Genomic DNA, 1153433 nt, shown 5'->3' with positions numbered 1-1153433 from the left:
GATAGTTGTCCTTTATTACTCTGCCAGTTTTTGAATTGCTGTGCCCCTGAGCTCCATTTTTCAATTCGCGTTTTTGTGAGCCGACCACAAATCCACAATTTTGCTTCAGGACCTATACTTGTTGTGGGGGGGGGCAGGATGAGACTTTGGTTTATTCCTCTTCGTGACGGGAAATTAGTGTGACATGTGGCTGTCCAAATGCCTATAGCTACTCTCTCATTGCTTCTCTCTCTTCCCTTATATCTTCTGCACAATTTGCCGACTGTGTGAATCATGAGGTTTTAGGGGCTGACTCTCCAAGTTGGGAGATTGATAGTAAAGCAGTTGGAATGTCAGACTGGAGCACAAGGAGAGAAAAAAGTAGTAGAGCTTTAGAAACCTTTCACCATCAGAGTGTTTCCATTCTCTACGTTCCCATACATGTTATAACTGTAGTGATATTCCTTTCTACCTGGAGAGTTGGGAACCTTGGAATGGGTGACAGGCATTATTTCTTTAAAGGGTCTGCATTTTTTCACCCAATCTCACCAGTCCTCTCAGCCCCAAGTGACCAGCCTTATGCCACATCCAGCTGTCATTGTAGATAGTGTCATTCCAGGTTTCATCAGAAACCCTGAAGGAATTGTGTGAGAATTTTACTGTTTTTATGTTTTGTTTTAAAATTCATTTTTATAGTGGCTTTGAGCTGATTCTCACTGCCATGATTATGTCGTTCTAGACACACTTGGTTCCCTTATGGAGACATATCAATACATAGGTTTTAAAATTCTTACTAGTCAGATATATTTCTCTGTGGGGAATAGGGATGTTGAGTTCCATTCACTGAGGAAGGAGTAGGGCTTGTCTCTTCTCTTTTTGGATTATGGAACGGTTTCTGTGCTAATATCAAACTTTTGTTTTGTGCCTCTCCCCACCTCTCTTTCCCCTTAAGTAAGCATAAGAGTGTTTTCTAAATCTGAGAATCTGTTCTCTTCCCTAATTCAGTTCATATGTAGCCATGTTTACATTCCCTTCATAAGTGATATCTTTTGTCAGAATGCACCATGGCCCTTGTCATAATCATGCTCCATGACCCCTGTCATCACAATGCTCCATGCCCTGGTTATCACAATGCTCTATGTCCCTTGTCATCACAATTCTCCACGTCCTTGTCATCACAATGCTACATGACACTTCTCATCAAAATGTTACATACTCTTGTCATCACAATTCTCCATGCACTTCTCATTGCAATGCTCCATGCACTTGTCATCACAATGCTCCATGCACTTGTCATAACAATGCTTCATGCTCTTATCATCACAATGCTCCATGACCCCTCTCATCACAATGCTCCCTGACACCTGTCATCACAATGCTTCATGCCACTTGTCTTTACAGTGATCCATGATGCTCGACATCACAATTACCCGAGGTCTTCTCATCACAGTGCTCCACGTTTTGCCATCACCATGCTCCATGCCTTGTCATCTCAAAGCTCAATGTCCCTTGTCCTCACAATTGTCCACGTCCTTGTCATTACAATGCTCCATGGCACTTCACATCACAATGTCATATGCTCTTGTCATCACAATACTCCATGCACTTGTCATCGCGATCCTCCATGACCCCTGTCATAGGAAGCTCCATGTGCTTGTCATCACAATGTTTCACGACCTGGACATTGAAATTATCAATGGCCCTTGATATCACAATTCTCCATGCCCTTGTCATCACAATGCTCCTTTACTTTGTCACAACAATCCTCCATGACACTTGGCATCACAATGCTCAATGATATTGTCATCAAACTGGAACATGACATATTTCATCACAATGCTCCCTGACAACTTTCTTCACAATAATCTATGACCTTGTCATCACAGAACCCCATGCCCTTGTCGTCACAATGTGCCATGCCCACTCTTATCACAATAATCCATGAAACTTGTCAGAACAATGCTCCATGCCAATTTTCATCACAATGCCCAATGAACGCTGTCATCACAATGCACCATGCCCATCATCATAATGCTTCATGCTATTGTCATCACAATGAAAGCAAAATGCTCCATGACCTCTGTCATCACAATCCTCCACACCCTTGTGATCACAATGTTCAATAACACTTGTCATCACAATGCCCCATGACGCTGGTCATCACTATTACCACGTTCTTCTCATCACAATGCACCATGATTTTTGTCATCACAATGCTCATTACACTTGTCGGCACAATGCTCCCTGACTATTGCCATCAGTATGCACCTTGAACTCTTTCATGACAAAGCTCCATGCCTTTTTCATCACAATGATCCATGCCCTTTTCATCACAATGCTCCAAGTACCCTGTGATCACAGTGCTCCTTGCACTTGTCATCACAAATCTCCATGGCGCATGTCATCAGAATGCTCCATGGCCTTCTCATCATAATGCTCCATGCCCTTGTCATCACAAAGCTCCAAGACACCTGTAATCACAATGTTCCCTGCTCCTTTTCATCCGAATGCTCCATGAGACTAGTCATCACAAGGTTCCATGGTCTTCACATCACAGTGCTCCAGGACGTTGTCATCACAGTGCTCCATTCCCTTGTCATCACAATACTCCATGACCCCTGTCATCAAAATACTCCATGAACATTTTCACCCCAGTGGTCCATGACCCTTCTCATCACAATGATGCATGCCCATGTCATCCCAATGCTCCATGACACCTGTATTCACAATGCTCCATGACGCTTGTCATCACATTGCTCCATGATACTTGTCATCAAAATACTCCATGCGTTTGTCAGCAAAATGCTACATGACCTTATCATTACAATGCTCTATGCGCTTGTCATCACCTTACTCCATTACCATTGCCATCACAATCCTCCATGAAACTTGGGATCACATTGCTTCGTGCCCTTGTCATTAAAATGTTCCATGCTCCTTGAAATCAAAATGAGCCAAGACCTCTGTCATCACAATGCTCCAATCCCTTGTGATCACAATGTTCCATAACACTTGTCATCACAACGCTCCATGATGTGTGTCATCACAATACTCCATGCCCTTTTCATCACTATGCTCCATGACATTTGTCATCACAATACTCCATTAAATTTGGCATCACAATACTACCTAGCATTGTCATCGCAATGGACCATGACATATGTCATCACAATGCTCCCTGACACCTGTCTTCACAATACTCCATGACCTTCTCTTCACAATGATCCATGGCCTTGTCATCACAATGCACCATGTCCACTGGCATCACAATAATCTATGAAAGTTGTCAGACCAATGCTGAAAGCCCCTGTCATCACAATACTCCATGCCCTTTTCATCAAAATTCTCCATGACTTGTCATCACAAAGCTCCATGACCCATGACCCATGTATCACAGTGTTCCGTGCCCTCGTCATCGCAATGCTCCATGCCCATACTCATCACAATAATCCATGAAATATTTCAGACAAATGCTCCATGCCCTTCTCATCAAAATGCTCCATTACCACTGTCATAACAATGCTCCATGACCCCTTCCATTACAGTGTTCCACGGCCTTGTCATCACAAGGCTCCATGACACTTGTCATCACAATGCTCAAGAACCCTGTATTCACAATGCTCCATGCCCTCGTCATCACAAAGCTGCATGACACATGTCATCAGAATGCTCCATGGCCTTCTCATGACCATGATCCATGCCCTTGTCATCACAATGCTCCAAGACCGCTGTAATCACAATGCCCCATGCCCATATTCAACAGAATGCCCCAAGAAATTTCTCATCAAAAGTCTCCATGGTCTTCTCATCACAATGCTCCAGGAACTTGTCATCCCCATGTTCCATTCCCTTGTCATCACAATGCTCCATGACCACTGTCATCACAATACTCAATGAATATATTCAGCCAAATGCTTAATGACATAATCATCACAATGCTCCATGACCAATATCATCCCTATTCTCCATGACCACTGTCATCACAACACTCCATGACACCTGAAAACACAATGATCCGGGACCCGTGTAATCACAGTGCTCCATTCCCTAGTCATCACAATGCTCCCTGACCACTGTCATCACAATACTCCATGAATATTTTCAGCCCAATGCCTCATGACCCCGGCCATCAAAATGTTCAACGGCCTTGTCATCACAAAGCTCCATGACACTGGTCATCACAATGCTCAAGACACCTGTAATCACAATGCTCCATGCCCTTGTCATCCCATTGCTCCATGACACCTATATTCACAATGATCCATGACACTTGTCATCACAGTGCTCCATGACACCTGTCATCACAATGCTCCCGGCCCTTCTCATCAAAATGCACCACACCCTTCTCATCAAAATGCTCCATGACCATTGTCATCACAAAGATACATGACCCTTGTCATCACGATGCTCCATGTCATTGTCATCAAAATGCTCCATGAAGGCTCTCATCACATTGCTCCATGTTCTTGTCATCACAAAGCTCCATGACACATGTCATCAGAATGCTCCATGGCCTTCTCATCACAATGCTCCAAAGCTTTGCCATGAAAATGCTCCATTACTCCTGTCATAACAATGCTCCATACCTCTGACATCACGATGTTCCATGGCCTTGTCATCACAAGGCTCCATGACCCTTCTCATCACAATGATCCAAGACCCCGGTAATCACAATGCTCCATTCCACTTTTGATCTCAATGATCCATGAAACCTGTCATCACAATGCACCATGCCCATCATCATAATGCTTCATGCTATTGTCATCACAATGAAATCAATATGCTCCGTGACCTCTGTCATAATAATGCTCCAAACCCTTGTGATCACAGTATTCCATAACACTTGTCATCACAATCCCCATTGTGCTCGTCATCACAGTTATCCATGGTCTTCTCATCACAATGCTCCATGACCTTTGTAATCCCAATGCTCAATAAACTTTCATGAAAATGCTCCCTGACACTTGTTGTCTGTATGCTCATTCAAAACTGTCATGACAAGGCTCCATGCCTTTTTCATCACAATGATCCATGCTCTTTTCATCACAATGCTCCAAGTCCCCTGTAATCACAATGCTCCATGCCCTTGTCATCACAAAGCTCAAAGACACATGTCATTACAATGCTCCTTGGCCTTCTCCTCACAATGCTCCATGCCCATGTCATCACAATGTTCCAAGAACCCTGTAATCACAATCGTCCATGTCCCTTTTCATCAGTATGCTCCTTGAGATTTGTCATCACAAGGATCCATGGTTTTCTCATCACAATGCTACAGGACATTGTCATCACAATGCTTCATGACATTGTCATGAAAATTCTCAATGGCCCTTGTCATCATAATGCTCCAAGCCCTAGTCATCACAATGGTCCATTATATTTGTCATCACAATCCTCCATTATATTTGGCATCACAATGCTCCCTGCCATTGTCATCGCATTGGACCATGACATATGTCATCACAATGCTCCCTGACAACTTTCTTCAAAATACTCCATGAAATTCTCATCACAATGCTCCATGCCCCTGTCATCACAATGCTCCATGCCCTTGTCATCACAAAGCACCATGTCCACTGTCATCACAATAATCTATGAAACTCGTAGACCAATGCTCCATGACCCTGACCTCACAATGCTCCATGTCCTTGTCATCACAATGCTCCATGACCCCTGTCATCACGATGCTCCGTGACTCCAGGCATCACAATGCTTCATAACATTTGTCATCACAGTGATCCATGCCCGCGTTATCACAAGGCTATGTGACCTTTGTAAGAACAATGCTCCATGAACGTTTCATCAAAATGCTCCGTGACCATTGTCATCACAGTGCTCCAAGCCTTTGTCAGAAAAATGCTCCATGACCCTTGTCATTACAATGTGTCAAGCGCTTTTCATCACAACGGTCCAGAAATTTTTCATCACAATGCTCCATATACCTTGTAATCACAATGCTCCATGCCCTTCTCATACAATGGTCCATTACCCCTGTGATAACAATGCTCCATGAACCCTGCCATCACAATGTTCCACGGCCTTGTCATCACAAGGCTCCATGACACTTGTCATCACAATGCTCCAAGACCCCTGTTATCACAATGCTCCATGCCCTTGTCATCACAAAGCTCCATGACACATGTCATCAGAATGTTCCATGACATTCTCATAAAAATCCTCCATGCCCTTGTCATCACAATGCTCCAAGACCCCAGTAATCACAATGTTCCCTGCCCCTTTTCATCTCAATGCTCCATGATACCTGTCATCACAATGAATCGTGCCCATAATCCTAATGCTTCAGGCTATTGTCAGCACAATGAAATAAAAATACTCCATGAACTGTGCCATCACAGTGCTCCATGACCCCTGTCATCACAATACTCCATGAACATTTTCAGCCCAATGCTCCATGGCCCTTGTCATCACAATGATCCATGCCTTTGTCATCCCAATGCTCCATGACCCCTGTATACACAATGCTCCGTGACGCTTGTCAGCACAGTGCCCCATGCACCTGTCTTCACAATTCTCCATGCCTTTGACAGCAAAATGCAACATGACCTTGTCATGACAATGCTCTATGTGCTTGTCATCACAATACTCCATTACCATTCTCATCACAATCCTCCATGAACCTTCGGTTCACATTGCTTCATGCTCTTGTCATCACAAAGCTCCATGCTCCTTAAAAACAAAATGATCCATGACCTCTGTTATCACAATGCTCCAAACACTTGTGATCACAAAGTTCCATAACACTTGGCGTCACAATGCTCCATGATGCCTGTCATCACAATACTCCATTCCCTTTTCATCACAATGCTCCATGATCGTTGTCATCACAATTCTAAATACACTTGTCATCACAATGCTCCCTGACACTTGTCTTCAGAATGCCCCTTGAACCCTGTCACGAAAAGGCTCCATGCCTTTTTCATCACAATGCACGATGCCATTTTCATCACAATGCTCCATGCCATTGTCATCAAAATACTCCATAAGCTTGTCATCAGAATGCTCCATGACCCTTGTCATCAAAATTCTCCATGCACTTGTCAGCACAATGCTCCCTGACCCTTGTCATCACAATGCTCCAAGCCATTGTCATCACAATGCTCCATTACCTTTGTCATCAGAATCCTCCATGACATTTGGCATCACAATGCTCCATGCCTTTGTCATCACAATGGGCCATTACATATGTCACCACAATGCTCCCTGACACCTGTCTTCAAAATACTGCATGACCTGGTCATCACAATGCTCCATGCCCTTGCCATCACAGTGCGCCCTTCCAAATGTCATCGCAATAATCCATGAAACTTATTAGACCAATGCTCCATGCCCTTGTCATCACAATGCTACATGCACTTGTTACCACAGTGCTCCATGACCCCTGTCATCACAGTGCTCCGTGAATCCAGTCATCAAAATGCTTCATGAACTTTGTCATCACAATGGTCCATACCCTCGTCATCAACAGTCTCTGTGACCATTTTAATCACAATGCTCCATGAACTTTTCATCACAATGCTCTTTGACCCTTGTCATCACAATGCTCTAAGCCTTTCTCAGCACAATTCTCCATGACACTTGTCATCACAGTGCTCCATGTGCTTGTCAGCACAATGCTCCATGACACATGTCATCACAATGCACCATTCGCTTGTCATCAAAGTGCTCCACAATCTTATCATCACAATGCTCCATAAACCTTGTCATCACAATGCTCAATGCACTTCTCATCAAAATGCTCTCTCACCACTGATATCACAATATTACATCACTATTCGTCACAATACTCCCTCATCCCTGTCATCACAATGTTCCATGACTCCTGTCATCACAATGCTATATGCATTATCATCACAATGTTTGATGACTCCTGACATCACAATGTTTCATAACCCCTGTCATCAAAATGCTCCATGACCCGTTTCATCAAAATGCTCCATGACCCCTGACAACACAATGTTCCATAACACCTGCCATCAAAATGTTCCATGACACTTTACAACAAATTGCTCCATGACCCTGTCATCACAATGGTCCCTGCCCTTCTCATCAGAATGCACAACACCCTTGACATCAAAATGCTCCATGACCTTTGTCATCACAAAGATCCATGACACTTGTCATCACAATGCTCCAAGACCCATGTAATCACAATGCTCCATTCCCTTGTCATCACAAAGCTCCATGACACATGTCATCAGAATGTTCCATGACATTCTCATAAAAATGCTCCATGCCCTTGTCATCACAATGCTCCAAGACCCCAGTAATCACAATGTTCCCTGCCTCTTTTCATCTCAATGCTCCATGATACCTGTCATCACAATGAATCGTGCCCATAATCCTAATGCTTCAGGCTATTGTCAGCACAATGAAATAAAAATTCTCCATGAACTCTGCCATCACAGTGCTCCATGACCCCTGTCATCACAATACTCCATGAACATTTTCAGCCCAATGCTCCATGGCCCTTGTCATCACAATGATCCATGCCTTTGTCATCCCAATGCTCCATGACCCCTGTATACACAATGCTCCGTGACGCTTGTCAGCACAGTGCTCCATGCACCTGTCTTCACAATTCTCCATGCCTTTGACAGCAAAATGCAACATGACCTTGTCATGACAATGCTTTATGTGCTTGTCATCACAATACTCCATTACCATTCTCATCACAATCCTCCATGAACCTTCGGTTCACATTGCTTCATGCTCTTGTCATCACAAAGCTCCATGCTCCTTAAAAACAAAATGATCCATGACCTCTGTTATCACAATGCTCCAAACACTTGTGATCACAAAGTTCCATAACACTTGGCGTCACAACGCTCCATGATGCCTGTCATCACAATACTCCATTCCCTTTTCATCACAATGCTCCATGATCTTTGTCATCACAATTCTAAATACACTTGTCATCACAATGCTCCCTGACACTTGTCTTCAGAATGCCCCTTGAACCCTGTCACGAAAAGGCTCCATGCCTTTTTCATCACAATGCACGATGCCATTTTCATCACAATGCTCCATGCCATTGTCATCAAAATACTCCATAAGCTTGTCATCAGAATGCTCCATGACCCTTGTCATCAAAATTCTCCATGCACTTGTCAGCACAATGCTCCCTGACCCTTGTCATCACAATGCTCCAAGCCATTGTCATCACAATGCTCCATTACCTTTGTCATCAGAATCCTCCATGACATTTGGCATCACAATGCTCCATGCCTTTGTCATCACAATGGGCCATTACATATGTCACCACAATGCTCCCTGACACCTGTCTTCACAATAATGCATGACCTGGTCATCACAATGCTCCATGCCCTTGCCATCACAGTGCGCCCTTCCAACTGTCATCGCAATAATCCATGAAACTTATTAGACCAATGCTCCATGCCCTTGTCATCACAATGCTACATGCACTTGTTACCACAGTGCTCCATGACCCCTGTCATCACAGTGCTCCGTGAATCCAGTCATCAAAATGCTTCATGAACTTTGTCATCACAATGGTCCATACCCTCGTCATCAACAGTCTCTGTGACCATTTTAATCACAATGCTCCATGAACTTTTCATCACAATGCTCTTTGACCCTTGTCATCACAATGCTCTATGCCTTTCTCAGCACAATTCTCCATGACACTTGTCATCACTGTGCTCCATGTGCTTGTCAGCACAATGCTCCATGACACATGTCATCACAATGCACCATTCGCTTGTCATTAAAGTGCTCCACAATCTTATCATCACAATGCTCCATAAACCTTGTCATCACAATGCTCAATGCACTTCTCATCAAAATGCTCTCTCACCACTGATATCACAATATTACATCACTATTCGACACAATACTCCCTCATTCCTGTCATCACAATGTTCCATGACTCCTGTCATCACAATGCTACATGCATTATCATCACAATGTTCGATGACTCCTGACGTCACAATGTTTCATAACCCCTGTCATCAAAATGCTCCATGACCCGTTTCATCAAAATGCTCCATGACCCCTGACAACACAATGTTCCATAACACCTGCCATCAAAATGTTCCATGACACTTTACAACAAATTGCTCCATGACCCTGTCATCACAATGCTCCCTGCCCTTCTCATCAGAATGCACAACACCCTTGACATCAAAATGCTCCATGACCTTTGTCATCACAAAGATCCATGACACTTGGCATCACAATGCTCCATGTCATTGTCATCACGATGCTCCATGAACGCTCTCAGTACATTGGTCCATGCCCTTGTCATCACAAAGCTCCATGACACATGTCATCAGAATGCTCCTTGGCCTTCTCATCACAATGATCCACGCCCTTGCCGTCAAAATGCTCCATTACCCCTCTCATAAAAATGCTCCTTGACCTCTGCCATCACGATGGTCCATGGCCTTGTCATCACAAGGCTCCATGACCCTTCTCATCACAATGCTCCAAGATCCCGGTAATCACAATGCTCCATGCTCCTTTTCATCTCAGTGATCCATGAACCCTATCATCACAATGCAGCATGTCCATCATCATAATGCTTCATGCTATTGTCATCACAATGAAATCAAAATGCTCCATGACCTCTGTCAAAAAAATGCTCAAAACCCTTGTGATCACAATATTCCATAACACTTTTCATCACAATGCCCCATGACCCTCTTCATCACAATTATCCATTGTCTTCTCATCACAGTGTTCCATGACTTTTGTCATCACAATGCTCAATACACTTGTCATCAAAATGCTCCTTGACACTTGTTGTCTGTATGCTCCTTGAAACCTGTCATGACAATGCTCCATGCCATTTTCATCACAATGATCCATGCCCTTTTCATCATAATGCTCCAAGACCCCTGTAATCACAATGCTCCATGCCCTTGTCATCACACAGCTCAGTGACGCATGTCATTAGAATGCTCCTTGGCCTTCTCCTCACAATGCTCCATGCCCATGTCATCACAATATTCCAAGACCCCTGTAATCACAATGGTCCATGTTCCTTTTCATCAGTATGATCCATGAGATTTGTCATCACAAGGCTCCATGGTTTTCTCATCACAATGCTCCATGAGCTTGTCATCACAATGCTTCATGACCTGTCATAAAAATTCTCAATGGCCCTTTTCATCATAATGTTCCAAACCCTAGTCATCACAATGCTTCATTATATTTGTCATCACAATCCTACATTACATTTGGCATCACAATTCTCCCTGCCATTGTCATCGCAATGGACCATGACATATGTCATCACAATGCTCCCTGACACCTTTCTTCAAAATACTCCATGAACTTTTCATCACAGTGCTCCATGCCCTTGTCATCAAAATGCTCCATGACCCGTGTCATCACATTGCTCCATGACTCCAGTCATCCCAATGCTTCATAACATTTGTCATCACAATGGTCCATGCCCACATCATCACAAGGATCTGTGACCGTTGTAACCACAATTCTCCATGAACTTTTCATCACAATGCTCCGTGACACTTGTCATCACAATGCTCCATGCCTTTGTCAGAAAAATGCTCTATGACCCTTGTCATCACAATGTGCCACGCGCTTTTAATAACAACTTTGCACAAATTTGTCATCACAATGCTCCATAATCATTGAAATCACAATGCTCCTTTCCCTTCTCATCACAATGCTCCATTACACCATCATAACAATTATCCATGACTCCTGCCATCACAATGTTCCATGCCCTTGTCATCACAATGCTCCATGACACCTGTCATCCCAATTTTCCGTGACTCCAGGCATCACAAAGCGTCATAACATTTGTCATCACAGTGGTTGATGCCCGCGTCATCACAAGGCTCTATGACCTTTGTAACGACAATGCTCCATGATCTTCTCATCACAATGCTCCATGACCCTTGTCATCACAGTGCTACATGCCTTTGTAAGAAAAATGCTCCAAGACCCCTGTCATGACCCTTGTCATCATAATTCTTCATGCACTGTCAGCACCATGCTCCCTGACCCTTTTCATCACAGTGCTCCAAGCCATTGTCATCACAATGCTCCATTACCTTTGTCATCAGAATCCTCCATGACACCTGTCTTCAAAATACTGCATGACCTGGTCATCACAATGCTCCTTCCCCTGTCATCAAAATGCGCCATTCCAACTGTCATCTTAATAATCCATGAAACTTATTTGACCAATGTTCCATGACCTTGTCATCACAATGCTCCTTGCCCTTGTTATCACAATGATCCATGAGCACTGTCATCACAATGTTCCCTGACACCAGTCATCACAATGCTTCATGACCTTTCTCATCACAATGGTCCATGCCCTCATCATCAACAGTCTCTGTGACCATTTTAACCACAATGCTCCATGAACTTTTCATCACAATGCTCTTGCACACTTTTCATCACAATGCTCTATGCCTTTCTCAGCACAATGCTCCATGACACTAGTCATCACAATGCACCATTCGCTTGTCATCACTGTGCTCCACAAACTTTTTTTTTTTTTCATTTTTTTTAAGTTTATTTATTTATTTTTTTAATTAGTTTCTGCTTTATAACAAAGTGAATCAGTCATACATATACATCTGTTCCCACATCCCTTCCCTCATGCATCTCCCTCCCTCCCACCCTCCCCATCCCACCGCTCCAGGCGGTCACAAAGCACCGAGCTGATCTCCCTGTGCTCTGGGGCTGCTTCCCACTATCTATCTACCTTACGTTTGGTAGTGTATACACGTCCATGCCTCTCTTTCGCCTTGTCACAGCCCACCCTTCCCCCTCCCCATATCCTCAAGTCCATTCTCAAGTAGGTCTGCGTCTTCATTCCCGTTTTGCCCCTAGGTTCTTCATGACATTTTTTTTTTTTAAATTCCGTATATATGTGTTAGCATACGGTATTTGTCTTTCTCTTTCTGACTAACTTCACTCTGTATGACAGACTCTAGGTCTATCCACCTCATTACAAATAGCTCAGTTTCGTTTCTTTTTATGGCTGAGTAATATTCCATTGTATATATGTGCCACATCTTCTTTATCCATTCATCCGATGATGGACACTTAGGTTGTTTCCAGCTCCGGGCTATTGTGAATAGAGCTGCAATGAACATTTTGGTACATGTCTCTTTTTGAATTATGGTTTTCTCAGGGTATATGCCCAGTAGTGGGATTGCTGGGTCATATGGTAGTTCTATTTGTAGTTTTTTAAGGAACCTGCATACCGTTCTCCATAGTGGCTGTACCAATTCACATTCCCACCAGCAGTGCAAGAGTGTTCCCTTTTCTCCACACCCTCTCCAGCATTTATTGTTTCTAGATTTCTTGATGATGGCCATTCTGACTGGTGTGAGATGATATCTCATTGTAGTTTTGATTTGCATTTCTCCAATGATTAATGATGTTGAGCATTCTTTCATGTGTTTGTTGGCAGTCTGTATATCTTCTTTGGAGAAATGCTTATTTAAGTCTTCTGCACATTTTTGGATAGGGTTGTCTGTTTTTTTGCTATTGAGCTGCATGAGCTGTTTATAAATTTTGGAGATTAATCCTTTGTCAGTTGCTTCATTTGCAAATATTTTCTCCCATTCTGAGGGTTGTCTTTTGGTCTTCTTTATGGTTTCCTTTGCTGTGCAAAAGCTTTGAAGTTTCATTAGGTCCCATTTGTTTATCTTTGTTTTTATTTCCATTTCTCTAGGAGGTGGGTCCAAAAGGATCTTGCTGTGATTTATGTCATAGAGTGTTCTACCTATGTTTTCCTCTAAGAGTTTGATAGTTTCTGGCCTTACATTTAAGTCTTTAATCCATTTTGAGCTTATTTTTGTGTATGGTGCTAGGGAATGATCTAATCTCAAACTTTTACATGTCCCTGTCCAGTTTTCCCAGCACCACTTATTGAAGAGGCTGTCCTTTCTCCACTGTACATTCCTGCCTCCTTTATCAAAGATAAGTTGGCCATATGTGCGTGGGTTTATCTCTGGGCTTTCTATCCTGATCCACTGATCTATCTTTCTGTTTTTATGCCAGTACCAGACTGTCTTAATTACTGTAGTTTTGTAGTATAGTCTGAAGTCAGGGAGCCTGATTCCTCCAGCTCCGTATTTCGTTCTCAAGATTGCTTTAGCTATTCGGGGCCTTTTGTTTTTCCAAACAAATTTTGAAATTTTTTGTTCTAGTTCTGTGAAAAATGCCATTGGTAGTTTGATAGGGATTGCATTGAATCTGTAGATTGCTTTCGGTAGTAGAGTCATTTTCACAATATTGATTCTTCCAATCCAGGAGCATGGTATATCTCTCCATCTATTTGTATCATCTTTAATTTCTTTCATCAGTGTCTTATAGTTTTCTGCATACAGGTCTTTTGTCTCCTTAGGTAGGTTTATTACTAGATATTTTATTCTTTTTGTTGCGATGGTAAATGGGAGTGTTTTCCTGATTTCATTTTCAGATTTTTCATCATTAGTGTACAGGAATGCCAGAGATTTCTGTACATTAATTTTATATCCTGCTACTTTACCAAATTCATTGATTAGCTCTAGTAGTTTTTCGGTAGCATCTTTAGGATTCTCTATGTATAGTATCATGTCATCTGCAAACAGTGACAGCTTTACTTCTTCTTTTCCAATTTGGATTCCTTTTATTTCCTTTTCTTCTCTGATTGCTGTGGCTAAAACTTCCAAAACTATGTTGAATAAGAGTGGTGAGAGTGGGCAGCCTTGTCTTGTTCCTGATCTTAGTGGAAATGGTTTCAGTTTTTCACCATTGAGGACAATGTTGGCTGTGGGTTTGTCATATATGGCCTTTATTATGTTGAGGAAAGATCCCTCTATACCTACTTTCTGCAGGGTTTTTATCATAAATGGGTGTTGAATTTTGTCGAAAGCTTTCTCTGCATCTATTGAGATGATCATATGGTTTTTCTCCTTCAATTTGTTAATATGGTGTATCGCGTTGATTGATTTGCGTATATTGAAGAATCCTTGCATTCCTGGGATAAACCCCACTTGATCATGGTGTATGATCCTTTTAATGTGCTCTTGGATTCTGTTTGCTAGTATTTTGTTGAGGATTTTTGCATCTATGTTCATCAGTGATATTGGCCTGTAGTTTTCTTTCTTTGTGACATCCTTGCCTGGTTTTGGTATCAAGGTGATGTCGGCCTCGTAGAATGAGTTTGGGAGTGTTCCTCCCTCTGCTATATTTTGGAAGAGTTTGAGAAGGATAGGTGTTAGCTCTTCTCTAAATGTTTGATAGAATTCACCTGTGAAGCCATCTGGTCCTGGGCTTTTGTTTGATGGAAGATTTTTAATCACAGTTTCAATTTCAGTGCTTGTGATTGGTCTATTCATATTTTCTATTTCTTCCTGAGTCAGTCTTGGCAGGTTGTGCATTTCTAAGAATGTGTCCATTTCTTCCAGGTTGTCCATTTTATTGGAATAGAGTTGCTTATAGTAATCTCTCATAATCTTTTGTATTTCTGCAGTGTCCGTTGTTACTTCTCCTTTTTCATTTCTAATTCTATTGATTTGAGTCTTCTCCCTTTTTTTCTTGATGAGTCTGGCTAATGGTTTGTCAATTTTGTTTATCTTCTCAAAGAACCAGCTTTTAGTTTGGTTGATCTTTGCTATCGTTTCCTTCATTTCTTTTTCATTTATTTCTGATCTGATCTTTATGATTTATTTCCTTCTGCTAGCTTTGGGGTATTTTTGTTCTTCTTTCTCTAATTGCTTTAGGTGCAGGGTCAGGTTGTTTACTCGAAATGCTTCCTGTTTCTTAAGGTGGGATTGTATTGCTATAAACTTCCCCCTTAGAACTGCTTTTGCTGCGTCCCATAGGTTTTGGGTCGTCGTGTCTCCATTGTCATTTGTTTCTAGGTATTTTTTAATTTCCTCTTTGATTTCTTCAGTGATCACTTCGTTATTGAGTAGTGTATTGTTTAGCCTCCATGTGTTTGTATTTTTTACACATCTTTTCCTGTAATTGATGTCTAGTCTCATAGCATTGTGGTCGGAGAAGATACTTGATACAATTTCAATTTTCTTAAAATTACCGAGGCTTGATTTGTGACCCAAGATATGATCTATCCTGGAGAGTGTTCCATGAGCACTTGAGAAAAATCTGTATTCTGTTGTTTTTGGATGGAATGTCCTATAAATATCAACTAAGTCCATCTCGTTTAATGTATCATTTAAAGCTTGTGTTTCCTTATTTATTTTCATTTTGGATGATCTGTCCATTGGTGAAAGTGGGGTGTTAAAGTCCCCTACTATGATTGTGTTACTGTCGATTTCCCCTTTTATGGCTGTTAGTATTTGCCTTATGTATTGAGGTGCTCCTATGTTGGGTGCATAAATATTTACAATTGTTATATCTTCTTCTTGGATCGATCCCTTTATCGTTATGTAGTGTCCTTCCTTGTCTCTTCTAATAGTCTTTATTTTAAAGTCTATTTTGTCTGATATAAGAATTGCTACTCCAGCTTTCTTTTGATTTCCATTTGCATGGAATATCTTTTTCCATCCCTTTACTTTCAATCTGTATGTGTCTCTAGGTCTGAAGTGGGTCTCTTGTAGACAGCATATATATGGGTCTTGTTTTTGTATCCATTCAGCCACTCTGTGTCTTTTGGTGGGAGCATTTAGTCCATTTACATTTAAGGTAATTATTGATATGTATGTTCCTATTCCCATTTCCTTAATTGCTTTGGGTTCGTTATTGTAGGTATATTCCTTCTGTTGTGTTTCTTGCCTAGAGAAGTTCCTTTAGCATTTGTTGTAAAGCTGGTTTGGTGGTGCTGAACTCTCTCAGCTTTTGCTTGTCTGTAAAGGTTTTAATTTCTCCATCAAATCTGAATGAGATCCTTGCTGGGTAGAGTAATCTAGGTTGCAGGTTTCTCTCCTTCATCACTTTAATTATGTCCTGCCTCTCCCTTCTGGCTTGTAGGGTTTCTGCTGAGAGATCAGCTGTTAACCTTATGGGGATTCCCTTGTGTGTTATTTGTTGTTTTTGCCTTGCTGCTTTTAATATGATTTCTTTGTGTTTAATTTTTGACAGTTTGATTAATATGTGTCTTGGTGTATTTCTCCTTGGATTTATTCTGTATGGGACTCTCTGTGCCTCCTGGACTTGATTAACTATTTCCTTTCCCATATTGGGGAAATTTTCAACTATAATCTCTTCAAATATTTTCTCAGTCCCTTTCTTTTTCTCTTCTTCTTCTGGAACCCCTATAATTCGAATGTTGGTGCGTTTAATGTTGTCCCAGAGATCTCTGAGACTCTCCTCTGTTCTTTTCTTTCTTTTTTCTTTATTTTGCTCTGCATCAGTTATTTCCACTATTTTATCTTCCACCTCACTTATCCGTTCTTCTGCCTCAGTTATTCTGCTATTGATCCCATCTAGAGTATTTTTCATTTCATTTATTGTGTTTTTAATCGATGCTTGATTCATCTTTAGTTCTTCTATGTCCTTGTTAACTGTTTCTTGCATTTTGTCTATTCTATTTCCAAGATTTTGGATCTGGGAAATAGAATCTTGGATCATCTTTACCATCATTATTCTGAATTCTTTTTCAGGTAGACTGCCTATTACGTCTTCATTTGTTAGGTCTGGTAGGTGTTTATCTTGCTCCTTCACCTGCTGTGTGTTTTTCTGCCTTCTCATTTTGCTTATGTTACTGTGTTTGGGGTCTCCTTTTTGCCGGCTGCAGATTCGTAGTTCCCGTTGTTTTTGGTGTCTGACCCCAGTGGCTAAGGTTGTTTCAGTAGGTTGTGTAGGCTTCCTGGTGGGGGGGACTAATTCCTGTGCTCTGGTGGTTGAGGCTCGATCTTGTCTTTCTGGTGGACAGGTCCACGTCTGGTGGTGTGTTTTGGGGTGCCTATGGCCTTATTATGTTTTTAGGTAGCCTCTCTGCTAATGGGTGGGGTTGTTTTCCTGCCTTGCTAGTTGCTTGGCATAGGGTGACCTGCACTGTAGCTTGCTGGTCGTTGACTGAAGCTGGGTGCTGGTGTTGGGATGGAGATCTCTGGGAGATTTTCGCTGCTTGATATTATGTGGAGCTGGGAGGTCTCTTGTGGACCCGTGTCCTGAAGTTGGCTCTCCCACTTCAGAGGCACAGCACTGGCTCCTGGCTGCAGCACCAAGAGCCTTTCATCCACCCGGCTCAGAGTAACAGGGAGAAAAAGTAGAAAGAAAGAATTAGTAGAAGAAAGAAAGAGAGAGGGAAAGAAAGGAAGAAGGGAAGAAAAGAAGGAAGGAAGGAAGGAAGAAAGAAAGGAGGGAGGGAGGGAGGAAGGATGGAAAGAAAGAAGGAAAGAAAGGAGGGAGGGAGGGAGGAAGGAAAGGAAGAAAGACAGGAGGGAGGGAGGAAGGAAAGAAAAAGAAAGTGGAAAGAAGAAGGGTGGGAGGGAGGAAAGAAAAAGAAAGAAGGAAAGGAGGAGCGGAGGGAGGGAGGGAGGAAGGGAGAGTAGGAAAAAAAGAAAGAGCAGGCAAAGTAAAATAGAATAAAGTATGAAATATAGTAGCGTTATTAAAATTAGAAAGTAATTATTGAAAAAAAAAAAAAAAAACGGACCGATAGAACCCTGAGACATATGGTGGAAGCAAAGCTATACAGAGAGAATCTTACACAGAAGATTACACATACACATTCACAAAAAGAGAGCAGGGGGAAAAATCAAAAATCTTGCTCTCCAAGTCCACCTCCTCAATTTGGGATAATTCGTTGTAAAAAGAGGAAAAGGGCGAGAAGTCTGAAATCTTGCTCTCTAAGTCCACCTCCTTAATTTGGAATAATTCGTTGTAAAAAGAGGAAAAGGGGGGAAAGTCTTAAATCTTGTCCTCAAAGTCCACTTCCTCAATTTGGGATGATTCGCTGTCCATTCATGCACTCCACAGACGCAGGGCACATCAAATGGACCGTGGAGCTTTAATCCGCTGCCTCCGAGGCTGCACAGAGAGATTTCCCTGCCTCTGCTCTCACAGCTCCCGGGTCTCAGCCTTGGACCTGGCCCCGCCTCTGCACGTAGGTCGCCGGAGGGCGTCCGTTCTTCGCTCAGACAGGACGGGTTTAAAGGAGCCGCTGATTCGGGGGCTCTGGCTCACTCAGGCAGAGGGGAGGGAGGGGCGCGCAGTGTGGGGCGGGCCTGCGGCGGCAGAGGCCGGCGTGACGTTGCAGCAGCCCGTGGCGCTCCGTGCGCTTTCCCGGGAAAGCCGTCCCCGGGTCTCGGGGACCCCGGCAGTGGCGGGGTGCACAGGCCCCCCGGAAGGCGGGGCGGACAGTGACCCGCGCTCGCACACAGGCCCTGCGGCGGCGGCGGCAGCGGCGGCGGCGGGCCGCGGCGGCGGCGGCGTGCCGCGGCGGGCGGCAGTGGCGGCGGCGGCGGGCGGCGGCGGCGACGGCGGCGGCCCACGCCCGTGTCCGAGGTCCGTGCCTTACCTGCGGCTCGTGCCTGTCTCCGGCGCTTCCCCAAGCAGCCCTCTTAATGCCCTCTCCTCGCGCACCAGGAAACAAAAGGGAAAAAAGTCTCTTGCCTCTTCAGCAGCTCCAGACCCTTTCCCCGGACTCCCTCCGGGCTAGCCGTGGTGCACTAACCCCTTCAGGCTCTCTTCCTGCCGCCAGCCCCAGTCCTCTCCCTGTGCTCCGACTGAAAGCCGATACCCGAGCCTCAGCTCCCAGCCCCGCCCGCCACGGCGGCCGAGCAGACAAGCCTCTCGGGGTCACAAACTTTTAATCACAATGCTCCATCAACTTTGTCATCACAATGCTCCATGCACTTCTCATCAAAATACTCTCTCAATACTAATATCACAATGTCACATCACTATTCGTCACAATACTCCCTCACCCCTGGCATCACAATGTTCCATGACTCCTGTCATCACCATGCTACACGCATTCTCATCACAATGTTCGATGACCCCTGACATCACAATGTTCCATAACCCCTGTCATCAAAATGCTCCATGACCCTTTTCATCAAATTGCTCCATGACCCTGTCATCAAAATGCTACCAAACCTTCTCATCACAATGCTCTATGAAATTTCCATCACAATGCTCCATGACCCTTGTCATCAAAATGCTCCACGCCTTTGTCTGAAAAATCCTCCATGACCCTTGTCATCACAATGTGTCATGCACTTTTCATCACAACAGTCCACAAATTTGTCATGGCAATGCTCCATAAAAATTGTAATCACAATGCTCCATGCCCTTCTCATAACAATGCTCAATTACCCCTGTCATAAAAATGCTCCATGACCCCTGACATCACATTGTTCCATGGCCTTGTCATCACAAGGCTCCATGACACATGTCATCACAATGCTCCAAGGACCCTGTAATCACAATGCTCCATGCCCTTGTCATCACAAAGCTCCATGACACATGTCATCATAAAGTTCCTTGGACTTCTCATCAAAATGCTACATGCCCTTGTCATCACAATGCTCCCAGACCACTATAATCACAATGCTCCATGCCCCTTTCCATCTCAATGCTCCATAAACCCTGTCATCACAATGCATCATGTCCATCATCATAATGCTTCCGGCTACTGTCACCACAATGAAATCAAAATTCTCCATGACCTCTGTCACCACAATGCTCCATGACCCCTGTCATCACAATACTCCATGAACATTTTCAGCCCAATGCTCCATGACCCTTGTCATCACAATGATCCATGCCCTTGACATCCCAGAGCTCCATGACCCTTGTACTCACAATGCTCTGTGACGCTTTTCATCACAGTGCTCCATGACACCTGTCATCACAATGCTCCATTCCTTTGTCAGCAAAATGCTACATGACCTTGTCTTTACAATGCTCTATGCGCTTGTCATCACAATACTCCATTTCCATTGTCATCACAATCCTCCATGAACCTTGGGATCACATTGTTCCATGCCCTTGTCATCACAGTGCTCCATGCTCCTTGAAATCAAAATGATCCATGACCTCTGTCATCACAATGCTCCAAACCCTTGTAATCACAAAGTTACATAACACTTGTCATCACAGTGCTCCATGATGCCTGTCATCACAGTACTCCATGCCCTTTTCATCAAAATGCTCCATGACTTTGTCATCACAATTCTCAATACACTTGTCATCACAATGCTCCCTGACACTTGTCGTCAGAATGCTCCTTGAAACCTGTCACGAAAAGGCTCCATGCCTTTTTCATCACAATGCCCCATGCCGTTTGCATAACAATGCTCTATGCCATTGTCATCAACATACACCACAAGCTTGTCATCAGCATGCTCCATGAGCCTTATCATCACAATTCTCCATGCACTTGTCAGCACAATGCTCCCTGACCCTTGTCATCACATGGGTCCAAGCCATTGTCATCACAATGATCCATTACCTTTGTCATCAGAATCCTCCATGACACTTGGCATCACAATGCTCCATGCCCTTGTCATCAAAATGGGCCATTCCAACTTTCATCGCAATAATCCATGAAACTAATTAGACCAATGCTCCTTGCCCTTATCATCACAATGTGCCATTCCAACTGTCATCACAATAATCCATGAAACTTATTAGACCAATGCTGCATGCCCTTGTCTTAACAATACTCCATGCCCTTGTTATCACAATGCTCCATGAACCCTGTCATCACAATGCTCCGTGACTCCAGTCATCACAATGTTTCATGACCTTTGTCATCACAATGGTCCATATCCTCGTCATCAACATTCTATGTGACCTTTTTATCCACAGTGCTCCATGAACTTTTCATCACAATTCTCTTTGATCCTTTTCATCACAATGCTCTATGCCTTTCTCAGCACAATGCTCCATGACCATTGTCATCACAATGCTCCATGCGCTTCTCAGCACAATGCTCCATGACACATGTTATCACAATGCATCATGAGCTTGTCATCACACTGCTCCACAATCTTGTCATCACAATGCTCCATAAACCTTGTCATCACAATGCTCCATGCACTTCTCATCAAAATGCTTTCTCACCACTGATATCACAATGTTACATCACTGTTCGGCAAAATACTCCCTCTCCCCTCTCATCATAATATTCCATGACTCCTGTCATCACAGTGGTACATGCACTTATCATCACAATGTTTGATGACCCCTGACATCACAATGTTCCATAACCCCTGTTATCAAAATGCTCCATGACCCGTTTCATCAAAATGCTCCATGACCCCTGACATCACAATGTTGCATAATCCATGTCATCAAAATGTTCCATGACACTTTTCATCAAATTGCTCCATGACCCTGTCATCACAGTGCTCTCTGCCCTTCTCATCACAATGCACAACCCCCTTGTCATCAAAATGCTCCATGATCTTTGTCATCACAAAGATTCATTACACTTGGCATCACAATGCTCCATGTCATTGTCATCACAATGCTCCATGAACGCTCTAATCACCTTGCTCCATGCCCTTGTTATCACAAATCTCCATGACACATGTCATCAGAATACTCCATGGCCTTCTCATCACAATGCTCCATGCCCTTGCCATCACAATGCTCCATTACCCCTGTCATAACAATTCTCCATGACCCCTGCCATCAGGATGTTCCTTGACCTTGTCATCACAAGGCCCCATGACTCTTCTCATCACAATGCTCCAAAACCCCTGTAATCACTATGCTCCATGCCCTTTTTCATCTCAATGATCCATGAACACTGTCATCACAATGCACCATGCCCATCATCATAATGCTTCATGCTATTGTCATCACAAAGAAATCAAAATGCTACATGAATTCTGTCATAACACTGTTGCAAACCCTTGTTATCACAATATTCCATAACACTTGTCATCACAATGCCCCATGACATTCGTCATCACAATTATCCATGTTCTTCTCATCACAATGCTCCATGACCTTTGTCATCACAATGCTCAATACACTTGTCATCAAAATGCTCCCCGACACTTGTTATCTGTATGCTACTTGAACCCTGTCATGACAAGGCTCCATGCCTTTTTCATCAAAATGTTCCATGCCCTTTTCATCACAATGCTCCAAGACCCCTCTAATCCCAATGCTCCATGCCCTAGTCATCACAAAGCTCTGTGATGCATATCATTAGAGTGCTCCTTGGACTTCTCCTCACAATGCTCCATGCCCTTGTTATCACAATGTTCCAAGACCTGTGTAATCACAGTGGTCCATGCCCCTTTTCATCAGTATGGACCATAAGATTTTTCATCACAAGCCTCCATGGTTTTCTTATCACAATACTCCAGGACCTTGTCATCACAATGCTTCATGACCTTGTCATGAAATTTCTCAATGGCCATTCTCATCATAATGCTCCAAGCCCTAGTCATCACAATGCTCCATTATATTTGTCATCCCGATCTTCCATTACATTTGGCATCACAATGCTCCCTGCCATTGTCATCGCAATGGACCACGACATATGTCATCACAATGCGACATGACACCTTTCTTCAAAATACTCCATGAACTTCTCATCACAATGCTCCATGCCCCTGTCATCACAATGCTCCATGACCCCTGTCATCACAATGCTCCGTGACTCCAGTCATCACAATGCTTCATAACATTTGTCATCACAATTGTCCATGCTCACGTCATCACAAGGCTCTGTGACCTTTGTAACCACAATGCTCCATGAACATTTCATCACAATGCTCCGTGACCCTTGTCATCACAATGCTCCATGCCTTTGTCACAAATATGCTCCATGACCCTTTTCATCACAATGTGCCACGCGCTTTTCATCAAAACGGTCCTCAAATTTGTCATCGCAATGCTCCGTAAACCTTGTAATCACAATGCTCCTTGCCCTTCGCATCACAAAGCTCCATTACCCTTCTCATAACAATGCTCCATGAGCGCTGCCATCACAATATTCCACGGCCTTGTCATCACAGGACTCCATGACACTTGTCATCACAATGCTCCAAGACCCCTCTAATAACAATGCTCCATGCCGTTGTCATCACAAAGCTCCATGACACATGTCATCAGAATCTTCCATGGCCTTCTCATCAAAATGCCCCATGCCCATGTCATCACAGTGCTCCAAGACCCCTGTAATCACAATGCTCCATGCCCCTTTTCACCAGTATGCTCCATGAGATTTGTCATCACAATGCTCCATGGTTTTCTCATCAGAATTCTCCAGGACCTTGTCATCACAATGCATCACGACCTTGTCATGATATTTCTCAATGGCCCATGTCATCATAATGCTCCAAGCGCTAGTCATCACAATGCTGCATTATATTTGTCCTCACAATCCTCCATTTCATTTGTCATTACAATGCTCCCTGACATTGTCATCGCAATTCACCATGACATATGTCATCACAATGCTCCCTGACACCTGTCTTCACAATACTCCATGACCTTCTCATCACAATGATTCATGCGCTTGTCAGCACAATTCATCATGTCCACTGTCATCACAATAATATATGAAACTTCTCAGACCAATGCTCCATGCCCCTGACATCACAATGCTCCATGCACTTGTCATCAAAAGGTTCCATGACCCCTGTCATCACAATGCTCCGTGACTCCAGGCATCACAATGCTTCATAACATTTGTCATCACAATGGTCCATGCCCGTGTCATCAAAAGCCTCTGTGACCTTTGGAACCACAATTATCCATGAAATTTCCATCACAATGCACCGTGACCCTTGTCATCACAATGCTCCATGCCTTTGTCAGAAAAATGCTCCATGACCCTTGTCATCACAATATGCCACTCTCTTTTCATCACAACGGTCCACAATTTTTCATGGCAATGCTCCATAAATCTTGTAATGTAAATGCTCCATGCCCTTCTCATCACAATGTTCCATTACCGCTGTGATAACAATGCTCCATGATGCTTGCCATCACAATGTTCCACGGCCTTGTCATCACAATGTTCCAAAACCCCTGTAATCACAATGGTCAATGTCCCTTTTCATCAGTATGCTCCATGAGAATTTTTCATCACAAGGCTCCTTGGGTTTCTCATCACAATGCTCCAGGAACTTGTCATCACAATGCTTCATGACCTTGTCATGAAAATTCTCAATGGCCCTTCTCATCATAATGCTCCAAGCCCTAGTCATCACAATGCTCCATTATATTTGTCATCACAATCCTCCATTACATTTGGCATCACAATGCTCCCTGCCATTGTCATTGCAATGGACCATGACATATGTCATCACAATGCTCCCTGACACCATTCTTCAAAATACACCATGAACTTCTAATCACAATGCTACATGCCCCTGTCATCACAATGCTACATGACCCATGTCATCGCAATGCTCCGTGACTCCTGTCATCACAATGCTTCATAACATTTTCATCACAATGTTCCATGCCCGCGTCATCACAAGGCTCTGTGACATTTGTAACCACAATGCTCCATGAACTTTTCATCACAATGCTCCGTGACCCTTGTCATCACAATGCTCCATTCCTTTGTCAGAAAAATGCTCCATGACACTTGTCATCACAGTGTGCCATGCACATCTCATCACAACGGTCCACAAATTTGTCATCGCAATGTTCCATAAAATTTATAATCACAATGCTCCTTGCCCTTCTCATCACAATGCTTCATTACCCCTCTCATAACAATGATCCATGACACCTGCCATCAGAATGCTCCACGGCCTTATCATCACAAGGCTCCATGACACTTGTCATCAAAATGCTCCAAGACCCCTGTAATCAAAATGCTCCATGTCCTTGTCATCACAAACCTCCATGACACATGTCATCAGAATGTTCCATGGACTTCTCATCAAAATGCTCCATGCCCTTGTCATCACAGTGCTCCAAGACCCCTGTAATCACAATACTCCATGCCCCTTTTCATCAGTATGCTCCATGAGATTTGTCATCACAAGGCTCCATGGTTTTCTCATCACAATGCTCCAGGAATTTGTCATCACAATGCTTCACGACCTTGTCATGAAAATACTCAATGGCCATAGTCATCATAATGCTCCAAGCCCTAGTCATCACAATGCTCCATTATATTTGTCATCACAACCCTCCATTACGTTTAGCATCACAATGCTCCCTGCCATTGTCATCGCAATGGACCATGACATATGTCATCACAATGCTCCCTGACACCTGTCTTCACAATACTCCATGACCTTCTCATCACAATGATCCATGCCCTTGTCATCACAATGCACCATGTCCACGGTCATCACAATAATCTTTGAAACTTGTCAGACCAATGCTCGATGCCCCTGACATCACAATGTTCCATGCCCTTGTCATCACAATGCTCCATGACCCATTTCATCACAGTGCTCCGTGACTCCAGGCATCACAATGATTCATAACATTTGTCATCACAGTGGTCCATGCCCGCATCATCACAAGGCTCTGTTGACCTTTGTAACCACAATGCTCCATGAACTTTTCATCACAATGCTCCGTTAAACTTGTCATCACAATGCTCCATGCCTTTTTCGAAAAATGCTCCATGACCCTTGTCTTTAAAATGTGCCACGCGCTTTTCATCACAACGGTCCACAAATTTGTCATGGCAATGCTCCATAAATCTTGTAATCACAATGCTACTTGCCCTTCTCATCTCAGTGCTCCATTACACCTGTCATAAGAATGCTCCATGACCCTTGCCATCACAATGTTCCACGACCTTGTCATCACAAGGCTCCATGACACTTGACATCACAATGTTCCAAGAACCCTGTAATCACAATGCTCAATGCCCTTGTCATCACAAAGCTCCATGACACATGTCATCAGAATGTTCCATGGCCATCTCATCAAAATGCTCCATTCTCTTGTCATCAAAATGCTCCAAGACCCCTGTCATCAAATTGCTCCATGCCCCTGTTCATCTCAATGCACCATGAACCCTGTCATCACAATGTATCATGCACATCATCATAATGCTTCAGGCTATTGTCATCACAAAGAAATCAAAATGCTCCATGGCCTCTGTCATCACAATGCTCCATGACCCCTGTCATCACAATACTCCATGAATATTATCAGAACAATGCTCCATGACATTCTCTTCGCAATGCTCCATGACCACTATCATCACAATGCACCATGATAACTGGGATCACAACACTCCATGACACGTGACAACACAAAGATCCGGGACTCTAGTCATCACATTGATCCATTCCCTAGTCATTACAATGCTCCGTGACACCATTCATCACAATGCTTCATAACGTTAGTCATCACAGTGGTCCAAGCCCGCATCATCACAAGGCTCTGTGACATTTGTGACCACAATGCTCCATGAAATTTTCATCACAATGCACCATGACCCTTGTCATCACAATGCTCCATGCCTTTGTCAGAACAATGCTCCATTACCCATGTCATCACAATGTGCCATGCGCTTGTCATCATAATGCTCGTTGCCTTTGTCAGAAAAATGCTCCATTACCCATGTCATTACAATGTGCCATGCGCTTGTCATCACAGTGCTCCACAATCTTGTCATCACAATGCTCCATAAACTTTGTCTTCACAATGTTACATGTACTTCTCATCAAAATGCTCTCTCACCACTGATATCACAATGTTACATCACTATTCGTCACAATACTCCCTCACCCCAGTCATCACAATTTTCCATGACTCCTGTCTTCACAATTCTACATGCACTTTTCATCACAATGTTCGATTACCCCTGACATTGCAATGTTCCATAACCCCTGTCATCAAAATGTTCCATGACCCTTTTCATCAAATTGCTCCATGAACCTGTCATCACAATACTCCATGCCGTTTTCATCACAATGCTCCATGACCTTTGTCATCACAACTCACAATACACATGGCATCACAATGCTCCCTGACACTTGTCGTCAGAATGCTCCTTGAACCCTGTCATGACAAGGCTCCATGCCTTTCTCATCACAATGATCCATGCCGTTTTCATTACAATGCTCCAAGACCCCTGTAATCACAGTGCTCCATGCCCTTGTCATCACAAAGCTCAATGACGCAAGTCATTAGAATGCTCCTTGGCCTTCTCCTCACAATGCTCCATGCCCTTGTCATCACAATGATCCAAGACCCCTGTAATCACAGCGGCCGATGCCACTTTTCATCAGTATGCTCCATGAGGTTTGTCATCACAAGGCTCCATGGTTTTCTCATCACAATGCTACAGGGCCTTGTCATCACAATGCTTCACCACATTGTCATGAAAATTCTCAATGGCCCTTGTCATCATAATGCTCCAAGCCCTAGTCATCAAAATGCTGCATTATATTTGTCATTACAATCCTCCATTACATTTGGCATCACAGTGCTCCCTGCCATTGTCAGCACAATGGACCATGAGATATGACATCACAATGCTCCCTGACACCTGTCTTTACAATACTCCATGACCTTCATCACAATGCCCCATGCCCTTGCCATCACAATGCAGTATGTCCACTGTCATCAAAATAATCTATGAAAGTTCTCAGACCAATGCTCCATGCCCCTGTCATCGCAATGCTCCATGCCCTTGTCATCACAATGCTCCAGGACCCTTGTCATCACAATGCTCCGTGACTCCAGTCGTCACAATAATTCATAACGTTTGTCATCACAATGGTCCATGCCCGCATCATCACAAGGCTCTGTGACCATTGTAACCACAATGATCCATGAACTTTTCATCACAATGCTCCGTAACCCTTGTCATCACAATGCTCCATGCCTTTGTCAAAACAATGCTACATGACCCTTGTCATCACAATGTGCCACGCACTTTTCATCACAACGGTCCACAATATTGTCATCGCTAAGCTCCATAAACCTTGTAATCACAATGCTCCATGCACTTCTTATCCAAATGTTCTCTCACCTGAGATATCACAATGTTCCATCACTAGTAATCACATTACACCCTCACACCTCTAATCACAATGTTCCATGATCCCTGTCATCACAATGCTGCATGCCCTTATCATCACAATGTTCCATAACCCCTGTCATCCAAATGCTCCATGACCCTTTTCATCCCAAAGCTCCATGACCCCTGCCATCACAATGTTCTATAACCCCTGTAATCAAAATGTTCCATTACACTTTTCATCAAATTGTTGCATGACCCTGTCATCAAAATGCTCCCTGCCTTTCTCATCACAATGCACCACGTCCTTGTCATCAAAATGGTCCATGACCTTTGTCATCACAAAGCTCCATGACACTTGGCATCACAATGCTCCCTGCCATTGTCATCGCAAAGGACCATGACTTATGGCATCACAATGCTCCCTGACAACTGTCTTCTCAATATTCCATGACCTTCTCATCACAATCCTCCATGCCCTTGTCATCACAATGCAGCATGTCCACTGTCATCACAATAATCTATGAAACTTGTCAGAACAATGATCCGTGCCCCTGTCATCACAATGCTGCATGCACTTGTCATCACAATGCTCCATGACCCCTCTATTCACAATGCTCCCTGACGATTGTCCTCACAGTGCTCCATGACACCTGTCATCACAATGATCCATGCCTTTGTCAGCAAAATGCTACATGACCTTGTCATTACAATGCTCTATGCGCTTGTCATCACAATACTCCATTACCATTGTCATCACAATCCTCCATGAAAGTTGTGATCACATTGCTTCATCCTCTTGTCATCAAAATGCTCCATGCTCCTTGAAATCAAAATGATCCATGACCTCTGTCATCAAAATGCTCCAAACGCTTGTGATCACAAAGTTCCATAACACTTGTCATAACAACGTTCCATGATGCCTGTCATCCCAATACTCCATGCCCTTTTCATCACAATGCTCCATGATCTTTGTCATCACAATTCTCAATACACTTGTCATCACAATGCTCCCTGACACTTGTCGTCAGAATGCTCCTTGAACCTGTCACAAAAAGGCTCCATGCCTTTTTCATCACAATGCCCCATGCCATTTTCATCACAATGCTCCATGCCATTTTCATCAAAATACTCCACAAGCTTGTCATCAGAATGCTCCATGACCCTTGTCATCACAATTCTCCATGCACTGGTCAGCACAATGCTCCCTGACCCTTGTCATCACAATGTTCCAAGCCATTGCCATCACAATGCTCCATTACCTTTGTCATCAGAATCCTCCATGACACATGGCATCACAATGCTCAATGCCATTGTCATCAAAATGGGCCATTACATATGTCATCACAATGCTCCCTGACAGCTGTCTTCACAATACTGCATGACCTGGTCATCACCATGCTCTATGCACTTGTCGTCACAATGCTCCATGACCCCTGTCATCACAATGCTCCATGACTCCAGTCATCACAATGCTTCATAACCTTTGTCATTACAATGGTCCATGCCCTCGTCATCAACAGTCTCTGTGTCCTTTGTAACCACAATGCTCCATGAACTTTTCATCACAATGCTCCTTGATTCTTGTCATCACTATGCTCCATGCCTTTGTCAGAAAAATGCTCCATGACCCTTGTCATCACATTGTGCCACGCGCTTTTCATCACAATGGTCCACAAATTTGTCAGGGCAATGCTCCATAAACCTTTTAATCACAATGCCCCATGCCCGTCTCATCACATTGCTCCATTACACCTGTCATAACATTGCTCCATGACCCTTGCCATCACAATGTTCCACGGCCTTGTCATCACAAGGCTCCATGACGCTTGTCTTCACAATGTTCCAAGACCCCTGTAATCACAATGCTCCATACCCTTGTCATCACAAAGCTCCATGACACATGTCATCAGAATGTTCCATGGCCTTCTCATCAAAATGCTCCATGCCCTTGTCATCACAATGTTCCATTACCCCTGTCATAACAATGCTCCCTGACCCCTACCTTCACAATGGTCCCTGCCTTTCTCATCACAATGCACAATGCACTTGTCATCAAAATGCTCCTTGACATTTGTCAGCACAAAGATCCATGACCCTTGACATCACAATGCTCCATGTCATTGTCATCACAATGCTCCATGAACGATCTCATCACATTGCTCCAAGCCCTTGTCATCACAAAGCTCCATGACACATGTCATCAGAATGCTCCATGACCCCTGTAATCACAATGCTCCATGCCCCTTTTCATCTCACTGATCCATGAAGCCTGTCATCACAATGCACCATGCCCATCATCATAATGCTTCATGCTATTGTCATCACAATGAAATCAAAATGCTCCATGACCTCTGTCATCACAATTCTCCATGACCCCTGTTATCACAATAATCCATGAACATTTTCAGCCCAATGTTCCATGACACTTGTCATCACAATCATCCATGCCCTTGTCATACCAATGCTACATGACCCCTGTATTCACAATGCTCCGTGACGCTTGTACTCACAGTGCTCCTTGACACCTGTCATCACAATGCTCCATGCCTTTGTCAGCAAAATGCTACATGACCTTGTCATTACAATTCTCTATGTGCTTGTCATCACAGTACTCCATTACCATTGTCATCACAATCCTCCATGAACCTTGGGATCACATTGCTTCATGCCCTAGTCATCACAATGCTCCATGCTCCTTGAAATCAAAATGATCCATGACCTCTCTTATCACAATGCTCCAAACTCTTGTGATCACAGTGTTCAATAAAACTTGTCATCACAACGCTCCATGATGCCTGTTATCACAATACTCCAAGCCCTTTTCATCACAATGCTCCATGACTTTTGTCATCACAATTCTCAATACACTTGTCATCACAATGCTCCCTGACACTTGTCGTCAGAATGCTCCTTGAAACCTGTCAAGAAAAGGCTCCATGCCTTTTTCATCACAATGCCCCATGCCGTTTTCATCACAATGCTCTATGCCATTGTCATCAAAATACTCCACAAGCTTGTCGTCAGAATCCTCCATGACGTTTGTCATCACATTTCTCCATGCACTTCTCAGGAAAATGCTCCCTGACCCTTGTCATCACAATGCCCCAAGCCATTGTCATCACAATGCTCCATTACCTTTGTCATCAGAATCCTCCATGACACTTGGCATCACAATGCTCCATGCCATTGTCATCACAATGGGCCATTACATATGCCATCACAATGCTCCCTGACACCTGTCTTCACAATACTGCATAACCTGGACTTCACAGTGCTGTATGCACTTGTCATCACAATGATCCATGACCCCTGTCATCACAATGCTCCGTGACTCCAGTCATCACAATGCTTCATAACCTTTGTCATCACAATGGTCCATGCCCTCGTCATCAACAGTCTCTGTGACCTTTTTAACCACAATGCTCCATGAACTTTTCATCACAATGCTCTTTGACACTTGTCATCACAATACTCGATGCCCTTTTCACCACAATGCTCCATGACCTTTGTCATCACAATTCTCAATACACTTGTCATCACAATGCTCCCTGACACTTGTCACAATGCTCCTTGAACCCTTTCAGGAAAAGGCTCCATGCATTTTTCATCACAATGCCCCATGCCATTTTCTTCACAATGCTCCATGCCATTGTCATCAAAATACTCCACAAGCTTGTCATCAGAATGCTCCATAACCCTTGTCATCACAGTTCTCCATGCACTTGTCACCACAATGCTCCCTGACCCTTGTCATCCCAATGCTCCAAGCCATTGTCATCACAATGCTCCATTACATTTGTCATCAGAATCCTCCATGACACTTGTCATCACAATGCTCCATGCCATTGTCATCACAATGGGCCATTACATATGTCATTACAATACTCCCTGACACCTGACTTCACAGTACTGCATGACCTAGTCATCACAATGCTCTATGCCCTTGTCATCACAATGTGCCATTCCAACTGTCATCGCAATAATCCATGAAACTTATTAGACCAATGCTCCATGCCCTTGTCATCACAATGCTCCATGACCTTGTTATCACGATGCACCATGACCCGTGTTATCACAATGCTTCGTGACTCCAGTCATCACAATGGTTCAGGACCTTTGTCATCACAATGGTCCATGCACTCATCATCAACAGTCTCTGTGACCTTTGTAACCACAATGCTGCATGAACTTTTCATCACAATGCTCTTTGACCCTTGTCATCACAATGCTCTATGCCTTTCTCAGCACAATGCTCCATGACCGTTGTCATCACAATGCTCCATGCGCTTGTCATCACAAAGCTCCATGACACATGTCATCAGAATGTTCCATGGCCTTCTCATCAAAATGCTCCATGCCCTTGTCATCACAATGTTCCATTACCCCTGTCATAACAATGCTCCCTGACCCCTACCTTCACAATGGTCCCTGCCTTTCTCATCACAATGCACAATGCACTTGTCATCAAAATGCTCCTTGACATTTGTCAGCACAAAGATCCATGACCCTTGACATCACAATGCTCCATGTCATTGTCATCACAATGCTCCATGAACGATCTCATCACATTGCTCCAAGCCCTTGTCATCACAAAGCTCCATGACACATGTCATCAGAATGCTCCATGACCCCTGTAATCACAATGCTCCATGCCCCTTTTCATCTCACTGATCCATGAAGCCTGTCATCACAATGCACCATGCCCATCATCATAATGCTTCATGCTATTGTCATCACAATGAAATCAAAATGCTCCATGACCTCTGTCATCACAATTCTCCATGACCCCTGTTATCACAATAATCCATGAACATTTTCAGCCCAATGTTCCATGACACTTGTCATCACAATCATCCATGCCCTTGTCATACCAATGCTACATGACCCCTGTATTCACAATGCTCCGTGACGCTTGTACTCACAGTGCTCCTTGACACCTGTCATCACAATGCTCCATGCCTTTGTCAGCAAAATGCTACATGACCTTGTCATTACAATTCTCTATGTGCTTGTCATCACAGTACTCTATTACCATTGTCATCACAATCCTCCATGAACCTTGGGATCACATTGCTTCATGCCCTAGTCATCACAATGCTCCATGCTCCTTGAAATCAAAATGATCCATGACCTCTGTTATCACAATGCTCCAAACTCTTGTGATCACAATGTTCAATAAAACTTGTCATCACAACGTTCCATGATGCCTGTTATCACAATACTCCAAGCCCTTTTCATCACAATGCTCCATGACTTTTGTCATCACAATTCTCAATACACTTGTCATCACAATGCTCCCTGACACTTGTCGTCAGAATGCTCCTTGAAACCTGTCAAGAAAAGGCTCCATGCCTTTTTCATCACAATGCCCCATGCCGTTTTCATCACAATGCTCTATGCCATTGTCATCAAAATACTCCACAAGCTTGTCATCAGAATCCTCCATGACGTTTGTCATCACATTTCTCCATGCACTTCTCAGGAAAATGCTCCCTGACCCTTGTCATCACAATTCCCCAAGCCATTGTCATCACAATGCTCCATTACCTTTGTCATCAGAATCCTCCATGACACTTGGCATCACAATGCTCCATGCCACTGTCATCACAATGGGCCATTACATATGCCATCACAATGCTCCCTGACACCTGTCTTCACAATACTGCATGACCTGGACATCACATTGCTGTATGCACTTGTCATCACAATGATCTATGACCCCTGTCATCACAATGCTCCGTGACTCCAGTCATCACAATGCTTCATAACCTTTGTCATCACAATGGTCCATGCCCTCGTCATCAACAGTCTCTGTGACCTTTTTAACCACAATGCTCCATGAAATTTTCATCACAATGCTCTTTGACACTTGTCATCACAATACTCGATGCCCTTTTCATCACAATGCTCCATGACCTTTGTCATCACAATTCTCAATACACTTGTCATCACAATGCTCCCTGACACTTGTCACAATGCTCCTTGAACCCTTTCAGGAAATGGCTCCATGCATTTTTCATCACAATGCCCCATGCCATTTTCTTCACAATGCTCCATGCCATTGTCATCAAAATACTCCACAAGCTTGTCATCAGAATGCTCCATAACCCTTGTCATCACAGTTCTCCATGCACTTGTCACCACAATGCTCCCTGACCCTTGTCATCCCAATGCTCCAAGCCATTGTCATCACAATGCTCCATTACATTTGTCATCAGAATCCTCCATGACACTTGTCATCACAATGCTCCATGCCATTGTCATCACAATGGGCCATTACATATGTCATTACAATACTCCCTGACACCTGACTTCACAGTACTGCATGACCTAGTCATCACAATGCTCCATGCCCTTGTCATCACAATGTGCCATTCCAAATGTCATCGCAATAATCCATGAAATTTATTAGACCAATGCTCCATGCCCTTGTCATCACAATGCTCCATGACCTTGTTATCACAATGCACCGTGACCCGTGTTATCACAATGCTTCGTGACTCCAGTCATCACAATGGTTCAGGACCTTTGTCATCACAATGGTCCATGCACTCATCATCAACAGTCTCTGTGACCTTTGTAACCACAATGCTGCATTAACTTTTCATCACAATGCTCTTTAACCCTTGTCATCACAATGCTCTATGCCTTTCTAAGCACAATGCTTCATTACGCTTGTCATCACAAGGCTCCATGTGCTGGTCAAGGCAATGCTCCAAGACACATGTCATCACAATGCACCATGGGCTTGTCATCACAGTGCTCCACAATCTTGTCATCACATTGCTCCATAAAACTTGTCATCAAAATGCTCCATGCACTTCTCGACAAAATGCTGTCTCACCAATGATATACAATGTTCCATCACTATTCGTCACAATGCTCCCTCACCCGTCATCACAATGTTCCATGACTCCTGTCTTCACAATGCTACATGCACTTATCATCACAATGTTTGATGACCCCTTACATCACAATGTTCCATAACCCCTGTCATCAAAATACTTCATAACCCTTTTCATCAAATTGCTCCATGAACCTGTAATCACAATGCTCCCAGCCCTTCTCATCACAATGCACAACGCCCTTGTAATCAAAATGCTCCATGACCTTTGTCATCACAAAGATCCATGACCCTTGGCATCACAATGCTCCATGTCATAGTCATCACAATGTTCCATGAACGCTCTCATCACATTGCTCCATGCCCTTATCATCACCAAGCTCCATGACACATGTCATCAGAATGCTCCATGGACTTCTCATCACAATGCTCCATGCCCTTGCCTTCACAATGCTCCATTACCGCTGTCATAACAATGATCCATGACCCCTGCCATCACGATGTTCCACGGACTTTTCATAACAAGCCTCCATGACCCTTCTCATCACAATGCTCCAAGACCCCTGTAATCACAATGCTCCATGCCCAATTTCATCTCAATGATCCATGAACCCTGTCATCACAGTGCACCATGCCCATCATCATAATGCTTCATGCTATTGGCATCACAATGAAATGAAAATGCTCCATGACATCTGTCATAACAATGCTCCAAACCCTTGTGATCACAATATTCCATAACACTTTTCATCACAATGCCCCATAATGCTCGTCATCACAATTATCCATGGTCTTCTCATCACAATGCTCCATGACTTTTTTCATCACAATGCTCAATATCTTTGTCATCAAAATGCTCCCTGACACTTGTTGTCTGTATGCTTCTTGGACCCTGTCATGAGAAGGCTCCATGCCTTTTTCATCACAATGATCCATGCCCTTTTCATCAAAATGCTCCAAGACCCCTGTAATCACAATGCTCCATGCCCTTGTCATCACAAAGCTCAATGACGCATGTCACTAGAAGGCTCCTTGGCCTTCTCCTCACAATGCTCCATGCCCATGTCATCACAATGTTCTGAGACCCCTGTAATCACAATGGTCCATGTCTCTTTTCTTCAGTATGCTCCATGAGATTTGTCATCACAAGGCTCCATGGTTTTCTCATCACAATGCTCCAGGCCATTCTCCTCTCAATGCTTCATGACCTTGTCATGAAAATTCTCAATGGCCCTTGTCATCATAATGCTCCAAGCCCTAGTCATCATAATTCTCCATTAAATTTGTCATCACAATCCTCCATTACATTTGGCATCACAATGCTCCCTGCCATTGTCATCGCAATGGACCATGACATATGTCATCACAATGCTCCCTGACACCTTTCTTCAAAATACTCCTTGAACTTCTCATCACAATGCTCCATGCCCCTTTCATCACAATGCACCATGCCCTTGTCATCACAGTGCTCCATGATCCCTGTCATCACAATGCTCCGTGACTCCAGTCATCACAATGCTTCATAACATTTGTCATCACAATGGTCCATGCCCGCGTCATCACAAGGCTCTGGGACATTTGTAACCACAATGCTCCATGAACATTTCATCACAATGCTCCGTGACAGTTATCATCACAATGCTCCATGCCTTTGTCAAAAACATGCTCCATGACCCTTGTCATCACAATGTGCCACCCGCTATTCATCACAACGGTCCACAAATTTGTCATCGCAATGCTCCATAAACCTTGCAATCACAATGCTCCTTGCCCTTTTCATCACAAAGCTCCATTACCCCTCTCATAGCAATGCTCCATGAGCCCTGCCATCACAATATTCCACGGCCTTGTCATCACAAGACTCCATGACACATGTCATCACAATGCTCCAAGACCCCTGTAATCACAATGCTCCATGCCCTTGTCATCACAAAGCTCCAGGACACATGTCATCAGAATCTTCCATGGCCTTTTCATCAAAATGCCCCATGCCCTTGTCATCACAATGCTCCAAGACCACTGTAATCACAATGCTCCATACCCCTTTTCACCAGTATGTTCCATGAGATTTGTCATCACAATGCTCCATGGTTTTCTCATCAGAATGTTCCAGGACCTTGTCATCACAATGCTTCACGACCTTGTCATGAAATTCTCAATGGCCCGTGTCATCATAATGCTCCAAGCGCTAGTCATCACAATGCTCCATTATATTTGTCCTCACAATCCTCCATTTCATTTGGCATTACAATGTTCCCTACCATTGTCATTGCAATGCACCATGACATATGTCATCACAATGCTCCCTGACACCTGTCTTCACAATACTCCATGACCTTCTCATCACAATGATCCATGCGCTTGTCAGCACAATGCACCATGTCCACTGTCATCACAATAATCTATGAAACTTGTCAGACCAATGCTACATGCCCCTGACATCACAATACTCCATGCACTTGTCATCAAAATGTTCCATGAACCCTGTCATCACAATGCTCCGTGACTCCAGGCATCACAACACTTCATAACATTTGTCATCACAATGGTTCATGCCCGCGTCTTCAAAAGCCTCTGTGACCTTTGTAACCACAATGCTCCATGAATTTTCCATCACAATGCTCCGTGACCCTTGTCATCACAATGCTCCATGCATGTGTCAGAAAAATGCTCCATGACCCTTGTCATCACGATATGCCACGCTCTTTTCATCACAATGGTCCACAATTTTTCATGGCAATGCTCCATAAATCTTGTAATATAAATGCTCCATGCCCTTCTCATCACAGTGCTCCATTACCACTATCATAACAATGCTCCATGACCCTTGCCATCACAATGTTCCACGGCCTTGTCATCTCAATGCTCCATGACACTTGTCATCACAATGCTCCAAGACCCCTGTATTCACAATGCTCCATACCCTTGTCATCACAATGTCAATGACACATGTCATCAGAAAGTTCCATGGCCTTCTCATAAAAATGCTCCTTGCCATTGTCATCACAATGCTCCAAGACCCCTGTAATCACAATGTTCCATGCCCCTATTCATCTCAATGCTCTATGAACCCTGTCATCACAATACTCCATGAACATTTTCAGCCCAATGCTCCATGACCCTTGTCATCCCAATGATCCATGCCCTTGTCATCCCAATGCTCCATGACCCCTGTATTCACAATGCTCTGTGACGCTTGTCATCTCAGTGCTCCATGACACCTGTCATCACAATGCTCCATGCCTTTGTCAGCAAATTGCTACATGACCTTGTCATTACAATGCTCTATGCACTTGTCATCACAATACTCCATTACCATTGTCATCACAATCCTCCATGAACCTTGGGATCACATTGCTTCATGCCCTTGTCATCACAATGCTCCATGCTACTTGAAATCAAAATGATCCATGACCTCTGTCATCACAATGCTCCAAACACTTGTGATCACAAACTTCCATAACACTTGTGATCACATAGTTCCATAACACTTGTCATCACAATGCTCCGTGATGCCTGTCATCACAATACTCCATGCCCTTTTCATCACGATGTTCCATGACCTTTGTCATCACAATTCTCAATACACATGTCATCACAATGCTCCCTGACACTTGTCTTCAGAATGCTCCTTGAACCCTGTCACGAAAATGCTCCATGCCATTTTCATCACAATGCTCCATGCCATTGTCATCAGAATACTCCACAAGCTTGTCATCAGAATGCTCCATGACCCTTGTCATCACAATTCTCCATGCACTTGTCAGCACAATGCTCCCTGACCCTTGTCATCACAATGCACAAAGCCATTGTCATCACAGTGCTCCATTACATTTGTCATCAGAATCCTCCATGACAAATGGCATCACAATGCTCCAACCATTTCCATCACACAGGGCCATTATATATGTCATCACAATGCTCCCTGACACCTGTCTTCACAATAATGCATGACCTGGTCATCACAATGCTCCATGCCCTTGTCATCACAATGCGCCATTCCAACTATCATAACAATAATCCATGAAACTTATTAGGCCAATGCTTCATGCCCTTGTCATCACAATGCTCCATGCCCTTGTTATCACAATGCTCCATGAACCCTGTCATCACAATGCTCCGTGACTCCAGTAATCACAATGCTTCATGACTTTGGCATGACATTGGTCCATGCCCTCGTCATCAGCAGTCTCTGTGACATTTTTAACCACAGTGCTCCATGAAATTTTCATCAAAATGCTCTTTGATCATTGTCATCACAATGATCCATGACCCCTTTCATCACAGTGCTCCGTGACTCCAGGCATCAGAATACTTCATAACATTTGTCATCACAGTGGTCCATGCCCACGTCATCACAAGGCTCTGTGACCTTTGTAACCACCATGCTCCATGAACTTTTCATCACAATGCTCCGTGACACTTGTCATCACAATGCTCCATGCCTTTGTCAGAAATTGCTCCATGACCCTTGTCATTACAATGTGCCACGCGCTTTTCATCAAAACGGCCACAAATATGTCATGGAAATGGTCCATAAACATTGTAATCACTATTCTCCATGCCCTTCTCATCACAATGCTCCATTACACCTGTCATAACAATGCTCCATGACCTTTGTCATCACAATTTTCAATACAATTGTCATCAAAATGCTCCCTGATATTTGTTGTCTTTAGGCACCTTGAACCCTGTCATGATAATGTACCATGCCTTTTTCATCACAATAATTCATGCCCTTTTCATCACAATGTTGCAAGCCCACTGTTATCACAATGATCCATGCCCTTGTCATCACAAAACTCAATGTCGCATGTAATTAGAATGATCCTTATCCTTCTCCTCACAGTGCTCCTTGCCCTTGTCATCGCGATGCTCCATGACCCCTGTCATAGGAAGCTCGATGCGCTTGTCATCACAATGTTTCACAACCTGGACATTAAAATTATCAATGGCCCTTGATATCACAATGCACCATGCCCTTGTCATCACAATGCTCCTTTACTTTTTCACAACAATCCTCCAGGACACTTGGCATCATAATGCTCAATGATAATGTCATCAAACTGGAACATGACATATTTCATCACAATGCCCCATGAAAACTTTCTTCAAAATAATCCATGACCTTGACATCACAGTGCTCCATGCTCCTTGAAATCAAAATTCTCCATGACCTCTGTCATAAAAATGCTCCAAACCCTTGTGATCACAATATTCCTTAACACTTGTCATCACAATGCCCCATAACGCTCGTCATCACAATTATCCATGGTCTTCTCATCACAATGCTCCATGACTTTTGTGATCACAATGCACCGGGACTCCAGTAATCACAATGCTTCATGACCTTTGTCATCACAATGGTCCATGCCCTCGTCATAAACAGTCTCTGTGATATTTTTAACCACAATGCTCCATGAACTTTTCATCACAATTCTCTTTGACCCTTGTCATCACAATGCTCTATGCCTTTCTCAGCTCAATGCTCCATGACCCTTGTCATCACAATGCTCCATGCGCTTGTCAGCACAATGCTCCAAGACACATGTCATCACAATGCACCATGCGCTTTTCATCACAGTGCTCCAAAACCTTTTCATCACAATGCTCCATAAAACTTGTCATCACAATGCTCCCTGCACTTCTCATCAAAATGCTCTCTTACCACTGATATCACAATGTTACATCACTATTCGTCACAATACTCCCTCACCCCTGTCATCACAATGTTCCATGACTCCTGTCATCACAATGCTACATGCATTATCATCAAAATATTCGAAAACCACAGACATCACAATGTTCCCCAACCCCTGTCATCAAAATGTTCCATGACCGTTTTCATCAAATTGCTCCATGACACTGTCATCAAAATGCTTCCTTCCCTTCTCATCACAGTGCACAACGCCCTTGTCATCCAAACGCTCCATGACTTTGCCATCATAAAGATCAATGACGCTTGGCATCACAAAGCTCCATGCCGTTGTCATCACAAAGCTCCATGACACATGTCATCAGAATGCTCCATGGCCTTCTCATCACAATGCTCCATGCCACTGCCATCACAGTGCTCCATTACCGCTGTCATAACAATGCTCCAAGACCACAGCCACCACGATGTTCCATGGCCTTATCATCACCAGGCTCCATGACCCTTCTCATCACAATGCTCCAAGACCCCTGTACTCACAATGCTCCATGCCCCTTTTCATCTCAATGATCCATGAACCCTGTCATCACAATGCACCATGCCCATCATCATAATGCTTCATGCTATTGTCATCACACTGAATTCAAAATGCTCCATGACCTCTGTCATAACAATGCTCCAAACCCTTGAGATCACAATATTCCATAACACTTGTCATCACAATGCCCCGTGACACTCGTCATCACAATTATCCATGGCCTTCTCATCACAATGCTCCATGACCTTTGTCATCACAATGCTCAATACACTTGTCGTCAAAATGCTCCCTGACACTTGTTGTCTGTATGCTCCTTGAATCCTGTCATGACAAGGCTCCATGCCTTTTTCATCACAGTGATCCATGCCCTTTTCATCACAATGCTCCAAGACCTTTGTAATCACAATGCTCCATGCCCTTGTCATCACAAAGCTCAATGACACATGCCATTAGAAAGCTCCTTGGCCTTCTCCTCACAATGCTCAATCCCCTTGTCATCACAATGTTCCAAGAACCCTGTAATCACAAAGGTCCATGCCCCTTTTCATCAGTATGCTCCATGAGATTTGTCATCACAAGGCTCCATGGTTTTCTCATCACAGTGCTCCAGGACCATGTCAACACAAAGCTCCATGACCATGTCATGAAAATTCTCAATGGCACATATCATCATAATGCTCCAAGCCCTATTCATCACAATGCTCCATTACATTTGGCATCACAATGCTCCCTGCCATTGTCATCGCAATGGACCATGCCTAATGGCATCACAATGCTCCCTGACACCTGTCTTCCCAATACTTCATGACCTTCTCATCACAATGCTCCATGCCCTTGTCATCACAATGCAGCATGTCCACTGTCATCACAATAATCTATGAAACTTTTCAGTCCAATGCTCCGTGCCCCTGTCATCACAATGCTCCATGCACTTGTCATCACAATGCTCCATGTCCCCTCTATTCACAATGCTCGTGAAGCTTGTCATCACAGTGCTCCATGACACCTGTCATCACAATGCTCCATGCCTTTGTCAGCAAACTGCTACATGACCGTGTCATTACAATGCTCTATGCGCTTGTCATTACAATACTCCATTACCATTGTCATCACAATCCTCCATGAACCTTGGGATCACGTTGCTTCATGCCCTTGTCATCACAATGCTCCATGCTCCTTGAAATCAAAATGATCCATGACCTCTCTCATCACAATGCTCCAAACCCTTGTGATCACAAAGTTCCATAACACTTGTCATCACAACGTTCCATGATGCCTGTCATCACAATACTCCAGGCCCTTTTCATCACAATGCTCCATGATCTGTGTCATCACAATTCTCAATACACTTTTCATCACAATGCTCCCTGACACTTGTCGTAAGTATGCTCCTTGAGCCCTGTCATGTACAGGCTCCATGCATTTTTCATCACAATGCCCCATGCCATTTTCATCACAATGCTGCTCCATGATACTGTCATCAAAATACTCCATAAGCTTGTCATCAGAATGCTCCATGACTTGTCATCACAATTATCCATGCACTTGTTAGCACAATGTTCCCTGACCCTTGACATCACAATGCTCCAAGCCATTGTCATAACAATGCTCCTTTACCTTTGTCATCAGAATCCACCATGACACTTGGCATCACAATGCTCCATGCTATTATCATCACACTGGGCCATTACATATGTCATGGCAATGCTCCCTGACACCTGTCTTCACAATACTGCATGACCTGGTCATCACAATGCTCTATGCACTTGTCATCACAGTGCTCCATGACACCTGTCATCACAATGCTCCGTGACTCCAGTCATCACAATGCTTCATGATCTTTGTCATCACAATGGTCCATGCCCTCATCATCAACAGTCTCTGTGACATTTGTAACCACAATGCTCCATGAACATTTCATCACAATGCTGCTTGATTCTTGTCATCACAATGCTCCATACCTTTGTCAGAAAAATGCTTCATGACCCTTGTCATCACAATGTGCCATGCGCTTCTCATCACAACGGTCCACAAATTTGTCCTGCCAATGCTCCATAAACGTTGTAATCACAATGCTCCATGCCCTTGTCATCACAAAGCTCCATGACACATGTTATCAGTATGTTCCATGGCCTTCTCATCAAAGTGCTCCATGCCCTTGTCATCACAATGTTCCATTACCCTGTCATAACAATGCTCCGTGACCCCTGCCATCACAATGCTCCCTGCCCTTCTCATCACAATGCACAATGCCCTTGTCATCAAAATGCTCCTTGACCTTTGTCATCACAAAGATCCATGACCCTTGCCATCACAATGCTCCATTACCCCGTCATAACAGTGCTCCATGACCCCTGCCATAACGATGTTCCATGGCCTTGTCATCACAATGCTCCAAGACCCCTGTAATCACAATGCTCCATGCCCCTTTTCATCTCACTGAACCATGAACCCTGTCATCATAATGCACCATGCCCATCATCATAATGCTTCATGCTATTGTCATCACAATGAAATCAAAATGCTCTGTGACCTCTGTCATAACAATGCTCCAAACACCTGTGATCACAATATTCCATAACACTTTTCATCACAGTGCCCCATGACGCTCATCATCACAATAATCCTTATTCTTCTCATCACAATGCTCCATGACCTTTGTCATCACAATGCTCAATACACTTGTCATCAAAATGCTCCCTGATACTTGTTGTCTGTATGTTCCTTGTACCCTGTCATGAAAAGGGTCCATGCCATTTTCATCACAATGAACCATGCCCTTCTCCTCACAATGCTCCAAGACCACTGTTATCACAATGCTCCAAGCTCTTGTCATCACAAAGCTCCATGACACATGTCATCAGAATGTTCCATGGCCTTCTCATCAAAATGCTCCATGCCCTTGTCATCACAATGCCCCAAGACCCCTGTAATCACAATGCTGCATGCCCCTATTCATCCCAATGCTCCATGAACCCTGTCATCACAATGCATCATGCCCATCATCATAATGCTTCTGGCTATTGTCAGCACAATGAAATCAATATTCTCCATGACCTCTGTCATCACAATGCTCCATGCCCCCTGTTATCACAATACTCCATGAACTTTTTCAGCCCAATGCTCCATGTCCCTTGTCAACACAAACATCCATGCTCTTGTCATCCCAATGCTCCATGACCCCTGTACTCACAATGCTCCGGGACCCTTGTCAGCACAGTGCTCCATGACACCTATCATCACAATGCTCCATGCCTTTGTCAGCAAAATGCTACATGACCATTTCATTACAATGCTCTATGCGCTTATCATCACAATACTCCATTACCATTGTCATCACAATCCTCCATGAACCTTGGGATCACATTGCTTCATGTCCTTGTCATCACAATGCTCCATGCTCTTAGAAATAAAAATGATCCATGACCTCTGTCATCACAGTGCTCCAAACCCTTGAGATAACTATGTTCCATAAATCTTGTCATCACAACGCTCCATGATGCCTGTCATCACATTACTCCATGCCCTTTTCATCACAATGCTCCATGACCTTTGTCATCACAATTCTCAATACACTTGTCATCACAGTGCTCCCTGACACTTGTCGTCAGAATGCTCCTTGAAACCTGTCACGAAAAGGCTCCATGCCATTTTCATCACAATGCCCCATGCCGTTTGCATCACAATGCTCTATGCCATTGTCATTAAAATACTCCACAATCTTGTCATCAGAATCCTCCATGACCCTTGTCATCACAATTCCCCATGCACTTGTCAGCGCAATGCTCCCTGACCCTTGTCATCACAATGCTCCAAGCCATTGTCATCACAATGCTCCATTGCCTTTGTCATCAGAATCGTCCATGACCCTTGGCATCACATTTCTCCATGTGCTTGTCAGGACAATGCTCCATGACCTATGTCATCACAATGCACCATGAGCTTCCCATCACAGTTCTCCACAATCTTGTCATCACAATGCTCCATAAAATTTGTCATCACAATGCTCCATGCACTTCTCATCAAAATGCTCTCTCACCACTGATATCACAATGTTACATCACTATTCGTCACAATACTCCCTCACCCCTGTCATCATAATGTTCCATGACTCCTGTCATCACAATGCTACATTCACTTATCATCACAATGTTTGATGATCCCAGACATCAAAATGTTCCATAATCCCTGTCATCAAAATGCTCCATGACACTTTTCATCAATATGCTCCATGAGCCCTGACATCAAAATTTTCCATAACCCCTGTCATCAAAATGTTCCATGACCCTTTTCATCCAATTGCACCATGACCCTGTCATCACAATGCTCCCTGCCCTACTCATGACAATGCACAAGGCCTTTGTCATCAAATTGCTCCATGACCATTGTCATCACAATAATGCATGACACTTGGAATCACAGTGCTCCATGTCATTGTTATCACAGTGCTCCATGAATTCTCTCATCACATTGCTCCATGACGTTGTCATCACAAAGCTCCATGACACATGTCATCAGAATGTTACATGGCCTTCTCATCACAATACTCCATGACTTTGCCATCACAATGCTCCTTTACCCCTGTCATAACAATGCTCCATGACCACTGACATCACGATGTTCCACGACCTTGTCATCACAAGGCTCAATGACCCTTGTCAGCACAATGCTCCAAGACACCTGTCATCAAAATGCTCCATGCCCTTGTCATAACAGAGCTCCATGACGCATGTCATCAGAAGTTTCCATGGCCTTCTCATCACAATGCTCCATGCACTTGTCAGCACAATCTTCCCTGACCCTTGTCATCACAATGCTCCAAGCCATTGTCATCACAATGCTCTATTACATTTGTCATCAGAATCCTCCATGACACTTGGCATCACAATGCCCCATGCCATTGTCATCACAATGTGCCATTACATATGTCATCACAATGCTCCCTGACACATGTCTTCACATTACTGCATGACCTGGACATCAAAATGCTCCATGCCCTTGTCATTACAATGTGCCATTTCAACTGTCATTGCAATAATCCATTAAACTTATAAGAGCAATTCTCGATGCCCTTGTCATCACAATGCTCAATGCCCTTGTTATCACAGTGTTCCAAGACCCCTGTAATCAGAATGCTCCATGCCCCTTTTCATCAGTATGCTCCATGAGACTTGTCATCACAAGGCTCCATGGTTTCCTCATCACAATGATCCAGGACCTTGTCATCACAATGCTTCACGACCTTGTCATGAAAATTCTCAATTTCTCTTGTCATCATAATGCTCCAAGCCCTAGTCATCACAATCCTCCATTACATTTGGCATCACAATGCTCCCTCTCATTGTCATCGCAATGGACCATGACATATGTCATCACAATGCTCCCTGACACCTGTCTTCACAATACTCCGTGACCTTCTCATCACAATGCTCCTTGCCCTTGTCATCACAATGCACCATGTACACTGTCATCACAATAATCTATGAAAATTGTCAGACCAATGCTCCATGCCCCTGTCATCACAATGTTCCATGCCCTTGTCTTCACAATGCTCCATGACCCCTGTCATCACAATGCTCCGTGACTCCATTCATCACAATGCTTCATAACGTTTGTCATCACAACAGTCCGTGCCCTCGTCATCACAAGGCTCTGTGACCTTTGTAACCACAATGCTCCATGAACTTTTCATCACAGTGCTCCATGCCTTTGTCAGAACAATGCTCCATGACCCTTGTCATCACAGTGTGCCATGTGCTTTTCATCACAATGATCCACAACCTTGTCATCGCTATGCTCCATAAACATTTTAATCACAATGCTCCATGCACATCTCATCCAAATGTTCTCTCACCACTGATATCAACCTGTTCCCTCACTAGTCATCACAATACACCCACTCCCCTGTTCATCATAATGGTCCATAACCCCTGTCATGGCAATGTTCCATGACCCCTGACATCACAATATTCCATAACCACTGTCATCAAAATGTTCCATGACACTTTTCATCAAATTGCTCCATGACCCTGTCATCAAAATGCTCCCTGCACTTCTCATCACAATTCAAAATGCCCTTGTCCTAAAAATGCTCCATGACTTTGTCATTACAAAGATCCATGACCCTTGGCATCACAATGCTCCATGTCATTGTCATCACAATGCTCCCTGATCGGTCTCATCACATTGCTTCATGCTCTTGTCGTCACAAAGCTCCATGACGCATGTCATCAGAATGCTCCATGGCCTTCTCATCACACTGCTCCATGCCCTTGCCATCACAATGCTCCAAAACACCTGTCATCACAATGCTCCAAGACCCCTGTAATCACAATGTTCCATGCTCCTTTTCATCTCAATGCACCATGAGCCCTGTCATCAAAATGCACCATGCCCACCATCATAATGCTTCATACTATTGTCATCACAATGAAATCATAATGCTCCATGACCTCTCTCATCACAATGCTCCAAATCCTTGTGATCAAAATGTTCCATAACACTTATCATCACAACGCCCCATGACGCTCGTCATCACAATTATCCATGGTCTTCTCATCACAATGCTCCATGACATTTGTCACCAAAATGCTCAGTACCCTTGTCATCACAATGCTCCCTGACACTTGTCGTCAGTATGCTCCTTGAACCCTGTGATGACAAAGTTCCATGGCCTTCTCATCCCAATGCTCCATGCCCTTGTCATCACAGTGCTTCACGACTCCTGTAATCACAATGCTCCATGCCCCTTTTCATCAGAATGTTCCATGAGACATATCATCACAAGGATCCATGGTCTTCTCATCACAATGCTCCAGTACCTTGTCATCACAATGCTCCATGACAGCTGTCATCACAATATTCCATGAACATTTTCAGCCCAATGCTCCCTGACCTTCTCATCACAATGCTCCATGACGCCTGTCATTACAATGCTCCATGACCCCTGTCATCACAACGCTCCATGTCTCTGGTCATCACAATACTCCATGAACATTTTCATCCCAATGCTCCATGACACTTGTCATCACAATGATCCATGCCCTTGTCATCCCAATGCTCCATGAACCCTCTATTCACAATGCTCCGTGACGCTTGTCTTCACAGTGCTCCATGACACCTGTCATCACAATGCTCCATGCCTTTGTCAGCAAAATGCTACATGACATTGTCATTGCAATGCTCTATGCACTTGTCATCACAATACTCCATTACCATTGTCATCACAATCCTCCATGAACCTTGGAATCACATTGTTTCATGCCCTTGTCATCACAATGCTCCATGCTCCTTGAAATCAAAATGATCCATGACCTCTGTCATCACAATGCTCCATGCCCCTGTTTTCACAATGCTCCATGACCCATGTCATCACAAAGCTCCGTGAGTCCAGTCATCACAATGCATCATGACCTTCATCATCACAATGGTCCATGCCCTCATCATCAACATTCTCTGTGACCTTTTTAACCTCAGTGCTCCATGAAATTTTCATCACAATGCTCTTTAACCCTTGTCATCACAGTACTTTATGCCTTTATCAGCACAATGCTCCATGACCGTTGTCATCACAATGCTGCATGCGCTTGGCAGCACAATGCTCCATGACACTTCATCACAGCGCACCATGCGCTTGTCATCACAGTGTTCCACAATCTTGTCATCTCCATAGTCCATTAACCTTGTCATCACAATGCACCATGCACGTCTCATCAATATGCTCTCTCACCACTGATATCACAATGTTACAACACTATTCATCAAAATACTCCCCCACCACTGTCATCACAATATTCCATGACTCCTGTCTTCACAATGCAACATGCAATTATCATCACAATGTTCGATGACCTATGACATCACAATGTTCCATAAGCCCTGTCATCAAAATGCTCCATGACTCTTTTCATCAAAATGCTCCATGTCCCCTGACATCACAATGCTCCTTACCCCTTGTCATTACAGTGCTCCATGTAGCTCTTCATCACAAGTATCCATGGTCTTCTCATCACAATGCACCACGGTCTTGCCATCACAATGCTCCATGCCCTTGTCATCACAATTCTCCGAATTCTTGGCATCACTATGTTCCATGACACTTCTCATCACAGTTTTACATGCTTTGTCAGCATAATACTCAACAAACTTGTTATCAGAATGCTCCATGACCCTTGTCATCACAATTATCCATGCCCGTCATCTCAAAGCTCCATGCCTTTTTCATCACAATGCCCCATGCCGTTTTCATCACAATGTTCCATGCTGTTGTCATCAAAATACTCCACAACCTTGTCATCAGAATGCTCCATGACCTTTGTCATCACAATTCTCCATGCACTTTTCAGCACAATGATCGCTGACACTTGTCATCACAATGCTCTAAGCAATTTTCATCACAATGCTGCATTACCTTTGTCATCAGAATCCTCCATGACACTTGGCATCACAATGCTCCATGCCATTGTCATCACAATGGGCTATTACATAAGTCATCACAATGTTCCCTGACACCAGTCTTCACAATACTGCATGACCTGGTCTTCACAATGCTCCATGCCCTTGTCATCACAATGCGCCATTCCAACTGTCACTGCAATAATCCATGAAACTTATTAGACCAATGTTCCATGCCCTTTTCATCACAATGTTCCATGCCCTTGTTATCACAATGCTCCATAACCCATGTCATCACAATGCTCCGTGAGTCCAGTCATCACAATGCTCCATGACCTTTGTCATCACAGTGGTCCATGCCCTCATCATCAACAGTCTCTGTGACCTATTTAACCTCAAGGCTCCATGAAATTTTCATCATAATGCTCTTTGACCCTGGTCATCACAATACTCTCTGCCTTTCTCAGCACAATGCTCCATGAACGTTGTCATCACAATGCTCCATGTGCTTCTCAGCACAATGCTCCATGACACATGTCATCACAGTGCACCATGCGCTTGCCATCACAGTGCTCCACAATCTTGTCATCACAATGCTCCATTAACCTTTTCATCACAATGCTCCATGCTCCTTGAAATCAAAATGATCCATGACCTCTGTCAACGTAATGCTCCAAACCCTTGTGACCACAATGTTCCATAACACTTGTCATCACAATGCTCCATGATGCCTGTCATCACAATACTCCATGCCCCTTTCATCACAATGTTCCATGATCTTTGTCATCACAATTTTCAATACATTTGTCATCACAATGCTCCCTGACTCTTGTCGTCAGAATGCTCCTTAAACCCTGTCAACAAAAGCCTCCATTCTGTTTTCATCACTATGCCTAATGCCATTTTCATCACAATAATCCATGCCATTATCATCAAAATACTCCACAAGCTTGTCATGCAAAAGCTCCATGACCCATGTCATCACAATTCTCCATGCAATTGTGAGCACAATGCTCCCTGTCCCTTGTCATCACAATGCTCCAAGCCATTGTCATCACAATGCTCCATTACCTTTGTCATCAGAATCCTCCATGACACTTGGCATCAAAATGCTCCATGCCATTTTCATCACAATGGGCCATTACATATGTCATCAGAATCCTCCATGACCCTTTTCATCAAAATGCTCCATGTCCCCTGACATCACAATGCTCCTTACCCCTTGTCATTACAGTGCTCCATGGTGCTCTTCATCACAATTATCCATGGTATTCTCATCACAATGCTCCACGGTCTTGCCATCACAATGCTCCATGCCCTGGTCATCACAATGCTCCATGTCCCTTGTTATCACGATTCTCCACGTCCTTCTCATCACAGTGCTCCATGACAGTCCTCATCACAATGTTACATGCTTTTGTCATCACAATTCTCCATGCACAATTCATCGCAGTGCCACATGACCCCTGTCATAGCAAGCTCCATGCCTGTGTCATCACAGTGCTTCACGACCTTTTCATCAAAATTCTCAATGGCCGTTGTCATCACAATGCTCCATGACCCTTGTCATCACAATGCTCCAAGCCCTTGTCATCACAATGCTCCATTACCTTTGTCATCACAATCCTCCAAAACACTTGGCATCACAATGCTCCATGCCATTGTCATCACAATGAAACATGAAATATGTCATCACAATGCTCCCTGACACCTGTCTTCAAAATACTACATGCACCTGTCATTACAATGCTCCATGCCCTTGTCAACACAATGCTCCATGACACCAGTTCTCACCATGCTCCGTGACTCCAGTCATCACAAGGCTTCAAGACCTGTGTCATCACAATGATCCATGCCCTCAACATCACAAAGCTCTGTGAACTTTGTCACCACCATGCTCCATGGCCTTCTCATCACCATGCTCCATGCCCTTGTCATCACAATGCTCCACGACCCCTGTAATCACAAGGCTCCATGCCACTTTTCATCAGAATGTTCCATGAGACATATCATCACAAGGCTCCATGGTCTTCTCATCACAATGCTCCAGTACCTTGTCATCACAATGCTCCATGAACCCTGTCATTCCAGCACTCCATTTCCATTGTCATCACAATATTCCATGAACATTTTCTTTCCAATGCTCCATGACACTTGTCATCAAAATCATCCATGCACTTGTCATCCCAATGCTCCATGACTCCTGTATTCACAATGCTCCGTGACGATTGTCATCACAGTGCTCCATGACACCTGTCATCACAATGCTCCATGCCTTTGTCAGCAAAATGCTACATGACATTTTCATTACAATGTTCTATACGCTTGTCATCACAATACTCCATTACCATTGTCATCACAATCCTCCATGAAACTTGGGATCACATTGTTTCATGCCCTTGTCATCACAGTGCTCCATGCTCCTTGAAATCAAAATGATCCATGACCTCTGTCATCACAGTGCTCCAAACACTTGTGATCAGAATATTCCAAAACACTTGTCATCACAACACTCCATGATGCCTGTCATCACAATACCCCATGCCCTTTTCATCACAAGGCTCCATGACCTTTGTCATCTCAATTCTCAATACACTTCTCATCACAATGCTCCGTGACACTTGTCGTCAGAATGCTCCTTGAAACCTGTCACGAAAAGGCTCCATGCCTTTTTCATCACAATGCCCCATGCCGTTTTCATCACAATGTTCCATGCTGTTGTCATCAAAATACTCCACAACCTTGTCATCAGAATGCTCCATGACCTTTGTCATCACAATTCTCCATGCACTTTTCAGCACAATGATCGCTGACACTTGTCATCACAATGCTCTAAGCAATTTTCATCACAATGCTGCATTACCTTTGTCATCAGAATCCTCCATGACACTTGGCATCACAATGCTCCATGCCATTGTCATCACAATGGGCTATTACATAAGTCATCACAATGTTCCCTGACACCAGTCTTCACAATACTGCATGACCTGGTCTTCACAATGCTCCATGCCCTTGTCATCACAATGCGCCATTCCAACTGTCACTGCAATAATCCATGAAACTTATTAGACCAATGTTCCATGCCCTTTTCATCACAATGTTCCATGCACTTGTTATCACAATGCTCCATAACCCATGTCATCACAATGCTCCGTGAGTCCAGTCATCACAATGCTCCATGACCTTTGTCATCACAGTGGTCCATGCCCTCATCATCAACAGTCTCTGTGACCTATTTAACCTCAAGGCTCCATGAAATTTTCATCATAATGCTCTTTGACCCTGGTCATCACAATACTCTCTGCCTTTCTCAGCACAATGCTCCATGAACGTTGTCATCACAATGCTCCATGTGCTTCTCAGCACAATGCTCCATGACACATGTCATCACAGTGCACCATGCGCTTGCCATCACAGTGCTCCACAATCTTGTCATCACAATGCTCCATTAACCTTTTCATCACAATGCTCCATGCTCCTTGAAATCAAAATGATCCATGACCTCTGTCAACGTAATGCTCCAAACCCTTGTGACCACAATGTTCCATAACACTTGTCATCACAATGCTCCATGATGCCTGTCATCACAATACTCCATGCCCCTTTCATCACAATGTTCCATGATCTTTGTCATCACAATTTTCAATACATTTGTCATCACAATGCTCCCTGACTCTTGTCGTCAGAATGCTCCTTAAACCCTGTCAACAAAAGCCTCCATTCTGTTTTCATCACTATGCCTAATGCCATTTTCATCACAATAATCCATGCCATTATCATCAAAATACTCCACAAGCTTGTCATGCAAAAGCTCCATGACCCATGTCATCACAATTCTCCACGCAATTGTGAGCACAATGCTCCCTGTCCCTTGTCATCACAATGCTCCAAGCCATTGTCATCACAATGCTCCATTACCTTTGTCATCAGAATCCTCCATGACACTTGGCATCAAAATGCTCCATGCCATTTTCATCACAATGGGCCATTACATATGTCATCAGAATCCTCCATGACCCTTTTCATCAAAATGCTCCATGTCCCCTGACATCACAATGCTCCTTACCCCTTGTCATTACAGTGCTCCATGGTGCTCTTCATCACAATTATCCATGGTATTCTCATCACAATGCTCCACGGTCTTGCCATCACAATGCTCCATGCCCTGGTCATCACAATGCTCCATGTCCCTTGTTATCACGATTCTCCACGTCCTTCTCATCACAGTGCTCCATGACAGTCCTCATCACAATGTTACATGCTTTTGTCATCACAATTCTCCATGCACAATTCATCGCAGTGCCACATGACCCCTGTCATAGCAAGCTCCATGCCTGTGTCATCACAGTGCTTCACGACCTTTTCATCAAAATTCTCAATGGCCGTTGTCATCACAATGCTCCATGACCCTTGTCATCACAATGCTCCAAGCCCTTGTCATCACAATGCTCCATTACCTTTGTCATCACAATCCTCCAAAACACTTGGCATCACAATGCTCCATGCCATTGTCATCACAATGAAACATGAAATATGTCATCACAATGCTCCCTGACACCTGTCTTCAAAATACTACATGCACCTGTCATTACAATGCTCCATGCCCTTGTCAACACAATGCTCCATGACACCAGTTCTCACCATGCTCCGTGACTCCAGTCATCACAAGGCTTCAAGACCTGTGTCATCACAATGATCCATGCCCTCAACATCACAAAGCTCTGTGAACTTTGTCACCACCATGCTCCATGGCCTTCTCATCACCATGCTCCATGCCCTTGTCATCACAATGCTCCACGACCCCTGTAATCACAAGGCTCCATGCCACTTTTCATCAGAATGTTCCATGAGACATATCATCACAAGGCTCCATGGTCTTCTCATCACAATGCTCCAGTACCTTGTCATCACAATGCTCCATGAACCCTGTCATTCCAGCACTCCATTTCCCTTGTCATCACAATATTCCATGAACATTTTCTTTCCAATGCTCCATGACACTTGTCATCAAAATCATCCATGCACTTGTCATCCCAATGCTCCATGACTCCTGTATTCACAATGCTCCGTGACGATTGTCATCACAGTGCTCCATGACACCTGTCATCACAATGCTCCATGCCTTTGTCAGCAAAATGCTACATGACATTTTCATTACAATGTTCTATACGCTTGTCATCACAATACTCCATTACCATTGTCATCACAATCCTCCATGAAACTTGGGATCACATTGTTTCATGCCCTTGTCATCACAGTGCTCCATGCTCCTTGAAATCAAAATGATCCATGACCTCTGTCATCACAGTGCTCCAAACACTTGTGATCAGAATATTCCAAAACACTTGTCATCACAACACTCCATGATGCCTGTCATCACAATACCCCATGCCCTTTTCATCACAAGGCTCCATGACCTTTGTCATCTCAATTCTCAATACACTTCTCATCACAATGCTCCGTGACACTTGTCGTAAGAATGCTCCTTGAAACCTGTCACGAAAAGGCTCCATGCTTTTTTCATCACAATGCCCCATGCCGTTTTCATCACAATGTTCCATGCTGTTGTCATCAAAATACTCCACAACCTTGTCATCAGAATGCTCCATGACCTTTGTCATCACAATTCTCCATGCACTTTTCAGCACAATGATCGCTGACACTTGTCATCACAATGCTCTAAGCAATTTTCATCACAATGCTGCATTACCTTTGTCATCAGAATCCTCCATGACACTTGGCATCACAATGCTCCATGCCATTGTCATCACAATGGGCTATTACATAAGTCATCACAATGTTCCCTGACACCAGTCTTCACAATACTGCATGACCTGGTCTTCACAATGCTCCATGCCCTTGTCATCACAATGCGCCATTCCAACTGTCACTGCAATAATCCATGAAACTTATTAGACCAATGTTCCATGCCCTTTTCATCACAATGTTCCATGCCCTTGTTATCACAATGCTCCATAACCCATGTCATCACAATGCTCCGTGAGTCCAGTCATCACAATGCTCCATGACCTTTGTCATCACAGTGGTCCATGCCCTCATCATCAACAGTCTCTGTGACCTATTTAACCTCAAGGCTCCATGAAATTTTCATCATAATGCTCTTTGACCCTGGTCATCACAATACTCTCTGCCTTTCTCAGCACAATGCTCCATGAACGTTGTCATCACAATGCTCCATGTGCTTCTCAGCACAATGCTCCATGACACATGTCATCACAGTGCACCATGCGCTTGCCATCACAGTGCTCCACAATCTTGTCATCACAATGCTCCATTAACCTTTTCATCACAATGCTCCATGCTCCTTGAAATCAAAATGATCCATGACCTCTGTCAACGTAATGCTCCAAACCCTTGTGACCACAATGTTCCATAACACTTGTCATCACAATGCTCCATGATGCCTGTCATCACAATACTCCATGCCCCTTTCATCACAATGTTCCATGATCTTTGTCATCACAATTTTCAATACATTTGTCATCACAATGCTCCCTGACTCTTGTCGTCAGAATGCTCCTTAAACCCTGTCAACAAAAGCCTCCATTCTGTTTTCATCACTATGCCTAATGCCATTTTCATCACAATAATCCATGCCATTATCATCAAAATACTCCACAAGCTTGTCATGCAAAAGCTCCATGACCCATGTCATCACAATTCTCCATGCAATTGTGAGCACAATGCTCCCTGTCCCTTGTCATCACAATGCTCCAAGCCATTGTCATCACAATGCTCCATTACCTTTGTCATCAGAATCCTCCATGACACTTGGCATCAAAATGCTCCATGCCATTTTCATCACAATGGGCCATTACATATGTCATCAGAATCCTCCATGACCCTTTTCATCAAAATGCTCCATGTCCCCTGACATCACAATGCTCCTTACCCCTTGTCATTACAGTGCTCCATGGTGCTCTTCATCACAATTATCCATGGTATTCTCATCACAATGCTCCACGGTCTTGCCATCACAATGCTCCATGCCCTGGTCATCACAATGCTCCATGTCCCTTGTTATCACGATTCTCCACGTCCTTCTCATCACAGTGCTCCATGACAGTCCTCATCACAATGTTACATGCTTTTGTCATCACAATTCTCCATGCACAATTCATCGCAGTGCCACATGACCCCTGTCATAGCAAGCTCCATGCCTGTGTCATCACAGTGCTTCACGACCTTTTCATCAAAATTCTCAATGGCCGTTGTCATCACAATGCTCCATGACCCTTGTCATCACAATGCTCCAAGCCCTTGTCATCACAATGCTCCATTACCTTTGTCATCACAATCCTCCAAAACACTTGGCATCACAATGCTCCATGCCATTGTCATCACAATGAAACATGAAATATGTCATCACAATGCTCCCTGACACCTGTCTTCAAAATACTACATGCACCTGTCATTACAATGCTCCATGCCCTTGTCAACACAATGCTCCATGACACCAGTTCTCACCATGCTCCGTGACTCCAGTCATCACAAGGCTTCAAGACCTGTGTCATCACAATGATCCATGCCCTCAACATCACAAAGCTCTGTGAACTTTGTCACCACCATGCTCCATGGCCTTCTCATCACCATGCTCCATGCCCTTGTCATCACAATGCTCCACGACCCCTGTAATCACAAGGCTCCATGCCACTTTTCATCAGAATGTTCCATGAGACATATCATCACAAGGCTCCATGGTCTTCTCATCACAATGCTCCAGTACCTTGTCATCACAATGCTCCATGAACCCTGTCATTCCAGCACTCCATTTCCCTTGTCATCACAATATTCCATGAACATTTTCTTTCCAATGCTCCATGACACTTGTCATCAAAATCATCCATGCACTTGTCATCCCAATGCTCCATGACTCCTGTATTCACAATGCTCCGTGACGATTGTCATCACAGTGCTCCATGACACCTGTCATCACAATGCTCCATGCCTTTGTCAGCAAAATGCTACATGACATTTTCATTACAATGTTCTATACGCTTGTCATCACAATACTCCATTACCATTGTCATCACAATCCTCCATGAAACTTGGGATCACATTGTTTCATGCCCTTGTCATCACAGTGCTCCATGCTCCTTGAAATCAAAATGATCCATGACCTCTGTCATCACAGTGCTCCAAACACTTGTGATCAGAATATTCCAAAACACTTGTCATCACAACACTCCATGATGCCTGTCATCACAATACCCCATGCCCTTTTCATCACAAGGCTCCATGACCTTTGTCATCTCAATTCTCAATACACTTCTCATCACAATGCTCCGTGACACTTGTCGTCAGAATGCTCCTTGAAACCTGTCACGAAAAGGCTCCATGCCTTTTTCATCACAATGCCCCATGCCGTTTTCATCACAATGTTCCATGCTGTTGTCATCAAAATACTCCACAACCTTGTCATCAGAATGCTCCATGACCTTTGTCATCACAATTCTCCATGCACTTTTCAGCACAATGATCGCTGACACTTGTCATCACAATGGTCTAAGCAATTTTCATCACAATGCTGCATTACCTTTGTCATCAGAATCCTCCATGACACTTGGCATCACAATGCTCCATGCCATTGTCATCACAATGGGCTATTACATAAGTCATCACAATGTTCCCTGACACCAGTCTTCACAATACTGCATGACCTGGTCTTCACAATGCTCCATGCCCTTGTCATCACAATGCGCCATTCCAACTGTCACTGCAATAATCCATGAAACTTATTAGACCAATGTTCCATGCCCTTTTCATCACAATGTTCCATGCCCTTGTTATCACAATGCTCCATAACCCATGTCATCACAATGCTCCGTGAGTCCAGTCATCACAATGCTCCATGACCTTTGTCATCACAGTGGTCCATGCCCTCATCATCAACAGTCTCTGTGACCTATTTAACCTCAAGGCTCCATGAAATTTTCATCATAATGCTCTTTGACCCTGGTCATCACAATACTCTCTGCCTTTCTCAGCACAATGCTCCATGAACGTTGTCATCACAATGCTCCATGTGCTTCTCAGCACAATGCTCCATGACACATGTCATCACAGTGCACCATGCGCTTGCCATCACAGTGCTCCACAATCTTGTCATCACAATGCTCCATTAACCTTTTCATCACAATGCTCCATGCTCCTTGAAATCAAAATGATCCATGACCTCTGTCAACGTAATGCTCCAAACCCTTGTGACCACAATGTTCCATAACACTTGTCATCACAATGCTCCATGATGCCTGTCATCACAATACTCCATGCCCCTTTCATCACAATGTTCCATGATCTTTGTCATCACAATTTTCAATACATTTGTCATCACAATGCTCCCTGACTCTTGTCGTCAGAATGCTCCTTAAACCCTGTCAACAAAAGCCTCCATTCTGTTTTCATCACTATGCCTAATGCCATTTTCATCACAATAATCCATGCCATTATCATCAAAATACTCCACAAGCTTGTCATGCAAAAGCTCCATGACCCATGTCATCACAATTCTCCATGCAATTGTGAGCACAATGCTCCCTGTCCCTTGTCATCACAATGCTCCAAGCCATTGTCATCACAATGCTCCATTACCTTTGTCATCAGAATCCTCCATGACACTTGGCATCAAAATGCTCCATGCCATTTTCATCACAATGGGCCATTACATATGTCATCAGAATCCTCCATGACCCTTTTCATCAAAATGCTCCATGTCCCCTGACATCACAATGCTCCTTACCCCTTGTCATTACAGTGCTCCATGGTGCTCTTCATCACAATTATCCATGGTATTCTCATCACAATGCTCCACGGTCTTGCCATCACAATGCTCCATGCCCTGGTCATCACAATGTTCCATGTCCCTTGTTATCACGATTCTCCACGTCCTTCTCATCACAGTGCTCCATGACAGTCCTCATCACAATGTTACATGCTTTTGTCATCACAATTCTCCATGCACAATTCATCGCAGTGCCACATGACCCCTGTCATAGCAAGCTCCATGCCTGTGTCATCACAGTGCTTCACGAACTTTTCATCAAAATTCTCAATGGCCGTTGTCATCACAATGCTCCATGACCCTTGTCATCACAATGCTCCATTACCTTTGTCATCACAATCCTCCAAAACACTTGGCATCACAATGCTCCATGCCATTGTCATCACAATGAAACATGAAATATGTCATCACAATGCTCCCTGACACCTGTCTTCAAAATACTACATGCACCTGTCATTACAATGCTCCATGCCCTTGTCAACACAATGCTCCATGACACCAGTTCTCACCATGCTCCGTGACTCCAGTCATCACAAGGCTTCAAGACCTGTGTCATCACAATGATCCATGCCCTCAACATCACAAAGCTCTGTGAACTTTGTCACCACCATGCTCCATGGCCTTCTCATCACCATGCTCCATGCCCTTGTCATCACAATGCTCCACGACCCCTGTAATCACAAGGCTCCATGCCACTTTTCATCAGAATGTTCCATGAGACATATCATCACAAGGCTCCATGGTCTTCTCATCACAATGCTCCAGTACCTTGTCATCACAATGCTCCATGAACCCTGTCATTCCAGCACTCCATTTCCCTTGTCATCACAATATTCCATGAACATTTTCTTTCCAATGCTCCATGACACTTGTCATCAAAATCATCCATGCACTTGTCATCCCAATGCTCCATGACTCCTGTATTCACAATGCTCCGTGACGATTGTCATCACAGTGCTCCATGACACCTGTCATCACAATGCTCCATGCCTTTGTCAGCAAAATGCTACATGACATTTTCATTACAATGTTCTATACGCTTGTCATCACAATACTCCATTACCATTGTCATCACAATCCTCCATGAAACTTGGGATCACATTGTTTCATGCCCTTGTCATCACAGTGCTCCATGCTCCTTGAAATCAAAATGATCCATGACCTCTGTCATCACAGTGCTCCAAACACTTGTGATCAGAATATTCCAAAACACTTGTCATCACAACACTCCATGATGCCTGTCATCACAATACCCCATGCCCTTTTCATCACAAGGCTCCATGACCTTTGTCATCTCAATTCTCAATACACTTCTCATCACAATGCTCCGTGACACTTGTCGTCAGAATGCTCCTTGAAACCTGTCACGAAAAGGCTCCATGCCTTTTTCATCACAATGCCCCATGCCGTTTTCATCACAATGTTCCATGCTGTTGTCATCAAAATACTCCACAACCTTGTCATCAGAATGCTCCATGACCTTTGTCATCACAATTCTCCATGCACTTTTCAGCACAATGATCGCTGACACTTGTCATCACAATGCTCTAAGCAATTTTCATCACAATGCTGCATTACCTTTGTCATCAGAATCCTCCATGACACTTGGCATCACAATGCTCCATGCCATTGTCATCACAATGGGCTATTACATAAGTCATCACAATGTTCCCTGACACCAGTCTTCACAATACTGCATGACCTGGTCTTCACAATGCTCCATGCCCTTGTCATCACAATGCGCCATTCCAACTGTCACTGCAATAATCCATGAAACTTATTAGACCAATGTTCCATGCCCTTTTCATCACAATGTTCCATGCCCTTGTTATCACAATGCTCCATAACCCATGTCATCACAATGCTCCGTGAGTCCAGTCATCACAATGCTCCATGACCTTTGTCATCACAGTGGTCCATGCCCTCATCATCAACAGTCTCTGTGACCTATTTAACCTCAAGGCTCCATGAAATTTTCATCATAATGCTCTTTGACCCTGGTCATCACAATACTCTCTGCCTTTCTCAGCACAACGCTCCATGAACGTTGTCATCACAATGCTCCATGTGCTTCTCAGCACAATGCTCCATGACACATGTCATCACAGTGCACCATGCGCTTGCCATCACAGTGCTCCACAATCTTGTCATCACAATGCTCCATTAACCTTTTCATCACAATGCTCCATGCACTTCTCATCAAAATGCTCCCTCACCACTGATATCACAATGTTACATCTCTATTCATCGCAATACTCCCCCACCCCTGTCATCACAATGTTCCATGACTCCTGTCATCACAATCCTACATGCACTTATCATCACAATGTTCGATGACCTATGACATCACAATGTTCCATAGGCCCTGTCATCCAAATGCTCCATGCCACTTTTCATGAAAATGCTCCATGTTCCCTGACATCACAATGCTCCTTACCCCTTGTCATTACAGTGCTCCATGATGCTCGTCATCACAATTATCCATGGTCTTCTCATCACAATGCTTCACGGTCTTGCCATCACAATGCTCCATGCTTTGGTCATCACAGTGCTCCATGTCCGTTGTCATCACAATTCTCCACGTTCTTGTCATCACAATGCTCCATGACAGTTCTCATCACAGTGCTCCATGTCCCTTATCATCAAAATTCACCATGCACATGTCATCGCAATGCCCCATGACCCCTGTCATAGCAAGCTCCATTCCTGTGTCACCACATTGCTTCACGACCATTTCATCAAAATTCTCAATGGCCGTTGTCATCACAATGCTCCTTGACCCATGTCATCACAATGCTCCAAGCCCTTGTCATCACAATGCTCCATTACATTTGTCCTCACAATCCTCCAAATCACTTGATATCACAATGCTCCATACCATTTTCATCACAATGGAACATGAAATATGTCATCACAATGCTCCCTGACACCTGTCTTCACAATACTCCATGCCCTTCTCATCACAATGTGCCATGCCCACAATCAACACAATTATCCATGAAACTTGTCAGACCAATGCTCCATGCCCCTGTCATCACAATGCTGCATGCCCTTGTCATCACAATGCTCCATGACACCAGTTCTCACAATGCTCCGTGACTCCAGTCATCACAAGGCTTCATGACCTGTGTCATCACAATGATCCAAACCCTCATCATCACAAGGCTCTGTGAACTTTGTCACCACAATGCACCATGAACTTTTCATCACAATGCTCCGTGACACTTGTTATCACAATGCTCCGTCCCTTTGACAACTCAATGCTCCATAACCCTTGTCATCACAATGTTCCATGCGCTTGTCAGCGCAGTGCTCCATGACCCATGTCATCACAATGCTCCATAAAACTTGTCATCACAATGCTCCTTGCACGTCTTATCAAAATGCTCTCTCACCACTGATATCAAAATGTTCCCTAACTAGTCATCACAATACACCCACTCCCCTGTCATCACAATGGTCCATAACCCCTGTCATGAAAATGTTCCATGACCCCTGACATCAAAATGTTCCATAACACCTGTCATCGAAATGTTCCTTGACCATTTTCATCAAATTGCTCCATGACACTGTCATAACAATGCTCCCTGCCCTTCTCATCACAATGCACAATGACCTTGTCAACAAAATTCTCCATGACTTTGTCATCACAAAGAACCATGACCCTTGGCATCACAGTGCTCCATGTCATTGTCATCACAATGCTCCATGATCGCTCTCATCACATTGCTCCATGCCCTTTTCATCACAAAGCTCCATGATGCATGTCATCAGAATGCTCCATGGCCTTCTCATCACAGTGCTCCATGCCCTTGTCATCACAATGCTCCATGACCCTTGTCATCACAATGCTCCAAGCCCTTGTCATCAGAATGCTCCATTACTTTTGTCATCAAAATCCTCAATAACACTAGGCATCACAATGTTCCATACCATTGTCATCACAATGGAACATGAAATATGTCATCACAATGCTCCGTGACACCTGTATTCACAATACTCCATGACCTTGTCATCACAATGTGTCATGCCCACTGTCAACACAATTATCCATGAAACTTGTCAGACCAATGCTCCATGCCCCTGTCATCACAATGCTCCATGCCATTGTCATCACAATGCTCCATGACCCCAGTTCTCACAATGCTCCGTGACTCAAGTCATCACAAGGATTCATGACCTGTGTCATCACAATGACCCATGCCCTCATCATCACAAGGCTCTGTGAACATTTTCACCACAATGTTCCATGAATTTTTCATCACAATGCTCCGTGACACTTGTTATCACAATGCTCTGTCCCTTTGTCAACTCAATGCTCCATGACCCTTGACATCACAATGTTCCATGCGCTTGACAACACAGTGCTCCATGACACATGTTATCACAATGCTCCTTGCACGTCTTATCAAAATGCTCTTTCACCACTGATATCAAAATATTCCCTCACTAGTCATCACAATACACCCACTCCCCTGTCATCACAATGGTCCATAACCACTGTCATGAAAATGTTCCATAACCCCTGACATCACAGTGTTCCATAAGCCTGTCATCAAAATGTTCCATAACACTTTTCATCAAATTGCTCCATGAACCTGTCATCACAATGCTCCCTGCCCTTCTCATCACAAAGCACAACGCCCTTGTCATCAAAATGTGCCATGATTTGTCATCACAAAGATCCATGATCCTTCGCATCACAATGCTCCATGTCATTGTCATCACAACGCTCCATGATCGCTCTCATCACATTGCTTCATGCCCTTGTCATCACAAAGCTCCATGACCCATGTCATCAGAATGCTCCATGTCCTTCTCATCACAGTTCTCCATGCCCTTGCCATCACAATGCTCCATTACACCTGTCATCACAATGCTCCAAGATCCCTGTAATCACAATGCTCCATGTCCCTTTTCATCTCAATGCTCCATGAAACCTGTCATCACAATGAACCATGCCCACCATCATATTGCTTCATGCTATTTTCATCACAGTGAAATCATAATGCTCCATGACCTCTCTCATCACAATGCTCCAAATCCTTGTGATCAAAATGTTCCATAACACCTATCATCACAACACCCAATGACGCTCGTCATCACAATTATCCATGGTCTTCTCATCACAATGCTCCATGACTTTTGTCACCACAATGCTCAATACCGTTGTCATCACAATGCTCCCTGACACTTGTCGTCAGTATGCTCCTTGAATCCTGAGATGACAAGGCTCCATGGCCTTCTCATCCCAATGCTCCATGCCCTTGTCATCACAGTGCTCCACGACCCCTGTAATCACAAGGCTCCATGCCCCTTTTCATCAGAATGTTCCATGAGACATATCATCACAAGGCTCCATGGTCTTCTCATCACAATGCTCTATGCCTCTGTCAGCAAAATCCTACAGGACCTTGTCATTACAATGCTCTATGCACTTGTCATCACAATACTCCATTACCATTGTCATCACAATCCTCCATGAACCTTGGGATCACATTGTTTCATGCCCTTGTCATCACAATGCTCCATGCACCTTGAAATCAAAATGATCCATGACCTCTGTCATCATAATGCTTCAAACGCTTGTGATCACAATGTTCCATAACACTTGTCATCACAACGCTCCATGATGCCTGTCATCACAATACTCCATACCCTTTTCATCAGAATGCTCCATGACATTTGTCATCCCAATTCTCAATACACTTATCATCACAATGATTCCTGACACTTGTCGTCAGAATGCTCCTTGAACCCTGTCAAGAAATGGCTCCATGCCTATTTCATCACAATGCCCCATGCCATTTTGTTCAGAATGCTCCATGCCATTATCATCAAAATACTCCACAAGCTTGTCTTCAGAATGCTCCATGACCATTGTCATCACAATTCTCTATGCACTAGTCAGCACAATGCTCCATGCGTAGTCAGCACAATGCTCCATGACACATGTCATCACAATGCAGCATGTGCTTGTCATCACAGTGCTCCACAATGTTGTCATCACAATGCTCCATTTACCTTGTCATCACAATGCTCCATGCACTTCTCATCAATATGCTATCTCACAACTGATATCACAATGTTACATCACTATTCATTACAATAGTCCATCAACCCTGTCATCACAATGTTCAATGACTCCTTTCATTACAATGCTACATGCACTTATCATCACAATGTTCGATGACGTATGACATCACAATGTTCCATAAGCCATGTCATCAAAATGCTCCATTACACTTTTCATCAAAATGCTCCATGTCCGCTGACATCACAATGCTCCAGAGCCCATGTCATTACAGTGCTCCATGACGCTCGTCATCACAATTATCCATGGTCTTCTCATCACAATTCTCCATGGTCTTGCCATCAAAATGCTCCATGCTTTGGTCATCACAGTGCTCCATGTCCGTTGTCATCACAATTCTCCACGTCCTTGTCATCATAATGCTCCATGACAGTTCTCATCACAGTGCTCCATGTCCCTTTTCATCACAATTATCCATGCACATGTCATCGCAATGCCCCATGACCCCTGTCATAGCAAGCTCCATTCCTGTGTCACCACAATGCTTCACGAAATTTTCATCAAAATTCTCAATGGTCGTTGTCATCACAATGCTCCATGACCCTTGTCATCACAATGCTCCAAGACCTTGTCAACACAATGCTCCATTACCTTTGCCATCACAATCCTCCAAATCACTTGACATCACAATGCTCCATACCATTGTCATCACAATGGAACATGAAATATGTCATCACAATGCTCCCTGACACCTGTCTTCACAATATTCCATGCCCTTGTCATCACAATGTGCCATGCCCACTGTCAACACAATTATCCATGAAACATGTCAGACCAATGCTCCATGCCCCTGTCATCACAATGCTGCATGACCTTGTCATCACAAGGCTCTGTGAACTTTGTCACCACAATGCACCATGAACTTTTCAACACAATGCTCCGTGACACTTGTTATCACAATGCTCCGTCCCTTTGTCAACTCAATGCTCCATGAACCTTGTCATCACAAAGTTCCATGCGCTTGTCAGCACAGTGCTCCATGACCCATGTCATCACAATGATCCATAAAACTTGTCATCACAATGCTCCTTGCACGTCTTATCAAAATGCTCTCTCAGCAGTGATATCAAAATGTTCCCTCACTAGTCATCACAATACACCCACTCCCCTGTCATCACAATGTTCCATAACCCCTGTGATGAAAATGTTCCATGACCCCTGACATCAAAATGTTCCATAACCCCTGTCATCAAAATGTTCCTTGACCATTTTCATCAAATTGCTCCATGACCCTGTCATCACAATGCTCAATGTCCATCTCATCACAATGCACAACGCACTTGTCATCAAAATGCTCCATGACTTTGTCATCACAAAGAACCATGACCCTTGGCATCACAATGCTCCATGTCATTGTCATCACAATGCTCCATGATCGCTCTCATCACATTGCTCCATGCCCTTTTCATCACAAAGCTCCATGACCCATGTCATCAGAATGCTCCATGGCCTTCTCATCACAGTGCTCCATGCCCTTGCCATCACAATGCTCCATTACACCTGTCATCACAAAGCTCCATGGCCCCTGTAATCACAATGCTCCATGCCCCTTTTCATCTCAATGCTCCATGAGCCCGGTCATCAAAATGCACCATGCCCACCCTCATAATGCTTCATGCTATTGTCATCACAATGAAATCATAATGCTCCATGACCTCTCTCATCACAATGCTCCAAATCCTTGTGATCAAAATGTTCCATAACACTTATCATCACAACGCCCCATGACGCTCGTCATCACAATTATCCATGGTCTTCTCATCACAATGCTCCATGACTTTTGTCACCACAATGCTCAATACCCTTGTCATCACAATGCTCCCTGACACTTGTCGTCAGTATGCTCCTTGAACCCTCTGATGACAAGGCTCCATGGCCTTCTCATCGCAATGCTCCATGCCCTTGTCATCACAGTGCTCCACAACCCCTGTAATCACGATGCTCCATGCCCCTTTTCATTAGAATGTTCCATGAGACATATCATCACATGGCTCCATGGTCTTCTCATCACAATGCTCTAGAACCTTGTCATCTCAATACTCCATGACACCTGTGATCACAATACTCCATGAACATTTTCAGCCCAATGCTGCATGACCTCCTCATCACAATGCTCCATGACCCCTGTCATCACAACGCTCCATATCCCTTGTCATCACAATACTCCATGAATATTTCATCCCAATGCTCCATGACCCTTGTCATCGCAATTATCCATGCCCTTGTCAGCCCAATGCTCCATGACCCATGGATTCACAATGCTCCGTGACACTTGTCATCACAGCGTTCCATGACACCTGTCATCACAATGCTCCATGCCTTTGTCAGCAAAATGATACATGACCTTGTAATTACAATGTTCTATGCACTTGTCATCACAATACTCCATTACCATTGTCATCACAATCCTCCATGAAAACTGGTATCACATTGTTTCATGATCTTGTCATCACAGTGCTCCATGCTCCTTGAAATAAAAATGATCCATGACCTCTGTCATCACAAAGCTCCATGCCCTTGTCATCAAAATGCTCCATGACCCATGTCATCACAATATTCCATGAACATTTTCAGACCAATGCTCCATGACTTTCTCATCGCAATGCTCCATGACCAATATCATCACAATGCTCCATGAACACAGTCATCACAACATTCCATGACACCTGACAACACAATGATCCGGGACTATTGTCATCACAATGCCCCATTACCTAGTCATCAAAATGCTCCATGAAACCTGTCATCACAATACTCCATGAATATATTCAGCCCTAACTCCATGACCCTTGTCATCAAAATGATCCGTGCCCTAGTCATCCCAATGCTCCTTGACCTCTGTATTCACAATGCTCTGTGACACTTGTCATCACAGTGCGCCATGACACCTGTCACCACAATGCTCCATGCCTTTGTCAGCAAAATGCTACATGACCTTGTCATTACAAGGCTCAATGCGTTTGTCATCACAATACACCATTACCTATGTCATCACAATCCTCCATGAACCGTGGGATCACATTGCTTCATGCCCTTGTCACCACAATGCTCCATGCTCCTTGAAATCAAAATGATCCATGACCTCTGTCATCGCAATGCTCCAAACCCTTGTGATTACAATGTTCCATAACACTTGTCATAACAACGCTCCATGATGCCTGTCATCACAATACTCCATGCCCTTTTCATCACAATGCTCCATGACCATTGTCATCACAATTCTCAATACACTTGTCATCACAATGCTCCCTAACTCTTGTCGTCAGAATGATCCTTGAACCCTGTCAAGAAATGGCTCCATGCTGTATTCATCCCAGTGCCCCATGCCATTATCATCACAATAATCCATGCCATTGTCATCAAAATACTCCACAAGCTTGTCATCCAAATGCTCCATGACCCTTGTCATCACAATTCTCCATTCACTTGCCAGCACAATACTCCCAGACCCTTGCCATCACAATGCTCCAAGCCATTGTCATCACAATGCTACATTACCTTTGTCATCAGAATCCTCCATGACAATTGGCATGACAATGCTCCACGGCATTGTCATCGCAATGGGCCATTACATATGTCATTACAATGCTCCCTGACACCTGTCTTCACAGTACTGCATGACCTGGTCTTCTCAATGCTCCATGCCCTTGTCATCACAATGCGGCATTCCAACTGTCATTGCAATAATCCATGAAACTTATTAGACCAATGTTCCATGCCCCTGTCATCACAATGCTCCATGCCATTGTTATCACAATGCTCCGTGACTCCAGTCATCACAATGCTTCATGACCTTTGTCATCACAATGGTCCATGCCCTCATCATCAACAGTCTCTGTGAATTTTTAACCTCAATGCTCCATGAAATATTTATCACAATGCTCTTTCACTCTTGTCATCACAATATTCTATGCCTTTCTCAGCACAATGCTCCATGACCGTTGTCATCACAATGCTCCAGGCGCTTGTCAGCACAATGCTCCATGACACGTCATCACAGTGCACCATGCGCTTGTCATGACAGTGCTCCACAATCTTGTCATCACAATGCTCCATTAACATTGTCATCACAATGATCCATGCACATCTCAACAATATGCTCTCTCACCAATCATATCACAATGTTACATCACTATTCATTACAATACTCCCTCACCCCTGTCATCACAATGTTCCATGACTCCTGTCATCACCATGCTACATGCACTTATCATCAAAATGTTCGATGACCTATGACATCACAATGTTCCATAACCCCTGTCATCAAAATGCTCCGTGACTCTTTTCATCAAAATGCTCCATGTCCCCTGACATCACAATGCCCCAAAGCCCTTATCATTACAGTGCTACATGACGCTCGTCATCACAATGATCCATGGTTTTCTCATCACAATTCTCCACGTCCTTGTCATCACAATCCTCTATGACAGTTCTCATCAAAATGTTACATGCTTTTGTCATCACAATTCTACATGCACATGTCATCGCAATGCGCTATGACCCCTGTCATAGCAAGCTCCATGCCTTTGTCATCACAATGCTTCACGAAATTTTCATCAAAATTCTCAATGGCCGTTGTCATCAAAATGCTCCATGACCCTTGTCATCACAATGCTCCAAGCCCTTGTCATCAGAATGCTCCATTACCTTTGTCATCACAATCCTCCAAAACACTTGACATCACAATGCTCCATGCCATTGTCATCAAAATGGGCCATTACATATGTCATCACAATGCTCCCTGACACCTGTCTTCACAATTCTGCATGACCTTGTCATCTCAATGTTCCAAGCCCACTGTCAACACAATTATCCATGAAACTTGTCAGACCAATGCTCCATGCCCCTGTCATCACAATGCTCCATGCCCTTGTCATCACAATGCTCCATGACCACATTTCTCACAATGCACCGTGACTCCAGTCATCACAAGGCTTCATGACCAGTGTCATCACAATGATCCATGCCCTCATCATCACAAGGATCTGTGAAATTTGTCACCACAATGCTCCATGAACTTTTCATCACAATGCTCCGTGAAACTTGTTACCACAATTCTCCATCCCTTTATAAACTCAATGCTCCATGAACCTTGTCATCACAATGTTCCATGTGCTTGTCAGTGCAGTGCTCCATGACCCATGTCTTCACAATGCTCCATAAACCTTGTCATCACAATGCTCCTTGCACGTCTTATCAAAATGCTCTCTCACCACTGATATCAAAATGTTGCCTCAGTAGTCATCAAAATACACCCACTCCCCTGTCATCACAATGCTCCATAACCCCTGTCATGAAAATGTACCATGACCCCTGATATCACAATGTTCCATAACCTCTGTCATCAAAATGTTCCATCACAATTTTCATCAAATTGCTCCATGACCCTGTCATCACAATGCTCCCTGCCCTTCTCATCACAATGCACAACGCCCTTGTCATCAAAATGCTCCATGACTTTGTCATCACAAAGAAACATGACACTTGGCATCACAATGCTCCAGTACCTTGTCATCACAATGCTCCATGACACCGGTCATCACAATACTCCATGAATATTTTCAGCCCAGTGCTCCATGATCTTCTCATCACCATGCTCCATGACCCCTGTCATTACAATGCTCCATGACCCCTGTCATCACAACGCTCCATGTCCCTTGTCATCACAATACTCCATGAACATTTCCATCCCAATGCTAGATGACACTTGTCATCACAATGATCCATGCCCTACTCCTCCCAATGCTCCATGACCCCTTTATTCAAAATGCTCCGTGACACTTGTCATCACAGTGCTCCATGACACTTGTCATCACAATGCTCCATGCCTTTGTCTGCAAAATGCTACATGACGTTATCATTACAATGCTCTGTGCACTTGTCATCACAGTACTCCATTACCATTGTCATCACAATCCTCCATGAACCTTGGGATCACATTGATTCATGCCCTTGTCATCACAATGCTCCATGCTCCTTGTAATCAAAATGATCCATGTCCTCTGTCATTTCAATGCTCCAAACCCTTGTGATCACAATGTTCCATAACACTTGTCATCACAGCGCTCCATGATGCCTGTCATCACAATACTCCATGTCCTTTTCATCACAATGCTCCATGACCTTTGTCATCACAATTCTCAATACACTTGTCATCGCAATGCTCCCTGACACTTGTCGTCAGAATGCTACTTGAACCCTGTCATGAAAAGGCTCCATGCCTTTTTCATCACAATGTCCCATGCCGTTTAAATCACAATGCTCCATGCCATTGTCATCAAAATACTCCACAAGCTTGTCATCAGAATGCTCCATGACCTTTGTCATCACAATTCTCCATGCACTTGTCAGCACAATGCTCCCTGACCATTGTCATCACAATGCTCCAAGCCATTGTCATCACAATGCTCCATTACCTTTGTCATCAGAAACCTCCATGACACTTGGCATCACAATACTGAATGCCATTGTCATCACAATGGGCCATTACATATGTCATCACATTGCTCCCTCACACCTGTCTTCACAGTACTGCATGACCTGGTCTTGACAATGCTCCATGCCCTTGTCATCACAATGCACCATTCCAAGTGTCATTGCAATAATACATGAAACTTATTAGACCAATGCTCCATGACCCATGTCATCACAATGCTCCGTGATTACTGTCATCTCACTGATTCATGAGCTTTGTCATCACAGTGGTCCATGCCCTCGTCATCAACAGTCTCTGTGAAATTTTTAACCTCAATGCTCAATGAAATTTTCATCACAATGCTCTGTGACCCTTCTCATCACAATACTGTATGCCTTTCTGCGCACAGTGCTCCAAGACCGTTGTCATCAGAATGTTCCATGCGATTGTCAGCACAATGCTCCATGACACATGTCATCACAATGCACCATGCGCTTTTCATCACAGTGCTCCACAATCTTGTCATCACAATGCTCCATTAACCTTGTTATCACAATGCTCCACGCACTTCTCATCAATATGCTCTCTCACTAATGATATCACAATGTTACATCACTACTCATCACAATACTCCCTCACCCCTGTCATCACAATGTTCCATGACTCCTGTCATCATAATGCTACATGCACCTATCATCACAATGTTCGATGACCTATGACATCACAATATTCCATAAGCCCTGTCATCAAAATGCTCCATGATCCTTGTCATCACAATGCTCCATGACCCCTGTCATCACAATACTCCATGAACATTTTCAGCCTAATGCTCCCTGACTTTCTCATCGCAGTGCTACATGACCAATATCATCACAATGCTCCATGACCACTGTCATCTCAACACTCCATGACACCTGACAACACAATTATCCGGGACTCTTGTCATCACAGTGCCCCATTACCTTGTCATCACAATGCTCCATGAAACCTATCATCACAATACTCCATGAATATATTCAGCCCAACCTCCATGACCCTTGTCATCAAAATGATCCATGCCCTGGTCATCCCAATGCTCCATGACCACTGTATTCACAATACTCTGTGACGCTTTTCATCACTGTGCTCCATGACACCTGTCGTCACAATGCTCCATGCCTTTGTCAGCAAAATGCTACATGACCTTGTCATTACAATGCTCTATGCACTTGTCAACAGAATACTCCATTACCATTGTCATTACAGTCCTCCATGAACCTTGGGATCACATTGCTTCATGCACTTGTCATCACAATGCTCCATGCTCCTTGAAATCAGAATGATCCATGACCTCTGTCATCACAATGCTCCAAACCCTTGTGATCACCATGTTCCATAACACTTGTCATCACAACGCACCATGACGCTCATCATCACAATTATCCATGGTCTTCTCATCACAATGCTCCATGTACTTTGTCATTACAATGCTCAATACCCCTGTCATCACAATGCTCCCTGACACTTGTCATCAGTATCATCCATGAACCCTGTCATGACAAGGCTCCATGACATTTTCATCACAATGTTCCATGCCCTTTTCCTCACAGTGCTCCAAGCCCCCTGTAATCACTATGCTCCATGCACTTGTCATCACAGAACTCCGTGATGCATGTCATCAGAACTCTCCCTGGACTTCTCATCCCATGCTCCATGCCCTTGTAATCACAAAGCTCCACAACCCCTGTAATCACAATGCTCCTTGCCCCTTTTCATCAGAATGCTCCATGAGACTTGTCATCACAAGGCTCCATGGTCTTCTCATCACAATGCTCCAGTACCTTTTCATCACAATTGTAAATGACACCTTTCATCACAATACTCCATGAAAATTTTCAGCCCAATGCTCCATGACCTTCTCATCACAATGCTCCATGACCACTGTCATCACAACGCTCCATGAACCCTGACAACACAATGATCCGGGACTCTTGTCATCAAAATGCTCCATGCGCTTGTCATCCCACTGCTTCATGACAGCTTTAATCACAATGCTCCGTGACGCTTGTCATCACAGTGTTCCATGAGCATTGTCATCACGATGCTCCATGGCTTTGTCAGCAAAATGCTACATAATCTTGTCATCACAATGCTCCATGAGCTGGTCATCACAATCCTCCATGACCCTTGGGATCACATTGCTTCATGTCCTTGTCATATCTCTCTTGCCTTTCTGGTTTTTACAGATTTTCGGATGTCCCATTTGACCGCTGGGTAGTGTCAATACTTTATAGTGTGGATTTGCATTGCACGCTTGCTTGATTGGCCAAAAAGCGTGTATGCGTTTTCTCCTGAATATATTCTGGAAAAAAGCCATACGCCGTTTTTGGCCAAGTGCATCACTGTCGAAGTTGTGATGCTTTTCCTGTGCTTTAAAAGTGATTCCAATTTACCTCAAGAAATATGTTTTGTGCAATTCTGCCTCATTTTAAAGTCCGCTTCGTTCCCTTCTCCCAACAGATTTTTGGAAGAGAGTAGTCCTTTATAACTCTGCAGGTTTGTGAATTGCTGTGCCCCTGAGCTCCAATTTTCAAATCCCATTTTTGGGAGCTGACCGCAAATCCACAATTTTGCTTCAGGAACTATACTGGTTCCAGGTTTGGCCATACTGTTCCCTATGGGTGGCTGAGGCTTTGGTTAATTCTTCTTCCTGACTGGAATTTAGAGTGACATGTGCCCGTCCAAATGCCTACATCTACTCTCTGATTGGTTCTCCCTCTTCCCTTTCATCCTCTGCACAATTAGCAAACTGTGCGAACCAGGATGTTATAGGGGTTAACTCTCCTAAGTTGGGAGTTTGATAGTAAGGCAGTTGGAATGCCAACCTGGAGCACAAGGAGAGGAAAAATTAGGAGACTTATAGAAACCTTTCGCCATCACAGTGTGTCCATTCTCTAGGTTTCCCATACGTGTTATAACTGTATTGATATTCCCTTCTACCTGGAGATTTGGGACTCATGGAATGGTGTCATGCATTACTACTTTAAAGGATCTGCATTTTCTCTCCCAATCTCAACAGTCCTCTCAGTTCCAAGTTTCCAGCCTTATGTCTCATCCAGTTGTCTTTGCAGATAGGGTCATTCCAGGTTTCATCAGAACCCCTGAAGGAATTGTGTAAGAATTTCGCTGTTTTTTTGTTTGGTATTTGAAATTTATTTTTATAATGGGGTTGAGCTGATTTTCACTGACGTGTTTATGCCGGTCTAGACACACTTGATTCCCTTACAGAGACATATCAATACATAGGTTTTAAGATTCTTAATAGTCAGATATATTCCTCTGCGGGGAATAGGGGTTTTGAGTCCTGTTCACTGAGGAAGGTGTAGGTTTTGTCTCTTCTGTATTTGTTTTATATAATGGTACCTGTGCTAATATCAAACTCTGGGTTTATGCATCACCCCACATCTCCTTTCTCCTTAAGGAGGCATAAGAGTGTTTTCTAAATGTGAGACTCTGTTCTCTTTCTTAATTCAGTTCATGTGTTGTGATGTTGACATTCCCTCTCTAAGTGATATCTTATGATTAGATTCTTTTTTCTGTGTGACTAATTTCATTTAGAATCATCATACCCAAATCCACTCATTATGCTGCTCTTGGCCTTATGACATTGATTTCACGTTTGAGTGATATTCCGTTGTACAGAATTACCACAAGTTCTTTATGATTTTTCTCTTTTTATTGGGATAATTTAGGTGTACCGAAGTTGAGGTTCTTGTATGCAGAGCAGCCCTAAGCTTTGGGGTGCCTGTGCCTTGTCGATATTTAGTCTTCCCAAGTTATATGCCCATGAGTTGAAGTCCCCTTTGCTCGGGGGCTTTGTATTTTAGATGTTTTAGGAAACAGCATGCACTTCTTCAGAGTGGCTCTTGGATATTTATACCCCACCCATCCGCGTGACTAGGCTCCCTGTTCTCCATGGCCTCTCCTGCATTTCTGGTTTGTACACATTTTTTGGATGGCCTTTCTAAGCAGTGTATATTGAGACTTCTTTGTTGTGGGGATTTGCATTTCCCGCTTGCTTGGTTGGCCGAAAACTCTGTATGTGTTTTATTTTCCTGAAGATTTCACGAAAAAACCACACACACCCTTTTGCCCAACTGCATCATTTTAGAAATTCTGCTGCTTTTCATATGCTTTAAATGTGAGTACAATCTACCTTTTGAAATCTGTTTCCTGCAATTCTGCCTCTCATTCAGATCCTCTTCGTTGCCTTATCTGAATATATTTTTGGACGTTGGTTATCATTTATATCTTTGCAGGTCTTTGAATTGTCTTCTCCTGAGCTCCATTTTGCAACTCACTTTTTTTGTGAGCTGGCCGCCAAACCATTGGATTGCTTCAGGCCCTATTCTGGTTCTGAGGAGGCAGGCTGAGCCTTTGGTTAATTCTTGTTCCTAACGGGAAATTAGAGTGGCATGTTCCTGTCCGAACACCTAAGACTTGTCTCTAAATTTTTCTCATCCTTCCGCTTCTTCCTCTGGACAAATTCCAAACTGTGTGCAAGAGGATGTTGACGGTGCTGATATCCCCAATTGAGGAGATTGTTAGGAAAGATGCTGGAGGGTTGAACCCGAGCACCAGGCGATGAGGAAATGAGGTGCCTTTTCCAAACTCTTTCCGATCAAACGGTGTAATATCCTCTAGGTGTGGCAGGCATGTTTTAGATGTAGGAATGGTCCCGTGCATGTAAGGAGAACACCAGGGATTTTTCAAAATCAGTGCCTTCCTGAACCCCAAACTGGGGAATTTTTAAGCTACGGCTACACGTATGTCCATTAAGGGCCTTGGGAAATAGGCAGAGCCCAACTTTAGATGATTGAAATCTTCAGGGTCAGAAGCGCTCACCATCAGCCTTGCTTAGGTTGCATTTTATCTGTCATTGTTAGATGATGTCAATAAAAATATCGATTCTTTTCCAGATTATTTCCCCTTTTAGGTTATTGCAAAATATTCAGTGTAGTTCCCTGTGCTATACAGTAGTTCCTTGTTGATGATCTATTTTATACATAGCAGTGTGTAAGTGTTAATCCCAAACTGTTAATTTATCCCTTCTCCTACCTTTCCCCTTTGGTAATAATAAATTATAAGATTTATACTTCTCAGAAATGAGGGAACTGAAAGAGAGGTATCATTTTCAATGGAAAAGCATTCAAAACAAGATTGAAGCTTCAGCCAAGAGTATTCAATGTACATACATGGAAATAAATCACTTCATTTCTCTAATGTTGACCTGAAATATAAGACAGGCATCTTCACTGAACTTGCTTATAGTAAAGTGATGGAAATATCAAATGTAAGTCTTAGAAACATCTTATTTTACCCGAGCATTATACACTGCTCTATGTTAACTACAGTTTGGCTCACATCTGTTCATTGAAGTTACAATGTTCTTAATTTCTGTTACTGATCCTCCAGAGTGGCCCCCAACAGGAGTCCCCGTGCCCAGTGTCATTGGAGCCAACAGATCAAGACTGAGTTTGGTTCAGAAGCAAAGGAACATTATTCTGAAAACAGAATGGAGAGGTGAGAGCGTGCACTCCCCCATGGGCTGTGGGCTAGGCTGCTGTGTAGGGATCCCAGCAGCGTCAGTGGGAGGCAGGGGATGGAGCTCTCGAGGGCTGGGTTGGCTGCAGCTCAGGCTCTATGCCACGGAGTCTGCATGGGACCCCGCTAGCTCAGGTGTCAACCCAGCCATTCTGTTCTAGGAAATCGGGTCTGAAATGCCAGGTGTGGGACCTCTGCATGTGGAACCCTAGGAGCACGTGAAATTAGACAAAGCACAAAGGAAAAACAGGTTAGACTTTATTTTATTGCCCAGATTCTCTTTTTATCTCCCATGAATTTTTAATGAACATTGCCGGAGACAAACACCTCCTCTGCTTTTTGTTCTGTTCCACATTCTTGGGGTGTTGAGGGTGCAGACCCCTCTTTTGTAACTGCTTCATGCTATGGTGGGAGCCCTGATACCTAGGCGGAGGGGCAAAACGTCTCCCCACCAGCCTCCAGGTGAGGTTGATTGTCCCAAGGCCTCCTGCCTCACTTCTCGTCCGCCTGAGCGCCAGCATTGGAAGTGTTATAGATTCTAATGACCTTTAATGGTCCAGGAAAGGGATGTGCAGAGATGCTGAGGTGGCAGGTTTCACCCCACGCCACATTTGTTCGGCGACCGTAGGAAGATGGTTTTTGTCAGCCTAGATGCTCTGACCAGTAGTCTGTGCTTTCTTTAATTAGGTACCTGAATTAATGTACAAACAGCACCATGTGTCAGAGCCTTGCCCGCACAACTCCCAGACAGTCCAGAGTCAGTGGTGATCCAGGACCATGACGTCCACTGAGTCAACGGCCTTTAGAAGTAGCCAGCAGTCCAGCCGGTCATATTGGCCACCATCACCGTGTTGTCTGTAGGGTTTTCTATGGTGAAAGCGTGATATATATTTCCCCCTCCAAGCTTATTAGCTCCCCTGTGGGTGCAGTAAGTCCTGCAAGCAGTAGTCTGCTCTTTCGGGGCACAGTCTTGTTGTTTTCTGAGCGAAACTCCAGGTCAAGTGATGGTCACACAAGTCATCTTGGGGGCCCGTTGCCCCCATTTTTCTCTCTGGAGGTTGGAGTTGGAGCACCTCCTCACTCGAGTTGAGTGTGTCCACAGAGCGACCCCAGCAACTTCAGGGCATGATGGGTGGTTAGGATCACCACATGGGGTCCTTTTCCCTTAGGAGGGAGCTGGCCTTGTGGGCTGCTGATTTCCAGCTTTTTAGATACCCCAGTATCCTGGCCTGATGAGTCGGTGGCAAAGCCCTTGGTGACTATAGTTTATCATACCTGAAGGGCATTCTTGTGTTGCTCCATTTCAAGTGGTCCCAGTTTTTGCACTAAGGCTCCAAGGGCTATTAACCTTTGACCGGGTATGTAAAGGTCAAAGGTTTAGCTAAATTAGGGAGTTCCTGGGCAAGGGTCTGAATTGACTGCTCTTTCCATTCTTGAGAGGCTGCTTCTGGATTCTATTCAAAAGGATCATCATCTTTTCGTGTCACTCTTTCATATAGAGGCCCAGGTATTAGACTGTAGTTAGGGATCCAGATGCAGAAAACCTTGGCCTCCCCAGGAACCCCTAAGCTGTCTTCCAGTTTTAGAAGAGGTAAGGCTGCAAATGGCTTCTTCCCTATCCTGGGATGCGTTTCTCCGAATATCTGTGAGAATGAAGCCCAGGCATGTCACCTTAGCCTGGGATATTTGAGCCTTTTTCTTGGACACCTTCTATCCTTTATTGGCTAGGTAGTTCAGAGGCGTCTTTAGTAGGCCTGGCGATCAGAATGTCATCTTCATATTGAAGGAGGGTTCCCTTTTACAGAGGTAGAACTTTTAGGTCTTTAGAGGACATTTCCCCAATGATGGTGTGGGGATTTTTGAACCATTGGGGCAGGACGGCCCAGCATTATTGCTTTTGTTTCATGTTGTGTCCTGCCACTCACAAGCCAAAAATTCTTGTGACTCTGAGATGAATGGAATACAGAAGAAGGCATCATTGAAGTCTAATACAGAATGTCATGGCCTGGTGGATGGTAGAATGACCAGCAGGGTGTAGGAAATAGGAGCTACTGGATATATAACCTCGGTGGCTTCACTGAATGACCTGATATGCTTTACCAGGTCTCCAGCAACCCATGGGGCTCTCGTGGTCAGGCCAATCCCAGGATATAGAGCTCACCTGGGCTGCACCCTCCACCCCACAGCCCACGGGGCTCTTGTGGTTAAGTCCCTCCAAGGGTATGGATCTCACCTGTGCAGCTACCCAGCAGCCCATGGGGCTCTCATAGTCAGGCCCTTCCCAGGATACGGAACTCCCCTGGGCAGGTACCCCAGCAGGGCTGGACACACAGGAACTGTGCACATAGCGCACCTTGCAGAGAACCCCCAGCTCACCTGTCACTCACAGCTGACACAGAACACCTCAGAGCAGGACTTGAACTAACAAACAGCAGCTCTGACAGGTCTGTGACCCTGGCTATCACTCTGTGCAGCCTCTCTCTGCCTGGTCTTCCAGACATTTCCACTGCAGCCAGGGCACCAGGCCTCTGTCTCCACCCACCATCACTCCTCTGCCTGACTCCTGGGTTCTTCTCATTAGGATAGAATCTTCTTGAAGTTGTTTTCCACTCATGGAACAGATAAAATTGTAAGAAAACAAGCCGCAGCTGCAGCCCCTTGTCTATCTTAACTCTCAAGAGCCCACACCTGATCCTTAGGCATGGCCCGTTTAGCAAGGTTCATTTTCTGCAACTGTGAGGGCCTGAGGGATGAGGATTGGCTGATTTTGGCAGCCTGACACTGCCTGCCAGCCCTCCCCAGGTGTGCCTGTGTTGAGGTCATATAAACACCTCTCCAGTCTGCAAGAGGCCCTGTAGCTGTGTCTGACGCCATATTCTCTGCCCCGTCAGCAGTGTCGGGGCTGCGGTGGTGGGAGGGAGTGAGGGGCCGTGGCTTTCTGGGTGGCCCAGTGTGAGTGGGGATCTGCTGGACTTTCTGCAGGAGTTGCCAGGCTGCCACCTGCTAAAGAAGAGAATGGGTCACCCATACCTGCCGCTGGAATTTCTCCCCTGGCAGAGGTGAGGAATTAAAATTCAGTGGGGGCCGTGGCAGGAAGGGTATCTCAGGCAGGTAAATGGAAAGCTTCCAGAAGAGCATCTGGGGCCAGGACCATCCTGGCTGGCCTGCAGGCACCAAGTCAGCCGGCGTGCTGTCGCTGGTGTGGCTCCACAGCCCTTCTTCTAGGCTTGCAATTGCTTGTACATATTCAGGTGTTTTACCTGGAAAGGGTGGGAAGAGTTCAGCTGCAGCAGGACTGGGGCTCAGCTCACATTTACTCACAGACGCCTCGACACAGTCCCCCAGCTTTGCAATGAGGATGCTCCTTGTTGGGGGGAGTGCTGCTGACTGCATGGGAGACGATTTCCCACCTCTGACCAACTTAAGAATTTTTTACCACTGGATCAAGTGCCCTTATACGATTTTCCTCTGTATAAATGGTGGTTTCTGTTTTTTTTTTTTTTTTTCTTTTTGGTTCAAGGTAGATTTTATTTATTCCTATTTTGTTTTAATTTGGTGATATAAACATGGAAATAATGCATTAATATAAAGACGTCTATGTGAAGGGAAAAACTTTTTTTCTGTTTTATTTTATTAAATGTTATTTATTTATTTTTAATTTTTTCAAATTTATGTATTTCTTTTGTACAGCAGGTTCTTATTGGATATCTATTTTATACATATAAGTGTGCACATGTGAATCCCAGTCTCCCAATTCATCCCACCACCCCCCTCACATGGCGTTCCCCCCTTGGTGTCCATATGTTTGTTCTCTACATCTGTGTCTCTATCTCTGCCCTGCAAACTGGTTCATCTGTACCATTTTTCTAGGTTCCACATATATGCATTAATATACGATATTGGTTTTTCTCTTTCTGACTTACTTCACTCTGTATGACAGTCTCTCGATCTTTCAAGGTCTCTACAAATGACCCAATTTCATTCCTTTGTATGGCTGAGTAATATTCCATTGTATATATGTACCACATCTTTATCCATTCGTCTGTCTGTGGGCACTTAGGTTGCTTTCATTACCTGGCTATTGTAAATAGTGCTGCAATGAACATTGTGGTGAATGTGTCTTTTTGATTTATGGTTTTCTCTGGGTATATGCCCAGTATTGGGATTGCTGGATTATATGGTAATTCTCTTTTTAGTTTTTTAAGGAACCTCCATACTGTTCCCCATAGAGACTGTATCAATTTACATTCCCAACAATAGTGGAAGAATGTTCCTTTCCTGCACACCTGCTCCAGCATTTGTTGTTTGTAGATTTTCTGATGATGCCCATTCTAACAGGTGTGACGTGATACCTCATTGTAGTTTCCATTTCCATTTCTCTAATAATTAGAGATGTTGAGCAGATTTTCATGTGCATACTGGCCATCTCTATGTCTTCTTGGAAGAAATGTCTATTTAGATCTTCTTCCATTTTTGTATTGGGTTGTTTGTTTTATTAATATTGAGCTGCATGAGCTGTTTATATATATTGGAGATTAATCATTTGTCCATTGATTCATTTGCAAATATTTTCTGCCATTCTGAGGGTTGTCTTTTTATCTTGTTTGTAGTTTCCTTTGCTTTGCAAAAGCTTTTACGTTTCATTAGGTCCCATCTGTTTAGTTTTCTTTTTTATTTCATTACTATAGGAGGTGGATCAAAAAATATCTTGCTGTGATTTACGTCGGAGTATCCTTCGTAAGTTTTCCTCTCAGAATTTTATACTATCCGGTCTTACATTAAGGTCTCTAATCCATTTTGAATATATTTTTATGTATGGTGTTGGGGAGTGTTCTAATTTCATTCTTTTACATGTAGCCGTCCATATTTCCCAGCACCAATGATTGAAGAGACTGTCTTATCTCCATTGTATAGTCTTGCCTCCTTTGTCATAGATTAGTTGACCATAGGTGTGTAGGTTTATCCATGTGCTTTCTTTTTTTTCCTTTTACACGTTTATTGGAGTATAAATGCTTTACAATGGAGTGTTCGTTTCTGCTGTATAAAAAAGTGAATCAGCTATACATATACAAATATCACCAGATCCCCTCCCTCTTGCATCTCCCTCCCACACCCCATATCCCACCCCTTTATGTGGACACAAAGCACCGGGCTGATCTCCCTGTTCTATGTGGCTGCTTCCCAGTCGCTATTGGTGTTACATTTGGTAATGTATTTATGTCCATGCCACTCTCTCACTTCGTCCCAGCTTACCCATCCCCCTTCCGGTGTCCTCAAGTCCTTTCTCTATGTTTGTGTCCTTAATCTGGTCCTGCCACTAGGTTCTTCAAAATCTTTTTTCTTTCTGTATTAGGTTCCGTATATCTCTGTTAACATACAGTATTTGTTTTTTCCCTTTCTGACTTACTTCACTGTGTAGGACAGATTCTAAGTCCATCCACCTCAGTACAAATAACTCAGTTTTGCTTCTTTTTATGGCTGAGTAATATCCCATTGTATATATGTGCCAGATCTTCTTTATCCATTCATCTGTCGATGGACACTTAGGTTGCTTCCATATCCTGGCTATTGTAAATAGAGGTGCAATGAACATTTTTGTACATAACTCTTTTAGAATTATGGTTTTTGCAAGGCAATAGCCCAGTAGTTGGATTGTTGTGTCGTATGGTACTTCTATTGTTAGTTATTTAAAAGAACCTCTGTACTGTTCTCCCTAGTGCCCATATCAATTTACATTCCCACCCACTGTGCAAGTGTGTTCCCTTTTCTCCAATAAAGGCCTCTCAGCATTTATTGTTTTGTAGATTTTTTTGATGTTTGCCACTCTGCTGTGTGGTGATACCTCACGGTAGTTTTGATTTGCATTTCTCTAACGATTAGTGATGTTCAGCATCCTTTCATGTGTTTCTTGGTAATCTGTATATCTTCCTTGGAGAAATGTCTATATAGGTCTTCTGCCCGTTTTTGGATTGGGTTGTTTGTTTTTGTGATATTGAGCTACATGAGGTGCTTGTAAAGTTTGGAGATTAATCCTTTGTCAATTGCTTCATTTGAAAATATTTTCTCCCATTCTGAGGGTTGTTTTTGCATCTTGTTTATGTTTTCCTGTACTGTGTAAAAGCTTTTAAGTTTCATTAGGTCCCATTTGTTGATTTCTGTTTTTATTTCCATTTCTCTAGGAGGTGAGTCAAAAAGGATCTTGCTGTGATTTATGTCATAGAGTGTTCTGCCTATGGTTTCCTCTAAGTGTTTTATAGTGTCTGGTCTTATATTTAGATCTCTAATCCATTTAGAGTTTATTTTTGTGTATGGTGTATGGAGTGTTCTAATTTCATTCTTTTATGTGTATGGGTCCAGTTTTCCCAGCACCAATTACTGAAGAGACTGTCTTTTCTTCATTGTATATCCTTAGCTCCTTTGTCATAGATGAGATAGCCATAGGTATGTAGGTTTATCTCTGGGCTTTCTGTCCTGTTCCATTGATCTGTGTTTATGCCAATCTACATACACTTGATTCCATTATGGAGACATATAAATACATAGGTTTCAAGATTATTACCAGTCAGATATATTCCTCTTCAGCGAATAGGGTGTTTTGTGTCCAGTTCATTGAGAAAGGAGTAGGTCTTGTCTATTACATATTTTGTATATGGAATGGTATCTGTGCTAATTTCAAACTCTGCTTTTACACATCACCCCACGTCACCTTTCCCCTTAAGGAGGCATAAGTGTGTTTTCTGAACGTGTAACTCTGTTCTCTTTTGAAATTCAGTTCATGTGTAGCCATGTTTACATTCCCTCTATAAGTGATATATTACAATAAGTTTCTTTTTTCTTTGTGGCTCATTTCACTTAGCATCATCGTACCTAAAGCCACTCATTATGCTGCTATTGGCCTTATGACATTGATTTTATGTCTGAGTGACATTCCATTGTATATAAGTACCACAACATCTATATCCATTTTTTTGCTTTCCTGGGATATTTAAAGTCTACTGAAGTCGAGGTTGTTGTAAACAGAGCAGTCCTAAACTTTGGGCTGGCTGTGTGTTGTGGATTTTTAGTTTTCCCAAAATACACGCCCATGAGTGAAGTGTGCTATGCTCTGTAGCTGTTTTAGAAAACAGCATACAGTTCTCCAGAGAGGCTGTTTGCAATTTACATCCTGTCCATTGGTGTAACCAGGCTCCCTTTTCTCCATGGCCTGTCCTGCTTTTGTGGTTTTTACACTATTTGTGGATGGCCCTTTTGACTGGATGTAAGGGACACTTCTATTTAGTGTGGATTTTCAATGCCTGATGGCTTGCTTGGCCAAAAAGGGCGTATGCATTTTTTCCCGAATATAATCAAGAAAATACACATAGTCCCTTTTTAGCCAAGGGCAACATTGTTGAAGTTCTGTTTCTTTTCATGTGCTTTAAAGATGACTCCAATGTACCTCTTGAAATCTGTTTCCTTCAATTCTGCCTTGCATTCAAATCCTCTTCACTGCCTTACCTCAATATATTTCTGGATGATAGTTGTCCTTTATAACTCTGCAAGTTTGTGAATTGCGGTTCCCCTGATTTCCATTTTTCAAATCGCCTATTTGTGAGCTGGCTGCAACACCACAGGATGGCTTTAGGACTTAGTCTGGTTCCGGGGCTTCAGGCTGAGCCTTTGGCTAATTATTCTTCCTGATGGGAAACTAGAGTGATATGTGCCCATCCAAACACCTACAGCTAATCTCTCATTTGTTTCCCCTCTTCCTGTTCATCCTCTGCACAATTTGCAAACTGTGCATAACAGGAGGGTAAAGGCGCTGACACTCCAAGTGGGGAGATTTTTAGTAATGCTGATGGAATGGTGAAGCTGAGCACGATGAAAGGAAAAATGAGGTACCTTTTAGAAAACTTTCCCAATTACACAGTGTACCATCCACTGGGTTTTCCATGCATGTTTTAACTGTAGGAAGATTCCCTTAAACCTGGAGAGTTGGGACCACTAGAATGGGTAGCACACAGTATTGCTCTACGTGGTGTTCTTTTGCTCACAGTACCTCAGCAAACTTGTCAGCCCCAAGTGTCCAGTCTTATGTCTCATCCATCTGTGGGTGTAAAGGTGGTCAATCTAGGTTGCATCACAGGCCCTGAACGTAATTTTTAAGATTTCTCTCTGTTTCGCTGTTTTTGCATTTTGCTTTTGAAACTTATTTTTATAAGGTGGTTTAGCTGAATTTCAGTGCTGTGTTCATGCCATTATACACACATATGATTCCTTTATGGAGACATGAGAATACATATGATTTAAAATGATTAGAGTCAGATATATTCCTCTGCAATGAATAGGGGGTGTTGAGTCCAGTTGATTGTGCCGGGAGTACGTGTTGTCTATTACATACTTAGTTTATGTAACGGTATCTGTGCTAATTTATAACTGTGGTTTTATGCATCACCCCACCTCTCCTTTCCCTTTAAGCAGGCAGAAGATTTTTTTCTAAATGTGTGACTCTGTTGTGTTTGTAATTCAGTTCACGTTTTGCCATGTGTACATTCACCCTATAAGTGATATCTTATGATAAGATTCGTTACTCTGTTATCTTTCCTAACACAGTTCATGTGTAGCCATGGTTACAGGAACTTCAAAACTGATATCTTATGATAAATTTCTTTTTCTGTGTGACTTATTTCACTTAGAATCATCGTACCTGAATCCACTCATTTTGCTGCTACTGGCCTTATGACATTGATTTCATGGCTAAGGGATATTCCATCGTATGTAAGTACCACAATTTCTTGAACCATTTTTTTCTTGCCTGGGATATTTAAGGTGTACCCAAGTTGACGTTCTTGTAAGCAGTTCAGCCCTAAATATTGGTGTGGCTCTGTCTTACTGATTTTCAGTTTTCCCAATGTATATTCCATAGACTGGAAGTGCCCTTGGCTCTGTAGCTCAGTTGTTTACTTGTTTTAGGGAACACAAGGCACTCCTCCAGAGAGGCAGTTGGCAATTTACATCCTGCCCATCAGCATAACAAGGCTCCCTGTTCTCTAAGGCCTGTCGTGCCTTTCTGGTTTTTACACATTTTTCGGATGTCCCTTTTAACCAGTGGGAAGTGATCGTCCTTGTAGTGCAGATTTGCATTGCCTGCTTGCTTGCTTGGCCAAAAAGGGTGTATGAATTTTTTCTTGAATATATTCAGGAGAAAATGCATACGCCCTTTTGGCCAACTGCATCAATGTTGAAGTAGTGCCCCTCTTCCTGTGCTTTAAAGGCATATCCAATGTACCACTTGAAATCTGTTTCCTGCTATTCTGCCTGGCTTTCAAGTCCACTTCGTTGCCTTCCCTAAAAAGATTTTTGGACAATAGTAGTCCTTTATTACTCTGGCAATTTGGGAATTGCTGTGCCCCTGAACTCCATGTTTCAACTCGTTTTTTGTGAGCTGAACGAAGTCCAAAATTTTGGTTCAGGACCAATACTGGTTCCCTGTGGGTGCCTGAGACTTTGGTTAATTATTCTTCCTGCTCGGAAATTAGAGTGGCACTTGCCCATCCAGAAGCCTAACAACTACTCTCTCATTGGTTCTCCCTCTTCCCTACCATGCTCTGCCAAATTGGCAACCTGTGGGATTCAGAAGGTTAAAGGGGCTGTCTCTCCAAGTTGGGAGATTGATAGTAAAGCAGTTGGAAAGGCAAACTCGACCACCAGGAGAGGGACAACTCGTTGAGTTTTACAAACCTTTCATATTCACAGTGTGTCCATTCTCTACGTTTCCCGTACATGTTATAGCTGCAGTAATATTCTCTTCAACCTGGAGAGTTGGGACCGATGGAATGCGTGCCATGCATTATTCCTTTAAAGGGTCTGCATTTGCTCACCCAATGTCACCAATCCTCTCAGACCCAAGTTTCCAGCGTTATGCCACATCCAGCTGTCATTGTAGATAGGGTCATTCCAGGATACGTCAGAGACCCTCAAGTTATTGAAAAGGATTTCCCTGTTTTTTTGTTTTGTTTTTGTAATTCCTCTTTATAGTGAGTTTGAGCTGATTCTCGCTGCCATGTTTATGCCAGTCTAGACACACTTAATTCCCTTACCCAGACATATCAGTACATAGGTTTAAGACCCTTACTACTCACATATATTCCTCTGCGGGAAATATGGGGTATTGAGTCCCTTTCACTGAAAAAGGTGTAGGTCTTTTCTATTCCATAGCTGGTTGTTGGAACGGTACCTGTGCTTATATCAAAGTCTGTTTTTATGCATCCCCACACATCTACTTCCCCCTTAAGCAGGCATAAGGGTGTTTTCTAAATGTGAGTCTCTGTATTCCTTCCTAACACAGTTCATGTGAAGCTATGTTTACCGGATCTTCATAAGTGATACCCTATGATAAGTTTCTTTTTCTGTGTGACTTATTTCACTTAGAATCTTCGTACCTTAATCCACTCATTTTGCTGCTACATGTCTTATGACATTGATTTCATGGCTGAGGGATATTCCATCGTACTTAACTACCATATTTTTTGAACCATTTTTATATTTCCTGGGATATTTCAGGGGTACCCAGGTTGAGGTTATTTTAAGCAGTGCAGCCCTAAATTACGTGGTAGCTCTGTCTTATTGATTTTCAGTTTTCCCAAGATGTATTGCCTAGACTAGAAGTGCCCTTGCCTCTGTAGCTCTGTTGTTTATTGTTTTAGGGAATGCAATGCACTCCTCCAGTGAGGCAGGTGGCAACATACGTCCCGCCCATCAGCAAAACAAGGCTCCCTGTTCTGCAGGGCCTGTCTTGCCTTTCTGGTTTTTACACATTTTGCGGATGTCCCTTTTGAACAGTGGGAAGAGATACGTCTTTGTAGTGCAGATTTGAATTGCCCGCTTGCTTGCTTTGCCAAAAAGGGTGTATGCGTCTTCTCCTGAATACATTCAGGAGAAAATGCATACGCCCTTTATGGCCAAGTGCATCATTGTCGAAGTTGTACCCTCTTCCTGTGCTTTACAGGCGATTCCTACGTACCTCCTGAAATGTGTTTCCTGCTATTCTGCCTCGCTTTCAATTCCACCTCGATGCATTACCTGAACAGATTTTTGGACGATAGTTGTCCTTTATTACTCTGCCAGTTTCTTAATTGCTGTGCCCCTGAGCTCGATGTTTCAACTCTTTTTTTGTGAGCTGAACGCATGTCCAAAATTTTGGTTCAGGACCTATACTGGTTCCCGATTGGTGGCTGAGACTTTGGTTAATTCTTCTTCCTGCCGGGAAATTAGAGTGACATGTGCCCTTCCACATGCCTAACAGCTACTGTCTAATTGGTTCTCCCTCTTCCCTTCCATCCTCTGCCAAATTGGCAACCTGTGCGAACCAGGAGGATAAAGGGGCTGTCTCTCCAAGTTGGGAGATTGATAGGAAAGCTGTTGGGAAGTCAAACCGGAGCACCAGGAGAGGGAATATTCGTTGAGTTTTAGAAACCTTTCGTATTCACAGTGTGTCCATTCTCTAGGTTTCCCATACATGTTATAGCTGTAGTAATATTCCCTTCAACCTGGAGAGTTGGGACCCATGGAATGGGTGCCATGCATTATTGCTTTAAAGGGTCTGCATTTGCTCACCCAATCTCAGCAATCCTCTCAGTCCCAAGTGTCCAGCCTTATGCCACATCCAGCTGTCATTGTAGATAGGGTCATTCCAGGTTTAGTGAGAGACCCTGAACGAATTTTAAAGAATTTGCCTGTTTTTATGTTTTGTTTTTGAAATTCCTTTTTATAGGGTATTTGAGCTGATTCTTGCTGCCATATTTATGCCAGTCTAGACACACTTGATTCCCTTACGGAGACATATCAATACATATCTTTTAAGATTCTTACTAGTCAGATATATTCCTGTGCGGGAAATATCGGGTTTTGAGTCCCTTTCATTGAGGAAGGTTTAGGTCTTGTCTATTCCATAGTTGGTTTTTGGAACGGTACCTGTGCTTATATCAAACTCTGGTTTTATGCATCACTCCACCTCTCCTTCTGCTTTAAGCAGGCATAAGAGTGTTTTCTACATTTGAGACTCTGTTCTCTTTCCTAACTCAGTTCATGTGTTGCCATGTTTACAGGATCTTCATAAGTCATATCTTATGATAAGTTTCTTTTTCTGTGTGACTTATTTCACTTAGAATCATCGTACGTGAATCCACTCATTTTGCTGCTACTGGTCTTATGACATTGGTTTCATGGCTGAGGCATATTCCATCGTACGTAACTACCACAATTTTTTGAACCGTTTTTATATTTCCTGGGATATTTAAGCTGTACCCAAGTTGAGGTTCTTGTAAGCAGTGCAGCCCTAAATTTGGGGGTCACTCTGTGTTATTGATTTTCAGTTTTCCCAAGGTATATTCCCTAGACTAGTAGTGCCCTTGGCTCTGTAGCTCTGTTGTTTACGTGTTTTAGGGCACACAGTGCACTCCTCCATAGCGGCAGTTGGCAAATAACATCCCGACCATCAGCAAAACAAGGCTCGCTGTTCTCCAGGGCCTGTCTTGCCTTTCTGGTTTTTACACATTTTGTGGATGTCCCTTTGGACAGGTGGTAAGATATACTTCTTTGTAGTGCAGATTTGCATGGCCCGCTTGCTTGCTTGGCCAAAAAGGGCGTATGCGTGTTTTCCTGAATATATTCAGGAGAAAACACATACGCCCTTTTTGGCCAAGTGCTTCTTTGTGGAAGTTGTGCCCCTCTTCCTGTTATTTACAGGCGAATCCAACGCACCTCTTGAAATGTGTTTCCTGCTATTCTGCCTCTCTTTCAAGTCGGCCTCGTTGACTTCCCTCAACAGATTTTTGGATGATAGTTGTCCTTTATTACTCTGGCAGTTTGTGAATTGCTGTGCCCCTGAGCTCCATGTTTCAACTCGTTTTTTTGTGAGCTGAACGGAAGTCCAAAAATTTGGTTCAGGACCTATATTGTTTCCCGGTGGCTGGCTGAGACTTTGGTTAATTCTTCTTCCTGCCGGGAAATTAGAGAGACATGTGCCCGCCCAAATGCCTAACAGCTACTCTCTCATTGGTTCTCCCTCTTCCCTTCCATCCTCTGCCAAATTGGCAACCTGTGCGAACGAGGAGGTTAAAGTGGCTGTCTCTCCAAGTTGGGAGATTGATAGTAAAGAAGTTGGAATGTCAAACTGGAGCACCACAAGAGGGACTATTCGTTGAGTATTAGAAACCTTTCGTATGCACATTGTGTCCATTCTCTTGGTTTCCCATACATGTTATAGCTGTAGTAATATTCCCCTCAACGTGGAAAGTTGGGACTCATGGAATGGGGGCCATGCATTATTGCTTTAAAGCGACTGCATTTGCTCACCCAATCTCACCAATCCTCTCAGTCCCAAGTGTCCAGCCTTATGCCACAGCCAGCTGTCATTGTAGATAGGGTCATTCCAGGTTCCATCAGAGACCCTTAAGGAATTGTAAAGAATTTCCATGTTTTTTTGTTTTGTTTTTGAAATTCCTGTTTATAGTTGGTTTGAGCTGTTTCTCCCTGCCATGTTTATGCCAGTCTAGACACACTTGATTCCCTTATGGAAATATATCAATACATAGTTTTTAAGATTCTTACTTGTCAGATATATTCCTCTGTGGGAAATATGGGGTTTGAGTCCCTTTCACTGAGGAAGGTGTAGGTCTTGTCTATTCCATAGTTGGTTTTTAGAACGGTACCTGTGCTTATATCAAACTCTGGTTTTATTCATCACCCCACCTCTCCTTCCCCCTTAAGCAGGCATAAGAGTGTTTTCTAAATGTGCGACTCTGTTCTATTTCCTAACTCAGTTCATCTGTAGCCATGTTTACAGGATCTTCATAAGTGATATCTTATGATAAGTTTCTTTTTCTGTGTGATTTATTTCGCTTAGAATCATCAAACCTGAATCCACTCACTTTGCTGCTACTGGTCTTATGACATTGATTTCATGGCTGAGGGATAATCCATCATACGTAAGTACCACAATTTTTGAACCATTTTCATCATTCCTTGGATATTTAAGGTGTACCCAAGTTGAGGTTCTGGTAAGCAGTGCAGCCCTAAATTTGGGGGTGTCTCTGTCTTATTGATTTTCAGTTTTCCCAAGGTATATTCCCTAGACTGGAAGTGCCCTTGGCTCTGTAGCTCTGTTGTTTACCTTTTTTTAGGGAACGCAATGCACTCCTCTAGTGAGGCAGTTAGCAATTTACATCCCGCCCCTCAACATAACAAGGCTCCCTGTTCTCCAGGGCCTGTCTTGCCTTTCTGGTTTTTACACATTTTGTGGATGTCCCTTTGGACAGGTGGTAAGAGATACTTCTTTGTAGTGCAGATTTGCATTGCCCGCTTGCTTGCTTGGCCAAAAAGGGCGTATGCGTTTTTTCCTGAATATATTCAGGAGAAAACACATACGCCCTTTTTGGCCAAGTGCTTCTTTGTGGAAGTTGTGCCCCTCTTCCTGTGATTTACAGGCGAATCCAACGCACCTCTTGAAATGTGTTTCCTGCTATTCTGCCTCTCTTTCAAGTCGGCCTCGTTCCCTTCCCTCAACAGATTTTTGGACTATAGTTGTCCTGTATTACTTTGCCAGTTTGTGAATTGCTCTGCCCCTGAGCTCCATGTTTCAACTCGTTTTTTCTGAGCTGAACGCAAGTCCAAAAATTTGGTTCAGGACCTATACTGGTTCCCGGTGGGTGGCTGGGACTTTGTTTAATTCTTCTTCCTGCCAGGAAATTAGAGAGACACGTGCCCGTCCAAATGCCTAACAGCTACTCTCTCACTGGTTCTCCCTCTTCCCTTCCATCCTCTGCCAAGTTGGCAACCTGTGAGAACCAGGAGGTTAAAGAGGCTGTCTCTCCAAGTTGGGAGATTGATTGTAAAGCAGTTGGAATGTCTAAACTGGAGCACCACGAGAGGGACTATTCGTTGAGTTTTAGAAACCTTTCGTATTCACCATGTTTCCATTCTCTAGGTTTCCCGTACATGTTATAGGTGTAGTAATATTCCCTTCAACCTGGAGACTTGGGACCCATGGAATTGGGGTCAGGCATTATTGCTTTACAGCGACTGTATTTGCTCACCCTATCTCACCAATCCTCTAAGTCCCAAGTGTCCAGCCTTATGCCACATCCAGCTGTCATTGTAGATAGGGTCATTCCAGGTTCCATCAGAGACCCAGAAGGAATTGTAAAGAATTTCCCTGTTTTTTTGTTTTGTTTTTTAAATTCCTCTTTATAGTGGGTTTGAGCTGATTCTCGCTGCCATATTTATGCCAGTCTACACACACTTGATTCCCTTACGGAGATATATCATTACATAGGTTTTAAGATTCTTCCTAGTCAGATATATTCCTCTGCGGGAAATATGGGTTTTTGAGTCCCTTTCAGTGAGGAAGGTGAAGGTCTTGTCTATTCCATAGTTGGTTTTTGGAACGGTACCTGTGCTTATATCAAACTCTGGTTTTATGCATCACCCCACCTCTCCTTCCCCCTTAAGCAGTCATAAGAGTGTTTTCTAAATGTGAGACTCTGTTGTCTTTCCTAACTCAGTTCATGTGTAGCCATGTTTACAGGATCTTCTTAAGTGATATCTTATGATATGTTTCTTTTTCTGTGTGACTTATTTCACTTAGAATCATCGTACCTGAATGCACTCACTTTGCTTCTACTGGTCTTATGACATTGATTTCATGGCTGAGGGATATTCCATCGTACGTAAGTACCACATTTTTAACCATATTTATATTTCCTGGTATATTTAAGGTGTACCCAAGTTGAGGTTCTTTTAAGCAGTGCAGCCCTAAATTTGGGTGTGGCTCTGTCTTATTGATTTTCAGGTTCCCCAAGGTATATTCCCTAGACTGGAAGTTCCCTTGGCTCTGTAGTTCTCATGTTTACTTGTATTAGGGTACACAATGCACACCTCCAGTGAGGCAGTTGGCAATTTACATCCCACCCATCAGCATAACAAGGCTCCCTGTTCTCCAGGGCCTGTCTTGCCTTTCTGGTTTTTACACATTTTGTGGATGTCCCTTTTGACCGGTGGTAAGTGATACTTCTTTATAGTGCAGATTTGCATTGCCCGCTTGCTTGCTTGGATAAAAAGGGCGTATGCGTTTTTTCCTGAATATATTCAGGAGAAAAGGCATACGCCCTTTTTGGCCAAGTGCATCATTGTCGAAGTTGTGCCCCTCTTCCTGTGCTTTACAGGCGAATCCAACACACCTCTTGAAATGTGTTTCCTGCTATTCTGACTCTCTTTCATGTCGGCCTCACTGCCTTCCCTCAACAGATTTTTGGACGATAGTTGTCCTTTATTACTGTGCCAGTTTGTGAATTGCTGTGCCCCTGAGCTCCATTTTTCAACTCGTTCCTGTGAGCTGAACGCAAGTCTAAAAATTTGGTTCAGGATCTATACTGGTTCCCGGTGTGTGGCTGAGACTTTGGTTAATTCTTCTTCCTGCCGGGAAATTACAGAGACATGTGCCCGTCCAAATGCCTAACAGTGGCTGAGACTTTGGTTAATTCTTCTTCCTGCCGGGAAATTACAGAGACATGTGCCCGTCCAAATGCCTAAAAACTAATCTCTCACTGGTTCTCCTTCTTCATTTCAATCCTCTGCCAAATTGGCAACCTGTGCGAACCAGGAGGTTAAAGATACTGTCTCGCCAAGTTGGGAGATTGCTAGTAAAGCAGTTGGAATGTCAAACTGGAGCACCACGAGAGGGACTATTCGTTGAGTTTTAGAAATCTTTCGTATGCACAGTGTGTCCATTCTCTAGGTTTTCCATACATGTTATAGCTGTAGTAATATTCCCCTCAACCTGGAAAGTTGGGACCCATGGAATGGGGTCCATGCATTATTGCTTTAAAGCGACTGCATTTGCTGACCCAATCTCACCATTCCTCTCAGTCCCAAGTGTCCAGCCTTATGCCACATCCAGCTGTCATTGTAGATAGGGTCATTCCAGGTTCCATCAGAGAACCTGAAGGAATTATAAAGAATTTCAATGTTTTTTTGTTTTGTTTGTGAAATTCCTGTTTATAGTGGGTTTGAGCTGATTCTCGCTGCCATGTTTATGCCAGTCTAGACACACTTGATTCCCTTACGGAGATATATCAATACATAGGTTTCAAGATTCTTACTAGTCAGATACATTCCTCTGCGGTAAATATGGGGTTTTGAGTCCCTTTCAGTGAGAAAGGTGTAGGTCTTGTCTATTGCAAAGTTGGTTTTTGGAATGGTACCTGTTCTTATATCAAACTCTGGTTTTACGCATCACCCCACCTCTCCTTCCGCGTTAAGCAGGCATAAGAGAGTTTTGTAAATGTGAGACTCTTTTCTCTTTCCTAACTCAGTTCAGGTGTAGCCATGTTTACAGGATCTTCATAAGTGATATCTTATGATAAGTTTCTTTTTCTGTGTGACTTATTTCCCTTAGAATCATTGTACTTGAATCCACTCACTTTGCTGCTACTGGTCTTATGACATTGATTTCATGGCTGAGGGATATTCCATCGTACGTAAGTACCACAATATTTGAACCATTTTTATATTTCCTGGGATATTTAAGGTGTACACAAGTTGAGGTTCTGGTAAGCAGTGCAGCCCTAAATTTGGGGGTGGCTCTGTCTTATTGATTTTCAGTTTTCCCAAGGTATATTCCCTAAACTGGAATTGCCCTTGGCTCTGTAGCTCTGTTGTTTACTTGTTTTAGGGAACGCAATGCACTCCTCCAGTGAGGCAGTTGGCAATTTTCCTCCTGCCCCTCAGCATAACAAGGCTCCCTGTTCTCCAGGGCCTGTTTTGCCTTTCAGTTTTTTTCACATTTTGTGGATGTCCCTTTTGACCAGTGGGAAGTGATACTACTTTGTAGTGCAGATTTGCATTGCCCGCCTGCTTGCTGGGCCAAAAAGGGCGTATGCGTTTTCTCCTGAATATATTCAGGAGAAAACGCATACGCCCTTTTTAGCCACGTGCGTCATTGTCGAAGTTGAGCCCCTCTTCCTGTGCTTTAAAGGCGATTCCAACGTACCTCTTGAAATCTGTTTCCTGCTATTCTGCCTCACTTTCAAGTCCGCCTCGTTTCCTTCCCTCAGCAGATTTTTGGACGATAGTTGTCCTTTATTACTCTGCCAGTTGTGAATTGCTGTGCCCCTGAGCTCCATGATTCAACTCGTTTTTTGTGAGCTGAACGTAAGTCCAAAAATTTCGTTCAGGACGTATACTGGTTCCCGGTGGGTGGCTGAGACTTTGGTTAATTCTTCTTCCTCCCTGGAAATTAGAGAGACATGTGCCCTTCCAAATGCCTAACAGCTACTCTCTCACTGGTTCTCCCTCTTCCCTTCCATCCTCTGCCAAGTTGGCAACCTGTTCGAACCAGGAGGTTAAATGGGCTGTCTCTCCAAGTTGGGAGATTGATATTAAAGCAGTTGGAATGTCAAACTGGAGCCCCTCGAGAGGGACTATTCGTTGAGTTTTAGAAACCTTTCGTATTCACAGTGTGTCCATTCTCTAGGTTTCCCGTACATGTTATAGCTGTAGTACATTTCCCTTCAACCTGGAGACTTGGGACCCATGGAATGGCAGCCATGCATTATTGCTGTAAAGCGACTGTATTTGCTCCCCCTATCTCACCAATCCTCTGAGTCCCAAGTGTCCAGCCTTATGCCACATCCAGCTGTCATTGTAGATAGGGTCATTCCAGGTTCCATCAGAGACCCTGAAGGAATTGTAAAGAATTTCCCTGTTTTTTTGTTTTGTTTTTTTAAATTCCTGTTTATATTGGGTTTGAGCTGATTCTCGCTGCCATGTTTTTGCCAGTCTAGACACACTTGATTCCCTTACGGAGATATATCATTACATAGGTTTTAGATTGTTACTAGTCAGATATATTCCTCTGCGGGAAATATTGTGTTTTGAGTCCCTTTCACTGCGGAAGATGTTGGTCTTGTCTATCCCATAGTTGGTTTTTGGAACGGTACCTGTGCTTATATCAAACTCTGGTTTTATGCATCACCCCACCTCTCCTTCCCCCTTAAGCAGGCATAAGAGTGTTTTCTAAATGTGAGACTGTTCTCTTTCCTAACTCAGTTCATGTGTAGCCATGTTTACAGGATCTTCATAAGTGATATCTTATGATAAGTTTCTTTTTCTGTGTGACTTATTTCACTTAGAATCATCGTACTTGAATCCACTCACATTGCTGCTACTGGTCTTATGACATTGATTTCATGGCTGAGGGATATTCCATCATACGTAAGAGCCACAATTTTTTGAACCATTTTTATATTTCCTTGGATATTTAAGGTGTACCCAAGTTCAGGTTCTTGTAAGCAGTTCAACCGTAAATTTGGTGGTGGCTCTGTCTTACTGATTTTCAGTTTTCCCAAGGTATATTTTCTAGACTGGAAGTGCCCTTGGCTCTGTAGCTCTGTTGTTTACTTGTTTTAGGGAACGCAATGCACTACTCCAGTGAGGCAGTTGGCAATTTACATCCTGCCCATCAGCATAACAAGGCTCCCTGTTCTCCAGGGCCTATCTTGCCTTTCTGGTTTTTACACATTTTGTGGATGTCCCACTTGACCTGTGGAAAGAGATACTTCTTTGTAGTAGAGATTTACATTGCCCGCTTTCTTGCTTGGCCAAAAAGGGCGTATGCGTTTGCTCCTGAATATATTCAGGAGAAAATGCATACGCCCTTTTTGGCCAAGTGCATTGTTGTCGAAGTTGTGCCCCTCTTCCTGTGCTTTACAGGCAACTCCTGTGTACCTCCTGAAATCTGTTTCCTGCTATTCTGCCTCACTTTCAAATCTGCCTCGAAGCATTCCCTCAACAGATTTTGGGACAATAGTTGTCTTTATTACTCTGCCAGATTGTGAATTGCTGTGCCCCTGAGCTCCATTTTTCAACTCGTTTTTGTGAGCGGAACGCAAGTCCAAAATGTTGGTTCAGGACCTATACTGGTTCCCGGTGGGTGGCTGAGACTTTGGTTAATTCTTCTTCCTGCCGGTAAAATAGAGTCAGATGTGCCCGTCCAAATGCCTAACAACTACTCTCTCATTGGTTCTCCCTCTTCCCTTCCATCCTCTGCCAAATTGACAACCTGTGCGAACCAGGAGGTTAAAGGGGCTGTCTCTCCAAGTTGGGATATTGATAACAAAGCAGTTGGAAAGTCAAACCAGAGCACCAGGAGAGGGACTACTCGTTGAGATTTAGAAACCTTTCGTACTCACAGTGTGTCCATTCTCTAGGTTTCCCGTACATGATATAGCTCTAGTAATATTCCCTTCAACCTGAAGAGTTGGGACCCATGTAATGCGTGCCATGCATTATTGCTTTAAAGGGTCTGCATTTGCTCACCCAATCTCACCAATCCTCTCAGTCCCAGTTGTCCAGCCTTATGCCACATCCAGCTGTCATTGTAGTTAGGGTCATTCCAGGTTTCATCAGGGACCCTGAAGGAATTGTAAACAATTTCCATGTTTTTTTGGTTTGTTTTTGAAATTCCTTTTTATAGTGAGTTTAGGCTGATTCTCGCTGCCATGTTTATGCCAGTCTAGACACACTTGATTCCCTTATGGAGACATATCAATACATAGGTTTTAAGATTCTTACTTGTCGGATATATTCCTCTGCGGAATTATGGGGTTTTGCGTCCCTTTCACTGAGGAAGGTGTTGGTCTTGTCTATCCCATAGTTGGTTTTTGGAACAGTACCTGTGCTTATATCAAACTCTGGTTTTATGCATCACCCCACCTCTCCTTCCCCCATAAGCAGGCATAAGAGTGTTTTCTAAATGTGAGACTCTGTTGTCTTTCTAACTAAGTTCATATGTAGCCATGTTTACAGGATCTTCACAAGTGATATATTATGATAAGTTTCGTTTTCTGTGTGACTTATTTCACTTAGAATCATCGTACCTGAATCCACTCATTTTTCTGCTACTGGTCTTATGACATTGATTTCATGGCTGAGGGATATTCCATCGTACGTAAGTACCACAATTTTTTGAACCATTTTTATATTTCCAGGGATATTTAACGTGTACCCAAGTTGAGGTTCTTGTAAGCAGTGCAGCCCTGACTTTGGGGGTGTCTCTGTCTTATTGATTTTCAGTTTTCCCAAGATATATTCCCTAGACTGGAAATGCCTTTGACGCTGTAGCTCTGTTGTTTACTTGTTTTAGGGAACACAATGCAATCCTCCAGTGAGGCAGTTGGCTATTTACATCCCGCCCATCTGCATAAGAAGGCTCCCGGTTCTTCAGGGCCTTTCTTACCTTTCTCGATTTTACACATTTTGTGGATGTCCCTTTTGACCGGTGAGAAGTGATACTTCTTTGTAGTGAAGATTTCGTTGCGTGCTTGCTTGCTTGGCCAAAAAGGCGTATTCGTTTTCTCCTGAATATTTTAAGGAGAAAACACATACGTCCTTTCTGGCCAAGTGAATCATTGTCGTAATTCTGCCCTTCTTCCTGTGCTTTAAAGGCGATTCCAAAGTACCTCTTGAAATCTGTTTCCTGGTATTCAGCCTCGCTTTCAAATCTGCCTCGTTGCCTTCCCTCAACAGATTTTTGGACGATTGTTGTCCTTTTTTTACTCTGACAGTTTGTGAATTGCTGTGCCCCTGAGCTCCATTTTTCAACTCGTTATTTGTGAGCTGAAAGCAGGTCCAGAATTTTGTTTCAGGACCTATACTGGTTCCCTGTGGGTGCCTGAGACTTTGGTTAATTCTTCTTCTGGCTAGGAAAGTAGAGTGACATGTGCCCATCCAGAAGCCTAACAACTACTCTCTCATTGGTTCTCCCTCTTCCCTACCATCCTCTGCCAAACTGGCAAACTGTGCGAACCAGGAGATTAAAGGGGCTGTCTCTCCAAGTTGGGAGATTGATAGGAAAGCATTTGGAAAGTCAAACCGGAGCACAGGAGAGGGACTATTCGTTGAGTTTTAGAAACCTTTCGTATTCACAGTGTGCCATTCTCTAGATTTCCCGTACATGTTATAGCTGTAGTAATATTCCCTTCAACCTGGAGAGTTGGGACCCATGGAATGGGTGCCATGCGTTATTGCTTTAAAGGGTCTGCATTTGCTCACCCAATCTCAACAATCCTCTCAGTCCCAAGTGTCCAGCCTTATGCCACATCCAGCTGTCATTGTAGATAGGGTCATTCCTGGTTGCATCAGAGACCCTGAAGGAATTGTAAAGAATTTCCCTGTTTTTTTATTTTTTATTTTGTTTTTGAAATTCCTTTTTATAGTGGGTTTGATCTGATTCTCACTGCCGTGTTTATGTCAGTCTAGACACACTTGATTCCCTTATGGAGACCTATCAATACATAGGTTTTAAGATTCTTACTCTTCAGATATATTCCTCTGCGGGAAATATGGGGTTTTGAGTCCCTTTCACTGAGGAAGGTGTAGGTCTTGTCTATTCCATAGTTGGTTTTTGGAACGGTAGCTGTGCTTATATCAAACTCTGGTTTTATGCATCACCCCACCTCTCCTTCCCCCTTAAGCAGGCATAAGAGTTTTTTTCTAAATGTGCGACTCTGTTCTATTTCCTAACTCAGTTCATGTGTAGCCATGTTTACAGGATCTTCATATGTGACATCTTATGTTAAGTTTCTTTTTCTGTGTGACTTATTTCACTTATAATCATCATACCAGAATCTACTCATTTTGCTGCTACTGGTCTTATGACATTGATTTTATGGCTGAGGGATATTCCATCGTACGTTAGTACCACAATTTTTGAACCAGTTTTATATTTCCTGGGATATTTAAGGAGTACCCAAGTTGAGGTTCTTGTAAGCAGTGCAGCTCTGATTTTGGGGTTGGCTATGTCTTATTGATTATCAGTATTCCCAAGGTATATTCCCTAGACTGGAAGTGCCTTTGGCTCTGTAGCTGTTATTTAGTTGTTTTAGGGAACACAATGCACTCCTCCAGAGAGGCAGTTGGCAATTTACATCCCGCCCATCAGCATAACAAGGCTCCCTGTTCTCCAGGGCCTGTCTTGCCTTTCTGGTTTTTACACATTTTGTGGATGTCCGTTTTGAATGGTGGGAAGTGATACTTCTTTGTAGTGCAGTTTTGCATTACCCACTTGCTTGCTTGGCCAAAAAGGGCATATGCATCTTCTCCTGAATATATTCACGTGAAAACCCATACGCTCTTTATGTCCATTTCCATAATTCTCAAAGTTGCTGTGCTTTTCCTGTGTTTAAAGGTGATTCCAATGTACCTCTTGAAATCTGTTTCATGCCATTCTGCCTCATTTTCAATTCCTCCTCGTGGGTTTCCCTCAACAGATTTTTGGAAGAGAGTAGTCCTTTTTAACTCTGCAGGTTCGTGAATTGCTGTGGTCCTGAGCTCCATTTTTCAACTCGCGTTTTTGTGAGCTGACCGCAAGTCCACAATTTTGGTTCAGGACCTATACTTGTTCTGGGGGGGCAGGATGAGACTTTGGTTAATTCCTCTTCGTGACGGGAAATTAGAGTGGCATGTGGCTGTCCAAATGCCTACAGCTACTCTCTCATTGGTTCTCTCTCTTCCCTTATATCCTTTGCACAATTTGCCCACTGTGAGAATCAGGAGGTTATAGCGGCTGTCTCTCCAAGTTGGGAGATTGATAGTAAAGCAGTTGGAATGTCAAACTGGAGCACAAGGAGAGAAAAAAGTAGTAGAGTTTTAGAAACCTTTCACCATCAGAGTGTTTCCATTATCTAAGTTCCCATACATGTTATAACTGTAGTGATATTCCTTTGTATCTGGAGAGTTGGGAACCATGGAATGGGTGAGAGGCATTATTTCCTTAAAGGGTCTGCATTTTTTCACCCAATCTCACCAGTCCTCTCAGTCCCAAGTGACCAGCCTTATGCCACTTCCAGATGTCATTGTAGATAGGGTCATTCCAGGTTTCATCATTACCCCTAAAGGAATTGTGTAATAATTTTACTGTTTTTATGTTTTGTTTTGAAATTCATTTTTATAGTGGGTTTGAGCTGATTCTCACTGCCATGTTTATGTCGTTCTAGACACACTTGTTTCCCTTAAGGAGACATATCAAAACATAGGTTTTAAAATTCTTACTAGTCAGATATATTTCTCTCCGGGCAATAGGGATGTTGAGTTCCGTTCACTGAGGAAGGAGTAGGGCTTCTTTCTTCTGTTTTTGGATTATTGAACGGTACCTGGGCTAATATCAAGCTTTTGTTTTATGCATCTCCCCACCTCTCTTTCCCCTTAAGCAAGCATAAGTGTGTTTTCTAAATCTGAGAATCTGTTCTCTTCCCTAATTCAGTTCATATGTAGCCATGTTTACATTCCTTTCATAAGTGATATCTTTTGTCAGAATGCACCATGGCCCTTGTCATAATAATGCTCCATGACCCCTGTCATCACAATGCTCCATGCCCTGGTTATCACAATGCTCCATGTCCCTTGTCATCACAATTCTCCACATCCTTGTCATCCCAATGCTACATGACACTTCTCATCACAATGTTACATGTTCTTGTCATCACAGTTCTCCATGCACTTGTCATTGCAATGCTCCATGCATTTGTCATCACAATGCTCCATGCACTTGTCATCACAATGCTTCATGCTGTTGTCATCACAATGCTCTATGACCCCTCTCATCACAATGCTCCCTGACACCTGTCATCACAATGCTTCATGCAACTTGTCCTTACAATGCTCCATGATGCTCAACATCACAATTACCCAAGGTCTTCTCATCACAATGCTCCACGATATTGCCATCACCATGCTCCATGCCTTGTCATCTCAAAGCTCAATGTCCATTGTCCGCACAATTCTCCACGTCCTTGTCATTACAATGCTCCATGGCACTTCACATAACAATGTTATATGCTCTGCTCATCACAATACTCCTTGCACTTGTCATCGCGATGCTCCATTGCCCCTGTCATAGGAAGCTCCATGCGCTTGTCATCACAATGTTTCACGACATGGACATTAAAATTATCAATGGCCCTTGATATCACAATGCCCCGTGCCCTTGTCATCACAATGCTCTTTTCTTTGTCACAACAATCCTCCAGGACACTTTGCATCACAATGCTCAATGATATTGTCATCAAACTGGAACATGACATATTTCATCACAATGCTGCCTGACAACTTTCTTCACAATAATCCATGACCTTGTCATCACAGTGCTCCATACCCTTGTCGTCACAATGTGCCATGCCCACTCTTATCACAATAATCCATGAAACTTTTCAGAACAATGCTACATGCCACTTTTCATCACAATGCTCAATGAACGCTGTCATCACATTGCACCATGCCCAACATCATAATGCTTCATGCTATTGTCATCACAATGAAATCAAAATGCTCCATGACCTCTGTCATCACAATGCTCCAAACCCTTGTGATCACAATGTTCCATAACACTTATCATCACAATGCCCCATGACGCTGGTCATCACAATTATCCAGGGTCTTCTCATCACAATGCACCATGATTTTTGTCGTCACAATGCTCAATACACTTGTCGTCAAAATGCTCCCTGACTATTGCCATCAGTATGCACCTTCAACTCTTTCAAGACAAGGCTCTATGCCTTTTTCATCACAATGCTCCAAGACCCCTGTGATCACAATGCTCCTTGCACTTGTCATCAAAAAGCTCCATGACGCATGTCAACAGAATGCTACATGGCCTTCTCAAAATAATGTTCCATGCCCTTGACATCACAATGCTCCAAGAAACCTGTAATCACAATATTCCCTGCGCCTTTTCATCAGAATGTTCCATGAGTCTAGTCATTAAAAGGTTCCATGGACTTCACATCACAGTGCTCCAGGACGTTGTCATCACAGTGCTCCATTCCCTTGTCATCACAATGCTCTATGACCCCTGTCATCAAAATACTCCATGAACATTTTCAGCCAAATGCTCCATGACCCTTCTCATCACAATGATGCCTGCCCATGTCATCCCAATGCTACATGACACGTGTATTCACAATGCTCCGTGACACTTGTCAACACATTGCTCCAAGATACCTGTCATCAAAATACTCCATGCCTTTGTCAACAAAATGCTATATGACCTTATCATTACAATGCTCTTTGTGCTTGTCTTCACCATACTACATTACCATTGTCATCACAATCCTCCATGAAACTTGGGATCACATTGCTTCATGCCCCTGTCATCAAAATTCTCCATGCTCCTTGAAATCAAAATGAGCCAAGACCTCTGTCATCACAATGCTCCAATCACTTGTGATCACAATGTTCCATAACACTTGTCAACACCACGCTCCATGATGTGTGTCATCACAATACTCCATGCCCTTTTCATCACAGTGCTCCATGATCTTTGTCATCTCAAATCTCAATACACTTGTCATCACAATGCTCCCTGACACTTGTCGTCAGAATGCTCCTTGAACCCTGTAACGAAAAGGCTCCATGCCTATTTCATCACAATTCCCCATGACGTTTTCATCACAATGTTCCATGCCGTTGTCATCAACATACTCAATAAGCTTGTCATGAGAATTCTCCATGACCCTTGTCATCACCAGTCCCCATGCAATTGTCAGCACAATGCTCCTTGACCTTGTCATCACAATGCTTCAAGCCATTGTCATCACAATGCTCCATTCCCTTTGCCATCAGAATCATCCATGACACTTGGCATCACAATGCTCCATGCCATTGTCATCACAATGGGCCATTATATATGTCATCACAATGCTCCCTGACACCTGTGTTCACAATACTGCATGAACTGGTCATCACAATGTTCCATGCCCTAGTCATCACAATGTGCCATTCTAACTGTCATCGCAATAATCCATGAAACTTATTAGACTAATGTTCCATGCCCTTGTCATCACAATGCTCCATGCCCATGTTATCAAAATGCTCCATGACCCCTGCCATCACAATGATCCATGACTCCACTCATCACAGTGCTTCATGAACTTTGCCATCAAAATTGTCCAGGCCCTCATCATCAACAGTCTCTCTGACCTTTTTAACCACAATGCTCCATGAACTATTCATCACAATGCTCTTTGACCCTTGTCATCACAATGCTCTATGCCTTTCTCAGCACAATGCTCCATGACCCTTGTCATCACAATGCTCCATGCGCTTGTCAGCACAATGCTCCACGACCCATGTCATCACAGTGCTCTATGTGCTTGTCAGCACAGTGCTCCATGACACATGCCATTACAATGTGCCATGCACTTGTCATAACAGTGCTCCACAATCTTGTCATCACAATGCTCCATAAACATTGTCATCACAATGCTCCATGAACTTCTCATTAAAATGCTCTCTCGCCACTGATATCCCAATGTTACATCACTATTCGTAACAATACTCCCTCACCTCTGTCATCACAATGTTCTATGACACCTGTCATCACTGTGCTACATGCACTTATCATCACAATGTTCGATGACCCCAGACATCACAGTGTTCGATAACACCTGTCATCAAAATGCTCCATAACACTTTTCATCAAAATGCTCCATGACCCATGACATTACAATTTTCCATAACCACTGTAATCAAGATGTTCCATGACCCTTTTCATCCAATTGCTCCATGACCCTGTCATCACAATGCTCCCTGCCCTTCTCATCCCAGTGCACAATGCCCTTGCCATCAAAATGCTCCATGACCTTTGTCATCAAAAAGATCCATGACCCTTGGCATCACAGTGCTCCATGTCTTTGTCATCACAAGGCTCCATGAACGCTCTCATCACATTGCTCCATTATCTTGTCATCACAAAGCTCCATGACACATGTCATCAGAATGTTCCATGGCCTTCTCATCACAATGCTCCATGCCCTTGCCATCACAATGCTCCATTACTCCTGTCATAACAATGCTCCATGACCCCTGCCATCACGATGTTCCATGGACTTGTCAACACATGGCTCCATGACCCTTCTTATCACAATGCTCCAAGACCCCTGTAATCACAGTGTTCAATACACTTGTCATCAAAATGTTCCCTGACACTTGTTGTCTGTATGCTCCTTGAACCCTGTCATGACAAGGCTCCATGCCATTTTCATCACAATGATCCATGCTCATTTCATCACAATGCTCCAAGACCCCTGTACTCACAATGCTCCATGCCCTTGTCATCACAGAGCTCAATAACACATGTCATCAGAATGCTCCTTGGTCTTCTCCTCACAATGTTCCATGCCCTTGTCATCACAATGTTCCAAGACCCCTGTAATCACAATGATCCGTGCCCCTTTTCATCAGTATGCTCCATGAGACTTGTCATCACAAGGCTCCATGGTTTTCTCATCACAATGCTCCAGGAACTTGTAATCACAATGCTTCACGAACTTGTCATGAAAATTCTCAATGGCCCTTGTCATCATAAGGCTCCAAGCCCTAATCATCACAATGCTCCATTATATTTGTCATCACAATCCTCCATTATATTTGGCATCAAAATACTCCCTGCCATTGCCATCGCAATGGACCATGACATATGTCATCACAATGCTCCCTGACAACTGTCTTCACAATAGTCTATGACCTTCTCTTCACAATAATCCATGCCCTTGTCATCACAATGCACCATGTCCACTGTCATCACAATAATCTCTGAAACTTGTCAAACCAATGCTCCATGCCCCTGTTATCACAATGCTCCATGCCCTTGTCATCACAATGCTCCATGATTTGTCATCGCAAAGCTCCATGACCCATGACCCATGTATCACAGTGTGCCGTGCCCTTGTCATCACACTGCTCCATGCCCACTCTCATCACAATAATCCATGGAATATTTCAGACCAATGCTCCATGCCCTTCTGTTCAAAATGTTCCATTACCCCTTTCATAACAATGCTCCATGACCCCTGCCATCAAAATGTTCCACGGCCTTGTCATCACAAGGCTCCATGACACTTGTCATCACAGTGCTCAAGACTCCTGTAATCACAATGTTCCATGCCCTTGTCATCATAAAGCTCCATGACACATGTCATCAGAAAGTTCCATGGCCTTCACATTACAGTGCTCCATGCCCTTGTCATCACAATGCTCCAAGACCCCTGTAATCACAATACTCCATGCCCCATTTCATCTCAATGATCCATTAACCCTGTCATCACAATGCACCATGCCCATCAACATAATGCATCAGGCTATTGTCATCACAATGAAATCAAAATGTTCCATGACCTCTGTCATCATAATGCTCCGAACCCTTGTGATCTCAATGTTCCATAACACTTATCATCACAACACCACATGACGCTCATCATCACAATTATCCATGGTCTTCTCATCACAATGCTCCATGAACTTTGTCATCACAATGCTCAATACACTTGTCATCACAATGCTCCCTGACACTTGTCGTCAGTATGCTCCTTGAAGCCTGTCATGACAAGGCTCCATGCCTTTTTCATCACAATGATCCATGCCGTTTTCATCACAGTGATTCAAGACCGCTGTAATCACAATGCTCCATGCCCTTGTCATCACAAAGATCTATGACACATGTCATCAGAATGCTCCATGGCCTTCTCATCACCATAATCCATATCCTTGTCATCACAATGCTCCAAGAACCCTGTAATCACAATGCTCCATGCCCCTTTTCAACAGAATGCTCCATGAGACTTCTCATCAAAAGTCTCCATGGTCTTCTCATTACCATGCTCCATTCCCTGGTCATCACAATGCTTCATGACCACTGTCATCAAAATATTCCAGGAACATTTTCAGCCAAATGCTCCATGACCTTATCATCACAATGCTCCATGAACAATATCATCCCTATTCTCCATGACCACTGTCATCACAACACTCCATGACACCTGACAGCACAATGATCCGGGACTCTTGTCATCACAATGCTGCATTCCCTAGTCATCACAATGCTCCATGACCCCTGTCATCACAATACTCCATGAAAATTTTCAGCCCAATGCTCCATGACCCCTGTATTCACAATGCTCCTTGACGCTTGTCATCACAGTTCTCCATGACACCTGTCAACTCAATGCTCCATGCCTTTTCAACAAAATGCTACATGACCTTGTCATTAAAATGCTCTATGTGCTTGTCATCACAATACTCCATTACTATTTTCATCACAATCCTCCATGAACCTTGGGATCACATTGCTCCATGCCCTTGTCAACACAATGCTCCATGCTCCTTGAAATCAAAATGATCCATGACCTCTGTCATAACAATGCTCCAAACCCTTGTGATCACAATATTCCATAACACTTGTCATAACCGTGCCCCATGACGCTCGTCATCACAATTATCCATGGTCTTCTCATCACAATGCTCCATGACCTTTGTCATCACAATGCTCAATACACTTGTCATCAAAATGCTCCCTGACACTTGTTGTCTGTATGCTCCTTGAACCCTGTCATGACAAGGCTCCATGCCTTTTTCATCACAATGAAGCATGCCCTTTTCATCACAATGTTCCAAGACCCCTGTAATCACAATGCTCCTTGCCCCTTTTCATCAGTATGCTCCATGAGACTTGTCATCACAAGGCTCCATGGTTTCCTCATCACAATGCTCCAGGACCTTGCCATCACAATGTTTCACGACCATGTCATGAAAATTTTCAATGGCCCTTGTCATCATAATGCTCCAAGCCCCAGTCATCACAATGCTCCATTATATTTGTCATCACAATCCTCCATTACATTTGGCATCACAATTCTCCATGACATTGTTATCGCAATGGACCATGACATATGTCATCACAATGCTCCCTGACACCTGTCTTCACAATACTCCATGACCTTCTCATCACAATGCTCCATGCCCTTGTCATCACAATTCACCATGCCCACTGTCATCACAATAATCTATGAAACTTGTCAGAACAATGCTCCATTCGCCTGTCATCACAATGCTCCATGCCCCTGTCATCACAATGCTCCATGAACCCTGTCATCACAATGCTCCGTGACTCCAATCATCACAATGCTTCATAACGTTTATCATCACAATGGTCCATGCCCGCATCATCAAAAGGCTCTGTGACCTTTGTAACCACAATGCTCCTTGAACATTTCATCACAATTCTCTGTGATCCTTGTAATCAAAATGCTCCATGTCTTTGTCAGAACAATGCTCCATGACCATTGTCATCACAAAGTGCCACACGCATTTCATCACAACGGCCCACAAACTTGTCATTGCAATGCTCCATAAATCTTGTAATCACAATGCTCCATGCACTTCTCATCAAAATGTTCTCTCACCAGAGATATCACAGTGTTCCATCACTAGTCATCACAATACCCCATCACGCCTCTAATCACAATATTCCATGACACTTGTCATCACAATGCTCCATCCCCTTATCATCACAATGTTCCGTGACCCCTGACATCACAATGTTCCATAAACCCTGTCATCAAAAAGCTCCATGACCTTTTCATCCGAAAGCTCCATGACCCCTGACATCACAATGTTCTATAACCCCTGCCATCAAAATGTTCCATTACACTTTTTATCAAATTGCTGCATTACCCGGTCATCAAAATGTTCCCTGCCCTTCTCATCACAATGCAACATGCCCTTGTCAGCAAAATGCTCCAAGACTTGTCATCACAACCCTCCATGACCCTTGGCATCACAATGTTCCATGTCATTGTCATCAAAAAGCTCCATGAACCTTTTCATAACATTGCTCAATGCCATTATCTTCACAAAGCACCATGACACTTGTCATCACAAAGTTCGATGCCCTTCTCATCACAATAATCCATGAAACATTTCAGACCAATGTTCCATGCCCTTCTCATCACAATGCTCCTTTACCTCTGTCATAACAATGCACCATGACCCCTGCCATCACAATGCTCCATGGCCTAGTCATCACAAGGTTCCATGACACTAGTCATCACAGTGCTGAAGTCACCTGTAATCACAATGATCCATGCCCTTATCATCACAAAGCTCCATGACGCATGTCAACAGAATGTTCCATGGCTTTCTCATCACAATGCTCCATGTCATTGTCATCACAATGCTCCATGAACGCTCTCATCACAATGGTCCATGCCCTTGACATGACAATGCTCCATTACACCTGTCATAACAATGCTCCATGACCACTGCCATCACGATGGTCCTTGGACTTTTCATCACAAGGCTCCATGACCCTTCTCATCACATGCTCCAAGACCCCTGTAATCACAATGCTCCATGCCCCTTTTCATCTAAATGATCCATGAACCCTGTCATCACAATGCAACATGCCCATCCTCATAATGCTTCATGCTATTGTCATCACAAAGAAATCAAAATGTTCCATGAACTCTGTCATAACAATGCTCCAAACCCTTGTGATCACAATATTACATAACACTTGTCATCACAATGCCCCATGACACTCGTCATCACAATTATCCATGGTCTGCTCATCACAATATTACATGACCTTTGTCATCGCAATGCTCCATAAACCTTGTAATCACAATGCTCCTTTCCCTTCTGATCACAATGCTCCACTACTCCTCTCATAACAATGCTCGATGACCCATGCAATCACAATTTTCCACGGCCTTTTCATTACAAGTCTCCCTGACGCTTGTCATCACAGTGCTCCATGCGCTTGTCAGCACAGTACTCCATGGCACATGTCATCACAATGCACTATGCGCTTGTCATCAGAGTGCTACAATATTAGTCTTCACAATGCTCCATGACATTTGTCATCACAATACTCAATACACTTGTCATCACAATGCTCCCTGACACTTGTCATCAAAATGCTTCTAGAACCCTGTCAGAAAATGGCTCCATGCCTTTTTCATCACAATGCCCCATGCCATTTCCATCACAATGCGCCATGCCATTCTCATGAAAATACACCACAAGCTTGTCATCAGAAGGCTCCATGACCCTTGTCATCACAATTCTCCATGCATTTTCAGCACAATTCTCCCTGACCCTTGTCATCACAATGCACAAAGCCATTGTCATCAAAATGCTCCATTACCTTTGTCATCAGAATCCTCCATGACACTTGGCATCACAATGCTCCATTCCATTCTTATCACAATGGGCCATTACATATGTCAACACAATGCTCCCTGACACCTGTCTTCACAACACTGCATGACCTGGTCATCACAATGCTCCATGACCCCGGGCATCACAATGTCCACGGTGTTGTCATCACAAGTCTCCTTGACAACTGTCATCACAATGCTCCAAGAACCCTGTTATCACAAAGCTCCATGCTCTTGTCATCACGGAGCTCCATGACACATGTCATCAGAATGTTCCATGGACTTCTCATCAAAATGCTCCATGCCCTTGTCATCACCGTGCTCCAACACCCCTGTAATGACAATGCTCCATGCCCCTTTTCATCAGTATGCTCCATGAGATTTGTCATCACAAGGCTCCATGGTTTTCTCATCACAGTGCAACAGGATATCGTCAACACAATGCTTCATGAACTTGTCATGAAAATTCTCAATGGCCCTTGTCATCATAATGCTCCAAGCCCCTGTCACCACAATGCTCTATTATATTTGTCATCACAATCCTCCATTACATTTGGCATTACCCTGCTCCCTGCCATTGTCATCGCAATGGACCATGACATATGTCATGACAGTGCTCACTGACACCTGTCTTCACAATACTCCATGACCTTCTCATCACAATGATCCATGCCCTTGTCATCACAATGCACCATGTCCAGTGTCATCACAATAATCTATGAAAATTGTCAAACCAATGATCCATGCCCCTGACATCACAATGCTCCATACCCTTGTCATCACAATGCTCCATGACCGCTGTCATCACAATGCTCCGTGACTCCAGGCATCACAGTGCTTCATAACTTTTGTCATCACAATGGTGCATGCCCGCGTCATCACAAGGCTCTGTGACTTTTGTAACCACAATGCTCCATGAAATTCCCATCACAATGATCCGTGACCATTGTCATCACAATGCTCCATGCCTTTGTCAGAAGAATGCTCCATGACTTTTGTCATCACTATGTGCCACGCGTTTTCATCAAAACGGTCCACAAATTTGTCATGGCAATGCTCCATAAACCTTGTAATCACAATGCTCCATGCCCTTTTCATCACAAGGCTCCATTACATCTGTCATAACAATGCTCCGTGAACCCTGCCATCCCAATGTTACACTGTCTTGTCATCACAAGGCTCCATGACACTTGTCATCACTATGCTCCAAGACCACTATAATCACATTGCTCGCTGCCCTTGGCATCACATAGCTCCATGTCACATGTCATCAGAATGTTCCATGGCTTTCTCATGAAAATGTTCCATACAATTGTCCTCATAGTGCTCCAAGAACCCTGTATTCACAATGCTCCATGCCCCTTTTCATCTCAAGGATCCATGAACCCTGTCATCACAATGCATCATGCCCATCATCATAATGCTTCAGGCTATTGTGAGCAAAATGAAATCAAAATTCCCCATGACCTCTCTCATCACAATGCTCCATGACCCCTATCATCACAATATTCCATGAACAAGTTCAGCCTAATGCTCCATAACCCTTGTCATCACAATGATCCACGACCTTGTCATCCCAGTGCTCCATGACCCCTGTATTCACAATGCTCCGTGACGATTGTCATTACAGAGCTCCATGACACCTGTCATCACAATGCTCCATGGCTTTGTCAGCAAAATGCAACATGACCTTGTCATTACAATGCTCTATGCACTTGTCATCACAATACTCCATTACCATTGTCATCACAATATTCCATGAACCGTGGGATCACATTGCTTCATTGCCTTGTCATCACAATGCTCCATGCTCCTTGAAATCAAAATGATCCATGACCTCTGTCATCACAATGCTCCAAACCCTTGTGATCACAATGTTCCATAACACACGTCATCACAAAGCTCCATGCCCTTTACATCACAATTCTCCATGACCATTGTCATCACAATTCTCAATACACTTGTCATCACAATGTTCACTGACACTTGTTGTCAGAAGGCTCCTTGAACACTGTCACGAAAAGGCTCCATGCCTTTTTCATCACAATGCCCCATGCCGCTTTCATCAAAATGCTCCATGCCATTGTCATCAAAATACTCCACAAGCTTGTCATCAGAATGCTCCATGACCCTTGCCATCACAATTCTCCATGCACTTGTCAGCACAATGCTCCCTGACCCTTGTCATCACAATGCCCCAAGCCATAGTCATAACTATGCTCCATTACATTTGTCATCAGAATCCTCCATGAAACTTGGCATCACAATGCTCCATGCCATTGTCATCACAATGGGCCATTACATATGTCATCAGAGTGCTCCAGGACAGCTGTCTTCTCAATACTGCATGACTTGGTCATCACAATGCTCCATGCCCTTGTCATCACAATGCGCCATTCCAACTGTCATCACAATAATCCATGAAACTTATTAGACCAATGCTCCATGTCCTTGTCATCACAATGCTCCATGCCCTTGTTATCACAATGCTCCATGACCCCTGTCATCACAATGCTCCGTGACTCCAGTCATCACAATGCTTCATGAACTTTGTCATCACTGTGGTCCATGCCCTCTTCATCAACAGTATCTGTGAACTTTTTAACCACAATGATACATGAACTTTTCATCACAATGCTCTTTTACCCTTGTCATCACAATGCTCTATGCCTTACTCAGCACAATGCTCCATAACCCTTGTCATCACAATGCTCCATGTGCTTGTGAAAACAGTGCTCCATGACACATGTCATCAAAATGCATCATGCGCTTGTCATCACAGTGCTCCTCAATATTGTCAACACAATGCTCCATAAACGTTGTCATCACAATGCTCCATGCACTTCTCATCAAAATGCTCTCTCACCACTGATATCACAATGTTACATCTTTATTCATCACAATACGCCCTCACCCCTCTCATTGTAATGTTCCATGACTCCTCTCATCACAATGGTACATGCACATATCATCACAATGTTCGATGACCTCTGATATCACAATGTTCCATAACCCTTGGCATCAAAATGCTCCATGACCCTTTTCATCAAAATGATCCATGACGCCTGCCATCACAATGTTCCATGACATTATCATCACAAGACTCCATGACACATGTCATCACAATTCTCCAAGACCCCTGTAATCACAATGCTCCATGCCCTTGTCTTTACAAAGCTGCATGACACATGACATCAGAATGTTCCATGGCCTTCTCATCAAAATGCTCCATTCCCTTGTCATCACAATGCTCTCAGACGCCTGTAATCACAATGCTCCATGCCCGGTTTAATCTTAATGTTCCATGAACCCTGTCATCACAATGCATCATGCCCATCATCATAATGCTTCCGGCTATTGTCACCACAATGAAATCAAAATTCTCCATGACCTCTGTCATCACAATGCTCCATGACCCCTGTCATCAAAATACTCCATGAACATTTTCAGCCCAATGGTCCATGACCTTTGTCATCACAATGATCCATGCCCTTGTCATCCCAATGCTCCATGAGCCCTGTATTCACAATGCTCCGTGACGCTTGTCACCACAGTGCTCCATGACACCTGTCATCACAATTATCCATGCCCTTGTCATCCCAATGCTCCATGAGCCCTGTATTCACAATGCTCCGTGACGCTTGTCACCACAGTTCTCCATGACACCTGTCATCACAGTGCTCCATGCCTTTGTCAGCAAATTGCTACAGGACCCTGTCATTACAATGCTCTATGCGCTTGTCATCACAATACTCAATTACCATTGCATCACAATCCTCCATGAACCTTGGGATCACATTGCTTCATGCCCTTGTCATCACAATGCTCCATGCTCCTTGAAATCAAAATGATCCATGACCTCTCTCATCACAATGCTCCAAACACTTGTGATCACAAAGTTCCATAACACTTGTCATCACAACGCTCCATGATGCCTGTCATCACAATACTCCATGCGCTTTTCATCACAATGCTCCATGACCTTTGTCATCACAATTCTCAATACACTTGTCATCACAATGCTCCCTGACACTTGTCGTCAGAATGCTCCTTGAACCCTGTCACGAAAAGACTCCATGCCTTTTTCATCACAATGCCCCATGCCGTTTTCAACACAATGCTCCATGCCACTGTTATCAAAATACTCCACACGCTTGTCAACAGAATTCTCCATGACCCTTGTCATCACAATTCTCCATGCACTTGTCAGCACAATGCTCCCTGACCCTTGTCATCACAGTGCCCCAGGCCATTGTCATCACTATGCTCCATTACCTTTGTCATCAGAATCCTCCATGACACTTGGCATCACAATGCTCCATGCCATTGTCATCACAATGGGCCATTACATATGTCAACACAATGCTCCCTGACACCTGTCTTCACAATAGTGAATGACCTGGTTATCACAATGCTCCATGCCCATGTCATCACAATGTGACATTCCAACTGTCATCGCAATAATCCATGAAACTAATTAAACCAATGCTCCATGCCCTTGTCAACACAATGCTCCATGCCCTTGTTATCACAATGCTCCATGACCCCTGTCATCACAATGCTCTGTTACTCCAGTCATCAAAATGCTTCATGAACCTTGTCATCACAGTTGTCATGGCCATCGTCATCAACCGTCTCTGTAACATTTTGACCACAATGCTCCATGAACTTTTCATCACAATGCTCTTTTACCCTTGTCATCACAATGCTCTATGCCTTTCTCAGCACAGTGCTCCATGACGCTTGTCATCACAGTGCTCCATGCGCTTGTCAGCACAGTGCTCCATGGCACATGTCATCACAATGCACTATGCGCTTGTCATCAGAGTGCTCCACAATTTGTCTTCACAATGCTCCATCAACTTTATCATCACAATGCTCCATGCACTTCTCATCAAAATGCTCTCTCACTACTGATATCACAATGTTACATCACTATTCGTCACAATACTCCCTCACCACTGTCATCATGATTTTCCATGACTCCTATTATCACAATGGTCCATGAACTTATCATCAGAATGTTCGATGACCCCTGACATCACAATGTTCCATAACCGCGTCATCAAAATATTCCATGACCCTTTTTTTCAAATTGCTCCATGACTCTGTCATCACAATGCTCCCTGCCCTTCTCATCACAATGCACAACGCCCTTGTCATCAAAATTCTCCATGACATTTGTTATCCCAAAGACCCATGAACCTTGGCATCACAATGCTCCGTGTCATTGTCATCACAATGCTCCATGAATTCTCTGATCACATTGCTCCATGTCCTTGTCATCACAAAGCTCCATGACACATGTCATCAGAATGCTCCATGGCTTTCTCATCAAAATGCTCCATGCCCTTGCCATCACAAAGCTCCATTACACCTGTCATAACAATGCTCAATGACACCTGCCATCACGATGTCCCTTGGCCTTGTCATCACAAGGCTCCATGACACTTCCCATCACAATGTTCCAATACCCCTGTAATCACAATGCTCCATGCCCCCTTTCATCTCAATGATCCATGAACCCTGTCATCACAATGCACCATGCCCATCATCATAATACTTCATGCTATTGTCATCACAATGAAATCAAAATGCTCCATGAACTCTGTCATAAAAATGCTGAAAATCCTTGTGATCACAATATTCCATAACACTTGTCATCAAGATGCCCCTTGACACTCGTCATCACAATTATTCATGGTCTTCTCATCACAATGCTCCATGACCTTTGTCATCACTATCCTAAATACACTTGACATGAAAATGCTCCATCACAGTTGTTGGCTGTATGCTCCTTTAACCCTGTCATGACAAGGCTCTATGACTTTCTCATCACAATGATCCATGTCCTTTTCATCACAATGATCCAAGACCACTGTAATCACAATGCTCCATGCCCTTGTTATCACAAAGCTCAATGACGCATGTCATTAGAATGTTCCTTGGCCTTCTCCTCACATTGCTCCATACCCTTGTGGTCACAATGTTCCAAGAGCCCGGTAATCACAGTGGTCCATGCCCCTTTTCATCAGTATGCTCCATGAGATGTGCCATCACAAGGCTTCATGGTTTTCTTATCACAATGCTCCAGGAACTTGTCATCACAATGCTTCACGACATTGTCATGAAAATTCTCAATGGCCCTCGTCATTATAATGCTCCAAGTCCTAGTCATCACAATGCTCCATTATATTTGTCATCACAATCCTCCATTACATTTGACATCAAAATACTCCCTGCCATTGTCATTGCAATAGACCATGACATAAGCCATCACAATGCTCCTTGACACCTTTCTTGAAAACACTCCATGAATTTCTCATCACAATGTTCCATGCCCTTGTCATCCCAATGCTCCAGGCCCTTGTCATCACAATGCTCCATGACCCCTGTCATCACAATGCTCCGTGACTCCAGGCATCACAGTGATTCATAACATTTGTCATCACATTGAGCCATGCCCGCGTCATCACAATGCTCTGTGACCTTTTTAAACAGAATGCTCCATGAAATTTCCTTCACAATGCTCCGTGTCCCTTGTCATCACAATGCTCCATGACTTTGTCAGAAAAATGCTCCATGACCCTTGTTATCACAATGTGCCAAGCGCTTTTCATCACAGCATTCCACAAATTTGTCATGGCAATGCTCCATAAACTTGTCATCACAATTCTCCAAGACCCCTGTAATCACACTGCTCCGGGCCCATGTCATCACAAAGCTCCATGACACATGTCATCAGAATGTTCCATGTCCATCTCATCAAAATGCTCCATGCCCTTTTCATCACAATGCTCCAAGACCCCTGTAATCACAATGCTCCATGCCCCTTTTCTTCTCAATGTTCCATGAACCATGATATCACAGTGCATCATGCCCATTATCATAATGCTTCCGGCTCTTGTCAGCCCAATGAAATCAAAATTCTCCATGACCTCTCTCATCACAATGCTCCATGACCCCTGTCATCACAATACTCCATGAACATTTTCAGCCCAATGCTCCATGAACCTTGTCATCACAATGATCCATGCCCTTGTCATCCCAATGCTCCATGAACGCTGTAATCACAATGCTCTGTGACCATTGTCATCACAGTGCTCCATGACACCTGTCATCACAATACTCCATTACCAATGTCATCACAATCCTCCATGAACCTTGGGATCACATTGCTTCATGCCCTTGTCATCACAATGCTCCATGCTCATTGAAATAAAAATGATCAATGACCTCTGTCATCACAATGCTCCAAACACTTGTGATCACAAAGTTCCATAATCCTTGTCATCACAACGCTCAATGATGCCTGTCATCACAATACTCCATGCCCTTTTCATCACAATGCTCCATGACCTTTGTCATCACAATTCTCAATACACTTGTCATCTCAATGCTCCCTGACACTTGTCGTCAGAATGCTCCTTGAACCCTGTCACAAAAAGGCTCCATGCCTTTTTCATCACAATGTCCCATGCCGTTTTCATCACAATGTTCCATGCCATTGTCATCAAAATACTCCACAATCTTGTCATCAGAATGTTCCATGACTCTTGTCATCACAATTATCCATGCACATGTCAGCAAAATGCTCCCTGACCCTTGTAATCAGAGTGCCCCAAGCCACTGTCATCACTATGCTCCATTACCTTTGTCATCAGAATACTCCATGACACTTGGCATCACAATGCTCCATGCCATTGTCATCACAATGGGACATTACATATGTCAACACAATGCTCCCTGACACCTGTCTTCACAATACTGCATGACCTGGTCATCACAATGTTCCATGCCCTTGTCATCACAATGCGCCATTGCAACTGTCATCGCAATAATCCATGAAACTAATTAAACCAATGCTCCATGCCCTTGTCAACACAATGCTCCATGCCCTTGTTTTCACAATGCTCCATGACCCCTGTCATCACAATGTTCCGTGACTGCAGTCATCACAATGCTTCATGAACTTTGTCATCACAGTGGTCCATGCCCTCATCATCAACAGTCTCTGTGACCATTTTGACAACAATGCTCCATGAACTTTTCATCACAATGCTCTTTTACCCTTGTCATCACAATGCTCTATGCCTTTCTCAGCACAGTGCTCCATGACGCTTGTCATCACAGTGCTCCATGCGCTTGTCAGCACAGTGCTCCATGGCACATTACATCACAATGGGCTATGCGCTTGTCATCAGAGTGCTCCACAATTTGTCTTCACAATGCTCCATAAACTTTGTCATCACAATGCTCCATGCACTTCTCATCAAAATGCTCTCTCACTACTGATATCACAATGTTACATCACTATTCGTCACAATACACCCTCACCCCTGTCATCATAATGTTTCATGACTCCTATCATCACAATGGTCCATGAACTTATCATCACAATGTTCGATGACCCCTGACATCACAATGTTCCATAACCCCGTCATCAAAATATTCCATGACCCTGTTTTTCAAATTGCTCCATGACCCTGTCATCACAATGCTCCCTGCCCTTCTCATCACAATGCACAACGCCCTTGTCATCAAAATTCTCCATGACCTTTGTCATCACAAAGACCCATGAACCTTGGCATGACAATGCTCCGTGTCATTGTCAACACAATGCTCCATGAATTCTCTGATCACATTGCTCCATGTCCTTGTCAGCACAAAGCTCCATGACACATGTCATCAGAATGCTCCATGGCTTTGTCATCAAAATGCTCCATGCCCTTGCCATCACAAAGCTCCATTACACCTGTCATAACAATACTCCATGACTACTGCCATCACGATGGTCCTTGGACTTTTCATCACAAGGCTCCATGACCCTTCCCATCACATGCTCCAAGACCCCTGTAATCAAAATGCTCTATTCCCCTTTTCATCTCAATGATCCATGAACCCTGTCATCACAATGCAACATGCCCATCCTCATAATGCTTCATGCTATTGTCATCACAAAGAAATCAAAATGTTCCATGAACTCTGTCATAACAATGCTCCAAACCCTTGTGATCACAATATTACATAACACTTGTCATCACAATGCCCCATGACACTCGTCATCACAATTATCCATTGTCTGCTCATCACAATGTTCCATGACCTTTGTCATCGCAATGCTCCATAAACCTTGTAATCACAATGCTCCTTTCCCTACTCATCACAATGCTCCATTACCCCTCTCATAACAATGCTCGATTACCCATGCAATCACAATGTTCCACGGCCTTTTCATTACAAGTCTCCCTGAGCTTGTCATCACAGTGCTCCATGCGCTTGTCAGCACAGTGCTCCATGGCACATGTCATCACAATGCACTATGCGCTTGTCATCAGAGTGCTCCAAAATTTGTCTTCACAATGCTCCATGACATTTGTCATCACAATACTCAATACACTTGTCATCACAATGCTCCCTGACACTTGTCATCAAAATGCTTCTAGAACCCTGTCACGAAAAGGCTCCATGCCTTTTTCATCACAATGCCCCATGCCATTTCCATCACAAAGCGCCATGCCATTGTCATGAAAATACAACACAAGCTTGTCATCAGAATGCTCCATGACAATTGTCATCACAATTCTCCATGCATTTTCAGCACAATACTCCCTGACCCTTGTCATCACAATGCCCAAAGCCATTGTCATCAAAATGCTCCATTACCTTTGTCATCAGAATCCTCCATGACACTTGGCATTACAATGCTCCATGCCATTCTTATCACAATGGGCCACTACATATGTCATCACAATGCTCCCTGACACCTGTCTTCACAATACTACATGACCTGATCATCACAATGCTCCATGCCCTTGTCATCACAATGCACCGTTCCAACTGTCATCGCAATAATCCATGAAACTAATTAAACCAATGCTCCATGCCCTTGTCAACACAATGCTCCATGCCCTTGTTATCACAATGCTCCATGACCCCTGTCATCACAATGTTCCGTGACTGCAGTCATCACAATGCTTCATGAACTTTTTCATCACAGTGGTCCATGCCCTCGTCAGCAACAGTCTCTGTGACCATTTTGACAACAATGATCCATGAACTTTTCATCACAATGCTCTTTTACCCTTGTCATCACAATGCTCTATGCCTTTCTCAGCGCAGTGCTCCATGACGCTTGTCAGCACAGTGCTCCATGGCACATGTCATCACAATGCACTATGCGCTTGTCATCAGAGTGCTCCACAATTTGTCTTCACAATGCTCCATAAACATTGTCATCACAATGCTCCATGCACTTCTCATCAAAATGCTCTCTCACCACTGACATCACAATGTTACATCACTATTCGTCACAATACTCCCTCACCCCTGTCATCATAATATTCCATGACTCCTATCATCACAATGGTCCATGAACTTATCATCACAATGTTCGATGACCCCTGACATCACAATGTTCCATAACCCCGTCATCAAAATATTCCATGACCCTTTTTTTCAAATTGCTCCATGACCCTCTCATCACAATGCTCCCTGCCCTTCTCATCACAATGCACAACGCCCTTGTCATCAAAATTCTCCTTGACCTTTGTCATCACAAAGACCCATGAACCTTGGCATCACAATGCTCCGTGTCATTGTCATCACAATGCTCCATGAATTCTCTGATCACATTGCTCCATGTCCTTGTCAGCACAAAGCTCCATGACACATGTCATCAGAATGCTCCATGGCTTTGTCATCAAAATGCTCCATGCCCTTGCCATCACAAAGCTCCATTACACCTGTCATAACAATTCTCCATGACTACTGCCATCACAATGGTCCTTGGACTTTTCATCACAAGGCTCCATGACCCTTCTCATCACATGCTCCAAGACCCCTGTAATCACAATGCTCCATGCACCTTTTCATCTCAATGATCCATGAACACTGTCATTACAATGCAACATGCCCATCCTCATAATGCTTCATGCTATTGTCATCACAAAGAAATCAAAATGTTCCATGAACTCTGTCATAACAATGCTCCAAACCCTTGTGATCACAATATTACATAACACTTGTCATCACAATGCCCCATGACACTCGTCATCACAATTATCCATGGTCTGCTCATCACAATGCTCCATGACCTTTGTCATCGCAATGCTCCATAAACCTTGTAATCACAATGCTCCTTTCCCTTCTCAACACAATGCTCCTTTGCCCCTCTCATAACAATGTTCGATGACACATGCAATCACAATGTTCCACGGCCTTTTCATTACAAGTCTCCCTGACGCTTGTCATCACAGTGCTCCATGCGCTTGTCAGCACAGTGCTCCATGGCACATGTCATCACAATGCACGATGCGCTTCTCATCAGAGTGCTCCACAATTTGTCTTCACAATGCTCCATGACCTTGGCCATCACAATACTCAATACACTTGTCATCACAATGCTCCCTGACACTTGTCATCAAAATGCTTATAGAACCCTGTCACAAAAAGGCTACATGCCTTTTTCAGCAAATTGCTACATGACCTTGTCATTACAATGCTCTATGCGCTTGTCATCACAATACTCCATTACAAATGTCATCACAATCCTCCATGAACCTTGGGATCACATTGCTTCATGCCCTTGTCATCACAATGCTCCATGCTGTTTGAAATAAAAATGATCAATGACCTCTGTCATCACAATGCTCCAAACACTTGTGATCACAAAGTTCCATAACACATCTCATCACAACGCTCAATGATGCCTGTCATCACAATACTCCATGCCCTTTTCATTACAATGCTCCATGACCTTTGTCATCACAATTCTCAGTACACTTGTCATCACCATGCTCCCTGACACTTTTCGTCAGAATGCTCCTTGAACCCTGTCACAAAAAGGCCCCATGCCTTTTTCATCACAATGTCCCATGCCGTTTTCAACACAATGCTCCATAACATTGTCATCAAAATACTCCACAAACTTGTCATCAGAATGTTCCATGACCCTTGTCATCACAATTCTCCATGCACATGTCAGCACAATGCTCCCTGACCCTTGTTATCAGAGTGCCCCAAGCCAATGTCATCACTATGCTCCATTACCTTTGTCATCAGAACCCTCCATGACACTTGGCATCACAATGCTCCATGCCATTGTCATCACAATGGGCCATTACATATGTCATCACAATGCTCCCTGACACCTGTCTTCACAATACTGCATGACCTGGTCATCACAATGCTCCATGCCCTTGTCATCACAATGTGCCATTCCAACTGTCATCACAATAATCCATGAAACTAATTAAACCAATGGTCCATGCGCTTGTCAACACAATGCTCCATGCCCTTGTTATCACAATGCTCCATGACCCCTGTCATCACAATGTTAAGTGACTGCAGTCATCACAATGCCTCATGAACTTTGTCATCACAGTGGTCCATGCCCTCGTCATCAACAGTCTCTGTGACCATTTTGACAAGAATGCTCCATGAACTTTTCATCACAATGCTCTTTTACCCTTGACATCACAATGCTCTATTGCTTTCTCAGCACAGTGCTCCATGACGCTTGTCATCACAGTGCTCCATGCGCTTGTCAGCACAGTGTTCCATGGCACATGTCATCACAATGCACTATGCGCTTGTCATCAGAGTGCTCCACAAGTTGTCTTCACAATGCTTCATAAACTTTGTCATCACAATGCTCCATGCACTTCTCATCAAAATGCTCTCTCACCACTGATATCACAATGTTACATCACTATTCGTCACAATACTCCCTCAACCCTGTCATCATAATGTTACATGACTCCTGTCATCACAATGGTCCATGAACTTATCATCACAATGTTCGATGTCCCCTGACATCACAATGTTCCATAACCCAGTCATCAATATATTCCATGACCCTTTTTTTCAAATTGCTCCATGACCCTGTCATCACAATGCTCCCTGCCCTTCTCATCACAATGCACAACGCCCTTGTCATCAAAATTCTCCATGACCTTTGTCATCACAAAGACCCATGAACCTTGGCATCACAATGCTCCGTGTCATTGTCATCACAATGCTCCATGAATTGTCTGATCACATTGCTCCATGTCCTTGTCAGCACAAAGCTCCATGACACATGTCATCAAAATGCTCCATGGCTTGTCATCAAAATGCTCCATGCCCTTGCCATCACAAAGCTCCATTACACCTGTCATAACAATGCTCCATGACTACTGCCATCAGAATGGTCCTTGGACTTTTCATCACAAGGCTCCATGACCCTTCTCATCACATGGTCCAAGACCCCTGTAATCACAATGCTCCATGCCCCTTTTCATCTCAATGATCCATGAACCCTGTCATCACAATGCAACATGCCCATCCTCATAATGCTTCATGCTATTGTCATCACAAAGAAATCAAAATGTTCCATGAACTCTGTCATAACAATGCTCCAAACCCTTGTGATCACAATATTACATAACACTTGTCATCACAATGCCCCATGACACTCGTCATCACAATTATCCATGGTCTGCTCATCACAATGCTCCATGACTTTGGCATTGCAATGCTCCATAAACCTTGTAATCACAATGCTCCTTTCCCTTCTCATCACAATGCTCCATTACCCCTGTCATAACAATGCTCGATGACCCATGCAATCACAATGTTCCACGGCCTTTTCATTACAAGTCTCCCTGATGCTTGTCATCACAGTGCTCCATGCGCTTGTCAGCACAGTGCTCCATAGCACATGTCATCACAATGCACTATGCGCTTCTCATCAGAGTGCTCCAAAATTTGTCTTCACAATGCTCCATGACCTTTGTCATCACAATACTCAATACACTTGTCATCACAATGCTCCCTGACACTTGTCATCAAAATGCTTCTAGAACCCTGTCACAAAAAGGCTCCATGCCTTTTTCCTCACAATGCCCCATGCCATTTCCATCACAAAGCGCCATGCCATTGTCATGAAAATACACCACAAGCTTGTCATCAGAATGCTCCATGACAATTGTCATCACAATTCTCCATGCATTTTCAGCACAATACTCCCTGACCCTTGTCATCACAATGCCCAAAGACATTGTCATCAAAATGCTCCATTACCTTTGTCATCAGATTCCTCCATGACACTTGGCATCACAATGCTCCATGCCATTCTTATCACAATGGGCCACTACATATGCCATCACAATGCTCCCTGACACCTGTCTTCACAATACTGCATGACCTGGTCATCACAATGCTCCATGACCCCGGGCATCACAATGTCCACGGTGTTGTCATCACAACTCTCCTTGACAACTGTCATCACAATGCTCCAAGAACCCTGTTATCACAAAGCTCCATGCTCTTGTCATCACAGAGCTCCATGACACATGTCATCAGAATGTTCCATGGACTTCTCATCAAAATGCACCATGCCCTTGTCATCACCGTGCTCCAACACCCCTGTAATGACAATGCTCCATGCCCCTATTCATCAGTATGCTCCATGAGATTTGTCATCACAAGGCTCCATGGTTTTCTCATCACAGTGCTCCAGGATATTGTCATCACAGTGCTTCATAACCTTGTCATGAAAATTCTCAATGGCCCTTGTCATCATAATGCTCCAAGCCCTAGTCATCACAATGCTCCATTATATTTGTCATCACAATCCTCCATTACATTTGGCATTACCCTGCTCCCTGCCATTGTCATCGCAATGGAACATGACATATGTCATGACAATGCTCACTGACACCTGTCTTCACAATACTCCATGACCTTCTCATCACAATGATCCATGCCCTTGTCATCACAATGCACCACGTCCAATGTCATCACAATAATCTTTGAAAATTGTCAAACCAATGATCCATGCCCCTGACATCACAATGCTCCAAGCCATTGTCATCACAATGCTCCATGACCCCTGTCAGCACAATGCTCTGTGACTCCAGGCATCACAGTGCTTCATAACTTTTGTCATCACAATGGTCCATGCCCGCGTCATCACAAGGCTCTGTGACCTTTGTAACCACAATGCTCCATGAGATTTCCATCACAATGCTCCATGACCCTTGTCATCACAATGCTCCATGCCTTTGTCAGAAGAATGCTCCATGAGTCTTGTCTTCACTATGTGCCACGCATTTTCATCACAACGGCCCACATTTTTGTCATGGCAATACTCCATAAACCTTGTAATCACAATGCTCCATGCCCTTCTCATCACAAGGCTCCATTACATCTGTCATAACAATGCTCCGTGAACCCTGCCATCCCAATATTACACTGTCTTGTCATCACAAGGCTCCATGACACTTGTCATCACTATGCTCCAAGACCACTGTAATCACATTGCTCGCTGCCCTTGTCATCACAAGGCTCCATGACACATGTCATCAGAATGTTCCATGGCTTTCTCATGAAAATGTTCCATACCCTTGTCCTCATAGTGCTCCAAGACCCCTGTAATCACAATGCTCCATGCCCCTTTTCATTTTAATGTTCCATGAACCCTGTCATCACAATGCATCATGCCCATCATCATAATGCTTCCGGCTATTGTCACCACAATGAAATCAAAATTCTCCATGACCTCTGTCATCACAATGCTCCATGACCCCTGTCATCACAATACTCCATGAACCTTTTCAGCCCAATGCTCCATGACACTTGTCATCACAATGATCCATGCCCTTGTCATCCCAATGCTCCATGACCCCTGTATTCAAAATGCTCCGTGACACATGTCACCACAGTGCTCCATGACAACTGTCATCACAATGTTCCATGCCTTTGTCAGCAAATTGCTACATGACCTTGTCATTACAATGTTCTATGCGCTTGTCATCACAATACTCAATTACCATTGCCATCACAATCCTCCATGAACATTGGGATCACATTACTTCATGCCCTTGTCATCACAATGCTCCATGCTCCTTGAAATCAAAATGATCCATGACCTCTCTCATCACAATGCTCCAAACACTTGTGATCACAAAGTTCCATAACACTTGTCATCACAACGCTCCATGATGCCTGTCATCACAATACTCCATGCCCTTTTCATCACAATGCTCCATGACCATTGTCATCACAATTCTCAATACACTTGTCATCACAATGCTCCCTGACACATGTCGTCAGAATGCTCCCTGAACACTGTCACGAAAAGACTCCATGCCTTTTTCATCACAGTGCCCCATGCCGTTTTCAACACAATTCTCCATGCCACTGTCATCAAAATACTCCACACGCTTGTCAACAGAATTCTCCATGACCCTTGCCATCACAATTCTCCATGCACTTGTCAGCACAATGCTCCCTGACCCTTGTCATCACAGTGCCCCAAGCCATTGTCATCACTAAGCTCCATTACCTTTGTCATCAGAATCCTCCATGACACTTGGCATCACAATGCTCCATGCCATTGTCATCACAATGGGCCATTACATATGTCAACACAATGCTCCCTGACACCTGTCTTCACAATACTGAATGACCTGGTTAACACAATGCTCCATGCCCATGTCATCACAATGTGCCATTCCAACTGTCATCACAATAATCCATGAAACTTATTAGTCCAATGCTCCATGCCGTTGTCATCACAATGCTCCATGCCCTTGTTATCACAATGCTCCATGACCCCTGTCATCACAATGCTCCGTTACTCCAGTCATCAAAATGCTTCATGAACTTTGTCATCACAATTGTACATGCCCTCGTCATCAACAGTCTCTGTGACATTTTGACCACAACGCTCCATGCACTTCTCATCAAAATGCTCTCTCACCACTGACATCACAATGTTACATCACTATTCGTCACAATACTCCCTCACCCCTGTCATCATAATTTTCCATGACTCCTATCATCACAATGGTCCATGAATTTATCATCACAATGTTCGATGACCCCTGACATCACAATGTTCCTTAACCCCGTCATCAAAATATTCCATGACACTTTTTTTCAAATTGCTCCATGACCCTGTCATCACAATGCTCCCTGCCCTTCTCATCACAATGCACAACGCCCTTGTCATCAAAATTCTCCATTACCTTTGTTATCCCAAAGACCCATGAACCTTGGCATCACAATGCTCCGTGTCATTGTCATCACAATGCTCCATGAATTCTCTGATCACATTGCTCCATGTCCTTGTTATCACAAAGCTTCATGACACATGTCATCAGAATGCTCCATGGTTTTCTCATCAAAATGCTCCATGCCCTTGCCATCACAAAGCTCCATTACACCTGTCATAACAATGCTCCATAACAGCTGCGATCACGATGTCCCTTGGCCTTGTCATCACAAGGCTCCATGACACTTCCCATCACAATGATCCAAGACCCCTGTAATCACAATGCTACATGCCCCTTTTCATCTCAATGATCCATGAACCCTGTCATCACAATGCACCATGCCCATCATCATAATGCTTCATGCTATTGTCATCACAATGAAATCAAAATGTTCCATGAACTCTGTCATAAAAATGCTGAAACCCTTGTGATCACAATATTCCATAACACTTGTCATCACAATGCCCCTTGACACTCGTCATCACAACTATCCATGGTCTTCTCATCACAATGCTCCATGACCTTTGTCATCACAATGCTCAATACACTTGACATCAAAATGCTCCCTCACACTTGTTGGCTGTATGCTCCTTTAACCCTGTCATGACAAGGCTCTATGACTTTCTCATCACAATGATCCATGCCTTTTTCATCACAATGATCCAAGACCACTGTAATCACAATGCTCCATGCCCTTGTCATCACAAAGCTCAATGACGCATGTCATTAGAATGTTCCTTGGCCTTCTCCTCACATTGCTCCATGCCCTAGTCATCACAATGTTCCAAGAGCCCCGTAATCACAGTGGTTCATGCCCCTTTTCATCAGTATGCTCCATGAGATGTGTCATCACAAGGCTCCATGGTTTTCTTATCACAATGATCAAGGAACTTGTCATCACAATGCTTCACGACATTGTCATGAAAATTCTCAATGGCCCTTGTCATCATAATGCCCCAAACCCTAGTCATCACAATGCTCCATTATAATTGTCATCATAATCCTCCATTACATTTGGCATCACAACACTCCCTGCCATTGTCATCGCAATGGAACATGACATATGTCATTACAATGCTCCCTGACAACTTTCTTCAAAATACTCCCTGAACTTCTCATCACAATGTTCCATGCCCTTGTCATCACAATGCTCCATGACCCAAGTCATCACAATGCTCCGTGACTCCAGTCATCACAATGCTTCATAACATTTGTCATCACAATGGTCCATGCCCGCGTCATCACAAGGCTCTGTGACCATTGTAACCACAATAATCCATGAACTTTTCATCACAATGCTCCGTGACACTTGTCATCACAATGCTCCATGCCTTTGTCAGAAAAATGCTCCATGACCCTTTTCATCACAATGTGCCACGAGCTTTTCATCAAAACAGTCCACAAATTTGTCATGGCAATACTCCATAAACCTTGTAATCACAATGCTCCATGCCCTTCTCATCACAATGCTCCATTAACACTGTCATAAAAATGCTCCATGACACTTGCCATCACAATGTTCCACGGCCTTGTCATCACAAGGCTCCATGACACTTGTCATCACAATGCTCCAAGACCCCTGTAATCACACTGCTCCGTGCCCTTGCCATCACAAAGCTCCATGACACATGTCATCATAATGTTCCATGGCCTTCTCCTCAAAATGCTCCATGACCTTGTCATCACAATGCTCCAAGACCCCTGTTATCACAATACTCCATGCCCCTTTTCATCTCAATGCTCCATGAACCCTGTCATCACAATGCATCATGCACATCATCATAATGCTTCCGGCTATTGTCAGCGCAATGAAATCAAAATTCTCCATGACCTCTCTCATCACAATGTTCCATGACCCCAGTCATCAAAATACTCCATGAACATTTTCAGCCCAATGCTCCATGACACTTGTCATCACAATGATTCTTGCCCTTGTCATCCCAATGCTCCATGACCCATGTATTCACAATGATCCGTGACGCTTGGCATCACAGTGCCCCATGACACCTGTCATCACAACGCTCCATGCCTTTGTCAGCAAATTGCTACATGACCTTGTCATTACAATGCTCTATGCGCTTGTCTTCACAATACTCCATTACCATTGTCATCACAATCCTCCATGAACCTTGGGATCACATTGCTTCATGCCCTTGTCATCACAATGCTCCATGCTCCTTGAAATCAAAAGGATCCATGACCTCTGTCATCACAATGATCCAAAGCCTTGTGATCACAAAGTTCCATAACACTTGTCATCACAACGCTCCATGATGCCTGTCATCACAATACTCCATGCCTTTTCATCACAATGCTCCATGACCTTTGTCATCACAATTCTCAATACACTTGTCATCACAATGCTCCCTGACACTTGTCGTCAGAATGTTCCTTGAACCCTGTCACGAAAAGGCTCCATGCCTTTTTCTTCACAATGTCCCATGCCGTTTTCATCACAATGCTCCATGCTTTTGTCATCAAAATATTCCACAAGCTTGTCATCAGAGTGCTCCATGACCTTTGTCATCACAATTATCCATGCACTTGTCAGAACAATGCTCCCTGACCCTTGTCATCACAGTGTCCAAAGTCATTGTCATCACTATGCTCCATTACCTTTGTCATCAAAATCCTCCATGACACTTGGCATCACAATGCTCCATGCCATTGTCATCACAGTGGGCCATTACATATGTCATGACAATGCTCCCTGACACCTGTCTTCACAATACTGGATGACCTGGTTATCACAGTGCTCCATGTCCTTGTCATCACAATGCGCCATTCCAACTGTCATCGCAATAATCCATGAAACTTATTAGACCAGTGCTCCATGCCCTTTTCATCACAATGTGCCATTCCAACTGTCATCGCAATAATCCATGAAACTAATTAAAGCAATGCTCCATGCCCTTGTCAACACAATGCTCCATGACCTTGTTATCACAATGCTCCATGACCCCTGTCATCACAATGCTCCATGACTCCAATCATCACAATGCTTCATGAAATTTGTCATCACAATGGTCCATGACCTCGTCATCAACAGTCTCTGTGACCATTTTGACAACAATATTCCATGAACTTTTCATCACAATGCTCTTGACCATTGTCATCACAATGCTCTATGCCTTTCTCAGCAAAATGCTCCATTACCCTTGTCATCACAATGCTCCATGCGCTTGTCAACACAGTGCTCCATGACACATATCATCACAATGCACCATGTGCTTGTCATCACAGTGCTCCACAATCTTGTCTTCACAATGCTCCATAAATCTTGTTATCACAATGCTCCATGCAGTTCTCCTCAAAATGCTCTCTCACTACTGATATCACAAGGTTACATCACTATTCGTCACAATACTCCCTCACCCCTGTCATCAAAATGTTCCATGACTCCTGTCATCACAGTGGTACATGCACTTATCATCACAATGTTCGATGACCCCTGACATCAAAATGTTCCATAATCCCGTCATCAAAATGCTCCATGACCCTTTTCATCAAAATGCTCCATGACCCCTGACATCACAATGTTCCATAACCACTGTCATCAAAATATTCCATGACCCTTTTCTTCAAATTGCTCCATGACCCTCTCATCACAATGCTCCCTGCCCTTCTCATCACAATGCACAACGTCCTTGTCTTCAAAATGCTCCATGACCTTTTTCATCACAAAGATCCATGACACTTGTCATCACAAAGCTCCGTGTCCTTGTCATCACAGTGCTCAATGAACGCTCTCATCACATTGCTCCATGCCCTTGTCATCACAAAGCTCCATAACACATGTCATCAGAATGCTCAATGGGTTTCTCATCAAAATGATCCATGCCTTTGCCATCACAATGCTCCATTACACCTGTTATAACAATGCTCCATGACCCCTGCCATCAAGATGTTCCTTGGCGTTGTCATCACAAGGATCCATGACCCTTCTCATCACAATGCTCCAAGACCCCTGTAATCACAATGCTCCATGCCCATTTTCATCTCAATGATCCATGAACCCTGTCATCAAAATGCACCATGCCCATCATCATAAAGCTTCATGCTATTGTCATCACAATGATATCAAAATGCTCCATGAGCTCTGCCATAAAAATGCTGCATACCCTTGTGATCACAATATTCCATAACACTTGTCATCACAATGCCCCTTGAAACTCGTCATCACAATTATCCATTGTCTTCTCATCACAATGCTCCATGACATTTGTCATCACAATGCTCAATACCCTTGTCATCAAAATGCTCCCTCACACTTGTTGTCTGTATGCTCCTTGAACCCTGTCATGAGAAGGATCCATGCCTTTCTCATCACAGTGATCCATGCCCTTTTCATCACAATGCTCCAAGACCACTCTAATCACAATGCTCCATGCCCTTGTTATCACACAGCTCAATGATGCATGTCATTAGAATGTTCCTAGGATTTCTCCTCACATTGCTCCATGCCCTAGTCATCACAATGTTCCAAGACCCCGGTAATCACAGTGCTCCATGCCCCTTTTCATCAGTATGCTCCATGAGATGTGTCATCACAAGGCTCCATGGTTTTCTTATCACAATGATCCAGGAACTTGTCATCACAATGCTTCAAGACATTGTCATGAAAATTCTCAATGGCACTTGTCATCATAATGCCCCAAACCCTAGTCATCACAATGCTCCATTATAATTGTCATCACAATCCTCCATTACATTTGGCATCACAACACTCCCTGCCATTGTCATCGCAATGGAACATGACATATGTTATCAAAATGCTCCCTGACAACTTTCTTAAAAAGACTCCCTGAACTTCTCATCACAATGTTCCATGCCCTTGTCATCCCAATGCTCCATGCCCTTGTCATCACAATGCTCCAGGACCCAAGTCATCACAATGCTCTGTGACTCCATTCATCACAATGCTTCATAACATTTGTCATCACAATGGTCCATGCCCGCGTCATCACAAGGCTCTGTGACCATTGTAACCACAATAATCCATGAACTTTTCATCACAAGGCTCCGTGACACTTGTCATCACAATGCTCCATGCCTTTGTCAGAAAAATGCTCCATGACCCTTGTCATCACAATGTGCCACGCGCTTTTCATCAAAACAGTCCACAAATTTGTCATGGCAATACTCCATAAACCTTGTAATCACAATGCTCCATGCCCTTCTCATCACAATGCTCCATTAAACCTGTCATAACAATGCTCCATGACCCTTGCCATCACAATGTTCCACGGCCTTGTCATCACAAGGCTCCATGACACTTGTCATCACAATGCTCCAAGACCCCTGTAATCACACTGCTCCGTGCCCTTGCCATCACAAAGCTCCATGACACATGTCATCATAATGTTCCATGGCCTTCTCCTAAAAATGCTCCATGCCCTTGTCATCACAATGTTCCAAGACCCCTGTTATCACAATACTCCATGCCCCTTTTCATCTCAAGGCTCCATGAACCCTGTCATCACAATGCATCATGCACATCATCATAATGCTTCCGGCTATTGTCAGCGCAATGAAATCAAAATTCTCCATGACCTCTCTCATCACAATGCTCCATGACCCCTGTCATCAAAATACTCCATGAACATTTTCAGCCCAATGCTCCATGACACTTGTCATCACAATGATTCTTGCCCTTGTCATCCCAATGCTCCATGACACATATATTCACAATGATCTGTGACGCTTGTCATCACAGTGCCCCATGACACCTGTCATCACAACGCTCCATGCCTTTGTCTGCAAATTGCTACATGACCTTGTCATTACAATGCTCTATGCGCTTGTCTTCACAATACTCCATTACCATTGTCATCACAATCCTCCATGAACCTTGGGATCACACTGCTTCATGCCCTTGTCATCACAATGCTCCAAGCCATTGTCATCACAATGCTCCATTACATTTGTCATCAGAATCCTCCATGACACTTGGCATCACAATGCTCCATGCCATTGTCATCACATTGGGCCATTACATATGTCATCACAATGCTCCCTGACACCTGTCTTCACAATACTGCATGACCTGGTTATCACAATGCTCCATGTCCTTGTCATCACAATGCACCTTTCCAACTGTCATCGCAATAATCCATGAAACTTATTAGACCAATGCTCCATGCCCTTGTCAACACAATGCTCCATGACCTTGTTATCACAATGCTCCATGACCCCTGTCATCACAATGCTCCGTGACTCCAGTCATCACAATGCTTCAGGAACTTTATCATCACAATGGTCCATGCCCTCATCATCAACAGTCTCTGTGACCATTTTGACAACAATTCTCCATGAACTTTTCATCACAATGCTCTTGACCCTTGTCATCACAAAGTTCTATGCCTTTCTCAGCAAAATGCTCCATTACCCTTGTCATCACAATGCCCCATGCGCTAGTCAACACAGTGCTCCATGACACATGTCATCACAATGCACCATGCGCTTGTCGTCACAGTGCTCCACAATCTTGTCTTCACAATGCTCCATAAATCTTGTTATCACAATGCTCCATGCACTTCTCATCAAAATGCTCTCTCACTACTGATATCACAGTGTTACATCACTATTCGTCACAATACTCCCTCACCCCTGTCATCAAAATGTTCGATGACTCCTGTCATCACAGTGGTACATGCACTTATCATCACAATGTTCGATGACCCCTGACATCAAAATGTTCCATAATCCCGTCATCAAAATGCTCCATGACCCTTTTCATCAAAATGCTCCATGACCCCTGACATCACAGTGTTCCATAACCGCTGTCATCAAAATATTCCATGACCCTTTTCTTCAAATTGCTCCATGAACCTGTCATCACAATGCTCCCTGCCCTTCACATCACAATGCACAACGCCCTTGTCTTCAAAATGCTCCATGACCTTTTTCATCACAAAGATCCATGACACTTGTCTTCACAATGCTCCGTGTCCTTGTCATCACAGTGCTCAATGAACGCTCTCATCACATTGTTCCATGCCCTTGTCATCACAAAGCTCCATAACACATGTCATCAGAATGTTCCATGGGTTTCTCATCAAAATGATCCATGCCCTTGCCATCACAATGCTCCATTACACCTGTCATAACAATGCTCCATGACCCCTGCCATCAAGATGTTCCTTGGCCTTGTCATCACTAGGATCCATGACCCTTCTCATCACAATGCTCCAAGACCCCTGTAATCAAAATGCTCCATGCCCATTTTCATCTCAATGATCCATGAACCCTGTCATCACAATGCACCATGCCCATCATCATAAAGCTTCATGCTATTGTCATCATAATGATATCAAAATGCTCCATGAGCTCTGCCATAAAAATGCTGCATACCCTTGTGATCACAATATTCCATAACACTTGTCATCACAATGCCCCTTGAAACTCGTCATCTCAATTATCCATGGTCTTCTCATCACAATGCTCCATGACCTTTGTCATCACAATGCTCAATACCCTTGTCATCAAAATGCTCCCTCACACTTGTTGTCTGTATGCTCCTTGAACCCTGTCATGAGAAGGCGCCATGCCTTTCTCATCACAATGATCCATGCCCTTTTCATCACAATGCTCCAAGACCACTGTAATCAGAATGCTCCATGCCCTTGTTATCACACAGCTCAATGATGCATGTCATTAGAATGTTCCTTGGCCTTCTCCTCACATTGCTCCATGCCCTAGTCATCACAATGTTCCAAGACCCCGGTAATCACAGTGCTCCATGCCCCTTTTCATCAGTATGCTCCATGAGATGTGTCATCACAAGGCTCCATGGTTTTCTTATCACAATGATCCAGGAACTTGTCATCACAATGCTTCAAGACATTGTCATGAAAATTCTCAATGGCTCTTGTCATCATAATGCCCCAAACCCTAGTCATCTCAATGCTCCATTATAATTGTCATCACAATCCTCCATTACATTTGGCATCACAACACTCCCTGCCATTTTCATCGCAATGGAACATGACGTATGTCATCACAATGCTCGCTGACAACTTTCTTCAAAATACTCCCTGAACTTCTCATCACAATGTCCCATGCCCTTGTCATCCCAATGCTCCATGCCCTTGTCATCACAATGCTCCATGACCCAAGTCATCACAATGCTCCGTGACTCCAGTCATCACAATGCTTCATAACATTTGTCATCACAATGGTCCATGCCCGCTTCATCACAAGGCTCTGTGACCATTGTAACCACAATAATCCATGAACTTTTCATCACAATGCTCCGTGACACTTGTCATCACAATGCTCCATGCCTTTGTCAGAAAAATGCTTCATGACCCTTGTCATCACAATGTGCCACGCGCTTTTCATCAAAACAGTCCACAAATTAGTCATGGCAATACTCCATAAACCTTGTAATCACAATGCTCCATGCCCTTCTCATCACAATGCTCCATTAACCCTGTCATAAAAATGCTCCATGACCCTTGCCATCACAATGTTCCACGGCCTTGTCATCACAAGGCTCCATGACACTTGTCATCTCAATGCTCCAAGACCCCTGTAATCACACTGCTCCGTGCCCTTGCCATCACAAAGCTCCATGACACATGTCATCATAATGTTCCATGGCCTTCTCCTCAAAATGCTCCATGCCCTTGTCATCACAATGCTCCAAGACCCCTGTTATCACAATACTCCATGCCCCTTGTCATCTCAATGCTCCATGAACCCTGTCATCACAATGCATCATGCACATCATCATAATGCTTCCGGCTATTGTCAGCGCAATGAAATCAAAATTCTCCATGACATCTCTCATCACAATGCTCCATGACCCCAGTCATCAAAATACTCCATGAACATTTTCAGCCCAATGCTCCATGACACTTGTCATCACAATGATTCTTGCCCTTGTCATCCCAATGCTCCTTGACCCATGTATTCACAAAGATCCGTGACGCTTGTCATCACAGTGCCCCATGACACCTGTCATCACAACGCTCCATGCCTTTGTCAGCAAATTGCTACATGACCTTGTCATTACAATGCTCTATGCGCTTGTCTTCACAATACTCCATTACCATTGTTATCACAATCCTCCATGAACCTTGGGATCACATTGCTTCATGCCCTTGTCATCACAATGCTCCATGCTCCTTTAAATCAAAATGATCCATGACCTCTGTCATCACAATGCTCCAACGCCTTGTGATCACAAAGTTCCATAACACTTGTCATCACAACGCTCCATGATGCCTGTCATCACAATACTCCATGCCTTTTCATCACAATGCTCCATGACCTTTGTCATCACAATTCTCAATACACTTGTCATCACAATGCTCCCTGACACTTGTCGTCAGAATGTTCCTTGAACCCTGTCACGAAAAGGCTCCATGCCTTTTTCTTCACAATGTCCCATGCCGTTTTCATCACAATGCTCCATGCTTTTGTCATCAAAATATTCCACCAGCTTGTCATCAGAGTGCTCCATGACCCTTTTCATCACAATTCTCCATGCACTTGTCAGCACAATGCTCCCTGACCCTTGTCATCACAGTGTCCAAAGCCATTGTCATCACTATGCTCCATTACCTTTGTCATCAAAATCCTCCATGACACTTGGCATCACAGTGCTCCATGCCATTGTCATCACAGTGGGCCATTACATATGTCATGACAATGCTCCCTGACACCTGTCTTCACAATACTGCATGACCTGGTTATCACAGTGCTCCATGTCCTTGTCATCACAATGCTCCATTCCAACTGTCATCACAATAATCCATGAAACTTATTAGACCAGTGCTCCATGCCCTTTTCATCACAATGTGCCATTCAAACTGTCATCGCAATAATCCATGAAACTAATTAAACCAATGCTCCATGCCCTTGTCAACACAATGCTCCATGACCTTGTTATCACAATGCTCCATGACGCGTGTCATCACAATGCTCCATGACTCCAATCATCACAATGCTTCATGAAATTTGTCATCACAATGGTCCATGACCTCGTCATCAACAGTCTCTGTGACCATTTTGACAACAATGCTCCATGAACTTTTCATCACAATGCTCTTGACCATTGTCATCACAATGCTCTATGCCTTTCTCAGCAAAATGCTCCATTACCCTTGTCATCACAATGCTCCATGCGCTTGTCAACACAGTGCTCCATGACACATATCATCACAATGCACCATGTGCTTGTCATCACAGTGCTCCACAATCTTGTCTTCACAATGCTCCATAAATCTTGTTATCACAATGCTCCATGCACTTCTCATCAAAATGCTCTCTCACTACTGATATCACAATGTTACATCACTATTCGTCACAATACTCCCTCACCCCTGTCATCAAAATGTTCCATGACTCCTGTCATCACAGTGGTACATGCACTTATCATCACAATGTTCGATGACCCCTGACATCAAAATGTTCCATAATCCCGTCATCAAAATGCCCCATGACCCTTTTCATCAAAATGCTCCATGACCCCTGACATCACAATTTTCCATAACCACTGTCATCAAAATATTCCATGACCCTTTTCTTCAAATTGCTCCATGACCCTGTCATCACAATGCTCCCTGCCCTTCTCATCACAATGCACAACGCCCTTGTCTTCAAAATGCTCCATGACATTTTTCATCACAAAGATCCATGACCCTTGTCATCACAATGCTCCGTGTCCTTGTCATCACAGTGCTCAATGAACGCTCTCATCACATTGCTCCATGCCCTTGTCATCACAAAGCTCCATAACACATGTCATCAGAATGCTCAATGGGTTTCTCATCAAAATGATCCATGCCTTTGCCATCACAATGCTCCATTACAACTGTCATAACAATGCTCCATGACCCCTGCCATCAAGATGTTCCTTGGCCTTGTCATCACAAGGATCCATGACCCTTCTCATCACAATGCTCCAAGACCCCTGTAATCACAATGCTCCATGCCCATTTTCATCTCAATGATCCATGAACCCTGTCATCACAATGCACCATGCCCATCATCATAAAGCTTCATGCTATTGTCATCACAATGATATCAAAATGCTCCATGAGCTCTGCCATAAAAATGCTGCATACCCTTGTGATCACAATATTCCATAACACTTGTCATCACAATGCCCCTTGAAACTCGTCATCACAATTATCCATTGTCTTCTCATCACAATGCTCCATGACATTTGTCATCACAATGCTCAATACCCTTGTCATCAAAATGCTCCCTCACACTTGTTGTCTGTATGCTCCTTGAACCCTGTCATGAGAAGGCTCCATGCCTTTCTCATCGCAATGATCCATGCCCTTTTCATCACAATGCTCCAAGACCACTGTAATCACAATGCTCCATGCCCTTGTTATCACACAGCTCAATGACGCATGTCATTAGAATGTTCCTAGGATTTCTCCTCACATTGCTCCATGCCCTAGTCATCACAATGTTCCAAGACCCCGGTAATCACAGTGCTCCATGCCCCTTTCATCAGTATGCTCCATGAGATGTGTCATCACAAGGCTCCATGGTTTTCTTATCACAATGATCCAGGAACTTGTCATCACAATGCTTCAAGACATTGTCATGAAAATTCTCAATGGCACTTGTCATCATAATGCCCCAAACCCTAGTCATCACAATGCTCCATTATAATTGTCATCACAATCCTCCATTACATTTGGCATCACAACACTCCCTGCCATTGTCATCGCAATGGAACATGACATATGTTATCAAAATGCTCCCTGACAACTTTCTTCAAAAGACTCCCTGAACTTCTCATCACAATGTTCCATGCCCTTGTCATCCCAATGCTCCATGCCCTTGTCATCACAATGCTCCAGGACCCAAGTCATCACAATGCTCTGTGACTCCATTCATCACAATGCTTCATAACATTTGTCATCACAATGGTCCATGCCCGCGTCATCACAAGGCTCTGTGACCATTGTAACCACAATAATCCATGAACTTTTCATCACAAGGCTCCGTGACACTTGTCATCACAATGCTCCATGCCTTTGTCAGAAAAATGCTCCATGACCCTTGTCATCACAATGTGCCACGCGCTTTTCATCAAAACAGTCCACAAATTTGTCATGGCAATACTCCATAAACCTTGTAATCACAATGCTCCATGCCCTTCTCATCACAATGCTCCATTAAACCTGTCATAACAATGCTCCATGACCCTTGCCATCACAATGTTCCACGGCCTTGTCATCACAATGTTCCACGGCCTTGTCATCACAATGCTCCAAGACCCCTGTAATCACACTGCTCCGTTCCCTTGCCATCACCAAGCTCCATGACACATGTCATCATAATGTTCCATGGCCTTCTCCTCAAAATGCTCCATGCCCTTGTCATCACAATGTTCCAAGACCCCTGTTATCACAATACTCCATGCCCCTTTTCATCTCAAGGCTCCATGAACCCTGTCATCACAATGCATCATGCACATCATCATAATGCTTCCGGCTATTGTCAGCGCAATGAAATCAAAATTCTCCATGACCTCTCTCATCACAATGCTCCATGACCCCTGTCATCAAAATACTCCATGAACATTTTCAGCCCAATGCTCCATGACACTTGTCATCACAATGATTCTTGCCCTTGTCATCCCAATGCTCCATGACACATATATTCACAATGATCCGTGACGCTTGTCATCACAGAGCCCCATGACACCTGTCATCACAACGCTCCATGCCTTTGTCAGCAAATTGCTACATGACCTTGTCATTACAATGCTCTATGCGCTTGTCTTCACAATACTCCATTACCATTGTCATCACAATCCTCCATGAACCTTGGGATCACATTGCTTCATGCCCTTGTCATCACAATGCTCCAAGCCATTGTCATCACAATGCTCCATTACATTTGTCATCAGAATCCTCCATGACACTTGGCATCACAATGCTCCATGCCATTGTCATCACAGTGGGCCATTACATATGTCATCACAATGCTCCCTGACACCTGTCTTCACAATACTGCATGACCTGGTTATCACAATGCTCCATGTCCTTGTCATCACAATGCGCCATTCCAACTGTCATCGCAATAATCCATGAAACTTATTAGACCAATGCTCCATGCCCTTGTCAACACAATGCTCCATGACCTTGTTATCACAATGCTCCATGACCCCTGTCATCACAATGCTCTGTGACTCCAGTCATCACAATGCTTCATGAACTTTATCATCACAATGGTCCATGCCCTCATCATCAACAGTCTCTGTGACCATTTTGACAACAATGCTCCATGAACTTTTCATCACAATGCTCTTGACCCTTGTCATCACAAAGTTCTATGCCTTTCTCAGCAAAATGCTCCATTACCCTTGTCATCACAATGCCCCATGCGCTTGTCAATACAGTGCTCCATGACACATGTCATCATAATGCACCATGCGCTTGTCATCACAGTGCTCCACAATCTTGTCTTCACAATGCTCCATAAATCTTGTTATCACAATGCTCCATGCACTTCTCATCAAAATGCTCTCTCACTACTGATATCACAGTGTTACATCACTATTCGTCACAATACTCCCTCACCCCTGTCATCAAAATGTTCCATGACTCCTGTCATCACAGTGGTACATGCACTTATCATCACAATGTTCGATGACCCCTGACATCAAAATGTTCCATAATCCCGTCATCAAAATGCTCCATGACCCTTTTCATCAAAATGCTCCATGACCCCTGACATCACAGTGTTCCATAACCGCTGTCATCAAAATATTCCATGACCCTTTTCTTCAAATTGCTCCATGAACCTGTCATCACAATGCTCCCTGCCCTTCTCATCACAATGCACAACGCCCTTGTCTTCAAAATGCTCCATGACCTTTTTCATCACAAAGATCCATGACACTTGTCATCACAATGCTCCGTGTCCTTGTCATCACAGTGCTCAATGAACGCTCTCATCACATTGTTCCATGCCCTTGTCATCACAAAGCTCCATAACACATGTCATCAGAATGTTCCATGGGTTTCTCATCAAAATGATCCATGCCCTTGCCATCACAATGCTCCATTACACCTGTCATAACAATGCTCCATGACCCCTGCCATCAAGATGTTCCTTGGCCTTGTCATCACAAGGATCCATGACCCTTCTCATCACAATGCTCCAAGACCCCTGTAATCACAATGCTCCATGCCCATTTTCATCTCAATGATCCATGAACCCTGTCATCACAATGCACCATGCCCATCATCATAAAGCTTCATGCTATTGTCATCACAATGATATCAAAACGCTCCATGAGCTCTGCCATAAAAATGCTGCATACCCTTCTGATCACAATATTCCATAACACTTGTCATCACAATGCCCCTTGAAACTCGTCATCACAATTATCCATGGTCTTCTCATCACAATGCTCCATGACCTTTGTCATCACAATGCTCAATACCCTTGTCATCAAAATGTTCCCTCACACTTGTTGTCTGTATGCTCCTTGAACCCTGTCATGAGAAGGCTCCATGCCTTTCTCATCACAATGATCCATGCCCTTTTCATCACAATGCTCCAAGACCACTGTAATCAGAATGCTCCATGCCCTTGTTATCACACAGCTCAATGACGCATGTCATTAGAATGTTCCTTGGCCTTCTCCTCACATTGCTCCATGCCCTAGTCATCACAATGTTCCAAGACCCCGGTAATCACAGTGCTCCATGCCCCTTTTCATCAGTATGCTCCATGAGATGTGTCATCACAAGGCTCCATGGTTTTCTTATCACAATGATCCAGGAACTTGTCATCACAATGCTTCAAGACATTGTCATGAAAATTCTCAATGGCTCTTGTCATCATAATGCCCCAAACCCTAGTCATCTCAATGCTCCATTATAATTGTCATCACAATCCTCCATTACATTTGGCATCACAACACTCCCTGCCATTGTCATCGCAATGGAACATGACGTATGTCATCACAATGCTCGCTGACAACTTTCTTCAAAATACTCCCTGAACTTCTCATCACAATGTCCCATGCCCTTGTCATCCCAATGCTCCATGCCCTTGTCATCACAATGCTCCATGACCCAAGTCATCACAATGCTCCGTGACTCCAGTCATCACAATGCTTCATAACATTTGTCATCACAATGGTCCCTGCCCGCGTCATCACAAGGCTCTGTGACCATTGTAACCACAATAATCCATGAACTTTTCATCACAATGCTCCGTGACACTTGTCATCACAATGCTCCATGCCTTTGTCAGAAAAATGCTTCATGACCCTTGTCATCACAATGTGCCACGCGCTTTTCATCAAAACAGTCCACAAATTAGTCATGGCAAAACTCCATAAACCTTGTAATCACAATGCTCCATGCCCTTCTCATCACAATGCTCCATTAACCCTGTCATAACAATGCTCCATGACCCTTGCCATCACAATGTTCCACGGCCTTGTCATCACAAGGCTCCATGACCCTTGTCATCACAATGCTCCAAGACCCCTGTAATCACACTGCTCCGTGCCCTTGCCATCACAAAGCTCCATGACACATGTCATCATAATGTTCCATGGCCTTCTCCTCAAAATGCTCCATGCCCTTGTCATCACAATGCTCCAAGACCCCTGTTATCACAATACTCCATGCCCCTTGTCATCTCAATGCTCCATGAACCCTGTCATCACAATGCATCATGCACATCATCATAATGCTTCCGGCTATTGTCAGCGCAATGAAATCAAAATTCTCCATGACCTCTCTCATCACAATGCTCCATGACCCCTGTCATCAATATACTCCATGAACATTTTCAGCCCAATGCTCCATGACACTTGTCATCACAATGATTCTTGCCCTTGTCATCCCAATGCTCCATGACCCATGTATTCACAATGATCCGTGACGCTTGTCATCACAGTGCCCCATGACACCTGTCATCACAACGCTCCATGCCTTTGTCAGCAAATTGCTACATGACCTTGTCATTACAATGCTCTATGCGCTTGTCTTCACAATACTCCATTACCATTGTCATCACAATCCTCCATGAACCTTGGGATCACATTGCTTCATGCCCTTGTCATCACAATGCTCCATGCTCCTTGAAATCAAAATGATCCATGACCTCTGTCATCACAATGCTCCAAAGCCTTGTGATAACAAAGTTCCATAACCCTTGTCATCACAACGCTCCATGATGCCTCTCATCACAATACTCCATGCCCTTTTCATCACAATGCTCCATGACCTTTGTCATCACAATTCTCAATACACTTGTCATCACAATGCTCCCTGACACTTGTCATCAGAATGTTCCTTGAACCCTGTCACGAAAAGGCTCCATGCCGTTTTCTTCACCATGTCCCATGCCGTTTTCATCACAATGTTCCATGCTTTTGTCATCAAAATACTCCACAAGCTTGTCATCAGAGTGCTCCATGACCCTTCTCATCACATTTCTCCATGCACTTGTCAGCACAATGCTCCCTGACCCATGTCATCACAGTGTCCAAAGCCATTGTCATCACTATGCTCCATTACCTTTGTCATCAGAATCCTCCATGACACTTGGCATCACAATGCTCCATGCCATTGTCATCACAGTGGGCCATTACATATGTCATCACAATGCTCCCTGACACCTGTCTTCACAATACTGCATGACCTGGTTATCACAATGCTCCATGTCCTTGTCATCACAATGCGCCATTCCAACTGTCATCGCAATAATCCATGAAACTTATTAGACCAATGCTCCATGCCCTTTTCATCACAATGTGCCATTCCAACTGTCATCGCAATAATCCATGAAACTAATTAAACCAATGCTCCATGCCCTTGTCAACACAATGCTCCATGACCTTGTTATCACAATGCTCCATGACCCCTGTCATCACAATGCTCCGTGACTCCAATCATCACAATGCTTCATGAACTTTGTCATCTCAATGGTCCATGCCCTCGTCATCAACAGTCTCTGTGACCATTTTGACAACAATGCTCCATGAACTTTTCATCACAATGCCCTTGACCCTTGTCATCACAATGCTCTATGCCTTTCTCAGCAAAATGCTCCATTACCCTTGTCATCACAATGCTCCATGCGCTTGTCAATACAGTGCTCCATGACACATGTCATCACCATGCACCATGCGCTTGTCATCACAGTGCTCCACAATCTTGTCTTCACAATGCTCCATAAATCTTGTTATCACAACGCTCCATGCACTTCTCATCAAAATGCTCTTTCACTACTGATATCAGAATGTTACATCACTATTCGTCACAATACTCCCTCACCCCTGTTATCAAAATGTTCCATGACTCCTGTCATCACAATGGTACATGTACTTATCATCACAATGTTCGATGACCCCTGACATCAAAATGTTCCATAATCCCGTCATCAAAATGCTCCATGACCCTTTTCATCAAAATGCTCCATGACCCCTGACATCACAATGTTCCATAACCACTGTCATCAAAATATTCCATGACCCTTTTCTTCAAATTGCTCCATGACCCTGTCATCACAATGCTCCCTGCCCTTCTCATCACAATGCACAACGCCCTTGTCTTCAAAATGCTCCATGACCTTTTTCATCACAAAGATCCATGACACTTGTCATCACAAAGCTCCGTGTCCTTGTCATCACAGTGCTCAATGAACGCTCTCATCACATTGCTCCATGCCCTTGTCATCACAAAGCTCCATAACACATGTCATCAGAATGCTCCATGGGTTTCTCATCAAAATGATCCATGCCCTTGCCATCACAGTGCTCCATTACAACTCTCATAACAATGCTCCATGACCCCTGCCATCAAGATGTTCCTTGGCCTTGTCATCACAAGGATCCATGACCCTTCTCATCACAATGCTCCAAGACCCCTGTAATCACAATGCTCCATGCCCATTTTCATCTCAATGATCCATGAACCCTGTCATCACAATGCACCATGCCCATCATCATAAAGCTTCATGCTATTGTCATCACAATGATATCAAAATGCTCCATGAACTCTGCCATAAAAATGCTGCATACCCTTGTGATCACAATATTCCATAACACTTGTCATCACAATGCCCCTTGAAACTCGTCATCACAATTATCCATGGTCTTCTCATCACTATGCTCCATGACCTTTGTCATCACAATGCTCAATACCGTTGTCATCAAAATGCTCCCTCACACTTGTTGTCTGTATGCTCCTTGAACCCTGTCATGAGAAGGCTCCATGCCTTTCTCATCACAGTGATCCATGCCCTTTTCATCACAATGATCCAAGACCACTGTAATCACAGTGCTCCATGCCCTTGTTATCACACAGCTCAATGACGCATGTCATTAGAATGTTCCTTGGCCTTCTCCTCACATTGCTCCATGCCCTAGTCATCACAATGTTCCAAGACCCCGGTAATCACAGTGGTCCATGCCCCTTTTCATCAGTATGCTCCATGAGATGTGTCATCACAAGGCTCCATGGTTTTCTTATCACAATGATCCAGGAACTTGTCATCACAATGCTTCACGACATTGTCATGAAAATTCTCAATGGCCCTTGTCATCATAATGCCCCAAACCCTAGTCATCACAATGCTCCATTATAATTGTCATCACAATCCTCCATTACATTTTGCATCACAACACTCCCTGCCATTGTCATCGCAATGGAACATGACATATGTCATCACAATGCTCCCTGACAACTTTCTTCAAAATACTCCCTGAACTTCTCATACCAATGCTCCATGCCCTTGTCATCCCAATGCTCCATGCCCTTGTCATCACAATGCTCCATGACCCAAGTCATCACAATGCTCCGTGACTCCAGTCATCACAATGCTTCATAACATTTGTCATCACAATGGTCCATGCCCGCGTCATCACAAGGCTCTGTGACCATTGTAACCACAATAATCCATGAACTTTTCATCACAATGCTCCGTGACACTTGTCATCACAATGCTCCATGCCTTTGTCAGAAAAATGCTCCATGACTCTTCTTATCACAATGTGCCACGCGATTTTCATCAAAACAGTCCACAAATTTGTCATGGCAATACTCCATAAACTTTGTAATCACAATGCTCCATGCCCTTCTCATCACAATGCTCCATTAACCCTGTCATAACAATGCTCCATGACCCTTGCCATCACAATGTTCCACGGCCTTGTCATCACAAGGCTCCATGACACTTGTCATCACAATGCTCCAAGACCCCTGTAATCACACTGCTCCGTGCCCTTGCCATCACAAAGCTCCATGACACATGTCATCATAATGTTCCATGGCCTTCTCCTCAAAATGCTCCATGCCCTTGTCATCACAATGCTCCAAGACCCCTGTTATCACAATACTCCATGCCCCTTGTCATCTCAATGCTCCATGAACCCTGTCATCACAATGCATCATGCACATCATCATAATGCTTCCGGCTATTGTCAGCGCAATGAAATCAAAATTCTCCATGACCTCTCTCATCACAATGCTCCATGACCCCTGTCATCAAAATACTCCATGAACATTTTCAGCCCAATGCTCCATGACACTTGTCACCACAATGATTCTTGCCCTTGTCATCCCAATGCTCCATGACCCATGTATTCACAATGATCCGTGACGCTTGTCATCACAGTGCCCCATGACACCTGTCATCACAATGCTCCATGCCTTTGTCAGCAAATTGCTACATGACCTTGTCATTACAATGCTCTATGCGCTTGTCTTCACAATACTCCATTACCATTGTCATCACAATCCTCCATGAAACTTGGGATCACATTGCTTCATGCCCTTGTCATCACAATGCTCCATGCTCCTTGAAATCAAAATGATCCATGACCTCTGTCATCACAATGCTCCAAAGCCTTGTGATCACAAAGTTCCATAACACTTGTCATCACAACGCTCCATGATGCCTGTCATCACAATACTCCATGCCCTTTTCATCACAATGCTCCATGACCTTTGTCATCACAATTCTCAATACACTTGTCATCACAATGCTCCCTGACACTTGTAGTCAGAATGTTCCTTGAAACCTGTCACGAAAAGGCTCCATGCCTTTTTCTTCACAATGTCCCATGCCGTTTTCATCACAATGCTCCATGCTTTTGTCATCAAAATACTCCACAAGCTTGTCATCAGAGTGCTCCATGACCCTTGTCATCACAATGCTCCATGCACTTGTCAGCACAATGCTCCCTGACCCTTGTCATCACAATGCTCCAAGCCATTGTCATCACAATGCTCCATTACATTTGTCATCAGAATCCTCCATGACACTTGGCATCACAATGCTCCATGCCATTGTCATCACAGTGGGCCATTACATATGTCATCACAATGCTCCCTGACACCTGTCTTCACAATACTGCATGACCTGGTTATCACAATGCTCCATGTCCTTGTCATCACAATGCGCCATTCCAACTGTCATCGCAATAATCCATGAAACTTATTAGACCAATGCTCCATGCCCTTGTCAACACAATGCTCCATGACCTTGTTATCACAATGCTCCATGACCCCTGTCATCACAATGCTCTGTGACTCCAGTCATCACAATGCTTCATGAACTTTATCATCACAATGGTCCATGCCCTCATCATCAACAGTCTCTGTGACCATTTTGACAACAATGCTCCATGAACTTTTCATCACAATGCTCTTGACCCTTGTCATCACAAAGTTCTATGCCTTTCTCAGCAAAATGCTCCATTACCCTTGTCATCACAATGCCCCATGCGCTTGTCAATACAGTGCTCCATGACACATGTCATCATAATGCACCATGCGCTTGTCATCACAGTGCTCCACAATCTTGTCTTCACAATGCTCCATAAATCTTGTTATCACAATGCTCCATGCACTTCTCATCAAAATGCTCTCTCACTACTGATATCACAGTGTTACATCACTATTCGTCACAATACTCCCTCACCCCTGTCATCAAAATGTTCCATGACTCCTGTCATCACAGTGGTACATGCACTTATCATCACAATGTTCGATGACCCCTGACATCAAAATGTTCCATAATCCCGTCATCAAAATGCTCCATGACCCTTTTCATCAAAATGCTCCATGACCCCTGACATCACAGTGTTCCATAACCGCTGTCATCAAAATATTCCATGACCCTTTTCTTCAAATTGCTCCATGAACCTGTCATCACAATGCTCCCTGCCCTTCTCATCACAATGCACAACGCCCTTGTCTTCAAAATGCTCCATGACCTTTTTCATCACAAAGATCCATGACACTTGTCATCACAATGCTCCGTGTCCTTGTCATCACAGTGCTCAATGAACGCTCTCATCACATTGTTCCATGCCCTTGTCATCACAAAGCTCCATAACACATGTCATCAGAATGTTCCATGGGTTTCTCATCAAAATGATCCATGCCCTTGCCATCACAATGCTCCATTACACCTGTCATAACAATGCTCCATGACCCCTGCCATCAAGATGTTCCTTGGCCTTGTCATCACAAGGATCCATGACCCTTCTCATCACAATGCTCCAAGACCCCTGTAATCACAATGCTCCATGCCCATTTTCATCTCAATGATCCATGAACCCTGTCATCACAATGCACCATGCCCATCATCATAAAGCTTCATGCTATTGTCATCACAATGATATCAAAACGCTCCATGAGCTCTGCCATAAAAATGCTGCATACCCTTCTGATCACAATATTCCATAACACTTGTCATCACAATGCCCCTTGAAACTCGTCATCACAATTATCCATGGTCTTCTCATCACAATGCTCCATGACCTTTGTCATCACAATGCTCAATACCCTTGTCATCAAAATGTTCCCTCACACTTGTTGTCTGTATGCTCCTTGAACCCTGTCATGAGAAGGCTCCATGCCTTTCTCATCACAATGATCCATGCCCTTTTCATCACAATGCTCCAAGACCACTGTAATCAGAATGCTCCATGCCCTTGTTTTCACAAAGCTCAATGACGCATGTCATTAGAATGTTCCTTGGCCTTCTCCTCACATTGCTCCATGCCCTAGTCATCACAATGTTCCAAGACCCCGGTAATCACAGTGCTCCATGCCCCTTTTCATCAGTATGCTCCATGAGATGTGTCATCACAAGGCTCCATGGTTTTCTTATCACAATGATCCAGGAACTTGTCATCACAATGCTTCAAGACATTGTCATGAAAATTCTCAATGGCTCTTGTCATCATAATGCCCCAAACCCTAGTCATCTCAATGCTCCATTATAATTGTCATCACAATCCTCCATTACATTTGGCATCACAACACTCCCTGCCATTGTCATCGCAATGGAACATGACGTATGTCATCACAATGCTCGCTGACAACTTTCTTCAAAATACTCCCTGAACTTCTCATCACAATGTCCCATGCCCTTGTCATCCCAATGCTCCATGCCCTTGTCATCACAATGCTCCATGACCCAAGTCATCACAATGCTCCGTGACTCCAGTCATCACAATGCTTCATAACATTTGTCATCACAATGGTCCCTGCCCGCGTCATCACAAGGCTCTGTGACCATTGTAACCACAATAATCCATGAACTTTTCATCACAATGCTCCGTGACACTTGTCATCACAATGCTCCATGCCTTTGTCAGAAAAATGCTCCATGACCCTTGTCATCACAATGTGCCACGCGCTTTTCATCAAAACAGTCCACAAATTAGTCATGGCAAAACTCCATAAACCTTGTAATCACAATGCTCCATGCCCTTCTCATCACAATGCTCCATTAACCCTGTCATAACAATGCTCCATGACCCTTGCCATCACAATGTTCCACGGCCTTGTCATCACAAGGCTCCATGACCCTTGTCATCACAATGCTCCAAGACCCCTGTAATCACACTGCTCCGTGCCCTTGCCATCACAAAGCTCCATGACACATGTCATCATAATGTTCCATGGCCTTCTCCTCAAAATGCTCCATGCCCTTGTCATCACAATGCTCCAAGACCCCTGTTATCACAATACTCCATGCCCCTTGTCATCTCAATGCTCCATGAACCCTGTCATCACAATGCATCATGCACATCATCATAATGCTTCCGGCTATTGTCAGCGCAATGAAATCAAAATTCTCCATGACCTCTCTCATCACAATGCTCCATGACCCCTGTCATCAATATACTCCATGAACATTTTCAGCCCAATGCTCCATGACACTTGTCATCACAATGATTCTTGCCCTTGTCATCCCAATGCTCCATGACCCATGTATTCACAATGATCCGTGACGCTTGTCATCACAGTGCCCCATGACACCTGTCATCACAACGCTCCATGCCTTTGTCAGCAAATTGCTACATGACCTTGTCATTACAATGCTCTATGCGCTTGTCTTCACAATACTCCATTACCATTGTCATCACAATCCTCCATGAACCTTGGGATCACATTGCTTCATGCCCTTGTCATCACAATGCTCCATGCTCCTTGAAATCAAAATGATCCATGACCTCTGTCATCACAATGCTCCAAAGCCTTGTGATCACAAAGTTCCATAACCCTTGTCATCACAACGCTCCATGATGCCTCTCATCACAATACTCCATGCCCTTTTCATCACAATGCTCCATGACCTTTGTCATCACAATTCTCAATACACTTGTCATCACAATGCTCCCTGACACTTGTCATCAGAATGTTCCTTGAACCCTGTCACGAAAAGGCTCCATGCCGTTTTCTTCACCATGTCCCATGCCGTTTTCATCACAATGTTCCATGCTTTTGTCATCAAAATACTCCACAAGCTTGTCATCAGAGTGCTCCATGACCCTTCTCATCACATTTCTCCATGCACTTGTCAGCACAATGCTCCCTGACCCATGTCATCACAGTGTCCAAAGCCATTGTCATCACTATGCTCCATTACCTTTGTCATCAGAATCCTCCATGACACTTGGCATCACAATGCTCCATGCCATTGTCATCACAGTGGGCCATTACATATGTCATCACAATGCTCCCTGACACCTGTCTTCACAATACTGCATGACCTGGTTATCACAATGCTCCATGTCCTTGTCATCACAATGCGCCATTCCAACTGTCATCGCAATAATCCATGAAACTTATTAGACCAATGCTCCATGCCCTTTTCATCACAATGTGCCATTCCAACTGTCATCGCAATAATCCATGAAACTAATTAAACCAATGCTCCATGCCCTTGTCAACACAATGCTCCATGACCTTGTTATCACAATGCTCCATGACCCCTGTCATCACAATGCTCCGTGACTCCAATCATCACAATGCTTCATGAACTTTGTCATCTCAATGGTCCATGCCCTCGTCATCAACAGTCTCTGTGACCATTTTGACAACAATGCTCCATGAACTTTTCATCACAATGCCCTTGACCCTTGTCATCACAATGCTCTATGCCTTTCTCAGCAAAATGCTCCATTACCCTTGTCATCACAATGCTCCATGCGCTTGTCAATACAGTGCTCCATGACACATGTCATCACCATGCACCATGCGCTTGTCATCACAGTGCTCCACAATCTTGTCTTCACAATGCTCCATAAATCTTGTTATCACAACGCTCCATGCACTTCTCATCAAAATGCTCTTTCACTACTGATATCAGAATGTTACATCACTATTCGTCACAATACTCCCTCACCCCTGTTATCAAAATGTTCCATGACTCCTGTCATCACAATGGTACATGTACTTATCATCACAATGTTCGATGACCCCTGACATCAAAATGTTCCATAATCCCGTCATCAAAATGCTCCATGACCCTTTTCATCAAAATGCTCCATGACCCCTGACATCACAATGTTCCATAACCACTGTCATCAAAATATTCCATGACCCTTTTCTTCAAATTGCTCCATGACCCTGTCATCACAATGCTCCCTGCCCTTCTCATCACAATGCACAACGCCCTTGTCTTCAAAATGCTCCATGACCTTTTTCATCACAAAGATCCATGACACTTGTCATCACAAAGCTCCGTGTCCTTGTCATCACAGTGCTCAATGAACGCTCTCATCACATTGCTCCATGCCCTTGTCATCACAAAGCTCCATAACACATGTCATCAGAATGCTCCATGGGTTTCTCATCAAAATGATCCATGCCCTTGCCATCACAGTGCTCCATTACAACTCTCATAACAATGCTCCATGACCCCTGCCATCAAGATGTTCCTTGGCCTTGTCATCACAAGGATCCATGACCCTTCTCATCACAATGCTCCAAGACCCCTGTAATCACAATGCTCCATGCCCATTTTCATCTCAATGATCCATGAACCCTGTCATCACAATGCACCATGCCCATCATCATAAAGCTTCATGCTATTGTCATCACAATGATATCAAAATGCTCCATGAACTCTGCCATAAAAATGCTGCATACCCTTGTGATCACAATATTCCATAACACTTGTCATCACAATGCCCCTTGAAACTCGTCATCACAATTATCCATGGTCTTCTCATCACTATGCTCCATGACCTTTGTCATCACAATGCTCAATACCGTTGTCATCAAAATGCTCCCTCACACTTGTTGTCTGTATGCTCCTTGAACCCTGTCATGAGAAGGCTCCATGCCTTTCTCATCACAGTGATCCATGCCCTTTTCATCACAATGATCCAAGACCACTGTAATCACAGTGCTCCATGCCCTTGTTATCACACAGCTCAATGACGCATGTCATTAGAATGTTCCTTGGCCTTCTCCTCACATTGCTCCATGCCCTAGTCATCACAATGTTCCAAGACCCCGGTAATCACAGTGGTCCATGCCCCTTTTCATCAGTATGCTCCATGAGATGTGTCATCACAAGGCTCCATGGTTTTCTTATCACAATGATCCAGGAACTTGTCATCACAATGCTTCACGACATTGTCATGAAAATTCTCAATGGCCCTTGTCATCATAATGCCCCAAACCCTAGTCATCACAATGCTCCATTATAATTGTCATCACAATCCTCCATTACATTTTGCATCACAACACTCCCTGCCATTGTCATCGCAATGGAACATGACATATGTCATCACAATGCTCCCTGACAACTTTCTTCAAAATACTCCCTGAACTTCTCATACCAATGCTCCATGCCCTTGTCATCCCAATGCTCCATGCCCTTGTCATCACAATGCTCCATGACCCAAGTCATCACAATGCTCCGTGACTCCAGTCATCACAATGCTTCATAACATTTGTCATCACAATGGTCCATGCCCGCGTCATCACAAGGCTCTGTGACCATTGTAACCACAATAATCCATGAACTTTTCATCACAATGCTCCGTGACACTTGTCATCACAATGCTCCATGCCTTTGTCAGAAAAATGCTCCATGACTCTTCTTATCACAATGTGCCACGCGATTTTCATCAAAACAGTCCACAAATTTGTCATGGCAATACTCCATAAACTTTGTAATCACAATGCTCCATGCCCTTCTCATCACAATGCTCCATTAACCCTGTCATAACAATGCTCCATGACCCTTGCCATCACAATGTTCCACGGCCTTGTCATCACAAGGCTCCATGACACTTGTCATCACAATGCTCCAAGACCCCTGTAATCACACTGCTCCGTGCCCTTGCCATCACAAAGCTCCATGACACATGTCATCATAATGTTCCATGGCCTTCTCCTCAAAATGCTCCATGCCCTTGTCATCACAATGCTCCAAGACCCCTGTTATCACAATACTCCATGCCCCTTGTCATCTCAATGCTCCATGAACCCTGTCATCACAATGCATCATGCACATCATCATAATGCTTCCGGCTATTGTCAGCGCAATGAAATCAAAATTCTCCATGACCTCTCTCATCACAATGCTCCATGACCCCTGTCATCAAAATACTCCATGAACATTTTCAGCCCAATGCTCCATGACACTTGTCACCACAATGATTCTTGCCCTTGTCATCCCAATGCTCCATGACCCATGTATTCACAATGATCCGTGACGCTTGTCATCACAGTGCCCCATGACACCTGTCATCACAATGCTCCATGCCTTTGTCAGCAAATTGCTACATGACCTTGTCATTACAATGCTCTATGCGCTTGTCTTCACAATACTCCATTACCATTGTCATCACAATCCTCCATGAAACTTGGGATCACATTGCTTCATGCCCTTGTCATCACAATGCTCCATGCTCCTTGAAATCAAAATGATCCATGACCTCTGTCATCACAATGCTCCAAAGCCTTGTGATCACAAAGTTCCATAACACTTGTCATCACAACGCTCCATGATGCCTGTCATCACAATACTCCATGCCCTTTTCATCACAATGCTCCATGACCTTTGTCATCACAATTCTCAATACACTTGTCATCACAATGCTCCCTGACACTTGTAGTCAGAATGTTCCTTGAAACCTGTCACGAAAAGGCTCCATGCCTTTTTCTTCACAATGTCCCATGCCGTTTTCATCACAATGCTCCATGCTTTTGTCATCAAAATACTCCACAAGCTTGTCATCAGAGTGCTCCATGACCCTTGTCATCACAATGCTCCATGCACTTGTCAGCACAATGCTCCCTGACCCTTGTCATCACAGTGTCCAAAGCCATTGTCATCACTATGCTCCATTATCTTTGTCATCAGAATCCTCCATGACACTTGGCATCACAATGCTCCATGCCATTGTCATCACAGTAGGCCATTACATATGTCATCACAATGCTCCCTGACCCCTGTCTTCACAATACTGCATGACCTGGTTATCACAATGCTCCATGTCCTTGTCATCACAATGCGCCATTCCAACTGTCATCACAATAATCCATGAAACTTATTAGACCAATGCTCCATGCCCTTGTCATCACAATGCTCCATGACCTTGTTATCACAATGCTCAATGACTCCTGTCATCACAATGCTCCGTGACTCCAGTCATCACAATGCTTCATGAACTTTGTCATCACAATGGTCCATGCCCTCGTCATCAACAGTCTCTGTGACCATTTTGACAACAATGCTCCATGAACTTTTCATCACAATGCTCTTGACACTTGTCATCACAATGCTCTATGCCTTTCTCAGCAAAATGCTCCATGACCCTTGTCATCACAATGCTCCATGCGCTTGTCAACACAGTGCTCCATGACAGATGTCATCACAATGCACCATGCGCTTGTCATCACAGTGCTCCACAATCTTGTCTTCACAATGCTCCATAAATCTTGTTATCACAACGCTCCATGCACTTCTCATCAAAATGCTCTCTCACTACTGATATCACAATGTTACATCACTATTCGCCACAATACTCCCTCACCCCTGTCATCAAAATGTTCCATGACTCATGTCATCACAATGGTACATGCACTTATCATCACAATGTTCGATGGCCCCTGATATCAAAATGTTCCATAATCCCGTCATCAAAATGCTCCATGACCCTTTTAATCAAAATGCTCCATGACCCCTGACATCACAATGTTCCATAACCGCTGTCATCAAAATATTCCATGACCCTTTTCTTCAAATTGCTCCATGACCCTCTCATCACAATGCTCCCTGCCCTTCTCATCACAATGCACAACGCCCTTGTCTTCAAAATGCTCAATGACCTTTTTCATCACAAAGATCCATGACCCTTGTCATCACAATGCTCCGTGTCCTTGTCATCACAGTGCTCAATGAACGCTCTCATCACATTGCTCCATGCCCTTGTCATCACAAAGCTCCATAACACATGTCATCAGAATGCTCCATGGGTGTCTCATCAAAATGATCCAGGCCCTTGCCATCACAATGCTCCATTACACCTGTCATAACAATGCTCCATGACCACTGCCATAAACATGTTCCTTGTCCTTGTCATCACAAGGATCCATGACCCTTCTCATCACAATGCTCCAAGACCCCTGTAATCACAATGCTCCATGCCCATTTTCATCTCAATGATCCATGAACCCTGTCATCACAATGCACCATGCCCATCATAAAGCTTCATGCTATTGTCATCACAATGATATCAAAATGCTCCAGGAACTCTGCCATAAAAATGCTGCATACCCTTGTGATCACAATATTCCATAACACTTGTCATCACAATGCCCCTTGAAACTCGTCATCACAATTATCCATGGTCTTCTCATCACAAGTCTCCATGACCTTTGTCATCACAATGCTCAATACCCTTGTCATCAAAATGCTCCCTCACACTTGTTGTCTGTATGCTCCTTGAACCCTGTCATGAGAAGGCTCCATGCCTTTCTCATCACAGTGATCCATGCCCTTTTCATCACAGTGCCCCAAGACCACTGTATCACAATGCTCCATGCCCTTGTTTTCACAAAGCTCAATGACGCATGTCATTAGAATGTTCCTTGGCCTTCTCCTCACATTGCTCCATGCCCTAGTCATCACAATGTTCCAAGACCCCGGTAATCACAGTGGTCCATGCCCCTTTTCATCAGTATGCTCCATGAGATTTGTCATCACAAGGCTCCATGGTTTTCTTATCACAATGGTCCAGGAACTGTTCATCACAATGCTTCACGACATTGTCATGAAAATTCTCAATGGCCCTTGTCATGATAATGCCCCAAACCCTAGTCATCACAATGCTCCATTATAATTGTCATCACAATCCTCAATTACATTTGGCATCACAACACTCCCTGCCATTGTCATCGCAATGGAACATGACATATGTCATCACAATGCTCCCTGACAACTTTCTTCAAAATACTCCCTGAACTTCTCATCACAATGTTCCATGCCCTTGTCATCCCAATGCTCCATGCCCTTGTCATCACAATGCTCCATGACCCAAGTCATCACAATGCTCCGTGACTCCAGTCATCACAATGCTTCATAACATTTGTCATCACAATGGTCCATGCCCGCGTCATCACAAGGCTCTGTGACCATTGTAACCACAATAATCCATGAACTTTTCATCACAATGCTCCGTGACACTTGTCATCACAATGCTCCATGCCTTTGTCAGAAAAATGCTCCATGACCCTTGTCATCACAATGTGCCACGCGCTTTTCATCAAAACAGTCCACAAATTTGTCATGGCAATACTCCATAAACTTTGTAATCACAATGCTCCATGCCCTTCTCATCACAATGCTCCATTAACCCTGTCATAACAATGCTCCATGACCCTTGCCATCACAATGTTCCACGGCCTTGTCATCACAAGGCTCCATGACACTTGTCATCACAATGCTCCAAGACCCCTGTAATCACACTGCTCCGTGCCCTTGCCATCACAAAGCTCCATGACACATGTCATCATAATGTTCCATGGCCTTCTCCTCAAAATGCTCCATGCCCTTGTCATCACAATGCTCCAAGACCCCTGTTATCACAATACTCCATGCCCCTTGTCATCTCAATGCTCCATGAACCCTGTCATCACAATGCATCATGCACATCATCATAATGCTTCCGGCTATTGTCAGCGCAATGAAATCAAAATTCTCCATGACCTCTCTCATCACAATGCTCCATGACCCCTGTCATCAATATACTCCATGAACATTTTCAGCCCAATGCTCCATGACACTTGTCATCACAATGATTCTTGCCCTTGTCATCCCAATGCTCCATGACCCATGTATTCACAATGATCCGTGACGCTTGTCATCACAGTGCCCCATGACACCTGTCATCACAACGCTCCATGCCTTTGTCAGCAAATTGCTACATGACCTTGTCATTACAATGCTCTATGCGCTTGTCTTCACAATACTCCATTACCATTGTCATCACAATCCTCCATGAACCTTGGGATCACATTGCTTCATGCCCTTGTCATCACAATGCTCCATGCTCCTTGAAATCAAAATGATCCATGACCTCTGTCATCACAATGCTCCAAAGCCTTGTGATCACAAAGTTCCATAACCCTTGTCATCACAACGCTCCATGATGCCTCTCATCACAATACTCCATGCCCTTTTCATCACAATGCTCCATGACCTTTGTCATCACAATTCTCAATACACTTGTCATCACAATGCTCCCTGACACTTGTCATCAGAATGTTCCTTGAACCCTGTCACGAAAAGGCTCCATGCCGTTTTCTTCACCATGTCCCATGCCGTTTTCATCACAATGTTCCATGCTTTTGTCATCAAAATACTCCACAAGCTTGTCATCAGAGTGCTCCATGACCCTTCTCATCACATTTCTCCATGCACTTGTCAGCACAATGCTCCCTGACCCATGTCATCACAGTGTCCAAAGCCATTGTCATCACTATGCTCCATTACCTTTGTCATCAGAATCCTCCATGACACTTGGCATCACAATGCTCCATGCCATTGTCATCACAGTGGGCCATTACATATGTCATCACAATGCTCCCTGACACCTGTCTTCACAATACTGCATGACCTGGTTATCACAATGCTCCATGTCCTTGTCATCACAATGCGCCATTCCAACTGTCATCGCAATAATCCATGAAACTTATTAGACCAATGCTCCATGCCCTTTTCATCACAATGTGCCATTCCAACTGTCATCGCAATAATCCATGAAACTAATTAAACCAATGCTCCATGCCCTTGTCAACACAATGCTCCATGACCTTGTTATCACAATGCTCCATGACCCCTGTCATCACAATGCTCCGTGACTCCAATCATCACAATGCTTCATGAACTTTGTCATCTCAATGGTCCATGCCCTCGTCATCAACAGTCTCTGTGACCATTTTGACAACAATGCTCCATGAACTTTTCATCACAATGCCCTTGACCCTTGTCATCACAATGCTCTATGCCTTTCTCAGCAAAATGCTCCATTACCCTTGTCATCACAATGCTCCATGCGCTTGTCAATACAGTGCTCCATGACACATGTCATCACCATGCACCATGCGCTTGTCATCACAGTGCTCCACAATCTTGTCTTCACAATGCTCCATAAATCTTGTTATCACAACGCTCCATGCACTTCTCATCAAAATGCTCTTTCACTACTGATATCAGAATGTTACATCACTATTCGTCACAATACTCCCTCACCCCTGTTATCAAAATGTTCCATGACTCCTGTCATCACAATGGTACATGTACTTATCATCACAATGTTCGATGACCCCTGACATCAAAATGTTCCATAATCCCGTCATCAAAATGCTCCATGACCCTTTTCATCAAAATGCTCCATGACCCCTGACATCACAATGTTCCATAACCACTGTCATCAAAATATTCCATGACCCTTTTCTTCAAATTGCTCCATGACCCTGTCATCACAATGCTCCCTGCCCTTCTCATCACAATGCACAACGCCCTTGTCTTCAAAATGCTCCATGACCTTTTTCATCACAAAGATCCATGACACTTGTCATCACAAAGCTCCGTGTCCTTGTCATCACAGTGCTCAATGAACGCTCTCATCACATTGCTCCATGCCCTTGTCATCACAAAGCTCCATAACACATGTCATCAGAATGCTCCATGGGTTTCTCATCAAAATGATCCATGCCCTTGCCATCACAGTGCTCCATTACAACTCTCATAACAATGCTCCATGACCCCTGCCATCAAGATGTTCCTTGGCCTTGTCATCACAAGGATCCATGACCCTTCTCATCACAATGCTCCAAGACCCCTGTAATCACAATGCTCCATGCCCATTTTCATCTCAATGATCCATGAACCCTGTCATCACAATGCACCATGCCCATCATCATAAAGCTTCATGCTATTGTCATCACAATGATATCAAAATGCTCCATGAACTCTGCCATAAAAATGCTGCATACCCTTGTGATCACAATATTCCATAACACTTGTCATCACAATGCCCCTTGAAACTCGTCATCACAATTATCCATGGTCTTCTCATCACTATGCTCCATGACCTTTGTCATCACAATGCTCAATACCGTTGTCATCAAAATGCTCCCTCACACTTGTTGTCTGTATGCTCCTTGAACCCTGTCATGAGAAGGCTCCATGCCTTTCTCATCACAGTGATCCATGCCCTTTTCATCACAATGATCCAAGACCACTGTAATCACAGTGCTCCATGCCCTTGTTATCACACAGCTCAATGACGCATGTCATTAGAATGTTCCTTGGCCTTCTCCTCACATTGCTCCATGCCCTAGTCATCACAATGTTCCAAGACCCCGGTAATCACAGTGGTCCATGCCCCTTTTCATCAGTATGCTCCATGAGATGTGTCATCACAAGGCTCCATGGTTTTCTTATCACAATGATCCAGGAACTTGTCATCACAATGCTTCACGACATTGTCATGAAAATTCTCAATGGCCCTTGTCATCATAATGCCCCAAACCCTAGTCATCACAATGCTCCATTATAATTGTCATCACAATCCTCCATTACATTTTGCATCACAACACTCCCTGCCATTGTCATCGCAATGGAACATGACATATGTCATCACAATGCTCCCTGACAACTTTCTTCAAAATACTCCCTGAACTTCTCATACCAATGCTCCATGCCCTTGTCATCCCAATGCTCCATGCCCTTGTCATCACAATGCTCCATGACCCAAGTCATCACAATGCTCCGTGACTCCAGTCATCACAATGCTTCATAACATTTGTCATCACAATGGTCCATGCCCGCGTCATCACAAGGCTCTGTGACCATTGTAACCACAATAATCCATGAACTTTTCATCACAATGCTCCGTGACACTTGTCATCACAATGCTCCATGCCTTTGTCAGAAAAATGCTCCATGACTCTTCTTATCACAATGTGCCACGCGATTTTCATCAAAACAGTCCACAAATTTGTCATGGCAATACTCCATAAACTTTGTAATCACAATGCTCCATGCCCTTCTCATCACAATGCTCCATTAACCCTGTCATAACAATGCTCCATGACCCTTGCCATCACAATGTTCCACGGCCTTGTCATCACAAGGCTCCATGACACTTGTCATCACAATGCTCCAAGACCCCTGTAATCACACTGCTCCGTGCCCTTGCCATCACAAAGCTCCATGACACATGTCATCATAATGTTCCATGGCCTTCTCCTCAAAATGCTCCATGCCCTTGTCATCACAATGCTCCAAGACCCCTGTTATCACAATACTCCATGCCCCTTGTCATCTCAATGCTCCATGAACCCTGTCATCACAATGCATCATGCACATCATCATAATGCTTCCGGCTATTGTCAGCGCAATGAAATCAAAATTCTCCATGACCTCTCTCATCACAATGCTCCATGACCCCTGTCATCAAAATACTCCATGAACATTTTCAGCCCAATGCTCCATGACACTTGTCACCACAATGATTCTTGCCCTTGTCATCCCAATGCTCCATGACCCATGTATTCACAATGATCCGTGACGCTTGTCATCACAGTGCCCCATGACACCTGTCATCACAATGCTCCATGCCTTTGTCAGCAAATTGCTACATGACCTTGTCATTACAATGCTCTATGCGCTTGTCTTCACAATACTCCATTACCATTGTCATCACAATCCTCCATGAAACTTGGGATCACATTGCTTCATGCCCTTGTCATCACAATGCTCCATGCTCCTTGAAATCAAAATGATCCATGACCTCTGTCATCACAATGCTCCAAAGCCTTGTGATCACAAAGTTCCATAACACTTGTCATCACAACGCTCCATGATGCCTGTCATCACAATACTCCATGCCCTTTTCATCACAATGCTCCATGACCTTTGTCATCACAATTCTCAATACACTTGTCATCACAATGCTCCCTGACACTTGTAGTCAGAATGTTCCTTGAAACCTGTCACGAAAAGGCTCCATGCCTTTTTCTTCACAATGTCCCATGCCGTTTTCATCACAATGCTCCATGCTTTTGTCATCAAAATACTCCACAAGCTTGTCATCAGAGTGCTCCATGACCCTTGTCATCACAATGCTCCATGCACTTGTCAGCACAATGCTCCCTGACCCTTGTCATCACAGTGTCCAAAGCCATTGTCATCACTATGCTCCATTATCTTTGTCATCAGAATCCTCCATGACACTTGGCATCACAATGCTCCATGCCATTGTCATCACAGTAGGCCATTACATATGTCATCACAATGCTCCCTGACCCCTGTCTTCACAATACTGCATGACCTGGTTATCACAATGCTCCATGTCCTTGTCATCACAATGCGCCATTCCAACTGTCATCACAATAATCCATGAAACTTATTAGACCAATGCTCCATGCCCTTGTCATCACAATGCTCCATGACCTTGTTATCACAATGCTCAATGACTCCTGTCATCACAATGCTCCGTGACTCCAGTCATCACAATGCTTCATGAACTTTGTCATCACAATGGTCCATGCCCTCGTCATCAACAGTCTCTGTGACCATTTTGACAACAATGCTCCATGAACTTTTCATCACAATGCTCTTGACACTTGTCATCACAATGCTCTATGCCTTTCTCAGCAAAATGCTCCATGACCCTTGTCATCACAATGCTCCATGCGCTTGTCAACACAGTGCTCCATGACAGATGTCATCACAATGCACCATGCGCTTGTCATCACAGTGCTCCACAATCTTGTCTTCACAATGCTCCATAAATCTTGTTATCACAACGCTCCATGCACTTCTCATCAAAATGCTCTCTCACTACTGATATCACAATGTTACATCACTATTCGCCACAATACTCCCTCACCCCTGTCATCAAAATGTTCCATGACTCATGTCATCACAATGGTACATGCACTTATCATCACAATGTTCGATGGCCCCTGATATCAAAATGTTCCATAATCCCGTCATCAAAATGCTCCATGACCCTTTTAATCAAAATGCTCCATGACCCCTGACATCACAATGTTCCATAACCGCTGTCATCAAAATATTCCATGACCCTTTTCTTCAAATTGCTCCATGACCCTCTCATCACAATGCTCCCTGCCCTTCTCATCACAATGCACAACGCCCTTGTCTTCAAAATGCTCAATGACCTTTTTCATCACAAAGATCCATGACCCTTGTCATCACAATGCTCCGTGTCCTTGTCATCACAGTGCTCAATGAACGCTCTCATCACATTGCTCCATGCCCTTGTCATCACAAAGCTCCATAACACATGTCATCAGAATGCTCCATGGGTGTCTCATCAAAATGATCCAGGCCCTTGCCATCACAATGCTCCATTACACCTGTCATAACAATGCTCCATGACCACTGCCATAAACATGTTCCTTGTCCTTGTCATCACAAGGATCCATGACCCTTCTCATCACAATGCTCCAAGACCCCTGTAATCACAATGCTCCATGCCCATTTTCATCTCAATGATCCATGAACCCTGTCATCACAATGCACCATGCCCATCATAAAGCTTCATGCTATTGTCATCACAATGATATCAAAATGCTCCAGGAACTCTGCCATAAAAATGCTGCATACCCTTGTGATCACAATATTCCATAACACTTGTCATCACAATGCCCCTTGAAACTCGTCATCACAATTATCCATGGTCTTCTCATCACAAGTCTCCATGACCTTTGTCATCACAATGCTCAATACCCTTGTCATCAAAATGCTCCCTCACACTTGTTGTCTGTATGCTCCTTGAACCCTGTCATGAGAAGGCTCCATGCCTTTCTCATCACAGTGATCCATGCCCTTTTCATCACAGTGCCCCAAGACCACTGTATCACAATGCTCCATGCCCTTGTTTTCACAAAGCTCAATGACGCATGTCATTAGAATGTTCCTTGGCCTTCTCCTCACATTGCTCCATGCCCTAGTCATCACAATGTTCCAAGACCCCGGTAATCACAGTGGTCCATGCCCCTTTTCATCAGTATGCTCCATGAGATTTGTCATCACAAGGCTCCATGGTTTTCTTATCACAATGGTCCAGGAACTGTTCATCACAATGCTTCACGACATTGTCATGAAAATTCTCAATGGCCCTTGTCATGATAATGCCCCAAACCCTAGTCATCACAATGCTCCATTATAATTGTCATCACAATCCTCAATTACATTTGGCATCACAACACTCCCTGCCATTGTCATCGCAATGGAACATGACATATGTCATCACAATGCTCCCTGACAACTTTCTTCAAAATACTCCCTGAACTTCTCATCACAATGTTCCATGCCCTTGTCATCCCAATGCTCCATGCCCTTGTCATCACAATGCTCCATGACCCAAGTCATCACAATGCTCCGTGACTCCAGTCATCACAATGCTTCATAACATTTGTCATCACAATGGTCCATGCCCGCGTCATCACAAGGCTCTGTGACCATTGTAACCACAATAATCCATGAACTTTTCATCACAATGCTCCGTGACACTTGTCATCACAATGCTCCATGCCTTTGTCAGAAAAATGCTCCATGACCCTTGTCATCACAATGTGCCACGCGCTTTTCATCAAAACAGTCCACAAATTTGTCATGGCAATACTCCATAAACTTTGTAATCACAATGCTCCATGCCCTTCTCATCACAATGCTCCATTAACCCTGTCATAACAATGCTCCATGACCCTTGCCATCACAATGTTCCACGGCCTTGTCATCACAAGGCTCCATGACACTTGTCATCACAATGCTCCAAGACCCCTGTAATCACACTGCTCCGTGCCCTTGCCATCACAAAGCTCCATGACACATGTCATCATAATGTTCCATGGTCTTCTCCTCAAAATGCTCCATGCCCTTGTCATCACAATGCTCCAAGACCCCTGTTATCACAATACTCCATGCCCCTTGTCATCTCAATGCTCCATGAACCCTGTCATCACAATGCATCATGCACATCATCATAATGCTTCCGGCTATTGTCAGCGCAATGAAATCAAAATTCTCCATGACCTCTCTCATCACAATGCTCCATGACCCCTGTCATCAATATACTCCATGAACATTTTCAGCCCAATGCTCCATGACACTTGTCATCACAATGATTCTTGCCCTTGTCATCCCAATGCTCCATGACCCATGTATTCACAATGATCCGTGACGCTTGTCATCACAGTGCCCCATGACACGTGTCATCACAACGCTCCATGCCTTTGTCAGCAAATTGCTACATGACCTTGTCATTACAATGCTCTATGCGCTTGTCTTCACAATACTCCATTACCATTGTCATCACAATCCTCCATGAACCTTGGGATCACATTGCTTCATGCCCTTGTCATCACAATGCTCCAGGCTCCTTGAAATCAAAATGATCCATGACCTCTGTCATCACAATGCTCCAAAGCCTTGTGATCACAAAGTTCCATAACACTTGTCATCACAACGCTCCATGATGCCTGTCATCACAATACTCCATGCCCTTTTCATCACAATGCTCCATGACCTTTGTCATCACAATTCTCAATACACTTGTCATCACAATGCTCCCTGACACTTGTCGTCAGAATGTTCCTTGAACCCTGTCACAAAATGGCTCCATGCCTTTTTCTTCACAATGTCCCATGCCGTTTTCATCACAAGGCTCCATGCTTTTGTCATCAAAATACTCCACAAGCTTGTCATCAGAGTGCTCCATGACCCTTGTCATCACAATTCTCCATGCACTTGTCAGCACAATGCTCCCTGACCCTTGTCATCACAGTGTCCAAAGCCATTGTCATCACTATGCTCCATTACCTTTGTCATCAGAATCCTCCATGACACTTGGCATCACAATGCTCCATGCCATTGTCATCACAGTGGGCCATTACATATGTCATCACAATGCTCCTTGACCTCTGTCTTCACAATACTGCATGACCTAGTTATCACAATGCTCCATGTCCTTGTCATCACAATGCGCCATTCCAAATGTCATCGCAATAATCCATGAAACTAATTAAACCAATGCTCCATGCCCTTGTCAACACAATGCTCCATGACCTTGTTATCACAATGCTCCTTGACCCCTGTCATCACAATGCTCCGTGACTCCAGTCATCACAATGCTTCATGAACTTTGTCATCACAATGGTCCTTGCCCTCGTCATCAACAGTCTCTGTGACCATTTTGACAACAATGCTCCATGAACTTTTCATCACAGTGCTCTTGACCCTTGTCATCACAATGCTCTATGCCTTTCTCAGCAAAATGCTCCATTACCCTTGTCATCACAATGCTCCATGCGCTTGTCAACACAGTGCTCCATGACACATGTCATCACAATGCACCATGCGCTTGTCATCACAGTGCTCCACAATCTTGTCTTCACAATGCTCCATAAATCTTGTTATCACAACGCTCCATGCACTTCTCATCAAAATGCTCTCTCACTACTGATATCACAATGTTACATCACTATTCGCCACAATACTCCCTCACCCCTGTCATCAAAATGTTCCATGACTCCTCTCATCACAATGGTACATGCGATAATAATCACAATGTTCGATGACCCCTGACATCAAAATGTTCCATAATCCCGTCATCAAAATGCTCCATGACCCTTTTCATCAAAATGCTCCATGACCCCTGACATCACAATGTTCCATAACCGCTGTCATCAAAATATTCCATGACCCTTTTCTTCAAATTGCTCCATGACCCTGTCATCACAATGCTCCCTGCCCTTCTCATCACAATGCACAACGCCCTTGTCTTCAAAATGCTCCATGACCTTTTTCATCACAAAGATCCATGACACTTGTCATCACAATGCTCCGTGTCCTTGTCATCACAGTGCTCAATGAACGCTCTCATCACATTGCTCCATGCCCTTGTCATCACAAAGCTCCATAACACATGTCATCAGAATGCTCCATGGGTGTCTCATCAAAATGATCCATGCCCTTGCCATCACAATGCTCCATTACACCTGTCATAACAATGCTCCATGACCACTGCCATCAAGATGTTCCTTGGCCTTGTCATCACAAGGATCCATGACCCTTCTCATCACAATGCTCCAAGACCCCTGTAATCACAATGCTCCATGCCCATTTTCATCTCATTGATCCATGAACCCTGTCATCACAATGCACCATGCCCATCATCATAAAGCTTCATGCTATTGTCATCACAATGATATCAAAATGCTCCATGAACTCTGCCATAAAAATGCTGCATACCCTTGTGATCACAATATTCCATAACACTTGTCATCACAATGCCCCTTGAAACTCGTCATCACAATTATCCATGGTCTTCTCATCACAATGCTCCATGACCTTTGTCATCACAATGCTCAATACCCTTGTCATCAAAATGCTCCCTCACACTTGTTGTCTGTATGCTCCTTGAACCCTGTCATGAGAAGGCTCCATGCCGTTCTCATCACAGTGATCCATGCACTTTTCATCACAATGCTCCAAGACCACTGTAATCACAATGCTCCATGCCCTTGTTTTCACAAACCTCAATGACACATGTCCTTAGAATGTTCCTTGGCCTTCTCCTCACATTGCTCCATGCCCTAGTCATCACAATGTTCCAAGACCCTGTAATCACAGTGGTCCATGCCCCTTTTCATCAGTATGCTCCATGAGATGTGTCATCACAAGGCTCCATGGTTTTCTTATCACAATGATCCAGGAACTTGTCATCACAATGCTTCACGACATTGTCATGAAAATTCTCAATGGCCTTTGTCATCATAATGCCCCAAACCCTAGTCATCACAATGCTCCATTATAATTGTCATCACAGTCCTCCATTACATTTGGCATCACAACACTCCCTGCCATTGTCATCGCAATGGACATGACATATGTCATCACAATGCTCCTTGACAACTTTCTTCAAAATACTCCTGAACTTCTCATCACAATGTTCCACGCCCTTGTCATCCCAATGCTCCATGCCCTTGTCATCACAATGCTCCATGACCCATGTCATCACAATGCTCCGTGACTCCAGTCATCACAATGCTTCATAACATTTGTCATCACAATGGTCCATGCCCGCGTCATCACAAGGCTCTGTGACCATTGAAACCACAATAATCCATGAACTATTCATCACAATGCTCCGTGACACTTGTCATCACAATGCTCCATGCCTTTGTCAGAAAAATGCTCCATGACCCTTGTCATCACAATGTGCCACGCGCTTTTCATCAAAACAGTCCACAAATTTGTCATGGCAATACTCCATAAACCTTGTAATCACAATGCTCCATGCCCTTCTCATCACAATGCTCCATTAACCCTGTCATAACAATGCTCCATGACCCTTGCCATCACAATGTTCCACGGCCTTTTCATCACAAGGCTCCATGACACTTGTCATCACAATGCACCAAGACCCATGTAATCACACTGCTCCGTGCCCTTGCCATCACAAAGCTCCATGACACATGTCATCATAATGTTCCATGGCCTTCTCCTCAAAATGTTCCATGCCCTTGTCATCACAATGCTCCAAGACCCCTGATATCACAATACTCCATGCCCCTTGTCATCTCAATGCTCCATGAACCCTGTCATCACAATGCATCATGCCCATCATCATAATGCTTCCGGCTATTGTCAGCGCAATGAAATCAAAATTCTCCATGACCTCTCTCATCACAATGCTCCATGACCCCAGTCATCAAAATACTCTATGAAAATTTTCAGACCAATGCTCCATGACACTTGTCATCACAATGATTCTTGCCCTTGTCATCCCAATGCTCCATGACCCATGCATTCACAATGATCCGTGACGCTTGTCATCACAGTGCCCCATGACACCTGTCATCACAACGCTCCATGCCTTTGTCAGCAAATTGCTACATGACCTTGGCATTACAATGCTCTATGCGCTTGTCTTCACAATACTCCATTACCATTGTCATCACAATCCTCCATGAACCTTGGGATCACATTGCTTCATGCCCTTGTCATCACAATGTTCCATGCTCCTTGAAATCAAAATGATCCATGACCTCTGTCATCACAATGCTCCAAAGCGTTGTGATCACAAAGTTCCATAACACTTGTCATCACAACGCTCCATGATGCCTGTCATCACAATACTCCATGCCCTTTTCATCACAATGCTCCATGACCTTTGTCATCACAATTCTCATTACACTTGTCATCACAATGCTCCCTGACACTTGTCGTCAGAATGTTCCTTGAAACCTGTCACGAAAAGGCTCCATGCTTTTTCCTTCACAATGTCCCATGCCGTTTTCATCACAATGCTCCATGCTTTTGTCATCAAAATACTCCACAAGCTTGTCATCAGAGTGCTCCATGACCCTTGTCATCACAATTCTCCATGCACTTGTCAGCACAATGCTCCCTGACCCTTGTCATCATAGTGTCCAAAGCCATTGTCATCACTATGCTCCATTACCTTTGTCATCAGAATCCTCTATGACACTTGGCATCACAATGCTCCATGCCATTGTCATCACAGTGGGCCATTACATATGTCATCACAATGCTCCCTGACACCTGTCTTCACAATACTGCATGACCTGGTTATCACAATGCTCCATGTCCTTGTCATCACAATGCGCCATTCCAACTGTCATCGCAATAATCCATGAAACTTATTAGACCAATGCTCCATGCCCTTTTCATCACAATGTGCCATTCCAACTGTCATCACAATAATCCATGAAACTAATTAAACCAATGCTCCATGCCCTTGTCAACACAATGCTCCATGACCTTGTTATCACAATGCTCCATGACCCCTGTCATCACAATGCTCCGTGACTCCAGTCATCACAATGCTTCATGAACTTTGTCATCACAATGTTCCATGCCCTCGTCATCAACAGTCTCTGTGACCATTTTGACAACAATGCTCCATGAACTTTTCATCACAATGCTCTTGACCCTTGTCATCACAATGCTCTATGCCTTTCTCAGCAAAATGCTCCATTACCCTTGTCATCACAATGCTCCATGCGCTTGTCAACACAGTGCTCCATGACACATGTCATCACAATGCACCATGCGCTTGTCATCACAGTGTTCCACAATCTTGTCTTCACAATGCTCCATAAATCTTGTTATCAGAACGCTCCATGCACTTCTCATCAAAATGTTCTCTCACTACTGATATCACAATGTTACATCACTATTCGTCACAATACTCCCTCAACCCTGTCATCAAAATGTTCCATGACTCCTGTCATCACAATGGTACATGCACTTATCATCACAATGTTCGATGACCCCTGACATCAAAATGTTCCATAATCCCGTCATCAAAATGCTCCATGACCATTTTCATCAAAATGCTCCATGACCCCTGACATCACAGTGTTCCATAACCACTGTCAACAAAATATTCCATGACACTTTTCTTCAAATTGCTCCATGACCCTGTCATCACAATGCTCCCTGCCCTTCTCATCACAATGCACAACGCCCTTGTCTTCAAAATGCTCCATGACCTTTTTCATCACAAAGATCCATGACACTTGTCATCACAATGTTCCGTGTCCTTGTCATCACAGTGCTCAATGAACGCTCTCATCACATTGCTCCATGCCCTTGTCATCACAAAGCTCCATAACACATGTCATCAGAATGCTCCATGGGTTTCTCATCAAAATGATCCATGCCCTTGCCATCACAATGCTCCATTACACCTGTCATAACAATGCTCCATGACCCCTGCCATGAAGATGATCCTTGGCCTTGTCATCACAAGGATCCATGACCCTTCTCATCACAATGCTCCAAGACCCCTGTAATCACAATGCTCCATGCCCATTTTCATCTCAATGATCCATGAACCCTGTCATCACAATGCACCATGCCCATCATCATAAAGCTTCATGCTATTGTCATCACAATGATATCACAATGCTCCATGAACTTTGCCATAAAAATGCTGCATACACTTGTGATATCAATATTGCATAACACTTGTCATCACAATGCCCCTTGAAACTCGTCATCACAATTATCCATGGTCTTCTCATCACAGTGCTCCATGACCTTTGTCATCACAATGCTCAATACCCTCGTCCTCAAAATGCTCCCTCATACTTGTTGTCTGTATGCTCCTTGAACCCTGTCATGAGAAGGCTCCATGCCTTTCTCATCACAATGATCCTTGCCCTTTTCATCACAATGCTCCAAGACAACTGTAATCACAATGCTCCATGCCCTTGTTATCACAAAGCTCAATGACGCATGTCATTAGAATGTTCCTTGGCCTTCTCCTCACATTGCTCCATGCCCTAGTCATCACAATGTTCTAAGACCCCGGTAATCACAGTGGTCCATGCCCCTTTTCATCAGTATGCTCCATGAGATGTGTCATCACAAGGCTCCATGGTTTTCTTATCACAGTAATCCAGGAACATGTCATCACAATGCTTCACGACATTGTCATAAAAATTCTCAATGGCCCTTGTCATCATAATGCCCCAAACCCTAGTCATCACAATGCTCCATTATAATTGTCATCACAATCCTCCATTACATTTGGCATCACAACACTCCCTGCCATTGTCATCGCAATGGAACATGACATATGTCATCACAATGCTCCCTGACAACTTTCTTCAAAATACTCCCTGAACTTCTCATCACAATGTTCCATGCCCTTGTCATCCCAATGCTCCATGCCCTTGTCATCACAATGCTCCATGACCCAAGTCATCACAATGCTCCGTGACTCCAGTCATCACAATGCTTCATATCATTTGTCATCACAATGGTCCATGCCTGTGTCATCACAAGGCTCTGTGACCATTGTAACCACAATAATCCATGAACTTTTCATCACAATGCTCCGTGACACTTGTCATCACAATGTTCCACGCCTTTGTCAGAAAAATGCTCCATGACCCTTGCCATCACAATGTGCCACGCACTTTTCTTCACAACAGTCCACAAATTTGTCATGGCAATACTCCATAAACCTGGCAATCACAATGCTCCATGCCCTTTTCATCACAATGCTCCAGTAACCCTGTCATAACAATGCTCCATGACCCTTGCCATCACAATGTTCCACGGCCTTGTCATCACAAGGCTCCATGACACTTGTCATCACAATGCTCCAAGACCCCTGTAATCACACTGCTCCGTGCCCTTGCCATCACAAAGCTCCATGACACATGTCATCATAATGTTCCATGGCCTTCTCCTCAAAATGCTCCATGCCCTTGTCATCACAATGCTCCAAGACCCCTGTTATCACAATACTCCATGCCCCTTGTCATCTCAATGCTCCATGAACCCTGTCATCACAATGCATCATGCACATCATCATAATGCTTCCGGCTATTGTCAGCGCAATGAAATCAAAATTCTCCATGACCTCTCTCATCACAATGCTCCATGACCCCTGTCATCAAAATACTCCATGAACATTTTCAGCCCAATGCTCCATGACACTTGTCATCACAATGATTCTTGCCCTTGTCATCCCAATGCTCCATGACCCATGTATTCACAATGATCCGTGACGCTTGTCATCACAGTGCCCCATGACACCTGTCATCACAACGCTCCATGCCTTTGTCAGCAAATTGCTACATGACCTTGTCATTACAATGCTCTATGCGCTTGTCTTCACAATACTCCATTACCATTGTCATCACAATCCTCCATGAACCTTGGGATCACATTGCTTCATGCCCTTGTCATCACAATGCTCCATGCTCCTTGAAATCAAAATGATCCATGACCTCTGTCATCACAATGCTCCAAAGCCTTGTGATCACAAAGTTCCATAACCCTTGTCATCACAACGCTCCATGATGCCTGTCATCACAATACTCCATGCCCTTTTCATCACAATGCTCCATGACCTTTGTCATCACAATTCTCAATACACTTGTCATCACAATGCTCCCTGACACTTGTCGTCAGAATGTTCCTTGAACCCTGTCACGAAAAGGCTCCATGCCTTTTTCTTCACAATGTCCCATGCCGTTTTCATCACAATGTTCCATGCTTTTGTCATCAAAATACTCCACAAGCTTGTCATCAGTGTGCTCCATGACCCTTGTCATCACAATTCTCCATGCACTTGTCAGCACAATGCTCCCTGACCCTTGTCATCACAGTGTCCAAAGCCATTGTCATCACTATGCTCCATTACCTTTGTCATCAGAATCCTCCATGACACTTGGCATCACAATGCTCCATGCCATTGTCATCACAGTGGGCCATTACATATGTCATCACAATGCTCCATGACACCTGTCTTCACAATACTGCATGACCTGGTTATCACAATGCTCCATGTCCTTGTCATCACAATGCGCCATTCCAACTGTCATCGCAATAATCTATGAAACTTATTAGACCAATGCTCCATGCCCTTTTCATCACAATGTGCCATTCCAACTGTCATCGCAATAATCCATGAAACTAATTAAACCAATGCTCCATGCCCTTGTCAACACAATGCTCCATGACCTTGTTATCACAATGCTCCATGACCCCTGTCATCACAATGCTCCGTGACTCCAGTCATCACAATCCTTCATGAACATTGTCATCACAATGGTCCATGCCCTCGTCATCAACAGTCTCTGTGACCATTTTGACAACAATGCTCCATGAACTTTTCATCACAATGCTCTTGACCCTTTTCATCACAATGCTCTATGCCTTTCTCAGCAAAATGCTCCATTACCCTTGTCATCACAATGCTCCATGCGCTTGTCAACACAGTGCTCCATGACACTTGTCATCACAATGCACCATGCGCTTGTCATCACAGTGCTCCACAATCTTGTCTTCACAATGCTCCATAAATCTTGTTATCACAACGCTCCATGCACTTCTCATCAAAATGCTCTCTCACTACTGATATCAGAATGTTACATCACTATTAGTCACAATACTCCCTCACCCCTGTTATCAAAATGTTCCATGACTCCTGTCATCACAATGGTACATGTACTTATCATCACAATGTTCGATGACACCTGACATCAAAATGTTCCATAATCCCGTCATCAAAATGCTCCATGACCCTTTTCATCAAAATGCTCCATGACCCCTGACATCACAATGTTCCAAAACCACTGTCATCAAAATATTCCATGACCCTTTTCTTCAAATTGCTCCATGACCCTGTCATCACAATGCTCCCTGCCCTTCTCATCACAATGCACAACGACCTTGTCTTCAAAATGTTCCATGACCTTTTTCATCACAAAGATCCATGACACTTGTCATCACAATGCTCCGTGTCCTTGTCATCACAGTGCTCAATGAACGCTCTCATCACATTGTTCCATGCCCTTGTCATCACAAAGCTCCATAACACATGTCATCAGAATGCTCCATGGGTTTCTCATCAAAATGATCCATGCCCTTGCCATCACAATGCTCCATTACACCTGTCATAACAATGCTCCATGACCCCTGCAATCAAGATGTTCCTTGGCCTTGTCATCACAAGGATCCATGACCCTTCTCATCACAATGCTCCAAGACCCCTGTAATCACAATGCTCCATGCCCATTTTCATCTCAATGATCCATGAACCCTGTCTTCACAATGCACCATGCCCATCATCATAAAGCTTCATGCTATTGTCATCACAATGATATCAAAATGCTCCATGAACTCTGCCATAAAAATGCTGCATACCCTTGTGATCACAATATTCCATAACACTTGTCATCACAATGCCCCTTGAAACTCGTCATCACAATTATCCATGGTCTTCTCATCACTATGCTCCATGACCTTTGTCATCACAATGCTCAATACCCTTGTCATCAAAATGCTCCCTCACACTTGTTGTCTGTATGCTCCTTGAACCCTGTCATGAGAAGGCTCCATGCCTTTCTCATCACAGTGATCCATGCCCTTTTCATCACAATGATCCAAGACCACTGTAATCACAGTGCTCCATGCCCTTGTTATCACACAGCTCAATGACGCATGTCATTAGAATGTTCCTTGGCCTTCTCCTCACATTGCTCCATGCCCTAGTCATCACAATGTTCCAAGACCCCGGTAATCACAGTGGTCCATGCCCCTTTTCATCAGTATGCTCCATGAGATGTGTCATCACAAGGCTCCATGGTTTTCTTATCACAATGATCCAGGAACTTGTCATCACAATGCTTCACGACATTGTCATGAAAATTCTCAATGGCCCTTGTCATCATAATGCCCCAAACCCTAGTCATCACAATGCTCCATTATAATTGTCATCACAATCCTCCATTACATTTGGCATCACAACACTCCCTGCCATTGTCATCGCAATGGAACATGACATATGTCATCACAATGCTCCCTGACAACTTTCTTCAAAATACTCCCTGAACTTCTCATCCCAATGCTCCATGCCCTTGTCATCCCAATGCTCCATGCCCTTGTCATCACAATGCTCCATGACCCAAGTCATCACAATGCTCCGTGACTCCAGTCATCACAATGCTTCATAACATTTGTCATCACAATGGTCCATGCCCGCCTCATCACAAGGCTCTGTGACCATTGTAACCACAATAATCCATGAACTTTTCATCACAATGCTCCGTGACACTTGTCATGACAATGCTCCATGCCTTTGTCAGAAAAATGCTCCATGACTCTTCTCATCACAATGTGCCATGCGCTTTTCATCAAAACAGTCCACAAATTAGTCATGGCAACACTCCATAAACCTTGTAATCACAATGCTCCATGCCCTTCTCATCACAATGCTCCATTAACCCTGTCATAACAATGCTCCATGACCCTTGCCATCACAATGTTCCACGGCCTTGTCATCACAAGGCTCCATGACACTTGTCATCACAATGCTCCAAGACCCCTGTAATCACACTGCTCCATGCCCTTGCCAAAACAAAGCTCCATGACACATGTCATCATAATGTTCCATGGCCTTCTCCTCTAAATGCTCCATGCCCTTGTCATCACAATGCTCTAAGACCCCTGTTATCACAATACTCCATGCCCCTTTTCATCTCAATGCTCCATGAACCCTGTCATCACAATGCATCATGCACATCATCATAATGCTTCCGGCTATTGTCAGCGCAATGAAATCAAAATTCTCCATGACCTCTCTCATCACAATGCTCCATGACCCCTGTCATCAAAATACTCCATGAACATTTTCAGCCCAATGCTCCATGACACTTGTCATCACAATGATTCTTGCCCTTGTCATCCCAATGCTCCATGACCAATGTATTCACAATGATCCGTGACGCTTGTCATCACAGTGCCTCATGACATCTGTCATCACAACGCTCCATGCCTTTGTCAGCAAATTGCTACATGACCTTGTCATTACAATGATCTATGCGCTTGTCTTCACAATACTCCATTACCATTGTCATCACAATCCTCCATGAACCTTGGGATCACATTGCTTCATGCCCTTGTCATCACAATGCTCCAGGCTCCTTGAAATCAAAATGATCCATGACCTCTGTCATCACAATGCTCCAAAGCCTTGTGATCACAAAGTTCCATAACACTTGTCATCACAACGCTCCATGATGCCTGTCGTCACAATACTCCATGCCCTTTTCATCACAATGCTCCATGACCTTTGTCATCACAATGCTCAATACCCTTGTCATCAAAATGCTCCCTCACACTTGTTGTCTGTATGCTCCTTGAACCCTGTCATGAGAAGGCTCCATGCCTTTCTCATCACAGTGACCCATGCCCTTTTCATCACAATGCTCCAAGACCACTGTAATCACAATGCTCCATGCCCTTGTTATCACAAAGCTCAATGACGCATGTCATTAGAATGTTCCTTGGCCTTCTCCTCACATTGCTCCATGCCCTAGTCATCACAATGTTCCAAGACCCCGGTAATCATAGTGGTCCATGCCCCTTTTCATCAGTATGCTCCATGAGATGTGTCATCACAAGGCTCCATGGTTTTCTTATCACAGTGATCCAGGAACTTGTCATCACAATGCTTCACGACATTGTCATGAAAATTCTCAATGGCCCTTGTCATCATAATGCCCCAAACCCTAGTCATCACAATGCTCCATTATAATTGTCATCACAATCCTCCATTACATTTGGCATCAAAACACTCCCTGCCATTGTCATCGCAATGGAACATGACATATGTCATCACAATGCTCCCTGACAACTTTCTTCAAAATACTCCCTGAACTTCTCATCCCAATGCTCCATGCCCTTGTCATCCCAATGCTCCATGCCCTTGTCATCACAATGCTCCATGACCCAAGTCATCACAATTCTCCGTGACTCCAGTCATCACAATGCTTCATAACATTTGTCATCACAATGGTCCATGCCCGCGTCATCACAAGGCTCTGTGACCATTGTAACCACAGTAATCCATGAACTTTTCATCACAATGCTCCGTGACACTTGTCATCACAATGCTCCATGCCTTTGTCAGAAAAATGCTCCATGACCCTTGTCATCACAATGTGCCACGCACTTTTCATCAAATCAGTCCACAAATTTGTCATGGCAATACTCCATAAACCTTGTAATCACAATGCTCCATGCCCTTCTCATCACAATGCTCCATTAACCCTGTCATAACAATGCTCCATGACCCTTGCCATCGCAATGTTCCACGGCCTTGTCATCATAAGGCTCCATGACACTTGTCATCACAATGCTCCAAGACCCCTGTAATCACACTGCTCCGTGCCCTTGCCATCACAAAGCTCCATGACATATGTCATCATAATGTTCCATGGCCTTCTCCTCAAAATGCTCCATGCCCTTGTCATCACAATGCTCCAAGACCCCTGTTATCACAATACTCCATGTCCCTTTTCATCTCAATGCTCCATGAACCCTGTCATCACAATGCATCATGCACATCATCATAATGCTTCCGGCTATTGTCAGCGCAATGAAATCAAAATTCTCCATGACCTCTCTCATCACAATTCTCCATGACCCCTGTCATCAAAATACTCCATGAACATTTTCAGCCCAATGCTCCATGACACTTGTCATCACAATGATTCTTGCCCTTGTCATCCCAATGCTCCATGACCCATGTATTCACAATGATTTGTGACGCTTGTCATCACAGTGCCCCAAGACACCTGTCATCACAATGCTCCATGCCTTTGTCAGCAAATTGCTACATGACCTTGTCATTACAATGCTCTATGCGCTTGTCTTCACAATACTCCATTACCATTGTCATCACGATCCTCCATGAACCTTGGGATCACATTGCTTCATGCCCTTGTCATCACAATGCTCCATGCTCCTTGAAATCAAAATGATCCATGACCTCTGTCATCACAATGCTCCAAAGCCTTGTGATCACAAAGTTCCATAACACTTGTCATCACAACGCTCCATGATGCCTGTCATCACAATACTCCATGCCCTTTTCATCACAATGCTCCATGACCTTTGTCATCACAATTCTCAATACACTTGTCATCACAATGCTCCTTGATACTTGTCCTAAGAATGTTCCTTGAACCCTGTCACGAAAAGGCTCCATGCCTTTTTCTTCACAATGTCCCATGCCGTTTTCATCACAATGCTCCATGCTTTTGTCATCAAAATACTCCACAAGCTTGTCATCAGAGTGCTCCATGACCCTGTCATCACAATTCTCCATGCACTTGTCAGCACAATGCTCCCTGACCCTTGTCATCACAGTGTCCAAAGCCATTGTCATCACTATGCTCCATTATCTTTGTCATCAGAATCCTCCATGACACTTGGCATCACAATGCTCCATGCCATTGTCACCACAGTAGGCCATTACATATGTCATCACAATGCTCCCTGACCCCTGTCTTCACAATACTGCATGACCTGGTTATCACAATGCTCCATGTCCTTGTCATCACAATGCGCCATTCCAACTGTCATCGCAATAATCCATGAAACTTATTAGACCAATGCTCCATGCCCTTGTCATCACAATGCTCCATGACCTTGTTATCACAATGCTCAATGACTCCTGTCATCACAATGCTCCGTGACTCCAGTCATCACAATGCTTCATGAACTTTGTCATCACAATGGTCCATGCCCTCGTCATCAACAGTCTCTGTGACCATTTTGACAACAATGCTCCATGAACTTTTCATCACAATGCTCTTGACACTTGTCATCACAATGCTCTATGCCTTTCTCAGCAAAATGCTCCATGACCCTTGTCATCACAATGCTCCATGCGCTTGTCAACAGAGTGCTCCATGACACATGTCATCACAATGCACCATGCGCTTGTCATCACAGTGCTCCACAATCTTGTCTTCACAATGCTCCATAAATCTTGTTATCACAACGCTCCATGCACTTCTCATCAAAATGCTCTCTCACTACTGATATCACAATGTTACATCACTATTCGCCACAATACTCCCTCACCCCTGTCATCAAAATGTTCCATGACTCCTGTCATCACAATGGTACATGCAATTATAATCACAATGTTCGATGACCCCTGACATCAAAATGTTCCATAATCCCGTCATCAAAATGCTCCATGACCCTTTTCATCAAAATGCTCCATGACCCCTGACATCACAATGTTCCATAACCGCTGTCATCAAAATATTCCATGACCCTTTTCTTCAAATTGCTCCATGACCCTCTCATCACAATGCTCCCTGCACTTCTCATCACAATGCACAACGCCCTTGTCTTCAAAATGCTCAATGACCTTTTTCATCACAAAGATCCATGACACTTGTCATCACAATGCTCCGTGTCCTTGTCATCACAGTGCTCAATGAACGCTCTCATCACATTGCTCCATGCCCTTGTCATCACAATGCTCCATAACACATGTCATCAGAATGCTCCATGGGTGTCTCATCAAAATGATCCATGCCCTTGCCATCACAATGCTCCATTACACCTGTCATAACAATGCTCCATGACCACTGCCATCAATATGTTCCATGGCCTTGTCATCACAAGGATCCATGACCCTTCTCATCACAATGCTCCAAGACCCCTGTAATCACAATGCTCCATGCCCATTTTCATCTCAATGATCCATGAACCCTGTCATCACAATGCACCATGCCCATCATCATAAAGCTTCATGCTATTGTCATCACAATGATATCAAAATGCTCCAGGAACTCTGCCATAAAAATGCTGCATACCCTTGTGATCACAATATTCCATAACACTTGTCATCACAATGCCCCTTGAAACTCGTCATCACAATTATCCATGGTCTTGTCATCACAATGCTCCATGACCTTTGTCATCACAATGCTCAATACCCTTGTCATCAAAATGCTCCCTCACACTTGTTGTCTGTATGCTCCTTGAACCCTGTCATGAGAAGGCTCCATGCCGTTCTCATCACAGTGATCCATGCACTTTTCATCACAATGCTCCAAGACCACTGTAATCACAATGCTCCATGCCCTTGTTTTCACAAAGCTCAATGACACATGTCCTTAGAATGTTCCTTGGCCTTCTCCTCACATTGCTCCATGCCCTAGTCATCACAATGTTCCAAGACCCTGTAATCACAGTGGTCCATGCCCCTTTTCATAAGTATGCTCCATGAGATGTGTCATCACAAGGCTCCATGGTTTTCTTATCACAATGATCCAGGAACTTGTCATCACAATTCTTCACGACATTGTCATGAAAATTCTCAATGGCCTTTGTCATCATAATGCCCCAAACCCTAGTCATCACAATGCTCCATTATAATTGTCATCACAGTCCTCCATTACATTTGGCATCACAACACTCCCTGCCATTGTCATCGCAATGGACATGACATATGTCATCACAATGCTCCTTGACAACTTTCTTCAAAATACTCCTGAACTTCTCATCACAATGTTCCATGCCCTTGTCATCCCAATGCTCCATGCCCTTGTCATCACAATGCTCCATGACCCAAGTCATCACAATGCTCCGTGACTCCAGTCATCACAATGCTTCATAACATTTGTCATCACAATGGTCCATGCCCGCGTCATCACAAGGCTCTGTGACCATTGAAACCACAATAATCCATGAACTATTCATCACAATGCTCCGTGACACTTGTCATCACAATGCTCCATGCCTTTGTCAGAAAAATGCTCCATGACCCTTGTCATCACAATGTGCCACGCGCTTTTCATCAAAACAGTCCACAAATTTGTCATGGCAATACTCCATAAACCTTGTAATCACAATGCTCCATGCCCTTCTCATCACAATGCTCCATTAACCCTGTCATAACAATGCTCCATGACCCTTGCCATCACAATGTTCCACGGCCTTTTCATCACAAGGCTCCATGACACTTGTCATCACAATGCTCCAAGACCCCTGTAATCACACTGCTCCGTGCCCTTGCCATCACAAAGCTCCATGACACATGTCATCATAATGTTCCATGGCCTTCTCCTCAAAATGTTCCATGCCCTTGTCATCACAATGCTCCAAGACCCCTGATATCACAATACTCCATGCCCCTTGTCATCTCAATGCTCCATGAACCCTGTCATCACAATGCATCATGCCCATCATCATAATGCTTCCGGCTATTGTCAGCGCAATGAAATCAAAATTCTCCATGACCTCTCTCATCACAATGCTCCATGACCCCAGTCATCAAAATACTCTATGAAAATTTTCAGCCCAATGCTCCATGACACTTGTCATCACAATGATTCTTGCCCTTGTCATCCCAATGCTCCATGACCCATGCATTCACAATGATCCGTGACGCTTGTCATCACAGTGCCCCATGACACCTGTCATCACAACGCTCCATGCCTTTGTCAGCAAATTGCTACATGACCTTGTCATTACAATGCTCTATGCACTTGTCTTCACAATACTCCATTACCATTGTCATCACAATCTTCCATGAACCTTGGGATCACATTGCTTCATGCCCTTGTCATCACAATGCTCCATGCTCCTTGAAATCAAAATGATCCATGACCTCTGTCATCACAATGCTCCAAAGCCTTGTGATCACAAAGTTCCATAACACTTGTCATCACAACGCTCCATGATGCCTGTCATCACAGTACTCCATGCCCTTTTCATCACAATGCTCCATGACCTTTGTCATCACAATTCTCAATACACTTGTCATCACAATGCTCCCTGACACTTGTCGTCAGAATGTTCCTTGAACCCTGTCACAAAAAGGCTCCATGCCTTTTTCTTCACAATGTCCCATGCCGTTTTCATCACAATGCTCCATGCTTTTGTCGTCAAAATACTCCACAAGCTTGTCATCAGAGTGCTCCATGACCCTTGTCATCACAATTCTCCATGCACTTGTCAGCACAATGCTCCCTGACCCTTGTCATCACAGTGTCCAAAGCCATTGTCATCACTATGCTCCATTACTTTTGTCATTAGAATCCTCCATGACACTTGGCATCACAATGCTCCATGCCATTGTCATCACAGTGGGCCATTACATATGTCATCACAATGCTCCCTGACCCCTGTCTTCACAATACTGCATGACCTGGTTATCACAATGCTCCATGTCCTTGTCATCACAATGCGCCATTCCAACTGTCATCACAATAATCCATGAAACTTATTAGACCAATGATCCATGCCCTTTTCATCACAATGTGCCATTCCAACTGTCATCGCAATAATCCATGAAACTAATTAAACCAATGCTCCATGCCCTTGTCAACACAATGCTCCATGACCTTGTTATCACAATGCTCCATGACCCCTGTCATCACAATGCTCCGTGACTCCAGTCATCACAATGCTTCATGAAATTTGTCATAACAATGGTCCATGCCCTCGTCATCAACAGTCTCTGTGACCATTTTGACAACAATGCTCCATGAACTTTTCATCACAATGCTCTTGACCCTTGTCATCACAATGCTCTATGCCTTTCTCAGCAAAATGCTCCATTACCCTTGTCTTCACAATGCTCCATGCGCTTGTCAACACAGTGCTCCATGACACATGTCATCACAATGCACCATGCGCTTGTCATCACAGTGCTCCACAATCTTGTCTTCACAATGCTCCATAAATCTTGTTATCACAACGCTCCATGCACTTCTCATCAAAATTCTCTCTCACTACTGATATCACAATGTTACATCACTATTCGCCACAATACTCCCTCACCCCTGTCATCAAAATGTTCCATGACTCCTGTCATCACAATGGTACATGCACTTATCATCACAATGTTCGATGACCCCTGACATCAAAATGTTCCATAATCCCGTCATCAAAATGCTCCATGACCCTTTTCATCAAAATGCTCCATGACCCCTGACATCACAATGTTCCATAACCGCTGTCATCAAAATATTCCATGACCCTTTTCTTCAAATTGCTCCATGACCCTGTCATCACAATGCTCCCTGCCCTTCTCATCACAATGCACAACGCCCTTGTCTTCAAAATGCTCCATGACCTTTTTCATCACAAAGATCCATGACACTTGTCATCACAATTCTCCGTGTCCTTGTCATCACAGTGCTCAATGAACGCTCTCATCACATTGCTCCATGCTCTTGTCATCACAAAGCTCCATAACACATGTCATCAGAATGCTCCATGGGTGTCTCATCAAAATGATCCATGCCCTTGCCATCACAATGCTCCATTACACCTGTCATAACAATGCTACATGACCCCTGCCATCAAGATGTTCCTTGGACTTGTCATCACAAGGATCCATGACCCTTCACATCACAGTGCTCCAAGACCCCTGTAATCACAATGCTCCATGCCCATTTTCATCTCAATGATCCATGAACCCTGTCATCACAATGCACCATGCCCATCATCATAAAGCTTCATGCTATTGTCATCACAATGATATCAAAATGCTCCATGAACTCTGCCATAAAAATGCTGCATACCCTTGTGATCACAATATTCCATAACACTTGTCATCACAATGCCCCTTGAAACTCGTCATCACAATTATCCATGGTCTTCTCATCACAATGCTCCATGACCTTTGTCATCACAATGCTCAATGCCCTTGTCATCAAAATGCTCCCTCACACTTGTTGTCTGTATGCTCCTTGAACCCTGTCATGAGAAGGCTCCATGCCGTTCTCATCACAGTGATCCATGCCCTTTTCATCACAATGCTACAAGACCACTGTAATCACAATGCTCCATGCCCTTGTTTTCACAAAGCTCAATGACACATGTCCTTAGAATGTTCCTTGGCCTTCTCCTCACATTGCTCCATGCCCTAGTCATCACAATGTTCCAAGACCCCGGTAATCACAGTGGTCCATGCCCCTTTTCATCAGTATGCTCCATGAGATGTGTCATCACAAGGCTCCATGGTTTTCTTATCACAATGATCCAGGAACTTGTCATCACAATGCTTCACGACATTGTCATGAAAATTCTCAATGGCCCTTGTCATCATAATGCCCCAAACCCTAGTCATCACAATGCTCCATTATAATTGTCATCACAGTCCTCCATTACATTTGGCATCACAACACTCCCTGCCATTGTCATCGCAATGGAACATGACATATGTCATCACAATGCTCCTTGACCACTTTCTTCAAAATACTCCTGAACTTCTCATCACAATGTTCCATGCCCTTGTCATCCCAATGCTCCATGCCCTTGTCATCACAATGCTCCATGACCCAAGTCATCACAATGTTCCGTGACTCCAGTCATCACAATGCTTCATAACATTTGTCATCACAATGGTCCATGCCCGCGTCATCACAAGGCTCTGTGAACATTGTAACCACAATAATCCATGAACTTTTCTTCACAATCCTCCGTGACACTTGTCATCACAATGCTCCATGCCTTTGTCAGAAAAATGCTCCATGACCCTTGTCATCACAATGTGCCACGCGCTTTTCATCAAAACAGTCCACAAATTTGTCATGGCAATACTCCATAAACCTGGTAATCACAATGCTCCATGCCCTTCTCATCACAATGCTCCATTAACCCTGTCATAAAAATGCTCCATGACCCTTGCCATCACAATGTTCCACGGCCTTGTCATCACAAGGCTCCATGACACTTGTCATCACAATGCTCAATACCCTTGTCATCAAAATGCTCCCTCACACTTCTTGTTGTATGCTCCTTGAACCCTGTCATGAGAAGGCTCCATGCCGTTCTCATCACAGTGATCCATGCCCTTTTCATCACAATGCTACAAGACCACTGTAATCACAATGCTCCATGCCCTTGTTTTCACAAAGCTCCATGACACATGTCATCAGAATGTTCCATGGCCTTCTCATCAAAATGCTCCATGCCCTTGTCATCACCGTGCTCCAACACCCCTGTAATGAAAATGCTCCATGCACCTTTTCATCAGTATGCTCCATGAGATTGTTCATCACAAGGCTACATGGGTTTCTCATCACAATGCTCCAGGATTTTGTCATCACAATGCTTCACGACCTTGTCATGAAAATTCTCAATGGCCCTTGTCATCATAATGCTCCAAGCCCTAGTCATCACAATGCTCCATTATATTTATCATCACAATCCTCCATTACATTTGGCATCACAATGCTCCCTGCCATTGTCATCACAATGGACCATGACATATGTCATCACAATGCTCCCTGACACCTGTCTTTACAATAATCCATGACCTTCTCATCACAATGTTCCATGCCCTTGTCATCACAATGCTGCAGGACCAGTGTCATCACAATAATCTATGAAACTTGTCAGAGCAATGCTCCATGTCCTTGTCATCACAATGCTCCAGGAACCCTGTCATCACAATGCTCCGTGACTCCAGTCGTCACAATACTTCATAACTTTTGTCATCACAATGGTCCATGCCCGCGTCATCACAATGCTCTGTGACATTTGTAACCACAATGATCCATGAACTTTTCATCAAAATGCTCCGTGACCATTGTCATCACAATGCCCCATGCCGTTTTCATCACAGTGCTCCATGCCCCTTTTCATCAGTATGCTCTATGAGACTTGTCATCACAAGGCTCCATGGTTTTCTCATCACAGTGCTCCAGACCATTTTCATCACAATGCTTCACGACCTTGTCATGAAAATTCTCAATGGCCCTTGTCATCATAATGCTCCAAGCCCTAGTCATCACAATGCTCCATTATATTTGTCATCACAATCCTCCATTACATTTGGCATCACAATGCTCCCTGCCATTGTCATCGCAATGGTCCATGACATATATCATCACAATGCTCAGTGACACCTGTCTTCACAATACTCCATTACCTTCTCATCACAATGCTCCATGTGCTTGTCACCAAAATGCACCATGTCCACTCTCATCACAATAATCTATGAAACTTGTCAAACCAATGTTCCAAGCTCCTCTCTTCACAGTGATCCATGTCCTTGTCATCACAATGCTCCATGACCCCTGTCATCACAATGCTCCGTGACTCCAGTCATCACAATGATTCATAATGTTTGTCATCAAAATGGTCCATACCCGCATCATCGCAAGGCTCTGTGACCTTTGTAACCACAATGCTCCATGAACTTTTCATCACAATGCTCCGTGACCCTTGTCATCACAATGTGCCAAACGATTTTCATCACAACGTTCCACAACCTTGTCATTGCAATGCTCCATAAACCCTGTAATCACACTGCTCCATGCCCTTGTCATCACAAAGCTCCATGACGCATGTCATCAGAATGCTCCATGGCCTTCTCATCACAATGATCCGTTACCCATGTCATTACAATGCTACTTGAATCCTGCCATCACGATGTTCCATGGACTTGTCATAACAAGGCTCCATGACCCTTCTCATCACAGTGCTCCAAGACCCCTGTAATCAAAATGCTCCATGCCCCTTTTCTTCAGTATGCTCCATGAGACTTGTCATCACAAGGCTCCATTAATTTCTCATCACAATGCTCCAGGACATTGTCATCACAATGTTTCATGCCCTTGTCATGAAAATTCTCATTGGCCATTCGCATCATAATGCTGCAAGCCGTAGTCATCACAGTGCTCCATTATATTTGTAATCACAATCCTCTATTACATTTGGCATCACAATGCTCCCTGCCATTGTCATCGCAATAGACCATGACATATGTCATCACAGTGCTCCCTGACAGCTGTCTTCTCAATAATCCATGACCTTCTCATCACAATGCTCCATGCCCTTGTCATTACAATGCACCATGCCCACTGTCATCACAATAATCTATGAAACTTGTCAGACCAATGTTTCATGCCCCTGTCATCACAATGCTCCATGCCCTAGTCATCACAATGCTCCATGACTCCTGTCATCACAATGCTCCGTGACTCCAGTCATCATGATGCTACATAACGTTTGCCATCACAGTGGGCCATGCCCGCATCATCACAAGGCTCTGTGACATTTGTAAACACAATGCTCCATGAACTTCTCTTCACAATGCTCCATAACCACTGTTATCACTGTGCTCCATGCCTTTGGCAGAAAATTATTCCATGTCCGTTGTCATCACAATGTGCCACACGCTTTTCCTCACAACGGTCCACAAATTTTCATTGCAATGCTCCATAAACCTTGTAATCACAATGCTCCATGCATTTCTCATCAAAATGCTCTCTCACAAGAGATATCACAGTGTTACATCACTAGTCGTCACAATACTCCCTCACACCCGTAAGCAAAATATTCCATGACCCCTGTCATCAGAATGCTACATCCCCTTATAATCACAATGTTCCATGACCCCTGACATCACAATGTTCCATAACCCCTGTCATCAAAATGCTCCATGATCCTTTTCATCCCAAAGATCCATGACCCCAGACATCACAATGTTCTATAACCCCTGTCTTCAAAATATTCCATTACACTTTTCATCAAATTCCTGCATAACCTTGTCACCAAAATTCTCCCTGCCCTTCTCATCACAATGCATCACACCCTTGTCATCAAAATGCTCCATGACCTTTGTCATCACAAAGCTCCATGACACTTGTCATCACAATGCTCGATGCCCTTCTCATCACAATGTTCCATGTCCTTGTCATTACAAACCTCATTGACTCATGTATCACAGTGTTCCGTGCCCTTGTCATCACAATGTTCCATGCCCACTCTCATCACAATAATCCATGAAACATTTCAGAGCAATGCTCCATGTCCTTCTCATCACAATGCTCCATTACCCCTCTCATAACAATGCTCCATAACTCCTGCCATCACAATGTTCCACGGCCTTGTCATTCACAAATGTCCATGACACTTGTTATCTCAATGCTCCAAGACCCCTGAAATCAAAATTCTCCATGCCCTTGTCATCAGAAAAATCCATGACGCATGTCATCAGAATGTTCCATGCCCTTGTCATCACAACGCTCCTTGCCCTTCTCATCACAATGCTCCAAGACCCTTTTAATCACAATGTTCCATGCCCGTTTTCGTCTCAATGCTCCATGACACCTGTCAACACAATGCACCATGCCCATCATCATAATGCTTCAGGCTATTGTCATCACAATGGAATCAAAATGCTCGATGACCTCTGTCATCACAATGCTCCAAACTCTTTTGATCACAATGTTCCATAACACTTATCGTCACAACACCCCATGCCGCTCATCATCACAATTATCCATGGTCTTCTCATCACAATGCTCCATAACCCTTGTCATCACAATGCTCTATACACTTGTCATCACAATGCTCCCTGACACTTGTCGTCAGTATGCTCATTGAACCCTATCATGACAAGGCTCCATGCCCTTTTCATCACAATTCTCCAAGACCCCTGTAATCGCAGTGCTCCATGCACTTGTCATCACAAAGCTCCATGATGCATGCCATCAGAATACTCCATGGCCTCCTCACAATGCTCCATGCCCTTTTCATAACAATGTTCCAAGACTCCTGTAATCACTATGCCCCATGCCCCTTTTCATCAGAATGCTCCATGAGACTTGTCATCACAAGTCTCCTTGGTCTTCTATTCACAATGCTACATTTCCTTGTCATCACAATGTTCCATGACCCCAGTAATCACAATATTCCATGAACATTTTCAGCCCAATGCTCCATGACCTTCTCGTCACAATGCTCCATGACCAATATCATCACAATGCTCCATTACCACTGTCATCACAACACTCCATGACCGCTGACAACACAGTGATACGGGGCTCTTGTCATCACAATGCTCAATTCCCTACTCATCACAATGCTCCTTGATCCCTGTCATCACTATACTCCATGAACATTTTCAGACCAATGCTCCATGACGCTTGTCATCACAATGATCCATGCCCTTATCATCCCAATGCTCCATGACCCCTCTATTCACAATGCTCAGTGACGCATGTCACCAATGTGCTCCATGACATCTGTCATCACAATGCCCCATGCCATTGTCAGCAAATTGCTGCATGACTTTGTCATTAAAATGCGCTATGCGCTAGTCATCACAAAACTGCATTACCATTGTCATCACAATCCTCCATGAACCTTGGGATCACATTGCTTCATGCCCTTGTCATCAAAATGGTCTATGCTCCTTGAAATCAAAATGATCCATGACCTCTGTCATCACAATGCTCCAAACCCTTGTGATCACAATGTTCCACAACACTTGTCATCACAAAGTTCCATGATGCCAGTCATCACAATATTCCATGTCCTGTTCATCACAATGCTCCTTGATCTTTGTCATCACAATTCTCAATACACTTGTCATCACAATGCTCCCTGACTCTTGTCGTCAGAATGCTCCTTGAACCCTGTCACTAAAAGGCTCCATGCCTTTTTCATCACACTGTCCCATGCCATTTTCATCACAATGCTCCACGCCATTGTCATCAAAATACTCCACAATTTTGTCATCAAAATGCTCCATGACCCGTGTCATCACAATTCTCCTTGCACTTGCCAGCACAATGCTCCCTGACCCTTGTCATCACTAAGCTCCATGCCATTGTCATAAAAATACTCCACAATTTTGTCATCAAAATGCTCCATGACCCGTGTCATCACAATTCTCCATGCACTTGCCAGCACAATGCTCCCTGACACTTGACATCAGAAAGCTCCATGCCATTGTCATCAAAATGCGGCATTACATATGTCATCACAATGCTCCCTGACACCTGTCTTCGCAATACAGCATGACATGGTCTTAACAATGCTCCATGCCGTTGTCATCACAATGCGCCATTCCAACTCTCATTGCAATAATCCATGAAACTTATTAGACCAAGGTTCCATTCCCTTGTCATCACAGTGCTCCATGGCATTGTTATCAAAATGCTCCGTGACTCCAGTCATCACAATGCTTCATGACTTTTGTCATCAAAATGGTCCATGCCCTCGTCATCAACCGTCTCTGTGACCATTTTAACCTCAATGCTCCATGAAATTTTCATCACAATGCTCTTTAACCCTTGTCATTACAATACTCTATGCCTTTCTCAGCTCAATGCTCCATGACAGTTGTCATCACAATGCTCCATGCACTTGTCAGCACAATGCTTCATGACATGTCATCACAATGCACCATGCGCTTGTCATCACAGTGCTGCACAATCATGTCATCACAATGCTCCATGCACTTCTCATCAATATGCTCTCTCACCACAGATTTCACAATGTTACATCACTATTCATCACAATGCTCCCTCACCCCTGTCAGCACAATGTTCCATGACTCCTGTCATCACAGTGCTACATGCACTTATCATCACAATGTTCGATGACCTATGACATCACAATGTTCCATAACCCCTGTCATCAAAATGCTCCATGACCCTTTTCATCAAAATGCTCCATGTCCCCTGACATCACAACGCTCCATAGCCCATTTCATTAGAGTGCTTCATGACGCTCGTCATCTCAGTTATCCATGGTCTTCTTATCACAATGCTCCATGGTCTTGCCATCACAATGCTCCATGCCCTGGTCATCACAATGCTCCATGTCCGTTGTCATCAAAATTCTCCACGTCCTTGTCATCACAGTGCTCCATGGCACTTCTCATCACAATGTTACATGTTTTTGTCATCACAATTCTCCATGCACATGTCATCGCAATGCCCCATGACCCCTGACATAGCAAGCTCCATGCCTCCATCATCACAATGCTTCACGACATTTTCATCAAAATTCTCAATGGTCGTTGTCATCAAAATTCTCCATGTCCCTTGTCATCACAATTCTCCAAGCCCTTGTCATCACAATGTTCCATTACTTTGTCATCACAATCCTCCAAAACACTTGGCATCACAGTGCTCCATGCCATTGCCATCACAATGTGCCGTTACATATATCATCACAATGCTCCCTGACACCTATCTTCACAATACTGCATGACCTGGTCATCACAATGGTAAATGCCCTTGTCATCACAATGCGCCATTCCAAATGTCATCACAATAATCCATGAAACTTATTAGACCAATGCTCCATGAACTTGTCATCACAATGCTCCATGCCCTAGTTATCACAATGCTCCATGACCCCTGTCATCACAATGCTCCGTGATTCCAGTCATCACTATGCTTCATGACCTTTGTCATGACAATGGTATATGCCCTCATCATCAACAGTCTCAGTGACCGTTTAACCACAATGCTCCATGAACATTTCATCACAATGCTCTTTGACCCTTGTCATCACAATGCTCTATGCCTTTCTTAGCACAATGCTCCATGACTCTTTTCATCAAAATGCTCCATGTGCTTGTCAGGACAATGCTCCCTGCCATTGTCATCACAGTGGACCATGATATATGTCATCACAATGCTCCCTGACACCTTTCTTCTAAATACTCCATGAACTTCTCATCACAATGTTCCATGCCCCTGTCATCACAATGCTCCATGCCCTTGTCATCAAAATGCTCCATGACCCCTGTCATCACAATGCTCCGTGACTCCAGTCATCACCATGATTCATAACATTTGTCATAACAATGGTCAATGTCCTCGTCATCACAAGGCTCTGTGACATTTGTAACCACAATGCTCCATGAACTTTTCATCACAATGCTCCATGACCCTTGTCATCACAATGCTCCATGCCTTTTTCAGAAAAATGCTCCATGACACTTGTCATCGCAAAGTGCCACGCACTTTTCATCACAACGGTCCACAGATTTGTCATCGCAATGCTCCATAAACCTTGTAATCACAATGCTCCATTACCCTGTCATAACAATGCTCCATGACCCGTGCCATCACAATGTTCCACCGCCTTGTCATCACAAGGCTCCGTGACACTTGCCATCACAATGCTCCAAGACAACTTTAATCACAATGCTCTATGTCCTGGTCATCACAAATTTCCATGACACATATCATAATAATATTCCATGGTCTTCTCAACAAAATGCTCCATGCCCTTGTCATCACAGTGCTCCAATATCCCTGTAATCACAATGCTCCATGCCCCTTTTCATCAGTATGCTCTATGAGATTTATCATCTCAATGCTCAATGGTTTTCTCATCACAGTGCTCCAGGACATTGTCATCACAATGCTTCACGACATTTTCATGAAAATTCTCAATGGCCCTTGTCATCATAATGCTCCAAGCCCTAGTCATCACAATGCTCCATTATATTTGTCATCTCAATCCTCCATTACATTTGGCATCACAATGCTCCCTGCCATTGTCATCGCAATGAGCCATGACATATGTCATCACAATGCTCCCTGACACATGTTTTCTCAATACTCCATGACCTTCTCATCACAATGATCCATGCCCTTGTTATCACAATGCACCATGTCCACTGGCATCACAATAATCTTTGAAACTTGTCAGACAAATGCTCCATGCCCCTGACATCACAATGCTCCATGCCCTTGTCATCACAATGCTCCATGAACCCTGTCATCACAATGCATCATGCCCATCAGCATAATGCTTCAGGCTATTCTCAGCACAATGAAATCAAAATTCTACATGACCTCTTTCATCACAATGCTCCATGACCCCAGTCATCTCAATAATCCATGAACATTTTCAGCCCAATTCTCTATGACCCTTGTCATTACAATTATCCAAGCCTTCTCATCCCAGTTCTCCATGACCCGTGTATTCACAATGCTCCGTGACGCTTGTCATCACAGTGCTCCATGACACCTGTCATCACAAAGCTCCATTCCTTTGTCAGCAAAATGCTACATGACCTTGTCATTACAATGCTCTATGCACTTGTCATCACAATACTCCATTACCATTGTCATCACAATCCTCCATGAACCATGGGTTCACATTGCTTCATGCTCTTGTCATCACAATGCTCCATGCTCCTTGAAATTAAAATGATCCATGACCTCTGTCATCCCAATGCTCCAAACCCTTGGGATCACAAAGTTCCATAACACTTCTCATCACGCTCCATGATGCCTGTCATCACAATACTCCATGCCCTTTTCATCACAATTCTCTATGACCTTTGTCATCACAATTCTCAATACACTTGTCATCACAATGCTCCCTGACACTTGGCGTCAGAATGCTCCTTGAACCCTGTCACGAAAAGGCTACATGCCTTTTTCATCACAATGCCCCATGCCGCTTTCATCAAAATGTTCCATGCCATTGTCATCAAAATACTCCACAAGCTTGTCATCAGAATGTTCCATGACCCTTGTCATCAGATTTCTCCATGCACTTGTCAGCACAATGCTCCCTGACCCTTGTCATCACAATGCTCCAAGCCATTGTCATCACAAGGCTCCATTACCTTTGTCATCAGAATCCTCCATGACACTTGGCATCACAATGCTCCATGCCATTGTCATCACAATGGGCCATTACATATGTCATCACAATGCTCCCTGACAACTGTCTTCACAATAATGCATGAGCTGGTTATAAATATGCTCCATGCCCTTGTCATCACAATGCGCCATTCCAACAGCTATCACAATAATCCATGAAACTTATTAGACCAATGCTCCATGCCATTGTCATTACAATGCTCCATGCCCTTGTTATCACAATGCTCTACAACCTTGTCCTCACAATCCTCCATAAACCTTGTCATCATAATGCTCCATGCACTTCTTATCAAAATGCTCTCTCTCCACTGTTATCACAGTACACCCACTCCCATGACATCACAATGTTCCATAACACCTGTCATCAAAATGTTCCATGACACTTTTCATCAAATTGCTCCGTGAACCTTTCAGCACAATGTTCCCTGAACTTCACAGCAGAATGCACCACACACTTGTCATCAAAATTCTCCATAACCCCTGACATCACAGTGCTCCATGACCCCTGTCATAACAATGCTTCATGACCCCTGCCATCACAATGATCCACAGCCATGTCATCCCAAGGCTCCATGACCCTTGTCATCACAATGTTCCAATACCCCTGTAATCACAATGCTCCATGCCCTTGTCATCACAAAGCTCCATGACATATGTCATCAGAATGCTCCTTGGCCTTCTCATTCACGATGCTCCATGCCCTTCTCATCACAATGCTCGAAGACGCCTTTAATCACAATGCTCCATGCCCCTTTTCATCACAATGCTCCATGAACCCTGTCATCACAATGCACCATGCCCATCATCATAATGCTTCATGCTATTTTCATCACAGTGAAATCAAAATGCTCCATGACCTCTGTCATCACAATGCTCCAAATCCTTGTGATCAAAATGTTCCATAACACTTATCATCACAACGCCCCATGACACTCATCATCACAATTATCCATGGTCTTCTCATCACAATGTTCCATGACATTTTTCATCACAATGCTCAATACCCTTGTCATCACAATGCTCCCTGACACTTGTCATTTGTATGCTCCTTAAACCCTGTCATGAAAAGGCTCCATGCCTTTTTCATCACAATGTTCCATGCCCTTTTCATCACAATGCTGTAAGACCCCTGTAATCACAATGCTCCATGCCCCTTTTCATCAGAATGCTCCATGAGACTTGTCATCACAAGGCTCCATGGTCTTCTCATAACAATGTTCCAGTACCTTGTCATCACATTGTTCCATGACCCCTGTCATCACAATACTCCATGAACATTTTCACCCCAATGCTCCATGACATTCTCATCACAATGGTCCATGAACCCTGTCATCACAATATTCCATGACCACTGTCATCACAACGCTCCATGAACCCTGACAACACAATGATCCTGGAACTTTGTCATCAAAATGTTCCATGCCCTTGTCATCCCAATTCTCTAAGACCCCTGTAATCACAATGCTCCGTGACGCTTGTCATCACAGTGCTCCATGAAACTTGTCATCATAAATCTCCATGCCTTTGTCAGCAATATGCTACATAATCTTGTCATCACAATGCTCCATTTGCTTTTCATCACAATCCTCCATGACCCTTGGGATAACATTGCTTCATTCCCTTGTCATCTTTCTTCTCCCTTTTTGGTTTTTAGACATTTTCAGATGTCTCTTTTGACCGGTGGGAAGTGACAATTCTTTGTAGTGTGGATTTGCATTGTGCGCTTGCTTGATTGGCCAAAAAGGTCATATGTGTTTTCTCCTGAATACATTCAGGAGAAAAGTCATACGCCGTTTTTGGCCAAGTGCATCATTGTCGAAGTTGTGATACTTTTCCTGTGCTTTAAAGGCGATTCCAATTTACCTCTAGAAATATGTTTTGTGCAATTCTGCCTCATTTTCAAGTCCGCTTCGTTGCCTTCCCTCAACAGATTTTGGAAGAGAGTAGTCCTTTATAACTCTGCAGCTTTGTGAATTGCTGTGCCCCTGAGCTCCAATTTTCAAATCCCATTTTTGGGAGCTGACCGCAAATCCACAATTTTGCTTCAGGACCTATACTGGTTCCAGGGGTGGCTATACTGTTCCCTGCTGGTGGCTGAGGCTTTGGTTAATTCTTCTTCCTGACGGGAATTTAGAGTGACATGTGCCCGTCCAAATGCCTACATCTACTGTCTGATTGGTTCTCCCTCTTCCCTTTCATCCTCTGCACAATTAGCAAACTGTGCGAACCAGGAGGTTATAGGAGCTGACTCTGCTAAGTTGGGAGATTGATAGTAAGGCAGTTGGAATGTCAAACTGGAGCACAAAGAGAGGAAAAATTAGGAGACATTTAGAAACCTTTCGCCATCACAGGGTGACCATTCTGTAGGTTTCCCATACATGTTATAACTGTATTGATATTCCCTTCTACCTGGAGATTTGGGAGCCATGGAATGGTGGCATGCATTACTATTTAAAAGGGTCTGCATTTTTCTCCCAATCTCACCAGTCCTCTCAGTCCCAAGTGTCCAGCCTTATATCTCATCCAGCTGTCTTTGCAGATAGGGTCATTCCAGGTTTCATCAGAACCCCTGAAGGAATTGTGTAGGAATTTTGCTGTTTTTTTGTTTTGTTTTTGAAATTCATTTTTATAATGGGGTTCAGCTGATTTTCACTGACATGTTTATGCCGGTCTGGACACACTTGATTCCCTTACGGAGACATATCAATACATAGGTTTTAAGATTCTTACTAGTCAGATATATTCCTCTGCGGGGAATAGGCGTTTTGAGTCCCGTTCACTGAGGAAGGTGTAGGTCTTGTCTATTCAGTATTTGGTTTATAGAATGGTACCCGTGCTAATATCAAACTCGGGGTTTATGCATCACCCCACCTCTCCTTTCTCCTTAAGGAGGCATAAGAGTGTTTTCTAAATGTGAGACTCTGTTCTCTTTCTTAATTCAGTTAATGTGTTGTGATGTTGACATAAACTCTGTAAGTGATATCTTATGATAAGATTCTTTTTTCTGTGTGACTAATTTCACTTAGAATCATTATACATAAATCCACTCATTATGCTGCTACTGGCCTTATGACATTGATTTCACGTCTGAGTGATATTCTGTTGTATAAAATTACCACAATTTCTTTAGGCTTTTCTCTTTTTCCTGGGATATTTTAGGTGTTCCAAAGTTGAGGTTCTTGTATGCAGAGCTGCCCTAAACTTTGGGGTGCCTGTGTATTGTTGATATTTAGTCTTCCCAAGTTATATGCCCATGAGTTGAAATCCCCTTTGCTCGGGGGCTTTGTATTTTTGATGTTTTAGGAAACAGCATACACTTCTTCCGAGTGGCTCTTGGATATTTATACCCCACCTATCAGCGTGACTAGGCTCCCTGTTCTCCATGGCCTCTCCTGCATTTCTGGTTTGTATACATTTTTTGGATGGCCTTTCTGAGCAGTGGTAATTGAGACTTCTTTGTTGTGCGGATTTGCATTTCCCGCTTGCTTGGTTGGCCAAAAACTCTGTATGTGTTTTATTTTCCTGAAGATATTCACGAAAAAACACATACACCCTTTTTTGCCCAACTGCATCATTTTAGAAATTCTGCTGCTTTTCATATGCTTTAAATGTGAGTACAATCTACCTTTTGAAATCTGTTTCCTGCAATTCTGCCTCTCATTCAGATCCTCTTCGTTGCCTTACCTGAATATATTTTTGGACGTTGGTTATCATTTATATCTTTGCAGTTCTTTGAATTGTCTGCTCCTGAGCTCCATTTTGCAACTCGCTTTTTTTGTGAGCTGGCCGCCAAACCATTGGATTGCTTCAGGCCCTATTCTGGTTCTGAGGAGGCAGGCTGAGCCTTTGTTTAATTCTTATTCCTAATGGGAAATTAGAGTGACATGTGCCTTTGAAAACTCCTACAGCTAATCCCTCTTTGGTTCCCCCTCTTCCCATTTATCCTCTGCACAAATTGCAAGCTGTGTGACACAGGAGGTTAAAGGTGCTGATTCTCCAAGTGGGGAGATTGTTAGTAATGAGGCTGGAATGGCGAACCCCAGCACCAAGAGATCAAAAATGAGGTGCATTTTAGACACCTTTCCTGAGCACACAGTGTACATTCATCTCGGTTTCCAAGGCATGTTTTCACTGTCAGAAGATTTCCTTGAACCTGCAGATTTGGGACCCATGGAATGGGTACCAGGCAGTATTACTTTAAATTGTCTGCATTTCCTCACCCATCCTCTTTAACATCTCTTAGCATGCATAGCTTCCAGCCATATATATCATCCTGCCTTGGGTCTAAATGTGTTCAATCCATGTTACATCATAGCCGTTCAACAAAAGTTGTAAGAATTTTTGTCTGTCTCACTGTTTTTATAAATATTTTTAAATTTATTTTTATATTGGATATAGCTGATTTTCAAAGCTCTGTTTTTTGCTGCTGCACATCCACTTGATTCATGTACTGTGAGACAACAATAAATTATTTTTCAGATGCTTACCAGTCATATGTATTATTTTCCAGTTACTTGAGTGAGCTGAGTTCAGTTCTTTTAGGTACTGTGTAGGCCTTGTCAGTTATTCAATTTGATACTTGGAATGGTAACTTTGCTAGTTTCAACCTCCTGGAAAATACCTCACCATTCCCCAGCTTTCCAATTTAGCAGCCTTATGTGTATTTTCTACATATTTGACTATGTTTCTGTTTTGTAGTTTATTTCATGTGTAGCCATTTTTGATTCCACCTTTAAGTGACATCTTGTGATATGTGTCTTTTTCTTTCTGACATATGTCACTTAGAATGATCATATGTAACTCCTCCAGAGTTGTTCCAACTGGCCTTATTTCATTGATTTCTGGATGAGTAATATTCCACTCTACATAAGTAGCCCATCTCTTTTATCCATTTTATCCTTCCAGGGACATTTAGGTTATATCCAAGTGGAGGCCCTTTTTAACAGAGAGGTGGTAAACGTTGGTGTGCCTGTTTTCTGTCGATTTTTGTTTTTCCCAAGGTATACGCCCATGAGTGCAAGTGCCCTATGCTCTGTAGCTCATTTTTTAGATGTTTTAGCAAACACAATACACTTCTCCAGAGTGGCCGTTGGCAAATTACAATTCCACTATCAGCCTCACAGGGCTCCCATTTCTCCTCGCCCTGTCCTGCATTTCTGGTGTTTACGCTTTATGTGGATGGCCCTTCTGACTGATCTGAAGCGATACATTTTGTAGTATTGATTTTCAGTGCCCACCTGTTTGGTTGGATAAAAAGTGTGTATGGCCTTTACTTGAATATATTCAGAAAAAATGCATATGCCCTTTTGGGCCAACTGCATCATTGGCGATGTTCAGCCCGTTTTCTTGTACTTTAATGGGGAGTCCTTTCTACCTCTTCAAATCTGTTTCCTGCCACTCTCCCTTGCTTACAAATCCTTTTCTGTGACTTACCTCAAGACATTTTTCGACGATATTTTCAACTCTGCAGTTTCATGAATTTTAGTGTCCCTGAGTTCTATATTTCATCTTGTGTTTTAGGAAACTGGATACAAAACAGCGGTATTTCCTCTAGCCCTATTCTGTTTCCGTGGGCAATTCTACCCTTTGATGAATTTGTCTTCCGGATTGGAAATTAGAGTGGCATGTGCCTGTCTGAACACCTAAGACTGGTCTCTAAATTTTTCTCATCCTTCCGCTTCATCCTCTGGACAAATTCCAAACTGTGTGCAACAGGATGTTGACGGTGCTGATATCCCCAAGTGAGGAGATTGTTAGGAAAGATGCTGCAGTGGTGAACCCGAGCACCAGGCGATGAGGAGATGAGGTGCCTTTTCCAAACTCTTTCCGATCAAACGGTGTACCATCCTCTAGGTGTGACAGGCATGTTTTAGCTGTAGGAAGGGTCCCATGCATGTAAGGAGAACACCAGGGATTTTTCCAAATCAGTGCTTCCGCGTACCCCAAACTGGGGAATTTTTAAGCTACGGCTACACGTATGTCCATTAAGGGCCTTGGGAAATAGGCAGAGCCCAAACTTTAGATGATTGAAATCTTCAGGGTCAGAAGTGCTCACCATCGGCCTTGCTTAGGTTACATTTTATCTGTCATTGATAGATGATGTCAATAAAAATATCGATTCTTTTTCAGATTATTTCCCCTTATAGGTTATTGCAAAATATTCAGTGTAGTTCCCTGTGCTATACAGTAGTTCCTTGTTGATGATCTATTTTATACATAGCAGTGTGTATGTTTTAATCCCAAACTGTTAATTTATCCCTTCTCCTACCTTTCCCCTTTGGTAATAATAAATTATAAGATTTTATACTTCTCAGAAATGGGGGAACTGAAAGAGAGGTATCATTTTCAATGGAAAATCATTCAAAACAAGATTGAAGCTTCAGCCAAGAGTATTCGATGTACATCCATGGAAATAAATCACTTCATTTCTCTAATGTTGACCTGACAAGACAGACGTCTTCACTGAACTTGCTTATAGTAAAATGATGGAAATATCAAATGTAAGTCTTAGAAACATTTTATTTTACCCGAGCATTATACACTGCTCTATGTTAACTACAGTTTGGCTCACACATCTGTTCATTGAAATTACAATGTTCTCAATTTCTGTTACTGATCCTCCAGAGTGGACCCCAACAGGATTCCCCGTGCCCAGTGTCATTGGAGCCAGTAGATCAAGGCTGAGTTTGGTTCAGAAACAAAGGAAACATTATTTTGAAAACAGAATGGAGAGGTGAGAGTATGCACTCCCCCACGGGCTGTGGGCTGGGCTGCTGTGTAGGGATCCTGGCAGCGTCAGTGGGATGGAGGGGATGGAGCACTCGAGGGCTGGGTTGGCTGCAGCTCAGGCTCTATGCCACGGAGTCTGCATGGGACCCCGCTAGCTGAGTTGTCGACCCAGCCATTCTTCACTAGGATATTGGGTCTGAATTGCCGGGTGTGGGACCTCTGCATGCGGAACCCTAGGGGCACGTGAAATTATACAAAGCACAAAGGAAAAACAGGTTAGACTTTATTTTATTGCCCAGATTCTCATTTTATATCCCAGGAATTTTTATTGAACGTTGCCGGAGACGAACACCTCCTTTGCTTTTCGTTCCATTTCTCATTCTTGTGGTGTTGAGTGTGCAGACCCCTCTTTTGTAACAGCTTCATGCTGTGGTGGGAGCCCTGATACCTTGGGGGAGGCGCAAAACTTCTCTCCACCAGCCTCCAGGTGAGGTTGATTGTCCCAAGGCCTCCTGCCTTACTTCTCGTCCACCTGAGCACCAGCATTGGAAGTGTTATAGATTCTAATGACCTTTAAGGGTCCAGGAACGAGATGCGCAGAGATGCTGCGTTGGCAGTTTTGACCCCACCCCACATTTGTTCAGCGACCTTAGGCCGACGGTTTTTGCCAGCCTAGATGCTCTGACGAATAGTCTGTGCTTTCTTTAATTAGTTCCCTGTATTAATGTACAAACAGCACCATGTGTCAGAGTCCTGCCCGCGCATCTCCCAGACAGTCCAGTGTCAGTGGTGATCCAGGACCATGACGTCCACTGAGTCAAGGACCTTTAGAAGTAGCCAGCAGTCCAGCCGGTCATATTGGCTACCATCACCACGGTGTCTGTAGGGTTTTCTGTGGTGAAAGCGTGATATACGTTTCCCCCGCCAAGCTTATTAGCTCCCCTGTGGGTGCAGTAAGTCCTGCCAGCAGTAGTCTGCTCTTTCGGGGCACACTCTTCTTGTTTTCTGAGAGAAACTCCATGTCAAGTGATGGTCACACGAGTCATTTTGGGGCCCCTTGCTCCCGTTTGTCTCTCTGGAGCTTGGAGTTGGAGGGCCTCCTCACTTGAGGTCAGTGTGTCCACAGAGCGACCCCTGCAACTTCAGGGCATGATGGGTGGTTAGGATCACCACGTGGTGTCCTTTACCCTTAGGAGGGAGCTGGCCTTGCGGGCTGCTGATTTCCAGCTTTTTAGATACCCCAGTATCCTGGCCTGATGAGTCGTTGGGCAAAGCCCTTGGTCACCATAGTTTATCATACCTTAAGGGCATTCTTGTGTTGCTCCATTTCAAGTGGTCCCAGTTTTTGCACTAAGGCTCCAAGGGCTATTAATCTTTGACTGGGTATGTAAAGGTCAAAGGGTTTAGCTAAATTAAGGAGTTCCAGGGCAAGGGTCTGAAATGACTGCTCTTTCCATTCTTGTAAGGCTGCTTCTGGATTCTATTCAAAAGGATCATCATCTTTCCGTGTCAGTGTTTCATGTAGAGGCCCAGCTATTAGACTGTAGTTAGGGATCCAGATGCAGAAAATCTTGGCCTCCCCGTGAACCCCTAAGCTGTCTTTTAGTTTTAGAAGAGGTAAGGCTGCAAATGGCTTCTTCCCTATCCTGGGATGCGTTTCTCCGAATATCTGTGAGAATGAAGCCCAGGCATGTCACCTTAGCCTGGGATATTTGAGCCTTTTTCTTGGACACCTTCTATCCTTTATTGGCTAGGTAGTTCAGAGGCGTCTTTAGTAGGCCTGGCGATCAGAATGTCCTCTGCATATTGAAGGAGGGTTCCCTTTTACAGAGGTAGAACTTATAGGTCTTTAGAGGATATTTCCCCAATGATGGAGTGGGAATTTTTGAACCATTGGGGCAGGACGGCCCAGCATTATTGCTTTTGTTGCATGTTGTGTCCTGCCACTCACAAGCCAAAAATTCTTGTGACTCTGAGATGAATGCAATACAGAAGAAGGCATCATTGAAGTCTAATACAGAATGCCATGGCCTGGTGGATGGTAGAATGACCAGCAGGGTGTAGGAAATAGGAGCTACTTGATGTATATCCTCGGTGGCTTCACTGACTGTCCTGATATACTTTACCAGGTCTCCAGCAGCCCATGGGGCTCTCGTGGTCAGGCCAATCCCAGGATATGAAGCTCACCTGGGCTGCACTCCCCACCCCACAGCCCACGGTGCTCTCGTGGTCAAGTCCCTTCCAGGGTATGGAGCTCACCTGTGCAGCTACCTAGCAGCCCATGGGGCTCTCATAGTCAGGCCCTTCCCAGGATACAGAGCTCCCCTGGGCATGTACCCGAGCAGGGCTGGACACACAGGGACTGTGCACATAGCCCACCTTGCAGAGAACCCCCAGCTCACCTGACACTCACAGCTGACACAGAACACCTCACAGCAGGACTTGAACTAACAAACAGCAGCTCTGACAGTTTTGTGACCCTGGCTATCACTCTGTGCAGCCTCTCTCTGCCTGGTCTTCCAGACACTTCCACTGCAGCCAGGGCACCAGGCCTCTGTCTCCACCCACCATCACTCGTCTCCCTGACTCCTGGGTTCCTCTTATTAGGATAGGGTCTTCTTGAAGTTGTTTTTCACTCATGAACCAGATAAAATGATAAGAAAACAAGCCGCAGCTGCAGCCCCTTGTCTATCCTAAATCTCAAGAGCCCTCACCTGTTCCTTGGGACTGGCCCATTTAGCAAGTTTCATTTTCTGCAACTGTGAGCCCCTGAGGGGTGAGGATTGGCTGATTTGGGCAGCCTGACACTGCCTGCCAGCCCTCCCCAGGTGTGCCTGGGTTGAGGTCAATATAAACACCTCTCCAGTCAGCAAGAGCCCCTGTAGCTGTGCCTGACGCCATATTCTCTGCCCCGTCAGCAGTGTCGGGGCTGGGGTGGTGGGGGGAGTGAGGGGCCGTGGCTTTGTAGGTGGCCCATTGTGAGTGGGGCTCTGCTGGACTTTCTGCAGGAGTTGCCAGGCTGCCACCTGCTAAAGAAGAGGATGTGTCACCCATACCTGCCGCTGGAATTTCTCCCCAGGCAGAGGTGAGGAAGTAAAAAAGCAGTGGGGGCCGTGGCAGGAGGGGTATCTCAGGCAGGTAAATGGAAAGCTTCCAAAAGACCGTCTGGTGCCAGGATCATCCTGGCTGGCCTGCAGGCACCAAGTTGGCCTGCGTGCTGTCGCTGGTGTGGCTCCACAGCCCTTCCTCTAGGCTTGCAAGTGCTTGTACATATTCAGCTGTTTTACCTGGAAAGGGTGGGAAGAGTTCAGCTGCAGCAGGACTGGGGCTCAGCTCATATTTACTCACAAACCCCTCAACACAGTCCCCCAGCTTTGCAATGAGGAAGCTCCTTTTGGAGGGGGGGAGCGCTGCTGACTGCATGGGAGACGATTTCCCACCTCTGACGAACTTAAGATTTTTTTTACCACTGGAGCAAGTGCCCTGATACGATTTACCTCTGTATAAATGGTGGGTTCTGTTTTTTGTATTTTTTTTTTTGTTTTTTTTATTTCTTTTTGGTTCAAGGTAGATTTTATTTATTCCTCTTTTTCTTAATTTGGAGATATAAACATGGAAATAATGCATTAATATTAAGACGTCTATGTGAAGGGAAAAACTTTTTTCTGTTTTATTTTATTAAATTATTTATTTATTTGTTTATTTTTTAAATTTATTTCTTTTATACAGCAAGTTCTTATTGGATATCTATTTTATACATATAAGTGTGCAAATGTGAATCCCAGTCTCCCAATTCATCCCACCACTACCTTCACATGGCGTTCCCCCCTTGGTGTCCATATGTTTGTTCTCTACATCTGTGTCTCTATCTCTGCCCTGCAAACCGGATCATCTGTAGCATTTTTCTAGGTTCCATATATATGCATTAATATACAATATTTGTTTTTCTCTTTCTGACTTACTTCTCTCTGAATGACAGTCTCTAGATCCATCAAGGTCTCTACAAATGACCCAATTTCATTACTATGTATGGCTGAGTAATATTCCATTGTATATATGTACCACATCTTTATCCATTCGTCTGTCTGTGGGCACTTAGGTTGCTTTCATTACCTGGCTATTGTAAATAGTGCTGCAATGAACATTGTGGTGAACGTGTCTTTTTGATTTATGGTTTTCTCTGGGTATATGCCCAGTAGTGGGATTGCTGAATTATTTGTTAATTCTATTTTTAGGTTTTTAAGGAACCTCCATACTGTTCTCCATAGAGACTGTATCGATTTACATTCCCAACAATAGTGGAAGAAGGATCCTTTTCTCCACACCCGCTCCAGCATTTGTTGTTTGTAGATTTTCTGATGATGCCCATTTTAACAGGTGTGACGTGATACCTCATTGTAGTTTCGATTTCCATTTCTCTAATAATTAGTGATGTTGAGCAGATTTTCATGTGCGTACTGGCCATCTCTATGACTTCTTGGAAGAAATGACTATTTAGATCTTCTTCCATTTTTGTATTGGGTTGTTTGTTTTATTAATATTGAGCTTCATGAGCTGTTTATATATATTGGAGATTAATCATTTGTCCATTGATTCGTTTGCAAATATGTTCTGCCATTCTGAGGGTTGTCTTTTCGTCTTGTTTGTAGTTTCCTTTGTTTTGGAAAAGATTTTATGTTTCATTAGGTCCGATCTGTTTAGTTTTCTTTTTTATTTCATTACTATAGGAGGTGGATCAAAAATGATCTTGCTGTGATTTACGTCAGAGTATCCTTCGTAAGTTTTCCTCTCAGAGTTTCATACTGTCCAGTCTTGCATTAAGGTCTCTAATCCATTTTGAATATATTTTTTATGTATGGTGTTGGGGAGTGTTCTAATTTCATTGTTTTACATGTAGCTGTCCATATTTCCCAGCACCAATGATTGAAGAGATTGTCTTATCTCCATTGTATAGTGTTGCCTCCTTTGTCATAGATTAGTTGACCATAGGGGTATAGGTTTATCCCTGGGCTTTCTTTTTCTTTTTCCTTTTACACGTTTATTGGAGTATAATTGCTTTACAATGGAGTGTTCTTTTCTGCTGTATAAAAATGTGAATCAGCTATACATACACAAATATCACCAGATCCCCACCCTCTTGCATCTCCCTCCAACACTCCATATCCCACCCCTTTATGAGGTCACAAAGCACCGAGCTGATCTCCCTGTTCTATGTGGCTGCTTCCCAGTAGCTATCTGTGTTACATTTGGTAATGTATTTATGTCCATGCCACTCTCTCACTTCGTCCCACCTTACCCATCCCCCTTCCGGTGTCCTCAAGTCCTTTCTCTATGTCTGTGTCCTTAATCCTGTCCTGCCACTAGGTTCTTCAAAATCTTTTTTCTTTTCGTCATTAGATTCCATATATCTCTGTTAACATACAGTATTTGTTTTTCCCTTTCTGACTTACTTCACTGTGTAGGACAGATTCTAAGTCCATCCACCTCAGTACAAATAACTCAGTTTTGCTTCTTTTTATGGCTGAGTAATATTCCATTGTATATATGTGCCAGATCTTCTTTATCCATTCATCTGTCGATGGACACTTAGGTTGCCTCCATGTCCTGGCTATTGCAAATAGAGCTTCAATGAACATTTTTGTACATAACTCTTTTTGAATTATGGTTTTTGCAAGGCAAATGCCCAGTAGTTGGATTGTTGTGTCGTATGGTACTTCTATTGTTAGTTATTTAAAGGAACCTTCGTACTGTTATCCCTAGTGCCCATGTCAATTTACATTCCAACCCACAATTCAAATGTGTTCCCTTATCGCCAATAAAGGCCTCTCCAGCATTTATTGTTTTGTAGATTTTTTGATGATTGCCACTCTGACTGCTGTGAGGAGATACCTCACGGTAGTTTTGATGTGCATTTCTCTAATGATTAGTGATGTTCAGCATCCTTTCATGTGTTTCTTGGTAATCTGTATATCTTCTTTGGAGAAATGTCTATTTAGGTCTTCTGCCCGTTTTTGGATTGGGTTGTTTGTTTTTGTGATAGTGAGCTACATGAGGTGCTTGTAAAGTTTGGAGATTAATCCTATGTCAGTTGCTTCATTTGAAAATATTTTCTCCCATTTAGAGGGATGTTTTTGCATCTTGTTTATGTTTTCCTGTACTGTGTAAAAGCTTTTAAGTTTCATTAGGTCCCATTTGTTGAGTTCCGTTTTTATTTCCATTTCTCTAGGAGGTGGGTCAAAAAGGATCTTGCTGTGATTTATGTCATAGAGTGTTCTGCCTATGGTTTCCTCTAAGTGTTTTATAGTGTCTGGTCTTATATTTAGATCTCTAATCCATTTAGAGTTTATTTTTGTGTTTTGTGTTATGGAGTGTTCTAATTTCATTCTTTTATGTGTAGGGGTCCAGTTTACCCAGCACCAATTACTGAAGAGACTGTCTTTTCTCCATTTTATATCCTTAGCTCCTTTGTCATTGATGAGATAGCCATAGGCATGTAGGTTTATCTCTGGACTTTCTGTATGGTTCCATTGATCTGTGTTTATGCCAATCTACATACACTTGCTTCCATTATGGAGACATATAAATACATGGGTTTCAAAGTTATTACCAGGCAGATATATTAATCTTCAGTGAATAGGGTGTTTTGTGTCCAGTTCATTGAGAAATGAGTAGGTCTTGTCTATTACATTTTTGGTATATGGAATGGTATCTGTGCTAATTTCAAACTCTGCTTTTACACATCACCCCACGTCACCTTTCCTCTTAAGGAGGAATAAGTGTGTTTTCTAAATGTGTAACTCTGTTCTCTTTTGAAATTCAGTTCATGTGTAGCCATGTATACATTCCCTCTGTAAGTGATATATTACAATAAGTTTCTTTTTCTTTGTGGCTCATTTCACTTAGCATAATCGTACCTAAAGCCACTCATTATGCTGCTATTGGCCTTATGATATTGATTTTATGTCTGAGTGACATTCCATTGTATATAAGTACCACAACATCTATATCCATTTTTTTTTCCTTTCCTGGGATATTTAAAGTGTACCAAAGTCGAGGTTCTTGTAAACAGAGCAGCCCTAAAGTTTGGGCTGTCTGTGTGTTGTGGATTTTTAGTTTTCCCAAATACTCTCTCATGAGTGGAAATGTGCTATGCTCTGTAGCTCTGTTTTAGAAAACAACATACAGTTCTCCAGAGAGGCTGTTGGCAATTTACATCCTGTCCATCAGCATAACCAGGCTCCCTTTTCTCCATGGTCTCTCCTGCATTTGTGGTTTTTACACTATTTGTGGATGGCCCTTTTGACTGGATGTAAGGGACACTTCTATGTAGTGTGCATTTGCAATGCCTGATGGCTTGCTTGGCCAAAAAGGGCATATGCATTTTTTCCCGAATATATTCAAGAAAATACACATACTCCCTTTTCGGCAAAGGGCAACATTGTCGAAGTTCTGTCGCTTTTCATGTGCTTTAAAGATGACTCCAATCTACCTCTTGAAATCTGTTTCATTCAATTCTGCCTTGCATTCAAATCCTCTTCACTGCCTTACCTCAATATATTTCTGGATGATAGTTGTCCTTTATAACACTGCAAGTTTGTGAATTCCTGTGCCTCTGATTTCCATTTTTCAACTCGCCTGTTTGTGAGCTGTCTGCAATACCGCAGGATGGCTTTAGGCCCTAGTCTGGTTCCGTGACTTCAGGCTGATCCTTTCGTTAATTCTTCTTCCTAATGGGAAACTAGAGTGACATGTGCCCATCCAAACACCTACAGCTAATCTCTCATTTGTTTCCCCTCTTCCTGTTCATCCTCTGCACAAGTTGCAAACTGTGGATAACAGGAGGGTAAAGGCGCTGACTCTCCAAGTGGGGAGATTTTTAGTAATGCAGATGGAATGGTGAAGCCGAGCACGACGAAAGGAAAAATGAGGTACCTTTTAGAAAACTTTCCCAATTACACAGTGTACCATCCACTGGGTTTCCCATGCATGTTTTAACTGTAGGAAGATTCCCTTAAACCTGGAGAGTTGGGACCACTAGAATGGGTAGCACACAGTATTGCTCTAAGTGGTGTTCTTTTGCTCACACAACCTCAGCAATCTTGTCAGCCCCAAGTGTCCAGTCTTATGTCTCATCCAGCTGTGGGTGTAAAGGTGGTCAATCTAGGTGGCAACACAGGCACTGAAAGTAATTTTTAAGACTTTCTCTGTGTTTTTGCATTTTGCTTTTAAAATTTATTTTTATAAGGTCGTTTAGCTGAATTTCAGTGCTGTGTTCATGCCATTATACACACACATGATTCCTTTATGGAGACATGAGAATACACATGTTTTAAAATACTTAGAGTCAGACATATTCCACAGCAATGAATAGGGGATGTTGAGTCCAGTTCATTGTGCCGGGAGTAGGTGTTGTCTATTACATACTTGGTTTATGTAACGGTATCTGTGCTAATTTAAAACTGTGCATTTATGCATCACCCCACCTCGCCTTTCCCCTTAAGCAGTCAGAAGCTTGTTTTCTAAATGTGTGAAACTGTTGTGTTTGTAAATCAGTTCATGTGTAGCCATGTGTACATTCCCGATATGAGTGATATCTTATGATAAGATTTGTTACACTGTTATCTTTCCTAACTCAGTTCATGTGTAGCCATGTTTAGAGGAGCTTCACAAGTGATATCTTCTGATAAGTTTCTATTTCTGTGTGACTTATTTCACTTAGAATCATCGTATCTGAATCCACTCATTTTGCTGCTACTGGTCTTATGACATTGATTTCATGACTGAGGGATATTCCATCGTACGTAGGTACCACAATTTTTTGAACCATTTTTATCTTTCATGGGATATTTAAGGTGTACGCAAGTTGAGGTTCTTATAAGTAGTGCAGCCCTAAATTTTGGGGTGGCTCTGTCTTCTTGATTTTCAGTTTTCCCAAGGTATATTCCGTAGACTGGAAATGCCCTTGTCTCTGTAGCTCTGTTGTTTACTTGTTGTAGGGAACACAATGCACTCGTCCAGAGAGGCAGTTGGCAACTTACATCCCGCCCATCAGCATAACAAGGCTCCCTGTTCTCCAGGGCCAGCCTTCCCTTTCTGGTTTTTACACATTTTGCAGATGTCCCTTTTGACCGGTGGGAAGTGATATTTCTTTGTAGTGCCGATTTGCATTGCCCGCTTGCCTGCTTGGCCAAAAAGGGTGTTTGTGTTTTCACCTGAATATATTCAGGAGAAAATGCATACGCCCTTTTTGCCCAAGTGCAACATTGACGAAGTTATTTCCCTCTTCGTGTGCTTTAAAGGTGATTCCAGCGTAACTCTTAAAATGTGTTTTCTCCTATTCTGCCTCGCTTTCAAGTCCACCTCGTTGCCTTCCCTCAACAGATTTTTGAACGATAGTTGTCTTTACTTCTCTACCAATTGGTGAATTGCTGTGCCCCTGAGCTCCATTTTTCAACTCGTTTACTTGTGGGCTGAATGCAAGTCCAAATTTTAGTTCAGGACCTATACTGGTTCCCGGTGGGTGCCTGAGACTTTGGTTAATTCTTCTTCCTGCCGTGAAATTAGAGTGGCATGTACCCGTCGAAATGCCTAACAGCTACTTGCTCATTGGTTCTCCCTCTTCCCTTTCATCCTCCGCCAAACTGGCAACCCTTGCAAACTAGGAGCTTAAAGGGGCAGTCTCTCCAAGTTGGGAGATTGATAGTAAAGCAGTTGGAAATTCAAACCAGAGCACCACGAGCGGGACTCTCAGTTGAGTTTTGGAAACCGATAATATTCACAGTGTGTCCATTCTCTAGGTCTACCATACATGTTATAGCTGTATTAATATTCCTTTTAATCTGCAGAGCTGGGACCCATGGAATGGGGGCTATGCATTATTGCTTTAAAGGGTCTGCATTTGCTCACCCAATCTCACCAATCCTCTCATTCCCATGTATCCAGGCTTATGCCACATGCAGCTCTCATTGTAGATATGGTCATTCCAGGTTTCATCAGAGACCCTGAAGGAATTGTAAAGAATTTCCCTGTTTTTTTGTTTTGTTTTTGAAATTCCTTTTTATAGTGGGTTTGAGCTGATTCTAGATGCCATGTTTATGCCAGTCTAGACACACTTGATTCCCTTATGGAGACATATCAATACATAGGTTTTAAGATCCTTACTACTCAGATATATTCCTCTGTGGGAAATATGGAGTTTTGAGTCCCTTTCACTGAGGAAGGTGTAGGTGTTGTCTAATCCATAGTTGGTTTTTGGAACGGTACCTGTGCTTATATCAAACTGTGGTTTTATGCATCACCCCACCTCTCCTTCCCACTTAAGCAGGCATAAGAGTGTTTTCTAAATGTGAGACTCTGTTCTCTTTCCTAACTCAGTTCATGAGTAGCCATGTTTACAGGATCTTCATAAGTGATATCTTATGATAAGTTTCTTTTCCTGTGTGACTTATTTTACTTAGAATCATCGTACCTGAATCCACTCACTTTACTGCTACTGGTCGTATGACATTGATTTCATGGCTGAGGAATATTCCAGCGTACATAAGTACCACAATTTTTGAACCATTTATATATTTCCTGGGATATTTAAGGTGTACACAAGTTGAGGTTCTTGTAATCAGTGCAGCCCTAAATTTGGGGGTGGCTCTGTCTTCTTGATTTTCAGTTTTCCCATGGTATATTCCCTAGACTGGAAGTGTCCTTGGCTCTGTAGCTCTGTTGTTTTCTTGTTTTAGGGAACACAATGCACTCCTGCAGTGAGGCAGTTGGGAATTTACATGCCGCCCATCAGCATAAAAAGGCTCCCTGTTCTCCAGGGCATGTCTTGCCTTTCTGGTTTTTATACATTTTGTGGATGTCCCTTTTGACTTTTGGGAAGTGATACTTCTTAGTAATGCAGATTTGCATTGCCCGCTTGCTTGCTTTGGGAAAAAGGGCGTATGCGTTTTCTCCTGAATATATTCAGGAGAAAACGCATACGCCCTTTTTGGCCAAGTGCATCATTGTCGAAGTTGTGCCCCACTTCCTGTGCTTTACACGTGATTTCAACACACCTCTTGAAATCTGATTCCTGCTATTCTACCTCGCTTTCACGTCGGCCTCGTTGCCTTCCCTCAACAGATTTTTGGACGATAGTTGTCCTTTATTACTCGGCCAGTTTGAGAATTGCTGTGCCCCTGAGCTCCAATTTTCAACTCGTTTTTTGGGAGCTGAACGCAAGTCCAAAAATTTGGTTCAGGACCTATAGTGTATCCCGGTGAGTGGCTGAGACTTTGGTTAATCCTTCTTCCTGCCGGGAAATTAGAGTGATATGTGCCCGTCCAAAAATTTGGTTCAGGACCTCAACTGGTGCCCGGTTGGTGGCTAAGACTTTGGTTAATACTTCTTCCTGCCTGGAAATTAGACTGACATGTGCCCGTCCATATGACTAACAGCAACTCTCTCATTGGTTGTCCCTCTTCCCTTCCATCCTCTGCCAAACTGGCAACATGTGCGAACCAGGAGGTTAAAGGGGCTGTCTCTCCAAGTTGGGAGATTGATAGTAAAGCAGTTGGAATATCAAGCCTGAGCACCAGGAGAAGGACTATTCATTGAGTTTTAGAAACCTTTCGTATTCACAGTGTGTCCATTCTCTAGGTTTCCCGTACATGTTAAAACTGTAGTAATATTCCCTTGAAACTGGAGAGTTGGGACCCATGGAATGGGGGCCATGCATTATTGCTTTAAAGTGACTGCATTTGCTCACCCAATGTCACCAATCCTCTCTGTCCCAACTGTCCAGCCTTATGCCACATCAAGCTGTCATTGTAGATAGGGTCATTCCAGGTTTCTTCAGAGACACTGAAGGAATTGCAAAGGATTTTCCTGTTTTTTTGGTTTGTTTTTGTAATTCCTTTTTATAGAGGGTTTGAGTTGATTCTCGCTGCCAAATTTATGCCAGTCTAGACACACTTGACTCCATTACGGAGACATATCAATACATAGGTTTTAAGATTCTTACTAGTCAGATATATTCCTCTGTGTGAAATATGGGGTATTGAGTCCCTTTCACTGAGGAAGGTGTAGGTCTTGTCTATTCCATAGTTGGTTTTTGGAACGGTACCTGTGCTTATATCAAACTCTGGTTTTATGCATCACCCCACCTCTCCTTCCCCCTTAAGCAGGCATAAGAGTGTTTTCTAAATGTGAGACTCAATTCTCTTTCTTAACTCAGTTCATGTGGAGCCATGTTTACAGGATCTTCATAAGTGATATCTTATGATAAGGTTCATTTTCTGTGTGACTTATTTCACTTAGAATCATCGTACCTGAATCCGCTCACTTTGCTGCTACTGGTCTTATGACATTGATTTCATGGCTGAGGGATATTCCATCGTACGTACGTACCCCAATTTTTGAACCATATTTATATTTCCTGGGATATTTAAGGTGTACCCAAGTTGAAGTTCTTGTAATCAGTGCAGCCCTAAATTTGGGGGTGGCTCTGTCTTATTGATTTCCAGTTTTCCCAAGGTATATTCCCTAGACTGGAAGTGCCCTTGGCTCTATAGCTCTGTTGTTTACTTGGTTTAGGGAACACAATGCACTCCTCCAGTGAGGCAGCTGGCAACTTACATCCCGCCCTTCAGCATAACAAGGCTCCCTGTTCTCCAGGGCCAGCCTTCCCTTTCTTGTTTTTACCCATTTTGTGGATGTCCCTTTTGATTGGTGGGAAGTGGTACTTCTGTGTAGTGCAGATTTGCATTGCATGCTTGCTTGCTTGGCCAAAAAGGGTGTATGCGTTTTCTCCTGAATATATTTAGGAGAAAACGCATACGCCCTTTTTGGCCTAGTTCATCATTCTCGATGTTGTGCCTCTCTTCCTGTGCTTTACAGGTGATTCCAACGTACCCTTGAAATCTGTTTCCTTCTATTGTGCCTCGCTTTCAAATCCTCCTCATTGCCTTCCCTCAACAGATTTTTGGAAAATAGATGTCCTTTATTACTCTGCCAGTTTGTGAATTGCTGTGCCCCTGAGCTCCATTTTTCAACTCCTTTTTTGGGAGCTGAACACAAGTCCAAAATTTTGCTTCAGGACATATACTGGTTCCCGGTGGGTGGCTGAGACTTTGGTTAATTCTTCTTCCTCCCAGGAAATAAGAGTGACATGTGCCCACCCAAATGCCTAACAGCTACTCTCTCATTGGTTCTCCCTCTTCCCTTCCATCCGTTGCCAATTGGCAGCATGTGCGAACCAGGATGTTAAAGGGGCTGTCTCTCCAAGTAGGGAGATTGATAGTAAAGCCCTTGGAAAGTCAAAGCGGAGCACCAGGAGAGGGACTATTCGTAGAGTTTTACACACCTTTCGTATTCACAGTGTGTCCATTCTCTAGGTTTCCCGTACATGTTATATCTGTAGTAATATTCCCTTCTACCGGGAGAGTTGGGACCCAAGGAATGGGGGCCATGCATTATTGCTTTAAAGGGTCTGCATTTGCTCACACAATCTCACTAATCTCCTCAGTCCCAAGTGTCCAGCCTTATGCCACATCCAGCTGTCATTGTAGATAGGGTCATTCCAGGTTTCATCAGAGACCCTAAAGGAATTGTAAAGAATTTCCCTGTTTTTTTGTTTTGTTTTTGAAATTCCTTTTTATAATGGGTTTGTGCTGATTCTCTCTGCCACATTTATGCAAGTCTAGACACACTTGATTCCCTTACTGTGACATATCAATACATAGGTTTTAAAACTCTTACTAGTCTGATATATTCCTCGGCGGGAAATATGGGGTTTTGAGTCACTTTCACTGAGTTAGGTGTAGTTCTTGTCTATTCCATAGTTGCTTTTTGGAACGGTAGCTGTGCTTAAATCAAACTCTGGTTTTATGCATCACCCCACCTCTCCTTCCCCCTTAAGCAGGCATAAGAGTGTTTTCTAAATGTGAGACTCTGTTCTCTTTCCTAACTCAGTTCATGTGTAGCCATGTTTACAGGATCTTCATAAGTGATATTTTATGATAAGTTTCTTTTTCTGTGTGACTTATTTCACTTAGAATCACCATACATGAATCCACTCATTTTGCTGCTACTGATCTTATGACATTGATTTCATGGCTGAGGGATATTCCATCGTACATAAGTACCACAAATTTTTGAACCATTTTTATATTTCCTGGGATATTTAACCTGTACCCAAGTTGAGGTTCTTGTAAGCAGTGTAGCCCTGACTTTTGGGTGGCTTTGTCATATTGATTTCCAGTTTTCCTAAGGTATATTCCCTAGACTGGAAGTGTCCTTGGCTCTGTAGCTCTGTTGTTTACTTGTTTTAGGGAACACAATGCACTCCTCTAGTGAGGCAGTTGGCAATTTACATCCCGCCCATCAGCATAACAAGGCTCCCTGTTCTCCAGGTACTGTCTTGCTTTTCTGGTTTTTACCCATTTTGTGGATGTCCCTTTTGACTGGTGGGATGGGATACTTCATTGTAGTGCAGATTTGCATTGCCCGCTTGCTTCCTTGGCCAAAAAGGGCGTATGCGTTACCTCCTCAATATATTCAGGAGAAAATGCATACGCCCATTTTGGCCATGTGCATCATTGTCGAACTTGTGCCCCTCTTCCTGTGCTTTATAGGCAATTCCAACATACCTCATGAAATCTGTTTCCTGCTATTCTGCCTCTCTTTCAAGTCCACCTCGTTGCCTTCCCTCAACAGATTTTTGGAAGATAGTTTTCCTTTATTACTCTGACAGTTTGTGAATTGCTGTGCCCCTGAGCTCCATTTTTTAACTCGTTTTTTTTTTAGCTGAACGCAAGTCCAAAATTCTGGTTCAGGACCTATACTGTATCAAGGTGGTTGGCTGAGACTTTGGTTAACACTTCTTCCTGCTGGGAATTTAGAGTGACATGTGCCCTTATAAAAGCCTAACAGCTACTCTCTCAATGGCTCTCCCTTTTCCCTTTCATCCTTTTCCAAATTGGCTACCTGTGTGAACCAGGAGGTTAAAGTGGCTGTCTCTCCAAGTTGGGAGATTGGTTGTAAACCAGTTGGATAGTCAAACCGGAGCACCATGAAAGGCACGATTCGTTGATATTTAGAAACCTTTCCTATTCACATTGTGTCCATGCTCTAGGGTTCCCGTACATGTTATAGCTTTAGTAATTGTCCTTTCAACCTAGAAAGTTGGGACCCATGTAATGGGTGACATGCATTATTGCTTTAAAGAGTCTGCATTTGCTCATCCAATCTCACCAATCCTCTCAGTCCCAAGTGTCCAGCCTTATGCCACATCCAGCTGTCATTGTAGACAGGGTCATTCCAGGTATCATCATAGACCCTGAAGGAATTGTAAAGAATTTCCCTGTTTTTTTGTTTTGCTTTTGAAATTCCTTTTTATAGTGGGTTTGAGCTGATTCTCGCTGCCATGTTTTATGCCATTCTAGACACACTTGATTCTCTTATGGACATATATCAATACATAGCTTTTAAGATTCTTACTTGTCAGATATATTCCTCTGTGGGAAATATGGGGTTTTGAGTCCCTTTCACTGAGGGAGGTGTAGGTCTTGTCTATTCCATAGTTGGTTTTTGGAACGGCACCTGTGCTTATATCAAACTCTGGTTTTATGCATCACCCCACCTTTCCTTCCCCCTTAAGCAGGCATAAGAGTGTTTTCTAAATGTGAGACTCTGTTCTCTTTCCTATCTCAGTTCATGTGTAGCCATGTTTACAGGATCTTCATGAGTGATATCTTATGATAAGTTTCTTTTTCTGTGTGACTTATTTCACTTAGAATCATTGTACCTGAATCGACTCATTTTGCTACTAGTGGTCTTATGACACTGATTTCATGGCTGATGGATATTCCATCGTACAAAAGTACCACAGTATTTTGAACCATTTTTATATTTCCTGGGATATTTAAGTTGTAACCAAGTTGAGGTTCTTGTAAGCAGTGCAGCCCTGCCTTTGGGGGTGGCTCTGTGTTACTGATTTTCAGTTTTCCCAAGATATATTCCCTAGACTGGAAGTGCGTTTGGCTCTGTAGCTCTGCTGTTTACTTGATTTATGGAAAACGATGCACTCCTCCAGTGAGGCAGTTGGCAATTTACATCCCGACCATCAGCATAAAAAGGCTCCCTGTTCTCCAGGGCCTGTCTTGCCTTTCTGGTTTTTACACAATTTGTGGATGTCCCTTTTGACCGGTGGGAAGTGACACTTCTTTGTAGTGCAGATTTGCGTAGCCCACTTGCTTGCTTGGCCAAAAAGGGCGTATGCATTTTCTCCTGAATATATTCAGGAGAAAACTCATACGCCCTTTTTGGCCAAGTGCATCATTGTTGAAATTCTGCCTCTCTTCCTGTGCTTTAAAGGCGATTCGAACGTACATCATGAAATCTGCTTCCTGCTATTCTGCCTTGCATTCAACTCCGCCTCGTTGCATTCCCTCAACAGATTTTTGGACGATAGTTGTCCTTTATTATTCTGCCAGTTTGTGAATTGCTGTGCCCCTGAGCTCCATTTTTCAACTTGTTTTTTGTGTGCTGAACGCAAGTCCAACATTTTTGTTCAGCCCCTATACTGGTTCCTATTGGGTGGCTGAGTCTTTGGTTAATTCTTCTTCCTGCCAGGAAATTAGAGTGACGTGTGCCCTTACAAATGCCTAACAGCTACTCTCTCATTGGTTCCCCCTCTCCCCTTTCATCCTCTGCCAAATTGGCAACAGGTGCGAACCAGGAGGTTAAAGGGGCTGTCTCTCCAAGTTGGGAGATTGATAGTAAAGCAGTTGGAATGTCAAACTGGAGCACCACGAGAGGGAATATTCGTTGAGTTTTAGAAACCTTTCGTATTCACTTTGTGCCATTCTCTAGTTTTCCGGCACATGTTATAGCTGTAGTAATATTCCCTTCAAACTGTAGAGTTGGGCCCCATGGAATGGGTGACATGCCTTATTGGTTTAAATGGTCTCCATATGCTCACCCAAACTCACCAATCCTCTCAGTCCCAAGTGTCCAGCCTTATGTCACATCCTGCTGTCATTGTACGTAGGGTCATTCCAGGTTTCATCAGAGACCCTGAAGGAAATGTAAAGAATTTCCCTGTTTTTTTATTTTGTTTTTGAAATTCCTTTTTATAGTGGGTTTGACCTGATTCTCACTGCCATGTTTATGCCAGTCAAGACACACTTGATTCCCTTATGGAGACATATCAATGCATAGGTTTTAATATTCTTACTATTTAGATATAATCCTCTGCGCGGAATATGGGATTTTTGCATCCCTTTCACTGAGGAAGGTGTAGGTCTTGTGTATTCCGTAGTTGTTTTTTGGAACGTTACCTGTACTAATATCAAACTCTGGTTTTATGCATCACCCCACCTCTCCTTCCCCCTTAAGCAGGCATAAGAATGTTTTCTAAATATGAGACGCTGTTCTCTTTCCAACTCTGTTCATGTGTAGCCATGTTTACAGGATCTTCATAAGTGATATCTCATGATAAGGTTCATTTTCTGTGTGACTTATTTCACTTAGAATCATCGTAGCAGAATCCACTCATTTTGCTGCTACTGGTCTTATGACATTGATTTCATGGTTGAGGGATAATCCATCGGACATAAATACCACAATTTTTGAACAATTTTTATCTTTCCTGGGAAATTTAAGGTGTACACAAGTTGAGGTTCTTGTAAGCAGTGCAGCCCTAAATATTGGGGTGACACTGTCTTATTGATATTCTGTTTTCCCAAGATATATTCCCTAGACTTGAAGCGCCGTTGGCTCTGTAGCTCTGTTGTTTACTTGTTTTAGGGAACACAGTGCAGTCCTCCAGAGAGGCAGTTGGCAATTTACATCCCGCCCATCTGCATAACAAGGCTTCCTGTTATCCAGGGCCTGTCTTGCCTTTCTGGTTTTTACACATTTTGTGGATGTACCTTTTTAATGGTGGGAAGTGATACTTCTTTGTAGTGCAGATTTGCATTGCCCACTTGTTTGCTTGGCCAAAAAGGTCGTATGCATCTTCTCCTGAATATATTCACGTGAAAACCTATACGCTCTTTATGGCCGTTTTCATAATTTTCGAAGTTGTGATGCTTTTGCTGTGTTTAAAGGTGATTCCAGTGTACCTCTTGAAATCAGTTTCTTGCCATTCTGCCTCATTTTCATTTCCGCCTCGTGGCTTTCCCTCAACAGATTTTTGGAAGAGAGTAGTCCTTTTTAACTCTGCAGGTTAGTGAATTGCTGTGGCCCTGAGCTCCATTTTTCAACTCGCGTTTTTGTGAGCTGACCGCAAATCCACAATTTTGCTTCAGGACCTATACTTGTTCTGGGGGGGCAGGATGAGAGTTTGGTTAATTCCTCTTCATGACGGTAAATTAGAGTGACATGTGGCTGTCCAAATGCCTACAGCTACTCTCTCATTGGTTCTCTCTCTTCCCTTATATCCTCTGCACAATTTGCCCACTGTGCGAATCAGGAGGTTATAGGGGATGTCTCTCCAAGTTGGGAGATTGATAGTAAAGCAGTTGGAATGTCAAACTGGAGCACAAGGAGAGAAAAAATAGTAGAGTTTTAGAAAACTTTCACCATCAGAGTGTTTCCATTCTCTACGTTCCCATACATGTTATAACTGTAGTTATATTCCTTTCTACCTGGAGAGTTGGGAACCATGGAATGGGTGGCAGGCATTATTTCTTTAAAGGGTCTGCATTTTTTCACCCAATCTCACCAGTCCTCTCAGCCCCAAGTGACCAGCCTTATGCCACATCCAGCTGTCATTGTAGATAGGGTCATTCTAGGTTTCATCAGAACCCCTGAAGGAATTGTGTAAGAATTTTACTGTTTTTATGTTTTGTTTTGAAATTCATTTTTATAGTGGGTTTGAGCTGATTCTCAATGCCATGTTTATGTCGTTCTAGACACACTTGGTTCCCTTATGGAGACATATGAATACATAGGTTTTAAAATTCTTACTACTCAGATATATTTCTCTCCGGGAAATAGGGATGGTGAGTTCCGTTCACTGAGGAAGGAGTAGGGCTTGTCTCTTCTGTTTTTGGATTATGGAACGGTTCCTGTGCTAATATCAACCTTTTGTTTTGTGCATCTCCCCACCTCTCTTTCCCCTTAAGTAAGCATAAGAGTGTTTTCTAAATCTGAGAATCTGTTCTCTTCCCTAATTCAGTTCATATGTAGCCATGTTTACATTCCCTTCATAAGTGATATCTTTTGTCAGAATGCACCATGGCCCTTGTCATAATAATGCTCCATGACCCCTGTCATCACAATGCTCCATGCCCTGGTTATCACAATGCTCCATGTCCCTTGTCATCACAATTCTCCACGTCCTTGTCATCACAATGCTACATGACATTTATCATCAAAATGTTACATGCTCTTGTCATCACAATTCTCAATGCACTTGTCATTGTAATGCTCAATGCACTTGTCATCACAATGCTCCATGCACTTGTCATCACAGTGCTTCATGCCCTTGTCATCACAATGCTCCATGCTCATTGAAATCAAAATGTTCCATGACCTCTGTCATCATAATTCTCCAAACCCTTGTGATCACAATGTTCCATATCACTTGTCATCACAACGCTAGATGCTGCATGTGATCACAATATCCCATGCCATTTTCATCACAATGCTCCATGGACTTTGTCATCACAATTCTCAATACACTTGTCATCACAATGCTCCCTGACACTTGTCGTCAGAATGCTCCTTGAACCCTTTCACGGAAAGGCTCCATGCCTTTTTCATCACAGTGCCCCCTGTTTTTTTCATCACAATGACCCATGCCATTTTCATCACAATTCTCCATGCCCTTGTCATCACAATGCTCCATGACCCCTGTCATCACAATGCTCCATGACTCCAGTCATCACAATGCTTAATAACATTTGTCATCACAATGGTCCATGCCCGTGTCATCACAAGGCTCTGTGACCTTTGTAACCACAATGCTCCATGAACGTTTCATCACAATGCTTCGTGACACTTGTCATCAAAATGCTCCATGCCTTTGTCAGAAAAATGCTCCATGACCCTTGTCATCACAATGTGCCACACGCTTTTCATCACAACGGTGCACAAATTTGTCATTGCAATGCTCCATAAACCTTGAAATCCAAATGCTCCTTGCCCTTCTCATCACAATGCTCCATTATCCCTCTCATAACAATGCTCTATGACCACTGCCATCACAATGTTCCACGGACTTGTCTTCACAGGACTCCATGACACTTGTCATCACAATGATCCAAGACCCCTGTAATCACAATGCTCCATACAGTTGTCATCAGAAAGCTCCATGAGACATGTCATCACAATGCTCCATGGCTTTTTCATCAAAATATTCCATGCCCTTGTCATCACAGAGCTCCAAGACTCCTGTAATCACAATGCTCCATGCCCCTTTTCATCAGTATGCTCCATGAGATTTCTCATCACAAGGCTCCATGGTTTTGTCATCACAATGCTCCAGGACCTTGTCATCAAAATGCTTCACGAAATTGTCATGAAAATTCTCAATGGCCCTTGTCATCATAATGCTCGAAGCCCTATTCATCACAATGTTCCATGATATTTGTCATCACAATCCTCCATTACATTTGGCATCACAGTGCTCCCTGCCATTGTCATCGCAATGGACCATGACATATGTGATCACAATGCTCCCTGACACATGTCTTCACAATACTCCATGACTTTCATCACAATGATCCATGCCCTTGTCATCACAATGCACCATGTCCACTGTCATCACAATAATATATGAAACTTTCCAGACCAATGCTCCATGCCCCTGACATCACAATGCTCCATGCCCTTGTCATCACAATGCTCCATAACCCCTGTCATCACAATGCTCCGTGAATACAGTCATCACTATGCTTCATAACATTTGTCATCACAGTGGTCCATGCCCGGGTCATCACAGGGCTCTGTGACATTTGTAACCAAATTGCTCCATGAAATTTCCATCACAATGCTCCGTGACCCTTCTCATCACAATTCTCCATGCCTTTGTCAGAAAAATGCGCCGTGACCCTTGTCATCATTTTGTGCCACGCGGTTTTCATCACAACGGTCCACAAATTTGTCATGGCAATGCTCCATAAATCTTGTAATCACAATGGTCCATGCCCTGCTCATCACAATGATCCATTACCCCTGTCATAACAATGTTCCATGACCACTGCCATCACAATGTTCCACGGCCTTGTCATCATAAGGCTCCATGACACTTTTCATCAAATTGTTCCATGACCCTGTCATCACAATGCTCCCTGCCCTTATCATCACAATGCACAACGCCCTTGCCATCAAAATGCTACGAGTCCTTTTTCATCACAAATATTCATGACCCTTGGCATTACAATTCTCCATGTCATTGTCATTAAAATGGTCCATGAAAGCTCACATCACATTGCTCCATGCCCTTGTCTTCACAAAGCTCCATGACACATGTCATCAGAATGCTCCATGGCCTTCTCATCACAATGCTCCTTGCCCTTGCCATCACAATGCTCTATTACTCCTGTCATAACAGTGCTCCATGAGCCCTGCCATCACGATGTTCCATGGCCTTGTCATCACAAGGCTCCATGACCCTTCTCATCACAATGCTCCAAGAACCCTGTAATCACAAAGCTTCATGCCCCATTTCAACTCAATAATCCATGAACCCTGTCATCACAATGCACCATGCCCATCACCATAACGCTTCATGCTATTGTCATCACAGTGAAATCAAAATGCTCCATGACCTCTGTCTTAACAATGTTCCAAACCCTTGTGATCACAATATTCCATAACACTTGCCATCACAATGCCCCATGACGCTCGTCATCACAATTATCCATGGTCTTCCCATCACAATGCTCCATGACCTTTGATATCACAATGCTCAATACACTTGTCATCAAAATGCTACCTGACACTTGTTGTCTGTATGCTTCTTGAATCCTGTCATGACAAGGCTCCATGTATTTTTCATCACAATGATCCATGCCCTTTTCATCACAATGCTCCAAGACACTTGTAATCACAATGCTCCAAGCCCTTGTCATCACAAAACTCAATAACGCATGCCATTAAAATGCTCCTTGGTCTTCTCCTCACAATGATCCTTGCCCTTGTCATCACAATGTTCCAAGACCCCTGTAATCACAATGCTCCATGCCCCTTTTCATCAGTATGCTCCATGAGACTTGTTATCACAAGGCTCCATGGTTTTGTCATTACAGTCCTCCAGGACCTTGTCATCAAAATGCATCACGACATTGTCATGAAAATTTTCAATTGTCCTTGTCATCATAATGCTCCAAGCCCTAAACATCAAAATGTTCCATTATATTTGTCATTACAATCCTCCACTACATTTGGCATCACCATGCTCCCTGCAATTGTCATCGCAATGGACCTTGATATATGTCATCACAGTGCTGCCTGACACCTGTCTTCACAAAACTCCATGACCATCTCATCACAATGCTCCATGCCCTTGTCATCACAATGCACCATGGCCACTGTCATCACAATAATCTATGAAACTTGTCAGACCAATGTTCCATACCCCTTTCATCACAATGCTCCATGCCCTTGTCATTACAATCCTGCATGACCCATGTATCACAGTGTTACGTGCCCTTGTCATCACAATGTTCCATGCCCACTCTCATCACAATAATACATGAAACATTTCAGACCAATGTTCCATGTCCTTCTCATCATATTGCTCCATTATGCCTGTCATAACAATGCACCATGACCCCTGCCATCACAATGTTCCACGGCCCAGTCATTACAAGGTTCCATGACACTTGTCATCAGAATGTTCCATGGCCTTCTCATCACAATGCTCCATGCCCTTGTCATCACAATGCTCCAAGACCCATGTAATCACAATGCAACATGCCCCTTTTCATCAGAATGCTCCATGAGACTTGTCATCACAAGTCTCCATGGTCTTCACATCACAATGCTGCAGGACCTTGTCATCACCATGCTCCATTTCCTTGTCATCACAATGTTCCATGATCCCTTTCATCACAATAATCCATGAACATTTTCAGCCCATTGCTCCACGACCTACTCATCACAATGCTCCATGGCCAATATCATCACAAGGCTCCATGACCACTGTCATCACAACACTCCATGAACATATTCAGCCCATTGCTCCAGGAAACTTGTCATCACAATGATCCATGCCCTTGTCATCCCAATGCTCCATGACCCCTGTATTCACAATGCACCGTGACGCTTGTCATCACAGTGCTCCATCACATATGTCATCACAATGCTCCATGCCTTTGTCAGCAAAATTCTACATGACCTTTTCATTACAATGCTCTATGCGCTTTTCATCACCATACTCCATTTCCATTGTCATCACAATCCTCCGTGAGCCTTGGCATCACATTGCTTCATGCCCTTGTCATCACAATGCTCCATGCTCCTTGAAGTCAAAATGATCCATGACCTCTATCATCACAATGCTCCAAACCCTTGTAATCACAATGTTCCATAACACTTGTCATCACAACGCTCCATGACGCATGTCATCACAATACTCCATGACCTTTTCATCACAATGCTCCATGATGCTGTAATCACAATGTTCAAAACCCCTGTAATCCCAATGGTCCATGCCCCTTTTCATCAGTATGCTTCATGAGATTTGTCATCACAAGGCTCCATGGTTTTCTCATCACAATGCTCCAGGACCTTGTCATCACAATGCTCAATACACTTGTCATCAAAATGCTCCCTGACACTTGTTGTCTGTATGCTCCTTGAACCCTGTAATGAAAAGGCTCCATGCCCTTTTCATCAAGGTGATCCATGCCCTTTTCATCAAAATGCTCCAAGACCACTGTAATCACAATGTTGCATGCCCTTGTCATCACAAAGCTCAATGACACATGTCATTAGAATGCTCCTTGGCCTTCTCCTCAGAGTGCTCCATACCCTTCTCCTCACAATGTTCCACAACCCCTGTAATCACAATGCACCATGCCCCTTTTCATCAGTATGCTCCATGAGACTTGTCATCCCAAGGCTCCATGGTTTTCTCATCACAATGCTCCAGGACCTTGAAATCACAGTGCTTCATGACCTTGTCATGAAAATTATCAATGTCCCTTGTCATCATAATGCTCCAAGCCCTAGTCATCACAATGCTCCATTATATTTGTCATCACAATCCTCCATTACATTTGGCATCACAATGCTCCATGCCATTGTCATCGCAATGGACCATGACATATGTCATCACAGTGTTCCCTGACACCTGTCTTCACAATACTCCATGACCTTCTCATCACCATGCTCCGTGCCTTTGTCATCACAAAGCACCATGCCCACTCTCATCACAATAACCTATGAAACTTGTCAGACCAATGTTCCATGCCCCTGTCATCACAATGCTCCATGAACCCTGTCATCACAATGCTCCGTGACTCCAGTCATCACAATGCTTCATAACATTTGTCATCACAATGGTCCATGCCCGCGTCATCACAAGGCTCTGTGACCTTTTTAACCACAATGCCCCATGAACTTTTCATCACAATGCTCTGTGACCCTTGTCATCACAATGCTCCATGTCTTTGTCAGAACAATGCTCCATGACCATTGTCATCACAAAGTGCCACGCGCATTTCATCACAGCGGTCCACAACTTTGTCATTGATATGCCCCATAAGCCTTGTAATCACAATGGTCCTTGCACTTCTCATCAAAATGCTCTCTCACCAGAGATATCACAATGTTCCATCACTGGTCATCACAATACTCCCTCACCCCTGTAATCACAATGTTCCATGACCCTGTCATCACAATGCTGCATCCCCTTATCATCACAATATTCCATGACCCCTGACATCACAATGTTCCATAACACCTGTCATCAAAATGCTCCATGACCCTATTTATCCCAAAGCTCCAAGACTCCTGACATCACAATGTTCTATAACCCCTGCCATCAAAATGTTCCATTACACTTTTTATCAAATTGCTTCATGACCCGGTCATCAAAAGTCTCCCTGCCCTTCTCATCACAATGCACCATGCCCTTGTCATCAAAATGCTCCATGACTTGTCATCACAAAGCTCCATGACCCTTGGCATCACAATGCTCCAAGTCATTGTCATCACAATGCTGCATGAACCCTCTCATCACAATGCTCCATGAACTTTGTCATCACAATGCTCAATACACTTGTCATCAAAATGCTCCCTGACACTTGTTGTCTGTATGCTCCTTGAACCCTCTCAGGACAAGGCTCCATGCCTTTTTCATCACAATGATCCATGCCCTTTTCATCAAAATGCTCCAAGACCCCTGTCATCACAATGCTCCATGCCCTTGTCATCACAATGCTCCATGACCCCAGTCATCACAATGCTCCTTGACTGCAGTCGTCACAAGGCTTCATGACCTGTGTCATCACAATGGTCCATGCTCTCATCATTACAAGGCTCTGGGAACATTGTCACCACAATGCTTCATGAACTTTTCATCACAATGCTCCGTGACACTTGTCATCACAATGCTCCGTCCTTTGTCAATGTAATGCTCCTTGACTCTTGTCATCACAGTGCTCCACAACCTTGTCATCACAATGCTCCATAAACCTTGTCATCACAATGCTCCATGCACTTCTTATCAAAATGCTCTCTCAACACAGTTATCAAAATGTTCCCTCACTAGTCATCACAATACACCCACTCCCCTGTCATCACAATGGTCCATAAACCCTGTCATGAAAATGTTCCAGGACCCCTGACATCACAATGTTCCATAAACCCTGTCATCAAAATATTCCATGACAATTTTCATCAAATTGCTCCATGACCCTGTCATCACAGTGCTCCCTGCCCTTCACAGCAGAATGCACCACACACTTGTCATCAAAATTCTCCATGACCCTTGGCATCACTCTGCTGCATGCCATTGTCATCACAATGCTCCATGAAACCTCTCATCACATTGTTCCATGCCCTTGTCATCACAGGCTCCATGAAGCTTTTCATCGAAATGCTCGATGCCATTCTTCTCACAATGCTCCATGCGCTTGTCCTTACAATCCTCCATGACCCATGTATCACAGTGTTCCGTGACCTTGTCATCAAAATGGTCCTTGCCCCTTCTCATCACAATAATCCATGAAACATTTCAGACTAATGCTCCATGCCCTTGTCATCACAATGCTCCATTACCCCTGTCATAACAATGCTCTATGAACCCTGCCATCACAATGATCCACAGCCTTGTCATCACAAGGCTCCATGACCCTTGTCATCACAATGCCCCAAGACCCCTGTAATCACAATGCTCCATGCCCTTGTCATCACAAACCTCCATGAAATATGTCATCAGAATGCTCCTTGGCTTTCTCATTCACCATGCTCCATGCCCTTGTCATCACAAAGCTCCATGACTCATGTCATCTGAATGCTCCATGATCCTTTTCATCTCAATGCTCCATGAACCCTGTCATCACAATGCACCATGCCCATCATCATAATGCTTCATGCTATTGTCATCAGAGTGAAATCAAAATGCTCCAGGACCTCTGTCATCACCATGCTCCAAATCCTTGTGATCAAAATGTTCCATAACACTTAGCATCACAATGCCCCATGACGGTCATAATCACAATTATCCATGGTCTTCTCATCACAATCCTCCATGAACTTTTTCATCATAATGCTCAATACCCTTGTCATCACAATGCTCCCTGACACTTGTTGTCTGTATGCTTCTTGAACCCTGTCATTACAAGGCTCCATGCCTTTTTCATCACAATGTTCCATGCCCTTTTCCTCACAGTGCTCCAAGGCCACTGTAATTACAATGCTACATGCCCTTGTCATCACAAAGCTCCATGATGCATGTCATCAGAACGCTCGATGGTCTTCTCATCCCAATGCTCCTTGCCCTTTTCATCACAATGCTCCAAGTCCCCTGTAATCACAATGCTCCATGCCCCTTTTCATCAGAATGCTCCATGAGACTTGTCATCACAAGGCTCCATGGTCTTCTCATCACAATGCTCCAGTAGCTTGTCATCACAATGCTCCATGACCCCTGTCAACACAATACTCCATGAACATTTTCAACCCAATGTTCCATGACTTTCTCATCACAATGCTCCATGACCCCTGTCATCACAATGCTTCATGAGCACTGTCATCACAACGCTTCATGAACCCTGACAACACAATGATCCGGGACCTTTGTCATCAAAATGCTCCATGCCCTTGTCATCCCAACTCTCCATGACCCCTGTAATCACAATGCTCCGTGACGCTTGTCATCACAGTGCTCCATGAAACTTGTCATCACAATGCTCCATGCCTTTGTCAGCAATATGCTACATAATCTTGTCATCACAATGCTCCATTCGCTTGTCATCACAATCCTACATGACCCTTGTGATCCAATTTCTTCATGCCCTTCTCATCTCTCTCTTGACTTTCTGGATTTTACAGATTTTCGAATGTCCCTTTTGACCGGTGGGAAGTGACAATTCTTTGTAGTGTGGATTTGCATTGCAAGCTTGCTTGATTGGCCAAAATGGTCGTATGTGTTTTCTCCTGAATACATTCAGGAGAAAAGGCAAACGCCGTTTTTGGCCAAGTGCATCATTGTCGAAGTTGTGATGCTTTTCCTGTGCTTTAAAGGTGATTCCAATTTACCTCTTGAAATATGTTTTGTGCAATTCTGCCTCATTTTCAAGTCCACTTCGTTGCCTTCCCTCAACAGAGTTTTGTAAGAGAGTATTCCTTTAAAACTCTCAGGGTTGTGAATTGCTGTGCCCCTGAGCTCCAGTTTTCAAATCCCATTTTTGGGAGCTGACCTCAAATACACAATTTTGCTTCAGGACCTGTACTGCTTCCAGGGGTGGCTATACTGTTCCCTGCGGGTGGCTGAAGCTTTGGTTAATTCTTCCTGACGGGAATTTACAGTGGCATGTGTCCGTCCAAATGTCTACATCTACTCTCTGATTGGTTCTCCCTCTTCCCTTTCATCCTCTGCACAATTAGCAAACTGTGTGAACCAGGAGGTTATAGGAGCTGACACTCCTAAGTTGGGAGATTGATAGTAAGGCAGTTGGAATGCCAAACTGGAGCACAAGGAGAGGAAAAATTAGGAGACTTTTAGAAACCTTTCGTCATCACAGGGTGTCCATTCTCTAGGTTTCTCATACATGTTATAACTGTAGTGATATTCCCTCCTACTTGGAGATTTGGGACCCATGGTATGGTGGCATGCATTACTACTTTAAAGGGTCTGCATTTTCTCTCCCAATCTCACCAGTCCTCTCAGTCCCAAGTGTCCAGCCTTATGTCTCATCCAGCTGTCTTTGCAGATAGTGTCATTCCAGGTTTCATCAGAACACCTGAGGGAATTGTGTAAGAATTTCGCTGTTTTTTGGTTTTGTTTTTGAAATTCATTTTTATAATGGGTTTGAGCTGATTTTCACTGACGTGTTTATGCCGGTCTAGACACACTTGATTCCCTTACAGAGACATATCAATACATAGTTTTTTAAGATTCTTACTAGTCAGATATATTCCTCTGCGGGGAATAGGCGTTTTGAGTCCCGTTCACTGAGGTAGGTATAGGTCTTGTCTATTCTGTATTTGGTTTATGGAATGGTACCTGTGCTAATATCAAGCTCTGGTTTTATGCATCACCCCACCTCTCCTTTCCCCTTAAGGAGGCATAAGAGTGTTTTCTAAATGTGAGTCTCTGTTCTCTTTCTTAATTCATTTCATGTGTTGTGATGTTGACATTCCCTTTGTAAGTGATATCTTATGATAAGATTCTTTTATCTGTGTGACTAATTTCACTTAGAATCATCATACCTAAATCCACTCATTATGCTGCTACTGCCCGTATGACATTGATTTCACGTCTGAGTGATATTCTGTTGTACAAAATTACCACATGTTCTTTAGGCATTTCTCTTTTTCCTGGGATATTTTAGATGTACCGAAGTTGAGGTTCTTGTATGCAGAGCAGCCCTAAATTATGGGGTGCCTGTGTCTTGTTGATATTTAGTCTTCCCAAGTTATATGCCCATGAGTTGAAAACCCCTTTTTTCGAGGGATTTGTATTTTTGATGTTTTAGGAAACAGCATACACTTCTTCAGAGTGGCTCTTGGATATTTATATCCCACCCATCAGTGTGACTAGGCTCCCTGTTCTCCATGGCCTCTCCTGCATTTCTGGTTTGTACACATTTTTTGGGTGGCCTCTGTGAGCAATGGAAATTGAGACTTCTTTGTTGTGCAGATTTGCATTTCCCGCTTGCTTGGTTGGCCAAAAACTCTGTATGTGTTTTATTTTCCTGAAGATATTCACGAAAAAACACATACACCCTTTTGCCCAACTGCATCATTTTAGAAATTCTGCTGCTTTTCATATGCTTTAAATGTGAGTACAATCTACCTTTTGAAATCTGTTTCCTGCAATTCTGCCTCTCATTCAGATCCTCTTCGTTGCCTTACCTGAATATATTTTTGGACGTTGGTTATCAATTATATCTTTGCAGGTCTTTGAATTGTCTGCTCCTGAGCTCCATTTTGCAACTCGCTTTTTTTGTGAGCTGGCCGCCAAACCATTGGATTGCTTCCGGTCCTATTCTGGTTCTGAGGAGGCAGGCTGAGCCTTTGTTTAATTCTTCTTCCTAATGGGAAATTCGAGTGACATGTGCCTGTCAAAACTCCTACAGCTAATCTCTCATTGGTTCCCCATCTTCCCATTTATCCTCTGCACAAATTGCAAACTGTGTGACACAGGAGGTTAAAGGTGCTGATTCTCCAAGTGGGGAGATTGTTAGTAATGTGGCTGGAATGGCGAACCCCAGCACCAGATCAAAAATGAGGTGCATTTTAGACACCTTTCCTGAGCACACGGTGTACATTCATCTCGGTTTCCCAGGCATGTTTTCGCTGTCAGAATATTCCCTTGAACCTGCAGATTTGGGACCCATGGAATGGCTACCAGGCAGTATTTAAAAGGTCTGCATTTTCTCACCCAGCCTCTCTAAAATCTCTTAGCGTGCATAGCTTCCAGCCTTATATATCATCCTGCTGTGCGTCTACATGTGTTCAATCTATGTTACATCATAGCCCTTCAACAAAAGTTGTAAGAATTTTTGTCTGTCTCACTGTTTTTATAAATATTTTTTAAATTTATTTTTATATTGGTTACAGCTGGTTTTCAAAGCTCTGTTTTTTGCTGCTGCACATCCACTTGATTCATGTACTGTGAGACAACAATAAATTCTTTTTCAGATGCTTACCAGTCATATGTATTGTTTTCCAGTTACTTGAGTGAGCTGAGTTCAATTCTTTGAGGTACTGTGTAGGCCTTTTCAGTTATTCAATTTGATACTTGGAATGGTAACTTTGCTAATTTCAACCTCCTGGATAATACCTCACCATTCCCCACCTTTCCCATTTAGCAGCCTTATGACTATTTTCTACATATTTGACTATGTTTCTGTTTTGTAGTTTACTTCATGTGTAGCCATTTTTGATTCCACCTTTACGTGACATCTTATGATATGTGTCTTTTTCTTTCTGACATATGTCACTTGGAATGATCGTATGTAACTCCTCCAGAGTTGTTCCAACTGGCCTTATTTCATTGATTTCTGGATGAGTAATATTCCACTCTACATAAGTAGCCCATCTCTTTTATCCATTTTATCCTTCCAGGGACATTTAGGTTATATCCAAGTGGAGGCCCTTTTTAACAGAGCGGTGGTAAACGTTGGTGTGCCTGTTTTCTGTCGATTTTTGTTTTTCCCAAGGTATACGCCCATGAGTGCAAGTGCCCTATGCTCTGTAGCTCATTTTTTAGATGTTTTAGCAAACACAATACACTTCTCCAGAGTGGCCGTTGGCAAATTACATTTCCACTATCAGCCTCACAGGGTTCCCTTTTCTCCTCGCCCTGTCCTGCATTTCTGGTCTTTACACTTTATGTGGATGGCCCTTCTGACTGATGTGAAGTGATACATTTTGTAGTATTGATTTCCAGTGCCCACCTGTTTGGTTGGATCAAAAGTGTGTATGGCTTTACTTGAATATATTCAGAAAAAATGCATACACACTTTTGGGCCAACTGCATCATTGGCGATGTTCAGCCCCTTTTCTTGTGCTTTAATGGGGAGTCCTTTCTACCTCTTCAAATATGTTTCCTGCCACTCTCCCTTGCTTACAAGTCTTTTTCTGTGTCTTACCTCAAGACATTTTTCGACGATAGATAATTGCAACTCTGCAGTTTCATGAATTTTAGTGACCCTGAGTTCCATTTTTAACTTGTGTTTTTGGAAACTGGACACAAAACAGCGGGATTTCCTCTAGCCCTATTCTGTTTCCGTGGGCTATTCTAGCCTTTGATGAATTTGTCTTCCGGATTGGAAATTAGAGTGGCATGTGCCTGTCTGAACACCTAAGACTTGTCTCTAAATTTTTCTCATCCTTCCGCTTCTTCATCTGGCCAAATTCCAAGCTGTGTGCAAGAGGATGTTGACGGTGCTGATATCCCCAAGTGAGGAGATTGTTAGGAAAGATGCTGGAGGGGTGAACCAGAGCACCAGGCGATGAGGAGATGAGGTGCCTTTTCCAAACTCTTTCCGATCAAACGGTGTACCATCTTCTAGGTGTGGCAGGCATGTTTTAGCTGTAGGAAGGGTCACGTGCATGTAAGGAGAACACCAGGGATTTTTCCAAATCAGTGCCTCCCTGAACCCCAAACTGGGGAATTTTTAAGCTACGGCTACACATATGTCCATTAAGGACCTTGGGAAATAGGCAGAGCCCAAACTTTAGATGATTGAAATCTTCAGGGTCAGAAGTGCTCACCATCGGCCTTGCTTAGGTTACATTTTATCTCTCATTGATAGATGATGTCAATAAATATATTGATTCTTTTTCAGATTATTTCCCCTTATAGGTTATTGCAAAATATTTAGTGTAGTTCCCTTTGCTATACAGTAGTTCCTTGTTGATGATCTATTTTATACATAGCAGTGTGTATGTGTTAATCCCAAACTGTTAATTTATCCCTTCTCCTACCTTTTCCCTTTGGTAATAATAAATTATAAGATTTTATACTTCTCAGAAATGGGGGAGCTGAAAGAGAGGTATCATTTTCAATGGAAAAGCATTAAAAACACGATTGAAGCTTCAGCCAAGAGTATTCGATGTACATCCATGGAAATAAATCACTTCATTTCTCTAATGTTGACCTGACAAATAAGACAAACGTCTTCACTGAACTTGCTTACAGTAAAGTGATGGAAATATCAAATGTAAGTCTTAAAAACATCTTATTTTACGCGAGCATTATATACTGCTCTATGTTAACTATAGTTTGGCTCACACACATGTTCATTGAAGTTACAATGTTCTCAATTTCTGTTACTGATCCTCCAGAGTGGACCCCAACCGGAGTCCCCTTGCCCAGTGTCATTGGAGCCAACAGATCAAGACTGAGTTTGGTTCAGAAGCAAAGGAAACATTATTTTGAAAACAGAATGGAGAGGTGAGAGCGTGCACTCCCCCACGGGCTGTGGGCTGGGCTGCTCTGTAGGGATCACAGCAGCATCAGTGGGATGGAGGGGATGGAGCTCTCGAGGGCTGGGTTGGCTGCACCTCAGGCTCTATGTCCCGGAGTCTGCATGGGACCCCACTAGCTGAGGTGTCGACCCAGCCATTCTGCACTAGGAAATCGGATCTGAAATGCCGGGTGTGGGACCTCTGCATGCGGAGCCCTAGGAGCACGTGAAATTAGACAAAGCACAATGGAAAAACAGCTTAATCTTTATTTTATTGCCCAGATTCTCTTTTTATCTGCCAGGAATTTTTAATGAATGTTGCCGGAGATGAACACCTCTTCTGCTTTTTGTTCCGTTCCTCATTTTTGGGGTGTTGAGGGTGCAGATCCTTCTTTTGTAACTGCTTCATGCTGTGGTGTGAGCCCTGATACATTGGGGGAGGGTCAAAACGTCTCCCCACCAGCCTCCAGGTGAGGTTGATTGTCCCAAGGCCTCCTGCCTCACTTCTCGTCCGCTTGAGCACCAGCATTGGAAGTGTTATAGATTCTAATGAGCTTTAAGTTCCAGGAAGGAGATGCACAGTGATGCTGCAGTGGCAGGTTTCACCCCACCCCACATTTGTTCGGCGATCTTAGGCTGACGGTTTTTGCCAGCCTAGATGTTCTGACCAGTAATCTGTGCTTTCTTTAATTAGGTCCCTGAATTAATGTACAAACAGCACCATGTGTCAGAGACCTGCCCGCACAACTCCCAAACAGTCCAGGGTCAGTGGTGATCCAGGACCATGACGTCCACTGAGTTAACGGCCTTTAGAAGTAGCCAGCAGTCCAGCCGGTCATATTGGCTACAATCACCACGGTGTCTGTAGCGTTCTCTATGGTGAAAGCGTGATATACATTTCCCCCTCCAAGCTTATTAGCTCCCCTCTGGGTGCAGTAAGTCCTGCAAGCAGTAGTCTGCTCTTTCGGGGCAGAGTCTTGTTGTTTTCTGAGAGAAACTCCAGGTCAAGTGATGGTAACATGAGTCATCGTGGGGGCCCGTTGACCCCCTTTGTCTCTCTGGAGGTTTGAGTTGGAGGGCCTGCTCACTAGAGGTCACTGTGTCCACAGAGCGACCCCTTCAACATCAGGGCATGATGGGTGGTTAGGATCACCACGTGGGGTCCTTTTCCCTTAGGAGGGAGCTGGCCTTGCGGGCTGCTGATTTCCAGCTTTTTAGATACCCCAGTATCCTGGCCTGATGTGTCGGTGGGCAAAGCCGTTGGTGACCATAGTTTATCATACCTGAAGGGCATTATTGTGTTGCTCCAATTCAAGCGGTCCCAGTTTTTGCACTAAGGCTCCAAGGGCGATTAACCTTTGGCCGGGTATGTAAAGGTCAAAGGTTTAGCTAAATTAGGGAGTTCCTGGGCAAGGGTCTGAATTGACTGCTCTTTCCATTCTTGAGAGGCTGCTTCTGGATTCTATTCAAAAGGATCATCATCTTTTCGTGTCAGTGTTTCATGTAGAGGCCCAGCTATTAGACTGTAGTTAGGGATCCAGATACAGAAAACCTTGGCCTCCCCAGGAACCCCTAAGCTGTCTTCTAGTTTTAGAAGAGGTAAGGCTGCAAATGGCTTCTTCCCTATCCTGGGATGCATTTCTCCGAATATCTGTGAGAATGAAGCCCAGGCATGTCACCTTAGCCTGGGATATTTGAGCCTTTTTCTTGGACACCTTCTATCCTTTCTTGGCTAGGTAGTTCAGAGGCGACTTTAGTAGGCCTGGCGATCAGAATGTCCTCTGCATATTGAAGGAGGGTTCCGTTTTACAGAGGTAGAACTTTTAGGTCTTTAGAGGACATTTCCCCAATGATGGTGTGGGGATTTTTGAACCATTGGGGCAGGACGGCCCATCATTATTGCTTTTGTTGCATGTTGTGTCTTGCCTCTCACAAGCCAAAAATTCTTGTGACTCTGAGATGAATGGAATACAGAAGAAGGCATCATTGAAGTCTAATACAGAATGCCATGGCCTGGTGGATGGTAGAATGACAAGCAGGGTGTAGGAAATAGGAACTACTGGATGTATATCCTCGGTGGCTTCACTGACTGTCCTGATATCCTTTACCAGGTTTCCAGCAGCCCATGGGGCTCTCGTGGTCATGCCAATCCCAGGATATGGAGCTCACCTGGGCTGCACCCCCACCCCACAGCCCACGGGGCTCTCGTGGTCAAGTCCCTCCCAGGGTATGGAGCTCACCTGTGCAGCTACCCAGCAGCCCATGGGGCTCTCATAGTCAGGCCCTTCCCAGGATACAGAGCTCCCCTGGGCAGGTACCCGAGCAGGGCTGGACACACAGGAACTGTGCACATAGCCCACCTTGCAGAGAACCCCCAGCTCACCTGTCACTCACAGCTGACACAGAACACCTCAGAGCAGGACTTGAACTAACAAACAGCAGCTCTGACAGGTCTGTGACCCTGGCTATCACTCTGTGCAGCCTCTCTCTGCCTGGTCTTCCAGACACTTCCACTGCAGCCAGGGCACCAGGCCTCTGTCTCCACCCACCATCACTCCTCTCCCTGACTCCTGGGTTCTTCTCATTAGGATAGGGTCTTCTTGAAGTTGTTTTCCACTCATGGAACAGATAAAATGGTAAGAAAACCAGCCTCAGCTGCAGCCCCTTGTTGATCCTATCTCTCAAGAGCCCCCACCTGTTCCTTGGGCCTGGCCCGTTTAGCAAGGTTCATTTTCTGCAACTGTGAGCCCCTGAGGTGTGAGGATTGGCTGATTTGGGCAGCCTGACACTGCCTGCCAGCCCTCCCCATGTGTGCCTGGGTTGAGGTCAATATAAACACCTCTCCAGTCAGCAAGAGCCCCTGTAGCTGTGCCTGACGCCATATTATCTGCCCCGTCAGCAGTGTCGGGGCTCGGTTGGTGGGAGGGAGTGAGGGGCTGTGGCTTTGTGGGTGGCCCAGTGTGAGTGGGGCTCTGCTGGACTTTCTGCAGGAGTTGCCAGGCTGCCACCTGCTAAAGAAGAGGATGTGTCACCCATACCTGCCGCTGGAATTTCTCCCCAGGCAGAGGTGAGGAAGTAAAATGCAGTGTGGGCCGTGGCAGGAGGGGTTTCTCAGGCAGGGAAATGGAAAGCTTCCAGAAGAGCATCTGGGGCCAGGACCCTCCTGGCTGGCCTGCAGGCAACAAGTCACCCTGCGTGCTGTCGCTGGTGTGGCTCCACAGCCCTTCCTCTAGGCTTGCAAGTGCTTGTACATATTCAGGTGTTTTACCTGGAAAGGGTGGGAAGAGTTCAGCTGCAGCAGGACTGGGGCTCAGCTCACATTTACTCACAGACGCCTCGACAGAGTCCCCCAGCTTTGTATTGAGGATGCTCCTTGTTGGGGGGGAGTGCTGCTCACTGCATGGGAGATGATTTCCCACCTCTGACCAACTAAATAATTTTTTACACTGGAGCAAGTGCCCTGTTACAGTTTTCCTCTGTATAACTGGTGGGTTCTGTTTTCTTTTTTTTCTTTTTGGTTCAAGGTAGATTTTATTTATTCCTCTTTTTTTTTTTAATTTGGGGATATAAACATGGAAATAATGCATTAATATAAACACGTCTATGTGAAGGGAAAAACTTTTTTTGGTTTATTTTATTTATTTTTATTTTTTTTCAATTTATGTATTTATTTTATACAGTGGGTTCTTATTGGATATCTACTTTATACATATAAGTGTGCACATAATAATCCAGTCTCCCAATTCATCCCACCACGACCCTCACATGGCAGTACCCCTTTGGTGTCCATATGTTTGTTCTCTACATCTGTGTCTCTATCTCTGCCCTGCAAACTGGTTCATCTGTAACATTTTTCTAGGTTCCACATATATGCATTAACATAAAATATTGTTTTTTTCCTCTTTCTGACTTACTTCACTCTGTATGAGAGTCTCTAGATCCATCAAGGTCTCTACAGATGACCCAAATTCATTCCTATGTGTGGCTGAGTAATATTCCATTGTATATATGTACCACATCTTTATCCATTCATTTGTCTTTGGGCACTTAGGTTGATTTCATTACCTGGCTATTGTAAATAGTGCTGCAATGAACATTGTGGTGAATGTGTCTTTTTGATTTATGGTTTTCTCTGGGTATATGCCCAGTAGTGGGATTGCTGGATTATATGGTAATTCTATTTTTAGTTTTTTAAGGAACCTCCATACTGTTCTCCATAGAGACTATATCGATTTACATTCCCAACAATAGTGGAAGAAGTTTCCTTTTCTCCACACCCTCTCCAGCATTTGTTGTTTGTAGATTTTCTGATGATGCCCATTCTAACAGGTGTGACGTGATACCTCATTGTAGTTTCCATTTCCATTTCTCTAATAATTAGTGATGTTGAGCAGATTTTCATGTGCGTACTGGCCATCTGTATGTCTTCTTGGAAGAAATGTCTATTTAGATCTTCTTCCTTTTTTGTATTGGGTTGTTTGTTTCATTAATATTGAGCTGCATGAGCTGTTTATATATATATATTGGAGATTAATCATTTGTCCATTGATTCATTTGGAAATATTTTCTGCCATTCTGAGGGTTGTCTTTTTGTCTTGTTTGTAGTTTCCTTTGCTTTGAAAAAGCTTTTACATTCCATTAGGTCCCATCTGTTTAGTTTTCTTTTTTATTTCATTACTATAGGAGGTGGATCAAAAAAGATCTTGCTGTGATTTACGTCATAGTATCCTTCGTAAATTTTCCTCTCAGAGTTTTATACTGTCCCATCTTATATTAAGGTCTCTAATCCATTTTGAATATATTTTTATGTATGGTGTTGGGGAGTGTTCTAATTTCATTATTTTACACATAGCTCTCCATATTTCCCAGCACCAATGATTGAAGAGACTGTCTTATCTCCATTGTATAGTCTTGCCTCCATTGTCATAGATTAGTTGACCATAGGGGTATAGGTTTATCCCTGGGCTTTCTTTTTCTTTTTCCTTTTACACGTTTATTGGAGTATAATTGCTTTACAATGGAGTGTTAGTTTCTGCTGTATAAAAAAGTAAATCAGCTATACATATACAAATATCATCAGATCCCCTCCCTCTTGCATCTCCCTCCCACACTCCATATCCCACCCCTTTATGTGGTCACAAAGCACCGAGCTGATCTCCCTGTTCTATGTGGCTGCTTCCCAGTAGCTATCAGTGTTACATTTGGTAATGTATTTATGTCCGTGCCACTCTCACTTCGTCCCACCTTACCCATCCCGCTTCTGGTGTCCTCAAGTCCTTTCTCTATGTCTGTGTCCTTAATACTATCCTGCCACTAGGTTCTTCAGAATCTTTTTTTTTTCTTCTTTAGATTCCATATATCTCTGTTAACATACAGTATTTGTTTTTTCCCTTTCTGACTTACTTCATTGTGTAGGACAGATTCTAAGTCCATCCACCTCAGTACAAATAACTCAGTTTTGCTTCTTTTTATGGCTGAGTAATATCCCATTGTATATATGTGCCAGATCTTCTTTATCTATTCATCTGTCGATGGACACTTAGGTTGCTTCCATATCCTGGCTATTGTAAATAGAGGTGCAATGAACGTTTTTGTACATAACTCTTTTAGAATTATGGTTTTTGCAAGGCAAATGCCCAGTAGTTGGAGTGTTGTGTTGTATGGTACCTCTATTGTTAGTTATTTAGAGGAACCTCTGTACTGTTCTCCCTAGTGCCCATATCAATTTACATTCCCACCCACAGTGCAAGTGTGTTCCCTTTTCTCCAATAAAGGCCTCTCCAGCATTTATTGTTTTTTAGATTTTTTTGATGATTGCCACTCTGACTGCTGTGAGGTGATACCTCACGGTAGTTTTGATTTGCATTTCTCTAATGATTAGTGATGTTCAGCATCCTTTCATGTGTTTCTTGGTAATCTGTATATCTTCTTTGGAGAAATGTCTATTTAGGTCTTCTGCCCGTTTTTGGATTGGGTTCTTTGTTTTTGTGATATTGAGCTACATGAGGTGCTTGTAAAGTTTGGGGATTAATCCTTTGTCCATTGCTTCATTTGAAAATATTTTCTCCCATTCTGAGCATTGTTTTTGTATCTTGTTTATGTTTTCCTATACTGTGTAAAACTTTTAAGTTTCATTAGGTCCCATTTGTTGATTTCTGTTTTTATTTCCATTTCTCTAGGAGGTGAGTCAAAAAGGATCTTGCTGTGATTTCTGTCATAGTGTGTTCTGCCTATGGTTTCCTCTAACAATTTTATAGTGTCTGGTTTATATTTACATCTCTAAACCATTTAGAGTTTATTTTTGTGTATGGTGTTATGGAGTGTTCTAATTTCATTCTTTAATGTGTAGGGGTCCAGTTTTCCCAGCACCAATTACTGAAGAGACTGTCTTTTCTCCATTGTATACCCTTAGCTCCTTTGTCATAGATGAGATAGCCATAGGTATGTACGTTTATCTCTGGGCTTTCTGTCCTGTTCCATTGATCTGTGTTTATGCCAATCTACATACACTTGATTCCATTATGGATCCATATAAATACATAGGTTTCAAGATTATTACCAGTCAGATATATTCCTCTTCAGTGAATAGGGTGTTTGGTGTCCAGTTCATTGAGAAAGGAGTAGGTCTTGTCTATTACATATTTGGTATATGGAATGGGATCTGTGCTAATTTCAAACTCTGCTTTTACACATCACCCCACGTCACCTTTCCCCTTAAGGAGGCATAAGTGTGTTTTCTAAATGTGTAACTCTGTTCTCATTTGAAATTCAATTCATGTGTAGCCATGTTTACATTCCCTCTATAAGTGATATATTACAATAAGTTTGTTTTTCTTTGTGGCACATTTCACTTAGCATCATCATACCTAAAGCCACTCATTATGCTGCTATTGGCCTTATAACATTGATTTTATGTCTGAGTGACATTCCATTGTATATAAGTACCACAACATCTATATCCATTTTTTTTTTCTTTTCCTGGGATATTTAAAGTGTACCGAAGTCGAGGTTCTTATAAACAGAGAAGCCCGAAACTTTGGGCTGGCTGTTTGTTGTGGATTTTTAGTTTTCCCAAAATACACGCCCATGAGTGGAAGTGTGCTATGCTCTGTAGCTCTGCTTTAGAAAACAACATACAGTTCTCCAGAGAGGCTGTTGGCAATTTACATCCTGTCCATCGGTGTAACCAGGCTCCATTTTCTCCATCTCCTGTCCTGCATTTGTAGTTTTTACACTATTTGTGTATGGCCCTTTTGACTGGAGGTAAGGGACACTTCTATGTAGTGTGGATTTTGCAATACCTGATGGCTTGCTTGGCCAAAATGGGTTTATGCATTTTTTTCCGAATATATTCAAGAAAATACACATACTCCCTTTTCTGCCAAGGGCAACATTGTTGAAGTTCTGTCGCTTTTCATGTGCTTTAAAGATGACTCCAATCTACCTCTTGAAATCTGTTTCCTTCAATTCTACCTTGCATTCAAATCCTCTTCAAGGCCTTGCCTCAATATATTTCTGGATGATAGTTGTCCTCTATAACCCTGCAAGTTTGTGAATTGCTGTGCCCCTGATTTCCATTTTTCAACTCGCCTATTTGTGAGCTGGCTGCAATACCGCAGGATGGCTTTAGGCCCTAGTCTGGTTCCGGGGCTTCAGGCTGAGCCTTTGGTTAATTCTTCTTCCTGATGGGAAACTAGGGTGATATGTGTCCATCCAAACACCTACAGCTAATCTCTCATTTGTTTCCCCTCTTCCTGTTCATCCTCTGCACAATTTGCAAACTGTGCATAACAGGAGGGTAAAGGCGCTGACACTCCAAGTGGGGAGATTTTTAGTAATGCAGATGGAATGGTGAAGCTGAGCACGACGAAAGGAAAAATGAGGTACCTTTTAGAAAACTTTCCCAATTACACAGTGTACCATCCACTGGGTTTCCCATGCATGTTTTAACTGTAGGAAGATTCCCTTAAACCAGGAGAGTTGGGAGCACTAGAAAGGGTAGCAAACAGTATTGCTCTAAGTGGTGTTCTTTTGCTCACACAACCTCAGGATTCTTGTCAGCCCCAAGTGTCCAGTCTTATGTCTCATCCAGCTGTGGGTGAAAAGGTGATCAATCCAGGTGGGATCACAGGCCGTGAACGTAATTTTTAAGATTTCTCTCTGTTTTGCTGTTTTTGCATTTTGCTTTTGAAACTTATTTTTATAAGGGGGTTTAGCTGAATTTCAGTGCTGTGTTCATGCCACTATACACACATATGATTCCTTTATGGAGACATGAGAATACATGTGTTTTAAAATAATTAGAGTCAGATATCTTCCTCTGCAATGAATAGGGGGTGTTGAGTCCAGTTCATTGTGCCGGGAGTAGGTGTCTTCTATTGCATACTTCGTTTATGTAACGGTATCTGTGTTAATTTAAACTGTGGTTTTATGCATCACCCCACCTCGCCTTTCCCCTTAAGCAGGCAGTAGATTGTTTTCTAAATGTGTGACTCTGTTGTGTTTGTAATTCAGTTGATGTGTAGCGATGTGTACATTCACCATATGAGTGATATCTTATGATAATATTCGTTACTCTGTTATCATTCCTAACTCAGTTTCTGTGTAGCCATGGTTACAGGACCTTCATAAGTGATATCCTATGATAAGTTTCAGTTTCTGTGTGACTTATTTCACTTAGAATCATCATACCTGAATCCACTCATTTTTCTGTTACTGGCCTAATGACATTGATTTCATGGCTAAGGGATATTCAATCGTAAGTAAATACCACAATTTTTTGAACCATTTTTATATTTCCTGGGACATTTAAGGTGTACCCAAGTTGAGGTTCTTGTAAGCAGTGCAGCCCTAAATTTGGGGGTGGCTCTGTCTTACTGATTTTCAATTTTCCCAAGGTATATTCCCTAGACTGGAACTGCCCTTGGCTCTGTAGCTCTGTGGTTTAATATTTTACGGAACACAGTGCACTCCTCCAGAGAGGCAGTTGGCAATTTACATCTCGCCCATCAGCATAACAAGGCTCCCTGTTCTCCAGGGCCTGTCTTGCCTTTCTGGTTTTTACATATTTTTCGGATGTCCCTTTTGACAAGTGGGATGTGGTTGTTCTTGTAGTGCAGATTTGCTTTACCCACTTGCTTCCTTGACCAAAAAGGGCATATGCATTTTTTCTTGAATATATTCAGGAGAAAACGCATATGCCCTTTGGGCCAAGTGCATCATTGTTGAAGAAGTGCCCGTCTTCCTTTGCTTTAAAGGCGATTCCAATGTACCTCTTGGAATTTGTTTCCTGCTATTCTGCTTCCATTTCACGTCCGCATTATTGCCTTCCCTCAAAATATTTTTGGACGATAGTTGTCCTTTATTACTCTGGCAGTTTGGGAATTGCTGTGACCCTGAGCTCCGTTTTTCATCTCGCTTTTTTGTGAGCTGACCGCAAATCCACAATTTTGGTTCAGGACTTTGACTCGTTCCTGGCAGGAAGCTGAGACTTTGGTTAATTCTTCTTCATGCTGGGAAATTGGAGTGGCATGTGCCCGTCCAAATGCCTAACAGATACTCTCTAATTAGTTCTCCCTCTTCCCATCCATCCTCTGCCAAATTGGCAACCTGTGCGAACCAGGAGGTTAAAGGGGCTGTCTCTCCAAGTTGGGAGATTGATAGTAAAGCAGTTGGAATGTCAAACTGGAGCACAACGAGAGGGACTACTCATTGATTTTAGAAACCTTTCGTATTCACAGTGTGTCCATTCTCTAGGTTTCCCGTACATGTTATAGCTGTAGTAATATTCCCTTCAACCTGGAGTGTTTGGAACCAAGGAATGGGGGCCATGTACTATTGCTTTAAAGCCACTGCATTTGCTCACCCAATCTCACCAATTCTCTCAGTCCCAAGTGTCCAGCCTTATGCCACATCCAGTTGTCATTGTAGATAGGGTCAATCCAGGTTCCATCAGATACCCTGAAGGAACTGTAAAGAATTTCCCTGTTTTTTTGTTTTGTTTTTGAAATTCCTATTTATAGTGGGTTTGTGCTGATTCTCGCTGTCATGTTTATGCCAGTCTAGAAACACTTGATTCCCTTATGCAGATATATCATTGCATAGGTTTTATGATTCTTACTAGTCAGATATATTCCTCTGCGGGAAATATGGGGTTTTGAGTCCCTTTCACTGAGGAATGTGTAGGTCTTATCTATTCCATAGTTGGTTTTTGGAACGGTACCTGTGCTTATATCAAACTCTGGTTTTATGCATCTCCCCACCTCTCCTTCCCCCTTAAGCAGGCATAAGAGTGTTTTCTAAATGTGAGACTCTGTTCTCTTTCCTAACTCAGTTCATGTGTAGCCATGTTTACAGGATCTTCATATGTGATATCTTATGATAAGTTTCTTTTTCTGTGTGACATATTTCACTTAGAATCATCGTACCTGAATCCACTCACTTTGCTGCTACTGGTCTTATGACACTGATTTCATTGCTGAGGGATATTCCATCGTACGTAAGTACCACAATATTTGAACCATTTTTATATTTCCTGGGATGTTTAAGGTGTACCCAAGTTGAGGTTCTTGTAAGCAGTGCAGCCCTAAATATGGGGGTGGCTCTGTCTTATTGATTTTCAGTTTTCCCATGGTATATTCCCTAGACTGGTTGTGCGCAAGTCTCTGTATCTCTGTTGTTTACTTGTTTTAGGGAACACAGTGCACTCCTCCAGTGAGGCAGTTGCCAATTTACATCCCGCCGATCAGCATAAGAAGGCTCCCTCTTCTCCATGGCCTGTCTTGACTTTCTGGTTTTTACACATTTTGTGGATGTCCCTTTTGACCGGTGGGAAGTGATACTTCTTTGTAGTGCAGATTTGCATTGCCCGCTTGCTTGCTTGGCCAAAAAGTGCGTATGCGTTTTCTCCTGAATATATTCAGGAGAAAATGCATACGCACTTTTTGGCCAAGTGCATCATTGTCGAAGTTGTGCCCCTCTTCCTCTGCTTTACAGGCGATTCCAATGCACCTCTTGTAATCTGTTTCCTTCTATTCTGCCTCGCTTGCAAGTCCGCCTCTTTGCCTTCCCTCAATGGATATTTGGACAATAGTTGTCCTTTATTACTCTGCCAGTTTGTGAATTGCTGTGCCCCTGAGCTCCATGTTTCAACTTGTTTTATGTGAGCTGAACGCAAGTCCAAAATTTTGGTTCAGGACCTATACTGGTTCCTGGTGGGTGCCTGAGACTTTGGTTAATTCTTCTTCCTGCTGGGACATTAGAGTGACATGTGCCCGTCCAAATGCCTAACAACTACTCTCTCATTGGTTCTCCCTCTTCCCTAACATCCTCTGCCAAATTGGCAACCTGTGCGAACCAGGAGGTTATAGGGGCTGTCTCTGAAGTTGGGAGACTGATAGTAAAGCAGTTGGAAAGTCAAACCGGAGCACCAGGAGAGGGATTATTCGTTGAGTTTTAGATACCTTTCATATTCACAGTGTGTCCATTCTCTAGGTTTTCCGTACATGTTATAGCTGTAGTAATATTCCCTTCCACATGGAGAGTTGGGACCCATGGAATGGGTGTCATCCATTATTGCTTTAAAGGGTCTGCATTTGCTCACCCAATCTCACCAATCTTCTCAGTCCCAAGTGTTCTGCCTTATGCCACATCCAGCTGTCATTGTAGATAGGGTCATTCCAGGTTTCATCAGAGACCCTGAAGGAATTATAAAGAATTTCCCTGTTTTTTGTTTTGTTTTTGAAATTCCTTTTTATAGTGGCTTTGGGCTTATTCTTGCTGCCATGTTTATGCCAGTCTAGACACACTTGAATCCCTTACAGAGACATATCAATACATAGGTTTTAAAATTCTTACTAGTCTCATATATTCCTCTGCGGGAAATATGGGGATTTGAATCCCTTTCCCTGAGGAAGGTGTAGGTCTTGTCTTATCCATAGTTGGTTTTTGGAATGGTACCTGTGCTTATATCATACTTTGGTTTTATGCATCACCCCACCTATCCTTCCCCCTTAAGCAGGCATAAGTGTGCTTTCTGAATGTGAGACTCTGTTCTCTTTCCTAACTCAGTTCATGTGTAGCCATGTTTACAGGATCTTCATAAGTGATATCTTATGATAAGTTTCTTTTTCTGTGTGACTAATTTCACTTAGAATCATCGTACCTGAATCCACTCCTTTTGCTGCTACTGGTCTTATGACATTGATTTCATGGCTGAGGGATATTCCATCGTACGAAAGTACCACAATTTTTTAAACGACTTTTATATTTCCTGGGATATTTAAGGTGTACCCAAGTTGAGGTTCTTGTAAGCAGTGCAGCCCTAAATTTGAGGGTGGCTCTGTCTTATTCATTTTCAGTTTTCCAAAGGCATATTCCCTAGACTGGAAGTGCCCATGGCTCTGTAGCTCTGTTGTGTACTTGTTTTGGGCACACAATGCACCCCTCCAGTGAGGCACTGGGCAATTTACATCCCGCCCAACAGCATAACAAGGCTCCCTGTTCTCCAGACCCTGTCTTGCCTTTCTGGTTTTTACACATTTTGTGGATGTCCCTTTTGACTGGTGGAAAGAGGTACTTTTTTGTAGTCCAGATTAGCATTGCTCGCTTGCTTGCTTGGCCAAAAAGGGTGTATGCGTTTTCACCTGAATATAATCAGGAGAAAAGGCATACGCCCTTTTTGGCCAAGTGCTTCATTGTCGAAGTTGTGCCCCTCTTCCTGTGCTTTACAGGCGATTCCAACGTACCTCTTGAAATCTGTTTCCTGGTATTCAGCCTCACTTTCAAATACGCCTCGTTGCCTTCCCTCAACAAATTTTTGGACGATTGTTGTCCTTTATTACTCTGACAGTTTGTGAATTGCTCTGTCCCTGAGCTCCATTTTTCAACTCTTTTTTTGTGATCTGAACGCAAGTCCAAAATTTTTGTTCAGCACCTATACTGGTTCCCAGTGTGTGGTTGAGTCTTTGGTTAATTCTTCTTCCTTTCAGGAAATTAGAGTGACATGTTCCTGTCCAAATGCCTAACAGCTACTCTCTCATTGTTTCTCCCTCTTCCTTTTCATCCTCTGCCAATTTGGCAACCTGTGCGAATCAGGAGATTAAAGGGGCTTTCTCTCCAAGTTGGGAGATTGATAGTAAAGCAGTTGGAAAGTCAAACCGGAGCACCAGGAGACGGAATATTCGTTGAGTTTTAGAAACCTTTTGTATTCACAGTGTGCCATTCTCTAGTTTTCCCGTACATGTTATAGCTGCAGTAATATTCCCTTCAACCTGGAGAGTTGGGACCCATGGAATGGGTGCCATGCATTATTGCTTTAAAGGGTCTGCATTTGTTCACACAATCTCACCAATCCTCTCAGTCCCAAGTGTCCAGCCTTTGAAACATCCAGCTGTCATTGTAGATAGCGTCATTCCAGGTTGCATCAGATACCCTGAAGGAATTGTAAAGAATTTTCCTGTTTTTTTTTTTTTTTATTTTGTTTTTGAGATTCCTTTTTATAGTGGGTTTGAGCTGATTCTCGCTGCCATGTTTATGCCAGTCTAGACACACTTGATTCCCTTATAGAGACATATCAATACATAGGTTTTAAGTTTCTTACTAGTCAGATGTATTCCTCTGTGGGAAATATGGGGTTTTGAGTCCCTTTCACTGAGGAAGGTGTAGGTCTTGTCTATTCCATAGTTGGTTTTTGGAACGGTAGCTGTGCTTGTATCAAACTCTGGTTTTATGCATCTCCCCACCTCTCCATCCCCCTTAAGCAGGCATAAGAGTGTTTTCTAAATGTGAGACTCTGTTCTCTTTCCTAACTCAGTTCAAGTGTAGGCATGATTACAGGATCTTCATAAGTGATATCTTATGATAAGTTTCTTTTTCTGTGTGACTTATTTCACTTAGAATCATTGTGCCTGAATCCAGTCATTTTGCTGCTACTTGTCTTATGACATTGATTTCATGGCTTAGGGATATTCCATCGTACGTTAGTACCGCAATTTTTTGAACCATTTTTATATTTCCTGGGATATTTAACGTGTACCCAAGTTGAGATTCTTGTAAGCAGTGCAGCTCTGACTTTGAGGATGGCTGTGTCTTATTGATTATCAGTATTCCCAAGGTATATTCCCTAGACTGGAAGTGCTTTTGGCTCTGTAGCTGTGTTATTTACTTGTTTTAGGGAACACAATGCACTTCTCCAGAGAGGCAGTTGGCAATTTACATCCCGCCCATCAGCATAACAAAGCTCGCTGTTCTCCAGGGCCTGTCTTGCGTTTCTGGTTTTTACACATTTGTGGATATCCGTTTTGAATGGTGGGAAGTGATACTTCTTTGTAGTGAAGATTTACATTGCCCACTTGATTTCTTGGCCAAAAAGGGCATATGCATCTTCTCCTGAATATATTCACGTGAAAACCCATACACTCTTTATGGCCATTTCCATAATTTTCGAAGTTGGTGTCATTTTCCTGTGTATAAAGGTGATTCCAATGTACCTCTTGAAATGTGTTTCATGCCATTCAGCCTCATTTTCAATTCTGCCTCGTGGCTTTCCCTCAACAGATTTTTGGAAGAGAGTAGTCCTTTTTACCTCTGCAGGTTAGTTAATTGCTGTGGCCCTGCGCTCCATTTTTCAACTCGCGTGTTTGTGAGCCGACCGCAAATTCACAATTTTGCTTTTGGACCTATACTTGTTCTGGGGGGGCAGGATGAGACTTTTGTTAATTCCTCTTCATGTCGGGAAATTAGAGTGACATGTGGCTGTCCAAATGCCTACAGCTACTATCTCATTGGTTCTCTCTCTTCCCTTATATCCTTTGCACAATTTGCCCACTGTGCGAATCAGGAGGTTATAGGGGCTGTCTCTCCAAGTTGGGAGATTGATAGTAAAGCAGTTGGAATGTCAAACTGGGGCACAAGGAGAGAAAAAAGTAGTAGGGTTTTAGAAACCTTTCACCATCAGAGTGTTTCCATTCTCTACGTTCCCATACATGTTATAACTGTAGTGATATTCCTTTCTACCTGGAGAGTTGGGAACCATGGAATGGGTTGCAGGCATTATTTCTTTAAACGGTCTGCATTTTTTCACCCAATCTCACCAGTCCTCTCAGTCCCAAGTGACCAGCCTTATGCCACATCCAGCTGTCATTGTAGATAGGGTCATTCCAGGTTTCATCAGTACCCCTAAAGGAATTGTGTAATAATTTTATTGTTTTTATGTTTTGTTTTGAAATTCATTTTTATAGTGGGTTTGAGCTGATTCTCACTGCCATGTTTATGTCGTTCTAGACACTCTTGTTTCCCTTATGGAGACATATCAATACATAGGTTTTACGATTCTTACTAGTCAGATATATTTCTCTCCTGGCAATAGCGATGTTGAGTTCCGTTCACTGAGGAAGGAGTAGGGCTTTTCTCTTCTGTTTTAGGATTATTGAACGGTTCCTCTGCTAATATCAAACTTTTGTTTTGTGCATCTCCCCACCTCTCTTTCCCCTTAAGCAAGCATAAGTGAGTTTTCTAAATCTGAGAATCTGTTCTCTTCCCTAATTCAGTTCATATGTAGCCATGTTTACATTCCCTTCATAAGTGATATCTTTTGTCAGAATGCACCATGGCCCTTGTCATAATAATGCTCCATGACCCCTGTCATCACAATGCTCCATCCCCTGGTTATGACAATGCTCCATGTCCCTTGTCATCACAATTCTCCACGTCCTTGTCATCACAATGCTACATGACACTTCACATCACAATGTTACATGCTCTTGTCATCACAGTTCTCCATGCACTTGTCATTGCAATGTTCCATGCATTTGTCATCACAATGCTCCATGCACTTGTCATCACAATGCTTCATGCCCTTTTCATCACAATGCTCTATGACGCCTCTCATCACAATGCTCCCTGACACCTCTCATCACAATGCTTCATGCCACTTGTCCTTACAGTGCTCCATGATGCTCGACATCACAATTACCCAAGGTCTTCTCATCACAATGCTCCACGGTTTTGCCGTCACCATGCTCCATGCCTTGTCATCTCAAAGGTCAATGTCCCTTGTCCTCACAATTCTCCAAGTCCTTGTCATTACAATGCTCCATGGCACTTCACATCACAGTGTTATATGCTCTTGTCATCACAATACTCCTTGCCCTTGTCATCGCGATGCTCCATGACCCATGTCATAGGAAGCTCCATGCGCTTGTCATCACAATGTTACACAACCTGGACATTAAAATTATCATTGGCCCTTGATATCACAATGCACCATGCCCTTGTCATCACAATGCTCCTTTACTTTGTCACAACAATCCTCCAGGACACTTGGCATCACAATGATCAATGATATTGTCATCAAACTGGAACATGACATATTTCATCACAATGCTCCCTGACAATTTTCTTCACAATAATCCATGACATTGTCATCACAGTGCTCCATGCCCTTGTCATCACAATGTGCTATGCCCACTCTTATCACAATAAACCATGAAACTTCTCAGAACAATGCTCCATGCCACTTTTCATCACAATGCTCCATGAACGCTGTCATCACAATGCACCATGCCCATCATCATAATGCTTCATGCTATTGTCATCACAATGAAATCAAAATGCTCCATGACCTCTGTCATCACAATGCTCCAAACCCTTGTGATCACAATGTTCCATAACACTTGTCATCACAATGCCCCATGATGCTGCTCATCACAATTATCCATGGTCTTCTCATCACAATGCACGATGATTTTTGTCATCACAATGCTCAATATACTTGTCAGCACAATGCTCCCTGACTATTGCCATCAGTATGCACCTTGAACTCTTTCATGACAAGGCTCCATGCCTTTTTCATCACAATGATCCATGCCCGTTTCATCACAATGCTCCAAGACCCCTTTGATCACAATGCTCCTTGCACTTGTCATCACAAATCTCCATGACGCATGTCATCAGAATGCTCCATGGCCTTCTCATCATAATGTTCCATGCCCTTGTCAACACAATACTCCAAGACACATGTAATCACAATTTTCCCTGCGCCTTTTCATCAGAATGGTCCATGAGACTAGTCATTACAAGGTTCCATGGACTTCACATCACAGTGCTCCATGCCCTTGTCACCACAGTGCTCCATTCCCTTGTCATCACAATGCTCCATGACCCCTGTCATCAAAATACTCCATGAACATTTTCAGCCCAATGCTCCATGACCATTCTCATCACAATGATGCCTGCCCATGTCATCCCAGTGCTCCATGACACCTGTATTCACAATGCTCCGTGACGCTTGTCCTCACATTGCTCCATGATACCTGTCATCAAAGTACTCTATGCCTTTGTCAGCTAAATGCCACATGACCTTATCATTACAATGCTCTATGCGATTGTCATCACCATACTCCATTACCATTGCCACCACAATCCTCCATGAAACTTGGGATCACATTGCTTCATGCCCCTCTCATCAAAATGCTCCATGATCCTTGAAATCAAAATGAGCCAAGACCTATGTCATTACAATGCTTCAATCCCTTGTCATCACAATGTTCCGTAACACTTGTCATCACAACGCTCCATGATGCCTGTCATCACAATTCTCCATGAACTTTTCATCACAGTGCTCCATGACCTTTGTCATCACAATTCTCAATACACTTGTCATCACAGTGCTCCCTGACACTTGTCGTCAGAATGCTCCTTGAACCCTGTCACGAAAAGGCTCCATGCCTTTTTCATCACAATTCCCCATGCCGTTTTCATCACAATGCTCCATGCCATTGTCAACAACATACTCAATAAGCTTGTCATCAGAATGCTCTATGACCCTTGTCATCACCATTCCCCATGCACTTGTCAGCACAATGCTCCTTGACCCTTGTCATCACAATGCTCCAAGCCATTGTCATCACAATGCTCCATTCCCATTGTCATCAGAATCATCCATGACACTTGGCATCACAATGCTCCATGCCATTGTCATCACAATGGGCCATTACATATGTCATCACAATGCTCCCTGACACCTGTGTTCACAATAAAGCATGAACTGGTAATCACAATGCTCCATGCCCTAGTCATCACAATGCGCCATTCCAACTGTCATCGCAATAATCCATAAAACTTATTTGACTAATGTTCCATGCCCTTGTCATCACAATGATCCATGCCCTTTTCATCACAATGCACCAAGACCCCTGTAATCACAATGCTCCATGCCCTTGTCATCACAAAGCTCTATGACGCATATCATTAGAATGCTCCTTAAACTTCACCTTACAGTGCTCCATGCCCTTGTTATCACAATGTTCCAAGACCCCTGTAATCACAGTGGTCCATGCCCCTTTTCATCAGTATGCTCCAAGAGATTTGTCAACACAATTCTCCATGGTTTTTTTATCACAATGCTCCAGGACCTAGTCATCAGAATGTTTCATGACCTTGTCCTGAAAATTTCAGTGGCCCTTCTCATCATAATGCTCCAAGCCCTAGTCATCACAATGCTCCATTATATTTTTCATCACAATCCTCCATTACATTTGGCATCACAATTCTCCCTGCCATTGTCATCGCAATGGACCATGACATATGTCATCACAATGCTCCCTGACACCTGTCATCACAATACTCCATGACCTTCTCATCACTGTGATCCATGCCCTTGTCAGCACAATGCACCATGTCCAATGTCATCACAATAATCTATGAAACTGGTCAGACAAATGCTCCATGCCCTTGACATCACAATGCTCCATGCCGTTGTCATCAAAATGCTCCATGACCCCTGTCATCACAATGCTCAGTGACTCCAGGCATCACAATGCTTCATAACATTTGTCATCACAATGGTCCAAGCCCGCGTCATCACAAGGCTCTGTGACCTTTGAAACCACAATGCTCCATGAAATTTCCGTCATAAAGCTCCGTGACCATTGTCATCACAATGCCCCATGCCTTTGTCAGAAAAATGCTCCATGACTTTGTCATCAAAATATGCCACGCTCTTTTCATCACAACGGTCCACAATTTTGTCATAGGAATGCTCCATAAACCTAGTAATCAAAATGCTCCATGCCCTTCTCATCACAATGCTCCATTTCCCCTGTCATAACAATGATTCATGACCCTTGCAATCACAATGTTCCACGGACTTGTCATCACAAGGCTCCATGACACTTGTCATCACAATGCTCCAAGACCCCTGTAATCACTATGATCCATGCCCTTGTCATCACAATGTCCATGACACATGTCATCACAAAGTTCCATGGCCTTCTCATCAAAATGCTCCATGCCCTTGTCATCACAATGCTCCAAGACACCTGTAATCACAATGCTCCATGCCCCTTTTCATGTCAACGCTCCATGAAGCCTGCCATCACAATGCATCAAGCGTATCATCATAATGCTTCTGGCTATTGTCAACGCAATGAAATCAAAATTCTCCATGACCTCTGTCATCACAATGCTCCATGACCACTGTCATCAAAATACTCCATGAACATTTTCAGCCCAATAATCCATGACCCTTGTCATCACAATGATCCATGCCCTTGTCATCCCAATGCTCCATGACCCCTGTATTCACAGTGCTCCGTGAGGCTTGTCATCAAAGTGCTCCATGACACCTGTCATCACAATGCTCCATGCTTTGTCAGCAAATTGCTACATGAACTTTTCATTATAATGCTCTATGCGCTTGTCCTCACAATACTCCATTACCATTGCATCACAATCCTCCATGAACCTTGGGATCACATTGCTTCATGCCCTTGTCATCACAATGCTCCATGCTCCATGAAATCAAAATGATCCATGACCTCTGTCATCACAATGCTCCAAAACCTTGTGATCACAAAGTTCCATAACACTTGTCATCACAACGTTCCATGATGCCTGTCATCACAATACTCCATGCCCTTTTCATCTCAATGCTCCATGACCTTTGTCATCACAATTCTCAATACACTTGTCATCACAATGCTCCCTGACACTTGTCGTCAGAATGCTCCTTAAACTCTGTCAGGAAAAGGCTCCATGCCTTTTTCATCACAATGCACCATGCGGTTTTCATCACAATGCTCCTTGCCATTGTCATCAAAATACTCCACAAGCTTGTCATCAGAATGCTTCATGACCCTTGTCATCACAATTCTCCATGCACTTGTCAGCACAATGCTCCCTGACCCTTGTCATCTCAATGACCCAAGCCATTGTCATCACAATGCTCCATTACATTTGTCATCAGAATCCTCCATGACAATTGGCATCACCATGATCCATGCCATTGTCATCACAATGGACCATTACATATGTCATCACAATGCTCCCTGACACCTGTCTTCACAATACTGCCTGACCCGGTTATCACAATGCTCCATGCCCTTGTCATCACAATGCACCATTCCAACTGTCATCACAATAATCCATGAAACTTATTAGACCAATGCTCCATGCCCTTGTCATCACAATGCTCCATGCCCTTGTTATCACAATGCTCCATGACCCCGGTCATCACAATGCTCCGTGACTCAAGTCATCACAATGCTTCATGACCTTTGTTATCACAGTGGTCCATGCTCTCGTCAGCAACTGTGTCTGTGGCATTTTTAAACACAATGCTGCATGAAATTTTCATCACAATGCTCTTCGACCCTTGTCACCAAAATTCTCTATTCCTTTCTCAACACAATGCTCCATGACCCTTGTCATCACAATGATCCATGCGCTTGTCAGCACAATGCTCCATGACACATGTCATCACAATGCACGATGAGCTTGTCATCACAGTGCTCCACAATCTTGTCATTACAATGCTCCATAAACCTTTTCATCACAATGTTCCATGCACTTCTTTTCAAAATGCTCTCTCACCACTGATATCACAATGTTACATCTCTATTCATGGCAATACTCCCTCTCCCCTGTCATCATAATGTTCCATGACTCCTGTCATCACAATGGTACATGCAATTATCATCACAATGTTCGATGACTCCTGACATCACAATGTTCCATAACCCCTGTCATCAAAATGCTCCATTACCCTTTTCATCAAAATGCTCCATGACCAATGACATCACAATGTTCCATAACCCCTGTCATCAAAATATTACATGACCCTTTTCATCAAATTGCTCCATGACCCTGTCATCACAATGTTCCCTGCCCTTCTCATCACAATGCACAACGCCCTTGTCATCAAAATGCTCCATGGTCTTTGTCATCACAAAGATCCATGACCCTTGGCATCACAATGCTCCATGTCATTGTGATCACAATGCTCTATGTATGCTCTCATCACATTGCTCCATGGCCTTCTCATCACAATGCTCCATGCCCTTGCCATCACAATGCTCCATTACCCCTGTCATAACAATGTTCCATGACCCCTGCCATCACGATGATACTTGGCCTTGTCATCACAAGGCTCCATGATCCTTCTCATCACAATTCTCCAAGACCCCTCTAATCACAATGCTCCATGCTCCTTTTCATCTCAGTGATCCATGAACACTGTCATCACATTGCACCATGCAAATCATTATAAGGCTTCATGCTAGTGTCATCACAAAAAAACAACTTTGCTCCATGAACTCTGTCATTACAATATTCAAAACCCTAGTGATCACAATATTCCATAACACTTGTCAGCACAATGCGCATGACACACGTCATCACAATTATCCATGTTCCTCTCATCACAATGCTCCATGACCTTTGTCATCACAATGCACAATACACATGTCATCAAAATGCTCCCTGACACTTGTTGTCTGTATGCTCCTTGAACCCTGTAATGACAAGGCTCCATGCCTTTTTCATCACCATGATCCATGCCCTTTTCATCACAATGCTCCAAGACCCCTGTAATCAAAATGCTCCATGCCCTTGTCATCACAATGTTCTATGAAGCATATCATTAGAATGCTCCTTAAACTTCCCCTCACAGTGCTCCATGGCCTTGTTATCACAATGTTCCAAGACCCCTCTAATCACAGTGGTCCATGCCCCTTTTCATCAGTATGTTCCATGAGATTTGTCAACACAAGTCTCCATGGTTTTCTTATCACAATGCTCCAGGACCTATTCATCAGAATGTTTCATGACTTTGTCTTGAAAATTCTCAATGGCCCTTCTCATCATAATGCTCCAAGCCCAAGTCAACACAATGCTCCATTATATTTTCCATCACAATCCTCCATTACATTTGGCATCACAATGCTCCCTGCCATTGTCATCGCAATGGACAATGACATATGTTATCGCAATGCTCCCTGACATCTGTCTTCACAATACTCCATGACCTTCTCATCACTGTGATCCATGCCCTTGTCAGCACAATGCACAATGTCCACTGTCATCACAATAATCTATGAAACTGGTCAGACCAATGCTCAATGCCCCTGACATCACAATGCTCCAAACCCTTGTGATCACAAAGTTCCAGAACACTTGTCATCACAACGTTCCATGATGCCTGTCATCACAATACTCCATGCCCTTTTCATCACAATGCTCCATGACCTTTGTCATCACAATTCTCAATACACTTGTCATCACAATGCTCCCTGACACTTGTCGTCAGAATGTTCCTTGAACCCTGTCACGAAAAGTCTCCATGCCTTTTTCATCACAATGTCTCATGCCGTTTTCATCACAATGCTCCATGCCTTTGTTATCACAATACTCCACAAGCTTGTCATCAGAAAGCTCCATGACCCTTTTCATCACAATTCTCCATGCACTTGTCAGCACAATGCTCCCTGACCCTTGTCATCACAGTGCCCCAAGCCATTGTCATCACTATGCTCCATTACCTTTGTCATCAGAATCCTCCATGACACTTGGCATCACAATGTTCCATGCCATTGTCATCACAATGGGCCATTACATATGTCATCACAATGCTCCCTGACACCTGTCTTCACAATACTGCATGACCTGCTTTTCACAATGCTCCATGCCCTTGTCATCAAAATGCGCCATTCCAACTGTTATCGCAATAATCCATGAAACTTATTAGACCATTGCTCCATGCCCTTTTCATCACAATGTGCCATTCCAACTGTCATCGCAATAATCCATGAAACTAATTAAACCAATGCTCCATGCCCTTGTCAACACAATGCTCCATGACCTTGTTATCACAGTGCTCCATGACCCCTGTCATCACAATGCTCTGTGACTCCAGTCATCACAGTGCTTCATGAACTTTGTCATCACAATGGTCCATGCCCTCGTCATCAACAGTCTCTGTGACCATTTTGACAACAATGCTCCATGAACATTTCATCACAATGCTCTTGACCCTTGTCATCACAATGCTCTATGCCTTTCTCAGCAAAATGCTCCATTACCCTTGTCATCACAATGCTCCATGCGCTTGTCATCACAATGCTCCATGACCCCTGTCATCACATGCTCCGTGACTCCAGTCATCACAATGCTACATAATGTTTGCCATCACAATGGTCCATGCCCGCGTCATCACAAGGCTCTGTGACATTTGGAACCACAATGCTCCATGAATTTTCATCACAATGCTCCATGACCATTGTCATCACAATGCTCCATGCCTTTGGCAGAAAAATATTCAATGTCCCTTGTCATCACAAAGTGCCACGCGCTTTTCCTCACAACGGTCCACAAATATATCTTTGCAATGCTCCATAAACATTGTAATCACAATGCTCCATGCATTTCTCATCAAAATGCTCTCTCACAAGAGATATCACTGTGTTACATCACTAGTCGTCACAATACTCCCTCATCCCTGTAATCACAATATTCCATGACCCCTGTCATCACAATTCTACATCCACTTATAATCACAATGTTCCATGACCCCTGACATCACAATGTTCCATAACCCCTGTCATCAAAATGCTCCATGATCCTTTTCATCCCAAAGCTCCATGACCCATGACACCACAATGTTCTATAACCACTGTCTTCAAAATGTTCCATTACACTTTTCATCAAATTCCTGCATGACCTTATCACCAAAATACTCCCTGCCCTTCTCATCACAATGCACCACACCCTTGTCATCAAAATGCTCCATGACCTTTGTCATCACAAAGCGCGATCACCCTTGGCATCACAAAGCTCCATGTCATTGTCATCACAAAGCTCCATGTACTTGTCATTACAAACCTCATTGACTCATGTATCACAGTGTTCCATGCCCTTGTCATCACAATGCTCCATGCCCACTCTCATCAGAATAATCCATGAAACATTTCAGACCAATGCTCCATGTCCTTCTTATCACAATGCTCCATTACCCTTGTCATAATAGAGTGACATGTGCCCATCCAAACACCTACAGCTAATCTCTCATTTGTTTCCCCTCTTCCTGTTCATCCTCTGCACAATTTTCAAACTGTGCATAACAGGAGGGTAAAGGCGCTGATACTCCAAGTCGGGAGATTTTTAGTAATGCAGATGGAATGGCGAAGCTGAGAACGACGAAAGGAAAAATGAGGTACCTTTTAGAAAACTTTCCCAATTACACAGTGTACCATCCAATGGGTTTCCCATGCATGCTTTAACTGTAGGAAGATTCCCTTAAACCTGGAGAGTTGGGACCACTAGAGTGGGTAGCACACAGTATTGCTCTAAGTGGTGTTCTTTTGCTCACACAACCTCAGCAATATTGTCAGCCCCAAGTGTCCAGTCTTATATCTCATCAGGCTGTGGGTGTAAAGGTGGAAAATCCATGTTGCATCACAGGCCCTGAACGTAATTCTTAAGACTTTCTCTCTGTTTCGCTGTTTTTGCATTTTGCTTTTGAAATTTATTTTTATAAGGGGGTTAGGTGAATTTCAGTGCTGTGTTCATGCTGTTATACACACACATGATTCCTTTATGGAGACATGAGAATACATACCTTTTAAAATTCTTGGAGTCAGATATATTCCTCTGCAATGAATCGGGGGTGTTGAGTCCAGTTCATTGTGTCGGCAGTAGGTGATGTCTATTACATACTTGGTTTATGTAACGGTATCTGTGCTAATTTAAAACTGTGGTATGATGCATCACCCCACCTCACCTTTCCCCTTAAGAAGGCAGAATATTGTTTCCTAAATGAGTGACTCTGTTGTGTTTGTAATTCAGTTCATTCGTAGCCATGTGTACATTCCCACTATGAGTGATATCTTATGATAAGATTCGTTACTCTATTATCTTGCCTAACTCAGTTCATGTGTAGCCATCGTTACAGGAACTTCATAAGTGATATCTTATGATAAGTTTATTTTTCTGTGTAATTTATTTCACTTAGAATCATCGTACCTGAATCCACTCATTTCGCTGCTACTGGTCTTATGACATTGATTACCTGGCTGAGGGATATTCCATCATACTTAAGTACCACAATTTCTTGAACCATTTTTGTCTTTCCTGGGATATTTAAGGTGTACCCAAGTTGAGGTTCTTGTAAGGAGTGCAGCCCTAAATTTTGGGGTAGCACTATCTTATTGGTTTTCAGTTTTCCAAAGGTATATTCCCTAGATTGGAAGTGCCCTTGGCTCTGTAGCTCTGTAGTTTACTTGTTGTAGGGAACACAATGCACTCATCCCGAGAGGCAGTTGGCAATTTACATCCCGCCAATCAGCATAACAAGGCTCCCTGTTCTCCAGGGCCTGTCTTGCCTTTCTGGTTTTTACACATTTTGCGGATGTCCCTTTTGTTCGGTGGGAATTGATACTTCTGTGTAGTGCAGATTTGCATTGCCCGCTTGCTTGCTTGGCCAAAAAGGACGTATTCGTTTTCTCCTGAATATATTCAGGAGAAAGTGCATACACACTTTTTGGCCAAGTGCATCATTGTCGACGTTGTGCCGCTCTTCATGTGCTTTAAAGGTGATTCCAACGTACCTCTTGAAATCTGTTTCCTGCTATTCTGCCTCTCTTTCAAGTCAGCCTCGATGCCTTCCCTCAACAAATTTTTGGATGATAGTTGTCCTTTATTACTCTGCCAGTTTGTGAATTGCAGTGCCCCTGAGCTCCATTTTTCAACTCGTTTTTGTGAGCTGAACACAAGTCTAAAATTTTGGTTCGGGACCTATACTGGTTCCCGGCAGGTGGCTGAGACTTTGGTTAATTCTTCTTCCTGTCAGGCAATTAGAGTGTCATGTTCCCGTCCAAATGCCTAACAGCTACTATCTCATTGGTTCTCCCTCTTCCCTTTCATAGTCTGCCAAACTGGCAACCTGTGAGAACCATTAGTTTAAAGGGCCTGTCTCTCCAAGTTGGCAGAATAATAGTAAAGCAGTTGGTAAGTCAAAACGGAGCACCAGGAGAGGGACTGTTACTTGAGTTTTACAAACCATTCGTATTCACAGTGTGTCCGTGCTCTAGGTTTCCCATACATGTTATACCTGTAGTAATATTCCCTTCAACCTGGAGAGTTGGGACCCATGGAATGGGTGCCACGCATTATTGCTTTAAGGGTCTGCATTTGCCCACCCAATCTCACCAATCTTCTCAGTCCAAAGTGTACAGCCTTATGCCACATCCAGCTGTCGTTGTAGATAGGGTCATTCCAGGTTTCATCAGAAACCCTGAAGGAATTGTAAAGAATTTCCCGTTTTTTTTGTTTTCTTTTGAAATTCCTTTTTATAGTGGGTTTGAGCTGATTCTCACTTCCATGTTTATGCCAGTCTAGACACACATGATACCCTTACGGAGACATATCAAGACATAGGTTTTAAAATTCTTACTAGTCAGATACATTCCTCTGCGGGAAATAAGGTGTTTTGAGTCCCTTTCACTAAGGAAGGTGTAGGTCTTCTCTGCTCCATAGATGGTTTTCTGAACGGTACCTGTGCTTATATCAAACTGTGGTTTTATGCATCACCCTACCTCTCCTTCCCCCTTAAGCAGGCAAAAGAGTGTTTCCTAAATGTGCGACTCTGTTCTCTTTCCTAACTCAGTTCATGTGTAGCCATGTTTACAGGATCTTCATAAGTGATATCTTATGATAAGTTTCTTTTTCTGTTTGACATATTTCATTTAGAATCATCGTACCTGAATCCACTCATTTTGCTGCTACTGCCCTTATGACATTGATTTCATGGCTGAGGGATATTCCATCATACGTAAGTACCACAATTTCTTGAAGCATTTTTGTCTTTCCTGGGATATTTAAGGTGTACCCAAGTTGAGGTTCTTGTAAGCAGTGCAGCCCGAAATTTTGCGGTGGTTATGACTTATTGATTTTCAGTATTCCCATGGTATTTTCCCTAGACTGGAAGTGCCCTTGGCTCTGTAGCTCTGTTGTTTACTTGTTTTAGGGAACACAGTGCACTCCTCCAGAGAGGCAGTTGGCAATTTACATCCCGCCCATCAGCATAACAAAGCTCCCTGTTCTCCAGGGCCTGTCTTGCCATTCTGCTTTTTACAGATTTCCTGGATGTCCCTTTTGACCAGTGTGAAGTGATACTCCTTTGTAGTGCAGATTTCCATTTCCTGCTTGCTTGCTTGGCCAAAAAGTGCGTATTCGTTTTCTCCTGAATATATTCAGGAGAAAATGCATACGCCCTTTTTGGCCAAGTGCATCATTGTCGAAGTTGTGCCCCTCTTCCTGTGCTTTAAAGGTGATTCCAATGTACCTCTTGAAATATGTTTCCTGCTATTCTGCCTCGCTTTCAGGTCTGCATCGTTGCCTTCCCTCAATAGATTTTTGGACGATAGTTGTCCATTATTACTGTGACTGTGTATTGCTGTGCCCCTGAGCTCCATATTTCAACTCTTTTTTTGTGAGCTGGACGCAAGTCCAAAATTTTGGTTCAGAACCGATACTGGTTCTCAGAGGGTGGCTGAGACTTTGGTTAATTCTTCTTCCTGCCCGGAAATTACAGTGACATATTCCTGTCCAGATGCCTAACAGCTTCTCTCTCAATGCTTCTCCCTCTTCCCTTTCAACCTCTGCCAAATTTGCAACCTGTACGAACAGGAGGTTAAAGAGGCTGTCTCTCCAAGTTTGGTGATTGATAGTAAAGCAGTGGGAAAGTCAAACCAGAGCTCCAGGAGAGGAACTATTCATTGAGTTTTAGAAACCTTTCGTATTCACAGTGTGTCCTTTCTCTAGGTTTCCCGTACATGTTATAGCTGTAGTAATATTCCCTTAAAGCTGGAGAGTTGGGACCCATGGAATGGGTACCAGGAATTATTGCTTTAAAGGGTCTGCATTTGCTCACCCAATCTCAACAATCCTCTCAGTCCCAAGTGTCCAGTCTTATGCCACATCCAGCTGTCATTGTAGATAGGGTCATTCCAGGTTTCATCAGAGACCCTGAAGGAATTGTAAAGAATTACCCTGTTTTTTTCTTTTGTTTTTGAAATTCCTTTTTATAGTGGGTTTGAGCTGATTCTCGCTGCCAGGTTTATGCCACTCTAGACACACTTGATTCCCTTATGCAGACATATCAATACATAGCTTTTAAGATTCTTACTAGTCAGATATATTCCTCTGTAGGAAATATGGGGTTTTGAGTCCCTTTCACTGAGGAAGGTGTAGGTCTTCTCTATTCCATATTTGGTATTTGAAGCGGTACCTGTGTTTATATCAAACTCTGGTTGTATGCATCACCCCACCTCTCCATACCCCTTAAGCAGGCATTAGACTGTTTTCTAAATGTGAGACTCTGTTCTCTTTCCTAACTCAGTTCAAGTGTAGCCATGTTTACAGGATCTCCATAAGTGCTATCTTATGATAAGTTTCTTTTTCTGTGTGACTTATTTCACTTATAATCATTTTACCTGAATGCACCCATTTTGCTGCTACTTGTCTTATGACATTGAGTTCATGGCTGAGTGATATTCCATCGTACATAAGTAACAAAATTTTTTAAACCATTTTTATATTTCCTGGGATATTTAAGGTGTACCAAGTTGAGGTTCTTGCAAGCAGTGAACCCCTAAATTTTTGGGTGGCTCAGTCTTACTAATTTTCAGTTTTCCCAAGGTATATTCCCCAGACTGCAAGTGCCCTTGGCTCTGTAGCTCTGTTGTTTACTTCTTTAAGGGAACACAATGCACTCCTCCAGAGAGGAAGTGGGCAATATACATCCCGCCCATCAGAATAACAAGGCTCCCTGTTCTCCAGGGCCTGTCTTGCCATTCTGCTCTTTACACATATTTTGGATGTCCCTTTTGACCAGTGGGAAGTGATACATCTTTGTAGTGCAGATTTCCATTGCCTGCTTGCTTGCTTGGCCAAAAAGGGCGTATTTGTTTTCTCCTGAATATATTCAGGAGAAAACGCATACGCCCTTTTTGGCCAAGTGCATCATTGTCGAATTTGGGCCCCTCTTCCTGTGCTTTAAAGGTGATTCCAGCATACCTCTTGAAATCTGTTTCCTGCTATTCTGCCTCGCTTTCAAGTCCGCCTTGTTGCCTTCCCTCAACATATTTTTGGATGATAGTTGTCCTTTATTACTCTGCCAGTTTGTGAATTGCTGTGTCCCTGAGCTCCATGTTTCAACTCGTTTTTTTGTGAGCTGAACGCATGTCCAAAATTTTGGTTCAGCACCTATACTGGTTCCCGGTGGGTGCCTGAGATTTTGGTTAATTCTTCTTTCTGCCCGGAAATTAGTTTCATGTGCCCGTCCAAATGCCTAACAGCTACTGTCTCATAGGTTCTCCCTCTTCCCTTTCATCCTCTGCCAAATTGCCAACTTGTAGGAACCAGAAGTTTAAAGGGGCTGTCTCTCCAAGTTGGGAGATTGATAGTAAAGGAGTTGGAAAGTCAAACCGGAGCAACCAGGAGAGGGAGTATTCGTTGAGTTTTAGAAACCTTTCATACTCACAGTGTGTCCAATCTCTAGGTTTCCCGTATATGTTATAGCTGTAGTAATATTGCCTACAACCTAGAGAGTTGAGACCCATGGAATGGGTGTCATGCATTATTGCTTTAAAGGGTTTGCATTTGCTCAACCTATCTCACAAATCCTCTCAGTCCCAAGAGTGCAGCCTTATGCAACATCCAGAGGTCCTTGTAGATAGGGTCTTTCCAGGTTTCATCAGAGACCCTGAAGGAATTGTAAATAATTTCCCTTTTTTTTGTTTTGTTTTTGAAATTCCTTTTTATAGTGTGTTTTAGCTGATTCACAATGCCAAGTTATGCCAGTCTGGACACACTTTATTCCCTTAAGGAGACATATCAATACATAGGTTTTAAGATTCTTACTAGTCAGATATATTCCTCTGCGTGAAATAAGGGGTTTTGAGTCCCTTTCACAGAGGAAAGTGTAGGTCTTGTCTATTCCATAGTTGGTTTTCAGAATGGTTCCTGTGCTTATATCAAACTCTGGTATTATGCATCAACCCACCTCTCCTTCCCCCTTAAGCAGGCATAAGAGTGCTTTCTAAATGTGAGACTCTGTTCTCTTTCCTAACTCAGTTCAAGTGTAGCCATGTTTACAGGATCTCCAAAAATGCTATCTTATGATAAGTTTCTTTTTCTGTGTGACTTATTTCACTTGGAATCATCGTACCTGAATCCACTCATATTGTTGCTACTGGTCTTATGACATTGATTTCATGGCTGAGGGATATTCCATCGTACATAAATACCACAGTTTTTGGAACCATTTTTATATTTCCTGGGATATTTAAGGTGTACAAAAGTTGAGGTTCTTGTAAGCAGTGCAGCCCTAAATTTGGGGGTGGCTCTGTCTTATTGATTTTCAGTTTTCTCAAGGTATATTCCCTAGACTGGAAGCACCCTTGGCTCTGTACCTCTGTTGTTTACATGTTTTAGGGAACACAATGCACTCCTCCAGAGAGGCCGTTGGCAGTTTATATCCTGCCCATCACCATAACAACGCTCCCTGTTCTGCAGGGCCTGTCTTGCCTTTCTGGTTTTTACACATTTTGTGGAGGTCCGTTTTGACCGGTGGGAAGTGATACATCTTTGTAGTGCAGATTTGCATTGCCCGCTTGATTGCTTGGCCAAAAGGGCGTATGAGTTTTCTCCTGAATATATTCAGGAGAAAACACATAGGCCCTTCTTGGCCAAGTGCATCATTGTCGAAGTTGTGCCCCTCTTCCTGTGCTTTACAGGCGATTCCAACTTACGTCTTAAAATCTGTTTCCTGCTATTCTGCCTCTCTTTCAAGTCCGCCTCGTTGCCTTCCCTCAACAGAATTTTGGATGATAGTTGTCCTTTATTATTCTGCCAGTTTGTGAATTGCTGTGCCCCTGAGCTCCATTTTTCAACTCGTTTTTTTTGAGCTGAACGCAAGTCCAAAATTTTGGTTCAGAACCTATACTGGTTCCCAGTGAGTGGCTGAGACTTTGGTTAATTATTCTTCCTGCCGGGAAATTAGAGTGACATGTGCCCGTCCAAATGCCTAACAGCTACTCTCTCATTGGTTCTCCCTCTTCCGTTTCAACCTCTGCCAATTTGGCAACCTGTGCGAACAGGAGGTTAAAGGGGCTGTCTCTCCAAGTCGGGTGATTGATAGTAAAGCAGTAGGAAAGTCAAACAGGAGCTCCAGGAAAGGGACTATTCGTTGAGTTTTAGAAACCTTTCGTATTCACAGTGTGTCCTTTCTCTAGGTTTCCCGTACATGTTATAGCTGTAGTAATATTCCCTTCAAGCTGGAGAGTTGTGACCCATGGAATGGGTACCAAAATTATTGCTTTAAAGGGTCTGCATTTGCTCACCCAATCTCACCAATCCTCTCAGTCCCAAGTGTCCAGGCTTATGCCCCATCCAGCTGTCATTGTAGATAGGGTCATTCCAGGTTTCATCAGAGCCCCTGAAGGAATTGTAAAGAATTACCCTGTTTTTTTCTTTTGTTTTTGAAATTCCTTTTTATAGTGGGTTTGAGCTGATTCTCGCTGCCAAGTTTATGCCACTCTAGACACACTTGATTCCCTTATGCAGACATATCAATACATAGGATTTAAGATTCTTACTAGAGAGATATATTCCTCTGCGGGAAATATGGGGTTTTGAGTCACTTTCACTGAGGAAGGTGTAGGTCTTGTCTATTCCATAGTTGGTTTTTGAAGCGGTACCGGTGCTTATATCAAACTCTGGTTGTATGCATCACCCCACCTCTCCATCCCCCTTAAGCAGGCATAAGAGTGTTTTCTAAATGTGAGACTCTGTTCTCTTTCCTAACTCCGTTCAAGTTTAGCCATGTTTACAGGATCTTCATAAGTGATATCTTATGATAAGTTTCTTTTTCTGTGTGACTTATTTCACTTAGAATCATCGTACCTGAATCCACTCATTTTGCTGCTACTGGTCTTATGACATTGATTTCATGGCTGAGGGATATTCCATCATACTTAAGAACCACAATTTTTTGAACCATTTTTATATTTCCTGGGATATTTAAGGTGTACCCAAGTTGAGGTTCTTGTAAGCAGTGCAGCCCTAAATTTTGGGGTGGTTCTGTCTTATTGATTTTCAGTTTTCCCAAGGTACATTCCGTAGTCTGGAAGCGGCCTTGGCTCTGAAGCTCTGTTGTTTATTGTTTTACGGAACACAATGCACACCTCCAGTGAGGCAGTTGGCAATTTACATCCCGCCCATCAGCATAACAAGGCACCCTGTTCTCCAGGGCCTGTCTTGCCTTTCTGGTTTTTACACATTTTGTGGAGGTCCGTTTTGACCGGACGGAAGTGATACTTCTTTGCAGTGCAGACTTGCATTGCCCGCTTGCTTGCTTGGCCAAAAGGGGCGTATGCGTTTTCTCCTGAATATATTCAGGAGAGAACACATACGCCCTTTTTGGAAAAGTGCATCATTGTCGAAGTTGTGGCCCTCGTCCTGTGCTTTACAGGCGATTCCAAAGTACATCTTGAAATCTGTTTCCTGCTATTCTGCCTAGCTTCCAAGTCTGCCTCGTTGCCTTCCCTCAACAGATTTTGGACGATAGTTGTCCTTTATTACTCTGCCAGTTTGTGAATTGCTGTGCCCCTGAGCTCCATTTTTCAACTCGTTTTTTTTTTGAGCTGGACGCAAGTTCAAAATTTTGGTTCAGAACCTATACTGGTTCTCAGTAGGTGGCTGAGACTTTGGATAATTCTTCTTCCTGCCAGGAAATTAGAGTGACATGTGCCAGTCCAAATGCCTAACAGCTACTCACTCATTGGTTCTCCCTCTACCCTTTCAACCTCTGCCAAATTGGCAACCTGTGCGAACAGGAGGTTAAAGGGGCTGTCTCTCCATCTTGGGTGATTGATAGTAAGGCAGTTGGAAAGTCAAACCGGAGCTCCAGGAGAGGGACTATTCGTTGAGTTTTAGAAACCTTTCGTATTCACAGTGTGTCCTTTCTCTAGGTTTCCCATACATGTTATAGCTGTAGTAATATTCCCTTCAAGCTGGAGAGTTGTGACCCATGGAATGGGTACCATGAATTATTGCTTTAAAGGGTCTGCATTTGCTCACCCAATCTCACCAATCCCCTCAGTCCCAAGTGCCCAGCCTTATGACACATCCAGCTCTCATTGTACATAGGGTCATTCCAGGTTTCATCAGACACCCTGAAGGAATTGTAAAGAATTTTCCTGTTTTTTTCTTTTGTTTTTGAAATTCCTTTATATAGGGTGTTTGAGCTGATTCTCGCTGCCAGGTTTATGCCACTCTAGACACACTTGATTCACTTACGCAGACATATCAATACATAGGTTTTAAGATTCTTACTAGTCAGATATATTCCTGTGCGGGAAATATGGGATTTTGAGTCCCTTTCACTGAAGAATGTGTAGGTCTTGTCTATTCCATAGTTGGCTTTTGAAGCGGTACCTGTGCTTATATCAAACTCTGGTTTTATGCATCACCCCACCTCTCCATCCCCCTTAAGCAGGCATAAGAGTGTGTTCTGAATGTGAGAGTCTGTTCTCTTTCCTAATTCAGTTCAAGTGTATCCATGTATACAGGATCTCCCTAAGTGATATCTTATGATAAGTTTCTTTTTCTGTGTGAATTATTTCACTTAGAATCATTGTACCTGAATCCACTCATTTTGCTGCTACTGGTCTTATGACATTGATTTCATGGCTGAGTGATATTCCATCGTACTTATGTACCACAATTTATTGAACCATTTTTATATTTCCTCTGAAATTTAAGGTGTACCCAAGTTGAGGTTCTTGCAAGCAGTGCAGCCCTTTATTTTGGGGTGGTTGTGACTTATTGATTTTCAGTTTTTCCAAGGTACATTCCCTAGACTGGAATCGCCCTTGAATCTGTAGCTCTGTTGTTTACTTGTTTTAGGGAACACAAAGCACTCCTCCAGAGAGGCCATTCGCAATTTACATTCCAGCCATCAGCATAGCAAGGCTCCCTGTTCTCCAGGGCCTCTCTTGCCTTTCTGGTTTTTACACATTTTGTGGAGGTCCCTTTTGAACTGTGGGAAGTGATACTTCTTTGTAGTGCCGATTTGCATTGCCTGCTTGCTTGCTTGGCCAAAATCGGCGTATGCATTTTCTCCTGAATATATTCAGGAGAAAACGCATACGCCCTTTTTGGCCAAGTACATCATTGTCGAAGTTGTGCCCCTCGTCCTGTGCTTTAAAGGCAAATCCAACGTACCTCATGAAATCTGTTTACTGCTATTCTGCCTCTGTTTCAAGTACACCTCGTTGCCTTCACTGAACAGATTTTTGGATGATAGTTGTCCTTTATTACATTCACAGTTTTTGAACTGCTGTGCCCCTGAGCTCCATTGTTCAACTCGTTTTATGTGAGCTGAACGCAAGTCCAAAATTTTGGTTCAGGACCTATACTGGTTCCCGGTGGGTGGCTGAGACTTTGGTTAATTCTTCTTTCTGCCTGGAAATTAAAGTGACATATGCCTGTCCAAATTCCTAACAGCTACTCTCTCATTGGATCTCCCTCTTCCATACAATCCTCTGCCAAATTGGCGACCTTTGAGAACGAGGAGGTTAAAGGGGCTGTCTCTCCAAGTTGGGTGATTGATAGTAAAGCAGTTAGAAAGTCAAACGGGGGCACCACGTGAGGGACAATTCATTGAGTTTTAGAAACCTTTCGTATTCACAGTGTGACCATTCTCTAGGTTTCCCGTACATGTTATAGCTGTAGTAATATTCCCTTCAACCTGGAGAGTTGGGACCCATGGAATGGGTGCCATGCATTATTGCTTTAAAGGGTCTGCATTTGCTAGGGCAATGTCACCATTCCTCTCAGTCCCAAGTGTCCAGCCTTATGCCACATCCAGCTGTCATTGTAGATAGGGTCATTACAAGTATCATCAGAGACCCTGAAGGAATTGTAAAGAATTTCTCTGTTTTTTTGTTTTGTTTTTGAAATTCCTTTTTATAGTGGGTTTGAGCTGATTCTCGCTGCCATGTTTATGCCATTCTAGACACACTTAATTCGCATACCCAGACATATCAGTACATAGGTTTTAAGATCCTTACTAGTCAGATATATTCCTCTGCGGGAAATATTGATTTTGAGTCCCTTTCACTGAGGAAGGAGTAGGTGTTGTCTATTTCGTAGTTGGTTTTTGGAACAGTACCTGGGCTTATATCAAACTCTGGTATTATGCATCAACCCACCTCTCCTTCCCCCTTAAGCAGGCATAAGAGTGTTTTCTAAATGTGAGACTGTGTTCTCTTTCCTAACTCAGTTCATGTGTAGCCATTTTTACAGGAGCTTCATAAGTGATATCTTATGATAAGTTTCTTTTCTGTGTGACATATTTCACTATGAATCATCGTAGCTGAATCCACTCATTTTGCTGCTACTGATCTCATGACATTGATTTCAAGGCTGAGGGATATTCCATTGTATGTAAGTACCACAATTACTTGAACCATTTTTATATTTCCTCGGTATTTAAGGTTAAGCCAAGTTGAGGTTCTTGTAAGCAGTGCAGCCCTAAATTTGGGGGTGGCTCTGTCTTATTGATTTTCAGTTTTCCCAAGGTATATTCCCTAGACTGGAAGTGTCCTTGGCTCTGTAGCTCTGTTGATTACTGGTTTTGGGAACACAGTGAACTCCTCCAGTGAGACAGTTGGCAATTTACATCCCGCCCATCAGCATAACAAGGCTCCCTGTTCTCCAGGGCCTGTCTTGCTTTTCTGGTTTTTCCACATTTTGTGGATGTCCCTTTTGACCGGTGGGAAGAGATACTTCTTTGTAGTGCAGATTTGCATTGCCCTCTTGCTTGCTTGGCCAAAAAGCATGCTTGAATATATTCAGGAGAAAACGAATACGCCCTTTTTGGCCAAGTGCATCATTGTCGAAGTTGTGCCCCTCTTCCTGTGCTTTACAGGCGATTCCAACGTACCTCTTGAAATCTGTTTCCTGCTCTTCTGCCTCGCTTTCAAGTCCGCCTCGTTGCCTTCGCTCAACAGATTTTTGGACAGTACTTGTCCTTTATTACTCTGCCAGGTGTGAATTGCTGTGCTCCTGAGTTCCATGTTTCAAGTCGTTTTTCGTGAGCTGAACGCAAGTCCAAAATTTTGGTTCAGGACCTATACTGGTTCCCGGTGGGTGGCTGGGACTTTGGTTAATTCTTCTTGCTGCCGGGAAATTAGAGTGACATGTGCCATCAAAATGCGTAACAACAACTCTCTCATTGGTTCTCCCTCTTTCCTACCATCCTCTGCCAAATTGGCAACCTGTGGGAACCAGGAGGTTAAAGGGGCTGTCTCTCCAAGTTGGGACATTGATAGTTAAACAGTTGGTAAGTCAAAGCGGAGCACCCGGAGAGGGACTATTCCTTGAGTTTTAGAAACCTTTCGGATTCACAGTGTGTCCATTCTCTAGGTTTCCCGTACATGTTATAGCTGTAGTAATATTCCCTTCAACATGGAGAGTTGGGACCCATGGAATGGGTTCCATGCATTATTGCTTTAAAGGGTCTGCATTTGCTCACCCAATCTCATCAATCCTCTCAGTCCCAAGTGCCCTGACTTATGCCACATCCAGCTATCATTGTAGACAGCGTCATTCCAGCCTTTGTCAGAGACACTGAAGGAATTGTAAAGAATTTCCCTGTTTTTTGTATTGTTAAAGAAATTCCTTTTTACAGTGGGTTTGGGCTGATTCTCGCTGCCGTGTTTATGCCAGTCTAGACACACTTGATTCCCTTACAGAGACATATCAGTACATAGGTTTTAACATTATTACTAGTCAGATATATTCCTCTGTGGGAAATACGGGGTTTTGAGTCGCTTTCACTGAAGAAGGTGTAGGTCTTGTCTATTCCATAGTTGGTTTTTGGAACGGTACCTGTGCTTATATCAAACTCTGGTTTTATGCATCACCCCACCTCTCCTTCCCCCTTAAGCAGGCATAAGAGTGTTTTCTAAATGTGAGACTCTGTTCTCTTTCCTAACTCATTTCATGTGTAGCCATGTTTACAGGATCTTCATAAGTGATATCTTATGATAAGTTTCTTTTTCTGTGTGACTTATTTCACTTAGAATCATCGTACATGAATCCCCTCATTTTGCTGCTACTGGTCTTATGACATTGATTTCATGGCTGCCGGATATTCCATCATACGTAAATACCAGAATTTTTTAACCATTTTTATATTTACTGGGATATTTAAGGTGTACCCAAGTTGCGGTTTTTGTAAGCAGTGCAGCCCTAAATTTTTGTGTGGCTCTGTCTTATTGATTTTCACTTTTCCCATGGTATACTCCCTAGACTGGAAATGCCCTTGGCTTTGTAGCTCTGTTGTTTACTTGTTTTGGGAACACAATGCACTCATCCAGTGAGACAGTTGGCAATTTATATCCCACCCATCAGCCTAACAAGGCTCCCTGTTCTTCAGGACCGGTCTTGCCTTTCTGGTTTTTACACATTTTTTGTATGTCTGTTTTGACCGGTGGGAAGAGATACTTCTTTGTAGTGCAGATTTGCATTGCCCTCTTGCTTGCTTGGCCAAAAAGGCGTATGCATTTTCTCCTGAATATATTCAGGAGAAAAGGCATACGCCAATTTTGGCCAAGTGCATCATTGTTGATGTTGTTCCCCTCTTCCTGTGCTTTACTGGCGATTCCAACGTACCTCATGATATCTGTTTCCTGCTATTCTGCCTCTCTTTCCAATCTGCCTCGTTGCCTTCGCTCAACAGATTTTTGGACAGTAGTTGTCCTTTATTACTCTGCCAGTTTGTGAATTGCTGTGCCCCTGAGTTCCATGATTGAACTCGTTTTTTGTGAGCTGAACGCAAGTCCAAAATTTTGGTTCAGGACCTATACTGGTTCCCGGTGGGTGGCTGAGACTTTGGTTAATACTTCTTCCTGCCGGGAAATTAGAGTGACATGTGCCCGTCCAAATGCCTAACAGCTACTCTCTCATTGGTTCTCCCTCTTCCCTTCCATCCTCTGCCAAATTGGCAACCTGTGCGAACCAGGAGCTTAAAGGGGCTGTCTCTCCAAGTTGGGAGATTGATAGTAAAGCAGTTGGAAAGTCAAACCGGAGCACCAGGAGAGGGACTATTCGTTGAGTTTTAGAAACATTTCGTATTCACAGTGTGTCCATTCTCTCCGTTTCCCGTACATGATATAGCTGTAGTAATATTCCCTTCAACCTGGAGAGTTGGGACCCAAGGAATGGGTGCCATGCATTATTGCTTTCAAGGGTCTGCATTTGCTTACCCAATCTCACCAATCCTCTCACTCCCAAGTGTACCGCCTTATGCCATATCCAGCTGTCATTGTAGAGATGGTCATTCCAAGTTTCGTCAGAGACCCTGAAGGAATTGTAAAGAATTTCCCTGTTTTTTTTGTTTTGGTTTTGAAATTTCATTTATAGTGGGTTTGAGCTGATTCTCACTGCCATGTTTATGACAGACAAGACACACTTGATTCCCTTACCCAGACATATCAGTATATAGGTTTTAATATTCTTACTAGTCAAATATATTCCTCTGCGGGAAATATGGGGTTTTGGGTACCTTTCACTGAGTAAGGTGTAGGTCTTGTCTATTCCATAGTTGGTTTTTGGAACGGTACCTGTGCTTATATCAAACTCTGTTTTTATGCATCTCCCCACCTCTCCTTCCCCCTTAAGCAGGCATAACAGGGTTTTCTAAATGTGAGACTCTGTTCTCTTTCCTAATTCACTTCATGTGTAGCCATGTTTACAGGATCTTCATAAGTGATATCTTATGATAAGTTTCTTTTTCTGTGTGACTCATTTGACTTAGAATCATCATACCTGAATCCACTCATTTTGCTGCTACTGGTCTTATGATATTGATTTCATGGCTGAGGGATATTCCATCGTACGTAAGTACCACAATTTTTTGAAACATTTTTATGTTTCCTGGGATATTTAAGTTGGAACCAAGTTGATATTCTTGTGAGCAGTGCAGCTCTAAATTTGTGGGTGGCTCTATCTTATTGATTTACAGTTTTGCCAAGGTATATTCCCTAGACTGGAAGTGCCCTTGGCTCTGTAGCTCTATTTTTTACTTGTTTTAGGGAACACAATGCACTCTTCCAGTGAGGCAGTTGGCAATTTTTTTTTTATTTATTTATTTTTTTTTTTGCGGTACGCGGGCCTCTCAGTGTTGTGGCCTCTCCCGCTGCGGAGCACAGGCCCAGGACGCGCAGGCTCAGTGGCCATGGCCCACGGGCCCAGCCACTCCGCGGCATATGGGACGCTCCCATACCGGAGAAAGAACCCGTATCCCCTGCATCGGCAGGCGGACTCCCATCCACTGCACCACCATGGAGGCCACGGCAGTTGGCAATTTACATCCCGCCCATCAGCATAATATGCCTCCCAGTTCTCCAGGGCATGTCTTGCTTTTCTGGTTTTTATACATTTTGTGGGTGTCCCTTTTGACCAGTGGGAAGAGATACTTCTTTGTAGTGCAGATTTGCATTGCCTGCTTGCTTGCTTGGCCAAAAACGGCGTATGTGTTTTTTCCTGAATATATTCAGGAGAAAATGCATATGCCCTTTTGTCCAAGTGCATCATTGTCGAAGCTGTGCCCCTCTTCCAGTGCTTTACAGGGGATTCCTACGTAGCTCTTGAAATCTGTTTCCTGCTATTCTGCCTCGCTTTCAAGTCCGCCTCGTTGCCTTCCGTCAACAGATTTTTGGATGAGAGTTGTCCTTTATTACTCTGCTAGTTTGTGAATTGCTGTGGCCCTAAGCTCCACTTTTCAACTCGTTTTTTGTGAGCTGAACGCAAGTCCAAAATTTTGGTTCAGGACCTATACTGGTTCCCGGTGGGTGGCTGACACTTTGGTTAATTCTTCTTCCTGCCACGATATTAGAGTGCCATATGCCCGTCCAAATGCCAAACAAATACTCTCTCATTGGTTCTCCCTATTCCCTTCCATCCTCTGCCATATTGGCAACCTGTGGGAACCAGGAGGTAAAAGGGTCTGTCTCTCCAAGTTGGGAGATTGATAGTAAAGCAGTTGGAAAGTCAAAGCGGAGCACCAGCAGAGGGATTATTCGTTGAGTTTTAGAAACCTTTCGTATTCACTGTGTGTCCATTCTCTAGGTTTTCCGTACATGTTATAGCTGTAGTAATATTCCCTTCAACCTGGAGAGTTGGGACCCATGGAATGGGTGCCATGCATTATTGCTTTAAAGGGTCTGCATTTGCTCACCCTATCTCACCAATCCCCTCAGTCCCAAGAGTTAGCCTTATGCCACATCCGGCTGTCATTGTAGATAGGGTCATTCCAGCTTTCGTCAGAGACCCTGAAGAATTTGTAAAGAATTATGCTGTTTTTTGTTTTGTTTATGGAATTCCTTTTTATAGTGAGTTTTGGCTGATTCTCGCTGCCATGTTTATGCCAGTCTAGACACACTTGATTCCCTTACGTAGACATATCAATACATAGGTTTTAAGATTATTACTAGTCAGATATATTCCTCTGTGTGAAATATGGGGTTTTGAGTCACTTTCACTGAGGAAGGTGTAGGTCTTGTCTATTCCATAGTTGGTTTTTGGAACGGTACCTGTGCTTATATCAAACTCTGGTTTTTTGCATCACCCCACCTCTCCTTCCCCCTTAAGCAGGCATAAGGGTGTTTTCTAAATGTGAGACTCTGTTCTCTTTCCTAACTCCTTTCATGTGTAGCCATGTTTACAGGATCTTCATAAGTGATATCTTATGATAAGTTTCTTTTTCTGTGTTACTTATTTCACTTAGAAACATCGTACCTGAATCCACTCACTTTGCTGCTACTGGTCTTATGACATTGATTTCATGGCTGAGGGATATTCAATCGTACGTAAGTAGCACAATTTTTTGTTCCATTTTTATATTTCCTGGGATATTTAAGTTGTACCCAAGTTGAGGTTCTTGTAAGCAGTGCAGCCCTGAACTTGGGGGTGGCTCTGTCTTATTGATTTTCAATTTTTCCATGGTATATTCCATAGACTGGAAATGCCCTTTGCTCTGTAGCTACGTTGTTTACTTGTTTTAGGGAACACAGTGCACTACTCCAATGAGGCTGTTGGCAATTTACATCCCGCCCATCAGCATAACAAGGCTCCCTTTTCTCCAGGGCCTGTCTTGCCTTTCTGGTTTTTACACATTTTGTGGAAGTCCCTTTTTACCGTTGGGAAGTGATACTTCTTTATAGTGCAGATTTGCATTGCCCTCTTACTTGCTTGTCTAAAAAGGGCGTATGCGTTTTCTCCTGAATATATTCAGCAGAAAACGCATACGCCCTTTTTGGCCAAGTGCATCATTGTTGTAGCTGTGCCCCTCTTCCTGTGCTTTACATGGGATTCCAACGTACCTCTTGAAATCTGTTTCCTGCTATTCTGCCTCGCTTTCAAGTCTGCCTTGTTGCCTTCCCTCAACAGATTTTTGGATGATAGTTGTCCTTTATTACTCTGCCAGTTTGTGAATTGCTGTGCCACTGAGCTCCATTTTTCAACTCGTTTTTTGTGAGCTGACCTCAAGTCCAAAATTTTGGTTCAGGACCTATACTTGTTCCCGGTGGGTTGCTGAGACTTTGGTTAATTCTTTTTCCTGCCGGGAAATTAGAATGACATGTGCCCGTCCAAATGCCTAACAGCTACTCTCTCATTGGTTCTCCCTCTTCCCTTTCACCCTCTGCCAAACTGGCAACCTTTTCGAAACAGTAGGTTAATGGGGCTGTCTCTCCAAGTTGGGAGATTGATACTATAGCATTTGGAAAGTCAAACTTGAGCTCAAGGAGAGGGATTATTCGTTGAGGTTTAGAAACCTTTCGTATTCACAGTGTGTCCATTCTCTAGGTTTCCCTTACATGTTATAGCTGTAGTAATATTCCCTTCAATCTGGAGAGTTGGGACTCATTGAATGGGTGCCATGCATTATTGCTTTAAAGGGTCTGCATTTGCTCACCCAATCTCACCAATACTCTCAGTCCCAAGTGTCCAGCTTTATGCCACATCCAGCTGTCATTGTAGATAGGGTCATTCCAGGTTTCATCAGAGACACTGAAGGAATTGTAAAAAATTTCCGTTTTTTTGTTTTCTTTTTGAAATTCCTTTTTATAGTGGGTTTGAGCTGATTCTCGCTGCCATGTTTATGCCAGTCTAGACACACTTGATTCCCTTACATAGACATATCAATGCATAGGTTTTAAGATTCTTACTAGTCAGATATATTCCCTTGCGGGAAATATGGGATTTTGAGTCCCTTTCACTGAGGAAGGTCTAGGACTTGTCTATTCCAGAGTTGGTTTTTGGAATGGTACCTGTGCTTATATCAAACTCTGGTTTTATGCATCACCCCCCTCTCCTTCCCCCTTAAGCAGGCATAAGAGTTTTTTTCTAAATGTGAGACTCTGTTCTCTTCCCTAACTCAGTTCAAGTGTAGCCATATTTACAAGATCTTCCTAAATGATATCTTATGATAAGTTTCATTTTCTGTGTGACTTATTTCAGTTAGAATCTTCGTACATAAATCCAATCATTTTGCTGCTACTGGTCTTATGACATTGATTTCATAGTTGAGGGATAATCCATTGGACATAAGTACTACAAATTTTAGAAAGATTTTTATCTTTCCTGGGAAATTTAAGGTGGACACAAGTTGAGGTTCTTGTAAGCGGTGCAGCCGTAAATTTTGGGGTGCCTGTGTCTTATTGATTTTCAGTTTTCCCAAGGTATATTCCCTACACTGGAAGCTCTCTTGGCTCTGTAGCTCTGTTGTTTAATTGTTTTAGGGAACACAATGCACTCCTCCAGAGAGGCAGTTGGCAATTTACATCCAGCCCACCAGCATAACAAGGCTCCCTGTTCTCCAGGGCCTGTCTTGCCTTTCTGGTTTTTACATATTTTGTGGATATCCCTTTTGAATGGTGGGAAGTGATATTTCTGTGTAGTGCAGATTTGCATTGCCCGCTTGCTTGCTGGGCCAAAAAGGGCATATGCATCTTCTCCTGTATATATTCAGGAGAAAACACATAGGCAGTTTTTGGCCAGGTGCATCATTGTCAATGATGAGACCCTCTTCTTGTGCTTTCAAGGTGATTCCAACGTACCTCTTGAAATCTGTTTCCTGCTATTCTGCCTCGCTTTCAAGTCCACCTCGTAACCTTCCCTCAACAGATTTTTGGATGAGATATGTCCTTTACTATTCTGCCAGTTGGGGAATTGCTGTGCCCCTGAGCTCCATTTTTGAATATGTTATTTGTGACCAGAATATACGTCCAAATTTTGGTTCAGGACCTAACCTGGTGTCCGGTGGGTGGCTGAGACTTTGGTTAATTCTTCTTCCGCCCGGGAAATTAGAGTGACATGTGCCCGTCCAAATGCCTCATGGCTACTCTCTCATTGGTTCTCCCTCTTCCCTTTCATCCTCTGCCAATTTGGCAACCTGTTAGAACCAGGAGGTTAAAAGGTCTGTCTCTCCAAGTTGGGAGATTTATAGTAAAGCAGTTGGAAATTCAAACCAGAGCACCAGGATACGGACTATTTGTTGAGTTTTGGAAACCTTTCGTATTCACAGTGAGTCCATTCTCTAGGTTTCCCGTACATGTTATAGCTGTTGTAATATTCCCTTCAACCTGCAGAGTTGGGACCCATGGAATGGGTGCCATGCATTATTGCCTTAAAGGGTCTGCATTTTCCCACCAAATCTCACCAATCCTCTCAGTCCCAAGTGTCCAGCCTTATGCCATATCTAGCTGTCATTGTAGATAGGGTCATTCCAGGTTTCATCAGAGACCCTGAAGGATTTGTAAAGAATATCACTGTTTTTTTGTTTTGTTTTTGAAATTCCTTTTTATATTGGGTTTGAGCTGATTCTCACCTTCATGTTTATGCCTGTGTAGAAACACTTGATTCCCTTATGGAGACATATAAATACATAGGTTTTAAGATTCTTACTAGTAAGATATATTACTCTGCGCTGAATATGTGGTTTTGAGTCCCTTTCACTGAGGAAGCTGTAGGTCTTGTCTATTCCGTATTTGATTTTTGGAACGGTACCTGTACTAATATCAAACTCTGGTTTTATGCATCACCCCACCTCTCCTTCCCCCTTAAGCAGGCATAAGTGTTTTTTATAAATATGAGAGTCTCTTCTCTTTCCTAGCTCAGTTCATGTGTAGCCATGTTTACAGGATCTTCTTAAGTGATACCTTATGATAAGTTTATTTTTCTGTGTGACTTATTTCACTTAGAATTATCGTACCTGAATCCACTCCTTTTGCTGCCACTGGCCTTATGACATTGATTTCTTGGCTGAGGAATATTCCATCATACCTAAGTACCACAATTTCTTGAACCATTTTTTTTTCCTGGGATATTTAAAGTGTACCCAAGTTGAGGTTCTTGTAAGCAGTGCAGCCCTGAATTTTGGTGTGGATCTGTCTTATTGATTTTCAGTTTTCCCAAGGTATATTCCCTAGACTCGAAGTGCCCTTGGCTCTGTAGCTCTGTTGTTTACTTGTTTTAGGGAACAGAATGCATTCCTTGAGAGACGCAGTTGGCAATTTACATCCCGCCCATCAGCATAACAGTGTTCCCTGTTCTCCATGGCCTGTCTTGCCTTTCTGGTTTTTACACATTTTGCGGATGTCCCTTTTGACAGGTGGGAAGTGTTACTTCTTTGTAGTGCAGATTTGCATTGCCCGCTTTCTTGCTTGGCCGAAAAGGCTATATGCGTTTGCTCCTGAATATATTCACGTGAAAAGCCTTACACTCTTTATGGCTGTTTCCATAATTTCAAAGTTGTGATGCTTTTCCTGTGTTTAAAGGTGATTCCAATGTACCTCTTGAAATCTGTTTCATGCCATTCTGCCTCATTTTCACTTCCGCCTCGTGGCTTTCCCTCAACAGATTTTTGGAAGGGAGTAGTCCTTTGTAACTCTGCATGTTAGTGAATTGCTGTGGCCCTGAGCTCCATTTTTCAACTCGCGTTTTTGTGAGCTGACCGCAAATCCACAATTTTGCTTCAGGACCTATACTTGTTCTGGCGGGGCAGGCTGAGACTATGGTTAATTCCTCTTCGTGGCGTGAAATTAGAGTGACATGTTGCCGTCCAAATGCCTACAGCTACTCTCTCATTGGTTCTCCCTCTTCCCTTATATCCTCTGCACAATTTGTCCACTGTGCGAATTAGGAAGTTATAGGGGCTGACTCTCCAAGTTGGGAGATTGATAGTATACATTTGGAATGTCAAACTGGTGCACAAGGAGAGAAAAAAGTAGTAGAGTTTTAGAAACCTTTCACCATCAGAGTGTTTCCAGTCTCTACGTTCCCATACATGTTATAACTGTAGTGATATTTCTTTCTACCTGGAGAGTTGGGAACCATGGAATGGGTGGCAGGCATTATTGCTTTAAAGGGTCTGCATTTTTTCACCCAATCTCACCAATCCTCTCAGTCTCAAGTGACCAGCCTTATGCCACATCCTGCTGTCATTATAGATAGGGTCATTCCAGGTTTCATCAGAACCCCTGAAGGAATTGTGTAAGAATTTTACTGTTTTTATGTTTTGTTTTGAAATTCATTTTTATAGTGGGTTTCAACTGATTCTCACTGCCATGCTTATGTTGTTCTAGACACACATGGTTCCCTTACGGAGACATATCAATACATAGGTTTTAAAATTCTTACTAGTCAGATATATTTCTCTGTGGGGAATAGGGATGTTGAGTTCCGTTCACTGAGGAAGGAGTAGGGCTTGTCTCTTCTGTTTTTGGATTATGGAACGGTTCCTGTTCTAATATCAAACTTTTGTTTTCTTCATTTCCCCACCTCTCTTTCCCCTTAAGCAAGCATAAGAGTTTTTTTCTATATCTGAGAATCTGTTCTCTTCCCTATTTCAGTTCATATGTAGCCATGATTACATTCCCTTCATAAGTGATATCTTTTGTCAGAATGCCCCATGGCCCTTGTCATAATAATGCTCCATGACCCCTGTCATCACAATGCTCCATGCCCTGGTTATCACAATGCTCCATGTCCCTTGTCATCACAATTCTCCACGTCCTTGTCATCACAATGCTACATGACACTTCTCATCACAATGTTACATGCTCTTGTCATCACAATTATCCATGCACTTGTCATTGCAATGCTTCATGCACTTATCATCACAATGCTCCATGCACTTGTCATAACAATGCTTCATGCCCTTGTCATCAGAATGCTACATGACCCCTCTTATCACAATGCTCCCTGACACCTGTCATCACAATGCTTCATGTCCCTTGTGCTTACAGTGCTCCATGATCCTCGACATCACAATTACCCAAGGTCTTCTCATCACAATGCTCCACGGTTTTGCCATCACCATGCTCCATGCCTTGTCATCTCAAAGCTCAATGTCCCTTGTACTCTCAATTCTCCACGTCCATGTCATTACAATTCTCCATGGCACTTCACATCACAATGTTATATGCACTTGTCATCACAATACACCATGCACTTGTCATCGCGATGCTCCATGACGCCTGTCATAGGAAGCTCCATGTGTTTGTCATCAGAATGTTTCACGACCTGGACATTAAAATTATCAATGGCCCTTGATATCACAAGGCTCCATGCCCTTGTCATCACAGTGCTCCTTTATTTTGTCACAACAATCCTCCATGACACTTGGCATCACAGTGCTTCATGATATTGTCATCAAACTGGAACATGACATATTTCATCACAATGTTCCCTGACAACTTTCTTCACAATAATCAATGACCTTGTCATCACAGTGCTCCATGCCCTTGTTGTCACAATGTGCAGTTCCCACTCTTATCACAATAATCCATGAAAATTTTCAGAGCAATGCTCCATGCCACTTTTCATCACAATGCTCCATGAACGCTGTCATCACAATGCACCATGCCCATCATCATAATGCTTCATGCTATTGTCATCACAATGAAATCAAAATGCTCCATGACCTCTGTCATCACAATGCTCCAAACCCCTGTGATCACATTGTTCCATAACTCTTGTCATCACAATGCCCCATGACGCTGGTCATCACAATAATCCATGGTCTTCTCATCACAATGCACCATGAATTTGTCATCACAATGCTCAATACACTTGTCGTCACAATGCTCCCTGACTATTGCCATCACTATGCACCTTGAACACTTTCATGAAAAGGCTCCATGCCTTTTTCATCACAATGATCCATGCCCTTTTCAACGCAATGCTCCAAGACCCCTGTGTTCAAAATGGTCCTTGCACTTGTCATCACAAAGCTCCATGACACATGTCATCGGAATGCTACATGGCCTTCTCATCATAATGTTCCATGCCCTTGTCATCACAATGCTCCAAGACTACTGTGATCACAATGATCCCTGTTCCTTTTCATCAGAATGGTCCATGAGACTAGTCATTACAAGGTTCCATGGACTTCACATAACAGTGCTCCAGGACGTTGTCATCACAGTTCTCCATTCCCTTTTCATCACAATACTCCATGACCCCTGTCATCACAATACTCCATGAACGTTTTCAGCCCAATGTTCCATGAAACTTCTCATCACAATTATGCATGCCCTTGTCATCCCAATGCTCCATGACCCCTGTATTCAAAATGCTCCATGACGATTGTCATCACAGTGCTCCATGACACCTGTCATCACAATGCTCCATGCCTTTGTCAGCAAAACGCTACATGACATTATCATTACAATGGTCTATGTGCTTGTCATCACAATAGTCCATTACCATTGCCATCACAATCCTCCATGAACCTTGGCATCACATTGCTTCATGCCTTTGTCATCACAATGCTCCATGCTCCTTGAAATCGAAATGAGCTAAGACCTCTCTCATCACAATGCTCCAAACCCTTGTGATCACAATGTACCATAACTCTTGTCATCACAACGCTCCATGATGCGTGTCATCACAATACTCCATGCCCTTTTCATCACAGTGCTCCATGACCTTTGTCATCATAGTTCTCAATATACTTGTCATCAAAATGCTCCCTGAAACTATTCGTCAGAATGCTCCTTGAACCCTGTCACGAAAAGGCTCCATGCCTTTTTCATCAGAATGCCCCATGCCGTTTTCATCACAATGCTACATGCCATTGTCATCAAAATACTCCATAAGCTTGTCATCAGAATGCTCCATGACCTTTGTCATCACAATTCTCCATGAACTTGTCATCGCAATGCTCCATGACCCCTGGCATAGCAAGATCAATGTGCTTGTCATTAATATGCTTCATGAACTTGTCATCAAAATACTCAATGGCCCTTGTCATCACAATGTTCCATGACCCTTGTCATCACAATGCTTCTTGACACTTGGCATCACAATGCTCCATTCCATTGTCATCACAATGGACCATGACATATGTCATCACAATGCTTCCTGACAACTGTCTTCACAATACTCCATGACCTTCTCCTCACAATTCTCCATGACCTTTCATCACAATGCTCTATGACCCCTGTCATCACAATGATCCGTGACTCCAGTCATCACAATGCTTCATGACCATTGTCATCCCAATGGTCCATGCCCTCATCATGACAAGGCTCTGTGACCATTGTCACCACAATGCTCCATGAATATTTCATCACAATGCTCGGTGACACTTGTCATCACAATACTCCATGCCTTTGTAAGCACAATACTCCATGACCCATGGCATCACAATGTGCCATGCGCTTGTCATCACGATGCTCCACATCGTTGTCATCACAATGCTCCATAAACCTTGTCATCAGAATGCTCCATGCACTTCTCATCAAAATGCTCTCTCACCACTGATATCACAATGTTCCATCAATAATCATCACAATACTCCCTCACACCTGTCATCACAATGATCCATGACCCTATTCACAACAATTCTACATGCCCTTATAATCACAATGCTCCATACACATGACATCACAATGTTCCATAACCCCTTTCATCACAATGACCCATGACCCTTTTATCACAATGCTGCATGACCACTGATATCACAATGTTACATAAATACTGTCATCAAAATGTTCCATGACTCTTTTCATCCAATTGCTCCAAGACCCTGTCATCACAATGCTCCCTGCCCTTCTCATCACAATGCACCACACCCTTGTCATTAAAATGCTCCATGGCCTATGTCATCACAAAGCTCCATGACCCTTGGAATCACATTGCTCCATGCCATTGTCATCACAGAGTTCCATGACGCTTATCATCACGATGCTCGATGCCCTTCTAATCAGAATGCTCCATGCCCTTGTCATTGCAGTCCACCATGACACATGTATCACTGTGTTCCCTGCCCTAGTCATCACAATGTTCCATGCCCACTCTCGTCACAATAATCCATGAAACTTTTCAGACCAATTCTCCATGACCGTGTCATTTCATTCCTCCTTGACACATGTATCACTGTGTTCCGTGCCCTTGTCATCACAATGCTCCATTACCCCTGTCATAACAATGCTCCATGATCCCTGCCATCACAATGTTCCACGGCCTTGTCATCACAAGGCTCCACGACCCCTGTAATCAAATGCTCCATGCCCCTTTCCTTCTCAATGCTCCATGAACCCTGTCATCACAATGCACCATGCCCATCATCATAATGCTTCATGCTATTGTCATCACAATGAAATCAAAATTCTCCATGACCTCTATCATAAAAATGCTCCAAACCCTTGTGATCACAATGTTCCATAACACTTGTCAACACAACGCCCCATGACGCTGGTCATCACAATTATCCATGGACTTCTCATCACAATGCTCCATGACCATTGTCATCACAATGCTCAATACCCTTGTCATCACAATGCTCCCTGACACTTGTCATCAGTATGCTCCTTGAACTCTGTCATGACAAGGCTCCATGCCATTTTCATCAGAGTGATCCATGTGCTGTTCATCACAGTGCTCCAAGACTCCTGTTATCACAATGCTCCATGAACTTGTCATCACAATGCTCCAAGACCCCTGTAATCACAATGTTCCAAGCCCCTTTTCATAAGAATGCTCCATGAGACTTGTCATCAAAAGGCTCCATCATCTTCACATCACAATGCTCCAGTACCTTGTCATAACAATGCTCCATGACCCCTGACATCACAATACTTCATGAACGTTTTCAGCCCAATGCTCCATGACCTTCTCATCACAATGCTCCATGACCCCTGTCATCACTATGCTCCATGACCACTGTCATCACAACGCTCCATGAACCCTGACAACAAAATGATCCGGGACTCTTGTCATCAAAACGCTCCCTGACAACTGTCTTCACAATATTCCATGACTTTCTCGTCACAATGCTCCATGCCCTTGTCATCACAATGCTACATGTCCTTGTTATCACAATGCTCCATGAACCCTGTCATCACAGTGCTCCTTGACTCCAGTCATCACAATGCTTCTTGACCTTTGTCATCACAATGGTCCATGCCCTCCTCATTAACAGTCTCTGTGACATTTTTAACCACAATGCTCCATGAATGTTTCATCACAACGCTCCTTGACCCTTGTCATCACAATGCTCTATGCATTTCTCAGCAAAATGCTCCATGCCTTTGTCAGAAAAATGCTCCATGACCCTTGTAATCACAATGTGCCACACGCTTTTCATTACAATGGTCCACAAATTTGTAATCACATTGCTCCATAAACATTGTAATCACAATGATCCATGCCCTTTTCATCACAATTTTCCATTACACCTGTAATAACAATGCTCCATGACCCCTGCCATCAAAATGCTCCATGGCCTTGTCATCACAAGGCTCGATGACACTTCTCATCACAATGCTCCAAGACCCTTGTAATCACAATGCTCCATGACCTTGTCATCGCATATCTCCATGACACATGTCATCAGAATGTTCCATGGCCTTCTCATCAAAATGCACGATGCCCTTGTCATCACAATGCTCCAAGACCCCTGTAATCACAATTATCCATGCCCCTTTTCATCTCAATGCTCCATGAACCCTGTCATCACAATGCACCATGCCCGTCATCATAATCCTTCATGCTATTGTCATCACAGTGAAATCAAAATGCTCCATGACTTCAGTCATAACAGTGCTCCAAACCCTTGTGACCACAATATTCCATAACACTTGTCATCACAATGCCCATTGATGCTCGTCATTATAGTTATCCATGGTCTTCTCATCACAATGCTCCATGAACTTTGTCATCATAATGCTCAATACACTTGTCACCAAAATGTTCCCTGACACTTGTTGTCTGTATGCTCCTTGAACACTGTCATGACAAGGCTCCATGCCTTTTTCATCACAATGATCCATGTCTTTTTCATCACAATGTTCTAAGACCCCTGTAATCATAATTCTCCATGCCCTTGTCATCACAAAGCTCAATGACGCATATCATTAGAATGCTGCTTGGCCTTCTCCTCACAATGCTCCATGCCCTTGTCATCACAATGTTCCAAGACCCCTATAATCACAATGCTCCATGCCCCTTTTCATCAGTATGCTCCATGAGATTTGTCATCACAAGGCTCCATGGTTTTCTCATCACAATGCTCCAGGACCTTGTCATCACAATGCTTCACGAACTTGTCATGAACATTCTCAATGGCCTTTGTCATCATAATGCTTCAAGCGCTAGTCATCACAATGCTCCATTATATTTGTCATGACAATCCTCCATTACATTTGGCATCACAATGCTCCCTGCCATTGTCATCACAATGGACCATGACATATGTCATCACAATGCTCCCTTACACCTGTCTTCACAATACTCCATGACTTTCTCATCACAATGCTCCATGCCCTTGTCATCAAAATGCTCAATGACCTTGTCATCAGAATGCTCCATGCCCTTGTTATCACAATGCTCCATGACCCCTGTCACCACAATGCTCCGTGACACCTGTCATCACAATGCTTCATGACCTTTGTCATCACAGTGGTCCATGCACTCGTCATCAAGAGTCTCTGTGACGTGTTTAACCACAATGCTCCATGAAATTTTCATCACAATGCTCTTTGACCCTTGTCATCACAATGATCTATGCCTTTCTCAGGACAATGCTCCATGACCCTTGTCATCACAATGCTCCCTGCGCTTGTCAGCACAATACTCCATGACACATGTCATCACAATGCGCCATGTGCTTGTCATCACAGTGCTCCACAATCTTGTCATCACAATGCTCCATACACATTGTCATCACAATTCTCAACGCACTTCTCATCAAAATGCTCTCTCACCAAACATATCACAATGTTACATCACTATTCATCACAATACTCCCTCACCACTGTCGTCACAATGTTCCGTGACTCCTGTCATCATAATGGTACATGCACTTATCATCACAATGTTCGATGACCCCTGACATCACAGTGTTCCATAACCACTGTCATCAAAATGCTCCAAAACACTTTTCATCAAAATGCTCCATTACCCCTGACATCACAATGTTCCATAACCACTGTCATCAAAATGTTCCATGACACTTTTCAACAAATTGCTCCATGACCTTGTCATCACAGTGCTCCCTGCCCTTCTCATCACAGTGCACAACGCCTTTGTCATCAAAATGCTCCATGACATTTGTCATCACAAAGAACCATGACCCTTGGCATCACAAGGCTCCATGTCATTGTCATCACAGTGCTCCATGAATGCTCTCATCACATTACTCCATGCCCTTCTCATCACAAAGCTCCATGACACATGTCATCAGAATGCTCCATGGCCTTCTCAACACAGTGCTCCATTACACCTGTCATAAGAATGTTCCATGACCCATGCCATTACGATGTTCCATGGCCTTGTCATCACAAGGCCCCATGTCCCTTCTCCTCACAATGCTCCAAAACCCATGTTATCACAATGCTCCATGCCCCTTTTTATCTAAATGATCCATGAAACCTGTCATCACAATGTTCCAAGCCCTTGTGATCACAATATTCCATAACTCTTGTCATCACAATTCCCCATGACGCTCGTCATCACAATTATCCATGGTCTTCTCGTCACAATGCTCTATGACCTTTGTCATCACAATGCTCAATACACTTGTCATCAAAATGCTCCCTGACACTTGTTGTCTGTATGCTTCTTGAACCCTGTCATGACAAGGTTCCATGTCTTTTTAATTACAATGATCCATGCCTTTTTCATCACAATGCTCTAAGACACCTGTAATCATAATTCTCCATGCCATTGTCATCACAAAGCTCAATGATGCATATCATTAGAATGCTCCTTGGTCTTCTCCTCACAATGCTCCATGCCCTTGTCATCCCAATGCTCCATGACCCATGTATTCACAGTGCTCCGTGACGCTTGTCATCACAGTGCTCCATGACACCTGTCATCACAATGCTCCATACCTTTGTCAGCAAAATGCTACATGACCTTGACATTACAAAGCTCTATGCGCTTGTCATCAAAATACTCCAATACTATTTTCATCACAATCCTACATCAACCTTGGGATCACATAGCTTCATGCCCTTGTCATCACAATGTTCCATGCTCCTTGAAATCAAAATGATCCATGACCTCTCTCATCACTATTCTCCAAACTCTTGTAATCACAGTGTTCCATTACTCTTGTCATCACAACGCTCCATGCTGCCTGTCATCACAATACTCCATGCCATTGTCATCACAATGCTCCATGACCTTTGTCATCACAATTCACAATACACTTGTCATCAAAATGCTAACTGACAATTGTCGCCAAATGCTCCTTGAACCCTGTCACGAAAAGGCTCCATACATTTTTCAACACAATGCCCAATGCCTTTTTCATCACAATGCTCCATGCCGTTTTTATCACAATCCTCCATGCCATTGTCATCAAAATACTCCACAAGCTTTTCATCAGAATGTTCCATGACCCTTGTCATCACAAATCTCCATGACCCTTGTCATCACAATTCTCCATGCTCTTGTCAGCACAATCCTCCCTGACCCTTGTCATCACAATGCTCCAATCCATTGTCATCTCAATGCTCCATTACCTTTGTCATCAGAATCCTCCATGACACTTGGCATCACAATGCTCCATGCCCTTGTGATCACAATGCACCTTTCCAAATGTCATCGCTATTATCCATGAAACGTATTAGACCAATGCTCCATGCCCTTGTCCTCACAATGCGACATGCCCTTGTTATCACAATGCTCCATGACCCCTGTCATCACAATGCTCCATGCCTTTGTCAGAAAAATGCTCCATGACCCTTGACATCACAATGTGCCACATGCTTATCATTACAACGGTCCACAAATTTGTCATCACAGTGCTCCATAAACCTTGTAATCACAATGATCCATGCGCTTTTCATCACAGTTTTCCATTACACCTGTTATAACAATGCTCCATGACGCCTGCCATCAATATGCTCCATGGCCTTGTCATCACAAGGCTCGATGACACTTCTCATCACAAAGCTCCAAGACCCTTGTAATCACAATGCTCCATGAGCTTGTCATCACATATCTCCATGACACATGTCATCAGAATGTTCCATGGCCTTCTCATCAAAATGGCGATGCCCTTGTCATCACAATGCTCCAAGACCCCTGTAATCACAATGCTTCATGCCCCTTTTCAAATCGTTGTTCCATGATCCCTGTCATCACAATGCATCATGCCCATCATCATAATGCTTCAGGATATTGTCAGCACAATGAAATCAAAATTCTCCATGACCTCTGTCATCACAATGCTCCATGACCCCTGTCATAACAATACTCCATGAACATTTTCAGTCCAGAGCTCCATTACCCTTGTGAATACAATGATCCATGCCCTTGTCTTCCCTATGCTCCATGACCACTGTATTCACAAAGCTCCATGACACTTGTCATCACAGTGCTCCATGACAACTGCCATCACAATGCTCCTGGGCTTTGTCAGCAGAATTCTATATGACATTGTCATAACAATGCTCTATGAGCTTGTCATCACAATACTGCATTATCATTGTCATCACGATCCTCCATGAAACTTGGGATCACATTGCTTCATGCCCTTGTCATCACAATGCTCCATGCTCCTTGAAATCAAAATGATTCATGACCTCTCTCATCACAATTCTCCAAACCCTTGTGATTACAATGTTCCATCACACTTGTCATCACAACGCTCCATGCTGCCTGTCATCACAATATTCCATGCCCTTGTCATCACAATGCGCCATGAAATTTGTCATCACAATTCTCAATACACTTGTCATCTTAATGCTCCCTGACACTTGTCGTCACAGTGCTCCTTGAACCCTGTCACGAAAAGGCTCCATGCATTTTTCATCACAATGCCCCATGTCTTATTCATCACAATGCGCTATGTCATTTTCATCACAATGCTCCATGCTACTGTCATCAAAACACACCACAATCTTGTCATCAGAATGCTCCATTACCCTTGTCATCACAATTCTCCATGCGCTTGTCAGCACAATGCTCCCTTACCCTTGTCATCACAATGCTCAAATCCATTGTCATCACAAAGCTCCATTACCTTTGTCATCAGTATCCTCCATGACACTTGGCATCACAATGCTCCATGCCATTGTCATCACAATGGGCCATTACATATGTCATCACAATGCTCCCTGACAACTGCCTTCACAATAATGCATGACCTGGTCTTCACAATGCTCCATGTCCTTGTGATCACAATGCGCCTTTGCAAATGTCATCGCTATAATCCATGAAACTTAGTAGACCAATGTTCCATGCCCTTGACATCACAATGCTCCATGCCCTTGGTATCACAATGCTCCATGACCCCTGTCATCACAATGCTCCGTGACTCCAGTCATCACAATGCTTCATGACCTTTGTCATCACAATGGTCCATGCCCTCGTCATCAACAGACTCTGTGAACATTTTAGCCACAATGCTCCATGAACTTTTCATCACAATGCTTTTTGACCCTTGTCGTCACAATGCTCAATGCATTTCTAAGCACAATGCTCCATGTCCTTGTCACCACAATGCTCCATGACCCCTGTCACCACAATGCTCCATGACTCCAGTCATCACAGTGCTTCATAACATTTGTTACCACAATGGTCCATGCCCGCGTCATCACACGGCTCTGTGACCTTTGTAACCACAATAATCCATGAACTTTTCATCACAATGCTCCATGTCCTTGTTATCACAATGCTCCATGCCCTTTTCTTCACAATGATCCATGCCATTGTCATCACAATACTCCACAAGCTTGTCATCAGAAAGCTCCATTACCCTTGTCATCACAATGCTCCATAACCCCTCTCATCACAATGCTCCATACACCTTGTCATTACACTGCTCCATGACGCTTGTCATCACAATTATCTATGGTCTTCTCATCACAATGCTCCTCGCCCTTCTCATCAAAATGCTGCATGACCCTTGTCATCACAATAATCCATGACCCCTCTCATCACAGTGCTCCATGACACCTGTCATCACATTGCTCATTGTCCCTTGTCATTACAGTGCTCCATGATGCTCGTCACCACAAGTATCCATGGTCTTCTCATCACAGTGCTCCACGGTCTTGCCATCACAATGCTCCATGTCCTGGTAATGACAATGCTCATGTCCCTTGTCATCACAATTCTCCACGTCCTTGTCATCACAATGCTCCACGACAATTCTCATCAGAATGTTACATGCTCTTGTCATCACAATTCTCCACGCACTTGTCATTGCAATGCCCCCTTTACCCTGTCATAGCAAGCTCCATGCCTTTGTCATCACAATGCTTCACGAAATTTTCATCAAAATTCTCAATGGCCATTGTCATCAAAATGATCCATGCCCTTGTCATCACGATGCACCAAGCCCTTGTCATCACAAGGCTCCATTACCTTTGTCATCACAATCCTCCATAACACTTGGCATCACAATGCTCCATGCCATTGTCATCACAATGGACAATGAAATATGTCATCACTATGCTCCCTGACACATGTCTTCACAATAATCCATGACCTTGTAATCACAATGCTCCATGCCCTTGTTATCACAATATGCCATGCCCACTTTCAACACAATTATCCATGAAACTTGTCAGAGTAATGCTCCATGCCCCTGTCATCACAAAGCTCCCTGCCCTTGTCATCACAATGCTCCATGACACCAGTCATCACAATGCTCCGTGAATCCACTCATCACAAGGATTCATAACTGGTGTCATCACAGTGGTCCATGCCCTCATCATCACAAGGCTCTGTGAACTTTGTCACCACATTGCTCCATGAACTTTTCATCACAATGTTCCGTGACACTTCTCATCACAATCCTCCGTCCCTTTGTCAACTCAATGCTCCATGACCCATGTCATCACAATGTGACATGCGTCTGTCATCACAATGCTCCACAATCTTGTCATCACAATGCTCCATAAACCTTGTCATCACAATGCCCCATGCACTTCTTATCAAAATGCTCTCTCACAACTGGTATCAAAATGTTCCCTCACTAGTCAGCACAATACACCCACTACCCTGTCATCACTATGGTCCATAACCCATGTCATGAAAATGTTCGATGACCCCTGACATCACAATGTTCCATAACCCCTGTCATCAAAATGTTACATGACATTTTTCATCAAATTGCTCCATGACCTTGTCATCACAATGCTCCCTCTCTTTCAGAACAGAATGCACCACAGCCTTGTCAACAAAATTCTACCTGACCTTTGTCATCAGAAAGCTCTATGACCATAGGCATCACAATGCTGCATGACATTGTCATCACAATGCTCCATGAACCATCTCATCACATTGTTCCATGCCCTTGTCATCACAGGCTCCATGATAATTTTCATCACAATGCTCAATGCCATTCTTCTCACAATGCTCCATGCACTTGTCATTACAATCCTCCATGACCCATGTATCACAGTGTTCCGTGCCCTTGTCATATCAATGCTCGTTGCCCCCTCTAATCACAACAATCCATGAAACATTTCAGACCAATGCTCCATGCTCTTGTCATCACAATGCTCCATTACCCCTGTCATAACAATTCTCCATGACCCCCGCCATCACAATGATCCACAGCCTTGTCATCACAAGGCTCCATGACCCTTGTCATCACAATGCACCAAGACCCCTGTAATCACAATGCTCCATGCCCTTGTCATGACAAAGCATCATGACCCATGTCATCAGAATGCTCCATGGCCTTCTCATTCACGATGCTCCATGCCCTTGGCATCACAATGCTCCATGCCCCTTTTCATCTCAATGTGCCATGAACCCTGTCATCAAATTGCACCATGCCCATCATCAGAATGCTTCATTCTACTATCATCACAATGAAATTAAATGCTCCATGACCTCTGTCATCACAATGCTCCAAATCCTTGTGATCAAAATGTTCCATAACACTTTACATCACAACGCCCCATGACGCTTGTCATCACAATTATCCATGGCCTTCTCATCACAATGCTCCATGCCCTTGCCATCACAATGCTCCATTACCACTGTCATAAAAATGCTCCATGACCCCAGCCATCACGATGTTCCATGGCCTTTTCATCACAAGGCTCCAAGATCCCTGTAATCACAATGCTCCATGCCCCTTTTCATCTCAATGATCCATGAAACTGTCATCACAATTCACCATGCCCATCATCATAATGCTTCATGCTATTGTCATCACAATGAAATCAAATTTCTCCATGACGTCTGTCATAACAATGCTCCAAACCCTTGTGATCACAATATTCCATAACACTTGTCCTCACAAAGTCCCATGAGGCTCGTCATCACAATTATCCATGATCTTCTCATCACAATGCTCCATGACCATTTTCATCACAATGCTCAATACACTTGTCATCAAAATGCTCCCTGACACTTGTTGTCTGTATGCTCCTTGAACCCTGACATGACAAGGCTCCTTGCCATTTTCATCACAATGATCCATGCCCCTTTCTTCACAATGCTCCAAGACCCCTGTAATCACAATGCTCCATGCCTTTCTCATCACTAAGCTCAATGACTCATGTCATCAGAATGCTCCTTGGGCTTCTCCTCACAATGCTCCATGCCTTTGTCAATAGAATGTTCCAAGACCCCTGTAATCACAATGCACCATGCACCTTTTCATCAGAATTCTCCATGAGATTTGTCATCACAAGGCTCCATGGACTTCTCATCACAATGCTCCAGGATCTTGTCATCACAATCCTCCATTCCCTTGTAATCACAATGTTCCATGAACTCTGTCATCACAATATTCCATTAACATTTTCAGCCCAATGCTTCATACCCTTGTCATCACAATGCTCCATGCCCTTGTTATCACAGTGCTCCATGACCCCTGTCATCACAATGCACCGTGACTCCAATCACCACAATGTTTCATGACCTTTGTCATCACCATGGTCCATGCCGTCATCATCAACAGTCTCTGTTACGTTTTTAACCTCAATGCTCCATGAACTTTTCATCACAATGCTCTTTGACCCTTGTCATCACAATGCTCTATGCCTTTCTCAGCACAATGTTCCATGACCCTTGTCATCACAATGCTCCATGCGCTTGTCAGCACAATGCTCCATGACCTTGTCATCACAATGCTCCATGACCCTTGTCATCACAATGCTCCGTGATTCCAGTCATCAGAATGCTTCATAACATTTGTCATCACAATGGTCCATTCCAGTGTCATCACAAGGCTCTGTGACTTTGTAACCACAATGCTCCATGAACGTTTCATCACAATGCTCCATGACCCTTGTCAGCACAATGCTCCATGCCTTTGTCAAAACAATGCTCCATGACCCTTGTCATCACAATGTGCCACACGGTTTTCATCACAAAGGTCCACAACCTTGTCATTGCAATGCTCCATAAACCTTGTAATCACAATGCTCCATGCACATCTCATCAAAATGCTCTCTCACCACTGATATCACAATGTTCCATCACTAGTCATCACAATACTCCCTCACCCCTGTAATCACAATGTTCCATGACCGCTGTCTTCACAATGCTACATACCCTTATCATCACAAAGTTCCTTGACCCCTGTCATCAAAATGCTCCATGACCCTTTTCATCCCAAAGCTCCAGGACCCCTGACATCTCAATGATCTATAACACCTGTCAGCAAAATATTCCATTACACATTTCATCATATTGCTCCGTGACCCTGGCATCAAAATGCTCCCTGCCCTTATCATCACAAAGCACCACACACTTGTCTTCAAAATGCTCCTTGACCCTTGTCATTACATATCTCCATGACCCTTGGCATCACAGTGCTCCATGCCAGCACTCATCACAATAATCCATGAAATATTTCAGACCAATGCTACATGCCCTTCTCATCACAATACTCCATTACCCCTGTCTTAACAATGCTCCATTACCCCTGCCATCACAATGATCCACGGCCTTGTCTTCACAAGGCTCCATGACACTTGTCATCACAATGCTCAAGACCCCTGTAATCACAATGCTCCATGCCCGTTTTCCCCTAAATGTTCCATGAACCCTGCCATCACAATGCACCCTGCCCATCATCATAATGTTTCAGGCTATTGTCATCACAATGAAATCAAAATGCTCCATGAAACTCTGTCATTACAATGCTCCATGACCCCTGTAATCACAATACTCCATGAACATTTTCAGCCCAATGCTCCATGACACTTGTCATCACAATGAACCATGCCCTTGTCATCCCAATGCTCCATGACCCCTGTATTCACAATGCTCCGTGACGCTTGTCATCACAGTGCTCCATGACAACTGTCATCACAATGCTCCAAGCCATTGTCATCACAATGCTCCATGACGTTTGTCATCAGAATCCTCCATGACAATTGGCATCACAATGCTCCATGCCATTCTCATCACAATGGGCCATTACATATGTCATCACAATGCTCCCTGACACCTCTCTTCACAATACTGCAAGACCTGGTCATCACAATGTTCCATGCCCTTGTCATCAAAATGCGCCATTCCAACTGTCATCACAATAATCCATGAAACTTATTAGACCAATGCTCCATTCCCTTGTCATCACAATGCTCCATGCCCTTGTTATCACAATGCTCCATGACACCTGTCACCACAATGCTCCGTGACTACAGTTATCAAAATGCTTCATGGCCTTTGTCCTCACAATGGTCCATGCCCATGTCATCAACAGTCTCTGTGACCTTTTTAACCACAATACTCAATGAAATTTTCATCAAAATGCTCTTTGACCCTTTTCATCACAATACTCTATGCCTTTCTCAGCACAATGATCCATGACATTTTTCATCACAATGTTCCATGCGCTTGTCAGCACAATGTTCCATTACACATGTCATCAGAATGTTCCATGGCCTTCCCATCACAGTGCTCCATTACACCTGTCATAAGAATGCTCCATGACCCCTGCCATCACGAAGATCCATGGCCTTGTACTCACAAGGCTCCATGACCCTTCTCATTACAATGCTCCAAGACCCATGTTATCACAATGCTCCATGCCCCTTTTCATCTAAATGATCCATGAACCCTGTCCTCACAATGTCCCAAACCCTTGTGATCAAAATATACCGTAGCTCTTGTCATCACAATGCCCCATGACGATCGTCATCACAGTTATCCATAGTCTTCTCATCACAATGCTCCATGACCTTTGTCATCACAATGCTCAATACACTTGTCATCAAAATGTTCCCTGACACTTGTTGTCTGTATGTTCCTTGAACCCTGTCATGACAAGGCTCCATGCCTTTTTCATCACAGTGATCCATGCCTTTTTCATCACAATGCTCTAAGACCCCTGTAATCATAATTCCCCATGCCCTTGTCATCACAAAGCTCATGACACATATCATTAGAATGCTCCTTGTCCTTCTCCTCACAATGCTCCATGCCCTTGTCATCACAATGTTCCAAGACCCCTGTAATCACAGTGCTCCATGCCCCTTTTCATCAGTATGCTCCATGAGATTTGTCATCACAAGGCTCCATGGTTTTCTCATCACAGTGCTCCAGGACATTGTCATCACAATGCTTCACGACCTTGTCATGAAAATTCTCAATGGCCATTGTCATCATAAAGCTTCAAGCCCTAGTCATCACAATGCTACATTATATTTGTCATGACAATCCTCCATTTTATATGGCATCACAATGCTCCATGCTATTGTCATCGGAATGAACCATGACATATGTCATCACAATGCTCCCTGACACCTGTCTTCACAATACTCCATGCCCTTGTCATCACAATGCTCCATGCCCTTGTCATCACAATGCTCCATGTCCTTGTCATCACAATGCACCATGCCAACTGTCATCACAATAATCTATGAAACTTTTCAGACCAATGCTCCATGCCCCTGTCATCACAATGCTCCATGCCCTTCTCATCACAATGCTCCATGTCCCCTGTCATCACAATGCTCCATGACTCCATTCATCACAATGCTTCATAACGTTTTTCATCACAATGGTCCATGCCCACATCATCACAAATCTCTGAGACCTTTGTAACCACAATGCTCCATGAACTTTTCATCACAATGCTCCGTGATCCTTTTCATCACAATGCTCCATGCCTTTGTCAGAACAATGCTCCATGTCCCTTGTCATCACAATGTGCCATGCGCTTTTCATCACAACGGTCCCCAAATTTTTCATCGTTATGCTCCATAAACCTTTTAATCACAATGCTCCATGCACATCTCAATAAAATACTCTCTCACTAGAGATATCACAATGTTCCATCACTAGTCATCATAATACTCGCTGACCCCTGTAATCACAATGTTCCATGACCACTGTCATCACAATGCTACGTCCCCTTGTAATCACAATGTTCCAAAAACTCTGTAATCACAATTCTCCATGGCCCTTTTCATCAGAATGCTCCATGAGACTTGTCATCACAAGTGTTCATGGTCATCAACCACAATGGTCCAGGACCTTGTCATCAACATGCTCCATTCCCTTGACATCACAATGCTCCATGACCCCTGTCATCACAATACTTCATAAAAATTTTCAGCCCAGTGCTCCATGACCTTCTCATGACAATGCTCCAGGACCAATATCATCAAAATGCTCCATGACCACTGTCATCAAAACACTCCATGACACCTAACAACACAATGATCCGGAACTCTTGTCATCACAGTGCTCCATTTCCTAGTCATCACAATGCTCCATGACCCCTGTCATCACAGTACTCCATTAACATTTTCAGCCCAATGCTCCTTGACACTAGTCATCACAATGATCCATGCCCTTGTAATCCCAATGCTTCATGACACCTGTATTCACAATGCTCCATGCCTTTGTCAGCAAAATGCTACATGACCTTGTCATTACAATGCTCTATGCGCTTGTCATCACAATACTCCATTACCACTGTTATCACAATCCTCCATGAACCTTGGGATCACATTGCTTCATGACCTTGTCATCACAATGCTCTATGCTCCTTGAAATCAAAATGATCCATGACCTTTGTCTTCACAATGCTCCAAACCCTTGTGATCACAATGTTCCAGAACACTTTTCATCACAACGCTCCATGATGCCTGTCATCACAATACTCCATGCCCTTTTCATCACAATGTTCCAAGACATTTGTCATCACAATTCTCAATACACTTGTCATCACAATGCTCCCTGACACTTTTCGTCAGAATGCTCCTTGAACCCTGTCACGAAAAGGCTCCATGACTTATTCATCACAATGCCCCATGCCGTTTTCATCACAATGCTCCGTGCCATTGTCATCAAAATACTCCACAAGCTTGTCATCAGAATGCTCCATGACCCTTGTCATCACAATTCTCCATGCACTTGTCAGCACAATAGTCCCTGAACCTTGTCATCACAATGCTCCAAGCCATTGTCATCACAGTGCTGCATTCCCTTTTTATCATAAGGCTCCATGACCCCTGTCATCACAATGGTCCGTGAATCCAGTCATCACAATGCTTCATGACCTTTGCAATCACAATAGTCCATGCCCTCGTCATCAACAGTCTCTGTGACATTTTTAACCACAATTCTCCATGAACTTTTCATCACAATGCTCTTTGACCCTTGTCATCACAATGCTCTATGCATTTCTCAGCACAATTCTCCATGACCCTTGTCATCACAATGTTCCATGCCTTTCTCAGCACAATGCTCCATGACCCTTGTCATCACAATGCTCCATGTGCTTGTCAGGACAATGCTCCATGACACATGTCATCACAATGCACCATGAGCTTGCCATCACAGTGCTCCACAATCTTGTCATCACAATGCTCCATAAACCTTGTCATGACAATGCTCCAAAAACTTCTCATCAAAATGTTCTCTCACACTGATATCACAATGTTACATCACTATTCGTCACAATACTCCCTCACCCCTGTCATCATAATGATCCATGACTCCTGTCATAAGAATGCTACATGCACTTATCATCACAATGTTCGATAACCCCAGACATCACAATGCTCCATAAACACTGTCATCAAAATGTTCAATGACTCTTTTCATCAAATTGCTCCATGACCCTGTCCTCACAATGCTCCCTGCCCTACTCAACACAATGCACAACGCCTTTGTCATCCAAATGCTCCATGACCTTTGTCATCACAAAGATCCATGACCCTTGGCATCACAATGATCCATGTCATTGTCTTCACAATGCTCCATGTACTCTCAAATCACATTGCTCCTTGACATTGTCATCACAAAGCTCCAAGACACATGTCATCAGAATGTTCCATGGCCTTCTCATCACAATGCTCCATGCCCTTGCCATTCAAATGCTCCAATACCCACTCATAACAATGCTCCATGACCCCTAAAATCACGATGTTCCATGGCCTTGTCATAACAAGGCTCCATGACCCTTCTCATCACAATGCTCCAAGACCCATGTAATCACAATGCTCCATGCCCCTTTTCATCTCAATGTTCCATGAACCCTGTCATTACAGTTCACCATGCCCATCATCATAATGCTTCATGCTATTGTCATCACAGTGAAATCAAAATGCTCCATGACCTCTGTCATAACAATGCTCCAAACCCTTGTGATCACAATATTCCATAACACTTGTCATCCCAATGCCCCATGACACTCGTTATCACAATTATCCATTGACTTCTCATCACAAAGCTCCATGCCATTGTCATCACAATGCTCCATGACCCCTGTCATCACAATGCTCTGTGAATCCAGTCATCACAGTGTTTCATAACATTTGTCATCACAGTGGTCCATGCCCGCGTTATCACAAGGCTCTGTTACCTTTGTAACCACAATGCTCCATGAACTTTTCATCACAATGCTTCGTGACTCTTGTCATCACAATGCTCCATTCGTTTGTCAGAAAAATGCTCCGTGACCCTTGTCATCACAATGTGCCATGCGCTTTTCATCACAACGGTCCACATATTTGTCATCACAATGCCCCAGAAACCATATAATCACAATGCTCCATGACATTCTCATCACAATGCTCCATTACACCTGTCATAACAATGCTCCATGACACCTGCCATCACAATGTTCCACAGCCTTGTTATTAAAAGGCTCCCTGACATTTGTCATCACAATGCTCCAAGACCCCTGTAATCAGAATATTCCATGCCTTTGTCATCACAAAGCTCCATGACACATGTCATCAGCATGTTCCATGGCGTTCTCATCAAAATGCTCCATGCCCTTGTCATCACAGTGCTCCAAGACCCCTGTAATCACAATGCTGCATGCCCCTTTTCATCTCAATGCTCCATGAACCCTGTCATCACAATGCGTCATGCCCATCATCATAATGCTTCCGGCTATTGTCAGCACAATGAAATCAAAATTCTCTATGACCTCTGGCATCACAATGCTCCATTACCCCTGTCATCACAATACTCCATGAACATTTTCAGGCCAATACTCCATGACCCTTGTCATCACCATGAATCATGCCCTTGTCATCCCAATGCTCCATGACCCTGTATTCACAATGCTCCATGACACTTGTCATCACAGAGCTCAATGACACCTGTCTTCACAATGTTCCAGGCTTTGTCAGCAAAATTCTACATCAACTTCTCATTACAATGCTCTATGCGCTTGTCATCACAATGCTCCAAGACCCCTGTAATCACAATGCTCCATGCCCTTTTCCATCTCAATGTTCCATGAACCCAGTCATCTCAATGCACCATGCCCATCATCATAATGCTTTAGGCTATTGTCATTACAGTGAAATCAAAATTCTCCATGACCTCTGTCATCACAATCTCCAAACCCTTGTGATCACAATGTTCCATAACACTTATCATCACAAAACCCCATGACGATCATCATCACAATTATCCATGGTCTTCTCATCACCATGCTCCATGATCTTTGTCATCACAATGCTCAATACACTTGTCATCACAATGCTCCCTGACTCTTGTCATCAGTATGCTCCTTGAACACTGTCATGACAAGGCTCCATGCATTTTTCATCACAATGATCCATGCCCTTTTCATCACAATGCTCCAACACCCCTGTAACCACAATGCTCCATGCCTTTGTCATCACAAAGCTCCATGATGCATGTCATCAGAATGCTCCATGGCCTTCTCCTCACAATGCTCCATGTCCTTGTCATCACAGTGCTCAATGAAACCTCTCATCACATTGCTCCATGCCCTTGTCATTACAATCCTCCATTACGCATGTATCACAGTGTTCCGTGCCCTTGTTATCACAATGCTCCATGCCCACTCTCATCACAATAATCCATGAAATATTTCAGACCAATGCTCAATGACCTTCTCATCACAATGCTCCATTACCTCTGTCATAACAAAGCTCCATGACGCCTGCCATCACAATGTTCCACGGCCTTGTCAACACAATGCTCAGTGTCCCTTGTCAGCACAATGCTCCAAGACACCTGTCATCAAAATACTCATTGAATTTGTCAGAACAAAGCTCCATGACACATGCCATCAGAAGGTTCCATGGCCTTCTCATCACAATGCTCCATGCCCTTGTCATCACAATTCTCGAAGACCCTTGTAATCACAATAGTCCTTGCCCTTTATCATCTCAATGCTCCATGAACCCTGTCATCACAAAGCACCATGCACAACACCATAATTCTTCAGGCTATTGTCATTAAAATGAAATCAAAATTCTCCATGACCTCTGTCATCATAATGCTCCAAACCCTTGTGATCACAATGTTCCATAACACTTATCATCACAACACCCCATGACGCTCATCATCACAATTATCCATGGTCTTCTCATCACAATGCTCCATGATCTTTGTCATCACAATGCTCAATAAACTTGTCAACACAATGCTCGCTGACACTTGTCCTCAGAATGCTCCTTGAACCCTGCCATTACAAGGCTCCATACCTTTTTCATCACAATGATCCATGCCCTTTTCATCACAATGCTCCAAGACTCCTGTAATCACAATGCTTTATGCCCTTATCATCACAAAGCTCCATGACGCATGTCATCAGAATGCTCCATGGCCTTCTCCTCACAATGCTCCATGCCCTTGTCATCACAATGCTCCAAGACCCCTGTAATCACAATGCTCCATGCCCCTTTTCATCAGAATGCTCCATGAGACTTGTCATCACAATTCTCCATGGTCATCTCATCACAATGCTCCAGGACCTTTTCATCACCATGCTCCATTCCCTTGTCATCACAATGCTCCATGACACCTGTCATCACAATAATCCATGAACAGTTACAATAATCCATGAACAGTTTCAGCCGAATGCTCCATGACATTCTCATCACAATGATCCATGACCAATATCATCACAATGCTCCATGACCTCTGTCATCACAACATTCCATGACACCTGGCAACACAATGATCCAAGACTCTTGTCATCACAATGCTCCATTCCCTAGGCATCACAATGCTCCATGACCCCTGTCATCACAATATTCCATGAAAAATTTCAGCCCAATGATCCATGACCTACTCATCACAATTCTCCATGACCAATATCATCACAATGCTCCATGGCCACTGTCATCGCAACACTTCCTAACACCTGACAACACAATGATACGGGACTCTTGTCATTACAATGCTCCATTCCCTAGTCATCACAATACTCCATGACCCTGTCATCACAATACTCCATGAACATTTTCAGCCCAATGCTCCATGACCCTTGTCATCACAATGATCCATGCCCTTTTCATCCCAATGCTCCATGACCCCTGTATTCACAATGTTCCGTGACACTTGTCATCACAGTGCTCCATGACACCTCTCATCACAATGCTCCATGCCTTTGTAAGCAAAATGCTGCATGACCTTGTCATTACAATGCTCTATGTGCTTGTCATCACAATACTCCATTACCATTGTCATCACAATCCTCCATGAACCTTGGGATCACATTGCTTCATGCCCTTGTCATCACAATGCTCCATGCTCCTTGAAATCAAAATGATCCATGACCTCTGTCATCGCAGTGTTCCAACCCCTTGTGATCACAATATTCCATAATACTTGTCATCACAACTCACCCTGATGCCTGTCATCACAATACTCCATGCCGTTTTTAACACAATGCTCCATTACCTTTGTCATCACAATTCTCTATACACTTGTCATCACAATGCTCCCTGACACTTGTCGTCAGAATGCTCCTTGATACCTTTCACAAAAAGGTTCCATGCCGTTGTCATCACAATGCCCCATTCCATTTTCATCACAATGCTCCATGCCATTGTCATCAAAATACACCACAAGCTTGTCATCAGAATGCTCCATGACCCTTGTCATCACAATTCTCCATGCACTTGTCAGCACAATGCTCCCTGACCCTTGTCATCACAATGCTCCAAGCCATTGTCATCACAATGCTCCATTACCTTTGTCATCAGAATCCTCCATGACACTTGGCATCACAATGCTCCATGCCGTTGTCATCACAATGGGCCATTACATATGTCATCACAATGCTCCCTGACACCAGTTTTCACAATACTGAAGGACCTGTTCATCACAATGCTCCATGCCCTTGTCATCACAATGTGCCATTCCAACTGTCATCGCAATAAACCATGAAACTTATTAGACTAATGCTCCATGTCCTTGTCATCACAATGCTCCATGCCCTTGTTATCACAATGCTCCATGACCACTGTCATCACAATGCTCTGTGACTCCAGTCATCACAATGCTTCATGACCTTTGTCATCACAGTTCTCCATGCCCCGTCATCAACAGACAATGTGACCTTTTTAACCACAATGCTCCATGAACTTTTCATCACAATGCAAGTTGACCCTTGTCATCACAATGCTGTATGCCTTTCTCAGCACATTGCTGAATGGCCCTTGTCATCACAGTGCTCCACAATCTTGTCATCACAATGCTCAATGCATTTCTCATCAAAATGCTCTCTCACCACTGATATCACAATGTTACATCACTATTCATCACAATACTCCATCACCCCTGTCAAAACAATGTTCAATGACTCCTGTCATCACAATGCTACATGCATTTATCATCACAATGTTCGATGACCCCTGACATCACAATGTTCCTTAACCCCTGTCATCAAAATTCTCCATGACCCTTTTCATCAAAATGCTCCATGACCGCTGACTTCACAGTGTTCCATAAACCCTCTCATCAAAATATTCCATGACCGACTTCCGGGTAAGATGGTGGAAGAGTAAGACGCGGAGAACATCTTCCTCTCCACGGATACACCAGAAATACAGCTACACGTGGAACAACTCCTACAGAACACCTACTTAATGCTGGCAGAAGACCCCAGACCTCCCAAAAGGCAAGAAACTCCCGACATACCTGGGTAGGGCAAAGCGGAGACATTCCTGCACAGAGGATCGGTGCCGAGTGGCACTCACCAGACCAAGAGGTTTGTCTGCTCGCCCGCCAGGGCAGGCGGCGCTGGAAGCTGAGTCTCGGGCTTCGGTCAGATCTCAGGGAGAGGACTGGGGCTGGCGGCGAGAACTCAGCCTGAAGGGGGCTAATGTGCCACAGCTAGCCGGCAGGGAGTCCGGGAAAACTCTGGAGCTGCTGAAGAGGCAAGAGACTTTTTCTTCCCTCTTGGTTTCCTGGTGCATGGTGCGAGGGGATTAAGAGCGCTGTTTAAAGTGGTTCCTCAGACAGGCACGAGTCACGACGGAAATCGCGGAGCCCAGTGACCTGCGTGGGACACTGGGGCTGCTGCTGCCGCCGCCAAGAAGCCTGTGTGCGAGCGCAGGTCACTGTCCACACCGCCCTGCCAGGAGCCTGTGCAGCCCACCACTGCCGGTGTCCCGGGATCCAGGTGCGGCTTCCCTGGGAGAACGCACGGCGTGCCTCGGGCTGGTGCAACGTCACGCCGACCTCTGCCGCTGCAGGCTCGCCCTGCACTCCATGCCCCTCCTTCCCTCCTGGTCTGAGTGAGCCAGAGTCCCCGAAGAGGTTGCTCCTTTTACCCTGTCCTGTCTGAGCGAAGAACAGATGCCTTCCGGCGACCTACACGCAGAAGCGGGGCCAAATCCAAAGCTGAGACCCAGGAGCTGTGAGAACAAAGAAGAGAAAGGGAAACCTCTCCCAGCAGCCTCAGAAGCAGCGGATTAAAGCTCCACAATCAACTTGATGTACCCTGCATCTGTGGAATACATGAATAGACAACAAATCATCCCAAATTGAGGAGCCAGGAGTCAGTGCTGTGCCTCTGAGGTGGGAGAGCCAACTTCAGGACACTGGTCCACAAGAGACCTCCCATCTCCACATAATATCAAACGGCGAAAATCTTCCAGAGATCTCCATCTCAACACCAGCACCCAGCTTCACTCAACGACCAGGAAGCTAAAGTGCTGGACACCCTATGCCAAACAACTAGCAAGACAGGAATACAACACCACCCATTAGCAGAGAGGTGGCCTAAAATCATAAAAAAGTCCGCAGACACCCCAAAACACACCACCAGACGTGGACCTGCCCACCAGAAAGACAAGATCCAGCCTCATCCACCAGAACACAGGCACTAGTACCCTCCACCAGGAAGCCTACACCCACTAAACCAACCTTAGCCACTGGGGACAGACACCAAAAACAACGGGAACTAGGAACCTGCAGGCTGCAAAAAGGAGACCCCAAACACTGTAACATAAGCAAAATGAGAAGACAGAAAAACACACAGCAGGTGAAGGAGCAAGATAAAAAACCCACCAGACCTAACAAATGAAGAGGTAATAGGCAGTCTACCTGAAAAAGAATTCAGAATAATGATGGTAAAGATTATCCAAGATTCTATTTCCCAGATCCAAAATCTTGGAAATAGAATAGACAAAATGCAAGAAACAGTTAACAAGGACCTAGAAGAACTAAAGATGAATCAAGCATCAATTAAAAATAAAATAAATGAAATAAAAAAATACTCTAGATGGGATCAATAGCAGAATAACTGAGGCAGAAGAACGGATAAGTGAGGTGGAAGATAAAATAGTGGAAATAACTGCTGCAGAGAAAAATAAAGAAAAAAGAATGAAAAAAACAGAGGACAGTCTCAGAGACCTCTGGGACAACATTAAACGCACCAACATTTGAATTATAGGGGTTCCAGAAGAAGAAGAGAAAAAGAAAGGGACTGAGAAAATATTTGAAGAGATTATAGTTGAAAACTTCCCTAATATGGGAAAGGAAATAGTTAATCAAGTCCAGGAGGCACAGAGAGTCCCATATAGAATAAATCCAAGGAGAAATACGCCAAGACACATATTAATCAAACTGTCAAAAAGTAAACACAAAGAAATCATATGAAAAGCAGCAAGGCAAAAACAACAAATAACACACAAGGGAATCCCCATCAGGATAACAGCTGATCTCTCAGCAGAAACTCTACAAGCCAGAAGGGAGTGGCAGGACATAATTAAAGTGATGAAAGAGAAAAACCTGCAACCAAGATTACTCTACCCAGCAAGGATCTCATTCAGATTTGATGGAGAAATTAAAACATTTACAGACAAGCAAAAGCTGAGAGAGTTCAGCACCACCAAACCAGCTTTACAACAAATGCTAAAGGAACTTCTCTAGGCAAGAAACACAACAGAAGGAAAAGACCTACAATAACGAACCCAAAATAATTAAGAAAATGGGAATAGGAACAAACATATCGATAATTACCTTAAATGTAAATGGACTAAATGCTCCCACCAAAAGACACAGATTGGCTGAATGGATACAAAAACAAGACCCATATATATGCTGTCTACAAGAGACCCACTTCAGACCTAGAGACACATACAGACTGAAAGTAAAGGGATGGAAAAAGATATTCTATGCAAATGGAAACCAAAGGAAAGCTGGAGTAGCAATTCTCATATCAGACAAAATAGACTTTAAAATAAAGACTACTAGAAGAGACAAAGAAGGACACTACATAATGATCAAGGGATCGATCCAAGAAGAAGATATAACAACTCTAAATATTTATGCACCCAACATAGGAGCAGCTCAATACATAAGGCAAATACTAACAGCCATAAAAGGAGAAATCGACAGTAACACAATCATAGTAGGGGACTTTAACACCCCACTTTCACCAATGGACAGATCATCCAAAATGAAAATAAATAATGAAACACCAGCTTTAAATGACACATTAAACAAGATGGACTTAATTGATATTTATAGGATATTCTATCCAAAAACAACAGAATACACATTTTTCTCAAGTGCTCATGGAATATTCTCCAGGATAGATCATATCTTGTGTCACAAATCAAGCCTTGGTAAATTCAAGAAAATTGAAATTGTACCAAGTATCTTTTCCGACCACAATGCTATGAGACTTCATATCAATTACAGGAAAAGAGCTGTAAAAATACAAACACATGGAGGCTAAACAATACACTACTTAATAAGGAAGTGATTACTGAAGAAATCAAAGAGGAAATTAAAAAATACCTAGAAACAAATGACAATGGAGACACGACAACCCAAAACCTATGGGATGCAGCAAAAGCAGTTCTAAGAGGGAAGTTTATAGCAATACAATCCCACCTTAAGAAACAGGAAACATCTCGAATAAACAACCTAACCTTGCACCTAAAGCAATTAGAGAAAGAAGAACAAAAACATCCCAAAGTTAGCAGAAGGAAATAAATCATAAAAATCAGACCAGAAATAAATGAAAAAGAAATGAAGGAAACGATAGTAAAGATCAATAAAACTAAAAGCTGGTTCTTTGAGAAGATAAACAAAATTAATAAACCATTAGCCAGACTCATGAAGAAAAAAAGGGAGAAGACTCAAATCAATAGAATTAGAAATGAAAAAGGAGAAGTAACAACTGACACTGCAGAAATACAAAAGATCATGAGAGATTACTACAAGCAACTCTATGCCCATAAAATGGACAACCTGGAAGAAATGGAAAAAATCTTAGAAATGCACAACCTGCCAAGACTGAATCAGGAAGAAATAGAAAATATGAACAGACCAATCACAAGCACTGAAATTGAAACTGTGACAAAAAATCTTCCAACAAACAAAAGCCCAGGACCAGATGGCTTCTCAGGCGAATTCTATCAAGCATTTAGAGAAGAGCTAACACCTATCCTTCTCAAACTCTTCCAAAATATAGCAGAGGGAGGAACACTCCCAAACTCATTCTACGAGACAACCATCACCTTGATACCAAAACCAGGCAAGGATGTCACAAAGAAAGAAAACTACAGGCCAATATCACTGATGAACATAGATGCAAAAATCCTCAACAAAATCCTAGCAAACAGAATCCAACAGCACATTACAAGGATCATACACCATGATCAAGTGGGGTTTATTCCAGGAATGCAAGGATTCTTCAGTATACGCAAATCAATCGACGTGATACACCATATTAACAAATTGAAGCAGAAAAACCATATGATCATCTCAATAGATGCAGAGAAAGCTTTCGACAAAATTCAACACCCATTTATGATAAAAACCCTGCAGAAAGTAGGCATAGAGGGATCTTTCCTCAACATAATAAAGGCCATATATGACAAACCCACAGCCAGCATCGTCTTCAATGGTGAAAAAGTGAAACCATTTCCACTAAGATCAGGAACAAGACAAGGTTGCCCACTCTCACTACTCTTATTCAACATAGTTTTGGAAGCTTTAGCCTCAGCAATGAGAGAAGAAAAGGAAATAAAAGGAATCCAAATCGGAAAAGAAGAAGTAAAGCTGTCACTGTTTGAAGATGGCATGATACTATACAGAGAGAATCCTAAAGATGCTACCAGAAAATAACTAGAGCTAATCAATGAATTTGGTAAAGTTGCCGGATACGAAATTAATGCACAGAAATCTCTGGCATTCCTATATACTAATGATGAAAAATCTGAAAGTGAAATCAAGGAAACACTCCCATTTACCATTGCAACAAAAAGAATAAAATATCTAGGAATAAACCTACCTAAGGAGACAAAAGACCTATATGCAGAAAATTATAAGACACTGATGAAAGAAAATAAAGATGATACAAATAGATGGAGTGATGTACCATGCTCTTGGATTGGAAGAATCAACATTGTGAAAATGACTCTACTACCCAAAGCAATCGACAGATCCAGTGCAATCCCTATCAAACTACCACTGGCATTTTTCACAGAACTAGAGCAAAAAATTTCACAATTTGTATGGAAACACAAAAGACCCCGAATAGCCAAAGCAATCTTGAGAACGAAAAATGGAGCTGGAGGAATCAGGCTCCCTGGCTTCAGACTATACTACAAAGCTACAGTAATCAAGACAGTATGGTACTGGCACAAAACCAGAAAGATAGATCAATGGAACAGGATAGAAAGCCCAGAGATAAACCCGTGGACATATGTTCACCTTATCTTTGATAAAGGAGGCAGGAATGTACAGTGGAGAAAAGACAGTCTCTTCAATAAGTGGTGCTGGGAAAACTGTATAGGGACATGTAAAAATATGAGATTAGATCACTCCCTAACACCATACACAAAAATAAGCTCAAAATGGATTAAAGACCTAAGTGTAAGGACAGAAATTATCAAACTCTTAGAGGAAAACATAGGCAGAACACTCTATGACATAAATCACAGCAAGATCCTTTTTGACCCACCTCCTAGAGAAATGGAAATAAAGACAAACATAAACACATGGGACCTAATGAAACTTAAAAGCTTTTGCACAGCAAAGGAAAACATAATCAAGATGAAAAGACAACCCTCAGAATGGGAGAACATATTTGCAAATGAAGCAACTGACAAAGGATTAATCTCCAAAATTTATAAGCAGCTCAGGCAGCTCAATAACAAAAAAACAAACAACCCAATCCAAAAATGGGCAGAAGACCTAAATAGACATTTCTCCACAGAAGATATACAGACTGCCAACAAACACATGAAAGGATGCTCAACATCTTTACTCATCAGAGAAATGCAAATCAAAACTACAATGAGATATCATCTCACACCAGTCAGAATGGCCATCATCAAAAAATCTAGAAACAATAAATGCTGGAGAGGGTGTGGAAAAAAGGGAACACTGTTGCACTGCTGGTGGGAATGTGAATTGGTACAGCCACTATGGAGAACGGTATGGAGGTTCCTTAAAAAACTACAAATAGAACTACCATATGACCCAGCAATCCCACTACTGGGCATATACCCTGAGAAAACCATAATTCAAAAAGAGACATGTACCAAAATGTTCATAGCAGGCCTATTTACAATAGCCCGGAGATGGAAACAACCTAAGGGTCCATCATCGGATGAATGGGTAAAGAAGATGTGGCCCATATATACAATGGAATATTACTCAGCCATAAAAAGAAATGAAATTGACCTATTCGTAATGAGGTGGATGGACCTAGAGTGTGTCATACAGAGTGAAGTAAGTCAGAAAGAGAAAGACAAATACTGTATGCTGACACATATATATGGAATTTAAGAAAAAAAATGTCATGAAGAACATAGGGGTAAGACAGGAATAAAGACACAGACCTACTAGGGAATGGACTTGAGGATATGGGGAGGGGGAAGGGTAAGCTGTGACAAAGTGAAAGAGTGGCATGGACATATATACACTACCAAACGTAAGGTAGATAGCTAGTGGGAAGCAGCCGCATAGCACAGGGAGATGAGCTCGGTGCTTTGGGACCGCCTGGAGGGGTGGGATAGGGAGGGTGGGAGGGAGATGCAAAAGGGAGGGGATATGGGAACATATGTATATGTATAACTGACTTAAATTGTTATAAAGCAAAAAATTCAAAAAAAAGATGTTAAAAAATATTCCATGACACATTTCATCAAATTTCTCCATGACCCTGTCATTACAATGCTCCCTGCCCTTCTCATCACAATGCACAATGCCCTTGTTATCAAAATAGTCCATGAACATTGTCATCACAAAGATCCATGACCCTTGGCATCACAATGCTCCATATCATTGTTATCACAATGCACCATGAACGCTCTCATCATATTGCTCCATGCCCTTGTCATCACAAAGCTCCATGACTCATGTCATCAGAATACACCATGGACTTCTCATCACAGTGCTCCATGCAGTTGCCATTACAATGCTCCATTATCCCTGACATAAAAATGTTCCATGAACCCTGCCATCACGATGTTCCATGGTCTTCTCATCACAAGGCTCCATGACCGTTCTCATCACAATGCTCCAAGACCCCTGTAATCACAATGCTCCATGCCCCTTTTCATCTCACTGATCCATGAACCCTGTCATCATAATGCACCCTGTCCATCATCGTAATGATTCATGCTATTGTCATCACAATGAAATCAAAATGCTCCATGACCTCTGTCATAACAATGCTCCAAACCGTTGTGATCACAATATTCCATAACACTTGTCATCACAATGTCGCATGACGCTCGTCACCACAATTATCCGTGGTCTTCTCATCACAGTTCTCCATGACCTTTGTCATCACAATGCTCAATACACTTGTCATCAAAATGTTCCCTGAAACTTATTGTCTGTATGATCCTTGAACCCTATCATGACAAGGCTCCATGCCTTTTTCATCACAATGATCCATGCCCTTTTCATCACAATGCTCCAAGACCATTGTAATCACAATGCTCCATGCCCTTGTCGTCAGAAAGATCAATGACGCATGTCATCAGAATGCTCCTTGGCCTTCTCTTCACAATGCTCCATTCCCTTTTCATCACAAGGTTCCAAGACCCCTGTAATCACAATGTTCCAAGTCCCTTTTCATCAGTATGCTCCATGAGACTTGTCATCACAAGGCTCCATGGTTTTCTCATCACAATGCTCCAGGACATTGTCATCACAATGCTTTACGACCATGTCATCAAAATACTCAATGGCCCTTGTCATCATAATGCTCCAAGCCCTAGTCATCACAATGCTCCATTATATTTGTCATCACAATCCTCCATTACATTTTGCATCACAATGCTCCATGCCATTGTCATCGCAATGGACCATGACATATGTCATCACAATGCTCCATGTCTTTGTCAGAACAATGCTCCATGACCCTTGTCATCACAATATGTCACACGATTTTCATCAAAACTTTCCACAACCTTGTCATTGCAATGCTCCATAAACCTTGTAATCACAATGCTCCATGCACGTCTCATCAAAATGCTCTCTCACCAGAGATAACACAATGTTCCATCACTAGTCATCACAATATTCCCTCACCCCTGTAAACACAATGTGCCATGACTCCTGTCATCACATTGCTACATCCCTTTATCATCACAATGTTCCATGACCCTTGACATCACAATATTCCATAACCCCTGTCATCAAAATGCTCCATGACCATATTCATCCCAAAGCTCCATGACCCCTGACATCACAATGTTCTATAACCCCATTCATCAAAATATTCCATTACACTTTTCATCAAATTGCTGCATGACCCTGTCCTCTAAATTCTCCCTGCCCTACTCATCACAATGCACACACGCTTGTCATCAAAATGCTCCATAACCTTTGTCATCACAAAGCTCCATGACACTTTGCATCACAGTGCTCCATGTCATTGTCATCACAATGCTCCATGATCCCTCTCACCACATTGCTCCATGCCCTTGTCATCACAAAGCTCCATGACACTTGTCATCACAATGCTCGATGCCCTTCTAATCACAATGCTCCATGCCCTTGTCATTACAATCCTCCATGACCCATGTATCACAGTGTTCAGTGCCCATGTCATCACAATGCTCCATGCCCACTCTCATCACAATAATCCATGAAATATTTCAGACCAATGCTCCATGCACTTCTCATCACATTGCTCCAATAACCCTGTCGTAACAATGCTCAATGAACCCTGCCTTCACAATGTTCCATGGCCTTGTCATCACAAGGCTCCATGACACTTGTCATCACAATGCACCAAGACCCCTTTAATCACAATGCTCCATGAGTTTGTCATCACAAAACTCCATGACACATGTAATCAGAATGTTCCATGGCCTTCTCATCATAATGCTCCATGCCCTTGTCATCACGATGCTCCATGACACATGTAATCAGAATGCTCCATGCCTCTTTTCATCTCAATGCTCCATGAACCCTGTCATCACAATGCACCATGCCCATCATCATAATGCTTCAGGCTATTGTCATAACAATGACATCAAAATGCTCAAAGACCTCTGTCATCACAGTGCTCCAAAACCTTGTGATCACAATCTTCCATAAAACTTATCATCACAACACCACATGACGCTCATCATCACAATTATCCATGGTCTTCTCATCACAATGCTCCATGACTTTTGTCATCACAATGCTCAATACACCTGTCAACACAATGCTCCCTGACATTTGTCGTCAGTATGCTCCTTGAACCCTGTAATGACAATGCTCCATGCCTTTTTCATCACAATGATCCATGCAGTTTTGATGATAATGCTCCAAGATCCCTGTAATCAAAATGCTCCATGCCCTTGTCATCACAAAGCTCCATGACGCCTGTCATCAGAATGCTCCATGGCCTTCTAATCACAGTGCTCCATTCCCTTGTCATCACAATGCTCCAAGACCCCTGTAATCACAATGCTCCATGTACCTTTTCATCAGAATTCTCCATGAGACTGGTCATCACAAGTCTCCATGGTCTTCTCATCACAATGCTCCAGGACATTGTCATTAAAATGCTCCATTCCCTAGTCATCACAATGCCCCATGATACCTGTCATCACAATGATCCATGCCTTTGTCAGCAAAATGCTAAATGACATTGTCATTACAATGCTCTATGTGCTTGTCATCACAACACTGCATTTCCATTTTCATCACAATCCTCCATGAATCTTGGGATCACATTGCTTCATGCACTTGTCATCACAATGCTCCCTGCCCTTCTCATCACAATGCACAATGCCCTTGTCATCAAAATGCTCCATGTTGTTGTCATCACAAAGACCCATGACCCTTGACATCACAATGCTCCATGTCATTGTCATCACAATTCTCCATAAACGCTCTCATCACATTGCTCCATGCCCTTGTCATCACAAGGCTCCATGACGCATGTCATCAGAATGCTCCATGGCATTCTCATCACAATGTACCTTGCCCTTGCCATCACAATGCTCCATTATCCCTGTCATCACAATGCTTCATGACCCCTGACATCACGATGTTCCATGGTCTTGTCATCACAAGGCTCCATGACCCTTCTCATCACAGTGCTCCAAGACCTCTATAATCACAATACTCCATGCCCCTTTTCATCTCAATAATCCATGAACCCTATCATCACAATGCACCATGCCCATCATAATAATGCTTCATGCTATTGTCATCACAGTGAAATCAAAATTCTCCATGACCTCTGTCAAAACAATACTCCAAACCCTTGTGATCACAATATTCCATAACACTTGTCATCACAATGCCCATTGACGCTCACCATCACAATTTTCCATGGTCTTCTCATCACAATGCTCCATGACCTTTGTCATCACAATGCTCAATACACTTGCCATCAAAATGCTCCCTGACACTTGTTGTCTGTATGCTCCTTGAAACCAGTCATGACAAGGCTCCATGCCTTTACCCTCACAATGATCCATGCCCTTATCATCACAATGCTCCAAGAACACTGTAATCACATTGTTCCATGCCCTTGTCATCACAAAGCTCAATGACACATGTCATTAGAATGCTCCTTGGCCTTCTCCTCACAATGCTCCAGGCCCATGTCATCACAATGTTCCAGGACCCCTGTAATCACAATGGTTCATGTCCCTTTTCATCAGTATGCTCCATGAGATTTGTCATCACAGGCTCCATGGATTTCTCATCACAATGATCCAGGACCTTGTCATCACAATGCTTCATGACCTTGTCATGAAAATTCTCAATGGCCCTTGTCATCATAATGCGCCAAGCCCTAGTCATCACAATGCTCCATTATATTTGTCATCACAATACTCCATTACATTTGGCATCACAATGCTCCCTGCCATTCTCATCACAATGGACCATGACATATGTCATCACAATGCTCCCTGACACGTCTTCACAAAATTACATGACCTTCTCATCCCAATGCTCCATGCCCTTGTCCTCACAATGCTCCATGACCCCTGTCATCACAATGTACCGTGACTCCAGGCATCACAATGCTTCATAATATTTGTAATCACAGTGGTTGACGCCCTCGTCTTCATAAGGCTCTGTGACCTTTGTAACCACAATGCTCCATGAACATTTCATCACAGTGCTACGTGACACTTGTCATCACAAAGCTCCATGCCTTTGTAAGAAAAATTCTCTATGACCATTGCATGACATTTGTCATCCCAACGGTCCACAAATTATTCATCGCAATGCTCCATAAACCTTGTCATCACAATGTTCCATGCCCTTCTCATCACAATTTTCCATTACACCTCTCAAAACAATGCTCCATGACCCCCGCCATCACAAAGTTCCACGTCCTTATAATCACAAGTCTCCATGACACTTGTCATCACAATGCTCCAAGACCCCTGTAATCACAATGCTCCATGCCCCTTTACATCTCAATGCTCCATGAACACTGTCATCACAATGCATCCTGCACATCATCATAATGCTTCCGGCTATTGTCACCACAATGAAATCAAAATTCTCCATGAACTCTGTCATCACAATGCTCCACGACCCCTGTCATCACAATACTCCATGAACATTTTCAGCCCAATGCTCCATGACCCTTGTCATCACAATGATCCATGCCCTTGTCATCCCAATGCTCCATGACCCCTGTATTCACAATGCTCCATGATGCTTGTCATCACAGTGCTCCATGACACCTGTCATCACAATGCTCTATGCCTTTGTCAGCAAAATGCTACATGACATTGTCATTACAATTCTCTATGCGCTTTTCATCACAATACTCCATTACTATTGTCATCACAATCCTCCATGAACCTTGGGATCATATTGCTTCATGCTCTTGTCATCACAATGCTCCATGCTCCTTGAAATCAAAATGATCCATGACCTCTGTCTTCACAATGCTCCAAACCCTTGTGATCACAAAGTTCAATAACCTTTGTCATCACAACACTCCATGATGGCTGTCATCACAATACTCCATGCCCTTTTCATCAAAATGCTCCATGAACTTTGTCATCACAATTCTCAATACACTTGTCATTACAATGCTCCCTGACACTTGTCGTCAGAATGCTCCTTGAACACTGTTACGAAAAGGCTCCATGCCTTTTTCATCCCAATGTCCCATGCCATTTTCATCACAATGCTCCATGCCATTGTCATCAAAATACTCCACAAGCTTGTCATCAGAATGCTCCATGACCGTTGTCATCACAATTTTCCATGCACTTGTCAGCACAATGCTCCCTGACCCTTGTCATTACAATGCTCCTAGCCATTGTCATCACAATGCTCGAATACATTGGTCATCAGAATCCTCCATGACACTTGGCATCACAATGCTCCATGTCATTGTCATCAAAATGGGCCATTACATATGTCATCACAATGCTCCCTGACACCTGTCTTCACAATACTGCATGACCTGGTCATCACAATGCTCCATGCCATTGCCATCAAAATGCGCCATTCCAACTCTCATCGCAATAATCCATGAAACTTATTAGACCAATGCTTCATGCTCTTTAATCACAATGCTCTATGAACCCTCTCATCACAATGCTATGTGACTCCAGTCATCACAATTCTTCAGGACCTTTGTCATCACAATGGTCCATGTCCTCGTCATCAACAGTCTCTGTGAACTTTTTAACCACAATGCTCCATGAACTTTTCAGCACAATTCCCTTTGACCCTTGTCATCACAATGCTCTATGCCTTTCTCAGCACAATGCTCCATGACCCTTGTCATCACAATGCTCCATGTGCTTGTCAGCACAATGCTCCATGACACATGTCATCAAGATGCACCATGCGCTTGTCATAACAGTGCTCCACAATCTTGTCATCACAATGCTCCATAAACCTTGTCATCACAATGATCCACGCATTTCTCATCAAAATGCTCTCTCACCACTGATATCCCAATGTTACATCACTATTCGTCACAATACACCCTCACCCCTATCATCATAATGTTCCATGACTCCTGTCATCACAATGGTACATGCACTTATCATCACAATGTTCGATGACCCCTGACATCACAATGTTCCATAACCCCTGTCATCAAAATGCTCCATGACCCTTTCCATCAAAATGCTCCATGACCCCTTATCTCACAATGTTCCATAACACCTGTCATCAAAATGTTCCATGACACTTTTCATCAAATTGCTCCATGACCTCTCTCATCACAATGCTCCATGACCCCTATCATCACAATACTCTATGAACATTTTCAGCACAATGCTCCATGACCCTTGTCATCACAATGCTCCATTACTCATGTATTCACAATGCTCCGTTACGCTTGTCATCACAGTGCTCCATGACACCTCTCATCACAATGCCCCATGGCTTTGTCAGCAAAATGCTACATGACCTTGTCATTACAATGCTCTATGCCCTTGTCATCACAATACTCCATTACCATTGTCATCACAATCCTCCATGAACCATGGGTTCACATTGCTTCATGCCCTTGTCATCACAATGTTCCATGCTCCTTGAAATTAAAATGATCCATGACCTCTGTCATCACAATGCTCCAAAACCTTGTGATCACAACGTTCCATAACGCTTGTCATCAAATCGCTCCTTGATTCTTATCATCACAATACTCCATGCACTTTTCATCACAATGCGCCATGATCTTTGTCATCCCAATTCTCAATACACTTGTCATCACAATGCTCCCTGACACTTGTGGTCAGAATGCTCCTTGAACCCTGTCACGAAAAGCCTCCATGCCTTTTTCATCACAATGCCCCATGCCATTTTCATCACAATGCTCAATGCCAACGTCATCAAAGTACTCCACAAGCTTGTCATCAGAATGCTCCATGACCCTTGTCATCACAATTCACCATTCACTTGTCAGCACAATGTACCCTGACACTTGTCATCACAATGCTCCAAGCCATTGTCATCAAAATGCTCTATTACCTTTGTCATCAGAATCCTCCATGACACTTGATATCACAATGCTCCATGCCATTGTCATCACAATAAGCCATTACATATGTCATCACAATGCTCCCTGACAACTCTCTTCACAATACTGCATTACCTTGTCATCACAATGCCTCATGACCCCTGCCATCAAAATGTTCCACGGCCTTGTCATCACGAGACTCCATGACATTTGTAATCACAATGCTCCAAGACCCCAGTATTCACAATGCTCCATGCCCTTGTCATCACAAAGCTCCATGACACATGTCATCAGAATGTTCCATGGCCTTCTCATCAAAATGCTCCATGTCCTTGTCATCACCATGCTCCAACACACCTGTAATGACAATGCTCCATGCCCCTTTTCATCAGTATGCTCCATGAGATTTGTCATCACAAGGCTCCTTGGGTTTCTCATCACAGTGCTCCAGGATTTTGTCATCACAATGCTTCACGAACTTGTCATGAAAATTCTCAATGGCCCTTGTCATCATAATGCTACAAGCCCTAGTCATCACAATGCTCCATTATATTTGTCATCACAATCCTCCATTACATTTGGCATCACCGTGCTCCCTGACATTTTCATCGCAATGGACCAAGACATATGTCATCACAATGCTCCCTGACACCTGTCTTCACAATACTCCTTGACCTTATCATCACAATGATCCAGACCCTTGTCATCACAATGCACCATGCCAACTGTCATCACAATAATCTATGAAACTTGACATACCAATGTTCCATGCCCCTGACATCACAATGCTCCATGCCCTTTTCATCACAATGTTCCATGACCCCTGTCATCACAATGCTCCGTGACTCCAGGCATTACAATGGTTCATAACAGTTGTCATCACAGTGGTCCATGCCCACGTCATCACAAGGCTCTATGACCTTTGTAACCACAATACTCCATGAAATTTCCATCACAATGCTCCGTGACCCTTGTCATCACAATGCTCCATGCCTTTGTCAGAAAAATGCTCCATGACCCTTGTAATCAGAATGTGGCACGCGTTTTCATCACAACGGTCCATAAATTTATCATGGCAATGCTCCATAAACATTTTAATCACAATGTTCCATGCCCATCTCATCACAATGCTCCATTACCCCTGTCATAACAATGCTCCATGACCACTGCCATCACAATTTTCCACAGTCTTGTCATCACAAGGCTCCATGACACTTGTCATCACTCTGCTCCAAGACCACTGTAATCACAATGCACGCTGACAATGTCATCACAAGGCTCCATGACACATGTCATCAGAATGTTCCATGGCATTCTCATCAAAATGTTCCATGCCCTTGTCATCACAATGCTCCAAGACCCTTGTAATCACAATGCTCCATGCCCCTCTTCATCTCAATGCTCCATGAACCCTGTCATCAAAATGAATCATGCTCATGATCATAATGCTTCAGGCTATTGTCAGCACAATGAAATCAAAATTCTCCATGACCTCCATCATCACAATTCTCCATGACCCCTATCATCACAATACTCCATGAACATTTTCAGCCCAATGCTCCATGACGCTTGTCATCACAATGATCAATGACCTTGTCATCCCAATGCTCCATGACCCCTGTATTCACAATGCTCCGTGACGCTTGTCATCACAGTGCTCCATGACACCTGTCATCACAATGCTCCATGGCTTTGTCAGCAAAATGCTACATGAACTTGTCATTACAATGCTCTATGCTTCTGTCATCACAATACTCCATTACAATTGTCATCACAATCCTTCATGAACCGTGGGATCACATTGCTTCATGCCCTTGTCATCACAATGTTCCATGCTCCTTGAAATCAAAATGATCCATGACATCTTTCATCACAATGCTCCAAACCCTTGTGATCACAAAGTTCCATAACTCTTGTCATCAAATCGCTCCATGATGCCTATCATCACAATACTCCATGCCCTTTTCATCACAATGCTCCATGACCTTTGTCATCACAATTCTCAATACACTTGTTATCACAATGATCCCTGACACTTGTCGTCAGAATGCTCCTTGAAACCTGTCACGAAAACGCTCCATGCCTTATTCATCACAATGCCCCATGCGATTATCATCACAATGTTCCATGCCATTGTCATCAAAATACTCTAAAACCTTGTCATCAGAATGCTCCATGACCCTTGTCATCACAATTCTCCATGCATTTGTCAGCACAATGCTCCCTGACCCTTGTCATCACAATGCTCCAAGCCATTGTCATCACAATGCTCCATTACCTTTGTCATCAGAATCCTCCATGACACTTGCCATCACAATGCTCCATGCCATTGTCATCACAATGGGCCATTACATATGTCATGACAATGCTCCCTGAAAACTCTCTTCACAATACTGCATGACGTGGTCATCACAATGCTCGATGCCCTTGTCATAACAATGCGCCATTCCACCTGTCATCGCAATAATCCATGAAATTATTAGACCAATGCTCCATGCCCTTTTCATCACAATGCTCCATACCCTTGTTATCACAATGCTCCATGAACCCTGTCACCACAATGCTCCGTGACTCCAGTAATCACAATGCTTCATGACCTTTGTCATCACAATTGTCCATGCCCTCATCATCAACAGTCTCTGTGATATCTTTAACCACAATGCTCCATGAACTTTTCATCACAATTCTCTTTGACCCTTGTCATCACAATGCTCTATGCCTTTCTCAGCACAATGCTCCATGACACTTGTCATCACAAAGCTCCATGCACTTGTCAGCACAATGCTCCATGACACATGTCATCACAATGCACAATGCGCTTGTCATCACAGTGCTCCAATACATTTTCATCATAATGCTCCAAAAAACTTGTCATCACAATGCTCCCTGCACTTCTCATCAAAATGCTCTCTCACCACTGATATCCCAATGTTACATCACTATTCGTCACAATACTCCCTCACCCCTGTCATCACAATGTTCCATGACTCCTGTCATCACAATGATACATGCATTATCATCACAATATTCGATGACCACTTACATCACAATGTTCCCCAACCCCTGTCATCAAAATGTTCCATGACCCTTTTCATCAAATTGCTCCATGACCCTGTCATCAAAATGCTTCCTTCCATTCTCATCACAGTAAACAACGCCCTTGTCATCAAAATGCTCCATGAACTTTGCCATCACAAAGATCAATGACGCTTGGTATCACAAAGCTCCATGCCATTGTCATCACAAAGCTCCATGACACATGTCAGCAGAATGCTCCATGGCCTTCTCATCACAATGCTCCATGACCTTGCCATCACAATGCTCCATTACCCCTGTCATAACAATGCTCCATGACCACAGACATCACGATGTTCCATGGCCTTATCATCACAAGGCTCCATGACCCTTCTCATCACAATGCTCCAAGACCCCTGTACTCACAATGCTCCATGCCCATTTTCATCTCAATGATCCATGAAACCTGTCATCACAATGCACCATGCCCATCATCATAATGCTTCATGCTATTGTCATCACAATGAATTCAGAATGCTCCATGACCTCTGTCATAACAATGCTCCAAACCCTTGTGATCACAATATTCCATAACACTTGTCATCACAATGCACCGTGACACTCGTCATCACAATGATCCATGCCCTTTTCATCACAATGCTCCAAGACCCTTTTAATCACAATGCTCCATGCCCTTGTCATCACAAACCTCCATGACTCATGTCATTAGAATGCTCCTTGGCCTTCTCCTCACAATGCTCCATCCCCTTGTCATCACAATGTTCCAAGACCCCTGTAATCACAAAGGTGCATGCCCCTTTTCATCAGTATGCTCCATGAGATTTGTCATCACAAGGCTCCATGGTTTTCTCATCACAATGCTCCAGGACCTTGTCATCACAATGTTCCATGACCTTGTCATGAAAATTCTCAATGGCACTTGTCATCATAATGCTCCAAGCCCTATTCATCACAATGCTCCATTACATTTGGCATCACAATGTTCCCTGCCATTGTCATTGCAATGGACCATGACTTATGGCATCACAATGCTCCCTGACACGTGTCTTCACAATACTCCATGATCTTCTCATCACAATGCTCCATGCCCTTGTCATCACAATGCAGCATGTCCACTGTCATCACAGTAATCTATGAAACTCTTCAGTCCAATGCTCCGTGCCCCTGTCATCACAATGCTCCATGCACTTTTCATCACAATGCTCCATGACCCCTGTATTCAAAATGCTCCGTGAAGCTTGTCATCACAGTGGTCCATGACACCTCTCATCAAAATGCTCCATGCCTTTGTCAGCAAAATGCTACATGACCTTGTCCTTACAATGCTCTATGCGCTTGTCATTACAATACTCCATTACCATTGTCATCACAATCCTCCATGAATCTTGATATCATGTTGCTTCACGCCATTGTCATCACAATGCTCCATGCTCCTTGAAATCAAAATGATCCATGACCTCTGTCATCACAATGCTCCAAACCCTTGTGATCACAAAGTTCCAGAACACTTGTCATCACAACGTTCCATGATGCCTGTCATCACAATACTCCATGCCCTTTTCATCACAATGCTCCATGCTCTGTATCATCACAATTCTCAATAAACTTTTCATCACAATGCTCCCTGACACTTGTCGTCAGAATGTTCCTTGAACCCTGTCACGAACAGGCTCCATGCCTTTTTCATCACAATGCCCCATGCCATTTTCATCACAATCCTCCATGTCACTGTCATCAAAATACTCCACAAGCTTGTCATCAGAATGCTCCATGACCCATGTCATCACAATTATCCATGCCCTTGTTAGCACAATGCTCCCTGACCCTTGTCATCACAATGCTCCAAGCCATTGTCATCACAATGCTCCATTACCTTTGTCATAAGAATCCTCCATGATACTTGGCATCACAATGCTCCATGCCATTATCATCAGAATGGTCCATTACATATGTCGTGACAATGCTCCCTGACACCTGTCTTCACAATACTGCATGACCTGGTCATCACAATGCTCTATGCACTTGTCATCACAGAGCTCCATGACACCTGTCATCACAATGCTCCGTGACTCCAGTCATCACAATGCTTCATGACCTTTGTCATCACAATGGTCCATGCTCTCGTAATCAACAGTCTCTGTGACCTTTGTAACCACAATGCTCCATAAACATTACATCACAATGCTCCTTGATTCTTGTCATCACAATGCTCCATGCGTTTGTCAGAAAAATGCTCCATGACCCTTGTAATCACAGTGTGCCACGCGCTTTTCATCACAACGGTCCACAAATTTGTCCTGGCAATGCTCCATAATCCTTGTAATCACAATGCTCCATGGCCTTCTCATCACAGTGCTCCATTACACCTGTCATAACAATGCTCCATGACCCTTGGCATCACAAAGTTCCACGGCATTGTCATCACAAGGCTCCATGACGATTCTCATCACAATGTACCAAGACCCCTTTAATCACAATGCTCCATGCCCTTGTCATCACAAAGCTTCATGACACAGGTTATCAGTATGTTCCATGGCCTTCTCATCAAAATGCTCCATGCCCTTGTCATCACAATGTTCCATTACCCCTGTCATAACAATGCTCCCTGACCCCCGCCATCACAATGCTCCCTGCCCTTCTCATCACAATGCACAATGCCCTTGTCATCCAAATGCTCCTTGACCTTTGTCATCACAAAGATCCATGACAATTGGCATCACAGTGCTCCATGTCCTTGTCATCACAATGCTCCATGAACGCTCTCATCACATTGCTCCACGCCCTTGTCATCACAAAGCTGCATGACATATGTCATCAGAATGCTACATGGCCTTCTCATCACAATGCTCCATGCCCTTGTCATCACAATGCTCCATTACCCCGTCATAAAAATGGTCCATGACCCCGGCCATAACGATGTCCCATGGCCTTGTCATCACAAGGCTCCATGACCCATCTCATCACAATGGTCTAAGACCCCTGTAATCACAATGCTCCATGCCCCTTTTCATCTCACTGATCCATGAACCCTGTCATCATAATGCACCATGCCCATCATCTTAATGCTTCATGCTATTGTCATCACAATGAAATCAAAATGCTCCATGACCTCTGTCATAACAATGCTCCAAACCCTTGTGATCACAATATTCCATAACACTTTTCATCACAGTGCCCCATGACGCTCATCATCACAATAATCCTTGGACTTCTCATCACAATGCTCCATGACCTTTGTCATCACAATGCTCAATACACTTGTCATCAAAATGCTCCCTGACACATGTTGTCTGTATGCTCCTTGTACCCTGTCATGACAAGGCTCCATGCATATTTCATCGCAATGAACAATGCCCTTCTCCTCACAATGCTCCAAGACCACTGTTATCACAATGCTCCAAGCTCTTGTCATCACAAAGTTCCATGACACATGTCATCAGAAGGTTCCATGGCTTTCTCATCAAAATGCACCATGGCCTTGTCATCACAATGCCCCAAGACCCCTGTAATCACAATGCTCCATGCCCCTATTCATCTCAATGCTCCATGAAACCTGTCATCACAATGCATCATGCCCATCATCATAATGCTTCTGGCTATTGTCAGCACAATGAAATAAAAATTCTCCATGACCTCTGTCATCACAATGCTCCATGCCCCCTGTTATCACAATACTCCATGAACTTTTTCAGCCCAATGCTCCATGACCCCTGTATTCACAATGCTCCGGGACGCTTGTCAGAACAGTGCTCCATGACACCGGTCATCACAATGCTCCATGCCTTTGTCAGCAAAATGCTACATGACCTTTTCATTACAATGCTCTATGCGCTTGTCATCACAATACTCCATTACCATTGTCATCACAATCCTCGATGACCCTTGGGATCACATTGCTTCATGTCCTTGTCATCACAATGTTCCATGCTCTTAGAAATCAAAATGATCCATTACCTCTGTCATCACAGTGCTCCAAACCCTTGAGATAACAATGTCTCATAAATCTTGGTATCACAACACTCCATGATGCCTGTCAACACATTACTCCATGCCCTTTTCATCACAATGCTCCATGACCTTTGTCATCACAATTCTCAATACACTTGTCATCACAGTGCTCCCTGACACTTGTCGTCAGAATGCTCCTTGAAACCTGTCACGAAAAGTCTCCATGCCTTTTTCATCACAATGCCCCATGTCGTTTGCATCACAATGCTCTATTTCATTGTCATTAAAATACTCCACAATCTTGTCATCAGAATCCTCCATGACCCTTGTCATCACAATGCTCCATGCCCTTGTCATCACAATGTTCCATGACCCCTGTCATCACAATGTTCCGTGACTCCAGGCATCACAATGGTTCATAACTGTTGTCATCACAGTGGTCCATGCCCACGTCATCACAAGGCTCTATGACCTTTGTAACCACAATGCTCCATGAAATTTCCATCACAATGCTCCGTGACCCTTGTCATCACAATGCTCCATGCCTTTGTCAGAAAAATGCTCCATGACCATTGTAATCAGAATGTGGCACGCATTTTCATCACAACGGTCCATAAATTTATCATGGCAATGCTCCATAAACATTTTAATCACAATGTTCCATGCCCTTCTCATCACAATGCTCCATTACCCCTATCATAACAATGCTCCAAGACCCCTGCCATCACAATTTTCCACAGGCTTGTCATCACAAGGCTCCATGACACTTGTCATCTCTCTGCTCCAAGACCACTGTAATCACAATGCACGCTGACCATGTCATCACAAGGCTCCATGACATATGTCATCAGAATGTTCCATGGCTTTCTCATCAAAATGTTCCATGCCCTTGTCATCACAATGCTCCATGCCCCTCTTCATCTCAATGCTCCATGAACCCTGTCATCAAAATGTATCATGCTCATGATCATAATGCTTCAGGCTATTGTCAGCACAATGAAATCAAAATTCTCCATGACCTCCATCATCACAATGCTCCAAGACACCTATCATCACAATACTCCATGAACATTTTCAGCCCAATGCTCCATGACGCTTGTCATCACAATGATCAATGACCTTGTCATCCCAATGCTCCATGACACCTGTATTCACAATGCTCCGTGACGCTTGTCATCAAAGTGCTCCATGACACCTGTCATCACAATGATCCATGGCTTTGTCAGCAAAATGCTACATGAAATTGTCATTACAATTCTCTATGCCTTTGTCATCACAATACTCCATTACAATTGTCATCACAATCCTCCATGAACCGTGGGATCTCATTGCTTCATGCCCTTGTCATCACAATGTTCCATGCTCCTTGAAATCAAAATGATCCATGACATCTTTCATCACAATGCTCCAAACCCTTGTGATCACAAAGTTCCATAACTCTTGTCATCAAATCGCTCCATGATGCCTATCATCACAATAATCCATGCCCTTTTCATCACAATGCTCCATGACCTTTGTCATCACAATTCTCAATACATTTGTTATCACAATGATCCCTGACACTTGTCGTCAGAATGCTCCTTGAAACCTGTCACGAAAAGGCGCCATGCCTTTTTCATCACAAGGCCCCATGCGATTATCATCACAATGTTCCATGCCATTGTCATCAAAATACTCTAAAAGCTTGTCATCAGAATGCTCCATGACCCTTGTCATCACAATTCTCCATGCATTTGTCAGCACAATGCTCCCTGACACTTGTCATCACAATGCTCCAAGCCATTGTCATCACAATGGGCCATTACAAATGTCATGACAATGCTCCCTGAAAACTCTCTTCACAATACTGCATGACCTGGTCATCACAATGCTCGATGCCCTTGTCATCACAATGCGCCATTCCAACTGTCATCGCAATAATCCATGAAATTATTAGACCAATGCTCCATGCCCTTTTCATCACAATGATCCATGCCCTTGTTATCACAAGGCTCCATGACCCCTGTCATCACAATGCTCCGTGACTCCAGTCATCACAATGCTTCATAACATTTGTCATCAGAATGGTCCATGCCCGCATCATCACAAGGATCTGTGACCTTTGTAACCACAATGCTCCATGAACTTTTCATCACAATGCTCCGTGACCCTTGTCATCACAATGTTCCTTGCCTTTGTCAGAAAAATGCTCCATGACCCTTGTCATCACAATGTGCCACACGCTTTTCATCACAGCGGTCCACAAATTTGTCATCGCAATGCTCCATAAACCTTGTAATCACAATGCTCCTTGCCCTTCTCATCACAATGCTCCATTACCCCTATCATAACAATGAATCATGATCCCTGCCATCACAATGTTCCACGGCCTTGTCATCACAAGGCTCCATGACACTTGTCATCACAATTCTCAAGATCCCTGTAATCACAATGCTCCATTCACTTGTCACCACAAAGCTCCATGACACATGTCATCAGAAAGTTCCATGTCCTTCTCATCAAAATGATCCATGCCCTTGTCATCACAGTGCTCCAAGACCCCTGTAATCACAATGGTCCATGCCCCTTTTCATCAGAATGCTCCATGAGACTTGTCATCACAAGGCTCCATGGTTTTCTCAACAGAATGCTCCAGGACGTTGTCATCACAATGATTCACGACCTTGCCATGAAAATTCACATTTGCCCTTGTCATCATAATGCTCAAAGGCCTAGTCATCACAATGCTCCATTATATTTGGCATCACAATCCTCCATTACATTTGGCATCACAATGCTCTCTGCCATTGTCATCACAATGGACCATGATATATGTCCTCACAATGCTCCCAGACACCTGTCTTCACAGTACTCCATGACCTTCTCATCACAATGCTGCATGCCCTAGTCATTAAATTCAACATGTCCACTGTCATCACGATAATCTATGAAACTTGTCAGACCAATGCTCCATGCCACTGTCATCAGAATGCTCCATGCCCTTGTCATCACAATGCTCCATGACCCCTGTCATCACAATGCTCGGTGACTCCAGGCATCCCAATGCTTCATAACATTTGTCATCACAGTGATCCTTGCCCGCGTCATCACAAAGCTCCATTACACATGTCATCAGTATTCTCCATGGCATTCTCATCACAGTGCTCCACGCCCTTGCCATCACAATGCTCCAAGACACCGGTAATCACAATGCTCCATGCCCTTTTTCATCTCAATGATCCATGAACCCTGTCATCACAATTCACCATGCCCATCATCCTAATGCTTCATGCTATTGTTATCGCAATGAAATCAAAATGCTCCATGAACTCTGTCAAAACAATGCTCCATACACTTGTGATCACAATTTTCCATTTCACTTGTCATCACAATGCCCCTTGACGCTCGTCATCACAATTATCCATGGTCTTCTCATCACAATGCTCCATGATCTTTGTCATCACAATGCTCAATACACTTGTCATCAAAATGCTCCGTGACACCTTTTGTCTGTATGCTCCTTGAAATCTGTCATGACAAGGCTCCATGCCTTTTCCATCACAATGATCCATGCCCTTTTCATCACAATGCTACAAGACCCCTGTAATCACAATGCTCCTTGCCCTTGTTATCACAAAGCTCAATGACGCATGTCATTAGAATGCTCCTTGGCCTTCTCCTCACAATGCTCCATGCCCATGTCATCACAATGTTCCAAGACCCCTGTAATCACAATGGTCCATGTCCCTTTTCATCACTATGCTCCATGACATTTGTCATCACAAGGCTCCATGGTTTTCTCATCACAATGCTCCATGCCCTTGTCATCACAATGTTCCAAGACCCCTGTAATCACAATGGTCCATGAACGTTTCATCAGTATGCTCCATGAGAACTGTCATCACAAGGCTCCATGGATTTCTTATCACAATGCTCCAGGACCTTGTCATCACAATGCTTCATGACATTGTCATGAAAATTCTCAATGTCCCTTGTCATCATAATGTTCCAACCATAGTCATCACAATGGTCCATTATATTTCTCATCACAATCCTCCATTACATTTGGCATCACAATGCTCCCTGCCATTGTCATCGCCATGGACCATGACATATGTCATCACAATGCTTCCTGACACCCTTTTCAATATACTCCATGAAATTCTAATCACAATGCTCCATGCCCCTTTCATCACAATGCTCCTTGCCCTTGTCATCACAATGCTCCATGACGCATGTCATCAGAATGTTCCATGTCCTTCTCATCACAATGCTCCATGCCCTTGTCATCACAATGCTCCAAGACCACTGTTATCACAATTCTCCACGCCCCTTTTCATCTCAGTGTTCCATGAACCCTGTCATCAAAATGCACCATGCCCATCATCATAATGCTTCAGGCTTTTGTCATCACAATGAAATCAAAATTCTCCATGACCTCTGTCATCATAATGCCCCAAACCCTTGTGATCACAATGTTCCATAACACTTATCATCACAACACCCCTGATGCTCATCATCAAAATTATCGATGGTCTTCTCATCACAATGCTCCATGAAATTTGTCATCACAATGCTCAATACACATGTCATGAAAGTGCTCCCTGACACTTGTTGTCTGTATGCTCCTTGAACCCTGTCATGACAAGGTTCCATGCCTTTTTCATCACAATGATCCATGTCCTTTTCATCACAATGCTCCAAGACCCCTGTAATCACAATGCTCCATGCCCCTTTTCATCAGAATGCTCCATGAGACTTGTCAACATAAGTCTCCATTATCTTCTCCTCACAATGCTCTAGGACCTTGTCATCACTATGCTCCAATCCCTTGTAATCACAATGCTCCATGAACCCTGTCTTCACAATACTCCATGAGCAGTTTCAGTACAGTGCTCCATGACCTTCTCATCACAATGCTCCATGAACAATGTCATCACAATGCCCCATGACCACTGTCATCACAAAACTCCATGACACCTGACAACACAATGATCCGAGACTCTTGTCATCACAATGCTCCATGACCCCTCTCATCAAAATACTCCATGAACATTTTCAGCCCAATGCTCCATGACACTTCTCATTCCAATGATCCATGCCCTTGTCATCCCAATGATCCAAAACCCCTGTATTCACAATGCTCCATGACGCTTGTCTTCACAGTGCTCCATGGCACCTGTCATCACAATGCTCCAATACACTTTTAATCACAATTCTCCATGCCCTTCTCATCACAATGCACCATTACACCTGTCATAACAATGCTCCATGACCCCTGCCGTCACAATGTTCCACGGCCTTGTCATCACAATGCTCCATGACACTTGTCATCACAATGCTCCAAGACCCCTCTAATCACAATGCTCCATGCCCTTGTCATCAAAAAGCTCCATGACACATGTCACCAGAATGTTCCATGGCCTTCTAATCAAAAGGCTCCATGCCCTGTTCATCAAAATGCTCCAAGACCCCTGTAATCACAATGCTACCTGCCCCTTTTCATCTCAGTGCTCTATGAACCCTGTCATCATAATGCATCATGACCATCATCATCATGCTTCCGGTTATTGTCAGCACAATGAAATCAAAATTCTCCATGACCTCTGTCATCTCAGTGCTCCATGATCCCTGTCATCACAAAATTCCATGAACATTTTCAGCCCAATGCTCCATGACATTTGTCATTACAATGATCCATGCCCTTGTCATCCCAATGCTCCATGACCCCTGTATTCACAATGCTCCGTGACGCTTGTCATCACAGTGCTCCATGGCACCTGTCATCACAATGCTCCATGCCTTTGTCAGCAAAATGCTACATGACCTTGTCATTACAATGCTTTATGCGCTTGTCATCAGAATACTCCATTTCCATTGTCATCACAATCCTCCATGAAAGTTGGGATCGCATTGCTTCATGCCCTTGTCATCAAAATGCTCCATGCTCCTTGAAATCAAAATGATTCATGACCTCTGTCATCGCAATGCTCTAAACCCTTGTGATCACAATGTTCCATATCACTTGTCATCACAACGCGCCATGATGCCTGTCATCACAATACTCCATGCCCTTTTCATCACAATGCTCCATGACCTTTGTCATCACAATTCTCAATACACTTGTCATCACAATGCTCCCTGACAATTGTCATCAGTATGCTCCTTGAACCGTGTCACAAAAAGGCTCCATGGCTTTTTCATCACAATGCCCCATGCAGTTTTTATCACAATGCTCCATGCCATTGTCATCAAAATACTCCACAAGCTTGTCATCAGAATGCTCCATGACCCTTGTCATCACAATTCTCATTGCACTTGTCAGCACAATGCTCACTGACAATTGTCATCACAATGCTCCAAGCCATTGTTATCACAATGATCCATTACCTTTGTGATCAGAATCCTCCATGACACTTGGCCTCAAAATGCTCCATGGCATTGTCATCACAATGGGCCATTACATATGTCATCACAATGTTCCCTGACACTTGTCATCACAATACTGCATGACCTGGTCATCACAATGCTCCATGCCCTTGTCATCACAATGCGCCATTCCAACTGTCATCGCAATAATCCCTGAAACTTATTAGACCAGTGCTTCATGCCCTTGTCATCACAATGCTCCATGACCCCTGTCATCACAATGCTCCATGACCCCTGTCATCACAATGCTCCTTAACTCCAGTCATCACAATTGTTCATGACCTTTGTCATCACAATGGTCCAGGCCCTGGGCATCAACAGTCTCTGTAACCTTTTTAACCACAATGCTCCATGAACTTTTCATCATAATGCTCTTTGACCCATGTCATCACAATGCTCTATGCCTTTCACAGCACAATGCACCATGACCCTTGTCATCACAATTCTCCATGCGCTTGTCAGCACAATGCTCCATGACATATGTCATCACAATGAACCAAGTGCTTGTCATCACAGTGCTCCACAATCTTGTCATCACAATGCTCCATAAACCTTGTCATCACAATGATCCATGCCATTGTCATCACAGTGGGCCATTACATATGTCATCACAATGCTCCCTGACACATGTCTTCACAATATGGCATGACCTGGTCATCACAATGTTCCATGCCCTTGTCATCACAATGTGCCATTCCAACTGTCATCTCAATAATCCATGAAACATATTAGACCAATGCTCCATGCCCTTTTCATCACAATGTGCCATTCCAACTGTCATCGCAATAATCCGTGAAACTTATTAGACCAATGCTCCATGCCCTTGTCATCACAATGCTCCATGCCCTTGTTATCACAATGCTCCATGACCACTGTCATCACAATGCTCCGTGACTCCACTCATCACAATGCTTCATGAACTTTGTCATCACAATGGTCCATGCCCTCATCATCAACAGTTTCTGTGACCTTTTTAACCACAGTGCTCCATGAACTTTTCATCACAATGCTCTTTGACCATTGTCATCACAATGCTCTATGCATTTCTCAGCACAACGCTCCATGCCTTTGTCAGAAAAATTCTCCATGACCCTTGTCATCACAATGTGCAACACGCTTTTCATTACAACGGTCCACAAATTGGTCATCACAGTGCTCCATAAACCTTGTAATCACAATGATCCATGCCCTTTTCATCACAATGCTCCATTACACCTGTAATAACAATGCTCCATGATCCCTGCCATCAAAATGCTCCATGGACTTGTCAATAAAAGGCTCCATGACACTTCTCATCACAATGCTCCAAGACCCTTGTAATCACAATGCTCCATGCCCTTGTCATCACAAATCTCCAAGACCCCTGAAATCACAATGCTCCATGCCCCTTTTCATCAGAATTCTCCATGAGACATCTCATCACAAGACTTCATGGTATTCTCATCACAAGGCTCCAAGACCTTGTCATCAGCATGTGCCATTCCCTTGTCATCAGAGTGCTCCTTGACCCCTGTCATCACAATACTCCATGAATATTTTCAGCACAATGCTCCATGACCTTCTCATCACAATGCTCCATGACCAATAGCATCACAATGCTCCATGACCTCTGTCATCACAACACTCTATGACACCTGACAACACAATGATCCGGGACTCTTGTCACCACAGTGCTCAATTCCCTAGTCATCACAATGCTCCATGAACCCTGTCATCACAATACGCCATGAATATTTTTTTTTTTTTTCTTTTTGCGGTATGCGGGCCTCTCACTCTTGTGGCCTCTCCCGTTGCGGAGCACAGGCTCCGGATGTGCAGGCTCCGGATGCGCAGGCCCAGCGGCCATGGCTCACGGGCCCAGCCGCTCCGCGGCATATGGGATCCTCCCAGACCGGGGCACGAACCCGTATCCCCTGCATCGGCAGGCGGACTCTCAACCACTGCACCACCAGGGAGGCCCCGCCATGAATATTTTAAGCCCAATGATCCATGACCCTTGTCATCACAATGATCCATGCCTTTGTCATCCCAATGCTCCATGACCCCTGTATTCACAATGCACCTTGACGCTTGCCATCACAGTGCTCCATGACAACTGTCATCACAATGCTTCACGCATTTGTCAGCAAAATGCGACATGAGCTTTTAATTACAATGTTCTATGCACTTGTCATCACAATACACCATTACCATTTTCATCACAATCCTCCATGAACCTTGGGATCACATTGCTTCATGCCTTTGTTATCACAATGCTCCATGCTCCTTGAAATCAAAATGATCCATGACCACTGTCAACACAATGCTCCAAACCCTTGTGATCACAATGCTCCATAACACTTGTCATCACAACGCTCCATGATGCCTGTCATCACAATATTCCATGCCCATTTCATCACAATGCTCCATGACCTTTTTCATCACAATTATCAATACACCTGTCATAACAATGTTCCCTGACACTTGTCATCAGAATGCTCCTTGAAACCTGTCATGAAAAGGCTCCATGCCTTTTTCATCACAATGCCCCATGCCGTTTTCATCACAATGCTCCATGACCTCTTTCATCACAATACTCCATGACACCTGAAAACACAATGATCCGGGACTCTTCTCATCACAATGCTCCATTCCCTAGTCATCAAAATGCTCCATGAATGCTGTCATCACAACACTCCATGAATATTTTCAGCCCAGTGCTCCAGGATACTTGTCATCAAAATGATCCATGCCCTTGTCATCCCAATGCTCCATGACCCCTGTATTCACAATGCTCCGTGACGCTTGTCATCACCGTGCACCATGACACATGTCATCACAATGCTCCATGCCTTTGCCAACAAAATGCTACATTACCTTGTCATTACAATGCTCTATACGCTTGTTATCACCAAACTCCATTTCCATTGTCATCACAATCCTCCGTGAGCCCTGGGATCAGATTGCTTCATGCTTCTTGAAATCAAAATGATCCATGACCTGTATCAACACAATGCTCCAAACCCTTGTAATCACAATATTCCATAACAGTTGTCATCACAACGATGTATGACGCCTGCCATCACAATACTCTATGCCATTTTCATCACAATGCTCCGTGCCCTTGTCATCACAAAGCTCAAAGACACATGTAATTACAATGCTCCTTGGGCTACTCCTCACAATGCTCCATGCTCTTGTCATCACAATGCTCCAAGACCCATGTAATCACAATGCTCTATGACCCTTTTCATCTCAATGCTCCATGAACCCTGTCATCACAATGCACCATGCCCATCATCATAATGCTTCAAGCTATTATCATCACAATGAAATCAATATTCTCCATGACCTTTGTCATCATAATGCTCCAAACCCTTGTTATCACAGTGTTCCATAACACTTATCATCACAACACACCATGATCCACCTCATCACAATTATCCATGGTGTTCTCATCACAATGCTCTATGATCTTTATCATCACAATGCTCAATACACTTGTCATCACAATTCTCCCTGACACTTGTCATCAGTATGCTTCTTGAACCCTGTCATGACAAGGTTCCATGCCTTTTTCATCACAATGATCCGTGCCCTTTTCATCACAATGCTCCAAGATCCCTGTAATCACAATGCTCCATGCCCTTGTCATCACAAAGCTCCATGATGCATGTCATCAGAATGCTCCATGGCCTTCTCATCACAATGCTCCATGCTCTAGTCATCACAATGTTCCAAGACCCCTGTAATCACAATGCTCCATGCCCCTTTTCCTCAGAATGCTCCATGAGAATTATCATCACAAGTCTCCATGGTCTTCACATCACAATGCTCCAGGAACTTGTCATCACCATGCTCCATTCCCTTGTCATCACAATGCTCTATGATACCTGTCATTACAATAATCCATGAACATTTTCAGCCCAATGCTCCACGACCTACTCATCACAATGGTCCATGGCCAATATCATCACAATGCTCCATGACCACTGTCATCACAACACTCCATTACACCTGACAACACAATGATCTGGGACTCTTGTCATCACAATGCTCCATTTCCTACTCATCACAATGCTCCATAACCCCTGTCATCAAAACCCTCCAAAAACATTTTCAGCCCAGTGCTCCAGGAAACTTGTCATCACAATGATCCATGCCCTTGTCAACCCAATGGTCCATGACCCATGTATTCACAATGCTCCATGACGCTTGTCATCACAGTGCTCCATGACACATGTCATCACAATGCTCCATGCCTTTGTCAGCAAAATGCTACATTACCTTGTCATTACAATGCTCTATGCGCTTGTCATTACAATATTCCATTTCCATTGTCATCACAATCCTCCATGAACCTTGGGATCACATTGCTTCATGCCCTTGTCATCACAATGCTCCATGCTCCTTGAAATCAAAATGATCCAGGACCTCTGTCATCACAATGCTCCAAACACTTGTGATCACAGTGTTCCATAACACTTGTCATTACAACGCTCCATGATGCCTGTCATCAAAATATTCCATGCCCTTTTCATCACAATGCTCCATGACCTTTGTCATCACAATTCTCAATACACTTTTCATCACAATGCTCCCTTACACTTGTCATCAGAATGCTCATTGAAACCTGTCACGAAAAGGCTCCATGCCTTTTTCATCACAATGCCCCATGCCGTTTTCATCACAATGCTCCATGCCATTGTCATCAAAATACTCCACAAGCTTGTCATCAGAATGCTCCATGACCCTTGTCATCACAATTCTCCATGCACTTGCCAGCACAATGCTCCCTGACCCTTGTCATCATAATGCTCCAAGCCCTAGTCATCACAATGCTCCATTACATTTGTCATCAGAATCCTCCATGACACTTGGCATCACAATGCTCCATGCCATTGTCATCACAATGGGCCATGACATGTGTTATGACAATGCTCCCTGACACCTGTCTACACAATACTGCATGACCTGGTCATCACAATGCTCCATGCCCTTGTCATCACAATGCGCAATTCCAACTGTCATTGCAATGATCCAGAAACTTATTACACCAATGCTCCATGCCCTTGTCATCACAATGTTCCATGACCTTGTTATCACATTCTTCCATTGACCCTGTCATCACAATGCTCCGTGACTCCAGTCTTTACAATGCTTCATGACCTTTGACATCACAATAGTCCATTCCCTCGTCATCAACAGCCTCTGTGACCTTTTTAACCACAATGCTCCGTGAACTTTTCATCACAATGCTCTTTGACCCTAGTCATCACAGTGCTCTATGCTTTTCTCAGCACAATGTTCCATGACGCATGTCATCAGAATGCTCCATGGCCTTCTCATCAAAATGCTCCATGCCCTAGTCATCACAATGTTCCAAGATCCCTGTAATCACAATGCTCCATGCCCCTTTTCATCAGAATGCTCCATGAGACTTGTCATCACACGTCTCCATGGTCTTCACATCACAATGCTCCACGACCTTTTCATCACCATGCTCCATTCCCTTGTAATCACAATGCTCCATGATCCCTGTCATCACAATAATCCATGAATATTTTCAGCCCAATGCTCCACGACCTACTCATCACAACGCTCCATTGCCAATATCATCACAATGCTCCATGACCAGAGTCATCACAACACTCCATGACACCTGAAAACACAATGATCCGGGACTCTTGTCATCACAATGCTCCATTCTCTAGTCATCACAATGCTCCATGAACGCTGTCATCACAACACTCCATGAACATTTTCAACCCAGTGCTCCAGGAAACTTGTCATCACAATGATCCATGTCCTTGTCATCCCAATGCTCCATGACCCCTGTATTCACAATGCTCCATGACGCTTGTCATCACCGTACTCCATGACATATGTCATCACAATGCTCCATGCCTTTGTCAACAAAATGCTACATGACCTTGTCATTACAATGCTCTATACGCTTGTCATCACAATAATCCTTTTCCATTGTCATCACAATCCTCCGTGAGGCTTGGGATCACATTGCTTCATGCCCTTGTCATCACAATGCTCCATCCACCTTGAAATCAAAATGATCAATGACCTCTATCATCACAATGCTCCAAACCCTTGTAATCATAATATTCCATAACACTTGTCATCACAACGCTCTATGACGCCTGTAATCACAATACTCCATGCCCTTTTCATCACAATGCTCCATGCAATTGTCATCACAAAGCTCAATGACAAATGTAATTACAATGCTCCTTGGGCTACTCCTCACAATGCTCCATGCCCTTGTCATCAAAATGCTCCTAGACGCATGTAATCACAATGCTCTATGCCCCTTTTCATCTCAATGTTCCATGAACCCTGTAATCACAATGCACCAGGCCCATCATCATAATGCTTCAGGCTATTGTGATCACCATGAAATCAATATTCTCCATGACCTCTGTCATCATAATGCTCCAAACCCTTGTTATCACAGTGTTCCATAAGACTTACCATCACAACACCCCATGATGCTCCTCATCACAATTATCCATGGTCTTCTCATCACAATGCTCCATGATCATTGTCATCACAATGCTCAATACACTTGTCATCACAATGCCCCCTGACACTTGTCATCAGTATGCTCCTTGAACCCTGTCATGACAAGGCTCCATGCCTTTTTCATCACAATGATCCGTGACATTTTCATCACAATGTTCCAATATCCCTGTAATCACAATGCTCCATGTCGTTGTCATCACAAAGCTCCATGACACATGTCATCAGAATGCACCATGGCCTTCTCATCACAATGCTCCATGCCCTAGTCAACACAATGTTCCAAGACCCATGTAATCACAATGCTCCATACCCCTTTTCATGAGAATGCTCCATGAGAATTGTCATCCCAAGTCTCCATGGTCTTCACATCACAATGCTCCAGGACCTTGTCATCACCATGCTACCTTCCCTTGTCATCACAATGCTCCATGATACCTGTCATCACAATAATCCATGAACATTTTCAGCCCAATGCTCCACGACCTACTCATCACAATGCTCAATGACCAATATCATCACAATGCTCCATGATCACTGTCATCACAACACTCCATGACACCTGACAACACAATGATCCTGGGCTCTTGTCATCACAATGCTCCATTTCCTACTCATCACAATGCTCCATGACCCCTGTCATCAAAACCCTCCATGAACATTTTCAGCCCAGTGCTCCAGGAAACTTGTCATCACACTGATCCATGCCCTTGTTAACCCAATGGTCCATGACCCCTGTATTCACAATGCTCCGTGACGCTTGTCATCACAGTGCTCCATGACACATGCCATCACAATGCTCCATGCCTTTGTCAGCCAAATGCTACATGACTTTGTCATTACAGTGCTCTATGCGCTTGTTATTAGAATACTTCATTTCCATTGTCATCACAATGCTCCATGAATCTTGGGATCACATTGCTTCATGCCCTTGTCATCACAATGGTCCATGCTCCTTGAAATCAAAGTGATCCAAGACCTATGTCATCACAATGCTCCAAACCCTTGTGATCACATTGTTCCATAACACTTGTCATCACAACGCTCCATGATGCCTGTCATCAAAGTACTCCATGCACTTTTCATCACAATGCTCCATGACCATTGTCATCACAATTCTCAATACACTTGTCATCACAATGCTCCCTGACACTTGTCATCAGAATGCTCCTTGAACCCTGACACGAAAAGGCTATATGCTTATTTCATCACTGTGTCCCATGCCGTTTTCGTCAAAATGCTCCATGCCACTGTCATCAAAATACTCCACAAGCTTGTCATCAGAAGGCTCCATGACCCTTGTCATCACAATTCTCCATGCACTTGTCTGCACAATGCTCCCTGACCCTTGTCACCACAATGCTCCAAGCTATTGTCATCACAATGCTCCATTACATTTGTCATCAGAATCCTCCATGACACTTGGCATCACAACGCTCCATGCAATTGTCATCACAATGGGCCATTACATATGTCATCATAATACTCCCTCACACCTGTCTTCACAATACTGCATGACCTGGCCATTACAATGCTCCATGACCTTGTCATCACAATGCGCCATTCCAACTGTCATTGCAGTATTCCATGAAATGAATTAGACCAATATTCCATGCCCTTGTCATCACAATGCTCCATGCCCTTTTTATCACAATGCTCCATGACCCCTGTAATCACAATGCTCCGCGAATCCAGTCATCACAATGCTTCATGACGTTTGCATCACAATGGTCCATGCCCTCGTCATCAATAGTCTCTGTGACGTTTTTAACCACAATGCTCCATGAACATTTCATCACAATGCACTTTGACCCTTGTTGTCACAATGCACTATGCCTTTGTCAGCACAATGCTCCATAACCCTTGTCATCACAATGCTCCTTACGCTTCTCAGCACAATGCTCCATGACACATGTCATCACAATGCACCATGCGCTTGTCATCACAGTGCTCCACAATCTTGTCTTCACAATGCTCCATAAAATTTGACATCACAATGCTCCATGCAATTCTCATCAAAATGCTCTCTCACCACTGATATCACAATGCTACATGCATTTATCTTCACAATGTTCGATGACCCCTGACATCACAATGTTCCATAACAGCTGTCATCAAAATGTTCCATGACAATTTCATCAAATTGCTCCATGACCCTGTAATCACAATGCTCCCTGCCCTTCTCATCACAATGCATAACACGCTTGCCATCAGAATGCTCCATGACCTTTGTCATCAGAAAGTTCCATGACCCTGGCATCACAAAGATCCATGTCATTGTCATCACAATGCTCCATGAACACTCTCATCACATTGTTCCATGCCCTTGTCTTCACAAAGCTCCATGACACATGTCATCAGAATGCTCCATGGACTTCTCATCACAATGCTCCATGAACCTTCTCATCACAATGCTCCATGCCGATTTTAATCTCAATGATCCATGAACCGTGTCATCACAATGCACCATGCCCATCATCATAATGCTTCATGCTATTGTCATCACAATGAAATCAAAATGCTCCATGACCTCTGTCATAACAATGCTCCAAAACCTTGCGATCACAATATAGTATAACACTTGTCATCACAATGTCCCATGACGCTCTTCATCACAGTTATCCATGGTCTTCTCATGACAATGTTCCATGACCTTTGTCATCACAATGCTCAATACACTTGTCATCAAAAAGCTCCCTGACACTTTTTGTCTGTATGCTCCTTGAACCATGTCTTGACAAGGCTCCATGCCGTTTTCATCACAATGATCCATGCCCTTTTCATCACAATGCTCCAAGACACATGTAATCACAATGCTCCATGCCCTTGTCATCACAAAGCTCAATGACGCATGCCATTAGTATGCTCCTTGGTCTTCTCCTCACAATGCTCCATGCCCTTGTCATCACAATGTTGCAAGACCCCTGTAATCACAGTGCTCCATGCCTCTTTTCATCAGTATGCTCCATGAGACTTGTCATCACAAGGCTCCATGATTTTCTCATCACAGTGCTCCAGGACCTTGTCATCACAATGCTTCACGACCTTGTCATGAAAATTTTCAATGGCCCTTGTCATCATAATGCTCCAAGCCCTAGTTATCACAATGTTCCTTTATATTTGTCATCACAATCCTCCATTACATTTGGCATCACAATTCTCCATGCCATTGTTATCACAATGGACCATGACATGTGTCAACACAATGCTCCCTGACACCTGTCTTCACAGTATTCGATGACCTTCTCATCACAATGCTCCATGCCCTTGTCATCACAATGCACCATGCCCAAGGTCCTCACAATAATCTATGAAACTTCTCAGACCAATGCTCCATGACCCTGTCATCACAGTGCTCCATCCCCTTGTCTTCACAATGCTCCATGAACCCTGTCATCACAATGCTCCGTGACTCCAGTCATCCCAATGATTTATAACGTTTGTGATCACAATGGTCCATGCCCGCGTCATCACAAAGCTCTGTGACCTTTGTAACCACAATGCTCCATGAACTTTTCATCACAATGCTCTGTGACCCTTGTCATCACAATGCTCCATGTCTTTGTCAGAACAATGCTCCATGACCATTGTCATCACAATGTGTCACGCACATTTCATCACAACGGTCCACAACTTTGTCATTGCAATGCTCCATAAACTTTGTAATCACAATGCTCTATGCACTTCTCATCAAAATGCTCTCTCACGAGAGATATCACAGTGTCCATCACTAGTCATCACAATACTCCCTCACCCCTTTAATCACAATGTTCCATGACCGTGTCATCACACTGCTACATCCCCTTATCATCACAATGTTCCATGACCCCTGACATCACAATGTTCCATAACCCCGGTCATCAAAATGCTCCATGACACATTTCATCCCAAAGCTCCAAAACCACAGACATCACAATGTTCCAATACAATTTTCATCAAATTGCTGCATGACCCGGTCATCAAAATGCTCCCTCCCCTTCTCATCACAATGCACCATGCCCTTGTTATCAAAATGCTCCATGACTTTACATGACAAAGCTCCATGACACTTGACATCACAATGCTCCATGTCATTGTCATCAAAATGCTCCATGAACCCTCTCGTAATATTGCTCAATGCCCTTGTCATCAAAAAGCTCCATGACACTTGTCATCACAATGCTCGATGCCCTTTTCATTACAATCCTGCATGACCCATGTATCATAGTGTTCCGTACACTTTTCATCACAATGCTCCATGCCCACTCTCATTACAATAATCCATGAAACATTTCAGACCAATGTTCCATGCCCTTCTCATCACAATGCTCCATTACATCTGTCATAACAATGCACCATGTCCCCTGCCATCACAATGTTCCACGCCCTAGTCATCACAAAGTTCCATGACACATGTCATCAGAATACTCAATGGCTTTCTCATCACAATGATCCATGCACGTGTCACCACAATGCTCTAAGACCCTTGTAATCACAATGCTCCATAATCCTTTTCATCTCAGTGTTCCATGATCACTATCATCACAATGCACCATACCCATCATCATAATGCTTCCGGCTATTGTCATCACAGTGAAATCAAAATGCTCCATAAACACTGTCATCAAAATGCTCCAAACCCTTGTGATCACTCTGTTCTTTAACACTTATCATCACAACACCCCATGATGCGCATCATCACAATTATGCATGGATTTCTCATCTCAATGCTCCATAACCTTTGACATCGCAATGCTCAATACACTTGTCATCCCAATGCTCCCTGACACTTGTCGTCAGTATGCTCCTTGAACACTGTCATGACAAGTTTCCATGCCTTTTTCATCACAATGATCCATGCCCTTTTCATCACAATGCTCCAAGACCCCTGTAATCACAATGCTCCATGCCCGTGTCATCGCAAAGCTCCATAACGCATGTGATCAGAATGCTCCATGGCCTTCTCATCACAATGCTCCATGCCCTTGTCATCACAATGCTACAAGACCCTTGTAATCACAATGATCCATGCCCCTTTTCATCAGAATGTTCCATGAGACGTGCCATCACAAGTCTCCATGGTCTTCTCAACATAATGCTCCAGGAACTTGTCATCACCATGCTCCATTTCCTTGTCATCAAAGTGCTCCAGGACCCCTGTCATCACAATACTCCATGAACATTTTCAGCCCAATGCTCCATGAACATCTCATCACAATGCTCCATGACCAATATGATCACAATGCTCCATGACAACTGTCTTCACAGCACTCCATGACACCAGACAGTACAATAATCCAGGACTCTTGTCATCACAATGCCCGATTACCTAGTCATCACAATGCTCCATGACCCCTGTCATCACAATATTCCATGGACATTTTCAGCCCAAACCTCCATGACCCTTGTCATCATAATGATCCATGCCCTAGTCATCCCAATGCTCCAGGAACACAGTATTCACAATGCTCTGTGACGCTTGTCATCACAGTGCTCCATGACACCTGTCATCACAATGCTCCATGTCTTTGTCAGCAAAATGCTACATGACATTGTAATTACACTGCTCTATGTGCTTGTCATCACAATACTCCATTACCATTGTCATCACAATCCTCCATGAACCTTGGGATCACATTGCTTCATGCCCTTGTCATCACAATGCTCCATGCTCCTTGAAATCAAAATGATCCATGACCTCTGTCATCACAATGCTCCAAAACCTTGTGATCACAGTGTTCCATAACACTTGTCATCACAACGCTCCATGATGACTGTCATCACAATACTCCATGCCCTTTTCATCACAATTCTCCATGATCTTTGTCATCATCATTATAAATACACTTGACATCACAATGCACCCTGACACTTGTCGTCAGAATGCTCCTTGAACCCTGTCATGAAAAGGATCCATGCTTTTTTCATCACAATGCCCCATGCCATTTTCATCACAATGCTCCATGCCATTTTCATCAAAATACTCCACAAGCTTGTCATCAGAAGGCTCCATGACCCTTGTCATCACACTTCTCCATGCACTTGCCAGCACAATGCTCCCTGACCTTTGTCATTACAATGCTCCAAGCCATTGTCATCACAATGCTCCATTACCTTTGTCATCAGAATCTTCCATGACACTTCGCATCACAATGTTCCATGACATTGTCATCACAATGGGCTATTACAGATGTCATAAGAATACTCCCTGACACATGTCTTCACAATAATTCATGACCTGGTCATCACAATGCTCCATGCCCTTGTGATCACAATGCGCCATTCCAACTGTCATCGCAATAATCCATGGAACTTATTAGACCAATGCTCCATGCACTTGTCATCAAAATGCTCCCTGCCCTTGTTATCACAATGCTCCATGACCCCTGTCATCACAATGCTCCGTGGCTCCAGTCATCACAATGCTTCATAACCTTTGTCATAACAATGGTCCATGCCCTCGTCATCAACAGTCTCTGTGACCATTGTAACCACAATGCTCCATGAACTTTTCATCACAATGCTCTTTGACCCTTGTCATCACAAAGCTCTATGCCTTTCTCAGCACAGTGCTCCATGACCGTTGTCATCACAATGTGCCACGCACTTTTCATCACAACGGTCCACAAGTTTGTCATGGCAATGCTCCATAAACCTTTTAATCACAATGCTCCACGCCCTTCTCATCACAATGCTCCCTTACCCCTGTCATAACAATGCTCCATGACCCTTGCCATCACATTGTTCCATGGCCTTGTCATCACAAGGCTCCATGACACATGTCATCACAATGCTCCAAGACCCCTCTAATCACAATGCTCCATGCCCTTGTCGTCACAAAGCTCCATGACACATGTCATCATAAGGTTCCATGGCCTTCTCATCAAAATGCTCCATGCCCTTGTCATCACAATGCTCCCAGACCACTGTAATCACAATGCTCCATGCCCCGTTTCATCTCAATGCACCATGAAACCTGTCATCACAATGCATCATGCCCATCATCATAATGCTTCCGCCTACTGTCACCACAATGAAATCAAAATTCTCCATGACCTCTGTTATCACAGTGCTTCATGACCCCTGTCATCACAATACTCCATGAACATTTTCAGCCCAATGCTCCATGACCCTTGTCATCACAATGCTCCATGCGCTTGTCAGCACAATGCTCCATGACACATGTCATCACAATGCACCATGCGCTTGTCATCACACTGCTCCACAATCTTGCCATCACAATGCTCCATAAACCTTGTCATCACAATGCTCCATGCACTTCTCATCAAAATGCTGTCTCACCACTGATATCACAATGTTACATCACTATTCGGAACAATACTCCCTCTCCCATGTCATCATAATGTTCCATGACTCCTGTCATCACAATGGTACATGCACTTATCATCACAATGTTCGATGACCCCTGACATCACAATGTTCCATAACCACTGTTATCAAAATGCTCCATGACCCGTTTCATCAAAATGCTCCATGACCCATGACATCACAGTGTTGCATAACCCATGTCATCAAAATGTTCCATGAACCTTTTCATCAATTGCTCCATGACCCTGTCATCACAATGCTCTCTGCCCTTCTCATCACAATGCACAACCCCCTTGTCATCAAAATGCTTCATGACCTTTGTCATCACAAAGATCCATGATACTTGGCATCACAATGCTCCATGTCATTGTCATCACGATGCTCCATGAATGCTCTCATCACCTTGCTCCATGCCTTTTTATCACAAAGCTCCATGACACATGTCATCAGAATACTCCATGGCCTTCTCATCACAATGCTCCATGCCCTTGCCATCACAATGCTCCATTACCCCTGTCATAACAACTCTCCATGACCCCTGCCATCACGATGTTCCTTGGCCTTGTCATCACAAGGCTCCATGACCCTTCTCATCACAATGCTCCAAGACCCCTCTAATCAGTATGCTCCATGCCCCTTTTCATCTCAATGTTCCATGAACCCTGTCATCACAATGCACCATGGCCATCATCATAATGCTTCATGCTATTGTCATCACAAAGAAGTCAAAATGCTCCATGAATTCTGTCATAACAATGCTCCAAACCCTTGTGATCACAATATTCCATAACACTTGTCATCACAATGCCCCATGACACTCGTCATCACAATTATCCATGTTCTTCTCATCACAATGCTCCATGACCTTTGTCATCACAATGCTCAATACACTTGTCATCAAAATTCTCCCTGACACTTGTCGTCAGTATGCTCCTTGAACCCTGTCATGACAAGGCTCCATGCCTTGTTCATCAGAATGATCCATGCCCTTTTCATCACAATGCTCCAAGACCGCTGTAATCACAATGCTCCATGCCCTTGTCATCACAAAGCTCTATGATGCATATCATTAGAATGCTCCTTGGACTTCTCCTAACAATGCTCCATGTCTTTGTTATCACAATGTTCCAAGAACCATGTAATCACAGTGGTCCAGCCCCTTTTCTCAGTATGCTCCATGAGATTTGTCATCACAAGCCTCCATGGTTTTCTTATCACAATACTCCAGGACCTTGTCATCACAATGCTTCATGACCTTGTCATGAAAATTCTCAACGGACCTTATCATCATAATGCTCCAAGCCCTAGTCATCACAATGCTCCATTATATTTTGTTATCACAATACTCCGTTTCATTTGGCATTACAATGCTCCCTGCCATTGTCATCGCAATGGACCATGACATATGTCATCACAATGCTCCGTGACTCCAGGCATCACAGTGCTTCATAACATTTGTCATCACAGAGGTACATGCCCGCGTCATCACAAGGCTCTGTGACCTTTGCAACCACAATGCTCCACGAACATTTCATCACAATGCTCCGTGACCCTTGTCATCACAATACTCCTTGCCTCTGTCAGTAAAATGCTCCATGACTTTGTCATCACAATGTGCCACCCGTTTTCATCACAACGGTCCTCAAATTTGTCATGGCAATGCTCCATAAACCTTTTAATCACAATGCTCCATGCCCTTCTCATCACAATGCTCCATTACCCCTGTCATAACAATGCTCAATAAAACCTGCCATCACAATGTTACACGGTCTTGTCTTCACAAGGCTCCATGACACTTGTCATCACTAGGCTCCAAGACGCCTGTAATCACAATGCTCCATGCACTTGTCATCACAAAGCTCCATGACACATGTCAACAGAATGTTCCGTGGCCTTCTCATCAAAATGCTCCATGCCCTTGTCATCACAGAGCTCCAAGACCCCTGTAATCACAATGCTCCATGCCCCTTTTCATCAGTATGCTCCATGAGATTTGTCATCACAAGGCTCCATTGTTTTCTCATCACAGTGCTCCAGGACCTTATCATCACAATGCTTCATGACCTTGTCATGAAAATTCTCAATGGCCCTTGTCATCATAATGCTCCAAGCCCCAGTCATCACAATGCTCCATTATATTTGGCATCAGAATCCTCCATTACATTTGGCATCACAATGCTCCCTGCCATTGTCATCGCAATGGACCATGACTTATGGCATCACAATGCTCCCTGACACCTGTCTTCTCAATATTCCATGACCTTCTCATCACAATCCTCCATGCCCTTGTCATCACAATGCAGAATGTCCACTGTCATAACAATAATCCATGAAACTTGTCAGACCAGTGATCCGTTCCCCTGTCATCACAATGCTCCTTGCACTTGTCATCACAATGCTCCATGACCCCTCTATTCACAATGCTCCATGACGATTGTCATCTCAGTGCTACATGACATCTGTCATCACAATGCTCCATGCCTTTGTCAGCAAAATGCTACATGACTTAGTCATTACTATTCTCTTTGCGCTTGTCATCATAATACTCCATTACCATTGTCATCGCAATCCGCCATGAACGTTGTGACCACATCGCTTCATCCCCTTGTCATCAAAATGCTCCATGCTCCTTGAAATAAAAATGATCCATGACCTCTGTCATCACTGTGCTCCAAACGCTTGTGATCTCAAAGTTCCATAACACTTGTCATAACAACGTTCCATGATTCCTGTCATCACAGTACTCCATGCCCTTTTCATCACAATGCTCCATGATCTTTATCATCACAATTCTCAATACACTTGCCATCACAATGCTCCCTGGCACTTGTCGTCAGAATGCTCCTTGAAACCTGTCACAAAAAGGCTCCATACCATTTTCCTCACAATGCCCCATGCCATTTTCATCACAATGCTCCATGCCATTGTCATCAAAATATTCCACAAGCTTGTCATCAGAATGCTCCAAGACCCTTGTCATCACAATTCTCCATGCAGTGGTCAGCACAATGCTCCCTGACCCTTGTCATCACAAGGCTCCATGGTATTGTCATCACAATGCTCCCTGACACCTGTCTTCACAACACTCCATGAACATTTTCATCCCAGTGCTCCATGACCCTTCTCATCACAATGATCCATGCCCTTGTCATCCCAATGCTCCATGACCCCTGTATTCATAATGCTCCGTGACGCTTGTCATCACAGTGCTCCACAATTTTGTCATCACAATGCTCCATAAACCTTTTCATCGAAATGCTGCATGCACTTCTCATCAAAATGCTCTCTCACAACTGATATCACAATATTACATCACTATTCGTCACAATACTCCCTCACCCCTGTCATCAAAATGTTCCATGACTCCTGTCATCACAATGCTACATGCATTATCATCACAATGTTCGATGACCCCTGACATCACAATGTTCCATAACCCCTGTCATCAAAAGGCTCCATGACCTGTTTCATCAAAATGTTCCATGACCCCTGACATCACAATGTTCCATAACCCCTGCCATCAAAATGTTCCATGACATTTTTCATCAAATTGCTCCATGACCCTGTCATCACAATGCCCAAAGCCATTGTCATCACAATGCTCCATTACATTTGTCATCAGAATCCTCCATGACACTTGGCATCACAATGCTCCATGCCATTGTCATCACAGTGGGCCATTACATATGTCATCACAATGCTCCCTGACACTTGTCGTCAGAATGCTCCTTGAACCCTGTCACGAAAAGTCTCCATGCCTATTTCCTCACAATACCGCATGCCGTTTTCATCACAATGCTCCATGCCATTGTCATCAAAATACTCCACAAGCTTGTCCTCAGAATCCTCCATGACCTTTGTCATCACAATTCTCCATGCACTTGTCAGCAAAATGCTCCCTGACCCTTGTCATCACAATGCCCCAAGCCATTGTCATCACAATGCTCCATTACATTTGTCATCAGAATCCTCCATGACACTTGGCATCACAATGCTCCATGCCATTGTCATCACAGTGGGCCATTACATATGTCATCACAATGCTCCCTGACACCTGTCTTCACAATACTGCATGACCTGGACATCACAATGCTCTATGCACTTGTCGTCACAATGCTCGATGACCCCTGTCATCACAATGCTCCGTGACTCCAGTCATCACAATGCTTCATAACCTTTGTCATCACAATGGTCCATGCCCTCATCATCAACAGTCTCTGTGACCTTTTCAAACACAATGCTCCATGAAATTTTCATCACAATGCCCTTTGACCGTTGTCATCACAATACTCCATGCCCTTTTCATCACAATGCTCCATGACCTTTGTCATCACAATTCTCAATACACTTGTCATCACAATGCTCCCTGACACTTGTCACAATGCTCCTTGAACCCTGTCACGAAAAGGCTCCATGCCTTTTTCATCACAAAGCCCCATGCCGTTTTCATCACAATGCTCCATGCCATTGTCATCAAAATACTCCACAAGCTTGTCATCAGAATGCTCCATAACCCTTGTCATCACAGCTCTCCATGCACTTGTCACCACAATGCTCCCTGACCCTTGTCATCACAATGCTCCAAGCCATTGTCATCACAATGCTCCATTACATTTGTCATCAGAATCCTCCATGACACTTGGCATCACAATACTCCATGCCATTGTCATCACAATGGGCCATTACATATGTCATTACAATGCTCCCTGACACCTGTCTTCACAGTACTGCATTACATAGTCATCACAATGCTCCATGCCCTTGTCATCACAATGTGCCATTCTAACTGTCATCGCAGTAATCCATGAAACTTATTAGACCAATGCTCCTTGCCCTTGTCATCACAATGCTCCTTGCCCTTGTTATCACAGTGCTCCATGACCCCTGTCATCACAATGCTCCCTGACTGCAATCATCACAATGTTTAATGGCCTTGTCATCACAATCTTCCATGCCCTCGTCATCAACAGTCTCTGTGACATTTTAACCAAAATGCTCCATGAACTATTCATCACAATGCTCTTTGACCTTTGTCATCACAATGCTCCCAGACACTTGTCGTCAGAATGCTCCTTGAACCCTGTCACGAAAAGGCTCCATGCCTATTTCCTCACAGTACTGCATGCCGTTTTCATCACAATGCTCCATGCCATTGTCATCAAAATACTCCACAAGCTTGTCCTCAGAATCCTCCATGACCTTTGTCATCACAATTCTCCAGGCAATTGTCAGCAAAATGCTCCCTAACCCTTGTCATCACAATGCCCCAAGCCATTGTCATCACAATGCTCCATTACATTTGTCATCAGAATCCTCCATGACACTTGGCATCACAATGCTCCATGCCATTGTCATCACAGTGGGCCATTACATATGTCATCACAATGCTCCCTGACACCTGTCTTCACAATACTGCATGACCTGGACATCACAATGCTCTATGCACTTGTCGTCACAATGCTCGATGACCCCTGTCATCACAATGCTCCGTGACTCCAGTCATCACAATGCTTCATAACCTTTGTCATCACAATGGTCCATGCCCTCATCATCAACAGTCTCTGTGACCTTTTCAAACACAATGCTCCATGAAATTTTCATCACAATGCCCTTTGACCGTTGTCATCACAATACTCCATGCCCTTTTCATCACAATGCTCCATGACCTTTGTCATCACAATTCTCAATACACTTGTCATCACAATGCTCCCTGACACTTGTCACAATGCTCCTTGAACTCTGTCATGAAAAGGCTCCATGCCTTTTTCATCACAATGCCCCATGCCGTTTTCATCACAATGCTCCATGCCATCGTCATCAAAATACTCCACAAGCTTGTCATCAGAATGCTCCATAACCCTTGTCATCACAGCTTTCCATGCACTTGTCACCACAATGCTCCCTGACCCTTGTCATCACAATGCTCCAAGCCATTGTCATCACAATGCTCCATTACATTTGTCATCAGAATCCTCCATGACACTTGGCATCACAATACTCCATGCCATTGTCATCACAATGGGCCATTACATATGTCATTACAATGCTCCCTGACACCTGTCTTCACAGTACTGCATTACCTAGTCATCACAATGCTCCATGCCCTTGTCATCACAATGTGCCATTCTAACTGTCATCGCTGTAATCCATGAAACTTATTAGACCAATGCTCCATGCCCTTGTCATCACAATGCTCCTTGCCCTTGTTATCACAAGGCTCCATGACCCCTGTCATCACAATGCTCCCTGACTGCAATCATCACACTGTTTAATGACCTTGTCATCACAATCTTCCATGCCCTCGTTATCAACAGTCTCTGTGACATTTTAACCAAAATGCTCCATGAACTATTCATCACAATGCTCTTTGACCTTTGTCATCACAATGCTCTATGCCTTTCTCAGCACAATGCTCCATGACCCTTGTCATCACAATGCTCCATGTGCTTGTCAGGACATTGCTCCATGACACATGTCATCACAATGCACCGGGCGATTGTCATCACAGTGCTCCACAATCTTGTCATCACAATGCTCCATTAACCTTGTCTTCACAATGCTCCATGCACTTCTCATCAAAATGCTCTCTCACCACTGATATCACAATGTTACATCACTATTCGTCACAATACTCCCTCACCCGTCATCACAATTTTCCATGACTCCTGTCATCAAAATGCTACATGCACTTATCATCACAATGTTCGATGACCCCTGACATCACACTGTTCCATACCCCTGTCATCAAGTTGCTCCATGACCCTTTTCATCCAATTGCTCCATGACTCTGTCATCACAATGCTCCCTGCCCTTATCATCAAAATGCACAACACCCTTGTCATCAAAATGCTCCATGACCTTTGTCATCACAAAGACCCATGACACTTGGCATCACAGTGCTCCATGCCATTGTTATCACAATATTCCATGAACGCTCTCATCACATTACTCCTTGCCCTTGTCATCACAAAGCTCCATGACACATGTCATCAGAATGCTCCATGGCCTTCTCATCACAATGTTCCATGCCCTTGCCATCACAATGCTCCATTACACATGTAATAACAATGTTCCATGATCCCTGCCATCACGTTGTTCCATGGTCTTGTCATCACAAGGCTCCATGACCCTTCTCATTACAATGCTCCAAGAACCCTGTAATCACAATGCTCCATGCCCATTTCATCTCAATGACACATGAACCCTGTCATCACAATGCACCATGCACATCATCATAATGCTTCATGCTATTTTCATTACAATGAAATCAAAATGCTCCATGACCACTGTCATAACAATGCTCCAAATCGTTGTGATAACAATATTCCAAAACACTTGTCATCACAGTGCCCCATGACGCTCGTCATCACATTTATCCATGCCCTTCTGATCACAATGCTCAATTACCCCTGACATCACAATGTCCCACGGCCGTGTCATCACAAGGCTCCGTGACACTTGTCATCACAATGCTCCAAGACACCTGTCATCACAATGCTCCAAGACACCTGTCATCACAATGCTCCATGCCTTTGTCAGCAAAATGCTACATGACCATGTCATTACTATTCTCTTTGTGCTTGTCATCAAAATACTCCATTTCCATTGTCATCACAATCCTCCATGAACATTGGAATAACATTGCTTCATGCCCTTGTCATCACAATGCTCCATGCTCCTTGAAATCAAAATGATCCATGACCTCTGTCATCACAGTGCTCCACACCCTTGTGATTACAATGTTCCATAACACTTGTCATCACAACGCTCCATGATGTCTGTCATCACTATACTCCATGCCCTTTTCATCACAATGCTCCATGACCCTTGTCATCACAATTCTCAATACACTTGTCATCACAATGCTCCCTGACACTTGTCGTCAGAATGCTCCTTGAACCCTGTCACGAAAAGGCTCCATGCCTATTTCCTCACAATACCGCATGCCGTTTTCATCACAATGCTCCATGCCATTGTCATCAAAATACTCCACAAGCTTGTCCTCAGAATCCTCCATGACCTTTGTCATCACAATTCTCCATGCACTTGTCAGCAAAATGCTCCCTGACCCTTGTCATCACAATGCCCCAAGCCATTGTCATCACAATGCTCCATTACATTTGTCATCAGAATCCTCCATGACACTTGGCATCACAATGCTCCATGCCATTGTCATCACAGTGGGCCATTACATATGTCATCACAATGCTCCCTGACACCTGTCTTCACAATACTGCATGACCTGGACATCACAATGCTCTATGCACTTGTCGTCACAATGCTCGATGACCCCTGTCATCACAATGCTCCGTGACTCCAGTCATCACAATGCTTCATAACCTTTGTCATCACAATGGTCCATGCCCTCATCATCAACAGTCTCTGTGACCTTTTCAAACACAATGCTCCATGAAATTTTCATCACAATGCCCTTTGACCGTTGTCATCACAATACTCCATGCCCTTTTCATCACAATGCTCCATGACCTTTGTCATCACAATTCTCAATACACTTGTCATCACAATGCTCCCTGACACTTGTCACAATGCTCCTTGAACCCTGTCACGAAAAGGCTCCATGCCTTTTTCATCACAATGCCCCATGCCGTTTTCATCACAATGCTCCATGCCATTGTCATCAAAATACTCCACAAGCTTGTCATCAGAATGCTCCATAACCCTTGTCATCACAGCTCTCCATGCACTTGTCACCACAATGCTCCCTGACCCTTGTCATCACAATGCTCCAAGCCATTGTCATCACAATGCTCCATTACATTTGTCATCAGAATCCTCCATGACACTTGGCATCACAATACTCCATGCCATTGTCATCACAATGGGCCATTACATATGTCATTACAATGCTCCCTGACACCTGTCTTCACAGTACTGCATTACATAGTCATCACAATGCTCCATGCCCTTGTCATCACAATGTGCCATTCTAACTGTCATCGCAGTAATCCATGAAACTTATTAGACCAATGCTCCTTGCCCTTGTCATCACAATGCTCCTTGCCCTTGTTATCACAGTGCTCCATGACCCCTGTCATCACAATGCTCCCTGACTGCAATCATCACAATGTTTAATGGCCTTGTCATCACAATCTTCCATGCCCTCGTCATCAACAGTCTCTGTGACATTTTAACCAAAATGCTCCATGAACTATTCATCACAATGCTCTTTGACCTTTGTCATCACAATGCTCCCAGACACTTGTCGTCAGAATGCTCCTTGAACCCTGTCACGAAAAGGCTCCATGCCTATTTCCTCACAGTACTGCATGCCGTTTTCATCACAATGCTCCATGCCATTGTCATCAAAATACTCCACAAGCTTGTCCTCAGAATCCTCCATGACCTTTGTCATCACAATTCTCCAGGCAATTGTCAGCAAAATGCTCCCTAACCCTTGTCATCACAATGCCCCAAGCCATTGTCATCACAATGCTCCATTACATTTGTCATCAGAATCCTCCATGACACTTGGCATCACAATGCTCCATGCCATTGTCATCACAGTGGGCCATTACATATGTCATCACAATGCTCCCTGACACCTGTCTTCACAATACTGCATGACCTGGACATCACAATGCTCTATGCACTTGTCGTCACAATGCTCGATGACCCCTGTCATCACAATGCTCCGTGACTCCAGTCATCACAATGCTTCATAACCTTTGTCATCACAATGGTCCATGCCCTCATCATCAACAGTCTCTGTGACCTTTTCAAACACAATGCTCCATGAAATTTTCATCACAATGCCCTTTGACCGTTGTCATCACAATACTCCATGCCCTTTTCATCACAATGCTCCATGACCTTTGTCATCACAATTCTCAATACACTTGTCATCACAATGCTCCCTGACAATTGTCACAATGCTCCTTGAACTCTGTCATGAAAAGGCTCCATGCCTTTTTCATCACAATGCCCCATGCCGTTTTCATCACAATGCTCCATGCCATCGTCATCAAAATACTCCACAAGCTTGTCATCAGAATGCTCCATAACCCTTGTCATCACAGCTTTCCATGCACTTGTCACCACAATGCTCCCTGACCCTTGTCATCACAATGCTCCAAGCCATTGTCATCACAATGCTCCATTACATTTGTCATCAGAATCCTCCATGACACTTGGCATCACAATACTCCATGCCATTGTCATCACAATGGGCCATTACATATGTCATTACAATGCTCCCTGACACCTGTCTTCACAGTACTGCATTACCTAGTCATCACAATGCTCCATGCCCTTGTCATCACAATGTGCCATTCTAACTGTCATCGCTGTAATCCATGAAACTTATTAGACCAATGCTCCATGCCCTTGTCATCACAATGCTCCTTGCCCTTGTTATCACAAGGCTCCATGACCCCTGTCATCACAATGCTCCCTGACTGCAATCATCACACTGTTTAATGACCTTGTCATCACAATCTTCCATGCCCTCGTTATCAACAGTCTCTGTGACATTTTAACCAAAATGCTCCATGAACTATTCATCACAATGCTCTTTGACCTTTGTCATCACAATGCTCTATGCCTTTCTCAGCACAATGCTCCATGACCCTTGTCATCACAATGCTCCATGTGCTTGTCAGGACATTGCTCCATGACACATGTCATCACAATGCACCGGGCGATTGTCATCACAGTGCTCCACAATCTTGTCATCACAATGCTCCATTAACCTTGTCTTCACAATGCTCCATGCACTTCTCATCAAAATGCTCTCTCACCACTGATATCACAATGTTACATCACTATTCGTCACAATACTCCCTCACCCGTCATCACAATTTTCCATGACTCCTGTCATCAAAATGCTACATGCAATTATCATCACAATGTTCGATGACCCCTGACATCACACTGTTCCATACCCCTGTCATCAAGTTGCTCCATGACCCTTTTCATCCAATTGCTCCATGACTCTGTCATCACAATGCTCCCTGCCCTTATCATCAAAATGCACAACACCCTTGTCATCAAAATGCTCCATGACCTTTGTCATCACAAAGACCCATGACACTTGGCATCACAGTGCTCCATGCCATTGTTATCACAATATTCCATGAACGCTCTCATCACATTACTCCTTGCCCTTGTCATCACAAAGCTCCATGACACATGTCATCAGAATGCTCCATGGCCTTCTCATCACAATGTTCCATGCCCTTGCCATCACAATGCTCCATTACACATGTAATAACAATGTTCCATGATCCCTGCCATCACGTTGTTCCATGGTCTTGTCATCACAAGGCTCCATGACCCTTCTCATTACAATGCTCCAAGAACCCTGTAATCACAATGCTCCATGCCCATTTCATCTCAATGACACATGAACCCTGTCATCACAATGCACCATGCACATCATCATAATGCTTCATGCTATTTTCATTACAATGAAATCAAAATGCTCCATGACCACTGTCATAACAATGCTCCAAATCGTTGTGATAACAATATTCCAAAACACTTGTCATCACAGTGCCCCATGACGCTCGTCATCACATTTATCCATGCCCTTCTGATCACAATGCTCAATTACCCCTGACATCACAATGTCCCACGGCCGTGTCATCACAAGGCTCCGTGACACTTGTCATCACAATGCTCCAAGACACCTGTCATCACAATGCTCCAAGACACCTGTCATCACAATGCTCCATGCCTTTGTCAGCAAAATGCTACATGACCATGTCATTACTATTCTCTTTGTGCTTGTCATCAAAATACTCCATTTCCATTGTCATCACAATCCTCCATGAACATTGGAATAACATTGCTTCATGCCCTTGTCATCACAATGCTCCATGCTCCTTGAAATCAAAATGATCCATGACCTCTGTCATCACAGTGCTCCACACCCTTGTGATTACAATGTTCCATAACACTTGTCATCACAACGCTCCATGATGTCTGTCATCACTATACTCCATGCCCTTTTCATCACAATGCTCCATGACCCTTGTCATCACAATTCTCAATACACTTGTCATCACAATGCTCCCTGACACTTGTCGTCAGAATGCTCCTTGAACCCTGTCACGAAAAGGCTCCATGCCTATTTCCTCACAATACCGCATGCCGTTTTCATCACAATGCTCCATGCCATTGTCATCAAAATACTCCACAAGCTTGTCCTCAGAATCCTCCATGACCTTTGTCATCACAATTCTCCATGCACTTGTCAGCAAAATGCTCCCTGACCCTTGTCATCACAATGACCCAAGCCATTGTCATCACAATGCTCCATTACATTTGTCATCAGAATCCTCCATGACACTTGGCATCACAATGCTCCATGCCATTGTCATCACAGTGGGCCATTACATATGTCATCACAATGCTCCCTGACACCTGTCTTCACAATACTGCATGACCTGGACATCACAATGCTCTATGCACTTGTCGTCACAATGCTCGATGACCCCTGTCATCACAATGCTCCGTGACTCCAGTCATCACAATGCTTCATAACCTTTGTCATCACAATGGTCCATGCCCTCATCATCAACAGTCTCTGTGACCTTTTCAAACACAATGCTCCATGAAATTTTCATCACAATGCCCTTTGACCGTTGTCATCACAATACTCCATGCCCTTTTCATCACAATGCTCCATGACCTTTGTCATCACAATTCTCAATACACTTGTCATCACAATGCTCCCTGACACTTGTCACAATGCTCCTTGAACCCTGTCACGAAAAGGCTCCATGCCTTTTTCATCACAATGCCCCATGCCGTTTTCATCACAATGCTCCATGCCATTGTCATCAAAATACTCCACAAGCTTGTCATCAGAATGCTCCATAACCCTTGTCATCACAGCTCTCCATGCACTTGTCACCACAATGCTCCCTGACCCTTGTCATCACAATGCTCCAAGAAATTGTCATCACAATGCTCCATTACATTTGTCATCAGAATCCTCCATGACACTTGGCATCACAATACTCCATGCCATTGTCATCACAATGGGCCATTACATATGTCATTACAATGCTCCCTGACACCTGTCTTCACAGTACTGCATTAACTAGTCATCACAATGCTCCATGCCCTTGTCATCACAATGTGCCATTCTAACTGTCATCGCAGTAATCCATGAAACTTATTAGACCAATGCTCCATGCCCTTGTCATCACAATGCTCCTTGCCCTTGTTATCACAATGCTCCATGACCCCTGTCATCACAATGCTCCCTGACTGCAATCATCACAATGTTTAATGACCTTGTCATCACAATCTTCCATGCCCTCGTCATCAACAGTCTCTGTGACATTTTAACCAAAATGCTCCATGAACTATTCATCACAATGCTCTTTGACCTTTGTCATCACAATGCTCTATGCCTTTCTCAGCACAATGCTCCATGACCCTTGTCATCACAATGCTCCATGTGCTTGTCAGGACATTGCTCCATGACACATGTCATCACAATGCACCGGGCGCTTGTCATCACAGTGCTCCACAATCTTGTCATCACAATGCTCCATTAACCTTGTCTTCACAATGCTCCATGCACTTCTCATCAAAATGCTCTCTCACCACTGATATCACAATGTTACATCACTATTCGTCACAATACTCCCTCACCCGTCATCACAATTTTCCATGACTCCTGTCATCAAAATGCTACATGCACTTATCATCACAATGTTCGATGACCCCTGACATCACACTGTTCCATACCACTGTCATCAAGTTGCTCCATGACCCTTTTCATCCAATTGCTCCATGACTCTGTCATCACAATGCTCCCTGCCCTTATCATCAAAATGCACAACACCCTTGTCATCAAAATGCTCCATGACCTTTGTCATCACAAAGACCCATGACACTTGGCATCACAGTGCTCCATGCCATTGTCATCACAATACTCCATGAACGCTCTCATCACATTACTCCTTGCCCTTGTCATCACAAAGCTCCATGACACATGTCATCAGAATGTTCCATGGCCTTCTCATCACAATGTTCCATGCCCTTGCCATCACAATGCTCCATTACACATGTAATAACAATGTTCCATGATCCCTGCCATCACGTTGTTCCATGGTCTTGTCATCACAAGGCTCCATGACCCTTCTCATTACAATGCTCCAAGAACCCTGTAATCACAATGCTCCATGCCCATTTCATCTCAATGACACATGAACCCTGTCATCACAATGCACCATGCACATCATCATAATGCTTCATGCTATTGTCATCACAATGAAATCAAAATGCTCCATGACCACTGTCATAACAATGCTCCAAATCGTTGTGATAACAATATTCCATAACACTTGTCATCACAGTGCCCCATGACGCTCGTCATCACATTTATCCATGCCCTTCTGATCACAATGCTCAATTACCCCTGACATCACAATGTCCCACGGCCGTGTCATCACAAGGCTCCATGACACTTGTCATCACAATGCTCCAAGACACCTGTCATCACAATGCTCCATGCCTTTGTCAGCAAAATGCTACATGACCATGTCATTACTATTCTCTTTGTGCTTGTCATCAAAATACTCCATTACCATTGTCATCACAATCCTCCATGAACATTGGAATAACATTGCTTCATGCCCTTGTCATCACAATGCTCCATGCTCCTTGAAATCAAAATGATCCATGACCGCTGTCATCACAGTGCTCCACACCCTTGTGATTACAATGTTCCATAACACTTGTCATCACAACGCTCCATGATGTCTGTCATCACTATACTCCATGCCCTTTTCATCACAATGCTCCATGACCGTTGTCATCACAATTCTCAATACACTTGTCATCACAATGCTCCCTGACACTTGTCGTCAGTATGCTCCTTGAACCCTGTCACGAAAAGGCTCCATGCCTATTTCCTCACAATACCGCATGCCGTTTTCATCACAATGCTCCATGCCATTGTCATCAAAATACTCCACAAGCTTGTCCTCAGAATCCTCCATGACCTTTGTCATCACAATTCTCCATGCACTTGTCAGCAAAATGATCCCTGACCCTTGTCATCACAATGCCCCAAGCCATTGTCATCACAATGCTCCATTACATTTGTCATCAGAATCCTCCATAACACTTGGCATCACAATGCTCCATGCCATTGTCATCACAGTGGGCCATTACATATGTCATCACAATGCTCCCTGACACCAGTCTTCACAATACTGCATGACCTGGACATCACAATGCTCTATGCACTTGTCGTCACAATGCTCGATGACACCTGTCATCACAATGCTCCGTGACTCCAGTCATCACAATGCTTCATAACCTTTTTCATCACAATGGTCCATGCCCTCATCATCAACAGTCTCTGTGACCTTTTCAAACACAATGCTCCATGAAATTTTCATCACAATGCCCTTTGACCGTTGTCATCACAATACTCCATGCCCTTTTCATCACAATGCTCCATGACCTTTGTCATCACAATTCTCAATACACTTGTCATCACAATGCTCCCTGACACTTGTCACAATGCTCCTTGAACCCTGTCACGAAAAGGCTCCATGCCTTTTTCATCACAATGCCCCATGCCGTTTTCATCACAATGCTCCATGCCATTGTCATCAAAATACTCCACAAGCTTGTCATCAGAATGCTCCATAACCCTTGTCATCACAGCTCTCCATGCACTTGTCACCACAATGCTCCCTGACCCTTGTCATCACAATGCTCCAAGCCATTGTCATCACAATGCTCCATTACATTTGTCATCAGAATCCTCCATGACACTTGGCATCACAATACTCCATGCCATTGTCATCACAATGGGCCATTACATATGTCATTACAATGCTCCCTGACACCTGTCTTCACAGTACTGCATTACCTAGTCATCACAATGCTCCATGCCCTTGTCATCACAATGTGCCATTCTAACTGTCATCGCAATAATCCATGAAACTTATTAGACCAATGCTCCATGCCCTTGTCATCACAATGCTCCTTGCCCTTGTTATCACAATGCTCCATGACCCCTGTCATCACAATGCTCCCTGACTGCAATCATCACAATGTTTAATGACCTTGTCATCACAATCTTCCATGCCCTCGTCATCAACAGTCTCTGTGACATTTTAACCAAAATGCTTCATGAACTATTCATCACAATGCTCTTTGACCTTTGTCATCACAGTGCTCTATGCCTTTCTCAGCACAATGCTCCATGACCCTTGTCATCACAATGCTCCATGTGCTTGTCAGGACATTGCTCCATGACACATGTCATCACAATGCACCGGGCGCTTGTCATCACAGTGCTCCACAATCTTGTCATCACAATGCTCCATTAACCTTGTCTTCACAATGCTCCATGCACTTCTCATCAAAATGCTCTCTCACCACTGATATCACAATGTTACATCACTATTCGTCACAATACTCCCTCACCCGTCATCACAATTTTCCATGACTCCTGTCATCAAAATGCTACATGCACTTATCATCACAATGTTCGATGACCCCTGACATCACACTGTTCCATACCACTGTCATCAAGTTGCTCCATGACACTTTTCATCCAATTGCTCCATGACTCTGTCATCACAATGCTCCCTGCCCTTATCATCAAAATGCACAACACCCTTGTCATCAAAGTGCTCCATGACCTTTGTCATCACATAGACCCATGACACTTGGCATCACAGTGCTCCATGCCATTGTCATCACAATACTCCATGAACGCTCTCATCACATTACTCCTTGCCCTTGTCATCACAAGTTCCATGACACATGTCATCAGAATGTTCCATGGCCTTCTCATCACAATGTTCCATGCCCTTGCCATCACAATGCTCCATTACACATGTAATAACAATGTTCCATGATCCCTGCCATCACGTTGTTCCATGGTCTTGTCATCAAAAGGCTCCATGACCCTTCTCATTACAATGCTCCAAGAACCCTGTAATCACAATGCTCCATGCCCATTTCATCTCAATGACACATGAACCCTGTCATCACAATGCACCATGCACATCATCATAATGCTTCATGCTATTGTCATCACAATGAAATCAAAATGCTCCATGACCACTGTCATAACAATGCTCCAAATCGTTGTGATAACAATATTCCATAACACTTGTCATCACAGTGCCCCATGACGCTCGTCATCACATTTATCCATGCCCTTCTGATCACAATGCTCAATTACCCCTGACATCGCAATGTCCCACGGTCGTGTCATCAAAAGGCTCCATGACACTTGTCATCACAATGCTCCAAGACACCTGTCATCACAATGCTCCAAGACACCTGTCATCACAATGCTCCATGCCTTTGTCAGCAAAATGCTACATGACCATGTCATTACTATTCTCTTTGTGCTTGTCATCAAAATACTCCATTTCCATTGTCATCACAATCCTCCATGAACATTGGAATAACATTGCTTCATGCCCTTGTCATCACAATGCTCCATGCTCCTTGAAATCAAAATGATCCATGACCTCTGTCATCACAGTGCTCCACACACTTGTGATTACAATGTTCCATAACACTTGTCATCACAACACTCCATGATGTCTGTCATCACTATACTCCATGCCCTTTTCATCACAATGCTCCATGACCTTTGTCATCACAATTCTCAATACACTTGTCATCACAATGCTCCCTGACACTTGTCGTCAGAATGCTCCTTGAACCCTGTCACGAAAAGGCTCCATGCCTATTTCCTCACAATACCGCCTGCCGTTTTCATCACAATGCTCCATGCCATTGTCATCACAATGCTCCATTACATTTGTCATCAGAATCCTCCATGACACTTGGCATCACAATGCTCCATGCCATTGTCATCACAGTGGGCCATTACATATGTCATCACAATGCTCCCTGACACCTGTCTTCACTATACTGCATGACCTGGACATCACAAAGCTCTATGCACTTGTCGTCACAATGCTCGATGACACCTGTCATCACAATGCTCCGTGACTCCAGTCATCACAATGCTTCATAACCTTTGTCATCACAATGGTCCATGCCCTCATCATCAACAGTCTCTGTGACCTTTTCAAACACAATGCTCCATGAAATTTTCATCACAATGCCCTTTGACCATTGTCATCACAATACTCCATGCCCTTTTCATCACAATGCTCCATGACCTTTTTCATCACAATTCTCAATACACTTGTCATCACAATGCTCCCTGACACTTGTCACAATGCTCCTTGAACCCTGTCACGAAAAGGCTCCATGCCTTTTTCATCACAATGCCCCATGCCGTTTTCATCACAATGCTCCATGCCATTGTCATCAAAATACTCCACAAGCTTGTCATCAGAATGCTCCATAACCCTTGTCATCACAGCTCTCCATGCACTTGTCACCACAATGCTCCCTGACCCTTGTCATCACAATGCTCCAAGCCATTGTCATCACAATGCTCCATTACATTTGTCATCAGAATCCTCCATGACACTTGGCATCACAATACTCCATGCCATTGTCATCACAATGGGCCATTACATATGTCATTACAATGCTCCCTGACACCTGTCTTCACAGTACTGCATTACCTAGTCATCACAATGCTCCATGCCCTTGTCATCACAATGTGCCATTCTAACTGTCATCGCAATAATCCATGAAACTTATTAGACCAATGCTCCATGCCCTTGTCATCACAATGCTCCTTGCCCTTGTTATCACAATGCTCCATGACCCCTGTCATCACAATGCTCCCTGACTGCAATCATCACAATGTTTAATGACCTTGTCATCACAATCTTCCATGCCCTCGTCATCAACAGTCTCTGTGACATTTTAACCAAAATGCTTCATGAACTATTCATCACAATGCTCTTTGACCTTTGTCATCACAGTGCTCTATGCCTTTCTCAGCACAATGCTCCATGACCCTTGTCATCACAATGCTCCATGTGCTTGTCAGGACATTGCTCCATGACACATGTCATCACAATGCACCGGGCGCTTGTCATCACAGTGCTCCACAATCTTGTCATCACAATGCTCCATTAACCTTGTCTTCACAATGCTCCATGCACTTCTCATCAAAATGCTCTCTCACCACTGGTATCACAATGTTACATCACTATTTGTCACAATACTCCCTCACCCGTCATCACAATTTTCCATGACTCCTGTCATCAAAATGCTACATGCACTTATCATCACAATGTTCGATGACCCCTGACATCACACTGTTCCATACCCCTGTCATCAAGTTGCTCCATGACCCTTTTCATCCAATTGCTCCATGACTCTGTCATCACAATGCTCCCTGCCCTTATCATCAAAATGCACAACACCCTTGTCATCAAAATGCTCCATGACCTTTGTCATCACAAAGACCCATGACCCTTGGCATCACAGTGCTCCATGCCATTGTCATCACAATACTCCATGAACGCTCTCATCACATTACTCCTTGCCCTTGTCATCACAAAGCTCCATGACCCATGTCATCAGAATGCTCCATGGCCTTCTCATCACAATGTTCCATGCCCTTGCCATCACAATGCTCCATTACACATGTAATAACAATGTTCCATGATCCCTGCCATCATGTTGTTCCATGGTCTTGTCATCACAAGGCTCCATGACCCTTCTCATTACAATGCTCCAAGAACCCTGTAATCACAATGCTCCATGCCCATTTCATCTCAATGACACATGAACCCTGTCATCACAATGCACCATGCACATCATCATAATGCTTCATGCTATTGTCATCACAATGAAATCAAAATGCTCCATGACCACTGTCATAACAATGCTCCAAATCGTTGTGATAACAATATTCCATAACACTTGTCATCACAGTGCCCCATGACGCTCGTCATCACATTTATCCATGCCCTTCTGATCACAATGCTCAATTACCCCTGACATCGCAATGTCCCACGGTCGTGTCATCACAAGGCTCCATGACACTTGTCATCACAATGCTCCAAGACACCTGTCATCACAATGCTCCAAGACACCTGTCATCACAATGCTCCATGCCTTTGTCAGCAAAATGCTACATGACCATGTCATTACTATTCTCTTTGTGCTTGTCATCAAAATACTCCATTTCCATTGTCATCACAATCCTCCATGAACATTGGAATAACATTGCTTCATGCCCTTGTCATCACAATGCTCCATGCTCCTTGAAATCAAAATGATCCATGACCTCTGTCATCACAGTGCTCCACACCCTTGTGATTACAATGTTCCATAACACTTGTCATCACAACGCTCCATGATGTCTGTCATCACTATACTCCATGCCCTTTTCATCACAATGCTCCATGACCTTTGTCATCACAATTCTCAATACACTTGTCATCACAATGCTCCCTGACACTTGTCGTCAGAATGCTCCTTGAACCCTGTCACGAAAAGGCTCCATGCCTATTTCCTCACAATACCGCCTGCCGTTTTCATCACAATGCTCCATGCCATTGTCATCAAAATACTCCACAAGCTTGTCCTCAGAATCCTCCATGACCTTTGTCATCACAATTCTCCATGCACTTGTCAGCAAAATGCTCCCTGACCCTTGTCATCACAATGCCCCAAGCCATTGTCATCACAATGCTCCATTACATTTGTCATCAGAATCCTCCATGACACTTGGCATCACAATGCTCCATGCCATTGTCATCACAGTGGGCCATTACATATGTCATCACAATGCTCCCTGACACCTGTCTTCACAATACTGCATGACCTGGACATCACAAAGCTCTATGCACTTGTCGTCACAATGCTCGATGACACCTGTCATCACAATGCTCCGTGACTCCAGTCATCACAATGCTTCATAACCTTTGTCATCACAATGGTCCATGCCCTCATCATCAACAGTCTCTGTGACCTTTTCAAACACAATGCTCCATGAAATTTTCATCACAATGCCCTTTGACCATTGTCATCACAATACTCCATGCCCTTTTCATCACAATGCTCCATGACCTTTTTCATCACAATTCTCAATACACTTGTCATCACAATGCTCCCTGACACTTGTCACAATGCTCCTTGAACCCTGTCACGAAAAGGCTCCATGCCTTTTTCATCACAATGCCCCATGCCGTTTTCATCACAATGCTCCATGCCATTGTCATCAAAATACTCCACAAGCATGTCATCAGAATGCTCCATAACCCTTGTCATCACAGCTCTCCATGCACTTGTCACCACAATGCTCCCTGACACTTGTCATCACAATGCTCCAAGCCATTGTCATCACAATGCTCCATTACATTTGTCATCAGAATCCTCCATGACACTTGGCATCACAATACTCCATGCCATTGTCATCACAATGGGCCATTACATATGTCATTACAATGCTCCCTGACACCTGTCTTCACAGTACTGCATTACCTAGTCATCACAATGCTCCATGCCCTTGTCATCACAATGTGCCATTCTAACTGTCATCGCAATAATCCATGAAACTTATTAGACCAATGCTCCATGCCCTTGTCATCACAATGCTCCTTGCCCTTGTTATCACAATGCTCCATGACCCCTGTCATCACAATGCTCCCTGACTGCAATCATCACAATGTTTAATGACCTTGTCATCACAATCTTCCATGCCCTCGTCATCAACAGTCTCTGTGACATTTTAACCAAAATGCTTCATGAACTATTCATCACAATGCTCTTTGACCTTTGTCATCACAGTGCTCTATGCCTTTCTCAGCACAATGCTCCATGACCCTTGTCATCACAATGCTCCATGTGCTTGTCAGGACATTGCTCCATGACACATGTCATCACAATGCACCGGGCGCTTGTCATCACAGTGCTCCACAATCTTGTCATCACAATGCTCCATTAACCTTGTCTTCACAATGCTCCATGCACTTCTCATCAAAATGCTCTCTCACCACTGATATCACAATGTTACATCACTATTTGTCACAATACTCCCTCACCCGTCATCACAATTTTCCATGACTCCTGTCATCAAAATGCTACATGCACTTATCATCACAATGTTCGATGACCCCTGACATCACACTGTTCCATACCCCTGTCATCAAGTTGCTCCATGACCCTTTTCATCCAATTGCTCCATGACTCTGTCATCACAATGCTCCCTGCCCTTATCATCAAAATGCACAACACCCTTGTCATCAAAATGCTCCATGACCTTTGTCATCACAAAGACCCATGACCCTTGGCATCACAGTGCTCCATGCCATTGTCATCACAATACTCCATGAACGCTCTCATCACATTACTCCTTGCCCTTGTCATCACAAAGCTCCATGACCCATGTCATCAGAATGCTCCATGGCCTTCTCATCACAATGTTCCATGCCCTTGCCATCACAATGCTCCATTACACATGTAATAACAATGTTCCATGATCCCTGCCATCATGTTGTTCCATGGTCTTGTCATCACAAGGCTCCATGACCCTTCTCATTACAATGCTCCAAGAACCCTGTAATCACAATGCTCCATGCCCATTTCATCTCAATGACACATGAACCCTGTCATCACAATGCACCATGCACATCATCATAATGCTTCATGCTATTGTCATCACAATGAAATCAAAATGCTCCATGACCACTGTCATAACAATGCTCCAAATCGTTGTGATAACAATATTCCATAACACTTGTCATCACAGTGCCCCATGACGCTCGTCATCACATTTATCCATGCCCTTCTGATCACAATGCTCAATTACCCCTGACATCGCAATGTCCCACGGTCGTGTCATCACAAGGCTCCATGACACTTGTCATCACAATGCTCCAAGACACCTGTCATCACAATGCTCCAAGACACCTGTCATCACAATGCTCCATGCCTTTGTCAGCAAAATGCTACATGACCATGTCATTACTATTCTCTTTGTGCTTGTCATCAAAATACTCCATTTCCATTGTCATCACAATCCTCCATGAACATTGGAATAACATTGCTTCATGCCCTTGTCATCACAATGCTCCATGCTCCTTGAAATCAAAATGATCCATGACCTCTGTCATCACAGTGCTCCACACCCTTGTGATTACAATGTTCCATAACACTTGTCATCACAACGCTCCATGATGTCTGTCATCACTATACTCCATGCCCTTTTCATCACAATGCTCCATGACCTTTGTCATCACAATTCTCAATACACTTGTCATCACAATGCTCCCTGACACTTGTCGTCAGAATGCTCCTTGAACCCTGTCACGAAAAGGCTCCATGCCTATTTCCTCACAATACCGCCTGCCGTTTTCATCACAATGCTCCATGCCATTGTCATCAAAATACTCCACAAGCTTGTCCTCAGAATCCTCCATGACCTTTGTCATCACAATTCTCCATGCACTTGTCAGCAAAATGCTCCCTGACCCTTGTCATCACAATGCCCCAAGCCATTGTCATCACAATGCTCCATTACATTTGTCATCAGAATCCTCCATGACACTTGGCATCACAATGCTCCATGCCATTGTCATCACAGTGGGCCATTACATATGTCATCACAATGCTCCCTGACACCTGTCTTCACAATACTGCATGACCTGGACATCACAAAGCTCTATGCACTTGTCGTCACAATGCTCGATGACACCTGTCATCACAATGCTCCGTGACTCCAGTCATCACAATGCTTCATAACCTTTGTCATCACAATGGTCCATGCCCTCATCATCAACAGTCTCTGTGACCTTTTCAAACACAATGCTCCATGAAATTTTCATCACAATGCCCTTTGACCATTGTCATCACAATACTCCATGCCCTTTTCATCACAATGCTCCATGACCTTTTTCATCACAATTCTCAATACACTTGTCATCACAATGCTCCCTGACACTTGTCACAATGCTCCTTGAACCCTGTCACGAAAAGGCTCCATGCCTTTTTCATCACAATGCCCCATGCCGTTTTCATCACAATGCTCCATGCCATTGTCATCAAAATACTCCACAAGCATGTCATCAGAATGCTCCATAACCCTTGTCATCACAGCTCTCCATGCACTTGTCACCACAATGCTCCCTGACCCTTGTCATCACAATGCTCCAAGCCATTGTCATCACAATGCTCCATTACATTTGTCATCAGAATCCTCCATGACACTTGGCATCACAATACTCCATGCCATTGTCATCACAATGGGCCATTACATATGTCATTACAATGCTCCCTGACACCTGTCTTCACAGTACTGCATTACCTAGTCATCACAATGCTCCATGCCCTTGTCATCACAATGTGCCATTCTAACTGTCATCGCAATAATCCATGAAACTTATTAGACCAATGCTCCATGCCCTTGTCATCACAATGCTCCTTGCCCTTGTTATCACAATGCTCCATGACCCCTGTCATCACAATGCTCCCTGACTGCAATCATCACAATGTTTAATGACCTTGTCATCACAATCTTCCATGCCCTCGTCATCAACAGTCTCTGTGACATTTTAACCAAAATGCTTCATGAACTATTCATCACAATGCTCTTTGACCTTTGTCATCACAGTGCTCTATGCCTTTCTCAGCACAATGCTCCATGACCCTTGTCATCACAATGCTCCATGTGCTTGTCAGGACATTGCTCCATGACACATGTCATCACAATGCATCGGGCGCTTGTCATCACAGTGCTCCACAATCTTGTCATCACAATGCTCCATTAACCTTGTCTTCACAATGCTCCATGCACTTCTCATCAAAATGCTCTCTCACCACTGATATCACAATGTTACATCACTATTTGTCACAATACTCCCTCACCCGTCATCACAATTTTCCATGACTCCTGTCATCAAAATGCTACATGCACTTATCATCACAATGTTCGATGACCCCTGACATCACACTGTTCCATACCACTGTCATCAAGTTGCTCCATGACCCTTTTCATCCAATTGCTCCATGACTCTGTCATCACAATGCTCCCTGCCCTTATCATCAAAATGCACAACACCCTTGTCATCAAAATGCTCCATGACCTCTGTCATCACAAAGACCCATGACCCTTGGCATCACAGTGCTCCATGCCATTGTCATCACAATACTCCATGAACGCTCTCATCACATTACTCCTTGCCCTTGTCATCACAAAGCTCCATGACCCATGTCATCAGAATGCTCCATGGCCTTCTCATCACAATGTTCCATGCCCTTGCCATCACAATGCTCCATTACACATGTAATAACAATGTTCCATGATCCCTGCCATCATGTTGTTCCATGGTCTTGTCATCACAAGTCTCCATGACCCTTCTCATTACAATGCTCCAAGAACCCTGTAATCACAATGCTCCATGCCCATTTCATCTCAATGACACATGAACCCTGTCATCACAATGCACCATGCACATCATCATAATGTTTCATGCTATTGTCATCACAATGAAATCAAAATGCTCCATGACCACTGTCATAACAATGCTCCAAATCGTTGTGATAACAATATTCCATAACACTTGTCATCACAGTGCCCCATGACGCTCGTCGTCACATTTATCCATGCCCTTCTGATCACAATGCTCAATTACCCCTGACATCGCAATGTCCCACGGTCGTGTCATCACAAGGCTCCATGACACTTGTCATCACAATGCTCCAAGACACCTGTCATCACAATGCTCCAAGACACCTGTCATCACAATGCTCCATGCCTTTGTCAGCAAAATGCTACATGACCATGTCATTACTATTCTCTTTGTGCTTGTCATCAAAATACTCCATTTCCATTGTCATCACAATCCTCCATGAACATTGGAATAACATTGCTTCATGCCCTTGTCATCACAATGCTCCATGCTCCTTGAAATCAAAATGATCCATGACCTCTGTCATCACAGTGCTCCACACCCTTGTGATTACAATGTTCCATAACACTTGTCATCACAACGCTCCATGATGTCTGTCATCACTATACTCCATGCCCTTTTCATCACAATGCTCCATGACCTTTGTCATCACAATTCTCAATACACTTGTCATCACAATGCTCCCTGACACTTGTCGTCAGAATGCTCCTTGAACCCTGTCACGAAAAGGCTCCATGCCTATTTCCTCACAATACCGCATGCCGTTTTCATCACAATGCTCCATGCCATTGTCATCAAAATATTCCACAAGCTTGTCCTCAGAATCCTCCATGACCTTTGTCATCACAATTCTCCATGCACTTGTCAGCAAAATGCTCCCTGCCCCTTGTCATCACAATGCCCCAAGACATTGTCATCACAATGCTCCATTACATTTGTCATCAGAATCCTCCATGACACTTGGCATCACAATGCTCCATGGCATTGTCATCACAGTGGGCCATTACATATGTCATCACAATGCTCCCTGACACCTGTCTTCACAATACTGCATGACCTGGACATCACAATGCTCTATGCACTTGTCGTCACAATGCTCGATGACCCCTGTCATCACAATGCTCCGTGACTCCAGTCATCACAATGCTTCATAACCTTTGTCATCACAATGGTCCATGCCCTCATCATCAACAGTCTCTGTGACCTTTTCAAACACAATGCTCCATGAAATTTTCATCACAATGCCCTTTGACCATTGTCATCACCATACTCCATGCCCTTTTCATCACAATGCTCCATGACCTTTGTCATCACAATTCTCAATACACTTGTCATCACAATGCTCCCTGACACTTGTCACAATGCTCCTTGAACCCTGTCACGAAAAGGCTCCATGCCTTTTTCATCACAATGCCCCATGCCGTTTTCATCACAATGCTCCATGCCATTGTCATCAAAATACTCCACAAGCTTGTCATCAGAATGCTCCATAACCCTTGTCATCACAGCTCTCCTTGCACTTGTCACCACAATGCTCCCTGACCCTTGTCATCACAATGCTCCAAGCCATTGTCATCACAATGCTCCATTACATTTGTCATCAGAATCCTCCATGACACTTGGCATCACAATACTCCATGCCATTGTCATCACAATAGGCCATTACATATGTCATTACAATGCTCCCTGACACCTGTCTTCACAGTACTGCATTACCTAGTCATCACAATGCTCCATGCCCTTGTCATCACAATGTGCCATTCTAACTGTCATCGCAGTAATCCATGAAACTTATTAGACCAATGCTCCATGCCCTTGTCATCACAATGCTCCTTGCCCTTGTTATCACAATGCTCCATGACCCCTGTCATCACAATGCTCCCTGACTGCAATCATCACAATATTTAATGACCTTGTCATCACAATCTTCCATGCCCTCGTCATCAACAGTCTCTGTGACATTTTAACCAAAATGCTCCATGAACTATTCATCACAATGCTCTTTGACCTTTGTCATCACAATGCTCTATGCCTTTCTCAGCACAATGCTCCATGACCCTTGTCATCACAATGCTCCATGTGCTTGTCAGGACATTGCTCCATGACACATGTCATCACAATGCACCGGGCGCTTGTCATCACAGTGCTCCACAATCTTGTCATCACAATGCTCCATTAACCTTGTCTTCACAATGCTCCATGCACTTCTCATCAAAATGCTCTCTCACCACTGATATCACAATGTTACATCACTATTCGTCACAATACTCCCTCACCCGTCATCACAATTTTCCATGACTCCTGTCATCAAAATGCTACATGCACTTATCATCACAATATTCGATGACCCCTGACATCACACTGTTCCATACCACTGTCATCAAGTTTCTCCATGACCCTTTTCATCCAATTGCTCCATGACTCTGTCATCACAATGCTCCCTGCCCTTATCATCAAAATGCACAACACCCTTGTCATCAAAATGCTCCATGACCTTTGTCATCACAAAGACCCATGACACTTGGCATCACAGTGCTCCATGCCATTGTCATCACAATACTCCATGAACGCTCTCATCACATTACTCCTTGCCCTTGTCATCACAAAGCTCCATGACACATGTCATCAGAATGTTCCATGGCCTTCTCATCACAATGTTCCATGCCCTTGCCATCACAATGCTCCATTACACATGTAATAACAATGTTCCATGATCCCTGCCATCACGTTGTTCCATGGTCTTGTCATCACAAGGCTCCATGACCCTTCTCATTGCAATGCTCCAAGAACCCTGTAATCACAATGCTCCATGCCCATTTCATCTCAATGACACATGAACCCTGTCATCACAATGCACCATGCACATCATCATAATGCTTCATGCTATTGTCATCACAATGAAATCAAAATGCTCCATGACCACTGTCATAACAATGTTCCAAATCGTTGTGATAACAATATTCCATAACACTTGTCATCACAGTGCCCCATGACGCTCGTCATCACATTTATCCATGCCCTTCTGATCACAATGCTCAATTACACCTGACATCACAATGTCCCACGGCCGTGTCATCACAAGGCTCCATGACACTTGTCATCACAATGCTCCAAGACACCTGTCATCACAATGCTCCAAGACACCTGTCATCACAATGCTCCATGCCTTTGTCAGCAAAATGCTACATGACCATGTCATTACTATTCTCTTTGTGCTTGTCATCAAAATACTCCATTACCATTGTCATCACAATCCTCCATGAACATTGGAATAACATTGCTTCATGCCCTTGTCATCACAATGCTCCATGCTCCTTGAAATCAAAATGATCCATGATCGCTGTCATCGCAGTGCTCCACACCCTTTTGATTACAATGTTCCATAACACTTGTCATCACAACGCTCCATGATGTCTGTCATCACTATACTCCATGCCCTTTTCATCACAATGCTCCATGACCTTTGTCATCACAATTCTCAATACACTTGTCATCACAATGCTCCCTGACACTTGTCGTCAGAATGCTCCTTGAACCCTGTCACGAAAAGGCTCCATGCCTATTTCCTCACAATACCGCATGCCGTTTTCATCACAATGCTCCATGCCATTGTCATCAAAATACTCCACAAGCTTGTCCTCAGAATCCTCCATGACCTTTGTCATCACAATTCTCCATGCACTTGTCAGCAAAATGCTCCCTGACCCTTGTCATCACAATGCCCCAAGCCATTGTCATCACAATGCTCCATTACATTTGTCATCAGAATCCTCCATGACACTTGGCATCACAATGCTCCATGCCATTGTCATTACAGTGGGCCATTACATATGTCATCACAATGCTCCCTGACACCTGTCTTCACAATACTGCATGACCTGGACATCACAATGCTCTATGCACTTGTCGTCACAATGCTCGATGACCCCTGTCATCACAATGCTCCGTGACTCCAGTCATCACAATGCTTCATAACCTTTGTCATCACAATGGTCCATGCCCTCATCATCAACAGTCTCTGTGACCTTTTCAAACACAATGCTCCATGAAATTTTCATCACAATGCCCTTTGACCGTTGTCATCACAATACTCCATGCCCTTTTCATCACAATGCTCCATGACCTTTGTCATCACAATTCTCAATACACTTGTCATCACAATGCTCCCTGACACTTGTCACAATGCTCCTTGAACCCTGTCACGAAAAGGCTCCATGCCTTTTTCATCACAATGCCCCATGCCTTTTTCATCACAATGCTCCATGCCATTGTCATCAAAATACTCCACAAGCTTGTCATCAGAATGCTCCATAACCCTTGTCATCACAGCTCTCCATGCACTTGTCACCACAATGCTCCCTGACCCTTGTCATCACAATGCTCCAAGCCATTGTCATCACAATGCTCCATTACATTTGTCATCAGAATCCTCCATGACACTTGGCATCACAATACTCCATGCCATTGTCATCACAATGGGCCATTACATATGTCATTACAATGCTCCCTGACACCTGTCTTCACAGTACTGCATTACCTAGTCATCACAATGCTCCATGCACTTGTCATCACAATGTGCCATTCTAACTGTCATCGCAATAATCCATGAAACTTATTAGACCAATGCTCCATGCCCTTGTCATCACAATGCTCCTTGCCCTTGTTATCACAATGCTCCATGACCCCTGTCATCACAATGCTCCCTGACTGCAATCATCACAATGTTTAATGACCTTGTCATCACAATCTTCCATGCCCTCGTCATCAACAGTCTCTGTGACATTTTAACCAAAATGCTCCATGAACTATTCATCACAATGCTCTTTGACCTTTGTCATCACAGTGCTCTATGCCTTTCTCAGCACAATGCTCCATGACCCTTGTCATCACAATGCTCCATGTGCTTGTCAGGACATTGCTCCATGACACATGTCATCACAATGCACCGGGCGCTTGTCATCACAGTGCTCCACAGTCTTGTCATCACAAAGCTCCATTAACCTTGTCTTCACAATGCTCCATGCACTTCTCATCAAACTGCTCTCTCACCACTGATATCACAATGTTACATCACTATTCGTCACAATACTCCCTCACCCGTCATCACAATTTTCCATGACTCCTGTCATCAAAATGCTACATGCACTTATCATCACAATGTTCGATGACCCCTGACATCACACTGTTCCATACCCCTGTCATCAAGTTGCTCCATGACCCTTTTCATCCAATTGCTCCATGACTCTGTCATCACAATGCTCCCTGCCCTTATCATCAAAATGCACAACACCCTTGTCATCAAAATGCTCCATGACCTTTGTCATCACAAAGACCCATGACCCTTGGCATCACAGTGCTCCATGCCATTGTCATCACAATACTCCATGAACGCTCTCATCACATTACTCCTTGCCCTTGTCATCACAAAGCTCCATGACCCATGTCATCAGAATGCTCCATGGCCTTCTCATCACAATGTTCCATGCCCTTGCCATCACAATGCTCCATTACACATGTAATAACAATGTTCCATGATCCCTGCCATCACGTTGTTCCATGGTCTTGTCATCACAAGGCTCCATGACCCTTCTCATTACAATGCTCCAAGAACCCTGTAATCACAATGCTCCATGCCCATTTCATCTCAATGACACCTGAACCCTGTCATCACAATGCACCATGCACATCATCATAATGCTTCATGCTATTGTCATCACAATGAAATCAAAATGCTCCATGACCACTGTCATAACAATGCTCCAAATCGTTGTGATAACAATATTCCATAACACTTGTCATCACAGTGCCCCATGACGCTCGTCATCACATTTATCCATGCCCTTCTGATCACAATGCTCAATTACCCCTGACATCACAATGTCCCACGGTCGTGTCATCACAAGGCTCCATGACACTTGTCATCACAATGCTCCAAGACACCTGTCATCACAATGCTCCAAGACACCTGTCATCACAATGCTCCATGCCTTTGTCAGCAAAATGCTACATGACCATGTCATAACTATTCTCTTTGTGCTTGTCATCAAAATACTCCATTACCATTGTCATCACAATCCTCCATGAATATTGGAATAACATTGCTTCATGCCCTTGTCATCACAATGATCCATGCTCCTTGAAATCAAAATGATCCATGACCGCTGTCATCACAGTGCTCCACACCCTTGTGATTACAATGTTCCATAACACTTGTCAACACAACGCTCCATGATGTCTGTCATCACTATACTCCATGCCCTTTTCATCACAATGCTCCATGACCTTTGTCATCACAATTCTCAATACACTTGTCATCACAATGCTCCCTGACACTTGTCGTCAGAATGCTCCTTGAACCCTGTCACGAAAAGGCTCCATGCCTATTTCCTCACAATACCGCATGCCGTTTTCATCACAATGCTCCATGCCATTGTCATCAAAATACCCCACAAGCTTGTCCTTAGAATCCTCCATGACCTTTGTCATCACAATTCTCCATGTACTTGTCAGCAAAATGCTCCCTGACCCTTGTCATCACAATGCCCCAAGCCATTGTCATCACAATGCTCCATTACATTTGTCATCAGAATCCTCCATGACACTTGGCATCACAATGCTCCATGCCATTGTCATCACAGTGGGCCATTACATATGTCATCACAATGCTCCCTGACACCTGTCTTCACAATACTGCATGACCTGGACATCACAATGCTCTATGCACTTGTCGTCACAATGCTCGATGACCCCTGTCATCACAATGCTCCGTGACTCCAGTCATCACAATGCTTCATAACCTTTGTCATCACAATGGTCCATGCCCTCATCATCAACAGTCTCTGTGACCTTTTCAAACACAATGCTCCATGAAATTTTCATCACAATGCCCTTTGACCGTTGTCATCACAATACTCCATGCCCTTTTCATCACAATGCTCCATGACCTTTGTCATCACAATTCTCAATACACTTGTCATCACAATGCTCCCTGACACTTGTCACAATGCTCCTTGAACCCTGTCACGAAAAGGCTCCATGCCTTTTTCATCACAATGCCCCATGCCGTTTTCATCACAATGCTCCATGCCATTGTCATCAAAATACTCCACAAGCTTGTCATCAGAATGCTCCATAACCCTTGTCATCACAGCTCTCCATGCACTTGTCACCACAATGCTCCCTGACCCTTGTCATCACAATGCTCCAAGCCATTGTCATCACAATGCTCCATTACATTTGTCATCAGAATCCTCCATGACACTTGGCATCACAATACTCCATGCCATTGTCATCACAATGGGCCATTACATATGTCATTACAATGCTCCCTGACACCTGTCTTCACAGTACTGCATTACCTAGTCATCACAATGCTCCATGCCCTTGTCATCACAATGTGCCTTTCTAACTGTCATCGCAATAATCCATGAAACTTATTAGACCAATGCTCCATGCCCTTGTCATCACAATGCTCCTTGCCCTTGTTATCACAATGCTCCATGACCCCTGTCATCACAATGCTCCCTGACTGCAATCATCACAATGTTTAATGACCTTGTCATCACAATCTTCCATGCCCTCGTCATCAACAGTCTCTGTGACATTTTAACCAAAATGCTTCATGAACTATTCATCACAATGCTCTTTGACCTTTGTCATCACAGTGCTCTATGCCTTTCTCAGCACAATGCTCCATGACCCTTGTCATCACAATGCTCCATGTGCTTGTCAGGACATTGCTCCATGACACATGTCATCACAATGCACCGGGCGCTTGTCATCACAGTGCTCCACAATCTTGTCATCACAATGCTCCATTAACCTTGTCTTCACAATGCTCCATGCACTTCTCATCAAAATGCTCTCTCACCACTGATATCACAATGTTACATCACTATTTGTCACAATACTCCCTCACCCGTCATCACAATTTTCCATGACTCCTGTCATCAAAATTCTACATGCACTTATCATCACAATGTTCGATGACCCCTGACATCACACTGTTCCATACCCCTGTCATCAAGTTGCTCCATGACCCTTTTCATCCTATTGCTAAATGACTCTGTCATCACAATGCTCCCTGCCCTTATCATCAAAATGCAAAACACCCTTGTCATCAAAATGCTCCATGACCTTTGTCATCACAAAGACCCATGACCCTTGGCATCACAGTGCTCCATGCCATTGTCATCACAATACTCCATGAACGCTCTCATCACATTACTCCTTGCCCTTGTTATCACAAAGCTCCATGACACATGTCATCAGAATGTTCCATGGCCTTCTCACCACAATGTTCCATGCCCTTGCCATCACAATGCTCCATTACACATGTAATAACAATGTTCCATGATCCCTGCCATCACGTTGTTCCATGGTCTTGTCATCACAAGGCTCCATGACCCTTCTCATTACAATGCTCCAAGAACCCTGTAATCACAATGCTCCATGCCCATTTCATCTCAATGACACATGAACCCTGTCATCACAATACACCATGCACATCATCATAATGCTTCATGCTATTGTCATCACAATGAAATCAAAATGCTCCATGACCACTGTCATAACAATGTTCCAAATCGTTGTGATAACAAGATTCCATAACACTTGTCATCACAGTGCCCCATGACGCTCGTCATCACATTTATCCATGCCCTTCTGATCACAATGCTCAATTACCCCTGACATCACAATGTCCCACGGCCGTGTCATCACAAGGCTCCATGACACTTGTCATCACAATGCTCCAAGACACCTGTCATCACAATGCTCCAAGACACCTGTCATCACAATGCTCCATGCCTTTGTCAGCAAAATGCTACATGACCATGTCATTACTATTCTCTTTGTGCTTGTCATCAAAATACTCCATTTCCATTGTCATCACAATCCTCCATGAACATTGGAATAACATTGCTTCATGCCCTTGTCATCACAATGCTCCATGCTCCTTGAAATCAAAATGATCCATGACCTCTGTCATCACAGTGCTCCACACCCTTGTGATTACAATGTTCCATAACACTTGTCATCACAACGCTCCATGATGTCTGTCATCACTATACTCCATGCCCTTTTCATCACAATGCTCCATGACCTTTGTCATCACAATTCTCAATACACTTGTCATCACAATGCTCCCTGACACTTGTCGTCAGAATGCTCCTTGAACCCTGTCACGAAAAGGCTCCATGCCTATTTCCTCACAATACCGCATGCCGTTTTCATCACAATGCTCCATGCCATTGTCATCAAAATATTCCACAAGCTTGTCCTCAGAATCCTCCATGACCTTTGTCATCACAATTCTCCATGCACTTGTCAGCAAAATGCTCCCTGACCCTTGTCATCACAATGCCCCAAGACATTGTCATCACAATGCTCCATTACATTTGTCATCAGAATCCTCCATGACACTTGGCATCACAATGCTCCATGGCATTGTCATCACAGTGGGCCATTACATATGTCATCACAATGCTCCCTGACACCTGTCTTCACAATACTGCATGACCTGGACATCACAATGCTCTATGCACTTGTCGTCACAATGCTCGATGACCCCTGTCATCACAATGCTCCGTGACTCCAGTCATCACAATGCTTCATAACCTTTGTCATCACAATGGTCCATGCCCTCATCATCAACAGTCTCTGTGACCTTTTCAAACACAATGCTCCATGAAATTTTCATCACAATGCCCTTTGACCATTGTCATCACCATACTCCATGCCCTTTTCATCACAATGCTCCATGACCTTTGTCATCACAATTCTCAATACACTTGTCATCACAATGCTCCCTGACACTTGTCACAATGCTCCTTGAACCCTGTCACGAAAAGGCTCCATGCCTTTTTCATCACAATGCCCCATGCCGTTTTCATCACAATGCTCCATGCCATTGTCATCAAAATACTCCACAAGCTTGTCATCAGAATGCTCCATAACCCTTGTCATCACAGCTCTCCTTGCACTTGTCACCACAATGCTCCCTGACCCTTGTCATCACAATGCTCCAAGCCATTGTCATCACAATGCTCCATTACATTTGTCATCAGAATCCTCCATGACACTTGGCATCACAATACTCCATGCCATTGTCATCACAATAGGCCATTACATATGTCATTACAATGCTCCCTGACACCTGTCTTCACAGTACTGCATTACCTAGTCATCACAATGCTCCATGCCCTTGTCATCACAATGTGCCATTCTAACTGTCATCGCAGTAATCCATGAAACTTATTAGACCAATGCTCCATGCCCTTGTCATCACAATGCTCCTTGCCCTTGTTATCACAATGCTCCATGAACCCTGTCATCACAATGCTCCCTGACTGCAATCATCACAATATTTAATGACCTTGTCATCACAATCTTCCATGCCCTCGTCATCAACAGTCTCTGTGACATTTTAACCAAAATGCTCCATGAACTATTCATCACAATGCTCTTTGACCTTTGTCATCACAATGCTCTATGCCTTTCTCAGCACAATGCTCCATGACCCTTGTCATCACAATGCTCCATGTGCTTGTCAGGACATTGCTCCATGACACATGTCATCACAATGCACCGGGCGCTTGTCATCACAGTGCTCCACAATCTTGTCATCACAATGCTCCATTAACCTTGTCTTCACAATGCTCCATGCACTTCTCATCAAAATGCTCTCTCACCACTGATATCACAATGTTACATCACTATTCGTCACAATACTCCCTCACCCGTCATCACAATTTTCCATGACTCCTGTCATCAAAATGCTACATGCACTTATCATCACAATATTCGATGACCCCTGACATCACACTGTTCCATACCACTGTCATCAAGTTTCTCCATGACCCTTTTCATCCAATTGCTCCATGACTCTGTCATCACAATGCTCCCTGCCCTTATCATCAAAATGCACAACACCCTTGTCATCAAAATGCTCCATGACCTTTGTCATCACAAAGACCCATGACACTTGGCATCACAGTGCTCCATGCCATTGTCATCACAATACTCCATGAACGCTCTCATCACATTACTCCTTGCCCTTGTCATCACAAAGCTCCATGACACATGTCATCAGAATGTTCCATGGCCTTCTCATCACAATGTTCCATGCCCTTGCCATCACAATGCTCCATTACACATGTAATAACAATGTTCCATGATCCCTGCCATCACGTTGTTCCATGGTCTTGTCATCACAAGGCTCCATGACCCTTCTCATTACAATGCTCCAAGAACCCTGTAATCACAATGCTCCATGCCCATTTCATCTCAATGACACATGAACCCTGTCATCACAATGCACCATGCACATCATCATAATGCTTCATGCTATTGTCATCACAATGAAATCAAAATGCTCCATGACCACTGTCATAACAATGTTCCAAATCGTTGTGATAACAATATTCCATAACACTTGTCATCACAGTGCCCCATGACGCTCGTCATCACATTTATCCATGCCCTTCTGATCACAATGCTCAATTACACCTGACATCACAATGTCCCACGGCCGTGTCATCACAAGGCTCCATGACACTTGTCATCACAATGCTCCAAGACACCTGTCATCACAATGCTCCAAGACACCTGTCATCACAATGCTCCATGCCTTTGTCAGCAAAATGCTACATGACCATGTCATTACTATTCTCTTTGTGCTTGTCATCAAAATACTCCATTACCATTGTCATCACAATCCTCCATGAACATTGGAATAACATTGCTTCATGCCCTTGTCATCACAATGCTCCATGCTCCTTGAAATCAAAATGATCCATGATCGCTGTCATCGCAGTGCTCCACACCCTTTTGATTACAATGTTCCATAACACTTGTCATCACAACGCTCCATGATGTCTGTCATCACTATACTCCATGCCCTTTTCATCACAATGCTCCATGACCTTTGTCATCACAATTCTCAATACATTTGTCATCACAATGCTCCCTGACACTTGTCGTCAGAATGCTCCTTGAACCCTGTCACGAAAAGGCTCCATGCCTATTTCCTCACAATACCGCATGCCGTTTTCATCACAATGCTCCATGCCATTGTCATCAAAATACTCCACAAGCTTGTCCTCAGAATCCTCCATGACCTTTGTCATCACAATTCTCCATGCACTTGTCAGCAAAATGCTCCCTGACCCTTGTCATCACAATGCCCCAAGCCATTGTCATCACAATGCTCCATTACATTTGTCATCAGAATCCTCCATGACACTTGGCATCACAATGCTCCATGCCATTGTCATTACAGTGGGCCATTACATATGTCATCACAATGCTCCCTGACACCTGTCTTCACAATACTGCATGACCTGGACATCACAATGCTCTATGCACTTGTCGTCACAATGCTCGATGACCCCTGTCATCACAATGCTCCGTGACTCCAGTCATCACAATGCTTCATAACCTTTGTCATCACAATGGTCCATGCCCTCATCATCAACAGTCTCTGTGACCTTTTCAAACACAATGCTCCATGAAATTTTCATCACAATGCCCTTTGACCGTTGTCATTACAATACTCCATGCCCTTTTCATCACAATGCTCCATGACCTTTGTCATCACAATTCTCAATACACTTGTCATCACAATGCTCCCTGACACTTGTCACAATGCTCCTTGAACCCTGTCACGAAAAGGCTCCATGCCTTTTTCATCACAATGCCCCATGCCTTTTTCATCACAATGCTCCATGCCATTGTCATCAAAATACTCCACAAGCTTGTCATCAGAATGCTCCATAACCCTTGTCATCACAGCTCTCCATGCACTTGTCACCACAATGCTCCCTGACCCTTGTCATCACAATGCTCCAAGCCATTGTCATCACAATGCTCCATTACATTTGTCATCAGAATCCTCCATGACACTTGGCATCACAATACTCCATGCCATTGTCATCACAATGGGCCATTACATATGTCATTACAATGCTCCCTGACACCTGTCTTCACAGTACTGCATTACCTAGTCATCACAATGCTCCATGCACTTGTCATCACAATGTGCCATTCTAACTGTCATCGCAATAATCCATGAAACTTATTAGACCAATGCTCCATGCCCTTGTCATCACAATGCTCCTTGCCCTTGTTATCACAATGCTCCATGACCCCTGTCATCACAATGCTCCCTGACTGCAATCATCACAATGTTTAATGACCTTGTCATCACAATCTTCCATGCCCTCGTCATCAACAGTCTCTGTGACATTTTAACCAAAATGCTCCATGAACTATTCATCACAATGCTCTTTGACCTTTGTCATCACAGTGCTCTATGCCTTTCTCAGCACAATGCTCCATGACCCTTGTCATCACAATGCTCCATGTGCTTGTCAGGACATTGCTCCATGACACATGTCATCACAATGCACCGGGCGCTTGTCATCACAGTGCTCCACAGTCTTGTCATCACAAAGCTCCATTAACCTTGTCTTCACAATGCTCCATGCACTTCTCATCAAACTGCTCTCTCACCACTGATATCACAATGTTACATCACTATTCGTCACAATACTCCCTCACCCGTCATCACAATTTTCCATGACTCCTGTCATCAAAATGCTACATGCACTTATCATCACAATGTTCGATGACCCCTGACATCACACTGTTCCATACCCCTGTCATCAAGTTGCTCCATGACCCTTTTCATCCAATTGCTCCATGACTCTGTCATCACAATGCTCCCTGCCCTTATCATCAAAATGCACAACACCCTTGTCATCAAAATGCTCCATGACCTTTGTCATCACAAAGACCCATGACCCTTGGCATCACAGTGCTCCATGCCATTGTCATCACAATACTCCATGAACGCTCTCATCACATTACTCCTTGCCCTTGTCATCACAAAGCTCCATGACCCATGTCATCAGAATGCTCCATGGCCTTCTCATCACAATGTTCCATGCCCTTGCCATCACAATGCTCCATTACACATGTAATAACAATGTTCCATGATCCCTGCCATCACGTTGTTCCATGGTCTTGTCATCACAAGGCTCCATGACCCTTCTCATTACAATGCTCCAAGAACCCTGTAATCACAATGCTCCATGCACATTTCATCTCAATGACACCTGAACCCTGTCATCACAATGCACCATGCACATCATCATAATGCTTCATGCTATTGTCATCACAATGAAATCAAAATGCTCCATGACCACTGTCATAACAATGCTCCAAATCGTTGTGATAACAATATTCCATAACACTTGTCATCACAGTGCCCCATGACGCTCGTCATCACATTTATCCATGCCCTTCTGATCACAATGCTCAATTACCCCTGACATCACAATGTCCCACGGTCGTGTCATCACAAGGCTCCATGACACTTGTCATCACAATGCTCCAAGACACCTGTCATCACAATGCTCCAAGACACCTGTCATCACAATGCTCCATGCCTTTGTCAGCAAAATGCTACATGACCATGTCATAACTATTCTCTTTGTGCTTGTCATCAAAATACTCCATTACCATTGTCATCACAATCCTCCATGAATATTGGAATAACATTGCTTCATGCCCTTGTCATCACAATGATCCATGCTCCTTGAAATCAAAATGATCCATGACCGCTGTCATCACAGTGCTCCACACCCTTGTGATTACAATGTTCCATAACACTTGTCAACACAACGCTCCATGATGTCTGTCATCACTATACTCCATGCCCTTTTCATCACAATGCTCCATGACCTTTGTCATCACAATTCTCAATACACTTGTCATCACAATGCTCCCTGACACTTGTCGTCAGAATGCTCCTTGAACCCTGTCACGAAAAGGCTCCATGCCTATTTCCTCACAATACCGCATGCCGTTTTCATCACAATGCTCCATGCCATTGTCATCAAAATACCCCACAAGCTTGTCCTTAGAATCCTCCATGACCTTTGTCATCACAATTCTCCATGTACTTGTCAGCAAAATGCTCCCTGACCCTTGTCATCACAATGCCCCAAGCCATTGTCATCACAATGCTCCATTACATTTGTCATCAGAATCCTCCATGACACTTGGCATCACAATGCTCCATGCCATTGTCATCACAGTGGGCCATTACATATGTCATCACAATGCTCCCTGACACCTGTCTTCACAATACTGCATGACCTGGACATCACAATGCTCTATGCACTTGTCGTCACAATGCTCGATGACCCCTGTCATCACAATGCTCCGTGACTCCAGTCATCACAATGCTTCATAACCTTTGTCATCACAATGGTCCATGCCCTCATCATCAACAGTCTCTGTGACCTTTTCAAACACAATGCTCCATGAAATTTTCATCACAATGCCCTTTGACCGTTGTCATCACAATACTCCATGCCCTTTTCATCACAATGCTCCATGACCTTTGTCATCACAATTCTCAATACACTTGTCATCACAATGCTCCCTGACACTTGTCACAATGCTCCTTGAACCCTGTCACGAAAAGGCTCCATGCCTTTTTCATCACAATGCCCCATGCCGTTTTCATCACAATGCTCCATGCCATTGTCATCAAAATACTCCACAAGCTTGTCATCAGAATGCTCCATAACCCTTGTCATCACAGCTCTCCATGCACTTGTCACCACAATGCTCCCTGACCCTTGTCATCACAATGCTCCAAGCCATTGTCATCACAATGCTCCATTACATTTGTCATCAGAATCCTCCATGACACTTGGCATCACAATACTCCATGCCATTGTCATCACAATGGGCCATTACATATGTCATTACAATGCTCCCTGACACCTGTCTTCACAGTACTGCATTACCTAGTCATCACAATGCTCCATGCCCTTGTCATCACAATGTGCCTTTCTAACTGTCATCGCAATAATCCATGAAACTTATTAGACCAATGCTCCATGCCCTTGTCATCACAATGCTCCTTGCCCTTGTTATCACAATGCTCCATGACCCCTGTCATCACAATGCTCCCTGACTGCAATCATCACAATGTTTAATGACCTTGTCATCACAATCTTCCATGCCCTCGTCATCAACAGTCTCTGTGACATTTTAACCAAAATGCTTCATGAACTATTCATCACAATGCTCTTTGACCTTTGTCATCACAGTGCTCTATGCCTTTCTCAGCACAATGCTCCATGACCCTTGTCATCACAATGCTCCATGTGCTTGTCAGGACATTGCTCCATGACACATGTCATCACAATGCACCGGGCGCTTGTCATCACAGTGCTCCACAATCTTGTCATCACAATGCTCCATTAACCTTGTCTTCACAATGCTCCATGCACTTCTCATCAAAATGCTCTCTCACCACTGATATCACAATGTTACATCACTATTTGTCACAATACTCCCTCACCCGTCATCACAATTTTCCATGACTCCTGTCATCAAAATTCTACATGCACTTATCATCACAATGTTCGATGACCCCTGACATCACACTGTTCCATACCCCTGTCATCAAGTTGCTCCATGACCCTTTTCATCCTATTGCTAAATGACTCTGTCATCACAATGCTCCCTGCCCTTATCATCAAAATGCAAAACACCCTTGTCATCAAAATGCTCCATGACCTTTGTCATCACAAAGACCCATGACCCTTGGCATCACAGTGCTCCATGCCATTGTCATCACAATACTCCATGAACGCTCTCATCACATTACTCCTTGCCCTTGTTATCACAAAGCTCCATGACACATGTCATCAGAATGTTCCATGGCCTTCTCACCACAATGTTCCATGCCCTTGCCATCACAATGCTCCATTACACATGTAATAACAATGTTCCATGATCCCTGCCATCACGTTGTTCCATGGTCTTGTCATCACAAGGCTCCATGACCCTTCTCATTACAATGCTCCAAGAACCCTGTAATCACAATGCTCCATGCCCATTTCATCTCAATGACACATGAACCCTGTCATCACAATACACCATGCACATCATCATAATGCTTCATGCTATTGTCATCACAATGAAATCAAAATGCTCCATGACCACTGTCATAACAATGTTCCAAATCGTTGTGATAACAAGATTCCATAACACTTGTCATCACAGTGCCCCATGACGCTCGTCATCACATTTATCCATGCCCTTCTGATCACAATGCTCAATTACCCCTGACATCACAATGTCCCACGGCCGTGTCATCACAAGGCTCCATGACACTTGTCATCACAATGCTCCAAGACACCTGTCATCACAATGCTCCAAGACACCTGTCATCACAATGCTCCATGCCTTTGTCAGCAAAATGCTACATGACCATGTCATTACTATTCTCTTTGTGCTTGTCATCAAAATACTCCATTTCCATTGTCATCACAATCCTCCATGAACATTGGAATAACATTGCTTCATGCCCTTGTCATCACAATGCTCCATGCTCCTTGAAATCAAAATGATCCATGACCTCTGTCATCACAGTGCTCCACACCCTTGTGATTACAATGTTCCATAACACTTGTCATCACAACGCTCCATGATGTCTGTCATCACTATACTCCATGCCCTTTTCATCACAATGCTCCATGACCTTTGTCATCACAATTCTCAATACACTTGTCATCACAATGCTCCCTGACACTTGTCGTCAGAATGCTCCTTGAACCCTGTCACGAAAAGGCTCCATGCCTATTTCCTCACAATACCGCCTGCCGTTTTCATCACAATGCTCCATGCCATTGTCATCACAATGCTCCATTACATTTGTCATCAGAATCCTCCATGACACTTGGCATCACAATGCTCCATGCCATTGTCATCACAGTGGGCCATTACATATGTCATCACAATGCTCCCTGACACCTGTCTTCACTATACTGCATGACCTGGACATCACAAAGCTCTATGCACTTGTCGTCACAATGCTCGATGACACCTGTCATCACAGTGCTCCGTGACTCCAGTCATCACAATGCTTCATAACCTTTGTCATCACAATGGTCCATGCCCTCATCATCAACAGTCTCTGTGACCTTTTCAAACACAATGCTCCATGAAATTTTCATCACAATGCCCTTTGACCATTGTCATCACAATACTCCATGCCCTTTTCATCACAATGCTCCATGACCTTTTTCATCACAATTCTCAATACACTTGTCATCACAATGCTCCCTGACACTTGTCACAATGCTCCTTGAACCCTGTCACGAAAAGGCTCCATGCCTTTTTCATCACAATACCCCATGCCGTTTTCATCACAATGCTCCATGCCATTGTCATCAAAATACTCCACAAGCTTGTCATCAGAATGCTCCATAACCCTTGTCATCACAGCTCTCCATGCACTTGTCACCACAATGCTCCCTGACCCTTGTCATCACAATGCTCCAAGCCATTGTCATCACAATGCTCCATTACATTTGTCATCAGAATCCTCCATGACACTTGGCATCACAATACTCCATGCCATTGTCATCACAATGGGCCATTACATATGTCATTACAATGCTCCCTGACACCTGTCTTCACAGTACTGCATTACCTAGTCATCACAATGCTCCATGCCCTTGTCATCACAATGTGCCTTTCTAACTGTCATCGCAATAATCCATGAAACTTATTAGACCAATGCTCCATGCCCTTGTCATCACAATGCTCCTTGCCCTTGTTATCACAATGCTCCATGACCCCTGTCATCACAATGCTCCCTGACTGCAATCATCACAATGTTTAATGACCTTGTCATCACAATCTTCCATGCCCTCGTCATCAACAGTCTCTGTGACATTTTAACCAAAATGCTTCATGAACTATTCATCACAATGCTCTTTGACCTTTGTCATCACAGTGCTCTATGCCTTTCTCAGCACAATGCTCCATGACCCTTGTCATCACAATGCTCCATGTGCTTGTCAGGACATTGCTCCATGACACATGTCATCACAATGCACCGGGCGCTTGTCATCACAGTGCTCCACAATCTTGTCATCACAATGCTCCATTAACCTTGTCTTCACAATGCTCCTTGCACTTCTCATCAAAATGCTCTCTCACCACTGATATCACAATGTTACATCACTATTTGTCACAATACTCCCTCACCCGTCATCACAATTTTCCATGACTCCTGTCATCAAAATTCTACATGCACTTATCATCACAATGTTCGATGACCCCTGACATCACACTGTTCCATACCCCTGTCATCAAGTTGCTCCATGACCCTTTTCATCCTATTGCTAAATGACTCTGTCATCACAATGCTCCCTGCCCTTATCATCAAAATGCAAAACACCCTTGTCATCAAAATGCTCCATGACCTTTGTCATCACAAAGACCCATGACCCTTGGCATCACAGTGCTCCATGCCATTGTCATCACAATACTCCATGAACGCTCTCATCACATTACTCCTTGCCCTTGTTATCACAAAGCTCCATGACACATGTCATCAGAATGTTCCATGGCCTTCTCACCACAATGTTCCATGCCCTTGCCATCACAATGCTCCATTACACATGTAATAACAATGTTCCATGATCCCTGCCATCACGTTGTTCCATGGTCTTGTCATCACAAGGCTCCATGACCCTTCTCATTACAATGCTCCAAGAACCCTGTAATCACAATGCTCCATGCCCATTTCATCTCAATGACACATGAACCCTGTCATCACAATACACCATGCACATCATCATAATGCTTCATGCTATTGTCATCACAATGAAATCAAAATGCTCCATGACCACTGTCATAACAATGTTCCAAATCGTTGTGATAACAAGATTCCATAACACTTGTCATCACAGTGCCCCATGACGCTCGTCATCACATTTATCCATGCCCTTCTGATCACAATGCTCAATTACCCCTGACATCACAATGTCCCACGGTTGTGTCATCACAAGTCTCCATGACACTTGTCATCACAATGCTCCAAGACACCTGTCATCACAATGCTCCAAGACACCTGTCATCACAATGCTCCATGCCTTTGTCAGCAAAATGCTACATGACCATGTCATTACTATTCTCTTTGTGCTTGTCATCAAAATACTCCATTACCATTGTCATCACAATCCTCCATGAACATTGGAATAACATTGCTTCATGCCCTTGTCATCACAATGCTCCATGCTCCTTGAAATCAAAATGATCCATGACCTCTGTCATCACAGTGCTCCACACCCTTGTGATTACAATGTTCCATAACACTTGTCAACACAACGCTCCATGATGTCTGTCATCACTATACTCCATGCCCTTTTCATCACAATGCTCCATGACCTTTGTCATCACAATTCTCAATACACTTGTCATCACAATGCTCCCTGACACTTGTCGTCAGAATGCTCCTTGAACCCTGTCACGAAAAGGCTCCATGCCTATTTCCTCACAATACCGCATGCCGTTTTCATCACAATGCTCCATGCAATTGTCATCAAAATACCCCACAAGCTTGTCCTTAGAATCCTCCATGACCTTTGTCATCACAATTCTCCATGCACTTGTCAGCAAAATGCTCCCTGACCCTTGTCATCACAATGCCCCAAGCCATTGTCATCACAATGCTCCATTACATTTGTCATCAGAATCCTCCATGACACTTGGCATCACAATGCTCCATGGCATTGTCATCACAGTGGGCCATTACATATGTCATCACAATGCTCCCTGACACCTGTCTTCACAATACTGCATGACCTGGACATCACAATGCTCTATGCACTTGTCGTCACAATGCTCGATGACCCCTGTCATCACAATGCTCCGTGACTCCAGTCATCACAATGCTTCATAACCTTTGTCATCACAATGGTCCATGCCCTCATCATCAACAGTCTCTGTGACCTTTTCAAACACAATGCTCCATGAAATTTTCATCACAATGCCCTTTGACCGTTGTCATCACAATACTCCATGCCCTTTTCATCACAATGCTCCATGACCTTTGTCATCACAATTCTCAATACACTTGTCATCACAATGCTCCCTGACACTTGTCACAATGCTCCTTGAACCCTGTCACAAAAAGGCTCCATGCCTTTTTCATCACAATGCCCCATGCCGTTTTCATCACAATGCTCCATGCCATTGTCATCAAAATACTCCACAAGCTTGTCATCAGAATGCTCCATAACCCTTGTCATCACAGCTCTCCATGCACTTGTCACCACAATGCTCCCTGACCCTTGTCATCACAATGCTCCAAGCCATTGTCATCACAATGCTCCATTACATTTGTCATCAGAATCCTCCATGACACTTGGCATCACAATACTCCATGCCATTGTCATCACAATGGGCCATTACATATGTCATTACAATGCTCCCTGACACCTGTCTTCACAGTACTGCATTACCTAGTCATCACAATGCTCCATGCCCTTGTCATCACAATGTGCCATTCTAACTGTCATCGCAGTAATCCATGAAACTTATTAGACAAATGCTCCATGCCCTTGTCATCAAAATGCTCCTTGCCCTTGTTATCACAATGCTCCATGACCCCTGTCATCACAATGCTCCCTGACTGCAATCATCACAATGTTTAATGACCTTGTCATCACAATCTTCCATGCCCTCGTCATCAACAGTCTCTGTGACATTTTAACCAAAATGCTCCATGAACTTTTCATCACAATGCTCTTTGACCTTTGTCATCACAATGCTCTATGCCTTTCTCAGCACAATGCTCCATGACCCTTGTCATCACAATGCTCCATGTGCTTGTCAGGACATTGCTCCATGACACATGTCATCACAATGCACCGGGCGCTTGTCATCACAGTGCTCCACAATCTTGTCATCACAATGCTCGATGACCCTGTCATCACAATGCTCCGTGACTCCAGTCATCACAATGCTTCATAACCTTTGTCATCACAATGGTCCATGCCCTCATCATCTACAGTCTCTGTGACCTTTTCAAACACAATGCTCCATGAAATTTTCATCACAATGCCCTTTGACCGTTGTCATCACAATACTCCATGCCCTTTTCATCACAATGCTCCATGACCTTTGTCATCACAATTCTCAATACACTTGTCATCACAATGCTCCCTGACACTTGTCACAATGCTCCTTGAACCCTGTCACGAAAAGGCTCCATGCCTTTTTCATCACAATGCCCCATGCCGTTTTCATCACAATGCTCCATGCCATTGTCATCAAAATACTCCACAAGCTTGTCATCAGAATGCTCCATAACCCTTGTCATCACAGCTCTCCATGCACTTGTCACCACAATGCTCCCTGACCCTTGTCATCACAATGCTCCAAGCCATTGTCATCACAATGCTCCATTACATTTGTCATCAGAATCCTCCATGACACTTGGCATCACAATACTCCATGCCATTGTCATCACAATGGGCCATTACATATGTCATTACAATGCTCCCTGACACCTGTCTTCACAGTACTGCATTACCTAGTCATCACAATGCTCCATGCCCTTGTCATCACAATGTGCCATTCTAACTGTCATCGCAGTAATCCATGAAACTTATTAGACCAATGCTCCATGCCCTTGTCATCACAATGCTCCTTGCCCTTGTTATTACAATGCTCCATGACACCTGTCATCACAATGCTCCCTGACTGCAATCATCACAATGTTTAATGACCTTGTCATCACAATCTTCCATGCCCTCGTCATCAACAGTCTCTGTGACATTTTAACCAAAATGCTTCATGAACTATTCATCACAATGCTCTTTGACCTTTGTCATCACAGTGCTCTATGCCTTTCTCAGCACAATGCTCCATGACCCTTGTCATCACAATGCTCCATGTGCTTGTCAGGACATTGCTCCATGACACATGTCATCACAATGCACCGGGCGCTTGTCATCACAGTGCTCCACAATCTTGTCATCACAATGCTCCATTAACCTTGTCTTCACAATGCTCCATGCACTTCTCATCAAAATGCTCTCTCACCACTGATATCACAATGTTACATCACTATTTGTCACAATACTCCCTCACCCGTCATCACAATTTTCCATGACTCCTGTCATCAAAATTCTACATGCACTTATCATCACAATGTTCGATGACCCCTGACATCACACTGTTCCATACCCCTGTCATCAAGTTGCTCCATGACCCTTTTCATCCAATTGCTCCATGACTCTGTCATCACAATGCTCCCTGCCCTTATCATCAAAATGCACAACACCCTTGTCATCAAAATGCTCCATGACCTTTGTCATCACAAAGACCCATGACACTTGGCATCACAGTGCTCCATGCCATTGTCATCACAGTACTCCATGAACGCTCTCATCACATTACTCCTTGCCCTTGTCATCACAAAGCTCCATGACACATGTCATCAGAATGCTCCATGGCCTTCTCATCACAATGTTCCATGCCCTTGCCATCACAATGCTCCATTACACATGTAATAACAATGTTCCATGATCCCTGCCATCACGTTGTTCCATGGTCTTGTCATCACAAGGCTCCATGACCCTTCTCATTACAATGCTCCAAGAACCCTGTAATCACAATGCTCCATGCCCATTTCATCTCAATGACACATGAACCCTGTCATCACAATGCACCATGCACATCATCATAATGCTTCATGCTATTGTCATCACAATGAAATCAAAATGCTCCATGACCACTGTCATAACAATGCTCCAAATCGTTGTGATAACAATATTCCATATCACTTGTCATCACAGTGCCCCATGACGCTCGTCATCACATTTATCCATGCCCTTCTGATCACAATGCTCAGTTACCCCTGACATCACAATGTCCCACGGCCGTGTCATCACAAGGCTCCATGACACTTGTCATCACAATGCTCCAAGACACCTGTCATCACAATGCTCCAAGACACCTGTCATCACAATGCTCCATGCCTTTGTCAGCAAAATGCTACATGACCATGTCATTACTATTCTCTTTGTGCTTGTCATCAAAATACTCCATTACCATTGTCATCACAATCCTCCATGAACATTGGAATAACATTGCTTCATGCCCTTGTCATCACAATGCTCCATGCTCCTTGAAATCAAAATGATCCATGACCTCTGTCATCACAGTGCTCCACACCCTTGTGATTACAATGTTCCATAACACTTGTCATCACAACGCTCCATGATGTCTGTCATCACTATACTCCATGCCCTTTTCATCACAATGCTCCATGACCTTTGTCATCACAATTCTCAATACACTTGTCATCACAATGCTCCCGGACACTTGTCGTCAGAATGCTCCTTGAACCCTGTCACGAAAAGGCTCCATGCGTATTTCCTCACAATACCGCATGCCGTTTTCATCACAATGCTCCATGCCATTGTCATCAAAATACCCCACAAGCTTGTCCTCAGAATCCTCCATGACCTTTGTCATCACAATTCTCCATGCACTTGTCAGCAAAATGCTCCCTGACCCTTGTCATCACAATGCCCCAAGACATTGTCATCACAATGCTCCATTACATTTGTCATCAGAATCCTCCATGACACTTGGCATCACAATGCTCCATGCCATTGTCATCACAGTGGGCCATTACATATGTCATCACAATGCTCCCTGACACCTGTCTTCACAATACTGCATGACCTGGACATCACAATGCTCTATGCACTTGTCGTCACAATGCTCGATGACCCCTGTCATCACAATGCTCCGTGACTCCAGTCATCACAATGCTTCATAACCTTTGTCATCACAATGGTCCATGCCCTCATCATCAACAGTCTCTGTGACCTTTTCAAACACAATGCTCCATGAAATTTTCATCACAATGCCCTTTGACCGCTGTCATCACAATACTCCATGCCCTTTTCATCACAATGCTCCATGACCTTTGTCATCACAATTCTCAATACACTTGTCATCACAATGCTCCCTGACACTTGTCACAATGCTCCTTGAACCCTGTCACGAAAAGGCTCCATGCCTTTTTCATCACAATGCCCCATGCCGTTTTCATCACAATGCTCCATGCCATTGTCATCAAAATACTCCACAAGCTTGTCATCAGAATGCTCCAGAACCCTTGTCATCACAGCTCTCCATGCACTTGTCACCACAATGCTCCCTGACCCTTGTCATCACAATGCTCCAAGCCATTGTCATCACAATGCTCCATTACATTTGTCATCAGAATCCTCCATGACACTTGGCATCACAATACTCCATGCCATTGTCATCACAATGGGCCATTACATATGTCATTACAATGCTCCCTGACACCTGTCTTCACAGTACTGCATTACCTAGTCATCACAATGCTCCATGCCCTTGTCATCACAATGTGCCATTCTAACTGTCATCGCAGTAATCCATGAAACTTATTAGACCAATGCTCCATGCCCTTGTCATCACAATGCTCCTTGCCCTTGTTATCACAATGCTCCATGACCCCTGTCATCACAATGCTCCCTGAGTGCAATCATCACAATGTTTAATGACCTTGTCATCACAATCTTCCATGCCCTCGTCATCAACAGTCTCTGTGACATTTTAACCAAAATGCTCCATGAACTATTCATCACAATGCTCTTTGACCTTTGTCATCACAATGCTCTATGCCTTTCTCAGCACAATGCTCCATGACCCTTGTCATCACAATGCTCCATGTGCTTGTCAGGACATTGCTCCATGACACATGTCATCACAATGCACCGGGCGCTTGTCATCACAGTGCTCCACAATCTTGTCATCACAATGCTCCATTAACCTTGTCTTCACAATGCTCCATGCACTTCTCATCCAAATGCTCTCTCACCACTGATATCACAATGTTACATCACTATTCGTCACAATACTCCCTCACCCGTCATCACAATTTTCCATGACTCCTGTCATCAAAATGCTACATGCACTTATCATCACAATGTTCGATGACCCCTGACATCACACTGTTCCATACCCCTGTCATCAAGTTGCTCCATGACCCTTTTCATCCAATTGCTCCATGACTCTGTCATCACAATGCTCCCTGCCCTTATCATCAAAATGCACAACACCCTTGTCATCAAAATGCTCCATGACCTTTGTCATCACAAAGACCCATGACACTTGGCATCACAGTGCTCCATGCCATTGTTATCACAATATTCCATGAACGCTCTCATCACATTACTCCTTGCCCTTGTCATCACAAAGCTCCATGACACATGTCATCAGAATGCTCCATGGCCTTCTCATCACAATGTTCCATGCCCTTGCCATCACAATGCTCCATTACACATGTAATAACAATGTTCCATGATCCCTGCCATCACGTTGTTCCATGGTCTTGTCATCACAAGGCTCCATGACCCTTCTCATTACAATGCTCCAAGAACCCTGTAATCACAAGGCTCCATGCCCATTTCATCTCAATGACACATGAACCCTGTCATCACAATGCACCATGCACATCATCATAATGCTTCATGCTATTGTCATCACAATGAAATCAAAATGCTCCATGACCACTGTCATAACAATGCTCCAAATCGTTGTGATAACAAGATTCCATAACACTTGTCATCACAGTGCCCCATGACGCTCGTCATCACATTTATCCATGCCCTTCTGATCACAATGCTCAGTTACCCCTGACATCACAATGTCCCACGGCCGTGTCATCACAAGGCTCCATGACACTTGTCATCACAATGCTCCAAGACACCTGTCATCACAATGCTCCAAGACACCTGTCATCACAATGCTCCATGCCTTTGTCAGCAAAATGCTACATGACCATGTCATTACTATTCTCTTTGTGCTTGTCATCAAAATACTCCATTACCATTGTCATCACAATCCTCCATGAACATTGGAATAACGTTGCTTCATGCCCTTGTCATCACAATGTTCCATGCTCCTTGAAATCAAAATGATCCATGACCTCTGTCATCACAGTGCTCCACACCCTTGTGATTACAATGTTCCATAACACTTGTCATCACAACGCTCCATGATGTCTGTCATCACTATACTCCATGCCCTTTTCATCACAATGCTCCATGACCTTTGTCATCACAATTCTCAATACACTTGTCATCACAATGCTCCCTGACACTTGTCGTCAGAATGCTCCTTGTACCCTGTCACGAAAAGGCTCCATGCCTATTTCCTCACAATACCGCATGCCGTTTTCATCACAATGCTCCATGCCATTGTCATCAAAATACTCCACAAGCTTGTCCTCAGAATCCTCCATGACCTTTGTCATCACAATTCTCCATGCACTTGTCAGCAAAATGCTCCCTGACCCTTGTCATCACAATGCCCCAAGACATTGTCATCACAATGCTCCATTACATTTGTCATCAGAATCCTCCATGACACTTGGCATCACAATGCTCCATGCCATTGTCATCACAGTGGGCCATTACATATGTCATCACAATGCTCCCTGACACCTGTCTTCACAATACTGCATGACCTGGACATCACAATGCTCTATGCACTTGTCGTCACAATGCTCGATGACCCCTGTCATCACAATGCTCCGTGACTCCAGTCATCACAATGCTTCATAACCTTTGTCATCACAATGGTCCATGCCCTCATCATCAACAGTCTCTGTGACCTTTTCAAACACAATGCTCCATGAAATTTTCATCACAATGCCCTTTGACCGTTGTCATCACAATACTCCATGCCCTTTTCATCACAATGCTCCATGACCTTTGTCATCACAATTCTCAATACACTTGTCATCACAATGCTCCCTGACACTTGTCACAATGCTCCTTGAACCCTGTCACGAAAAGGCTCCATGCCTTTTTCATCACAATGCCCCATGCCGTTTTCATCACAATGCTCCATGCCATTGTCATCAAAATACTCCACAAGCTTGTCATCAGAATGCTCCATAACACTTGTCATCACAGCTCTCCATGCACTTGTCACCACAATGCTCCCTGACCCTTGTCATCACAATGCTCCAAGCCATTGTCATCACAATGCTCCATTACATTTGTCATCAGAATCCTCCATGACACTTGGCATCACAATACTCCATGCCATTGTCATCACAATGGGCCATTACATATGTCATTACAATGCTCCCTGACACCTGTCTTCACAGTACTGCATTACCTAGTCATCACAATGCTCCATGCCCTTGTCATCACAATGTGCCATTCTAACTGTCATCGCAGTAATCCATGAAACTTATTAGACCAATGCTCCATGCCCTTGTCATCACAATGCTTCTTGCCCTTGTTATCACAATGCTCCATGACCCCTGTCATCACAATGCTCCCTGACTGCAATCATCACAATGTTTAATGACCTTGTCATCACAATCTTCCATGCCCTCGTCATCAACAGTCTCTGTGACATTTTAACCAAAATGCTCCATGAACTATTCATCACAATGCTCTTTGACCTTTGTCATCACAATGCTCTATGCCTTTCTCAGCACAATGCTCCATGACCCTTGTCATCACAATGCTCCATGTGCTTGTCAGGACATTGCTCCATGACACATGTCATCACAATGCACCGGGCGCTTGTCATCACAGTGCTCCACAATCTTGTCATCACAATGCTCCATTAACCTTGTCTTCACAATGCTCCATGCACTTCTCATCCAAATGCTCTCTCACCACTGATATCACAATGTTACATCACTATTCGTCACAATACTCCCTCACCCGTCATCACAATTTTCCATGACTCCTGTCATCAAAATGCTACATGCACTTATCATCACAATGTTCGATGACCCCTGACATCACACTGTTCCATACTCCTGTCATCAAGTTGCTCCATGACCCTTTTCATCCAATTGCTCCATGACTCTGTCATCACAATGCTCCCTGCCCTTATCATCAAAATGCACAACACGCTTGTCATCAAAATGCTCCATGACCTTTGTCATCACAAAGACCCATGACACTTGGCATCACAGTGCTCCATGCCATTGTCATCACAATACTCCATGAACGCTCTCATCACATTACTCCTTGCCCTTGTCATCACAAAGCTCCATGACCCATGTCATCAGAATGTTCCATGGCCTTCTCATCACAAAGTTCCTTGCCCTTGCCATCACAATGCTCCATTACACATGTAATAACAATGTTCCATGATCCCTGCCATCACGTTGTTCCATGGTCTTGTCATCACAAGGCTCCATGACCCTTCTCATTACAATGCTCCAAGAACCCTGTAATCACAATGCTCCATGCCCATTTTTTCTCAATGACACATGAACCCTGTCATCACAATGCACCATGCACATCATCATAATGTTTCATGCTATTGTCATCACAATGAAATCAAAATGCTCCATGACCACTGTCATAACAATGCTCCAAATCGTTGTGATAACAATATTCCATAACACTTGTCATCACAGTGCCCCATGACGCTCGTCATCACATTTATCCATGCCCTTCTGATCACAATGCTCAATTACCCCTGACATCGCAATGTCCCACGGTCGTGTCATCACAAGGCTCCATGACACTTGTCATCACAATGCTCCAAGACACCTGTCATCACAATGCTCCAAGACACCTGTCATCACAATGCTCCATGCCTTTGTCAGCAAAATGCTACATGACCATGTCATTACTATTCTCTTTGTGCTTGTCATCAAAATACTCCATTTCCATTGTCATCACAATCCTCCATGAACATTGGAATAACATTGCTTCATGCCCTTGTCATCACAATGCTCCATGCTCCTTGAAATCAAAATGATCCATGACCTCTGTCATCACAGTGCTCCACACCCTTGTGATTACAATGTTCCATAACACTTGTCATCACAACGCTCCATGATGTCTGTCATCACTATACTCCATGCCCTTTTCATCACAATGCTCCATGACCTTTGTCATCACAATTCTCAATACACTTGTCATCACAATGCTCCCTGACACTTGTCGTCAGAATGCTCCTTGAACCCTGTCACGAAAAGGCTCCATGCCTATTTCCTCACAATACCGCATGCCGTTTTCATCACAATGCTCCATGCCATTGTCATCAAAATACTCCACAAGCTTGTCCTCAGAATCCTCCATGACCTTTGTCATCACAATTCTCCATGCACTTGTCAGCAAAATGCTCCCTGACCCTTGTCATCACAATGACCCAAGCCATTGTCATCACAATGCTCCATTACATTTGTCATCAGAATCCTCCATGACACTTGGCATCACAATGCTCCATGGCATTGTCATCACAGTGGGCCATTACATATGTCATCACAATGCTCCCTGACACCTGTCTTCACAATACTGCATGACCTGTACATCACCATGCTCTATGCACTTGTCGTCACAATGCTCGATGACCCCTGTCATCACAATGCTCCGTGACTCCAGTCATCACAATGCTTCATAACCTTTGTCATCACAATGGTCCATTCCCTCATCATCAACACTCTCTGTGACCTTTTCAAACACAATGCTCCATGAAATTTTCATCACAATGCCCTTTGACCATTGTCATCACCATACTCCATGCCCTTTTCATCACAATGCTCCATGACCTTTGTCATCACAATTCTCAATACACTTGTCATCACAATGCTCCCTGACACTTGTCACAATGCTCCTTGAACCCTGTCACGAAAAGGCTCCATGCCTTTTTCATCACAATGCCCCATGCCGTTTTCATCACAATGCTCCATGCCATTGTCATCAAAATACTCCACAAGCTTGTCATCAGAATGCTCCATAACCCTTGTCATCACAGCTCTCCTTGCACTTGTCACCACAATGCTCCCTGACCCTTGTCATCACAATGCTCCAAGCCATTGTCATCACAATGCTCCATTACATTTGTCATCAGAATCCTCCATGACACTTGGCATCACAATACTCCATGCCATTGTCATCACAATAGGCCATTACATATGTCATTACAATGCTCCCTGACACCTGTCTTCACAGTACTGCATTACCTAGTCATCACAATGCTCCATGCCCTTGTCATCACAATGTGCCATTCTAACTGTCATCGCAGTAATCCATGAAACTTATTAGACCAATGCGCCATGCCCTTGTCATCACAATGCTCCTTGCCCTTGTTATCACAATGCTCCATGAACCCTGTCATCACAATGCTCCCTGACTGCAATCATCACAATATTTAATGACCTTGTCATCACAATCTTCCATGCCCTCGTCATCAACAGTCTCTGTGACATTTTAACCAAAATGCTCCATGAACTATTCATCACAATGCTCTTTGACCTTTGTCATCACAATGCTCTATGCCTTTCTCAGCACAATGCTCCATGACCCTTGTCATCACAATGCTCCATGTGCTTGTCAGGACATTGCTCCATGACACATGTCATCACAATGCACCGGGCGCTTGTCATCACAGTGCTCCACAATCTTGTCATCACAATGCTCCATTAACCTTGTCTTCACAATGCTCCATGCACTTCTCATCAAAATGCTCTCTCACCACTGATATCACAATGTTACATCACTATTCGTCACAATACTCCCTCAACCGTCATCACAATTTTCCATGACTCCTGTCATCAAAATGCTACATGCACTTATCATCACAATATTCGATGACCCCTGACATCACACTGTTCCATACCCCTGTCATCAAGTTGCTCCATGACCCTTTTCATCCAGTTGCTCCATGACACTGTCATCACAATGCTCCCTGCCCTTATCATCAAAATGCACAACACCCTTGTCATCAAAATGCTCCATGACCTTTGTCATCACAAAGACCCATGACACTTGGCATCACAGTGCTCCATGCCATTGTCATCACAATACTCCATGAACGCTCTCATCACATTACTCCTTGCCCTTGTCATCACAAAGCTCCATGACACATGTCATCAGAATGTTCCATGGCCTTCTCATCACAATGTTCCATGCCCTTGCCATCACAATGCTCCATTACACATGTAATAAAAATGTTCCATGATCCCTGCCATCACGTTGTTCCATGGTATTGTCATCACAAGGCTCCATGACCCTTCTCATTACAATGCTCCAAGAACCCTGTAATCACAATGCTCCATGCCCATTTCATCTCAATGACACATGAACCCTGTCATCACAATGCACCATGCACATCATCATAATGCTTCATGCTATTGTCATCACAATGAAATCAAAATGCTCCATGACCACTGTCATAACAATGCTCCAAATCGTTGTGATAACAAGATTCCATAACACTTGTCATCACAGTGCCCCATGACGCTCATCATCACATTTATCCATGCCCTTCTGATCACAATGCTCAGTTACCCCTGACATCACAATGTCCCACGGCCGTGTCATCACAAGGCTCCATGACACTTGTCATCACAATGCTCCAAGACACCTGTCATCACAATGCTCCAAGACACCTGTCATCACAATGCTCCATGCCTTTGTCAGCAAAATGCTACATGACCATGTCATTACTATTCTCTTTGTGCTTGTCATCAAAATACTCCATTACCATTGTCATCACAATCCTCCATGAACATTGGAATAACATTGCTTCATGCCCTTGTCATCACAATGTTCCATGCTCCTTGAAATCAAAATGATCCATGACCTCTGTCATCACAGTGCTCCACACCCTTGTGATTACAATGTTCCATAACACTTGTCATCACAACGCTCCATGATGTCTGTCATCACTATACTCCATGCCCTTTTCATCACAATGCTCCATGACCTTTGTCATCACAATTCTCAATACACTTGTCATCACAATGCTCCCTGACACTTGTCGTCAGAATGCTCCTTGAACCCTGTCACGAAAAGGCTCCATGCCTATTTCCTCACAATACCGCATGCCGTTTTCATCACAATGCTCCATGCCATTGTCATCAAAATACTCCACAAGCTTGTCCTCAGAATCCTCCATGACCTTTGTCATCACAATTCTCCATGCACTTGTCAGCAAAATGCTCCCTGACCCTTGTCATCACAATGCCCCAAGACATTGTCATCACAATGCTCCATTACATTTGTCATCAGAATCCTCCATGACACTTGGCATCACAATGCTCCATGCCATTGTCATCACAGTGGGCCATTACATATGTCATCACAATGCTCCCTGACACCTGTCTTCACAATACTGCATGACCTGGACATCACAATGCTCTATGCACTTGTCGTCACAATGCTCGATGACCCCTGTCATCACAATGCTCCGTGACTCCAGTCATCACAATGCTTCATAACCTTTGTCATCACAATGGTCCATGCCCTCATCATCAACAGTCTCTGTGACCTTTTCAAACACAATGCTCCATGAAATTTTCATCACAATGCCCTTTGACCGTTGTCATCACAATACTCCATGCCCTTTTCATCACAATGCTCCATGACCTTTGTCATCACAATTCTCAATACACTTGTCATCACAATGCTCCCTGACACTTGTCACAATGCTCCTTGAACCCTGTCACGAAAAGGCTCCATGCCTTTTTCATCACAATGCCCCATGCCGTTTTCATCACAATGCTCCATGCCATTGTCATCAAAATACTCCACAAGCTTGTCATCAGAATGCTCCATAACCCTTGTCATCACAGCTCTCCATGCACTTGTCACCACAATGCTCCCTGACCCTTGTCATCACAATGCTCCAAGCCATTGTCATCACAATGCTCCATTACATTTGTCATCAGAATCCTCCATGACACTTGGCATCACAATACTCCATGCCATTGTCATCACAATGGGCCATTACATATGTCATTACAATGCTCCCTGACACCTGTCTTCACAGTACTGCATTACCTAGTCATCACAATGCTCCATGCCCTTGTCATCACAATGTGCCATTCTAACTGTCATCGCAGTAATCCATGAAACTTATTACACCAATGATCCATGCCCTTGTCATCACAATGCTTCTTGCCCTTGTTATCACAATGCTCCATGACCCCTGTCATCACAATGCTCCCTGACTGCAATCATCACAATGTTTAATGACCTTGTCATCACAATCTTCCATGCCCTCGTCATCAACAGTCTCTGTGACATTTTAACCAAAATGCTCCATGAACTATTCATCACAATGCTCTTTGACCTTTGTCATCACAATGCTCTATGCCTTTCTCAGCACAATGCTCCATGACCCTTGTCATCACAATGCTCCATGTGCTTGTCAGGACATTGCTCCATGACACATGTCATCACAATGCACCGGGCGCTTGTCATCACAGTGCTCCACAATCTTGTCATCACAATGCTCCATTAACCTTGTCTTCACAATGCTCCATGCACTTCTCATCCAAATGCTCTCTCACCACTGATATCACAATGTTACATCACTATTCGTCACAATACTCCCTCACCCGTCATCACAATTTTCCATGACTCCTGTCATCAAAATGCTACATGCACTTATCATCACAATGTTCGATGACCCCTGACATCACACTGTTCCATACCCCTGTAATCAAGTTGCTCCATGACCCTTTTCATCCAATTGCTCCATGACTCTGTCATCACAATGCTCCCTGCCCTTATCATCAAAATGCACAACACCCTTGTCATCAAAATGCTCCATGACCTTTGTCATCACAAAGACCCATGACACTTGGCATCACAGTGCTCCATGCCATTGTCATCACAATACTCCATGAACGCTCTCATCACATTACTCCTTGCCCTTGTCATCACAAAGCTCCATGACCCATGTCATCAGAATGTTCCATGGCCTTCTCATCACAAAGTTCCTTGCCCTTGCCATCACAATGCTCCATTACACATGTAATAACAATGTTCCATGATCCCTGCCATCACGTTGTTCCATGGTCTTGTCATCACAAGGCTCCATGACCCTTCTCATTACAATGCTCCAAGAACCCTGTAATCACAATGCTCCATGCCCATTTCATCTCAATGACACATGAACCCTGTCATCACAATGCACCATGCACATCATCATAATGTTTCATGCTATTGTCATCACAATGAAATCAAAATGCTCCATGACCACTGTCATAAAAATGCTCCAAATCGTTGTGATAACAATATTCCATAACACTTGTCATCACAGTGCCCCATGACGCTCGTCATCACATTTATCCATGCCCTTCTGATCACAATGCTCAATTACCCCTGACATCGCAATGTCCCACGGTCGTGTCATCACAAGGCTCCATGACACTTGTCATCACAATCCTCCAAGACACCTGTCATCACAATGCTCCAAGACACCTGTCATCACAATGCTCCATGCCTTTGTCAGCAAAATGCTACATGACCATGTCATTACTATTCTCTTTGTGCTTGTCATCAAAATACTCCATTTCCATTGTCATCACAATCCTCCATGAACATTGGAATAACATTGCTTCATGCCCTTGTCATCACAATGCTCCATGCTCCTTGAAATCAAAATGATCCATGACCTCTGTCATCACAGTGCTCCACACCCTTGTGATTACAATGTTCCATAACACTTGTCATCACAACGCTCCATGATGTCTGTCATCACTATACTCCATGCCCTTTTCATCACAATGCTCCATGACCTTTGTCATCACAATTCTCAATACACTTGTCATCACAATGCTCCCTGACACTTGTCGTCAGAATGCTCCTTGAACCCTGTCACGAAAAGGCTCCATGCCTATTTCCTCACAATACCGCATGCCGTTTTCATCACAATGCTCCATGCCATTGTCATCAAAATACTCCACAAGCTTGTCCTCAGAATCCTCCATGACCTTTGTCATCACAATTCTCCATGCACTTGTCAGCAAAATGCTCCCTGACCCTTGTCATCACAATGACCCAAGCCATTGTCATCACAATGCTCCATTACATTTGTCATCAGAATCCTCCATGACACTTGGCATCACAATGCTCCATGGCATTGTCATCACAGTGGGCCATTACATATGTCATCACAATGCTCCCTGACACCTGTCTTCACAATACTGCATGACCTGGACATCACAATGCTCTATGCACTTGTCGTCACAATGCTCGATGACCCCTGTCATCACAATGCTCCGTGACTCCAGTCATCACAATGCTTCATAACCTTTGTCATCACAATGGTCCATGCCCTCATCATCAACACTCTCTGTGAGCTTTTCAAACACAATGCTCCATGAAATTTTCATCACAATGCCCTTTGACCATTGTCATCACCATACTCCATGCCCTTTTCATCACAATGCTCCATGACCTTTGTCATCACAATTCTCAATACACTTGTCATCACAATGCTCCCTGACACTTGTCACAATGCTCCTTGAACCCTGTCACGAAAAGGCTCCATGCCTTTTTCATCACAATGCCCCATGCCGTTTTCATCACAATGCTCCATGCCATTGTCATCAAAATACTCCACAAGCTTGTCATCAGAATGCTCCATAACCCTTGTCATCACAGCTCTCCTTGCACTTGTCACCACAATGCTCCCTGACCCTTGTCATCACAATGCTCCAAGCCATTGTCATCACAATGCTCCATTACATTTGTCATCAGAATCCTCCATGACACTTGGCATCACAATACTCCATGCCATTGTCATCACAATAGGCCATTACATATGTCATTACAATGCTCCCTGACACCTGTCTTCACAGTACTGCATTACCTAGTCATCACAATGCTCCATGCCCTTGTCATCACAATGTGCCATTCTAACTGTCATCGCAGTAATCCATGAAACTTATTAGACCAATGCGCCATGCCCTTGTCATCACAATGCTCCTTGCCCTTGTTATCACAATGCTCCATGAACCCTGTCATCACAATGCTCCCTGACTGCAATCATCACAATATTTAATGACCTTGTCATCACAATCTTCCATGCCCTCGTCATCAACAGTCTCTGTGACATTTTAACCAAAATGCTCCATGAACTATTCATCACAATGCTCTTTGACCTTTGTCATCACAATGCTCTATGCCTTTCTCAGCACAATGCTCCATGACCCTTGTCATCACAATGCTCCATGTGCTTGTCAGGACATTGCTCCATGACACATGTCATCACAATGCACCGGGCGCTTGTCATCACAGTGCTCCACAATCTTGTCATCACAATGCTCCATTAACCTTGTCTTCACAATGCTCCATGCACTTCTCATCAAAATGCTCTCTCACCACTGATATCACAATGTTACATCACTATTCGTCACAATACTCCCTCAACCGTCATCACAATTTTCCATGACTCCTGTCATCAAAATGCTACATGCACTTATCATCACAATATTCGATGACCCCTGACATCACACTGTTCCATACCCCTGTCATCAAGTTGCTCCATGACCCTTTTCATCCAATTGCTCCATGACTCTGTCATCACAATGCTCCCTGCCCTTATCATCAAAATGCACAACACCCTTGTCATCAAAATGCTCCATGACCTTTGTCATCACAAAGACCCATGACACTTGGCATCACAGTGCTCCATGCCATTGTCATCACAATACTCCATGAACGCTCTCATCACATTACTCCTTGCCCTTGTCATCACAAAGCTCCATGACACATGTCATCAGAATGTTCCATGGCCTTCTCATCACAATGTTCCATGCCCTTGCCATCACAATGCTCCATTACACATGTAATAAAAATGTTCCATGATCCCTGCCATCACGTTGTTCCATGGTATTGTCATCACAAGGCTCCATGACCCTTCTCATTACAATGCTCCAAGAACCCTGTAATCACAATGCTCCATGCCCATTTCATCTCAATGACACATGAACCCTGTCATCACAATGCACCATGCACATCATCATAATGCTTCATGCTATTGTCATCACAATGAAATCAAAATGCTCCATGACCACTGTCATAACAATGTTCCAAATCGTTGTGATAACAATATTCCATAACACTTGTCATCACAGTGCCCCATGACGCTCGTCATCACATTTATCCATGCCCTTCTGATCACAATGCTCAATTACACCTGACATCACAATGTCCCACGGCCGTGTCATCACAATGCTCCAAGACACCTGTCATCACAATGCTCCAAGACACCTGTCATCACAATGCTCCATGCCTTTGTCAGCAAAATGCTACATGACCATGTCATTACTATTCTCTTTGTGCTTGTCATCAAAATACTCCATTACCATTGTCATCACAATCCTCCATGAACATTGGAATAACATTGCTTCATGCCCTTGTCATCACAATGCTCCATGCTCCTTGAAATCAAAATGATCCATGATCGCTGTCATCGCAGTGCTCCACACCCTTTTGATTACAATGTTCCATAACACTTGTCATCACAACGCTCCATGATGTCTGTCATCACTATACTCCATGCCCTTTTCATCACAATGCTCCATGACCTTTGTCATCACAATTCTCAATACACTTGTCATCACAATGCTCCCTGACACTTGTCGTCAGAATGCTCCTTGAACCCTGTCACGAAAAGGCTCCATGCCTATTTCCTCACAATACCGCATGCCGTTTTCATCACAATGCTCCATGCCATTGTCATCAAAATACTCCACAAGCTTGTCCTCAGAATCCTCCATGACCTTTGTCATCACAATTCTCCATGCACTTGTCAGCAAAATGCTCCCTGACCCTTGTCATCACAATGCCCCAAGCCATTGTCATCACAATGCTCCATTACATTTGTCATCAGAATCCTCCATGACACTTGGCATCACAATGCTCCATGCCATTGTCATTACAGTGGGCCATTACATATGTCATCACAATGCTCCCTGACACCTGTCTTCACAATACTGCATGACCTGGACATCACAATGCTCAATGCACTTGTCGTCACAATGCTCGATGACCCCTGTCATCACAATGCTCCGTGACTCCAGTCATCACAATGCTTCATAACCTTTGTCATCACAATGGTCCATGCCCTCATCATCAACAGTCTCTGTGACCTTTTCAAACACAATGCTCCATGAAATTTTCATCACAATGCCCTTTGACCGTTGTCATCACAATACTCCATGCCCTTTTCATCACAATGCTCCATGACCTTTGTCATCACAATTCTCAATACACTTGTCATCACAATGCTCCCTGACACTTGTCACAATGCTCCTTGAACCCTGTCACGAAAAGGCTCCATGCATTTTTCATCACAATGCCCCATGCCGTTTTCATCACAATGCTCCATGCCATTGTCATCAAAATACTCCACAAGCTTGTCATCAGAATGCTCCATAACCCTTGTCATCACAGCTCTCCATGCACTTGTCACCACAATGCTCCCTGACCCTTGTCATCACAATGCTCCAAGCCATTGTCATCACAATGCTCCATTACATTTGTCATCAGAATCCTCCATGACACTTGGCATCACAATACTCCATGCCATTGTCATCACAATGGGCCATTACATATGTCATTACAATGCTCCCTGACACCTGTCTTCACAGTACTGCATTACCTAGTCATCACAATGCTCCATGCCCTTGTCATCACAATGTGCCATTCTAACTGTCATCGCAATAATCCATGAAACTTATTAGACCAATGCTCCATGCCCTTGTCATCACAATGCTCCTTGCCCTTGTTATCACAATGCTCCATGACCCCTGTCATCACAATGCTCCCTGACTGCAATCATCACAATGTTTAATGACCTTGTCATCACAATCTTCCATGCCCTCGTCATCAACAGTCTCTGTGACATTTTAACCAAAATGCTTCATGAACTATTCATCACAATGCTCTTTGACCTTTGTCATCACAGTGCTCTATGCCTTTCTCAGCACAATGCTCCATGACACTTGTCATCACAATGCTCCATGTGCTTGTCAGGACATTGCTCCATGACACATGTCATCACAATGCACCGGGCGCTTGTCATCACAGTGCTCCACAATCTTGTCATCACAATGCTCCATTAACCTTGTCTTCACAATGCTCCATGCACTTCTCATCAAAATGCTCTCTCACCACTGATATCACAATGTTACATCACTATTTGTCACAATACTCCCTCACCCGTCATCACAATTTTCCATGACTCCTGTCATCAAAATTCTACATGCACTTATCATCACAATGTTCGATGACCCCTGACATCACACTGTTCCATACCCCTGTCATCAAGTTGCTCCATGACCCTTTTCATCCAATTGCTCCATGACTCTGTCATCACAATGCTCCCTGCCCTTATCATCAAAATGCACAACACCCTTGTCATCAAAATGCTCCATGACCTTTGTCATCACAAAGACCCATGACCCTTGGCATCACAGTGCTCCATGCCATTGTCATCACAATACTCCATGAACGCTCTCATCACATTACTCCTTGCCCTTGTCATCACAAAGCTCCATGACACATGTCATCAGAATGCTCCATGGCCTTCTCATCACAATGTTCCATGCCCTTGCCATCACAATGCTCCATTACACATGTAATAACAATGTTCCATGATCCCTGCCATCACGTTGTTCCATGGTCTTGTCATCACAAGGCTCCATGACCCTTCTCATTACAATGCTCCAAGAACCCTGTAATCACAATGCTCCATGCCCATTTCATCTCAATGACACATGAACCCTGTCATCACAATGCACCATGCACATCATCATAATGCTTCATGCTATTGTCATCACAATGAAATCAAAATGCTCCATGACCACTGTCATAACAATGCTCCAAATCGTTGTGATAACAATATTCCATAACACTTGTCATCACAGTGCCCCATGACGCTCGTCATCATATTTATCCATGCCCTTCTGATCACAATGCTCAATTACCCCTGACATCGCAATGTCCCACGGTCGTGTCATCACAAGGCTCCATGACACTTGTCATCACAATCCTCCAAGACACCTGTCATCACAATGCTCCAAGACACCTGTCATCACAATGCTCCATGCCTTTGTCAGCAAAATGCTACATGACCATGTCATTACTATTCTCTTTGTGCTTGTCATCAAAATACTCCATTTCCATTGTCATCACAATCCTCCATGAACATTGGAATAACATTGCTTCATGCCCTTGTCATCACAATGCTCCATGCTCCTTGAAATCAAAATGATCCATGACCTCTGTCATCACAGTGCTCCACACCCTTGTGATTACAATGTTCCATAACACTTGTCATCACAACGCTCCATGATGTCTGTCATCATTATACTCCATGCCCTTTTCATCACAATGCTCCATGACCTATGTCATCACAATTCTCAATACACTTGTCATCACAATGCTCCCTGACACTTGTCGTCAGAATGCTCCTTGAACCCTGTCACGAAAAGGCTCCATGCCTATTTCCTCACAATACCGCATGCCGTTTTCATCACAATGCTCCATGCCATTGTCATCAAAATACTCCACAAGCTTGTCCTCAGAATCCTCCATGACCTTTGTCATCACAATTCTCCATGCACTTGTCAGCAAAATGCTCCCTGACCCTTGTCATCACAATGCCCCAAGCCATTGTCATCACAATGCTCCATTACATTTGTCATCAGAATCCTCCATGACACTTGGCATCACAATGCTCCATGCCATTGTCATCACAGTGGGCCATTACATATGTCATCACAGTGCTCCCTGACACCTGTCTTCACAATACTGCATGACCTGGACATCACAATGCTCTATGCACTTGTCGTCACAATGCTCGATGACCCCTGTCATCACAATGCTCCGTGACTCCAGTCATCACAATGCTTCATAACCTTTGTCATCACAATGGTCCATGCCCTCATCATCAACAGTCTCTGTGACCTTTTCAAACACAATGCTCCATGAAATTTTCATCACAATGCCCTTTGACCGTTGTCATCACAATACTCCATGCCCTTTCCATCACAATGCTCCATGACCTTTGACATCACAATTCTCAATACACTTGTCATCACAATGCTCCCTGACACTTGTCACAATGCTCCTTGAACCCTGTCACGAAAAGGCTCCATGCCTTTTTCATCACAATGCCCCATGCCGTTTTCATCACAATGCTCCATGCCATTGTCATCAAAATACTCCACAAGCTTGTCATCAGAATGCTCCATAACCCTTGTCATCACAGCTCTCCTTGCACTTGTCACCACAATGCTCCCTGACCCTTGTCATCACAATGCTCCAAGCCATTGTCATCACAATGCTCCATTACATTTGTCATCAGAATCCTCCATGACACTTGGCATCACAATACTCCATGCCATTGTCATCACAATAGGCCATTACATATGTCATTACAATGCTCCCTGACACCTGTCTTCACAGTACTGCATTACCTAGTCATCACAATGCTCCATGCCCTTGTCATCACAATGTGCCATTCTGTCATCGCAGTAATCTATGAAACTTATTAGACCAATGCTCCATGCCCTTGTCATCACAATGCTCCTTGCCCTTGTTATCACAATGCTCCATGAACCCTGTCATCACAATGCTCCCTGACTGCAATCATCACAATATTTAATGACCTTGTCATCACAATCTTCCATGCCCTCGTCATCAACAGTCTCTGTGACATTTTAACCAAAATGCTCCATGAACTATTCATCACAATGCTCTTTGACCTTTGTCATCACAATGCTCTATGCCTTTCTCAGCACAATGCTCCATGACCCTTGTCATCACAATGCTCCATGTGCTTGTCAGGACATTGCTCCATGACACATGTCATCACAATGCACCGGGCGCTTGTCATCACAGTGCTCCACAATCTTGTCATCACAATGCTCCATTAACCTTGTCTTCACAATGCTCCATGCACTTCTCATCAAAATGCTCTCTCACCACTGATATCACAATGTTACATCACTATTCGTCACAATACTCCCTCACCCGTCATCACAATTTTGCATGACTCCTGTCATCAAAATGCTACATGCACTTATCATCACAATATTCGATGACCCCTGACATCACACTGTTCCATACCACTGTCATCAAGTTGCTCCATGACCCTTTTCATCCAATTGCTCCATGACTCTGTCATCACAATGCTCCCTGCCCTTATCATCAAAATGCACAACACCCTTGTCATCAAAATGCTCCATGACCTTTGTCATCACAAAGACCCATGACACTTGGCATCACAGTGCTCCATGCCATTGTCATCACAATACTACATGAACGCTCTCATCACATTACTCCTTGCCCATGTCATCACAAAGCTCCATGACACATGTCATCAGAATGTTCCATGGCCTTCTCATCACAATGTTCCATGCCCTTGCCATCACAATGCTCCATTACACATGTAATAATAATGTTCCATGATCCCTGCCATCACGTTGTTCCATGGTCTTGTCATCACAAGGCTCCATGACCCTTCTCATTACAATGCTCCAAGAACCCTGTAATCACAATGCTCCATGCCCATTTCATCTCAATGACACATGAACCCTGTCATCACAATGCACCATGCACATCATCATAATGCTTCATGCTATTGTCATCACAATGAAATCAAAATGCTCCATGACCACTGTCATAACAATGTTCCAAATCGTTGTGATAACAATATTCCATAACACTTGTCATCACAGTGCCCCATGACGCTCGTCATCACATTTATCCATGCCCTTCTGATCACAATGCTCAATTACACCTGACATCACAATGTCCCACGGCCGTGTCATCACAAGGCTCCATGACACTTGTCATCACAATGCTCCAAGACACCTGTCATCACAATGCTCCAAGACACCTGTCATCACAATGCTCCATGCCTTTGTCAGCAAAATGCTACATGACCATGTCATTACTATTCTCTTTGTGCTTGTCATCAAAATACTCCATTTCCATTGTCATCACAATCCTCCATGAACATTGGAATAACATTGCTTCATGCCCTTGTCATCACAATGCTCCATGCTCCTTGAAATCAAAATGATCCATGACCTCTGTCATCACAGTGCTCCACACCCTTGTGATTACAATGTTCCATAACACTTGTCATCACAACGCTCCATGATGTCTGTCATCATTATACTCCATGCCCTTTTCATCACAATGCTCCATGACCTATGTCATCACAATTCTCAATACACTTGTCATCACAATGCTCCCTGACACTTGTCGTCAGAATGCTCCTTGAACCCTGTCACGAAAAGGCTCCATGCCTATTTCCTCACAATACCGCATGCCGTTTTCATCACAATGCTCCATGCCATTGTCATCAAAATACTCCACAAGCTTGTCCTCAGAATCCTCCATGACCTTTGTCATCACAATTCTCCATGCACTTGTCAGCAAAATGCTCCCTGACCCTTGTCATCACAATGCCCCAAGCCATTGTCATCACAATGCTCCATTACATTTGTCATCAGAATCCTCCATGACACTTGGCATCACAATGCTCCATGCCATTGTCATCACAGTGGGCCATTACATATGTCATCACAATGCTCCCTGACACCTGTCTTCACAATACTGCATGACCTGGACATCACAATGCTCTATGCACTTGTCGTCACAATGCTCGATGACCCCTGTCATCACAATGCTCCGTGACTCCAGTCATCACAATGCTTCATAACCTTTGTCATCACAATGGTCCATGCCCTCATCATCAACAGTCTCTGTGACCTTTTCAAACACAATGCTCCATGAAATTTTCATCACAATGCCCTTTGACCGTTGTCATCACAATACTCCATGCCCTTTTCATCACAATGCTCCATGACCTTTGTCATCACAATTCTCAATACACTTGTCATCACAATGCTCCCTGACACTTGTCACAATGCTCCTTGAACCCTGTCACGAAAAGGCTCCATGCCTTTTTCATCACAATGCCCCATGCCGTTTTCATCACAATGCTCCATGCCATTGTCATCAAAATACTCCACAAGCTTGTCATCAGAATGCTCCATAACCCTTGTCATCACAGCTCTCCTTGCACTTGTCACCACAATGCTCCCTGACCCTTGTCATCACAATGCTCCAAGCCATTGTCATCACAATGCTCCATTACATTTGTCATCAGAATCCTCCATGACACTTGGCATCACAATACTCCATGCCATTGTCATCACAATAGGCCATTACATATGTCATTACAATGCTCCCTGACACCTGTCTTCACAGTACTGCATTACCTAGTCATCACAATGCTCCATGCCCTTGTCATGACAATGTGCCTTTCTAACTGTCATCGCAGTAATCCATGAAACTTATTAGACCAATGCTCCATGCCCTTGTCATCACAATGCTCCTTGCCCTTGTTATCACAATGCTCCATGAACCCTGTCATCACAATGCTCCCTGACTGCAATCATCACAATATTTAATGACCTTGTCATCACAATCTTCCATGCCCTCGTCATCAACAGTCTCTGTGACATTTTAACCAAAATGCTCCATGAACTATTCATCACAATGCTCTTTGACCTTTGTCATCACAATGCTCTATGCCTTTCTCAGCACAATGCTCCATGACCCTTGTCATCACAATGCTCCATGTGCTTGTCAGGACATTGCTCCATGACACATGTCATCACAATGCACCGGGCGCTTGTCATCACAGTGCTCCACAATCTTGTCATCACAATGCTCCATTAACCTTGTCTTCACAATGCTCCATGCACTTCTCATCAAAATGCTCTCTCACCACTGATATCACAATGTTACATCACTATTCGTCACAATACTCCCTCACCCGTCATCACAATTTTCCATGACTCCTGTCATCAAAATGCTACATGCACTTATCATCACAATATTCGATGACCCCTGACATCACACTGTTCCATACCCTTGTCATCAAGTTGCTCCATGACCCTTTTCATCCAATTGCTCCATGACTCTGTCATCACAATGCTCCCTGCCCTTATCATCAAAATGCACAACACCCTTGTCATCAAAATGCTCCATGACCTTTGTCATCACAAAGACCCATGACACTTGGCATCCCAGTGCTCCATGCCATTGTCATCACAATACTCCATGAACGCTCTCATCACATTACTCCTTGCCCTTGTCATCACAAAGCTCCATGACACATGTCATCAGAATGTTCCATGGCCTTCTCATCACAATGTTCCATGCCCTTGCCATCACAATGCTCCATTACACATGTAATAACAATGTTCCATGATCCCTGCCATCACGTTGTTCCATGGTCTTGTCATCACAAGGCTCCATGACCCTTCTCATTACAATGCTCCAAGAACCCTGTAATCACAATGCTCCATGCCCATTTCATCTCAATGACACATGAACCCTGTCATCACAATGCACCATGCACATCATCATAATGCTTCATGCTATTGTCATCACAATGAAATCAAAATGCTCCATGACCACTGTCATAACAATGTTCCAAATCGTTGTGATAACAATATTCCATAACACTTGTCATCACAGTGCCCCATGACGCTCGTCATCACATTTATCCATGCCCTTCTGATCACAATGCTCAATTACACCTGACATCACAATGTCCCACGGCCGTGTCATCACAAGGCTCCATGACACTTGTCATCACAATGCTCCAAGACACCTGTCATCACAATGCTCCAAGACACCTGTCATTACAATGCTCCATGCCTTTGTCAGCAAAATGCTACATGACCATGTCATTACTATTCTCTTTGTGCTTGTCATCAAAATACTCCATTTCCATTGTCATCACAATCCTCCATGAACATTGGAATAACATTGCTTCATGCCCTTGTCATCACAATGCTCCATGCTCCTTGAAATCAAAATGATCCATGACCGCTGTCATCACAGTGCTCCACACCCTTGTGATTACAATGTTCCATAACACTTGTCATCACAACGCTCCATGATGTCTGTCATCACTATACTCCATGCCCTTTTCATCACAATGCTCCATGACTTTTGTCATCACTATTCTCAATACACTTGTCATCACAATGCTCCCTGACACTTGTCGTCAGAATGCTCCTTGAACCCTGTCACGAAAAGGCTCCATGCCTATTTCCTCACAATACCACATGCCGTTTTCATCACAATGCTCCATGCCATTGTCATCAAAATACTCCACAAGCTTGTCCTCAGAATCCTCCATGACCTTTGTCATGACAATTCTCCATGCACTTGTCACCACAATGCTCCCTGACCCTTGTCATCACAATGCCCCAAGCCATTGTCATCACAATGCTCCATTACATTTGTCATCAGAATCCTCCATGACACTTGGCATCACAATGCTCCATGCCATTGTCATCACAGTGGGCCATTACATATGTCATCACAATGCTCCCTGACACCTGTCTTCACAATACTGCATGACCTGGACATCACAATGCTCTATGCACTTGTCGTCACAATGCTCGATGACCCCTGTCATCACAATGCTCCGTGACTCCAGTCATCACAATGCTTCATAACCTTTGTCATCACAATGGTCCATGCCCTCATCATCAACAGTCTCTGTGACCTTTTCAAACACAATGCTCCATGAAATTTTCATCACAATGCCCTTTGACCGTTGTCATCACAATACTCCATGCCCTTTTCATCACAATGCTCCATGACCTTTGTCATCACAATTCTCAATACACTTGTCATCACAATGCTCCCTGACACTTGTCACAATGCTCCTTGAACCCTGTCACGAAAAGGCTCCATGCCTTTTTCATCACAATGCCCCATGCCGTTTTCATCACAATGCTCCATGCCATTGTCATCAAAATACTCCACAAGCTTGTCATCAGAATGCTCCATAACCCTTGTCATCACAGCTCTCCATGCACTTGTCACCACAATGCTCCCTGACCCTTGTCAACACAATGCTCCAAGCCATTGTCATCACAATGCTCCATTACATTTGTCATCAGAATCCTCCATGACACTTGGCATCACAATGCTCCATGCCATTGTCATCACAATGGGCCATTACATATGTCATTACAATGCTCCCTGACACCTGTCTTCACAGTACTGCATTACCTAGTCATCACAATGCTCCATGCCCTTGTCATCACAAAGTGCCCTTCTAACTGTCATCGCAATAATCCATTAAACTTATTAGACAAATGCTCCATGCCCTTGTCATCACAATGCTCCTTGCCCTTGTTATCACAATGCTCCATGACCCCTGTCATCACAATGCTCCCTGACTGCAATCATCACAATGTTTAATGACCTTGTCATCACAATCTTCCATGCCCTCGTCATCAACAGTCTCTGTGACATTTTAACCAAAATGCTCCATGAACTATTCATCACAATGCTCTTTGACCTTTGTCATCACAGTGCTCTATGCCTTTCTCAGCACAATGCTCCATGACCCTTGTCATCACAATGCTCCATGTGCTTGTCAGGACATTGCTCCATGACACATGTCATCACAATGCACCGGGCGCTTGTCATCACAGTGCTCCACAATCTTGTCATCACAAAGCTCCATTAACCTTGTCTTCACAATGCTCCATGCACTTCTCATCAAACTGCTCTCTCACCACTGATATCACAATCTTACATCACTATTCGTCACAATACTCCCTCACCCGTCATCACAATTTTCCATGACTCCTGTCATCAAAATGCTACATGCACTTATCATCACAATGTTCGATGACCCCTGACATCACACTGTTCCATACCCCTGTCATCAAGTTGCTCCATGACCCTTTTCATCCAATTGCTCCATGACTCTGTCATCACAATGCTCCCTGCCCTTATCATCAAAATGCACAACACCCTTGTCATCAAAATGCTCCATGACCTTTGTCATCACAAAGACCCATGACACTTGGCATCACAGTGCTCCATGCCATTGTCATCACAATACTCCATGAACGCTCTCATCACATTACTCCTTGGCCTTGTCATCACAAAGCTCCATGACACATGTCATCAGAATGCTCCATGGCCTTCTCATCACAATGTTTCATGCCCTTGCCATCACAATTCTCCACTACACATGTAATAACAATGTTCCATGATCCCTGCCATCATGTTGTTCCATGGCTTTGTCATCACAAGGCTCCATGACCCTTCTCATTACAATGCTCCAAGAACCCTGTAATCAGAATGCTCCATGCCCATTTCATCTCAATGACACATGAACCCTGTCATCACAATGCACCATGCACATCATCATAATGCTTCATGCTATTGTCATCACAATGAAATCAAAATGCTCCATGACCACTGTCATAACAATGCTCCAAATCGTTGTGATAACAATATTCCATAACACTTGTCATCACAGTGCCCCATGACGCTCGTCATCACATTTATCCATGCCCTTCTGATCACAATGCTCAATTACCCCTGACATCACAATGTCCCACGGTCGTGTCATCACAAGTCTCCATGACACTTGTCATCACAATGCTCCAAGACACCTGTCATCACAATGCTCCAAGACACCTGTCATCACAATGCTCCATGCCTTTGTCAGCAAAATGCTACATGACCATGTCATTACTATTCTCTTTGTGCTTGTCATCAAAATACTCCATTACCATTGTCATCACAATCCTCCATGAACATTGGAATAACATTGCTTCATGCCCTTGTCATCACAATGCTCCATGCTCCTTGAAATCAAAATGATCCATGACCTCTGTCATCACAGTGCTCCACACCCTTGTGATTACAATGTTCCATAACACTTGTCAACACAACGCTCCATGATGTCTGTCATCACTATACTCCATGCCCTTTTCATCACAATGCTCCATGACCTTTGTCATCACAATTCTCAATACACTTGTCATCACAATGCTCCCTGACACTTGTCGTCAGAATGCTCCTTGAACCCTGTCACGAAAAGGCTCCATGCCTATTTCCTCACAATACCGCATGCCGTTTTCATCACAATGCTCCATGCCATTGTCATCAAAATACCCCACAAGCTTGTCCTTAGAATCCTCCATGACCTTTGTCATCACAATTCTCCATGCACTTGTCAGCAAAATGCTCCCTGACCCTTGTCATCACAATGCCCCAAGCCATTGTCATCACAATGCTCCATTACATTTGTCATCAGAATCCTCCATGACACTTGGCATCACAATGCTCCATGACCTTTGTCATCACAATTCTCAATACACTTGTCATCACAATGCTCCCTGACACTTGTCACAATGCTCCTTGAACCCTGTCACGAAAAGGCTCCATGCCTTTTTCATCACAATGCCCCATGCCGTTTTCATCACAATGCTCCATGCCATTGTCATCAAAATACTCCACAAGCTTGTCATCAGAATGCTCCATAACCCTTGTCATCACAGCTCTCCATGCACTTGTCACCACAATGCTCCCTGACCCTTGTCAACACAATGCTCCAAGCCATTGTCATCACAATGCTCCATTACATTTGTCATCAGAATCCTCCATGACACTTGGCATCACAATGCTCCATGCCATTGTCATCACAATGGGCCATTACATATGTCATTACAATGCTCCCTGACACCTGTCTTCACAGTACTGCATTACCTAGTCATCACAATGCTCCATGCCCTTGTCATCACAAAGTGCCCTTCTAACTGTCATCGCAATAATCCATTAAACTTATTAGACAAATGCTCCATGCCCTTGTCATCACAATGCTCCTTGCCCTTGTTATCACAATGCTCCATGACCCCTGTCATCACAATGCTCCCTGACTGCAATCATCACAATGTTTAATGACCTTGTCATCACAATCTTCCATGCCCTCGTCATCAACAGTCTCTGTGACATTTTAACCAAAATGCTCCATGAACTATTCATCACAATGCTCTTTGACCTTTGTCATCACAGTGCTCTATGCCTTTCTCAGCACAATGCTCCATGACCCTTGTCATCACAATGCTCCATGTGCTTGTCAGGACATTGCTCCATGACACATGTCATCACAATGCACCGGGCGCTTGTCATCACAGTGCTCCACAATCTTGTCATCACAAAGCTCCATTAACCTTGTCTTCACAATGCTCCATGCACTTCTCATCAAACTGCTCTCTCACCACTGATATCACAATCTTACATCACTATTCGTCACAATACTCCCTCACCCGTCATCACAATTTTCCATGACTCCTGTCATCAAAATGCTACATGCACTTATCATCACAATGTTCGATGACCCCTGACATCACACTGTTCCATACCCCTGTCATCAAGTTGCTCCATGACCCTTTTCATCCAATTGCTCCATGACTCTGTCATCACAATGCTCCCTGCCCTTATCATCAAAATGCACAACACCCTTGTCATCAAAATGCTCCATGACCTTTGTCATCACAAAGACCCATGACACTTGGCATCACAGTGCTCCATGCCATTGTCATCACAATACTCCATGAACGCTCTCATCACATTACTCCTTGGCCTTGTCATCACAAAGCTCCATGACACATGTCATCAGAATGCTCCATGGCCTTCTCATCACAATGTTTCATGCCCTTGCCATCACAATTCTCCACTACACATGTAATAACAATGTTCCATGATCCCTGCCATCATGTTGTTCCATGGCTTTGTCATCACAAGGCTCCATGACCCTTCTCATTACAATGCTCCAAGAACCCTGTAATCAGAATGCTCCATGCCCATTTCATCTCAATGACACATGAACCCTGTCATCACAATGCACCATGCACATCATCATAATGCTTCATGCTATTGTCATCACAATGAAATCAAAATGCTCCATGACCACTGTCATAACAATGCTCCAAATCGTTGTGATAACAATATTCCATAACACTTGTCATCACAGTGCCCCATGACGCTCGTCATCACATTTATCCATGCCCTTCTGATCACAATGCTCAATTACCCCTGACATCACAATGTCCCACGGTCGTGTCATCACAAGTCTCCATGACACTTGTCATCACAATGCTCCAAGACACCTGTCATCACAATGCTCCAAGACACCTGTCATCACAATGCTCCATGCCTTTGTCAGCAAAATGCTACATGACCATGTCATTACTATTCTCTTTGTGCTTGTCATCAAAATACTCCATTACCATTGTCATCACAATCCTCCATGAACATTGGAATAACATTGCTTCATGCCCTTGTCATCACAATGCTCCATGCTCCTTGAAATCAAAATGATCCATGACCTCTGTCATCACAGTGCTCCACACCCTTGTGATTACAATGTTCCATAACACTTGTCAACACAACGCTCCATGATGTCTGTCATCACTATACTCCATGCCCTTTTCATCACAATGCTCCATGACCTTTGTCATCACAATTCTCAATACACTTGTCATCACAATGCTCCCTGACACTTGTCGTCAGAATGCTCCTTGAACCCTGTCACGAAAAGGCTCCATGCCTATTTCCTCACAATACCGCATGCCGTTTTCATCACAATGCTCCATGCCATTGTCATCAAAATACCCCACAAGCTTGTCCTTAGAATCCTCCATGACCTTTGTCATCACAATTCTCCATGCACTTGTCAGCAAAATGCTCCCTGACCCTTGTCATCACAATGCCCCAAGCCATTGTCATCACAATGCTCCATTCCATTTGTCATCCGAATCCTCCATGACACTTGGCATCACAATGCTCCATGCCATTGTCATCACAGTGGGCCATTACATATGTCATCACAATGCTCCCTGACACCTGTCTTCACAATACTGCATGACCTGGACATCACAATGCTCTATGCACTTGTCGTCACAATGCTCGATGACCCCTGTCATCACAATGCTCCGTGACTCCAGTCATCACAATGCTTCATAACCTTTGTCATCACAATGGTCCATGCCCTCATCATCAACAGTCTCTGTGACCTTTTCAAACACAATGCTCCATGAAATTTTCATCACAATGCCCTTTGACCGTTGTCATCACAATACTCCATGCCCTTTTCATCACAATGCTCCATGACCTTTGTCATCACAATTCTCAATACACTTGTCATCACAATGCTCCCTGACACTTGTCACAATGCTCCTTGAACCCTGTCACGAAAAGGCTCCATGCCTTTTTCATCACAATGCCCCATGCCGTTTTCATCACAATGCTCCATGCCATTGTCATCAAAATACTCCACAAGCTTGTCATCAGAATGCTCCATAACCCTTGTCATCACAGCTCTCCATGCACTTGTCACCACAATGCTCCCTGACCCTTGTCAACACAATGCTCCAAGCCATTGTCATCACAATGCTCCATTACATTTGTCATCAGAATCCTCCATGACACTTGGCATCACAATACTCCATGCCATTGTCATCACAATGGGCCATTACATATGTCATTACAATGCTCCCTGACACCTGTCTTCACAGTACTGCATTACCTAGTCATCACAATGCTCCATGCCCTTGTCATCACAATGTGCCATTCTAACTGTCATCGCAATAATCCATGAAACTTATTAGACCAATGCTCCATGCCCTTGTCATCACAATGCTCCTTGCCCTTGTTATCACAATGCTCCATGACCCCTGTCATCACAATGCTCCCTGACTGCAATCATCACAATGTTTAATGACCTTGTCATCACAATCTTCCATGCCCTCGTCATCAACAGTCTCTGTGACATTTTAACCAAAATGCTTCATGAACTATTCATCACAATGCTCTTTGACCTTTGTCATCACAGTGCTCTATGCCTTTCTCAGCACAATGCTCCATGACCCTTGTCATCACAATGCTCCATGTGCTTGTCAGGACATTGCTCCATGACACATGTCATCACAATGCACCGGGCGCTTGTCATCACAGTGCTCCACAATCTTGTCATCACAATGCTCCATTAACCTTGTCTTCACAATGCTCCATGCACTTCTCATCAAAATGCTCTCTCACCACTGATATCACAATGTTACATCACTATTTGTCACAATACTCCCTCACCCGTCATCACAATTTTCCATGACTCCTGTCATCAAAATTCTACATGCACTTATCATCACAATGTTCGATGACCCCTGACATCACACTGTTCCATACCCCTGTCATCAAGTTGCTCCATGACCCTTTTCATCCAATTGCTCCATGACTCTGTCATCACAATGCTCCCTGCCCTTATCATCAAAATGCAAAACACCCTTGTCATCAAAATGCTCCATGACCTTTGTCATCACAAAGACCCATGACCATTGGCATCACAGTGCTCCATGCCATTGTCATCACAATACTCCATGAACGCTCTCATCACATTACTCCTTGCCCTTGTCATCACAAAGCTCCATGACACATGTCATCAGAATGTTCCATGGCCTTCTCACCACAATGTTCCATGCCCTTGCCATCAAAATGCTCCATTACACATGTAATAACAATGTTCCATGATCCCTGCCATCACGTTGTTCCATGGTCTTGTCATCACAAGGCTCCATGACCCTTCTCATTACAATGCTCCAAGAACCCTGTAATCACAATGCTCCATGCCCATTTCATCTCAATGACACATGAACCCTGTCATCACAATACACCATGCACATCATCATAATGCTTCATGCTATTGTCATCACAATGAAATCAAAATGCTCCATGACCACTGTCATAACAATGTTCCAAATCGTTGTGATAACAATATTCCATAACACTTGTCATCACAGTGCCCCATGACGCTCGTCATCACATTTATCCATGCCCTTCTGATCACAATGCTCAATTACCCCTGACATCACAATGTCCCACGGCCGTATCATCACAAGGCTCCATGACACTTGTCATCACAATGCTCCAAGACACCTGTCATCACAATGCTCCAAGACACCTGTCATCACAATGCTCCATGCCTTTGTCAGCAAAATGCTACATGACCATGTCATTACTATTCTCTTTGTGCTTGTCATCAAAATACTCCATTACCATTGTCATCACAATCCTCCATGAACATTGGAATAACATTGCTTCATGCCCTTGTCATCACAATGCTCCATGCTCCTTGAAATCAAAATGATCCATGACCGCTGTCATCACAGTGCTCCACACCCTTGTGATTACAATGTTCCATAACACTTGTCATCACAACGCTCCATGATGTCTGTCATCACTATACTCCATGCCCTTTTCATCACAATGCTCCATGACCTTTGTCATCACAATTCTCAATACACTTGTCATCACAATGCTCCCGGACACTTGTCGTCAGAATGCTCCTTGAACCCTGTCACGAAAAGGCTCCATGCCTATTTCCTCACAATACCGCATGCCGTTTTCATCACAATGCTCCATGCCATTGTCATCAAAATACTCCACAAGCTTGTCCTCAGAATCCTCCATGACCTTTGTCATCACAATTCTCCATGCACTTGTCAGCAAAATGCTCCCTGACCCTTGTCATCACAATGCCCCAAGCCATTGTCATCACAATGCTCCATTACATTTGTCATCAGAATCCTCCATGACACTTGGCATCACAATGCTCCATGCCATTGTCATCACAGTGGGCCATTACATATGTCATCACAATGCTCCCTGACACCTGTCTTTACAATACTGCATGACCTGGACATCACAATGCTCTATGCACTTGTCGTCACAATGCTCGATGACCCCTGTCATCACAATGCTCCGTGACTCCAGTCATCACAATGCTTCATAACCTTTGTCATCACAATGGTCCATGCCCTCATCATCAACAGTCTCTGTGACCTTTTCAAACACAATGCTCCATGAAATTTTCATCACAATGCCCTTTGACCGTTGTCATCACAATACTCCATGCCCTTTTCATCACAATGCTCCATGACCTTTGTCATCACAATTCTCAATACACTTGTCATCACAATGCTCCCTGACACTTGTCACAATGCTCCTTGAACCCTGTCACGAAAAGGCTCCATGCCTTTTTCATCACAATGCCCCATGCCGTTTTCATCACAATGCTCCATGCCATTGTCATCAAAATACTCCACAAGCTTGTCATCAGAATGCTCCATAACCCTTGTCATCACAGCTCTCCATGCACTTGTCACCACAATGCTCCCTGACCCTTGTCATCACAATGCTCCAAGCCATTGTCATCACAATGCTCCATTACATTTGTCATCAGAATCCTCCATGACACTTGGCATCACAATACTCCATGCCATTGTCATCACAATGGGCCATTACATATGTCATTACAATGCTCCCTGACACCTGTCTTCACAGTACTGCATTACCTAGTCATCACAATGCTCCATGCCCTTGTCATCACAATGTGCCATTCTAACTGTCATCGCAGTAATCCATGAAACTTATTAGACCAATGCTCCATGCCCTTGTCATCACAATGCTCCTTGCCCTTGTTATCACAATGCTCCATGAACCCTGTCATCACAATGCTCCCTGACTGCAATCATCACAATGTTTAATGACCTTGTCATCACAATTTTCCATGCCCTCGTCATCAACAGTCTCTGTGACATTTTAACCAAAATGCTCCATGAACTATTCATCACAATGCTCTTTGACCTTTGTCATCACAATGCTCTATGCCTTTCTCAGCACAATGCTCCATGACCCTTGTCATCACAATGCTCCATGTGCTTGTCAGGACATTGCTCCATGACACATGTCATCACAATGCACCGGGCGCTTGTCATCACAGTGCTCCACAATCTTGTCATCACAATGCTCGATGACCCCTGTCATCACAATGCTCCGTGACTCCAGTCATCACAATGCTTCATAACCTTTGTCATCACAATGGTCCATGCCCTCATCATCAACAGTCTCTGTGACCTTTTCAAACACAATGCTCCATGAAATTTTCATCACAATGCCCTTTGACCGTTGTCATCACAATACTCCATGCCCTTTTCATCACAATGCTCCATGACCTTTGTCATCACAATTCTCAATACACTTGTCATCACAATGCTCCCTGACACTTGTCACAATGCTCCTTGAACCCTGTCATGAAAAGGCTCCATGCCTTTTTCATCACAATGCCCCATGCCGTTTTCATCACAATGCTCCATGCCATTGTCATCAAAATACTCCACAAGTTTGTCATCAGAATGCTCCATAACCCTTGTCATCACAGCTCTCCATGCACTTGTCACCACAATGCTCCCTGACCCTTGTCATCACAATGCTCCAAGCCATTGTCATCACAATGCTCCATTACATTTGTCATCAGAATCCTCCATGACACTTGGCATCACAATACTCCATGCCATTGTCATCACAATGGGCCATTACATATGTCATTACAATGCTCCCTGACACCTGTCTTCACAGTACTGCATTACCTAGTCATCACAATGCTCCATGCCCTTGTCATCACAATGTGCCATTCTAACTGTCATCGCAGTAATCCATGAAACTTATTAGACCAATGCTCCATGCCCTTGTCATCACAATGCTCCTTGCCCTTGTTATCACAATGCTCCATGAACCCTGTCATCACAATGCTCCCTGACTGCAATCCTCACAATGTTTAATGACCTTGTCATCACAATCTTCCATGCCCTCGTCATCAACAGTCTCTGTGACATTTTAACCAAAATGCTCCATGAACTATTCATCACAATGCTCTTTGACCTTTGTCATCACAATGCTCTATGCCTTTCTCAGCACAATGCTCCATGACCCTTGTCATCACAATGCTCCATGTGCTTGTCAGGACATTGCTCCATGACACATGTCATCACAATGCACCGGGCGCTTGTCATCACAGTGCTCCACAATCTTGTCATCACAATGCTCCATTAACCTTGTCTTCACAATGCTCCATGCACTTCTCATCAAAATGCTCTCTCACCACTGATATCACAATGTTACATCACTATTCGTCACAATACTCCCTCACCCGTCATCACAATTTTCCATGACTCCTGTCATCAAAATGCTACATGCACTTATCATCACAATGTTCGATGACCCCTGACATCACGCTGTTCCATACCCCTGTCATCAAGTTGCTCCATGACCCTTTTCATCCAATTGCTCCATGACTCTGTCATCACAATGCTCCCTGCCCTTATCATCAAAATGCACAACACCCTTGTCATCAAAATGCTCCATGACCTTTGTCATCACAAAGACCCATGACACTTGGCATCACAGTGCTCCATGCCATTGTCATCACAATACTCCATGAACGCTCTCATCACATTACTCCTTGCCCTTGTCATCACAAAGCTCCATGACACATGTCATCAGAATGTTCCATGGCCTTCTCATCACAATGTTCCATGCCCTTGCCATCAAAATGCTCCATTACACATGTAATAACAATGTTCCATGATCCCTGCCATCACGTTGTTCCATGGTCTTGTCATCAAAAGGCTCCATGACCCTTCTCATTACAATGCTCCAAGAACACTGTAATCAAAATGCTCCATGCCCATTTCATCTCAATGACACATGAACCCTGTCATCACAATGCACCATGCACATCATCATAATGCTTCATGCTATTGTCATCACAATGAAATCAAAATGCTCCATGACCACTGTCATAACAATGTTCCAAATCGTTGTGATAACAATATTCCATAACACTTGTCATCACAGTGCCCCATGACGCTCGTCATCACATTTATCCATGCCCTTCTGATCACAATGCTCAATTACCCCTGACATCACAATGTCCCACGGCCGTGTCATCACAAGGCTCCATGACACTTGTCATCACAATGCTCCAAGACACCTGTCATCACAATGCTCCAAGACACCTGTCATCACAATGCTCCATGCCTTTGTCAGCAAAATGCTACATGACCATGTCATTACTATTCTCTTTGTGCTTGTCATCAAAATACTCCATTTCCATTGTCATCACAATCCTCCATGAACATTGGAATAACATTGCTTCATGCCCTTGTCATCACAATGCTCCATGCTCCTTGAAATCAAAATGATCCATGACCTCTGTCATCACAGTGCTCCACACCCTTGTGATTACAATGTTCCATAACACTTGTCATCACAACGCTCCATGATGTCTGTCATCACTATACTCCATGCCCTTTTCATCACAATGCTCCATGACCTTTGTCATCACAATTCTCAATACACTTGTCATCACAATGCTCCCTGACACTTGTCACAATGCTCCTTGAACCCTGTCACGAAAAGGCTCCATGCCTTTTTCATCACAATGCCCCATGCCGTTTTCATCACAATGCTCCATGCCATTGTCATCAAAATACTCCACAAGCTTGTCATCAGAATGTTCCATAACCCTTGTCATCACAGCTCTCCATGCACTTGTCACCACAATGCTCCCTGACCCTTGTCATCACAATGCTCCAAGCCATTGTCATCACAATGCTCCATTACATTTGTCATCAGAATCCTCCATGACACTTGGCATCACAATACTCCATGCCATTGTCATCACAATGGGCCATTACATATGTCATTACAATGCTCCCTGACACCTGTCTTCACAGTACTGCATTACCTAGTCATCACAATGCTCCATGCCCTTGTCATCACAATGTGCCATTCTAACTGTCATCGCAATAATGCATTAAACTTATTAGACCAATGCTCCATGCCCTTGTCATCACAATGCTCCTTGCCCTTGTTATCACAATGCTCCATGACCCCTGTCATCACAATGCTCCCTGACTGCAATCATCACAATGTTTAATGACCTTGTCATCACAATCTTCCATGCCCTCGTCATCAACAGTCTCTGTGACATTTTAACCAAAATGCTTCATGAACCATTCATCACAATGCTCTTTGACCTTTGTCATCACAGTGCTCTATGCCTTTCTCAGCACAATGCTCCATGACCCTTGTCATCACAATGCTCCATGTGCTTGTCAGGACATTGCTCCATGACACATGTCAGCACAATGCACCGGGCGCTCGTCATCACAGTGCTCCACAATCTTGTCATCACAATGCTCCATTAACCTTGTCTTCACAATGCTCCATGCACTTCTCATCAAAATGCTCTCTCACCACTGATATCACAATGTTACATCACTATTTGTCACAATACTCCCTCACCCGTCATCACAATTTTCCATGACTCCTGTCATCAAAACTCTACATGCACTTATCATCACAATGTTTGATGACCCCTGACATCACACTGTTCCATACCCCTGTCATCAAGTTGCTCCATGACCCTTTTCATCCAATTGCTCCATGACTCTGTCATCACAATGCTCCCTGCCCTTATCATCAAAATGCAAAACACCCTTATCATCAAAATGCTCCATGACCTTTGTCATCACAAAGACCCATGACCCTTGGCATCACAGTGCTCCATGCCATTGTCATCACAATACTCCATGAACGCTCTCATCACATTACTCCTTGCCCTTGTCATCACAAAGCTCCATGACACATGTCATCAGAATGTTCCATGGCCTTCTCACCACAATGTTCCATGCCCTTGCCATCACAATGCTCCATTACACATGTAATAACAATGTTCCATGATCCCTGCCATCACGTTGTTCCATGGTCTTGTCATCACAAGGCTCCATGACCCTTCTCATTACAATGCTCCAAGAACCCTGTAATCACAATGCTCCATGCCCATTTCATCTCAATGACACATGACCCTGTCATCACAATACACCATGCACATCATCATAATGCTTCATGCTATTGTCATCACAATGAAATCAAAATGCTCCATGACCACTGTCATAACAATGTTCCAAATCGTTGTGATAACAATATTCCATAACACTTGTCATCACAGTGCCCCATGACGCTCGTCATCACATTTATCCATGCCCTTCTGATCACAATGCTCAATTACCCCTGACATCACAATGTCCCACGGCCGTATCATCACAAGGCTCCATGACACTTGTCATCACAATGCTCCAAGACACCTGTCATCACAATGCTCCAAGACACCTGTCATCACAATGCTCCATGCCTTTGTCAGCAAAATGCTACATGACCATGTCATTACTATTCTCTTTGTGCTTGTCATCAAAATACTCCATTACCATTGTCATCACAATCCTCCATGAACATTGGAATAACATTGCTTCATGCCCTTGTCATCACAATGCTCCATGCTCCTTGAAATCAAAATGATCCATGACCGCTGTCATCACAGTGCCCCACACCCTTGTGATTACAATGTTCCATAACACTTGTCATCACAACGCTCCATGATGTCTGTCATCACTATACTCCATGCACTTTTCATCACAATGCTCCATGACCTTTGTCATCACAATTCTCAATACACTTGTCATCACAATGCTCCCGGACACTTGTCGTCAGAATGCTCCTTGAACCCTGTCACGAAAAGGCTCCATGCCTATTTCCTCACAATACCGCATGCCGTTTTCATCACAATGCTCCATGCCATTGTCATCAAAATACTCCACAAGCTTGTCCTCAGAATCCTCCATGACCTTTGTCATCACAATTCTCCATGCACTTGTCAGCAAAATGCTCCCTGACCCTTGTCATCACAATGCCCCAAGCCATTGTCATCACAATGCTCCATTACATTTGTCATCAGAATCCTCCATGACACTTGGCATCACAATGCTCCATGCCATTGTCATCACAGTGGGCCATTACATATGTCATCACAATGCTCCCTGACACCTGTCTTCACAATACTGCATGACCTGGACATCACAATGCTCTATGCACTTGTCGTCACAATGCTCGATGACCCCTGTCATCACAATGCTCCGTGACTCCAGTCATCACAATGCTTCATAACCTTTGTCATCACAATGGTCCATGCCCTCATCATCAACAGTCTCTGTGACCTTTTCAAACACAATGCTCCATGAAATTTTCATCACAATGCCCTTTGACCGTTGTCATCACAATACTCCATGCCCTTTTCATCACAATGCTCCATGACCTTTGTCATCACAATTCTCAATACACTTGTCATCACAATGCTCCCTGACACTTGTCACAATGCTCCTTGAACCCTGTCACGAAAAGGCTCCATGCCTTTTTCATCACAATGCCCCATGCCGTTTTCATCACAATGCTCCATGCCATTGTCATCAAAATACTCCACAAGCTTGTCATCAGAATGCTCCATAACCCTTGTCATCACAGCTCTCCATGCACTTGTCACCACAATGCTCCCTGACCCTTGTCATCACAATGCTCCAAGCCATTGTCATCACAATGCTCCATTACATTTGTCATCAGAATCCTCCATGACACTTGGCATCACAATACTCCATGCCATTGTCATCACAATGGGCCATTACATATGTCATTACAATGCTCCATGACACCTGTCTTCACAGTACTGCATTACCTAGTCATCACAATGCTCCATGCCCTTGTCATCACAATGTGCCATTCTAACTGTCATCGCAGTAATCCATGAAACTTATTAGACCAATGCTCCATGCCCTTGTCATCACAATGCTCCTTGCCCTTGTTATCACAATGCTCCATGAACCCTGTCATCACAATGCTCCCTGACTGCAATCATCACAATGTTTAATGACCTTGTCATCACAATCTTCCATGCCCTCGTCATCAACAGTCTCTGTGACATTTTAACCAAAATGCTCCATGAACTATTCATCACAATGCTCTTTGACCTTTGTCATCACAATGCTCTATGCCTTTCTCAGCACAATGCTCCATGACCCTTGTCATCACAATGCTCCATGTGCTTGTCAGGACATTGCTCCATGACACATGTCATCACAATGCACCGGGCGCTTGTCATCACAGTGCTCCACAATCTTGTCATCACAATGCTCGATGACCCCTGTCATCACAATGCTCCGTGACTCCAGTCATCACAATGCTTCATAACCTTTGTCATCACAATGGTCCATGCCCTCATCATCAACAGTCTCTGTGACCTTTTCAAACACAATGCTCCATGAAATTTTCATCACAATGCCCTTTGACCGTTGTCATCACAATACTCCATGCCCTTTTCATCACAATGCTCCATGACCTTTGTCATCACAATTCTCAATACACTTGTCATCACAATGCTCCCTGACACTTGTCACAATGCTCCTTGAAACCTGTCATGAAAAGGCTCCATGCCTTTTTCATCACAATGCCCCATGCCGTTTTCATCACAATGCTCCATGCCATTGTCATCAAAATACTCCACAAGCTTGTCATCAGAATGCTCCATAACCCTTGTCATCACAGCTCTCCATGCACTTGTCACCACAATGCTCCCTGACCCTTGTCATCACAATGCTCCAAGCCATTGTCATCACAATGCTCCATTACATTTGTCATCAGAATCCTCCATGACACTTGGCATCACAATACTCCATGCCATTGTCATCACAATGGGCCATTACATATGTCATTACAATGCTCCCTGACACCTGTCTTCACAGTACTGCATTACCTAGTCATCACAATGCTCCATGCCCTTGTCATCACAATGTGCCATTCTAACTGTCATCGCAGTAATCCATGAAACTTATTAGACCAATGCTCCATGCCCTTGTCATCACAATGCTCCTTGCCCTTGTTATCACAATGCTCCATGAACCCTGTCATCACAATGCTCCCTGACTGCAATCCTCACAATGTTTAATGACCTTGTCATCACAATCTTCCATGCCCTCGTCATCAACAGTCTCTGTGACATTTTAACCAAAATGCTCCATGAACTATTCATCACAATGCTCTTTGACCTTTGTCATCACAATGCTCTATGCCTTTCTCAGCACAATGCTCCATGACCCTTGTCATCACAATGCTCCATGTGCTTGTCAGGACATTGCTCCATGACACATGTCATCACAATGCACCGGGCGCTTGTCATCACAGTGCTCCACAATCTTGTCATCACAATGCTCCATTAACCTTGTCTTCACAATGCTCCATGCACTTCTCATCAAAATGCTCTCTCACCACTGATATCACAATGTTACATCACTATTCGTCACAATACTCCCTCACCCGTCATCACAATTTTCCATGACTCCTGTCATCAAAATGCTACATGCACTTATCATCACAATGTTCGATGACCCCTGACATCACACTGTTCCATACCCCTGTCATCAAGTTGCTCCATGACCCTTTTCATCCAATTGCTCCATGACTCTGTCATCACAATGCTCCCTGCCCTTATCATCAAAATGCACAACACCCTTGTCATCAAAATGCTCCATGACCTTTGTCATCACAAAGACCCATGACACTTGGCTACACAGTGCTCCATGCCATTGTCATCACAATACTCCATGAACGCTCTCATCACATTACTCCTTGCCCTTGTCATCACAAAGCTCCATGACACATGTCATCAGAATGTTCCATGGCCTTCTCATCACAATGTTCCATGCCCTTGCCATCACAATGCTCCATTACATATGTAATAACAATGTTCCATGATCCCTGCCATCACGTTGTTCCATGGTCTTGTCATCAAAAGGCTCCATGACCCTTCTCATTACAATGCTCCAAGAACACTGTAATCAAAATGCTCCATGCCCATTTCATCTCAATGACACATGAACCCTGTCATCACAATGCACCATGCACATCATCATAATGCTTCATGCTATTGTCATCACAATGAAATCAAAATGCTCCATGACCACTGTCATAACAATGTTCCAAATCGTTGTGATAACAATATTCCATAACACTTGTCATCACAGTGCCCCATGACGCTCGTCATCACATTTATCCATGCCCTTCTGATCACAATGCTCAATTACCCCTGACATCACAATGTCCCACGGCCGTGTCATCACAAGGCTCCATGACACTTGTCATCACAATGCTCCAAGACACCTGTCATCACAATGCTCCAAGACACCTGTCATCACAATGCTCCATGCCTTTGTCAGCAAAATGCTACATGACCATGTCATTACTATTCTCTTTGTGCTTGTCATCAAAATACTCCATTTCCATTGTCATCACAATCCTCCATGAACATTGGAATAACATTGCTTCATGCCTTTGTCATCACAATGCTCCATGCTCCTTGAAATCAAAATGATCCATGACCTCTGTCATCACAGTGCTCCACACCCTTGTGATTACAATGTTCCATGACACTTGTCATCACAACGCTCCATGATGTCTGTCATCACTATACTCCTTGCCCTTTTCATCACAATGCTCCATGACCTTTGTCATCACAATTCTCAATACACTTGTCATCACAATGCTCCCTGACACTTGTCACAATGCTCCTTGAACCCTGTCACGAAAAGGCTCCATGCCTTTTTCATCACAATGCCCCATGCCGTTTTCATCACAATGCTCCATGCCATTGTCATCAAAATACTCCACAAGCTTGTCATCAGAATGTTCCATAACCCTTGTCATCACAGCTCTCCATGCACTTGTCACCACAATGCTCCCTGACCCTTGTCATCACAATGATCCAAGCCATTGTCATCACAATGCTCCATTACATTTGTCATCAGAATCCTCCATGACACTTGGCATCACAATACTCCATGCCATTGTCATCACAATGGGCCATTACATATGTCATTACAATGCTCCCTGACACCTGTCTTCACAGTACTGCATTACCTAGTCATCACAATGCTCCATGCCCTTGTCATCACAATGTGCCATTCTAACTGTCATCGCAATAATGCATTAAACTTATTAGACCAATGCTCCATGCCCTTGTCATCACAATGCTCCTTGCCCTTGTTATCACAATGCTCCATGACCCCTGTCATCACAATGCTCCCTGACTGCAATCATCACAATGTTTAATGACCTTGTCATCACAATCTTCCATGCCCTCGTCATCAACAGTCTCTGTGACATTTTAACCAAAATGCTTCATGAACTATTCATCACAATGCTCTTTGACCTTTGTCATCACAGTGCTCTATGCCTTTCTCAGCACAATGCTCCATGACCCTTGTCATCACAATGCTCCATGTGCTTGTCAGGACATTGCTCCATGACACATGTCATCACAATGCACCGGGCGCTTGTCATCACAGTGCTCCACAATCTTGTCATCACAATGCTCCATTAACCTTGTCTTCACAATGCTCCATGCACTTCTCATCAAAATGCTCTCTCACCACTGATATCACAATGTTACATCACTATTTGTCACAATACTCCCTCACCCGTCATCACAATTTTCCATGACTCCTGTCATCAAAACTCTACATGCACTTATCATCACAATGTTTGATGACCCCTGACATCACACTGTTCCATACCCCTGTCATCAAGTTGCTCCATGACCCTTTTCATCCAATTGCTCCATGACTCTGTCATCACAATGCTCCCTGCCCTTATCATCAAAATGCAAAACACCCTTATCATCAAAATGCTCCATGACCTTTGTCATCACAAAGACCCATGACCCTTGGCATCACAGTGCTCCATGCCATTGTCATCACAATACTCCATGAACGCTCTCATCACATTACTCCTTGCCCTTGTCATCACAAAGCTCCATGACACATGTCATCAGAATGTTCCATGGCCTTCTCACCACAATGTTCCATGCCCTTGCCATCACAATGCTCCATTACACATGTAATAAAAATGTTCCATGATCCCTGCCATCACGTTGTTCCATGGTCTTGTCATCACAAGGCTCCATGACCCTTCTCATTACAATGCTCCAAGAACCCTGTAATCACAATGCTCCATGCCCATTTCATCTCAATGACACATGAACCCTGTCATCACAATACACCATGCACATCATCATAATGCTTCATGCTATTGTCATCACAATGAAATCAAAATGCTCCATGACCACTGTCATAACAATGTTCCAAATCGTTGTGATAACAATATTCCATAACACTTGTCATCACAGTGCCCCATGACGCTCGTCATCACATTTATCCATGCCCTTCTGATCACAATGCTCAATTACCCCTGACATCACAATGTCCCACGGCCGTATCATCACAAGGCTCCATGACACTTGTCATCACAATGCTCCAAGACACCTGTCATCACAATGCTCCAAGACACCTGTCATCACAATGCTCCATGCCTTTGTCAGCAAAATGCTACATGACCATGTCATTACTATTCTCTTTGTGCTTGTCATCAAAATACTCCATTACCATTGTCATCACAATCCTCCATGAACATTGGAATAACATTGCATCATGCCCTTGTCATCACAATGCTCCATGCTCCTTGAAATCAAAATGATCCATGACCGCTGTCATCACAGTGCTCCACACCCTTGTGATTACAATGTTCCATAACACTTGTCATCACAACGCTCCATGATGTCTGTCATCACTATACTCCATGCCCTTTTCATCACAATGCTCCATGACCTTTGTCATCACAATTCTCAATACACTTGTCATCACAATGCTCCCGGACACTTGTCGTCAGAATGCTCCTTGAACCCTGTCACGAAAAGGCTCCATGCCTATTTCCTCACAATACCGCATGCCGTTTTCATCACAATGCTCCATGCCATTGTCATCAAAATACTCCACAAGCTTGTCCTCAGAATCCTCCATGACCTTTGTCATCACAATTCTCCATGCACTTGTCAGCAAAATGCTCCCTGACCCTTGTCATCACAATGCCCCAAGCCATTGTCATCACAATGCTCCATTACATTTGTCATCAGAATCCTCCATGACACTTGGCATCACAATGCTCCATGCCATTGTCATCACAGTGGGCCATTACATATGTCATCACAATGCTCCCTGACACCTGTCTTCACAATACTGCATGACCTGGACATCACAATGCTCTATGCACTTGTCGTCACAATGCTCGATGACCCCTGTCATCACAATGCTCCGTGACTCCAGTCATCACAATGCTTCATAACCTTTGTCATCACAATGGTCCATGCCCTCATCATCAACAGTCTCTGTGACCTTTTCAAACACAATGCTCCATGAAATTTTCATCACAATGCCCTTTGACCGTTGTCATCACAATACTCCATGCCCTTTTCATCACAGTGCTCCATGACCTTTGTCATCACAATTCTCAATACACTTGTCATCACAATGCTCCCTGACACTTGTCACAATGCTCCTTGAACCCTGTCACGAAAAGGCTCCATGCCTTTTTCATCACAATGCCCCATGCCGTTTTCATCACAATGCTCCATGCCATTGTCATCAAAATACTCCACAAGCTTGTCATCAGAATGCTCCATAACCCTTGTCATCACAGCTCTCCATGCACTTGTCACCACAATGCTCCCTGACCCTTGTCATCACAATGCTCCAAGCCATTGTCATCACAATGCTCCATTACATTTGTCATCAGAATCCTCCATGACACTTGGCATCACAATACTCCATGCCATTGTCATCACAATGGGCCATTACATATGTCATTACAATGCTCCCTGACACCTGTCTTCACAGTACTGCATTACCTAGTCATCACAATGCTCCATGCCCTTGTCATCACAATGTGCCATTCTAACTGTCATCGCAGTAATCCATGAAACTTATTAGACCAATGCTCCATGCCCTTGTCATCACAATGCTCCTTGCCCTTGTTATCACAATGCTCCATGAACCCTGTCATCACAATGCTCCCTGACTGCAATCATCACAATGTTTAATGACCTTGTCATCACAATCTTCCATGCCCTCGTCATCAACAGTCTCTGTGACATTTTAACCAAAATGCTCCATGAACTATTCATCACAATGCTCTTTGACCTTTGTCATCACAATGCTCTATGCCTTTCTCAGCACAATGCTCCATGACCCTTGTCATCACAATGCTCCATGTGCTTGTCAGGACATTGCTCCATGACACATGTCATCACAATGCACCGGGCGCTTGTCATCACAGTGCTCCACAATCTTGTCATCACAATGCTCGATGACCCCTGTCATCACAATGCTCCGTGACTCCAGTCATCACAATGCTTCATAACCTTTGTCATCACAATGGTCCATGCCCTCATCATCAACAGTCTCTGTGACCTTTTCAAACACAATGCTCCATGAAATTTTCATCACAATGCCCTTTGACCGTTGTCATCACAATACTCCATGCCCTTTTCATCACAATGCTCCATGACCTTTGTCATCACAATTCTCAATACACTTGTCATCACAATGCTCCCTGACACTTGTCACAATGCTCCTTGAACCCTGTCATGAAAAGGCTCCATGCCTTTTTCATCACAATGCCCCATGCCGTTTTCATCACAATGCTCCATGCCATTGTCATCAAAATACTCCACAAGCTTGTCATCAGAATGCTCCATAACCCTTGTCATCACAGCTCTCCATGCACTTGTCACCACAATGCTCCCTGACCCTTGTCATCACAATGCTCCAAGCCATTGTCATCACAATGCTCCATTACATTTGTCATCAGAATCCTCCATGACACTTGGCATCACAATACTCCATGCCATTGTCATCACAATGGGCCATTACATATGTCATTACAATGCTCCCTGACACCTGTCTTCACAGTACTGCATTACCTAGTCATCACAATGCTCCATGCCCTTGTCATCACAATGTGCCATTCTAACTGTCATCGCAGTAATCCATGAAACTTATTAGACCAATGCTCCATGCCCTTGTCATCACAATGCTCCTTGCCCTTGTTATCACAATGCTCCATGAACCCTGTCATCACAATGCTCCCTGACTGCAATCCTCACAATGTTTAATGACCTTGTCATCACAATCTTCCATGCCCTCGTCATCAACAGTCTCTGTGACATTTTAACCAAAATGCTCCATGAACTATTCATCACAATGCTCTTTGACCTTTGTCATCACAATGCTCTATGCCTTTCTCAGCACAATGCTCCATGACCCTTGTCATCAAAATGCTCCATGTGCTTGTCAGGACATTGCTCCATGACACATGTCATCACAATGCACCGGGCGCTTGTCATCACAGTGCTCCACAATCTTGTCATCACAATGCTCCATTAACCTTGTCTTCACAATGCTCCATGCACTTCTCATCAAAATGCTCTCTCACCACTGATATCACAATGTTACATCACTATTCGTCACAATACTCCCTCACCCGTCATCACAATTTTCCATGACTCCTGTCATCAAAATGCTACATGCACTTATCATCACAATGTTCGATGACCCCTGACATCACACTGTTCCATACCCCTGTCATCAAGTTGCTCCATGACCCTTTTCATCCAATTGCTCCATGACTCTGTCATCACAATGCTCCCTGCCCTTATCATCAAAATGCACAACACCCTTGTCATCAAAATGCTCCATGACCTTTGTCATCACAAAGACCCATGACACTTGGCATCACAGTGCTCCATGCCATTGTCATCACAATACTCCATGAACGCTCTCATCACATTACTCCTTGCCCTTGTCATCACAAAGCTCCATGACACATGTCATCAGAATGTTCCATGGCCTTCTCATCACAATGTTCCATGCCCTTGCCATCACAATGCTCCATTACACATGTAATAACAATGTTCCATGATCCCTGCCATCACGTTGTTCCATGGTCTTGTCATCAAAAGGCTCCATGACACTTCTCATTACAATGCTCCAAGAACACTGTAATCACAATGCTCCATGCCCATTTCATCTCAATGACACATGAACCCTGTCATCACAATGCACCATGCACATCATCATAATGCTTCATGCTATTGTCATCACAATGAAATCAAAATGCTCCATGACCACTGTCATAACAATGTTCCAAATCGTTGTGATAACAATATTCCATAACACTTGTCATCACAGTGCCCCATGACGCTCGTCATCACATTTATCCATGCCCTTCTGATCACAATGCTCAATTACCCCTGACATCACAATGTCCCACGGCCGTGTCATCACAAGGCTCCATGACACTTGTCATCACAATGCTCCAAGACACCTGTCATCACAATGCTCCAAGACACCTGTCATCACAATGCTCCATGCCTTTGTCAGCAAAATGCTACATGACCATGTCATTACTATTCTCTTTGTGCTTGTCATCAAAATACTCCATTTCCATTGTCATCACAATCCTCCATGAACATTGGAATAACATTGCTTCATGCCCTTGTCATCACAATGCTCCATGCTCCTTGAAATCAAAATGATCCATGACCTCTGTCATCACAGTGCTCCACACCCTTGTGATTACAATGTTCCATAACACTTGTCATCACAACGCTCCATGATGTCTGTCATCACTATACTCCATGCCCTTTTCATCACAATGCTCCATGACCTTTGTCATCACAATTCTCAATACACTTGTCATCACAATGCTCCCTGACACTTGTCGTCAGAATGCTCCTTGAACCCTGTCACGAAAAGGCTCCATGCCTATTTCCTCACAATACCGCATGCCGTTTTCATCACAATGCTCCATGCCATTGTCATCAAAATACTCCACAAGCTTGTGCTCAGAATCCTCCATGACCTTTGTCATCACAATTCTCCATGCACTTGTCAGCAAAATGCTCCCTGACCCTTGTCATCACAATGCCCCAAGCCATTGTCATCACAATGCTCCATTACATTTGTCATCAGAATCCTCCATGACACTTGGCATCACAATGCTCCATGCCATTGTCATCACAGTGGGCCATTACATATGTCATCACAATGCTCCCTGACACCTGTCTTCACAATACTGCATGACCTGGACATCACAATGCTCTATGCACTTGTCGTCACAATGCTCGATGACCCCTGTCATCACAATGCTCCGTGACTCCAGTCATCACAATGCTTCATACCCTTTGTCATCACAATGGTCCATGCCCTCATCATCAACAGTCTCTGTGACCTTTTCAAACACAATGCTCCATGAAATTTTCATCACAATGCCCTTTGACCGTTGTCATCACAATACTCCATGCCCTATTCATCACAATGCTCCATGACCTTTGTCATCACAATTCTCAATACACTTGTCATCACAATGCTCCCTGACACTTGTCACAATGCTCCTTGAACCCTGTCACGAAAAGGCTCCATGCCTTTTTCATCACAATGCCCCATGCCGTTTTCATCACAATGCTCCATGCCATTGTCATCAAAATACTCCACAAGCTTGTCATCAGAATGTTCCATAACCCTTGTCATCACAGCTCTCCATGCACTTGTCACCACAATGCTCCCTGACCCTTGTCATCACAATGCTCCAAGCCATTGTCATCACAATGCTCCATTACATTTGTCATCAGAATCCTCCATGACACTTGGCATCACAATACTCCATGCCATTGTCATCACAATGGGCCATTACATATGTCATTACAATGCTCCCTGACACCTGTCTTCACAGTACTGCATTACCTAGTCATCACAATGCTCCATGCCCTTGTCATCACAATGTGCCATTCTAACTGTCATCGCAATAATGCATTAAACTTATTAGACCAATGCTCCATGCCCTTGTCATCACAATGCTCCTTGCCCTTGTTATCACAATGCTCCATGACCCCTGTCATCACAATGCTCCCTGACTGCAATCATCACAATGTTTAATGACCTTGTCATCACAATCTTCCATGCCCTCGTCATCAACAGTCTCTGTGACATTTTAACCAAAATGCTCCATGAACTATTCATCACAATGCTCTTTGACCTTTGTCATCACAGTGCACTATGCCTTTCTCAGCACAATGCTCCATGACCCTTGTCATCACAATACTCCATGTGCTTGTCAGGACATTGCTCCATGACACATGTCATCACAATGCACCGGGCGCTTGTCATCACAGTGCTCCACAATCTTGTCATCACAAAGCTCCATTAACCTTGTCTTCACAATGCTCCATGCACTTCTCATCAAAATGCTCTCTCACCACTGATATCACAATGTTACATCACTATTCGTCACAATACTCCCTCACCCGTCATCACAATTTTCCATGACTCCTGTCATCAAAATGCTACATGCACTTATCATCACAATGTTCGATGACCCCTGACATCACACTGTTCCATACCCCTGTCATCAAGTTGCTCCATGACCCTTTTCATCCAATTGCTCCATGACTCTGTCATCACAATGCTCCCTGCCCTTATCATCAAAATGCACAACACCCTTGTCATCAAAATGCTCCATGACCTTTGTCATCACAAAGACCCATGACACTTGGCATCACAGTGCTCCATGCAATTGTCATCACAATACTCCATGAACGCTCTCATCACATTACTCCTTGCACTTGTCATCACAAAGCTCCATGACACATGTCATCAGAATGCACCATGGCCTTCTCATCACAATGTTCCATGCCCTTGCCATCACAATTCTCCACTACACATGTAATAACAATGTTCCATGATCCCTGCCATCATGTTGTTCCATGGTCTTGTCATCACAAGGCTCCATGACCCTTCTCATTACAATGCTCCAAGAACCCTGTAATCACAATGCTCCATGCCCATTTCATCTCAATGACACATGAACCCTGTCATCACAATGCACCATGCACATCATCATAATGCTTCATGCTATTGTCATCACAATGAAATCAAAATGCTCCATGACCACTGTCATAACAATGCTCCAAATCGTTGTGATAACAATATTCCATAACACTTGTCATCACAGTGCCCCATGACGCTCGTCATCACATTTATCCATGCCCTTCTGATCACAATGCTCAATTACCCCTGACATCACAGTGTCCCACAGTCGTGTCATCACAAGGCTCCATGACACTTGTCATCACAATGCTCCAAGACACCTGTCATCACAATGCTCCAAGACACCTGTCATCACAATGCTCCATGCCTTTGTCAGCAAAATGCTACATGACCATGTCATTACTATTCTCTTTGTGCTTGTCATCAAAATACTCCATTACCATTGTCATCACAATCCTCCATGAACATTGGAATAACATTGCTTCATGCCCTTGTCATCACAATGATCCATGCTCCTTGAAATCAAAATGATCCATGACCTCTGTCATCACAGTGCTCCACACCCTTGTGATTACAATGTTCCATAACACTTGTCAACACAACGCTCCATGATGTCTGTCATCACTATACTCCATGCCCTTTTCATCACAATGCTCCACGACCTTTGTCATCACAATTCTCAATACACTGGTCATCACAATGCTCCCGGACACTTGTCTTCAGAATGTTCCTTGAACCCTGTCACGAAAAGGCTCCATGCCTATTTCCTCACAATACCGCATGCCGTTTTCATCACAATGCTCCATGCCATTGTCATCAAAATACCCCACAAGCTTTTCCTCAGAATCCTCCATGACCTTTGTCATCACAAATCTCCATGCACTTGTCAGCAAAATGCTCCCTGACCCTTGTCATCACAATGCCCCAAGCCATTGTCATCACAATGCTCCATTACATTTGTCATCAGAATCCTCCATGACACTTGGCATCACAATGCTCCATGCCATTGTCATCACAGTGGGCCATTACATATGTCATCACAATGCTCCCTGACACCTGTCTTCACAATACTGCATGACCTGGACATCACAATGCTCTATGCACTTGTCGTCACAATGCTCGATGACCCCTGTCATCACAATGCTCCGTGACTCCAGTCATCACAATGCTTCATAACCTTTGTCATCACAATGGTCCATGCCCTCATCATCAACAGTCTCTGTGACCTTTTCAAACACAATGCTCCATGAAATTTTCATCACAATGCCCTTTGACCGTTGTCATCACAATACTCCATGCCCTTTTCATCACAATGCTCCATGACCTTTGTCATCACAATTCTCAATACACTTGTCATCACAATGCTCCCTGACACTTGTCACAATGCTCCTTGAACCCTGTCACGAAAAGGCTCCATGCCTTTTTCATCACAATGCCCCATGCCGTTTTCATCACAATGCTCCATGCCATTGTCATCAAAATACTCCACAAGCTTGTCATCAGAATGCTCCATAACCCTTGTCATCACAGCTCTCCATGCACTTGTCACCACAATGCTCCCTGACCCTTGTCAACACAATGCTCCAAGCCATTGTCATCACAATGCTCCATTACATTTGTCATCAGAATCCTCCATGACACTTGGCATCACAATACTCCATGCCATTGTCATCACAATGGGCCATTACATATGTCATTACAATGCTCCCTGACACTTGTCACAATGCTCCTTGAACCCTGTCACGAAAAGGCTCCATGCCTTTTTCATCACAATGCCCCATGCCGTTTTCATCACAATGCTCCATGCCATTGTCATCAAAATACTCCACAAGCTTGTCATCAGAATGCTCCATAACCCTTGTCATCACAGCTCTCCATGCACTTGTCACCACAATGCTCCCTGACCCTTGTCATCACAATGCTCCAAGCCATTGTCATCACAATGCTCCATTACATTTGTCATCAGAATCCTCCATGACACTTGGCATCACAATACTCCATGCCATTGTCATCACAATGGGCCATTACATATGTCATTACAATGCTCCCTGACACCTGTCTTCACAGTACTGCATTACCTAGTCATCACAATGCTCCATGCCCTTGTCATCACAATGTGCCATTCTAACTGTCATCGCAGTAATCCATGAAACTTATTAGACCAATGCTCCATGCCCTTGTCATCACAATGCTCCTTGCCCTTGTTATCACAATGCTCCATGACCCCTGTCATCACAATGCTCCCTGACTGCAATCATCACAATGTTTAATGACCTTGTCATCACAATCTTCCATGCCCTCGTCATCAACAGTCTCTGTGACATTTTAACCAAAATGCTCCATGAACTATTCATCACAATGCTCTTTGACCTTTGTCATCACAGTGCACTATGCCTTTCTCAGCACAATGCTCCATGACCCTTGTCATCACAATACTCCATGTGCTTGTCAGGACATTGCTCCATGACACATGTCATCACAATGCACCGGGCGCTTGTCATCACAGTGCTCCACAATCTTGTCATCACAAAGCTCCATTAACCTTGTCTTCACAATGCTCCATGCACTTCTCATCAAAATGCTCTCTCACCACTGATATCACAATGTTACATCACTATTCGTCACAATACTCCCTCACCCGTCATCACAATTTTCCATGACTCCTGTCATCAAAATGCTACATGCACTTATCATCACAATGTTCGATGACCCCTGACATCACACTGTTCCATACCCCTGTCATCAAGTTGCTCCATGACCCTTTTCATCCAATTGCTCCATGACTCTGTCATCACAATGCTCCCTGCCCTTATCATCAAAATGCACAACACCCTTGTCATCAAAATGCTCCATGACCTTTGTCATCACAAAGACCCATGACACTTGGCATCACAGTGCTCCATGCAATTGTCATCACAATACTCCATGAACGCTCTCATCACATTACTCCTTGCACTTGTCATCACAAAGCTCCATGACACATGTCATCAGAATGCACCATGGCCTTCTCATCACAATGTTCCATGCCCTTGCCATCACAATTCTCCACTACACATGTAATAACAATGTTCCATGATCCCTGCCATCATGTTGTTCCATGGTCTTGTCATCACAAGGCTCCATGACCCTTCTCATTACAATGCTCCAAGAACCCTGTAATCACAATGCTCCATGCCCATTTCATCTCAATGACACATGAACCCTGTCATCACAATGCACCATGCACATCATCATAATGCTTCATGCTATTGTCATCACAATGAAATCAAAATGCTCCATGACCACTGTCATAACAATGCTCCAAATCGTTGTGATAACAATATTCCATAACACTTGTCATCACAGTGCCCCATGACGCTCGTCATCACATTTATCCATGCCCTTCTGATCACAATGCTCAATTACCCCTGACATCACAGTGTCCCACAGTCGTGTCATCACAAGGCTCCATGACACTTGTCATCACAATGCTCCAAGACACCTGTCATCACAATGCTCCAAGACACCTGTCATCACAATGCTCCATGCCTTTGTCAGCAAAATGCTACATGACCATGTCATTACTATTCTCTTTGTGCTTGTCATCAAAATACTCCATTACCATTGTCATCACAATCCTCCATGAACATTGGAATAACATTGCTTCATGCCCTTGTCATCACAATGATCCATGCTCCTTGAAATCAAAATGATCCATGACCTCTGTCATCACAGTGCTCCACACCCTTGTGATTACAATGTTCCATAACACTTGTCAACACAACGCTCCATGATGTCTGTCATCACTATACTCCATGCCCTTTTCATCACAATGCTCCACGACCTTTGTCATCACAATTCTCAATACACTGGTCATCACAATGCTCCCGGACACTTGTCTTCAGAATGTTCCTTGAACCCTGTCACGAAAAGGCTCCATGCCTATTTCCTCACAATACCGCATGCCGTTTTCATCACAATGCTCCATGCCATTGTCATCAAAATACCCCACAAGCTTTTCCTCAGAATCCTCCATGACCTTTGTCATCACAAATCTCCATGCACTTGTCAGCAAAATGCTCCCTGACCCTTGTCATCACAATGCCCCAAGCCATTGTCATCACAATGCTCCATTACATTTGTCATCAGAATCCTCCATGACACTTGGCATCACAATGCTCCATGCCATTGTCATCACAGTGGGCCATTACATATGTCATCACAATGCTCCCTGACACCTGTCTTCACAATACTGCATGACCTGGACATCACAATGCTCTATGCACTTGTCGTCACAATGCTCGATGACCCCTGTCATCACAATGCTCCGTGACTCCAGTCATCACAATGCTTCATAACCTTTGTCATCACAATGGTCCATGCCCTCATCATCAACAGTCTCTGTGACCTTTTCAAACACAATGCTCCATGAAATTTTCATCACAATGCCCTTTGACCGTTGTCATCACAATACTCCATGCCCTTTTCATCACAATGCTCCATGACCTTTGTCATCACAATTCTCAATACACTTGTCATCACAATGCTCCCTGACACTTGTCACAATGCTCCTTGAACCCTGTCACGAAAAGGCTCCATGCCTTTTTCATCACAATGCCCCATGCCGTTTTCATCACAATGCTCCATGCCATTGTCATCAAAATACTCCACAAGCTTGTCATCAGAATGCTCCATAACCCTTGTCATCACAGCTCTCCATGCACTTGTCACCACAATGCTCCCTGACCCTTGTCAACACAATGCTCCAAGCCATTGTCATCACAATGCTCCATTACATTTGTCATCAGAATCCTCCATGACACTTGGCATCACAATACTCCATGCCATTGTCATCACAATGGGCCATTACATATGTCATTACAATGCTCCCTGACACTTGTCACAATGCTCCTTGAACCCTGTCACGAAAAGGCTCCATGCCTTTTTCATCACAATGCCCCATGCCGTTTTCATCACAATGCTCCATGCCATTGTCATCAAAATACTCCACAAGCTTGTCATCAGAATGCTCCATAACCCTTGTCATCACAGCTCTCCATGCACTTGTCACCACAATGCTCCCTGACCCTTGTCATCACAATGCTCCAAGCCATTGTCATCACAATGCTCCATTACATTTGTCATCAGAATCCTCCATGACACTTGGCATCACAATACTCCATGCCATTGTCATCACAATGGGCCATTACATATGTCATTACAATGCTCCCTGACACCTGTCTTCACAGTACTGCATTACCTAGTCATCACAATGCTCCATGCCCTTGTCATCACAATGTGCCATTCTAACTGTCATCGCAGTAATCCATGAAACTTATTAGACCAATGCTCCATGCCCTTGTCATCACAATGCTCCTTGCCCTTGTTATCACAATGCTCCATGACCCCTGTCATCACAATGCTCCCTGACTGCAATCATCACAATGTTTAATGACCTTGTCATCACAATCTTCCATGCCCTCGTCATCAACAGTCTCTGTGACATTTTAACCAAAATGCTCCATGAACTATTCATCACAATGCTCTTTGACCTTTGTCATCACAGTGCACTATGCCTTTCTCAGCACAATGCTCCATGACCCTTGTCATCACAATACTCCATGTGCTTGTCAGGACATTGCTCCATGACACATGTCATCACAATGCACCGGGCGCTTGTCATCACAGTGCTCCACAATCTTGTCATCACAAAGCTCCATTAACCTTGTCTTCACAATGCTCCATGCACTTCTCATCAAAATGCTCTCTCACCACTGATATCACAATGTTACATCACTATTCGTCACAATACTCCCTCACCCGTCATCACAATTTTCCATGACTCCTGTCATCAAAATGCTACATGCACTTATCATCACAATGTTCGATGACCCCTGACATCACACTGTTCCATACCCCTGTCATCAAGTTGCTCCATGACCCTTTTCATCCAATTGCTCCATGACTCTGTCATCACAATGCTCCCTGCCCTTATCATCAAAATGCACAACACCCTTGTCATCAAAATGCTCCATGACCTTTGTCATCACAAAGACCCATGACACTTGGCATCACAGTGCTCCATGCAATTGTCATCACAATACTCCATGAACGCTCTCATCACATTACTCCTTGCACTTGTCATCACAAAGCTCCATGACACATGTCATCAGAATGCACCATGGCCTTCTCATCACAATGTTCCATGCCCTTGCCATCACAATTCTCCACTACACATGTAATAACAATGTTCCATGATCCCTGCCATCATGTTGTTCCATGGTCTTGTCATCACAAGGCTCCATGACCCTTCTCATTACAATGCTCCAAGAACCCTGTAATCACAATGCTCCATGCCCATTTCATCTCAATGACACATGAACCCTGTCATCACAATGCACCATGCACATCATCATAATGCTTCATGCTATTGTCATCACAATGAAATCAAAATGCTCCATGACCACTGTCATAACAATGCTCCAAATCGTTGTGATAACAATATTCCATAACACTTGTCATCACAGTGCCCCATGACGCTCGTCATCACATTTATCCATGCCCTTCTGATCACAATGCTCAATTACCCCTGACATCACAGTGTCCCACAGTCGTGTCATCACAAGGCTCCATGACACTTGTCATCACAATGCTCCAAGACACCTGTCATCACAATGCTCCAAGACACCTGTCATCACAATGCTCCATGCCTTTGTCAGCAAAATGCTACATGACCATGTCATTACTATTCTCTTTGTGCTTGTCATCAAAATACTCCATTACCATTGTCATCACAATCCTCCATGAACATTGGAATAACATTGCTTCATGCCCTTGTCATCACAATGATCCATGCTCCTTGAAATCAAAATGATCCATGACCTCTGTCATCACAGTGCTCCACACCCTTGTGATTACAATGTTCCATAACACTTGTCAACACAACGCTCCATGATGTCTGTCATCACTATACTCCATGCCCTTTTCATCACAATGCTCCACGACCTTTGTCATCACAATTCTCAATACACTGGTCATCACAATGCTCCCGGACACTTGTCTTCAGAATGTTCCTTGAACCCTGTCACGAAAAGGCTCCATGCCTATTTCCTCACAATACCGCATGCCGTTTTCATCACAATGCTCCATGCCATTGTCATCAAAATACCCCACAAGCTTTTCCTCAGAATCCTCCATGACCTTTGTCATCACAAATCTCCATGCACTTGTCAGCAAAATGCTCCCTGACCCTTGTCATCACAATGCCCCAAGCCATTGTCATCACAATGCTCCATTACATTTGTCATCAGAATCCTCCATGACACTTGGCATCACAATGCTCCATGCCATTGTCATCACAGTGGGCCATTACATATGTCATCACAATGCTCCCTGACACCTGTCTTCACAATACTGCATGACCTGGACATCACAATGCTCTATGCACTTGTCGTCACAATGCTCGATGACCCCTGTCATCACAATGCTCCGTGACTCCAGTCATCACAATGCTTCATAACCTTTGTCATCACAATGGTCCATGCCCTCATCATCAACAGTCTCTGTGACCTTTTCAAACACAATGCTCCATGAAATTTTCATCACAATGCCCTTTGACCGTTGTCATCACAATACTCCATGCCCTTTTCATCACAATGCTCCATGACCTTTGTCATCACAATTCTCAATACACTTGTCATCACAATGCTCCCTGACACTTGTCACAATGCTCCTTGAACCCTGTCACGAAAAGGCTCCATGCCTTTTTCATCACAATGCCCCATGCCGTTTTCATCACAATGCTCCATGCCATTGTCATCAAAATACTCCACAAGCTTGTCATCAGAATGCTCCATAACCCTTGTCATCACAGCTCTCCATGCACTTGTCACCACAATGCTCCCTGACCCTTGTCAACACAATGCTCCAAGCCATTGTCATCACAATGCTCCATTACATTTGTCATCAGAATCCTCCATGACACTTGGCATCACAATACTCCATGCCATTGTCATCACAATGGGCCATTACATATGTCATTACAATGCTCCCTGACACTTGTCACAATGCTCCTTGAACCCTGTCACGAAAAGGCTCCATGCCTTTTTCATCACAATGCCCCATGCCGTTTTCATCACAATGCTCCATGCCATTGTCATCAAAATACTCCACAAGCTTGTCATCAGAATGCTCCATAACCCTTGTCATCACAGCTCTCCATGCACTTGTCACCACAATGCTCCCTGACCCTTGTCATCACAATGCTCCAAGCCATTGTCATCACAATGCTCCATTACATTTGTCATCAGAATCCTCCATGACACTTGGCATCACAATACTCCATGCCATTGTCATCACAATGGGCCATTACATATGTCATTACAATGCTCCCTGACACCTGTCTTCACAGTACTGCATTACCTAGTCATCACAATGCTCCATGCCCTTGTCATCACAATGTGCCATTCTAACTGTCATCGCAGTAATCCATGAAACTTATTAGACCAATGCTCCATGCCCTTGTCATCACAATGCTCCTTGCCCTTGTTATCACAATGCTCCATGACCCCTGTCATCACAATGCTCCCTGACTGCAATCATCACATTGTTTAATGACCTTGTCATCACAATCTTCCATGCCCTCGTCATCAACAGTCTCTGTGACATTTTAACCAAAATGCTCCATGAACTATTCATCACATTGCTCTTTGACCTTTGTCATCACAATGCTCTATGCCTTTCTCAGCACAATGCTCCATGACCCTTGTCATCACAATGCTCCATGTGCTTGTCAGGACATTGCTCCATGACACATGTCATCACAATGCACCGGGCGCTTGTCATCACAGTGCTCCACAATCTTGTCATCACAATGCTCCATTAACCTTGTCTTCACAATGCTCCATGCACTTCTCATCAAAATGCTCTCTCACCACTGATATCACAATGTTACATCACTATTCGTCACAATACTCCCTCACCCGTCATCACAATTTTCCATGACTCCTGTCATCAAAATGCTACATGCACTTATCATCACAATGTTCGATGACCCCTGACATCACACTGTTCCATACCCCTGTCATCAAGTTGCTCCATGACCCTTTTCATCCAATTGCTCCATGACTCTGTCATCACAATGCTCCCTGCCCTTATCATCAAAATGCACAACACCCTTGTCATCAAAATGCTCCATGACCTTTGTCATCACAAAGACCCATGACACTTGGCATCACAGTGCTCCATGCCATTGTCATCACAATACTCCATGAACGCTCTCATCACATTACTCCTTGCCCTTGTCATCACAAAGCTCCATGACACATGTCATCAGAATGTTCCATGGCCTTCTCATCACAATGTTCCATGCCCTTGCCATCACAATGCTCCATTACACATGTAATAACAATGTTCCATGATCCCTGCCATCACGTTGTTCCATGGTCTTGTCATCAAAAGGCTCCATGACACTTCTCATTACAATGCTCCAAGAACACTGTAATCACAATGCTCCATGCCCATTTCATCTCAATGACACATGAACCCTGTCATCACAATGCACCATGCACATCATCATAATGCTTCATGCTATTGTCATCACAATGAAATCAAAATGCTCCATGACCACTGTCATAACAATGTTCCAAATCGTTGTGATAACAATATTCCATAACACTTGTCATCACAGTGCCCCATGACGCTCGTCATCACATTTATCCATGCCCTTCTGATCACAATGCTCAATTACCCCTGACATCACAATGTCCCACGGCCGTGTCATCACAAGGCTCCATGACACTTGTCATCACAATGCTCCAAGACACCTGTCATCACAATGCTCCAAGACACCTGTCATCACAATGCTCCATGCCTTTGTCAGCAAAATGCTACATGACCATGTCATTACTATTCTCTTTGTGCTTGTCATCAAAATACTCCATTTCCATTGTCATCACAATCCTCCATGAACATTGGAATAACATTGCTTCATGCCCTTGTCATCACAATGCTCCATGCTCCTTGAAATCAAAATGATCCATGACCTCTGTCATCACAGTGCTCCACACCCTTGTGATTACAATGTTCCATAACACTTGTCATCACAACGCTCCATGATGTCTGTCATCACTATACTCCATGCCCTTTTCATCACAATGCTCCATGACCTTTGTCATCACAATTCTCAATACACTTGTCATCACAATGCTCCCTGACACTTGTCGTCAGAATGCTCCTTGAACCCTGTCACGAAAAGGCTCCATGCCTATTTCCTCACAATACCGCATGCCGTTTTCATCACAATGCTCCATGCCATTGTCATCAAAATACTCCACAAGCTTGTCCTCAGAATCCTCCATGACCTTTGTCATCACAATTCTCCATGCACTTGTCAGCAAAATGCTCCCTGACCCTTGTCATCACAATGCCCCAAGCCATTGTCATCACAATGCTCCATTACATTTGTCATCAGAATCCTCCATGACACTTGGCATCACAATGCTCCATGCCATTGTCATCACAGTGGGCCATTACATATGTCATCACAATGCTCCCTGACACCTGTCTTCACAATACTGCATGACCTGGACATCACAATGCTCTATGCACTTGTCGTCACAATGCTCGATGACCCCTGTCATCACAATGCTCCGTGACTCCAGTCATCACAATGCTTCATACCCTTTGTCATCACAATGGTCCATGCCCTCATCATCAACAGTCTCTGTGACCTTTTCAAACACAATGCTCCATGAAATTTTCATCACAATGCCCTTTGACCGTTGTCATCACAATACTCCATGCCCTATTCATCACAATGCTCCATGACCTTTGTCATCACAATTCTCAATACACTTGTCATCACAATGCTCCCTGACACTTGTCACAATGCTCCTTGAACCCTGTCACGAAAAGGCTCCATGCCTTTTTCATCACAATGCCCCATGCCGTTTTCATCACAATGCTCCATGCCATTGTCATCAAAATACTCCACAAGCTTGTCATCAGAATGTTCCATAACCCTTGTCATCACAGCTCTCCATGCACTTGTCACCACAATGCTCCCTGACCCTTGTCATCACAATGATCCAAGCCATTGTCATCACAATGCTCCATTACATTTGTCATCAGAATCCTCCATGACACTTGGCATCACAATACTCCATGCCATTGTCATCACAATGGGCCATTACATATGTCATTACAATGCTCCCTGACACCTGTCTTCACAGTACTGCATTACCTAGTCATCACAATGCTCCATGCCCTTGTCATCACAATGTGCCATTCTAACTGTCATCGCAATAATGCATTAAACTTATTAGACCAATGCTCCATGCCCTTGTCATCACAATGCTCCTTGCCCTTGTTATCACAATGCTCCATGACCCCTGTCATCACAATGCTCCCTGACTGCAATCATCACAATGTTTAATGACCTTGTCATCACAATCTTCCATGCCCTCGTCATCAACAGTCTCTGTGACATTTTAACCAAAATGCTCCATGAACTATTCATCACAATGCTCTTTGACCTTTGTCATCACAGTGCACTATGCCTTTCTCAGCACAATGCTCCATGACCCTTGTCATCACAATACTCCATGTGCTTGTCAGGACATTGCTCCATGACACATGTCATCACAATGCACCGGGCGCTTGTCATCACAGTGCTCCACAATCTTGTCATCACAAAGCTCCATTAACCTTGTCTTCACAATGCTCCATGCACTTCTCATCAAAATGCTCTCTCACCACTGATATCACAATGTTACATCACTATTCGTCACAATACTCCCTCACCCGTCATCACAATTTTCCATGACTCCTGTCATCAAAATGCTACATGCACTTATCATCACAATGTTCGATGACCCCTGACATCACACTGTTCCATACCCCTGTCATCAAGTTGCTCCATGACCCTTTTCATCCAATTGCTCCATGACTCTGTCATCACAATGCTCCCTGCCCTTATCATCAAAATGCACAACACCCTTGTCATCAAAATGCTCCATGACCTTTGTCATCACAAAGACCCATGACACTTGGCATCACAGTGCTCCATGCAATTGTCATCACAATACTCCATGAACGCTCTCATCACATTACTCCTTGCACTTGTCATCACAAAGCTCCATGACACATGTCATCAGAATGCACCATGGCCTTCTCATCACAATGTTCCATGCCCTTGCCATCACAATTCTCCACTACACATGTAATAACAATGTTCCATGATCCCTGCCATCATGTTGTTCCATGGTCTTGTCATCACAAGGCTCCATGACCCTTCTCATTACAATGCTCCAAGAACCCTGTAATCACAATGCTCCATGCCCATTTCATCTCAATGACACATGAACCCTGTCATCACAATGCACCATGCACATCATCATAATGCTTCATGCTATTGTCATCACAATGAAATCAAAATGCTCCATGACCACTGTCATAACAATGCTCCAAATCGTTGTGATAACAATATTCCATAACACTTGTCATCACAGTGCCCCATGACGCTCGTCATCACATTTATCCATGCCCTTCTGATCACAATGCTCAATTACCCCTGACATCACAGTGTCCCACAGTCGTGTCATCACAAGGCTCCATGACACTTGTCATCACAATGCTCCAAGACACCTGTCATCACAATGCTCCAAGACACCTGTCATCACAATGCTCCATGCCTTTGTCAGCAAAATGCTACATGACCATGTCATTACTATTCTCTTTGTGCTTGTCATCAAAATACTCCATTACCATTGTCATCACAATCCTCCATGAACATTGGAATAACATTGCTTCATGCCCTTGTCATCACAATGATCCATGCTCCTTGAAATCAAAATGATCCATGACCTCTGTCATCACAGTGCTCCACACCCTTGTGATTACAATGTTCCATAACACTTGTCAACACAACGCTCCATGATGTCTGTCATCACTATACTCCATGCCCTTTTCATCACAATGCTCCACGACCTTTGTCATCACAATTCTCAATACACTGGTCATCACAATGCTCCCGGACACTTGTCTTCAGAATGTTCCTTGAACCCTGTCACGAAAAGGCTCCATGCCTATTTCCTCACAATACCGCATGCCGTTTTCATCACAATGCTCCATGCCATTGTCATCAAAATACCCCACAAGCTTTTCCTCAGAATCCTCCATGACCTTTGTCATCACAAATCTCCATGCACTTGTCAGCAAAATGCTCCCTGACCCTTGTCATCACAATGCCCCAAGCCATTGTCATCACAATGCTCCATTACATTTGTCATCAGAATCCTCCATGACACTTGGCATCACAATGCTCCATGCCATTGTCATCACAGTGGGCCATTACATATGTCATCACAATGCTCCCTGACACCTGTCTTCACAATACTGCATGACCTGGACATCACAATGCTCTATGCACTTGTCGTCACAATGCTCGATGACCCCTGTCATCACAATGCTCCGTGACTCCAGTCATCACAATGCTTCATAACCTTTGTCATCACAATGGTCCATGCCCTCATCATCAACAGTCTCTGTGACCTTTTCAAACACAATGCTCCATGAAATTTTCATCACAATGCCCTTTGACCGTTGTCATCACAATACTCCATGCCCTTTTCATCACAATGCTCCATGACCTTTGTCATCACAATTCTCAATACACTTGTCATCACAATGCTCCCTGACACTTGTCACAATGCTCCTTGAACCCTGTCACGAAAAGGCTCCATGCCTTTTTCATCACAATGCCCCATGCCGTTTTCATCACAATGCTCCATGCCATTGTCATCAAAATACTCCACAAGCTTGTCATCAGAATGCTCCATAACCCTTGTCATCACAGCTCTCCATGCACTTGTCACCACAATGCTCCCTGACCCTTGTCAACACAATGCTCCAAGCCATTGTCATCACAATGCTCCATTACATTTGTCATCAGAATCCTCCATGACACTTGGCATCACAATACTCCATGCCATTGTCATCACAATGGGCCATTACATATGTCATTACAATGCTCCCTGACACTTGTCACAATGCTCCTTGAACCCTGTCACGAAAAGGCTCCATGCCTTTTTCATCACAATGCCCCATGCCGTTTTCATCACAATGCTCCATGCCATTGTCATCAAAATACTCCACAAGCTTGTCATCAGAATGCTCCATAACCCTTGTCATCACAGCTCTCCATGCACTTGTCACCACAATGCTCCCTGACCCTTGTCATCACAATGCTCCAAGCCATTGTCATCACAATGCTCCATTACATTTGTCATCAGAATCCTCCATGACACTTGGCATCACAATACTCCATGCCATTGTCATCACAATGGGCCATTACATATGTCATTACAATGCTCCCTGACACCTGTCTTCACAGTACTGCATTACCTAGTCATCACAATGCTCCATGCCCTTGTCATCACAATGTGCCATTCTAACTGTCATCGCAGTAATCCATGAAACTTATTAGACCAATGCTCCATGCCCTTGTCATCACAATGCTCCTTGCCCTTGTTATCACAATGCTCCATGACCCCTGTCATCACAATGCTCCCTGACTGCAATCATCACATTGTTTAATGACCTTGTCATCACAATCTTCCATGCCCTCGTCATCAACAGTCTCTGTGACATTTTAACCAAAATGCTCCATGAACTATTCATCACATTGCTCTTTGACCTTTGTCATCACAATGCTCTATGCCTTTCTCAGCACAATGCTCCATGACCCTTGTCATCACAATGCTCCATGTGCTTGTCAGGACATTGCTCCATGACACATGTCATCACAATGCACCGGGCGCTTGTCATCACAGTGCTCCACAATCTTGTCATCACAGTGCTCCATTAACCTTGTCTTCACAATGCTCCATGCACTTCTCATCAAAATGCTCTCTCACCACTGATATCACAATGTTACATCACGATTCGTCACAATACTCCCTCACCCGTCATCACAATTTTCCATGACTCCTGTCATCAAAATGCTACATGCACTTATCATCACAATGTTCGATGACCCCTGACATCACACTGTTCCATACCCCTGTCATCAAGTTGCTCCATGACCCTTTTCATCCAATTGCTCCATGACTCTGTCATCACAATGCTCCCTGCCCTTATCATCAAAATGCACAACACCCTTGTCATCAAAATGCTCCATGACCTTTGTCATCACAAAGACCCATGACACTTGGCATCACAGTGCTCCATGCCATTGTCATCACAATACTCCATGAACGCTCTCATCACATTACTCCTTGCCCTTGTCATCACAAAGCTCCATGACACATGTCATCAGAATGCTCCATGGCCTTCTCATCACAATGTTCCATGCCCTTGCCATCACAATGCTCCATTACACATGTAATAACAATGTTCCATGATCCCTGCCATCACGTTGTTCCATGGTCTTGTCATCACAAGGCTCCATGACCCTTCTCATTACAATGCTCCAAGAACCCTGTAATCACAATGCTCCATGCCCATTTAATCTCAATGACACATGAACCCTGTCATCACAATGCACCATGCACATCATCATAATGCTTCATGCTATTGTCATCACAATGAAATCAAAATGCTCCATGACCACTGTCATAACAATGCTCCAAATCGTTGTGATAACAATATACCATAACACTTGTCATCACAGTGCCCCATGACGCTCGTCATCACATTTATCCATGCCCTTCTGATCACAATGCTCAATTACCCCTGACATCACAATGTCCCACGGTCGTGTCATCACAAGGCTCCATGACACTTGTCATCACAATGCTCCAAGACACCTGTCATCACAATGCTCCAAGACACCTGTCATCACAATGCTCCATGCCTTTGTCAGCAAAATGCTACATGACCATGTCATTACTATTCTCTTTGTGCTTGTCATCAAAATACTCCATTACCATTGTCATCGCAATCCTCCATGAACATTGGAATAACATTGCTTCATGCCCTTGTTATCACAATGCTCCATGCTCCTTGAAATCAAAATGATCCATGACCTCTGTCATCACAGTGCTCCACACCCTTGTGATTACAATGTTCCATAACACTTGTCAACACAACGCTCCATGATGTCTGTCATCACTATACTCCATGCCCTTTTCATCACAATGCTCCATGACCTTTGTCATCACAATTCTCAATACACTTGTCATCACAATGCTCCCTGACACTTGTCGTCAGAATGCTCCTTGAACCCTGTCACGAAAAGGCTCCATGCCTATTTCCTCACAATACCGCATGCCGTTTTCATCACAATGCTCCATGCCATTGTCATCAAAATACTCCACAAGCTTGTCCTCAGATTCCTCCATGACCTTTGTCATCACAATTCTCCATGCACTTGTCAGCAAAATGCTTCCTGACCCTTGTCATCACAATGCCCCAAGCCATTGTCATCACAATGCTCCATTACATTTGTCATCAGAATCCTCCATGACACTTGGCATCACAATGCTCCATGCCATTGTCATCACAGTGGGCCATTACATATGTCATCACAATGCTCCCTGACACCTGTCTTCACAATACTGCATGACCTGGACATCACAATGCTCTATGCACTTGTCGTCACAATGCTCGATGACCCCTGTCATCACAATGCTCCGTGACTCCAGTCATCACAATGCTTCATACCCTTTGTCATCACAATGGTCCATGCCCTCATCATCAACAGTCTCTGTGACCTTTTCAAACACAATGCTCCATGAAATTTTCATCACAATGCCCTTTGACCGTTGTCATCACAATACTCCATGCCCTTTTCATCACAATGCTCCATGACCTTTGTTATCACAATTCTCAATACACTTGTCATCACAATGCTCCCTGACATTTGTCACAATGCTCCTTGAAACCTGTCACGAAATGGCTCCATGCCTTTTTCATCACAATGCCCCATGCCGTTTTCATCACAATGCTCCATGCCATTGTCATCAAAATACTCCACAAGCTTGTCATCAGAATGCTCCATAACCCTTCTCTTCACAGTTCTCCATGCACTGGTCAGCACAATGCTCCCTGACCCTTGTCATCACAATGCTCCAAGCCACTGTCATCACAATGCTCCATTATTTTGTCATCAGAATCCTCCATGACACTTGTCATCACAATGCTCCATGCCATTGTCATCACAATGGGCCATTACATATGTCATTACAATGCTCCCTGACACGTGTCTTCACAGTACTGCATGACCTAGTCATCACAATGCTCCATGCCCTTGTCATCACAATGTGCCATTCCAACTGTCATTGCAGTAATCCATGAAACTTATTAGACAAATGCTCCATGCCCTTGTCATCACAATGCTCCATGACCTTGTTATCAGAATGCACCATGACCCCTGTCATCACAATGCTTCGTGACTCCACTCATCACAATGATCAATGCTCTCGTCATCAACAGTGTCTGTGACCTTTTTAACCACAATGGTCCATGAACTTTTCATCACAATGCTCTATGCCTTTCTAAGCACAATGCTTCATTACTCTTGTCATCACAGTGCTCCATGTGCTGGTCAGGACAATGCTCCAAGACACATGTCATAACAATGCTCCAAGACACCTGTCATCACAATGCTCCATGCCTTTGTCAGCAAAATGCTACATGACCATGTCATTACTATTCTCTTTGTGCTTGTCATCAAAATACTCCAGTACCATTGTCATCACAATCCTCCATGAACATTGGAATAACATTGCTTCATGCCCTTGTCATCACAATGCTCCATGCTCCTTGAAATCAAAATGATCCATGACCTCTGTCATCACAGTGCTCCACACCCTTGTGATTACAATGTTCCATAACACTTGTCATCACAACGCTCCATGATGTCTGTCATCACTATATACCATGCCCTTTTCATCACAATGTTCCATGACCTTTGTCATCACAATTCTCAATACACTTGTCATCACAATGCTCCCTGACACTTGTCGTCAGAATGCTCCTTGAACCCTGTCACGAAAAGGCTCCATGCCTATTTCCTCACAATACCGCATGCCGTTTTCATCACAATGTTCCATGCCATTGTCATCAGAATACCCCACAAGCTTGTCCTCAGAATCCTCCATGACCTTTGTCATCACAATTCTCCATGCACTTGTCAGCAAAATGCTCCCTGACCCTTGTCATCACAATGCCCCAAGCCATTGTCATCACAATGCTCCATTACATTTGTCATCAGAATCCTCCATGACACTTGGCATCACAATGCTCCATGCCATTGTCATCACAGTGGGCCATTACATATGTCATCACAATGCTCCCTGACACCTGTCTTCACAATACTGCATGACCTGGACATCACAATGCTCTATGCACTTGTCGTCACAGTGCTCGATGACCCCTGTCATCACAATGCTCCGTGACTCCAGTCATCACAATGCTTCATAACCTTTGTCATCACAATGGTCCATGCCCTTATCATCAACAGTCTCTGTGACCTTTTCAAACACAATGCTCCATGAAATTTTCATCACAATGCCCTTTGACCGTTGTCATCACAATACTCCATGCCCTTTTCATCACAATGCTCCATGACCTTTGTCATCACAATTCTCAATACACTTGTCATCACAATGCTCCTTGCCCTTGTTATCACAATGCTCCATGACCCCTGTCATCACAATGCTCCCTGACTGCAATCATCACAATGTTTAATGACCTTGTCATCACAATCTTCCATGCCCTCGTTATCAACAGTCTCTGTGACATTTTAACCAAAATGCTCCATGAACTATTCATCACAATGCTCTTTGACCTTTGTCATCACAGTGCTCTATGCCTTTCTCAGCACAATGCTCCATGACCCTTGTCATCACAATGCTCAATGTGCTTGTCAGGACATTGCTCCATGACACATGTCATCACAATGCACCGGGCGCTTGTCATCACAGTGCTCCACAATCTTGTCATCACAATGCTCCATTAACCTTGTCTTCACAATGCTCCATGCACTTCTCATCAAAATGCTCTCTCACCACTGATATCACAATGTTACATCACTATTCGTCACAATACTCCCTCACACGTCATCACAATTTTCCATGACTCCTGTCATCAAAATGCTACATGCACTTATCATCACAATGTTCGATGACCCCTGACATCACACTGTTCCATACCCATGTCATCAAGTTGCTCCATGACCCTTTTCATCCAATTGCTCCATGACTCTGTCATCACAATGCTCCCTGCCCTTATCATCAAAATGCACAACACCCTTGTCATCAAAATGCTCCATGACCTTTGTCATCACAAAGACCCATGACACTTGGCATCACAGTGCTCCATGCCATTGTCATCACAATACTCCATGAACGCTCTCATCACATTACTCCTTGCCCTTGTCATCACAAAGCTCCATGACACATGTCATCAGAATGCTCCATGGCCTTCTCATCACAATGTTCCATGCCCTTGCCATCACAATGCTCCATTACACATGTAATAACAATGTTCCATGATCCCTGCCATCACGTTGTTCCATGGTCTTGTCATCACAAGGCTCCATGACCCTTCTCATTACAATGCTCCAAGAACCCTGTAATCACAGTGCTCCATGCCCATTTCATCTCAATGACACATGAACCCTGTCATCACAATGCACCATGCACATCATCATAATGCTTCATGCTATTGTCATCACAATGAAATCAAAATGCTCCATGACCACTGTCATAACAATGCTCCAAATCGTTGTGATAACAAGATTCCATAACACTTGTCATCACAGTGCCCCATGACGCTCGTCATCACATTTATCCATGCCCTTCTGATCACAATGCTCAATTACCCCTGACATCACAATGTCCCACGGCCGTGTCATCACAAGGCTCCATGACACTTGTCATCACAATGCTCCAAGACACCTGTCATCACAATGCTCCAAGACACCTCTCATCACAATGCTCCATGCCTTTGTCAGCAAAATGCTACATGACCATGTCATTACTATTCTCTTTGTGCTTGTCATCAATATACTCCATTACCATTGTCATCACAATCCTCCATGAACATTGGAATAACATTGCTTCATGCCCTTGTCATCACAATGCTCCATGCTCCTTGAAATCAAAATGATCCATGACCTCTGTCATCACAGTGCTCCACACACTTGTGATTACAATGTTCCATAACACTTGTCAACACAACGCTCCATGATGTCTGTCATCACTATACTCCATGCCCTTTTCATCACAATGCTCCATGACCTTTGTCATCACAATTCTCAATACACTTGTCATCACAATGCTCCCTGACACTTGTCGTCAGAATGCTCCTTGAACCCTGTCACGAAAAGGCTCCATACCTATTTCCTCACAATACCGCATGCCGTTTTCATCACAATGCTCCATGCCATTGTCATCAAAATACTCCACAAGCTTGTCCTCAGATTCCTCCATGACCTTTGTCATCACAATTCTCCATGCACTTGTCAGCAAAATGCTTCCTGACCCTTGTCATCACAATGCCCCAAGCCATTGTCATCACAATGCTCCATTACATTTGTCATCAGAATCCTCCATGACACTTGGCATCACAATGCTCCATGCCATTGTCATCACAGTGGGCCATTACATATGTCATCACAATGCTCCCTGACACCTGTCTTCACAATACTGCATGACCTGGACATCACAATGCTCTATGCACTTGTCGTCACAATGCTCGATGACCCCTGTCATCACAATGCTCCGTGACTCCAGTCATCACAATGCTTCATACCCTTTGTCATCACAATGGTCCATGCCCTCATCATCAACAGTCTCTGTGACCTTTTCAAACACAATGCTCCATGAAATTTTCATCACAATGCCCTTTGACCGTTGTCATCACAATACTCCATGCCCTTTTCATCACAATGCTCCATGACCTTTGTTATCACAATTCTCAATACACTTGTCATCACAATGCTCCCTGACATTTGTCACAATGCTCCTTGAAACCTGTCACGAAATGGCTCCATGCCTTTTTCATCACAATGCCCCATGCCGTTTTCATCACAATGCTCCATGCCATTGTCATCAAAATACTCCACAAGCTTGTCATCAGAATGCTCCATAACCCTTCTCATCACAGTTCTCCATGCACTGGTCAGCACAATGCTCCCTGACCCTTGTCATCACAATGCTCCAAGCCACTGTCATCACAATGCTTCATTATTTTGTCATCAGAATCCTCCATGACACTTGTCATCACAATGCTCCATGCCATTGTCATCACAATGGGCCATTACATATGTCATTACAATGCTCCCTGACACGTGTCTTCACAGTACTGCATGACCTAGTCATCACAATGCTCCATGCCCTTGTCATCACAATGTGCCATTCCAACTGTCATTGCAGTAATCCATGAAACTTATTAGACAAATGCTCCATGCCCTTGTCATCACAATGCTCCATGACCTTGTTATCAGAATGCACCATGACCCCTGTCATCACAATGCTTCGTGACTCCACTCATCACAATGATCAATGCTCTCGTCATCAACAGTGTCTGTGACCTTTTTAACCACAATGGTCCATGAACTTTTCATCACAATGCTCTATGCCTTTCTAAGCACAATGCTTCATTACTCTTGTCATCACAGTGCTCCATGTGCTGTTCAGGACAATGCTCCAAGACACATGTCATAACAATGCTCCAAGACACCTGTCATCACAATGCTCCATGCCTTTGTCAGCAAAATGCTACATGACCATGTCATTACTATTCTCTTTGTGCTTGTCATCAAAATACTCCAGTACCATTGTAATCACAATCCTCCATGAACATTGGAATAACATTGCTTCATGCCCTTGTCATCACAATGCTCCATGCTCCTTGAAATCAAAATGATCCATGACCTCTGTCATCACAGTGCTCCACACCCTTGTGATTACAATGTTCCATAACACTTGTCATCACAACGCTCCATGATTTCTGTCATCACTATATACCATGCCCTTTTCATCACAATGTTCCATGACCTTTGTCATCACAATTCTCAATACACTTGTCATCACAATGCTCCCTGACACTTGTCGTCAGAATGCTCCTTGAACCCTGTCACGAAAAGGCTCCATGCCTATTTCCTCACAATACCGCATGCCGTTTTCATCACAATGTTCCATGCCATTGTCATCAGAATACCCCACAAGCTTGTCCTCAGAATCCTCCATGACCTTTGTCATCACAATTCTCCATGCACTTGTCAGCAAAATGCTCCCTGACCCTTGTCATCACAATGCCCCAAGCCATTGTCATCACAATGCTCCATTACATTTGTCATCAGAATCCTCCATGACACTTGGCATCACAATGCTCCATGCCATTGTCATCACAGTGGGCCATTACATATGTCATCACAATGCTCCCTGACACCTGTCTTCACAATACTGCATGACCTGGACATCACAATGCTCTATGCACTTGTCGTCACAATGCTCGATGACCCCTGTCATCACAATGCTCCGTGACTCCAGTCATCACAATGCTTCATAACCTTTGTCATCACAATGGTCCATGCCCTTATCATCAACAGTCTCTGTGACCTTTTCAAACACAATGATCCATGAAATTTTCATCACAATGCCCTTTGACCGTTGTCATCACAATACTCCATGCCCTTTTCATCACAATGCTCCATGACCTTTGTCATCACAATTCTCAAGAAACTTGTCATCACAATGCTCCCTGACACTGGTCACAATGCTCCTTGAACCCTGTCACGAAAAGGCTCCATGCCTTTTTCATCACAATGCCCCATGCCGTTTTCATCACAATGCTCCATGCCATTGTCATCAAAATACTCCACAAGCTTGTCATCAGAATGCTCCATAACCCTTGTCATCACAGCTCTCCATGCACTTGTCACCACAATGCTCCCTGACCCTTGTCATCACAATGCTCCAAGCCATTGTCATCACAATGCTCCATTACATTTGTCATCAGAATCCTCCATGACACTTGGCATCACAATGCTCCATGCCATTGTCATCACAATGGGCCATTACATATGTCATTACAATGCTCCCTGACACCTGTCTTCACAGTACTGCATTACCTAGTCATCACAATGCTCCATGCCCTTGTCATCACAATGTGCCATTCTAACTGTCATCGCAATAATCCATGAAACTTATTAGACCAATGCTCCATGCCCTTGTCATCACAATGCTCCTTGCCCTTGTTATCAAAATGCTCCATGACCCCTGTCATCACAATGCTCCCTGACTGCAATCATCACAATGTTTAATGACCTTGTCATCACAATCTTCCATGCCCCCGTCATCAACAGTTTCTGTGACATTTTAACCAAAATGCTCCATGAACTATTCATCACAATGCTCTTTGACCATTGTCTTCACAGTGCTCTATTCCTTTCTCAGCACAATGCTCCATGACACTTGTCATCACAATGCTCCATGTGCTTGTCAGGACATTGCTCCATGACACATGTCATCACAATGCACCGGGCGCTTGTCATCACAGTGCTCCACAATCTTGTCATGACAATCTCCATTAACCTTGTCTTCACAATGCTCCATGCACTTCTCATCAAAATGCTCTCTCACCACTGATATCACAATGTTACATCACGATTCGTCACAATACTCCCTCACCCGTCATCACAATTTTCCATGACTCCTGTCATCAAAATGCTACATGCACTTATCATCACAATGTTCGATGACCCCTGACATAACACTGTTCCATACCCCTGTCATCAAGTTGCTCCATGACCCTTTTCATCCAATTGCTCCATGACTCTGTCATCACAATGCTCCCTGCCCTTATCATCAAAATGCACAACACCCTTGTCATCAAAATGCTCCATGACCTTTGTCATCACAAAGACCCATGACACTTGGCATCACAGTGCTCCATGCCATTGTCATCACAATACTCCATGAACGCTCTCATCACATTACTCCTTGCCCTTGTCATCACAAAGCTCCATGACACATGTCATCAGAATGCTCCATGGCCTTCTCATCACAATGTTCCATGCCCTTGCCATCACAATGCTCCATTACACATGTAATAACAATGTTCCATGATCCCTGCCATCACGTTGTTCCATGGTCTTGTCATCACAAGGCTCCATGACCCTTCTCATTACAATGCTCCAAGAACCCTGTAATCACAATGCTCCATGCCCATTTCATCTCAATGACACATGAACCCTGTCATCACAATGCACCATGCACATCATCATAATGCTTCATGCTATTGTCATCACAATGAAATCAAAATGCTCCATGACCACTGTCATAACAATGCTCCAAATCGTTGTGATAACAATATACCATAACACTTGTCATCACAGTGCCCCATGACGCTCGTCATCACATTTATCCATGCCCTTCTGATCACAATGCTCAATTACCCCTGACATCACAATGTCCCACGGTCGTGTCATCACAAGGCTCCATGACACTTGTCATCACAATGCTCCAAGACACCTGTCATCACAATGCTCCAAGACACCTGTCATCACAATGCTCCATGCCTTTGTCAGCAAAATGCTACATGACCATGTCATTACTATTCCCTTTGTGCTTGTCATCAAAATACTCCATTACCATTGTCATCACAATCCTCCATGAACATTGGAATAACATTGCTTCATGCCCTTGTCATCACAATGCTCCATGCTCCTTGAAATCAAAATGATCCATGACCTCTGTCATCACAGTGCTCCACACACTTGTGATTACAATGTTCCATAACACTTGTCATCACAACGCTCCATGATGTCTGTCATCACTATACTCCATGCCCTTTTCATCACAATGCTCCATGACCTTTGTCATCACAATTCTCAATACACTTGTCATCACAAAGCTCCCTGACACTTGTCGTCAGAATGCTCCTTGAACCCTTTCACGAAAAGGCTCCATGCCTATTTCCTCACAATACCGCATGCCGTTTTCATCACAATGCTCCATGCCATTGTCATCAAAATACTCCACAAGCTTGTCCTCAGAATCCTCCATGACCTTTGTCATCACAATTCTCCATGCACTTGTCAGCAAATTGCTCCCTGACCCTTGTCATCACAATGCCCCAAGCCATTGTCATCACAATGCTCCATTACATTTGTCATCAGAATCCTCCATGACACTTGGCATCACAATGCTCCACGCCATTGTCATCACAGTGGGCCATTACATATGTCATCACAATGCTCCCTGACACCTGTCTTCACAATACTGCATGACCTGGACATCACAATACTCTATGCACTTGTCGTCACAATGCTCGATGACACCTGTCATCACAATGCTCCGTGACTCCAGTCATCACAATGCTTCATAACCTTTGTCATCACAATGGTCCATGCCCTCATCATCAACAGTCTCTGTGACCTTTTCAAACACAATGCTCCATGAAATTTTCATCACAATGCCCTTTGACCGTTGTCATCACAATACTCCATGCCCTTTTCATCACAATGCTCCATGACCTTTGTCATCACAATTCTCAATACACTTGTCATCACAATGCTCCCTGACACTTGTCACAATGCTCCTTGAACTCTGTCACGAAAAGGCTCCATGCCTTTTTCATCACAATGCCCCATGCCGTTTTCATCACAATGCTCCATGACATTGTCATCAAAATACTCCACAAGCTTGTCATCAGAATGCTCCATAACCCTTGTCATCACAGCTCTCCATGCACTTGTCACCACAATGCTCCCTGACCCTTGTCATCACAATGCTCCAAGCCATTGTCATCACATGCTCCATTACATTTGTCATCAGAATCCTCCATGACACTTGGCATCACAATGCTCCATGCCATTGTCATCACAATGGGCCATTACATATGTCATTACAATGCTCCCTGACACCTGTCTTCACAGTACTGCATTACCTAGTCATCACAATGCTCCATGCCCTTGTCATCACAATGTGCCATTATAACTGTCATCACAATAATCCATGAAACTTATTAGACCAATGCTCCATGCCCTTGTCATCACAATGCTCCTTGCCCTTGTTATCACAATGCTCCATGACCACTGTCATCACAATGCTCCCTGACTGCAATCATCACAATGTTTAATGACCTTGTCATCACAATCTTCCATGCCCTCGTCATCAACAGTCTCTGTGACATTTTAACCAAAATGCTCCCTGAACTATTCATCACAATGCTCTTTGACCTTTGTCATCACATTGCTCTATGCCTTTCTCAGCACAATGCTCCATGACCCTTGTCATCACAATGCTCCATGTGCTTGTCAGGACATTGCTCAATGACGCATGTCATCACAATGCACCGGGCGCTTGTCATCACAGTGCTCCACAATCTTGTCATCACAATGCTCCATTAACCTTGTCTTCACAATGCTCCATGCACTTCTCATCAAAATGCTCTCTCACCACTGATATCACAATGTTACATCACTATTCGTCACAATACTCCCTCACCCGTCATCACAATTTTCCATGACTCCTGTCATCAAAATGCTACATGCACTTATCATCACAATCTTTGATGACCACTGACATCACACTGTTCCATACCCCTGTCATCAAGTTGCTCCATGACCCTTTTCATCCAATTGCTCCATGACTCTGTCATCACAATGCTCCCTGCCCTTATCATCAAAATGCACAACACCCTTGTCATCAAAATGCTCCATGACCTTTGTCATCACAAAGACCAATGACACTTGGCATCACAGTGCTCCATGCCATTGTCATCACAATACTCCATGGACGCTCTCATCACATTACTCCTTGCCCTTGTCATCACAAAGCTCCATGACACATGTCATCAGAATGCTCCATGGCCGCCTCATCACAATGTTCCATGCCCTTGCCATCACAATGCTCCATTACACATGTAATAACAATGTTCCATGATCCCTGCCATCACGTTGTTCCATGGTCTTGTCATCACAAGGCTCCATGACCCTTCTCATTACAATGCTCCAAGAACCCTGTAATCACAATGCTCCATGCCCATTTCATCTCAATGACACATGAACCCTGTCATCACAATGCACCATGCACATCATCATAATGCTTCATGCTATTGTCATCACAATGAAATCAAAATGCTCCATGACCACTGTCATAACAATGCTCCAAATCGTTGTGATAACAATATTCCATAACACTTGTCATCACATTGCCCCATGACGCTCATCATCACATTTATCCATGCCCTTCTGATCACAATGCTCAATTACCCCTGACATCACAATGTCCCACGGCCGTGTCATCACAAGGCTCCATGACACTTGTCATCACAATGCTCCAAGACACCTGTCATCACAATGCTCCAAGACACCTGTCATCACAATGCTCCATGCCTTTGTCAGCAAAATGCTACATGACCATGTCATTACTATTCTCTTTGTGCTTGTCATCAAAATACTCCATTACCATTGTCATCACAATCCTCCATGAACATTGGAATAACATTGCTTCATGCCCTTGTCATCACAATGCTCCATGCTCCTTGAAATCAAAATGATCCATGACCGCTGTCATCACAGTGCTCCACACCCTTGTGATTACAATGTTCCATAACACTTGTCATCACAACGCTCCATGATGTCTGTCATCACTATACTCCATGCCCTTTTCATCACAATGCTCCATGACCTTTGTCATCACAATTCTCAATACACTTGTCATCACAATGCTCCCTGACACTTGTCGTCAGAATGCTCCTAGAACCCTGTCACGAAAAGGCTCCATGCCTATTTCCTCACAATACCGCATGCCGTTTTCATCACAATGCTCCATGCCATTGTCATCAAAATACTCCACAAGCTTGTCCTCAGAATCCTCCATGACCTTTGTCATCACAATTCTCCATGCACTTGTCAGCAAAATGCTCCCTGACCCTTGTCATCACAATGCCCCAAGCCATTGTCATCACAATGCTCCATTACATTTGTCATCAGAATCCTCCATGACACTTGGCATCGCAATGCTCCATGCCATTGTCATCACAGTGGGCAATTACATATTTCATCACAATGCTCCCTGATACCTTTCTTCACAATACTGCATGACCTGGACATCACAATGCTCTATGCACTTGTTGTCACAATGATCGATGACCCCTGACATCACAATGCTCCGTGACTCCAGTCATCACAATGCTTCATAACCTTTGTCATCACAATGGTCCATGCCCTCATCATCAACAGTCTCTGTGACCTTTTCAAACACAATGCTCCATGCCCTTTTCATCACAATGCTCCATGCCCTTGTCATCACAATGTGCCATTCTAACTGTCATCGCAATAATCCATGAAACTTATTAGACCAATGCTCCATGCCCTTGTCATCACAATGATCCTTGCCCTTGTTATCAAAATGCTCCATGACCCCTGTCATCACAATGCTCCCTGACTGCAATCATCACAATGTTTAATGACCTTGTCATCACAATCTTCCATGCCCTCGTCATCAACAGTTTCTGTGACATTTTAACCAAAATGCTCCATGAACTATTCATCACAATGCTCTTTGACCATTGTCTTCACAGTGCTCTATTCCTTTCTCAGCACAATGCTCCATGACACTTGTCATCACAATGCTCCATGTGCTTGTCAGGACATTGCTCCATGACACATGTCATCACAATGCACCGGGCGCTTGTCATCACAGTGCTCCACAATCTTGTCATGACAATGCTCCATTAACCTTGTCTTCACAATGCTCCATGCACTTCTCATCAAAATGCTCTCTCACCACTGATATCACAATGTTACATCACGATTCGTCACAATACTCCCTCACCCGTCATCACAATTTTCCATGACTCCTGTCATCAAAATGCTACATGCACTTATCATCACAATGTTCGATGACCCCTGACATCACACTGTTCCATACCCCTGTCATCAAGTTGCTCCATGACCCTTTTCATCCAATTGCTCCATGACTCTGTCATCGCAATGCTCCCTGCCCTTATCATCAAAATGCACAACACCCTTGTCATCAAAATGCTCCATGACCTTTGTCATCACAAAGACCCATGACACTTGGCATCACAGTGCTCCATGCCATTGTCATCACAATACTCCATGAACGCTCTCATCACATTACTCCTTGCCCTTGTCATCACAAAGCTCCATGACACATGTCATCAGAATGCTCCATGGCCTTCTCATCACAATGTTCCATGCCCTTGCCATCACAATGCTCCATTACGCATGTAATAACAATGTTCCATGATCCCTGCCATCACGTTGTTCCATGGTCTTGTCATCACAAGGCTCCATGACCCTTCTCATTACAATGCTCCAAGAACCCTCTAATCACAATGCTCCATGCCCATTTCATCTCAATGACACATGAACCCTGTCATCACAATGCACCATGCACATCATCATAATGCTTCATGCTATTGTCATCACAATGAAATCAAAATGCTCCATGACCACTGTCATAACAATGCTCCAAATCGTTGTGATAACAATATACCATAACACTTGTCATCACAGTGCCCCATGACGCTCGTCATCACATTTATCCATGCCCTTCTGATCACAATGCTCAATTACCCCTGACATCACAATGTCCCACGGTCATGTCATCACAAGGCTCCATGACACTTGTCATCACAATGCTCCAAGACACCTGTCATCACAATGCTCCAAGACACCTGTCATCACAATGCTCCATGCCTTTGTCAGCAAAATGCTTCATGACCATGTCATTACTATTCCCTTTGTGCTTGTCATCAAAATACTCCATTACCATTGTCATCACAATCCTCCATGAACATTGGAATAACATTGCTTCATGCCCTTGTCATCACAATGCTCCATGCTCCTTGAAATCAAAATGATCCATGACCGCTGTCATCACAGTGCTCCACACCCTTGTGATTACAATGTTCCATAACACTTGTCATCACAACGCTCCATGATGTCTGTCATCACTATACTCCATGCCCTTTTCATCACAATGCTCCATGACCTTTGTCATCACAATTCTCAATACACTTGTCATCACAAAGCTCCCTGACACTTGTCGTCAGAATGCTCCTTGAACCCTTTCACGAAAAGGCTCCATGCCTATTTCCTCACAATACCGCATGCCGTTTTCATCACAATGCTCCATGCCATTGTCATCAAAATACTCCACAAGCTTGTCCTCAGAATCCTCCATGACCTTTGTCATCACAATTCTCCATGCACTTGTCAGCAAAATGCTCCCTGACCCTTGTCATCACAATGCCCCAAGCCATTGTCATCACAATGCTCCATTACATTTGTCATCAGAATCCTCCATGACACTTGGCATCACAATGCTCCATGCCATTGTCATCACAGTGGGCCATTACATATGTCATCACAATGCTCCCTGACACCTGTCTTCACAATACTGCATGACCTGGACATCACAATGCTCTATGCACTTGTCGTCACAATGCTCGATGACCCCTGTCATCACAATGCTCCGTGACTCCAGTCATCACAATGCTTCATACCCTTTGTCATCACAATGGTCCATGCCCTCATCATCAACAGTCTCTGTGACCTTTTCAAACACAATGCTCCATGAAATTTTCATCACAATGCCCTTTGACCGTTGTCATCACAATACTCCATGCCCTATTCATCACAATGCTCCATGACCTTTGTCATCACAATTCTCAATACACTTGTCATCACAATGCTCCCTGACACTTGTCACAATGCTCCTTGAACCCTGTCACGAAAAGGCTCCATGCCTTTTTCATCACAATGCCCCATGCCGTTTTCATCACAATGCTCCATGCCATTGTCATCAAAATACTCCACAAGCTTGTCATCAGAATGTTCCATAACCCTTGTCATCACAGCTCTCCATGCACTTGTCACCACAATGCTCCCTGACCCTTGTCATCACAATGCTCCAAGCCATTGTCATCACAATGCTCCATTACATTTGTCATCAGAATCCTCCATGACACTTGGCATCACAATGCTCCACGCCATTGTCATCACAGTGGGCCATTACATATGTCATCACAATGCTCCCTGACACCTGTCTTCACAATACTGCATGACCTGGACATCACAATGCTCTATGCACTTGTCGTCACAATGCTCGATGACCCCTGTCATCACAATGCTCCGTGACTCCAGTCATCACAATGCTTCATAACCTTTGTCATCACAATGGTCCATGCCCTCATCATCAACAGTCTCTGTGACCTTTTCAAACACAATGCTCCATGAAATTTTCATCACAATGCCCTTTGACCGTTGTCATCACAATACTCCATGCCCTTTTCATCACAATGCTCCATGACCTTTGTCATCACAATTCTCAATACACTTGTCATCACAATGCTCCCTGACACTTGTCACAATGCTCCTTGAACCCTGTCACGAAAAGGCTCCATGCCTTTTTCATCACAATGCCCCATGCCGTTTTCATCACAATGCTCCATGACATTGTCATCAAAATACTCCACAAGCTTGTCATCAGAATGCTCCATAACCCTTGTCATCACAGCTCTCCATGCACTTGTCACCACAATGCTCCCTGACCCTTGTCATCACAATGCTCCAAGCCATTGTCATCACATGCTCCATTACATTTGTCATCAGAATCCTCCATGACACTTGGCATCACAATGCTCCATGCCATTGTCATCACAATGGGCCATTACATATGTCATTACAATGCTCCCTGACACCTGTCTTCACAGTACTGCATTACCTAGTCATCACAATGCTCCATGCCCTTGTCATCACAATGTGCCATTATAACTGTCATCACAATAATCCATGAAACTTATTAGACCAATGCTCCATGCCCTTGTCATCACAATGCTCCTTGCCCTTGTTATCACAATGCTCCATGACCACTGTCATCACAATGCTCCCTGACTGCAATCATCACAATGTTTAATGACCTTGTCATCACAATCTTCCATGCCCTCGTCATCAACAGTCTCTGTGACATTTTAACCAAAATGCTCCCTGAACTATTCATCACAATGCTCTTTGACCTTTGTCATCACAGTGCTCTATGCCTTTCTCAGCACAATGCTCCATGACCCTTGTCATCACAATGCTCCATGTGCTTGTCAGGACATTGCTCAATGACACATGTCATCACAATGCACCGGGCGCTTGTCATCACAGTGCTCCACAATCTTGTCATCACAATGCTCCATTAACCTTGTCTTCACAATGCTCCATGCACTTCTCATCAAAATGCTCTCTCACCACTGATATCACAATGTTACATCACTATTCGTCACAATACTCCCTCACCCGTCATCACAATTTTCCATGACTCCTGTCATCAAAATGCTACATGCACTTATCATCACAATCTTTGATGACCACTGACATCACACTGTTCCATACCCCTGTCATCAAGTTGCTCCATGACCCTTTTCATCCAATTGCTCCATGACTCTGTCATCACAATGCTCCCTGCCCTTATCATCAAAATGCACAACACCCTTGTCATCAAAATGCTCCATGACCTTTGTCATCACAAAGACCAATGACACTTGGCATCACAGTGCTCAATGCCATTGTCATCACAATACTCCATGAACGCTCTCATCACATTACTCCTTGCCCTTGTCATCACAAAGCTCCATGACACATGTCATCAGAATGCTCCATGGCCTTCTCATCACAATGTTCCATGCCCTTGCCATCACAATGCTCCATTACACATGTAATAACAATGTTCCATGATCCCTGCCATCACGTTGTTCCATGGTCTTGTCATCACAAGGCTCCATGACCCTTCTCATTACAATGCTCCAAGAACCCTGTAATCACAATGCTCCATGCCCATTTCATCTCAATGACACATGAACCCTGTCATCACAATGCACCATGCACATCATCATAATGCTTCATGCTATTGTCATCACAATGAAATCAAAATGCTCCATGACCACTGTCATAACAATGCTCCAAATCGTTGTGATAACAATATTCCATAACACTTGTCATCACATTGCCCCATGACGCTCATCATCACATTTATCCATGCCCTTCTGATCACAATGCTCAATTACCCCTGACATCACAATGTCCCACGGCCGTGTCATCACAAGGCTCCATGACACTTGTCATCACAATGCTCCAAGACACCTGTCATCACAATGCTCCAAGACACCTGTCATCACAATGCTCCATGCCTTTGTCAGCAAAATGCTACATGACCATGTCATTACTATTCTCTTTGTGCTTGTCATCAAAATACTCCATTACCATTGTCATCACAATCCTCCATGAACATTGGAATAACATTGCTTCATGCCCTTGTCATCACAATGCTCCATGCTCCTTGAAATCAAAATGATCCATGACCGCTGTCATCACAGTGCTCCACACCCTTGTGATTACAATGTTCCATAACACTTGTCATCACAACGCTCCATGATGTCTGTCATCACTATACTCCATGCCCTTTTCATCACAATGCTCCATGACCTTTGTCATCACAATTCTCAATACACTTGTCATCACAATGCTCCCTGACACTTGTCGTCAGAATGCTCCTAGAACCCTGTCACGAAAAGGCTCCATGCCTATTTCCTCACAATACCGCATGCCGTTTTCATCACAATGCTCCATGCCATTGTCATCAAAATACTCCACAAGCTTGTCCTCAGAATCCTCCATGACCTTTGTCATCACAATTCTCCATGCACTTGTCAGCAAAATGCTCCCTGACCCTTGTCATCACAATGCCCCAAGCCATTGTCATCACAATGCTCCATTACATTTGTCATCAGAATCCTCCATGACACTTGGCATCGCAATGCTCCATGCCATTGTCATCACAGTGGGCAATTACATATTTCATCACAATGCTCCCTGATACCTTTCTTCACAATACTGCATGACCTGGACATCACAATGCTCTATGAACTTGTTGTCACAATGATCGATGACCCCTGACATCACAATGCTCCGTGACTCCAGTCATCACAATGCTTCATAACCTTTGTCATCACAATGGTCCATGCCCTCATCATCAACAGTCTCTGTGACCTTTTCAAACACAATGCTCCATGCCCTTTTCATCACAATGCTCCATGACCTTTGTCATCACAATTCTCAATACACTTGTCATCACAATGCTCCCTGACACTTGTCACAATGCTCCTTGAACCCTGTCACGAAATGGCTCCATGCCTTTTTCATCACAATGCCCCATGCCGTTTTCATCACAATGCTCCATGACATTGTCATCAAAATACTCCACAAGCTTGTCATCAGAATGCTCCATAACCCTTGTCATCACAGTTCTCCATGCACTTGTCAGCACAATTCTCCCTGACCCTTGTCATCACAATGCTCCAAGCCATTGTCATCACAATGCTCCATTACATTTGTCATCAGAATCCTCCATAACACTTGGCATCACAATGCTCCATGCCATTGTCATCACAATGGGCCATTACATATGTCATTACAATGCTCCCTGACACCTGTCTTCACAGTACTGCATTACCTAGTCATCACAATGCTCCATGCCCTTGTCATCACAATATGCCATTCCAACTGTCATTGCAGTAATCCATGAAACTTATTAGACAAAAGCTCCATGCCCTTGTTATCAAAATGCTCCATGACCTTGTTATCAGTATGCTCCATGAACCCTGTCATCACAATGCTTCGTGACTCCAGTCATCACAATGATCCATGCTCTCGTCATCAACAGTGTCTGTGACCTTTTTAACCACAATGCTCCATGAACTTTTCATCACAATGCTCTTTGACCCTTGTCATCACAATGCTCTATGCCTTTCTAAGCACAATGCTTCATTACACTTGTCATCACAGTGCTCCATGTGCTGGTCAGGACAATGCTCCAAGACACATGTCATAAAATGCACCATGGTCTTGTCATCACAGTGCTCCACAATCTTGTCATCACATTGCTCCCTAAACCTTGTCATCAAAATGCTCCATGCACTTCTCAACAAAATGCTGTCTCACCAATGATATAAAACGTTCCATCACTATTCGTCACAATGGTCCCTCACCCCTGTCATCACAATGTTCCGTGACTCCTGTCTTCACAATGGTACATGCACTAATCATCACAATGTTTGATGACCCCTTACATCACAATATTCCATAACCCCTGTCATCAAAATGCTTCATGACCCTTTTCATCAAATTGCTCCATGAACCTGTCATCACAATGCTCCCAGCCCTTCTCATCACAATGAACAACGCCCTTGTAATCAAAATGCCCCATGACCTTTGTCATCACAAAGATCCATGACGCTTGGCATCACAGTGCTCCATGTTATTGTCATCACAATGTTCCATGAACACTCTCATCACATTGATCCATGCCCTTGTCATCACAAAGCTCCATGACACATGTCATCAGAATGCTCCATGGCCTTTTCATCACAATGCTCCATGCCCTTGCCATCACAATGCTCCATTTCCCCTGTCATAACAATGCTCCATGACCCCTGCCATCACGATGTTCCATGGCCTTTTCATCACAAGGCTCCATGACCCTTCTCATCACAATGCTCCAAGACCCCTGTAATCAAAATGCTCCATGCCCCAATTCATCTCAATGATCCATGAACCCTGTCATCACAATGCACCATGCCCATCATCATAATGCTTCATGTTATTGGCATCACAATGAAATCAAAATGCTCCATAACATCTGTCATAACAATGCTCCAAACCCTTGTGATCACAATATTCCATAACAATTTTCATCACAATGCCCCATAACGCTCGTCATCACAATTATCCATGGTCTTCTCATCACAATGCTCCATGACTTTTGTCATCACAATGCTCAATACACTAGTCATCAAAATGCTCCCTGACATTTGTTGTCTGTATGCTCCTTGAACCTTGTCATGAAAAGGCTCTATGACTTCTTCCTCACAATGATCCATGCCCTTTTCATCACAGTGCTCCAAGACACCTGTAATCCAAATGCTCCATGCCCTTGTCATCACAAAGCAAAATGACGCATGTCATTAGAATGTTCCTTGGCCTTCTACTCACAATATTCCATGCCCTTGTCATCACAGTGCTCCAAGACCCCTGTAATCACAATGCTCCATGCCTCTTTTCATCAGTATGCTCCATGAGACTTGTCATCAAAAGGCTCCATGTTATTTTCATCGCAATGCTTCACGATCTTGTCATGAAAATTCTCAATGTCCCTTCTCATCATAATGCTCCAAGCCCTAGTCATCACAATGCTCCATTATATTTGTCATCACAATCCTCCATTTCATTTGGCATCACAATGCTCCCTGCCATTGTCATCGCAATGGACCATGACATATATCATCACAATGTTCCGTGACTCCAGGCATCACAATGCTTCATAACATTTGTCATCACAGTGGTCCATGCCCACGTCATCACAAGGCTCTGTGATCTTTGTAACGACAGTGCTCCATGTACATTTCATCACAATGCTCCGTGACACTTGTCATCACAATGCTCCATGCCTTTGTCAGAAAAATGCTCCATGACCCTTGTCATCACAATGTGCCATGAGATTTTCATCACAGCGGTCCACAAATTTATCATCACAATGCTCCATAAACCTTGTAATCACAATTCTCCTTGCCATTCACATCACAATGCTCCATTACCCCTCTCATAGCAATGCTCCATGACCCCGGCCATCACAATGTTCCACTGCCTTGTCATCACAAGACTCCATGACACTTGTATTCACAATGCTCCAAGAGCCCTGTAATCACAATGCTCCATGCCCTTGTCATTACAAAGCTCCATGACACATGTCATCAGAATGTTCCATGGCCTTTGCATCAAAATGCTCCATGCCCTTGTCATCACAGTGCTCCAAGACCCCTGTAATCACAATGCTTCATGCCCATTTCATCAGTATGCTCCAAGAGATTTGTCATCACAAGGCTCCATGTTTTTTTCATCACAATGCTCCAGGACGTTGTCATCACAATGCTCCATTATATTTGTCATCACAATCCTCCATTTCATTGGGCATCACAATGCTCCCTGCCATTGTCATCGCAATGGACCATGACATATGTCATCACAATGCTCCCTGACACCTGTCTTAACAATACTCCATGACCTTCTCATCACAATGATCCATGCCCTTGTCAGCACAATGCACCATGCCCACTGTCATCACAATATTCTATTAAACTTTTCACACCAATGCTCCAAGCGCCTGACATCACAATGCTCCATGCCCTTGTCATCACAATGCTCCATGACCCTTGTCATCACAATGCACCGTGACTCCAGGCATCACAAAGCTTCATAACATTTGTCAACACGGTGGTCCATGCCCGCGTCATCACAAGGCTCTATGACCTTTGTAACCACAATGCTCCATGAAATTTCCATCACATTGCTCCTTGATCCTTGTCATCACAATGCTCCATGCCTTTGTCAGAAAAATGCTCCATGACCTTTGTCATCACAATGTGCCACGCGATTTTCATCACAACAGTCCACAAATTTATCATGGCAATGCTCCATAAACCTTGCAATCACAATGCTCCATGCCCTTCTCATCACAATGCTCCATTATCCCTGTCATAACAATGCTCCATGACCCTCGCCATCACAATGTTCCACGGCCTTGTCATCACAAGGTTCCATGACACTTGTCATCACAGTGCTCCAAGACGCCTGTGATCACACTGCTCCATGCCCTTGTCATCACAAAGCTCCATGACACATGTCAACAGAAATTTCCATGGCCTTCTCATCAAAATGTTCCATGCCCTTGTCATCACAATGCTCCAAGAGCACTGTAATAACAATGCTCCATGCCCCTTTTCATCTAAATGCTCCATGAACCCTGTCATCACAATGCATCATGCACATCATCATAATGCTTCCGGCTATTGTCAGCGCAATGAAATCAAAATTATCCATGACCTCTCTCATCACAATGCTCCATGACCCCTGTCATCACAATACTCCATGAACATTTTCAGCCCAATGCTCCATGAGGCTTTTCATCACAATGATCCATGCCCTTGTCACCCCAATGCTCCATGACCCCAGTATTCACCATGCTCTGTGACGCTTGTCATCACAGTGCTCCATGACACCTGTCATGACAATGCTCGATGCCTTTGTCAGAAAAATTCTACATGACCTTGTCATTACAATGCTCTATGCGCTTGTAATCACAATACTCCATTACCATTGTCATCACAATCCTCCATGAACCTTGGGATCACATTGCTTCATGCCCTTGTCATCGAAATGCTCCATGCTCCTTGAAATCAAAATGATCCATGACCTCTGTCATCACAATGCTCCAAACGCTTGTGATCACAAAGTTCCATAACACTTGTCATCACAACGTGCCATGATGCCAGTCATCACAATATTCCATGTACTTTTCATCACAATGCTCCATGACCTTTGTCATCACAATCCTCAATACACTTGTCATCACAATGCTCCCTGACTCGTGTCGTCAGAATGCTCCTTTAACCCTGTCACGAAAAGGATCCATGCCTTTTTCTTCACAATGCCCCATGCCGTTTCCATCACTATACTCCATGCCATTGTCATCAAAATACACCACAAGCTTGTCATCAGAATGCTCCATGACCATTGTCATCACAATTCTCCATGCACTTGTCAGCACAATGCTCCCTGACCTTTGTCATCACAATGCCCCAAGCCATTGTCATCAAAATGCTCCATTACCTTTGTCATCAGAATCCTCCATGACACTTGGCATCACAATGCTCCATGCCATTCTCATCACAATGGGCCATTACATATGTCATCGCAATGCTCCCTAACACCTGTCTTCACAATATTGCATGACCTACTCATCACAGTGCTCCATGACCCCGGCCATCAAAATTTTCCACGGCCTCGTCATCACAAGACTCCATGACACTTGTCATCACAATGCTCCAAGACCCCTGTAATCACAATGTTCCATGCACTTGTCATCACCAAGCTCCATGACACATGTCATCAGAATGTTCCAGGGCCTTCTCATCAAAATGGTCCATGCCCTTGTCATCACCGTGCTCCAACACCCCTGTAATGACAATGCTCCATGCCCCTTTTCATCAGTATGCTCCATGAGATTTGTCATCACAAAGCTCCATGGTTTTCTCATCACAATGCTCCATAATTTGTTCATCACAATGCTTCACGACCTTGTCACGAAAATTCTCAATGGCCCTTGTCATCATAATGCTCCAAGCCCTAGTCTTCACAATGCTCCATTATATTTGTCATCACAATCCTCCATTACATTTGGCATCACCGTGCTCCCTGCCATTGCCATTGCAATGGACCCTGACATATGTCATGACAATGCTCCCTGACACCTGTCTTCACAATACTGCATGACCGTCTCATCACAATGATCCATGCCCTTGTCATCACAATGCACCATGTCCACTGTCATCACAATAATCTATGAAACTTGTCAGACCAATGCTCCATGCCCCTGACATCACAATGCTCCATGCCCTTGTTATCACAATACTCCATGACCCCTCAATTCACAATGCTCCATGACGCTTGTCCTCACAGTGCTCCATGACACCTGTCATCACAATGCTCCATGCCTTTGTCAGCAAAATGCTACATGACCTTGTCATTACAATGCTCTATGCGCTTGTCATCACAATACTCCATTACCATTGTCATCACAATCCTCTATGAACGTTGTGATCACATTGCTTCATCCCCTTGTCATCACGATGCTCCATGCTCCTTGAAATCAAAATGATCCATGACCTCTGTCATCACAATGCTCCAAACGCTTGTGATCACAAAGTTCCATAACACTTGTCATAACAACGTTCCATGATGCCTGTCATCCCAATACTCCATGCCCTTTTCATCACAATGCTCCATGATCTTTGTCATCACAATTCTCAATACACTTGTCATCACAATGCTCCCTGACACTTGTCGTCAAAATGCTCCTTGAAACCTGTCACAAAAAGGCTCCATGCCTTTTTCATCACAATGCCCAATGCCATTTTCATCACAATGCTCCATGCCATTGTCATCAAAATACTCCACAAGCTTGTCATCAGAATGCTCCATGACCCTTGTCATCACAGTTCTCCATGCACTGGTCAGCACAATGCTCCCTGAACCTTGTCATCACAATGCTCCAAGCCATTGCCATCACAATGCTCCATTACCTTTGTCATTAGAATCCTCCATGACACATGGCATCACAATGCTCAATGCCATTGTCATCACAATGGGCCATTACATATGTCATCACAATGCTCCCTGACACCTGTCTTCACAATACTTCATGACCTGGTCATCACAATGCTCTATGCACTTGTCGTCACAGTGCTCCATGAGCCATGTCATCACAATGTTCCATGCCTCCAGTCATCACAATGCTTCATAACCTTTGTCATCACTATGGTCCATGCCCTCGTCATCAACAGTCTCTGTGACGTTTGTAACCACAATGCTCCATGAACTTTTCATCACAATGCTCTTTGACCCTTGTCATCACAATGCTCTATGCCTTTCTAAGCACAATGCTTCATTACTCTTGTCATCACAGTGCTCCATGTGCTGGTCAGGACAATGCTCCAAGACACATGTCATAACAATGCACCATGGGCTTGTCATCACAGTGCTCCACAATCTTGTCATCACATTGCTCCATAAACCTTGTCATCAAAATGCTCCATGCACTTCTCAACAAAATGCTGTCTCACCAGTGATATACAATGTTCCATCACTATTCGTCACAATGCTCCCTCACCCCTGTCATCACAATGTTCCGTGACTCCTGTCTTCACAATGCTACATGCACTTATCATCACAATGTTTGATGACCCCTTACATCACAATATTCCATAACCCCTGTCATCAAAATGCTTCATGACCCTTTTCATCAAATTGCTCCATGAACCTGTCATCACAATGCTCCCAGCCCTTCTCATCACAATGCACAACGCCCTTGCAATCAAAATGCTCCATGACCTTTGTCATCACAAAGATCCATGACGCTTGGCATCACAGTGCTCCATGTCATTGTCATCACAATGTTCCATGAACACTCTCATCACATTGATCCCTGCCCTTGTCATCACAAAGCTCCATGACACATGTCATCAGAATGCTCCATGGCCTTCTCATCACAATGCTCCATGCCCTTGCCATCAAAATGCTCCATTTCCCCTGTCATAACAATGCTCCATGACCCCTGCCATCACGATGTTCCATGGCCTTTTCATCACAAGGCTCCATGACCCTTCTCATCACAGTGCTCCAAGAACCCTGTAATCACAATGCTCCATGCCCCAATTCATCTCAATGATCCATGAACCCTGTCATCACAATGCACCATGCCCATCATCATAATGCTTCATGTTATTGGCATCACAATGAAATCAAAATGCTCCATAACATCTGTCATAACAATGCTCCAAACCCTTGTGATCACAATATTCCATAACACTTTTCATCACAATGCCCCATAACGCTCGTCATCACAGTTATCCATGGTCTTCTCATCACAATGCTCCATGACTTTTGTCATCACAATGCTCAATACACTAGTCATCAAAATGCTCCCTGACACTTGTTGTCTGTATGCTCCTTGAACCTTGTCATGAAAAGGCTCTATGACTTCTTCCTCACAATGATCCATGCCCTTTTCATCACAGTGCTCCAAGACATCTGTAATCCCAATGCTCCATGCCCTTGTCATCACAAAGCACAATGACGCATGTCATTAGAATGCTCCTTGGCCTTCTCCTCACAATGTTCCATGCCCTTGTCATCACAGTGCTCCAAGACCCCTGTAATCACAATGCTCCATGCCTCTTTTCATCAGTATGCTCCATGAGACTTGTCATCAAAAGGCTCCATGTTATTTTCATCACAATGCTTCACGATCTTCTCATGAAAATTCTCTATGTCCCTCCTCATCATAATGCTCCAAGCCCTAGTCATCACAATGCTCCATTATATTTGTCATCACAATCCTCCATTTCATTTGGCATCACAATGCTCCCTGCCATTGTCATCGCAATGGACCATGACATATGTCATCACAATGTTCCGTGACTCCAGGCATCACAATGCTTCATAACATTTGTCATCACAGTGGTCCATGCCCACGTCATCACAAGGCTCTGTGATCTTTGTAACGACAATGCTCCATGTACATTTCATCACAATGCACCGTGTCCCTTGTCATAACAATGCTCCATGCCTTTGTCAGAAAAATGCTCCATGACCCTTGTCATCACAATGTGCCATGAGCTTTTCATCACAGCGGTCCACAAATTTATCATCGCAATGCTCCATAAACCTTGTAATCACAATGCTCCTTGCCCTTCACATCACAATGCTCCATTACCCCTCTCATAGCAATGCTCCATGACCCCGGCCATCACAATGTTCCACGGCCTTTTCATCACAAGACTCCATGACACTTGTAATCACAATGCTCCAAGAGCCCTGTAATCACAATGCTCCATGCCCTTGTCATTAAAAAGCTCCATGACACATGTCATCAGAATGTTCCATGGCCTTTGCATCAAAATGTTCCATGCCCTTGTCATCACAGTGCTCCAAGACCCCTGTAATCACAATGTTTCATGCCCTTTCCATCAGTATGCTCCATGAGATTTGTCATCACAAGGCTCCATGGTTTTTTCATCACAATGTTCCAGGACCTTGTCATCACAATGCTCCATTATATTTGTCATCACAATCCTCCATTTCATTGGGCATCACAATGCTCCCTGCCATTGTCATCGCAATGGACCATGACATATGTCATCACAATGCTCCCTGACACCTGTCTTAAGAATACTCCATGACCTTCTCATCACAATGATCCATGCCCTTGTCAGCACAATGCACCATGCCCACTGTCATCACAATATTCTATTAAACTTTTCAGACCAATGCTCCATGCCCCTGACATCACAATGCTCCATGCCCTTGTCATCACAATGCTCCATGACCCTTGTCATCACAATGCACCGTGAGTCCAGGCATCACAAAGCTTCATAACATTTGTCAACACAATGGTCCATGCCCGCGTCATCACAAGGCTCTATGACCTTTGTAACCACAATGCTCCATGAAATTTCCATCACATTGCTCCGTGATCCTTGTCATCACAATGCTCCATGCCTTTGTCAGAAAAATGCTCCATGACCTTTGTCATCACAATGTGCCACGCGATTTTCATCACAACAGTCCACAAATTTATCATGGCAATGCTCCATAAACCTTGCAATCACATTGCTCCATACCCTTCTCATCACAATGCTCCATTATCCCTGTCATAACAATGCTCCATGACCCTCGCCATCACAATGTTCCACGGCCTTGTCATCACAAGGCTCCATGACACTTGTCATCACAGTGCTCCAAGACGCCTGTGATCACACTGCTCCATGCCCTTGTCATCACAAAGCTCCATGACACATGTCAACAGAATGTTCCATGGCCTTCTCATCAAAATGCTCCATGCCCTTGTCATCACAATGCTCCAAGAGCACTGTAATCACAATGCTCCATGCCCCTTTTCATCTAAATGCTCCATGATCCCTGTCATCAGAATGCATCATGCCCATCATCATAATGCTTCCGGCTATTGTCAGCGCAATGAAATCAAAATTATCCATGACCTCTCTCATCACAATGCTCCATGACCCCTGTCATCACAATACTCCATGAACATTTTCAGCCCAATGCTCCATGAGGCTTTTCATCACAATGATCCATGCCCTTGTCATCCCAATGCTCCATGACCCCAGTATTCACCATGCTCCGTGACGCTTGTCATCACAGTGCTCCATGACACCTGTCATGACAATGCTCCATGCCTTTGTCAGAAAAATTCTACATGACCTTGTCATTACAATGCTCTATGTGCTTGTCATCACAATACTCCATTACCATTGTCATCACAATCCTCCATGAACCTTGGGATCACATTGCTTCATGCCCTTGTCATTGAAATGCTCCATGCTCCTTGAAATCAAAATGATCCATGACCTCTGTCATCACAATGCTCCAAACGCTTGTGATCACAAAGTTCCATAACACTTGTCTTCACAACGTGCCATGATGCCTGTCATCACAATACTCCATGTACTTTTCATCACAATGCTCCATGACCTTTGTCATCACAATCCTCAATACACTTGTCATCACAATGCTCCCTGACTCGTGTCGTCAGAATGCTCCTTTAACCCTGTCACGAAAAGGCTCCATGCCTTTTTCTTCACAATGCCCCATGCCATTTCCATCACAATACTCCATGCCATTGTCACCAAAATACACCACAAACTTGTCAGCAGAATGCTCCATGACCATTGTCATCACAATTCTCCATGCACTTGTCAGCACAATGCTCCCTGACCTTTGTCATCACAATGCCCCTAGCCATTGTCATCAAAATGCTCCATTACCTTTGTCATCAGAATCCTCCATGACACGTGGCATCACAATGCTCCATGCCATTCTCATCACAATGGGCCATTACATATGTCATCGCAATGCTCCCTGACAACTGTCTTCACAATATTGCATGACCTGGTCATCACAGTGCTCCATGACCCCGGCCATCACAATGTTCCACGGCCTCGTCATCACAAGACTCCATGACACTTGTCATCACAATGCTCCAAGACCCCTGTAATCACAATGTTCCATGCACTTGTCATCACAAAGCTCCATGACACATGTCATCAGAATGTTCCAGGGCCTTCTCATCAAAATGGTCCATGCCCTTGTCATCACCGTGCTCCAACACCCCTGTAATGACAATGCTCCATGCCCCTTTTCATCAGTATGCTCCATGAGATTTGTCATCACAAAGCTCCATGGTTTTCTCATCACAATGCTCCATAATTTGTTCATCACAATGCTTCACGACCTTGTCACGAAAATTCTCAATGGCCCTTGTCATCATAATGCTCCAAGCCCTAGTCTTCACAATGCTCCATTATATTTGTCATCACAATCCTCCATTACATTTGGCATCACCGTGCTCCCTGCCATTGTCATTGCAATGGACCCTGACATATGTCATGACAATGCTCCCTGACACCTGTCTTCACAATACTGCATGACCGTCTCATCACAATGATCCATGCCCTTGTCATCACAATGCACCATGTCCACTGTCATCACAATAATCTATGAAACTTGTCAGACCAATGCTCCATGCCCCTGACATCACAATGCTCCATGCCCTTGTTATCACAATGCTCCATGACCCCTCAATTCACAATGCTCCATGACGCTTGTCCTCACAGTGCTCCATGACACCTGTCATCACAATGCTCCATGCCTTTGTCAGCAAAATGCTACATGACCTTGTCATTACAATGCTCTATGCGCTTGTCATCACAATACTCCATTACCATTGTCATCACAATCCTCTATGAACGTTGTGATCACATTGCTTCATCCCCTTGTCATCACGATGCTCCATGCTCCTTGAAATCAAAATGATCCATGACCTCTGTCATCACAATGCTCCAAACGCTTGTGATCACAAAGTTCCATAACACTTGTCATAACAACGTTCCATGATGCCTGTCATCCCAATACTCCATGCCCTTTTCATCACAATGCTCCATGATCTTTGTCATCACAATTCTCAATACACTTGTCATCACAATGCTCCCTGACACTTGTCGTCAAAATGCTCCTTGAAACCTGTCACAAAAAGGCTCCATGCCTTTTTCATCACAATGCCCAATGCCATTTTCATCACAATGCTCCATGCCATTGTCATCAAAATACTCCACAAGCTTGTCATCAGAATGCTCCATGACCCTTGTCATCACAGTTCTCCATGCACTGGTCAGCACAATGCTCCCTGAACCTTGTCATCACAATGCTCCAAGCCATTGCCATCACAATGCTCCATTACCTTTGTCATTAGAATCCTCCATGACACATGGCATCACAATGCTCAATGCCATTGTCATCACAATGGGCCATTACATATGTCATCACAATGCTCCCTGACACCTGTCTTCACAATACTTCATGACCTGGTCATCACAATGCTCTATGCACTTGTCGTCACAATGCTCCATGAGCCATGTCATCACAATGTTCCATGCCTCCAGTCATCACAATGCTTCATAACCTTTGTCATCACTATGGTCCATGCCCTCGTCATCAACAGTCTCTGTGACGTTTGTAACCACAATGCTCCATGAACTTTTCATCACAATGCTCTTTGACCCTTGTCATCACAATGCTCTATGCCTTTCTAAGCACAATGCTTCATTACTCTTGTCATCACAGTGCTCCATGTGCTGGTCAGGACAATGCTCCAAGACACATGTCATAACAATGCACCATGGGCTTGTCATCACAGTGCTCCACAATCTTGTCATCACATTGCTCCATAAACCTTGTCATCAAAATGCTCCATGCACTTCTCAACAAAATGCTGTCTCACCAGTGATATACAATGTTCCATCACTATTCGTCACAATGCTCCCTCACCCCTGTCATCACAATGTTCCGTGACTCCTGTCTTCACAATGCTACATGCACTTATCATCACAATGTTTGATGACCCCTTACATCACAATATTCCATAACCCCTGTCATCAAAATGCTTCATGACCCTTTTCATCAAATTGCTCCATGAACCTGTCATCACAATGCTCCCAGCCCTTCTCATCACAATGCACAACGCCCTTGCAATCAAAATGCTCCATGACCTTTGTCATCACAAAGATCCATGACGCTTGGCATCACAGTGCTCCATGTCATTGTCATCACAATGTTCCATGAACACTATCATCACATTGATCCCTGCCCTTGTCATCACAAAGCTCCATGACACATGTCATCAGAATGCTCCATGGCCTTCTCATCACAATGCTCCATGCCCTTGCCATCACAATGCTCCATTTCCCCTGTCATAACAATGCTCCATGACCCCTGCCATCACGATGTTCCATGGCCTTTTCATCACAAGGCTCCATGACCCTTCTCATCACAGTGCTCCAAGAACCCTGTAATCACAATGCTCCATGCCCCAATTCATCTCAATGATCCATGAACCCTGTCATCACAATGCACCATGCCCATCATCATAATGCTTCATGTTATTGGCATCACAATGAAATCAAAATGCTCCATAACATCTGTCATAACAATGCTCCAAACCCTTGTGATCACAATATTCCATAACACTTTTCATCACAATGCCCCATAACGCTCGTCATCACAATTATCCATGGTCTTCTCATCACAATGCTCCATGACTTTTGTCATCACAATGCTCAATACACTAGTCATCAAAATGCTCCCTGACACTTGTTGTCTGTATGCTCCTTGAACCTTGTCATGAAAAGGCTCTATGACTTCTTCCTCACAATGATCCATGCCCTTTTCATCACAGTGCTCCAAGACATCTGTAATCCCAATGCTCCATGCCCTTGTCATCACAAAGCACAATGACGCATGTCATTAGAATGCTCCTTGGCCTTCTCCTCACAATGTTCCATGCCCTTGTCATCACAGTGCTCCAAGACCCCTGTAATCACAATGCTCCATGCCTCTTTTCATCAGTATGCTCCATGAGACTTGTCATCAAAAGGCTCCATGTTATTTTCATCACAATGCTTCACGATCTTGTCATGAAAATTCTCAATGTCCTTTCTCATCATAATGCTCCAAGCCCTAGTCATCACAATGCTCCATTATATTTGTCATCACAATCCTCCATTTCATTTGGCATCACAATGCTCCCTGCCATTGTCATCGCAATGGACCATGACATATGTCATCACAATGTTCCGTGACTCCAGGCATCACAATGCTTCATAACATTTGTCATCACAGTGGTCCATGCCCACGTCATCACAAGGCTCTGTGATCTTTGTAACGACAATGCTCCATGTACATTTCATCACAATGCACCGTGTCCCTTGTCATAACAATGCTCCATGCCTTTGTCAGAAAAATGCTCCATGACCCTTGTCATCACAATGTGCCATGAGCTTTTCATCACAGCGGTCCACAAATTTATCATCACAATGATCCAAAAACCTTGTAATCACAATGCTCCTTGCCCTTCACATCACAGTGCTCCATTACCCCTCTCATAGCAATGCTCCATGACCCCGGCCATCACAATGTTCCACGGCCTTTTCATCACAAGACTCCATGACACTTGTAATCACAATGCTCCAAGAGCCCTGTAATCACAATGCTCCATGCCCTTGTCATTAAAAAGCTCCATGACACATGTCATCAGAATGTTCCATGGCCTTTGCATCAAAATGTTCCATGCCCTTGTCATCACAGTGCTCCAAGACCCCTGTAATCACAATGTTTCATGCCCTTTCCATCAGTATGCTCCATGAGATTTGTCATCACAAGGCTCCATGGTTTTTTCATCACAATGCTCCAGGACCTTGTCATCACAATGCTCCATTATATTTGTCATCACAATCCTCCATTTCATTGGGCATCACAATGCTCCCTGCCATTGTCATCGCAATGGACCATGACATATGTCATCACAATGCTCCCTGACACCTGTCTTAAGAATACTCCATGACCTTCTCATCACAATGATCCATGCCCTTGTCAGCACAATGCACCATGCCCACTGTCATCACAATATTCTATTAAACTTTTCAGACCAATGCTCCATGCCCCTGACATCACAATGCTCCATGCCCTTGTCATCACAATGCTCCATGACCCTTGTCATCACAATGCTCCATGCCTCTTTTCATCAGTATGCTCCATGAGAATTGTCATCAAAAGGCTCCATGTTATTTTCATCACAATGCTTCACGATCTTGTCATGAAAATTCTCAATGTCCTTTCTCATCATAATGCTCCAAGCCCTAGTCATCACAATGCTCCATTATATTTGTCATCACAATCCTCCATTTCATTTGGCATCACAATGCTCCCTGCCATTGTCATCGCAATGGACCATGACATATGTCATCACAATGTTCCGTGACTCCAGGCATCACAATGCTTCATAACATTTGTCATCACAGTGGTCCATGCCCACGTCATCACAAGGCTCTGTGATCTTTGTAACGACAATGCTCCATGTACATTTCATCACAATGCACCGTGTCCCTTGTCATAACAATGCTCCATGCCTTTGTCAGAAAAATGCTCCATGACCCTTGTCATCACAATGTGCCATGAGCTTTTCATCACAGCGGTCCACAAATTTATCATCACAATGCTCCAAAAACCTTGTAATCACAATGCTCCTTGCCCTTCACATCACAGTGCTCCATTACCCCTCTCATAGCAATGCTCCATGACCCCGGCCATCACAATGTTCCACGGCCTTTTCATCACAAGACTCCATGACACTTGTAATCACAATGCTCCAAGAGCCCTGTAATCACAATGCTCCATGCCCTTGTCATTAAAAAGCTCCATGACACATGTCATCAGAATGTTCCATGGCCTTTGCATCAAAATGTTCCATGCCCTTGTCATCACAGTGCTCCAAGACCCCTGTACTCACAATGTTTCATGCCCTTTCCATCAGTATGCTCCATGAGATTTGTCATCACAAGGCTCCATGGTTTTTTCATCACAATGCTCCAGGACCTTGTCATCACAATGCTCCATTATATTTGTCATCACAATCCTCCATTTCATTGGGCATCACAATGCTCCCTGCCATTGTCATCGCAATGGACCATGACATATGTCATCACAATGCTCCCTGACACCTGTCTTAAGAATACTCCATGACCTTCTCATCACAATGATCCATGCCCTTGTCAGCACAATGCACCATGCCCACTGTCATCACAATATTCTATTAAACTTTTCAGACCAATGCTCCATGCCCCTGACATCACAATGCTCCATGCCCTTGTCATCACAATGCTCCATGACCCTTGTCATCACAATGCACCGTGAGTCCAGGCATCACAAAGCTTCATAACATTTGTCAACACAATGGTCCATGCCCGCGTCATCACAAGGCTCTATGACCTTTGTAACCACAATGCTCCATGAAATTTCCATCACATTGCTCCGTGATCCTTGTCATCACAATGCTCCATGCCTTTGTCAGAAAAATGCTCCATGACCTTTGTCATCACAATGTGCCACGCGATTTTCATCACAACAGTCCACAAATTTATCATGGCAATGCTCCATAAACCTTGCAATCACATTGCTCCATACCCTTCTCATCACAATGCTCCATTATCCCTGTCATAACAATGCTCCATGACCCTCGCCATCACAATGTTCCACGGCCTTGTCATCACAAGTCTCCATGACACTTGTCATCACAGTGCTCCAAGACGCCTGTGATCACACTGCTCCATGCCCTTGTCATCACAAAGCTCCATGACACATGTCAACAGAATGTTCCATGGCCTTCTCATCAAAATGCTCCATGCCCTTGTCATCACAATGCTCCAAGAGCACTGTAATCACAATGCTCCATGCCCCTTTTCATCTAAATGCTCCATGATCCCTGTCATCAGAATGCATCATGCCCATCATCATAATGCTTCCGGCTATTGTCAGCGCAATGAAATCAAAATTATCCATGACCTCTCTCATCACAATGCTCCATGACCCCTGTCATCACAATACTCCATGAACATTTTCAGCCCAATGCTCCATGAGGCTTTTCATCACAATGATCCATGCCCTTGTCATCCCAATGCTCCATGACCCCAGTATTCACCATGCTCCGTGACGCTTGTCATCACAGTGCTCCATGACACCTGTCATGACAATGCTCCATGCCTTTGTCAGAAAAATTCTACATGACCTTGTCATTACAATGCTCTATGTGCTTGTCATCACAATACTCCATTACCATTGTCATCACAATCCTCCATGAACCTTGGGATCACATTGCTTCATGCCCTTGTCATTGAAATGCTCCATGCTCCTTGAAATCAAAATGATCCATGACCTCTGTCATCACAATGCTCCAAACGCTTGTGATCACAAAGTTCCATAACACTTGTCTTCACAACGTGCCATGATGCCTGTCATCACAATACTCCATGTACTTTTCATCACAATGCTCCATGACCTTTGTCATCACAATCCTCAATACACTTGTCATCACAATGCTCCCTGACTCGTGTCGTCAGAATGCTCCTTTAACCCTGTCACGAAAAGGCTCCATGCCTTTTTCTTCACAATGCCCCATGCCGTTTCCATCACAATACTCCATGCCATTGTCATCAAAATACACCACAAACTTGTCATCAGAATGCTCCATGACCATTGTCATCACAATTCTCCATGCACTTGTCAGCACAATGCTCCCTGACCTTTGTCATCACAATGCCCCAAGCCATTGTCATCAAAATGCTCCATTACCTTTGTCATCAGAATCCTCCATGACACGTGGCATCACAATGCTCCATGCCATTCTCATCACAATGGGCCATTACATATGTCATCGCAATGCTCCCTGACAACTGTCTTCACAATATTGCATGACCTGGTCATCACAGTGCTCCATGACCCCGGCCATCACAATGTTCCACGGCCTCGTCATCACAAGACTCCATGACACTTGTCATCACAATGCTCCAAGACCCCTGTAATCACAATGTTCCATGCACTTGTCATCACAAAGCTCCATGACACATGTCATCAGAATGTTCCAGGGCCTTCTCATCAAAATGGTCCATGCCCTTGTCATCACCGTGCTCCAACACCCCTGTAATGACAATGCTCCATGCCCCTTTTCATCAGTATGCTCCATGAGATTTGTCATCACAAAGCTCCATGGTTTTCTCATCACAATGCTCCATAATTTGTTCATCACAATGCTTCACGACCTTGTCACGAAAATTCTCAATGGCCCTTGTCATCATAATGCTCCAAGCCCTAGTCTTCACAATGCTCCATTATATTTGTCATCACAATCCTCCATTACATTTGGCATCACCGTGCTCCCTGCCATTGTCATTGCAATGGACCCTGACATATGTCATGACAATGCTCCCTGACACCTGTCTTCACAATACTGCATGACCGTCTCATCACAATGATCCATGCCCTTGTCATCACAATGCACCATGTCCACTGTCATCACAATAATCTATGAAACTTGTCAGACCAATGCTCCATGCCCCTGACATCACAATGCTCCATGCCCTTGTTATCACAATGCTCCATGACCCCTCAATTCACAATGCTCCATGACGCTTGTCCTCACAGTGCTCCATGACACCTGTCATCACAATGCTCCATGCCTTTGTCAGCAAAATGCTACATGACCTTGTCATTACAATGCTCTATGCGCTTGTCATCACAATACTCCATTACCATTGTCATCACAATCCTCTATGAACGTTGTGATCACATTGCTTCATCCCCTTGTCATCACGATGCTCCATGCTCCTTGAAATCAAAATGATCCATGACCTCTGTCATCACAATGCTCCAAACGCTTGTGATCACAAAGTTCCATAACACTTGTCATAACAACGTTCCATGATGCCTGTCATCCCAATACTCCATGCCCTTTTCATCACAATGCTCCATGATCTTTGTCATCACAATTCTCAATACACTTGTCATCACAATGCTCCCTGACACTTGTCGTCAAAATGCTCCTTGAAACCTGTCACAAAAAGGCTCCATGCCTTTTTCATCACAATGCCCAATGCCATTTTCATCACAATGCTCCATGCCATTGTCATCAAAATACTCCACAAGCTTGTCATCAGAATGCTCCATGACCCTTGTCATCACAGTTCTCCATGCACTGGTCAGCACAATGCTCCCTGAACCTTGTCATCACAATGCTCCAAGCCATTGCCATCACAATGCTCCATTACCTTTGTCATTAGAATCCTCCATGACACATGGCATCACAATGCTCAATGCCATTGTCATCACAATGGGCCATTACATATGTCATCACAATGCTCCCTGACACCTGTCTTCACAATACTTCATGACCTGGTCATCACAATGCTCTATGCACTTGTCGTCACAATGCTCCATGAGCCATGTCATCACAATGTTCCATGCCTCCAGTCATCACAATGCTTCATAACCTTTGTCATCACTATGGTCCATGCCCTCGTCATCAACAGTCTCTGTGACGTTTGTAACCACAATGCTCCATGAACTTTTCATCACAATGCTCTTTGACCCTTGTCATCACAATGCTCTATGCCTTTCTAAGCACAATGCTTCATTACTCTTGTCATCACAGTGCTCCATGTGCTGGTCAGGACAATGCTCCAAGACACATGTCATAACAATGCACCATGGGCTTGTCATCACAGTGCTCCACAATCTTGTCATCACATTGCTCCATAAACCTTGTCATCAAAATGCTCCATGCACTTCTCAACAAAATGCTGTCTCACCAGTGATATACAATGTTCCATCACTATTCGTCACAATGCTCCCTCACCCCTGTCATCACAATGTTCCGTGACTCCTGTCTTCACAATGCTACATGCACTTATCATCACAATGTTTGATGACCCCTTACATCACAATATTCCATAACCCCTGTCATCAAAATGCTTCATGACCCTTTTCATCAAATTGCTCCATGAACCTGTCATCACAATGCTCCCAGCCCTTCTCATCACAATGCACAACGCCCTTGCAATCAAAATGCTCCATGACCTTTGTCATCACAAAGATCCATGACGCTTGGCATCACAGTGCTCCATGTCATTGTCATCACAATGTTCCATGAATACTCTCATCACATTGATCCCTGCCCTTGTCATCACAAAGCTCCATGACACATGTCATCAGAATGCTCCATGGCCTTCTCATCACAATGCTCCATGCCCTTGCCATCACAATGCTCCATTTCCCCTGTCATAACAATGCTCCATGACCCCTGCCATCACGATGTTCCATGGCCTTTTCATCACAAGGCTCCATGACCCTTCTCATCACAGTGCTCCAAGAACCCTGTAATCACAATGCTCCATGCCCCAATTCATCTCAATGATCCATGAACCCTGTCATCACAATGCACCATGCCCATCATCATAATGCTTCATGTTATTGGCATCACAATGAAATCAAAATGCTCCATAACATCTGTCATAACAATGCTCCAAACCCTTGTGATCACAATATTCCATAACACTTTTCATCACAATGCCCCATAACGCTCGTCATCACAATTATCCATGGTCTTCTCATCACAATGCTCCATGACTTTTGTCATCACAATGCTCAATACACTAGTCATCAAAATGCTCCCTGACACTTGTTGTCTGTATGCTCCTTGAACCTTGTCATGAAAAGGCTCTATGACTTCTTCCTCACAATGATCCATGCCCTTTTCATCACAGTGCTCCAAGACATCTGTAATCCCAATGCTCCATGCCCTTGTCATCACAAAGCACAATGACGCATGTCATTAGAATGCTCCTTGGCCTTCTCCTCACAATGTTCCATGCCCTTGTCATCACAGTGCTCCAAGACCCCTGTAATCACAATGCTCCATGCCTCTTTTCATCAGTATGCTCCATGAGACTTGTCATCAAAAGGCTCCATGTTATTTTCATCACAATGCTTCACGATCTTGTCATGAAAATTCTCAATGTCCCTCCTCATCATAATGCTCCAAGCCCTAGTCATCACAATGCTCCATTATATTTGTCATCACAATCCTCCATTTCATTTGGCATCACAATGCTCCCTGCCATTGTCATCGCAATGGACCATGACATATGTCATCACAATGTTCCGTGACTCCAGGCATCTCAATGCTTCATAACATTTGTCATCACAGTGGTCCATGCCCACGTCATCACAAGGCTCTGTGATCTTTGTAACGACAATGCTCCATGTACATTTCATCACAATGCACCGTGTCCCTTGTCATAACAATGCTCCATGCCTTTGTCAGAAAAATGCTCCATGACCCTTGTCATCACAATGTGCCATGAGCTTTTCATCACAGCGGTCCACAAATTTATCATCGCAATGCTCCATAAACCTTGTAATCACAATGCTCCTTGCCCTTCACATCACAATGCTCCATTACCCCTCTCATAGCAATGCTCCATGACCACGGCCATCACAATGTTCCACGGCCTTTTCATCACAAGACTCCATGACACTTGTAATCACAATGCTCCAAGAGCCCTGTAATCACAATGCTCCATGCCCTTGTCATTAAAAAGCTCCATGACACATGTCATCAGAATGTTCCATGGCCTTTGCATCAAAATGTTCCATGCCCTTGTCATCACAGTGCTCCAAGACCCCTGTAATCACAATGTTTCATGCCCTTTCCATCAGTATGCTCCATGAGATTTGTCATCACAAGGCTCCATGGTTTTTTCATCACAATGCTCCAGGACCTTGTCATCACAATGCTCCATTATATTTGTCATCACAATCCTCCATTTCATTGGGCATCACAATGCTCCCTGCCATTGTCATCGCAATGGACCATGACATATGTCATCACAATGCTCCCTGACACCTGTCTTAAGAATACTCCATGACCTTCTCATCACAATGATCCATGCCCTTGTCAGCACAATGCACCATGCCCACTGTCATCACAATATTCTATTAAACTTTTCAGACCAATGCTCCATGCCCCTGACATCACAATGCTCCATGCCCTTGTCATCACAATGCTCCATGACCCTTGTCATCACAATGCTCCATGCCTCTTTTCATCAGTATGCTCCATGAGACTTGTCATCAAAAGGCTCCATGTTATTTTCATCACAATGCTTCACGATCTTGTCATGAAAATTCTCAATGTCCTTTCTCATCATAATGCTCCAAGCCCTAGTCATCACAATGCTCCATTATATTTGTCATCACAATCCTCCATTTCATTTGGCATCACAATGCTCCCTGCCATTGTCATCGCAATGGACCATGACATATGTCATCACAATGTTCCGTGACTCCAGGCATCACAATGCTTCATAACATTTGTCATCACAGTGGTCCATGCCCACGTCATCACAAGGCTCTGTGATCTTTGTAACGACAATGCTCCATGTACATTTCATCACAATGCACCGTGTCCGTTGTCATAACAATGCTCCATGCCTTTGTCAGAAAAATGCTCCATGACCCTTGTCATCACAATGTGCCATGAGCTTTTCATCACAGCGGTCCACAAATTTATCATCACAATGCTCCAAAAACCTTGTAATCACAATGCTCCTTGCCCTTCACATCACAGTGCTCCATTACCCCTCTCATAGCAATGCTCCATGACCCCGGCCATCACAATGTTCCACGGCCTTTTCATCACAAGACTCCATGACACTTGTAATCACAATGCTCCAAGAGCCCTGTAATCACAATGCTCCATGCCCTTGTCATTAAAAAGCTCCATGACACATGTCATCAGAATGTTCCATGGCCTTTGCATCAAAATGTTCCATGCCCTTGTCATCACAGTGCTCCAAGACCCCTGTAATCACAATGTTTCATGCCCTTTCCATCAGTATGCTCCATGAGATTTGTCATCACAAGGCTCCATGGTTTTTTCATCACAATGCTCCAGGACATTGTCATCACAATGCTCCATTATATTTGTCATCACAATCCTCCATTTCATTGGGCATCACAATGCTCCCTGCCATTGTCATCGCAATGGACCATGACATATGTCATCACAATGCTCCCTGACACCTGTCTTAAGAATACTCCATGACCTTCTCATCACAATGATCCATGCCCTTGTCAGCACAATGCACCATGCCCACTGTCATCACAATATTCTATTAAACTTTTCAGACCAATGCTCCATGCCCCTGACATCACAATGCTCCATGCCCTTGTCATCACAATGCTCCATGACCCTTGTCATCACAATGCACCGTGAGTCCAGGCATCACAAAGCTTCATAACATTTGTCAACACAATGGTCCATGCCCGCGTCATCACAAGGCTCTATGACCTTTGTAACCACAATGCTCCATGAAATTTCCATCACATTGCTCCGTGATCCTTGTCATCACAATGCTCCATGCCTTTGTCAGAAAAATGCTCCATGACCTTTGTCATCACAATGTGCCACGCGATTTTCATCACAACAGTCCACAAATTTATCATGGCAATGCTCCATAAACCTTGCAATCACATTGCTCCATACCCTTCTCATCACAATGCTCCATTATCCCTGTCATAACAATGCTCCATGACCCTCGCCATCACAATGTTCCACGGCCTTGTCATCACAAGGCTCCATGACACTTGTCATCACAGTGCTCCAAGACGCCTGTGATCACACTGCTCCATGCCCTTGTCATCACAAAGCTCCATGACACATGTCAACAGAATGTTCCATGGCCTTCTCATCAAAATGCTCCATGCCCTTGTCATCACAATGCTCCAAGAGCACTGTAATCACAATGCTCCATGCCCCTTTTCATCTAAATGCTCCATGATCCCTGTCATCAGAATGCATCATGCCCATCATCATAATGCTTCCGGCTATTGTCAGCGCAATGAAATCAAAATTATCCATGACCTCTCTCATCACAATGCTCCATGACCCCTGTCATCACAATACTCCATGAACATTTTCAGCCCAATGCTCCATGAGGCTTTTCATCACAATGATCCATGCCCTTGTCATCCCAATGCTCCATGACCCCAGTATTCACCATGCTCCGTGACGCTTGTCATCACAGTGCTCCATGACACCTGTCATGACAATGCTCCATGCCTTTGTCAGAAAAATTCTACATGACCTTGTCATTACAATGCTCTATGTGCTTGTCATCACAATACTCCATTACCATTGTCATCACAATCCTCCATGAACCTTGGGATCACATTGCTTCATGCCCTTGTCATTGAAATGCTCCATGCTCCTTGAAATCAAAATGATCCATGACCTCTGTCATCACAATGCTCCAAACGCTTGTGATCACAAAGTTCCATAACACTTGTCTTCACAACGTGCCATGATGCCTGTCATCACAATACTCCATGTACTTTTCATCACAATGCTCCATGACCTTTGTCATCACAATCCTCAATACACTTGTCATCACAATGCTCCCTGACTCGTGTCGTCAGAATGCTCCTTTAACCCTGTCACGAAAAGGCTCCATGCCTTTTTCTTCACAATGCCCCATGCCGTTTCCATCACAATACTCCATGCCATTGTCATCAAAATACACCACAAACTTGTCATCAGAATGCTCCATGACCATTGTCATCACAATTCTCCATGCACTTGTCAGCACAATGCTCCCTGACCTTTGTCATCACAATGCCCCTAGCCATTGTCATCAAAATGCTCCATTACCTTTGTCATCAGAATCCTCCATGACACGTGGCATCACAATGCTCCATGCCATTCTCATCACAATGGGCCATTACATATGTCATCGCAATGCTCCCTGACAACTGTCTTCACAATATTGCATGACCTGGTCATCACAGTGCTCCATGACCCCGGCCATCACAATGTTCCACGGCCTCGTCATCACAAGACTCCATGACACTTGTCATCACAATGCTCCAAGACCCCTGTAATCACAATGTTCCATGCACTTGTCATCACAAAGCTCCATGACACATGTCATCAGAATGTTCCAGGGCCTTCTCATCAAAATGGTCCATGCCCTTGTCATCACCGTGCTCCAACACCCCTGTAATGACAATGCTCCATGCCCCTTTTCATCAGTATGCTCCATGAGATTTGTCATCACAAAGCTCCATGGTTTTCTCATCACAATGCTCCATAATTTGTTCATCACAATGCTTCACGACCTTGTCACGAAAATTCTCAATGGCCCTTGTCATCATAATGCTCCAAGCCCTAGTCTTCACAATGCTCCATTATATTTGTCATCACAATCCTCCATTACATTTGGCATCACCGTGCTCCCTGCCATTGTCATTGCAATGGACCCTGACATATGTCATGACAATGCTCCCTGACACCTGTCTTCACAATACTGCATGACCGTCTCATCACAATGATCCATGCCCTTGTCATCACAATGCACCATGTCCACTGTCATCACAATAATCTATGAAACTTGTCAGACCAATGCTCCATGCCCCTGACATCACAATGCTCCATGCCCTTGTTATCACAATGCTCCATGACCCCTCAATTCACAATGCTCCATGACGCTTGTCCTCACAGTGCTCCATGACACCTGTCATCACAATGCTCCATGCCTTTGTCAGCAAAATGCTACATGACCTTGTCATTACAATGCTCTATGCGCTTGTCATCACAATACTCCATTACCATTGTCATCACAATCCTCTATGAACGTTGTGATCACATTGCTTCATCCCCTTGTCATCACGATGCTCCATGCTCCTTGAAATCAAAATGATCCATGACCTCTGTCATCACAATGCTCCAAACGCTTGTGATCACAAAGTTCCATAACACTTGTCATAACAACGTTCCATGATGCCTGTCATCCCAATACTCCATGCCCTTTTCATCACAATGCTCCATGATCTTTGTCATCACAATTCTCAATACACTTGTCATCACAATGCTCCCTGACACTTGTCGTCAAAATGCTCCTTGAAACCTGTCACAAAAAGGCTCCATGCCTTTTTCATCACAATGTCCAATGCCATTTTCATCACAATGCTCCATGCCATTGTCATCAAAATACTCCACAAGCTTGTCATCAGAATGCTCCATGACCCTTGTCATCACAGTTCTCCATGCACTGGTCAGCACAATGCTCCCTGAACCTTGTCATCACAATGCTCCAAGCCATTGCCATCACAATGCTCCATTACCTTTGTCATTAGAATCCTCCATGACACATGGCATCACAATGCTCAATGCCATTGTCATCACAATGGGCCATTACATATGTCATCACAATGCTCCCTGACACCTGTCTTCACAATACTTCATGACCTGGTCATCACAATGCTCTATGCACTTGTCGTCACAATGCTCCATGAGCCATGTCATCACAATGTTCCATGCCTCCAGTCATCACAATGCTTCATAACCTTTGTCATCACTATGGTCCATGCCCTCGTCATCAACAGTCTCTGTGACGTTTGTAACCACAATGCTCCATGAACTTTTCATCACAATGCTCTTTGACCCTTGTCATCACAATGCTCTATGCCTTTCTAAGCACAATGCTTCATTACTCTTGTCATCACAGTGCTCCATGTGCTGGTCAGGACAATGCTCCAAGACACATGTCATAACAATGCACCATGGGCTTGTCATCACAGTGCTCCACAATCTTGTCATCACATTGCTCCATAAACCTTGTCATCAAAATGCTCCATGCACTTCTCAACAAAATGCTGTCTCACCAGTGATATACAATGTTCCATCACTATTCGTCACAATGCTCCCTCACCCCTGTCATCACAATGTTCCGTGACTCCTGTCTTCACAATGCTACATGCACTTATCATCACAATGTTTGATGACCCCTTACATCACAATATTCCATAACCCCTGTCATCAAAATGCTTCATGACCCTTTTCATCAAATTGCTCCATGAACCTGTCATCACAATGCTCCCAGCCCTTCTCATCACAATGCACAACGCCCTTGCAATCAAAATGCTCCATGACCTTTGTCATCACAAAGATCCATGACGCTTGGCATCACAGTGCTCCATGTCATTGTCATCACAATGTTCCATGAACACTCTCATCACATTGATCCCTGCCCTTGTCATCACAAAGCTCCATGACACATGTCATCAGAATGCTCCATGGCCTTCTCATCACAATGCTCCATGCCCTTGCCATCACAATGCTCCATTTCCCCTGTCATAACAATGCTCCATGACCCCTGCCATCACGATGTTCCATGGCCTTTTCATCACAAGGCTCCATGACCCTTCTCATCACAGTGCTCCAAGAACCCTGTAATCACAATGCTCCATGCCCCAATTCATCTCAATGATCCATGAACCCTGTCATCACAATGCACCATGCCCATCATCATAATGCTTCATGTTATTGGCATCACAATGAAATCAAAATGCTCCATAACATCTGTCATAACAATGCTCCAAACCCTTGTGATCACAATATTCCATAACACTTTTCATCACAATGCCCCATAACGCTCGTCATCACAATTATCCATGGTCTTCTCATCACAATGCTCCATGACTTTTGTCATCACAATGCTCAATACACTAGTCATCAAAATGCTCCCTGACACTTGTTGTCTGTATGCTCCTTGAACCTTGTCATGAAAAGGCTCTATGACTTCTTCCTCACAATGATCCATGCCCTTTTCATCACAGTGCTCCAAGACATCTGTAATCCCAATGCTCCATGCCCTTGTCATCACAAAGCACAATGACGCATGTCATTAGAATGCTCCTTGGCCTTCTCCTCACAATGTTCCATGCCCTTGTCATCACAGTGCTCCAAGACCCCTGTAATCACAATGCTCCATGCCTCTTTTCATCAGTATGCTCCATGAGACTTGTCATCAAAAGGCTCCATGTTATTTTCATCACAATGCTTCACGATCTTGTCATGAAAATTCTCAATGTCCCTCCTCATCATAATGCTCCAAGCCCTAGTCATCACAATGCTCCATTATATTTGTCATCACAATCCTCCATTTCATTTGGCATCACAATGCTCCCTGCCATTGTCATCGCAATGGACCATGACATATGTCATCACAATGTTCCGTGACTCCAGGCATCTCAATGCTTCATAACATTTGTCATCACAGTGGTCCATGCCCACGTCATCACAAGGCTCTGTGATCTTTGTAACGACAATGCTCCATGTACATTTCATCACAATGCACCGTGTCCCTTGTCATAACAATGCTCCATGCCTTTGTCAGAAAAATGCTCCATGACCCTTGTCATCACAATGTGCCATGAGCTTTTCATCACAGCGGTCCACAAATTTATCATCGCAATGCTCCATAAACCTTGTAATCACAATGCTCCTTGCCCTTCACATCACAATGCTCCATTACCCCTCTCATAGCAATGCTCCATGACCCCGGCCATCACAATGTTCCACGGCCTTTTCATCACAAGACTCCATGACACTTGTAATCACAATGCTCCAAGAGCCCTGTAATCACAATGCTCCATGCCCTTGTCATTAAAAAGCTCCATGACACATGTCATCAGAATGTTCCATGGCCTTTGCATCAAAATGTTCCATGCCCTTGTCATCACAGTGCTCCAAGACCCCTGTAATCACAATGTTTCATGCCCTTTCCATCAGTATGCTCCATGAGATTTGTCATCACAAGGCTCCATGGTTTTTTCATCACAATGCTCCAGGACCTTGTCATCACAATGCTCCATTATATTTGTCATCACAATCCTCCATTTCATTGGGCATCACAATGCTCCCTGCCATTGTCATCGCAATGGACCATGACATATGTCATCACAATGCTCCCTGACACCTGTCTTAAGAATACTCCATGACCTTCTCATCACAATGATCCATGCCCTTGTCAGCACAATGCACCATGCCCACTGTCATCACAATATTCTATTAAACTTTTCAGACCAATGCTCCATGCCCCTGACATCACAATGCTCCATGCCCTTGTCATCACAATGCTCCATGACCCTTGTCATCACAATGCACCGTGAGTCCAGGCATCACAAAGCTTCATAACATTTGTCAACACAATGGTCCATGCCCGCGTCATCACAAGGCTCTATGACCTTTGTAACCACAATGCTCCATGAAATTTCCATCACATTGCTCCGTGATCCTTGTCATCACAATGCTCCATGCCTTTGTCAGAAAAATGCTCCATGACCTTTGTCATCACAATGTGCCACGCGATTTTCATCACAACAGTCCACAAATTTATCATGGCAATGCTCCATAAACCTTGCAATCACATTGCTCCATACCCTTCTCATCACAATGCTCCATTATCCCTGTCATAACAATGCTCCATGACCCTCGCCATCACAATGTTCCACGGCCTTGTCATCACAAGGCTCCATGACACTTGTCATCACAGTGCTCCAAGACGCCTGTGATCACACTGCTCCATGCCCTTGTCATCACAAAGCTCCATGACACATGTCAACAGAATGTTCCATGGCCTTCTCATCAAAATGCTCCATGCCCTTGTCATCACAATGCTCCAAGAGCACTGTAATCACAATGCTCCATGCCCCTTTTCATCTAAATGCTCCATGATCCCTGTCATCAGAATGCATCATGCCCATCATCATAATGCTTCCGGCTATTGTCAGCGCAATGAAATCAAAATTATCCATGACCTCTCTCATCACAATGCTCCATGACCCCTGTCATCACAATACTCCATGAACATTTTCAGCCCAATGCTCCATGAGGCTTTTCATCACAATGATCCATGCCCTTGTCATCCCAATGCTCCATGACCCCAGTATTCACCATGCTCCGTGACGCTTGTCATCACAGTGCTCCATGACACCTGTCATGACAATGCTCCATGCCTTTGTCAGAAAAATTCTACATGACCTTGTCATTACAATGCTCTATGTGCTTGTCATCACAATACTCCATTACCATTGTCATCACAATCCTCCATGAACCTTGGGATCACATTGCTTCATGCCCTTGTCATTGAAATGCTCCATGCTCCTTGAAATCAAAATGATCCATGACCTCTGTCATCACAATGCTCCAAACGCTTGTGATCACAAAGTTCCATAACACTTGTCTTCACAACGTGCCATGATGCCTGTCATCACAATACTCCATGTACTTTTCATCACAATGCTCCATGACCTTTGTCATCACAATCCTCAATACACTTGTCATCACAATGCTCCCTGACTCGTGTCGTCAGAATGCTCCTTTAACCCTGTCACGAAAAGGCTCCATGCCTTTTTCTTCACAATGCCCCATGCCGTTTCCATCACAATACTCCATGCCATTGTCATCAAAATACACCACAAACTTGTCATCAGAATGCTCCATGACCATTGTCATCACAATTCTCCATGCACTTGTCAGCACAATGCTCCCTGACCTTTGTCATCACAATGCCCCTAGCCATTGTCATCAAAATGCTCCATTACCTTTGTCATCAGAATCCTCCATGACACGTGGCATCACAATGCTCCATGCCATTCTCATCACAATGGGCCATTACATATGTCATCGCAATGCTCCCTGACAACTGTCTTCACAATATTGCATGACCTGGTCATCACAGTGCTCCATGACCCCGGCCATCACAATGTTCCACGGCCTCGTCATCACAAGACTCCATGACACTTGTCATCACAATGCTCCAAGACCCCTGTAATCACAATGTTCCATGCACTTGTCATCACAAAGCTCCATGACACATGTCATCAGAATGTTCCAGGGCCTTCTCATCAAAATGGTCCATGCCCTTGTCATCACCGTGCTCCAACACCCCTGTAATGACAATGCTCCATGCCCCTTTTCATCAGTATGCTCCATGAGATTTGTCATCACAAAGCTCCATGGTTTTCTCATCACAATGCTCCATAATTTGTTCATCACAATGCTTCACGACCTTGTCACGAAAATTCTCAATGGCCCTTGTCATCATAATGCTCCAAGCCCTAGTCTTCACAATGCTCCATTATATTTGTCATCACAATCCTCCATTACATTTGGCATCACCGTGCTCCCTGCCATTGTCATTGCAATGGACCCTGACATATGTCATGACAATGCTCCCTGACACCTGTCTTCACAATACTGCATGACCGTCTCATCACAATGATCCATGCCCTTGTCATCACAATGCACCATGTCCACTGTCATCACAATAATCTATGAAACTTGTCAGACCAATGCTCCATGCCCCTGACATCACAATGCTCCATGCCCTTGTTATCACAATGCTCCATGACCCCTCAATTCACAATGCTCCATGACGCTTGTCCTCACAGTGCTCCATGACACCTGTCATCACAATGCTCCATGCCTTTGTCAGCAAAATGCTACATGACCTTGTCATTACAATGCTCTATGCGCTTGTCATCACAATACTCCATTACCATTGTCATCACAATCCTCTATGAACGTTGTGATCACATTGCTTCATCCCCTTGTCATCACGATGCTCCATGCTCCTTGAAATCAAAATGATCCATGACCTCTGTCATCACAATGCTCCAAACGCTTGTGATCACAAAGTTCCATAACACTTGTCATAACAACGTTCCATGATGCCTGTCATCCCAATACTCCATGCCCTTTTCATCACAATGCTCCATGATCTTTGTCATCACAATTCTCAATACACTTGTCATCACAATGCTCCCTGACACTTGTCGTCAAAATGCTCCTTGAAACCTGTCACAAAAAGGCTCCATGCCTTTTTCATCACAATGCCCAATGCCATTTTCATCACAATGCTCCATGCCATTGTCATCAAAATACTCCACAAGCTTGTCATCAGAATGCTCCATGACCCTTGTCATCACAGTTCTCCATGCACTGGTCAGCACAATGCTCCCTGAACCTTGTCATCACAATGCTCCAAGCCATTGCCATCACAATGCTCCATTACCTTTGTCATTAGAATCCTCCATGACACATGGCATCACAATGCTCAATGCCATTGTCATCACAATGGGCCATTACATATGTCATCACAATGCTCCCTGACACCTGTCTTCACAATACTTCATGACCTGGTCATCACAATGCTCTATGCACTTGTCGTCACAATGCTCCATGAGCCATGTCATCACAATGTTCCATGCCTCCAGTCATCACAATGCTTCATAACCTTTGTCATCACTATGGTCCATGCCCTCGTCATCAACAGTCTCTGTGACGTTTGTAACCACAATGCTCCATGAACTTTTCATCACAATGCTCTTTGACCCTTGTCATCACAATGCTCTATGCCTTTCTAAGCACAATGCTTCATTACTCTTGTCATCACAGTGCTCCATGTGCTGGTCAGGACAATGCTCCAAGACACATGTCATAACAATGCACCATGGGCTTGTCATCACAGTGCTCCACAATCTTGTCATCACATTGCTCCATAAACCTTGTCATCAAAATGCTCCATGCACTTCTCAACAAAATGCTGTCTCACCAGTGATATACAATGTTCCATCACTATTCGTCACAATGCTCCCTCACCCCTGTCATCACAATGTTCCGTGACTCCTGTCTTCACAATGCTACATGCACTTATCATCACAATGTTTGATGACCCCTTACATCACAATATTCCATAACCCCTGTCATCAAAATGCTTCATGACCCTTTTCATCAAATTGCTCCATGAACCTGTCATCACAATGCTCCCAGCCCTTCTCATCACAATGCACAACGCCCTTGCAATCAAAATGCTCCATGACCTTTGTCATCACAAAGATCCATGACGCTTGGCATCACAGTGCTCCATGTCATTGTCATCACAATGTTCCATGAACACTCTCATCACATTGATCCCTGCCCTTGTCATCACAAAGCTCCATGACACATGTCATCAGAATGCTCCATGGCCTTCTCATCACAATGCTCCATGCCCTTGCCATCACAATGCTCCATTTCCCCTGTCATAACAATGCTCCATGACCCCTGCCATCACGATGTTCCATGGCCTTTTCATCACAAGGCTCCATGACCCTTCTCATCACAGTGCTCCAAGAACCCTGTAATCACAATGCTCCATGCCCCAATTCATCTCAATGATCCATGAACCCTGTCATCACAATGCACCATGCCCATCATCATAATGCTTCATGTTATTGGCATCACAATGAAATCAAAATGCTCCATAACATCTGTCATAACAATGCTCCAAACCCTTGTGATCACAATATTCCATAACACTTTTCATCACAATGCCCCATAACGCTCGTCATCACAATTATCCATGGTCTTCTCATCACAATGCTCCATGACTTTTGTCATCACAATGCTCAATACACTAGTCATCAAAATGCTCCCTGACACTTGTTGTCTGTATGCTCCTTGAACCTTGTCATGAAAAGGCTCTATGACTTCTTCCTCACAATGATCCATGCCCTTTTCATCACAGTGCTCCAAGACATCTGTAATCCCAATGCTCCATGCCCTTGTCATCACAAAGCACAATGACGCATGTCATTAGAATGCTCCTTGGCCTTCTCCTCACAATGTTCCATGCCCTTGTCATCACAGTGCTCCAAGACCCCTGTAATCACAATGCTCCATGCCTCTTTTCATCAGTATGCTCCATGAGACTTGTCATCAAAAGGCTCCATGTTATTTTCATCACAATGCTTCACGATCTTGTCATGAAAATTCTCAATGTCCCTCCTCATCATAATGCTCCAAGCCCTAGTCATCACAATGCTCCATTATATTTGTCATCACAATCCTCCATTTCATTTGGCATCACAATGCTCCCTGCCATTGTCATCGCAATGGACCATGACATATGTCATCACAATGTTCCGTGACTCCAGGCATCTCAATGCTTCATAACATTTGTCATCACAGTGGTCCATGCCCACGTCATCACAAGGCTCTGTGATCTTTGTAACGACAATGCTCCATGTACATTTCATCACAATGCACCGTGTCCCTTGTCATAACAATGCTCCATGCCTTTGTCAGAAAAATGCTCCATGACCCTTGTCATCACAATGTGCCATGAGCTTTTCATCACAGCGGTCCACAAATTTATCATCGCAATGCTCCATAAACCTTGTAATCACAATGCTCCTTGCCCTTCACATCACAATGCTCCATTACCCCTCTCATAGCAATGCTCCATGACCCCGGCCATCACAATGTTCCACGGCCTTTTCATCACAAGACTCCATGACACTTGTAATCACAATGCTCCAAGAGCCCTGTAATCACAATGCTCCATGCCCTTGTCATTAAAAAGCTCCATGACACATGTCATCAGAATGTTCCATGGCCTTTGCATCAAAATGTTCCATGCCCTTGTCATCACAGTGCTCCAAGACCCCTGTAATCACAATGTTTCATGCCCTTTCCATCAGTATGCTCCATGAGATTTGTCATCACAAGGCTCCATGGTTTTTTCATCACAATGCTCCAGGACCTTGTCATCACAATGCTCCATTATATTTGTCATCACAATCCTCCATTTCATTGGGCATCACAATGCTCCCTGCCATTGTCATCGCAATGGACCATGACATATGTCATCACAATGCTCCCTGACACCTGTCTTAAGAATACTCCATGACCTTCTCATCACAATGATCCATGCCCTTGTCAGCACAATGCACCATGCCCACTGTCATCACAATATTCTATTAAACTTTTCAGACCAATGCTCCATGCCCCTGACATCACAATGCTCCATGCCCTTGTCATCACAATGCTCCATGACCCTTGTCATCACAATGCACCGTGAGTCCAGGCATCACAAAGCTTCATAACATTTGTCAACACAATGGTCCATGCCCGCGTCATCACAAGGCTCTATGACCTTTGTAACCACAATGCTCCATGAAATTTCCATCACATTGCTCCGTGATCCTTGTCATCACAATGCTCCATGCCTTTGTCAGAAAAATGCTCCATGACCTTTGTCATCACAATGTGCCACGCGATTTTCATCACAACAGTCCACAAATTTATCATGGCAATGCTCCATAAACCTTGCAATCACATTGCTCCATACCCTTCTCATCACAATGCTCCATTATCCCTGTCATAACAATGCTCCATGACCCTCGCCATCACAATGTTCCACGGCCTTGTCATCACAAGGCTCCATGACACTTGTCATCACAGTGCTCCAAGACGCCTGTGATCACACTGCTCCATGCCCTTGTCATCACAAAGCTCCATGACACATGTCAACAGAATGTTCCATGGCCTTCTCATCAAAATGCTCCATGCCCTTGTCATCACAATGCTCCAAGAGCACTGTAATCACAATGCTCCATGCCCCTTTTCATCTAAATGCTCCATGATCCCTGTCATCAGAATGCATCATGCCCATCATCATAATGCTTCCGGCTATTGTCAGCGCAATGAAATCAAAATTATCCATGACCTCTCTCATCACAATGCTCCATGACCCCTGTCATCACAATACTCCATGAACATTTTCAGCCCAATGCTCCATGAGGCTTTTCATCACAATGATCCATGCCCTTGTCATCCCAATGCTCCATGACCCCAGTATTCACCATGCTCCGTGACGCTTGTCATCACAGTGCTCCATGACACCTGTCATGACAATGCTCCATGCCTTTGTCAGAAAAATTCTACATGACCTTGTCATTACAATGCTCTATGTGCTTGTCATCACAATACTCCATTACCATTGTCATCACAATCCTCCATGAACCTTGGGATCACATTGCTTCATGCCCTTGTCATTGAAATGCTCCATGCTCCTTGAAATCAAAATGATCCATGACCTCTGTCATCACAATGCTCCAAACGCTTGTGATCACAAAGTTCCATAACACTTGTCTTCACAACGTGCCATGATGCCTGTCATCACAATACTCCATGTACTTTTCATCACAATGCTCCATGACCTTTGTCATCACAATCCTCAATACACTTGTCATCACAATGCTCCCTGACTCGTGTCGTCAGAATGCTCCTTTAACCCTGTCACGAAAAGGCTCCATGCCTTTTTCTTCACAATGCCCCATGCCGTTTCCATCACAATACTCCATGCCATTGTCATCAAAATACACCACAAACTTGTCATCAGAATGCTCCATGACCATTGTCATCACAATTCTCCATGCACTTGTCAGCACAATGCTCCCTGACCTTTGTCATCACAATGCCCCTAGCCATTGTCATCAAAATGCTCCATTACCTTTGTCATCAGAATCCTCCATGACACGTGGCATCACAATGCTCCATGCCATTCTCATCACAATGGGCCATTACATATGTCATCGCAATGCTCCCTGACAACTGTCTTCACAATATTGCATGACCTGGTCATCACAGTGCTCCATGACCCCGGCCATCACAATGTTCCACGGCCTCGTCATCACAAGACTCCATGACACTTGTCATCACAATGCTCCAAGACCCCTGTAATCACAATGTTCCATGCACTTGTCATCACAAAGCTCCATGACACATGTCATCAGAATGTTCCAGGGCCTTCTCATCAAAATGGTCCATGCCCTTGTCATCACCGTGCTCCAACACCCCTGTAATGACAATGCTCCATGCCCCTTTTCATCAGTATGCTCCATGAGATTTGTCATCACAAAGCTCCATGGTTTTCTCATCACAATGCTCCATAATTTGTTCATCACAATGCTTCACGACCTTGTCACGAAAATTCTCAATGGCCCTTGTCATCATAATGCTCCAAGCCCTAGTCTTCACAATGCTCCATTATATTTGTCATCACAATCCTCCATTACATTTGGCATCACCGTGCTCCCTGCCATTGTCATTGCAATGGACCCTGACATATGTCATGACAATGCTCCCTGACACCTGTCTTCACAATACTGCATGACCGTCTCATCACAATGATCCATGCCCTTGTCATCACAATGCACCATGTCCACTGTCATCACAATAATCTATGAAACTTGTCAGACCAATGCTCCATGCCCCTGACATCACAATGCTCCATGCCCTTGTTATCACAATGCTCCATGACCCCTCAATTCACAATGCTCCATGACGCTTGTCCTCACAGTGCTCCATGACACCTGTCATCACAATGCTCCATGCCTTTGTCAGCAAAATGCTACATGACCTTGTCATTACAATGCTCTATGCGCTTGTCATCACAATACTCCATTACCATTGTCATCACAATCCTCTATGAACGTTGTGATCACATTGCTTCATCCCCTTGTCATCACGATGCTCCATGCTCCTTGAAATCAAAATGATCCATGACCTCTGTCATCACAATGCTCCAAACGCTTGTGATCACAAAGTTCCATAACACTTGTCATAACAACGTTCCATGATGCCTGTCATCCCAATACTCCATGCCCTTTTCATCACAATGCTCCATGATCTTTGTCATCACAATTCTCAATACACTTGTCATCACAATGCTCCCTGACACTTGTCGTCAAAATGCTCCTTGAAACCTGTCACAAAAAGGCTCCATGCCTTTTTCATCACAATGCCCAATGCCATTTTCATCACAATGCTCCATGCCATTGTCATCAAAATACTCCACAAGCTTGTCATCAGAATGCTCCATGACCCTTGTCATCACAGTTCTCCATGCACTGGTCAGCACAATGCTCCCTGAACCTTGTCATCACAATGCTCCAAGCCATTGCCATCACAATGCTCCATTACCTTTGTCATTAGAATCCTCCATGACACATGGCATCACAATGCTCAATGCCATTGTCATCACAATGGGCCATTACATATGTCATCACAATGCTCCCTGACACCTGTCTTCACAATACTTCATGACCTGGTCATCACAATGCTCTATGCACTTGTCGTCACAATGCTCCATGAGCCATGTCATCACAATGTTCCATGCCTCCAGTCATCACAATGCTTCATAACCTTTGTCATCACTATGGTCCATGCCCTCGTCATCAACAGTCTCTGTGACGTTTGTAACCACAATGCTCCATGAACTTTTCATCACAATGCTCTTTGACCCTTGTCATCACAATGCTCTATGCCTTTCTAAGCACAATGCTTCATTACTCTTGTCATCACAGTGCTCCATGTGCTGGTCAGGACAATGCTCCAAGACACATGTCATAACAATGCACCATGGGCTTGTCATCACAGTGCTCCACAATCTTGTCATCACATTGCTCCATAAACCTTGTCATCAAAATGCTCCATGCACTTCTCAACAAAATGCTGTCTCACCAGTGATATACAATGTTCCATCACTATTCGTCACAATGCTCCCTCACCCCTGTCATCACAATGTTCCGTGACTCCTGTCTTCACAATGCTACATGCACTTATCATCACAATGTTTGATGACCCCTTACATCACAATATTCCATAACCCCTGTCATCAAAATGCTTCATGACCCTTTTCATCAAATTGCTCCATGAACCTGTCATCACAATGCTCCCAGCCCTTCTCATCACAATGCACAACGCCCTTGCAATCAAAATGCTCCATGACCTTTGTCATCACAAAGATCCATGACGCTTGGCATCACAGTGCTCCATGTCATTGTCATCACAATGTTCCATGAACACTCTCATCACATTGATCCCTGCCCTTGTCATCACAAAGCTCCATGACACATGTCATCAGAATGCTCCATGGCCTTCTCATCACAATGCTCCATGCCCTTGCCATCACAATGCTCCATTTCCCCTCTCATAACAATGCTCCATGACCCCTGCCATCACGATGTTCCATGGCCTTTCCATCACAAGGCTCCATGACCCTTCTCATCACAGTGCTCCAAGAACCCTGTAATCACAATGCTCCATGCCCCAATTCATCTCAATGATCCATGAACCCTGTCATCACAATGCACCATGCCCATCATCATAATGCTTCATGTTATTGGCATCACAATGAAATCAAAATGCTCCATAACATCTGTCATAACAATGCTCCAAACCCTTGTGATCACAATATTCCATAACACTTTTCATCACAATGCCCCATAACGCTCGTCATCACAATTATCCATGGTCTTCTCATCACAATGCTCCATGACTTTTGTCATCACAATGCTCAATACACTAGTCATCAAAATGCTCCCTGACACTTGTTGTCTGTATGCTCCTTGAACCTTGTCATGAAAAGGCTCTATGACTTCTTCCTCACAATGATCCATGCCCTTTTCATCACAGTGCTCCAAGACATCTGTAATCCCAATGCTCCATGCCCTTGTCATCACAAAGCACAATGACGCATGTCATTAGAATGCTCCTTGGCCTTCTCCTCACAATGTTCCATGCCCTTGTCATCACAGTGCTCCAAGACCCCTGTAATCACAATGCTCCATGCCTCTTTTCATCAGTATGCTCCATGAGACTTGTCATCAAAAGGCTCCATGTTATTTTCATCACAATGCTTCACGATCTTGTCATGAAAATTCTCAATGTCCCTCCTCATCATAATGCTCCAAGCCCTAGTCATCACAATGCTCCATTATATTTGTCATCACAATCCTCCATTTCATTTGGCATCACAATGCTCCCTGCCATTGTCATCGCAATGGACCATGACATATGTCATCACAATGTTCCGTGACTCCAGGCATCTCAATGCTTCATAACATTTGTCATCACAGTGGTCCATGCCCACGTCATCACAAGGCTCTGTGAACTTTGTAACGACAATGCTCCATGTACATTTCATCACAATGCACCGTGTCCCTTGTCATAACAATGCTCCATGCCTTTGTCAGAAAAATGCTCCATGACCCTTGTCATCACAATGTGCCATGAGCTTTTCATCACAGCGGTCCACAAATTTATCATCGCAATGCTCCATAAACCTTGTAATCACAATGCTCCTTGCCCTTCACATCACAATGCTCCATTACCCCTCTCATAGCAATGCTCCATGACCCCGGCCATCACAATGTTCCACGGCCTTTTCATCACAAGACTCCATGACACTTGTAATCACAATGCTCCAAGAGCCCTGTAATCACAATGCTCCATGCCCTTGTCATTAAAAAGCTCCATGACACATGTCATCAGAATGTTCCATGGCCTTTGCATCAAAATGTTCCATGCCCTTGTCATCACAGTGCTCCAAGACCCCTGTAATCACAATGTTTCATGCCCTTTCCATCAGTATGCTCCATGAGATTTGTCATCACAAGGCTCCATGGTTTTTTCATCACAATGCTCCAGGACCTTGTCATCACAATGCTCCATTATATTTGTCATCACAATCCTCCATTTCATTGGGCATCACAATGCTCCCTGCCATTGTCATCGCAATGGACCATGACATATGTCATCACAATGCTCCCTGACACCTGTCTTAAGAATACTCCATGACCTTCTCATCACAATGATCCATGCCCTTGTCAGCACAATGCACCATGCCCACTGTCATCACAATATTCTATTAAACTTTTCAGACCAATGCTCCATGCCCCTGACATCACAATGCTCCATGCCCCTGTCATCACAATGCTCCATGACCCTTGTCATCACAATGCACCGTGAGTCCAGGCATCACAAAGCTTCATAACATTTGTCAACACAATGGTCCATGCCCGCGTCATCACAAGGCTCTATGACCTTTGTAACCACAATGCTCCATGAAATTTCCATCACATTGCTCCGTGATCCTTGTCATCACAATGCTCCATGCCTTTGTCAGAAAAATGCTCCATGACCTTTGTCATCACAATGTGCCACGCGATTTTCATCACAACAGTCCACAAATTTATCATGGCAATGCTCCATAAACCTTGCAATCACATTGCTCCATACCCTTCTCATCACAATGCTCCATTATCCCTGTCATAACAATGCTCCATGACCCTCGCCATCACAATGTTCCACGGCCTTGTCATCACAAGGCTCCATGACACTTGTCATCACAGTGCTCCAAGACGCCTGTGATCACACGGCTCCATGCCCTTGTCATCACAAAGCTCCATGACACATGTCAACAGAATGTTCCATGGCCTTCTCATCAAAATGCTCCATGCCCTTGTCATCACAATGCTCCAAGAGCACTGTAATCACAATGCTCCATGCCCCTTTTCATCTAAATGCTCCATGATCCCTGTCATCAGAATGCATCATGCCCATCATCATAATGCTTCCGGCTATTGTCAGCGCAATGAAATCAAAATTATCCATGACCTCTCTCATCACAATGCTCCATGACCCCTGTCATCACAATACTCCATGAACATTTTCAGCCCAATGCTCCATGAGGCTTTTCATCACAATGATCCATGCCCTTGTCATCCCAATGCTCCATGACCCCAGTATTCACCATGCTCCGTGACGCTTGTCATCACAGTGCTCCATGACACCTGTCATGACAATGCTCCATGCCTTTGTCAGAAAAATTCTACATGACCTTGTCATTACAATGCTCTATGTGCTTGTCATCACAATACTCCATTATCATTGTCATCACAATCCTCCATGAACCTTGGGATCACATTGCTTCATGCCCTTGTCATTGAAATGCTCCATGCTCCTTGAAATCAAAATGATCCATGACCTCTGTCATCACAATGCTCCAAACGCTTGTGATCACAAAGTTCCATAACACTTGTCTTCACAACGTGCCATGATGCCTGTCATCCCAATACTCCATGCCCTTTTCATCACAATGCTCCATGATCTTTGTCATCACAATTCTCAATACACTTGTCATCACAATGCTCCCTGACACTTGTCGTCAAAATGCTCCTTGAAACCTGTCACAAAAAGGCTCCATGCCTTTTTCATCACAATGCCCAATGCCATTTTCATCACAATGCTCCATGCCATTGTCATCAAAATACTCCACAAGCTTGTCATCAGAATGCTCCATGACCCTTGTCATCACAGTTCTCCATGCACTGGTCAGCACAATGCTCCCTGAACCTTGTCATCACAATGCTCCAAGCCATTGCCATCACAATGCTCCATTACCTTTGTCATTAGAATCCTCCATGACACATGGCATCACAATGCTCAATGCCATTGTCATCACAATGGGCCATTACATATGTCATCACAATGCTCCCTGACACCTGTCTTCACAATACTTCATGACCTGGTCATCACAATGCTCTATGCACTTGTCGTCACAATGCTCCATGAACCATGTCATCACAATGTTCCATGCCTCCAGTCATCACAATGCTTCATAACCTTTGTCATCACTATGGTCCATGCCCTCGTCATCAACAGTCTCTGTGACGTTTGTAACCACAATGCTCCATGAACTTTTCATCACAATGCTCTTTGACCCTTGTCATCACAATGCTCTATGCCTTTCTAAGCACAATGCTTCATTACTCTTGTCATCACAGTGCTCCATGTGCTGGTCAGGACAATGCTCCAAGACACATGTCATAACAATGCACCATGGGCTTGTCATCACAGTGCTCCACAATCTTGTCATCACATTGCTCCATAAACCTTGTCATCAAAATGCTCCATGCACTTCTCAACAAAATGCTGTCTCACCAGTGATATACAATGTTCCATCACTATTCGTCACAATGCTCCCTCACCCCTGTCATCACAATGTTCCGTGACTCCTGTCTTCACAATGCTACATGCACTTATCATCACAATGTTTGATGACCCCTTACATCACAATATTCCATAACCCCTGTCATCAAAATGCTTCATGACCCTTTTCATCAAATTGCTCCATGAACCTGTCATCACAATGCTCCCAGCCCTTCTCATCACAATGCACAACGCCCTTGCAATCAAAATGCTCCATGACCTTTGTCATCACAAAGATCCATGACGCTTGGCATCACAGTGCTCCATGTCATTGTCATCACAATGTTCCATGAACACTCTCATCACATTGATCCCTGCCCTTGTCATCACAAAGCTCCATGACACATGTCATCAGAATGCTCCATGGCCTTCTCATCACAATGCTCCATGCCCTTGCCATCACAATGCTCCATTTCCCCTGTCATAACAATGCTCCATGACCCCTGCCATCACGATGTTCCATGGCCTTTTCATCACAAGGCTCCATGACCCTTCTCATCACAGTGCTCCAAGAACCCTGTAATCACAATGCTCCATGCCCCAATTCATCTCAATGATCCATGAACCCTGTCATCACAATGCACCATGCCCATCATCATAATGCTTCATGTTATTGGCATCACAATGAAATCAAAATGCTCCATAACATCTGTCATAACAATGCTCCAAACCCTTGTGATCACAATATTCCATAACACTTTTCATCACAATGCCCCATAACGCTCGTCATCACAATTATCCATGGTCTTCTCATCACAATGCTCCATGACTTTTGTCATCACAATGCTCAATACACTAGTCATCAAAATGCTCCCTGACACTTGTTGTCTGTATGCTCCTTGAACCTTGTCATGAAAAGGCTCTATGACTTCTTCCTCACAATGATCCATGCCCTTTTCATCACAGTGCTCCAAGACATCTGTAATCCCAATGCTCCATGCCCTTGTCATCACAAAGCACAATGACGCATGTCATTAGAATGCTCCTTGGCCTTCTCCTCACAATGTTCCATGCCCTTGTCATCACAGTGCTCCAAGACCCCTGTAATCACAATGCTCCATGCCTCTTTTCATCAGTATGCTCCATGAGACTTGTCATCAAAAGGCTCCATGTTATTTTCATCACAATGCTTCACGATCTTGTCATGAAAATTCTCAATGTCCCTCCTCATCATAATGCTCCAAGCCCTAGTCATCACAATGCTCCATTATATTTGTCATCACAATCCTCCATTTCATTTGGCATCACAATGCTCCCTGCCATTGTCATCGCAATGGACCATGACATATGTCATCACAATGTTCCGTGACTCCAGGCATCTCAATGCTTCATAACATTTGTCATCACAGTGGTCCATGCCCACGTCATCACAAGGCTCTGTGATCTTTGTAACGACAATGCTCCATGTACATTTCATCACAATGCACCGTGTCCCTTGTCATAACAATGCTCCATGCCTTTGTCAGAAAAATGCTCCATGACCCTTGTCATCACAATGTGCCATGAGCTTTTCATCACAGCGGTCCACAAATTTATCATCGCAATGCTCCATAAACCTTGTAATCACAATGCTCCTTGCCCTTCACATCACAATGCTCCATTACCCCTCTCATAGCAATGCTCCATGACCCCGGCCATCACAATGTTCCACGGCCTTTTCATCACAAGACTCCATGACACTTGTAATCACAATGCTCCAAGAGCCCTGTAATCACAATGCTCCATGCCCTTGTCATTAAAAAGCTCCATGACACATGTCATCAGAATGTTCCATGGCCTTTGCATCAAAATGTTCCATGCCCTTGTCATCACAGTGCTCCAAGACCCCTGTAATCACAATGTTTCATGCCCTTTCCATCAGTATGCTCCATGAGATTTGTCATCACAAGGCTCCATGGTTTTTTCATCACAATGCTCCAGGACCTTGTCATCACAATGCTCCATTATATTTGTCATCACAATCCTCCATTTCATTGGGCATCACAATGCTCCCTGCCATTGTCATCGCAATGGACCATGACATATGTCATCACAATGCTCCCTGACACCTGTCTTAAGAATACTCCATGACCTTCTCATCACAATGATCCATGCCCTTGTCAGCACAATGCACCATGCCCACTGTCATCACAATATTCTATTAAACTTTTCAGACCAATGCTCCATGCCCCTGACATCACAATGCTCCATGCCCTTGTCATCACAATGCTCCATGACCCTTGTCATCACAATGCACCGTGAGTCCAGGCATCACAAAGCTTCATAACATTTGTCAACACAATGGTCCATGCCCGCGTCATCACAAGGCTCTATGACCTTTGTAACCACAATGCTCCATGAAATTTCCATCACATTGCTCCGTGATCCTTGTCATCACAATGCTCCATGCCTTTGTCAGAAAAATGCTCCATGACCTTTGTCATCACAATGTGCCACGCGATTTTCATCACAACAGTCCACAAATTTATCATGGCAATGCTCCATAAACCTTGCAATCACATTGCTCCATACCCTTCTCATCACAATGCTCCATTATCCCTGTCATAACAATGCTCCATGACCCTCGCCATCACAATGTTCCACGGCCTTGTCATCACAAGGCTCCATGACACTTGTCATCACAGTGCTCCAAGACGCCTGTGATCACACTGCTCCATGCCCTTGTCATCACAAAGCTCCATGACACATGTCAACAGAATGTTCCATGGCCTTCTCATCAAAATGCTCCATGCCCTTGTCATCACAATGCTCCAAGAGCACTGTAATCACAATGCTCCATGCCCCTTTTCATCTAAATGCTCCATGATCCCTGTCATCAGAATGCATCATGCCCATCATCATAATGCTTCCGGCTATTGTCAGCGCAATGAAATCAAAATTATCCATGACCTCTCTCATCACAATGCTCCATGACCCCTGTCATCACAATACTCCATGAACATTTTCAGCCCAATGCTCCATGAGGCTTTTCATCACAATGATCCATGCCCTTGTCATCCCAATGCTCCATGACCCCAGTATTCACCATGCTCCGTGACGCTTGTCATCACAGTGCTCCATGACACCTGTCATGACAATGCTCCATGCCTTTGTCAGAAAAATTCTACATGACCTTGTCATTACAATGCTCTATGTGCTTGTCATCACAATACTCCATTACCATTGTCATCACAATCCTCCATGAACCTTGGGATCACATTGCTTCATGCCCTTGTCATTGAAATGCTCCATGCTCCTTGAAATCAAAATGATCCATGACCTCTGTCATCACAATGCTCCAAACGCTTGTGATCACAAAGTTCCATAACACTTGTCTTCACAACGTGCCATGATGCCTGTCATCACAATACTCCATGTACTTTTCATCACAATGCTCCATGACCTTTGTCATCACAATCCTCAATACACTTGTCATCACAATGCTCCCTGACTCGTGTCCTCAGAATGCTCCTTTAACCCTGTCACGAAAAGGCTCCATGCCTTTTTCTTCACAATGCCCCATGCCGTTTCCATCACAATACTCCATGCCATTGTCATCAAAATACACCACAAACTTGTCATCAGAATGCTCCATGACCATTGTCATCACAATTCTCCATGCACTTGTCAGCACAATGCTCCCTGACCTTTGTCATCACAATGCCCCTAGCCATTGTCATCAAAATGCTCCATTACCTTTGTCATCAGAATCCTCCATGACACGTGGCATCACAATGCTCCATGCCATTCTCATCACAATGGGCCATTACATATGTCATCGCAATGCTCCCTGACAACTGTCTTCACAATATTGCATGACCTGGTCATCACAGTGCTCCATGACCCCGGCCATCACAATGTTCCACGGCCTCGTCATCACAAGACTCCATGACACTTGTCATCACAATGCTCCAAGACCCCTGTAATCACAATGTTCCATGCACTTGTCATCACAAAGCTCCATGACACATGTCATCAGAATGTTCCAGGGCCTTCTCATCAAAATGGTCCATGCCCTTGTCATCACCGTGCTCCAACACCCCTGTAATGACAATGCTCCATGCCCCTTTTCATCAGTATGCTCCATGAGATTTGTCATCACAAAGCTCCATGGTTTTCTCATCACAATGCTCCATAATTTGTTCATCACAATGCTTCACGACCTTGTCACGAAAATTCTCAATGGCCCTTGTCATCATAATGCTCCAAGCCCTAGTCTTCACAATGCTCCATTATATTTGTCATCACAATCCTCCATTACATTTGGCATCACCGTGCTCCCTGCCATTGTCATTGCAATGGACCCTGACATATGTCATGACAATGCTCCCTGACACCTGTCTTCACAATACTGCATGACCGTCTCATCACAATGATCCATGCCCTTGTCATCACAATGCACCATGTCCACTGTCATCACAATAATCTATGAAACTTGTCAGACCAATGCTCCATGCCCCTGACATCACAATGCTCCATGCCCTTGTTATCACAATGCTCCATGACCCCTCAATTCACAATGCTCCATGACGCTTGTCCTCACAGTGCTCCATGACACCTGTCATCACAATGCTCCATGCCTTTGTCAGCAAAATGCTACATGACCTTGTCATTACAATGCTCTATGCGCTTGTCATCACAATACTCCATTACCATTGTCATCACAATCCTCTATGAACGTTGTGATCACATTGCTTCATCCCCTTGTCATCACGATGCTCCATGCTCCTTGAAATCAAAATGATCCATGACCTCTGTCATCACAATGCTCCAAACGCTTGTGATCACAAAGTTCCATAACACTTGTCATAACAACGTTCCATGATGCCTGTCATCCCAATACTCCATGCCCTTTTCATCACAATGCTCCATGATCTTTGTCATCACAATTCTCAATACACTTGTCATCACAATGCTCCCTGACACTTGTCGTCAAAATGCTCCTTGAAACCTGTCACAAAAAGGCTCCATGCCTTTTTCATCACAATGCCCAATGCCATTTTCATCACAATGCTCCATGCCATTGTCATCAAAATACTCCACAAGCTTGTCATCAGAATGCTCCATGACCCTTGTCATCACAGTTCTCCATGCACTGGTCAGCACAATGCTCCCTGAACCTTGTCATCACAATGCTCCAAGCCATTGCCATCACAATGCTCCATTACCTTTGTCATTAGAATCCTCCATGACACATGGCATCACAATGCTCAATGCCATTGTCATCACAATGGGCCATTACATATGTCATCACAATGCTCCCTGACACCTGTCTTCACAATACTTCATGACCTGGTCATCACAATGCTCTATGCACTTGTCGTCACAATGCTCCATGAGCCATGTCATCACAATGTTCCATGCCTCCAGTCATCACAATGCTTCATAACCTTTGTCATCACTATGGTCCATGCCCTCGTCATCAACAGTCTCTGTGACGTTTGTAACCACAATGCTCCATGAACTTTTCATCACAATGCTCTTTGACCCTTGTCATCACAATGCTCTATGCCTTTCTAAGCACAATGCTTCATTACTCTTGTCATCACAGTGCTCCATGTGCTGGTCAGGACAATGCTCCAAGACACATGTCATAACAATGCACCATGGGCTTGTCATCACAGTGCTCCACAATCTTGTCATCACATTGCTCCATAAACCTTGTCATCAAAATGCTCCATGCACTTCTCAACAAAATGCTGTCTCACCAGTGATATACAATGTTCCATCACTATTCGTCACAATGCTCCCTCACCCCTGTCATCACAATGTTCCGTGACTCCTGTCTTCACAATGCTACATGCACTTATCATCACAATGTTTGATGACCCCTTACATCACAATATTCCATAACCCCTGTCATCAAAATGCTTCATGACCCTTTTCATCAAATTGCTCCATGAACCTGTCATCACAATGCTCCCAGCCCTTCTCATCACAATGCACAACGCCCTTGCAATCAAAATGCTCCATGACCTTTGTCATCACAAAGATCCATGACGCTTGGCATCACAGTGCTCCATGTCATTGTCATCACAATGTTCCATGAACACTCTCATCACATTGATCCCTGCCCTTGTCATCACAAAGCTCCATGACACATGTCATCAGAATGCTCCATGGCCTTCTCATCACAATGCTCCATGCCCTTGCCATCACAATGCTCCATTTCCCCTCTCATAACAATGCTCCATGACCCCTGCCATCACGATGTTCCATGGCCTTTCCATCACAAGGCTCCATGACCCTTCTCATCACAGTGCTCCAAGAACCCTGTAATCACAATGCTCCATGCCCCAATTCATCTCAATGATCCATGAACCCTGTCATCACAATGCACCATGCCCATCATCATAATGCTTCATGTTATTGGCATCACAATGAAATCAAAATGCTCCATAACATCTGTCATAACAATGCTCCAAACCCTTGTGATCACAATATTCCATAACACTTTTCATCACAATGCCCCATAACGCTCGTCATCACAATTATCCATGGTCTTCTCATCACAATGCTCCATGACTTTTGTCATCACAATGCTCAATACACTAGTCATCAAAATGCTCCCTGACACTTGTTGTCTGTATGCTCCTTGAACCTTGTCATGAAAAGGCTCTATGACTTCTTCCTCACAATGATCCATGCCCTTTTCATCACAGTGCTCCAAGACATCTGTAATCCCAATGCTCCATGCCCTTGTCATCACAAAGCACAATGACGCATGTCATTAGAATGCTCCTTGGCCTTCTCCTCACAATGTTCCATGCCCTTGTCATCACAGTGCTCCAAGACCCCTGTAATCACAATGCTCCATGCCTCTTTTCATCAGTATGCTCCATGAGACTTGTCATCAAAAGGCTCCATGTTATTTTCATCACAATGCTTCACGATCTTGTCATGAAAATTCTCAATGTCCCTCCTCATCATAATGCTCCAAGCCCTAGTCATCACAATGCTCCATTATATTTGTCATCACAATCCTCCATTTCATTTGGCATCACAATGCTCCCTGCCATTGTCATCGCAATGGACCATGACATATGTCATCACAATGTTCCGTGACTCCAGGCATCTCAATGCTTCATAACATTTGTCATCACAGTGGTCCATGCCCACGTCATCACAAGGCTCTGTGAACTTTGTAACGACAATGCTCCATGTACATTTCATCACAATGCACCGTGTCCCTTGTCATAACAATGCTCCATGCCTTTGTCAGAAAAATGCTCCATGACCCTTGTCATCACAATGTGCCATGAGCTTTTCATCACAGCGGTCCACAAATTTATCATCGCAATGCTCCATAAACCTTGTAATCACAATGCTCCTTGCCCTTCACATCACAATGCTCCATTACCCCTCTCATAGCAATGCTCCATGACCCCGGCCATCACAATGTTCCACGGCCTTTTCATCACAAGACTCCATGACACTTGTAATCACAATGCTCCAAGAGCCCTGTAATCACAATGCTCCATGCCCTTGTCATTAAAAAGCTCCATGACACATGTCATCAGAATGTTCCATGGCCTTTGCATCAAAATGTTCCATGCCCTTGTCATCACAGTGCTCCAAGACCCCTGTAATCACAATGTTTCATGCCCTTTCCATCAGTATGCTCCATGAGATTTGTCATCACAAGGCTCCATGGTTTTTTCATCACAATGCTCCAGGACCTTGTCATCACAATGCTCCATTATATTTGTCATCACAATCCTCCATTTCATTGGGCATCACAATGCTCCCTGCCATTGTCATCGCAATGGACCATGACATATGTCATCACAATGCTCCCTGACACCTGTCTTAAGAATACTCCATGACCTTCTCATCACAATGATCCATGCCCTTGTCAGCACAATGCACCATGCCCACTGTCATCACAATATTCTATTAAACTTTTCAGACCAATGCTCCATGCCCCTGACATCACAATGCTCCATGCCCCTGTCATCACAATGCTCCATGACCCTTGTCATCACAATGCACCGTGAGTCCAGGCATCACAAAGCTTCATAACATTTGTCAACACAATGGTCCATGCCCGCGTCATCACAAGGCTCTATGACCTTTGTAACCACAATGCTCCATGAAATTTCCATCACATTGCTCCGTGATCCTTGTCATCACAATGCTCCATGCCTTTGTCAGAAAAATGCTCCATGACCTTTGTCATCACAATGTGCCACGCGATTTTCATCACAACAGTCCACAAATTTATCATGGCAATGCTCCATAAACCTTGCAATCACATTGCTCCATACCCTTCTCATCACAATGCTCCATTATCCCTGTCATAACAATGCTCCATGACCCTCGCCATCACAATGTTCCACGGCCTTGTCATCACAAGGCTCCATGACACTTGTCATCACAGTGCTCCAAGACGCCTGTGATCACACGGCTCCATGCCCTTGTCATCACAAAGCTCCATGACACATGTCAACAGAATGTTCCATGGCCTTCTCATCAAAATGCTCCATGCCCTTGTCATCACAATGCTCCAAGAGCACTGTAATCACAATGCTCCATGCCCCTTTTCATCTAAATGCTCCATGATCCCTGTCATCAGAATGCATCATGCCCATCATCATAATGCTTCCGGCTATTGTCAGCGCAATGAAATCAAAATTATCCATGACCTCTCTCATCACAATGCTCCATGACCCCTGTCATCACAATACTCCATGAACATTTTCAGCCCAATGCTCCATGAGGCTTTTCATCACAATGATCCATGCCCTTGTCATCCCAATGCTCCATGACCCCAGTATTCACCATGCTCCGTGACGCTTGTCATCACAGTGCTCCATGACACCTGTCATGACAATGCTCCATGCCTTTGTCAGAAAAATTCTACATGACCTTGTCATTACAATGCTCTATGTGCTTGTCATCACAATACTCCATTATCATTGTCATCACAATCCTCCATGAACCTTGGGATCACATTGCTTCATGCCCTTGTCATTGAAATGCTCCATGCTCCTTGAAATCAAAATGATCCATGACCTCTGTCATCACAATGCTCCAAACGCTTGTGATCACAAAGTTCCATAACACTTGTCTTCACAACGTGCCATGATGCCTGTCATCCCAATACTCCATGCCCTTTTCATCACAATGCTCCATGATCTTTGTCATCACAATTCTCAATACACTTGTCATCACAATGCTCCCTGACACTTGTCGTCAAAATGCTCCTTGAAACCTGTCACAAAAAGGCTCCATGCCTTTTTCATCACAATGCCCAATGCCATTTTCATCACAATGCTCCATGCCATTGTCATCAAAATACTCCACAAGCTTGTCATCAGAATGCTCCATGACCCTTGTCATCACAGTTCTCCATGCACTGGTCAGCACAATGCTCCCTGAACCTTGTCATCACAATGCTCCAAGCCATTGCCATCACAATGCTCCATTACCTTTGTCATTAGAATCCTCCATGACACATGGCATCACAATGCTCAATGCCATTGTCATCACAATGGGCCATTACATATGTCATCACAATGCTCCCTGACACCTGTCTTCACAATACTTCATGACCTGGTCATCACAATGCTCTATGCACTTGTCGTCACAATGCTCCATGAACCATGTCATCACAATGTTCCATGCCTCCAGTCATCACAATGCTTCATAACCTTTGTCATCACTATGGTCCATGCCCTCGTCATCAACAGTCTCTGTGACGTTTGTAACCACAATGCTCCATGAACTTTTCATCACAATGCTCTTTGACCCTTGTCATCACAATGCTCTATGCCTTTCTAAGCACAATGCTTCATTACTCTTGTCATCACAGTGCTCCATGTGCTGGTCAGGACAATGCTCCAAGACACATGTCATAACAATGCACCATGGGCTTGTCATCACAGTGCTCCACAATCTTGTCATCACATTGCTCCATAAACCTTGTCATCAAAATGCTCCATGCACTTCTCAACAAAATGCTGTCTCACCAGTGATATACAATGTTCCATCACTATTCGTCACAATGCTCCCTCACCCCTGTCATCACAATGTTCCGTGACTCCTGTCTTCACAATGCTACATGCACTTATCATCACAATGTTTGATGACCCCTTACATCACAATATTCCATAACCCCTGTCATCAAAATGCTTCATGACCCTTTTCATCAAATTGCTCCATGAACCTGTCATCACAATGCTCCCAGCCCTTCTCATCACAATGCACAACGCCCTTGCAATCAAAATGCTCCATGACCTTTGTCATCACAAAGATCCATGACGCTTGGCATCACAGTGCTCCATGTCATTGTCATCACAATGTTCCATGAACACTCTCATCACATTGATCCCTGCCCTTGTCATCACAAAGCTCCATGACACATGTCATCAGAATGCTCCATGGCCTTCTCATCACAATGCTCCATGCCCTTGCCATCACAATGCTCCATTTCCCCTGTCATAACAATGCTCCATGACCCCTGCCATCACGATGTTCCATGGCCTTTTCATCACAAGGCTCCATGACCCTTCTCATCACAGTGCTCCAAGAACCCTGTAATCACAATGCTCCATGCCCCAATTCATCTCAATGATCCATGAACCCTGTCATCACAATGCACCATGCCCATCATCATAATGCTTCATGTTATTGGCATCACAATGAAATCAAAATGCTCCATAACATCTGTCATAACAATGCTCCAAACCCTTGTGATCACAATATTCCATAACACTTTTCATCACAATGCCCCATAACGCTCGTCATCACAATTATCCATGGTCTTCTCATCACAATGCTCCATGACTTTTGTCATCACAATGCTCAATACACTAGTCATCAAAATGCTCCCTGACACTTGTTGTCTGTATGCTCCTTGAACCTTGTCATGAAAAGGCTCTATGACTTCTTCCTCACAATGATCCATGCCCTTTTCATCACAGTGCTCCAAGACATCTGTAATCCCAATGCTCCATGCCCTTGTCATCACAAAGCACAATGACGCATGTCATTAGAATGCTCCTTGGCCTTCTCCTCACAATGTTCCATGCCCTTGTCATCACAGTGCTCCAAGACCCCTGTAATCACAATGCTCCATGCCTCTTTTCATCAGTATGCTCCATGAGACTTGTCATCAAAAGGCTCCATGTTATTTTCATCACAATGCTTCACGATCTTGTCATGAAAATTCTCAATGTCCCTCCTCATCATAATGCTCCAAGCCCTAGTCATCACAATGCTCCATTATATTTGTCATCACAATCCTCCATTTCATTTGGCATCACAATGCTCCCTGCCATTGTCATCGCAATGGACCATGACATATGTCATCACAATGTTCCGTGACTCCAGGCATCTCAATGCTTCATAACATTTGTCATCACAGTGGTCCATGCCCACGTCATCACAAGGCTCTGTGATCTTTGTAACGACAATGCTCCATGTACATTTCATCACAATGCACCGTGTCCCTTGTCATAACAATGCTCCATGCCTTTGTCAGAAAAATGCTCCATGACCCTTGTCATCACAATGTGCCATGAGCTTTTCATCACAGCGGTCCACAAATTTATCATCGCAATGCTCCATAAACCTTGTAATCACAATGCTCCTTGCCCTTCACATCACAATGCTCCATTACCCCTCTCATAGCAATGCTCCATGACCCCGGCCATCACAATGTTCCACGGCCTTTTCATCACAAGACTCCATGACACTTGTAATCACAATGCTCCAAGAGCCCTGTAATCACAATGCTCCATGCCCTTGTCATTAAAAAGCTCCATGACACATGTCATCAGAATGTTCCATGGCCTTTGCATCAAAATGTTCCATGCCCTTGTCATCACAGTGCTCCAAGACCCCTGTAATCACAATGTTTCATGCCCTTTCCATCAGTATGCTCCATGAGATTTGTCATCACAAGGCTCCATGGTTTTTTCATCACAATGCTCCAGGACCTTGTCATCACAATGCTCCATTATATTTGTCATCACAATCCTCCATTTCATTGGGCATCACAATGCTCCCTGCCATTGTCATCGCAATGGACCATGACATATGTCATCACAATGCTCCCTGACACCTGTCTTAAGAATACTCCATGACCTTCTCATCACAATGATCCATGCCCTTGTCAGCACAATGCACCATGCCCACTGTCATCACAATATTCTATTAAACTTTTCAGACCAATGCTCCATGCCCCTGACATCACAATGCTCCATGCCCTTGTCATCACAATGCTCCATGACCCTTGTCATCACAATGCACCGTGAGTCCAGGCATCACAAAGCTTCATAACATTTGTCAACACAATGGTCCATGCCCGCGTCATCACAAGGCTCTATGACCTTTGTAACCACAATGCTCCATGAAATTTCCATCACATTGCTCCGTGATCCTTGTCATCACAATGCTCCATGCCTTTGTCAGAAAAATGCTCCATGACCTTTGTCATCACAATGTGCCACGCGATTTTCATCACAACAGTCCACAAATTTATCATGGCAATGCTCCATAAACCTTGCAATCACATTGCTCCATACCCTTCTCATCACAATGCTCCATTATCCCTGTCATAACAATGCTCCATGACCCTCGCCATCACAATGTTCCACGGCCTTGTCATCACAAGGCTCCATGACACTTGTCATCACAGTGCTCCAAGACGCCTGTGATCACACTGCTCCATGCCCTTGTCATCACAAAGCTCCATGACACATGTCAACAGAATGTTCCATGGCCTTCTCATCAAAATGCTCCATGCCCTTGTCATCACAATGCTCCAAGAGCACTGTAATCACAATGCTCCATGCCCCTTTTCATCTAAATGCTCCATGATCCCTGTCATCAGAATGCATCATGCCCATCATCATAATGCTTCCGGCTATTGTCAGCGCAATGAAATCAAAATTATCCATGACCTCTCTCATCACAATGCTCCATGACCCCTGTCATCACAATACTCCATGAACATTTTCAGCCCAATGCTCCATGAGGCTTTTCATCACAATGATCCATGCCCTTGTCATCCCAATGCTCCATGACCCCAGTATTCACCATGCTCCGTGACGCTTGTCATCACAGTGCTCCATGACACCTGTCATGACAATGCTCCATGCCTTTGTCAGAAAAATTCTACATGACCTTGTCATTACAATGCTCTATGTGCTTGTCATCACAATACTCCATTACCATTGTCATCACAATCCTCCATGAACCTTGGGATCACATTGCTTCATGCCCTTGTCATTGAAATGCTCCATGCTCCTTGAAATCAAAATGATCCATGACCTCTGTCATCACAATGCTCCAAACGCTTGTGATCACAAAGTTCCATAACACTTGTCTTCACAACGTGCCATGATGCCTGTCATCACAATACTCCATGTACTTTTCATCACAATGCTCCATGACCTTTGTCATCACAATCCTCAATACACTTGTCATCACAATGCTCCCTGACTCGTGTCGTCAGAATGCTCCTTTAACCCTGTCACGAAAAGGCTCCATGCCTTTTTCTTCACAATGCCCCATGCCGTTTCCATCACAATACTCCATGCCATTGTCATCAAAATACACCACAAACTTGTCATCAGAATGCTCCATGACCATTGTCATCACAATTCTCCATGCACTTGTCAGCACAATGCTCCCTGACCTTTGTCATCACAATGCCCCTAGCCATTGTCATCAAAATGCTCCATTACCTTTGTCATCAGAATCCTCCATGACACGTGGCATCACAATGCTCCATGCCATTCTCATCACAATGGGCCATTACATATGTCATCGCAATGCTCCCTGACAACTGTCTTCACAATATTGCATGACCTGGTCATCACAGTGCTCCATGACCCCGGCCATCACAATGTTCCACGGCCTCGTCATCACAAGACTCCATGACACTTGTCATCACAATGCTCCAAGACCCCTGTAATCACAATGTTCCATGCACTTGTCATCACAAAGCTCCATGACACATGTCATCAGAATGTTCCAGGGCCTTCTCATCAAAATGGTCCATGCCCTTGTCATCACCGTGCTCCAACACCCCTGTAATGACAATGCTCCATGCCCCTTTTCATCAGTATGCTCCATGAGATTTGTCATCACAAAGCTCCATGGTTTTCTCATCACAATGCTCCATAATTTGTTCATCACAATGCTTCACGACCTTGTCACGAAAATTCTCAATGGCCCTTGTCATCATAATGCTCCAAGCCCTAGTCTTCACAATGCTCCATTATATTTGTCATCACAATCCTCCATTACATTTGGCATCACCGTGCTCCCTGCCATTGTCATTGCAATGGACCCTGACATATGTCATGACAATGCTCCCTGACACCTGTCTTCACAATACTGCATGACCGTCTCATCACAATGATCCATGCCCTTGTCATCACAATGCACCATGTCCACTGTCATCACAATAATCTATGAAACTTGTCAGACCAATGCTCCATGCCCCTGACATCACAATGCTCCATGCCCTTGTTATCACAATGCTCCATGACCCCTCAATTCACAATGCTCCATGACGCTTGTCCTCACAGTGCTCCATGACACCTGTCATCACAATGCTCCATGCCTTTGTCAGCAAAATGCTACATGACCTTGTCATTACAATGCTCTATGCGCTTGTCATCACAATACTCCATTACCATTGTCATCACAATCCTCTATGAACGTTGTGATCACATTGCTTCATCCCCTTGTCATCACGATGCTCCATGCTCCTTGAAATCAAAATGATCCATGACCTCTGTCATCACAATGCTCCAAACGCTTGTGATCACAAAGTTCCATAACACTTGTCATAACAACGTTCCATGATGCCTGTCATCCCAATACTCCATGCCCTTTTCATCACAATGCTCCATGATCTTTGTCATCACAATTCTCAATACACTTGTCATCACAATGCTCCCTGACACTTGTCGTCAAAATGCTCCTTGAAACCTGTCACAAAAAGGCTCCATGCCTTTTTCATCACAATGCCCAATGCCATTTTCATCACAATGCTCCATGCCATTGTCATCAAAATACTCCACAAGCTTGTCATCAGAATGCTCCATGACCCTTGTCATCACAGTTCTCCATGCACTGGTCAGCACAATGCTCCCTGAACCTTGTCATCACAATGCTCCAAGCCATTGCCATCACAATGCTCCATTACCTTTGTCATTAGAATCCTCCATGACACATGGCATCACAATGCTCAATGCCATTGTCATCACAATGGGCCATTACATATGTCATCACAATGCTCCCTGACACCTGTCTTCACAATACTTCATGACCTGGTCATCACAATGCTCTATGCACTTGTCGTCACAATGCTCCATGAGCCATGTCATCACAATGTTCCATGCCTCCAGTCATCACAATGCTTCATAACCTTTGTCATCACTATGGTCCATGCCCTCGTCATCAACAGTCTCTGTGACGTTTGTAACCACAATGCTCCATGAACTTTTCATCACAATGCTCTTTGACCCTTGTCATCACAATGCTCTATGCCTTTCTAAGCACAATGCTTCATTACTCTTGTCATCACAGTGCTCCATGTGCTGGTCAGGACAATGCTCCAAGACACATGTCATAACAATGCACCATGGGCTTGTCATCACAGTGCTCCACAATCTTGTCATCACATTGCTCCATAAACCTTGTCATCAAAATGCTCCATGCACTTCTCAACAAAATGCTGTCTCACCAGTGATATACAATGTTCCATCACTATTCGTCACAATGCTCCCTCACCCCTGTCATCACAATGTTCCGTGACTCCTGTCTTCACAATGCTACATGCACTTATCATCACAATGTTTGATGACCCCTTACATCACAATATTCCATAACCCCTGTCATCAAAATGCTTCATGACCCTTTTCATCAAATTGCTCCATGAACCTGTCATCACAATGCTCCCAGCCCTTCTCATCACAATGCACAACGCCCTTGCAATCAAAATGCTCCATGACCTTTGTCATCACAAAGATCCATGACGCTTGGCATCACAGTGCTCCATGTCATTGTCATCACAATGTTCCATGAACACTCTCATCACATTGATCCCTGCCCTTGTCATCACAAAGCTCCATGACACATGTCATCAGAATGCTCCATGGCCTTCTCATCACAATGCTCCATGCCCTTGCCATCACAATGCTCCATTTCCCCTGTCATAACAATGCTCCATGACCCCTGCCATCACGATGTTCCATGGCCTTTCCATCACAAGGCTCCATGACCCTTCTCATCACAGTGCTCCAAGAACCCTGTAATCACAATGCTCCATGCCCCAATTCATCTCAATGATCCATGAACCCTGTCATCACAATGCACCATGCCCATCATCATAATGCTTCATGTTATTGGCATCACAATGAAATCAAAATGCTCCATAACATCTGTCATAACAATGCTCCAAACCCTTGTGATCACAATATTCCATAACACTTTTCATCACAATGCCCCATAACGCTCGTCATCACAATTATCCATGGTCTTCTCATCACAATGCTCCATGACTTTTGTCATCACAATGCTCAATACACTAGTCATCAAAATGCTCCCTGACACTTGTTGTCTGTATGCTCCTTGAACCTTGTCATGAAAAGGCTCTATGACTTCTTCCTCACAATGATCCATGCCCTTTTCATCACAGTGCTCCAAGACATCTGTAATCCCAATGCTCCATGCCCTTGTCATCACAAAGCACAATGACGCATGTCATTAGAATGCTCCTTGGCCTTCTCCTCACAATGTTCCATGCCCTTGTCATCACAGTGCTCCAAGACCCCTGTAATCACAATGCTCCATGCCTCTTTTCATCAGTATGCTCCATGAGACTTGTCATCAAAAGGCTCCATGTTATTTTCATCACAATGCTTCACGATCTTGTCATGAAAATTCTCAATGTCCCTCCTCATCATAATGCTCCAAGCCCTAGTCATCACAATGCTCCATTATATTTGTCATCACAATCCTCCATTTCATTTGGCATCACAATGCTCCCTGCCATTGTCATCGCAATGGACCATGACATATGTCATCACAATGTTCCGTGACTCCAGGCATCTCAATGCTTCATAACATTTGTCATCACAGTGGTCCATGCCCACGTCATCACAAGGCTCTGTGAACTTTGTAACGACAATGCTCCATGTACATTTCATCACAATGCACCGTGTCCCTTGTCATAACAATGCTCCATGCCTTTGTCAGAAAAATGCTCCATGACCCTTGTCATCACAATGTGCCATGAGCTTTTCATCACAGCGGTCCACAAATTTATCATCGCAATGCTCCATAAACCTTGTAATCACAATGCTCCTTGCCCTTCACATCACAATGCTCCATTACCCCTCTCATAGCAATGCTCCATGACCCCGGCCATCACAATGTTCCACGGCCTTTTCATCACAAGACTCCATGACACTTGTAATCACAATGCTCCAAGAGCCCTGTAATCACAATGCTCCATGCCCTTGTCATTAAAAAGCTCCATGACACATGTCATCAGAATGTTCCATGGCCTTTGCATCAAAATGTTCCATGCCCTTGTCATCACAGTGCTCCAAGACCCCTGTAATCACAATGTTTCATGCCCTTTCCATCAGTATGCTCCATGAGATTTGTCATCACAAGGCTCCATGGTTTTTTCATCACAATGCTCCAGGACCTTGTCATCACAATGCTCCATTATATTTGTCATCACAATCCTCCATTTCATTGGGCATCACAATGCTCCCTGCCATTGTCATCGCAATGGACCATGACATATGTCATCACAATGCTCCCTGACACCTGTCTTAAGAATACTCCATGACCTTCTCATCACAATGATCCATGCCCTTGTCAGCACAATGCACCATGCCCACTGTCATCACAATATTCTATTAAACTTTTCAGACCAATGCTCCATGCCCCTGACATCACAATGCTCCATGCCCCTGTCATCACAATGCTCCATGACCCTTGTCATCACAATGCACCGTGAGTCCAGGCATCACAAAGCTTCATAACATTTGTCAACACAATGGTCCATGCCCGCGTCATCACAAGGCTCTATGACCTTTGTAACCACAATGCTCCATGAAATTTCCATCACATTGCTCCGTGATCCTTGTCATCACAATGCTCCATGCCTTTGTCAGAAAAATGCTCCATGACCTTTGTCATCACAATGTGCCACGCGATTTTCATCACAACAGTCCACAAATTTATCATGGCAATGCTCCATAAACCTTGCAATCACATTGCTCCATACCCTTCTCATCACAATGCTCCATTATCCCTGTCATAACAATGCTCCATGACCCTCGCCATCACAATGTTCCACGGCCTTGTCATCACAAGGCTCCATGACACTTGTCATCACAGTGCTCCAAGACGCCTGTGATCACACGGCTCCATGCCCTTGTCATCACAAAGCTCCATGACACATGTCAACAGAATGTTCCATGGCCTTCTCATCAAAATGCTCCATGCCCTTGTCATCACAATGCTCCAAGAGCACTGTAATCACAATGCTCCATGCCCCTTTTCATCTAAATGCTCCATGATCCCTGTCATCAGAATGCATCATGCCCATCATCATAATGCTTCCGGCTATTGTCAGCGCAATGAAATCAAAATTATCCATGACCTCTCTCATCACAATGCTCCATGACCCCTGTCATCACAATACTCCATGAACATTTTCAGCCCAATGCTCCATGAGGCTTTTCATCACAATGATCCATGCCCTTGTCATCCCAATGCTCCATGACCCCAGTATTCACCATGCTCCGTGACGCTTGTCATCACAGTGCTCCATGACACCTGTCATGACAATGCTCCATGCCTTTGTCAGAAAAATTCTACATGACCTTGTCATTACAATGCTCTATGTGCTTGTCATCACAATACTCCATTATCATTGTCATCACAATCCTCCATGAACCTTGGGATCACATTGCTTCATGCCCTTGTCATTGAAATGCTCCATGCTCCTTGAAATCAAAATGATCCATGACCTCTGTCATCACAATGCTCCAAACGCTTGTGATCACAAAGTTCCATAACACTTGTCTTCACAACGTGCCATGATGCCTGTCATCCCAATACTCCATGCCCTTTTCATCACAATGCTCCATGATCTTTGTCATCACAATTCTCAATACACTTGTCATCACAATGCTCCCTGACACTTGTCGTCAAAATGCTCCTTGAAACCTGTCACAAAAAGGCTCCATGCCTTTTTCATCACAATGCCCAATGCCATTTTCATCACAATGCTCCATGCCATTGTCATCAAAATACTCCACAAGCTTGTCATCAGAATGCTCCATGACCCTTGTCATCACAGTTCTCCATGCACTGGTCAGCACAATGCTCCCTGAACCTTGTCATCACAATGCTCCAAGCCATTGCCATCACAATGCTCCATTACCTTTGTCATTAGAATCCTCCATGACACATGGCATCACAATGCTCAATGCCATTGTCATCACAATGGGCCATTACATATGTCATCACAATGCTCCCTGACACCTGTCTTCACAATACTTCATGACCTGGTCATCACAATGCTCTATGCACTTGTCGTCACAATGCTCCATGAACCATGTCATCACAATGTTCCATGCCTCCAGTCATCACAATGCTTCATAACCTTTGTCATCACTATGGTCCATGCCCTCGTCATCAACAGTCTCTGTGACGTTTGTAACCACAATGCTCCATGAACTTTTCATCACAATGCTCTTTGACCCTTGTCATCACAATGCTCTATGCCTTTCTAAGCACAATGCTTCATTACTCTTGTCATCACAGTGCTCCATGTGCTGGTCAGGACAATGCTCCAAGACACATGTCATAACAATGCACCATGGGCTTGTCATCACAGTGCTCCACAATCTTGTCATCACATTGCTCCATAAACCTTGTCATCAAAATGCTCCATGCACTTCTCAACAAAATGCTGTCTCACCAGTGATATACAATGTTCCATCACTATTCGTCACAATGCTCCCTCACCCCTGTCATCACAATGTTCCGTGACTCCTGTCTTCACAATGCTACATGCACTTATCATCACAATGTTTGATGACCCCTTACATCACAATATTCCATAACCCCTGTCATCAAAATGCTTCATGACCCTTTTCATCAAATTGCTCCATGAACCTGTCATCACAATGCTCCCAGCCCTTCTCATCACAATGCACAACGCCCTTGCAATCAAAATGCTCCATGACCTTTGTCATCACAAAGATCCATGACGCTTGGCATCACAGTGCTCCATGTCATTGTCATCACAATGTTCCATGAACACTCTCATCACATTGATCCCTGCCCTTGTCATCACAAAGCTCCATGACACATGTCATCAGAATGCTCCATGGCCTTCTCATCACAATGCTCCATGCCCTTGCCATCACAATGCTCCATTTCCCCTGTCATAACAATGCTCCATGACCCCTGCCATCACGATGTTCCATGGCCTTTTCATCACAAGGCTCCATGACCCTTCTCATCACAGTGCTCCAAGAACCCTGTAATCACAATGCTCCATGCCCCAATTCATCTCAATGATCCATGAACCCTGTCATCACAATGCACCATGCCCATCATCATAATGCTTCATGTTATTGGCATCACAATGAAATCAAAATGCTCCATAACATCTGTCATAACAATGCTCCAAACCCTTGTGATCACAATATTCCATAACACTTTTCATCACAATGCCCCATAACGCTCGTCATCACAATTATCCATGGTCTTCTCATCACAATGCTCCATGACTTTTGTCATCACAATGCTCAATACACTAGTCATCAAAATGCTCCCTGACACTTGTTGTCTGTATGCTCCTTGAACCTTGTCATGAAAAGGCTCTATGACTTCTTCCTCACAATGATCCATGCCCTTTTCATCACAGTGCTCCAAGACATCTGTAATCCCAATGCTCCATGCCCTTGTCATCACAAAGCACAATGACGCATGTCATTAGAATGCTCCTTGGCCTTCTCCTCACAATGTTCCATGCCCTTGTCATCACAGTGCTCCAAGACCCCTGTAATCACAATGCTCCATGCCTCTTTTCATCAGTATGCTCCATGAGACTTGTCATCAAAAGGCTCCATGTTATTTTCATCACAATGCTTCACGATCTTGTCATGAAAATTCTCAATGTCCCTCCTCATCATAATGCTCCAAGCCCTAGTCATCACAATGCTCCATTATATTTGTCATCACAATCCTCCATTTCATTTGGCATCACAATGCTCCCTGCCATTGTCATCGCAATGGACCATGACATATGTCATCACAATGTTCCGTGACTCCAGGCATCTCAATGCTTCATAACATTTGTCATCACAGTGGTCCATGCCCACGTCATCACAAGGCTCTGTGATCTTTGTAACGACAATGCTCCATGTACATTTCATCACAATGCACCGTGTCCCTTGTCATAACAATGCTCCATGCCTTTGTCAGAAAAATGCTCCATGACCCTTGTCATCACAATGTGCCATGAGCTTTTCATCACAGCGGTCCACAAATTTATCATCGCAATGCTCCATAAACCTTGTAATCACAATGCTCCTTGCCCTTCACATCACAATGCTCCATTACCCCTCTCATAGCAATGCTCCATGACCCCGGCCATCACAATGTTCCACGGCCTTTTCATCACAAGACTCCATGACACTTGTAATCACAATGCTCCAAGAGCCCTGTAATCACAATGCTCCATGCCCTTGTCATTAAAAAGCTCCATGACACATGTCATCAGAATGTTCCATGGCCTTTGCATCAAAATGTTCCATGCCCTTGTCATCACAGTGCTCCAAGACCCCTGTAATCACAATGTTTCATGCCCTTTCCATCAGTATGCTCCATGAGATTTGTCATCACAAGGCTCCATGGTTTTTTCATCACAATGCTCCAGGACCTTGTCATCACAATGCTCCATTATATTTGTCATCACAATCCTCCATTTCATTGGGCATCACAATGCTCCCTGCCATTGTCATCGCAATGGACCATGACATATGTCATCACAATGCTCCCTGACACCTGTCTTAAGAATACTCCATGACCTTCTCATCACAATGATCCATGCCCTTGTCAGCACAATGCACCATGCCCACTGTCATCACAATATTCTATTAAACTTTTCAGACCAATGCTCCATGCCCCTGACATCACAATGCTCCATGCCCCTGTCATCACAATGCTCCATGACCCTTGTCATCACAATGCACCGTGAGTCCAGGCATCACAAAGCTTCATAACATTTGTCAACACAATGGTCCATGCCCGCGTCATCACAAGGCTCTATGACCTTTGTAACCACAATGCTCCATGAAATTTCCATCACATTGCTCCGTGATCCTTGTCATCACAATGCTCCATGCCTTTGTCAGAAAAATGCTCCATGACCTTTGTCATCACAATGTGCCATGCGATTTTCATCACAACAGTCCACAAATTTATCATGGCAATGCTCCATAAACCTTGCAATCACATTGCTCCATACCCTTCTCATCACAATGCTCCATTATCCCTGTCATAACAATGCTCCATGACCCTCGCCATCACAATGTTCCACGGCCTTGTCATCACAAGGCTCCATGACACTTGTCATCACAGTGCTCCAAGACGCCTGTGATCACACGGCTCCATGCCCTTGTCATCACAAAGCTCCATGACACATGTCAACAGAATGTTCCATGGCCTTCTCATCAAAATGCTCCATGCCCTTGTCATCACAATGCTCCAAGAGCACTGTAATCACAATGCTCCATGCCCCTTTTCATCTAAATGCTCCATGATCCCTGTCATCAGAATGCATCATGCCCATCATCATAATGCTTCCGGCTATTGTCAGCGCAATGAAATCAAAATTATCCATGACCTCTCTCATCACAATGCTCCATGACCCCTGTCATCACAATACTCCATGAACATTTTCAGCCCAATGCTCCATGAGGCTTTTCATCACAATGATCCATGCCCTTGTCATCCCAATGCTCCATGACCCCAGTATTCACCATGCTCCGTGACGCTTGTCATCACAGTGCTCCATGACACCTGTCATGACAATGCTCCATGCCTTTGTCAGAAAAATTCTACATGACCTTGTCATTACAATGCTCTATGTGCTTGTCATCACAATACTCCATTACCATTGTCATCACAATCCTCCATGAACCTTGGGATCACATTGCTTCATGCCCTTGTCATTGAAATGCTCCATGCTCCTTGAAATCAAAATGATCCATGACCTCTGTCATCACAATGCTCCAAACGCTTGTGATCACAAAGTTCCATAACACTTGTCTTCACAACGTGCCATGATGCCTGTCATCACAATACTCCATGCCCTTTTCATCACAATGCTCCATGATCTTTGTCATCACAATTCTCAATACACTTGTCATCACAATGCTCCCTGACACTTGTCGTCAAAATGCTCCTTGAAACCTGTCACAAAAAGGCTCCATGCCTTTTTCATCACAATGCCCAATGCCATTTTCATCACAATGCTCCATGCCATTGTCATCAAAATACTCCACAAGCTTGTCATCAGAATGCTCCATGACCCTTGTCATCACAGTTCTCCATGCACTGGTCAGCACAATGCTCCCTGAACCTTGTCATCACAATGCTCCAAGCCATTGCCATCACAATGCTCCATTACCTTTGTCATTAGAATCCTCCATGACACATGGCATCACAATGCTCAATGCCATTGTCATCACAATGGGCCATTACATATGTCATCACAATGCTCCCTGACACCTGTCTTCACAATACTTCATGACCTGGTCATCACAATGCTCTATGCACTTGTCGTCACAATGCTCCATGAACCATGTCATCACAATGTTCCATGCCTCCAGTCATCACAATGCTTCATAACCTTTGTCATCACTATGGTCCATGCCCTCGTCATCAACAGTCTCTGTGACGTTTGTAACCACAATGCTCCATGAACTTTTCATCACAATGCTCTTTGACCCTTGTCATCACAATGCTCTATGCCTTTCTAAGCACAATGCTTCATTACTCTTGTCATCACAGTGCTCCATGTGCTGGTCAGGACAATGCTCCAAGACACATGTCATAACAATGCACCATGGGCTTGTCATCACAGTGCTCCACAATCTTGTCATCACATTGCTCCATAAACCTTGTCATCAAAATGCTCCATGCACTTCTCAACAAAATGCTGTCTCACCAGTGATATACAATGTTCCATCACTATTCGTCACAATGCTCCCTCACCCCTGTCATCACAATGTTCCGTGACTCCTGTCTTCACAATGCTACATGCACTTATCATCACAATGTTTGATGACCCCTTACATCACAATATTCCATAACCCCTGTCATCAAAATGCTTCATGACCCTTTTCATCAAATTGCTCCATGAACCTGTCATCACAATGCTCCCAGCCCTTCTCATCACAATGCACAACGCCCTTGCAATCAAAATGCTCCATGACCTTTGTCATCACAAAGATCCATGACGCTTGGCATCACAGTGCTCCATGTCATTGTCATCACAATGTTCCATGAACACTCTCATCACATTGATCCCTGCCCTTGTCATCACAAAGCTCCATGACACATGTCATCAGAATGCTCCATGGCCTTCTCATCACAATGCTCCATGCCCTTGCCATCACAATGCTCCATTTCCCCTGTCATAACAATGCTCCATGACCCCTGCCATCACGATGTTCCATGGCCTTTTCATCACAAGGCTCCATGACCCTTCTCATCACAGTGCTCCAAGAACCCTGTAATCACAATGCTCCATGCCCCAATTCATCTCAATGATCCATGAACCCTGTCATCACAATGCACCATGCCCATCATCATAATGCTTCATGTTATTGGCATCACAATGAAATCAAAATGCTCCATAACATCTGTCATAACAATGCTCCAAACCCTTGTGATCACAATATTCCATAACACTTTTCATCACAATGCCCCATAACGCTCGTCATCACAATTATCCATGGTCTTCTCATCACAATGCTCCATGACTTTTGTCATCACAATGCTCAATACACTAGTCATCAAAATGCTCCCTGACACTTGTTGTCTGTATGCTCCTTGAACCTTGTCATGAAAAGGCTCTATGACTTCTTCCTCACAATGATCCATGCCCTTTTCATCACAGTGCTCCAAGACATCTGTAATCCCAATGCTCCATGCCCTTGTCATCACAAAGCACAATGACGCATGTCATTAGAATGCTCCTTGGCCTTCTCCTCACAATGTTCCATGCCCTTGTCATCACAGTGCTCCAAGACCCCTGTAATCACAATGCTCCATGCCTCTTTTCATCAGTATGCTCCATGAGACTTGTCATCAAAAGGCTCCATGTTATTTTCATCACAATGCTTCACGATCTTGTCATGAAAATTCTCAATGTCCCTCCTCATCATAATGCTCCAAGCCCTAGTCATCACAATGCTCCATTATATTTGTCATCACAATCCTCCATTTCATTTGGCATCACAATGCTCCCTGCCATTGTCATCGCAATGGACCATGACATATGTCATCACAATGTTCCGTGACTCCAGGCATCTCAATGCTTCATAACATTTGTCATCACAGTGGTCCATGCCCACGTCATCACAAGGCTCTGTGATCTTTGTAACGACAATGCTCCATGTACATTTCATCACAATGCACCGTGTCCCTTGTCATAACAATGCTCCATGCCTTTGTCAGAAAAATGCTCCATGACCCTTGTCATCACAATGGGCCATGAGCTTTTCATCACAGCGGTCCACAAATTTATCATCGCAATGCTCCATAAACCTTGTAATCACAATGCTCCTTGCCCTTCACATCACAATGCTCCATTACCCCTCTCATAGCAATGCTCCATGACCCCGGCCATCACAATGTTCCACGGCCTTTTCATCACAAGACTCCATGACACTTGTAATCACAATGCTCCAAGAGCCCTGTAATCACAATGCTCCATGCCCTTGTCATTAAAAAGCTCCATGACACATGTCATCAGAATGTTCCATGGCCTTTGCATCAAAATGTTCCATGCCCTTGTCATCACAGTGCTCCAAGACCCCTGTAATCACAATGTTTCATGCCCTTTCCATCAGTATGCTCCATGAGATTTGTCATCACAAGGCTCCATGGTTTTTTCATCACAATGCTCCAGGACCTTGTCATCACAATGCTCCATTATATTTGTCATCACAATCCTCCATTTCATTGGGCATCACAATGCTCCCTGCCATTGTCATCGCAATGGACCATGACATATGTCATCACAATGCTCCCTGACACCTGTCTTAAGAATACTCCATGACCTTCTCATCACAATGATCCATGCCCTTGTCAGCACAATGCACCATGCCCACTGTCATCACAATATTCTATTAAACTTTTCAGACCAATGCTCCATGCCCCTGACATCACAATGCTCCATGCCCCTGTCATCACAATGCTCCATGACCCTTGTCATCACAATGCACCGTGAGTCCAGGCATCACAAAGCTTCATAACATTTGTCAACACAATGGTCCATGCCCGCGTCATCACAAGGCTCTATGACCTTTGTAACCACAATGCTCCATGAAATTTCCATCACATTGCTCCGTGATCCTTGTCATCACAATGCTCCATGCCTTTGTCAGAAAAATGCTCCATGACCTTTGTCATCACAATGTGCCACGCGATTTTCATCACAACAGTCCACAAATTTATCATGGCAATGCTCCATAAACCTTGCAATCACATTGCTCCATACCCTTCTCATCACAATGCTCCATTATCCCTGTCATAACAATGCTCCATGACCCTCGCCATCACAATGTTCCACGGCCTTGTCATCACAAGGCTCCATGACACTTGTCATCACAGTGCTCCAAGACGCCTGTGATCACACTGCTCCATGCCCTTGTCATCACAAAGCTCCATGACACATGTCAACAGAATGTTCCATGGCCTTCTCATCAAAATGCTCCATGCCCTTGTCATCACAATGCTCCAAGAGCACTGTAATCACAATGCTCCATGCCCCTTTTCATCTAAATGCTCCATGATCCCTGTCATCAGAATGCATCATGCCCATCATCATAATGCTTCCGGCTATTGTCAGCGCAATGAAATCAAAATTATCCATGACCTCTCTCATCACAATGCTCCATGACCCCTGTCATCACAATACTCCATGAACATTTTCAGCCCAATGCTCCATGAGGCTTTTCATCACAATGATCCATGCCCTTGTCATCCCAATGCTCCATGACCCCAGTATTCACCATGCTCCGTGACGCTTGTCATCACAGTGCTCCATGACACCTGTCATGACAATGCTCCATGCCTTTGTCAGAAAAATTCTACATGACCTTGTCATTACAATGCTCTATGTGCTTGTCATCACAATACTCCATTATCATTGTCATCACAATCCTCCATGAACCTTGGGATCACATTGCTTCATGCCCTTGTCATTGAAATGCTCCATGCTCCTTGAAATCAAAATGATCCATGACCTCTGTCATCACAATGCTCCAAACGCTTGTGATCACAAAGTTCCATAACACTTGTCTTCACAACGTGCCATGATGCCTGTCATCACAATACTCCATGTACTTTTCATCACAATGCTCCATGACCTTTGTCATCACAATCCTCAATACACTTGTCATCACAATGCTCCCTGACTCGTGTCGTCAGAATGCTCCTTTAACCCTGTCACGAAAAGGCTCCATGCCTTTTTCTTCACAATGCCCCATGCCGTTTCCATCACAATACTCCATGCCATTGTCATCAAAATACACCACAAACTTGTCATCAGAATGCTCCATGACCATTGTCATCACAATTCTCCATGCACTTGTCAGCACAATGCTCCCTGACCTTTGTCATCACAATGCCCCAAGCCATTGTCATCAAAATGCTCCATTACCTTTGTCATCAGAATCCTCCATGACACGTGGCATCACAATGCTCCATGCCATTCTCATCACAATGGGCCATTACATATGTCATCGCAATGCTCCCTGACAACTGTCTTCACAATATTGCATGACCTGGTCATCACAGTGCTCCATGACCCCGGCCATCACAATGTTCCACGGCCTCGTCATCACAAGACTCCATGACACTTGTCATCACAATGCTCCAAGACCCCTGTAATCACAATGTTCCATGCACTTGTCATCACAAAGCTCCATGACACATGTCATCAGAATGTTCCAGGGCCTTCTCATCAAAATGGTCCATGCCCTTGTCATCACCGTGCTCCAACACCCCTGTAATGACAATGCTCCATGCCCCTTTTCATCAGTATGCTCCATGAGATTTGTCATCACAAAGCTCCATGGTTTTCTCATCACAATGCTCCATAATTTGTTCATCACAATGCTTCACGACCTTGTCACGAAAATTCTCAATGGCCCTTGTCATCATAATGCTCCAAGCCCTAGTCTTCACAATGCTCCATTATATTTGTCATCACAATCCTCCATTACATTTGGCATCACCGTGCTCCCTGCCATTGTCATTGCAATGGACCCTGACATATGTCATGACAATGCTCCCTGACACCTGTCTTCACAATACTGCATGACCGTCTCATCACAATGATCCATGCCCTTGTCATCACAATGCACCATGTCCACTGTCATCACAATAATCTATGAAACTTGTCAGACCAATGCTCCATGCCCCTGACATCACAATGCTCCATGCCCTTGTTATCACAATGCTCCATGACCCCTCAATTCACAATGCTCCATGACGCTTGTCCTCACAGTGCTCCATGACACCTGTCATCACAATGCTCCATGCCTTTGTCAGCAAAATGCTACATGACCTTGTCATTACAATGCTCTATGCGCTTGTCATCACAATACTCCATTACCATTGTCATCACAATCCTCTATGAACGTTGTGATCACATTGCTTCATCCCCTTGTCATCACGATGCTCCATGCTCCTTGAAATCAAAATGATCCATGACCTCTGTCATCACAATGCTCCAAACGCTTGTGATCACAAAGTTCCATAACACTTGTCATAACAACGTTCCATGATGCCTGTCATCCCAATACTCCATGCCCTTTTCATCACAATGCTCCATGATCTTTGTCATCACAATTCTCAATACACTTGTCATCACAATGCTCCCTGACACTTGTCGTCAAAATGCTCCTTGAAACCTGTCACAAAAAGGCTCCATGCCTTTTTCATCACAATGCCCAATGCCATTTTCATCACAATGCTCCATGCCATTGTCATCAAAATACTCCACAAGCTTGTCATCAGAATGCTCCATGACCCTTGTCATCACAGTTCTCCATGCACTGGTCAGCACAATGCTCCCTGAACCTTGTCATCACAATGCTCCAAGCCATTGCCATCACAATGCTCCATTACCTTTGTCATTAGAATCCTCCATGACACATGGCATCACAATGCTCAATGCCATTGTCATCACAATGGGCCATTACATATGTCATCACAATGCTCCCTGACACCTGTCTTCACAATACTTCATGACCTGGTCATCACAATGCTCTATGCACTTGTCGTCACAATGCTCCATGAGCCATGTCATCACAATGTTCCATGCCTCCAGTCATCACAATGCTTCATAACCTTTGTCATCACTATGGTCCATGCCCTCGTCATCAACAGTCTCTGTGACGTTTGTAACCACAATGCTCCATGAACTTTTCATCACAATGCTCTTTGACCCTTGTCATCACAATGCTCTATGCCTTTCTAAGCACAATGCTTCATTACTCTTGTCATCACAGTGCTCCATGTGCTGGTCAGGACAATGCTCCAAGACACATGTCATAACAATGCACCATGGGCTTGTCATCACAGTGCTCCACAATCTTGTCATCACATTGCTCCATAAACCTTGTCATCAAAATGCTCCATGCACTTCTCAACAAAATGCTGTCTCACCAGTGATATACAATGTTCCATCACTATTCGTCACAATGCTCCCTCACCCCTGTCATCACAATGTTCCGTGACTCCTGTCTTCACAATGCTACATGCACTTATCATCACAATGTTTGATGACCCCTTACATCACAATATTCCATAACCCCTGTCATCAAAATGCTTCATGACCCTTTTCATCAAATTGCTCCATGAACCTGTCATCACAATGCTCCCAGCCCTTCTCATCACAATGCACAACGCCCTTGCAATCAAAATGCTCCATGACCTTTGTCATCACAAAGATCCATGACGCTTGGCATCACAGTGCTCCATGTCATTGTCATCACAATGTTCCATGAACACTCTCATCACATTGATCCCTGCCCTTGTCATCACAAAGCTCCATGACACATGTCATCAGAATGCTCCATGGCCTTCTCATCACAATGCTCCATGCCCTTGCCATCACAATGCTCCATTTCCCCTGTCATAACAATGCTCCATGACCCCTGCCATCACGATGTTCCATGGCCTTTTCATCACAAGGCTCCATGACCCTTCTCATCACAGTGCTCCAAGAACCCTGTAATCACAATGCTCCATGCCCCAATTCATCTCAATGATCCATGAACCCTGTCATCACAATGCACCATGCCCATCATCATAATGCTTCATGTTATTGGCATCACAATGAAATCAAAATGCTCCATAACATCTGTCATAACAATGCTCCAAACCCTTGTGATCACAATATTCCATAACACTTTTCATCACAATGCCCCATAACGCTCGTCATCACAATTATCCATGGTCTTCTCATCACAATGCTCCATGACTTTTGTCATCACAATGCTCAATACACTAGTCATCAAAATGCTCCCTGACACTTGTTGTCTGTATGCTCCTTGAACCTTGTCATGAAAAGGCTCTATGACTTCTTCCTCACAATGATCCATGCCCTTTTCATCACAGTGCTCCAAGACATCTGTAATCCCAATGCTCCATGCCTTTGTCATCACAAAGCACAATGACGCATGTCATTAGAATGCTCCTTGGCCTTCTCCTCACAATGTTCCATGCCCTTGTCATCACAGTGCTCCAAGACCCCTGTAATCACAATGCTCCATGCCTCTTTTCATCAGTATGCTCCATGAGACTTGTCATCAAAAGGCTCCATGTTATTTTCATCACAATGCTTCACGATCTTGTCATGAAAATTCTCGATGTCCCTTCTCATCATAATGCTCCAAGCCCTAGTCATCACAATGCTCCATTATATTTGTCATCACAATCCTCCATTTCATTTGGCATCACAATGCTCCCTGCCATTGTCATCGCAATGGACCATGACATATGTCATCACAATGTTCCGTGACTCCAGGCATCACAATGCTTCATAACATTTGTCATCACAGTGGTCCATGCCCACGTCATCACAAGGCTCTGTGATCTTTGTAACGACAATGCTCCATGTACATTTCATCACAATGCACCGTGTCCCTTGTCATAACAATGCTCCATGCCTTTGTCAGAAAAATGCTCCATGACCCTTGTCATCACAATGGGCCATGAGCTTTTCATCACAGCGGTCCACAAATTTATCATCGCAATGCTCCATAAACCTTGTAATCACAATGCTCCTTGCCCTTCACATCACAATGCTCCATTACCCCTCTCATAGCAATGCTCCATGACCCCGGCCATCACAATGTTCCACGGCCTTTTCATCACAAGACTCCATGACACTTGTAATCACAATGCTCCAAGAGCCCTGTAATCACAATGCTCCATGCCCTTGTCATTAAAAAGCTCCATGACACATGTCATCAGAATGTTCCATGGCCTTTGCATCAAAATGTTCCATGCCCTTGTCATCACAGTGCTCCAAGACCCCTGTAATCACAATGTTTCATGCCCTTTCCATCAGTATGCTCCATGAGATTTGTCATCACAAGGCTCCATGGTTTTTTCATCACAATGCTCCAGGACCTTGTCATCACAATGCTCCATTATATTTGTCATCACAATCCTCCATTTCATTGGGCATCACAATGCTCCCTGCCATTGTCATCGCAATGGACCATGACATATGTCATCACAATGCTCCCTGACACCTGTCTTAAGAATACTCCATGACCTTCTCATCACAATGATCCATGCCCTTGTCAGCACAATGCACCATGCCCACTGTCATCACAATATTCTATTAAACTTTTCAGACCAATGCTCCATGCCCCTGACATCACAATGCTCCATGCCCCTGTCATCACAATGCTCCATGACCCTTGTCATCACAATGCACCGTGAGTCCAGGCATCACAAAGCTTCATAACATTTGTCAACACAATGGTCCATGCCCGCGTCATCACAAGGCTCTATGACCTTTGTAACCACAATGCTCCATGAAATTTCCATCACATTGCTCCGTGATCCTTGTCATCACAATGCTCCATGCCTTTGTCAGAAAAATGCTCCATGACCTTTGTCATCACAATGTGCCACGCGATTTTCATCACAACAGTCCACAAATTTATCATGGCAATGCTCCATAAACCTTGCAATCACATTGCTCCATACCCTTCTCATCACAATGCTCCATTATCCCTGTCATAACAATGCTCCATGACCCTCGCCATCACAATGTTCCACGGCCTTGTCATCACAAGGCTCCATGACACTTGTCATCACAGTGCTCCAAGACGCCTGTGATCACACTGCTCCATGCCCTTGTCATCACAAAGCTCCATGACACATGTCAACAGAATGTTCCATGGCCTTCTCATCAAAATGCTCCATGCCCTTGTCATCACAATGCTCCAAGAGCACTGTAATCACAATGCTCCATGCCCCTTTTCATCTAAATGCTCCATGATCCCTGTCATCAGAATGCATCATGCCCATCATCATAATGCTTCCGGCTATTGTCAGCGCAATGAAATCAAAATTATCCATGACCTCTCTCATCACAATGCTCCATGACCCCTGTCATCACAATACTCCATGAACATTTTCAGCCCAATGCTCCATGAGGCTTTTCATCACAATGATCCATGCCCTTGTCATCCCAATGCTCCATGACCCCAGTATTCACCATGCTCCGTGACGCTTGTCATCACAGTGCTCCATGACACCTGTCATGACAATGCTCCATGCCTTTGTCAGAAAAATTCTACATGACCTTGTCATTACAATGCTCTATGTGCTTGTCATCACAATACTCCATTATCATTGTCATCACAATCCTCCATGAACCTTGGGATCACATTGCTTCATGCCCTTGTCATTGAAATGCTCCATGCTCCTTGAAATCAAAATGATCCATGACCTCTGTCATCACAATGCTCCAAACGCTTGTGATCACAAAGTTCCATAACACTTGTCTTCACAACGTGCCATGATGCCTGTCATCACAATACTCCATGTACTTTTCATCACAATGCTCCATGACCTTTGTCATCACAATCCTCAATACACTTGTCATCACAATGCTCCCTGACTCGTGTCGTCAGAATGCTCCTTTAACCCTGTCACGAAAAGGCTCCATGCCTTTTTCTTCACAATGCCCCATGCCGTTTCCATCACAATACTCCATGCCATTGTCATCAAAATACACCACAAACTTGTCATCAGAATGCTCCATGACCATTGTCATCACAATTCTCCATGCACTTGTCAGCACAATGCTCCCTGACCTTTGTCATCACAATGCCCCAAGCCATTGTCATCAAAATGCTCCATTACCTTTGTCATCAGAATCCTCCATGACACGTGGCATCACAATGCTCCATGCCATTCTCATCACAATGGGCCATTACATATGTCATCGCAATGCTCCCTGACAACTGTCTTCACAATATTGCATGACCTGGTCATCACAGTGCTCCATGACCCCGGCCATCACAATGTTCCACGGCCTCGTCATCACAAGACTCCATGACACTTGTCATCACAATGCTCCAAGACCCCTGTAATCACAATGTTCCATGCACTTGTCATCACAAAGCTCCATGACACATGTCATCAGAATGTTCCAGGGCCTTCTCATCAAAATGGTCCATGCCCTTGTCATCACCGTGCTCCAACACCCCTGTAATGACAATGCTCCATGCCCCTTTTCATCAGTATGCTCCATGAGATTTGTCATCACAAAGCTCCATGGTTTTCTCATCACAATGCTCCATAATTTGTTCATCACAATGCTTCACGACCTTGTCACGAAAATTCTCAATGGCCCTTGTCATCATAATGCTCCAAGCCCTAGTCTTCACAATGCTCCATTATATTTGTCATCACAATCCTCCATTACATTTGGCATCACCGTGCTCCCTGCCATTGTCATTGCAATGGACCCTGACATATGTCATGACAATGCTCCCTGACACCTGTCTTCACAATACTGCATGACCGTCTCATCACAATGATCCATGCCCTTGTCATCACAATGCACCATGTCCACTGTCATCACAATAATCTATGAAACTTGTCAGACCAATGCTCCATGCCCCTGACATCACAATGCTCCATGCCCTTGTTATCACAATGCTCCATGACCCCTCAATTCACAATGCTCCATGACGCTTGTCCTCACAGTGCTCCATGACACCTGTCATCACAATGCTCCATGCCTTTGTCAGCAAAATGCTACATGACCTTGTCATTACAATGCTCTATGCGCTTGTCATCACAATACTCCATTACCATTGTCATCACAATCCTCTATGAACGTTGTGATCACATTGCTTCATCCCCTTGTCATCACGATGCTCCATGCTCCTTGAAATCAAAATGATCCATGACCTCTGTCATCACAATGCTCCAAACGCTTGTGATCACAAAGTTCCATAACACTTGTCATAACAACGTTCCATGATGCCTGTCATCCCAATACTCCATGCCCTTTTCATCACAATGCTCCATGATCTTTGTCATCACAATTCTCAATACACTTGTCATCACAATGCTCCCTGACACTTGTCGTCAAAATGCTCCTTGAAACCTGTCACAAAAAGGCTCCATGCCTTTTTCATCACAATGCCCAATGCCATTTTCATCACAATGCTCCATGCCATTGTCATCAAAATACTCCACAAGCTTGTCATCAGAATGCTCCATGACCCTTGTCATCACAGTTCTCCATGCACTGGTCAGCACAATGCTCCCTGAACCTTGTCATCACAATGCTCCAAGCCATTGCCATCACAATGCTCCATTACCTTTGTCATTAGAATCCTCCATGACACATGGCATCACAATGCTCAATGCCATTGTCATCACAATGGGCCATTACATATGTCATCACAATGCTCCCTGACACCTGTCTTCACAATACTTCATGACCTGGTCATCACAATGCTCTATGCACTTGTCGTCACAATGCTCCATGAGCCATGTCATCACAATGTTCCATGCCTCCAGTCATCACAATGCTTCATAACCTTTGTCATCACTATGGTCCATGCCCTCGTCATCAACAGTCTCTGTGACGTTTGTAACCACAATGCTCCATGAACTTTTCATCACAATGCTCTTTGACCCTTGTCATCACAATGCTCTATGCCTTTCTAAGCACAATGCTTCATTACTCTTGTCATCACAGTGCTCCATGTGCTGGTCAGGACAATGCTCCAAGACACATGTCATAACAATGCACCATGGGCTTGTCATCACAGTGCTCCACAATCTTGTCATCACATTGCTCCATAAACCTTGTCATCAAAATGCTCCATGCTGTCTCACCAGTGATATACAATGTTCCATCACTATTCGTCACAATGCTCCCTCACCCCGTCATCACAATGTTCCGTGACTCCTGTCTTCACAATGCTACATGCACTTATCATCACAATGTTTGATGACCCCTTACATCACAATATTCCATAACCCCTGTCATCAAAATGCTTCATGACCCTTTTCATCAAATTGCTCCATGAACCTGTCATCACAATGCTCCCAGCCCTTCTCATCACAATGCACAACGCCCTTGCAATCAAAATGCTCCATGACCTTTGTCATCACAAAGATCCATGACGCTTGGCATCACAGTGCTCCATGTCATTGTCATCACAATGTTCCATGAACACTCTCATCACATTGATCCCTGCCCTTGTCATCACAAAGCTCCATGACACATGTCATCAGAATGCTCCATGGCCTTCTCATCACAATGCTCCATGCCCTTGCCATCACAATGCTCCATTTCCCCTGTCATAACAATGCTCCATGACCCCTGCCATCACGATGTTCCATGGCCTTTTCATCACAAGGCTCCATGACCCTTCTCATCACAGTGCTCCAAGAACCCTGTAATCACAATGCTCCATGCCCCAATTCATCTCAATGATCCATGAACCCTGTCATCACAATGCACCATGCCCATCATCATAATGCTTCATGTTATTGGCATCACAATGAAATCAAAATGCTCCATAACATCTGTCATAACAATGCTCCAAACCCTTGTGATCACAATATTCCATAACACTTTTCATCACAATGCCCCATAACGCTCGTCATCACAATTATCCATGGGCTTCTCATCACAATGCTCCATGACTTTTGTCATCACAATGCTCAATACACTAGTCATCAAAATGCTCCCTGACACTTGTTGTCTGTATGCTCCTTGAACCTTGTCATGAAAAGGCTCTATGACTTCTTCCTCACAATGATCCATGCCCTTTTCATCACAGTGCTCCAAGACATCTGTAATCCCAATGCTCCATGCCTTTGTCATCACAAAGCACAATGACGCATGTCATTAGAATGCTCCTTGGCCTTCTCCTCACAATGTTCCATGCCCTTGTCATCACAGTGCTCCAAGACCCCTGTAATCACAATGCTCCATGCCTCTTTTCATCAGTATGCTCCATGAGACTTGTCATCAAAAGGCTCCATGTTATTTTCATCACAATGCTTCACGATCTTGTCATGAAAATTCTCGATGTCCCTTCTCATCATAATGCTCCAAGCCCTAGTCATCACAATGCTCCATTATATTTGTCATCACAATCCTCCATTTCATTTGGCATCACAATGCTCCCTGCCATTGTCATCGCAATGGACCATGACATATGTCATCACAATGTTCCGTGACTCCAGGCATCACAATGCTTCATAACATTTGTCATCACAGTGGTCCATGCCCACGTCATCACAAGGCTCTGTGATCTTTGTAACGACAATGCTCCATGTACATTTCATCACAATGCACCGTGTCCCTTGTCATAACAATGCTCCATGCCTTTGTCAGAAAAATGCTCCATGACCCTTGTCATCACAATGGGCCATGAGCTTTTCATCACAGCGGTCCACAAATTTATCATCGCAATGCTCCATAAACCTTGTAATCACAATGCTCCTTGCCCTTCACATCACAATGCTCCATTACCCCTCTCATAGCAATGCTCCATGACCCCGGCCATCACAATGTTCCACGGCCTTTTCATCACAAGACTCCATGACACTTGTAATCACAATGCTCCAAGAGCCCTGTAATCACAATGCTCCATGCCCTTGTCATTAAAAAGCTCCATGACACATGTCATCAGAATGTTCCATGGCCTTTGCATCAAAATGTTCCATGCCCTTGTCATCACAGTGCTCCAAGACCCCTGTAATCACAATGTTTCATGCCCTTTCCATCAGTATGCTCCATGAGATTTGTCATCACAAGGCTCCATGGTTTTTTCATCACAATGCTCCAGGACCTTGTCATCACAATGCTCCATTATATTTGTCATCACAATCCTCCATTTCATTGGGCATCACAATGCTCCCTGCCATTGTCATCGCAATGGACCATGACATATGTCATCACAATGCTCCCTGACACCTGTCTTAAGAATACTCCATGACCTTCTCATCACAATGATCCATGCCCTTGTCAGCACAATGCACCATGCCCACTGTCATCACAATATTCTATTAAACTTTTCAGACCAATGCTCCATGCCCCTGACATCACAATGCTCCATGCCCCTGTCATCACAATGCTCCATGACCCTTGTCATCACAATGCACCGTGAGTCCAGGCATCACAAAGCTTCATAACATTTGTCAACACAATGGTCCATGCCCGCGTCATCACAAGGCTCTATGACCTTTGTAACCACAATGCTCCATGAAATTTCCATCACATTGCTCCGTGATCCTTGTCATCACAATGCTCCATGCCTTTGTCAGAAAAATGCTCCATGACCTTTGTCATCACAATGTGCCACGCGATTTTCATCACAACAGTCCACAAATTTATCATGGCAATGCTCCATAAACCTTGCAATCACATTGCTCCATACCCTTCTCATCACAATGCTCCATTATCCCTGTCATAACAATGCTCCATGACCCTCGCCATCACAATGTTCCACGGCCTTGTCATCACAAGGCTCCATGACACTTGTCATCACAGTGCTCCAAGACGCCTGTGATCACACTGCTCCATGCCCTTGTCATCACAAAGCTCCATGACACATGTCAACAGAATGTTCCATGGCCTTCTCATCAAAATGCTCCATGCCCTTGTCATCACAATGCTCCAAGAGCACTGTAATCACAATGCTCCATGCCCCTTTTCATCTAAATGCTCCATGATCCCTGTCATCAGAATGCATCATGCCCATCATCATAATGCTTCCGGCTATTGTCAGCGCAATGAAATCAAAATTATCCATGACCTCTCTCATCACAATGCTCCATGACCCCTGTCATCACAATACTCCATGAACATTTTCAGCCCAATGCTCCATGAGGCTTTTCATCACAATGATCCATGCCCTTGTCATCCCAATGCTCCATGACCCCAGTATTCACCATGCTCCGTGACGCTTGTCATCACAGTGCTCCATGACACCTGTCATGACAATGCTCCATGCCTTTGTCAGAAAAATTCTACATGACCTTGTCATTACAATGCTCTATGTGCTTGTCATCACAATACTCCATTATCATTGTCATCACAATCCTCCATGAACCTTGGGATCACATTGCTTCATGCCCTTGTCATTGAAATGCTCCATGCTCCTTGAAATCAAAATGATCCATGACCTCTGTCATCACAATGCTCCAAACGCTTGTGATCACAAAGTTCCATAACACTTGTCTTCACAACGTGCCATGATGCCTGTCATCACAATACTCCATGTACTTTTCATCACAATGCTCCATGACCTTTGTCATCACAATCCTCAATACACTTGTCATCACAATGCTCCCTGACTCGTGTCGTCAGAATGCTCCTTTAACCCTGTCACGAAAAGGCTCCATGCCTTTTTCTTCACAATGCCCCATGCCGTTTCCATCACAATACTCCATGCCATTGTCATCAAAATACACCACAAACTTGTCATCAGAATGCTCCATGACCATTGTCATCACAATTCTCCATGCACTTGTCAGCACAATGCTCCCTGACCTTTGTCATCACAATGCCCCAAGCCATTGTCATCAAAATGCTCCATTACCTTTGTCATCAGAATCCTCCATGACACGTGGCATCACAATGCTCCATGCCATTCTCATCACAATGGGCCATTACATATGTCATCGCAATGCTCCCTGACAACTGTCTTCACAATATTGCATGACCTGGTCATCACAGTGCTCCATGACCCCGGCCATCACAATGTTCCACGGCCTCGTCATCACAAGACTCCATGACACTTGTCATCACAATGCTCCAAGACCCCTGTAATCACAATGTTCCATGCACTTGTCATCACAAAGCTCCATGACACATGTCATCAGAATGTTCCAGGGCCTTCTCATCAAAATGGTCCATGCCCTTGTCATCACCGTGCTCCAACACCCCTGTAATGACAATGCTCCATGCCCCTTTTCATCAGTATGCTCCATGAGATTTGTCATCACAAAGCTCCATGGTTTTCTCATCACAATGCTCCATAATTTGTTCATCACAATGCTTCACGACCTTGTCACGAAAATTCTCAATGGCCCTTGTCATCATAATGCTCCAAGCCCTAGTCTTCACAATGCTCCATTATATTTGTCATCACAATCCTCCATTACATTTGGCATCACCGTGCTCCCTGCCATTGTCATTGCAATGGACCCTGACATATGTCATGACAATGCTCCCTGACACCTGTCTTCACAATACTGCATGACCGTCTCATCACAATGATCCATGCCCTTGTCATCACAATGCACCATGTCCACTGTCATCACAATAATCTATGAAACTTGTCAGACCAATGCTCCATGCCCCTGACATCACAATGCTCCATGCCCTTGTTATCACAATGCTCCATGACCCCTCAATTCACAATGCTCCATGACGCTTGTCCTCACAGTGCTCCATGACACCTGTCATCACAATGCTCCATGCCTTTGTCAGCAAAATGCTACATGACCTTGTCATTACAATGCTCTATGCGCTTGTCATCACAATACTCCATTACCATTGTCATCACAATCCTCTATGAACGTTGTGATCACATTGCTTCATCCCCTTGTCATCACGATGCTCCATGCTCCTTGAAATCAAAATGATCCATGACCTCTGTCATCACAATGCTCCAAACGCTTGTGATCACAAAGTTCCATAACACTTGTCATAACAACGTTCCATGATGCCTGTCATCCCAATACTCCATGCCCTTTTCATCACAATGCTCCATGATCTTTGTCATCACAATTCTCAATACACTTGTCATCACAATGCTCCCTGACACTTGTCGTCAAAATGCTCCTTGAAACCTGTCACAAAAAGGCTCCATGCCTTTTTCATCACAATGCCCAATGCCATTTTCATCACAATGCTCCATGCCATTGTCATCAAAATACTCCACAAGCTTGTCATCAGAATGCTCCATGACCCTTGTCATCACAGTTCTCCATGCACTGGTCAGCACAATGCTCCCTGAACCTTGTCATCACAATGCTCCAAGCCATTGCCATCACAATGCTCCATTACCTTTGTCATTAGAATCCTCCATGACACATGGCATCACAATGCTCAATGCCATTGTCATCACAATGGGCCATTACATATGTCATCACAATGCTCCCTGACACCTGTCTTCACAATACTTCATGACCTGGTCATCACAATGCTCTATGCACTTGTCGTCACAATGCTCCATGAGCCATGTCATCACAATGTTCCATGCCTCCAGTCATCACAATGCTTCATAACCTTTGTCATCACTATGGTCCATGCCCTCGTCATCAACAGTCTCTGTGACGTTTGTAACCACAATGCTCCATGAACTTTTCATCACAATGCTCTTTGACCCTTGTCATCACAATGCTCTATGCCTTTCTAAGCACAATGCTTCATTACTCTTGTCATCACAGTGCTCCATGTGCTGGTCAGGACAATGCTCCAAGACACATGTCATAACAATGCACCATGGGCTTGTCATCACAGTGCTCCACAATCTTGTCATCACATTGCTCCATAAACCTTGTCATCAAAATGCTCCATGCTGTCTCACCAGTGATATACAATGTTCCATCACTATTCGTCACAATGCTCCCTCACCCCGTCATCACAATGTTCCGTGACTCCTGTCTTCACAATGCTACATGCACTTATCATCACAATGTTTGATGACCCCTTACATCACAATATTCCATAACCCCTGTCATCAAAATGCTTCATGACCCTTTTCATCAAATTGCTCCATGAACCTGTCATCACAATGCTCCCAGCCCTTCTCATCACAATGCACAACGCCCTTGCAATCAAAATGCTCCATGACCTTTGTCATCACAAAGATCCATGACGCTTGGCATCACAGTGCTCCATGTCATTGTCATCACAATGTTCCATGAACACTCTCATCACATTGATCCCTGCCCTTGTCATCACAAAGCTCCATGACACATGTCATCAGAATGCTCCATGGCCTTCTCATCACAATGCTCCATGCCCTTGCCATCACAATGCTCCATTTCCCCTGTCATAACAATGCTCCATGACCCCTGCCATCACGATGTTCCATGGCCTTTTCATCACAAGGCTCCATGACCCTTCTCATCACAGTGCTCCAAGAACCCTGTAATCACAATGCTCCATGCCCCAATTCATCTCAATGATCCATGAACCCTGTCATCACAATGCACCATGCCCATCATCATAATGCTTCATGTTATTGGCATCACAATGAAATCAAAATGCTCCATAACATCTGTCATAACAATGCTCCAAACCCTTGTGATCACAATATTCCATAACACTTTTCATCACAATGCCCCATAACGCTCGTCATCACAATTATCCATGGGCTTCTCATCACAATGCTCCATGACTTTTGTCATCACAATGCTCAATACACTAGTCATCAAAATGCTCCCTGACACTTGTTGTCTGTATGCTCCTTGAACCTTGTCATGAAAAGGCTCTATGACTTCTTCCTCACAATGATCCATGCCCTTTTCATCACAGTGCTCCAAGACATCTGTAATCCCAATGCTCCATGCCTTTGTCATCACAAAGCACAATGACGCATGTCATTAGAATGCTCCTTGGCCTTCTCCTCACAATGTTCCATGCCCTTGTCATCACAGTGCTCCAAGACCCCTGTAATCACAATGCTCCATGCCTCTTTTCATCAGTATGCTCCATGAGACTTGTCATCAAAAGGCTCCATGTTATTTTCATCACAATGCTTCACGATCTTGTCATGAAAATTCTCGATGTCCCTTCTCATCATAATGCTCCAAGCCCTAGTCATCACAATGCTCCATTATATTTGTCATCACAATCCTCCATTTCATTTGGCATCACAATGCTCCCTGCCATTGTCATCGCAATGGACCATGACATATGTCATCACAATGTTCCGTGACTCCAGGCATCACAATGCTTCATAACATTTGTCATCACAGTGGTCCATGCCCACGTCATCACAAGGCTCTGTGATCTTTGTAACGACAATGCTCCATGTACATTTCATCACAATGCACCGTGTCCCTTGTCATAACAATGCTCCATGCCTTTGTCAGAAAAATGCTCCATGACCCTTGTCATCACAATGGGCCATGAGCTTTTCATCACAGCGGTCCACAAATTTATCATCGCAATGCTCCATAAACCTTGTAATCACAATGCTCCTTGCCCTTCACATCACAATGCTCCATTACCCCTCTCATAGCAATGCTCCATGACCCCGGCCATCACAATGTTCCACGGCCTTTTCATCACAAGACTCCATGACACTTGTAATCACAATGCTCCAAGAGCCCTGTAATCACAATGCTCCATGCCCTTGTCATTAAAAAGCTCCATGACACATGTCATCAGAATGTTCCATGGCCTTTGCATCAAAATGTTCCATGCCCTTGTCATCACAGTGCTCCAAGACCCCTGTAATCACAATGTTTCATGCCCTTTCCATCAGTATGCTCCATGAGATTTGTCATCACAAGGCTCCATGGTTTTTTCATCACAATGCTCCAGGACCTTGTCATCACAATGCTCCATTATATTTGTCATCACAATCCTCCATTTCATTGGGCATCACAATGCTCCCTGCCATTGTCATCGCAATGGACCATGACATATGTCATCACAATGCTCCCTGACACCTGTCTTAAGAATACTCCATGACCTTCTCATCACAATGATCCATGCCCTTGTCAGCACAATGCACCATGCCCACTGTCATCACAATATTCTATTAAACTTTTCAGACCAATGCTCCATGCCCCTGACATCACAATGCTCCATGCCCTTGTCATCACAATGCTCCATGACCCTTGTCATCACAATGCACCGTGAGTCCAGGCATCACAAAGCTTCATAACATTTGTCAACACAATGGTCCATGCCCGCGTCATCACAAGGCTCTATGACCTTTGTAACCACAATGCTCCATGAAATTTCCATCACATTGCTCCGTGATCCTTGTCATCACAATGCTCCATGCCTTTGTCAGAAAAATGCTCCATGACCTTTGTCATCACAATGTGCCACGCGATTTTCATCACAACAGTCCACAAATTTATCATGGCAATGCTCCATAAACCTTGCAATCACATTGCTCCATACCCTTCTCATCACAATGCTCCATTATCCCTGTCATAACAATGCTCCATGACCCTCGCCATCACAATGTTCCACGGCCTTGTCATCACAAGGCTCCATGACAGTTGTCATCACAGTGCTCCAAGACGCCTGTGATCACACTGCTCCATGCCCTTGTCATCACAAAGCTCCATGACACATGTCAACAGAATGTTCCATGGCCTTCTCATCAAAATGCTCCATGCCCTTGTCATCACAATGCTCCAAGAGCACTGTAATCACAATGCTCCATGCCCCTTTTCATCTAAATGCTCCATGATCCCTGTCATCAGAATGCATCATGCCCATCATCATAATGCTTCCGGCTATTGTCAGCGCAATGAAATCAAAATTATCCATGACCTCTCTCATCACAATGCTCCATGACCCCTGTCATCACAATACTCCATGAACATTTTCAGCCCAATGCTCCATGAGGCTTTTCATCACAATGATCCATGCCCTTGTCATCCCAATGCTCCATGACCCCAGTATTCACCATGCTCCGTGACGCTTGTCATCACAGTGCTCCATGACACCTGTCATGACAATGCTCCATGCCTTTGTCAGAAAAATTCTACATGACCTTGTCATTACAATGCTCTATGTGCTTGTCATCACAATACTCCATTACCATTGTCATCACAATCCTCCATGAACCTTGGGATCACATTGCTTCATGCCCTTGTCATTGAAATGCTCCATGCTCCTTGAAATCAAAATGATCCATGACCTCTGTCATCACAATGCTCCAAACGCTTGTGATCACAAAGTTCCATAACACTTGTCTTCACAACGTGCCATGATGCCTGTCATCACAATACTCCATGTACTTTTCATCACAATGCTCCATGACCTTTGTCATCACAATCCTCAATACACTTGTCATCACAATGCTCCCTGACTCGTGTCGTCAGAATGCTCCTTTAACCCTGTCACGAAAAGGCTCCATGCCTTTTTCTTCACAATGCCCCATGCCGTTTCCATCACAATACTCCATGCCATTGTCATCAAAATACACCACAAACTTGTCATCAGAATGCTCCATGACCATTGTCATCACAATTCTCCATGCACTTGTCAGCACAATGCTCCCTGACCTTTGTCATCACAATGCCCCAAGCCATTGTCATCAAAATGCTCCATTACCTTTGTCATCAGAATCCTCCATGACACGTGGCATCACAATGCTCCATGCCATTCTCATCACAATGGGCCATTACATATGTCATCGCAATGCTCCCTGACAACTGTCTTCACAATATTGCATGACCTGGTCATCACAGTGCTCCATGACCCCGGCCATCACAATGTTCCACGGCCTCGTCATCACAAGACTCCATGACACTTGTCATCACAATGCTCCAAGACCCCTGTAATCACAATGTTCCATGCACTTGTCATCACAAAGCTCCATGACACATGTCATCAGAATGTTCCAGGGCCTTCTCATCAAAATGGTCCATGCCCTTGTCATCACCGTGCTCCAACACCCCTGTAATGACAATGCTCCATGCCCCTTTTCATCAGTATGCTCCATGAGATTTGTCATCACAAAGCTCCATGGTTTTCTCATCACAATGCTCCATAATTTGTTCATCACAATGCTTCACGACCTTGTCACGAAAATTCTCAATGGCCCTTGTCATCATAATGCTCCAAGCCCTAGTCTTCACAATGCTCCATTATATTTGTCATCACAATCCTCCATTACATTTGGCATCACCGTGCTCCCTGCCATTGTCATTGCAATGGACCCTGACATATGTCATGACAATGCTCCCTGACACCTGTCTTCACAATACTGCATGACCGTCTCATCACAATGATCCATGCCCTTGTCATCACAATGCACCATGTCCACTGTCATCACAATAATCTATGAAACTTGTCAGACCAATGCTCCATGCCCCTGACATCACAATGCTCCATGCCCTTGTTATCACAATGCTCCATGACCCCTCAATTCACAATGCTCCATGACGCTTGTCCTCACAGTGCTCCATGACACCTGTCATCACAATGCTCCATGCCTTTGTCAGCAAAATGCTACATGACCTTGTCATTACAATGCTCTATGCGCTTGTCATCACAATACTCCATTACCATTGTCATCACAATCCTCTATGAACGTTGTGATCACATTGCTTCATCCCCTTGTCATCACGATGCTCCATGCTCCTTGAAATCAAAATGATCCATGACCTCTGTCATCACAATGCTCCAAACGCTTGTGATCACAAAGTTCCATAACACTTGTCATAACAACGTTCCATGATGCCTGTCATCCCAATACTCCATGCCCTTTTCATCACAATGCTCCATGATCTTTGTCATCACAATTCTCAATACACTTGTCATCACAATGCTCCCTGACACTTGTCGTCAAAATGCTCCTTGAAACCTGTCACAAAAAGGCTCCATGCCTTTTTCATCACAATGCCCAATGCCATTTTCATCACAATGCTCCATGCCATTGTCATCAAAATACTCCACAAGCTTGTCATCAGAATGCTCCATGACCCTTGTCATCACAGTTCTCCATGCACTGGTCAGCACAATGCTCCCTGAACCTTGTCATCACAATGCTCCAAGCCATTGCCATCACAATGCTCCATTACCTTTGTCATTAGAATCCTCCATGACACATGGCATCACAATGCTCAATGCCATTGTCATCACAATGGGCCATTACATATGTCATCACAATGCTCCCTGACACCTGTCTTCACAATACTTCATGACCTGGTCATCACAATGCTCTATGCACTTGTCGTCACAATGCTCCATGAGCCATGTCATCACAATGTTCCATGCCTCCAGTCATCACAATGCTTCATAACCTTTGTCATCACTATGGTCCATGCCCTCGTCATCAACAGTCTCTGTGACGTTTGTAACCACAATGCTCCATGAACTTTTCATCACAATGCTCTTTGACCCTTGTCATCACAATGCTCTATGCCTTTCTAAGCACAATGCTTCATTACTCTTGTCATCACAGTGCTCCATGTGCTGGTCAGGACAATGCTCCAAGACACATGTCATAACAATGCACCATGGGCTTGTCATCACAGTGCTCCACAATCTTGTCATCACATTGCTCCATAAACCTTGTCATCAAAATGCTCCATGCACTTCTCAACAAAATGCTGTCTCACCAGTGATATACAATGTTCCATCACTATTCGTCACAATGCTCCCTCACCCCTGTCATCACAATGTTCCGTGACTCCTGTCTTCACAATGCTACATGCACTTATCATCACAATGTTTGATGACCCCTTACATCACAATATTCCATAACCCCTGTCATCAAAATGCTTCATGACCCTTTTCATCAAATTGCTCCATGAACCTGTCATCACAATGCTCCCAGCCCTTCTCATCACAATGCACAACGCCCTTGCAATCAAAATGCTCCATGACCTTTGTCATCACAAAGATCCATGACGCTTGGCATCACAGTGCTCCATGTCATTGTCATCACAATGTTCCATGAACACTCTCATCACATTGATCCCTGCCCTTGTCATCACAAAGCTCCATGACACATGTCATCAGAATGCTCCATGGCCTTCTCATCACAATGCTCCATGCCCTTGCCATCACAATGCTCCATTTCCCCTGTCATAACAATGCTCCATGACCCCTGCCATCACGATGTTCCATGGCCTTTTCATCACAAGGCTCCATGACCCTTCTCATCACAGTGCTCCAAGAACCCTGTAATCACAATGCTCCATGCCCCAATTCATCTCAATGATCCATGAACCCTGTCATCACAATGCACCATGCCCATCATCATAATGCTTCATGTTATTGGCATCACAATGAAATCAAAATGCTCCATAACATCTGTCATAACAATGCTCCAAACCCTTGTGATCACAATATTCCATAACACTTTTCATCACAATGCCCCATAACGCTCGTCATCACAATTATCCATGGTCTTCTCATCACAATGCTCCATGACTTTTGTCATCACAATGCTCAATACACTAGTCATCAAAATGCTCCCTGACACTTGTTGTCTGTATGCTCCTTGAACCTTGTCATGAAAAGGCTCTATGACTTCTTCCTCACAATGATCCATGCCCTTTTCATCACAGTGCTCCAAGACATCTGTAATCCCAATGCTCCATGCCCTTGTCATCACAAAGCACAATGACGCATGTCATTAGAATGCTCCTTGGCCTTCTCCTCACAATGTTCCATGCCCTTGTCATCACAGTGCTCCAAGACCCCTGTAATCACAATGCTCCATGCCTCTTTTCATCAGTATGCTCCATGAGACTTGTCATCAAAAGGCTCCATGTTATTTTCATCACAATGCTTCACGATCTTGTCATGAAAATTCTCAATGTCCCTCCTCATCATAATGCTCCAAGCCCTAGTCATCACAATGCTCCATTATATTTGGCATCACAATCCTCCATTTCATTTGGCATCACAATGCTCCCTGCCATTGTCATCGCAATGGACCATGACATATGTCATCACAATGTTCCGTGACTCCAGGCATCTCAATGCTTCATAACATTTGTCATCACAGTGGTCCATGCCCACGTCATCACAAGGCTCTGTGATCTTTGTAACGACAATGCTCCATGTACATTTCATCACAATGCACCGTGTCCCTTGTCATAACAATGCTCCATGCCTTTGTCAGAAAAATGCTCCATGACCCTTGTCATCACAATGTGCCATGAGCTTTTCATCACAGCGGTCCACAAATTTATCATCGCAATGCTCCATAAACCTTGTAATCACAATGCTCCTTGCCCTTCACATCACAATGCTCCATTACCCCTCTCATAGCAATGCTCCATGACCCCGGCCATCACAATGTTCCACGGCCTTTTCATCACAAGACTCCATGACACTTGTAATCACAATGCTCCAAGAGCCCTGTAATCACAATGCTCCATGCCCTTGTCATTAAAAAGCTCCATGACACATGTCATCAGAATGTTCCATGGCCTTTGCATCAAAATGTTCCATGCCCTTGTCATCACAGTGCTCCAAGACCCCTGTAATCACAATGTTTCATGCCCTTTCCATCAGTATGCTCCATGAGATTTGTCATCACAAGGCTCCATGGTTTTTTCATCACAATGCTCCAGGACCTTGTCATCACAATGCTCCATTATATTTGTCATCACAATCCTCCATTTCATTGGGCATCACAATGCTCCCTGCCATTGTCATCGCAATGGACCATGACATATGTCATCACAATGCTCCCTGACACCTGTCTTAAGAATACTCCATGACCTTCTCATCACAATGATCCATGCCCTTGTCAGCACAATGCACCATGCCCACTGTCATCACAATATTCTATTAAACTTTTCAGACCAATGCTCCATGCCCCTGACATCACAATGCTCCATGCCCTTGTCATCACAATGCTCCATGACCCTTGTCATCACAATGCACCGTGAGTCCAGGCATCACAAAGCTTCATAACATTTGTCAACACAATGGTCCATGCCCGCGTCATCACAAGGCTCTATGACCTTTGTAACCACAATGCTCCATGAAATTTCCATCACATTGCTCCGTGATCCTTGTCATCACAATGCTCCATGCCTTTGTCAGAAAAATGCTCCATGACCTTTGTCATCACAATGTGCCACGCGATTTTCATCACAACAGTCCACAAATTTATCATGGCAATGCTCCATAAACCTTGCAATCACATTGCTCCATACCCTTCTCATCACAATGCTCCATTATCCCTGTCATAACAATGCTCCATGACCCTCGCCATCACAATGTTCCACGGCCTTGTCATCACAAGGCTCCATGACACTTGTCATCACAGTGCTCCAAGACGCCTGTGATCACACTGCTCCATGCCCTTGTCATCACAAAGCTCCATGACACATGTCAACAGAATGTTCCATGGCCTTCTCATCAAAATGCTCCATGCCCTTGTCATCACAATGCTCCAAGAGCACTGTAATCACAATGCTCCATGCCCCTTTTCATCTAAATGCTCCATGATCCCTGTCATCAGAATGCATCATGCCCATCATCATAATGCTTCCGGCTATTGTCAGCGCAATGAAATCAAAATTATCCATGACCTCTCTCATCACAATGCTCCATGACCCCTGTCATCACAATACTCCATGAACATTTTCAGCCCAATGCTCCATGAGGCTTTTCATCACAATGATCCATGCCCTTGTCATCCCAATGCTCCATGACCCCAGTATTCACCATGCTCCGTGACGCTTGTCATCACAGTGCTCCATGACACCTGTCATGACAATGCTCCATGCCTTTGTCAGAAAAATTCTACATGACCTTGTCATTACAATGCTCTATGTGCTTGTCATCACAATACTCCATTACCATTGTCATCACAATCCTCCATGAACCTTGGGATCACATTGCTTCATGCCCTTGTCATTGAAATGCTCCATGCTCCTTGAAATCAAAATGATCCATGACCTCTGTCATCACAATGCTCCAAACGCTTGTGATCACAAAGTTCCATAACACTTGTCTTCACAACGTGCCATGATGCCTGTCATCACAATACTCCATGTACTTTTCATCACAATGCTCCATGACCTTTGTCATCACAATCCTCAATACACTTGTCATCACAATGCTCCCTGACTCGTGTCGTCAGAATGCTCCTTTAACCCTGTCACGAAAAGGCTCCATGCCTTTTTCTTCACAATGCCCCATGCCGTTTCCATCACAATACTCCATGCCATTGTCATCAAAATACACCACAAACTTGTCATCAGAATGCTCCATGACCATTGTCATCACAATTCTCCATGCACTTGTCAGCACAATGCTCCCTGACCTTTGTCATCACAATGCCCCAAGCCATTGTCATCAAAATGCTCCATTACCTTTGTCATCAGAATCCTCCATGACACGTGGCATCACAATGCTCCATGCCATTCTCATCACAATGGGCCATTACATATGTCATCGCAATGCTCCCTGACAACTGTCTTCACAATATTGCATGACCTGGTCATCACAGTGCTCCATGACCCCGGCCATCACAATGTTCCACGGCCTCGTCATCACAAGACTCCATGACACTTGTCATCACAATGCTCCAAGACCCCTGTAATCACAATGTTCCATGCACTTGTCATCACAAAGCTCCATGACACATGTCATCAGAATGTTCCAGGGCCTTCTCATCAAAATGGTCCATGCCCTTGTCATCACCGTGCTCCAACACCCCTGTAATGACAATGCTCCATGCCCCTTTTCATCAGTATGCTCCATGAGATTTGTCATCACAAAGCTCCATGGTTTTCTCATCACAATGCTCCATAATTTGTTCATCACAATGCTTCACGACCTTGTCACGAAAATTCTCAATGGCCCTTGTCATCATAATGCTCCAAGCCCTAGTCTTCACAATGCTCCATTATATTTGTCATCACAATCCTCCATTACATTTGGCATCACCGTGCTCCCTGCCATTGTCATTGCAATGGACCCTGACATATGTCATGACAATGCTCCCTGACAACTGTCTTCACAATACTGCATGACCGTCTCATCACAATGATCCATGCCCTTGTCATCACAATGCACCATGTCCACTGTCATCACAATAATCTATGAAACTTGTCAGACCAATGCTCCATGCCCCTGACATCACAATGCTCCATGCCCTTGTTATCACAATGCTCCATGACCCCTCAATTCACAATGCTCCATGACGCTTGTCCTCACAGTGCTCCATGACACCTGTCATCACAATGCTCCATGCCTTTGTCAGCAAAATGCTACATGACCTTGTCATTACAATGCTCTATGCGCTTGTCATCACAATACTCCATTACCATTGTCATCACAATCCTCTATGAACGTTGTGATCACATTGCTTCATCCCCTTGTCATCACGATGCTCCATGCTCCTTGAAATCAAAATGATCCATGACCTCTGTCATCACAATGCTCCAAACGCTTGTGATCACAAAGTTCCATAACACTTGTCATAACAACGTTCCATGATGCCTGTCATCCCAATACTCCATGCCCTTTTCATCACAATGCTCCATGATCTTTGTCATCACAATTCTCAATACACTTGTCATCACAATGCTCCCTGACACTTGTCGTCAAAATGCTCCTTGAAACCTGTCACAAAAAGGCTCCATGCCTTTTTCATCACAATGCCCAATGCCATTTTCATCACAATGCTCCATGCCATTGTCATCAAAATACTCCACAAGCTTGTCATCAGAATGCTCCATGACCCTTGTCATCACAGTTCTCCATGCACTGGTCAGCACAATGCTCCCTGAACCTTGTCATCACAATGCTCCAAGCCATTGCCATCACAATGCTCCATTACCTTTGTCATTAGAATCCTCCATGACACATGGCATCACAATGCTCAATGCCATTGTCATCACAATGGGCCATTACATATGTCATCACAATGCTCCCTGACACCTGTCTTCACAATACTTCATGACCTGGTCATCACAATGCTCTATGCACTTGTCGTCACAATGCTCCATGAGCCATGTCATCACAATGTTCCATGCCTCCAGTCATCACAATGCTTCATAACCTTTGTCATCACTATGGTCCATGCCCTCGTCATCAACAGTCTCTGTGACGTTTGTAACCACAATGCTCCATGAACTTTTCATCACAATGCTCTTTGACCCTTGTCATCACAATGCTCTATGCCTTTCTAAGCACAATGCTTCATTACTCTTGTCATCACAGTGCTCCATGTGCTGGTCAGGACAATGCTCCAAGACACATGTCATAACAATGCACCATGGGCTTGTCATCACAGTGCTCCACAATCTTGTCATCACATTGCTCCATAAACCTTGTCATCAAAATGCTCCATGCTGTCTCACCAGTGATATACAATGTTCCATCACTATTCGTCACAATGCTCCCTCACCCCGTCATCACAATGTTCCGTGACTCCTGTCTTCACAATGCTACATGCACTTATCATCACAATGTTTGATGACCCCTTACATCACAATATTCCATAACCCCTGTCATCAAAATGCTTCATGACCCTTTTCATCAAATTGCTCCATGAACCTGTCATCACAATGCTCCCAGCCCTTCTCATCACAATGCACAACGCCCTTGCAATCAAAATGCTCCATGACCTTTGTCATCACAAAGATCCATGACGCTTGGCATCACAGTGCTCCATGTCATTGTCATCACAATGTTCCATGAACACTCTCATCACATTGATCCCTGCCCTTGTCATCACAAAGCTCCATGACACATGTCATCAGAATGCTCCATGGCCTTCTCATCACAATGCTCCATGCCCTTGCCATCACAATGCTCCATTTCCCCTGTCATAACAATGCTCCATGACCCCTGCCATCACGATGTTCCATGGCCTTTCCATCACAAGGCTCCATGACCCTTCTCATCACAGTGCTCCAAGAACCCTGTAATCACAATGCTCCATGCCCCAATTCATCTCAATGATCCATGAACCCTGTCATCACAATGCACCATGCCCATCATCATAATGCTTCATGTTATTGGCATCACAATGAAATCAAAATGCTCCATAACATCTGTCATAACAATGCTCCAAACCCTTGTGATCACAATATTCCATAACACTTTTCATCACAATGCCCCATAACGCTCGTCATCACAATTATCCATGGTCTTCTCATCACAATGCTCCATGACTTTTGTCATCACAATGCTCAATACACTAGTCATCAAAATGCTCCCTGACACTTGTTGTCTGTATGCTCCTTGAACCTTGTCATGAAAAGGCTCTATGACTTCTTCCTCACAATGATCCATGCCCTTTTCATCACAGTGCTCCAAGACATCTGTAATCCCAATGCTCCATGCCCTTGTCATCACAAAGCACAATGACGCATGTCATTAGAATGCTCCTTGGCCTTCTCCTCACAATGTTCCATGCCCTTGTCATCACAGTGCTCCAAGACCCCTGTAATCACAATGCTCCATGCCTCTTTTCATCAGTATGCTCCATGAGACTTGTCATCAAAAGGCTCCATGTTATTTTCATCACAATGCTTCACGATCTTGTCATGAAAATTCTCAATGTCCCTTCTCATCATAATGCTCCAAGCCCTGGTCATCACAATGCTCCATTATATTTGTCATCACAATCCTCCATTTCATTTGGCATCACAATGCTCCCTGCCATTGTCATCGCAATGGACCATGACATATGTCATCACAATGTTCCGTGACTCCAGGCATCACAATGCTTCATAACATTTGTCATCACAGTGGTCCATGCCCACGTCATCACAAGGCTCTGTGATCTTTGTAACGACAATGCTCCATGTACATTTCATCACAATGCACCGTGTCCCTTGTCATAACAATGCTCCATGCCTTTGTCAGAAAAATGCTCCATGACCCTTGTCATCACAATGGGCCATGAGCTTTTCATCACAGCGGTCCACAAATTTATCATCGCAATGCTCCATAAACCTTGTAATCACAATGCTCCTTGCCCTTCACATCACAATGCTCCATTACCCCTCTCATAGCAATGCTCCATGACCCCGGCCATCACAATGTTCCACGGCCTTTTCATCACAAGACTCCATGACACTTGTAATCACAATGCTCCAAGAGCCCTGTAATCACAATGCTCCATGCCCTTGTCATTAAAAAGCTCCATGACACATGTCATCAGAATGTTCCATGGCCTTTGCATCAAAATGTTCCATGCCCTTGTCATCACAGTGCTCCAAGACCCCTGTAATCACAATGTTTCATGCCCTTTCCATCAGTATGCTCCATGAGATTTGTCATCACAAGGCTCCATGGTTTTTTCATCACAATGCTCCAGGACCTTGTCATCACAATGCTCCATTATATTTGTCATCACAATCCTCCATTTCATTGGGCATCACAATGCTCCCTGCCATTGTCATCGCAATGGACCATGACATATGTCATCACAATGCTCCCTGACACCTGTCTTAAGAATACTCCATGACCTTCTCATCACAATGATCCATGCCCTTGTCAGCACAATGCACCATGCCCACTGTCATCACAATATTCTATTAAACTTTTCAGACCAATGCTCCATGCCCCTGACATCACAATGCTCCATGCCCTTGTCATCACAATGCTCCATGACCCTTGTCATCACAATGCACCGTGAGTCCAGGCATCACAAAGCTTCATAACATTTGTCAACACAATGGTCCATGCCCGCGTCATCACAAGGCTCTATGACCTTTGTAACCACAATGCTCCATGAAATTTCCATCACATTGCTCCGTGATCCTTGTCATCACAATGCTCCATGCCTTTGTCAGAAAAATGCTCCATGACCTTTGTCATCACAATGTGCCACGCGATTTTCATCACAACAGTCCACAAATTTATCATGGCAATGCTCCATAAACCTTGCAATCACATTGCTCCATACCCTTCTCATCACAATGCTCCATTATCCCTGTCATAACAATGCTCCATGACCCTCGCCATCACAATGTTCCACGGCCTTGTCATCACAAGGCTCCATGACACTTGTCATCACAGTGCTCCAAGACGCCTGTGATCACACTGCTCCATGCCCTTGTCATCACAAAGCTCCATGACACATGTCAACAGAATGTTCCATGGCCTTCTCATCAAAATGCTCCATGCCCTTGTCATCACAATGCTCCAAGAGCACTGTAATCACAATGCTCCATGCCCCTTTTCATCTAAATGCTCCATGATCCCTGTCATCAGAATGCATCATGCCCATCATCATAATGCTTCCGGCTATTGTCAGCGCAATGAAATCAAAATTATCCATGACCTCTCTCATCACAATGCTCCATGACCCCTGTCATCACAATACTCCATGAACATTTTCAGCCCAATGCTCCATGAGGCTTTTCATCACAATGATCCATGCCCTTGTCATCCCAATGCTCCATGACCCCAGTATTCACCATGCTCCGTGACGCTTGTCATCACAGTGCTCCATGACACCTGTCATGACAATGCTCCATGCCTTTGTCAGAAAAATTCTACATGACCTTGTCATTACAATGCTCTATGTGCTTGTCATCACAATACTCCATTACCATTGTCATCACAATCCTCCATGAACCTTGGGATCACATTGCTTCATGCCCTTGTCATTGAAATGCTCCATGCTCCTTGAAATCAAAATGATCCATGACCTCTGTCATCACAATGCTCCAAACGCTTGTGATCACAAAGTTCCATAACACTTGTCTTCACAACGTGCCATGATGCCTGTCATCACAATACTCCATGTACTTTTCATCACAATGCTCCATGACCTTTGTCATCACAATCCTCAATACACTTGTCATCACAATGCTCCCTGACTCGTGTCGTCAGAATGCTCCTTTAACCCTGTCACGAAAAGGCTCCATGCCTTTTTCTTCACAATGCCCCATGCCGTTTCCATCACAATACTCCATGCCATTGTCATCAAAATACACCACAAACTTGTCATCAGAATGCTCCATGACCATTGTCATCACAATTCTCCATGCACTTGTCAGCACAATGCTCCCTGACCTTTGTCATCACAATGCCCCAAGCCATTGTCATCAAAATGCTCCATTACCTTTGTCATCAGAATCCTCCATGACACGTGGCATCACAATGCTCCATGCCATTCTCATCACAATGGGCCATTACATATGTCATCGCAATGCTCCCTGACAACTGTCTTCACAATATTGCATGACCTGGTCATCACAGTGCTCCATGACCCCGGCCATCACAATGTTCCACGGCCTCGTCATCACAAGACTCCATGACACTTGTCATCACAATGCTCCAAGACCCCTGTAATCACAATGTTCCATGCACTTGTCATCACAAAGCTCCATGACACATGTCATCAGAATGTTCCAGGGCCTTCTCATCAAAATGGTCCATGCCCTTGTCATCACCGTGCTCCAACACCCCTGTAATGACAATGCTCCATGCCCCTTTTCATCAGTATGCTCCATGAGATTTGTCATCACAAAGCTCCATGGTTTTCTCATCACAATGCTCCATAATTTGTTCATCACAATGCTTCACGACCTTGTCACGAAAATTCTCAATGGCCCTTGTCATCATAATGCTCCAAGCCCTAGTCTTCACAATGCTCCATTATATTTGTCATCACAATCCTCCATTACATTTGGCATCACCGTGCTCCCTGCCATTGTCATTGCAATGGACCCTGACATATGTCATGACAATGCTCCCTGACACCTGTCTTCACAATACTGCATGACCGTCTCATCACAATGATCCATGCCCTTGTCATCACAATGCACCATGTCCACTGTCATCACAATAATCTATGAAACTTGTCAGACCAATGCTCCATGCCCCTGACATCACAATGCTCCATGCCCTTGTTATCACAATGCTCCATGACCCCTCAATTCACAATGCTCCATGACGCTTGTCCTCACAGTGCTCCATGACACCTGTCATCACAATGCTCCATGCCTTTGTCAGCAAAATGCTACATGACCTTGTCATTACAATGCTCTATGCGCTTGTCATCACAATACTCCATTACCATTGTCATCACAATCCTCTATGAACGTTGTGATCACATTGCTTCATCCCCTTGTCATCACGATGCTCCATGCTCCTTGAAATCAAAATGATCCATGACCTCTGTCATCACAATGCTCCAAACGCTTGTGATCACAAAGTTCCATAACACTTGTCATAACAACGTTCCATGATGCCTGTCATCCCAATACTCCATGCCCTTTTCATCACAATGCTCCATGATCTTTGTCATCACAATTCTCAATACACTTGTCATCACAATGCTCCCTGACACTTGTCGTCAAAATGCTCCTTGAAACCTGTCACAAAAAGGCTCCATGCCTTTTTCATCACAATGCCCAATGCCATTTTCATCACAATGCTCCATGCCATTGTCATCAAAATACTCCACAAGCTTGTCATCAGAATGCTCCATGACCCTTGTCATCACAGTTCTCCATGCACTGGTCAGCACAATGCTCCCTGAACCTTGTCATCACAATGCTCCAAGCCATTGCCATCACAATGCTCCATTACCTTTGTCATTAGAATCCTCCATGACACATGGCATCACAATGCTCAATGCCATTGTCATCACAATGGGCCATTACATATGTCATCACAATGCTCCCTGACACCTGTCTTCACAATACTTCATGACCTGGTCATCACAATGCTCTATGCACTTGTCGTCACAATGCTCCATGAGCCATGTCATCACAATGTTCCATGCCTCCAGTCATCACAATGCTTCATAACCTTTGTCATCACTATGGTCCATGCCCTCGTCATCAACAGTCTCTGTGACGTTTGTAACCACAATGCTCCATGAACTTTTCATCACAATGCTCTTTGACCCTTGTCATCACAATGCTCTATGCCTTTCTAAGCACAATGCTTCATTACTCTTGTCATCACAGTGCTCCATGTGCTGGTCAGGACAATGCTCCAAGACACATGTCATAACAATGCACCATGGGCTTGTCATCACAGTGCTCCACAATCTTGTCATCACATTGCTCCATAAACCTTGTCATCAAAATGCTTCATGCACTTCTCAACAAAATGCTGTCTCACCAGTGATATACAATGTTCCATCACTATTCGTCACAATGCTCCCTCACCCCTGTCATCACAATGTTCCGTGACTCCTGTCTTCACAATGCTACATGCACTTATCATCACAATGTTTGATGACCCCTTACATCACAATATTCCATAACCCCTGTCATCAAAATGCTTCATGACCCTTTTCATCAAATTGCTCCATGAACCTGTCATCACAATGCTCCCAGCCCTTCTCATCACAATGCACAACGCCCTTGCAATCAAAATGCTCCATGACCTTTGTCATCACAAAGATCCATGACGCTTGGCATCACAGTGCTCCATGTCATTGTCATCACAATGTTCCATGAACACTCTCATCACATTGATCCCTGCCCTTGTCATCACAAAGCTCCATGACACATGTCATCAGAATGCTCCATGGCCTTCTCATCACAATGCTCCATGCCCTTGCCATCACAATGCTCCATTTCCCCTCTCATAACAATGCTCCATGACCCCTGCCATCACGATGTTCCATGGCCTTTCCATCACAAGGCTCCATGACCCTTCTCATCACAGTGCTCCAAGAACCCTGTAATCACAATGCTCCATGCCCCAATTCATCTCAATGATCCATGAACCCTGTCATCACAATGCACCATGCCCATCATCATAATGCTTCATGTTATTGGCATCACAATGAAATCAAAATGCTCCATAACATCTGTCATAACAATGCTCCAAACCCTTGTGATCACAATATTCCATAACACTTTTCATCACAATGCCCCATAACGCTCGTCATCACAATTATCCATGGTCTTCTCATCACAATGCTCCATGACTTTTGTCATCACAATGCTCAATACACTAGTCATCAAAATGCTCCCTGACACTTGTTGTCTGTATGCTCCTTGAACCTTGTCATGAAAAGGCTCTATGACTTCTTCCTCACAATGATCCATGCCCTTTTCATCACAGTGCTCCAAGACATCTGTAATCCCAATGCTCCATGCCCTTGTCATCACAAAGCACAATGACGCATGTCATTAGAATGCTCCTTGGCCTTCTCCTCACAATGTTCCATGCCCTTGTCATCACAGTGCTCCAAGACCCCTGTAATCACAATGCTCCATGCCTCTTTTCATCAGTATGCTCCATGAGACTTGTCATCAAAAGGCTCCATGTTATTTTCATCACAATGCTTCACGATCTTGTCATGAAAATTCTCAATGTCCCTCCTCATCATAATGCTCCAAGCCCTAGTCATCACAATGCTCCATTATATTTGTCATCACAATCCTCCATTTCATTTGGCATCACAATGCTCCCTGCCATTGTCATCGCAATGGACCATGACATATGTCATCACAATGTTCCGTGACTCCAGGCATCTCAATGCTTCATAACATTTGTCATCACAGTGGTCCATGCCCACGTCATCACAAGGCTCTGTGATCTTTGTAACGACAATGCTCCATGTACATTTCATCACAATGCACCGTGTCCCTTGTCATAACAATGCTCCATGCCTTTGTCAGAAAAATGCTCCATGACCCTTGTCATCACAATGGGCCATGAGCTTTTCATCACAGCGGTCCACAAATTTATCATCGCAATGCTCCATAAACCTTGTAATCACAATGCTCCTTGCCCTTCACATCACAATGCTCCATTACCCCTCTCATAGCAATGCTCCATGACCCCGGCCATCACAATGTTCCACGGCCTTTTCATCACAAGACTCCATGACACTTGTAATCACAATGCTCCAAGAGCCCTGTAATCACAATGCTCCATGCCCTTGTCATTAAAAAGCTCCATGACACATGTCATCAGAATGTTCCATGGCCTTTGCATCAAAATGTTCCATGCCCTTGTCATCACAGTGCTCCAAGACCCCTGTAATCACAATGTTTCATGCCCTTTCCATCAGTATGCTCCATGAGATTTGTCATCACAAGGCTCCATGGTTTTTTCATCACAATGCTCCAGGACCTTGTCATCACAATGCTCCATTATATTTGTCATCACAATCCTCCATTTCATTGGGCATCACAATGCTCCCTGCCATTGTCATCGCAATGGACCATGACATATGTCATCACAATGCTCCCTGACACCTGTCTTAAGAATACTCCATGACCTTCTCATCACAATGATCCATGCCCTTGTCAGCACAATGCACCATGCCCACTGTCATCACAATATTCTATTAAACTTTTCAGACCAATGCTCCATGCCCCTGACATCACAATGCTCCATGCCCTTGTCATCACAATGCTCCATGACCCTTGTCATCACAATGCACCGTGAGTCCAGGCATCACAAAGCTTCATAACATTTGTCAACACAATGGTCCATGCCCGCGTCATCACAAGGCTCTATGACCTTTGTAACCACAATGCTCCATGAAATTTCCATCACATTGCTCCGTGATCCTTGTCATCACAATGCTCCATGCCTTTGTCAGAAAAATGCTCCATGACCTTTGTCATCACAATGTGCCACGCGATTTTCATCACAACAGTCCACAAATTTATCATGGCAATGCTCCATAAACCTTGCAATCACATTGCTCCATACCCTTCTCATCACAATGCTCCATTATCCCTGTCATAACAATGCTCCATGACCCTCGCCATCACAATGTTCCACGGCCTTGTCATCACAAGGCTCCATGACACTTGTCATCACAGTGCTCCAAGACGCCTGTGATCACACTGCTCCATGCCCTTGTCATCACAAAGCTCCATGACACATGTCAACAGAATGTTCCATGGCCTTCTCATCAAAATGCTCCATGCCCTTGTCATCACAATGCTCCAAGAGCACTGTAATCACAATGCTCCATGCCCCTTTTCATCTAAATGCTCCATGATCCCTGTCATCAGAATGCATCATGCCCATCATCATAATGCTTCCGGCTATTGTCAGCGCAATGAAATCAAAATTATCCATGACCTCTCTCATCACAATGCTCCATGACCCCTGTCATCACAATACTCCATGAACATTTTCAGCCCAATGCTCCATGAGGCTTTTCATCACAATGATCCATGCCCTTGTCATCCCAATGCTCCATGACCCCAGTATTCACCATGCTCCGTGACGCTTGTCATCACAGTGCTCCATGACACCTGTCATGACAATGCTCCATGCCTTTGTCAGAAAAATTCTACATGACCTTGTCATTACAATGCTCTATGTGCTTGTCATCACAATACTCCATTACCATTGTCATCACAATCCTCCATGAACCTTGGGATCACATTGCTTCATGCCCTTGTCATTGAAATGCTCCATGCTCCTTGAAATCAAAATGATCCATGACCTCTGTCATCACAATGCTCCAAACGCTTGTGATCACAAAGTTCCATAACACTTGTCTTCACAACGTGCCATGATGCCTGTCATCACAATACTCCATGTACTTTTCATCACAATGCTCCATGACCTTTGTCATCACAATCCTCAATACACTTGTCATCACAATGCTCCCTGACTCGTGTCGTCAGAATGCTCCTTTAACCCTGTCACGAAAAGGCTCCATGCCTTTTTCTTCACAATGCCCCATGCCGTTTCCATCACAATACTCCATGCCATTGTCATCAAAATACACCACAAACTTGTCATCAGAATGCTCCATGACCATTGTCATCACAATTCTCCATGCACTTGTCAGCACAATGCTCCCTGACCTTTGTCATCACAATGCCCCAAGCCATTGTCATCAAAATGCTCCATTACCTTTGTCATCAGAATCCTCCATGACACGTGGCATCACAATGCTCCATGCCATTCTCATCACAATGGGCCATTACATATGTCATCGCAATGCTCCCTGACAACTGTCTTCACAATATTGCATGACCTGGTCATCACAGTGCTCCATGACCCCGGCCATCACAATGTTCCACGGCCTCGTCATCACAAGACTCCATGACACTTGTCATCACAATGCTCCAAGACCCCTGTAATCACAATGTTCCATGCACTTGTCATCACAAAGCTCCATGACACATGTCATCAGAATGTTCCAGGGCCTTCTCATCAAAATGGTCCATGCCCTTGTCATCACCGTGCTCCAACACCCCTGTAATGACAATGCTCCATGCCCCTTTTCATCAGTATGCTCCATGAGATTTGTCATCACAAAGCTCCATGGTTTTCTCATCACAATGCTCCATAATTTGTTCATCACAATGCTTCACGACCTTGTCACGAAAATTCTCAATGGCCCTTGTCATCATAATGCTCCAAGCCCTAGTCTTCACAATGCTCCATTATATTTGTCATCACAATCCTCCATTACATTTGGCATCACCGTGCTCCCTGCCATTGTCATTGCAATGGACCCTGACATATGTCATGACAATGCTCCCTGACACCTGTCTTCACAATACTGCATGACCGTCTCATCACAATGATCCATGCCCTTGTCATCACAATGCACCATGTCCACTGTCATCACAATAATCTATGAAACTTGTCAGACCAATGCTCCATGCCCCTGACATCACAATGCTCCATGCCCTTGTTATCACAATGCTCCATGACCCCTCAATTCACAATGCTCCATGACGCTTGTCCTCACAGTGCTCCATGACACCTGTCATCACAATGCTCCATGCCTTTGTCAGCAAAATGCTACATGACCTTGTCATTACAATGCTCTATGCGCTTGTCATCACAATACTCCATTACCATTGTCATCACAATCCTCTATGAACGTTGTGATCACATTGCTTCATCCCCTTGTCATCACGATGCTCCATGCTCCTTGAAATCAAAATGATCCATGACCTCTGTCATCACAATGCTCCAAACGCTTGTGATCACAAAGTTCCATAACACTTGTCATAACAACGTTCCATGATGCCTGTCATCCCAATACTCCATGCCCTTTTCATCACAATGCTCCATGATCTTTGTCATCACAATTCTCAATACACTTGTCATCACAATGCTCCCTGACACTTGTCGTCAAAATGCTCCTTGAAACCTGTCACAAAAAGGCTCCATGCCTTTTTCATCACAATGCCCAATGCCATTTTCATCACAATGCTCCATGCCATTGTCATCAAAATACTCCACAAGCTTGTCATCAGAATGCTCCATGACCCTTGTCATCACAGTTCTCCATGCACTGGTCAGCACAATGCTCCCTGAACCTTGTCATCACAATGCTCCAAGCCATTGCCATCACAATGCTCCATTACCTTTGTCATTAGAATCCTCCATGACACATGGCATCACAATGCTCAATGCCATTGTCATCACAATGGGCCATTACATATGTCATCACAATGCTCCCGGACACCTGTCTTCACAATACTTCATGACCTGGTCATCACAATGCTCTATGCACTTGTCGTCACAATGCTCCATGAGCCATGTCATCACAATGTTCCATGCCTCCAGTCATCACAATGCTTCATAACCTTTGTCATCACTATGGTCCATGCCCTCGTCATCAACAGTCTCTGTGACGTTTGTAACCACAATGCTCCATGAACTTTTCATCACAATGCTCTTTGACCCTTGTCATCACAATGCTCTATGCCTTTCTAAGCACAATGCTTCATTACTCTTGTCATCACAGTGCTCCATGTGCTGGTCAGGACAATGCTCCAAGACACATGTCATAACAATGCACCATGGGCTTGTCATCACAGTGCTCCACAATCTTGTCATCACATTGCTCCATAAACCTTGTCATCAAAATGCTCCATGCTGTCTCACCAGTGATATACAATGTTCCATCACTATTCGTCACAATGCTCCCTCACCCCGTCATCACAATGTTCCGTGACTCCTGTCTTCACAATGCTACATGCACTTATCATCACAATGTTTGATGACCCCTTACATCACAATATTCCATAACCCCTGTCATCAAAATGCTTCATGACCCTTTTCATCAAATTGCTCCATGAACCTGTCATCACAATGCTCCCAGCCCTTCTCATCACAATGCACAACGCCCTTGCAATCAAAATGCTCCATGACCTTTGTCATCACAAAGATCCATGACGCTTGGCATCACAGTGCTCCATGTCATTGTCATCACAATGTTCCATGAACACTCTCATCACATTGATCCCTGCCCTTGTCATCACAAAGCTCCATGACACATGTCATCAGAATGCTCCATGGCCTTCTCATCACAATGCTCCATGCCCTTGCCATCACAATGCTCCATTTCCCCTGTCATAACAATGCTCCATGACCCCTGCCATCACGATGTTCCATGGCCTTTCCATCACAAGGCTCCATGACCCTTCTCATCACAGTGCTCCAAGAACCCTGTAATCACAATGCTCCATGCCCCAATTCATCTCAATGATCCATGAACCCTGTCATCACAATGCACCATGCCCATCATCATAATGCTTCATGTTATTGGCATCACAATGAAATCAAAATGCTCCATAACATCTGTCATAACAATGCTCCAAACCCTTGTGATCACAATATTCCATAACACTTTTCATCACAATGCCCCATAACGCTCGTCATCACAATTATCCATGGTCTTCTCATCACAATGCTCCATGACTTTTGTCATCACAATGCTCAATACACTAGTCATCAAAATGCTCCCTGACACTTGTTGTCTGTATGCTCCTTGAACCTTGTCATGAAAAGGCTCTATGACTTCTTCCTCACAATGATCCATGCCCTTTTCATCACAGTGCTCCAAGACATCTGTAATCCCAATGCTCCATGCCCTTGTCATCACAAAGCACAATGACGCATGTCATTAGAATGCTCCTTGGCCTTCTCCTCACAATGTTCCATGCCCTTGTCATCACAGTGCTCCAAGACCCCTGTAATCACAATGCTCCATGCCTCTTTTCATCAGTATGCTCCATGAGACTTGTCATCAAAAGGCTCCATGTTATTTTCATCACAATGCTTCACGATCTTGTCATGAAAATTCTCCATGTCCCTTCTCATCATAATGCTCCAAGCCCTAGTCATCACAATGCTCCATTATATTTGTCATCACAATCCTCCATTTCATTTGGCATCACAATGCTCCCTGCCATTGTCATCGCAATGGACCATGACATATGTCATCACAATGTTCCGTGACTCCAGGCATCACAATGCTTCATAACATTTGTCATCACAGTGGTCCATGCCCACGTCATCACAAGGCTCTGTGATCTTTGTAACGACAATGCTCCATGTACATTTCATCACAATGCACCGTGTCCCTTGTCATAACAATGCTCCATGCCTTTGTCAGAAAAATGCTCCATGACCCTTGTCATCACAATGGGCCATGAGCTTTTCATCACAGCGGTCCACAAATTTATCATCGCAATGCTCCATAAACCTTGTAATCACAATGCTCCTTGCCCTTCACATCACAATGCTCCATTACCCCTCTCATAGCAATGCTCCATGACCCCGGCCATCACAATGTTCCACGGCCTTTTCATCACAAGACTCCATGACACTTGTAATCACAATGCTCCAAGAGCCCTGTAATCACAATGCTCCATGCCCTTGTCATTAAAAAGCTCCATGACACATGTCATCAGAATGTTCCATGGCCTTTGCATCAAAATGTTCCATGCCCTTGTCATCACAGTGCTCCAAGACCCCTGTAATCACAATGTTTCATGCCCTTTCCATCAGTATGCTCCATGAGATTTGTCATCACAAGGCTCCATGGTTTTTTCATCACAATGCTCCAGGACCTTGTCATCACAATGCTCCATTATATTTGTCATCACAATCCTCCATTTCATTGGGCATCACAATGCTCCCTGCCATTGTCATCGCAATGGACCATGACATATGTCATCACAATGCTCCCTGACACCTGTCTTAAGAATACTCCATGACCTTCTCATCACAATGATCCATGCCCTTGTCAGCACAATGCACCATGCCCACTGTCATCACAATATTCTATTAAACTTTTCAGACCAATGCTCCATGCCCCTGACATCACAATGCTCCATGCCCTTGTCATCACAATGCTCCATGACCCTTGTCATCACAATGCACCGTGAGTCCAGGCATCACAAAGCTTCATAACATTTGTCAACACAATGGTCCATGCCCGCGTCATCACAAGGCTCTATGACCTTTGTAACCACAATGCTCCATGAAATTTCCATCACATTGCTCCGTGATCCTTGTCATCACAATGCTCCATGCCTTTGTCAGAAAAATGCTCCATGACCTTTGTCATCACAATGTGCCACGCGATTTTCATCACAACAGTCCACAAATTTATCATGGCAATGCTCCATAAACCTTGCAATCACATTGCTCCATACCCTTCTCATCACAATGCTCCATTATCCCTGTCATAACAATGCTCCATGACCCTCGCCATCACAATGTTCCACGGCCTTGTCATCACAAGGCTCCATGACACTTGTCATCACAGTGCTCCAAGACGCCTGTGATCACACTGCTCCATGCCCTTGTCATCACAAAGCTCCATGACACATGTCAACAGAATGTTCCATGGCCTTCTCATCAAAATGCTCCATGCCCTTGTCATCACAATGCTCCAAGAGCACTGTAATCACAATGCTCCATGCCCCTTTTCATCTAAATGCTCCATGATCCCTGTCATCAGAATGCATCATGCCCATCATCATAATGCTTCCGGCTATTGTCAGCGCAATGAAATCAAAATTATCCATGACCTCTCTCATCACAATGCTCCATGACCCCTGTCATCACAATACTCCATGAACATTTTCAGCCCAATGCTCCATGAGGCTTTTCATCACAATGATCCATGCCCTTGTCATCCCAATGCTCCATGACCCCAGTATTCACCATGCTCCGTGACGCTTGTCATCACAGTGCTCCATGACACCTGTCATGACAATGCTCCATGCCTTTGTCAGAAAAATTCTACATGACCTTGTCATTACAATGCTCTATGTGCTTGTCATCACAATACTCCATTACCATTGTCATCACAATCCTCCATGAACCTTGGGATCACATTGCTTCATGCCCTTGTCATTGAAATGCTCCATGCTCCTTGAAATCAAAATGATCCATGACCTCTGTCATCACAATGCTCCAAACGCTTGTGATCACAAAGTTCCATAACACTTGTCTTCACAACGTGCCATGATGCCTGTCATCACAATACTCCATGTACTTTTCATCACAATGCTCCATGACCTTTGTCATCACAATCCTCAATACACTTGTCATCACAATGCTCCCTGACTCGTGTCGTCAGAATGCTCCTTTAACCCTGTCACGAAAAGGCTCCATGCCTTTTTCTTCACAATGCCCCATGCCGTTTCCATCACAATACTCCATGCCATTGTCATCAAAATACACCACAAACTTGTCATCAGAATGCTCCATGACCATTGTCATCACAATTCTCCATGCACTTGTCAGCACAATGCTCCCTGACCTTTGTCATCACAATGCCCCAAGCCATTGTCATCAAAATGCTCCATTACCTTTGTCATCAGAATCCTCCATGACACGTGGCATCACAATGCTCCATGCCATTCTCATCACAATGGGCCATTACATATGTCATCGCAATGCTCCCTGACAACTGTCTTCACAATATTGCATGACCTGGTCATCACAGTGCTCCATGACCCCGGCCATCACAATGTTCCACGGCCTCGTCATCACAAGACTCCATGACACTTGTCATCACAATGCTCCAAGACCCCTGTAATCACAATGTTCCATGCACTTGTCATCACAAAGCTCCATGACACATGTCATCAGAATGTTCCAGGGCCTTCTCATCAAAATGGTCCATGCCCTTGTCATCACCGTGCTCCAACACCCCTGTAATGACAATGCTCCATGCCCCTTTTCATCAGTATGCTCCATGAGATTTGTCATCACAAAGCTCCATGGTTTTCTCATCACAATGCTCCATAATTTGTTCATCACAATGCTTCACGACCTTGTCACGAAAATTCTCAATGGCCCTTGTCATCATAATGCTCCAAGCCCTAGTCTTCACAATGCTCCATTATATTTGTCATCACAATCCTCCATTACATTTGGCATCACCGTGCTCCCTGCCATTGTCATTGCAATGGACCCTGACATATGTCATGACAATGCTCCCTGACACCTGTCTTCACAATACTGCATGACCGTCTCATCACAATGATCCATGCCCTTGTCATCACAATGCACCATGTCCACTGTCATCACAATAATCTATGAAACTTGTCAGACCAATGCTCCATGCCCCTGACATCACAATGCTCCATGCCCTTGTTATCACAATGCTCCATGACCCCTCAATTCACAATGCTCCATGACGCTTGTCCTCACAGTGCTCCATGACACCTGTCATCACAATGCTCCATGCCTTTGTCAGCAAAATGCTACATGACCTTGTCATTACAATGCTCTATGCGCTTGTCATCACAATACTCCATTACCATTGTCATCACAATCCTCTATGAACGTTGTGATCACATTGCTTCATCCCCTTGTCATCACGATGCTCCATGCTCCTTGAAATCAAAATGATCCATGACCTCTGTCATCACAATGCTCCAAACGCTTGTGATCACAAAGTTCCATAACACTTGTCATAACAACGTTCCATGATGCCTGTCATCCCAATACTCCATGCCCTTTTCATCACAATGCTCCATGATCTTTGTCATCACAATTCTCAATACACTTGTCATCACAATGCTCCCTGACACTTGTCGTCAAAATGCTCCTTGAAACCTGTCACAAAAAGGCTCCATGCCTTTTTCATCACAATGCCCAATGCCATTTTCATCACAATGCTCCATGCCATTGTCATCAAAATACTCCACAAGCTTGTCATCAGAATGCTCCATGACCCTTGTCATCACAGTTCTCCATGCACTGGTCAGCACAATGCTCCCTGAACCTTGTCATCACAATGCTCCAAGCCATTGCCATCACAATGCTCCATTACCTTTGTCATTAGAATCCTCCATGACACATGGCATCACAATGCTCAATGCCATTGTCATCACAATGGGCCATTACATATGTCATCACAATGCTCCCTGACACCTGTCTTCACAATACTTCATGACCTGGTCATCACAATGCTCTATGCACTTGTCGTCACAATGCTCCATGAGCCATGTCATCACAATGTTCCATGCCTCCAGTCATCACAATGCTTCATAACCTTTGTCATCACTATGGTCCATGCCCTCGTCATCAACAGTCTCTGTGACGTTTGTAACCACAATGCTCCATGAACTTTTCATCACAATGCTCTTTGACCCTTGTCATCACAATGCTCTATGCCTTTCTAAGCACAATGCTTCATTACTCTTGTCATCACAGTGCTCCATGTGCTGGTCAGGACAATGCTCCAAGACACATGTCATAACAATGCACCATGGGCTTGTCATCACAGTGCTCCACAATCTTGTCATCACATTGCTCCATAAACCTTGTCATCAAAATGCTCCATGCTGTCTCACCAGTGATATACAATGTTCCATCACTATTCGTCACAATGCTCCCTCACCCCGTCATCACAATGTTCCGTGACTCCTGTCTTCACAATGCTACATGCACTTATCATCACAATGTTTGATGACCCCTTACATCACAATATTCCATAACCCCTGTCATCAAAATGCTTCATGACCCTTTTCATCAAATTGCTCCATGAACCTGTCATCACAATGCTCCCAGCCCTTCTCATCACAATGCACAACGCCCTTGCAATCAAAATGCTCCATGACCTTTGTCATCACAAAGATCCATGACGCTTGGCATCACAGTGCTCCATGTCATTGTCATCACAATGTTCCATGAACACTCTCATCACATTGATCCCTGCCCTTGTCATCACAAAGCTCCATGACACATGTCATCAGAATGCTCCATGGCCTTCTCATCACAATGCTCCATGCCCTTGCCATCACAATGCTCCATTTCCCCTCTCATAACAATGCTCCATGACCCCTGCCATCACGATGTTCCATGGCCTTTCCATCACAAGGCTCCATGACCCTTCTCATCACAGTGCTCCAAGAACCCTGTAATCACAATGCTCCATGCCCCAATTCATCTCAATGATCCATGAACCCTGTCATCACAATGCACCATGCCCATCATCATAATGCTTCATGTTATTGGCATCACAATGAAATCAAAATGCTCCATAACATCTGTCATAACAATGCTCCAAACCCTTGTGATCACAATATTCCATAACACTTTTCATCACAATGCCCCATAACGCTCGTCATCATAATTATCCATGGTCTTCTCATCACAATGCTCCATGACTTTTGTCATCACAATGCTCAATACACTAGTCATCAAAATGCTCCCTGACACTTGTTGTCTGTATGCTCCTTGAACCTTGTCATGAAAAGGCTCTATGACTTCTTCCTCACAATGATCCATGCCCTTTTCATCACAGTGCTCCAAGACATCTGTAATCCCAATGCTCCATGCCCTTGTCATCACAAAGCACAATGACGCATGTCATTAGAATGCTCCTTGGCCTTCTCCTCACAATGTTCCATGCCCTTGTCATCACAGTGCTCCAAAACCCCTGTAATCACAATGCTCCATGCCTCTTTTCATCAGTATGCTCCATGAGACTTGTCATCAAAAGGCTCCATGTTATTTTCATCACAATGCTTCACGATCTTGTCATGAAAATTCTCAATGTCCCTTCTCATCATAATGCTCCAAGCCCTAGTCATCACAATGCTCCATTATATTTGTCATCACAATCCTCCATTTCATTTGGCATCACAATGCTCCCTGCCATTGTCATCGCAATGGACCATGACATATGTCATCACAATGTTCCGTGACTCCAGGCATCATAATGCTTCATAACATTTGTCATCACAGTGGTCCATGTCCACGTCATCACAAGGCTCTGTGATCTTTGTAACGACAATGCTCCATGTACATTTCATCACAATGCACCGTGTCCCTTGTCATAACAATGCTCCATGCCTTTGTCAGAAAAATGCTCCATGACCCTTGTCATCACAATGGGCCATGAGCTTTTCATCACAGCGGTCCACAAATTTATCATCGCAATGCTCCATAAACCTTGTAATCACAATGCTCCTTGCCCTTCACATCACAATGCTCCATTACCCCTCTCATAGCAATGCTCCATGACCCCGGCCATCACAATGTTCCACGGCCTTTTCATCACAAGACTCCATGACACTTGTAATCACAATGCTCCAAGAGCCCTGTAATCACAATGCTCCATGCCCTTGTCATTAAAAAGCTCCATGACACATGTCATCAGAATGTTCCATGGCCTTTGCATCAAAATGTTCCATGCCCTTGTCATCACAGTGCTCCAAGACCCCTGTAATCACAATGTTTCATGCCCTTTGCATCAGTATGCTCCATGAGATTTGTCATCACAAGGCTCCATGGTTTTTTCATCACAATGCTCCAGGACCTTGTCATCACAATGCTCCATTATATTTGTCATCACAATCCTCCATTTCATTGGGCATCACAATGCTCCCTGCCATTGTCATCGCAATGGACCATGACATATGTCATCACAATGCTCCCTGACACCTGTCTTAAGAATACTCCATGACCTTCTCATCACAATGATCCATGCCCTTGTCAGCACAATGCACCATGCCCACTGTCATCACAATATTCTATTAAACTTTTCAGACCAATGCTCCATGCCCCTGACATCACAATGCTCCATGCCCTTGTCATCACAATGCTCCATGACCCTTGTCATCACAATGCACCGTGAGTCCAGGCATCACAAAGCTTCATAACATTTGTCAACACAATGGTCCATGCCCGCGTCATCACAAGGCTCTATGACCTTTGTAACCACAATGCTCCATGAAATTTCCATCACATTGCTCCGTGATCCTTGTCATCACAATGCTCCATGCCTTTGTCAGAAAAATGCTCCATGACCTTTGTCATCACAATGTGCCACGCGATTTTCATCACAACAGTCCACAAATTTATCATGGCAATGCTCCATAAACCTTGCAATCACATTGCTCCATACCCTTCTCATCACAATGCTCCATTATCCCTGTCATAACAATGCTCCATGACCCTCGCCATCACAATGTTCCACGGCCTTGTCATCACAAGGCTCCATGACACTTGTCATCACAGTGCTCCAAGACGCCTGTGATCACACTGCTCCATGCCCTTGTCATCACAAAGCTCCATGACACATGTCAACAGAATGTTCCATGGCCTTCTCATCAAAATGCTCCATGCCCTTGTCATCACAATGCTCCAAGAGCACTGTAATCACAATGCTCCATGCCCCTTTTCATCTAAATGCTCCATGATCCCTGTCATCAGAATGCATCATGCCCATCATCATAATGCTTCCGGCTATTGTCAGCGCAATGAAATCAAAATTATCCATGACCTCTCTCATCACAATGCTCCATGACCCCTGTCATCACAATACTCCATGAACATTTTCAGCCCAATGCTCCATGAGGCTTTTCATCACAATGATCCATGCCCTTGTCATCCCAATGCTCCATGACCCCAGTATTCACCATGCTCCGTGACGCTTGTCATCACAGTGCTCCATGACACCTGTCATGACAATGCTCCATGCCTTTGTCAGAAAAATTCTACATGACCTTGTCATTACAATGCTCTATGTGCTTGTCATCACAATACTCCATTACCATTGTCATCACAATCCTCCATGAACCTTGGGATCACATTGCTTCATGCCCTTGTCATTGAAATGCTCCATGCTCCTTGAAATCAAAATGATCCATGACCTCTGTCATCACAATGCTCCAAACGCTTGTGATCACAAAGTTCCATAACACTTGTCTTCACAACGTGCCATGATGCCTGTCATCACAATACTCCATGTACTTTTCATCACAATGCTCCATGACCTTTGTCATCACAATCCTCAATACACTTGTCATCACAATGCTCCCTGACTCGTGTCGTCAGAATGCTCCTTTAACCCTGTCACGAAAAGGCTCCATGCCTTTTTCTTCACAATGCCCCATGCCATTTCCATCACAATACTCCATGCCATTGTCACCAAAATACACCACAAACTTGTCAGCAGAATGCTCCATGACCATTGTCATCACAATTCTCCATGCACTTGTCAGCACAATGCTCCCTGACCTTTGTCATCACAATGCCCCTAGCCATTGTCATCAAAATGCTCCATTACCTTTGTCATCAGAATCCTCCATGACACGTGGCATCACAATGCTCCATGCCATTCTCATCACAATGGGCCATTACATATGTCATCGCAATGCTCCCTGACAACTGTCTTCACAATATTGCATGACCTGGTCATCACAGTGCTCCATGACCCCGGCCATCACAATGTTCCACGGCCTCGTCATCACAAGACTCCATGACACTTGTCATCACAATGCTCCAAGACCCCTGTAATCACAATGTTCCATGCACTTGTCATCACAAAGCTCCATGACACATGTCATCAGAATGTTCCAGGGCCTTCTCATCAAAATGGTCCATGCCCTTGTCATCACCGTGCTCCAACACCCCTGTAATGACAATGCTCCATGCCCCTTTTCATCAGTATGCTCCATGAGATTTGTCATCACAAAGCTCCATGGTTTTCTCATCACAATGCTCCATAATTTGTTCATCACAATGCTTCACGACCTTGTCACGAAAATTCTCAATGGCCCTTGTCATCATAATGCTCCAAGCCCTAGTCTTCACAATGCTCCATTATATTTGTCATCACAATCCTCCATTACATTTGGCATCACCGTGCTCCCTGCCATTGTCATTGCAATGGACCCTGACATATGTCATGACAATGCTCCCTGACAACTGTCTTCACAATACTGCATGACCGTCTCATCACAATGATCCATGCCCTTGTCATCACAATGCACCATGTCCACTGTCATCACAATAATCTATGAAACTTGTCAGACCAATGCTCCATGCCCCTGACATCACAATGCTCCATGCCCTTGTTATCACAATGCTCCATGACCCCTCAATTCACAATGCTCCATGACGCTTGTCCTCACAGTGCTCCATGACACCTGTCATCACAATGCTCCATGCCTTTGTCAGCAAAATGCTACATGACCTTGTCATTACAATGCTCTATGCGCTTGTCATCACAATACTCCATTACCATTGTCATCACAATCCTCTATGAACGTTGTGATCACATTGCTTCATCCCCTTGTCATCACGATGCTCCATGCTCCTTGAAATCAAAATGATCCATGACCTCTGTCATCACAATGCTCCAAACGCTTGTGATCACAAAGTTCCATAACACTTGTCATAACAACGTTCCATGATGCCTGTCATCCCAATACTCCATGCCCTTTTCATCACAATGCTCCATGATCTTTGTCATCACAATTCTCAATACACTTGTCATCACAATGCTCCCTGACACTTGTCGTCAAAATGCTCCTTGAAACCTGTCACAAAAAGGCTCCATGCCTTTTTCATCACAATGCCCAATGCCATTTTCATCACAATGCTCCATGCCATTGTCATCAAAATACTCCACAAGCTTGTCATCAGAATGCTCCATGACCCTTGTCATCACAGTTCTCCATGCACTGGTCAGCACAATGCTCCCTGAACCTTGTCATCACAATGCTCCAAGCCATTGCCATCACAATGCTCCATTACCTTTGTCATTAGAATCCTCCATGACACATGGCATCACAATGCTCAATGCCATTGTCATCACAATGGGCCATTACATATGTCATCACAATGCTCCCTGACACCTGTCTTCACAATACTTCATGACCTGGTCATCACAATGCTCTATGCACTTGTCGTCACAATGCTCCATGAGCCATGTCATCACAATGTTCCATGCCTCCAGTCATCACAATGCTTCATAACCTTTGTCATCACTATGGTCCATGCCCTCGTCATCAACAGTCTCTGTGACGTTTGTAACCACAATGCTCCATGAACTTTTCATCACAATGCTCTTTGACCCTTGTCATCACAATGCTCTATGCCTTTCTAAGCACAATGCTTCATTACTCTTGTCATCACAGTGCTCCATGTGCTGGTCAGGACAATGCTCCAAGACACATGTCATAACAATGCACCATGGGCTTGTCATCACAGTGCTCCACAATCTTGTCATCACATTGCTCCATAAACCTTGTCATCAAAATGCTCCATGCACTTCTCAACAAAATGCTGTCTCACCAGTGATATACAATGTTCCATCACTATTCGTCACAATGCTCCCTCACCCCTGTCATCACAATGTTCCGTGACTCCTGTCTTCACAATGCTACATGCACTTATCATCACAATGTTTGATGACCCCTTACATCACAATATTCCATAACCCCTGTCATCAAAATGCTTCATGACCCTTTTCATCAAATTGCTCCATGAACCTGTCATCACAATGCTCCCAGCCCTTCTCATCACAATGCACAACGCCCTTGCAATCAAAATGCTCCATGACCTTTGTCATCACAAAGATCCATGACGCTTGGCATCACAGTGCTCCATGTCATTGTCATCACAATGTTCCATGAACACTCTCATCACATTGATCCCTGCCCTTGTCATCACAAAGCTCCATGACACATGTCATCAGAATGCTCCATGGCCTTCTCATCACAATGCTCCATGCCCTTGCCATCACAATGCTCCATTTCCCCTGTCATAACAATGCTCCATGACCCCTGCCATCACGATGTTCCATGGCCTTTTCATCACAAGGCTCCATGACCCTTCTCATCACAGTGCTCCAAGAACCCTGTAATCACAATGCTCCATGCCCCAATTCATCTCAATGATCCATGAACCCTGTCATCACAATGCACCATGCCCATCATCATAATGCTTCATGTTATTGGCATCACAATGAAATCAAAATGCTCCATAACATCTGTCATAACAATGCTCCAAACCCTTGTGATCACAATATTCCATAACACTTTTCATCACAATGCCCCATAACGCTCGTCATCACAATTATCCATGGTCTTCTCATCACAATGCTCCATGACTTTTGTCATCACAATGCTCAATACACTAGTCATCAAAATGCTCCCTGACACTTGTTGTCTGTATGCTCCTTGAACCTTGTCATGAAAAGGCTCTATGACTTCTTCCTCACAATGATCCATGCCCTTTTCATCACAGTGCTCCAAGACATCTGTAATCCCAATGCTCCATGCCCTTGTCATCACAAAGCACAATGACGCATGTCATTAGAATGCTCCTTGGCCTTCTCCTCACAATGTTCCATGCCCTTGTCATCACAGTGCTCCAAGACCCCTGTAATCACAATGCTCCATGCCTCTTTTCATCAGTATGCTCCATGAGACTTGTCATCAAAAGGCTCCATGTTATTTTCATCACAATGCTTCACGATCTTGTCATGAAAATTCTCAATGTCCCTCCTCATCATAATGCTCCAAGCCCTAGTCATCACAATGCTCCATTATATTTGTCATCACAATCCTCCATTTCATTTGGCATCACAATGCTCCCTGCCATTGTCATCGCAATGGACCATGACATATGTCATCACAATGTTCCGTGACTCCAGGCATCTCAATGCTTCATAACATTTGTCATCACAGTGGTCCATGCCCACGTCATCACAAGGCTCTGTGATCTTTGTAACGACAATGCTCCATGTACATTTCATCACAATGCACCGTGTCCCTTGTCATAACAATGCTCCATGCCTTTGTCAGAAAAATGCTCCATGACCCTTGTCATCACAATGTGCCATGAGCTTTTCATCACAGCGGTCCACAAATTTATCATCGCAATGCTCCATAAACCTTGTAATCACAATGCTCCTTGCCCTTCACATCACAATGCTCCATTACCCCTCTCATAGCAATGCTCCATGACCCCGGCCATCACAATGTTCCACGGCCTTTTCATCACAAGACTCCATGACACTTGTAATCACAATGCTCCAAGAGCCCTGTAATCACAATGCTCCATGCCCTTGTCATTAAAAAGCTCCATGACACATGTCATCAGAATGTTCCATGGCCTTTGCATCAAAATGTTCCATGCCCTTGTCATCACAGTGCTCCAAGACCCCTGTAATCACAATGTTTCATGCCCTTTCCATCAGTATGCTCCATGAGATTTGTCATCACAAGGCTCCATGGTTTTTTCATCACAATGCTCCAGGACCTTGTCATCACAATGCTCCATTATATTTGTCATCACAATCCTCCATTTCATTGGGCATCACAATGCTCCCTGCCATTGTCATCGCAATGGACCATGACATATGTCATCACAATGCTCCCTGACACCTGTCTTAAGAATACTCCATGACCTTCTCATCACAATGATCCATGCCCTTGTCAGCACAATGCACCATGCCCACTGTCATCACAATATTCTATTAAACTTTTCAGACCAATGCTCCATGCCCCTGACATCACAATGCTCCATGCCCTTGTCATCACAATGCTCCATGACCCTTGTCATCACAATGCACCGTGAGTCCAGGCATCACAAAGCTTCATAACATTTGTCAACACAATGGTCCATGCCCGCGTCATCACAAGGCTCTATGACCTTTGTAACCACAATGCTCCATGAAATTTCCATCACATTGCTCCGTGATCCTTGTCATCACAATGCTCCATGCCTTTGTCAGAAAAATGCTCCATGACCTTTGTCATCACAATGTGCCACGCGATTTTCATCACAACAGTCCACAAATTTATCATGGCAATGCTCCATAAACCTTGCAATCACATTGCTCCATACCCTTCTCATCACAATGCTCCATTATCCCTGTCATAACAATGCTCCATGACCCTCGCCATCACAATGTTCCACGGCCTTGTCATCACAAGGCTCCATGACACTTGTCATCACAGTGCTCCAAGACGCCTGTGATCACACTGCTCCATGCCCTTGTCATCACAAAGCTCCATGACACATGTCAACAGAATGTTCCATGGCCTTCTCATCAAAATGCTCCATGCCCTTGTCATCACAATGCTCCAAGAGCACTGTAATCACAATGCTCCATGCCCCTTTTCATCTAAATGCTCCATGATCCCTGTCATCAGAATGCATCATGCCCATCATCATAATGCTTCCGGCTATTGTCAGCGCAATGAAATCAAAATTATCCATGACCTCTCTCATCACAATGCTCCATGACCCCTGTCATCACAATACTCCATGAACATTTTCAGCCCAATGCTCCATGAGGCTTTTCATCACAATGATCCATGCCCTTGTCATCCCAATGCTCCATGACCCCAGTATTCACCATGCTCCGTGACGCTTGTCATCACAGTGCTCCATGACACCTGTCATGACAATGCTCCATGCCTTTGTCAGAAAAATTCTACATGACCTTGTCATTACAATGCTCTATGTGCTTGTCATCACAATACTCCATTACCATTGTCATCACAATCCTCCATGAACCTTGGGATCACATTGCTTCATGCCCTTGTCATTGAAATGCTCCATGCTCCTTGAAATCAAAATGATCCATGACCTCTGTCATCACAATGCTCCAAACGCTTGTGATCACAAAGTTCCATAACACTTGTCTTCACAACGTGCCATGATGCCTGTCATCACAATACTCCATGTACTTTTCATCACAATGCTCCATGACCTTTGTCATCACAATCCTCAATACACTTGTCATCACAATGCTCCCTGACTCGTGTCGTCAGAATGCTCCTTTAACCCTGTCACGAAAAGGCTCCATGCCTTTTTCTTCACAATGCCCCATGCCGTTTCCATCACAATACTCCATGCCATTGTCATCAAAATACACCACAAACTTGTCATCAGAATGCTCCATGACCATTGTCATCACAATTCTCCATGCACTTGTCAGCACAATGCTCCCTGACCTTTGTCATCACAATGCCCCAAGCCATTGTCATCAAAATGCTCCATTACCTTTGTCATCAGAATCCTCCATGACACGTGGCATCACAATGCTCCATGCCATTCTCATCACAATGGGCCATTACATATGTCATCGCAATGCTCCCTGACAACTGTCTTCACAATATTGCATGACCTGGTCATCACAGTGCTCCATGACCCCGGCCATCACAATGTTCCATGGCCTCGTCATCACAAGACTCCATGACACTTGTCATCACAATGCTCCAAGACCCCTGTAATCACAATGTTCCATGCACTTGTCATCACAAAGCTCCATGACACATGTCATCAGAATGTTCCAGGGCCTTCTCATCAAAATGGTCCATGCCCTTGTCATCACCGTGCTCCAACACCCCTGTAATGACAATGCTCCATGCCCCTTTTCATCAGTATGCTCCATGAGATTTGTCATCACAAAGCTCCATGGTTTTCTCATCACAATGCTCCATAATTTGTTCATCACAATGCTTCACGACCTTGTCACGAAAATTCTCAATGGCCCTTGTCATCATAATGCTCCAAGCCCTAGTCTTCACAATGCTCCATTATATTTGTCATCACAATCCTCCATTACATTTGGCATCACCGTGCTCCCTGCCATTGTCATTGCAATGGACCCTGACATATGTCATGACAATGCTCCCTGACACCTGTCTTCACAATACTGCATGACCGTCTCATCACAATGATCCATGCCCTTGTCATCACAATGCACCATGTCCACTGTCATCACAATAATCTATGAAACTTGTCAGACCAATGCTCCATGCCCCTGACATCACAATGCTACATGCCCTTGTTATCACAATGCTCCATGACCCCTCAATTCACAATGCTCCATGACGCTTGTCCTCACAGTGCTCCATGACACCTGTCATCACAATGCTCCATGCCTTTGTCAGCAAAATGCTACATGACCTTGTCATTACAATGCTCTATGCGCTTGTCATCACAATACTCCATTACCATTGTCATCACAATCCTCTATGAACATTGTGATCACATTGCTTCATCCCCTTGTCATCACGATGCTCCATGCTCCTTGAAATCAAAATGATCCATGACCTCTGTCATCACAATGCTCCAAACGCTTGTGATCACAAAGTTCCATAACACTTGTCATAACAACGTTCCATGATGCCTGTCATCCCAATACTCCATGCCCTTTTCATCACAATGCTCCATGATCTTTGTCATCACAATTCTCAATACACTTGTCATCACAATGCTCCCTGACACTTGTCGTCAAAATGCTCCTTGAAACCTGTCACAAAAAGGCTCCATGCCTTTTTCATCACAATGCCCAATGCCATTTTCATCACAATGCTCCATGCCATTGTCATCAAAATACTCCACAAGCTTGTCATCAGAATGCTCCATGACCCTTGTCATCACAGTTCTCCATGCACTGGTCAGCACAATGCTCCCTGAACCTTGTCATCACAATGCTCCAAGCCATTGCCATCACAATGCTCCATTACCTTTGTCATTAGAATCCTCCATGACACATGGCATCACAATGCTCAATGCCATTGTCATCACAATGGGCCATTACATATGTCATCACAATGCTCCCTGACACCTGTCTTCACAATACTTCATGACCTGGTCATCACAATGCTCTATGCACTTGTCGTCACAATGCTCCATGAGCCATGTCATCACAATGTTCCATGCCTCCAGTCATCACAATGCTTCATAACCTTTGTCATCACTATGGTCCATGCCCTCGTCATCAACAGTCTCTGTGACGTTTGTAACCACAATGCTCCATGAACTTTTCATCACAATGCTCTTTGACCCTTGTCATCACAATGCTCTATGCCTTTCTAAGCACAATGCTTCATTACTCTTGTCATCACAGTGCTCCATGTGCTGGTCAGGACAATGCTCCAAGACACATGTCATAACAATGCACCATGGGCTTGTCATCACAGTGCTCCACAATCTTGTCATCACATTGCTCCATAAACCTTGTCATCAAAATGCTCCATGCACTTCTCAACAAAATGCTGTCTCACCAGTGATATACAATGTTCCATCACTATTCGTCACAATGCTCCCTCACCCCTGTCATCACAATGTTCCGTGACTCCTGTCTTCACAATGCTACATGCACTTATCATCACAATGTTTGATGACCCCTTACATCACAATATTCCATAACCCCTGTCATCAAAATGCTTCATGACCCTTTTCATCAAATTGCTCCATGAACCTGTCATCACAATGCTCCCAGCCCTTCTCATCACAATGCACAACGCCCTTGCAATCAAAATGCTCCATGACCTTTGTCATCACAAAGATCCATGACGCTTGGCATCACAGTGCTCCATGTCATTGTCATCACAATGTTCCATGAACACTCTCATCACATTGATCCCTGCCCTTGTCATCACAAAGCTCCATGACACATGTCATCAGAATGCTCCATGGCCTTCTCATCACAATGCTCCATGCCCTTGCCATCACAATGCTCCATTTCCCCTGTCATAACAATGCTCCATGACCCCTGCCATCACGATGTTCCATGGCCTTTTCATCACAAGGCTCCATGACCCTTCTCATCACAGTGCTCCAAGAACCCTGTAATCACAATGCTCCATGCCCCAATTCATCTCAATGATCCATGAACCCTGTCATCACAATGCACCATGCCCATCATCATAATGCTTCATGTTATTGGCATCACAATGAAATCAAAATGCTCCATAACATCTGTCATAACAATGCTCCAAACCCTTGTGATCACAATATTCCATAACACTTTTCATCACAATGCCCCATAACGCTCGTCATCACAATTATCCATGGTCTTCTCATCACAATGCTCCATGACTTTTGTCATCACAATGCTCAATACACTAGTCATCAAAATGCTCCCTGACACTTGTTGTCTGTATGCTCCTTGAACCTTGTCATGAAAAGGCTCTATGACTTCTTCCTCACAATGATCCATGCCCTTTTCATCACAGTGCTCCAAGACATCTGTAATCCCAATGCTCCATGCCTTTGTCATCACAAAGCACAATGACGCATGTCATTAGAATGCTCCTTGGCCTTCTCCTCACAATGTTCCATGCCCTTGTCATCACAGTGCTCCAAGACCCCTGTAATCACAATGCTCCATGCCTCTTTTCATCAGTATGCTCCATGAGACTTGTCATCAAAAGGCTCCATGTTATTTTCATCACAATGCTTCACGATCTTGTCATGAAAATTCTCGATGTCCCTTCTCATCATAATGCTCCAAGCCCTAGTCATCACAATGCTCCATTATATTTGTCATCACAATCCTCCATTTCATTTGGCATCACAATGCTCCCTGCCATTGTCATCGCAATGGACCATGACATATGTCATCACAATGTTCCGTGACTCCAGGCATCACAATGCTTCATAACATTTGTCATCACAGTGGTCCATGCCCACGTCATCACAAGGCTCTGTGATCTTTGTAACGACAATGCTCCATGTACATTTCATCACAATGCACCGTGTCCCTTGTCATAACAATGCTCCATGCCTTTGTCAGAAAAATGCTCCATGACCCTTGTCATCACAATGTGCCATGAGCTTTTCATCACAGCGGTCCACAAATTTATCATCGCAATGCTCCATAAACCTTGTAATCACAATGCTCCTTGCCCTTCACATCACAATGCTCCATTACCCGTCTCATAGCAATGCTCCATGACCCCGGCCATCACAATGTTCCACGGCCTTTTCATCACAAGACTCCATGACACTTGTAATCACAATGCTCCAAGAGCCCTGTAATCACAATGCTCCATGCCCTTGTCATTAAAAAGCTCCATGACACATGTCATCAGAATGTTCCATGGCCTTTGCATCAAAATGTTCCATGCCCTTGTCATCACAGTGCTCCAAGACCCCTGTAATCACAATGTTTCATGCCCTTTCCATCAGTATGCTCCATGAGATTTGTCATCACAAGGCTCCATGGTTTTTTCATCACAATGCTCCAGGACCTTGTCATCACAATGCTCCATTATATTTGTCATCACAATCCTCCATTTCATTGGGCATCACAATGCTCCCTGCCATTGTCATCGCAATGGACCATGACATATGTCATCACAATGCTCCCTGACACCTGTCTTAAGAATACTCCATGACCTTCTCATCACAATGATCCATGCCCTTGTCAGCACAATGCACCATGCCCACTGTCATCACAATATTCTATTAAACTTTTCAGACCAATGCTCCATGCCCCTGACATCACAATGCTCCATGCCCTTGTCATCACAATGCTCCATGACCCTTGTCATCACAATGCACCGTGAGTCCAGGCATCACAAAGCTTCATAACATTTGTCAACACAATGGTCCATGCCCGCGTCATCACAAGGCTCTATGACCTTTGTAACCACAATGCTCCATGAAATTTCCATCACATTGCTCCGTGATCCTTGTCATCACAATGCTCCATGCCTTTGTCAGAAAAATGCTCCATGACCTTTGTCATCACAATGTGCCACGCGATTTTCATCACAACAGTCCACAAATTTATCATGGCAATGCTCCATAAACCTTGCAATCACATTGCTCCATACCCTTCTCATCACAATGCTCCATTATCCCTGTCATAACAATGCTCCATGACCCTCGCCATCACAATGTTCCACGGCCTTGTCATCACAAGGCTCCATGACACTTGTCATCACAGTGCTCCAAGACGCCTGTGATCACACTGCTCCATGCCCTTGTCATCACAAAGCTCCATGACACATGTCAACAGAATGTTCCATGGCCTTCTCATCAAAATGCTCCATGCCCTTGTCATCACAATGCTCCAAGAGCACTGTAATCACAATGCTCCATGCCCCTTTTCATCTAAATGCTCCATGATCCCTGTCATCAGAATGCATCATGCCCATCATCATAATGCTTCCGGCTATTGTCAGCGCAATGAAATCAAAATTATCCATGACCTCTCTCATCACAATGCTCCATGACCCCTGTCATCACAATACTCCATGAACATTTTCAGCCCAATGCTCCATGAGGCTTTTCATCACAATGATCCATGCCCTTGTCATCCCAATGCTCCATGACCCCAGTATTCACCATGCTCCGTGACGCTTGTCATCACAGTGCTCCATGACACCTGTCATGACAATGCTCCATGCCTTTGTCAGAAAAATTCTACATGACCTTGTCATTACAATGCTCTATGTGCTTGTCATCACAATACTCCATTACCATTGTCATCACAATCCTCCATGAACCTTGGGATCACATTGCTTCATGCCCTTGTCATTGAAATGCTCCATGCTCCTTGAAATCAAAATGATCCATGACCTCTGTCATCACAATGCTCCAAACGCTTGTGATCACAAAGTTCCATAACACTTGTCTTCACAACGTGCCATGATGCCTGTCATCACAATACTCCATGTACTTTTCATCACAATGCTCCATGACCTTTGTCATCACAATCCTCAATACACTTGTCATCACAATGCTCCCTGACTCGTGTCGTCAGAATGCTCCTTTAACCCTGTCACGAAAAGGCTCCATGCCTTTTTCTTCACAATGCCCCATGCCGTTTCCATCACAATACCCCATGCCATTGTCATCAAAATACACCACAAACTTGTCATCAGAATGCTCCATGACCATTGTCATCACAATTCTCCATGCACTTGTCAGCACAATGCTCCCTGACCTTTGTCATCACAATGCCCCAAGCCATTGTCATCAAAATGCTCCATTACCTTTGTCATCAGAATCCTCCATGACACGTGGCATCACAATGCTCCATGCCATTCTCATCACAATGGGCCATTACATATGTCATCGCAATGCTCCCTGACAACTGTCTTCACAATATTGCATGACCTGGTCATCACAGTGCTCCATGACCCCGGCCATCACAATGTTCCACGGCCTCGTCATCACAAGACTCCATGACACTTGTCATCACAATGCTCCAAGACCCCTGTAATCACAATGTTCCATGCACTTGTCATCACAAAGCTCCATGACACATGTCATCAGAATGTTCCAGGGCCTTCTCATCAAAATGGTCCATGCCCTTGTCATCACCGTGCTCCAACACCCCTGTAATGACAATGCTCCATGCCCCTTTTCATCAGTATGCTCCATGAGATTTGTCATCACAAAGCTCCATGGTTTTCTCATCACAATGCTCCATAATTTGTTCATCACAATGCTTCACGACCTTGTCACGAAAATTCTCAATGGCCCTTGTCATCATAATGCTCCAAGCCCTAGTCTTCACAATGCTCCATTATATTTGTCATCACAATCCTCCATTACATTTGGCATCACCGTGCTCCCTGCCATTGTCATTGCAATGGACCCTGACATATGTCATGACAATGCTCCCTGACAACTGTCTTCACAATACTGCATGACCGTCTCATCACAATGATCCATGCCCTTGTCATCACAATGCACCATGTCCACTGTCATCACAATAATCTATGAAACTTGTCAGACCAATGCTCCATGCCCCTGACATCACAATGCTCCATGCCCTTGTTATCACAATGCTCCATGACCCCTCAATTCACAATGCTCCATGACGCTTGTCCTCACAGTGCTCCATGACACCTGTCATCACAATGCTCCATGCCTTTGTCAGCAAAATGCTACATGACCTTGTCATTACAATGCTCTATGCGCTTGTCATCACAATACTCCATTACCATTGTCATCACAATCCTCTATGAACGTTGTGATCACATTGCTTCATCCCCTTGTCATCACGATGCTCCATGCTCCTTGAAATCAAAATGATCCATGACCTCTGTCATCACAATGCTCCAAACGCTTGTGATCACAAAGTTCCATAACACTTGTCATAACAACGTTCCATGATGCCTGTCATCCCAATACTCCATGCCCTTTTCATCACAATGCTCCATGATCTTTGTCATCACAATTCTCAATACACTTGTCATCACAATGCTCCCTGACACTTGTCGTCAAAATGCTCCTTGAAACCTGTCACAAAAAGGCTCCATGCCTTTTTCATCACAATGCCCAATGCCATTTTCATCACAATGCTCCATGCCATTGTCATCAAAATACTCCACAAGCTTGTCATCAGAATGCTCCATGACCCTTGTCATCACAGTTCTCCATGCACTGGTCAGCACAATGCTCCCTGAACCTTGTCATCACAATGCTCCAAGCCATTGCCATCACAATGCTCCATTACCTTTGTCATTAGAATCCTCCATGACACATGGCATCACAATGCTCAATGCCATTGTCATCACAATGGGCCATTACATATGTCATCACAATGCTCCCTGACACCTGTCTTCACAATACTTCATGACCTGGTCATCACAATGCTCTATGCACTTGTCGTCACAATGCTCCATGAGCCATGTCATCACAATGTTCCATGCCTCCAGTCATCACAATGCTTCATAACCTTTGTCATCACTATGGTCCATGCCCTCGTCATCAACAGTCTCTGTGACGTTTGTAACCACAATGCTCCATGAACTTTTCATCACAATGCTCTTTGACCCTTGTCATCACAATGCTCTATGCCTTTCTAAGCACAATGCTTCATTACTCTTGTCATCACAGTGCTCCATGTGCTGGTCAGGACAATGCTCCAAGACACATGTCATAACAATGCACCATGGGCTTGTCATCACAGTGCTCCACAATCTTGTCATCACATTGCTCCATAAACCTTGTCATCAAAATGCTCCATGCACTTCTCAACAAAATGCTGTCTCACCAGTGATATACAATGTTCCATCACTATTCGTCACAATGCTCCCTCACCCCTGTCATCACAATGTTCCGTGACTCCTGTCTTCACAATGCTACATGCACTTATCATCACAATGTTTGATGACCCCTTACATCACAATATTCCATAACCCCTGTCATCAAAATGCTTCATGACCCTTTTCATCAAATTGCTCCATGAACCTGTCATCACAATGCTCCCAGCCCTTCTCATCACAATGCACAACGCCCTTGCAATCAAAATGCTCCATGACCTTTGTCATCACAAAGATCCATGACGCTTGGCATCACAGTGCTCCATGTCATTGTCATCACAATGTTCCATGAACACTCTCATCACATTGATCCCTGCCCTTGTCATCACAAAGCTCCATGACACATGTCATCAGAATGCTCCATGGCCTTCTCATCACAATGCTCCATGCCCTTGCCATCACAATGCTCCATTTCCCCTCTCATAACAATGCTCCATGACCCCTGCCATCACGATGTTCCATGGCCTTTCCATCACAAGGCTCCATGACCCTTCTCATCACAGTGCTCCAAGAACCCTGTAATCACAATGCTCCATGCCCCAATTCATCTCAATGATCCATGAACCCTGTCATCACAATGCACCATGCCCATCATCATAATGCTTCATGTTATTGGCATCACAATGAAATCAAAATGCTCCATAACATCTGTCATAACAATGCTCCAAACCCTTGTGATCACAATATTCCATAACACTTTTCATCACAATGCCCCATAACGCTCGTCATCACAATTATCCATGGTCTTCTCATCACAATGCTCCATGACTTTTGTCATCACAATGCTCAATACACTAGTCATCAAAATGCTCCCTGACACTTGTTGTCTGTATGCTCCTTGAACCTTGTCATGAAAAGGCTCTATGACTTCTTCCTCACAATGATCCATGCCCTTTTCATCACAGTGCTCCAAGACATCTGTAATCCCAATGCTCCATGCCCTTGTCATCACAAAGCACAATGACGCATGTCATTAGAATGCTCCTTGGCCTTCTCCTCACAATGTTCCATGCCCTTGTCATCACAGTGCTCCAAGACCCCTGTAATCACAATGCTCCATGCCTCTTTTCATCAGTATGCTCCATGAGACTTGTCATCAAAAGGCTCCATGTTATTTTCATCACAATGCTTCACGATCTTGTCATGAAAATTCTCGATGTCCCTCCTCATCATAATGCTCCAAGCCCTAGTCATCACAATGCTCCATTATATTTGTCATCACAATCCTCCATTTCATTTGGCATCACAATGCTCCCTGCCATTGTCATCGCAATGGACCATGACATATGTCATCACAATGTTCCGTGACTCTAGGCATCTCAATGCTTCATAACATTTGTCATCACAGTGGTCCATGCCCACGTCATCACAAGGCTCTGTGATCTTTGTAACGACAATGCTCCATGTACATTTCATCACAATGCACCGTGTCCCTTGTCATAACAATGCTCCATGCCTTTGTCAGAAAAATGCTCCATGACCCTTGTCATCACAATGTGCCATGAGCTTTTCATCACAGCGGTCCACAAATTTATCATCGCAATGCTCCATAAACCTTGTAATCACAATGCTCCTTGCCCTTCACATCACAATGCTCCATTACCCCTCTCATAGCAATGCTCCATGACCCCGGCCATCACAATGTTCCACGGCCTTTTCATCACAAGACTCCATGACACTTGTAATCACAATGCTCCAAGAGCCCTGTAATCACAATGCTCCATGCCCTTGTCATTAAAAAGCTCCATGACACATGTCATCAGAATGTTCCATGGCCTTTGCATCAAAATGTTCCATGCCCTTGTCATCACAGTGCTCCAAGACCCCTGTAATCACAATGTTTCATGCCCTTTCCATCAGTATGCTCCATGAGATTTGTCATCACAAGGCTCCATGGTTTTTTCATCACAATGCTCCAGGACCTTGTCATCACAATGCTCCATTATATTTGTCATCACAATCCTCCATTTCATTGGGCATCACAATGCTCCCTGCCATTGTCATCGCAATGGACCATGACATATGTCATCACAATGCTCCCTGACACCTGTCTTAAGAATACTCCATGACCTTCTCATCACAATGATCCATGCCCTTGTCAGCACAATGCACCATGCCCACTGTCATCACAATATTCTATTAAACTTTTCAGACCAATGCTCCATGCCCCTGACATCACAATGCTCCATGCCCTTGTCATCACAATGCTCCATGACCCTTGTCATCACAATGCACCGTGAGTCCAGGCATCACAAAGCTTCATAACATTTGTCAACACAATGGTCCATGCCCGCGTCATCACAAGGCTCTATGACCTTTGTAACCACAATGCTCCATGAAATTTCCATCACATTGCTCCGTGATCCTTGTCATCACAATGCTCCATGCCTTTGTCAGAAAAATGCTCCATGACCTTTGTCATCACAATGTGCCACGCGATTTTCATCACAACAGTCCACAAATTTATCATGGCAATGCTCCATAAACCTTGCAATCACATTGCTCCATACCCTTCTCATCACAATGCTCCATTATCCCTGTCATAACAATGCTCCATGACCCTCGCCATCACAATGTTCCACGGCCTTGTCATCACAAGGCTCCATGACACTTGTCATCACAGTGCTCCAAGACGCCTGTGATCACACTGCTCCATGCCCTTGTCATCACAAAGCTCCATGACACATGTCAACAGAATGTTCCATGGCCTTCTCATCAAAATGCTCCATGCCCTTGTCATCACAATGCTCCAAGAGCACTGTAATCACAATGCTCCATGCCCCTTTTCATCTAAATGCTCCATGATCCCTGTCATCAGAATGCATCATGCCCATCATCATAATGCTTCCGGCTATTGTCAGCGCAATGAAATCAAAATTATCCATGACCTCTCTCATCACAATGCTCCATGACCCCTGTCATCACAATACTCCATGAACATTTTCAGCCCAATGCTCCATGAGGCTTTTCATCACAATGATCCATGCCCTTGTCATCCCAATGCTCCATGACCCCAGTATTCACCATGCTCCGTGACGCTTGTCATCACAGTGCTCCATGACACCTGTCATGACAATGCTCCATGCCTTTGTCAGAAAAATTCTACATGACCTTGTCATTACAATGCTCTATGTGCTTGTCATCACAATACTCCATTACCATTGTCATCACAATCCTCCATGAACCTTGGGATCACATTGCTTCATGCCCTTGTCATTGAAATGCTCCATGCTCCTTGAAATCAAAATGATCCATGACCTCTGTCATCACAATGCTCCAAACGCTTGTGATCACAAAGTTCCATAACACTTGTCTTCACAACGTGCCATGATGCCTGTCATCACAATACTCCATGTACTTTTCATCACAATGCTCCATGACCTTTGTCATCACAATCCTCAATACACTTGTCATCACAATGCTCCCTGACTCGTGTCGTCAGAATGCTCCTTTAACCCTGTCACGAAAAGGCTCCATGCCTTTTTCTTCACAATGCCCCATGCCGTTTCCATCACAATACTCCATGCCATTGTCATCAAAATACACCACAAACTTGTCATCAGAATGCTCCATGACCATTGTCATCACAATTCTCCATGCACTTGTCAGCACAATGCTCCCTGACCTTTGTCATCACAATGCCCCAAGCCATTGTCATCAAAATGCTCCATTACCTTTGTCATCAGAATCCTCCATGACACGTGGCATCACAATGCTCCATGCCATTCTCATCACAATGGGCCATTACATATGTCATCGCAATGCTCCCTGACAACTGTCTTCACAATATTGCATGACCTGGTCATCACAGTGCTCCATGACCCCGGCCATCACAATGTTCCACGGCCTCGTCATCACAAGACTCCATGACACTTGTCATCACAATGCTCCAAGACCCCTGTAATCACAATGTTCCATGCACTTGTCATCACAAAGCTCCATGACACATGTCATCAGAATGTTCCAGGGCCTTCTCATCAAAATGGTCCATGCCCTTGTCATCACCGTGCTCCAACACCCCTGTAATGACAATGCTCCATGCCCCTTTTCATCAGTATGCTCCATGAGATTTGTCATCACAAAGCTCCATGGTTTTCTCATCACAATGCTCCATAATTTGTTCATCACAATGCTTCACGACCTTGTCACGAAAATTCTCAATGGCCCTTGTCATCATAATGCTCCAAGCCCTAGTCTTCACAATGCTCCATTATATTTGTCATCACAATCCTCCATTACATTTGGCATCACCGTGCTCCCTGCCATTGTCATTGCAATGGACCCTGACATATGTCATGACAATGCTCCCTGACAACTGTCTTCACAATACTGCATGACCGTCTCATCACAATGATCCATGCCCTTGTCATCACAATGCACCATGTCCACTGTCATCACAATAATCTATGAAACTTGTCAGACCAATGCTCCATGCCCCTGACATCACAATGCTCCATGCCCTTGTTATCACAATGCTCCATGACCCCTCAATTCACAATGCTCCATGACGCTTGTCCTCACAGTGCTCCATGACACCTGTCATCACAATGCTCCATGCCTTTGTCAGCAAAATGCTACATGACCTTGTCATTACAATGCTCTATGCGCTTGTCATCACAATACTCCATTACCATTGTCATCACAATCCTCTATGAACATTGTGATCACATTGCTTCATCCCCTTGTCATCACGATGCTCCATGCTCCTTGAAATCAAAATGATCCATGACCTCTGTCATCACAATGCTCCAAACGCTTGTGATCACAAAGTTCCATAACACTTGTCATAACAACGTTCCATGATGCCTGTCATCCCAATACTCCATGCCCTTTTCATCACAATGCTCCATGATCTTTGTCATCACAATTCTCAATACACTTGTCATCACAATGCTCCCTGACACTTGTCGTCAAAATGCTCCTTGAAACCTGTCACAAAAAGGCTCCATGCCTTTTTCATCACAATGCCCAATGCCATTTTCATCACAATGCTCCATGCCATTGTCATCAAAATACTCCACAAGCTTGTCATCAGAATGCTCCATGACCCTTGTCATCACAGTTCTCCATGCACTGGTCAGCACAATGCTCCCTGAACCTTGTCATCACAATGCTCCAAGCCATTGCCATCACAATGCTCCATTACCTTTGTCATTAGAATCCTCCATGACACATGGCATCACAATGCTCAATGCCATTGTCATCACAATGGGCCATTACATATGTCATCACAATGCTCCCTGACACCTGTCTTCACAATACTTCATGACCTGGTCATCACAATGCTCTATGCACTTGTCGTCACAATGCTCCATGAGCCATGTCATCACAATGTTCCATGCCTCCAGTCATCACAATGCTTCATAACCTTTGTCATCACTATGGTCCATGCCCTCGTCATCAACAGTCTCTGTGACGTTTGTAACCACAATGCTCCATGAACTTTTCATCACAATGCTCTTTGACCCTTGTCATCACAATGCTCTATGCCTTTCTAAGCACAATGCTTCATTACTCTTGTCATCACAGTGCTCCATGTGCTGGTCAGGACAATGCTCCAAGACACATGTCATAACAATGCACCATGGGCTTGTCATCACAGTGCTCCACAATCTTGTCATCACATTGCTCCATAAACCTTGTCATCAAAATGCTCCATGCACTTCTCAACAAAATGCTGTCTCACCAGTGATATACAATGTTCCATCACTATTCGTCACAATGCTCCCTCACCCCTGTCATCACAATGTTCCGTGACTCCTGTCTTCACAATGCTACATGCACTTATCATCACAATGTTTGATGACCCCTTACATCACAATATTCCATAACCCCTGTCATCAAAATGCTTCATGACCCTTTTCATCAAATTGCTCCATGAACCTGTCATCACAATGCTCCCAGCCCTTCTCATCACAATGCACAACGCCCTTGCAATCAAAATGCTCCATGACCTTTGTCATCACAAAGATCCATGACGCTTGGCATCACAGTGCTCCATGTCATTGTCATCACAATGTTCCATGAACACTCTCATCACATTGATCCCTGCCCTTGTCATCACAAAGCTCCATGACACATGTCATCAGAATGCTCCATGGCCTTCTCATCACAATGCTCCATGCCCTTGCCATCACAATGCTCCATTTCCCCTGTCATAACAATGCTCCATGACCCCTGCCATCACGATGTTCCATGGCCTTTTCATCACAAGGCTCCATGACCCTTCTCATCACAGTGCTCCAAGAACCCTGTAATCACAATGCTCCATGCCCCAATTCATCTCAATGATCCATGAACCCTGTCATCACAATGCACCATGCCCATCATCATAATGCTTCATGTTATTGGCATCACAATGAAATCAAAATGCTCCATAACATCTGTCATAACAATGCTCCAAACCCTTGTGATCACAATATTCCATAACACTTTTCATCACAATGCCCCATAACGCTCGTCATCACAATTATCCATGGTCTTCTCATCACAATGCTCCATGACTTTTGTCATCACAATGCTCAATACACTAGTCATCAAAATGCTCCCTGACACTTGTTGTCTGTATGCTCCTTGAACCTTGTCATGAAAAGGCTCTATGACTTCTTCCTCACAATGATCCACGCGATTTTCATCACAGTGCTCCAAGACATCTGTAATCCCAATGCTCCATGCCTTTGTCATCACAAAGCACAATGACGCATGTCATTAGAATGCTCCTTGGCCTTCTCCTCACAATGTTCCATGCCCTTGTCATCACAGTGCTCCAAGACCCCTGTAATCACAATGCTCCATGCCTCTTTTCATCAGTATGCTCCATGAGACTTGTCATCAAAAGGCTCCATGTTATTTTCATCACAATGCTTCACGATCTTGTCATGAAAATTCTCGATGTCCCTTCTCATCATAATGCTCCAAGCCCTAGTCATCACAATGCTCCATTATATTTGTCATCACAATCCTCCATTTCATTTGGCATCACAATGCTCCCTGCCATTGTCATCGCAATGGACCATGACATATGTCATCACAATGTTCCGTGACTCCAGGCATCACAATGCTTCATAACATTTGTCATCACAGTGGTCCATGCCCACGTCATCACAAGGCTCTGTGATCTTTGTAACGACAATGCTCCATGTACATTTCATCACAATGCACCGTGTCCCTTGTCATAACAATGCTCCATGCCTTTGTCAGAAAAATGCTCCATGACCCTTGTCATCACAATGTGCCATGAGCTTTTCATCACAGCGGTCCACAAATTTATCATCACAATGCTCCATAAACCTTGTAATCACAATGCTCCTTGCCCTTCACATCACAATGCTCCATTACCCCTCTCATAGCCATGCTCCATGACCCCGGCCATCACAATGTTCCACGGCCTTTTCATCACAAGACTCCATGACACTTGTAATCACAATGCTCCAAGAGCCCTGTAATCACAATGCTCCATGCCCTTGTCATTAAAAAGCTCCATGACACATGTCATCAGAATGTTCCATGGCCTTTGCATCAAAATGTTCCATGCCCTTGTCATCACAGTGCTCCAAGACCCCTGTAATCACAATGTTTCATGCCCTTTCCATCAGTATGCTCCATGAGATTTGTCATCACAAGGCTCCATGGTTTTTTCATCACAATGCTCCAGGACCTTGTCATCACAATGCTCCATTATATTTGTCATCACAATCCTCCATTTCATTGGGCATCACAATGCTCCCTGCCATTGTCATCGCAATGGACCATGACATATGTCATCACAATGCTCCCTGACACCTGTCTTAAGAATACTCCATGACCTTCTCATCACAATGATCCATGCCCTTGTCAGCACAATGCACCATGCCCACTGTCATCACAATATTCTATTAAACTTTTCAGACCAATGCTCCATGCCCCTGACATCACAATGCTCCATGCCCTTGTCATCACAATGCTCCATGACCCTTGTCATCACAATGCACCGTGAGTCCAGGCATCACAAAGCTTCATAACATTTGTCAACACAATGGTCCATGCCCGCGTCATCACAAGGCTCTATGACCTTTGTAACCACAATGCTCCATGAAATTTCCATCACATTGCTCCGTGATCCTTGTCATCACAATGCTCCATGCCTTTGTCAGAAAAATGCTCCATGACCTTTGTCATCACAATGTGCCACGCGATTTTCATCACAACAGTCCACAAATTTATCATGGCAATGCTCCATAAACCTTGCAATCACATTGCTCCATACCCTTCTCATCACAATGCTCCATTATCCCTGTCATAACAATGCTCCATGACCCTCGCCATCACAATGTTCCACGGCCTTGTCATCACAAGGCTCCATGACACTTGTCATCACAGTGCTCCAAGACGCCTGTGATCACACTGCTCCATGCCCTTGTCATCACAAAGCTCCATGACACATGTCAACAGAATGTTCCATGGCCTTCTCATCAAAATGCTCCATGCCCTTGTCATCACAATGCTCCAAGAGCACTGTAATCACAATGCTCCATGCCCCTTTTCATCTAAATGCTCCATGATCCCTGTCATCAGAATGCATCATGCCCATCATCATAATGCTTCCGGCTATTGTCAGCGCAATGAAATCAAAATTATCCATGACCTCTCTCATCACAATGCTCCATGACCCCTGTCATCACAATACTCCATGAACATTTTCAGCCCAATGCTCCATGAGGCTTTTCATCACAATGATCCATGCCCTTGTCATCCCAATGCTCCATGACCCCAGTATTCACCATGCTCCGTGACGCTTGTCATCACAGTGCTCCATGACACCTGTCATGACAATGCTCCATGCCTTTGTCAGAAAAATTCTACATGACCTTGTCATTACAATGCTCTATGTGCTTGTCATCACAATACTCCATTACCATTGTCATCACAATCCTCCATGAACCTTGGGATCACATTGCTTCATGCCCTTGTCATTGAAATGCTCCATGCTCCTTGAAATCAAAATGATCCATGACCTCTGTCATCACAATGCTCCAAACGCTTGTGATCACAAAGTTCCATAACACTTGTCTTCACAACGTGCCATGATGCCTGTCATCACAATACTCCATGTACTTTTCATCACAATGCTCCATGACCTTTGTCATCACAATCCTCAATACACTTGTCATCACAATGCTCCCTGACTCGTGTCGTCAGAATGCTCCTTTAACCCTGTCACGAAAAGGCTCCATGCCTTTTTCTTCACAATGCCCCATGCCGTTTCCATCACAATACCCCATGCCATTGTCATCAAAATACACCACAAACTTGTCATCAGAATGCTCCATGACCATTGTCATCACAATTCTCCATGCACTTGTCAGCACAATGCTCCCTGACCTTTGTCATCACAATGCCCCAAGCCATTGTCATCAAAATGCTCCATTACCTTTGTCATCAGAATCCTCCATGACACGTGGCATCACAATGCTCCATGCCATTCTCATCACAATGGGCCATTACATATGTCATCGCAATGCTCCCTGACAACTGTCTTCACAATATTGCATGACCTGGTCATCACAGTGCTCCATGACCCCGGCCATCACAATGTTCCACGGCCTCGTCATCACAAGACTCCATGACACTTGTCATCACAATGCTCCAAGACCCCTGTAATCACAATGTTCCATGCACTTGTCATCACAAAGCTCCATGACACATGTCATCAGAATGTTCCAGGGCCTTCTCATCAAAATGGTCCATGCCCTTGTCATCACCGTGCTCCAACACCCCTGTAATGACAATGCTCCATGCCCCTTTTCATCAGTATGCTCCATGAGATTTGTCATCACAAAGCTCCATGGTTTTCTCATCACAATGCTCCATAATTTGTTCATCACAATGCTTCACGACCTTGTCACGAAAATTCTCAATGGCCCTTGTCATCATAATGCTCCAAGCCCTAGTCTTCACAATGCTCCATTATATTTGTCATCACAATCCTCCATTACATTTGGCATCACCGTGCTCCCTGCCATTGTCATTGCAATGGACCCTGACATATGTCATGACAATGCTCCCTGACAACTGTCTTCACAATACTGCATGACCGTCTCATCACAATGATCCATGCCCTTGTCATCACAATGCACCATGTCCACTGTCATCACAATAATCTATGAAACTTGTCAGACCAATGCTCCATGCCCCTGACATCACAATGCTCCATGCCCTTGTTATCACAATGCTCCATGACCCCTCAATTCACAATGCTCCATGACGCTTGTCCTCACAGTGCTCCATGACACCTGTCATCACAATGCTCCATGCCTTTGTCAGCAAAATGCTACATGACCTTGTCATTACAATGCTCTATGCGCTTGTCATCACAATACTCCATTACCATTGTCATCACAATCCTCTATGAACGTTGTGATCACATTGCTTCATCCCCTTGTCATCACGATGCTCCATGCTCCTTGAAATCAAAATGATCCATGACCTCTGTCATCACAATGCTCCAAACGCTTGTGATCACAAAGTTCCATAACACTTGTCATAACAACGTTCCATGATGCCTGTCATCCCAATACTCCATGCCCTTTTCATCACAATGCTCCATGATCTTTGTCATCACAATTCTCAATACACTTGTCATCACAATGCTCCCTGACACTTGTCGTCAAAATGCTCCTTGAAACCTGTCACAAAAAGGCTCCATGCCTTTTTCATCACAATGCCCAATGCCATTTTCATCACAATGCTCCATGCCATTGTCATCAAAATACTCCACAAGCTTGTCATCAGAATGCTCCATGACCCTTGTCATCACAGTTCTCCATGCACTGGTCAGCACAATGCTCCCTGAACCTTGTCATCACAATGCTCCAAGCCATTGCCATCACAATGCTCCATTACCTTTGTCATTAGAATCCTCCATGACACATGGCATCACAATGCTCAATGCCATTGTCATCACAATGGGCCATTACATATGTCATCACAATGCTCCCTGACACCTGTCTTCACAATACTTCATGACCTGGTCATCACAATGCTCTATGCACTTGTCGTCACAATGCTCCATGAGCCATGTCATCACAATGTTCCATGCCTCCAGTCATCACAATGCTTCATAACCTTTGTCATCACTATGGTCCATGCCCTCGTCATCAACAGTCTCTGTGACGTTTGTAACCACAATGCTCCATGAACTTTTCATCACAATGCTCTTTGACCCTTGTCATCACAATGCTCTATGCCTTTCTAAGCACAATGCTTCATTACTCTTGTCATCACAGTGCTCCATGTGCTGGTCAGGACAATGCTCCAAGACACATGTCATAACAATGCACCATGGGCTTGTCATCACAGTGCTCCACAATCTTGTCATCACATTGCTCCATAAACCTTGTCATCAAAATGCTCCATGCACTTCTCAACAAAATGCTGTCTCACCAGTGATATACAATGTTCCATCACTATTCGTCACAATGCTCCCTCACCCCTGTCATCACAATGTTCCGTGACTCCTGTCTTCACAATGCTACATGCACTTATCATCACAATGTTTGATGACCCCTTACATCACAATATTCCATAACCCCTGTCATCAAAATGCTTCATGACCCTTTTCATCAAATTGCTCCATGAACCTGTCATCACAATGCTCCCAGCCCTTCTCATCACAATGCACAACGCCCTTGCAATCAAAATGCTCCATGACCTTTGTCATCACAAAGATCCATGACGCTTGGCATCACAGTGCTCCATGTCATTGTCATCACAATGTTCCATGAACACTCTCATCACATTGATCCCTGCCCTTGTCATCACAAAGCTCCATGACACATGTCATCAGAATGCTCCATGGCCTTCTCATCACAATGCTCCATGCCCTTGCCATCACAATGCTCCATTTCCCCTCTCATAACAATGCTCCATGACCCCTGCCATCACGATGTTCCATGGCCTTTCCATCACAAGGCTCCATGACCCTTCTCATCACAGTGCTCCAAGAACCCTGTAATCACAATGCTCCATGCCCCAATTCATCTCAATGATCCATGAACCCTGTCATCACAATGCACCATGCCCATCATCATAATGCTTCATGTTATTGGCATCACAATGAAATCAAAATGCTCCATAACATCTGTCATAACAATGCTCCAAACCCTTGTGATCACAATATTCCATAACACTTTTCATCACAATGCCCCATAACGCTCGTCATCACAATTATCCATGGTCTTCTCATCACAATGCTCCATGACTTTTGTCATCACAATGCTCAATACACTAGTCATCAAAATGCTCCCTGACACTTGTTGTCTGTATGCTCCTTGAACCTTGTCATGAAAAGGCTCTATGACTTCTTCCTCACAATGATCCATGCCCTTTTCATCACAGTGCTCCAAGACATCTGTAATCCCAATGCTCCATGCCCTTGTCATCACAAAGCACAATGACGCATGTCATTAGAATGCTCCTTGGCCTTCTCCTCACAATGTTCCATGCCCTTGTCATCACAGTGCTCCAAGACCCCTGTAATCACAATGCTCCATGCCTCTTTTCATCAGTATGCTCCATGAGACTTGTCATCAAAAGGCTCCATGTTATTTTCATCACAATGCTTCACGATCTTGTCATGAAAATTCTCAATGTCCCTCCTCATCATAATGCTCCAAGCCCTAGTCATCACAATGCTCCATTATATTTGTCATCACAATCCTCCATTTCATTTGGCATCACAATGCTCCCTGCCATTGTCATCGCAATGGACCATGACATATGTCATCACAATGTTCCGTGACTCCAGGCATCTCAATGCTTCATAACATTTGTCATCACAGTGGTCCATGCCCACGTCATCACAAGGCTCTGTGATCTTTGTAACGACAATGCTCCATGTACATTTCATCACAATGCACCGTGTCCCTTGTCATAACAATGCTCCATGCCTTTGTCAGAAAAATGCTCCATGACCCTTGTCATCACAATGTGCCATGAGCTTTTCATCACAGCGGTCCACAAATTTATCATCGCAATGCTCCATAAACCTTGTAATCACAATGCTCCTTGCCCTTCACATCACAATGCTCCATTACCCCTCTCATAGCAATGCTCCATGACCCCGGCCATCACAATGTTCCACGGCCTTTTCATCACAAGACTCCATGACACTTGTAATCACAATGCTCCAAGAGCCCTGTAATCACAATGCTCCATGCCCTTGTCATTAAAAAGCTCCATGACACATGTCATCAGAATGTTCCATGGCCTTTGCATCAAAATGTTCCATGCCCTTGTCATCACAGTGCTCCAAGACCCCTGTAATCACAATGTTTCATGCCCTTTCCATCAGTATGCTCCATGAGATTTGTCATCACAAGGCTCCATGGTTTTTTCATCACAATGCTCCAGGACCTTGTCATCACAATGCTCCATTATATTTGTCATCACAATCCTCCATTTCATTGGGCATCACAATGCTCCCTGCCATTGTCATCGCAATGGACCATGACATATGTCATCACAATGCTCCCTGACACCTGTCTTAAGAATACTCCATGACCTTCTCATCACAATGATCCATGCCCTTGTCAGCACAATGCACCATGCCCACTGTCATCACAATATTCTATTAAACTTTTCAGACCAATGCTCCATGCCCCTGACATCACAATGCTCCATGCCCTTGTCATCACAATGCTCCATGACCCTTGTCATCACAATGCACCGTGAGTCCAGGCATCACAAAGCTTCATAACATTTGTCAACACAATGGTCCATGCCCGCGTCATCACAAGGCTCTATGACCTTTGTAACCACAATGCTCCATGAAATTTCCATCACATTGCTCCGTGATCCTTGTCATCACAATGCTCCATGCCTTTGTCAGAAAAATGCTCCATGACCTTTGTCATCACAATGTGCCACGCGATTTTCATCACAACAGTCCACAAATTTATCATGGCAATGCTCCATAAACCTTGCAATCACATTGCTCCATACCCTTCTCATCACAATGCTCCATTATCCCTGTCATAACAATGCTCCATGACCCTCGCCATCACAATGTTCCACGGCCTTGTCATCACAAGGCTCCATGACACTTGTCATCACAGTGCTCCAAGACGCCTGTGATCACACTGCTCCATGCCCTTGTCATCACAAAGCTCCATGACACATGTCAACAGAATGTTCCATGGCCTTCTCATCAAAATGCTCCATGCCCTTGTCATCACAATGCTCCAAGAGCACTGTAATCACAATGCTCCATGCCCCTTTTCATCTAAATGCTCCATGATCCCTGTCATCAGAATGCATCATGCCCATCATCATAATGCTTCCGGCTATTGTCAGCGCAATGAAATCAAAATTATCCATGACCTCTCTCATCACAATGCTCCATGACCCCTGTCATCACAATACTCCATGAACATTTTCAGCCCAATGCTCCATGAGGCTTTTCATCACAATGATCCATGCCCTTGTCATCCCAATGCTCCATGACCCCAGTATTCACCATGCTCCGTGACGCTTGTCATCACAGTGCTCCATGACACCTGTCATGACAATGCTCCATGCCTTTGTCAGAAAAATTCTACATGACCTTGTCATTACAATGCTCTATGTGCTTGTCATCACAATACTCCATTACCATTGTCATCACAATCCTCCATGAACCTTGGGATCACATTGCTTCATGCCCTTGTCATTGAAATGCTCCATGCTCCTTGAAATCAAAATGATCCATGACCTCTGTCATCACAATGCTCCAAACGCTTGTGATCACAAAGTTCCATAACACTTGTCTTCACAACGTGCCATGATGCCTGTCATCACAATACTCCATGTACTTTTCATCACAATGCTCCATGACCTTTGTCATCACAATCCTCAATACACTTGTCATCACAATGCTCCCTGACTCGTGTCGTCAGAATGCTCCTTTAACCCTGTCACGAAAAGGCTCCATGCCTTTTTCTTCACAATGCCCCATGCCGTTTCCATCACAATACTCCATGCCATTGTCATCAAAATACACCACAAACTTGTCATCAGAATGCTCCATGACCATTGTCATCACAATTCTCCATGCACTTGTCAGCACAATGCTCCCTGACCTTTGTCATCACAATGCCCCAAGCCATTGTCATCAAAATGCTCCATTACCTTTGTCATCAGAATCCTCCATGACACGTGGCATCACAATGCTCCATGCCATTCTCATCACAATGGGCCATTACATATGTCATCGCAATGCTCCCTGACAACTGTCTTCACAATATTGCATGACCTGGTCATCACAGTGCTCCATGACCCCGGCCATCACAATGTTCCACGGCCTCGTCATCACAAGACTCCATGACACTTGTCATCACAATGCTCCAAGACCCCTGTAATCACAATGTTCCATGCACTTGTCATCACAAAGCTCCATGACACATGTCATCAGAATGTTCCAGGGCCTTCTCATCAAAATGGTCCATGCCCTTGTCATCACCGTGCTCCAACACCCCTGTAATGACAATGCTCCATGCCCCTTTTCATCAGTATGCTCCATGAGATTTGTCATCACAAAGCTCCATGGTTTTCTCATCACAATGCTCCATAATTTGTTCATCACAATGCTTCACGACCTTGTCACGAAAATTCTCAATGGCCCTTGTCATCATAATGCTCCAAGCCCTAGTCTTCACAATGCTCCATTATATTTGTCATCACAATCCTCCATTACATTTGGCATCACCGTGCTCCCTGCCATTGTCATTGCAATGGACCCTGACATATGTCATGACAATGCTCCCTGACACCTGTCTTCACAATACTGCATGACCGTCTCATCACAATGATCCATGCCCTTGTCATCACAATGCACCATGTCCACTGTCATCACAATAATCTATGAAACTTGTCAGACCAATGCTCCATGCCCCTGACATCACAATGCTCCATGCCCTTGTTATCACAATGCTCCATGACCCCTCAATTCACAATGCTCCATGACGCTTGTCCTCACAGTGCTCCATGACACCTGTCATCACAATGCTCCATGCCTTTGTCAGCAAAATGCTACATGACCTTGTCATTACAATGCTCTATGCGCTTGTCATCACAATACTCCATTACCATTGTCATCACAATCCTCTATGAACGTTGTGATCACATTGCTTCATCCCCTTGTCATCACGATGCTCCATGCTCCTTGAAATCAAAATGATCCATGACCTCTGTCATCACAATGCTCCAAACGCTTGTGATCACAAAGTTCCATAACACTTGTCATAACAACGTTCCATGATGCCTGTCATCCCAATACTCCATGCCCTTTTCATCACAATGCTCCATGATCTTTGTCATCACAATTCTCAATACACTTGTCATCACAATGCTCCCTGACACTTGTCGTCAAAATGCTCCTTGAAACCTGTCACAAAAAGGCTCCATGCCTTTTTCATCACAATGCCCAATGCCATTTTCATCACAATGCTCCATGCCATTGTCATCAAAATACTCCACAAGCTTGTCATCAGAATGCTCCATGACCCTTGTCATCACAGTTCTCCATGCACTGGTCAGCACAATGCTCCCTGAACCTTGTCATCACAATGCTCCAAGCCATTGCCATCACAATGCTCCATTACCTTTGTCATTAGAATCCTCCATGACACATGGCATCACAATGCTCAATGCCATTGTCATCACAATGGGCCATTACATATGTCATCACAATGCTCCCTGACACCTGTCTTCACAATACTTCATGACCTGGTCATCACAATGCTCTATGCACTTGTCGTCACAATGCTCCATGAGCCATGTCATCACAATGTTCCATGCCTCCAGTCATCACAATGCTTCATAACCTTTGTCATCACTATGGTCCATGCCCTCGTCATCAACAGTCTCTGTGACGTTTGTAACCACAATGCTCCATGAACTTTTCATCACAATGCTCTTTGACCCTTGTCATCACAATGCTCTATGCCTTTCTAAGCACAATGCTTCATTACTCTTGTCATCACAGTGCTCCATGTGCTGGTCAGGACAATGCTCCAAGACACATGTCATAACAATGCACCATGGGCTTGTCATCACAGTGCTCCACAATCTTGTCATCACATTGCTCCATAAACCTTGTCATCAAAATGCTCCATGCACTTCTCAACAAAATGCTGTCTCACCAGTGATATACAATGTTCCATCACTATTCGTCGCAATGCTCCCTCACCCCTGTCATCACAATGTTCCGTGACTCCTGTCTTCACAATGCTACATGCACTTATCATCACAATGTTTGATGACCCCTTACATCACAATATTCCATAACCCCTGTCATCAAAATGCTTCATGACCCTTTTCATCAAATTGCTCCATGAACCTGTCATCACAATGCTCCCAGCCCTTCTCATCACAATGCACAACGCCCTTGCAATCAAAATGCTCCATGACCTTTGTCATCACAAAGATCCATGACGCTTGGCATCACAGTGCTCCATGTCATTGTCATCACAATGTTCCATGAACACTCTCATCACATTGATCCCTGCCCTTGTCATCACAAAGCTCCATGACACATGTCATCAGAATGCTCCATGGCCTTCTCATCACAATGCTCCATGCCCTTGCCATCACAATGCTCCATTTCCCCTGTCATAACAATGCTCCATGACCCCTGCCATCACGATGTTCCATGGCCTTTCCATCACAAGGCTCCATGACCCTTCTCATCACAGTGCTCCAAGAACCCTGTAATCACAATGCTCCATGCCCCAATTCATCTCAATGATCCATGAACCCTGTCATCACAATGCACCATGCCCATCATCATAATGCTTCATGTTATTGGCATCACAATGAAATCAAAATGCTCCATAACATCTGTCATAACAATGCTCCAAACCCTTGTGATCACAATATTCCATAACACTTTTCATCACAATGCCCCATAACGCTCGTCATCACAATTATCCATGGTCTTCTCATCACAATGCTCCATGACTTTTGTCATCACAATGCTCAATACACTAGTCATCAAAATGCTCCCTGACACTTGTTGTCTGTATGCTCCTTGAACCTTGTCATGAAAAGGCTCTATGACTTCTTCCTCACAATGATCCATGCCCTTTTCATCACAGTGCTCCAAGACATCTGTAATCCCAATGCTCCATGCCCTTGTCATCACAAAGCACAATGACGCATGTCATTAGAATGCTCCTTGGCCTTCTCCTCACAATGTTCCATGCCCTTGTCATCACAGTGCTCCAAGACCCCTGTAATCACAATGCTCCATGCCTCTTTTCATCAGTATGCTCCATGAGACTTGTCATCAAAAGGCTCCATGTTATTTTCATCACAATGCTTCACGATCTTGTCATGAAAATTCTCAATGTCCCTTCTCATCATAATGCTCCAAGCCCTAGTCATCACAATGCTCCATTATATTTGTCATCACAATCCTCCATTTCATTTGGCATCACAATGCTCCCTGCCATTGTCATCGCAATGGACCATGACATATGTCATCACAATGTTCCGTGACTCCAGGCATCACAATGCTTCATAACATTTGTCATCACAGTGGTCCATGCCCACGTCATCACAAGGCTCTGTGATCTTTGTAACGACAGTGCTCCATGTACATTTCATCACAATGCACCGTGTCCCTTGTCATAACAATGCTCCATGCCTTTGTCAGAAAAATGCTCCATGACCCTTGTCATCACAATGTGCCATGAGCTTTTCATCACAGCGGTCCACAAATTTATCATCGCAATGCTCCATAAACCTTGTAATCACAATGCTCCTTGCCCTTCACATCACAATGCTCCATTACCCCTCTCATAGCCATGCTCCATGACCCCGGCCATCACAATGTTCCACGGCCTTTTCATCACAAGACTCCATGACACTTGTAATCACAATGCTCCAAGAGCCCTGTAATCACAATGCTCCATGCCCTTGTCATTAAAAAGCTCCATGACACATGTCATCAGAATGTTCCATGGCCTTTGCATCAAAATGTTCCATGCCCTTGTCATCACAGTGCTCCAAGACCCCTGTAATCACAATGTTTCATGCCCTTTCCATCAGTATGCTCCATGAGATTTGTCATCACAAGGCTCCATGGTTTTTTCATCACAATGCTCCAGGACCTTGTCATCACAATGCTCCATTATATTTGTCATCACAATCCTCCATTTCATTGGGCATCACAATGCTCCCTGCCATTGTCATCGCAATGGACCATGACATATGTCATCACAATGCTCCCTGACACCTGTCTTAAGAATACTCCATGACCTTCTCATCACAATGATCCATGCCCTTGTCAGCACAATGCACCATGCCCACTGTCATCACAATATTCTATTAAACTTTTCAGACCAATGCTCCATGCCCCTGACATCACAATGCTCCATGCCCTTGTCATCACAATGCTCCATGACCCTTGTCATCACAATGCACCGTGAGTCCAGGCATCACAAAGCTTCATAACATTTGTCAACACAATGGTCCATGCCCGCGTCATCACAAGGCTCTATGACCTTTGTAACCACAATGCTCCATGAAATTTCCATCACATTGCTCCGTGATCCTTGTCATCACAATGCTCCATGCCTTTGTCAGAAAAATGCTCCATGACCTTTGTCATCACAATGTGCCACGCGATTTTCATCACAACAGTCCACAAATTTATCATGGCAATGCTCCATAAACCTTGCAATCACATTGCTCCATACCCTTCTCATCACAATGCTCCATTATCCCTGTCATAACAATGCTCCATGACCCTCGCCATCACAATGTTCCACGGCCTTGTCATCACAAGGCTCCATGACACTTGTCATCACAGTGCTCCAAGACGCCTGTGATCACACTGCTCCATGCCCTTGTCATCACAAAGCTCCATGACACATGTCAACAGAATGTTCCATGGCCTTCTCATCAAAATGCTCCATGCCCTTGTCATCACAATGCTCCAAGAGCACTGTAATCACAATGCTCCATGCCCCTTTTCATCTAAATGCTCCATGATCCCTGTCATCAGAATGCATCATGCCCATCATCATAATGCTTCTGGCTATTGTCAGCGCAATGAAATCAAAATTATCCATGACCTCTCTCATCACAATGCTCCATGACCCCTGTCATCACAATACTCCATGAACATTTTCAGCCCAATGCTCCATGAGGCTTTTCATCACAATGATCCATGCCCTTGTCATCCCAATGCTCCATGACCCCAGTATTCACCATGCTCCGTGACGCTTGTCATCACAGTGCTCCATGACACCTGTCATGACAATGCTCCATGCCTTTGTCAGAAAAATTCTACATGACCTTGTCATTACAATGCTCTATGTGCTTGTCATCACAATACTCCATTACCATTGTCATCACAATCCTCCATGAACCTTGGGATCACATTGCTTCATGCCCTTGTCATTGAAATGCTCCATGCTCCTTGAAATCAAAATGATCCATGACCTCTGTCATCACAATGCTCCAAACGCTTGTGATCACAAAGTTCCATAACACTTGTCTTCACAACGTGCCATGATGCCTGTCATCACAATACTCCATGTACTTTTCATCACAATGCTCCATGACCTTTGTCATCACAATCCTCAATACACTTGTCATCACAATGCTCCCTGACTCGTGTCGTCAGAATGCTCCTTTAACCCTGTCACGAAAAGGCTCCATGCCTTTTTCTTCACAATGCCCCATGCCGTTTCCATCACAATACTCCATGCCATTGTCATCAAAATACACCACAAACTTGTCATCAGAATGCTCCATGACCATTGTCATCACAATTCTCCATGCACTTGTCAGCACAATGCTCCCTGACCTTTGTCATCACAATGCCCCAAGCCATTGTCATCAAAATGCTCCATTACCTTTGTCATCAGAATCCTCCATGACACGTGGCATCACAATGCTCCATGCCATTCTCATCACAATGGGCCATTACATATGTCATCGCAATGCTCCCTGACAACTGTCTTCACAATATTGCATGACCTGGTCATCACAGTGCTCCATGACCCCGGCCATCACAATGTTCCACGGCCTCGTCATCACAAGACTCCATGACACTTGTCATCACAATGCTCCAAGACCCCTGTAATCACAATGTTCCATGCACTTGTCATCACAAAGCTCCATGACACATGTCATCAGAATGTTCCAGGGCCTTCTCATCAAAATGGTCCATGCCCTTGTCATCACCGTGCTCCAACACCCCTGTAATGACAATGCTCCATGCCCCTTTTCATCAGTATGCTCCATGAGATTTGTCATCACAAAGCTCCATGGTTTTCTCATCACAATGCTCCATAATTTGTTCATCACAATGCTTCACGACCTTGTCACGAAAATTCTCAATGGCCCTTGTCATCATAATGCTCCAAGCCCTAGTCTTCACAATGCTCCATTATATTTGTCATCACAATCCTCCATTACATTTGGCATCACCGTGCTCCCTGCCATTGTCATTGCAATGGACCCTGACATATGTCATGACAATGCTCCCTGACACCTGTCTTCACAATAATGCATGACCGTCTCATCACAATGATCCATGCCCTTGTCATCACAATGCACCATGTCCACTGTCATCACAATAATCTATGAAACTTGTCAGACCAATGCTCCATGCCCCTGACATCACAATGCTCCATGCCCTTGTTATCACAATGCTCCATGACCCCTCAATTCACAATGCTCCATGACGCTTGTCCTCACAGTGCTCCATGACACCTGTCATCACAATGCTCCATGCCTTTGTCAGCAAAATGCTACATGACCTTGTCATTACAATGCTCTATGCGCTTGTCATCACAATACTCCATTACCATTGTCATCACAATCCTCTATGAACGTTGTGATCACATTGCTTCATCCCCTTGTCATCACGATGCTCCATGCTCCTTGAAATCAAAATGATCCATGACCTCTGTCATCACAATGCTCCAAACGCTTGTGATCACAAAGTTCCATAACACTTGTCATAACAACGTTCCATGATGCCTGTCATCCCAATACTCCATGCCCTTTTCATCACAATGCTCCATGATCTTTGTCATCACAATTCTCAATACACTTGTCATCACAATGCTCCCTGACACTTGTCGTCAAAATGCTCCTTGAAACCTGTCACAAAAAGGCTCCATGCCTTTTTCATCACAATGCCCAATGCCATTTTCATCACAATGCTCCATGCCATTGTCATCAAAATACTCCACAAGCTTGTCATCAGAATGCTCCATGACCCTTGTCATCACAGTTCTCCATGCACTGGTCAGCACAATGCTCCCTGAACCTTGTCATCACAATGCTCCAAGCCATTGCCATCACAATGCTCCATTACCTTTGTCATTAGAATCCTCCATGACACATGGCATCACAATGCTCAATGCCATTGTCATCACAATGGGCCATTACATATGTCATCACAATGCTCCCTGACACCTGTCTTCACAATACTTCATGACCTGGTCATCACAATGCTCTATGCACTTGTCGTCACAATGCTCCATGAGCCATGTCATCACAATGTTCCATGCCTCCAGTCATCACAATGCTTCATAACCTTTGTCATCACTATGGTCCATGCCCTCGTCATCAACAGTCTCTGTGACGTTTGTAACCACAATGCTCCATGAACTTTTCATCACAATGCTCTTTGACCCTTGTCATCACAATGCTCTATGCCTTTCTAAGCACAATGCTTCATTACTCTTGTCATCACAGTGCTCCATGTGCTGGTCAGGACAATGCTCCAAGACACATGTCATAACAATGCACCATGGGCTTGTCATCACAGTGCTCCACAATCTTGTCATCACATTGCTCCATAAACCTTGTCATCAAAATGCTCCATGCACTTCTCAACAAAATGCTGTCTCACCAGTGATATACAATGTTCCATCACTATTCGTCACAATGCTCCCTCACCCCTGTCATCACAATGTTCCGTGACTCCTGTCTTCACAATGCTACATGCACTTATCATCACAATGTTTGATGACCCCTTACATCACAATATTCCATAACCCCTGTCATCAAAATGCTTCATGACCCTTTTCATCAAATTGCTCCATGAACCTGTCATCACAATGCTCCCAGCCCTTCTCATCACAATGCACAACGCCCTTGCAATCAAAATGCTCCATGACCTTTGTCATCACAAAGATCCATGACGCTTGGCATCACAGTGCTCCATGTCATTGTCATCACAATGTTCCATGAACACTCTCATCACATTGATCCCTGCCCTTGTCATCACAAAGCTCCATGACACATGTCATCAGAATGCTCCATGGCCTTCTCATCACAATGCTCCATGCCCTTGCCATCACAATGCTCCATTTCCCCTCTCATAACAATGCTCCATGACCCCTGCCATCACGATGTTCCATGGCCTTTCCATCACAAGGCTCCATGACCCTTCTCATCACAGTGCTCCAAGAACCCTGTAATCACAATGCTCCATGCCCCAATTCATCTCAATGATCCATGAACCCTGTCATCACAATGCACCATGCCCATCATCATAATGCTTCATGTTATTGGCATCACAATGAAATCAAAATGCTCCATAACATCTGTCATAACAATGCTCCAAACCCTTGTGATCACAATATTCCATAACACTTTTCATCACAATGCCCCATAACGCTCGTCATCACAATTATCCATGGTCTTCTCATCACAATGCTCCATGACTTTTGTCATCACAATGCTCAATACACTAGTCATCAAAATGCTCCCTGACACTTGTTGTCTGTATGCTCCTTGAACCTTGTCATGAAAAGGCTCTATGACTTCTTCCTCACAATGATCCATGCCCTTTTCATCACAGTGCTCCAAGACATCTGTAATCCCAATGCTCCATGCCCTTGTCATCACAAAGCACAATGACGCATGTCATTAGAATGCTCCTTGGCCTTCTCCTCACAATGTTCCATGCCCTTGTCATCACAGTGCTCCAAGACCCCTGTAATCACAATGCTCCATGCCTCTTTTCATCAGTATGCTCCATGAGACTTGTCATCAAAAGGCTCCATGTTATTTTCATCACAATGCTTCACGATCTTGTCATGAAAATTCTCGATGTCCCTCCTCATCATAATGCTCCAAGCCCTAGTCATCACAATGCTCCATTATATTTGTCATCACAATCCTCCATTTCATTTGGCATCACAATGCTCCCTGCCATTGTCATCGCAATGGACCATGACATATGTCATCACAATGTTCCGTGACTCCAGGCATCTCAATGCTTCATAACATTTGTCATCACAGTGGTCCATGCCCACGTCATCACAAGGCTCTGTGATCTTTGTAACGACAATGCTCCATGTACATTTCATCACAATGCACCGTGTCCCTTGTCATAACAATGCTCCATGCCTTTGTCAGAAAAATGCTCCATGACCCTTGTCATCACAATGTGCCATGAGCTTTTCATCACAGCGGTCCACAAATTTATCATCGCAATGCTCCATAAACCTTGTAATCACAATGCTCCTTGCCCTTCACATCACAATGCTCCATTACCCCTCTCATAGCAATGCTCCATGACCCCGGCCATCACAATGTTCCACGGCCTTTTCATCACAAGACTCCATGACACTTGTAATCACAATGCTCCAAGAGCCCTGTAATCACAATGCTCCATGCCCTTGTCATTAAAAAGCTCCATGACACATGTCATCAGAATGTTCCATGGCCTTTGCATCAAAATGTTCCATGCCCTTGTCATCACAGTGCTCCAAGACCCCTGTAATCACAATGTTTCATGCCCTTTCCATCAGTATGCTCCATGAGATTTGTCATCACAAGGCTCCATGGTTTTTTCATCACAATGCTCCAGGACCTTGTCATCACAATGCTCCATTATATTTGTCATCACAATCCTCCATTTCATTGGGCATCACAATGCTCCCTGCCATTGTCATCGCAATGGACCATGACATATGTCATCACAATGCTCCCTGACACCTGTCTTAAGAATACTCCATGACCTTCTCATCACAATGATCCATGCCCTTGTCAGCACAATGCACCATGCCCACTGTCATCACAATATTCTATTAAACTTTTCAGACCAATGCTCCATGCCCCTGACATCACAATGCTCCATGCCCTTGTCATCACAATGCTCCATGACCCTTGTCATCACAATGCACCGTGAGTCCAGGCATCACAAAGCTTCATAACATTTGTCAACACAATGGTCCATGCCCGCGTCATCACAAGGCTCTATGACCTTTGTAACCACAATGCTCCATGAAATTTCCATCACATTGCTCCGTGATCCTTGTCATCACAATGCTCCATGCCTTTGTCAGAAAAATGCTCCATGACCTTTGTCATCACAATGTGCCACGCGATTTTCATCACAACAGTCCACAAATTTATCATGGCAATGCTCCATAAACCTTGCAATCACATTGCTCCATACCCTTCTCATCACAATGCTCCATTATCCCTGTCATAACAATGCTCCATGACCCTCGCCATCACAATGTTCCACGGCCTTGTCATCACAAGGCTCCATGACACTTGTCATCACAGTGCTCCAAGACGCCTGTGATCACACTGCTCCATGCCCTTGTCATCACAAAGCTCCATGACACATGTCAACAGAATGTTCCATGGCCTTCTCATCAAAATGCTCCATGCCCTTGTCATCACAATGCTCCAAGAGCACTGTAATCACAATGCTCCATGCCCCTTTTCATCTAAATGCTCCATGATCCCTGTCATCAGAATGCATCATGCCCATCATCATAATGCTTCCGGCTATTGTCAGCGCAATGAAATCAAAATTATCCATGACCTCTCTCATCACAATGCTCCATGACCCCTGTCATCACAATACTCCATGAACATTTTCAGCCCAATGCTCCATGAGGCTTTTCATCACAATGATCCATGCCCTTGTCATCCCAATGCTCCATGACCCCAGTATTCACCATGCTCCGTGACGCTTGTCATCACAGTGCTCCATGACACCTGTCATGACAATGCTCCATGCCTTTGTCAGAAAAATTCTACATGACCTTGTCATTACAATGCTCTATGTGCTTGTCATCACAATACTCCATTATCATTGTCATCACAATCCTCCATGAACCTTGGGATCACATTGCTTCATGCCCTTGTCATTGAAATGCTCCATGCTCCTTGAAATCAAAATGATCCATGACCTCTGTCATCACAATGCTCCAAACGCTTGTGATCACAAAGTTCCATAACACTTGTCTTCACAACGTGCCATGATGCCTGTCATCACAATACTCCATGTACTTTTCATCACAATGCTCCATGACCTTTGTCATCACAATCCTCAATACACTTGTCATCACAATGCTCCCTGACTCGTGTCGTCAGAATGCTCCTTTAACCCTGTCACGAAAAGGCTCCATGCCTTTTTCTTCACAATGCCCCATGCCGTTTCCATCACAATACTCCATGCCATTGTCATCAAAATACACCACAAACTTGTCATCAGAATGCTCCATGACCATTGTCATCACAATTCTCCATGCACTTGTCAGCACAATGCTCCCTGACCTTTGTCATCACAATGCCCCAAGCCATTGTCATCAAAATGCTCCATTACCTTTGTCATCAGAATCCTCCATGACACGTGGCATCACAATGCTCCATGCCATTCTCATCACAATGGGCCATTACATATGTCATCGCAATGCTCCCTGACAACTGTCTTCACAATATTGCATGACCTGGTCATCACAGTGCTCCATGACCCCGGCCATCACAATGTTCCACGGCCTCGTCATCACAAGACTCCATGACACTTGTCATCACAATGCTCCAAGACCCCTGTAATCACAATGTTCCATGCACTTGTCATCACAAAGCTCCATGACACATGTCATCAGAATGTTCCAGGGCCTTCTCATCAAAATGGTCCATGCCCTTGTCATCACCGTGCTCCAACACCCCTGTAATGACAATGCTCCATGCCCCTTTTCATCAGTATGCTCCATGAGATTTGTCATCACAAAGCTCCATGGTTTTCTCATCACAATGCTCCATAATTTGTTCATCACAATGCTTCACGACCTTGTCACGAAAATTCTCAATGGCCCTTGTCATCATAATGCTCCAAGCCCTAGTCTTCACAATGCTCCATTATATTTGTCATCACAATCCTCCATTACATTTGGCATCACCGTGCTCCCTGCCATTGTCATTGCAATGGACCCTGACATATGTCATGACAATGCTCCCTGACACCTGTCTTCACAATACTGCATGACCGTCTCATCACAATGATCCATGCCCTTGTCATCACAATGCACCATGTCCACTGTCATCACAATAATCTATGAAACTTGTCAGACCAATGCTCCATGCCCCTGACATCACAATGCTCCATGCCCTTGTTATCACAATGCTCCATGACCCCTCAATTCACAATGCTCCATGACGCTTGTCCTCACAGTGCTCCATGACACCTGTCATCACAATGCTCCATGCCTTTGTCAGCAAAATGCTACATGACCTTGTCATTACAATGCTCTATGCGCTTGTCATCACAATACTCCATTACCATTGTCATCACAATCCTCTATGAACGTTGTGATCACATTGCTTCATCCCCTTGTCATCACGATGCTCCATGCTCCTTGAAATCAAAATGATCCATGACCTCTGTCATCACAATGCTCCAAACGCTTGTGATCACAAAGTTCCATAACACTTGTCATAACAACGTTCCATGATGCCTGTCATCCCAATACTCCATGCCCTTTTCATCACAATGCTCCATGATCTTTGTCATCACAATTCTCAATACACTTGTCATCACAATGCTCCCTGACACTTGTCGTCAAAATGCTCCTTGAAACCTGTCACAAAAAGGCTCCATGCCTTTTTCATCACAATGTCCAATGCCATTTTCATCACAATGCTCCATGCCATTGTCATCAAAATACTCCACAAGCTTGTCATCAGAATGCTCCATGACCCTTGTCATCACAGTTCTCCATGCACTGGTCAGCACAATGCTCCCTGAACCTTGTCATCACAATGCTCCAAGCCATTGCCATCACAATGCTCCATTACCTTTGTCATTAGAATCCTCCATGACACATGGCATCACAATGTTCAATGCCATTGTCATCACAATGGGCCATTACATATGTCATCACAATGCTCCCTGACACCTGTCTTCACAATACTTCATGACCTGGTCATCACAATGCTCTATGCACTTGTCGTCACAATGCTCCATGAGCCATGTCATCACAATGTTCCATGCCTCCAGTCATCACAATGCTTCATAACCTTTGTCATCACTATGGTCCATGCCCTCGTCATCAACAGTCTCTGTGACGTTTGTAACCACAATGCTCCATGAACTTTTCATCACAATGCTCTTTGACCCTTGTCATCACAATGCTCTATGCCTTTCTAAGCACAATGCTTCATTACTCTTGTCATCACAGTGCTCCATGTGCTGGTCAGGACAATGCTCCAAGACACATGTCATAACAATGCACCATGGGCTTGTCATCACAGTGCTCCACAATCTTGTCATCACATTGCTCCATAAACCTTGTCATCAAAATGCTCCATGCACTTCTCAACAAAATGCTGTCTCACCAGTGATATACAATGTTCCATCACTATTCGTCGCAATGCTCCCTCACCCCTGTCATCACAATGTTCCGTGACTCCTGTCTTCACAATGCTACATGCACTTATCATCACAATGTTTGATGACCCCTTACATCACAATATTCCATAACCCCTGTCATCAAAATGCTTCATGACCCTTTTCATCAAATTGCTCCATGAACCTGTCATCACAATGCTCCCAGCCCTTCTCATCACAATGCACAACGCCCTTGCAATCAAAATGCTCCATGACCTTTGTCATCACAAAGATCCATGACGCTTGGCATCACAGTGCTCCATGTCATTGTCATCACAATGTTCCATGAACACTCTCATCACATTGATCCCTGCCCTTGTCATCACAAAGCTCCATGACACATGTCATCAGAATGCTCCATGGCCTTCTCATCACAATGCTCCATGCCCTTGCCATCACAATGCTCCATTTCCCCTGTCATAACAATGCTCCATGACCCCTGCCATCACGATGTTCCATGGCCTTTCCATCACAAGGCTCCATGACCCTTCTCATCACAGTGCTCCAAGAACCCTGTAATCACAATGCTCCATGCCCCAATTCATCTCAATGATCCATGAACCCTGTCATCACAATGCACCATGCCCATCATCATAATGCTTCATGTTATTGGCATCACAATGAAATCAAAATGCTCCATAACATCTGTCATAACAATGCTCCAAACCCTTGTGATCACAATATTCCATAACACTTTTCATCACAATGCCCCATAACGCTCGTCATCACAATTATCCATGGTCTTCTCATCACAATGCTCCATGACTTTTGTCATCACAATGCTCAATACACTAGTCATCAAAATGCTCCCTGACACTTGTTGTCTGTATGCTCCTTGAACCTTGTCATGAAAAGGCTCTATGACTTCTTCCTCACAATGATCCATGCCCTTTTCATCACAGTGCTCCAAGACATCTGTAATCCCAATGCTCCATGCCCTTGTCATCACAAAGCACAATGACGCATGTCATTAGAATGCTCCTTGGCCTTCTCCTCACAATGTTCCATGCCCTTGTCATCACAGTGCTCCAAGACCCCTGTAATCACAATGCTCCATGCCTCTTTTCATCAGTATGCTCCATGAGACTTGTCATCAAAAGGCTCCATGTTATTTTCATCACAATGCTTCACGATCTTGTCATGAAACTTCTCAATGTCCCTCCTCATCATAATGCTCCAAGCCCTAGTCATCACAATGCTCCATTATATTTGTCATCACAATCCTCCATTTCATTTGGCATCACAATGCTCCCTGCCATTGTCATCGCAATGGACCATGACATATGTCATCACAATGTTCCGTGACTCCAGGCATCACAATGCTTCATAACATTTGTCATCACAGTGGTCCATGCCCACGTCATCACAAGGCTCTGTGATCTTTGTAACGACAATGCTCCATGTACATTTCATCACAATGCACCGTGTCCCTTGTCATAACAATGCTCCATGCCTTTGTCAGAAAAATGCTCCATGACCCTTGTCATCACAATGTGCCATGAGCTTTTCATCACAGCGGTCCACAAATTTATCATCGCAATGCTCCATAAACCTTGTAATCACAATGTTCCTTGCCCTTCACATCACAATGCTCCATTACCCCTCTCATAGCAATGCTCCATGACCCCGGCCATCACAATGTTCCACGGCCTTTTCATCACAAGACTCCATGACACTTGTAATCACAATGCTCCAAGAGCCCTGTAATCACAATGCTCCATGTCCTTGTCATTAAAAAGCTCCATGACACATGTCATCAGAATGTTCCATGGCCTTTGCATCAAAATGTTCCATGCCCTTGTCATCACAGTGCTCCAAGACCCCTGTAATCACAATGTTTCATGCCCTTTCCATCAGTATGCTCCATGAGATTTGTCATCACAAGGCTCCATGGTTTTTTCATCACAATGCTCCAGGACCTTGTCATCACAATGCTCCATTATATTTGTCATCACAATCCTCCATTTCATTGGGCATCACAATGCTCCCTGCCATTGTCATCGCAATGGACCATGACATATGTCATCACAATGCTCCCTGACACCTGTCTTAAGAATACTCCATGACCTTCTCATCACAATGATCCATGCCCTTGTCAGCACAATGCACCATGCCCACTGTCATCACAATATTCTATTAAACTTTTCAGACCAATGCTCCATGCCCCTGACATCACAATGCTCCATGCCCTTGTCATCACAATGCTCCATGACCCTTGTCATCACAATGCACCGTGAGTCCAGGCATCACAAAGCTTCATAACATTTGTCAACACAATGGTCCATGCCCGCGTCATCACAAGGCTCTATGACCTTTGTAACCACAATGCTCCATGAAATTTCCATCACATTGCTCCGTGATCCTTGTCATCACAATGCTCCATGCCTTTGTCAGAAAAATGCTCCATGACCTTTGTCATCACAATGTGCCACGCGATTTTCATCACAACAGTCCACAAATTTATCATGGCAATGCTCCATAAACCTTGCAATCACATTGCTCCATACCCTTCTCATCACAATGCTCCATTATCCCTGTCATAACAATGCTCCATGACCCTCGCCATCACAATGTTCCACGGCCTTGTCATCACAAGGCTCCATGACACTTGTCATCTCAGTGCTCCAAGACGCCTGTGATCACACTGCTCCATGCCCTTGTCATCACAAAGCTCCATGACACATGTCAACAGAATGTTCCATGGCCTTCTCATCAAAATGCTCCATGCCCTTGTCATCACAATGCTCCAAGAGCACTGTAATCACAATGCTCCATGCCCCTTTTCATCTAAATGCTCCATGATCCCTGTCATCAGAATGCATCATGCCCATCATCATAATGCTTCTGGCTATTGTCAGCGCAATGAAATCAAAATTATCCATGACCTCTCTCATCACAATGCTCCATGACCCCTGTCATCACAATACTCCATGAACATTTTCAGCCCAATGCTCCATGAGGCTTTTCATCACAATGATCCATGCCCTTGTCATCCCAATGCTCCATGACCCCAGTATTCACCATGCTCCGTGACGCTTGTCATCACAGTGCTCCATGACACCTGTCATGACAATGCTCCATGCCTTTGTCAGAAAAATTCTACATGACCTTGTCATTACAATGCTCTATGTGCTTGTCATCACAATACTCCATTACCATTGTCATCACAATCCTCCATGAACCTTGGGATCACATTGCTTCATGCCCTTGTCATTGAAATGCTCCATGCTCCTTGAAATCAAAATGATCCATGACCTCTGTCATCACAATGCTCCAAACGCTTGTGATCACAAAGTTCCATAACACTTGTCTTCACAACGTGCCATGATGCCTGTCATCACAATACTCCATGTACTTTTCATCACAATGCTCCATGACCTTTGTCATCACAATCCTCAATACACTTGTCATCACAATGCTCCCTGACTCGTGTCGTCAGAATGCTCCTTTAACCCTGTCACGAAAAGGCTCCATGCCTTTTTCTTCACAATGCCCCATGCCGTTTCCATCACAATACTCCATGCCATTGTCATCAAAATACACCACAAACTTGTCATCAGAATGCTCCATGACCATTGTCATCACAATTCTCCATGCACTTGTCAGCACAATGCTCCCTGACCTTTGTCATCACAATGCCCCAAGCCATTGTCATCAAAATGCTCCATTACCTTTGTCATCAGAATCCTCCATGACACGTGGCATCACAATGCTCCATGCCATTCTCATCACAATGGGCCATTACATATGTCATCGCAATGCTCCCTGACAACTGTCTTCACAATATTGCATGACCTGGTCATCACAGTGCTCCATGACCCCGGCCATCACAATGTTCCACGGCCTCGTCATCACAAGACTCCATGACACTTGTCATCACAATGCTCCAAGACCCCTGTAATCACAATGTTCCATGCACTTGTCATCACAAAGCTCCATGACACATGTCATCAGAATGTTCCAGGGCCTTCTCATCAAAATGGTCCATGCCCTTGTCATCACCGTGCTCCAACACCCCTGTAATGACAATGCTCCATGCCCCTTTTCATCAGTATGCTCCATGAGATTTGTCATCACAAAGCTCCATGGTTTTCTCATCACAATGCTCCATAATTTGTTCATCACAATGCTTCACGACCTTGTCACGAAAATTCTCAATGGCCCTTGTCATCATAATGCTCCAAGCCCTAGTCTTCACAATGCTCCATTATATTTGTCATCACAATCCTCCATTACATTTGGCATCACCGTGCTCCCTGCCATTGTCATTGCAATGGACCCTGACATATGTCATGACAATGCTCCCTGACACCTGTCTTCACAATACTGCATGACCGTCTCATCACAATGATCCATGCCCTTGTCATCACAATGCACCATGTCCACTGTCATCACAATAATCTATGAAACTTGTCAGACCAATGCTCCATGCCCCTGACATCACAATGCTCCATGCCCTTGTTATCACAATGCTCCATGACCCCTCAATTCACAATGCTCCATGACGCTTGTCCTCACAGTGCTCCATGACACCTGTCATCACAATGCTCCATGCCTTTGTCAGCAAAATGCTACATGACCTTGTCATTACAATGCTCTATGCGCTTGTCATCACAATACTCCATTACCATTGTCATCACAATCCTCTATGAACGTTGTGATCACATTGCTTCATCCCCTTGTCATCACGATGCTCCATGCTCCTTGAAATCAAAATGATCCATGACCTCTGTCATCACAATGCTCCAAACGCTTGTGATCACAAAGTTCCATAACACTTGTCATAACAACGTTCCATGATGCCTGTCATCCCAATACTCCATGCCCTTTTCATCACAATGCTCCATGATCTTTGTCATCACAATTCTCAATACACTTGTCATCACAATGCTCCCTGACACTTGTCGTCAAAATGCTCCTTGAAACCTGTCACAAAAAGGCTCCATGCCTTTTTCATCACAATGCCCAATGCCATTTTCATCACAATGCTCCATGCCATTGTCATCAAAATACTCCACAAGCTTGTCATCAGAATGCTCCATGACCCTTGTCATCACAGTTCTCCATGCACTGGTCAGCACAATGCTCCCTGAACCTTGTCATCACAATGCTCCAAGCCATTGCCATCACAATGCTCCATTACCTTTGTCATTAGAATCCTCCATGACACATGGCATCACAATGCTCAATGCCATTGTCATCACAATGGGCCATTACATATGTCATCACAATGCTCCCTGACACCTGTCTTCACAATACTTCATGACCTGGTCATCACAATGCTCTATGCACTTGTCGTCACAATGCTCCATGAGCCATGTCATCACAATGTTCCATGCCTCCAGTCATCACAATGCTTCATAACCTTTGTCATCACTATGGTCCATGCCCTCGTCATCAACAGTCTCTGTGACGTTTGTAACCACAATGCTCCATGAACTTTTCATCACAATGCTCTTTGACCCTTGTCATCACAATGCTCTATGCCTTTCTAAGCACAATGCTTCATTACTCTTGTCATCACAGTGCTCCATGTGCTGGTCAGGACAATGCTCCAAGACACATGTCATAACAATGCACCATGGGCTTGTCATCACAGTGCTCCACAATCTTGTCATCACATTGCTCCATAAACCTTGTCATCAAAATGCTCCATGCACTTCTCAACAAAATGCTGTCTCACCAGTGATATACAATGTTCCATCACTATTCGTCACAATGCTCCCTCACCCCTGTCATCACAATGTTCCGTGACTCCTGTCTTCACAATGCTACATGCACTTATCATCACAATGTTTGATGACCCCTTACATCACAATATTCCATAACCCCTGTCATCAAAATGCTTCATTACTTGGGCTTCCCTGGTGGCGCAGTGGTTGAGAGTCCGCCTGCCGATGCAGGGGACACGGGTTCGTGCCCCTATCCCGGAAGATCCCACATGCCGCGGAGCGGCTGGGCTCGCGAGCCATGGCCGCGGAGCCTGTGTGTCCGGAGCCTGTGCTCCGCAACGGGAGAGGCCACAGCAGTGAGAGGCCCGCGTACAGCAAAAAAAAAAAAAAAAAAAAAAAAAAAAAATGCTTCATGACCCTTTTCATCAAATTGCTCCATGAACCTGTCATCACAATGCTCCCAGCCCTTCTCATCACAATGCACAACGCCCTTGCAATCAAAATGCTCCATGACCTTTGTCATCACAAAGATCCATGACGCTTGGCATCACAGTGCTCCATGTCATTGTCATCACAATGTTCCATGAACACTCTCATCACATTGATCCCTGCCCTTGTCATCACAAAGCTCCATGACACATGTCATCAGAATGCTCCATGGCCTTCTCATCACAATGCTCCATGCCCTTGCCATCACAATGCTCCATTTCCCCTGTCATAACAATGCTCCATGACCCCTGCCATCACGATGTTCCATGGCCTTTTCATCACAAGGCTCCATGACCCTTCTCATCACAGTGCTCCAAGAACCCTGTAATCACAATGCTCCATGCCCCAATTCATCTCAATGATCCATGAACCCTGTCATCACAATGCACCATGCCCATCATCATAATGCTTCATGTTATTGGCATCACAATGAAATCAAAATGCTCCATAACATCTGTCATAACAATGCTCCAAACCCTTGTGATCACAATATTCCATAACACTTTTCATCACAATGCCCCATAACGCTCGTCATCACAATTATCCATGGTCTTCTCATCACAATGCTCCATGACTTTTGTCATCACAATGCTCAATACACTAGTCATCAAAATGCTCCCTGACACTTGTTGTCTGTATGCTCCTTGAACCTTGTCATGAAAAGGCTCTATGACTTCTTCCTCACAATGATCCATGCCCTTTTCATCACAGTGCTCCAAGACATCTGTAATCCCAATGCTCCATGCCTTTGTCATCACAAAGCACAATGACGCATGTCATTAGAATGCTCCTTGGCCTTCTCCTCACAATGTTCCATGCCCTTGTCATCACAGTGCTCCAAGACCCCTGTAATCACAATGCTCCATGCCTCTTTTCATCAGTATGCTCCATGAGACTTGTCATCAAAAGGCTCCATGTTATTTTCATCACAATGCTTCACGATCTTGTCATGAAAATTCTCGATGTCCCTTCTCATCATAATGCTCCAAGCCCTAGTCATCACAATGCTCCATTATATTTGTCATCACAATCCTCCATTTCATTTGGCATCACAATGCTCCCTGCCATTGTCATCGCAATGGACCATGACATATGTCATCACAATGTTCCGTGACTCCAGGCATCACAATGCTTCATAACATTTGTCATCACAGTGGTCCATGCCCACGTCATCACAAGGCTCTGTGACCTTTGTAACCACAATGCTCCATGTACATTTCATCACAATGCACCGTGTCCCTTGTCATAACTATGCTCCATGCCTTTGTCAGAAAAATGCTCCATGACCCTTGTCATCACAATGTGCCATGAGCTTTTCATCACAGCGGTCCACAAATTTATCATCGCAATGCTCCATAAACCTTGTAATCACAATGCTCCTTGCCCTTCACATCACAATGCTCCATTACCCCTCTCATAGCAATGCTCCATGACCCCGGCCATCACAATGTTCCACGGCCTTTTCATCACAAGACTCCATGACACTTGTAATCACAATGCTCCAAGAGCCCTGTAATCACAATGCTCCATGCCCTTGTCATTAAAAAGCTCCATGACACATGTCATCAGAATGTTCCATGGCCTTTGCATCAAAATGTTCCATGCCCTTGTCATCACAGTGCTCCAAGACCCCTGTAATCACAATGTTTCATGCCCTTTCCATCAGTATGCTCCATGAGATTTGTCATCACAAGGCTCCATGGTTTTTTCATCACAATGCTCCAGGACCTTGTCATCACAATGCTCCATTATATTTGTCATCACAATCCTCCATTTCATTGGGCATCACAATGCTCCCTGCCATTGTCATCGCAATGGACCATGACATATGTCATCACAATGCTCCCTGACACCTGTCTTAAGAATACTCCATGACCTTCTCATCACAATGATCCATGCCCTTGTCAGCACAATGCACCATGCCCACTGTCATCACAATATTCTATTAAACTTTTCAGACCAATGCTCCATGCCCCTGACATCACAATGCTCCATGCCCTTGTCATCACAATGCTCCATGACCCTTGTCATCACAATGCACCGTGAGTCCAGGCATCACAAAGCTTCATAACATTTGTCAACACAATGGTCCATGCCCGCGTCATCACAAGGCTCTATGACCTTTGTAACCACAATGCTCCATGAAATTTCCATCACATTGCTCCGTGATCCTTGTCATCACAATGCTCCATGCCTTTGTCAGAAAAATGCTCCATGACCTTTGTCATCACAATGTGCCACGCGATTTTCATCACAACAGTCCACAAATTTATCATGGCAATGCTCCATAAACCTTGCAATCACATTGCTCCATACCCTTCTCATCACAATGCTCCATTATCCCTGTCATAACAATGCTCCATGACCCTCGCCATCACAATGTTCCACGGCCTTGTCATCACAAGGCTCCATGACACTTGTCATCACAGTGCTCCAAGACGCCTGTGATCACACTGCTCCATGCCCTTGTCATCACAAAGCTCCATGACACATGTCAACAGAATGTTCCATGGCCTTCTCATCAAAATGCTCCATGCCCTTGTCATCACAATGCTCCAAGAGCACTGTAATCACAATGCTCCATGCCCCTTTTCATCTAAATGCTCCATGATCCCTGTCATCAGAATGCATCATGCCCATCATCATAATGCTTCCGGCTATTGTCAGCGCAATGAAATCAAAATTATCCATGACCTCTCTCATCACAATGCTCCATGACCCCTGTCATCACAATACTCCATGAACATTTTCAGCCCAATGCTCCATGAGGCTTTTCATCACAATGATCCATGCCCTTGTCATCCCAATGCTCCATGACCCCAGTATTCACCATGCTCCGTGACGCTTGTCATCACAGTGCTCCATGACACCTGTCATGACAATGCTCCATGCCTTTGTCAGAAAAATTCTACATGACCTTGTCATTACAATGCTCTATGTGCTTGTCATCACAATACTCCATTATCATTGTCATCACAATCCTCCATGAACCTTGGGATCACATTGCTTCATGCCCTTGTCATTGAAATGCTCCATGCTCCTTGAAATCAAAATGATCCATGACCTCTGTCATCACAATGCTCCAAACGCTTGTGATCACAAAGTTCCATAACACTTGTCTTCACAACGTGCCATGATGCCTGTCATCACAATACTCCATGTACTTTTCATCACAATGCTCCATGACCTTTGTCATCACAATCCTCAATACACTTGTCATCACAATGCTCCCTGACTCGTGTCGTCAGAATGCTCCTTTAACCCTGTCACGAAAAGGCTCCATGCCTTTTTCTTCACAATGCCCCATGCCGTTTCCATCACAATACTCCATGCCATTGTCATCAAAATACACCACAAACTTGTCATCAGAATGCTCCATGACCATTGTCATCACAATTCTCCATGCACTTGTCAGCACAATGCTCCCTGACCTTTGTCATCACAATGCCCCAAGCCATTGTCATCAAAATGCTCCATTACCTTTGTCATCAGAATCCTCCATGACACGTGGCATCACAATGCTCCATGCCATTCTCATCACAATGGGCCATTACATATGTCATCGCAATGCTCCCTGACAACTGTCTTCACAATATTGCATGACCTGGTCATCACAGTGCTCCATGACCCCGGCCATCACAATGTTCCACGGCCTCGTCATCACAAGACTCCATGACACTTGTCATCACAATGCTCCAAGACCCCTGTAATCACAATGTTCCATGCACTTGTCATCACAAAGCTCCATGACACATGTCATCAGAATGTTCCAGGGCCTTCTCATCAAAATGGTCCATGCCCTTGTCATCACCGTGCTCCAACACCCCTGTAATGACAATGCTCCATGCCCCTTTTCATCAGTATGCTCCATGAGATTTGTCATCACAAAGCTCCATGGTTTTCTCATCACAATGCTCCATAATTTGTTCATCACAATGCTTCACGACCTTGTCACGAAAATTCTCAATGGCCCTTGTCATCATAATGCTCCAAGCCCTAGTCTTCACAATGCTCCATTATATTTGTCATCACAATCCTCCATTACATTTGGCATCACCGTGCTCCCTGCCATTGTCATTGCAATGGACCCTGACATATGTCATGACAATGCTCCCTGACACCTGTCTTCACAATACTGCATGACCGTCTCATCACAATGATCCATGCCCTTGTCATCACAATGCACCATGTCCACTGTCATCACAATAATCTATGAAACTTGTCAGACCAATGCTCCATGCCCCTGACATCACAATGCTCCATGCCCTTGTTATCACAATGCTCCATGACCCCTCAATTCACAATGCTCCATGACGCTTGTCCTCACAGTGCTCCATGACACCTGTCATCACAATGCTCCATGCCTTTGTCAGCAAAATGCTACATGACCTTGTCATTACAATGCTCTATGCGCTTGTCATCACAATACTCCATTACCATTGTCATCACAATCCTCTATGAACGTTGTGATCACATTGCTTCATCCCCTTGTCATCACGATGCTCCATGCTCCTTGAAATCAAAATGATCCATGACCTCTGTCATCACAATGCTCCAAACGCTTGTGATCACAAAGTTCCATAACACTTGTCATAACAACGTTCCATGATGCCTGTCATCCCAATACTCCATGCCCTTTTCATCACAATGCTCCATGATCTTTGTCATCACAATTCTCAATACACTTGTCATCACAATGCTCCCTGACACTTGTCGTCAAAATGCTCCTTGAAACCTGTCACAAAAAGGCTCCATGCCTTTTTCATCACAATGTCCAATGCCATTTTCATCACAATGCTCCATGCCATTGTCATCAAAATACTCCACAAGCTTGTCATCAGAATGCTCCATGACCCTTGTCATCACAGTTCTCCATGCACTGGTCAGCACAATGCTCCCTGAACCTTGTCATCACAATGCTCCAAGCCATTGCCATCACAATGCTCCATTACCTTTGTCATTAGAATCCTCCATGACACATGGCATCACAATGTTCAATGCCATTGTCATCACAATGGGCCATTACATATGTCATCACAATGCTCCCTGACACCTGTCTTCACAATACTTCATGACCTGGTCATCACAATGCTCTATGCACTTGTCGTCACAATGCTCCATGAGCCATGTCATCACAATGTTCCATGCCTCCAGTCATCACAATGCTTCATAACCTTTGTCATCACTATGGTCCATGCCCTCGTCATCAACAGTCTCTGTGACGTTTGTAACCACAATGCTCCATGAACTTTTCATCACAATGCTCTTTGACCCTTGTCATCACAATGCTCTATGCCTTTCTAAGCACAATGCTTCATTACTCTTGTCATCACAGTGCTCCATGTGCTGGTCAGGACAATGCTCCAAGACACATGTCATAACAATGCACCATGGGCTTGTCATCACAGTGCTCCACAATCTTGTCATCACATTGCTCCATAAACCTTGTCATCAAAATGCTCCATGCACTTCTCAACAAAATGCTGTCTCACCAGTGATATACAATGTTCCATCACTATTCGTCGCAATGCTCCCTCACCCCTGTCATCACAATGTTCCGTGACTCCTGTCTTCACAATGCTACATGCACTTATCATCACAATGTTTGATGACCCCTTACATCACAATATTCCATAACCCCTGTCATCAAAATGCTTCATGACCCTTTTCATCAAATTGCTCCATGAACCTGTCATCACAATGCTCCCAGCCCTTCTCATCACAATGCACAACGCCCTTGCAATCAAAATGCTCCATGACCTTTGTCATCACAAAGATCCATGACGCTTGGCATCACAGTGCTCCATGTCATTGTCATCACAATGTTCCATGAACACTCTCATCACATTGATCCCTGCCCTTGTCATCACAAAGCTCCATGACACATGTCATCAGAATGCTCCATGGCCTTCTCATCACAATGCTCCATGCCCTTGCCATCACAATGCTCCATTTCCCCTGTCATAACAATGCTCCATGACCCCTGCCATCACGATGTTCCATGGCCTTTCCATCACAAGGCTCCATGACCCTTCTCATCACAGTGCTCCAAGAACCCTGTAATCACAATGCTCCATGCCCCAATTCATCTCAATGATCCATGAACCCTGTCATCACAATGCACCATGCCCATCATCATAATGCTTCATGTTATTGGCATCACAATGAAATCAAAATGCTCCATAACATCTGTCATAACAATGCTCCAAACCCTTGTGATCACAATATTCCATAACACTTTTCATCACAATGCCCCATAACGCTCGTCATCACAATTATCCATGGTCTTCTCATCACAATGCTCCATGACTTTTGTCATCACAATGCTCAATACACTAGTCATCAAAATGCTCCCTGACACTTGTTGTCTGTATGCTCCTTGAACCTTGTCATGAAAAGGCTCTATGACTTCTTCCTCACAATGATCCATGCCCTTTTCATCACAGTGCTCCAAGACATCTGTAATCCCAATGCTCCATGCCCTTGTCATCACAAAGCACAATGACGCATGTCATTAGAATGCTCCTTGGCCTTCTCCTCACAATGTTCCATGCCCTTGTCATCACAGTGCTCCAAGACCCCTGTAATCACAATGCTCCATGCCTCTTTTCATCAGTATGCTCCATGAGACTTGTCATCAAAAGGCTCCATGTTATTTTCATCACAATGCTTCACGATCTTGTCATGAAAATTCTCAATGTCCCTCCTCATCATAATGCTCCAAGCCCTAGTCATCACAATGCTCCATTATATTTGTCATCACAATCCTCCATTTCATTTGGCATCACAATGCTCCCTGCCATTGTCATCGCAATGGACCATGACATATGTCATCACAATGTTCCGTGACTCCAGGCATCTCAATGCTTCATAACATTTGTCATCACAGTGGTCCATGCCCACGTCATCACAAGGCTCTGTGATCTTTGTAACGACAATGCTCCATGTACATTTCATCACAATGCACCGTGTCCCTTGTCATAACAATGCTCCATGCCTTTGTCAGAAAAATGCTCCATGACCCTTGTCATCACAATGTGCCATGAGCTTTTCATCACAGCGGTCCACAAATTTATCATCGCAATGCTCCATAAACCTTGTAATCACAATGCTCCTTGCCCTTCACATCACAATGCTCCATTACCCCTCTCATAGCAATGCTCCATGACCCCGGCCATCACAATGTTCCACGGCCTTTTCATCACAAGACTCCATGACACTTGTAATCACAATGCTCCAAGAGCCCTGTAATCACAATGCTCCATGTCCTTGTCATTAAAAAGCTCCATGACACATGTCATCAGAATGTTCCATGGCCTTTGCATCAAAATGTTCCATGCCCTTGTCATCACAGTGCTCCAAGACCCCTGTAATCACAATGTTTCATGCCCTTTCCATCAGTATGCTCCATGAGATTTGTCATCACAAGGCTCCATGGTTTTTTCATCACAATGCTCCAGGACCTTGTCATCACAATGCTCCATTATATTTGTCATCACAATCCTCCATTTCATTGGGCATCACAATGCTCCCTGCCATTGTCATCGCAATGGACCATGACATATGTCATCACAATGCTCCCTGACACCTGTCTTAAGAATACTCCATGACCTTCTCATCACAATGATCCATGCCCTTGTCAGCACAATGCACCATGCCCACTGTCATCACAATATTCTATTAAACTTTTCAGACCAATGCTCCATGCCCCTGACATCACAATGCTCCATGCCCTTGTCATCACAATGCTCCATGACCCTTGTCATCACAATGCACCGTGAGTCCAGGCATCACAAAGCTTCATAACATTTGTCAACACAATGGTCCATGCCCGCGTCATCACAAGGCTCTATGACCTTTGTAACCACAATGCTCCATGAAATTTCCATCACATTGCTCCGTGATCCTTGTCATCACAATGCTCCATGCCTTTGTCAGAAAAATGCTCCATGACCTTTGTCATCACAATGTGCCACGCGATTTTCATCACAACAGTCCACAAATTTATCATGGCAATGCTCCATAAACCTTGCAATCACATTGCTCCATACCCTTCTCATCACAATGCTCCATTATCCCTGTCATAACAATGCTCCATGACCCTCGCCATCACAATGTTCCACGGCCTTGTCATCACAAGGCTCCATGACACTTGTCATCTCAGTGCTCCAAGACGCCTGTGATCACACTGCTCCATGCCCTTGTCATCACAAAGCTCCATGACACATGTCAACAGAATGTTCCATGGCCTTCTCATCAAAATGCTCCATGCCCTTGTCATCACAATGCTCCAAGAGCACTGTAATCACAATGCTCCATGCCCCTTTTCATCTAAATGCTCCATGATCCCTGTCATCAGAATGCATCATGCCCATCATCATAATGCTTCTGGCTATTGTCAGCGCAATGAAATCAAAATTATCCATGACCTCTCTCATCACAATGCTCCATGACCCCTGTCATCACAATACTCCATGAACATTTTCAGCCCAATGCTCCATGAGGCTTTTCATCACAATGATCCATGCCCTTGTCATCCCAATGCTCCATGACCCCAGTATTCACCATGCTCCGTGACGCTTGTCATCACAGTGCTCCATGACACCTGTCATGACAATGCTCCATGCCTTTGTCAGAAAAATTCTACATGACCTTGTCATTACAATGCTCTATGTGCTTGTCATCACAATACTCCATTACCATTGTCATCACAATCCTCCATGAACCTTGGGATCACATTGCTTCATGCCCTTGTCATTGAAATGCTCCATGCTCCTTGAAATCAAAATGATCCATGACCTCTGTCATCACAATGCTCCAAACGCTTGTGATCACAAAGTTCCATAACACTTGTCTTCACAACGTGCCATGATGCCTGTCATCACAATACTCCATGTACTTTTCATCACAATGCTCCATGACCTTTGTCATCACAATCCTCAATACACTTGTCATCACAATGCTCCCTGACTCGTGTCGTCAGAATGCTCCTTTAACCCTGTCACGAAAAGGCTCCATGCCTTTTTCTTCACAATGCCCCATGCCGTTTCCATCACAATACTCCATGCCATTGTCATCAAAATACACCACAAACTTGTCATCAGAATGCTCCATGACCATTGTCATCACAATTCTCCATGCACTTGTCAGCACAATGCTCCCTGACCTTTGTCATCACAATGCCCCAAGCCATTGTCATCAAAATGCTCCATTACCTTTGTCATCAGAATCCTCCATGACACGTGGCATCACAATGCTCCATGCCATTCTCATCACAATGGGCCATTACATATGTCATCGCAATGCTCCCTGACAACTGTCTTCACAATATTGCATGACCTGGTCATCACAGTGCTCCATGACCCCGGCCATCACAATGTTCCACGGCCTCGTCATCACAAGACTCCATGACACTTGTCATCACAATGCTCCAAGACCCCTGTAATCACAATGTTCCATGCACTTGTCATCACAAAGCTCCATGACACATGTCATCAGAATGTTCCAGGGCCTTCTCATCAAAATGGTCCATGCCCTTGTCATCACCGTGCTCCAACACCCCTGTAATGACAATGCTCCATGCCCCTTTTCATCAGTATGCTCCATGAGATTTGTCATCACAAAGCTCCATGGTTTTCTCATCACAATGCTCCATAATTTGTTCATCACAATGCTTCACGACCTTGTCACGAAAATTCTCAATGGCCCTTGTCATCATAATGCTCCAAGCCCTAGTCTTCACAATGCTCCATTATATTTGTCATCACAATCCTCCATTACATTTGGCATCACCGTGCTCCCTGCCATTGTCATTGCAATGGACCCTGACATATGTCATGACAATGCTCCCTGACACCTGTCTTCACAATACTGCATGACCGTCTCATCACAATGATCCATGCCCTTGTCATCACAATGCACCATGTCCACTGTCATCACAATAATCTATGAAACTTGTCAGACCAATGCTCCATGCCCCTGACATCACAATGCTCCATGCCCTTGTTATCACAATGCTCCATGACCCCTCAATTCACAATGCTCCATGACGCTTGTCCTCACAGTGCTCCATGACACCTGTCATCACAATGCTCCATGCCTTTGTCAGCAAAATGCTACATGACCTTGTCATTACAATGCTCTATGCGCTTGTCATCACAATACTCCATTACCATTGTCATCACAATCCTCTATGAACGTTGTGATCACATTGCTTCATCCCCTTGTCATCACGATGCTCCATGCTCCTTGAAATCAAAATGATCCATGACCTCTGTCATCACAATGCTCCAAACGCTTGTGATCACAAAGTTCCATAACACTTGTCATAACAACGTTCCATGATGCCTGTCATCCCAATACTCCATGCCCTTTTCATCACAATGCTCCATGATCTTTGTCATCACAATTCTCAATACACTTGTCATCACAATGCTCCCTGACACTTGTCGTCAAAATGCTCCTTGAAACCTGTCACAAAAAGGCTCCATGCCTTTTTCATCACAATGCCCAATGCCATTTTCATCACAATGCTCCATGCCATTGTCATCAAAATACTCCACAAGCTTGTCATCAGAATGCTCCATGACCCTTGTCATCACAGTTCTCCATGCACTGGTCAGCACAATGCTCCCTGAACCTTGTCATCACAATGCTCCAAGCCATTGCCATCACAATGCTCCATTACCTTTGTCATTAGAATCCTCCATGACACATGGCATCACAATGCTCAATGCCATTGTCATCACAATGGGCCATTACATATGTCATCACAATGCTCCCTGACACCTGTCTTCACAATACTTCATGACCTGGTCATCACAATGCTCTATGCACTTGTCGTCACAATGCTCCATGAGCCATGTCATCACAATGTTCCATGCCTCCAGTCATCACAATGCTTCATAACCTTTGTCATCACTATGGTCCATGCCCTCGTCATCAACAGTCTCTGTGACGTTTGTAACCACAATGCTCCATGAACTTTTCATCACAATGCTCTTTGACCCTTGTCATCACAATGCTCTATGCCTTTCTAAGCACAATGCTTCATTACTCTTGTCATCACAGTGCTCCATGTGCTGGTCAGGACAATGCTCCAAGACACATGTCATAACAATGCACCATGGGCTTGTCATCACAGTGCTCCACAATCTTGTCATCACATTGCTCCATAAACCTTGTCATCAAAATGCTCCATGCACTTCTCAACAAAATGCTGTCTCACCAGTGATATACAATGTTCCATCACTATTCGTCACAATGCTCCCTCACCCCTGTCATCACAATGTTCCGTGACTCCTGTCTTCACAATGCTACATGCACTTATCATCACAATGTTTGATGACCCCTTACATCACAATATTCCATAACCCCTGTCATCAAAATGCTTCATGACCCTTTTCATCAAATTGCTCCATGAACCTGTCATCACAATGCTCCCAGCCCTTCTCATCACAATGCACAACGCCCTTGCAATCAAAATGCTCCATGACCTTTGTCATCACAAAGATCCATGACGCTTGGCATCACAGTGCTCCATGTCATTGTCATCACAATGTTCCATGAACACTCTCATCACATTGATCCCTGCCCTTGTCATCACAAAGCTCCATGACACATGTCATCAGAATGCTCCATGGCCTTCTCATCACAATGCTCCATGCCCTTGCCATCACAATGCTCCATTTCCCCTGTCATAACAATGCTCCATGACCCCTGCCATCACGATGTTCCATGGCCTTTCCATCACAAGGCTCCATGACCCTTCTCATCACAGTGCTCCAAGAACCCTGTAATCACAATGCTCCATGCCCCAATTCATCTCAATGATCCATGAACCCTGTCATCACAATGCACCATGCCCATCATCATAATGCTTCATGTTATTGGCATCACAATGAAATCAAAATGCTCCATAACATCTGTCATAACAATGCTCCAAACCCTTGTGATCACAATATTCCATAACACTTTTCATCACAATGCCCCATAACGCTCGTCATCACAATTATCCATGGTCTTCTCATCACAATGCTCCATGACTTTTGTCATCACAATGCTCAATACACTAGTCATCAAAATGCTCCCTGACACTTGTTGTCTGTATGCTCCTTGAACCTTGTCATGAAAAGGCTCTATGACTTCTTCCTCACAATGATCCATGCCCTTTTCATCACAGTGCTCCAAGACATCTGTAATCCCAATGCTCCATGCCTTTGTCATCACAAAGCACAATGACGCATGTCATTAGAATGCTCCTTGGCCTTCTCCTCACAATGTTCCATGCCCTTGTCATCACAGTGCTCCAAGACCCCTGTAATCACAATGCTCCATGCCTCTTTTCATCAGTATGCTCCATGAGACTTGTCATCAAAAGGCTCCATGTTATTTTCATCACAATGCTTCACGATCTTGTCATGAAAATTCTCGATGTCCCTTCTCATCATAATGCTCCAAGCCCTAGTCATCACAATGCTCCATTATATTTGTCATCACAATCCTCCATTTCATTTGGCATCACAATGCTCCCTGCCATTGTCATCGCAATGGACCATGACATATGTCATCACAATGTTCCGTGACTCCAGGCATCACAATGCTTCATAACATTTGTCATCACAGTGGTCCATGCCCACGTCATCACAAGGCTCTGTGACCTTTGTAACCACAATGCTCCATGTACATTTCATCACAATGCACCATGTCCCTTGTCATAACTATGCTCCATGCCTTTGTCAGAAAAATGCTCCATGACCCTTGTCATCACAATGTGCCATGAGCTTTTCATCACAGCGGTCCACAAATTTATCATCGCAATGCTCCATAAACCTTGTAATCACAATGCTCCTTGCCCTTCACATCACAATGCTCCATTACCCCTCTCATAGCAATGCTCCATGACCCCGGCCATCACAATGTTCCACGGCCTTTTCATCACAAGACTCCATGACACTTGTAATCACAATGCTCCAAGAGCCCTGTAATCACAATGCTCCATGCCCTTGTCATTTAAAAGCTCCATGACACATGTCATCAGAATGTTCCATGGCCTTTGCATCAAAATGTTCCATGCCCTTGTCATCACAGTGCTCCAAGTCCCCTGTAATCACAATGTTTCATGCCCTTTCCATCAGTATGCTCCATGAGATTTGTCATCACAAGGCTCCTTGGTTTTTTCATCACAATGCTCCAGGACCTTGTCATCACAATGCTCCATTATATTTGTCATCACAATCCTCCATTTCATTGGGCATCACAATGCTCCCTGCCATTGTCATCGCAATGGACCATGACATATGTCATCACAATGCTCCCTGACACCTGTCTTAAGAATACTCCATGACCTTCTCATCACAATGATCCATGCCCTTGTCAGCACAATGCACCATGCCCACTGTCATCACAATATTCTATTAAACTTTTCAGACCAATGCTCCATGCCCCTGACATCACAATGCTCCATGCCCTTGTCATCACAATGCTCCATGACCCTTGTCATCACAATGCACCGTGAGTCCAGGCATCACAAAGCTTCATAACATTTGTCAACACAATGGTCCATGCCCGCGTCATCACAAGGCTCTATGACCTTTGTAACCACAATGCTCCATGAAATTTCCATCACATTGCTCCGTGATCCTTGTCATCACAATGCTCCATGCCTTTGTCAGAAAAATGCTCCATGACCTTTGTCATCACAATGTGCCACGCGATTTTCATCACAACAGTCCACAAATTTATCATGGCAATGCTCCATAAACCTTGCAATCACATTGCTCCATACCCTTCTCATCACAATGCTCCATTATCCCTGTCATAACAATGCTCCATGACCCTCGCCATCACAATGTTCCACGGCCTTGTCATCACAAGGCTCCATGACACTTGTCATCACAGTGCTCCAAGACGCCTGTGATCACACTGCTCCATGCCCTTGTCATCACAAAGCTCCATGACACATGTCAACAGAATGTTCCATGGCCTTCTCATCAAAATGCTCCATGCCCTTGTCATCACAATGCTCCAAGAGCACTGTAATCACAATGCTCCATGCCCCTTTTCATCTAAATGCTCCATGATCCCTGTCATCAGAATGCATCATGCCCATCATCATAATGCTTCCGGCTATTGTCAGCGCAATGAAATCAAAATTATCCATGACCTCTCTCATCACAATGCTCCATGACCCCTGTCATCACAATACTCCATGAACATTTTCAGCCCAATGCTCCATGAGGCTTTTCATCACAATGATCCATGCCCTTGTCATCCCAATGCTCCATGACCCCAGTATTCACCATGCTCCGTGACGCTTGTCATCACAGTGCTCCATGACACCTGTCATGACAATGCTCCATGCCTTTGTCAGAAAAATTCTACATGACCTTGTCATTACAATGCTCTATGTGCTTGTCATCACAATACTCCATTATCATTGTCATCACAATCCTCCATGAACCTTGGGATCACATTGCTTCATGCCCTTGTCATTGAAATGCTCCATGCTCCTTGAAATCAAAATGATCCATGACCTCTGTCATCACAATGCTCCAAACGCTTGTGATCACAAAGTTCCATAACACTTGTCTTCACAACGTGCCATGATGCCTGTCATCACAATACTCCATGTACTTTTCATCACAATGCTCCATGACCTTTGTCATCACAATCCTCAATACACTTGTCATCACAATGCTCCCTGACTCGTGTCGTCAGAATGCTCCTTTAACCCTGTCACGAAAAGGCTCCATGCCTTTTTCTTCACAATGCCCCATGCCGTTTCCATCACAATACTCCATGCCATTGTCATCAAAATACACCACAAACTTGTCATCAGAATGCTCCATGACCATTGTCATCACAATTCTCCATGCACTTGTCAGCACAATGCTCCCTGACCTTTGTCATCACAATGCCCCAAGCCATTGTCATCAAAATGCTCCATTACCTTTGTCATCAGAATCCTCCATGACACGTGGCATCACAATGCTCCATGCCATTCTCATCACAATGGGCCATTACATATGTCATCGCAATGCTCCCTGACAACTGTCTTCACAATATTGCATGACCTGGTCATCACAGTGCTCCATGACCCCGGCCATCACAATGTTCCACGGCCTCGTCATCACAAGACTCCATGACACTTGTCATCACAATGCTCCAAGACCCCTGTAATCACAATGTTCCATGCACTTGTCATCACAAAGCTCCATGACACATGTCATCAGAATGTTCCAGGGCCTTCTCATCAAAATGGTCCATGCCCTTGTCATCACCGTGCTCCAACACCCCTGTAATGACAATGCTCCATGCCCCTTTTCATCAGTATGCTCCATGAGATTTGTCATCACAAAGCTCCATGGTTTTCTCATCACAATGCTCCATAATTTGTTCATCACAATGCTTCACGACCTTGTCACGAAAATTCTCAATGGCCCTTGTCATCATAATGCTCCAAGCCCTAGTCTTCACAATGCTCCATTATATTTGTCATCACAATCCTCCATTACATTTGGCATCACCGTGCTCCCTGCCATTGTCATTGCAATGGACCCTGACATATGTCATGACAATGCTCCCTGACACCTGTCTTCACAATACTGCATGACCGTCTCATCACAATGATCCATGCCCTTGTCATCACAATGCACCATGTCCACTGTCATCACAATAATCTATGAAACTTGTCAGACCAATGCTCCATGCCCCTGACATCACAATGCTCCATGCCCTTGTTATCACAATGCTCCATGACCCCTCAATTCACAATGCTCCATGACGCTTGTCCTCACAGTGCTCCATGACACCTGTCATCACAATGCTCCATGCCTTTGTCAGCAAAATGCTACATGACCTTGTCATTACAATGCTCTATGCACTTGTCATCACAATACTCCATTACCATTGTCATCACAATCCTCTATGAACGTTGTGATCACATTGCTTCATCCCCTTGTCATCACGATGCTCCATGCTCCTTGAAATCAAAATGATCCATGACCTCTGTCATCACAATGCTCCAAACGCTTGTGATCACAAAGTTCCATAACACTTGTCATAACAACGTTCCATGATGCCTGTCATCCCAATACTCCATGCCCTTTTCATCACAATGCTCCATGATCTTTGTCATCACAATTCTCAATACACTTGTCATCACAATGCTCCCTGACACTTGTCGTCAAAATGCTCCTTGAAACCTGTCACAAAAAGGCTCCATGCCTTTTTCATCACAATGCCCAATGCCATTTTCATCACAATGCTCCATGCCATTGTCATCAAAATACTCCACAAGCTTGTCATCAGAATGCTCCATGACCCTTGTCATCACAGTTCTCCATGCACTGGTCAGCACAATGCTCCCTGAACCTTGTCATCACAATGCTCCAAGCCATTGCCATCACAATGCTCCATTACCTTTGTCATTAGAATCCTCCATGACACATGGCATCACAATGCTCAATGCCATTGTCATCACAATGGGCCATTACATATGTCATCACAATGCTCCCTGACACCTGTCTTCACAATACTTCATGACCTGGTCATCACAATGCTCTATGCACTTGTCGTCACAATGCTCCATGAGCCATGTCATCACAATGTTCCATGCCTCCAGTCATCACAATGCTTCATAACCTTTGTCATCACTATGGTCCATGCCCTCGTCATCAACAGTCTCTGTGACGTTTGTAACCACAATGCTCCATGAACTTTTCATCACAATGCTCTTTGACCCTTGTCATCACAATGCTCTATGCCTTTCTAAGCACAATGCTTCATTACTCTTGTCATCACAGTGCTCCATGTGCTGGTCAGGACAATGCTCCAAGACACATGTCATAACAATGCACCATGGGCTTGTCATCACAGTGCTCAACAATCTTGTCATCACATTGCTCCATAAACCTTGTCATCAAAATGCTCCATGCACTTCTCAACAAAATGCTGTCTCACCAGTGATATACAATGTTCCATCACTATTCGTCACAATGCTCCCTCACCCCTGTCATCACAATGTTCCGTGACTCCTGTCTTCACAATGCTACATGCACTTATCATCACAATGTTTGATGACCCCTTACATCACAATATTCCATAACCCCTGTCATCAAAATGCTTCATGACCCTTTTCATCAAATTGCTCCATGAACCTGTCATCACAATGCTCCCAGCCCTTCTCATCACAATGCACAACGCCCTTGCAATCAAAATGCTCCATGACCTTTGTCATCACAAAGATCCATGACGCTTGGCATCACAGTGCTCCATGTCATTGTCATCACAATGTTCCATGAACACTCTCATCACATTGATCCCTGCCCTTGTCATCACAAAGCTCCATGACACATGTCATCAGAATGCTCCATGGCCTTCTCATCACAATGCTCCATGCCCTTGCCATCACAATGCTCCATTTCCCCTGTCATAACAATGCTCCATGACCCCTGCCATCACGATGTTCCATGGCCTTTCCATCACAAGGCTCCATGACCCTTCTCATCACAGTGCTCCAAGAACCCTGTAATCACAATGCTCCATGCCCCAATTCATCTCAATGATCCATGAACCCTGTCATCACAATGCACCATGCCCATCATCATAATGCTTCATGTTATTGGCATCACAATGAAATCAAAATGCTCCATAACATCTGTCATAACAATGCTCCAAACCCTTGTGATCACAATATTCCATAACACTTTTCATCACAATGCCCCATAACGCTCGTCATCACAATTATCCATGGTCTTCTCATCACAATGCTCCATGACTTTTGTCATCACAATGCTCAATACACTAGTCATCAAAATGCTCCCTGACACTTGTTGTCTGTATGCTCCTTGAACCTTGTCATGAAAAGGCTCTATGACTTCTTCCTCACAATGATCCATGCCCTTTTCATCACAGTGCTCCAAGACATCTGTAATCCCAATGCTCCATGCCCTTGTCATCACAAAGCACAATGACGCATGTCATTAGAATGCTCCTTGGCCTTCTCCTCACAATGTTCCATGCCCTTGTCATCACAGTGCTCCAAGACCCCTGTAATCACAATGCTCCATGCCTCTTTTCATCAGTATGCTCCATGAGACTTGTCATCAAAAGGCTCCATGTTATTTTCATCACAATGCTTCACGATCTTGTCATGAAAATTCTCGATGTCCCTTCTCATCATAATGCTCCAAGCCCTAGTCATCACAATGCTCCATTATATTTGTCATCACAATCCTCCATTTCATTTGGCATCACAATGCTCCCTGCCATTGTCATCGCAATGGACCATGACATATGTCATCACAATGTTCCGTGACTCCAGGCATCACAATGCTTCATAACATTTGTCATCACAGTGGTCCATGCCCACGTCATCACAAGGCTCTGTGATCTTTGTAACGACAATGCTCCATGTACATTTCATCACAATGCACCGTGTCCCTTGTCATAACAATGCTCCATGCCTTTGTCAGAAAAATGCTCCATGACCCTTGTCATCACAATGTGCCATGAGCTTTTCATCACAGAGGTCCTCAAATTTATCATCGCAATGCTCCATAAACCTTGTAATCACAATGCTCCTTGCCCTTCACATCACAATGCTCCATTACCCCTCTCATAGCAATGCTCCATGACCCCGGCCATCACAATGTTCCACGGCCTTTTCATCACAAGACTCCATGACACTTGTAATCACAATGCTCCAAGAGCCCTGTAATCACAATGCTCCATGCCCTTGTCATTAAAAAGCTCCATGACACATGTCATCAGAATGTTCCATGGCCTTTGCATCAAAATGTTCCATGCCCTTGTCATCACAGTGCTCCAAGACCCCTGTAATCACAATGTTTCATGCCCTTTCCATCAGTATGCTCCATGAGATTTGTCATCACAAGGCTCCATGGTTTTTTCATTACAATGCTCCAGGACCTTGTCATCACAATGCTCCATTATATTTGTCATCACAATCCTCCATTTCATTGGGCATCACAATGCTCCCTGCCATTGTCATCGCAATGGACCATGACATATGTCATCACAATGCTCCCTGACACCTGTCTTAAGAATACTCCATGACCTTCTCATCACAATGATCCATGCCCTTGTCAGCACAATGCACCATGCCCACTGTCATCACAATATTCTATTAAACTTTTCAGACCAATGCTCCATGCCCCTGACATCACAATGCTCCATGCCCCTGTCATCACAATGCTCCATGACCCTTGTCATCACAATGCACCGTGAGTCCAGGCATCACAAAGCTTCATAACATTTGTCAACACAATGGTCCATGCCCGCGTCATCACAAGGCTCTATGACCTTTGTAACCACAATGCTCCATGAAATTTCCATCACATTGCTCCGTGATCCTTGTCATCACAATGCTCCATGCCTTTGTCAGAAAAATGCTCCATGACCTTTGTCATCACAATGTGCCACGCGATTTTCATCACAACAGTCCACAAATTTATCATGGCAATGCTCCATAAACCTTGCAATCACATTGCTCCATACCCTTCTCATCACAATGCTCCATTATCCCTGTCATAACAATGCTCCATGACCCTCGCCATCACAATGTTCCACGGCCTTGTCATCACAAGGCTCCATGACACTTGTCATCACAGTGCTCCAAGACGCCTGTGATCACACTGCTCCATGCCCTTGTCATCACAAAGCTCCATGACACATGTCAACAGAATGTTCCATGGCCTTCTCATCAAAATGCTCCATGCCCTTGTCATCACAATGCTCCAAGAGCACTGTAATCACAATGCTCCATGCCCCTTTTCATCTAAATGCTCCATGATCCCTGTCATCAGAATGCATCATGCCCATCATCATAATGCTTCCGGCTATTGTCAGCGCAATGAAATCAAAATTATCCATGACCTCTCTCATCACAATGCTCCATGACCCCTGTCATCACAATACTCCATGAACATTTTCAGCCCAATGCTCCATGAGGCTTTTCATCACAATGATCCATGCCCTTGTCATCCCAATGCTCCATGACCCCAGTATTCACCATGCTCCGTGACGCTTGTCATCACAGTGCTCCATGACACCTGTCATGACAATGCTCCATGCCTTTGTCAGAAAAATTCTACATGACCTTGTCATTACAATGCTCTATGTGCTTGTCATCACAATACTCCATTACCATTGTCATCACAATCCTCCATGAACCTTGGGATCACATTGCTTCATGCCCTTGTCATTGAAATGCTCCATGCTCCTTGAAATCAAAATGATCCATGACCTCTGTCATCACAATGCTCCAAACGCTTGTGATCACAAAGTTCCATAACACTTGTCTTCACAACGTGCCATGATGCCTGTCATCACAATACTCCATGTACTTTTCATCACAATGCTCCATGACCTTTGTCATCACAATCCTCAATACACTTGTCATCACAATGCTCCCTGACTCGTGTCGTCAGAATGCTCCTTTAACCCTGTCACGAAAAGGCTCCATGCCTTTTTCTTCACAATGCCCCATGCCGTTTCCATCACAATACTCCATGCCATTGTCACCAAAATACACCACAAACTTGTCATCAGAATGCTCCATGACCATTGTCATCACAATTCTCCATGCACTTGTCAGCACAATGCTCCCTGACCTTTGTCATCACAATGCCCCAAGCCATTGTCATCAAAATGCTCCATTACCTTTGTCATCAGAATCCTCCATGACACGTGGCATCACAATGCTCCATGCCATTCTCATCACAATGGGCCATTACATATGTCATCGCAATGCTCCCTGACAACTGTCTTCACAATATTGCATGACCTGGTCATCACAGTGCTCCATGACCCCGGCCATCACAATGTTCCACGGCCTCGTCATCACAAGACTCCATGACACTTGTCATCACAATGCTCCAAGACCCCTGTAATCACAATGTTCCATGCACTTGTCATCACAAAGCTCCATGACACATGTCATCAGAATGTTCCAGGGCCTTCTCATCAAAATGGTCCATGCCCTTGTCATCACTGTGCTCCAACACCCCTGTAATGACAATGCTCCATGCCCCTTTTCATCAGTATGCTCCATGAGATTTGTCATCACAAAGCTCCATGGTTTTCTCATCACAATGCTCCATAATTTGTTCATCACAATGCTTCACGACCTTGTCACGAAAATTCTCAATGGCCCTTGTCATCATAATGCTCCAAGCCCTAGTCTTCACAATGCTCCATTATATTTGTCATCACAATCCTCCATTACATTTGGCATCACCGTGCTCCCTGCCATTGTCATTGCAATGGACCCTGACATATGTCATGACAATGCTCCCTGACACCTGTCTTCACAATACTGCATGACCGTCTCATCACAATGATCCATGCCCTTGTCATCACAATGCACCATGTCCACTGTCATCACAATAATCTATGAAACTTGTCAGACCAATGCTCCATGCCCCTGACATCACAATGCTCCATGCCCTTGTTATCACAATGCTCCATGACCCCTCAATTCACAATGCTCCATGACGCTTGTCCTCACAGTGCTCCATGACACCTGTCATCACAATGCTCCATGCCTTTGTCAGCAAAATGCTACATGACCTTGTCATTACAATGCTCTATGCGCTTGTCATCACAATACTCCATTACCATTGTCATCACAATCCTCTATGAACGTTGTGATCACATTGCTTCATCCCCTTGTCATCACGATGCTCCATGCTCCTTGAAATCAAAATGATCCATGACCTCTGTCATCACAATGCTCCAAACGCTTGTGATCACAAAGTTCCATAACACTTGTCATAACAACGTTCCATGATGCCTGTCATCCCAATACTCCATGCCCTTTTCATCACAATGCTCCATGATCTTTGTCATCACAATTCTCAATACACTTGTCATCACAATGCTCCCTGACACTTGTCGTCAAAATGCTCCTTGAAACCTGTCACAAAAAGGCTCCATGCCTTTTTCATCACAATGCCCAATGCCATTTTCATCACAATGCTCCATGCCATTGTCATCAAAATACTCCACAAGCTTGTCATCAGAATGCTCCATGACCCTTGTCATCACAGTTCTCCATGCACTGGTCAGCACAATGCTCCCTGAACCTTGTCATCACAATGCTCCAAGCCATTGCCATCACAATGCTCCATTACCTTTGTCATTAGAATCCTCCATGACACATGGCATCACAATGCTCAATGCCATTGTCATCACAATGGGCCATTACATATGTCATCACAATGCTCCCTGACACCTGTCTTCACAATACTTCATGACCTGGTCATCACAATGCTCTATGCACTTGTCGTCACAATGCTCCATGAGCCATGTCATCACAATGTTCCATGCCTCCAGTCATCACAATGCTTCATAACCTTTGTCATCACTATGGTCCATGCCCTCGTCATCAACAGTCTCTGTGACGTTTGTAACCACAATGCTCCATGAACTTTTCATCACAATGCTCTTTGACCCTTGTCATCACAATGCTCTATGCCTTTCTAAGCACAATGCTTCATTACTCTTGTCATCACAGTGCTCCATGTGCTGGTCAGGACAATGCTCCAAGACACATGTCATAACAATGCACCATGGGCTTGTCATCACAGTGCTCCACAATCTTGTCATCACATTGCGCCATAAACCTTGTCATCAAAATGCTCCATGCACTTCTCAACAAAATGCTGTCTCACCAGTGATATACAATGTTCCATCACTATTCGTCGCAATGCTCCCTCACCCCTGTCATCACAATGTTCCGTGACTCCTGTCTTCACAATGCTACATGCACTTATCATCACAATGTTTGATGACCCCTTACATCACAATATTCCATAACCCCTGTCATCAAAATGCTTCATGACCCTTTTCATCAAATTGCTCCATGAACCTGTCATCACAATGCTCCCAGCCCTTCTCATCACAATGCACAACGCCCTTGCAATCAAAATGCTCCATGACCTTTGTCATCACAAAGATCCATGACGCTTGGCATCACAGTGCTCCATGTCATTGTCATCACAATGTTCCATGAACACTCTCATCACATTGATCCCTGCCCTTGTCATCACAAAGCTCCATGACACATGTCATCAGAATGCTCCATGGCCTTCTCATCACAATGCTCCATGCCCTTGCCATCACAATGCTCCATTTCCCCTGTCATAACAATGCTCCATGACCCCTGCCATCACGATGTTCCATGGCCTTTCCATCACAAGGCTCCATGACCCTTCTCATCACAGTGCTCCAAGAACCCTGTAATCACAATGCTCCATGCCCCAATTCATCTCAATGATCCATGAACCCTGTCATCACAATGCACCATGCCCATCATCATAATGCTTCATGTTATTGGCATCACAATGAAATCAAAATGCTCCATAACATCTGTCATAACAATGCTCCAAACCCTTGTGATCACAATATTCCATAACACTTTTCATCACAATGCCCCATAACGCTCGTCATCACAATTATCCATGGTCTTCTCATCACAATGCTCCATGACTTTTGTCATCACAATGCTCAATACACTAGTCATCAAAATGCTCCCTGACACTTGTTGTCTGTATGCTCCTTGAACCTTGTCATGAAAAGGCTCTATGACTTCTTCCTCACAATGATCCATGCCCTTTTCATCACAGTGCTCCAAGACATCTGTAATCCCAATGCTCCATGCCCTTGTCATCACAAAGCACAATGACGCATGTCATTAGAATGCTCCTTGGCCTTCTCCTCACAATGTTCCATGCCCTTGTCATCACAGTGCTCCAAGACCCCTGTAATCACAATGCTCCATGCCTCTTTTCATCAGTATGCTCCATGAGACTTGTCATCAAAAGGCTCCATGTTATTTTCATCACAATGCTTCACGATCTTGTCATGAAAATTCTCGATGTCCCTTCTCATCATAATGCTCCAAGCCCTAGTCATCACAATGCTCCATTATATTTGTCATCACAATCCTCCATTTCATTTGGCATCACAATGCTCCCTGCCATTGTCATCGCAATGGACCATGACATATGTCATCACAATGTTCCGTGACTCCAGGCATCACAATGCTTCATAACATTTGTCATCACAGTGGTCCATGCCCACGTCATCACAAGGCTCTGTGATCTTTGTAACGACAATGCTCCATGTACATTTCATCACAATGCACCGTGTCCCTTGTCATAACAATGCTCCATGCCTTTGTCAGAAAAATGCTCCATGACCCTTGTAATCACAATGGGCCATGAGCTTTTCATCACAGCGGTCCACAAATTTATCATCGCAATGCTCCATAAACCTTGTAATCACAATGCTCCTTGCCCTTCACATCACAATGCTCCATTACCCCTCTCATAGCAATGCTCCATGACCCCGGCCATCACAATGTTCCACGGCCTTTTCATCACAAGACTCCATGACACTTGTAATCACAATGCTCCAAGAGCCCTGTAATCACAATGCTCCATGCCCTTGTCATTAAAAAGCTCCATGACACATGTCATCAGAATGTTCCATGGCCTTTGCATCAAAATGTTCCATGCCCTTGTCATCACAGTGCTCCAAGACCCCTGTAATCACAATGTTTCATGCCCTTTCCATCAGTATGCTCCATGAGATTTGTCATCACAAGGCTCCATGGTTTTTTCATCACAATGCTCCAGGACCTTGTCATCACAATGCTCCATTATATTTGTCATCACAATCCTCCATTTCATTGGGCATCACAATGCTCCCTGCCATTGTCATCGCAATGGACCATGACATATGTCATCACAATGCTCCCTGACACCTGTCTTAAGAATACTCCATGACCTTCTCATCACAATGATCCATGCCCTTGTCAGCACAATGCACCATGCCCACTGTCATCACAATATTCTATTAAACTTTTCAGACCAATGCTCCATGCCCCTGACATCACAATGCTCCATGCCCTTGTCATCACAATGCTCCATGACCCTTGTCATCACAATGCACCGTGAGTCCAGGCATCACAAAGCTTCATAACATTTGTCAACACAATGGTCCATGCCCGCGTCATCACAAGGCTCTATGACCTTTGTAACCACAATGCTCCATGAAATTTCCATCACATTGCTCCGTGATCCTTGTCATCACAATGCTCCATGCCTTTGTCAGAAAAATGCTCCATGACCTTTGTCATCACAATGTGCCACGCGATTTTCATCACAACAGTCCACAAATTTATCATGGCAATGCTCCATAAACCTTGCAGTCACATTGCTCCATACCCTTCTCATCGCAATGCTCCATTATCCCTGTCATAACAATGCTCCATGACCCTCGCCATCACAATGTTCCACGGCCTTGTCATCACAAGGCTCCATGACACTTGTCATCACAGTGCTCCAAGACGCCTGTGATCACACTGCTCCATGCCCTTGTCATCACAAAGCTCCATGACACATGTCAACAGAATGTTCCATGGCCTTCTCATCAAAATGCTCCATGCCCTTGTCATCACAATGCTCCAAGAGCACTGTAATCACAATGCTCCATGCCCCTTTTCATCTAAATGCTCCATGATCCCTGTCATCAGAATGCATCATGCCCATCATCATAATGCTTCCGGCTATTGTCAGCGCAATGAAATCAAAATTATCCATGACCTCTCTCATCACAATGCTCCATGACCCCTGTCATCACAATACTCCATGAACATTTTCAGCCCAATGCTCCATGAGGCTTTTCATCACAATGATCCATGCCCTTGTCATCCCAATGCTCCATGACCCCAGTATTCACCATGCTCCGTGACGCTTGTCATCACAGTGCTCCATGACACCTGTCATGACAATGCTCCATGCCTTTGTCAGAAAAATTCTACATGACCTTGTCATTACAATGCTCTATGTGCTTGTCATCACAATACTCCATTACCATTGTCATCACAATCCTCCATGAACCTTGGGATCACATTGCTTCATGCCCTTGTCATTGAAATGCTCCATGCTCCTTGAAATCAAAATGATCCATGACCTCTGTCATCACAATGCTCCAAACGCTTGTGATCACAAAGTTCCATAACACTTGTCTTCACAACGTGCCATGATGCCTGTCATCACAATACTCCATGTACTTTTCATCACAATGCTCCATGACCTTTGTCATCACAATCCTCAATACACTTGTCATCACAATGCTCCCTGACTCGTGTCGTCAGAATGCTCCTTTAACCCTGTCACGAAAAGGCTCCATGCCTTTTTCTTCACAATGCCCCATGCCGTTTCCATCACAATACTCCATGCCATTGTCATCAAAATACACCACAAACTTGTCATCAGAATGCTCCATGACCATTGTCATCACAATTCTCCATGCACTTGTCAGCACAATGCTCCCTGACCTTTGTCATCACAATGCCCCAAGCCATTGTCATCAAAATGCTCCATTACCTTTGTCATCAGAATCCTCCATGACACGTGGCATCACAATGCTCCATGCCATTCTCATCACAATGGGCCATTACATATGTCATCGCAATGCTCCCTGACAACTGTCTTCACAATATTGCATGACCTGGTCATCACAGTGCTCCATGACCCCGGCCATCACAATGTTCCACGGCCTCGTCATCACAAGACTCCATGACACTTGTCATCACAATGCTCCAAGACCCCTGTAATCACAATGTTCCATGCACTTGTCATCACAAAGCTCCATGACACATGTCATCAGAATGTTCCAGGGCCTTCTCATCAAAATGGTCCATGCCCTTGTCATCACCGTGCTCCAACACCCCTGTAATGACAATGCTCCATGCCCCTTTTCATCAGTATGCTCCATGAGATTTGTCATCACAAAGCTCCATGGTTTTCTCATCACAATGCTCCATAATTTGTTCATCACAATGCTTCACGACCTTGTCACGAAAATTCTCAATGGCCCTTGTCATCATAATGCTCCAAGCCCTAGTCTTCACAATGCTCCATTATATTTGTCATCACAATCCTCCATTACATTTGGCATCACCGTGCTCCCTGCCATTGTCATTGCAATGGACCCTGACATATGTCATCACAATGCTCCCTGACACCTGTCTTCACAATATTGCATGACCATCTCATCACAATGATCCATGCCCTTCTCATCACAATGCACCATGTCCACTGTCATCACAATAATCTATGAAACTTGTCAGACCAATGATCCATGCCCCTGACATCACAATGCTCCATGATCCCTGTCATCACAATGCTCCGTGAATCCAGGCGTCACAATGATTCATAACATTTGTCATCACAGTGGTCCATGCCTGCGTCATCACAAGGCTCTGTGACTTTTGTAACCACAATGTTCCATGAAATATCCATCACGATGCTCCGTGACCCTTGTCATCACAATACTCCATGCATTTGTCAGAAAAATGCTCCATGACCTTTGTCATCACAATATGCCACACGTTTTCATCACAACGGTCCACAAATTTCTCATGGCAAAACTCCATAAACCTTTTAATCACAATGCTCCATGCCCTTCTCCTCACAATGCTCCATTACCCCTGTCATAAAAATGCTCAATAAACCCTGCCATCACAATGTTACACAGTCTTGTCATCGCCAAGCTCCATGACTCTTGTCATCACTAGGCTCCAAGACCCCTGTAATCACAATGCTCCATGCACTTGTCATCACAAAGCTCCATGACACATGTCATCAGAATGTTCCATGGACTTCTCATCAAAATGCTCCATGCCCTTGTCATCAGAGAGCTCCAAGACCCCTGTAATCACAATGCTCCATGCCCCTTTTCATCAGTATGCTCCATGAGATTTGTCATCACAAGGCTCCATGGTTTTCTCATCACAATGCTCCAGGACCTTGTCATCACAATGCTTCATGACCTTGTCATGAAAATTCTCAATGGCCCTTGTCATCATAATGCTCCAAGTCCCAGTCATCACAATACTCCATTATATTTGACATCACAATCCTCCATTACATTTGGCATCACAATGCTTCCTGCCATTGTCATCGCAATGGACCATGACTTATGGCATCACAATGCTCCCTGACACCTGTCTTCTCAATACTCCATGACCTTCTCATCACAATCCTCCATGCCCTTGTCATCACAATGCAGCATGTCCACTGTCATCACAATAATCTATGAAACTTGTCAGACCAATGATCCGTGCCCCTGTCATCACAATGCTCCATGCACTTGTCATCACAATGCTCCATGACCCCTCTATTCACAATGCTCCATGACGCTTGTCCTCACAGTGCTCCATGACACCTGTCATCACAATGCTCCATGCCTTTGTCAGCAAAATGCTACATGACCTTGTCATTACAATGCTCTATGCGCTTGTCATCACAATACTCCATTACCATTGTCATCACAATCCTCTATGAACGTTGTGATCACATTGCTTCATCCCCTTGTCATCACAATGCTCCATGCTCCTTGAAATCAAAATGATCCATGACCTCTGTCATCACAATGCTCCAAACGCTTGTGATCACAAAGTTCCATAACACTTGTCATAACAACGTTCTATGATGCCTGTCATCCCAATACTCCATGCCTTTTCATCACAAAGCTCCATGATCTTTGTTATCACAATTCTCAATACACTTGTCATCACAATGCTCCCTGAAACTTGTCGTCAAAATGCTCCTTGAAACCTGTCACAAAAAGGCTCCATGCCTTTTTCATCACAATGCCCCATGCCATTTTCATCACAATGCTCCATGGCATTGTCATCAAAATACTACACAAGCTTGTCATCAGAATGCTCCATGACCATTGTCATCACAATTCTCCATGCACTGGTCAGCACAATGCTCGCTGACCCTTGTCATCACAATGCTCCAAGCCATTGCCATCACAATGCTCCATTACCTTTGTCATTAGAATCCTCCATGACACATGGCATCACAATGCTCTATGCCATTGTCATCACAATGGGCCATTACATATGTCATCACAATGCTCCCTGACACCTGTCTTCACAATACTGCATGCCCTGTTCATCACAATGCTCTATGCACTTGTCGTCACAATGCTCCATGAACCCTGTCATCACAATGCTCCATGCCTCCAGTCATCACAATGCTTCATAACCTTTGTCATCACTATGGTCCATGCCCTCGTCATCAACAGTCTCTGTGACCTTTGTAACCACAATGCTCCATGAACTTTTCATCACAATGCTCCTTGATTCTTGTCATCACAATGCTCCATGCCTTTGTCAGAAAAATGCTCCATGACACTTGTCATCACATTGTGCCATGCGCTTTTCATCACAATGGTCCACAAATTTGTCAGGGCAATGCTCCATAAACCTTGTAATCACAATGCTCCATGCCCTTCTCATCACATTGCTCCATTACTCCTGTCATAACATTGATCCATGACCCTTGCCATCACAATGTTCCACGGCCTTGTCATCACAAGGCTCCATGACGCTTGTCATCACAATGTTCCAAGACCCCTGCAATCACAATGCTCCATGCCCTTGTCATCACAAAGCTCCATGACACATGTCATCAGAATGTTCCATGGCCTTCTCATCAAAATGCTCCATGCCCTTGTCATCACAATGTTCCATTACCCCTGTCATAACAATGCTCCCTGACCCCTACTTTCACAATGGTCCCTGCCATTCTCATCACAATGCACAATGCACTTGTCATCAGGATGCTCCTTGACATTTGTCATCACAAAGATCCATGACCCTTGACATCACAATGCTCCAGTCATTGTCATCACAATGCTCCATGAACGATCTCATCACATTGCTCCATGCCCTTGTCATCACATAGCTCCATGACACATGTCATCAGAATGCTCCAAGACCCCTGTAATCACAATGCTCCATGCCCCTTTTCATCTCACTGATCCATGAACCCTGTCATCACAATGCACCATGCCCATCATCATAATGCTTCATGCTATTGTCTTCACAATGAAATCAATATGCTCCATGACCTCTGTCATCACAATTCTCCATGACCCCTGTTATCACAATAATCCATGAATATTTTCAGCCCAATGTTCCAAGACACTTGTCATCACAATCATCCATGCCCATGTCATCCCAATGCTCCATGACCCCTGTATTCACAATGCTCCGTGACGCTTGTCCTCACAGTGCTCCATGACACCTGTCATCACAATGCTCCATGCCTTTGTCAGCAAAATGCTACATGATCTTGTCATTTCAATTCTCTATGCGCTTGTCATCACAATACTCCATTACCATTGTCATCACAATCCTCCATGACCCTTGGGATCACATTGCTTCATGCCCTTGTCATCACAATGCTCCATGCTCCTTGAAATCAAAATGATCCATGACCTCTGTCATCACAATGCTCCAAACGCTTTTGATCACACTGTTCAATAACACTTGTCATCACAACGCTCCATGATGCCTGTTATCACAATACTCCATGCCCTTTTCATCACAATGCTCCATGACTTTTTTCATCACAATTCTCAATACACTTGTCATCACAATGCTCCCTGACACTTGTGGTCAGAATGCTCCTTGAACACTGTCACAAAAAGGCTTCATGCATTTTTCATCACAATGCTCCATGCCGTTTTCATCACAATGCTCTATGCCATTGTCATCAAAATACTCCACAATCTTGTCATCAGAATCCTCCTTGACCCTTGTCATCACAATTCTCTATGCACTTTTCAGCACAATGCTCCCTGACCCTTGTCATCACAATGATCCAAGCCATTGTCATCACAATGCTCCATTAACTTTGTCATCAGAATCCTCCATGACACTTGGCATCACAATGCTCCATGCCATTGTCATCAAAATGGGCCATTACATATGTCATCACAATGCTCCCTGACACCTGTCTTCACAATACTGCATGACCTGGTCATCACAATTCTCCATGCCCTTGTCATCAAAATGCGCCATTCCAACTGTCATCACAATAATCCATGAAACATTTTAGACCAATGCTCCATGCCCTTGTCATCACAATGCTCCATGCCCTTGTTATCACAATGCTCCATGACCACTGTCATCACAATGCTCCCTGACTGCAATCATCACAATGTTTAATGACCTTTGTCATCACAATCTTCCATGCCCTCATCATCAACAGTCTCTGTGACATTTTAACCAAAATGCTCCATGAACTATTCATCACAATGCTCTTTGACCTTTGTCATCACAATGCTCTATGCCTTTCTCAGCACAATGCTCCATGACCCTTGTCATCACAATGCTCCATGTGCTTGTCAGGACAATGCTCATGACACATGTCATCACAATACACCGGGCGCTTGTCATCACAGTGCTCCACAATCTTGTCATCACAATGCTCCATAAACCTTGTCATCAGAATACTCCATGCATTTCTCATCAAAATGCTCTCTCACCACTGATATCACAATGTTACATCACTATTCGTCACAATACTCCCTCACCCGTCATCACAATTTTCCATGACTCCTGTCATCACAATGCTACATGCACTTATCATCACAATGTACGATGACCCCTGACATCACAGTGTTCCATACCCCTGTCATCAAGTTGCTCCATGACCCTTTTCATCCAATTTCTCCATGACTCTGTCATCACAATGCTCCCTGCCCTTATCATCACAATGCACAACACCCTTGTCATCAAAATGCTCCATGACCTTTGTCATCACAAAGACCCATGACCCTTGGCATCACAGAGCTCCATGCCATTGTCATCACAATGCTCCAAGAACGCTCTCATCACATTGCTCCATGCCCTTGTCATCACAAAGCTCCATGACACATGTCATCAGAATGCTCCATCGCCTTCTCATCACAATGTTCCATGCCCTTGCCATCAAAATGCTCCATTACACCTGTAATAACAATGTTCCATGATCCCTGCCATCACGTTGTTCCATGGTCTTTTCATCACAAGGCTCCATGACCCTTCTCATCACAATACTCCAAGACCCCTGTAATCACAATGTTCCATGCCCATTTCATCTCAATGACACATGAACCCTGTCATCGCAATGCACCATGCACATCATCATAATGCTTCATGCTATTGTCATCACAATGAAATCAAAATGCTTCATGACCTCTGTCATAACAATGCTCCAAATTGTTGTGATAACAATATTCCATAACACTTGTCATCACAGTGCCCCATGACACTCGTCATCACATTTATCCATGCCCTTCTGATCACAAGGCTCAATTACTGCTGCCATCACAATGTCCCACGGCCGTGTCATCACAAGGCTCCATGACACTTGTCATCACAATGCTCCAAGACACCTGTCATCACAATGCTCCATGCCTTTGTCAGAAAAATGCTCCATGACCCTTGTCATCACAATGTGCCATGAGCTTTTCATCACAGCGGTCCACAAATTTATCATTGCAATGCTCCATAAACCTTGTAATCACAATGCTCCTTGCCCTTCACATCACAATGCTCCATTACCCCTCTCATAGCAATGCTCCATGACCCCGGCCATCACAATGTTCCACGGCCTTGTCATCACAAGACTCCATGACACTTGTAATCACAATGTACCAAGAGCCCTGTAATCACAATGCTCCATGCCCTTGTCATTACAAAGCTCCATGACACATGTCATCAGAATGTTCCATGGCCTTTGCATCAAAATGTTCCATGCCCTTGTCATCACAGTGCTCCAAGACCCCTGTAATCACAATGCTTCATGCCCTTTTCATCAGTATGCTCCATGAGATTTGTCATCACAAGGCTCCATGGTTTTTTCATCACAATGCTCCAGGACCTTGTCATCACAATGCTCCATTATATTTGTAATCACAATCCTCCATTTCATTGGGCATCACAATGCTCCCTGCCATTGTCATCGCAATGGACCATGACATATGTCATCACAATGCTCCCTGACACCTGTCTTAAGAATACTCCATGACCTTCTCATCACAATGATCCATGCCCTTGTCAGCACAATGCACCATGCCCACTGTCATCACAATATTCTATTAAACTTTTCAGACCAATGCTCCATGCCCCTGACATCACAATGCTCCATGCCCTTGTCATCACAATGCTCCATGACCCTTGTCATCACAATGCACCGTGACTCCAGGCATCACAAAGCTTCAAAACATTTGTCAACACAATGGTCCATGCCCGCGTCATCACAAGGCTCTATGACCTTTGTAACCACAATGCTCCATGAAATTTCCATCACATTGCTCCGTGATCCTTGTCATCACAATGCTCCATGCCTTTGTCAGAAAAATGCTCCATGACCTTTGTCATCACAATGTGCCACGCGATTTTCATCACAACAGTCCACAAATTTATCATGGCAATGCTCCATAAACCTTGCAATCACATTGCTCCATACCCTTCTCATCACAATGCTCCATTATCCTTGTCATAACAATGCTCCATGACCCTCGCCATCACAATGTTCACGGCCTTGTCATCACAAGGCTCCATGACACTTGTCATCACAGTGCTCCAAGACGCCTGTGATCACACTGCTCCATGCCCTTGTCATCACAAAGCTCCATGACACATGTCAACAGAATGTTCCATGGCCTTCTCATCAAAATGCTCCATGCCCTTGTCATCACAATGCTCCAAGAGCACTGTAATCACAATGCTCCATGCCCCTTTTCATCTAAATGCTCCATGAACCCTGTCATCAGAATGCATCATGCCCATCATCATAATGCTTCTGGCTATTGTCAGCGCAATGAAATCAAAATTATCCATGACCTCTCTCATCACAATGCTCCATGACCCCTGTCATCACAATACTCCATGAACATTTTCAGCCCAATGCTCCATGAGGCTTTTCATCACAATGATCCATGCCCTTGTCATCCCAATGCTCCATGACCCCAGTATTCACCATGCTCCGTGACGCTTGTCATCACAGTGCTCCATGACACCTGTCATGACAATGCTCCATGCCTTTGTCAGAAAAATTCTACATGACCTTGTCATTACAATGCTCTATGTGCTTGTCATCACAATACTCCATTACCATTGTCATCACAATCCTCCATGAACCTTGGGATCACATTGCTTCATGCCCTTGTCATTGAAATGCTCCATGCTCCTTGAAATCAAAATGATCCATGACCTCTGTCATCACAATGCTCCAAACGCTTGTGATCACAAAGTTCCATAACACTTGTCATCACAACGTGCCATGATGCCTGTCATCACAATACTCCATGTACTTTTCATCACAATGCTCCATGACCTTTGTCATCACAATCCTCAATACACTTGTCATCACAATGCTCCCTGACTCGTGTGGTCAGAATGCTCCTTTAACCCTGTCACGAAAAGGCTCCATGCCTTTTTCTTCACAATGCCCCATGCCGTTTCCATCACAATACTCCATGCCATTGTCATCAAAATACACCACAAGCTTGTCATCAGAATGCTCCATGGCCATTGTCATCACAATTCTCCATGCACTTGTCAGCACAATGCTCCCTGACCTTTGTCATCACAATGCCCCAAGCCATTGTCATCAAAATGCACCATTACCTTTGTCATCAGAATCCTCCATGACAATTGGCATCACAATGCTCCATGCCATTCTCATCACAATGGGCCATTACATATGTCATCGCAATGCTCCCTGACACCTGTCTTCACAATATTGCATGACCTGGTCATCACAGTGCTCCATGACCCCGGCCATCACAATGTTCCACGGCCTCGTCATCACAAGACTCCATGACACTTGTCATCACAATGCTCCAAGACCCCTGTAATCACAATGATCCATGCCCTTGTCATCACAAAGCTCCATGACACATGTCATCAGAATGTTCCAGGGCTTTCTCATCAAAATGGTCCATGCCCTTGTCATCACCGTGCTCCAACATCCCTGTTATGACAATGCTCCATGCCCCTTTTCATCAGTATGCTCCATGAGATTTGTCATCACAAAGCTCCATGGTTTTCTCATCACAATGCTCCATAATTTGTTCATCACAATGCTTCACGACCTTGTCACGAAAATTCTCAATGGCCCTTGTCATCATAATGCTCCAAGCCCTAGTCTTCACAATGCTCCATTATATTTGTCATCACAATCCTCCATTACATTTGGCATCACCGTGCTCCCTGCCATTGTCATTGCAATGGACCCTGACATATGTCATCACAATGCTCCCTGACACCTGTCTTCACAATACTGCATGACCATCTAATCACAATGATCCATTCCCTTGTCATCACAATGCACCATGTCCAATGTCATCACAATAATCTATGAAACTTGTCAGACCAATGATCCATGCCCCTGACATCACAATGCTCCATGATCCCTGTCATCACAATGCTCCGTGAATCCAGGCATCACAATGCTTCATAACATTTGTCATCACAATGGTCCATGCCTGCGTCATCACAAGGCTCTGTGACTTTTGTAACCACAATGTTCCATGAAATATCCATCACGATGCTCCGTGACACTTGTCATCACAATACTCCATGCCTTTGTCAGAAAAATGCCCCATGACCTTTGTCATCACAATATGCCACATGTTTTCATCACAACGGTCCACAAATTTCTCATGGCAAAGCTCCATAACCCTTTTAATCACAATGCTCCATGCCCTTCTCCTCACAATGCTCCATTACCCCTGTCATAAAAATGCCCAATAAACCCTGCCCTCACAATGTTACACAGTCTTGTCATCGCCAAGGTCCATGACTCTTGTCATCACTAGGCTCCAAGACCCCTGTAATCACAATGCTCCATGCACTTGTCATCACAAAGCTCCATGACACATGTCATCAGAATGTTCCATGGACTTCTCATCAAAATGCTCCATGCCCTTGTCATCAGAGAGCTCCAAGACCCCTGTAATCACAATGCTCCATGCCTCTTTTCATCAGTATGCTCCATGAGATTTGTCATCACAAGGCTCCATGGTTTTCTCATCACAATGCTCCAGGACATTTTCATCACAATGCTTTATGACCTTGTCATGAAAATTCTCAATGGCCCTTGTCATCATAATGCTCCAAGTCCCAGTCATCACAATACTGCATTATATTTGGCATCACAATCCTCCATTACATTTGGCATCACAATGCTTCCTGCCATTGTCATCGCAATGGACCATGACTTATGGCATCACAATGCTCCCTGACACCTGTCTTCTCAATACTCCATGACCTTCTCATCACAATCCTCCATGCCCTTGTCATCACAATGCAGCATGTCCACTGTCATCACAATAATCTATGAAACTTGTCAGACCAATGATCCGTGCCCCTGTCATCACAATGCTCCATGACCCCTCTATTCACAATGCTCCATGACGCTTGTCCTCACAGTGCTCCATGACACCTGTCATCAAAATGCTCCATGCATTTGTCAGCAAAATGCTACATGACCTTGTCATTACAATGCTCTATGCGCTTGTCATCATAATACTCCATTACCATTGTCATCACAATCCTCTATGAACGTTGTGATCACATTACTTCATCCCCTTGTCATCACAATGCTCCATGCTCCTTGAAATCAAAATGATCCATGACCTCTGTCATCACAATGCTCCAAACGCTTGTGATCACAAAGTTCCATAACACTTGTCATAACAACGTTCCATGATGCCTGTCATCCCAATACTCCATGCCTTTTCATCACAAAGCTCCATGATCTTTGTTATCACAATTCTCAATACACTTGTCATCACAATGCTCCCTGAAACTTGTCGTCAAAATGCTCCTTGAAACCTGTCACAAAAAGGCTCCATGCCTTTTTCATCACAATGCCCCATGCCATTTTCATCACAATGCTCCATGGCATTGTCATCAAAATACTACACAAGCTTGTCATCAGAATGCTCCATGACCATTGTCATCACAATTCTCCATGCACTGGTCAGCACAATGCTCGCTGACCCTTGTCATCACAATGCTCCAAGCCATTGCCATCACAATGCTCCATTACCTTTGTCATTAGAATCCTCCATGACACATGGCATCACAATGCTCTATGCCATTGTCATCACAATGGGCCATTACATATGTCATCACAATGCTCCCTGACACCTGTCTTCACAATACTGCATGACCTGTTCATCACAATGCTCTATGCACTTGTCGTCACAATGCTCCATGAACCCTGTCATCACAATGCTCCATGCCTCCAATCATCACAATGCTTCATAACCTTTGGCATCACTATGGTCCATGCCCTCGTCATCAACAGTCTCTGTGACCTTTGTAACCACAATGCTCCATGAACTTTTCATCACAATGCTCCTTGATTCTTGTCATCACAATGCTCCATGCCTTTGTCAGAAAAATGCTCCATGACCCTTGTCATCACATTGTGCCATGCGCTTTTCATCACAATGGTCCACAAATTTGTCAGGGCAATGCTCCATAAACCTTGTAATCACAATGCTCCATGCACTTCTCATCACATTGCTCCATTACTCCTGTCATAACATTGCTCCATGACCCTTGCCATCACAATGTTCCACGGCCTTGTCATCACAAGGCTCCATGACGCTTGTCATCACAATGTTCCAAGACCCCTGCAATCACAATGCTCCATGCCCTTGTCATCACAAAGCTCCATGACACATGTCATCAGAATGTTCCATGGCCTTCTCATCAAAATGTTCCATGCCCTTGTCATCACAATGTTCCATTACCCCTGTCATAACAATGCTCCCTGACCCCTTCCTTCACAATGGTGCCTGCCCTTCTCATCACAATGCACAATGCACTTGTCATCAGAATGCTCCTTGACATTTGTCATCACAAAGATCCATGACTCTTGACATCACAATGCTCCAGTCATTGTCATCACAATGCTCCATGAACGATCTCATCACATTGCTCCATGCCCTTGTCATCACAAAGCTCCATGACACATGTCATCAGAATGCTCCAAGACCCCTGTAATCACAATGCTCCATGCCCCTTTTCATCTCACTGATCCATGAACCCTGTCATCACAATGCACCATGCCCATCATCATAATGCTTCATGCTATTGTCATCACAATGAAATCAAAATGCTCCATGACCTCTGTCATCACAATTCTCCATGACCCCTGTTATCACAATAATCCATGAATATTTTCAGCCCAATGTTCCAAGACACTTGTCATCACAATCATCCATGCCCATGTCATCCCAATGCTCCATGACCCCAGTATTCACAATGCTCCGTGACGCTTGTCCTCACAGTGCTCCATGACACCTGTCATCACAATGCTCCATGCCTTTGTCAGCAAAATGCTACATGATCTTGTCATTTCAATTCTCTATGCGCTTGTCATCACAATACTCCATTACCATTGTCATCAAAATCCTCCATGAACCTTGGAATCACATTGCTTCATGCCCTTGTCATCACAATGCTCCATGCTCTTTGAAATCAAAATGATCCATGACCTCTGTCATCACAATGCTCCAAACGCTTGTGATCACACTGTTCAATAACACTTGTCATCACAACGCTCTATGATGCCTGTTATCACAATACTCCATGCCCTTTTAATCACAATGTTCCATGACTTTTGTCATCACAATTCTCAATTCACTTGTCATCACAATGCTCCCTGACACTTGTGGTCAGAATGCTCCTTGAACCCTGTCACAAAAAGGCTTCATGCATTTTTCATCACAATGCTCCATGCCGTTTTCATCACAATGCTCTATGCCATTGTCATCAAAATACTCCACAATCTTGTCATCAGAATCCTCCTTGACCCTTGTCATCACAATTCTCTATGCACTTTTCAGCACAATGCTCCCTGACCCTTGTCATCACAATGATCCAAGCCATTGTCATCACAATGCTCCATTACCTTTGTCATCAGAATCCTCCATGACACTTGGCATCACAATGCTCCATGCCATTGTCATCAAAATGGGCCATTACATATGTCATCACAATGCTCCCTGACACCTGTCTTCACAATAATGCATGACCTGGTCATCACAATTCTCCATGCCCTTGTCATCACAATGCGCCATTCCAACTGTCATCACAATAATCCATGAAACTTTTTAGACCAATGCTCCATGCCCTTGTCATCACAATGCTCCATGCCCTTGTTATCACAATGCTCCGTGACCCCTGTCATCACAATGCTCCCTGACTGCAATCATCACAATGTTTAATGACCTTTGTCATCACAATCTTCCATGCTCTCATCATCAACATTCTCTGTGACTTTTTAAACAAAATGATCCATGAACTATTCATCACAATGCTCTTTGACCATTGTCATCAAAATGCTCTATGCTTTTCTCAGCACAATGCTCCATGACCCTTGTCATCACAATGCTCCATGTGCTTGTCAGGACAATGCTCCATGACACATGTGATCACAATGCACCGGGCACTTGTCATCACAGTGCTCCACAATCTTGTCATCACAATGCTCCATACACCTTGTCATCAGAATACTCCATGCATTTCTCATCAAAATGCTCTCTCACCACTGATATCACAATGTTACATCACTATTCGTCACAATACTCACTCACCCGTCATCACAATTTTCCATGACTCCTGTCATCACAATGCTACATGCACTTATCATCACAATGTACGATGACCCCTGACATCACAGTGTTCCATACCCCTGTCATCAAGTTGCTCCATGACCCTTTTCATCCAATTGCTCCATGACTCTGTCATCACAATGCTCCCTGCCCTTATCATCACAATGCACAACACCCTTGTCATCAAAATGCTCCTTGACCTTTGTCATCACAAAGACCCATGACCCTTGGCATCACAGAGCTCCATGCCATTGTCATCACAATGCTCCAAGAACGCTCTCATCACATTGCTCCATGCCCTTGTCATCACAAAGCTCCATGACACATGTCATCAGAATGCTCCATCGCCTTCTCATCACAATGTCCCATGCCCTTGCCATCAAAATGCTCCATTACACCTGTAATAACAATGTTCCATGATCCCTGCCATCACGTTGTTCCATGGTCTTTTCATCACAAGGCTCCATGACCCTTCTCATCACAATGCTCCAAGACCCCTGTAATCACAATGTTCCATGCCCATTTCATCTCAATGACACATGAACCCTGTCATCACAATGAACCATGCACATCATCATAATGCTTCATGCTATTGTCATCACAATGAAATCAAAATGCTCTATGACCACTGTCATAACAATGATCCAAATCATTGTGATAACAATATTCCATAACACTTGTAATCACAGTGCCCCATGACGCTCGTCATCACATTTATCCATGCCCTTCTGATCACAATGCTCAATTACCGCTGCCATCACAATGTCCCACGGCCGTGTCATCACAAGGCTCCATGACACTTGTCATCACAATGCTCCAAGACACCTGTCATCACAATGCTCCATGCCTTTGTCAGCAAAATGCTACATGACCTTGTCATTACTATTCTCTTTGTGCTTGTCATCAAAATACTCTATTACCATTGTCATCACAATCCTCCATGAACATTGGAATAACATAGCTTCATGCCCTTGTCATCACAATGCTCCATGCTCCTTGAAATCAAAATGATCCATGACCTCTGTCATCACAGTGCTCCACACCCTTGTGATTACTATGTTCCATATCATTTGTCATCACAATGCTCCATGATGTCTGTCATCACTATACTCCATGCCCTTTTCATCACAATGCTCCATGACCTTTGTCATCACAATTCTCAATACACTTGTCATCACAATGTTCACTGACACTTGTCGTCAGAATGCTCCTTGAACCATGTCACGAAAAGGCTCCAGGCCTATTTCCTCACAATACCGCATGCCGTTTTCATCACAATGATCCATGCCATTGTCATCAAAATACTCCACAAGCTTGTCAACAGAATGCTCCATAACCCTTGTCATCACAGTTCTCCATGCACTTGTCACCACACTGCTCCCTGACCATTTTCATCACAATGCGCCAAGCCATTGTCATCACAATGCTCCATTACATTTGTCATCAGAATCCTCCATGACACTTGGCATCACAATGCTCCATGCCATTGTCATCACAATGGGCCATTACATATGTCATTACAATGCTCCCTGACACCTGTCTTCACAGTACTGCATGACCTAGTCATCACAATGCTCCATGCCCTTGTCATCACAATGTGCCTTTCCAACTGTCATCACAATAATCCATGAACCTTATTAGACCAATGCTCCATGCCCTTGTCTTCACAATCCTCCATGACCTTGTTATCACAATGCTCCATGACCCCTGTTATCACAATGCTTCGTGACTCCAGTCATCACAATGTTTCAGGACCTTTGTCATCACAATGGTCCATGCTCTCGTCATCAGCAGTCGCTGTGACATTTTTAACCACAATGCTACATGAACTTTTCATCACAGTGCTCTTTAACCCTTGTCATCACAATGCTCTATGCCTTTCTAAGCACAATGCTTCATTACTCTTGTCATCACAATGCTCCATTACATTTGTCATCAGAATCCTCCATGAAACTTGGCATCACAATGCTCCATGCCATTGTCATCACAATGGGCCATTACATATGTCATCACAATGCTCCCTGACACCTGTCTTCACAATACTGCATGACCTGGACATCACAATGCTCTATGCACTTGTCGTCACAATGCTCGATGACCCCTGTCATCACAATGCTCCGTGACTCCAGTCATCACAATGCTTCATAACCTTTGTTATCACAATGGGCCATGCCCTCATCATCAACAGTCTCTGTGACCTTTTCAAACACAATGCTCCATGAAATTTTCATCACAATGCCCTTTGACCGTTGTCATCACAATACTCCATGCCCTTTTCATCACAATGCTCCATGACCTTTGTCATCACAATTCTCAATACACTTGTCATCACAATGCTCCCTGACACTTGTCACAATGCTCCTTGAACCCTGTCTCGAAATGGCTCCATGCCTTTTTCATCACAGTGCCCCATGCCGTTTTCATCACAATGCTCCATGCCATTGTCATCAAAATACTCCACAAGCTTGTCATCAGAATGCTCCATAACCCTTGTCATCACAGTTCTCCATGCACTTGTCAGCACAATGCTCCCTGACCCTTGTCATCACAATGCTCCAAGCCATTGTCATCACAATGCTCCAAGAAAGCTCTCATCACATTGCTCCATGCCCTTGTCATCACAAAGCTCCATGACACATGTCACCAGAATGCTCCATGGCCTTCTCATCACAATGTTCCATGCCCTTGCCTTCAAAATGCTCCATTACACCTGTAATAACAATGTTCCATGATCCCTGCCATCACGTTGTTCCATGGTCTTTTCATCACAAGGCTCCATGACCCTTCTCATCACAATGCTCCAAGACCCCTGTAATCTCAATGTTCCATGCCCATTTCACCTCAATGACACATGATCCCTGTCATCACAATGCACCATGAACATCATCATAATGCTTCATGCTCTTGTCATCACAATGAAATCAAAATGCTCCATGACCACTGTCATAACAATGCTCCAAATCGTTTTGATAACAATATTCCATTACACTTGTCATCACAGTGCCCCATGACGCTCATCATCACATTTATCCATGCCCTTCTGATCACAATGCTCAATTACCCCTGCCATCACAATGTCCCACGGCCGTGTCATCACAAGGCTCCATGACACTTGTCATCACAATGCTCCAAGACACCTGTCATCACAATGCTCCATGCCTTTGTCAGCAAAATGCTACATGACCTTGTCATTACTATTCTCTTTGTGCTTGTCATCAAAATACTCTATTACCATTGTCATCACAATCCTCCATGAACATTGGAATAACATAGCTTCATGCCCTTGTCATCACAATGCTCCATGCTCCTTGAAATCAAAATGATCCATGACCTCAGTCATCACAGTGCTCCACACCCTTGTGATTACTATGTTCCATAACACTTGTCATCACAATGCTCCATGATGTCTGTCATCACTATACTCCATGCCCTTTTCATCACAATGCTCCATGATCTTTGATATCACAATTCTCAATACACTTGTCATCACAATGCTCCCTGAGACTTGTCGTCAAAATGCTCCTTGAAACCTGTCACAAAAAGTCTCCATGCCTTTTTCATCACAATGCCCCATGCCGTTTTCATCACAATGCTCCATGCCATTGTCATCAAAGTACTCCACAAGCTTGTCATCAGAATGCTCCATGACCCTTGTCATCACAATTCTCCATGCACTGGTCAGCACAATGCTCCCTGACACTTGTCATCACAATGCTCCAAGCCATTGCCATCACAATGCTCCATTACCTTTGTCATTAGAATCCTCCATGACACATGGCATCACAATGCTCAATGCCATTGTCATCACAATGGGCCATTACATATGTCATCACAATGCACCCTGACACCTGTCTTCACAATACTGCATGACCTGGTCATCACAATGCTCTATGCATTTGTCGTCACAATGCTCCATGACCCCTGTCATCACAATGCTCCATGCCTCCAGTCATCACAATGCTTCATAAACTTTGTCATCACTGTGGTCCATGCCCTCGTCATCAACAGTCTCTGTGACCTTTGTAACCACAATGCTCCATGAACTTTTCATCACAATGCTCCTTGATTCTTGTCATCACAATGCTCCATGCCTTTGTCAGAAAAATGCTCCATGACCCTTGTCATCACATTGTGCCATGCACTTTTCATCACAATGGTCCACAAATTTGTCAGGGCAATGCTCCATAAACCTTGTAATCACAATGCTCCATGCCCTTGTCATCACATTGCTCCATTACACCTGTCATAACATTGCTCCATGACCCTTGCCATCACAATGTTCCACGGCCTTGTCATCACAAGGCTCCATGACGCTTGTCATCACAATGTTCCAAGACCCCTCTAATCACAATGCTCCATGCCCTTGTCATCACAAAGCTCCATGACACATGTCATCAGAATGTTCCATGGCCTTCTCATCAAAATGCTCCATGCCCTTGTCATCACAATGTTCCATTACCCCTGTCATAACAATGCTCCCTGACCCCTACCTTCACAATGGTCCCTGCCCTTCTCATCACAATGCACAATGCACTTGTCATCAAAATGCTCCTTGACATTTGTCATCACAAAGATCCATGACCCTTGACATCACAATGCTCCATGTCATTGTCATCACAATGCTCCATGAACGATCTCATCACATTGCTCCATGCTCTTGTCATCACAAATCTATATGACACATGTCATCAGAATGCTCCAAGACCCCTGTAATCACAATGCTCCATGCCCCTTTTCATCTCACTGATCCATGAACCCTGTCATCACAATGCACCGCGCCCATCATCATAATGCTTCATGCTATTGTCATCACAATGAAATCAAAATGATCCATGAGCTCTGTCATCACAATTCTCCATGACCCCTGTTATCACAATAATCCATGAACATTTTCAGCCCAATGTTCCATGACACTTGTCATCACAATCATCCATGCCCTTGTCATCCCAATGCTCCATGACCCCTGTATTCACAATGCTCCGTGACGCTTGTCCTCACAGTGCTCAGTGACACCTTTCATCACAATGCTGCATCCTTTGTCAGCAAAATGCTACATTACCTTGTCATTACAATTCTCTATGTGTTTGTCATCACAATATTCCATTTCCATTGTCATCACAATCCTCCATGAACCTTGGGATCACATTGCTTCATGCCCTTGCCACCACAATGCTCCATGCTCCTTGAAATCAAAATGATCCACGACCTCTGTCATCACAATGCTTCAAACCCTTGTGATCACAATGTTCCATAACACTTGTCATCACAACGCTCCATGATGCCTGTCATCACAATACTCCATGTCCTTTTCATCACAATGCTCCATGAATTTTGTCATCACAATTCTCAATACACATGTCATCACAATGCTCCCTGACACATGTCGTCAGAATGCTCCTTGAACCCTCTCACGAAAAGGCTCCATGCCTTTTTCATCACAATGCCCCATGCCATTTTCATCACAATGCTCTATGCCATTGTCATAAAAATACTCCACAATCTTGTCATCAGAATCCTCCATGACCCTTGTCATCACAATTATCTATGCACTTGTCAGCACAATGCTCCCTGACCCTTGTCATCCCAATGCTCCAAGCCATTGTCATCACAATGCTCCATTACCTTTTTCATCAGAATCCTCCATGACACTTGGCATCACAATGCTCCATGCGATTGTCATCAAAATGGCCCATTACATATGTCATGACAATGCTCCCTGACACCGGTATTCACAATACTGCATGACCTGGTCATCACAATTCTCCATGCGCTTGTCATCACAATGCGCCATTCCAACTGTCATCACAATAATCCATGAAACTTATTAGACCAATGATCCATGCCCTTATCATCACAATGCTTCATGTGCTTGTTATCACAATGCTCCATGCACTTCTCATCAAAATGCTCTATCACCACTGATATCAAAATGTTCCATCACTAGTCATCACAATACTCCCTCTCCCATGTAATCACAATGTCCCATGAACCCTGTCTTCACAATGCTACATACCCTTATCTTCACAATGTTCCATGACCCCTGAGATCACAGTGTTCCATAATCCCTGTCCTCAAAATGCTCCATGACCCTTTTCATCCCAAAGCTCCAGGACCCATGACATCTCAATGATCTATAACCCCTGTCAGCAAAATATCCCATTACACATTTCATCATATTGCTCCGTGACCCTGTCATCAAAATGCTCCCTGCCCTTATTATCACAATGCACCACAATCTTGTCATCAAAATGTTCCTTGACCTTTCTCATCACAAAGCTCCACGACTCTTGGAATCACAATGCTCCATCTCATAGTCATCACAATGCTCCATGAAACCTCTGATCACATTGCTTCATACCCTTGTTATCAAAAAGTTCCATGACACTTGTCATCACAATGCTCGATGCCCTTCTCATCACAGTGCTCCATGCATTTGGCATTACAATCCTCCATGACCCATGTATCACACTGTTCCGTGCCCATGTCATAACAATGCTCCATGCAACACTCATCACAATAATCCATGAAATATTTCAGACCAATGCTCCATGCACTTCTCATCACAATGCTCCATTACACCTGTCATAACAATGCTCCATGACCCCTGCAATCGCAATGTTCCACATCCTTGTCATTCACAAGACTCCATGACATTTGTCATCACAATGCTCCAAGACCCCTGTAATCGCAATGATCCATGCCCCTTTTCATCAGAATGCTCCATGAGACATGCCATCACAAGTCTCCCTGGTCTTCTCATCACAATGCTCCAGGAACTTGTCATCACCATGCTCCATTTGCTTGTCATCAAAATGCTCCATGACCACTGTAATCACAATACTCCGTGAACAATTTCAGCCCAATGCTCCATGACATTCTCATCGCAATGCTCCATGACCAATATCATCACAATGCTCCATGACTACTCTCATCACAACACTCCATGACACCTGACAACACAATGATCCGGGACACTTTTCATCACAATGCCCCATTACCTAGTCATCCCAATGCTCCAAGACTCCTGTATTCACAATGCTGTGTGACGCTTGTCATCACAGTGCTCCATGATACCTGTCATCACAATGTTCCATGCCTTTTTCAGCAAATGGCTACATGCCTTTTTCATTACAATGCTCTATGTGCTTGTCATCACAATACTCCATTACAATTGTCATCACAATCCTCCATGAATCTTCGGTCACATTGCTTCATGCCCCTGTCATCACAATGCTCCATGCTCCTTGAAATCAAAATGATCCATGACCTCTGTCATCACAATGCTCCAAACCCTTTTGATCACCATGTTCCATAACACTTGTCATCACAACGCTCCATGATGCCTGTCATCACAATACTCCATGCCCTTTTCATCACAATGCTACATGACCTTTGTTATCACAATTCTCAATACACTTGTCATCACAATGCTCCCTGACACTTGTTGTCAGAATGCTCCTTGAACCCTGTCACGTAAAGGCTCCATGCCTTTTCCATCACAATGCCCCATGCCATTTTCATCACAATGCTCCATGCCATTGTCATCAAAATACTCCACAAGCTTGTCATCAGAATGCTACATGACCCTTGTCATCACAATTCTCCATGCACTTGAGGGCACAATGCTCCCTGAACCTTGTCATCACAGTGCTCCAAGCCATTGTCATAACAATGCTCCATTACATTTGTCATCAGAATCCTCCATGACACATGGCATCACAATGCTCCATGCCCTTGTCATCACAATGTGCCATTCCAATTGTCATCGCAATAATCCATGAAACTTATTAGACCAATGCTCCATGCCCTTTTCATCACAATGCTCCATGCCCTTCTTATCACAATGCTCCATGACCCCTGTCATCACAGTGCTCCGTATGTCCAGTCATCACAATGCTTCATGACCTTTGTCATCACAATGGTCCATGCCCTCGTCATCAACAGTCTCTGTGACCTTTTAAAACACAATGCTCCATGAACTTTTCATCACAATGCTCTTTGACCATTGTCATCACAATGCTCTATGCCTTTCTCAGCACAATGCTCCATGACCCTTGTCATCACAATGCTCCATGCGCTTTTCAGTACAATACTCCATGACACATGTCTTCACAATGCACCATGTGCTTGTCATCACAGTGCGCCACAGTCTTGTCATCACAACGCTCCATAAACCTTGTCATTACAATGCTCCATGCACTTCTCATCAAAATGCTCTCTCACCACTGATATCACAATGTTACATCACTATTCATCACAATATTCCCTCACCCCTCTCATCACAATGTTCCATGACTCCTGTCATTACAATGCTGCATGCAATTATCATCAAAATGTTCGATGACCACTGACATCACAATGTTCCATAACTCCTGTCATCAAAATGCTCCATGACACTTTTTTTTTTTTTTTTTTTTTTCTTTTTGCGGTATGCGGGCCTCTCACTGTTGTGGCCTCTCCCGTTGCGGAGCACAGACTCCGGACGCGCAGGCCCAGAGGCCATGGCTCACGGGCCCAGCCGCTCCGCGGCATATGGGATCCTCCCAGACCGGGGCACGAACCCGTATCCCCTGCATCGGCAGGCGGACTCTCAACCACTGCGCCACCAGGGAGGCCCATCCATGACACTTTTGATCAAAATGCTCCATGATCCCTGATATCACAATGCTCCATGACCCCTGTCATCCAATGCTCCATGCTCCTTGAAATCAAAATGATCCATGACGTCTGTCATCACAATGCTCCAAACACTTGTGATCACAATGTTCAATAACACTTGTCATCACAACGCTCCATGATGCCTGATATCACTATACTCCATGCCTTTTCATTACAATGCTCAATGACTTTTGTCATGACAATTCTCTATACACTTGTCATCAAAATGCTCCCTGACACTTGTCATCAGAATGTTCCTTGAACCCTGTCAGGAAAAGGCTCCATGACCCTTCTCATTACAATGCTCAAAAACCCCTGCAATCACAATGCTCCATGCCCCTATTCATCACAATGTTCCATGAACCCTGTCATCACAATGCACCATGCCCATCATCATAATGCTTCAGGCTGTTGTCATCACAGTGAAATCAAAATGCTCAATGACCTCTGTCATCATAATGCTCCCAAGCCGGGTGATCACAATATTCCATAACACTTATCATCACAACAGCCCTGACGCTCATCATCAGAATTTTCCATGGTCTTCTCATAACAATGCTCCATGAAATTTGTCATCACAATGCTCAATACACTTGTCATCACAATGTTCCCTGACACTTGTTGTCTGTATGCTCCTTGAACCCTGTCATGGAAAGACTCCATGCCTTTTTCATCACAATGCTCCAAGATCCGTTTAATCACAATGCTCCATGCCCTTGTCATCACAAAGCTACATTACGCCTGTCAGCAGAGTGCTCCATGGCCTTTTCCTCACAATGCTCCAAGCACTTGTTATCACAATGCTCCAAGACACCTGTAATCACAATGCTCTATGCCCCTTTTCATCACAATGCTCCATGAGACTTGTCATCACTATGCTCCATTCCCTTGTCATCGCAATGCCCCATGACCCCTGTGTTCACAATACTCCATGAATATTTTCAGCCCAATGCTCCATGACCTTCTCATCACAATGCTCCATGACCAATATCATCACAATGCTCCATGACCACTGTCATCACAAAACTCCATGACACCTGACAACACAATGATCCGAGACTCTTGTCATCACAATGTTCCTTTCCCTAGACATCACAATGCTCCTTGACCCCACTCATCAAAATACTCCATGAACTTTTTCAGCCCTATGCTCCATGACCCTGGTCATCACAATGATCCATGCCCTTGTAATCCCAATGTTCCATGACCCCTGTATTCACAATGCTCCGTGACGCTTGTCATCACAGTGCTCCATGACACCTGTCATCACAATGCTCCATGCCTTTGTCAGCAAAATGCTACATGACCTTGTCATTACAATGCTCTATGCGCTTGTCATCACAATACTCCATTACTATTGACATCACAATCATCCATGAACCGTGGGATCACATTGTTTCATGTCCTAGTCATCACAATGCTCCATGCTCCTTCAAATCAAAATGATCCATGACCTCTGTCATCACAATGCTCCGAAACCTTGTGATCACAATGTTCCATAACACTTGTCATCACAACGCTCCATGATGCCTGTCATCACAATCCTCCATGCCCTTTTCATCACAATGCTACATAACCTTTGTCATCACAATTCTCAATACACTTGTCATCACAATGCTCCCTGACACTTGTCACAATGCTCCTTGAACCCTGTCACGAAAAGGCTCCATGCGTTTTTCATCACAATGCCCCATGCCGTTTTCATCACAATGCTCCATGTCATTGTCATCAACATACTCCACAAGCTTGTCATCAGAATGCTCCATAACCCTTGTCATCACAGTTCTCCATGCACTTGTCAGCACAATGCTCCCTGACACTTGTCATCACAATGCTCCAAGCCATTGTCATCACAATGCTCCAAGAGCACTGTAATCACAGTGCTCCATGCCACTTTTCATCTAAATGTTCCATGAACCCTCTCATCACAATGCATCTTGCCCATCATCATAATGCTTCCGGCTATTGTCAGCGCAATGAAATCAAAATTATCCATGACCTCTCTCATCACAATGCTCCATGACCCTGTCACGAAAAGGCTCCATGCCTATTTTCTCACAATACCGCATGCCGTTTTCATCACAATGCTCCATGCCATTGTCATCAAAATACTCCACAAGCTTGTCATCAGAATCTTCCATGATTTTGTCATCACAATTATCCATGCACTTGTCAGCAAAATGCTCCCTGACCCTTGTCATCACAATGCCCCAAGCCATTGTCATCACAATGCTCCATTACATTTGTCATCAGAATCCTCCATGACACTTGGCATCACAATGCTCCATGCCATTTTCATCACAATGGGGCATTACATATGTCATCACAATGCTCCCTGACACCTGTCTTCACAATACTGCATGACCTGGACATCACAATGCTCTATGCACTTGTTGTCACAATGATCCATGACCCCTGTTATCACAATGCTCCGTGACTCCAGTCATCACAATGCTTCATAACCTTTGTCATCACAATGGTCCATGCCCTCGTCATCAACAGTCTCTGTGACCTTTTTAACCACGATGCTCCATGAACTTTTCATCACAATGCTCTTTGACCCTTGTCATCACAATACTCGATGCCCTTTTCATCACAATGCTCCATCACCTTTGTCATCACAATTCTCAATGCACTTGTCATCACAATGCTCCCTGACACTTGTCACAATGCTCCTTTATCCCTATCACGAAAAGGCTCCATGCTTTTTCATCACAATGCCCCATGCCGTTTTCATCACAATGCTCCATGCCATTGTCATCAAAATACTCCACAAGCTTGTCATCAGAATGCTCCATAACCCTTGTCGTCACAGTTCTCCATGCACTTGTCACCACAATGCTCCCTGACCCTTGTCATCACAATGCTCCAAGCCATTGTCATCACAATGCTCCATTACCTTTGTCATCAGAATCCTCCATGACACTTGGCATCACAGTGCTCCATGCCATTGTCATCACAATGGGCCATTACATATGTCATTACAATGCTCCCTGACACCTGTCTTCACAGTACTGCATGACCTAGTCATCCCAATGCTCCATGCCCTTGTCATCACAATGTGCCATTCCAACTGTCATCGCAATAATCCATGAAACTTATTAGACCAATGCTCCATGCCCTTGTCATCACAATGCTCCATGACCTTGTTATCACAATGCTCCATGACCCCTGTTATCACAATGCTTCGTGACTCCAGTCATCACAATGCTTCAGGACCTTTGTCATCACAATGATCCATGCTCTCGTCAACAACAGTCTCTGTGACCTTTTTAACCACAATGCTCCATGAACTTTTCATCACAATGCTCTATGCCTTTCTAAGCACAATGCTTCATTACTCTTGTCATCACAGTGCTCCATGTGCTGGTCAGGACAATGCTCCAAGACAAATGCCATTACAATGCACCATGGGCTTGTCATCACAGTGCTCCACAATCTTGTCATCACATTGCTCCATAAACCTTGTCATCAAAATGCTCCATGCACTTCTCTACAAAATGCTTTCTCACCAATGATATACAATGTTCCATCACTATTCGTCACAATGCTCCCTCACCTGTCATCACAATGTTCCATGACTCCTGTTTTCACAATGCTACATGCACTTATCATCACAATGTTTGATGACCCCTTACATCACAGTGTTCTATAACCCCTGTCATCAAAATGCTTCATGACACTTTTCATCAAATTGCTCCATGAACCTGTCATCACAATGCTCCCAGCCCTTCTCATCACAATGCACAACGCCCTTGTAATCAAAATCCTCCATGGGGACTTCCGGGTAAGATGGTGGAAGAGTAAGACGCGGAGATCACCTTCCTCTCCACGGATACACCAGAAATACAGCTACACGTGAACAACTCCTACAGAACACCTACTGAATGCTGGCAGAAGACCCCAGACCTCCCAAAAGGCAAGAAACTCCCCACATACCTGGGTAGGGCAAAGCGGAGAGATTCCCGCACAGAGGATCAGTGCCGAGCGGCACTCACCAGCCCGAGAGGCTTGTCTGCTCGCCCGCCGGGGCAGGCGGTGCTGGAAGCTGAGGCTCGGGCTTCGGTCAGAGCGCAGGGAAAGGACTGGGGCTGGCGGCGAGAACTCAGCCTGAAGGGGGCTAATGTGCCACAGCTAGCCGGCAGGGAGTCCGGGGAAACTCTGGAGCTGCCGAAGAGGCAAGAGACTTTTTCTTCCCTCTTGGTTTCCTGGTGCGCGAGGAGAGGGGATTAAGAGCGCTGCTTAAAGGGGCTCCACAGACGGGCGCGAGTCACGACAGAAAGCGCGGAGCCCAGTGACGGGCGTGGGATGCTGGGGCTGCTGCTGCCGCCGCCATGAAGCCTGTGTGCGAGCGCAGGTCACTGTCCACACCGCCCTTCCGGGAGCCTGTGCAGCCCGCCACTGCCGGGGTCCCGGTATCCCGGTATCCAGTGGCGGCTTCCCTGGGAGAACGCACGGCACGCCTCAGGCTGGTGAAACGTCACGCCGAACTCTGCCGCTGCAGGCTCGCCCTGCACTCCGTGCCCCTCCCTCCCGCCCGTCCTGAGTGAGCCAGAGTCCCCGAAGAGGCTGCTCCTTTAACCCTGTCCTGTCTGAGCGAAGAACAGACGCCCTCCGGTGACCTACACGCAGAGGCGGGGCCAAATCCAAAGCTGAGACCCAGGAGCTGTGAGAACAAAGAAGAGAAAGGGAAACCTCTCCCAGCAGCCTCAGAAGCAGTGGATTAAAGCTCCACAATCAACTTGATGTACCCTGCATCTGTGGAATACATGAATAGACAACAAATCATCCCAAATTGAGGAGCCAGGAGTCAGTGCTGTGCCTCTGAGGTGGGAGAGCCAACTTCAGGACACTGGTCCACAAGAGACCTCCCAGCTCCACATAATATCAAACGGCGAAAATCTTCCAGAGATCTCCATCTCAACACCAGCACCCAGCTTCACTCAACGACCAGCAAGCTACAGTGCTGGACAACCTATGCCAAACAACTAGCAAGACAGAAACACAACACAACCCATTAGCAGAGAGGTGGCCTAAAATCATAAAAAGTCCGCAGACACCCCAAAACACACCACCAGACGTGGACCTGCCCAACAGAAAGACAAGATCCAGCCTCATTCACCAGAACACAGGCACTAGTACCTTCCACCAGGAAGCCTACACAACCCACTAAACCAACCTTAGCCACTGGGGACAGACACCAAAAACAACGGGAAGTACGAACCTGCAGCCTGCAAAAAGGAGACCCCAAACACAGTAACATAAGCAAAATGAGAAGACAGAAAAACACACAGCAGGAGAAGGAACAAGATAAAAACCCACCAGACCTAACAAATGAAGACGTAATAGGCAGTCTACCTGAAAAAGAATTCAGAATAATGATGGTAAAGATGATCCAAGATTCTATTTCCCAGATCCAAAATCTTGGAAATAGAATAGACAAAATGCAAGAAACAGTTAACAAGGACCTAGAAGAACTAAAGATGAATCAAGCATCGATTAAAAACACAATACATGAAATAAAAAATACTCTAGATGGGATCAATAGCAGAATAACTGAGGCAGAAGAACGGATAAGTGAGGTGGAAGATAAAATAGTGGAAATAACTGCTGCAGTGCAAAATAAAGAAAAAAGAATGAAAAGAACAGAGGACAGTCTCAGAGACCTCTGGGACAACATTAAACACACCAACATTCGAATTATAGGTGTTCCAGAAGAAGAAGAGAAAAAGAAAGGGACTGAGAAAATATTTGAAGAGATTATAGTTGAAAACTTCCCTAATATGGGAAAGGAAATAGTTAATCAAGTCCAGGAAGCACAGAGAGTCCCATACAGAATAAATCCAAGGAGAAATACGCCAAGACACATATTAATCAAACTGTCAAAAATTAAACACAAAGTAATCATATTAAAAGCAGCAAGGCGAAAACAACAAATAACACACAAGGGAATCCCCATCAGGATAACAGCTGATCTCTCAGCAGAAACTCTACAAGCCAGAAGGGAGTGGCAGGACATAATTAAAGTGATGAAGGAGAAAAACCTGCAACCAAGATTACTCTACCCAGCCAGGATCTCATTCAGATTTGATGGAGAAATTAAAACATTTACAGACAAGCAAAAGCTGAGAGAGTTCAGCACCACCAAACCAGCTTTACAACAAATGCTAAAGGAACTTCTCAAGGCAAGAAACACAACAGAAGGAAAAGACCTGCAATAACGATCCCAAAAGAATTAAGAAAATGGGAATAGGAACATACATATCGATAATTACCTTAAATGTAAATGGACTAAATGCTCCCACCAAAAGACACAGATTGGCTGAATGGATACAAAAACAAGACCCATATATATGCTGTCTACAAGAGACCCACTTCAGACCTAGAGACACATACAGACTGAAAGTAAGGGGATGGAAAAAGATATTCCATGCAAATGGAAACCAAAGGAAAGCTGGAGTAGCAATTCTCATATCAGACAAAATAGACTTTAAAATAAAGACTACTAGAAGAGACAAAGAAGGACACTACCTAATGATCAAGGGATCGATCCAAGAAGAAGATATAACAATTGTAAATATTTATGCTCCAAACATAGGAGCACCTCAATACATAAGGCAAATACTAACAGCCATAAAAGGAGGAATCGACAGGAACACAATCATAGTAGGGGACTTTAACACCCCACTTTCACCAATGGACAGATCTTCCAAAATGAAAATAAATAAGGAAACACAAGCTTTAAATGATACATTAAACAAGATGGACTTAATTGATATTTATAGGACATTCCATCCAAAAACAACAGAATACACATTTTTCTCAAGTGCTCATGGAACATTCTCCAGGATAGATCATATCCTGGGTCACAAATCAAGCCTTGGTAAATTTAAGAAAATTGAAATTGTATCAAGTGTCTTTTCTGACCACAATGCTATGAGACTAGATATCAATTACAGGAAAAGAGCTGTAAAAAATACAAACACATGGAGGCTAAACAATACACTACTTAATAACGAAGTGATCACTGAAGAAATCAAAGAGGAAATTAAAAAATACCTAGAAACAAATGACAATGGAGACATGACGACCCAAAACCTATGGGATGCAGCAAAAGCAGTTCTAAGAGGTAAGTTTATAGCAATACAATCCCACCTTAAGAAACAGGAAACATCTCGAATAAACAACCTAACCTTGCACCTAAAGCAATTAGAGAAAGAAGAACAAAAACACCCCAAAGTTAGCAGAAGGAAAGAAATCATAAAAATCAGATCAGAAATAAATGAAAAAGAAATGAAGGAAACGATAGCAAAGATCAATAAAACTAAAAGCTGGTTCTTTGAGAAGATAAACAAAATTGATAAACCATTAGCCAGACTCATCAAGAAAAGAAGGGAGAAGACTCAAATCAATAGAATTAGAAATGAAAAAGGAGAAGTAACAACTGACACTGCAGAAATACAAAACATCATGAGAGATTACTACAAGCAACTCTATGCCCATAAAATGGACAACCTGGAAGAGATGGACAAATTCTTAGAAATGCACAACCTGCCAAGACTGACTCAGGAAGAAAGAGAAAATATGAATAGACCAATCACAAGCACTGAAATTGAAACTGTGATTAAAAATCTTCCATCAAACAAAAGCCCAGGACCAGATGGCTTCACAGGCGAATTCTATCAAACATTTAGAGAAGAGCTAACACCCATCCTTCTCAAACTCTTCCAAACAATATCAGAGGAAGGAACACTCCCAAACTCATTCTACGAGGCCACAAGCACCTTGATACCAAAACCAGGCAAGGATGTCACAAAGAAAGAAAACTACAGGCCAATATCACTGATGAACATAGATGCAAAAATCCTCAACAAAATACTAGCAAACAGAATCCAACAGCACATTAAAAGGATCATACACCATGATCAAGTGGGGTTTATTCCAGGAATGCAAGGATTCTTCAATATATGCAAATCAATCAATGTGATACACCATATTAACAAGTTGAAGGAGAAAAACCATATGATCATCTCAATAGATGCAGAGAAAGCTTTCGACAAAATTCAACACCCATTTATGATAAAAACCCTGCAGAAAGTAGGCATAGAGGGAACTTTCCTCAACATAATAAAGGCCATATATGACAAACCCACAGCCAACATTGTCCTCAATGGTGAAAAACTGAAACCATTTCCACTAAGATCAGGAACAAGACAAGGCTGCCCACTCTCACCACTCTTATTCAACATAGTTTTGGAAGTTTTAGCCACAGCAATCAGAGAAGAAAAGGAAATAAAAGGAATCCAAATTGGAAAAGAAGAAGTAAAGCTGTCACTGTTTGCAGATGACATGATACTATACATAGAGAATCCTAAAGATGCTACCGAAAAACTACTAGAACTAATCAATGAATTTGGTAAAGTAGCAGGATACAAAATTAATGTACAGAAATCTCTGGCATTCCTATACACTAATGATGAAGAATCTGAAAATGAAATCAAGGAAACACTCCCATTTACCATTGCAACAAAAAGAATAAAATATCTAGGAATAAACCTACCTAAGGAGACAAAAGACCTGTATGCAGAAAATTATAAGACACTGATGAAATAAATTAAAGATGATACAAATAGATGGAGAGATATACCATGCTCCTGGATTGGAAGAAACAATATTGTGAAAATGACTCTACTACCCAAAGCAATCTAAAGATTCAATGCAATCCCTATCAAACTACCACTGGCATTTTTCACAGAACTAGAACAAAAAATTTCAAAATTTGTTTGGAAAAACAAAAGACCCCGAATAGCCAAAGCAATCTTGAGAACGAAAAACGGAGCTGGAGGAATCAGGCTCCCTGACTTCAGACTATACTACAAAGCTACAGTAATCAAGACAGTGTGGTACTGGCATAAAAACAGAAAGATAGATCAGTGGATCAGGTTAGAAAGCCCAGAGATAAACCCACGCACATATGGCCAACTTATCTTTGATAAAGGAGGCAGGAATGGACAGTGGAGAAAGGACAGCCTCTTCAATAAGTGGTGCTGGGAAAACTGGACAGGGACATGTAAAAGTTTGAGATTAGATCATTCCCTAACACCATACACAAAAATAAGCTCAAAATGGATTAAAGACTTAAATGTAAGGCCAGAATCTATCAAACTCTTAGAGGAAAACATAGGTAGAACACTCTATGACATAAATCACAGCAAAATCCTTTTGGACCCACCTCCTAGAGAAATGGAAATAAAAACAAAGATAAACAAATGGGACCTAATGAAACTTCAAAGCTTTTGCACAGCAAAGGAAACCATAAACAAGACCAAAAGACAACCCTCAGAATGGGAGAAAATATTTGCAAATGAAGCAACTGACAAAGGATTAATCTCCAAAATTTATAAACAGCTCATGCAGCTCAATAGCAAAAAAACAGACAACCCAATCCAAAAATGGGCAGAAGACTTAAATAGGCATTTCTCCACAGAAGATATACAGACTGCCAACAAACACATGAAAGAATGCTCAACATCATTAATCATTAGAGAAATGCAAATCAAAACTACAATGAGATATCATCTCACACCAGTCAGTATGGCCATCATCAAGAAATCTAGAAACAATAAATGCTGGAGAGGGTGTGGAAAAAAGGGAACACTCTTGCACTGCTGGTGGGAATGTGAATTGGTACAGCCACTATGGAGAACAGTATGGAGGTTCCTTAAAAAACTAAAAATAGAACTACCATATGACTCAGCAATCCCACTACTAGGCATATACCCTGAGAAAACCATAATTCCAAAAGAGACATGTACCAAAATGTTCATGGCAGCTCTATTCACAATAGCCCGGAGCTGGAAACAACCTAAGTGTCCATCATCGGATGAATGGATAAAGAAGATGTGGCACATATATACAATGGAATATTACTCAGCCATAAAAAGAAACGAAACTGAGCTATTTGTAATGAGGTGGATAGACCTAGAGTCTGTCATACAGAGTGAAGTAAGACAGAAAGAGAAAGACAAATACCGTATGCTAACATATATATACGGAATTAAAAAAAAAAAAAAAGTCATGAAGGACCTAGGGGCAAAACGGGAATAAAGACACAGACCTACTTGAGAATGGACTTGAGGATATGGGGAGGGGGAAGGGTAAGCTGTGACAAAGCGAAAGAGAGGCATGTACATATATACACTACCAAACGTAAGGTAGATAGATAGTGAGAAGCAGCCACAGAGCACAGGGAGATCAGCTTGGTGCTTTGTGACCGCCTGGAGGGGTGGGATGGGGAGGGTGGGAGGGAGGGAGATGCATGAGGGAAGGGATGTGGGAACAGATGTATATGTATGACTGATTCACTTTGTTATAAAGCAAAAACTAATTAAAAAATTTAAAAAAAAATGCTCCCTGACCCTTGTCATCACAAAGATCCATGACCCTTGGCATCACAATGCTCCATGTCATTGTCATCACAATGTTCCATGAACACTCTCATCACATTGCTCCATGCCCTTGTCATCACAAAGCTCCATGACACATATCATCAGAATGCTCCATGGCCTTCTCATCACAATGCACAACGCCCTTGTAATCAAAATGCTCCATGACCTTTGTCATCACAAAGATCCATGACCCTTGGCATCACAGTGCTCCATGTCATTGTCATCACAATGTTCCATGAACACTCTCATCACATTGCTCCATGCCCTTGTCATCACAAAGCTCCATGACACATATCATCAGAATGCTCCATGGCCTTCTCTTCACAATGCTCCATGCCCTTGCCATCACAATGCTCCATTGCCCCTGTCATAACAATGCTCCATGACCCCTGCCATCATGATGTTCCACGGCCTTGTCATCACAAGGCTCCATGACCCTTATCATCACAATGCTCCAAGACCCCTGTAATCACAATGCTCTATGCCCCTTTTCATCTCAATGATCCATGAACCCTGTCATCACAATGCACCATGCCCATCATCATAATGCTTCATGCTATTGGCATCACAATGAAATCAAAATGTTCCATGACATCTGTCATAACAATGCTCCAAACCCTTGTGATCACAATATTCCATAACACTTTTCATCACAATGCCCCATAACGCTCGTCATCACAATTATTCATAGTCTTCTCATCACAATGCTCCATGACTTTTGTCATCACAATGCTCAATACACTAGTCATCAAAATGCTCCCTGACACTTGTTGCCTGTATGCTCCTTGAACCTTGTCATGAAAAGGCTCTATGACTTCTTCCTCACAATGATCCATGCCCTGTTCATCACAGTGCTCCAAGACACCTGTAATCCCAATGCTCCATGCCCTTGTCATCACAAAGCACAATGACGCATGTCATTAGAATGCTCCTTGGCCTTCTCCTCACAATGTTCCATGCCCTTATCATCACAGTGCTCCAAGACCCCTGTAATCACAATGCTCCATGCCTCTTTTCATCAGTATGCTCCATGAGACTTGTCATCAAAAGGCTCCATGTTATTTTCATCACAATGCTTCACGATCTTGTCATGAAAATTCTCAATGTCCCTTCTCATCATAATGCTCCAAGCCCTAGTCATCACAATGCTCCATTATATTTGTCATCACAATCCTCCATTTCATTTGGCATCACAATGCTCCCTGCCATTGTCATCGCAATGTTCCGTGACTCCAGGCATCACAATGCTTCATAACATTTGTCATCACAGTGGTCCATGCCCGCGTCATCACAAGGCTCTGTGATCTTTGTAACGACAATGCTCCATGAACATTTCATCACAATGCTCCGTGACACTTGTCATCACAATGCTCCATGCCTTTGTCAGAAAAATGCTCCATGACACTTGTCATCACAAAGTGTCATGAGCTTTTCAGCACAGCGGTCCACAAATTTATCATCGCAATGCTCCATAAACCTTGTAATCACAAGGCTCCTTGCCCATCTCATCACAATGCTCCATTACACCTGTCATAAAAATGCTCCATGACCCCGGCCATCACAATGTTCCACGGACTTGTCATCACAAGACTCCATGACACTTGTAATCACAATGCTCCAAGAGCCCTGTAATCACAATGCTCCATGCCCTTGTCATTACAAAGCTCCAAGACACATGTCATCAGAATGTTCCATGGCCTTCGCATCAAAATGCTCCATGCCCTTGTCATCACAGTGCTCCAAGACCCCTGTAATCACAATGCTTCATGCCCTTTTCATCAGTATGCTCCATGAGATTTGTCATCACAAGGCTCCATGGTTTTTTCATCACAATGCTCCAGGACCTTGTCATCACAATGCTCCATTATATTTGTCATCACAATCCTCCATTTCATTGGGCTTCACAATGCTCCCTGCCATTGTCATCGCAATGGACCATGACATATGTCATCACAATGCTCCCTGACACCTGTCTTCACAATATTCCATGACCTTCTCATCACAATGATCCATGCCCTTGTCAGCACAATGCACCATGTCTACTGTCATCACAATATTCTATGAAACGTTTCAGACCAATGATCCATGCCCCTGACATCACAATGCTCCATGCCCTTGTCATCACAATGCTCCATGACCCTTGTCATAACAATGCTCTGTGACTCCAGGCATCACAAAGCTTCATAACATTTGTCATCACAATGGTCCATGCCCGCGTCATCACAAGGCTCTATGACCTTTGTAACCACAATGCTCCATGAAATTTCCATCACATTGCTCCGTGATCCTTGTCATCACAATGCTCCATGCCTTTGTCAGAACAATGCTCCATGACCTTTGTCATCACAATGTGCCACGCACTTTTCATCACAACAGTCCACAAATTTATCATGGTAATTCTCCATAAACCTTGTAATCACAATGCTCCATGCCCTTCTCATCACAATGCTCCATTATCCCTGTCATAACAATGCTCCATGACCCTCGCCATCACAATGTTCCACGGCCTTGTCATCACAAGGCTCCATGACACTTGACATCACAATGCTCCAAGACCCCTGAAATCACAATGTTACATGCCCTTGTCATCACAAAGCTCCATGACACATGTCATCAGAATGTTCCATGGACTTCTCATCAAAGTGCTCCATGCTCTTGTCATCGAAATGCTCCAAGACCACTGTCATCACAATGCTCCATGCCCCTGTTCCTCTCAATGCACCATGAACCCTGTCATCACAATGCATCAAGCACATCATCATAATGCTTCAGGATATTTTCATCACAATGAAATAAAAATGCTCCATGACCTCTGTCATCACAATGCTCCATGGCCCCTGTCATCACAATACTCCATGAATATTATCAGACCATTGCTCCATGACATTCTCATCACAAAGATCCATGACCAATATCATCACAATGCACCATGATAACTGGCATCACAACACTCCATGACACGTGACAACACAATGATCCGGGACTCTTTTCATCACATTGCTCCATTCCCTAGTCATCACAATGCTCCATGACCCCTGTCATTACAATGCTCTGTGAAACCATTCATCACAATGCTTCATAACGTTAGTCATCACAGTGGTCCAAGCCCGCATCATCACAAGGCTCTGTGACAATTGTGACCACAATGTTCCATGAAATTTTCATCACAATGCTCCATGACCCTTGTCATCACAATGCTCCATGCCTTTCTCAGAACAATGCTCCATTACCCATGTCATCACAATGTGCCATGCGCTTGTCATCACAATGCTCCTTGCCTTTGTCAGAACAATGCTCCATTACCCATGTCATCACAATGTGCCATGCACTTGTCATCACAGTTCTCCAGAATCTTGTCATCACAATGCTCCATAAACTTTGTCTTCACAATGTTACATGTACTTCTCATCAAAATGCCCTCTCACCACTGATATCACAATGTTACATCACTATTCGTCACAATACTCCCTCACCCCAGTCATCACAATGTTCCATGACAACTGTCATCACAATTCTACATGCACTTATCATCACAATATTCGATGACCCCTGACATCACAATGTTCCATAACCCCTGTCATCAAAATGCTCCATGAACTTTCATCAAAATGCTCCATGACCCCTGACATCACAATGTTCCATAACCCCTGTCATCAAAATGTTCCATGGCCCTTTTCATCAACTTGCTCCATGAACCTGTCATCACAATACTCCATGCCCTTTTCATCACAATGCTCCATGACCTTTGTCATCACAACTCACAATACACATGGCATCACAATGCGCCCTGACACTTGTCGTCAGAATGCTCCTTGAACCCTGTCATGACAAGGCTCCAAGCTTTTCTCATCACAATGATCCATGCCATTTTCATTACAATGCTGCAAGACCCCTGTAATCACAGTGCTCCATGCCCTTGTCATCACAAAGCTCAAGGACGCATGTCATTAGAATGCTCCTTGGCCTTCTCCTCACAATGCTCCATGCCCTTGTCATCACAGTGATCCAAGACCCCTGTAATCACAGTGGCCCATGCCCTTTTTAATCAGTATGCTCCATGAGGTTTGTCATCACAAGGCTCCATGGTTTTCTCATCACAATGCTCCAGGACATTGTCATCACAATGCTTCACGACATTGTCATGAAAATTCTCAATGGCCCTTGTCATCATAATGCTCCAAGCCCTAGTCATCACAATGCTCCATTATATTTGTCATTACAATCCTCCATTACATTTGGTATCACAATGCTCCCAGCCATTGTCAGCGCAATGGACCATGACATATGCCATCACAATGCTCCCTGACACCTCTCTTTACAATACTCCAAGACCTTCTCATCACAGTGCTCCATGCCCTTGCCATCACAATGCAGCATGTCCACTGTCATCACAATTATCTCTGAAACTTGTCAGACCAATGCTCCATGCCCCTGTCATCACAATGCTTCATACCCTTGTCATCACAATGCTCCAGGACCACTGTCATCACAATGCTCCGTGACTCCATTCGTCACAATGCTTCATAACGTTTGTCATCACAATGGTCCATGCCCGCATCATCACAAGGCTCTGTGACCTTTGTAACCACAATGCTCCATGAACTTTTCATCACAATGCTCCGTGACCCTTGTCATCACAATGCTCCATGCCTTTGTCAGAACAATGCTACATGACTCTTGTCATCACAATGTGCCATGCACTTTTCATCACAATGGTCCACGACATTGTCATCGCTAAGCTCCATAAACCGTGTAATCACAGTGGTCCATGCACTTCTCATCCAAATGCTCTCTCACCAGAGATATCACAATGTTACACCTCTATTCATCACAATACTCCCTCACCCCTCTAATCACAATGTTCCATGATCTTTGTCATCACAATGCTACATGCCCTTATCATCACAATGTTCCATTACACCTGACAGCACAATGATCCATAACCCCTGTCATCAAAATGCTCCATGACCCTTCTTATCCCAGAGCTCCATGACTCCTGACATCACAATGTTCTATAACCCCTGTCATCAAAATGTTCCATTACACATTTCATCAAATTGTTGCATGACCCTGTCATCAAAATGCTCCCTGCCTTTCTCATCTCAATGCACCACACCCTTGTCATCAAAATGCTCCATGACCTTTGTCATCACAAAGCTCCATGACACTTGGCATCACAATGCTCCATGTCATTTTCATAACAATTCTCCATGAACCCTCTCATCACATTGTTCCATGCCTTTGTCATCACAAAGCTCCATGACACTTGTCATCACAATGCTAGATGCCCTTCTCATCACAATGCTCCATGCCCTTGCCATCACAATGCTCCATTACCCCTGTCATGACAATGCTCCATGACCTCTGCCATCACGATGTTCCATGGCCTTGTCATCACAAGGCTCCATGACCCTTCTCATCACAATGCTCCATTACCTCTGTCATAACAATGCCCCATGACCCCTGCCTTCACAATGATCCACTGCCTTGTCATCACAAGGCTCCATGACACTTGCCATCACAATGCTCCAAGACCCTGGTAATCACAATGCCCCATGCCCTTTTCATCGCAATGCTCCAAAACCCCTGTAATCACAATGCTCCCTGCCCCTATTTATCTCAATGCTCCATGAACCCTGTCATCACAATGCACCATGCCCATCATGATAATGCTTCAGTCTATTGTCATCACAATGAAATCAAAATGCTCAATGACCTTTGTCATCATAATGCTCAAAACCCGTGTGATCACAATGTTCCATAACACTTATCAACACAACAGCCCTGACGCTCATCATCACGATTATCCATGGTCTTCTCATCACAATGCTCAATACACTTGTCGTCACAATGTTCCCTGACACTTGTTATCTGTATGCTCCTTGAACCCTCTCATGGAAAGGCTCCATGCCATTTTCATAACAATGCTCCAAGACCCATTTAATCACAATGCTCCATGTCCTTGTCATCACAAAGCTTCATGACGCCTGTCAGCAGAGTGCTCCATGGCCTTTTCCTCACAATGCTCCAAGCCCTTGTTATCACAATGCTCCAAGACCCCTGTAATCACAATGCTCCATGCCCCATTTCATCAGAATGCTCCATGAGACTTGTCATCACAAGTCTCCATGTTCTTCTCATCACAATGCTCCAGGATCTTGTCAGCAATATGCTCCATTCCCTTCTCATCACAATGTTCCATGACCCCTGTCTTCACAATACTCCATGAATATTTTCAGCCCAATGCTCCATGACCTTCCCATCACAATGCTCCATGACCAATATCATCACAATGCTCCATGACCACTGTCATCACAAATCTCCATGACACCTGAAAACACAATGATCCGAGACACTTATCATCACAGTGTTATTTTCCCAAGACATCACAATGCTCCAAGACCCCTCTCATCACAATAATCCATGAACATTTTCAGCCCTATGCTCCATGAGCCTTGTCATCACAATGATCCATGCCCTTGTCATCCCAATGATCCATGACCCCTATATTCACAATGCTCCGTGATGCTTGTCATCACAATGCTCCATGCCTTTGTCAGCAAAATGCTACATGACCTTATCATTACAATGCTCTATGCGCTTGTCATCACAATACTCCTTTACCATTGTCATCACAATCATCCATGAACCGTGGGATCACATTGTCACATGTCCTAGTCATCACAATGTTCCATGCTCCTGGAAATCAAAATGATCCATGACTTCTGTCATCACAATGCTCCAAACCCTTGTGATCACAATGATAAATAACACTTGTCATCACAATGCTCCATGATGCCTGTAATCACAATACTCCATGTCCTTTTCATCACAGTGCTCCATGACCTTTGTCATCACAATCCTCAATACACTTGTCATCACAATGCTCCCTGACACTTGTCGTCAGAATGCTCCTTGAACCCTGTCATGGAATGGCTCCATGCCATTTTCATCACAATGCCCCATGCCGTTTCCATCACAATACTCCATGCCATTGTCATTAAAATACACCATAAGCTTGTCATCAGAATGCTCCATGACAATGGTCATCACAATTCTCCATGCACTTGTCAGCAAAATGCTCCCTGACCTTTGTCATCACAATGACCCAAGCCATTGTCATCAAAATGCTCCATTACCTTTGTCATCAGTATCCTCCATGACACTTGGCATCACAATGCTCCATGCCCTTGTCATCAAAATGCACCATTCCAACTGTCATCACAATAATCTATGAAACTTAATAGACCAATGCTCCATGCCCTTGTAATCACAATGCTTCATGCCCTTGTTATCACAATGCTCCATGACCCCTGTCATCACAATGTTCCGTGACTCCAATTATCACAGTGTTTAATGACCTTTGTCATCACAATGGTCCATGCCCTCGTCATCAACAGTCTCTGTGACATTTTAACCAAAATGCTCCATGAACTTTTCATCACAATGCTCTTTGACCTTTGTCATCACAATGCTCTATGCCTTTCTCAGCACAATGCTCCATGACCTTTGTCATCACAATGCTCCATGTGCTTGTCAGGACAATGCTCCATGACACATGTCATCACAATGCACCGTGCGCTTGCCATCACATTGCTCCACAATCTTGTCATCACAATGCTCCATAAACATTGTCATCACAATGCTCCATGCATTTCTCATCAAAATGCTCTCTCACCACTGATATCACAATGTTACATCACTATTCGTCGCAATACTCCCTCACCCGTCATCACAATTTTCCATGACTCCTGTCATCACAATGCTACATGCACTTATCATCACAATGTTCGATGACACCCAACAGCAAAATGTCCCATACCCCTGTCATCATGTTGCTCCATGACCCTTTTCATCCAATTGCTCCATGACTCTGTCATCAAAATGCTCCCTGCCCTTATCATCACAATGCACAACGCCCTTGTCATCAACATGCTCCATGACATTTGTCATCACAAAGATCCATGACCCTTGGCATCACAGTGCTCCATGCCATTGTCATCACAATGCTCCATGAACACTCTCATCACATTGCTCCATGCCCTTGTCATCGCAAAACTCCATCACTCATGTCATCAGAATGCTCCATGGCCTTCTCATGAAAATGTTCCATGCCCTTGATATCACAATGCTCCATTACACCTGTAATAACACTGTACCATGATCCCTGCCATCACGCTGTTCCATGGACTTGTCATCACAAGGTTCCATGACCCTTCTCATCACAATGCTCCAAGACCCCTGTAATCACAATGCTCCATGCCCATTTTCATCTCAATGACACATGAACCCTGTCATCACAATGCACCATGCACATCATCATAATGCTTCATGCTATTGTCATCAGAATGTAATCAAAATGCTCCATGACCTCTGTCATAACAATGCTCCAAATCGTTGTGATAACAATATTCCATAACACTTGTCATCACAGTGCCCCATGACGCTCGTCATCACATTTATCCATGCCCTTCTGATCACAATGCTCAATTACCACTGCTATCACAATGTCCCACGGCCGTGTCATCACAAGGCTCCATGACACATGTCATCACAATGCTCCAAGACACCTGTCATCACAATGCTCCGTGCCTATGTCAGCAAAATGCTACATGACCTTGTCTTTACTATGCTCTTTGTGCTTCTCATCCAAATACTCCATTTCGATTGTCATCACAATCCTCCATGAACATTGGAATAACATTGCTTCTTGCCCTTGTCATCACAATGCTCCATGCTCCTTGAAATCAAAATGATCCATGACCTCTGTCATCACAATGCTCCAAATCCTTGTGATTACAATGTTCCATAACACTTGTTATCACAACGCTCCATGATGCCTGTCATCACTATACTCCATGCCCTTTTCATCACAATGCTCCATGACCTTTGTCATCACAATTCTCAATACACTTGTCATCACAATGCTCCCTGGCACTTGTCGTCAGAATGCTCCTTGAACCCTCTCACTTAAAGGCTCCATGCCTTTTTCCTCACAATACCCCATGCCGTTTTCATCACAACGCTCCATGCCATTGTCATCAAAATACTCCACAAGATTGTCATCAGAATCCTCCATGACCGTTGTCATCACAATTCACCATGAACTTGTCAGCAAAATGCTCCCTGACCCTTGTCATCACAATGCCCCAAGCCATTGTCATCACAATGCTCCATTACCTTTGTTATCAGAATCCTCCATGACACTTCGCATCACAATGCTCCATGCCATTGTTATCACAATGGGCCATCACATATGTCATTACAATGCTCCCTGACACCTGTCTTCACAATACTGCATAACCTGGTCATCACAAGGCTCCATGCCCTTGTCATCACATGGCGCCATTCCAACTTCATCGCAATAATCCATGAAACTTATTAGAAGAATGCTCCATGCCCTTGTCATCACAATGCTCCATCCCCTTGTTGTCACAATGCTCCATGAGCTCTGTCATCACAATGCTCCGTGACACCAGTCATCACAATGGTTCATGACCTTTGTCATCAGAGTGGTCGATGCCCTCGTCATCAAAAGTCTCTCTGACCTTTTTAACCACAATGCTCCATGAACTTTTCATCATAATGCTCTTTGACCCTTGTCATCACAATGCTCTATGCCTTTCTCAGCACAATGCTCCATGACCCTTGTCATTACAATGCTCCATGCGCTTGTCAGCACAATGCTCCACGACACATGTCATCAAAATGCACCATGCGCTTGTCATCACAGTGCTCCACAATATTCTCATCACAATGCTCCATAAAACTTGTCATCACAATGCACTATGCACTTCTCATCAAAATGCTCTCTCACCACTGATATCACAATGTTACATCACTATTCGTCACAATACCCCCTCACCCCTGTCATCACATTGTTCCATGTCTTCTGTCACCACAATGCTACATGCACATATCATCACAATGTTCGATGACCCCTGACATCACAATGTTCCATAACCCGTGTCGTCAAAATGTTCCATGACACTTTTCATCAAATTGCTCCATGACACTGTCATCACAATGCTCCCTGCCCTTCTCATCACAATGCACAACACACTTGCCATCAAAATGCTCCATGACTTTGTCACCACAAAGATCCATGACCATTGGCATCACAGTGCTCCATGTCATTGTCATCACAATGCTCCATGAACTCTCTCATCACATTGCTCCATGCCCTTTTCATCAGAATGCTCCATGACACATGTCATCAGAATGCTCCATGGCCTTCTCATCACAATGCTCCATTCCTTGCCATCACAATGTTCCATTACCCCTGTCATAACAATGCTCCATGACCCCTGCCATCACGATGTTCCATGGCCTTGTCCTCACAAGGCTCCATGACCCTTCTCATCACAATGCTCCAAGAATCCTGTAATCTCAAAGCTCTATGCCCGTATTCATCTCAAGGATCCATGAACCCTGTCATCACAATGCACCATGCCCATCATCATAATGCTTCTTGCTATTTTCATCACAATGAAATAAAAATGCTCCATGACCTATGTCATAACAATGATTCAAACCCTTGTGATCACAATATTATATAACACTTCTCATCACAATGTCCCATGACACTCATCATCAAAATTATCCATTGTCTTCTCATCACAAAGTTCCATGACATTGTCATCACAATGCTCAATACACTTGTCATCAAAATGCTCCGTGACACTTCTTATCTCTATGCTCCTTGAACCCTGTCATGACAAGGTTCCATGCATTTTTCATCACAATGATCTATGCTATTTTCATCACAATGCTCCAAGACCCATGTAATCACAATGCTCCATGCCCTTGTCATCACAAAGCTCAATGATGCATGCCTTCACAATGCGCCTTGGTCTTCTCATCACAATGCTCCATGCCCTTCTCATCACAATGTTCCAAGACCCCTGTAATCACAATGCTCAATGCCCCTTTTCATCAGTATGCTCCATGAGACATTTCATCACAAGGCTCCATGGTTTTGTCATCACAATGCTCCAGGACCTTTTCATCACAGTGCTTCACGACCTTGTCATGAAAATTTTCAATGGCCCTTGTGATCATAATGCTCCAAGCCCTAATCATCACAATGCTCTATTATATTTGTCATAGCAATCCTCCATTACATTTGGCATCACCATGCTCCCAGCCATTGTCATCGCAATGGACCATGACATATGTCATCACTGTGCTCCCTGACACCTGTCTTCACAACATTCCATGAACATTTTCAGCCCAGTGATCCATGACCCTTCTCATCACAATGATCCATGCGCTTGTCATCCCAATGCTCCATGACCCCTGTATTCATAATGCTCCGTGACGCTTGTCATTACAGTGCTCCACAATCTTGTCATCACAATGCTCCATAAACCTTGTCATCACAATGATGCATGCACTTCTCATCAAAATGCTCTCTCACCACTGATATCACAATTTTACGTCACTATTCGTCACAATACTCCCTCACCCCTGTCATCACAATGTTCGATGACCCCTGACATCAAAATGTTCCATAACCTCGGTCATCAAAATGCTCCATGACCCGTTTCATCAAAATGTTCCATGAACCCTGACACCACAATGTTCCATAACCCCTGCCATCAAAATGTTCCATGACACTTTTCATCATATTGCTCCATGACCCTGTCATCACAATGCTCCCTGCCATTCTCATTACAATGCACAACACCCTTGTCATCAAAATGCTCCATGACCTTTGTCATCACAAAGATCTATGACACTTGGCATCACAATGCTCCATGTCATTGTCATCACGATGCTCCATGAACGCTCTCATCACATTGCTCCATGCCCTTGTCATCACAAAGCTCCATGACACATGTCATCAGAATGCCCCATGGCCTTCTCATCACAATGCTCCAAGCCCTTGCCATCACAATGCTCCATTACACCTGTCATAAAAATGCTCCATGACCCCTGCCATCACGATGGTCCATGGCATTGTCATCACAAGGCTCCATGACCCTTCTCATCACAATGCTCCAAGACCCCGGTAATCACAATGCTCCATGCCCCTTTTCATCTCAATGATCCATGAACCCTGTCATCACAATTCACCATGCCCATCATCATAATGCTTCATGATATTGTCATCACAATGAAATCAAAATGCTCCATGATCTCTTTCATAACAGTACTCCAAACCATTGTGATCACAATATTCCATAACACTTGTCATCACAATGCCCATTGACGCTCACCATCACAATTATCCATGGTCTTCTCATCACAGTGCTTCATGACCTTTGTCATCACAATGCTCAATACAGTTACCATCAAAATGCTCCCTGACACTTGTTGTCTGTATGCTCCTTGAAACTTCTCATGACAAGGCTCCATGCCATTTCCCTCACAATGATCCGTGCCCTTATCATCACAATGCTCCAAGAACACTGTAATCACATTGCTCCATGTCCGTGTCATCACAAAGCTCAATGATGCATGTCATTAGAATGCTCCTTGGACTTCTCCTCACAATGCTCCAGGCCCATGTCATCACAATGTTCCAAGAGCTCTGTAATCACAATGGTTCATGTCCCTTTTCATCAGTATGCTCCATGAGATTTGTCATCACAGGCTCCATGGTTTTCTCATCACAATGCTCCAGGACCTTGTCATCACAATGCTTCATCATCTTGTCATGAAAATTCTCAATGGCCCTTGTCCTCATAATGCGCCAAGCCCTAGTCATCACAATCCTCCATTACATTTGGCATCACCATGCTCCCGGCCATTCTCATCGCAATGGACCATGCCATATGTCATCACAATGCTCCCTGACAAGTTTCTTCAAAATACTCCATGAAATTCTCATCACAGTGCTCCATGCCCTTGTCATCACAATGCTCCATGGCCCCTGTCATCACAATGCTCCGTGACTCCAGTCATCACAATGCTTCATAACATTTGTCATCACAATGGTCCATGCCCGCATCATCACAAGGATCTGTGACGTTTGTAACCACAATGCTCCTTGAACTTTTCATCACAATGCTCCATGACCCTTGTCATCACAATGTTCCTTGCCTTTGTCAGAAAAATGCTCCATGACCCTTGTCATCACAATGTGCCACGCACTTTTCATCACAACGGTCCACAAATTTGTCATCACAATGCTCCATAAACCTTGTAATCACAATGCTCCTTGCCCTTCTCATCACAGTGCTCCATTACCCCTATCATAACAATGATCCATAATCCCTGCCATCACAATGTTCCACGGCCTGGTCATCACTAGGCTCCATGACACTTGTCATCACAATGCTCAAGATCCCTGTAATCACAATGCTCCATGCACTTGTCACCACAAAGCTCCATGACACATGTCATCAGAATGTTCCATGTCCTTCTCATCAAAATGATCCATGCCCTTGTCATCACAGGGCTCCTAGACCCCTGTAATCACAACGGTCCATGCCCCTTTTCATCAGAATGCTCAATGAGAATTGTCATCACAAGGCTCCATGGTTTTCTCATCAGAATGCTCCAGAACGTTGTCATCACAATGCTTCACGACCTTGCCATGAAAATTCTCAATGGCCCTTGTCATCATAATGCTGCAAGGTCTAGTCATCACAATGCTCCATTATATTTGTCATCACAATCCTCCATTACATTTGGCATCACAATGCTCCCTGCCATTGTCATCGCAATGGACCATGATATATGTCCTCACAATGCTCCCAGACACCTGTCTTCACAGTAATCCATGACGTTCTCATCACAATGCTCCATGCCCTAGTCATCAAAATTCAACATGTCCACTGTCATCACAATAAACTATGAAACTTGTCAGACCAATGCTCCATGGCCCTGTCATCACAATGCTCAATGCCCTTGTCATCACAATGCTCCATGACCCCTGTCATCACAATGCTCGGTGACTCCAGGCATCACAATGCTTCATAACATTTGTCATCACAGTGATCCTTGCCTGCGTCATCACAAAGCTATGTGACCTTTGTAACCACAATACTGCATGAAATTTTCATCAAAATACTCCGTGACCCTTGTCATCACAATGCTCCAAGCATTTGTCAGAAAAATGCTCCATGACCCTTGTCATTACAATGTGCCATGCGCTTTTCATTACAACGGTCCACAAATTTGTCATTGCAATGGTCCATATACCTTGTAATCACAATGCTCCATGCCCTTCTCATCACAATGCACCATTACACCTGTCATAACAATGCTCCATGACCCCTGTCCTCACAATGTTCCACGGCCTTGTTATCACCAGGCTCCATGACACTTGTCATCACAATGCTCCAAGACACCTGTAATCACAGCACTCCATGCCCTTGTCATCACAAATCTCCATGACACGTCTTAAGAATGGTCCATGACCTTCTCATCAAAATGCTCCATGCCCTTTTCATCACAGTGCTCCAAGACCCCTGTAATCACAATGCTCCATGCCCCTTTTCATCTCAATGCTCCATGATACCTGTCATCACAATGCATCGTGCCCATCATCATAATGCTTCAGGCTGTTGTCAGCAAAATGAAATCAAAATTCTCCATGACCTCTGCCATTCCAATGCTCCATGACCCCTGTCATCACAATACTCCATGAACATTTTCAGCCCAATGCTACATGAAACTTGTCATCACAATGATCCATGCCCTTTTCATCCCAATGCTCCATGACCCCTTTATTCACAATGCTCCGTGACGCTTGTCATCACAGTGCTCCATGACACCTGTCATCAGAATGCTCCATGCCTTTGTCAGCAAAATGCTACATGACATTGTCATGACAATGCTCTATGCGCTTGTCATCACAATACTCCATTACCATTCTCATCACAATCCTCCATGAATCTTGGGATCACATTGCTTCATGCTCTTGTCATCACAATGCTCCATGCACCTTTAAATCAAAATGATCCATGACCTCTGTCATCACAATGCTCCAAACACTTGTCATCACAACGCTCCATAATGCCTGTCATCACAATACACCATGCCCTTTTCATCCCAGTGCTCCATGATCTTTGTCAACACAATTCTAAATACACATGTCATCACAATGCTCCCTGACATTTGTCGTCAGAATGCTCCTTGAACCCTGTCACGAAAAGGCTCCATGACTTTTTCATCACAATGTCCCATGCCATTTTCATCACAGTGCTCCATGCCATTGTCATCAAAATACTCCACAAGCTTATCATCAGAATGCTCCATGACCCTTGTCATCACAATTCTCCATGAACTTGTCAGCACAATGCTCCCTGACCCTTGTCATCACAATGCTCCAAGCCATTGTCATCACAATGCTCCATATGCTTTGTCATCAGAATCGTCCATGACATTTGGCATCACAATGCTCCATGCCATTTTCATCACAATGGGCGATTACATATGTCATCACAATGCTCCCTGACACCTGTCTTCACAATACTGCATGACCTGGTCATCACAATGCTCCATGCCCTTGTCATCACAATGCGCCATTCCAACTGTCATCGCAATAATCCATGAAACTTATGAGACCAATGCTCCATGCCCTTGTAATCACAATGCTCCATGCCCTTGTTATCACAATGCTCCATGACCCCTGTCATCACAATGATCCGTGACACCAGTCATCACAATGTTTCATGAACTTTGTCATCACAGTGGTCCATGCCCTCATTATCAACAGTCTCTGTGACCTTTTTAAACACAGTGCTCCATGAACTTTTCATCACAATGCTCTTTGACCCTTTTCATCACAATGCTCCATGTGCTTGTCAGCACAATGCTGCACGACACATGTCATCACAATGTACCTTTCGCTTGTCATCACAGTGCTCCACAATCTTGTCATCACAATGCTCCATAAAACTTGTCATCACAATAATCCATGCACTTCTCATCAAAATGCTCTCTCACCACTGATATCACAATATTACATCACTATTCGTCACAATACTCCCTCACCCCTCTCATCACAGTGTTCCATGACTCCTGTCATCACAATGCTACATGCATTATCATCACAATGTTCGATGACCCCTGACATCACAATGTTCCATAACCCGTCATCAAAATGTTCCATGACCCTTTTCATCAAATTGCTCCACGACCCTGTCATCACAATGCTCCCTGCCCTTCTCAACACAATGCACAACACCCTTGTTATCAAAATGCTCCATGACCTTTCTCATCACAAATATCAATGACACTTTGCATCACAATGCTCCATGTCATTGTCATCACGATGCTCCATGAACGCTCTCATCACATTGCTCCATGCCCTTGTCATCACAAAGCTCCATGACACATGTCATCAGTATTCTCCATGGCCTTCTCATCACAGTGCTCCCCGCCCTTGCCATTGCAATGCTCCATTACACCTGTCATAATTATGCTCCATGACCCCTGCCATCACGATGGTCCATGGCCTTCTCATTACAAGGCTCCATGATCCTTCTCATCACAATGCTCCAAGACCCCGGTAATCACAATGCTCCATGCCCCTTTACATCTCAATGATCCATGAACCCTGTCATCACAATGCACCATGCCCATCATCATAATGCTTCATGCTATTGTCATCACAATGAAATCAAAATGCTCCATGACCTCTGTCATAACAATGCTCCATACCCTTGTGATCACAATATTCCATAACACTTGTCATCACAATGCCCCTTGACGCTCGTCATCACAATTATCCATGGTCTTCTCATCACAATGCTCCATGACCTTTGTCATCACAATGCTCAATACCCTTGTCATCAAAATGCTCCCTGACACCTGTTGTCTGTATGCTCCTTGAAACCTGTCATGACAAGGCTCCATGCCTTTTCCATCACAGTGATCCATGCCCTTTTCATCACAATGCTACAAGACCCCTGTAATCACAATCCTCCATGCCCTTGTCATCACAAAGCTCAATGACACATGTCATTAGAATGCTCCTTGGCCTTCTCCTCACAATGCTCCATGCCCATGTCATCACAATGTTCCAAGAGCCCTGTAATCCCAATGGTCCATGACCCTTTTCATCACTATGCTCCATGAGATTTGTCATCACAAGGCTCCATGAATTTCTCATCACAGTGCTCCAGGACCTTGACATCACAATGCTTCATGACCTTTTCATGAAAATTCTCAATGGCCCTTGTCCTCATAGTGCTCCAAGCCCTAGTCATCACAATGCTCCATTATATTTGTCATCACAATCTTCCAATACATTTGGCATCACAATGCTCCCTGCAATTGTCATTGCAATGGACTATGACATATGTCATCACAATGCTCCCTGACAACTTTCTTCAAAATACTCCATGAACTACTCATCACTGTGCTCCATGCCACTGTCATCACAATGCTCCATGCCCTTGTCATCACAATGCTCCATGGCCCCTGTCATCACAATGCTCCGTGACTCCAGTAATCACAATGCTTCATAACTTTTGTCATCACAGTGGTCCATGCCCGCATCATCACAAGGATCTGTGACATTTGTAACCACAATGCTCCATGAACTTTTCATCACAGTGCTCCTTAACATTTGTCATCACAATGCTCCATGCCTTTGTCAGAAAAATGCTCCATGACCCTTGTCATCACAATGTGCCACGCACTTTTCATCACAACAGTCCACAAATTTGTCATCGCTATGCTACATATACCTTGTAATCACAATGCTCCCTGCCCTTCTCATCAAAATGCTCCCTTACCAGTATCATAACAATGATCCATGATCCCTGCCATCACAATGTTCCATGGCCTTGTCATCACAAGGCTCCATGACATTGTCATCACAATGCTCCAGGATACCTGTAATCAAAATGCTCCATGCACTTGTCACCACAGAGCTCCATGACACATGTCATCAGAATGTTCCATCGCCTTCTCATCAAAATGTTCCATGCCCTTGTCATCACAGTGCTCCAAGACCCCTGTAATCACAATGCTCTATCCGCTTTTCATCAGTATGCTCCATGAGATTTGTCATCACAAGGCTCCATGGTTTTCTCATCACAGCACTCCAGGACCTTGTCATCACAATGCATCACGACATTGTCATGAAAATTCTCAGTGGCCCTTGTCATCATAATGCTCCAAGCCCTAGTCATCACAATGCTCCATTATATTTGTCATCACAATCCTCCATTACATTTGGCATCACAATGCTCCCTGCCATTGTCATCACAATGGATCATGATATATTTCATCACAATGCTCCCTGACACCTGTCTTCACAATACTTCATGACCTTCTCATCACAATGATCCATGCCCTTGTTATCACAATGCACCAGGTCCACTGTCATCACAATAATCTATGGAACTTGTCAGACCAATTCTCCATGCCCCTGACATCACAATACTCCATGAGCTTGTCATCACACTGCTCCATGTCCCCTGTCATCAAAATGCTCCATGAATCCAGGCATCACAATGCTTCATAACATTTGTCATCACAGTGATCCATGCCCGTGACATCACAAGGCTCTGTGACCTTTGTAACCACAATGCTCCATGAACTCTTCATCACAATTCTCAGTTACCCTTGTCATCACAATGCTCCATGCTCCTTGAAATCAAAATGATCCATGACCTCTGTCATCACAGTGGTCCAAACCATTGTGTTCACAAAGTTCCATAACACTTGTCATCACAACGCTCCATGATGCCTGTCATCACAATACACTATGCCCTTGACATCACAATGCTCCATGCTCCTTGAAAGCAAAATGATCCATGACCACTTTCATCACAATGCTCCAAACACTTGTGATCACAGTGTTCCTTAACACTTGTCATCACAACGCTCCATGATGCCTGTCATCAAAGTACTCCATGCCCTTTTCATCACAGTGCTCCAAGACCCCTGTAATCACAATGCTCCATGCCCCTTTTGATCTCAATGATCCATGAACTCTGTCATCACAATGCACCATGCCCATCATCTTAATGCTTCATGCTATTGTCATCACAATGAAATAAAAATGCTCCATGACCTCTGTCATAACAATGCTCTATACCCTTGTGATCACAATATTCCATAACACTTGTCATCACAATGCCCCTTGACACTCGTCATCACAATTATCCATGGTCTTCTCATCACAATGCTCCATGACCTTTGTCATCGCAATTCTCAATACACTTGTCATCACAATGCTACCTGACACTTGTAGTCAGAATACTCCTTGAACCCTCTCTCGAAAATGCTCCATGCCTTTTAAATCACAGTGCCCCATGCCGTTTTCATCACAATGCTCCATTCCATTGTCATCAAAATACACCACAAGCTTGTCATCAGAATGCTCCCTGACCCTTGTCATCACAATGCCCCAAGTCATTGTCATCAAAATGCTCCATTATCTTTGTCATCAGAATCCTCCATGACACTTGGCATCACAATGATCCATGCTCTTGTCATCACAATGCGCCATTCCAACTGTCATTGCAATAATCCATGAAACATATTAGACCAATGCTCCATGCCGTTTTCTTCACAATGTGCCATTCCAACTGTCATCGCAATAATCCATGAAACATATTAGACCAATGCCCCATGCCCTTGTCATCAAAATGTTCCATAACACTTATTTTCACAACGCCCCATGACGCTCGTCTTCACAATTATCCATGGTCTTCTCATCACAATGCTCCATGAACTTTGTCATCACAATGCTCAATACCCCTGTCATCACAATGCTCCCTGACACTTGTCCTCAGTATCCTCCATGAACCCTGTGATGACAAGGCTCCATGCCATTTTCATCACCATGTTCCATGCCCTTTTCCTCACAGTGCTCCAAGCCCCCTGTAATCACAATGCTCCATGCCCTTTTCATCACAGAACACCGTGATGCATGTAATCAGAACGCTCCCTGGCCTTCTCATCCAATGCTCCATGCCCTTGTCATCACAATGCTCCATGACCCCTGTAATCACAATGCTCCATGCCCCTTTTCATCAGAATGCTCCATGAGACTTGTCATCACAAGGCTCCATGGTCTTCTCATCACAATGCTCCAGTACCTTGTCATCACAATGATAAATGACACCTGTCATCACAATACTCCATGAACATTTTCAGCCCAATGCTCCATGAACATCTCCTCACAATGCTCCATGACCACTGTCATCACAACGCTCCATGAACCCTGACAACACAATGATCCGGGACTCTTGTTATCAAAATGCTCCATGCGCTTGTCATCCCACTGCTCCATGACAGCTTTAATCACAATGTTCCGTGACGCTTGTCATCACAGTGTTCCATGAGCATTGCCATCACAATGCTCCATGCCTTTGGCAGCAAAATGCTAAATAATCTTGTCATCACAGTGCTCCATGAGCTGGTCATCACAATCCTCCTTGACCCTTGGGATCACATTGCTTCATGTCCTTGTCATATCTCTCTTGCCTTTCTGGTTTTTACAGATTTTCGGATGTCCCATTTGACCGCTGGGTAGTGACAATACTTTGTAGTGTGGATTTGCATTGCACGCTTGCTTGATTGGCCAAAAAGCGTGTATGCGTTTTCTCCTGAATATATTCAGGAGAAAAGCCATACGCCGTTTTTGGCCAAGTGCATCACTGTCGAAGTTGTGATGCTTTTCCTGTGCTTTAAAAGTGATTCCAATTTACCTCATGAACTATGTTTTATGCAATTCTGCCTCATTTTAAAGTCTGCTTCGTTCCCTTCTCCCAACAGATTTTTGGAAGAGAGTAGTCCTTTATAACTCTGCAGGTTTGTGAATTGCTGTGCCCCTGAGCTCCAATTTTCAAATCCCATTTTTGGGAGCTGACCGCAAATCCACAATTTTGCTTCAGGACCTAAACTGGTTCCAGGGGTGGCTATACTGTTCCCTACGGGTGGCTGAGGCTTTGGTTAATTCTTCTTCCTGATGGGAATTTAGAGTGACATGTGCCCGTCCAAATGCCTACATCTACTCTCTGATTGGTTCTCCCTCTTCCCTTTCATCCTCTGCACAATTAGCAAACTGTGCGAACCAGGAGGTTATAGGGGCTAACTCTCCTTAGTTGGGAGATTGATAGTAAGGCAGTTGGAATGCCAACCTGGAGCACAAGGAGAGGAAAAATTAGGAGACTTATAGAAACCTTTCGCCATCACAGTGTGTCCATTCTCTAGGTTTCCCATACGTGTTATAATTGTATTGATATTCCCTTCTACCTGGAGATTTGGGACTCATGGAGTGGTGTCATGCATTACTACTTTAAAGGATCTGCATTTTCTCTCCCAATCTCACCACTCCTCTCAGTCCCAAGTGTCCAGCCTTATGTCTCATCCAGTTGTCTTTGCAGATAGGGTCATTCCAGGTTTCATCAGAACCCCTGAAGGAATTGTGAAATAATTTCGCTGTTTTTTTGTTTGTTTTTTGAAATTCATTTTTATAATGGGGTTGAGCTGATTTTCACTGACGTGTTTATGCCGGTCTAGACACACTTGATTCCCTTACGGAGACATATCAATACATAAGTTTTAGGATTCTTACTAGTCAGATATATTCCTCTGCAGGTAATAGGGGTTTTGAGTCCCGTTCACTGAGGAAGGTGTAGGTCTTGTCTCTTCTGTATTTGGTTTATGGAATGTTACCTGTGCTAATATCAAACTCTGGTTTTATGCATCACCCCACCTCTCCTTTCCCTTTAAGCAGGCATAAGAGTGTTTTCTAAATGTGAGACTCTGTTCTCTTTCTTAATTCAGTTCATGTGTTGTGATGTTGACATTCCCCCTGTAAGTGCTATCTTATGATAAGATTCTTTTTTTCTGTGTGACTAATTTCACTTAGAATCATCATACCTAAATCCATTCATTATGCTGCTACTGGCCTTATGACATTGATTTCACGTTTGAGTGATATTCTGTTGTACAAAATTACCACAAGTTCTTTATGCATTTCTCTTTTTCCTGGGATAATTTAGGTGTACCGAAGTAGAGATTCTTGTATGCAGAGCAGCCCTAAACTTTGGGGTGCCTGTGTCTTGTCGATATTTAGTCTTCCCAAGTTATATGCCCTTGAGTTGAAGTCTCCTTTGCTCAGGGGCTTTGTATTTTAAATGTTTTAGGAAACAGCATACACTTCTTCAGAGTGGCTCCTGGATATTTATACCCCACCCATCAGAGTGACTAGGCTCCCTGTTCTCCCTGGCCTCTCCTGCATTTCTGGTTTGTACACATTTTTTGGATGGCCTTTCTAAGCAGTGTATATTGAGACTTCTTTGTTGTGCGGATTTGCATTTCCCGCTTGCCTGGTTGGCCAAAAACTCTGTATGTGTTTTATTTTCCTGAAGATTTCAAAAGAAAAACACATACACCCTTTTGCCCAACTGCATCATTTTAGAAATTCTGCTGCTTTTCATATGCTTTAAATGTGAGTACAATCTACCTTTGGAAATCTGTTTCCTGCAATTCTGCCTCTCATTCAGATCCTCTTCGTTGCCTTACCTGAATATATTTTTGGACGTTGGTTATCATTTATATCTTTGCAGGTCTTTGAATTGTCTGCTCCTGAGCTCCATTTTGCAGCTCGCTTTTTTTGTGAGCTGGCCACAAAACCATTGGATTGCTTCAGGCCCTATTCTGGTTCTGAGGAGGCCGGCTGAGCCTTTGGTTAATTCTTGTTCCTAATGGGAAATTAGAGTGGCATGTTCCTGTCCGAACACCTAAGACTTGTCTCTAAATTTTTCTCATCCTTCCGCTTCTTCCTCTGGAAAAATTCCAAACTGTGTGCAAGAGGATGTTGACGGTGCTGATATCCCCAAGTGAGGAGATTGTTAGGAAAGATGCTGGAGGTTTGAACCTGAGCACCAGGCGATGAGGAGATGAGGTGCCTTTTCCAAACTCTTTCCGATCAAACGGTGTACCATCCTCTAGGTGTGGCAGGCATGTTTTAGCTGTAGGAAGGGTCCCGTGCATGTAAGGAGAACACCGGGGATTTTTCCAAATCAGTGCCTCCCTGAACAGCAAACTTGGGAATTTTTAAGCTACGGCTACACATATGTCCATTAAGGGCCTTGGGAAATAGGCAGAGCCCAAGCTTTAGATGATTGAAATCTTCAGGGTCAGAAGCGCTCACCATCGGCCTTGCTTAGGTTACATTTTATCTGTCATTGATAGATGATGTCCATAAAAATATCGATTCTTTTTCAGATTATTTCCCCTTATAGGTTATTGCAAAATATTCAGTGTAGTTCCCTGTGCTATACAGTAGTTCCTTGTTGATGATCTATTTTATACATAGCAGTGTATATGTGTTAATCCCAAACTGTTAATTTATCCCTTCTCCTACCTTTTCTCATTGGTAATAATAAATTGTAAGATTTTATACTTCTCAGAAATGGGGGAACTGAAAGAGAGGTATCATTTTCAATGGAAAAGCATTCAAAATAAGATTGAAGCTTCAGCCAAGAGTATTCAATGTACATCCATGGAAATAAATCACTTCATTTCTCTAATGTTGACGTGACAAATAAGACAGACATGTTCACTGAACTTGCTTATAGTAAAGTGATGGAAATATCAAATGTAAGTCTTAGAAACATCTTATTTTACCCGAGCATTATACACTGTTCTATGTTAACTACAGTTTGGCTCACACATCTGTTCATTGAAGTTACAATGTTCTCAATTTCTGTTACTGATCCTCCAGAGTGGACCCCAACAGGAGTCCCCGTGCCCAGTGTCATTGGAGCCAACAGATCAAGACTGAGTTTGGTTCAGAAGCAAAGGAAACATTATTTTGAAAACAGAATGCAGAGGTGAGAGCGTGCACTCCCCCACCCGCTGTGGGCTGGGCTGCTGTGTAGGGATCCCGGTAGCATCAGTGGGAGGGAGCGGATGGAGCTCTCGAGGGCTGGGTTGGCTGCAGCTCAGGCTCTATGCCACGGAGTCTGCATGGGACCCCGCTAGCAGAGGTGTTGACCCAGCCATTCTGCACTAGGAAATCAGGTCTGAAGTGCCGGGTGTGGGACCTCTGCATGTGGAACCCTAGGAGCACGTGTAATTAGACCAAGCACAAAGGAAAAACAGGTTAGACTTTATTTTATTGCCCAGATTCTCTTTTTATCTCCCAGGAATTTTTAATGAACATTGCCGGAGACAAACACCTCCCCTGCTTTTTGTTCTGTTCCACATTCTTGGGGTGTTGAGGGTGCAGACCCCTCTTTTGTAACTGCTTCATGCTATGGTGGGAGCCCTGATACCTGGGCGGAGGGGCAAAACGTCTCCCCACCAGCCTCCAGGTGAGTTTGATTGTCCCAAGGCCTCCTGCCTCACTTCTCGTCCGCCTGAGCACCAGCATTGGAAGTGTTATAGATTCTAATGACCTTTAAGGGTCCAGGAAAGAGATGTGCAGAGATGCTGAGGTGGCAGGTTTCACCCCACACCACATTTGTTCGGCGACCGTAGGAAGATGGTTTTTGCCAGCCTAGATGCTCTGACCAGTAGTCTGTGCTTTCTTTAATTAGGTACCTGAATTAATGTACAAACAGGACCATGTATCAGAGCCTTGCCTGCACAACTCCCAGACAGTCCAGGGTCAGTGGTGATCCAGGACCATGACGTCCACTGAGTCAACGGCCATTACAAGTAGCCAGCAGTCCAGCCGGTCATATTGGCCACCATCACCGTGTCGTCTGTAGGGTTTTCTATGGTGAAAGCGTGATATACATTTCCCCCTCCAAGCTTATTAGCTCCCCTGTGGGTGCAGTAAGTCCTGCAAGCAGTAGTCTGCTCTTTCGGGGCACAGTCTTGTTGTTTTCTGAGAGAAACTCCAGGTCAAGTGATGGTCACACAAGTCATCTTGGGGGACCGTTGCACCCGTTTGTCTCTCTGGAGGTTGGAGTTGGAGGACCTCCTCACACGAGGTCAGTGTGCCCACAGAGAGAACCCTGCAACTTCAGGGCATGATGGGTGGTTAGGATCACCACGTGGGGTCCTTTTCCCTTAGGAGGGAGCTGGCCTTGTGGGCTGCTGATTTCCAGCTTTTTAGATACCCCAGTATCCTGGCCTGATGAGTCGGTGGCAAAGCCCTTGGTGACTATAGTTTATCATACCTGAAGGGAATTCTTGTGTTGCTCTATTTCAAGTGGTCCCAGTTTTTGCACTAAGGCTCCAAGTGCTATTAACCTTTGACCGGTTATGTAAAGGTCAATGGGTTTAGCTAAATTAGGAAGTTCCTGGGCAAGGGTCTGAATTGACTGCTCTTTCCATTCTTGAGAGGCTGCTTCTGGATTCTATTCAAAAGGATCATCATCTTTTCGTGTCAGTGTTTCATGTAGAAGCCCAGCTATTAGACTGTAGTTAGGGATCCAGATGCAGAAAACCTTGGCCTCCTAAGAAACCCCTAAGCTGTCTTCTAGTTTTAGAAGAGGTTAGGCTGCAAATGGCTTCTTCCCTATCCTGGGATGCGTTTCTCCGAATATCTGTGAGAATGAAGCCCAGGCATGTCACCTTAGCCTGGGATATTTGAGCCTTTTTCTTGGACACCTTCTATCCTTTCTTGGCTAGGTAGTTCAGAGGCGTCTTTAGTAGGCCTGGCGATCAGAATGTCATCTTCATATTGAAGGAGGGTTCCCTTTTACAGAAGTAGAACTTTTAGGTCTTTAGAGGACATTTCCCCAATGATGGTGTGGGGATTTTTGAACCATTGGGGCAGGACGGCCCAGCATTATTGCTTTTGTTGCATGTTGTGTCCTGCCACTCACAAGCCAAAAATTCTTGTGACTCTGAGATGAATGGAATACAGAAGCAGGCATCATTGAAGTCTAATACAGAATGCCATGGCCTGGTGGATGGTAGAATCACCAGCAGGGTGTAGGTAATAGGAGCTAGTGGATATATATCCTCGGTGGCTTCACTGACTGTCCTGATATCCTTTACCAGGTCTCCAGCAGCCCATTGGGCTCTCGTGGTCAGGCCAATCCCAGGATATGGAGCTCACCTTGGCTGCACCCCCCACCCCACAGCCCACGGGGCTCTCGTGGTCAAGTCCCTCCCAGGATATGGAGCTCACCTGTGCAGTTACCCAGCAGCCCATGGGGCTCTCATAGTCAGGCCCTTCCCAGGATACGGAACTCCCCTGGGCAGGTACCCCAGCAGGGCTGGACACACAGGAACTGTGCACATAGCCCACCTTGCAGAGAACCCCCAGCTCACCTGTCACTCACAGCTGACACAGAACACCTCAGAGCAGGACTTGAACTAACAAACAGCAGCTCTGACAGGTCTGTGACCCTGGCTATCACTCTGTGCAGCCTCTCTCTGCCTGGTCTTCCAGACACTTCCACTGCAGCCAGGGCACCAGGCGTCTGTCTCCACCCACCATCACTCCTCTCCCTGACTCCTGGGTCCTTCTCATTAGGATAGGGTCTTCTTGAAGTTGTTTTCCACTCATAGAACAGATAAAATGGTAAGAAAACCAGCCTCAGCTGCAGCCCCTTGTCAATCCTATCTCTCAAGAGCCCCCACCTGTTCCTTGGGCCTGGCCCATTTAGCAAGGTTCATTTTCTGCAACTGTGAGCCCCTGAGGGATGAGGATTGGCTGATTTGGGCAGCCTGACACTGCCTGCCAGCCCTCCCCATGTGTGTCTGTGTTGAGGTCAATATAAACACCTCTCCAGTCAGCAAGAGCCCCTGTAGCTGTGTCTGACGCCATATTCTCTGCTCTGTCAGCAGTGTCGGGGCTGGGGTGGTGGGAGGGAGTGTGGGGCCGTGGCTTTGTGGGTGGCCCAGTGTGAGTGGGGCTCTGCTGGACTTTCTGCAGGAGTTGCCAGGCTGCCACCTGCTAAAGAAGAGGATGTGTCACCCATACCTGCCGCTGGAATTTCTCCCCAGGCAGAGGTGAGGAAGTAAAAAAGCAGTGGGGGCTGTGGCAGGAGGGGTATCTCAGGCAGGGAAATGGAAAGCTTCCAGAAGAGCATCTGGGGCCAGGACCATCCTGGCTGGCCTGCAGACACCAAGTCAGCCTGCGTGCTGTTACTGGTGTGGCTCCACAGCCCTTCTTCTAGGCTTGGAAGTGCTTGTACATATTCAGGTGTTTTACCTGGAAAGGGTGGGAAGAGTTCAGTTGCAGCAGACCTGGGTCTCAGCTCACATTTACTCACAGACGCCTCGACACAGTCCCCCAGCTTTGCAATGAGGATGTTCCTTGTGGGGGGGAGTAGTGCTGACTGCATGGGAGACGATTTCCCACCTCTGACCAACTTAAGAATTTTTTACCACTGGAGCAAGAGCCCTAATACGATTTTCCTCTGTATAAATGGTGGTTTCTGTATTTTTTTTTTCTTTTTGGTTCAAGGTAGATTTTATTTATTCCTATTGTGTTTTAATTTGGTGATATAAACATGGAAATAATGCATTAATATAATGACGTCTATGTGAAGGGAAAAACTTTTTTTCTGTTTTATTTTATTAAATGTTATTTATTTATTTTTAATTTTTTAAAATTAAAATTATCTTATTGGATATCTATTTTATACATATAAGTGTGCACATGTGAATCCCAGTCTCCCAATTCATCCCACCACCACCCTCACATAGCGTTCCCCCCTTGGTGTCCATATGTTTGTTCTCTACATCTGAGTCTCTATCTCTGCCCTGCAAACTGGTTCATCTGTACCATTTTTCTAGGTTCCACATATATGCATTAATATACAATATTGGATTTTCTCTTTCTGACTTACTTCACTCTGTATGACAGTCTCTCGATCCTTCAAGGTATCTACAAATGACCCAATTTCATTCCTTTGTATGGCTGAGTAATATTCCATTGTATATATGTACCACATCTTTATCCATTCGTCTGTCTGTGGGCACTTAGGTTGCATTCATTACCTGGCTATTGCAAATAGTGCTGCAATGAACATTGTGGTGAATGTGTCTTTTTGATTTATGGTTTTCTCTGGGTATATGCCTAGTAGTGGGATTGCTGGATTATATGGTAATTCTATTTTTAGTTTTTTAAGGAACCTCCATACTGTTCCCCATAGAGACTGTATCAATTTACATTCCCAACAATAGTGGAAGAAAGTTCCTTTTCTTCACACCCGCTCCAGCATTTGTTGTTTGTAGATTTTCTGATGATGCCCATTCTAACAGGTGTGATGTGATACCTCATTGTAGTTTCCATTTCCATTTCTCTAATAATTAGAGATGTTGAGCAGATTTTCATGTGCGTACTGACCATCTCTATGTCTTCTTGGAAGAAATATCTATTTAGATCTTCTTCCATTTTTGTATTGGGTTGTTTGTTTTATTAATATTGAGCTGCATGAGCTGTTTATATATATTGGAGATTAATCATTTGTCCATTGATTCGTTTGCAAATATTTTCTGCCATTCTGAGGGTTGTCTTTTTATCCTGTTTGTAGTTTCCTTTGCTTTGCAAAAGATTTTACATTTCATTAGGTCCCATCTGTTTAGTTTTCCTTTTTATTTCATTACTATAGGAGGTGGATCAAAAAAGATCTTGCTGTGATTTACGTCAGAGTATCCTTCGTAAGTTTTCCTCTCAGAGTTTTATACTATCCAGTCTTACATTCAGGTCTCTAATCCATTTTGAATATATTTTTATGTATGGTGTTGGGGAGTGTTCTAATTTAATTCTTTTACATGTAGCTCTCCATATTTCCCAGCACAAATGATTGAAGAGACTGTCTTATCTCCATTGTATAGTCTTGCCTCCTTTGTCATAGATTAGTTGACCATAGGTGTGTAGGTTTATCCATGTGCTTTCTTTTTTTTTTTCCTTTTACACTTTTATTGGAGTATAATTGCTTTACAATGGAGTGTTCGTTTCTGCTGTATAAAAAAGTGAATCAGCTATACATATACAAATATCACCAGATCCACTCCCTCTTGCATTTCCCTCCCAAACCCCATATCCCACCCCTTTATGTGGTCACAAAGCACTGAGCTGATCTACCTGTTCTATGTGGCTGCTTCCCAGTAGCTATCGGTGTTACATTTGGTAATGTATTTATGTCCATGCCACTCTCTCACTTTGTCCCAGCTTACCCATCCCCCTTCCGGTGTCCTCAAGTCCTTTCTCTATGTCTGTGTCCTTAATGCGGTCCTGCCACTAGGTTCTTCAAAATCCTTTTTTTTTTCTTCATTAGATTCCGTATATCTCTGTTTTCATACAGTATTTGTTTTTCCCTTTCTGACTTACTTCACTGTGTAGGACAGATTCTAAGTCCATCCACCTCAGTACAAATAACTCAGTTTTGCTTCTTTTTATGGCTGAGTAATATCCCATTGTATATATGTGCCAGATCTTCTTTATCCATTCATCTGTCGATGGACACTTAGGTTGCTTCCATGTCCTGGCAATTGTAAATAGAGCTGCAATGAACATTTTTCTACATAACTCTTTTAGAATTATGGTTTTCGCAAGGCAAATTCCCAGTAGTTGGATTGTTGTGTGGTATGGTACTTCTATTGTTAGTTATTTAAAGGAACCTCCGTACTGTTCTCCCTAGTGCCCATATCAATTTACATTTCCACCCACAGTGCAAGTGTGTTCCCTTTTCTCCAATAAAGGCCTCTCCATCATTTATAGTTTTGTAGATTTTTTTGATGATTGCCACTCTGACTGCTGTGAGGTGATACCTCACGGTAGTTTTGATTTGCATTTCTCTAATGATTAGTGATGTTCAGCATCCTTTCATGGGTTTCTTAGTAATCTGTATATCTTCTTTGGAGAAATGTCTATTTAGGTCTTCTGCCCGTTTTTCGATTGGGTTGTTTGTTTTTGTGATATTGAGCTACACGAGGTGCTTATAAAGTTTGGAGATTAATCCTTTGTCAATTGCTTCATTTGAAAATATTTTCTCCCATTCTGAGGGTTGTTTTTGCATCTTGTTTATGTTTTCCTGTACTGTGTAAAAGCTTTTAAGTTTCATTAGGTCCCATTTGTTGGTTAATGTTTTTATTTCCATTTCTCTAGGATGTGGGTCAAAAAGGATCTTGATGTGATTTATGTCATAGAGTGTGCTGCCTATGGTTTCCTCTAAGTGTTTTATAGTGTCTGGTCTTATATTTAGATCTCTAATCCATTTAGAGTTTATTTTTGTGTATGGTGTTATGGAGTGTTCTAATTTCATTTTTTATGTGTAGGGGTACAGTTTTCCCAGCACCAATTACTGAAGAGACTGTCTTTTCTCCATTGTATATCCTTAGCTCCTTTGTCATAGATGAGATAGCCATAGGTATGTAGGTTTATCTCTGGGATTTCTGTCCTGTTCCATTGATCTGTGTTTATGCCAATCTACATACACTTGACTCCATTATGGGGCCATATAAATACATAGGTTTCAAGATTATTACCAGTCAGATATACTCCTCTTCAGTGAATAGGGTGTTTTGTGTCCAGTTCATTGAGAAAGGAGTAGGTCTTGTCTTTTACATATTTGGTGTATGGAATGGTATCTGTGCTAATTTCAAACTCTGCTTTTACACATCACCCCACGTCACTTTTCCCCTTAAGGAGGCATAAGTGTGTATTCTAAATGTGTAACTCTGTTCACTTTTGAATTTCAGTTCATGGGTAGCCATGTTTACATTCCCTCTATAAGTGATATATTACAATGTTTCTTTTTTCTTTGTGGCTCATTTCACTTAGCATCATCGTACCTAAAGCCACTCATTATGCTGCTATTGGCCTTATGACATTGATTTTATGTCTGAGTGACATTCCATTGTATATAAGTACCACAACATCTATATCCATTTTTTTTTTCATTTCCTGGGATATTTAAAGTGTACTGAAGTCGAGCTTCTTGTAAACAGAGCAAACCTAAACTTTGGGCTGGCTGTGTGTTGTGGATTTTTAGTTTTCCCAAAATACACGCCCATGAGTGGAAGTGTGCTATGCTCTGTAGCTCTGTTTTAGAAAACAACATACAGTTCTCCAGAGAGGCTGTTGGCAATTTACAACCTGTCCATCGGCGTAATCAGGCTCCTTTTTCTCCATGGCCTGTCCTGCATTTGTGGTTTTTACACTATTTGCGGATGGCCCTTTTGACTGTAGGTAAGGGACACTTCTATGTAGTGTGGATTTGCAATGCCTGATGGCTTGCTTGGCCAAAAAGGGCGTATTCATTTTTTCCCGAATATATTCAAGAAAATACACATACTCCCTTTTCGGCCAAGGGTAACATTGTCGAAGTTCTGTCACTTTCCATGTGCTTTAAAGACAACTCCATTCTACCTCTTGAAATCTGTTTCCTTCAATTCTGCCTTGCATTCAAATCCTCTTCACTGACTTACCTCAATATATTTCTGGATGATAGTTGTCCTTTATAACTCTGAAAGTTTGTGAATTGCTGTGCCTCTGATTTCCATTTTTCAACTCGCGTATTTGTGAGCTGGCTGCAATACCGTAGGATGGCTGTAGGCCCTAGTCTGGTTCCGGGGCTTCAGGCTGAGCCTTTGGTTAATTCTTCTTCCTGATGGGAAACTAGAGTGACATGTGCCCATCCAAACACCTACAGCTAATCTCTCATTTGTTTCCCCTCTTCCTGTTCATCCTCTGCACAATTTGAAAACTGTGCATAACAGGAGGGTAAAGGCGCTGATACTCCAAATGGGGATATATTTAGTAATGCAGATGGAATGGCGAAGCCGAGAACGACGAAAGGAAAAATGAGGTACCTTTTAGAAATCTTTCCCAATTACTCTGTGTACCACACACTGGGTTTCCCATGCATGCTTTAACTGTAGGAAGATTCCCTTAAACCTTGAGAGTTGGGGCCACTAGAATGGGTAGCACACAGTATTGTTCTAAGTGGTGTTCTTTTGCTCACACAACCTCAGGAATCTTGTCAGCCCCATGTGTCCAGTCTTATGTCTCATCCAGCTGTGGGTGTAAAGGTGTACAATCCAGGTTGCATCACAGGCCCTGAACGTAATTCTTAAGACTTTCTCTCTGTTTCGTTGTTTTTGCATTTTGCTTTTGAAATTTATTTTTATAAGGGTGTTAGGTGAATTTCAGTGCTGTGTTCATGCTGTTATACACACACATGATTCCTTTATGGAGACATGAGAATACATATGTTTTAAAATTCTTGGAGTCAGATATATTCCTCTGTAATGAATCGGGGATGTTGAGTCCAGTTCATTGTGTCGGGAGTAGGTGATGTCTATTACATACTTGGTTTATGTAACGGTATCTGTGCTAATTTAAAACTGTGGTTTTATGCATCACCCCACCTCACCTTTCCCCTAAAGCAGGCAGAATATTGTTTGCTAAATGTGTGACTCTGTTGTGTTTGTAATTCAGTTCATTCATAGCCATGTTTACATTCCCACTATGAGTGATATCTTATAATAAGAATCGTTACTCTGTTATCTTTCCTAACTCAGTTCATGTGTAGCCATATTTACAGGACCTTCATAAGTGATATCTTATGATAAGTTTATTTTTCTGTGTAACTTATTTCACTTAGAATCATCGTACCTGAATCCACTCATTTTGCTGCTATTGGTCTTATGACATTGATTTCATGGCTGATGGATATTCCATCGTACGTAAGTACCACAATTTCTTGAACCATTTTTGTCTTCCCTGGGATATATAAGGTGTACCCAAGTTGAGGTTCTTGTAAGGAGTGCAGCCCTAAATTTTGGGGTGGCTCTGTCTTATTTATTTTCAGTTTTCCCAAGGTATATTCCCTAGATAGGAAGTGCCGTTGGCTCTGTTGCTCTGTTGTTTACTTCTTTTAGGGAACACAATGCAGTGGCCCCAAGAGGGAGTTGGCAATTTACATCCCGCCCATCAGCATAGCCATGCTCCCGGTTCTCCAGGGCCTCTCTTGGCTTTCTGGTTTTTACACATTTTGCAGATGTCCCTTTTGATCTGTGGGAATTGATACTTCTGTGTAGTGCAGATTTGCACTGCCCACTTCCTTCCTTGGCCAAAAATGATGTATTCGTTTTCTCTTGAATATATTCAGGAGAAAATGCATACACACTTTTTGGACAAGTGCATCATTTTCAAAGTTGTGCCCCTCTTCTTGTGTTTTGCAGGAGATTCCAACATACCTCTTGAAATTTGTTTCCTGATATTCTGAATCATTTTCAAATGCATCTCGTTGCCTTCCCACAACGGAATTTTGACAATAGTTGTCTTTACTGCTCTTCCAGTTTGTGAATTGCTGGGCCCCTGCACTCCATTATTCACCTCGTTTTTTGAGAGCTGAACGGAAGTCCAAAATTTTGGTTCAGGACCTATACTGGTTCCCGGTGGGTGGCTGACACTTTGGTTAATTCTTCTTCCAGCCGGGAAATTAGAGTGACATGTGCCCGTCCAAATGCCTAACAGCTACTCTCTCATTGGTTCTCCCTATTCCCTTTCATCCTCTGCCAAATTGGCAACCTGTGCGAAACAGGAGGTTAAAGAAGTTGTCTCTCCAAGTTGGGAGACTCATAGAAAAGCAGTTGGAAAGTCAAACAGGAGCACCAGGAGAGGCACGATTCATTGAGTTTAAGAAACCTTTCGTATTCACAGTGTGTCCATCCTCTAGGTTTCCCGTACATGTTATAGCTGTAGTAATATTCCCTTCAACCTGCAGAGTTGGGACCCATGGAATGGGTGCCACGCATTATTGCTTTAAAGGGTCTGCATTTGCTCACCCAATCTCACCAATCCTCTCAGTCCGAAGTGTCCAGCCTTCTTCCATATCCAGCTCTCATTGTAGACAGGGTCATTCCAGGTTTCATCAGAGACCCTGAAGGAATTGTAAAGAATTTCCTTGTTTTTTTTTTTGTATTTGAAATTTCTTTTTATAGTGGGTTTGAGCTGATTCTTGCTGCCATGTTTATGCCAGTCTAGACACACTTGATTCCCTTACACAGACATATGAATACATAGTTTTTAAGATTCTTAATAGTCAGATATATTCCTCTGTGGGAAATAAGGGGTTTTGAGTCCCTTTCCCTGAAGAACGTGTAAGTCTTCTCTATACCATAGTTGGTTTTTGGAATGGTACCTGTGCTTATATCAAACTCTGGTTTTTATGCATCACCCCACCTCTCCTTCCCCCTTAAGCAGGCATAAGAGTGTTTTCTAAATGTCAGGCTCTTTTGTCTTTCCTCACTCAGTTCAAGTGTAGCCATGTTTACACTATCTTCATAAGTGATATCTTATGATAAGTTTCTTTTTCTGTGTGACTTATTTCACTTAGAATCATCGTACCTGAATCCACTCATTTTGCTGCTACTGGTCTTATGACATTGATTTCATGGCTGAGGCATACTCCATCGTACGTAAATAGCACAATTTTTTGAACCATTTTTATATTTCCTGGGATGTTAAAGGTGTACCTAAGTTGTGGTTCTTGTAAGCAGTGCAGCCCTAAATCTTGGGGTGGCTCTGTATTATTGATTTTCAGTTTTCACAAGGTATATTCCCTAGACTGGAAGCACCCTTGGTTCTGTAGCTCTGTAGTTTACTTGTTTTCGGGAACACTATGCATTCCTCCAGTGAGGCAGTTGGCAATTTACATCCCGCCCATCTTCATAACAAGGCTCCCTGTTTTCCAGGGCCTGTCTTGCATTTCTGGTTTTTACCCATTTTGTGGATGTCCCTTTTGACTGGTGGGTTGGGATACTTCTTTGTAGTGCCGATTTGCATTGCCCGCATGATTCCTTAGCCAAAAAGGGCATATGCGTTTTCTCCTGAATATATTCAGGAGAAATCGCATACACCCATTTTGGCCAAGTGAATCATTGTGGAAGGTGTGCCCCTCTTCCTGTGCTTTACAGGCAATTCCAAAGTACCTCTTAAAATCTGTTTCCTGCTATTCTGCCTCTCTTTCAAGTCAACCTCGTTGCCTTCCCTCAACAGATTTTTGGATGATAGTTGTCCTTTATTACTCTGCCAGTTTGTGAATGGCTGTGCCCCTGAGCTCCACATTTCAAATCGCTTTTTGTGAGCTGAACGCAAGTCCAAAATTTTGTTTCAGGACCTATACTGGTTCCCGGTGGGTGGCTGAGACTTTGGTTTATTTTTCTTCCTGCTGGAAAATTAGAGTGACATGTGCCCTTCCAAATGCCTAACAGCTACTCTCTCATTGGTTCTCCCTCTTCCCTTTCATTCTCAGCCAAATATGCAACCTGTGCGAAACAGGAGTTTAAAGGGGTTGTCTCTCCAAGTTGGGATATTGATAGTAGAGAAGTTGGAAAGACAAAGTGGACCACTTGGAGAGGGACTATTCGTTGAGTGTAAGAAAACTTTCGTATTCACCGTGTATCCATTTTCTAGGTTTCCCGTACGTGTTATAGCTGTAGTAATATTCCCTTCAACCTGTAGAGTTGGGACACATGGAATGGGTGCCATGCATTATTGCTTTAAAGGGTCTGCATTTGCTCACCCAATCTCACCTATCCTCTCAGTCCCAAGTGTACAGCCTTATGCCCCATCCACCTTTCACTGTAGACAGGGTCATTCCCGGTTTCATCAGAGACCCTGAAGGAATAGCAAAAATTTCCCTATTTTTTTATTTTGCTTTTAAAATTCCTTTTTATAGTGGGTTTGAGCTCATTCTGGCTGACATGTTTATGCCAGTCTAGACAAACTTGATTCCCTTACGCAGACATATCAATACATAGGTTTTAAGATTCTTACTAGTCAGATATTTTCCTCTGCGGGAAATATGGGATTTTGAGTCCCTTTCACTGAGGAAGGTGTAGGTCTTGTGTATTCCATAGTTGGTTTTTGGAACGGGACCTGTACTAATATCAAACTCTGGTTTTATGCATCACGCCACCTCTCCTTCCCCCTTAAGCAGGCCTAAGAGTGTTTTCTAAATATGAGACACTGTTCTATTTCCTAACTCAGTTCATGTGTAGCCATGTTTACAGGATCTTCATAAGTGATATATTATGATAAGGTTCATTTTCTGTGTGACTTATTTCACTTAGAATCATCGTACCGGAATCCACTCATTTTGCTGCTACCTGTCTTTTGACATTGATTTCATGGTTGAGGGATAATCCATCGGACATAAGTACCACAAATTTTTGAACAATTTTTATCTTTCCTGGGAAATTTAGGGTGTACACAAGTTGAGGTTCTTGTAAGCAGTGCAGCCCTAAATTTTGGGGAGTCTCTGTCTTATTGATTTTCAGTTTTCCCAAGATATGTTCCCTAGACTGGAAGCGCCTTTGGCTCTGTAGCTCTGTTGTTTACTTGTTTTAGGGAACACAATGCACTCCTCCAGAGAGGCAGTTGGCAATTTACATCCCGCCCATCAGCATAACAAGGCTCCCTGTTCTCCAGGGCCTGTCTTGCCTTTCTGGTTTTTACACATTTTGTGGATGTACCTTTTTAATGGTGGGAAGTGATACTTCTTTGTAGTGCAGATTTGCATTGCCCACTTGTTTGCTTGGCCAAAAAGGTCGTATGCATCTTCTCCTGAATATATTCACGTGAAAACCCATACGCTCTTTATGGCCGTTTCCATAATTTTCGAAGTTGTGATGCTTTTCCTGTGTTTAAGGGTGATTCCATTGTACCTGTTGAAATCAGTTTCATGCCATTCTGCCTCATTTTCAATTCTGCTTCGTGGCTTTCCCTCAACAGATTTTTGGAAGAGAGTAGTCCTTTTTAACTCTGCAGGTTAGTAAATTTCTGTGGCACTGAGATCCATTTTTCAACGTGCGTTTTTGTGAGCTGACCGCAAATCCATAATTTTGCTTCAGGACCTATACTTGTTCTGGGGGGGCAGGATGAGACTTTGGTTAATTCCTCTTCGTGACGGGAAATTAGAGTGACATGTGGCTGTCCAAATGTCTAGAGCTACTCTCTCATTGGTTCTCTCTCTTCCCTTATATCCTCTGCACAATTTGCCCACTGTGTGAATCAGGAAGTTATAGGGGCTGGCTCTCCAAGTTAGGAGATTTATATTAAAGCAGTTGGAATGTCAAACTGGAGCACAAGGAGAGAAAAAAGTAGTAGAGCTTTAGAAACCTTTAACCATCAGAGTGTTTCCATTCTCTACGTTCCCATACATGTTATAACTGTAGTGATATTCCTTTCTACCTGGAGAGTTGGGAACCATGGAATGAGTGACAGGCATTATTTCTTTAAATGGTCTGCATTTTTTCACCCAATCTCACCAGTCCTCTCAGCCCCAAGTGACCAGCCTTATGCCACATCCAGCTGTCATTGTAGATAGGGTCATTCCAAAGTTTCATCAGAACCCCTGAAGGAATTGTGTAAGAATTTTACTCTTTTTATGTTTTGTTTTAAAATTCATTTTTATAGTGGGTTTGAGCTGATTCTCACTGCCATGTTTATGTCGTTCTAGACACACTTGGTTCCCTTATGGAGACATACCAATACATAGGTTTTAAAATTCTTACTAGTCAGATATATTTCTCTCTGGGGAATAGGGATGTTGAGTTCCGTTCACTGAGGAAGGAGTAGGGCTTGTCTCTTCTCTTTTTGGATTATGGAACGGTTTCTGTGCTAATATCAAACTTTTGTTTTGTGCATCTCCCCACCTCTCTTTCCCCTTAAGTAAGCATAAGAGTGTTTTCTAAATCTGAGAATCTGTTCTCTTCCCTAATTCAGTTCATATATAGCCATGTTTACATTCCCTTCATAAGTGATATCTTTTGTCAGAATGCACCATGGCCCTTGTCTTAATAATGCTCCATGACCTCTGTCATCACAATGCTCCATGCCCTGGTTATCACAAAGCTCCATGTCCCTTGTCATCACAATTCTCCACGTCCTTGTCATCACAATTCTACATGACACTTCTCATCACAATGTTACATACTCTTGTCATCACAATTCTCCATGCACTTGTCATTGCAATGCTCCATGCATTTGTCATTACAATGCTCCATGCACTTGTCATCACAATGCTTCATGCCCTTGTCATCACAATGCTCCATTACCCCTCTCATCACAATGCTCCCTGACACCTGTCATCACAATGCTTCATGCCACTTGTCCTTACAGTGCTCCATGATGCTCGACATCACAATTACCCAAGGTCATCTCATCACAATGCTCCACGGTTTTGCCATCACCATGCTCCATGCCTCGTCATCTCAAAGCTCAATGTCCCTTGTCCTCACAATTCCCCACATCCTTGTCATTACAATGCTCCATGGCACTTCACATCACAATGTCATATGCTCTTGTCATCTCAATACTCCATGCACTTTTAATCGTGATGCTCCATGACCCCTGTCATAGGAAGCTCCATGCGCTTGTCATCACAATGTTACACGACCTGGACATTAAAATTATCAATGGCCCTTGATATCACAATGCTACATGCCCTTGTCATCACAATGCTCCTTTACATTGTCACAACAATCCTCCATGACACTTGGCATCACAATGCTCAATGATATCGTCATCAAACTGGAACATGACATATTTCATCACAATGCTCCCTGACAACTTTCTTCACAATAATCCATGACCTTGTCATCACAGTGCCCCATGCCCTTGTCGTCACAATGTGCCATGCCCACTCTTATCACAATAATCCATGAAACTTGTCAGAACAATGCTCCATGCCAATTTTCATCACAATGCTCCATGAACACTGTCATCAAAATGCACCATGCCCATCATCATAATGCTTCATGCTATTGTCATCACAATGAAATCTAAATGCTCCATGACCTCTGTCATCACAATGCTCCACACCCTTGTGATCACAATGTTCAATAACACTTGTCATCAAAATGCCCCATGACGATGGTCATCACAATTATCCACGGTCTTCTCATCACAATACACCATGATTTCTGTCATCACAATGCTCATTACACTTGTCGGCACAATGCTCCCTGACTATTGCCATCAGTATGCACCTTGAACCCCTTCATGACAAAGCTTCATGCCTTTTATATCACAATGATTCATGCCCTTTGCATCACAATGCTCCAAGACCCCTGTGATCAAAATGCTCCTTGCACTTGTCATCACAAATCTCCATGACGCATGTCATCAGAATGCTCCATGGCCTTCTCATCATAATGTTCCATGCCCTTGTCATCACAAAGGTCCAAGACACCTGTAATCACAATGTTCCCTGCTCCTTTTCATCAGAATGCTCCATGAGACGTGTCATCACAAGGTTCCATGGTTTTCACATCACAGTGCTCCAGTCCCTTGTCATCACAGTGCTCCATTCCCTTGTCATCACAATACTCCATGACCCCTGTCATCAAAATACTCTATGAACATTTTCACCCCAATGCTCCATGACCCTTCTCATCACAGTGATGCATGCCCATGTCATCCCAGTGCTCCATGACACCTGTATTCACAATTCTCCGTGACGCTTGTCATCACATTGCTCCATGATAACTATCATCAAAATACTCCATGCCTTTATCAGCAAAATGCTACATGACCTTATCATTACAAAGCTCTATGTGCTTGTCATCACCTTACTCCATTACCATTGCCATCACAATCCTCCATGAAACTTGGGATCACATTGCTTCAGGCCCTTGTCATCAAAATGCTCCATGACCCTTTAAATCAAAATGAGCCAAGAACTCTGTCATCACAATGCTCCAATCCCTTGTGATCACAGTGTTCCATAACACTTGTCATCACAACGCTCCATGATGCGTGTCATCAAAATACTCCATGCCCTTTTCATCACAATGCTCCATGACATTTGTCATCACAGTACTCCATTAAATTTGGCCTCACAATACTACCTAGCATTGTCATCGCAATGGACCATGACATATGTCATCACAATGCTCCCTGACACCTGTCTTCACAATACTCCATGACCTTCTCTTCACAATGATCCATGGCCTTGTCATCACAATGCACCATGTCCACTGGCATCACAATAATCTATGAAAGTTGTCAGACCAATGCTCCAAACCCCTGTCATCACAATACTCCATGCCCTTGTCATCAAAATGCTCCATGACTTGTCATCACAAAGCTCCATGACCCATGACCCATGTATCACAGTGTTCCGTGCCCTCCTCATCACAATGCTCAATGCCCACACTCATCACAATAATCCAAAAATATTTCAGACCAATGCTCCATGCCCTTCTCTTCAAAATGCTCCATTACCCCTGTCATAACAATGCTCCATGACCCCTTCCATCACAATGTTACACGGCCTTGTCATCACAAGGCTCCATGACACTTGTCATCACAATGCTCAAGACCCCTGTATTCACAATGCTCCATGCCCTCGTCATCACAAAGCTGCATGACGCATGTCATCAGAATGCTCCATGGCCTTCTCATCACCATGGTCCATGACCTTGTCATCACAATGCTCCAAGACCCCTGTAATCACAATGCCCCATGCCCCTTTTCAACAGAATGCTCCATGAGATTTCTCATCAAAAGTCTCCATGGTCTTCTCATCACAATGCTCCAGGACCTTGTCATCACCATGCTCCATTCCCTTTTCTTCACAATGCTCCATGACCACTGTCATCAAAATACTCCATGAACATATTCGGCCAAATGCTCCATGACCTTATCATCACAATGCTCCATGAGCAATATCATCCCTATTCTCCATGACCACGGTCATCACAACACTCCATGACACCTGACAACACAATGATCCGGGACCCTTGTAATCACAATGCTCCATTCCCTACTCATCACAATGCTCCATGACCACTGTCATCACAATACTCCATGAATATTTTCAGCCCAATGCCTCATGACCCCTGCCATCACAATGTTCAATGGCCTTGTCATCACAAAGCTCCATGACACTTGTCATCACAATGCTCAAGACACCTGTAATCACAATGCTACATGCTCTTGTCATCACAGTGCTCCATGTCCCATGTCATCAGAATGCTCCATGGCCTTCTCATCACAAGGCTCCATGTCCTTGCCATCACAAAGCTCCATTACACCTATCATAACAATGCTCCATACCCCTGCCATCACGATGTTCCATGGCCTTGTCATCACAATGCTCCAAGACGCCTGTGATCACAATATGCCATGCACCTTTTCAATTCAATGATTCATGAAACCTGTCATCACAATGCACCATGCCCATCATCATAATGCTTCATTGCTATTGTCATCACAATGAAATCAAAATGCTCCATGACCTCTGTCATAACAATGCCCCAAACCCTTGTGATCACAATATTCCATAAAACTTGTCATCATAATGCCTCATGACGCTCCTCATCACAATTATCCATGGTCTTCTCATCACAATGCTCCATGACCTCTGTCATCACATTGCTCAATGCACTTGTCATCAAAACGTTTCCTGAATCTTGTAGTCTGTATGCTCCATGAACCCTGTCATCACACGGCTCCATGCCTTTTTCATCACAATGATCCATGCCCTTTTCATCACAATGCTCCAAGACCGCTGTAATCACAATGCTCCATGCCCTTGTCATCACAAAGCTCAAGGACGCATGTCATCAGAATGCTCCCTGGCCTTCTCCTCACAATGCTCCATGCCCTTTCCATCACAATTTTCCAAGAACCTTGTTATCACAATGCTCCATGCCCCTTTTCATCAGTATGCTCCATGAGATTTGTCATCACAAGGCTCCATGGTTTTCTCATCACAATGCTCCAGGACCTTGTCATCACAATGCTTCAAGACCTTGTCATGAACATTCTCAATGGCCCTTGTCATCATAATGCTCCAAGCCCTAGTCATCACAATGCTCCATTATATTTGTCATGACAATCCTCCTTTACATTTGGCATCACAATGCCCCCTGACATTGTCATCGCAATGGACCATGACATATGTCATCACAATGCTCCCTGACACTTGTCTTCACAATATTCCATGAACTTCTCATCCAAATGCTCCATGCCCTTGTCATCACAATGCTCCATGACCTTGTCATCACAATGCACCATGCCAACTGTCATCACAATAATCTATGAAATTTTTCAAACCAGTGTTCCATGGTCTGTCATCACAATGCTCCATGCCCTTGTCATCACAATGTTCCATGTCCCCTGTCATCACAATGCTCCCTGACACCTGTCTTCACAATACTCCATGACCTTATCATCACAATGATCCATGCCCTTGTCATCACAATGCACCAAGCCAACTGTCATCACAATAATCTATGAAACTTGACATACCAATGTTCCATGCGCCTGACATCACAATGCTTCATGCCCTTGTCATCACAATGCTCCATGACCACTGTCATCACAATGATCCGTGACTCTAGGCATCACAATGGTTCATAACAGTTGTCATCATAATGGTCCATGCCCGCGTCATCACAAGGCTCTGTGACCTTTGTAACCACAATGCTCCATGAAATTTCCATCACAATGCTCCGTGACCCTTGTCATCACAATGCTCCATGCCTTTGTCAGAAAAATGCTCCATAAAACTTGTAATCAAAATGCTCCATGCCCTTCTCATCATAATGCTCCTTTACCCCTGTCATAACAATGCTCCATGAACCCTGCCATCACGATGTTCCACAGACTTGTCATCACAAGGCTCCATGACAATTGTCGTCTCTATGTTCCAAGACCACTGTAATCACAATGCTCGCTGACCTTGTCATCACAAGGCTCCATGACACATGTCATCAGTATATTCCATGGCTTTCTCATCAAAATGTTCCATGCCCTTGTCATCACAATGCTCCAAGACCGCTGTAATCACAATGCTCCATGCCCCTCTTCATCTCAATGCTCCATGAACCCTGTCATCAAAATGCATCATGCTCATGATCATAATGCTTCAGGCTATTGTCAGCACAATGAAATCAAAATTCTCCATGACCTCTCTCATAACAATGCTCCATGACCCCTATCATCACAATACTACATGAACATTTTAAGGCCAATGCTCCATGACCCTTGTCATCACAATGATCCATGACTGTGTCATCCCAATGCTCCATGACCCCTGTATTCACAATGCTCCGTGACGCTTGTTATCACAGTGCTCCAGGACACCTGTCATCACAATGCCCCATGCCTTTGTCAGCAAAATGCTACATGAACTTGTCATTACACTGCTCTATGCCCTTGTCATCACAGTACTCCATTACAATTGTCATCACAATCCTCCATGAACCGTGGGATCACATTGCTTCATACCCTTGTCATCACAATTTTCCATACTCCTTGAAATCAAAATGATCTATGACATCTCTCATCACAATGCTTCAAAACCTTGTGATCACAAAGTTTCAAAACTCTTGTCATCAAATTGCTCCATGATGCCTATCATCACAATACTCCATGCCCTTTTCATCACAATGCTCCATGACCTTTGTCATCACAATTCTCAATACACTTGTTATCACAATGCTCCCTGACACTTGTCGGCAAAATGCTCCTTGAACACTGTCACGAAAAGGCTCTATGCCTTTTTCATCACAATGACCCATGCCATTTTCATCACAATGCTCCATGCCATTGTCATCAAAATTCTCCACAAGCTTGTCATCAGAATGCTCCATGACCCTTGTCATCATAATTCTCCATGCACTTGTCAGCACAATGCTTCCTGACAGTTGTCATCACAATGCTCCAAGCCATTGTCATCACAATGCTCCATTACCTTTGTCATCAGAATCCTCTATGACACATGGCATCACCATGCTCCATGCCATTGTCATCACAATGGGCCATTACATATGTCATGCCAATGCTCCCTGACACCTCTCTTCACAATACTGCATGACCTGGTCATCACAATGCTCCATGCCCTTGTCATCACAATGCGCCATACAAACTGTCATCGCATTAATCCATGAAACTTATTAGACCAATGCTCCATGCCCTTGTCATCACAATGCTCCATGATCCCTGTCATCACAATGCTCCGTCACTCCAGTAATCACAATGCTTCATGACCTTTGTCATCACAATGGTCCATGCCCTCATCATCAACAGTCTCTTTGACATTTTTAACCACAAAGCTCCATGAAATTTTCATCACAATTCTCTTTGACCCTTGTCATCACAATGCTCTATGTCTTTCTCAGCACAATTCTCCATGACCCTTGTCATCACAATGCTCCATGTGCTTGTCAGCACAATGCTCCACGACACATGTCATCACAATGCACCATGCGCTTGTCATCACAGTGCTCCAAAATCTTTTCATCACAATGCTCCATAAAACTTGTCATCACAATGTTCCCTGCACTTCTCATCAAAATGCTCTCTCACAGCTGATATCACAATATTACATCAATATTCGTCACAATACTCCCTCACACCTGGCATCACAATGTTCCATGACTCCTGTCATCACAATGCTACATGCATTATCATCACAATATTCGATGACCACTGACATCACAATTTTCCCCAACCCCTGTCATCAAAATGTTCCATGACCTTTTTCATCAAATTGCTCCATGAACCTGTCATCAAAATGCTTCCTTCCCTTCTCATCACAGTGCACAACGCCCTTGCCAACAAAATGCTCCATGATCTTTGCCATCACAAAGATCAATGACGCTGGGCATCACAAAGCTCCATGCCATTGTCATCACAAAGCTCCATGACACATGTCATCTGAATGCTCCATGGCCTTCTCATCACAATGCTCCATGCCCTTGTCATCAAATTGCTCCATTACCCCTGGCATAACAATGCTCCATGACCACAGCCATCACGATGTTCCATGGCCTTACCATCACAAGGCTCCATGACCCTTCTCATCACAATGATCCAAGAACCCTGTAATCACAATGCTCCATGGCCCTTTTCATCTCAATGTTCCATGAAATCTGTCATCACAATGCACCATGCCCATCATCATAATGCTTCATGCTATTGCTATCACAATGAATTCTCAATGTTCCATGACCTCTGTCATAACAATGCTCCAAACCCTTGTGATCACAATATTCCATAACACGTGTCATCACAATGCCTCATGACACTCGTCATCACAATTATCCATGGTCTTCACATCACAATGCTCTATGCCTTTCTCAGCACAATTCTCCATGATGCTTGTCATCACAATGCTCCATGCCCTTGTCATCACAAAGCTCAATGACGCATGTCATTAGAATGCTCCTTGGACTTCTCCTCACAATGCTCCATCCCCTTGTCATCACAAAGTTCCAAGACCCCTGTAATCACAAAGGTCCATGCTCCTTTTCATCAGTATGCTCCATGAGATTTGTCATCACAAGGCTCCATGATTTTCTCATCACAATGCTCCAGGACCGTGTCATCACAATGCTCCATGACCTTGTCATGAAAATTCTCAATGGCCCTTGTCATCATAATGCTCGAAGCCCTATTCATCACAATGCTCCATTACATTTGACATCACAATGCTCCCTGCCATTGTCATCGCAATGGACCATGACTTATGGCATCACAATGCTCCCTAACACCTGTCTTCACAATACTCCATGACCTTCTCATCACAATGCTCCATGCCCTTGTCATCACAATGCAGCATGTCCACTGTCATCACAATAATCTATGAAAATTTTCAGTCCAATGCTCCGGGCCCCTGTCATCACAATGCTCCATGCACTTGTCATCAAAATGCTCCATGACCCCTCTATTCACAATGCTCCGTGACACTTGTCATCACAGTGCTCCATGACACCTATCATCACAATGCTCCCTGCCCTTCTCATCAAAATGCACCACACACTTCTCATCAAAATGCTCCATGACAATTGTCATCACAAAAATCCATGACCCTTGGCATCACAATGCTCCATGTCATTGTCATCACAATGCTCCATGAACGCTCTCATCACATTGCTTCATGTTCTTGTCATCACAAAGCCCCATGACACATGTCATTAGAATGCTCCATGGCCTCATCACAAGGCTCCATGTCCTTGGCATCACAATGCTCCATTACCCCTGTCATAACAGTGCTCCATGACTCCTGCCATCACGATGTTCCATGGCCTTGTCATCACAAGGCTCCATGACCCTTCTCATCACAATGCTCCAAGATCCCTGTAATCACAATGCTCCATGCCCCTTTTCATCACAATGATCCATGAACCCTGTCATCACAATGCACCATGCCCATCATCATAATGCTTCATGCTATTGTCATCAAAATGAAATCAAAATGCTCCATGACCTCTGTCATAACAATGCTCGAAACCCTTGTGATCACAATATTCCATAATACTTGTCATCACAATGTCCCATGACTCTCGTTATCACAATTATCCATGGTCTTCTCATCAAAATGCTCCATGACCTTTGTCATCACAATGCTCAATAAACTTGTCATCAAAATGCTCCCTGACACTTGTTGTCTGTATGCTCCTTGTACCCTGTCATGACAAGGCTCCATGCCTTTTTCATCACAGTGATCCATGCCCTTTTCATCAAAATGCTCCAAGACTCCTTTAATCACAATGCTCCATGCCCTTGTCATCACAAAGCTCAATGACGCATGTCATTATAATGCTCCTTGGACTTATCCTCACAATGCTCCATGCCCATGTCATCACAATGTTCTACGACCCTTGTAATCACAATGGTCCATGTCCCTTTTCTTCAGTATCCTCCATGAGATTTGTCATCACAATGTTCCATGGTTTTCTCATCACAATGCTCCAGGACCTTGTCATCACAATGCTTCACGACCTTGCCATGAAAATTCTCAATGGCCCTTGTCATCATAATGCTCCAAGCCCTACTCATCACAATGCTCCATTACCCCTATCATAACAATGATCCATGACCCCTGCCATCACAATGTTCAACGACCTTGTCATCACAAGGCTCCAAGACACTTGTCATCACAATGCTCCAAGAACCCTGTAATCACAATGCTCCATGCCCTTGTCATCACACATCTCCATCACACATGTCATCAGAAAGTTCCATGGCCTTCTCTTCAAAATGTTCCATTCCCTTGTCATCAGAGTGCTCCAAGACCCCTGTAATCACAATGCTTCATGCCCCATTTCATCAGTATGCTCCATGAGATTTGTCATCACAAGGCTCCATGGTTTTCTCATCACAGTGCTCCAGGACCTTGTCATCACAATGCTTCACGACCTTGCCATGAAAATTCTCAATGGCCCTTGTCATCATAATGCTCCAAGCCCTAGTCATCATAATGCTCCATTATATTTGTCATCACAATCCTCTATTACATTTGCCATCACAATGCTCCCTGCCATTGTCATCACAATGAACCATGACATATGTCATCACAATGCTCCCTGACACCTATCTTCACAATACTCCATGACCTTCTCATCACAATGCTCCATGCCCTTGTCATCACAATGTCCATGACACCTGTCATCACAATGTTCCGTGACTCCAGGCAGCACAATGCTTCATAACATTTGTCATCACAGTGGTCGATGCCCTCATCATCACAAGGCTCTGTGACCTTTGTAACGACAATGCTCCATGATCATTTCATCACAATGCTCCATGAACCTTGTCATCACAATGCTACATGCCTTTGTAAGAAAAATGCTCCAAGACCCCTGTCATGACCTTTGATATCACAATTCTGCATGCACTTGTCAGCACCATGCTCCCTGACCCTTGTCATCACAATGCTCCATTACCTTTGTCATCAGAATCCTCCATGACACCTGTCTTCACAATACTGCATGACCTGTTCTTCACAATTCTCCATGCCCTTGTCATCACAATGTGCCATTCCAACTGTCATCACACTAATCCATGAAAATTATTAGACCAATGCTCCATGCCCTTGTCATCACAGTGCTTTATGCCCTTGTTATCGCAATGCTCCATGAGCTCTGTCATCACAATGCTCCGTGACTCCAGTCATCACAATGCTTCATGTCCTTTGTCATCACAATGGTCCATGCCCTCGTCATCAACAGTCTCTGTGACCATTTTAACCACAATGCTCCATGAACTTTTCATCATAATGCTCTTTCACCCTTGTCATCACAATGCTCTATGCCTTTCTCAGCACAATGCTCCTTAACACTTGTCATCACAATGCTCCATGCGCTTGTCAGCACAATGCTCCACGACACATGTCATCACAATGCACCATTCTCTTGTCATCACAGTGTTCCACAATCTTTTCATCACAATGCTCCATAAACATTGTCATCACAATGCTCCATGCACTTCTCATCAAAATGCACTTTCACCACTGATATCACAATGTTACATCACTATTCGTCACAATAGTCCCTCACCCCTGGCATCACAATGTTCCATGACTCCTGTCATCACCATGCTACATGCATTCTCATCACAATGTTCGATGACCCCTGACATCACAGTGTTCCATAACCCCTGTCAACAAAATGCTCCATGACACTTTTCATCAAATTGCTCCATGACCCTGTCATGAAAATGATCCCAACTCTTCTCATCACAATGCACAACACCCTTGTCATCAAAATGATCCATGACCTTTGTCATCACACAGATCCATGACGCTTGGCATTACAATGTTCCATGTCATTGCCATCACGATGCTCCATGAACGCTCTCATCACATTGCTCCATGACACCTGTCATCACAATGCTATGTGACTCCAGTCATCACAGTGCTTCATAACATTTGTCATCACAATGGTCCATGCCCGCGCCATCACAAGGCTCTGTGACCTTTGTAACCACAATGCTCTATGAAAATTCCATCACAATGCTCCGTGACCCTTGTCATCACAATGTTCCACGCCTTTGTCAGAAAAATCCTCCATGACCCTTGTCATCACAATGTGCCACGCACTTTTCATCACAACGGTCCACAAATTTGTCATGGCAATGCTCCATAAACCTTGTAATCACAATGCTCCATGCCCTTCTCATCACAATGCTCCATTACCCCTGTCATAACAATGCTCCATGACCCCTGCCATCACATTGTTCCATGGCCTTGTCATCACAAGGCTCCATGACACATGTCATCACAATGCTCCAAGACCCCTGTAATCACAATGCTCCATGCCCTTGTCGTCACAAAGCTCCATGACACATGTCATCATAATGTTCCATGGCCTTCTCATCAAAATGCTCCATGCCCTTGTCATCACAATGCTCCCAGACCACTGTAATCACAATGCTCCATGCCCCGTTTCATCTCAATGCTCCATGAACCCTGTCATCACAATGCATCATGCCCATCATCATAATGCTTCCGCCTACTGTCACCACAATGAAATCAAAATTCTCCATGACCTCTGTCATCACAATGCTTCATGACCCCTGTCATCACAATACTCCATGAACATTTTCAGCCCAATGCTCCATGACCCTTGTCATCACAATGCTCCATGCGCTTGTCAGCACAATGCTCCATGACACATGTCATCACAATGCACCATGCGCTTGTCATCACACTGCTCCACAATCTTGCCATCACAATGCTCCATAAACCTTGTCATCACAATGCTCCATGCACTTCTCATCAAAATGCTGTCTCACCACTGATATCACAATGTTACATCACTATTCGTAACAATACTCCCTCTCCCCTGTCATCATAATGTTCCATGACTCCTGTCATCACAATGGTACATGCACTTATCATCACAATGTTCGATGACCCCTGACATCACAATGTTCCATAACCACTGTTATCAAAATGCTCCATGACCTGTTTCATCAAAATGTTCCATGACCCCTGACATCACAATGTTGCATAACCCATGTCATCAAAATGTTCCATGACCCTTTTCATCAATTGCTCCATGACCCTGTCATCACAATGCTCTCTGCCCTTCTCATCACAATGCACAACCCCCTTGTCATCAAAATGCTTCATGACCTTTGTCATCACAAAGATCCATGACACTTGGCATCACAATGCTCCATGTCATTGTCATCACGATGCTCCATGAATGCTCTCATCACCTTGCTCCATGCCTTTTTATCACAAAGCTCCATGACACATGTCATCAGAATACTCCATGGCCTTCTCATCACAATGCTCCTTGCCCTTGCCATCACAATGCTCCATTAACCCTGTCATAACAATGCTCCATGACCCCTGCCATCAGGATGTTCCTTGGCCTTGTCATCACAAGGCTCCATGACCCTTCTCATCACAATGCTCCAAGACCCCTGTAATAAGTATGCTCCATGCCCCTTTTCATCTCAATGATCCATGAACCCTGTCATCACAATGAACCATGCCCATCATCATAATGCTTCATGCTATTGTCATCACAAATAATTCAAAATGCTCCTTGAATTCTGTCATAACAATGCTCCAAACCCTTGTGATCACAATATTCCATAACACTTGTCATCACAATGCCCCATGACACTCGTCATCACAATTATCCATGTTCTTCTCATCACAATGCTCCATGACCTTTGTCATCACAATGCTCAATACACTTGTCATCAAAATGCTCCCTGACACTTGTCGTCAGTATGCTCCTTGAACCCTGTCATGACAAGGCTCCATGCCTTTTTCATCAGAATGATCCATGCCCTTTTCATCACAATGCTCCAAGACCGCTGTAATCACAATGCTCCATGCCCTTGTCATCACAAAGCTCTATGATGCATATCATTAGAATGCCCCTTGGACTTCTCCTCACAATGCTCCATGCCTTTGTTATCACAATGTTCCAAGAACCATGTAATCACAGTGGTCCAGCCGCTTTTCATCAGTATGCTCCATGAGATTTGTCATCACAAGCCTCCATGGTTTTCTTATCACAGTACTCCAGGACCTTGTCATCACAATGCTTCATGACCTTGTCATGAAAATTCTCTATGGACCTTATCATCATAATGCTCCGAGCCCTAGTCATCACAATGCTCCATTATATTTTGTTATCACAATACTCCGTTTCATTTGGCATTACAATGCTCCCTGCCATTGTCATCGCAATGGACCATGACATATGTCATCACAATGCTCCGTGACTCCAGGCATCACAGTGCTTCATAACATTTGTCATCACAGTGGTCCATGCCCGCATCATCACAAGGCTCTGTGACCTTTGTAGCCACCATTCTCCATGAACTTTTCATCACAATGCTCCGTGACCTTTGTCATTACAATGCTCCATGCATTTGTCAGAAAAATGCTCCATGACCCTTGTCATTACGATGTGCCACGCGATTTTCAACAAAACGGCCACAAATTTGTCATGGAAATGGTCCATAATCATTGTAATCACAATTCTCCATTCCCTTCTCATCACAAGGCTCGATTACACCTGTCATAACAATGCTCCATGACCTTTGTCATCACAATGCTCAATAGAATTGTCATCAAAATGCTCCCTGACATTTGTTGTCTGTAGGCAGCTTGAACCCTGTCATGATAAGGTACCATTGCTTATTTCATCACAATGATCCATGCCCTTTTCATCACAATTTTGCAAGCCCCCTTTAATCACAATGCTCCATGCCCTTGTCATCACAAACCTCAAGGACGCATGTCATTAGAATGCTCCTTAGCCTTCTCCTCACAATGCTCCTTGCCCTTGCCATCACAAAACTCAATGACGCATGTCATTAAAATGCTCCTGAGCCTTCTCCTCACATTGCTCCTTGCCCTTGTCATCACAGTGTTCCAAGACTCCTGTAATCACAATGGTCCATGCCCCTTTTCATCAGTATGCTCCATAAGATTTGTCATCAGAAGGCTCCTTGGTTTTCTCATCACAATGCTCCAGGAACTTGTCATCACAATGCTTCATGACCTTGTCATGAAAATTCTCAATGGCCCTTCTCATCATAATGCTCCAAGCCCTAGTCATCACAATGCTCCATTATATTTGTCATCACAATCCTCCTTTACATTTGGCATCACAATGCTCCCTGCCATTGTCATCGCAATGGACCATGACATATGTCATCACAATGCTCCCTGACACATTTCTTCAAAATACACCATGAACTTCTAATCACAATGCTCCATGTCCCTGTCATCACAATGCTCCGTGACTCCTGTCATCACAATGCTTCATAACATTTTTCATCACAATGTTCCATGCCCGCGTCATCACAAGGCTCTGTGACATTTGTAACCACAATGCTCCATGAATTTTTCATCACAATGCTCCATGCCTTTGTCAGAAAAATGCTCCAAGACACATGTCATCACAATGTGCCATGCGCATCTCATCACAACGGTCCACAAATTTGTCATTGCAGTGCTACCTAAAACTTGTAATCACAATGCTCCTTGTCCTTCTCATCACAATGCTCTATTACCCCTCTCATATCAATGCTCCATGACACCTGCCATCACAATGTTCCACGGCCTTATCATCACAAGTCTCCATGAAACTTGTCATCACAATGATCCAAGACCCCTGTAATCACAATGCTTCATGTCCTTGTCATCACAAAGCTCCATGACACATGTCATCAGAATGTTCCATGGCCTTCTCATCAAAATGCTCCATGCCCTTGTCATCACAGTGCTCCAAGACCCCTGTAATTTCAATGCTCCTAGCCCCTTTTCATCAGTATGCTCCATGAGATTTGTCATCACAAGGCTCCATGGTTTTCTCTTCACAATGCTCCAGGATTGTCATCACAATGCTTCACGACCTTGTCATGAAAATACTCAATGGCCATTGTCATCATAATGCTCCAAGCCCTAGTCATCACAATGCTCCATTATATTTGTCATCACAATCCTCCATTACGTTTAGCATCACAATGGTCCCTGCCATTGTCATCGCAATGGACCATGACATATGTCATCACAATGCTCCCTGACACGTGTCTTCACAGTAATACATGGCCTTCTCATCACAGTGATCCATGCCCTTGTCATCACAATGCACCATGTCCACTGTCATCACAATAATCTTTGAAACTTGTCAGACCAATGCTCGATGCCTCTGGCATCACAATTTTCCACGGCCTTGTCATCACAAGGCTCCATGACACTTGACATCGCAATGCTCCAAGACCCCTGTAATCACAATGCTCCATGCCCTTCTCATCACAAAGCTCCATGACACATGTCATCAGAATGTTCCAAAGGCTTCTCATCAAAATACTCCATGCTCTTGTCATCAAAATGCTCCAAGACCCCTGTCATCACAGTGCTCCATGCCCCTGTTCATCTCAATGCACCATGAACCCTGTCATCACAATGCATCATGCACATCATCATAATGCTTCAGGCTATTGTCATCACAATGAAATCAAAATGCTCCATGAACCCTGTCATCACAATACTCCATGAATATTATCAGACCAATGCTCCATGACATTCTCATCACAATGCTCCATGACCAATATCATCACAATGCACCATGAAAACTGGCATCACAACATTCCATGACACGTGAAAACACAATGATCTGGGACTCTTGTCATCACATTGCTCCATTCCCTAGTCATCACAATGCTCCATGACCCTTGTCATTACAATTTTCCGTGACACCATTCATCAAAATGCTTCATAACGTTAGTCATCACAGTGGTCCAAGCCCGCGTCATCACAAGGCTCTGTGACATTTGTGACCACAAAGCTCCATGAAATTTTCATCACAATGCTCCATGACCCTTGTCATCACAATGCTCCATGCCTTTCTCAGAACTATGCTCCATTACCCATGTCATCACAATGTGCCATGCACTAGTCATCACAATGCTCCTTGCCTTTGTCAGAAAAATGCTCCATTACCCATGTCATCACAATGTGCCATGCGCTTGTCATCACAGTGCTCCACAATCTTGTCATCACAATGCTCCATAAACTTTGTCTTCACAATGTTACATGTACTTCTCATCAAAATGCTCTCCAACCACTGATATCACAATGTTACATCACAATTCGTCACAATACTCCCTCACCCAAGTCATCACAATATTCCATGACTCCTGACATCACAATTCTACATGCACTTATCATCACAATGTTCGATGACCCCTGACACCGCAATATTCCATAACCCTTGTCTTCAAAATGCTCCATGACCTTTTTGATCAAAATGCTCCATGACCCCTGACATCACAATGTTCCATAACCCCTGTCATCAAAATGTTCCATGACACTTTTCATCAAATTGCTCCATGAACCTGTCATCACAATAATCCATGACATTTTCATCACAATGCTCCATGACGTTTGTCATCACAACTCACAATACACATGGCATCCCAATGCTCCCTGACACTTGTCGTCAGAATGCTCCTTGAACCCTGTCATGACAAGGCTCCATGCCTTTCTCATCACAATGATCCATGCCGTTTTCATGACAATGCTCCAAGACCCCTGTAATCAGAGTGCTCCATGCCCTTGTCATCACAAAGCTCAATGACACAAGTCATTGGAATGCTCCTCGGCCTTCTCCTCACAATGCTCCATGCCCTTGTCATCACAATGATCCAAGACGACTGTAATCACAGAGGCCCATGCCCCTTTTCATCAGTATGCTCCATGAGGTTTGTCATCACAAGGCTCCATGGTTTTCTCATCAAAATATTGCAGGACCTTGTCATCACAATGCTTCATGACCTTGTCATGAAAATTCTCAATGGCCCTTGCCATCATAATGCTCCAAGCCCTAATCATCAGAATGCTCCATTATATTTGTCATTACAATCCTCCATTACATTTGGCATCACAATGCTCCCTGCCATTGTCAGCGCAATGGACCATGACATATGTCATCACAATGCTCCCTGACACCTGTCTTTACAATACTCCATGACCTTCTCATCACAATGCTCCATGCCCTTGCCATCACAATGCAGCATGTCCACTGTCATCACAGTAATCTATGAAACTTGTCAGACCAATGCTCCATGCCCCTGTCATCACAATGCTCCATGCCCTTGTCATCACAATGCTCCAGGACCCCTGTCATCACAATGCTCCGTGACTCCAGTCGTCACAATACTTCATAACGTTTGTCATCACAATGGTCCATGCCTGCATCATCACAAGGCTCTGCGACATTTGTAACCACAATGCTCCATGAACATTTCATCACAATGCTCCGTGACAAATATCATCACAATGTTCCATGCCTTTGTCACAACAATGCTACATGACCCTTGTCATCACAATGTGCCACGCACTTTTCATCATAACGGTCCACGACATTGTCATCGCTAAGCTCCATAAACCTTGTAATCACAATGCTCCATGCACTTCTCATCCAAATGCTCTCTCACCTGAGATATCACAATGTTCCATCACTAGTCATCACAATACTCCCTCACCCCTGTAATCACAATGTTCCATGATCACTGTCATCACAATGTTACATGCCCTTATCATCACAATGTTCCATTACCCCTGTCATCAAAATGTTCCATGACACTTTTCAGCCCAAAGCTCCATGACCCCTGACATCACAATGTTCTATAACCCCTGTTATCAAAATGTTCCATTACACATTTCATCAAATTGTTGCCTGACCCTGTCATCAATATGCTCCCTGCCTTTCTCATCACAATGCACCACGCCCTTGTCATCAAAATGCTCCATGACCTTTGTCATCACAAAGCTCCATGACACTTGGCATCACAATGCTCCATGTCATTTTCATCACAATTCTCCATGAACCCTCTCATCACATTGCTCCAGGCCTTTATCATCACAAAGCTCCATGACACTTGGCATCACAATGCTAGATGCCCTTCTCATCACAATGCTCCATGCCCTTGCCATCACAATGCTCCATTACCCCTGTCATGACAAATCTCCATGACCCCTGCCATCACGATGTTCCATGGCCTTGTCATCACAAGGCTCCATGACCATTCTCATCACAATGCTGCATTACCTCTGTCATAACAATGCTCCATGACCCCTGCCTTCACAATGTTCCACTGCCTTGTCATCACAAGGCTCCATGACCCTTGTCATCACAATGCTCCAAGACCCTGGTAATCACAATGCTCCATGCCCTTTTCATCACAAAGCTCCATGACGCATGTCATCAGAAAGTTCTATGGCCTTCTCATCACAATGCTCCATGCCCTTGTCATCACAATGCTCCAAAACCCCTGTAATCACAATGCTCCATGCCCCTATCCATCTCAATGCTCCATGAACCCTGTCATCACAATGCACCATGCCCATCATGATAATGCTTCAGGCTGTTGTGATCACAATGAAATCAATATGCTCAATGACCTCTGTCATCATAATGTTCCAAACCCTGGTGATCACAATGTTCCATAACACTTATCATCACAACAGCCCTGACGCTCATCATCACGATTATCCATGGTCTTCTCATCACAATGCTCCATGAAATTTGTCATCACAATGCTCAATACACTTGTCATCACAATGTTCCCTGACACTTGTTGTCTGTATGCTCCTTGAACACTGTCATGGAAAGGCTCCATGCATTTTTCATCAAAATGCTCCAAGACCCCTTTAATGACAATGCTCCATGCCCTTGTCATCACAAAGCTCCATGACGCCTGTCAGCAGAGTGCTCCATGGCCTTTTCCTCACAATGCTCCAAACCCTTGTTATCACAATGCTCCAAGACCCATGTAATCACAATGCTCCATGCCCCTTTTCATCAGAATGCTCCATGAGACTTGTCATCACAAGTCTCCATGTTCTTCTCATCACAATGCTCCAGTAACTTGTCATCATTATGCTCCATTCCCTTGTCATCACAATGCTCCATGACCCCTGTCTTCACAATACTCCATGAATATTTTCAGCCCAATGCTCCATGACCTTCTCATCACAATGCTCTAAGACCACTGTAATCACAATGCTCCATGCCCATTTTCATCTCAATGACCCATGAACCCTGTCATCACAATGCACCATGCCCATCATCATAATGCTTCATGCTATTGTCATCACCATGAATTCAAAATGCTTCATGACCTCTGTCATAACAATGCTCCAAACCCTTGTGATCACCATATTCCATAACACTTGTCATCACAATGCCACATGACGCTCGTCATCACAATTATGCATGGTCTTCTCATCACAATGCTCCATTTCCTTTGTCATCACAATGCTCAATACACTTGTCCTCAAAATGCTCCCAGACACTTGTTGTCTGTATGCTAGGTGAACGCCGTCATGACAAGGCTCCATGCCTTTTTCATCACAATGATCCATGCCCTTTTCATCACAATGCTCCAAGACGCCTGTAATCACAATGCTCCATGCCCTTGTAATCACAAAGCTCAATGATGCATGTCATTAGAATGCTCCTTGGCCTTCTCCTCACAATTCTCCATGCCATTGTCATCACAATTTTCAAAGACCCCTGTAATCACAATGGTCCATGACCCTTTTCATCAGTATGCTCCATGAGAACTGTCATCACAAGGCTCCATGGATTTCTTATCACAATGCTCCAGGACCCTGTCATCACAATGCTTCATGACATTGTCATGAAAATTCTCAATGGCCCTTGTCATCATAATGATCCAAGCCATAGTCATCACAATGCTCCATTATATTTGTCATCACAATCCTCCATATCATTTGGCATCACAATGCTCCCTGCCATTGTCATCGCAATGGACCATGACATATGTCATCACAATGCTCCCTAACACCTTTTTCAATATACTCCATGAACTTCTCATCACAATGCTCCATGCCACTTTCATCACAATGCTCCTTGCCCTTGTCATCACAATGCTCCATGACTCATGTCATCAGAATGTTCCATGACCTTCTCATCACAATGTTCCATGCCCTTGTCATCACAATGCTCCAAGACCCCTGTTATCACAATGCTCCATGCCCATTCTCATCTCAATGCTCCATGAACCCTGTCATCACAATGCACCATGCCCATCATCATAATGCTTCAGGCTTTTGTCAGCACAATGAAATCAAAATTCTCCATGACCTCTGTCATCATAATGCTCCAAACCCTTGTGATCACAATGTTCCATAACACTTATCATCACAACACCACTGACGCTCATCATCACAATTATCCATGGTCTTCTCATCACAATGCTCCATGAAATTTGTCATCACAATGCTCAATACACTTGTCATCACAATGCACCCTGACACTTGTTGTCTGTATGCTCCTTGAACCCTGTCATGACAAGGCTCCATACCTTTTTCATCACAATAATCCATGCCCTTTTCATCACAATGCTCTAAGACCCATGTAATCACAATGCTCCATGCCCCTTTTCATTAGAATGCTCCATGAGACTTGTCATCATAAGTCTCCATGTTCTTCTCATCACAATGCTCCAGGACCTTGTCATCACTATGCTCCAATCCCTTGTCATCACAATGCTCCATGAACCCTGTCTTCACAATCCTCCATGAACATTTTCAGTCCAGTGATCCTTGACCTTCTCATCACAAGTCTCCATGACCAATATCATCACAATGCTCCATGACCACTGTCATCACAAAACTCCATGACACCTGACAACACAATGATCCGACACTCTTGTCATCACAATGCTCCATTACCTAGTCATAACAATGCTCCATGACCCCTCTCATCACAATACTAGATGAACATTTTCAGCCCAATGCTCCATGACCCTTGTCATCACAATGATCCATGCCCTTGTCATCCCAATGATCCATGACCCATGTATTCACAATGCTCCGTGACGCTTGTCATCACAGTGCTCCATGAAACCTGTCATCACAATGCTCCATGCTTTTGTTAGCAAAATGCTACATGACCTTGTCATTACAATGCTCTATGTGCTTGTCATCACAATACTCCATTACCATTGTCATCACAATCCTCCATGAACCTTGGGATCACATCACTTCATGTCCTTGTCATCACAAAGCTCCATGCTCCTTGAAATCAAAATGATCCATGACCTCTGTCATCACAATGCTCCAAACCCTTGAGATCACAAAGTTCCAAAACACTTGTCATCTCAACATTCCGTGATGCCAGTCATTACAATACTCCATGCCCTTTTCATCACAATGCTCCATGACCTTTGTCATCGCAATTCTCAATACACTTGTCATCACAATGCTCCCTGACACTTGTCGTCAGAATGCTCCTTGAAACCTGTCACGAAAAGGCTCCGTGCCTTTTTCATTACAATGCCCCATGCCGTTTTCATCACAATGCTCCAAGCCATTGGCATCAAAATACTCCACAAGCTTGTCTTCAGAATGCTCCATGACACTGGGCATCACAATGCTCCATGCCATTGTCATCACAATGGGCCTTTACATATGTCATCACAATGCTCGCTGTCACCTGGCTTCACAATACTGCATGACCTGGTCATAACAATTCTCCATGCCCTTGTCATCACAATGTGCCATTCCAACAGTCATCGCAATAATCCATGAAAATTATTAGACCAGTGATGCATGCCCTTGTCATCACAATGCTCCATGAACTTGTTATCACAATGCTCCATGACCCCTGCCATCACAATGCTCCTTGACTCCAGTCATCACGTTTCAGGAACCTTGTCATCACAATGGTCCATGCTCTCGTCATCAGAAGTCTCTGTGGCCTTTTTAACCACAATGCTCCATGAACTTTTCATCACAATTCTCTATGACCCTTGTCATCTCAGTGCTCTATGCGTTTCGAAGCAGAATGCTCCATGACCCTTGTCATCACAATGCTCCATGTGCTGGTCAGGACAATACTCCAAGACACACGTCATCACAATGCACCATGCAATTTTCATCACAGTGCTCCACAATCTTGTCATCACAATGCTCCATAAACCTTGTCATCACAATGCTCCATGCACTTCTCAACAAAATGCTCTCTCACCACAGATATCACAATGCTACATCGCTATTTGTCACAATGCTCCCTCACCCTGTCATCACAATGTTCCATGACTCCTGTCATCACAATGTTACATGCACTTATCATCACAAAGTTTGATGACCCCTTACATCACAATGTTCCATAACCCCTGTCATCAAAATGCTTCATGACACTTTTCATCAAATTGCTCCATGACCCTGTCATCACAATGCTCCCTGCCCTTCTCATCACAATGCACAACGCCCTTGTCATCAAACTGCTCCATGACCTTTGTCATCACAAAGATCCATGACCCTTGGCATCACAATGCTCCATGTCATTGTCATCACAATGTTCCATGAATGCTCTCATCACATTGTTCCATGCCCTTGTCATCACAATGCTCCATGATGCACGTCATCAGAATGCTCCATGGCCTTCTCTTCACAATGCTCCAAGCCCTTGTCATAACAATGCTCCAAGACACCTGTAATCACAATGCTCCATGCCCCTTTTCATCAGAATGCTCCATGAGACTTGTCATCACAAGTCTCCATGGTCTTCTAATCACAATGCTACATTTCCTTGTCATCACAATGTTCCAAGACCCCTGTCATCACAATTCTCCATGAATATTTTCAGCCCAATGCTCCATCTCCTTCTCATCACAATGCTCCATGAACAGTATCATCACAAAGGTCCAGGACCACTGTCATCACAACACACCATGACCCCTGACAACACAGTGTTCCGGGATTCTTGTCATGACAATGCACCATTCCCTAGTCATCACAATGCTCCATGACCCCTATCAACAAAATACTCCATGAACATTTTCAGCCCAATGCTCCATTACACTTGCCATCACAATGCTCCTGTCTCTCTTCGTCAGAATGCACCTTGAACCCTGTCACAAAAAGGCTCCATGCATTTTTCATCACAATGCCCCATGCCGTTTTCATCACAATGCTCCATGCCATTGTCATCAAAATACTCCACAAGCTTGTCATCAAAATGCTCCATGACCCGTGTCATCACAATTCTCCATGCACTTGCCAGCACAGTGTTCCCTGACCCTTCTCATCACAATGCTCCAAGCCATTGTCATCACAATGCTCCATTACCTTTGTCATCAGAATCCTCCATGACACTTGGCATCACAATGCTCCATGTCATTGTCATCACAATGGGCCATTACATATGTCATCACAATGTTCCCTGACACCTGTCTTCACAATATTGCATGACCTAGTCATCAAAATTATCCATGCCCTTGTCATCACAATGAGCCATTCCAACTGTCATTGTAATAATCCTTGAAACTTATTAGACCAATGTTCAATGCCCTTGACATCACAATGCTCCATGCCCTTGTTATCACAATGCTCCATGACCCATGTCATCACAATGCTCTTTGACTCCAGTCATCACAATTCTTCATGACCTTTGTCAACACAATGGTCCATGCCCTCGTCATCAACAGTCTCTCTGACAGTTTTAACCTCAGAGCTCTATGAAATTTTCATCACAATGCTCTTTGACCCTTGTCATCACAATGCTCTATGCCTTTCTCAGCACAATGCTCCATGACCGTTGTCATCACAATGCTCAATGTGCTTGTCAGCACGATGCACCATGACATATTTCATCACAATGCACCGTGCGTTTGTCATCACAGTGCTCCACAATCTTGTCATCACAATGTTCCATTAACCTTGTCATCGCAATGCTCCATGAACTTCTCATCAATATGCTCTCTCACCACTGAAATCACAATGTTCCATCACTATTCATCACAATAATCCTTCATCCCTGTAATCACAATATTCCATGACTCCGGTCATAATAGTTCTACATGCACTTATCATCACAATGTTCAATGACCGATGACATCACAATGTTCCATAAGCCATGTCATCAAAATGCTCCATGACACTTTTCATCAAAAGGCTCCATGTCCCCTGACATCACAATTCTCCATAGCCCTTGTCATTACACTGCTCCATGAGGCTCGTCATCACAATTAGCCATGATCTTCTCATCACAATGCTCCACGGTGTTGCCATCACAATGCTCCATGCCCTGGTCATCACCATGCTCCATGTTCCCTGTCATCACAATTCTCCACGTCCTTGGCATCACCATGTTCCATGACACTTCTCATCACAGTGCTACATGCTTTGTCCGCACAATACTCCACAAATTTGCCATCAGCATGCTCCATGCCCCTTGTCATCACAATTCTCCACGTGCTTGTCATCACAATGCTCCATGACAGTTCTCATCACAATGTTACGTGCTTTTGTCATCACAATTCTCCATGCACATGTCATCGCAATGCACCATGACCCCTATAATAGCAAGCTCCGTGCCTTTGTCATCACAATGCTTCACGAACTTTTCATCAAAATTCTCAATGGCCATTGTCATCACAATGCTCCATGACCCTTGTCATCACAATGCTCCATGCCCTTGTCATCACAAAGCTCAATGACACATGCCATCAGAATGCTCCTTGGTCTTCTCCTCACAATGATCCATGCCCTTGTCATCACAATGTTCCAAGACCCCTGTATTCACAATGCTCCATGCCCCTTTTCATCAGTATGCTCCATGAGACTTGTCATCACAAGGCTCCATGGTTTCCTCATCACAATTCCCCAGGACCTTTTCATCACAATGCTTCACGACCATGTCATGAAAATTTTCAATAGCCCTTGTCATCATAATGCTCCAAGCCCCAGTCATCACAATGCTCCATTATATTTGTCATCACAATCCCATGCCATTGCCATGGCAATGGACCATGACATATGCCATCACAATGCTGCCTGACACCTGTCTCCACAATACTCCATGACCTTCTCATCAAAATGATTCATGCCGTTGTCTTCACAATGCACCATGCATACTGTCATCACAGTAATCTATGAACCTTGTCAGACCCATGCTCCATGCCCCTGTCATCACAATGCTCCAGGCCCTTGTCATCACAATGCTCCATGAACCCTGTCATCACAATGCTCCGTGACTCCAATCATCACAATGCTTCATAACGTTTGTCATCACAATGGTCCATGCCCGCATCATCACAAGGCTCTATGACCTTTGTAACCACAATGCTCCATGAACATTTCATCACAATTCTATGTGACACTTGTCATAACAATGCTCCATGTCTTTGTCAAAACAATGCTCCATGACCATTGTCATCACAATGTGCCACGTGCATTTCATCACAACGGTCCACAACCTTGTCATTGCAGTGCTCCATAAACCTTGAAATCACAATGGTCCATGCACTTCTCATCCAAATGCTCTCTCACCAGAGAAATCACAATGTTCCATCTCTAGTCATCACAATACTCCCTCACCCCTGTAATCACAATGTTCCATGACCCTGTCATCACAGTGCTACATCCCCTTATCATCACAATGTTCCATGACCCCTGACATCACTCTATTCCATAAGCCCTGTCATCAAAATGCTCCATGACCCTTTTCATCCCAAAGCTCCATGACCCCTGACGTCACAATGTCCTATAACCCTTGCCATCAAAAGGTTCCAGTACAGTTTTTATCAAATTTCTGCATGACTCGGTCATCAAAATGCTCCCTGACCTTCTCATCACAATGCACCATGCCCTTGTCATCAAAATGCTCCATGAGTTGTCATCAAAAAGCTCCATGACCCTTGGCATCACAATGCTCCATGTCATTGTCATCACAATGCTCCATGAACCCTCTCATCACATTGCTCCATGCCCTTGTCATCACAAAGCTCCATGACACTTGTCATCAAAATGCTCGATGCCCTTCTCATCACAGTGCTCCATACCCTTTTCATTACAATGTTGCATGACCCATGTATCATAGTGTTCCGTACCCTTGTCATCATAATGCTCCATGCCCACTCTCATCACATTAATCCATGAAACATTTCAGACCAATGTTCCATGCCCTTCTCATCACAATGCTCCATTACCTCTGTCATAACAATGCACCATGACCCCTGCCATCACAATTTTCCACGGCCTAGTCTTCACAAGGTTCCATGACACTTGTCATCACAATGTTGAAGACCCCTGTAATCACAATGCTCCATGCCCTTGTCATCACAAAGCTCCATGAAAAATGTCATCAGAATGTTCCATGGCTTTCTCATCACAATGCTCCATGCCCTTGTCATAAGAATGCTCCAAGACCCCTGTAAACACAATGCTTCATGTCCCTTTTCATCTCAATGCTCCATGAACCCTGTCATCACAATGCACCACGCCCATCATCATAATGAGTCATGCTATTATCATCAAAATGAAATCAAAATGCTCCATGTCCTCTGTCATAACAATGCTCCAAACCCCTGTGATCACAATATTTCATAACACTTGCCATCACAATGCCCCATGACGGTCGTCATCACCGTTATCCATGGTCTTCTCATCAGAATGCTCCATGAACTTTGTCATCATAATGCTCTATACATTTGTCATCAAAATGTTCCCTGACACTTGTTGTCTGTATGCTCCTTGAACCCTGTCATGACAAGTATCCATTCCTTTTTCATCAAAATGATCCATGCCCTATTCATCACAATGCTCCAAGACCCCTTTAATCAAAATGCTCCATGCCTTTGTCATCACAAAGCTCAATGACGCATGTCATCAGAATGCTCCTTAGCCTTCTCCTCACAATGATCCATGCCCTTGTCCTCACAATGTGCCAAGACCCCTGAAATCACAATGCTCCATGCCCCTTTTCATCACTATGCTCCATGAGAATTGTCATCACAAGGCTCCATGATTTTCTCATCACAATATTCCAGGAATTTTTCATCAAAATGCTTCACGACCTTGTCATGAAAATTCTCAATGGCCCTTGTCATCATAATGCTCCAAGCCCTAGTCATCACAATGCTCCATTATATTTGTCATCACAATCCTCCATTAAATTTGGCATCACAATACTCCCTGCCATTGTCATCTCAATGGACCATGACATATGTCATGACAATGCTCCCTTACACCTGTCTTCTCCATACTCCATGACCTTCTCTTCAAAATGATCCATGCCCCTGTCATGACAATGCTCCATGACTTGTCATCACAAAGCTCCATGACCCATGACCCATGTATCAAACTGTTCTGTGCCCTCATCGTTACAATGTTCCATGCCCACTCTCATCACAATACTCCATGAAATATTTCAGAGCAATGCTCCATGCCCTTCTCATCAAAATGCTCCATTAACCCTGTCATAACAATGCTCCATGACCCCTGCCATCACAATGTTAAACGGCCTTGTCATCACAAGGCTCCATGACACTTGTCATCACAATGATCAAGACCCCTGTAATCTCAATGCTCCATGCCCTTGTCATCACAAACCTCAATGACGCATGTCATCAGAATGTTCCATGGCCTTCACATCACAATGCTCCATGCCCTTGTCATCACAATGCTCCAAGACCCCTGTAATCACAATACGCCATGCCCCTTTCCATCTCAATGCTCCATGAACACTGTCATCACAATGCATCATGCCCAATATCATAATGCTTCATGCTATTTTCATCACAATGAAATCAAAATGCTCCATGACCTCTGTCATCATAATGCTCCGAACCCTTGTGACCAATATTTTCCATAACATTTATCATCACAACACCCCATGATGCTCATCATCACCATTATCCATGGTCTTCTCATCACAATGCTCCATGACCTTTGTCATCACAATGCTCCCTGACACTAGTGGTAAGTATGCTCCTTGAACCCTGTCATGACAAGGCTCCATGCCTTTTTCATCACAATGATCCATGCTCTTTTCATCACAATGCTCCAAGACCACTGTAATCACAACCCTCCATGCCCTTGTCATCACAAAGCTGCATGACGCATGTCATCAGAATGCTCCATGGCTTTCTCATCACCATGATCCATGCCCTTGACATCAGAATGTTCCAAAACCGCTGTAATCACAATGCTCCATGCCCCTTTTCAACCAAATGCTCAATGAGATTTCTCATCAAAAGTCTCCATGGTCTTCTCATCACAATGCTCCAGGACCTTGTCATCACCATGCTTCATTCCCTTGAAATCACAATGCTCCATGACCTTATCATCACAATGCTCCATGAGCAATATCATCACGATTCTCCATGACCGCAGTCATCAAAACAGTCCATGACACCTGACAACACAATGATCAGGGACTCTTGTCATCCCAAATCTATATTCGCTTGACATCACAATGCTCCATGAACCCTCTCTTCACAATACTCCATGAACATTTTCAGCCCAATGCTCCATGACCCCTGCCATCACAATGTTCAACGGCCTTGTCATCACTAGGCTACATGACACTTGTCATCACAATGCTTAAGACACCTGTAATCACATTGCTCCATGCCCTTGTCATCCCGATGCTCCATGACCCCTGTATTCACAATGCTCCATGACGCTTGTCATCACAGTGCTCCGTGACACCTGTCATCAGAATGTTACATGCACTTATCATCACAATGTTCGATGACCTATGACATCACAATGTTCCATAACCACTGTCATTAAAATTCTCCATGACACTTTTCATCAAAAGGCTCCATGTCCCCTGACATCACAATGCTCCATACCCCTTTTCATTACAGTGCTCCATGATGCTCGTCATCACAATTATCCATGGTCGTCTCATCACAATGCTCCACGGTCTTGCCATCACAATGTTCCATGCCCTGGTCATCACAATGCTCCATGTTCCCTGTCATCACAATTATCCACGTTCTTGGCATCACTATGTTCCATGACACTTCTCATCACACTCTTACATGCTTTGTCAGCACAATACTCCACAAGCTTGTCATCAGAATGCTACATGACACTTGTCGTCACATTTATCCAGGAACCCTGTCATCAAAGTGCTCCATGACACCTGTCATCACAATGCTCCCTGTCCCTTGTTATCCCAATTCTCCACATGCTTTTCATCACAATGCTCCATGACAGTTCTCATCACAATGTTACATGCTTTTGTCATCACAATTCTCCATGCACATGTCATCGCAATGCCCCATGACCCCTGTCATAGCAAGCTCAATGCCTTTGTCATCACAATGCTTCACGACATTTCATCAAAATTCTCATTGGCCGTTGTCATCACAATGCTCCATGCACTTGTCATCAAAATGTTCCATGACCCTTGTCATCACAATGATCCAAGCCCTTGTCATCACAATGCTCCATTAGCTTTGTCATCACAATCCTCCAAAACACTTGGCATCACAATGCTCCATGCCATTGTCATCACAATGGAACATGAAATATGTCATCACAATGCTCGCTGACACCTGTCTTCACAATACTCCATGACCATGTCATCACAATGTGCCATGCCCACTGTCAACACAATTATCCATGAAAATTGTCAGACCAATGCTCCATGCCCCTGTCATTACAATGCTCCATGACATCAGTTCTCACAATGCTCCGTGACTCCAGTCATCACAAGGCTTCATGACCTGTGTCATCACAATGATCCATGCCCTCATCATCACAAGGCTCTGTGAACATTTTCACCACAATGCTCCATGAACATTTCATCACAATGCACCGTAACACTTGTTATCACAATGCTCCATCCCTTTGTCCACTCAATGCTCCATGACCACTGTCATCACAATGTTCCATGCGCTTGTCAGCGCAGTGCTCCATGACCCATGTCATCACAATGCGCCATAAACCTTGTTATCACAATGCTCCTTGCACGTTTAATCAAAGTGCTCTCTCACAACTGGTATCAAAATGTTCCCTCACTAGTCATCACAATACACCCACTCCCCTGTCATCACAATGGTCCATAACCCCTGTCATGAAAATGTTCCATGACCCCTGGCATCACAATGCTCCATGTCATTGTCATCACAATGCTCCATGATCACTCTCATCACATTGCTCCATTCCCTTGTCGTCACAAAGCTCCATGACCCATGTCATCAGAATGCTCCATGGCCTTCTCATCACAGTGCTCCATGGCCTTGCCATCACAATGCTCCATTACACCTGTCATCACAATGCTCCAAGACCACTGTAATCACAATGCTCCATGCCCCATTTCATCTCAATGCTCCATGAACCCTGTCATCACAATGCACCATGCCCACCATCATAATGCTTCATGCTATTGTCATCACAATGAAATCAAAATGCTCCATGACCTCTCTCATCACAATGCTTCAAACCCTTGTGATCAAAATGTTCCATAACACTTATTATCACAACGCCCCATGACGCTCGTCATCACAATTATCCATGGTCTTCTCATCGCAATGCTCCATGACATTTGTCACCACATTGCTCAATACCCTTGTCATCACAATGCTCCCTGACACTTGTCCTCAGTATGCTCCTTGAACCCTGTGATGACAACCTCCATGGACTTCTCATTCCAATGCTCCATGCCCTTGTCATCACAGTGCTCCACGAACCCTGTAATCACAATGCTCCATGCCCCTTTTCAATAGAATGTTCCATGAGACATATCATCACAAGGCTCCATGTTCTTCTCATCACAATGCTCCAGTACCTTGTCATCACAATGCTCCATGACACCTGTCATCACAATACTCCATGAACATTTTCAGCCAAATGCTCCATGACATTCTCATCACAATTCTCCATAACCCCTGTCATTACAATCCTCCATGACCCCTGTCAACACAACGCTCCATGTCCCTTGTCATCACAATTCTCCATGAACAATTTCATCCCAATGCTCCATTAACATTGTCATCACAATGCTCCATGCACTTCTCATCAATATGCTCTCTCACCACTGATATCACAATGTTACATCACTATTAATCACAATACTCCCTCACTCCTGTCATCACAATGTTCCATGACTCCTGTCATCACAATGCTACATGCACATATCATCACAATATTCGATGACCTATGACATCACAATGTTCCATAACCCCTGTAATCAAAATGCTCCATGACCTTTTTCATCAAAATGCTCCATGTCCCCTGACATCACAATGCTCCATACCCCTTGTCATTACAGTGCTCCATGACGCTCGTCATCACAATTATCCATGGTCTTCTCATCACAATGCTCCACGGTCTTGCCATCACAATGCTCTATGACTTGGTCATCACAATGCTCCATGTCCTTAGTCATCACAATTCTCCACGTCCTTGTCATCACAATTCTCCATGACAGTTCTCATCACAATGTTACATGCTTTTGTCATCACAATTCGCCATGCACATGTCATCGAAATGCCCCATGAACAATGTCATAGCAAGCTCCATGCCTTTGTCATCACAATGCTTCACGAACTTTTCATCAAAATTCTCAATGGCCGTTGTTACCACAATGCTCCATGACCCTTGTCATCACAATGCTCCAAGCCCTTGCATCACAATGCTCCACTTCCCTTGTTATAACAATCCTCCAAAACACTTGACATCTCAATGCTCCATGCCATTGTCAGCATAATGGAACATGAAATATGTCATCACAATTCTCCCTGACACCTGTCTTCACAATACTGCATGACCCTGTCATCACAATGTGCCATGCCCGCTGTCAACACAATTATCCATGAAACTTGTCAGACCAATGCTCCATGCCCCTGTCACCACAATGCTCCATGCCCTTGTCATCACAATGCTCCATGACCCCAGTTCTCACAGTGCTCTGTGACTCCAGTCATCACAATGCTTCATGACCTGTGTCATCACAATGATCCATGTCCTCATCATCACAAGGCTCTGTGAAATTTGTCACCACAATGCTCCATGAACTTTTCATCACAATGCTCTGTGACACTTGTTATCACAATGCTCCGTCCCTTTGTCAACTTAATGCTCCATGACCCTTGCCATCAAAATGTTCCATGCGATTGTCAGCATAGTGCTCCATGACCCATGTAATCACAATGCTTCATAAACCTTGTCATCACAATGCTCCTTGCACGTCTTATCAAAGTGCTCTCTCACCACTGATATCAAAATGTTCCCTCACTAGTCATCTCAATACACCCACTCCCCTGTCATCACAATGGTCCATAACCCCTGTCATGAAAATGTTCCATGAACCCTGACCACACAATGTTCCATAACCCCTGTCATCAAAATGTTCCATGACCCTTTTCATCAAATTGCTCCATGACCCTGTCATCACAATGCTCCCTGCCCTTCGCATCACAATGCACAACGCCCTTGTAATCAAAATGCTCCATGACTTGGTCATCACAAAGATCCATGACCCTTGGCATGACAGTGCTCCATGTCATTGTCATCACAATGCTCCATGATCCCTCTCATCACATTGCTCCATTCCCTTGTCGTCACAAAGCTCCATGACCCATGTCATCAGAATGCTCCATGGTCTTCTCATCACAGTGCACCATGCCTTTGCCATCACAATGCTCCATTACATCTATCATTGCAATGCTCAAAGACCACTGTAATCACAATGCTCCATGCCCCTTTTCATCTCAATGCTCCATGAACACTGTCATCACAGTGCACCATGCCAACCATCATAATGCTTCAGGCTATTGTCATAAAAATGAAATCATAATGCTCCATGACCTCTCTCATCACAATGCTCCGAATCCTTGTGATCAAAATATTCCATAACACTTATCATCACAACGCCCCATGATGCTCGTCATCACAATTATCCATGGTATTCTCATCGCAATGCTCCATGATATCTGTCACCACATTGCTCAATACCCTTGTCATCACAATGCTCCCTGACACTTGTCGTCAGTATGCTCTTTGAACCCTGTGATGACAAGGCTCCATGGCCTTCTCATCCCAATGTTCCATGCCCTTGTCATCACAGTGCTCCACGACCCCTGTAATCACAATTCTCCATGCCCCTTTTCATCAGAATGTTGCATGAGACATATCATCACAAGCCTCCATGGTCTTCTCATCACAATGCTCCAGTACCTTGTCATCACAATGCTCCATGACACCTGTCATCACAATAATCCATGAACATTTTCAGCCCAATGCTCAATGACCTTCTCATCACAATGCTCCATGACCCCTGTCATTACAATTCTTCATGACCCCTGTCATCACAATGCTCCATGTCCCTTGTCATCACAATACTCCATGAACACTTTCATCCCAATGCTCCATGAAACTTGTCATCACAATGATCCATGCCCTTGTCATCCCAATGCTCCATGACCCCTGTATTCACAATGCTCCGTGACGCTTGTCATCACAGTGCTCCATGACACCGGTCATCACAATGCTACATGCCTTTGTCAGCAAAATGCTACATGACGTTGTCATTACAATGCTCTATGCACTTGCCATCACAATACTCCATTACCACTGTCATCACAATCCTTCATGAACCTTGGGATCACATTGTTTCATGCCCTTGTCATCACAATGCTCCATGCTCCTTGAAATCAAAATCATCCATGACCTCTGTCATCACAATGCTACAGACCCTTGTGATCAAAATGTTCCATAACACTTGTCATCACAACGCTCCTTGATGCCTGTCATCACAATACTCCATGCCCTTTTCATCACAATGCTCCATGACCTTTGTCATCACTATTCTCAATACACTTGTCATCACAATGCTCCCTGACACTTGTCGTCAGAATGCTTTTTGAACCCTGTCACGAAAAGGCTCCATGCCTTTTTCATCACAATGCCCCACGCTGTTTTCATCACAATGCTCCATGCCATTGTCATCAAAATACTCCACAAGCTTGTCATCAGAATGCTCCATGACGTTTGTCATCACAATTCTCCATGCACATGTCATCGCAAAGCCCAATGACCCCTGTCATAGCAAGCTCCATGCATTTGTCATCACAATACTTCACGATATTTTCATCAAAATTCTCAATGGCCGTTGTCATCACAATGCTCCATGACCCTTGTCATCACAATGCTCCAAGCCCTTGTCACCACAATGCTCCATTACCTTTGTCATCACAATCCTCCAAAACACTTGGCATCACAAAGCTCCATGCCATTGTCATCACAATGGAACATGAAATATGTCATCACAATGCTCCCTGACAGCTGTCTTCACAATACTGCATGACCTTGTCCTCACAAAGTGCCATGCCCACTGTCAACACAATTATCCATGAAACTTGTCAGACCAATGTTCCATGTCCCTGTCATCACAATGCTCCATGCACTTGTCATCACAATGCTCCATGACCACAGTTCTCACAATGCTCCGTGACTCCAGTCATCACAAGGCTTCATGACCTGTGTCATCACAATGATCCATGTCCTCATCATCACAAGGCTCTGTGAACTTTGAAAGCACAATGCTCCATGAAATTTTCATCACAATGCTCCGTGACACTTGTTATCACAATGCTCCGTCCCTTTGTCAACTCAATGCTACATGAGCCTTGTCATCAAAATGTTCCATGCGCTTGTCAGCGCAGTGCTCCATGACCCATGTCATCACAATGCTCCATAAACCTTGTCATCACAATGCTCCTTGCACGTTTATCAAAGTGCTCTCTCACCACTGATATCAAAATGTTCCCTCACTAGTCATCACAATACACCCACTCCCCTGTCATCACAATGGTCCATAACCCCTGACATGAAAATGTTCCATGACCTATTATATCACAGTGTTCCATAACCCCTGTCATCAAAATGTTCCATGACCTCTTTCATCAAAATGCTCCATGTCCCCTGACATCACAATGCTCTATAGCCCTTGTCATTACAGTGCTCCATGACGCTCGTCATCACAATTATCCATGGTCTTCTCATCACAATGCTCCACGGTCTTGCCATCACAGTGCTCCATGCCCTGGTCATCACAATGCTCCATGTCCCTTGTCATCACAATTCTCCACGTCCTTGTCATCACAGTGTTCCATGACAGTTCTTATCACAATGTTACATGCTTTTGTCATCACAATTCGCCATGCACATGTCATCGCAATGTCCCATGACCACTGTCATAGCAAGCTCCATGCCTTTGTCATCACAATGCTACACGAACTTTTCATCAAAATTCTCAATGGCCCTTGTCATCACAATGCTCCATGCCATTGTCATCACAATGGAACATGAAATATGTCATCACAATGCTCCCTGACACCTGTCTTAACAATATTGCATGACCTTGTCCTCACAATGTGCCATGCCCACTGTCAACACAATTATCCATGAAACTTGTCAGACCAAGGCGCCATGCCCCTGTCATCACAATGCTCCATGCACTTGTCATCACAATGATCCATGACCCAAGTTCTCACAATGCTCCGTGACTCCAGTCATCACAAGGCTTCATGACCTGTGTCATCACAATGATCCATGCCCTCATCATCACAAGGCTCTGTGAACTTTGTCACCACAATGCTCCATGAACTTTTCATCACAGTGCTCCGTGACACATGTCATCACAATGCTCCCTGACACTTGTCGTCAGAATGCTCCTTGTAGCATGTCACGAAAAGGCTCCATGCCTTTTTCATCACAATGCGCCACGCAGTTTTCATCACAATGCTCCATGCCATTGTCATCAAAATACTCCACAAGCTTGTCATCAGAATGCTCCATGACCTTTGTCATCACAATTCTCCATGCACTTGTCAGCACAATGCTCCTAGCCATTGTCATCACAATGCTCCATTACCTTTGTCATCAGAATCCTCCATGACACTTGGCATCACAATGCTCCATGCCATTGTCATCACCATGGGCCATTACATATGTCATCACAATGCTCCTTGACACCAGTCTTCACAATACTGCATGACCTGTTCTTCACAATGCTCCATGCCCTTTTCAACACAATGCGCCATTCCAACTGTCATTGCAATAATCCATGAAACTTATTAGACCTATGCTCCATGCCCTTGTTATCACAGTGCTTCATGACCCATGTCATCACAATGCTCCGTGACTCCAGTCATCTCAAAGATTCATGACCTTTGTCATCACAATGGTCCATTCCCTCGTCATCAACAGTCTCTGTGACCTTTTTAACCTCAATGCTCCATGAAATTTTCATCACAATGCTCTTTGACCCTTCTCATCACAATACTCTATGCCTTTCTCAGCACAATCCTCCATGACCGATGTCATCACAATGCTCCATGCGCTTGTCAGCACAATGCTCTATGAACTTTGTCATCAAAATTCTCAATACACTTGTCATCACAATGCTCCCTGACACTTGTCATCAGAATCCTCCTTGAACCCTGTCACAAAAAGGCTCCATGCCGTTTTCATCACAATGCCCCATGCCATTTTCATCACAATAATCCATGCCATTGTCATCAAAATACTCCACAAGTTTGCCATCCAAATGCTCCATGACCTGTGTCATCACAATTCTCCATGCACTTGCCAGCACAATGCTCCCTGACCCTTGTCATCACAATGCTCCAAGCCATTGTCATCACAATGCTCCATTACCTTTGTCATCAGAATCCTCCATGACACATGGCATCACAATGCTCCATGTCATTGTCATCACAATGGGCCATTACATATGTAATCACAATGCTCCCTGACACCAGTCTTCACAATATTGCATGACCTGGTCTTAGCAATGCTCCATGCCCTTGTCATCACAATGTGCCAGTCCAACTGTCATTGCAATAATCCATGAAACTTATTAGACCAATGTTCCATGCCCTTGTTATCACAATGCTCCGTGACTCCAGTCATCACAATGCTTCATGACCTTTGTCATCACAATGGTCCATGCCCTCGTCATCAACAGTCTCTGTGACCATTTTAACCTCAATGCTCCATGAAATTTTCATCACAATGCTCTTTGACCCTGGTCATCACAATACTCTGTGCCTTTCTCAGCACAATTCTCCATGACCGTTGTCATCACAATGCTCCATGCGCTTGTCAGCACAATGCCCCATCACACGTCATCACAATGCACCATGCGCTTGTCATCACAGTGCTCCACAATCTTGTCATCACAATGCTCCATTAACATTGTCATCACAATGCTCCATGCACTTCTCATCAATATGCTCTCTCACCGCTGATATCACAATGTTACATCAATATTCATCACAGTACTCCCTCACCCCTGTCATCAAAATGTTCCATGACTCCTGTCATCACAATGCTACATGCACTTATCATCATAATGTTCGATGACCTATGACATAACTATGTTCCATAACCCCTGTCATCAAAATGATCCGTGACCATTTTCATCAAAATGTCCCATGTCCCCTGGCATTACAATGCTCCATAGCCCTTGTCATTACAGTGCTCCATGACGCTCGTCATCACAATTATCCATGGTCTTCTCATCACAATGCTCCAAGGACTTGTCATCACAATGCTCCATGCCCTGGTAATCAAAATGCTCCATGTCCCTTGTCATCACAATTCTCCACGTCCTTGTCATCACAATGCTCCATGACAGTTCTCATCACAATGTTACATGCTTTTGTCATCACAATTCGCCATGCACATGTCATCGCAATGCCCCATAACCCCTGTCATAGCAAGCTCCATGCCTTTGTCATCACAATGCTTCACGACATTTTCATCAAAATTCTCAATGGCCGTTGTCATCACAATGCTCCATGACCCTTGTCATCACAATGCTCCAAGCCCTTGTCATCACAATGCTCCATTACCTTTGTCATCACAATCCTCAAAAACACTTGGCATCACAATGCTCCATGCCATTGTCATCACAATGGAACATGAAATATGTCATCACAATGCTCCCTGACACCTGTCTTCACAATACTGCATGACCTTGTCATCACAATGTGCCAGCCCACTGTCAACACAATTTTCCATGAAACTTGTCAGACCAATGCTCCATGCCCCAGTCATCACAATGCTCCATGGCCTTGTTATCACAATGCTCCTTGACCCTAGTTCTCACAATGCTCCGTGACTCCAGTCATCACAAGGCTTCATGACCTGTGTCATCACAATGATCCATGCCCTCATCATCACAAGGCTCTGTGAACTTTGTCACCACAGTGCTCCATGAATTTTCATCACAATGCTCCGTGACACTTGTTATCAAAATGCTCCTTCCCTTTGTCAACTCAATGCTCCATGACCCTTGTCATCACAGTGTTCCATGCGCTTGTCAGCGCAGTGCTCCATGACTCATGTCATCACAATGCTCCATAAACTTTGTCATCACAATGCTCCTTGCACGTCTTATCAAAGTGCTCTCTCACCACTGATATCAAAATGTTCCCTCACTAGTCATCACAATACACCCACTCCCCTGTCATCACAATGGTCCATAACCCCTGTCATGAAAATGTTCCATGACCCCTGACCTCACAATGTTCCATAACCCCTGTCATCAAAATGATCCATCACCCTTTTCATCAAATTGCTCCATGACACTCTCATCACAATGCTCCTTGCCCTTTGCATCACAATGCACAACGCCCTTGTAATCAAAATGCTCCATGAATTTGTCATCAGAAAGATCCATGACCCTTGGCATTACAGTGCTCCATGTCATTGTCATCACAATGCTCCATGATCGCTCTCATCACTTTGCTCCATTCCCTTGTCGTCACAAAGCTCCATGACCAATGTCATCAGAATGCTCCATGGCCTTCTCATCACAGTGCTCCATGGCCTTTCCATCACAGTGCTCCATTACACCTGTCATCACAATGCTCCAAGACCATTGTAATCACAATGCTCCATGCCACTTTTCATCTCAAAGTTCCATGAATCCTGTCATCAAAATGCACCATGCCCACCATCATAATGCTTCATGCTATTGTCATCAAAATGAAATCATAATGATCCATGACCTCTCTCATCACAATGCTCCAAATCCTTGTGATCAAAATGTTCTATAACACTTATCATCACAACGCCCCATGACGCTCGTCATCACAATTATCCATGGTCTTCTCATCTCAATGCTCCCTGACAATTGTCGTCAGTATGCTCCTTGAACCCTGTGATGACAAGGCTCCATGGCCTTCTCATCCCAATGCTCCATGCCCGTGTCATCACAGTGCTCCACGAACCCTGTAATCACAATGCTCCATGCCCGTTTTCATCAGAATGTTCCATGAGACATATCATCACAAGGCTACATGTTCTTCTCATCACAATGCTCCATGACACCAGTCATCACAATACTCCTTGAACATTTTAAGCCCAATGCTCCATGACCTTCTCATCACAATGCTCCATGACACCTGTCATTACAATTCTCCATGACCCCTGTCATCACAACGCTCCATGTCCCTTGTCATCACAGTACTCCATGAACACTTTCATCCCAATGCTCCATGACCCTTGTAATCAGAATGATCCATGCCCTTGTCATCCCAATGCTCCATGACCCCTGTATTCACAATGCACCGTGACGATTGTCATCACAGTGCTCCATGACACCCGTCATCACAATGCTCCATGTCTTTGTCAGCAACATGCTACATGACCTTGTAATTGCAATGCTCTATATACTTGTCATCACAATACTCCATTACCATTGTCATCACAATCCTCCATGAACCTTGGGATCACATTGTTTCATGCCCTTGTCCTCACAATGCTCCATGCTCCTTGAAATCAAAATTATCCATGACCTCTGTCATCACAATGCTCCAAACCCTTGTGATCACAATGTTCCATAACACTTGTCATCACAACGCTCCATGATGCCTGTCATCACAATACTCCATGTCCTTTTCATCACAATGCTCCATGAACTTTGGCATCACAATTCTCTATACACTTGTCATCACAATGCTCGCTGACACTTGTCATCAGAATGCTCCTTGAACCCTGTCACGAAAAGGCTCCATGCCTTTTTCATCACAGTGCCCCACACAGTTTTCATTACAATGCTCCATGCCATTGTCATCAAAATACTCCACAAGCTTGTCATCAAAATGCTCCATGACCTTTGTCATCACAATTCTCCATGCACTTGTCAGCACAATGCTCCAAGCCATTGTCATCACAATGCTCCATTACCTTTGTCATCAGAATCCTCCATGACACTTGGCATCACAATGTTCCATGCCATTGTCATCACAATGGGCCATTACATATGTCATCACAATGCTCCCTAACACCAGTCTTCACAATACTGCGTGACCTGGTCTTCACAATGCTCCATGCCCTTGTCATCAAAATGCACCATTCCAACTGTCATTGCAATAATCCACTAAACTTATTAGACCAATGCTCCATGCCCTTGTTATCACAGTGCTTCATGACCCATGTCATCGCAGTGCTCCGTGAATCCAGTCATCTCAAAGATACATGACCTTTGTCATCACAATGGTCCATGCCCTCGTCATCAACAGTCTCTGTGACCTTTTTAACCTCAATGCTCCATGAAATTTTCATCACAATGCTCCTTGACCCTTCTCATCACAATACTCTATGCCTTTCTCAGCACAATCCTCCATGACCGATGTCATCACAATGCTCCATGAGCTTGTCAGCACAATGCTCTATGAACTTTGTCATCAATATTCTCAATACACTTGTCATCACAATGCTCCCTGACACTTGTCGTCAGAATGCTCCTTGAACCCTGTCACAAAAAGGGTCCATGCCGTTTTCATCACAATGCCCCATGCCATTTTCATCACAATAATCCATGCCATTATCATCAAAATACTCCACAATTTTGCCATCCAAATGCTCCATGACCCGTGTCATCACAATTCTCCATGCACTTGCCAGCACAATGCTCCCTGACCCTTGTCATCACAATGCTCCAAGCCATTGTCATCACAATGCTCCATTACCTTTGTCATCAGAATCCTCCATGACACTTGGCATCACAATGCTCCATGTCATTGTCATCACAATGGGCCATTACATATGTCATCACAATGCTCCCTGACACCAGTCTTCACAATACTGCATGACCTGGTCTTCGCAATGCTCCATGCCCTTGTCATCACAATGTGCCAGTCCAACTGTCATTGCAATAATCCATGAAACTTATTAGACCAATGTTCCATGCCCTTGTTATCACAATGCTCCGTGACTCCAGTCATCACAATGCTTCATGACCTTTGTCATCACAATGGTCCATGCCCTCGTCATCAACAGTCTCTGTGACCATTTTAACCTCAATGCTCCATGAAATTTTCATCACAATGCTCTTTGACCCTGGTCATCACAATACTCTATGCCTTTCTCAGCACAATTATCCATGACCGTTGTCATTACAGTGCTCCAAGCACTTGTCAGTACAATGCTCCCTCACACGTCATCACAATGCACCATGCGCTTGTCATCACAGTGCTCCACAATCTTGTCATCACAATGCTCCATTAACATTGTCATCACAATTCTCCATGCACTTCTCATCAATATGCTCTCTCACCACTGATATCACAATGTTACATCACTATTCATCACAATACTCTCTCACCCCTGTCATCAAAATATTCCATGACTCCTGTCATCACAATGCTACATGCACTTATCATCATAATGTTCGATGACCTATGACATAACAATGTTCCATAACCCCTGTCATCAAAATGCTCCGTGACCGTTTTCATCAAAATGTTCCATGTCCCCTGGCATTACAATGCTCCATAGCCCTTGTCATTACAGTGCTCCATGACGCTCGTCATCACAATTATCCATGGTCTTCTCATCACAATGCTCCACGGACTTGCCATCACAATGCTCCATGCCCTGGTAATCAAAATGCTCCATGTCCCTTGTCATCACAATTCTCCACGTCCTTGTCATCACAATGCTCCATGACAGTTCTCATCACAATGTTACATGCTTTTGTCATCACAATTCGCCATGCACATGTCATCGCAATACCCCATAACGCCTGTCATAGCAAGCTCCATGCCTTTGTCATCACAATGCTTCACGACCTTTTCATCAAAATTCTCAATGGCCGTTGTCATCACAATGCTCCATGACCCTTGTCATCACAATGCTCCAAGCCCTTGTCATCACAATGCTCCATTACCTTTGTCATCACAGTCCTCCAAAACATTTCTCATCACAATGCTCCTGACACCTGTCTTCACAATACTGCATGACCTTGTCATCACAATGTGCCATGCCCACTGTCAACACAATTTTCCATGAAACTTGTCAGACCAATGCTCCATACCCCTGTCATCACAATGCTCCATGGCCTTGTCATCACAATGCTCCATGACCCCAGTTCTCACAATGCTCCGTGACTCCAGTCATCACAAGTCTTCATGCCCTGTGTCATCACAATGATCCATGCCCTCATCATCACAAGGCTCTGTGAACTTTGTCACCACAGTGCTCCATGAACTTTTCATCACAATGCTCCGTGACACTTGTTATCAAAATGTTCCGTCCCTTTGTCAACACAATGCTCCATGACCCTTGTCATCACACTGTTCCATGCGATTGTCAGTGCAGTGCTCCATGACCCATGTCATCACAATGCTCCATAAACATTGTCATCACAATGCTCCTTGCACGTCTTATCAAATTGCTCTCTCACCACTGATATCAAAATGTTCCCTCACTAGTCATCACAATACACCCACTCCCCTGTCATCACAATGGTCCATAACCCCTGTCATGAAAATGTTCCATGACCCCTGACCACACAATGTTCCATAACCCCTGTCATCAAAATGTTCCATGACCCTTTTCATCAAATTGCTCCAGGAACCTCTCATCACAATGCTCCCTGCCCTTTGCATCACAATGCACAAAGCCCTTGTAATCAAAATGCTCCATGATTTTGTCATCACAAAGATCCATGACCCTTGGCATTACAATGCTCCATGTCATTGTCATCACAATGCTCCATGATCGCTCTCATCACATTGCTCCATTCCCTTGTCGTCACAAAGCTCCATGACCCATGTCATCAGAATGCTCCATGGACTTCTCATCACAGTGCTCCATGCCCTTGCTATCACAATGCTCCATTACACCTGTCATCACAATGATCCAAGACCATTGTAATCACAATGCTCCATGCCACTTTTCATCTCAATGTTCCATGAAGCCTGTCATCACCATGCACCTTGCCCCCCAACATAATGCTTCATGCTATTGTCATCAAAATGAAATCATAATGCTCCATGACCTCTCTCATCACAATGCTCCAAATCCTTGTGATCAAAATGTTCTATAACACTTATCATCACAACGCCCCATGACGCTCGTCATCAAAAATATCCATGGTCTTCTCATCGCAATGCTCTATGACATTTGTCACCACATTGCTCAATACCCTTGTCATCACAATGCTCCCTGTCAACTGTCGTCAGTATGCTCCTTGAACCCTGTGATGACAAGGCTCCATGGCCTTCTCATCCCAATGCTCCATGCCCTTGTCATCACAGTGCTCCACGAACCCTGTAATCACAATGCTCCATGCCCGTTTTCATCAGAATGTTCCATGAGACATATCATCACAAGGCTACATGTTCTTCTCATCACAATGCTCCATGACACCAGTCATCACAATACTCCATGAACATTTTCATCCCAATGCTCCATGACCCTTGTCATCACAATGATCCATGCCCTTGTCATCCCAGTGCTCCATGACACCTCTCATCACAATGCTCCATGTCTTTGTCAGCAAAATGCTACATGACCTTTTCATTACAATTCTCTATGCATTTGTCATCACAATAGTCCATTACCATTGTCATCACAATCCTCCATGAACCTTGGGATCACACTGTTTCATGCCCTTGTCATCACAGTGCTCCATGCTCCGTGAAATCAAAGTGATCCATGATCTCTGTCATCACAATGCTCCAAACCCTTGTGATCACAATGTTCCATAACACTTGTCATCACAACGCTCCATGATGCCTGTCATCACAATACTCCATGCCCTTTTCATCACAATGCTCCATGACCTTTGTCATCACAATTCTCAATACACTGGTCATCACAGTGCTGCCTGACACTTGTCCTCAGAATGCTCCTTGAACCCTGTCATGAAAAGTCTCCATGCCTTTTACATCACAATGCCCCATGCCATTTTCATCACAATGCTCCATGCCATTGTCATCAAAATACTCCACAAGCTTGTCATAAGAATGCTCCATGACCTTTGTCATCACAATTCTCCATGCACTTGTCAGCACAATGCTCCATGACCCTTGTCATCACAATGTCCAAGCCATTGTCATCACAATGCTTTATTACCTTTGTCATCAGAATCCTCCATGACACTTGCCATCACAATGCTCCATGCCGTTGTCATCACAGTGGGCCATTACATATGTCATCACAACGCTCTCTGACACCAGTCTTCACAATACTGCATGACCCGGTCTTCACAATGCTCCATGCCCTGGTCATCACAATTCAACATTCCAAGTGTCTTGCAGTAATCCATTAAACTTATTAGACCAATGCTCCGTGCCCTTGTCATCACAATGCTCCATGCCCCATGTCATCACAATGCTCCGTGACTCCAGTCATCTCAATGATTCATGACCTTTGTCATCTCAATGGTCCATGGCCTCGTCATCAACAGTCTCTGTGACCTTTTTACCCTCATTGCTCCATGAAATTTTCATCACAATGCTCTTTGACCCTTGTCATCATAATACTTTATGCCTTTCTCATCACATTGCTCCATGCCCCTGTCATCACAAAGCTCGATGACACCTGTCATCACATTGCTCGATGACCTTGTCATCACAATGCTCCATGCTCTTGTCATTACAATCCTGCATGACCCATGTATCACAGTGTTCCATGCCCTTGTCATCACAATGCTCCATGCCCACTCTCATCACAATAATCCATGAAACATTTCAGACCTCTGTTCCATGCCCTTCTCATCACAGTGCTCCATTACACCTGTCATAACAATGCACCATGACCCCAGCCATCACAATGTTCCACGGCCTAATCATCACAAGGTTCCATGACACTTGTTGTCACCATGCTCAAGACCGCTGAAATCACAATGCTCCATGCCCTTGTCATCACAATGCTCCAAGACCCTTTTAATCACAATGCTCCATGACCCTTTTCATCTCAATATTCCATGAACCCTCTCATCACAATGCACCATGTCCATCATCATAATGCTTCAGGCTATTGTCATCAAAATGATATAAATATTCTCCATGTCCTCTGTCATCATAATGCTCCAAACCCTTGTTATCACAGTGTTTCATAACACTTATCATCACAACACCCCATGATGCTCATCATCAAAATTATCCATGGACTTCTCATCACAATGCTCCATGATCTCTGTCATCACAATGCTCAATACACTTGTCATCACAATGCTCCCTGACACTTTTCGTCATTATGCTCTTTGAACCATGTCATGACAAGGCTCCAGGCCTTTTCCATAACAATGATCCATGCACTTTTCATCACAATGCTCCAAGATCCCTGTAATCACAATGCTCCATGTCCTTGCCATCACAAAACTCCATGACGTATGTAATCAGAATGCTTCATGGCCTTCTCTTCACAATGCTCCATGCCGTAGTCTTCACAAAGTTCCAAGACCCCTGTAATCACAATGCTCCATGCCCCTTTTCATCAGAATGCTCCATGAGAATTGTCATCACAAGTCTCCATGTTCTTCTCATTACAAAGCTCGAGGACCTTGTCATCACCATGCTCCATTCCCTTGTCATCACAATGCTCCATGACCCCTGTCATCACAATAATCCTTGAACATTTTCAGCCCAATGCTCCACGACCTACTCGTCACAATGCTCCATGACCAATATCATCACTATTCTCAATGACCACTGTCATCACAACACTCCATGACACCTGACAACACAATGATCCGGGACTCTTGTAATCACAATGCTCATTTCCCTAGACATCACAATGCTCCATGACCCCTGTCATCACCATACTCCATGAACATTTTCAGCCCAATGCTCCATGATCTCTGCCATCACAATGTTCAGCGGCCTTGTCATCACAAGGCTACATGACACTTGTCATCACAATGCTCAAGACACCTGTAATCACAATGCTCCATGCCCCATTTCATCAGAATTCTCCATGAGATTTCTCATCACAAGTCTCCATGGTCTTCTCATCACAAGGCTTCCAGACCTTGTCATCAGCATGCTCCATTCCCTTGTCATCACAGTGCACCATGACCCCTGTCATCACAGTAGTCCATGAATATTTTCAGCACAATGCTCCATGACCTTCTCATCACAATGCTCCAGGACCAATATCATCACAATGATTCATGGCCACTGTAATCACAACACTCCATGACACCTGACAACACAATGATCTGGGACCCTTATCACAACAATGATCAATTCCCTAGTCATCACAATGTTCCATGACCCCTGTCATCACAATACTCCATGAACATTTACAGCCCAAGTCTCTATGAACCTTGTTATCACAGTGATCCATGCCCTTGTCATCCCAAAGCTCCATGACCCCTGTATTCACAATGCTCCGTGACGCTTGTCATCACAGTGCTCCATGACACCTGTCATCACAATGCTCCTTGCCTTTGTCAGCAAATTGTTACATGACCTTGTCATTACACAGCTCTATGTGCTTGTAATCAAAATACTCCATTACCATTGTCATCACAATCCTCCATGAAACTTGGGATCACATTGCTTCATGCCCTTGTCATAACAATGCTCCATGCTCCTTGAAATCAAAATGATCCATGAACTCAGTCATCACAATTCTCCAAACCCTTGTGGTCACAATGTTCCATAACACTTGCCATCACAACGCTCCATGATGCCTGTCATCACAATACTCCATGCCCTTTTCATCACAATGCTCCATGACCTTTATCATCACAATTCTCAATACACTTGTCATCACAATGCTCCCTGACTCTTGTTGTCAGAATGCTCCTTGAACCCTCTCAAGAAAAGGCTTCATGCTATATTCATCACAATGCCCCATGCCACTTTCATCACAATAATCCATGCCATTGTCATCAAACTACTCCACAAGTTTGTCATCCAAATGCTCCATGACACGTGTCATCACAATTCTCCATGCACTTTCCAGCACAATCCTCCCTGACACTTGTCATCACAATGCTCCAAGCCATTGTCATCAAAATACTCCAATAACTTTGTCATCAGAATCCTCCATGACACTTGGCATCACAATGCTCCATGCCATTGTCATCACAATGGGCCATTACATATGTCATCACAATGCTCCCTGACACCAGTCTTCACAATACTGCATGACCTGGTCTTCACAATGCTCCATGCCCTTGTCATCACAATGCGCCATTCCAACTGTCACTGCAGTAATCCTTGAAACTTATTAGACCAATGTTCCAAGCCCTTGTCATTACAGTGCTCCATGCCCTTGTTATCACAATGCTCCGTGACTCCAGTCATCACAATGCTTCATGACCTTTGTCATCACAATGGTCCATGCCCTCATAATCAACAGTCTCTGTGACCTTTTTTACCTCAATGCTCCATGAAATTTTCATCACAATGCTCTTTGACCCTTGTCATTACAATGCTCTTTGCCTTTCTCAGCACAGTGTTCCATGACCTTTGTCATCACAGTGCTCCATGCGCTTGTCAGCACAATGCTCCATGACAGATTTCATCACAATTTGCCATGTGATTGTCATCACAGTGCTCCACAATCTTGTCATCACAATGCTCCATAAAACTTGTCATCACAGAGCACCATGCACGTCTCATCAAAATGCTCTCTCAACACTGATATCACAATGTTACATCACTATTCATCACAATAATCCCTCACCCCTGTCATCACAATGTTCCATGACTCCTGTCATCACAATGCTACATGAAAATATTATCTAAATGTTCGATGACCCCTGACATCACAATGTTCCATAACCACTGTCATCAAAATGCTCCATGACCCTTTTCATCAAATTGATCCATGACCCCTGACATCACAATGATCAATAACCCCTGTCATCAAAATGGTCCATGACCCTTTTCATCAAATTGATCCATGACCCCTGACATCACAATGTTCAATAACCCCGGTCATCAAAATGTTCCATGACCCTTTTCATCAAATTGCTCCATGACCCTGTCATCACAATGCTCCCTGCCCTTCTCATCACATTGCACAACGCCCTTGTCATCAAATTGCTCCAGGACGTTTGTCAACACAAAGATCCATGACTCATGGCATCACAATGCTCCATGTTATTGTCATCACAATGCTTCATGAAAGCTCTCATCCCATTGCTCCATGCCCGTGTCATCACAAAGCTCCATGATGCATGTCATCAGAATGCTCCATCCCTTCTCCTAACAATGCTCCATGACCGCTGCCATCACGATGTTCCATGGACTTGTCATCACAAGGCTCCTTGTCCCTTCTCATCACAATGCTCCAAGACCCCTGTAATCACAATGCTCCCTGCTCCTTTTCATCCCAAGGATCCTCGAACCCTCTCATCAAATTGCACCATGCCCATCATCATAATGGTTCATGCTATTGTCATCACAATGAAATCAAAATGCTCCATTACCTCTGTCATAACAATGCTCCAATCCCTTGTGATCCCAATATTCCATAAATCTTGTCCTCACAATGCCCCATGACGCTTGTCATCACAATTATCCAATGTCTTCTCATCACAATGCTCCATGACCTTTGTCATCACAATGCTCAATACACTTGTCATCAAAATGCTCCCTGACACTTGTTGTCTGTATGCTCCTTGAACCCTGTCATGACAAGGCTCCATACCATTATCATCACAATGATCCATTCCTTTTTCATCACAATGCTCCAAAACCCTGTAATCACAATGCTCCATGCCCTTGTCATCACAAAGCTCCATAACGCATGTCATCAGAATGCTCCATGGCCTTCTAATCACAAAGCTCCATGCCATTGTCATCACAATGGGTCATTACATATGTCATCACAATGCTCTCTGACATCTGTCTTCACAATACTGCATGACCTGGTCATCGCAATGCCCCATGCCCTTGTCATCACAGTGGGCCATTCCAGCTGTCATCACAAGAATCCATGAAACTTATTAGAACAATGCTCCATGAACTGGTCATCTCAATGCTCCAAGCCCTTGTTATCACAATGCTTCATGACCCCTGTCATCACAATGCTCCGTGACGCCAGTCATCACAATGCTTCATGTCCTTTGTCATCACAATGGTCCATGCCCTTGTCATCAACAGTCTCTGACATTTTAACCACAATGCTCCATGAACTTTTCATCACAATGCTCTTTGACCCTTGTCATCACAATGTCCTATGCCTTTCTCAGCACAGTGTTCCATGACCCTTGTCATCACAGTGCTCCATGCGCTTGACATCACAATGCACCATGACACATGTCATCACAATGGGCCATGTGCTTGTCATCACAGTGCTCCCCAATCTTGTCATCACAATGCTCCATAAAACTTGTCATCACAGAGCTCCATGCACGTCTCATCAAAATGCTCTCTTAACACTGATATCACAATGTTACATCACTATTCATCACAATACTCCCTCACACCTGTCATCACAATGTTCCATGACTCCTGTCATCACAATGCTACATGAAAATATTATCTAAATGTTCGATGACCCCTGACATCACAATGTTCCATAACCCCTGTCATCAAAATGCTCCATGACCCTTTTCATCAAATTGATCCATGACCCCTGACATCACAATGTTCCATCACCCCTGTCATCAAAATGTTCCATGACACTTTTCATCAAATTGCTCCATGACCCTGTCATCACAATGCTCCCTGCCCTTCTCATCACATTGCACAACGCCCTTGTCATCAAAATGCTCCATGACCTTTGTCAACACAAAGATCCATGACTCTTGGCATCACAATGCTCCATGTCATTGTCATCACAATGCTCCATGAAAGCTCTTATCACATCGCTCCATGCCCGTGTCATCACAAAGCTCCATGACGCATGTCATCAGAATGCTCCATCCCTTCTCCTCACAATGCTCCATGACCCCTGCCTTCACGATGTTCCATGGACTTGTCATCACAAGGCTCCTGGACCCTTCTCATCACAATGCTCCAAGACACCTGTAATGACAATGCTCCCTGCTCCTTTTCATCCCAAGGATCCATGAACCCTCTCATCAAATTGCACCATGCCCATCATCATAATGCTTCATGCTATTGTCATCACAATGAAATCAAAATGCCTCATGACCTCTGTCATAACAATGCTCCAAACCCTTTTGATCCCAATATTCCATAAATCTTGTCCTCACAATGCCCCATGACGCTCGTCATCACAATTATCCAATGTCTTCTCATCACAATGCTCCATGACATTTGTCATCACAATGCTCAATACACATGTCATCAAAATGCTCCCTGACACTTGTTGTCTGTATGCTCCTTGAACCCTGTCATGACAAGGCTCCATACCATTTTCATCACAATGATCCTTTCCTTTTTCATCACAATGCTCCAAGACCCTGTAATCACAATGCTCCATGCACTTGTCATCACAAAGCTCCATGACGCATGTCATCAGAATGCTCCATGGCCTTCTCATCACAATGATCCATGGCCATGCCATCACAATGCTCCATTACACCTGTCATTACAATGCTCCTTGACCCCTGCCATCACGATGATCCATGGACTTGTCATAACAAGGCTCCATGACACTTCTCATCACAATGCTCCAAGACCCCTGTAATCACAATGCTCCATGCCCCTCTTCATCAGTATGCTCCATGAGACTTGTCATCACAAGGCTCCACGATTTTCTCATCACAATGCTCCAGGACCTTGTCATCACAATGCATCTTGCCCTTGTCATGAAAATTATCAATGGCCATTCTCATCATAATGCTCAAAGCCCTAGCCATAACAATGCTCCATTATATTTGTCATTACAATCCTCCATTACATTTAGCATCACAATGCTCCCTGCCATTGTCATTGCAATGGACCATGACATATGTCATCACAGTGCTCAATGACACCTGTCTTCACAATACTCCATGACCATCTCATCACAATGCTCCATGCCTTTGTCATCACAATGCACCATGCACACTGTCATCACAATAATCTATGAAACTTGTCAGACCATAGTTTCATGACCCTGTCATCACAATGCTCCATGCCCTAGTCATCACAATGCTCCATGACCCCTGTCATCACAATGCTCCGTGACTCCAGTCATCACAATGCTACATAACGTTTGTCATCACAATGGTCCATGCCCGCGTCATCACAATGCTCTGTGACATTGGTAACCACAATGCTCCATGAACTTTTCATCACAATTCTCCTTGACCATTGTCATCACAGTGTTCCATGACTTTGGCAGAAAAATATTCCATGACCCTTGTCATCACAAAGTGCCACGCACTCTTCGTCACAATGGTCCACAAACATGTCATTGCAATGCTCCATAAACATTGTAATCGCAATGCTCCATGCATTTCTCATCAACATGCTCTCTCACCAGAGATATCACAATGTTCCATCACTAGTCGTCACAATACTCCCTCACCCCTGGAATCACAATATTCCATGACCCCTGTCATCACAATTCTACATCCCCTTATAATCACAATGTTCCATGACCCCTGACATCACAATGTTCCATAACACCTGTCATCAAAATGCTCCATGATCTTTTACTTCCCAAAGCTCCATGAACCCTGACATCACAATGTTCTATAACCCGTGTCATCAAAATGTTCCATTACAATTTTCATCAAATTCCTGCATAACCTTGTCACCAAAATACTCCCTGGCCTTCTCATCCCAATGCACCACACCCTTGTCATCACAATGCTCCATGACATTTGTCATCACAGACCTCCATGACCCTTGGCACAAAAAGTTCCATGTCATTGTCATCACAAAGCTTCATGACACTTGTCATCAAAATGCTCGATGCCCTTATCATCACAGTGCTCCATGACCTTGTCATTACAATCCTCCTTGACTGATGTATCCCAGTGTTCCGTGCCCTTGTCATCACAATGCTCCATGCCCACTCTCATCACAATAATCCATGAAATATTTCAGACTAATGCTCCATGTCCTTCTCATCACAATGCTCCATTACGCCTGTCATAAAAATGCTCCATGACCCCTGCCATCACAGTGTTCCAAGGCTTTGTCATTCACAAGGCTCCATGACACTTGTCATCACAATGCTCAAAGACCCATGTAATCAAAATTCTCCATGCCCTTGTAATCACAAAGATCCATGACGCATGTCATCAGAATGTTCCATGCCCTTGTCATCACAATGCTCCTTGCCCTTGTCATCACAATGCTCCATGACACCTGTCATCACAATACTCCATGAACATTTTCAGCCCAATGCTCCATGACGTTCTCATCACAATGCTCCATGACCAATATCATCACAATGCTCCATGACCACTGTCATCACAACACTCCATGAGTGCTGACAACACAGTGATATGGGACACTTGTCATCACAATGCTCCATTCCCTAGTCATCACAATGCCCAATGATCCCTGTCATCACTATACTCCATGAACATTTTCAGCACTATGCTCCATGAACCTTGTCATCACAATGATCCATGCCCTAGTTATCCCAATGCTCCATGACCCCTGTATTCACAATGCTCTGTGACGCATGTCACCACAGTGCTCCATGACACCTGACATCACAATGTTCTGTGCCTTTTTCAGCAAAATGCTACATGACCTTTTCATTACAATGCTCTAGGCGCCTGACATCAGAAAACTGCATTACCATTGTCATCACAATTCTCCATGAACCTTGGGATCACATTGCTTCATGCCGTTGTCATCACAATGCTCCATGCTTCTTGAAATCAAAATGATCCATGACCACTGTCATCACAATGCTCCAAACCCTTGTGATCACAATGTTCCATAACACTTGTCATCACAACGCTCCATGATGCCTGTCATCACAATACTCCATGCCCTTTTCATTCCAATGTTCCATGACCTTTGTCATCACAATTCTCAATACACTTGTCATCACAATGCTCCCTGACTCTTGTCGTCAGAATGCTCCTTGAACCCTGTCACTAAAAGGCTCCGTGCCTTTTTAATCACAATGCCCCATGCCATTTTCATCACAATGCTCCATGCCATTGTCATCACAATGCTCCATTACCTTTATCATCCGAATCCTCCATGACACTTGGCATCACAATGCTCCATGCCATTGTCATCACAATGGGCCATTACATATGTCATCTCAATGCTCCCTCACACATGTCTTCACAATACTGCATAACCTGGTCTTCACAATACTCCATGCCCTTGTCATCACAATGCACCATTCCAACTGTGATTGCAACAATCCATGAAACTTATTACACCTATGTTCCATGTCCTTGGCATCACAATGCTCCTTGCCCTTCTTATCAAAAAGCTCCGTGACTCCAATCATCACAATGCTTCATGACCTTTGTCGTCACAGTGGTCCATGCCCTCGTCATTAACAGTCTCTGTGACCTTTTTAACCTCAATGCTCCATGAAAATTTCATCACAATGTTCTTTGACCCTTGTCATCACAATACTCTATGCCTTTCTCAGCGCAGTGCTCCATGACCGTTGTCATCACAATGCTCCATGCGCTTGTGAGCACAATGCTCCATGACACGTCATCACAATGCAGCATGCGCTTGTCATCACAGTGCTCCACAATCTTGTCATCACAATGCTCCATTAACCTTGTCATCACAATGCTCCATGAACTTCTCATCAATATGCTCTCTCACCACTGATATCACACTGTTATATCACTATTCATCACAATACTCCCCCACCCCTGTCATCACAATGTTCCATGACTTCTTTCATCACAATGCTACATTAACTTATCATCACAATGTTCGATGACCTATGATATCACAATGTTCCATTAGCAATGTCATCAAAATTCTCCATGACACTTTTCATCAAAATGCTACATGTCCCCTGACATCACAATGCTCCATAGCACTTGTCATTACAGTGCTCCATGACGCTCTTCATCACAATTATCCATGGTCTTCTCATCACAATGCTCCATGACCATTGTCATCACAATGCTCTATACACTTGTCATCAAAATGCTCCTTGACGCTTGTTGTCTGTATGCTCCTTGAACCCTGTTATGACAAGGCTCCATGCATTTTTCATCACAATGACCCATGCCCTTTTCATCACAATGCTCCAAGACCCCAGTAATCAAAATGCTCCATGCCCTTTTCATCACAAAGCTCCAAGATGCATGTCATCAGAATGCTCCATGGACTTTTCCTCACAATGCTCCATGCCCTTGTCATCACAATGCTCCAAGACCCTTGGAATCACAATGCTCCATGCCCTTCTCATCACAATGCTCCATTACACCTGTCATAACAAAGCTCAATGACCCCAGCCATCACAATGTTCCACGGCCTTGTCATCACAAGTCTCCATGACACTTGTAATCACAATGCTCCAAGACCCCTGTAATCACAATGCTCCATGACCTTATCCTCACAAACTCCATGACACATGTCATCAGAATGTTCCATGGCCTTCTCATCACAATTCTCCATGCCCTTGTTATCACAATGCTCCCAGACCCCTGTAATCACAATTCTCCATTGCCATTTTCATCTCAATGCTCCATGAACCCTGTCATCACAATGCTTCATGACCCCTGTCATCACAATACTCCATGAACATTTTCAGCCCAATGCTGCATGACACTTAACATCACAATGATCCATGCCCGTGTCATCCCAATACTCCATGACCTCAGTATTCACAATGCTCCGTGACGCTTGTTATCACAGTGCTCCATGACACTTGTCATCACGATGCTCCATGCCTTTGTCAAAAAAATACTACATGACCTTGTCATTACAATGCGCTATTCGCTTGTCATCACAATACTCTATTACCATTGTCATCACAATCCTCCATGAAACTTGGGATAACAATGCTCCATGACCCTTGTCATCAAAATGTTCCATGTCCCCTGACATCACAATGCTCCATAGCCCTTGTCATTACAGTGCTCCATGACTCTCTTCATCACAATTATCCATGGTCTTCTCATCACAATGCTCCACGGTCTTGCCATCACAATGCTCCATTCCCTAGTCATCACAATTCTCCAAGTTCTTGGCATCACTATGTTCCATGACACTTCTCATCACAGTGTTACATGATTTGTCAGCACAATACTCCACAAACTTGTCATCAGAATGCTCCATGACCCTTGTCATCACAATTATCCATGCCCCGTCATCACAAAGCTCCATGCCCTTGTCATCACAATGCTCCATGACTCCTGTCATCACAGTACTCCATGAACATTTTCAGCCCAATGCTCCATGACTTTCTCATCGCAATGCTCCATGACCAATATCATCACAATGCTCCATGACACCTGACAACACAATGATCCGGGACTCTTGTCATCACAGTGCCCCATTACCTAGTCATCACAATACTCCATGACCCCTGTCATCACAATACTCCATGAATATATTCAGCCCAAAGTCCATGAACATTGTCATCAAAATGATCCATGCCCTAGTCATCCCAATGCTCCATAACCTCTGTATTCTCAATGATCTGTGACACTTGTCATGAGAGTGCTCTGTGACACCTGTCATCACAATGCTCCATGTCTTTGTCAGCAAAATGCTACATGACCTTGTCCGTACAATGCTCTATGAGCTTCTCATCACAATACTCCATTACCATTGTCATCACAATCCTCCATGAACCTTGGGATCACATTGCTTCATGCCTTTGTCATCACAAAGCTCCTTGCTCCTTGAAATCAAAATGATCCATGACCTCTGTCATCGCAATGCTCCGAACCCTTGTGATCACAATGTTCCATAACACTTGTCATCACAACGCTCCATGATGCCTGTCATTACTATACTCCATGCCCTTTTCATCACAATGTTCCATGACCTTTATCATCACAATTCTCAATACACTTGTCATCACAATGCTCCCGCACTCTTGTCGTCAGAATGCTCCTTAAAACCTGTCACGAAAAGGCTCCATGCCATTTTCGTCACAATGCCCCATGCCTTTTTCATCACAATAATCCATGCCATTGTCATCAAAATACTCCTCAAGCTTGTCATCCAAATGCTCCATGACCCGTGTCATCACAATTCTCCATGCACTTGGCAGAACAATGCTCCCTGTCCATTGTCATCACAATGCTCCAAGCCAATTGTCATCACAATGCTCCATTACCTTTGTCATCAGAATCCTCCATGACACTGGGCATCACAATGCTCCATGCCATTGTCATCATAATGGGCCATTATATATGTCATCACAATGATCCGTGACACCTGTTTTCACAATACTGCATGACCTGGTCTTCACAATTCTCCATGCCCTTGTCATCACAATGTGCCATTCCAACTGTCATTTCAATAATCCATGAAATTTATTCGAACAATGTTCCATGCCCTTGTCATCACAATGCTCCATGACCGATGTCATAACAATGCTGCGTGAGTCCACTCATCACAATGCTTCATGACCTTTGTCATCACAATGTTCCATGCCCTCATCATCAACAGTCTCTGTGACCTTTTTAATATCAATGCTCCATGAAATTTTCATCACAATGCTCTTTGACCCTTGCCATCACAATACTCTATGCCTTTCTCAGCACAATGCTCCATGACCGTTGTCATCACAATGCTCCATGTGCTTGTCAGCACAATGGACCATAAAATATGTTATCACAATGCTCCCTGACACATCTTCGCAATACTCCATGACCTTGTCATCACAATTCTCTATGCCCTTGTTATCACAGTGTGCCATGCCAACTGTCAACACAATTATCCATGAAACTTGTCAGACCAATGCTCTATGCCACTGTCATCACCATGCTCCATGCCCTTGTCTTCACAATGCTCCATGACCCCAGTCATCACAATGCTCCATGACTCCAGTCATCACAAGGCTTCATGACCTGTGTCATCACAATGGTCCATGCCCTCATCATCACAAGGTTCTGTGAACTTTGTCACCACAATTCTCCATGAACTTTTCATCACAATGCTCCATGACCCTTGTCATCACAATTCTCCGTCCCTTTGTCAACTCAATGCGCCTTGACCCTTGTCATCATAGTGTTCCATGTGCTTGTCAGCGCATTGCTCCCTGACCCATGCCATCACAATGCGCCATGCGCTTGACATCACAATGCTCCACAACATTGTCATCACAATGCTCCATAAACCTTGCCATCACAATGCTCCATGCACTTCTTATCAAAATGCTCTCACCACTGATATCAAAATGTTCCCTCACTAGTCATCAAAATACACCCACTCCCCTTTCATCACAGTGTTCCATAAACCCTGTCATGAAAATGTTCCATGACCCCTGATATCACAATGTTCCATAACCCCTGTCATCGAAATGTTCTATGACATTTTTCATCAAATTTCTCCATGACACTGTCATCACAATGCTCCCTTCCCTTCACAACAGAATGCACCACAGCCTTGTCATCAAAATGCTCCCTGACATTTGTCATCAAAAAGCTCCATGACACTTTGCATCACAATGCCCCATGCCATTGTCATCATAATGTTCCATGAACCCTCTCATCACATTGTTACATGCCCTTGTCATTACAGGCTCCATGATGCTTTTCATCACTATGCTCGATGCCATTCTTCTCACAATGCTCCATGGGCTTGTCATTACAATCCTCCACGACCCAAATATCACAGTGTTCCGTTCCCTTGACATGAAAATGCTCCTTGCCCCCTCTCATCACAATAATCCATGAAATATTTCAGACCAATGTTCCATGCCCTTGTCATCACAATGCTCCATTACACCTGTCATAACAAAGCTCAATGACCCCAGCCATCACAATGTTCCACGGCCTTGTCATCACAAGGCTCCATGACACTTGTAATCACAATGCACCAAGACCCCTGTAATCACAATGCTCCATGACCTTATCCTCACAAACTCCATGACACATGTCATCAGAATGTTCCATGGCCTTCTCATCACAATTCTCCATGCCCTTGTTATCACAATGCTCCCAGACCCCTGTAATCACAATTCTCCATTGCCATTTTCATCTCAATGCTCCATGAACCCTGTCATCACAATGCTTCATGACCCCTGTCATCACAATACTCCATGAACATTTTCAGCCCAATGCTGCATGACACTTAACATCACAATGATCCATGCCCGTGTCATCCCAATACTCCATGACCTCAGTATTCACAATGCTCCGTGACGCTTGTTATCACAGTGCTCCATGACACTTGTCATCACGATGCTCCATGCCTTTGTCAAAAAAATACTACATGACCTTGTCATTACAATGCGCTATTCGCTTGTCATCACAATACTCTATTACCATTGTCATCACAATCCTCCATGAAACTTGGGATAACAATGCTCCATGACCCTTGTCATCAAAATGTTCCATGTCCCCTGACATCACAATGCTCCATAGCCCTTGTCATTACAGTGCTCCATGACTCTCTTCATCACAATTATCCATGGTCTTCTCATCACAATGCTCCACGGTCTTGCCATCACAATGTTCCATTCCCTAGTCATCACAATTCTCCAAGTTCTTGGCATCACTATGTTCCCTGACACTTCTCATCACAGTGTTACATGATTTGTCAGCACAATACTCCACAAACTTGTCATCAGAATGCTCCATGACCCTTGTCATCACAATTATCCATGCCCCGTCATCACAAAGCTCCATGCCCTTGTCATCACAATGCTCCATGACTCCTGTCATCACAGTACTCCATGAACATTTTCAGCCCAATGCTCCATGACTTTCTCATCGCAATGCTCCATGACCAATATCATCACAATGCTCCATGACACCTGACAACACAATGATCCGGGACTCTTGTCATCACAGTGCCCCATTACCTAGTCATCACAATGCTCCATGACCCCTGTCATCACAATACTCCATGAATATATTCAGCCCAAAGTCCATGAACATTGTCATCAAAATGATCCATGCCCTAGTCATCCCAATGCTCCATAACCTCTGTATTCTCAATGATCTGTGACACTTGTCATGAGAGTGCTCTGTGACACCTGTCATCACAATGCTCCATGTCTTTGTCAGCAAAATGCTACATGACCTTGTCCGTACAATGCTCTATGAGCTTCTCATCACAATACTCCATTACCATTGTCATCACAATCCTCCATGAACCTTGGGATCACATTGCTTCATGCCTTTGTCATCACAAAGCTCCTTGCTCCTTGAAATCAAAATGATCCATGACCTCTGTCATCGCAATGCTCCGAACCCTTGTGATCACAATGTTCCATAACACTTGTCATCACAACGCTCCATGATGCCTGTCATTACTATACTCCATGCCCTTTTCATCACAATGTTCCATGACCTTTGTCATCACAATTCTCAATACACTTGTCATCACAATGCTCCCGCACTCTTGTCGTCAGAATGCTCCTTAAAACCTGTCACGAAAAGGCTCCATGCCATTTTCGTCACAATGCCCCATGCCTTTTTCATCACAATAATCCATGCCATTGTCATCAAAATACTCCTCAAGCTTGTCATCCAAATGCTCCATGACCCGTGTCATCACAATTCTCCATGCACTTGGCAGAACAATGCTCCCTGTCCATTGTCATCACAATGCTCCAAGCCAATTGTCATCACAATGCTCCATTACCTTTGTCATCAGAATCCTCCATGACACTGGGCATCACAATGCTCCATGCCATTGTCATCATAATGGGCCATTATATATGTCATCACAATGATCCGTGACACCTGTTTTCACAATACTGCATGACCTGGTCTTCACAATTCTCCATGCCCTTGTCATCACAATGTGCCATTCCAACTGTCATTTCAATAATCCATGAAATTTATTCGAACAATGTTCCATGCCCTTGTCATCACAATGCTCCATGACCGATGTCATAACAATGCTGCGTGAGTCCACTCATCACAATGCTTCATGACCTTTGTCATCACAATGTTCCATGCCCTCATCATCAACAGTCTCTGTGACCTTTTTAATATCAATGCTCCATGAAATTTTCATCACAATGCTCTTTGACCCTTGCCATCACAATACTCTATGCCTTTCTCAGCACAATGCTCCATGACCGTTGTCATCACAATGCTCCATGTGCTTGTCAGCACAATGGACCATAAAATATGTTATCACAATGCTCCCTGACACATCTTCGCAATACTCCATGACCTTGTCATCACAATTCTCTATGCCCTTGTTATCACAGTGTGCCATGCCAACTGTCAACACAATTATCCATGAAACTTGTCAGACCAATGCTCTATGCCACTGTCATCACCATGCTCCATGCCCTTGTCTTCACAATGCTCCATGACCCCAGTCATCACAATGCTCCATGACTCCAGTCATCACAAGGCTTCATGACCTGTGTCATCACAATGGTCCATGCCCTCATCATCACAAGGTTCTGTGAACTTTGTCACCACAATTCTCCATGAACTTTTCATCACAATGCTCCATGACCCTTGTCATCACAATTCTCCGTCCCTTTGTCAACTCAATGCGCCTTGACCCTTGTCATCATAGTGTTCCATGTGCTTGTCAGCGCATTGCTCCCTGACCCATGCCATCACAATGCGCCATGCGCTTGACATCACAATGCTCCACAACATTGTCATCACAATGCTCCATAAACCTTGCCATCACAATGCTCCATGCACTTCTTATCAAAATGCTCTCACCACTGATATCAAAATGTTCCCTCACTAGTCATCAAAATACACCCACTCCCCTTTCATCACAGTGTTCCATAAACCCTGTCATGAAAATGTTCCATGACCCCTGATATCACAATGTTCCATAACCCCTGTCATCGAAATGTTCTATGACATTTTTCATCAAATTTCTCCATGACACTGTCATCACAATGCTCCCTTCCCTTCACAACAGAATGCACCACAGCCTTGTCATCAAAATGCTCCCTGACATTTGTCATCAAAAAGCTCCATGACACTTTGCATCACAATGCCCCATGCCATTGTCATCATAATGTTCCATGAACCCTCTCATCACATTGTTACATGCCCTTGTCATTACAGGCTCCATGATGCTTTTCATCACTATGCTCGATGCCATTCTTCTCACAATGCTCCATGGGCTTGTCATTACAATCCTCCACGACCCAAATATCACAGTGTTCCGTTCCCTTGACATGAAAATGCTCCTTGCCCCCTCTCATCACAATAATCCATGAAATATTTCAGACCAATGTTCCATGCCCTTGTCATCACAATGCTCCATTACACCTGTCATAACAAAGCTCAATGACCCCAGCCATCACAATGTTCCACGGCCTTGTCATCACAAGGCTCCATGACACTTGTAATCACAATGCACCAAGACCCCTGTAATCACAATGCTCCATGACCTTATCCTCACAAACTCCATGACACATGTCATCAGAATGTTCCATGGCCTTCTCATCACAATTCTCCATGCCCTTGTTATCACAATGCTCCCAGACCCCTGTAATCACAATTCTCCATTGCCATTTTCATCTCAATGCTCCATGAACCCTGTCATCACAATGCTTCATGACCCCTGTCATCACAATACTCCATGAACATTTTCAGCCCAATGCTGCATGACACTTAACATCACAATGATCCATGCCCGTGTCATCCCAATACTCCATGACCTCAGTATTCACAATGCTCCGTGACGCTTGTTATCACAGTGCTCCATGACACTTGTCATCACGATGCTCCATGCCTTTGTCAAAAAAATACTACATGACCTTGTCATTACAATGCGCTATTCGCTTGTCATCACAATACTCTATTACCATTGTCATCACAATCCTCCATGAAACTTGGGATAACAATGCTCCATGACCCTTGTCATCAAAATGTTCCATGTCCCCTGACATCACAATGCTCCATAGCCCTTGTCATTACAGTGCTCCATGACTCTCTTCATCACAATTATCCATGGTCTTCTCATCACAATGCTCCACGGTCTTGCCATCACAATGTTCCATTCCCTAGTCATCACAATTCTCCAAGTTCTTGGCATCACTATGTCCCATGACACTTCTCATCACAGTGTTACATGATTTGTCAGCACAATACTCCACAAACTTGTCATCAGAATGCTCCATGACCCTTGTCATCACAATTATCCATGCCCCGTCATCACAAAGCTCCATGCCCTTGTCATCACAATGCTCCATGACTCCTGTCATCACAGTACTCCATGAACATTTTCAGCCCAATGCTCCATGACTTTCTCATCGCAATGCTCCATGACCAATATCATCACAATGCTCCATGACACCTGACAACACAATGATCCGGGACTCTTGTCATCACAGTGCCCCATTACCTAGTCATCACAATGCTCCATGACCCCTGTCATCACAATACTCCATGAATATATTCAGCCCAAAGTCCATGAACATTGTCATCAAAATGATCCATGCCCTAGTCATCCCAATGCTCCATAACCTCTGTATTCTCAATGATCTGTGACACTTGTCATGAGAGTGCTCTGTGACACCTGTCATCACAATGCTCCATGTCTTTGTCAGCAAAATGCTACATGACCTTGTCCGTACAATGCTCTATGAGCTTCTCATCACAATACTCCATTACCATTGTCATCACAATCCTCCATGAACCTTGGGATCACATTGCTTCATGCCTTTGTCATCACAAAGCTCCTTGCTCCTTGAAATCAAAATGATCCATGACCTCTGTCATTGCAATGCTCCGAACCCTTGTGATCACAATGTTCCATAACACTTGTCATCACAACGCTCCATGATGCCTGTCATTACTATACTCCATGCCCTTTTCATCACAATGTTCCATGACCTTTGTCATCACAATTCTCAATACACTTGTCATCACAATGCTCCCGCACTCTTGTCGTCAGAATGCTCCTTAAAACCTGTCACGAAAAGGCTCCATGCCATTTTCATCACAATGCCCCATGCCTTTTTCATCACAATAATCCATGCCATTGTCATCAAAATACTCCTCAAGCTTGTCATCCAAATGCTCCATGACCCGTGTCATCACAATTCTCCATGCACTTGGCAGAACAATGCTCCCTGTCCATTGTCATCACAATGCTCCAAGCCAATTGTCATCACAATGCTCCATTACATTTGTCATCAGAATCCTCCATGACACTGGGCATCACAATGCTCCATGCCATTGTCATCATAATGGGCCATTATATATGTCATCACAATGATCCGTGACACCTGTTTTCACAATACTGCATGACCTGGTCTTCACAATTCTCCATGCCCTTGTCATCACAATGTGCCATTCCAACTGTCATTTCAATAATCCATGAAATTTATTCGACCAATGTTCCATGCCCTTGTCATCACAATGCTCCATGACCGATGTCATAACAATGCTCCGTGAGTCCACTCATCACAATGCTTCATGACCTTTGTCATCACAATTTTCAATGCCCTCATCATCAACAGTCTCTGTGACCTTTTTAATATCAATGCTCCATGAAATTTTCATCACAATGCTCTTTGACCCTTGCCATCACAATACTCTATGCCTTTCTCAGCACAATGCTCCATGACCGTTGTCATCACAATGCTCCATGTGCTTGTCAGCACAATGGACCATAAAATATGTTATCACAATGCTCCCTGACACATCTTCGCAATACTCCATGACCTTGTCATCACAATTCTCTATGCCCTTGTTATCACAGTGTGCCATGCCAACTGTCAACACAATTATCCATGAAACTTGTCAGACCAATGCTCTATGCCACTGTCATCACCATGCTCCATGCCCTTGTCTTCACAATGCTCCATGACCCCAGTCATCACAATGCTCCATGACTCCAGTCATCACAAGGCTTCATGACCTGTGTCATCACAATGGTCCATGCCCTCATCATCACAAGGTTCTGTGAACTTTGTCACCACAATTCTCCATGAACTTTTCATCACAATGCTCCATGACCCTTGTCATCACAATTCTCCGTCCCTTTGTCAACTCAATGCGCCTTGACCCTTGTCATCATAGTGTTCCATGCGCTTGTCAGCGCAGTGCTCCCTGACCCATGCCATCACAATGCGCCATGCGCTTGACATCACAATGCTCCACAACATTGTCATCACAATGCTCCATAAACCTTGCCATCACAATGCTCCATGCACTTCTTATCAAAATGCTCTCTCACCACTGATATCAAAATGTTCCCTCACTAGTCATCAAAATACACCCACTCCCCTTTCATCACAGTGTTCCATAAACCCTGTCAAGAAAATGTTCCATGACCCCTGATATCACAATGTTCCATAACCCCTGTCATCGAAATGTTCTATGACATTTTTCATCAAATTTCTCCATGACACTGTCATCACAATGCTCCCTTCCCTTCACAACAGAATGCACCACAGCCTTGTCATCAAAATGCTCCCTGACATTTGTCATCAAAAAGCTCCATGACACTTTGCATCACAATGCCCCATGCCATTGTCATCATAATGTTCCATGAACCCTCTCATCACATTGTTACATGCCCTTGTCACTACAGGCTCCATGATGCTTTTCATCACTATGCTCGATGCCATTCTTCTCACAATGCTCCATGGGCTTGTCATTACAATCCTCCATGACCCAAGTATCACAGTGTTCCGTTCCCTTGACATGAAAATGCTCCTTGCACCCTCTCATCACAATAATCCATGAAATATTTCAGACCAATGTTCCATGCCCTTGTCATCACAATGCTCCATTAACCCTGTCATAACAATGCTCCATGACCCCTGCCATCACAATGTTCCAAAGCTTTGTCATCACAAGGCTCAATGACCCTTGTCATCACAATGCTCCAAGACCCCTGTAATCACAATGCTCCATGCCCTTGTCATCACCAAGCTTCATGACGCATGTCATCAGAATGCTCCATGGCCTTCTCATTCAAGATGCTCCATGCCCTTGTCATCAAAATGCTCCAAGACCGTTGTAATCACCATGCTCCATGCCCCTTTTCATCTCAATGCTCCATGAACCCTGTCATCACAATGCACCATGCCCAACATCATAATGCTTCATGCTATTGTCATCACAATGAAATCAAAATGCTCCATGACCTCTGTCATCACAATGCTCCAAATCCTTGTGATCAAAATGTTCCATAACACTTATCATCACAACGCCCCATGATGCTCGTCATCACAATTATCCATGGTCTTCTCATCACAATGCTCCATGAACTTTGTCATCACAGTGCTCAAAACCCTTGTCATCACAATGCTCCCTGACACTTGAAGTCAGTATCCTCCATGAACCCTGTCATGATAAGGCTTCAAGCCTTTTTCATCACAAAGTTCCATGACCTTTTCCTCACAGTTCTCCAAGCCCCCTGTAATCACAATGCTCTAGGCCCTTGTCATCACAAAGCTCCGTGATGCATGTCATCAGAACGCTCCCTGGACTTCTCATCCCATGCTCCATGCCCTTGTCATCACAATGCTCCTCGACCCCTGTAATCACAATGCACCATGCCCCTTTTCATCAGAATGCTCCATGAGACTTGTCATCACAAGGCTCCATGGTCTTCTCATCACAATGCTCCAGTACCTTGTCATCACAGTGCTCCATGACACCTGTCATCACAATACTCCATGAACACTTTCAGCCTAATGCTACATGACCTTCTCATCACAATTCTCCATGACCACTCTCATCACAATGCTCCATGAACCCTGACAACACAATGATCCAGGACTCTTGTCATCAAAATGCTCCATGCCCTTGTCATCCCACTGGTCCATGATACCTTTAATCACAATGCTCCGTGATGCTTGTCATCACAGTGTTCCATGAACATTGTTATCACAATGCTCCATGCCTTTGTCAGCAAAATGCTACATAATCTTGTCATCACAATCCTCCATGACCCTTGGGATCACATTGCTTCATGTCCTTGTCATGTCTCTCTTGCCTTTCTGATTTTTGCAGATTTTCGGATGTTCCTTTTGACCGCTGGGTAGTGACAATTCTTTTTAGTGTGGATTTCCATTGCATGTTTGCTTGATTGGCCAAAAAGGGTGTATGCGTTATCTCCTGAATATATTCAGGAGAAAAGCCATGTGCCGTTTTTTGCCAAGTGCATCATTGTCGAAGTTGTGATGCTTTTCCTGTGCTTTAAAAGTGATTCCAATTTACCACATGAAATATGTTTTGTGCAGTTCTGCCTCATTTTAAAGTCCGCTTCGTTGCCTTCTCTCAACAGATTTTTGGAAGAGAGTAGTCCATTATAACTCTGCAGGTTTGTGAATTGCTGTGCCCCTGAGCTCCAATTTTCAAATCCCATTTTTGGGAGCTGACCGCAAATCCACAATTTTGCTTCAGGAACTATACTGGTTCCAGGGGTGGCTATACTGTTCCCTATGTGTGGCTGAGGCTTTGGTTAATTCTTCCTGACGGGAATTTAGAGTGATATGTTGCTGTCCAAATGACTACATCTACTCTCTGATTGGTTCTCCCTCTTCCCTTTCATCCTCTGCACAATTAGCAAACTGTGCGAACCAGGAGGTTATAGGGGATAACTCTCCTAAGTTGGGAGATTCACAGTAAGGAAGTTGGAATGCCAACCTGGAGCACAAGGAGAGGAAAAATTAGGAGACTTTTAGAAACCTTTCGTCATCACAGTGTGTCCATTCTCTAGGTTTCCCATACATGTTATAACTGTAGTGATATTCCCTTCTACATGGAGATTTGGGACTCATGGAATGGTGTCATGCACTACTACATTAAAGGGTCTGCATTTTCTCTCCCAATCTCACCAGGCCTCTCAGTCCCAAGTGTCCAGCCTTATGTCTCATCCAGTTGTCTTTGCAGATAGGGTCATTCCAGGTTTCATCAGAACCCCTGAAGGAATTGTGTAAGAATTTCGCTGTTTTTTTTTGTTTTTTTTTTTGAAATTCTTTTTTATAATGGGGTTGAGTTGATTTTCACTGACGTGTTTATGCCGGTCTAGACACACTTGATTCCCTTACAGAGACATATCAATACATAGGTTTTAAGATTCTAACTAGTCAGATATATTCCTCTGCGGGGAATAGGGGTTTTGAGTCCCGTTCACTGAGGAAGGTGTAGGTCCTGTCTCTTCTGTATTTGGTTTATGGAATGTTACCTGTGCTAATATCAAACTCTGGTTTTATGCATCACCCCACCTCTCCTTTCCCTTTAAGCAGGCATAAGAGTGTTTTCTAAATGTGAGACTCTGTTCTCTTTCTTAATTCAGTTCATGTGTTGTGATGTTGACATTCCCTCTGTAAGTGATATCTTATGATAAGATTCTTTTTTTCTGTGTGACTAATTTCACTTAGAATCATCATACCTAAATCCACTCATTATGCTGCTACTGGCCTTATGGCATTGATTTCACGTCTGAGTGATATTCCGTTGTACAAAATTACCACAAGTTCTTTATGCATTTCTCTTTTTCCTGGGATAATTTAGGTGTTCCGAAGTTGAGGTTCTTGTATGCAGAGCAGCCCTAAACTTTGGGGTGCCTGTGTCTTGTCGATATTAGTCTTCCCAAGTTATATGCCCATGAGTTGAAGTCCCCTTTGCTCGGGGGCTTTGTATTTTAGATGTTTTAGGAAACAGCATACACTTCTTCAGAGTGGCTCTTGGATATTTATACCCCACCCATCAGCGTGACTAGGCTCCCTGTTCTCCCTGGCCTCTCCTGCATTTCTGGTTTGTACACATTTTTTGGATGGCCTTTCTAAGCAGTGTATATTGAGACTTCTTTGTTGTGCGGATTTGCATTTCCCGCTTGCTTGGTTGGCCAAAAACTCTGTATGTGTTTTATTTTCCTGAAGATTTCACGAAAAAAAAACACATACACCCTTTTGCCCAACTGCATCATTTTAGAAATTCTGCTGCTTTTCATATGTTTTAAATGTGAGTACAACCTACCTTTTGAATTCTCTTTCCTGCAATTCTGCCTCTCATTCAGATCCTCTTCGTTGCATTACCTGAATATATTTTTGGCCGTTGGTTATCATTTATATCTTTGCAGGTCTTTGAATTGTCTGCTCCTGAGCTCCATTTTGTAACTCGCTTTTTTTTGTGAGCTGGCCGCCAAACCATTTGATTGCTTCAGGCCCTATTCTGGTTCTGAGGAGGCAGGCTGAGCCTTTGGTTAATTCTTGTTCCTAATGGGAAATTAGAGTGGCATGTGCCTGTCCAAACAACTAAGACTTGTCTCTAAATTTTTCTCATCCTTCCACTTCTTCCTCTGGACAAATTCCAAACTGTGTGCAAGAGGATGTTGACGGTGCTGATATCCCCAAGGGAGGAGATTGTTAGGAAAGATGCTGGAGGGGTGAACCCGAGCACCAGGCGATGAGGAGATGAGGTGCCTTTTCCAAACTCTTTCCGATCAAACGGTGTACCATCCTCTAGGTGTGGCAGGCATGTTTTAGCTGTAGGAAGGGTCCCGTGCATGTAAGGAGAACACCAGGGATTTTTCCAAATCAGTGCCTCCCTGAACCCCAAACTGGGGAATTTTTAAGCTACAGCTACACGTGTGTCCATTAAGGGCCTTGGGAAATATGCAGAGCCCAAACTTTAGATGATTGAAATCTTCAGGGTCAGAAGCGCTCACCATCGGCCTTGCTTAGGTTACATTTTATCTGTCATTGATAGATGATGTCAATAAAAATATCGATTCTTTTTCAGATTATTTCCCCTTATAGGTTATTGCAAAATATTCAGTGTAGTTCCCTGTGCTATACATTAGTTCCTTGTTGATGATCTATTTTATACATAGTAGTGTGTATGTGTTAATCCCAAACTGTTAATTTATCCCTTCTCCTAACTTTCCCCTTTGGTAATAATTAATTGTAAGATTTTATACTTCTCAGAAATGGGGGAACTGAAAGAGATGTATCATTTTTAATGGAAAAGCATTCAAAACATGATTGAAGTTTCAGCCAAGAGTATTCGATGCACATCCATGGAAATAAATAACTTCATTTCTCTAATGTTGACCTGACAAATAAGACAGACGTCTTCACTGAACTTGCTTATAGGAAAGTGATGGAAATATCAAATGTAATTCTTAGAAACATTTTATTTTACCCGAGCATTATACACTGCTCTATGTTAACTACAGTTTGGCTCACACATCTGTTCATTTAAGTTACAATGTTCTCAATTTCTGTCACTGATCCTCCAGAGTGGACCCCAACAGGAGTCCCCGTGCCCAGTGTCATTGGAGCCAATAGATCAAGGCTGAGTTTGGTTCAGAAGCAAAGAAAACATTATTTTGAAAACAGAATGGAGAGGTGAGAGTATGCACTCCCCCACGGGCTGTGGGCTGGGCTGCTGTGTAGGGATCCCAGCAGCGTCAGTGGGAGGGAGGGGATGGAGCTCTCGAGGGCTGGGTTGGCTGCAGCTCAGGCTCTATGCCACGGAGTCTGCATGGGACCCTGCTAGCTGAGGTGTCGACCCAGCCATTCTGTTCTAGGAAATCCGGTCTGAAGTGCCAGGTGTGGGACCTCTGCATGCGGAACCCTAGGAGCATGTGACATTAGACAAAGCACAAAGGAAAAAGAGGTTACACTTTATTTTATTGTCCAGATTCTCTTTTTATCTCCCAGGAATTTTTAATGAACGTTGCCAGAGACAAACACCTCCTCTACTTTTTGTTCTGTTCCATATTCTTGGGGTGTTGAGGGTGCAGACCCCTCTTTTGTAACTGCTTCATGCTATGGTGGGAGCCCTGATACCTGGGGGGAGGGGCAAAACGTCTCCCCACCAGCCTCCAGGTGAGGTTGATTGTCCCAAGGCCTCCTTCCTCACTTCTCGTCCGCCTGAGCACCAGCATTGGAAGTGTTATAGATTCTAATGACCTTTAAGGGTCCAGGAAAGAGATGTGCAGAGATACTGAGGTGGCAGGTTTCACCCCACACCACATTTGTTCGGCGACATTAGGAAAATGGTTTTTGCCAGCCTAGATGCTCTGACCTGTAATTTGTGCTTTCTTTAATTAGGTCCCTGAATTAATGTACAAACAGGACCATGTGTCAGAGCCCTGCCCGCACAACTCCCAGACAGTCCAATGTCAGTGGTGATCCAGGACCATGACGTCCACTGAGTCAACGGCCTTTAGAAGTAACCAGCAGTCCAGCCGGTCATATTGGCCACCATCACCGTGTTGTCTGTAGGGTTTTCTATGGTGAAAGCGTGATATACCTTTCTCCGTCCAAGCTTATTAGCTCCCCTCTGGGTTCAGTAAGTCCTGCAAGCAGAAGTCTGCTCTTTCAGACACAGTCTTGTTGTTTTTTGAGAGAAACTCCATGTCAAGTGATGGTCACACGAGTCAACTTGGGGGCCCATTGTCCCTGTTTGTCTCTCTGGAGGTTGGAGTGTGAGGGCCTCCTCACTCGAGGTCAGTGTGTCCACAGAGAGACCCCTGCAACTTCAGGGCATGATGGGTGGTTAGGATCACCACGTGGGGTCCTTTTCCCTTAGGTGCGAGCTGGCCTTGTGGGCTGCTGATTTTCAGCTTTTTAGATACCCCAGTATCCTGGCCTGATGATTCGGTGGCAAAGCCCTTGGTGACCATAGTTTATCATACCTGAAGGGCATTTTGTGTTGCTCCATTTCAAGTGGTCCCCGTTTTTGCACTAACGCTCCAAGGGCGATTAACCTTTGACCGGGTATGTAAAGGTCAAAGGGTTTAGCGAAATTAGGGTGTTCCTGGGAAAGGGTCTGAATTGACTGCTCTTTCCATTCTTGAGAGGCTGCTTCTGGATTCTACTCAAAAGGATCATCATCTTTTCGTGTCAGTGTTTCATGTAGAGTCCCAGCTATTAGACTGTAGTTAAGGATCCAGATGCAGAAAACCTTGGCCTCCCAAGGAACCCCTAACCTGTCTTTTAGTTTTAGAAGAGGTTAGGCTGCAAATGGCTTCTTCCCTATCCTGGGATGCGTTTCTCCGAATATCTGTGAGAATGAAGCCCAGGCATGTCACCTTAGCCTGGGATATTTGAGCCTTTTTCTTGGACACCTTCTATCCTTTCTTGGCTAGGTAGTTCAGAGGCGTCTTTAGTAGGCCTGGTGATCAGAATGTCATCTGCAAATTGAAGGAGTGTTCCCTTTTACAGAGGTAGAACTTTTAGGTCTTTAGAGGACATTTCCCCAATGATGGTGTGGGGATTTTTGAACCATTGGGGCAGGACGGCCCAGCATTATTGCTTTTGTTGCATGTTGTGTCCTGCCACTCACAAGCCAAACATTCTTGTGACTCTGACATGAATGGAATACAGAAGAAGGCATCATTGAAGTCTAATACAGAATGCCATGGCCTGGTGGATGGTAGAATGACCAGCAGGGTGTAGGAAATAGGAGCTACTGGATATATATCCTCGGTGGCTTCACTGACTGTCCTGATATACTTCACCAGGTCTCCAGCAGCCCATGGGGCTCTCGTGGTCAGGCCAACCCCAGGATATGGAGATCACCTGGGCTGCACCGCCCACCACACAGCCCACGGGTCTCTCGTGGTCAAGTCCCTCCCAGGGTATGGAACTCACTTGTGCAGCTACCCAGCAGCCCATGGGGCTCTCATGGTCAGGCCCTTCCCAGGATACGGAACTCCCCTGGGCAGGTACCCCAGCAGGGCTGGACACACTGGATCTGTGCACATAACCCACCTTGCAGAGAACCCCCAGCTCACCTGTCACTCACAGCTGACACAGAACACCTCAGAGCAGGACTTGAACTAACAAACAGCATCTCTGACAGGTCTGTGACCCTGGCTATCACTCTGTGCAGCCTCTCTCTGCCTGGTTTTCCAGACACTTCCACTGCAGCCAAGGCACCAAGCCTCTGTCTGCACCCACCATCACTCCTCTCCCTGACTCCTGGGTTCTTCTCATTAGGATAGGGTCTTCTTGAAGTTGTTTTCCACTCATGGACCAGATAAAATGGTAAGAAAATAAGCCTCAGCTGCAGCCTCTTGTCTATCCTAACTCTCAAGAGCCCACACATGTTCCTTGGGCGTGGCCCTTTTAGCAAGGTTCATTTTCTGCAACTGTGAGCCCCTGAGGGAAGAGGATTGGCTGATTTGGGCAGCCGTACACTGCCTTCCAGCCCTCCCCAGGTGTGCCTGGGATGAGGTCAATATAAACACCTCTCCAGTCAGCAAGAGCCCCTGTAGCTGTGCCTGACGCCATATTCTCTGCCCCGTCAGCGGTGTCGTGGCTGGGGTGGTGGGAGGGTGTAAGGGGCCGTGGCTTTTTGGGTGGCCCAGTGTGAGTGGGCTCTGCTTGTCTTTCAGCAGGAGTTGCCAGGCAGCCACCTGCTAAAGAAGAGGATGTGTCAACCATACCTGCCGCTGGAAATTCTCCCCAGGCAGAGGTGAGGAAGTAAAAAAGCAGTGGGGGCCGTGGCAGGAGGGGTATCTCAGAAAGGAAAATGGAAAGCTTCCAGAAGAACATCTGGGGCCAGGACCATCCTGACTGTCCTGCAGGCACCAAGTCAGCCTGCGTGCTGTCGCTGGTGTGGCTCCACTGCCCTTCCTCTAGGCTTGCAAGTGCTTGTACATATTCAGGTGTTTTACCTGGAAAGGGTGGGAAGAGTTTAGCTGCAGCAGGACTTGGGCTCAGCTCACATTTACTCACAGACGCTTCGACACAGTCCCCCAGCTTTGCAATGAGGATTCTCCTTGTGGGGGGGAACGCTGCTGACTGCATGGGAGATGATTTCCCACCTTGACCAACTTAAGAATATTTTACCACTGCAGCAAGTGCCCTGATACGATTTTCCTATGTATAAGTGGTGGGTTCTGTTTTTCTTTTTTTTTTTTTGGTTCAACGTATATTTTATTTATTCCTCTTTTTATTTTTTAATTTGGTGATATAAACATGGAAATAATGCATTAATATAAAGACGTCTATGTGAAGGGAAAAACATTTTTCTGTTTTATTTTATTAAATGTTATTTATTTATTTTTAATTTTTAAAATTTATTTATTACTTTTATACAGCAGGTTCTTATTGGATATCTATTTTATACATATAAGTGTGCACATATGAATCCCAGTCTCCCAGTTCATCCCACCACCACCCTCACATGGCGTTCCCCCCTTGGTGTCCTTAAGTTTGTTCTCCACATCTGTGTCTCTATCTCTGCCCTGCAAACCAGTTCATCTGAACCATTTTTCTAGGTTCCACATATATGCATTAATATACAATATTGGTTTTTCTCTTTCTGACTTACTTCACTCTGTATGACAGTCTCTAGATCCATCAAGGTCTCTACAAATGACCCAATTTCATTCATTTGTATGGCTGAGTAATATTCCATTGTATATATGTACCACATCTTTATCCATTCATCTGTCTGTGGGCACTTAGGTTGCTTTCATTACCTGGCTCTTGTAAATAGTGCTGCAGTGAACATTGTGGTGAATGTGTCTTTTTGATTTATGGTTTTCTCTGGGTATATACCCAGTAGTGGGATTGCTGGATTATATGGTACTTCTATTTTTAGTTTTTTTAAGGAACCTCCACAGTGTTCCCCATAGAGACTGTATCAATTTACATTCCCAACAATAGTGGAAGAATGTTCCTTTCCTGCACACCTGCTCCAGCATTTGTTGTTGTAGATTTTCTGATGATGCCCATTCTAACAGGTGTGACGTGAAACCTCATTGTAGTTTCCATTTCCATTTCTCTAACAATTAGTGATGTTGAGCAGATTTTCATATGCGTACTGGCCATCTCTATATCCTCTTGGAAGAAATGTCTATTTAGATCTTCTTCCATTTTTGTATTGGGTTGTTTGTTTTATTAATATTGAGCTGCATGAGCTGTTTATATATATTGGAGATTAATCATTTGTCCATTGATTCCTTTGCAAATATTTTCTGCCATTCTGAGGGCTGTCTTTTCATCTTGTTTGTAGTTTCCTTTGCTTTGCAAAAGCTTTTACGTTTCATTACGTCCCATCTGTTTAGTTTTCTTTTTTATTTCATTACTATAGGAGGTGGATCAAAAAAAGATCTTGCTGTGATTTACGTCAGAGTATCCTTCGTAAGTTTTCCTCTCAGAGTTTTATACTATCCGGTCTTACATTATGGTCTCTAATCCATTTTGAATATATTTTTATGTATGGTGTTGGGGAGTGTTCTAATTTCATTCTTTTACATGTAGCTGTCCATATTTCCCAGCACCAATGATTGAAGAGACTGTCTTATATCCATTGTATTGTCTTGCCTCCTTTGTCATAGATTAGTTGACCATAGGTGTGTAGGTTTATCCCTGTGCTTTCTTTTTTTTTTCCTTTTACACGTTTATTGGAGTATAATTGCTTTACAATGGAGTGTTCGTTTCTGCTGTATAAAGAAGTGAATCAGCTATACATATACAAATATCACCAGATCCCCTCCCTCTTGCATCTCCCTCACACACCACATATCCCACCCCTTTATGTGGTCACAAAGCACCGAGCTGATCTCCCTGTTCAATGTGGCAGCTTCCCAGTAGCTATCGGTGTTACATTTGGTAATGTATTTATGTCCATGCCACTCTCTCACTTCGTCCCAGCTTACCCATCCCCCTTCCGGTGTCCTCAAGTCCTTTCTCTATGTCTGTGTCCTTAATCCTGTCCTGCAACTAGGTTCTTCAAAATCTTGTTGTTTCTTCATTAGGTTCCGTATATCTCTGTTAACATACAGTATTTGTTTTTCCCTTTCTGACTTACTTCACTGTGTAGGACAGATTCTAAGTCCATCCACCTCAGTACAAATAACTCAGTTTTGCTTCTTTTTATGGCTGAGTAATATTCCATTGTATATATGTGCCAGATCTTCTTTATCCATTCATCTGTCGATGGATACTTAGGTTGCTTCCATGTCCTGGCTACTGTAAATAGAGCTGCAATGAACATTTTTGTACATAACTCTTTTAGAATTATGGTTTTCGCAAGGCAAATGCCCAGTAGTTGGATTGTTGTGTCGTATGGTACTTCTATTGTTAGTTATTTAAAGGAACCTCCGTACTGTTCTCCCTAGTGCCCATATCAATTTACATTCCCACCCACAGTGCAAGTGTGTTCCCTTTTCTCCAATAAAGGCCTCTCCATCATTTATAGTTTTGTAGATTATTTTGATGATTGCCACTCTGACTGCTGTGAGGTGATACCTCACGGTAGTTTTGATTTGCATTTCTCTAATGATTAGTGATGTTCAGCATCCTTTCATGGGTTCCTTGGTAATCTGTATATCTTCCTTGGAGAAATGCCTATTTAGGTCTTCTGCCCGTTTTTGGATTGGGTTGTTTGTTTTTGTGATATTGAGCTACATGAGGTGCTTGTAAAATTTGGAGATTAATCCTTTGTCAATTGCTTCATTTGAAAATATTTTCTCCCATTCTGAGGGTTGTTTTTGCATCTTGTTTATGTTTTCCTGTACTGTGTAAAAGCTTTTAAGTTTCATTAGGTCCCATTTGTTAATTTCTGTTTTTATTTCCATTTCTCTAGGAGGTGGGTCAAAAAGGATATTGCTGTGATTTATGTCATAGAGTGTTCTGCTTATGGTTTCCTCTAAGTGTTTTATAGTGTCTGGTCTTATATTTAGATCTCTAATCCATTTAGAGTTTATTTTTGTGTATGGTGTTATGGAGTTTTCTAATTTCATTCTTTTATGTGTAGGTGTCCAGTTTTCCCAGCACCAATTACTGAAGAGACTGTCTTTTCTCCATTGTATATCCTTAGCTCCTTTGTCATAGATGAGATAGCCATAGGTATGTACGTTTATCTCTGGGCTTTCTGTCCTGTTCCATTGATCTGTGTTTATGCCAATCTACATACACTTGATTCCATTATGGAGACTTATAAATACATAGGTTTCAAGATTATTACCAGTCAGATATATTCCTCTTCAGTGAATAGGGTGTTTTGTGTCCAGATCATTGAGAAAGGAGTAGGTCTTGTCTATTACATATTTGGTATATGGAATGAGATCTGTGCTAATTTCAAAATCTTCTTTTACACATCACCCCACGTCACCTTTTCCCTTAAGGAAGAATAAGTGTGTTTTCTAAATGTGTAACTCTGTTCACTTTTGAAATTCAGTTCATGGGTAGCCATGTTTACATTCCCTCTATAAGTGATATATTACAAAAAGTTTCTTTTTTCTTTGTGGCTCATTTCACTTAGCATCATTGTACCTAAAGCCACTCATTATGCTGCTATTGGCCTTATGACATTGATTTTATGTCTGAGTGACATTCCATTGTATATAAGTACCACGACATCTATATCCATTTTTTTTTTCATTTCCTGGGATATTTAAAGTGTACTGAAGTCGAAGTTCTTGTAAACAGAGCAGCCCTAAACTTTGGGCTGGCTGTGTGTTGTGGATTTTTAGTTTTCCCAAAATACACGCCCATGAGTGGAAGTGTGTTATGCTGTGTAGCTCTGTTTTAGAAAACAACATACTGTTCTCCAGAAAGGCTGTTGGCAATTTACATCCTGTCCATCGGCGTAATCAGGCTCCTTTTTCTCCATGGCCTGTCCTGCATTTGTGGTTTTTACACTATTTGTGGATGGCCCATTTGACTGGAGGTAAGGGCCACTTCTATGTAGTGTGGATTTGCAATGCCTGATGGCTTGCTTGGCCAAAAAGGGCGTATGCATTTTTTCCCGAATATATTCAAGAAAATACACATAGTCCCTTTTCGGCCAAGGGCAAAATTGTCGAAATTCTGTCACTTTTCATGTGCTTTAAAGATGACTCCAATCTACCTCTTGAAATCTGTTTCCTTCAATTCTGCCTTGCATTCAAATCCTTTTCACTGCCTGACGTCAATATATTTCTGGATGATAGTTGTCCTTTATAACTCTGAAAGTTTGTGAATTGCTGTGCCCCTGATTTCCATTTTTCAACTCGCCTATTTGTGAGCTGGCTGCAATACCGTAGGATGGCTGTAGGCCCTAGTCTGGTTCTGGGGCTTCAGGCTGATCCTTTGGTTAATTCTTCTTCCTGATGGGAAACTAGAGTGACATGTGCCAATGCAAACACCTACAGTTAATCTCTCATTTGTTTCTCCTCTTTCTGTTCATCCTCTGCACAATTTGCAAATTGTGCATAACAGGAGGGTAAAGGCGCTGATACTCCAAGTGGGGAGATTTTTAGTAATGCAGATTGAATGGCGAAGCCGAGAACGACGAAAGGAAAAATGAGGTACCTTTTAGAAAACTTTCCCAATTACACAGTGTACCATCCACTGGGTTTCCCATGCATGCTTTAACTGTAGGAAGTTTCCCTTAAACCTGGAGAGTTGGGACCACTAGAATGGGTAGCACACAGTATTGTTCTAAGTGGTGTTATTTTGCTCACACAACCTCAGCAATCTTGTCAGCACCAAGTGTCCAGTCTTATGTCTCATCCAGCTGTGGGTGTAAAGGTGGACAATCCAGGTTGCATCACAGGCCCTGAACGTAATTCTTAAGACTTTCTCTCTGTTTCGCTGTTTTTGCATTTTGCTTTTGAAATTTATTTTTATAAGGGTGTTAGGTGAATTTCAGTGCTGTGTTCATGCTGTTATACACACACATGGTTCCTTTATGGAGACATGAGAATACATGTGTTTTAAAATAATTAGAGTCAGATATATTCCTCTGCAATGACTCGGGGGTGTTGAGTCCAGTTCATTTTGTCGGGAGTAGGTGATGTCTATTACATACTTGGTTTTTGTAACGGTATCTGTGCTAATTTTAAACTGTGGTTTTATGCATCACCCCACCTCACCTTTCTCCTTAAGCAGGCAGAATATTGTTTGCTAAATGTGTGACTCTGTTGTGTTTGTAATTCTGTTCATTCGTAGCCAAGTGTGCATTCCCACTATGAGTGATAACTTATGATAAGATTGATTACTCTGTTATCTTTCCTAACTCAGTTCATGTGAAGCCATAGTTACAGGACCTTCATAAGTGATATATTATGATAAGTTTCTTTTTCTGTGTGACTTATTTCACTTAGAATCATCGTACCTGAATCCACTCATTTTGCTGCTACTGGTCTTATGACATTGATTTCCTGGCTGAGGGATATTCCATCGTACGTAAGTACCACAATTTCTTGAACCATTTTTGTCTTTCCTGGGATATTTAATGTGTACCCAAGTTGAGGTCCTTGTAAGCAGTGCAGCCCGAAATTTGGGGGTGGCTCTGTCTTATTGATTTTCAGTTTTCCCAAGGTATATTCCCTAGATTGGAAGTGCCATGGGCTCTGTAGCTCTGTTGTTTACTTGTTTTAGGGAAGACAATGCAATCGTCCCGAGAGGCAGTTGGCAATTTACATCCCGCCCATCAGCATAACAATGCTCCCTTTTCTCCAGGGCCTGTCTTGCCTTTCTGGTTTTTACACATTTTGTGGATGTCCCTTTTGATCGGAGGGAATTGATACTTCTGTGTAGTGCAGATTTGCATTGTCCGCTTGCTTGCTTGGCCAAAAAGGGCGTATGCGTTTTCTCCTGAATATATTCAGGAGAAAACGCATACGCCCTTTTTGGCCAAGTGCATCATTGTCAACGTTGTGCCCCTCTTCCTGTGCTTTAAAGGTGATTCCAACGTACCTCTTGAAGTCTGTTTCGTGCTATTCTGCCTCTCTTTCAAGTCTGCCTCGATGCCTTCCGTCAACAGATTTTTGGATGATAGTTGTCTTTATTACTCTGCCAGTTTGTGAATAGCAGTGCCCCTGAGCTCCATTTGTCAACTCGTTTTTGTGAGCTGACCCCAAGTCCACAATTTTGCTTCGGGACCTCTACTGGCTCCCGGCAGGTGGCTGAGACTTTGGTTAATTCTGCTTACTGCCAGGCAATTAGAGTGACATGTTCCCGTCCAAATGCCTAACAGCAACTGTCTCATTGGTTCTCGCTCTTCCCTTTCATAGTCTGCCAAATTGGCAACCTGTGCGAACCAGGAGTTTAAAGGGCCTGTCTCTCCAAGTTGGCAGATTGATAGTAAAGCAGTTGGAAAGACAAAACGGAGCACCAGGAGAGGGACTATTACTTGAGTTTTAGAAAACTTTCGTATTCACAGTGTGTCCATTCTCTAGGTTTCCCATACATGTTATAGCTGTAGTAATATTCACTTCAACCTGGAGAGTTGGGACCCATGGAATGGGTGCCACACATTTTTGCTTTCAAGGGTCTCCATTTGCTCACCCAATCTCACCAATCCTCTCAGTCCCAAGTGTACAGCCTTATGCCACATCCAGCTGTCGTTCTAAATAGGGTCATTCCAGGTTTTATCAGAAACCCTGAAGGAATTGTAAAGAATTTCCCTGTTTTTTTTTTTGTTTTGTTTTGTTGTTGTAATTCATTTTATAGTGGGTTTGAGCTGATTCTCACTGCCATGTATATGGCAGTCTAGACACTCCTGATTCCCTTATGGAGACATATCAAGACATAGGTTTTAAGATTCTTACTAGTCAGTTTTATTCCTCTGCGGGAAATACAGGGTTTTGAGTCCCTTTCACGGAGGAAGTTGTAGGTCTTCTCTGTTCCATAGTTGGTTTTTGGAACGGTACCTGTGCTTATATCAAACTCTGGTTTTATGCATCACCCCACCTCTCCTTCCCCCTTAAGCAGGCAAAAGAGTGTTTTCTAAATGTGAGACTCTCTTCTCTTTCCTAACTCAGTTCATGTGTAGCCATGTTTACAGGATCTTCATAAGTGCTATCTTATGAAAAGTTTCTTTTTCTGTGTGACTTATTTCACTTAGAATCATCGTACCTGAATCCACTCATTTTGCTGCTACTGGTCTTATGACATTGAGTTCATGGCTGAGGGATATTCCATCGTACGTAAGTACCACAATTTTTTGAACCATTTTTATATTTCCTGGGATATTTAAGGTGTACCCAAGATGAGGTTCTTTTAAGCAGTGAAGTCCTAAATTGTGGGGTGCTTCAGTTTTATTAATTTTCAGTTTTCTCAAGGTATATTCCCTAGACTGGAAGTGCCCTTGGCTCTGTAGCTCTGTTGTTTACTTGTTTTAGGGAACACAATGCACTCCTACAGAGAGGCAGTTGGCAATGTACATCCCGCCAATCAGCATAACAAGGCTCCCTCTTCTCCTAGGCCTGTCTTGCCATTCTGCTTTTTACACATTTTGTGGTTGTCCCATTTGACCAGTGGAAAGTGATACTTCTTTGTAGTGCAGATTTGCATTGCCCGCTTGCTTGCTTGGCCAAAATGGTCGTATGCGTTTTCTCCTGAATATATTCACGATAAAACGCATACCTCCTTTTTGGAAAAGTGCATCAATGTTGAAGTTGTGCCCGTCTACCTGTGCTTTAAAGGCGATGCCAACATACCTCTTGAAATCTGTTTCCTGGTATTCTGACTCGCTTTCAACTCTGACTCGTTGCCTTCCCTCATCAGATTTTTGGACGATAGTAGTCCTTTTTTACTCTGCCAGTCTGTGAACTGCTGAGTCCCTGAGCTCCATTTTTCAACACGTTTTTTTTGTGAGATGAACGCAAGTCCAAAATTTTGGTGCAGGACTTATACTGGGTCCCGGTGAGAGGCTGAGACAGTGTTTAATTTTTCTTACTGCCTGGAAATTAGAGTGACATGTGCCCGTCCAAATGCCTAACAGCTACTCTCTCATTGGTTCTCCCTCTTCCCTTTCATCCTCTGCGAAATTGTCAACTTGTACGAACCAGGAGGTTAAAGGGGCTGTCTCTCCAAGTTGGGAGATTGATAGTAAAGCACTTGGAAAGTCAAACCAGAGGAACCAGGAGACGGAGTATTCCTTGAGTTTTAGAAACCTTTCGTATTCACAGTGTGTCCATTCTCTAGGTTTCCCGTACATGTTATAGCTGTAGTAATATTCCATTCAACCTGGAGAGTTGGGACCCATGGAATGGGTGCCATGCATTATTGCTTTAAAGGGTATGCATTTGCTCACCCTATCTCACCAATCCTCTCAGTCCCAAGAGTCCAGCCTTATGCCACATCCAGCTTTCATTTTAGATACGGTCATTCCAGGTTTTATCAGAGACCCTGAATGAATTGGAAACAATTTCCCTGCTTTTTTGTTTTCTTTTTGAAATTCCTTTTTATAGTGGGTTTGTGCTGATTCTCGCTGCCATGTTTATGCCAGTGTAGAAACACTTGATTCCCTTACAGAGACATGTCAATACATAGGTTTTCAGATTGTTACTAGTCAGATATATTCCTCTGCGGGAAATATGGGGTTTCGAGTCCCTTTCAGTGAGGAAGGTGTAGGTCTTGTCTATTCCATAGTTGGTTTTTGGAACGGTACCTGTGCTTATATGAAACTCTGGTTTTATGCATCACCCCACCTCTCCTTCTCCCTTAAGGAGGCATAAGATTGTTTTCTAAATGTGAGACTCTGTTCTCTTTCCTAACTCAGTTCATGTGTAGCCATGTTTACAGGATCTTCATAAGTGATATCTTATGATAAGTATATATTTCTGTGTGACTTATTTCCCTTAGAATCATCGTACTTGAATCCACTCATTTTGCTTCTACTGGTCTTATGACATTGATTTCATGGCTGAGGGATATTCCATCGTATGTAAGTACCACAATTTTTTGAACCATTTTTATATTTCCTGGGATAATTAAGGTGTACCCAAGTTGAGGTTTTTGTAAGCAGTACAGCCCTAAATTTGCGGGTGACTCAGTCTTATTAATTTTCAGTTTTCCCAAGGTATATTCCCTAGAATGGAAGTTCCTTTGGCTCTGTAGCTCTGTTGTTTACTTCTTTTAGGGAACACAGTGCACTCCTCCAGAGAGGTAGTTGGCAATACACATCCGGCCCATCAGCATATCAAGGCTCCCTGTTCTCCAAGGCCTCTCTTGCCATTCTGCTTTTTACACATTTTGTGGATGTCCATTTGACCGGTGGGAAGTGATACTTCTTTGTAGTGCAGATTTGCATTGCCCTCTTGCTTGCTTGGCCTAAATGGGCGTATGCGTTTTCTGCTGAATAAATTCAGGAGAAAACGCATACGCCCTTTTTGGAAAACTGCATCAATGTTGAAGTTGTGCCCCTCCTCCTGTGCTTTAAAGGCGATTCCAACATACCTGTTGAAACATGTTTCCTGCTATTCTGCCTCGCTTTCAAGTCTGCCTCGACGCCTTCCCTCAACAGATGTTTGGAGGATAGTTGTCCTGTATTACTCTGACAGTGTGTGAATTGCTGAGTCCCTGAGCTCTATTTTTCAACTCGTTTTTTTCTGGGATGAACGCAAGTCCAAATTTTTCGTTCAGGACCTATACTGGTTCATGGTGGGTGGCTGAGACTGTGGTTAATTCTTATTCCTGCCGGGAAACTAGAGTGACATGTGCCCATCCAAATGCCTAACAGCTACTCTCTCATTGGTTCTCCCTCTTCCCTTTCATCCTCTGCCAAATTGGCAACCAGTGGGTACCCAGATCTTTTAAGATTCTTACTAGTCAGATATATTCCTCTGCGGGAAATATTGGGTTTGAGTCCCTTTCACTGAGGAAGGTGTAGGTCTTGTCTATTCTATAGTTGGTTTCTGGAATAGTACCTGTGCTTATATCAAACTGTGTTTTTATGGGTCACCCCACCCCTCCTTCCACCTTAAGCAGGCATAAGAGTGTTTTCTAAATGTGAGACTCTGTTCTCTTTCCTAACTCAGTTCATGTGTAGCCATATTTACAGGATCTTCATAAGTGATATCTTATGATAAGTTTCTTTTGCTATGTGACTTATTTCACTTAGAATCATCGTGCCTAAATCCACTCAATTTGCTGCTTCTGGTCTTATGACATTGATTTCATGGCTGAGGGATATTCCATCATACGTAAGTACCACAGTTTTTTGAACCATTTTTATATTTCCTGGGATATTTAAGGTGTACCCAAGTTTAGTTTCTTGGAAGCAGTGCAGCCCTAAATTACGGGGTGGCTCTGTCTTATTGATATTCAGTTTTCCCAAGGTATATTCCCTAGACTGGAAGTGCCCTTGGCTCTGTAGCTCTGTTGTTTACTTGTTTTAGGGAACACAATGCACTCCTCCAGAGAGGCAGTTGGCAATTTACATCCCGCCGATCAGCATAACAAAGCTCCCTGTTCTCCCGGGCCTGTCTTGCCATTCGGCTTTTTACACATTTTGTGCACATCCCTTTTGACCGGTGGGAAGTGATACTACATTGTAGTGCAGATTTACATTGCCCGCTTGCTTGCTTGGCCTAAAAGGGTGTATGCGTTTTCTCCTGAATATATTCAGGAGAAAACGCATACACCGTTTTTGGAAAAGTGCATCAATGTTGAAGTTGTGCCCCTCTTCCTGTGCTTTAAAGGTGATTCCAACATACGTTTTGAAATCTGTTTTCTGCTATTCTGCCTCTCTTTCAAGTCCGCCTGGTTGCCTTCCCTCAACAGATATTTGGACAATAGTTGTCCTTTATTACTCTGCCAGTCTGTGAATTGCTGAACCCCTGAGCTACATTTTTCAACTCATTTTTTTGTGAGGTGATCGCAAGTGCAAAATTTTGGTTCAGGACCTATACTTGTTCCAGGTGCCTGTCTTAGTCTGTGGTTAATTCTTTTTCCTGCCTGGAAATTAGAGTGACATATGCCCGTCCAAATGCGTAACAGCTACTCTCTCATTGGTTCTCCATCTTTCATTTCATCCTCTGCCAAGTTTGCAACTTGAGCAAACCAGGAGGTTAAAGGGGCTGTCTCTCCAAGTTGGGAGATGGATAGTAAAGCAGGTGGAAAGTCAAACCGGAGCAACCAGGAGAGGGAGTATTCGTTGAGTTTTAGAAAACTTTCGTATTCACAGTGTGTCCATTCTCCAGGTTACCCGTACATTTTATAGCTGTAGTAATATTCCCTTCAACCCGGAGAGTTGGGACCCATTGAATGGTTGCCATGCATAATTGATTTTAAGGGAATGCATTTGCTCACCCTATCTCACCAATCCTCTCAGTCACAAGAGTCCAGCCATATGCCATATCCAGCTGTCATTGTAGATAGGGTCATTCCAGGTTTCATCAGAGACTCTGAAGGAATTGTAAAGAAGTTCCCTGTTTTATTGTTTCATTTTTCTTTTTGCGGTATGCGGGCCTCTCACTGTTGTGGCCTCTCCAGTTGTGGAGCACAGGCTCCGGATGCGCAGGCCAAGTGCCCATGGCTCACGGGCCCAGCTGCTCCGCCGCATATGGGATCCTCCCAGACCGGGGCACAAACCCGTATCCCCTGCATCGGCAGGCGGACTCTCAACCACTGCGCCACCAGGGAGGCCCTTTTCTTTTGTTTTTGAAATACCATTTTATACTGGGTTTAAGCTGATTCTCGCTGCCATGTTTATGCCAGTCTAGAAACACTTGATTCCCTTACAGAGACATATCAGTACATAGGTTTTAAGATTCTTACTAGTCAGATATATTTCTCTGCGGGAAATATGGGTTTTTTGAATCCCTTTCACTGAGGAAGGTGTAGGTCTTGTCTATTACATAGTTGGTTTTTGGAATGGTACCTGTTCTTATATCAAACTCTGGTTTTATGTGTCACACCACCTCTCCTTCTCCCTTAAGCAGGCATAAGAGTGTTTTCTGAATGTGAGTCTCTGTTCTTTTTCCTAACTCAGTTCATGTGTAGCCATGTTTACAGGTTCCCCATAAGTGCTATCTTATGATAAGTTTCTTTTCCTGTGTGACTTATTTCACTTAGAATCATCGTACCTCGATCCACTCATTTTGCTGCTACTGGTCTTATGATATTCAGTTCATGACTGAGGGATATTCCATCGTTCATAAGTACCACAATTTTTTGAACCATTTTTATATTTCCTGGGATATTTAAGGTGTACCCAAGTTGACGTTCTTGTAAGCAGTGCAGCCATAAATTTGGGGGTGGCTCTGTCTTATTGATTTTCCGTTTTCCCAAGGTATATTCCCCAGGCTGCAAGTGCCCTTTGCTCTGTAGCTCTGTTGTTTATTTTTTTTAGGGAACACAATGCACTCCTCCAGAGACGCAGTTGGCAATATACATCCCACCCATCAGCATAACAAGGCTCCCTGTTCTCCAGGGCCTGTCTTGCCATTCTGCTTTTTAAACATTTTTTGGATGTCCCTTTTGAACAGTGGGAAGTGATACTTCTTTGTAGTGCAGATTTCAATTGCCTGCTTGCTTGCTTGGCCAAAAAGTGTGTATGTGTTTTCTCCTGAATATATTCAGGAGAAAAGACATACGCCCTATTTGCCAAGTGCATCATTGTCGATGTTGGGCCCCTCTTCCTGTGCTTCAAAGGTGATTCCAGCGTACCTCTTGAAATCTGTTTCCTGTTATTCTGCCTCGCTTTCAGGTCTGCATCGTTGCCTTCCCTCAATAGATTTTTGGATGATAGTTGTCCATTATTACTCTGACAGTTTGTGAATTGGTGTGCCCCTGAGCTCCATTTTTCAACTCGTTTTTTGTGAGCTGAACGCAAGTCCAAAATTTTGGTTCGGGACCTATACTGGTTCCTGGTGGGTTGCTGAGACTTTGGTTAATTATTCTTCCTGCCGGGAAATTTGAGTGACATGTGCCCGTCCAAATGGCTAACAGCTATTCTCTCATTAGTTCTCCCTCTTCCCTTTCATCCTCTGCCAAATTGGCAACCTGTGCTAACCAGGAGGTTAAAGGGGCTGTCTCTCCAACTTGGCAGATTGTCAGTAAAGCAGATGCAATGCCAAACCGGAGCACCAGGAGAGGGCCTATTGGTTGAGTTTTAGAAACCTTTTGTATTCACAGTGTGTCCATTCTCTAGGGTTTCTGTACATGTTATAGCTGTAGTTATATTCCCATCAAAATGGAGAGTTGAGACCCATGGAATGGGTGCCATGCATTATTGCTTTAAAGCGTCTGCATTTGCTCACCCAATCTCACCAATCCTCTCAGTGCCAAGTGTCCAGCATTTTTCCACATCCAGCTGTCGTTGTAGACAGGGTCATTCCAGGTTTCATCAGAGACCCTGAAGGAATTGTAAAGAATTTCCCCGTATTTTTGTTTTGTTTTTGAATTTCCTTTCTATAGTGGGTTTCAGCTGATTCTCGCTGCCATGTTTATGCCAGTCTGGACACACTTGATTCCCTTACGGAGACATATCAATACAGAGGTTTTAAGATCCTTACTAGTCAGATATATTCCTCATCCGGAAATATGGGGTTTTGAGTCCCTTTCACTGAGTAAGGTGTAGATCTTGTCTATTCCATAGTTGGTTTTTGGAACGGTACCTGTGCTTATATCAAACTCTGGTTTTATGCATCACCCCACCTCTCCTTCCCCCTTTAGCAGGCATAAGAATGGTTTCTAAATGTGAGACTCTGTTCTCTTTCCTAACCCAGTTCAAGTGTAGCCATGTTTACAGGATCTCCATAAGTGCTATCTTATGATAAGTTTCTTTTTCTGTGTGACTTAATTCACTTAGAATCATCATACCTGAATCCACTCATTTTGCTGCTACGGGTCTTATGACATTGAGTTCATGGCTGAGGGATATTCCATCGTACGTAAGTACCACAATTTTTTAAACAATTTTTATATTTCCTGGGATATTTAAGGTGTACCCAAGTTGATGTTCTTGGAAGCAGTGCAGCCCTAAATTTTGGGGTGACTCAGTCTTATTAATTTTCAGTTTTCCCAAGGTATATTCCCTAGACTGGAAGTTCCTTTGGCTCTGTAGCTCTGTTGTTTACTTCTTTTAGGGAACACAGTGTACTTCTGCAGAGAGGCAGTTGGCAATATACATCCCGCCCATCAGCATAACATGGCTCCCAGTTCTCCAAGGCCTCTCTTGCCATTCTGCTTTTTTACATATTTTGTGCATGTCCCTTTTGACCGGTGGGAAGTGATACTTCTTTGTAGTGCAGATTTGCATTGCCCTCTTGCTTGCTTGGCCAAAATGGGCGTATGTGTTTTCTCCTGAATATATTCAGGAGAAGACACATACTCTCTTTTTGGAAAAGTGCATCAATGTTGAAGTTGTGCCCCTCTATCTGTGCTTTACAGGCGATTCCAACGTACCTCTTGAAATCTGTTTCCTGCTATTATGCCTCGCTTTCAAGTCTGCCTCGTTGGCGTCCCTCAACAGATTTTTGAACGATAGTTTTCCTTTATTTCTCTGCCAGTCTGTGAATTGCTGAGCCACTGATCTCCATTTTTCAACTCGTTTTATTGTGAGATGAACGCAAGCTCAAAATTTTGGTTCAGGAACTCTACTGGTTCCCAGTGGGTGTCTGAGTCTGTGGTTAATTCTTCTTCTTGCCTGAAAATTAGAGTGACATGTGCCCGTCCAAATGCCTAACAGCTAATCTCTCATTGGTTCTCCCTCTTCCGTTTCATCCTCTGCCAAATTGGCAACTTGTACGAACCAGGAGGTTAAAGGGGCTGTCTCTCCAAGTTGGGAGATTTATAGTAAAGCAGTTGGAAAGTCAAACTGGAGCAACCAGGAGAGGGAGTATTCGTTGAGTTTTAGAAACCATTCATATTCACAGTGTGTCCATTCTCTAGGTTTCCCTTACATGGCATATCAGTAGTAATATTCCCTTCAACCTGGAGAGTTGAGACCCATGGAATGGGTGCCATGCATTATTGCTTTAAAGGGTATGCATTTGCTCACCCTATCTCACCAATCCTCTCAGTCACAAGAGTCCCGCCATATGCCATATCCTGCTGTCGTTGTAGATAGGGTCATTCCAGGTTTCATCAGAGACCCTGAAGTAATTGTAAAGAATTTCCCACGTTTTTTGTTTTCTTTTTGAAATTGCTTTTTATAGTGGGTTTGAGCTGACTCTCGTTGCCATTTTTATGGCAGTCTAGACACACTTCATACCCTTACAGAGACATATCAATACATAGGTTTTAAGATTCTTACTAGTCAGATATATTCCTCTGTGGGAAATATTGCGTTTTGAGTCCCTTTCACTAAGGAAAATTTATGTCTTGTCTCTTCCATAGTTGGTTTTCGGAACGGTACCTGTGCTTATATCAAACTCTGGTTTTATGCGTCACCCCAACTCTCTATCCCCCTTAAGCAGGCATAAGAGGGTTTTATAAATGCGAGACTCTCTTCTCTTTCCTAACTCAGTTCATGTGTAGCCATGTTTACAGGACCTTCATAAGTGATACCTTATGATAAGTTTATTTTTCTGTGTGACTTATTTCACTTAGAATCATCGTACCTGAATCCACTCATTTTGCTGCTGCTGGTCTTATGTCATTGAGTTCATGGCTGAGTGATATTCCATCGCATGTAAATACCACAATTTTTTGAACCTTTTTTATATTTCCTGGGATATTTAAGGTGTACCCAAGTTGAGGTTCTTGTAAGCAGTGCAGCCCTAAATTTTGGTGTGGCTCTGTCTTACTGATTTTCAGTTTTCCCAAGGTATATTCCCTAGACTGGAAGTGGCCTTGGTTCTGTAGCTCTGTTGTTTACTTCTTTTAGGTAATACAATGCACTCCTCCAGAGAGGTGGTTGGCAATTTACATCCCGCCCATCAACATAAAAATGTCCCTGTTCTCCATGGCCTGTCTTGCCATTCTGCTTTTTATATATTTTCTGGATGTCCCTTTTGACCGGAGGGAAGTGATACTTCCTTGTAGTGCAGATTTGCGTTGCCCGCTTGCTTGCTTGGCCAAAAAGGGCGTATGGGTTTTCTCCTGAAAATATTCAGGAGAAAATGCATACGCCCTTTTTGGCCAAGTGCATCATCGTTGAAGTGGTGCCCCTCTTCCTGTGTTTTACAGGCGATTCCAAAGTACCTCTTGAAATCTGTTTCCTGCTATTCTGCCTTCTTTCAAGTCCGCCTCGTTTCCTTTCCTCAACAGGTTTTTGGATGATAGTTGTCCTTTATTATTCTGCCAGTTTGTGAATTGCTTTGCCCCTGAGCTCCATTATTCAACTCGTTTCTTGTGAACTACACGCATGTTCAAAATTTTGGTTCAGGACCTATACTGGTTCCCGGTGGGTGGCGGAGACTTTGGTTAATTCTTCTTCTTGCCGGGAAATTAGAGTGACATGTGCCCGTCCAAATGCCTAATAGCTACTCTCTCATTGGTTCTCCATCTTCCCTTTCATTCTCTGCCAATTTGGCAACCAGTGGGAACCAGTAGGTTAAAGGGGCTGTCTCTCCAAGTGGGTAGATTGACAGTAAAGCAGTTGGAATGTCAAACAGGAGCACCAGGAGAGGGAATTTTCGTTGAGTTTTAGAAAACTTTCCTATTCACAGTGTGTCCATTCTCTTGGTTTCGCATACATGTTATAGCTGTATTAATATTCCCTTTAACCTGCAGAGTTGGGACCCATGGAATGGGTTCCATGCATTCTTGCTTTAAAGGGTCTGCATTTGCTCACCCAATCTCACCAATTCTCTCAGTCCGTAGTGTCCAGCCTTATGACACATCCATCTGTCGTTGTAGATAGGGTCATTATAGGTTTCATCAGAGACCCTGAAGTAATTGTAAAGGATTTCCTTGTTTTTTTTTTTTGTTTTGTTTTGTTTTTTAAATTCCTTTTTATAGTGTATTTGAGCTGATTCTCTCTGCCATGTATATGCCAGTCTATACACACTTGATTCCCTTATGCAGACATATCAATACATAGGTTTTAAGATCCTTAGTAGTCAGATATATTCCTCTGCGGGAAATACGGGGTTTTGAGTCCCTTTCACTGAGGAAGGTGTACGCCTTGTCTATTCCATAGTTGGTTTTTGGAACGGTACCTGTGCTTATATCAAACTCTGGTTTTATGCATCACCCCACCTCTCCTTCCCCCTTAAGGAGGCATAAGAATGTTTCTTAAATGTGAGCCTCTGTTCTCTTTCCTAACTCAGTTCATGTGTAGCCATGTTTACAGGATCTTCATAAGTGGTATCTTATGATAAGTTTCTTTTACTGTGTGACTTATTTCACTTAGAATCATCGTACCTGAATCCACTCACTTTGCTGCTACTGGTCTTATGACATCATTTCATGGCTGAGGGATATTCCATCGTACGGAAGTACCACAATTTTTTGAACCATGTTTTATATTTCCTGGGATATTTAAGGTGTACCCAAGTTGAGGTTCTTGTAAGCAGTGCAGCCATAAATTTGGGGGTGGCTCTGTCTTTTTGATTTTCAGTTTTCCAAAGGTATATTCCCTAGACTGGAAATGCCCTTGGCTCTGTAGCTCTGTTTTTTACTTGTTTTAGGGAACACAGTGCACTCCTCCAGTGAGGCAGTTGGCAATTTACATCCCGCCCATCAGCATAACAGTGCTCCCTGTTCTCCAGGGCCTGTCTTGCCTTTCTGTTTTTTACACATTTTGTGGATGTCCCTTTTGAACGGTGGGAAGTGATACTTCTTTGTAGTGCAAATTTGCATTGCCCGCTTGCTTGCTTGGATAAAATGGCCGTATGCGTTTTCACCTGAATATATTCAGGTGAAAACGCATAAGCCCTTTTTGGCCAAGTGCATCATTGTCGAAGTTGTGCCCCTCTTCCTGTGCTTTACTGGCGATTCCAAGGTACCTCTTGAAATCTGTTTCCTGTTATGCTGCCTCGCTTTCAATTCTCCCTCGTTGCCTTCCCTCAACAGATTTTTGGACGATAGTGGTCCTTTATTACTCTGCCAGTTTGTGAATTGCTGTGCCCCTGAGCTCCATTTTTCAACTCGTTATTTGTGAGCTGAACGCAAGTCCAAAATTTTGGTTGAGGAGCTATACTGGTTCCCGGTGGATGGCTGAGACTTTGGGTAATTCTTCTTCCTGCCGGGAAATTACAGTGACATGTGCCCGTCGAAATACCTAACAACTACTCACTCATTGGTTCTCGCTCTTGCCTTCCATCCTCTGTCAAATTGGCAACCTGTGCGAACTAGGAGGTTAAAGGGGCTGTCTCTCCAAGTTGGGAGATTGATAGTAAAGCCGTTGGAAAGTCAAACCGGCGCACCAGGAGAGGGACTATTCGTTCAGATTTAGAAACCTTACGTATTCACAATGTGTCCATTCTCTAGGTTTCCCGTACATGTTATAGCTGTAGTAATATTCCCTTCAACCTGGAGAGTTGGGACCCATGGAATGTGTGCCATGCATTATTGCTTTAAAGGGTCTGCATTTGCTCACCCAATCTCACCAATCCTCTCAGTCCCAAGTTTCCAGCCTTATGCCACATCCAGCTGTCATGGTTGATAGGGTCATTCCATGTTTCGTCAGAGACCCAGAAGGAATTGTACAGAATTTCTATGTATTTTTGTTTTGTTTTTGAAATTCCTTTTTATAGTGGGTTTGAGCTGATTCTCGCTGCCATGTTTATGCCAATCTAGACACACTTGATTTCCTTATGGAGACATATCAATACATAGGATTTAAGATTCTTACTAGTCAGATATATTCCTCTGCGGGAAATATGGGGTTTTAAGTCCCTTTCCTGTGGAAGGTGTAGGTCTTGTCTATTCCATAGTTGGTTTTTGGTACGGTACCAGTGCTTATTTCAAACTGTGGTTTTATGCATCACCCCACCTCTCCTTCCCCCTTAAGCAGGCATAAGATTGTTTTCTAAATGTGAGACTCTGTTCTCTTTCCTAACTCAGTTCATGTTTAGCCATGTTTACGGGATCTTCATAAGTGATATCTTATGATAAGTTTCTTTTTCTGTGTGACTTATTTCACTTAGAATCATCGTACCTGAATCCACTCACTTTGCTGCTACTGGTCTTATGACATTCATTTCATGGCTGAGGGATATTCCATCGTATGGAAGTACCACAATTTTTTGAACCATTTTTATATTTCCTGGGATATTTAAGGTGTACCCAAGTTGAGGTTCTTGTAAGCAGTGCAGCCATAAATTTGGGGGTGGCTCTGTCTTATTGATTTTCAGTTTTCCCAAGGTATACTCCCTGGACTGGAAGTGCCCTTGGCTCTGTAGCTCTGTTGTTTACTTGTTTATGGAACACAATGCACTCCTCCAGTGAGGCAGTTGGCAATTTACATCCCGCCCATCAGCATAACAATGCTCCCTGTACTCCAGGGCCTGTCTTGCCTTTCTGGTTTTTACACATTTGTGGATGTCCCGTTTGAGAGGTGGTAAGAGATACATCTGTGTAGTGCAGATTTGCATTGCCCGCTTCCTTGCTTGGCCAAAAAGGGCGTATGCGTTTTCTCCTGAATATATTCAGGGAAAACGCATACGCCCTTTTTGGCCAAGTGCATCATTGTCGAATTTGTGGCCCTCTTTTTGTGATTTACAGGCGATTCCAACGTACCTCTTGAAATCTGTTTCCTGCTATTCTTCCTCGATTTCAAGTCCGCCTCGTTGCCTTCCCTCAACAGATTTTTGGACGATAGTTATCCTTTATTTCTGTGCCAGTTTCTGAATTGCTGTGCCACGGAGCTGCATGTTTCAACTCGTTTTTTGAGAGCTGAACGCAAGTGCAAAGTTTTGGTTCAGGACCTATACTGCTTCTTGGTGGGTGGCTCTGACTTTGGTTAATTCTTCTTCCTGCCGGGAAATTAGAGTGACATGTGCCCTTACAAAAGCCTAACAGCTGCTCTCTCATTGGTTCTCCCTTTTCCCTTCGATCCTCTGCCAAATTGGTAACCTGTGTGAACCAGGAGGTTAAATGGGCTGTCTCTCCAAGTTGTGAGGTTGATAGTAAAGGAGTTGGAAAGTCAACCCGGAGCACCAGGAGAGGGACTATTCTTTGAGTTTTAGAAACATTTCGTATTCACAGTGTGTCCATTCTCTAGGTTTCCCATACATGTTATAGCTGTAGTAATATCCCCTTCAACCTGGAGAGTTGGGAACCATGGAATGGGTGCCATGCATTATTGCTTTAAAGGATCTGCATTTGCTCACCCAATCTCAACAATCCCCTCAGTCCCAAGGGTCCAGCCTTATGCCACATCCAGCTGTCATTGTAGATAGGGTCATTCCAGGTTTCGTCAGAGACCCTGAAGGAATTGTAAAGAACTTCCCTGTTTTTTTTTTGTTTTGTTTTTAAAATTCCATTATATAGTGTGTTTCAGCTGATTCTCGCTGCAATGTTTATGCCAGTCTAGACTCACTTGATTCCCTTATGGAGACATATCAATACATAGGTTTTAAGATTATTACTAGTCAGATATATTCCTCTGTGGGAAATATGGGGTTTTGAGTCCCTTTCACTGAGGAAGGTGTAGGTCTTGTCTATTCCATAGTTGATTTTTGATGTGGTACCTGTGCTTATATCAAACTCTGGTTTTATGCATCACCCCACCTCTCCTTCCCCCTTAAGCAGGCATAAGTGTGTTTTCTAAATGTGAGACTCTGTTCTCTTTCCTAACTCTCTTCATGTGTAGCCATGTGTACAGGATCTTCATAAGTGATATCTTATGATAAGTTTCTTTTTCTGTGTGACTTATTTCACTTAGAATCATCGTACCTGAATCCACTCATTTTGCTGCTACTGGTCTTATGACATTGATTTCATGGCTGAGGGATATTCCAACATACGTAAGTTCCACCATTTTTTGAACCATTTTTATATTTCCTGGGATATTTAAGGTGTACCCAAGATAAGGTTCTAGTAAGCAGTGCAGCCCTAAATTTGGGGGTGGCTCTGTCTTATTGATATTCAGTTTACCCAAGGTATATTCCCTAGACTAGAAGTGCCCTTGGCTCTGTAGCTCTGTTGTTTACTTGATTTAGGGAATGCAATGCAGTACTCTAGTGAGGCAGTGGGCAATTTACATCCCGCACTTCAGCATAACAATGCTCCCTGTGCTCCAGGGCCTGTCTTGCCTTTCTGGTTTTTATACATTTTGTGGATGTCCCTCTTGACCGGTGGGAAGAGATACTGCTTTGTAGTGCAGATTTACATTGCCCGCTTGCTTGCTTGGCCAAAAATGGCGTATGCGTTCTGTCCGGAATATATTCAGGATAAAATGCATACGCCCTTTTTGGCCAAGTGCATCATTGTCGAAGTTGTGCCCCTCTTCCTGTGCTTTACAGGCAACTCCTGCGTACCTCTTGAAATCTGTTTCCTGCTATTCTGCCTCACTTTCAAGTCCGCCTCCATGCATTCCCTCAACAGATTTTTGGACGATAGTTGTCCTTTATTACACTGCCAGTTTGTGAATTTCTGTTACCCTGAGCTCCATTTTTCAACTCGTTTTTTTTGAGCTGAACGCAAGTCCAAAATTTTGGTTCGGGACCTATACTGGTTCCTGGTGGGTGGCTGAGACTTTGGTTAATTCCTCTTCCCACCGGGAAATTAGAGTCACATGTGCCCATCGAAATGCCTAACAGCTAATCTCTCATTGGTTCTCCCTCTTCCCTTCCATCATCTGCCAGATTGGCAACCTGTGCGATCCAAGAGTTTAAAGGGGCTGTCTGTCCAAGTTGGGAGATTGATAGTAAAGCAGTAGGAAAGTCAAACTGGAGCACCAAGAGAGGGACTATTCGTTGAGTTTTACAAACCATTCGTATTCACAGTGTGTCCATTCTCTAGGTATCCCGTACATGTTATAGCTGTAGTAATATTCCCTTCAACCTGGAGAGTTGGGAGCCATGGAATGGGGGCCATGCATTATTGCTTTAAAGGGTCTGCATTTGCTCACCCAATCTCAGCAATCGTCTCAGTCCCAAGTGTCCAGCCTTATGCCACCTCCAGCTGTCATTGTAGATAGGGTCATTCCAGGTTTCATCAGAGACCCTGAAGGAATTACAAAGAATTTCCCTGTTTTTTTGTTTCGTATTTGAAATTCCTTTTTATAGTGGGTTTGAGCTGATTCTCTCTGCCATGTTTATGCCAGTCTAGACACTCTTAATTCCCTTACCCAGACATATGAGTACATACGATTTAAGATCCTTACTATTCAGATATATTCCTCTGCGGGAAATACGGGGTTTTGAGTCCCGTTCACTGAGGTAGGTGTACGTCTTGTCTATTCCATACTTGGTTTTTGGAACGGTACCTGTGCTTATATCAAACTCTGGTTTTATGCATCACCCCACCTCTCCTTCCCCCTTAAGGAGGCATAAGAATGTTTTCTGAATGTGAGCCTCTGTTCTCTTTACTAACTCAGTTCATGTGTAGCCATGTTTACAGGATCTTCATAAGTGATATCTTATGATAAGTTTCTTTTACTGTGTGACTTATTTCACTTAGAATCATCGTACCTGAATCCACTCACTTTGCTGCTACTGGCCTTATGACATCATTTCATGGCTGAGGGATATTCCATCGTACGGAAGTACCACAATTTTTTGAACCATGTTTTATATTTCCTGGGATATTTAAGGTGTACCCAAGTTGAGGTTCTTGTAAGCAGTGCAGACCTAAATTTGGGGGTGGCTCTGACTTATTGATTTTCAGTTTTCCAAATGTATATTCCCTAGACTGGAAATGCCCTTGGCTCTGTAGCTCTGTTTTTTACTTGTTTTAGGGAACACAGTGCACTCCTCCAGTGAGGCAGTTGGCAATTTACATCCCGCCCATCAGCATAACAGTGCTCCCTGTTCTCCAGGGCCTGTCTTGCCTTTCTGGTTTTTACACATTTTGTGGATGTCCCTTTTGAACGGTGGGAAGTGATACTTCTTTGTAGTGCAAATTTGCATTGCCCGCTTGCTTGCTTGGATAAAAAGGTCGTATGCGTTTTCGCCTGAATATATTGAGGCGAAAACGCATACGCCCTTTTTGGCCAAGTGCATCATTGTCGAAGTTGTGCCGCTCTTCCTGTGCTTTACAGGCGATTCCAAGGTACCTCTTGAAATCTGTTTCCTGTTATGCTGCCTCGCTTTCAATTCTCCCTCGTTGCCTTCCCTCAACAGATTTTTGGACGATAGTGGTCCTTTATTACTCTGCCAGTTTGTGAATTGCTGTGCCCCTGAGCTCCATTTTTCAACTCATTATTTGTGAGCTGAACGCAAGTCCAAAATTTGGGTTGAGGAACTATACTGGTTCCCGGTGGAAGGCTGAGACTTTGGGTAATTCTTCTTCCTGCCAGGAAATTACAGTGACATGTGCCCGTCGAAATCCCTAACAACTACTCTCTCATTGGTTCTTGCTCTTCCCTTCCATCCTCTGCCAAATTGGCAACCTGTGCGAACTAGGAGGTTAAAGGGGCTGTCTCTCCAAGTTGGGAGATTGATAGTAAAGCCGTTGGAAAGTCAAACCGGCGCACCAGGACAGGGACTATTCGTTCAGATTTAGAAACCTTACGTATTCACAGTGTGTCCATTCACTAGGTTTCCCGTACATGTTATAGCTGTAGTAATATCCCCTTCAACCTGGAGAGTTGGGACCCATGGAATGGGCGCCATGCATTATTGCTTTAAAGGATCTGCATTTGCTCACCCAAGCTCACCAATCCTCTCAGTCCCAAGGGTCAAGCCATATCCCACATCCAGCTGTCATTGTAGATAGGGTCATTCCAGGTTTCGTCAGAGACCCTGAAGGAATTGTACAGAATTTCCCTGTATTCTTTTGGTTTTGTTTTTAAAATTCCTTTTTATAGTGGGTTTGAGCTGATTCTCGCTGCCATGTTTATGCCAGTCTAGACACACTTAATTCCCTTACCCAGACATATGAGTACATACGATTTAAGATCCTTACTATTCAGATATATTCCTCTGCGGGAAATACGGGGTTTTGAGTCCCTTTCACTGAGGAAGGTGTACGTCTTGTGTATTCCTTAGTTGGTTTTTGAAACGGTACCTGTGCTTATATCAAACTCTGGTTTTATGCATCACCCCACCTCTCCTTCCCCCTTAATCAGGCATAAGTGTGTTTTCTAAATGTGAGACTCTGTTCTCTTTCCTAACTCTCTTCATGTGTAGCCATGTTTACAGGGTCTTCATAAGTGATATCTTATGATAAGTTTCTTTTTCTGTGTGACTTATTTCATTTAGAATCATCGTACCTGGATCCACTCATTTTGCTGCTACTGGTCTTATGACATTGATTTCATGGCTGAGGGATATTCCATCGTACGTAAGATCCACAATTTTTTGAACCATTTTTATATTTCCTGGGATATTTAAGGTGTACCCAAGATAAGTTTCTAGTAAGCAGTGCAGCGCTAAATTTGGGGGTGGCTTTGTCTTGTTGATTTTCAGTTTACCCAAGGAATATTCCCTAGACTAGAAGTGCCCTTGGCTCTATAGCTCTGTTGTTTACTTGTTTTAGGGTACACAAGGCACTCCTCCAGTGAGGCAGTTGGCAGTTTACATCCTGCCCATCAGCATAACAAGGCTCCCTGTTCTCCAGGGCCTGTCTTGTCTTTCTGTTTTTTACACATTTTTCGGATGTCCCTTTTGACCACTGGGAAGTGATCATTCTTGTAGTACAGATTTGCATTGCCTGTTTGCTTGCTTGGCCAAAAAGTGCGGATGCATTTTTTCTTGAATATATTCAGGAGAAAACGCATACACCGTTTTGGCCAAGTGCATCATTGTTGAAGAAGTGACCCTCTTCCTGTGCTTTAAAGGCGATTCCAATGTACCTCTTCAAATCAGTTTCTTGCTATTCTGCCTCGCTTTCAATTCCGCTACATTGCCTTCCCTCAAAAGATTTTTGGACGATAGTTGTCCTTTATTACTCTGCCAGTTTGTGAATTGCTGTGCCCCTGAGCTCCATTTTTCAACTCTTTTTTTGTGAGCTGAAGGCAAGTCCAAAATTTTGGTTCAGGACCTGTACTGGTTCCCGGTGGGTGGCTGAGACTTTGGTTAATTCTTCTTCCCACCGGGAAATTAGAGTCACATATGCCCGTCGAAATGCCTGACAGCTACTCTCTCATTGGTTCTCCCTCTTCCCTTCCATCATCTGCCAGATTGGCAACCTGTGCGATCCAAGAGTTTAAAGGGGCTGTCTCTCCAAGTTAGGAGGTTGATAGTAAAGCAGATGGAAAGTCAAACTGGAGCACCAAGAGAGGAACTATTCGTTGAGTTTTACAAACCATTCGTATTCACAGTGTGTCCATTCTCTAGGTATCCCGTACATGTTATAGCTGTAGTAATATTCCCTTCAACCTGGAGAGTTGGGACCCATGGAATGGGGGCCATGCATTATTGCTTTAAAGGGTCTGCATTTGCTCACCCAATCTCACCAATCCTCTCAGTCCCAAGTGTCCAGCCTTATGCGACATCCAGCTGTCATTGTAGATAGTGTCATTTCAGGGTTCATCAGAGACCCTGAAGGAATTGTAAAGAATTTCCCTGTTTTTTGTCTTGTTTTTAAAATTACGTTTTATATTGGGCTTGAGCTGATTGTCGCTGCCATGTTTATGCAAGTCTAGACACACTTGATTTCCTTACCCTGAAATATCAGTACATAGGTTTTAAGATCCTTACTAGTCAGATATATTCCTCTGCCGGAAATATTGGGTTTTGAGTCCCTTTCACTGAAAAAGGTGTAGGTCTTGTCTATTCCATAGATGTTTTTTGGAAAGGTACCTGCACTTATATCAAACTCTGGGTTTATGCATCACCAAATCTCTCCTTCCTCCTTAAGCAGGCATAAGAGTCTTTTCTAAATGTGAGACTCTGTTCTCTTTCCTAACTCAGTTCATGTGTAGCCATCTTGACAGGATCTTCATAAGTGATATCTTATGATAAGTTTCTTTTTCAGTGTGTGTAATTTCACTTAGAATCTTCGTACCTGAATCCACTCATTTTGCTGCAACTGGTCCTATGACATTGATTTCATGGCTGAGGGATATTCTTTCGTACATTAGTACCACAACTCTTTGAACCATTTTTATATTTCCTGGGATATTTAAGGTGTACCCAAGTTGAGGTTCTTGTAAGCAGTGCAGACCTAAATTTGGGGGTGGCTCTGTCATTGATTTTCAGTTTTCCCAAGGTATATTCCTTAGACAGGAAGTGCACTTTGCTCTGTAGCTCTGTTGTTTACTTGTTTTAGGGAACACAGTGCACTCCTCCAGTGAGGCAGTTGGCAATTTACATCCCGCCCATCAGCATAACAGTGCTCCCTTTTCTCCAGGGCCTGTCTTGCCTTTCTGGTTTTTACACATTTTGTGGATGTCCCTTTTGAACGGTGGGAAGTGATACTTCTTTGTAGTGCAAATTTGCATTGCCCGCTTGCTTGCTTGGATAAAAAGGTCGTATGCGTTTTCGCCTGAATATATTCAGGCGAAAATGCATACGCCCTTTTTGGCCAAGTGCATCATTGTCGAAGTTGTGCCCCTCTTCCTGTGCTTTACAGGCGATTCCAAGGTACGTCTTGAAATCTGTTTCCTGTTATGCTGCCTCGCTTTCAATTCTCCCTCGTTGCCTTCCCTCAACAGATTTTTGGACGATAGTGGTCCTTTATTACTCTGCCAGTTTGTGAATTGCTGTGCCCCTGAGCTCCATTTTTCAACTCATTATTTGTGAGCTGAACGCAAGTCCAAAATTTTGGTTGAGGAACTCTACTGGTTCCCGGTGGAAGGCTGAGACTTTGGGTATTTCTTCTTCCTGCCGGGAAATTACAGTGACATGTGCCCGTCGAAATACCTAACAACTACTCTCTCATTGGTTCTCGCTCTTCCCTTCCATCCTCTGCCAAATTGGCAACCTGTGCGAACTAGGAGGTTAAAGGGGCTTTCTCTCCAAGTTGGGAGATTGATAGTAAAGCCATTGGAAAGTCAAACCGGCGCACCAGGAGAGGGACTATTCGTTCAGATTTAGAAACCTTACGTATTCACAGTGTGTCCATTCTCTAGGTTTCCCGTACATTTTATAGCTGTAGTAATATTCCCTTCAACCTGGAGAGTTGGGACCCATGGAATGTGTGCAATGCATTATTGCTTTAAAGGGTCTGCATTTGCTCACCCAATCTCACCAATCCTCTCAGTCCCAAGTTTCCAGCCTTATGCCACATCCAGCTGTCATGGTAGATAGGGTCATTCCATGTTTCGTCAGAGACCCTGAAGGAATTGTACAGAATTTCTATGTATTTTTGTTTTGTTTTTGAAATTCTTTTTTATAGTGGGTTTGAGCTGATTCTCGCTGCCATGTTTATGCCAATCTAGACACACTTGATTTCCTTATGGAGACATATCAATACATAGGATTTAAGATTCTTACTACTCAGATATATTCCTCTGCGGGAAATATGGGGTTTTGAGTCCCTTTCACTGTGGAAGGTGTAGGTCTTGTCTATTCCATAGTTGGTTTTTAGAAGGGTACCAGTGCTTATTTCAAACTGTGGTTTTATGCATCACCCCACCTCTCCTTCCCCTTAAGCAGGCATAAGATTGTTTTCTAAATGTGAGGCTCTGTTCTCTTTCCTAACTCAGTTCATGTGTAGCCATGTTTACGGGATCTTCATAAGTGATATCTTATGATAAGTTTCTTTTTCTGTGTGACTTATTTCACTTAGAATCATCGTACCTGAATCCACTCACTTTGCTGCTACTTGTCTTATGACATTCATTTCATGGCTGAGGGATATTCCATCGTATGGAAGTACCACAATTTTTTGAACCATTTTTATATTTCCTGGGATATTTAAGGTGTACCCAAGTTGAGGTTCCTGTAAGCAGTGCAGCCAAAAATTTGGGGTGGCTCTGTCTTATTGATTTTCAGTTTTCCCAAGGTATATTCCCTAGACTGGAAGTGCCCTTGGCTCTGTAGCTCTGTTGTTTACTTGTTTATGGGACACAATGCACTCCTCCAGTGAGGCAGTTAGCAATTTACATCCCACCCATCAGCATATCAATGCTCCCTGTACTCCAGGGCCTGTCTTGCCTTTCTGGATTTTACACAGTTTGTGGATGTCCCGTTTGAGGAGTGGTAAGAGATACAACTGTGTAGTGCAGATTTGCATTGCCCGCTTGCTTGCTTGGCCGAAAAGGGCGTATGCGTTTTCTCCTGAATATATTCAGGAGAAAACGCATACGCCCATTTTGGCCAAGTGCATCATTGTCGAAGTTGTGGCCCTCTTCTTGTGATTTACAGGCGATTTCAACGTACCTCTTGAAATCTGTTTCCTGCTATTCTTCCTCGATTTCAAGTCTGCCTCGTTGCCTTCCCTCAACAGATTTTTGGACGATAGTTATCCTTTATTTCTGTGCCAGTTTCTGAATTGCTGTGCCCCGGAGCTGCATGTTTCACCTCCGTTTTTGTGAGCTGATGGCAAGTGCAAAGTTTTGGTTCAGGACCTATACTTGTTCCCGGTGGGTGGCTGTGAATTTGGTTAATTCTTCTTCCTGCCGGGAAATTAGAGTGACATGTGCCCTTCCAAAACCCTAACAGCTACTCTCTCATTGGTTCTCCCTATTCCCTTCCATCCTCTGCCAAATTGGCAACCTGTGTGAACCAGGGGGTTAAAGGGGCTGTCTCTCCAAGTTGGGAGGTTGATAGTAAAGCAGTTGGAAAGTCAAACCGGAGCACCAGGAGAGGGACTATTCGTTGAGTTTTAGAAACATTTCGTATTCACAGTGTGTCCATTCTCTAGGTTTCCCATACATGTTATAGCTGTAGTAATATCCCCTTCAACCTGGAGAGTTGGGACCCATGGAATGGGTGCCATGCATTATTGCTTTAAAGGATCTGCATTTGCTCACCCAATCTCACCAATCCTCTCAGTCCCAAGGGTCCAGCCATATGCCACATCCACCTGTCATTGTAGATAGGGTCATTCCAGGTTTCGTCAGAGAACCTGAAGGAATTGTAAAGAAGTTCCCTGTTTTTTTTGTTTTGTTTTGTTTTGTTTTTAAAATTCCTTTTTATAGTGGGTTTGAGCTGATTCTCGCTGCCATGTTTATGCCAATCTAGACACACTTAATTCCCTTACCCAGACATATGAGTACATACGATTTAAGATCCTTACTATTCAGATATATTCCTCTGCGGGAAATACGGGGTTTTGAGTCCCTTTCACTGAGGAAAGTGTACGTCTTGTCTATTCCATAGTTGGTTTTTGAAACGGTACCTGTGCTTATATCAAACTCTGGTTTTATGCATCACCCCACCTCTCCTTTCCCCTTAAACAGGCATAAGTGTGTTTTCTAAATGTGAGACTCTGTTCTCTTTCCTAACTCTCTTCATGTGTAGCCATGTTTACACGGTCTTCATAAGTGATATCTTATGATAAGTTTCTTTTTCTGTGTGACTTATTTCACTTAGAATCATCGTACCTGGATCCACTCATTTTGCTGCTACTGGTCTTATGACATTGATTTCATGGCTGAGGGATATTCCATCGTATGGAAGTACCACAATTTTTTGAACCATTTTTATATTTCCTGGGATATTTAAGGTGTACCCAAGTTGAGGTTCCTGTAAGCAGTGCAGCCATAAATTTGGGGTGGCTCTGTCTTATTGATTTTCAGTTTTCCCAAGGTATATTCCCTAGACTGGAAGTGCCCTTGGCTCTGTAGCTCTGTTGTTTACTTGTTTATGGGACACAATGCACTCCTCCAGTGAGGCAGTTAGCAATTTACATCCCACCCATCAGCATATCAATGCTCCCTGTACTCCAGGGCCTGTCTTGCCTTTCTGGATTTTACACAGTTTGTGGATGTCCCGTTTGAGGAGTGGTAAGAGATACAGCTGTGTAGTGCAGATTTGCATTGCCCGCTTGCTTGCTTGGCCGAAAAGGGTGTATGCGTTTTCTCCTGAATATATTCAGGAGAAAACGCATATGCCCTTTTTGGCCAAGTGCATCATTGTCGAAGTTGTGGCCCTCTTCTTGTGATTTACAGGCGATTTCAACGTACCTCTTGAAATCTGTTTCCTGCTATTCTTCCTCGATTTCAAGTCTGCCTCGTTGCCTTCCCTCAACAGATTTTTGGACGATAGTTATCCTTTATTTCTGTGCCAGTTTCTGAATTGCTGTGCCCCGGAGCTGCATGTTTCACCTCCGTTTTTGTGAGCTGATCGCAAGTGCAAAGATTTGGTTCAGGACCTATACTGGTTCCCGGTGGGTGGTTGTGAATTTGGTTAATTCTTCTTCCTGCCGGGAAATTAGAGTGATATGTGCCCTTCCAAAACCCTAACAGCTACTCTCTCATTGGTTCTCCCTATTCCCTTCCATCCTCTGCCAAATTGGCAACCTGTGTGAACCAGGGGGTTAAAGGGGCTGTCTCTCCAAGTTGGGAGGTTGATAGTAAAGCAGTTGGAAAGTCAAACCGGAGCACCAGGAGAGGGACTATTCGTTGAGTTTTAGAAACATTTCGTATTCACAGTGTGTCCATTCTCTAGGTTTCCCATACATGTTATAGCTGTAGTAATATCCCCTTCAACCTGGAGAGTTGGGACCCATGGAATGGGTGCCATGCATTATTGCTTTAAAGGATCTGCATTTGCTCACCCAATCTCACCAATACTCTCAGTCCCAAGGGTCCAGCCATATGCCACATCCAGCTGTCATTGTAGATAGGGTCATTCCAGGTTTCGTCAGAGAACCTGAAGGAATTGTAAAGAAGTTCCCTGTTTTTTTTTTGTTTTGTTTTGTTTTTAAAATTCCTTTTTATAGTGGGTTTGAGCTGATTCTCGCTGCCATGTTTATGCCAATCTAGACACACTTAATTCCCTTACCCAGACATATGAGTACATACGATTTAAGATCCTTACTATTCAGATATATTCCTCTGCGGGAAATACGGGGTTTTGTGTCCCTTTCACTGAGGAAAGTGTACGTCTTGTCTATTCCATAGTTGGTTTTTGAAACGGTACCTGTGCTTATATCAAACTCTGGTTTTATGCATCACCCCACCTCTCCTTTCCCCTTAGACAGGCATAAGTGTGTTTTCTAAATGTGAGACTCTGTTCTCTTTCCTAACTCTCTTCATGTGTAGCCATGTTTACACAGTCTTCATAAGTGATATCTTATGATAAGTTTCTTTTTCTGTGTGACTTATTTCACTTAGAATCATCGTACCTGGATCCACTCATTTTGCTGCTACTGGTCTTATGACATTGATTTCATGGCTGAGGGATATTCCATCGTATGGAAGTACCACAATTTTTTGAACCATTTTTATATTTCCTGGGATATTATGGTGTACCCAAGTTGAGGTTCCTGTAAGCAGTGCAGCCATAAATTTGGGGTGGCTCTGTCTTATTGATTTTCAGTTTTCCCAAGGTATATTCCCTAGACTGGAAGTGCCCTTGGCTCTGTAGCTCTGTTGTTTACTTGTTTATGGGACACAATGCACTCCTCCAGTGAGGCAGTTAGCAATTTACATCCCACCCATCAGCATATCAATGCTCCCTGTACTCCAGGGCCTGTCTTGCCTTTCTGGATTTTACACAGTTTGTGGATGTCCCGTTTGAGGAGTGGTAAGAGATACAACTGTGTAGTGCAGATTTGCATTGCCCGCTTGCTTGCTTGGCCGAAAAGGGTGTATGCGTTTTCTCCTGAATATATTCAGGAGAAAACGCATACGCCCTTTTTGGCCAAGTGCATCATTGTCGAAGTTGTTGCCCTCTTCTTGTGATTTACAGGCGATTTCAACGTACCTCTTGAAATCTGTTTCCTGCTATTCTTCCTCGATTTCAAGTCTGCCTCGTTGCCTTCCCTCAACAGATTTTTGGACGATAGTTATCCTTTATTTCTGTGCCAGTTTCTGAATTGCTGTGCCCCGGAGCTGCATGTTTCACCTCCGTTTTTGTGAGCTGATCGCAAGTGCAAAGATTTGGTTCAGGACCTATACTGGTTCCCGGTGGGTGGTTGTGAATTTGGTTAATTATTCTTCCTGCCGGGAAATTAGAGTGACATGTGCCCTTCCAAAACCCTAACAGCTACTCTCTCATTGGTTCTCCCTATTCCCTTCCATCCTCTGCCAAATTGGCAACCTGTGTGAACCAGGGGGTTAAAGGGGCTGTCTCTCCAAGTTGGGAGGTTGATAGTAAAGCAGTTGGAAAGTCAAACCGGAGCACCAGGAGAGGGACTATTCGTTGAGTTTTAGAAACATTTCGTATTCACAGTGTGTCCATTCTCTAGGTTTCCCATACATGTTATAGCTGTAGTAATATCCCCTTCAACCTGGAGAGTTGGGACCCATGGAATGGGTGCCATGCATTATTGCTTTAAAGGATCTGCATTTGCTCACCCAATCTCACCAATCCTCTCAGTCCCAAGGGTCCAGCCATATGCCACATCCAGCTGTCATTGTAGATAGGGTCATTCCAGGTTTCGTCAGAGAACCTGAAGGAATTGTAAAGAAGTTCCCTGTTTTTTTTTTGTTTTGTTTTGTTTTTAAAATTCCTTTTTATAGTGGGTTTGAGCTGATTCTCGCTGCCATGTTTATGCCAATCTAGACACACTTAATTCCCTTACCCAGACATATGAGTACATACGATTTAAGATCCTTACTATTCAGATATATTCCTCTGCGGGAAATACGGGGTTTTGAGTCCCTTTCACTGAGGAAAGTGTACGTCTTGTCTATTCCATAGTTGGTTTTTGAAACGGTACCTGTGCTTATATCAAACTCTGGTTTTATGCATCACCCCACCTCTCCTTTCCCCTTAAACAGGCATAAGTGTGTTTTCTAAATGTGAGACTCTGTTCTCTTTCCTAACTCTCTTCATGTGTAGCCATGTTTACACGGTCTTCATAAGTGATATCTTATGATAAGTTTCTTTTTCTGTGTGACTTATTTCACTTAGAATCATCGTACCTGGATCCACTCATTTTGCTGCTACTGGTCTTATGACATTGATTTCATGGCTGAGGGATATTCCATCGTACGTAAGTTCCACAATTTTTTGAACCATTTTTATATTTCCTGGGATATTTAAGGTGTACCCAAGATAAGGTTCTAGTAAGCAGTGCAGCGCTAAATTTGGGGGTGGCTTTGTCTTATTGATTTTCAGTTTACCCAAGGAATATTCCCTAGACTAGAAGTGCCCTTGGCTCTATAGCTCTGTTGTTTACTTGTTTTAGGGTACACAAGGCACTCCTCCAGTGAGGCAGTTGGCAGTTTACATCCTGCCCATCAGCATAACAAGGCTCCCTGTTCTCCAGGGCCTGTCTTGTCTTTCTGTTTTTTACACATTTTTCGGATGTCCCTTTTGACCACTGGGAAGTGATCATTCTTGTAGTACAGATTTGCATTGCCTGTTTGCTTGCTTGGCCAAAAAGTGCGGATGCATTTTTTCTTGAATATATTCAGGAGAAAACACATACACCGTTTTGGCCAAGTGCATCATTGTTGAAGAAGTGACCCTCTTCCTGTGCTTTAAAGGCGATTCCAATGTACCTCTTCAAATCAGTTTCTTGCTATTCTGCCTCGCTTTCAATTCCGCTACATTGCCTTCCCTCAAAAGATTTTTGGACGATAGTTGTCCTTTATTACTCTGCCAGTTTGTGAATTGCTGTGCCCCTGAGCTCCATTTTTCAACTCGTTTTTTGTGAGCTGAAGGCAAGTCCAAAATTTTGGTTCAGGACCTGTACTGGTTCCCGGTGGGTGGCTGAGACTTTGGTTAATTCTTCTTCCCACCGGGAAATTAGAGTCACATGTGCCCGTCGAAATGCCTGACAGCTACTCTCTCATTGGTTCTCCCTCTTCCCTTCCATCATCTGCCAGATTGGCAACCTGTGCGATCCAAGAGTTTAAAGGGGCTGTCTCTCCAAGTTAGGAGGTTGATAGTAAAGCAGATGGAAAGTCAAACTGGAGCACCAAGAGAGGAACTATTCGTTGAGTTTTACAAACCATTCGTATTCACAGTGTGTCCATTCTCTAGGTATCCCGTACATGTTATAGCTGTAGTAATATTCCCTTCAACCTGGAGAGTTGGGACCCATGGAATGGGGGCCATGCATTATTGCTTTAAAGGGTCTGCATTTGCTCACCCAATCTCACCAATCCTCTCAGTCCCAAGTGTCCAGCCTTATGCGACATCCAGCTGTCATTGTAGATAGTGTCATTTCAGGGTTCATCAGAGACCCTGAAGGAATTGTAAAGAATTTCCCTGTTTTTTGTCTTGTTTTTAAAATTACGTTTTATATTGGGTTTGAGCTGATTGTCGCTGCCATGTTTATGCAAGTCTAGACACACTTGATTTCCTTACCCTGACATATCAGTACATAGGTTTTAAGAACCTTACTAGTCAGATATATTCCTCTGCCGGAAATATTGGGTTTTGAGTCCCTTTCACTGAAAAAGGTGTAGGTCTTGTCTATTCCATAGATGTTTTTTTGGAAAGGTACCTGCACTTATATCAAACTCTGGGTTTATGCATCACCAAATCTCTCCTTCCTCCTTAAGCAGGCATAAGAGTCTTTTCTAAATGTGAGACTCTGTTCTCTTTCCTAACTCAGTTCATGTGTAGCCATCTTGACAGGATCTTCATAAGTGATATCTTATGATAAGTTTCTTTTTCAGTGTGTGTAATTTCACTTAGAATCTTCGTACCTGAATCCACTCATTTTGCTGCAACTGGTCCTATGACATTGATTTCATGGCTGAGGGATATTCTTTCGTACATAAGTACCACAACTCTTTGAACCATTTTTATATTTCCTGGGATATTTAAGGTGTACCCAAGTTGAGGTTCTTGTAAGCAGTGCAGACCTAAATTTGGGGGTGGCTCTGTCATTGATTTTCAGTTTTCCCAAGGTATATTCCTTAGACAGGAAGTGCACTTTGCTCTGTAGCTCTGTTGTTTACTTGTTTTAGGGAACACAGTGCACTCCTCCAGTGAGGCAGTTGGCAATTTACATCCCGCCCATCAGCATAACAGTGCTCCCTGTTCTCCAGGGCCTGTCTTGCCTTTCTGGTTTTTACACATTTTGTGGATGTCCCTTTTGAATGGTGGGAAGTGATACTTCTTTGTAGTGCAAATTTGCATTGCCCGCTTGCTTGCTTGGATAAAAAGGTCGTATGCGTTTTCGCCTGAATATATTCAGGCGAAAATGCATACGCCCTTTTTGGCCAAGTGCATCATTGTCGAAGTTGTGCCCCTCTTCCTGTGCTTTACAGGCGATTCCAAGGTACGTCTTGAAATCTGTTTCCTGTTATGCTGCCTCGCTTTCAATTCTCCCTCGTTGCCTTCCCTCAACAGATTTTTGGACGATAGTGGTCCTTTATTACTCTGCCAGTTTGTGAATTGCTGTGCCCCTGAGCTCCATTTTTCAACTCATTATTTGTGAGCTGAACGCAAGTCCAAAATTTTGGTTGAGGAACTCTACTGGTTCCCGGTGGAAGGCTGAGACTTTGGGAATTTCTTCTTCCTGCCGGGAAATTACAGTGACATGTGCCCGTCGAAATACCTAACAACTACTCTCTCATTGGTTCTCGCTCTTCCCTTCCATCCTCTGCCAAATTTGCAACCTGTCCGAACTAGGAGGTTAAAGGGGCTGTCTCTCCAAGTTGGGAGATTGATAGTAAAGCCATTGGAAAGTCAAACCGGCGCACCAGGAGAGGGACTATTCGTTCAGATTTAGAAACCTTACGTATTCACAGTGTGTCCATTCTCTAGGTTTCCCGTACATTTTATAGCTGTAGTAATATTCCCTTCAACCTGGAGAGTTGGGACCCATGGAATGTGTGCAATGCATTATTGCTTTAAAGGGTCTGCATTTGCTCACCCAATCTCACCAATCCTCTCAGTCCCAAGTTTCCAGCCTTATGCCACATCCAGCTGTCATGGTAGATAGGGTCATTCCATGTTTCGTCAGAGACCCTGAAGGAATTGTACAGAATGTCTATGTATTTTTGTTTTGTTTTTGAAATTCTTTTTTATAGTGGGTTTGAGCTGATTCTCGCTGCCATGTTTATGCCAATCTAGACACACTTGATTTCCTTATGGAGACATATCAATACATAGGATTTAGGATTCTTACTACTCAGATATATTCCTCTGCGGGGAATATGGGGTTTTGAGTCCCTTTCACTGTGGAAGGTGTAGGTCTTGTCTATTCCATAGTTGGTTTTTAGAAGGGTACCAGTGCTTATTTCAAACTGTGGTTTTATGCATCACCCCACCTCTCCTTCCCCTTAAGCAGGCATAAGATTGTTTTCTAAATGTGAGGCTCTGTTCTCTTTCCTAACTCAGTTCATGTGTAGCCATGTTTACGGGATCTTCATAAGTGATATCTTATGATAAGTTTCTTTTTCTGTGTGACTTATTTCACTTAGAATCATCGTACCTGAATCCACTCACTTTGCTGCTACTTGTCTTATGACATTCATTTCATGGCTGAGGGATATTCCATCGTATGGAAGTACCACAATTTTTTGAACCATTTTTATATTTCCTGGGATATTTAAGGTGTACCCAAGTTGAGGTTCCTGTAAGCAGTGCAGCCATAAATTTGGGGTGGCTCTGTCTTATTGATTTTCAGTTTTCCCAAGGTATATTCCCTAGACTGGAAGTGCCCTTGGCTCTGTAGCTCTGTTGTTTACTTGTTTATGGGACACAATGCACTCCTCCAGTGAGGCAGTTAGCAATTTACATCCCACCTATCAGCATATCAATGCTCCCTGTACTCCAGGGCCTGTCTTGCCTTTCTGGTTTTTACACAGTTTGTGGATGTCCCGTTTGAGGAGTGGTAAGAGATACAACTGTGTAGTGCAGATTTGCATTGCCCGCTTGCTTGCTTGGCCGAAAAGGGTGTATGCGTTTTCTCCTGAATATATTCAGGAGAAAACACATACGCCCTTTTTGGCCAAGTGCATCATTGTCGAAGTTGTGGCCCTCTTCTTGTGATTTACTGGCGATTTCAACGTACCTCTTGAAATCTGTTTCCTGCTATTCTTCCTCGATTTCCAGTCCGCCTCGTTGCCTTCCCTCAACAGATTTTTGGACGATAGTTATCCTTTATTTCTGTGCCATTTTCTGAATTGCTGTGCCCCGGAGCTGCATGTTTCAACTCCGTTTTTGTGAGCTGAACGCAAGTGCAAAGTTTTGGTTCAGGACCTATACTGGTTCCCGGTGGGTGGCTGTGAATTTGGTTAATTCTTCTTCTTGCCGGGAAATTAGAGTGACATGTGCCCTTCCAAAACCCTAACAGCTACTCTCTCATTGGTTCTCCCTTTTCCCTTCCATCCTCTGCCAAATTGGCAACCTGTGTGAACCAGGGGGTTAAAGGAGCTGTCTCTCCAAGTTGGGAGGTTGATAGTAAAGCAGTTGGAAAGTCAAACCGGAGCACCAGGAGAGGGACTATTCGTTGAGTTTTAGAAACATTTCGTATTCACAGTGTGTCCATTCTCTAGGTTTCCCATACATGTTATAGATGTAGTAATATCCCCTTCAACCTGGAGAGTTGGGACCCATGGAATGGGTGCCATGCATTATTGCTTTAAAGGATCTGCATTTGCTCACCCAATCTCACCAATCCTCTCAGTCCCAAGGGTCCAGCCATATGCCACATCCAGCTGTCATTGTAGATAGGGTCATTCCAGGTTTCGTCAGAGACCCTGAAGGAATTGTAAAGAAGTTCCCTGTTTTTTTTTTTTTGTTTTGTTTTTAAAATTCCTTTTTATAGTGGGTTTGAGCTGATTCTCGCTGCCATGTTTATGCCAGTCTAGACACACTTAATTCCCTTAGCCGGACATATGAGTACATACGATTTAAGATCCTTACTATTCAGATATATTCCTCTGCGGGAAATACGGGGTTTTGAGTCCCTTTCACTGAGGAAAGTGTACGTCTTGTCTATTCCATAGTTGGTTTTTGAAACGGTACCTGTGCTTATATCAAACTCTGGTTTTATGCATCACCCCACCTCTCCTTCCCCCTTAAACAGGCATAAATGTGTTTTCTAAATGTGAGACTCTGTTCTCTTTCCTAACTCTCTTCATGTGTAGCCATGTTTACACGGTCTTCATAAGTGATATCTTATGATAAGTTTCTTTTTCTGTGTGACTTATTTCACTTAGAATCATCGTACCTGGATCCACTCATTTTGCTGCTACTGGTCTTATGACATTGATTTCATGGCTGAGGGATATTCCATCGTACGTAAGTTCCACAATTTTTTGAACCATTTTTATATTTCCTGGGATATTTAAGGTGTACCCAAGATAAGGTTCTAGTAAGCAGTGCAGCGCTAAATTTGGGGGTGGCTTTGTCTTATTGATTTTCAGTTTACCCAAGGAATATTCCCTAGACTAGAAGTGCCCTTGGCTCTATAGCTCTGTTGTTTACTTGTTTTAGGGTACACAAGGCACTCCTCCAGTGAGGCAGTTGGCAGTTTACATCCTGCCCATCAGCATAACAAGGCTCCCTGTTCTCCAGGGCCTGTCTTGTCTTTCTGTTTTTTACACATTTTTCAGATGTCCCTTTTGACCACTGGGAAGTGATCATTCTTGTAGTACAGATTTGCATTGCCTGTTTGCTTGCTTGGCCAAAAAGTGCGGATGCATTTTTTCTTGAATATATTCAGGAGAAAACGCATACACCGTTTTGGCCAAGTGCATCATTGTTGAAGAAGTGACCCTCTTCCTGTGCTTTAAAGGCGATTCCAATGTACCTCTTCAAATCAGTTTCTTGCTATTCTGCCTCGCTTTCAATTCCGCTACATTGCCTTCCCTCAAAAGATTTTTGGACGATAGTTGTCCTTTATTACTCTGCCAGTTTGTGAATTGCTGTGCCCCTGAGCTCCATTTTTCAACTCGTTTTTTGTGAGCTGAAGGCAAGTCCAAAATTTTGGTTCAGGACCTGTACTGGTTCCCGGTGGGTGGCTGAGACTTTGGTTAATTCTTCTTCCCACCGGGAAATTAGAGTCACATGTGCCCGTCGAAATGCCTGACAGCTACTCTCTCATTGGTTCTCCCTCTTCCCTTCCATCATCTGCCAGATTGGCAACCTGTGCGATCCAAGAGTTTAAAGGGGCTGTCTCTCCAAGTTAGGAGGTTGATAGTAAAGCAGATGGAAAGTCAAACTGGAGCACCAAGAGAGGAACTATTCGTTGAGTTTTACACACCATTCGTATTCACAGTGTGTCCTTTCTCTAGGTATCCCGTACATGTTATAGCTGTAGTAAAATTCCCTTCAACCTGGAGAGTTGGGACCCATGGAATGGGGGCCATGCATTATTGATTTAAAGGGTCTGCATTTGCTCACGCAATCTCACCAATCCTCTCAGTCCCAAGTGTCCAGCCTTATGCGACATCCAGCTGTCATTGTAGATAGTGTCATTTCAGGGTTCATCAGAGACCCTGAAGGAATTGTAAAGAATTTCCCTGTTTTTTGTCTTGTTTTTAAAATTACGTTTTATATTGGGTTTGAGCTGATTGTCGCTGCCATGTTTATGCAAGTCTAGACACACTTGATTTCCTTACCCTGACATATCAGTACATAGGTTTTAAGAACCTTACTAGTCAGATATATTCCTCTGCCGGAAATATTGGGTTTTGAGTCCCTTTCACTGAAAAAGGTGTAGGTCTTGTCTATTCCATGGATGTTTTTTTGGAAAGGTACCTGCACTTATATCAAACTCTGGGTTTATGCATCACCAAATCTCTCCTTCCTCCTTAAGCAGGCATAAGAGTCTTTTCTAAATGTGAGACTCTGTTCTCTTTCCTAACTCAGTTCATGTGTAGCCATCTTGACAGGATCTTCATAAGTGATATCTTATGATAAGTTTCTTTTTCAGTGTGTGTAATTTCACTTAGAATCTTCGTACCTGAATCCACTCATTTTGCTGCAACTGGTCCTATGACATTGTTTTCATGGCTGAGGGATATTCTTTCGTACATAAGTACCACAACTCTTTGAACCATTTTTATATTTCCTGGGATATTTAAGGTGTACCCAAGTTGAGGTTCTTGTAAGCAGTGCAGACCTAAATTTGGGGGTGGCTCTGTCATTGATTTTCAGTTTTCCCTAGGTATATTCCTTAGACAGGAAGTGCCCTTTGCTCTGTAGCTCTGTTGTTTTCTTGTTTTAGGGAACACAGTGCACTCCTCCAGTGAGGCAGTTGGCAATTTACATCCCGCCCATCAGCATAACAGTGCTCCCTGTTCTCAAGGGCCTGTCTTGCCTTTCTGGTTTTTACACATTTTGTGGATGTCCCTTTTGAACGGTGGGAAGTGATACTTCTTTGTAGTGAAAATTTGCATTGCCCACTTGCTTGCTTGGATAAAAAGGTCGTATGCGTTTTCACCTGAATATATTCAGGCGAAAATGCATACGCCCTTTTTGGCCAAGTGCATCATTGTCGAAGTTGTGCCCCTCTTCCTGTGCTTTACTGGCGATTCCAAGGTACCTCTTGAAATCTGTTTCCTGTTATGCTGCCTCGCTTTCAATTCTCCCTCGTTGCCTTCCCTCAACAGATTTTTGGACGATAGTGGTCCTTTATTACTCTGCCAGTTTGTGAATTGCTGTGCCCCTGAGCTCCATTTTTCAACTCGTTATTTGTGAGCTGTACGCAAGTCCAAAATTTTGGTTGAGGAGCTATACTGGTTCCCGGTGGATGGCTGAGACTTTGGGTAATTCTTCTTCCTGCCGGGAAATTACAGTGACATGTGCCCGTCGAAATACCTAACAACTACTCTCTCATTGGATCTCGCTCTTCCCTTCCATCCTCTGCCAAATTGGCAACATGTGCGAACTAGGAGGTTAAAGGGCCTGTCTCTCAAAGTTGGGAGATTGATAGTAAAGCCGTTGGAAAGTCAAACCGGCGCACCAGGAGAGGGACTATTCGTTCAGATTTAGAAACCTTACGTATTCACAGTGTGTCCATTCTCTAGGTTTCCCGTACATGTTATATCTGTAGTAATATTCCCTTTAACCTGGAGAGTTGTGACCCATGGAATGTGTGCCATGCATTATTGCTTTAAAGGGTCTGCATTTGCTCACCCAATCTCACCAATCCTCTCAGTCCCAATTTTCCAGCCTTATGCCACATCCAGCTGTCATGGTAGATAGGGTCATTCCATGTTTCTTCAGAGACCCTGAAGGAATTATACAGAATTTCTATGTATTTTTGTTTTGTTTTTGAAATTCTTTTTTATAGTGGGTTTGAGCTGATTCTCGCTGCCATGTTTATGCCAATCTAGACACACTTGATTTCCTTATGGAGACATATCAATACATAGGATTTAAGATTCTTACTAGTCAGATATATTCCTCTGCGGGAAATATGGGGTTTTGAGTCCCATTCACTGTGGAAGGTGTAGGTTTGTCTATTCCATAGTTGGTTTTTGGAACGGTACCAGTGCTTATTTCAAACTGTGGTTTTATGCATCACCCCACCTCTCCTTCCCCCTTAAGCAGGCATAAGATTGTTTTGTAAATGTGAGACTCTGTTCTCTTTCCTAACTCAGTTCATGTGTAGCCATGTTTACGGGATCTTCATAAGTGATATCTTATGATAAGTTTCTTTTTCTGTGTGACTTATTTCACTTAGAATCATCGTACCTGAATCCACTCACTTTGCTGCTACTGGTCTTATGACATTCATTTCATGGCTGAGGGATATTCCATCGTATGGAAGTACCACAATTTTTTGAACCATTTTTATATTTCCTGGGATATTTAAGGTGTACCCAAGTTGAGGTTCTTGTAAGCAGTGCAGCCATAAATTTGGGGGTGGCTCTGTCTTATTGATTTTCAGTTTTCTCAAGGTATATTCCCTAGACTGGAAGTGCCCTTGGCTCTGTAGCTCTGTTGTTTACTTGTTTATGGGACACAATGCACTCCTTCAGTGAGGCAGTTGGCAATTTACATCCCACCCATCAGCATATCAATGCTCCCTGTACTCCAGGTCCTGTCTTGCCTTTCTGGTTTTTACACAGTTTGTGGATGTCCCGTTTGAGAAGTGGTAAGAGATACAACTGTGTAGTGCAGATTTGCATTGCCCGCTTCCTTGCTTGGCCAAAAAGGGCGTATGCGTTTTCTCCTGAATATATTCAGGAGAAAACGCATACGCCCTTTTTGGCCAATGGCATCATTGTCGAAGTTGTGGCCCTCTTTTTGTGATTTACAGGCGATTCCAACGTACCTCTTGAAATCTGTTTCCTGCTATTCTTCCTCGATTTCAAGTCCACCTCGTTGCCTTCCCTCAACAGATTTTTGGACGATAGTTATCCTTTATTTCTGTGCCAGTTTCTGAATGGCTGTGCCCCGGAGCTGCATGTTTCAACTCCGTTTTTGTGAGCTGAACGCAAGTGCAAAGTTTTGGTTCAGGACCTATACTGGTTCCCGGTGGGTGGCTGTGACTTTGGTTAATTCTTCTTCCTGCCGGGAAATTAGAGTGACGTGCCCTTCCAAAACGCTAACAGCTACTCTCTCATTGGTTCTCCCTTTTCCCTTCCATCCTCTGCCAAATTGGCAACCTGTGTGAACCAGGAGGTTAAAGGGGGTGTCTCTCCAAGTTTGGAGGTTGATAGTAAAGCAGTTGGAAAGTCAAACCGGAGCACCAGGAGAGGGACTATTCGTTGAGATTTAGAAACATTTCGTATTCACAGTGTGTCCATTCTCTAGGTTTCCCATACATGTTATAGCTGTAGTAATATTCCCTTCAACCTGGAGAGTTGGGACCCATGGAATGGGTGCCAAGCATTATTGCTTTAAAGGATCTGCATTTGCTCACCCAATCTCACCAATCCTCTCAGTCCCAAGGGGCCAGCCTTATGCCACATCCAGCTGTCATTGTAGATAGGGTCATTCCAGGTTTTGTCAGAGAACCTGAAGGAATTGTAAAGAAGTTCCCTGTTTTTTTTTTTGTTTTGTTTTTAAAATTCCTTTTTATAGTGGGTTTGAGCTGATTCTCGCTGCCATGTTTATGCCAGTCTAGACACACTTAATTCCCTTACCCAGACATATGAGTACATACGATTTAAGATCCTTACTATTCAGATATATTCCTCAGTGGGAAATACGGGGTTTTGAGTCCCTTTCACTGAGGAAGGTGTACGTCTTGTCTATTCCATAGTTGGTTTTTGAAGCGGTACCTGTGCTTATATCAAACTCTGGTTTTATGCATCACCCCACCTCTCCTTCCCCCTTAAGCAGGCATAAGTGTGTTTTCTAAATGTGAGACTCTGTTCTCTTTCCTAACTCTCTTCATGTGTAGCCATGTTTACAGGGTCTTCATAAGTGATATCTTATGATAAGTTTCTTTTTCTGTGTGACTTATTTCACTTAGAATCATCGTACCTGAATCCACTCATTTTGCTGCTACTGGTCTTATGACATTGGTTTCATGGCTGGGGGATATTCCATCGTACGTAAGTTCCACAATTTTTTGAACCATTTTTATATTTCCTGGGATATTTAAGGTGTACCCAAGATAAGGTTCTAGTAAGCATTGCAGCCCTAACTTTGGGGGTGGCTTTGTCTTATTGATTTTCAGTTTACCCAAGGTATATTCCCTAGACTAGAAGTGCCCTTGGCTCTGTATTCTGTTGTTTACTTGTTTTAGGGTACACAAGGCCCTCCTCCAGTGAGGCAGTTGGAAGTTTACATCCTGCCCATCAGCATAACAAGGCTCCCTGTTCTCCAGGTCCTGTCTTGTCTTTCTGGTTTTTACACATTTTTCGGATGTCCCTTTTGACCACTGGGAAGTGATCGTTCTTGTAGTACAGATTTGCATTGCCTGTTTGCTTGCTTGGCCAAAAAGGGCGTATGCATTTTTTCTTGAATATATTCAGGAGAAAACACATACACCGTTTTGGCCAAGTGCATCATTGTTGAAGAAGTGACCCTCTTCCTGTGCTTTAAATGTGATTCCAATGTACCTCTTCAAATCTGTTTCTTTCTATTCTGCCTCGCTTTCAATTCTGCTACAGTGCCTTCCCTCAGCAGATTTTTGGACGATAGTTGTCCTTTATTACTCTGCCAGTTTGTGAATTGCTGTGTCCCTGAGCTCCATTTTTCAACTCGTTTTTTGTGAGCTGAAGGCAAGTCCAAAATTTTGGTTCAGGACCTGTACTGGTTCCCGGTGGGTGGCTGAGACTTTGGTTAATTCTTCTTCCCACCGGGAAATTAGATTCACATGTGCCCGTCAAAATGCCTAACAGCTCCTCTCTCATTGGTTCTCCCTCTTCCCTTCCATCTTCTGCCAGATTGGCAACCTGTGCGATCCAAGAGTTTAAAGGGTCCGTCTCTCCAAGTTGGGTGATTGATAGTAAAGCAGTTGGAAAGTCAAACTGGAGCACCAAGAGAGGGACTATTCGTTGAGATTTACAAACCATTCGTATTCACAGTGTGTCCATTCTCTAGGTATCCCGTACATGTTATAGCTGTAGTAATATTCCCTTCAACCTGGAGAGTTGGGACCCATGGAATGGGGGCCATGCATTATTGCTTTAAAGGGTCTGCATTTGCTCACCCAATCTCACCAATCCTCTCAGTCCCAAGTGTCCAGCCTTATGCAACATCCAGCTGTCATTGTAGATAGTGTCATTCCAGGGTTCATCAGAGACCCTGAAGGAATTGTAAAGAATTTCCCTGTTTTTTGTCTTGTTTTTAAAATTACTTTTTATAGTGGGTTTGAGCTGATTGTCGCTGCCATGTTTATGCAAGTCTAGACACACTTGATTTCCTTACCCTGACGTATCAGTACATAGGTTTTAAGATCCTTACTAGTCAGATATATTCCTCTGCCGGAAATATTGGGTTTTGAGTCCCTTTCACTGAAAAAGGTGTAGGTCTTGTCTATTCCATAGATGGTTTTTGGAAAGGTACCTGCACTTATATCAAACTCCGGGTTTATGCATCACCAAATCTCTCCTTCCTCCTTAAGCAGGCATAAGAGTCTTTTCTAAATGTGAGACTCTGTTCTCTTTCCTAACTCAGTTCATGTGTAGCCATGTTGACAGGATCTTCATAAGTGATATCTTATGATAAGTTTCATTTTCAGTGTGTCTAAATTCACTTAGAATCTTCGTACCTGAATCCACTCATTTTGCTGCAACTGGTCCTATGACATGGATTTCATGGCTGAGGGATATTCTTTCGTACATAAGTACCACAACTCTTTGAACCATTTTTATATTTCCTGGGATATTTAATGTGTACCCAAGTTGAGGTTCTTGTAAGCAGTGCAGACCTAAATTTGGGGGTGGCTCTGTCATTGATTTTCAGTTTTCCCAAGGTATATTCCTTAGACAAGAAGTGCCCTTTGCTCTGTAGCTCTGTTGTTTACTTGTTTTAGGGAACACACTGCACTCCTCCAGTGAGGCAGTTGGCAATTTACATCCCGCCCATCAGCATAACAAGTTTCGCTGTTCTCCAGCGCTTGTCTTGACTTTCTGGTTTTTACACATTTTGTGGATGTCCCTTTTGACCGGTGGGAAGAGATACTTCTTTGTAGTGCAGATGTGCATTGCCCGCTTGCATGCTTGGCCAAAAAGTGTGTATGCGTTTTCTCTTGAATATATTCAGGAGAAAATGCATACGCCCTTTTTGTCCAAGTGCATCATTGTGGAAGTTGTGCCGCGCTTTCTGTGCTTTACAGGCGACTCCTACGTACCTCTTGAAATCTGTATCCTGCTATTCGGCCGCATTTTCAAGTCCGCCTCGTTGTCTTCCCTCAACAGATTTTTGGAAGATAGTTGTCCTTTATTATTCTGCTAGTTTGTGAATTGCTGTGCCCCTGAGCTCCATGTTTCAACTCGTTTATTGTGAGCTGAACGCATGTCCAAAATTTTGGTTCAGAACCTATACTGGTTCCCGGTGGGTGCCTGAGATTTTGGTTAATTCTTCTTCCTGCCTGGAAATTAGAGTGACATGTGCCCGTCTAAATGCTTAACTACTACTCTCTCATTGGTTCTCCCTATTCCCTACCATCCTCTGCCAAATTGGTAAACTGTGTGAACCAGGAGATAAAGGGGCTGTCTCTCCAAGTTGGGAGATTGATAGTAACGCAATTGGAAAGTCAAACCGGAGCACCAGGAGAGGGAATATTCGTTGAGATTTAGAAACCTTTCGTATTCACAGTGTGTCCATTCCCTAGGTTTCCCGTACATGTTATAGCTGTAGTAATATTCCCATCAACCTGGAGAGTTGGGACCCATGGAATGGTTGTCATGCATTATTGCTTGAAAAGGTCTGCATTTGCTCACGCAATATCACCAATCCTCTCAGTCCCAAGTGTCCCGCCTTATGCCACATCCAGCTGTCATTTTAGATAGGGTCATTCCAGGTTTCGTCAGAGAACCTGAAGGAATTGTAAAGAAGTTCCCTGTGTTTGGTTTTGTTTTTCAAAGTCCTTTTCATGTGGGATTGGGCTGATTCTCGCTGCCATGTTTATGCCAGTCTAGACACACTTAATTCCCTTACCCAGACATATCAGAACATAGGTTTTAAGATTCTTACTAGTCAGATATATTCCTCTGCGGGAAATATGGGGTTTTGAGTCCCTTTCACTGAGGAAGGTGTACGTCTTGTCTATTCCATAGTTGGTTTTTTGTAACGGTACCAGTGCTTATATCAAACTCTGGTTTTATGCATCACCCCACCTCTCCTTCGCACTTAAGAAGGCATAAGAGTGTTTTCTAAATGTGAGACTCAGTTCTCTTTCCTAACTCAGTTCTTGTGTAGCCATATTTACAGGATCTTCATAAGTGATATGATAAGTTTCTTTTTCTGTGTGACTTATTTCACTTAGAATCATGGTACCTGAATCCACTCATTTTGCTCTTACTGGTCTTATGACATTGATTTCATGGCTGAGGGATATTCCAGAGTACATAAGTACCACAATTTTTTGAACCATTTTTATATTTCCTGGGATATTTAAGGTGTACCCAAGTTGAGGTCCTTGTAAGCAGTGCAGCCCTAAATTTGGGGGTGGCTCTGTCTTATTGATTTTCAGTTTACCCAAGGTATATTCCCTAGACTAGAAGTGCCCTTGACTCTGTAGCTCTGTTGTTTACTTGTTTTAGGGAACACAATGCACTAATCTAGTGAGGCAGTTGGCAATTTACATCCCGCCCATCAGCATAACAATGTTCCCTATTCTCCAGGACCTGTCTTGCCTTTCTGGTTTTCATACATTTTGTGGATGTCCCTTTTGACCGGTGGGAAGTGATACTTCTTTGTAGTGCAGATTTGCATTGCCCGCTTGCTTGCTGTTCCAAAAAGGGCATATGCGTTTTCTCCTGAATATATTCAGGAGAAAATGCATACGCCCTTTTTGGCCAAGTGCATCATTGTAGATGTTGTGCCCCTCTTCCTGTGCTTTATAGGCGACTCCTATATACCTGTTGAAATCTGTTTCCTGCTATTCTGCCTCGCTTTCAATTCTGCCTCATTTCCTTCCCTCAACAGATTTTTGGATGATAGTTGTCCTTTATTACTCTGCTAATTTGTGAATTATTGTGCCCCTGACCTCCATTTTACAACTCGTTTTTTTGTGAGCTGAACGCAAGTCCAATATTTTGGTTCAGGACCTATACTGGTTCCCGGTGGGTGGCTGAGACATTGATTAACACTTCTTCCTGCACGGTAATTACAGTGACATGTGCCCGTCCTACTGCCTAACAGCTACTCTCTCATTGGTTCTCGCTCTTACCTTCCATCCTCTGCCAAATTGGCAACCTGTGCGTACCAGGAGGTTAAATGGGTTGTCTCTCCAAGTTGGGAGATTGATAGTAAAGCAGTTGGAAAGTCAAACCTGAGCACCAGGAGAGGGACTATTCATTGAGTTTTAGAAACCTTTTGTATTCAGAGTGTGTCCATTCTCTAGGTTTCCCGTACATGTTATAGCTGTAGTAATATTCCCTTCATCCTGGAGAGTTGGAACCCATGGAATGGGTGCCATGCATTATTGCTTTAAAGGGTCTGAATCTGCTCACCCAATGTCACCAATCGTCTCTGTCCCAAGTGTCCAGCCTTATGACACATCCAGCTGTCATTGTAGATAGGGTCATTCCAGGTTTCATCAGAGACCCTGAAGGAATTAAAAGAATTTCCCTGTTTTTTTATTTTGTATTTGAAATTCCTTTTTATAGTGGGTTTGAGCTGATTCTCTCTGCCATGTTTATGCCAGTCTAGACACACTTAATTCCCTTACCCAGACAAAAGAGTACATATGATTTAAGATCCTTACTATTCAGATATATTCCTCTGCGGGAAATACGGGGTTTTGAGTCCCTTTAACTGAGGAAGGTGTACGCCTTGTCTATTCCATAGTTGGTTTTTGGAACGGTACCTGTGCTTATATCAAACTCTGGTTTTATGCATCACCCCACCTCTCCTTCCCCCTTAAGGAGGCATAAGAATATTATCTAAATGTGAGCCTCTGTTCTCTTTGCTAACTCAGTTCATGTGTAGCCATGTTTACAGGATCTTCATAAGTGATATCTTATGATAAGTTTCTTTTTCTGTGTGACTTATTTCACTTAGAATCATCGTACCTGAATCCACTCACTTTGGTGTTCCTGGTCTTATGACATTGATTTCATGGCTGAGGGATACTCCATCGTATGTAAGTACCTAAATTTTTTGAAAAATTTTTATATTTCCTGGGATATTTAAGGTGTACCCAAGTTGAGGTTCTTGTAAGCAGTGCAGCCCTAAATTTGGGGGTGGCTCTGTCTTATTGATTTTCAGTTTTCCAAAGGTATATTCCCTAGACTGGAAATGCCCTTGGATCTGTAGCTCTGTTTTTTACTTGTTTTAGGGAACACAGTGCACTCCTCCAGTGAGGCAGTTGGCAATTTACATCCCGCCCATCAGCATAACAATGCTCCCTGTTCTCCAGGGCCTGTCTTGCCTTTCTGGTTTTTACACATTTTCTGGATGTCACTTTTGAACGGTGGGAAGTGATACTTCTTTGTCGTGCATATTTGCATTGCCCGCTTGCTTGCTTGGATAAAAAGGTCGTATGCGTTTTCGCCTGAATACATTTAGGCGAAAACGCATACGCCCTTTTTGGCCAAGTGCATCATTGTCGAAGTTGTGTCCCTCTTCCTGTGCTTTACAGGCGATTCCAAGTTACCTCTTGAAATCTGTTTCCTGTTATTCTGCCTCGCTTACAATTCTCCCTCGTTGCCTTCCCTCAACAGATTTTTGGACGATAGTGGTCCTTTAATACTCTGCCAGTTTGTGAATTGCTGTGCCCCTGAGCTCCATTTCTCAACTCGTTATTTGTGAGCTGAACACAAGTCCAAAATTTTGGTTGAGGAACTATACTGGTTCCCAGTGGATGGCTGAGACTTTGGGTAATTCTTCTTCCTGCCGGGAAATTACAGTGACATGTGCCCGTCGAAATACCTAACAACTACTCTCTCATTTGTTCTCTCTCTTCCCTTCCATCCTGTGCCAAATTGGCAACGTGGGCGAACTAGGAGGTTAAAGGGGCTGTCTCTCCAAGTTGGGAGATTGATAGTAAAGCAGTTGGAAAGTCAAACCGGCGCACCAGGAGAGGGACTATTCGTTCAGATTTAGAAACCTTACGTATTCACAGTGTGTCCATTCTCTAGGTTTCCCGTACATGTTATAGCTGTAGTAATATTCCCTTCAACCTGGAGAGTTGGGACCCATGGAATGTGTGCCATGCATTATTGCTTTAAAGGATCTGCATTTGCTCACCCAATCTCACCAATCCTCTCAGTCCCAAGTTCCCAGCCTTATGCCACATCCAGCTGTCATTGTAGATAGGGTCATTCCATGTTTCGTCAGAGACCCTGAAGGAATTGTACAGAATTTCTATGTATTTTTGTTTTGTTTTTGAAATTCCTTTTTATAGGGGGTTTGAGCTGATTCTCGCTGCCATGTTTATGCCAATCTAGACACACATGATTTCCTTATGGAGACATATCAATACATAGGATTTAAGATTCTTACTAGTCAGATATATTCCTCTGCGGGAAATATGGAGTTTTGAGTCCCTTTCACTGTGGAAGGTGTAGGTGTTGTCTATTCCATAGTTGGTTTTTGGAACAGTACAAGTGCTTATTTCAAACTGTGGTTTTATACATCACCCCACCTCTCCTTCCCCCTTAAGCAGGCATAAGATTGTTTTCTAAATGTGAGACTCTGTTCTCTTTCCTAACTCAGTTCATGTGTAGCCATGTTTACAGGATCTTCATAAGTGATATCTTATGATAAGTTTCTTTTTCTGTGTGACTTATTTCACTTAGAATCATCGTACCTGAATCCACTCACTTTGCTGCTACTGGTCTTATGACATTCATTTCATGGCTGAGGGATATTCCATCATACAGAAGTACCACAATTTTTTGAACCATTTTGATATTTCCTGGGATATTTAAGGTGTACCGAAGTTGAGGTTCTTGTAAGCAGTGCAAACATAAATTTGTGGGTGGCTCTGTCTTATTGATTTTCAGTTTTCCCAAGGTATATTCCCTAGACTGGAAGTGCCCTTGGCTCTATAGCTCTGTTGTTTACTTGTTTATGGAACACAATGCACTCCTCCAGTGAGGCAGTTGGCAATTTACATCCCACCCATCAGCATATCAATGCTCCCTGTACTCCAGGGCCTGTCTTGCCTTTCTGGTTTTTACACATTTTGTGGATGTCCCGTTTGAGAGGTGGTAAGAGATACATCTGTGTAGTGCAGATTTGCATTGCCCGCTTGCTTGCTTGGCCAAAAAGGGCATATGCGTTTTCTCCTGAATATATTTTGGCCAAGGGCATCATTGTCGAAGTTGTGGCCCCCTTCTTGTGATTTACAGGCGATTCCAACGTACCTCTTGAAATCTGTTTCCTGCTATTCTTCCTCGATTTCAAGTCCGCCTCGTTGCCTTCCCTCAACAGATTTTTGGACGATAGTTATCCTTTATTTCTGTGCCAGTTTCTGAATTGTTGTGCCCCGGAGCTGCATATTTCAACTCCTTTTTTGTGAGCTGAACGCAAGTGCAAAGTTTTGGTTCAGGACCTATACTGGTTCCCGGTGGGTGGCTGTGACTTTGGTTAATTCTTCTTCCTGCCGGGAAATTACAGTGACATGTGCACTTCCAAAAGCCTAACAGCTGCTCTCTCATTGGTTCTCCCTTTTCCCTTCCATCCTCTGCCAAATTGACAACCTGTGTAAACCAGGAGGTTAAAGGGGCTGTCTCTCCAAGTTGGGAGGTTGATAGTAAAGCAGTTGGAAAGTCAAACCTGAGCACCAGGAGAGGGACTATTCGTTCAGCTTTAGAAACATTTCGTATTCACAGTGTGTCCATTCTCTAGGTTTCCCATACATGTTATTGCTGTAGTAATATCCCCTTCAACCTGGAGAGTTGGGACCCATGGAATGGGTGCCAAGCATTATTGCTTTAAAGGATCTGCATTTGCTCACCCAATCTCACCAATCCTCTCAGTCCCAAGGGGCCAGCCTTATGCCACATCCAGCTGTCATTGTAGATAGGGTCATTCCAGGTTTCGTCAGAGACCCTGAAGGAATTGTAAAGAAGTTCCCTGTTTTTTTTTTGTTTTGCTTTTAAAATTCCTTTTTATAGTGGGTTTGAGCTGATTCTCGCTGCCATGTTTATGCCTGTCTAGACACACTTAATTCCCTTACCCAGACATATGAGTACATACGATTTAAGATCATTACTATTCAGATATATTCCTCTGCGGGATATACGGGGTTTTGAATCCCTTTCACTAAGGAAGGTGTACGTCTTGTCTATTCCATAGTTGGTTTTGGAACGGTACCTGTGCTTATATCAAACTCTGGTTTTATGCATCACCCCACCTCTCCTTCCCCCTTAAGGAGGCATAAGAATGTTTTCTAAATGTGAGCCTCTGTTCTCTTTCCTAACTCAGTTCATGTGTAGCCATGTTTACAGGATCTTCATAAGTGATATCTTATGATAATTACTTTTTCTGTTTGACTTATTCCACTTAGAATCATCGTACCTGAATTCACTCATTTCGCTGCTACTGGTCTTATGACATTGATTTCATGGCTGAGGGATATTCCATCGTATGTAAGTACCTAAATTTTTTGAAACATTTTTATATTTCCTGGGATATTTAAGGTGTACCCAAGTTGAGGTTCTTGTAAGCAGTGCAGCCCTAAATTTGGTGGTGGCTCTGTCTTATTGATTTTCAGTTTTCCAAAGGTATATTCCATAGACTGGAAATGCCCTTGGCTCTGTAGCTCTGTTTTTTCTTGTTTTAGGGAACACAGTGCACTCCTCCTGTGAGGCAGTTGGCAATTTACATCCCGCCCATCAGCATAGCAATGCTCCCTGTTCTCCAGGGCCTGTCTTGCCTTTCTGGTTTTTACAAATCTTGTGGATGTCCCTTTTCAATGGTGGGAAGTGATACTTCTTTGTAGTGCAAATTTGCATTGCCCGCTTGCTTGCTTGGATAAAAAGGTCGTATGTGTTTTCACCTGAATATATACAGGCGAAAACACATACGCCCTTTTTGGCCAAGTGCATCATTGTCGAAGTTGTGCCCCTATTCCTGTGCTTTACAGGCGATTCCAAGGTACCTCTTCAAATCTGTTTCCTGTTATGCTGCCTCGCTTTCAATTCTCCCTCGTTGCCTTCCCTGAACAGATTTTTGGACGATAGTGGTCCTTTATTACTCTGCCAGTTTGTGAATTGCTGTGCCCCTGAGCTCCATTTTTCAACTCGTTATTTGTGAGCTGAACGCAAGTCCAAAATTTTGGTTGAGGAACTATACTGGTTCCCGGTGGATGGCTGAGACTTTGGGTAATTCTTCTTCCTGCCGGGAAATTACAGTGACATGTGCCCGTCGAAATACCTAACAACTACTCTCTCATTGTTTCTCGCTCTTCACTTCCATCCTCTGCCAAATTGGCAACCTGTGCGAACTAGGAGGTTAAAGGGGCTGTCTCTCCAAGTTGGGAGATTGATAGTAAAGCCGTTGGAAAGTCAAACCAGCGCACCAGGAGAGGGACTATTCTTTCAGATTTAGAAACCTTACGTATTCACAGTGTGTCCATTCTCTAGGTTTCCCGTACATGTTATAGCTGTAGTAATATTCCCTTCAACCTGGAGAGTTGGGACCCATGGAATGTGTGCCATGCATTATTGCTTTAAAGGGTCTGCATTTGCTCACCCAATCTCACCAATCCTCTCAGTCCCAAGTTTCCAGTCTTATGCCACATCCAGCTGTCATGGTAGATATTGTCATTCCACGTTTCGTCAGAGACCCTGAAGGAATTGTACAGAATTTCTATGTATTTTTGTTTTGTTTTTGAAATTCCTTTTTATAGTGGGTTTGAGCTGATTCTCGCTGCCATGTTTATGCCAATCTAGACACACTTGATTTCCTTATGGAGACATATCAACACATAGGTTTTAAGATTCTTACTAGTCAGATATATTCCTCTGTGGGAAATATGGGGATCTGAGTCCCTTTAACTGCGGAAGGTGTATGTCTTGTCTATTCCATGGTTGGTTTTTGGAACTGTACCAGTGCTTATTTCAAACTGTGGTTTTATGCATCACCCCACCTCTCCTACCCCCTTAAGCAGGCATAAGATTGTTTTCAAAATGTGAGACTGTTCTCTTTCCTAACTCAGTTCATGTGTAGCCAAGTTTACAGGATCTTCATAAGTGATATCTTATGATAAGTTTCTTTTTCTGTGTGACTTATTTCACTTAGAATCATCGTACCTGAATCCACTCACTTTGCTGCTACTGGTCTTATGACATTCATTTCATGGCTGAGGGATATTCCATCGTATGGAAGTACCACAATTTTTTGAACCATTTTTATATTTCCTGGGATATTTAAGGTGTACCCAAGTTGAGGTTCTTTTAAGCAGTGCAGCCATAAATTTGGGGGTGGCTCTGTCTTATTGATTTTCAGTTTTCTCAAGGTATATTCCCTAGACTGGAAGTGCCCTTGGCTCTGTAGCTCTGTTGTTTACTTGTTTATGGAACACAATGCACTCCTCCAGTGAGGCAGTTGGCAATTTACATCCCACCCATCAGCATATCAATGCTCCCTGTACTCCAGGGCCTGTCTTGCCTTTCTGATTTTTACACATTTTGTGGATGTCCCGTTTGAGAGGTGGTAAGAGATACATCTCTGTAGTGCAGATTTGCATTGCCCGCTTGCTTGCTTGCCCGAAAAGGGCGTATGCGTTTTCTCCTGAATATTCAGGAGAAAACGCATATGCCCTTTTTGGCCAAGTGCATCATTGTCGAAGTTGTGGCCCTCTTCTTGTGATTTACAAGCGATTCCAACGTACCTCTTGAAATCTGTTTCCTGCTATTCTTCCTCGATTTCAAGTCCGACTAGTTTCCTACCCTCAACAGATTTTTGGATGATAGTTATCCTTTATTTCTGTGCCAGTTTCTGAATTGCTGTTCCCCGGAGCTGCATGTTTCAACTCCTTTTTTGTGAGCTGAACGCAAGTGCAAAGTTTTGGTTCAGGACCTATACTGGTTCCCGGTGGGTGGCTGTGACTTTGGTTAATTCTTCTTCCTGCCGGGAAATTAGAGTGACATGTGCCCTTCTAAAAGCCTAACAGCTACACTCTCATTGGTCCTCCCTTTTCCCTTCCATCCTCTGCCAAATTGGCAACCTGTGTGAACCAGGAGGTTAAAGGGGCTGTCTCTCCAAGTTGGGAGGATGATAGTAAAGGAGTTGGAAAGTCAAACCGGAGCACCAGAAGAGGGACTATTCGTTGAGTTTTAGAAACATTTCGTATTCACACTGTGTCCATTCTGTAGGTTTCACATACATGTTATAGCTGTAGTAATATCCCCTTCAACCTGGAGAGTTGGGACCCATGGAATGGGGGCCATGCATTATTGCTTTAAAGGATCTGTATTTGCTCACCCAATCTCACCAATCCTTTCAGTCCCAAGGGTCCAGTCTTATGCCACATCCAGCTGTCATTGTAGATAGGGTCATTCCAGGTTTCGTCAGAGACCCTGAAGGAATTGCAAAGAAGTTCCCTGCTTTTTTTGTTTTGTTTTTAAAATTCCTTTTTATAGTGGGTTTGAGCTGATTCTTGCTGCCATGTTTATGCCAGTCTAGACACACTTGATTCCCTTACGGAGACCTATCAATACATAGGTTTTAAGATTCTTACTAGTCAGATATATTCCTCTGCGGGAAATATGGGGTTTTGAGTCCCTTTCACTGAGGAAGGTGTAGGTCTTGTCTATTCCATAGTTGGTTTTTGAAGCGGTACCTGTGCTTATATCAAACTCTGGTTTTATACATCACCCCACCTCTCCTTCCCCCTTAAGCAAGCATAAGTGTGTTTTCTAAATGTGAGACTCTGTTCTCTTTCCTAATTCTCTTCATGTGTAGCCATGTTTACACGATCTTCATAAGTGATATCTTATGATAAGTTTCTTTTTCTGTGTGACTTATTTTACTTAGAATCATCGTACCTGAATCCACTCATTTTGCTGCTACTGGTCTTATGACATTGATTTCATAGCTGAGGGATATTCCATCGTACGTAAGTTCCACAATTTTTTGAACCATTTTTATATTTTCTGGGATATTTAAGGTGTACCCAAGATAAGGTTCTAGTAAGCAGTGCAGCCCTAAATATGGGGGTGGCTCTGTCTTATTGATTTTCAGTTTACCCAAGGTATATTCCCTAGACTAGAAGTGCCCTTGGCTCTGTAGCTCTGTTGTTTACTTGTTTTAGGGAACACAATGCACTACTCTAGTGAGGCAGTTGGCAATTTACATCCCGCCCATCAGCATAACAATGCTCCCCGTTCTCCAGGGCCTGTCTTGCCTTTCTGGTTTTTATACATTTTGTGGATGTCCCTCTTGACCGGTGGGAAGAGATACTGCTTTGTAGTGCAGATTTACATTGCCCGCTTGCTTGCTTGGCCAAAAAGGGCGTATGCGTTCTGTCCGGAGTATATTCAGGATAAAATGCATACGCCCTTTTTGGCCAAGTGCATCATTGTCGAAGTTGTGCCCCTCTTCCTGTGCTTTACAGGCAACTCCTGCGTACCTCTTGAAATCTGTTTCCTGCTATACTGCCTCACTTTCAAGTCCGCCTCGATGCAATCCCTCAACAGATTTTTGGACGATAGTTGTCCTTTATTACTCTGCCAGTTTTTGAATTGCTGTGCCCCTGAGCTCCATTTTTCAACTCGTATTTGTGAGCTGAACGCAAGTCCAAAATTTTGGTTCAGGACCTATACTGGTTCCCGGTGGGTGGCTGAGACTTTGGTTAATTATTTTCCCTGCCGGGAAATTACAATGACATGTGCTCGTCCAAATGCCTAACAGCTACTCTCTCATTGGTTCTCCCTCTTCCCTTTCACCCTCTGCCAAACTGGCAACTTGTTCGAAACAGTAGGTTAATGGGGCTGTCTCTCCAAGTTGGGAGGTTGATAGTAGGGCAGTAGGAAAGTCACACCGGAGCCCAAGGAGAGGGACTATTCGTTGATGTTGGGAAAACTTTCGTATTCACAGTGTGTCCATTCTCTAGGTTTCCCTTACATGTTATAGCTGTAATAATATTCCCTTCAATCTGGAGAGTTGAGACTCATGGAATGGGTGCCATGCATTATTGCTTTAAAGGGCCTGCATTTGCTCACCCAATCTCACCAATACTCTCAGTCCCAAGTGTCCAGCTTTGTGGCACATCCAGCTGTCGTTGTAGACAGGGTCATTCCAGGTTTCATCAGAGACACTGAAGGAATTGTAAAAAATTTCCCTGTTTTTTGTTTGTTTTTGAAATTCCTTTTTATAGTGGGTTTCAGCTGATTCTCGCTGCCATGTTTATGCCAGTGTAGACACACTTGATTCCCTTACACAGACATATCAATGCATAGGTTTTAAGATTCTAACTAGTCAGATATATTCCTCTGCGGGAAATATGGGATTTTGAGTGCCTTTCACTGAGGAAGGTCTAGGTCTTGTCTATTCCATAGTTGGTTTTTGGAATGGTACCTGTGCTTATATCAAACTCTGTTTTTATGCATCACCCCACCTCTCCTTCCCCCTTAAGCAGGCATAAGAGAGTTTTCTAAATGTGAGACTCTGTTCTCTTCCCTAACTCAGTTCAAGTGTAGCCATGTTTACAAGATCTTCCTAAATGATACCTTATGATAAGTTTCTTTTTCTGTGTGACTTATTTCTGTTAGATTCATCGTACCTGAATCCTCTCATTTTGCTGCTACTGGTCTTATGACATTGTTTTCATGGTTGAGGGGGAAATCCACTGGACATATGTACTACAAATTTTTGAACAATTTTTATCTTTCCCGGGAAATTTAAGGTGGACACAAGTTGAAGTTCTTGTAAGCGGTGCAGCCGTAAATTTTTGGGTGCCTGTGTCTTATTGATTTTCAGTTTTCCCTAGGTATATTCCCTACACTGGAAGCTCCCTTGGCTCTGTAGCTCTGTTGTTTAATTATTTTAGGGAACACAGTGCACTCCTCCAGAGTGGCAGTTGGCAATTTACATCCTGCCCACTAGCATAACAATGCTCCCTGTTCTCCAGGGCCTGTCTTGCCTTTCTGGTTTTTACAAATTTTGTGGATGTCCCTTTTGACAGGTGGGAAGAGATATTTCTGTGTAGTGCAGATTTGCATTGCCCACTTGCTTGCTTGGCCAAAAAAGTCCTATGCATCTTCTCCTGAATATATTCAGGAGAAAACGCATAGGCAGTTTTTGGCCTGGTGCATCATTGTCTATGATGAGACCCTCTTCCTGTGCTTTCAAGGTGATTCCAAAGTACATCTTGAAATCTGCTTCCTGCAATTCTGCCTCGCTTTCAAGTCCACCTTGTAGCCCTCCCTCAACAGATTTTTGGACGAGAGATGTCCTTTACTACTCTGCCAGTTGGGGAATTGCTGTGCCCCTGAGTTCCATTTTTCAATATGATATTTGTGACATGAATATAAGTTCAAATTTTGGTTCAGGACCTATACTCGTGTCCGGTGGGTGGCTGAGACTTTGGTTAATTCTTCTTCCGGCCGGGAAATTAGAGTGACATGTGCCCGTCCAAATGCCTCATGGCAACTCTCTCATTGGTTTTCCCTCTTCCCTTTCATCCTCTGCCAATTTGGCAACCTGTTAGAACCAGGAGGTTAAACGGTCTGTCTCTCCAAGTTGGGAGATTTATAGTAAAGCAGCAGGAAATTCAAACCAGAGCACCAGGCGACAGACTATTCGTTGAGTTTTAGAAACTTTTCGTATTCACAGTGGGTCCATTTTCTAGGTTTCCCGTACATGTTATAGCTGTTGTAATATTCCCTTCAACCTGCAGAGTTGGGACCCATGGAATGGGTGCCATGCATTATTGCTTTAAAGGGTCTGCATTTGCCCACCCAATCTCACCAATCCTCTCAGTCCCAAGTGTCCAGCCTTATGAGATATCCAGGTGTCATTGTAGATAGGGCCAGTCCAGGTTTCATCAGAGACCCTGAAGGATTTGTAAAGAATTTCCCTCTTTTTTGGTTTTGTTTTTGAAATTCCTTTTTATATTGGGTTTGAGCTGATTCTCACTGCCATGTTTATGCCAGTCTAGACAAACTTCATTCCCTTATGGAGACATATAAATACATAGGTATTAAGATTTTTACAAGTAAGATATATTACTCTGCACTGAATATGGGGTTTTGAGTCCCCTTCACTGAGGAATGTGTAGGTCTTTTCTATTCCGTATTTGGTTTTTGGAACGGTACCTGTACTAATATCAAACTCTGGTTTTATGCATCACCCCACCTCTCCTTCCCCCTTAAGCAGGCATAAGGGTGTTTTATAAATATGAGACTCTCTTCTCATTCCTAGCTCAGTTCATGTGTAGCCATGTTTACAGAATCTTCATAAGTGATACTGTATGATAAGTTTCTTTTTCTGTGTGACTTATTTCACTTAGAATTATCGTACTTGAATCCACTCATTTTGCTGCCACTGGCCTTATGAAATTGATTTCATGGCTGAGGAATATTCCATTATACGTAAGTACCACAATTTCTTAAACCATTTTTTTCTTTCCTGGGATATTTAAAGTGTACCCAAGTTGAGGTTCTTGTAACCAGTTCATCCCTGAATTTTGGTGTGGATCTGTCTTATTGATTTTCAGTTTTCCCAAGGTATATTCCCTAGACTCGAAGTGCCCTTGGCTCTGTAGCTCTGTTGTTTCCTTGTTTTAGGGAACAGAATGCACTCCTCCAGAGAGGCAGTTGGCAATTTACATCCCGCCCGTCAGCATAACAGTGCTCCTTGTTCTCCAGGGCCTGTCTTGCCTTTCTGGTTTTTACACATTTTGCGGATGTCCCTTTTGACAGGTGGGAAGTGATACTTCTTTGTAGTGCAGATTTGCATTGCCCGCTTGCTTGCTTGGCCAAAAAGGCCGTATGCGTTTTCTCCTGAATATATTCAGGAGAAAATCCATACGCCCTTTTTGGCCAAGTGCATCCTTGTCTAACTTGTGCCCCTCTTACTGTGCTTTACAGGTGATTCCAACGTACCTCTTGAAATCTGTTTCCTGCTATTCTGCCTCGATTTCAAGTCTGCCTCGTTGCCTTCCCTCAACACATTTGTGGACAATAGTTGTCCTTTAATACTTCGCCAGTTTGTGAATTGCTGTGCCCCTGTGCTCCATTTTTCAACTCGTTTTTTTGTGAGCTGAACGCATTTCCAAAATTTTGGTTCAGGACCTATACTTGTTCCCGGTGGGTGGCTGAGACTTTGGTTAATTATTTTCCCTGCCGGGAAATTACAATGACATGTGCCCATCCAAATGCCTAACAGCTACTCTCTCATTGGTTCTCCCTATTCCCTTTCACCCTCTGCCAAACTGGCAACTTGTTCGAAACAGTAGGTTAATGGGTTGTCTCTCCAAGTTGGGAGATTGATAGTAGAGCAGTTGGAAAGTCACTCCAGAGCCCAAGGAGAGGGACTATTCGTTGAGGTTTGGAAACCTTTCGTATTCACAGTGTGTCCATTCTCTCGGTTTCCCTTACATGTTATAGCTGTAATAATATTCCTTTCAACCTGGAGAGTTGGGACTCATGGAATGGGTGCCATGCATTATTGCTTTAAAGGGCCTGCATTTGCTCACCCAATCTCACCAATACTCTCAGTCCAAAGTGTCCAGCTTTATGCCACATCCAGCTGTAATTGTAGATAGGGTCATTCCAAGTTTCATCAGAGACCCTGAAGGAATTGTAAAGAATTTCCCTGTTTTTTTTGTTTTGCTTTTGAAATTCCTTTTAATAGTGGGTTTGACCTGATGCTCGCTGCCAAGATTTTGCCAGTGTAGACACACTTGTTTCCCTTACGGAGACATATCAATACATAGGTTTTAAGATTCTTACTAGTCAGATATATTCCTCTGCGGGAAATATGGGGTTTTGAGTCCCTTTCACTGAGGAAGGTGTAGGTTTTGTCTATTCCATAGTTGGTTTTTGGACCGGTACCTGCGCTTATATCAAAATCTGGTTTTATGCAACACTCCACATCTCCTTCCCCCTTAAGCAGGTATAAGAGTGTTTTCTACATGTGAGACACTGTTCTCTTTGCTAACTCAGTTCAGGTGTAGAAAAGTTTACAGGATCTTCATAAGTGATATGTTATGATGAGTTTCTTTTTCTGTGTGACTTATTTCACTTAGATTCATCGTACCTGAATCCACTCATATTGCTGCTACTGGTCTTATGATATGGATTTCTTGGCTGAGGGATATTCCATCGTATGTCAGTACCACAAATTTTTAAACCATTTTTATATTTCCTGGGATATTTAAGGTGTACCCAAGTTGAGGTTCTTGTAAGACGTGCAGCCCTATATTTGGGGGTGGCTCTTTCTTATTGATTTTCAGTTTTCCCAAGGTATATTCCATAGACTAGAAGTGCCCTTGGCTCTGTAGCTCTGTTGTTTACTTGTTTTAGGGAACACAATGCACTCCTCCAGAGAGGCAGTTGGCAATTTACATCCCGCACATCAGCATAAACAGGCTCCCTGTACTCCAGGGCCTGTCTTGCCTTTCGGGATTTTACCCATTTTGTGGATGTCCCTTTTGACCAGTGGGAAGTGATACTTCTTTGTAGTGCAGATTTGCATTGCCCGCATCCTTGCTTGGCCAAAATGGGTGTATGTGATTTCTCCTGAATATATTCAGGAGAAAACATATACGCCCTTTTTGGGCAAGTGCATCATTGTCGAAGTTGTGCCCCTCTTCCTGTGCTTTAAAGGCGATTCCTACCTACCTCTTGAAATCTGTTTCCTGCTATTCTGCCTCGCTTTCAAGTCCGCCTCGTTGCCTTCCCTCAACAGATTTTTTGACGTTAGTTGTCCTTTATTACTCTGCCAGTTTGTGAATTGCTGTGCCCCTGAGCTCCATGTTTTAACTCGTTTTTCATGAGCTGAACGCAACTCCAAAATTTTGGTTCAGGACCTATACTGGTTCCCAGTGGGTGGCTGAGACTTTGGTTAATTCTTCTTCCTGCCAGGAAACTAGAGTGAGATGTGCCCGTCCAAATGCCTAACATCTAATCTCTCATTGGTTCTCCCTCTTCCCTTCCATCCTCTGCCAAACTGGCAACCTGTGCGAACCAGGAGGTTAAAAGGGCTGTCTCTCCAATTGGGAGATTGATAGTAAATCAGTTGGAATGTCAAATCGGAGCACCAGGAGAGGGACTATTCGTTGAGTTTTAGAAACTTTTCTTATTCACAGTGTGTCCATTCTGTACGTTTCCCGTACATGTTATATCTGTAGTATTATTCCCTTCAATCTGGAGAGTTGGGATCCATGGAATGGGTGCCATGCATTATTGCTTTAAAGCGACTGCATTTGCTCACCCAATCTAACCAATCCTCTCAGTCCTAAGTGTCCAGCCTTATGCCACATCCAGCTGTCATTGTAGATAGGGTCATTCCATGTTTCATCAGAGACCCTGAAGGAATTGTAAATAATTTACCTGTTTTTTTGTTTTGTTTTTGAAATTCCTTTTTATAGTGGGTTTTAGCTGATTCTCGCTGCCATGTTTATCCCAGTCTAGACACACTTGATTCCCTTACGGAGACATATCAATACATAGATTTAAGGATTCTTACTAGTCAGATATATTCCTCTGTGGGTAATGTGGGGTTTTGAGTCCCTTTCACTAAGGGAGGTGTAGGTCTTATCTACTCCATAGTTGGTTTTTGGAACGGTACATGTGCTTATATCAAACTCTGGTTTTATGCATCCCCCATCCTCTCCTTCCCCAATAAGCAGGCGTAAGAGTGTTTTCTAAATGTGAGACTCTGTTCTCTTTTCTAACTCATTTCATGTGTAGCCATGTTTACAGCAACTTCATAAGTGATAACTTATGATAAGTTTCTTTTTCTGTGTGACTTATTTCACTTAGAATCATCGTACCTGAATCCACTCACTTTGCTGCTACTGGTCTTATGATATTGATTTCATGGCTGAGGGATGTTCCATCGTATGTAAGTACCCAAAATTATTGAACCATTTTTATATTTCCTGGGATATTTAAGGTGTACCCAAGTTGAGGATCTTGTAAGCAGTGCAGCCCTAAATTTGGGGGTGGTTCTGTCTTATTGATTTTCAGTTTTCTCAAGGTATATTCCCTAGACTGGAAGTGCCCTTGGCTCTGTAGCTCTTTTGTTTACTTGTTTTAGGGAACACAATGCACTCTTCCAGTGAGGCAGTGGGCAGTTGACATCCCGCCCATCAGCATAAAAAGGCTAACTGTTCTCCAGGGTCTGTCTTGCCTTTCTGGTTTTTACACATTTTGTGGATGTCCCTTTTGACCGGTGGGAAGTGATACTTCTTTGTAGTGCAGATTTGCTTTGCCCGCTTGCTTGCTTGGCCAAAAAGGGTGTATGCGTTTTCTCCTGAATATATTCAGGGGAAAACACATACGCCCTTTTTGGCCAAGTGCATCACTGTCGAAGTTGTGCCCCTCTTCCTGTGCTTTACAGGCGATTCCAATGTACCTCTTGAAATCTGTTTCCTGCTATTCTGCTTCGCTTTGGACGATAGTTGTCCTTTATTAGTCTGCCAGGTTGTGAATTGCTGTGCCCCTGAGCTCCTATTTTTCAATTCGTTTTTTGTGAGTTGAACACAAGCCCAAAATTTTGGTTCAGGACCTATGGTGGTTTCCGTTGGGTGGCTGAGACTTTGGTTAATTCTTCTTCCTGACAGGAAATTAGATGCACATGTGCCCGTCAAAATGCCTAACGGCTACTCTCTCATCGGTTCTCCCTACTCCCTTTCATCCTCTGCCTAGTTGACAACCTGTGAGAACCAGGAGGTTAAAGGGTGTGTCTCTCCAAGTTTGGAGACTGATAGTAAAACAGTTGGAAAGTCTCACCTGAGCACCAGGAGACTATTCGTTTTGTTTTAGAAAACTTTTGTATTCACAGTGTGTCCATTCTCTAGGTTTCCCGTACATGTTATAGCTGTAGTAATATTCCCTTCATCCTGGAGAGTTGGGACCCATGGAATGGGGGCCATGCATTACTGCTGTAAAGGGTCTGCATTTGCTCACCCAATCTCACCAATCTTCTCAGTTCCAAGTGTCCAGCCTTATGCCACTTCCAGCTGACATTGTAGATAGGGTCATTCTGGGTTTCATCAGAGACCCTGAAAGAATTTTAAAGAATGTCCCTGTTTTTTGTATTGTTTTTGAAATTCCTTTTAATACTGGGTTTCGGCTGATTCTCGCTGCCATGTTTATGCCACTCTAGACACACTAGATTCCCTTACGGAGATATATCAATACATAGGTTTTAAGATTCTTACTAGTCAGATATATTCCCCTGTGGTAAATATGGGGTTTTGAGTCCCTTTCACTGAGGAAGGTGTAGGTCTTGTCTATTCCATAGTTGCTTTTTGGAATGGTATCTGTGCTTATATCAAACTCTGGTTTTATGCATCACCCCACCTCCCCGTCCCCCTTAAGCAGGCCATAAGTGAGTTTTCTAAATGTGAGACTCTGTTCTCTTTCCGAACTCAGTTCTTGTGTCGCCATGTTTACAGGATCTTCATAAGTGATATGTTATGATAAGTTTCTTTTACTGTGTGACTTATTTCACTTAGAATCATCGTAATTGAATCCACTCACTTTGCTGCTACTGGTCTTATGACATTGATTTCATGGCTGAGGGACATTCCATCGTACGTAAGTACCGCAAGTTTTTTGAACCATTTTTATATTTCCTGGGATATTTAAGGTGTACCCAAGTTGAGGTTCTTGGAAGCAGGGCAGCCCTAAATTTTGGGGTGGCTCTGTCTTATTGATTTTCAGTATTCCCAAGGTATATTCCCCAGACTGGAATTGCCCTTGGCTTTGTAGCTCAGTTGTTTACTTGTTTAAGGGAACACAATGCACTACTCCAGTGAGGAAGTTGGAAATTTACATCCCGCCCATCAGCATAACAAGGCTCCCTTTTTTCCGGGGCCTGTCTTGCCTTCCTGGTTTTTACACATTTTGTGGAAGTCCCTTTTGACCGGTGGGAAGTGATACTTCTTTGTAGTGCAGATTTACATTGCCGGCTTTCTTGCTTGGCCCAAAAGGGCGTATGCGTTTTCTCCTGAATATATTCGGGAGAAAACGCATACGCACTTTTTGGCCAAGTTCATCACTGTCGAAGTTGTGCCCCTCTTCCTTTGCTTTAAAGGCGATTCCACCGTACCTCTTGAAATCTGTTTCCTGCTATTCTGCCTTGCTTTCAAGTCCGCCTCGTTGATTTCCCTCAACAGATTTTTGGACGATAGTTGTCCTTTATTACTCTTCCAGTTTGTGAATTGCTGTGCCCCTCAGCTCCTTTATTCAACTCGTTTTTTGTGAGCTGAACGCAAGTCCAAAATTTTGGTTCAGGACCTATACTGGTTCCCGGTGGGTGGCTGAGGCTTTGGTTATTTCTTCTTCCTACCGGGAAATTAGAGTGACATGTGCCCGTCCAAATTCCTAACAGATAGTCTCTCATTGGTTCTCCCTCTTCCATTCCATCCTCTGCCAAATTGGCAACATGTGCGAACTAGGAGGTTAAAGGGGCTGTCTCTCCAAGTTGGGAGATTGATAGTAAAGCAGTTGGAAAGTCAAACTGGAGCACCATGAGAGGGACTATTCGTTGAGTTTTACAAACCATTCGTATTCACAGTGTGTCCATTCTCTAGGTATCCCGTACATGTTACAGCTGTAGTAATATTCCCTTCAACCTGGAGAGTTGGGATCAATGGAATGGGGGCCATGCATTATTGCTTTAAAGGGTCTGCATTTGCTCACCCAATCTCACCAATCGTCTCAGTCCCAAGTGTCCAGCCTTATGCCACATCCAGCTGTCATTGTAGATAGGGTCATTCCAGGTTTCATCAGAGACCCTGAAGGAATTATAAAGAATTTCCCTGTTTTTTTGTTTCGTATTTGAAATTCCTTTTTATAGTGGGTTTGGGCTGATTCTCGCTGCCATGTTTATGCCAGTCTAGACACTCTTGATTCCCTTACGGAGACATATCAGTACATAAGTTTTTATATACTTAGTAGTCAGATATATTCCTCCGTGGGAAATATGGGATTTTGAGTCCCTTTCACAGAGCAAGGTGTAGGTCTTGTCTATTACATAGTTGGTTTTTAGAACGGTACCTGTGCTTATATCAAACTCTGGTTTTATGCATCACCCCACCTCTCCTTCCCCCTTAAGCAGGCATAAGAGTGTTTTCTACATGTGACACTCTGTTCTCTTTCCTAACTCAGTTCATGTGTAGCTATGTTTAAAGTATCTTCATAAGTGATATCTTATGATAAGATTCTTTTTCTGTGTGACTTATTTCACTTAGAATCATCGTACCTGAATCCACGCATTTTGCTGCTACTTGTCTTATGACAAAGATTTCATGGCTGAGGGATATTCCCTCGTACGTAAGTACCACAATTTTTTGAACCATTTTTATATTTCCTGGGATATTTAAGGTGTACTCAAGTTGAGGTTCTTGTAAGCAGTGCAGCCCTAAATTTATGGGTGGCTCTGTCTTATTGATTTTGAGTTTTCCCAACGTATATTCCCTAGACTGGAAGTGCCCTTGGCTCTGTAGCTCTGTTGTTTACTTGTTTTAGGGAACACAGTACACTCCTCTAGTGAGGCAGTTGGCAATTTACATCCCGCCCATCAGCATAACAAGGCTCCCTGTTCTCCAGGGCCTGCCTTGCCTTTCTGGTTTTTACACATTTTGTGGATGTCCCTTTTGACAGGTGGGAAGTGATACTTCTTTGTAGTGCAGATTTGCATTGCCCGCTTTCTTGCTTGGCCAAAAAGGGTGTATGCGTTTTCTCCTGAATATATTCAGGAGAAAAGGCATACGCCCTTTTTGGCCAAGTGCATCATTGACGAAGTTGTGCCCCTCTTCCTGTGCTTTACATGTGATTACAACGTACCTCTTGAATTCTGTTTCCTGCTATTCTGCCTCGCATTCAAGTCGGCCTCGTTGCCTTCCCTCAACAGATATTTGGACAATAGTTGTCCTTTATTACTCTGCCAGTTTGTGAATTGCTGTGCCCCTGAGCTCCATGTTTCAACTCGTTTTTTTTGTGAGCTGAACGCAAGTACAAAATATTGGTTCAGGAACTATACTGGTTCCTGGAGGGTGCCTGAGACTTTGGTTAATTCTTCTTCCTTCTGGGACATTAGAGTGACATGTGCCCGTCCAAATGCCTGACAAGTACTCTCTCATTGGTTCTCCCTCTTCCCTACAATCCTCTGCCAAATTGGCAACCCGTGCGAACCAGGAGTTTAAAGGGGCTGTCTCTCCAAGTTGGGAGATTGATAGTAAAGCAGTTGGAAAGTCAAACCGGCACACCAGGAGAGGGACTATTCGTTGTGTTTTAGAAACGTTTTGTATTCATATTGTGACCATTCTTTAGCTTTCGCGTTCATGTTATAGCTATAGCAATATTCCCCTTAACCTGTAGAGTTGAGACCCATGGAATGGGTGCCATGCATTATTGCTTTAAAGCGTCTACATTTGCTCACCCAATCTCACCAATCCTCTCAGTCCCAAGTGTCCAGCCTTATGCCACATCCAGCTGTCATTGTGGACAGTGTCATTCCAAGTTTCATCAGAGACCCTGAAGGATTTGTAAAGAATTTCCCTCCTTTTTGTATGCTTTTTGAAATTCCTTTTTATAGTGGGTTTGAGCTGATTCTCGCTGCCATGTTTATGCCAGCCTATACACACTTGATTCCCTTACGCAGACATATCAATACATAGGTTTTAAGATCCTTACTAGTCAGATATATTCCTGTGCGGGAAATATGGGGTTTTGAGTCCATTCCACTGAGGAAGGTGTAGGTCTTGTCTATTCCATAGTTGGTTTTTGGAAGGCTACATGTGCTTATATCAAACGCTGGTTTTATGCATCACCGCACCTCTCCTTCCCCCTTAAGCAGGCATAAGAGTGTTTTCTAAATGTGAGACACTGTTCTCTTTCCTAACTCAGTTTAAATGTAGCCATGTTTACATCATCTTCATTTCTGTTATGTTATGATAAGTTTCTTTTTTTGTGTGACTTATTTCACTTAGAATCATCGTACCTGAATCCACTCATTTCGCTGTTACTGGTCTTATGACATTGATTTCATGGCTGAGGGATATTCTATCGTACTTAAGAACCAGAATTTTCTGAACCATTTTTATATTTCCTGGGATATTTCATTTGTACCCAAGTTGAGGTTCTTTAAGCAGTGCAGCCGTAAATATTGGGGTGGCTCTGTCTTATTGATATTCAGTTTTCCCAAGTTATAATCTATAGACTGGAAGTGCCCTTGGCTCTGTAGCTCTGTTGTTTACTTGTTTTAGGGAACACAATGCACTCCTCCAGAGAGGCATTTGGCAATTTACATCCCACCCTTCAGCACAACAAGGCTCCCTGTTCTCCAGGTCCTGTCTTGCATTTCTGGTTTTTACACATTTTGTGTATTTTCCCTTTTGACTGGTGGGAAGTGATACTTCTTTGTATTGCAGATTTGCATTGCCCGCTTGCTTGCGTGGCCAAAAGGGGCGTATGCGTTTTCCCCTGAATATATTCAGGAGAAAACACATACGCCCTTTTTGTAAAAGTGCATCAATTTTGAAGTTGTGCCCCTCTTCCTGTGCTTTTAAAGCGATTCCAACGTACCTCTTGAACTCTGTTTCCTGATATTCTGCCTCGCTTTCAAGTCCACCTCCTTGCCTTCCCTCAACAGATTTTTGGAAGATAGTAGTCCTTTATTACTCTGCCAGTCTGTGAATTGCTGAGTCCCTGAGCTCCATTTTTCAACTCGTTTTTTTTGTGAGATGAACGCAAGTCCAAAATTTTGCTTCAGGACCTATCCTGGTTCCCGGTGGGTGGCTGAGACTGTGGTTAATTCTTCTTCCTGCCTGGAAATTAGAGTGACATGTGCCCGTCTAAATGCCTAACAGCTTCTCTGTCATTGATTCTCCCTCTTCCCTATCATCCTCTGCCAATTTGGCAACTTGTGCGAACCAGGAGGTTAAAGGGGCTGTCTCTCCAAGTTGGGAGATAGATAGTAAAGGAGTTGGAAAGTCAAACCGGAGCAACCAGGAGAGGGAGTATTCGTTGAGTTTTAGAAACTTTTCGTATTCACATTGTGTCCATACACTAGGTGTCCCATACATGTTATAGCTGTAGTAATATTCCCTTCAACCTGGAGAGTTGGGACCCATGGAATGGGTGCCGTGCATTATTGCTTTAATGGGTCTGCATTTGCTCACCCAATCTCACCAATCCTCTCAGTCCAAAGTGTCCAGCATTATGCCACATCTAGCTGTCATTGTAGATATGGTCATTCCAGGTTTCATCAGAGACCCTGAAGAATTTGTAAAGAATTTCCCTGCTTTTTTGTTTTCTTTTTGAAATTCCTTTTTATAGTGGTTTTGAGCTGTTTCTCACTGCCATGTTTATGCCAGTCTAGAAACACTTGATTCCCTTCTGGAGACATATGAATACGTAAGTTTTAAGTCTCTTACTAGTTAGATATATTCCTCTGCGGGAAATAAGGGGTATTGAGTCCATTTCACTGAGGGAGGGGTAGATCTTGTCTATTCCATAGTTGGTATTCGGAATGGTACCTGTGCTTATATCAAACTCTAGTTTTATGCATCACCCCACCTCTCCTTCCCCCTTAAGCAGGCATAAGAGTGTTTTCTAAATATGAGACTCTGCTCTCTTTCCTAAATCATTTCATGTGTAGCCATGTTTACAGGACCATAATAAGTGATATTTTATGATAAGTTTGTTTTTCTCCGTGACTTATTTCACTTAGAATCATCGTACCTGAATCCACTCATTTTGCTGCTACTGGCCTTGTGACATTGATTTCATGGCTGAGGGATATTCCATCGTACGTAATTACTACAATTTGTTGAACCACTTTTGTCTTTCATGGGATATTTAAGGTGTACCCATGTTGAGGTTCTTGTAAGCATTGCAGCCCTTAATTTTGGGGTGGATCTGTCTTATTGATTTTCAGTTTTCCCAAGGTATTTTTCAGAGACTGGAAGTGTCCTTGGCTCTCTAGCTCTGTTGTTTACTTGTTTTAGGGAACACAATGCACTCCTCCAGTGAGGCAGTTGGCAATTTACATCCTGCCCATCAGCATAACAAGGCTCCCTGTTCTCCAAGGACTGTCTTGCCTTTCTGGTTTTTACACATTTTGTGGATGTCCCTTTTGAGCGGTGGGAAGTGATACTTCTTCGTAGTGCAGATTTGCATTGCCCACTTGCTTCCTTGGCCAAAAAGGGTGTATTCGTTTTCTCCTGAATATATTAAGGAGAAAATGCATACAAACTTTTTGGCCAAGTGCATCATTGTCGAAATTGTGCCCCTCTTCCTGTGCTCTAACGGCGATTCCTATGTAACTCTTGAAATGTGTTTCCTGCTATACTGCCTCGCTTTCAAGTGTGCCTCGTTACCTTCCCTCAACAGATTTTTGGACGATCGTTGTCCTTTATTACTCTGCCAGTTTGTGAATTGCTTTGCCCATCAGCTCCATTTCTCAACTCGTTTTTTGTGAGCTGAACGCAAGTCCAAAATTTTGGTTCAGGACCTATACTGATTCTCGGCGGGTGGCTGAGACTTTGGTTAATTCTTCTTCATCCCGGGAAATAAGCGTGACATGTGCCATTCCAAATGCTTAACAGCTACTCCCTCATTGTTTCTCCCTCTTCCCTTTCATGCTCTGCCAAATAGGTAACTTGCACAAATGAGGAGGTCAAAGTGCTGTCTATCCAAGTTGTGAGACTGATAGTAAAGCAGTTGGAAAGTCAAACCGAAGCACCAGGAGTCGGATTATTCATTGAGTTTCAGAAAACTTTCCTATTCACAGTGTGTCCATTCCCTAGGTTTCCTGTACAAGATATAGCTGTAGTAATATTCCCTTCAACCTGGAGAGTTGGGACCCGTGGAATGGGTGCCATACATTATTGCTTTAAATGGTCTGCATTTGCTCACCCAATCTCACCAATCCTCTCAGTACCAAGTGTCCAGCCTTATGCCACATCAAGCTGTCATTGTAGATAGGGTAATTCCAGGTTTCTTCAGAGACACTGAAGGAATTGCAAAGGATTTTCCTGTTTTTTTTTTTTTGTATTTGAAATTCCTGTTTATAGTGGGTTTGAGCTGATTCTCGCTGCCATGTTTATGCCAGTCTAGACACAGTTGATTCCCTTATGGAGACATATCAATACATAGGTTTTACGATTCTTACTAGTCAGATATATTCCTCTGTGGGAAATATGGGGTTTTGAGTCCCTTTCACTGAGGAAGGTGTAGGTCTTGTCTATTCCAAAGTTAGTTTTTGGAACGGTACCTCTGCTTATATCAAACTCTGGGTTTATGCATCACCCCAACTCTCCTTCCCCCTTAAGCAGGCATAAGAGTGTTTTCTAAATGTGAGACTCTGTTCTTTTTCCTAACTCAGTTCATGTGTAGCCATGTTTACAGGATCTTCATAAGTGATATCTTATGATAAGTTTCTTTTTCTGTTTGAGTTATTTCACTTATCATCATCGTACCTGAATCCACTCATTTTGCTGCTACTGGCATTATGACATTGATTTCATGGCTGAGGGATATTCCATCGTACGTAAGTACCACAATTTTTTGAACCATTTTTATATTTCCTGGGATATTTAAGGTGTACCCAAGTTGAGGTTCTTGTAAGCAGTGCAGCCCTAAATTTTGGGGTGGCTCTGTCTTATTGATTTTCAGTTTTCCCAAGGTATATTCCCTAGACTGGAAGTGCCCTTGGCTCTGTAGCTCTGTTGTTTACTTGTTTTAAGGAACACAATGCACTCCTCCAGAGAGGCAACAGGCAATTTACATCCTGCCAATCAGCATAAAAATCTCCCTATTCTCCAGGGCCTGTCTTGCCTTTCTGGTTTTTACATATTTTGTGGATGTCCCTTTTGACCAGTGGGAAGTGATACTTCTTTGTAGTGCAGATTTGCATTGGCCGCTTGCTTGCTTGGCCAAAAAGTGTGTATGCGTTTTCTCCTGAATATATTCAGGAGAAAACACATACGTCCTTTTTTGGCCAAGTGCATCATTGTTTAAGTTGTGCCCCTCTTCCTTTGCCTTAAAGGCGATTCCTAGGTACCTCTTGAAATCTGTTTCCTGCTATTCTGCCTCGCTTTCAAGTCCGCCTCTTTGCCTTTCCTAATCAGATTTTTGGACGATAGTTGTCCTTTATTACTCTGCCAGTTTGTGAATTGCCGTGCCCCAGAGCTCCATGTTTTAACACGTTATTCGTGAGGTGAACGCAAGTCCAAAATTTTGTTTCAGGACTTATAATGTTTCCCGGTGGTGGGGGAGATTTTGTTTAATTCTTCTTCCTCCCGGGAAATAGGAGTGACATATGCCCGTCCAAATGCCTAACAGCTACTCTCTCATTGCTTCTCCCTCTTCCCTTTCATCCTCTGCCAAATTGGCAACCTGTGCGAACCAGGAGGTTAAAGGGGCTGTCTCTCCAAGTTGGGTGATTGATAGTAAAGCAGTTGGAAAGTTAAACTGGAGTACAAAGAGAGGGACTATTTGTTGAGTTTTAGAAACCTTTCGTATTCACAGTGTGTCCATTCTCTAGGTTTCCCGTACATGTTATAGCTGTAGTAATTTTCCCTTCAACCTGGAGAGTTGGGACCCATGGAATGGGGGCCATGCATTATTGCTTTAAAGGGTCGGCATTTGCTCACGTAATCTCACCAATCCTCTCAGTCCCATGTGTCCAGCCTTATGCCACATCCAGATGTCATTGTAGATAGGGTCATTCCAGGTTTCATCAGAGACCCTGAAGGAATTGTAAAGAATTTCCCTGTTTTTTTTGTTTTGCTTTTGAAATTCCTTTTAATAGTGGGTTTGACCTGATGCTCGCTGCCAAGATTTTGCCAGTCTAGACACAATTGTTTCCCTTACGGAGACATATCAATACATAGGTTTTAAGATTCTTACTAGTCAGATATATTCCTCTGTGGGAAATATGGGGTTTTGAGTCCCTTTCACTGAGGAAGGTGTAGGTTTTGTCTATTCCATAGTTGGTTTTTGGACCGGTACCTGCGCTTATATCAAAATCTGGTTTTATGCAACACTCCACATCTCCTTCCCCCTTAAGCAGGTATAAGAGTGTTTTCTACATGTGAGACACTGTTCTCTTTGCTAACTCAGTTCAGGTGTAGAAAAGTTTACAGGATCTTCATAAGTGATATGTTATGATAAGTTTCTTTTTCTGTGTGACTTATTTCACTTAGATTCATCGTACCTGAATCCACTCATATTGCTGCTACTGGTCTTATGATATTGATTTCTTGGCTGAGGGATATTCCATCGTATGTCAGTACCACAAATTTTTAAACCATTTTTATATTTCCTGGGATATTTAAGATGTACCCAAGTTGAGGTTCTTGTAAGACGTGCAGCCCTAAATTTGGGGGTGGCTCTTTCTTATTGATTTTCAGTTTTCCCAAGGTATATTCCATAGACTAGAAGTGCCCTTGGCTCTGTAGCTCTGTTGTTTACTTGTTTTAGGGAACACAATGCACTCCTCCAGAGAGGCAGTTGGCAATTTACATCCCGCACATCAGCATAAAAAGACTCCCTGTCCTCCAGGGCCTGTCTTGCCTTTCGGGATTTTACCCATTTTGTGGATGTCCATTTTGACCAGTGGGAAGTGATACTTCTTTGTAGTGCAGATTTGCATTGCCCGCATCCTTGCTTGGCCAAAATGGGTGTATGTGATTTCTCCTGAATATATTCAGGAGAAAACATATACGCCCTTTTTGGGCAAGTGCATCATTGTCGAAGTTGTGCCCCTCTTCCTGTGCTTTAAAGGCGATTCCTACCTACCTCTTGAAATCTGTTTCCTGCTATTCTGCCTCGCTTTCAAGTCCGCCTCGTTGCCTTCCCTCAACAGATTTTTTGACGTTAGTTGTCCTTTATTACTCTGCCAGTTTGTGAATTGCTGTGCCCCTGAGCTCCATGTTTTAACTTGTTTTTCATGAGCTGAACGCAACTCCAAAATTTTGGTTCAGGACCTATACTGGTTCCCAGTGGGTGGCTGAGACTTTGGTTAATTCTTCTTCCTGCCAGGAAACTAGAGTGAGATGTGCCCGTCCAAATGCCTAACATCTAATCTCTCATTGGTTCTCCCTCTTCCCTTCCATCCTCTGCCAAACTGGCAACCTGTGCGAACCAGGAGGTTAAAAGGGCTGTCTCTCCAATTGGGAGATTGATAGTAAATCAGTTGGAATGTCAAACCGGAGCACCAGGAGAGGGACTATTCGTTGAGTTTTAGAAACTTTTCTTATTCACAGTGTGTCCATTCTGTACGTTTCCCGTACATGTTATATCTGTAGTATTATTCCCTTCAATCTGGAGAGTTGGGATCCATGGAATGGGTGCCATGCATTATTGCTTTAAAGCGACTGCATTTGCTCACCCAATCTAACCAATCCTCTCAGTCCTAAGTGTCCAGCCTTATGCCACATCCAGCTGTCATTGTAGATAGGGTCATTCCATGTTTCATCAGAGACCCTGAAGGAATTGTAAATAATTTACCTGTTTTTTTGTTTTGTTTTTGAAATTCCTTTTTATAGTGGGTTTTAGCTGATTCTCGCTGCCATGTTTATCCCAGTCTAGACACACTTGATTCCCTTACGGAGACATATCAATACATAGATTTAAGGATTCTTACTAGTCAGATATATTCCTCTGTGGGTAATGTGGGGTTTTGAGTCCCTTTCACTAAGGGAGGTGTAGGTCTTATCTACTCCATAGTTGGTTTTTGGAACGGTACATGTGCTTATATCAAACTCTGGTTTTATGCATCCCCCATCCTCTCCTTCCCCCATAAGCAGGCGTAAGAGTGTTTTCTAAATGTGAGACTCTGTTCTCTTTCCTAACTCATTTCATGTGTAGCCATGTTTACAGCAACTTCATAAGTGATAACTTATGATAAGTTTCTTTTTCTGTGTGACTTATTTCACTTAGAATCATCGTACCTGAATCCACTCACTTTGCTGCTACTGGTCTTATGATATTGATTTCATGGCTGAGGGATGTTCCATCGTACGTAAGTACCCAAAATTATTGAACCATTTTTATATTTCCTGGGATATTTAAGGTGTACCCAAGTTGAGGATCTTGTAAGCAGTGCAGCCCTAAATTTGGGGATGGTTCTGTCTTATTGATTTTCAGTTTTGTCAAGGTATATTCCCTAGACTGGAAGTGCCCTTGGCTCTGTAGCTCTGTTGTTTACTTGTTTTAGGGAACACAATGCACTCTTCCAGTGAGGCAGTGGGCAGTTGACATCCCGCCCATCAGCATAAAAAGGCTAACTGTTCTCCAGAGTCTGTCTTGCCTTTCTGGTTTTTACATATTTTGTGGATGTCCCTTTTGACCGGTGGGAAGTGATACTTCTTTGTAGTGCAGATTTGCTTTGTCTGCTTGCTTGCTTGGCCAAAAAGGGTGTATGCGTTTTCTCCTGAATATATTCAGGGGAAAACACATACGCCCTTTTTGGCCAAGTGCATCACTGTCGAAGTTGTGCCCCTCTTCCTGTGCTTTACAGGCGATTCCAATGTACCTCTTGAAATCTGTTTCCTGCTATTCTGCTTCGCTTTGGACGATAGTTGTCCTTTATTAGTCTGCCAGGTTGTGAATTGCTGTGCCCCTGAGCTCCTATTTTTCAATTCGTTTTTTGTGAGTTGAACACAAGCCCAAAATTTTGGTTCAGGACCTATGGTGGTTTCCGTTGGGTGGCTGAGACTTTGGTTAATTCTTCTTCCTGACAGGAAATTAGATGCACATGTGCCCGTCAAAATGCCTAACGGCTACTCTCTCATCGGTTCTCCCTATTCCCTTTCATCCTCTGCCTAGTTGACAACCTGTGAGAACCAGGAGGTTAAAGGGTGTGTCTCTCCAAGTTTGGAGACTGATAGTAAAACAGTTGGAAAGTCTCACCTGAGCACCAGGAGACTATTCGTTTTGTTTTAGAAAACTTTTGTATTCACAGTGTGTCCATTCTCTAGGTTTCCCGTACATGTTATAGCTGTAGTAATATTCCCTTCATCCTGGAGAGTTGGGACCCATGGAATGGGGGCCATGCATTACTGCTGTAAAGGGTCTGCATTTGCTCACCCAATCTCACCAATCTTCTCAGTTCCAAGTGTCCAGCCTTATGCCACTTCCAGCTGACATTGTAGATAGGGTCATTCTGGGTTTCATCAGAGACCCTGAAAGAATTTTAAAGAATGTCCCTGTTTTTTGTATTGTTTTTGAAATTCCTTTTAATACTGGGTTTCGGCTGATTCTCGCTGCCATGTTTATGCCACTCTAGACACACTAGATTCCCTTACGGAGATATATCAATACATAGGTTTTAAGATTCTTACTAGTCAGATATATTCCCCTGTGGTAAATATGGGGTTTTGAGTCCCTTTCACTGAGGAAGGTGTAGGTCTTGTCTATTCCATAGTTGCTTTTTGGAATGGTATCTGTGCTTATATCAAACTCTGGTTTTATGCATCAGCCCACCTCCCCGTCCCCCTTAAGCAGGCCATAAGTGAGTTTTCTAAATGTGAGACTCTGTTCTCTTTCCAAACTCAGTTCTTGTGTCGCCATGTTTACAGGATCTTCATAAGTGATATGTTATGATAAGTTTCTTTTACTGTGTGACTTATTTCACTTAGAAGCATCGTAATTGAATCCACTCACTTTGCTGCTACTGGTCTTATGACATTGATTTCATGGCTGAGGGATATTCCATCGTACGTAAGTACCGCAAGTTTTTTGAACCATTTTTATATTTCCTGGGATATTTAAGGTGTACCCAAGTTGAGGTTCTTGTAAGCAGGGCAGCCCTAAATTTTGGGGTGGCTCTGTCTTATTGATTTTCAGTATTCCCAAGGTATATTCCCCAGACTGGAATTGCCCTTGGCTTTGTAGCTCAGTTGTTTACTTGTTTAAGGGAACACAATGCACTACTCCAGTGAGGAAGTTGGAAATTTACATCCCGCCCATCAGCATAACAAGGCTCCCTTTTTTCCGGGGCCTGTCTTGCCTTCCTGGTTTTTACACATTTTGTGGAAGTCCCTTTTGACCGGTGGGAAGTGATACTTCTTTGTAGTGCAAATTTACATTGCCGGCTTTCTTGCTTGGCCCAAAAGGGCGTATGCGTTTTCTCCTGAATATATTCGGGAGAAAACGCATACGCACTTTTTGGCCAAGTTCATCACTGTCGAAGTTGTGCCCCTCTTCCTTTGCTTTAAAGGCGATTCCACCGTACCTCTTGAAATCTGTTTCCTGCTATTCTGCCTTGCTTTCAAGTCCGCCTCGTTGATTTCCCTCAACAGATTTTTGGACGATAGTTGTCCTTTATTACTCTTCCAGTTTGTGAATTGCTGTGCCCCTGAGCTCCATGTTTCAACTCGTTTTTTTTGTGAGCTGAACGCAAGTCCAAAATTTTGGTTCAGGACCTATACTTGTTCCCGGTGGGTGGCTGAGGCTTTGGTTATTTCTTCTTCCTACCGGGAAATTAGAGTGACATGTGCCCGTCCAAATTCCTAACAGATAGTCTCTCATTGGTTCTCCCTCTTCCATTCCATCCTCTGCCAAATTGGCAACATGTGCGAACTAGGAGGTTAAAGGGGCTGTCTCTCCAAGTTGGGAGATTGATAGTAAAGCAGTTGGAAAGTCAAACTGGAGCACAAGGAGAGGGACTATTCGTTGAGTTTTACAAACCATTCGTATTCACAGTGTGTCCATTCTCTAGGTATCCCGTACATGTTATAGCTGTAGTAATATTCCCTTCAACCTGGAGAGTTGGGATCAATGGAATGGGGGCCATGCATTATTGCTTTAAAGGGTCTGCATTTGCTAACCCAATCTCACCAATCGTCTCAGTCCCAAGTGTCCAGCCTTATGCCACATCCAGCTGTCATTGTAGATAGGGTCATTCCAGGTTTCATCAGAGATCCTGAAGGAATTACAAAGAATTTCCCTGTTTTTTTGTTTCGTATTTGAAATTCCTTTTTATAGTGGGTTTGGGCTGATTCTCGCTGCCATGTTTATGCCAGTCTAGACACTCTTGATTCCCTTACGGAGACATATCAGTACATAAGTTTTTATATACTTAATAGTCAGGTATATTCCTCCGTGGGAAATATGGGATTTCGGGTCCCTTTCACAGAGCAAGGTGTAGGTCTTGTCTATTACACAGTTGGTTTTTAGAACGGTACCTGTGCTTATATCAAACTCTGGTTTTATGCATCACCCCACCTCTCCTTCCCCCATAAGCAGGCATAAGAGTGTTTTCTACATGTGACACTCTGTTCTCTTTCCTAACTCAGTTCATGTGTAGCTATGTTTAAAGTATCTTCATAAGTGATATCTTATGATAAGTTTCTTTTTCTGTGTGACTTATTTCACTTAGAATCATCGTACCTGAATCCACGCATTTTGCTGCTACTTGTCTTATGACATAGATTTCATGGCTGAGGGATATTCCCTCGTACGTAAGTACCACAATTTTTTGAACCATTTTTATATTTCCTGGGATATTTAAGGTGTACTCAAGTTGAGGTTCTTGTAAGCAGTGCAGCCCTAAATTTATGGGTGGCTCTGTCTTATTGATTTTGAGTTTTCCCAACGTATATTCCCTAGACTGGAAGTGCCCTTGGCTCTGTAGCTCTGTTGTTTACTTGTTTTAGGGAACACAGTACACTCCTCTAGTGAGGCATTTGGCAATTTACATCCCGCCCATCAGCATAACAAGGCTCCCTGTTCTCCAGGGCCTGCCTTGCCTTTCTGGTTTTTACACATTTTGTGAATGTCCCTTTTGACAGGTGGGAAGTGATACTTCTTTGTAGTGCAGATTTGCATTGCCCGCTTTCTTGCTTGGCCAAAAACGGCGTATGCGTTTTCTCCTGAATATATTCAGGAGAAAAGGCATACGCCCTTTTTGGCCAAGTGCATCATTGACGAAGTTGTGCCCCTCTTCCTGTGCTTTACATGTGATTACAACGTACCTCTTGAATTCTGTTTCCTGCTATTCTGCCTCGCATTCAAGTCGGCCTCGTTGCCTTCCCTCAACAGATATTTGGACAATAGTTGTCCTTTATTACTCTGCCAGTTTGTGAATTGCTGTGCCCCTGAGCTCCATGTTTCAACTCGTTTTTTTTGTGAGCTGAACGCAAGTACAAAATATTGGTTCAGGACCTATATTGGTTCCCGGTGGGTGGCTGAGACTTTGGTTAATTCTTCTTATTGCTGGGAAATTAGAGTGACATGTGCCCGTCCAATTGCCTAACAGCTACTCTCTCATTGGTTCTCCCTCTTCCCTTTCATTCTCTGCCAAATTGGCAACCAGTGGGAACCAGGAGGTTAAAGGGCCTGTCTCTCCAAGTTGGTAGATTGACAGTAAAGCAGTTGGAAAGTCAAACCGGAGCACCAGGAGAGGAAATATTCTTTGAGTTTTAGAAACAATTCCTATTCACAGTGTGTCCATTCTCTAGGTTTCCCGTACATGTTATGGCTGTATTAGTATTCCATTTAACCTGGAGAGTTGGGGCGCATGGAATGGGTGCCATGCATTATTGCTTTAAAGGGTCTGCATTTGCTCACCCAATCTCACAAATTCTCTCAGTCCCTAGTGTCCAGCCTTATGACACATCCACCTGTCATTGTAGAAATGGTCATTCCAGGTTTCATAAGAGACCCTGAAGTAATTGTAAATGATTTCTTTGTTTTTTTGTTTTGTTTTTGAAATTCCTTTTTATAGTGTGTTTGTGCTGATTCTCGCTGCCATGTTTATGCCAGTCTATACACACTTGATTCCTTTATGCAGACATATGTATACATAGGTTTTAAGATCCTTACTAGTCAGATATATTCCTCTGCGGGAAATATGGGGTTTTGAGTCCCTTTCACTGAGGAAGGTTTAGGTCTTGTGTATTCCATAGTTGGTTTTTGGAACGGTAGATGTGCTTGTATCAAACTCTGGTTTTCTGCATCACCCCACCTCTCCTTCCACCTTAGCCAGGCGTAACAGTGTTTCCTAAATGTGAGACACTGTTCTCTTTCCTAAATCAGTTCAATTGTAGCCATGTTTACAGGAACTTCATAAGTGATATCTTATGATGTTTCTTTTTCTGTGTGACTTATTTCACTTAGAATCATCGTACCTGAATCCACTCATTTTGCTGTTACTGGTCTTATGACATTGATTTCATGGCTGAGGGATATTCTATCGTACTTAAGTACCAGAATTTTCTGAACCATTTTTATATTTCCTGGGATATTTCATGTGTACCCAAGTTGAGGTTCTTTAAGCAGTGCAGCCTTAAATATTGTGGTGGCTCTGTCTTATTGATATTCAGTTTTCCCAAGTTATATTCCGTAGACTGGACGTGCCCTTGGCTCTGTAGCTCTGTTGTTTACTTGTATTAGGGAACACAATGCACTCCCCCAGAGAGGCATTTGGCAATTTACATCCCACCCTTCAGCACAACAAGGCTCCCTGTTCTCCAGGTCCTGTCTTGCATTTCTGGTTTTTACACATTTTGTGTATTTTCCCTTTTGACTGGTGGGAAGTGATACTTCTTTGTAGTGCAGATTTGCATTGCCCGCTTGCTTGCGTGGCCAAAAAGGGCATATGCGTTTTCCCCTGAATATATTCAGGAGAAAACACATACGCCCTTTTTGTAAAAGTGCATCAATTTTGAAGTTGTGCCCCTCTTCCTGTGCTTTAAAAGCGATTCCAACGTACCTCTTGAACTCTGTTTCCTGCTATTCTGCCTCGCTTTCAAGTCCACCTCCTTGCCTTCCCTCAACAGATTTTTGGAAGATAGTAGTCCTTTATTACTCTGCCCGTCTGTGAATTGCTGAGTCCCTGAGCTCCATTTTTCAACTCGTTTTTTTTGTGAGATGAACGCAAGTCCAAAATTTTGCTTCAGGACCTATCCTGGTTCCCGGTGGGTGGCTGAGACTGTGGTTAATTCTTCTTCCTGCCTGGAAATTAGAGTGACATGTGCCCGTCTAAATGCCTAACAGCTTCTCTGTCATTGATTCTCCCTCTTCCCTATCATCCTCTGCCAATTTGGCAACTTGTGCGAACCAGGAGGTTAAAGGGGCTGTCTCTCCAAGTTGGGAGATAGATAGTAAAGGAGTTGGAAAGTCAAACTGGAGCAACCAGGAGAGGGAGTATTCGTTGAGTTTTAGAAACTTTTCGTATTCACATTGTGTCCATTCTCTAGGTGTCCCGTACATGTTATAGCTGTAGTAATATTCCCTTCAACCTGGAGAGTTGGGACCCATGGAATGGGTGCCGTGCATTATTGCTTTAATGGGTCTGCATTTGCTCACCCAATCTCACCAATCCTCTCAGTCCCAAGTGTCCAGCATTATGCCACATCTAGCTGTCATTGTAGATATGGTCATTCCAGGTTTCATCAGAGACCCTGAAGAATTTGTAAAGAATTTCCCTGCTTTTTTGTTTTCTTTTTGAAATTCCTTTTTATAGTGGTTTTGAGCTGTTTCTCACTGCCATGTTTATGCCAGTCTAGAAACACTTGATTCCCTTCTGGAGACATATGAATACGTAAGTTTTAAGTCTCTTACTAGTTAGATATATTCCTCTGCGGGAAATAAGGGGTATTGAGTCCATTTCACTGAGGGAGGGGTAGATCTTGTCTATTCCATAGTTGGTATTCGGAATGGTACCTGTGCTTATATCAAACTCTAGTTTTATGCATCACCCCACCTCTCCTTCCCCCTTAAGCAGGTATAAGAGTGTTTTCTAAATATGAGACTCTGCTCTCTTTCCTAAATCATTTCATGTGTAGCCATGTTTACAGGACCATAATAAGTGATATTTTATGATAAGTTTGTTTTTCTCCGTGACTTATTTCACTTAGAATCATCGTACCTGAATCCACTCATTTTGCTGCTACTGGCCTTGTGACATTGATTTCATGGCTGAGGGATATTCCATCGTACGTAATTACTACAATTTGTTGAACCATTTCTGTCTTTCATGGGATATTTAAGGTGTACCCATGTTGAGGTTCTTGTAAGCATTGCAGCCCTTAATTTTGGGGTGGATCTGCCTTATTGATTTTCAGTTTTCCCAAGGTATTTTTCAGAGACTGGAAGTGTCCTTGGCTCTCTAGCTCTGTTGTTTACTTGTTTTAGGGAACACAATGCACTCCTCCAGTGAGGCAGTTGGCAATTTACATCCTGCCCATCAGCATAACAAGGCACCCTGTTCTCCTGTGCCTTTCTTGCCTTTCTGGTTTATACACATTTTTTGGAAGTCCCTTTTGACAGGTGGGAAGTGACACTTCTTTGTAGTGCAGATTTGCATTGCCCGCTTGCTTGCTAGGCCAAAAATGGCGTTTGCGTTTTCTCCTGAATATATTCAGGAGAAAACGCATACACCCTTTATGGCCAAGTGTATCATTGTCGAAGTTGTGCCCCTCTTCCTGTGCTTTAAAGGCGATTCCAATGTACCTCTTGAAATCTGTTTCCTGCTATTCTGCCTTGCTTTCAAGTCCGCCTCGTTGCCTTCCCTCAAGAGATTTTTGGACGATAGTTGTCCTCTATTACTCTGCCAGTCTGTGAATTGCTGAGCCCCTGAGCTCCATTTTTCAACTCGTTTTTATGTTAGATGAAAGCAAGTCCAAAATTTTGGTTCAGTACCTATACTGGTTCCCGGTTGATGTTGGCGACTGTGGTTAATTCTTCTTCCTGCCTGGAAATTAGAGTGACATGTGCCCGTCCATATGCCTAACAGCTACTCTCTCATTGGTTCTCCCTTCTGACTTTCATACTCTGCCAAACTGGCAACTTGTGTGAACCAGGAGGATAAAGGGGCGGTCTCTCAATGTTGGGAGAATGATAGTAAAGCAGTTGGAAAGTCAAACCGGAGCAACCAGGAGACGGAGTATTCGTTGAGTTTTAGAAACCATTCGTATTCACAGTGTGTCCATTCTCTAGGTTTCCCGTACATGTTATAGCTGTAGTAATATTCCCTTCAACCTGGTGAGTTGGGACCCATGGAATGGGTGCCATGCATTATTGCTTTAAAGGGTGTGCATTTGCTCACCCTATCTCACCAATCCTCTCAGGCCCAAGAGTCCAGCCTTATGCCACATCCAGCTGTCATTGTAGACAGGGTCATTCCATGTTTCATCAGAGACCCTGAAGGAAAAGTAAAGAATTTCCCTGCTTTTTTGTTTTCTTTTTGAAATTCTTTTTAAAGTGGTTTTGAGCTGATTCTCACTGCCATGTTTATGCCAGTCTAGACACACTTGATTCCCTTACGGAGACATATCAATACATAGGTTTTAAGGTTTTTACTAGTCCGATATATTCCACTGCAGGAAATATGGGGTTTTGAGTCCCTTTCACTGAGGAAGGTGTAGGTCTTGTCTATTCCATAGTTGGTTTTCGGAATGGTACCTATGCTTATATCAAACTCTGGTTTTATACATCTCCCCACCTCTCCTTCCCCCTTTAGCAGGCATAAGAGTGTTTTATAAATGTGAGGCTCTGTTCTCTTTCCTAACTCAGTTCATGTGTAGCCATGTTTACAGGATCTTCATAAGTGATATTTTATGATAAGTTTCTTTTTCTGTGTGACTTATTTCACTTAAAATCATCGTACCTGTTTCCACTCATTTTGCTGCTAATGGTCTTATGACATTGATTTCATGGCTGAGGGATATTCCATCGTATGAAAGTACCACAATTTTTTGAACCATTTTTATACCTCATTGTATATTTAAGGTGTACCCAAGTTGAGGATCTTGTAAGCAGTGCAGCCCTAAATTTGTGTGTGGCTCTGTCTTATTGAGTTTCAGTTTTCCCAAGGTATATTCCCTAGACTGGAAGTGCCCTTGGCTCTGTAGCTCTGTTGTTTACTTCTTTTAGGGAACACAATGCACTCCTCCAGTGAGGCAGTTGGCAGTTTTTTTTTTTTTTTTTTTTTTTTTTTTTGACATTTCTATTTTTTTTTTATTTTTTTTTTATTTTTTTTTTTATTTTTTTAATTAGTTTCTGCTTTATAACAAAGTGAATCAGTCATACATATACATCTGTTCCCACATCCCTTCCCTCATGCATCTCCCTCCCTCCCACCCTCCCCATCCCACCCCTCCAGGCGGTCACAAAGCACCGAGCTGATCTCCCTGTGCTCTGTGGCTGCTTCCCACTATCTATCTACCTTACGTTTGGTAGTGTATATATGTCCATGCCTCTCTTTCGCTTTGTCACAGCTTACCCTTCCCCTTCCCCATATCCTCAAGTCCATTCTCAAGTAGGTCTGTGTCTTTATTCCCGTTTTGTCCCTAGGTCCTTCATGACTTTTTTTTTTTTTTAAATTCCGTATATATGTGTTAGCATACGGTATTTGTCTTTCTCTTTCTGACTTACTTCACTCTGTATGACAGACTCTAGGTCTATCCACCTCATTACAAATAGCTCAGTTTCGTTTCTTTTTATGGCTGAGTAATATTCCATTGTATATATGTGCCACATCTTCTTTATCCATTCGTCCGATGATGGACACTTAGGTTGTTTCCAGCTCCGGGCTATTGTGAATAGAGCTGCAATGAACATTTTGGTACATGTCTCTTTTGGAATTATGGTTTTCTCAGGGTATATGCCAAGTAGTGGGATTGCTGGGTCATATGGTAGTTCTATTTGTAGTTTTTTAAGGAACCTCCATACTGTTCTCCATAGTGGCTGTACCAATTCACATTCCCACCAGCAGTGTAAGAGTGTTCCCTTTTTTCCACACCCTCTCCAGCATTTATTGTTTCTAGATTTCTTGATGATGGCCATTCTGACTGGTGTGAGATGATATCTCATTGTAGTTTTGATTTGCATTTCTCTAATGATTAATGATGTTGAGCATTCTTTCATGTGTTTGTTGGCAGTCTGTATATCTTCTGTGGAGAAATGCCTATTTAAGTCTTCTGCCCATTTTTGGATTGGGTTGTTTGTTTTTTTGCTATTGAGCTGCATGAGCTGTTTATAAATTTTGGAGATTAATCCTTTGTCAGTTGCTTCATTTGCAAATATTTTCTCCCATTCTGAGGGTTGTCTTTTGGTCTTGTTTATGGTTTCCTTTGCTGTGCAAAAGCTTTGAAGTTTCATTAGGTCCCATTTGTTTATCTTTGTTTTTATTTCCATTTCTCTAGGAGGTGGGTCCAAAAGGATCTTGCTGTGATTTATGTCATAGAGTGTTCTACCTATGTTTTCCTCTAAGAGTTTGATAGTTTCTGGCCTTACATTTAAGTCTTTAATCCATTTTGAGCTTATTTTTGTGTATGGTGTTAGGGAATGATCTAATCTCAAACTTTTACATGTCCCTGTCCAGTTTTCCCAGCACCACTTATTGAAGAGGCTGTCCTTTCTCCACTGTACATTCCTGCCTCCTTTATCAAAGATAAGTTGGCCATATGTGCGTGGGTTTATCTCTGGGCTTTCTATCCTGATCCACTGATCTATCTTTCTGTTTTTATGCCAGTACCAGACTGTCTTAATTACTGTAGCTTTGTAGTATAGTCTGAAGTCAGGGAGCCTGATTCCTCCAGCTCCGTTTTTCGTTCTCAAGATTGCTTTGGCTATTCGGGGTCTTTTGTTTTTCCAAACAAATTTTGAAATTTTTTGTTCTAGTTCTGTGAAAAATGCCAGTGGTAGTTTGATAGGGATTGCATTGAATCTGTAGATTGCTTTGGGTAGTAGAGTCATTTTCACAATATTGATTCTTCCAATCCAGGAGCATGGTATATCTCTCCATCTATTTGTATCATCTTTAATTTCTTTCATCAGTGTCTTATAATTTTCTGCATACAGGTCTTTTGTCTCCTTAGGTAGGTTTATTCCTAGATATTTTATTCTTTTTGTTGCAATGGTAAATGGGAGTGTTTTCTTGATTTCATTTTCAGATTTTTCATCATTAGTGTACAGGAATGCCAGAGATTTCTGTACATTAATTTTGTATCCTGCTACTTTACCAAATTCATTGATTAGTTCTAGTAGTTTTTCAGTAGCATCTTTAGGATTCTCTATGTATAGTATCATGTCATCTGCAAACAGTGACAGCTTTACTTCTTCTTTTCCAATTTGGATTCCTTTTATTTCCTTTTCTTCTCTGATTGCTGTGGCTAAAACTTCCAAAACTATGTTGAATAAGAGTGGTGAGAGTGGGCAGCCTTGTCTTGTTCCTGATCTGAGGGGAAATGCTTTCAGTTTTTCACCATTGAGGACAATGTTGGCTGTGGGTTTGTCATATATGGCCTTTATGATGTTGAGGAAAGTTCCCTCTATGCCTACTTTCTGCAGGGTTTTTATCATAAATGGGTGTTGAATTTTGTCGAAAGCTTTCTCTGCATCTATTGAGATGATCATATGGTTTTTCTCCTTCAACTTGTTAATATGGTGTATCACATTGATTGATTTGCGTATATTGAAGAATCCTTGCATTCCTGGAATAAACCCCACTTGATCATGGTGTATGATCCTTTTAATGTGCTGTTGGATTCTGTTTGCTAGTATTTTGTTGAGGATTTTTGCATCTATGTTCATCAGTGATATTGGCCTGTAGTTTTCTTTCTTTGTGACATCCTTGCCTGGTTTTGGTATCAAGGTGATGGTGGCCTCGTAGAATGAGTTTGGGAGTGTTCCTTCCTCTGATATTGTTTGGAAGAGTTTGAGAAGGATGGGTGTTAGCTCTTCTCTAAATGTTTGATAGAATTCGCCTGTGAAGCCATCTGGTCCTGGGCTTTTGTTTGATGGAAGATTTTTAATCACAGTTTCAATTTCAGTGCTTGTGATTGGTCTATTCATATTTTCTATTTCTTCCTGAGTCAGTCTTGGCAGGTTGTGCATTTCTAAGAATTTGTCCATCTCTTCCAGGTTGTCCATTTTATGGGCATAGAGTTGCTTGTAGTAATCTCTCATGATCTTTTGTATTTCTGCAGTGTCAGTTGTTACTTCTCCTTTTTCATTTCTAATTCTATTGATTTGAGTCTTCTCCCTTCTTTTCTTGATGAGTCTGGCTAATGGTTTATCAATTTTGTTTATCTTCTCAAAGAACCAGCTTTTAGTTTTATTGATCTTTGCTATCGTATCCTTCATTTCTTTTTCATTTATTTCTGATCTGATTTTTATGATTTCTTTCCTTCTGCTAACTTTGGGATGTTTTTGTTCTTCTTTCTCTAATTGCTTTAGGTGCAAGGTTAGGTTGTTTATTCGAGATGTTTCCTGTTTCTTAAGGTGGGATTGTATTGCTATAAACTTCCCTCTTAGAACTGCTTTTGCTGCATCCCATAGGTTTTGGGTCGTCGTGTCTCCATTGTCATTTGTTTCTAGGTATTTTTTAATTTCCTCTTTGATTTCTCCAGTGACCACTTCGTTATTAAGTAGTGTATTGTTTAGCCTCCATGTGTTTGTATTTTTTACAGCTCTTTTCCTGTAATTGATATCTAGTCTCATAGCATTGTGGTCAGAAAAGACACTTGATACAATTTCAATTTTCTTAAATTTACCAAGGCTTGATTTGTGACCCAAGATATGATCTATCCTGGAGAATGTTCCATGAGCACTTGAGAAAAACGTGTATTCTGTTGTTTTTGGATGGAATGTCCTATAAATATCAATTAAGTCCATCTTGTTTAATGTATCATTTAAAGCTTGTGTTTCCTTATTTATTTTCATTTTGGAAGATCTGTCCATTGGTGAAAGTGGGGTGTTAAAGTCCCCTACTATGATTGTGTTACAGTCAATTTCTCCTTTTATGGCTGTTAGTATTTGCCTTATGTATTGAGGTGCTCCTATGTTTGGTGCATAAATATTTACAATTGTTATATCTTCTTCTTGGATCGATGCCTTGATCATTATGTAGTGTCCTTCTTTGTCTCTTCTAGTAGTCTTTATTTTAAAGTCTATTTTGTCTGATATGAGAATTGCTACTCCAGCTTTCTTTTGGTTTCCATTTGCATGGAATATCTTTTTCCATCCCCTTACTTTCAGTCTGTATGTGTCTCTAGGTCTGAAGTGGGTCTCTTGTAGACAGCATATATATGGGTCTTGTTTTTGTATCCATTCAGCCACTCTGTGTCTTTTGGTGGGAGCATTTAGTCCATTTACATTTAAGGTAATTATCGATATGTATGTTCCTATTCCCATTTTCTTAATTGTTTTGGGTTCGTTATTGTAGGTCTTTTACTTCTGTTGTGTTTCTTGCCTAGAGAAGTTCCTTTAGCATTTGTTGTAAAGCTGGTTTGGTGGTGCTGAACTCTCTCAGCTTTTGCTTGTCTGTAAACGTTTTAATTTCTCCATCAAATCTAAATGAGATCCTTGCTGGGTAGAGTAATCTTGGTTGCAGGTTTTTCTCCTTCATCACTTTAATTATGTCCTGCCACTCCCTTCTGGCTTGTAGAGTTTCTGCTGATAGATCAGCTGTTATCCTGATGGGGATTCCCTTGTGTGTTATTTGTTGTTTTTGCCTTGCTGCTTTTAATATGATTTCTTTGTGTTTAATTTTTGACAGTTTGATTAATATGTGTCTTGGCGTATTTCTCCTTGGATTTATTCTGTATGGGACTCTCTGTGCTTCCTGGACTTGATTAACTATTTCCTTTCCCATATTAGGGAAGTTTTCAACTATAATCTCTTCAAATATTTTCTCAGTCCCTTTCTTTTTCTCTTCTTCTTCTGGAACCCCTATAATTCGAATGTTGGTGCGTTTAATGTTGTCCCAGAGGTCTCTGAGACTGTCCTCTGTTCTTTTCATTCTTTTTTCTTTATTTTGCTCTGCAGCAGTTATTTCCACTATTTTATCTTCCACCTCACTTATCCGTTCTTCTGCCTCAGTTATTCTGCTATTGATCCCATCTAGAGTATTTTTTATTTCATGTATTGTGTTTTTAATCGATGCTTGATTCATCTTTAGTTCTTCTAGGTCCTTGTTAACTGTTTCTTGCATTTTGTCTATTCTATTTCCAAGATTTTGGATCTGGGAAATAGAATCTTGGATCATCTTTACCATCATTATTCTGAATTCTTTTTCAGGTAGACTGCCTATTACGTCTTCATTTGTTAGGTCTGGTGGGTTTTTATCTTGTTCCTTCTCCTGCTGTGTGTTTTTCTGTCTTCTCATTTTGCTTATGTTACTGTGTTTGGGGTCTCCTTTTTGCAGGCTGCAGGTTCGTAGTTCCCGTTGTTTTTGGTGTCTGTCCCCAGTGGCTAAGGTTGGTTCAGTGGGTTGTGTCGGCTTCCTGGTGGAAGGTACTAGTGCCTGTGTTCTGGTGAATGAGGCTGGATCTTGTCTTTCTGGTGGGCAGGTCCACGTCTGGTGGTGTGTTTTGGGGTGTCTGCGGACTTTTTATGATTTTAGGCCACCTCTCTGCTAATGGGTGGCGTTGTGTTCCTGTCTTGCTAGTTGTTTGGCATAGGGTGTCCAGCACTGTAGCTTGCTGGTCGTTGAGTGAAGCTGGGTGCTGGTGTTGAGATGGAGATCTCTGGAAGATTTTCGCCGTTTGATATTATGTGGAGCTGGGAGGTCTCTTGTGGACCAGTGCCCTGAAGTTGGCTCTCCCACCTCAGAGGCACAGCACTGACTCCTGGCTCCTCAATTTGGGATGATTTGTTGTCTATTCATGTATTCCACAGATGCAGGGTACATCAAGTTGACTGTGGAGCTTTAATCCGCTGCTTCTGAGGCTGCTGGGAGAGGTTTCCCTTTCTCTTCTTTTTTATCACAGCTCCTGGGTCTCAGCTTTGGATTTGGCCCCGCCTCTGCGTGTAGGTCGCCGGAGGGCGTCTTGTTCTTCGCTCAGACAGGACAGGGTTAAAGGAGCAGCCTCTTTGGGGACTCTGGCTCACTCAGGCCGGGCGGGAGGGAGGGGCACAGAGTGCGGGGCGAGCCTGCAGCGGCAGAGTTCGGCGTGACGTTGCACCAGCCCGAGGCGCGCCGTGCGTTCTCCCAGGGAAGCCGCCCCTGGATCCCGGGACCCCGGCAGTGGCGGGCTGCACAGGCTCCCGGAAGGGCGGTGTGGACAGTGACCTGCGCTCGCACACAGGCTTCTTGGCGGCGGCAGCAGCAGCCCCAGCGTCCCACGCCCGCCACTGAGCTCCGCGCTCTCAGTCGTGACTCGCGCCCGTCTGTGGAGCCCCTTCAAGCAGCGCTCTTAATCCCCTCCCCTCGCGCACCAGGAAACCAAGAGGGAAGAAAAAGTCTCTTGCCTCTTCGGCAGCTCCAGAGTTTCCCCGAACTCCCTGCCGGCTAGCTGTGGCACATCAGCCCCCCTCAGGCTGAGTTCTCGCCGCCAGCCCCAGTCCTTTCCCTGCGCTCTGACCGAAGCCCGAGCCTCAGCTTCCAGCGCCGCCCGCCCTGGCGGGCGAGCAGACAAGCCTCTCGGGCGGGTGAGTGCCGCTCGGCACCGATCTTCTGTGCGGGAATCTCTCCGCTTTGCCCTACCCAGGTATGTGGGGAGTTTCTTGCCTTTTGGGAGGTCTGGGGTCTTCTGCCAGCATTCAGTAGGTGTTCTGTAGGAGTTGTTCCACGTGTAGCTGTATTTCTGGTGTATCCGTGGGGAGGAAGGTGATCTCCGCGTCTTACTCTTCCGCCATCTTACCCGGAAGTCCTGCAGTTGGCAGTTTACATCCCGCCCATCAGCATAACAAGTCTCCCTCTTCTCCAGGGCCTGTCTTGCCATTCTGCTTTTTACACAATTTTGGATGTCCCTTTTGAAGGGTGGGAAGTGACACTTATTTGTAGTGCAGATTTGTGTTGCCTGCTTCTTTGCTTTGACAAAACGGGTGTATGCGTATTTTCCTGAAAATATTCAGGAGAAAACGCATATGCCGTTTTTGGCCAAGTGCATCATTGTCGAAGTTGCGCCCCTCTTCCTGTGCTTTACAGGCAATTCCAAAGTACCTCTTGAAATCTGTTTCCTGCTATTCTGCCTTGCTTTCAAGTCCGCCTCGTTTCCTTTCCTCAACAGAATTTTGGACGATAGTTGTCCTTTATTACTCTGCCAGTTTGTGAATTGCTTTGCCCCTGAGCTCCATTATTCAACTCGTTTCTTGTGAGCTAAACGCAAGTCCAAAATTTTGGTTCAGGACCTATATTGGTTCCCGGTGGGTGGCTGAGACTTTGGTTAATTCTTCTTATTGCTGGGAAATTAGAGTGACATGTGCCCGTCCAATTGCCTAACAGCTACTCTCTCATTGGTTCTCCCTCTTCCCTTTCATTCTCTGCCAAATTGGCAACCAGTGGGAACCAGGAGGTTAAAGGGCCTGTCTCTCCAAGTTGGTAGATTGACAGTAAAGCAGTTGGAAAGTCAAACCGGAGCACCAGGAGAGGAAATATTCTTTGAGTTTTAGAAACAATTCCTATTCACAGTGTGTCCATTCTCTAGGTTTCCCGTACATGTTATGGCTGTATTAGTATTCCATTTAACCTGGAGAGTTGGGGCGCATGGAATGGGTGCCATGCATTATTGCTTTAAAGGGTCTGCATTTGCTCACCCAATCTCACAAATTCTCTCAGTCCCTAGTGTCCAGCCTTATGACACATCCACCTGTCATTGTAGAAATGGTCATTCCAGGTTTCATAAGAGACCCTGAAGTAATTGTAAATGATTTCTTTGTTTTTTTGTTTTGTTTTTGAAATTCCTTTTTATAGTGTGTTTGTGCTGATTCTCGCTGCCATGTTTATGCCAGTCTATACACACTTGATTCCTTTATGCAGACATATGTATACATAGGTTTTAAGATCCTTACTAGTCAGATATATTCCTCTGCGGGAAATATGGGGTTTTGAGTCCCTTTCACTGAGGAAGGTTTAGGTCTTGTGTATTCCATAGTTGGTTTTTGGAACGGTAGATGTGCTTGTATCAAACTCTGGTTTTCTGCATCACCCCACCTCTCCTTCCACCTTAGCCAGGCGTAACAGTGTTTTCTAAATGTGAGACACTGTTCTCTTTCCTAAATCAGTTCAATTGTAGCCATGTTTACAGGAACTTCATAAGTGATATCTTATGATGTTTCTTTTTCTGTGTGACTTATTTCACTTAGAATCATCGTACCTGAATCCACTCATTTTGCTGTTACTGGTCTTATGACATTGATTTCATGGCTGAGGGATATTCTATCGTACTTAAGTACCAGAATTTTCTGAACCATTTTTATATTTCCTGGGATATTTCATGTGTACCCAAGTTGAGGTTCTTTAAGCAGTGCAGCCTTAAATATTGTGGTGGCTCTGTCTTATTGATATTCAGTTTTCCCAAGTTATATTCCGTAGACTGGACGTGCCCTTGGCTCTGTAGCTCTGTTGTTTACTTGTATTAGGGAACACAATGCACTCCCCCAGAGAGGCATTTGGCAATTTACATCCCACCCTTCAGCACAACAAGGCTCCCTGTTCTCCAGGTCCTGTCTTGCATTTCTGGTTTTTACACATTTTGTGTATTTTCCCTTTTGACTGGTGGGAAGTGATACTTCTTTGTAGTGCAGATTTGCATTGCCCGCTTGCTTGCGTGGCCAAAAAGGGCATATGCGTTTTCCCCTGAATATATTCAGGAGAAAACACATACGCCCTTTTTGTAAAAGTGCATCAATTTTGAAGTTGTGCCCCTCTTCCTGTGCTTTAAAAGCGATTCCAACGTACCTCTTGAACTCTGTTTCCTGCTATTCTGCCTCGCTTTCAAGTCCACCTCCTTGCCTTCCCTCAACAGATTTTTGGAAGATAGTAGTCCTTTATTACTCTGCCCGTCTGTGAATTGCTGAGTCCCTGAGCTCCATTTTTCAACTCGTTTTTTTTGTGAGATGAACGCAAGTCCAAAATTTTGCTTCAGGACCTATCCTGGTTCCCGGTGGGTGGCTGAGACTGTGGTTAATTCTTCTTCCTGCCTGGAAATTAGAGTGACATGTGCCCGTCTAAATGCCTAACAGCTTCTCTGTCATTGATTCTCCCTCTTCCCTATCATCCTCTGCCAATTTGGCAACTTGTGCGAACCAGGAGGTTAAAGGGGCTGTCTCTCCAAGTTGGGAGATAGATAGTAAAGGAGTTGGAAAGTCAAACCGGAGCAACCAGGAGAGGGAGTATTCGTTGAGTTTTAGAAACTTTTCGTATTCACATTGTGTCCATTCTCTAGGTGTCCCGTACATGTTATAGCTGTAGTAATATTCCCTTCAACCTGGAGAGTTGGGACCCATGGAATGGGTGCCGTGCATTATTGCTTTAATGGGTCTGCATTTGCTCACCCAATCTCACCAATCCTCTCAGTCCCAAGTGTCCAGCATTATGCCACATCTAGCTGTCATTGTAGATATGGTCATTCCAGGTTTCATCAGAGACCCTGAAGAATTTGTAAAGAATTTCCCTGCTTTTTTGTTTTCTTTTTGAAATTCCTTTTTATAGTGGTTTTGAGCTGTTTCTCACTGCCATGTTTATGCCAGTCTAGAAACACTTGATTCCCTTCTGGAGACATATGAATACGTAAGTTTTAAGTCTCTTACTAGTTAGATATATTCCTCTGCGGGAAATAAGGGGTATTGAGTCCATTTCACTGAGGGAGGGGTAGATCTTGTCTATTCCATAGTTGGTATTCGGAATGGTACCTGTGCTTATATCAAACTCTAGTTTTATGCATCACCCCACCTCTCCTTCCCCCTTAAGCAGGCATAAGAGTGTTTTCTAAATATGAGACTCTGCTCTCTTTCCTAAATCATTTCATGTGTAGCCATGTTTACAGGACCATAATAAGTGATATTTTATGATAAGTTTGTTTTTCTCCGTGACTTATTTCACTTAGAATCATCGTACCTGAATCCACTCATTTTGCTGCTACTGGCCTTGTGACATTGATTTCATGGCTGAGGGATATTCCATCGTACGTAATTACTACAATTTGTTGAACCATTTCTGTCTTTCATGGGATATTTAAGGTGTACCCATGTTGAGGTTCTTGTAAGCATTGCAGCCCTTAATTTTGGGGTGGATCTGCCTTATTGATTTTCAGTTTTCCCAAGGTATTTTTCAGAGACTGGAAGTGTCCTTGGCTCTCTAGCTCTGTTGTTTACTTGTTTTAGGGAACACAATGCACTCCTCCAGTGAGGCAGTTGGCAATTTACATCCTGCCCATCAGCATAACAAGGCACCCTGTTCTCCTGTGCCTTTCTTGCCTTTCTGGTTTATACACATTTTGTGGAAGTCCCTTTTGACAGGTGGGAAGTGACACTTCTTTGTAGTGCAGATTTGCATTGCCCGCTTGCTTGCTAGGCCAAAAATGGCGTTTGCGTTTTCTCCTGAATATATTCAGGAGAAAACGCATACACCCTTTATGGCCAAGTGTATCATTGTCGAAGTTGTGCCCCTCTTCCTGTGCTTTAAAGGCGATTCCAATGTACCTCTTGAAATCTGTTTCCTGCTATTCTGCCTTGCTTTCAAGTCCGCCTCGTTGCCTTCCCTCAAGAGATTTTTGGACGATAGTTGTCCTCTATTACTCTGCCAGTCTGTGAATTGCTGAGCCCCTGAGCTCCATTTTTCAACTCGTTTTTATGTTAGATGAAAGCAAGTCCAAAATTTTGGTTCAGTACCTATACTGGTTCCCGGTTGATGTTGGCGACTGTGGTTAATTCTTCTTCCTGCCTGGAAATTAGAGTGACATGTGCCCGTCCATATGCCTAACAGCTACTCTCTCATTGGTTCTCCCTTCTGACTTTCATACTCTGCCAAACTGGCAACTTGTGCGAACCAGGAGGATAAAGGGGCGGTCTCTCAATGTTGGGAGAATGATAGTAAAGCAGTTGGAAAGTCAAACCGGAGCCACCAGGAGACGGAGTATTCGTTGAGTTTTAGAAACCATTCGTATTCACAGTGTGTCCATTCTCTAGGTTTCCCGTACATGTTATAGCTGTAGTAATATTCCCTTCAACCTGGTGAGTTGGGACCCATGGAATGGGTGCCATGCATTATTGCTTTAAAGGGTGTGCATTTGCTCACCCTATCTCACCAATCCTCTCAGGCCCAAGAGTCCAGCCTTATGCCACATCCAGCTGTCATTGTAGACAGGGTCATTCCATGTTTCATCAGAGACCCTGAAGGAAAAGTAAAGAATTTCCCTGCTTTTTTGTTTTCTTTTTGAAATTCTTTTTAAAGTGGTTTTGAGCTGATTCTCACTGCCATGTTTATGCCAGTCTAGACACACTTGATTCCCTTACGGAGACATATCAATACATAGGTTTTAAGGTTTTTACTAGTCCGATATATTCCACTGCAGGAAATATGGGGTTTTGAGTCCCTTTCACTGAGGAAGGTGTAGGTCTTGTCTATTCCATAGTTGGTTTTCGGAATGGTACCTATGCTTATATCAAACTCTGGTTTTATACATCTCCCCACCTCTCCTTCCCCCTTTAGCAGGCATAAGAGTGTTTTATAAATGTGAGGCTCTGTTCTCTTTCCTAACTCAGTTCATGTGTAGCCATGTTTACAGGATCTTCATAAGTGATATTTTATGATAAGTTTCTTTTTCTGTGTGACTTATTTCACTTAAAATCATCGTACCTGTTTCCACTCATTTTGCTGCTAATGGTCTTATGACATTGATTTCATGGCTGAGGGATATTCCATCGTATGAAAGTACCACAATTTTTTGAACCATTTTTATACCTCATTGTATATTTAAGGTGTACCCAAGTTGAGGATCTTGTAAGCAGTGCAGCCCTAAATTTGTGTGTGGCTCTGTCTTATTGAGTTTCAGTTTTCCCAAGGTATATTCCCTAGACTGGAAGTGCCCTTGGCTCTGTAGCTCTGTTGTTTACTTCTTTTAGGGAACACAATGCACTCCTCCAGTGAGGCAGTTGGCAGTTTACATCCCGCCCATCAGCATAACAAGTCTCCCTCTTCTCCAGGGCCTGTCTTGCCATTCTGCTTTTTACACAATTTTGGATGTCCCTTTTGAAGGGTGGGAAGTGACACTTATTTGTAGTGCAGATTTGTGTTGCCTGCTTCTTTGCTTTGACAAAACGGGTGTATGCGTATTTTCCTGAAAATATTCAGGAGAAAACGCATATGCCGTTTTTGGCCAAGTGCATCATTGTCGAAGTTGCGCCCCTCTTCCTGTGCTTTACAGGCAATTCCAAAGTACCTCTTGAAATCTGTTTCCTGCTATTCTGCCTTGCTTTCAAGTCCGCCTCGTTTCCTTTCCTCAACAGAATTTTGGACGATAGTTGTCCTTTATTACTCTGCCAGTTTGTGAATTGCTTTGCCCCTGAGCTCCATTATTCAACTCGTTTCTTGTGAGCTAAACGCAAGTCCAACATTTTGGTTCAGGACCTATATTGGTTCCCGGTGGGTGGCTGAGACTTTGGTTAATTCTTCTTATTGCTGGGAAATTAGAGTGACATGTGCCCGTCCAATTGCCTAACAGCTACTCTCTCATTGGTTCTCCCTCTTCCCTTTCATTCTCTGCCAAATTGGCAACCAGTGGGAACCAGGAGGTTAAAGGGCCTGTCTCTCCAAGTTGGTAGATTGACAGTAAAGCAGTTGGAAAGTCAAACCGGAGCACCAGGAGAGGAAATATTCTTTGAGTTTTAGAAACAATTCCTATTCACAGTGTGTCCATTCTCTAGGTTTCCCGTACATGTTATGGCTGTATTAGTATTCCATTTAACCTGGAGAGTTGGGGCGCATGGAATGGGTGCCATGCATTATTGCTTTAAAGGGTCTGCATTTGCTCACCCAATCTCACAAATTCTCTCAGTCCCTAGTGTCCAGCCTTATGACACATCCACCTGTCATTGTAGAAATGGTCATTCCAGGTTTCATAAGAGACCCTGAAGTAATTGTAAATGATTTCTTTGTTTTTTTTGTTTTGTTTTTGAAATTCCTTTTTATAGTGTGTTTGTGCTGATTCTCGCTGCCATGTTTATGCCAGTCTATACACACTTGATTCCTTTATGCAGACATATGTATACATAGGTTTTAAGATCCTTACTAGTCAGATATATTCCTCTGCGGGAAATATGGGGTTTTGAGTCCCTTTCACTGAGGAAGGTTTAGTTCTTGTGTATTCCATAGTTGGTTTTTGGAACGGTAGATGTGCTTGTATCAAACTCTGGTTTTCTGCATCACCCCACCTCTCCTTCCACCTTAGCCAGGCGTAACAGTGTTTTCTAAATGTGAGACACTGTTCTCTTTCCTAAATCAGTTCAATTGTAGCCATGTTTACAGGAACTTCATAAGTGATATCTTATGATGTTTCTTTTTCTGTGTGACTTATTTCACTTAGAATCATCGTACCTGAATCCACTCATTTTGCTGTTACTGGTCTTATGACATTGATTTCATGGCTGAGGGATATTCTATCGTACTTAAGTACCAGAATTTTCTGAACCATTTTTATATTTCCTGGGATATTTCATGTGTACCCAAGTTGAGGTTCTTTAAGCAGTGCAGCCTTAAATATTGTGGTGGCTCTGTCTTATTGATATTCAGTTTTCCCAAGTTATATTCCGTAGACTGGACGTGCCCTTGGCTCTGTAGCTCTGTTGTTTACTTGTATTAGGGAACACAATGCACTCCCCCAGAGAGGCATTTGGCAATTTACATCCCACCCTTCAGCACAACAAGGCTCCCTGTTCTCCAGGTCCTGTCTTGCATTTCTGGTTTTTACACATTTTGTGTATTTTCCCTTTTGACTGGTGGGAAGTGATACTTCTTTGTAGTGCAGATTTGCATTGCCCGCTTGCTTGCGTGGCCAAAAAGGGCATATGCGTTTTCCCCTGAATATATTCAGGAGAAAACACATACGCCCTTTTTGTAAAAGTTCATCAATTTTGAAGTTGTGCCCCTCTTCCTGTGCTTTAAAAGCGATTCCAACGTACCTCTTGAACTCTGTTTCCTGCTATTCTGCCTCGCTTTCAAGTCCACCTCCTTGCCTTCCCTCAACAGATTTTTGGAAGATAGTAGTCCTTTATTACTCTGCCAGTCTGTGAATTGCTGAGTCCCTGAGCTCCATTTTTCAACTCGTTTTTTTTGTGAGATGAACGCAAGTCCAAAATTTTGCTTCAGGACCTATCCTGGTTCCCGGTGGGTGGCTGAGACTGTGGTTAATTCTTCTTCCTGCCTGGAAATTAGAGTGACATGTGCCCGTCTAAATGCCTAACAGCTTCTCTGTCATTGATTCTCCCTCTTCCCTATCATCCTCTGCCAATTTGGCAACTTGTGCGAACCAGGAGGTTAAAGGGGCTGTCTCTCCAAGTTGGGAGATAGATAGTAAAGGAGTTGGAAAGTCAAACCGGAGCAACCAGGAGAGGGAGTATTCGTTGAGTTTTAGAAACTTTTCATATTCACATTGTGTCCATTCTCTAGGTGTCCCGTACATGTTATAGCTGTAGTAATATTCCCTTCAACCTGGAGAGTTGGGACCCATGGAATGGGTGCCGTGCATTATTGCTTTAATGGGTCTGCATTTGCTCACCCAATCTCACCAATCCTCTCAGTCCCAAGTGTCCAGCATTATGCCACATCTAGCTGTCATTGTAGATATGGTCATTCCAGGTTTCATCAGAGACCCTGAAGAATTTGTAAAGAATTTCCCTGCTTTTTTGTTTTCTTTTTGAAATTCCTTTTTATAGTGGTTTTGAGCTGTTTCTCACTGCCATGTTTATGCCAGTCTAGAAACACTTGATTCCCTTCTGGAGACATATGAATACGTAAGTTTTAAGTCTCTTACTAGTTAGATATATTCCTCTGCGGGAAATAAGGGGTATTGAGTCCATTTCACTGAGGGAGGGGTAGATCTTGTCTATTCCATAGTTGGTATTCGGAATGGTACCAGTGCTTATATCAAACTCTAGTTTTATGCATCACCCCACCTCTCCTTCCCCCTTAAGCAGGCATAAGAGTGTTTTCTAAATATGAGACTCTGCTCTCTTTCCTAAATCATTTCATGTGTAGCCATGTTTACAGGACCATAATAAGTGATATTTTATGATAAGTTTGTTTTTCTCCGTGACTTATTTCACTTAGAATCATCGTACCTGAATCCACTCATTTTGCTGCTACTGGCCTTGTGACTTTGATTTCATGGCTGAGGGATATTCCATCGTACGTAATTACTACAATTTGTTGAACCACTTTTGTCTTTCATGGGATATTTAAGGTGTACCCATGTTGAGGTTCTTGTAAGCATTGCAGCCCTTAATTTTGCGGTGGATCTGTCTTATTGATTTTCAGTTTTCCCAAGGTATTTTTCAGAGACTGGAAGTGTCCTTGGCTCTCTAGCTCTGTTGTTTACTTGTTTTAGGGAACACAATGCACTCCTCCAGTGAGGCAGTTGGCAATTTACATCCTGCCCATCAGCATAACAAGGCACCCTGTTCTCCTGTGCCTTTCTTGCCTTTCTGGTTTATACACATTTTGTGGAAGTCCCTTTTGACAGGTGGGAAGTGACACTTCTTTGTAGTGCAGATTTGCATTGCCCGCTTGTTTGCTAGGCCAAAAATGGCGTATGCGTTTTCTCCTGAATATATTCAAGAGAAAACGCATACGCCCTTTATGGCCAAGTGTATCATTGTCGAAGTTGTGCCCCTCTTCCTGTGCTTTAAAGGCGATTCCAATGTACCTCTTGAAATCTGTTTCCTGCTATTCTGCCTTGCTTTCAAGTCCGCCTCGTTGCCTTCCCTCAAGAGATTTTTGGACGATAGTTGTCCTCTATTATTCTGCCAGTCTGTGAATTGCTGAGCCCCTGAGCTCCATTTTTCAACTCGTTTTTATGTTAGATGAAAGCAAGTCCAAAATTTTGGTTCAGTACCTATACTGGTTCCCGGTTGATGTTGGCGACTGTGGTTAATTCTTCTTCCTGCCTGGAAATTAGAGTGACATGTGCCCGTCCATATGCCTAACAGCTACTCTCTCATTGGTTCTCCCTTCTGACTTTCATACTCTGCCAAACTGGCAACTTGTGCGAACCAGGAGGATAAAGGGGCGGTCTCTCAATGTTGGGAGAATGATAGTAAAGCAGTTGGAAAGTCAAACCGGAGCAACCAGGAGACGGAGTATTCGTTGAGTTTTAGAAACCATTCGTATTCACAGTGTGTCCATTCTCTAGGTTTCCCGTACATGTTATAGCTGTAGTAATATTCCCTTCAACCTGGTGAGTTGGGACCCATGGAATGGGTGCCATGCATTATTGCTTTAAAGGGTGTGCATTTGCTCACCCTATCTCACCAATCCTCTCAGGCCCAAGAGTCCAGCCTTATGCCACATCCAGCTGTCATTGTAGACAGGGTCATTCCATGTTTCATCAGAGACCCTGAAGGAAAAGTAAAGAATTTCCCTGCTTTTTTGTTTTCTTTTTGAAATTCTTTTTAAAGTGGTTTTGAGCTGATTCTCACTGCCATGTTTATGCCAGTCTAGACACACTTGATTCCCTTACGGAGACATATCAATACATAGGTTTTAAGGTTTTTACTAGTCCGATATATTCCACTGCAGGAAATATGGGGTTTTGAGTCCCTTTCACTGAGGAAGGTGTAGGTCTTGTCTATTCCATAGTTGGTTTTCGGAATGGTACCTATGCTTATATCAAACTCTGGTTTTATACATCTCCCCACCTCTCCTTCCCCCTTTAGCAGGCATAAGAGTGTTTTATAAATGTGAGGCTCTGTTCTCTTTCCTAACTCAGTTCATGTGTAGCCATGTTTACAGGATCTTCATAAGTGACATTTTATGATAAGTTTCTTTTTCTGTGTGACTTATTTCACTTAAAATCATCGTACCTGTTTCCACTCATTTTGCTGCTAATGGTCTTATGACATTGATTTCATGGCTGAGGGATATTCCATCGTATGAAAGTACCACAATTTTTTGAACCATTTTTATACCTCATTGTATATTTAAGGTGTACCCAAGTTGAGGATCTTGTAAGCAGTGCAGCCCTAAATTTGTGTGTGGCTCTGTCTTATTGAGTTTCAGTTTTCCCAAGGTATATTCCCTAGACTGGAAGTGCCCTTGGCTCTGTAGCTCTGTTGTTTACTTCTTTTAGGGAACACAATGCACTCCTCCAGTGAGGCAGTTGGCAGTTTACATCCCGCCCATCAGCATAACAAGTCTCCCTCTTCTCCAGGGCCTGTCTTGCCATTCTGCTTTTTACACAATTTTGGATGTCCCTTTTGAAGGGTGGGAAGTGACACTTATTTGTAGTGCAGATTTGTGTTGCCTGCTTCTTTGCTTTGACAAAACGGGTGTATGCGTATTTTCCTGAAAATATTCAGGAGAAAACGCATATGCCGTTTTTGGCCAAGTGCATCATTGTCGAAGTTGCGCCCCTCTTCCTGTGCTTTACAGGCAATTCCAAAGTACCTCTTGAAATCTGTTTCCTGCTATTCTGCCTTGCTTTCAAGTCCGCCTCGTTTCCTTTCCTCAACAGAATTTTGGACGATAGTTGTCCTTTATTACTCTGCCAGTTTGTGAATTGCTTTGCCCCTGAGCTCCATTATTCAACTCGTTTCTTGTGAGCTAAACGCAAGTCCAAAATTTTGGTTCAGGACCTATATTGGTTCCCGGTGGGTGGCTGAGACTTTGGTTAATTCTTCTTATTGCTGGGAAATTAGAGTGACATGTGCCCGTCCAATTGCCTAACAGCTACTCTCTCATTGGTTCTCCCTCTTCCCTTTCATTCTCTGCCAAATTGGCAACCAGTGGGAACCAGGAGGTTAAAGGGCCTGTCTCTCCAAGTTGGTAGATTGACAGTAAAGCAGTTGGAAAGTCAAACCGGAGCACCAGGAGAGGAAATATTCTTTGAGTTTTAGAAACAATTCCTATTCACAGTGTGTCCATTCTCTAGGTTTCCCGTACATGTTATGGCTGTATTAGTATTCCATTTAACCTGGAGAGTTGGGGCGCATGGAATGGGTGCCATGCATTATTGCTTTAAAGGGTCTGCATTTGCTCACCCAATCTCACAAATTCTCTCAGTCCCTAGTGTCCAGCCTTATGACACATCCACCTGTCATTGTAGAAATGGTCATTCCAGGTTTCATAAGAGACCCTGAAGTAATTGTAAATGATTTCTTTGTTTTTTTTGTTTTGTTTTTGAAATTCCTTTTTATAGTGTGTTTGTGCTGATTCTCGCTGCCATGTTTATGCCAGTCTATACACACTTGATTCCTTTATGCAGACATATGTATACATAGGTTTTAAGATCCTTACTAGTCAGATATATTCCTCTGCGGGAAATATGGGGTTTTGAGTCCCTTTCACTGAGGAAGGTTTAGTTCTTGTGTATTCCATAGTTGGTTTTTGGAACGGTAGATGTGCTTGTATCAAACTCTGGTTTTCTGCATCACCCCACCTCTCCTTCCACCTTAGCCAGGCGTAACAGTGTTTTCTAAATGTGAGACACTGTTCTCTTTCCTAAATCAGTTCAATTGTAGCCATGTTTACAGGAACTTCATAAGTGATATCTTATGATGTTTCTTTTTCTGTGTGACTTATTTCACTTAGAATCATCGTACCTGAATCCACTCATTTTGCTGTTACTGGTCTTATGACATTGATTTCATGGCTGAGGGATATTCTATCGTACTTAAGTACCAGAATTTTCTGAACCATTTTTATATTTCCTGGGATATTTCATGTGTACCCAAGTTGAGGTTCTTTAAGCAGTGCAGCCTTAAATATTGTGGTGGCTCTGTCTTATTGATATTCAGTTTTCCCAAGTTATATTCCGTAGACTGGACGTGCCCTTGGCTCTGTAGCTCTGTTGTTTACTTGTATTAGGGAACACAATGCACTCCCCCAGAGAGGCATTTGGCAATTTACATCCCACCCTTCAGCACAACAAGGCTCCCTGTTCTCCAGGTCCTGTCTTGCATTTCTGGTTTTTACACATTTTGTGTATTTTCCCTTTTGACTGGTGGGAAGTGATACTTCTTTGTAGTGCAGATTTGCATTGCCCGCTTGCTTGCGTGGCCAAAAAGGGCATATGCGTTTTCCCCTGAATATATTCAGGAGAAAACACATACGCCCTTTTTGTAAAAGTGCATCAATTTTGAAGTTGTGCCCCTCTTCCTGTGCTTTAAAAGCGATTCCAACGTACCTCTTGAACTCTGTTTCCTGCTATTCTGCCTCGCTTTCAAGTCCACCTCCTTGCCTTCCCTCAACAGATTTTTGGAAGATAGTAGTCCTTTATTACTCTGCCAGTCTGTGAATTGCTGAGTCCCTGAGCTCCATTTTTCAACTCGTTTTTTTTGTGAGATGAACGCAAGTCCAAAATTTTGCTTCAGGACCTATCCTGGTTCCCGGTGGGTGGCTGAGACTGTGGTTAATTCTTCTTCCTGCCTGGAAATTAGAGTGACATGTGCCCGTCTAAATGCCTAACAGCTTCTCTGTCATTGATTCTCCCTCTTCCCTATCATCCTCTGCCAATTTGGCAACTTGTGCGAACCAGGAGGTTAAAGGGGCTGTCTCTCCAAGTTGGGAGATAGATAGTAAAGGAGTTGGAAAGTCAAACCGGAGCAACCAGGAGAGGGAGTATTCGTTGAGTTTTAGAAACTTTTCATATTCACATTGTGTCCATTCTCTAGGTGTCCCGTACATGTTATAGCTGTAGTAATATTCCCTTCAACCTGGAGAGTTGGGACCCATGGAATGGGTGCCGTGCATTATTGCTTTAATGGGTCTGCATTTGCTCACCCAATCTCACCAATCCTCTCAGTCCCAAGTGTCCAGCATTATGCCACATCTAGCTGTCATTGTAGATATGGTCATTCCAGGTTTCATCAGAGACCCTGAAGAATTTGTAAAGAATTTCCCTGCTTTTTTGTTTTCTTTTTGAAATTCCTTTTTATAGTGGTTTTGAGCTGTTTCTCACTGCCATGTTTATGCCAGTCTAGAAACACTTGATTCCCTTCTGGAGACATATGAATACGTAAGTTTTAAGTCTCTTACTAGTTAGATATATTCCTCTGCGGGAAATAAGGGGTATTGAGTCCATTTCACTGAGGGAGGGGTAGATCTTGTCTATTCCATAGTTGGTATTCGGAATGGTACCAGTGCTTATATCAAACTCTAGTTTTATGCATCACCCCACCTCTCCTTCCCCCTTAAGCAGGCATAAGAGTGTTTTCTAAATATGAGACTCTGCTCTCTTTCCTAAATCATTTCATGTGTAGCCATGTTTACAGGACCATAATAAGTGATATTTTATGATAAGTTTGTTTTTCTCCGTGACTTATTTCACTTAGAATCATCGTACCTGAATCCACTCATTTTGCTGCTACTGGCCTTGTGACTTTGATTTCATGGCTGAGGGATATTCCATCGTACGTAATTACTACAATTTGTTGAACCACTTTTGTCTTTCATGGGATATTTAAGGTGTACCCATGTTGAGGTTCTTGTAAGCATTGCAGCCCTTAATTTTGCGGTGGATCTGTCTTATTGATTTTCAGTTTTCCCAAGGTATTTTTCAGAGACTGGAAGTGTCCTTGGCTCTCTAGCTCTGTTGTTTACTTGTTTTAGGGAACACAATGCACTCCTCCAGTGAGGCAGTTGGCAATTTACATCCTGCCCATCAGCATAACAAGGCACCCTGTTCTCCTGTGCCTTTCTTGCCTTTCTGGTTTATACACATTTTGTGGAAGTCCCTTTTGACAGGTGGGAAGTGACACTTCTTTGTAGTGCAGATTTGCATTGCCCGCTTGTTTGCTAGGCCAAAAATGGCGTATGCGTTTTCTCCTGAATATATTCAAGAGAAAACGCATACGCCCTTTATGGCCAAGTGTATCATTGTCGAAGTTGTGCCCCTCTTCCTGTGCTTTAAAGGCGATTCCAATGTACCTCTTGAAATCTGTTTCCTGCTATTCTGCCTTGCTTTCAAGTCCGCCTCGTTGCCTTCCCTCAAGAGATTTTTGGACGATAGTTGTCCTCTATTATTCTGCCAGTCTGTGAATTGCTGAGCCCCTGAGCTCCATTTTTCAACTCGTTTTTATGTTAGATGAAAGCAAGTCCAAAATTTTGGTTCAGTACCTATACTGGTTCCCGGTTGATGTTGGCGACTGTGGTTAATTCTTCTTCCTGCCTGGAAATTAGAGTGACATGTGCCCGTCCATATGCCTAACAGCTACTCTCTCATTGGTTCTCCCTTCTGACTTTCATACTCTGCCAAACTGGCAACTTGTGCGAACCAGGAGGATAAAGGGGCGGTCTCTCAATGTTGGGAGAATGATAGTAAAGCAGTTGGAAAGTCAAACCGGAGCAACCAGGAGACGGAGTATTCGTTGAGTTTTAGAAACCATTCGTATTCACAGTGTGTCCATTCTCTAGGTTTCCCGTACATGTTATAGCTGTAGTAATATTCCCTTCAACCTGGTGAGTTGGGACCCATGGAATGGGTGCCATGCATTATTGCTTTAAAGGGTGTGCATTTGCTCACCCTATCTCACCAATCCTCTCAGGCCCAAGAGTCCAGCCTTATGCCACATCCAGCTGTCATTGTAGACAGGGTCATTCCATGTTTCATCAGAGACCCTGAAGGAAAAGTAAAGAATTTCCCTGCTTTTTTGTTTTCTTTTTGAAATTCTTTTTAAAGTGGTTTTGAGCTGATTCTCACTGCCATGTTTATGCCAGTCTAGACACACTTGATTCCCTTACGGAGACATATCAATACATAGGTTTTAAGGTTTTTACTAGTCCGATATATTCCACTGCAGGAAATATGGGGTTTTGAGTCCCTTTCACTGAGGAAGGTGTAGGTCTTGTCTATTCCATAGTTGGTTTTCGGAATGGTACCTATGCTTATATCAAACTCTGGTTTTATACATCTCCCCACCTCTCCTTCCCCCTTTAGCAGGCATAAGAGTGTTTTATAAATGTGAGGCTCTGTTCTCTTTCCTAACTCAGTTCATGTGTAGCCATGTTTACAGGATCTTCATAAGTGACATTTTATGATAAGTTTCTTTTTCTGTGTGACTTATTTCACTTAAAATCATCGTACCTGTTTCCACTCATTTTGCTGCTAATGGTCTTATGACATTGATTTCATGGCTGAGGGATATTCCATCGTATGAAAGTACCACAATTTTTTGAACCATTTTTATACCTCATTGTATATTTAAGGTGTACCCAAGTTGAGGATCTTGTAAGCAGTGCAGCCCTAAATTTGTGTGTGGCTCTGTCTTATTGAGTTTCAGTTTTCCCAAGGTATATTCCCTAGACTGGAAGTGCCCTTGGCTCTGTAGCTCTGTTGTTTACTTCTTTTAGGGAACACAATGCACTCCTCCAGTGAGGCAGTTGGCAGTTTACATCCCGCCCATCAGCATAACAAGTCTCCCTCTTCTCCAGGGCCTGTCTTGCCATTCTGCTTTTTACACAATTTTGGATGTCCCTTTTGAAGGGTGGGAAGTGACACTTATTTGTAGTGCAGATTTGTGTTGCCTGCTTCTTTGCTTTGACAAAACGGGTGTATGCGTATTTTCCTGAAAATATTCAGGAGAAAACGCATATGCCGTTTTTGGCCAAGTGCATCATTGTCGAAGTTGCGCCCCTCTTCCTGTGCTTTACAGGCAATTCCAAAGTACCTCTTGAAATCTGTTTCCTGCTATTCTGCCTTGCTTTCAAGTCCGCCTCGTTTCCTTTCCTCAACAGAATTTTGGACGATAGTTGTCCTTTATTACTCTGCCAGTTTGTGAATTGCTTTGCCCCTGAGCTCCATTATTCAACTCGTTTCTTGTGAGCTAAACGCAAGTCCAAAATTTTGGTTCAGGACCTATATTGGTTCCCGGTGGGTGGCTGAGACTTTGGTTAATTCTTCTTATTGCTGGGAAATTAGAGTGACATGTGCCCGTCCAATTGCCTAACAGCTACTCTCTCATTGGTTCTCCCTCTTCCCTTTCATTCTCTGCCAAATTGGCAACCAGTGGGAACCAGGAGGTTAAAGGGCCTGTCTCTCCAAGTTGGTAGATTGACAGTAAAGCAGTTGGAAAGTCAAACCGGAGCACCAGGAGAGGAAATATTCTTTGAGTTTTAGAAACAATTCCTATTCACAGTGTGTCCATTCTCTAGGTTTCCCGTACATGTTATGGCTGTATTAGTATTCCATTTAACCTGGAGAGTTGGGGCGCATGGAATGGGTGCCATGCATTATTGCTTTAAAGGGTCTGCATTTGCTCACCCAATCTCACAAATTCTCTCAGTCCCTAGTGTCCAGCCTTATGACACATCCACCTGTCATTGTAGAAATGGTCATTCCAGGTTTCATAAGAGACCCTGAAGTAATTGTAAATGATTTCTTTGGTTTTTTTGTTTTGTTTTTGAAATTCCTTTTTATAGTGTGTTTGTGCTGATTCTCGCTGCCATGTTTATGCCAGTCTATACACACTTGATTCCTTTATGCAGACATATGTATACATAGGTTTTAAGATCCTTACTAGTCAGATATATTCCTCTGCGGGAAATATGGGGTTTTGAGTCCCTTTCACTGAGGAAGGTTTAGTTCTTGTGTATTCCATAGTTGGTTTTTGGAACGGTAGATGTGCTTGTATCAAACTCTGGTTTTCTGCATCACCCCACCTCTCCTTCCACCTTAGCCAGGCGTAACAGTGTTTTCTAAATGTGAGACACTGTTCTCTTTCCTAAATCAGTTCAATTGTAGCCATGTTTACAGGAACTTCATAAGTGATATCTTATGATGTTTCTTTTTCTGTGTGACTTATTTCACTTAGAATCATCGTACCTGAATCCACTCATTTTGCTGTTACTGGTCTTATGACATTGATTTCATGGCTGAGGGATATTCTATCGTACTTAAGTACCAGAATTTTCTGAACCATTTTTATATTTCCTGGGATATTTCATGTGTACCCAAGTTGAGGTTCTTTAAGCAGTGCAGCCTTAAATATTGTGGTGGCTCTGTCTTATTGATATTCAGTTTTCCCAAGTTATATTCCGTAGACTGGACGTGCCCTTGGCTCTGTAGCTCTGTTGTTTACTTGTATTAGGGAACACAATGCACTCCCCCAGAGAGGCATTTGGCAATTTACATCCCACCCTTCAGCACAACAAGGCTCCCTGTTCTCCAGGTCCTGTCTTGCATTTCTGGTTTTTACACATTTTGTGTATTTTCCCTTTTGACTGGTGGGAAGTGATACTTCTTTGTAGTGCAGATTTGCATTGCCCGCTTGCTTGCGTGGCCAAAAAGGGCATATGCGTTTTCCCCTGAATATATTCAGGAGAAAACACATACGCCCTTTTTGTAAAAGTGCATCAATTTTGAAGTTGTGCCCCTCTTCCTGTGCTTTAAAAGCGATTCCAACGTACCTCTTGAACTCTGTTTCCTGCTATTCTGCCTCGCTTTCAAGTCCACCTCCTTGCCTTCCCTCAACAGATTTTTGGAAGATAGTAGTCCTTTATTACTCTGCCAGTCTGTGAATTGCTGAGTCCCTGAGCTCCATTTTTCAACTCGTTTTTTTTGTGAGATGAACGCAAGTCCAAAATTTTGCTTCAGGACCTATCCTGGTTCCCGGTGGGTGGCTGAGACTGTGGTTAATTCTTCTTCCTGCCTGGAAATTAGAGTGACATGTGCCCGTCTAAATGCCTAACAGCTTCTCTGTCATTGATTCTCCCTCTTCCCTATCATCCTCTGCCAATGTGGCAACTTGTGCGAACCAGGAGGTTAAAGGGGCTGTCTCTCCAAGTTGGGAGATAGATAGTAAAGGAGTTGGAAAGTCAAACCGGAGCAACCAGGAGAGGGAGTATTCGTTGAGTTTTAGAAACTTTTCATATTCACATTGTGTCCATTCTCTAGGTGTCCCGTACATGTTATAGCTGTAGTAATATTCCCTTCAACCTGGAGAGTTGGGACCCATGGAATGGGTGCCGTGCATTATTGCTTTAATGGGTCTGCATTTGCTCACCCAATCTCACCAATCCTCTCAGTCCCAAGTGTCCAGCATTATGCCACATCTAGCTGTCATTGTAGATATGGTCATTCCAGGTTTCATCAGAGACCCTGAAGAATTTGTAAAGAATTTCCCTGCTTTTTTGTTTTCTTTTTGAAATTCCTTTTTATAGTGGTTTTGAGCTGTTTCTCACTGCCATGTTTATGCCAGTCTAGAAACACTTGATTCCCTTCTGGAGACATATGAATACGTAAGTTTTAAGTCTCTTACTAGTTAGATATATTCCTCTGCGGGAAATAAGGGGTATTGAGTCAATTTCACTGAGGGAGGGGTAGATCTTGTCTATTCCATAGTTGGTATTCGGAATGGTACCAGTGCTTATATCAAACTCTAGTTTTATGCATCACCCCACCTCTCCTTCCCCCTTAAGCAGGCATAAGAGTGTTTTCTAAATATGAGACTCTGCTCTCTTTCCTAAATCATTTCATGTGTAGCCATGTTTACAGGACCATAATAAGTGATATTTTATGATAAGTTTGTTTTTCTCCGTGACTTATTTCACTTAGAATCATCGTACCTGAATCCACTCATTTTGCTGCTACTGGCCTTGTGACTTTGATTTCATGGCTGAGGGATATTCCATCGTACGTAATTACTACAATTTGTTGAACCACTTTTGTCTTTCATGGGATATTTAAGGTGTACCCATGTTGAGGTTCTTGTAAGCATTGCAGCCCTTAATTTTGCGGTGGATCTGTCTTATTGATTTTCAGTTTTCCCAAGGTATTTTTCAGAGACTGGAAGTGTCCTTGGCTCTCTAGCTCTGTTGTTTACTTGTTTTAGGGAACACAATGCACTCCTCCAGTGAGGCAGTTGGCAATTTACATCCTGCCCATCAGCATAACAAGGCACCCTGTTCTCCTGTGCCTTTCTTGCCTTTCTGGTTTATACACATTTTGTGGAAGTCCCTTTTGACAGGTGGGAAGTGACACTTCTTTGTAGTGCAGATTTGCATTGCCCGCTTGTTTGCTAGGCCAAAAATGGCGTATGCGTTTTCTCCTGAATATATTCAAGAGAAAACGCATACGCCCTTTATGGCCAAGTGTATCATTGTCGAAGTTGTGCCCCTCTTCCTGTGCTTTAAAGGCGATTCCAATGTACCTCTTGAAATCTGTTTCCTGCTATTCTGCCTTGCTTTCAAGTCCGCCTCGTTGCCTTCCCTCAAGAGATTTTTGGACGATAGTTGTCCTCTATTATTCTGCCAGTCTGTGAATTGCTGAGCCCCTGAGCTCCATTTTTCAACTCGTTTTTATGTTAGATGAAAGCAAGTCCAAAATTTTGGTTCAGTACCTATACTGGTTCCCGGTTGATGTTGGCGACTGTGGTTAATTCTTCTTCCTGCCTGGAAATTAGAGTGACATGTGCCCGTCCATATGCCTAACAGCTACTCTGTCATTGGTTCTCCCTTCTGACTTTCATACTCTGCCAAACTGGCAACTTGTGCGAACCAGGAGGATAAAGGGGCGGTCTCTCAATGTTGGGAGAATGATAGTAAAGCAGTTGGAAAGTCAAACCGGAGCAACCAGGAGACGGAGTATTCGTTGAGTTTTAGAAACCATTCGTATTCACAGTGTGTCCATTCTCTAGGTTTCCCGTACATGTTATAGCTGTAGTAATATTCCCTTCAACCTGGTGAGTTGGGACCCATGGAATGGGTGCCATGCATTATTGCTTTAAAGGGTGTGCATTTGCTCACCCTATCTCACCAATCCTCTCAGGCCCAAGAGTCCAGCCTTATGCCACATCCAGCTGTCATTGTAGACAGGGTCATTCCATGTTTCATCAGAGACCCTGAAGGAAAAGTAGAGAATTTCCCTGCTTTTTTGTTTTCTTTTTGAAATTCTTTTTAAAGTGGTTTTGAGCTGATTCTCACTGCCATGTTTATGCCAGTCTAGACACACTTGATTCCCTTACGGAGACATATCAATACATAGGTTTTAAGGTTTTTACTAGTCCGATATATTCCACTGCAGGAAATATGGGGTTTTGAGTCCCTTTCACTGAGGAAGGTGTAGGTCTTGTCTATTCCATAGTTGGTTTTCGGAATGGTACCTATGCTTATATCAAACTCTGGTTTTATACATCTCCCCACCTCTCCTTCCCCCTTTAGCAGGCATAAGAGTGTTTTATAAATGTGAGGCTCTGTTCTCTTTCCTAACTCAGTTCATGTGTAGCCATGTTTACAGGATCTTCATAAGTGACATTTTATGATAAGTTTCTTTTTCTGTGTGACTTATTTCACTTAAAATCATCGTACCTGTTTCCACTCATTTTGCTGCTAATGGTCTTATGACATTGATTTCATGGCTGAGGGATATTCCATCGTATGAAAGTACCACAATTTTTTGAACCATTTTTATACCTCATTGTATATTTAAGGTGTACCCAAGTTGAGGATCTTGTAAGCAGTGCAGCCCTAAATTTGTGTGTGGCTCTGTCTTATTGAGTTTCAGTTTTCCCAAGGTATATTCCCTAGACTGGAAGTGCCCTTGGCTCTGTAGCTCTGTTGTTTACTTCTTTTAGGGAACACAATGCACTCCTCCAGTGAGGCAGTTGGCAGTTTACATCCCGCCCATCAGCATAACAAGTCTCCCTCTTCTCCAGGGCCTGTCTTGCCATTCTGCTTTTTACACAATTTTGGATGTCCCTTTTGAAGGGTGGGAAGTGACACTTATTTGTAGTGCAGATTTGTGTTGCCTGCTTCTTTGCTTTGACAAAACGGGTGTATGCGTATTTTCCTGAAAATATTCAGGAGAAAACGCATATGCCGTTTTTGGCCAAGTGCATCATTGTCGAAGTTGCGCCCCTCTTCCTGTGCTTTACAGGCAATTCCAAAGTACCTCTTGAAATCTGTTTCCTGCTATTCTGCCTTGCTTTCAAGTCCGCCTCGTTTCCTTTCCTCAACAGAATTTTGGACGATAGTTGTCCTTTATTACTCTGCCAGTTTGTGAATTGCTTTGCCCCTGAGCTCCATTATTCAACTCGTTTCTTGTGAGCTAAACACAAGTCCAAAATTTTGGTTCAGGACCTATATTGGTTCCCGGTGGGTGGCTGAGACTTTGGTTAATTCTTCTTATTGCTGGGAAATTAGAGTGACATGTGCCCGTCCAATTGCCTAACAGCTACTCTCTCATTGGTTCTCCCTCTTCCCTTTCATTCTCTGCCCAAATTGGCAACCAGTGGGAACCAGGAGGTTAAAGGGCCTGTCTCTCCAAGTTGGTAGATTGACAGTAAAGCAGTTGGAAAGTCAAACCGGAGCACCAGGAGAGGAAATATTCTTTGAGTTTTAGAAACAATTCCTATTCACAGTGTGTCCATTCTCTAGGTTTCCCGTACATGTTATGGCTGTATTAGTATTCCATTTAACCTGGAGAGTTGGGGCGCATGGAATGGGTGCCATGCATTATTGCTTTAAAGGGTCTGCATTTGCTCACCCAATCTCACAAATTCTCTCAGTCCCTAGTGTCCAGCCTTATGACACATCCACCTGTCATTGTAGAAATGGTCATTCCAGGTTTCATAAGAGACCCTGAAGTAATTGTAAATGATTTCTTTGTTTTTTTGTTTTGTTTTTGAAATTCCTTTTTATAGTGTGTTTGTGCTGATTCTTGCTGCCATGTTTATGCCAGTCTATACACACTTGATTCCTTTATGCAGACATATGTATACATAGGTTTTAAGATCCTTACTAGTCAGATATATTCCTCTGCGGGAAATATGGGGTTTTGAGTCCCTTTCACTGAGGAAGGTTTAGTTCTTGTGTATTCCATAGTTGGTTTTTGGAACGGTAGATGTGCTTGTATCAAACTCTGGTTTTCTGCATCACCCCACCTCTCCTTCCACCTTAGCCAGGCGTAACAGTGTTTTCTAAATGTGAGACACTGTTCTCTTTCCTAAATCAGTTCAATTGTAGCCATGTTTACAGGAACTTCATAAGTGATATCTTATGATGTTTCTTTTTCTGTGTGACTTATTTCACTTAGAATCATCGTACCTGAATCCACTCATTTTGCTGTTACTGGTCTTATGACATTGATTTCATGGCTGAGGGATATTCTATCGTACTTAAGTACCAGAATTTTCTGAACCATTTTTATATTTCCTGGGATATTTCATGTGTACCCAAGTTGAGGTTCTTTAAGCAGTGCAGCCTTAAATATTGTGGTGGCTCTGTCTTATTGATATTCAGTTTTCCCAAGTTATATTCCGTAGACTGGACGTGCCCTTGGCTCTGTAGCTCTGTTGTTTACTTGTATTAGGGAACACAATGCACTCCCCCAGAGAGGCATTTGGCAATTTACATCCCACCCTTCAGCACAACAAGGCTCCCTGTTCTCCAGGTCCTGTCTTGCATTTCTGGTTTTTACACATTTTGTGTATTTTCCCTTTTGACTGGTGGGAAGTGATACTTCTTTGTAGTGCAGATTTGCATTGCCCGCTTGCTTGCGTGGCCAAAAAGGGCATATGCGTTTTCCCCTGAATATATTCAGGAGAAAACACATACGCCCTTTTTGTAAAAGTGCATCAATTTTGAAGTTGTGCCCCTCTTCCTGTGCTTTAAAAGCGATTCCAACGTACCTCTTGAACTCTGTTTCCTGCTATTCTGCTTCGCTTTCAAGTCCACCTCCTTGCCTTCCCTCAACAGATTTTTGGAAGATAGTAGTCCTTTATTACTCTGCCCGTCTGTGAATTGCTGAGTCCCTGAGCTCCATTTTTCAACTCGTTTTTTTTGTGAGATGAACGCAAGTCCAAAATTTTGCTTCAGGACCTATCCTGGTTCCCGGTGGGTGGCTGAGACTGTGGTTAATTCTTCTTCCTGCCTGGAAATTAGAGTGACATGTGCCCGTCTAAATGCCTAACAGCTTCTCTGTCATTGATTCTCCCTCTTCCCTATCATCCTCTGCCAATTTGGCAACTTGTGCGAACCAGGAGGTTAAAGGGGCTGTCTCTCCAAGTTGGGAGATAGATAGTAAAGGAGTTGGAAAGTCAAACCGGAGCAACCAGGAGAGGGAGTATTCGTTGAGTTTTAGAAACTTTTCGTATTCACATTGTGTCCATTCTCTAGGTGTCCCGTACATGTTATAGCTGTAGTAATATTCCCTTCAACCTGGAGAGTTGGGACCCATGGAATGGGTGCCGTGCATTATTGCTTTAATGGGTCTGCATTTGCTCACCCAATCTCACCAATCCTCTCAGTCCCAAGTGTCCAGCATTATGCCACATCTAGCTGTCATTGTAGATATGGTCATTCCAGGTTTCATCAGAGACCCTGAAGAATTTGTAAAGAATTTCCCTGCTTTTTTGTTTTCTTTTTCAAATTCCTTTTTATAGTGGTTTTGAGCTGTTTCTCACTGCCATGTTTATGCCAGTCTAGAAACACTTGATTCCCTTCTGGAGACATATGAATACGTAAGTTTTAAGTCTCTTACTAGTTAGATATATTCCTCTGCGGGAAATAAGGGGTATTGAGTCCATTTCACTGAGGGAGGGGTAGATCTTGTCTATTCCATAGTTGGTATTCGGAATGGTACCTGTGCTTATATCAAACTCTAGTTTTATGCATCACCCCACCTCTCCTTCCCCCTTAAGCAGGCATAAGAGTGTTTTCTAAATATGAGACTCTGCTCTCTTTCCTAAATCATTTCATGTGTAGCCATGTTTACAGGACCATAATAAGTGATATTTTATGATAAGTTTGTATTTCTCCGTGACTTATTTCACTTAGAATCATCGTACCTGAATCCACTCATTTTGCTGCTACTGGCCTTGTGACATTGATTTCATGGCTGAGGGATATTCCATCGTACGTAATTACTACAATTTGTTGAACCATTTCTGTCTTTCATGGGATATTTAAGGTGTACCCATGTTGAGGTTCTTGTAAGCATTGCAGCCCTTAATTTTGGGGTGGATCTGCCTTATTGATTTTCAGTTTTCCCAAGGTATTTTTCAGAGACTGGAAGTGTCCTTGGCTCTCTAGCTCTGTTGTTTACTTGTTTTAGGGAACACAATGCACTCCTCCAGTGAGGCAGTTGGCAATTTACATCCTGCCCATCAGCATAACAAGGCACCCTGTTCTCCTGTGCCTTTCTTGCCTTTCTGGTTTATACACATTTTGTGGAAGTCCCTTTTGACAGGTGGGAAGTGACACTTCTTTGTAGTGCAGATTTGCATTGCCCGCTTGCTTGCTAGGCCAAAAATGGCGTTTGCGTTTTCTCCTGAATATATTCAGGAGAAAACGCATACACCCTTTATGGCCAAGTGTATCATTGTCGAAGTTGTGCCCCTCTTCCTGTGCTTTAAAGGCGATTCCAATGTACCTCTTGAAATCTGTTTCCTGCTATTCTGCCTTGCTTTCAAGTCCGCCTCGTTGCCTTCCCTCAAGACATTTTTGGACGATAGTTGTCCTCTATTACTCTGCCAGTCTGTGAATTGCTGAGCCCCTGAGCTCCATTTTTCAACTCGTTTTTATGTTAGATGAAAGCAAGTCCAAAATTTTGGTTCAGTACCTATACTGGTTCCCGGTTGATGTTGGCGACTGTGGTTAATTCTTCTTCCTGCCTGGAAATTAGAGTGACATGTGCCCGTCCATATGCCTAACAGCTACTCTCTCATTGGTTCTCCCTTCTGACTTTCATACTCTGCCAAACTGGCAACTTGTGCGAACCAGGAGGATAAAGGGGCGGTCTCTCAATGTTGGGAGAATGATAGTAAAGCAGTTGGAAAGTCAAACCGGAGCAACCAGGAGACGGAGTATTCGTTGAGTTTTAGAAACCATTCGTATTCACAGTGTGTCCATTCTCTAGGTTTCCCGTACATGTTATAGCTGTAGTAATATTCCCTTCAACCTGGTGAGTTGGGACCCATGGAATGGGTGCCATGCATTATTGCTTTAAAGGGTGTGCATTTGCTCACCCTATCTCACCAATCCTCTCAGGCCCAAGAGTCCAGCCTTATGCCACATCCAGCTGTCATTGTAGACAGGGTCATTCCATGTTTCATCAGAGACCCTGAAGGAAAAGTAAAGAATTTCCCTGCTTTTTTGTTTTCTTTTTGAAATTCTTTTTAAAGTGGTTTTGAGCTGATTCTCACTGCCATGTTTATGCCAGTCTAGACACACTTGATTCCCTTACGGAGACATATCAATACATAGGTTTTAAGGTTTTTACTAGTCCGATATATTCCACTGCAGGAAATATGGGGTTTTGAGTCCCTTTCACTGAGGAAGGTGTAGGTCTTGTCTATTCCATAGTTGGTTTTCGGAATGGTACCTATGCTTATATCAAACTCTGGTTTTATACATCTCCCCACCTCTCCTTCCCCCTTTAGCAGGCATAAGAGTGTTTTATAAATGTGAGGCTCTGTTCTCTTTCCTAACTCAGTTCATGTGTAGCCATGTTTACAGGATCTTCATAAGTGATATTTTATGATAAGTTTCTTTTTCTGTGTGACTTATTTCACTTAAAATCATCGTACCTGTTTCCACTCATTTTGCTGCTAATGGTCTTATGACATTGATTTCATGGCTGAGGGATATTCCATCGTATGAAAGTACCACAATTTTTTGAACCATTTTTATACCTCATTGTATATTTAAGGTGTACCCAAGTTGAGGATCTTGTAAGCAGTGCAGCCCTAAATTTGTGTGTGGCTCTGTCTTATTGAGTTTCAGTTTTCCCAAGGTATATTCCCTAGACTGGAAGTGCCCTTGGCTCTGTAGCTCTGTTGTTTACTTCTTTTAGGGAACACAATGCACTCCTCCAGTGAGGCAGTTGGCAGTTTACATCCCGCCCATCAGCATAACAAGTCTCCCACTTCTCCAGGGCCTGTCTTGCCATTCTGATTTTTACACAATTTTGGATGTCCCTTTTGAAGGGTGGGAAGTGACACTTATTTGTAGTGCAGATTTGTGTTGCCTGCTTCTTTGCTTTGACAAAACGGGTGTATGCGTATTTTCCTGAAAATATTCAGGAGAAAACGCATATGCCGTTTTTGGCCAAGTGCATCATTGTCGAAGTTGCGCCCCTCTTCCTGTGCTTTACAGGCAATTCCAAAGTACCTCTTGAAATCTGTTTCCTGCTATTCTGCCTTGCTTTCAAGTCCGCCTCGTTTCCTTTCCTCAACAGAATTTTGGACGATAGTTGTCCTTTATTACTCTGCCAGTTTGTGAATTGCTTTGCCCCTGAGCTCCATTATTCAACTCGTTTCTTGTGAGCTAAACGCAAGTCCAAAATTTTGGTTCAGGACCTATATTGGTTCCCGGTGGGTGGCTGAGACTTTGGTTAATTCTTCTTATTGCTGGGAAATTAGAGTGACATGTGCCCGTCCAATTGCCTAACAGCTACTCTCTCATTGGTTCTCCCTCTTCCCTTTCATTCTCTGCCAAATTGGCAACCAGTGGGAACCAGGAGGTTAAAGGGCCTGTCTCTCCAAGTTGGTAGATTGACAGTAAAGCAGTTGGAAAGTCAAACCGGAGCACCAGGAGAGGAAATATTCTTTGAGTTTTAGAAACAATTCCTATTCACAGTGTGTCCATTCTCTAGGTTTCCCGTACATGTTATGGCTGTATTAGTATTCCATTTAACCTGGAGAGTTGGGGCGCATGGAATGGGTGCCATGCATTATTGCTTTAAAGGGTCTGCATTTGCTCACCCAATCTCACAAATTCTCTCAGTCCCTAGTGTCCAGCCTTATGACACATCCACCTGTCATTGTAGAAATGGTCATTCCAGGTTTCATAAGAGACCCTGAAGTAATTGTAAATGATTTCTTTGTTTTTTTGTTTTGTTTTTGAAATTCCTTTTTATAGTGTGTTTGTGCTGATTCTCGCTGCCATGTTTATGCCAGTCTATACACACTTGATTCCTTTATGCAGACATATGTATACATAGGTTTTAAGATCCTTACTAGTCAGATATATTCCTCTGCGGGAAATATGGGGTTTTGAGTCCCTTTCACTGAGGAAGGTTTAGGTCTTGTGTATTCCATAGTTGGTTTTTGGAACGGTAGATGTGCTTGTATCAAACTCTGGTTTTCTGCATCACCCCACCTCTCCTTCCACCTTAGCCAGGCGTAACAGTGTTTTCTAAATGTGAGAAACTGTTCTCTTTCCTAAATCAGTTCAATTGTAGCCATGTTTACAGGAACTTCATAAGTGATATCTTATGATGTTTCTTTTTCTGTGTGACTTATTTCACTTAGAATCATCGTACCTGAATCGACTCATTTTGCTGTTACTGGTCTTATGACATTGATTTCATGGCTGAGGGATATTCTATCGTACTTAAGTACCAGAATTTTCCGAACCATTTTTATATTTCCTGGGATATTTCATGTGTACCCAAGTTGAGGTTCTTTAAGCAGTGCAGCCTTAAATATTGTGGTGGCTCTGTCTTATTGATATTCAGTTTTCCCAAGTTATATTCCATAGACTGGACGTGCCCTTGGCTCTGTAGCTCTGTTGTTTACTTGTATTAGGGAACACAATGCACTCCCCCAGAGAGGCATTTGGCAATTTACATCCCACCCTTCAGCACAACAAGGCTCCCTGTTCTCCAGGTCCTGTCTTGCATTTCTGGTTTTTACACATTTTGTGTATTTTCCCTTTTGACTGGTGGGAAGTGATACTTCTTTGTACTGCCGATTTGCACTGCCCGCTTGCTTGCGTGGCCAAAAAGGGCATATGCGTTTTCCCCTGAATATATTCAGGAGAAAACACATACGCCCTTTTTGTAAAAGTGCATCAATTTTGAAGTTGTGCCCCTCTTCCTGTGCTTTAAAAGCGATTCCAACGTACCTCTTGAACTCTGTTTCCTGCTATTCTGCCTCGCTTTCAAGTCCACCTCCTTGCCTTCCCTCAACAGATTTTTGGAAGATAGTTGTCCTCTATTACTCTGCCCGTCTGTGAATTGCTGAGTCCCTGAGCTCCATTTTTCAACTCGTTTTTTTTGTGAGATGAACGCAAGTCCAAAATTTTGCTTCAGGACCTATCCTGGTTCCCGGTGGGTGGCTGAGACTGTGGTTAATTCTTCTTCCTGCCTGGAAATTAGAGTGACATGTGCCCGTCTAAATGCCTAACAGCTTCTCTGTCATTGATTCTCCCTCTTCCCTATCATCCTCTGCCAATTTGGCAACTTGTGCGAACCAGGAGGTTAAAGGGGCTGTCTCTCCAAGTTGGGAGATAGATAGTAAAGGAGTTGGAAAGTCAAACCGGAGCAACCAGGAGAGGGAGTATTCGTTGAGTTTTAGAAACTTTTCGTATTCACATTGTGTCCATTCTCTAGGTGTCCCGTACATGTTATAGCTGTAGTAATATTCCCTTCAACCTGGAGAGTTGGGACCCATGGAATGGGTGCCGTGCATTATTGCTTTAATGGGTCTGCATTTGCTCACCCAATCTCACCAATCCTCTCAGTCCCAAGTGTCCAGCATTATGCCACATCTAGCTGTCATTGTAGATATGGTCATTCCGGGTTTCATCAGAGACCCTGAAGAATTTGTAAAGAATTTCCCTGCTTTTTTGTTTTCTTTTTGAAATTCCTTTTTATAGTGGTTTTGAGCTGTTTCTCACTGCCATGTTTATGCCAGTCTAGAAACACTTGATTCCCTTCTGGAGACATATGAATACGTAAGTTTTAAGTCTCTTACTAGTTAGATATATTCCTCTGCGGGAAATAAGGGGTATTGAGTCCATTTCACTGAGGGAGGGGTAGATCTTGTCTATTCCATAGTTGGTATTCGGAATGGTACCTGTGCTTATATCAAACTCTAGTTTTATGCATCACCCCACCTCTCCTTCCCCCTTAAGCAGGCATAAGAGTGTTTTCTAAATATGAGACTCTGCTCTCTTTCCTAAATCATTTCATGTGTAGCCATGTTTACAGGACCATAATAAGTGATATTTTATGATAAGATTGTTTTTCTCCGTGACTTATTTCACTTAGAATCATCGTACCTGAATCCACTCATTTTGCTGCTACTGGCCTTGTGACATTGATTTCATGGCTGAGGGATATTCCATCGTACGTAATTACTACAATTTGTTGAACCATTTTTGTCTTTCATGGGATATTTAAGGTGTACCCATGTTGAGGATCTTGTAAGCATTGCAGCCCTTAATTTTGGGGTGGATCTGTCTTATTGATTTTCAGTTTTCCCAAGGTATTTTTCAGAGACTGGAAGTGTCCTTGGCTCTCTAGCTCTGTTGTTTACTTGTTTTAGGGAACACAATGCACTCCTCCAGTGAGGCAGTTGGCAATTTACATCCTGCCCATCAGCATAACAAGGCACCCTGTTCTCCTGTTCCTTTCTTGCCTTTCTGGTTTTTACACATTTTGTGGAAGTCCCTTTTGACAGGTGGGAAGTGACACTTCTTCGTAGTGCAGATTTCCATTGCCCGCTTGCTTGCTAGGCCAAAAATGGCGTATGCGTTTTCTCCTGAATATATTCAGGAGAAAACGCATACGCCCTTTATGGCCAAGTGTATCATTGTCGAAGTTGTGCCCCTCTTCCTGTGCTTTAAAGGCGATTCCAATGTACCTCTTGAAATCTGTTTCCTGCTATTCTGCCTTGCTTTCAAGTCCGCCTCGTTGCCTTCCCTCAAGAGATTTTTGGACGATAGTTGTCCTCTATTACTCTGCCCGTCTGTGAATTGCTGAGCCCCTGAGCTCCAGTTTTCAACTCGTTTTTATGTTAGATGAAAGCAAGTCCAAAATTTTGGTTCAGTACCTATACTGGTTCCTGGTTGATGTTGGCGACAGTGGTTAATTCTTCTTCCTGCCTGGAAATTAGAGTGACATGTGACCGTCCATATGCCTAACAGTTACTCTCTCATTGGTTCTCCCTTTTGACTTTCATACTCTGCCAAATTGGCAACTTGTGCGAACCAGGAGGATAAAGGGGCGGTCTCTCAATGTTGGGAGAATGATAGTAAAGCAGTTGGAAAGTCAAACCGGAGCAACCAGGAGACGGAGTATTCGTTGAGTTTTAGAAACCTTTCGTATTCACAGTGTGTCCATTCTCTAGGTTTCCCGTACATGTTATAGCTGTAGTAATATTCCCTTCAACCTGGTGAGTTGGGACCCATGGAATGGGTGCCATGCATTATTGCTTTAAAGGGTGTGCATTTGCTCACCCTATCTCACCAATCCTCTCAGGCCCAAGAGTCCAGCCTTATGCCACATCCAGCTGTCATTGTAGACAGGGTCATTCCATGTTTCATCAGAGACCCTGAAGGAAAAGTAAAGAATTTCCCTGCTTTTTTGTTTTCTTTTTGAAATTCTTTTTAAAGTGGTTTTGAGCTGATTCTCACTGCCATGTTTATGCCAGTCTAGACACACTTGATTCCCTTACGGAGACATATCAATACATAGGTTTTAAGATTTTTACAAGTCAGATATATTCCACTTCAGGAAATATGGGGTTTTGAGTCCCTTTCACTGAGGAAGGTGTAGGTCTTGTCTATTCCATAGTTGATTTTCGGAATGGTACCAATGCTTATATCAAACTCTGGTTTTATACATCTCCCCACCTCTCCTTCCCCCTTTAGCAGGCATTAGAGTGTTTTATAAATGTGAGGCTCTGTTCTCTTTCCTAACTCAGTTCAAGTGTAGCCATGTTTACAGGATCTTCATAAGTGATATTTTATGATGTTTCTTTTTCTGTGTGACTTATTTCACTTAAAATCATCGTACCTGTTTCCACTCATTTTGCTGCTAATGGTCTTATGACATTGATTTCATGGCTGAGGGATATTCCATCGTATGAAAGTACCACAATTTTTTGAACCATTTTTATACTTCCTTGTATATTTAAGGTGTACCCAAGTTGAGGATCTTGTAAGCAGTGCAGCCCTAAATTTGTGTGTGGCTCTGTCTTATTGAGTTTCAGTTTTCCCAAGGTATATTCCCTAGACTGGAAGTGCCCTTGGCTCTGTAGCTCTGTTGTTTACTTCTTTTAGGGAACACAATGCACTCCTCCAGTGAGGCAGTTGGCAATTTACATCCCGCCCATCAGCATAACAAGTCTCCCTCTTCTCCAGGGCCTGTCTTGCCATTCTGCTTTTTACACAATTTTGGATGTCTCTTTTGAAGGGTGGGAAGTGACACTTATTTGTAGTGCAGATTTCCGTTGCCTGCTTCCTTGCTTTGACAAAACGGGTGTATGCGTATTTTTCTGAAAATATTCAGGAGAAAACGCATATGCCCTTTTTGGCCAAGTGCATCATTGTCGAAGTTGTGCCCCTCTTCCTGTGCTTTACAGGTGATTCCAAAGTACCTCTTGAAATCTGTTTCCTGCTATTCTGCCTTGCTTTCAAGTCCGCCTCGTTTCCTTTCCTCAACAGAATTTTGGACGATAGTTGTCCTTTATTACTCTGCCAGTTTGTGAATTGCTTTGCCCCTGAGCTCCATTATTCAACTCGTTTCTTGTGAGCTAAACACAAGTCCAAAATTTTGGTTCACGAGCTATACTGGTTCCCGGTGGGTGGCTGAGACTTTGGTTAATTCTTCTTCTTGCTGGGAAATTAGAGTGACATGTGCCCGTCCAATTGCCTAACAGCTACTCTCTCATTGGTTCTCCCTCTTCCCTTTCATTCTCTGCCAAATTGGCAACCAGTGGGAACCAGGAGGTTAAAGGGCCTGTTTCTCCAAGTTGGTAGATTGACAGTAAAGCAGTTGGAAAGTCAAACCGGAACACCAGAGGGAACATTCTTTGAGTTTCAGAAACAATTCCTATTCACAGTGTGTCCATTCTCTAGGTTTCCCGTACATGTTATGGCTGTATTAGTATTCCATTTAACCTGGAGAGTTGGGGCGCATGGAATGGGTGCCATGCATTATTGCTTTAAAGGGTCTGCATTTGCTCACCCAATCTCACAAATTCTCTCAGTCCCTAGTGTCCAGCCTTATGACACATCCACCTGTAATTGTAGAAATGGTCATTCCAGGTTTCATAAGAGACCCTGAAGTAATTGTAAATGATTTATTTGTTTTTTTGTTTTGTTTATGAAATTCCTTTTTATAGTGTCTTTGTGCTGATTCTCGCTGCCATGTTTATGCCAGTCTATACACACTTGATTCCTTTATGCAGACATATGTATACATAGGTTTTAAGATCCTTACTAGTCAGATATATTCCTCTGTGGGAAATATGGGGTTTTGAGTCCCTTTCACTGAGGAAGGTTTAGTTCTTGTGTATTCCATAGTTGGTTTTTGGAACGGTAGATGTGCTTGTATCAAACTCTGGTTTTCTGCATCACCCCACCTCTCCTTCCACCTTAGCCAGGCGTAACAGTGTTTTCTAAATGTGAGACACTGTTCTCTTTCCTAAATCAGTTCAATTGTAGCCATGTTTACAGGAACTTCATAAGTGATATCTTATGATGTTTCTTTTTCTGTGTGACTTATTTCACTTAGAATCATCGTACCTGAATCCACTCATTTTGCTGTTACTGGTCTTATGACATTGATTTCATGGCTGAGGGATATTCTATCGTACTTAAGTACCAGAATATTCTGAACCATTTTTGTATTTCCTGGGATATTTCATGTGTACCCAAGTTGAGGTTCTTTAAGCAGTGCAGTCTTAAATATTGGGGTGGCTCTGTCTTATTGATATTCAGTTTTCCCAAGTTATATTCTGTAGACTGGAAGTGCCCTTGGCTCTGTAGCTCTGTTGTTTACTTGCTTTAGGGAACACAATGCACTCCTCCAGAGAGGCATTTGGCAATTTATATCCCACCCCTCAGCACAACAAGGCTCCCTGTTCTCCAGGTCCTGTCTTGCATTTCTGGTTTTTACACATTTTGTGTATTTTCCCTTTTGACTGGTGGGAAGTGATACTTCTTTGTAGTGCAGATTTGCATTCCCCGCTTGCTTGCGTGGCCAAAAAGGGCATATGCGTTTTCCCCTGAATATATTCAGGGGAAAGCACATACGCCCTTTTTGTAAAAGTGCATCAATTTTGAAGTTGTGCCCCTCTTCCTGTGCTTTAAAAGTGATTCCAACATACCTCTTGAACTCTGTTTCCTGCTATTCTGCCTCGCTTTCAAGTCCACCTCCTTGCCTTCCCTCAACAGATTTTTGAAGATAGTAGTCCTTTATTACTCTGCCAGTCTGTGAATTGCTCAGTCCCTGAGCTCCATTTTTCAACTCGTTTTTTTTGTGAGATGAACGCAAGTCCAAAATTTTGCTTCAGGACCTATCCTGGTTCCCGGTGGGTGGCTGAGACTGTGGTTAATTCTTCTTCCTTCCTGGAAATTACAGTGACATGTGCCCGTCTAAATGCCTAACACCTTCTCTGTCATTGATTCTCCCTCTTCCCTATCATCCTCTGCCAATTTGGCAACTTGTGCGAACCAGGAGGTTAAAGGGGCTGTCTCTCCAAGTTGGGAGATAGATAGTAAAGGAGTTGGAAAGTCAAACCGGAGCAACCAGGAGAGGGAGTATTCGTTGAGTTTTAGAAACCTTTCGTATTCACAGTGTGTCCATTCTCTAGGTGTCCCGTACATGTTATAGCTGTAGTAATATTCCCTTCAACCTGGAGAGTTGGGACCCATGGAATGCGTGCCATGCGTTATTGGTTTAAAGGGTCTGCATTTGCTCACCCGTTCTTAGAAATCCTCTCAGTCCCATGAGTCCAGCCTTATGCCATATCCCGGTATCATTTTAGATAGGGTCATTCCAGGTTTCATCAGAGACACTGAAGGAATAGTAAAGAATTTCCCTGTCTTTTGTTTTGTTTTTGAAATTCTTTTTTAGAGTGGTTTAAGCTGATTCTCGCTGCCATGTTTATGCCAGTCTCGACACACTTGATTCCCTTAGGGAGACATATCAATACATAGGTTTTAAGATTATTACTAGTCAGATATAATCCTCTGTGGGATATATGGGGTTTTGAGTCCCTTTCACTGAGGAAGGTGTAGGTCTTGTCTATTCCATGGTTGGTTTTTGGAACGGTACCTGTGCTTATATCAAACTCTGGTTTTATGTGTCACGCCACATCTCCTTCCCCCTTAAGCAGGCATAAGAGTTTTTTCTAAATGTTAGACTCTGTTCTCTTTCCTAACTCAGTTCATGTGTAGCCATGTATACAGGATCTTCAAAAGGGATATCTTATGATCAGTTTCTTTTTCTGTGTGTCTTATTTCACTTAGAATCATCGTACCTGAATCCACTCATTTTGCTGCTACTGGTCTTATGACATTGTGTTCATGGCTGAGGGATATTCCATCGTATGTAAGTACCACAATATTTTGAACCATTTTTATAGTTCCTGGGATATTTAAGTTGTACAGAAGTTGAGGTTCTTGTAAGCAGTTCAGCCCTAAATTTTGGGGTGGCTCTGTCTTATTGATTTTCAGTTTTCCCAAAGTATATTCCCTAGACTGGAAGTGCCCTTGGCTCTGTAGCTCTGTTGTTTAATTCTTTTAGGAACACAGTGCCCTCCTCCAGAGAGGCAGTTGGCAATATACATCCCGCCCGTCAGCATAACAAGTCTCCCTGCTCTCCAGGGCCTGTCTTGCCTTTCTGATTTTTACACATTTTGTGGATGTCCCTTTTGACGGGTGGAAATTGACACTTCCTTGTAGTGCAGATTTGCGTTGCCCGCTTGCTTGCTTGGCCAAAAAGGGCGTATGCGTTTTCTCCTGAAAATATTCAGGAGAAAACGCATACGCCGTTTTTGGCCAAGTGCATCATCGTCGAAGTTGTGCCCCTCTTCCTGTGCTTTACAGGGGATTCCAAAGTACCTCTTGAAATCTGTTTCCTGCTATTCTGCCTCGCATTCAAGTCCACCTCGTTTCCTTCCCTCAACAGAATTTTGGACGTTAGTTGTCCTTTATTACTCTGCCAGGTTGTGAATTGCTTTGCCCCTGAGCTCCATGTTTCAACTAGTTTTTTGTGAGCTGAACGGAAGTCCAAAATTTTGGTTCAGGACCTATTCTGATTTCCGGTTGGTGGCAGAGACTTTGGTTAATTCTTCTTCCTACCGGGACATTAGAGTGACATGTGCCCTTCCAAATGCCTAACAGATACTCTCTCATTGGTTCTCCCTCTTCCCTTTCATCCTGTGACAAATTGGCAACCTGTGCTAACCAGGAGGTTAAAGAGGCTGTCTCTCCAAGTTGGGAGATTGGCAGTAAAGCAGTTTGACTGTCAAACCAGAGCACCAGGAGAGGGACTATTCGTTGAGTTTTAGAAACGTTTTGTATTCATATTGTGACCATTCTCTAGCTTTCGCGTACATGTTATAACTATAGCAATATTCCCCTTAACCTGTAGAGTTGAGACCCATGGAATGGGTGCCATGCATTATTGCTTTAAAGCGTCTACATTTGCTCACCCAATCTCACCAATCCTCTCAGTCCCAAGTGTCCATCCTTATGCCACATCCAGCTGTCATTGTGGACAATGCCATTCCAGGTTTCATCAGAGACCCTGAAGGATTTGTAAAGAATTTCCCTCCTTTTTGTTTGCTTTTTGAAATTCCTTTTTATAGTGGGTTTGAGCTGATTCTCGCTGCCATGTTTATGCCAGCCTATACACACTTGATTCCCTTACGCAGACATATCAATACATAGGTTTTAAGATCATTACTAGTTAGATATATTCCTGTGCGGGAAATATGGGGTTTTGAGTCCACTCCACTGAGGAAGGTGTAGGTCTTGTCTATTCCATAGTTGGTTTTTGGAAGGCTACATGTGCTTATATCAAACGCTGGTTTTATGCATCACCGCACCTCTCCTTCCCCCTTAAGCAGGCATAAGAGTGTTTTCTAAATGTGAGACAGTGTTCTCTTTCCTAACTCAGTTTAAATGTAGCCATGTTTACATCATCTTCATTTCTGTTATGTTATGATAAGTTTCTTTTTTTGTGTGACTTATTTCACTTAGAAATATCGTACCTGAATCCACTCATTTTGCTGTTACTGGTCTTATGACATTAATTTCATGGCTGAGGGATATTCTATCGTACTTAAGTACCAGAATTTTCTGAACCATTTTTATATTTCCTGGGATATTTCATGTGTACCCAAGTTGAGGTTCTTTAAGCAGTGCAGCCTTAAATATTGGGGTGGCTCTGTCTTATTGATATTCAGTTTTCCCAAGTTATATTCTGTAGACTGGAAGTGCCCTTGGCTCTGTAGCTCTGTTGTTTACTTGTTTTAGGGAACACAATGCACTCCTCCAGAGAGGCATTTGGCAATTTACATCCCACCCTTCAGCACAACAAGGCTCCCTGTTCTCCAGGTCCTGTCTTGCATTTCTGGTTTTTACACATTTTGTGTATTTTCCCTTTTGACTGGTGGGAAGTGATACTTCTTTGTACTGCAGATTTGCATTGCCCGCTTGCTTTCGTGGCCAAAAATGGCATATGCGTTTTCCCCTGAATATATTCAGGAGAAAACACATATGCCCTTTTTGTAAAAGTGCATCAATTTTGAAGTTGTGCCCCTCTTCCTGTGCTTTAAAAGCGATTCCAACGTACCTCTTGAACTCTGTTTCCTGCTATTCTGCCTCGCTTTCAAGTCCACCTCCTTGCCTTCCCTCAACAGATTTTTGGAAGATAGTAGTCCTTTATTACTCTGGCAGTCTGTGAATTGCTGAGTCCCTGAGCTCCATTTTTCAACTCGTTTTTTTTTGTGAGATGAACGCAAGTCCAAAATTTTGCTTCAGGACCTATCCTGGTTCCCGGTGGGTGGCTGAGACTGTGGTTAATTCTTCTTCCTGCCTGGAAATTAGAGTGACATGTGCCCGTCTAAATGCCTAACAGCTTCTCTGTCATTGATTCTCCCTCTTCCCTATCATCCTCTGCCAATTTGGCAACTTGTGCGAACCAGGAGGTTAAAGGGGCTGTCTCTCCAAGTTGGGAGATAGATAGTAAAGGAGTTGGAAAGTCAAACCGGAGCAACCAGGAGAGGGAGTATTCGTTGAGTTTTAGAAACTTTTCGTATTCACATTGTGTCCATTCTCTAGGTGTCCCGTACATGTTATAACTCTAGTAATATTCCCTTCAACCTGGAGAGTTGGGACCCATGGAATGGGTGCCGTGCATTATTGCTTTAATGGGTCTGCATTTGCTCACCCAATCTCACCAATCCTCTCAGTCCAAAGTGTCCAGCATTATGCCACATCTAGCTGTCATTGTAGATATGGTCATTCCAGGTTTCATCAGAGACCCTGAAGAATTTGTAAAGAATTTCCCTGCTTTTTTGTTTTCTTTAAAATTCCTTTTTATAGAGGTTTTGAGCTGTTTCTCACTGCCATGTTTATGCCAGTCTTGAAACACTTGATTCCCTTCTGGAGACATATGAATACGTAAGTTTTAAGTCTCTTACTAGTTAGATATATTCCTCTGCGGGAAATAAGGGGTATTGAGTCCATTTCACTGAGGGAGGGGTAGATCTTGTCTATTCCATAGTTGGTATTCGGAATGGTACCTGTGCTTATATCAAACTCTAGTTTTATGCATCACCCCACCTCTCCTTCCCCCTTAAGCAGGCATAAGAGTGTTTTCTAAATATGAGACTCTGCTCTCTTTCCTAAATCATTTCATGTGTAGCCATGTTTACAGGACCATAATAAGTGATATTTTATGATAAGTTTGTTTTTCTCCGTGACTTATTTCACTTAGAATCATCGTACCTGAATCCACTCATTTTGCTGCTACTGGCCTTGTGACATTGATTTCATGGCTGAGGGATATTCCATCGTACGTAATTACTACAATTTGTTGAACCATTTTTGTCTATCATGGGATATTTTAGGTGTACCCATGTTGAGGTTCTTGTAAGCATTGCAGCCCTTAATTTTGGGGTGGATCTGTCTTATTGATTTTCAGTTTTCCCAAGGTATTTTTCAGAGACTGGAAGTGTCCTTGGCTATCTAGCTCTGTTGTTTACTTGTTTTAGGGAACACAATGCACTTCTCCTGTGAGGCAGTTGGCAATTTACATCCTGCCCATCAGCATAACAAGGCACCCTGTTCTCCTGTGCCTTTCTTGCCTTTCTGGTTTTTACACATTTTGTGGAAGTCCCTTTTGACAGGTGGGAAGTGACACTTCTTTGTAGTGCAGATTTGCATTGCCCGCTTGCTTGCTAGGCCAAAAATGGCGTATGCGTTTTCTCCTGAATATATTCAGGAGAAAACGCATACGCCCTTTATGGCCAAGTGTATCATTGTCGAAGTTGTGCCCCTCTTCCTGTGCTTTAAAGGCGATTCCAATGTACCTCTTGAAATCTGTTTCCTGCTATTCTGCCTTGCTTTCAAGTCCGCCTCGTTGCCTTCCCTCAAGAGATTTTTGGACGATAGTTGTCCTCTATTACTCTGCCAGTCTGTGAATTGCTGAGCCCCTGAGCTCCAGTTTTCAACTAGTTTTTATGTTAGATGAAAGCAAGTCCAAAATTTTGGTTCAGTACCTATACTGGTTCCTGGTTGATGTTGGCGACAGTGGTTAATTCTTCTTCCTGCCTGGAAATTAGAGTGACATGTGCCCGTTCATATGCCTAACAGCTACTCTCTCATTGGTTCTCCCTTTTGACTTTCATACTCTGCCAAATTGGCAACTTGTGCGAACCAGGAGGATAAAGGGGCGGTCTCTCAATGTTGGGAGAATGATAGTAAAGCAGTTGGAAAGTCAAACCGGAGCAACCAGGAGACGGAGTATTCGTTGAGTTTTAGAAACTTTTCGTATTCACAGTGTGTTCATTCTCTAGGTTTCCCGTATATGTTATAGCTGTAGTAATATTCCCTTCAACCTGGTGAGTTGGGACCCATGGAATGGGTGTCATGCATTATTGCTTTAAAGGCTGTGCATTTGCTCACCCTATCTCACCAATCCTCTCAGGCCGAAGAGTCCAGCATTATGCCACATCCAACTGTCATTGTAGACAGGGTCATTCCATGTTTCATCAGAGACCATGAAGGAAAAGTAAAGAATTTCCCTCCTTTTTTGTTTTCTTTTTGAAATTCTTTTTAAAGTGGTTTTGAGCTGATTCTCACTGCCATGTTTATGCCAGTCTAGACACACTTGATTCCCTTACGGAGACATATCAATACATAGGTTTTAAGATTTTTACAAGTCAGATATATTCCACTGCAGGAAATATGGGGTTTTGAGTCCCTTTCACTGAGGAAGGTGTAGGTCTTGTCTATTCCATAGTTGGTTTTCGGAATGGTACCTATGCTTATATCAAACTCTGGTTTTATACATCTCCCCACCTCTCCTTCCCCCTTTAGCAGGCATAAGAGTGTTTTATAAATGTGAGGCTCTGTTCTCTTTCCTAACTCAGTTCATGTGTAGCCATGTTTACAGGATCTTCATAAGTGATATTTTATGATAAGTTTCTTTTTCTGTGTGACTTATTTCACTTAAAATCATCGTACCTGTTTCCACTCATTTTGCTGCTAATGGTCTTATGACATTGATTTCAAGGCTGAGGGATATTCCATCGTATGAAAGTACCACAATTTTTTGAACCATTTTTATACTTCCTTGTATATTTAAGGTGTACCCAAGTTGAGGATCTTGTAAGCAGTGCAGCCCTAAATTTGTGTGTGGCTCTGTCTTATTGAGTTTCAGTTTTCCCAAGGTATATTCCCTAGACTGGAAGTGCCCTTGGCTCTGTAACTCTGTTTTTTACTTCTTTTAGGGAACACAATGCACTCCTCCAGTGAGGCAGTTGGCAATTTACATCCCGCCCATCAGCATAACAAGTCTCCCTCTTCTCCAGGGCCTGTCTTGCCATTCTGCTTTTTACACAATTTTGGATGTCCCTTTTGAAGGGTGGGAAGTGACACTTATTTGTAGTGCAGATTTGCATTGACTGCTTCCTTGCTTTGACAAAACGGGTGTATGCGTATTTTCCTGAAAATATTCAGGAGAAAACGCATATGCCCTTTTTGGCCAAGTGCATCATTGTCGAAGTTGTTCCCCTCTTCCTGTGCTTTACAGGCGATTCCAAAGTACCTCTTGAAATCTGTTTCCTGCTATTCTGCCTTGCTTTCAAGTCTGCCTCGTTTCCTTTCCTCAACAGAATTTTGGACGATAGTTGTCCTTTATTACTCTGCCAGTTTGTGAATTGCTTTGCCCCTGAGCTCCATTATTCAACTCGTTTCTTGTGAGCTAAACACAAGTCCAAAATTTTGGTTCAGGACCTATACTGGTTCCCGGTGGGTGGCTGAGGCTTTGGTTAATTCTTCTTCTTGCTGGGAAATTAGAGTGACATGTGCCCGTCCAATTGCCTAACAGCTACTCTCTCATTGGTTCTCCCTCTTCCCTTTCATTCTCTGCCAAATTGGCAACCAGTGGGAACCAGGAGGTTAAAGGGCCTGTCTCTCCAAGTTGGTAGATTGACAGTAAAGCAGTTGGAATGTGAAACCGGAGCACCAGGAGAGGGAACATTCTTTGAGATTTAGAAACAATTCCTATTCACAGTGTGTCCATTCTCTAGGTTTCCCGTACATGTTATGGCTGTATTAGTATTCCATTTAACCTGGAGAGTTGGGGCGCATGGAATGGGTGCCATGCATTATTGCTTTAAAGGGTCTGCATTTGCTCACCCAATCTCACAAATTCTCTCAGTCCCTAGTGTCCAGCCTTATGACACATCCACCTGTCATTGTAGAAATGGTCATTCCAGGTTTCATAAGAGACCCTGAAGTAATTGTAAATGATTTCTTTGTTTTTTTGTTTTGTTTTTGAAATTCCTTTTTATAGTGTGTTTGTGCTGATTCTCGCTGCCATGTTTATGCCAGTCTATACACACTTGATTCCTTTATGCAGACATATGTATACATAGGTTTTAAGATCCTTACTAGTCAGATATATTCCTCTGCGGGAAATATGGGGTTTTGAGTCCCTTTCACTGAGGAAGGTTTAGGTCTTGTGTATTCCATAGTTGGTTTTTGGAACGGTAGATGTGCTTGTATCAAACTCTGGTTTTCTGCATCACCCCACCTCTCCTTCCACCTTAGCCAGGCGTAACAGTGTTTTCTAAATGTGAGACACTGTTCTCTTTCCTAAATCAGTTCAATTGTAGCCATGTTTACAGGAACTTCATAAGTGATATCTTATGAAGTTTCTTTTTCTGTGTGACTTATTTCACTTAGAATCATCGTACCTGAATCCACTCATTTTGCTGTTACTGGTCTTATGACATTGATTTCATGGCTGAGGGATATTCTATCGTACTTAAGTACCAGAATTTTCTGAACCATTTTTATATTTCTTGGGATATTTCACGTGTACCCAAGTTGAGGTTCTTTAAGCCGTGCAGCCTTAAATATTGGGGTGGCTCTGTCTTATTGATATTCAGTTTTCCCAAGTTATATTCTGTAGACTGGAAGTGCCCTTGGCTCTGTAGCTCTGTTGTTTACTTGTATTAGGGAACACAATGCACTCCCCCAGAGAGGCATTTGGCAATTTACATCCCACCCTTCAGCACAACAAGGCTCCCTGTTCTCCATGTCCTGTCTTGCATTTCTGGTTTTTACACATTTTGTGTATTTTCCCTTTTGACTGGTGGGAAGTGATACTTCTTTGTAGTGCAGATTTGCATTGCCCGCTTGCTTGCGTGGCCAAAAAGGGCGTATGCGTTTTCCCCTGAATATATTCAGGGGAAAACGCATACGCCCTTTTTGTAAAAGTGCATCAATTTTGAAGTTGTGCCCCTCTTCCTGTGCTTTAAAAGCGATTCCATCGTACCTCTTGAACTCTGTTTCCTGCTATTCTGCCTCACTTTCAAGTCCACCTCCTTGCCTTCCCTCAACAGATTTTTGGAAGATAGTAGTCCTTTATTACTCTTCCAGTCTGTGAATTGCTGAGTCCCTGAGCTCCATTATTCAACTCGTTTTTTTTGTGAGATGAACGCAAGTCCAAAATTTTGCTTCAGGACCTATCCTGGTTCCCGGTGGGTGGCTGAGACTGTGGTTAATTCTTCTTCCTGCCTGGAAATTAGAGTGACATGTGCCCGTCTAAATGCCTAACAGCTTCTCTGTCATTGATTCTCCCTCTTCCCTATCATCCTCTGCCAATTTGGCAACTTGTGCAAACCAGGAGGTTAAAGGGGCTGTCTCTCCAAGTTGGGAGATAGATAGTAAAGGAGTTGGAAAGTCAAACCGGAGCAACCAGGAGAGGGAGTATTCGTTGAGTTTTAGAAACTTTTCGTATTCACATTGTGTCCATTCTCTAGGTGTCCCGTACATGTTATAGCTGTAGTAATATTCCCTTCAACCTGGAGAGTTGGGACCCATGGAATGGGTGCCGTGCATTATTGCTTTAATGGGTCTGCATTTGCTCACCCAATCTCACCAATCCTCTCAGTCCCAAGTGTCCAGCATTATGCCACATCTAGCTGTCATTGTAGATATGGTCATTCCAGGTTTCATCAGAGACCCTGAAGAATTTGTAAAGAATTTCCCTGCTTTTTTGTTTTCTTTTTGAAATTCCTTTTTATAGTGGTTTTGAGCTGTTTCTCACTGCCATGTTTATGCCAGTCTAGAAACACTTGATTCCCTTCTGGAGACATATGAATACGTAAGTTTTAAGTCTCTTACTAGTTAGATATATTCCTCTGCGGGAAATAAGGGGTATTGAGTCCATTTCACTGAGGGAGGGGTAGATCTTGTCTATTCCATAGTTGGTATTCGGAATGGTACCTGTGCTTATATCAAACTCTAGTTTTATGCATCACCCCACCTCTCCTTCCCCCTTAAGCAGGCATAAGAGTGTTTTCTAAATATGAGACTCTGCTCTCTTTCCTAAATCATTTCATGTGTAGCCATGTTTACAGGACCATAATAAGTGATATTTTATGATAAGTTTGTTTTTCTCCGTGACTTATTTCACTTAGAATCATCGTACCTGAATCCACTCATTTTGCTGCTACTGGCCTTGTGACATTGATTTCATGGCTGAGGGATATTCCATCGTACGTAATTACTACAATTTGTTGAACCATTTTTGTCTTTCATGGGATATTTACGGTGTACCCATGTTGAGGTTCTTGTAAGCATTGCAGCCCTTAATTTTGGGGTGGATCTGTCTTATTGATTTTCAGTTTTCCCAAGGTATTTTTCAGAGACTGGAAGTGTCCTTGGCTCTCTAGCTCTGTTGTTTACTTGTTTTAGGGAACACAATGCACACCTCCAGTGAGGCAGTTGGCAATTTACATCCTGCCCATCAGCATAACAAGGCACCCTGTTCTCCTGTGCCTTTCTTGCCTTTCTGGTTTTTACACATTTTGTGGAAGTCCGTTTTGACAGGTGGGAAGTGACACTTCTTTGTAGTGCAGATTTGCATTGCCCGCTTGCTTGCTAGGCCAAAAATGGCGTTTGCGTTTTCTCCTGAATATATTCAGGAGAAAACGCATACGCCCTTTATGGCGAAGTGTATCATGGTCGAAGTTGTGCCCCTCTTCCTGTGCTTTAAAGGCGATTCCAATGTACCTCTTGAAATCTGTTTCCTGCTATTCTGCCTTGCTTTCAAGTCCGCCTCGTTGCCTTCCCTCAAGAGATTTTTGGACGATAGTTGTCCTCTATTACTCTGCCAGTCTGTGAATTGCTGAGCCCCTGAGCTCCATTTTTCAACTCGTTTTTATGTTAGATGAAAGCAAGTCCAAAATTTTGGTTCAGTACCTATACTGGTTCCCGGTTGATGTTGGCGACTGTGGTTAATTCTTCTTCCTGCCTGGAAATTAGAGTGACATGTGCCCGTCCATATGCCTAACAGCTACTCTCTCATTGGTTCTCCCTTCTGACTTTCATACTCTGCCAAACTGGCAACTTGTGCGAACCAGGAGGATAAAGGGGCGGTCCCTCAATGTTGGGAGAATGATAGTAAAGCAGTTGGAAATTCAAATCGGAGCAACCAGGAGATGGAGTATTCGTTGAGTTTTAGAAACTTTTCGTATTCACAGTGTGTCCATACTCTAGGTTTCCCGTACATGTTATAGCTGTAGTAATATTCCCTTCAACCTGGTGAGTTGGGACCCATGGAATGGGTGCCATGCATTATTGCTTTTAAGGGTGTGCATTTGCTCACCCTATCTCACCAATCCTCTCAGGCCCAAGAGTCCAGCCTTATGCCACATCCAGCTGTCATTGTAGACAGGGTCATTCCATGTTTCATCAGAGACCCTGAAGGAAAAGTAAAGAATTTCCCTGCTTGTTTGTTTCCTTTTTGAAATTCTTTTTAAAGTGGTTTTGAGCTGATTCTCACTGCCATGTTTATGCCAGTCTAGACACACTTGATTCCCTTATGAAGACATATCAATAAATAGGTTTTAAGATTTTTACTAGTCTGATATATTCCACTGCAGGAAATATGGGGTTTTGAGTCCCTTTCACTGAGGAAGGTGTAGGTCTTGTCTATTCCATAGTTGGTTTTTGGAATGGTACCTATGCTTATATCAAACTCTGGTTTTATACATCTCCCCACCTCTCCTTCCCCCTTTAGCAGGCATAAGAGTGTTTTATAAATGTGAGGCTCTGTTCTCTTTCCTAACTCAGTTCATGTGTAGCCATGTTTACAGGATCTTCATAAGTGATATTTTATGATAAGTTTCTTTTTCTGTGTGACTTATTTCACTTAAAATCATCGTACCTGTTTCCACTCATTTTGCTGCTAATGGTCTTATGACATTGATTTCATGGCTGAGGGATATTCCATCGTATGAAAGTACCACAATTTTTTGAACCATTTTTATACTTCCTTGTATATTTAAGGTGTACCCAAGTTGAGGATCTTGTAAGCAGTGCAGCCCTAAATTTGTGTGTGGCTCTGTCTTATTGAGTTTCAGTTTTCCCAAGGTATATTCCCTAGACTGGAAGTGCCCTTGGCTCTCTAGCTCTGTTTTTTACTTCTTTTAGGGAACACAATGCACTCCTCCAGTGAGGCAGTTGGCAATTTACATCCCGCCCATCAGCATAACAAGTCTCCCTCTTCTCCAGGGCCTGTCTTGCCATTCTGCTTTTTACACAATTTTGGATGTCCCTTTTGAAGGGTGGGAAGTGACACTTATTTGTAGTGCAGATTTGCGTTGCCTGCTTCCTTGCTTGGAGAAAACGGGCGTATGCGTATTTTCCTGAAAATATTCAGGAGAAAACGCATATGCCCTTTTTGGCCAAGTGCATCATTGTCGAAGTTGTGCCCCTCTTCCTATGCTTTACAGGCGATTCCAAAGTACCTCTTGAAATCTGTTTCCTGCTGTTCTGCCTCACATTCAAGTCGGCTGCGTTTCCTACCCTCAAGAGATTTTTGGATGATAGTTGTCCTTTATTCATCTCCCAGTTTGTGAATTGCTGTACCCCTGAGCTCCATTTTTCAACTCGTTATTTGTGAGCTGAACGCAAGTCCAAAATTTTGGTTCAGGACCTATACTTGTTTCCGATGGGTGGCTGAGACTTTGGTTAATTCTTCTTCCTGCCGGGAAATAAGAGTGACATATGCCTCTCCAAATGCCTAACAGCTACTCTCTCATTGGTTCTCCCTCTTCCCTTTCATCCTCTGCCAAATTGGCAACCAGTGGGAACCAGGAGGTTAAAGGGGCTGTCTCTCCAAGTCTGGAGGTTGATAGAAAAGCAGTTGGAAAGTCAAACCAGAGCACCATGATTGGGACTATTCGTTGATTTTTAGAAACCTTTCGTATTCACAGTGTGTCCATTCTCTAGGTTTCCCGTACTTGTTATAGCTGTAGTAATATTCCCTTCAAGCTGGTGAGTTGGGACCTATCGAATGGTGTCACACATTATGGCTTTAATGGGACTGCATTTTCTACGTCAATCTCACTAATCCCCTCAGTCCCATGTTTCCAGCCTTATGTCTCTTCCAGCTCTCATAGATATTGTCATTCCAGGTTGCACCAGAGCCCTTGAAGGAATTGTTTAAGAATATCGCGGGGTTTTTTTTGTTTGTTTTGTTTTTAAAATTCAGTTTTATAATGGGGTTGAGCTCATTTTCCCTGACTTGTTTATGCCAGTCTAGACAAACTTGATTCCCTTACAGAGAAATATCAATACATTGGTTTTAAGATTCTTCCTAGTCAGATATATTCCTCTGAAGGAAATAGGGGTTTTGAGTCCCTTTCACTGAGGAAGGAGTAGTTCTTGTCTATTCTGTGTTTGGATTATGGAATGGTACCTGTGCTAATATCAAACTCTGGTTTTGTGCATCTCCCCACCTCTCCTTTCCCCTTAAGCAAGCATAAGAGTGTTTTCTAAATCTGAGACTCTGTTCTATTTCCTAATTCAGTTCATATGTAGCCATGTTTACATTCCCTTCGTAAGTGATATCTTATGTTAGAATGCAACATGGCCCTTGTCATAATAATGCTCCATGACCCCGTCATCACATTGCATCATGCCCTAGTTATCACACTACACCCTGTCCCTTGTCATCACAATTCTCCTCATCCTTGTCATCACAATGCTACATGACATTTCTCATAACAACGTCAAATGCACTTGTCATCACAATGCTCCATGACCAGTGTCATCACAATGCTCCCTGACACCTGTCATCACAATGCCTCATGCCCCTTGTCATTACAGTGCTCCATGATACTCGTCATTACAATTACCCAAGGTCTTCTCATCACAATGCTCCACGGTTTTGCCATCACAATGCTCCATGCCCTGGTTATTTCACAGCTCAATGTCCCTTGTCCTCACAATTTTCCATGTCTTTGTCATCACAATGCTACATGGCACTTCTAATCACAATGTTATATGCTCTTTTCATCACAATACTCCATGGACTTATCATCGCAATGCTCCATGAACCCTGTCAAAGGAAACTCCATGCGATTGTCATCACAATGTTTTACGACATGGAAATTAAAATTACCAATGGCCCTTGTCATCACAATGCTCCATGCCCTTGTCATCACAATGCTCCTTTACTTTGTCACAACAGTCCTCCTTGACACTTGGCATCACAAGGCTCCGTGCTATTGTAACATCACAATGGAACATGAAATATGTATTCACAATGCTCCCTGACACCTGTCTTCACAATACTCCATGAACTTGTCATCACAGTGCTCCATACCCTTGTCATCACAATGTGCCATGCCCACTGTCATCACAATAATCCATGAAACATCTCAGGCCAATGCTCTATGCCACTTTTCTTCACAATGCTCCATGAACCCTGTCATCACAATGCAGCATGCCCATCATCATAAAGCTTCATGCTATTGTCATCAAAATGAAATCAAAATGCTCCATGACTTCTGTCATCACAATGCTCCAAACCCTTGTGATCACAATGTTCCATAACACTTGTCATCACAACGCCCCATGACGCTGTTCATCACAATTATCCATGGTCTTCTCATCTCAAATCCCCATGTCATTTGTCATCACAATGCTCAATATATTTGTCATCATAATGCTCCCTGATTCTTGCCATCAGTATGCTCTTTGAACCCTTTCATGACAATGCTCCATGCCTATTTCATCACAATGATCCATGTCCTTTTCATCACAGTGCTCCAAGACCCGTGCAATCACAATTCTTCTTGCCCTTGTCATCACAAAGCTCAATGACAAATATCATCAGAATGCTCCACGGCCTTCTCATCACAATGCTCCATGACCCCGGTCATCACAATGCTCCATTCTCCTTTTCTTCAGAATCCTCCATGACACTTGGCATCACAGTGCTCCATGCCATTGCCATCACAATGGGCCATTACATATGTCATCACAATGCTCCCTGACACCAGTCTTCAAAATACTGCATGACCTGGTCTTCACAATGCTCCATGCCCTTGTCATCACAATGTGCCATTCCAAATGTCATTGCAATAATCCATGAAACATATTAGACCAATTTTCCAAGCCGTTATCATCACAATGCTCCATGCCCTTGTTATCACAATACTCCGTGACTCCAGTCATCACAATGCTTCATGACGTTTGTCATCACAATGGTCCATGCCCTCGTCATCAACAGTCTCTGTGACCTTTTTAACAACAATGCTCCATGAAATTTTCATCACAATGCTCTTTGACGCTTGTCATCACAATACTCTCTGCCTTTCTCAGCACAATGCTCCATGACCGTTGTCATCACAATGCTCCATTATATTTGTCATCACAATCCTCCATTACATTTGGCATCACCATGCTCCCTGACATTTTCATCGCAATGGACCATGACATATGTCATCACAATGCTCCCTGACACCTGTCTTCACAATACTCCATGACCTTATCATCACAATGATCCAGACCCTTGTCATCACAATGAACCATGCCAACTGTCATCACAATAATCTATGAAACTTGACATACCAATGTGCCATGCCCCTGACATCACAATGCTCCATGCCCTTGTCATCACAATGTTCCATGACCCCTGTCATCACAGTGCTCTGTGACTCCAGGCATCACAATGGTTCATAACATTTGTCATCACAGTGGTCCATGCCCACGTCATCACAAGGCTCTATGACCTTTGTAACCACAATGCTCCATGAAATTTCCATCACAATGCTCCGTGACCCTTGTCATCACAATGCTCCATGCCTTTGTCAGAAAAATGCTCCATGACCCTTGTAATCAGAATGTGGCACGCATTTTCATCAAACGGTCCATAAATTTATCATGGCAATGCTCCAAAAACATTTTAATCAAAATGTTCCATGCCCTTCTCATCACAATGCTCCATTACCCCTGTCATAACAATGCTCCATGAACCCTGCCATCACAATTTTCCTCAGTCTTGTCATCACAAGGCTCCATGACACTCTGCATCTCTCTGCTCCAAGACCACTGTAATCACAATGCACGCTGACCATGTCATCACAATGCTCCATGACACATGTCATCAGAAAGTTCCATGGTTTTCTCATCAAAATGTTCCATGCCCTTGTCATCACAATGCTCCAAGACCCTTGTAATCACAATGCTCCATGCCCCTCTTCATCTAAATGCTCCATGAACCCTGTCATCAAAATGCATCATGCTCATGATCATAATGATTCAGGCTATTGTCAGCACAATGAAATCAAAATTCTCCATGACCTCCATCATGACAATGCTCCATGACCACTATCATCACAATACTCCATGAACATTTTCAGCCCAATGCTCCATGACACTTGTCATCACAATGATCAATGACCTTGAAATCCCAATGCTCCATGAACCCTGTATTCACAATGCTCCGTGACGCTTGTCATCACAGTGCTCCATGACACCTGTCATCACAATGCTCCATGGCACTGTCAGCAAAATGTTACATGAACATGTCATTACAATGCTCTATGCCTTTGTCATCACAATACTCCATTACAATTGTCATCACAATCCTCCATGAACCGTGGGATCACATTGCTTCATGCCCTTGTCATCACAATGTTCCATGCTCCTTGAAATCAAAATGATCCATGACATCATTCATCACAATGCTCCAAACCCTTGTGATCACAAAGTTCCATAACTCTTGTCATCAAATCGCTCCATGATGCCTATCATCACAATACTCCATGCCCTTTTCATCACAATGTTCCATTACCTTTGTCATCAGAATCCTCCATGACACTTGGCATCACAATGCTCCATGCCATTGTCATCACAATGGGCCATTACATATGTCATGACAATGCTCCCTGAAAACTTTCTTCAAAATACTGCATGACCTGGTCATCACAATGCTCGATGCCCTTGTCATCACAATGCGCCATTCCAACTGTCATCACAATAATCCATGAAATTATTAGACCAGTGCTCCATTACCTTTTCATCACAATGCTCCATGACCACTATCATCAGAATGCTCCGTGACTCCAGTAATCACAATGCTTCATGACCTTTGTGATCACAATGGTCCATGCCCTCATCATCAACAGTCTATGTGATATTTTTAACCACAATGCTCCATGAAATTTTCATCACAATTCTCTTTGACCCTAGTCATCACAATGCTCTATGTCTTTCTCAGCACAATGATCCATGACCCTTGTCATCACAATGCTCCATGCGCTTGTCAGCACAATGCTCCACAACACATGTCATCACAATGCACCATGCGCTTGTCATCACAGTGCTCCAAAACCTTTTCATCACAATGCTCCATAAAACTTGTCATCACAATGCTCCCTGCACTTCTCATCAAAATGCTCTCTCACAACTGATATCACAATGTTACATCACTATTCGTCACAATACTCCCTCACCCCTCTCATCACAATGTTCCATGACTCCTGTCATCACAATGCTACCTTCATTATCATCACAATATTCGATGACCACTGACATTACAATGTTCCCCAACCCCTGTCATCAAAATGATCCATGACCCTTTTCATCAAATTGCTCCATGACCCTGTCATCAAAATGCTTCCTTCCTTTCTCATCACAGTGCACAACGCCCTTGTCATCAAAATGCTCCATGACTTTTGCCATCACAAAGATCAATGACGGTTGGCATCACAAAGCTCCATGCCATTGTCATCACAAAGCTCCATGACACATGTCATCAGAATGCTCCATGGCCTTCTCATCACAATGCTCCATGCACTTGCCATCACAATGCTCCATTACCCCTGTCATAACAATGCTCCATGACCACAGCCATCACGATGTTCCATGGCCTTATCATGACAAGGCTCCATGACCCTTCTCATCACAATGCTCCAAGACCCCTGTACTCACAATGCTCCATGCCCCTTTTAATCTCAATGATCCATGGACCGTGTCATCACAATGCACCATGCCCATCATCATAAGGCTTCATGCTATTGTCATCACAATGAATTCAAAATGCTCCATGACCTCTGTCATAACAATGCTACTAACCCTTGTGATCACAATATTCCATAACACTTGTCATCACAATGCACCGTGACACACGTCATCACAATTATCCATGGTCTCCTCATCACAATGCACCATGACCTTTGTCATCACAATGCTCAATACACTTGTCGTCAAAATGCTCCCTGACACTTGTTGTCTGTATGCTCCTTGAATCCTGTCATGACAAGGCTCCACGCCTTTTTCATCACAATGATCCATGCCCTTTTCATCACAATGCTCCAAGACCCTTTTAATCACAAAGCTCCATGCCCTTGTAATCACAAAGCTCAATGACGCATGTCGTTAGAATGCTCCTTGGCCTTCTCCTCAAAATGCTCCATCCCCTTCTCATCACAATGTTCCAAGACCCCTGTAATCACAAAGGTCCATGCCCCTTTTCATCAGTATGCTCCATGAGATTTGTCATCACAAGGCTACATGGTTTTCTCATCACAATGCTCCAGGACCTTGTCATCACAATGCTCCATGACCTTGTCATGAAAATTCTCAAAGTCACTTGTCATCAAAATGCTCCAAGCCCTATTCATCACAATGCTCCATTACATTTGGCATCACAATGCTCCCTGCCATTGTCATCACAATGGACCATGACTTATGGCATCAAAATGCTCCCTGACATGTGTCTTCTCAATACTATATGACCTTCTCATCACAATGCTCCATGCCCTTGTCATCACAATGCAGCATGTCCACTGTCATCACAGTAATCTATGAAACTTATCAGTCCAATCCTCCTTGCCCCTGTCATCACAATGCTCCATGCACTTGTCATCACAATGCTCCATGACCCCTCTATTCACAATGCTCCATGAAGCTTGTCATCACAGTGCTCCATGACACCTGTCATCACAATGCTCCATGCCTTTGTCAGCAAAATGCTACATGACATTGTCATTACAATGCTCTATGCGCTTGCCATTACAATACTCCATTACCATTGTCATCACAATCCTCCATGAACCTTGGGATCACGTTGCTTCATGCCCTTGTCATCACAATGCTCCATGCTCCTTGAAATCAAAATGATCCATGACCTCTGTCATCAAAATGCTCCAAACCCTTGTGATCACAAAGTTCCAGAACACTTGTCATCACAACGTTCCATGATGCCTGTCATCACAATACTCCATGCCCTTTTCATCACAATGCTCCATGATCTGTATCATCACAAATCTCAATACACTTTTCATCACAATGCTCCCTGACACTTGTCGTCAGAATGCTCCTTGAACCGTGTCACGAACAGGCTCCATGCCTTTTTCATCACAATGCCCTTTGCCATTTTCATCACAATGCTCCATGCCACTGCCATCAAAATACTCCACAAGCTTGTCATCAGAATGCTCCATGACCCATGTCATCACAATTATCCACGCACTTGTTAGCACAATGCTCCCTGACCCTTGTCATCACAATGCTCCAAGCCATTGTCATCACAATGCTCCATTACCTTTGTCATCAGAATCCTCCATGACACTTGGAATCACAATGCTCCATGCCATTATAATCAGAATGGGCTATTACATATGTCATGACAATGCACCCTGACACCTGTCTTCACAATACTGCATGACCTGGTCATCACAATGCTCTATGCACTTGTCATCACAGTGCTCCATGACACCTGTCATCACAATGCTACGTGACTCCAGTCATCAAAATGCTTCATGACCTTTGTCATCACAATGGTCAATGCCCTCATAATCAACAGTCTCTGTGACCTTTGTAACCACAATGCTCCATAAACATTTCATCACAATGCTCCTTGATTCTTGTCATCACAATGCTCCATGCGTTTGTCAGAAAAATGCTCCATGACCCTTGTAATCACAGTGTGCCTTGCGCTTTTCATCACAATGGTCCACAAATTTGTCCTGGCAATGCTCCATAATCCTTGTAATCACAATGCTCCATGCCCTTCTCATCACAATGCTCCATTACACCTGTCATAACAATGCTCCATGACCCTTGCCATCACAATGTTCCATGCCTTTTTCTGAAAAATGCTCCATGACCCTTGTCATCACAATATGCCATGCACTTTGCATCACAACGGTCCACAAATTTGTCATCGCAATGCTCCATAAACCTTGTAATCACAGTGCTCCTTGCCCTTCTCATCACAATGCTCCATTACCCCTATCATAACAATGATCCATGATCCCTGTCATCACAATGTTCCATGGCCTTGTCATCACAAGGCTCCATGACACTTGTCATCACAATGCTCCAAGATCACTCTAATCACAATGCTCCATGCACTTGTCACCACAAAGCTCCATGACACATGTCATCAGAATGTTCCATGGCCTTCTCATAAAAATGCCCCATGCCCTTGTCATCACAGTGCTCCAAGACCCCTGGAATCACAGTGGTCCATGCCCCTTTTCATCAGTATGCTCCATGAGATTTGTTATCACAAGGCTCCATGGTTTTCTCATCAGAATGCTCCAGGACCTTGTCATCACAATTCTTCACGACCTTGCCATGAAAATTCTCAATGTCCCTTGTCATCATAATGCTTCAAGGCCTAGTCATCACAATGCTCCATTATATTTGTCATCACAATCCTCCATTACATTTGGCATCACAATGCTCCCTGACATTGTCATCGCAATGGACCATGACAAATGTCCTCACAATGCTCCCTGACACCTGTCTTCACAATATTCCATGACCTTCTCATCACAAAGCTCCATGCCCTAGTCATCAAAATGCACCATGTCCACTGTCATCACAATAATCTATAAAACTTGTCAGACCAATGCTCCATGCCCCTGACATCACAATGTTCCATGCCGTTGTCATCACAATGCTCCATGACCCCTGTCATCACAATGCTCCGTGACTCCAGGCATCACAATGCTTCATAACATTTGTCATTACAGTGATACTTGACCGCATCATCACAAGGCTATGTGACCTTTGTAACCACAATGCTCCATGAACATTTCATCAAAATGCCCCGTGACCCTTGTCATCACAATGCTCCAAGAATTTGTCAGAAAAAATGCTCCATGACCCTTGTCATTACAATGTGCCAAGCGCTTTTCATCACAACGGTCCATAAATTTGTCATCGCAATGGTCCATATACCTTGTAATCAAAATGCTCCATGCCCTTCTCATCACAATGCTCCATTACACCTGTCATAACAATGCTCCATGACCCCTGCCATCACAATGTTCCACGGGCTTGTCATCACAAGGCTCCATGAAACCTGTCATCAAAATGCTCCAAGACCCCTGTAATCACAATGCTCCATGCCCTTGTCATCACAAAGTTCCATGACACATGTCATCAGAATGTTCCATGACCTTCTCATCAAAATGCTCCATGCCCTTCTCATCACAATTCTCCAAGACCCCTTTAATCACAATGCTCCATGCCCCTTTTCATCTCAATGCTCCATGATACCTGTCATCACAATGCATCTTGCCCATCATCATAATACTTCAGGCTATTGTCAGCACAATGAAATCAAAATTCTCCATGACCTCTGCCATCTCAATGCTCCATGACCGCTGTCATCACAATACACCATGAAAATTTTCAGCCCAATGCTCCATGACACTTGTCATCACAATGATCCATGCCTTTGTCATCCCAAAGCTCCATGACCCCAGTATTCACAATGCTCCGTGACGATTGTCATCACAGTGCTCCATGACACCAGTCATCACAATGCTCCATGCCTTTGTCAGCAAAATGCTACATGACCTTGTCATTACAATGCTTTATGTGCTTGTCATCACAATACTCCATTACCATTCTCATCACAATCCTACATGAACCTTGGGATCACATTGCTTCATGCTCTTGTCATCACAATGCTACATGCTACTTAAAATCAAAATGATCCATCACCTCTCTCATCACAATTGTCCAAACCATTGTGATCACAATGTTCCATAACACTTGTCATCACAACGCTCCATGATGCCTGTCATCACAATATTCCATGCCCTTTTCATCATAATGCTCCATGGCCTTTGTCATCACAATTCTCAATACACTTGTCATAACAATGCTCCCTGACACTTGTCGTCAGAATGCTGCTTGAACCCTGTCACGGAAAGGCTCCATGCCTTTTTCATTCCAATGCCCCATGCCTTTTTCATCACAATGCCCCATGCTGTTTTCATCACAATGCCCCATGCCATTGTCATCAAAACACACCACATGCTTGTCATCATAATGCTCCATGACCCTTATCATCACAATTAATCATGCACTTGTCAGCACAATGCTCCCTGATCCTTTTCATCGCAATGCTCCAAGCCATTGTCATCACAGTGCTCCTTTACTTTGTCATCAGAATCCTCCATGACCATTGGCATCACAATGCTCCATGCCATTGTCATCACAATGGGCCATTACATATGTCATGACAGTGCTCCCTGACAACTGTCTTCACAATACTGCATGACCTGGTCATCACAATGCTCCATGCCCATGTCATCACAATGCACCTTTCCAAATGTCATCGCTATAATCCGTGAAACTTATTAGACCAATGCTCCATGCCCTTGTCATCACAATGCTCCATTGCCTTGTTATCACAATGCTCCATGACCCCTGTCATCACAATGCTCCGTGACTCTAGTCATCACAATGCTTCATGACCTTTGTCATCACAATGGTCCATGCCCTCATCATCAACAGAATCTGTGACCTATTTAACCACAGTGCTCCATGCCCTTGTCATCACAATGCTCCATGACCCCTGTCATCACAATGCTCCATGACTCCTGTCATCACAATGCTTCATACCATTTGTCATCACAATGGTCCATGCCCTCGTCATCACAAGGCTCTGTGACCTTTGTAACCACAATGCTCCATGAACTTTTCTTCACAATGCTCCGTGACACTTGTCATTAAAATGCTCCATGCCTTTTTTGAAAAAATGCTCCATGACCCTTTTCATCACAATGTGCCACGCGCTTTTCATCACAACGGTCCACAAATTTCTCATTGCAATGCTCCATAAACCTTGTAATCAAAATCCTCCTTGCCCTTCTCATCACAATGCTCCATTACACCTCTCATAAAATTGCTCCATGACCGCTGCTAACACAATGTTCCACGGCCTTGTCTTCACAAGACTCCATGACACTTGTCATCGCAATGCTCCAAGACCCCTGTAATCACAATGCTCCATACACTTGTCATCAGAAAGCTCCATGAGTCAACTAATCAGAATGTTTCATGGCTTTTTCATTAAAATGTTCCATGTCCTTGTCATCACAGAGCTCCAAGACCCCTGGAATCACAATTCTCCATGCCCCTTTTCATCAGTATGCTCAATGAGATTTGTCATCACAAGGCTCCATGGTTTTCTCATCACAATTGTCCAGGACCTTGTCATCACAATGCTTCACGACCTTGCCATGAAAATTCTCAATGGCCCTTGTCATCATAATGCTCAAAGCCCTTGTCATCACAATGCTCCATTATATTTGTCATCACAATCCTCCATTACATTTGGCATCACAGTGCTCCGTGCCATTGTCATCGCAATGGACCATGACATATGTCATCACAATGCTCCCTGACTCGTCTTCACAATACTCCATGACTTTCTCATCACAATGATCCATGCCCTTGTCATCACAATGCTCCATGAATCCAGTCATCACAATGCTTCATAACATTTGTCATCACTGTGGTCCATTCCCGCGTCATCACAAGGCTCTGTGCCCTTTGTAACCAAATTGCTCCATGAAATTTCCATCACTATTCTCCGTGACTATTGTCATCACAATTCTCCATGCCTTTGTCAGAAAAATGCTCCGTGACCCTTGTCATCACATTGTGCCACGCGGTTTTCATCACAACGGTCCACAAATTTGTTATGGCAATGCTCCATAAATCTTGTAATCACAATGCTCCATGCCCTTCTCATCACAATGCTCCATTACCCCTGTCATAACAATGCTCCATGACCCCTGCAATCACAATGTTCCACGGCCTTGTCATCAAAAGCCTCCATGACACTTCTCATCACAATGCTCCAAGAACCCTGTAATCACAATGATCCATGCCCTTGTTATCACAAAGCTCCATGACACATGTCATCAGAATGTTCCATGGCCTTCTCATCAAAATGATCCATGCCCTTGTCATCAAAATGCTCCCAGACCCCTGTAATCACAATGCTCCATGCCCGATTTGATCTCAATGCTCCATGAACCCTGTCATCACAAAGCATCATGCCCGTCATCATAATCCTTCCGTCTATTGTCAGCACAATGAAATCAAAATTCTCCATGCCCTCTGTCATCACAATGCTCCATGACCCCTGCCATCACAATACTCCATGAATATTTTCAGCCTAATGCTCCATGACATTTGTCATCACAATGATCCATGCCCTTGTTACCCGAAAGCTCCATGACCGCTGTATTCACAATGCTCCATGACGCTTGTCATCACACTGTTCCATGACACCTGTCATCACATTGCTCCATGGCTTTGTCAGCAAAATGCTACATGACCTTGTCATTACAATGCTCCATGTGCTTGTCATCACAATACTCCATTACCAATGTCATCACAATCCTCCATGAACGTTGGGATCATATTGATTCATGACCTTGTCATCACAATGCTCCATGCTCCTTGAAATCAAAATGATCCATGACCTCTGTCATCACAATGCTCCAAACATTTGTGATCACAAAGTTCCATATCACTTCGCATCACAACACTCCATGATGCCTGTCATCACAATACTCCATGCCCTTTTCATCACAATGCTCCATGACCTTTGTCATCACAATTCTCAATACACTTGTCATCACAATGCTCCCTGACACTTGTCGTCAGAATGCTCCTTGAACCCTGTCACGAAAAGGCTCCATGCATTTTTCATCACAATGCCCTATGTCATTTTCATCTCAATGCTCCATGCTATATTCATCAAAATACTCAACAAGCTTATCATCAGAATGCTCCATGACTCTTTTCATCACAATTCTCCATGCACTTGTTAGCACAATGCTCCCTGACCCTTGTCATCACAATGCCCCAAGCCATTGTCATCACAATGCTCCATTACCTTTGTCATCAGAATCCTCCATGACACTTGGCATCACAATGTTCCATGCCATTGTCATCACAATTGGCCATTACATATGTCATCACAGTGCTCCCTGACCCCTGTCTTCACAATACTGCATGACCTGGTCATCACAATGCTCCATGCCCTTGTCATCACAAAGCGCCATTCCAAGTGTCATGGCAATAATCCATGAAACTTATTAGACCAAAGTTCCATATCCTTTTCATCACAATGTGCCATTCCAACTGTCATCGCTATAATCCTTGAAACATATTAGACGAATGCTCCATGCCCTAGTCATCACAATGCTCAATGACCCCTGTCATCACAATGCTCCGTGACTCCAGTCTTCACAATGCTTCATAACATTTGTCATTACAATGATCCGTGCCCACATCATCACAAGGCTCTGTGACATTTGTAACCACAATGCTCCATGAACATTTCATCACAATGCTCCGTGACCCTTGTCATCAAAATGCTCCATTATCCCTGTCATAACAATGCTCCATGACACCTGCCATCACAGTGTTCCACGGTCTTGTCATCACAAGTCTCCATGACACTTGTCATCACAATGCTCCAAGGCCCCTGTAATCACAATGCTACATGACTTTGTCATGACAATGCACCAAGACACCTGTAATCACAATGCTCCATGCCCCTTTTCATCTCAGTGTTCCATGAACCCTCTCATCACAATGCATCATGCCCATCACCATAATGCTTCCGGCTATTGTCAGCGCAATGAAATCAAAATTCTCCATCACCTCTGTCATCACAATGCTCCATGACCCCTGTCATCACAATACTCCATGAACATTTTCAGCCCAATGCTCCATGACACTTGTCATCACAATGATCCATGCCCTTGTCATCCCAATGCTCCATGACACCTGTATTCACAATGCTCCGTGACGCTTGTCATCACAGTGCTCCATGACACCTGTCTTCACAATACTGCATGACCTGGTCATCACAATGCTCCATGCCCTTGTCATCACAATGCGCCATTCCAACTGTCATCGCAATAATCCATGAATCTTATTAGACTAAAGCTCTATACCCTTGTCATCACAATGTTCCATGCCCTTGTTATCACAATGCTCCATGACTCCAGTCATCACAATGCTTAATGAACTTTGTCATCACAATGGTCCATGCCCTCATCATCAACACTCTCTGTTACCATTTTAACCACAATGCTCCATGAACTTTTCATCACAGTGCTCTCTGAACCTTGCCATCAAAATGCTGTATGCGTTTCTAAACACAATGCTCCATGACACTTGTCATCACAGTGCTCCATGACACATGTCATCACAATGCACCATGCGGTTGTCATCACAATGCTCCACAATCTTGTTATCACAATGCTCCATAAACCTTGTCATCACAATGCTCCATGCAATTCTCATTAAAATGCTCTCTCACCACTGATACCACAATGTTACATCTCTATTTGTCACAATACTTCCTCACCCCTGTCATCTCAATGTTCCATGAATCCTGTCATCACAATGCTACATGCATTATCATCACAAAGTTCTATGACCCCTGACATCACAATGTTCCATAACACCTGTCATCCAAATTCTCCATGAACCGTTTCATCAAAATGCTCCATGACCCCTGACAACACATTGTTCCATAACACCTGTCATCAAAATGTTCCATGACCCTTTTCATCAAATAGATCCATGACGATGCCATCACAATGCTCCCTGCCCTTCTCATCACAATGCACAACGACCTTCTCATCAAAATGCTCCATGACCTTTATCATCACAAAGATCCGTGACGCTTGGCATCACAATGCTCCATATCATTTTCATCACATTGCTCCATGCCCTTGTCATCACAAATCTCCATGACACATGTCATCAGAATGCTCCATGGACTTCTCATCACAATACTCCATGTCCTTGCCATCACAATGCTCCATTACCCCTGTCATAACAATGCTCCATGACCCCTGGCATCACGATATCCCATGGACTTGTCATCACAAGGCTCCTTGGTCCTTCTCTTCACAATGCTCCAAGACCCCTCTAATGACAATGCTCCATGCCCGTTTTCATCTCAGTGGTCCATGAACCCTGTCATCACAATGCACCATGCCCATCATCATAATGCTTCATGCTATGGTCACCACAATGAAATCAAAATGCTCCATGACTTCTTTCATAACAATGCTACAAACCCTTGTGATCCCAATATTCCATAACACTTGTCATCACAATGCCACATGACTCTCGTCATCACAATTATCCATGGTCTTCTCATCACAATGCACCATGACCTTTGACATTACAATGCTCAAAACACTTGTCATCAAAATGCTCCCTGAAACTTATTGTCTGTATGCTCCTTGAAACCTGTGATGACAAGGCTCCAGGCCTTTTTCATCACAATGATCCATACACTTTTCATCACAATGCTCCAAAACCCTTGTAATCACAATGCTCCATGCCCTTGTCACCACAAAACTCCATGGCACAAGTTATCAGAATGTTCCATGGGCTTCTCATCAGAATGATCCATGCCCTTGTCATCCCAATGATCCATGAACCCTGTATTCACAATGCTCCGTGACACTTGTCATCACAGTGCTCCATGACACCTGTCTTCACAATAATGCATGACCTGGTCATCACAATGCTCCTTGACCTTCACATCACAATGCTCCATTACCCCTCTCATAACAATGCTCTATGACCCCGGCCATCACAAGACTCCATGACACTTGTCATCACAATGCTCCAAGACCCCTGTAATCACAAAGCTCCATGCCCTTGTCATCACAAAGTTCCATGACACATGTCATCAGAATGTTCCATGGCCTCCTCATCAAAATGCTCCATGCCCATGTCATCACAGTGCTCCAAGACCCTTGTAATCACAATGCTTCATGCCCATTTCATCAGTATGCTCCATGAGATTTGTCATCACAAGGCTCCATAGTTTTTTAATCACAATGCTCCAGGACCTTGTCATCACAATGCTTCTCGACCATGCCATGAAAATTCTCAATGACCCTTGTCATTATAATGCTCCAAGACCTAGTCATCACAATTCTCCATTATATTTGTCATCACAATCCTCCATTTCATTTGCATCAGAATGCTCCCTGCCATTGTCATCGCAATGGACCATGACATATGTCATCACAATGATCCCTGACACCTGTCTTCACAGTACTCCATGACTTCTCATCACAATGATCCATGCACTTGTCATCCCAATGCTCCATGACCCCTGTATTCACAATGCTCCGTGACGCTTGTTATCACAGTGCTCCATGACACCTGTCATCACAATGCTCCATGCATTTGTCAGCAAAATGCTACATGACCTTGTCATTAGAATGATCCATGCCTCTGTTATCACAGTGCTCCATGACCCATGTCATCACAATGCTCCGTGACTCCAGTCATCTCAATGCTTCATGACCCTTGTCATCACAATGGTCGATGCCCTCGTCATCAACAGACTCTGTGTCCTTTTTAACCTCAATTCTCCATGAAATTTTCATCACAGTGCTCTTTGACCCTTGTCATCACAATACTCTATGCCTTTCTCAGCACAATGCTCCATGACCGTTGTCATCACAATGCTCCAAGCGCTTGTCAGCACAATGCTCCATGACACGTCATCACAATGCACCATGCGCCTGTCATCAGAGTGCTCCACAATCTTGTCATCACAATGCTCCATTAACATTGTCATCACAATGCTCCATTATCTTTGTCATCAGAATCCTCCATGACACTTGGCATCACAATGATCCATGCTCTTGTCATCACAATGTGCCATTCCAACTGTCATTGCAATAATCCATGAAACTTATTAGACCAATGCTCCATGCCCTTTTCTTCACAATGTGCCATTCCAACTGTCATCGCAATAATCCATGAAACTTATTAGACCAATGCTCCATGCCCTTTTCTTCACAATGTGCCATTCCAACTGTCATCGCAATAATCCATGAAACATATTAGACCAATGCTCCATGCACTTGTCATCAATATGCTCCATGTCCTTGTTATCACAATGCTCCATGACCCGTGTCATCACAATGCTCCGTGACTCCAATTATCACAATGCTCCCTGCCATTGTCTTTGCAATGGACCATGACATATGTCATCACAATGCTCACTTACACCTGTCTTCACAATACTCCATGACCTTCTCAACACAATGATCCATGTCCTTGTCATCACAATGCACCATGTCCACTGTCATCACAATAATCTATGAAACTTGTCAGACCAATGCTCCATGCCCGTGACATCACAATGCTCCATGCGCTTGTCATCACAATGCTCCATGACCCCTGTATTCACAATGCTTCAAGACGCTTGTCATCACAGTGCTCCATGACACCTGTCATCACAATGCTCCATGCCTTTGTCAGCAAAATGCTACATGACCTTGTCATTACAGTGCTCTATGTGCTTGTCATCACAATACTCCATTACGATTGTCATCACAATCCTCCATGAACCTTGGGATCACATTGCTTCATGCCCTTGTCATCACAATGCTCCATGCTCCTTGAAATCAAAATGATCCATGACCTCTGTCATCACAATGCTCCAAAACCTTGTGATCACAATGTTCCATAACACTTGTCATCACAACGCTCCATGATGCCTGTCATCACAATACCCCATGCCCTTTTCATCACAATGCTCCATGACCTTTGTCATCACAATTCTCAATACACTTGTCATCACAATGCTCCCTGACACTTGTTGTCAGTATGCTCCGTGAACCCTGTCACAAAAAGGCTTCATGCCATTTTCATCACAATGCCCCATGCGGTTTTCATCACAATGCTCTCTGCAATTGTCATCAAAATACTCCACAAGCTTGTCATCAGAACGCTCCATGACCCTTGTCATCACAATTATCCATGCACTTGTCAGCACAATGCTCCCTGACCCTTGCCATCCCAATGCTCCAAGCCATTGTCATCACAATGCTCCATTACATTTGTCATCAGAATCCTACATGACACTTGGCATCAGAATGCTAAATGCCATTGTCATCCCAATGTGCCATTACATATGTCATCACAATACTCCCTGACACCTGTCTTCACAATACTGCATGACCTGGTAATCACAATGCGCCATGCCCTTGTCATCACAATGCGCCCTTCCAACTGTCATCACAATAATCCATGAAACTTATTAGACCAATGCTCCATGCCCTTGTCATCACAATGCTCCATGCCCTTGTTGTCACAATGCTCCATATCCCCTGTCATCACAATGCTCCGTGACACCAGTCATCAAAGTGCTTCATGACCTTGGTCATCACAAAGGTCCATGTCCTCATCATCAACAGTCTCTGTGACCATTTTAACCACAATGCTCCATGATAATTTCATCATAATGCTCTTTGACCCATGACATCACAATGTTCCATGCGCTTGTCAGCACAATACTGCATGACACATATCATCACAATGCACCGTTCGCTTGTCATCACAGTGCTCCACAATCTTGTCATCACAATGCTCCATAAAGCTTGTCATCACAATGCTCCATGCACTTCTCATCAAAATGCTCTCTCACCACTGATATCACAATGTTACATCACTATTCGTCATAATACTCCCTGAAACCTCTCATCACAGTGTTCCATGGCTCCTGTCATCACAATGCTACATCCATTATCATCACAATGTTCGATGACCCCTGACATCACAATGTTCCATAACCTGTCATCAAAATGCTCCATGACTTTGTCAGAAAAATGCTCCATGACCCTTGTCATCACAATGTGCCAATGCTTTTCATCACAACAGTCCACAAATTTGTCATCGCAATGCTCCATAAAACTTGTAATCACAATGCTCCTTGCCTGTCTCATCACAATGCTCCATTACCCCTATCATAACAATGATCCATGATCCCAGCCATCACAATATTCCACGGCCTTGTCATCACAAAGCTCCCTGACACTTGTCATCACAATGCTCCAAAATCCCTGTAATCACAATGCTCCATGCTCTTGTCACCACAAAGCTCCATGACCCATGTCATCAGAATGTTCCATGGTCTTCTCATCAAAATGCTCCATGTCCTTGTCATAACAGTGCTCCAAGACCACTGTAATCACAATGGTCCATGCCCCTTTTCATCAGAATGCTCCATGATATTTGTCATCACAAGGCTCCATGGTTTTCTCATCAGAATGCTCCAGGACATTTTCATCACAATGCTTCACGACTTTGCCATGAAAATTCTCAATGGCCCTTGTCATCATAATGCTCCAAGGCCTAGTCATCACAATGCTCCATTATATTTGTCATCACAATCCTCCATTACATTTGGCATCACAATGCACCCTGCCATTGTCATCGCAATGGACCTTGACATATGTCCTCACAATGCTCCCTGACACCTGTCTTCACAGTACTTCATGACCTTCTCATCACAATGCTCCATGCCCTAGTCATCAAAATTCACCATGTCCAGTGTCATCAAAATAATCTATGAAACTTTTCAGACCAATGCTCCATGCCCCTGACATCACAATGCTCCATGCCCTTGTCATCACAATGCTCCATGACCCCTGTCATCACAATGCTCCGTGACTCCAGGCATCACAATGCTTCGTAACATTTGTTATCACAGTGATCCTTGCTCGCATCATCACAAGGCTATGTGAACTTTGTAACCACAATGCTCCATGAAATTTTCATCTAAATGCTCCGTGACCCTTGTCATCACAATGCTCCAAGCATTTGTCAGAAAAATGCTCCATGACCCTTGTCATTACAATGTGCCAAGCGCTTTTCATGACAACGGTCCACATATTTGTCATTGCAATGGTCCATATACCTTGTAATCACAAAGCTCCATGCCCTTCTTATCACAGTGCTCCATTACCACTGTCATAACAATGCTCCATGACCCCTGCCCTCACAATTTTGCACGGCCTTGTCATCACAAGGCTCCATGACACTTGTCATCACAATGCTCCAAGATCCCTCTAATAACAGTGCTCCATGCTCTTGTCATCACAAATTTCCATGACATGTCATAAGAATGTTCCATGACCTTCTCATCAAATGCTCCATGACCGTTTCATCACAGTGCTCCAAGACCCCTGTAATCACAATGCTCCATGCCCCTATTCATCACAATGCTCCATGATACCTGTCATCACAATGCATCGTTCCCATCATCATAATGCTTCAGGCTATGGTCAGCACAATACAATCAAAATTCTCCGTGACATCTGCCATCACAATTCTCGATGACCCTTGTCATCACAATGCTCCATGTACATTTTCAGCCCAATGCTCCATGACTCTTGTCATCACAATTATCAATGCCCTTGTCATCCCAATGCTAAATGACACCTGTATTCACAATGCTCCGTGACGCTTGTCATCACAGTGCTCCATGACACCTGTCATCACAGTGCTCCAAGCCTTTGTCAGCAAAATGCTACATGACGTTGTCATTACAATGCTCTATGCACTTGTCATCAAAATACTCCATTACCATTGTCATCAGAATCCTCCATGAACCTTGGGATCACATTGCTTCATGCCCTTGAAATCACAATGCTCCATGCTCCTTGAAATCAAAATGATCCATGACCTCTTTCATCACAATACTCCAAACCTTTGTGATCACAAAGTTCCACAACACTTGTCATCACAATTGTCCATGATGCCTGTCAACACAATACTCCATGCCCTTTTCATCACAATGCTCCATGACCTTTGTCATCAATATTCTCAATACACTTGTCATCACAATGCTACCTGACACTTCTCGTCAGAATTCTCCTTGAACCCTGTCTCGAAAAGGCTCCATGCCTTTTTCATCACAGTGCCCCATGCCGTTTTCATCACAATGCTCCATGCCACTGTCATCAAAATACACCACAAGCATGTCATCAGAATGCTCCCTGACCCTTGTTATCACTATGCACCAAGTCATTGTCATCAAAATGCTCCATTACCTTTGTCATCAGAATCCTCTATGACACATGGCATCACAATGATCCATGCTCTTGTCATCACAATGTGCCATTCCAACTGTCATTGCAATAATCCATGAAACATATTAGACCAATGTTCCATGCCATTTCCAACAAAATGTGCCATTCCAACTGTCATCGCAATAATCCATGAAATTTATTAGACCAATGCTATATGCCCTTGTCATCTAAATGCTCCATGTCCTTGTTATCACAATGCTCCATGACCCCTGTCATCACAATGCTCCGTGACTCCATTCATCACAATGCTCCCTGCCATTGTCATCGCAATGTACCATGACATATGTCATCACAATGCTCACTTACACCTGTCTTCACAATACTCCATGACCTACTCATCACAGTGATCCATGCCTTTGTCTTCACAATGCACCATGTCCACTGTCATCACAAAAATCTTTCAAAGTTGTCAGACCAATGCTCCATGCCCCTGACATCACAATTCTCCATGAGATTGTCATCACCATGCTCCATGACCCCTGTATTCACAATGCTACATGCCCATTTTCATCTCCTTGACCCATGAAACCTGTCATCACAATGCACCATGCACATCATCATAATGCTTCATGCTATTTTCATCACAATGAATTCAAAATGCTTCATGACCTCTGTCAAAACAATGCTCCAAACACTTGTGATCACAATATTCCATAACACTTGTCATCACAATGCCACATGACGCTTGTCATCACAATTATCCATGGTTTTCTCATCACAATGCTCCATTTCCTTTGTCATCACAATGCTCAATACACTTGTCATCAAAATGCTCCCAGACACTTGTTGTCTGTATGCTACTTGAACGCTGTCATGAGAAGGCTCCATGCCTTTTTAATCACAATGATCCATGCCCTTTTCATCACAATGCTCCAAGACCCCTGTAATCACAATGCTCCATGCCCTAGTCATCACAAAGCTCAATGATGCATGTCATTAGAATGCTCGTTGGCCTTCTCCTCACAATGCTTCATGCCCTTGTCATCACAATGTTCCAAGACCCTTGTAATCACAATGGTCCATGACCCTTTTCATCAGTATGCTCCATGAGAATTGTCATCACAAGGCTCCATGGATTTCTTATCACAATGCTCCAGGATCTTTTCATCACAATGCTTCATGACATTGTCATGAAAATTCTCAATGGCCCTTGTCATCATAATGATCCAAGCCATAGTCATCACAATGCTCCATTATATTTACCATCACAATCCTCCATTACATTTGGCATCACAATGCTCCCTGCCATTGTCATCGCAATGGACCATGACATATGTCATCACAATGCTCCCTGACACCTTTTTCAATATACTCCATGACCTTCTCATCACAATGCTCCATGCCCCTTTCATCACAATGCTCCTTGCCCTTGTCATCACAATGCTCCATGACGCATGTCATCAGAATGTTCCATGATCTTCTCATCACAATGCTCCATGCCCTTGTCATCACAATGCTCCAAGACCCCTGTTATCACAATGCTCCATGCCCCTTTTCATCTCAATGCTCCATGAACCCTGTCATCACAATACACCATGCCCATCATCATAATGCTTCAGGCTATTGTCATTAGAATGAAATCAAAATTCTCCATGACCTCTGTCATCAAAATGCTCCAAACCCTTGTGATCACAATGTTCCATAACACTTATCATCACAACACCCCTGACGCTCATCATCACAATTATCCATGGTCTTCTCATTACAATGCTCCATGAAATTTGTCATCACAATGCTCAATACACTTGTCATCACAATGCTCCCTGACACTTGTTGTCTGTATGCTCCTTGAACCCTGTCGTGACAAGGCTCCATGATTTTTTCATCACAATGATCCATGCCCTTTTCATCACAATTCTCCAAGACCCCTGTAATCACAATGCTCCATGACTCTTTTCATCAGAATGCTTCATGAGACTTGTCATGGTAAGTTTCCATGTTCTTCTCATCATAATGCTCCAGGACCTTGTCATCACTATGCTCCAATCCCTTGTCATCACAGTGCTCCAAGAACCTTGTCTTCACAATACTCCATGAACATTTTCAGTCCAATAATCCATGACCTTCTCATCACAATGCTCCATGACCAATTTCATCACAATGCTCCATGACCAGTGTCATCACAAAACTCCATGACACCTGACAACACAATGATCCGACACTCTTGTCATCACAAAGCTCCATTAGCTAGTCATAGCCATGCTCCATAACCCCTCTCATGACAATACTCCATGAATATTTTCAGCCCAATGCTCCATGACCCTTGTCATCACAAAGCTCCATGTGCTGGTCAGCACAATACTCCAAGACACACGTCATCACAATGCACCATGCAATTTTCATCACAGTGCTCCACAATCTTGTCATCACAATGCTCCATAAACCTTGTCATCACAATGCTCCATGCACTTCTCAACAAAGTTCCCTCTCACCACTGATATCACAATGCTACATCACTATTTGTCACAATGCTCCCTCACCCTGTCATCACAATGTTCCATGACTCCTGTCATCACAATGCTACATGCACATATCATCATAAAATTTGATGACCCCTTAAATCACAATGTTCCATAACCCCTGTCATCAAAATGCTTCATGACCCTTTTCATCAAATTGCACCATGACCCAGTCATCACAATGCTCCCTGCGCTTCTCATCACAATGCACAATGCCCTTGTCATCAAAATGCTCCATGACCTTTGTCATCACAGAGATCCATGACGCTTGGCATCACAATGCTCCATGTCATTGTCATCACAATGTTCCATGAACGCTCTCATCACATTGCTCCATGCCATTGTCATCACAAAGCTCCATGACACATGTCATCAGAATGCTCCATGGCTTTCTCATCACAATGCTCCATGACCATGTCATCACAATGCTCCATTACACTGTCATAACAATGCTCCAGGACCCCTGCCATCAAGATGTTCCATGGCCTTGTCATCACAAGGCTCCATGACCCTTCTCATCACAATGCTCCAAGACCCCTGTAATCACAATGCTCCATTCCCCACTTCATCTCAATGATCCGTGAACCCTTTCATCACAATGCACCATGCCCCTCGTCATAATGCTTCATGCTATTGTCATCACAATGAAATCAAAATGCTCCATGACCTCTGTCATAACAATGCTCCAAACACTTGTGATCACAATATTCCTTAACACTTGTCATCACAATGCCCCATAACGCTCGTCATCACTATTATCCATGGTCTTCTCATCACAATGCTCCATGACTTTTGTCATCACAATGCTCAATACACTTGTCATCAAAATGCTCCCTGACACTTGTTGTCTGTATGCTCCTTGAACCCTGTCATGACAAGGCTCTATGACTTTTTCATCACAATGATCCATGCCCTTTTCATCACAGTGCTCCAAGTCCCCTGTAGTCACAATGATCCATGCCCTTGTCATCACCAAGCTCAAAGACGCATGTCATTAGAATGCTCCTTGGCCTTCTCCTCACAATGCTCCATGCCCTTTACATCACATTGTTCCAAGACCCCTGTAATCACAATGCTCCGTGTCCCATTTCATCAGTATGCTCCATGAGACTTGTCATCACAAGGCTCCATGGTTTTCTAATCACAATGCTCCAGGACCTTGTCATCAAAATGCTTTACGACCTTGTCATGAAAATACTCAATGGCCCTTCTCTTCATAATGCTCCAGGCCCTAGTCATCACAATTCTCCATTATATTTGTCATCACAAGCCTCCGTTACATTTGGCATCAGAATGCTCCCTGCCATTGTTATTGCAATGGACCATGACATATGTCATCACAATGCTCCCTGACACCTGTCTTCACAATACTGCATGACCTTCTCATCACAATGATCCGTGCCCTTGTCATCACAATGCACCATGTCCACTGTCATCACAGTAATCTATGAAACTTGGCAGACCAATGCTCCATGCCGCAGTCATCACAATGTTCCATGCCCTTGTCATCACAATGCTTCATAACATTTGTCATCACAACGGTCCATTCCCGCATAATCACAAGGCTCCTTGACATTTGTAACCACAATGCTCCATGAATTTTTCATCACAATGCTCCGTGACCCTTGTCATCACAATGGCTCCATGCATTTGTCAGAACAATGCTCCATGACCCTTGTCATCACAATGTGCCACGCACTTTTTATCACAATGGTCCACTAATTTGTCATCGCAATGCTCCATAACACTTGTAATCACAATTCTCCATGCCCTTCTCATCACAATGCTCCATTACCCCTGTCATAACAATGCTCCATGACCCCTGCCATCACAATGTTACACGGCCTTGTCATCCCAAGGCTCCAGGACACTTGTCATCACAATGCTCCATGCCCATTTCATCACAAAGCTCCATGACACATGTCATCAGAATGTTCCATGGACTTCTCAACAAAATGCTCCATGCCCTTGTCATAACAATGCTCCAAGACCCCTGTAATCACAATGCTCCATGCCCCTTTTCATCTCAGTGCTCCATGAACCCTGTCATCACAATGCATCATGCCCATCATCATCATGCTTCCGGCTATTGTCAGCACGATGAAATCAAAATTCTCCATGACCTCTGTCATCACAGTGCTCCATGAACCCTGTCATCACAAAATTCCATGAACATTTTCAGCCCAATGCTCCATGACATTTGTCATTACAATGATCCATGCCCTTGTCATCCCAATGTTCCATGACCCCTGTATTCACAATGCTCCGTGATGCTTGTCATCTCAGTGCTCCATGGCACCTGTCATCGCAATGCTCCATGCCTTTGTCAGCAAAATGCTACATAACCTTGTCATTACAATGCTCTATGTGCTTATCATCAGAATACTCCATTACCATTGTCATCAGAATCCTCCATGAACCTTGGGATCACATTGCTTCATGCCCTTGTCATCACAATGCTCAATGCTCCTTGAAATCAAAATGATCCATGAACTCTGTCATCGCAATGCTCTATACACTTGTGATCACAATGTTCCATATCACTTGTCATCACAACGCTCCATGATGCCTGTCATCACAATACTCCATGCCATTTTCATCACAATGCTCCATGACCTTTGTCATCACAATTCTCAATACACTTGTCATCAAAATGCTCCCTGACAATTGTCGTCAGTATGCTCCTTGAACCCTGTCACGAAAAGGCTCCATGGCTTTTTCATCACAATGCCCCATGCGGTTTTCATCACAATGCTCCATGACATTTTCATCAAAATACTCCACAAGCTTGTCATCAGAATGCTCCATGCCCTTGTCTTCACAATGCTCCATGCCCTTGTTATCACAATGCTCCTTGACCCATGTCATCACAATGCTCATTGACTCCAGTCATCACAATGCTTCATGACCTTTGTCAACACAATGGTCCATGCCCTCGTCATCAACAGTTTCTGTGACAGTTTTAACCTCAGTGCTCCATGAAATTTTCATCACAATGCTCTTGGACCCTTGTCATAACAATGCTCTATGCCTTTCTCAGCACAATGCTACATGACCGTTGTCATCACAATGCTCCATGTGCTTGTCAGCACAATTCACCATGACACATTTCATCACAATGCACCATGCGCTTGTCATCACAGTGCTCCACAATCTTGTCATCACAATGCTCCATTAACCTTGTCATCACAATGCTCCATGAACTTCTCATCATTATGCTCTCTTACCACTGATATCAAAATGACCCATCACTATTCATCACAATAATCCTTCATCCCTGTAATCACAATGTTCCATGACTCCTGTCATCACAGTGCTACATGCACTTATCATCACAATGTTCGATGACCTATGACATCACAATGTTCCATAAGCCATGTCATCAAAATGCTCCATGACCATTTTCATCAAAAGGCTCCATGTCCCCTGACATCACAATGCTCCATACCCCTTGTCATTACAGTGCTTCATGACGCTCGTCATCACAATTATCCATGGTCTTCTCATCACAATGCTCCACGGTGTTGCCATCACAATGCTCCATGCCCTGGTCATCACAATGCTCCATGTTCCCTGTCATCACAATTCTCCACGTCCTTAGCATCACTATGTTCCATGACACTTCTCATCACAGGGTTGCATGCTTTGTCAGCTCAATACTCCACAAGCTTGTCATCAGCATGCTCCATGACCTTTGTCATCACAATTCTCCACGTGCTTGTCATCACAATGCTCCATGACAGTTTTCGTCACAATGTTACATGCTTTTGTCATCACAATTCTCCAAGCACATGTCATCGCAATGCCCCATGACCCCTGTCATAGCAAGCTCCATGCCTTTGTCATCACAATGCTTCACGACATTTTCATCAAAATTCTCAATGGCCGTTGTCATCACAGTGCTCCATGACCATTGTCATCAAAATGCTCCATGCCCTTGTCATCACAAAGCTCAATGACACATGCCATCAGAATGGTCCTTGGTCTTCTCCTCATGATGATCCATGCCCTTGTCATCACAATGTTCCAAGATCCCTGTATTCACAATGCTCCATGCCCCTTATCATCAGTAGGCTCCATGAGACTTGTCATCACAAGGCTCCATTTTTTCCTCATCACAATGCTCCAGGACATTGTCATCACAATGCTTCAGGACCATGTCATGAAAATTTTCAGTGGCCCTTGTCATCATAATGCTCCAAGCCCCAGTCATCACAATGCTCCATTATATTTGTCATCACAATCCTCCATTACATTTGGAATCACAATTATCCATGCCATTGCCATCGCAATGGACCATGACATATGTCATCACAATGCTCCGTGACACCGGTCTTCACAATACTCCATGACCTTCTCACCACAATGCTCCATGCCCTTGTCATCACAATGCACCATGCACACTGTCATCACAGTAATCTATGAAACTTGTCAGACCCATGCTCCATGCCCCTGTCATCACAATGCTCCATGCCCTTGTCATCTCAATGCTCCATGAACCCTGTTATCACAATGCTCCGTGACTCCAATCATCACAATGCTTCATAACGTTTGTCATCACAATGGTCCATGCCCGCATCATCACAAGGCTCTGTGACTTTTGTAACCAAAATGCTCCATGAACATTTCATCACAATTCTCTGTGACCCTTGTCATCACAATGCTCCATGTCTTTGTTAGAACTATGCTCCATGACCATTGTCATCACAATGTGCCACGCGCATTTGATCATAACGGTCCACAAACTTGTCATTGCAGTGCTCCATAAACATGTAATCACAATGGTGCATGCACTTCTCATCAAAATGCTCCCTTAACAGAGATATCACAATGTTCCATCACTAATCATCACAATACTCCCTCACCCTTGTAATCACAATGTTCCATGAACCTGTCATCACAATGCTCCATCCCCTTATCATCACAATGCTCCAATCCATTGTCATTGCAATGCTACATTACCTTTGTCATCAGAATCCTCCATGACACTTGGCATCACAATGCTACATGTCATTGTCATCACAATGGGCCATTACATATGTCATCACAATGCTCACTGACACCTGTCTTCACAATACTGCATGACCTGGTCATCACAATGCTCCATGCCATTGCCATCACAATGTGCCATTCCAACTGTCATCGCAATAATCCATGAAATTTATTAGACCAATGCTTCATGCCCTTTCATCACAATGCTCTATGAACCCTGTCATCACAATGCTACGTGACTCCAGTCATCACAATTCTTCATGACCTTTGTCATCACAATGGTCCATGCCCTCGTCATCAACAGTCTCTGTGATCTTTTTAACCACAATGCTCCATGAACTTTTCAGCACAATGCCCTTTTACCCTTGTCATCACCATGCTCTGTGCATTTCTCAGCACAATGCTCCATGACCCTTGTCATCACAATGCTCCATGCGCTTGTCAGCACAATGCTCCATGACACATGTCATCAAGATGCACCATGCGCTTGTCATCACAATGCGCCATTCCAACTGTCATCGCAATAACCCATGAAACTTATTAGACCAATGCTCCATGCCCTTGTCATCACAATGCTCCATGCCCTTGTTATCACAATGCTCCATGACCACTGTAATCACAATGCTCCGTGACTCCAGTCATCACAATGCTTCATGAACTTTGTCATCACAATGGTCCATGCCCTCGTCATCAACAGTCTCTGTGACCTTTTTAACCACAATGCTCCATGAAGTTTTCATCACAATGCTCTTTGACCCTTGTCATCACAATGCTCCATGTGCTTTTCAGCAAAATGCTCCATGACACATGTCATCACAATGCACCATTAGCTTGTCATCACAGTGCTCCAAAATCTTGTCATCACAATGCTCCATAAACCTTGGCATCACAGTGCTCCATGCAAGTATCATCAAAATGCTCTCTCAACACTGATATCACAATGTTACATCACAATTCGTCACAATGCTCCCTCACACCTGGCATCGTAATGTTCCATGGCTCCTGTCTTCACCATGCTACATGCATTTTCATCACAATATTCGATGACCCCTGACATCACAATGTTCCATGACCCCTGTCATCAAAATGCTCCATCACGCTTTTCATCAAATTGCTCCATGACCCTGTCACCAAAATGCCCCCTGCCCTTCTCATCACAATGCACAACACCCTTGTCACCAAAATACTCCATGACATTTGTCATCACAAAGATCCATGACACTTGGCACCACAATGCTCCATGTCACTGTCATCACGATGCACCATGAACGCTCTCATCACATTGCTCCATGCCCTTGTCATTACAAAGCTCCATGACACATGTCATCAGAATGCTCCATGGCCTTCTCCTCACAATGCACCACGCCGTTGCCATCACAATGCTCCATTACACCTGTCATAAAAATGCCCCATGACACCTGCCATCACGATGTTCCATGGTCTTGTCATCACTAGGCTTCATGACTATTCTCATCACAATGCTCCAAGACCCCTTTAATCACAATGCTCCATGCCCCTTTTCATCTCAATGATCCATAAACCCTGTCATCACATTGCACCATGCCCATCATCATAATGCTTCATGCTATTGTCATCAAAATGAAAACAAAATGCTCCATGACCTCTGTCATAACAATGCTCCAAACCCTTGTGATCACAATATTCCATAACTCTTGTCATCACAATGACCCATGACTCTCGATATCACAATTATACATGGTCTTCTCATCACAATGCTCCATGCCCTTGTCATCACAATGTGCCATTCCAAATGTCATCGCAATAATCCATGAAACTTATTAGACCAATGCTCCATGCCCTTGTCATCACAATGCTGCATGCCCTTGTTATCACAATGCTCCATGACCACTGTCATCACAATGCTCCGTGACTCCAGTACATCACAATGCTTCTTGAAATTTGTCATCACAATGGTCCATGCCCTCGTCATCAACGGTCTCTGTGAACTTTTTAACCACAATTCTCCATGAACTTTTCATCACAATGCTCTTTGACCCTTGTCATCACAATGCTCCATGCGCTTTTCAGCACAATGCTCCATGACACATGTCATCACAATGCACCATTAGCTTGTCATCACAGTGCTCCTAAAATCTTGTCATCACAATGCTTCATAAACCTTGTCATCACAATGCTACATGCAATTATCATCAAAATGCTCTCTCAACACTGATATCACAATGTTACATCACAATTCGTCACAATACTCCCTCACCCCTGGCATCGCAATGTTCCATGACTCCTGTCTTCACCATGCTACATGCATTTTCATCACAATGTTCGATGACCCCTGACATCACAATGTTCCATCACATCTGTCATCAAAATGCTCCATGACGCTTTTCATCACATTGTTCCATGACCCTCTCATCAAAATGCACCAGGCCTTTGTCATCACAATGCACAACACCCTTGTCAAAATGCTCCATGACATTTGTCATCCCAAAATCCATGACACTTGGCATCACAGTGCTCCATGTCATTGTCATCACGATGCTCCATGAACGCTCTCATCACATTGCCCCATGCCCTTGTCATTACAAAGCTCCATGACACATGTCATCAGAATACTCCATGGCCTTCTCCTCACAATGCACCACGCCCTTGCCATCACAATGCTCCATTACCCCTGTCATAACAATGCTCCATGACTCCTGCCATCACGATGTTCCATGGACTTGTCATCACAAGGCTCCATGACCCTTCTCATCACAATGCTCCAAGACCCCTCTAATCACAATGCTCCATGCCCCTTTTCATCTCAATGATGCATGAACCCTTTCATCACAATGCACCATGCCCATCCTCATATTGCTTCATGCTATTGTCATCAAAGGGAAATCAAAATGCTCCATGACCTCTGTCATAACAATGCTCCAAATCCTTGTGATCACAATATTTCATAACTCTTGTCATCACAATGCCCCATGACTCTCGTTATCACAATTATCCATGGTCTTCTCATCACAATGCTCCATGACCTTTGTCATCACAATGCTCAATACACTTGTCATCAAAATGCTCCCAGACTCTTATTTTCTGTATGATCCTTGAAACCTGTCATTACAAGGCTCCATGCCATTTTCATCACAATGATCCATGTCATTTTCATCACAATGTTCTAAGACCCCTGTAATCACAATGCTCCATGCCCTTGTCATCACAAAGCTCAATGACGTATGTCATTAGAATGCTCCTTGGGCTTCACCTCACAATGCTCCATGCCCATGTCATCACAAAGTTCCAAGAACCCTGTAATCACAATGGTCCATGTCCCTTTTCTTCAGTATGCTCCATGAGATTTTTCATCACAAGGCTCCATGGTATTCTCATCACAATGCTCCAGGAACATGTCATCACAATGCTACATGACTTGTCATAAAAATTCTCAATGGCCCTTTTCATCATAATGCTCCAAGCCCTAGTCATCACAATGCTTCATTATGTTTGTCATCATAATCCTACATTACATTTGGCATCACAATGCTCCCTGTCATTGTCATCGCAATGGACCATGACATATGTCATCACAATGCTCCCTGACACCTTTCTTCAAAATACTCCATGAAATTCTCATCACAATGCTCCATGCCCTTGTCATCACAATGCTCCTTGACCCCTGTCATCACATTGCTCCTTGACTCCAGTCATCACAATGCTTCATAACATTTGTCATCACAATGGTCCATGCCCGCATCATCACAAGAATCTGTGATGACCATTGTAACCACAGTGCTCCATGAACTTTTCATCACAATGCTCCGGGACCCTTGTCATCACAATGCTCCGTGCCTTTCTCAGATAAATGCTCCATGACCCTTGTCATCACAATGTGCCACGCGCTTTTTATCACAACGGTCCACAAATTTGTCATCACAATGCTCCATAAACATTGAAAGCACAATGCTCCTTTCCCTTCTCATCACAATGCTCCATTAACCCATCATAACAATGATCCATGACCTCTGCCATCACAATGTTCCACGGCATTGTCATCACAATGCTCCAAGACCCCTGTAATCACAATGCTCCATGCCACTTTTCATCTCAATGATCCATGAACCCTGTCATCATATTGCACCATGCCCATCATCATAATGCTTCATGCTATTGTCATCAAAATGAAATCAATATGCTCCATGACCTCTGTCATAACAATGCTCCAAACCCCTGTGATCACAATATTCCATATCTCTTGTCATCACAATGCCCCATGACTCTCGTTATCACAATTATCCATGGTCTTTTCATCACAATGCTCCATGCCCTTGTCATCACAACGCTCCATGACACATGTCATCAGAATGCTCCATGGCCTTCTCATCAGAATGCACCACACCCTTGCCATCACAATGCTCCATTACACCTGTCATAAAAATGCTCCATGACACCTGCCATCAGGATGTTCCATGGTCTTCTCATCACAAGGCTCCATGACCGTTCTCATCACAATGCTCCAAGACCCATGTAATCACAATGATCCATGACCCTTTTGATCTCAATGATCCATGAACCCTGTCATCATATTGCACCATGCCCATCATCATAATGCTTCATGCTATTGTCATCAAAATGAAATCAAAATGCTCCATGACCTCTGTCATAACAATGCTCTAAACCCTTGTGATCACAATATTCCATAACTCTTGTCATCACAATGCCCATGACTCTCGTTAAAATAATTATCCAAGGGCTTCTCAACAAAAGGCGCCATTCCAAATCTCATTGCAATAATCCATGAAAATTATTAAACTAATGCTCCATGCCTTTGTCATCACAATGCTCCATGCCATTGTTATCACAATGCTCCATGACCACTGTCATCACAATGCTCCGTGACTCCCGGCATCACAATGCTTCATGAACTTTGTCATCACAATGGTCCATGCCCTCGTCATCAACGCTCTCTGTGACCTTTTTAACCACAATGCTCCATGAACTTTTCATCACATTGCTCTTTGACCCTTGTCATCACAATGCTCCATGCGCTTTTCAGCACAATGCTCCATGACACATGTCATCACAATGCACCATTAGCTTGTCATCACAGTGCTCCAAAATCTTGTCATCACAATGCTCCATAAACCTTGTCATCAAAATGCTCCATGCAATTATCATCAAAATGCTCTTTCAACACTGATATCACAATGTTACATCACAATTCGTCACAATACTCCCTCACCCCTGGCATCGCAATGATCCATTACTCCTGTCTTCACCATGCTACGTGCATTTTCATCACAATGTTCGATGACCCCTGACATCACAATGTTCCATCACCCCTGTCACCAAAATGCTCAATGACGCTTTTCATCAAATTGCTCCATGACCCTGTCATCAAAATGCTCCAGGCCCTTGTCATCACAATGCACAACACCCTTGTCATCAAAATGCTCCATGACATTTGTCATCACAAAGATCCATGACACTTGGCATCACAATGCTCCATGTCATTGTCATCACGATGCTCCATGAACGCTCTCATCACATTTCTCCATGCCCTTGTCATTACAAAGCTCCATGACACATGTCATCAGAATGCTCCATGGCCTTCTCATCACAATGCACCATGCCCTTGCCATCACAATGCTCCATTACACCTGTCATAAAAATGCTCCATGACACCTGCCATCAGGATGTTCCATGGTCTTCTCATCACAAGGCTCCATGACCGTTCTCATCACAATGCTCCAAGACACCTGTAATCACAATGCTCCATGCCCCTTTTCATCTCAATGATCCATGAACCCTGTCATCACAATGCACCATGCCCATCATCATAATGCTTCATGCTATTGTCATCAAAATGAAATCAAAATGCTCCATGACCTCTGTCATAACAATTCTCCAAACACTTGTGATCACAATATTTCATAACTCTTGTCATCACAATGGCCCATGACTCTCGTTATCACAATTATCCATGGTCTTCTCATCACAATGCTCCATGACCTTTGTCATCACAATGCTCAATACACTTGTCATCAAAATGCTCCCTGACACTTATTGTCTCTATGATCCTTGAAACCTGTCATTATCAGGCTCCATTCCATTTTCATCACAATGATCCAGCTCCTTTACATCACAATGCTCCCTGACACCTTTCTTCAAAATACTCCATGAAATTCTCATCACAATGCTCCATGCCCCTATCATCACAATGCTCCAGGCCCTTGTCATCACAATGCTCCATGACCCCTGTCATCACATTGCTCCGTGACTCAAGTCATCACAATGCTTCATAACGTTTGTCATCACAATGGTCCATGCCCGCATCATCACGAGAATCTGTGACGACCGTTGTAACCACAGTGCTCCATGAACTTTTCATCACAATGCTCCGTGACCCTTGTCATCACAATGCTCCATGCCTTTGTCAGAAAAATGCTCCATGACACTTGTCATCACAATGTGCCACGCGCATTTTATCACAACGGTCCACAAATTTGTCATCACAATGCTCCATAAACATTAAAATCACAATGCTCCTTTCCCTTCTAATCACAATGCTCCATTAACCCATCATAACAATGATCCATGACCCCTGCCATCACAATGTTCCACGGCATTGTCATCACATGGCTCCAAGACACTTGTCATCACCGTGCTCCAAGACCCCTGTAATCACAATGCTCCATGCCCTTGTCATCACAAAGCTCCATGAAACATGTCATCAGAATGTTCCATGTCCTTCTCATCAAAATGATCCATGCCTTGTCATCACAGTGCTCCAAGACCCCTGTAATCACAATGCTCCATGACCCTTTTCATCAGTATGCTCCATGAGGTTTCTCATCACAAGGCTCCATGGTTTTCTCATCACAATGCTCCAGGACCTTGTCATCACAATGCTTCACGACCTTGTCATGAAAATTCTCAATGGCCCTTGTCATCATAATGCTCCAATCCCTAGTCATCACAATGCTCCATTATATTTGTCATCACAATCCTCCATTACATTTGTCAACACAATGCTCCCTGCGATTGTCATCACAGTGGACCATGACCTATGTCATCACAATGCTCCCTGACACATGTCTTCACAATATTCCATGACCTTCTCATCACAATGCTCCATGCCCTTGTCATCACAATGCTCCATGACCCCTGTCATCACAATGTTCCGTGACTCCAGGCATCACAATGCTTCATAACATTTGTCATCACAGTGGTCGATGCCCGCGTCATCATAAGGCTCTGTGACCTTTGTAACCACAATGCTCCATGAACATTTCATCACAATGCTCCGTGACCCTTGTCATCACAATGCTCCATGCCTTTGTAAGAAAAATTCTCTATGACCCTTCCATGACCCTTGTCATCCCAACGGTCCACAAATTATTCATTGCAATGCTCCATAAACCTTGTAATCACAATGTTTCATGCCCTTCTCATCACAGTGCTCCATTACCCCTCTCATAACAATGCTCCATGACACCAGCCATCACAATGTTCCACGGCCTTATCATCACAAGTCTCCATGACACTTGTCATCACAATGCTCCAAGACCCCTGTAATCACAATGCTCCATGCCCCTTTTCATCTCAATGCTCCATGAAACCTGTCATCACAATGCATCTTGCCCATCATCATAATGCTTCCGGCTATTGTCACCACAATGAAATCAAAATTCTCCATGACCTCTGTCATCAGAATGCTCCATGACCCCTGTCATCACAATACTCCATGAACATCTTTAGCCCAATGCTCCTTGACCCTTGTCATCACAATGCTCCATGCCCTTGTTATCACAATGCCCCATGACCACTGTCATCACAATGCTCCGTGACTCAAGGCATCACAATGCTTCATGAACTTTGTCATCACAAAGGTCCATGCCCTCGTCATCAACGCTCTCTGTGACATTTTTAACCACAATGCTCCATGAACTTTTCATCACCATGGTCTTTGACCCTTGTCAACACAATGCTCCATGCGCTTTTCAGCACAATGCTCCATGACACATGTCATCACAATGCACCATTAGCTTGTCATCACAGTGCTCCAAAATCTTGTCATCACTATGCTCCATAACTCTTGTCAGGACAGTGCTCCATGCAATTATCATCAAAATGCTCTCTCAACACTGATATCACAATGTTAAATCACAATTCGTCACAATACTCCCTCACCCATGGCATCGCAATGTTCCATGACTCCTGTCTTCACCATGCTACATGCATTTTCATCACAATGTTCGATGACCCCTGACATCACAATGTTCCATCACCCCTGTCATCAAAATGCTCCATGACAATTTTCATCAAACTGCTCCATGACCCTGTCATCAAAATGCTCTAGGCCCTTGTCATCACAATGAACAACACCCTTGTCATCAAAATGCTCCATGACATTTGTCATCACAAAGATCCATGACACTTGGCATCACAATGCTCCATGTCATTGTCATCATGATGCTCCATGAACGCTCTCATCACATTGCTCCATGCCTTTGTCATTACAAAGCTCCATGACACATGTCATCAGAATGTTCCATGGCCTTCTCATCACAATGCACCACGCCCTTGCCATCACAATGCTCCATTACACCTGTCATAAAAATGCTCCATGACACCTGCCATCACGATGTTCCATGGACTTCTCATCACAAGGCTCCATGACCGTTCTCATCACAATGCTCCAAGACCCCTGTAATCACAGTGCTCCATGCCCCTTTTCATCTCTATGATCCATGAACCCTGTCATCACAATGCACCATGCCCATCATCATAATGCTTCATGCTATTGTCATCAAAATGAAATCAAAATGCTCCATGACCTCTGTCATAACAATGCTCCAAATCCTTGTGATCACAATATTTCATAACTCTTGTCATCACAATGCCCCATGACTCTCGTTATCACAATTATCCATGGTCTTCTCATCACAATGCTCCATGACCTTTGTCATCACAATGCTCAATACACTTGTCATCAAAATGCTCCCTGACTCTTATTTTCTGTATGATCCTTGAAACCTGTCATTACAAGGCTCCATGCAATTTTCATCACAATGATCCATGTCCTTTTCATCACAATGTTCCAAGACCCCTGTAATCACAATGCTCCATGCCCTTGTCATCACAAAGTTCCAAGACCCCTGTAATCACAATGGTCCATGTCCCTTTTCTTCAGTATGCTCCATGAGATTTGTCATCACAAGGCTCCATGGTATTCTCATCACAATGCTCCAGGAACATATCATCACAATGTTACGTGACTTGTCATAAAAATTCTCAATGGCCCTTTTCATCATAATGCTCCAAGCCCTAGTCATCACAATGCTTCATTATGTTTGTCATCACAATCCTACATTACATTTGGCATCACAATGCTCCCTGTCATTGTCATCGCAATGGACCATGACATATGTCATCACAATGCTCCCTGACACCTTTCTTCAAAATACTCCATGAACTTCTCATCACAATGCTCCATGCCCTTGTCATCACAATGCTCCTTGACCCCTGTCATCACATTGCTCCTTGACTCCAGTCATCACAATGCTTCATAACATTTGTCATCACAATGGTCCATGCCCGCATCATCACAAGAATCTGTGATGACCATTGTAACCACAGTGCTCCATGAACTTTTCATCACAATGCTCCGTGACCCTTGTCATCACAATGCTCCGTGCCTTTCTCAGATAAATGCTCCATGACCTTTGTCATCACAATGTGCCACATGCTTTTTATCACAACGGTCCACAAATTTGTCATCACAATGCTCCATAAACATTGAAAACACAATGCTCCTTTCCCTTCTCATCACAATGCTCCATTAACCCATCATAACAATGATCCATGACCTCTGCCATCACAATGTTCCACGGCATTGTCATCACAATGCTCCAAGACCCCTGTAATCACAATGCTCCATGCCACTTTTCATCTCAATGATCCATGAACCCTGTCATCATATTGCACCATGCCCATCATCATAATGCTTCATGCTATTGTCATCAAAATGAAATCAATATGCTCCATGACCTCTGTCATAACAATGCTCCAAACCCCTGTGATCACAATATTCCATATCTCTTGTCATCACAATGCCCCATGACTCTCGTTATCACAATTATCCATGGTCTTTTCATCACAATGCTCCATGCCCTTGTCATCACAACGCTCCATGACACATGTCATCAGAATGCTCCACGGCCTTCTCATCACAATGCACCACGCCCTTGCCATCACAATGCTCCATTACACCTGTCATAAAAATGCTCCATGACACCTGCCATCAGGATGTTCCATGGTCTTCTCATCACAAGGCTCCATGACCGTTCTCATCACAATGCTCCAAGACCCCTGTAATCACAATGATCCATGCCACTTTTCATCTCAATGATCCATGAACCCTGTCTTCATATTGCACCATGCCCATCATCATAATGCTTCATGCTATTGTCATCAAAATGAAATCAAAATGCTCCATGACCTCTGTCATAACAATGCTCCAAACCCTTGTGATCACAATATTCCATAACTCTTGTCATCACAATGCCCATGACTCTCGTTATCATAATTATCCACGGGCTTCTCAACAAAAGGTGCCATTCCAAATCTCATTGCAATAATCCATGAAAATTATTAGACTAATGCTCCATGCCCTTGTCATCACAATGATCCATGCCATTGTTATCACAATGCCCCATGACCACTGTCATCACAATGCTCCGTGACTCCCGGCATCACAATGCTTCATGAACTTTGTCATCACAATGGTCCATGCCCTCGTCATCAACGCTCTCTGTGACCTTTTTAACCACAATGCTCCATGAACTTTTCATCACAATGCTCTTTGACCCTTGTCATCACAATGCTCCATGCGCTTTTCAGCACAATGCTCCATGACACATGTCATCACAATGCACCATTAGCTTGTCATCACAGTGCTCCAAAATCTTGTCATCACAATGCTCCATAAACCTTGTCATCAAAATGCTCCATGCAATTATCATCAAAATGCTCTTTCAACACTGATATCACAATGTTACATCACAATTCGTCACAATACTCCCTCACCCCTGGCATCGCAATGATCCATTACTCCTGTCTTCACCATGCTACGTGCATTTTCATCACAATGTTCGATGACCCCTGACATCACAATGTTCCATCACCCCTGTCACCAAAATGCTCAATGACGCTTTTCATCAAATTGCTCCATGACCCTGTCATCAAAATGCTCCAGGCCCTTGTCATCACAATGCACAACACCCTTGTCATCAAAATGCTCCATGACATTTGTCATCACAAAGATCCATGACACTTGGCATCACAATGCTCCATGTCATTGTCATCACGATGCTCCATGAACGCTCTCATCACATTTCTCCATGCCCTTGTCATTACAAAGCTCCATGACACATGTCATCAGAATGCTCCATGGCCTTCTCATCACAATGCACCATGCCCTTGCCATCACAATGCTCCATTACACCTGTCATAAAAATGCCACATGAAACCTGCAATCACGATGTTCCATGTTTGTGTCATCACAAGGCTCCATGACCGTTCTCATCACAATGCTCCAAGACACCTGTAATCACAATGCTCCATGCCCCTTTTCATCTCAATGATCCATGAACCCTGTCATCACAATGCACCATGCCCATCATCATAATGCTTCATGCTATTGTCATCAAAATGAAATCAAAATGCTCCATGACCTCTGTCATAACAATGCTCCAAACACTTGTGATCACAATATTTCATAACTCTTGTCATCACAATGGCCCATGACTCTCGTTATCACAATTATCCATGGTCTTCTCATCACAATGCTCCATGACCTTTGTCATCACAATGCTCAATACACTTGTCATCAAAATGCTCCCTGACACTTATTGTCTCTATGATCCTTGAAACCTGTCATTACCAGGCTCCATTCCATTTTCATCACAATGATCCAGCTCCTTTACATCACAATGCTCCCTGACACCTTTCTTCAAAATACTCCATGAACTTCTCATCACAATGCTCCATGCCCCTATCATCACAATGCTCCAGGCCCTTGTCATCACAATGCTCCATGACCCCTGTCATCACATTGCTCCGTGACTCCAGTCATCACAATGCTTCATAACGTTTGTCATCACAATGGTCCATGCCCGCATCATCACGAGAATCTGTGACGACCGTTGTAACCACAGTGCTCCATGAACTTTTCATCACAATGCTCCGTGACCCTTGTCATCACAATGCTCCATGCCTTTGTCAGAAAAATGCTCCATGACACTTGTCATCACAATGTGCCACACGCTTTTTATCACAACGGTCCACAAATTTGTCATCACAATGCTCCATAAACATTAAAATCACAATGCTCCTTTCCCTTCTAATCACAATGCTCCATTAACCCATCATAACAATGATCCATGACCCCTGCCATCACAATGTTCCACGGCATTGTCATCACATGGCTCCAAGACACTTGTCATCACCGTGCTCCAAGACCCCTGTAATCACAATGCTCCATGCCCTTGTCATCACAAAGCTCCATGACACATGTCTTCAGAATGTTCCATGTCCTTCTCATCAAAATGATCCATGCCTTGTCATCACAGTGCTCCAAGACCCCTGTAATCACAATGCTCCATGACCCTTTTCATCAGTATGCTCCATGAGGTTTCTCATCACAAGGCTCCATGGTTTTCTCATCACAATGCTCCAGGACCTTGTCATCACAATGCTTCACGACCTTGTCATGAAAATTCTCAATGGCCCTTGTCATCATAATGCTCCAATCCCTAGTCATCACAATGCTCCATTATATTTGTCATCACAATCCTCCATTACATTTGTCAACACAATGCTCCCTGCCATTGTCATCACAGTGGACCATGACCTATGTCATCACAATGCTCCCTGACACATGTCTTCACAATATTCCATGACCTTCTCATCACAATGCTCCATGCCCTTGTCATCACAATGCTCCATGACCCCTGTCATCACAATGTTCCGTGACTCCAGGCATCACAATGCTTCATAACATTTGTCATCACAGTGGTCGATGCCCGCGTCATCATAAGGCTCTGTGACCTTTGTAACCACAATGCTCCATGAACATTTCATCACAATGCTCCGTGACCCTTGTCATCACAATGCTCCATGCCTTTGTAAGAAAAATTCTCTATGACCCTTCCATGACCCTTGTCATCCCAACGGTCCACAAATTATTCATTGCAATGCTCCATAAACCTTGTAATCACAATGTTTCATGCCCTTCTCATCACAGTGCTCCATTACCCCTCTCATAACAATGCTCCATGACACCAGCCATCACAATGTTCCACGGCCTTATCATCACAAGTCTCCATGACACTTGTCATCACAATGCTCCAAGACCCCTGTAATCACAATGCTCCATGCCCCTTTTCATCTCAATGCTCCATGAAACCTGTCATCACAATGCATCTTGCCCATCATCATAATGCTTCCGGCTATTGTCACCACAATGAAATCAAAATTCTCCATGACCTCTGTCATCAGAATGCTCCATGACCCCTGTCATCACAATACTCCATGAACATCTTTAGCCCAATGCTCCTTGACCCTTGTCATCACAATGCTCCATGCCCTTGTTATCACAATGCCCCATGACCACTGTCATCACAATGCTCCGTGACTCAAGGCATCACAATGCTTCATGAACTTTGTCATCACAAAGGTCCATGCCCTCGTCATCAACGCTCTCTGTGACATTTTTAACCACAATGCTCCATGAACTTTTCATCACCATGGTCTTTGACCCTTGTCAACACAATGCTCCATGCGCTTTTCAGCACAATGCTCCATGACACATGTCATCACAATGCACCATTAGCTTGTCATCACAGTGCTCCAAAATCTTGTCATCACTATGCTCCATAACTCTTGTCAGGACAGTGCTCCATGCAATTATCATCAAAATGCTCTCTCAACACTGATATCACAATGTTAAATCACAATTCGTCACAATACTCCCTCACCCATGGCATCGCAATGTTCCATGACTCCTGTCTTCACCATGCTACATGCATTTTCATCACAATGTTCGATGACCCCTGACATCACAATGTTCCATCACCCCTGTCATCAAAATGCTCCATGACAATTTTCATCAAACTGCTCCATGACCCTGTCATCAAAATGCTCTAGGCCCTTGTCATCACAATGAACAACACCCTTGTCATCAAAATGCTCCATGACATTTGTCATCACAAAGATCCATGACACTTGGCATCACAATGCTCCATGTCATTGTCATCATGATGCTCCATGAACGCTCTCATCACATTGCTCCATGCCCTTGTCATTACAAAGCTCCATGACACATGTCATCAGAATGCTCCATGGCCTTCTCATCACAATGCACCACGCCCTTGCCATCACAATGCTCCATTACACCAGTCATAAAAATGCTCCATGACACCTGCCATCACGATGTTCCATGGACTTCTCATCACAAGGCTCCATGACCGTTCTCATCACAATGCTCCAAGACCCCTGTAATCACAGTGCTCCATGCCCCTTTTCATCTCTATGATCCATGAACCCTGTCATCACAATGCACCATGCCCATCATCATAATGCTTCATGCTATTGTCATCAAAATGAAATCAAAACGCTCCATGAACTTTGTCATAACAATGCTCCAAATCCTTGTGGTCACAATATTTCATAACTCTTGTCATCACAATGCCCCATGACTCTCGTTATCACAATTATCCATTGTCTTCTCATCACAATGCTCCATGACCTTTGTCATCACAATGCTCAATACACTTGTCATCAAAATGCTCCCTGACACTTATTGTCTGTATGATCCTTGATACCTGTCATTACAAGGCTCCATGCCATTTTCATCACAAAGATCCAGGTCCTTTTCATCACAATGTTCCAAGACCCCTGTAATCACAATGTTCCATTCCCTTGTCATCACAAATCTCAATGACGTATGTCATTAGAATGCTCCTTGGCCTTCACCTCACAATGCTCCATGCCCATGTCATCACAAAGTTCCAAGACCCCTGTAATCACAATGGTCCATGTCCCTTTTCTTCAGTATGCTCCATGAGATTTTTCATCACAAGGCTCCATGGTATTCTCATCACAATGCTCCAGGATCTTGTCATCACAATGCTACATGACTTGTCATAAAAATTCTCAATGGCCCTTTTCATCATAATGCTCCAAGCCCTAGTCAACACAATGCTTCATTATGTTTGTCATCACAATCCTACATTACATTTGGCATCACAATGCTCCCTGTCATTGTCATCGCAATGGACCATGACATATGTCATCACAATGCTGCCTGACACCTTTCTTCAAAATACTCCATGAACTTCTCATCACAATGCTCCATGCCCCTATCATCACAATGCTCCATGCCCTTGTCATCACAATGCTCCATGACCCCTGTCATCACATTGCTCCGTGACTCCAGTCATCACAATGCTTCATAACATTTGTCATCACAATGGTCCATGCCCGCATCATCACAAGAATCTGTGACGACCATTGTAACCACAGTGCTACATGAACTTTTCATCACAATGCTCCGTGACACTTGTCATCACAATGCTCCATGCCTTTGTCAGAAAAATGCTCCATGACCCTTGTCATCACAATGTGCCACGCTCCTTTTATCACAACGGTCCACAAATTTGTCATCACAATGCTCCATAAACATTGAAAACACAATGATCCTTTCCCTTCTCATCACAATGCTCCATTAACCCATCATAACAATGATCCACGACCTCTGCCATCACAATGTTCCACGGCATTGTCATCACAAGGCTCCAAGACACTTGTCATCACAATGCTCCAAGACCCCTGTTATCACAATGCTCCATGCCCTTGTCATCACAAAGCTCCATGACACATGTCATCAGAATGTTCCATGTCCTTCTCATCAAAATGATCCATGCCTTGTCATCACAGTGCTCCAAGACCCCTGTGATCACAATGCTCCATGGCCCTTTTCATAAGTATGCTCCATGAGGTTTGTCATCACAAGGCTCCATGGTTTTCTCATCACAATGCTCCAGGACCTTGTCATCACAATGCTTCACGACCTTGTCATGAAAATTCTCAATGGCCCTTGTCATCATAATGCTCCAATCCCTAGTCATCACAATGCTCCATTATATTTTTCATCACAATCCTCCATTACATTTGTCATCACAATGCTCCCTGCCATTGTCATCACAATGGACCATGACATATGTCATCACAATGCTCCCTGACACATGTCTTCACAATATTCCATGACCTTCTCATCACAATGCTCCATGCCCTTGTCATCACAATGCTCCATGACCCCTGTCATCACAATGTTCCGTGACTCCAGGCATCACAATGCTTCATAACATTTGTCATCACAGTGGTCGATGCCCGCGTCATCATAAGGCTCTGTGACTTTGTAACCACAATGCTCCATGAACATTTCATCACAATGCTCCATGCCTTTGTAAGAAAAATTCTCTATGACCCTTGCATGACCTTTGTCATCCCAACGGTCCACAAATTATTCATCGCAATGCTCCATAAACCTTTTAATCACAATGTTCCATGCCCTTCTCATCACAGTGCTCCATTACCCCTCTCATAACCATGCTCCATGACACCCGCCATCACAATGTTCCACGGCCTTATCATCACAAGTCTCCATGACACTTGTCATCACAATGTTCCAAGACCCCTGTAATAACAATGCTCCATGCCCCTTTTCATCTCAATGCTCCATGAACCCTGTCATCACAATGCTCCATGACCCCTGTCATCACATTACTCCATGAACATTTTCAGCCCAATGCTCCATGACCCTTTTCATCAAAATGATCCATGCCCTTGTCATCCCAATGCTCCATGACCCCTGTATTCACAATGCTCCGTGATGCTTTTCATCACAGTGCTCCATGACACCAGTCATCACAATGCTCCATGCCTTTGTCAGCAAAATGCTACATGACCTTGTCATTACAATGCTCTATGCACTTTTCATCACAATACTCCATTACTATTGTCATCACAATCCTCCATGAAACTTGGGATCAGATTGCTTCATGCTCTTGTCATCACAATGCTCCATGCTCCTGAAATCAAAATGATCCATGACCTCTGTCATCACAATGCTCCAAACCCTTGTGATCACAAAGTGCAATAACCTTTGTCATCCCAACACTCCATGATGCCTGTCATCACAATACTCCATGCCCTTTTCATCAAAATGCTCCATGAACTTTGTCATCACAATTCTCAATACACTTGTCATTACAATGCGCCCTGACACTTGTCGTCAGAATGCTCCTTGAACACTGTCACGAAAAGGCTCCATGCCTTTTTCATCACAATGTCCCATGCCATTTTCATCACAATGCTCCATGCCATTGTCATCAAAATACTCCACAAGCTTGTTATCAGAATGCTCCATGACCGTTGTCATCACAATTCTCAATGCCCTTGTTATCACAATGCTCCATGACCCCTGTCATCACAATGCTCCGTGACTCCAGTCATCACAATGCTCCATGAACTTTGTCATCACAATGGTCCATGTCATCGTCATCAACAGTCTCTGTGACCTTTTTAACCACAATGCTCCATGAACATTTCATCACAATGCTCTTTGACCATTTTCATCACAATGCTCCATGCGCTTTTCAGCACAATGCTCCATGACACATGTCATCACAATGCACCATTAGCTTGTCATCACAGTGCTCCAAAATCTTGTCATCACAATGCTCCATATACCTTGTCATCACAGTGCTCCATGCAATTATCATCAAAATGCTCTCTCAACACTGATATCACAATGTTACATCACAATTCGTCACAATACTCCCTCACACCTGGCATCGCAATTTTCCATGACTCCTGTCTTCACAGTGCTACATGCATTTTCATCACAATGTTCGATGACCCCTGACATCACAATGTTCCATGACCACTGTCATCAAAATGCTCCATGACGCTTTTCATCAAACTGCTCCATGACCCTGTCATCAAAATGCTCTAGGCCCTTGTCATCACAATGAACAACACCCTTGTCATCAAAATGCTCCATGACATTTGTCATCACAAAGATCCATGACACTTGGCATCACAATGCTCCATGTCATTGTCATCATGATGCTCCATGAACGCTCTCATCACATTGCTCCATGCCCTTGTCATTACAAAGCTCCATGACACATGTCATCAGAATGCTCCATGGCCTTCTCATCACAATGCACCACGCCCTTGCCATCACAATGCTCCATTACACCAGTCATAAAAATGCTCCATGACACCTGCCATCACGATGTTCCATGGACTTCTCATCACAAGGCTCCATGACCGTTCTCATCACAATGCTCCAAGACCCCTGTAATCACAGTGCTCCATGCCCCTTTTCATCTCTATGATCCATGAACCCTGTCATCACAATGCACCATGCCCATCATCATAATGCTTCATGCTATTGTCATCAAAATGAAATCAAAACGCTCCATGAACTTTGTCATAACAATGCTCCAAATCCTTGTGGTCACAATATTTCATAACTCTTGTCATCACAATGCCCCATGACTCTCGTTATCACAATTATCCATTGTCTTCTCATCACAATGCTCCATGACCTTTGTCATCACAATGCTCAATACACTTGTCATCAAAATGCTCCCTGACACTTATTGTCTGTATGATCCTTGATACCTGTCATTACAAGGCTCCATGCCATTTTCATCACAAAGATCCAGGTCCTTTTCATCACAATGTTCCAAGACCCCTGTAATCACAATGTTCCATTCCCTTGTCATCACAAATCTCAATGACGTATGTCATTAGAATGCTCCTTGGCCTTCACCTCACAATGCTCCATGCCCATGTCATCACAAAGTTCCAAGACCCCTGTAATCACAATGGTCCATGTCCCTTTTCTTCAGTATGCTCCATGAGATTTTTCATCACAAGGCTCCATGGTATTCTCATCACAATGCTCCAGGATCTTGTCATCACAATGCTACATGACTTGTCATAAAAATTCTCAATGGCCCTTTTCATCATAATGCTCCAAGCCCTAGTCAACACAATGCTTCATTATGTTTGTCATCACAATCCTACATTACATTTGGCATCACAATGCTCCCTGTCATTGTCATCGCAATGGACCATGACATATGTCATCACAATGCTGCCTGACACCTTTCTTCAAAATACTCCATGAACTTCTCATCACAATGCTCCATGCCCCTATCATCACAATGCTCCATGCCCTTGTCATCACAATGCTCCATGACCCCTGTCATCACATTGCTCCGTGACTCCAGTCATCACAATGCTTCATAACATTTGTCATCACAATGGTCCATGCCCGCATCATCACAAGAATCTGTGACGACCATTGTAACCACAGTGCTACATGAACTTTTCATCACAATGCTCCGTGACACTTGTCATCACAATGCTCCATGCCTTTGTCAGAAAAATGCTCCATGACCCTTGTCATCACAATGTGCCACGCTCCTTTTATCACAACGGTCCACAAATTTGTCATCACAATGCTCCATAAACATTGAAAACACAATGATCCTTTCCCTTCTCATCACAATGCTCCATTAACCCATCATAACAATGATCCACGACCTCTGCCATCACAATGTTCCACGGCATTGTCATCACAAGGCTCCAAGACACTTGTCATCACAATGCTCCAAGACCCCTGTTATCACAATGCTCCATGCCCTTGTCATCACAAAGCTCCATGACACATGTCATCAGAATGTTCCATGTCCTTCTCATCAAAATGATCCATGCCTTGTCATCACAGTGCTCCAAGACCCCTGTGATCACAATGCTCCATGGCCCTTTTCATAAGTATGCTCCATGAGGTTTGTCATCACAAGGCTCCATGGTTTTCTCATCACAATGCTCCAGGACCTTGTCATCACAATGCTTCACGACCTTGTCATGAAAATTCTCAATGGCCCTTGTCATCATAATGCTCCAATCCCTAGTCATCACAATGCTCCATTATATTTTTCATCACAATCCTCCATTACATTTGTCATCACAATGCTCCCTGCCATTGTCATCACAATGGACCATGACATATGTCATCACAATGCTCCCTGACACATGTCTTCACAATATTCCATGACCTTCTCATCACAATGCTCCATGCCCTTGTCATCACAATGCTCCATGACCCCTGTCATCACAATGTTCCGTGACTCCAGGCATCACAATGCTTCATAACATTTGTCATCACAGTGGTCGATGCCCGCGTCATCATAAGGCTCTGTGACTTTGTAACCACAATGCTCCATGAACATTTCATCACAATGCTCCATGCCTTTGTAAGAAAAATTCTCTATGACCCTTGCATGACCTTTGTCATCCCAACGGTCCACAAATTATTCATCGCAATGCTCCATAAACCTTTTAATCACAATGTTCCATGCCCTTCTCATCACAGTGCTCCATTACCCCTCTCATAACCATGCTCCATGACACCCGCCATCACAATGTTCCACGGCCTTATCATCACAAGTCTCCATGACACTTGTCATCACAATGTTCCAAGACCCCTGTAATAACAATGCTCCATGCCCCTTTTCATCTCAATGCTCCATGAACCCTGTCATCACAATGCTCCATGACCCCTGTCATCAAAATGCTTCATGACCCTTTTCATCAAATTGCACCATGACCCAGTCATCACAATGCTCCCTGCGCTTCTCATCACAATGCACAATGCCCTTGTCATCAAAATGCTCCATGACCTTTGTCATCACAGAGATCCATGACGCTTGGCATCACAATGCTCCATGTCATTGTCATCACAATGTTCCATGAACGCTCTCATCACATTGCTCCATGCCATTGTCATCACAAAGCTCCATGACACATGTCATCAGAATGCTCCATGGCTTTCTCATCACAATGCTCCATGACCATGTCATCACAATGCTCCATTACACTGTCATAACAATGCTCCAGGACCCCTGCCATCAAGATGTTCCATGGCCTTGTCATCACAAGGCTCCATGACCCTTCTCATCACAATGCTCCAAGACCCCTGTAATCACAATGCTCCATTCCCCACTTCATCTCAATGATCCGTGAACCCTTTCATCACAATGCACCATGCCCCTCGTCATAATGCTTCATGCTATTGTCATCACAATGAAATCAAAATGCTCCATGACCTCTGTCATAACAATGCTCCAAACACTTGTGATCACAATATTCCTTAACACTTGTCATCACAATGCCCCATAACGCTCGTCATCACTATTATCCATGGTCTTCTCATCACAATGCTCCATGACTTTTGTCATCACAATGCTCAATACACTTGTCATCAAAATGCTCCCTGACACTTGTTGTCTGTATGCTCCTTGAACCCTGTCATGACAAGGCTCTATGACTTTTTCATCACAATGATCCATGCCCTTTTCATCACAGTGCTCCAAGTCCCCTGTAGTCACAATGATCCATGCCCTTGTCATCACCAAGCTCAAAGACGCATGTCATTAGAATGCTCCTTGGCCTTCTCCTCACAATGCTCCATGCCCTTTACATCACATTGTTCCAAGACCCCTGTAATCACAATGCTCCGTGTCCCATTTCATCAGTATGCTCCATGAGACTTGTCATCACAAGGCTCCATGGTTTTCTAATCACAATGCTCCAGGACCTTGTCATCAAAATGCTTTACGACCTTGTCATGAAAATACTCAATGGCCCTTCTCTTCATAATGCTCCAGGCCCTAGTCATCACAATTCTCCATTATATTTGTCATCACAAGCCTCCGTTACATTTGGCATCAGAATGCTCCCTGCCATTGTTATTGCAATGGACCATGACATATGTCATCACAATGCTCCCTGACACCTGTCTTCACAATACTGCATGACCTTCTCATCACAATGATCCGTGCCCTTGTCATCACAATGCACCATGTCCACTGTCATCACAGTAATCTATGAAACTTGGCAGACCAATGCTCCATGCCGCAGTCATCACAATGTTCCATGCCCTTGTCATCACAATGCTTCATAACATTTGTCATCACAACGGTCCATTCCCGCATAATCACAAGGCTCCTTGACATTTGTAACCACAATGCTCCATGAATTTTTCATCACAATGCTCCGTGACCCTTGTCATCACAATGGCTCCATGCATTTGTCAGAACAATGCTCCATGACCCTTGTCATCACAATGTGCCACGCACTTTTTATCACAATGGTCCACTAATTTGTCATCGCAATGCTCCATAACACTTGTAATCACAATTCTCCATGCCCTTCTCATCACAATGCTCCATTACCCCTGTCATAACAATGCTCCATGACCCCTGCCATCACAATGTTACACGGCCTTGTCATCCCAAGGCTCCAGGACACTTGTCATCACAATGCTCCATGCCCATTTCATCACAAAGCTCCATGACACATGTCATCAGAATGTTCCATGGACTTCTCAACAAAATGCTCCATGCCCTTGTCATAACAATGCTCCAAGACCCCTGTAATCACAATGCTCCATGCCCCTTTTCATCTCAGTGCTCCATGAACCCTGTCATCACAATGCATCATGCCCATCATCATCATGCTTCCGGCTATTGTCAGCACGATGAAATCAAAATTCTCCATGACCTCTGTCATCACAGTGCTCCATGAACCCTGTCATCACAAAATTCCATGAACATTTTCAGCCCAATGCTCCATGACATTTGTCATTACAATGATCCATGCCCTTGTCATCCCAATGTTCCATGACCCCTGTATTCACAATGCTCCGTGATGCTTGTCATCTCAGTGCTCCATGGCACCTGTCATCGCAATGCTCCATGCCTTTGTCAGCAAAATGCTACATAACCTTGTCATTACAATGCTCTATGTGCTTATCATCAGAATACTCCATTACCATTGTCATCAGAATCCTCCATGAACCTTGGGATCACATTGCTTCATGCCCTTGTCATCACAATGCTCAATGCTCCTTGAAATCAAAATGATCCATGAACTCTGTCATCGCAATGCTCTATACACTTGTGATCACAATGTTCCATATCACTTGTCATCACAACGCTCCATGATGCCTGTCATCACAATACTCCATGCCATTTTCATCACAATGCTCCATGACCTTTGTCATCACAATTCTCAATACACTTGTCATCAAAATGCTCCCTGACAATTGTCGTCAGTATGCTCCTTGAACCCTGTCACGAAAAGGCTCCATGGCTTTTTCATCACAATGCCCCATGCGGTTTTCATCACAATGCTCCATGACATTTTCATCAAAATACTCCACAAGCTTGTCATCAGAATGCTCCATGCCCTTGTCTTCACAATGCTCCATGCCCTTGTTATCACAATGCTCCTTGACCCATGTCATCACAATGCTCATTGACTCCAGTCATCACAATGCTTCATGACCTTTGTCAACACAATGGTCCATGCCCTCGTCATCAACAGTTTCTGTGACAGTTTTAACCTCAGTGCTCCATGAAATTTTCATCACAATGCTCTTGGACCCTTGTCATAACAATGCTCTATGCCTTTCTCAGCACAATGCTACATGACCGTTGTCATCACAATGCTCCATGTGCTTGTCAGCACAATTCACCATGACACATTTCATCACAATGCACCATGCGCTTGTCATCACAGTGCTCCACAATCTTGTCATCACAATGCTCCATTAACCTTGTCATCACAATGCTCCATGAACTTCTCATCATTATGCTCTCTTACCACTGATATCAAAATGACCCATCACTATTCATCACAATAATCCTTCATCCCTGTAATCACAATGTTCCATGACTCCTGTCATCACAGTGCTACATGCACTTATCATCACAATGTTCGATGACCTATGACATCACAATGTTCCATAAGCCATGTCATCAAAATGCTCCATGACCATTTTCATCAAAAGGCTCCATGTCCCCTGACATCACAATGCTCCATACCCCTTGTCATTACAGTGCTTCATGACGCTCGTCATCACAATTATCCATGGTCTTCTCATCACAATGCTCCACGGTGTTGCCATCACAATGCTCCATGCCCTGGTCATCACAATGCTCCATGTTCCCTGTCATCACAATTCTCCACGTCCTTAGCATCACTATGTTCCATGACACTTCTCATCACAGGGTTGCATGCTTTGTCAGCTCAATACTCCACAAGCTTGTCATCAGCATGCTCCATGACCTTTGTCATCACAATTCTCCACGTGCTTGTCATCACAATGCTCCATGACAGTTTTCGTCACAATGTTACATGCTTTTGTCATCACAATTCTCCAAGCACATGTCATCGCAATGCCCCATGACCCCTGTCATAGCAAGCTCCATGCCTTTGTCATCACAATGCTTCACGACATTTTCATCAAAATTCTCAATGGCCGTTGTCATCACAGTGCTCCATGACCATTGTCATCAAAATGCTCCATGCCCTTGTCATCACAAAGCTCAATGACACATGCCATCAGAATGGTCCTTGGTCTTCTCCTCATGATGATCCATGCCCTTGTCATCACAATGTTCCAAGATCCCTGTATTCACAATGCTCCATGCCCCTTATCATCAGTAGGCTCCATGAGACTTGTCATCACAAGGCTCCATTTTTTCCTCATCACAATGCTCCAGGACATTGTCATCACAATGCTTCAGGACCATGTCATGAAAATTTTCAGTGGCCCTTGTCATCATAATGCTCCAAGCCCCAGTCATCACAATGCTCCATTATATTTGTCATCACAATCCTCCATTACATTTGGAATCACAATTATCCATGCCATTGCCATCGCAATGGACCATGACATATGTCATCACAATGCTCCGTGACACCGGTCTTCACAATACTCCATGACCTTCTCACCACAATGCTCCATGCCCTTGTCATCACAATGCACCATGCACACTGTCATCACAGTAATCTATGAAACTTGTCAGACCCATGCTCCATGCCCCTGTCATCACAATGCTCCATGCCCTTGTCATCTCAATGCTCCATGAACCCTGTTATCACAATGCTCCGTGACTCCAATCATCACAATGCTTCATAACGTTTGTCATCACAATGGTCCATGCCCGCATCATCACAAGGCTCTGTGACTTTTGTAACCAAAATGCTCCATGAACATTTCATCACAATTCTCTGTGACCCTTGTCATCACAATGCTCCATGTCTTTGTTAGAACTATGCTCCATGACCATTGTCATCACAATGTGCCACGCGCATTTGATCATAACGGTCCACAAACTTGTCATTGCAGTGCTCCATAAACATGTAATCACAATGGTGCATGCACTTCTCATCAAAATGCTCCCTTAACAGAGATATCACAATGTTCCATCACTAATCATCACAATACTCCCTCACCCTTGTAATCACAATGTTCCATGAACCTGTCATCACAATGCTCCATCCCCTTATCATCACAATGCTCCAATCCATTGTCATTGCAATGCTACATTACCTTTGTCATCAGAATCCTCCATGACACTTGGCATCACAATGCTACATGTCATTGTCATCACAATGGGCCATTACATATGTCATCACAATGCTCACTGACACCTGTCTTCACAATACTGCATGACCTGGTCATCACAATGCTCCATGCCATTGCCATCACAATGTGCCATTCCAACTGTCATCGCAATAATCCATGAAATTTATTAGACCAATGCTTCATGCCCTTTCATCACAATGCTCTATGAACCCTGTCATCACAATGCTACGTGACTCCAGTCATCACAATTCTTCATGACCTTTGTCATCACAATGGTCCATGCCCTCGTCATCAACAGTCTCTGTGATCTTTTTAACCACAATGCTCCATGAACTTTTCAGCACAATGCCCTTTTACCCTTGTCATCACCATGCTCTGTGCATTTCTCAGCACAATGCTCCATGACCCTTGTCATCACAATGCTCCATGCGCTTGTCAGCACAATGCTCCATGACACATGTCATCAAGATGCACCATGCGCTTGTCATCACAATGCGCCATTCCAACTGTCATCGCAATAACCCATGAAACTTATTAGACCAATGCTCCATGCCCTTGTCATCACAATGCTCCATGCCCTTGTTATCACAATGCTCCATGACCACTGTAATCACAATGCTCCGTGACTCCAGTCATCACAATGCTTCATGAACTTTGTCATCACAATGGTCCATGCCCTCGTCATCAACAGTCTCTGTGACCTTTTTAACCACAATGCTCCATGAAGTTTTCATCACAATGCTCTTTGACCCTTGTCATCACAATGCTCCATGTGCTTTTCAGCAAAATGCTCCATGACACATGTCATCACAATGCACCATTAGCTTGTCATCACAGTGCTCCAAAATCTTGTCATCACAATGCTCCATAAACCTTGGCATCACAGTGCTCCATGCAAGTATCATCAAAATGCTCTCTCAACACTGATATCACAATGTTACATCACAATTCGTCACAATGCTCCCTCACACCTGGCATCGTAATGTTCCATGGCTCCTGTCTTCACCATGCTACATGCATTTTCATCACAATATTCGATGACCCCTGACATCACAATGTTCCATGACCCCTGTCATCAAAATGCTCCATCACGCTTTTCATCAAATTGCTCCATGACCCTGTCACCAAAATGCCCCCTGCCCTTCTCATCACAATGCACAACACCCTTGTCACCAAAATACTCCATGACATTTGTCATCACAAAGATCCATGACACTTGGCACCACAATGCTCCATGTCACTGTCATCACGATGCACCATGAACGCTCTCATCACATTGCTCCATGCCCTTGTCATTACAAAGCTCCATGACACATGTCATCAGAATGCTCCATGGCCTTCTCCTCACAATGCACCACGCCGTTGCCATCACAATGCTCCATTACACCTGTCATAAAAATGCCCCATGACACCTGCCATCACGATGTTCCATGGTCTTGTCATCACTAGGCTTCATGACTATTCTCATCACAATGCTCCAAGACCCCTTTAATCACAATGCTCCATGCCCCTTTTCATCTCAATGATCCATAAACCCTGTCATCACATTGCACCATGCCCATCATCATAATGCTTCATGCTATTGTCATCAAAATGAAAACAAAATGCTCCATGACCTCTGTCATAACAATGCTCCAAACCCTTGTGATCACAATATTCCATAACTCTTGTCATCACAATGACCCATGACTCTCGATATCACAATTATACATGGTCTTCTCATCACAATGCTCCATGCCCTTGTCATCACAATGTGCCATTCCAAATGTCATCGCAATAATCCATGAAACTTATTAGACCAATGCTCCATGCCCTTGTCATCACAATGCTGCATGCCCTTGTTATCACAATGCTCCATGACCACTGTCATCACAATGCTCCGTGACTCCAGTACATCACAATGCTTCTTGAAATTTGTCATCACAATGGTCCATGCCCTCGTCATCAACGGTCTCTGTGAACTTTTTAACCACAATTCTCCATGAACTTTTCATCACAATGCTCTTTGACCCTTGTCATCACAATGCTCCATGCGCTTTTCAGCACAATGCTCCATGACACATGTCATCACAATGCACCATTAGCTTGTCATCACAGTGCTCCTAAAATCTTGTCATCACAATGCTTCATAAACCTTGTCATCACAATGCTACATGCAATTATCATCAAAATGCTCTCTCAACACTGATATCACAATGTTACATCACAATTCGTCACAATACTCCCTCACCCCTGGCATCGCAATGTTCCATGACTCCTGTCTTCACCATGCTACATGCATTTTCATCACAATGTTCGATGACCCCTGACATCACAATGTTCCATCACATCTGTCATCAAAATGCTCCATGACGCTTTTCATCACATTGTTCCATGACCCTCTCATCAAAATGCACCAGGCCTTTGTCATCACAATGCACAACACCCTTGTCAAAATGCTCCATGACATTTGTCATCCCAAAATCCATGACACTTGGCATCACAGTGCTCCATGTCATTGTCATCACGATGCTCCATGAACGCTCTCATCACATTGCCCCATGCCCTTGTCATTACAAAGCTCCATGACACATGTCATCAGAATACTCCATGGCCTTCTCCTCACAATGCACCACGCCCTTGCCATCACAATGCTCCATTACCCCTGTCATAACAATGCTCCATGACTCCTGCCATCACGATGTTCCATGGACTTGTCATCACAAGGCTCCATGACCCTTCTCATCACAATGCTCCAAGACCCCTCTAATCACAATGCTCCATGCCCCTTTTCATCTCAATGATGCATGAACCCTTTCATCACAATGCACCATGCCCATCCTCATATTGCTTCATGCTATTGTCATCAAAGGGAAATCAAAATGCTCCATGACCTCTGTCATAACAATGCTCCAAATCCTTGTGATCACAATATTTCATAACTCTTGTCATCACAATGCCCCATGACTCTCGTTATCACAATTATCCATGGTCTTCTCATCACAATGCTCCATGACCTTTGTCATCACAATGCTCAATACACTTGTCATCAAAATGCTCCCAGACTCTTATTTTCTGTATGATCCTTGAAACCTGTCATTACAAGGCTCCATGCCATTTTCATCACAATGATCCATGTCATTTTCATCACAATGTTCTAAGACCCCTGTAATCACAATGCTCCATGCCCTTGTCATCACAAAGCTCAATGACGTATGTCATTAGAATGCTCCTTGGGCTTCACCTCACAATGCTCCATGCCCATGTCATCACAAAGTTCCAAGAACCCTGTAATCACAATGGTCCATGTCCCTTTTCTTCAGTATGCTCCATGAGATTTTTCATCACAAGGCTCCATGGTATTCTCATCACAATGCTCCAGGAACATGTCATCACAATGCTACATGACTTGTCATAAAAATTCTCAATGGCCCTTTTCATCATAATGCTCCAAGCCCTAGTCATCACAATGCTTCATTATGTTTGTCATCATAATCCTACATTACATTTGGCATCACAATGCTCCCTGTCATTGTCATCGCAATGGACCATGACATATGTCATCACAATGCTCCCTGACACCTTTCTTCAAAATACTCCATGAAATTCTCATCACAATGCTCCATGCCCTTGTCATCACAATGCTCCTTGACCCCTGTCATCACATTGCTCCTTGACTCCAGTCATCACAATGCTTCATAACATTTGTCATCACAATGGTCCATGCCCGCATCATCACAAGAATCTGTGATGACCATTGTAACCACAGTGCTCCATGAACTTTTCATCACAATGCTCCGGGACCCTTGTCATCACAATGCTCCGTGCCTTTCTCAGATAAATGCTCCATGACCCTTGTCATCACAATGTGCCACGCGCTTTTTATCACAACGGTCCACAAATTTGTCATCACAATGCTCCATAAACATTGAAAGCACAATGCTCCTTTCCCTTCTCATCACAATGCTCCATTAACCCATCATAACAATGATCCATGACCTCTGCCATCACAATGTTCCACGGCATTGTCATCACAATGCTCCAAGACCCCTGTAATCACAATGCTCCATGCCACTTTTCATCTCAATGATCCATGAACCCTGTCATCATATTGCACCATGCCCATCATCATAATGCTTCATGCTATTGTCATCAAAATGAAATCAATATGCTCCATGACCTCTGTCATAACAATGCTCCAAACCCCTGTGATCACAATATTCCATATCTCTTGTCATCACAATGCCCCATGACTCTCGTTATCACAATTATCCATGGTCTTTTCATCACAATGCTCCATGCCCTTGTCATCACAACGCTCCATGACACATGTCATCAGAATGCTCCATGGCCTTCTCATCAGAATGCACCACACCCTTGCCATCACAATGCTCCATTACACCTGTCATAAAAATGCTCCATGACACCTGCCATCAGGATGTTCCATGGTCTTCTCATCACAAGGCTCCATGACCGTTCTCATCACAATGCTCCAAGACCCATGTAATCACAATGATCCATGACCCTTTTGATCTCAATGATCCATGAACCCTGTCATCATATTGCACCATGCCCATCATCATAATGCTTCATGCTATTGTCATCAAAATGAAATCAAAATGCTCCATGACCTCTGTCATAACAATGCTCTAAACCCTTGTGATCACAATATTCCATAACTCTTGTCATCACAATGCCCATGACTCTCGTTAAAATAATTATCCAAGGGCTTCTCAACAAAAGGCGCCATTCCAAATCTCATTGCAATAATCCATGAAAATTATTAAACTAATGCTCCATGCCTTTGTCATCACAATGCTCCATGCCATTGTTATCACAATGCTCCATGACCACTGTCATCACAATGCTCCGTGACTCCCGGCATCACAATGCTTCATGAACTTTGTCATCACAATGGTCCATGCCCTCGTCATCAACGCTCTCTGTGACCTTTTTAACCACAATGCTCCATGAACTTTTCATCACATTGCTCTTTGACCCTTGTCATCACAATGCTCCATGCGCTTTTCAGCACAATGCTCCATGACACATGTCATCACAATGCACCATTAGCTTGTCATCACAGTGCTCCAAAATCTTGTCATCACAATGCTCCATAAACCTTGTCATCAAAATGCTCCATGCAATTATCATCAAAATGCTCTTTCAACACTGATATCACAATGTTACATCACAATTCGTCACAATACTCCCTCACCCCTGGCATCGCAATGATCCATTACTCCTGTCTTCACCATGCTACGTGCATTTTCATCACAATGTTCGATGACCCCTGACATCACAATGTTCCATCACCCCTGTCACCAAAATGCTCAATGACGCTTTTCATCAAATTGCTCCATGACCCTGTCATCAAAATGCTCCAGGCCCTTGTCATCACAATGCACAACACCCTTGTCATCAAAATGCTCCATGACATTTGTCATCACAAAGATCCATGACACTTGGCATCACAATGCTCCATGTCATTGTCATCACGATGCTCCATGAACGCTCTCATCACATTTCTCCATGCCCTTGTCATTACAAAGCTCCATGACACATGTCATCAGAATGCTCCATGGCCTTCTCATCACAATGCACCATGCCCTTGCCATCACAATGCTCCATTACACCTGTCATAAAAATGCTCCATGACACCTGCCATCAGGATGTTCCATGGTCTTCTCATCACAAGGCTCCATGACCGTTCTCATCACAATGCTCCAAGACACCTGTAATCACAATGCTCCATGCCCCTTTTCATCTCAATGATCCATGAACCCTGTCATCACAATGCACCATGCCCATCATCATAATGCTTCATGCTATTGTCATCAAAATGAAATCAAAATGCTCCATGACCTCTGTCATAACAATTCTCCAAACACTTGTGATCACAATATTTCATAACTCTTGTCATCACAATGGCCCATGACTCTCGTTATCACAATTATCCATGGTCTTCTCATCACAATGCTCCATGACCTTTGTCATCACAATGCTCAATACACTTGTCATCAAAATGCTCCCTGACACTTATTGTCTCTATGATCCTTGAAACCTGTCATTATCAGGCTCCATTCCATTTTCATCACAATGATCCAGCTCCTTTACATCACAATGCTCCCTGACACCTTTCTTCAAAATACTCCATGAAATTCTCATCACAATGCTCCATGCCCCTATCATCACAATGCTCCAGGCCCTTGTCATCACAATGCTCCATGACCCCTGTCATCACATTGCTCCGTGACTCCAGTCATCACAATGCTTCATAACGTTTGTCATCACAATGGTCCATGCCCGCATCATCACGAGAATCTGTGACGACCGTTGTAACCACAGTGCTCCATGAACTTTTCATCACAATGCTCCGTGACCCTTGTCATCACAATGCTCCATGCCTTTGTCAGAAAAATGCTCCATGACACTTGTCATCACAATGTGCCACGCGCATTTTATCACAACGGTCCACAAATTTGTCATCACAATGCTCCATAAACATTAAAATCACAATGCTCCTTTCCCTTCTAATCACAATGCTCCATTAACCCATCATAACAATGATCCATGACCCCTGCCATCACAATGTTCCACGGCATTGTCATCACATGGCTCCAAGACACTTGTCATCACCGTGCTCCAAGACCCCTGTAATCACAATGCTCCATGCCCTTGTCATCACAAAGCTCCATGAAACATGTCATCAGAATGTTCCATGTCCTTCTCATCAAAATGATCCATGCCTTGTCATCACAGTGCTCCAAGACCCCTGTAATCACAATGCTCCATGACCCTTTTCATCAGTATGCTCCATGAGGTTTCTCATCACAAGGCTCCATGGTTTTCTCATCACAATGCTCCAGGACCTTGTCATCACAATGCTTCACGACCTTGTCATGAAAATTCTCAATGGCCCTTGTCATCATAATGCTCCAATCCCTAGTCATCACAATGCTCCATTATATTTGTCATCACAATCCTCCATTACATTTGTCAACACAATGCTCCCTGCCATTGTCATCACAGTGGACCATGACCTATGTCATCACAATGCTCCCTGACACATGTCTTCACAATATTCCATGACCTTCTCATCACAATGCTCCATGCCCTTGTCATCACAATGCTCCATGACCCCTGTCATCACAATGTTCCGTGACTCCAGGCATCACAATGCTTCATAACATTTGTCATCACAGTGGTCGATGCCCGCGTCATCATAAGGCTCTGTGACCTTTGTAACCACAATGCTCCATGAACATTTCATCACAATGCTCCGTGACCCTTGTCATCACAATGCTCCATGCCTTTGTAAGAAAAATTCTCTATGACCCTTCCATGACCCTTGTCATCCCAACGGTCCACAAATTATTCATTGCAATGCTCCATAAACCTTGTAATCACAATGTTTCATGCCCTTCTCATCACAGTGCTCCATTACCCCTCTCATAACAATGCTCCATGACACCAGCCATCACAATGTTCCACGGCCTTATCATCACAAGTCTCCATGACACTTGTCATCACAATGCTCCAAGACCCCTGTAATCACAATGCTCCATGCCCCTTTTCATCTCAATGCTCCATGAAACCTGTCATCACAATGCATCTTGCCCATCATCATAATGCTTCCGGCTATTGTCACCACAATGAAATCAAAATTCTCCATGACCTCTGTCATCAGAATGCTCCATGACCCCTGTCATCACAATACTCCATGAACATCTTTAGCCCAATGCTCCTTGACCCTTGTCATCACAATGCTCCATGCCCTTGTTATCACAATGCCCCATGACCACTGTCATCACAATGCTCCGTGACTCAAGGCATCACAATGCTTCATGAACTTTGTCATCACAAAGGTCCATGCCCTCGTCATCAACGCTCTCTGTGACATTTTTAACCACAATGCTCCATGAACTTTTCATCACCATGGTCTTTGACCCTTGTCAACACAATGCTCCATGCGCTTTTCAGCACAATGCTCCATGACACATGTCATCACAATGCACCATTAGCTTGTCATCACAGTGCTCCAAAATCTTGTCATCACTATGCTCCATAACTCTTGTCAGGACAGTGCTCCATGCAATTATCATCAAAATGCTCTCTCAACACTGATATCACAATGTTAAATCACAATTCGTCACAATACTCCCTCACCCATGGCATCGCAATGTTCCATGACTCCTGTCTTCACCATGCTACATGCATTTTCATCACAATGTTCGATGACCCCTGACATCACAATGTTCCATCACCCCTGTCATCAAAATGCTCCATGACAATTTTCATCAAACTGCTCCATGACCCTGTCATCAAAATGCTCTAGGCCCTTGTCATCACAATGAACAACACCCTTGTCATCAAAATGCTCCATGACATTTGTCATCACAAAGATCCATGACACTTGGCATCACAATGCTCCATGTCATTGTCATCATGATGCTCCATGAACGCTCTCATCACATTGCTCCATGCCTTTGTCATTACAAAGCTCCATGACACATGTCATCAGAATGTTCCATGGCCTTCTCATCACAATGCACCACGCCCTTGCCATCACAATGCTCCATTACACCTGTCATAAAAATGCTCCATGACACCTGCCATCACGATGTTCCATGGACTTCTCATCACAAGGCTCCATGACCGTTCTCATCACAATGCTCCAAGACCCCTGTAATCACAGTGCTCCATGCCCCTTTTCATCTCTATGATCCATGAACCCTGTCATCACAATGCACCATGCCCATCATCATAATGCTTCATGCTATTGTCATCAAAATGAAATCAAAATGCTCCATGACCTCTGTCATAACAATGCTCCAAATCCTTGTGATCACAATATTTCATAACTCTTGTCATCACAATGCCCCATGACTCTCGTTATCACAATTATCCATGGTCTTCTCATCACAATGCTCCATGACCTTTGTCATCACAATGCTCAATACACTTGTCATCAAAATGCTCCCTGACTCTTATTTTCTGTATGATCCTTGAAACCTGTCATTACAAGGCTCCATGCAATTTTCATCACAATGATCCATGTCCTTTTCATCACAATGTTCCAAGACCCCTGTAATCACAATGCTCCATGCCCTTGTCATCACAAAGTTCCAAGACCCCTGTAATCACAATGGTCCATGTCCCTTTTCTTCAGTATGCTCCATGAGATTTGTCATCACAAGGCTCCATGGTATTCTCATCACAATGCTCCAGGAACATATCATCACAATGTTACGTGACTTGTCATAAAAATTCTCAATGGCCCTTTTCATCATAATGCTCCAAGCCCTAGTCATCACAATGCTTCATTATGTTTGTCATCACAATCCTACATTACATTTGGCATCACAATGCTCCCTGTCATTGTCATCGCAATGGACCATGACATATGTCATCACAATGCTCCCTGACACCTTTCTTCAAAATACTCCATGAACTTCTCATCACAATGCTCCATGCCCTTGTCATCACAATGCTCCTTGACCCCTGTCATCACATTGCTCCTTGACTCCAGTCATCACAATGCTTCATAACATTTGTCATCACAATGGTCCATGCCCGCATCATCACAAGAATCTGTGATGACCATTGTAACCACAGTGCTCCATGAACTTTTCATCACAATGCTCCGTGACCCTTGTCATCACAATGCTCCGTGCCTTTCTCAGATAAATGCTCCATGACCTTTGTCATCACAATGTGCCACATGCTTTTTATCACAACGGTCCACAAATTTGTCATCACAATGCTCCATAAACATTGAAAACACAATGCTCCTTTCCCTTCTCATCACAATGCTCCATTAACCCATCATAACAATGATCCATGACCTCTGCCATCACAATGTTCCACGGCATTGTCATCACAATGCTCCAAGACCCCTGTAATCACAATGCTCCATGCCACTTTTCATCTCAATGATCCATGAACCCTGTCATCATATTGCACCATGCCCATCATCATAATGCTTCATGCTATTGTCATCAAAATGAAATCAATATGCTCCATGACCTCTGTCATAACAATGCTCCAAACCCCTGTGATCACAATATTCCATATCTCTTGTCATCACAATGCCCCATGACTCTCGTTATCACAATTATCCATGGTCTTTTCATCACAATGCTCCATGCCCTTGTCATCACAACGCTCCATGACACATGTCATCAGAATGCTCCACGGCCTTCTCATCACAATGCACCACGCCCTTGCCATCACAATGCTCCATTACACCTGTCATAAAAATGCTCCATGACACCTGCCATCAGGATGTTCCATGGTCTTCTCATCACAAGGCTCCATGACCGTTCTCATCACAATGCTCCAAGACCCCTGTAATCACAATGATCCATGCCCCTTTTGATCTCAATGATCCATGAACCCTGTCTTCATATTGCACCATGCCCATCATCATAATGCTTCATGCTATTGTCATCAAAATGAAATCAAAATGCTCCATGACCTCTGTCATAACAATGCTCCAAACCCTTGTGATCACAATATTCCATAACTCTTGTCATCACAATGCCCATGACTCTCGTTATCATAATTATCCACGGGCTTCTCAACAAAAGGTGCCATTCCAAATCTCATTGCAATAATCCATGAAAATTATTAGACTAATGCTCCATGCCCTTGTCATCACAATGATCCATGCCATTGTTATCACAATGCCCCATGACCACTGTCATCACAATGCTCCGTGACTCCCGGCATCACAATGCTTCATGAACTTTGTCATCACAATGGTCCATGCCCTCGTCATCAACGCTCTCTGTGACCTTTTTAACCACAATGCTCCATGAACTTTTCATCACAATGCTCTTTGACCCTTGTCATCACAATGCTCCATGCGCTTTTCAGCACAATGCTCCATGACACATGTCATCACAATGCACCATTAGCTTGTCATCACAGTGCTCCAAAATCTTGTCATCACAATGCTCCATAAACCTTGTCATCAAAATGCTCCATGCAATTATCATCAAAATGCTCTTTCAACACTGATATCACAATGTTACATCACAATTCGTCACAATACTCCCTCACCCCTGGCATCGCAATGATCCATTACTCCTGTCTTCACCATGCTACGTGCATTTTCATCACAATGTTCGATGACCCCTGACATCACAATGTTCCATCACCCCTGTCACCAAAATGCTCAATGACGCTTTTCATCAAATTGCTCCATGACCCTGTCATCAAAATGCTCCAGGCCCTTGTCATCACAATGCACAACACCCTTGTCATCAAAATGCTCCATGACATTTGTCATCACAAAGATCCATGACACTTGGCATCACAATGCTCCATGTCATTGTCATCACGATGCTCCATGAACGCTCTCATCACATTTCTCCATGCCCTTGTCATTACAAAGCTCCATGACACATGTCATCAGAATGCTCCATGGCCTTCTCATCACAATGCACCATGCCCTTGCCATCACAATGCTCCATTACACCTGTCATAAAAATGCCACATGAAACCTGCAATCACGATGTTCCATGTTTGTGTCATCACAAGGCTCCATGACCGTTCTCATCACAATGCTCCAAGACACCTGTAATCACAATGCTCCATGCCCCTTTTCATCTCAATGATCCATGAACCCTGTCATCACAATGCACCATGCCCATCATCATAATGCTTCATGCTATTGTCATCAAAATGAAATCAAAATGCTCCATGACCTCTGTCATAACAATGCTCCAAACACTTGTGATCACAATATTTCATAACTCTTGTCATCACAATGGCCCATGACTCTCGTTATCACAATTATCCATGGTCTTCTCATCACAATGCTCCATGACCTTTGTCATCACAATGCTCAATACACTTGTCATCAAAATGCTCCCTGACACTTATTGTCTCTATGATCCTTGAAACCTGTCATTACCAGGCTCCATTCCATTTTCATCACAATGATCCAGCTCCTTTACATCACAATGCTCCCTGACACCTTTCTTCAAAATACTCCATGAACTTCTCATCACAATGCTCCATGCCCCTATCATCACAATGCTCCAGGCCCTTGTCATCACAATGCTCCATGACCCCTGTCATCACATTGCTCCGTGACTCCAGTCATCACAATGCTTCATAACGTTTGTCATCACAATGGTCCATGCCCGCATCATCACGAGAATCTGTGACGACCGTTGTAACCACAGTGCTCCATGAACTTTTCATCACAATGCTCCGTGACCCTTGTCATCACAATGCTCCATGCCTTTGTCAGAAAAATGCTCCATGACACTTGTCATCACAATGTGCCACACGCTTTTTATCACAACGGTCCACAAATTTGTCATCACAATGCTCCATAAACATTAAAATCACAATGCTCCTTTCCCTTCTAATCACAATGCTCCATTAACCCATCATAACAATGATCCATGACCCCTGCCATCACAATGTTCCACGGCATTGTCATCACATGGCTCCAAGACACTTGTCATCACCGTGCTCCAAGACCCCTGTAATCACAATGCTCCATGCCCTTGTCATCACAAAGCTCCATGACACATGTCTTCAGAATGTTCCATGTCCTTCTCATCAAAATGATCCATGCCTTGTCATCACAGTGCTCCAAGACCCCTGTAATCACAATGCTCCATGACCCTTTTCATCAGTATGCTCCATGAGGTTTCTCATCACAAGGCTCCATGGTTTTCTCATCACAATGCTCCAGGACCTTGTCATCACAATGCTTCACGACCTTGTCATGAAAATTCTCAATGGCCCTTGTCATCATAATGCTCCAATCCCTAGTCATCACAATGCTCCATTATATTTGTCATCACAATCCTCCATTACATTTGTCAACACAATGCTCCCTGCCATTGTCATCACAGTGGACCATGACCTATGTCATCACAATGCTCCCTGACACATGTCTTCACAATATTCCATGACCTTCTCATCACAATGCTCCATGCCCTTGTCATCACAATGCTCCATGACCCCTGTCATCACAATGTTCCGTGACTCCAGGCATCACAATGCTTCATAACATTTGTCATCACAGTGGTCGATGCCCGCGTCATCATAAGGCTCTGTGACCTTTGTAACCACAATGCTCCATGAACATTTCATCACAATGCTCCGTGACCCTTGTCATCACAATGCTCCATGCCTTTGTAAGAAAAATTCTCTATGACCCTTCCATGACCCTTGTCATCCCAACGGTCCACAAATTATTCATTGCAATGCTCCATAAACCTTGTAATCACAATGTTTCATGCCCTTCTCATCACAGTGCTCCATTACCCCTCTCATAACAATGCTCCATGACACCAGCCATCACAATGTTCCACGGCCTTATCATCACAAGTCTCCATGACACTTGTCATCACAATGCTCCAAGACCCCTGTAATCACAATGCTCCATGCCCCTTTTCATCTCAATGCTCCATGAAACCTGTCATCACAATGCATCTTGCCCATCATCATAATGCTTCCGGCTATTGTCACCACAATGAAATCAAAATTCTCCATGACCTCTGTCATCAGAATGCTCCATGACCCCTGTCATCACAATACTCCATGAACATCTTTAGCCCAATGCTCCTTGACCCTTGTCATCACAATGCTCCATGCCCTTGTTATCACAATGCCCCATGACCACTGTCATCACAATGCTCCGTGACTCAAGGCATCACAATGCTTCATGAACTTTGTCATCACAAAGGTCCATGCCCTCGTCATCAACGCTCTCTGTGACATTTTTAACCACAATGCTCCATGAACTTTTCATCACCATGGTCTTTGACCCTTGTCAACACAATGCTCCATGCGCTTTTCAGCACAATGCTCCATGACACATGTCATCACAATGCACCATTAGCTTGTCATCACAGTGCTCCAAAATCTTGTCATCACTATGCTCCATAACTCTTGTCAGGACAGTGCTCCATGCAATTATCATCAAAATGCTCTCTCAACACTGATATCACAATGTTAAATCACAATTCGTCACAATACTCCCTCACCCATGGCATCGCAATGTTCCATGACTCCTGTCTTCACCATGCTACATGCATTTTCATCACAATGTTCGATGACCCCTGACATCACAATGTTCCATCACCCCTGTCATCAAAATGCTCCATGACAATTTTCATCAAACTGCTCCATGACCCTGTCATCAAAATGCTCTAGGCCCTTGTCATCACAATGAACAACACCCTTGTCATCAAAATGCTCCATGACATTTGTCATCACAAAGATCCATGACACTTGGCATCACAATGCTCCATGTCATTGTCATCATGATGCTCCATGAACGCTCTCATCACATTGCTCCATGCCCTTGTCATTACAAAGCTCCATGACACATGTCATCAGAATGCTCCATGGCCTTCTCATCACAATGCACCACGCCCTTGCCATCACAATGCTCCATTACACCAGTCATAAAAATGCTCCATGACACCTGCCATCACGATGTTCCATGGACTTCTCATCACAAGGCTCCATGACCGTTCTCATCACAATGCTCCAAGACCCCTGTAATCACAGTGCTCCATGCCCCTTTTCATCTCTATGATCCATGAACCCTGTCATCACAATGCACCATGCCCATCATCATAATGCTTCATGCTATTGTCATCAAAATGAAATCAAAACGCTCCATGAACTTTGTCATAACAATGCTCCAAATCCTTGTGGTCACAATATTTCATAACTCTTGTCATCACAATGCCCCATGACTCTCGTTATCACAATTATCCATTGTCTTCTCATCACAATGCTCCATGACCTTTGTCATCACAATGCTCAATACACTTGTCATCAAAATGCTCCCTGACACTTATTGTCTGTATGATCCTTGATACCTGTCATTACAAGGCTCCATGCCATTTTCATCACAAAGATCCAGGTCCTTTTCATCACAATGTTCCAAGACCCCTGTAATCACAATGTTCCATTCCCTTGTCATCACAAATCTCAATGACGTATGTCATTAGAATGCTCCTTGGCCTTCACCTCACAATGCTCCATGCCCATGTCATCACAAAGTTCCAAGACCCCTGTAATCACAATGGTCCATGTCCCTTTTCTTCAGTATGCTCCATGAGATTTTTCATCACAAGGCTCCATGGTATTCTCATCACAATGCTCCAGGATCTTGTCATCACAATGCTACATGACTTGTCATAAAAATTCTCAATGGCCCTTTTCATCATAATGCTCCAAGCCCTAGTCAACACAATGCTTCATTATGTTTGTCATCACAATCCTACATTACATTTGGCATCACAATGCTCCCTGTCATTGTCATCGCAATGGACCATGACATATGTCATCACAATGCTGCCTGACACCTTTCTTCAAAATACTCCATGAACTTCTCATCACAATGCTCCATGCCCCTATCATCACAATGCTCCATGCCCTTGTCATCACAATGCTCCATGACCCCTGTCATCACATTGCTCCGTGACTCCAGTCATCACAATGCTTCATAACATTTGTCATCACAATGGTCCATGCCCGCATCATCACAAGAATCTGTGACGACCATTGTAACCACAGTGCTACATGAACTTTTCATCACAATGCTCCGTGACACTTGTCATCACAATGCTCCATGCCTTTGTCAGAAAAATGCTCCATGACCCTTGTCATCACAATGTGCCACGCTCCTTTTATCACAACGGTCCACAAATTTGTCATCACAATGCTCCATAAACATTGAAAACACAATGATCCTTTCCCTTCTCATCACAATGCTCCATTAACCCATCATAACAATGATCCACGACCTCTGCCATCACAATGTTCCACGGCATTGTCATCACAAGGCTCCAAGACACTTGTCATCACAATGCTCCAAGACCCCTGTTATCACAATGCTCCATGCCCTTGTCATCACAAAGCTCCATGACACATGTCATCAGAATGTTCCATGTCCTTCTCATCAAAATGATCCATGCCTTGTCATCACAGTGCTCCAAGACCCCTGTGATCACAATGCTCCATGGCCCTTTTCATAAGTATGCTCCATGAGGTTTGTCATCACAAGGCTCCATGGTTTTCTCATCACAATGCTCCAGGACCTTGTCATCACAATGCTTCACGACCTTGTCATGAAAATTCTCAATGGCCCTTGTCATCATAATGCTCCAATCCCTAGTCATCACAATGCTCCATTATATTTTTCATCACAATCCTCCATTACATTTGTCATCACAATGCTCCCTGCCATTGTCATCACAATGGACCATGACATATGTCATCACAATGCTCCCTGACACATGTCTTCACAATATTCCATGACCTTCTCATCACAATGCTCCATGCCCTTGTCATCACAATGCTCCATGACCCCTGTCATCACAATGTTCCGTGACTCCAGGCATCACAATGCTTCATAACATTTGTCATCACAGTGGTCGATGCCCGCGTCATCATAAGGCTCTGTGACTTTGTAACCACAATGCTCCATGAACATTTCATCACAATGCTCCATGCCTTTGTAAGAAAAATTCTCTATGACCCTTGCATGACCTTTGTCATCCCAACGGTCCACAAATTATTCATCGCAATGCTCCATAAACCTTTTAATCACAATGTTCCATGCCCTTCTCATCACAGTGCTCCATTACCCCTCTCATAACCATGCTCCATGACACCCGCCATCACAATGTTCCACGGCCTTATCATCACAAGTCTCCATGACACTTGTCATCACAATGTTCCAAGACCCCTGTAATAACAATGCTCCATGCCCCTTTTCATCTCAATGCTCCATGAACCCTGTCATCACAATGCTCCATGACCCCTGTCATCACATTACTCCATGAACATTTTCAGCCCAATGCTCCATGACCCTTTTCATCAAAATGATCCATGCCCTTGTCATCCCAATGCTCCATGACCCCTTTATTCACAATGCTCCGTGATGCTTTTCATCACAGTGCTCCATGACACCAGTCATCACAATGCTCCATGCCTTTGTCAGCAAAATGCTACATGACCTTGTCATTACAATGCTCTATGCACTTTTCATCACAATACTCCATTACTATTGTCATCACAATCCTCCATGAAACTTGGGATCAGATTGCTTCATGCTCTTGTCATCACAATGCTCCATGCTCCTGAAATCAAAATGATCCATGACCTCTGTCATCACAATGCTCCAAACCCTTGTGATCACAAAGTGCAATAACCTTTGTCATCCCAACACTCCATGATGCCTGTCATCACAATACTCCATGCCCTTTTCATCAAAATGCTCCATGAACTTTGTCATCACAATTCTCAATACACTTGTCATTACAATGCGCCCTGACACTTGTCGTCAGAATGCTCCTTGAACACTGTCACGAAAAGGCTCCATGCCTTTTTCATCACAATGTCCCATGCCATTTTCATCACAATGCTCCATGCCATTGTCATCAAAATACTCCACAAGCTTGTTATCAGAATGCTCCATGACCGTTGTCATCACAATTCTCAATGCCCTTGTTATCACAATGCTCCATGACCCCTGTCATCACAATGCTCCGTGACTCCAGTCATCACAATGCTCCATGAACTTTGTCATCACAATGGTCCATGTCATCGTCATCAACAGTCTCTGTGACCTTTTTAACCACAATGCTCCATGAACATTTCATCACAATGCTCTTTGACCATTTTCATCACAATGCTCCATGCGCTTTTCAGCACAATGCTCCATGACACATGTCATCACAATGCACCATTAGCTTGTCATCACAGTGCTCCAAAATCTTGTCATCACAATGCTCCATATACCTTGTCATCACAGTGCTCCATGCAATTATCATCAAAATGCTCTCTCAACACTGATATCACAATGTTACATCACAATTCGTCACAATACTCCCTCACACCTGGCATCGCAATTTTCCATGACTCCTGTCTTCACAGTGCTACATGCATTTTCATCACAATGTTCGATGACCCCTGACATCACAATGTTCCATGACCACTGTCATCAAAATGCTCCATGACGCTTTTCATCAAACTGCTCCATGACCCTGTCATCAAAATGCTCTAGGCCCTTGTCATCACAATGAACAACACCCTTGTCATCAAAATGCTCCATGACATTTGTCATCACAAAGATCCATGACACTTGGCATCACAATGCTCCATGTCATTGTCATCATGATGCTCCATGAACGCTCTCATCACATTGCTCCATGCCCTTGTCATTACAAAGCTCCATGACACATGTCATCAGAATGCTCCATGGCCTTCTCATCACAATGCACCACGCCCTTGCCATCACAATGCTCCATTACACCAGTCATAAAAATGCTCCATGACACCTGCCATCACGATGTTCCATGGACTTCTCATCACAAGGCTCCATGACCGTTCTCATCACAATGCTCCAAGACCCCTGTAATCACAGTGCTCCATGCCCCTTTTCATCTCTATGATCCATGAACCCTGTCATCACAATGCACCATGCCCATCATCATAATGCTTCATGCTATTGTCATCAAAATGAAATCAAAACGCTCCATGAACTTTGTCATAACAATGCTCCAAATCCTTGTGGTCACAATATTTCATAACTCTTGTCATCACAATGCCCCATGACTCTCGTTATCACAATTATCCATTGTCTTCTCATCACAATGCTCCATGACCTTTGTCATCACAATGCTCAATACACTTGTCATCAAAATGCTCCCTGACACTTATTGTCTGTATGATCCTTGATACCTGTCATTACAAGGCTCCATGCCATTTTCATCACAAAGATCCAGGTCCTTTTCATCACAATGTTCCAAGACCCCTGTAATCACAATGTTCCATTCCCTTGTCATCACAAATCTCAATGACGTATGTCATTAGAATGCTCCTTGGCCTTCACCTCACAATGCTCCATGCCCATGTCATCACAAAGTTCCAAGACCCCTGTAATCACAATGGTCCATGTCCCTTTTCTTCAGTATGCTCCATGAGATTTTTCATCACAAGGCTCCATGGTATTCTCATCACAATGCTCCAGGATCTTGTCATCACAATGCTACATGACTTGTCATAAAAATTCTCAATGGCCCTTTTCATCATAATGCTCCAAGCCCTAGTCAACACAATGCTTCATTATGTTTGTCATCACAATCCTACATTACATTTGGCATCACAATGCTCCCTGTCATTGTCATCGCAATGGACCATGACATATGTCATCACAATGCTGCCTGACACCTTTCTTCAAAATACTCCATGAACTTCTCATCACAATGCTCCATGCCCCTATCATCACAATGCTCCATGCCCTTGTCATCACAATGCTCCATGACCCCTGTCATCACATTGCTCCGTGACTCCAGTCATCACAATGCTTCATAACATTTGTCATCACAATGGTCCATGCCCGCATCATCACAAGAATCTGTGACGACCATTGTAACCACAGTGCTACATGAACTTTTCATCACAATGCTCCGTGACACTTGTCATCACAATGCTCCATGCCTTTGTCAGAAAAATGCTCCATGACCCTTGTCATCACAATGTGCCACGCTCCTTTTATCACAACGGTCCACAAATTTGTCATCACAATGCTCCATAAACATTGAAAACACAATGATCCTTTCCCTTCTCATCACAATGCTCCATTAACCCATCATAACAATGATCCACGACCTCTGCCATCACAATGTTCCACGGCATTGTCATCACAAGGCTCCAAGACACTTGTCATCACAATGCTCCAAGACCCCTGTTATCACAATGCTCCATGCCCTTGTCATCACAAAGCTCCATGACACATGTCATCAGAATGTTCCATGTCCTTCTCATCAAAATGATCCATGCCTTGTCATCACAGTGCTCCAAGACCCCTGTGATCACAATGCTCCATGGCCCTTTTCATAAGTATGCTCCATGAGGTTTGTCATCACAAGGCTCCATGGTTTTCTCATCACAATGCTCCAGGACCTTGTCATCACAATGCTTCACGACCTTGTCATGAAAATTCTCAATGGCCCTTGTCATCATAATGCTCCAATCCCTAGTCATCACAATGCTCCATTATATTTTTCATCACAATCCTCCATTACATTTGTCATCACAATGCTCCCTGCCATTGTCATCACAATGGACCATGACATATGTCATCACAATGCTCCCTGACACATGTCTTCACAATATTCCATGACCTTCTCATCACAATGCTCCATGCCCTTGTCATCACAATGCTCCATGACCCCTGTCATCACAATGTTCCGTGACTCCAGGCATCACAATGCTTCATAACATTTGTCATCACAGTGGTCGATGCCCGCGTCATCATAAGGCTCTGTGACTTTGTAACCACAATGCTCCATGAACATTTCATCACAATGCTCCATGCCTTTGTAAGAAAAATTCTCTATGACCCTTGCATGACCTTTGTCATCCCAACGGTCCACAAATTATTCATCGCAATGCTCCATAAACCTTTTAATCACAATGTTCCATGCCCTTCTCATCACAGTGCTCCATTACCCCTCTCATAACCATGCTCCATGACACCCGCCATCACAATGTTCCACGGCCTTATCATCACAAGTCTCCATGACACTTGTCATCACAATGTTCCAAGACCCCTGTAATAACAATGCTCCATGCCCCTTTTCATCTCAATGCTCCATGAACCCTGTCATCACAATGCTCCATGACCCCTGTCATCACATTACTCCATGAACATTTTCAGCCCAATGCTCCATGACCCTTTTCATCAAAATGATCCATGCCCTTGTCATCCCAATGCTCCATGACCCCTGTATTCACAATGCTCCGTGATGCTTTTCATCACAGTGCTCCATGACACCAGTCATCACAATGCTCCATGCCTTTGTCAGCAAAATGCTACATGACCTTGTCATTACAATGCTCTATGCACTTTTCATCACAATACTCCATTACTATTGTCATCACAATCCTCCATGAAACTTGGGATCAGATTGCTTCATGCTCTTGTCATCACAATGCTCCATGCTCCTGAAATCAAAATGATCCATGACCTCTGTCATCACAATGCTCCAAACCCTTGTGATCACAAAGTGCAATAACCTTTGTCATCCCAACACTCCATGATGCCTGTCATCACAATACTCCATGCCCTTTTCATCAAAATGCTCCATGAACTTTGTCATCACAATTCTCAATACACTTGTCATTACAATGCGCCCTGACACTTGTCGTCAGAATGCTCCTTGAACACTGTCACGAAAAGGCTCCATGCCTTTTTCATCACAATGTCCCATGCCATTTTCATCACAATGCTCCATGCCATTGTCATCAAAATACTCCACAAGCTTGTTATCAGAATGCTCCATGACCGTTGTCATCACAATTCTCAATGCCCTTGTTATCACAATGCTCCATGACCCCTGTCATCACAATGCTCCGTGACTCCAGTCATCACAATGCTCCATGAACTTTGTCATCACAATGGTCCATGTCATCGTCATCAACAGTCTCTGTGACCTTTTTAACCACAATGCTCCATGAACATTTCATCACAATGCTCTTTGACCATTTTCATCACAATGCTCCATGCGCTTTTCAGCACAATGCTCCATGACACATGTCATCACAATGCACCATTAGCTTGTCATCACAGTGCTCCAAAATCTTGTCATCACAATGCTCCATATACCTTGTCATCACAGTGCTCCATGCAATTATCATCAAAATGCTCTCTCAACACTGATATCACAATGTTACATCACAATTCGTCACAATACTCCCTCACACCTGGCATCGCAATTTTCCATGACTCCTGTCTTCACAGTGCTACATGCATTTTCATCACAATGTTCGATGACCCCTGACATCACAATGTTCCATGACCACTGTCATCAAAATGCTCCATGACGCTTTTCATCAAATTGCTCCATGACCCTGTCATCAAAATTCTCCCTTCCCTTCTCATCACAATGCACAACACCCTTGTCATCAAAATGCTCCATGTCATTTGTCATCACAAAGATCCATGACACTTGGCATCACAATGCTCCATGTCATGTTCATCACGATGCTCCATGAAATCTCTCATCACATTGCTACATACCCTTGTCATTACAAAGCTCCATGACACATGTCATCAGAATGCTCCATGGCCTTCTCCTCACATGGACCACGCCCTTGCCATCACAATGCTCCATTACACCTGTCATAAAAATGCCCCATGACACCTGCCATCACGATGTTCCATGGTCTTGTCATCACTAGGCTCCATGACCGTTCTCATCACAATGCTCCAAGACCCCTGTAATCACAATGCTCCATGAACCTTTTCATCTCAATGAACCATGAAACCTGTCATCACAATGCACCATGCCCATCATCATAATGCTTCATGCTATTGTCATCAAAATGAAATCAAAATGCTCCATGACCTCTGTCATAACAATGCTCCAAACCCTTGTGATCACAATATTCCATAACTCTTGTCATCACAATGCCCCATGACTCTCGTTATCACAATTATCCATGGTCTTCTCATCAAAATGCTCTATGACCTTTGTCATCACAATGCTCAATACACTTGTCATCAAAATGCTCCCTGACACTTATTGTATGTATGATCCTTGAAACCTGTCATTACAGGGCTCCATGCCATTTTCATCACAATGATCCATGTCCTTTTCATCACAATGTTCCAAGACCCCTGTAATCACAATGCTCCATGCCCTTGTCATCACAAAGCTCAATGACGTATGTCATTAGAATGCTCCTTGGCCTTCACCTCACAATGCTCCATACCCATGTCATCACAAAGTTCCAAGGCCCCTGTAATCACAATGGTCCATGTCCCTTTTCTTCAGTATGCTCCATGAGATTTGTCATCACAAGGCTCCATGGTATTCTCATCACAATGCTCCAGGAACTTGTCATCACAATGCTACATGACTTGTCATAAAAATTCTCAATGGCCCTTTTCATCATAATGCTCCAAGCCCTAGTAATCACAATGCTTCATTATGTGTGTCATCACAATCTTACATTGCATTTGTCATCACAATGCTCCCTGTCATTGTCATCGCAATGGACCATGGCATATGTCATCACAATGCTCCCTGACACCTTTCTTCAAAATACTCCATGAACTTCTCATCACAATGCTCCATGCCCCTATCATCACAATGCTCCATGCCCTTGTCATCACAATGCTCCATGACCCCTTTCATCACATTGCTCCGTGACTCCAGTCATCAAAATGCTTCATAACATTTGTCATCACAATGGTCCATGCCCGCATCATCACAAGAATCTGTGACGACCGTTGTAACCACAGTGCTACATGAACATTTCATCACAATGCTCCGTGACCCTTGTCATCACAATGCTCCATGACTTTGTCAGAAAAATGCTCCATTACAATTGTCATCACAATGTGCCACACGCTTTTTATCACAACGGTCCACAAATTTGTCATCACATTGCTCCATAAACATTGAAAACACAATGCTCCTTTCCTTTCTCATCACAATGCTCCATTAACCCATCATAACAATGATCCATGACCTCTGCCATCACAATGTTCCACGGCATTGTCATCACAAGTCTCCAAGACATTTGTCATCACAGTGCTCCAAGACCCTGTAATCACAATGCTCCATGCCCTTGTCATCACAAAGCTCCATGACACATGTCATCAGAATGTTCCATGGGCTTCTCATCAAAATGATCCATGCCTTGTCATCACAGTGCTCCAAGACCCCTGTAATCAGAATGCTCCATGCCCCTTTTCATCAGTATGCTCCATGAGGTTTGTCATCACAAGGCTCCATGGTTTTCTCATCACAATGCTCCAGGACCTTGTCATCACAATGCTTCACGACCTTGTCATGAAAATTCTCTATGGCCCTTGCCGTCATAATGCTCCAATCCCTAGTCATCACAATGTTCCATTATATTTGTCATCACAATCCTCCATTACATTTGTCATCACAATGCTCCCTGCCATTGTCATCACAATGGACCATGACATATGTCATCACAATGCTCCCTGACACATGTCATCACAATATTCCACGACCTTCTCATCACAATGCTCCATGCCCTTGTCATCACAATGCTCCATGACCCCTGTCATCACAATGTTCCGTGACTCCAGGCATCACAATGCTTCATAATGTTTGTCAACACAGTGGTCAATGCCCTCGTCATCATAAGGCTCTGTGACCTTTGTAACCACAATGCTCCATGAGCATTTCATCACAATGCTCCGTGACCCTTGTCTTCACAATGCTCCATGCCTTTGTAAGAAAAATTCTCTATGACCCTTGCATGACCCTTGTCATCCCAACGGTCCACAAATTATTCATCGCAATGCTCCATAAACCTTGTAATCACAATGTTCCATGCCCTTCTCATCACAATTCTCCATTACCCCTTTCATAACAATGCTCCATGACACCCGCGTTCACAATGTTCCACGGCCTTATCATCACAAGTCTCCATGACACTTGTCATCACAATGCTCCAAGACCCCTGTAATCACAATGCCTCATGCCCCTTTTCATCTCAATTCTCCATGAACCCTGTCATCACAATGCATCATGCCCATCATCATAATGCTTCCGGCTATTGTCACCAAAATGAAATCAAAATTCTCCATGACCTCTGTCATCACAATGCTCCATGACCCCTGTCATCACAATACTACATGAACATTTTCAGCCCAATGCTCCATGACCCTTGTCATCAAAATGATCCATGCCCTTGTCATTCAAATGCTCCATGACCCCTGTATTCACAATGCTCCGTGATGATTGTCATCACACTGCTCCATGACACCAGTCATCACAATGCTCCATGCCTTTGTCAGCAAAATGCTACATGACCTTGTCATTACAATGCTCTATGCGCTTTTCATCACAATACTCCATTACTATTGTCATCACAATCCTCCATGAACCTTGGGATCAGATTGCTTCATGCTCTTGTCATCACAATGCTCCATGCTCCTGAAATCAAAATGATCCATGACCTCTGTCATCACAATGCTCCATACCCTTGTGATCACAAAGTTCAATAACTTTTGTCATCACAACGCTCCATGATGCCTGTCATCACAATACTCCATGCCCTTTTCATCAAAGTGCTCCTTGAACTTTGTCATCACAATTCTCAATACACTTGTCATTACAATGCTCCCTGACACTTGTCGTCAGAATGTTCCTTGAACACTGTCACGAAAAGGTTCCATGACTTTTTCATCACAATGTCCCATGCCATTTCATCACAATGCTCCATCCCATTGTCATCAAAATACTCCACAAGCTTGTCATCAGAATGCTCCATGACCGTTGTCATCACAATTCTCCATGCACTTGTCAGCACAATGCTTCCTGACCATTGTCATCACAATGCTCAAAGCCATTGTCATCGCAATGCTCCATTACCTTTGTCATCAGAATCCTCCATGACACTTGGCATCACAATGTTCCATGCCATTGTCATCACAATGGGCCATTACATATGTCATCACAATGCTCCCTGACACCTGTCTTCACATTACTGCATGACCTGGTCATCACAATGCTCCATGCCATTGCCATCTCAATGCGCCATTCCAAGTGTCATTGCAATAATCCATGAAACTTATTAGACCAATGCTTCATGCCCTTTCATCACAATGCTCTATGAACCGTGTCATCACAATGCTACGTGACTCCAGTCATCACAATTCTTCATGACCTTTGTCATCACAATGGTCCATGCCCTCGTCATCAACAGTCTCTGGGATCTTTTTAACCACAATGCTCCATGAACTTTTCAGCACAATGCCCTTTCACCCTTGTCATCACAATGCTCTATGTGCTTGTCACCACAATGCTCCATGACACATGTCATCAAGATGCACCATGCGCTTGTCAGCACAATGCTCCATGACACATGTCATCAAGATGCAGCATGCGCTTGTCATCACAATGCACCATTCCAAATATCATCGCAATAATCCATGAAACTTATTAGAACAATGCTCCATGCCCTTGTCATCACAATGCTCCATGCCCTTGTTATCACAATGCTTCATGACCACTGTCATCACAATGCTCCGTGACTCCAGTCATCACAATGCTTCATGAACTTTGTCATCACAATGGTCCATGCCCTCGTCATCAACAGTCTCTGTGACCTTTTTAACCACAATGCTCCATGAACTTTTCATCACAATGCTCTTTGACCCTTGTCATCACAATGCTCCATGCGCTTTTCAGCACAATGCTCCATGACACATGTCATCACAATGCAGCATTAGCCTGTCATCACAGTGCTCAAATATCTTGTCATTCACAATGCTCCATAAACCTTGTCATCACAGTGCTCCATGCAATTATCATCAAAATGCTCTCTCAACACTGATATCACAATGTTACATCACAATTCGTCACAATACTCCCTCACACCTGGCATCACAATGTTCCATGACTCCTGTCTTCACCATGCTACATGCATTTTCATCACAATGTTCGATGACCCCTGACATCACAATGTTCCATGACCCCTGTCATCAAAATGCTCCATGACGCTTTTCATCAAATTGCTCCATGACCCTGTCATCAAAATGCTCCCTGCCCTTCTCATCACAATGCACAACACCCTTGTCATCAAAATGCTCCATGACATTTGTCATCACCAATATCCATGACACTTGGCATCACAATGCTCCATGTCATTGTCATCACGATGCTCCATGAACACTCTCATCACATTGCTCCATGCCCTTGTCATTACAAAGCTCCATGACACATGTCATCAGAATGCTCCATGGCCTTCTCCACACAATGCACCACGCCCTTGCCATCACAATGCTCCATTACACCTGTCATAAAAATGCCACATGACACCTGCCATCACGATGTTCCATGGTCTTGTCATCACAAGGCTCCATGACCGTTCTCATCACAATGCTCCAAGACCCCTGTAATCACAATGCTCCATGACCCTTTTCATCTCAATGATCCATGAACGCTGTCATCACATTGCACCATGCCCATCATCATAATGCTTCATGCTATTGTCATCAAAATGAAATCAAAATGCTCCATGACCTCTGTCATAACAATGCTCCAAACCCTTGTGATCACAATATTTCATAACTCTTGTCATCACAATGCCCCATGACTCTCGTTATCACAATTATCCATAGTCTTCTCATCACAGTGCTCTATGACCTTTGTCATCACAATGCTCATTACACTTGTCATCAAAATGCTCCCTGACACTTATTGTCTGTATGATCCTTGAAACCTGTCATTACAAGGCTCCATGCCATTTTCATCACAATGATCCATGTCCTTTTCATCACAATGTTCCAAGACCCAGGTAATCACAATGCTCCATGCCCTTGTCATCACAAAGCTCAATGACCTATGTCATTAGAATGCTCCTTGGCCTTCACCTCACAATGCTCCATGCCCATGTCATCACAAAGTTCCAAGACACCTGTAATCACAATGGTCCATGTCCCTTTTCTTCAGTATGCTCCATGAGATTTGTCATCACAAGGCTCCATGGTATTCTCATCACAATGCTCCAGGAACTTGTCATCACAATGCTACATGACTTGTCATAAAAATTCTCAATGGCCCTTTTCATCATAATGCTCCAAGCCCTAGTCATCACAATGCTTCATTATGTTTGTCATCACAATCCTACATTACATTTGGCATCACAATGCTCCCTGTCATTGTCATCGCAATGGACCATGACATATGTCATCACAATGCTCCCTGACACCTTTCTTCAAAATACTCCATGAACTTCTCATCACAATGCTCCATGCCCCTATCATCACAATGCTCCATGCCCTTGTCATCACAATGCTCCATGACCCCTGTCATCACATTGCTGTGTGACTCCAGTCATCACAATGCTTCATAACATTTGTCATCACAATGGTCCATGCCGGCATCATCTCAAGAATCTGTGACGACTGTTGTAACCACAGTGCTCCATGAACTTTTCATCACAATGCTCCGTGACCCTTGTCATCACAATGCTCTATGCCTTTGTCAGAAAAATGCTCCATGACCCTTGTCATCACAATGTGCCACGCGCTTTTTATCACAACGGTCCACAAATTTGTCATCACAATGCTCCATAAACATTGAAAACACAATGCTCCTTTCCCTTCTCATCACAATGCTCCATTAACCCATCATAACAATGATCCATGACCTCTGCCATCACAATGTTCCAAGGCATTGTCATCACAAGTCTCCAAGACACTTGTAATCACAAAGCTCCAAGACACCTCTAATCACAATACTCCATGCCCTTGTCATCACAAAGCTCCATGACACATGTCATCAGAATGTTCCATGTCCTTCTCATCAAAATGATCCATGCCTTGTCATCACAGTGCTCCTAGACCCCTGTAATCACAATGCTCCATGCCCTTTTTCATCAGTATGCTGCATGAGGTTTGTCATCACAAGGCTCCTTGGTTTTCTCATCACAATGCTCCAGGACCTTGTCATCACAATGCTTCACGACCTTGTCATGAAAATTCTCAATGGCCCTTGTCATCATAATGCTCCAATCCCTAGTCATCACAATGCTCCATTATATTTGTCATCACAATCCTCCATTACATTTGGCATCACAATGCTCCCTGCCATTGTCATCACAATGGACCATGACATATGTCATCACAATGCTCCCTGACAAATGTCTTCACAATATTACACGACATTCTCATAACAATGCTCCATGCCCTTGTCATCACAATGCTCCATGTCCCATGTCATCACAATGTTCCGTGACTCCAGGCATCACAATGCTTCATAACATTTGTCATCACAGTGGTCGATGCCCGAGTCATCATAAGGCTCTGTGAAATTTGTAACCACAATGCTCCATGAACATTTCATCACAATGCTCCGTGACCCTTGTCATCACATTGCTCCATGACTTTCTAAGAAAAATTCTCTATGACACTGGCATGACCCTTGTCATCCCAACGGTCCACAAATTATTCATCGCAATGCTCCATAAACCTTGTAATCACAATGTTCCATGCCCTTCTCATCACAATGCTCCATTACCCCTCTCATAACAATGCACCATGACACCCGCCATCACAATATTCCACGACCTTATCCTCACAAGTCTCCATGACACTTGTCATCACAATGCTCCAAGACCCCTGTAATCACAATGCTCCATGCCCCTTTTCATCTCAATGCTCCATGATCCCTGTCATCACAGTGCATCATGCCCATCATCATAATGCTTCCGGCTATTGTCACCACAATGAAATCAAAATTCTCCATGACCTCTGTCATCACAATGCTCCATGACCCCTGTCATCACAATACTCCATGAATATTTTCAGCCCAATGTTCCATGACCCTTGTCATCAAAATGATCCATGCCCTTGTCATCCCAATGCTCCATGACCCCTGTATTCACAATGCTCCGTGATGCTTGTCATCACAGTGCTCCATGACACCTGTCATCACAATGCTCCATGCCTTTGTCAGCAAAATGCTACATGACCTTGTCATTACAATGCTCTATGCGCTTTTCATCACAATACTCCATTACTATTGTCATCACAATCCTCCATGAAACTTGGGATCAGATTGCTTCATGCTCTTGTCATCACAATGCTCCATGCTCCTGAAATCAAAATGATCCATGACCTCTGTCATCACAATGCTCCACACCCTTGTGATCACAAAGTTCAATAACCTTTGTCATCACAACGCTCCATGTTGCCTGTCATCACAATACTCCATGCCCTTTTCATTAAAATGCTCCTTGAACATTGTCATCACAATTCTCAATACACTTGTCATTACAATGCTCCCTGACACTTGTCGTCAGAATGCTCCTTGAACACTGTCACGAAAAGGCTCCATGCCTTTTTCATCACAATGTCCCATGCCATTTTCATCACAATGCTCCATGCCATTGTCATCAAAATACTCCACAAGCTTGTCATCAGAATGCTCCATGACCGTTGTCATCACAAATCTCCATGCACTTGTCAGCACAATGCTCCCTGACCCTTGTCATCACAATGCTCCAAGCCATTGTCATCGCAATGCTCCATTACCTTTGTCATCAGAATCCTCCATGAGACTTGGCCTCACAATGCTCCATGCCATTGTCATCACAATGGGCCATTACATATGTCATCACAATGCTCCCTGACACCTGTCTTCAAAATACTGCATGACCTGGTCATCACAATGCTCCATGCCTTTGCCATCACAATGCGCCATTCCAAGTGTCATCGCAATAATCCATGAAACTTATTAGACCAAAGCTTCATGCCCTTTCATCACAATTCTCTATGAACCGTGTCAACACAATGCTACGTGACTCCAGTCATCACAATTCTTCATGACCTTTGTCATCACCATGGGCCATGCCCTCGTCATCAACAGTCTCTGTGATCTTTTTAACCACAATGCTCCATGAACTTTTCAGCACAATGTCCTTTGACCCTTGTCATCACAATGCTCTATGCCTTTCTCAGCACAATGCTCCATTACCCTTGTCATCGGAATGCTCCATGTGCTTGTCAGGACAATGCTCCATGACACATGTCATCAAGATGCACCATGCGCTTGTCATCACAATGCGCCATTCCCAATGTCATAGCAATAATCCATGAAACTTATTAGACCAATGCTCCATGCCCTTGTCATCACAATGGTCCATGCCGTCGTCATCAACAGTCTCTGTGACCTTTTTAACCACAATGCTCCATGAACTTTTCATCACAATGCTCTTTGACCCTTTTCATCACCGTGCTCCATGCGCTTTTCAGCACAATGCTCCATGATTTATGTCATCACAATGCAACATTAGCTTGTCATCACAGTGCTCCAAAATTTTGTCATCACAATGCTCCATAAACCCTGTCATCACAGTGCTCCATGCTATTATCATCAAAATGCTCTCTCAACACTGATATCACAATGTTACATCACAATTCGTAACAATACTCCCTCACACCTGGCATCGCAATGTTCCATGACTCCTGTCTTCACCATGCTACATGCATTTTCATCACAATGTTCCATGACCCCTGACATCACAATGTTCCATGACCCCTGTCATCAAAATGCTCCATGACGCTTTTCATCAAATTGCTCCATGACCCTGTCATCAAAATGCTCCCTGTCCTTCTCATCACAATGCACAACACCCTTGTCATCAAAATGCTCCATGACATTTGTCATCACAAAGATGCATGACACTTGGCATCACAATGCTCCATGTCATGGTCATCACGATGCTCCATGAACACTCTCATCACATTGCTCCATGCCCTTGTCATTACAAAGCTCCATGACACATGTCATCAGAATGCTCCATGACCTTCTCCTCACAATGCACCATGCCCTTGCCATCACAATGCTCCATTACATCTGTCATAAAAATGCCCCATGACACCTGCCATCACGATATTCCATGGTCTTGTCATCACAAGGCTCCATGACCGTTCTCATCACAATGATCCAAGACCCCTGTAATCACAATGCTCCATGACCCTTTTCATCTCAATGATCCATGAACCCTGTCATCACATTGCACCATGCCCATCATCATAATGCTTCATGCTATTGTCATCAAAATGAAATCAAAAATCTCCATGACCTCTGTCATAACAATGCTCCAAACCCTTGTGATCACAATATTCCATAACTCTTGTCATCAAAATGCCCCATGACTCTCGTTATCACAATTATCCATGGTCTTCTCATCACAATGCTCCATGCCCTTGTCATCACAATGCGCCATTCCAAATGTCATCACAATAATCCATAAAACTTATTAGACCAATGCTCCATGCCCTTTTCATCACAATGCTCCATGCCCTTGTTATCACAATGCCCCATGACCACTGTCATCACAATGCTCCGTGACTCCAGGCATCACAATGCTTCATGAACTTTGTCATCACAATGGTCCATGCCCTCTTCATCAACGGTCTCTGTACCTTTTTAACCACAATGCTCCATGAACTTTTCATCACAATGGTCTTTGAAACTTGTCATCACAATTCTCCATGCGCTTTTAAGCACAATGCTCCATGACACATGTCATCACAATGCACCCTTAGCTTGTCAACACAATGATCCATGCAATTATCATCAAAATGCTCTCTCAATACTGATATCACAATGTTACATCACAATTCATCACAATACTCCCTCACCCCTGGCATCGCAATATTCCATGACTCCTGTCTTCACCATGCGACATGCATTTTCATCACAATGTTCGATGACCCCTGACATCACAATGTTCCATCACCCCTGTCATCAAAATGCTCCATGGCACTTTTCATCAAATTGCTCCATGACCCTGTCATCAAAATGCTCCAGGTCCTTTTCATCACAATGCACGACATCCTTGTCATCATAATGCTCCATGACATTTGTCATCACAAAGATCCATGACACTTGGCATCACAATGCTCCATGTCATTGTCATCACGATGCTCCATGAACGCTCTCATCACATTGCTCCATGCCCTTGTCATTACAAAGCTCCATGACACATGTCATCAGAATGCTCCATGGCCTACTCATCACAATGCACCACGCCCTTGCCATCACAATGCTCCATTACACCTGTCAAAAAAATGCTCCATGACACCTACCATCACGATGTTCCATCGTCTTCTCATCACAAGGCTCCATGACCGTTCTCATCACAATGCTCCAAGAGCCCTGTAATCACAATGCTCCATGCCCCTTTTCATCTCAATGATCTATGAACCCTGTCATCACATTGCACCATGCCCATCATCATAATGTTTCATGCTATTGTCATCAAAATGAAAAAAAAATGCTCCATGACCTCTGTCATAACAATGCTCCAAATCCTTGTGATCACAATATTTCATAACTCTTGTCATCACAATGCTCCATGACTCTCGTTATCACAATTATCCATGGTCTTCTCATCACAATGCTCCATGACCTTTGTCATCCCAATGCTCAATACACTTGTCATCAAAATGCTCCCTGACACTTATTGTCTGTATGATCCTTGAAACCTGTCATTACAAGGCTCCATGCCATTTTCATCACAATGATCCATGTCCTTTTCATCACAATGTTCCAAGAACCCTGCAATCACAATGCTCCATGCCCTTGTCCATAAAGCTCAATGACGTATGTCATTAGAATGCTCCTTGGTCTTCACCTCACAATGCTCCATTCCCATGTCATCACAAATTTCCAAGAACCCTGTAATCACAATGGTCCATGTCCCTTTTCTTCAGTATGCTCCATGAGATATGTCATCACAAGGCTCCATGGTATTCTCATCACAATGCTCCAGGAACATGTCATCACAATGCTACATGACTTGTCATAAAAATTCTCAATGGCCCTTTTCATCATAATGCTCCAAGCCCTAGTCATCACAATGATTCATTATGTTTGTCATCACAATCCTACATTACATTTGGCATCACAATGCTCCCTGTCATTGTCATCGCAATGGACCATGACATATGTCATCACTATGCTCCCTGACACCTTTCTTCAAAATACTCCATGAACTTCTCATCACAATGCTCCATGCCCTTGTCATCACAATGCTCCATGACCCCTGTCATCACATTGCTCCGTGACTCCAGTCATCACAATGCTTCATAACATTTGTCATCACAAAGGTCCATGCCCGCATCATCACAAGAATCTCTGACGACCGTTGTAACCACAGTGCTCCATGAACTTTTCATCACAATGATCCGTGACCCTTGTCATCACAATGCTCCATGCCTTTGTCAGAAAAATGCTCCATGACCCTTGTCATCACAATGTGCCACGCGCTTTTCATCACAGCGGTCCACAAATTTGTCATCACAATGCTCCATAAACATTGAAAACACAATGGTCCTTTCCCTTCTCATCACAATGCTCCATTAATCCATCATAACAATGATCCATGACCTCTTCCATCACAATGTTCCACGGCATTGTCATCACAAGTCTCCAAGACACTTGTCATCACAGTGCTCCAAGACCCCTGTAATCACAATGCTCCATGCCCTTGTCATCACAACGCTCAATGACACATGTCATCAGAATGTTCCATGTCCTTCTCATCAAAATGATCCATGCCTTGTCATCACAGTGCTCTAAGACCCCTGTAATCACAATGCTCCATGCCCCTTTTCATAAGTATGCTCCATGAGGTTTGTCATCACAAGGCTCCATGGTTTTCTCATCACAATGGTCTAGGACTTTGTCATCACAATGCTTCACGACCTTGTCATGAAAATTCTCAATGGCCCTTGTCATCATAATGCTCCAAACCCTAGTCATCACAATGCTCCATTATATTTTTCATCACAATCCTCCATTACATTTGTCATCACAATGCTCCCTGCCATTGTCATCACAATGGACCATGACATATGTCATCACAATGCTCCCTGACACAGGTCTTCACAATATTCCATGCCCTTCTCATCACAATGCTCCATGTCCTTGTCATCACAATGCTCCATGACCCCTGTCATCACAATGTTCCGTGACTCCAGGCATCACAATGCTTCATAACATTTGTCATCACAGTGGTCGATGCCCGCATCATCATAAGGCTCTGTGACCTTTGTAACCACAATGCTCCATGAACATTTCATCACAATGCTCCGTGACCCTTGTCATCACAATGCTCTATGCCTTTGTAAGTAAAATTCTCTATGACCCTTGCATGACCTTTGTCATCCCAACGTTCCAAAAATTATTCATCGCAATCCTCCATAAACCTTGTAATCACAATGTTCCATGCCCTTCTCATCACAATGCTCCATTACCCCTCTCATAACAATGCTCCATGACACCCGCCATCACAATGTTCCACGGCCTTATCATCACAAGTCTCCATGACACTTGTCATCACAATGCTCCAAGAACCCTGAAATCACAATGCTCCATGCCACTTTTCATCTCAATGCTCCATGAACCCTGTCATCACAATGCATCATGCCCATCACCATAATGCTTCCGGCTATTGTCACCACAATGAAATCAAAATTCTCCATGACCCCTGTCATCACAATACTCCATGAACATTTTCAGCCCAATGCTCCATGACCCTTGTCATCACAATGATCCATGCCCTTGTCATCCCAATGCTCCATGATCCCTGTATTCACAATGCTCCGTGATGCTTGTCATCACAGTGCTCCATGACACCAGTCATCACAATGCTCCATGCCTTTGTCAGCAAAATGCTGCATGACCTTGTCATTACAATGCTCTATGCGCTTTTCATCACAATACTCCATTACTATTGTCATCACAATCCTCCATGAACCTTGGGATCAGATTGCTTCATGCTCTTGTCATCACAATGCTCCATGCTCCTGAAATCAAAATGATCCATGACCTCTGTCATCACAATGCTCCAAACCCTTGTGATCACAAAGTTCAATAACCTTTGTCATCCCAAAGCTCCATGATGCCTGTCATCACAATGCTCCATGCCCTTTTCATCAAAATGCTCCTTGAACATTGTCATCACTATTCTCAATACACTTGTCATTACAATGCGCCCTGACACTTGTCATCAGAATGCTCCTTGAACACTGTCACGAAAAGGCTCCATGCCTTTTTCATCACAATGTCCCATGCCATTTTCATCACAATGCTCCATGCCATTGTCATCAAAATATTCCACAAGCTTGTCATCAGAATGCTCCATGACCGTTGTCATCACAATTCTCCATGCACTTGTCAGCACAATGCTCCCTGACCCTTGTCATCACAATGCTCCAAGCCATTGTCATCGCAATTCTCCATTACCTTTGTCATCAGAATCCTCCATGACACTTGGCATCACAATGCTCCATGCCATTGTCATCACAATGGGCCGTTACATATGTCATCACAATGCTCCCTGACACCTGTCTTCACAATACTGCATGACCTGGTCATCACAATGCTCCATGCCATTGCCATCACAATGCGCCATTCCAAGTGTCATCGCAATAATCCATGAAACTTATTAGACCAATGCTTCATGCCCTTTCATCACAATGCTCTATGAACCCTGTCATCACAGTGCAACGTGACTCCAGTCATCACAAATCTTCATGACCTTTGTCATCACAATGGTCCGTGCCCTCGTCATCAACAGTCTCTGTGATCATTTTAACCACAATGCTCCATGAACTTTTCAGCACAATGTCCTTTGACCCTTGTCATCACAATGCTCTATGCCTTTCTCAGCACAATGCTCCATGACCCTTGTCATCAGAATGCTCCATGTGCTTGTCAGCACAATGCTCCATGACACATGTCATCAAGATGCACCATGCGCTTGTCATCACAATGCGCCATTCCAAATGTCATCGCAATAATCCATGAAACTTATTAGACCACTGCTCCATGCCCTTGTCATCACAATGCTCCATGCCCTTGTTATCACAATGCTTCATGACCACTGTCATCACAATTCTACGTGACTCCAGTCATCACAATGCTTCATGAACTTTGTCATCACAATGGTCCATGCCCTCGTCATCAACAGTCTCTGTGACCTTTTTAACCACAATGCTCCATGAACATTTCATCACAATGCTCTTTGACCCTTGTCATCACAATGCTCCATGCGCTTTTCTGCACAATGCTCCATGACACATGTCATCACAATGCACCATTAGCTTGTCATCACAGTGCTCCAAAATCTTGTCATCACAATGCTCCATAAACCTTGTCATCACAGTGCTCCATGCAATTATCATCAAAATGCTATCTCAACACTGATATCACAATGTTACATCACAATTCGTAACAATACTCCCTCACACCTGGCATCACAATGTTCCATGACTCCTGTCTTCACCATGCTACATGCATTTTCATCACAATGTTCCATGTCCCCTGACATCACAATGTTCCATGACCCCTGTCATCAAAATGCTCCATGACGCTTTTCATCAAATTGCTCCATGACAATGTCATCAAAATGCTCCCTGCCCTTCTCATCACAATGCACAACACTCTTGTCATCAAAATGCTCCATGACATTTGTCATCACAAAGATCCATGACACTTGGCATCACAATGCTCCATGTCATTGTCATCACGATGCTCCATGAACATACTCATCACATTGCTCCATGCCCTTGTCATTACAAAGCTCCATGACACATGTCATCAGAATGCTCCATGATCTTCTCCTCACAATGCACCACGCCCTTGCCATCACAAGGCTCCATTACACCTGTCATAAAAATGCCCCATGACACCTGCCATCACGATGTTCCATGGTCTTGTCATCACAAGGCTCCATGACCGTTCTCATCACAATGCTCCAAGACCCCTGTAATCACAATGCTCCATGACCCTTTTCATCTCAATGATCCATGAACCCTGTCATCACATTGCACCATCCCATCATCATAATGCTTCATGCTATTGTCATCAAAATGAAATCAAAATGCTCCATGACCTCTGTCATCACAATGCTCCAAACCCCTGTGATCACAATATTCCATAACTCTTGTCATCACAATGCCCCATGACTCTCGTTATCACAATTATCCATGGTCTTCTCATCACAATGCTCCATGCCCTTGTCATCACAATGCGCCATTCCAAATGTCATCGCAATAATCCATGAAACTTATTACACCAATGCTCCATGCCCTTGTCATCACAATGCTCCAAGCCCTTGTTATCACAATGCCCCATGACCACTGTCATCACAATGCTCCGTGACTCCAGGCATCACAATGCTTCATGAACTTTGTCATCACAATGGTCCATGCCCTCGTCATCAACGGTGTCTGTGACCTTTTTAAACACAATGTTCCATGAACTTTTCATCACAATGCTCTTTGAACCTTGTCATCACAATTCTCCATGTGCTTTTCAGCACAATGCTCCATGACACATGTCATCACAATGCACCATTAGCTTGTCATCACAGTGCTCCAAAATCTTGTCATCACAATGCTCCATAAAACTTATCATCACAATGCTCCCTGCCATTGTCATCTCAATGGACCATGACATATGTCATCACAATGCTCCCTGACACATGTCTTCACAATATTACACGACCTTCTCATAACAATGCTCCATGCCCTTTTCATCACAATGCTCCATGACCCCTGTCATCACAATGTTCCGTGACTCCAGGCATCACAATGCTTCATAACATTTGTCATCACAGTGGTCGATGCCCGCGTCATCATAAGGCTCTGTGACCTTTGTAACCACAGTGCTCCATGAACATTTCATCACAATGCTCCGTGACCCTTGTCATCACAATGCTCCATGACTTTCTAAGAAAAATTCTCTATGACCCTGGCATGACCCTTGTCATCCCAACGGTCCACAAATTATTCATCGCAATGCTCCATAAACCTTGTAATCACAATGTTCCATGCCCTTCTCATCACAATGCTCCATTACCCCTCTCATAACAATGCACCATGACACCCGCCATCACAATGTTCCACGGCCTTATCCTCACAAGTCTCCATGACACTTGTCATCACAATGCTCCAAGACCCCTGTAATCACAATGCTCCATGCCCCTTTTCATCTCAATGCTCCATGATCCCTGTCATCACAGTGCATCATGCCCATCATCATAATGCTTTCGGCTATTGTCACCACAATGAAATCAAAATTCTCCATGACCTCTGTCATCACAATGCTCCATGACCCCTGTCATCACAATACTCCATGAATATTTTCAGCCCAATGTTCCATGACCCTTGTCATCAAAATGATCCATGCCCTTGTCATCCCAATGCTCCATGACCCCTGTATTCACAATGCTCCGTGATGCTTGTCATCACAGTGCTCCATGACACCAGTCATCACAATGCTCCATGCCTTTGTCAGCAAAATGCTACATGACCTTGTCATTACAATGCTCTATGCGCTTTTCATCACAATACTCCATTACTATTGTCATCACAATCCTCCATGAAACTTGGGATCAGATTGCTTCATGCTCTTGTCATCACAATGCTCCATGCTCCTGAAATCAAAATGATCCATGACCTCTGTCATCACAATGCTCCACACCCTTGTGATCACATAGTTCAATAACCTTTGTCATCACAACGCTCCATGTTGCCTGTCATCACAATACTCCATGCCCTTTTCATCAAAATGCTCCTTGAACATTGTCATCACAATTCTCAATACACTTGTCATTACAATGCTCCCTGACACTTGTCGTCAGAATGCTCCTTGAACACTGTCACGAAAAGGCTCCATGCCTTTTTCATCACAATGTCCCATGCCATTTTCATCACAATGCTCCATGCCATTGTCATCAAAATACTCCACAAGCTTGTCATCAGAATGCTCCATGACGGTTGTCATCACAAATCTCCATGCACTTGTCAGCACAATGCTCCCTGACACTTGTCATCACAATGCTCCAAGCCATTGTCATCGCAATGCTCCATTACCTTTGTCATCAGAATCCTCCATGAGACTTGGCCTCACAATGCTCCATGCCATTGTCATCACAATGGGCCATTACATATGTCATCACAATGCTCCCTGACACCTGTCTTCACAATACTGCATGACCTGGTCATCACAATGCTCCATGCCCTTGCCATCACAATGCGCCATTCCAAGTGTCATCACAATAATCCATGAAACTTATTAGACCAATGCTTCATGACCTTTCATCACAATGCTCTATGAACCCTGTCAACACAATGCTACGTGACTCCAGTCATCACAATTCTTCATGACCTTTGTCATCACAATGGTCCATGCCCTCGTCATCAACAGTCTCTGTGATCTTTTTAACCACAATGCTCCATGAACTTTTCAGCACAATGCCCTTTGACCCTTGTCATCACAATGCTCTATGCCTTTCTCAGCACAATGCTCCATGACCCTTGTCATCAGAATGCTCCATGCGCTTGTCAGCACAATGCTCCATGACATGTCATCAAGATGCACCATGCGCTTGTCATCACAATGCGCCATTCCCAATGTCATCGCAATAATCCATGAAACTTATTAGACCAATGCTCCATGCCCTTGTCATCACAATTGTCCATGCCCTCGTCATCAACAGTCTCTGTGACCTTTTTAACCACAATGCTCCATGAACTTTTCATCACAATGCTCTTTGACCCTTGTCATCACCGTGCTCCATGCGCTTTTCAGCACAATGCTCCATGACTTATGTCATCACAATGCCCCATTAGCTTGTCATCACAATGCTCCATAAACCATGTCATCACAGTGCTCCATGCAATTATCATCAAAATGCTCTCTCATCACTGATATCACAATGTTACATCACAATTCGTCACAATACACCCTCACACCTGGCATCGCAATGTTCCATGACTCCTGTCTTCACCATGCTACATGCATTTTCATCACAATGTTCGATGACCCCTGACATCACAATGTTCCATGACCCCTGTCATCAAAATGCTCCATGACGCTTTTCATCAAATTGCTCCATGACCCTGTCATCAAAATGCTCCCTGTCCTTCTCATCACAATGCACAACACCCTTGTCATCAAAATGCTCCATGACATTTGTCATCACAAAGATCCATGACACTTGGCATCACAATGCTCCATGTCATGGTCATCACGATGCTCCATGAACACTCTCATCACATTGCTCCATGCCCTTGTCATTACAGAGCTCCATGACACATGTCATCAGAATGCTCCATGACCTTCTCCTCACAATGCACCACGCCCTTGCCATCACAATGCTCCATTACATCTGTCATAAAAATGCCCCATGACACCTGCCATTACGATGTTCCATGGTCTTGTCATCACAAGGCTCCATGACCGTTCTCATCACAATGCTCCAAGACCCCTGTAATCACAATGCTCCATGACCCTTTTCATCTCAATGATCCATGAACCCTGTCATCACATTGCACCATGCCCATCATCATAATGCTTCATGCTATTGTCATCAAAATGAAATCAAAATGCTCCATGACCTCTGTCATAACAATGCTCCAAACCCTTGTGATCACAATATTCCATAACTCTTGTCATCACAATGCCCCATGACTCTCGTTATCACAATTATCCATGGTCTTTTCATCACAATGCTCCATGCCCTTGTCATCACAATGCGCCATTCCAAATGTCATCGCAATAATCCATGAAAGTTATTAGACCAATGCACCATGCCCTTGTGATCACAATGCTCCATGCCCTTGTTATCACAATGCCCCATGACCACTGTCATCACAATGCTCCGTGACTCCAGTCATCACAATGCTTCATGAACTTTGTCATCACAATGGTCCATGCCCTCTTCATCAACGGTCTCTGTGACCTTTTTAACCACAATGCTCCATGAACTTTTCATCACAATGCTCTTTGAACCTTGTCATCACAATTCTCCATGCGCTTTTCAGCACAATGCTCCATGACACATGTCATCACAATGCACCAGTAGCTTGTCATCACAGTGCTCAAAAATCTTGTCATCACAATGCTCCATAAACTTTGTCATCACAATGCTCCATGCAATTATCATCAAAATGCTCTCTCAACACTGATATCACAATGTTACATCACAATTCGTCACAATACTGCCTCACCCCTGGCATCGCAATATTCCATGACTCCTGTCTTCACCATGCTACATGCATTTTCATCACAATGTTCGAAGACCCCTGACATCACAGTGTTCCATCACCCCTGTCATTAAAATGCTCCATGACACTTTTCATCAAATTGCTCCATGACCCTGTCATCAAAATGCTCCAGGTCCTTGTCATCACAATGCACAACATCCTTGTCATCAAAATGCTCCATGACATTTGTCATCACAATGATCCATGACACTTGGCATCACAATGCTCCATGTCATGGTCATCACGATGCTCCATGAACACTCCCATCACATTGCTCCATGCCCTTGTCATTACAAAGCTCCATGACACATGTCATCAGAATGTTCCATGGCCTTCTCATCACAATGCACCACGCCCTTGCCATCACAATGCTGCATTACACCTGTCAAAAAAATGCTCCATGACACCTCCATCACGATGTTCCATGGTCTTCTCATCACAAGGCTCCATGACCGTTCTCATCACAATGCTCCAAGACCCCTGTAATCACAATGCTCCATGCCCCTTTTCATCTCAATGATCCATGAACCCTGTCATCACAGTGCACCATGCCCATCATCATAATGCTTCATGCTATTGTCATCAAAATGAAATCAAAATGCGCCATGACCTCTGTCATAACAATGCTCCAAACCCTTGTGATCACAATATTTCATAACTCTTGTCATCACAATGCCCCATGACTCTCGTTATCACAATTATCCATGGTCTTCTCATCACAGTGCTCCATGACCTTTGTCATCACAATGCTCAATACACTTGTCATCATAATGCTCCCTGACACTTATTGTCTGTATGATCCTTGAAACCTGTCATTACAAGGCTCCATGCCATTTTCATCACAATGATCCATGTCCTTTTCATCACAATGTTCCAAGAACCCTGTAATCACAATGCCCCATGCCCTTGTCATCATAAAGCTCAAAGACGTATGTCATTAGAATGCTCCTTGGTCTTCACCTCACAATGCTCCATGCCCATGTCATCACAAGTTTCCAAGACACCTGTAATCACATTGGTCCATGTCCCTTTTCTTCAGTATGCTCCATGAGTTTTGTCATCACAAGGCTCCATGGTATTCTCATCACAATGCTCCAGGAACATGTCATCACAATGCTACATGACTTGTCATAAAAATTCTCAATGGCCCTTTTCATCATAATGCTCCAAGCCCTAGTCATCACAATGCTTCATTATGTTTGTCATCACAATCCTACTTTACATTTAGCATCACAATGCTCCCTGTCATTGTCATCGCAATGGACCATGACATATGTCATCACAATGCTCCCTGACACCTTTCTTCAAAATACTCCATGAACTTCTCATCACAATGCTCCATGCCCCTATCATCAAAATGCTCCTTGCCCTTGTCATCACAATGCTCCATGACCCCTGTCATCACATTGCTCCGTGACTCCAGTCATCACAATGCTTCATAACATTTGTCATCACAAAGGTCCATGCCCGCATCATCACAAGAATCTGTGACGACCGTTGTAACCACAGTGCTCCATGAACTTTTCATCACAATGGTCCGTGACCCTTGTCATCACAATGCTCCATTCCTTTGTCAGAAAAATGCTCCATGACCCTTGTCATCACAATGTGCCACGCAGTTTTCATCACAACGGTCCACAAATTTGTCATCACAATGCTCCATAAACATTGAAAACACAATGGTCCTTTCCCTTCTCATCACAGTGCTCCATTAACCCATCATAACAATGATCCATGACCTCTGCCATCACAATGTTCCACGGCATTGTCATCACAAGTCTCCAAGACACTTGTCATCACAGTGCTCCAGGACCCCTGTAATCACAATGCTCCATGCCCTTGTCATCACAAAGCTCCATGACACATGTCATCAGAATGCTCCATGAACTTCTCCTCACAATGCACCACGCCCTTGCCATCACAATGCTCCATTACATCTGTCATAAAAATGCCCCATGACACCTGCCATCACGATGTTCCATGGTCTTGTCATCACAATGCTCCAGGATCTTGTCATCACAATGCTTCACGACCTTGTCATGAAAATTCTCAATGGCCCTTGTCATCATAATGCTCCAAACCCTAGTCATCACAATGCTCCATTATATTTGTCATCACAATCCTCCATTACATTTGTCATCACAATGCTCCCTGCCATTGTCATCACAATGGACCATGACATATGTCATCACAATGCTCCCTGACACATGTCTTCAAAATATTACACGACATTCTCATAACAATGCTCCATGCCCTTGTCATCACAATGCTCCATGACCCCTGTCATCACAATGTTCCGTGACTCCAGGCATCACAATGCTTCATAACATTTGTCATCACAGTGGTCGATGCCCGCGTCATCATAAGGCTCTGTGACCTTTGTAACCACAATGCTCCATGAACATTTCATCACAATGCTCCGTGACAATTGTCATCACAATGCTCCATGACTTTTTAAGAAAAATTCTCTATGACCCTGGCATGACCCTTGTCATCCCAACGGTCCACAAATTATTCATCGCAATGCTCCATAAACCTTGTAATCACAATGTTCCATGCCCTTCTCATCACAATGCTCCATTACCCCTCTCATAACAGTGCACCATGACACCCGCCATCACAATGTTCCACGGCCTTATCCTCACAAGTCTCCATGACACTTGTCATCACAATGCTCCAAGACCCCTGTAATCACAATGCTCCATGCCCCTTTTCATCTCAATGCTCCATGAAACCTGTCATCACAGTGCATCATACCCATCATCATAATGCTTCCGGCTATTGTCACCACAATGAAATCAAAATTCTCCATGACCTCTGTCATCACAATGCTCCATGACCCCTGTCATCACAATACTCCATGAATATTTTCAGCCCAATGTTCCATGACCCTTGTCATCAAAATGATCCATGCCCTTGTCATCCCAATGCTCCATGACCCCTGTATTCACAATGCTCCGTGATGCTTGTCATCACAGTGCTCCATGACACCAGTCATCACAATGCTCCATACCTTTGTCAGCAAAATGCTACATGACCTTGTCATTACAATGCTCTATGCGCTTTTCATCACAATACTCCATTACTATTGTCATCACAATCCTCCATGAAACTTGGGATCAGATTGCTTCATGCTCTTGTCATCACAATGCTCCATGCTCCTGAAATCAAAATGATCCATGACCTCTGTCATCACAATGCTCCACAACCTTGTGATCACAAAGTTCAATAACCTTTGTCATCACAACGCTCCATGTTGCCTGTCATCACAATACTCCATGCCCTTTTCTTCAAAATGCTCCTTGAACATTGTCATCACAATTCTCAATACACTTGTCATTACAATGCTCCCTGACACTTGTCGTCAGAATGCTCCTTGAACACTGTCACGAAAAGGCTCCATGCCATTTTCATCACAATGTCCCCTGCCATTTTCATCACAATGCTCCATGCCATTGTCATCAAAATTCACCACAAGCTTGTCATAAGAATGCTCCATGACCGTTGTCATCACAAATCTCCATGCACTTGTCAGCACAATGCTCCCTGACACTTGTCATCACAATGCTCCAAGCCATTGTCATCGCAATGCTCCATTACCTTTGTCATCAGAATCCTCCATGACACTTGGCATCACAATGCTCCATGCCATTGTCATCACAATGGGCCATTACATATGTCATCACAATGCTCCCTGACACCTCTCTTCACAATACTGCATGACCTGGTCATCACAATGCTCCATGCCTTTGCCATCACAATGCACCATTCCAAGTGTCATCGCAATAATCCATGAAACTTATTAGACCAATGCTCCATGCCCTTGTCATCACAATGGTCCATGACCTCGTCATCAACAGTCTCTGTGACCTTTTTAACCACAATGCTCCATGAACTTTTCATCACAATGCTCTTTGACCCTTGTCATCACCGTGCTCCAGGCGCTTTTCAGCACAATGCTCCATGACTTATGTCATCACAATGCACCATTAGCTTGTCATCACAGTGCTCCAAAATCTTGTCATCACAATGCTCCATAAACCTTGTCATCACATTGCTCCATGCAATTATCATCAAAATGCTCTCTCAACACTGATATCACAATGTTACATCAAAATTCGTCACAATACTCCCTCACACCTGGCATCGCAATGTTCCATGACTCCTGTCTTCACCATGCTACATACATTTTCTTCACAATGTTCGATGACCCCTGACATCACAATGTTCCATGACCCCTGTCATCAAAATGCTCCATGACGCTTTTCATCAAATTGCTCCATGACCCTGTCATCAAAATGCTCCCTGTCCTTCTCATCACAATGCACAACACCCTTCTCATCAAAATGCTCCATGACATTTGTCATCACAAAGATCCATGACACTTGGCATCACAATGCTCCATGTCATGGTCATCACGATGCTCCATGAACACTCTCATCACATTGCTCCATGCCCTTGTCATTACAAAGCACCATGACACATGTCATCAGAATGCTGCATGACCTTCTCCTCACAATGCACCACACCGTTGCCATCACAATGCTCCATTACATCTGTCATAAAAATGCCCCATGACACCTGCCATCACGATGTTCCACGGTCTTGTCATCACAAGGCTCCATGACCGTTCTCATCACAATGCTCCAAGAGCCCTGTAATCACAATGCTCCATGACCCTTTTCATCTCATTGATCTATGAAACCTGTCATCACATTGCACCATGCCCATCATCATAATGCTTCATGCTATTGTCATCAAAATGAAATCAAAATGCTCCATGACCTCTGTCATAACAATGCTCCAAACCCCTGTGATCACAATATTCCCTAACTCTTGTCATCACAATGCCCCATGACTCTCGTTATCACAATTATCAATGGTCTTCTCATCACAATGCTCCATGCCCTTGTCATCAAAATGCGCCATTCCAAATGTCATCGCAATAATCCATGAAACTTATTAGACCAAGGCACCATGCCTTTGTCATCACAATGCTCCATGCCCTTGTTATCACAATGCCCCATGACCACTGTCATCACAATGCTCCGTGACTCCAGGCATCACAATGCTTCATGAACTTTGTCATCACAATGGTCCATGCCCTCTTCATCAACGGTCTCTGTGACCTTTTTAACCACAATGCTCCATGAACTTTTCGTCACAATGCTCTTTGAACCTTGTCATCACAATTCTCCATGCGCTTTTCAGCACAATGCTCCATGACACATGTCATCACAATGCACCATTAGCTTGTCATCACAGTGCTCAAAAATCTTGTCATCACAATGCTCCATAAAACTTGTCATCACAATGCTCCATGCAATTATCATCAAAATGCTCTCTCAACACTGATATCACAATGTTACATCACAATTCGTCACAATATTGCCTCACCCCTGGCATCGCAATATTCCATGACTCCTGTCTTCACCATTCTACATGCATTTTCATCACAATGTTCGATGACCCCTGGCATCACAATGTTCCATCACCCCTGTCATCAAAATGCTCCATGACACTTTTCATCAAATTGCTCCACGACCCTGTCATCAAAATGCTCCAGGTCATTGTCATCACAATGCACAACATCCTTGTCATCAAAATGCTCCATGACATTTGTCATCACAAAGATCCATGACACTTGGCATCACAATGCTCCATGTCATTGTCATCACGATGCTCCATGAACGCTCTCATCACATTGCTCCATGCCCTTGTCATTACAAAGCTCCATGACACATGTCATCAGAATGCTCCACGGCCTTCTCATCACAATGCACCACGCCCTTGCAATCACAATGCTGCATTACACATGTCAAAAAAATGCTCCATGACACCTGCCATCACGATGTTCCATGGTCTTCTCATCACAAGGCTCCATGACCGTTCTCATCACAATGCTCCAAGACCCCTGTAATCACAATGCTCCATGCCCCTTTTCATCTCAATGATCCATGAACCCTGTCATCACAGTGCACAATGCCCATCATCATAACGCTTCATGCTATTGTCATCAAAATGAAATCAAAATGCTCCATGACCTCTGTCATAACAATGCTCCAAATTCTTGTGATCACAATATTTCATAACTCTTGTCATCACAATGCCCCTTGACTCTCGTTATCACAATTATCCATGGTCTTCTCATCACAATGCTCCAGGACCTTTGTCATCACAATGCTCAATACACTTGTCATCAAAATGCTCCCTGACACTTATTGTCTGTATGATCCTTGAAACCTGTCATTACAAGGCTCCATGCCATTTTCATCACAATGATCCATGTCCTTTTCATCACAATGTTCCAAGAACCCTGTAATCACAATGCTCCATGCCCTTGTCATCATAAAGCTCAAAGACTTATGTCATTAGAATGCTCCTTGGCCTTCACCTCACAATGCTCCATGCACATGTCATCACATATTTCCAAGACCCCAGTAATCACATTGGTCCATGTCCCTTTACTTCAGTATGCTCCATGAGATTTGTCATCACAAGGCTCCATGGTATTCTCATCACTATGCTCCAGGAACATGTCATCACAATGCTACATGACTTGTCATAAAAATTCTCAATGGCCCTTTTCATCATAATGTTCCAAGCCCTAGTCATCACAATGCTTCATTATGTTTGTCATCACAATCCTACATTACATTTGGCATCACAATGCTCCCTGTCATTGTCATCGCAATGGACCATGACATATGTCATCACAATGCTCCCTGACACCTTTCTTCAAAATACTCCATGAATTTCTCATCACAATGCTCCATGCCCCTATCATCACAATGCTCCATGCCCTTGTCTTCACAATGCTCCATGACCCCTGTCATCACATTGCTCCGTGACTCCAGTCATCACAATGCTTCATAACATTTGTCATCACAAAGGTCCATGCCCGGATCTTCACAAGAATCTGTGACGACCATTGTAACCACAGTGCTCCATGAACTATTCATCACAATGATCCGTGACCCTTGTCATCACAATGCTCCATGCCTTTGTCAGAAAAATGCTCCATGACCCTTGTCATCACAATGTGCCAAGCGCTTTTCATCACAGCGGTCCACAAATTTGTCATCACAATGCTCCATAAACATTGAAAACACAATGGTCCTTTCCCTTCTCATCACAATGCTCCATTAACCCATCATAACAATGATCCATGACCTCTGCCATCACAATGTTCCACGGCATTGTCATCACAAGTCTCCAAGACACTTGTCATCACAGTGCTCCAAGACCCCTGTAATCACAATGCTCCATGCACTTGTCATCACAACGCTCCATGACACATGTCATCAGAATGTTCCATGTCCTTCTCATCAAAATGATCCATGCCTTGTCATCACAGTGCTCTAAGACCCCTGTAATCACAATGCTCCATCCCCCTTTTCATAAGTATGCTCCATGAGGTTTGTCATCACAAGGCTCCATGGTTTTCTCATCACAATGCTCTAGGACATTGTCATCACAATGCTTCACGACCTTGTCATGAAAATTCTCAATGGCCCTTGTCATCATAATGCTCCAATCCCTAGTCATCACAATGCTCCATTATATTTGTCATCACAATCCTCCATTACATTTGTCATCACAATGCTCCCTGCCATTGTCATCACAATGGACCATGACATATGTCATCACAATGCTCCCTGACACAGGTCTTCACAATATTCCATGCCCTTCTCATCACAATGCTCCATGCCCTTGTCATCACAATGCTCCATGACCACTGTCATCACAATGTTCCGTGACTCCAGGCATCACAATGCTTCATAACATTTGTCATCACAGTGGTCGATGCCCGCATCATCATAAGGCTCTGTGACCTTTGTAACCACAATGCTCCATGAACATTTCATCACAATGCTCCGTGACCCTTGTCATCACAATGCTCCATGCCTTTGTAAGAAAAATTCTCTATGACCCTTGCATGACCCCTGTCATCCCAACGGTCCACAAATTATTCATCGCAATGCTCCATAATCCTTGTAATCACAATGTTCCATGCCCTTGTCATCACAATGCTCCATTACCCCTCTCATAACAATGCTCCATGACACCCGCCATCACAATGTTCCACGGCCTTATCATCACAAGTCTCCAAGACACTTGTCATCACAATGTTCCAAGACCCCTGTAATCACAATGCTCCATGCCCCTTTTCATCTCAATGCTCCATGAACCCTGTCATCACAATGCATCATGCCCATCATCATAATGCTTCCGGCTATTGTCACCACAATGAAATCAAAATTCTCCATGACCTCTGTCATCACAATGCTCCATGAACCCTGTCATCACAATACTCCATGAACATTTTCAGCCCAATGCTCCATGACACTTGTCATCACAATGATCCATGCCCTTGTCATCCCAATGCTCCATGACCCCTGTATTCACAGTGCTCCGTGATGCTTGTCATCACAGTGCTCCATGACACCAGTCATCACAATGCTCCATGCCTTTGTCAGCAAAATGCTACATGACCTTGTCATTACAATGCTCTATGCGCTTTTCATCACAATACTCCATTACTATTGTCATCACAATCCTCCATGAACCTTGGGATCAGATTGCTTCATGCTCTTGTCATCACAATGCTCCATGCTCCTGAAATCAAAATGATCCATGACCTCTGTCATCAAAATGCTCCAAACCATTGTGATCACAAAGTTCAATAACCTTTGTCATCCCAAAGCTCCATGATGCCTGTCATCACAATACTCCATGCCCTTTTCATCAAAATGCTCCATGAACTTTGTCATCACAATTCTCAATACACTTGTCATTACAATGCGCCCTGACACTTGTCGTCAGAATGCTCCTTGAACACTGTCACGAAAAGGCTCCATGCCTTTTTCATCACAATGTCCCATGCCATTTTCATCACAATGCTCCATGCCATTGTCATCAAAATACTCCACAAGCTTGTCATCAGAATGCTCCATGACCGTTGTCATCACAATTCTCCATGCACTTGTCAGCACAATGCTCCCTGACCCTTGTCATCACAATGCTCCAAGCCATTGTCATCACAATTCTCCATTACCTTTGTCATCAGAATCCTCCATGACACTTGGCATCACAATGCTCCATGCCATTGTCATCACAATGGGCCGTTACATATGTCATCACAATGCTCCCTGACACCTGTCTTCACAATACTGCATGACCCGGTCATCACAATGCTCCATGCCATTGCCATCACAATGCGCCATTCCAAGTGTCATCGCAATAATCCATGAAACTTTTTAGACCAATGCTTCATGCCCTTTCATCACAATGCTCTATGAACCCTGTCATCACAATGCTACGTGACTCCAGTCATCACAATTCTTCATGACCTTTGTCATCACAATGGTCCATGCCCTCGTCATCAACAGTCTCTGTGATCTTTTTAACCACAATGCTCCATGAAATTTTCAGCACAATGCCATTTGACCCTTGTCATCACAATGCTCTATGCCTTTCTCAGCACAATGCTCCATGACCCTTGTCATCAGAATGCTCCATGGGCTTGTCAGCACAATGCTCCATGACACATGTCATCAAGATGCACCATGAGCTTGTCATCACAATGCACCATTCCAAATGTCATCGCAATAATCCATGATACTTATTAGACCACTGCTCCATGCCCTTGTCATCACAATGCTCCATGCCCTTGTTATCACAATGCTTCATGACCACTGTCATCACAATGCTCCGTGACTCCAGTCAGCACAATGCTTCATGAACTTTGTCATCACAATAGTCCATGCCCTCGTCATCAACAGTCTCTGTGACCTTTTTAACCACAATGCTCCATGAACATTTCATCACAATGCTCTTTGACCCTTGTCATCACAATGCTCCATGCGCTTTTCAGCACAATGCTCCATGACACATGTCATCACAGTGCACCATTAGCTTGTCATCACAGTGCTCCAAAATCTTGTCATCACAATGCTCCATAAACCTTGTCATCACAGTGCTCCATGCAATTATCATCAAAATGCTCTCTCAACACTGATATCACAATGTTACATCACAATTCGTCACAATACTCCCTCACACCTGGCATTGCAATGTTCCATGACTCCTGTTTTCACCATGCTACATGCATTTTCATCACAATGTTCGATGACCCCTGACATCACAATGTTCCATGAACCCTGTCATCAAAATGCTCCATGACGCTTTTCATCAAATTGCTCCATGACCCTGTCATTAAAATGCTCCCTGCCCTTCTCATCACAATGCGCAACACCCTTGTCATCAAAATGCTCCATGACATTTGTCATCACAAAGATCCATGACACTTGGCATCACAATGCTCCATGTCATTGTCATCACGATGCTCCATGAACACTCTCATCACATTGCTCCATGACCTTGTCATTACAAAGCTCCATGACACATGTCATCAGAATGCTCCATGATCTTCTCCTCACAATGCACCACGCCCTTGCCATCACAATTCTCCATTACACCTGTCATAAAAATGCCCCATGACACCTGCCATCACGATGTTCCATGGTCTTGTCATCACAAGGCTCCATGACCGTTCTCATCACAATGCTCCAAGACCCCTGTAATCACAATGCTCCATGACCCTTTTCATCTCAATGATCCATGAACCCTGTCATCACAATTCACCATGCCCATCATGATAACGCTTCATGCTATTGTCATCAAAATAAAATCAAAATGCTCCATGACCTCTGTCATAACAATGCTCCAAACCACTGTGATCACAATATTCCATAACTCTTGTCATCATAATGCCCCATGACTCTCGTTATCACAATTATCCATGGTCTTCTCATCACAATGCTCCATGCCCTTGTCATCACAATGCGCCATTCCAAATGTCATCGCAAAAATCCATGAAACTTTTTAGACCAATGCTCCATGCCCTTGTCATCACAATGCTCCATGCCCTTGTTATCAGAATGCCCCATGACCACTGTAATCACAATGCTCCGTGACTCCAGGCATCACAATGCTTCATGAACTTTGTCATCACAATGGTCCATGCCCTCTTCATCAACGGTCTCTGTGACGATTTTAAACACAATGCTCCATGAACTTTTCATCACAATGCTCTTTGAACCTTGTCATCACAATTCTCCATGCACTTTTCAGCACAATGCTCCATGACACATGTCATCACAATGCACCATTAGCTTGTCATAACACTGCTCCAAAATCTTGTCATCACAATGCTCCATAAACCTTGTCATCACAATGCTCCATGCAATTATCATCAAAATGCTATCTCAACACTGATATCACAATGTTACATCACAGTTCGTCACAATACTCCCTCACCCCTGGCATCGCAATGTTCCATGACACCTGTCTTCACCATGCTACATGCATTTTCATCACAATGTTCGATGACACCTGACATCACAATGTTCCATCACACCTCTCATCAAAATGCTCCATGACGCTTTTCATCAAATTGCTCCACGACCCTGTCATCAAAATGCTCCAGGCCCTTGTCATCACAATGCACAACACCCTTGTCATCAAAATGCTCCATGACATTTGTCATCACAAAGATCCATGACATTTGGCATCACAATGCTCCAAGTCGTTGTCATCACGATGCTCCATGAACGCTCTCATCACATTGCTCCATGCCCTTGTCATTACAAAGCTCCATGACACATGTCATCAGAATGTTCCACGGCCTTCTCATCACAATTCACCACGCCCTTGCCATCACAATTCTCCATTACACCTGTCAAAAAAATGCTCCATAACAGCTGCCTTCACGATGTTCCATGGTCTTGTCATCACAAGGCTCCATGACCGTTCTCATCACAATGCTCCAAGACCCCTGTAATCACAATGCTCCATGCCCCTTTTCATCTCAATGATCCATGAATCCTGTCATCACAATGCACCATGCCCATCATCATAACGCTTCATGCTATTGTCCTCAAAATGAAATCAAAATGCTCCATGACCTCTGTCATAACAATGCTCCAAATCCTTGTGATCACAATATTTCATAACTCTTGTCATCACAATGCCCCATGACTCTCGTTATCACAATTATCCAGAGTCTTCTCATCACAATGCTCCATGACCTTTGTCATCACAATGCTCAATACACTTGTCATCAAAATGCTCCCTGACACTAATTCTCTGTATGATCCTTGAAACCTGTCATTACAAGGCTCAATGCCATTTTCATCACAATGATCCATGTCTTTTTCATCACAATGTTCCAAGACCCCTGTACTCAAAATGCTCCATTCCCTTGTCATCAAAAAGCTCAATGACATATGTCATTAGAATGCTCCTTGGCCTTCACCTCACAATGCTCCATGCCCATGTCATCACAAATTTCCAAGACCCCTGTAATCACAATGGTCAATGTCCCTTTTCTTCAGTATGCTCCATGAGATATGTCATCACAAGGCTCCATGGTATTGTCATCACAATGCTCCAGGAACATGTCATCACATTGCTCCATGACTCCAGTCATCACAATGCTTCATAACATTTGTCATCACAATGGTCCATGCCCGCATCATAACAAGAATCTGTGACGACCGTTGTAACCACAGTGCTCCATTAACTTTTCATCACAAAGCTCCGTGACCCTTGTCATCTCAATGCTCCATGCCTTTGTCTGAAAAATGCTCCATGACACTTGTCATCACAATGTACCACGCGCTTTTTATCACAACGGTCCACAAATTTGTCATCACAATGCTGCATAAACATTGAAAACACAATATTCCTTTCCCTTCTCATCACAATGCTCCATTAAACCATCATAACAATGATCCATGACCTCTGCCATCACAATATTCCACGGCATTGTCATCACAAGGCTCCAAGACACTTGTCATCACAATGCTCCAAAACCCCTGTAATCACAATGCTCCATGCCCTTGTCATCACAAAGCTCCATGACACATGTCATCAGAATGTTCCATGGCCTTCTCATCAAAATGATCCATGCCTTGTCATCACAGTGCTCCAAGACCCCTGTAATCAAAATGCTCCAGGCCCCTTTTCATCAGTATGCTCCATGAGTTTTGTCATCACAAGGCTCCATGGTTTTCTAATCACAATGCTCCAGGAACTTGTCATCACAATGCTTCACGACCTTGTCATGAAAATTCTCAATGGCCCTTGTCATCATAATGCTCCAATCCCTAGTCATCACAATGCTCCATTATATTTGTCATCACAATCCTCCATTACATTTGTCATCACAATGCTCCGTGCCATTGTCATCACAATGGACCATGACATATGTCATCACAATGTTCCCTGACATGTCTTCACAATATTCCATGACCTTCTCATTACAATGCGCCATGCCCTTGTCATCACAATGCTCCATGACTCCTGTCATCACAATGTTCCGTGACTCCAGGCATCACAATGATTCATAACATTTGTCATCACTGTGGTCGATGCCCACGTCATCATAAGGCTCTGTGACCTTTGTAACCAACCACAATGCTCCATGAATATTTCATCACAATGCTCCGTGACCCTTGTCATCACAATGCTCCATGCCTTTTAAGAAAAATTCTCTGACCCTTGCATGACCCTTGTCATCCCAACGGTCCACAAATTATTCATCGCAATGCTACATAAACTTTGTAATAACAATGTTCCATGCCCTTCTCATCACAGTGCTCCATTACACCTCTCATAACAATGCTCCATGACACCCGCCATCACAATGTTCCACGGCCTTATCATCACAATTCTCCATGACACTTGTCATCACAGTGCACCAAGACCACTGTAATCACAATGTTCCATGCCCCTTTTCATCTCAGTGCTCCATGAACCCTGTCATCACAATGCATCATGCCCATCATCATAATGCTTCCGGCTATTGTCACCACAATGAAATCAAAATTCTCCATGACCTCTGTCATCACAATGCTCCATGACCCCTGTCATCAAAATACTCCATGAACATTTTCAGCCCAATGCTCCAAGACCCTTGTCATCAGAATGATCCATGCCCTTGTCATCCCAATGCTCCATGACCCATGTATTCACAATGCTCCGTGATGCTTGTCATCACAGTGCTCCATGACACCTGTCATCACAATGTCCCATGCCTTTGTCAGCAAAATGCTACATGACCTTGTCATTACAATGCTCTATGCGCTTTTCATCACAATACTCCATTACTATTGTCATCACAACCCTGCATGAACTTTGGGATCACATTGCTTCATGCTCTTGTCATCACAATGCTCCATGCACCTGAAATCAAAATGATCCATGACCTATGTCATCACAATGCTCCAAACTCTTGTGATCACAAAGTTCAATAACCTTTCTCATCACAACGCTCCATGATGCCTGTCTTCACAATACTCCGTGTCCTTTTCATGAAAATGCTCCATGAACATTGTCATCACAATTCTCAATACACTTGTCATTACAGTGCTCCCTGACACTTGTCGTCAGAATGCTCCTTGAACACTGTCACGAAAAGGCTCCATGCCTTTTTCATCACAATGTCCCATGCCATTTTCATCACAATGCTCCATGCCATTGTCATCACAATGCTCCATTACCTTTGTCATCAGAATCCTCCATGACACTTGGCATCACAATGCTCCATGCCATTGTCATCACAATGGGCCATTACATATGTCATCACAATGCTCCGTGACACATGTCTTCACAATACTGCATGACCTGGTTATCACAATGCTCCATGCCATTGCCATCACAATGCGCCATTCCAACTGTCATCGCAATAATCCACGAAAATTATTAGAACAATGCTTCATGCCCTTTCATCACAATGTTCTAAGATCCGTATCCTCACAATGCTACGTGACTCCAGTCATCACTTATCTTCATGACCTTTGTCATCACTATGGTCCATGCGCTCGTCATCAACAGTCTCTGTGAACTTTTTAACCACAATGCTCCATGAACTTTTCAGCACAATTACCTTTGGCCCTTGTCATCACAATGCTCTATGCCTTTCTCAGCACAATGCTCCATGACCCTTGTCATCACAATGCTAAAGGCGCTTGTCAGCAAAATGCTCTATGACACATGTCATCAAGATGCACCATGCGCTTGTCATTACAGTGCTCCACAATCTTGTCATAACAATGCTCCATAAACCTTGTCATCACAATGCTCCATGCATTTCTCATCAAAATGCTCTCTCACCACTGATATCACAGTGTTACATCACTGTTCATCACAATAATCCCTCACCCCTGTCATCATAATGTTCCATGACTCCTGTCATCACAATGGTACATGAACTTATCATCACAATGTTCGATGACCCCTGACATCACAATGTTCCATAACAACTGTCATCAAAATGCTCCATGACACTTTTCATCAAAATGCTACATGACACCTGATATCACAATGTTCCATAACACCTCTCATCAAAATGTTCCATGACACTTCTCATAAAATTGCTCCATGACCCTGTGATCATAATGCTCCCTGCCCTTCTCATCACAATGCACAACGCCCTTGTCATCAAAATGCTCCATGACCTTGTCATCACCAAGATCCATGAACCTTGGCATCACAATGCTCCATGGCCTTCTCATCACAATGCTCCATGCCCTTGTCATCACAATGCTCCATTACCCATGTCAAAATAATGCTCCATGACCACTGCCAGCACGATGTTCCTTGGCCTTCTCATCACAAGGCTCCATGACCCTTCTCATCACATGCTCCAAGACAACTGTAATCACAATGCTCCATGCCCCTTTTCATCTCAATGATCCATGAACCCTGTCATCACAATGCAACATTCCCATCATCATAATGCTTCATGCTATTGTCATCACAAAGAAATCAAAATGCTCCATGAACTCTGTCATAACAATGTTCCAAACCCTTGTGATCACAATATTCCATAACACTTGTCATCACAATGCCCCATGACACTCGTCATCACAATTATCCATGGTCTGCTCATCACAATCCTCCATGACCTTTGCCATCACAATGCTCAATACCCTTGTCATCAAAATGCTCCCTGTCACTTGCTGTCTGTATGCTCCTTGAAACCTGTCATGACAAGGCTCCATGCCTTTTTCATCACAATGATCCATGCCTTTTTCATCACAATGCTCCAATATCCCTGTTTACACAATGCTCCATGCCGTTGTCATCACAATGTTCTATGACGCATATCATTAGAATGCTCCTTGGACTTCTCCTCACAATGCTCCATGACCTTGTCATCACAATGTTCCAAGACCCCTGTAACCACAGTGGTCCCTTCCCCTTTTCATCAGTATGCTCCATGAGATTTGTCATCACAAGGCTCCATGGTTTTCTTATCACAATGCTCCAGGACATTTTCATCACAATGATTCATGACCTTGTTATGAAAATTTTCAATGGCCCTTCACATCATAATGCTCGAAGCCCTAGTCATCACAATGCTCCATTATATTTGTCCTCACAATCCTCCATTACATTTGGCATCACAATGCTCCCTGCCATTGTCATCGCAATGGACCATGACATATGTCATCACAATGCTCCCTGACACCTTTCTTCAAAATACTCCATGAACTTCTCATCAAAATGCTCCATGCCCTTGTCATCACAATGCTCCATGACCCTGTCATCACAATGTTCCGTGACTCCGGTCATCACAATGCTTCATAACATTTGTCATCACAGTGGTCCATGCCCGTGTCATCACAAGGCTCCGTGACCTTTGTAACCACAATGCTCCACGAACTTTTCATCACAATGCTCCATGACCCTTTTCATCACAATGTTCCATGCCTTTGTCAGAAAAATGCTCCATGACCCTTTTCATCACAAAGTGCCACGCACTTTTCATCACAACGGTCCATAAATTTGTCATCACAATGCTCCATAAACCTTGTAATCACAATGATCCTTGCCCTTCTCATCACAATGCTCCATTACCCCTCTCTTAACAATGCTCCATGACACCGGACATCACAATGTTCCACGGCCTTGTCATAACAAGACTCCATGACTCTTGTCATCACAATGCTCAAATACCACTGTAATCACAATACTCCATGCCGTTGTCATCACAAAGCTCCATGACACATGTCACCAGAATGTTCCATGGCCTTCTCATCACAATGCTCCATGCCCTTGTCATCACAGTGCTTCACGACATTGTCATGAAAACTCTCAATGGCCCTTGTCATCATAATGCACCAAGCCCTAGTCATCAGAATGCTCCATTATATTTGTCATCACAATCCTCCATTTCATTTGTCATCTCAAAGCTCCATGCCCTTGTCCTTGCAAGGGACCATGATATATGTCATCAAAATGCTCCCTGACACCTGTCTTCACAATACTCCATGACCTTCACATCCCACTGATCCATGCCCTTGTTACCACAATGCACCAGGTCCACTGTCATCACAATAATCTATGAAACTTGTCAGACCAATGCTACATGCCCCTGTAATCACAATGCTCCATGCTCCTTTGCATCTCAATGTTCCATGAACCCTGTCATCACAATGCACCATGCCCATCATCATAATGCTTCATGCTATTGTCATCACAATGAAATCAAAATGCTCCATGAACTCTGTCATAACAATGCTGCAAACCCTTGTGATCACAATATTCCATAACACTTGTCATCACAATGCCACATGACACACGTCATCACAATTATCCATGGTCGTCTCATCAAAATGCTCCATGAACTTTGTCATCACAATGAACAATACACATGTCATCAAAATGCCCCATGACACTTGTTGTCTGTATGCTCCTTGAAACCTCTCATGACAAGGCTCCATGCTTTTTTCATCACAATGATCCATGTCCTTTTCTTCACAATGCTCCAAGACCCCTGTAATCACAATGCTCCATGACCTTGTCATCACAAAGCTCTATGACGCATATCATTAGAATGTTCCTTAAACTTCTACTCACAGTGTTCCATGCCCTTGTTATCACAATGTTCCAAGACCCCTGTAATCACAGTGGTCCATGCCCCTTTTCATCAGTATGCTGCATGAGATTTGTCATCACAAGGCTCCATGGTTTTCTTATCACAATGCTCCACGACCTTGTCATCACAATGCTGCATGACTTTGTCATGAAAATTCTCAATGTCCCTTCTCATCATAATGCTCCAAGCCCTAGTCATCACAATGCTCCTTTATATTTTTCATCACAATCCTCCATTACATTTGGCATCACAATGCTCCCTGCCATTGTCATCACAATGGGCCATTACATATGTCATCACAATGCTCCCTGACACCTTTCTTCAAAATACTCCATGAACTTCTTATCACAATGCTCCATGCCCCTGTCATCACAATGCTCCATGCCGTTTTCATCACAATTCTCCATTACCCCTGTCGTCACAATGCTCCGTGACTCCAGTCATCACAATGCTTCACTAAATTTGTCATCACAATGTTCCATGCCCGTGTCATCACAAGGCTCTGTGACCTTTGTAACCACAATGCTCCATGAACTTTCCATCACAGTGTTCCGTGACACTTTTCATCACAATGCTCCATGCCTTTGTCATAAGAATGTTCCATGACGCTTGTCATCACAATATGCCACACACTTTTCATCAAAACGGTCCGCAAACTAGTCATTGCAATGCTCCATAAACCTTGTAATCACAATGCTCCTTGCACTTCTCATCACAATGCTCCATTACCACTCTCATAACAATGCTCCATGAACCATGCCATCACGATGTTTCTGGGGCTTGTCATCACAAGGCTCCATGACACTTCTCATCACAATGCTCCAAGAACCCTGTCATCACAATGCTCCATGCCCCTTTTCATCTCAATGTTCCATGAACCCTGTCATCACAATGCACCATGCACATCATCATAGTGCTTCATGCTATTGTCATCACAATGAAATCAAAATGCTCCATGAACTCTGTCATAACAATGCTGCAAACCCTTGTGATCACAATATTCCATAACACTTGTCAGCACAATGCCCATTGACAATCGTCATGACAATTATCCATGGTCTTCTCATCAAAATGCTCCATGACCGTTGTCATCACGGTGCTCAATACACTTGACATCAAAATGCTCCCTCACCCTTGTTGTCTGTATGCTCCTTGAACCCTGTCATGACAAGTCTCCATGCCTTTCACATCACAATGATCCATGCCCTTTTCATCACAATGCTCCAAGACCCCTGTAATCACAATGCTCCATGTCCTTGTCATCACAAAGCTCAATGACGCATGTAATTAGAATGTTCCTTGGCCTTCTCCTGATATTGATCCATGCCCTTGTCATCACAATGTTCCCAGACCCCGGTAATCACAGTGGTCCATGCCCCTTTTCTTCAGTATGCTCCATGAGATTTGTCCTCACAGGGCTCCATGGTTTCCTTCTCACAATGCTCCAGAACTTGTCATAACAATGCTTCACGACATTGTCATGAAAATTCTCAATGGCTATTTTCATCATAATGGTCCAAGCCCTAGTTATCACAATGCTCCATTATATTTGTCATCACAATCCTCCATTACATTGGGCATCACAATACTCCCTGCCATTGTCATCGCAATGGACTATGACATATGTCATCACAATGCTCCCTGACACCTTTCTTCAAAATACTCCATGAACATCTCATCACAGTGCTCCATGCCCTTGTCATCCCAATGCTCCATGCCCTTGTCATCCAAATGCTCCATGACCACTTTCATCACAATGCTCCGTGACTCCATTCATCACAATGCTTCATAACATTGGTCATCACAGTGGTACATGCCCGCGTCATCACAAGGCTCTGTGACCTTTGTAACCACAATGCTCCATGAACTTTTCATCATAATGCTCCGTGACCCTTGTCATCACAATGCTGCATGCCTTTGTCAGAAAAATTCTCCATGACACTTGTCATCAAAATGTGCCACACGCTTTTTATCACAACGGTCCACAAATTTGTAATCACAATGCTCCATAAACATTGAAAACACAATGATCCTTTCCCTTCTCATCACAATGCACCATTAACCCATCATAACAATGATCCATGACCCCAGCCATCACAATGTTCCACGGCCTTGTCATCACAAGGCTCCAAGACACTTGTCATCACAATGCTCCAAGACCCCTGTAATCACAATGCTCCATGCCCTTGTCATCACAAAGCTCCATGACACATGTCATCAGAATGTTCCATGGCCTTCTCATCAAACTGCTCCATGCCTTGTCATCACAGTGCTCCAAGACCCCTGTAATCACAATGCTCCATGCCCATTTTCATCAGTATGCTCCATGTGATTTTTCATCACAAGGCTCCATGGATTTCTCATCACAATGCTCCAGGACATTGTCCTCACAATGCTTCACGACCTTGTCATGAAAATTATCAATGGCCCTTGTCATCATAATGCTCCAATCCCTAGTCATCACAATGCTCCATTATATTTGTCATCCCAATCCTCTATTACGTTTGTCATCACAATGCTCCCTGCCATTGTCATCACAATGGACCATGACATATGTCATCACAATCCTCCCTGACACGTCTTCACAATATTCCATGACCTTCTCATCACAATGCTCCATGCCCTTGTCATCACAATGCTCCATGACCCCTGTCATCACAATGTTCCATGACTCCAGGCATCACAATGATTCATAACATTTGTCATCACAGTGGTTGATGCCCGCGTCATCATAAGGCTCTGTGACCTTTGTAACCACAATGCTCCATGAACATTTCATCACAATGCTCCGTGACCCTTGTCATCACAATGCTCCATGCCTTTGTAAGAAAAATTCTCTGACCCTTGCATGACCATTGTCAACCCAACGGTCCACAAATTACTCATCGCCATGCTCCATAAACCTTGTAATCACAATGTTCCATGCCCTTCTCATCACAGTGCTCAATTACCCCTCTCATAACAATGCTCCATGACACCCGCCATCACAATGTTCCACGGACTTATCATCACAAGGCTCCATGACACTTGTCATCACAATGCTCCAAGACCCCTGTAATCACAATGCTCAATGCCCTTGTCATCACAAAGCTCCATGACACATGTCTCCAGCATGTCCCATGGCCTTCTCATTAAAAGGCTCCCTGCCCTTGTCATCACAATGCTCCAAGACCCCTGTAATCACAATGCGCCATGCCCCTTTTAATCTCAATGCTCCATGAACCCTGTCATCAAAATGAATCATGCCCATCATCATAATGCTTCCAGCTATTGTCAGCACAATTAAATCAAAATTCTCCATGACCTCTGTCATCACAATGCTCCATGACTCCTGTCATCACAATACTCCATGAAAATTTTCAGCCCAGTTCTCCATGACGCTTGTCATCACAATGATCCATGAACATATCATCTCAATGCTCCAAGACCCCTGTATTCACAATGCTCCGTGACGCTTGTCATCACAGTGCTCCATGACACCTATGATCACAATGCTCCATGCCTTTGTCAACAAAATGCCTCATGACCTTGTCATTACAATGCTCTATGTGCTTGTCATCACGACACTGCATTTCCATTGTCATCACAATCCTCCAAGAATCTTGGGATCACATTGCTTCATGCACTTGTCATCACAATGCTCCCTGCTCTTCTCATCAAAATGCACAACGCCCTTGTCATCAAAGTTCTCCATGACTTTGTCATCACAAAGATCCATAAACGCTCTCATCACATTGCTCCATGCCCTTTTCATCAAAAAGCTCCATGACACATATCATCAGAAAGTTCCATGGCCTTCTCATCACAATGCTACTTGCCATTGCCATCACAATGTTCCATTACCCCGTCATCACAATGCTCCATGATCCCTGACATCACGATGTTCCAAAGCCTTTTCATCACAAGGCTCCATGACCATTCTCATCACAATGCTCCAAGACCTCTAAAATCACAATACTCCATGTCCCTTTTCATCTCAATAAACCATGAACCTTCTCATCACAACGTACCATACCCATCATCATAATGCTTCATGCTATTGTCATCACAATGACATCAAAATTCTCCATGACCTCTGTCATAACCATGATCCAAACCCTTATGATAACAATATTCCATAGCACTTGTCATCACAATGCCCCATGACGCCCGTCATCACAATTATCCATGGTCTTCTCATCACAAAGCTCCATGACACATGTTATCACCATGCGCCATGCGCGTGTCTTCACAGCGCTCCACAAACTTTTCATCACAATGCTCAATAAACCTTGTCATCACAAAGCTCCATGCACTTCTCATCAAAATGCTCTCTCACCACTGATATCACAATGTTACATCACTATTCATCAAAATACTCCCTCACCCCTGTCATCACAATGTTCCATGACTCCTGTCATCACAATGCTACTTGCAATTATTATCACAATGTTCGATGACCCCTGACATCACAATGTTCCTTAACCCCTGTCATCAAAATGCTCCATGACCATTTTCATCAAACTGATCCATGACCCCTGACATCACAATGTTCCATAACCCCTGTCATCAAAATGTTCCATGACCCTGTGCATCAAATTGCTCCTTGACCCTGTCATCACAATGCTCCCTGCCCTTCTCATCAGAATGAACATCACCCTTGTTATCAAAATGTTCCATGTCCTTTTCAACACAAAGATCCATGACCCTTGGCATCACAATGCTCCATGTCTTTGTCATCACAGTGCTCCATGAAAGCTCTCATCACATTGCTCCATGCCCGTGTCATCACAAAGCTCCATGACGCATGTCATCAGAATGCTCCATCACTTCTCCTCACAATGCTCCATGACCCCTGCCATTACGATGTTCCATGGACTTGTCATCACAAGGATCCATGACCCTTCTGATCACAATGCTCCATGACTTTTGTCATCACAATGCTCAATACATTGGTCATCAAAATGCTCCCTGACACTTGTCGTCAGTATGCTCTTTGAACCCTGTCATGACAAGTCTCCATGACTTTTTCATCACAATGATCCATGTCGTTTGCATGATAATGCTCCAGTACCACTGTAATCAAAATGCTCCATGCCCTTGTTATCACAAAGCTCAATGACTCATGTCATCAGAATGCTCCATGGCCTTCTCATCACAATGCTCCATGCCCTTGTCATCACAATACTCCAAGACCCCTGTAATCACAGTGATCCATGCCCCTTTTCATCCCAAGGATCCATGAACCCTCTCATCAAATTGCACCATGCCCATCAGCAAAATGCTTCATGCTATTGTCATCAAAATGAAATCAAAATGCTCCATGACCGCTGTCATAACAATGCTCCAAACCCATGTGATCCCAATATTCCATAAAACTTGTCCTCACAATGCCCCTGACACTCGTCATCACAGTTATCCATGGTCTTCTTTTCACAATGCTCCATGACCTTTGTCATCACAATGCTCAATACACTTGTCATCAAAATGCTCCCTGACACTTGTTGTCTCTAAGCTCCTTGAACCCTGTCATGACAAGGCTCCATACCGTTTTCATCACAATGATCCATTCCCTTTTCATGACAATGCTCCAAGACCCCTGTAATCACACTGCTCCATGCCCTTGTCATCACAAAGCTCCATGACGCATGTCATCAGAATGCTCCATGGCCTTCTCATCACAATGATCCATGACCTTGCCATCACAATGCTCCATTACCCCTGTCATTACAATGCTCCTTAAACCCTGCCATCACGATGTTCCATGGACTTGTCATAGCAAGGCTCCATGACACTTCTTATCACAATGCTCCAAGACCCCTGTAATCACAGTGCTCCATGCCCCTTTTCATCAGTATGCTCCATGAGACTTGTCATTACGAGGCTCCTTGATTTTCTCATCACAGTGATCCAGGAGCTTGTCATCACAATGCTTCATGCCCTTGTCATAAAAATTCTCAATGGCCATTCTCATCATAATGCTGCAAGCCCTAGTCATCACAATGCTCCATTATATTTGTCACCACAATCCTCCATTACATTTGGCATCACGATGCTCCCTGCCAATGTCATCACAATGGACCATGACATATGTCATCACAGTGCTCCCTGACAGCTGTCTTCACAATACTCCATGACCTTCTCATCACAATGCTCCATGCCCTTGTCATCACAATGCACCATGCCCACTCTCATCACAATACTCTATGAAATTGGTCAGACCAATGTTTCATGCCCCTGTCGTCACAATGCTCCATGCCCTAGTCATCACAATGCTCCATGACCCCTGTCATCACAATGCTCCGTGATTCCAGTCATCACAATGCTGCATAACGTTTGCCATCACAATGGTCCATGCCCGCATCATCACAAAGCTCTGTGACATTTGGAACCACAATGCTCCATGAACTTTTCATCACAATGCTCCATGACCATTGTCATCACAATGCTCCATGCCTTTGGCAGAAAAATATTCAATGTCCCTTGTCATCACAATGTGCCGCGCGCTTTTCCTCAAAACGGTCCACAAATTTTCATTGCAATGCTCCATAAACCTTGTAATCACAATGCTCCATGCATTTCTCATCAAAATGCTCTCTCACAAGAGATATCAGAGTGTTACATCACTAGTCGTCAGAATACTCCCTCACCCTATAATCACAATATTCCATGACCCCAGTCATCACAATTGTACATCCCCTTATAATCACAATGTTCCATGACCCCTGACATCACAATGTTCCATAACCCCTGTAATCAAAATGCTCCATGATCCTTTTCATCCCAAAGCTCCATGACCCCTGACATCACAATGCTCTATAACCCCTGTCTTCAAAATGTTCCATTATACTTTTCATCAAATTCCTGCATAACCTTGTCACAAAAATACTCCCTGCCCTTCTCATCACAATGCACCACACCCTTGTCATCAAAATGCTCCATGACCTTTGTCATCACAAAGCTCCATGACCCTTGGCATCACAATGCTCCATGTCATTGTCATCACAAAGCTCCATGACACTTGTCATCACAATGCTCGATGCCCTTCTCATCACAATGCTCCATGTCCTTGTCATTACAAACCTCATTGACTCATGTATCACACTGTTCCGTGACCTTGTCATCACAATGCTCCATGCCCACTCTCATCACAATAATCTATGAAACATTTCAGACCAATGCTCCTTGCCCTTCTCATCACAATGCTCCAAGACCTTTGTAATCACAATGCTCCATGCCCCTTTTCATCTCAATGCTCCATGAACCCTTTCAACACAATGCACCATGCCCATCATCATAATGCTTCAGGCTATTGTCATCACAATGAAATCAAAATGCTCGATGACCTCTGTCATCACAATGCTCCAAACTATTTTGATCACAATGTTCCATAACCCTTATCATCACAACACCCCATGACGCCCATCATCACAATTATCCATGATCTTCTCATCACTATGCTCCATAACCCTTGTCATCACAATGCTCTATACACTTGTCATCACAATGCTCCCTGACACTTGTCGTCCGTATGCTCCTTGAACCCTATCATGACAAGGCTCCATGCCCTTTTCATCACAATTCTCCAAGACACCTGTAATCGCAGTGCTCCATGCACTTGTCATCACAAAGCTCCATGACGCATGTCATCAGAATACTCCATGGCCTCCACACAATGCTCCATGCCCTTGTCATAACAATGTTCCAAGACTCCTGTAATCACAATGCCCCATGCCCCTTTTCATCAGAATGCTCCATGAGACTTGTCATCACAAGTCTCCATGGTCTTCTATTCACAATGCTACATTTCCTTGTCATCACAATGTTCCATGACCACTGTAATCACAATACTCCATGAATATTTTCAGCCCAATGCTCCATGACCTTCTCATCACAATGCTCGATGACCAATATCATCACAATGCTCCATGACCACTGTCATCACAACACACCATGACCGCTGACAACAGAGTGATACGGGACACTGGTCATCACAATGCTCAATTCCCTACTCATCACAATGCTCCATGATCCCTGTCATCACTATACTACATGAATATTTTAAGCCCAATGCTCCATGACACTTATCATCACAATGATCCATGCCCTTGTCATCCCAATGCTCCATGACCCCTGTATTCACAATGCTCAGTGACGCATGTCACCAAAGTGATCCATGACACCTGTCATCACAATGCTCCATGCCTTTGTCAGCAAAATGCTACATGACCTTGTCATTACAATGTTCTATGCGCTTGTCATCACAAAACTGCATTACCATTGTCATCACAATCCTCCATGAACCTTGGAATCATACTGCTTCATGCCATTGTCATCACAATGCTCCATGCTCCTTGAAATCAAAATGATCCATGACTCTGTCATCACAATGCTCCAAAATTTGTGATCAAAATGTTCCATAACACTTGTCATCACAATGCTCCCTGACTCTTGTCCTCAGAATGCTCCTTGAACCCTGTCACTAAAAGGCTCCATGCATTTTTCATCACAAAGCCCCATGCCATTTTCATCACAATGCTCCATGCCATTGTCATCAAAATACTCCACAATTTTGTCATCAAAATGCTCCATGACCCGTGTCATCACAATTCTCCATGCACTTGCCAGCACAATGCTCCCTGACCCTTGTCATCACAATGCTCCAATCCATTGTCATCACAATGCTCCATTACCTTTGTCATCAGAATCCTCCATGAGAGTTGGCATCACAATGTTCCATGCCATTGTCATCACAATGGGCCATTACATATGTCATCACAATGCTCCCTGACACCTGTCTTCACAATACAGCATGACGTGGTCTTCACAATTCTCCATGCCCTTGTCATCAAAATGCGCCATTCCAACTTACATTGCAATAATCCATGAAACTTATAAGACAAATGATCCATGCCCTTGTAATCACAATGCTCATGGCCTTGTTATCAAAATGCTCCGTTACTCCAGTCATCACAATTCTTCATTACCTTTGTCATCAAAATGTTCCATGCCTTCATCATCAACAGTCTCTGTGACATTTTTAACCTCAATGCTCCATGAAATTTTCATCACAATGCTCTTTGGCCCTTGTCATCACAATGCTCTAGGCTTTTCTCAGCACAATGCTCCATGACTGTTGTCATCACAATGCTCCATGCACTTGTCAGCCCAAGGATCCATGACACGTCATCACAATGCACCATGCGCTTGTCATCACAGTGCTCCACAATCTTGTCATCACAATGCTCCATGCTCTTCTCATCAATATGCTCTCTCACCACTGATATCACAATGTTACATCACTGTTCATCTCAATACTCCCTCACCCCTGTCATCACAATGTTCCATGACTCCTGTCATCACAATGCTACATGCACTTATCATCACAGTGTTCGATGACCTATGACATCACAATGTTCCATAACCCCTGTCATCAAAATGATCCATGACGCTTTTCATAAAAATGCTCCATGTCCCCTGACATCACAATGCTCCATAGCCCTTGTCATTACAGTGCTCCATGACGCTCATCATCTCAATTATCCATGGTCTTCTCATCACAAAGATCCACGGTCCTGCCATCACAATGCTCCATGCCCTTGTTATCACAATGCCCCATGACCACTGTCATCACAATGCTCCATGACTCCATGCATCACAATGCTTCATGAACTTTGTCATCACAATGGTCCATGCCCTCTTCATCAACGGTCTCTGTGACCTTTTTAACCACAATGCTCCATGAACTTTTCATCACAATGCTCTTTGAACCTTGTCATCACAATTCTCCATGCGCTTTTCAGCAAAATGCTCCATGACACATGTCATCACAATGCACCATTAGCTTGTCATCACAGTGCTCCAAAATCTTGTCATCACAATGCTCCATAAAACTTGTCATCACAATGCTCCATGCAATTATCATCAAAATGCTCTCTCAACACTGATATCACAATGTTACAACACAATTCGTCACAATACTCCCTCACACCTGGCATCGCAATATTCCATGACTCCTGTCTTCACCATGCTACATGCATTATCATCACAATGTTCGATGACCCCTGACATCACAATGTTCCATCACCCCTGTCATCAAAATGCTCCATGACACTTTTCATCAAATTGCTCCATGACCATGTCATCAAAATGCTCCAGGCCCTTGTCATCACAATGCACAACATCCTTGTCATCAAAATGCTCCATGACATTTTTCATCACAAAGATCCATGACACTTGGCATCAAAATGCTCCATGTCATTGTCATCACGATGCTCCATGAACGCTCTCATCACATTGCTCCATGCCCTTTTCATTACAAAGCTCCATGACACATGTCATCAGAATGTTCCATGGCCTTCTCATCACAATGCACCACGCCCTTGCCATCAAAATGCTCCATTACACCTGTCAAAAAAATGCTCCATGACACCTGCCATCACGATGTTCCATGGTCTTCTCATCACAAGGCTCCATGACCGTTCTCATCACAATGCTCCAAGACCCCTGTAATCACAATGCTCCATGCCCCTTTTCATCTCAATGATCCATGAACCCTGTCATCACAATGCACCATGCCCATCATCATAATGCTTCATGCTATTGTCATCAAAATGAAATCAAAATGCTCCATGACCTCTGTCATAACAATGCTCCAAATCCTTCTGATCACAATATTTCATAACTCTTGTCATCACAATGCCCCATGACTCTCGTTATCACAATTATCCATGGTCTTCTCATCACAATGCTCCATGACCTTTGTCATCACAATGCTCAATACACTTGTCATCAAAATGCTCCCTGACACTTATTGTCTGTATGATCCTTGAAACCTGTCATTACAAGGCTCCATGCCATTTTCATCACAATGATCCATGTCCTTTTCATCACAATGTTCCAAGACCCCTGTAATCACAATGCTCCATGCCCTTGTCATCATAAAGCTCAATGACGTATGCCATTAGAATGCTCCTTGGGCTTCACCTCACAATGCTCCATGCCCATGTCATCACAAAGTTCCAAGACCCCTGTAATCACAATGGTCCATGTCCCTTTTCTTCAGTATGCTCCATGAGATTTGTCATCATAAGGCTCCATGGTATTCTCATCACAATGCTCCAGGAACTTGTCATCACAATGCTACATGACTTGTCATAAAAATTCTCAATGGCCGTTTTCATCATAATGCTCCAAGCCCTAGTCATCACAATGCTTCATTATGTTTGTCATCACAATCCTACATTACATTTGGCATCACAATGCTCCCTGTCATTGTCATCGCAATGGACCATGACATATGTCATCACAATGCTCCCTGACACCTTTCTTCAAAATACTCCATGAACTTCTCATCACAATGCTCCATGCCCCTATCATCACAATGCTCCTTGCCCTTGTCATCACAATGCTCCATGACCCCTTTCATCACATTGCTCCGTGACTCCAGTCATCAAAATGCTTCATAACATTTGTCATCACAATGGTCCATGCCCGCATCATCACAAGAATCTGTGACGACCGTTGTAACCACATTGCTCCATGAACTTTTCATCACAATGCTCCGTGACCCTTGTCATCACAATGCTCCATGCCTTTGTCAGAAAAATGCTCCATTTCACTTGTCATCACAATGTGCCACGCGCTTTTAATCACAACGGTCCACAAATTTGTCATCACATTGCTCCATATACATTGAAAACACAATGCTCCTTTCCCTTCTCATCACAATGCTCCTTTAACCCATCATAACAATGATCCATGACCTCTGCCATCACAATGTTCCACGGCATTGTCATCACAAGTTTCCAAGACACTTGTCATCACAATGCTCCAAGACCCATGTAATCACAATGCTCCATGCCCTTGTCATCACAAACTCCATGACACATGTCATCAGAATGTTCCATGTCCTTCTCATCAAAATGATCCATGCCTTGTCATCACAGTGCTCCAAGACCCCTGTAATCACAATGCTCCTTGCCCCTTTTCATCAGTATGCTCCATGAGGTTTGTCATCACAAGGCTCCATGGTTTTCTCATCACAATGCTCCAGGACCTTGTCATCACAATGCTTCACGACCTTGTCATGAAAATTCTCAATGGCCCTTGTCATCATAATGCTCCAATCCATAGTCATCACAATGCTCCATTATATTTGTCAACACAATCCTCGATTATATTTGTCATCACAATGCTCCCTGCCATTGTCATCAAAATGGACCATGACATATGTCATCACAATGCTCCCTGACACATGTCTTCACAATATTCCACGACCTTCTCATAACAATGCTCCATGCTCTTGTCATCACAATGCTCCAAGACCCCTGTAATCACAATGCTCCATGCCCTTGTCATCACAAAGCTCCATGACACATGTCATCAGAATGTTCCTTGGCCTTCTCATCAAAATGATCCATGCCTTGTCATCACAGTGCTCCAAGACCCCTGTAATCACAATGCTCCATGCCCCTTTTCATCAGTATGCTCCATGAGTTTTGTCATCCCAAGGCTCCATGGTTTTCTCATCAGAATGCTCCAGGACATTGTCATCACAATGCTTCACGACCTTGTCATGAAAATTCTCAATGGCCCTTGTCATCATAATGCTCCAATCCCTACTCATCACAATGTTCCATTATATTTGTCATCACAATCCTCCATTACATTTGTCATCACAATGCTCCCTGCCATTGTCATCACAATGGACCATTACATATGTCATCACAATGCTCCCTGACACATGTCTTCACATTATTCCACGACCTTCTCATAACAATTCTCCATGCCCTTGTCATCACAATGCTCAAAGACCCCTGTCATCACAATGTTCCGTGACTCCAGGCATCACAATGCTTCATAACATTTGTCATCACAGTGGTCGATGCCCGCGTCATCATAAGGCTCTGTGACCTTTGTTACCACAATGCTCCATGAACATTTCATCACAATGCTCCGTGACCCTTGTCATCACAATGCTCCATGCCTTTGTAAGAAAAATTCTCTATGACCCTTGCATGACCCTTGTCATCCCAACGGCCCACAAATTATTCATCACAATGCTCCATAAACCTTGTAATCACAATATTCCATGCCCTTCTCATCACAATGCTCCATTACCCCTCTCAAAACAATGCTCCATGACACCCGCCATCACAATGTTCCACGGGCTTATCATCACAAGTCTCCATGACATTTGTCATCACAATGCTCCAAGACCACTCTAATCACAATGCTCCATGCCCCTTTTCATCTCAATGCTCCATGATCCCTGTCATCACAATGCATCATGCCCATCATCATAATGCTCCCGGCTATTGTCACCACAATGAAATCAAAATTCTCCATGACCTCTGTCATCACAATGCTCCATGACCCCTGGTCATCACAATGCTCCATGCCATTGCCATCACAATGCGCCATTCCAACTGTCATCGCAATAATCCATGAAAATTATTAGACCAATGCTTCATGCCCTTTCATCACAATGCTCTATGAACCCTCTCATCACAGTGCTATGTGACTCCAGTCATCACAATTCTTCATGACCTTTGTCATCACAATGTCCATGTCCTCGTTATCAACAATGCTCCATAAACTTTTCATCAAAATGCTCCGTGACACTTGTTATCACAATGCTCCGTCCCTTTGTCAACTCAATGCTCCATGTCCCTTGTCATCACGATACTCCATGAACATTTTCATCCCAATGCTCCATGACCCTTGTCATCACAATGATCCATGCCCTTGTCATCCGAATGCTCCATGACACCTGTCACCACAATGTTCCATGCCTTTGTCAGCAAAATGCTACATGGCCTTCTCATTACAATGCTCAAAGAACTTGTCATCAAAATACTCCATTACCACTGTCATCACAATCCTCCATGAACCTTGGGATCACATTGTTTCATGTCCTTGTCATCACAATGCTCCATGCTCCTTGAAATCAAAATGATCCATGACCTCTGTCATCACAGTGCTCCAAATTGTTGTGGTCACAAAGTTCCATATCACTTGTCATCACAACGCTCCATGATGCCTGTCATCACAATACTCCATGCCCTTTTCATCAAAATGTTCCATGACCTTTGTCATCACAATTGTCAATACACTTGTCATCACAATGCTCCCTGACTCTTGTCGTCAGAATGCTCCTTGAACCCTGGCACAAAAAGGCTCCATGCATTTATCATCACAATGCCCCATGCCATTTTCATCACAATGCTCCATGCCATTGTCATCAAAATACTCCACAAGCTTGTCATCCAAATGCTCCATGACCCGTGTCATCACAATTCTCCATGCACTTGCCAGCACAATGCTCCCTGACCCTGGTCATCACAATGCTCCAAGCCATTGTCATCACAATGCTCCATTACCTTTGTCATCAGTATCCTCCATGACACTTGGCATCACAATGCTCCATGCCATTGTCATCACAATGGGCCATTATATATGTCATCACAATGCTCCCTGACACCAGTCTTCACAATACTGCATGACCTGGTCTTCACAATGCTCCATGCACTTGTCATCACAATGCGCAATTCCAACTGTCATTGCAATAATCCATGAAACTTATTAGACCAATGTTCCCTGCCCATGTCATCACAATGCTCCATGCCCTTGTTATCACAATGCTCCGTGACTCCAGTCATCACAATGCTTCATGACCTTTGTCATCACAATGGTCCATGCCGTCGTCATCAACAGTCTCTGTGACATTTTTAACCTCAATGCTCCATGAAATTTTCATCACAATGCTCTTTGACCCTTGTCATCACAATACTCTATGCCTTTCTCAGCACAATGTTCCTTGACCATTGTCATCACAATGCTCCATGCGCTTGTCAGCACAATGCTCCATGACACATGTCATCACAATGCACCATGTGCTTGTCATCACAGTGCTCCACAATCTTGTCATCACAATGCTCCATTTACCTTGTCATCACAATGCTCCATGCACTTCTCATCAATATTCTCTCTCACCACTGATATCACAATGTTACATCACTATTCATCACAATACTCCCTCACCCCTATCATCACAATGTTCAATGACTCCTGTCATCACAATGCTACATGCACTTATCATCACAATGTTCGATGACCTATGACATCACAATGTTCCATAAGCCATGTCTCAAAATGCTCCATTACCCTTTTCATCAAAATGCTCCATGTCCCATGACATCAAAATGCTCCATGTCCCATGACATCACAATGCTCCATAGCCCTTGTCATTACAGTGCTCCATGACGCTCGTCATCACAATTATCGACGGTCTTCTCATCACAATGCTCCACGGTCTTACTATCACAATGCTCCATGCTTTGGTCATCACAGTGCTCCATGTCCGTTGTCATCACTATTCTCCACGTCCTTGTCATCACAATGCTCCATGACAGTTCTCATCACAGTGCTCCATGTCTTCTGTCATCACAATTCTCCATGCACATGTCATCGCAATACCCCAGGACCCCTGTCATAGCAAGCTCCATTCCTGTGTCACCACAATGCTTCACGATCTTTTCATCAAAATTCTCAATGGCCGTTGTCATCACAATGCTCCATGAACCTTGTAATCACAATGCTCCAAGCCCTTGTCATCCAATGCTCCATTACCTTTGTCATCACAATCCTCCAAATCACTTGACATCACAATGCTCCATACCATTGTCATCACAATGGTACATGAAATATGTCATCACAATGCTCCCTGACACCTGTCTTCACAATATTCCATGCCCTTGTCATCACAATGTGCCATGCCCACAGTCAACACAATTATCCATGAAACTTGTGAGACCAATGCTCCATGCCCCTCTCATAACAATGCTGCATGCCCTTGTCATCACAATGCTCCATGACACCAGTTCTCACAATGCTCCGTGACTCAAGTCATCACAAGGCTTCATGACCTGTGTCATCACAGTGATGCATGCCCTCATCATCACAAGGCTCTGTGAATTTTGTCACAACATTGCTCCATGAACTATTCATCACAATGCACCGTGACACTTGTTATCATAATGCTCCGTCCCTTTGTCAACTCAATGCTCCATGACCCTTGTCATCACAATGTCCCATGCGCTTGTCAGCACAGTGCTCCATGACCCATGTCATCACAATGCTCCATAAAACTTGTCATCACAATGCTCATTGCATGTCTTATCAAAATGCTCTCTCACCACTGATATCAAAATGTTCCCTCTCTAGTCATCACAATACCCCCGCTCCCCTGTCATCACAATGGTCCATAACCCCTGTCATGAAAATGTTCCATGACCCCTGACATCAAAATTTTCCATAACCCCTGTCATCAAAATGTTCCTTGACCATTTTCATCAAATTGCTCCATGACCCTGTCATCACAATGCTCTCTGCCCTTCTCATCACAATGCACAACGCCCTTGTCATCAAAATGCTCCATGATTTTGTCATCACGAAGAACCATGACCCTTGGCATCACAATGCTCAATGTCATTGTCATCACAATGCTCCATGATCGCTCTCATCTCATTGCTTCATGCCGTTGTCGTCACAAAGCTCCATGACACATGTCATCAGAATGCTCCATGGCCTTCTCATCAGAGTGCACCATGCCCTTGCCATGACAATGCTCCATTACACCTGTCATCACAATGCTCCATGCCCCTTTTCATCTCAATGCTCCATGAGCCCTGTCATCAAAATGCACCATGCCCACCATTATAATGCTTCATGCTATTGTCATCACAAAGAAATCATAATGCTCCATGACCCCTCTCATCACAATGCTCCAAATCCTTGTGATCAAAATGTTCCATATCACTTATCATCACAACGCCCCATGACGCTCGTCATCACAATTATCCGTGGTCTTCTCATCACAATGCTCCATGACTTTTGTCACCACAATGCTCAATACCCTTGTCTTCACAATGCTCCCTGACACTTGTCGTCAGTATGCTCCTTGAACCCTGTGATGACAAGGCTCCATGGTCTTCTCATCACAATGCTCCAGTACCTTGTCATCTCAATGCTCCATGACACCTGTCATCACAATACTCCATGAACATTTTCAGCCAAATGCTCCATGACTTTCTCATCGCAATGCTCCATGACCAATATCATCACAATGCTCCATGACAACTGTCATCACAACACAATGATCCGGGACTCTTGTCATCACAATGCCCCATTACCTTGTCATCACAATGTTCCATGACACCTGTCATCACAATACTCCATGAATATATTCAGCCCAAACTCCATGACCCTTGTCATCAAAAGGATCCATGCACTAGTCATCCCAATGCTCCATGACCTCTGTATTCACAATGCTCTGTGACACTTGTCATCACAGTGCTCCATGACACCTGTCATCACAATGCTCCATGCCTTTGTCAGCAAATTGCTACATGACCTTGTCATTACAATGCTCTATGCGCTTCTCATCACAATACTCCATTACTTTTGTCATCACAATCCTCCATGAAACTTGGGATCACGTTGCTTCATGCCGTTGTCATCACAATGCTCCATGCTCCTTGAAATCAAAATGATCCATGACCTTTGTCATTGCAATGCTCCAAACCCTTGTGATTACCATGTTCCATAACACTTGTCATCACAATGCTCCATGATGACTGTCATCACAATACTCCATGCCCTTTTCATCACAATGTTCCATGACCTTTGTCATCACAATTCTGAATACACTTGTCATCACAATGCTCCCTGACTCTTGTCGTCAGAATGATCATTGAACACTGTCAAGAAAAGGCTCCATGCTGTTTTCATCACAATGCCCCATGCCATTGTCCTACAATAATCCATGCCATTGTCATCAAAATACTCCACAAGCTTGTCATCCAAATGCTCCATGACCCGTGTCATCACAATTCTCCATGCACTTTCCAGCACAATGCTCCCAGACCCTTGTCATCACAATGCTCCAAGCCATTGTCATCACAATGCTCCATTACCTTTGTCATCAGAATCCTCCATTACACATGGCATCACAATGCTCCATGCCATTGTCATCACAATGGGCCATTACATATGTCATCACAATGCTCCCTGACACCAGTCTTCACAATACTGCATGACCCGGTCTTCACAATGCTCCATGCCCTTGTCATCACAATACGCCATTCCAACTGTCATTGCAATAATCCATGAAACTTATTAGACCAATGTTCCAAGCCCTTGTCATCACAATGCTCCGTGACTCCAGTCATCACAATGCTTCATGACCTTTGTCATCACAATGGTCCATGCCCTCGTCATCAACAGTCTCTGTGACATTTTTAACATCAATGCTCCATGAAATTTTCATCACAATGCTCTTTGACCCTTGTCATCACAATATTCTATGCCTTTCTCAGCACAATCCTCCATGACCATTGTCATCACAATGCTCCATGCGCTTGTCAGCACAATGCTCCATGACACGTCATCACAATGCACCATGTGCTTGTCATCACAGTGCTCCAAAATCTTGTCATCACAATCCTCCATTAACCTTGTCATCACAATGCTCCATGCATGTCTCATCAATATGCTCTCTCACCACTGATATCCCAATGTTACATCACTATTCCTCACAATACTCCCCCACCCCTGTCATCACAATGTTCCATGACACCTGTCTTCACAATGCTACATGCACATATCATCACAATGTTCGATGACTTATGATATCACAATGATCCATAACCCCTCTCATCAAAATGCTCCATGACCCTTTTCATCAAAATGCTACATGTCCCCTTACATCACAATGCTCCATGTCACTTGTCATCACAAATCTCCACGTCCTTGTCATCACAATGCTCCAGGACAGTTCTCCTCACAATGTTACGTGCTATTGTCATCACAATTCTCCATGCACATGTCATCACAATAACCCATGACCCCTGTCATAGCAAGCTCCATGCCTCTGTCATCACAATGTTTCACGACCTTTTAGTCAAAATTCTCAATGGCCGTTCTCATCAAAATGCTCCATGACCCTTGTCATCACAGTGCTCCAAGCCCTTGTCATCACAATGCTCCATTAAATTGTCATCACAATCCTCCAAAACACTTGTCATCACAATTCTCCATGCCATTGTCATCACAATGGAACATGAAATATGTCATCACAATGCTCCCTGACACCTGTCTTCACAATACTCCATGACCTTGTCATCACAATGTGCCATGCCCACTGTCAACACAATTATCCATGAAACTTGTCAGACCAATGTTCCATGACCCTGTCATCACAATGCTCCATGCCCTTGTCATCACAATGCTCCATGAACCCAGTTCTCACAATGCTCCGTGACTCCAGTCATCACAAGGCGTCATGACTTGTGTCATCACAATGATCCATGCCCTCATCATCACAAGGCTCTGTGAACTTTGTCACCACATTGCTCCATGAACTTTTCATCACAATGCTCCGTGACACTTGTTATCACAATGCTCCGTCCCTTTGTCAACTCAATGCTCCATGACCCTTGTCATCACAATGTTCCATGCGGTTCTCAGCGCATGGCTCCATGACCCATGTCATCACAATGCTCCATAAACCTTGTCATCACAATGCTCATTGCACGTCTTATCAAAATGCTCTCTCACCACTGATATCAAAATGTTCCCTCACTAGTCATCACAATACACCCACTCCCCTGTCATCACAATGGTCCATAACCCCTGTCATGAAAATGTTCCATGACCCCTGACATCACAATTTTCCATAACCCCTGTCATCAAAATGCTCCATGACGCTTTTCATAAAATTGCTCCATGACCCTGTCATCACAATGCTTCCTGCCCTTCTCATCACAATGTACAACACCATTGTCATCAAAATGCTCCATGACTTTGTCATCACAAAGATCCATGACGCTTGGCATCACAATGCTCCATGTCCTTGCCATCACAATGCTCTATGATTGCTCTCATCACATTGCTTCATGCCCTTTTCGTCACAAAGCTCCATGACACATGTCATAAGAATGCTCCATGGCCTTCTCATCACAGTGCTCTATGCACTTGCAATCACAATGCTCCATTACACCTCTCATCACAATGCTCCAAGACCCTGTAATCACAATGCTCCATGCCCCTTTTCATCTCAATGTTCCATGAAACCTGTCATCACAATGCACCATGCCCACCATCATAATGCTTCATGCCATTGTCATCACAATGAAATCATAATGCTCCATGACATCTCTCATCACAATGCTTCAAATCCTTGTGATCAAAATGTTCCATAACACTTATCATCACAACACCCCATGACGCTCGTCATCACAATTATCCATGGTCTTCTCATCACAATGCTCCATGACTTTTGTCACCACAATGCTCAAAACCCTTGTCATCACAATGTTCCCTGACACTTGTCGTCAGTATGCTCCTTGAACCCTGTGATGACAAGGCTCCATGGCCTTCTCATCCCAATGCTCCATGCCCTTGTCATCACAGTGCTCCACGACCCCTGTAATCACAAGGCTCCATGCCCCTTTTCATCAGAATGTTCCATGAGACATATCATCACAAGGCTCCATGGTCTTCTCATCACAATGCTCCAGTTCCTTGTCATCACAATGCTCCATCACCCCTGTCATCACAACACTCCATGTCCCTTGTCATCACAATATTCCATGAACATTTTCGTCCCAATGCTCCATGACACTTGTCTTCAAAATCATCCATGCAATTGTCATCCCAATGCTCCATGACCCCTGTATTCACAATGCTCCGTGACGCTTGTCATCACAGTGCTCCATGACACCGGTCATCACAATGCCCATGCCTTTGTCAGCAAAATGCCACATGACATTGTCATTACAATGTTCTATACGCTTGTCATCACAATACTCCATTACCATTGTCATCAAAATCCTCCATGAACCTTGGGATCACATTGTTTCATGCCCTTGTCATCACAATGCTCCATGCTCCTTGAAATCAAAATGATCCATGACCTCTGTCATCACAATGCTCCAAACACTTGTGATCACAATGTTCCATAACACTTGTCATCACAACGTTCCATGATGCCTGTCATCACAATACTCCATGCCCTATTCATCACAATGCTCCATGACATTTGTCATCACAATTCTCAATACACTTGTCATCACAATGCTCCCTGAAACTTGTCGTCAGAATGCTCCTTGAAACCTGTCACGAAAAGGCTCCATGCCTTTTTCATCACAATGCCCAACGCCGTTTTCATCACAATGCTCCGTGCCATTGTCATCAAAATACTCCACAAGCTTGTCATCAGAATGCTCCATGACCTTTGTCATCACAATTCTCCATGCACTTGTCAGCACAATGCTCCCTGACACTTGTCATCACAATGCTCTAAGCCATTTTCAACACAATGCTGCATTACCTTTGTCATCAGAATCCTCCATGACACTTGGCATCACGATAATCCATGCCATTGTCATCACAATGGGCCATTACATATGTCATCACGATGCTCCCTGACACCAGTCTCCTCAATAATGCATGACCTGGTCTTCACAATGCTCCATGCCCTTGTCATCACAATGTGCCATTCCAAATGTCATTGCAATAATCCATGAAACTTATTAGACCAATGCTCCATGCCCTTTTCATCACAATGTTCCATGCCCTTGATATCACAATGCTCCATGACCCATGTCATCACAGTGCTCCGTGAGTCCAGTCATCACAATGCTTCATGACCTTTGTCATCACAATGGTCCATGCCCTCGTCATCAACAGTCTCTGTGACCTTTTTAACCTCAAGGCTCCATGAAATTTTCATCACAATGCTCTTTGACCCTTGTCTTCACAATACTCTCTGCCTTTCTCAGCACAATGCTCCATGACCGTTGTCATCACAATGCTCCATGCGTTTGTCAGCACAATGCTCCATGACACATGTCATCACAGTGCAACATGCGCTTGCCATCACAGTGCTCCACAATCTTGTCATTACAATGCTCCATTAACCTTGTCATCACAATGCTCCATGCACTTCTCATCAATATGCTCTCTCACCACTGATATCACAATGTTATATCTCTATTCATAACAATACTCCCCACCCCTGTCATCACAATGTTGCATGACTCCTGTCATCACAATGCTACATGCACTTATCATCACAATGTTTGATGACCTATGACATCACAATGTTCCATAAGCCCTGTCATCAAAATGCTCCATGTCCCCTGACATAACAATGCTCCATACCCCTTGTCATTATAGTGCTCCATGACGCTCTTCATCACAATTATCCATGGTCTTCTCCTCACAATGCTCCAAGGTCTTGCCATCACAATGCTCCATGCCCTGGTCATCACAATGCTCCATGTCCCTTGTCATCACAATTCTCCACGTCCTTGTCATCACAATGCTCCATGACAGTTCTCATCACAATGTTACATGTTTTTGTCATCACAATTCACCATTCACATGTCATCACAATACCCCATGACCCCTGTAATAGCAAGCTCCATGCCTCTGTCATCACAATGTTTCACGACCTTTTCATCAAAATTCTCAATGGCCGTTGTCATCAAAATGCTCCAGGACCCTTGTCATCACAATGCTCCAAGCCCTTGTCGTACACAATGCCCCATTACATTTGTCATCACAATCCTCAGTGACACTTGGCATCACAATGCTCCATACCATTGTCATCACAATGGAACATGAAATATGCCATCACAATGCTCCCTGACACCTGTCTTCACAATACTCCATGACCTTGTCATCACAATGTGTCATGCCCACTGTCAAAACAATTATCCATGAAACTTGTCAGACCAATGCTCCATGCCCCTGTCATCACAATGCTCCATGCCATTTTCATCACAGTGCTTCTTGACCACAGTTCTCACAATGCTCCTTTACTCCAGTCAGCACAAGGCGTCATGACCTGTGTCATCACAATGACCCATGCCCTTATCATCACAAGGCTCTGTGAACTTTGTCACCACAATGTTCCATGAACTTTTCATCACAATGCTCCGTGACACTTTTTATCACAACGCTCCGTCCATTTGTCAACTCAATGCTCCATGACCCTTGTCATCACAATGTTCCATGCGCTTGTCAGCACAGTGCTCCATGACCCATGTCATCACAATGCTCCTTGCACGTCTTATCAAAATACTCTTTCACCACTGATATCAAAATGTTCCCTCACTAGTCATCACAATCCACCCACTCCCCTGTCATCACAATGGTCCATAACCCCTCTCATGAAAATGTTCCATGACCCCTGACATCACAATGTTCCATAAGCCATGTCATCAAAATGTTACATAACCCTTTACATCAAATTGCTCCATGACCCTGTCATCACAATGCTCCCTGCCCTTCTCATCACAAAGCACAACACCCTTGTCATCAAAATGCTCCATGACTTTGTCATCACAAAGATCCATGACCCCTGGCATCACAATGCTCCATGTCACTGTCATCACAATGCTCCATGATCGCTCTCATCATATTGCTTCATGCACTTGTCGTCACAAAGCTCCATGACGCATGTCATCAGAATGCTCCATGGCCTTCTCATCACAGTGCTCCTTGCACTTGCCATCACAATACTCCATTAAACCTGTGATCAGAATGCTCCAAAACCCCTGTAATCACAATGCTCCATGCCCCTTTTCATCTCAATGCTGCATGAACCCTGTCATCACAATGCACCATGCCCACCATCATAATGCTTCATGCTATTGTCATCACAATGAAATCATAATGCTCCATGACATCTCTCATCACAATGCTCGAAATCCTTGTGATCAAAATGTTCCGTAACACTTATCATCACAACGCCCCATGACGCTCGTCATCACTATTATCCATGGTCTTCTCATCACAATGCTCCATGACTTTTGTCACCACAATGCTCAATACACTTGTCATCACAATGCTCCCTGACACTTGTCGTCAGTATGCTCCTTGAACCCTGTGATGACAAGGCTCCATGGCCTTCTCATCCCAATGCTCCATGCCCTTGTCATCACAGTGCTCCACGACCCCTGTAATCACAAGGCTCCATGCCCCTTTTCATCAGAATGTTCCATGAGACATATCATCACAAGGTTCCATGGTCTTCTCATCACAATGCTCCATGCACATCTCATCAATATGCTCTCTCACCACTGATATCACAATGTTATATCTCTATTCATAACAATACTCCCCACCCCTGTCATCACAATGTTCCATGACTCCTGTCATCACAATGCTACATGCACTTATCATCACAATGTTCGATGACCTATGACATCACAATGTTCCATAAGCCCTGTCATCAAAATGCTCCATGTCCCCTGACATAACAATGCTCCATACCCCTTGTCATTATAGTGCTCCATGACGCTCTTCATCACAATTATCCATGGTCTTCTCATCACAATGCTCCAAGGTCTTGCCATCACAATGCTCCATGCCCTGGTCATCACAATGCTCCATGTCCCTTGTCATCACAATTCTCCACGTCCTTGTCATCACAATGCTCCATGACAGTTCTCATCACAATGTTACATGTTTTTGTCATCACAATTCTCCATTCACATGTCATCACAATACCCCATGACCCCTGTAATAGCAAGCTCCATGCCTCTGTCATCACAATGTTTCACGACCTTTTCATCAAAATTCTCAATGGCCGTTGTCATCAAAATGCTCCAGGACCCTTGTCATCACAATGCTCCAAGCCCTTGTCGTACACAATGCCCCATTACATTTGTCATCACAATCCTCAGTGACACTTGGCATCACAATGCTCCATACCATTGTCATCACAATGGAACATGAAATATGCCATCACAATGCTCCCTGACACCTGTCTTCACAATACTCCATGACCTTGTCATCACAATGTGTCATGCCCACTGTCAAAACAATTATCCATGAAACTTGTCAGACCAATGCTCCATGCCCCTGTCATCACAATGCTCCATGCCATTTTCATCACAGTGCTTCTTGACCACAGTTCTCACAATGCTCCTTTACTCCAGTCAGCACAAGGCGTCATGACCTGTGTCATCACAATGACCCATGCCCTTATCATCACAAGGCTCTGTGAACTTTGTCACCACAATGTTCCATGAACTTTTCATCACAATGCTCCGTGACACTTTTTATCACAACGCTCCGTCCATTTGTCAACTCAATGCTCCATGACCCTTGTCATCACAATGTTCCATGCGCTTGTCAGCACAGTGCTCCATGACCCATGTCATCACAATGCTCCTTGCACGTCTTATCAAAATACTCTTTCACCACTGATATCAAAATGTTCCCTCACTAGTCATCACAATCCACCCACTCCCCTGTCATCACAATGGTCCATAACCCCTGTCATGAAAATGTTCCATGACCCCTGACATCACAATGTTCCATAAGCCATGTCATCAAAATGTTACATAACCCTTTACATCAAATTGCTCCATGACCCTGTCATCACAATGCTCCCTGCCCTTCTCATCACAAAGCACAACACCCTTGTCATCAAAATGCTCCATGACTTTGTCATCACAAAGATCCATGACCCCTGGCATCACAATGCTCCATGTCACTGTCATCACAATGCTCCATGATCGCTCTCATCATATTGCTTCATGCACTTGTCGTCACAAAGCTCCATGACGCATGTCATCAGAATGCTCCATGGCCTTCTCATCACAGTGCTCCTTGCACTTGCCATCACAATACTCCATTAAACCTGTGATCAGAATGCTCCAAAACCCCTGTAATCACAATGCTCCATGCCCCTTTTCATCTCAATGCTGCATGAACCCTGTCATCACAATGCACCATGCCCACCATCATAATGCTTCATGCTATTGTCATCACAATGAAATCATAATGCTCCATGACATCTCTCATCACAATGCTCGAAATCCTTGTGATCAAAATGTTCCGTAACACTTATCATCACAACGCCCCATGACGCTCGTCATCACTATTATCCATGGTCTTCTCATCACAATGCTCCATGACTTTTGTCACCACAATGCTCAATACACTTGTCATCACAATGCTCCCTGACACTTGTCGTCAGTATGCTCCTTGAACCCTGTGATGACAAGGCTCCAGGGCCTTCTCATCCCAATGCTCCATGCCCTTGTCATCACAGTGCTCCACGACCCCGATAATCACAAGGCTCCATGCCCCTTTTCATCAGAATGTTCCATGAGACATATCATCACAAGGCTCCATGGTCTTCTCATCACAATGCTCCATGCCTCTGTCAGCAAAATGCTACATGACCTTTTCTTTACAATGTTCTATGCACCTGTCATCACAATACTCCATTACCATTGTCATCACAATCCTCCATGAACCTTGGGATCACATTGTTTCATGCCCTTGTCATCACAATGCTCCATGCTCCTTGAAATCAAAATGATCCATGACCTCTGTCATCACAATGCTCCAAACACTTGTGATCACAATGTTCCATAACACTTGTCATCACAACGCTCCATGATGCCTGTCATCAGAATACTCCATGCCCTTTTCATCACATTGCTCCATGATATTTGTCATCACAATTCTCAATACACTTATAATCACAATGATTCCTGACACTTGTCGACAGAATGCTCCTTGAACCCTGTCAGGAAATGGCTCCATGCCTTTTTCATCACAATGCCCCATGCCATTTTCATCACAATGCTCCATGCCATTATCATCAAAATACTCCACAAGCTTGTCATCAGAATGCTCCATGACCTTTGTCATCACAATTCTCTATGCAATTTTCAGCACAATGCTCCCTGTCCCTTGTCATCACAATTCTCCAAGCCATTGTCATCACAATGCTCCATTACCTTTGTCATCAGAATCCTCCAAAACACTTGTCATCTCAATGCTCCAGGCCATTTTCATCACAATGGGCCATTACATATGTCATCACAATGCTCACTGACACCAGTCTTCACAATACTGCATGACCTGGTCTTCACAATATTCCATGCCCTTGTTATCACTATGCTCCATGACCCATGTCATCACAAGGCTTCATAACCTGTGTCATCACAATGATCCATGCCCTCATCATCACAAGGATCTGTGAACATTGTCACCACAATGCTCCATGAACTTTTCATCACAATGCTCCATGACACTTGTCATCACAATGCTCCGTCACTTTGTCAACTCAATGCGCCATGACCCTTGTCAACCCAATGTTCCATGTGCTTGTTAGTGCAATGCTCCCTGACCCATGTCATCACAATGCGCCATGCGCTTTACATCACAGTGATCCACAACATTGTCATCACAATGCTCCATAAACCTTGTCATCACAATGCTCCCTGCTCGTCTTATCAAAATGCTCTCTCACCACTGATATCAAAATATTCCCTCACTAGTCCTCACAATACAACCACTCCCCTGTCATCACAGTGGTCCATAACCACTGTCATGAAAATGTTCCATGACCCTGAAATCACAATGTTCCATAACCCCTGTCATCAAAATGTTCCATGACATTTTTCATCAAATGCTCCATGACCCTGTCATCACAATGCTCCCTGCCCTTCACAACAGAATGCACCACAGACTTGTCATCAAAATGCTCCCTGACCTTTGTCATCACAAAGCTCCATGACACTTTGCATCACAATGCTCCATGCCATTGTTATCATAATGCTCCATGAAACCTCTTATCACATTTTACATGCCCTTGTCACTACAGTCTCTATGATTCTTTTCATCACTATGCTCGATGCCATTCTTCTCACAATGCTCCATGCGCTTGTCATTACAATCCTCCACGACCCATGTATCACAGTGTTCTGTGCCCTTGTCATCACAATGCTCCTTGCCTCCACTCATCATAATAATCCATGAAACATTTCAGACCCATACTCCATGCCCTTGTCATCACAATGCTCCATTACCCCTGTCATAACAATGCTCCATGACCCCTGCCATCACACTGTTCCACAGCCTTGTCATCACAAGTTTCCATGACCCTTGTCATCACAATGCTCCAAGACCCCTGTAATCACAATGCTCCATGCCCTTGTCATCACAAAGCTTCATGACGCATGTCATCAGAATGCTCCATGGCTTTCTCATTCACGATGCTCCATGCCCTTGTCATCACAATGCTCCAAGACCCTTGTAATCACAATGTTCCATGCCCCTTTTCATCTCAATGCTCCATGAACCCTGTCATCACAATGCACCATGCCCATCATCATAATGCTTCATGCTACTGTCATCAGAATGAAATCAAAATGCTCCATGACCTCTGTCATCACAATGCTCCAAATCATTGTGATCAAAATGTTCCATAACACTTATCATCACAACGCCCCATGAGGCTCATCACCACAATTATCCATGGTCTTCTCATCACAATGCTCCATGAACTTTGTCATCACAATGCTAAATACGCTTGTCATCACAATGCTCCCTGACAGTTGTCATCAGTATCCTCTATGAACCCTGTCATGACAAGGCTCCATGCCTTTTTCATCACCATGTTCCATGCCCTTTTCCTCACAGTGCTCCAAGCCCACTGTAATCACAATGCTCCATGCCCTTGTCATCACAGAACTCCGTGATGCATGTCATCAGAACGCTCCAAGGCCTTCTCATTCACGATGCTTCATGCCCTTGTCATCACAATGCTCCACGACCCCTGTAATCACAATGCTCCATGCCCCTTTTCATCAGAATGCTCCATGAGACTTGTAATCAAAAGGCTCCATGGTCTTCTCATCACAATGCTCCAGTACCTTTTCATCACAATGCTAAATGACAACTATCATCACAATAGTCCATGAACATTTTCAGCCCAATGCTCCATGACCTTCTCATCACAGTGCTCCATGACCACTGACATCACAATGCTCCATGAACCCTGACAACACAATGATCCTGGACTCTTGTCATCAAAATGCTCCATGCGCTTGTCATCCCACTGCTCCATGACAGCTTTAATCACAATGCTCCGTGATGCTTGTCATCACAGTGTTCCATGAGCATTGTCATCACAATGCTCCATGCCTTTGTCAGCAAAATGCTACATAATCTTGTCATCACAATGCTCCATGAGCTGGTCATCACAATCCTCCATGTCCCTTGGGATTACATTGCTTCATGTCCTTGTCATCTCTCTCTTGCCTTTCTGGTTTTTACAGATTTTCGGATGTCCCATTTGACCGCTGGGTAGTGACAATACGTTGTAGTGTGGATTTGCATTGCACGCTTGCTTGATTGGCCAAAAAGGGCGTATGCGTTTTCTCCTGAATATATTCAGGAGAAAAGCCATATGCCGTTTTTGGCCAAGGGCATCACTGTCGAAGTTGTGATGTTTTTCCTGTGCTTTAAAAGCGATTCCAATTTACCTCATGAAATATGTTTTGTGCAATTCTGCCTCATTATAAAGTCCGCTTCGTTCCCTTCTCCCAACAGATTTTTGGAAGAGAGTAGTCCTTTATAACTCTGCAGGTTTGTGAATTGCTATGCCCCTGAGCTCCAATTTTCAAATCCCATTTTTGGGAGCTGACCGCAAATCCACAATTTTGCTTCAGGACCTATACTGGTTCCAGGGGTGGCTATACTGTTCCCTACGGGTGGCTGAGGCTTTGGTTAATTCTTCTTCCTGATGGGAATTTAGAGTGACATGTGCCCGTCCAAATGCCTACATCTACTCTCTGATTGGTTCTCCCTCTTCCCTTTCATCCTCTGCACAATTAGCAAACTGTGCGAACCAGGATGTTATAGGGGTTAACTCTCGTAAGTTGGGAGATTGATAGTAAGGCAGTTGGAATGCCAACCTGGAGCACAAGGAGAGGAAAAATTAGGAGACTTTCAGAAACCTTTCACCATCACAGGGTGTCCATTCTCTAGGTTTCCCATACGTGTTATAACTGTATTGATATTCCCTTCTACCTGGAGATTTGGGACTCATGGAATGGTGTCATGCATTACTACTTTAAAGGATCTGCATTTTCTCTCCCAATCTCAACACTCCTCTCAGTCCCAAGTGTCCAGCCTTATGTCTCATCCAGTTGTCTTTGCAGATAGGGTCATTCCAGGTTTCATCAGAACCCCTGAAGGAATTGTGTAAGAATTTCCTTGTTTTTTTGTTTGGTTTTTGAAATTCATTTTTATAATGGGGTTGAGCTGATTTTCACTGACGTGTTTATGCCGGTCTAGACACACTTGATTCCCTTAAGGAGACATATCAATACATAGGTTTTAAGATTCTTACTAGTCAGATATATTCCTCTGCGGGGAATAGGGGTTTTGAGTCCCGTTCACTGAGGAAGGTGTAGGTCTTGACTCTTCTGTATTGGTTTATGGAATGTTACCTGTGCTAATATCAAACTCTGGTTTTATGCATCACCCCACCTCTCCTTTCCCTTTAAGCAGGCATAAGAGTGTTTTCTAAATGTGAGACTCTATTCTCTTTCTTAATTCAGTTCATGTGTTGTGATGTTGACATTCCCTCTGTAAGTGATATCTTATGATAAGATTCTTTTTTTCTGTGTGACTAATTTCACTTAGAATCATCATAACTATATCCTCTCATTATGCTGCTACTGGCCTTATGACATTGATTTCACGTCTGAGTGATATTCCGTTGTACAAATTTACCACAAGTTCTTTATGCATTTCTCTTTTTCCTGGGATAATTTAGGTGTACCGAAGTTGAGGTTCTTGTATGCAGAGCAGCCCTAAATTTTGGGGTGCTTGAGTCTTGTCGATATTTAGTCTTCCCAAGTTATATGCCCATGAGTTGAAGTCCCCTTTGCTCGGGGGCTTTGTATTTTAGATGTTTTAGGAAACAGCATACACTTCTTCAGAGTGGCTCTTGGATATTTATACCCCACCCATCAGCGTGACTAGGCTCCCTGTTCTCCGTGGCCTCTCCTGCATTTCTGGTTTGTACACATTTTTTGGATGGCCTTTCTAAGCAGTGTATATTGAGACTTCTTGGTTGTGCAGATTTGCATTTCCCGCTTGCTTGGTTGGCCAAAAACTCTGTATGTGTTTTATTTTCCTGAGGATTTCACGAAAAAAACACATACACCCTTTTGCCCAACTGCATCATTTTAGAAATTCTGCTGCTTTTCATATGCTTTAAACGTGAGTACCATCTACCTTTTCAAATCTGTTTCCTGCAATTCTGCCTCTCATTCAGATCCTCTTCGTTGCCTTAACTGAATATATTTTTGGACGTTGGTTATCATTTATATCTTTGCAGGTCTTTGAATTGTCTGCTCCTGAGCTCCATTTTGCAACTCGCTTTTTTTGTGAGCTGGCCGCCAAACCATTGGATTGCTTCAGGCCCTATTCTGGTTCTGAGGAGGCAGGCTGAGCCTTTGGTTAATTCTTGTTCCTAATGGGAAATTAGAGTGGCATGTTCCTGTCTGAACACCTAAGTCTTGTCTCTAAATTTTTCTCATCCTTCCGCTTCTTCCTCTGGACAAATTCCAAACTGTGTGCAAGAGGATGTTGACGGTGCTGATATCCCCAAGTGAGAAGATTGTTAGGAAAGATGCTGGAGGGGTGAACTCGAGCACCAGGCGATGAGGAGATGAGGTGCCTTTTCCAAACTCTTTCCGATCAAACGGTGTACCATCCTCTACATGTGGCAGGCATGTTTTAGCTGTAGGAAGGGTCCAGTACATGTAAGCAGAACACCAGGGATGTTTCCAAATCAGTGCCTCCCTGAATCACAAACTGGGGAATTTTTAAGCTACGGCTACTCGTATGTCTATAAAGGGCCTTGAGAAATAGGCAGAGCCCAAACTTTAGATGATTGAAATCTTCAGGGTCAGAAGCGCTCACCATCGGCCTTGCTTAGGTTACATTTTATCTGTCATTGATAGATGATATCAATAAAAATATCGATTCTTTTTCAGATTATTTCCCCTTATAGGTTATTGCAAAATATTCAGTGTAGTTCCCTGTGCTATACAGTAGTTCCTTGTTGATGATCTATTTTATACATAGCAGTGTGTATGTGTTAATCACAAACTGTTAATTTATCCCTTCTCCTACCTTTCCCCTTTGGTAATAATAAATTGTAAGATTTTATACTTCTCAGAAATGGGGGAACTGAAAGAGAGGAATCATTTTCAATGGAAAAGCATTCAAAACAAGATTGAAGCTTCAGCCAAGAGTATTCGATGTACATCCATGGAAATAAATCACTTCATTTCTCTAATGTTGACGTGACAAATAAGACAGACGTCTTCACTGAACTTGCTTATAGTAAAGTGATGGAAATATCAAATATAAGTCTTAGAAACATCTTATTTTACCCGAGCATTATACACTGCTCTATGTTAACTACAGTTTGGCTCACACATCTGTTCATTGAAGTTACGATGTTCTCAATTTCTGTTACTGATCCTCCAGAGTGGACCCCAACAGGAGTCCCCATGCCCAGTGTCATTGGAGCCAACATATCAAGACTGAGTTTGGTTCAGAAGCAAAGGAAACATTATTTTTAAAACAGAATGGAAAGGTGAGAGTGTGCACTCCCCCACGGGCTGTGGGCTGGGCTGCTGTGTAGGGATCCCAGCAGCGTCAGTGGGAGGCAGGGGATGGAGCTCTCGAAGGCTGGGTTGGCTGCAGCTCAGGCTCTATGCACGGAGTCTGCATGGGACCCCGCTAGCTGAGGTGTTGACCCAGCCATTCTGTTCTAGGAAATCGGGTGTGAAGTGCCAGGTGTGGGACCTCTGCATGCGGAACCCTAGGAGCACGTGAAATTAGACAAAGCACAAAGGAAAAACAGGTTAGACTTTATTTAATTGCCCAGATTCTCTTTTTATCTCCCAGGAATTTTTAATGAACGTTGCCGGAGACAAACACCTCCTCTGCTTTTTGTTCTGTTCCGCATTCTTGGGGTGTTGACGGTGCAGACCCCTTTTTTGTAACTGCTTCATGCTGTGGTGTGAGCCCTGATACATGGGGGGAGGGTCAAAACGTCTCCCCACCAGCCTCCAGTTGAGGTTGATTGTCCCAAGGCCTCCTGCCTCACTTCTCGTCCGCCTGAGCACCAGCATTGGAATTGTTATAGATTCTAATGACTTTTAAGTGTCCAGGAAAGAGATGTGCAGAGATGCTGAGGTGGCAGGTTTCACCCCACACCACATTTGTTCGGCGACCTTAGGAAGATGGTTTTTGCCAGCCTAGATCCTCTGACCAGTAGTCTGTGCTTTCTTTAATTAGGTACCTGAATTAATGTACAAACAGCACCATGTGTCAGAACCCTGCCCGCACAACTCCCAGACAGTCCAGGGTCAGTGGTGATCCAGGACCATGACGTCCACTGAGTCAACGGCCTTTAGAAGTAGCCAGCAGTCCAGCCGGTCATATTGGCCACCATCACCGTGTTGTCTGTATTGTTTTCTATGGTGAAAGCGTGATATACGTTTCCCCCTCCAAGCTTATTAGCTCCCCTGTGGGTGCAGTAAGTCCTGCTAGCAGTAGTCTGCTCTTTCGGGGCACAGTCTTGTTGTTTTCTGAGAGAAACTCCAGGTCAAGTAATGGTCACACAAGTCATCTTGGGGGCCTGTTGCACCCGTTTGTCTCTCTGGAGGTTGGAGTTGGAGGACCTCCTCACTTGAGGTCAGTGTGTCCACAGAGAGACCCCCCAACTTCAGGGAATGATGGGTGGTTAGGATCACAACGTGGGGTCCTTTTCCCTTAGGAGGGAGCTGGTCTTGTGGGCTGCTGATTTCCAGCTTTTTAGATACTCCAGTATCCTGGCCTGATGAGTCGGTGGCAAAGCCCTTGGTGACTATAGTTTTTCATACCTGAAGGGCATTCCTGTGTTGCTCCATTTCAAGTGGTCCCAGTTTTTGCACTAAGGCTCAAAGGGCTATTAATCTTTGACCGGGTACGTAAAGGTCTAAGGGTTTAGCTAAATTAGGGAATTCCTGGTCAAGGGTCTGAATTGACTGCTCTTTCCATTCTTGAGAGGCTGCTTCTGAATTCTATTCAAAAGGATCATCATCTTTTTGTGTCAGTGTTTCATGTAGAGGCCCAGCTATTAGACTGTAGTTAGGGATCCAGATGCAGAAAACCTTGGCCTCCCAAGGAACCCCTAAGCTGTCTTCTAGTTTTAGAGGAGGTAAGGCTGCAAATGGCTTCTTCCCTATCCTGGGATGTGTTTCTCCGAATATCTGTGAGAATGAAGCCCAGGCATGTCACCTTAGCCTGGGATATTTGAGCCTTTTTCTTGAACACCTTCTATCCTTTCTTGGCTAGGTAGTTCAGAGGCGTCTTTAGTAGGCCTGGCGATCAGAATGTCATCTTCATATTGAAGGAGGTTTCCCTTTTACAGAGGTAGAACTTTTAGGTCTTTAGAGGACATTTCCCCAATGATGGTGTGGGGATTTTTGGACCATTGGGGCAGGACGGCCCAGCATTATTGCTTTTGTTGCATGTTGTGTCCTGCCACTCACAAGCCAAAAATTCTTGTGACTCTGAGATGAATGGATTACAGAAGAAGGCATCATTGAAGTCTAATACAGAATGCCATGGCCTGGTGGATGGTAGAATGACCAGCAGGGTGTAGGAAATAGGAGCTACTGGATGTAAATCCTCGGTGGCTTCACTGAAAGTCCTGATATACTTTACCAGGTCTCTAGCAGCCCATGGGGCTCTCGTGGTCAGGCCAATCCCAGGATATGGAGCTCACCTGGGCTGCAACCCCCACCCCAGAGCCCACGGGGCTCTCGCGGTCAAGTCCCTCCCACGTTATGGAGCTCACCTGTGCAGCTACCCAGCTGCACATGGGGCTCTCATAGTCAGGCCCTTCCCAGGATACGGAACTCCCCTGGGCAGGTACCCCAGCAGGGCTGGACACACAGGAACTGTGCACATAGCCCACCTTGCGGAGAAACCCCAGCTCACCTGTCGCTCACAGCTGACACAGAACACCTCAGAGCAGGACTTGAACTAACAAACAGCAGCTCTGACAGGTCTGTGACCCTGGCTATCACTCTGTGCAGCCTCTCTCTGCCTGGTCTTCCAGACACTTCCACTGCAGCCAGGGCACCAGGCCTCTGTCTCCACCCACCATCACTCCTCCCCCTGACTCCTGGGTTCTTCTCATTAGGATAGGGCCTTCTTGAATTTGTTTTCTACTCATGGACCAGATAAAATGGTAAGAAAACAAGCCGCAGCTGCAGCCCCTTGTCTATCCTAACCCTCAAGAGCACACGCCTGTTCCTTAGGCGTGGCCCGTTTAGCATGGTTAATTTTCTGCAACTGTGAGCCCTTGAGGGATGAGGATTGGCTGATTTGGTCAGCCATACACTGCCTGCCAGCCCTCCCCAGGTGTGCCTGGGTTGAGGTCAATAAAAACACCTCTCCAGTCAGCAAGAGCCCCTGTAGCTGTGTCTGACGCCATATTCTCTGCCCCGTCATCAGTGTCGGGGCTGGGGTGGTGGGAGGGAGTGAGGGGCCATGGCTTTGTGGGTGGCCCAGTGTGAGTGGGGCTCTGCTGGACTTTCTGCAGGAGTTGCCAGGCTGCCACCTGCTAAAGAAGAGGATGTGTCACCCATACCTGCCGCTGGAATTTCTCTCCAGGCAGAGGTGAGGAAGTAAAAAAGCAGTGTGGGCCGTGGCAGGAGGGGTATCTCAGGCAGGGAAATGGAAAGCTTCCAGAAGAGCATCTGGGGCCAGGACCATCCTGGCTGGCCTGCAGGCAAGAAGTCGACCTGCATGCTGTCGCTGGTGTGGCTCCACAGCCCTTCTTCTAGGCTTGCAAGTGCTTGTACATATTCAGGTGTTTTACCTGGAAAGGGTGGGAAGAGTTCAGCTGCAGCAGGACTTGGGCTCAGCTCACATTTACTCACAGACGCCTCGACACAGTCCCCCAGATTTGCAATGAGGATGCCCATTGTTGGGGGGAGCGCTGCTGACTGCATGTGAGACGATTTCCCACCTCTGACCAAATTAAGAATTTTTTACCACTGGATCAAGTGCCCTGATACGATTTTCCTCTGTATAAATGGTGGTTTCTGTTTTTTTTTTTTTTTTTTTTTCTTTTTGGTTCAAGGTAGATTTTATTTATTCCTATTTTGTTTTAATTTGGTTATATGAACATGGAAATAATGCATTAATATAAAGACGTCTAGGTGAAGGGAAAAACATTTTTTCTGTTTTATTTTATTAAATGTTATTTATTTATTTTTAATTTTTTAAAATTTATGTATTTCTTTTATACAGCAGGTTCTTATTGGATATCTATTTTATACATATAAGTGTGCACATGTGAATCCCAGTCTCCCAATTCATCCCACCACCACCCTCACATGTCGTTCCCCCCTTGGTGTTCATATGTTTGTTCTCTACATCTGTGTCTCTATCTCTGACCTGCAAACTGGTTCATCTGTACCATTTTCTATGTTCCACATATATGCATTAATATACAATATTGGTTTTTCTCTTTCTGACTTACTTCACTCTGTATGACAGTCTCTCGATCCTTCAAGGTCTCTACAAATGACCCAATTTCATTCCTTTGTATGGCTGAGTAATATTCCATTGTATATATGTACCACATCTTTATCCATTCGTCTGTCTGTGGGCACTTAGGTTGCTTTCATTACCTGGCTATTGTAAATAGTGCTGCAATGAACATTGTGGTGAATGTGTCTTTTTGATTTATGGTTTTCTCTGTGTATATGCCCAGTAGTGGGATTGCTGGATTATATGGTAATTCTATTTTTAGTTTTTTAAGGAACCTCCATACTGTTCCCCATAGGGACTGTATCAATCTACATTCCCAACAATAGTGGAAGAAAGATCCTTTTCTCCACACCCGCTCCAGCATTTGTTGTTTGTAGATTTTCTGATGATGCCCATTCTAACAGGTGTGACGTGATACCTCATTGTAGTTTCCATTTCCATTTCTCTAATAATTAGTGTTGTTGAGCAGATTTTCATGTGCGTACTGGCCATCTCTATGTCTTCTTGGAAGAAATGTCTATTTAGATCTTCTTCCATTTTTGTATTGGGTTGTTAGTTGTATTAATATTGAGCTGCATGAGCTGTTTATATATATTGGAGATTAATCATTTGTCCATTGATTCGTTTGCAAATATTTTCTGCCATTCTGAGGGTTGTCTTTTTATCTTGTTTGTAGTTTCCTTTGCTTTGCAAAAGCTTTTACGTTTCATTAGGTCCCATCTGTTTAGTTTTCTTTTTTATTTCATTATTATAGGAGGTGGATCAAAAAAGATCTTGCTGTGATTTACGTCAGAGTATCCTTCGTAAGTTTTCCTCTCAGAGTTTTATACTATCTGGTCTTACATTAAGGTCTCTAATCCATTTTGAATATATTTTTAGGTATGGTGTTGGGGAGTGTTCTAATTTCATTCTTTTACATGTAGCTGTCCATATTTCCCAGCACCAATGATTGAAGAGACTGTCTTAGCTCCATTGTATAGTCTTGCCTCCTTTGTCATGGATTAGTTGACCATAGGTGTGTAGGTTTATCCCTGTGCTTTTTTTTTTTTCCTTTTACACGTTTATTGGAGTATAATTGCTTTACAATGGAGTGTTTGTTTCTGCTGTATAAAAAAGTGAATCAGCTATACATATACAAATATCACCAGATCCCCTCCCTCTTGCATCTCCCTCCCACACCCCATATCCCACCCCTTTATGTGGTCACAAAGCACCGAGCTGATCTCCCTGTTCTATGTGGCTGCTTCCCAGTAGCTATTGGTGTTACATTTGGTAATGCATTTATATCCATGCCACTCTCTCACTTCGTCCCAGCTTACCCATCCCCCTTCCGGTGTCCTCAAGTCCTTTCTCTATGTCTGTGTCTTTAATCCTGTTCTGCCACTAGGTTCTTCAAAATCTTTTTATTTTTCTTCATTAGGTTCCATATATCTCTGTTAACATACAGTGTTTGTTTTTCCCTTTCTGCCTTACTTCACTGTGTAGGACAGATTCTAAGTCCATCCACCTCAGTACAAATAACTCAGTTTTGCTTCTTTTTATGGCTGAGTAATATCCCATTGTATATATGTGCCAGATATTCTTTATTCATTCATCTGTCGATGGACACTTAGGTTGCTTCCATGTACTGGCTATTGTAAATAGAGCTGCAATGAACATTTTTGTGCATAACTCTTTTAGAATTATGGTTTTCGCAAGACAAATTCCCAGTAGTTGGATTGATGTGTTGTATGGTACTTCTATTGTTAGTTATTTAAAGGAACCTCTGTACTTTTCTCCCTAGTGCCCATATCAATTTACATTCCCACCCACAGTGCAAGTGTGTTCCCTTTTCTCCAATAAAGGCCTCTCCAGCATTATTGTTTTGTAGATTTTTTTCATAAATGCCACTCTGACTGCTGTGAGGTGATACCTCACAGTAGTTTTGACTTGCATTTCTCTAATGATTAGTGATGTTCAGCATCCTTTCATGTGTTTCTTGGTAATCTGTATATCTTCTTTGGAGAAATGTCTATTTAGGTCTTCTGCCCGTTTTTGGATTGGGTTGTTTGTTTTTGTGATATTGAGCTACATGAGGTGCTTGTAAACTTTGGAGATTAATCCTTTGTCAATTGCTTCATTTGAAAATATTTTCTCCCATTCTGAGGGTTGTTTTTGCATCTTGTTTATGTTTTCCTGTACTGTGTAAAAGCTTTTAAGTTTCATTAGGTCCCATTTGTTGATTTCTGTTTTAATTTCCATTTCTCTAGGAGGTGGGTCAAAAAGGATCTTGCTGTGATTTATGTCATATAGTGTGCTGCCTATGGTTTCCTCTAAGTGTTTTATAGTGTCTGGTCTTATATTTAGATCTCTAATCCATTTAGAGTTTATTTTTGTGTATGGTGTTATGGAGTGTTCTAATTTCATTCTTTTATGGGTAGAGGTCCAGTTTTCCCAGCACCAATTACTGAAGAGACTGTCTTTTCTCCATTGTATATCCTTAGCTCCTTTGTCATAGATGAGATAGCCATAGGTATGCCCGTTTATCTCTGGGCTTTCTGTCCTGTTCCATTGATCTGTGTTTATGCCAATCTACATACACTTGATTCCATTATGGATCCATATAAATACATGGGTTTCAAAGTTATTACCAGTCAGATATATTCCTCTTCAGTGAATAGGGTGTTTTGTGTCCAGTTCATTGAGAAAGGAGTAGGTCTTGTCTATTACATATATGGTATATGGAATGGTATCTGTGCTAATTTCAAACTCTGCATTTACACATCACCCCACGTCACCTTTCCCCTTAAGGAGGCATAAGTGTGTTTTCTAAATGTGTAACTCTGTTCTCTTTTGAAATTCAGTTCATGTGTAGCCATGTTTACATTCCCCCTATAAGTGATATATTACAATAAGTTTCTTTTTCTTTGTGGCTCATTTCACATAGCATCATCGTACCTAAAGCCACTCATTATGCTGCTATTGGCCTTATGACATTGATTTTATGTCTGAGTGACATTCCATTGTATATAAGTCCCACAACATCTATATCCATTTTTTTTTCCTTTCCTGGGATATTAAATGTGTACCAAAGTCGAGATTCTTGTAAACAGAGCAGCCCTAAACTTTGGGCTGGCTGTGTGTTGTGGATTTTTAGTTTTCCCAGTATACATGCCCATGAGTGGAAGTGTGCTATGCTCTGTAGCTCTGTTTTAGAAAACAACATACAGTTCTCCAGAGAGGCTGTTGGCAATTTACATCCTGTCCATCGGCGTAACCTGGCTCCCTTTTCTCCATGGCCTGTCCTGCATTTGTGCTTTTTACACTATTTGCGGATGGCCCTTTTGACTGTAGGTAAGGGACACATCTATGTAGTGTGGATTTGCAATGCCTGATGGCTTGCTTGGCCAAAAAGTGTGTATGCATTTTTTCCCAAATATATTCAAGAAAATACACATACCCCCTTTTCGGCCAAGGGCAACATTGTCGAAGTTCTGTTGCTTTTCGTGTGCTTTAAAGACGACTCCATTCTACCTCTTGAAATCTGTTTCCTTCAATTCTGTCTTGCATTCAAATCATTTTCACTGCCTTACCTCAATATATTTCTGGATGATAGTTGTCCTTTATAACTCTGCAAGTTTGTGAATTGCTGTGCCCCTGATTTCCATTTTTCAACTCGCCTATTTGTGAGCTGGCTGCAATACCGTAGTATGGCTGTAGGCCCTAGTCTGGTTCCGGGGCTTCAGGCTGAGCCTTTGGTTAATTCTTATTCCTGATGGGATACTAGAGTGACATGTTCCTATCCAAACACCTACAGCTAATCTCTCATTTGTTTCCCCTCTTCCTGTTCATCCTCTGCACAATTTGAAAACTGTGCATAACAGGAGGGTAAACGCGCTGATACTCCAAGTGGGGAGATATATAGTAATGCAGATGGAATGGCGAAGCTGAGAATGACGAAAGGAAAAATGAGGTACCTTTTAGAAAACTTTCCCAATTACACAGTGTACCACCCACTGGGTTTCCCATGCATGCTTTAACTGTAGGAAGATTCCCTTAAACCTGGAGAGTAGGGACCACTAGAATGGGTAGCACACAGTATTGCTCTAAGTGGTGTTCTTTTGCTCACACAAACTCAGCAATCTTGTCAGCCCCAAGTGTCCAGTCTTATGTCTCATCCAGCTGTGGGTGTAAAGGTGGACAATCCATGTTGCATCACAGGCCCTGAACGTAATTCTTAAGACTTTCTCTCTGTTTCACTGTTTTTTCATTTTGCTTTTGAAATTTATTTTTATAAGGGTGTTAGGTGATTTTCAATACTGTGTTCATGCTGTTATACACACACATGATTCCTTTATGGAGACATGAGAATCCATATGTTTTAAAATTCTTGGAGTCAGATATCTTACTCTGTAATGAATCGGGGGTTTTGAGTCCAGTTTATTGTGTTGGGAGTAGGTGATGTCTATTACATACTTGGTTTATGTAACGGTATCTGTGCTAATTTAAAACTGTGGTTTTATGCATCACCCCACCTCACCTTTCCCCTAAAGCAGGCAGAATATTGTTTGCTAAATGTGTGACTGTGTTGTGTTTGTAATTCAGTTCATTCGTAGCCATGTGTACATTCCCACTATGAGTAATATCTTATGATAAGATTCGTGACTCTGTTATCTTTCCTAACTCAGTTCATGTGGAGCCATAGTTACAGGACCTTCATAAGTGATATCATATGATAAGTTTCTTTTTCTGTGTAACTTATTTCACTTAGAATCATCGTACCTGAATCCACTCATTTTGCAGCTACTGGTCTTATGACATTGATTTCATGGCTGAGGGATATTCCATCGTACTTAAGTACCACAATTTCTTGAAACATTTTTGTCTTTCCTGGGATATTTAAGGTGTACCCAAGTTGAGGTTCTTGTAAGGAGTGCAGCCCTAAATTTTGGGGTGGCTCTGTCTTATTGATTTTCAGTTTTCCCAAGGTATATTCCCTAGATAGGAAGTACCCTTGGCTCTGTAGCACTGTTGTTTACTTGTTTTAGGGAACAGAATGCACTGGTCCCAATAGGGAGTTGGCAATTTACATCCCGCCAATCAATATAACAATGCTCCCTGTTCTCCAGGTCCTGTCTTGGCTTTCTGGTTTGTACACATTTTGCGGATGTCCCTTTTGATCTGCGGGAATTGATACTTCTGTGTAGTGCAGATTTGCATTGCCCGCTTGCTTGCTTGGCCAAAAAGGGCGTATGCGTTTTCTCCTGAATATATTCAGAAGAAAACATATACGCCCTATATGGCCAAGTGCATCATTGTCGACGTTGTGCCCCTCTTCTTGTGCTTTAAAGGTGATCACAACGTACCCCTTGAAATCTGTTTCCTTCTATTCTGCTTCTCTTTCAATGCTGTCTCGATGCCTTCCCTGAACAGATTTTTGGATGATAGTTGTCCTTTATTACTCTGCCAGTTTGTGAATTGCAGTGCCCCTGAGCTCCACTTTTCAACTCGTTTTTGTGAGATGAACGCAAGTTAAAAATTTTTGTTCGGGACCTATACTGGTTCCCGGCAGGTGGCTGAGAGTTTGGTTAATTCTTCTAACTTCCAGGCAATTAGAGTGACATGTTCCAGTCCAAATGCCAAACAGCTACTCTCTCATTGGTTCTCCCTCTTCCCTTTCATAGTCTGCCAAATTGGCAACCTGTGCGAACCAGGAGTTTAAAGGGACTGTCTCTCCAATTTGGCAGATTGATAGCAAAGCAGTTGGAAAGTCAAAATGGAGCACCAGGAGAGGGACTATTACTTGAGTTTTAGAAACCTTTCGTATTCACAGTGTGTCCATTCTCTAGGTTTCCCGTACATGTTATAGCTGTAGTAATATTCCCTTCAATCTGGAGAGTTGGGACCCATGGAATGGGTGCCACGCATTATTGCTTTAAAGGGACTGCATTTGCTAACCCAATCTCACCAATCCTTTCAGTCCCAAGTGTACAGCCTTATGCCACCTCCAGCTGTCGTTGTAGACAGGGTCATTCCATGTTTCATCAGAAACCCTGAAGGAATTGTAAAGAATTTCCGTGTTTTTTTGTTTTGTTTTTGAAATTCCTTTTTATAGTGGGTTTGAGCTGATTCTCGCTGCCATGTTTATGCCAGTCTAGACACATTTGATTCCCTTACGGAGACATATCAGTACATAAGTTTTAAGATTCTTACTAGTCAGTTTTATTCCTCTGCTGGAAATATGGTGTTTTGAGTCCCTTTCACTGAAGAAGGTGTAGGTCTTCTCTGTTCCATAGCTGGTTTTTCGAACGGTACCTGTGCTTATATCAAACTATGGTTTTATGATTCACCCCACCTCTCCTTCCCCGTTCAGCAGGCAAAAGAGTGTTTTCTACATGTGAGACACTGTTCTCTTTCCTAACTCAGTTCTTGTGTAGCCATGTTTACAGGATCTTCATAAGTGATACCTTATGATAAGTTTCTTTTTCTGTGTGACTTATTTCACTTAGAATCATCGTACCTGAATCCACTCATTTTGCTGCTACTGCCCATATCACATTAATTTCATGGCTGAGGGATATTCCATCGTATGTAAGTACCACAATTTCTTGAACCATTTTTGTATTTCCTGGGATATTTAAGGTGTACCCAAGTTGAGGTTCTTGTAAGCAGTGCAGCCCTCAATTTGGGGGTGGCCCTGTCTTATTGATTTTCAGTTTTCCCAAAGTATTTTACCTAGACTGGAAGTGCTCTTGGCTCTGTAGCTCTGTTGCTTTCTTGTGTTAGGGAACACAATTAACTCCTCCTGAGAGGCAGTTGGCAATTTACATCCTGCCCATCAGCATAACAAGGCTCCCTCTTCTCCAGGGCCTGTCTTGCCTTTATGGTTTTCACACTCTTTGCGGATATCCCTTTGACTAGTGGGAAGTTTTACTTCTTTGTAGTGCAGATTTGCATTGCACACTTGCTTGCTTGTCCAAAAAGGGTGTATGAGTTTTCTCCTGAATAAATTCAGGAGAAAACGTATACACCCTTCTTAGCCAAGTGCATCATTGTCGACGTTGTGCCCCTCTTCCTTTGCTTTAAAGGCAATTCGAACGTACCTCTTGAAATCAGTTTCCTGCTATATGGCCTCACTGTCAATTCCGCCTCATTGCCTTCCCTCAACAGATTTTTGGACGATAGTTGTCCTTTATTACTCTGCCAAATTGTGAATTGCTGTGCCCCTGACCTCCATATATTAACTCGTTTTTTGGCAGCTGACCACAAGATCAAAATTTTGGTTCAGGACCAATTCTGGTTCCCGGCGTGTGGCTGATACTTTTGTTAATACTTCTACTGCCGGAAAATTAGAGTGACTTGTACCAATCCAAATGTCTAACAGCTACTCTCTCATTGGTTCTCCCTCTTCCCTTTCATACTTTGCCAAATTGGCAACCTGTGCGAACCAGGAGGTTAAAGGGGCCGTCTCTCCAAGTTGGGAGATTGATAGTAAAGCAGTTGGAAAGTCAAACCGGAGCACCAGGAGAGGGTCTATTCGTTGAGTTTCAGAAAACTTTCGTATTCACAGGGTGTCCATTCTCTCGGTTTCCCGTACATGTTATAGCTGTAGTAAAATTCCCTTCAACATGGAGAGTTGGGACCCATGGAATGGTTGCCATGCATTATTGCTTTAAAGGGTCTGCATTTGCTCACCCAATCTCACCCATCCTCTCAGTCCCAAGTGTCCAGCCTTATGCCACATTCAGCTGTCATTGTAGGTAGGGTCATTCCAGGTTTCGTCAGAGATACTGAAGGAATTGTAAAGAATTTCCCAGTTTTTTGTTTTGTTTTTGAAATTCCTTTTTATAGTGGGTTTGAGCTGATTCTCACTGCCATGTTTATGCCAGTCTAGAGAGACTTTATTCCCTTATGGAGACATATAAATACATAGGTTTTAAGATTCTTACTAGTCAGATATATTCCTGTGCGGGGAATATGGGGTGTGGAGTTCGTTTCATTGAGGAAGGTGTAGGTCTTGTCTATTCTGTATTTGGTTTTTGGAACGTTACCTGGATTAATATCAAACTCTGGTTTTATGCATCACCCCACCTCTCCTTCCCCCTTAAGCAGGCATAAGAGTGTTTTCTAAATGTGAGACTCTGTTCTCTTTCCTAACTCAGTTCATCTGTAGCCATGTGTACAGGGCCTTCATAAGTGATATCTTATGATAAGTTTATTTTACTGTTTGATGTATTTCACTTAGAATCATCATACCTGGATCCACTCATTTCGCTGCTACTGGTCTTAGGACATTGAGTTCATGGCTGAGGGATGTTCCATCGTTCGTAATTAACAACATTTTTTAACCATTTTTATATTTCCTGGGATATTTATGGTGTACCCATGTTGAGGTTGTTGGAAGCAGTGCAGCCCTAAATTTGGGGGTGGCTCAGTCTTATTGATTTTAAGTATTCCCAAGGTATATTCCCCAGAATGCACGTGCCCTTGGCTCTGTAGCTCTGTTGTTTACTTCTTTAAGGGAACACAATGCACTCCTCCAGAGAGGCAGTTGGCAATATACATCCCGCCCATCAGCATAACAAGGCTCCCTGTTCTCCAGGGCCTGTCTTGGCATTCTGCTTTTTACACATATTTTGGATGTCCCTTTTGACCAGTGCTAAGTGATACTTCTTTGTAGTGCAGATTTCCATTGCCTGCTTGCTTGCTTGGCGAAAAAGTGCGTATTTGTTTTCTCCTGAATATATTCAGGAGAAAACGCATATGCCCTTTTTGGCCAAGTGCATCATTGTGGAAGTTGGGGGCCCTCTTCCTGTGCTTTAAAGGTGATTCCAACGTACCTCTTGAAATCTGTTTCCTGCTATTCTGCCTCGCTTTCAGGTCTGCCTCATTGCCTTCCCTCAATAGATTTTAGGATGATAGTTGTCCATTATTACTCTGACAGTTTGTGAATTGCTGTGCCTCTGAACTCCATTTTTCAACTCGTTTTTTGTGAGCTGAACGCATGTCCAAAATTTTGTTTCAGGACCGATACTGGCTCCCTGTGGGTGGCTGAGACATTGGTTAATTCTTTTTCCTGCCAGGAAATTAGAGTGACATGCGCCCGTCCAAATGCCTAACAGCTATTCTCTCATTGGTTCTCCCTCTTCCCTTTCATCTTCTGCCAAATTGGCAACCTGTGCGAACCAGGAAGTTAAAGGGGCTGTCTCTCCAACTTGGCAGATTGACAGTAAAGGAGTTGGAATGCCAAACCGGAGCACCAGGAAAGGGATTATTCTTTGAGTTTTAGAAACCTTTTGTATTCACAGTGTGTCCATTCTCTAGGTTTCCCGTACTTGATATATCTGTAGTAATATTCCCTTCAAGCTGGATAGTTGGGACCCATGGAATGGGTGCCATGCATTATTGCTTTAAGGGGTCTGCATTTGCTCACCCAGTCTCACCAATCCTCTCAGTCCCAAATGTCCAGCATTATGCCACATCCATCTGTCATTGTAGATAGGGACATTCCAGATTTCATCAGAGGACCTGAAGGAATTGTAAAGAATTTCCCTGTCTTTTGTTTTGTTTGCGAAATTCCTATTTATAGTGGGTTTGAGCTGATTCTCGCTGCCATGTTTATGCCAGTCTAGACACACTTAAATCCCTTACCCAGACATATCAGTATATAGGTTTTAAGATCCTTACTAGTCAGATATATTCCTCTGCGGGAAATGTGGGGTTTTGAGTCCCTTTCACTGAGGAAGTTGTAGGCCTTGTCTTTTCAATAGTTGGTTTTTGGAACGGTACCTGTGCTTATATCAAACTCTGGTTTTATGCATAACCCCACCGCTCCTTCCCCCATAAGCAGGTGTAAGAGTGTTTTCTAAATGTGAGACTCTGTTCTCTTACCTAAGTCAGTTCATGTGTAGCCATGTTACAGGATCTTCATAATTGATATCTTATGATAAGTTTCTTTTTCTGTGTGACTTATTTCACTTAGAATCATCGTACCTGAATCCACTCGTTTTGCTGCCACTGGTACTATGACATTGATATCATGGCTGAGAGATATTCCGTCGTACGTAAGTACCACAATTTTTTGAACCATTTTTATATTTCCTGGGGTATTTAAGGTGTACCCAAGTTGAGGTTCTTGTAAGCAGTGAAGCCCTAAATTTGGGGGTGGCTCTGTCTTATTCATTTTCAGATTTACCAAGGTTTATTCCGTAAACTGGAAGTGCCCTTGGCTCTGTAGCTCTGTTGTTTACTTCTTTTAGGGAACACAGTGCACTCCTCCAGTGAGGCAGCTGGCAATTTACATCCCACCCATCAGCATATCAAGGCTCCCTGTTCTCCGTGGCCAGTCTTGCCTTTCTGATTTTTACACATTTTGTGGATGTCTCTTTTGAACGGGCGGAAGTGATACTGTTAGTAGTGAAGATTTGCATTGCCCGCTTGCTTGCTTGGCCAAAAATGGCGTATGCGTTCTGTCCGGAATATATTCAGGAGAAAATGCATACGCCCTTTTTGGCCAAGTGCATCATTGTCGAAGCTGTGCCCCTATTCCTGTGCTTTAAAGGCGATTCCAACGTACCTCTTGAAATCTGTTTCCTGCTATTCTACCTCGCTTTCATGTCGGCCTCGTTGCCTTCCCTCAACAGATTTTTGGACGATAGTTTTCCTTTATTACTCTGCCAATTTGTTAATTGCTGTGCCCCTGAGCTCCATTTTTCAACTCGTTTTTTGTGAGCTGAAAGCGAGCCCAAAATTTTGGTTCAGGACCTATACTGGTTCCAGGTGGGTGGATGAGACTTTGGTTAATTCTTTTTCCGACCGGGAAATTAGAATGACATGTGCCCATCCAAATGCCTAACAGCTACTGTCTCATTGGTTCTACCTCTTCCCTTTCACCCCCTGCCAAATTGGCAACCTGTTCGAACCAGTAACTTAAAGGGGATGTCTCTCCAAGTTGGGAGATTGATAGTAGAGCATTTGGAAAGTCAAACCGGAGCACCAGGAGAGGGACTATTCGTTGACATTTAGAAACCTTTCGTATTCACAGTGTGTCCATTCTCTACGTTTCCCTTACATGTTATAGCTGTAGTAATATTTCCTTCAATCTGGAGAGTTGGGACTCATGGAATGGGTGCCATGCATTATAGCTTAAAGGGTCTGAATTTGCTCATCCAATCTCACCAATCCTCTCAGTCCCAAGTGTCCAGCCTTATGCCACATCCAGCTGTCATTTTAGATATGGTCATTCCAGGTTTCCTCAGAGACCCTGAAGGAATTTGAAAGAATTTCCCTGTTTTTTCGTTTTGTTTTTGAAATTCCTTTTTATAGTGGGTTTGAGCTGATTTTCACTGCCATATTTATGCCAGTCTAGACACACTTAATTCGCTTACCCAGACATATCAGTACATAGGTTTAAGATCCTTAGTAGTCAGATATATTCCTCTGCAGGAAATATGGGGTTTTGAGTCCCTTTCACTGAGGAAGGTGTAGGTCTTGTCTATTCCATAGTTGGTTTCTGGAACGATACCTGTGCTTATATCAAACTCTGGTTTTATGCATCACACCACCTCTCCTTCCCCCTTAAGCAGGCATAAGAGTGTTTTCTAAATGTGAGACTCTGTTCTCTTTCCTAACTCAGTTCATGTGTAGCCACGTTTACAGGATCTTTATAAGTGCTATCTTACGATAAGTTTCTTTTTCTCTGTGACTTATTTCACTTAGAATCATGGTACCTGAATCCACTCACTTTGCTGCTACTGGTATTATGATACTGATTTCATGGCTGAGGGATATTTCATCGGACGTAAGTTCCACAATTTTTTGAACCATATTTATATTTCCTGTGATATTTAAGGTGTACCCAAGTTGAGGTACTTGTAAGCAGTACAGCCCTAAATTTTGGGGTGGCTCTGTCTTATTTATTTTCAGTTTTCCCAAGGTATATTCCCTAGACTGGAAGTGTCCTTGGCTCTGTAGCTCTGCTGTTTACTTGTTCTGGGGACACAGTGCACTCCTCGAGTGAGGCAGTTGGCAATTTACATCCCGCCCATCAGCATAACAAGGCTCCCTGTTCTCCAGGGCCTGTCTTGACTTTCTGGATTTTACACATTTTTTGGATGTCTCATTTAAGCGGTGGAAAGAGATACTACTTTGTATTGCAGAGTTGCATTGCCCTCTTGCTTGCTTGGCCAAAATGGGCGTATGCGTTTTCTCGCGAATATATTCAGGAGAAAACGCATATGCCCCTTTTGGCCAAGTGCATCATTGTCAAAGTTGTGCCCCTCTTCCTGTGCTTTACAGGTGATTCCAGCGTACCTCTTGAAATCTGTTTCCTGCTACTCTGCCTCGCTTTCAAGTCCGCCTCGTTGCCTTCGCGCAACAGATTTTTGGACAATAGTTGTCCTTTCTTTCTCTGCCAGTTTGTGAATTGATGTGCCCCTGAGTTCCATGTTTCCACTCGTTTATTGTGAGCTGAACGCAAGTCCAAAATTTTGGTTCAGGACCTATACTGGTTCCTGGTGCGTGGCTGGGACTTTGGTTAATTCTTCTTCCTGCTGGGAAATTAGAGTAACATGTGCCCGTCCAAATGTCTAACAACTACTCTCTCATTGGTTCTCCCTCTTCCCTACCAATCTCTGCCAAATTGGCAACCTGTGGGAACCAGGAGGTTAAAGGGTCTGTCTCTCCTAGTTGGGAGATTGATAGTAAAGCAGTTGGAAAGTCAAACCGGAGCACCAGGAGAGGGACTTTTCGTTGAGTTTTAGAAACCTTTCTTATTCACATTTTGTCCATTCTCTAGGTTTCCCGTACATGTTATTGTTGTGTAATATTCCCTTCAACCTGGAGAGTTGGGACCCATGGAATGGGTGCCATGCATTATTGCTTTAAAGGGTCTGCATTTGCTCACCCAATCTCACCAATCCTCTCAGTCACAAGTGTCAAGCCTTATGCCACATCCAGCTGTCATTGTAGATAGGGTCATTCCAGGTTTCGTCAGAGATCCTGAAGGAATTGTAAAGAATTTCCGTGTATTTTTGTTTTGTTTTTGAAATTCATTTTATAGTAGGGTTGAGCTGATTCTCACTGCCATGTTTATGCCAGTCTAGACACACTTAATTCGCTTACCCAGACATATCAGTACATAGGTTTAAGATCCTTACTAGTCAGATATATTCCTCTGCAGGAAATATGGGGTTTTGAGTCCCTTTCACTGAGGAAGGTGTAGGTCTTGTCTATTCCATAGTTGGTTTCTGGAACGATACCTGTGCTTATATCAAACTCTGGTTTTATGCATCACACCACCTCTCCTTCCCCCTTAAGCAGGCATAAGAGTGTTTTCTAAATGTGAGACTCTGTTCTCTTTCCTAACTCAGTTCAAGTGTAGTCATGTTTACAGGATCTTCATAATTGATAACTTATGATAAGTTTCTTTTCTGTGTGACTTATTTCACTTAGAATCATCGTACCTGAATCCACTCATTTTGCTGCTACTGGTCTTATGACATTGATTTCATGGCTGAGGGATATTACATTGTACATAAGTACCACAATTTTTTGAAGCATTTTTATATTTCCTGAGATATTTAAGGTGTACCCAAGTTGAGGTTTTTGTAAGCAGTGCAGCCCTAAATTTGGAGGTGGCTCTGTCTTATTGATTTTCAGTATTCCCAAGGTATATTCCCTAGACAGGAAGTGCCCTTGGCTCTGTAGCTCTGTTGTTTACTTGTCTTAGGGAACACAAGGCACTCCTCCAGTGAGACAGTTGGCAATTTACATTCTGCCCATCAGCATAACAAGGCTCCCTGATCTCCAGGGCCTGTCTTGCCTTTCTGGCTTTTACACATTTTATGGATATCCCTTTTGACCGGTGGGAAGTGATACTTCTTTGTAGTGCAGATTTGCATTACCCCCTTGCTTGCTTGGCCAAAATGGTCATATGCGTTTTCTCCTGAAAATATTCAGGAGAAAATTCTTATGCCCTTTTTGGCCAAGTGTATCATTGTCGAAGTTGTGCCCCTCTTCCTGTGCTTTACAGGCGATTCCTACCTACCTCTTGAAATCTGTTTCCTGCTATTTGGCCTCGCTTTCAAGTCCGCCTCATTGCCTTCCCTCAACAGACTTTTGGACGATAGTTGTCCTTTATTACTCTGCTAGTTTGTGAATTGCTGTGTCCCCGAGCTCCATTTTTCAACTCGTTTTTTGTGAGCTGAACTCAAGTACAAAATTTTGCTTCAGGACCTATACTGGTTCCCGGTGTGTGGCTGAGACATTGGTTAATTCTTCTTCCTCCCAGGAAATTTGAGTCACATGGGCCCATCCAAATGCTTAACAGCTACTCTCTCATTGGTTCTCACTATTCCCTTCCATCCTCTGCCAAAATGGCAACGTGTGAGAACCTGTAGGTTAAAGGGGCTCTCTCTCCAAGTTGGGAGATTGATAGTAAAGCAGTTGGAAAGTCAAAGCGGAGTCCCAGGAGAGGGACTATTCGTTGAGTTTTAGAAACGTTTCGTATTCACAGAGTGTCCATTCTCTAGGTTTCCCGTACATGTTATAGCTGTAGTAATATTCCCTTCAACCTGGAGAGTTGGGACCCATGGAATGGGTGCTATGCATTATTCCTATAAAGGGTCTTCGTTTGCTCACCAAATCTAACCAATCCTCTCAGTCCCAAGTGTCCAGCCTTATGCCACATCCTGCTGTCATTGTAGATAGGGTCATTCCAGGTTTCGTCAGGGACCCTGAAGGAATTGAAATAATTTCCCTGTTTTTTGTTTTGTATTTGAAATTCCTTTTTATAGTGGGTTTGGGCTGATTCTCGCTGCCATGTTTATGTCAGTCTACACGGAGTTGATTCCCTTATGGAGACATATCAATACATAGGTTTTAAGATTCTTAATAGTCAGATGTATGCCTCTGCGTGAAATATGGGGTTTTGAGTCCCTTTAACTGAGGAAGGTGTAGGTCTTGTCTATTGCTTAGTTGGTTTTTGGAACGGTACCTGTGCTTATATCAAACTCTGGTTTTATGCATCACCCCACCTCTCCTTCCCGCTTAAGCAGGCATAAAAGTGTTTTCTAAATGTGAGATTCTGTTCTCTTTCCTAACTCAGTTCATGTGTAGCCATGCTTACAGGATCTTCATAAGTGATACCTTATGATAAGTTTCTTTTTCTGTATGACTTATTTCACTTAGAATAATCGAACCTGAATCCACTCACTTTGCTGCTACTTGTCTTATGACAATGATTTCATGGCTGAGGGATATTCCATCGTACGTAAGCACCACAATTTTTTAAAACATTTTTATATTTCCTTGGATATTTAAAGTGTACCCAAGTTGAGGTTCTTGTAAGCAGTGCAGCCCTAAATTTGGGGCTGGCTCTGTCTTATTGATTTTCAGTTTTCCCAAGGTATATTCCCTAGACTGGAAGTGCCCGTGGCTCTGTAGCTATTTTGTTTACTTGTTTTAGGGAACACAATGCACTCCTCCTGTGAGGCACTTGGCAATTTACATCCCGCCCATCAGCATAACAAGGCTCCCTGTTCTCCAGGGCCTGTCTTGCCTTTCTGATTTTTATACATTTTGTGGATGTCCCTTTTGACCGGTGGGAAGAGATACTTCTTTGTAGTGCAGGTGTGAATTACCCCCTTGCTTGCTTGGCCAAAAAGGGCGTATGTGTTTTCTCCTGAATATACACAGGAGAAAACCAATACACCATTTTTGACCAAGTGCATCATTGTCGAAGTTGTGCCCCTCTTCCTGAGCTTTACAGGTGATTCCCAAGTACCTCTTGAAATCTCTTTCCTGGTATTCTGCCTCGCTTTCAATTCGGCCTCGTTGCTTTCCCTCAACAGATTTTTGGGCGATAGTTGTCGTTTATTACTCTGCCAGTTTGTGAGTTGCTGTGCCCCTGAGCTCCATTTTTCAAGTCGTATTTTGTGAGGTGAACGCAAGTCCAAAATTTTGGTTCAGGACCAATACTGGTTGCCTGTGTTTGGCTGTGACTTTGGTTAATTCTTCTTCCTGCTGGGAAATTAGAGTGACACGTTCCCGAGCAAATGCCTAACGGCTACTCTCTCATTGGTTCTCCCTCTTCCCTTCCATCCTCTGCCAAATTGGCAACCTGTGCGAACCAGGAGGTTAAATGGGCTGTCTCTCCAAGTTGGGAGATTGATAGTAAAGCAGTTGGAAAGTCAAACCGGAGCACCAGGAGAGGGAGTATTTCTTGAGTTTTAGAAACCTTTCGTATTCACAGTGTGTCCATTCTCTAGGTTTCCTGTACATATTATAACTGTCATAATATTCCCTTCAACCTGGAGAGTTGGGACCCATGGAATGGGGGCCATGCATTACTGCTATAAAGTGTCTGCATTTGCTCAACCAATCTCACCAATCCTCGCAGTCCCACGTGTCCAGCCTTATGCCACATCCAGCTGTCAATATAGACAGGTCCTTTCCAGCTTTCATCAGAGAACCTGAAGGAATTGTAAAGAATTTCCGTGTTTATTTGTTTGGTTTTTGAATTTCATTATTATAATGGTTATGAGCTGATTCTCGCTGCCTTGTTTATGCCAGTCTGGACACACTTGATTCCCTTATGGAAACCTATCAATACATAGGTTTTAAGATTCTTACTAGTCAGATCTATTCCTCTGCGGGAAATATGGGGTTTCGAGTCCCTTTCACTGAAGAAGGTGCAGGTCTTGTCTATTCCATACTTGGTTTTTGGAACGGTACTTGTGCTTCTATCAAACTCTGGTTTTATTCATCACCCCACCTCTCCTTCCCCCTTAAGCAGTCATAAGAGTGTTTTCTATATGTGAGACTCTGTTCTCTTTCCTAACTCAGTTCATGTGTAGCCATGTTAACAGGATCGTCATAAGTGATATCTTATGATAAGTTTCTTTTTCTGTGTGACTTATTTCACTTAGAATCATCGTACCTGAATCCACTCATTTTGCTGCTACTGGTCTTATGACATTGATTTCATGGCTGAGGGATATTCCATCGTATGTAAGTACCACAATTTTTTGAACCATTTTTATATTTCCTTGGATATTTAATGTGTACCCAATTTTAGGTTCTTGTAAGCAGTGCAGCCCTCAATTTGGGGGTGGCCCTGTCTTACTGATTTTCAGTTTTCACAAGGTATATTCCATAGATTTGATGTGTCCTTGCCTCGGTATCTCTGTTCTTTATTTGTTTTAGGGAACACAGTGCACTCTACCAGTAAGGCAGTTGACAATTTACATCTCGACCATCAGCATAACAAGGCTCCCTGTTCTCCAGGGCCTGTCTTGCCTTTCCGGTTTTTACACATTTTGTGGATGTCCCTTTTGACTGGTGGGAAGTGATACTTCTTTGTAGTGCAGATTTGCATTGCCTCCTTGCTTGCTTGGCCAAAAAGGGCATATGCCTTTTCTCCTGAATATATACAGGAGAAAACGCATACGCCCTTTTTGGCCAAGTGCATCACTGTCGAAGTTGTGCCCCTCTTCCTGTGCTTTACAGGCGATTCCAACATACCTCTTGAAATCTGTTCCTTGCTATTCTGCCTCTCTTTCTAGTCCACCCATTTGCCATCCCTCAGCAGATTTTTTGACAATAGTTTTCCTTTATTACTCTGCCAGTTTGTGAATTGCTGTGCACCTGAGCTCCATATTTCAACTCGCTTTTTGTGAGCTGAACGCAAGTCCAAAATTTTGGTTCAGGACCTATACAGGTTCCCGGTGGGTGCCTGAGAATTTGGTTAATTTTTCTCCCTGCCGGGAAATTAGAGTGACATGTGCCGTCCAAATGCCTAACAACTACTCTCTCATTGGTTCTCTGTCTTCCATTCCATTCTCTGCCAAACTGGAAACCTGTGGGAACCAGGAGATTAAAGGGGCTGTCTCTCCAAGTTGGGAGACTGATAATAAAGCAGTTGGAAAGTCAAACCGGAGCACCAGGAGAGGGACTATATTTTGAGTTTTAGAAACCTTTCGTATTCACAGTGTGTTCATTCTCTAGGTTTCCCGTACATGTTATAACTGTAGTAATATTCCCTTCATCCTGGAGAGTTGGGACCCATGGAATGGGTGCCATGCATTCCTGCTTTCAAGGGTCTGCATTTGCTCACCCAATCTCACCAATCCTCTCAGTCCCAAGTGTCCAGGCTTATGTCATATCCAGCTGTCATTGTAGATAGGGTCATTCCAGGTTTTGTCAGAGACCCTGAAGGAATAGTAAAGAATTTCCCTGTTTTTGTTTTGTTTTTGAGATTCCTTTTTATATTGGGTTTGTGCTGTTTCTCGCTGCCATGTTTATGCCAGTCTAGACAGACATGATTCCCTTAGGGGGACATATCAATACATAAGTTTTAAGATCCTTACTAGTCAGACATATTCCTCTCCGGGAAATATGGTGTTTTGAGTCCCTTTCACTGAAGAAGGTGTAGGTGTTCTCTATTCCATAGTTGATTTTTGGGACGGTACCTGTGCTTATATCAAACTCTGGTTTTATGCATCACCCCACCTCTCCTTCCCCCTTAAGCCGGCCATAAGAGTGTTTTCTAAATGTGAGACTCTGTTCTCTTTCCTAACTCAGTTCATGTGTAGCCATGTTTACAGCATCTTCATAAGTGATATCTTATGATAAGTTTCGTTTTCTGTGTTACTTACTTCACTTAGAATCATCGTACCTGAATCCACTCACTTTGCTGCTGCTGGTCTTATGACATTGATTTTATGGCTGAGGGATAATCCATCGTACGTAATTACCACAATTTTTGGGACCATTTTTATATTTCCAGGGATATTTAAGGTCTACCCAAGTTGAGGTTCTTGTAGGCAGTGCAGCCGTAAATTTCGGGGTGGCTCTGTCTTATTGATTTTCAATGTTCCCAATGTATATTCCCTAGACTGGAAGTGCCCTTGGCTCTGTACCTCTGTTGTTTACCAGTTTTAGGGAACACAGTGCCCTCCTCCAATGAGTCAGTTGGCAATTTACATTTCGCCCATCAGCATAACAAGGCTCCCTGTTCTCCAGGGCCTGTCTTGCCTTTCTGTTTTTTACACATTTTGTGGATGTCCCTTTTGAATGGTGGGAAGTGATACTTCTTTTTAGTGCAGATTTGCATTGCCCACTTTCTTGCTTGGCCAAAAAGCGCGTATGCATCTTCTCCTGAATATATTCACATGAAAACCCATACGCTCTTTACGGCCATTTCCATAATATTCAAAGCTGTGATGCTTTTCCTGTGTTTTAAGGTGATTCCAGTGTACCTCTTGAAATCTGTTTCATGCCATTCAGCCTCATTTTCAATTCCGCCTCGTGGCTTTCCCTCACCAGATTTTTTGGAAGAGAGTATTCCTTTTTAACTCTGCAGGTTAGTGAATTGCTGTGGCCCTGAGCTCCATTTGTCAACTCGTGTTTTTGTGAGCTGACCGCAAATCCACAATTTTGCTTCAGGAGCAATACTTGTTCTGGGGGGGCAGGATGAGACTTTGGTTAATTCCTGTTCGTGACGGGAAATTAGAGTGACATGTGGCTGTCCAAATGCCTACAGCTACTCACTCATTGGTTCTCTCTCTTCCCTTATATCCTCTACACAATTTGCCCACTGTGCGAATCAGGAGGTTATAGGGGGTGACTCTCGAAGTTGGGAGATTGATAGTAAAGCAGTTGGAATGTCAAACTGGAGCACAAGGAGAGAAAAATGTAGTAGAGTTTTAGAAACCTTTCACCATCAGAGTGTTTCCATTCGCTACGTGCCCATACATGTTATAACTGTAGTGATATTCCTTTCTACCTGGGGAGTTGGGAACCATGGAATGGGTGCCATGCATTATTGCTTTAAAGGGTCTGCATTTGCTCACACAATCTCACCTATCCTCTTAATCACAGGTGTCCAGCCTTATGCCACATCCAGCTGTCATTGTAGATAGCGTCATTCCAGGTTTCATCAGAGACCCTGAAGCAATTGTAAAGATTTTCCCTGTTCTTTTGTTTTGTTTTTGAAATTCCTTTTTATAGGGGTTTTGAGCTGATTCTTGCTGCCATGTTTATGCCAGGCTAGACACAATTGATTCCCTTATGGAGACATATAAATACATAGGTTTTTAGATTCTTACTAGTCAGATATATTCCTCTGCAGGTAATATGGAGTTTTGAGTCTCTTTCACTGAGGAAGGTGAAGGTCTTGTCTATTTCATAGTTGGTTTTTGGAATGGTACCTATGCATATATCAAACTCTGATTTTATGCATCACCTCAACTCTCCTTCTCCCTTAAGCAAGCATAAGAGTGTTTTCTAAATGTGAGACTCTGTTCTCTTTGTAAGTAAGTTCATGTCTAGCCATGTTTACGGGATCTTAACAAGTGATATCTTATGATAAGTTTATTTTCTGTGTGAATTATTTCACTTAGAATCATCGTACCTGAATCTACTCATTTTGCTGCTACTGGTCTTATGACATTGACTTCATGGCTGAGGGATATTCAATCGTACTTAAGTACCACAATTTTTTGAACCATTTTTATATTTCCTTGGATATTTAACGTGTACCCAAGTTGAGGTTCTTGTAAGCAGTGCAGCACTGACTTTGCGGGTGGCTCTGTCATATTGATTTTCAGTTTTCCCAAGATATATTCCCTAGACTGGAAGTGATTTGGCTCTGTAGCTCTGTTGTTTACTTGTTTTAGGGAACACAATGCACTCCTCCAGTGAGGCAGTTGGCAATTTACATCGCGCCCTTCAGCATAACAAGGCTCCCTATTCTCCAGCGCCTGTTTTGCCTTTCTGGTTTTACACATTTTGTGGATGTCCCTTTTGACCGGTGGGTGGGATACATCTTTGTAGTAAAGATTTGCGTTGCCCACTTGCTTGCTTGGCCAAAAAGGGCGTATGCATTTTCTCCTGAATATATTAAGGAGAAAACACATACGCCCTTTTTGGCTAAGTGCATCATTGTCGAAATTCTGCCCTTCTTCCTGTGCTTTAAAGGCGATTCCAAAATACCTCTTGAAATCTGTTTCCTGGTATTCTGCCTCGCTTTCAAGACCGCCTCGTAGCCTTCCCTCAATAAATTTTAGGACGATTGTTGTCCTTTATTACTCTGCCAGTTTGTGAATTGCTGTGCCCCGGAGCTCCATTTTTCAACTTGTTTTTTGTGAGCTGAACGCAAGTCCAAATTTTTTGTTCAGCCCCTATACTGGTTCCCAGTGTGTGGCTGAGTCTTTGGTTAATTATTCTTCCCGCCGGGATATTAGAGTCACATGTGCTTGTCCAAATGCCTAACAGCTACTCTCTCATTGGTTCTCCCTCTTCCCTTTCATCCTCTGCAAATTGGCAACCTGTGCGAACCAGGAGGTTAAAGGTGCTGTCTCTCCTAGTTGGGAGATTGATAGTAAAGCAGTTGGAAAGTCAAACCTGAGCACAAGGAGAGGGACTATTCGTTGAGTTTTAGAAACCTTTCGTATTCACAGTGTGCCATTCTCTAGGTTTCCCGTACATGTTATAGCTGTAGTGATATTCCCTTCAACCTGGAGAGTTGGTACCCATGGGATGGGTGCGATGCATTATTGCTTTAAAGGGTCTGCATTTGCTCACCCAATCTCACCAATCCTCTCACTCCCAAGTGTCCAGCCTTATGCCACTTCCAGCTCTCATTGTAGATAGTGTCATTCAGGTTTCATCAGAGACTCTGAAGGAATTGTAAAGAATTTCCCTGTTGTTTTATTTTGTTTTTTAAATTCTTTTTATAGTGGGTTTGAGCTGATTCTCGCTGCCATGTTTATGCCAGTCTAGACACACTTGATTCCCTTATGGAGACATATCAAAGCATAGGTTTTAAGATTCTTACTAGTCAGATATATTCCTCTGTGGGAAATATGGGGTTTTGAGTCCCTTTCACTGAGGAAGGTTTAGGTCTTGTGTATTCCGTAGTTGGTTTTTGGAACTGTACCTGTACTAATATCAAACTCTGGTTTTATGCATCACCCCACCTCTCCTTCCCCCTTAAGCAGGCATAAGAGTGTTTTCTTTTTTTTTTTTTTTTTTTTTTTTTTGCGGTAGGCGGGCCTCTCACTGTTGTGGCCTCTCCCCTTGCAGAGCACAGGCTCCAGATGCGCAGGCTCAGCAGCCATGGCTCACGGGCCTAGCCGCTCTGCGGCATGTGGGATCTTCCCAGACCGGGGCACGAACCCGTGTCCCCTGCATCGGCAGGCGGACTCTCAACCACTGCGCCACCAGGGAAGCCCCAAGAGTGTTTTCTAAATATGAGACTCTGTTCTCTTTCCTAACTCAGTTCATGTGTAGCCACGTTTACAGGATCTTCATAAGTGATATATTATGATAAGATTCGTTTTCTGTGTGACTTATTTCACTTAGAATCATCGTATCTGAATCCACTCATTTTGCTGCTACTGGTCTTATGACATTGATTTCATGATTGAGGGATAATCCATCTGACATAAGTACCACAAATTTTTGAACGATTTTTATCTTTCCTGGGAAATTTAAGGTGTACACAAGTTGAGGTTCTTGTAAGCAGTGCAGCCCTAAATTTGGGGGTGGCTCTGTCTTATTGATTTTCAGTTTTCCCAAGATATATTCCCTAGACTGGAAGCGCCCTTGGCTCTGTAGCTCTGTTGTTTACTTGTTTTAGGGAACACAATGCACTCCTCCAGAGAGGCAGTTGGCAATTTACATCCCGCCCATCAGCATAACAAGGCTCCCTGTTCTCCAGGGCCTGTCTTGCCTTTCTGTTTTTTACACATTTTGTGGATGTCCCTTTTGAATGGTGGGAAGTGATACTTCTTTTTAGTGAAGATTTGCATTGCCCACTTGCTTGCTTGGCCAAAAAGCGCGTATGCATCTTCTCCTGAATATATTCACGTGAAAACCCATACGCTCTTTATGGCCATTTCCATAATTTTCGAAATTGTGATGCTTTTCCTGTGTTTTAAGGTGATTCCATTGTACCTCTTGAAATCTGTTTCATGCCATTCAGCCTCATTTTCAATTCCGCCTCGTGGCTTTCCCTCAACAGATTTTGTGGAAGAGAGTAGTCCTTTTTATCTCTGCAGGTTAGTGAATTGCTGTGGCCCTGAGCTACATTTTTCAACTCGCGTTTTTGTGAGCTGACCGCAAATCCACAATTTTGCTTCAGGACCTATACTTGTTCTGGGGGGGCAGGATGAGACTTTGGTTTATTCCTCTTCGTGATGGGAAATTAGAGTGACATGTGGCTTTCCAAATGCCTACAGCTACTCTCTCATTGGTTCTATCTCTTCCCTTATATCCTCTACACAATTTGCCCACTGTGCGAATCAGGAGGTTATAGGGGCTGACTCTCGAAGTTGGGAGATTGATAGTAAAGCAGTTGGAATGTCAAACTGGAGCACAAGGAGAGAAAAATGTAGTAGAGTTTTAGAAACCTTTCACCATCAGAGTGTTTCCATTCTCTACGTGCCCATACATGTTATAACTGTAGTGATATTCCTTTCTACCTGGAGAGTTGGGAACCATGGAATGGGTGCTATGCATTATTGCTTTAAATGGTCTGCATTTGCTCACACAATCTCACCAATCCTCTCAATCACAGGTGTCCAGCCTTATGCCACATCCAGCTGTCATTGTAGATAGTGTCATTCCATGTTTCATCAGAAACCCTGAAGGAATTGTAAAGATTTTCCCAGTTCTTTTGTTTTGTTTTTGAAATTCCTTTTTATAGTGGGTTTGAGCTGATTCTCGCTGCCATGTTTATGCAATCTAGACACACTTGATTCCCTTATGGAGACATATAAATACATAGGTTTTTAGATTCTTACTAGTCAGATATATTCCTCTGCGGGAAATATGGAGTTTTGAGTCTCTTTCACTGAGGAAGGTGTAGGTCTTGTCTATTTCATAGGTGGTTTTTGGAATGGTACCAATGCTTATATCAAACTCTGCTTTTATGCATCACCTCACCATTCCTTCCCCCTTAAGCAAGCATAAGAGTGTTTTCTAAATGTGAGACTCTGTTCTCTTTGTAAGTAAGTTCATGTCTAGCCATGTTTACAGGATCTTAACAAGTGATATCTTATGATAAGTTTCTTTTCTGTGTGAATTATTTCACTTAGAATCATCGTACCTGAATCCACTCATTTTGCTGCTACTGGTCTTATGACATTGATTTCATGGCTGAGGGATATTCAATCGTACATAAGTACCATAATTTTTTGAACCATTTTTATATTTTCTGGGATATTTAAAGTGTACCCAAGTTGAGGTTCTTGTAAGGAGTGCAGCCCTGACTTTGCGGGTGGCTCTGTCATATTGATTTTCAGTTTTCCCAAGATATATTCCCTAGACTGGAAGTGCTTTTGGCTCTGTAGCTCTGTTGTTTACTTGTTTTAGGGAACACAATGCACTCTTCCAGTGAGGCAGTTGGCAATTTACATCGCACCCATCAGCAAAACAAGGCTTCATGTTCTCCAGTGCCTGTCTTGCCTTTCTGGTTTTTACACATTTTGTGGATGTCCCTTTTGACCTGTGGGTGGGATACTTCTTTGTAGTGAAGATTTGCGTTGCCCGCTTGCTTGCTTGGCCAAAAAGGGCGTATGCGTTTTCTCCTGAATATATTAAGAAGAAAACACATACGCCCTTTTTGGCTAAGTGCATCATTGTCGAAATTCTGCCCTTCTTCCTGTGCTTTAAAGGTGATTCCAAATTACCTCTTGAAATCTGTTTCCTGGTATTCTGCCTCGCTTTCAAGTCCGCCTCGTTGCCTTCCCTCAATAGATTTTAGGACGATTGTTGTCCTTTATTACTCTGCCAGTTTGTGAATTGCTGTGCCCCTGAGCTCCATTTTTCAACTTGTTTTTTATGAGCTGAACGCAAGTCCAAAGTTTTTGTTCAACCCCTATACTGGTTCCCAGTGTGTGGCTGAGTCTTTGGTTAATTATTCTTCCCGCCAGGAAATTAGAGTCACATGTGCTTGTCCAAATGCCTAACAGCTACTCTCTCATTGGTTCTCCCTCTTCCCTTTCATCCTCTGCCAAATTGGCAACCTGTGCGCACTAGGAGGTTAAAGGGGCTGACTCTCCAAGTTGGTAGATTGATAATAAAGCAGTTGGAAACTCAACCCTGAGCACAAGGAAAGGGCCTATTCAATGAGTTTTAGAAACCTTTCGTATTCACAGTGTGCCATTGTCTAGGTTTCCCGTACCTGTTATAGCTGTAGAGATATTCCCTTCAACCTGGAGAGTTGGGACACATGGAATGGGTGCCATGCATTATTGCTTTAAAGGGTCTGCATTTGCTCACCCAATCTCACCAATCCTCTCACTCCCAAGTGTCCAGCCTTATGCCACTTCCAGCTGTCATTGTAGATAGTGTCATTCAGGTTTCATCAGAGACTCTGAAGGAATTGTAAAGAATTTCCCTGTTGTTTATTTTGTTTTTGAAATTCCTTTTTATAGTGGGTTTGAGCTGATTCTCGCTGCCATGTTTATGCCAGTCTAGACACACTTGATTCCCTTATGGAGACATATCAATGCATAGGTTTCAAGATTTTTATTAGTCAGATATATTCCTCTTTGGGAAATATGGGGTTTTGAGTCCCTTTCACTGAGGAAGGTGTAGTTCTTGTGTATTCCGTAGTTGGTTTTTGGAACGGTACATGTACTAATATCAAACTCTGGTTTTATGCATCACCCCACCTCTCCTTCCCCCTTAAGCAGGCATAAGAGTGTTTTCTAAATATGAGACTCTGTTCTCTTTCCTAACTCAGTTCATGTGTAGCCATGTTTACAGGATCTTCATAAGTGATATATTATGATAAGTTTCATTTTCTGTGTGACTTATTTCACTTAGAATCATCGTACCTGAATCCACTCATTTTGCTGCTACTGGTCTTATGATATTGATTTCATGGTTGAGGGATAATCCATCTGACATAAGTACCACAAATTTTTGAACGATTTTCATCTTTCCTGGGAAATTTAAGGTGTACACAAGTTGAGGTTCTTGTAAGCAGTGCAGGCCTAAATTTGGGGGTGGCTCTGTCTTATTGATTTTCAGTTTTCCCAAGATATATTCCCTAGACTGGAAGCGCCCTTGGCTCTGTAGCTCTGTTGTTTACTTGTTTTAGGGAACACAATGCACTCCTCCAGAGAGGCAGTTGGCAATTTACATCCCGCCCATCAGCATAACAAGGCTCCCTGTTCTCCAGGGCCTGTCTTGCCTTTCTGTTTTTTACACATTTTGTGGATGTCCCTTTTGAATGGTGGGAAGTGATACTTCTTTTTAGTGAAGATTTGCATTGCCCACTTGCTTGCTTGGCCAAAAAGCGCGTATGCATCTTCTCCTGAATATATTCGCGTGAAAACCCATAAGCTCTTTTTGGCCATTTCCATAATTTTCGAAGTTGTGATGCTTTTCCTGTGTTTTAAGGTGATTCCTGTGTACCTCTTGAAATCTGTTTCATGCCATTCAGCCTCATTTTCAATTCTGCCTCGTGGCTTTCCCTCAACAGATTTTTTGGAAGAGAGTAGTCCTTTTTAACTCTGCAGGTTAGTGAATTGCTGTGGCCCTGAGCTACATTTTTCAACTCGCGTTTTTGTGAGCTGACCGCAAATCCAGAATTTTGCTTTAGGACCTATACTTATTTTTGGGGGGCAGGATGAGACTTTGGTTAATTCCTCTTCATGACGGGAAATTAGAGTGACATGTGGCTGTCCAAATGTCTACAGCTACTCTCTCATTGGTTCTCTCTCTTCCCTTATATCCTCTACACAATTTGCCCACTGTGCGAATCAGGAGGTTATAGTGGCTGACTCTCCAAGTTGGGAGATTGATAGTAAAGCAGTTGGAATGTCAAACTGGAGCACAAGGAGAGAAAAATGTAGTAGAGTTTTAGAAACCTTTCACCATCAGAGTGTTTCCATTCTCTACGTGCCCATACATGTTATAACTGTAGTGATATTCCTTCCTACCTGGGGTGTTGGGAACCATGGAAATGGTGGCAGGCATTATTTCTTTAAATGGTCTGCATTTTTTCACCCAATCTCACCAGTCCTCTCAGTCTCAAGTGACCAGCCTTATGCCACATCCAGCTGTCATTGTAGATAGCGTCATTCCAGGTTTCATAAGAACCCGTAATGGAATTGTGTAAGAATTTTACTATTTTTATGTTTTGTTTTGAAATTCATTTTATAGTGGGTTTGAGCTGATTCTCACTGCCATGTTTATGTCGTTCTAGACACCCTTGATTCCCTTATAGAGACATATCAATACATAGGTTTTAAAATTCTTACTAGTCAGATATATTTGTCTCCGGGCAAAGGGATGTTGAGTTCCATTCACTGAGGAAGGAGTAGGGCTTGTCTCTTCTGTTTTTGTATTAAAGAACGGTTCCTGTGCTAATATCAAACTTTTGTTTTGTGCATCTCCCCACCTCTCTTTCCCGTTAAGCAAGCATAAGAGTGTTTTCTAAATCTGAGAATCTGTTCTCTTCCCTAATTCAGTTCATATATAGCCATGTTTACCTTCCCTTCATAAGTGATATCATTTGTCAGAATGCACCATGGCCCTTGTCATAATAATGCTCCATGTCCTCTGTCATCACAATGCTCCATGCCCTGGTTATGACAATGCTCCATGTCCCTTGTCATCACAGTTCTCCATGTCCTTGTCATCACAATGCTACATGACACTTCTCATCACAATGTTACATGCTCTTTTCATCACAATTCTCCATGCACTTGTCATGGCAATGCTCCATGCACTTGTCATCACAATGCTCCATGTACTTGTTATCACAATGCTTCATGCCCTTGTCATCACAGTGCTCTATGACCCCCTCATCACAATGCTCCCTGACACCTGTCATCACAATGCTTCATGCCATTTGTCCTTACTGTGCTCCATGATGCTCGACATCACAATTACCCAAGGTCTTCTCATCACAATACTCCATGGTTTTGCCATCCCCTTGCTCCATGCCTTGTCCTTTTAAAGCTCAATGTCCCTTGTCCTCACAATTCTCCATGTCCTTGTCATTACAATGCTCCATGGCACTTCACATCACAATGTTATATGCTCTTGTCATCACAATACTCATGCACTTGTCATCGCGATGCTCCATGACCCCTGTCATAGGAAGCTCCATGCGCTTGTCATCACAATGTTTCACGACCTGGACATTAAAATTATCAATGGCCCTTGATATCACAATGCTCCATGCCCTTGTCATCACAATGCTCCTTTACTTTGTCACAACAATCCTCCATGACACTTGGCATCACAATGCTCAATGATATTGTCATCAAACTGGAACATGACGTATTTCATCACAATGCTCCCTGACACCTTTCTTAACAATAATCCATGACCTTGTCATCACAGTGCTCCATGCCCTTGGCGTCACAATGTGCCATGTCCACTCTTATCACAATAATCCATGAAACTTGTCACAACAATGATCCATGCCACTTTCCATCACAATGCTCAATGAACGCTGTCATCACAATGCACCATGCCCATCATCATAATGCTTCATGCTATTGTCATCACAATGAAATCAAAATGCTCCATAACCTCTGTCATCACAATGCTCCAAACCCTTGTGATCACAATGTTCCATAATACTTGTCATCAAAATGCCCCATGATGCTGGTCATCACAATTACCCATGGTTTTCTCATCACAATGCACCATGATTTTTGTCATCACAATGCTCAATACACTTGTCGGCACAATGCTCCCTGACTATTGCCATCAGTATGCACCTTGAACTCTTTCATGACAAGGCTCCATGCCTTTTTCCTCAGAATGATCCATGCTGTCTTCATCACAATGCTCCAAGACCCCTGTGATCACAATGCTCCTTGCACTTGTCATCACAAAGCTCCATGACTCATGTCATCAAAATGCTCCATGGTCTTCTCATCATAATGTTCCATGCCCTTGTCATCAAAATGCTCTATGCCTTTCTCATCACAATGCTCCAGGACCATTTCATCACCATGCTCCATTCCCTTTTCATCACAATGCTCCATGACCACTGTCATCACAATACTCCAGGAATATTTTCAGCCAAATGCTACATGACCTTATCATCACAATGCTCCATGACCAATATCATCCCTATTCTCCATGACCAATGTCATCACAACAATCCATGACACCTGACAACACAATGATCCGGGAATCTTGTCACCACAATGCTACATTCCCTAGTCAACACAATGCTCCATGACACCTGTCATCACAATACTCCATGAACATTTTCAGCCCAATGCTCTATGATCCTTGTAATCACAATGATCCATGCCCTTGTCATCCCAATGCTCCATGACCCCTGTATTCACAATGCTCCGTGACGCTTGTCATCACAGTGCTCGATGACACCTCTCATCACAATGCTCCATGCCTTTGTCAACAAAATGCTACATGACCTTGTCATTACAATGCTCTATGTGCTTGTCATCACAATACTCCATTACTATTGTCATCACAATCCTCCATGAACCTTGGGATCACATTGTTTCATGCCCTTCTCATCACAATGCTCCATGCACCTTGAAATCAAAATGATCCATGACCTCTGTCATAACAATGCTCCAAACCCTTGTGATCCCAATATCCCATAACACTTGTCATAACCATGCCCCATGACGTTCGTCATCACAATTATCCATTGTCTTCTCATCACAATGCTCCATGACATTTGTCATCACAATGCTCAATATGCATTTCATTAAAATGCTCCCTGACACTTGTTGTCTGTATGCTCCTTGAACTCTGTCATTACAAGTCTCAATGCCTTTTTCATTACAATGATCCATTCCCTTGCAATCACAATGTGCCAAGACCCCTGTAATCACAATGCTCCATGCCCCTTTTCATCAGGTTCCTCCATGTGACTTGTCATAACAAGACTCCATGATTTTCTTATAACAATTCTCCAGGACATTGTCATCACAGTGCTTCACGACCTTGTCATGAAAATTCACAATGGCCCTTGTCATCATAATGCTCCAAGCCCCAGTCATCACAATGCTCCATTGTATTTGTCATGACATTCCTCCATTACATTTAGCATTACAATACTCCCTGCCATTGTCATCGCAATGGACCATGACATATGTCATCACAATGCTCCCTGACACCTGTCTTAACAATACTCCTTGACCTTCTCTTCACAGTGATCCATAACCTTGTCATCACAATGCACCATGTCCACTGTCATCACAATAATCTATGAAACTTGTCAGACTAATGCTCCATGCCCCTGTCATCATAATGCTCCATGCCCTTGTCATCACAATGCTCCATGATTTTTCATCAAAAAGCTCCATGACACATGACCCATGTATCACAGTGTTCCGTGCCCTCGTCATCACAATGCTTCATGCCCACACTCATCACAATAATCCATGAAATATTTCAGACCAAAGCACCATGCCCCTCTCATCAAAATGCTCCATTACTCCTGTCATAACAATGCTCCATGACCCCTGCCATCACAATGTTACACGGCCTTGTCATCACAAGGTTCCATGACACTTGTCATCACAATGCTCAAGACTCATGTAATCACAATGCTCCATGCCCTCATCATCACAATGCTGCGTGACGCATGCCATCAGAATGTTCCATGTCTTTCTCATCACCATGATCCATGCCCTTTTCATCACAATGCTACAAGACCCCTGTAATCACAATGCCACATGCTCCTTTTCAGCAAAATGCTCCATGAGATTTCTCATCAAAAGTCTCCATGGTCTTCTCATCACAATGCTCCAGGACCTGGTCATCACCATGCTTCATTCCCTTGTCATCACAATGCTCCATGACCACTGTTATCACAATTCTCCATGAATATTATCAGCCAAATGCTCCATGACCTTATCATCACAATGCTCCATGACCAATATCATCCCCATTCTCCATGACCACTGTCATCACAACACTCCATGACACCTGACAACACAATGATCCGGGACCGTTGTAATCACAATGCTCCATTCCCTAGTCATCACAATGCTCCATGACCCCTGTCATCACAATACTCCATGAGAAATTTCAGCCCAATGCTCCATGACCCCTGCCATCACAATGTTCAACGGCCTTGTCATCACAAAGCTCCATGACACTTGTCATCACAATGCTCAAGACACCTGTAATCACAATGCTCCATGCCCTGGTCATCCCACTTCTCCATGACCCCTGTATTCACAATGCTCCATGACGCTTGTCATCACAGTGCTCCATGACACCTGTCATCACAATGCTCCCTGCCCTTCTCATCACAATGCACCTCACCCTTCTCATCAAAATGCTCCATGACATTTGTCATCACAAATATCCATGACCCTTCGCATCACAATGCTCCATGTCATTGTCATCACAATGCTCCATGAACGCTCTCATCACATTGCTCCATGCTCTTGTCATCAGAAAGCTCCATGACACATGTCATCAGAAGGCTCCATGGCCTTCTCATCACAATGCTCCATGTCCTTGCCATCACAATGCTCCATTACCCCTGTCATAACCATGCTCCATGACCACGGCCATCACGATGTTCCATGGACTTGTCATCACAAGGCTCCATGACCTTTCTCATCACAATGCTCCAAGACACCTGTAATCACAATACTCCATGCCCCTTTTCATCTCAATGATCCATGAACCCTGTCATCACTATGCACCATGCCCATCATCATAATGCTTCATGCTATTGTCATCACAATGAATTCAAAATGCTCCAACACCTGTGTCATAACAATGCTGCAAACCCTTGTGATCACAATATTCCATGACACTTGTCATCACAATGCCCCGTGACACCCGTCATCACAATTATCCATGGCCTGCTCATCACAATGTTCCATGACATTTGTCATCACAATGCTCAATACACTTGTCATCAAATGCTTCCTGACAATTGTTGTCTGTATGCTCCTTGAATCCTGTCAGGACAAGGCTCCATGCCTTTTTCATCACAATGATCCATGCCCTTTTCATCACAGTGTTCAAAGACCCTTGTAATCACAATGATCCATGCCCTTGTCATCACAAAGCTCAATGATGCATGTCATTAGAATGTTCCTTGGCCTTCTCCTCACAATGCTCCATCCCCTTGTCATCACAATGTTCCAAGACCCCTGTAATCACAAAGGTCCATGCCCCTTTTCATCAGTATGCTCCATGAGATTTGTCATCACAAGGCTCCATGGTTTTCTCATCACAATGCTCCAGTACCTTGTCATCACAATGCTCCATGACCTTGTCATGAAAATTCTCAATGGCACTTGTCATCATAATGCTCCAAGCCCTATTCATCACAATGCTCCAGTGCATTTGGCATCACAATGCTCTCTGCCATTGTCATCGCAATGGACCATGACTTATGGCATCACGATGCTCTCTGACACCTGTCTTCACAATACTCCATGACCTTCTCATCACAATGCTCCATGCTCTTGTCAGCACAATGCAGCATGTCCACTGTCATCACAATAATCTATGAAACTTTTCAGTCCAATGCTCCGTGACACTGTCATCACAATGCTCCATGAACTTGTCATCACAATGCTCCATGACCCGTCTATTTACAATGCTCCGTGAAGCTTGTCATCACAGAGCTCCATGACACCTGTCATCACAATGCTCCATGCCTTTGTCAGCAAAATGCTATATGACCTTGTCATTACAATGCTCTATGCGCTTGTCATTACAATACTCCATTACCATTGTCATCACAGTCCTCCATGAACTTTGGGATCACGTTGCTTCATGCCCTTGTCATCACAATGCTCCATGCTCCTTGAAATCAAAATGATCCATGACCTCTGTCATCACAATGCTCCAAACCCTTGTGATCACAAAGTTCCAATACACTTTTCATCACAACGTTCCATGATGCCTGTCATCACTATACTCCATGCCATTTTCATCACAATGCTCCATGATCTGTGTCATCACAATTCTCAATACACTTTTCATCACAATGCTCCCTGACACTTGTCGTCAGAATGCTCCTTGAAACCTGTCATGAACAGGCTCCATGCCTTTTTCATCACAATGCCCTATGCCATTTCCATCACAATGCACCATGCCACGTCATCAAAATACTCCACAAGCTTGTCATCAGAATGCTCCATGACCCTTGTCATCACAATTATCCATGCACTTGTTAGCACAATGTTCCCTGACCCTTGTCTTCACAATGCTCCAAGCCATTGTCATCACAATGCTCCATTACCTTTGTCATCAGAATCCTCCATGACACTTGACATCAAAAGGATCCATGCCATTATCATCACAATGGGCCATTACATATGTCATGACAATGCTCCCTGACAACTGTCGTCACAATACTGCATGACCTGGTTATCACAATGCTCTATGCACTTGTCATCACAGTGCTCCATGACACCTGTCATCACAATGCTCCGTGACTCCAGTCATCACAATGCTTCATGACCTTTGTCATCACAATGGTCCATGCCTTCGTCACCAACAGTCTCTGTGACATTGGTAACCACAATGCTCCATGAACATTTCATCACAATGCTCCTTGATTCTTGTCTTCACAATGCTCCATACCTTTGTCAGAAAAATGCTCCATGACCCTTGTCATCAACATGTGCCACGCGCTTTTCATCACAAAGGTCCACAAATTTGTCCTGGCAATGCTCCATAAACATTGTAATCACAGTGCTCCATGCCCTTCTCATCACAATGCTCCATTACACATGTCATAACAATGCTCCATGACCCTTGCCATCACAATGTTCCACGGCCTTGTCATCACAAGGCTCCATGACGATTGTCATCACAATGTACCAAGACCACTGTAATCACAAAGCTCTATGCCCTTGTCATCACAAAGCTCCATGACACATGTTATCAGTATGTTCCATGGCATTCTCATCAAAATGTTCCATGCCCTTGTCATCACAATGTTCCATTACCCCTGTCATAACAATGCTCCCTGAACCTTGTCATCACAATGCCCCAAGCCATTGTCATCACAGTGGTCCATTACCTTTGTCATCAGAATCCTCCATGACACTTTGCATTCCAATGTTCCATGCCATTGTCATCACAACGGGCCATTACATATGTCATCGCAATGCTCCTTGACACCTGTCTTCACAATACTGCATGACCTGGTCATCACAACGCTCCATGCCCTTGTCATCACAATGCGCCATTCCAACTGTCATCACAATAATCCATGAAACTTATTAGAAGAATGTCACATGCCCTTGTCATCACAATGCTCCATCCCCTTGTTGTCACAATGCTCCATGACACCTGTCATCACAATGCTCCGTGACACCAGTCATCACAATGGTTCATGACCTTTGTCATCACAGTGGTCCATGCCCTCGTCATCAAGAGTCTCTGTGACCTTTTTAACCACAATGCTCCATGAACTTTTCATCACAATGCTCTTTGACCCTTGTCATCACAATGCTCTATGCCTTTCTCAGCACAATGCTCCATGACCCTTGTCATCACAATGTTCCATGCGCTTGTCAGTACAATGCTCCACGACACATGTCATCAAAATGCACCATGCGCTTGTCATCACAGTGCTCCACAATATTGTCATCACAATTCTCCATAAAACATGTCATCACAATGCACCATGCACTTCTCATCAAAATGCTCTCTCACCACTGATATCACAATGTTACCTCACTATTCGTCACAATACCCCCTCACCCCTGTCATCACATTGTTCCATGTCTCCTGTCATCACAATGCTACATGCATATATCATCACAATGTTCGATGACCCCTGACATCACAATGTTCCATAACCGCTGTCGTCAAAATTTTCCAAGACACTTTTCATCAAATTGCTCCATGACACTCTCATCACAATGCTCCCTGCCCTTCTCATCACAATGCACAACGTACTTGCCAACAAAATGCTCCATGAACTTTGTCATCACAAAGATCCATGACCCTTGGCATCACAATGCTCCATGTCATTGTCCTCACAATGCTCCATGAACTTTCTCATCACATTGCTCCATGCCCTTGTCATCAGAATGCTCCATGACACATGTCATCAGAATGTTCCATGGACTTCTCATCACAATGCTCCATTCTTTGCCATCACAATGTTCCATTACCCCTGTCATAACAATGCTCCATGACCCCTGCCATCACGATGTTCCATGGCCTTGTCATCACAAGGCTCCATGACCCTTCTCATCACAATGCTCCAAGAACCCTGTAATCACAAAGCTCTATGCCCGTATTCATCTCTAGGATCCATGAACCCTGTCATCACAATGCACCATGCCCATCATCATAATGCTTCATGACATTGTCATCACAATGAAATAATAATGCTCCATGACCTCTGTCATAACAATGCTTCAAACCCTTGTGATCACAATATTGTATAACACTTCTCATCACAATGCCCCATGACGCTCGTTATCAAAATTATCCATGGTCTTCTCATCACAAAGTTCCATGACATTGTCATCACAATGCTCAATACACTTGGCATCAAAATGCTCCGTGACACTTCTTATCTCTATGCTCCTTGAACCCTGTCATGAGAAGGTTCCATGCATTTTTCATCACAAGGTTCCATGCATTTTTCATCACAATGCTCCAAGATCCATGTAATAACAATGCTCCATGCCCTTGTCATCACAAAGCTCAATGACGCATGCCTTCACAATGCGCCTTGGTCTTCTCCTCACAATGCTCCATGCCCTTCTCATCACAATGTTCCAAAACCCTGTAATCACAATGTTCCATGCCCCTTTTCATCAGTATGCTCCATGAGACATTTCATCACAAGGCTCCATGGATTTGTCATCACAATGCTCCAGGACCTTTTCATCACAGTGCTTCACGACCTTGTCATGAAAATTTTCAATGGCCCTTGTGATCATAATTCTCCAAGCCCTAATCATCATAATGCTCTATTATATTTGTCATCACAATCCTCCATTACATTTGGCATCACCATGCTCCCTGCCATTGTCATCACAATGGACCATGACATATGTCATCACAAGGCTCCCTGACACCTGTCTTCACAACACTCCATGAACATTTTCAGCCCAGTGCTCCATGACACTTCTTATCACAATGATCCATGCCCTTGTCATCTCAATGCTCCATGACCCCTGTATTCATAATGATCCGTGACGCTTGTCATTACAGTGCTCCACAATCTTGTCATCACAATGCTCCATAAAACTTGTCATCACAATGCTGCATGCACTTCTCATCAAAATGCTCTCTAACCACTGATATCACAATATTACATCACTATTCGTCACAATACTCCCTCACCCCTGTCATCACAATGTTCCATGACTCCTGTCATAACAATGCTACATGCATTATCATCACAATGTTCGATGACCCCTGACATCACTATGTTCCATAACCCCGGTCATCAAAATTCTCCATTACCCGTTTCATCAAAATGTTCCATGACCACTGACATCACAGTGTTCCATAACCCCTGCCATCAAAATGATCCATGACACTTTTCATCATATTGCTCCATGACCCTGTCATCACAATGCTCCCTGCCATTCTCATTACAATGCACAACACACTTGTCATCAAAATGCTCCATGACCTTTGTCATCACAAAGATCTATGACACTTGGCATCACAATGCTCAATGTCATTGTCATCACGATGCTCCATGAACGCTCTCATCACATTGCACCATGCCCTTGTCATCACAAAGCTCCATGACACATGTCATCAGAATGCTCCATGGCGTTATCATCACAATGCTCCACGCCCTTGCCATCACAATGCTCCATTACACCTGTCATAACAATGCTCCATGACCCCTGCCATCACGATGGTCCATGTCCTTGTCATCACAAGGCTCCAGGACCCTTCTCATCACAATGCTCCAAGACCCCGATAATCACAATGTTCCATGCCCCTTTTCATCTCAATGATCCATGAACCCTGTCATCACAATTCACCATGCCCATCATCATAATGCTTCATGCTATTGTCATCACAATGAAATCAAAATGCTCCATGACCTCCGTTATAACAATGCTCCATACCCTTGTGATCACAATATTCCATAACACTTGTCATCACAGTGCCCCTTGACACTCGTCATCACAATTATCCATGGTCTTCTCATCACAGTGCTCCATGACCTTTGTCATCACAATGCTCAATACAGTTGACATCAAAATGCTCCCTGACACTTGTATGTATGCTCCTTGAAACCTGTCATGACAAGGCTCCATGCATTTTCCCTCACAATGATCCATGCCCTTATCATCACAATGCTCCAAGAACACTGTAATCACATTGCTCCATGACCTTGTCATCACAAAGCTCAATGACGTATGTCATTAGAATGCTCCTTGGCCTTCTCCTCACAATGCTCCATGCCCATGTGATCACAATGTTCCAAAACCCCTGTACTCACAATGGTTCATGTCCCTTTTCATCAGTATGCTCCATGAGATTTGTCAGCACAGGCTCCATGGTTTTCTCATCACAATGCTCCAGGACATTGTCATCACAATGTTTCATCACCTTGTCATGAAAATTCTCAATGGCCCTTGTCCTCATAATGTGCCAAGCCCTAGTCATCACAAAGCTCCATTATATTTGTCATCACAATCCTCCATTACATTTGGCATCACAATGCTCCCTGCCATTCTCATCGCAATTGACCATGCCATATGTCATCACAATGCTCCCTGACACCTTTCTTCAAAATACTCCATGAAATTCTCATCACAATGCTGCATGCCCTTGTCATCACAATGGTCCATGACCCCTATCATCACAATGCTCCGTGACTCCAGTCATCACAATGCTTCATAACATTTGTCATCGCAATGGTCCATGCCCGCATCATCACAAGGATCTGTGACGTTTGTAACCACAATGCTCCATGAACATTTCATCACAATGCTCCGTTACCATTGTCATCACAATGTCCCTTGCATTTGTCAGAAAAATGCTCCATGACCCTTGTCATCAAAATGTGCCATGTGCTTTTCATCACAACGGTCCACAAATTTGTCATCACAATGCTCCATAAACCTTGTAATCACAATGCTCCTTGCCCTTCTCATCACAATGCTCCATTACACCTATCATAACAATGATCCATGATCCCTGCCATCACAATGTTCCACGGCCTTGTCATCACAATGCTCCATGACACTTCTCATCACAATGCTCAAGATACCTGTAATCACAATGCTCCATGCTCTTGTCACCACAAAGCTCCATGACACATGTCATCAGAATGTTCCATGTCCTTCTCATCAAAATGATCCATGCCCTTGTCATTACAGTGCTCCAAGACCCCTGTAATCACAATGGTCCATGCCCCTTTTCATCAGAATGCTCCATGAGACTTGTCATCACAATGCTTCACGACCTTGCAATGAAACTTCTCAATGGCCCTTGTCATCATAATGCTCCAAGGCCTAGTCATCACAATGCTCCATTATATTTGTCATCACAATCCTCCATTACATTTGGCATCACAATGCTCCCTGCCATTGTCATCGCAATGGACCATGACATATATCCTCACAATGCTCCCAGACACCTGTCTTCACAGTAATACCTGACCTTCTCATCACAATGCTCCATGCCCTAGTCATCAAAATTCAACATGTCCACTGTCATTACAATAATCTATGAAAATTGTCAGACCAATGCTCCATGCCCCTGTCATCACAATGATCCATGCCCTTCTCATCCCAATGCTTCATGACCACTTTATTCACAATGCTCCGGGACGCTTGTCATCACAGTGCTCCATGACACCTGTCATCACCATGCTCCATGCCTTTGTCAGCAAAATGCTACATGACATTGTCATTACAATGCTCTATGCGCTTGTCATCACAATACTCCATTACCATTCTCATCACAATCCTCCATGAACCTTGGGATCAGATTGCTTCATTCTCTTGTCATCACAATGCTCCATGCACCTTTAAATCAAAATGATCCATAACCTCTGTCATCACAATGCTCCAAACCCTTGAGATCACAAAGTTCTATAACACTTGTCATCACAACGCTCCATGATGCCTGTCATCACAATACTCCATGCTCTTTTCATCACAGTGCTCCATGATCTTTGTCATCACAATTCAAAATACACATGTCATCACAATGCTCCCTGACACTTGTCGTCAGAATGATCCTTGAACCCTGTCACGAAAAGGCTCCATGCCTTTTTCATCACAATGTCCCATGCCATTTTCATCACAATGCTCCATGCCATTGTCATCAAAATACTCCACAAGCTTATCATCAGAATGCTCCATGACCCTTGTCATCACAATTCTCCATGCACTTGTCAGCACAATGCTCCCTGACCCTTGTCATTATAATGCTCCAAGCCATTGTCATCACAATGCTCCATTTGCTTTGTCATCAGAATCATCCATGACACTTGGCATCACAATGTTCCATGCCATTGTCATCACAATGGGCCATTACATATGTCATCACAATGCTCCCTGACACCTGTCTTCACAATACTGCATGACCTGGTCATCACAATGCTCCATGCCCTTGTCATCACAATGCGCCATTCCAACTGTCACCGCAATAATCCATGCAATTTATTAGACCAATGCTCCATGCCCTTGTCATCACAATGCTCCATGCCTTTTTATCACAATGCTTCATGACCACTGTCATCACAATGCTCCGTGACACCACTCATCACAATGCTTCATGAACTTTGTCATCACAGTGGTCCATGCCCTCGTTATCAACAGTCTCTGTGACCTTTTTAAACACAGTGCTGCATGAACTTTTCATCACAATGCTCTTTGACCCTTGTCATCACAATGCTCCATGTGCTTGTCAGCACAGTGCTGCACGACATGTGTCATCACAATGCACAATTCGCTTGTCATCCCAGTGCTCCACAATTTTCTCATCACAATGCTCCATAAAGCTTGTCATCACAATGCTCCATGCACTTCTCATCAAAATGCTCTCACCACTGATATCAAAATATTACATCACTATTCGTCACAATACTCCCTCACCCCTCGCATCACAGTGTTCCATGACTCCTGTCATCACAGTGCTACATGCATTATCATCACAATGTTTGATGACCCCTGACATTACAATATTCCATAACCCGTCATCAAAATGTTCCATGACACTTTTCATCAAATTGCTCCATGACCTTGCCATCACAGTGCTCCCTGCCCTTCTCAACTCAATGCACAACACCCTTGTCATCAAAATGCTCCATGACCTTTTTCATCACAAATATCAATGACACTTTGCATCACAATGCTCCATGTCATTGTCATCACGATGCTCCATGAACGCTCTCATCACATTGCTCCATGCCCTTGTCATCACAAAGCTCCATGACACATGTCATCAGTATCCTCCATGGCCTTCTCATCACAGTGCTCCACGCCCTTGCCATCACAATGCTCCACTACACCTGTCATAACAATGCTCCATGAACCCTGCCATCACGATGGTCCATGTCTTTGTCATCACAAGGCTCCATGACCCTTCTCATCACAATGCTCCAAGACCCCGATAATCACAATGCTCCATGCCACTTTTGATCTCAATGATCCATGAACCCTGTCATCACAATGCACCATGCCCATCATCATAATGCTTCATGCTATTGTCATCACAATGAAATCAAAATGCTCCATGACCTCTCTTATAACAATGCTCCATACCCTTGTGATCACAATATTCCATAACACTTGTCATCACAGTGCCCCTTGACACTCGTCATCACAATTATCCATGGTCTTCTCATCACAATGCTCCATGACCTTTGTCATGACAATGCTCAATACACTTGTCATCAAAATGCTCCCTGACACCTGTTGTCTGTATTCTCCTTGAAACCTGTCATTACAAGGCTCCATGCCTTTTCCATCACAATGATCCATGCCCTTTTCATCACAATGCTACAAGACCCTTGTAATCACAATGCGCCATGCCCTTGTCATCACAAAGCTCAATGACGCATGTCATTAGAATGCTCCTTGGCCTTCTCCTCAAAATGCTCCACGACCATGTCATCACAATGTTCCAAGTCACCTGTAATCACAATGGTCCATGTCCCTTTTCATCACTATGCTCCGTGAGATTTGCCATCACAAGTCTCCATGGTTTTCTCATCACAATACTCCAGGACCTTGTCATCACAATGCTTCACGACCTTGTCATGAAAATTCTCAATGGCCCTTGTCATCATAATGCTCCAAGCCCTAGTCATCACAATGGTCCATTATATTTGTCATCACAATCCTCTATTACATTTTTCATCACAATGCTCCCTGCCATTGTCATCGCAATGGACCATGCCATATGTTATCACAATGCTCCCTGACAACTTTCTTGAAAATACTGCATGAAATTCTCATCACAATGCTGCATGCCCCTGTCATCACAATGCTCCATGCCCTTGTAATCACCATGCTCCATGACGCCTGTCATCACAGTGCTCCGTGACTCCAGTCATCACAATGCTTCATAACATTTGTCATCACAATGGTCCATGCCCGCATCATCACAAGGATCTGTGACCTTTGTAACCACAATGCTCCATGAACTTTTCCTCGCAATGCTCTATGACCCTTGTCATCACAATGTTCCATGCTTTTGTTTGAAAAATGCTCCATGACCCTTGTCATCACAATGCTCCATGCCCTTGTCATCACAAAGCTCAATGACACATGCCATCAGAATGCTCCTTGGTCTTCTCCTCACTATGATCCATGCCCTTGTCATCACAATGTTCCAAGACCACAGTACTCTCAATGCTCCATGCCCCTTTTCATCAGTATGCTCCATGAGACTTGTCATCACAAGGCTCCATCGTTTGGTCATCACAGTGCTCCAGGTCCTTGTCATCACAATTCTTCACGACCATGTCATGAAAATTTTCATTGGCCCTTGTCATCATAATGCTCCAAGCCCCAGTCATCACAATGCTCCATCATATTTGTCATCACAATCCTCCATTACATTTGGAATCACAATAATCCATGCAATTGTCATTGCAATGGACCATGACATATGTCATCACAATGCTCCCTGACACCTGTCTTCACAATACTCCATGACCTTCTCATCACAATGCTCCATGCTGTTGTCATCACAATGCACCATGCACACTGTCATCACAGTTATCTATTAAACTTGTCAGACTAATGCTCCATGCCCCTGTCATCACAATGCTCCATGCCCTTGTCATCACAATGCTCCATGAACCCTGTCACCACAATGCTCCGTGACTCCAATCATCACAATGCTTCATAACGTTTGTCATCACAATGGTCCATGCCCGCATCATCACAAGGCTCTGTGACCTTTGTAACCACGATGCTCCATGAATATTTCATCACAATTCTCTGTGACCCTTGTCATCACAATGCTCCATGTCTTTGTCAGAACAATGCTCCATGACCATTGACATCACAATGTGCCACGCACATTTCATCAAAATGGTCCACAACCTTGTCATTGCAGTGCTCCATAAACCTTGTAATCACAATGGTCCATGCACTTCTCATCAAAATGCTCTCTTAACAGAGATATCACAATGTTCCATCACTAGTCATCACAATACTCCCTCACCCCTGTAATCACAATGTTCCATGACCCTGTCATCACAATGCTACATCCCCTTATCATCACAATGTTCCATGACCCCTGACATCACTCTATTCCATAACCCCTGTCATCAAAATTCTCCATGACACTTTTCATCCCAAAGTTCCCTGACCCCTGACATCACAATGTTCTATAACCCCTGCCATCAAAAGGTTCCATTACAGTTTTTATCAAATTGCTGCATGACTCGGTCATCAAAATGCTCCCTGCCCTTCTCATCACAATGCACCACTCCCTTGTCATCAAAATGTTCCATGAGTTGTCATCACAAAGCTCCATGACCCTTGGCATCACAGTGCTCCATGTCATTGTCATCACAATGCTCCATGAACCCTCTCATCACATTGCTCCATGCCCTTGTCATCACAAAGCTCCATGACACTTGTCATCACAATGCTCGATGCCCTTCTCATCACAATGCTCCATGCCCTTTTCATTACAATCCTGCATGACCAATGTATCACAGTGTTCCATACCCCTGTCATCACAATGCTCCATGCCCACTCTCATCACAATAATCCATGAAACATTTCAGACCAATGTTCCATGCCCTTCTCATCAAAATGCTCCATTACCTCTGTCAGAACAATGCACCATGATCCCTGCCATCACAATTTTCCACGGCCTAGTCATCACAAGGTTCCATGACACTTGTCATCACAATGCTGAAGACCCCTGTAATCACAATGTTCCATGCCCTTGTCATCACAAAGCTCCATGACGCATGTCATCAGAATGTTCCTTGGCTTTCTCATCACAATGCTCCATGCCCTTGTCATCAGAATGCTCCAAGACCCCTGTAAACACAATGTTCCATGCCCCTTTTCATCTCAATGCTCCATGAACCCTGTCATCACAATGCAGCATGCCCATCATCATAATGCTTCATGCTATTGTCATCACAATGAAATCAAAATGCTCCATGACTTCTGACATAACAATGCTCCAAAAACTTGTGATCACAATATTCCATAACACTTGCCATGACAATGCCCCATGACGGTCGTCATCACCGTTATCCATGGTCTTCTCATCACAATGCTCCATGAACTTTGTCATCATAATGCTCAATACATTTGTCATCAAAATGTTCCCTGACCCTTGTTGTCTGTATGCTCCTTGAACCCTGTGATGACAAGTATCCATTCGTTTTTCATCAAAAAGATCCATGCCTTTTTCATCACAATGCTCCAAGACCCCTGTAATCACAATGCTCCATGCCCTTGTCATCACAAAGCTCAATGACGCATGCCATCAGAATGCTCCTTGGCCTTCTCCTCACAATGATGCATGACCTTGTCCTCACAATGTGCCAAGACCCCTGTAATCACAATGCTCCATGCCCCTTTTCATCACTATGCTCCATGAGAATTGCCATCACAAGGCTCCATGATTTTCTCATCACAATGTTCCAGGACATTGTCATCACAATGCTTCACGACCTTGTCATGAAAATTCTCAATGGCCCTTGTCATCATAATGCTACAAGCCCTAGTCATCACAATGCTTCATTATATTTGTCATCACAACCCTCTGTTAAATTTGGCATCACAATACTCCCTGCCATTGTCATCGCAATGGACCATGACATATGTCATCACAATGCTCCCTGACACCTGTCTTCTCCATACTCCATGACCTTCTCTTCACAATGATCCATGCCCTTGTCATGACAATGCTCCATGACTTGTCATCACAAAGCTCCATGACCCATGACCCATGTATCACACTGTTCTGTGCCCTCATCATCACAATGCTCCATGCCCACTCTCATCACAATAATCCATGTAATATTTCAGAGCAATGGTCCATGCCCTTCTCATCAAAATGCTCCATTACCCCTGTCATCACAATGCTCCATGACCACTGCCATCACAATGTTATGCGGCCTTGTCATCACAAGGCTCCATGACACATGTCATCACAATGATCAAGACCCCTGTAATCTCAATGCTCCATGCCCTTGTCATCACAAACCTCAATGACGCATGTCATCAGAATGTTCCATGGCCTTCACATCACAATGCTCCATGCCCTTGTCATCAAAATGCTCCAAGTCCCCTGTAATCACAATATGCCATGCCCCTTTTCATCTCAATGCTCCATGAACCCTCTCATCACAATTCATCATGCCCAATATCATAATGCTTCATGCTATTGTCATCACAATGAAATCAAAACGCTCCATGACCTCTGTCATCATAATGCTCCGAACCCTTGTGATCACAATGTTCCATAACTCTTATCATCACAACACCCCATGATGCTCATCATCACCATTATCCATGGTCTTCTCATCACAATGCTCCATGACCTTTGTCATCACAATGCTCAATACACTTGTCATCAAAATGCTCCCTGACACTAGTCGTCAGTATGCTCCTTGAACCCTGTCATGACAAGGCTCCATGCCATTTTCATCACAATGATCCATGCCCTTGACATCACAATGCTCCAAATCCGCTGTAATCACAATGCTCCATGCCCCTTTTCAACCAAATGCTCCATGAGATTTCTCATCAAAAGTCTCCATGGTCTTCTCATCACAATGTTCCAGGACCTTGTCAACACAATACTCCCTGAATATTTTCAGCCAAATGCTCCATGACCAATATCATCACTATTCTCCATGACCACAGTCATCACAACAGTCCATGACACCTGACAACACAATGATCAGGGACTCTTGTCATCCCAAATCTCCATTCCCTTGACATCACAATGCTCCAAGAACCCTGTCTTCACAATACTCCATGAACATTTTCAGCCCAATGCTCCATGACCCCTGCCATCACAATGTTCAACGGCCTTGTCATCACAAGGCTACATGACACTTGTCATCACAATGCTTAAGACACCTGAAATCACATTGCTCCATGCCCTGGTCATCCCAATGCTCCATGACCCCTGCATACACAATGCTCCATGACGCTTGTCATCACAGTGCTCCGTGACACCTGTCATCACAATGTTCAATGCCTTTGTCAGCAAAATGCTATATGACTTTGTCATTACAATGCTCTATGTGCTTGTCATCAAAATACTCCATTACAATTATCATCACAATCCTCCATGAACCTTGGGATCACATTGATTCATGCCCTTGTCATCACAATGCTCCATGCTCCTTGAAATCAAAATGATCCATGACCTCTGTCATCACAATGCTCCAATCCCTTGTGATCACTATGTCCCATAACACTTGTCATCACAACGCTCCATGATGCCTCTCATCACAATAATCCATGCCCTTTTCATCACAATGCTCCATGACCTTTTTCATCACAATTCTCAATACACTTGTCATCACAATGCTCCCTGACACTTGTCTTCAGAATGCTCCTTGAACCCTGTCACAAAAAAGGCTCCATGCCTTTTTCATCACAATACCCTTTGCCGTTTTCATCACAATGCTCCATGCCATTGTCATCAAAATACTCCACAAGCTTTTCATCAGAATGTTCCATGACCCTTGTCATCACAAATCTCCATGCACATATCAGCACAATGCTCCCTGACCCTTGTCATCACAATGTTCCAAGCCATTGTCATGACAATGATACATTACATTTGTCATCAGAATCCTCCATGACACTTGGCATCACAATGCTCCATGCTATTATCATCACAATGGGCCATTACATATGTCATCACAATGCTCCCTGACACCACTCTTCACAATACTGCATGACCTGGTCATCACAATGCTCCATGCCCTTGTCATCACAATGCATCATTCAAACTCTCATCGCAATAATCCATGAAACTTATTAGACAATGTTCCATGCACTTGTTATCACAATGCTCCATGACCCCTGTCATCATAATACTCCGTGACTCCAGTCATCACAATGCTTCATGACCATTGTCTCACAATGGTCCATGTCCTCGTCATCAACAGTCTCTGTGACCTTTTTAACCACTATGCTCCATAAATTTTTCATCACAATGCTCTTTGACCCTTGTCATCAAAATACTCTATGCCTTTCTCAGCCCAATGCTCCAAGACCCTTGTCATCACAATGCTCCAGGCACTTGTCAGCACAGTGCTCCATGACACATGTAATCACAATGCACCATGGGCTTGTCATCACAGTGCTCCACAATCTTGTCATCACAATGCTCCATGAAACTTGTAATCACAATTCTCCATGCACTTCTCATCAAAATGCTCTCTCACCACTGATATCACAGTGCTACAACACTATTTGTCACAATACTCCCTCAACCCTGTCATCACAATGTTCCATGACTCCTGTCATCACAATGCTACATGCACATATTATCACAAACTTCGATGACCCCTGACATCACAATGTTCCATAACACCTGCCATCAAAATGCTCCATGACCCTTTTCATCAAAATGCTCCATGACCCCTGACATCACAATGTTCCATAACACCTCTCATCAAATTGTTCCATGACACTTTTCATCAAATTGCTCCATGACCCTGTCATCACAATGCTCCCTGCCCTTCTCAACACAATGCACAACGACTTGGCCATCAAAATGCTTCATAACTTTTGTCACCACAAAGATCCATGACCCTTGTCATCACAATGGTCCATATTATTGTCATCACAGTGCTCCATGAACAGTCTCATCACATTGCTCCATGCACTTGTCATCACAAAGCTCCATTACACATGTCATCAGAATGCTCCATGGCCTTCTCATCACAGTGCTCCATTACACCTGTCATAAGAATGCTCCATGACCCCTGTCATCACGATGTTCCATGGCCTTGTCATCACAAAGCCCCATGACCCTTCTCATCACAATGCTCCAAAACCCATGTTATCACAATGCTCCATGCCGCTTTTCATGTAAATGATCCATGAACCCAGTCATCACAATGTTTCAAACCCTTGTGATCACAATATTCCATAACTCTTGTCATCAAAATGCCGCATGATGATCGTCATCACAGTTATCCATGGTCTTCTCATCACAATGCTCCATGACCTTTGTCATCACAGTGCTCAATACACCTGTCATCAAAATGCTCCCTGACACTTGTTGTCTGTATGCTACTTGAACCCTGTCATAGCAAGGCTCCATGCCATTTTCTTCACAATGATCCATGCCTTTTTCATCACCATGTTCTAAGACCCCTGTAAACTTAATTCTCCATGCCCTTGTCATCACAAAGCTCAAATATGCATATCATTAGAATTCTGTTTGGCCTTCTCCTCACAATGCTCCATGCCCTTGTCATCACAGTGTTCCAAGACCCCTGTAATCACAATGCTCCATGCCCCTTCTCATCAGTATGCTCCATGAGATTTGTCATCACAAGGCTCCATGGTTTTCCCATCACAATGCTCCAGGACCTTGTCAACACAATGCTTCACGACCTTGTCATGAAAATTCTCAATGTCCCTTGTCATCATAATGCTTCAAGCCCTAGTCATCACAATGCTCCATTATATTTGTCATGACAATCCTCCATTACATTTGGCATCACAATGCTCCCTGCCATTCTCATCGCAGGGGACCATGACATATGTCATCACAATGCTCCCTGACACCTGTCTTCACAATACTCCATGGCTTTCTCATCACAATGCTCCATGACCTTGTCATCACAATGCTCCTTGACCCCCGTCACCACAATGCTCCGTGACTCCAGTCATCACAATGCTTCATGACCTTTGTCATCACAGTGGTCCATGCCCTAGTCATCAACAGTCTCTGTGACGGTTTTTTTTTTCTTTTTTTTTAATTTTTTAATTAGTTTCTGCTTTATCACAAAGTGAATCAGTCATACATATACATCTGTTCCCACATCCCTTCCCTCATGCATCTCCCTCCCTCCCACCCTCCCCATCCCACCGTCACATCTCTGTGACGTTTTTAACCACAGTGCTCCATGAGATTTTCATCACAGTGCTCTTTGACCCTTGTCATCACAATGCTCTATGCCTTTCTCTGCACAATGCTCCATGACCCTTGTCATCACAATGCTCCATGCGATTGTCAGCACAATGCTCCATGACACATGTCATCACAATGCGCCATGTGCTTGTCATCACAGTGCTCCACAATCTTGTCTTCACAATGCTCCATACACCTTGTCATCAGAATTCTCAATGCACTTCTCATCAAAATGCTCTCTCACCACTCATATCACAATGTAACATCACTATTCATCACAATACTCCCTCACCACTGTCGTCACAGTGTTCCGTGACTCCTGTCATCACAATGGTACATGCAATTATCATCAAAATGTTCGATGACCCCTGACATCACAATGTTCCATAACCACTGTCATCAAAATGCTCCAAAACCCTTTTCATCAAAATGCTCAATGACCCCTGACATCACAATGTTCCATAACCCCTGTCATCAAAATGTTCCATGACACTTTTCAACAAATTGCTCCATGACCTTGTCATCACAATGCACAACGCCTTTATCATCAAAATGCTCCATGACTTTTGTCATCACAAAGAACAATGACCCTTGGCATCACAATGCTCCATGTACATGCTCCATGTCAATGCTCCATGAATGCTCTCATCACATTGCTACATGCACTTGTCAGAAAAAAGCTCCATGACACATGTCATCAGAATGCTCCTTGGCCTTCTCAACACAGTGCTCCATTACACCTGTCATAAAAATGCTCCATGACCTCTGCCATTACGATGATCCATGGCCTTGTCATCACAAGGCCCCATGCCCCTTCTCATCACAATGCTCCAAAACCCATGTTATCACAGTGCTCCATGCCCCTTTTCATCTAAATGATCCAAGAACCCTGTCATCACAATGTTCCAAACCCTTGTGATCACAATATTCCATAACTCTTGTCATCACAATGCCCCATGACGATCGTCATCACAATTATCCATGGTCTTCTCATCACAATGCTCCATGACCTTTGTCCTCACAGTGCTCAATACACTTGTCATCAAAATGCTCCCTGACACTTGTTGTCTGTATGCTCCTTGAACCCTGTCATGACAAGGCTCCATGCCTCTTTCATCACAATGATCCATGACTTTTTCATCACAATGCTCTAAGACCACTGTAATCATAATTCTCCATGCCCTTGTCATCACAAAGCTCAATGACACATATCATTAGAATGCTCCTTGGTCTTCTCCTCACAATGCTCCATGCCCTTGTCATCCCAATGCTCCATGACCCCTGTATTCACAATGCTCCGTGACGCTTGTCATCACAGTGCTCCATGACACCTGTAATCAAAATGCTCCAAGACCCCTATAATCACAATGCTCCATGCCCCTTTTCATCAGAATGCTCCATGAGACTTGTCATCACAAGTCTCCATGGTCTTCACATCACAAAGCTCCAGGACCTTTTCATCACCGTGCTCCATTCCCTTGTAATCACAGTGCTCCATGATCCCTGTCATCACAATAATCCATAAATATTCTCAGCTCAATGCTCCACGACCTACTCATTACAAAGCTCCATGGCAAATATCATCACAATGCTCCATGACCATAGACATCAAAACACTCCATGACACCTGAAAACTCAATGATCCGGGACACTCGTCATCACAATGCTCCATTCCCTAGTCATCACAATGCTCCGTGAACCCTGTCATCACAACACTCCATGAACATTTTCAGCCCAGTGCTCCAGGAAACTTGTCATCACAATGATCCATGCCCTTGTCATCCCAATGCTCCATGACCCCTGTATTCACAATGCTCCGTGACGCTTGTCATCACCGTGCTCCATGACACATGTCATCACAATGCTCCATGACTTTTCAGCAAAATGCTACATGACCTTGTCATTACAATGCTCTATACGCTTGTCATCACAATACTCCATTTCCATTGTCATCACAATCCTCCGTGAGCATTGGGATCACAGTGCTTCATGCCCTTGTCATCACAATGCTCCATGCTCCTTGAAATCAAAATGATCCATGACCTCTATCATCACAATGCTCCAAACCCTTGTAATCACAATATTCCATAACACTTGTCATCACAACGCTCTATGACGCCTGTCATCGCAATACTCCATGCCCTTTTCATCACAATGCTCCATGCCCTTGTCATCACAAAGCTCAATGACACATGTAATTACAGTTCTCCTTGGGCTACTCCTCACAATGCTCAATGCCCTTGCCCTCACAATGCTCCAAGACCCATGTAATCACAATGCTCCATGCCCCTTTTCATCTCAATGCTCCATGAACCCTGTGAACACAGTGCTCCGTGACTCCAGGCATCACTATGCTTCATAACATTTGTCATCACAACGGTCCATGCCCACGTCATCACAAGGCTATGTCACCTTTGTAACCACAATGCTCCATGAAATATTCATCACAATGCTCCATGACCCTTGTCATCACAATGCTCCATGCCTTTGTCAGAAAAATGCTCCATGACCCTTGTCATCACAATGTGCCATGTGTTTTCATCACAACGGTCCACAAATTTTTCATGGCAATGCTCCATAAAACTTTTAATCACAATGCTCCATGCCCTTCTCATCACAATGCTCCATTACCCCTGTAATAACAATGCTCCAGGAACCCTGCCATCACAATGTTACACGGTCTTGTCATCACAAAGCTCCATGACAGTTGTCATCACTATGCTCCAAGACCACTCCAATCACATTGCTCGCTGCCCTTGTCATCACAAAGCTCCATGGTCCTTGAAATCAAAAAGATCCATGAACTTTGTCATCACAATACTCAATACCCTTGTCACCACAATGCTCCTTGACACTTGTCGTCAGAATGCTCCTTGAACCCTGTCACGAAAAGGCTCCATGCATTTTTCATCACAATGGCTCATGCCGTTTCCATCACAATGCGCCTTGCCATTGTCATCAAAATGCACCACAAACTTGTCATCAGAATGCTCCATGACCCTTGTCATCACAATTCTCCATGCACTTCTCAGCACAATGCTCCCTGACCATTGTCATCACAATGCCCCAAGCCATTGTCATCAAAATCCTCCATTATATTTATCATCAGAATCCTCCATGATATTTGGCATCACAATGCTCCATGCCATTCTTATCACAATGGGCCATTACGTATGTCATCACAATGCTCCCTGAAACCTGTCTTCACAATACTGCATGACCTGGTCATCACAATGCTCCATGACCCCGGTCATCAAAATGTTCCACGGCCTTGTCATCACAAGACTCCATGACACTTGTGATCATAATGCTCCAAGACCCCTGTAATCCCAATGCTCCATGCCCTTGTCATCACAAAGCTCCATGACACATGTCATCAGAATGTTCCATGGCCTTCTCATCAAAATGCTCCATGCCCTTCTCATCACCGTGCTCCAATACCCCTGTAATGACAATGTTCCATGCCCCTTTTCATCAGTATGCTCCATGAGATTTGTCATCACAAAGCTCCATGGTTTTCTCATCACAATGCTCCAGGATTTTGTCATCACAGTGCTTCACGAACTTGTCATGAAAATTCTCAATGGCCCTTGTCATCATAATGCTCCAAGCCCTACTCATCACAATGCTCCATTATATTTGTCATCACAATCCTCCATTATATTTGGCATCACCGTGCTCCCTGGCATTGTCATAACAATGGACCATGACGTATGTCATCACAATGCTCCCTGACACCTGTCTTCACAATACTCCATGACCTTCTCATCACAATGATCCATGCCCTTGGCATCACAATGCACCATGTCCACTGTCATCACAATAATCTATGAAACTTGTCAGAACAATGCTCCATGCCCCTGACCTCACAATGCTCCAAGCCCTGATCTTCTCAATGCTCCATGACTCCAGGCATCAAATTGCTTCATATCATTTGTCATCACAATGGTCCATGCCCGCGTCATCACAAGGCTCTGTGACCTTTGTAACCACAATGCACCATGAAATTTCCATCACAATGCTCCGTGACCCTTGTCATCACAATGCTCCATGCCCTTTTCAGAAAATTGCTCCATGACCATTGTCATCACCATGTGCCATGCGTTTTCATCACAACTGTCCACAAATTTGTCTTGGCAATGCTCCATAAACCTTTTAATCACAATGCTCCATGCCCTTCTCATCACAATGCTCCATTACCGCTGTCATAACAATGCTCCATGAACACTGCCATCACAATGTTCCACGGTCTTTTCATCCAAAGGCTCCATGACACTTGTCATCACTATGCTCCAAGACCACTGTAATCACATTGCTCGCTGCCCTTGTTATCAGAAAGCTCCATGACACATGTCTTCAGAATGTTCCATGGCTTTCTCATCAAAATGCTCCATGACCCTTTTCATCCCAGAGCTCCATGACCCCTGACATCACAATGTTCTATAACCCATGTCAGCAAAATGTTCCATTACACTTTTCATCAAATTCCTGCATGACCCTGTCGTCAATATTCTCCCTGCCCTTCTCATCACAATGCACCACACTCTTGTCATCAAAATGCTCCATGACTTTGTCATCACAAAGCTCCATGACCCTTGGCATCACAATGCTCCATGTCATTGTCATCACAAGGCTCCATGAACCCTCTCATCACATTGCTCCATGCACATGTCATCACAAAGCTCCATGACACTTGCCATCACAATGCTCGATGCCCTTCTCATCACAATGCTCCATGCCCTTGTCATTATAATCCTCCTTGACTCATGTATCACAGTGTTCGGAGCACTTGTCATGACAGTGCTCCATGCCCGCTCTCATCACAATAATCCATGAAATATTTCAGACCAATGCTCCATGTCCTTCTCATCACAATGCTCCATTACCACTGTCATAACAATGCTACATGACCCCTGCCATCACAATGTTCCACGGCCTTGTCATTCACAAGGCTCCATGACACTTATCATCACAATGCTCCAAGATCCCTGTAATCAAAATGCTCCATGCCCTTGTCATCACAAAGCTCCATGACACAAGTGATCAGAATGTTCCATACCCTTGTCATCACAATGCTCCATGCCCTTGTCCTCACAATGCTCCAAGACCCTTGCAATCACAATGCTCCATGCTCCTTTTCATCTCAATGCTCCATGAAACCTGTCATCACAATGCACCATGCCCGTCATCATAATGCTTCAGGCTATTGTCATCACAATGAAATCAAAATGTTCCATGACCTCTGTCATCACAATGCAACAAAACCTTTTGATCACAGTGTTCCATAAAACTTATCATCACAACACCCCATGACGGTCATCATCACAATTATCCATGGTCTTATCATCACTATGCTCCATAACCTTTGTCATCAAAATGCTCAATACACTTGTCAATACAATTCTCCCTGACACTTTTCGTCAGTATGCTCCTTGAACCCTGTCATGACAAGGCTCCATGCCTTTTTCATCACAATGATGCATGCCCATTTCATCACAATGCTCCAAGTCCTCTGTAATCACAATGCTCCATGCACTTGTCATCACAATGCTCCATGACGCATGTCATCAGAATGCTCCATGACCTTGTCATAACAATGCTCCAAGACACCTGTAATCACAATGTTCCATGCCCCTTTTCATCAGAATGCTCCATGAGACTTGTCATCACAAGTCTCCATGGTCTTCTAATCACAATGCTACATTTCCTTTTCATCACAATGTTCCATGACCCCTGTAATCACAATACCCCATGAACATTTTCAGCCCAATGCTCCATGACACTTGTCATCACAATGCTCCCTGACTCTTGTCGTCAGAATGCTCCTTGAACCCTGGAACAAAAAGGCTCCATGCATTTTTCATCACAATGTCCCATGCTGTTTTCATCAAAATAGTCCATGCCATTGTCATCAAAATACTCAATAAACTTTTCATGAAAATGCTCCATTACCCGTGTCATCACAATTCTCAATGCACTAGCCAGCACAATGCTCCCTGACCCTTGTCATCACAATGCTCCAAGCCATTGTCATCACAATGCTCCATTACCTTTGTCATCAGAATCCTCCATGACACTTGGCATCACAATTATCCAGGAACCCTGTCATCAAAGTGCTCCATGACACCTGTCATCACAATGCTCCATGTCCCTTGTTATCACAATTCTCCACGTGCTTTTCATCACAATGCTCCATGACAGTTCTCATCACAATGTTACATGCTTTGTCATCACAATTCTCCATGCACATGTCATCGCAATGCCCCATGAACCCTATCATAGCAAACTCAATGCCTTTGTCATCACGATGCTTCACGACATTTCATCAAAATTCTCATTGGCCGTTGTCATCACAATTCTCCATGCACATGTCATCGCAATGCCCCATGAACCCTGTCATAGCAAGCTCAATGCCTTTGTCATCACAATGCTTCACGACATTTCATCAAAATTCTCAATGGCCGTTGTCATCAAAATGCTCCATGACCCTTGTCATCACAATGCTCCAAGCCCTTGTCATCACAATGCTCCATTACCTTTGTCATCACAATCCTCCAAAACACTTGACATCACAATGCTCCATGCCATTGTCATCACAATGGAACATGAAATATGTCATCACAATGCTCCCTGACACCTGGCTTCACAATATTCCATGACCATGTCATCACAATGTGCCATGCCCACTGTCAACACAATTATCCATGAAACTTGTCAGACCAATGCTCCATGCCCCTGTCATCACAATGCTCCATGAACCCAGTTCTCACAATGCTCCGTGACTCCAGTCATCACAAGGCTTCATGACCTGTGTCATCACAATGATCCATGCGCTCATCATCACAAGGCTCTGTGAACATTGTCAAACAATGCTCCATGAACTTTTCATCACAATGCACCGTGACACTTGTTATCACAATGCTCCGTCCCTTTGTCAACTCAATGCTCCATGACCCTTGTCGTCACAATGTTCCATGCGCTTGTCAGCACAGTGCTCCATGACCCATGTCATCACAATGACCATAAACCTTGTTATGACAATGCTAGTTGCACGTATAATCAAAGTGCTCTCTCACCACTGATATCAAAATGTTCCCTCACTAGTCATCACCATACACCCACTCCCCTGTCATCACAATGGTCCATAACCCCTATATTGAAAATGTTCCATGACCCCTGACATCACAATGTTCCATAACCCATGTCATCAAAATGTTCCATGTCCCTTTTCATCAGATTGCTCTATGACTCTGTCATCACAATGCTCCCTGCCCTTCGAATCACAATGCATAACGCCCTTGTAATCAAAATGCTCCATGACATTCTCATCACAAAGATCCATGACCCCTGGCATCACAATGCTCCATGTCATTGTCATCACAATGCTCCATGATCGCTCTAATCACATTGCTCCATTCCCTTGTCTTCACAAAGCTCCATGACCCATGTCATCAGAATGCTCCATGGCATTCTCATCACAGTGCTCCATGGCCTTCCATCACAATGCTCCATTACACCTGTCATCACAATGCTCCAAGACCACTGTAATCACAATGCTCCATGCCCCTTTTCATCTCAATGCTCCATGAACCCTGTCATCACAATGCACCATGCCCACCATCATAATGCTTCATGCTATTGTCATCACAATGAAATCATAATGCTCCATGAACTCTCTCATCACAATGCTTCAAATCCTTGTGATCAGAATGTTCCATAACACTTATCATCACAACGCCCAATGACGCTCGTCATCACAATTTTCCATGGTCTTCTCATCGCAATGCTCCATGACATTTGTCACCACATTGCTCAATACCCTTGTCATCACAATGCTCCCTGACACTTGTCCTCAGTATGCTCCTTGAACCCTGTCATGACAAGGCTCCATGGCCTTCTCATTCCATTGATCCATGCCCTTGTCATCACAGTGCTCCACGACCCGTGTAATCACAATGCTCCATGCCCCTTTTCATTAGAATGTTCCATGAGACATATCATCACAAGGCTCCATGTTCTTCTCATCACAATGCTCCAGTACCTTGTCATCACAATGCTCCATGACACCTGTCATCACAATACTCCATGAATATTTTCAGCCAAATGCTCCATGACCTTCTCATCACAATTCTCCATGACCCCTGTCATTACAATCCTCCATGACCCCTGTCAACACAACGCTCCATGTCCCTTGTCATCAGAATTCCCCATGAACACTTTCATCCCAATGCTCCATTAACATTGTCATCACAATGCTCCATGCACTTCTCATCAATAGGCTCTCTCACCACTGATATCACAATGTTACATCACTATTCATCACAATACTCCCTCACCCCTGTCATCACAATGTTCCATGACTCCTGTCATCACAATGCTATATGCACTTATCATCACAATGTTCGATGACCTATGACATCACAATGTTCCATAACCCCTGTCATCAAAATGCTCCATGTCCTTTTTAATCAAAATGCTCCATGTCCCCTGACATCACAATGCTCCATAGCCCTTGTCATTACAGTGCTCCATGACGCTCGTAATCACAATTATCCATGGTCTTCTCATCACAATGCTCCACGGTCTTGCCATCACAATGCTCCATGCCCTGGTCATCACAATGCTCCATATCCCTTGTCATCACAATTCTCCACGTCCTTGTCATCACAAGGCTCCATGACAGTTCTCATCACAATGTTACATGCTTTTGTCATCACAATTCTCCAGGCACATATCATCGCAATGCCCCATGACACCTGTCATAGCAATCTCCATGCCTTTGTCATCACAATGCTTCACGACCTTTTCATCAAAATTCTCACTGGCCGTTGTTATC

The sequence above is a fragment of the Mesoplodon bidens genome (genome assembly GCF_964165515.1).
Source record: "Mesoplodon bidens genome assembly, contig: HAP1_SCAFFOLD_55, whole genome shotgun sequence".
NCBI lineage: Eukaryota > Metazoa > Chordata > Mammalia > Artiodactyla > Ziphiidae > Mesoplodon > Mesoplodon bidens.
The sequence above is the reverse complement of the archived record's forward strand: the minus strand, read 5'-3'. Positions refer to the sequence as shown.